The sequence below is a fragment of the Pelobates fuscus genome, chromosome 4, assembly GCF_036172605.1.
Source record: "Pelobates fuscus isolate aPelFus1 chromosome 4, aPelFus1.pri, whole genome shotgun sequence".
In the NCBI taxonomy this organism is placed as follows: Eukaryota; Metazoa; Chordata; class Amphibia; order Anura; family Pelobatidae; genus Pelobates; species Pelobates fuscus.
Window position 1 is genome coordinate 252,550,715 of NC_086320.1, and position 1,153,433 is coordinate 253,704,147.

Genomic DNA, 1,153,433 nt, shown 5'->3' on the forward strand with positions numbered 1-1,153,433 from the left:
CAGTCAGTGTCCTTAAAGCGGGTGTCAGGCCTTCAGCGTGTGCTCTGCCAACCTCTGCAAGTGTACTTTGCCACTCATATCTGGTGTCTCTATAGTGTGCCTTTACAAAGAAAAAAAAGTTTTTCACTGTAAGCTAATAGCAGTTAGTTGTCTGCAAGCGTCTGGGTGTAAGGCTTTCAGCGTGTGCTCTGCCAACCTCTGCAAGTGTACTTTGCCACTCATATCTGGTGTCTCTATAGCGTGCCTTTACAAAGTAAAAAAGTTTTTCACTGTAAGCTAATAGCAGTTAGTTGTCTGCAAGCGTCTGGGTGTCAGGCCTTCAGCGTGTGCTCTGCCAACCTCTGCAAGTGTACTTTGCCACTCATATCTAGTGTCTCTATAGCGTGTTTTTACAAAGAAAAAACGTTTTTCACTGTAAGCTAATAGCAGTCAGTGTCCTTAAAGCGGGTGTCAGCCCTTCAGCGTGGTCTCTGCCAACCTCTGCAAGTGTACTTTGCCACTCATATCTAGTGTCTCTATAGCGTGCCTTTACAAAGAAAAAAAGTTTTTCACTGTAAGCTAATAGCAGTCAGTGTCATTAAAGCGGGTGTCAGGCCTTCAGCGTGTGCTCTGCCAACCTCTGCAAGTGTACTTTGCCACTCATATCTAGTGTCTCTATAGCGTGTTTTTACAAAGAAAAAAAAGTTTTGCACTGTAAGCTAATAGCAGTCAGTGTCCTTAAAGCGGGTGTCAGCCCTTCAGCGTGTGCTCTGCCAACCTCTGCAAGTGTACTTTGCCACTCATATCTGTTGTCTCTATAGCGTGTTTTTACAAAGAAAAAAGTTTTGCACTGTAAGCTACTAGCAGTCAATGTCCTTAAAGCGGGTGTCAGCCTACAAAGCGTGTGCTCTGCCAACCTCTGCAAGTGTACTTTGCCACTCATATCTGGTGTCTCTATAGCGTGCCTTTATAAAGAAAAAAAGTTTTTCACTGTAAGCTAATAGCAGTGAGTGTCCTTAGCAGTGAGTGCCAACCTCTGCCAGTGTCAGGCCTTCAGTGTGTGCTCTGCCAACCTCTGCCAGTGTACTTTGCCACTCATATCTGGTGTCTCTATAGTGTGCCTTTACAAAGAAAAAAAAGTTTTTCACTGTAAGTTAATAGCAGTTAGTTGTCTGCAAGCGTCTGGGTGTCAGGCCTTCAGCGTGTGCTCTGCCAACCTCTGCAAGTGTACTTTGCTACTCATATCTGGTGTCTCTATAGCGTGCCTTTACAAAGTAAAAAAGTTTTTCACTGTAAGCTAATAGCAGTCAGTGTCCTTATCTGGTGTCTCTATAGCGTGCCTTTACAAAGAAAAAAAAGTTTTGCACTGTAAGCTAATAGCAGTCAGTGTCCTTAAAGCGGGTGTCAGGCCTTCAGCGTGTGCTCTGCCAACCTCTGCAAGTGTACTTTGCCACTCATATCTGGTGTCTCTATAGCGTGCCTTTACAAAGAAAAAAAAGTTTTTCACTGTAAGCTAATAGCAGTTAGTTGTCTGCAAGCGTCTGGGTGTCAGGCCTTCAGCGTGTGCTCTGCCAACCTCTGCAAGTGTACTTTGCCACTCATATCTAGTGTCTCTATAGCGTGTTTTTACAAAGAAAAAACGTTTTTCACTGTAAGCTAATAGCAGTCAGTGTCCTTAAAGCGGGTGTCAGCCCTTCAGCGTGGTCTCTGCCAACCTCTGCAAGTGTACTTTGCCACTCATATCTGTTGTCTCTATAGCGTGTTTTTACAAAGAAAAAAGTTTTGCACTGTAAGCTAATAGCAGTGAGTGTCCTTAAAGCGGGTGTCAGGCCTTCAGCGTGTGCTCTGCCAACCTCTGCCAGTGTACTTTGCCACTCATATCTGGTGTCTCTATAGTGTGCCTTTACAAAGAAAAAAAAGTTTTTCACTGTAAGCTAATAGCAGTTAGTTGTCTGCAAGCGTCTGGGTGTAAGGCTTTCAGCGTGTGCTCTGCCAACCTCTGCAAGTGTACTTTGCCACTCATATCTGGTGTCTCTATAGCGTGCCTTTACAAAGTAAAAAAGTTTTTCACTGTAAGCTAATAGCAGTCAGTGTCCTTATCTGGTGTCTCTATAGCGTGCCTTTACAAAGAAAAAAAAGTTTTGCACTGTAAGCTAATAGCAGTCAGTGTCCTTAAAGCGGGTGTCAGCCCTTCAGCGTGTGCTCTGCCAACCTCTGCAAGTGTACTTTGCCACTCATATCTGTTGTCTCTATATCGTGTTTTTACAAAGAAAAAAGTTTTGCACTGTAAGCTAATAGCAGTTAGTTGTCTGCAAGCGTCTAGGTGTCAGGCCTTCAGCGTGTGCTCTGCCAACCTCTGCCAGTGTACTTTGCCACTAATGTCTGGTGTCTCTATAGTGTGCCTTTACAAAGAAAAAAAGGTTTTCACTGTAATCTAATAGCAGTCAGTGTCCTTATCTGGTGTCTCTATAGCGTGCCTTTACAAAGAAAAAAGTTTTTCACTGTAAGCTAATAGCAGTCAGTGTCCTTAAAGCGGGTGTCAGGCCTTCAGCGTGTGCTCTACCAACCTCTGCAAGTGTACTTTGCCACTCATATCTAGTGTCTCTATAGCGTGTTTTTACAAAGAAAAAAAGTTTTGCACTGTAAGCTAATAGCAGTCAGTGTCCTTAAAGCGGGTGTCAGCCCTTCAGCGTGTGCTCTGCCAACCTCTACAAGTGTACTTTGCCACTCATATCTAGTGTCTCTATAGCGTGTTTTTACAAAGAAAAAACGTTTTTCACTGTAAGCTAATAGCAGTCAGTGTCCTTAAAGCGGGTGTCAGCCCTTCAGCGTTGTGGTGGAATCTCGGTAAAAATAAATTTAGTAGGCCGAGATTACCACGTGGCATGTGTACGTGCATATGTGCAAGAATACAGGATATAGTATTCCCCTCCTCCATTGTGCTGGACAGGCCATGCGGTCAAACAGGAAGTTAATTCTTATTTGTGTTGATTGGTTAAGAGAATGTGCGGGTGGAGCTTAATATGGGAGGAGTTATATGCCTATATAAGGAGCCTGCACTATTGTCCGGGGCTCAGAACTTGTGGTATTTTGGTGACGCTAGTCCCTCTGAGTCCCGATCGGTGATCCAATAAAGAATCTCTTCCTTCCTGAAGAAACCTGTGTCCATCTCTCTGTGCTTGGCTTCCGTCAGTTTCTCCGGTATCATTTGGTGCATTGGCCGGGAAGCTCATCGTTCAACGGTAGCTGAGAGGCAGAGGCGTGAGACGGTCTATCTTTGCCCACGTTCTCTACGGCTGCACCCCTGAACTTCTGCGTGGACCTCCCTTCGTCTCGGCGCCACTGGGCCGTTGTCCAGGAGATCTTCGGCCTCTACGTAAGAAGTGCTGAGGTGTCCCCGTCGATGAGTGTGAACTCAGGTTCAGGAACGAGGAGGTAAGACAACTGCTGTTTTAGACGGCAGGACCCACTAGGGGTATACCGATTGTGCGGTAGGCCCAAAGGGGTTTTGAATCTGTGTATCTGCCCCCTCTGTCGGAGGGAAGGAGCGAAGGCGCACCGCTCGATCGAACGCTCTTTAGTCAGACCGTTTGATTCTGTTAGTCAGGCGGGGCTCTGGTGTAAATAGCCCTAGCCGGACACCGGTGTCTTGTCTAGACTAGCGTTCTAGGGTGTACATTTTGTTCGCTAGGTCGGAGGGACCGGGAGACTAAGCGGCGTCTGTGTAAATTCGGTTCGCTAGCTCTCAATCTATCTGGGCTAAGTGGGAAGGCGTGTAAATTTGGAACCCACTAGACTTTTGATAGTGCGACTAAGAGGCGTCTGTGTAAATTCGGTCCTCTAGCTCGCTATATATGTGGTGATCGGGCAGTGTGGCTAACCAAAACGTATGTAGATTGTTTTTAGGTAGTCCATTCAAGGTACTGGCCAATAGTTTAGTTGGGAATTGTAAATGTGTTAACGATTGTTTAGTAAAGTGTATATCTTGTTAGATAGCGCGAGCTCAGCCGTCTAGCGAGAGTGTTAATAGTGTGTTGCTGTATTATAGTGCACGGTACCATAACCCTGTGTATTTACTGACACTGTATATAAGTACTAATCATTGTCGTCAATTGCATGTTTTAACACCATAACCACTAATAATTGTATTGTGACCTTAACTTGTGCTTTGACCTATGCTAACCGTACTGTAACCGCTATTTGTAAAAGACGATGTTACTGGGGTGTGTTATAGACGGGTAATTCGTATATAGAGAATTATAGCGTGGGTGACTGTATAGTTACGCCAAAGGGCATAATATTGATTATATAGTGACTGGTGTAACAGCTGTGTGTGTACGGGAATTCCCTGAGTGTTTATTGTTATTGTGTACGTTTCACTTGGTAACTGTACCACGTGGTGCTGTTGCCAGAGGAAACGGGTGTGACTGTTGAATAGTACGCGTGTATAGTATTCGTTGTCGACGACATTCCATTGTTAAGTATGGGTGCGTCGCAGTCAACGATTCCGGATCCCTTAGGTTGTATGGTGAAGAATTTTAAAAAGGGATTCAAAACTTGTGATTTTGGGGTTAAGATGTCTCCTGTACGTTTGGTTACTTTGTGCACTAGGGAGTGGCCTACTTTGGTTGCGGCATGGCCGCCACGTGGCAGTTTGGATCCAACTCTGGTACAGCGCTTACACGTGGCTGTATCAGGTAGGCCTGAACTTTACGGCCAGTTTCCTTATATTGATTGTTGGAGACAGGCCGTAAATGACTCGCCAAAATGGCTTCAGACATGCCACGAGGAGCAGTGTCGCCTCATGGTAGCTAGGACTTGTTCGTCCACTAGGACCGGTGTTAGGCCCATTTTGGACACGCCCCCTGAGTCCGAGATCCCTTTGCCGCCTCCAGTTTATACAACTCAAGAAGAGGAGTGGTTAAAGACTGAACCGGGAAAGTATTTGGAGAACAAGTGGTATCAGCTAGAAGATGGAAGAATAGTCATACCAGCATCACTAGCAGTAGAAATTGTCCAGAACTATCATAACGGGACACATTCTGGGAGAGACAGTACAGAAGAATCTCTTAGGAAACATTTCTACATACCAAGATTGTCCAACTTGACTCAGGCCATTGTACGTAGATGTGTAACGTGTGCTAAAAATAATGCAAGACAAGGACCAGTAAAGCCACCAGGAGTCCAGTTTATGGGGGGACTCCCTGAGTCCGATCTACAAATAGACTTTACAGTGATGCCTAAATCGGGTGGACATCGTTACCTGTTGGTAATTGTGTGCACCTATTCAGGCTGGGTAGAAGCATGTCCTACTCGTACAGAGAAAGCAGGAGAAGTTGTGAGATTCCTGCTACGAGAAATAATACCCCGATATGGACTACCCTGTTCTATAGGATCGGACAATGGTCCAGCTTTTGTTCATCAGTGCCTACAACAACTGACTCATATGCTTGGTATAAAGTGGAGGCTTCATACTGCATATAGACCCCAGAGTTCTGGTAAGGTAGAGAGAATGAATAGAACTATTAAGAACCAGTTGGCTAAAATGTGTCAGGAAACCCAACTTAAGTGGAACGTTCTCTTACCCATAGCTTTATTGCGAATCCGCAGTACCCCTACCAGAAGGATGGGCCTCTCCCCTTTTGAAATCATGTATGGGCGACCACCTCCCGTACTTGGTAACTTAAGGGGGGATTTGAGTCAGTTGGGAGAAGGAATTACCCGGCAGCAGGTTGTAGAGTTGGGTAAGACTATGGAGGAGGTACAGAAATGGGTACAAGATAGATTACCTGTGAATATTTATCCCCCTGTTCATAGTTATCATCCAGGAGATCAAGTGTGGATTAAAGAGTGGAATAATGTACCGTTAGGGCCCAAGTGGAGAGGTCCTTATGTTGTTCTTTTGTCTACCCCTACAGCGATTAAAGTGGCCGAAGTGACTCCGTGGATACATCACTCCAGGGTTAAACCAGCAGCAGTCGATTCTTGGCAAGTTACAGCAGATCCAGAGAATCCCTGCAAGATCCGGTTGAAACGCACTACTCAGTCGGAGTAACGAGGAATTATTGTGGATTACAAATTTTATTGTTACAGGGATTTGGTGCGTGAGTGAGAAGGCCATAATAAAGCCTGTCCGCTTACCAACACATAGTTTATAAGCCAGGAAAGTCTCGAAGGGACACCTGTGAAGACGAGCAGAACTCCATTCCCTGCAGCCCTTACATCCTGGAAGCTAAGGTGCCTTCGCACGGACGAAGACTGAGGATGACGGCGAAAGATGTACTTTTGATTGTGTTTATTTGTGTGTGTTTTTATATTCAGGAAGGTAGAGGTACCGACACTCCTAGCTGTGAGGTATGCATTAAGACTACGAGAACAGGTAACCATATTTCCCAAACCCTAATTTGGCATTCACAATACGAGTGTAAAGGAGAGGTATCAAGATGTAGATACCTAAATATAGACTATAGTGTGTGCCATTTAGGAGTAGGAGAACCTAAGTGCTTCAGTCCAGAGTATCAACCTCGTACAATTTGGTTGACTCTCAGGAATGGAGATCCTCAGGGGACCCTAATTAATAAGACGGTGTTAGAATCCGTATATTCTTCGGGTGTTCTGCTATTTGATGCATGTAAGGCGATATCAAGTGGTAGAAAGCCGTGGAATGTATGTGGGGATCTTAGATGGGAGAGGACGTATGGATCTAACGATAAATATATTTGTCCCAGTAGTAAAAATAAATATGTGAGTCCTAGATGCCCAAATAAAGACTATAACTTTTGCCCATATTGGTCTTGTGTGGGGTGGGCGACTTGGGGACAGACAGTAGACAAAGACATGATAGTGACTAAGTTGCCGACTAGCCCATATTGTAAGTCTATGGAATGTAACCCAGTCCATATACTTATTAATAACCCCGACAAGTTCTTAGACAAATATGGAAATTTATTTGGGTTTCAGATATATGGGACGGGTTTAGACCCTTGGACAATATTGTTTATAGGGATAGAGACAGATACGGTATCCTCCCAGACTCATCAAGTATATCATTCCTTTTACGAAGAGATGAGTATAGATAATAAGATCCCCCATAATGCTAAAAACCTGTTCATTGACCTAGCTGAAAGTATTGCCGGTAGTCTTAATGTTACCAACTGCTATGTGTGTGGAGGTACTAACATGGGAGACCAATGGCCTTGGGAAGCAAAGGAGGTAATGTCCGGTTCTGAGGCAGTTGACCAACTAATATCTACACAAGCCGATTATCATATGAGTGTTAGAGGTAAATTTGTCTAGGGCAAAAAGCTTATGATGATGATACTAAAAATACAACTTGGTGGTCGGCTTCAAATGTCTCAGAACCATCTAACCCGTTTGCTAGATACGCCAATTTAAAGGATGTGTGGTTTGATCTATCTATCACATCTACCTGGAGAGCCCCAGCAAATTTGTACTGGATCTGTGGTAAGAAAGCCTATTCGGAGCTGCCACAGGACTGGGAAGGGGCATGTGTGTTGGGTATGCTCAAACCATCCTTCTTCTTGTTACCTATTGAAACAGGTGAGACTTTAGGTGTTAAAGTGTATGATGTGAATCATAGGAAGAAAAGGGGACCCATAGAGATAGGCGCCTGGGAAGATAATGAATGGCCTCCCCAGCGTATTATAGATTATTATGGGCCAGCCACGTGGGCAGAAGATGGTACCTTTGGTTATAGAACCCCTATTTATATGCTCAACCGTATTATAAGGTTACAGGCGGTGGTTGAGATTATTACTAACGAAACATCACAAGCGCTCAATCTCCTAGCGAAGCATAATACTAGGATGAGGACAGCAGTATACCAGAATAGATTAGCCTTGGATTACCTTTTGGCAGTAGAGGGAGGTGTATGTGGGAAGTTTAACCTAAGCAATTGCTGTCTTCAAATAGATGACGAAGGGCAAGCAATAGCGGAGCTTACTAGCCATATGGTTAAACTAGCGCATGTGCCTACTCAGGTATGGAAAGGGTACAATCCAAGTAGTTGGTTTGGTAGCTGGTATGAGTGGTTTGGAGGGCTTAAGGCAGTGGTAGGTGGAGTCCTACTGATTTTACTGTTATGTCTACTCCTACCGTGCCTTATACCCTTAGTAGTTAGGTCTGTGCAAAGCCTGATAGCAAATATAGTAGAGAGGAAGGCTGCTGCACAGATAATGGCGATATATAAGTATAAGGCTCTAGATCAAGGAGAACCAATGCTGGAAGATGAATGTTGAAGATTCACATCATAAGATAAGTCTGGTCTGGTTCAAGGTAACTTGCGGTGTAAGCAAAACTAAGGTTAAGTGATGCCTCAAGTAATTGTAAAATATCAAGAGGCATCAAAGGGGGGAATGTGGTGGAATCTCGGTAAAAATAAATTTAGTAGGCCGAGATTACCACGTGGCATGTGTACGTGCATATGCTGACGTATCGATCAGTTGGTTGCACGTGGCAAGATACGATCAGTAGTGTACGGAGCATGTGCAAGAATACAGGATATAGTATTCCCCTCCTCCATTGTGCTGGACAGGCCATGCGGTCAAACAGGAAGTTAATTCTTATTTGTGTTGATTGGTTAAGAGAATGTGCGGGTGGAGCTTAATATGGGAGGAGTTATATGCCTATATAAGGAGCCTGCACTATTGTCCGGGGCTCAGAACTTGTGGTATTTTGGTGACGCTAGTCCCTCTGAGTCCCGATCGGTGATCCAATAAAGAATCTCTTCCTTCCTGAAGAAACCTGTGTCCATCTCTCTGTGCTTGGCATCCGTCAGTTTCTCCGGTATCAGCGTGGTCTCTGCCAACCTCTGCAAGTGTACTTTGCCACTCATATCTGTTGTCTCTATAGCGTGTTTTTACAAAGAAAAAAGTTTTGCACTGTAAGCTAATAGCAGTGAGTGTCCTTAAAGCGGGTGTCAGGCCTTCAGCGTGTGCTCTGCCAACCTCTGCCAGTGTACTTTGCCACTCATATCTGGTGTCTCTATAGTGTGCCTTTACAAAGAAAAAAAAGTTTTTCACTGTAAGCTAATAGCAGTTAGTTGTCTGCAAGCGTCTGGGTGTAAGGCTTTCAGCGTGTGCTCTGCCAACCTCTGCAAGTGTACTTTGCCACTCATATCTGGTGTCTCTATAGCGTGCCTTTACAAAGTAAAAAAGTTTTTCACTGTAAGCTAATAGCAGTCAGTGTCCTTATCTGGTGTCTCTATAGCGTGCCTTTACAAAGAAAAAAAAGTTTTGCACTGTAAGCTAATAGCAGTCAGTGTCCTTAAAGCGGGTGTCAGGCCTTCAGCGTGTGCTCTGCCAACCTCTGCAAGTGTACTTTTCCACTCATATCTGGTGTCTCTATAGCGTGCCTTTACAAAGAAAAAAAGTTTTTCACTGTATGCTAATAGGAGTCAGTGTCCTTAAAGCGGGTGTCAGGCCTTCAGCGTGTGCTCTGCCAACCTCTGCAAGTGTACTTTGCCACTCATATCTGTTGTCTCTATAGCGTGTTTTTACAAAGAAAAACAGTTTTGCACTGTAAGCTAATAGCAGTCAGTGTCCTTAAAGCGGGTGTCAGCCCTTCAGCGTGTGCTCTGCCAACCTCTGCAAGTGTACTTTGCCACTCATATCTGTTGTCTCTATATCGTGTTTTTACAAAGAAAAAAGTTTTGCACTGTAAGCTAATAGCAGTTAGTTGTCTGCAAGCGTCTAGGTGTCAGGCCTTCAGCGTGTGCTCTGCCAACCTCTGCCAGTGTACTTTGCCACTAATGTCTGGTGTCTCTATAGTGTGCCTTTACAAAGAAAAATACGTTTTTCACTGTAAGCTAATAGCAGTTAGTTGTCTGCAAGTGTCTGGGTTTCAGGACTTCAGCGTGTGCTCTGCCAACCTCTGCAAGTGTACTTTGCCACTCATATCTGGTGTCTCTATAGCGTGCCTTTACAAAGAAAAAAAGTTTTTCACTGTACGCTTATTGCAGTCAGTGTCCTTAAAGCGGGTGTCAGGCCTTCAGCGTGTGCTCTGCCAACCTCTGCCAGTGTACTTTGCCACTCATATCTGGTGTCTCTATAGTGTGCCTTTACAAAGAAAATTTTTTTTTCACTGTAAGCTAATAGCAGTTAGTTGTGTGCAAGTGTCTGGGTGTCAGGCCTTCAGCGTGTGCTCTGCAACCCTCTGCAAGTGTACTTTGCCAATCATATCTGGTGTCTCTATAGCGTGCCTTTACAAAGAAAAAAAGGTTTTCACTGTAATCTAATAGCAGTCAGTGTCCTTATCTGGTGTCTCTATAGCGTGCCTTTACAAAGAAAAAAGTTTTGCACTGTAAGCTAATAGCAGTCAGTGTCCTTAAAGCGGGTGTCAGGCCTTCAGCGTGTGCTCTGCCAACCTCTGCAAGTGTACTTTGCCACTCATATCTGGTGTCTCTATAGCGTGCCTTTACAAAGAAAAAAAGTTTTTCACTGTAAGCTAATAGCAGTCAGTGTCCTTAAAGCGGGTGTCAGGCCTTCAGTGTGTGCTCTGCCAACCACTGCCAGTGTACTTTGCCACTCATATCTGGTGTCTCTATAGTGTGCCTTTACAAAGAAAAAAAGTATTTCACTGTAAGCTAATAGCAGTTAGTTGTCTGCAAGCGTCTGGGTGTCAGGCCTTCAGCGTGTGCTCTGCCAACCTCTGCAAGTGTACTTTGCCACTCATATCTAGTGTCTCTATAGCGTGTTTTTACAAAGAAAAAAAGTTTTGCACTGTAAGCTAATAGCAGTCAGTGTCCTTAAAGCGGGTGTCAGGCCTTCAGCGTGTGCTCTGCCAACCTCTGCAAGTGTACTTTTCCACTCATATCTGGTGTCTCTATAGTGTGCCTTTACAAAGAAAAAAAAGTTTTTCACTGTAAGCTAATAGCAGTTAGATGTCTGCAAGCGTCTGGGTGTCAGGCCTTCAGCGTGTGCTCTGCCAACCTCTGCAAGTGTACTTTGCCACTCATATCTAGTGTCTCTATAGCGTGTTTTTACAAAGAAAAAACGTTTTTCACTGTAAGCTAATAGCAGTCAGTGTCCTTAAAGCGGGTGTCAGCCCTTCAGCGTGTGCTCTGCCAACCTCTGCAAGTGAACTTTGCCACTCATATCTGGTGTCTCTATAGCGTGCCTTTACAAAGTAAAAAAGTTTTTCACTGTAAGCTAATAGCAGTCAGTGTCCTTATCTGGTGTCTCTATAGCGTGCCTTTACAAAGAAAAAAAAGTTTTGCACTGTAAGCTAATAGCAGTCAGTGTCCTTAAAGCGGGTGTCAGGCCTTCAGCGTGTGCTCTGCCAACCTCTGCAAGTGTACTTTTCCACTCATATCTGGTGTCTCTATAGCGTGCCTTTACAAAGAAAAAAAGTTTTTCACTGTAAGCTAATAGCAGTCAGTGTCCTTAAAGCGGGTGTCAGGCCTTCAGCGTGTGCTCTGCCAACCTCTGCAAGTGTACTTTTCCACTCATATCTGGTGTCTCTATAGCGTGCCTTTACAAAGAAAAAAAGTTTTTCACTGTAAGCTAATAGCAGTCAGTGTCCTTAAAGCGGGTGTCAGGCCTTCAGTGTGTGCTCTGCCAACCACTGCCAGTGTACTTTGCCACTCATATCTGGTGTCTCTATAGTGTGCCTTTACAAAGAAAAAAAGTATTTCACTGTAAGCTAATAGCAGTTAGTTGTCTGCAAGCGTCTGGGTGTCAGGCCTTCAGCGTGTGCTCTGCCAACCTCTTCAAGTGTACTTTGCCACTCATATCTGGTGTCTCTATAGCGTGCCTTTACAAAGAAAAAACGTTTTTCACTGTAAGCTAATAGCAGTCAGTGTCCTTAAAGCGGGTGTCAGGCCTTCAGCGTGTGCTCTACCAACCTCTGCAAGTGTACTTTGCCACTCATATCTAGTGTCTCTATAGCGTGTTTTTACAAAGAAAAAAAGTTTTGCACTGTAAGCTAATAGCAGTCAGTGTCCTTAAAGCGGGTGTCAGCCCTTCAGCGTGTGCTCTGCCAACCTCTGCAAGTGTACTTTGCCACTCATATCTAGTGTCTCTATAGCGTGTTTTTACAAAGAAAAAACGTTTTTCACTGTAAGCTAATAGCAGTCAGTGTCCTTAAAGCGGGTGTCAGCCCTTCAGCGTGGTCTCTGCCAACCTCTGCAAGTGTACTTTGCCACTCATATCTGTTGTCTCTATAGCGTGTTTTTACAAAGAAAAAAGTTTTGCACTGTAAGCTAATAGCAGTGAGTGTCCTTAAAGCGGGTGTCAGGCCTTCAGCGTGTGCTCTGCCAACCTCTGCCAGTGTACTTTGCCACTCATATCTGGTGTCTCTATAGTGTGCCTTTACAAAGAAAAAAAAGTTTTTCACTGTAAGCTTATAGCAGTTAGTTGTCTGCAAGCGTCTGGGTGTAAGGCTTTCAGCGTGTGCTCTGCCAACCTCTGCAAGTGTACTTTGCCACTCATATCTGGTGTCTCTATAGCGTGCCTTTACAAAGTAAAAAAGTTTTTCACTGTAAGCTAATAGCAGTCAGTGTCCTTATCTGGTGTCTCTATAGCGTGCCTTTACAAAGAAAAAAAAGTTTTGCACTGTAAGCTAATAGCAGTCAGTGTCCTTAAAGCGGGTGTCAGGCCTTCAGCGTGTGCTCTGCCAACCTCTGCAAGTGTACTTTTCCACTCATATCTGGTGTCTCTATAGCGTGCCTTTACAAAGAAAAAAAGTTTTTCACTGTAAGCTAATAGCAGTCAGTGTCCTTAAAGCGGGTGTCAGGCCTTCAGCGTGTGCTCTGCCAACCTCTGCAAGTGTACTTTGCCACTCATATCTGTTGTCTCTATAGCGTGTTTTTACAAAGAAAAACAGTTTTGCACTGTAAGCTAATAGCAGTCAGTGTCCTTAAAGCGGGTGTCAGCCCTTCAGCGTGTGCTCTGCCAACCTCTGCAAGTGTACTTTGCCACTCATATCTGTTGTCTCTATATCGTGTTTTTACAAAGAAAAAAGTTTTGCACTGTAAGCTAATAGCAGTTAGTTGTCTGCAAGCGTCTAGGTGTCAGGCCTTCAGCGTGTGCTCTGCCAACCTCTGCCAGTGTACTTTGCCACTAATGTCTGGTGTCTCTATAGTGTGCCTTTACAAAGAAAAATAAGTTTTTCACTGTAAGCTAATAGCAGTTAGTTGTCTGCAAGTGTCTGGGTTTCAGGCCTTCAGCGTGTGCTCTGCCAACCTCTGCAAGTGTACTTTGCCACTCATATCTGGTGTCTCTATAGCGTGCCTTTACAAAGAAAAAAAGTTTTTCACTGTACGCTTATAGCAGTCAGTGTCCTTAAAGCGGGTGTCAGGCCTTCAGCGTGTGCTCTGCCAACCTCTGCCAGTGTACTTTGCCACTCATATCTGGTGTCTCTATAGTGTGCCTTTACAAAGAAAAATAAGTTTTTCACTGTAAGCTAATAGCAGTTAGTTGTCTGCAAGTGTCTGGGTGTCAGGCCTTCAGCGTGTGCTCTGCAACCCTCTGCAAGTGTACTTTGCCAATCATATCTGGTGTCTCTATAGCGTGCCTTTACAAAGAAAAAAAGGTTTTCACTGTAATCTAATAGCAGTCAGTGTCCTTATCTGGTGTCTCAATAGCGTGCCTTTACAAAGAAAAAAGTTTTGCACTGTAAGCTAATAGCAGTCAGTGTCCTTAAAGCGGGTGTCAGGCCTTCAGCGTGTGCTCTGCCAACCTCTGCAAGTGTACTTTGCCACTCATATCTGGTGTCTCTATAGCGTGCCTTTACAAAGAAAAAAACGTTTTTCACTGTAAGCTAATAGCAGTTAGTTGTCTGCAAGCGTCTGGGTGTCAGGCCTTCAGCGTGTGCTCTGCCAACCTCTGCAAGTGTACTTTGCCACTCATATCTGGTGTCTCTATAGCGTGCCTTTACAAAGAAAAAAGTTTTTCACTGTAAGCTAATAGCAGTCAGTGTCCTTAAAGCGGGTGTCAGGCCTTCAGTGTGTGCTCTGCCAACCACTGCCAGTGTACTTTGCCACTCATATCTGGTGTCTCTATAGTGTGCCTTTACAAAGAAAAAAAGTATTTCACTGTAAGCTAATAGCAGTTAGTTGTCTGCAAGCGTCTGGGTGTCAGGCCTTCAGCGTGTGCTCTGCCAACCTCTCCAAGTGTACTTTGCCACTCATATCTGGTGTCTCTATAGCGTGCCTTTACAAAGAAAAAACGTTTTTCACTGTAAGCTAATAGCAGTCAGTGTCCTTAAAGCGGGTGTCAGGCCTTCAGCGTGTGCTCTACCAACCTCTGCAAGTGTACTTTGCCACTCATATCTAGTGTCTCTATAGCGTGTTTTTACAAAGAAAAAAAGTTTTGCACTGTAAGCTAATAGCAGTCAGTGTCCTTAAAGCGGGTGTCAGCCCTTCAGCGTGTGCTCTGCCAACCTTTGCAAGTGAACTTTGCCACTCATATCTGGTGTCTCTATAGCGTGCCTTTACAAAGTAAAAAAGTTTTTCACTGTAAGCTAATAGCAGTCAGTGTCCTTATCTGGTGTCTCTATAGCGTGCCTTTACAAAGAAAAAAAAGTTTTGCACTGTAAGCTAATAGCAGTCAGTGTCCTTAAAGCGGGTGTCAGGCCTTCAGCGTGTGCTCTGCCAACCTCTGCAAGTGTACTTTTCCACTCATATCTGGTGTCTCTATAGCGTGCCTTTACAAAGAAAAAAAGTTTTTCACTGTAAGCTAATAGCAGTCAGTGTCCTTAAAGCGGGTGTCAGGCCTTCAGCGTGTGCTCTGCCAACCTCTGCAAGTGTACTTTGCCACTCATATCTAGTGTCTCTATAGCGTGTTTTTACAAAGAAAAAACGTTTTTCACTGTAAGCTAATAGCAGTCAGTGTCCTTAAAGCGGGTGTCAGCCCTTCAGCGTGTGCTCTGCCAACCTCTGCAAGTGTACTTTGCCACTCATATCTAGTGTCTCTATAGCGTGTTTTTACAAAGAAAAAACGTTTTTCACTGTAAGCTAATAGCAGTCAGTGTCCTTAAAGCGGGTGTCAGCCCTTCAGCGTGGTCTCTGCCAACCTCTGCAAGTGTACTTTGCCACTCATATCTGTTGTCTCTATAGCGTGTTTTTACAAAGAAAAAAGTTTTGCACTGTAAGCTAATAGCAGTGAGTGTCCTTAAAGCGGGTGTCAGGCCTTCAGCGTGTGCTCTGCCAACCTCTGCCAGTGTACTTTGCCACTCATATCTGGTGTCTCTATAGTGTGCCTTTACAAAGAAAAAAAAGTTTTTCACTGTAAGCTAATAGCAGTTAGTTGTCTGCAAGCGTCTGGGTGTAAGGCTTTCAGCGTGTGCTCTGCCAACCTCTGCAAGTGTACTTTGCCACTCATATCTGGTGTCTCTATAGCGTGCCTTTACAAAGTAAAAAAGTTTTTCACTGTAAGCTAATAGCAGTCAGTGTCCTTATCTGGTGTCTCTATAGCGTGCCTTTACAAAGAAAAAAAAGTTTTGCACTGTAAGCTAATAGCAGTCAGTGTCCTTAAAGCGGGTGTCAGGCCTTCAGCGTGTGCTCTGCCAACCTCTGCAAGTGTACTTTTCCACTCATATCTGGTGTCTCTATAGCGTGCCTTTACAAAGAAAAAAAGTTTTTCACTGTAAGCTAATAGCAGTCAGTGTCCTTAAAGCGGGTGTCAGGCCTTCAGCGTGTGCTCTGCCAACCTCTGCAAGTGTACTTTGCCACTCATATCTGTTGTCTCTATAGCGTGTTTTTACAAAGAAAAACAGTTTTGCACTGTAAGCTAATAGCAGTCAGTGTCCTTAAAGCGGGTGTCAGCCCTTCAGCGTGTGCTCTGCCAACCTCTGCAAGTGTACTTTGCCACTCATATCTGTTGTCTCTATATCGTGTTTTTACAAAGAAAAAAGTTTTGCACTGTAAGCTAATAGCAGTTAGTTGTCTGCAAGCGTCTAGGTGTCAGGCCTTCAGCGTGTGCTCTGCCAACCTCTGCCAGTGTACTTTGCCACTAATGTCTGGTGTCTCTATAGTGTGCCTTTACAAAGAAAAATACGTTTTTCACTGTAAGCTAATAGCAGTTAGTTGTCTGCAAGTGTCTGGGTTTCAGGCCTTCAGCGTGTGCTCTGCCAACCTCTGCAAGTGTACTTTGCCACTCATATCTGGTGTCTCTATAGCGTGCCTTTACAAAGAAAAAAAGTTTTTCACTGTACGCTTATAGCAGTCAGTGTCCTTAAAGCGGGTGTCAGGCCTTCAGCGTGTGCTCTGCCAACCTCTGCCAGTGTACTTTGCCACTCATATCTGGTGTCTCTATAGTGTGCCTTTACAAAGAAAAATAAGTTTTTCACTGTAAGCTAATAGCAGTTAGTTGTCTGCAAGTGTCTGGGTGTCAGGCCTTCAGCGTGTGCTCTGCAACCCTCTGCAAGTGTACTTTGCCAATCATATCTGGTGTCTCTATAGCGTGCCTTTACAAAGAAAAAAAGGTTTTCACTGTAATCTAATAGCAGTCAGTGTCCTTATCTGGTGTCTCAATAGCGTGCCTTTACAAAGAAAAAAGTTTTGCACTGTAAGCTAATAGCAGTCAGTGTCCTTAAAGCGGGTGTCAGGCCTTCAGCGTGTGCTCTGCCAACCTCTGCAAGTGTACTTTGCCACTCATATCTGGTGTCTCTATAGCGTGCCTTTACAAAGAAAAAAACGTTTTTCACTGTAAGCTAATAGCAGTTAGTTGTCTGCAAGCGTCTGGGTGTCAGGCCTTCAGCGTGTGCTCTGCCAACCTCTGCAAGTGTACTTTGCCACTCATATCTGGTGTCTCTATAGCGTGCCTTTACAAAGAAAAAAGTTTTTCACTGTAAGCTAATAGCAGTCAGTGTCCTTAAAGCGGGTGTCAGGCCTTCAGTGTGTGCTCTGCCAACCACTGCCAGTGTACTTTGCCACTCATATCTGGTGTCTCTATAGTGTGCCTTTACAAAGAAAAAAAGTATTTCACTGTAAGCTAATAGCAGTTAGTTGTCTGCAAGCGTCTGGGTGTCAGGCCTTCAGCGTGTGCTCTGCCAACCTCTCCAAGTGTACTTTGCCACTCATATCTGGTGTCTCTATAGCGTGCCTTTACAAAGAAAAAACGTTTTTCACTGTAAGCTAATAGCAGTCAGTGTCCTTAAAGCGGGTGTCAGGCCTTCAGCGTGTGCTCTACCAACCTCTGCAAGTGTACTTTGCCACTCATATCTAGTGTCTCTATAGCGTGTTTTTACAAAGAAAAAAAGTTTTGCACTGTAAGCTAATAGCAGTCAGTGTCCTTAAAGCGGGTGTCAGCCCTTCAGCGTGTGCTCTGCCAACCTTTGCAAGTGAACTTTGCCACTCATATCTGGTGTCTCTATAGCGTGCCTTTACAAAGTAAAAAAGTTTTTCACTGTAAGCTAATAGCAGTCAGTGTCCTTATCTGGTGTCTCTATAGCGTGCCTTTACAAAGAAAAAAAAGTTTTGCACTGTAAGCTAAAAGCAGTCAGTGTCCTTAAAGCGGGTGTCAGGCCTTCAGCGTGTGCTCTGCCAACCTCTGCAAGTGTACTTTTCCACTCATATCTGGTGTCTCTATAGCGTGCCTTTACAAAGAAAAAAAGTTTTTCACTGTAAGCTAATAGCAGTCAGTGTCCTTAAAGCGGGTGTCAGGCCTTCAGCGTGTGCTCTGCCAACCTCTGCAAGTGTACTTTGCCACTCATATCTGTTGTCTCTATATCGTGTTTTTACAAAGAAAAAGGTTTTGCACTGTAAGCTAATAGCAGTTAGTTGTCTGCAAGCGTCTAGGTGTCAGGCCTTCAGCGTGTGCTCTGCCAACCTCTGCCAGTGTACTTTGCCACTCATATCTGGTGTCTCTATAGTGTGCCTTTACAAAGAAAAATTTTTTTTCACTGTAAGCTAATAGCAGTTAGTTGTCTGCAAGTGTCTGGGTGTCAGGCCTTCAGCGTGTGCTCTGCAACCCTCTGCAAGTGTACTTTGCCAATCATATCTGGTGTCTCTATAGCGTGCCTTTACAAAGAAAAAAAGGTTTTCACTGTAATCTAATAGTCAGTGTCCTTATCTGGTGTCTCTATAGCGTGCCTTTACAAAGAAAAAAGTTTTGCACTGTAAGCTAATAGCAGTCAGTGTCCTTAAAGCGGGTGTCAGGCCTTCAGCGTGTGCTCTGCCAACCTCTGCAAGTGTACTTTGCCACTCATATCTGGTGTCTCTATAGCGTGCCTTTACAAAGAAAAAAAGTTTTTCACTGTAAGCTAATAGCAGTCAGTGTCCTTAAAGCGGGTGTCAGGCCTTCAGTGTGTGCTCTGCCAACCACTGCCAGTGTACTTTGCCACTCATATCTGGTGTCTCTATAGTGTGCCTTTACAAAGAAAAAAAGTATTTCACTGTAAGCTAATAGCAGTCAGTGTCCTTAAAGCGGGTGTCAGGCCTTCAGCGTGTGCTCTGCCAACCTCTGCAAGTGTACTTTGCCACTCATATCTGTTGTCTCTATATCGTGCCATTACAAAGAAAAAAAGTATTTCACTGTAAGCTAATAGCAGTTAGTTGTCTGCAAGCGTCTGGGTGTCAGGCCTTCAGCGTGTGCTCTGCCAACCTCTGCAAGTGTACTTTGCCACTCATATCTGGTGTCTCTATAGCGTGCCTTTACAAAGAAAAAACGTTTTTCACTGTAAGCTAATAGCAGTCAGTGTCCTTAAAGCGGGTGTCAGGCCTTCAGCGTGTGCTCTACCAACCTCTGCAAGTGTACTTTGCCACTCATATCTAGTGTCTCTATAGCGTGTTTTTACAAAGAAAAAAAGTTTTGCACTGTAAGCTAATAGCAGTCAGTGTCCTTAAAGCGGGTGTCAGGCCTTCAGCGTGTGCTCTGCCAACCTTTGCAAGTGAACTTTGCCACTCATATCTGGTGTCTCTATAGCGTGCCTTTACAAAGTAAAAAAGTTTTTCACTGTAAGCTAATAGCAGTCAGTGTCCTTATCTGGTGTCTCTATAGCGTGCCTTTACAAAGAAAAAAAAGTTTTGCACTGTAAGCTAATAGCAGTCAGTGTCCTTAAAGCGGGTGTCAGGCCTTCAGCGTGTGCTCTGCCAACCTCTGCAAGTGTACTTTTCCACTCATATCTGGTGTCTCTATAGCGTGCCTTTACAAAGAAAAAAAGTTTTTCACTGTAAGCTAATAGCAGTCAGTGTCCTTAAAGCGGGTGTCAGGCCTTCAGCGTGTGCTCTGCCAACCTCTGCAAGTGTACTTTGCCACTCATATCTGTTGTCTCTATATCGTGTTTTTACAAAGAAAAAAGTTTTGCACTGTAAGCTAATAGCAGTTAGTTGTCTGCAAGCGTCTAGGTGTCAGGCCTTCAGCGTGTGCTCTGCCAACCTCTGCCAGTGTACTTTGCCACTCATATCTGGTGTCTCTATAGTGTGCCTTTACAAAGAAAATTTTTTTTTCACTGTAAGCTAATAGCAGTTAGTTGTCTGCAAGTGTCTGGGTGTCAGGCCTTCAGCGTGTGCTCTGCAACCCTCTGCAAGTGTACTTTGCCAATCATATCTGGTGTCTCTATAGCGTGCCTTTACTAAGAAAAAAAGGTTTTCACTGTAATCTAATAGTCAGTGTCCTTACCTGGTGTCTCTATAGCGTGCCTTTACAAAGAAAAAAGTTTTGCACTGTAAGCTAATAGCAGTCAGTGTCCTTAAAGCGGGTGTCAGGCCTTCAGCGTGTGCTCTGCCAACCTCTGCAAGTGTACTTTGCCACTCATATCTGGTGTCTCTATAGCGTGCCTTTACAAAGAAAAAAAGTTTTTCACTGTAAGCTAATAGCAGTCAGTGTCCTTAAAGCGGGTGTCAGGCCTTCAGTGTGTGCTCTGCCAACCACTGCCAGTGTACTTTGCCACTCATATCTGGTGTCTCTATAGTGTGCCTTTACAAAGAAAAAAAGTATTTCACTGTAAGCTAATAGCAGTCAGTGTCCTTAAAGCGGGTGTCAGGCCTTCAGCGTGTGCTCTGCCAACCTCTGCAAGTGTACTTTGCCACTCATATCTGTTGTCTCTATAGCGTGTTTTTACAAAGAAAAACAGTTTTGCACTGTAAGCTAATAGCAGTCAGTGTCCTTAAAGCGGGTGTCAGCCCTTCAGCGTGTGCTCTGCCAACCTCTGCAAGTGTACTTTGCCACTCATATCTGTTGTCTCTATATCGTGCCATTACAAAAAAAAAGTATTTCACTGTAAGCTAATAGCAGTTAGTTGTCTGCAAGCGTCTGGGTGTCAGGCCTTCAGCGTGTGCTCTGCCAACCTCTGCAAGTGTACTTTGCCACTCATATCTGGTGTCTCTATAGCGTGCCTTTACAAAGAAAAAACGTTTTTCACTGTAAGCTAATAGCAGTCAGTGTCCTTAAAGCGGGTGTCAGGCCTTCAGCGTGTGCTCTACCAACCTCTGCAAGTGTACTTTGCCACTCATATCTAGTGTCTCTATAGCGTGTTTTTACAAAGAAAAAAAGTTTTGCACTGTAAGCTAATAGCAGTCAGTGTCCTTAAAGCGGGTGTCAGGCCTTCAGCGTGTGCTCTGCCAACCTTTGCAAGTGAACTTTGCCACTCATATCTGGTGTCTCTATAGCGTGCCTTTACAAAGTAAAAAAGTTTTTCACTGTAAGCTAATAGCAGTCAGTGTCCTTATCTGGTGTCTCTATAGCGTGCCTTTACAAAGAAAAAAAAGTTTTGCACTGTAAGCTAATAGCAGTCAGTGTCCTTAAAGCGGGTGTCAGGCCTTCAGCGTGTGCTCTGCCAACCTCTGCAAGTGTACTTTTCCACTCATATCTGGTGTCTCTATAGCGTGCCTTTACAAAGAAAAAAAGTTTTTCACTGTAAGCTAATAGCAGTCAGTGTCCTTAAAGCGGGTGTCAGGCCTTCAGCGTGTGCTCTGCCAACCTCTGCAAGTGTACTTTGGCACTCATATCTGTTGTCTCTATATCGTGTTTTTACAAAGAAAAAAGTTTTGCACTGTAAGCTAATAGCAGTTAGTTGTCTGCAAGCGTCTAGGTGTCAGGCCTTCAGCGTGTGCTCTGCCAACCTCTGCCAGTGTACTTTGCCACTCATATCTGGTGTCTCTATAGTGTGCCTTTACAAAGAAAAAAAATTTTTCACTGTAAGCTAATAGCAGTTAGTTGTCTGCAAGTGTCTGGGTGTCAGGCCTTCAGCGTGTGCTCTGCAACCCTCTGCAAGTGTACTTTGCCAATCATATCTGGTGTCTCTATAGCGTGCCTTTACAAAGAAAAAAGTTTTGCACTGTAAGCTAATAGCAGTCAGTGTCCTTAAAGCGGGTGTCAGGCCTTCAGCGTGTGCTCTGCCAACCTCTGCAAGTGTACTTTGCCACTCATATCTGGTGTCTCTATAGTGTGCCTTTACAAAAAAAAAAGTTTTTCACTGTAAGCTAATAGCAGTTAGTTGTCTGCAAGCGTCTGGGTGTCAGGCCTTCAGCGTGTGCTCTGCCAACCTCTGCAAGTGTACTTTTTCACTCATATCTGGTGTCTCTATAGCGTGCCTTTACAAAGAAAAAAAGTTTTTCACTGTAAGCTAATAGCAGTCAGTGTCCTTAAAGCGGGTGTCAGGCCTTCAGCGTGTGCTCTGCCAACCTCTGCAAGTGTACTTTGCCACTCATATCTGTTGTCTCTATAGCGTGTTTTTACAAAGAAAAACAGTTTTGCACTGTAAGCTAATAGCAGTCAGTGTCCTTAAAGCGGGTGTCAGCCCTTCAGCGTGTGCTCTGCCAACCTCTGCAAGTGTACTTTGCCACTCATATCTGTTGTCTCTATATCGTGTTTTTACAAAGAAAAAAGTTTTGCACTGTAAGCTAATAGCAGTTAGTTGTCTGCAAGCGTCTAGGTGTCAGGCCTTCAGCGTGTGCTCTGCCAACTTCTGCCAGTATACTTTGCCACTAATGTCTGGTGTCTCTATAGCGTGCCTTTACAAAGAAAAATAAGTTTTTCACTGTAAGCTAATAGCAGTTAGTTGTCTGCAAGTGTCTGGGTTTCAGGCCTTCAGCGTGTGCTCTGCCAACCTCTGCAAGTGTACTTTGCCACTCATATCTGGTGTCTCTATAGCGTGCCTTTACAAAGAAAAAAGTTTTTCACTGTACGCTTATAGCAGTCAGTGTCCTTAAAGCGGGTGTCAGGCCTTCAGCGTGTGCTCTGCCAACCTCTGCCAGTGTACTTTGCCACTCATATCTGGTGTCTCTATAGTGTGCCTTTACAAAGAAAACATTTTTTTCACTGTAAGCTAATAGCAGTTAGTTGTCTGCAAGTGTCTGGGTGTCAGGCCTTCAGCGTGTGCTCTGCAACCCTCTGCAAGTGTACTTTGCCAATCATATCTGGTGTCTCTATAGCGTGCCTTTACAAAGAAAAAAAGGTTTTCACTGTAATCTAATAGCAGTCAGTGTCCTTATCTGGTGTCTCTATAGCGTGCCTTTACAAAGAAAAAAGTTTTGCACTGTAAGGTAATAGCAGTCAGTGTCCTTAAAGCGGGTGTCAGGCCTTCAGCGTGTGCTCTGCCAACCTCTGCAAGTGTACTTTGCCACTCATATCTGGTGTCTCTATAGTGTGCCTTTACAAAGAAAAAAAAGTTTTTCACTGTAAGCTAATAGCAGTTAGTTGTCTGCAAGCGTCTGGGTGTCAGGCCTTCAGCGTGTGCTCTGCCAACCTCTGCAAGTGTACTTTGCCACTCATATCTGGTGTCTCTATAGCGTGCCTTTACAAAGAAAAAAAGTTTTTCACTGTAAGCTAATAGCAGTCAGTGTCCTTAAAGCGGGTGTCAGGCCTTCAGCATGTGCTCTGCCAACCACTGCCAGTGTACTTTGCCACTCATATCTGGTGTCTCTATAGTGTGCCTTTACAAAGAAAAAAAGTATTTCACTGTAAGCTAATAGCAGTTAGTTGTCTGCAAGCGTCTGGGTGTCAGGCCTTCAGCGTGTGCTCTGCCAACCTCTGCAAGTGTACTTTGCCACTCATATCTGGTGTCTCTATAGCGTGCCTTTACAAAGAAAAAAGTTTTTCACTGTACGCTTATAGCAGTCAGTGTCCTTAAAGCGGGTGTCAGGCCTTCAGCGTGTGCTCTGCCAACCTCTGCCAGTGTACTTTGCCACTCATATCTGGTGTCTCTATAGTGTGCCTTTACAAAGAAAACATTTTTTTCACTGTAAGCTAATAGCAGTTAGTTGTCTGCAAGTGTCTGGGTGTCAGGCCTTCAGCGTGTGCTCTGCAACCCTCTGCAAGTGTACTTTGCCAATCATATCTGGTGTCTCTATAGCGTGCCTTTACAAAGAAAAAAAGGTTTTCACTGTAATCTAATAGCAGTCAGTGTCCTTATCTGGTGTCTCTATAGCGTGCCTTTACAAAGAAAAAAGTTTTGCACTGTAAGCTAATAGCAGTCAGTGTCCTTAAAGCGGGTGTCAGGCCTTCAGCGTGTGCTCTGCCAACCTCTGCAAGTGTACTTTGCCACTCATATCTGGTGTCTCTATAGTGTGCCTTTACAAAGAAAAAAAAGTTTTTCACTGTAAGCTAATAGCAGTTAGTTGTCTGCAAGCGTCTGGGTGTCAGGCCTTCAGCGTGTGCTCTGCCAACCTCTGCAAGTGTACTTTGCCACTCATATCTGGTGTCTCTATAGCGTGCCTTTACAAAGAAAAAAAGTTTTTCACTGTAAGCTAATAGCAGTCAGTGTCCTTAAAGCGGGTGTCAGGCCTTCAGCGTGTGCTCTGCCAACCACTGCCAGTGTACTTTGCCACTCATATCTGGTGTCTCTATAGTGTGCCTTTACAAAGAAAAAAAGTATTTCACTGTAAGCTAATAGCAGTTAGTTGTCTGCAAGCGTCTGGGTGTCAGGCCTTCAGCGTGTGCTCTGCCAACCTCTGCAAGTGTACTTTGCCACTCATATCTGGTGTCTCTATAGCGTGCCTTTACAAAGAAAAAAAGTTTTTCACTGTAAGCTAATAGCAGTCAGTGTCCTTAAAGCGGGTGTCAGGCCTTCAGCGTGTGCTCTGCCAACCTGTGCAAGTGTACTTTGCCACTCATATCTAGTGTCTCTATAGCGTGTTTTTACAAAGAAAAAAAGTTTTGCACTGTAAGCTAATAGCAGTCAGTGTCCTTAAAGCGGGTGTCAGCCCTTCAGCGTGTGCTCTGCCAGCCTCTGCAAGTGTACTTTGCCACTCATATCTGTTGTCTCTATAGCGTGTTTTTACAAAGAAAAAAGTTTTGCACTGTACGCTTATAGCAGTCAGTGTCCTTAAAGCGGGTGTCAGGCCTTCAGCGTGTGCTCTGCCAACCTCTGCCAGTGTACTTTGCCACTCATATCTGGTGTCTCTATAGTGTGCCTTTACAAAGAAAAAATGTTTTTCTCTGTAAGCTAATAGCAGTTAGTTGTCTGCAAGTGTCTGGGTGTCAGGCCTTCAGCGTGTGCTCTGCAACACTCTGCCAGTGTACTTTGCCACTCATATCTGGTGTCTCTATAGTGTGCCTTTACAAAGAAAAAAAAGTTTTTCACTGTAAGCTAATAGCAATTAGTTGTCTGCAAGCGTCTGGGTGTCAGGCCTTCAGCGTGTGCTCTGCCAACCTCTGCAAGTGTACTTTGCCACTCATATCTGGTGTCTCTATAGCGTGCCTTTACAAAGTAAAAAAGTTTTTCACTGTAAGCTAATAGCAGTCAGTGTCCTTATCTGGTGTCTCTATAGCGTGCCTTTACAAAGAAAAAAAAGTTTTGCACTGTAAGCTAATAGCAGTCAGTGTCCTTAAAGCGGGTGTCAGGCCTTCAGCGTGTGCTCTGCCAACCTCTGCAAGTGTACTTTGCCACTCATATCTGGTGTCTCTATAGTGTGCCTTTACAAAGAAAAAAAAGTTTTTCACTGTAAGCTAATAGCAGTTAGATGTCTGCAAGCGTCTGGGTGTCAGGCCTTCAGCGTGTGCTCTGCCAACCTCTGCAAGTGTACTTTGCCACTCATATCTAGTGTCTCTATAGCGTGTTTTTACAAAGAAAAAACGTTTTTCACTGTAAGCTAATAGCAGTCAGTGTCCTTAAAGCGGGTGTCAGCCCTTCAGCGTGTGCTCTGCCACCCTCTGCAAGTGTACTTTGCCACTCATATCTGGTGTCTTTATAGTGTGCCTTTACAAAGAAAAAAAAGTTTTTCAGTGTAAGCTAATAGCAGTTAGTTGTCTGCAAGCGTCTGGGTGTCAGGCCTTCAGCGTGTGCTCTGCCAACCTCTGCAAGTGTACTTTGCCACTCATATCTGGTGTCTCTATAGCGTGCCTTTACAAAGAAAAAAGTTTTGCACTGTAAGCTAATAGCAGTCAGTGTCCTTAAAGCAAGTGTCAGGCCTTCAGCGTGTGCTCTGCCAACCTCTGCAAGTGTACTTTGCCACTCATATCTAGTGTCTCTATAGCGTATTTTTACATAGAAAAAAGTTTTGCACTGTAAGCTAATAGCAGTCAGTGTCCTTAAAGCGGGTGTCAGCCCTTCAGCGTGTGCTCTGCCAGCCTCTGCAAGTGTACTTTGCCACTCATATCTGTTGTCTCTATAGCGTGTTTTTACAAAGAAAAAAGTTTTGCACTGTAAGCTAATGGCAGTCAATGTCCTTAAAGCGGGTGTCATCCCTTCAGCGTGTGCTCTGCCAACCTCTGCAAGTGTACTTTGCCACTCATGTCTGGTGTCTCTATAGCGTGCCTTTACAAAGAAAAAAGTTTTTCACTGTAAGCTAATAGCAGTGAGTGTCCTTAGCAGTGAGTGCCAACCTCTGCCAGTGTCAGGCCTTCAGCGTGTTCTCTGCCAACCTCTGCCAGTGTACTTTGCCACTCATATCTGGTGTCTCTATAGTGTGCCTTTACAAAGAAAAAAAGTTTTTCACTGTAAGCTAATAGCAGTTAGTTGTCTGCAAGCGTCTGGGTGTCAGGCCTTCAGCGTGTGCTCTGCCAACCTCTGCAAGTGTACTTTGCCACTCATATCTGGTGTCTCTATAGCGTGCCTTTACAAAGTAAAAAAGTTTTTCACTGTAAGCTAATAGCAGTCAGTGTCCTTTTCTGGTGTCTCTATAGCGTGCCTTTACAAAGAAAAAAGTTTTGCACTGTAAGCTAATAGCAGTCAGTGTCCTTAAAGCGGGTGTCAGGCCTTCAGCGTGTGCTCTGCCAACCTCTGCAAGTGTACTTTGCCACTCATATCTGGTGTCTCTATAGTGTGCCTTTACAAAGAAAAAAAAGTTTTTCTCTGTAAGCTAATAGCAGTTAGTTGTCTGCAAGCATCTGGGTGTCAGGCCTTCAGCGTGTGCTCTGCCAACCTCTGCAAGTGTACTTTGCCACTCATATCTGGTGTCTCTATAGCGTGCATTTACAAAGAAAAAAAAGTTTTGCACTGTAAGCTAATAGCAGTCAGTGTCCTTAAAGCAAGTGTCAGGCCTTCAGCGTGTGCTCTGCCAACCTCTGCAAGTGTACTTTGCCACTCATATCTGGTGTCTCTATAGTGTGCCTTTACAAAGAAATAAAGTTTTTCACTGTAAGCTAATAGCAGTTAGTTGTCTGCAAGCGTCTGGGTGTCAGGCCTTCAGCGTGTGCTCTGCCAACCTCTGCAAGTGTACTTTGCCACTCATATCTGGTGTCTCTATAGCGTGCCTTTACAAAGAAAAAAAGTTTTGCACTGTAAGCTAATAGCAGTCAGTGTCCTTAAAGCAAGTGTCAGGCCTTCAGCGTGTGCTCTGCCAACCTCTGCAAGTGTACTTTGCCACTCATATCTGGTGTCTCTATTGTGTGCCTTTACAAAGAAAAAAAGTTTTTCACTGTAAGCTAATAGCAGTTAGTTGTCTGCAAGCGTCTGGGTGTCAGGCCTTCAGCGTGTGCTCTGCCAACCTCTGCAAGTGTACTTTGCCACTCATATCTAGTGTCTCTATAGCGTGTTTTTACAAAGAAAAAACGTTTTTCACTGTAAGCTAATAGAAGTCAGTGTCCTTAAAGCGGGTGTCAGCCCTTCAGCGTGTGCTCTGCCAACCTCTGCAAGTGTACTTTGCCACTCATATCTAGTGTCTCTATAGCGTGCCTTTACAAAGAAAAAAAAGTTTTGCACTGTAAGCTAATAGCAGTGAGTGTCCTTAAAGCGGGTGTCAGGCCTTCAGCGTGTGCTCTGCCAACCTCTGCCAGTGTACTTTGCCACTCATATCTGGTGTCTCTATAGTGTGCCTTTACAAAGAAAAAAAAGTTTTTCACTCTAAGCTAATAGCAGTTAGTTGTCTGCAAGCGTCTGGGTGTAAGGCCTTCAGCGTGTGCTCTGCCAACCTCTGCAAGTGTACTTTGCCACTCATATCTGGTGTCTCTATAGCGTGCCTTTACAAAGTAAAAAAGTTTTTCACTGTAAGCTAATAGCAGTCAGTGTCCTTATCTGGTGTCTCTATAGCGTGCCTTTACAAAGAAAAAAAAGTTTTGCACTGTAAGCTAATAGCAGTCAGTGTCCTTAAAGCGGGTGTCAGGCCTTCAGCGTGTGCACTGCCAACCTCTGCAAGTGTACTTTTCCACTCATATCTGGTGTCTCTATAGCGTGCCTTTACAAAGAAAAAAAGTTTTGCACTGTAAGCTAATAGCAGTCAGTGTCCTTAAAGCAAGTGTCAGGCCTTCAGCGTGTGCACTGCCAACCTCTGCAAGTGTACTTTTCCACTCATATCTGGTGTCTCTATAGTGTGCCTTTACAAAGAAAAAAACGTTTTTCACTGTAAGCTAATAGCAGTTAGATGTCTGCAAGCGTCTGGGTGTCAGGCCTTCAGCGTGTGCTCTGCCAACCTCTGCAAGTGTACTTTGCCACTCATATCTAGTGTCTCTATAGCGTGTTTTTACAAAGAAAAAACGTTTTTCACTGTAAGCTACCAGCAGTCAGTGTCCTTAAAGCGGGTGTCAGCCCTTCAGCGTGTGCTCTGCCAACCTCTGCAAGTGTACTTTGCCACTCATATCTGTTGTCTCTATAGCGTGTTTTTACAAAGAAAAAAGTTTTGCACTGTAAGCTAATAGCAGTCAGTGTCCTTATCTGGTGTCTCTATAGCGTGCCTTTACAAAGAAAAAAAAGTTTTGCACTGTAAGCTAATAGCAGTCAGTGTCCTTAAAGCGGGTGTCAGGCCTTCAGCGTGTGCTCTGCCAACCTCTGCAAGTGTACTTTGCCACTCATATCTGGTGTCTCTATAGTGTGCCTTTACAAAGAAAAAAAAGTTTTTCACTGTAAGCTAATAGCAGTTAGATGTCTGCAAGCGTCTGGGTGTCAGGCCTTCAGCGTGTGCTCTGCCAACCTCTGCAAGTGTACTTTGCCACTCATATCTAGTGTCTCTATAGCGTGTTTTTACAAAGAAAAAACGTTTTTCACTGTAAGCTAATAGCAGTCAGTGTCCTTAAAGCGGGTGTCAGCCCTTCAGCGTGTGCTCTGCCAACCTCTGCAAGTGTACTTTGCCACTCATATCTATTGTCTCTATAGCGTGTTTTTACAAAGAAAAAAGTTTTGCACTGTAAGCTAATAGCAGTGAGTGTCCTTAAAGCGGGTGTCAGGCCTTCAGCGTGTGCTCTGCCAACCTCTGCCAGTGTACTTTGCCACTCATATCTGGTGTCTCTATAGTGTGCCTTTACAAAGAAAAAAAAGTTTTTCACTGTAAGCTAATAGCAGTTAGTTGTCTGCAAGCGTCTGGGTGTAAGGCCTTCAGCGTGTGCTCTGCCAACCTCTGCAAGGGTACTTTGCCACTCATATCTGGTGTCTCTATAGCGTGCCTTTACAAAGTAAAAAAATTTTGCACTGTAAGCTAATAGCAGTCAGTGTCCTTATCTGGTGTCTCTATAGCGTGCCTTTACAAAGAAAAAAAAGTTTTGCACTGTAAGCTAATAGCAGTCAGTGTCCTTAAAGCGGGTGTCAGGCCTTCAGCGTGTGCTCTGCCAACCTCTGCAAGTGTACTTTTCCACTCATATCTGGTGTCTCTATAGCGTGCCTTTACAAAGAAAAAAAGTTTTTCACTGTAAGCTAATAGCAGTCAGTGTCCTTAAAGCGGGTGTCAGGCCTTCAGCGTGTGCTCTGCCAACCTCTGCAAGTGTACTTTGCCCCTCATATCTGGTGTCTCTATAGCGTGCCTTTACAAAGAAAAAAAGTTTTTCACTGTAAGCTAATAGCAGTCAGTGTCCTTAAAGCGGGTGTCAGGCCTTCAGCGTGTGCTCTGCCAACCTCTGCCAGTGTACTTTGCCACTCATATCTGGTGTCTCTATAGTGTGCCTTTACAAATAAATTTTTTTTTTCACTGCAAGCTAATAGCAGTTAGTTGTCTGCAAGTGTCTGGGTGTCAGGCCTTCAGCGTGTGCTCTGCAACCCTCTGCAAGTGTACTTTGCCACTCATATCTGGTGTCTCTATAGCGTGCCTTTACAAAGAAAAAAAGGTTTTCACCGTAAGCTAATAGCAGTCAGTGTCCTTATCTGGTGTCTCTATAGCGTGCCTTTACAAAGAAAAAAGTTTTGCACTGTAAGCTAATAGCAGTCAGTGTCCTTAAAGCGGGTGTCAGGCCTTCAGCGTGTGCTCTGCCAACCTCTGCAAGTGTACTTTGCCACTCATATCTGGTGTCTCTATAGTGTGCCTTTACAAAGAAAAAAAAGTTTTTCACTGTAAGCTAATAGCAGTTAGTTGTCTGCAAGCGTCTGGGTGTCAGGCCTTCAGCGTGTGCTCTGCCAACCTCTGCAAGTGTACTTTGCCACTCATATCTGGTGTCTCTATAGCGTGCCTTTACAAAGAAAAAAAGTTTTTCACTGTAAGCTAATAGCAGTCAGTGTCCTTAAAGCGGGTGTCAGGCCTTCAGCGTGTGCTCTGCCAACCTCTGCAAGTGTACTTTGCCACTCATATCTAGTGTCTCTATAGCGTGTTTTTACAAAGAAAAAAAGTTTTGCACTGTAAGCTAATAGCAGTCAGTGTCCTTAAAGCGGGTGTCAGCCCTTCAGCGTGTTCTCTGCCAACCTCTGCAAGTGTACTTTGCCACTCATATCTGTTGTCTCTATAGCGTGTTTTTACAACGAAAAAAGTTTTGCACTGTAAGCTAATAGCAGTCAATGTCCTTAAAGCGGGTGTCAGCCCTTCAGCGTGTGCTCTGCCAACCTCTGCAAGTGTACTTTGCCACTCATATCTGTTGTCTCTATAGCGTGTTTTTACAAAGAAAAAAAGTTTTGCACTGTAAGCTAATAGCAGTGAGTTGTCTGCAAGCGTCTAGGTGTCAGGCCTTCAGCGTGTGCTCTGCCAACCTCTGCAAGTGTACTTTGCCACTAATGTCTGGTGTCTCTATAGCGTGCCTTTACAAAGAAAAAAAAGTTTTTCACTGTAAGCTAATAGCAGTTAGTTGTCTGCAAGTGTCTGGGTTTCAGGCCTTCAGCGTGTGCTCTGCCAACCTCTGCAAGTGTACTTTGCCACTCATATCTGGTGTCTCTATAGCGTGCCTTTACAAAGAAAAAAAGTTTTTCACTGTACGCTTATAGCAGTCAGTGTCCTTAAAGCGGGTGTCAGGCCTTCAGCGTGTGCTCTGCCAACCTCTGCCAGTGTACTTTGCCACTCATATCTGGTGTCTCTATAGTGTGCCTTTACAAAGAAAAAAAGTTTTTCTCTGTAAGCTAATAGCAGTTAGTTGTCTGCAAGTGTCTGGGTGTCAGGCCTTCAGCGTGTGCTCTGCAACACTCTGCAAGTGTACTTTGCCACTCATATCTGGTGTCTCTATAGCGTGCCTTTACAAAGAAAAAAAGGTTTTCACTGTAAGCTAATAGCAGTCAGTGTCCTTATCTGGTGTATCTATAGCGTGCCTTTACAAAGAAAAATGTTTTGCACTGTAAGCTAATAGCAGTCAGTGTCCTTAAAGCGGGTGTCAGGCCTTCAGCGTGTGCTCTGCCAACCTCTGCAAGTGTACTTTGCCACTCATATCTGGTGTCTCTATAGTGTGCCTTTACAAAGAAAAAAAAGTTTTTCACTGTAAGCTAATAGCAGTTAGTTGTCTGCAAGCGTCTGGGTGTCAGGCCTTCAGCGTGTGCTCTGCCAACCTCTGCAAGTGTACTTTGCCACTCATATCTGGTGTCTCTATAGCGTGCCTTTACAAAGAAAAAAAGTTTTTCACTGTAAGCTAATAGCAGTCAGTGTCCTTAAAGCGGGTGTCAGGCCTTCAGCGTGTGCTCTGCCAACCACTGCCAGTGTACTTTGCCACTCATATCTGGTGTCTCTATAGTGTGCCTTTACAAAGAAAAAAGTATTTCACTGTAAGCTAATAGCAGTTAGTTGTCTGCAAGCGTCTGGGTGTCAGGCCTTCAGCGTGTGCTCTGCCAACCTCTGCAAGTGTACTTTGCCACTCATATCTGGTGTCTCTATAGCGTGCCTTTACAAAGAAAAAAAGTTTTGCACTGTAAGCTAATAGCAGTCAGTGTCCTTAAAGCGGGTGTCAGGCCTTCAGCGTGTGCTCTGCCAACCACTGCCAGTGTACTTTGCCACTCATTTCTGGTGTCTCTATAGTGTGCCTTTACAAAGAAAAAAAGTATTTCACTGTAAGCTAATAGCAGTTAGTTGTCTGCAAGCGTCTGGGTGTCAGGCCTTCAGCGTGTGCTCTGCCAACCTCTGCAAGTGTACTTTGCCACTCATATCTAGTGTCTCTATAGCGTGTTTTTACAAAGAAAAAAAGTTTTGCACTGTAAGCTAATAGCAGTCAGTGTCCTTAAAGCGGGTGTCAGCCCTTCAGCGTGTGCTCTGCCAACCTCTGCAAGTGTACTTTGCCACTCATATCTGTTGTCTCTATAGTGTGTTTTTACAAAGAAAAAAGTTTTGCACTGTAAGCTAATAGCAGTCAATGTCCTTAAAGCGGGTGTCAGCCCTTCAGCAAGTGCTCTGCCAACCTCTGCAAGTGTAGTTTGCCACTCATATCTAGTGTCTCTATAGCGTGTTTTTACAAAGAAAAAAAGTTTTGCACTTTAAGCTAATAGCAGTCAATGTCCTTAAAGCGGGTGTCAGCCCTTCAGCGTGTGCTCTGCCAACCTCTGCAAGTGTACTTTGCCACTCATATCTGTTGTCTCTATATCGTGTTTTTACAAAGAAAAAAGTTTTGCACTGTAAGCTAATAGCAGTTAGTTGTCTGCAAGCGTCTAGGTGTCAGGCCTTCAGCGTGTGCTCTGCCAACCTCTGCAAGTGTACTTTGCCACTCATATCTGGTGTCTCTATAGTGTGCCTTTACAAAGAAAAAAAGTTTTTCACTGTAAGCTAATAGCAGTTAGTTGTCTGCAAGCGTCTGGGTGTCAGGCCTTCAGCGTGTGCTCTGCCAACCTCTGCAAGTGTACTTTGCCACTCATATCTGGTGTCTCTATAGCGTGCCTTTACAAAGAAAAAAAGTTTTTCACTGTAAGCTAATAGCAGTCAGTGTCCTTAAAGCGGGTGTCAGGCCTTCAGCGTGTGCTCTGCCAACCACTGCCAGTGTACTTTGCCACTCATATCTGGTGTCTCTATAGTGTGCCTTTACAAAGAAAAAAGTATTTCACTGTAAGCTAATAGCAGTTAGTTGTCTGCAAGCGTCTGGGTGTCAGGCCTTCAGCGTGTGCTCTGCCAACCTCTGCAAGTGTACTTTGCCACTCATATCTGGTGTCTCTATAGCGTGCCTTTACAAAGAAAAAAAGTTTTGCACTGTAAGCTAATAGCAGTCAGTGTCCTTAAAGCGGGTGTCAGGCCTTCAGCGTGTGCTCTGCCAACCACTGCCAGTGTACTTTGCCACTCATTTCTGGTGTCTCTATAGTGTGCCTTTACAAAGAAAAAAAGTATTTCACTGTAAGCTAATAGCAGTTAGTTGTCTGCAAGCGTCTGGGTGTCAGGCCTTCAGCGTGTGCTCTGCCAACCTCTGCAAGTGTACTTTGCCACTCATATCTAGTGTCTCTATAGCGTGTTTTTACAAAGAAAAAAAGTTTTGCACTGTAAGCTAATAGCAGTCAGTGTCCTTAAAGCGGGTGTCAGCCCTTCAGCGTGTGCTCTGCCAACCTCTGCAAGTGTACTTTGCCACTCATATCTGTTGTCTCTATAGTGTGTTTTTACAAAGAAAAAAGTTTTGCACTGTAAGCTAATAGCAGTCAATGTCCTTAAAGCGGGTGTCAGCCCTTCAGCAAGTGCTCTGCCAACCTCTGCAAGTGTAGTTTGCCACTCATATCTAGTGTCTCTATAGCGTGTTTTTACAAAGAAAAAAAGTTTTGCACTTTAAGCTAATAGCAGTCAATGTCCTTAAAGCGGGTGTCAGCCCTTCAGCGTGTGCTCTGCCAACCTCTGCAAGTGTACTTTGCCACTCATATCTGTTGTCTCTATATCGTGTTTTTACAAAGAAAAAAGTTTTGCACTGTAAGCTAATAGCAGTTAGTTGTCTGCAAGCGTCTAGGTGTCAGGCCTTCAGCGTGTGCTCTGCCAACCTCTGCAAGTGTACTTTGCCACTCATATCTGGTGTCTCTATAGTGTGCCTTTACAAAGAAAAAAAGTTTTTCACTGTAAGCTAATAGCAGTTAGTTGTCTGCAAGCGTCTGGGTGTCAGGCCTTCAGCGTGTGCTCTGCCAACCTCTGCAAGTGTACTTTGCCACTCATATCTGGTGTCTCTATAGCGTGCCTTTACAAAGAAAAAAAGTTTTTCACTGTAAGCTAATAGCAGTCAGTGTCCTTAAAGCGGGTGTCAGGCCTTCAGCGTGTGCTCTGCCAACCACTGCCAGTGTACTTTGCCACTCATATCTGGTGTCTCTATAGTGTGCCTTTACAAAGAAAAAAGTATTTCACTGTAAGCTAATAGCAGTTAGTTGTCTGCAAGCGTCTGGGTGTCAGGCCTTCAGCGTGTGCTCTGCCAACCTCTGCAAGTGTACTTTGCCACTCATATCTGGTGTCTCTATAGCGTGCCTTTACAAAGAAAAAAAGTTTTGCACTGTAAGCTAATAGCAGTCAGTGTCCTTAAAGCGGGTGTCAGGCCTTCAGCGTGTGCTCTGCCAACCACTGCCAGTGTACTTTGCCACTCATTTCTGGTGTCTCTATAGTGTGCCTTTACAAAGAAAAAAAGTATTTCACTGTAAGCTAATAGCAGTTAGTTGTCTGCAAGCGTCTGGGTGTCAGGCCTTCAGCGTGTGCTCTGCCAACCTCTGCAAGTGTACTTTGCCACTCATATCTGTTGTCTCTATAGCGTGTTTTTACAAAGAAAAAAAGTTTTGCACTGTAAGCTAATAGCAGTGAGTTGTCTGCAAGCGTCTAGGTGTCAGGCCTTCAGCGTGTGCTCTGCCAACCTCTGCAAGTGTACTTTGCCACTAATGTCTGGTGTCTCTATAGCGTGCCTTTACAAAGAAAAAAAAGTTTTTCACTGTAAGCTAATAGCAGTTAGTTGTCTGCAAGTGTCTGGGTTTCAGGCCTTCAGCGTGTGCTCTGCCAACCTCTGCAAGTGTACTTTGCCACTCATATCTGGTGTCTCTATAGCGTGCCTTTACAAAGAAAAAAAGTTTTTCACTGTACGCTTATAGCAGTCAGTGTCCTTAAAGCGGGTGTCAGGCCTTCAGCGTGTGCTCTGCCAACCTCTGCCAGTGTACTTTGCCACTCATATCTGGTGTCTCTATAGTGTGCCTTTACAAAGAAAAAAAGTTTTTCTCTGTAAGCTAATAGCAGTTAGTTGTCTGCAAGTGTCTGGGTGTCAGGCCTTCAGCGTGTGCTCTGCAACACTCTGCAAGTGTACTTTGCCACTCATATCTGGTGTCTCTATAGCGTGCCTTTACAAAGAAAAAAAGGTTTTCACTGTAAGCTAATAGCAGTCAGTGTCCTTATCTGGTGTCTCTATAGCGTGCCTTTACAAAGAAAAATGTTTTGCACTGTAAGCTAATAGCAGTCAGTGTCCTTAAAGCGGGTGTCAGGCCTTCAGCGTGTGCTCTGCCAACCTCTGCAAGTGTACTTTGCCACTCATATCTGGTGTCTCTATAGTGTGCCTTTACAAAGAAAAAAAAGTTTTTCACTGTAAGCTAATAGCAGTTAGTTGTCTGCAAGCGTCTGGGTGTCAGGCCTTCAGCGTGTGCTCTGCCAACCTCTGCAAGTGTACTTTGCCACTCATATCTGGTGTCTCTATAGCGTGCCTTTACAAAGAAAAAAAGTTTTTCACTGTAAGCTAATAGCAGTCAGTGTCCTTAAAGCGGGTGTCAGGCCTTCAGCGTGTGCTCTGCCAACCACTGCCAGTGTACTTTGCCACTCATATCTGGTGTCTCTATAGTGTGCCTTTACAAAGAAAAAAGTATTTCACTGTAAGCTAATAGCAGTTAGTTGTCTGCAAGCGTCTGGGTGTCAGGCCTTCAGCGTGTGCTCTGCCAACCTCTGCAAGTGTACTTTGCCACTCATATCTGGTGTCTCTATAGCGTGCCTTTACAAAGAAAAAAAGTTTTGCACTGTAAGCTAATAGCAGTCAGTGTCCTTAAAGCGGGTGTCAGGCCTTCAGCGTGTGCTCTGCCAACCACTGCCAGTGTACTTTGCCACTCATTTCTGGTGTCTCTATAGTGTGCCTTTACAAAGAAAAAAAGTATTTCACTGTAAGCTAATAGCAGTTAGTTGTCTGCAAGCGTCTGGGTGTCAGGCCTTCAGCGTGTGCTCTGCCAACCTCTGCAAGTGTACTTTGCCACTCATATCTAGTGTCTCTATAGCGTGTTTTTACAAAGAAAAAAAGTTTTGCACTGTAAGCTAATAGCAGTCAGTGTCCTTAAAGCGGGTGTCAGCCCTTCAGCGTGTGCTCTGCCAACCTCTGCAAGTGTACTTTGCCACTCATATCTGTTGTCTCTATAGTGTGTTTTTACAAAGAAAAAAGTTTTGCACTGTAAGCTAATAGCAGTCAATGTCCTTAAAGCGGGTGTCAGCCCTTCAGCAAGTGCTCTGCCAACCTCTGCAAGTGTAGTTTGCCACTCATATCTAGTGTCTCTATAGCGTGTTTTTACAAAGAAAAAAAGTTTTGCACTTTAAGCTAATAGCAGTCAATGTCCTTAAAGCGGGTGTCAGCCCTTCAGCGTGTGCTCTGCCAACCTCTGCAAGTGTACTTTGCCACTCATATCTGTTGTCTCTATATCGTGTTTTTACAAAGAAAAAAGTTTTGCACTGTAAGCTAATAGCAGTTAGTTGTCTGCAAGCGTCTAGGTGTCAGGCCTTCAGCGTGTGCTCTGCCAACCTCTGCAAGTGTACTTTGCCACTCATATCTGGTGTCTCTATAGTGTGCCTTTACAAAGAAAAAAAGTTTTTCACTGTAAGCTAATAGCAGTTAGTTGTCTGCAAGCGTCTGGGTGTCAGGCCTTCAGCGTGTGCTCTGCCAACCTCTGCAAGTGTACTTTGCCACTCATATCTGGTGTCTCTATAGCGTGCCTTTACAAAGAAAAAAAGTTTTTCACTGTAAGCTAATAGCAGTCAGTGTCCTTAAAGCGGGTGTCAGGCCTTCAGCGTGTGCTCTGCCAACCACTGCCAGTGTACTTTGCCACTCATATCTGGTGTCTCTATAGTGTGCCTTTACAAAGAAAAAAGTATTTCACTGTAAGCTAATAGCAGTTAGTTGTCTGCAAGCGTCTGGGTGTCAGGCCTTCAGCGTGTGCTCTGCCAACCTCTGCAAGTGTACTTTGCCACTCATATCTGGTGTCTCTATAGCGTGCCTTTACAAAGAAAAAAAGTTTTGCACTGTAAGCTAATAGCAGTCAGTGTCCTTAAAGCGGGTGTCAGGCCTTCAGCGTGTGCTCTGCCAACCACTGCCAGTGTACTTTGCCACTCATTTCTGGTGTCTCTATAGTGTGCCTTTACAAAGAAAAAAAGTATTTCACTGTAAGCTAATAGCAGTTAGTTGTCTGCAAGCGTCTGGGTGTCAGGCCTTCAGCGTGTGCTCTGCCAACCTCTGCAAGTGTACTTTGCCACTCATATCTAGTGTCTCTATAGCGTGTTTTTACAAAGAAAAAAAGTTTTGCACTGTAAGCTAATAGCAGTCAGTGTCCTTAAAGCGGGTGTCAGCCCTTCAGCGTGTGCTCTGCCAACCTCTGCAAGTGTACTTTGCCACTCATATCTGTTGTCTCTATAGTGTGTTTTTACAAAGAAAAAAGTTTTGCACTGTAAGCTAATAGCAGTCAATGTCCTTAAAGCGGGTGTCAGCCCTTCAGCAAGTGCTCTGCCAACCTCTGCAAGTGTAGTTTGCCACTCATATCTAGTGTCTCTATAGCGTGTTTTTACAAAGAAAAAAAGTTTTGCACTTTAAGCTAATAGCAGTCAATGTCCTTAAAGCGGGTGTCAGCCCTTCAGCGTGTGCTCTGCCAACCTCTGCAAGTGTACTTTGCCACTCATATCTGTTGTCTCTATATCGTGTTTTTACAAAGAAAAAAGTTTTGCACTGTAAGCTAATAGCAGTTAGTTGTCTGCAAGCGTCTAGGTGTCAGGCCTTCAGCGTGTGCTCTGCCAACCTCTGCCAGTGTACTTTGCCACTAATGTCTGGTGTCTCTATAGTGTGCCTTTACAAAGAAAAATAAGTTTTTCACTGTAAGCTAATAGCAGTTAGTTGTCTGCAAGCGTCTGGGTGTCAGGCCTTCAGCGTGTGCTCTGCCAACCTCTGCAAGTGTACTTTGCCACTCATATCTGGTGTCTCTATAGCGTGCCTTTACAAAGAAAAAAAGTTTTTCACTGTACGCTTATAGCAGTGTGTGTCCTTAAAGCGAGTGTCAGGCCTTCAGCGTGTGCTCTGCCAACCTCTGCAAGTGTACTTTGCCACTCATATCTGGTGTCTCTATAGTGTGCCTTTACAAAGAAAAAAAGTTTTGCACTTTAAGCTAATAGCAGTCAATGTCCTTAAAGCGGGTGTCAGCCCTTCAGCAAGTGCTCTGCCAACCTCTGCAAGTGTAGTTTGCCACTCATATCTAGTGTCTCTATAGCGTGTTTTTACAAAGAAAAAAAGTTTTGCACTTTAAGCTAATAGCAGTCAATGTCCTTAAAGCTGGTGTCAGCCCTTCAGCGTGTGCTCTGCCAACCTCTGCAAGTGTACTTTGCCACTCATATCTGTTGTCTCTATATCGTGTTTTTACAAAGAAAAAAGTTTTGCACTGTAAGCTAATAGCAGTTAGTTGTCTGCAAGCGTCTAGGTGTCAGGCCTTCAGCGTGTGCTCTGCCAACCTCTGCCAGTGTACTTTGCCACTAATGTCTGGTGTCTCTATAGTGTGCCTTTACAAAGAAAAATAAGTTTTTCACTGTAAGCTAATAGCAGTTAGTTGTCTGCAAGCGTCTGGGTGTCAGGCCTTCAGCGTGTGCTCTGCCAACCTCTGCCAGTGTACTTTGCCACTCATATCTGGTGTCTCTATAGTGTGCCTTTACAAAGAAAAAAAAGTTTTTCACTGTAAGCTAATAGCAGTTAGTTGTCTGCAAGTGTCTGGGTTTCAGGCCTTCAGCGTGTGCTCTGCCAACCTCTGCAAGTGTACTTTGCCACTCATATCTGGTGTCTCTATAGTGTGCCTTTACAAAGAAAAAAACGTTTTTCACAGTAAGCTAATAGCAGTCAGTGTCCTTATCTGGTGTCTCTATAGCGTGCCTTTACAAAGAAAAAAGTTTTGCACTGTAAGCTAATAGCAGTCAGTGTCCTTAAAGCGGGTGTCAGGCCTTCAGCGTGTGCTCTGCCAACCTCTGCAAGTGTAGTTTGCCACTCATATCTAGTGTCTCTATAGCGTGTTTTTACAAAGAAAAAAAGTTTTGCACTGTAAGCTAATAGCAGTCAGTGTCCTTAAAGCGGGTGTCAGCCCTTCAGCGTGTGCTCTGCCAACCTCTGCAAGTGTACTTTGCCACTCATATCTGGTGTCTCTATAGCGTGCCTTTACAAACAAAAAAAGTTTTGCACTCTAAGCTAATAGCAGTCAGTGTCCTTAAAGCAAGTGTCAGGCCTTCAGCGTGTGCTCTGCCAACCTCTGCAAGTGTACTTTGCCACTCATATCTGGTGTCTCTATAGTGTGCCTTTACAAAGAAAAAAAAGTTTTTCACTGTAAGCTAATAGCAGTTAGTTGTCTGCAAGCGTCTGGGTGTCAGGCCTTCAGCGTGTGCTCTGCCAACCTCTGCAAGTGTACTTTGCCACTCATATCTGGTGTCTCTATAGCGTGCCTTTACAAAGAAAACAAGTTTTTCACTGTAAGCTAATAGCAGTCAGTGTCCTTAAAGCGGGTGTCAGGCCTTCAGCGTGTGCTCTGCCAACCACTGCCAGTGTACTTTGCCACTCATATCTGGTGTCTCTATAGTGTGCCTTTACAAAGAAAAAAGTATTTCACTGTAAGCTAATAGCAGTTAGTTGTCTGCAAGCGTCTGGGTGTCAGGCCTTCAGCGTGTGCTCTGCCAACCTCTGCAAGTGTACTTTGCCACTCATATCTGGTGTCTCTATAGCGTGCCTTTACAAAGAAAAAAAGTTTTGCACTGTAAGCTAATAGCAGTCAGTGTCCTTAAAGCGGGTGTCAGGCCTTCAGCGTGTGCTCTGCCAACCACTGCCAGTGTACTTTGCCACTCATTTCTGGTGTCTCTATAGTGTGCCTTTACAAAGAAAAAAAGTATTTCACTGTAAGCTAATAGCAGTTAGTTGTCTGCAAGCGTCTGGGTGTCAGGCCTTCAGCGTGTGCTCTGCCAACCTCTGCAAGTGTACTTTGCCACTCATATCTAGTGTCTCTATAGCGTGTTTTTACAAAGAAAAAAAGTTTTGCACTGTAAGCTAATAGCAGTCAGTGTCCTTAAAGCGGGTGTCAGCCCTTCAGCGTGTGCTCTGCCAACCTCTGCAAGTGTACTTTGCCACTCATATCTGTTGTCTCTATAGTGTGTTTTTACAAAGAAAAAAGTTTTGCACTGTAAGCTAATAGCAGTCAATGTCCTTAAAGCGGGTGTCAGCCCTTCAGCAAGTGCTCTGCCAACCTCTGCAAGTGTAGTTTGCCACTCATATCTAGTGTCTCTATAGCGTGTTTTTACAAAGAAAAAAAGTTTTGCACTTTAAGCTAATAGCAGTCAATGTCCTTAAAGCGGGTGTCAGCCCTTCAGCGTGTGCTCTGCCAACCTCTGCAAGTGTACTTTGCCACTCATATCTGTTGTCTCTATATCGTGTTTTTACAAAGAAAAAAGTTTTGCACTGTAAGCTAATAGCAGTTAGTTGTCTGCAAGCGTCTAGGTGTCAGGCCTTCAGCGTGTGCTCTGCCAACCTCTGCCAGTGTACTTTGCCACTAATGTCTGGTGTCTCTATAGTGTGCCTTTACAAAGAAAAATAAGTTTTTCACTGTAAGCTAATAGCAGTTAGTTGTCTGCAAGCGTCTGGGTGTCAGGCCTTCAGCGTGTGCTCTGCCAACCTCTGCAAGTGTACTTTGCCACTCATATCTGGTGTCTCTATAGCGTGCCTTTACAAAGAAAAAAAGTTTTTCACTGTACGCTTATAGCAGTGTGTGTCCTTAAAGCGAGTGTCAGGCCTTCAGCGTGTGCTCTGCCAACCTCTGCAAGTGTACTTTGCCACTCATATCTGGTGTCTCTATAGTGTGCCTTTACAAAGAAAAAAAGTTTTGCACTTTAAGCTAATAGCAGTCAATGTCCTTAAAGCGGGTGTCAGCCCTTCAGCAAGTGCTCTGCCAACCTCTGCAAGTGTAGTTTGCCACTCATATCTAGTGTCTCTATAGCGTGTTTTTACAAAGAAAAAAAGTTTTGCACTTTAAGCTAATAGCAGTCAATGTCCTTAAAGCTGGTGTCAGCCCTTCAGCGTGTGCTCTGCCAACCTCTGCAAGTGTACTTTGCCACTCATATCTGTTGTCTCTATATCGTGTTTTTACAAAGAAAAAAGTTTTGCACTGTAAGCTAATAGCAGTTAGTTGTCTGCAAGCGTCTAGGTGTCAGGCCTTCAGCGTGTGCTCTGCCAACCTCTGCCAGTGTACTTTGCCACTAATGTCTGGTGTCTCTATAGTGTGCCTTTACAAAGAAAAATAAGTTTTTCACTGTAAGCTAATAGCAGTTAGTTGTCTGCAAGCGTCTGGGTGTCAGGCCTTCAGCGTGTGCTCTGCCAACCTCTGCCAGTGTACTTTGCCACTCATATCTGGTGTCTCTATAGTGTGCCTTTACAAAGAAAAAAAAGTTTTTCACTGTAAGCTAATAGCAGTTAGTTGTCTGCAAGTGTCTGGGTTTCAGGCCTTCAGCGTGTGCTCTGCCAACCTCTGCAAGTGTACTTTGCCACTCATATCTGGTGTCTCTATAGTGTGCCTTTACAAAGAAAAAAACGTTTTTCACAGTAAGCTAATAGCAGTCAGTGTCCTTATCTGGTGTCTCTATAGCGTGCCTTTACAAAGAAAAAAGTTTTGCACTGTAAGCTAATAGCAGTCAGTGTCCTTAAAGCGGGTGTCAGGCCTTCAGCGTGTGCTCTGCCAACCTCTGCAAGTGTAGTTTGCCACTCATATCTAGTGTCTCTATAGCGTGTTTTTACAAAGAAAAAAAGTTTTGCACTGTAAGCTAATAGCAGTCAGTGTCCTTAAAGCGGGTGTCAGCCCTTCAGCGTGTGCTCTGCCAACCTCTGCAAGTGTACTTTGCCACTCATATCTGGTGTCTCTATAGCGTGCCTTTACAAACAAAAAAAGTTTTGCACTCTAAGCTAATAGCAGTCAGTGTCCTTAAAGCAAGTGTCAGGCCTTCAGCGTGTGCTCTGCCAACCTCTGCAAGTGTACTTTGCCACTCATATCTGGTGTCTCTATAGTGTGCCTTTACAAAGAAAAAAAAGTTTTTCACTGTAAGCTAATAGCAGTTAGTTGTCTGCAAGCGTCTGGGTGTCAGGCCTTCAGCGTGTGCTCTGCCAACCTCTGCAAGTGTACTTTGCCACTCATATCTGGTGTCTCTATAGCGTGCCTTTACAAAGAAAACAAGTTTTTCACTGTAAGCTAATAGCAGTCAGTGTCCTTAAAGCGGGTGTCAGGCCTTCAGCGTGTGCTCTGCCAACCACTGCCAGTGTACTTTGCCACTCATTTCTGGTGTCTCTATAGTGTGCCTTTACAAAGAAAAAAAGTATTTCACTGTAAGCTAATAGCAGTTAGTTGTCTGCAAGCGTCTGGGTGTCAGGCCTTCAGCGTGTGCTCTGCCAACCTCTGCAAGTGTACTTTGCACTCATATCTAGTGTCTCTATAGCGTGTTTTTACAAAGAAAAAAAGTTTTGCACTGTAAGCTAATAGCAGTCAGTGTCCTTAAAGCGGGTGTCAGCCCTTCAGCGTGTGCTCTGCCAACCTCTGCAAGTGTACTTTGCCACTCATATCTGTTGTCTCTATAGCGTGTTTTTACAAAGAAAAAAGTTTTTCACTGTAAACTAATAGCAGTGAGTGTCCTTAGCAGTGAGTGCCAACCTCTGCCAGTGTCAGGCCTTCAGCGTGTGCTCTGCCAACCTCTGCAAGTGTACTTTGCCACTCATATCTGGTGTCTCTATAGTGTGCCTTTACAAAGAAAAAAAAGTTTTTCACTGTAAGCTAATAGCAGTTAGTTGTCTGCAAGCGTCTGGGTGTCAGGCCTTCAGCGTGTGCTCTGCCAACCTCTGCAAGTGTACTTTGCCACTCATATCTGGTGTCTCTATAGTGTGCCTTTACAAAGAAAAAAAAGTTTTTCACTGTAAGCTAATAGCAGTTAGTTGTCTGCAAGCGTCTGGGTGTCAGGCCTTCAACGTGTGCTCTGCCAACCTCTGCAAGTGTACTTTGCCACTCATATCTGGTGTCTCTATAGCGTGCCTTTACAAAGAAAAAAAGTTTTTCACTGTAAGCTAATGGCAGTCAGTGTCCTTAAAGCGGGTGTCAGGCCTTCAGCGTGTGCTCTGCCAACCACTGCCAGTGTACTTTGCCACTCATATCTGGTGTCTGTATAGTGTGCCTTTACAAAGAAAAAAAGTATTTCACTGTAAGCTAATAGCAGTTAGTTGTCTGCAAGCGTCTGGGTGTCAGGCCTTCAGCGTGTGCTCTGCCAACCTCTGCAAGTGTACTTTGCCACTCATATCTGGTGTCTCTATAGCGTGCCTTTACAAAGTAAAAAAGTTTTTCACAGTAATCTAATAGCAGTCAGTGTCCTTATCTGGTGTCTCTATAGCGTGCCTTTACAAAGACAAAAAAGTTTTGCACTGTAAGCTAATAGCAGTCAGTGTCCTTAAAGCGGGTGTCAGGCCTTCAGCGTGTGCTCTGCCAACCTCTGCCAGTGTACTTTGCCACTCATATCTGGTGTCTCTATAGTGTGCCTTTACAAAGAAAAAAAAGTTTTTCACTGTAAGCTAATAGCAGTTAGTTGTCTGCAAGCGTCTGGGTGTCAGGCCTTCAGCGTGTGCTCTGCCAACCTCTGCAAGTGTACTTTGCCACTCATATCTGGTGTCTCTATAGCGTGCCTTTACAAAGAAAAAAAGTTTTTCACTGTAAGCTAATAGCAGTGAGTATCCTTAGCAGTGAGTGCCAACCTCTGCCAGTGTCAGGCCTTCAGCGTGTGCTCTGCCAACCTCTGCCAGTGTACTTTGCCACTCATATCTGGTGTCTCTATAGTGTGCCTTTACAAAGAAAAAATTTTTCACTGTCAGCTAATAGCAGTTAGTTGTCTGCAAGCGTCTGGTTGTCAGGCCTTCAGCGTGTGCTCTGCCAACCTCTGCAAGTGTACTTTGCCACTCATATCTGGTGTCTCTATAGCGTGCCTTTACAAAGTAAAAAAGTTTTTCACTGTAAGCTAATAGCAGTCAGTGTCCTTATCTGGTGTCTCTATAGCGTGCCTTTACAAAGACAAAAAAGTTTTGCACTGTAAGCTAATAGCAGTCAGTGTCCTTAAAGCGGGTGTCTGGCCTTCAGCGTGTGCTCTGCCAACCTCTGCAAGTGTACTTTGCCACTCATATCTGGTGTCTCTATAGCGTGCCTTTACAAAGAAAAAAAGTTTTTCACTGTAAGCTAATAGCAGTGAGTATCCTTAGCAGTGAGTGCCAACCTCTGCCAGTGTCAGGCCTTCAGCGTGTGCTCTGCCAACCTCTGCAAGTGTACTTTGCCACTCATATCTGGTGTCTCTATAGTGTGCCTTTGCAAAGAAAAAAAAGTTTTTCACTGTAAGCTAATAGCAGTTAGTTGTCTGCAAGCGTCTGGGTGTCAGGCCTTCAGCGTGTGCTCTGCCAACCTCTGCAGGTGTACTTTGCCACTCATATCTGGTGTCTCTATAGCGTGCCTTTACAAAGAAAAAAGTTTTTCACTGTAAGCTAATAGCAGTTAGTTGTCTGCAAGCGTCTGGGTGTCAGGCCTTCAGCGTGTGCTCTGCCAACCACTGCCAGTGTACTTTGCCACTCATATCTGGTGTCTCTATAGTGTGCCTTTACAAAGAAAAAAAGTATTTCACTGTAAGCTAATAGCAGTTAGTTGTCTGCAAGCGTCTGGGTGTCAGGCCTTAAGCGTGTGCTCTGCCAACCTCTGCAAGTGTACTTTGCCACTCATATCTGGTGTCTCTATAGCGTGCCTTTACAAAGTAAAAAAGTTTTTCACAGTAAGCTAATAGCAGTCAGTGTCCTTATCTGGTGTCTCTATAGCGTGCCTTTACAAAGAAAAAAAAGTTTTGCACTGTAAGCTAATAGCAGTCAGTGTCCTTAAAGCGGGTGTCAGGCCTTCAGCGTGTGCTCTGCCAACCTCTGCAAGTGTACTTTGCCACTTATATCTGGTGTCTCTATAGCGTGCCTTTACAAAGAAAAAAAGTTTTGCACTGTAAGCTAATAGCAGTCAGTGTCCTTAAAGCAAGTGTCAGGCCTTCAGCGTGTGCTCTGCCAACCTCTGCAAGTGTACTTTGCCACTCATATCTGGTGTCTCTATAGTGTGCTTTTACAAAGAAAAAAAAGTTTTTCACTGTAAGCTAATAGCAGTTAGTTGTCTGCAAGCGTCTGGGTGTCAGGCCTTCAGCGTGTGCTCTGCCAACCTCTGCAAGTGTACTTTGCCACTCATATCTGGTGTCTCTATAGCGTGCCTTTACAAAGTAAAAAAGTTTTTCACTGTAAGCTAATAGCAGTCAGTGTCCTTAAAGCGGGTGTCAGGCCTTCAGCGTGTGCTCTGCCAACCTCTGCAAGTGTACTTTGCCACTCATATCTGGTGTCTCTATAGTGTGCCTTTACAAAGAAAAAAAAGTTTTTCACTGTAAGCTAATAGCAGTTAGTTGTCTGCAAGCGTCTGGGTGTCAGGCCTTCAGCGTGTGCTCTGCCAACCTCTGCAAGTGTACTTTGCCACTTATATCTGGTGTCTCTATAGCGTGCCTTTACAAAGAAAAAAAGTTTTGCACTGTAAGCTAATAGCAGTCAGTGTCCTTAAAGCAAGTGTCAGGCCTTCAGCGTGTGTTCTGCAAACCTCTGCAAGTGTACTTTGCCACTCATATCTGGTGTCTCTATAGTGTGCCTTTACAAAGAAAAAAAAGTTTTTCACTGTAAGCTAATAGCAGTTAGTTGTCTGCAAGCGTCTGGGTGTCAGGCCTTCAGCGTGTGCTCTGCCAACCTCTGCAAGTGTACTTTGCCACTCATATCTGGTGTCTCTATAGCGTGCCTTTACAAAGAAAAAAAGTTTTGCACTGTAAGCTAATAGCAGTCAGTGTCCTTAAAGCAAGTGTCAGGCCTTCAGCGTGTGCTCTGCCAACCTCTGCAAGTGTACTTTGCCACTCATATCTAGTGTCTCTATAGCGTGTTTTTACAAAGAAAAAAGTTTTTCACTGTAAGCTAATAGCAGTCAGTGTCCTTAAAGCGGGTGTCAGGCCTTCAGCGTGTGCTCTGCCAACCTCTGCAAGTGTACTTTGCCACTCATATCTGGTGTCTCTATAGCGTGCCTTTACAAAGAAAAAAAGTTTTTCACTGTAAGCTAATAGCAGTCAGTGTCCTTAAAGCGGGTGTCAGGCCTTCAGCGTGTGCTCTGCCAACCTCTTCAAGTGTACTTTGCCACTCATATCTAGTGTCTCTATAGCGTGTTTTTACAAAGAAAAAAAGTTTTGCACTGTAAGCTAATAGCAGTCAGTGTCCTTAAAGCGGGTGTCAGCCCTTCAGCGTGTGCTCTGCCAACCTCTGCAAGTGTACTTTGCCACTCATATCTGTTGTCTCTATAGCGTGTTTTTACAAAGAAAAAGGTTTTGCACTGTAAGCTAATAGCAGTCAATGTCCTTAAAGCGGGTGTCAGCCCTTCAGCGTGTGCTCTGCCAACCTCTGCAAGTGTACTTTGCCACTCATATCTGGTGTCTCTATAGCGTGCCTTTACAAAGAAAAAAAGTTTTTCACTGTAAGCTAATAGCAGTGAGAGTCCTTAGCAGTGAGTGCCAACCTCTGCCAGTGTCAGGCCTTCAGCGTGTGCTCTGCCAACCTCTGCCAGTGTACTTTGCCACTCATATCTGGTGTCTCTATAGTGTGCCTTTACAAAGAAAAAAAAGTATTTCACTGTAAGCTAATAGCAGTTAGTTCTCTGCAAGCGTCCGGGTGTGCTCTGCCAACCTCTGCAAGTGTACTTTGCCACTCATATCTGGTGTCTCTATAGCGTGCCTTTACAAAGAAAAAAGTTTTGCACTGTAAGCTAATAGCAGTCAGTGTCCTTAAAGCAAGTGTCAGGCCTTCAGCGTGTGCTCTGCCAACCTCTGCAAGTGTACTTTGCCACTCATATCTAGTGTCTCTATAGCGTGTTTTTACAAAGAAAAAAGTTTTGCACTGTAAGCTAATAGCAGTCAGTGTCCTTAAAGCGGGTGTCAGCCCTTCAGCGTGTGCTCTGCCAACCTCTGCAAGTGTACTTTGCCACTCATATCTGTTGTCTCTATAGCCTGTTTTTACAAAGAAAAAAGTTTTGCACTGTAAGCTAAAAGCAGTCAATGTCCTTAAAGCGGTTGTCAGCCCTTCAGGGTGTGCTCTGCCAACCTCTGTAAGTGTACTTTGCCACTCATATCTGGTGTCTCTATAGCGTGCCTTTACAAAGAAAAAAAGTTTTTCACTGTAAGCTAATAGCAGTGAGTGTCCTTAGCAGTGAGTGCCAACCTCTGCCAGTGTCAGGCCTTCAGCGTGTGCTCTGCCAACCTCTGCCAGTGTACTTTGCCACTCATATCTGGTGTCTCTATAGTGTGCCTTTACAAAGAAAAAAAAGTTTTTCACTGTAAGCTAATAGCAGTTAGTTGTCTGCAAGCGTCTGGGTGTCAGGCCTTCAGCGTGTGCTCTGCCAACCTCTGCAAGTGTACTTTGCCACTCATATCTGGTGTCTCTATAGTGTGCCTTTACAAAGAAAAAAAAGTTTTTCACTGTAAGCTAATAGCAGTTAGTTGTCTGCAAGCGTCTGGGTGTCAGGCCTTCAGCGTGTGCTCTGCCAACCACTGCCAGTGTACTTTGCCACTCATATCTGGTGTCTGTATAGTGTGCCTTTACAAAGAAAAAAAGTATTTCACTGTAAGCTAATAGCAGTTAGTTGTCTGCAAGCGTCTGGGTGTCAGGCCTTCAGCGTGTGCTCTGCCAACCTCTGCAAGTGTACTTTGCAACTCATATCTGGTGTCTCTATAGCGTGCCTTTACAAAGTAAAAAAGTTTTTCACAGTAATCTAATAGCAGTCAGTGTCCTTATCTGGTGTCTCTATAGCGTGCCTTTACAAAGACAAAAAAGTTTTGCACTGTAAGCTAATAGCAGTCAGTGTCCTTAAAGCGGGTGTCAGGCCTTCAGCGTGTGCTCTGCCAACCTCTGCCAGTGTACTTTGCCACTCATATCTGGTGTCTCTATAGTGTGCCTTTACAAAGAAAAAAAAGTTTTTCACTGTAAGCTAATAGCAGTTAGTTGTCTGCAAGCGTCTGGGTGTCAGGCCTTCAGCGTGTGCTCTGCCAACCTCTGCAAGTGTACTTTGCCACTCATATCTGGTGTCTCTATAGCGTGCCTTTACAAAGAAAAAAAGTTTTTCACTGTAAGCTAATAGCAGTGAGTATCCTTAGCAGTGAGTGCCAACCTCTGCCAGTGTCAGGCCTTCAGCGTGTGCTCTGCCAACCTCTGCCAGTGTACTTTGCCACTCATATCTGGTGTCTCTATAGTGTGCCTTTACAAAGAAAAAAAGTTTTTCACTGTCAGCTAATAGCAGTTAGTTGTCTGCAAGCGTCTGGTTGTCAGGCCTTCAGCGTGTGCTCTGTTAACCTCTGCAAGTGTACTTTGCCACTCATATCTGGTGTCTCTATAGCGTGCCTTTACAAAGTAAAAAAGTTTTTCACTGTAAGCTAATAGCAGTCAGTGTCCTGATCTGGTGTCTCTATAGCGTGCCTTTACAAAGACAAAAAAGTTTTGCACTGTAAGCTAATAGCAGTCAGTGTCCTTAAAGCGGGTGTCAGGCCTTCAGCGTGTGCTCTGCCAACCTCTGCAAGTGTACTTTGCCACTCATATCTGGTGTCTCTATAGCGTGCCTTTACAAAGAAAAAAAGTTTTTCACTGTAAGCTAATAGCAGTGAGTATCCTTAGCAGTGAGTGCCAACCTCTGCCAGTGTCAGGCCTTCAGCGTGTGCTCTGCCAACCTCTGCAAGTGTACTTTGCCACTCATATCTGGTGTCTCTATAGTGTGCCTTTACAAAGAAAAAAAAGTTTTTCACTGTAAGCTAATAGCAGTTAGTTGTCTGCAAGCGTCTGGGTGTCAGGCCTTCAGCGTGTGCTCTGCCAACCTCTGCAGGTGTACTTTGCCACTCATATCTGGTGTCTCTATAGCGTGCCTTTACAAAGAAAAAAGTTTTTCACTGTAAGCTAATAGCAGTTAGTTGTCTGCAAGCGTCTGGGTGTCAGGCCTTCAGCGTGTGCTCTGCCAACCACTGCCAGTGTACTTTGCCACTCATATCTGGTGTCTCTATAGTGTGCCTTTACAAAGAAAAAAAGTATTTCACTGTAAGCTAATAGCAGTTAGTTGTCTGCAAGCGTCTGGGTGTCAGGCCTTCAGCGTGTGCTCTGCCAACCTCTGCAAGTGTACTTTGCCACTCATATCTGGTGTCTCTATAGCGTGCCTTTACAAAGTAAAAAAGTTTTTCACAGTAAGCTAATAGCAGTCAGTGTCCTTATCTGGTGTCTCTATAGCGTGCCTTTACAAAGAAAAAAAAGTTTTGCACTGTAAGCTAATAGCAGTCAGTGTCCTTAAAGCGGGTGTCAGGCCTTCAGCGTGTGCTCTGCCAACCTCTGCAAGTGTACTTTGCCACTTATATCTGGTGTCTCTATAGCGTGCCTTTACAAAGAAAAAAAGTTTTGCACTGTAAGCTAATAGCAGTCAGTGTCCTTAAAGCAAGTGTCAGGCCTTCAGCGTGTGCTCTGCCAACCTCTGCAAGTGTACTTTGCCACTCATATCTGGTGTCTCTATAGTGTGCTTTTACAAAGAAAAAAAAGTTTTTCACTGTAAGCTAATAGCAGTTAGTTGTCTGCAAGCGTCTGGGTGTCAGGCCTTCAGCGTGTGCTCTGCCAACCTCTGCAAGTGTACTTTGCCACTCATATCTGGTGTCTCTATAGCGTGCCTTTACAAAGTAAAAAAGTTTTTCACAGTAAGCTAATAGCAGTCAGTGTCCTTATCTGGTGTCTCTATAGCGTGCCTTTACAAAGAAAAAAAGTTTTGCACTGTAAGCTAATAGCAGTCAGTGTCCTTAGCAGTGAGTGCCAACCTCTGCCAGTGTCAGGCCTTCAGCGTGTGCTCTGCCAACCTCTGCCAGTGTACTTTGCCACTCATATCTGGTGTCTCTATAGTGTGCCTTTACAAAGAAAAAAAAGTTTTTCACTGTAAGCTAATAGCAGTTAGTTGTCTGCAAGCGTCTGGGTGTCAGGCCTTCAGCGTGTGCTCTGCCAACCTCTGCAAGTGTACTTTGCCACTCATATCTGGTGTCTCTATAGTGTGCCTTTACAAAGAAAAAAAAGTTTTTCACTGTAAGCTAATAGCAGTTAGTTGTCTGCAAGCGTCTGGGTGTCAGGCCTTCAGCGTGTGCTCTGCCAACCACTGCCAGTGTACTTTGCCACTCATATCTGGTGTCTGTATAGTGTGCCTTTACAAAGAAAAAAAGTATTTCACTGTAAGCTAATAGCAGTTAGTTGTCTGCAAGCGTCTGGGTGTCAGGCCTTCAGCGTGTGCTCTGCCAACCTCTGCAAGTGTACTTTGCAACTCATATCTGGTGTCTCTATAGCGTGCCTTTACAAAGTAAAAAAGTTTTTCACAGTAATCTAATAGCAGTCAGTGTCCTTATCTGGTGTCTCTATAGCGTGCCTTTACAAAGACAAAAAAGTTTTGCACTGTAAGCTAATAGCAGTCAGTGTCCTTAAAGCGGGTGTCAGGCCTTCAGCGTGTGCTCTGCCAACCTCTGCCAGTGTACTTTGCCACTCATATCTGGTGTCTCTATAGTGTGCCTTTACAAAGAAAAAAAAGTTTTTCACTGTAAGCTAATAGCAGTTAGTTGTCTGCAATCGTCTGGGTGTCAGGCCTTCAGCGTGTGCTCTGCCAACCTCTGCAAGTGTACTTTGCCACTCATATCTGGTGTCTCTATAGCGTGCCTTTACAAAGAAAAAAAGTTTTTCACTGTAAGCTAATAGCAGTGAGTATCCTTAGCAGTGAGTGCCAACCTCTGCCAGTGTCAGGCCTTCAGCGTGTGCTCTGCCAACCTCTGCCAGTGTACTTTGCCACTCATATCTGGTGTCTCTATAGTGTGCCTTTACAAAGAAAAAAAGTTTTTCACTGTCAGCTAATAGCAGTTAGTTGTCTGCAAGCGTCTGGTTGTCAGGCCTTCAGCGTGTGCTCTGCCAACCTCTGCAAGTGTACTTTGCCACTCATATCTGGTGTCTCTATAGCGTGCCTTTACAAAGTAAAAAAGTTTTTCACTGTAAGCTAATAGCAGTCAGTGTCCTGATCTGGTGTCTCTATAGCGTGCCTTTACAAAGACAAAAAAGTTTTGCACTGTAAGCTAATAGCAGTCAGTGTCCTTAAAGCGGGTGTCAGGCCTTCAGCGTGTGCTCTGCCAACCTCTGCAAGTGTACTTTGCCACTCATATCTGGTGTCTCTATAGCGTGCCTTTACAAAGAAAAAAAGTTTTTCACTGTAAGCTAATAGCAGTGAGTATCCTTAGCAGTGAGTGCCAACCTCTGCCAGTGTCAGGCCTTCAGCGTGTGCTCTGCCAACCTCTGCAAGTGTACTTTGCCACTCATATCTGGTGTCTCTATAGTGTGCCTTTACAAAGAAAAAAAAGTTTTTCACTGTAAGCTAATAGCAGTTAGTTGTCTGCAAGCGTCTGGGTGTCAGGCCTTCAGCGTGTGCTCTGCCAACCTCTGCAGGTGTACTTTGCCACTCATATCTGGTGTCTCTATAGCGTGCCTTTACAAAGAAAAAAGTTTTTCACTGTAAGCTAATAGCAGTTAGTTGTCTGCAAGCGTCTGGGTGTCAGGCCTTCAGCGTGTGCTCTGCCAACCACTGCCAGTGTACTTTGCCACTCATATCTGGTGTCTCTATAGTGTGCCTTTACAAAGAAAAAAAGTATTTCACTGTAAGCTAATAGCAGTTAGTTGTCTGCAAGCGTCTGGGTGTCAGGCCTTCAGCGTGTGCTCTGCCAACCTCTGCAAGTGTACTTTGCCACTCATATCTGGTGTCTCTATAGCGTGCCTTTACAAAGTAAAAAAGTTTTTCACAGTAAGCTAATAGCAGTCAGTGTCCTTATCTGGTGTCTCTATAGCGTGCCTTTACAAAGAAAAAAAAGTTTTGCACTGTAAGCTAATAGCAGTCAGTGTCCTTAAAGCGGGTGTCAGGCCTTCAGCGTGTGCTCTGCCAACCTCTGCAAGTGTACTTTGCCACTTATATCTGGTGTCTCTATAGCGTGCCTTTACAAAGAAAAAAAGTTTTGCACTGTAAGCTAATAGCAGTCAGTGTCCTTAAAGCAAGTGTCAGGCCTTCAGCGTGTGCTCTGCCAACCTCTGCAAGTGTACTTTGCCACTCATATCTGGTGTCTCTATAGTGTGCTTTTACAAAGAAAAAAAAGTTTTTCACTGTAAGCTAATAGCAGTTAGTTGTCTGCAAGCGTCTGGGTGTCAGGCCTTCAGCGTGTGCTCTGCCAACCTCTGCAAGTGTACTTTGCCACTCATATCTGGTGTCTCTATAGCGTGCCTTTACAAAGTAAAAAAGTTTTTCACAGTAAGCTAATAGCAGTCAGTGTCCTTATCTGGTGTCTCTATAGCGTGCCTTTACAAAGAAAAAAAGTTTTGCACTGTAAGCTAATAGCAGTCAGTGTCCTTAAAGCGGGTGTCAGGCCTTCAGCGTGTGCTCTGCCAACCTCTGCAAGTGTACTTTGCCACTCATATCTGGTGTCTCTATAGTGTGCCTTTACAAAGAAAAAAAAGTTTTTCACTGTAAGCTAATAGCAGTTAGTTGTCTGCAAGCGTCTGGGTGTCAGGCCTTCAGCGTGTGCTCTGCCAACCTCTGCAAGTGTACTTTGCCACTTATATCTGGTGTCTCTATAGCGTGCCTTTACAAAGAAAAAAAGTTTTGCACTGTAAGCTAATAGCAGTCAGTGTCCTTAAAGCAAGTGTCAGGCCTTCAGCGTGTGTTCTGCCAACCTCTGCAAGTGTACTTTGCCACTCATATCTGGTGTCTCTATAGTGTGCCTTTACAAAGAAAAAAAAGTTTTTCACTGTAAGCTAATAGCAGTTAGTTGTCTGCAAGCGTCTGGGTGTCAGGCCTTCAGCGTGTGCTCTGCCAACCTCTGCAAGTGTACTTTGCCACTCATATCTGGTGTCTCTATAGCGTGCCTTTACAAAGAAAAAAAGTTTTGCACTGTAAGCTAATAGCAGTCAGTGTCCTTAAAGCAAGTGTCAGGCCTTCAGCGTGTGCTCTGCCAACCTCTGCAAGTGTACTTTGCCACTCATATCTAGTGTCTCTATAGCGTGTTTTTACAAAGAAAAAAAGTTTTGCACTGTAAGCTAATAGCAGTCAGTGTCCTTAAAGCGGGTGTCAGCCCTTCAGCGTGTGCTCTGCCAACCTCTGCAAGTGTACTTTGCCACTCATATCTGTTGTCTCTATAGCGTGTTTTTACAAAGAAAAAGGTTTTGCACTGTAAGCTAATAGCAGTCAATGTCCTTAAAGCGGGTGTCAGCCCTTCAGCGTGTGCTCTGCCAACCTCTGCAAGTGTACTTTGCCACTCATATCTGGTGTCTCTATAGCGTGCCTTTACAAAGAAAAAAAAGTTTTTCACTGTAAGCTAATAGCAGTGAGTGTCCTTAGCAGTGAGTGCCAACCTCTGCCAGTGTCAGGCCTTCAGCGTGTGCTCTGCCAACCTCTGCCAGTGTACTTTGCCACTCATATCTGGTGTCTCTATAGTGTGCCTTTACAAAGAAAAAAAAGTTTTTCACTGTAAGCTAATAGCAGTTAGTTGTCTGCAAGCGTCTGGGTGTCAGGCCTTCAGCGTGTTCTCTGCCATCCTCTGCAAGTGTACTTTGCCACTCATATCTGGTGTCTCTATAGCGTGCCTTTACAAAGTAAAAAAGTTTTTTAATGTAAGCTAATAGCAGTCAGTGTCCTTATCTGGTGTCTCTATAGCGTGCCTTTACAAAGAAAAAAAAGTTTTGCACTGTAAGCTAATAGCAGTCAGTGTCCTTAAAGCGGGTGTCAGGCCTTCAGCGTGTGCTCTGCCAACCTCTGCAAGTGTACTTTGCCACTCATATCTGGTGTCTCTATAGTGTGCCTTTACAAAGAAAAAAAAGTTTTGCACTGTAAGCTAATAGCAGTCAGTGTCCTTAAAGCGGGTGTCAGGCCTTCAGCGTGTGCTCTGCCAACCTCTGCAAGTGTACTTTGCCACTCATATCTAGTGTCTCTATAGTGTGCCTTTACAAAGAAAAAAAGTTTTGCACTGTAAGCTAATAGCAGTCAGTGTCCTTAAAGCAAGTGTCAGGCCTTCAGCGTGTGCTCTGCCAACCTCTGCAAGTGTACTTTGCCACTCATATCTAGTGTCTCTATAGCGTGTTTTTACAAAGAAAAAAGTTTTGCACTGTAAGCTAATAGCAGTCAGTGTCCTTAAAGCGGGTGTCAGCCCTTCATTGGTGCTCTGCCAACCTCTGCAAGTGTACTTTGCCACTCATATCTGTTGTCTCTATAGCGTGTTTTTACAAAGAAAAAAGTTTTGCACTGTAAGCTAATAGCAGTCAGTGTCCTTAAAGCAAGTGTCAGGCCTTCAGCGTGTGCTCTGCCAACCTCTGCAAGTGTACTTTGCCACTCATATCTAGTGTCTCTATAGCGTGTTTTTACAAAGAAAAAAAGTTTTTCACTGTAAGCTAATAGCAGTCAGTGTCCTTAAAGCGGGTGTCAGCCCTTCAGCGTGTGCTCTGCCAACCTCTGCAAGTGTACCTTGCCACTCATATCTGTTGTCTCTATAGCGTGTTTTTACAAAGAAAAAAGTTTTGCACTGTAAGCTAATAGCAGTCAATGTCCTTAAAGTCCTTAAAGCGGGTGTCAGCCCTTCAGCGTGTGCTCTGCCAACCTCTGCAAGTGTACTTTGCCACTCATATCTGGTGTCTCTATAGCGTGCCTTTACAAAGAAAAAAAGTTTTGCACTGTAAGCTAATAGCAGTCAGTGTCCTTAAAGCAAGTGTCAGGCCTTCAGCGTGTGCTCTGCCAACCTCTGCAAGTGTACTTTGCCACTCATATCTAGTGTCTCTATAGCGTGTTTTTACAAAGAAAAAAGTTTTGCACTGTAAGCTAATAGCAGTCAGTGTCCTTAAAGCGGGTGTCAGCCCTTCAGCGTGTGCTCCGCCAACCTCTGCAAGTGTACTTTGCCACTCATATCTGTTGTCTCTATAGCGTGTTTTTACAAAGAAAAAAGTTTTGCACTGTAAGCTAATAGCAGTCAATGTCCTTAAAGCGGGTGTCAGCCCTTCAGCGTGTGCTCTGCCAACCTCTGCAAGTGTACTTTGCCACTCATATCTGGTGTCTCTATAGCGTGCCTTTACAAAGAAAAAAAGTTTTTCACTGTAAGCTAATAGCAGTGAGTATCCTTAGCAGTGAGTGCCAACCTCTGCCAGTGTCAGGCCTTCAGCGTGTGCTCTGCCAACCTCTGCCAGTGTACTTTGCCACTCATATCTGGTGTCTCTATAGTGTGCCTTTACAAAGAAAAAAAAGTTTTTCACTGTCAGCTAATAGCAGTTAGTTGTCTGCAAGCGTCTGGGTGTCAGGCCTTCAGCGTATGCTCTGCCAACCTCTGCAAGTGTACTTTGCCACTCATATCTGGTGTCTCTATAGCGTGCCTTTACAAAGTAAAAAAGTTTTTCACTGCAAGCTAATAGCAGTCAGTGTCCTTATCTGGTGTCTCTATAGCGTGCCTTTACAAAGAAAAAAAGTTTTGCACTGTAAGCTAATAGCAGTCAGTGTCCTTAAAGCGGGTGTCAGGCCTACAGTGTGTACTCTGCCAACCTCTGCCAGTGTACTTTGCCACTCATATCTGGTGTCTCTATAGCGTGCCTTTACAAAGAAAAAAAGTTTTTTACTGTAAGCTAATAGCAGTCAGTGTCCTTAAAGCGGGTGTCAGCCCTTCAGCGTGTGCTCTGCCAGTGTACTTTGCCACTCATATCTGGTGTCTCTATAGTGTGCCTTTACAAAGAAAAAAAAGTTTTTCACTTTAAGCTAATAGCAGTTAGTTGTCTGCAAGCGTCTGGGTGTCAGGCCTTCAGCGTGTGCTCTGCCAACCTCTGCAAGTGTACTTTGCTACTCATATCTGGTGTCTCTATAGCGTGCCTTTACAAAGAAAAAAATAGTTTTGCACTGTAAGCTAATAGCAGTCAGTGTCCTTAAAGCGGGTGTCAGGCCTTCAGCGTGTGCTCTGCCAACCTCTGCAAGTGTACTTTACCACTCATATCTGGTGTCTCTATAGTGTGCCTTTACAAAGAAAAAAAAGTTTTTCACTGTAAGCTAATAGCAGTTAGTTGTCTGCAAGCGTCTGGGTGTCAGGCCTTCAGCGTGTGCTCTTCCAACCTCTGCAGGTGTACTTTGCCACTCATATCTGGTGTCTCTATAGCGTGCCTTTACAAAGAAAAAAAGTTTTTCACTGTAAGCTAATAGCAGTCAGTGTCCTTAAAGCAAGTGTCAGGCCTTCAGCGTGTGCTCTGCCAACCTCTGCAAGTATACTTTGCCACTCATATCTGGTGTCTCTATAGTGTGCCTTTACAAAGAAAAAAAAGTTTTTCACTGTAAGCTAATAGCAGTTAGTTGTCTGCAAGCGTTTGGGTGTCAAGCCTTCAGCGTGTGCTCTGCCAACCTCTGCAAGTGTACTTTGCCACTCATATCTGGTGTCTCTATAGCGTGCCTTTACAAAGAAAAAAAGTTTTTCACTGTAAGCTAATAGCAGTCAGTGTCCTTAAAGCGGGTGTCAGACCTTAAGCGTGTGCTCTGCCAACCACTGCCAGTGTACTTTGCCACTCATATCTGGTGTCTCTATAGTGTGCCTTTACAAAGAAAAAAAGTATTTCACTGTAAGCTAATAGCAGTGAGTTGTCTGCAAGCGTCTGGGTGTCAGGCCTTCAGCGTGTGCTCTGCCAACCTCTGCAAGTGTACTTTGCCACTCATATCTGGTGTCTCTATAGCGTGCCTTTACAAAGTAAAAAAGTTTTTCACAGTAAGCTAATAGCAGTCAGTGTCCTTTTTTGGTGTCTCTATAGCGTGCCTTTACAAAGAAAAAAAGTTTTTCACTGTAAGCTAATAGCAGTCAGTGTCCTTAAAGCGGGTGTCAGGCCTTCAGCGTGTGCTCTGCCAACCTCTGCAAGTGTACTTTGCCACTCATATCTAGTGTCTCTATAGCGTGTTTTTACAAAGAAAAAAAGTTTTGCACTGTAAGCTAATAGCAGTCAGTGTCCTTAAAGCGGGTGTCAGCCCTTCAGCGTGTGCTCTGCCAACCTCTGCAAGTGTACTTTGCCACTCATATCTGTTGTCTCTATTGCGTGTTTTTACAAAGAAAAAAGTTTTGCACTGTAAGCTAATAGCAGTCAATGTCCTTAAAGCGGGTGTCAGCCCTTCAGCGTGTGCTCTGCCAACCTCTGCAAGTGTACTTTGCCACTCATATCTAGTGTCTCTATAGCGTGTTATTACAATGAAAAAAAGTTTTGCACTGTAAGCTAATAGCAGTCAATGTCCTTAAAGCGGGTGTCAGCCCTTCAGCATGTGCTCTGCCAACCACTGCCAGTGTACTTTGCCACTCATATCTGGTGTCTCTATAGTGTGCCTTTACAAAGAAAAAAAGTATTTCACTGTAAGCTAATAGCAGTTAGTTGTCTGCAAGCGTCTGGGTGTCAGCCCCTCAGCGTGTGCTCTGCCAACCTCTGCAGGTGTACTTTGCCACTTATATCTGGTGTCTCTATAGCGTGCCTTTACAAAGAAAAAAAGTTTTGCACTGTAAGCTAATAGCAGTCAGTGTCCTTAAAGCAAGTGTCAGGCCTTCAGCGTGTGCTCTGCCAACCTCTGCAAGTGTACTTTGCCACTCATATCTGGTGTCTCTATAGTGTGCCTTTACAAAGAAAAAAAGTTTTTCACTGTAAGCTAATAGCAGTTAGTTGTCTGCAAGCGTCTGGGTGTCAGGCCTTCAGCGTGTGCTCTGCCAACCTCTGCAAGTGTACTTTGCCACTCATATCTGGTGTCTCTATAGCGTGCCTTTACAAAGAAAAAAAGTTTTTCACTGTAAGCTAATAGCAGTCAGTGTCCTTAAAGCGGGTGTCAGGCCTTCAGCGTGTGCTCTGCCAACCTCTGCAAGTGTACTTTGCCACTCATATCTAGTGTCTCTATAGCGTGTTTTTACAAAGAAAAAAAGTTTTGCACTGTAAGCTAATAGCAGTCAATGTACTTAAAGCGGGTGTCAGCCCTTCAGCGTGTGCTCTGCCAACCACTGCCAGTGTACTTTGCCACTCATATCTGGTGTCTCTATAGTGTGCCTTTACAAAGAAAAAAAGTATTTCACTGTAAGCTAATAGCAGTTAGTTGTCTGCAAGCGTCTGGGTGTCAGCCCTTCAGCGTGTGCTCTGCCAACCTCTGCAAGTGTACTTTGCCACTCATATCTGTTGTCTCTATAGCGTGTTTTTACAAAGAAAAAAGTTTTGCACTGTAAGCTAATAGCAGTCAATGTCCTTAAAGCGGGTGTCAGCCCTTCAGCGGGTGCTCTGCCAACCACTGCCAGTGTACTTTGCCACTCATATCTGGTGTCTCTATAGTGTGCCTTTACAAAGAAAAAAAAGTTTTTCACTGTAAGCTAATAGCAGTTAGTTGTCTGCAAGCGTCTGGGTGTCAGGCCTTCAGCGTGTGCTCTGCCAACCTCTGCAAGTGTACTTTGCCACTCATATCTGGTGTCTCTATAGCGTGCCTTTACAAAGAAAAAAAGTTTTGCACTGTAAGCTAATAGCAGTCAGTGTCCTTAAAGCAAGTGTCAGGCCTTCAGCGTGTGCTCTGCCAACCTCTGCAAGTGTACTTTGCCACTCATATCTGGTGTCTCTATAGTGTGCCTTTACAAAGAAAAAAAAGTTTTTCACTGTAAGCTAATAGCAGTTAGTTGTCTGCAAGCGTCTGGGTGTCAGGCCTTCAGCGTGTGCTCTGCCAACCTCTGCAAGTGTTCTTTGCCACTCTTATCTGGTGTCTCTATAGCGTGCCTTTACAAAGAAAAAAAGTTTTTCACTGTAAGCTAATAGCAGTCAGTGTCCTTAAAGCAAGTGTCAGGCCTTCAGCGTGTGCTCTGCCAACCTCTGCAAGTGTACTTTGCCACTCATATCTGGTGTCTCTATAGTGTGCCTTTACAAAGAAAAAAAAAGTTTTTCACTGTAAGCTAAGAGCAGTTAGTTGTCTGCAAGCGTCTGGGTGTCAGGCCTTCAGCGTGTGCTCTGCCAACCTCTGCAAGTGTACTTTGCCACTCATATCTGGTGTCTCTATAGCGTGCCTTTACAAAGAAAAAAAGTTTTTCACTGTAAGCTAATAGCAGTCAGTGTCCTTAAAGCAAGTGTCAGGCCTTCAGCGTGTGCTCTGCCAACCTCTGCAAGTGTACTTTGCCACTCATATCTGGTGTCTCTATAGTGTGCCTTTACAAAGAAAAAAAAAGTTTTTCACTGTAAGCTAAGAGCAGTTAGTTGTCTGCAAGCGTCTGGGTGTCAGGCCTTCAGCGTGTGCTCTGCCAACCTCTGCAAGTGTACTTTGCCACTCATATCTGGTGTCTCTATAGCGTGCCTTTACAAAGAAAAAAAGTTTTTCACTGTAAGCTAATAGCAGTCAGTGTCCTTAAAGCGGGTGTCAGGCCTTCAGCGTGTGCTCTGCCAACCACTGCCAGTGTACTTTGCCACTCATATCTGGTGTCTCTATAGTGTGCCTTTACAAAGAAAAAAAGTATTTCACTGTAAGCTAATAGCAGTTAGTTGTCTGCAAGCGTCTGGGTGTCAGGCCTTCAGCGTGTGCTCTGCCAACCTCTGCAAGTGTACTTTGCCACTCATATCTGGTGTTTCTATAGCGTGCCTTTACAAAGAAAAAAAGTTTTGCACTGTAAGCTAATAGCAGTCAGTGTCCTTAAAGCGGGTGTCAGGCCTTCAGCGTGTGCTCTGCCAACCTCTGCAAGTGTACTTTGCCACTCATATCTGGTGTCTCTATAGTGTGCCTTTACAAAGAAAAAAAGTTTTTCACTGTAAGCTAATAGCAGTTAGTTGTCTGCAAGCGTCTGGGTGTCAGGCCTTCAGCGTGTGCTGTGCCAACCTCTGCAAATGTACTTTGCCACTCATATCTGGTGTCTTTATAGCGTGCCTTTACAAAGAAAAAAAGTTTTTCACTGTAAGCTAATAGCAGTCAGTGTCATTATCTGGTGTCTCTATAGCGTGCCTTTACAGAGAAAAAAAAGTTTTTCACTGTAAGCTAATAGCAGTCAGTGTCCTTAAAGCGGGTGTCAGGCCTTCAGCGTGTGCTCTGCCAACCTCTGCAAGTGTACTTTGCCACTCATATCTGGTGTCTCTATAGCGTGCCTTTACAAAGAAAAAAAGTTTTTCACTGTAAGCTAATAGCAGTCAGTGTCCTTAAAGCGGGTGTCAGCCCTTCAGCGTGTGCTCTGCCAGTGTACTTTGCCACTCATATCTGGTGTCTCTATAGTGTGCCTTTACAAAGAAAAAAAAGTTTTTCACTGTAAGCTAATAGCAGTTAGTTGTCTGCAAGCGTCTGGGTGTCAGGCCTTCAGCGTGTGCTCTGCCAACCTCTGCAAGTGTACTTTGCCACTCATATCTGGTGTCTCTATAGCGTGCCTTTACAAAGAAAAAAAAAGTTTTTTCACTGTAAGCTAATAGCAGTCAGTGTCCTTAAAGCGGGTGTCAGGCCTTCAGCGTGTGCTCTGCCAACCTCTGCCAGTGTACTTTGCCACTCATATCTGGTGTCTCTATAGCGTGTTTTTACAAAGGAAAACAGTTTTGCACTGTAAGCTAATAGCAGTCAGTGTCCTTAAAGCGGGTGTCAGCCCTTCAGCGTGTGCTCTGCCAGTGTACTTTGCCACTCATATCTGGTGTCTCTATAGTGTGCCTTTACAAAGAAAAAAAAGTTTTTCACTGTAAGCTAATAGCAGTCAGTGTCCTTAAAGCGGGTGTCAGGCCTTCAGCGTGTGCTCTGCCAACCTCTGCAAGTGTACTTTGCCACTCATATCTGGTGTCTCTATAGCGTGCCTTTACAAAGAAAAAAAAGTTTTTTCACTGTAAGCTAATAGCAGTCAGTGTCTTTAAAGCGGGTGTCAGGCCTTCAGCGTGTGCTCTGCCAACCTCTGCAAGTGTACTTTGCCACTTATATCTGGCGTCTCTGTAGCATGCCTTTACAAAGAAAAAAAGTTTTTCACTGTAAGCTAATAGCAGTCAGTGTCCTTAAAGCGGATGTCAGGCCTACAGTGTGTACTCTGCCAACCTCTGCCAGTGTACTTTGCCACTCATATCTGGTGTCTCTATAGCGTGCCTTTACAAAGAACCTCTGCAAGTGTACTTTGCCACTCATATCTGGTGTCTCTATATCGTGCCTTTACAAAGAAAAAAATGCTTTTCACTGTAAGCTAATAGCAGTTAGTTGTCTGCAAGCGTCTGGGTGTCAGGCCTTCAGCGTGTGCTCTGCCAACCTCTGCAAGTGTACTTTGCCACTCATATCTGGTGTCTCTATAGTGTGCCTTTACAAAGAAAAAAAAGTTTTTCACTGTAAGCTAATAGCAGTTAGTTGTCTGCAAGCGTCTGGGTGTCAGGCCTTCAGCGTGTGCTCTGCCAACCTCTGCAAGTGTACTTTGCCACTCATATCTGGTGTCTCTATAGCGTGCCTTTACAAAGAAAAAAAAGTTTTTTCACTGTAAGCTAATAGCAGTCAATGTCCTTAAAGCGGGTGTCAGGCCTTCAGCGTGTGCTCTGCCAACCTCTGCCAGTGTACTTTGCCACTCATATCTGGTGTCTCTATAGTGTGCCTTTACAAAGAAAAAAAAGTTTTTCACTGTAAGCTAATAGCAGTTAGTTGTATGCAAGCGTCTGGGTGTCAGGCCTTCAGCGTGTGGCAAGCGTCTGGGTGTCAGGCCTTCAGCGTGTGCTCTGCCAACCTCTGCAAGTGTACTTTGCCACTCATATCTGGTGTCTCTATAGCGTGCCTTTTCAAATAAAAAAAAGTTTTTCACTGTAAGCTAATAGCAGTTAGTTGTATGCAAGCGTCTGGGTGTCAGGCCTTCAGCGTGTGCTCTGCCAACCTCTGCAAGTGTACTTTGCCACTTATATCTGGCGTCTCTGTAGCATGCCTTTACAAAGAAAAAAGTTTTTCACTGTAAGCTAATAGCAGTCAGTGTCATTAAAGCGGGTGTCAGGCCTTCAGCGTGTGCTCTGCCAACCTCTGCAAGTGTACTTTGCCACTCATATCTGGTGTCTCTATAGCGTGCCTTTACAAAGAACCTCTGCAAGTGTACTTTGCCACTCATATCTGGTGTCTCTATATCGTGCCTTTACAAAGAAAAAAATGCTTTTCACTGTAAGCTAATAGCAGTTAGTTGTCTGCAAGCGTCTGGGTGTCAGGCCTTCAGCGTGTGCTCTGCCAACCTCTGCAAGTGTACTTTGCCACTTATATCTGGCGTCTCTGTAGCATGCCTTCACAAAGAAAACATTTTTTTCACTGTAAGCTAATAGCAGTCAGTGTCCTTAAAGCGGGTGTCAGGTGTTCAGCGTGTGCTCTGCCAACCTCTGCAAGTGTACTTTGCCACTCATATCTGGTGTCTCTATAGTGTGCCTTTACAAAGAAAAAAAAGTTTTCACTGTAAGCTAATAGCAGTTAGTTGTCTGCAAGCGTCTGGGTATCAGGCCTTCAGCGTGTGCTCTGCCAACCTCTGCAAGTGTACTTTGCCACTCATATCTGGTGTCTCTATAGCGTGCCTTTACAAAGAAAAAAGTTTTGCACTGTAAGCTAATAGCAGTCAGTGTCCTTAAAGCGGGTGTCAGGCCTTGAGCGTGTGCTCTGCCAACCTCTGCAAGTGTACTTGTCCACTCATATCTGGTGTCTCTATTGCGTGCCTTTACAAAGAAAAAAAGTTTTTCACTGTAAGCTAATAGCAGTCAGTGTCCTTAAAGCGGGTGTCAGGCCTTCAGCATGTGCTCTGCCAACCTCTGCCAGTGTACTTTGCCACTCATATCTGGTGTCTCTATAGTGTGCCTTTACAAAGAAAAAAAGTTTTTCACTGTAAGCTAATAGTCAGTGTCCTTACCTGGTGTCTCTATAGCGTGCCTTTACAAAGAAAAAAAGTTTTGCACTGTAAGCTAATAGCAGTCAGTGTCCTTAAAGCGGGTGTCAGCCCTTCAGCGTGTGCTCTGCCAACCTCTGCAAGTGTACTTTGCCACTCATATCTGTTGTCTCTATTGCGTGTTTTTACAAAGAAAAAAGTTTTGCACTGTAAGCTAATAGCAGTCAATGTCCTTAAAGCGGGTGTCAGCCCTTCAGCGTGTGCTCTGCCAACCTCTGCAAGTGTACTTTGCCACTCATATCTAGTGTCTCTATAGCGTGTTATTACAATGAAAAAAAGTTTTGCACTGTAAGCTAATAGCAGTCAATGTCCTTAAAGCGGGTGTCAGCCCTTCAGCATGTGCTCTGCCAACCACTGCCAGTGTACTTTGCCACTCATATCTGGTGTCTCTATAGTGTGCCTTTACAAAGAAAAAAAGTATTTCACTGTAAGCTAATAGCAGTTAGTTGTCTGCAAGCGTCTGGGTGTCAGCCCCTCAGCGTGTGCTCTGCCAACCTCTGCAGGTGTACTTTGCCACTTATATCTGGTGTCTCTATAGCGTGCCTTTACAAAGAAAAAAAGTTTTGCACTGTAAGCTAATAGCAGTCAGTGTCCTTAAAGCAAGTGTCAGGCCTTCAGCGTGTGCTCTGCCAACCTCTGCAAGTGTACTTTGCCACTCATATCTGGTGTCTCTATAGTGTGCCTTTACAAAGAAAAAAAGTTTTTCACTGTAAGCTAATAGCAGTTAGTTGTCTGCAAGCGTCTGGGTGTCAGGCCTTCAGCGTGTGCTCTGCCAACCTCTGCAAGTGTACTTTGCCACTCATATCTGGTGTCTCTATAGCGTGCCTTTACAAAGAAAAAAAGTTTTTCACTGTAAGCTAATAGCAGTCAGTGTCCTTAAAGCGGGTGTCAGGCCTTCAGCGTGTGCTCTGCCAACCTCTGCAAGTGTACTTTGCCACTCATATCTAGTGTCTCTATAGCGTGTTTTTACAAAGAAAAAAAGTTTTGCACTGTAAGCTAATAGCAGTCAATGTACTTAAAGCGGGTGTCAGCCCTTCAGCGTGTGCTCTGCCAACCACTGCCAGTGTACTTTGCCACTCATATCTGGTGTCTCTATAGTGTGCCTTTACAAAGAAAAAAAGTATTTCACTGTAAGCTAATAGCAGTTAGTTGTCTGCAAGCGTCTGGGTGTCAGCCCTTCAGCGTGTGCTCTGCCAACCTCTGCAAGTGTACTTTGCCACTCATATCTGTTGTCTCTATAGCGTGTTTTTACAAAGAAAAAAGTTTTGCACTGTAAGCTAATAGCAGTCAATGTCCTTAAAGCGGGTGTCAGCCCTTCAGCGGGTGCTCTGCCAACCACTGCCAGTGTACTTTGCCACTCATATCTGGTGTCTCTATAGTGTGCCTTTACAAAGAAAAAAAAGTTTTTCACTGTAAGCTAATAGCAGTTAGTTGTCTGCAAGCGTCTGGGTGTCAGGCCTTCAGCGTGTGCTCTGCCAACCTCTGCAAGTGTACTTTGCCACTCATATCTGGTGTCTCTATAGCGTGCCTTTACAAAGAAAAAAAGTTTTGCACTGTAAGCTAATAGCAGTCAGTGTCCTTAAAGCAAGTGTCAGGCCTTCAGCGTGTGCTCTGCCAACCTCTGCAAGTGTACTTTGCCACTCATATCTGGTGTCTCTATAGTGTGCCTTTACAAAGAAAAAAAAGTTTTTCACTGTAAGCTAATAGCAGTTAGTTGTCTGCAAGCGTCTGGGTGTCAGGCCTTCAGCGTGTGCTCTGCCAACCTCTGCAAGTGTTCTTTGCCACTCTTATCTGGTGTCTCTATAGCGTGCCTTTACAAAGAAAAAAAGTTTTTCACTGTAAGCTAATAGCAGTCAGTGTCCTTAAAGCAAGTGTCAGGCCTTCAGCGTGTGCTCTGCCAACCTCTGCAAGTGTACTTTGCCACTCATATCTGGTGTCTCTATAGTGTGCCTTTACAAAGAAAAAAAAAGTTTTTCACTGTAAGCTAAGAGCAGTTAGTTGTCTGCAAGCGTCTGGGTGTCAGGCCTTCAGCGTGTGCTCTGCCAACCTCTGCAAGTGTACTTTGCCACTCATATCTGGTGTCTCTATAGCGTGCCTTTACAAAGAAAAAAAGTTTTTCACTGTAAGCTAATAGCAGTCAGTGTCCTTAAAGCAAGTGTCAGGCCTTCAGCGTGTGCTCTGCCAACCTCTGCAAGTGTACTTTGCCACTCATATCTGGTGTCTCTATAGTGTGCCTTTACAAAGAAAAAAAAAGTTTTTCACTGTAAGCTAAGAGCAGTTAGTTGTCTGCAAGCGTCTGGGTGTCAGGCCTTCAGCGTGTGCTCTGCCAACCTCTGCAAGTGTACTTTGCCACTCATATCTGGTGTCTCTATAGCGTGCCTTTACAAAGAAAAAAAGTTTTTCACTGTAAGCTAATAGCAGTCAGTGTCCTTAAAGCGGGTGTCAGGCCTTCAGCGTGTGCTCTGCCAACCACTGCCAGTGTACTTTGCCACTCATATCTGGTGTCTCTATAGTGTGCCTTTACAAAGAAAAAAAGTATTTCACTGTAAGCTAATAGCAGTTAGTTGTCTGCAAGCGTCTGGGTGTCAGGCCTTCAGCGTGTGCTCTGCCAACCTCTGCAAGTGTACTTTGCCACTCATATCTGGTGTTTCTATAGCGTGCCTTTACAAAGAAAAAAAGTTTTGCACTGTAAGCTAATAGCAGTCAGTGTCCTTAAAGCGGGTGTCAGGCCTTCAGCGTGTGCTCTGCCAACCTCTGCAAGTGTACTTTGCCACTCATATCTGGTGTCTCTATAGTGTGCCTTTACAAAGAAAAAAAGTTTTTCACTGTAAGCTAATAGCAGTTAGTTGTCTGCAAGCGTCTGGGTGTCAGGCCTTCAGCGTGTGCTGTGCCAACCTCTGCAAATGTACTTTGCCACTCATATCTGGTGTCTTTATAGCGTGCCTTTACAAAGAAAAAAAGTTTTTCACTGTAAGCTAATAGCAGTCAGTGTCATTATCTGGTGTCTCTATAGCGTGCCTTTACAGAGAAAAAAAAGTTTTTCACTGTAAGCTAATAGCAGTCAGTGTCCTTAAAGCGGGTGTCAGGCCTTCAGCGTGTGCTCTGCCAACCTCTGCAAGTGTACTTTGCCACTCATATCTGGTGTCTCTATAGCGTGCCTTTACAAAGAAAAAAAGTTTTTCACTGTAAGCTAATAGCAGTCAGTGTCCTTAAAGCGGGTGTCAGCCCTTCAGCGTGTGCTCTGCCAGTGTACTTTGCCACTCATATCTGGTGTCTCTATAGTGTGCCTTTACAAAGAAAAAAAAGTTTTTCACTGTAAGCTAATAGCAGTTAGTTGTCTGCAAGCGTCTGGGTGTCAGGCCTTCAGCGTGTGCTCTGCCAACCTCTGCAAGTGTACTTTGCCACTCATATCTGGTGTCTCTATAGCGTGCCTTTACAAAGAAAAAAAAAGTTTTTTCACTGTAAGCTAATAGCAGTCAGTGTCCTTAAAGCGGGTGTCAGGCCTTCAGCGTGTGCTCTGCCAACCTCTGCCAGTGTACTTTGCCACTCATATCTGGTGTCTCTATAGCGTGTTTTTACAAAGGAAAACAGTTTTGCACTGTAAGCTAATAGCAGTCAGTGTCCTTAAAGCGGGTGTCAGCCCTTCAGCGTGTGCTCTGCCAGTGTACTTTGCCACTCATATCTGGTGTCTCTATAGTGTGCCTTTACAAAGAAAAAAAAGTTTTTCACTGTAAGCTAATAGCAGTCAGTGTCCTTAAAGCGGGTGTCAGGCCTTCAGCGTGTGCTCTGCCAACCTCTGCAAGTGTACTTTGCCACTCATATCTGGTGTCTCTATAGCGTGCCTTTACAAAGAAAAAAAAGTTTTTTCACTGTAAGCTAATAGCAGTCAGTGTCTTTAAAGCGGGTGTCAGGCCTTCAGCGTGTGCTCTGCCAACCTCTGCAAGTGTACTTTGCCACTTATATCTGGCGTCTCTGTAGCATGCCTTTACAAAGAAAAAAAGTTTTTCACTGTAAGCTAATAGCAGTCAGTGTCCTTAAAGCGGATGTCAGGCCTACAGTGTGTACTCTGCCAACCTCTGCCAGTGTACTTTGCCACTCATATCTGGTGTCTCTATAGCGTGCCTTTACAAAGAACCTCTGCAAGTGTACTTTGCCACTCATATCTGGTGTCTCTATATCGTGCCTTTACAAAGAAAAAAATGCTTTTCACTGTAAGCTAATAGCAGTTAGTTGTCTGCAAGCGTCTGGGTGTCAGGCCTTCAGCGTGTGCTCTGCCAACCTCTGCAAGTGTACTTTGCCACTCATATCTGGTGTCTCTATAGTGTGCCTTTACAAAGAAAAAAAAGTTTTTCACTGTAAGCTAATAGCAGTTAGTTGTCTGCAAGCGTCTGGGTGTCAGGCCTTCAGCGTGTGCTCTGCCAACCTCTGCAAGTGTACTTTGCCACTCATATCTGGTGTCTCTATAGCGTGCCTTTACAAAGAAAAAAAAGTTTTTTCACTGTAAGCTAATAGCAGTCAATGTCCTTAAAGCGGGTGTCAGGCCTTCAGCGTGTGCTCTGCCAACCTCTGCCAGTGTACTTTGCCACTCATATCTGGTGTCTCTATAGTGTGCCTTTACAAAGAAAAAAAAGTTTTTCACTGTAAGCTAATAGCAGTTAGTTGTATGCAAGCGTCTGGGTGTCAGGCCTTCAGCGTGTGGCAAGCGTCTGGGTGTCAGGCCTTCAGCGTGTGCTCTGCCAACCTCTGCAAGTGTACTTTGCCACTCATATCTGGTGTCTCTATAGCGTGCCTTTTCAAATAAAAAAAAGTTTTTCACTGTAAGCTAATAGCAGTTAGTTGTATGCAAGCGTCTGGGTGTCAGGCCTTCAGCGTGTGCTCTGCCAACCTCTGCAAGTGTACTTTGCCACTTATATCTGGCGTCTCTGTAGCATGCCTTTACAAAGAAAAAAGTTTTTCACTGTAAGCTAATAGCAGTCAGTGTCATTAAAGCGGGTGTCAGGCCTTCAGCGTGTGCTCTGCCAACCTCTGCAAGTGTACTTTGCCACTCATATCTGGTGTCTCTATAGCGTGCCTTTACAAAGAACCTCTGCAAGTGTACTTTGCCACTCATATCTGGTGTCTCTATATCGTGCCTTTACAAAGAAAAAAATGCTTTTCACTGTAAGCTAATAGCAGTTAGTTGTCTGCAAGCGTCTGGGTGTCAGGCCTTCAGCGTGTGCTCTGCCAACCTCTGCAAGTGTACTTTGCCACTTATATCTGGCGTCTCTGTAGCATGCCTTCACAAAGAAAACATTTTTTTCACTGTAAGCTAATAGCAGTCAGTGTCCTTAAAGCGGGTGTCAGGTGTTCAGCGTGTGCTCTGCCAACCTCTGCAAGTGTACTTTGCCACTCATATCTGGTGTCTCTATAGTGTGCCTTTACAAAGAAAAAAAAGTTTTCACTGTAAGCTAATAGCAGTTAGTTGTCTGCAAGCGTCTGGGTATCAGGCCTTCAGCGTGTGCTCTGCCAACCTCTGCAAGTGTACTTTGCCACTCATATCTGGTGTCTCTATAGCGTGCCTTTACAAAGAAAAAAGTTTTGCACTGTAAGCTAATAGCAGTCAGTGTCCTTAAAGCGGGTGTCAGGCCTTGAGCGTGTGCTCTGCCAACCTCTGCAAGTGTACTTGTCCACTCATATCTGGTGTCTCTATTGCGTGCCTTTACAAAGAAAAAAAGTTTTTCACTGTAAGCTAATAGCAGTCAGTGTCCTTAAAGCGGGTGTCAGGCCTTCAGCATGTGCTCTGCCAACCTCTGCCAGTGTACTTTGCCACTCATATCTGGTGTCTCTATAGTGTGCCTTTACAAAGAAAAAAAGTTTTTCACTGTAAGCTAATAGCAGTCAGTGTCCTTAAAGCGGGTGTCAGGCCTTCAGCATGTGCTCTGCCAACCTCTCTAAGTGTACTTTGCCACTCATATCTCATGTCTCTATAGCGTGCCTTTACAAAGAAAAAAAGTGTTTCACTGTAAGCTAATAGCAGTCAGTGTCCTTAAAGCGGGTGTCAGGCCTTCAGCGTGTGCTCTGCCAACCTCTGCAAGTGTACTTTGCCACTCATATCTGGTGTCTCTATAGCGTGCCTATACAAAGAAAAAAAGTTTTTCACTGTAAGCTAATAGCAGTCAGTGTCCTTAAAGCGGGTGTCAGGTGTTCAGCGTGTGCTCTGCCAACCTCTGCAAGTGTACTTTGCCACTCATATCTGGTGTCTCTATAGTGTGCCTTTACAAAGAAAAAAAGTTTTGCACTGTAAGCTAATAGCAGTCAGTGTCCTTAAAGCGGGTGTCAGGCCTTCAGCATGTGCTCTGCCAACCTCTGCCAGTGTACTTTGCCACTCATATCTGGTGTCTCTATAGTGTGCCTTTACAAAGAAAAAAAAGTTTTTCACTGTAAGCTAATAGCAGTTAGTTGTATGCAAGCGTCTGGGTGTCAGGCCTTCAGCGTGTGGCAAGCGTCTGGGTGTCAGGCCTTCAGCGTGTGCTCTGCCAACCTCTGCAAGTGTACTTTGCCACTCATATCTGGTGTCTCTATAGTGTGCCTTTACAAAGAAAAAAAGTTTTTCACTGTAAGCTAATAGCAGTTAGTTGTATGCAAGCGTCTGGGTGTCAGGCCTTCAGCGTGTGGCAAGCGTCTGGGTGTCAGGCCTTCAGCGTGTGCTCTGCCAACCTCTGCAAGTGTACTTTGCCACTCATATCTGGTGTCTCTATAGCGTGCCTTTTCAAATAAAAAAAAGTTTTTCACTGTAAGCTAATAGCAGTTAGTTGTCTGCAAGCGTCTGGGTGTCAGGCCTTCAGCGTGTGCTCTGCCAACCTCTGCAAGTGTACTTTGCCACTTATATCTGGCGTCTCTGTAGCATGCCTTTACAAAGAAAAAAGTTTTTCACTGTAAGCTAATAGCAGTCAGTGTCATTAAAGCGGGTGTCAGGCCTTCAGCGTGTGCTCTGCCAACCTCTGCAAGTGTACTTTGCCACTCATATCTGGTGTCTCTATAGCGTGCCTTTACAAAGAACCTCTGCAAGTGTACTTTGCCACTCATATCTGGTGTCTCTATATCGTGCCTTTACAAAGAAAAAAATGCTTTTCACTGTAAGCTAATAGCAGTTAGTTGTCTGCAAGCGTCTGGGTGTCAGGCCTTCAGCGTGTGCTCTGCCAACCTCTGCAAGTGTACTTTGCCACTTATATCTGGCGTCTCTGTAGCATGCCTTCACAAAGAAAACATTTTTTTCACTGTAAGCTAATAGCAGTCAGTGTCCTTAAAGCGGGTGTCAGGTGTTCAGCGTGTGCTCTGCCAACCTCTGCAAGTGTACTTTGCCACTCATATCTGGTGTCTCTATAGTGTGCCTTTACAAAGAAAAAAAAGTTTTCACTGTAAGCTAATAGCAGTTAGTTGTCTGCAAGCGTCTGGGTATCAGGCCTTCAGCGTGTGCTCTGCCAACCTCTGCAAGTGTACTTTGCCACTCATATCTGGTGTCTCTATAGCGTGCCTTTACAAAGAAAAAAGTTTTTCACTGTAAGCTAATAGCAGTCAGTGTCATTAAAGCGGGTGTCAGGCCTTCAGCGTGTGCTCTGCCAACCTCTGCAAGTGTACTTTGCCACTCATATCTGGTGTCTCTATAGCGTGCCTTTACAAAGAACCTCTGCAAGTGTACTTTGCCACTCATATCTGGTGTCTCTATATCGTGCCTTTACAAAGAAAAAAATGCTTTTCACTGTAAGCTAATAGCAGTTAGTTGTCTGCAAGCGTCTGGGTGTCAGGCCTTCAGCGTGTGCTCTGCCAACCTCTGCAAGTGTACTTTGCCACTTATATCTGGCGTCTCTGTAGCATGCCTTCACAAAGAAAACATTTTTTTCACTGTAAGCTAATAGCAGTCAGTGTCCTTAAAGCGGGTGTCAGGTGTTCAGCGTGTGCTCTGCCAACCTCTGCAAGTGTACTTTGCCACTCATATCTGGTGTCTCTATAGTGTGCCTTTACAAAGAAAAAAAAGTTTTCACTGTAAGCTAATAGCAGTTAGTTGTCTGCAAGCGTCTGGGTATCAGGCCTTCAGCGTGTGCTCTGCCAACCTCTGCAAGTGTACTTTGCCACTCATATCTGGTGTCTCTATAGCGTGCCTTTACAAAGAAAAAAGTTTTGCACTGTAAGCTAATAGCAGTCAGTGTCCTTAAAGCGGGTGTCAGGCCTTGAGCGTGTGCTCTGCCAACCTCTGCAAGTGCACTTGTCCACTCATATCTGGTGTCTCTATTGCGTGCCTTTACAAAGAAAAAAAGTTTTTCACTGTAAGCTAATAGCAGTCAGTGTCCTTAAAGCGGGTGTCAGGCCTTCAGCATGTGCTCTGCCAACCTCTGCCAGTGTACTTTGCCACTCATATCTGGTGTCTCTATAGTGTGCCTTTACAAAGAAAAAAAAGTTTTTCACTGTAAGCTAATAGCAGTTAGTTGTATGCAAGCGTCTGGGTGTCAGGCCTTCAGCGTGTGCTCTGCCAACCTCTGCAAGTGTACTTTGCCACTCATATCTGGTGTCTCTATAGCGTGCCTTTTCAAATAAAAAAAGTTTTTCACTGTAAGCTAATAGCAGTCAGTGTCCTTAAAGCGGGTGTCAGGCCTTCAGCGTGTGCTCTGCCAACCTCTGCCAGTGTACTTTGCCACTCATATCTGGTGTCTCTATAGTGTGCCTTTACAAAGAAAAAAAAGTTTTTCACTGTAAGCTAATAGCAGTTAGTTGTCTGCAAGCGTCTGGGTGTCAGGCCTTCAGCGTGTGCTCTGCCAACCTCTGCAAGTGTACTTTGCCACTTATATCTGGCGTCTCTGTAGCGTGCCTTTACAAAGAACCTCTCCAAGTGTACTTTGCCACTCATATCTGGTGTCTCTATATCGTGCCTTTACAAAGAAAAAAGTTTTTCACTGTAAGCTAATAGCAGTCAGTGTCATTAAAGCGGGTGTCAGGCCTTCAGCGTGTGCTCTGCCAACCTCTGCAAGTGTACTTTGCCACTCATATCTGGTGTCTCTATAGCGTGCCTTTACAAAGAACCTCTCCAAGTGTACTTTGCCACTCATATCTGGTGTCTCTATATCGTGCCTTTACAAAGAAAAAAATGCTTTTCACTGTAAGCTAATAGCAGTTAGTTGTCTGCAAGCGTCTGGGTGTCAGGCCTTCAGCGTGTGCTCTGCCAACCTCTGCAAGTGTACTTTGCCACTTATATCTGGCGTCTCTGTAGCATGCCTTCACAAAGAAAAAAAGTTTTTCACTGTAAGCTAATAGCAGTCAGTGTCCTTAAAGCGGGTGTCAGGTGTTCAGCGTGTGCTCTGCCAACCTCTGCAAGTGTACTTTGCCACTCATATCTGGTGTCTCTATAGTGTGCCTTTACAAAGAAAAAAAAGTTTTCACTGTAAGCTAATAGCAGTTAGTTGTCTGCAAGCGTCTGGGTATCAGGCCTTCAGCGTGTGCTCTGCCAACCTCTGCAAGTGTACTTTGCCACTCATATCTGGTGTCTCTATAGCGTGCCTTTACAAAGAAAAAAGTTTTGCACTGTAAGCTAATAGCAGTCAGTGTCCTTAAAGCGGGTGTCAGGCCTTGAGCGTGTGCTCTGCCAACCTCTGCAAGTGTACTTGTCCACTCATATCTGGTGTCTCTATTGCGTGCCTTTACAAAGAAAAAAAGTTTTTCACTGTAAGCTAATAGCAGTCAGTGTCCTTAAAGCGGGTGTCAGGCCTTCAGCATGTGCTCTGCCAACCTCTCTAAGTGTACTTTGCCACTCATATCTCATGTCTCTATAGCGTGCCTTTACAAAGAAAAAAAGTGTTTCACTGTAAGCTAATAGCAGTCAGTGTCCTTAAAGCGGGTGTCAGGCCTTCAGCGTGTGCTCTGCCAACCTCTGCAAGTGTACTTTGCCACTCATATCTGGTGTCTCTATAGCGTGCCTATACAAAGAAAAAAAGTTTTTCACTGTAAGCTAATAGCAGTCAGTGTCCTTAAAGCGGGTGTCAGGTGTTCAGCGTGTGCTCTGCCAACCTCTGCAAGTGTACTTTGCCACTCATATCTGGTGTCTCTATAGTGTGCCTTTACAAAGAAAAAAAGTTTTGCACTGTAAGCTAATAGCAGTCAGTGTCCTTAAAGCGGGTGTCAGGCCTTCAGCATGTGCTCTGCCAACCTCTGCCAGTGTACTTTGCCACTCATATCTGGTGTCTCTATAGTGTGCCTTTACAAAGAAAAAAAAGTTTTTCACTGTAAGCTAATAGCAGTCAGTGTCCTTCAAGTGGGTGTCAGGCCTTCAGCGTGTACTCTGCCAACCTCTCCAAGTGCACATTGCCACTCATATCTGGTGTCACTATAGCGTGCATTTAAAACCAAAAAACGTTTTTCACTGTTATAGATTGAATAGCAGTTACTTGTCTTCAAGCGGGTGTCCGGCCTACAGCGTGTACTCTGCCAACCTCTGCCAGTGCACATTGCCACTCATAGCTGGTCTCACAATAGCTTGCACGCATAGTACCACTAATCCAAAAAAAAATGACAGGCAGAGGCAGGCCACCCCGCAGGGGCCGTCATGGTCGTGGTGCTGTGATTCCCTTTTACCCTAGAATAATGCCCAATTTTCAGAGGCCACGTACCCTTGAAAAGTTCTGAGGACATAGTTGACTGGCTAACACAGGACACCCAATCTTCTACAGCTTCTGCTCGGGACCTTGATGCACCATGCTCCTCCAGCTTAGCTTCGGGCACCTATCAAGATACCACTCACCCGCCTGCCGCCACAACCAACACTAGCACCACAGCCGCTTCACTTTATCTGTCAGAGGAGTTATTTACACATCCGTTTGAAGAAATGAGTGATGCACAACCATTATTGCCAGAAGATGTAGATAACAGGGATATGTCTCAGTCAGGCAGCATTACACACATGGACGTACGGTGTGATGATGGTGATGTTGCACCCGCTGCTGCTTCCTTTGCTGAGTTGTCAGATACAAGTGAAGCGGTTGATGATGACGATGCGTTCATGGATGTCACGTGGGTGCCCGCTCAGAAGAAGAACAGGGCGAAAGTTCAGATGGGGAGACAGAGAGGAGGAGGAGACGAGTTGGAAGCAGGGGGAGGTCGTTGCAAGGCGCTAGTAGCACAGTCAGACAGCATGCATCGTCACCCGGGGTCAGCCCGACAGCACGCCAATCAACGCATGCTGTCTCCACCACCAGAATGCCGTCATTGCAGAGCTCAGCAGTGTGGCATTTTTTTTGTGTGTCTGCCTCTGACAACAGCGATGCCATTTGAAACCTGTGCCAAAAGAAACTGAGTCGTGGGAAGTCCAACACCCACCTAGGTACAACTGCTTTGCATAGGCACATGATCGCACATCACAAACGCCTATGGGTGTCAGGGTACCTGTGGTCTCTACCTCCGAAAGAGGTAGAGACTTAGCTGTTCCTCCATCCAGACGGTCTGATGGCTCCCTTCCCCGCGGTCTATCCGGTCATGCTAGGCCGGCCGCGAGGGAGTGACTGCCTTTTACAGCATCTAGGCAGGAAGTAGTCATCAGGACACTCCCCCGGAACAACCTGTCAGTCAATGGCTGCAGGACCAATCAGGACGCCTTGGAGGCGTGGTTACTGCTCTGAACAGGGTATTTAACAGAGCTTCTTTCATTAGCTCATTGCCCTGTCGTGGTTCTAGCTTGTTCTAGTCACTCAGTGCTTGTGTATTCTATTATCCCTTTTGGTTTTGACCCGGCTTGTTTACCTTACTCTGCTTATCTCTGTTACCCTTGATTCGGCTTGTCTCTCGCTTACCTGTCTTCTGTTACCCTCGACCTCGGCTTGTCTTTGACCATTCTATACTGTACTACTTACGTTAGTCCGGCCATTCTAAGGTCCGGTATACGTATCTGGCTACTGTTTGTACTCTGCGTGTTGGATCCCTGTCCCGATTCTGACATTACGACAGGGCCAATGGATCCTGCAAGTACAAACAGTCAGCTGGCTGCTCCTGATCCTAGGTTTGAAGCCATGGATCACAGAATGGATCAGATGGCGCTTGCGCTACAGGCTCAATTGTCTGGAAACTAATCAGGACTCGTCGGAGGCGTGTCTACTCTCCTGAGCCAGGGTATTTAACAGTGCTTCTTCCATTTGCTCATTGCCCTGTCGTGGTTCTAGCCTGTCTAGTCACCCAGCGCTCTTGTATTCCAGTTATCCTTTTGGTTCCGACCCGGCTTGTTTGTATTACTCTGCTTATCTCTGTTACCCTTTGACTCTGCTTGTTCCTCGCTTACCTGTCTTCTCGTTCCCTCGACCTCGGCTTGCCTTTGACCATTCTCGATATCTCCGTACGTTAGTCCGGCCATTCTAAGGTCCGGTATACGTACCTTTCTACTGTCTGTACTCTGCGTGTTGGATCCCTGTCCCGATTCTGACATTACGACAGGGCCAATGGATCCTGCAAGTACAAACAGTCAGCTGGCTGCTCCTGATCCTAGGTTTGAAGCCATGGATCACAGAATGGATCAGATGGCGCTTGCGCTACAGGCTCTATTAGCTTGTGCCAATAACCCACCAGAGGAGATACGTAATACCCCTGTTTCTCCTGTCTATTCAGGTCTAGAGGTAACCACAGTGGGTGCTTCTTCTCGCATTACCCCCCCAGTACGCTATGGTGGGGCTCCTGAGAAGTGTCGTGGTTTTTTAAACCAAATTAGTATCCACTTTGAATTGCAACCTCGCTCTTATCCTACAGATAGGGCAAAAGTAGGATTTATTATCACCCTACTCATTGAGAAAGCTCTGAGATGGGCCAACCCACTATGGGAGAACGATAACCCATTAGTTTATAACTATAACACATTTGTAGCTGCTTTTAGAAGAACATTTGACCCTCCAGGTAGAAAGGTTAATGCAGCCAGATTACTGTTGCGCCTGAGACAGGAGAACCGAACACTGGTGGATTATGCACTAGAGTTCAGGTCTCTGGCGGCAGAAATCAAGTGGAATGAGCAGGCGTATATGGATGTATTTTTGAATGGCCTATCTGATGTAATCCTTGATGAGGTTGCTACCAGAGAACTCCCTGAGAATTTAGAGGATTTAATTTCGTTCATCTCTCGTATAGATGAACGTCTAAGAGAGAGACAGAACACTCGAGAGAGGAACCAGAGACCTTCTTTTAGGTTAGCTCCTGCTTTTCCAAGTCCTGACTCCACGATATCTTTGCTTACTGAACCTATGCAGATAGGGTATACCCGCCTCTCTGAGGAGGAAAGACAGCACAGGAGAAGAGAGGGTTTGTGTATGTATTGTGGAGCCAAGGGTCATTTACTCTCGAACTGTTCTAACCGCCCGGGAAACGCTCGCACCTAAGTCCCTCTAGAGGACAGGCCTTGGGTGTTTCTATTTTGTCCTCTACTCCTAATTATAAGGATCACAGGCTTCTGCTACCAGTTTCCTTAACTTGGGGGAAGGAAGTAGTAAGGGCTATGGCATTGATAGATTCCGGTGCTGCTGAGAATTTTATCGACCAAGCCTTTGCTAGTAAGAACAATTTTCCATCCCAGCTAAGGGAGACACCTTTGGCCGTTGAGGCCATAGATGGTAGACCACTACTAGACCCTGTTATCTTTCGTGAGACCGTACCCATTGATTTAAATGTTGGTATCCTACACGTGGAGAATTTATCTCTTCTGCTCATCTCGTCTCCTTCCGTTCCCATAGTTCTGGGGTACCCATGGTTGAAAAAACATAACCCTATTATCGATTGGGAGTTAGGAGAGATACTCTCGTGGGGCCAGGGCTGCCAGGATCGGTGTTTGTGCAAGGTTTCTCCATTAGCTAATATTAACATACCGGAGAATCCTACTCAGTCCACAGAAAGACAAATACCAGACCTTTACCTAGACTTAAGGGCAGTGTTTGACAAGAAGAATGCCGATTCTTTGCCTCCACACAGGTCATTTGACTGTAAGATTAAGCTGCTACCCGGCACTATGCCTCCGAGGGGCCATGTAGATCCTTTGTCTGTTCAGGAAAACTCAATTCTAGAGGAGTATATTCGGGAGAATTTAGAAAAGGGATTCATCAGGAGGTCTTCTTCTCCGGCCGGGGCTGGGTTCTTTTTCATTAAGAAGAAGGATGGCACGCTGAGACCTTGTATCGATTACCGAGGCTTGAATAAAATAACTGTCAGAAATGCCTATCCTATCCCACTGATTACCGAGTTATTTGATCGTCTTAAGGGCTCCAAAATCTTCACCAAGTTAGATCTCAGAGGGGCTTACAATTTGGTGAGAATCCAGCAAGGTCACGAGTGGATGACGGCATTCAATACCCGGTATGGCCATTACGAATACACTGTTATGCCATTTGGACTATGCAATGCTCCTGCAGTATTTCAAGATTTGATTAATGAGGTACTTAGGGAGTTTCAGCATGATTGTGTTATTGTTTACCTGGACGACATACTAATACACTCTAAGGAGATTGAGACTCACCATAGACAGGTCAGAAAGGTATTACACAAGCTGCTGCAACATGGTCTATATTGCAAATTGGAAAAGTGCAGTTTTGATCAGTCTCAGGTAGACTTTCTTGGATACGTGATTTCTGGGGAGGGTTTTAAAATGGATCCTGGTAAACTCCAATCTATTTTAGACTGGCCCTTGCCCAAAGGACTCAAGGCTATCCAAAGGTTTATTGGTTTTTCCAACTACTATAGGCGCTTCATTAAAGGATACTCCTCTATCATTGCGCCTATTACCAATATGACCAAACAAGGGGCTGAAACTAAGTTCTGGTCTAAGGAAGCTCTTGGTGCTTTCAAGACTCTCAAGGAACTTTTTGCCTCGGCTCCCATTCTAGTCCATCCTGATACGACTCTGCCTTTCTTGCTCGAGGTCGATGCCTCTGAGACAGCAGTTGGGGCTGTTCTGTCTCAAAGGTTAGGGGTGGATAAACCGTTACACCCTTGTGGTTTTTTCTCTAAGAAATTTTCTGGGCCTGAGAGCAGATATGACATCGGGGAAAGGGAACTGTTAGCAGTCATTAAAGCCTTAAAGGAGTGGAGACATTTGTTGGAGGGGACCCTACACCCTATTACGATTTTGACGGACCACAAAAACTTGTCCTATATTGGGGAGGCTAGGCGCTTATCCTCTAGACAAGCTCGTTGGTCCTTATTCCTGACTCACTTCAATTATGTACTGACTTACAGACCTGGTTCTAAAAACTCTAAAGCCGATGCATTATCTCGCCAATATGAACCTTCTACTGTACCTGAACCAGTTCTTTCTTCTATAGTGCCGAAATGCAATATCATTGCTAATACGAATCTCAGGATTCATTCTCCAATACTGGCCGAGATCATTAAGTTGCAACATCTAGCACCTAAACAGACTCCTGCGGGCCGTCATTTCGTTCCTCCTGCTCTTCAACTGGAACTTTTACAGTGTTTACATAATAGCAAGATGGCGGGACATCCTGGTATTCGCAAAACTTACGCGTTGATCTCTAAGGACTTCTGGTGGCCTGCTTTACGGAGGGATATTGAGGAGTTCATCGCTGCATGTGAAGTTTGTACTAAAACCAAACAACCCCATACGCTTCCATGTGGATTCCTGCACCCCTTGGAGGTTCCAGAAAAACCATGGTCCTGTTTGGCCATGGACTTTATTGTCGATCTACCTATCTCTAAAAGACAGACTGTTATCCTCACCGTGGTTGACAGGTTTACTAAGATGGCACACTTCATTCCCCTGCCTAAACTCCCGTCTTCTCCCGAATTGGCAGAGATATTCGCTAAGGAGATTTTTCGCCTACATGGGATACCCTCTCAAATTGTATCGGACAGAGGCTCCCAATTTGTTTCCCGCTTTTGGAGGTCCTTCTGCTCTCAACTTGGTATTAAATTAAACTTCTCTTCTGCCTATCATCTTCAGTCTAACGGAGCTGCTGAACGTACCAACCAGAAAATCGAACAATATTTACGATGCTTTGTTTCTGAACACCAGGATGATTGGGTCGGTTTGATTCCTTGGGCGGAGTTTGCACACAACAATCTTGTTTGCGATTCTACTCATTCAAGCCCCTTCTTCATGAATTATGGTTTTCATCCGTCTATTCTTCCTTCGGATTCCCTTTCCCAGGGGGTGCCGTCGGTTGATGTTCATGTTGCCAATTTAAGGAAGTTGTGGGATCAAACTCGACAAATCCTTGTGCACAACTCTATGTTGGTCAAGAAACACGCTGATAAACGTAGAAGGGCGGCTCCGGTCTTTGTTCCAGGTGATAGGGTATGGCTGAGCACGAGGAACATCCGTTTAAAAGTGCCCTCCATGAAGTTCGCTCCTCGTTATATTGGACCCTACAGGGTGCTGACCCGTATCAATCCAGTTGCGTATCGTTTAGCTCTTCCTAATACCTTACGCATCCCGAACTCGTTTCACGTTTCATTGCTGAAACCACTCATATGTAACAGATTTTCCTCCACAATAGCCCCTCCTTGCCCCGTTCAGGTGGAGGGTCAGGAGGAGTATGAGGTTAACTCTATTATTGATTCTCGAATCTCCCGGGGGAGAGTACAATATCTGGTTGATTGGAAGGGATATGGTCCTGAGGAGAGGAGTTGGGTACCTCAGGAGGATGTTCATGCTCCCCGTCTCCGCAGGGCGTATCACTCTCGCTTCCCATCTCGTCCCGGTTCATTCCGCCCGGTGGGCGTATCTGAGAGGGGGGGTACTGTCAGGGTACCTGTGGTCTCTACCTCCGAAAGAGGTAGAGACTTAGCTGTTCCTCCATCCAGACGGTCTGATGGCTCCCTTCCCCGCGGTCTATCCGGTCATGCTAGGCCGGCCGCGAGGGAGTGACTGCCTTTTACAGCATCTAGGCAGGAAGTAGTCATCAGGACACTCCCCCGGAACAACCTGTCAGTCAATGGCTGCAGGACCAATCAGGACGCCTTGGAGGCGTGGTTACTGCTCTGAACAGGGTATTTAACAGAGCTTCTTTCATTAGCTCATTGCCCTGTCGTGGTTCTAGCTTGTTCTAGTCACTCAGTGCTTGTGTATTCTATTATCCCTTTTGGTTTTGACCCGGCTTGTTTACCTTACTCTGCTTATCTCTGTTACCCTTGATTCGGCTTGTCTCTCGCTTACCTGTCTTCTGTTACCCTCGACCTCGGCTTGTCTTTGACCATTCTATACTGTACTACTTACGTTAGTCCGGCCATTCTAAGGTCCGGTATACGTATCTGGCTACTGTTTGTACTCTGCGTGTTGGATCCCTGTCCCGATCCTGACAATGGGATCAACACATGAGTACAAGCAGCACACAAACTCAAAGCCGCCATCCTCCTCCTGGTCCAGCATCTTCAGCCATGTCAACCACTGCTGTCCTCCTTGCCCCCTCTCAACCATCCGCCACTCCGTCTCTCGCAGTTCCCGCTCATCTGCCCACAGTCAGGTGTCTGTCATGTACATGTTTGAGCGTAAGAAGCCAATGTCAGAAAGTCACCGCCTTGCCCAGCGTCTGACAGCTGGCTTGTCTGAACTATTAGCTCACCAGCTTTTACCATACAAGCTGGTGGAGTCTGAGGCATTCAAAAAATTTGTGGCTATTGGGATACCGCAGTGGAAGGTACCCGGCCGAAATTTCTTTTCACAAAAGGCAATCCCCAACCTGTACTCGATTGTGCAAAAGGAAGTAATGGCATGTCTGGCACACAGTGTTGGGGCAAGGGTCCATCTGACCACTGATACCTGATGACCACTGATGACCACTGATGCAAAGCATGGTCAGGGCAGGTATATCACCTACACTGCGCATTGGGTAAACCTGCTGACGGCTGCCAAGCATGGAATGCGTGGCTCTGCAGAGGAGTTAGTGACACCGCCACGACTTGCAGGCAGGCCTGCTGCCACCTCCTCTACTCCTCCTACTCCATCCTCTTCCATAACCTCCTCGGCTGAGTCCTCTTCTGCTGCTGCGTCTTGCTCCACATCAACGGCACCCCCCCAGCTCCCCAGGTACTATTCCACATCCCGGATACGGCAGTGTCACGCCGTCTTGGGTTTGACTTGCTTGAAAGCAGAGAGTCACACCGGACAAGCACTCCTGTCCGCCCTGAACGCACAGGTGGAAAAGTGTCTGACTCCGCAGCAACTGGATATCGGCAAAGTGGTTTGTGACAACGGAACAAATTTGTTGGCGGCATTGAAGTTGGGCAAGTTGACACATGTGCCGTGTAATCTGATCGTACAATGCTTTGTGCATAAGTACACAGGCTTACAGGACGTCCTGAAGCAGGCCAGGAAGGTGTGTGGCTATTTCAGGCGTTCCTACACGGCCATGGCGCACTTTTCAGATATCCAGTGGCGAAACAACATGCCAGTGAGGCGCTTGATTTGCGACAGCCCAACACGTTGGAATTCAACACTTCTAATGTTCGACCGCCTGCTCCAACAAGAAAAAGCCGTTAATGAATATTTGTATGACCGGGGTGCTAGGACAGCCTCTGGGGAGCTGGGCATTTTTTTGCAACGTTACTGGACGCTCATGCGCAATGCCTGTATGCTCATGCGTCCTTTTGAGGAGGTGACAAACCTAGTCAGTCGCACTGAAGGCACCATCAGCGACATCATACCATTTGTTTTCTTCCTGGACCGTGCCCTGCGAAGAGTGCTGGATCAGGCCGTAGATGAGCGTGAAGAGGAAGAGGAAGAGTTGTGGAAATAAGTGAATATATAAGTCACTATATATATATATAGTGAATATTCCCTATTCTGCTCTGTGTCAGTGTGTATCATGGTCCCTGAGGACAGGTGTCAATCCATATCTGCCAAGTGACCCTATGTAGGGGGAACAGTCCCTATTCTTCTCTGTGTCAGTGTGTATCAGGGTCCCTGAGGACAGGTGTCAATCCATATCTGCCAAGTGACCCTATGTAGGGGGAACAGTCCCTATTCTGCTCTGTGTCAGTGTGTATCAGGGTATCTGAGGACAGGTGTCAATCCATATGTCAAGGTGTCAATATGTCATATGTCAGGTGTCAATCCATATCCATTGTGATTTAGGAATGTTAGGTGATTTATGCCCTTTATGGATTAAAACCAGACTCTGCATCAACTGTGTAATTTTCCATGGGCGTTTTGCCATGGATCCCCCTCCGGCATGCCACAGTCCAGGTGTTAGTCCCCTTGAAACAACTTTTCCATCACTATTGTGGCCAGAAAGAGTCCCTGTGGGTTTTAAAATTCACCTGCCCATTGAAGTCTATGGCGGTTCGCCCAGTTCGCGAACGTTTGCGGAAGTTCGCGTCCGCTGTTCGCGAACCGAAAATTTTGTGTTCGCGACATCACTATTTATTACATGTGAGTTTACAGAGGAAGAGGTTCTATTTCAACTGTCAAAAGTAAAGACAAATAAGTCAATGGGACCTGATGGAATACTCCCAAAGTTATTAAAAGAGCTTAGTGGTGTACTAGCAAAACCATTAACAGATTTATTTAACCAATCATTATTAACAGGAGTAGTCCCAGAAGATTGGAAGCTAGCGAATGTTGTGCCCATTCACAAGAAAGGTAGTAGGGAGGAGTCGGGCAACTATAGGCCAGTAATCCTTACTTCAGTAGTGGGGAAAGTAATATTAAAGGATAGGATTGTTGAACATCTAAAAAGACACGGATTTCAAGATCAGAGACAACATGGGTTTACTTCAGGGAGATCATGCCAAACTAATCTTACTGATTTTTTTGATTAGGTAACTAAAATTATAGATCAGGGTGGTGCAGTAGACATTGCTTACCTAGATTTCAGTAAGGCTTTTGACACTGTTGCACATAGAAGGCTTATCAATAAACTGCAATCTTTAAGTTTGTATTCCAATATTGTTGAATGGGTAAGGCAGTGGCCGAGTGACAGGCAACAGAGAGCTGTAGTCAATGGAGTATATTCAAAGCATGGGCTTGTCACCAGTGGGGTACCTCAGGGATCTGTACTTGGACCCATTCTCTTTAATATTTTTATTAGTGATATTGCAGAAGGTCTTGATGGTAAGGTATGTCTTTTTAATACTAAGATATGTAACAGGGTTGATGTTCCAGGAGGGATAAACCAAATGGCAAATGATTTATATAAACTAGAAAAATGGTCAGAGTTGTGGCAACTGACATGTAATGTGGATAAGTGCAAGATAATGCATCTTTGACGTAAAAACCCAGAGTACAGAATATTTGATAGAGTCCTAACCTCAACATCTGAGGAAAGGGATTTAGGGGAGATTATTTCTGATGACTTTTAGGTAGGCAGATAATGTAATAGTGCAGCAGGAAATGCTAGCAGAATGCTTGGCTGTATAGGGAGAAGTATTAGCAGTAGAAAGAGGAAAGTGCTCATGCCATTATACAGAACACTGGTGAGACCTCACTTGGAGTATTGTATGCAGTACTGGAGATCGTATCTCCAGAAGGATATTGATACTTTAGAGAGAGTTCAGCGAAGGGCTTCTAAACTGGTTCATGGATTGCAGGATAAATGTACAAGGAAAGGTTAAAGGAACTTAACATGTATAGCTTGGAGGAAAGACGAGACAGGGGGATATGATAGAAAGAAACATTTAAATACATAAAGGGAATCAACACAGTAAAGGATGAGACTATATTTAAAAAAAGAAAAACTACCACAACAAGAGGATATAGTCTTAAATTAGAGGGACACAGGTTTAAAAATAATACCAAAAAGTATTACTTTACTGAGAGGGTAGTAGATGCATGGAATAGCCTTCCATCTGAAGTGGTAGAGATTAACACAGTAAAGGAGTTTAAGCATGCGTGGGATATGCATAAGGCTGTCCTAACTATAAGATAAGGCCAGGGACTAATGCAAGTATTTAGAACATTGGGCAGACTAGATGGGCTGAATGTCTGCACAGTCTGTTTCTACCTACCACGTTTCCTCCAATTAAACTGGACTTCCTCAGAGATAGAATATAAATGAACAAAAGTGAAAAACCATGCATGATCCCATCCCTCTCCAAGTCCCATTAAATAGTGAAGGTTCAAGGAAGTTAATTGAAGATTCCTCCAGGTGAGTTTGATTGTATGTTGATCTAATTAATTATGTGGATGGCAGATTCTTCCTGTAGGTTGTAGTGGTTCTTTCTACAGGTGATTTCAATTGTGGTTTAAATTTCCCATTTGGACGTCGAATATGATCTGCTTGCGTTCCACGGTAAACTTCTGGTTCTGGTCTATAGGTCCGGGTATCATTTGCGCACCATCTTCATGGTGATATGCGTTACACATACACTAAAGCTGTATATACAGCTAAGTGGCGGAACGATAGATCTTAAATGCTAGGGAAAAAAATATATATACAAATATTTGCCAGACTTTATGAACATAGACATCGAGATAAATCAATCTTTAAATGTCTCATATTGGGATATATCGATCTCTCATTGTAAACCACCGTGATAGGATGGTAGCTAAATTAAAAAAGTGGATCTAATAAATGTGAAGAAATAAATAATAAACTAAAAAAATATAAAAATATATACCTAAGGTGATCCTGAGCCAATTACTATCTAGCAGATTAACCCCTTAAGGACACATGACGTGTGTGACATGTCGTGATTCCCTTTTATTTCAGAAGTTTGGTCCTTAAGGGGTTAATTATATAAAAAAGATTACATGGTGTAATTACAACGGGTAATAAAAATGACATGATGGTCATGTGGGAAGGACAATATCTGTACATGAAAAATTAATATACAGTCAGGTCCATAAATATTGGGACATCGACACAATTCTAATCTCTTTGGCTCTATACACCACCACAATGGATTTGAAATGAAATGAACAATATGTGCTTTACCTGCAGACTTTCAGCTTTAATTTGAGGGTATTTACATCCAAATCAGGTGAACGGTGTAGGAATTACAACAGTTTGTATATGTGCTTCCCACTTTTTAAGGGACCAAAAGTAATGGGACAGATTAACAGTCATAAATCAAACTTTAAATAGTGCAGGCTAGCCACTCCAAATTAGGGATCACTCCCAATCCCAAAAAGATACAAAAAAAAAACCAAAAACAACTCAGAACTTCAAATCAATTTTAGCCCCCAGCGCTTTACCACGTATAAATACCCTGGAGAAAATAGAAACCTCAGGAAGTAATTTTCTCAAAGAAAAACCTAAAGGCTTTTTTAAATGTGGACAATGCAGTACGTGTAGGTTTCAGAAACAGAAAACAACAGAATTCATATGCACTGCCACAAAAGAGGTTTTCAAAATAAAGAACTTTATAAATTGCCAAACAAAAAATGTAATTTATTTATTAGAGTGCAAGTGTGGTATACAATACGTAGGTCGCACAATAAGAAAATTACACATCAGGATTCTGGAACACTTTAACGGGATAAAAAGAGGAAATGTAAAACACAGTGTACCTAGACACTGTATAAACTGTACTGATTTTAGTTTCCAAGATTTTAGATGTATAGGAATAGATACTATAACCTCACACTGGAGAGGGGGAGATATAGAAAAAGCGCTAGCCATGAAAGAAACTGAGTGGATATATAGACTTAAAACTACTTTTCCAAAAGGGTTAAATGTAGATCTGGATGTATTGTGTTGGAATCTCGGTAAAAATAAATTTAGTAGGCCGGGATTACCACGTGGTATGTGTACGTGCATATACTGATGTATCGGTCGATTGGTTGTACGTGGCAACGATACAATCGGTAGTGTACGGAGCATGTGCAGGAATACAGGATATACGAGTATTTCCCCTCCTCCATTGTGCTGGGCAAGCCATGTGGTCAAACAGGAAGTTAGTCTTTGTTCGGTTGATTGGGTAAGAGTACGTGTAGGTTGAACTGATTATGGGAGGAGCTACATGCCTATATAAGGGACCTACACTGTATGATCAGGGCTCAGACTTTGCTGTTTTTTGGTGACATTAGTCCCTCTGAGTCCCGGTCGGTGAATCGAATAAAGAATCTCTTCCTTCCTGAAGAAACCAGTGCCCATCTCTCTGTGCTTGGCTTCCATCAGTTTCTCCGGTATCAGTATTAGTTTTTATGGATTCGTTTTTATGGATTGATTATGGTTTTAATGACTGTAGTTTTATTTTTAAATTTCTATTCCCCATTTTCAGTTTTATTTCAAAGTGGGATTTTCAACAACTGCATCTATAACCCCTTATAATGTTTTTGAATTTTTATTTTTATTTTTAGACCTTGAAGATCTTCAAAAGAATCCGATGGTGCCCTTGCCATACCTCTTTAATAATAATAGAAAAAAATGATGGTTTTATATAATATAAGCTTTACTCTATATGTATGGATAAGATATATTAGATTAATATGTACTATTGTCTCTTTTCCCTCTGTAGATATGCCTGAATTTGTGTAACTTATTGTACTACTATTTGTATATTGTGATCTGTACCTTTAAGCGTTATTCAAATGGTACTGGGATTACAGATACATAATGTAACGGATTGAACACTCAGGATTTATATGGAAGGAACTATAACATGTGATTTTTTAGCCATTGATAACGAATACTGTAGTGTTGAATGAAACTATCCGATTAATGTAATTGCTTTGAGTGCTTCCACACTTGTCCGTAGGACCCGGTGGTCTAATACGGAAGTGTATCTCGGCACAGATTACCAATAAAGTTATTTGCGTTCCAAATGGATACACGCATGCGCGGCTATGTGTGTGGACACGCTAGCCGCAGTGTGCATGCGTGTAATGGAAAAAAAGCGCGATTTGAAGGATTTAAAAAGCCGGAAGCAGGGAAGCAAATATAGCTCTTGAAAAAGTCGGTGAGACGAAACGCGTCGAGCAGTTTGAAGCCTGCCAGCACCCCCACAGAACTATTGGACCACATTACAGAGTTGGAGTTCAGCCACTTACAGACGGACTACCATTGAATCTGGTAAACTGGATCCATGCTACAAAGGGGAACTTAGCCCAGAAAGGGGCTGACAAGCTTTTTTAGCACAATTTAGACATATGTCCCTATTGTGCCATTATATTTGTGAGTGTACTTTTTTACCTTTTTATCATTTGTATCTCTGTTATTAAATACTTCACTATATTTTACTGTTTTTATCTCTTTACATGACAACCTGCGCCCACTATTTGGTAAATATATTTACACGTGTGTGACTGTGGCGCCCCCGGTGGTATATGTTTTTTAAACTATTCTAATTGTTGGCTTATAAATCAAACTTTCACTTTTTAATACATGGTTGCAAATCCTTTGCAGTCAATTACAGCCTGAAGTCTGGAACGCACACACATCACCAGCCGCTGGGTTTTATCCCTGGTGATGCTCTGGCAGGCCTCTACTGCAACTGTCTTCAGTTCCTGCTTGTTCTTGGGGCATTTTCCCTTCAATTTTGTCTTCATCAAGTGAAATGCATGCTCAATCGGATTCAGGTCAGGTGATTGACTTGGCCATTGCATAACATTCCACTTCTTTCCCTTAAAAAACTCTTTGGTTGCTTTTGCAGTATGCTTCGGGTCATTGTCCATCTGCACTGTGAAGCGCCGTCCATTGAGTTCTGAAGCATTTGGCTGAATATGAGCAGATAATATTGCCCGAAACACTTCAGAATTCATCCTGCTGCTTTTGTCAGCAGTCACATCATCAATAAATACAAGAGAACCAGTTCCATTGGCAGCCATACATGCCCACGCCATGACACTACCACCACCATGCTTCACTGATGAGGTGGTATGCCTTGGATCATGAGCAATTCCTTTCCTTCTCCATACTCTTCTCTTATCATCACTCTGGTACAAGTTGATCTTGGTCTCATCTGTCCATAGGATGTTGTTCTAGAACTGTGAAGGCTTTTTAAAATGTTGTTTGGCAATCTCTAATCTGGCCTTCCTGTTTTTGAGGCTCACCAATGGTTTACATCTTGTGGTGAACCCTCTGTATTCACTCTGGTGAAGTCTTCTCTTGATTGTTGACTTTGACACATTCACCTACCTCCTGGAGAGTGTTCTTGATCTGGCCAACTGTTGTGAAGGGTGTTTTCTTCACCAGGGAAATAATTATTCGGTCATCCACCACAGTTGTTTTCCGTGGTCTTCCGGTGTTGCTGAGCTCACTGGTGCGTTCTTTCTTTTTAAGGATGTTCCAAACAGTTGATTTGGCCACACCTAATGTTTTTGCTATCTCTCTGATGGGTTTGTTTTTTCAGCCTAATGATGGCTTGCTTCACTGATAGTGACAGCTCTTTGGATCTCATATTGAGAGTTGACAGCAACAGATTCCAAATGCAAAGAGCACACTTTAAATGAACTCTGGACCTTTTATCTGCTCCTTGTAAATGGGATAATGAGGGAATAACACACACCTGGCCATGTAACAGCTGAGCAGCCAATTGTCCCATTATTTTTGGTCCCTTGAAAAGTGGGAGGCACATATACAAACTGTTGTAATTCCTACACCGTTCACCTGATTTGGATGTAAATACCCTCAAATTAAAGCTGAAAGTCTGCAGTTAAAGCACATCTTGTTTGTTTCATTTCAAATCCATTGTGGTTGTAGAATATTGCATATTCTATGTTTCTATTTATTATATATATATACATAAGTAACAGATGGTCTAAGCCACATGGCTTTCTTTGTGTCAGGGGCTTACCTGAGTTGGGAGTCTGTAGCACAGATATGTTGCTCACCCTTGCAGATAGCCACAGGCCGAGGTGGTCAGGTAAGAATTCACCTGGCCTGTGGGTCTGTGCACGGGGGCTGTGCAGGATGCAGTACCAATACGCAGGACAGGCAAGGACTGAACCAGCAGGAATATCGAGGGATAGCGGAGGTCAAAGGATGCCAGAGGTCAGGATAAACATAGTCAGAAGCCGGGGTCAATAATACGAAGCAGATGAAACAGGAACACTGGTACGAAACAGGATCACAGGTTCAAAGACTTGACACTGAGCACAGGGCGAGGCTGGGTTTAAATACCCTGCTGATGAATGATCAGGATCAGGTAAAACACAGCCAAGTCAAGGTGCAGCTCCCAGTGTAGTAGCCATGCCAGGATGAACAGGACCGGAATCAGTAGTCACTGTATAAAGCTGCTGTGGCTCAGAGGCAGCAAGCAGGACCAGGACTGAGAAGTCCTCTGTTGGGAACTCCAGGAGCGACCACGTCTGGCCGTCTGTCTAACTGGTGAGAACCGTGACAGTACCCCCCCCCCCCTTTAAAAACGACCTCCGGGTGTAAATAGGTTCTCTGTCAGCATAGTACACCTCTCCAGGGTCACTATCTGAATCCAGTGAGTCCCCATAGTCAAACTCCCCAGTATGGATTCCCTTTACAGCTTGGGAGTCCGCAGTACCAGCTTCTGGTACGGCTGGAGAATTGTCCAGGTCTTTTAGGTTCCGGGCACAGGTGGCAAGCACTTCCACAACTTCAGCAGGAGCAGTGTTCGTAGCTAACAATGCTTTTTCGAACAATTCAAGGTCTTCTGTACGGACGGTAGTGCCATTAGAAGCAATGGCACAATCCACAGGTAAATCCTTTTCGGGCGGGCAGGAAGTAGTGATGGTATCACAGGAAGTAACTTCGGGAGTAGATGCAGGTGGCTCTGGAGCAGGGGATGTAGTTTTTTCAGTGGAAGCCAAGCATGGGCAAGAACAACGGCTTCTATTTAGCTTTTTAGGCTGGTATGCGGTGTACACAGGGCGAAGGAAATTAGTACCCAGTCGGAGAGCTGGAGGTCTAGGAGGGTGAATAGGACAAAGCGTGATGAAATGCCCTTTTTCTCCACAATAGTAACATAGGCCATAGCTTCTCCTTCGGTCTCTTTCTTCAGGTGTCACTTTGCAGTGGACAAGTCCTAATGGCATAGGTTCCTCAGGGTCAAGTGGAACACAGGATACCTCTGGAGTTTTCCTGGGACCTGGAACATAAGAAGGCATCACTGGGGTGTAGTGGTGGTACTTGGTTTCTTGGTTACGTAGAATCTGAGATTTTTTTAGTACGTGGAGCTGACTTGGGCACAGTGGTCTTGCATTGTGAGTCAATAGCAGTAATAAAGGATTCCCAGCTGACAAGGACAGGACTCTTCGTCTGCAACATTTGGTGAGCCCAAACTTTGATGCGTCCAGAAAACAGGTTGATAGCCGCTCTGACCCTGATGAATTCTGTGGCATATGTTCGAGGCTTTAAAGAAAACAACACCTCGCAATCCATCTTGAAGCACTGAAAGGATGTGCGGCTACCATCAAAACGGTCGTGCATGATGACAAACGGTTCAGGATAAGCCGGTTCCGGGGCTGGACGTACTGCGCCTTTAAGAAAAAAAATGTCTTGCTGCAGCTCCGAAACAGTCTGGGCCAGGCTGGACACTTGCTAGGGCGAGGGTGAGCACATCTCTGCGGACTCCATATTGGTCAAGTCTTTTGTCAGGGGCTTACCTGAGTTGGGAGTCTGTAGCGCAGATATGTTGCTCACCCTTGCAGATAGCCACAGGCCGAGGTGGTCAGGTAAGAATTCACCTGGCCTGTGGGTCTGTTCACGGGGGCTGTGCAGGATGCAGTACCAATACGCAGGACAGGCAAGGACTGAACCAGCAGGAATGTCGAGGGATAGCCGAGGTCAAAGGATGCCAGAGGTCAGGATAAACATAGTCAGAAGCCGGGGTCAATAATACGAAGCAGATGAAACAGGAACACTAGTAAGAAACAGGCTCAAAGACTTGACACTGAGCACAGGGCGAGGCTGGGTTTAAATACCCTGCTGATGACTGATCAGGATCATGTGAAACACAGCCAAGTCAAGGTGCAGCCCCCAGTGTAGTAGCCATGCCAGGATGAACAGGACCGGAATCAGCAGTCACTGTATAAAGCTGCTGTGGCTCAGAGGCAGCAAGCAGGACCAGGACTGAGAAGTTCCCCGGTTCAAGTCCCCTGTTGGGAACTCCAGGAGCGACCACGTCTGGACGTCTCACCAGTTAGACACTGGTGAGAACCGTGACACTTTGTATGAGAACTGTGGAATGTAGATTTGGGGGTCTTGTCCTTATATGACTAGAGTTATAGTCTGACCTCAGTATGGGCACATATATATATAGTAACAGAGGGACACAAGGTCTTGCTTGTCGATCTCTCTGGCTCTCTCTTGATGTAAGGATTAGTGATGTACCGAACTGTTCGCCGGCGAATAGTTCCCAGCGAACATAGCATGTTCGCGTCTGCCACTGCGGCACGCTTGGCTGCATTATCTGCCATCCGATTTCCATTTACTACATCACCATCACCTTTCAGATGTGCTCGACAATGTATGATACCAACTTCTTTCGGTTCCCACATGGCTTCCAATAGTTGTAGTATCTCAACTGCGTACTTGATTTCTTTACCCTCTGAGTTCAGTAGTCCTCTTTCTTTATACAAAGCTCCATGGGCATGAGTGGTTAAAAACGCATACTTTGAGTCCGTATAGATGTTCACCCTCAATCCTTCAGCCAATTGTAACGCTCGTGTGAGTGCGATTAGTTCTGCCTTCTGTGCCGATGTTCCTTTTGACAATGGCCGAGCTTCTATCACCTTGTCTATGGTTGTCACTGTATAATACTGGACATCAGGGTTCTGGATGGGAAAATGACGAAGGTCCGAACACTTCATCCATCACCTCCAGGCAATCATGTTGACTCTCAGTAGGTTGTGGCAAAAGGGTAGCTGGATTCAAGGTATTGACAGTCTCAAGATGCACTCTTGGGTTTTCACATAACATAGCTTGATACTTAGTCATGCGGCTATTACTAAACCAATGATTGCCTTTATAGTCTAGCAACGTCTGTACTGCGTGCGGGACTCGCACGTAGAGTTCCTGACCCAGAGTGAGCTTATCAGCTTCGGCTACCAGCAGGGCGGCGGCAGCTACGGCTCTTAGACATGGTGGAAGACCACTGGCCACTGCATCCATTTGTTTGGACATATATGCAACAGGTCGTTGCCATGATCCCATGTGTTGTGTCAATACTCCCACAGCCATTCTTCTTTGCTCGTGTACAGCACGAGTCAATACTGTTGTGTCAATACTCCCACAGCCATTCTTCTTTGCTCGTGTACAGCAATGGCACAATCCACAGGTATGTAGAATGGACGTGTATGATCAGGTAGACCGAATGCTGGGGCGCTCATCAATGCCTTCTTAACATCTTCAAATGCCTTCTGCTGTTCGAAGTTCCACAGGAAGGGATCATGTACTGTACCATTTATAGCCGCATAAAGAGGTTTCGCCAATATCGCATAACTGGGAATTCATATCCTACAGAAACCTGCTGCCCCCAAGAATTCCCGCACTTGTTTTCTATTCTTGGGTATTGGTATTTGGCATACAGCTTCTTTTCTCTCTGGCCCCATTATCCTTTGACCTTCAGAGATATGAAATCCCAGATACTTGACAGTTGGCAGACACACCTGGGCTTTCTTCCTGGACACCTTGTATCCTGCCTTCCAAAGAATGTGCAGTAAATCATGTGTTGCTTGCTGACATATTTCTCTTGTAACTGCCGCTATCAACAAATCATCTACGTATTGTAATAATACACATTCTCCTGGGATGGACTTGAAATCCAGTAAGTCTTGACTTAAAGCTGATCCAAACAGGGTAGGTGAATTTTTCAACCCTTGGGGCAGTCTTGTCCAAGTCATCTGGCGTTTCGAGCCCGTTACAGCATTTTCCCATTGGAATGCAAAGATACACTGGCTTTCCGCAGCAATTCGTAGGCAAAAGAAGGCATCTTTGAGATCCAAAACGGTAAAATAAGTAGCCCCGCCCGGAATTAAAGCAAGCAGGTTATATGGATTGGGTACAACTGGATGTATACTTACTACCGCATCATTGACTGCTCTCAAGTCCTGCACAGGGCGATACTCATCTGTCCTGGGCTTTTGAACAGGCAACAATGGAGTGTTCCAAGGGGAAGTACAGAATTGTAGGATACCATACCTTATGAACTTATCCAAATAAGATTGTATGTTCTTCTTGGTCTTTTGTGGGATATGATATTGTCTTAAGCTCACTGGATAAACCCCAAGCTTTAGTTCAATACGAATAGGTGGAATATTACAAGCAAGTCCTGGTGGGTTATTCTCTGCCCATACTCCTGGTACATTAACCCCTTAAGGACACATGACATGTGTGACACGTCATGATCCCCTTTTATTCCAGAAGTTTGGTCCTTAAGGGGTTAAACAAGGATTCATCACTCTTAGGGTTTTGGCTGGTCAACACTGTATAAAGTCGCTACTCTTCTTCCTTTGGTACTGATATCGTCATTATACCTGAAGGTCCATTGAACTTCAAAGATGTTGTTCCGTTAGGCAGAAATGTTATCTGTGCTTGTAATTTCGACAACAAATCACGTCCCAGCAGTTGGACTGGACATTCAGGCATATAAAGGAACTGGTGTTTTACTACGTGGCCTCCCAATGTACAGAGTCGACTTTTAAGAACCGGTTTAGCGGCACTCCTTCCAGTTGCTCCTATTACGGTAATAGTTCTTCCTGAAGGAGGAGCGACTAGGTCAGTCACCACCGAATGTTCAGCACCAGTGTCAATCATGAAAGAACTCCTTTTTCCCCCTATTGCTACATCGACCATAGGCTCCGCTCGACCAAGGGGGATGGAGCCCGGTCGGTATCAATAGTCTTCTATGACAGTGTCAGCCAAACCCACAAAGTCCCTATCCTCTCTCTCTCGGGGTCTCTGCACTGCTGGGTAATATCTATCTCCACTAACACGTCCTCTATTATTCCCACTATTTCCTCCAGGACCTCCTCTACCTCTCGCTCTGCCTCTATAATTACTGCTATATCCTGCCCCAGGTCTGTCTCTCTCATATAGTTCCCTCCGTGGACACTCACTTCTCCAATGCCCTTCTTCCCTACAATACGCGCATGGGTTCCTACTCAAAGGCTCCCTATTCCACTTACTCTCGCCTTTCTCCGTTCCCCTATATACTTCCTTTTCCCTTCTATCTACGCCAGCGATAGCTACTGCTAGCATATCTGCCTTCCTACGCATCTTTCACTCTTCCTCCTTCTTCGTCTCTGTCTCCCTATTCATATAGACCTTATTTGCTATTTCCATTAGTTGGGTTATAGACATCCCTACAAACCCTTGTAACTTCTGTAGCTTGCGCTTTATATCTCCGTAGGCCTGGCTGACAAAGGCACAGTTAACCATCCGGGAATTCTCAGGAGCCTCTGGATTAAAGGGGGTATACAATCGGTATGCCTCCAATAATCGGTCATAAAAGGCACTGGGCGATTCATCACATTTCTGCAATACCTCAGCCGTCTTACACATATTAATCGCCTTTTTCAGTCCAGCTTTCATGATAGCAATAATAGCGTCTCTGTATGCTTTTAAATGGGCCATATCTGCTCCATTGACATTCCACTCCGGATCAGTATTTGGATAATGGACTGCGGCCCATGCTGCCGGGTTGGCCTGATTTTGTGTACGGGCCACTTCTTCCAGCGCTTTAATTGCCGCTTGGTTTATCCGTGTCCTTTCCTCGCTGTTAAACAATGTCATAAGCAATTGCTGGCAATCAGCCCAAGTGGGATTATGTGTCTGGACTATGGAGGTAAACAAATCCGTCATGGCTTGAGGCTTTTCGGTGTAAGAGGAGTTATGGGTCTTCCAATTAAAGAGATCGGTGGTTGTAAAAGGGACATAGACGAAGACTGGATCAGCATATTGTATCTGGCCGTCACCGTTAATGTGTGTCGGGCCAGGATTCAATCGAAGAGGCACCTGATAATGTCGGGGTTGTAGGGTACCAGTCATTTGGTTTATCGGTGTATGAGGAGTTATGGGTCTTCCAGTTAAATAGATCAGTAGTAGTGAAGGGAACATAGACGAATACAGGATCAGCGTGTTGGAACTGGCCTTCACCGTTAATGTGTGTCTGGCCAGGTGTCAGTCGGAGAGGCATTTGATAATGTCGGAGTTGGAAAGTACCGGTCAGTTGTCGAGTTAGTATGGGGCTTCGTTTAGAAACGTCAGTTAGGGGTTCCGGTCGAGGGGTAGTAAGACGAGGGGAAGGGGACGCTTTACTGAGGGGGAGATCAGTGAGTAAAATATTCCGGGCCGGGCTAGGAGGAGCCTGACCAGGAACTAGAAATGGCGCCAAATCTGGATAGGTGGAGTTAACAGAGGTAGGTACCAGAAGGGGAGGGTTTAAAACAAGAGGGCTGGGCTCTGAGCTAGAAGAGGAGGTAGGTGGGGACAATGGGGCAAAGGGAGTAGCGTTACCAACAGAACCTCCTCTTCCTCTTCCTGTGGAGGAGGAGTAAGGGGGCGGCATGGGGATCTCTGACTCAGGGGGCGTGTCCAAAATGGGCGTAATTACGGCCTTAGTGGACAAGCGAGTTCTGGCCACCATGAGGCGATATTGTCTCTCGTGGCATACCCGGATCCATTTTGGCAAGTCATTTACGGCCTGCTTCCAACAGTCAATATATGGAAACTGGCCGTAAAGTTCAGGCCTACCTGATACAGCCACGTGTACGCGCTGTACCAGATTAGGATCCAAACTGCCCCGTGGTGGCCATGCAGCCACCAAAGTAGGCCATTCCCTACTACATAAAGTAGATAGAAAGAAAGAGTGGGTGAGTGTAGTTGGACTAGCCAGCTCCCACACACTCCAAATGGGTTACTGGAGGTATATATGGGGCTTAACCCCAGATAATGTCAAGAAAAGAAAAAATTATTATGAAAGCTGAATATGGAGGACACTCATAAACAATGAGTGTAGACCAAATATGCCTTCAAATATATATACCTCAAAATAATGAAAGTCACATATAGAGGGAAAGGGGAGGAAAAAATTGGGGTAAACCTTTATTGAAAAAACAATAATAATTAAGGTTAAAACATGGCCGTAAAAAAATGGCCACAAAATACCAATACACACTAAGACCTAAAAGGTAGGTAACAGGAGTATCTTAGAACAGATTGTGGATGAGGAGCCGAAAGCTCTAAGGTACAAATTCTTGAAAAATATTCAAAGTGGAAGGGGTAGCCCCAGGGGGCAGGAGAGAGAAAAAAGAGGCAAACAATGTCAATAAAGACACTAAGAACCCCTAAAATCGAGGTATTAACACAAAAGGTGTGTGAATAACACTATATGCATGGGGGTGTATAAACTTATCCTGGGGAGTGCAAGGGCTATAGTTTCTGCCAAGGGCAAATGTGTGGGCAGTGGGGTACACAGGAGCGAGGGAAACGCACCAACAAGAGGAGACACAGCACAGCGTAGCTAGTGTCCACACCTCTCCCACATGACACAGTACCCATAAGACATACAAAACATAGGAACGTCTCAAAGCTTGCCCTAGGTTAGCTGTCTAACTCACATCAGTGAGTGTCAGAACTACCTGCTACTTCGAGGCAGCCTCAAATTGTCCCTAGCTCCCCAGACAATATACCATGCAAAATTGCATCAAACTCTCTCTCACCCCTTAGTAAATAAACCCCATAACGAAAAATTCCCAAAATACAGAGTGTTGGCCCATCCAGATAGGCAGCTTAGAAGTGTAAATAAAGTAAACTAAAATGTGCACTCAAAATTAAACTTGAAGAATTAGCGTCGGCTAGAATCATTCCCAGTTAAGAGTGTAGAGGCTAGGAGTGAGCATTGGCTCAAATTTAAACGCTCAACGCGCGTTTCGGCGTATCTGCACGCCTTTGTCAAGAGCTGAGGAGTCAGGGGGCTAGGTGCCGGTTTTAAAAGGGCACAGAAATGCTCCCATTGGCTGGAGACCGCCAATCACAATATAGGGGGCGTTCCCGTAGTGCCCCACGTGGGTTCCCTTTCGGGTGCCTGCCCAGTGGCGGAAAAACCGCCAATCAGAGTATGAGGGGCGTACCAGGGCTGCATCGCGTCAACCCTGTCCCCTCCTCCCTTTGATATCAGCCACTCCGGGCGGAAAGAGGGAGGGGCGGGGGAGGAGAGACGGATAGATCCGATTAGGTCCAAAGATTGGGTCCCAGTATTAAACATGCTCATATTAAATAGAACCGAACAAAAAACACATTAGGTACCTAGTTAGACCCGATGTAAATAGGGCCATAGGAGGAGTTTAGATGTATAGGTACTAATCCGAGAAAAAACGGACCATAAATGTACATAGCCGAAAAGATCCCAGACAATGCTAATCGAGCCAAGCCTCCGAAAATATATTTATTAACTCTTTGAAAGATTAAGTGTTTTCTGGGGAGGACGAAATGGCTCCATATAATGCCTTGTACTATCGATCTAATGCTATATAAATTAAAGTACCCCGATGTATAATGTGAGCAGTGTTTAGTATACTGTGGAGACCAAAAGGTTTTGATGAATATTCCTAGAGATTATACGAATGTATATCAAATTTATGCACATAAATCTCCAGACCCATAGAACTACGGATACATAGTGTTGTTCCCATATTTATTCTTGATTATACATGTGGCAAAAAAGTGATAGTGGTAGTCTAAAAGGACCAGTAAGAGATATATTGTATTGCCAAAGAGCAGATATGGGAAAAGGGAACCAAAGACAGTCCGGTCAAACATAGTCCCACTGATAGGTGTGAGAGAGGGAAAACCCCCCTCCTCCCCAAAAGAAAAAAATATAATGTGTACAACAGTTCATATGTAAGACACTAAAATTACGTTGACTTGGCTTGACGGATTTTCTATCAGAGAAAAATTATATCTGATAAGGGTGTTAGATAGAATGCACGAGAGGGAAAAAGGTGAAAAATTAGAAAATAATAAAATAAAAGGATGGGAATAGTAATGATAATAAACAATAAATATGGGTGGAGATAGATAAATGAGAATAGATAGAAGTATATCATTCAATGAAATAGTAATCCTAAAGGTAGGCATAACAGATCATACAGAGATAAGCTTATAAATTAATGAGGTTTCCAGAAGGTTATTGATGTACAGGCTTAGGTGAGGAACGCTGTCCTAGGGCTTATGTGATATGACACTGATGTATTCGGGGAAGGTGGTTCAAATGAATGGAGAAAAGGAGAAGCCCTCGTTGAGCCCCTTGGGGTTTAGGGTTTTCAATTTAAAGATCCACCTGCATTCCTTCTGGCGCAGGATCTTATCGAAGTCCCCACGTCTCTGTTCTCGCCTCACCAATTCTAGCCCACAGAAGCGTATGTCTTTAGATGACCCCCCATGTTTGTCTTTAAGATGTCTGGAGATTGGTGTCTCCATACGATTTTTTGTACATCTTGCATGTTCTTTCCCATGTTCTCCCCTTTGGATACATCGCTCTGTGGCTGGGGGACAGGACCGACCGTCCCTACCCCTTGGGCTGTAAGTACAGAGACTACGGTCCCATCTGCACAGTCGTGGGGCTTAACATCTCCCCTTGGTGGGTTAGGCTGCCGCTGGAGAGAGGGTGTAACAAGCTCCTCTCTCTGGACGGTAAACTGCCGCTGGGGAGAGGGGGTAGCAGGCTCCTCTCCCTGCCACTCTCTCTGCTGGTGGAAAGGGGGACCAGCTGTCTCCCCTTTCATTCTCTTGTCCGGCTGCTGGGGTGCGAGACTGACTGTCTCTGCTCCCGGCAGGACACACTGCCGCTGGGGAGGATGGACGACACCATCAGCTCCCTGGGGTACACACTGCCGCTGGGGAGGAAGGGCGACACCTTCTGCTCCCTGGGACAGACACTGCCGCTGGGGAGGATGGACGACACCATCAGCTCCCTGGGGCACACAATGCCGCTGGGGAGGGAGGACGCTGCTCTCCTCTCCCTTCGCTTCACACTGCCTTCTTGGCATATCACTTTGCTGCTGGGGGGCAGGAACAACAACCTCTGCCCCCTGTAACTCAGCCTGCCGCTGGGGAGGAAGGACTGCACCTTCGGCTCCCTGGGACACACACGGCTGCTGGGGAGGATGGACGACACCATCAGCTCCCTGGGGCACACAATGCCGCTGGGGAGGGAGGACGCTGCTCTCCTCTCCCTTCGCTTCACACTGCCTTCTTGGCATATCACTTTGCTGCTGGGGGGCAGGAACAACAACCTCTGCCCCCTGTAACTCAGCCTGCCGCTGGGGAGGAAGGACTGCACCTTCGGCTCCCTGGGACACACACGGCTGCTGGGGAGGATGGACGACACCATCAGCTCCCTGGGGCACACACGGCCGCTGGGGAGGGAGGACGCTGCTCTCCTCTCCCTTCACTTCACACTGCCTTCTTGGCATATCACTTTGCTGCTGGGGGGCAGGAACAACAACCTCTGCCCCCTGTAACTCAGCCTGCCGCTGGGGAGGAAGGACTGCACCTTCGGCTCCCTGGGACACACACGGCTGCTGGGGAGGATGGACGACACCATCATCTCCCTGGGGTACACCTTTGAGTCCCCGAAACGCACTCTGCCGCCGGATAGGGCGACCGATACCCTTGGCTGGATCTGCCATGAACCGCAGGTACTCATCTACATGTCCACTCACAAGCCGCACGCATTTCTCCGGGGGGTTGGGTCCGAAGAAAATCAGTCGTGATCTCAGCTCTTTGTCAAACTCCTCCTGCGTGTAGCTGGGTGCCATGCTTGCTCTGCTGCAGTTGGTTCCTTGTAGATAGGGGCGCTGTACGGGTACTGGCGTTGCCCTCACTTTGTAATCCAGGAATGGTGTTGTCTGTAGCTGTCCCTCTGGTTGTAGGAACGATCCCGCCGCTTGCCACCAATTGTAACGGACCGTTTCAGCATAAAAGGGGAAAAATGCGTTTAGGCGATAATCCCCTTTTCCATAGACCAGCAGCTACAATAAGCACCAACTTCCCGAACTCCCAAACTGCACGAATTCACCAACTCTCGAACAGCAGACACACGAACCCTGGAAGCAGCCGAACAGGAAAAGCAATATGGACAGCTTACACTCCTGGCAGTCGGCATACAGTCCCCTTCCCCCCAAGAAAGAGACACACTCCAGCTTCAGGGTTAAACAGCAACTCATTTACTCAGGGCTATCTGCCCAGTATTTATGCAGGTCTCCCACCTGGTGGACACTCCCCTAGGGGACCAAATGGAAGACTGTAACAAAGGACAGACATAAACCAATTACAGACACACAGCAGTAAACATTCCCACAATGCATCCTGGTTTCCTCTCTTCTGCCCTGGAGATAATTGTAGAGGTAATCCAATTACCTCCCAGGACAAAGACAAGACTCCATTACACATGTGGGGATCTAAATACAGTATTATGCTTTAAAATATATAAAGTCACTTTTATTCCACCCAACACAGACATGTTACATATCCCCAGATAGCTCAGGTCTGGGTGCACATTATTAAGTGACTGGCACCCAGACTACACGAATACAGTTTAATCGCCATGGAGCCAAAGTCTTTAATCACACAAATAGGCTCCATGGTATAGCTATCTGGGTTACTACAATTCCCATAGAAATACCGAATTCCAGTGTTCGGTTAACCTTGTACGATAGGACCCAGGCGACAGACGGCTCAGCGGTGTTCGTGCAATTAAGTGTCCGTTTATAGTTCCATAGAATCCTCGCCGAACACCGCTGGTCTTTCGCACGATTAAAATGGCCGCTACCTCGTGGTCGGCAAACGAACAAAGGCCACCCAGCGTTCATCAATTAAGCTGCGGTTAACCGCAGCTTCTGGGCGGTTAATTGACGGCACACTCCATCTCCTAGGTGGTCCCTCATACGGTAGTTTGTTCGGTAGCTGGAATCTACTGAACACCCCGGCTGAAAGGCACGAATATGCCTTTCTGCAGGTAAAATAAAGCTTTTTAAAGTCTGGTCCATAGTCCAAAGGAAGCAGGCGAGCAACCAGGCTTCTCCAGCTCATAGTGGCGAGGTTGGTTTCGCCACAGCCATGTTACTCTGTATATAGAGAGGAGCCATGTTTACACTATATATAGAGGGAACCATGTTACTCTGTATATAGAGAGGAGCCGTGTTTACACTGTATATAGAGGGAAGCCATGTTACACGGTATATAGAGAGGAGCCATGTTTACACTGTATATAGAGGGAGCCATGTTACTCTGTATATAGAGAGGAGCCGTGTTTAGACTGTATATAGAGGGGAGCCATGTTACTCTGTATATAGAGAGGAGCCATGTTTTCACTGTATATAGAGGGGAGCCATGTAACTCTGTATATAGAGGGGAGCCATGTTACACTGTATATAGAGGGAGCCATGTTACTCTGTATATAGAGGGAGCCATGTTTACACTGTATATAGAGGGGAGCCATGTTTACACGGTATATAGAGGGAAGCCATGTTACTCTGTATATAGAGGGAGCCATGTTTACACGGTATACAGAGGGAAGCCATGTTACTCTGTATATAGAGGGAGCCATGTTATTCTGTGTATAGAGGGAGCCATGTTTACATGGTATATAGATGGAAGCCATGTTACTCTGTATATAGAGAGGAGCCATGTTTACACTGTATATAGAGGGAACCATATTACTCTGTATATAGACAGGAACCGTGTTTACACTGTATATAGAGGGGAGCCATGTTACACGGTATATAGAGGGGAGCCATGTTACACGGTATATAGAGAGGAGCCATGTTTACACTGTATATAGAGGGAGCCATGTTGCTCTGTATATAGAGAGGAGCCGTGTTTAGACTGTATATAGAGGGGAGCCATGTTACTCTGTATATAGAGAGGAGCCATGTTTACACTGTATATAGAGGGGAGCCATGTTACTCTGTATATAGAGGGGAGTCATGTTACACTGTATATAGAGGGAGCCATGTTACTCTGTATATAGAGCGAGCCATGTTTACACTGTATATAGAGGGGAGCCATGTTTACACGATATATAGAGGGAAGCCATGTTACTCTGTATATAGAGGGAGCCATGTTTACACGGTATATAGAGGGAAGCCATGTTACTCTGTATATAGAGGGGAGCCATGTTACTCTGTATATAGAGAGGAGCCATGCTCACACTGTATATAGAGGGGAGCCATGTTACACTGTATATAGAGGGAGCCATGTTATTCTGTATATAGAGGGAGCCATGTTCACACTGTATATAGAGGGGAGCCATGTTTACACGGTATATAGAGGGAAGCCATGTTACTCTGTATATAGAGGGGAGCCATGTTACTCTGTATATAGAGAGGAGCCATGTTTACACTGTATATAGAGGGGAGCCATGTTGCACTGTATATAGAGGGAGCCATGTTATTCTGTATATAGAGGGAGCCATGTTTACACGGTATATAGAGGGAAGCCATGTTACTCTGTATATAGAGAGGAGCCATGTTTACACTGTATATAGAGGGAACCATGTTACTCTGTATATAGAGAGGAGCCGTGTTTACAATGTATATAGAGGGGAGCCATGTTACACAGTATATATAGAGGAGCCGTTTTTAGACTGTATATAGAGGGGAGCCATGTTAATCTGTGTTACGACACTCACTGCCAGGGGAACAAAGCTGCCGTTTAATGAATAATCCCTTTCTCCAGAAATGCAGTTTTACTCCAGCCGATCATCAAGCTGCCGAACGGAGCGTACGAACACGGCAACTCCCGATCAGCAATCCAGTCGAACTCCTTCCACAGCTAAAAATAACGAAAACGCTGTTCCAATAGTAATTCCCCTTCCCCACAAACGAGACAGAAGCTCCGTATTGAGGGTCAAACAAGATCTGGCTTAACTGTGGGCTACCCGCCCATATTTATGTGGGTCTCCCACTTGGTGGACACTCCCCTAGGGGACCAAATGGAAGACTGTAATTACAGTAGGACAAAAGTAAATTTCAGACATACAGTCACAGACTTCTCCCACAATGCTTTATGTTTCCCTCCCTCTGCCCTGGAGATAATTGGGAAGTAATGCAATTATCTCCTGGACAAAGGCACATCGCCATTTTAAACACAAAAGCAGAAAGTACATGAAAATGCATAACTTTACAATAACCGAACATTTCACATTCGTATCACATATCCCCAGATAGCCTGGATCTGAGTGCATATTATTGACAAATAGCGCTCAGATCCCATACGTATAGTTCAATCGCCATGGAGTCAAAGTTCGTACAGTTCTTCGGCATGCGATTGACTCCATGGGAAGGCTACCTGGGTTCAATACTTTTATATGCAGTAGGAACTCCCGAACAGCCGGTATTCGTACGTGTTCGTTGAGACAGCTAGGCGACCCGTTGGTTCAGCGGTGTTCGGCAGAAAGAGTGTCCGTTTTTAGTTCCATGAAATCAGAGCTAAACACCGCTGGGCTTTCGTGCGTTTTAAAATGGCCGCTGCCTCGTGGTCGACATACGAACGACGACCACCCTGAAATCGGTTTAATTGAGAAGTGTCTGCGGTTAACCACAACGTTCTAATTTGGATCAAGAGGTTAACCAGCAGCACACTTCTGTTCTGGGTGGCCATCTGTTCGGTAGCTTAGTTCGGTAAAAACAGTCATTCGTACGGTTGGCTATGGGAAATAGTCAGTATATGCACGTACAGCCAAATAGACGAATCCACCATAGCAGACAAACGGATGGTTTTGTCACACTCTGTATATAGAGAGGAGCCATGTTTACACTGTATAGAGAGGGGAGCAATGTTACTCTGTATATAGAGGGGAGCCATGTTACACTGTATATACAGGGAGTGCAGAATTATTAGGCAAATTAGTATTTTGACCACATCATCCTCTTTATGCATGTTGTCTTACTCCAAGCTGTATAGGCTCGAAAGCCTACTACCAATTAAGCATATTAGGTGATGTGCATCTCTGTAATGAGAAGGGGTGTGGTCTAATGACATCAACACCCTATATCAGGTGTGCATAATTATTAGGCAACTTCCTTTCCTTTGGCAAAATGGGTCAAAAGAAGGACTTGACAGGCTCAGAAAAGTCAAAAATAGTGTGATATCTTGCTGAGGGATGCAGCACTCTTAAAATTGCAAAGCTTCTGAAGCGTGATCATCGAACAATCAAGCGTTTCATTCAAAATAGTCAACAGGGTCGCAAGAAGCGTGTGGAAAAACCAAGGCGCAAAATAACTGCCCATGAACTGAGAAAAGTCAAGCGTGCAGCTGCCAAGATGCCACTTGCCACCAGTTTGGCCATATTTCAGAGCTGCAACATCACTGGAGTGCCCAAAAGCACAAGGTGTGCAATACTCAGAGACATGGCCAAGGTAAGAAAGGCTGAAAGACGACCACCACTGAACAAGACACACAAGCTGAAACGTCAAGACTGGGCCAAGAAATATCTCAAGACTGATTTTTCTAAGGTTTTATGGACTGATGAAATGAGAGTGAGTCTTGATGGGCCAGATGGATGGGCCCGTGGCTGGATTGGTAAAGGGCAGAGAGCTCCAGTCCGACTCAGACGCCAGCAAGGTGGAGGTGGAGTACTGGTTTGGGCTGGTATCATCAAAGATGAGCTTGTGGGGCCTTTTCGGGTTGAGGATGGAGTCAAGCTCAACTCCCAGTCCTACTGCCAGTTTCTGGAAGACACCTTCTTCAAGCAGTGGTACAGGAAGAAGTCTGCATCCTTCAAGAAAAACATGATTTTCATGCAGGACAATGCTCCATCACACGCGTCCAAGTACTCCAAAGCGTGGCTGGCAAGAAAGGGTATAAAAGAAGAAAATCTAATGACATGGCCTCCTTGTTCACCTGATCTGAACCCCTTTGAGAACCTGTGGTCCATCATCAAATGTGAGATTTACAAGGAGGGAAAACAGTACACCTCTCTGAACAGTGTCTGGGAGGCTGTGGTTGCTGCTGCACGCAATGTTGATGGCGAACAGATCAAAACACTGACAGAATCCATGGATGGCCTTGCAAAGAAAGGTGGCTATATTGGTCACTGATTTGTTTTTGTTTTGTTTTTGAATGTCAGAAATGTTATTTGTGAATGTTGAGATGTTATATTGGTTTCACTGGTAAAAATAAATAATTGAAATGGGTATATATTAGTTTTTTGTTAAGTTGCCTAACAATTATGCACAGTAATAGTCACCTGCACACACAGATATCCCCCTAAAATAGCTATAACTAAAAACAAACTAAAAACTACTTCCAAAACTATTCAGCTTTGATATTAACCCCTTAACGACCGAGGACGGTTCAGGACCGCCATCGGCATTTTTGCGTTGCCGACCGATGACGGTCCTGAACCGTCCTAACGGTCAGATGTACTTACCTGATCGCCGTCGTTCCCCCGGCGGCGATCGGCGGTGCTCCCGTTGTGGGGAGACTGCCTGCAGCCCAGACAGTCTCCCCATGGCAGATTAGGACCCTGTGGCCATGTGATCGCCCAACAGGGCGACCACATGGTCACAATAGGTGTCCATGTGTCTGCCTGCAGGGGGACTGTCTGTGCTGCTAGTGTAAAATAAAAAAAAAATTAAAGTTAAAGTTAATAAAAAAAATAATAATTATATATGTGTATATATATATATGATATATAGACATATATTATACCTATATAATATACGTCTATATATCATATATATAATGTCATGCTAAGTGTATTTTTATATTAATATGTACATATATTAATATAAAAATGCACTTATAATTAAATTACACATTTATATAATATATATAATAACTATATATATTGTATATATATTATTATAAAATACAAATAATAAGTAAATTAAATTAAAAAAAATAAAAATAATAATAATCTATATGCAATTTTATTCTAACTGTATTTTGATATTAAAATATATATATTTATATCAAAATACACTTAGAATGAAATTGTATATATATCTATGTATATATAAATAAATAAATATAATACGAAATATACATATGTCCATATACATTATTACATAAATAATTATATAAATATACACGTAGACTTCAAATATATAAATATGCATATATATTTAAATTCTACGTGCATATTTATGTAATATTTTTACATAATTAAGTAATTTTATTAATTGCAATTTGAGGGACCTGCCTGCCAACCCAGGCCGAAATTCCAGAAAATGTAATTTGCTAGCACTGTATTTTACCCTGTAACTTTCTATAACACCCTAAAACCTGTACATGGGGGGTACCGTTTTACTCGGGAGACTTCACTGAACACAAATATTAGTGATTCAAAACAGAAAAACCTATCACAGCGATGATATTGTCAGTGAAAGTGACTTTGTTTCGCATTTTTCACACACAAACAGCACTTTTACTGATGATATAATTGTTGTGATATGTTTTCCTGTTTTGAAACACTAATATTTGTGTTCAAGAAAGTCTCCCGAGTATAACAGTACCCCCCATGTACAGATTTTATAGCGTTTTTGAAAGTTACAGGGTCAAATATATGGGTCAAATATTTTTACATTGAAAATGGCCAGGTTGGTTACGTTGCCTTTGAGAGCGTATGGTAGCCCAGGAATGAGAATTACCCCCATGATGGCATACCATTTGCAAAAGAAGACAACAAAAGGTATTGCAAATGGAGTATGTCCAGTCTTTTTTAGTAGCCACCTAGTCACAAACACTGGCCAAAATTAGCGTTCAATTTAGTTTTTTTGTTTTTTCACACAGAAAACAAATATGAACGCTAACTTTGGCCAGTGTTTGCGACTAGGTGGCTACTAAAAAAGACTGGACATACCCTATATTGAATACCCTGGTTTGTCTACTTTAAAAAAAAAAATATGTACATGTGGGGTGTTATTCAGAGACTTTTGGCAGATAATAGTGTTACAATGTCACTATTGATAAATTTGAAAGAATATATGTTTTGAAATCGCAATATCCTACTTGTACCTATAACCCTATAACTTGCAAAAAAAAGCAAAAAAGCATGTAAACACTGGGTATTTTAAAACTCAGGACAATATTTTTAATCTATTTAGCATTTTTTTTTATTCGCTTTTGTAGATGAGTAAAATATTTTTCAAGTAAAAGTAAAAAAAACATGTATTTTTTTTAAATTTTTCATCAATTACATGAGATTATATAAATAATGGTATGTAAAGAAAGCCTTTTTTGTCCTGAAAAAAACAATATATAATTTGTATAGGAACAGTAAATGAGAGAGCGGAAAATTACAGCTAAACACAAACACCACAAAAGTGTAAAAAGAGGCCTGGTCGCAAATGTACAACATCGCAAAAACAGTCCAGTCCTTAAGGGGTTAATGAGTTTTTTGGGTTCATTGAGAACATGGTTGTTGTTCAATAATAAAATTAATCCTCAAAAATACAACTTGCCTAATAATTCTGCACTCCCTGTAGAGGGAGCCATGTTACTCTGTATATAGAGGGAGCCATGTTTACACTGTATATAGAGGGGAGCCATGTTTACACGGTATATAGAGGGAAGCCATGTTACTCTGTATATAGAGGGAGCCATGTTTACACGGTATATAGAGAGGAGCCATGTTTACACTGTATATAGAGGGAGCCATGTTACTCTGTATATAGAGGGAGCCATGTTATTCTGTATATAGAGGGAGACATGTTTACACGGTATATAGAGGGAAGCCATGTTACTCTGTATATAGAGGGAGCCATGTTATTCTGTATATAGAGGGAGCCATGTTTACACGGTATATAGAGGGAAGCCATGTTACTCTGTATATAGAGAGGAGCCATGTTTACACTATATATAGAGGGAACCATGTTACTCTGTATATAGAGAGGAGCCGTGTTTACACTGTATATAGAGGGGAGCCATGTTACACGGTATATAGAGAGGAGCCATGTTTACACTGTATATAGAGGGAGCCATGCAGGGCCGGACTGGGGATACAAAGCAGGCCTGGGAAAAAAAATCTATGCCAGCCCCATAAGTCATTGCGCCATATATTGTTGCATGTAATATGTAAGGCTATGTCTTGCCACCCGAGATGATTGAGTAATTATATATACATACTTCTTTAGCCCCCTCCCGTGCCCTCTTTAGCCACCTCCCTTCCCTTGCCCTCTTTAGCCCCATCCCGTGCCCTCTTTAGCCCCCCTTCCGACTTGTACCCTCTTCAGCCCCTTTTGTGCTCATCTTTTGGCCCCTCTCCCCTTCCTGTGACCTCTTAGCCCCCTCCCCTCCTGTGCCCTTTGTTACCCCCCTCCTCTCCTGTGCCCTTTGTTACCCCCCTCCCCTTCCTGTGACCTCTTAGCCCCCTCCCCTCCTGTGCCCTTTGTTACTCCCCCTCCCCTTCCTGTGACCTCTTAGCCCCTCCCCTCCTGTGCCATTTGTTACCTTCCCTCCCCTTCCTGTGACCTCTTAGCCCCCTCCCCTCCTGTGCCCTTTGTTACCCCCCCTCCCCTCATGTGCCCTTTGTTACCCCCCCTCCCCTCCTGTGCCCTTAGTTACCCCCCCTCCCCTCCTGTGCCCTTTGTTACCCCCACCCTCCCTTCCTGTGCCCTTTGTTACCCCCACCCTCCCCTTCCTGTGCCCTTTGTTACCCCCCTCCTGTGCCCTTTGTTACCCCCACCCTCCCCTTCCTGTGCCCTTTGTTACCCCCTCCCCTCCTGTGCCCTTTGTTACCCCCACCCTCCCCTTCCTATGCCCTTTGTTACCCCCCTCCCCTCCTGTGCCCTTTGTTACCCCCACCCTCCCCTCCTGTGCCCTTTGTTACCCCCACCCTCCCCTCCTGTGCCCTTTGTTACCCCCACCCTCCCCTTCCTGTGCCCTTTGTTACCCCCCTCCTCTCCTGTGCCCTTTGTTACCCCCACCCTCCCCTTCCTGTGCCCTTTGTTACCCCCCCTCCCCTCCTGTGCCCTTTGTTACCCCCACCCTCCCCTTCCTGTGACCTTTGTTACTCCCACCCCCCCTCCCCTCCCCTCCCCTCCTGTGCTCACCTTCCAGCCCAGCCAGCCTTCCTGAAGCTCTTCTTGCGGCCGCAGGGGAAGCTCTTCTGGCGGCCGCTGGGGGAGCAGGCTGTTCTGTCTCTGCTCCCCCTCCCTCGCGCGCAGCTTAATGAGACCGGGGCCGGAATATGACGTCATATTCCGGCGCCGGTCTCTTTCTAGCACGCGAGGGAGGGGGAGCAGAGACAGAACAGCCTGCTCCCCCAGCGGCCGCCAGAAGAGCTTCCCCTGCGGCCGCAAGAAGAGCTTCCCCTGCGGCCGCCATCCAAGCTCTCCATGCGGCCGCAGGACATCCACATGTCTCCCCGGCCCCAGGTGCCGACGGCCCACCGGGAAATTTCCCGGTATCCCGGTGGGCCAGTCCGGCCCTGGAGCCATGTTACTCTGTATATAGAGAGGAGCCGTGTTTAGACTGTATATAGAGGGGAGCCATGTTACTCTGTATATAAAGAGGAGCCATGTTTACACTGTATATAGAGGGGAGTCATGTTACACTGTATATAGAGGGAGCCATGTTACTCTGTATATAGAGGGAGCCATGTTTACTCTGTATATAGAGGGAGCCATGTTACTATCTGAGGTGGCTAACTATGATTGGCCCTGGCATGTTTGTTAGTCTGGCCTGCATGGTTGTCTGGCATGAATAAAAGTAGCATGTTTCAACTATATTAGTAGTTAGACTAGTTTGCACTAAAACATGTGCAAATGGGGAGTTTGCGGTTGTGTAAATGGACTGTTTGCGGCTGTTTGCGGTGTGTTAAACGGGGAGTTTGGTCTGTCACTGTAAAGCGGGCATAACCCTTACACTACCTGATCGATACAACATCATACCTGATGTTTTAAAGCACGTTATTCCAAACAATTTAGGAATGTTAGGTGATTTATGCCCTTTATGGATTAAAACCAGACTCTGCATCAACTATGTAATTTTCCATGGTAGTTTTGCCATGGAACCTCCTCCGGCATGCCACAGTCCAGGTGTTAGTCCCCTTGAACCAACTTTTCCACCGCTTGCCACCAATGTAACGGATCGCCTGGCACCCCGACTGAGTACCTCCGTTAAAGGATGCTCCTAGCGTTTCCTGAGGACTCCAAGCACTCTGGCAGACACCACAATCACCGAATCAGAGAAGCATATGAATCCTCTCAAGCCTCTGAATGCTGTAGACAGTTGAATAGGAACCATACGAATAGGTTTGCACTCCTAGCAGTCAAACTGGAACAGCATACAATAAATCCTCCCCCAATAATGAGACGACACTTCACTTTGAGGGTTAAACAGGAACTGTGGACTGGCTCATCCAGCCTGGCTTTTATTTCCATCTCACACATATAGGCCACACCCAGGGGGAGGCATAAAATAACCAATCCGAGATATGGTACAACCCACACATCCCCTCCCCTTAGCCTGAGAGATAATCCACTTATTATACAGTTTAAAACATAACTTTTACACAATATCTATAACTTCAAAACCATACATCACATTCACATACAAATCACATATTCAGACTCAGCATACTTTAAACATAAACACTTCCAAAATTCAGGCAAATCCCTCCAGTGGATCAAAAGTTACACGGAAGTCCTTTTATGACCGACCGCAAGCACATTTTCTTGCCCAAAACAGTTCCATAGATTTGGGCTGTGCGGTCGGTCAATTCTAGTCCCATTCGAAGTGTGCCTGTACTTCGACTTTGGTCGAAGTGTCGAAGTGGAGTTGATGTTAAGGGTCGGCGGTGTTCGAAGTTAAAATGGCCGCCGCCACGTGGTCCTTTGTCCGATGCCGGCCACTTCGACGACTTCGACAACTTCGGTAACTTCGACAGCTTCGACAGCTTCGACTGTGTCCGAAGTGTCATATACAAAAGTACCAATCCTTCCCCAAAGTATTTAAAGAGCTAGGGACAGTATAATACAATCCACCTGTCCAAAAGTAGTTCTTTAAGGGTCAGTACATTATGGTAGAAGTCCATAAGCCCCAATTCAGTCCCTTAAAGGGCAATATCTCCCATGGACCATAATCACTGGGCAGGAGGCTAGCAACCAGGCTTCTCCAGTTCTCAGTGGCGAGGTTGGTTCCGCCACATTTCTCCCCTTTACCAAATAGACTAATAGGGTATCTGACCTCCTGCCGGTCAGTGCCCTGGTTAGTCCAGCAACCCACCCACAAAACAGAAACAGCAGTACAGCCCACCCACAATAACTGGTTACTACACCTGGGTAGAGTAGAAATTGGTCCATGTCCAGGTGCCTCACCATGGCTGTGTGGGGGACTGGTAGGCTGCCTTGGTGGGTTGCTAAGTGGGCAGAGACCAGCGGTACTCTGCCCGGATGCCAGCACTACCATTGGAGTAGTCGGGTTGAAGCCTGGTTGCTGGAGACCAACTGTCTCCCCTTTAGATACACCGCTCTGCTGCTGGAGACCGACTGTCTCCCCTTTGGCTAAACAGCCCTGTTGTGGGGGGCAGGACCGACCGTCCCTACCCCCTGTGCTGGAAGTGCAGAGACCACGGTCCCATCTGCACAGGTGTGGGGCTTACAGTCTCCCACTGGTACATTAAGCTGCCGCTGGGGAGATGTGGTAACCAGATCCTCTCCCATTAGAACACTCTGCCGCTGGGGAATGGAGACTGGGCTCTCTATTCCCTGTACATTAATAATCTGCTGCTGGGGAGAGGTGGTAACAATCTCCTCTCCCATACATACTTCCAGTTTCTGCGGAGGGAGACCGACTGTCTCTCCTCCCAGCACAGAGTCCTGCTGTTGGGGAAAGGGGGCTGGGCTCTCCATTCCCTGCTGGATACTCTGCCGCTGGGGAATGGAGACTGGGCTCCCAATTCCCAACAAATCACACTGCCGCTGGGGAGCGAGGATGGCCCCTTCAGCTCCCTGTAACTTGGGCACAGAGACCACGGTCCCATCTGCGCTGGTGTGGGGCTTACGGTCTCCCCTTGGTGGGTTAGGCTGCCGCTGGAGAGAGGGTGTAACAAGCTCCTCTCTCTGAACTGTAACCTGCCGCTGGGGAGAGGGGGTAGCAGGCTCATCTCCCTGACACTCTTTCTGCTGGTGGAGAGGGGGACCAGCTGTCTCTCCTTTCAATATTTTGTCCTGCTGCTGGGGTGCGAGACTGACGGTCTCTGCTCCCTGCAGGACACTCTGCCGCTGGGGAGGTCTTCTGCTCCCTGGGTTACACACTGCCGCTGGGGATCTGGGCCGACTGCCCAGCATCCCTGTAGGGCCGGTAGAGAGACCTCGATCCCATCTCCACCTGCCATCTGTGGGTCTCTCCAGGACCAGTCTATGAGGTCCCCTACTTCTGCAACTGGTAGTGAAGCAGGGGGTACCTCTGCCGCGTTTTCCCAGTTATAGGCTAGCAGGTCTGGGTCTGCCACCCAGTTTTCCCGGTCTGCGTCCCTGCTCTGCGGCTGGCAGGAATTTAATAGTTCTACATAGTCCATCTCCAGCTCTCGTTCCATGGCAGCGAAACGGCGAAGGTCTTCTCCCAGTCCAATAGATCTCGGGCCCTGTGTATCATCTCCCCTCGGTAATGCAAGATAGCCCAGTACCGTGACTCTGCTGGACTGCCGAAGTCGACGTCCTCCGCTAAGGCTTTCCACAACAGGCCAGGGCTAGCGTAGTTCTCCCCCTCTGGCTGGATGCCCTCTGCCCTCCACGTCTCTGGCTGGACAGTGCACCACCACAGTGCCCGTTATGAGGTGCCCAGGCTCAGTTCCCTTTCCACGAGGTACTCGAGTTGTCTCACCCGCTGCCCTCCAGGTTGGTCTCCCAGAAGCGGCATCCGCCAGGCCATTTGTTCCTCCAACCGGTATGCGACACCAGGAAGGCGCTGCTGCCGTTGATACTGGACTTCCTCCAGGGCATCATACCATAAGTCTCTCCGGGCATTATCTCTCCATTCCAATTCACTCTCTTCCTCAGGTGTGAGTGCCCAGGGGTCCACGAACCCCATTTTCCCAAATCTTTGTGTAGACAGGGACGCTGTATGCACACTAGCGTCCCCCTCAATTTGTAAATCCAAACGTACTGTGTCTCCGAGCTGCTTTACCTCGCACTAGGACGCCATCCCACCGCTTGCCACCAATGTAACGGATCGCCTGGCACCCCGACTGAGTACCTCCGTTAAAGGATGCTCCTAGCGTTTCCTGAGGACTCTGGCAGACACCGCAATCACCGAATCAGAGAAGCATATGAATCCTCTCAAGCCTCTGAATGCTGTAGACAGTTGAATAGGAACCATACGAATAGGTTTGCACTCCTAGCAGTCAAACTGGAACAGCATACAATAAATCCTCCCCCAATAATGAGACGACACTTCACTTTGAGGGTTAAACAGGAACTGTGGACTGGCTCATCCAGCCTGGCTTTTATTTCCATCTCACACATACAGGCCACACCCAGGGGGAGGCATAAAATAACCAATCCGAGATATGGTACAACCCACACATCCCCTCCCCTTAGCCTGAGAGATAATCCACTTATTATACAGTTTAAAACATAACTTTTACACAATATCTATAACTTCAAAACCATACATCACATTCACATACAAATCTAATATAACCTTACAGCTGATAGCTTTGCATATTACTTTACTGACAAGATTGAACAGCTAAGGAAACAATTCTCCCCTCCTTGCCGTTCTCTTTCTCAACCACACATAAATCATGCTTTCCCTACCCTTCAGACTTTCTCCCCAGCTACTGAACAAGAGGTGGCTGCACTTCTCCATTCCTCTCGCCCCACCACTTGCCCACTTGATCCTGTCCCATCTCACCTCATCAGATCTCTCTCCTTGTCTTGTGCCTATCCTAACACACATCTTTAACTGCTCTCTCTCTTCTGGCACTGTTCCTGCTGACCTTAAACATGCCACTGTAATACCTATCCTGAAAAAAACATCTCTTGACCCGTCCTCCCCCTCTAACTATCGTCCCATATCCCTGCTCCCTTACTCATCAAAGCTTTTGGAAAGACTTGTCTTTACCCGTGTGTCTCACTTCCTTAATTCCAACTCTCTCCTTGACCCTCTTCAGTCTGGCTTCCGCCCTCTCCACTCTAATGAGACCGCTCTTATCAAAGTGACTAATGACCTAATCTCCGCTAAATCCAAAGGTCACTACTCCATATTAATTCTCCTTGACCTCTCTGCTGCCTTTGACACAGTTGATCATGCTCTCCTCCTTCAAACTCTTCAATCACTCGGTCTCTGTGACTCTGTCCTCTCTTGGTTTTCCTCCTATCTCTCCCAACGCTCATTTAGTGTCTCCTTTTCCAAGGATACCTCCTCCCCTCGCCCTGTCTCGGTTGGAGTTCCCCAAGGCTCTGTCCTTGGTCCCTTTCTTTTTTTTTTTAATTCTTTATTTGTCAGGTCATGCACAAACTGGGTACAAAAGTGAGCACATTACTCATGGTAACATATACATAGGGAAACATATTCAATCGATTTTGCTTAGTCTCTGAGAAGGTCTAGGAAAGATGCCGGGTTAGCCATGCACATTTTACATATCTGTTACACATATACAGAGGGGCGGCCACACAGGGATGCCGGGATGGACACATGTTCATTGTAAGCTGTCTATTTACATTCAGTATGGTGGTTACAGAAAGCCTTCACAGTGGTTATATACAGGCATCATTGCTTTTGTGTACCAGAGCCACAGCCCCCATGCGCGGACATCCAGGCGGCCACACAGAGACACCAAAGATGGCCCTGCACAGCCGCCAAGACGGCCACACACAGCAGGCCACTCGTTCCCACCCCGACACCCGCTAGGGGCACCCCACACGACATGCACCTTCAGTTCTTCTGGTTGCTGTTGGTGGTGCTTTTGTCAGTACCTGGCCATTGTATTTCATCATTGCGTATTAGTGTCGTTCCCTATCCGTAGTTTGTACTTTAAGTACTAATGCCACGATCGAGAGTGCTTGAGTTTAGGCATGAGTTTTCCTTTATTTTAGTAGAGGTGAGATGCAGTATGAGGTAGTGAAAAATAAGGAGAGAGAAAGAAAGAGAGGTGGGGGGTGGGGAGAAGCTTAGGGGGGAGGAGCGGGACGGACTTACACTTTGCAGTTGGAGCCTGAGCTATTCGTACGTAAATGCGCGCAATGTTCTTGTATGTGTGTGCGAGTCGGTGTTATGTCGTCTAATGGTCGGTATAGTCTTCCCAGGGTTCCCTCTTTTTGATAAAGGAGGGGTACGTGTCTCTGAGTTGAGCTGTGAGTTTGTCCATGATATGTGCTTCTTTTATGTTACCAGTAACTCTGTCCATTGGGGGTAAGTCGGCGTGCAACCACGTCTGTGCCATGGCTCGTCTGGCAGCTAAGTTTATTTTATTGAATAGTTTTTGTTCCCTGTGTGTCAGAGCATCTAGTGGTTTTGCGATTAAGAATGCACCGGGGTCCGGTTGTATGTGTTTGTGTAGTACTTCTGTTTGTAGCTTGGCTATCTTGCTCCAGAAGGCGCTCGCTTTTGGGCAAGTCCACCACATGTGGAAGTATGTCCCCTTGTCCCCGCATCCCCTCCAACATGTGTCTGTGGTTGTTTTACCCATTCTGCAGAGTTTGACTGGGGTGGTGTACCACCTCATCAGGGTTTTGTAGCATTGTTCCTGGTGTAGGACGCAAATGGATGCCTTTGCTGCCGCCTCCCACACGTCCTGCCATTCCCCGCACTCAAGGGGTTGTTGTAGATCTGCCTCCCATTGTGCCACATATGTGGGTGTCTGTGTGTTTTTTGTTGGTGCGCTTAACTGGGTGTAGAGGAGGGTGATGAGGCCGTAACGTGGTCCCCCGGTTGTGCACATTGTTTCGTAGAAGGTAAATTTGGCCTGAGCTGCTGTGCGTATTTGCGGTTGTCCCGCAAAGTCACGCAGTTGCATATAACGAAAGAAGTCTTTCGTGGTTAGTGGGGCCAATGCTTTGAGGTCGTCAAATGTTTTGATGTGATTCCCCTGATATAGTTGGTGATAACGCTGTATGTCCGTATTTTCAATGTTGCGGAAATCCCTCGCCACTAGTCCTGGCGGGAATGCTTTATTACGGAGGTATGGGGTTAGTGGCGACACTTTGTGTGTTAGGGCATATTTATGTGCTGTTAAGTCCCAGATCCTGATTGAGTTCAGGATGGCCGGGCACCTCGTTCGAAGTTCTGGTCTGTCGGGTCGTGGCACCCAGATCCAGAACTGCGGGAGGTCGGAGCTCATGAGCAGGGTCTCTAAGTCGACCCATCTATGGGCATCTGGTGGTGAATGCCATTCGATGATTTGTGCAAGCTGTGCTGAAAGGTAGTAGAGGTAGAGGTTCGGGAGCCCCAGTCCCCCCTTGCTCTTTGGAGTATACAATGTCTGTCTGGCTATCCTGTGCCTCTTGTGCGCCCAGATAAAGTTGTCTATGGATGTTTGTAGTGTTTTGAGATCTCCCTTAGTTACTTTGACTGGTAGTGCTTGGAAAAGGAACAGGAGGCGAGGGAGAAGGTTCATCTTAACGCTATGGAGTCTCCCTATCCAAGAGATGGGTTTTTCGTGCCATTTATCAAGGTTTTTTATTAGGGTGGTCATGAGTCTCTGATGGTTTTCCGCGTAGAGGTCTTTGGGGTCGGCGGTTAGTTGTACACCTAGGTACTTGATTGGTCGGGGGCTGATGTGTAGGTTCGTGGCTCGTTGCAGCCAAGTCACTTCCGTCTCTGTCAACCCCAGTGGCATGCCCACTGACTTGTCCAGATTGATCTTATAGCCAGAGACCAGTCGGTACTCTTCCAGTAGGGTGATGAGGTTAGGTACTGAGCGTGTTGGGTCGGTGAGGGTGAGCAATATGTCATCTGCGTAAGCAGAGACCACGAAGTCTGTCTGCGCTATAGTCATGCCCGTTATGTGGGGGTGGGCTCTGATGCGTTGTAGTAGTGGTTCAAGGGCTATTATAAATAGAAGGGGCGAGAGGGGACAACCCTGGCGTGTTCCGTTCGTCAAAGTAAATGGGCGTGTTTCAGCGCCCTGGATAAGCGTTTGCGCTCTGGTGTTGGTGTACAGGGCCTTCACAGCCGTTATAAAAAGGTCTGGTAGTTGTAGCTTACGCAAGACCGCAAACATGTAGTGCCACTGGATTCTGTCGAACGCCTTCTCCGCATCCAGAGAGAGGATCAGAGAAGGCGTTCGAGTCCTCCCGGCCCACCACATGAGGTCAGTGGTACTTCTCGTGTTTTCATAGAGCTGTCTGGTGGGGACGAAGCCCACTTGATCAGCGTGTATGCATGTGGTAAGGAGGGGGTTTAATCTATTTGCAAGTACCTTGGCATAGACCTTCACGTCATAGTTTATGAGAGAGATGGGGCGATAGTTGGTGACTTGCGTGGCATCCCTCCCTGGCTTGGGGAGGAGTGTTATATTCGCGGTCGCCATGTCTGGGTTGGGGGCAGCCCCCCCAGTCCACTGTGTGTACATTTTCGTTAAGTAGGGTGTTAATTCGTCCTTGAAGGCCCTGTAGTAGGTGCCGTCAAAACCATCGGGGCCCGGGGCTTTGTTCCCCTTGAGCCCTGCGATTGCTCTTTCTACCTCTTCCGCCTCTATGGGCTCTCCCAGGGGTGCCACAAGGTCGGCCCCTATCTGTGGTAGCTGGGTTTCATCTAGGAAGGAGGACACCGTTGCTGCGTATGTTGCATTATCTCCTGCTAGTGTGGGGGAGTGGTTATACACGGACTCGAAATAGTTTGTGAATTCCTCATTTATCTCTTTAGGGGTTGTGAGGACCTGTCCATGTTTGTTTCTTATAGCTGTTATTAAGGTGTTGGCAGCTCTGGGTCTAAGGGCTCTCGCAAGGAGGGTGTCCATTTTGTTAGACTTTTCATAGAAAAGTCTTTTAGTCCTGAGGAGGTCTTTAGCAACGTCATCTGTCATGAGTTCTCTGAGGGATCTTCTTGTGTTTGTCAATTCGCTAGTCGTGGCCGGGGTGGCTGTTTGCTTGTGTTGTGCTTCTAGCTTGCGTAGTTGATTTTGCAGGTCTACTAACCTCTCGTGTTTTTTTTGTTTTTGTCGTGTCGCTATCTTTATAAGGAGACCCCGGATTACTGTTTTATGGGCCGCCCAGAGGGTGGTTGGGGATATATCAGGGGTGTCGTTGGTTTGGAAGTAGAGGTCTATTTCTTTGAGGAGGTCCTCTTTGATGTGTGGATCCCTGAGGAGGGAGGCGTTTAGTCTCCACTTCCAGGGGGTGTGGTTGCTTGGGGTTTTTAGAGTAAGAGCAATGTCTGCATGATCAGACCACGATATGGGGTTAATCTCGGTGGTCTTAAGCCAATGCATGCCGAGTTTGTTTGTAAGGAACAGGTCTATACGTGAGTAAGTGGTATGTGCCGCGGAAAAGAACGTGTAGTCCCGTTCTCCAGGGTGCTGGAGTCTCCATGGATCCAGCAGGCCTGTGCTCTGGATAAACTGGTGTAGGAGTTTATCTTGCGCTCCCCTGTTATGCGAACGGGGGAGGCGTGTGCCTCCACTACGGTCAGAAGCGGGACAGGGTGTGGCATTGAGGTCGCCTCCCAGGATGAGTATCCCCCTGGGGAGGTCCCTAATCAGGCTGGTTAGGTTCGTCCAGAACTGCGGGGTGGGGGTGTTTGGGGTGTATACATTTATTAGGTGATACGTATTAGCGTGCAGCGTGCCTGTGAGTACCACGTACCGGCCTTCAGTGTCAGTGTGTGTGCCCGTGATTTGAATGGGGCACCTTTTATGTATGAGGATCTCCACCCGTTTTTTTTATAAGGAGCTCTGGAGGTGTATGCTTTCGTGAAAATATGGTTTGTTAGCTGCGTTTTAGCTGAGCGCGGTATGTGGGATTCCTGTATGAATGCAATGTCTGTTTGTTGTCTGCGTAGCTCCCTGAGAAGTAACCTGCGTTTGTTAGGGGCGTTAAGTCCGTTAACGTTCAGTGAGGTCAGTTTGAGGTCCATTTTTTGTCAGTGTGCGTCGTAAAGGTGTACTGACTATGTGCCTTGTCGCTTACTGTAGGTCCGAGGCTCGTCCGTCTGCTTCCGTGTTATCTGTGTCCTTTCAGGTGTTGTAGCTCCTCCGAGGGGGAGAAGGTGGGGGGGGGGGGGGGGGGGGGGGGAGAGAGAGAGGAAAGCAAGAGAAGAAAAGAGAAGATGAGGAGAAGGGGTAGTAGACGATAGGTGGTCTGTTACCTTAGAGAAAGCAAAATACAATTTAGTATTGATCTGCGTGTTTACCGTTCACAGTTCTACAATACAACCCCCTAAGTGGTGGGTTGGTATAACAGTGTATAAATACGATACTGTAACAAAATAATAATATAACAATTCCGGGTCTTACCAGTCGCCAGGAGCTATGGGGGTGTGCATCCACCGCGCCGAGGGATTCGCCTCAGGCGGGGTGGAGGCTCAGCCGCCTAGCACCCTAACGAGGCTCCCATTTAGAACAAATACAACCTTAGATAGTAGGGTTCACATGCTGTAGTTGGTGGGCAGGGTAGGACTGGGGTAGGCATAGGGCCTGTCATTTTCCTTCTAGGGTTTTAGTATAGAGTTCGTAGGTGGTTGGTGCTTGTAGTTGTTTTTTTTTTTTTTTTTTTAAATATATCAATATACATTTTTACAATCATATGGTTATTTATTTATTCCTAGTTTTTCTTTTTTTGTGCGTGTGCTTGTGCTGGGTCTCCCATATCATGCCCGTAAGACATCGCTGTCCGATGGCTGCGGTTAGGCAGAGGTGACCAGGCTGCCCCCCGTAGGGCGGGCATCCAGGCCGCTCCCCGCTCTAGTTTGGCTAGCAGGCCTGCGGGCGTCCCCCTATGCTGGTGGCTTATTGCCACGTGTTTGGGTGGTCGGAGTTCCCACATCAACCCCTGTCCGCACAGTAGGTGGGCTGGTGCTTGTAAGAGTAGCCAGGGCCCCTGAGGCACAACTCGTCTCCCCCCCATCCCTCCCCCCCCCGCCCGTAGTAACATGGTGCAAATTACCCCCCCACTATCCTATGTCCCAAACATAATGAGCTATCTTAGGTGCAATAACAATATGCAGTATGGCAATGTAAAACTTATGGTTATCAGCTGAAGCTTGCGTGTTTTATGTCCTTCTTATCTGGAGTCCCTCGTGCTGGGGTGGTGTGAGCCGCCAGCTCCCCATGCTTCTGGTAGCAGGGTTAGTCCCTCCGTGTTGCTGGTGGGGATGTGGAGGTCCGCAGGAGCCGTGATGTCGACGCTCTTCAGAAAGGCATGAACGTCCATAGAGGGTAGGAGGACGGCAGGTTTCGCGCCATTAAATGCTATTATCTTGAATGGATATCCCCATGCGAACCGGATTCCCTTTGCTCTGAGGAGGTCTGTGATCGGTTTCCATTCTGCCTTCGCTGTAACGTTGCCAGCGCTACGTCCTGGTATAGCTGCAGCTCTACTTCGTTCCATTTATATATTTGTGTTCTGTTGCGTTTCAGTATGGCTTCTTTGGTTTGGAAATAGTGCCACTTTATAATCACATCTCTGGGCGGGCTGTTGTTGGGGCCCTTGGCCCGGAGGGCTCTGTGGACTCTGTCGATTAGCCAGTGTTGATCTGGTATGTCAGGCAGACCTTGGCGGAGGCAGTGTATAAGGGTAGTCTCCAGTTCAGCATCTGGTACAGACTCAGGTAGGCCGCGGACGCGCAAGTTATTTCTGCGCGCTCTGTTAGAGATATCTTCTATCTCGAGTTCCATGTCCGTGATTCGCTGTTTCATGGCGTTGGAGGCTGCTGTGGAGCCGTTGTGTGCTGTAACTATGCGAGCCATGCGTTGCTCTATGGCCGTGGTGCGGGCCCCAATGGCGGCGATTTCGGCCTTAACTTCCGCCGCCGTTCGTGCGATCTCTGCTGCTAAATACCCCTTTACCTCTGCCAGGGATTGGAGGATGGCAGCGTTGGAGGCTTCTGGGGGGGCATCCGACCACGCGGGTGGACTCTCGTCTCCTCTCTGAGATGCAGCCTGGTCTCTGTGTGCGCCACGTGCAGCGGGCCTCGGCGTGGTGAGCATGTCTGCTACTGATACTGCCTCTCTGCGGCCGTGCTTGCCGGTTTTGCGGCTGGACATCCGCGGGTACGGGGGTGCACCTCCTCGGGCTGAGTCAGGATCGGGATTTTAACGTGGTGAGTCGAGGTTTTCAGCGGGTTACAGGGCGGTATTGGGAGTCTCGGGTGCGGAGCTCCTTCTCTAGGCGGCCATCTCGTTCAGCGCTCAAACCACGCCCCCTTGGTCCCTTTCTATTTTCTCTTTATACTGCCTCTCTTGGAAAACTTATTGCCTCTTTTGGATTCAACTACCACCTGTACGCTGATGACACTCAGATATACCTCTCCTCACCGGACCTCTCCCCGGCCGTCCTGCAACGTGTCACTGCTTGCCTCTCTTCCATCTCTGACTGGATGTCGTCACGCTTTCTCAAACTTAACCTCTCTAAAACTGAACTCCTTGTCTTTCCTCCTCCTAATACTGATCCTCCTCTCTCACTCTCCCTTCAAGTCAGTGATATCCACATAACTCCATCCCTACAAGCGCGCTGTCTTGGCGTCATACTTGACTCTGGTCTCACCTTTGAGTCTCGCATCCAGTTTGTTGCCAAGTCCTGTAGGTTCCAACTCAAAAACATAGCCCGCATCCGCCCCTTTCTTACGCAAGATGCTACCAAGGAGCTTGTCCATGCTCTAGTAATTTCCCGCATGGATTACTGTAACCCTCTCCTGATTGGTCTCCCCAAAAGCCGTACTGCCCCGCTACAGTCTGTAATGAATGCTGCAGCTAGACTGATTTTCCTATCCAGTCGGTCCTCTCACACCTCGCCCCTCTGCCAGTCCTTACATTGGCTCCCTGTATCCTATAGGAGTCAATTCAAAGTGCTAACCCATACATTTAAAGCACTGAACAATTCCAGCCCCTCTTATATCTCTTCACTGATCCAGAGGTATGCCCCACCTCGTACCCTCCGCTCTGCCCGCGACCACCTCCTGACCGCTGCTCCTGACCAGATTAGCACTCACGTTATGCCCACAACAGTAAAAAGAGGTCTTCCCACTTTCTCATATATATGTTGGCATAATTGGGGGCGAATCTGGTTCCCATGGCAATACCTGTAATTTGAAGATAACTGTGGTGAAATCAACCTCACCACTGGGCATTGGAGAAGCCTGTTTGCCCGCCTCCTGCCTGCTGACTATGGCCCTTGGGAGATTTGGCCCTTTAAATACAGTATTTGGGCATATTGTATTTTATTATGCTGCTGCTGGCCCTTTAAGAACCATCTGGGGACATACTGTGGAGTTACTGGGTGGCCACCATTTCAGAGGCACATGGTGAGAACAATGGATGAAGCACATGGTGAGAACAATGGATGGTGGCCATTTTAACTCACAGACTCTGTTTGGACTTTTCTACACGGTGCCATCTCGACGGTATTTGGTGCACAAAGACATCGTGGGGAGAGAGGGGACACATTATACAGTGATTATTTTTTTTATATAGCCTGTAAATGTTCTGCGGAATCTGCATTAAACTGCATCTTCCAAACCACTGAACGGAGCTGGGTGAATTTTAGATATGTGGTTCACCCAGATCTCCCGGTTACGAGGATATACTTTTTTTTATGTAGTTATTGCATGTTTTGGGGTCCCTGTGATATGTTTTATAAAACTGTATTTCTCTGCCTGTGATAATTCGGGATTATTCTAACTTTTAGTGCCCGAATAATCTAAATTTTATTAAAGACAGGAGGCGAATATTTGCTTATCTTTCTTTACTGTAACTCCCAGCAGCAAAGAAACAGTTAACAATCAGTGTAAAAAAGTTTAACCAATCAGCATGCATCACAGTAATATAAACTGTCATCAGCAGGGCCGGACTGGGAAGAAAATTCGGCCTGGGCATTTTTTAATTACAGCGGCCCACTAAAAAGGGGGCGGGCCAGATAGGGTGTGTTTTGTCATCACCAATGACAAGCACGCCCCATCACAAAGTAAACATGTTGGTTCAATGCTCTTCCAGGGTAGACCATGCGCAGAGCTCTGCTGAAGAGCTCTGGCATGAGAAAATGACCCTGTATTTGTTCTGCACAGCGCAAGCAAATTCAATAACATGCTTGCACTGTGTTTGCTTGAAATTTGTCTCTGGTGTCTCAATAGTTGGGATACCAGGAGACAAAAATGCAAGCAAAAGCATATTGTGCAGTGTGTGTGAGGGTGCTGTGTGTGTGTGTAAGGGGTGTAGTGTGTGTGCAAAAGGGGTGCAGTGTGTGTGTGTGTGTAAGGGGTGTAGTGTGTGTGTAAGGGGTGTAGTTTGTGTGCAAGAGGGGTGCAGTGTGTGTGTGTGTGTGTGTAAGGGGTGTAGTGTGTGTGTGTAAGGGGTGTAGTTTGTGTCCAAGAGGGGTGCAGTGTGTGTGTGTGTGTATGGGGTGTAGTGTGTGTGCAAGAGGGTGCAGTGTGTGTGTGTGTGAGGTGTAGTGTGTGTGTGTGTGTGTGTGTGTGTTTGCGTGAGGGTGCTATGTGGGTAAGGGTGCTGTGTGTGTGTGTGCTGTGTGTGAGTGGGTGCTGTTTGCGTGAGGGTGCTATGTGCGTGTGAGGAAGCTGTGTGTGTCAGGGGTTCAGTGTGTGTGTGTGTGTGAGAGGGTGCTGTGAGTGTCAGGGGTGCAGTGTGTGTGAGTGAGGGTGCTGTGTGTGTCAGGGGTGCAGTGTGTGTGTGTGTGTGAGGGTGCTGTGAGTGTCAGGGGTGCAGTGTGTGTGAGTGAGGGTGCTGTGAGTGTCAGGGGTGCAGTGTGTGTGTGTGTATGTGTATGTGTGTGCTAGTGAGGGTGCTGTGAGTGTCAGGGGTGCAGTGTGTGTGTGTTGTGAGTGTCAGGGGTGCAGTGTGTGTGTGCTGTGCATGTCAGGGGTGCAGTGTGTGTGTGTGTGTGTGTGAGGGTGCTGTAAGTGTTAGGGGTGCAGTGTGTGTGTGTGACTGAGGGTGCTGTGAGTGTCAGGGGTGCAGTGTGTGTGTGAGTGAGGGTGCTGTGAGTGTTAGGGGTGCAGAGTGTGTGTGTGTGCTGTGAGTGTTAGGGGTGCAGTGTGTGTGAGTGTGAGTGCTGTGAGTGTTAGGGGTGCAGTGTGTGTGAGTGCTGTGAGTGTTAGAGGTGCAGTGTGTGTGAGTGTGTGTGCTGTGAGTGTTAGGGGTGTCTGTAAAGCTGAAAGATATTTGTACCTGTTTGCAGGGACTAGTTACACCCATGGCAAATGATACTTTGAGAGCCAAGAACTCTGTTGCAGACTGCAAAATGCCAATTCTGTACATTGTATGCTAGCAACAGTTACAACAATCTTCTCTGTTGCATGCATCACACCTGCAAGAGGAAGCTTTCTCACACCTCCCTCTTCCCTCCATTACCTTTTTATTTATTTTTTATTTTATAAATATAATTATATATTTCCTTCCTCACTTCACCGGCTCAGAGTGCACATGCTCTCTGAGCCGACAAAATGGTCCAACCACAGGCTTCCCTATGAGCGCGCAAGGCTATATCCCCCCTCCCTGCTTACCTTATGCCTGGGAGGGGGGAGCCTGCTGCTGGCTTCCATCCCTGGTGGTCTTAGTGGTGAGTGAACTCTAGCCTGTGAGGCTAGAGTTCACTCTCGCGAGACACGGAGCGTTGCCATGGCAACTGTCCGAATCTCGCGAGAGGAAGCCAGCGGAGCTGTAAGTAGGAGCTCCGCCGGGTCCTCTCCTGGCTCCCTCACTCTCTCCCCAGCCGGCGGCCGCAGGATACTGTATGTGGGCCGGTGAGGGAGATCTTTGATCTCCCCACCGGCCCGCCATGGACTACAGCGGGGCCAGCGCTCGGATAGTGCCGGCCCTGCAAAGACCGGCAGGGGAGATCCTGTGATCTCCCTGCCGGCCTCGGCCCCTGGCCACCGCGGCCCACCGGGCATTTGCCCCGTGTGCCCGATGGCCAGTCCGGGCCTGGTCATCAGGCTCCTCCCAATTCCTCTTTCTTGATGTAGCCGAACAGTCGTAGAGTCAACCATGTAAACGTAGAACCATTAGAACGATGAGTAGGTAACGGTGAAACAGTGCTCAACCCGCAGGGAAGACTTGGGCGATCTTCACACTAGGAGGAAAGAAAACATTGTTAAAGTATGGTCTCTTGGGCAAGAGAAAATCAAATTAAATTCCATGAAATTAAAGTCCAGTTTAAGTGCAAGCTTTAACATATAATAACTAACTGTATGGTGTCTTGGGTAAGTGAGAACCAAATTAAAAATGCAATGAAACTAACGTTCAATTTGAATGCAAACTTTAACATAATAATTAACTGACGAGTATAGGCCAGAAAAGAAGACAAGTCGAAAGGATGCTAGCCACCTAGTTAGAGATGGAGGTACTAAGAGATGCTTACCTAATAGGGTGGGTAAAGGTATTCCAGGGTGGGAAAATATTCGCCTCCTGTCTTTAATAAAATTTAGATTATTCGGGCACTAAAAGTTAGAATAATCCCGAATTTTATGGCAAGACAGGAGGCTTCATATTTGCTATTTTAACGCGTAGATAGCATGGACAAAGGAACGTGTGGAGAATGTCTAAAATAATAGGTACGGAAAGTGGATTCTCTTGACTAATCGGCGGAGGACAAAATCTCCGCCAGGGAACCTCCAGCCATGAACACAGAGGAGGCGGCCGCGCCTCTAACCGAGTGAGCCCAGAAAAACGCATTAATGCCAGCCAGAGCTAGTAGCCATTTAATCCACCGAGCAATAGTAGGGCTCGAGACTGGTTTGTGTGGTCGCACATAAGACACAAGGAGGGGCCCAGTAGGTGGTCTAATTGGTCTTGGTGCATCTAGTGATGTGAAAGTGGTCCCCCTTCCGGTTTCAAATCAAGGGCATGAAAGTCGAAAGCCCTGATGTTGGAGACGCTTCGGAAGGAGACCAAGCAAAGGAGGAGAGCTAATTTGGCTGATATTTATTGGTACATCCAAAAAATGCAATACATTCATACAATACAAACACACGGACTGCTGAATACAGTCACAGACTGCTGAATACATCGTTGTCTGGCCAAGCTTCTAAGAACGTGAGCATGAGAGCCACGTCCCAGAATTGATTATATTTGGGAGCCGGAGGTCTAGCGATGCGGATGCGGATCTACACACAGAAGGGTGTTTGCCTACTGAAGAGCTTTCAATAGGAATGTGCGCTGCAGAAAGAGCAGATCGAAACACGTTAATAGTCCGGTAGAATTTACCCTGATCGAACATAGATGACAGGAAATTGATAATATTAATTATAGATGTTGAAAAGGGATCAAAGTTCCTTTCCAAACACCAGCAAACTCCAATGACGCCATGTGGAGATGTAAGAGCGTTTGGTTCAAGGGGCCCATGAATCCCAAAGGAGTTCCCTGAGCAGGAGCCGAAAGGCCTGAGACATTCCAAGATCCCCTGAAATGGTCCAAGCCACTAGTCGGAGACGATCCTGGATTGCCAACAGGTGAAAGTTGCCTACCGGGTCCCTGAGGAGATCGCAGGAGGTGGGTAGAAGCAGGGGAAAATCCACTGACATTTCCAGGAGGTAAGGGTACCATGGTTGGGTGCACCATAGTGGGGTTACCAGAGTTATCTTGACACCTTGAGTTTTGAGGTACCGTAGTGTGCGTGGGATCATGGAGAATGGAGGGAACGCATATCCTCTGGATATCGGCCATGTCTGTAAGAAGGCATTGGCTGCAAGGCACGCTGGGTCAGGCAACCAGCTGAAAAAAGCGTCCGTCTGACAGTTGAGGCGAGACGCAAATGGGTCAAGGTTGAATGGTCCCCGCCAGACCTGGAGACGGTGAAATATTTGTGGATCCAGTTCAGTCTCGGGATGTCTCATGAGGTGGAGCATCATTATCCGAATGTTCTGCATAGTATTCATCTACCACCTGAAGATTATAATTAGAAGTTGAACCCTCAAGTGGGTCAAAATCATGTTGGGAGACAACTGCCCTGGGTTTAGAAAGGGAAACTATCGGGGGTTTGGCAGGCGCCTTGCCCCCGATAGGCACCGGCGGTAGCGAGGAACGCTTGCACTTGCGAGGAACTTCATCCCGGTCTGAACCATGAGACTCCTCAGAGTCTGACAGCTGGGTAATAGTCGCTGTAGGGGCTGGAACTGTCTGCTCGCGGAAAGCCGCTAAAGCTTTGGGTATAGAGTCGGCAATTGCATTGTATAGCCATGCTTTAAGTTTGGCAGAGACTGCTGGATCTGGTAAATCCGACATAATGTCAAAAACAGTGGGGTCACCACTAAAATGTATATATATATTTATTTATTTATTATTTTTGTTTGTTTGTTTGTTTTTAGTTTTTTTGAAATATGCAGACAACTATTTACAAAGAGGCGGTGGACTTTAAACAGGATTTGTACAATACATAAAGAATTAACCTGTTAGACAAGTGGGGTTCATCCACAGTATGTCAGTGGGGTTCACCCAGAGAAAAAAAGGACAATATAACGTCCAACATTAATAACAGGTATGTACCTGTGTAATCATATAGGGGGTTACCCTTTATAGAGGCAAAATGGGGTCACCCTTAAATAGAGGCTAGAGGGGGTCACCCTCAGAATATAGGCTAGAGGGGGTCACCCTCAAAGTAATACAAGGGTTTAAGGCACTTAGTTTTTGTGTTTTGGGAATCTGAAACAGAAAAATTTATATTTTGAGTTGTGGGTTTGTATACCTTTAAATAAATAACGGTCTGGGGCTTTAAGAAGAAAAACATTTACTTACCTAACGGCTGGATCGCAACCACAGATCAGGAGCTGAAGGCAAACGAAACTGCCGCACAGAGACCGTCCACAAGATGGCGCCCGGGCAAAAAGCCCGGGAAAAAGCAAGAGAGATGGCCGCGGCACAGAGGAAAGGGCGGGACGCGTCACCATGGAGACGCTGAGGGGAAGGCAGACGAGCACAGTAACAGAGCGGCTGAACTGACCGGCAAAATGCCGGGAGCTGCGGCGAAACTGTCAGTGATCTGATTAAACTGACAGAGCACAATCTAAGAAGGCTGTTATATTTAGGAAGTAATATAAAGCTGTGGGCTGACTGGAATGTCAGCCCACTAAGTGTACTAAAACGGAAAACCCTTCACATTTTTAATAAATATTAAATAAATAATAATAATAAATTAAATGATTATTGACAGCTAAAATAGCAAGATTATTAAAAAGATAATAGTCAGTTTAAAAGAGCTATTAATAGGGATATAATTAGAATAGACTCACCTGGGAGGCTAAGCAGCAAAGAAAGAGGAATTGGGAGGAGCCTGATGACAGTTTATATTACTGTGATGCATGCTGATTGGTTAAACTTTTTTACACTGATTGTTAACTGTTTCTTTGCTGCTGGGAGTTACAGTAAAGAAAGATAAGCAAATATGAAGCCTCCTGTCTTGCCATAAAATTATATTACCCATTCTGTTCCGTAATCATATCACAGGCAGAGGGGAGGATTTTGTGTGGGAGTGTCTGTGTTTATTGTACGGATTGATTGGTTGTATTTCAAAACCCTGTGGGCAGTACTATGTTTGTGGATTGTGAATAAAAGAGGCTGTATGTGCCAGTACAGTCAGTTCTGCTTGACCTCAAAACGAAGTGTCGTCTCGTTATTGGGGGAATTGGATTGTATGCTGATTGCCAGGAGTGTAAGCTGATTGTATGCTTTTCCTGTTTAGCTGTTTACAGCATTCATATGCTTGAGAGCATTCGTATGCTTCTCCAGTTCGGTGGTTGTGGTGTCTGTTGCAGTGCTTGGAGACCTCAGGAAGCACTAGGAGCATCCTTCAACGGAGGGTACTCGGTCGGTGTACGGGGAGCTCCGTTACATTGGTGGCAGCAGTGGGATGGCGTCCTAGTGCGAAGAGAAGCAGCTCAGAGACACTGGTAACGTTTGGAGTACCAAATTGAGGGCAACGCTAGTATCCGTACAGCGCCCTGGCTACAGCAGGATGGAATTGGCTAGTTGTCGGACAGCGTTCCATGATGAGGAGGAGGAGGCGACCGCGGACTACAGGGATGCAGACAGAAAGGAACTGTGGTATGATGCACTGGAAGATGCCCAGTGGTGGCGAGGTAAGAGTCTCCACAGTGATGAGCAGCTGCTACAGAAGCGTGTTGCGAAGCGGATGTATCTATTGGGAGAGCAGCCCCTGGATGAGTGGGTGACAAGACTAGAGACCCTGGTATGGCGAGAGATCTGGCTAGACAACGCATACCAGGCCCTCTGGTGGCATACCAGCAGCATACCGCATGCTGCTGGATTTTACCTCCTGGACGGCCGAGCATGACTTACCAGAGGGGGATGATTATGATGGCCTGGGTTTATTATGGGATGCCTTGGAGGACGACATTGATCTTGGCAGCATGGAGGGGTCTAGGTTTTGGGACATCTATGACTACCGGATGGGCATGTATGTCTGGGCTCTCCCCAGCAGCAGCGTAGCCCACCAAGGGGAGACACTAAGCCCCCCACCAGTGCAGATGGGACCGTGGTCTCTGCGCCCAAGCTACTGGGAGTGGAGAGCAGTGTCCTCCCTCCCCAGTGGCAGAGTGTCCTACAAGGAGCAGAGACAGTTGGTCTCTCACCCCAGCGACAGGACAACTTATGAAAAGGGGAGACAGTGGGTTTCCCTCTTCAACAGCAGAGAGAGTGTCAGGGAGAGGAGCCTGTTACCCCCTCTCCCCAGCAGCTGAAAGTGTGTAAGGGAGAGGAGTTTTTACCCCCTCTCCCCAGCGGCAGCGTAGCCCATCAAGGGGAGACACTAAGCCCAACACCAACGCAGATGGGACCGCGGTCTCTGCGCCCAAGCTACTGGGAGTGGAGAGGGGGTAAAAACTCCCTCCCCAGCGGCAGAGTGTCCTACAAGGAGCAGAGACAGTTGGTCTCTCACCCCAGCAACAGGACAACTTATGGAAAGGGGAGACAGTCGGTCTCCCTCTTCAACAGCAGAGAGAGTGTCAGGGAGGGGAGCCTGTTAACCCTTCTTCCCAGAGGCAGTGTCCTATACTGGCTTCCCCTCCAGCAGCAGCCCCAGGGACGGAGTGAGGAGCCTACTACGCCGTTCCCTCACCTGGGCTCCAACCAGGCTACTCCCATGGTACCGCTGGTCTCTGCCCACTCAGCAACCCACCAATCCAGAGTGCTAGTACCCCCCAGAGCCGAGGTGGAGCTCCTGGACCTGGACAAGCGATCCACTACTCCAGGTGTAGTAACCAATTTTTGTGGGTGGGCTACACTACTGACTATGTTTTGTGGGTGCAGGAGGCCAGATACCTTGTTAGTCTTTTTGGGAAAGGGGAGAAATGTGGCGAAACCAACCTTGCCACTGGACATTGGAGAAGCCTGTTTGCCCGCCTCCTGCCTTCTGACTATGGCCCTTGGGAGATTTTGCCCTTTAAATACAGTATTTGGGCATATTTTATTTTATTATGCTCTGCTGGCCCTTTAAGAACCATTTGGGGACATACTGTGGAGTAACTGGGTGGCCACCATTTCATGTATCAGAGGCACATGGTGAGAACAATGGATGGCGGCCATTTTAACTCACAGACACTGTTTGGACTTTTCTACACGGTGCCATCTCGCCGGTATTTGGTGCAAAAAGACATCGTGCAGTAGTTTTAAACTATACAACAGGGGACTCATTATACAGTAATTATTTTTTATATAGCCTGTATATGTTCTGCGGAATCTGCATTAAACTGTATCTTCCAAACCACTGAACGGATCGGGGTGAATTCTGGATATGTGGTTCACCCAGATCCCCCGGTTTCGGATATACTTTTTATGGGGTTATTGCATGTTTTAGGGTCCCTGTGATATGCTTTATAAAACTGTATTTAGCTGCCTGTGATAATTATATTACCCATTGTGTTCAGTAATCATATCACAGGCAGAGGGGAGGATTTTGTGTGGGAGTGTCTGTGTGTATTGTATGGATTGATTGGTTGTATTTCAAAACCCTGTGGGCAGTACTATGTTTGTGGATTGTGAATAAAAGAGGCTGTATGTGTCAGTACAGTCAGTTCTGCTTGACCTCAAAACGAAGTGTCGTCTCGTTATTGGGGGAATTGGAATGCATGCTGATTGCCAGGCGTGTAAGCTGATTGTATGCTTTTCCTGTTCAGCTGTTTACAGCATTCATATGCTTAAGAGCATTTGTATGCTTCTCTGGTTCGGTGGTTGTGGTGTCTGTTGCAGTGCTTGGAGTCCTCAGGAAGCACTAGGAGCATCCTTCAACGGAGGGTACTCGGTCGGAGTACGGGGAGCTCCGTTACAATAACATTTTCCTTAAAAAAAAAATAGTTATGTTCCAATATAAATTGGATAGCTGATAAAAAATTCTTAAGTGTTTGGGGAAGTTCTGTATCTTGACTAATAAAAAAATTAACTGCCTTAATGCCTAAATGATGATGAATGACTGTATAGAGTGATGTGACGTAGAATGTGACCCAGATGTACTCATCCCTCCATTCAATATTGTCCAGTTCCTGCAACATAGCCTTAGTATCTTTTTTTTTTTGAAGGCTTGAGTCTATAAAGGCTGATAGGTTAGCTGAATTCTTAATAATGGGATGACTATTAAACAGAAATTTGAGGGGTTTTTTGAGAAATAACTTTGTCCTTTAATGCTTTAGATAACATATTTTACTTGTGCATTGAATGGTCCTGTGGGGTCATTTTGAAGTACAATGTAAGTGTCTGTTTTTCCTAAAATGTTTAAGGCTTCCTGGTGGTAATAGTGGGTAGTCATAATTACAACCCCCTCCCTTTGTCTGCCTCTTTTATTACAATGTCCTCTCTATTGGTCAGGTCTTTGAGGCATATAAACTCATCTTTTGTGAGATTATATTGTTTATTTAGTTTTTTGTTTATTTTGTTAAATTCCTCATTAACCATTTCCTCAAATGTTTCTAGATATGGGCCCCTACTAAGTACCGATAGAAGTTAGATTTAGGCTTAAAACATTCAAAGTTTTTTTTGTTCTTTTTTGGGGCTCATCAGAATCCCCAAGTACATTCGTTAGTGTGAGTGAATTAGGGTTCATGATAAAATGTCTCTGAACTGTAGATCTTATAAATTTTTTTAGATCAATAAATAAAGCAAAGTTGTCCGCTTTTTGAGCTGGGGTAAATTTTTATCCTTGTTCTTATACTTGGATTTATATGTCTGTAAGGGATGTATGTGTCAAATTAAATAAACCCTTATTTCATTCATTTAGTGATAGGATCTCTCCCTCCTGTGGTGATTGATCGTTTCCTCCTCTACCCTGAGCCTCTTCAAATGAGACTCTATTTGTAGTTGGGAGAAGCGGTTGAAATGTTCCCACTGGGTTTTCCTGGGTAAAAAATAATTAGTAATTCTTTGATCTTTTTGTAAAGGCTCTTGTCAAAAAAAAATCCTATTATCATTAGGGGAAATATTTTCCTGAAGTGGTGTTTTATTCCTGGTTGCCTCAGCATAAGATCCTTGGTTGGCGGTATTAACAGGTCTATCTCTTTTATAGTGTGGGTCACGTCTTTTATGATTGTCTTCTTTTTTAGGTGATCTAAGGATTCTCTGTGATCTCTCATTAGAGCCCTGAGATATGGGATGAGGTGACCTGAATGTTCTTTGTGATCTATCATCAGGAGTAGATCTATGGTAATTCCTACTAAAAACCTATTATAGGACTTATGGGCTCCCCACACTAGAAGGAGTTTCCTTGCTGCCTGGAACAAGTCGACTAGCTGGTGTGTGGAGAAAGACTCCGTTCCCTTTAATGCACGTCTTCCAATCATACTGAACTTTCTATCTCTACTATACATTTCGAGACGTTCATATTGTTCCATTAACATTACACGTTCGGCTATTCCAGCTAGGTTTACCAGTGGGTCAGGACTCTCTTATCAGTCGACTGCTTCGGGGTAATTGGTTATTTATACTTTACGGATCTTAAACTTTCATCGTACTTCTCATCTTTCTTTTGCTTTGCTTTATTGTTAAAAATGCAAAATAGGAAGGCTACTGTCATGTGGTAAAATTGTAGATTTAATAATTTTAGTAATTACAGGAGGCAAATATTTTCCTTCCCCAATTCCCACCCTTTTTAACTCTGTGGCTGCATGGCTTATCTTTTTCATATGTTATTCTTTTTATAATGGCTGTGCTATTAATGGAACTTACTATCTCATTTTCTTTGCTATAGATTATTTTAATATTCTGCACGATGTTAGGATGTTGCCAGATAAATGTTTAAGTTTATGTTAATAAGATACAATTACTCTTGCCTTTCACTTATTTTTGTTCTTTTCAGTGTAAAAAACCTTTGGCATCTGGTCCAATTTGGCTGTTCCTCCTGCCTCAACTTCACTCTGTTGGAAGGGTCAACTGACTTGGTTCTATTTTTTTAATTTATTTGTTTTTGTTCCTAGTTGTTTAACTGTTACCTCTCACATCAAATAAAGAGTAGGAATCAAGGCTACAAGGCTTTATATAATGCAATGTTCTTTTTTATGATTGATTTGAACTTTGATTGACCTTTGCTGCTGGATTTTACAGTAAAGAAAATTATGCAAAATATTTGCCTCCAGTCATTACTAAAATAAGTTTATAGGTACACTACATTAGCATAATCTGTATGTAATTACTATAACCAAACAGTTAAAGCCAAGTCGAATTTAAGACATGTGGGTATAAATAATTTCCTTCTCATAATTTAGCAATTATCAATTAGTTTAGTTGGAAAATGTACTTATTTCCCTGTATAAAAGATATCATTGTCAATAGGCATGTGCATGGGGAAAATTTTCGGTTTGGTTCGGCATTCCGAAATTCGGGACTTTCGCAATTCGGAACTTCGGCACTTCAGAACTTCGGAAATTCTGCAACTTCTGCACTTCGGAAATTCTGCAACTTCTGCACTCCGGAACTTTGGCATTTCGGAACTTCAGGACTTCTCTTGCAGCTGCTTAGTAGATAACTCCCTAATTCCCACGGAATTAGGGAGTTATCTACCAAAAGGCTGAAAGACCTCTTTTCAGCCAAATGTACTAATACTAAGTAAAAATTACTTAATATTAGTAAATTTTGCCCCTACTCGCTATACCGCGAGTAGGGGCATGTCTAGTAAAAAGTGAGCCTGTGGCTGCTCACTGTTAAAAAAAAAAAAAAAAAAAAAAAGGGTCCCCCCTCCCTAAAGTAAATTAAAGTAAAACGCTGTGTAATTTGACTTATAACTCTCTGATTGGTGGATTAAGTAACCATTCAGAGAGTTATGAGTCAAATTACACAGCGTGGGAAAATTCCAAAGAACTTTCCCATGCTGTGTAAAATGACACAGAGCACTCTGATTGGTGGATTTCAAACCAACCAATCAGAGTGCTGTGACAGGTAAATGTAGAGACTTACCCATCAGTCTCTTCATTTACCTGTCAGAGCACTCTGATTGGATGGCTTAAACCCACCAATCAGAGTGCTCTGAGCCTAATTGAAGGGTGGGGCAAGGCTTTATAAGCCTTCCCCCACCCTGCAGAGCTCAGTCTGCACGGAGCCCTCCAAGGGTAAAGATCTATTATTTTTTTTGCGTTCGTTTTTTTAGAAGAAAGAAAACATCGAATGGTAAGTTTTAATTTTTTTTTACAGGTACTTAGTTAAAGGTCCCCCCTCATTATTTTTAGGGTGAGGGGGGTAGGTAGGGGGATACTTTTTTTGGGGGGTGAGGGGGTGACTAGGGGTTTGGGGACCCCTAGTCAGGTGGGACAATTTTTTTAGGGCCCCCACCCACCGCTCGGGGGGGGAGTAGGACAATAGGTCCCCCCCTATTGGTATTTAGGGCCCCCACCTGCCGCTCAATGATGGGGGCCAGGGGGGAGGACATTAGGTCCCCCCTTATTAGTATTTAGGGCCCCACAGCTCAGGGGTGGGGGCCAGGGGGGGAGGACATTAGGTCCCCCCTTATTAGTATTTAGGGCCCCACAGCTCAGGGGTGGGGGCCAGGGGGGGAGGACATTAGGTCCCCCCCTTATTATAATTTAGGGCCCCCACCCACCGCTCAGGGGTGGGGGCCAGGGGGAGGACATTAGGTTCCCCCCCATTATTTTACATTAGGGCCCCCACTCGTCGCTCAGGCTGCTCACTGTTTAATAGACATGCCCCTACTCGCGGTATAACGAGTAGGGGCATAATTTACTAATACTAAGTAATCTTTACATAGTATTAGTAAATTTGGCTGAAAGACCAATTTAGGTCTTTCAGCCTTTTAGTAGATAGCTCCCTAATACCGTGGGAATTAGGGAGTTATCTACTTATTCATTCATGTCATTACATTGACCGGCCAAGTAACTTACATTTTATATTAATGTGTGTTACTTGATTGTTGTAAGTGTTGCAAATGCTTACAGCTGAATCCTGGCTATGTTTGTATACTTTTTATTTAAAATTGTAGACAATGTAACATTCTTCTTTCACTGGGTTAGTACTTAGGCAATACTGTGCTTCGGAACTTCAGCACTTTGAAACTTCGGCACTTCGGAATTTCAGTAATTTCGGAACTTCGGGATCTCGGCAATTCAGACATTCGGAAGTACCCGAATGTCCGAATTGCCCGAAATTCGTCCGAATTCATATTCGGACCGAAACGAATTGCACGTGTCTAATTAAAATCGTAATGCATCTAGCCCTTGAGATTTTCGAATAAAAAAACTGAAATGTCCATTATAAATGTAAAGCTTTAAATATGACTATAATATAAAGTATGATGTACAATTGTCAGTTTTGAGCTTAAATATGTATAATGGAAATTATGCATTATAATGAAATTCATGAAATATACTTACTGTGAACATGTTGTGGTGTATCACCAACACACATATAAAAGCGCTCATATAAACAAGTATGATTTTTTAGCATTTCTATCATATTAACTTAATTGCTTTCTATAATATGTTTTTGGTCTTGAGTTAAGAAGACAAGTTGAAATATAATAAATAAATACAAGTTTAAATGAGATGTTTTTAAAAATGAAAAGAAGAATAGAGCACATATATTTAATACATTTGTTTGGTGTTTGGACATAAGTTCATGCTTATTATTTTTTATTAGAGGCTGTGCATACCTCCCAAGTGCTCCTAATTAGACCCCAAATACCTCCGTCCCTCTTTTGTATCCTAATATCCCTATTTTTTGGAGCTCCATATTGATGGTGTGTCCACAGCAATAGTACTCACAGTAAGGTGTCTTTAAAGTACAATAAATGTGTTTAGGAATCAGTCAGTGTAAATGAGATATATTGTTCTTGTTCTAAATTACAATTTAGTAACATAAATCGTTATTAGCAAGCCACCTACAATTTCTCAGAACAGCCCTGCCCATGGACATACTCACAGCTGTAAAATTAAAGTGTCCCTTTCTGTCCATTTACAAATGTTGGGAGGTATGCTATGAATTATTTTTTTCGTTGCAGTACAGTTACAGTATAGTTACAGTACTTAACAATGTGTGACCGTTTATTTTGAGCACAGAAGCTAAATATGAATAAGGATGAACAGATTCCTACAAAGTCAATACAAAGGTGCTCCAAAAGTTTTCCAAGATTTCGAAAAACACTATGATGCTCCAAAATGGAACACCATTTGACAACAATAAAAAAGCATGCCTTATTAAAGAAAGGGGGAAAAAAAAACCCAAAACAAGTCATTTTGGCTATTGTAGCCAGTAAGAAAGTCTGATTCTTTATTACAGATGTATGGTGCAGCTAGAAAGATGGTCAATTTTGCAGTTCAAGGTACATTATTTGTGCTTTTTAAATTCATGCTAATAGTGGATTTGGCATTTGATGAATATATTTTTGTGGTGTGGTCAAATAACGTTTAACCCATGTTAAAACGATGTTCGCCTCGGGTTATGTGTGAAGAAAACTCATATCTGTCTTGACTCTGGTAGCCGCACATGTTGCACTCAAATGGATCACGGAAGCCATGGCAGCCCATGTGGATGGTATACATCACATGATCCAAAAACAAGACTCTGCAATGCTCGCACTTGTGAACCTTTATTGATTCACCACTGCCACTAATCACTTTGAAAGCATCTTGTGAATTTTCACTGGCTGCTCTAATCATATCATATGGTCTATGTTCTTTTAAAGAATGACCATTTCTTGGATGTGGAGTCATATGGTTGGTCAAGTAGATAAGCCCTCCTCGATCTTCGTTGTTGCTTTCAGTATCTGTTGAGTCTTGGCAGCTGTTGCTTGGTGACACTTCCCTTTCAGAAGGGATAGATTTAACTTGAGAAAGCAGCAAAAGATTCTCCACCGCACTCTCATGAGCAGCCTGATTTTGATGGGAGAATATATCTCCTTGGGGTTTATGCATTCCATATACAGTGCTAATTGCAGGAACGCCATCCGGACCAACTGGTGGAGTCTGCACTAAAGGACGGAGTGATTCTGCCCCCAGATAAGTAATGGCATTATTGATTGCTTGGTCTATGACATGAGTTTGCATCATGTCACTTTCTTTATCGTAGCTAGCATTAGCCTCATATGGGAGATCCGACAATCGTTTTTCACCTAGAGAGAGAAAATTTACAAATTAAAGACAAATATGTTTAATGACACATCTAATTTATTTAATGTTGTCTTACATTTATAGAAATAATGCTCTTTGATTTATCTTTGGGTTTGATTAGAGGGAATGTGTTTCTATTAATTGGAAACTATTACATGTGAAGTTTTGGCACAACCCAATTGCTAACTAGTTAACCATTATTTGTGCATTTTAAAAATATTTTTAAAATATTTTTAAACTGTAAATTAACTCTGAACTTTTGAAATTAATTTACATTAATTAGCTTGACTATTCTGGCATAGCTATAATATATAATTCAAATGTATTTATCCCCACAGTTCCAAACATGTGAGTGCCTTGAGAATGCATGCCTTTGTAAAAAGCATATCTCAGCAGATGCCACAAGTGTGCCCCATGCATATAGCTTTAAACCAGTAAGGTCCAATTGACGGTCACCTCAGTAGTAATGCATATATTTTGTAATATCAAGTTACTCCATTATTTAAGGAGAACTATCATTTTAAAACTTTGTTTTAATATAATAACCCTTTCATTAAGTTTTGAAAATAAATATATTCTTTGTTAAATTAAGTATACGTAAAAATAAATAAATAGAAAAACCCATCCCTACCTTTAATTTGTGACAGGATTCTCAGCCACACACATACATCTTGGGCCAGACAGTGTTCTAAAACTTCTAAAAAGTCTCTATGGTCTTCTCTGCTTCACTCCCTGCACAGTGCAATTACATTATTAAACAAACTGTCAAATTCAAACACTCTCTGGCCCAAGTTGCATGTATATGGCTGATAATCCTGTCATATACTAAAGGTAAGGATGGGTTATACTAATTTTTCTTTACATATACTTAATTTAACAAATAATATATTTTCTATCGAAACTTGATGAATGTATTATTATAGTAAAAAATTGTGTTGATATGACAGTTCCCTTTGAATAACGAAATGTCCATTGGAGTTTTCTCTTAAATCTTGCAAAATACTAACAATAACTTTGAGTTACTGCCTTTCACAATTTTACTTTATTACTTACTGTTATTCACTAAACTTTAATTTACCAACAGAGTAGTAATTATGTTATAATATAAAAAAAATCCATCTTAGCAATTTGCTAAATTCAATATTTCTTTGCTTATACTCCAGTTGTGTTCTATTTGCACCATCATCCAATAGTTGGGTTTCTTGCTATACCAAGTCTCACTATGAAGTGCACTAAATAACAAACATAGGCCTTGATTAATTTAGAGACCATCACATTTAAGTAATTTCACAATTAGTTAAATTAAATTACTGCCATTTACATTGAAATTATCGACTTCAGGGATTCATTTCCATTTGGTTGTTAGCCACTACCTGCCACTCACTATGTCCCCATGGGTGGGGTAGGTGGGTGGAACACAATCTAGTTATCCACCAATATTTTTCAGCCCCCCATCTGTGGACATGCCAAGTCCACGGGTGGTGGCCTGTGCCAGGTTCCCCTGTAAAGTATTAGTGTTTTTTTGTTTTTTTTTTTACAATGAGCTGCAGCCACTGGCTTCTCACTGTTCAGTACAAATGTCCCATGTAAAGCATATCTACCCCCAAAGGCCTTTTTCTTTTCTTTTTGTCATTACTAACAGGGCTAGACATTTTAAAAGGCTGATACATGTGCTTTTGAGGCACATTTATCAGTGGTTTTATTTCAAGCTACCGGGATTGGCGGTTTGCATTGTGTCTGGATTTAAACCCAGCTGAAATTCGATAACAAAAATCAATTAAATACAGTCGACTATTGTAACGGCTACCCAGGTAGTGAGAGGGTAACAGCCGTTGGAGACATCCTTTTTCCCGGCAAGCTGCTGTATAGTAATGAAGTTGCTTATTCCCATCCACAAAATCCAAGAGGAGAGTCAGGTTCAGCTGTTAAAAGCAAGGTAATAATGCAGTAAATCCCCTTCCAAGAACGAGACGAGGCTACGTTTTGAAGGGTCAAGAAGAACTATCTACCGAATGGCAGCACGGTCGATGGTTCCAGTACGAATTTACGGTCTTATGGAGGTCTCAGTGGTGTTCGCGTACTTGAGGGTCCAATTTTGGTTCCAGACACTCGACGGCAAATCATCGCTGTTCGTGAACTAAGATGGCCGCGAACACGTGTAAAAGTCCCGAAATGGCGGCCACCTAGGAACTGAAACAAAGAGTTTGTGCGTTTCATACGGATGGTAAGTGCTGATCTGAGAGGTAAAATACACATAATTAAATAGCAGGGTGGTCCGGTGTTCGGTAGTTTGGGTTTGTTTTTTTACATACTGAGTCTGTGCTGTACAGGTTGTATAAATAGACGAATGTTGTTAAAAAGTCCCGAACTGGGATAAAAATAATCCACATGAACCAGGTAAGCACATTCCACTGTGGTTATGGTCTCTGTTATTGTACATGTACCTGGTTAGTTGTTAAAGGGCCGGTTTAGCAATAAGTATTCCCAGGCAAAGGTAAGGTTCTGTTACACTGCTCCCCTTTTGTGGAACACTCCGGCAGACCCGGATTGATCCTTTTCGGGTCAACTTGGGGCTGTCCGGCCGGCTATCAGGGTAGAAGTTCTGTTTGCCTGGACAGTCCATCCGCGTTCCCATTGAACTTGCCAGGGCGGTATTGGATGGAGAAATTGTATGGTTGTAGCGCTAAGCTCCATCTCAGCAAGCGTCCATTATCTCCAGTCACTCTGTTCAACCGTACCAGGGGATTATGATCTGTAATAAGGGTAATATCCTGACCATACAGATATGGTGTAAGTTTCTTTAAAGCCCAGACCAGGGCTAAACACTCCTTCTCCACTGCCGCGTAGCTCACTTCCCTGGTTAACAATTTTCTACTCAGGTATGCAACACGGTGTTCCCCTCCATCTTTCCCGATCTGGCTTAAAAATGCCCCCAGTCTGTACATGGACGCATCTGTATGGACGACAAATCTTTTGTTAGGGACGGGGGCAGATAAAACAGGTGCGTTGATCAGGGCTTTCTTTAAAGCTTGAAAGGCTGTTTCACAGGCGGGAGACCACAGGACTATTCTAGGCAGGTTCTTTTTAGTTAGGTCTGTCAGGGGTTTAGCGATGGCGCTATAGTCATGGACAAATTTCCTGTAGTACCCGGCTGTCCCTAAGAACGCCAATACTTGAGTCTTGGTGTGGGGTGTGGGCCAGTTGGCCACAGCCTCAACCTTAGCTGGTTCTGGTCGCTGTTTCCCACACCCTACCCTGTGTCCCAAGTACTGGACTTCGGCCATACCGAAGTGACACTTTTCTGGCTTCATAGCGATCTATAGCGAAACTGCTGCCCGAATCTGATCCAGTACGGCCTCTACATGCCTCAGGTGTTCTCCCCAAGTTTCGCTATAGATCGCAATGTCATCCAGGTACGCGCAAGCGAAGTCCTGGAAGCCATCAAGGAGTCTATCCACCAAGCGCTGAAATGTCGCTGGGGCGTTCTTCATCCCGAATGGCATGACCTTGAATTGGTACAGGCCAAAAGGGGTGACGAACGCCGACTTGGGAATAGCTTCCTTGGCAAGGGGAATCTGCCAGTATCCCTTGCACAGATCAATGGTGGTCAGATATCGCCCCCTGGCAATGCGATCTAATAGTTTGTCTACTCTGGGCATTGGGTAGGCATCCGTTACTGTACGGTCATTGAGGCATCTATAGTCCACACAGAACCTGGTAGAGCCGTACTTTTTGGGCACTAGTACCACTGGGGAGGCCCAGGGGCTGTCGGACGGCTCTATGACTCCTAGTCTCAACATCTCCTGTATTTCCTTTCTAATTTCCTCCTTCACTGCCTCAGGGATTCTGTAGGGGGTCTGTCTAAGAGGGTTTTGTCCTGGGGTCTCTACGTAGTGGGTCGCTAGCGGGGTGTATCCTGGTTCCTGGGAAAACGTTAATCCTTTTTCAGTTAATAACTGTCTGAGCTGACCCTTTTCTGCTGGGTTTAAGCGCTCCTCTAGTTGCACCGTACTGAGCAAGCTATTGGGTTCTGTGCGTGCTAACAGATCTGGGATAGGTAGGCTATCGGGGTCCTCAGTAGCAGGAATACATATAGCTGCAATATCCTCTGGCCTCTCTTGATATTCTTTCAACAGATTAACATGGAAGGATTTCTGAATCCTTTCATCCTTGCTGCTGGCAATCACATAGGTAGTGTCGCAGACTCGCGCTACTACCTTGTAAGGGCCCTGCCAGGAGGTCTGGAGTTTAATCTCTTTAACGGGTCTTAGCACCAGAACCTTCTGTCCCACCTGGACTGTTCTTTGCCGGGCTCCCCGATCGTACCAACGTTTCTGTCGACCCTGGGCCGCATGGAGATGGTCTCGTGCCATCCGAGCTAAATGCTCCATGCAGTTCTCCAGAACATATGGCACAATGGGGACTGTAGCGGAGTGCAATATTAGAATCCACGATCTCTGCTGGTATAACAGGTAAATCCACAGTCAGCGCTGAAAAGTAAGGCAATATCCCCAATCCTCCCAATAACCGGACGAAACACAGTCTGGGAGTCAACTAACTGCTTTATTCAGAACTTCCAGTATTTATGCAAGTCCCCATGCAAGGGGTTTCCTTACTGACAAAGCAGGGGTGATACAGTAAGGGACTACATGGGGGACTTAACATTTGGTACATTTCTCCCATCAGGCACCGCTGCACGAGAGAGATACTCCCACTGAAATATACTGTTAAGTGGATTATCTCCTCGTGCAGCAGAACCAACATTTTACTTTAAAATCCATAACTTGAACAATATTCGTTTGTTTGGCACGAACAACCGTTCGGTAGATAGCTGGGGTCTGCGGGTACGTTTCGTGGAAATACCGCTCAGATCCCACCTAAACTAACCGAACGCCATACGAAATACACTTATCTATTTAATTCGTATAAACAGTACCGAACGTCAATGGGTCTCCTAATAGATGGAGACTGGAGCTCCCGAACCGCCTGGAAGTACAGCAGTGTTCGTGCCGTCGAGTAGCTGTTTTTGGTTCCATGCACTCGACGACCAAACACCGCTGGGGGAGACAAAGGATTCAAGATGGCCGACCGCCGCGTGGTCGGTAGCCGAACGACGGCCACCTAAGGATCCACTTAATTACCGATTGCAATGGGATGTCCGGAGGAGTACCCACAGATCACTTCTCAAGTTCAGTCTGTCTGGATAACCCATCGGCGTTACCGTTTTGCTTCCCTGGCCGGTAATGAATAGTAAAGTCAAAGGGCTGCAGCGCCAAACTCCAGCGCAGCAGCCTGGTGTTGTCCCCGGCCACACGGTTCAGCCACACCAACGGGTTGTGATCTGTGAGTAGGGAAAAAGGTTGTCCATACAAATACGGCTGTAACTTTTTGAGGGCCCACACCACGGCCAGGCATTCTTTCTCAATGGCGGCGTAGCTTACTTCACGGGGCAACAACCTTTGGCTCAAGTAAGCTACGGGATGTTCTCCACCATCTGCTCCCACTTGGCTCAGCACTGCTCCCAATCCAAACATTGAAGCGTCTGTGTGAACAAGAAATCTTTTAGTTGGATGAGGAGCGGCAAGTACAGGAGCATTAGTTAAAGCAGTCTTTAGTTGTTGAAATGCCTGTTCACACTCTGGGGCCCAGACAACCTGTCGAGGAAGGTTCTTGCGGGTCAAGTCAGTCAGGAGTTTGGCCAGGGCACTGTAATTGGGCACGAATTTTCTATAATACCCTGCAGTACCTAGAAAAGCTAGCACTTGGGTTTTTGTCCTTGGGGTGGGCCATTTGGCTACGGCTTCGATTTTGGCTGGTTCGGGTTTCTGTTGCCCACACCCCACCCGGTGGCCCAAGTACTGCACTTCTGCCATCCCTATATGACACTTGCTGGGTTTCAGCGTTAACCCTGCCTCTCCAATACGATCTAGAATGGCCCCTATATGTTGTAGGTGCTCTTCCCAGGTCTGGCTAAATATGGGTATGTCGTCTAAGTACGCACATGCATAACCTTGGAAACCGTCCAGTAGCTGATCTACCATCCGTGGCGTTTTTCATCCCGAATGGCATGAGCCGGAATTGGTACAGGCCAAATGGGGTGACAAAGGCCGACTTGGGGATGGCATCTTCGGCTAGTGGAATTTGCCAGTATCCCTTACACAAATCTATAGTAGTGAGATACTGGCCATGTGCCATCTTATCTAACAGCTTGTCTATCCGGGGCATCGGGTAGGCATCCGACACCGTTTTGTCATTTAGCCTCCGGTAGTCGACACAGAAACGTGTCGTGCCGTCCTTCTTAGGTACCAGCACTACCGGCGATGCCCAGGGGCTATCGGAAGGCTCGATAACCCCTAGCTACAACATTTCACTTGTCGCATAGGTAGCTGTCCCGGGGTTTCGACTTGGTGGGTGGCTAGCGGAGTGTACCCAGGCTCTTGTACCTGAGCACGCTCCTGAGGGCTTAGCCGCTCCCCCAGCTGAACCCCCCGGGATGGCTCTATCTGTTCTTCTGGCTCTAATAGGTCAGGTAGGGGCAGATTCTCCTGATCCTCCGAGGCTGAGGCGCATATCGCCGCCACGTCCTCTATCCTCTCATGGTAGGGTTTGAGCATGTTCACCTGGAGCATGCGTCTCTTCCCTACCCCTGAGCAGGGGCCAATCACATAGGTGGTGTCACATCTCTGTTCCACCACCTGGTATGGGCCTTGCCAGATGGCCTGCAGCTTGTCTGTGCGGACAGGTTTTAAAATCAAAACCTTCTGTCCCACTTGAAAGCTGCAGTCTCTGGCTCCCCTATCGTACCAGCGGCGCTGGCGTTGTTGGGCCGCCTGGAGGTTGGTGCGCACAGCCTGAGTCAGCGCCTCCAGACCATCCCTGAATTCCAGTACGTAGGATACAATAGGGGTTCCGTCTGGGCTACTCTCTCCCTCCCAATGCTCTCTAATTAGGTCTAGTGGCCCCCTCACCCTTCTCCCAAACAGTAATTCAAAAGGGGAAAAACCCTGTCGACTCTTGGGGCACCTCTCTATATGCGAAGAGCAGATGGGGTAGAAAACGCTCCCAGTCTTTATGAGCCTCTCCAAACGTAAGGAGCATCTGCTTCAGCTACCATTAAACCTTTCGCATAGACCATTGGACTGGGGGTGGTACGCAGAATTTACTATTGGCTTAATGCCACATATCTTCCACAGTTGCTGGGTGACCTCGGCGGTGAACAGGGTGCCCCTATCGGATATGATTTCTTGGGGTAACCCCACCCTGGAAAATATTTTCATTAAGGCCTCTGCTACAGTTTCAGCATGAATATTGGTGAGGGCTATTGCCTCTGGGTACCGGGTGGCATAGTCCACTACAGTTAAAATATATATTTTCCCAGAGGGACTGGGCTTGGGTTAGGGCCCCACTATGTCTACGGCCACCCTCCTGAAAGGTTCTTCAATAATAGGGAGGGGACATAATTTGGCTTTGTGGCGGTCACCTCGCTTGCCCACCCGCTGGCAAATGTCACAGGAGGTGCAGTACTGTCTCACATCCTTAGAGATCCCTGGCCAGAAAAATGCATGGGTTAACCTGTATCGGGTACGGGTCATCCCTAGATGCCCAGACAAGGGGATGACGTGAGCAATCCTAAGCAGTTCTTGCCTATACTTCTGGGGAACCACTAACTGTTTAGTTGTCACTGTGACCGACCCTCCCACTCCTCTTTCAGCAATGCGGTAAAGTAGCCCTTTCTCCCAGGTGTACCACTCCCCCTCTAACCCAGCCTGGTCGGTGTGTACCCTGTCCCTGTATACCTGTAGCGTGGGGTCTAACTTCACCTCGGCCTCAAATTTAGTTGGGGTATCCCAGGACATACGTGTCGTGTGGGGGTCATGGTCTCTTACCTGAGCCTCAGAGTGTGTTGGTGGAACCGTGGTGCAAGCCTGTTGCCGTGTGGTCACTAGATGGGCTTCCTGGTATGGAGCCTGTGGTATAAAAGCAGAGGTCACCTGGCCCAAGTCATTCCCCAGCACAACATCTGCTGGTTAATTTTGCATGAGGCCCACTTCTACGGTCCCCTCTCCCACACCCCAATCCAAATGTACTTTGGCAGTGGGTAGTCGGTACACTGCTCCCCCTGCCACTCGTACTGCCACTGATCCGCCAGTGTGTGCCGAGTCAGGAACCAAATGGGGTGCTATCAGGGTTAAAGTAGCTCCTGAATCTCGAAGCCCCTGGACTTCTTTCCCCTCCAAGGTCACTAGCTGGCGATGATGCTGCCGGTTATCGGTGGCTCGTACTGACATCACCTCATGCAAGATTCCCAGGGGTTCTTCCGCTTGAACGCTCAACATCTCTTGAGCGGCTGGCTCAAGTTGATAATGATGGACAGCAGCCCTTGGTGCCGGGTTCGGTCGGCCTTGGTTCCAGGCGGGTCTGCCCCGGTTTTGGGTGCACTCACGTGCCATATGTCCCCACTGTTTGCAGGTGTGGCATTGGATGTTGGCACGTCCGTTATACCTGGAGGGTGGTGGTAAATTCCCTTGGGACGGACGAAAACGGGAGGCTGTGTGAGCGGTGGGTGGTAGAGTACTGGGTGGCCCCGTGGGTCAAGGGTAACTTTTGGTTAGGGGACCATGATGCCTTCTCGCATCAAAATGCTGGTCTGCTAATCGGGCCGCTTCTGTTAGGGTGAGAGGTTTCCTGTCTCGCACCCATTCTTGTGCCTCTGGAGACAAACCGTTGAAGAATTGCTCCAACAGCATTAACTGTTGCAATTCTTCCATAGTAGTGACTTGGCTGGCTTGTATCCACCCTTGTGAGGCTTGGTCCAGCTTGTGTGCCCATTCAGCATGTGAATCTTTTTCTGGCTTGCGCAGGCTTCTAAACTTGCGCCGGTATGCCTCTGGCGTAATGGCATATCTCTCCAATATTGCCCGTTTCACTTTGTCATAATCCTTGCTGTCCTCACTGGGTACAGCGCGGTATGCTTCTGCTGCCCGACCTGCCAGCTTGCCCAACAGTAATGGGACCCATACTGTCCATTCCAAGTCATGCAAATCACACAGTCTCTCAAAATCCTGTAAATACCCATCAATCTCATCCTTCTCCTTGCAAAACATTTTAAAGGCATGATAGGGAATTTGGGGTTTTACCTGGTTGTAGAGTGAACCAGTAATGGATTCTGCTCGACACAGTGCATGCTGCGGACTGTGTGCCATCACGTACTCCTGCACATTCGCCATCACCATGTGCAGCATGGCATCTGATATAGGCTGTGGTAAAAATTCCAGCCTGGTCCTCATTTCTCTCTGGTAGAGGGTCTCTTCCATGGCTGCTGGGGGTGTAGCACTGCGGGCTCTGTCTCCCTCCATCAGCTCGGCAATTAGTACAGCTTTGGGTTTGTTGCTCGCTACCTTACCCCTGGCTTCTAGCAGTTCCTTTAATGTCTGCCGCTTTAATGTAGAATAATCCGTCTCCATTCACTTCTGTAGTCGGTTCTTTTGCTGTATTCTACTTGCCATTCCCTTTTCTTATTCGGCAGTTTAAATTGCACGAACTGCGCTTTTTCGGCTGTAAGGTTGGATCCCGTCGCTTGCCACCAATTGTAGCGGAGTGCAATATTATAATTCACGATCTCCGCTGGTAGTACAGGTAAATCCATAGTCAGCGCTGAAAAGTAAGGCAATATCCCCAATCCTCCCAATAACCGGACGAAACACAGTCTGGGAGTCAACTAGCAGCTTTATTCAGAACTTCCAGTATTTATGCAAGTCCCCATGCAAGGGGTTTCCTTACTGACAAAGCAGGGGTGATACAGTAAGGGACTACATGGGGGACTTAACATTTGGTACATTTCTCCCATCAGGCACCGCTGCACGAGAGGGATACTCCCACTGAAATATACTGGATTATCCCCTCGTGCAGCAGAACCGTCATTTCACATTTAAATCTATAACTTTAACAATATTCATCTTATTTGCACGAACAGACGTTCGGTAGATAGCTGGGGTCTGAGGGTACATTTCGTGTGAATACCGCTCAGATCCCAGCTAAACTAACCGAACGCCGCACGAAATACATTCATCTATTTAGTTCGTTTCAAAAGTACCGAACACCGAGGGGTCCCACAATAGGAGAAGACCGGAGCTCCCGAACAGCCTGGAAGTACAGAGGTGTTCGTGTCGTCGAGTAGCCGTTTTTAGTTCAATGCACTCGACGACCAAACACCGCTGGGGGAGACAAAGGATCCAAGATGGCCGACCGCTGTGTGGTCGGTAGTCGAACGACGGCCACCTAAGAACCCACTTAATTACCGATTGCAATAATGTTGCAATCGGGTAATTGGTGCCACACGCCTCTAAGTGTGTGGGCTTGTGTTTGGTACCTAATTAGTTTCACGAACAGCCGGTACAGTTGCTGTTCGTGAAACGACCATGTAAAGGCTAGCGGCTTTTGGCTGCTAGCATACGAATACCATAGGAATACATGCAACCATACATTTCAAGGCAGAATACAAAGTACATTCAAATAAAATATATCAGCAGTGTGTAGGACAACCTTTAGGGATCTAGTTCCATAGTCTGAAGTGGCTAGGTTTGCCACACGTAGCCTGCAACGAAAACTGTATACTTTACTGGCTTGCCCAGCGATGCTATATGACCTGCTATGTATACAATTGTATCGATGTTTAATGCTTATTATATGTCAACAATAAAAACCTTGAATAAAAAAATAAATTAAATAAACTGAGAATAAAAACAAAAGCAAAACCTATAGTATAAAGTCTTGGAGAAAATAGGTACCCAAGATGCGTTTTGTCAATTCAGGCTTCTTCAATTGGTAAAGTGCATGATAGGAAATGTCCATGCGGAAGTTCTTAAACCCCTTAAGGACACATGACATGTGTGACATGTCATGATTCCCTTTTATTCCAGAAGTTTGGTCCTTAAGGGGTTAAATAGCTTGTCAGTCCAAATTTCCGGCACTTTCGGGTCGTTGCATTCCAGCTGTCTCTTGGTGCCTCCGATGATGTATTTCCTCCCTCTTACGTCCTCTTGATGTCAAGTCTTAGCGTCTTCCTCTCAGTGGAACTCAGGTTGCGTTCCAATGCTTCTGGACGTCATCTATTGACTTTGGCTTCGTATTGACTATATATATTTTTATTTTTTTTAAGAAGTGACAAAGTTTAAAGTCCTGATTTTCATTAAGCAGGTATAAAAATGATGAAGTTAATTTCTTCAATGCCTATTTTTGTATTAAAATAGCCTCCCCTCCATTCTTTTTTCACTTGTTTTATTGCACAGAAAAATTTTGGGGGGGGATTCTGACCATGATGAGTTTTAAAATGATGAGATGTATGTGTTTCTAAACCCTTTTTAATATTTCTTATGTGTTCAGCAATACTAGTGTCCAGGCATCTTGTGGTCCCACCAATATAAATTAAGTTGCAGGGGCATCTTAATACATATATTATATTTTAGAGAAACATGTTAGTTGGTCCCTAATCTTATACGTTTTATTTATATGTTCTTCTAAATTTATAATGTGTCTTTTTTTACTACAAGTCTCTATACAAGGAAGGCATGTACCACAACCACAGAGTCCTATACTTTGTTGTAAAAAGTTTTTAGAACTTGTTATTCTAAAACTGCTCTGGACCAATGTATTTTTTTTTTAATTCTTGCAACCTCTATCTACTAAATGCAGTTGTGAGAATAATATATTTTTTAAAACAGGATTGTCTCTTAAAATAGGCCAAAATTGATGAACTAGCTTACAAACTTTTTTGTGCCGACCATTAAAATTACAAATAAAAGGTAGGTTATTTATTTTTCCAAGTTTATTTTTATCTTCTTTGTGTTTGTACATTAATAATTTCCTTGAGATAGTTCTAACTTCTTCCATACTTGTGTTAAGTTCTGTCTTATCATACCCATGCTCTAAAAATTTGTTTTTAATCCTAGATGCTTGTTATATAGTCTTGATCTTGTGTGCAATTTCTCCTAATTCTTAAAAACTAACTTTTAGGGGCATTGGCTAGCCTCAGGGTATAATGGCAGCTGTTTTTTTTTTCTATATAGCTATTAGCATAAACTGTTTTTTTTTTTTAAATCCTAAAACATAAATTTCTTTGCAACTTTGTGTGGAAGTTAAAATTAGAAGGTATTCTTTTAATTTACTATGTATTTTTGGATTTAAAGATGTTTTACAACTAAAAGGGACGGCAATGGGCAAAAGGTTCGCACCTAGCTACGCCAATTTGTTCATGGCGTTTTGGGAGGAAGAATTTATTTACCATAGCACCTTTTTTGCGAACTTGGTCTCATATATTACTGTTACAAAGATGATGTCTTCTTTATTTGGAGAGGAGATACATCTAGCCTCCAGGTGGTCTTACAACATCTTAACAATAACGATTTGGGCATAATTTTAACTTGAGTTGAAACCGACTAAATGATAAATTGGTTGAGGTTTTTTTTTGTGCTGTCCTTAGTTTCTTCATAAACTTTGTTGAAAAAAAAATCAATAATATAATATAATATAAATAAATATAATATTAGTATTTACTCAGTATTATTGTTTGTGAAGCAGTTTAAAGAAATAGTAACATTGGTAGGGTCTGCAATTGATCTGCACTATTGGTTTCTCTTATGTTTCCATTTTTCTAGAACCTACATAAACTTTAATATTTACCTCAATATACTTCATTCAAATATATGTATGGGAGGCGGTGCCGGGCCGCCGAGCTGAGCGGCAGCCATCCATGCCAGCTCCGGCTCTGAGATGCTTAAACACACCAAAATAAAGCACCAAAAGCCCACCTGCAGGGGAGAGGCACAGGAGCAAAATGCAGGGACACCTGCTAAGCCACCGCCGCAGCAACCCGCACAACCGGAGCAAGATGAGCCCATGAGGCCTACACGCACACGGCAACGGCAGGAGCCACGAGACCAGATGGCTGAGGGAGAGAGGGGGAACCAGACCCGGCCCCGCTCCCCCCCCCTTGGGCCGGTAGGGGTGATCCTGGAGGCAGAAGGCCCGCACATTGGGGAGCCCTTTCCCACGTGGAGCCAAGATGGCTGCTATACGCGCACACTACTAGAAGTCATGCGGGGTCACCCTGGCCCTCCGGGAAGACAGATTCCACAGATGGACCCCTCCGGGCAGCAGAATGGTCGGCGTGGAGCCGGCTCTAACCCCTGGATTTGGTGGTGGTCCGGGGAGGCGTGCCCCCAACTCTGTGAGCCCTGTGGAGCCGTGGTGAGCTGGACCCCCGGCAGACCGGTGGCCGGGGAGGCGAACACCGGCGACATGCATGTGACTGGAGAGGGGTGAGGCATAATGGGGCTGGAGCTTCAACGGGGAACTGCAAATGTTGGGGAGGTGCAGGGGACAAGGGGTCCGGCGTCTTTTCAGGGGTGGGAGTCTGCCGGACTGCTGATGTCCTTGAGTGCCCACAGCACTACAGAACTCACGGCCGACCGGCCAGAGCAGGCCTGGAGTGGAACACTGAAGGGGTTGGTCACACCGGGGGAGCTGGAGGGACCCTGCACTGAATAACCAGCTTGGCAAAAATATGCACCCCGGGCACAAGCCTGCAAGAGGCCACGGCAAAGAGGAGCCCGCACAGCTATACCAGAGGGGGCCATTAACCCCACGCTGGACAATGCTTCCCACCAGGCACAACAAAGCCACATCCAGTGGAGAGACTCACCAGTTATCGTTCCACAGAACTAGATCGGGATACACTCTATTGATCTAGTAATTGGACACTACACCAATCATCAGCTACTTAAAGAAGGGACCTTTTTTTTTTCTTATTAATTTATTTTTTTTTTTTTTTCTACTGTCTCCTGTATTTTGAATATTTCATTTTAATTGCTTCATATTACTCAGACAGGAAAACAAAAGTATCTGCCAAGTTAAACTATACTTGTAGCATACTCTGCATATGTGGATGCTCTTTAATGCTGCTGTATTTAAAGATTGACCGCCTAGACCTGTACTTAAGGACCAGGGGCCTTACCCAGCAAAAAAAAAAAAAAAAAAAAAAATTAGCCTTAATTTAGCAGTTCAGTCAGACACACTGTTTCATTGTTATTTAGTTAAGTAATTTATGCTTCGTCCAAAAAATGACCATGCTATTTACATTACAGAGCACCCTAGGGCAAATGCATAATGCCGTATATTACTGTTGACTTGATAGCCAGACGCATGTAATATATAATGTATGTTAGCATGCTTACATTTTACCTTAGAAATGACGATACTCACTGAGTTATACTTAATAGTACATGCAGACCCCATCAGACACAACAAGAAGCCGAAAACTCCTAACACGCAATACACGCTGAGACCTGCTGAGCGCAACAACTACACGACAAGGTCCAAACACATATTATATGTTAATGCACAGCAGCCTTAAAACAAAAATGCTACTTATGATAAAAGTTGGAAATGTTTTTGTATTTTTGGTTAATGCTTAATGTCTGCATCTATATAGCAAGCTGATTAATTTGCCTCTGCACGGGCCAAAATTTGCATCTACTAACCAGCAAACACACAGCACTTGCACACACCAATTAACACAAAACACTTACTTAACGGTCTATATGCCTTTGATGGATTTAATTTTGCAAAGTCTATGTACACCTAATATACATCATTGCTCAATAACTTCGACTAATATTTAAATTTTTCCGCTATAACGTTTATATGTTTTGATATACACGCCTCTGCGTAGGCGTCCACTTGCTTTTGTTTACATGTTTCGATATACACGCCTTTGCATAGGCGATTATCTGCTTCAACAATACTAAGTTTGACATCCGCATCTACAGTGTGATGACAATAAAAATATTTAAAACAAATATATGTATGTATGTTATATACTATTTAGAATTGTGCTCCACCCCAAATTTGAGTTAGTGTTTACTGTGTTTAAGGTGTGGGTTAAGGGGATCCCCCACAGGAGTGTTTTGCGCACGGATTACCATTACCACTGTGGATACCTGGTATTTTTATATATATATTTAGAGATAAATTAGAAAATGACCATTTAGAACAGGGGTCCTCAACCCAGTCCTCAAGGACCCCCTACCAGCCCAGGATTTAGGGATTACCTGGGTGTGTCTAAGGTGTTTAGAAAAAGAAAAAAAAACACCTTAGTTTACTCTCAGTAAACTGAGAGTGTTTACCTGGTAACAACAGGGCTAGCTTGTACGTATGCAGGGCCGGACTGGGGATACAAAGCAGCCCTGGATAAAAAATGTATGCCAGCCCCTTAAGTCACTGCACCATATATTGTCGCGTGTAACATGTAAGGCTATGTCTTGCCATGACAGATGATTGAGTAATATATATATGCATGTCCCTACAGGCTTTTCAACGTAAACACTGACTTTTCAGAGAAAAGGCAGTGTTTACATTGCTTCAAAGTGACACCGCTAGTGACAGTCACTCAGACGGTCACTAGAGGTGCTTCCAGTGCACCTACATTCAGGGTCTCCACACTCTGTAGGTGCTGAACGTTCCCCATAGAGATACATTGATTCAATGCATCTCTATGAGGAGAGGCTGATTGGTGTAACATTTTGCAGCCAATCCAATGGCAAAGCGTTGGATTGGCTGAGATCACCAAGCTTGATGATCTCAGCCATAGAGGCAGGGGAGACCAGCTCGATGCGTGGGGGAAAAAAAAGGTGAGCAAAAACACTATTTTTAAACACACATATACACTATGACAGACACAGAAACACACATATACCATGGCAGATACACACACCATGACAGACCATGACACAGACAGACCATGACACAGACAGACCATGACACAGACAGACCCACACAGACAGACAGACACACATATACCATGACACACACACCATGACACAGACAGACACACACCCCATGACAGATACACACACACCATGACACAGACAAACACACCATGATGGACAGACACACCATGACACAGGCATACACACACACACCATGACAGACAGACAAACACACACACACCATGACACAGACAGACAGACACACACACACACACACACCATGACAGACAGACAGACACACACCATACAGACAGACACCATGACACAGACAGACACACACACCATGACACAGACACACACACCATGACACAGACACACCATGACACAGACAGACACACACACACACACACACACACACCATGACACAGACACACACACCATGACACAGACAGACAGACACGCACACCATGACACAGACAGACAGACACACACCATGACACAGACAGACACACACACCATGACGGACAGACACACCATGACAAAGACAGACAGACACACACCATGACAGACAGACACACACACACCATACAGACACACACACACACACACACCATACAGACACACACCATGACAGACATACAGACACACACACACACACCATGACAGACAGACACACACACACACACACCATACAGACACCATGACACAGACAGACACACATATACCATGACACACACCAAGCTTGATGATCTCAGCCATAGAGGCAGGGCCAGTCGAGGGGAGACCAGCTCGATGCGTGGGGAAAAAAAAGGTGAGCAAAAACACTATTTTTAAACACACATATACACTACGACAGACACAGAAACACACATATACCATGGCAGATACACACACCATGACAGACCATGACACAGACAGACCATGACACAGACAGACCCACACACACACACACACCATGACACAGACAGACCCACACAGACAGACACACCCACATATACCATGACACACACACACACCATGACACAGACAGACACACACCCCATGACAGAGACACACACACCATGACACAGACACACACACCATGACGGACAGACACACCATGACACAGACATACACACACACGCCATGACAGACAGACAGACAAACACACACACACCATGACACAGACAGACACACACACCAAGACAGACATACACACACACACACACCATACAGACAGACACCATGACACAGACAGACACACACACCATGACACAGACAGACAGACACACACACACACACCATGACACAGACAGACCCACACAGACAGACACACACACCATGACACAGACACACACACCATGACGGACAGACACACCATGACACAGACAGACAGACACACACCATGACAGACAGACATACACACACCATGACAGACAGACACACACACACACACACACACACACACACACACACCATGACAGACAGACAGACACACATGCACCATACAGACATACACCATGACACAGACAGACATACACACCATGACAGACAGACAGACACACACACACCATGACACAGACACACACACACCATGACAGACACACACCATGACACAGACAGACACACACCATGACAGAGACAGACACACACACACACACACACACCATGACAGACAGACACACACACACACACACACCATACAGGCAGACACCATGACACAGACAGACACACACACACACCATGACAGACACACACACACACACACACCATACAGACACCATGACACAGACAGACACACATATACCATGACACGCACCCCATGACACATACACACACACAATGACGGACAGACACACCATGACACAGACACACACCATGACAGACAGACACACCATGACACAGACACACACCATGACAGACAGACACACCATGACACAGACATACACACACACACCATGACAGGCAGACACCCAATGACACAGACATACACACACACACACACACACACACACCATGACAGACACACACACCATGAAAGACAGACACACACACACCATGACAGAGACACACACACACCATGACAGACAGACACCATGACACAGACAGACAGACACACCATGACACAGACAGACAGACACACACACACACACCATGACACAGACAGACACCATGGCCCAGACAGACACACACACACCATGACCGCGTCGGGTTACACGGAGGGATCCCCAGTCACCGCACTTCGGCACATCACAGTGCACTACACAATATGCACTAAGGGAACCCCTCCTCTCACCATTTCGGCTATGACTATCACTTTTTGTTAATCACTCATTACTCTCATGATTTTTTCTGGAGTCCAACCTCATTAGACAGTACTACAGCATTAATTTTAGCAACTCAGTTTAGAACACCCACGAAGGTGTTTATTAGCAGAAGTGAGGGAATAGTAATAGAACAGTGACAGGTTGTTGCTACATTAGATTTTATTTTATAACCTTATATCCTGATTTTGCTGCTCTTCTTGTCACCAGACATCTTCTCCCTCTACACTATCTCTCTATCTTTCTACACCAGTATTTGCTAAACATCCGTATGACTCTATACTATGTTCAGACTGCTGTTTTACAGCCTAACTGATTGATTTTACAGAGATCTTTAAGGGAATATGCTGTTTAGGGTATTCTCAGCCTAAGCTTCCCTGGTATAAGCCCTAATAAGGAAGGCTCTTACTATATACCAAGGATAGAGATTTAAAGGCTACTATAGACAACAGAGTTAATCTGTTGATACATAGGTGCTAGTGTATCCCCTTATCTTGTAATAGGCTAATAAAGTTTAAATGTTTTGTTGATATAGGGATACTTTTCAAGGCACTGTATCAATAGTATAAAGTATTGCTCTGTATGAACCTTCTTTCTACCCTATCTTTTTCTGTCTATTGGATTCCAGATCCTAAGATTCATTAGGCTTAATATTAATGCTGTACTTATAAACTTACCAGCTTGCTTAGTAGTTGCCCTCTCACAGGGGCACAACCTTAGCATTGTGCGTATTTTTTTTCATTATCTTTAAAATAAAGGGTTCATGCCCATATCTGGTGGAGCTGGTACCACCTATTCTGACCCATTTCCCTAGCCATAGATCTAACGTTGTCGTTGATCTAGGACTAAGGGGAATTTTCCTGTTTTCTATAATAAGTAAGTTACCAAACCTAACTTTTAAACCACTGGAGGGAATTGTATGATTTTTTAGTATGTTTGTGTGGGGAAACCGACCTCGCCACGTGTCCTTGGAGGGGGCTGCTTGCCCGCCTCTTGCCTTTAGACTATGGCCCCTGTTCTTTTCCCCTGCAGAAAGGCTGGTTTGTGCCTTCCTGCGGACTGTTAAAGCCATGCTACCACAGATAGCTATGCCATGGAGCCCAGTCGTATACTGAAAGACTGTATAAAAGACTTTGGCTCCATGGCGATTGAACTGTATGTATGTGATCTGAGCGCCATCCGGTAATAATGTGCGCTCAGATCTAAGCTATCTGGGGATAGGTAGAATGTCTGTATTTTATGTAATAAATGTAACCTTGTGTATTTTATTGTATTTTTATGTCTTTTATTGTCCTTTGTCTGCCATGTGGCTAATGGAGTTTTGCCTCTGTCCTTGGAGATAATTGGATTACTTCTCAATTATCTCCAGGATAGAAGACTCTGTGGAACTGGTTTTGGGCAGAAAAGCCATGCTTCATTTGGTCACAAAGGACTTTGAAACAATGGACCAATTTGGATGATTTTGACATATGTTTGTATTTGGAGTATGCTGCTTATGAAAATGTATGTTTTAGGGTTGTGACATGTATATTTTAGAAGTTATAAATATTGTGTAAAAACTGTATTCCTCTGCCTGTAATAATGAGAATACCCATTGTGTTCAGTAATCATATCACAGGCAGAGGGGAGGATTTTGTGTGGGAGTGTGTGTGTATTGTACGGATTGATTGGTTGTTCTGTAATACCCTGCGGGCTGTACTGTGGTTGTGGATTGGGAATAAAAGAGACTGTATGTGCCAGGACAGTCAGATTCTGCTTGACCCTCAAATCGAAGTGTCGTCTCGTATTTGGGGGAATTGGATTGTATGCTGATTGCCAGGAATGTAAGCGGATTGTATGCTTTTCCTGTTCGGCTGTTTCCAGGATTCGTGTCGTTTCCAGTTCAGGAGATTGGTGCTTGCAGTAGCTGCTTGTCTATCTGGAAGGGGAATATCGCCTAAACGGTTTTTAACCTTGGGTGAGCGAAACGGTCCGTTACAATTGGTGGCAAGCGGCGGGATCATTTCCACAGCCCAGAAGGACAGCTACAGGGCAACACCATTCCTTGGATTGCAAATTGAGGGCAACGCTAGTACCCGTACAGCGCCCCTATGTACAAAGGAACAAACTTCAGCAGAGCAAGCATGGCACCCAGCTACACTCAGGAGCAGTTTGACAAAGAGGTTACCTCGCGGCTGGCTCTCGTTGAATTCGACCCCTCGGAGGAATTCGTGCAGTTTGTGAGGAGCCGGGTAGATGTGTACCTGCAATTCCTAGCAGATTTGGCCAGGGGGGAGAGACCCCAGCGGCCGTGTGTGTCACAGGGAGCCAAAGGTGCCGTCCTTCCTCCCCAGCGGCAGTGTGCACCCCAGGGAGCTGATGGTGCCGTCTTTCCTCCCCAGCGGCAGTGTGAGTCCCAGGGAGCCTAAGGTGTCGTCCTTCCTCCCCAGCAGCAGTGTGTATCCCAGGGAGCTTAAGGTGCCGTCCTTCCTCCCCAGCGGCAGTATGTATCCCAGGGAGCTGAAGGTGTCGTCCTTCCTCCCCAGCGGCAGTGTGTATCCCAGGGAGCTGAAGGTGCCGTCCTTCCACCCAGCGGCAGTGTGAGCCCCAGGGAGCCAAAGGTGTCGTCCTTCCTCCCCAGCGGCAGTGTGTATCCCAGGAAGCCGAAGGTGCCGTCCTTCCTCCCCAGCGGCAGAGTGTCCTGCAGGGAGCAGAGACCGTCGGTCTTGCACCCCAGCCACGGAACAAAATATTGAAAGGGCAGACAGTTGGTCCCCCCTCCACCAGCAGAGAGTGTGTCAGGGAGAGGAACCTGCGTCCCCCTCTCCCCAGCGGCGGAAAGTGTTGCAGGGAGAGGAGTCGGTTACCCTTTCTCCCCAGCGGCAGCCTAACCCACCAAGGGGAGAGGTTAAGCCCCAGAACTGTGCAGATGGGACCGTAGTCTCTGCACTTACAGCACAAGGGGTAGGGACGGTCGGTCCTGCTTCCCAGCCACAGAGCGGTGTATCCAGAGGGGAGACAATCGTTCTCCCCCTCCCACAACCAGGCTCCAACCAGGCTACTTCCGTAGTAGCGCTGGCACCAGGGCAGAGTACCGCTGGTCTCTGCCCACTCAGCAACCCACCAAGGCAGACTACCAGTTTCCCGTACAACCGTGGTGAGGCACCTGGACATGGACAAGTTCCCACGTTATCCAGGTGGAGTAACCATTTACTGTGGGTGGGCTATACTGCTGTTTGTGCTTTGTGGGTGGGTTGCTGGACTAACCAGGGCACTGACCGGCAGGAGGTCAGATACCCTGTTAGTCTGGGGGTAAAGGGAAGAAGTGTGGCGAAATCGACCTCGCCACGTGTCCTTGGAGGGGGGCTGCTTGCCCACCTCTTGCCTTTAGACTATGGCCCCTGTTCTTTTTCCCTGCAGAAAGGCTGGTTTGTGCCTTCCTGCGGACTGTTAAAGCCTGTGACGAGAGGCGGCGGCCATTTGAAAAGTCCCGTACGGCCAGCGGTGTTTGGCACTTAAACTATGGAACTAAAAACGGACACTTATTTGCACAAACACCGCTGAGCCGTCCGCTGCCTGGTTCCTGTTCGTACAGTTTAACGAATACATGTCTATTCGGTATGTTATTTTATGTGAATGTGTTAACCCAGTTAGCTATGCCATGGAGCCCAATTGTGTAGTTAAAGACTTTGGCTCCATGGCAATTGAACTGTGTGAATAGGATCTGAGCGCTATTCGGTCGTTTTGTGCGCTCAGATCCCAGCTATCTGGGGATATGTGAAATGTCTGTTTTATGTAGACAAGGTGACTTTATGTATTTTAAAGTGTTTTACTGTCTTTGTGTCCCCACGTGTATAATGGAGTCTTACCTCTGTCCTGGGAGATAATTGAATTACTTCTCAATTATCTCCAGGATAGAGGGAGGGAATTAGGATGCATTGTGGGGATGTTTTACTGCTGTGTGTCTGTAATTGGTGTATGTCTGTCCCTTGTCACAGTCTTCCATCTGGTCCCCTAGGGGAGTGTCCACCAGGTGGGAGACTTGCATAAATACTTGGTGGGTAGCCCTGAATAAACCAAACCACTGCTTGACCCTCAACACGGAGCCTTGTCTTGGGGGGATTTACTGTATGCTGTTAGAGACTGATTGCCAGGAGTGTAAGCCGCTTGGGAGCTTTTCCTGTTCGTCTGCTAGCAGCTATTCGTGAGGTTCCGGTTCGGGAGTTTGGAGTGCTACCTTATTCCCTTGTATGCAGTTCGGGAGTTTGGTGCATTCCCTTGTATCCAGTTCGGGAGTTTGGTGTTCTACAGTAGCTGCCTTTATAACTGAAAGGGGATTATCGCCGAAACGGATTTTAACCCCTTGTCTGCTGAAACGGTCCGTTACAAAGCCATGTTACCTCAGATAGCTATGCCATGGAGCCCAGCCGTATACTGAAAGACTGTATGAAAGACTTTGGCTCCATGGCGATTGAACTGTAGGTATGTGATCTGAGCGCCATCCGGTAATAATGTGCGCTCAGATCTAAGCTATCTGGGGATAGGTAGAATGTCTGTATTTTATGTAATAAATGTAACCTTGTGTATTTTATTGTATTTTTATGTATTTTATTGTCCTTTGTCTGCCATGTGGCTAATGGAGTTTTGCCTCTGTCCTTGGAGATACTTGGATTACTTCTCAATTATCTCCAGGATAGAAGACTCTGTGGAACTGGTTTTGGGCAGAAAAGCCATGCTTCATTTGGTCACAAACTTCGATCTATCTTTTGAAACAATGGACCAATTTGGATGATTTTGACATATGTTTGTATTTGGAGTATGCTGCTTATGAAAATGTATGTTTTAGGGTTGTGACATGTATATTTTAGAAGTTATAAATATTGTGTAAAAACTGTATTCCTCTGCCTGTAATAATGAGAATACCCATTGTGTTCAGTAATCATATCACAGGCAGAGGGGAGGATTTTGTGTGGGAGTGTCTGTGTGTATTGTACGGATTGATTGGTTGTTCTGTAATACCCTGTGGGCTGTACTGTGGTTGTGGATTGGGAATAAAAGAGACTGTATGTGCCAGGACAGTCAGATTCTGCTTGACCCTCAAATCGAAGTGTCGTCTCGTATTTGGGGGAATTGGATTGTATGCTGATTGCCAGGAGTGTAAGCGGATCTTATGCTTTTCTTGTTCGGCTGTTTCCAGGATTCGTGTAGTTTGCAGTTCAGGAGATTGGTGCTTGCAGTAGCTGCTTGTCTATCTGGAAGGGGAATATCGCCTAAACGGTTTTTAACCTTGGGTGAGTGAAACGGTCCGTTACAGATCGTATTTGGAGTATGCTGATTCAGAATATGTAAGTTATGTGAATGTGATGTATACTTTTAAAGTTATGAATATTGTGTAAAACTGTGTGTAAAGGATCCTATTAGCTCTGTAGTACCGACCCTTGCAGCTTCTCCCGAATTCCCAGCAGAATAATAACGAAGTAGTGATTATAGCTCCCAATTCCCCCAAACATGAGTCGAGACTTCATGAAGGGGTAAAACGATCTGATTTATTGATGGCCAAACTCAGCCCTTTTATGATGGTCTCCCAGCAAGGAAACTCCCACAGGGGACCTTGTGGAAAACTGTGACAAAATATACAGAATCAGTTTACAGTACAATTATTAAACACACCCACAGTAACAGTGCAACCCCTCCTCTCTATCCTGGAGATAATTAACGTAAGTGGTTGGATAGAACCTAATTATCTCCAGGTAGAGAAAAACATGTCCTTTTTACATTTTGATAAAACTATATTAAAATCTATAACTCATATTTCGCCGAACGTAGTCTCCATGTTCCACATACCCCAGATGGCTTGGATCTGAGCGCACAATATAGACGAATAGCGCTCAGATCCCACGAACATAGTTCTCAATATCGTCGAGTACAGTTTTTAGTTCACCGGTTGTTCGGGCAATTGAATCCGAAAAGTATTCCATAACTGCAGCTACCTGGGGTCGGTCTATCTCGTATAGTAGGAACGTCCCAAACGTTAAAGTGTTCGAGAGTTATTAACCGAATGGACGGGAACTTGGTACAGGTCAGCGGTGTGCGGCTGAATAAGTGTCCGAAAACAGTTCCAGAGGATCGACGATCATCTACCGCTGAACGTTCAACGATTTTAAAACGGCGACCGCCACGTGTTCGGCAAACGAACGCGGACCACCAAGCCTTTCATCAATTACCTTGCGGTTAACCGCAAGGTCTGGGTGGTAAATGAGCTGCACACGACCTTGGTGGGAGGTCGGGTGTTTCGGGAGTTTGTTCGGTTCTTTTACAACTACATGAAATAGCCATACACACAAATATTTAGACGAAATTCTGTTTCTCTGAGTCTGTCCAAACAGGGATTTTGTACACACTGTGTATTTTCCTGCCTGTGATAATTATGTTAGCCAATTGTGTTCAGTAATTATATCACAGGCAGAGGGGAGGATGTTGCTGTAATGACTGGGAGTGTCTGACTGTATTGTATTGTGTTTGATTGGCTGTTCCACAAAACCCTGGGGGTGGTTACCTTGTGTAAAAACCTGCATAAAAGAAAGCCCTTGGGTGCTGATTAAAGAGATCATCTTGTACATTCATGAAGTTTCGGCTCATGTTTGGGGGATTGGAGAACTACACTCTGGGGATCACTATAATCACTATATTCCCCAGGGCTTGTTCCTACTCTCTGGAATTCGGAGAGGTCGACCTACTGGATACTGGACCCTGGTCTAGGGTCCAGAGTGGGTGGAGACGACGAGACCCCAACCAAGCTGAGGCGGTTTGTGGGGTCTGCAGTGGTTATGGTGTCAGGTGGAGTGCTTGGAGACCTCGGAAAGCACTAGGAGCATCCATCAGCGGAAGGTACCCAGTCGGGGTGCCAGCAGTTCCGTTACAGAAATGATCCTTAATGAATGGGCAAAACCTGAGAAAAAAAAATCACTCTCAAAAACAAGAACCCTAGAATATATCCCTTTGCTTTCAAAGATTGCAAGACTGGGACTCTGATTGATGCTGCAGTAATAAAAATTGCCAAATACACCACTCTTCCCATTGACTCCATGGCTTATTTAAGAGAACCAATGGAGAAAAGACTGGTTGCTAACCTCATAAAAGCGTATTTGTCCCTTGGCTCAGCCTTACACCCAGACATTGCTCTCACCACTTTAGAGCAATTAAAGTTTGGATAGGAACCTAGAAGAAGATATCAAAAGGGGAGGACACCCCATCACCAAAAGCACCTTAAAAGACACTTGTCGCTAGAGTGCAACTTTAAATTATCTTGGACTGATTTATATGCACTTACTTTCTATATATATGCTCTATCTATAGACATAGAAACATAGAATGTGACGGCAGATAAGAACCATTTGGCCCATCTAGTCTGCCCAGTTTTCTAAATACTTTCATTAGTCCCTGGCCTTATCTTATAGTTAGGATAGCCTTATGCTTATTCCACGCATGCTTAAACTCCTTTACTGTGTTAACCTCTACCACTTCAGCTGAAAGGCTATTCCATGCATCCACTACCCTCTCAGTAAAGTAATACTTCCTGATATTATTTTTAAACCTTTGTCCCTCTAATTTAAGACTATGTCCTCTTGTTGTGGTAGATTTTCTTCTTTTAAATATAGTCTCCTCCTTTACTGTGTTGATTCCCTTTATGTATTTAAATGTTTCTATCATATCCCCCCTGTCTCGTCTTTCCTCCAAGCTATACATGTTAAGATCCTTTAACCTTTCCTGGTAAGTTTTATCCTGCAATCCATGAAGAAGTTTAGTAGCCCTTCTTTGAACTCTCTCTAAGGTATCAATATCCTTCTGAAGATATGGTCTCCAGTACTGTGTACAGTACTCCAAGTGAGGTCTCACCAGTGTTCTGTACAATGGCATGAGCACTTCCCTCTTTCTACTGCTAATACCTCTCCCTATTAGTGATGTACCAAACTGTTCGCTGGCGAATAGTTCCCGGCGAACATAGCGTGTTCGCGTTCGCCACGGCGGGCGAACACATGCGCGGTTCGATACGCCCCCTATTCGTCATCATTGAGGAACCTTTGACCCTGTGCCTCACGGTCAGCAGACACATTCCAGCAAATTAGCAGCAGACCCTCCCTTCCAGACCCTCCCACCTCCTGTACAGCATCCATTTTAGATTCATTCTGAAGCTGCATTCTTAGATAGAGGAGGGAAAGTGTTGCTGCTGCTCATTAGATAGGGAAATTGATAGCTAGGCTAGGGTATTCAGTGTCCTCTACAGTCCTGAAGGACTCATCTGATCTCTGCTGTAAGAACAGCACCCCAAAAAGCCCTTTCTAGGGCTAGAACATCAGTCTGCTTTTTTTTCCTGTGTAATCTAATTGCAGTTGCCTGCCTGACAGCTTCTGTGTCAGGCTCACAGTGGATACTGTGCCCACTTGCCCAGTGCCACCACTCATATCTGGTGTCACAATAGCTTAAGCTTGACATTTAAAAAGAAAAACATTTTTTTCACTGTAATAGATTAGATAGCAGTTAGTTGTCTGCCAGCTTCTGTGTCAGGCTCACAGTGGATACTGTGCCCACTTGCCCAGTGCCACCACTCATATCTGGTGTCACAATAGCTTAAGCTTGACATTTAAAAAGAAAAAAAAATCACTGTAATAGATTGAATAGCAGTTAGTTGTCTGCCAGCTTCTGTGTCAGGCTCACAGTGGAGACTGTGCCCACTTGCCCAGTGCCACCACTCATATCTGGTGTCACAATAGCTTAAGCTTGACATTTAAAAACAAAAAAAAATGTTTTCACTGTAATAGATTGAATAGCAGTTAGTTGTCTGCAAGCGTCTGGGTGTCAGGCTTTCAGCGTGTACTCTGCCAACCTCTGCCAGTGTACTTTGCCACTCATATCTGGTGTCTCTATTGCGTGCCTTTAAAAAGAAAAAACAATTTTCACTGTAAGCTAATAGCAGTTAGTTGTCTGCAAGCGTCTGGGTGTCAGGCCTTCAGCGTGTACTCTGCAAACCTCTGCAAGTGCACTTTGCCACTCATATCTGCTGTGACTATAGCGTGCCTTTAAAAAGAAAAAAGTTTTTCACTGTACGCTAATAGCAGCCAGTGTCCTTCAAGCTGGTGTGTCAGGCCTTTAGCGTGTACTGTGCCAACCTCTGCCAGTCCACTTTGCCACTCATATCTGGTGTGACAATAGCGTGCCTTTAAAAACAAAAAACTTTTTTCACTGTTATAGATTGAATAGCAGTTAGTTGTCTGCCAGCTTCTGTGTCAGGCTCACAGTGGATACTGTGCCCACTTGCCCAGTGCCACCACTCATATCTGGTGTCACAATAGCTTAAGCTTGACATTTAAAAAGGAAAAAAAAATTTCACTGTAATAGATTGAATAGCAGTTAGTTGTCTGCCAGCTTCTGTGTCAGGCTCACAGTGTATACTGTGCCTACTTGCCCAGTGACACCACTCATATCTGGTGTCACAATAGCTTAAGCTTGACATTTAAAAATATATATTTTTTTAACGTTAATAGATTGAATAGCAGTTAGTTGTCTAGCAGCTTCTGTGTCAGGCTCACAGTGGATACTGTGCCCACTTGCCCAGTGCCACCACTCATATCTGGTGTCACAATAGCTTAAGCTTGACATTTAAAAAGAAAAAAAATCACTGTAATAGATTGAATAGCAGTTAGTTGTCTGCCAGCTTCTGTGTCAGGCTCACAGTGGATACTGTGCCCACTTGCCCAGTGCCACCACTCATATCTGGTGTCACAATAGCTTAAGCTTGACATTTAAAAAGAAAAAAAAATCACTGTAATAGATTGAATAGCAGTTAGTTGTCTGCAAGCGTCTGGGTGTCAGGCCTTCAGCGTGTACTCTGACAACCTCTGCCAGTCCACTTTGCCACTCATATCTGGTGTGACAATAGCGTGCCTTTAAAAACAAAAACTTTTTTCACTGTTATAGATTGAATAGCAGTTAGTTGTCTGCCAGCTTCTGTAAGCTACTAGCAGTCAGTGTCCTTCGATCGAGTGTCAGGCCTTCAGCGTGTACTCTGACAACCTCTGCCAGTCCACTTTGCCACTCATATCTGGTGTGACAATAGCGTGCCTTTAACAACAAAAACTTTTTTCACTGTTATAGATTGAATAGCAGTTAGTTGTCTGCCAGCTTCTGTGTCAGGCTCACAGTGAATACTGTGCCCACTTGCCCAGTGCCACCACTCATATCTGGTGTCACAATAGCTTAAGCTTGACATTTAAAAGCTGTCCTTCAAGCTGTGTCCTTCAAGCTGGTGTGTCAGGCCTTCAGTGTGTACTCTGCCAACCTCTGCAAGTGCACTTTCCCACTCATATCTGGTCTCACAGTAGCTTGCACGCATAGTAGCACTAATCCAAAAAAAAATGACAGGCAGAGGCAGGCCACCCCGCAGGGGCCATCGTGGCCGTGGTGCTGTGATTCCCTTTGGCCCTAGAATAATGCCCAGTTTTCAGAGGCCACGTACCCTGAACTTAAAAAGTTCTGAGGACATAGTTGATTGGCTAACACAGGACACCCAATCTTCTACAGCTTCCGCTCGGAACCTTGACGCACCATCCTCCTCCAGCTTAGCTTCGGGCACCTCTCAAGATACCACTCACCCGCCTGCTGCCACCACCAACACTAGCACCACAGCCGCTTCACTTGGTATGTCAGAGGAGTTATTCACACATCCGTTTGAAGAAATGAGTGATGCGCAACCATTATTGCCAGAGGATGTAGATAACAGGGATATGTCTCAGGCAGGCAGCATTACACACATGAACGTACGGTGTGATGATGATGATGATGATGATGTACCCGCTGCTGCTTCCTTTGCTCAGTTGTCAGATACAAGTGAAGCGGTTGATGATGACGATGCGTCCATGGATGTCATGTGGGTGCCCGCTGGGCAAGAAGAAGAACAGGACGAAAGTTCAGATGGGGAGACAGAGAGGAGGAGGAGGAGACGAGTTGGAAGCAGGGGGAGGTCGTTGCAAGGAGCTGGCACAGTCAGACAGTATGCATCGGCACCCGGGGTCAGCCAGACAGCACGCCAATCAACGCATGCTGTGTTCACCACCAGAATGCCGTCATTGCAGAGCTCAGCAGTTTGGCATTTTTTTTGTGTGTCTGCCTCTGACAACAGCGATGACATTTGCAACCTGTTCCAAAAGAAACTGAGTCGTTGGAAGTCCAACACCCACCTAGGTACAACTGCTTTGCGTAGGCACATGATCGCACATCACAAACGCCTATGGGATCAACACATGAGTACAAGCAGCACACAAACTCAAAGCCGCCATCCTCCTCCTGGTCCAGCATCTTCAGCCACGTCAACCACTGCTGTCCTCCTTGTCCCCTCTCAACCATCCGCCACTCCGTCTCTTGCCTTGAGCAGTTCCCGCTCATCTGCCCACAGTCAGGTGTCTGTCAAGGACATGTTTGAGCTATTTGTTGGCGGCATTGAAGTTGGGCAAGTTGACATATGTGCCGTGCATGGCACATGTGTGTAATCTGATCGTACAACGCTTTGTGCATAAGTACACATGCTTACAGGACGTTCTGAAGCAGGACAGGAAGGTGTGTGGCCATTTCAGGCGTTCCTACACGGCCATGGCGCACTTTGCAGATATCTAGTGGCGAAACAACATGCCAGTGAGGCGCTTGATTTGCGACAGCCCGACACGTTGGAATTCAACACTCCTAATGTTCGACCGCCTGCTCCAACAAGAAAAAGCTGTTAATGAATATTTGTATGACCGGGGTGCTAGGACAGCCTCTGGGGAGCTGGGAATTCTTTTGCCATGTTACTGGGCGCTCATGCGTCCTTTTGAGGAGGTGACAAACCTAGTCAGTCGCACCGAAGGCACCATCAGCGACATCATACCATTTGTTTTCTTCCTGGAGTGTGCCCTGCGAAGAGTGCTGGATCAGGCCGTAGATGAGTGTGAAGAGGAAGAGGAAGAGTTGTGGTCACCATCACCACCAGAAACAGCCTTATCAGCATCGCTTGCTGGACCTGCGGCAACGTTGGAAGAGGATTGTGAGGAAGAGGAGTCCTTTGAGGAGGAGGAGGAAGACCAACCACAACAGGCATCCCAGGGTGCTCGTTGTCACCTATCTGGTACCCGTGGTGTTGTACGTGGCTGGAGGGAAGAACATACCTTCATTGACATCACTGAGGAGGAGGAACGGGAAATGAGTAGCTCGGCATCCAACCTTGTGCAAATGGGGTTTTTCATGCTGTCGTGCCTGTTGAGGGACCCTCGTATAAAAAGGCTGAATGAGAACGACCTGTATTGGGTGTCCACGCTACTAGACCCCCGGTATAAGCAGAAAGTGGCGGAAATGTTACCCAATTACAAGTCGGAAAGGATGCAGCATTTGCAAAATAAATTAAAAAGTATGCTTTACACAGCGTATAAGGGTGATGTCACAGCACAACGGGAATCTAACAGGGGAAGAGGTGAAAGTCATCCTCCTCCTCCCACGACCACGCCAGCAAGGACAGGATGCTTTAAAGACGTGTTGTTGATGGAGGACATGCGGAGCTTTTTAAGTCCTACGCATCGCCACAGCCCTTCGGGATCCACCCTCAGAGAACGACTCGACCGACAGGTAGCAGACTACCTCGCCTTAACTGCAGATATCGACACTCTGAGGAGCGATGAACCCCTTGACTACTGGGTGTGCAGGCTTGACCTGTGGCCCCGCTTCAAGTGTCCTGTCAGAAAGGACCTTCAGTGCGGCAGGAGGTATTGTCACTGAGAAGAGAAGCCTAGGTCAAAAAAGTCTACATTACCTCACCTTTATTAAGATGAATGAGGGATGGATCCTGAAGGGACTGACACTGGGCGATACATTCGACTAAAAAAGGCCTGATGAGATGAGCTGCCTTGGGCTAAAAATGGTCCACACGCGGCTGTATTTTAGCTCTGAATGCCGGTTGACTTGCGTGACTTATCCGCCACCAACTAGGGTTCAAGCCGCAATGTTTTAGGGCACTTTCTGCCTGGGAAACAAACATCAATTTTTATGGCCGCTGCTACAGCAGCGGCTGCAACAATACCTAATTTTTCAGGCATGTGTACATGCCTAATTTTTCGGCCCTCTGGTGCTGCACTGTGGCTTCAAAAACCAAAAAAAAAAGGCACATAACAGGGATTAAACTGATAGGAATAGTACTACTTAACACACCACTCCTATCTGGTGGCACATTAGATTGCACGCGCAGTTCCCCAAATTTGAAGTAGGAGGACCGACCAAGCATCTTTTTCCATCTCCCGCTTCCTAAAATCGATGCCATATACACGTCCCCTGATAGGGCGCCAGCTCGTTATTCTCTTGGGCGCCAGCTCGTTATTCTCTTTGTCACTTCACTAGGGACACTTTACTGCACTATGGGCACTTAGACCCACTCTTTGTCTTGCACACTGTTATTCCTAGCCAGCATCTGTGAGGGGAAATCAGGCAGTCATCTAAACGTTTAGATTGAGCTTTAGCTTAGAACACCCTTGAAGGTGTTTAAGGAGAAGAGGGGTAGTTTAGAGGATTCTTCTTAGACCTCTCTGGGTCTTTATAGCCCTTCTACCTATCCAGCATTTCTGGAAACTAGCTAAGAGAAAGGGTGTCTGTGTGTCTGTGATACATTTAACTTTATATCACCTTATTGACAATGTATCACTCCGGTCTCCATACTCTCTGCCTATACCCATCTATTTAGAGGGAATTTCCTTGCCCCTGCCAATATTATATAATAGGTAATAGTATTACCATTATTACACAATTAGGTCTCTGAGGACAGGTGTCAATCCATATCTGCCAAGTGACCCTATGTAGGGGGAACAGTCTCTATTCTGCTCTGTCAGTGTGTATCATGGTCTCTGAGGACAGGTGTCAATCCATATCTGCCAAGTGACCCTATGTAGGGGGAACAGCCTCTATTCTGCTCTGTGTCAGTGTGTATCAGGGTCCCTGAGGACAGGTGTCAATCCATATCTGCCAAGTGACCCTATGTAGGGGGAACCGTCTCTAGTCTGCTCTGTGTCAGTGTGTATCATGGTCTCTGAGGACAGGTGTCAATCCATATCTGCCAAGTGACCCTATGTAGGGGGAACAGCCTCTATTCTGCTCTGTGTCAGTGTGTATCAGGGTCCCTGAGGACAGGTGTCAATCCATATCTGCCAAGTGACCCTATGTAGGGGGAACCGTCTCTAGTCTGCTCTGTGTCAGTGTGTATCATGGTCTCTGAGGACAGGTGTCAATCCATATCTGCCAAGTGACCCTATGTAGGGGGAACAGTCCCTATTCTGCTCTGTGTCAGTGTGTATCATGGTCTCTGAGGACAGGTGTCAATCAATATCTGCCAAGTGACCCTATGTAGGGGGAACAGTCTCTATTCTGCTTTGTGTCAGTGTGTATCATGGTCTCTGAGGATAGGTGTCAATCCATATCTGCCAAGTGACCCTATGTAGGAGGAACAGTCCCTATTCTGCTCTGTGTCAGTGTGTATCAGGGATCCTTAGGATAGGTGTCAATCCATATCTGCCAAGTGACCCTATGTAGGAGGAACATTCCCTATTCTGCTCTGTGTCAGTGTGTATCAGGGTCTTTGAGGACAGGTGTCAATCCATATGTCAAGGTGTCAATATGTCATATGTCAGGTGTCAATTCATATCCATTGTGATTTAGGAATGTTAGGTGATTTACGCCCTTAATGGATTAAAATCAGACTCTGCATTAACTGTGTAATTTTCCATGGGAGTTTTGCCATGGATCCCCTCCGGCATGCCACAGTCCAGGTGTTAGTCCCCTTGAAACAACTTTTCCATTACCTTTGTGGCCAGAAAGAGTCCCTGTGGGTTTTAAAATTCGCCTGCCCATTGAAGTCAATGGCGGTTTGCCGGTTTGCGAATGTTTGCGGAAGTTCCCGTTCGCGAACAGAAAATTTCGTGTTCGCGACATCACTACTCCCTATACAACCAAGCATTCTGCTAGCATTTCCTGCTGCTCTATTACATTGTCTGCCTACCTTTAAGTCATCAGAAATAATCACCCCTAAGTCCCTTTCCTCAGATGTTGAGGTTAGGACTCTATAAAATATTCTGTACGTGTAAGTGTTATCTTGCACTTATCCACATTAAATGTCAGTTGCCACAACTCTGACCATTTTTCTAGTTTACCTAAATCATTTGCCATTTGGCTTATCCCTCCTGGAACATCAACCCTGTTACATATCTTAGTATCATCCTCAAAAAGACACACCTTACCATCAAGACCTTCTGCAATATCACTAATAAAAATATTAAAGAGAATGGGTCCAAGTACAGATCCCTGAGGTACCCCACTGGTGACAAGCCCAAGCTTTGAATATACTCCATTGACTACAATCCTCTGTTGCCTGTCACTCAGTCACTGCCTTACCCATTCAACAATATTGGAATCTAAACTCAAGGATTGCAGTTTATTGATATGCCTTCTATGTGCAACAGTGTCAAAAGCCTTACTGAAATCTAGGTAAGCAATGTCTACTGCACCACCCTGATCTATAATTTTAGTTAGCCAATCAAAAAAATCAATAAGATTAGTTTGGCATGATCTCCCTGAAGTAAACCCTTGTTGTCTCTGATCTTGAAATCCATGTGTTTTTAGATGTTCAACAATCCTATCCTTTAACATGGTTTCCATCACTTTCCCCACTACTGAAGTAAGACTTACTGGCCTATAGTTGCCCGACTCCTCCCTATTACCTTTCTTGTGAACGGGCACAACATTCGCTAACTTCCAATCTTCTGGGACTACTCCTGTTAACAATGATTGGTTAAATAAATCTGTTAATGGTTTTGCTAGTACACCACTAAGCTCTTTTAATAGCTTTGGGTGTATTCCATCAGGTCCCATTGACTTATTTGTCTTTACTTTTGACAGTTGAAATAGAACCTCTTCCTCTGTAAACTCACGTGTAATAAATGACTCATTTATCCTTTTCCTTAATAGAGGTCCCTTTCCTTAATTTTCATCTGCAAAATTCCGAACAAAAATATTCATTGAGGCAGTCAGCTAGACCTTTATCCTCGAAAAATACAAGATACACCTAGAAAAAATAAAAGCAGAGAACATACATAGTGTAATACCATTTAGTAGAGTGATCTCTGCTATAAGAATTGCACTCACAAGATAGAAGTATGTATCACGCCCATCAAGGTATCTTAGAAATTCCTGTAGAGGGGTTCTTATTGGTCAAACGTATATGCAAAAGAAAAACTGAACATAGTATAGGACTGTATAATATAGTAAAAATGCAATTTATTGGAAGCACTTACAAAAAGTGAGAAATTAAAACGCCCATCAGATATCCTTATCCCTCCTTCCATTCTTATAATTATGGAAAAAAAAGGGGATGTTCAAAGTTTATAATAGAAAAAGAGAAGGATCCTGATGCACAAGATCCTTCTCTTTTTCTATTATAAACTTTGAACATCCCCCTTTTTTTCCATAATTCTAAGTATCACTTCTTTTGGTGCTGGTGTAATTGTATATCTAGTTGTTCATATAGTTATAGCCTTTGTTTATCCATTTGTTTCTAAGTATGTGTCTCCTTTCTTCCTTATGTGACCTTTCCTGCTGTGTGCCGATTGGTGGAGCGCATGTGCGTTCCAGCCGCTGTGTCATGACGTATTGAGAGGGAGACGAACCTTCCAGTTTGTTGGAACGCATATGCGTTCCACGGGTGTCCGGCGGAAGTCCTTATATGGACATGAACTTTCAAGTATACAGAACAGGTGACTCCAAACGCCGGGATTGGCTGATGCAAGCCGAAAACGCCGAGAGGGACATTTAAAAGAAGCCAGAACATATGGGACTTTTATTGTATTTTATCTGACTTGATTGTTAGATGTGTTTGTTAGCTTTTTACTAAATTGCTCCTGAGGAAGTCTATTGTCATAGACGAAACGCGTAGAGCCAGAGCTATTTACTATTTTTATATTACTGCCTGTTATTCCTGTGACCCACTGTTCCTATTTCACCATCTGGAAGGAGGGATAAGGATATCTGATGGGCGTTTTAATTTCTCACTTTTTGCTTCCAATAAATTGCATTTTTATTATATTATACAGTCCTATACTATGTTCAGTTTTTCTTTTGCATATACGTCTGACCAATAAGGAACCCCTCTACAGGAATTTCTAAGATACCTTGATGGGCTTGATACATAATTCTATCTTGTGAGTGCAATTCTTATAGCAGGGATCACTCTACTAAATGGTGATACACTATGTATGCTTTTATTTTTTCTAGGTGTATGTTGTATTTTTTGGCTTTTTGTGAGGATTTGAGGAATCCTTTGTTACACTCTAGAATATAAGGGAAGTCAATTTCCTTTTTTTAATTATATATTGCTGCACTTGGGTGGTCTATTGTGATACATATATATATATATATATATATATATATATATATATATATATATAGACCTTTATCCTCATCTACATACCTTCCTTCTTTTGTTTTTAATCTAACTATTCCTTGTTTTACTTTTCTTTTCTCATTTATGTATCTAAAAAATGTTTTGTCCCCCTTTTTTACTGACTGTGCTATTTTCTCTTCTGTGTGTGATTTGGAAGCTCTTATAACTTGCTAAGCCTCTTTCTGACTAATTTTATAGGTCATTCTGTCTTCCTCACTCTGGGTTTTTTTATAATTACTAAATGCTAACTTTTTGTTTTTTACTATTTTGGCCACATCTGCAGAGTACCACAGTGGTTTCTTGGATTTTTTGCTTTTACTGACAAGCCTAATGCAATTTTCTGTTACCTTCCGTAGTGCAACTTTTAAATAATCCCATTTCTCTTGGACTCCATTTAAATTGCTCCAGTCTGATAATAACTCCTTTACACATATTCTAATTTTAGAAAAGTCTGTTTTTCTAAAGTCTAAAACTTTTGTTTTTGTGTGGTGTGACTCAGTCACTGTTCTTATATTAAACCACACTGACTGATGATCACTGGATCCTAAACTTTCACCTACAGTAATATCTGATACCAAATCTCCATATACTTGTTTTTATTTCCTATAGTCTACACTGATACATTTTGGCGCAGCCTTGCACTACTGTTGTTGTTGTTTTCTACTCTTATGCTAAAGGGTTAGAGGGTTACCCTCTTCCAGGCCGCTGCCTACCTATTCCTTATTATTATTATTAGCGCTGACCTCTTTTAACTTTTCACATTTTAGACTTTCAGTAGACTTCAGCTCTGAAGCATCTTTGGATATAGCTAAGATGATTGCCAAATGCAGTGAATTATCCATTTCAGCCAGAAGGGCTCTGTGGTTACATTCTTGTGGAGCTGATTATTCTTCAAAATCCTCCCTTTGTTCTCTTACTTTCCAGGGTGATATCCTCTTGATGAATGTGATGGACCGCCTGACACTCCGACCAGGTACCTCCGTCAATCGCTGCTTCCCAGTACTTGCGAGCACCATAAGAACTGTACTGGAACACCATAACCACTGTAAACCCCACAAACCGCCTCAGCTTGGTTGGGGTCTCACCATCCTCCACCCACCCTGGACCCAAGAATCCAGCTTCAAGTCCAGAGAGGGTACCAGGAACAGCTCTTATAAAAGCTAGTGATTATACTCAGGGGAGTTTCTGGGTGATCAACATATCCAAAAATCACCCAGATCAGTTCAGGGGTTCAGAAGTCTATTCGCAGTTTTCGTCCATGCGAACAAGATGGCCGCCACCTCGTGGTCGTCCATAGGAATTGCGGACACCCAAACGAACACTGCAGTGGAAATTGCAACAATGTATCAGTTAAACTTAACAAGCTCCACGGTTGTCTCCGGTTTGTGCGGCTGTTAGGTAAACGATCCATATAGTCCCAATTGCACCAACAGAGCCTGTTATAAGTCCAAGAGGCACAATTGGTGTTTTCAAATAGAGTTTAACACAGGGACCATAGTCACAGGGTAGGAGGCTAGCAAACAGGCCCCTCCAAAAACCAGTGGCGAGGTTACTTTCATCACATCTCTCCCCTCTCAAGGGGAGACTAACCATTTACCTGACCTCCTGTCGGTCAGCACCTGAGTTAATTGAGTAGCCCACCCATAAGCAAATACTGGACCCAGTGACTTCTGTAGCCCACCTCTGTCCTGTATGTCCCCAGCGATCAAGTGGGCATCTGGTACTCCTGGTCTCCCTTGTACTTCCAGGCATGGAGTTGTAGGTACTTGGTGGGCAGAGGCCAAATTGCCTTCTGCTGGGGGGACTGGTACGTATTCCTGCCCTGTAACAAGGAAGTAAGTAGGGCAGAGGCCGGCTGTCTCTTCTCCCTTTAACACATACTGACGCTGGGGAGTCAGACCGACTGTCTTGACTCCCGGTAATGCTGCCTGGTGCTGAACTGCTTGCTGCTGCTGGGATGAGGGGCCGACAATCTCCTCTGCCTGTGACGCAGTCTGGTGCTGGGTAGTGGGGCCGACTATCTCGACCACCACCGCTGATTGCTTCTTCTGGGCTGAGGGACCAACAATCTCCTCTCCCTGTGACGCTGCCTGGTGCTGGGTAGTGAGACCGTCTATCTCCACTCCCAGTGCTGCTTGCTGCTGCTGGGATGAGGGACTGACAATCTCCTCTCTCGATAACACTGCCTGCCGCTGGGGAGAGAGCCTGGTTGTCCCCCCCCTCTCTGTATGGTACACTGCCACTGGGGAGTAGAACCGACTGTCCCTACTCTTGGTAATGCCGCCTGGCGCTGAACTCTTAGGTTCTGGTACTCCTGCTCCAGTTCCCATTCTATAGCGACCAGACGGGTGATATCTGGTCCCAGGCCTGCAGTACTGGTAAGCACCAGCTCGTCCATATGGAATTCCCGACTGTCCCAATATCTAGACTCCTCCGGGCTGCCGAATTAACTGTCCTCCTCCATAGCATCCCATAGTAGACCAGGGCCATCATAGTCATAACCCTCTGGACCATCACTCTCATCCATCCAGGGGCACCTCTGCACTGAGTACAATCGTACCGCCCAGTATGCCTCATCCAGCCACAGTTCCTTCCTGATCAGCCGCTGGAATTCTATGATCCCATCTTCCCAGGGCAGAGACTTCAGTAAAGGCAACCTCAGCACTTTTTGCATCTGTCTGCGCATATCGGAACTGGGAAGGCTTTCTCCTCCTTGAGCTTGAGACTTCTCCAGTGCCTTGTGCCAGAACTCTCGTCGCACCACATCTTTCCATACCAGTTCATCCTCGGCTGAAACAGGGCCATACTCCTGTGCCAGTGCGCATTGTAGTCTCCACTGAAACCCCTCCTTGTGTGGGGATGCTACCCGGGGCTAGCTCGCAACCAGGGGCACTGCACGAATGCTAGCGTTGCCCTCAATTATAAATCCATACGATACCGGTGTCTTTTCCTCACTTGGAAGCCGTCCCACCGCTGCCACGAATGTGACGGACCACCTGGCATCTTGACCAGGTACCTCCATCAATCGCTGCTTCCTAGTACTTGCAAGCACCATAAGCACTGTACAGGAACACCATAAGCACTGTAAACCCCACAAACCGTCGCAGCTTGGTTGGGGTCTCGCCTTCCTCCACCCACCCTGGACCCAAGACCAGGATCCAGCTTCCAGTGGGTAGACCTCTCCTTGTCCAGAGAGCGTAGCAGGAACAGCTCTTATAAGAGCTAGTGATTATACTCAGAGGATTATGTGATATATCAATCCCCAGATTGTATGTAGTTCTCCAATCCCCCAAACATGAGCCAAGACTTCATGAAGGGGTAATGAATCTCAATTTAATGGGAGCCACAGTTGGCCTTTTATGACAATCTCCATGCAAGGGGTACACCCACATGGACCTTGCTAGGGACTCCAACACAAAAACACAGACCAATAAGAACAGTGATTAAATGTCCGACACTCCCACAACAAACATACAATCTCTCCTCCCTGCTTGGGAGATAATTGGATCAGTAACTGTACTAATTCTAATCCAATTATCTCACAGAAAAAAAAACACCCCAAAAGTACTAAAAATACATAAAACCCCATAAATGTTAGATCCCCTGATAGCCCTGATCTGGGTGACCAACATATCCAAAAATCACCCAGATCAGTTCAGGGGTTCAGACATTTTATGGAAGTCATAGTTTTTACCGACTGCAGGCATGGTCCCATAGCCGAAAATAGTTCCATAGAATCGCAGCTAAGTGCCGCTGGAGGACGGACCGGGAACTGCAAGGATTTCATGCTGAAAATACTTCCAGGGCATTCGCGGCTAAGTCCCCCTGAAGTCTATTCGCAGTTTTCGTCCATGCGAACAAGATGGCCGCCACCTCGTGGTCGTCCATAGTAATGTCAGACACCTAGACGAACACTTAGACCACAGAGGTGGAAATTGCAACAATGTATCAATTAAGCTTACCAAACTCCAGGGTGGTCTCCGGTGCGTGCGGCTGTTCGTTAAATGTTCCATATAGTCCCAATTGCATATACAGGGCCTTTTCTAAGTCCAAGAGGCACAATTGTTTTTTTCAAATAGGGTATAACACAGGGGCCATAGTCACAGGATAGGAGGCTGGCAAACAGGCTCCTCCAAAAAACAGTGGCGAGGTTACTTTCGTCACAATGAAGCTATCCAAAAAGCAGCAGATAGCAAAAAATATTTTTTCCTCAAGGGAAGAGAACCCCATACTCAACCTCATGGAGAAACAAGAGGTGTCGTGACAGGTCATTTTGAGAGAATAGATCTTAGTGACCGGGGAAAGAATATAGAAGAAATGCATTTTGGAGAAACTACTAGCCTCCTTCAACATCTGCTAAACCCAATAAAGGAAGGGAATCTCGAGTCCCTTCCAAAAACTTCTGAAGGTTTACAGGCCCATGCAGATTGCATTGGAGGAAGACTCCATCAATTCCACTCTGTCTGGGCTGAAAATATTACAGACACTTGGGTTATGTCTATCCTCAAGCATTGCTACAGAATAGAATTCTAATCTTTTCCTCCAAACAGCTCATTCAAAAAGTCAAGAAAGCCTCCAGGAGAAAAAGGAGTCATAGAAGAGGTTTCTTCTTCAGAGAGATTCAAAGGAATCTACTCAACAGTATTTTTGGCCCCAAAACCCAACGAGAAATTGAGATTATTAATAGACCTAAAAAAAAAAAAAAATCCCAAAACACCTATCCTTCAAGATTGACTATATATCCACTATTATTCCCAGGGGATGGGAGGGGATTGGCAAGCTTCAATAGATCTGATGGATGCATATTACCATCTACCCTCTTCATCACAAGTTTCTCTGATTCCACATTATAGAGAAACACTTTTAGTTTAAAGACCTTTATTTTGGCTTAAGCCCAGCCCCCAGAATCTTTTAAAACATTCTGGTAGTTCTAATAGCCCATCTGAGGAAACAAGGTTTAAACATTTTTCACTACCTAGACGACATTCTAATAGTTGCTCCTTCTCTTCAAGAAGCCTCTTAGCACATCAGCCTTGCCCTGAATTAACTTCAAGAACATGGATGGGTTGTCAACAAGGAGAAGAGTGCTCTAATTCCATCTTAGGTGCATATATCAACACCATAGAAGCAAATATCTACTTTTCAAAAGACAGAATAAAGATTTGTTTGGTTCTTCCCAAGCCTTCCATCCCAGCTAAGGAATTCATGAGCATTCTGGGCTCGCTAACCTCTACTATAGGGTTAGTCCGCTGGGCTCAATGGAACTCGAGACTGATTCAGTTGAATTTTCTAAACCAGTTCAATCATAAGCTCAACAACTGGAAATAAGTAATTCTGATTCCAGATTCCAAGTAAAAGGACAAAATGGTCGCTGCATAAAAAATATTGATTCAAGGAACTTGGGAACCGTCATAAAGGAGTCTTCACTCAAATCTACGTGAACTAAGGACCATTTATATTGTCATATGAAAACTCCACCAACTACTCAAAAGTCTGTGGTTATCTATACGGAAAGACAACAGAGCGGTGGTTGCATATATACTAACTAAGGAGGCACAAGGAGCAATCTATGCTTGCAAGATATATCTCCCCTAATGACCTGGGCGCAAACTCACATCAGAGCGATAAAAGCAATATACCTTCCTGGGGCAGAAAATATCCTTGCAGATTTCCTCAGCAGAACACGCATTTTACCAGGCAAATGGAGTCTGAATCCCAAGGTTTTTCAAATCCTGACGAAGAGGTGGGACATACCCCAGTTAGACCTAATGGCCAACAGTGGCAAACATATTGTGGCAAACTCATTTTCTCTCTCAAAGGACCCTCAACCCCTGTGTCAAGATACTCTTTCTCAGCCTTGGAACTTTGATCTGGGGTATATGTTCCCTCCCCTATCTTTTGATTCCCCGGGTATTTAAGAAAATTTGGAAGGAAGGGAAGAAGGTGATCCTCTCCTGAGGATGACCTTCTAATACAGGGCCCAGCAACTCATACAGCTGGAAACTGGGGGCCTGGTTGTTGAAAGGAGATGCCTCCTTAACCAGTTATTAGCAGTAATTAATACTCTTCTGCAAGCAGGAAAACCATCAACTTCTTCTTGCTATTACTGGATTTGGGAAACCTTCAAACAACTCACCTCCATATTTTGGAGTTTCTACAGGCAGGCCTTGATAAAGGTCTAAGCCTAAGCACTTTGAAGGTACCGTCCTCAACTTTATCTGCCCTTTGTAATACATCATGGGCATCACACCCTCTCATATCTACATTCTTTAAAGCTACAATATGTTTACGCCCTCCAGCCAGAAATACAGCTCCTCCAATGGTACTGAATGCCTTAACAGAACTTTGCCTTTGCACCTCTCCAGGATATCTCTATTCAACACCTCACGTATAATACTGTGTTCATATTGGCTATTTCCACAGCTAAGATAATCTCTCAACTTCAGGCATTTTCTAGTGATGATACTTACACTCTTGTCTTTCATGACAGAGTGATCCTAAAATCTAGAGAAGACTTCCTACCAAAATTAGTATCTAGGTTTCACTGCTTCAGGAAGTGGTTCTTCCTTCCTTCTGTTCTTCCCTGTCTACTCCAGAGGAAGAGAAATACCGGGAACTTGATATGATATAATTAAGTACCTATCTTCGACCGCTGAGTTTAGGAAAACCAATAAATTATTTGTACTGACTTCCGAACTTTGTAAAGGAGAAGCAGCCTTATCTTCTACCTTAAGGTGCTGGATAGCTTCTATTATAACGGATTCCTACTTACGGACAAACTAACTCCAGTAACTTTACTTCCAGTAAAAATTAGAGCTCACTCTACCAGATCCCTGGCTATATCATGGGCTAATTGGGTAGAGGTTCCACCGGATGACATCTGTAGGGCAGCCACTTGGTCTACTTCAACAACCTTCATTAAGCACTACAAACTGGATCTTCAGACTTCTACTACTTCCTTCGGAAAGGGAGTCTTATGTGCAGTTACTATGCATAATCAAAATTAGATATACTTTATATTTTTTCTCTTTCCCTCCCTTTGTGTTATCAGCTTTGGTATTATGTGTAAGTGGTGCTGCCATGATTAGCAAGGAATAAGGACAATTAAATTATATATTTACCTAGTAATTATCTTTTCCTGGATATTTATCATGGTAGCATCAGTCTCCCACTCTTCTTTTATTTTTAACTAGACTGATGAATAAAAGGAGGAAGGACCTTTTATGCATTCAGTATCTCTTTTACTTTTTCTTTTTTTTGGTTGATCCTGTACAGATCTTGTTAGGGGCAGAGTTACCCACAAGTGATGCTGTGGGTAAATAGCCAGGAAAAGAAAATTACTAGGTAAGTATGTAATTTCATTTTTCTTATTCTTTCAGTCTCATATCACATCTATTTCCCTTCCTACATTTTGTATTATTCCAATCTCTCACTTTTTTATCAGTGTTTTTCTGCTTCATGTTGTACATGTCTCTGTTACCAATCTTCTGTCACTTTCCCTCTATTTCTCGTTCAGTTACTCTTTTCCCTATGCCACTTTTTATACTAAGGATGATAAAGTTGACTTGTTCCTACTCATAGAACCAGTCTCACTTTTAACAACATAATAAGTTGCGGTTTTTATAGTGCTTTTCTCCCTGTGAGACTCAAATCACTTTACAAATATATTAAACAGACATAAAAGTTAAGTGTTTTTGATAGTCAGATGAGCTGACTGAATGCGGGACAAAAGAGGTGGATCTTTAGCTTTTTTATGAGGTCTGTTAGGATGGTGCCTCTCTGATAGAGGAAGTTAAATGGTACCAGAATGTGGAGGAATGAAAATGAGATTGTCTTTATTCTGGGCACTAACAAGGAGGATTTGTTGGCTGACCAACGTGAGCAGTATGGTATATACAGTGTCGGTTCTTTCAGGCATTTTTTTAAATGGACACTCCACTGCCTAAATACAAAATAAATTTTAAAAAAACAATGCTTAGTAGATATACCACACATGAAAACTTGCATTTAATTATGCTTTTTTTCATTGGTGGTATATCTAAAATCAGCTTGCAAAACCTGCAGTCTCTTGCCTGCTGTTTTTGTAAGCTCTCCCTTTCTAACCCCGCCCAGACTTTCTGTTGCTGTCCAGTCATAGAATCACAGACTGCCCAATACAGCTCAATGAGAATATCTGTAAGTCTCTGGGCAATTGCTGCCTCTTGAGGTCAGCTGCATTGAGTTAACAAAACCAGGAAGTAACATTTACCTGTTGTCTGCTTGAAAACCAAGGGGGTGTAACCAGATTGATTTATAAAAATGTCAACTTCTATTGAAATCTTTACTTTTTGCAAAATGAATAACAGAGAACCCACTTTTTACATATAGCTTTTCAGCAAGCTAAAGTTGTTAGGTTATGTTGCCTGATGATTCACTCCAGTGGTAGCAAATAAATTGTGAATAGCATGGGGGACAGGCCAATACTTTTGGTGTTGATGAGTTGTTACTCTCTGTAATATACCAGTGAGGAAAAAATGTAATCAGTTAAGAACTGTGCCTCCTAGACCACAGATGAGCTCTATTAAAATACAATTGTCAATGGTTTAAAATGCAGTTGAGAGATCCAATAGAATTTGTCTCTTGCCATAAGGTCCATTTAGCACTCGGACTAGTGCTGCTTCCATGCTGTGGTAGCATCTGAAACCTAAATAAAAAAGATCACATATGTTATAGATGGGCCTCCAGTTCAGTTGCCACTACATTTTCAATGATTTCCCCCAGAAATGGAAAGGTGGATACTGGTCTTTAATTCACCATGCAGAAGGGTTTTACCACAGCTTCTTTAGAGCAGTGGTTCCCAACCTTTTTTTCACTTAAATACCCCTTGGCAGCCCATTTTCATAAATTGTACCCCTTCTATTAGCAAAATGTTTGTAATTAATATAGTTGCATTTATTTCAAATGTATACGCTTTTCTCTGTCCCATATCCCCCTTTTCTCTGCCCTAGCGTCTCCCTGCTTCTCCTCCACCCCAGGCTCTCCCTGCTTTTCCACCACCCCAGGCTCTCCCTGCTTCTCCCCCGACCCAGGCTCTCCCTGCTTCTCTCCCAACCCAGGCTTTCCCAGCTTCTTCCCCAACCCAGGCTCTCCCTGCTTCTTCCCCAACCCAGGCTCTCCCTGCTTCTCCCCCGACCCCGACACACAAACTGTCACACATGCAGACACACATAAACAAACACTGACACACATATAGATACAGACACACACACACACCTGCAGATACTCATATGAAAACACTGACACACATACAGATACACACACTGACACACATATAGGTACAGATGTACAGACACAATGATGCACAAACATACAGATAAAAACACTGACATACATACAGACTCACAAAAACATACAGATACACACACTGGCACACATATAGGATCACAGATACATACAATGACACAAAGATACATACCCTGACACATATGCAGATACAGTGATGCACAGATACATACACTGACACAGATACAGACACTGACACACACAGATACATACTCTGACACACATACATATACAGATATCCACACTGACACACATATACACTGACACACATGCAGATACAGACATTGAATGTGTGTCAGGGTATGTATCTATGTGTCAGTGTCTGCATCTGCATGTGTGTCAGTGTATATGTGTGTCAGTGTCTGTGTGGATATCTGTGTCTGAATGTGTGTCAGGGTATGTATAAGTGTGTCAGTGTCTGTAGCTATGTATCTGTATCTGCATGTGTGTCAAGGTGTGTATCGTTGTGTCAGGGTGTGTATCTGTGTATCAGTGTATGTATCTTTAAGTGTGTCAGTGTATGTATCTATGTGTCTGTGTATCTGCATGTGTGTCAGGGTATGTATCTGTGTGTATGTATGTATCTGTGTGTCAGACACACAGATACATACCCTGACACACATACAAATACACACCCTGAAACACAGACACTCTGACACACAGATACATACCTTGACACACATGCAGATACACACACAAATATATAAACTGACACACATACAGACACATACCCTGACACACACACACTGAAAAACAGATACACACTCTGACACACAAGCATATACACAGGCACATAGATACACACTTTGACACCCATGCAGATGTACAGAGATACACACAGATACATACCCTGACACACATACGGATACACACTCTGACACATATGCAGATACACAGTGATACATACGCTGACACACATGCAGATACACACCCTGGATACATACCCTGACACACAGATACACACCCTGACACACATGCAGATACAAAGAAACATAAGGTATGTATCCTTAAGTGTGTCAGTGTATGTATCTGTGTCTTAGTTACTGCATGTGTGTCAGGGTATGTATCTGTGTGTCAGAGTATGTATCTTTAAGTGTGTCAGTTAATGTATATATGTGTGTGTACCTGCATGTTTGTTAGTATATGTATCTGTGTGTCAATGTGTGTCTGTGTATCTGCATGTGTATTAGGGTGTGCATCTGTGTGTCAGGGTGTGCATCTATTAAGTGTGTCAGAGTATGTATCTGACACACAGATGCACACCCTGACAGACATGCAGATACACATATATACATACACTGATACACTTAAGGATACACAGATACAGACACGGACATACATCCTCACACAGATGCATACCCTGAGACACACATGCAGATACAAAGACACATAGATGCACACCCTGACATGCCGATGCACACCCTGACACACAGATACACACATTGACACACTTAAGGATACACACCCTGACACACAGATGCACATATATACATACACTGATACACTTAAGGATACATACCGACACAGACACTGACACATCATAAAGCACAGATACATACCCTGAGACAGATACATGCATTTACACACATGCAGATACAAAGACACATAGATACATACACTGACACACTTGACACACAGATGCACACCCTGACACACAGGTGCACATGCACAGACACACAAGTAGATACATATACTGACACACATGCAGATACACAGATACATATAGGGACAAACATGCAGATACACAGACATATATACACACACTGACACTTAAGGATACATACCCTGACACACATACAGACACTGACACACATCCTCATGCACAGATACTTACCCTGACACACGTGCAGATACACAGACACATAGATACATACAATACACACCCTGACATACAGATACACACATTAACACACACATGCAGATACACAGAGATACACACACTGGCACAGACAATGTGCTGTGTGTGAGGGGTGTTCTTGTGTGTGATGGGTGCTGTGTGTGTGTGTGTATGAGGGGTGCTGTGTGTGTGATAGGTGCTGTGTGCGTGTGTGGGAGGTGCTGTGTGAATGTGTGTATGAGGGGTGCTGTGTATATTGTAGCGAAGATGCAATATTAAATCCCAAGATCTCCGCTGGTATAGAAAGTAATCCAAAGTAAAGCGCTGGAAAAGAAGGCAATATCCCAAATCCCCCAGTAACTGGACAAAACACAGTTCTGGGAGTCAACTGAGGTTTTTATTCACAAGCTCCAGTATTTATGTGGTTCCCCATGACAGGGGTATTACAGTAGAGGACTACATGGGGAGCTGAAAATACAAAGCCTTTCTCCCACCATGCACTGCTGTACGAGCGGGATACTCCCACTAGAATATCCTGTTAAGTGGATTATCCCTCCGTACAGCAGAACCGGGTATAAACATAAAAATCCATAACTTGAGCATTATTCGTGTGATTATAACAAATGATAGCTGGGTAGTTCAGTAGATAGCTGGGGTCTGAGCGCATACTTTGTGCGAGTAACGCTCGGATCCCAGCATAAATAACCAAATGGCGCACTTTATATCACATTCTTTGATCCTTTGATCTCCCCTGTCGGCCCATGGCCATCGCTGCACACTGGGCATTTGCCCGGTTTACCCGATGGCCGGGTTTCCAACCTGTGAGGCCGCCATTATCAAAATAATTTTGCGTACCCCCTGGGCACTGAATTGTACCCCTGGGGGTATGCGTACCATGGGTTGTGAATCCCTGCTGTAAATGAATACATGAAACAAACAAAAAATGCAAGCTCTTTTCTTTTTCCCTGTTTCTTCAAGGGCTTTACAATAATACTATGTATTGAAAATATGACTTTTAACGTGTTTTTTTTATTTTATTTATTTAAAGATTATATAGTGTTCCACTCCACTTCATAAAATTATATTTTCAGTGGTAGGCGGGGGAAGGGTTATGAATTATATATATTTGGAGTGAGAAGTTAGCTGACAAGTGAGTTTTGTAACCAAGTGCTTGTGGACCCTTGGATGTGGTAGGGATGCCCAATGGTGTTATAATCAAGTGTATGCGAGGTTTAAATGTTTATACTCCTAGTGAATAGAGAGACCAGAGGACCATGTATCAATCTTGTCATCAGTGATTAGGTGTCTTGCGGACTCTGTAACTCACCCCATATCTTTTTAACCTACCATACCGTAGTAAATGGTATGGCAGAAAGGAGAGTGAGGATTCTACAGTTCTTCTCCAGTTTTAATTAACCACCATTTAATTGTGCATGGTGGATAAGGGTATTAGTCAAGCCACCCCTGTTTAGTGGACTGTTTAACACCTTAAGGACCAAACTTCTGGAATAAAAGGGAATCATGACATACCACACATGTCATGTGTCCTTAAGGGGTTAAGGGGCTCACACTCATCTTGGCATGATGAGAAGTCCATTGTGCTGTACATTTACTAGAACGATAACTAAGAAATCATGCTTGTGGTTGTATTCATTCATTTCCATTGGGATGTTTATTTCCATTGCTTTTGCATTCACTTTCATGAGAAAATACAGTTATCTTGTGGTCATTTATAGTTTTCACTAAGCACGCAGAGAGTCGAGATTTAAATGCCATGGGAAAAAGAAATTAGTAATATAATTACTTAAGTTTAGTGCCAAATATACTATCAACCCACCACTCTTTCCAGGTCATTGAAATGGTAAGATCAATAGTGAGCTCTAACCTTAAAAAATAAATATATTTATGTTTAACATTAAAGTGCCCCTTATTTAGTTTAGATACTGAACTCCCGCCCCTACGCCAGTTAATAAAAGTAATTAAACTTTCTTTTATTCAGCATCAGGGCAGTTTTCACTTTATAGCCACTCCTATTCTGTTGTATGGATGACTTATCATGTAGACATGCTTAGGGCAAAGTATAAACATTCCTGTTTTACAGAAAGACTGAAACCAATTCATTAAAGGGACCCCCCCAGGCACAATAATAACTTCATCTGAATGAAATTGTTATGATAACAGAAGGTCCATGGCACTGGCTTACTTTTAGGGATTAAAAATTTAATAATGACTTAGTTCCAAAGTCTTCTTTCCAATGCTGTGTAGTTCTGCCACTTTCCTTCCCTTGCTCTCAGATTCTTCAAACAGGCAGCCTAGACTGCCACTGACTGGACGAGAGCACCAGTTGAAGCCAATCAGTAACTCTCTACTCATAAAGCGGTTTTAGAAACATACATTTCTTATCTCAAAGTGAACTGCATTTTCTGTCGCAGGGTGGCCTAATTGATATGTATCAAGAATAAATAATAATCAATACTTTTCATCAGAATTTTAATGCTTCTGCTACCCAATTAAAAAAAGTAAAACTGACCCTTGCACTACACATGTTAAGAGGCTGCAAACTCTTACCAACAAATTTCTGAGGCATACAGCTCTTACGTTTGGCGACGTTACTTGCAAGTCTGTCCAGAATAAGAGATCTCTCAGATCCAATCTTTGACAAGTCTTCTGCTGTTTCATTTTGGCTGGTCTCCTCTTTTACTACTAAAAAAATTAAATAAAAAAATAAATAATAAACTTTTGAAACTGAATGCAAATGTTTTGAAGCTGAGTACAATTCATTTAGCAAATTATTTTTTACTTAAAATCAAGTTCAATGTTAAAGCACCACTATAGGGTCAGGAATATAAACATGTAGTCCTGACGCTATAGTTTTAAAAATGCAGTTTAGGCCCCTCCCCCCCCCCCAACCTTAAAAATTGTTCAAACTCACCTATATTCCAGTGCTGCACGGGTCCGCCGTCGCTGGCCCCCACCCCCTATCTGCCTTCTTGGCTGACATAATAAGAATTGATGATCTCCAATGCTTTCCCAATTGTCAATTCTCATGATCTCATCGGAGACGAGGGAGAGAGTGGAGCCAAAAACCGCCCTGGCCAATCAGCATCTCCTGGTTGAATCAATGCTCCTGTACGGGGAAAGTTCAGTGTCTCCATGCAGAGCGTGGAGACGCTGAACATCAGTGCTGCACATTGTGTAGCATTGACTCAGGAAGCACATTACTGCCACTGGAGGTGTCCCTAGTGCTGCCAGTTTGTCCTTATAAAAAGCAAAAGACCTATAATTTGTGAATATACATCCTGTCAGATGCATTTAGTTTATCCGTCTGGTGCCATGTAATCATTGATAAATCCTATGCTTTAAATTGAGTTAAGTGCAGATACTAGTGATTTTTTGAATACTTTTTACAGAATAAGATGGACTGAATGAATCCTGCATTTGGCTTTACTAAAGTTGTGAATTGCCAATGCAGTTGTATTTTGATCATTTTGGTGTTTAGTGCCATCCCACTGGAGTTATGGTGCCATCCCAGAGTAACAATGTTCAGTAGTGGTATGGTGCTTAAGCTACCAAATGATGGTTGACAAGATCAGGTATTGTAAGGATTGCGCTTGGGTACAGTGCTCATTTTACTAACATCCGGAGCCCTGCCGGATGAAGATTTTCTTTTTATTTATTTTTTTGTGATTGGGTCACAGACCTTGCTTTGACAGTGTTAGTATGGGCACATTTATTTTTTATTATATACCACTGGGAGCATGAAAGGGGATCTTTAATGTCTTTACTGAACGTGGTCGCATTTCATTTCACTGATATGTGTGCTGTGTTCAGCTGCACACCCTTGTAGTATGTTGGACTGTTCGTCTTTCGTTTGGCCACCCCAGGTGTTAGTCTAATTTAAGTTCCACCTGCACTCGGTCTTGTAAGTGTATTACATTTTGGACTACACATTCAGCTATGATGGCAGATTATGTGGTATTATTCAATCCCTGTATATGCTAATTATTATAGGGAATCATAATTAAGCTTTAAGCAGTGTTTAGTTATATCGGACTTTCATATATTAACATGGCTACAATTGGCCTCATTTTGACCATAGTGTGCTTTATATTGGTCAATTGGCCATTATTTGGCTATCTCAGCATGTTGGGATTTGAGTATATTCGGCCGCACGCTGTCACACAGTTGTTAATATTACTCTTATCTGGCCATATAACATATTTTAAAATACTAGATATTCAGCAGTTATTCATTATATAATTATGTTTTCATGTATTGTTCTTATTCAGCCTTATTCAAACATACAATGACAAAAAGAAGAAACAGAAGGAACTAATAGTGTGGTATATTAAAACTTCTTTGTAGAGTATTAGTGAAGTAAAAATATGCACTCACACTTTTGTGGAGCTTCAATTCAGCTCCAACTTGTACACCTTGGCGGAATAATCCCCACCTAAGGATATAATACAGTGCAGATTCTTCACATAGCCATAGCTTGTGGAAGGTATCCTCATAAGAATATAAAAATCTGATAAAAAATAGAAGTATAGTATAGTATAGTATTATGAGCTATAAAGCAGGGGTAGGTATATAGATAAAATATGCACTCACATGTAATGAAGCCCTAATATTGATTCCAGGAATAGCGTATGAAGTGGTATGATCCCCACTCTAGGATATAGGTATAGCAGGTCTCTCTCCGTGAATACATACATGAAAAGAAATAAAACCACAACAGTGCACACCGTAGATATGGAGTATAAAATCACAATAAAAGCAATAAAAAATCTACTCACATGCTTTAGAGCAAAGTAAGGTTTACTCAATCCAGTACCCAGAGGTGATTCACTACCTAGACAACATTCTAATGATAGAATCAGTAACAATATACCGCAGAGCATTCACAGCACTGTGGCTTTGTTCTCCAAACTACTGGCCCCACTATCTAAGGACTTGTCTCTAGACCCCATAACTAGCCTGATGTTTCTAGGCATAAAACTGGACTCTTCCTTAATGCAGTCCAGTCTCCCTGACAAAAAGATTCAGCGAATCCAGGAAGAATTGGACAGGTTCTGGTGCAAGATTCCTGTACATGCAGTGACCTAAGGTCCCTCCTGGGTTCACTGAATTGTAATGCTCAAAATTCCTTAGAGACGTTCATGTTAAGGCTACTCTGCCTCCTGTCTAGCCTTCCCGATGATAACAGCATAATCTTCCTCGATATCCAAGCTCAAGCTCACTTAAACATGTTGCATGAATTTACAAGCAATTGGAATGGAAAATCTATGCTCTAATAGTTATTTGGACAGATGCTGCAGCCTATACTGGCTACGCAGCCATTTTAGACAATTTATGGTTTAGAGACATGTGGCCTGTTGACCTACCTTAATTTCACCAAACCTCAGCTCTTTTTGAGGTTTACCCTATAGTAGCAACGGCACAAATGTGGGGTAATTTATGGAAAGGGAAAGCAGCTAAATGCTACTCCGATAATATGGCAGCATATGATACTATTAATAACTATGAGGTTAATCAGTAAATTAATCTGGCAAGCAGTAACATCAGTTTTTCCTAGTTTGTGTTCAGATTCCCGGCTGTCATAACTCCGCAGCTGATGCCCTTTCCCGTTCTCATTTTCAGGACTTATTCAAACTTTCCAGTCAGCCAGGATACAGTCATCCAAAACCCCAGCATTCACAGCCATCATAATGTACTGAACCAATCATTGGCCTAAGCAGGTTGCTGGCTCAAGCAGCTGTATCCGACAATACCAGAGAATGTACAACAGAGCACTGACTATTTTCATCGGATTCATCTCTGACATCCAGATAACTAAATCTTATTCCATAGAGACCATGGTAGCAATTGCTGCTTTTTGCCACCTTAATTTAAAATTATCATGAAATCGTAAAAAAAGTGCCCAATTTAAAACATTCTAAAAGGAATACAATGATTAGACCATCCAGAATCCCCCAAATGATTACATATTGATGGACCTTAATTCAATGCGCTTTCCAGCGGACTAGATAATCACCCGTTTGAATCTCACACCCATACAGTAATTAAGACCACCATTTATATCTGTGGTTTCCTACGTCCAAAGGAATTTACAATAGAAACATTGTCAGATCAATCACAGTATATTAATACAACAATAGCAGATCATTATGTACTCATATTAAGGCACAAAAAACTGAAGCTCAGGCAGTCAACCTGTGGCCAGTCATGGCAATCTGCAGCACAGTGATAGCCTTGAACATGATTTGAAACATTGATTGATACATTGTCTCTGCCACTATCTTCTCGTCACTTAGATCTGAGCCAAGAAACGCAGAGAGATCTTTGCAAACTTTGTTAAAAGTGATGAAAGTTTAAAAAGTGTTTATAAAAAAAAAAAGTTATGTATTTAACCCTTTCAGTGCTGGTCACAGCATAAACCCTGTGATAAGTCTGAATCCCTAATTTCCATTCCACCCCCAGCTCCTCCATGTGTGTCATTCCCAAACCTCCCCCCAGCCCCTCCACGTGTGTCATTCCCAACCCTCCTCCTAGCCCCTCCATGTGTGCCATTTCCAACTGTCCCAGACCCTCCATGTGATGCATCATTCTCCCCCCCCCCCACTCCCTTCACCAGGTCACCGCTGCGGTACCCGGTCTGACAGGAAGTGTTCTCTCAGTGAGCATTTCCTGTCTGACTGCTCGGCCTCACTACACACAAGTCAGGTGCACAGCACAGCTCTCCCCTCCTGCCGGCAACTGTGAGCCTCGGGCCAGTGCACCCACCCAGAAGGTATGCAGGCAGCTCAGGGGTCGCGGCTACGGCCGGGGCCCCTGGAGTGACTAGCTCAGTCGCAGCGGCGACCCCTGTGACCATCGTAGGCATGCCACTGCCCTTAGTTATTACATAGAATTAATTCCCCTAGAATGGCATGCTACTATACAGTGGAGGAGACTGGCAGACTGTGATAGTGACACTAGAACACTGGCCTCTGACATTGAGACCCTGAGCACGTCCATAAATGATGGCACGCCACCACCATCTACTAGAGGTCACTTAGGAAGCCTTAGTGCCAGAGGACAATTGGGTTCTCCCTAATGCCCCAGAAATCCCCTCATAAATTTGGCATCACTGTAACAATCGATGCTTGTGAGACACTAAATGAAGTTAACCTCCTTATGTCAGACAAAATACTTGAGCTAGGGCGGAGCCTGACCACCGATGAAGACGGACGTGTGATCCCTTAGCTCCCTCTCCCCTGAGCTTTCCATCAGCATCTATCAGCTTCCCAGTGTACATTCACGAGCACAAAACCACAGAAAAGTGACAAACCAGATCACACACGCCTAACAACAAAAAAACGAAAATAGGAACCGCCATCGGTGGCTACTATATTTCGCGCCAAAGAACAAGGGCGGCCATCTTCGTCCCAAGGCCTACAAGAAAGCGAGTCCAACAACGAGGACAGCAGGGACACTAACGACCTTAAGGCTCCCATCAACATGGGCAACCTCCGGAGACTTCTCCTCGAGATCTCCACGGATATCAAGGCCCACGCTGCAAGTGAACTAGAGAAACAGATGGCCGGGCTCAGGGAGGAACTCGAGGCCCTTACTGCCTGCACCAGCGCAACTGAGGCAAAAGTCTCACGCCTCTCGTATGAAGTTCACGATCATGAACTATATATCATGCAAGATCGGATAATGCAACATGAGGACGGCTTAGAGGACCTCAACAATAGGTCTCGCAGGCAGAACATACGTATAAGGGGCCTACCTGAATCCGTCACGGCGGACGAAATATTAACTAGCATCCAGGGGATCTTCCAGGCACTCCTGCCAGAAGCCTCAGTGCAAGATCTCAAGATTGAATGGGCACACAGGGCACTAAGACACCCCCGGCCCAACTCCTCCATCCCGAGGGACGTCATCGTCAAGCTGCTCCTATTCCCAATAAAGGAACAAATCATGGCAACCGCAAGGGACCGACAAACGTCCCACAAAGGCCACGCACTCCAATTTTTCCAAGATTTAGCTTCCACAACCCTAAGGAAAAGGAGGGAGCTCAAACCCCTCACCACAGCCCTCGCACAACAAGGGCTGAAATATATGTGGAGTCATCCCTTTAAATTAATGGTAAGAAAGGACAGCCAAACCTACACCCTCCACAGAATCTCGGACATGGCGGACATTGCGGCCCACATAGGGTGAACCAAAGAGAACCAACCAGAGTCCGAAGACCCTTGAATGCAAGACCTGGAGACGCTCCTCTAACACCTCGCCAGCTTCAGGGAAAACGCTCAGCCGCACAAACCAATGGACTCACGCAGGACACTAGCTGAATGTACTTCACCTGCCTGCGGATACTGTTTGAGAGACTGGAGGTTCTCGCCCCGGCGACTGATCAGGTCGTAGTCATTTCAAAATGTGATATACATAGTGATATACATAGTAAACCTACCCCACCTTTTTATCTTATATGGTGTGGTTATTATCTACTCAATTGTAAATGCTGATTAAATGCTGCCCAGCGCATCCCCTTTTTCAGCCCTCCCCCAGCCCCAGTATAAGCCTTCACACCTGGGGACATCAACCCACAACCACCCACAGACTCCTCGCCAGCCCGACAGCGGATAGGGGCATGTGGCAAAATGTACGTAAATCCACACCACTTCACCTGCAATAGCCACCTGGCACCCCCATAATGGTCCGTTAACGGCCCTTCACCCCCCCTAAATATAACATGCTACACTCGACAGGGGCACCCGCACCCTGGACTGATGTCACATGCACCATAACCCTACCCCATAACAATGCTGGCAGCTATATCTATAAATGAGAAAATGGTAAAATAAGAAGGCTGGACAGTTATACCAGGCTGAGAGGAACGGATTCAATGTTTAATGTTTTCACTCTTTGTAATAAGACACTCTTAAGCAATGCCTCTACGCCACACCGGCTCAAATAACCACCCACCCAGCTTTAGCCAACCCAAAAAAGGAGAAATGGGAGACCCTCACAGACGGAGGGGAATTGGGACGACACCCTATACAACCTAAGTTAAATCACATCTCCCCCTCACACCAGATGTACCCTCGGACACCAACCCTCCCAAGAAAGGGGCTCCCTAGCTGGAGACGAACCGGGTTCTCCCCCCGGGGGAACACTCCCCCCTGGTAACCCCTCACATTGCGGGCACCACAGGCCACAAGTCCACCCCCTCCAAGTGAACAGCACCCCAGAGAGCGGACCTCACAAACCCACCCAAGAGACTAAGGAGCTCACTATCAACCCCCCCCCAAAAAAAAATACCCAGGTGACCAAAGCAAGAGTACCTCCCCGAGGTACATGGCAGGCCAAGGGAAGAACAGTCCCCAAGACCAAACACTCTCTCTTAAGGGAACAATTGAGGCTTTGTTGCGGATACCACCTGTTAAATGTTTTGCATGTATAGTTCTTACTAGATTCATGACAATGTTTTTGGCATTTTAATTGTACATTTGACGACCCAGAAACCCCACCAGCAACCTCTCTCCCGGAGCCACGAGACACCACCAGCCTCCAACGCACCCACGCCACGATCCACAGGTCCACACTACTAGGAGCAGTAAAACGACCACTACACCCATCACCCACAGAACAACTCCAGGACCTACGATCAGACGACCCAGGGAACCCTTAGCCAACACCACAAACCCCAAACTCACACACACCGGCACTAAGGGACGCAAACACACCCCACCCACCATTTAAACAGACAAAACTACACAAAGAACTCACAGGACCGACAGCTACACGACCATCACTAAGGCACGCTCATGGGGAAGGAGGGGACCACTACCACCACCCTACTAGGACACAACACCATCCACCCACCACACAGACAAGACAGACATACAGCACTCCCACCCACACCTGGGATTGGGACCCTAACCCCAGGCCCCCCCGGGAAAACTCCGCCCCAATACCGCCTGGCAACCCAGGAATAAGACCAGGCTCCTCAACCGACGCACCCCTCCCTCTTTCTTTTTGCAAGACAACCCCACCCAAGGGGTACACCAACAATCCCTTAGCCCCTACCCCATTGTCCTCTCCCCCCCCCCCCCCCGCCCACTGCCTGACTCCCCCCATTCCGGGACTCCCTCTCAAAAACCTACACAAAGGACCCCAAGCAGATCCCCGCCCCAACCGCCCACAAAAAAGGGCCAAGGGACAGCCTCTAGAATGACAGCTACCCTGTCCTGCACATCCATAAATTGTAAAGGCCTAAATAACACCTCAAAACGCCACCAAACTATGAAATGGGCAAACAGAACCAAATCCTCAAATACACTACTCCAGGAAACTAATTTCACGCAGTCCAAACCATTCCCCCTCCTAAGCTGACATTTCAATAAATACTATCTGGCAAGCTCCCCAACAGAGAAACTGATAATGATAATAGACCGCTCCATAGCTGACCCACAAGGCCATTTTGTAACAATAGCAGGACACATAGGACCCCAGAAATACTCCATCACGTCAGTATATGCACCAAACATGCCCTCCCGGGCGTTCTGGCAAACCCTACAAGCCCACCTTGCTCTCTTCCTACCTACAGATAATAGGGGGGGACTTCAACGCCGCCCTCTCCCCAATAATAGACAGACACAAACCGCTAACTCCCACTTGTCGGAAAAACCCCACGGCCAAAACGGATAAACTTTTCCATTCTTTCATATCCCGCATGCACCTCCTGGATACCTGGAGACTACAGAACCCAGACGCTCGGGACTACACCTTTTCTCACCCTCATCAATCACACTCACGAACTTGACCTCTTCCTGACCACCCCTAACGTAGCCCCCAGGATTAAGACCAAATCAATTGGACCTATCACGTGGTCCGACCACGCAGAAATCTCACTCCAAATCACCCTGCCACACACACATCAAACATGGTCATGGCGACTGAACCCCACCATATTACACAACCCAACACTACGAGACGCCATCTCCAAGGACATTTCAGAATACTTCACACTAAACAAAGACTCTGTAACCTCTAAAAGCACCCTCTGGGCGGCCCACAAAACGGTTATCAGGGGACGACTGATTAGCATAGCCTCCCATGAACAGAAAAAACGCTTGGCAAACCTTGAACAAACCCTCAAGGAACTGCGTACCCTGGAAATCCAAAACAAAATCTCCACCACACCGGAACTGAACACCAAAATTTCACAATGCCAAACCTCACTAAGGACCTTTATGGCCAGGGATTCCACAAAAGCAGAGTGGACCGAAAACGCATAGACAAAATCCGAACGTCAGACGGGACCACCCACGACCTCCTGGACAGAAGAGCCAAAACCTTCCAAGACTATTACACCTCCTTATATGACCATAACCCACACACCAGCTCCGATCCGGAAACTACAACGAACCACATAAACGTGTACCTAGACTCGATCCACCTACCCTCCATTACCCGTGAAGGGTCCGACAAACTATCCTCCCCAATCACTCCAGAAGATATCGCGACCATACTCGAAACCCTAAAACCAAATAAATGCCCGGGGCCTGATGGCTTCTCAGGCCTATACTACAAAACATTTGCACCCATTCTGACACCACACCTCAGCAGTTTATTAAATTCTTTACTAGAGGGCGAAAAGCTACCTCTGGACATGTTGCAAGCGAACATTTGCCTCCTCCCCAAAGCGGACAAATCCTACATGGAACCAGGACATTACCGCCCCGTATCACTCCTTAACGTGAACATTAAGATCTTCTCCAAACTACTGGCCGAACGATTCAACCCATTCCTTCCTAAACTTATCCACCCAGACCAAGTAGGGGTTCATTCCCATGCGACAGGCAAACGACAAAACTAGACGTACCTATGACCTTATCTGGTACGCAACCAACAGACAGACACCGACCGTATTCCTGGCCCTTGACGCCGAAAAAGCCTTTAACAGGCTACTGTGGCCCTTCCTATTCGCCACACTCCACAAATTCGGTATCCCCGACCCATTCATGAGAGCACTACAAACACTATACTCAACACCCACGGCGGCCCTACTCCTCCCCGCCTCATGACCCCCCCACCTTCAACATACTAAACGGCACCCGTCAAGGATGTCCCCTTTCCCCAATCCTGTTTGCCCTCTCACTGGAACCTCTACTCCAAACCCTCCGCAAGCAAATCGACATCAAGGGACTCACCATAAGGGACACAGAGTACAAGGTAGCTGACGACCTGCTCATCACAATCACAGACCCCATTAACTCCATCCCACCACTCCTCACAGCCCTACAATGCTACGCTTCCGTATCGGGGTACAAACTAGACGTTGAGAAAACAGAAACATAGAAACATAGAAACATAGAATGTGACGGCAGATAAGAACCATTCGGCCCATCTAGTCTGCCCAGTTTTCTAAATACTTTCATTAGTCCCTGGCATTATCTTATAGTTAGGATAGCCTTATGCCTATCCCACGCATGCTTAAACTCCTTTACTGTGTCAACCTCTACCACTTCAGCTGGAAGGCTATTCCATGCATCCACTACCCTCTCAGTAAAGTAATACTTCCTGATATTATTTTTAAACCTATGTCCCTCTAATTTTAGACTATGTCCTCTTGTTGTGGTAGTTTTTCTTCTTTTAAATATAGTCTCCTCCTTTACGGTGTTGATTCCCTTTATGTATTTAAATGTTTCTATCATATCCCCCCTGTCTTGTCTTTCCACCAAGCTATACATGTTAAGATCCTTTAACCTTTCCTGGTAAGTTTTATCCTGCAATCCATGAACCAGTTTAGTAGCCCTTCTTTGAACTCTCTCTAAGGTATCAATATCAATATGGTCTCCAGTACTGTGTACAGTACTCCAAGTGAGGTCTCACCAGTGTTCTGTACAATGGCATGAGCTCTTTCTACTGCTAATACCTCTCCCTATACAACCAAGCATTCTGCTAGCATTTCCTGCTGCTCTATTACATTGTCTGCCTACCTTTAAGTCCTCAGAAATAATCACCCCTAAATCCCTTTCCTCAGATGTTGAGGTTAGGACTCTATCAAATATTCTGTACTCTGCCCTTGGGTTTTTACGTCCAAGATGCAATATCTTGCACTTATCCACATTAAATGTCAGTTGCCACAACTCATTTTTCTAGTTTACCTAAATCATTTGCCATTTGGCTTATCCCTCCTGGGACATCAACCCTGTTACATATCTTTAGTATCATCCGCAAAAAGACACACCTTACCATCAAGACCTTCTGCAATATCACTAATAAAAATATTAAAGAGAATGGGTCCAAGTACAGATCCCTGAGGTACCCCACTGGTGACAAGCCCAAGCTTCGAATATACTCCATTGACTACAACCTGTCACGATTCGGGGGAACCCAACACGCTAACACACACACAGACACACACACAGAAAGTGTGCAGTACCGGTCCTTAGAGTGGCCGGGCTAAGCACACACAGAATAGTCAGGAGACAAGCCGAGTAAGGGGAACCAGAAAACAGAATAACGAGAAACAAGCCGAGGTCAAAGGGTAGGAGAAAGTCACAAAGTCAGTATAACAAGCCAGAGAGTACGTAACCAGAAAGCACACGTTCAGAATCAATACTATAAAGGAAAGACCACAACAGGGCACTGAGAGACAGGAAAGGTAAGTATTTATAACCTTAACTTAATTCTGATTGGATAATTTCCAATCAGAATTAACAAACACACGTGGGGGATATCTATACCCCCCACTGTGATTGTTGCACGGTCGCTTTAACGCCGGGTCACGTGAGTGACCCCGGCATTCTGATAACAGTGCCGGCTCCCAGCGTGCAGCGTTAGACATGCTGCCACTGGGAGGAGGAGAGGAGGAAGCGAGCGGCGTGTCAGGAGGAGAGGACGCTGCTCGCTGACCGGTAAGGGGAGAGGGGACCGCGGGTAGCGACGGACCGAGGGTGAGTGCTGCGATAGGATTGCAGCCTCCCCTCACCGCTGCCCGCGGAGCCCTGACACAATCCTCTGTTGCCTGTCACTCAGCCACTGCCTTACCCATTCAACAATATTGGAATCCAAACTCAAAGATTGCAGTTTATTGATAAGCCTTCTATGTGCAACAGTGTCAAAAGCCTTACTGAAATCTAGGTAAGCAATGTCTACTGCACCACCCTGATCTATAATTTTATTTACCCAATCAAAAAAATCAATAAGATTAGTTTGGCATGATCTCCCTGAAGTAAACCCATGTTGTCTCTGATCTTGAAATCCATGTGTTTTTAGATGTTCAACAATCCTATCCTTTAACATGGTTTCCATTACTTTCCCCACTACTGAAGTAATATAGCCTATAGTTGCCCGACTCCTCCCTATTACCTTTCTTGTGAATGGGCACAACATTCGCTAACTTCCAATCTTCTGGGACTACTCCTGTTAACAATGATTGGTTAAATAAATCTGTTAATGGTTTTGCTAGTACACCACTAAGCTCTTTTAATAGCTTTGGGTGTATTCCATCAGGTCCCATTGACTTATTTGTCTTTACTTTTGACAGTTGAAATAGAACCTCTTCCTCTGTAAACTCACGTGTAATAAATGACTCATTTATCTTTTTTTTTAACGGAGGTCCCTTTCCTTCATTTTCAGCTGTAAATACCGAACAAAAATATTAATTGAGGCAGTCAGCTAGACCTTTATCCTCATCTACATACCTTCCTTCTTTTGTTTTTAATCTAACTAATCCTTGTTTTACTTTTCTTTTCTCATTTATGTATCTAAAAAAAGTTTTGTCCCCCATTTTTACTGACTGTGCTATTTTCTCTTCTGTGTGTGATTTGGAAGCTCTTATAACTTGCTTAGCCTCTTTCTGCCTAATCTTATAGGTCATTCTGTCTTCCTTACTCTGGGTTTTTTTATAATTACTAAATGCTAACTTTTTGTTTTTTACTATTTTGGCCACATCCGCAAAGTACCACAGTGGTTTCTTGAATTTTTTGCTTTTACTGACAAGCCTAATGCAATTTTCTGTTGCCTTCAGTAGTGGAGCTTTTAAATAATCCCATTTCTTTTGGACTCCATTTAAGTTGCTCCAGTCTGATAATGACTCCTTTACACATATTCTAATTTTAGAAAAGTCTGTTTTTCTAAAGTCTAAAACTTTTGTTTTTGTGTGGTGTGACTCAGTCACTGTTCTTATATTAAACCACACTGACTGATGATCACTGGATCCTAAACTTTCACCTACAGTAATATCTGATACCAAATCTCCTTTTTTTAACACTAAATCTAGTATGGCCTCTTTACGAGTTGGCTCCTCAATGACTTGTTTTAGAGACAATGCCAGTAGGGAGTTTAGAATATGTGTGCTTCTGGCACAAGAAGCCCTCCCCCTACAAATACCACAACACACTCTCCGAACCCTTCAACGACAGCATCCCTTCCAATTCCAGAATGACAAGATTAAATACCTAGGCAACGTATTACCAGCAGACCATTCCCAAACATACCAACAAAACTAATCCCCGCTCCTACAAAAAGCCGACCAAGACCTAAACACCTGGCACACCATGCCCATCTTATGGCTCGGCAGACTTGCATCGATCAAGATGAACCTCCTGCCCAGATTCCTGTACCTCTTTCAGGCACTCCCTGTCCCGATTTCACATCGCAACTTCAAAACACTCCAGACCCACATTGACAGATTTATATGGGCAAACAAAAGGGCACGAGTAAAATGACAAAACCCTATATGTCCCCAACAGAGCCGGAGGTCTTGGACTACCTAACTTCATCCATTACTTCCACGCCGCTCAACTAGCACAAGCTCAAAACCTCCACGCACCATATGGCTTCAAACGGTGGGTAGATAAAGAACACACGATCAAGGGAAGGAACTTTCCATCCCTGCACATTTGGCTCCAGAGAAACGCTAGACCTCCACTGCCACCGACCTCTCCGGCAATTCTCACAACCATAAAAATATGGGACAAAACGGCGACCAAATTCTGACTTATCTCCAACCCGTCGCCCCTAACCCCCATACTTCGGAATGTGGACTTCACCCCCGGTATGAATCCCAAAGACTTTTCGAGATATGAAGACAATGAACTATTCCTACTGTGCCTCTTTTACCACAACCAGGATTCATCCCCTCTTTTACCACAACCAGGATTCATCCCCTTCACAGACCTCCCGCAGAAAGTTGCTGAAGAAGCCACAGTACTAACAGCTCCTGAGGAAGTCCCGAAAAACGCGGGACGAAACGCGTTGAGCTTGAGACATTCAATACAGCAGTCCAGAGACCTTTCACTTCACCACCACTATCGCACTAGGAGCCGCAAGTATTTTCAGCCCTAAGAGTCGCGACCTAGGGCTGTTTGCTACATCTCTGTATTTGTGAGCTTAGTGGTTGGTGCCGGGTTTTCCCCTGGTCTTATAATTGCACTGTTTCAATATTGCCTCTTATTTTTAATGTATAATAAATTTTGGAATTTTACACTATATCTGCACACTTGTCAGTAGTGATTAGGGCCCTCACTAGGATTTTGCACCCACCCCTTTTTTCTTATTTCTAACTGGCAATTATATTGGTTTCATTTAATTAATCTAAATTAATTAACATTTTTCTAATAGCATGATATATGACTGGATAAATCACGGTCAGATTTCGATATTTAGAAATCTTAGTTAACTAAGAAACTATAGTTATAACCATTCCATTCTGCAGATGGAATTAGAATAATTATGTATTAATGTGACATATCACATGTTAGCATATCGTGATATTTATCCAGGTGTATTGATTTGCTCTAAAATAAGATAAAATATCTGTTTAGGCAAGTTAAAATTCTGCTTATAGAACATGGTAGATTACTCTTATTGGATGGTTCCAGGAAATGACTAATGAGCTGGTTTAATGTTGTGTTAATTAAAATGACATGAAATAGGATAATATATGCCTAGAAGGACCTAACCAGCATTGAAAGGGTTATGCTAACTGTTAGCTAAAGTTTTATGGCCTTACGCTGCAAGCTGTGTGAAAGAAAGCTTTTCTGTGTGCGTAAGTTTCACTTTCTTTCTCTGTGAAGCCCATCATAAATCTTGTCTTGACAATTGACTGTGTCAGCCATTGGGATGTATTGCCATTTGTATTGCATACTCATGTTATACTGAATATTAATTGATTATTGTGGCGAAACCGACCTCGCCACGTGTCCTTGGAGGGGGCTGATTGCCCGCCTCTTGCCTTTGGACTATGGACCAGACTTTATGGGAATGTGATACCCCAGATAGCCATACCATGGAGCCTATTCATATAATGAAAGACTATGGGAAAGACTTTAGCTCCATGGCAATTGTACTGTGTGAGTAGGATCTGCGCGCTATTCGGTAGTTTTGTGCGTGCAGATCCCAGCTATCTGGGGATAGGTGAAATGTCTGTGTGTTATGTGTAAATGTGACTTTATGTATTTTAAAGTGTTTTATGTTGTTTTGCAACCATGTGGTTAATGGAGTCTGCCTTTAGTCCTGGGTAATTGGATTACTTCTCCAATTAACTCCAGGGCAGAAGGGAGGAAACCAGGGTGCATTGTGGGGATGTTTTTCTGCCAGCCAGAAAGGAACAAAAGATACTTTTAGTAACTTTTGAACCCCTGGTCGGATTCATGCCATTTTTTAATATGTTGTTCCCCTGAATGGATTGATTGTGGATATGTATTTTTATGTGAATGTGATGTATGGTTTTAAAGTTATGAAAGTTGTGTAAAAGTACATTTTACACTGTATGCATAATGGGATTATGTGTCACACTAAGGGGAGGGGATGTGTGGGAGGTAACATCTATGTCATTGGTTCTTTTATGCCTCCCCCTGGGTGTGACCTGTATGTGTGAGTTGGAAATAAAAGCCAGGCTGGATGAGCCAGTCCAGAGTTCCTGTTTTTACCCTCAAAGTGATGTGCCGTCTCATTATTGGGGGAAGGATTTATTGCATGCTGTTCCAGTTTGACTGCTAGGAGTACAAACCTATTCGTATGGTTCCTATTCAACTGTCTACAGCATTCAGAGGCTTGAGAGCATTCATATGCTTCTCTGATTCGGTGATTGTGGTGTCGGCTAGAGTGCTTGGAGGCCTCAGGAAGCGCTAGGAGCATCCATTAACGGAGGTACCAAGTCGGGGTGCCAGGCGATCCGTTACAATTATTATCACGCATGTTACTTATTATTATTATTATTATTATTATTATTATTATTTAATTTGTCACAATAAATTGTATCTATTTTTATAACAATTTGTGATTTTATTTATATGGAATACATTTCACTTACATGATAACGATCTTTGAAATCTAAAAAATTTAAATAGTGGGCAATTCTCAACTGTTTACTATTTTTATCCCATAAATATCCCCACAACCTGTCAGCACTCATCCACGACAACACCAAATCCTACCACAAAATATGGGACCCTTGGCTCACGGAATTCCCCCTCACCATTTAAATTGAACATCACCGGGGACAAAAAACCCACAGAGGACCCCCCTAATTCCCCCCTCCACATCTCTCGAGATGGAAGACATCCCCCCCCCCCAGGCAAACCCCACACAACCTACAAGAACACAACTTTCATATTCTTGTTCTTGGGTAGAACATTAGCTTAAGGATAGAGTACAGCGAGTTGTCATAAATGGTAAATTTTCAAGCTGGACAAAAGTGGTAAGTGGTGTCCCTCAGGGTTCTGTTTTGGGACCGCTTCTATTCAACATATTTATAAATGATCTTGAAATGGGCATTGAAAGCCATGTATCAGTGTTTGCAGATGACACAAAACTTTGTAAAGTAATACAATGTGAGCAGGATATTGCCTTGCTGCAGAGGGATTTGGATAGATTGGGGGACTGGGCACTAAAATGGCAGATTAAATTTAATGTAGAAAAATGCAAAGTTATGCACTTTGGGGTTAAGAATGCATAAGCAATTTACACCCTAAATTATGTGAACTAGGGATAACCACACACGAGAAGGATTTGGGAATTGTTATAGACAACAAATTAGGTAGCAATATGCAATGTCAATCTGCCATTGCTAAGGCCAGTAAGGTTTTGTCATGTATAAATAGGGGCATAAATTCTCGAGATGAAAATATAATTTTGCCTCTTTATAAAGCGCTGGCAAGACCACACCTTGAATATGCTGTGCAATTTTGGGCACCTGTTCTAAAGAAAGATATCATGGCACTAGAAAAAGTGCAGAGACGAGCTACAAAATTGATAAAAGGAATGGAGCATTTTAGTTATGAAGAAAGGTTAAAAAATTTAAATCTCTTCAGTTTGGAAAAACGGCGCCTGAGAGGGGATATGATAACATTATACAAATATATTCTGGGCCAGTACAAACCATTATCTGGAAATCTATTCATAAACAGGGCTATACATAGGACATGAGGTCACACATTTAGGCTTGAAGAAAGGAGATTTCATCTAAGGCAAAGACATTTTTTTTTTTTACAGTAAGAGCAATAAAGATATGGAATTCATTGCCTGAAGAGGTGGTTTTGTCAGAGTCTATACAGATGTTTAAACTGCAATTGGATAAATACTTGCAAAAAAATAACATACAGGGATCTAATTTCTAATTAGTGGGGTAATAGCTGCTTGATCCAAGGAGACATCTGACTGCTATTTTGGGGTCAAGAAGGAATTTCCCAGTACGAGAGAGGTTCAATCAGACAACTCGACTAAAAACGAACACCACTCAACCCCCCCCCCCGACCTCCCATCCTTGACGACCTAACCTTGCTAACCTACTTTCCCAAACAAGGTTCTACTCCTCCAACTGTACTACAACAACAACGAAACAAAGAGCAAAATCAATAAGACAGTCGATAGTGTACCCCACTTCCCTTCTCCTTCTATTCTGTACCCCTCCCCAATCCTTAAACCTAGAACAACAAAAAATATATGTACAGACTAATATTGTATAAGCAAACAGTGTACAATGCAACCAAGGGAGAAATATCGCATACCTGCTCAAAATGTACGATTGTCACAAACGGCAAAAATATGCCGAAAAAAATCTGTACCATTATGCTTACTGCCTTGTTTTTTTCTGTACCCCAACCCCAACAAAAACAAAAAATTTCAAATTAAAAAATTTATAAAAAAATAAATAAAACTTGAGCTAATGGTTAAACAAACCAACTATACAATAGAAGAAACATGTGGCACCGAACGGATGTCTCAGAAAAGAGGACATTTGTGGCTCTAGTTGTGGGTATTGTAAAAAAAAAAAAACAAGTATCAGGTCCTACTGGTACAAGCATCCCATCCTGCCCCCCTCCTTTTGCAGAGCTTATCAAGAGGAATTGCTATGAGCAAATGCTGCATTTCCTGTGTCCCTCTAGAAATTACCCATTATGTTGCATGCACTGTGGTCCTCCAGAAACTGCCCATTGTTTGACAGGCTCTACAAAGTTCAGCCCATTATCCAACTTCTGTATAACACATTTTCAATGATGTCCCTGATGTAAACATTTCTATTGATGAATCAGTGATGAAATTTAAAGGTAGACTGCTGTTCAAGCAATATATTCCATCTAAGCAGTCATAATATGGTATCAAATTTGCTAAATTATGTGAAAACACTACTTTTTATACATGGGCATTTTACATTTATCAATGAAGGACAACCATCTTGACCCACTAGGATTCCCTGATTCTATGGGTACAAATGGCATTGTGTGGGATCTGATCTTTAGCTTGTTAAATAAGGGTTCCAAGCTATGTGTTGATAATTATTATACCAGTACTGCTTTATTTCAAAATGTATTTTGTTTCAAAACCCAACCTTTGTAAAAAAAATTGCAGAGGTTTCACCAAACCCTAATGCGTAAAAAATCAGAGATTCCCCCAAACCCTGACTAGAGGCAGATGCAGTAGAGGCTCATCTTCAGTTCTACGCTAGGATGAGTTGCTGGCTCTTCGGTTCACAGATTGGAAGGATGCATACATACTGTCTACAATGCGCGATGACAGTACAGTGCCAGTATCTGTGACAGGAAGAACTGAGCAGCTGGAAGAACCAAAGTGCTTTATAGACTACATCAAGTATATGCGGGTGGGGGGAGTGGACTTTGCTGACCAATATATACAGCATTTTCTGGTGAACTGAAAAAGTAGAAAATTGCAACATATCTAAGCCAGATTGTAATTTTTCAATTCCTAAGCCTTATAAAAAAGAAGCTATAGGTAGGCCGTACCCAATTCTAGATTTTATGTTGAAAATTGTGACAATTTTATTTGCCCAGTGCCACAATCCTCCCCTTTTGGAATCAGAAGATGTCCAAATACTTTTTGGCAAAGACTTTCCGAATCCCCCCACATGCTGTAAAAAGGCAACCCAGAGAATGTTTGCTGGAAGAAAGGAGTCTGAAAGGAATTCAGTTATAACTGCCATTCCTGTTCATTTCTACCTGCATAACAAACTGTTATAAAGTCTACCCTACAGAGCTGAACTATTAAATCATTCTGTATGGGATTTTGTCAGTTTGTTTGCTTGATTTTTCTGGATTTCTGACCTTTAGTTGTTCTGACTATTCTTTGCATGAAGCCTGTACTGACTTAATGGGTTGTTTTACCAACTACTCTGACTTCTGAATTTCCCTGACCATGGCTTGTCCCTATTTATGTTAAGCCCAACCATTAATAAAGTGGCTACAACGAACAAGTTAAAATACTACATTTAGAAAAATGGTATGCTATTTCTTTCTTAGTGTTCCATGTTCTCCCAAAGGCGACATAGGCAGAGAAAATAACCTGGTCAGTTTTCCAAGTTGTAAAGGGCATCTAATAGTTACATAGTTACAAAGCTGAAAAGAGACATGTGCCCGTCAAGCTCAGCCTTTCTCACATTTGTTTTCGCTGTATATTTATACATATAAATATATTTGGCCTTATGACTTACTGGAGTTTGCTTAAAAGTAGGCTATTTAACCCCTTAAGGACACATGACGTGTGTGACACGTCATGATTCCCTTTTATTCCAGAAGTTTGGTCCTTAAGGGGTTAAAGTATTCTCTTTTAAGTAGAAGTTGAAACAGGAGTTTCTTGGAGAACTGGTGGACTGTGGTTAGTATTAGCTAATACCAAGTGACTTTACTTAAAGTAAAAAAAGCAGGTTTATTTTTTTTTTTTATTTAAAACTTTTTTCATTTTTTTTTACAGATTTTTTTAATCTTTGCAGATTTTATTTATAACTTTGTCCCTTTTTTATTTTTATTTTTGCTGTTTTAATTTAAAAAACATTTCCCCTTTTTCTTATATATATTTTTATTTCTTTGCTGTATTTATGTAAAACTGTTTCCCTCTTTTTATTTTCTCTTGCTGTTTATTCTCCTCATTGTGGGTGCTGCTAGTAATGAGCTAACTATGGGTAGTGCCCCTTAATTTCCACCTGTGTTGGTTTTGTATTGCCAATATAAACTAATCCCATCTCTGTTTCCAGTGTACCTACACTTTTATTTTTTGGTTTTTTTTAGAATTCATGTCTTTGACAAAAGATTTGGGGGTTGGTTTTGCATTCTTTGGCTATCAATTTCTAATTTTCTTCTTTAGCCACTCCAATTGCCTTTTTGCAAGCATTATTGGCTTTCTTTATATCTTATATAGGATACCTCTGATTTGTCCGATTTAAATGCTTTAACCCCTTAAGGACGCATGACGGAAAATTTCCGTCATAAATGAAAATTAACCCCTGATTGCCACAATCGCGGGGTTAATCTTCCTGTAGTGTGCCTCACTATCGGAGGCACACTACCATGGGAAGTTTCACTGATTCAGCCCATGTGATCGCTCTGACCGGGAGTCAGAGTGATCACACGTGCTGCAGTGAAACCCGATCTGTTTCCCTGCAGCTCCGTGTGAGCTGTGAACAGCAGAGAGACAGATCGGTGCTGATCTGTCTCTGGCTGTAAAAAAAAGTGTTAGTAACAAAATCCCACCCCCCCCTCACCTCTTTCAAATAAAATTTAACCCCTTCCCTGACCTTTGATAACTGCCTGCAGTGATCAAAATACAGATCACAGTATTTCACTGTGATCTGATTTTTTTCTTTTAACCCCTGAGGGTTAACTTTTATTTTTTTTAATCCTCAGGGGTTAAATGTATTTAATTAATTATTTTAAATGTTTTAACATATTTATTTATTTAGCTAAGGTGGGTAGAAGTTAGTGGGGAAATTTGGGGATTTACGGTTAGGCTAGTTAGGAGTTAAAAGTTAAAAAAAAAACAATAAAAAGTTAAAAAACTTTTGAAAAGTTTAAACAAAGTTTTAAAATAGTAAAATAAGTTGTTAAATGCTAAATAAAACTTTTTAAAAGTAAAAAAAAAATAAAAAGGGGGAAAATGCGTATTACCGCTACACTTGGTACAGTCTAGCGAAAAAATGATACCACGGTAAGGTTTCAAATATGCCTTTTGAAACACCCTGGGGTGTCTTCTTTAGGAAATGGTATGCCTTTATGGGGTAGCTGGAATAATTAACCTACAAACAAACCTCCAAAGTGGGGTAGGGAAACAGCGTAAAAATGTAAAGTTTGAAAAAACTTAAATGGCTGTGTCTCAAATGTGCCCCTTCAATGTCCGCATATACCTGGCAAAGGTACATATGGGGGTATTGCTGTGCTCAGACGACATAGCTGAGCAAGATAGGAAGTATTATATAGCCGTATCACACATAAGGTTTGCAAAAACTATTGGTTGGGATATGTTATAAACCACCTAATGTTAATATTGACGAGGAACAACAGCTGTTTGAGCAAATTGAGAAAGCTGCAAATCTTGGTAACACTTTAATTATTGGAGATTTTAATTACCCAGACATAAATTGGGACATAGGGACTAGTAGCTCAGCAAAGGGAATTAGGTTTTTAAACTTGTTAAATGACAACTTCATGTCACAACTTGTACAAGCACCAACTAGAATGGACGCTTGTCTGGACCTGGTTTTAACAAACAACGTTGATCTTTTGACCAACATTCAAGTAGGTGAGCACTTGGGAAATAGTGATCACAATATAGTGTCCTTTGAAATAAACTCAAAAAAACAAAAGCACATGGGGTATACTAAAACATATAATTTTAAAAAGGCCAATTTAAATAAGATAAGGGAAGCTTTACAATATATTGACTGGCATAAACTCTTTAGTGAAAAGAACACTGAGGATAAATGGATCATCTTCCAACAAATATTAGAAAGGTACATTTCTCAGTATGTACCATTGGGAAATAAGTATAAAAGAAACAAATTAAAACCAATGTGGCTTAGTAGAGAAGTAAAACAAGAGATTAAAAATAAGAAAAGGGCATTTAAAGCATTTAAATCAGACAAATCAGATGCATCTTATAAAAGATATAAGAAAGCAAATAATGCGTGCAAAAAGGCAATTAAACTTGCTAAACTTCAAAATGAAAAAATGATAGCTAAAGAGAGCAAAACCAACCCCAAAGCATTTTTTAAGTACATAAATTCCAAAAAAAACAAAAATGAAAGTATAGGTACACTTAAAACTGAAACGGGGGTGTTAGTTAATGAAGACCAAGAAAAGTCAGGAATTCTAAATAACTATTTCTCCTCCGTATATATTAAAGAAGAACCCATGGCAATAGATGTGCAAATGATTGCTACTAAAAACTTGCAGAATAATTGTAATTGGTTAACTCAAGACAATGTGCTGCAGCAACTAAAGAAAGTTAATATAAACAAAGCTCCAGGGCCTGACGGTATCCATCCACGTGTACTTAAGGAACTAAGTGTAGAAATAAGTGAACCTCTGTTTTTAATCTTTCAAGATTCTTTTCTTTCAGGAAGTGTTCCGGAGGATTGGAGGAAGGCAGATGTGGTTCCTATATTCAAAAAGGGTTCAAAATCCTTGCCTGGAAATTATAGACCTGTGAGCTTAACTTCTGTGGCTGGTAAAATATTTGAAAGGTTATTAAGGGATAATATTCAAGAATTCCTTGAGAAGAATATGGTTATCAGCAAAAATCAGCACGGTTTTATGAAGCACAGGTCATGTCAAACTAACTTGATTGCGTTCTACAAAGAAGTAAGTAGAAGTATAGATCAGGGTGTTGCAGTGGATGTGATCTATTTGGATTTTGCCAAGGCATTTGATACAGTTCCACACAAAAGATTAGTGTTCAAACTCAAGGAAATCGCTCTCGATGAAAATGCTTGTTCTTGGGTAGAACATTGGCTTAAAAACAGAATACAAAGAGTTGTCGTTAATGGTAAATTTTCAAGCTGGACAGAGGTGGCAAGTGGTGTCCCTCAGGGGTCTGTTCTGGGACCCCTTCTATTTAACATTTTTTATAAATTATCTTGAAGACAGCATTGAAAGTCATGTTTCAGTGTTTGCAGATGACACAAAACTTTGTAAAATAATACAATGTGAGCAAGATATTACTTTGCTGCAGAAGGATTTAGATAGACTGGAGGACTGGGCACTCAAATGGCAGATGAACTTTAATGTTGAAAAATGCAAAGTTATGCACTTCGGCATAAAGAATACACAAGCAACGTATACCCTTAATGGAAGTGAATTAGGGATAACAACACACGAAAAGGACTTGGGAATTGTTATAGACAACAAACTATGCAACAATGTGCAATGTCAATCAGCAGTGGCCAAGGCCAGTAAGGTATTGTCATGCATGAAAAAGGGCATTCATTCTCGGGACGAGAATATAATTTTGCCTCTCTATAAATCACTGGTAAGACCACATATTGAATATGCTGTGCAATTTTGAGCACCTGTTCTAAAGAAGGATATCATGGCACTAGAAAAAGTGCAGAGGCGGGCTACAAAATTAATAAAAGGAATGGAACATATCAGCTATGAAGAAAGGTTAACAAATTTAAACCTATTTAGTTTAGAAAAACGTCGCCTGAGAGGGGATATGATAACATTATACAAATATATTCAGGGCCAATACAAACCATTGTGTGGAAATCTATTCACAAACCGGACTTTACATAGGACACGAGGCCATACGTTTAGACTGGAAGAAAGAAGATTTTGTCTAAGGCAAAGGAAAGGTTTTTTTTACTGTAAGAACAATCAGGATGTGGAATTCTCTGCCTGAAGAAGTGGTTTTATCAGAGTCCATACAGATGTTCAAACAGCTACTAGATGCATACTTGCAAAGACAGAATATTCAAGGATATAATCTTTCAATGTAGGGTAATAACTGCTTGATTCAAGGATAAATCTGACTGCCATTATGGGGTCAAGAAGGAATTTTTTGTCCTAGCTTGTTGCAAAATTGTGCTTCAAACTGGTTTTTTTTTTTTGCCTTTTGGATCAACAGCAAAAAACAGGTGTGAGGAAGGCTGAACTTGATGGACGCAAGCTATCTAACTATGTAAAATATACAGTACAAACTCATTGTGTGTGTAAAAAAGGCAGTAAAAAATGCTTATTACCACTACACTTGGTACAAGCTAGCAGAAAAATGATCCCCCACTAAGGTTCAAAATATACCTTTTGAAATACCCTAGGGTGTCTTCTTTAAGAAATGGTATGCTTTTATGGGATAGTTGGAATATATAGCCTGCTAAAAAACTTCAAAGTGGGGTAACAACACAGCGTAAAAATTCTAAGTTTGACAAAACCTGCAATGGCTGTGTCTGAAATGTGACCCTTCAATGTCCCCATATAACTGGCAAAGGTACATACGGGGGTATTGCTGTACTCAGACAACATAGCTGAGCAACATATAAAGTATTATAAAGCCGTAGCACACATAAGGTGTGCAAAATATACAGTACAAACTCACTGTGTGTCAAAAAGGCAGAAAAAAAATGCTTTTTACCACTGCACTTGATACAAGCTAACGGAAAAACTATCCCACGCTAAGGTTCAAAATTTGCCATTTGAAATACCCTTGGGCGTCTTCTTTAAGAAATAGTATGCCTTTTTGGGGTAATTGGAAAAAGCAGCCGGCTAACATATTTAAAAATAGAATACGGACCCATTAAAACTCTCCATGTAAATTCACACTTAAAAACCTGAACTTATCACATCTCTTTCACAGCACTGTAATTTCACAAAATAGTGTCTGGGTCATACATTGGGCATATTGTTTTACTCAGAAGAGGTAACTGAGCATACTTAGGAGGGGGGGGGATTTATGACAGTGGCACTTATCAAATGTAAGAAATACCCAGCGAAAATGCAACATGTATGTAAAAAAATTTAATTTTTTTTTCTCACCACAAAATTTGAAATAAATTGGTGAAAACATGGTGGCAAGTTAAGGTATAATATATGCCTAATAACATACCCTTGGGTGTCTGCTTTCTCAAATGGAAGGCCTTTATGGGGTTATTTGAACAGTCAAATGGCTATAATGCCACAAATTCAGACATATGACCATCTATGAAAATTCTAACTATAGAAACTGAAATAGCATGGTCTCCTATATGGCACTGTAGCTTCACAGAATAGGGGCAAAGGTATACAATGGGGGTATCGTTGTACTCAGCAGATGTAGCTGAACACAATATGGGGTGGCACACACTAGATTTACGAAATACATGTTACAAAAACCTTGTTATATGTGAATATGCCAAAATAGTGAAAAAACACAATTTTACTCCAATATTTAGCAGAGATTGGCGGTGAAATGGCTATGCAAAAAGTGTCAAACTAACCTTAGGTAAATAGCCTGTGATGTCTACTTTATATAAATATATACTTTTGTGTGGCAATTTTGTTTCCTGTAATGGGTATTAAACTTCCAAGACAAACATACCAACTTCTAAAATTGTTTCACATTGAAATTTTTTTTTAGACCTTGTAGTTTGTGACCTGTAACTTTCAAAATAAACTGAAATCCTACACATATTATGTACTTTGTAAATCAAGACAATAAATTAATTGATTTTGAATTACTTTTCCTAAGCTGTACATATTATGCACACATTATTGTTGCCAAAACGAGGGGAAAAAATTGTTTTTTTTTGTTTTTTCCACATTATTTTGCATTTTCTTTTAATAAATCAGAATTTATACATGTATAGGTCACATCAAATTAAAGCCATTTTTGTTGTCTAAAAAACGGTATATAATATGTGTTGGTACAATAAATGAGAGAGATGCAAATTGCAGTTGAACACAAACAGCAAAAAATGCAAAAATTGCTTGTGGGTCCTTAAGGGGTTAAATGCCATTTTCTTATTTTTAATCTTTTGTTTATCTTCCCTACTAAGCCACATTGGTTTCAATTTGTTTCTTTTATATTTATTATCCAATGGTACATACTGAGAAATGTACCTTTCCAATATTTGTTTGAAGAGTTTTCATTTATCCTCAGTGCTTTTTTTTTTTTTTTTTACTAAGGAGTTTATGCCAGTCTATATGTTGTAACCTGACCTAATCTTATTGAAATTGGCTTTTTTTAAATTATACGTTTTAGTATACCCCACATACTTTTGTTTTTTTTTTTATTTATTTCAAAGATAACCATATTGTGATCACTATTTCCCAAATTCTCCCCTACTTGAATGTTGGTCAAAAGATCAACATTGTTTGTTATAACGAGATCCAGACAAGCATCCTTTCTAGTTGGTGCTTGCACCAGTTGTGACATGAAAGTGTCATTTAACACATTCAAAAACCTGATTCCCCTTGCTGAAGTACTAGTCACTCTATTCTAATTTATGTCCGCTTGGATACAACCTGTATTGTCGTGATGGATTGCACCTTAACGGAAGAGGGTCTGTTGTGCTGGGGGATAGGATGGCTAGAAGGTTGGAGGAGATTTGAAACTAGTAATAGAGGGGAGGGTCAAAGCAATCTAGAAAATGGAGATAGGAAAGAAAGGAGATGGTCTTTAGCGCAGTATAAGGGGGTGGAAATGGGGGAGGGGAAAGCTCAGAACAGAGAAGGTATGAAATATTGATAATAAAAGTTCACAAAAAGTACAAATGACTCATGATTAGAGTTGAGCGAACCCGGACTGTAAAGTTCGGGTTCGTACCGATTTAATGGCGCGTCTGGAAAGGCTGCAGGGCAGCCAATCGACAAGCGTTTGACTCGTGTGGCCTTAGACGCCATCACAGCCATACCTACTAATGGCATAGCTGTGATTGATCGGTGCAGCACGTGACCCAGGCTCTATATATAAGCTGGAGTCGCGTAGCGCCGCACGCACATGAGCTCTTATTAGTGTAGGGAGAGGATGCTGCCGCTTTCAGGGACAGATTAGGAAAGAATTCGGCAAACTAATACATTAGTGGGGTGCACTTCATATTTGAGAGTCAAATAGAAACGTCTACTGCGCTTACAGCACAGTTGTAAAAATTCAAATTGTTTTGGTGCTAATCTGCTAAATAGTAAATTTGTGGCGTGCTCTTTATAACTGAGAGTCAAATATAAGCGTCAAATACTGCGGTTACAGCGCAATTGTAAACATTCTTATTTTCTGGGTGCTGATCTGCTAAATAGTACATTTGGGGCGTGCTCTTCATATCTGAGAGTCAAATAGAAGCATCAAATAGTGCGGTTACAGCGCAATTGTAAAAATTCTAATAGTTTTGGTGCTAAACTGCTAAATACTAAATTTGGGGCGTGCTCTTCATATCTGAGAGTCAAATAGAAGCGTAAAATACTGCGGTTACAGCGCAATTGTAAACATTCTTATTTTCTGGGTGCTAACCTGCTAAATAGTACATTAGTGGAGTGCACTTCATATCTGAGAGTGAAATAGAAGCGTCAAATAATGCGGTTACAGCGCAATTATAAAATTCTAATTGTTTTGGTGCTAAACTGCTAAATAGTACATTTGGGGCGTGCTCTTCATATCTGAGAGTCAAATAGAAGCGTCAAATACTGCGCTTAGCAGGGTCTGGTGCAGGGTAATCGCACGCCGCCTGGTGTTGAGCACAAGCGTTTGTAAGACCACATACCAGGACCCTGATGCAGCTTCAGTAAAAAGAGTACTGGATACCAGAAGCCATCACCAGACTGATCCGCAACTTGGAACAGGATGTGACATTCACTGTAGCGGCTTTGCGCGCTTTCGGTGTTCTCACCCTGCTGCTGCTCGCCTGTCTGCGCTGCAGCGTAACTTTGGCCTTCCCGCTCACCACCTCATATGCGACGTGCCCACAAGGTGGAACTGTACCTTGCACAAGCTGGAGAGACTGTGCGAGCAGCAGCAGGCGATAGTGGAGTTTCTGCTGCAGCACGCACTGGTCAGTCGCTCTGCAACAGACTTGCCCTCCAATTGATCATAGTTAAAGGATTTCAAGTGGACTCAATACAATTACAGGGCCTCTAAAGACTCCTGTATTGTTATTTGTCGTCAATACCTTCCCGCGTTGGGAGTGGGTCATTTGCGAGCCTGCAGCCTTCCTTGCATGTGGTAGCCGTTTCTCAGGCTCCCTCTCTGGAATAGAACCCTGATTCCCCGTTACCCGTGGTCACCATGGTAGGCGCAGTAAATGGCATCGAAAGTTGATATGGATGACATACAAATGCGTTGTCGCCTTGTCGTTGGGGAGCTCATTGAAAAAAATGCTCTAGCATGACGAGCTGGATGATCTCCTCCAGGAACTTGGCTTGATGAGAGTTGAGCCAGTTCTGGGTGGCCCTTATGATGTGGCATGCCCACTCCGCATGGGAGTCCTTCTCCCCTTTTCGGGTCTCCCTAACCCTTCGGCGGTATTGCTTGGGGGTGACCGCATACCGGGGCAGGAGGATTTCGTTAATAAAGGGATAGTTTCTGATCTGCTCTTCTGGTTCAGCCCGGTAAATATCCGCTGCCTTCCCCACTAGTTTGCTGGCCAGGATGGTGACCCAGTCGCTGGGGTCCACGTCTTGGAGTAGGCACTGGCGCTCAAAGTCATTGATGCCTTCTTCTGCTTCCTTGAAGTCTTTGAAGGCATTGTATGGTAGCTTGTGGGCCAGGGTGGTTGTGCTTCCCGGCGCCCTCTGCTCCCTTCTTCCTTCATCTGGGTTCATGGAGGTCGTCCACTGTTTATTGGCAAGGACATAGGCTTGCACCTCCAAAAAGGTCCTGCTGACACTCTCCTCTAAGGGTGGCTCTCGGTAATATGCCAGGCACCGTTCCACCTCCGTGCGCACTTCCTCCTTATCTCCAGCCCCTGGCTGGGGTTCGTTGCCTCACTGCGTGCCTGGTCGTCCTCCATGAGTGCAGCAGTCAATTCGGACTTGTTACGCCCACCTCTGGCTCCACACAAGTCCTGCAGTGTAGGTCGCTTTAGAGCACTGTAGTCCATGGGTCTGTTGGCAGGGACATGGGATCCCGCCGCTTGCCACCAATTGAAGCGGGACTTTGGTTTTCCCCTTTGATTAGAATAGGTCAGACCCATTTCCCCAGTAACCGGATGGGACACAGTTCCAAGAAACAACGTTTGACAACCTTTATTTGGGTACACAGCTTTGCCTCCTGTTGCCTCCTACTCCGCTTCTTCCTCTTCCTCCTTTACCACCTCCTCATCCGGTCAGCGTAACACCTTCACCACCAACTTCAGCACAGCCAGGGGGAAACGACAGCAGGCTGTTTTTAAACTCATATGTTTGGGGGAAAAACCCCACACCGCGCAGGAGCTGTGGATGGGCATGGAACAACAAACCGATGAGTGGTTGTTGCCACTGAGCCTCAAGCCCGGCCTGGTGGTGTGCAATAATGGGGGAAATCTCCTAGCAGCTCTATCAGATATATCAGAGCTGCTGCAGAAAGTGCGGGCTGTCTGTGCGTGCTTTTTGCGTTATCACCCTGCTGCTGCTCGCCTGTCTGCGCTGCAGCGTAACTTCGGCCTTCCCGCTCACCGCCTCATGAGACTATGCGAGCATAGGACTGATATACTTGCAGATACTTGCAGAGCTTCTGGAACAAAAAATACACGGCTCTGTAATACAAATAATACAACACCTAGTGCAATATGTTTGTACAGTGCAGAATTAATAATAAATAAATAAGTATCTCACTCACAATGGTGGAGTGGTTGAAGTACCACCCCAAACTATCAGGCTCCAAGGAGGATCAGCCCCCAGTGATCGTGGGATCCACTCAGTGTAGAAAGAACTTCCGGATTGTTCAGATGCAATGCATTTCTCCCCACCCACGGGGCTTTTTCAAGCTTTTTTCATGCTTGAAAAAGCCCCGTGGGTGGGGAGAAATGCATTGCATCTGAACAATCCGGAAGTTTTTGCACCTACACCGTGTATCCATGAGGATTGAGCTGCGAGGAAGACACTCTGATTATAGACCTTCTCTCTCTTTCTCGGACTATCGGTAGCAGGTTGCAGGAGACTGGTGTTTTATATTTTTATGCATTGGTAATAAAGAAATTCTTGGTTTACACATATCCGGACTGGCCCACGTTCTTTCTACACTGAGTGGATCCCACGATCACTGGGGGCTGATCCTCCCTGGAGCCTGATAGTTTGGGGTGGTACTTCAACCACTCCACCATTGTGAGTGAGATACTTATTTATTTATTATTAATTCTGCACTGTACAAACATATTGCACTAGGTGTTGTATTATTTGTATTACAGAGCCGTGTATTTTTTGTTCCAGAAGTTCTGCAAGTATATCAGTCCTTTTTTTAATTTATATTGGATATCCCTTGTCTGCACATATATGCACTTTGGCACTTCACATATTTTGTAAATCTCTTAAAGCACTATAGCACTTTGGTATTATTGCATTTTAATCAAACGTGTTATATGCCCTTCAGATTTTTTAAGTGTGATAAACACTGTATTTTATTTATTGTAAGCGCACTCACCATTCCTTATTATCTATTTAGCACTTAGGAGATCTCACCAGGACTCCCAGTGAGTTGCAGCTATTTGTTTCTATTTATATTGTGTATGCTCGCTATACATATATATTTTCCTCCTTTTGCGCCATTTAACCTTCTGTCGATATATATATTTTTTATATGTCCCAATATTTGGGGGGCTATCCCAATAAAAAAAATATATATATATATATTTATATATAAAAAACAGTGTTGGCTACCTCCTCCTCCTCCACCGCTGCTTCCACCTACACCGCCACGGTCACCGCCTCCTCAACCTATGGGTCACTTAGTATAAACTATGTACACAATAGCAGAGGCTTGTGAAGGCCTTTTCTCCATGCATCAGGGGTTGAGCTCACTTTGAACAATGAAAGAGAATACCCTGCACTCCAACCATCTCTCAAATTGATAATTCTGGTGATCCTCCTGACAGCGATGCTTTAGATTTTGACTTATGTTCTTCCAAAGCTAAAATCGAAGATTATATCTAGTGCTATTTTATGGCTCAGCTGTATTTTTAATTTTTATGTTATTTTAAGTGATTTCCCTATCCACCTTTGTTTGCAGGGCACCTACGCTTACCCCCATTTTACTTCCTTTTGCAGCCCTCTAGCCCTTTCCAGGACTTTTTTAGAGGCATTTTTGTGCCCAAAAGTTCGGGTCCCTATTGACTTCAATGGGGTTCGGGGTCAAGTTTGATCACGAACCCGTACTTTTTTTCAAAGTTCGGCCGAACCAGCCGGACCGGAACATCCAGGTGTCCGCCCAACGCTACTCATGATATTAAATGTATGCTTACTAATGCAAGGAGTACAAACGTAAAAACAGAAGGTAATAGGTTGCACCACACAAATAATATGGTACAATAAAAAACAGTAAAAAACAATGAGTACTTACATAAAATGTATAAAGGAGAACAGAGTCTTGAGTAAAATAATATGGATAAAAAAAAGAATAGTCCAAGTTGATTGAATAAATATATTGGTTCTTATGGGTTCTGAGATAATCCAATGTCCAGATGACGTAGAGGCATGTAAATGAGAGAAAAATCCAATAGTGTAAGACTGTTGTTTGCTATAACATATTATTTGTGTGGCGCAACCTATTAACTTCTGCAAGTTTGTACTCCTTTTGATGGTCTGTGAGGGAACATCATACTCCTTGGTTGCAGCCTTTTACCATTTTACTATCCCAGATACCTACTGGTCACTAAGCGCTGAATCCAACAACTCTCTCTTACTAATGCAAGGAGCCTATATAACAAAATGGGGGAACTAGAGGCAATAGCATATACTAAACAATATGATATAATAGGCATAACAAACATGGATGAGACACATTACTGGGCAGTTAAGTTAAATGGATACACATTATTTAGGAAGGATAGGAAAAACAACAAGGTGGGGTATGTTAACCATGAGTTGAAGTCAAATCATAGGCATGTGGAGTGTGACGAGCAAAATGTGGAAGCTTTATAGGTAGATATCTGCCTGGGGCAAACAAAGAGAATCAATTAATGGTTGGGATATGTTATACATCACCTAATGTAAATATTAATTAGGAAGAACCGCTGTTAGAGCAAATTGCGAAAGCTGCAAATCGGGGTAACACGTTAATTATTGGAGATTTTAATTACTTGGACATAAATTGGGAGAGAGGGACTAGTACTTCAGCAAGGGGAATCAGGTTTTTAAAAGTGATAAATGACAACTTCATGTCACAACTGGTACAAGCACCAACTAGAAAGGATGCTTGCCTGGATCTCGTTATAACAAACAATGTTGATCTTTTGACCAAAATTCAAGTAGGGGAGCATTTGGGAAATAGTGATCACAATAGGGTAATCTTTAAAATATGTAAATTATAGGATATTTAGGGATTTTGCTAGTGTACCTAAAATAGAGGATAAAACATAGTGCAAATATTGTTTTGTACTCAAAGTAATATACTAGTTTATATGTACTCACAAATTCCAAATTGGTGAAGCGTTTTATGGGTGCCTCCCCATGATGTAGATGGGGGGTATATAAGGTATCCTTCCTCGAGTGATAGCCGATGGGGTATCAGGGTCAGCGAGATGATCCAACAGACTCCAACCAGATGAATACTTCAAAGGCAATTTATTCATTCATAAAATCAGGAGGTGTACAAAATAGAAAAATAAAAACAAATATAAGAAGGTCACCGGTCCTACGCGTTTCGTCCTTGTGCAAAAGGACGTTCCTCAGGGACATCTTTCAATAAAAACAACAATAATTAAATGTACGATAGCTAACAAGGCATCCTAAAACGCTACCAAATAAAAAGTCTTATATAGGGCTAATCCCTTCAAGTCATTGGTGGAATAGTGGGTGTCTTCCCTCTTCTGAACTTCTATTCGTCGCCCGGTATCTTCCTCCAGGTGTAACTCCTTCACCGAAGATTTCAAATCTTTTCCGCATTGCTTTGTGCCACTTCTGCATACGTCACGCGCTACGTTCTTATCACGTGACTCGTATGCGTTCCACCCTCGAAAAAAACATGGCCGTGCGTTCCATCACAATCATAAAGAATACACCCTGGAATCCACTATTATTACACACAGTGGTGATACCCGGGAATCTAAACGAGAGGGCTATTAGATATAACATACAAAAACAACAATCATAATGATAATAGTAATATATCCTCTATATATCTAACCAAATAAATAAATTGAAATTAAAATTGAATTTCCTATCCAAGTTTGCATTCAATGTAATCATACATCAACACAATATACATCACAAGCTATTATCTCTTGCAACATTAGTGGTTTAATATTTATAATCTCTTTTTCTTATTTTAAATGATATTTAATAAATTTGTGACATAAATGTGAATATATAAACTTTAAAGTGACATTATCCTTAATTACACATCCATATTGTGTCTAACATAATTAATTGCTATTAACCAATCAAATGACTTTCCAATTAAATTCTCAAAGTTATTATCCATGTGGGGGGGGGGGGGGGGGGAGTCATATATCTCTCTTAAACTAATCAATCCAGAAAGCAGACTATATCCATATCTACATTTAACCCCCTTGGAGTGAGGGTACCCAATCTGTGAATCCAATATGACTCTCTCTGAGCCAATCGTTTCTCTTTGTTTCCCCCTCTCCAATGTGATCGAATTTGTTCTACCCCTATGCAACGTAGCCCTTTCCGAAAAAAAGTGTGGGCAACTGTTGCAATGGAGGGGGACCGAGTGGGTATCAAGTTTCTCCTTAATGTTATTAATATGTTCAAGGAACCTCACTTTCAAACACCTCTTCGTTTGTCCAACATACTGGCTGCCGCACGGACACTGGAGCAAATACACCACAAAGTCCGAGCGGTAGCTTATCTCTGACTTAATAAAAAACTGTCTCCCAGTAGTGGAGCTAGTATATGATGTAGCTTTATCAGTATTGACTTGTGAACATGTTTTTCGCCCCCAGTTATGCCAATATATACATGCGCAGATGGGAAGACCTCTGCGTGTGGTCAGGGCATGACTGGGTGGAGAACCTGGTCCTATGGCGGCGATATATAGATGATGTCATCATAATTTGGAAGGGGTCAGATTCGGAATTCATGACCTTTGTTAGTTATTTAAATTCAAATGAGTATAATATGAAACTTTCTCCAACATGGGACCGTAGGGAAATCAATTTCTTGGATCTGACTTTATTTTGTGAAGGTAGTGAGATTAAAACTAAATATTTTTTTAAACCAACTGACGGAAACAGCTATGTTTATAAACATAGCTGTCACCATCAACCTTGGTTGAAGGGGATTACAAAGGGACAACTTACCCGAGTTAGGAATAACTGTTCCCACATTAAAGATTTTCACATGCAGGCCCAACATGTAGCTGACAAACTTGTTAAAAAAAGGCTATAATCAGAAAAGGATTGAAAGGGAAATTCATACGATGTCCAAAAAAAATAGGAATGAGTTTTTGATGGATCACCCCAGTGATAGAAAGAAAGGGGGACATTTTAAACAAGCTTTCTTTACACAATACAACATTGATCATCACAAAATTAGGAGGAGTTTATGCAAATACTGGCCAATATTGTTGGAGGACCCCATTCCGGGGGAACATTTGCCAAAGAAACCAAAGATCATTTATAGGAAAAAACAAAATCTTAAAAATGTATTAGCACCAAGTTACGCTTTAAAAAGTGGATCTAAGAATAAAAAGGGTGCAAAAGGTTTCAAGGGATGTAAAAACTGTAAAGCATGTTCACAAGTGAATACTGATAAAGCTACATCATATACCAGCTCCACTACTGGGAGACAGTTTTTTATTAAGTCAGAGATAAGCTGCCGCTCAGACTTTGTGGTGTATTTGCTCCAGTGTCCGTGCGGCAGCCAGTATGTTGGACGTACGAAGAGGTGTTTGAAATTGAGGTTCCTTGAACATATTAATAACATTAAGAAGAAACTTGATACCCACTCGGTCCCCCTCCATTGCAACAGTTGCCCACATTTTTTTCTGAAAGGGCTACGTTGCATAAGGGTAGAACAAATTCAATCACATTGGAGAGGGGGAAACAAAGAGAAACGATTGGCTCAGAGAGAGTCATATTGGATTCACAGATTGGGTACCCTCACTCCAAGGGGGTTAAATGTAGATATGGATATAGTCTGCTTTCTGGATTGATTCGTTTAAGAGAGATATATGACTTCCCCCCCCCCCCCCCCCCACATGGGTAATAACTTTGAGAATTTAATTGGAAAGTCATTTGATTGGTTAATAGCAATTAATTATGTTAGACACAATATGGATGTGTAATTAAGGATAATGTCACTTTAAAGTTTATATATTCCCATTTATGTGACAAATTTATTAAATATTATTTAAAATAAGAAAAAGAGGTTATATATTTTAAATCACTAATGTTGCAAAAGCTAATTGTGATGTATATTGTGTTGACTTATGATTACATTGAATTCAAACTTGGATAGGAAGTTGTTGCATTCAATTTTAATTTTGATTTATTTATTTGGTTAGATATAGAGGATATATTACTATTATCATTATGATTGTTGTTTTTGTATGTTATATCTAATAGCCCTCTCGTTTAGATTCCCGGGTATCACCACTGTGTGTAATAGTGAATTCCAGGGTGTATTCTTTATGATTATGATGGAATGCACGACCGTGTTTTTTTCGAGGGTGGAACACATACCGGTCACGTGATAAGAGCGTAGCATGTGACGTATGCGGAAGTGGCATACACAAAATCTTCGGTGAAGGAGTTGCAGCTGGAGGAAGATACCGGGCGACGAATAGAAGTTCAGAAGAGGAAAGACACCCACTATTCCACCAATGACTTGAAGGTATTAGCCCTATATAAGACGAAACGCGTAGGACCGGTGACCTTCTTATATTTGTTTTTATTTTTCTATTTTGTACACCTCCTGATTTTATGAATGAATAAATTGCCTTTGAAGTATTCATCTGGTTGGAGTCTGTTGGATCATCTCGCTGACCCGGATACCCCATCGGCTATCACTCGAGGAGGGACCTTATATACACCCCATCTACATCATGGGGAGGCACCCATAAAACGCTTCACCAATTTGGAATTTGTGAGTGCATATAAACTAGTATATTATTTTGAGTACAAAACAATATTTGCACTATGTTTTATTCTCTATTTTAGGTACACCAGCAAAATCCCTAAATATCCTATCATTTAAATAGTTCTCTCATATGGTTATCAGCTGGGAAATAACCTTGGGAAGCTGTGTACCTATAAGTTAAGTTTATTTTTGTTTACACAGATCACTTTGTTCATGGGTGGTTGTGTGTATTCGCACTTTTTAATCTTTAAAATAAACTCAAAAAAAGCAAAAGCATGTGGAGTATACTAAGACGTATAATTTTATAAAAGCCAATTTCAATAAGATTAGGGCAGCTTACAACATATTGACTGGCATAAACTCCTTAGTGAAAAAAAAACCGAGGATAAATGGAAACTCTTCAAACAAATATTAGAAAAAGTAAATTTCTCAGTATGTACCATTGGGTAATAAATATAACAAACAAATTGAAAGCAATGTGGCTTAGCAGAGAAGTAGAACAAGAGATTAAAAATAAGAAAAGAGAATTTAAAGCATTTAAATAGAGGTATACATTCTCGGGATGAAAATATAATTTTGCCTCTTTATAAATAGCTGGTAAGACCACACCTTGAATATGCTGTGCAATTTTGGGCACCTGTTCTGAAGAAGGATATCATGGCAGTAGAAAAAGTGCAAATTGATATTTATTGATATTGATAATTGAATGGAGCATTTTAGTTACGAAGAAAGGTTAATACATTTAAATCTCTATAGTTTGGAAAAACAGTGCCTCAGAGGGGATATGATAACATTATACAAATATATTCGGGGCCAGTACAAACCATTATCTGGAAATCTATTCATGAACAGGGCTATATATAGGACACAAGGTCACACATTTAGGCTGGAAGAAAGGAGATTTCATCTAAGGCAATGAAAATATTTTTTTTTACAGTAAGGGCAATAGGGATATGGAATTTGGGGGGCGGAGCCAAGCTATCAAGCTGAACGGTCGCATGAAAACCGCGCTCCGTGACCAGCAATCTGTCTACCGCATTTAAAACCCCCAAAACAGAGGGAAACCGGACCCCCAGGCTACCCAGGCCGACCCAGCTGGCACGGCCCCATTTGTACCACGGAGAATCCAATTACAAAACAGCCACTACCTAAACTCAGGTCAAGGACTCCTTAAGAGAGCCTTATGCCAACCTCTTAATCCTACCTATGTAGGACTCAGCCAGGCCGTGTTTAATTGTTTTCTTGTTTGACTGTTTGACTGTTTAATGTTTGACGGTATCTCCTAACTTCCAACCTTTAGGGTACCAGGTTAGACCAGACACCTCCGGCCTACCTCCCACCCATGCCAGGCCATATTGGGTCAAATGCACAATAAGCTATACCCAACTACAATCAATGGATTCCCCAGATGATCACTATGCAACCCATGCGGCCCATACTTCCCCCCATACCACACACACTGCTGCTACCAGATACACCCACACCACATAATCACTTGCCCGGTGCGAGACGTGAGTTACGGCACACTGTTCGGACAGACGAACACAACACCACGGGCAAATAGCTAAGTTGCGGGCAGACACCCTCAAGTCAGGAACACCACCGCCTGCAGGCAACCGCCTAACACTTCTGGTCACAGAAGTTAGTCCCCTGACAGCCCACCGGGCAGAATACAGATACCACAGCCCACATACGGACCAAGGTGCTGCCCGAGACACCGGGTAGACACCCATGCTAACCACCCTGAGAGTGCCTGGGACAACACACTCGACCAACAACATGCCCACACATCAAGACAACCCCACACTAGACAGCCCCACTCCATACAGCCCCAGGAACTCCAAAACAGCCTCACTAGGCGGCACCTCCATACCTACTCACCGCAGGCACGATGGGCCTCACTATTAGGTGACATGGAAGCACCTAGACGCTCAAGCAATCATAGGTTCTTACCGATTTCAGCCTAGTCACAGATATAATAGCCACCTCAAATGTACAGTACACACACAAATGAAACGACAGAATCAGACCTATATTTCTACTATAATATAAAAAATGTGCTGTTTTTATATGCCATGCTGTTGATATATGTTACCTTTACCGAGTTTGTCACAGCTGTCGTGGCTGAACAAACATGCTGTTATTGCACAAAAAAAAAGAATAAAAAAAAAAGGGGGGTACTTTTATACTTGTGAGACAATGTGTAATAAAAATTACTGGGAATTTATAGCACTAACTCAAATCCTGATTATGGAATGTGTGTGTGAAAAAGCACAAATAAAATTATAACAACTATATGGGCCTGGCATTTCTGATAAAGTGACTAGACCAAACATCTCAAAATATGCCATTTGAAATACTCTGGATTGTCTGTTTTTGAAAATGGTATTCCATAATGGTCAAAAAGTATTACCCAGTCTGCCATAGTCTCTCAACGATGAGGCCCAGAAAATCACTTTGAAAAGTTTACAGATACGAAAACTAACATGGGCAAGCCCTGTAGCATTCCAAAACCCCATAAAGCCTGTACGTGGGGGTACTGTTGTACTCGAGAGACATCATTGACAAATATGAGTTTTTTAGAGTAGTAAAATATATAATGATGATATAATCAGTAACAGTGCTGTTTTTGTGTGAAAAATGCAAAAAAATAAAATATGAAAACTAACTTTTGTCAGGGTTTGTGACTAAATGGCTACTACAAAAGACTGGAATACCCCATTTTGAATACCCTTGTAACGGAACCGCTGGCACCCCGACTGGGTACCCTCCGCTGACGGATGCTCCTAGTGCTTTCCGAGGTCTCCAAGCACTCTGCCTGACACCATAACCACTGCAGACCCCACGAACCGCCGCAGCTTGGTTGGGGTCTCGCCGACTCCACCCACTCTGGACCCAAGACCAGGGTCCAGCTTCCAGTAGGTGGACCTCTCCGAATTCCAGAGAGCAGGAACAGGAACAAGCTCTTAGCAGAGCTCAGCGATTATACCCTGGGGAGTATAGTGATTATAGCAATCCCCAGAGTGTAGTTCTCCAATCCCCCAAACATGAGCCGAAACTTCATGAAGGTACAAGATGATCTGAGGTGCTAGCACACCCAGTCTGGCTTTTATTACAGTTGTTGCAAATACAGGACCGCCCACAGGCAGGGATAAAACAACCAATCATATCACAGTTACATCCCCCAGTTTCCCTCCCCTTATCCTGAGAGGAAACTCAATTATACATACAGTTAAACATACTTTTTACCCAATGTAACGGATCCACTGGCACCCCGACTGGGTACCTCCGTTAATGGATGCTCCTAGTGCTTCCTGAGGACTCCAAGCACTCTGGCAGACACCACAATCATCGAATCCGAGAAACCTTTTAAATTCTCCCAAGCATATGAATGCTGTAGACCATTGAATAGGAACCATATGAATAGGCTTGTACTCCTAGCAGTCAACTGGAACAGCATACAATAAATCCTTCCCCCAATAATGAGACGACACATCACTTTGAGGGTAAAACAGGAACTCTGGACTGGCTCATCCAGCCTGGCTTTTATTCACAAACAGGTACATACAGGACACTCCCAGGGGGAGGATGATATTGACCAATCACATGGATGTACCTCCCACACATTTCCTCCCCTTAGATTACCACTTAACCCAATTATACAGTACACACTTTTCCCCAATTCCTGGATGTACCCCAAAAACAGGGGGTACACCTTTAAATCCAGCATCGCTGGATAGCCCTTATTCAGGGGGACAACATATCCAAAATTCAAGTAATTCGGATGAATGGTTCGTGAGATATGGGGTTCCAAAGATTTGACCGACCGCATGGGTAAAGTATCCGAAAACAGTTCCATGCATTTTGGCCCTGCGGTCGGTCACAAACAAGGGAATGAAAACAGGCGAATTGCCTGTGTTATAGAGCCTGGAGAGGGTTTGAATGAATTCCCTTGTTTATGGGGTTCTTTCTACCGAACGGCGGGTCATTCGGTAGTTTCCATACGAATTTCTGGAAGTATGGAGGTCTCAGCGGTGTTTGCCTAGTCAAGTGTCCGATTTTAGTTCCAGACACTCGACGGCAAAACACCGCTGTTCGGTAGTTTAAGATGGCCGCCGCCACGTGTTTGTTTCCCGAATGGCGGCCACCCAGAGGACAAAGACTACATTACACTGATTGCCAATTACCCGTTTGCAACATTGTTGCAAACTGTAATTGGAGGCACACTTATTCCTGGGTGGTCTGGTTGTTCGGTAGTTTCACTCAATATAATGAATGGAGTGATTCTACCGAACAATCAGGTGAATGCTGCATACATATCACCCAGGCTAAACTTAACACATGAATACATATACAATATTACAGGCAGCACACTAGAACATGCTTCACAGTCTTAAAGGGACAGTAGTCCCAAAAGTCCCAATGTGTCCATAGATGCTGTTAAAAGGGCCAGTAGCAGCAATTTACAGTACAATATGCCCAAATATAAATCTTTAAGTGTACCAATTTTCCAGGGGCCATAGTCAGCAGGTAAGAGGCAGGCAGCCAGGCCCCTCCAATGTCCAGTGGCGAGGTGGGTTCCGCCACATTTCTCCCCTTTCCCATTTAGACTATCCAGACTCCAGACCTCCAGTCGGTCTGGGGCTCTGATAGTCGGCTGGCTGTCCTTACAGGGGGTAGTTGTCCAGATGGCCCCCTGCCACTCGTGTCCAGTTGTAAGTCCAAGGCTTGGGGAAAAAGTAACCAGGGTGTCCTCTCCCCTGGTTGAACACAGCTGTTGTTGGGGAAAAACGACTGTCTCCCCTTCCGATATTTTGTCTGGCTGTTGTGGACTAGGACCGACTGTCCCTATCCCCAGTGGTGTAGGTGCAGAGACTACGGTCCCATCTGCACGGTTGTGGGGTTTACTGTCTCCCCTTGGTGTGCTAAGCTGCCGCTGGGGAGAGGGGATGACAAACTCCTCTCCCTGAACCGTAGACTGCCGCTGGGGAGCAAGGACGGCTCCTTCAGCTCCCGGTAACTTGGGCACAGAGACCACGGTCCCATCTGTGCTGTTGTGGGGCTTACTGTCTCCCCTTGGTGAGCTGTGCTGCCGCTGGGGAGAGGGAATAACAACCTCCTCTCCCTGAACCGTAGACTGCCGCTGGGGAGCAAGGACATCTCCTTCAGCTCCCTGTAGCTTGGGCACAGAGACCACGGTCCCATCTGTGCTGGTGTGGGGCTTACTGTCTCCCCTTGGTGTGTTAGGCTGCCGCTGGGGAGGGAGGACGCTGCTCTCCTCTCCCTGCACTTTACTGATCCGCCGCTGGGGAGAGGTGGTAGCAAGCTCCTCTCCCCTACATACTTCTATACTCTGTGGAGGGAGACCGACTGTCTCTACTCCCAATACAGTGTCCTGCTGCTGGGGAAAGGAGACTGGGCTCTCTCTTCCCTGCTGGACACTCTGCTGCCGGGGAATGGAGACTGGGCTCCCAATTCCCAACAAATCACACTGCCACTGGGGAGGGAGGACGGCCCCTTCAGCTCCCTGTAACTTGGGCACAGAGACCACGGTCCCATCTGTGCTGGTGTGGGGCTTACGGTCTCCCCCTGGTACATTAAGCTGCCGCTGGGGAGAGGTGGTAACCAGCTCCTCTCCCATTAGAACACTCTGCCCATTGATGATCCGCCGCTGGGGAGAGGTGGTAACAATCTCCTCTCCCATTAGAACACTCTGCCCATTGATGATCTGCCGCTGGGGAGAGGAGGTAACAATCTCCTCTCCCATGCCTACTTTCAGTCTTTGTGGAGGGAGACCGACTGTCTCTCCTCCCAATTCAGTGTCCTGCTGCTGGGGAACGGAGACTGGGCTCTCTATTCCCAAAAAATCACGCTGCTGCTGGGGGGTAGGACCAACTACCTCTGCCCCCTGTAACTCAGCCTGCCGCTGGGGAGGGAGGACGCTGCTCTCCTCTCCCTGCACTTCACACTGCCGCTGGGGATCTGGGCCGACTGCCCAGCATCCCTGTAGGGCCGGTAGAGAGACTGCAGTCCCATCTCCACCTGCCATCTGTGGGTCTTCCCAGGACCAACCCGTGAGGCCCCTCAACATTTGTGAGTAAGGGCCACCTGCTTCCCCACCTGGCAACTCTGGCTGCTGCTGGGGATCTGGGCCGGTTGCCCAGCATCCCGGTGGAGAGACCTTGGTCCCATCTCTACCTGCCTGTTGTGGTTCCTCACAGGACCAGTCTATGAGGACCCCCACTTCGGGTTCCTCCCGCCGCCTCAGGGAAAGACGGCTAACCTCCTCGGATGCAGCCTCTACTCGGCTGCTATAACGCTCCTGCTGCTGAGCATACTTCCTCTCTTTCGCCAACCGGAATTCTCGGTCCAGCCTTGTGTTTCGCTCAGCCATGACCTGGTTCCAGATCACCCGGCGTGTCTCCATGGTTATATCATCCCCATACTCGGCCACTCGCTGCCTCACCTCGGCCAGCCAATCATCTCCAGAGCCAGAACCTTCCATACTTGTCTGCTCCCAGGGGCGCTGCACGACTGCTAGCGTTGCCCTCAATTTGTAAATCCAAACAGTGTCTCTGAGCTGCTTTACCTCACACTAGGACGCCATCCCACCGCTTGCCACCAATGTAACGGATCCACTGGCACCCCGACTGGGTACCTCCGTTAATGGATGCTCCTAGTGCTTCCTGAGGACTCCAAGCACTCTGGCAGACACCACAATCATCGAATCCGAGAAACCTTTTAAATTCTCCCAAGCATATGAATGCTGTAGACCATTGAATAGGAACCATATGAATAGGCTTGTACTCCTAGCAGTCAACTGGAACAGCATACAATAAATCCTTCCCCCAATAATGAGACGACACATCACTTTGAGGGTAAAACAGGAACTCTGGACTGGCTCATCCAGCCTGGCTTTTATTCACAAACAGGTACATACAGGACACTCCCAGGGGGAGGATGATATTGACCAATCACATGGATGTACCTCCCACACATTTCCTCCCCTTAGATTACCACTTAACCCAATTATACAGTACACACTTTTCCCCAATTCCTGGATGTACCCCAAAAACAGGGGGTACACCTTTAAATCCAGCATCGCTGGATAGCCCTTATTCAGGGGGACAACATATCCAAAATTCAAGTAATTCGGATGAATGGTTCGTGAGATATGGGGTTCCAAAGATTTGACCGACCGCATGGGTAAAGTATCCGAAAACAGTTCCATGCATTTTGGCCCTGCGGTCGGTCACAAACAAGGGAATGAAAACAGGCGAATTGCCTGTGTTATAGAGCCTGGAGAGGGTTTGAATGAATTCCCTTGTTTATGGGGTTCTTTCTACCGAACGGCGGGTCATTCGGTAGTTTCCATACGAATTTCTGGAAGTATGGAGGTCTCAGCGGTGTTTGCCTAGTCAAGTGTCCGATTTTAGTTCCAGACACTCGACGGCAAAACACCGCTGTTCGGTAGTTTAAGATGGCCGCCGCCACGTGTTTGTTTCCCGAATGGCGGCCACCCAGAGGACAAAGACTACATTACACTGATTGCCAATTACCCGTTTGCAACATTGTTGCAAACTGTAATTGGAGGCACACTTATTCCTGGGTGGTCTGGTTGTTCGGTAGTTTCACTCAATATAATGAATGGAGTGATTCTACCGAACAATCAGGTGAATGCTGCATACATATCACCCAGGCTAAACTTAACACATGAATACATATACAATATTACAGGCAGCACACTAGAACATGCTTCACAGTCTTAAAGGGACAGTAGTCCCAAAAGTCCCAATGTGTCCATAGATGCTGTTAAAAGGGCCAGTAGCAGCAATTTACAGTACAATATGCCCAAATATAAATCTTTAAGTGTACCAATTTTCCAGGGGCCATAGTCAGCAGGTAAGAGGCAGGCAGCCAGGCCCCTCCAATGTCCAGTGGCGAGGTGGGTTCCGCCACACCCAACTTTCATAACTCTAAAACCATACATCTAATCTCCATAAATTACATAATTACAAATCCATAATTACATATTCAGAATCAATCCATTCAGGGGGACAACATATTAAAAAAATGACACGAATCAGACCAGTGGTTTAAAAGTTAAGGGAAAGTCCTTTGTTACCAAATGAAGCATTTTTTTTTCCCAAAACAAGTTCCACAGAGTCTCTATCCTGGAGATAATTGGGAAGTAATCCAATTATCTCCAAGGACAGAGGCCAAAATCCATTAGCCACATGGCAGACAAAGGACAATAAAAGACGTAAAAATACATACTGTTACATTTATCACATAGAACCTACACATTTACAATTTACCTAACACATAATAGCATACATAATATTGAAGACAGCCTGAATGCAATCTGCTACACAGTCTTAAAGGGACATTGTTCCTAAAAGTCATAATATGTCCACGGATGGTTTTTAAAGGGCCAGCAGCAGCACCATACAAACCCAATATGCCCAAATGTTGCACCTGAAAGGCCAAATCTCCCAGGGACCATAGTCAACAGGTAAGAGGCTGGCAATCAGGCTCCTCCAACAGCCAGGGGCAAAGGGCAGCTTGTCACCAATAAACCTAGTGACAAAAGGCATTTCGTCACAACCCTGGCTTATCTACTTTTGCAAATGGCATGCCATTATGGGGGTAATTCTCATTTTTGGGCTGCAATACTGACTCAAAGGCAATATAGGCCCAGTAAACCCATCTGGCGAATTTCAATGTGTAAAAACTGAAATGGGTATGCCCTATATTTGACCCTGTTACTTTCCAAAATCCCATAAAACCTGTACATGCAGGTATTGCTTTACTTGTGAGCCATCGCTGAACACAAATATGAGTGTTTAAGAGAATTCAAATGTATAATGATATAATTAAAGTGCAGTTATTATGTGAAAAATGCAAAGAAATATGTACACTAACGTTGGCCAAGGTTTGTGACTAAGTGTCTACTACAAAAGACTGGGCAAATTCCATTTTGAATACCCAAAGTAGAGTAGTCTACTTTTGCAAAATGCATCCATACGGTCTCAAAGGCAACATAGGCCCCGCCAACCCATCTGGCAAATTTCAATGTGTGAAAACTGAAAATGGAAAAGCCCTATATTTAACCCTGTAACTTTATAAAACAAATACAATCTGTAAATGGGGGATGTGGCAGGGGGTGGGAGAGATTGCTCAACACAAACAAGTGTTTTTTATTGCAGTGCAAACTGAACTTAGAAAATAACATTTCATATTTTTTTAGATTTTATTAATTTTAAATTAAATTTCATATGTAAATATTTGATGTGAAATGAAAGTCCTGTTTCATTTGAACAAAATAATATATAATAAGTGGGGATACACTTAATATGAAAGAGGTGAATTATGGTTGAACAGACATATAGCTCAAACTCTCAGTTTTGTTTTGATCAATAGCATTGCCTCCATCCTTAGGGTTTACTTTATTAACCCTTTAAGACCGGAGGGCGTACAATTACGTCCTTTTTTAAGCGTCTCTAAACGCCGCCGGGCGTAATTGTACGCCCTCTGTTTTTTTTTTACTTACTCGGCGAATGCGGTTGGGGGGACTCCTAGGGAGCCCCCCGCGGCACGTCCGCCCTCCAGGAGCCCTCCCGGCCATGTGAGAGTGAGGTCCTTGCGAGGACCTCACAATCACATGGCCGGTATAGCTGGCTCAGGCATTGCCATCAGGGGGACTGCCTGTAATGACAGGTAGTCCCCCTGCTGGTTGAAATCAAATAAAAAAAAGTTAAAACAGTGTAAAAAAAAAATGATATACTTAGATCATATATATATATATATATATATTTATTATATATATATGATCTAAGTATATATATGCACATATACATACACACACATACACTGTCTAGGTGTATTTTACTATTAATATATATATAATTATATATATATATTAATTTCAAATTACACGTAGACTGATACTGATTAAATATATATATAATTATTGTTATATATATATTTATATATAATGAAAAAAATATGTAAATACGTAAAAAAATTTAATTCAAAAATTATTAAAAATAAATAATTAAAAAATATATAGATGTGTGTTATTTCGTTCTAACTGTATTGTAATATTAATATATATATATATTTATATCAAAATACACGTAGAACGAAATAATATACATATCTATATAAATATATACGTATATATCACTATATATATATACCTATATGTAAATAATATATAAAAAAAAGATATATATGTATATATATACACATATGTATATATATATATATATATATATATATATATATATATATATATATATAGATATATATACATATATTAATTCTACACATATATTTATGTAATATTTTTACATAATTAGTGTAGCGGAACGCAGTAAGCCTGTCCTGCAAAATGCCTGTGTGACTATATTCGTTATAATTTTGCCTGTGTTGAATTGCTATTCGTCTATTTAAAGTGTGAATTGTATGTTATTCGGTAGTTTCCATCCGTACTATATGCTTATGGAAACTACCGAATGGAGGGACCACCCCGGAGAGAAGTGTGCCAGCAATTAAGGTTCACATTCTTTCCAAACCGCAAGTTAACCGGCTCATTAACATTGTATCTGGGTGGCCGCCATTCGGCATGCGTACACGTGGCGGCGGCGGCCATCTTACGCATGAAAATCTCAGCGGTGTTTGGTCGTCGAGTGTCTGGAACTCAAATCGGACACTCAAACAACCAAACACCGCTGAGACCTCCAGAGCTCCGTAACTGCCGAACGGAGAGACCTAACGAATCCCCATTCGGTAGTAACAAAGTACCGAATGAGGGAATCACTCTCTAGGTGAATTAAAGTATGGATGGCAATTATAAATGTCTGTTTTAACTGCCGAACGGAGACCGACCGCAGGGCCCATTCTCATGGAACCCTTTTCGGATACCAACTCGTGTGCGGTCGGTCAAACTTCACCTTCCTGTAACTACCGAACCACTGGTCCGATCTGGGTGAATTTTGGATATTATATTCACCCAGATCAGGGCTACCTAGCAGTACCCTAATATTAAGGATATGTGATGGTTTAGGGGTACATCCAAGTTTGGGGTAAAGTACTGTACAAGTTAAGGGGATTATGACTCACTCTGAGGGGAGGATATGTGTGGGAGGTAACAAGCACTGTATTGGTTACTGTCATAATTACTGTAGTTCCCTCCCTTGCATGGGAGCAGGCTTTATAAGAAACCTTGGAATAAACGATTGTCAGTTCTACTCCTGAAACTGTGTGTCGTCCAGTTATTGGGAGTGCTGTGGGGATATTGCTGCACCTTTTTACCTGCTGGAAACTCTGCTGTGGATTTACTAATGACTTGTTCCTGAGCCTTCCTGGGATCTAAAGTGGAGAATAGCTGTGAGAAATCAGCTCTCCGCTACATTGGTTGGCAGCGCTGGGATCCAGACTCACAGAGGAACAAGGATTAATGGAGATTGACCTTTCTACGCTAAAGAGAACCACATTGAAAGACCTTCTGGAAGCGAAAGGTGTTTCTGCCAGCAGCAAATCCAAAGCAACGCTTATCACCGAAGTAATGGCAGAGTACAGAGCAGAAGAGGTCCAGGCCACGGAACAAAGACCTGAAACAGAACAGGAGGAGTTCCAAAGGCATTTACAATTCAGACTGGCCTTTTATGGGGAAAACCCACCAACAGAGATCATCTCTAAAACAATGACAGAGGTGCAGGAGTTTGTGATGAGAAACAGGAGACCACAAACACCGGAAAGAAGTGCAGCAGGAGCTGTGACACAAGAGGGTAAGCCCAAAATTCCCTATCAAGCTTTTAAAACGTATGTGGAAGCAGAGGAGGATATAGATGCCTTCCTCCAAGACTTTGAGAGACTGTGTACGCTGCATAACATACCAAGGGAAGAGTGGGTACCCATATTAGCAGGACGGCTGTCAGGAAGGGCAGCTGAAGCTTACCGCACTGTACCTGATGTTGAAATTAGGAACTATAGCCGGGTAAAAGAGATTATCCTGGCCCGGTATGCAATAACACCAGAGGCATACCGGAGGCGCTTCAGGGAATTGAAAAAGGCGGACAAAGATTCGCACGCAGAGTGGGCTTGCCGACTAGAAAGGGCAGCTCTTGGGTGGATGCAGTCGAGTAAAGCGCGGTCCATGGAGGACTTGTTACAAATGCTGCTGTTGGAGCAGTTTTATGAGGGGATATCCTCAGAACTACAGGAATGGGTGAGGGATCGTAACCCCACCACCCTCACCGAGGCTGCCAAAAAGGCAGATGATTTTATGGATGCTCGCAGACAAACCAAGGCAGTGAGTACCAAACCTGCCTTGCGGCCACTAGGGGGGAATTCCTTCTCTCCTAACCCTCAACCCCCACCAAGACAACTTCCTCCACCAGCACCAGCAGCAGCGCAGCAGAGATACCGCACACCTGCTTCTGTGCAATGCCACCGATGCCAGAAGTGGGGACATTTCCAACGAGATTGTCCGCAGTCTAGAGACCGCACCACCTGGATCCGACCAGGGCCTCCACCACCACCACCGATAGCAGCAGCGCATCACTACCAGGACGAGGTACCACTTCCCTACAGCTCTGCCGTTCCAGTCACGACTGTGGAACAGTGGGAAGTGCTACATGAGGCCAACCCCTTACAAGCACAGGCGGATAATCGACAGCACCATAGGCAGACCGTGTATCTGGAAGGGAAGCCTATGCAGGGGCTCAGAGACTCGGGAGCCACCATCATCCTGGTGCAAAGCCATTTGGTTTCTGACAAAGCCAAACTGAATAAGACTGTGGCTGTCAGGGTTGCAGGGGGAGCCGTGTATCGGCTAGACACAGCCAGGGTACACTTGCATTGGGGTGCGGGGTTCGGGAATGTGGAAGTGGGACTAATGCCGCAATTACCTGCTGAGGTGGTCCTAGGGAATGATCTGGGCAAACTCACCTCCGCATTTGAACCACAAACTACTGAGGAAGCACACCCAGTAGTCACCAGGCAACAGGCCCGCACCCAACACAACAACGCACTGCCGGAGGTCCAGGTAAGAGATTCCTCCCCTTCCCTAGACTGTATCCCTTGGGCCCCTCCTGACGAGTTTGTAGCCGAGGTGATCACTGACCCTACCTTACAAGTATACCGAGACAAGGTCACCTCTATCCAACCGGGGGCGGAGGGGGAATGATTTGTATGGGACCGACAGTTATTATACCGGGAAACGAGTAAACAGATAGCTGGGTCAGACCCCATTGCTACAAGGCAGCTGGTGGTACCTCAGAGGTACCGAACCGAATTACTCCGGATAGCGCACGATATTCCGCTATCCGGACATTTGGGGGTCAGCCGTACCAGATATCGGCTGACCCAAAGTTTCTTCTGGCCAGGGATTAGCCAGGAGGTGCGCAGGTATTGTAATACCTGCGATACGTGCCAGAGGGTGGGAAAGAGGGGGAATAAGCGTAAGGCGAAGCTGCACCCCCTACCCATAATTGAGGAACCCTTTCATAGGGTTGCCGTAGATATTGTAGGCCCCTTACGGAAGCCTAGCCCATCGGGCAAAGGGTACATTTTGACCGTAGTGGACTACGCCACTCGCTACCCCAAGGCGGTAGCCTTAACTAATATACATGCAGAGACGGTGGCTGAGGCGCTGATGCAGATTTTCTCCCGGATGGGGTTACCCAGGGAGATCATCTCGGATCAGGGCACTCAGTTCACGGCAGAGGTCACCCAACAGCTCTGGAAGTTCTGTAAAATTAAGCCCATAATTAGTGCTCCGTACCACCCCCAGACTAATGGGCTCTGCGAACGGTTCAATGGCACCTTAAAACAGATGATCCGAACCTTCGCAGAGACTCACCGAGACTGGGAAAAATTCCTGCGGCACCTCCCTGTTTGCTTACAGGGAGGTGCCGCAGGAATCTACGGGATTTTCCCCCTTTGAACTGATATTCGGGAGGAGAGTAAGGGGACCCCTAGACTTGATTAGGGAACACTGGGAGGGAGACCGTAGCGCTGACGGTACCCCTATTGTACCATATGTGCTGGCCCTCCGAGATCGCCTGGAAGCACTCACCAAGACGGTAAAGGAAAACCTACAGGCAGCTCAGACGCGTCAGCGCACCTGGTACGATAGGGGCGCCAGGGACCGCAGCTTTCAGGTCGGACAGAAAGTTTTAATTTTAAAACCTGTCCGACACGATAAGCTACAGGCCGCCTGGCAAGGCCCTTATAAAGTGGTAGAACAACGATGTGACACCACTTATATAATTGGTCACTGCACAGGGAATGGGGGGCGACGCATGATCCATGTGAACATGCTGAAGCCTTACCAGGAACGTTCAGAGGAGGTGACAGCTATCTGCGCCCCCACCTCTGAAGAAGGCGACAGCCTACCCCTCCCCGATCTGTTAGAGGACGGACAGCTGGCTGGGGATTTAGGAGCAGTTGTATTGGGGGATCGGTTGAGCCCACAGGAGCGTATCGAGGTACAACAACTACTGCAAGAAAAGCAGGAGACCTTTTCTAATGTACCGGGATACACCCCTCTGGCTACCCACCGAGTAGAAACCCCTGGTCAACTTCCCATGCGCCAGACCCCGTACCGCATCCCTGAAGCGGTACGGGAGAATATGCGCAAAGAGATTGAGGAGATGATACAGTTAGGAGTAATTGAGCCCTCAGATAGCCCCTGGGCCTCTCCAGTGGTCCTCGTCCCAAAGCGGGACGGCACGACCCGCTTTTGCGTGGACTACAGGAGATTGAATGAGAAGACCGTATCCGACGCATACCCGATGCCTAGGATAGATGAGTTACTGTACCGGATGGCCAGGGGTCAATACCTTACCACTATTGATTTGTGTAAAGGGTATTGGCAGATTCCCTTGGCCCCGGACGCCATCCCTAAGTCCGCCTTTGTCACCCCATTCGGCCTGTACCAATTTAAGGTCATGCCGTTTGGGATGAAAAACGCGCCGGCTACCTTCCAGCGGATGGTGGACCGCCTCCTAGATGGGTTCCAAGACTATACCTGCGCATATCTCGATGATATTGCCATATTTAGCGATACCTGGCAGGAACACTTGGCCCATATAGGAGCGGTTCTAGACAGGATCAGGGAGGCTGGTTTGACCCTAAAACCAGCGAAATGTAGCATTGGGATGGCCGAGGTACAGTACCTGGGCCACAGAGTGGGCTGTGGTAAGCAAAAGCCGGAACCAGCCAAAGTAGAGGCGGTATCACAGTGGCCTACCCCGAAAACTAAAACCCAGGTGTTAGCCTTCCTAGGGACAGCAGGGTATTACTGGAAGTTTGTGCCCAATTATAGTGCCCTGGCCAAACCCCTCACTGACCTGACACGTAAAAACCTTCCCCGCCAAGTAACCTGGACCCCGGAGTGTGAGCAGGCATTCCAACACTTGAAAGATGCACTTGTTAATGCCCCTGTCTTGGCCGCTCCCAATCCAACTAAACGTTTTCTTGTTCACACAGACGCTTCTATGTTTGGATTGGGGGCAGTACTGAGCCAAGTCGGGGCCGATGGCGGAGAACATCCAGTGGCTTACATCAGTCGCAAACTTTTACCCCGGGAAGTAAGCTACGCCGCCATCGAGAAGGAAAGCCTGGCTGTGGTGTGGGCCTTGAAGAAATTGCAACCCTATTTGTATGGACAGGCTTTTTCTTTGCTCACGGATCACAACCCGTTAGTCTGGCTGAACCGGGTGGCTGGGGACAATGCCAGGCTGCTGCGCTGGAGTTTGGCGCTGCAGCCCTTTGACTTTAACATTCAATACCGCCCGGGTAAGCAAAATGGAAACGCCGACGGGTTGTCACGACAAACCGATCTGGAGAAATGATCCGTGAGCACCCCGGTCATCCCCAAGCCGATCCGTGTGGGATCAGACTGTGTATGCCGGCTTGTGGGCAAGTGGGAGCAGTGTAGCGGAACGCAGTAAGCCTGTCCTGCAAAATGCCTGTGTGACTATATTCGTTATAATTTTGCCTGTGTTGAATTGCTATTTGTCTATTTAAAGTGTGAATTGTATGTTATTCGGTAGTTTCCATCCGTACTATATGCTTATGGAAACTACCGAATGGAGGGACCACCCCGGAGAGAAGTGTGCCAGCAATTAAGGTTCACATTCTTTCCAAACCGCAAGTTAACCGGCTCATTAACATTGTATCTGGGTGGCCGCCATTCGGCATGCGTACACGTGGCGGCGGCCATCTTACGCATGAAAATCTCAGCGGTGTTTGGTCGTCGAGTGTCTGGAACTCAAATCGGACACTCAAACAACCAAACACCGCTGAGACCTCCAGAGCTCCGTAACTGCCGAACGGAGAGACCTAACGAATCCCATTCGGTAGTAACAAAGTACCGAATGAGGGAATCACTATCTAGGTGATTTAAAGTATGGATGGCAATTATAAATGTCGGTACCCTAATATTAAGGATATGTGATGGTTTAGGGGTACATCCAAGTTTGGGGTAAAGTACTGTACAAGTTAAGGGGATTATGATTCACTCTGAGGGGAGGAGATGTGTGGGAGGTAACAGGCACTGTATTGGTTACTGTCATAATTACTGTAGTTCCCTCCCTTGCATGGGAGCAGGCTTTATAAGAAACCTTGGAATAAACGATTGTCAGTTCTACTGCTGAAACTGTGTGTCGTCCAGTTATTGGGAGTGCTGTGGGGATATTGCTGCACCTTTTTACCTGCTGGAAACTCTGCTGTGGATTTACTAATGACTTGTTCCTGAGCCTTCCTGGGATCTAAAGTGGAGAATAGCTGTGTGAAATCAGCTCTCCGCTACAATTAGGTATCCTAATTAATTACAATTAGCGGGACCTGCCTGACAACCCATGCCGAAAGTATAGGGAATTTAATTTGCTAGCACTATATTTAACCCTATAACTTTCTAATACACCATAAAACCTGTACATGGGGGGTACTGTTTTACTCGGGAGACTTCGCTGAACACAAATATTAGTGTTTCAAAACAGTAAAATGTATTACAACGATGATATCGCCAGTAAAAGTGACGTTTTTTGCATTTTTCACGCACAAACAGCACTTACACAGACAATATTATTGCTGCAATACTTTTTACTGTTTTGAAACACAAACATTTGTGTTCAGCGAAGTCTCCCGAGTACAACAGTACCCCTCATGTACAGGTTTTATGGTGTTTTCAAAAGTTACAGCATCAAATATAAGGCTTGTGTTTCATTTTTTTCACATTAAAATTCGCCAGATTGCTTACGTTGCCTTTGTGACCCTATGGTAGCCCAAGAATGAAAATTACCCCTATGATGGCATACCATTTGCAATAGTAGACATCCCAAGGTATTGCAAATGGGGTATGTCCAGTCTTTTTTAGTAGCCACTTAGTCACAAACACTGTCCAAAATTGGCGTTTTTTGCATTTTTCACACAGAAACAAATACTAATGCTAACTTTGGCCAGTGTTTGTGACCAAATGGCTACTAAAAAAGACTGGACATACCCCATTTGCAATACATTGGGTTGTCTACTATTGCAAATGGTATGCCATTATTGGTGTAAATTTAATTCCTGGGCTACTATACAGTCTCAAAGGCAACGTAACCAATCTGGCGAATTTCAATTTCAAATGTAACGTGCTATATTTGACCCTGTAACTTCCCAAAACACCATAAAACCTGTACATAGGGGGTACTGTTTTACACGTGAGACTTTGCTGAATACAAATATGTGTATTTTATTGCAGTAAAAGCAAACAGTATTATGACATTGACCGTTAAAATGTCATGTAGAACTAAACAAATAACATTTCTTATTTTCTCCCATTTTTTTCATATTAAATTATGTTTCATAGCTAAATATTTGATATTAAATGAAAGCCCTATTTCCCCTGAATAAAATGATATATAATAAGGGGGGGGGTGCATTTTATATGAAAGAGGTGAATTATGGTTGGACAGACATATAGCGCAAATGCCAGGTTTTGTTTTGATCACAACTTGTACATTTGGCTACGGTCTTAAGGGGTTAATGTGGGAAAACACTGTGAAGACATTGTTGAAACTATTTGAAATCCATTATTGTCTGCATTTGTAATCATCTTACACATAAGACATATTTGATTCAGTAAAATGATGTGTGGAAAATTTAGATTTTGTCTACAGCAGATGTAGAAATATTAAGCAAGAGGTGATCTGCACAGACAAAGATCCAATGGAACATGGCATATCAACCTTATACATTATGCTCCTCACAAAACAGAATACACCAACACCTCACTTTATGGGGAAATGGGAAGAAGCCCTAGGGGAAACACTAACTCTCAAACAATGGCACAAAATCTGTGACCTCACACTACATTGCGCGATGTCCAGTAAGACACAAGACACTGCGTATAAATTGCTAACATACTGGTATAGGACGCCCCAGTCACTACACGCAATGATACCAACCATAGATAATAGCTGTTGGAGGTGCGGAGATGAGGTGGGCACCCTACTTCACCTATGGTGGGAGTGCCCCAAAATAAAACCATTTGGGGAAAAGGTCTACAATATCATTCAAAGGTTTTCAGATGACCCACCCCCCTTCAAACCGGCACCAATTCTTTTACATCACACTAAAATCCGCACATCCACATACAAAAACCCACTGACAATACGAATACTGAATGTTGCTAAAGGGCTGGTGCCTCTATTCTGGAAGAAAGACATATCCCCACCGATGGAACTGTGGTTCCAACGAATGGAAGAACTCCATGCTATGGAAGACCTAATATTCCGCAGCAGCGAGAGACCCCAAACCTACCTGAATATCTGGATTCTATCCACAGACTCAGCCGATTTCAAATCACTTTTACAGTAAGACACTTCTGACACCACCAGTAGAGACTGAAAAGAACCTTAATATAAGCACAACACCAATCACTGAGAGCAAAACTTGCCTTCTACTTACCTTAACACCCTCCTTCTCCCCCCCCCTCCTCACAAACTCTTTATATGGGGACCACTCTAAGCCCCAGAAAGAATTAAACAAATAGTACAACAGGTTGTTCCAATATAAAAAAGACTAATACAACAAATTACTGGATAGAATCTGGTAAGAAAAAGTAGATACATAGAATATATTTTAAAACATTATGTAAAATACAATAAAATAAGGAATAAAATAAAGTCCAAAATTTATTTTAATGGCCTGAGTTATTTTACAGTCTACTCTATCCTCACTGAGTGAACATGAACATGTGGATGGAAAATAGAGAAAGAGGAAAAACTTGAATATTCTTTGCTAGAGCTTTTACATTGGGGACTTTGCAAATAAGCCGTGAGGGGGGGTTAAAAAAGACCAATCTTTCAGGTGATTTGTGCTTAAATTTAGATGGGGTAATCAGTGTGGATAAACTGATCAATCTACCCATGCTAAAACATGCCTCCCAACAGTTCCGATTTCGTTGGGACAGTCCCAATTTTTGGGTCATGTCCTGCCCTCCACACTTAGATCCCTTGTGTCCCCCAACAATCATAGCATGAGAGCAGCATACAATGTGCTTGTGCTATGTTCAGGGAACTAGGAAACAGTGCTCCCTGCAAGGTCTGCCATCTATGAGCTGGTTAAAATGATTTGCAGGCATGTGTTCACACTAGAGACTAGACTGACCTGTCATCCCAGATACACCCCTTTGTGGGAGGTACCAGTGATGTAATCATACAATTTACCCACCCCCTTTATTCCCCTCCCACCGGTGCCCCAATTGCAAGACTGGCAAAGTTCAGAGGTATGCTGATGTACCAATAGCCAGATGTCCTGGACTGCTGAAATGATCAAAGACTTGTTTCCTGAGTGTTGATGAGTGCAATCAAACCTTTTAGTTGTAAATGAATTTGCACTTACCTGAGTAAATATTACTCTGTAGACCCATACTTTGCAGATAATTGTGGCACCGCTCTTTGTGCTCTTCCAAAGAACTCCTCTGCTTGTAACTGCGGCCACAGTAACCACACTTGTGAGGTTTGCCTACTGAAATTGAAAATAAAGAAATACTATCAAGATGCAAGCAGACAAGTTCTTTTAGTAATAAAAAAACATTGACTTTACATAGATTTTGTCCTGATATAATCTGAAGTTCTTTGCTATCTTGTGTTAGAATTCGTTATGATATGCTGTTTAAACTACATTCTAAGATATTTTTCCATGATTAGCTAATTATCTGGCCAAATATCTGCTTTCGTGAGATACTCTTCCAACATAATTATTGCCTTTGGAAGTGCATAAGCACTTTTGACTATAATATTTTTGGATAAACTTTTCAAATTTATCTACAAAAGTTATCATTTATGTCTGTATTTTTAGATAAATCATTTACTTATCCAAAAATATAAAATTAAGACCAATATAAGGTGCAATTATTCGCACCTTATATTACCAGTGTGAATAAGCTGCTATACTCCAGTTAGCAAAATTGCATGAAATAACTGTGACTGAATAAGAATGCAGTTCAATTCAAATACAATGCATGTTTCTAATCAGAGGATAAATGCAATTTATTTACTAAAGAAAGATAGATGTGAACCATTTATTTAAAGTTGATGAACAACATAAATGAAGGAAAAGAGCACAAAACAACTTGTCTATATGTATATTTTGTCACCATATTTGCATCTACATTTCCTGTCTTATGTGTTGAAAAGGCCAATTTCCCTTAACCCCTTCAGGACGGAGTCAATAGTGCACGTTCTGATCAAAACAAAACGTAAACAAAAACTGGAATTTGCGCTATGTGTCTGTTCACCCGTAGTTCCCCTCTTTCAAATTATATGCACCCACACTTATTATATATCATTTTGTTCAGGAGAAACAGGGCTTTAATCTATCATTAACTATTCATATATGGAACATCATTTATTATGAATAAAAGTAAAAAAAATGTGAGAAAATAAGATTTTTTTTTTAAATTTGCATTTCCGTCTGACATTTTAACTGTGAATGTCATAATACTGTTAGGTTTTACTGCAAAAAAAATGCACATATTTGTAATCAGCGATGTCTCACGAGTACAACAGTACCCCCCATTAACAGGTTTTATGTTGTTTTGGAAAGTTACAGGGTCAAATATAGAACATTACATTTTCAAATTGAAATTTGCCAGATTGGTAATGTTACCTTTGAGACAGTGTGGTAGCCCAGGAATGAGAATTACCCCCATAATGGCATACCATTTGAAAAAGTAGACAAGCCAAGGTATTGAAAGTGGGGTATGTTTAGTCTTTTTTAGTAGCCACTTAGTCACAAACACTGGCCAAAGTTAGCGTTCATATTTGTTTTTGTGTGAAAAAAGCAAAAAACGAATATTTGGCCAGTGTTTGTGACTAAGTGGCTACTAAGAAAGACTGGACATACCCCACTTGCAATACCTCGGGTTGTCTACTTTTGCAAATGGTATGCCATCATGGGGGTAATTCTCATTCCTGGGCTACCATACGCTCTCAAAGGCAACATAACCAATCTGGCAAATTTCAATGTGAAAAAAATGAAATGCAAGCCTTATATGTGACTCTCTAACGTTCCAAAACACCATAAAACCTGTACATGGGGGGTACTGTTATTCTCGGGAGACTTCACTAAACACAAATATTAGTGTTTTAAAACAGTAAAACATATTACAACAATAATATAGACCATAAAAGTGCAGTTCGCTTGTAAAAAATGCAAAAAACGTAACTTTTACTTAAAATATCATCGTTGTAATACAATTTACCAGTTTGAAACACGAATATCTGAGTTCAGCGAAGTCTCCCGGGTAAAACAGTACCCCCTATGTACAGGTTTTATGGTGTCTTGGAGAGTTACAGGGTCAAATATAGTGCTTGCAAATTAAATTCTCTGCACTTTCTCCCTGTGTTGTCATGCATGTCAATCAAATTTTAATTAATCAAATCACATAATTACGTTAAAAGATTATTTAAATATACATGTAGAATTTTAATATATATGCATTTATAGGTATTTAAATTCTACGTGTATACTGATGTAATCTTTTATGTAATTATATGTATGTATCTATATATATATATATTTGCGGTTATTTGCATTTTATATATAGATAGATATATATAGAATGTCATTCTAAGTGTATTTTGTTACCGATATATATATATATTAATAACAAAATACAGTTAGAATGAAATTACATATGCATATATAATTTATATTAAATTTTGTTTCAATATTTTATTTATTTATTTTATTATTTAATTTATTTATTATTTTAATTATACGTATTTATATATAATATATATATGTACATCTATTATATATATAATATATATACATATTATATATATGTAATGTCATTCTAAGTGTATTTTAATATTAATATATATACTTATATTAATATTAAAATACACTTTGTATGACGTTACATATATATAATATGTATATATATTATATATATAATATATATACATATTATATATATATAAAAATGCATTTATTTTATTTTAACACATGTCTAATTATTTTTTTTAATTCTTCCCACCAGCAGGGGGACTGTCTGATATTTCAAACAGTCCCCCTGCTGGCATATCCACAGCCAGCTATAGGGGGCCATGTGATCGCTCTTTGAGAGCGATCACATGGCCCCCGGGGGCCTGATTTGCCGTGGGAGGGCTGCCTGGGCTGTGAGGCAGTCCTCCCGAAGCGGATCGCGGCGGAGGTAAGTATAACTTATCTCCTGGGGCTGCAAGCCGTTACGGCGTGCTATGCCGTCATAACGGCGTTAAAGCCCACTTAACCCGTGACGGCATAGCACGCCGTAACGGCGTTAAGGGGTTAAAAAAAAGTAGCAGTAGCAGATTAGTAAATAAAAGAGGGCCTACCAAGGAGAATGCGCAGCAGCCCGAGGATTACTCAGCCGCCAGAGGTTTACTCAGCCGCCCGAGGTTTACTCAATTATCATCCACACTTCACTGCTATGGCATGGATGGAGAACACATATCTACCATACACTTTTGGCTCCTAGGAACAAGCTCAATTATTGGAGTACTTACAGTGCTCATCTGAACTCTTGACTGCAACTTTCAAAGTGGTGAGATCCAACCATACTTATACTGTATACGTATATAGTGAACTTGCAAAGGACTGTCTTTTTTCCTGTTTTCATTGTTTTTTCTTTTTTCTTTTTCTTTTTTTTCAATTTTTTCACTATATATATTTTTTGGTTTTTTGTATATACATCATTTTTTTCTAAGGAATGGATCCATCAGAACACTGGACATTGTAGAGTGCTATGCATAGCCTATGATGTGTGGATACATGTTTGTATCATAGATGAATTTTTTCAGGAACTCATTACAATACATATGCAGTATCTATAGGATAAGGGATTTATTATCTATTTTGATGAAATTTTATGTATTGAAGGAGATCATCAGACTGCTATGATGTACATATTTTGTAGATATATGAATTCAGATATTAAGTGTATAATCTATTAAATTTCATTTCTTTGCATATTGAATAGAAACTTACTCATCACTTTTCTTACATATAACTATATATATATATATATATATATATATATATATATATATATATATATATATACACATATTATTTTGCTCCATTTATCAAAGTTTTTTGTTCATATTGACTTTTAAAAAATGTCTGAGGCTTTTACTATAAGGTATGCAATTTATTATTTTAATTAGTTAGTTGATAAATAACTTACCACATTTAAAGGACCACTATAGTGCCAGGAAAACATACTTGTGCTCCCACCCTCAGGGTCCCCCTCCCGCCAGGCTCTAGGGGGAGGAAGGGGTTAAACTTAACTCTTTCTCCAGCGCCGGGCGGGGGTCTCTCCTCCTCCTCTCCGCCTCCTCTGCTGAATGCGCATGTGCGGCAAGAGCCGCACGCACATTCAGCCAGTCTCACAGGAAAGCATTCACAATCCTATGGACGCTGGCGTCTTCTCACTGTGATTTTCACAGTGAGAAGCACGCAAGCGCCTCTAGCGGCTGTCAATGAGACAGCCACTAGAGGCTGAATTAACCCTAATATAAACATAGAAAAAAGGGTTAATCCTAGCTGGACCAGGCACCCAGACCACTTCATTAAGCTGAAGTGGTCTGGGTGCCTATAGTGGTCCTTTAAGCTAAATCAAACTTGGTAGATAAGTCTCCAACTCAGTTATTTTTGTCAAAATTTTACAATATGGTTGTCAATTCACTACAATTATTGTTTGGAGAAGGGACCTCAATTATAATATAAATTTCATGAGAAAGAGTCCACATACTATTTCAAAGTGCGTCTCAATGCATTTAATTGCATCTCCTGTCGTGCATTTCAGTCAAGAGAAAAGCCCAGTAAGCATCTTGATGTATTTTTAAGGAGAAAATATTGCAATCCTTCAATTCACTGAACAGCTGTTTCAAGCTTTGTTGACCTGCTGCACAACTATATTTAGGCAGGACACATTTGGAGGAGCTTCTAAGATAATCCACATTCTGCAAGAGGAAATACTAAGACTTGTATACTCTCTGATAAGGAAGATCGAGCAGACAAGTCAGTTTATTAACCCCTTAAGGACTGAGCCAAATGTACAAGTTGTGAACAAAACAAAACGTAAACAAAACCTGGCATTTGCGCTATGTCTGTCCAACCGTAATTCACCTCTTTCATATTAAATGCACCCCCCCTTATTATATATCATTTTATTCAGAGGAAACAAGGCTTTCATTTAATTTATATTTAGCTATGAAACATAATTTAATATGAAAAAAATGGAAGAAAATAAGAAATGTTATTTGTTTAGTTCTACATGACATTTTAACTGTCAATGTCATAATACTGTTTGCTTTTACTGCAATAAAATACACATATTTGTATTCAGCAAAGTCTCACGTGTAAAACAGTACCCCCTATGTACAGGTTTTATGGTGTTTTGGGAAGTTACAGGGTCAAATATAGCACGTTACATTTAAAATTTTAAATTCGCCAGATTGGTTACGTTGCCTTTGAGACTGTATAGTAGCCCAGGAATTAAATTTACACCCATGATGGGATACCATTTGCAATAGTAGACAACCCAAGGTATTGCAAATGGGGTATGTCCAGTCTTTTTAGTAGCCATTTGGTCACAAACACTGGCCAAAGTTAGCGTTAGTATTTGTTTATGTGTGAAAAATGCAAAAAATGCCAATTTTGGCCAGTGTTTCTGACTAAGTGGCTATTGAAAAAGACTGGACATACCCCATTTGCAATACCTTGGGTTGCCTACTATTGCAAATGGTATGCCATCATAGGGGTAATTTTCATTCTTGGGCTACCATAGGGTCACAAAGGCAACGTAAGCAATCTGGCGAATTTTAATGTGAAAAAAATGAAACGCAAGCCTTATATTTGACGCTGTAACTTTTGAAAACACCATAAAACCTGTACATGAGGGGTAATGTTGTAATCGGGAGACTTTGCTGAACACAAATATTTGTGTTTCAAAACAGTAAAAAGTATTGCAGCAGAAATATCGTCCGTGTAAGTGCTGTTTGTGCAAAAATGCAAAAAACTTCACTTTTACTGGCGATATCATCGTTGTAATACATTTTACTGTTTTGAAACACTAATATTTGTGTTCAGCGAAGTCTCCAAGTAAAACAGTACCCCCCATGTACAGGTTTTATTGTGTCTTGGAAAGATATAGGGTTAAATATAGTGCTAGCAAATTAAATTCCCTATACTTTCGGCGTGGGTTGTCAGGCAGGTCCCGCTAATTGTAATTAATTAGGATACCTAATTATGTAAAAATATGACATAAATATATGTGTAGAATTAATATATGTATATATATACAAATGTGTATATATACGTATATATATATATATATATATATATATATAATTTTTTTATATTTTTATTTATATATAGGTATATATATAGTGATATATACGTATATATTTATGTATATAGATATATATATATTATTTTGTTCTACGTGTATTTTGATATAAATATATATATATATTAATATTACAATACAGTTAGAACGAAATAACACACATCTTTATATTTTTTAATTATTTATTTTGAATTATTTTTTTAATTAAATTGTTTTATGTATTTACATTTTTTTATATTATATATAAATATATATATATAACAATAAATATATATATATATTTAATCAGTATCAGTCTACGTGTAATTTGATATATATATATATATATATATATATAATTATATATATATTAATAGTAAAATACACCTAGACAGTGTATGTGTGTGTATGTATATGTGTATATATATATACTTAGATCATATATATATATATATATATATATATACAGTATATATATAATATATATATATATATATATATATATGATCTAAGTATATAATTTTTTTTTACACTTATTTTAATTTATTTTATTTTATTTCCAGCCAGCAGGGGGACTAACTGTCATTACAGTTAGTCCCCCTGCTGGCATTGCTGCAGCCAGCTATACTGGCCATGTGATTGTGAGGTCCTCGCAAGGACCTCACTCTGACATGGCCCGGGGGGGGCTGAAGAGGGCGGACGTGCCGCAGGGGGCTCCCTGGGAGTCCCCCCAACCGCGATCGCCAGCGTGGGATCGCCCGCGTGGGATCGCCGGAGACCGGGTAAGCAAAAAAAAAAACCGGAGGACGTACAATTACGCCCGGCGGCGTTTAGAGCCGCTTAAAAAAGGACATAATTGTACGCCCTCCGGTCTTAAGGGGTTAATGTCTACTTGACTTGCACAAACAATTGCATTGTTTAAGAAATAATTATAGTCAAGTTGGACTATGTGACAATTATTTCATAAAGAGTTCCACACGTTGTGCAATAAGGAGTTTTGTTTGAGTAAAGTCCGGAACTATTACATGAACAAAACCCAAAGCAAATGAGATGGATCTTGGTTATGCCACTCCAGATAAGATCCCCCTGATGCTTTACCTGCTCTATGGCATTATGGGAGATGTAATCCCCAATTTTTGAATTGCCAAAGGTTACTTACCCTGGTAAATAGATTTACATTGCTTTTAAGTATATGAAAAAAATGGAGGTGTGACAAATTAATATTTTTGCAGTTTAACAATGCATTTGAGGCTGTGAAAGACTGTCTTCTTTAGATTATAAAATATAAAAAACGATTATAAATAGGATGGCGCAAATGAGAGAAGGATCTTAGTACATGCAGCAACCAACAAAAACAAATCCTGGTAAAACGATTTGAACATAAAATAACAGTAGTGATGGTGCGCAACAACAAAAAATCGTATTCACTATGGACCTCTTATAGAGAGTGAAAGTAACCCTGTGTACATAAAATGAGGTGTTTACAGAGTGGAAATATTATAAATAATTGAAAAACAAACAGTGGTTGTGGTGAAACAAAGCACAATCTGTAGGTGTACTTGCAAACATGGAAATCACTCTGACACCTATTAAGGAGACAAAAACAGAAAGAGAGCTCCTAGTGCAGCCTAGTAATTTACTTATAAATATATAGAATAAAGCAAACAGAGGTGCCCTTTAGGTGTTACACTCACAAGATTGGAGTGGTAAAAGCACCACTCGTTACTATAGAACTCAGGGAGGATCAGCCCCTAGAGTGCATGGGGTCCGTGGAAAGGAAGCTTGCAATCCGGATCTCAGGTAAGTATACTTTATTAATTGAAATTTAATTTAATTTAATTAGCATCGTGAATATAAATAAATATGTTCACGATGTAACAATCAGTAAAAAATATATGCTACAAAAAAAAGCACAAATTAAAGATCAAAAATATAAAAACATAATTTTTTTTTTTTTAAATACTACAGAAAATTACAAAGTTCAAAATCTTTGTTAAGACCGGACGGAGTTAGTGTTTCCATTTGAAAGATCCATCTCATCTCCTCCTGTCCGATCTTACGAATAAAATCACCTACCCTCCAGTCCCGCTGTACCGTATTAATGCCTATGAACTTTAGTCCCCGTGGATCCTGTCCATGCACTTTCTTAAAATGTTCTGAAATACTATGACTTTCTAATCCTTTTCTAATATTATAAATATGTTCTCTTATCCTTATGTGGAGTGGACGGGTCGCCCTTCCCACATACTCCAGTCTACATGGACATTTCAACAAATAGATCACATTATTGCTGTGACAAGTAATGTGCTCTTTAATCTTGAATTCTCTTTGCGTTCTCTCTGACCTAAATTTTTCCATATTATAAAATATGCTTTACAAATATGAAAACATTCACTAAAATGTAAAATAAATGAAGCAATATACATTTTAAAGCCCCATTCTTTTTAGAAAACCCTGGTGCTCCAATTGTTCTCATTATAAGCACCATGCAAATCTATAAATTTCTACTCAGTAATTTCGGGAGACAACATGAAAAAAATCCCTTCTATTACATTGCCAATCATCTTCATTTATGTTTTTTCATGAATTAACATATTTGCACCCATTCTTCTGTGTGGCTGCAGTACAGCCCATAAATATGGATAATTGTGTGATGAAGGTACACAAAACAGTATCTGGCAAAAATCTCCACCTCTGATACTCGCATGCATACATGCCTCACAACACTCCAGACCTATGCAATAACGGTACCAAATTTGTTTTTCTATTCCACAACTCCAGGTTTGTTTCCTTTTCTAGGGTATTAGGGATGAGTCAACAGAAAGTGCAGAGAAATATTGGGGCATTGAGCCAATGGGTAGGGTGTTTTAGCAGTTATCTGTGCATGTGCAGTCCTAAGCACGGTTCACCAGAATGTATATCAGTCAGAATGTCCATTTTAAAATTGGATATCTCCTCTTCATTTTAATTGCCACCCTATGGTTCAAACCCTAACTCCAAGTTTATAACTCCCACTGTTAGAGGTATGTGAATAAGTGATATTCAACTCTATTGTTGATTTCAAGTGCCTTTATTGCAGCCGGGTAACTTAAGGTGGCTGACATCAACCTGGTAGTTTAGTTGGTGAACTGAGAGCTACAGTAAGATCTTAAAATTGATGCAGCAATGAAAAAAAAGTTATAGCTTCTGGAGAGTTAATTTAATTAAAGCATAGTTTTAAATAAATTAACACATTAATGTGCAACTCACATGTGTGTCTAGTGATGTGGGAAAACATAGACAGAGCTTTCCTTAACCATGTATGGTAAAGAAAAAGGTAAAGGAATCACTTATTTATTGAAAAAGGAGAAGTAAGGCAGTTGCAAGGTTTGGTTCTCCTGCTCTATTCCATAACCCTCATGTCATTAATACATTGTGAGGTAAAACTTCTGCTCTCTCGTGGGTAATACTGGGGCTCCCATTAAAATGTATGAATGGACATACATTCCAAGCAGAGCCAGCCTGTGCATGGTTCTATAGGCATCACCTAGGCTGGCTGGAACTCAAGATTATGCACATGTTTCTCACTGAGGTTCTGATGCTCTAAAATTACTTCCCATGCTTCCCATGCTTGCATTTACAATGCTTTCCCATGGACGCTTGCGTGTTCTCACTGTGATTTTCACAGTGAGAATCACGCAAGCGCGTCTAGCGGCTGTCAGTGAGACAGCCACTAGAGGATTTGGAGGCTGGATTAACCCTCAGTGTAAACATATCAGTTTCTCTGAAACTGCTATGTTTATAAAAAAAAAAGGGTTAACCCTAGCTGGACCTGGCACCCAGACCACTTCATTAAGCTGAAGTGGTCTGGGTGCCTAGAGTGGTCCTTTAAAATGACAGCTTCTAGCATCATGTGATCTAGCTCCACATTTGTAACAGATAAAAACTGTCGTACTGTTGCATTTCTTCAATTTTTATTTGTCCTGGATTTACCACAGTTTTTCTGTTGGAAAACTTATTTCATCTCCTCTGTTTTGCTTTGATCTTAAGACTTCTGTGTCTTATGTAGCTGGCTCCATTACTAAAGCTCTTTCAAAAGTTATCTTCAAATAACAAACATGTCAATCATTGCAGTTTGTAAATATTCTCCAAACCTGCATGTACTTGCTAATTTCCTGGGTGCTATCGCATATATGTTCATATCCTTGTCGTTTTCCATTATAAAAAATACATATTTCGGCTATTTCTAATGGTTGAGGTTCATAATACTGTGTCAGAATATTTTGTATTCGTCAGAATATGTTTTGGATGATGGTTTGTCAGGTGAATCTAATGTTGTTACTCTTTTCTCCTATTTAACATTGTTAGTTCAATATATTGATCTATCTACAACTGGAACAAAATCATTCAGTTGTCAAAATAATGACATGTTACAGTCTGTTATGAGCAGTCACAATTTCTGTTTTTCATCCCATCTTTGTCGCCACAGTGAAATAATTCCATGTTTATTTTAATATTCCCGATCAGATGATAACAAGAGAGACATAGTATGATAACTTTAGTAGTATCTGGATAAAAAGGACAGTTGCAAGTGGCCATTGTAGGGAGCCTGTTGGGATTGCTAGAACCGTTGACACGTCATGCTCCAGTCACCCATCCATGGACCCAGCACAACTGCCAAAATACACTTCCAAGTCTATGCATATTTAATAACCACACTAAAGGGCCCCAAAATAACTGATAGCAGCCCTGCACATAGCCATGGAATACATATATTGGTGATGATGGGGCAGCATTTAATCCTTGGACCCAGGCAGTACAATGTCTTTGGCTGGCCCTTTCTTCCAAGTATCACTATTTAGGAGACAATCCCTATTTTGGCCCCAAATTATTCTGCCCCTCTTTTCTATCCTAATGTTCCTATTTTCTAGCAGCTCCATATTGTTGTTGTGTCTGAGTGTATAACAGAAATACACAGCACTAATACTTTCAGTAATGTGTCTTGTAAATAAGCTATATTGTTTTTGTTACATTTTGGTTGTATACATTGGTTGTATACATTGTTTGGTTTGTTTGGTTTGGTTGTATACATTTGGTTGTATACATTGTTATTAGTAAGTCACCTAAAATTTCTCAGAACAGCCCTGCCCCAGGACTTTCCCCACTGAGACCTGTAAGTTTCTTCCTTTGAAATGTTATGTAAGTATGAATTCATTCAACAAACTAGTCCAGTTGTAAGTAAGGTTTGAGGAAACAACACTAACTTTTATTCCCAGATCCCTCACCACTACATACACCGTGGGAAATGGGGAACAGGTGCTTTGTAGGCTCAGTTTCATCCATCAGCAGCATGTAGATTCAACAAGAAATATCTTTCTTTACTCTCCAAGTGCAGAAGTGCAGATGAAGAAAAGTCCAACTGGTTTACAATGGGATGACAGAGTGGGCTTCTATTGTTCACCAACAGCTATCAGATACCAACGCAAACCCCTGGTGTTTTAAATGATGGGTTAAAAGCCAGCTGTAGTGCTTATAATGCCAGGAGCACTTGCAGTCTCTGCCATTTAGGCATTAACCCATTTTACTTCTGCAAATCTAGTCCCTGAATCAGTGACTCACACAACCTTTTTAACTCGGAAACTTGTGAACAGGGTGTGTTTACTTAGCAAGTTCTTATCACCTGCTCTGTTAATTGCCTGCTACAGCAAAGCAGCCTCCTGTGTAAGATTAGATTGATTAAGATAAAGAAAGAAAACATTTAAAAAATGCAGGAAGAAATCAGAAAAGATAAATTTGGGACATATTTCAGCACAATTACCATATTATTTTATTCGTATATTTTGTAAAATATCCAGTATTAAATTAACATGATTTTTTTATTTTTACTAACATATATGTTCATATACGGTCATATATATTTTAATAGCTTTCAAATACTTCCAAGTACTTATTATGTTCATGATAAATCTATCTAAAAATCATTTAATTGGAAACTGCCTAGCTTGAACATGGAAGTTTATAGTGAACAAAAAAGGGGATGGAGAGGCAGAGCTGCATAACTTGCAGAAGAGATAGGATTTTTAAAACAAATAGATTTTTAAAAACATTTTATTAGACTATACTAGACTAATTAAAGTACATTATAAATACATGCATTTTTTGTTTTGCTTCATTTTCCTTGTCACAAGGACAAATAAAGATGGTTTAATCCTACATACTTTGGTGTATTTTAGCAACGAGTGGAATATTGGTAAATTACTGTTAAAAATCTAAAATGTGCAAATCTTATGTTGCGCTTCATCTTATTTGCACTTTTAACAAATGTCAGAAGGTCTAATTGCAGTAAAAACTCTGAAATAAGTTCACCCATTAAATGTTTTAACAGAATAGCTACAAGTAAAAAACAAAAACATGTAAAAAAAATCTGGGGTTAACCTACATAAGCAACAGTGGAATAAAGTATTAAATTCTGCTACACAGAAGTTATTTATTAATTAATATCATGCTGGGTATCTGTATCTGGGTAAAATATGCAAATGTCCAGGATTTATGTATTAAAGGAAAACATATCATCATAATTTGGCTTTACTACCATTATTTTCTGTAATTTACCTGTTTCTTTTCAATATACTACAATAATAATAATAATAATAATAATAATATTACTATGTATTGTTACAATTGTTATAAAAACGAACCTACCTGATTATCAGTCCAGGTCTGCATGTCTGTCCATGTTTGAGGGTTACATGTCATTCATAACAGATTTAATAAGCAACCCATGATGAGTTAAAAGGAATCTAAAGTGTAAGGACCTACCAGAATGTGTCCTGAGATGACCAGTGAGCGCATCTCTCCGTCTGCATGCATAGTTGCACAAGTGACATTTAAAGGGTTTTTCACCAGAGTGTAATTTGATATGGCGAAGTAGGTTGCCTTTCTGAGTAAAGGAGGCACCACACTGATTACACTGGAAAGGACGTTCTCCTTTAAAAAAACAAAGAAAGAAAAAAATAGAATATATTTTCAAAGATACATCATACAAGAAACAATCACATGGAGATTGAGAACAATATTTCTAAAAATAAATAAATAAGAAGTAAAAATTATATATATATATATATATATATATATAATTAAAACTACACACAAATACATTACACACTATATACATACATATGCGTGTGTTTTCTCATACGTGTGGACAAAGACTGAACACAGTAACAAGAGAAAAATGTCATAAAGAAAGTTGCTTTCCCAGAAGCACTAGATGACTTCCATTGGTTTGATATAACATGAGGCATTTAGACTAGACGTGCCAGTTCCTTAACGCTTCACTGGCTGGGTCAATTTGATCTGAAAATCTAATTTTTTTTTCTAAATCAGAATGGCACATCACAATGCAAATTCAACCTCATTTAAATAAAGTGACTGCAACATTTTTGTGTTGAAGAGCCACTCTTCCTGATCAGCAGTTTTGGAATAAACCAATATCCAATTTTGTATGTTGTGGCATTTGGTATATTTTTTAATGTGGATTTTTTTTCTAGGGGTCTTTAAAATATGCTACTGAAGCAGCAAAAAATAAAAGGAAACTCATTAAAAATGCATTTCAGGATCACAAGTTCATTTTAGCGTTACATTCTTATATTTAAATGAAAGGCACTTCATTATAACGGTTATAATAACTTCTTTTCATTTATATTTTCCCATGTATTTTCCTTTTCAATTTCTTCTCTATTACCTGTCTGCTCCAACGCAGCCAAATCAGGGAGGAGTATGAGAGAGAAATAAAATGAGCAGACACCACTGTGCTGGGGGACATTATCTATTATTCTTTTTTTGATATTATCAAGAGGTTTGAATTAATTGGCCCAAGAGCTTGCCGAACTCGGAAATCATAGATGCACATTTACTAAAAGGAAAGAAGGTCTGTTAACCAAAATAACTAAATAAGCTAATAAAGGTGATGTTTATATTAATTAACATTATATATCTTTTTAAATATTTCAAAAGGAAATTTTACATTTTTTTAAAATGCATTTATTTCAATTGTTCTAAGCCTTCTATCAATTAACACTATATAATATATATATATATATATATATATATATATATATATATATATATATATATATATATATATATATATATATATATATATATATATATATATATAAACACATACAAACACACTACAATTTAAATAACTATAGAAATGAAAGGTTTGCTTTTGGGCAACATTCTTTTCAAATCTCCAGGCGACAGTGATTCCACTGATATGCATGTCCCAAACTTTCCTTCAGCCTTATTCTAATTCTTTGTTTTCAATGATTTTAATCTTTCATAATCATTTTTTTAATACTTGTGCATAATTGTTATATTAGAAAAAGCTCACTATTTTGTATTAAAAAACCTCTGGGGTTAACAGGAAATATTTAAACACGGCTCTTGCTTACTCTTAAAACTAAGTCTAAATGTAATGGTTTACCACCACACTGACCAACATGCACACTGTTATTAACGTGGAAAATAAGGGAGATTCCACTGTATGCTACTAATTAAAAACATTCCTTAGCAGCAAGCTAAATTACTTTGAACAATTTTAAAAGATATTAAAATATATTCGCAGACAGGTACTTCAGCAAGGAAAAATTAAATGTTTTTAAAGTGAATTTGAACTACTGAGTTGTGCCCAAATAATAGACTGTAATAAAGGAATGAATTATCGAGTAGAATAAAAAGTATTTACTATGCAGTTTACAACTTACATCCTGGTATGGATTGTGGCAAATAAGCTTTGTTAGTTCAGAAATAATGCCACAGTCAATAAATGTGTTAAAATAAACTGCAGTGGTTATGGTGTCAGTTGTGTTCTGGTGTCCCCAATTGTAAGAAGCAATTTTTTTTTTAAAGTTTGACTTGACTTTGCACATACTTCTTATCCACCAGGTGCCACTCACCACCTCCTCTACTTCAGAAGGATAGCTGGAAACTAGGGATTGACCGATATTGATTTTTTAGAGCTGATACCGATAATCTGTGAACTTTCAGGTCGATAGCCGATAACTTACCAATATTCTGTACATTTACCATTTTGAAGAAATAAACTATTTCTAAAGGTAGATGCACAAAATATACATGCCACATGTAGTAAATGCAGTGTGTGTGTGTGTAGTGGATGCAGTGTGTATTTGTGTAGTGTGTATATATTTAATACAGAGTGTGTTTGTGAAGTGTGTATATAATGAATGCAGAGTGTGTTTGTGTAGTGTGTATAGTGAATGCAATGAGTGTTTGTGTAGTGTGTATACAGTTGCAAGAAAAAAGTATGTGAGCCCTTTGGAATAAAATGGATTTCTGCACAAATTGGTCATAAAATGTGGTCACAACAATAGACAATCACAGTCTGCTTAAACTAATAACACGCAAAGAATGAAATGCTGCCATGTTTTTATTGAAGACACCATGTAAACATTCACAGTGCAGGTGGAAAAAGTATGTGAACCCCTAGACTAATGACATCTCCAAGAGCTAATTGGAGTGAGATGTCAGCCAACTGGAGTCCAATCAATGACATGAGATTGGAGGTGTTGGTTACAGCTGCCCTGCTCTATAAAAAACACACACCAGTTCTGGGTTTGCTTTTCACAAGAAGCATTGCCTGATGTGAATGATGCCTCGCACAAAAGAACTCTCAGAAGACCTACGATTAAGAATTGTTGACTTGTATAAAGCTGGAAAGGGTTATAAAAGTATCTTCAAAAGCCTTGCTGTTCATCAGTCCACAGTAAGACAAATTGTCTATACATGGAGAAAGTTCAGCACTGCTGCTACTCTCCCTAGGAGTGGCCGTCCTTTAACCCCTTAAGGACACATGACGTGTGACACGTCATGATTCCCTTTTATTCCAGAAGTTTGGTCCTTAAGGGGTTAAAGATGACTGCAAGAGCACAGTGCAGACTGCTCAATGAGGTGAAGAAGAATCCTAGAGTGTCAGCTAAAGACTTACAAAAGTCACTTGCAAATGCTAACATCCCTGTTAGCGAATCTACAATACGTAAAACACAAACAATAATGGATTTCAGGGGAGGATACCACAGAGGAAGCCACTGCTGTCCAAACAAAACATTGCTGCACGTTTACAGTTTGCACAAGAGCACCTGGATGTTCCACAGCAGTACTGGCAAAATATTCTGTGGACAGATGAAACCAAACTTGAGTTGTTTGGAAGAAACACACAACACTATGTGTGGTGAAAAAGAGGCACAGCACACCAACATCAAAACCTCATCCGAACTGTCAAGTATGGTGGTGGGGGCATCATGGTTTAGGGCTGCTTTGCTGCGTCAGGGCCTGGACGGATTGCTATCATCGAAGGAAAAATTAATTCCCAAGTTTATCAAGACATTTTGCAGGAGAACTTAAGGCCATCTGTCTACCAGCTGAAGCTCAACAGAAGATGGGTGTTGCAACAGGACAATGACCCAAAGCATAGTAAATCAACAACAGAATGGCTTGAACAGAAGAAAATACACCTTTTGAAGTGGCCCAGTCAGAGTCCTGACCTCAACCCGATTGAGATGCTGTGGCATGACCTCAAGAAAGCGATTCACACCAGACATCCCAAGAATATTGCTAAACTGAAACAGTTCTGTAAAGAGGAATGGTCAAGAATTACTCCTGACCGTTGTGCACGTCTGATCTGTAACTACAGGAAACATTTGGTTTAAGTTATTGCTGCCAAAGGAGGTTCAACCAGTTATTAAATCCAAGGGTTCACACACTTTTTCCACCTGCACTGTGAATGTTTACATGGTGTGTTAAAAAAAAAAAAAACATGGCAACGGTTATGCCTGTAAATTACTATTGCAATGCAATGCAATACATGCATTGGGAAGTGAAAAAAGGTATTGCTTCACTTTAAGTACATTTTTGTTTTACATACATGCTCTGGTCCCATTGTGTACTTAAAAGTGGGGTATGCCTGTATTATGCCTGGGGTATGCCTGTAACAGGCTACTGTTTCACTCCCTGCACAGAGCAGTGATGACATCAGTTATTGCCCTGTTTGGTCTGACTGGTTCAAATTCCAACCACAATGGAAATTCTCATATTTACTAAAGCCAAATGCGATCAAATTCTGTAACATGCTCAGGTGAGGAAATCCCTGTGTTTCCAAACTCATGCAAACCAATTTACAGCACAAGAATCACACATTATCATTCACTTGCTATTTGCAAGTGAATGATACATTTAGAAGCTATTTGCCCACTGACAGGACTAATAACCAGCAGGCAAATGGTTAAATACCCTTGGCAGGTAATTATGTGGTAAATGGCCAGCACTTTGGGGGTACCTGTGGGCATCACGTGGGGAATACATTTTAGGGGGGCTATTGTCTCCTCTCCCAGCTCCCATCCATGACAGTGGGTGGTGATCCTAATACTTTATTTTTTTTAATGGTGTGCATAAAGGTATAACAGATTCATCAGCATTGATCCACCTGCATAAACAGGCATTAGTTAATACATATGATTAGAGTTGAGCGGACACGTGGATGTTCGGGTCCGGCATGTTCGGCCGAACTTCGAAAAAAAGTCCTGGTTCGGGCTCGATCTTGACCCCGAATTTGACCCCAAACCCCACAAAAATGGCTCTAAAAAAGTCATGGAAAGGGCTAGAGGGCTGCAAAAGGAAGTAAAATGGGGGTAAGAGTAGGACAAGTGCCCTGCAAACAAATGTGGATAGGGAAATCACTTAAAATAACAAAACATATATAAAAATTTAAAATACAGCTGAGCCCTAAAATAGCACTAGATGAAATCTTTGATTTTAGCTTTGGAAGAACATAAATCAAAATCTAAAGCATGGCTGTCAGGAGGATCACCATAATTATCCATTTGAGAGAGGGTTGGAGTGCAGGGTATTCTCTTTCATTGTTCAAAGTGAGCTCAACTCCTGATGCATGGAGAAAAGGCCTTCACAAGCCTTTGCTATTGTGTACATAGTTTAAGTGACCCATAGGTTGAGGAGGCGGTGTAGGTGGAAGCGGCGGTGGAGGAAGCAAACATTGTTTTTTGTTTTTTTATTGGGGTAGCCCCCAAAATATTGGGACATATAAAAAAAGAAACATTTGCGGCCTGCAAGGCATTTCTTGCAGTCCAATAACGCCATCAGGTTTTTAAAACTGTCAGTCTCCACCAGACGGAATGACAGCATTTCAAAGGCCACGAAAATTGAAATGCAGGCATTCAGGGCCAGGGATTGCGGGTGGCTAGGGGGGTACTTCCTCTTTCTCTCCAGTGTTTGGGAGATGGACAGCTGAACGCTTCCATGGGACAGTGTGAAGATGCTGGACAATTGTGTACCTGGCCTATGCTGGTGCAGGATCCCACCCTCCGAGCCACTTGTGAATGACTGGCCTCATAACCGTGAAAATGACCCCTCTTCCTCCTCCTCTTCCTCTTGTGCCACATCCTCTTCCATCATCGCCCGAAGCGTTTTTTCAAGGAGACATAGAAGCGGGATAGTAAAGCTGAGAACAGCGTCAGCGGCACTGGCCATGTTGGTGGAGTACTCGAAACAGCGCAACATGGCACACAGGTCTCGCATGGAGGCCCACTGATTGGTGGTGAAGTGGTGCTGTTACGCAGAGCAACTGACCCATGCATGCTGCAGCTGAAACTCCACTATCGCCTGCTGCTGCTCGCACAGTATCTCCAGCATGTGCAAGGTAGAGTTCCACCTTGTGGGCACGTCGCATATGAGGCGGTGAGCGGGAAGGTCGAAGTTACGCTGCAGCACAGACAGGCGAGCAGCAGCAGGGTGAGAACGCCGAAAGCACGCACAGACTGCACGCACTTTCTGCAGAAGCTCTGAAATATATGGGTAGTTTTTCAGGAATTTCTGCACCACCAAATTTAGCACATTCGCCAGGCAAGGGATGTGCGTCAAACAGGCTAGGCCCAGAGCTGCTAGGAGATTTCGCCCATTATCGCACACCACCAGGCTGGGCTTGAGGCTTAGTTGCAACAACCACTCATCGCCCGTCAACAGCTCCTGCGCGGTGTGGGGTTTTTCCCCCAAACATTTGAGTTTTTAAACAACCTGCTGTCGTTTCCCCCTGGCTGTGCTGAAGGTGGTGAAGGTGTTACGCTGACCGGATGAGGAGGTGGTAGAGGAGGAGGAAGCGGAGTAGGAGGAGGCGGCAACAGGAAGCAAAGCTGTGTATCCAAATAACCTTTGTATCCTAAAACTGTGTCCCATCCGGTTACTGGGGAAATGCGTCTGACCTATTCTAATCAAAGGGGATAACCGCAGGTCCCGCTTCAATTGGTGGCAAGAGGCGGGAATCACATGTCCCTGCCAACAGACCCATGGACTACAGTGCTCTAAAGCGACCTACACTGCAGGACTTGTGTGGAGCCAGAGGAATAATGCCTGGTGGGCATAACAAGGCCAAATTGACTGCTGAGCTCATGGAGGACGACCAGGCACGCTGTGAGGCAACGAACCCCAGCCAGGGGCTGGAGATGAGGAGGAAGTGCGCAAGGAGGTGGAACGGCACCTGGCATTTTACCGAGAGCCAACCTCAGAGGAGATTGTCAGCAGGACCTTTTTGGATTTTGCCAATAGACAGAGGGCAACCTCCATTAACCCAGATGAAGGAAGAAGGGAGCAGAGGGTGCCAGGAAGCACAATCACACTGACCCACAAGCTACTCTTCAAAGAGTTCAAGGAAGCAGAAGAAGGCATCAATTACTTTTTACAAGACTTTGAGCACCAGTGCCTACTCCAAGACGTGGACCGCAGTGACTGGGTCACCATCTTGGCCAGCAAACTAGTGGGGAAGGCAGTGGATATTTACCGGGCTATACCAGAAGAGCAGATCAGAGACTATCCCTTTATTACCCAAATCCTCCTGGCCCGGAATGCGGTCACCCCCGAGCAATACCTCCGAAAGTTTAGGGAGACCCGGACTCCCATGCGGAGTGGGCATGCTGTATCACAAGGGCCACCCAGAACTGGCTCAACTCCCATCAAGTTCCCGGAAGAGTTCACCCAGCTCGCCTTTTCAATGGGCTCCCCAACGACATGGCTGGTGAGTATTGGTAAGAGCTGCTGAAGCTATCCCCTTGGCAGGGCATTTGGGCAGGAGCCGGACAGCACACAGCTTCTTCTTGTAGCGGATCACCTGGCACCCTGACTGGGTACCTCAGTTGAAGGATGCTCCTAGCGCTTCTTGAGGGCTCCAAGCACTCTAGCAGACACCGCAACCACCGCAGGCAAATCCTCTCTTCAATCAGAGCGAAGCAGGAACAAGCTCTTACAAGAGCTTAGGAGTGATTATAACAAGGAAATATGCAGAGGCTAGCAATCCCTTGTAGCAGATCCCCCTAAAAGAGACGAGACTCCAAATTGAGGGTGAAGTAGAACTGTCTAAAACTTTATTTTCCTTGGGACTAGCCCATATGGTCATTACATTAACATTGCTGTGAAAACTCAATAAAATTACAAACAGTCAAATCATAGCAGGCAACAAACAGTGACTTATTATAACATAATTACATATTTTTAAAGAGGTGGGGGAGACAATAATTAACAGAAAATATCTCACATGCCTGCAGAATTAGCAATATGCAAATCTACCCGAATATGCAAATTAACCAGTCTTGCTATTCAGGTAGTGCCTATTGCTGTTGCTACCAACAGAGGGCACTCGACAAGCTCCATAGCCAAATCCACCTAGCTGGTAGCAAACCTCAGTAGTACAGGAGAGCAGGCAATACATCCCAGGGGCCATAGTCACATGGCAGGAGGCTGGCAATCAGTCTTCTCCAATGCACAGTGGCGAGGCTGGTTCTGCCACATTTCTCCCCTTTCCCAAAAAGACTAACAAGGTATCTGGCCTCCTATCGGTCAGTGCCTTGGTTAGTCCAGCAACCCACCCACAAAACATAGTCAGTAGTGCAGCCCACCCACAATGAAAAGTTACTGCACCTGGGGAAACGTGCAGCCAGTCTTTGTCCAGGGGCTCCATCATGGCTTTGTGGGGTACGGGTACTCCGGATCTGTGGGTTGCTGAGTGGGTAGAGACCAGCGGTACTCTGCCCTGATGCCAGCGCTTCAGCTGGAGTAATCTAGTTGGAGCCCAGCTGTGGAGAGGGGGTAGAAGGCTCCTCTCCCTGGACCCGGTGCTGCTGCTGGAGGGGGAGACCGACTGTCTCCCCTTTTGATAAACAGTCCTGCTGTTGGGGATCTGGACCGGCTACCCCGCACTCCTGTAGACCGGTTGCAGAGACTGCGCTCCCATCTGGGAGAATAAGGTCTACCCTTTGGGAAATAAGCTGCCGCTGGGGAGAGGTGGTAACTGTCAGGGTATTTATATCGGCAGACATTTTGTGCTATGATAGAAATACAAAGTGTATATTCTGAAGTCAATCTAAATAGACCAGACTCCATTTTGTATCTTCAAGTTAACAAAGAGACACAAAATTTCTATCTTTTCTCTAAAACTGACTGCTTTGCCCAAGCTGAATGGAATGTATATATAAACAAACCAAATAGATAAGACATTGAGAATGGGGGTAGACAGACTGTCTAGGTACTAATGCAACTATAATGAATTCTATTCCCAGACGTAGGTGACAGAGGATTAAATAATTCAATTTTACTTTCGATATTGTACAACGTCCCATTATAGTTTAAGGTGAAACTTAGTTCACAAACTATCAATTTTAGGAATTATAGCAGAATTTGCAGACGCATAGTCTGGACAAAACTGAGAAAGACCCTGTGATCTGACAAGTGAATATAAAATTATGGCTACATAAAGATAACGTAAATGACGTCAAAAATAGCCACCAGGAAAAGTTAACTCTTTCCTGGATAGGTATGTCTAGTGGAACAATACTGCCATCTAGAGTCCAAATATTAAAATGATTACCTAGAAGGCAACCACACCCCACATTTGTGATTGGCTATCACTTAGAGGAATTTCCCCTTTAAAAAGTTAAGACAAGGGAAGAGTCAGAGATTCAAAGATTGAAGAGAGGGAGTCAGAGAAAAAAAAAAGGAAGAACATTACAACACTCTGGGGAGTCAGAGAGATCCAGGCAGAATCGGGTGATCAGAGTAACCAAGAAACTCTTACACTCCATGCAGAGAAAGAGACCCATGACACTTAGCTACCTGAGAACATCTGATGAGAAAATATCTTCTTAAACTGGTAAATATACTAGCATTTAATTAATTAATTAAAATTAATTAAAAGTAATAGCATGATATATGACTGAATAATTCACGATCAGATTTCGATTTAGAAATCTTAGCTAAATAAGAAATACATAATTAAGCTTTTTATTCTGCAGATAAAACCAATAATAATGTATTTATGTGATTAATCACATATTAGAATATCGTGATATTATCCAGCTGTGTTGATTTGCTATAAATAAGATTAAATATCTGTTTAGACAAATTAATAAAATATCAGCTAATATAACATAGTAGATTTCTCTCATTGGATAAAATCAAGGAAGTGGTTACTGACTTTTTAAATATTAAAATTTTATTTAAAATTACATAGGAGTAGATCTTAAATCCCTAGAAGAGGTCTAGCCAGCATTGAAAGGGTTACTTCTGCCAGCTGAAAGTTTTACTGCAGCTCTAAGGAATGCTCCATCTCTCCATAAAACTTTGTTTCCTTCTCTGTAAAGAAAGTCGTAAATCAGTCTTGACAGCTTGTAGATTCAATGCTGTATTAACCAGGAAGTAAATGGCCTATTGTATTGCATATTGTTTTATACTGAATATTCATTGATTATTGCCATATTGTATTGCATATTGTTATACTCGAATTCCATTGATTATTATCATGCATGTTACTCATCATTATTATTTAAATTGTTAAGAAATAAATACCTATTTTTATAACAATTTGTGATTTTAATTACCGGTATATGGTTTACCTTTCACTTATAACGATAACGATTAGGGATCTGAGAATTGAAATAGTGGGCAATTCTCTCTGTTTACAATTATTATCCCATAAATATCCCCACATAACCGGCTCCTCTCCCTGATACTCTCTCCGATGTTGGAGAGGGGGACCGACTGTCTCCCCTTCCTGTAATACACTCTGCCACTGGGGAGAGAGGGTGCTGTGCTCCTCTCCCTGAAACACAGGCTGCCGCTGGTGAGGGAGACCGACTGTCTCCGCTCCCGTAACATTGTCCTGCTGCTGGGGAGAGAGACCAAATGTCTCTGCTCCCTGTAGTACACACTGCCACTGGGGAGGAAGGACGACACCTTCGGCTCCCTGGGACTCACACTGCCAGTGGGGAGGAAGGAAGACACCTTCGGTTCCCTGGGATTCACACTGCCACTGGGGAAGGACGACACCTTCGGCTCCCTGTAACTCAAAATGCCACTGGAGAGGAAGGACGACACCTTCGGCTCCATGTAACACACACTGCCGCTGGGGAGGAAGGACGACACCTTCGGTTCCCTGGGATTCACACTGCCACTGGGGAAGGATGACACCTTCGGCTCCCTGTAACTCATACTGCCGCTGGGGAGGAAGGATGACACCTTCGGCTCCATGTAACACACTGCCGCTGGGGAGGAAGGACGACACCTTTGGCTCCCTGTAACTCGCACTGCCGCTGGGGAGGAAGGACAGCACCTTTGGCTCCCTGGAACTCACACTGCCGCTGGGGAGGAAGGACGACACATTCGGCTCCCTGGGACTCACCCTGCCGCTGGGGAGGAAGGACGGCACCTTCGGCTCCCTGACACTCACTCTGGGGTTGGGGATCTGGGCCGACTGCCCAGCATCCCTGTAGGGCCGGTAGATAGACCTCGGTCCCATCTCTACCTGCAGGCTGGGGTTCCTCTCAGTAAACCTCTACGATATCCTTCCAGCTGAAGGGCTCTAGACCTGGTTCTGCTTGCAGTGTAGACTGGGGCACAATGGCGCAGAGCAGGCGTTGGTAGGCCTGCTCCAGTTCCCACTCCATGGTTGCCAGGTGCATCATGTCTGGTTTCACCGTGCAGTCAACAGGCCAATCGTACATGCCCATCCTGTAGTCAAGGATGTCCCAAAATCGGAAATCCTCCGTGCTGCCGAAATCAGGCTCCTCCTCCATGGCATCCAGTAGTAGACCATGACCATTGTGTTCGTCCCCCTCAGGCCTGTAAAGCTCCTCCATCTCAGTGGTATGCTGCACTGTGTACCACCAGAGGGCCTGGTTGGCGTCCTCCAGCCAAATCTCCTTCCATACCAGTCTCTCGAGCTCTGTTACCCACTCGTCCAGGGGCTGCTCTCCCAAGAAAGACATTCGCAGAGCCACTTGCCTCTGTATCCGCTGCTCTTCACTAGGGAGCCTCTCACCTCGCTGATGCTGCACATCCTCCAGGGCTTCGTCCCAAAGTTCCTTTCTGGCGGCTTCCCGGTAGTCCATCATGGCCTCTTCAGATATAGGCCCCTCCTGCAGGGACAGGAGCTCCTGCAATCTCCAGTGGAACTCCTGCTGCATGTTGCTGTAAATAGGGATGCTGCACGGTAGCTAGCTCTATCCCTCTAGTTGTAACTCCACATGTTACCGGTGTCTCCGAGCACCCCGACTGGGTACCTCCATTGAAGGATGCTCCAAACACTTCCTGAGGGCTCCAAGCACTCTAGCAGACACCGCAACCACCGCAGGCCAATCCTCTCTTCAATCAGAGCGAAGCATGAACAGGCTCTTACAAGAGCTTAGGAGTGATTATAGCAAGGGAATATATATAACAGAGGGCACTAGACAAGCTCCATAGCCAAATCCACCTAGCTGGTAGCAAACGTCAGCAGTACAGGATAGCAGGCAATACATCCCAGGGGCCATAGTCACATGGCAGGAGGCTGGCAATCAGTCTTCTCCAATGCCCAGTGACGAGGCTGGTTCTGCCACACTTCTGGCCAGGCATCTCTCAGGATCTGAGGCAATACTGCCAGATGTCTGCCAGAGAGTGGGGAAGAGAAGGGACCGGCACAGGGCCCTCCTCCATCCCCTACCTATTAGTGAAGATCCATTTAGCAGAGTAGCTGTCGACATTATAGTTGCGCAGGCACTTTGGTGATTTTAGAGAACCTCAGGCCAATCGCATGTCCCCATGACGGCGACTTTGCATTCGGATGTCTGTCTATCAACTTTCATTGCCACTTTCTGCGCCTACTATGGTGACCATGGGTAGCAAGGAATCAGAGTTCGATTCCAGAGAGGGAGCCTGAGAAACGGCTACCACATCCAAGGAAGGCAGCAGGCTTGCAAATTACCCACTCCCAACGCGGGAAGGTAGTGACAACAAATAACAATACAGGACTCTTTAGAGGCCATGTAATTGTAATGAGTCCACTTGAAATCCTTTAACTATGATCAATGGGAGGACAAGTCTGGTGCAGAGCGACTGACCCGTGCGTGCTGCAGCTGAAACTCCACTATCGCCTGCTGCTGCTCACACAGTATCTCCAGCATGTGCAAGGTGGAGTGGCAGGCAAGCAGCAGCAGGGTGAGAACGTTGAAAGCGTTCACAGCCGCTACAGTGAATGTCACATCCTGTTCCAAGTTGCGGATCAGTCTGGTGATGGCTTCTGGTATCCAGTACTCTTTTTACTAAAGCTGCATTAGGGTCCTGGTATGTGGCCGCACAAACACTGGTGCTCAACACCAGGGGGCTTGTGATTACCCTGCACCAGACCCTGCTAATCCATTCCACACTGTGACTCATAACTTCAACATCAGGCATACTGGGTCCCGGTCGTCCGACCGCTGCCCAGACGGTCACGGTCACCGGACTGTTATGGTTCCTTTTATCGCTCCATCTGTTACTTGGATAATTGTGGGAATTCTAAAGATAATACATGCCGACGAGCACTAGGGGACGGCCGTTCTGCTTTTGCACCCTGCTCCCTCTTATGCTGTGCTGGTGCCTCTGTGCGACCAACGCCTCTTCCTCCAAACTGCACACATCACTCGCATGACCTTGATTCCATGTGGGGTCTAGGACCTCATCATCCTCCACATCATCTTCCACCCACTCCTCAACCCTGCCCTCCTTGCCGGTCTGCACACTGCAGAAAGCCACAGCAGTTGGCACCTGTGTTTTTCCAGCATGTGAACTCTGGAAAGGACATATGGGAATTGTTTTAGAATTGTAGCCAGGCAACAGTTTTTTCTATAAACTGACCTCTCAGTTTGACTCGTGAGGGTATTGCCCCCGAATTACAATATTGTTATATTGGTATTTGACGGTTCTATTTGACTCTCGGATATGAAGTGCAGGCCGCAAATGTACTATTTAGCAACCAAAAAATTAGAATTGGTCAAACTGCGCTGTAACCACAGTATTTGACGGTTCTATTTGACTCTCAGATATGAAGTGCACACCCCAAATTTACTTTTTATAACCCCAAAAATTTGAATGGGTCAAACTGCGCTGTAAGCACAGTATTTGACGGTTCTATTTGACCCTCAGATATGAAGTGCACCACAGGCCGCAAATGTACTATTTAGCACCGATAACAATTCAAATTTTTCAAAGTGCGCTGTAAACACAGTGTTTGACGGTTCTATTTGACTCTCAGATATGAAGTGCACCGCAGGACGCAAATGTAATTTTTAGCAATAGCACCCAAAACAATTTGAATTTTTCAAAGTGCGCTAAAAGCACATTATTTGATGGTGCTATTTGACTCTTAGATATGAAGTGCACACCCAAATTAACTTTTTATCACCCAAAACAATTAGAATTTTTCAAAGTGTGCTGTAAGCACAGTGTTTGACAGTTCTATTTGACTGTCAGATATGAAGTGCACACCCCAAATTTACTTTTTATCACCCAAAACTATTTGAATTTTTCAAAGTGCGCTGAAAGCACAGTATTTGACGGTTCTATTTGACTCTCAGATATGAAGTTCAGGCCGCAAAACGCAAATGTACTATTTAGCATCCAAAACTATTAGAATTTTTCAAAGTGCGCTGTAAGCACAGTGTTTTACGGTTCTATTTGACTCTCAGATATGAAGTGCACCGCAGAACGCAAATGTACTATTTAGCATTAGCACCCAAAACTATTAGAATTTTTCAAAGTGCGCTGTAAGCACAGTATTTGACGGTTCTATTTGACTCCTAGATTTAAAGTGCACTGCAGGACGCAATTGTACTATTTAGCACAAAAAAGTGTGATTTTTTAAACCAACAAGGTAACAGTAGTATTTAAGGGTTTAATTAGACTGCAAGAAATGCAGTACGCAAATGTACTATTTAGCACCCAAAAAATTGCAGTATTTAAAAATGTCTAGATGTTGCTCACTGAGCTACCAGAACAGGATTAAAGCCATGTCCTGGCACACATGCAGTTGCAAGTGGCACTGGGCTCAGGGCAGGGTACAAAAATGTAGTATTATAGCACCCACTAAAATAATCGCTGTAGTTTGAATAATCTCTGTAGTTTGCAGATTCAACATCAGAATTCTTTCCTAATCTGTCCCTAACAGCTTGGATCCGGGGTCCAAAAACCGTAATGTTCGGTACGAGCCCGAACTTTGCAGTTCGGATTCGCTCAACTCTACATACATTTGTAGGTCAGCATTGCGAAAGATTATATTTAAACAAAGCATACATATCTAATCGATTTACTAAGGTTAAACTTATGAACAAAAGACTTGCTAGACATGAAAAGTTGCATTAGAACACCCTAGAGGCTCCCAGTTAGCAAACCCCAGGCATAAGAAGCTGAGCTTTCTGACTGAGTTTGTTAGGCTAGGTACAGAGATGCATGTAAAAGAAAAATAACATTGTTAGTTGGTTTCTTCAGAGATTGACAGTGTAAGTGAAGCCAGACTAGCCAGGTTCCATTCAGCCTATGGTAGGTAGGACAAAGTCACTCAAGAGTTTGCAGATCTGCCAGGCTCAGTCTGCCTTAGATTAATAACTGATAGTGCAGGTATTTAGGTTAAATCGAGTACTGCTCGAGGAACTTTCTGAAAATGCATCCAGGGGCCATTTCGGTCAGGCCCTGCCCCCTGTGACCCTAATATTTCTAATAAAAAGGGGGACCTATGTTTCCCTCCCTTGGCCCCCACACATGCCAGTGAGGTGGGGCCCTCACAAGTCCCCTTAAATCCCCCCCATATTTTACTTATTAGGTTAGGCCCTAATACGTATAATATGGGAGGCTTCTCTTGGCTGTCAGAGCGGCTCGTTACTAGCCAACCAATCAGATTGCTCTTGGTCATATTGCAAAGAGTGGGACATTTTCCCATGCTCTGCAATAGCGGTCATAGCGTGGAAATTCTATAGAAGGGCTTTCCCCACTAGGAGCACTCATTGTGCGGTGAGCCGTCAATGGGTGTAGATGGATTTATATATATATATATATATATATATACATATATATATATATATATATTTATATATATATATATATATTATGTTCTGGTTTTATTTTGAGGCTGATCAGGTGTATTGTATTGGGTGAGTGTGGTATGTAAGTAACTTATTTTAGGGGGTGCTAGGAGATTGGGAGACCATGGGCACCGAAAAAGAAGGGGGGGGTGGGGGGCACTTGGATTATTGGATTATAAAACAAGTTTTTTTTCAGAGTTGTGTTTCAAAGCTGTTGTATACAGCAGACACATACTCCAAGGAATCCATGTATAAAGTGGAATTATCAGGCAAAATTTGTTGAGCATTTGCATATGCCTACCCAGAATCCCTTGCAGTAGTGAAAGCACTGTTAAAATTAAATTCCTATGGGAACATCTGTTGACTGAGGATGGTGTGCAAGATCGGCAGTTGATCACTTCCCACTGCGCTCTGTCTGGGAGGAAGTGCTGTCACTTCATCCCAGCATCCCATACAACAGGGGTTCGGTCGTGGTCTGAGACGGCTGCGGCACATGACCGGACCCCTGTTTAGTGATACCCTTTAGGTGGCCCTAAATGCTTGGGCCACCCGACGGGCGAATCGCAGCGGAACCCCAATTTTGTTTTCAGCGGAACACCAATTGGAAAACGCTGGTCTAACGTAAGAACAAATAAGTCGATTGGGCCTGATGGGATACATCCAAAGTTTTTAAAAGATTTTAGTGGTGTACTAGCAAAACCATTAACAATGTATTTAACCAATCAGTGTTAATGGGCGTAGTCCCAGAAGATTGGAAATTAGCTAATGTTTCAATCACAAGCCTGACTTCAGCAATGGAAACCATGTTAAAGGATAGGATTGATGAACATCTAAAATCACATGGTTTTCAAGATCTGTGCTAGGATTCATTCTCTTTAATATTTTTATTAGTGATATTGCAGAAGGTCTTGATGGTGAGGTATGTAACTCCTTCCTTGTAATAAAATGAACAAATTAACAAATGAACATCGACATTGTTCAAATGAAGTTTGCATTCATTCATCTTTCTGACGAATCGAATGAATGAACAAAAGTCACGTCCGAATTAAAAAAAAAACACACATTTTATAAATCTCATTCGTAACACCACACAGACATCTGGGAAGATTTCTTCCTTTACTTGCTTTGAAATTTAGTTCAAAGCACAAGTGATTAACTCTTGCGGAGCAGCACTGTTGGCAATTTGCACTGACTGCTATGCACGTGTCGTGTGTCCAAATGCTTCTCTGTTAGAAGCCACAAATTCAGATGAGACCAGTAATGATGACTTTATCAAGGGTAAGTATAACAACATGCAGTACTTGAACCTATTCTATCCAAGGAGATGGACAAGGGTACATGTATGGATTTAGTGTGGCCAGGCTTAACGCAATGTCTATAGTAGTGGAAATAGTAAGTTAAGAAACAAAGCAAGTTAACTAATTCTAGAACTACACAATAATGCTAAGCCAGACTGGGCCCAAGAGTATAGCAGATTATTTAGATAAGCTGACTTGGGAAACCAGAATATCACAGAATAAAGAGCCACAACATTTAATGGAATAGAGGCAACACTTGAGCGTTTGTAGGCTAGGTGGAGTATACTTGATAGCCACCCCCCCCAAACCATGAGTAAGTGTGGACAATAATGCAATTGTGCATGTATGACATACACGGTTGAACTTGAAAGACACATGTCTCTTTTGAGAATATGTAACTATGTAATAACATTGGTATGACATCATTGCATCATAAACATTGGCAGACCTACATCATAGAGCACCAGAAATGCACAAGGGACACAGTTTGTTTAAACTCGTCAAGGCTGTCATAGGCCTCATATGCCTGGGACAGCCTCCACGGGCTATTACTACAGGGCATACGTTATGACGTATGCCCTGTAGTAATAGCCCGTGGAGGCTGTCCCAGGCATATGAGATCTGATGTCTAGGGAGCCTCTGGTCTTACCTAAATGCTGGAACTGTGGCTCGGGATGCCTTTCACAGTTGATATTCAGGGTATGCTGCTTGTCACTAAGTGGTGGTTCAATGTTCCCCATATATTAGATGTTGCTAAAGGAATAAAGTTCCCATCCTCCACTTCAATTTCTAAGAGAAGAATTTTACTCTGCTACGAAATGGAGCCCATCATCAAACTACATATATACCACAAAATGCTTTGCTCATATCCACACTCATGGAACAGCAAAAGGGAAACGGTTCTATAAAATATTGATTAGATTAACATTTTAATATTCATAATACAATGAATATTGTTTACTTGGTTTATTTACCTTGTACGTATATATAAGTGTAGAAGAAACTGAAAATAATCAGGAAACACTCTAAATATATTATTTTTATACAAAGTTCTGTTTATATTTAATTTCGCTCTTTATCCAGTTCATTTGCACATAACTTTCAATTGCTTTCTAGTGGAGCTTAGTTTAGTTATAGCCAAATCAATTTTTAATAGCCCAAGTTTCTTTTATCAAATTGTGCCAAAGTACAAAAAAGAAATGTAGTAACCATACCTAAAACATATCATAATTGTGACGGACCGCTTGGCACCCTGACCAGGTACCTCCAGCAATCGCTGCTTCCTAGTACTTGCGAGTACCATAAGCACTGCAATGGAACACCATAACTACCGTAAACCTCACAAACTACCCCAGCTTTGTTGGGGTCTCACCATTCTCCAGCCACCGTGGACCCAAGACCAGGATCCAGCTTTCAGTGGGTAGACCTCTCCTAGTCCAGAGAGCGTAGCAGGAACAGCTCTTATAAGAGCTAGTGATTATACTCAGGGGAGTATTGTAATATAGCAATCCCCAGAATGTATGTAGTTCTCCAATCCCCCAAACATGAGCCAAGACTTCATGAAGGGTTAAAGCATTCTGTTTAATGGGAGCGGCTATGTCCCCCTGAAGTCAATTTGCGGTTTTCATCCATGTGAACAAGATGGCTGCCACCTTGTGGTCGTCTATAGGAATTGCGGACACCCAGACAAACACTTAGGCCACAGAGGTGGAAATTGCAACCATGTATCAATTAAGCTTAACAAGCTCCAGGGTGGTCTCCGGTTCATGCGGCTGTTTGGTAAACGATACATATAGTCCCAATTGCACAAACACAGCCTGTTATAAGTTCAAGAGACACAATTGGTGTTTTCAAATAGGGTTTAACACAGGGGCAATAGTCACAGGGTAGGAGGCTGGCAAACAGGCTCCTCCAAGAACCAGTGATGAGGCTACTTTCGTCACAATAATAATAGACATAATAGGAGCTTTATGCGTAGATTGCAAAATTATTGGTTATAATGGAGAATATTAAGGAAAACACTTCAACGAAAATCAACAGTGAATGCAACAGCATGATGTAATTAGGATTTCTGAGACTTGGTGTGATGAAACACTTGATTTGGGCTATTAATTAAAATTTATTTGCATTTTTTTTAGGATAGAAAAAAAAAAGAAAAGGTTATGTGTTCTGTTTCCTGTGTGGTCTAAATTATAACATTCAGTACGGTGTTATTACCTTGTGTCAGTAACTGTCTCCAAATTCATCTGGAACATAAATTTCTATCAACCTTTTATTCAGCTTCAACCACATATCCTCCGAAAGAACCCAAAATAGTTTTCAACTGTCACACAGAGACCCAGACACTACAGGGTGCATGTCCTGCTGTTCTTAAAGTGACTGTTCTTAATTACCGAAGGTTGCTTACTCCTCCTCTATAGCATGCTTTAATGTTAAATCATCCTCTGTTAACGGTCTCTTTTGTACTGAAGAGTCACAAACCTATCAGTATATATATATATATATATATATATATATATATATATATATATATATAAATATATATATATATATATATATATACACACACAAACACATACACACCCGCTAGTTATTTTAAACTTATGATATAGTTTTCTCATTCTGCAGTTGTTTCTGTAGTAGTTTTTTCAATATCACATATCACTAAAGGTTTCAAGGGTGTGGTAATTGTTTGAATTGTCACAAAACAAAAAGTGCAAAGTGACCACTGAGGTTCAAATGAGACAGAGGAGATATAAAATAAAAGAAGTGATCACTTGCTTCACTGAGAATGTCATGTACATGTTAAGCTGCCCATGTGGCTTGAGATACATTGGAACAACAACTAGACTTTTCAACATTGAATACAAGAACATATAAGAAACATTTCAAAGCCAAATACAATAGAAATCCAAAGGGGTTAAAAAACGTTTGTCAACCTAGGAGGGGAGGTGATATTTACAAAATTGAAGGAAGAGAGGAAATTAAATGTATTTATAATGACAATAAACTACATCCATATGGATTAAATATGGACTTTGAGTTATGTAATTTCTTAGAATAATATGTTTTTAAAATAATCACTTTTTAAGAAGAATCAATGGGGAATCAGCATTTTATATACATATGTATATTTCTTTATTTTTTTTTATAGACTTTTATATGTTCTATATATTTTTTATAACTTGTTTTGTTTTTAAAAAATTTAAAAGGTTTCCGGAAATAAAAAGATGATTATAGGGAGGCGGAGCTAGCAGCGGAGAAGAGCAGTCGCACTCACCAAGGGCTCCCCGCCACAAACGTCAAAAAAACTTTTACAGGGCGATATCCGACACCCACCCGGGCTCAACTGCCCACACCCGACACAGGGATCAGCCATGGGTCGGAAACACAAGAAAACCAGAGCCGATAAAGACCCTACTACCCACGACATCGAGGAACTTCTCTGACGCTCGCAAAAGTCTGCATGGGACAAGATGGTGGTGGGAGAAGACGGCTACTCATTCTCATCGGATGATTTCTCCATAGACCCCGGAGAAGGTATGGCACAAGCACCACCTCCCAACTCAAAGCCCTTACATGCCCCTGCAGAGGAACCTGTCACGGCCTCTCTACTTAAGCTCAGGAGCTCAGGACCAATATAGCGGCCGACATGGCCTGTATAAAGGAGGCGGTCCTGCGACTAGAGGCCTCATCTAACTCCCAAGATGCAAGGATAGCATCCCTAGAACAAGCGCTCACTGAAGTGCAAACACAGCAAAGTATATCAAACAACCGGATAAACACTCTGGAAGACCAACGTAGGTGCTATAATATAAAGTTCCGAGGCCTCCCGGATTCCATAAGCCAGACAGACCTACCGCACTTCGTCAGACGCCTGCTGGCTGATCTCTTGCCGCCCAAACAGGCGAAAGCAGTGCGACTAGATGGTATGTTCAGACTACCCAAGCCCGCGACGGCCGCAGCACATACAGACCTGATACTCTGCTTTCAGGCCCTGCAAGACAGAGCCCAACTGTTGGCGGCTGCACGAGGGAAAACCCCTCTCACATTCGAGGGAGCCAAGTTATCCCTCTTCCAAGACCTAACTAAAAGCACCATGGGATGGTGCAATGCCATGCACTCACTGCTACAACATCTTAGGGATAAGAACATTCCATATAGATGGGGGACACCGAACATGACCAGCTTCACGCATCTGGATAAAACTTACCGAGCTTGGAGCTACCCTGAACTGGACTCACAACTGCGCACAGCAGGCCTGCTGTCGCCCACTTGCAGGGAAAGCTCAGACCTCGCCCGACTGGATCTGGCAGCTGTCGCTGACTTCGTCCCGGGGCACCCACCCGACCACCGCACCAACGAAAGACGCCCTGAAGGATAACAAAGCAGGGAGGTTTCTCACCATTACCCCAGAGACAGCTGTCACCGCACTCTCCAGAATAAGGCCTCCTGCCCAAGATGAACCCGCTCCGTTCCCTTACGAACTCATACATGGTTACCATCCAAGTTCCCCCCTTCCTATATATATACATCTTTCTAGTTAAACACAAATCCGTATAGATCTCTCCGAGGTTGACCCCACTCACCCGAGACACACTCACAGCAGTAATCACTACACCCCATACCGTGGGACACAAACACACACAACTGGATGCATTCCCGACTGCACCGCTTCCTGACTCACCCCCTTGCCCGACCTTAGAAGACAGTTAAAAGCAGACGCATCGGGATGGAGGGGAACCTCAGAAGGGGGACACGCACCAACCTAGGGCACACCCCATCCGCGCAAATGACAATCCATACACACCGGGGATTAGACAGGCAGTCATGCTAGGGAGATCCCACGGACCTCACACAACATATACAAAACTACGCATCCATAGCTGGTCTCGATACAGACCTATAAGACACTACACATGTCCAAAGACAATCCCAAAAACTGCATTCTAACAGACTCCACCAAGTCTTGGACATGCCAGGAGTACTAGCCGACGCCACAACCACACAATTAATACATAAAACAGTGCCATGTATATATATGCTGCTTCTTTGTTGATATGTGTTGCTGTTGTGGCAATGTGGACATTTGTGTTGAATCTGCACAATAACAAAGAATATAAAAAAAAAGATGATTATACATTTTTACAATGAGTAAAACTATTGTATTTGTTTAATTGATGTATTTGACTAAAACGCTTGTTTGGGATCTAACCTTCATTGGCTATTCATTGAACACATTTCTTCCTGGCTACCCCATTTCTCTCCTCTAGCACTCCTTCTCTCATATTTGGGGACTTTAACATCCCAATCAACAACCTCAACTGCCCTGATGCCTCCCATCTGTTCTCTGTAACCTCCTCCTTCGGCCTCACACAGTGGTCTACTTCAGCAACTTGTCAGGGTATTTATATCGGCAGACATTTTGTGCTATGATAGAAATTAAAAGTGTATATTCTGAGTCACTCTGAACAGACCAGACTCCATTTTGTTATTTTCAAGTTAACAAAGAGACACAAAATTTCTATCCTTTCTGTAAAACTAACCACTTTGCCAGAGCTAAAGGAATGTATAGTATAAACAAACCAAGTGATACTGTCTAAAATGCTAATGGAATGGAATAAATTCTAAACCCAGACATTTGTGACAGAGAAGATTAAATAATTTAATTTTTACTTTCGATAATGTATAAGAGTCCCATTGTAAGTTTTGAGGTCTTACTTAGTTATAACTGTCATTTTAGGAATTACTACAGAAAATGCCAGACACATAGTCTGGACAAAAAAAAAGAAACTGTTTGATCTGACAGAAAATGTGAGTTATGGCAACCATATAGATAAGCCTAAATGACTTCAAAATAGCCACCAGGAAAAGTTAACTCTTTCCTGGATAGGTATGTTTAGTGGGACAAGACTGCCCTCTATAGACCAAATACTAAATTGTTATTTAGGAGGTAACCACACCTCTAGTGTTTCTATTGGTCTATCACCTAGTGAATCTTTCCTTTAAAAGTTAAGACAAAGGGAAGAGAGAGGTATGCAGAGGTAGGAAGGGGAATGCAGAGAAAGTCAGAAGCAGGCTAAGAAAGAAAAGCAGAGTGAGAGCGAGAAAGAAACATTCCTTGACACTTAGCTACCTGAGAACATCTGGTGAGAATATCTATTTAACTGATATAAGTCTGGATAAATCACGATCAGATTTCGATATTTAGAAATCTTAGTTAAATAAGAAGTACATTTATAAACTTTTTATTCTGCAGATAGAAATGAATAAGATGTATTTATGTGACATATCACATGTTAGCATATCGTGATATTATCCAGGTGATATGATTTGCTCTAAAATAAGATAAAATATCTTTTTAGGCAAGTTAAAAATTCAGCTTGTAGAATTTGGTAGATTTCTTTTTATTGGATGGTTCCAGGAAGTGACTAATGAACTGGTTTAAATGTTATTTTATTTAAAATTACATAAGAATAGATCTTAATTACCTAGGAGGTCTAGCCAGCATTGAAAGGGTGATTCTGTCAGCTAAACTTTTACCACTCTGAGGAATTCTGTTCTCTGTGTGAAACTTTCTTTGTCTCTGTGAAGCCCATCATAAATCTTCTTGACAGCTAATGCTATAGATTCTAAGCTGTGTTAATCGTTGGGAAATATATTACCACTTGTATTGCATATTCATGTTATACAAAATTTTAATTGATTGTTGTCACGCATGTTACATATTATTATTATTTGAATATAAAAATAAATTGTATCTATTTTTATAACAAATTGTGATTTTATTTATATGGTATACATTTCACTTACACGATAACAATCTTTGGGATCTGAGAATTGAAATAGTGGGCAATTCTCAACTGTTTACTATTATTATCCCATAGATATCCCCACAAACTCATACAGCAGGAAACACTGTACCACCTTGAATCTCTCAAATGTTCCATTTCCCTTATCTGACCACCATCTGCTGACCTTTGATATCAGCATACCCTGTACCCAAAATTCACCACTCTCAACTCTCCAATCTCGCAGAAACCTCCACTGCCTTGATCTCCAGCATTTTTTCACTAAACTCCAAACTCTCCTTTTACCCATCTCAAGTTTCACTTGCCCTAACTCTGCAACCTCACTCTACAACTCCATTATTTCCTCCCAACTAGACATCATGGCATCTCCTACATTTAAATGAAGCAGGAGTTCCCAATTACAACCCTGGCACACCAAGCTGACCCGATATATCAAAAAAAAATTCTAGAACTGCTGAATGCTGTTGGAGAAAGTCTCACTCTGCACCTGACTTCCTCCACTATAAATTTGTGCAAGCATGCAACCATAATGCCAATTCTGAAAAAGCTCATCCTTGACCCCAACTCCCCATTCAACTACTGCCCTATATCGCTACTGCCATTTGCCCCTGAGACCCTTGAGCGAGTCTGTTGAAACAGAGACCAAGGTATCTAACAATTCAATCACTGCTAAATCTCACAGCCATTACTCTATCCTAATTCTTCCTGATCTTTCTGCTGCCTTTAACACTGTTCACCATCAATAGCTTCTTTTCATTCTCCAGAATACGAGATACTGCTCTCTCCTGGTGCTCCTCCTACCTCTCTCAGTGCTTTTTCAGTGTTTCCTTCCCTGGCTCTGCCTCTGCCTCTTTTCCACAACCCCTCTCTGCTCCCCAAGGTTCTGTCCTTGGCCCCCTACTGTTCTCCATCTATACTGCCTCCCTTGGTAAACTCATTAGCTCTGTTTTTTTATTAGCATTTATATGCAAATAACACACAAATCTACCTGTCCTCTCTTGATCATTCTCTGCCCATCTTGGCTTGTGTCTCTGACTGCCTCTCCGTGATTTCCAACTGGATGGCTGCTCACTTCCTTAAAATCAACCTATCCAAAACAGAACTTCTGGTCTTTCCTCCCTCAAGTGCTGCTACTCCGATGTCTGTCTCCCTCCTAGTCAACGGCGCCAACATCACCTCTACCTCGCAGGCTCGCTGCCTAGGTGTTCTCTTCAACTCCGACCTCTCCTTCACCCCTCATGTCCAGTCAATCGCCAAATCCGGTCACTTCCATCTCAAAAATATAGCTTGTATCGGCCCCTATTTAACACTGGACACAACTAAGGTGCTGGTCCATGCCATTGTTCTTTTTCGAATTGACTACTGCAATCCCCTTCTCAGTGGTCTTACGTGTTCCCAGATTGCACCGCTGCAATCTATAACGAATGCGGCGGCGCGGCTCATTTTCCTGTCCGCCCGCACCTCCCATGCCTCCCCCCTCTGTCAGTTTCTCTTCCAGTTAGATATAGGGCTCAATTTAAGATTCTGGTGCTTGCTTACAAGTCCCTACAAAATGAGGCCCCTGCGCGTCTATCCTCTGTCCGTTCTCCCACATCTGATGCTCCCCTCCAAGACTTCTTCAGGGCTGCACCTTTTCTGTGGAACTCCCTTACTTTCTCCGTTAGACTTTCACCCAATCTCCACTCCTTCAAAAAATCTTTCACACTTCTTCAGGAAAGCATATCATTGAAACTGTTTCATTCGCCCCCACCCCCATGACTCCTCTCCTGCAACTGTCAAAAATAACCTAAGTTCTCAGTGAATACTTTTCTAGCAACCCCTACTTATATCCTTTGTGTCAGTATACCCCACTCCCACTAGCATGTAAGCTCATTGAGAAGGGCCCTTAACCCCTCTGTTCCTGTGCGTCCATTTGTCTGGTTACAATTACATGTCTGTTAGTCCACCCATTGTACAACGCTACGGAATTTGCTGGTGGTATATAAATAATAAAATAATAATAATAATAGTTACGAGGATCGAAAAAACTAGAACTTATAGAACATACAGAAGGATCCCCTCCAGATACTAAAACGTGTGCCAGAACACAATGTGAGGAATGCAAGGCAAGATGGAGGACGCTGAGTTACATGATTAGAACTCAAAACCGGAAGTAGGTCAGAGTTGGACCCACAGGACTGGCAGATATTTCAAACGCCGTAATGGGAACTGTTAATCTAGTGGTACATTTAACCCCTTAAGGACCAAACTTCTGGAATAAAAGGGAATCATGACATGTCACACATGTCATGTGTCCTTAAGGGGTTAAGCATTATATTGGGCATTTGATGACTGATGGCGAAACGCATATTAGGCTCTATAGATAGTGAATCTTAATTTCAATTCTCCGAGAGAAAGTTGATTAGTCTCCAGAAGAGATCCATATCAGTGAATGTGGAGACTACTTGGCCATTATTACTTAATTGAGGATTTGTAATAATAACTTACTCGAAGGAGTTATAAAATAGTTATTTTCAATTTCTTCTATATTTTCTATTTTTTTTCACTTCAGCACACATGGAGTATTACACACTTTTTTAATATTTTGCATGTTGGTCTTTGGAGGCAGTTTTTTTTGCCTTTGGGGTTACCACAAAATAGACATATATGCTTTACTACCTGATTTCTCAGTAAGAACTAAAAATGATTTCCAACTGTCACACAAAAATAGTGACTGCTTCAGTGTTTTACTCTCACACAAGACATGGCTCCTGATGGATGAAGAGCCAATAGCTGAAGAAAGAAGATCGCAGCGCCTGCAGTGAACTACCTTTCAGTGTACCCCCCTGAGTCACCTCACCCCAAGTGGTATTCTTTGCTAAATATTTAAAGATCCCCGTCAATGACATAGCTGATTGAATAAACATTGGATTATACATTAACATATGATTTTGATTTTCTGATTGTTCAAACTTTGGTCCAAGGATACATCTATTCTGAAACATTTCAGCTGCTGTATTCATAAGACCTGCAGCTGCTCTCAATAAAATCTCCTAAATCAGTGTCAATGGAATAATGTGTGTCCTTTGTACAATCTTGTTATTAAATAGGTACCTGGGTAGCTATTTTTGTTGGATTTGTTTATATATTAATCCCACATTTTATAGTGTAAATTGAAAGCCAAAGAGTGCACATTTTGGAACTTTGTTCACAACCCCTCCTTTTTTAAAAACTGGCATTTAGGAGTAACATAGAAACATAGAATGTGACGGCAGATAAGAACCATTCGGCCCATCTAGTCTGCCCAGTTTTCTAAATACTTTCATTAGTCCCTGGCCTTATCTTATAGTTAGGATAGCCTTATGCCTATCCCACGCATGCTTAAACTCCTTTACTGTGTTAACCTCTACCACTTCAGCTGGAAGGCTATTCCATGCATCCACTACCCTCTCAGTAAAGTAATACTTCCTGATATTATTTTAAACCTTTGTCCCTCTAATTTAAGACTATATCCTCTTGTTGTGGTAGTTTTTCTTCTTTTAAATATAGTCTCCTCCTTTACTGTGTTGATTCCTGTAACGGACCGTTTCAGCATATGAGGGGTTAAAATCCGTTTAGGCGATAATCCCCTTTTCTCAGAAAGGCACAGCTACTGCAGAACATCAGAACTCACGAACTGGATATAGGGGAATAAGGTAGCACTCCAGCTGGAACCTCACAAATAGCTGCTAGCAGATGAATAGGAAAAGCAGACATCAGCTTACACTCCTAGCAGTCAAATCTCCAACAGCATACAGTGAATCCCCCCAAGAACGAGACAAGGCTCCGTGTTGAAGGTCAAGCAGTGGTCTCAGGTGCTGGGCACCCAGCCTGGTTTTTATTACATGAGTACACATACAGGCCACACCCAGGGGGAGGCATAAAATAACCAATAACATAGATGTTACCTCCCACACATCCCCTCCCCTTAGTGTGACACTTAATCCCATTATGTGTACAGTTCAAAATATACTTTTACACAACTTTCATAACTTTAAAACCATACATCACATTCACATAAAAATACATATTCACAATCAATCCATTCAGGGGAACAACATATTAAAAAATGGCATGAATCAGACCAGGGGTTAAAAAGTTAGTAAAAGTATCTTTTATTCCCCCTGGCTCAAACAGTAAAAGTAAAACATCCCCACAATGCATCCTGGCTTCCTCCCTTCTGCCCTGGAGATAATTGGAGAAGAAATCTAATTATCCAGGACTAGAGGCAGACTCCATTAACCACATGGTTGCAAAACAACATAAAACTCTTTAAAATACATAAAGTCACATTTTATACATTAAACACAGACATTTAACATATCCCCAGATAGCTCAGGTCTGCGTGCACATTATTAGGTGAATGGCACGCAGACCACACAAATACAGTTTAATTGCCATGGAGCCAAAGTCTTTCCCATAGTCTTTCATTATATGAATAGGCTCCATGGCATAGCTATCTGGGGGGTATCACTGCTCACACAGGGCAAGTACCGAATGGCCCCACTGTATTTAAAGGGCCAGAATGAGTGACATGCACTCTGTTAGGGCCGAATACTGTTTGTAAAGGGCCCAATCTCCCAGGGCCATAGTCCAAAGGCAGCAGGCGGGCAACCAGGCTCCTCCAATACAATGTGGCGAGATTGGTTTCGTCACAATTCCCTTTATGTATTTAAATGTTTCTATCATATCCACTGTACATGCCACTGTTTAAAAAAAAAATAATCTAAATTTCATATTCAACTCACAAATTACATATTATACATCATTGGCCTTTGTAAGCACTGAAAACCAATGCAGGCTGTTGCTAATTCCTTTTCATTTAACAGGATTTCTATGTGAGCCACAATTAGGATATAATGTATCATGTTATTCATGTTGCCCATAACTTTATATCAATCTACATTGAATCACATCTGCTTCTTGCATTCTTACTAACACAATTGATTTAGTTCCTCCTGCATCAAACGTGAAAGCCTGTCCAGAGTAATTTAATTTACCTAATGTTATATAAAACATCTTCCATTTGGGGGGCGTGTCCTAGCTGCAGACAAGAACGGACGCGTGAGAGCTGAGCTCCTCCAACTCTCGGTATTCTCAGCCGAGTCACAGCGAACAACGGAAGAAAAATCCGACACCAACCGAGCCCACAAGTGGGTAATATCCCACAGCACCGAATGGCCACCAAAACCGGCAAGAAAATGAAGCAGAAAACGCTTCAGCTACACCTTACCTCCTCTAGTGCACATGAACAACTGGGACAAGATGGCGCCGACGGCCTGCGCTCTCCAGCTTCATATTCAGATGTAAGTGATATCACTCACGCTGCAGCTGAACTAACAAGCCCTGTTACAACTGCCACTCTTAGAATACTGCTGGCAGACTTGAAATCGAAATTTCACACGGATTTGCTGCAAGTGGCCTCAGACATAAGGACAGACATCCAACTAGTGGGAGAGAGAACTGCCAAACTAGAAGAGAGGACGGACAAAATAGTGGATGCCCACAACACACTAGCTGAGGCCTATACAAAATTAGAACATAAATTCCAAAGGCTGGAAGACAAAATGGCCGACCATGTGGACAGGCGTAATAATATAAGGCTGAGAGGGATACCAGAGGCAGTCTCACCTCAGGAGCTGCAGTCCTATGTTCAGGAAATATTCAAAGCCTATGTACCTGATCTGTCAGATCCAGAGCTTCTTCTAGACCGTACTCACAGATTACCCAAGCCAAGGCACTTGGGCCCACAAACTCCCAGAGATGTCATTACCAAACTACACTATTTCCCCACCAAGGACAGGATCATGCAGGCGGCAAGGAGAAATACCCCCCCACCTGGGAAATTTGAACAAATAAAGTTATTCATAGACTTGTCCGCAGCCACCATGATGAAAAGAAAAACCTTCACCCCATCACAGCAGCACTGCGTGAGGCAAACATTCCTTACAAGTGGGGCTTCCCTACCAGACTTTTGGTCAAGCGAAACGGGACTGACTCAAGCATCCTGTCTCCAGAGGATGGAAAGAAGATATTGCAAGAATGGGACATACCGCTAACTAAAGTTACAACATCCATGCCTCAGAATAGAGCATCACCAGTGAAACTCAATAGAGACTGGACTAAAGTGACCCATGTCCGCTCACACAAATCTCCTTGAATTCTGCGGAAGGGTAATATGTAATTATTCACGCATGTGATGTATGCCAGAGGTGTGCCAGAGTTTAACACAATTTGTGTTCGGAAGATGTACTAATAGCTTTATTGTAATGTTTAAATACTAGAATGCTTAATACCGTAGAGAGTCACCGGCCCAATTCCACTCAGATCTAATATTACTACTTGATCTGTTGAATCGGTCGCTGGTCACTCACCCCCACGGTGGCTTTAGATATGAGCCACGAATCTTACCGTTTCTCCAACCTCGGTCGACCCTGTTCGACCAACGGTTTTATGTACATAGTTTGCAAGTTTTCCTTTTCGTTTCCTTTCCCCCTTTCTTCCTTTTTACTTTCGGTATGCTATTGGCAATACAAACCACGAAAGTGCTCACTGGGTCTTCCGATGCCATATGGGTCGCCCCCAAATTCTCTCCACCAACCTATCCCTACTGAATCACCTGAGGAACCGCTGGCAACCCAGTACCTCAGCTGGGGAGAGAGATATTATGACTGGCCTACTGGCCTGCCCAACTCATTCACGAACCATCGCACAATCCCCTTGATCATGAGCGGACTGCTCTTAGCTAATCTATCCCTTCTGACACGCAAGAACGACACCTTTAAATCATGGTGATAAATGTCTTTTCCATGAACACCAAGGGGCTTAACTCCCCACACAAGAGACGACTAGCGCTTTTCAAGAAACCCATTTTAAATGGGGTCATCGCCCGAAATTCAACTCCACAGCATTCCCGATAGACTTTCACGCATGTTACGCAAAGAAAAAGAGGGGAGTGTCCATATTAATAAGCAAAGAGGTGGCTTTCTCATTGGTTCGTAAAGTGGGGGATAAGAAGGGGAGATATGGGGACGGGGCCTGGCCGCCGGTCGGATCAGACACGCTGTGTCTGAGCTCCTGCCTCGGAGCTGGGAAAATCATAGCTAACCGCGGGCCATGAGCAAACACCAGCCTGAAAATGTGACCACAAAATCTCCCAGGCGATGGCGATTCAGGGGATACCCAATAGGACCCCCAAAGGCACCAAAGTCACCCGATCGAGGCCTGAGGCCTACGGCTTGAGCTGGGGTGGGACGGCCGCTCACCCAGTTCTCTGACCGGCGGTCTGCCATCCCCCCCCCTCTGGGCCGGGGGGGTCATCCCGGTCCCCACGGGCAACCACCACCGCACACCGCAACATCTCCACTCCGACCGAGCATTGCAGAACGGACGGAGTGCACCAAGATGGCCGACCAAGGCTACACGACATACCCACCGAGCAGCACACAAGTGAGTCTGGTTGTCACCTCGTGGTGGAGAACTAATGCGGCTCCCTCACCAAGCCCGGCGCCCACCTGGTGACATCCGTGCTAGAGGCGGGGGAGAGTGCGGAGATAGAGGAAGAGCAGGGGAAGGACCTCCCTGGGCACTCTTTATCAGGCAAGGATGCTGGCACACATAACAGGCCCACCTGGGCTGAAGACCGATGAGGGTGGAATCCCAGAGCAACAACCGCCTATGCTGGAAATCACCCACAGCAGCCCCCCACAGGGGAAGAACTCGGCCTCCCACGTGAGTTACCCGGTTCCCGGACATGAGGTGCAGGCCTTCACGCAAGCCCGGGGCTATAGGGGGGACTTGACAAGACCCTGCCCCGCATCCCCGTACATTCCCACACACCTGAACCCGAGATGAGGCACTGGCTGGGCCGGGACTTTATACCCCAAAAAAGCACAGCAAGATGGTGGGTCAGCCCACACGCTGGACTCATTTACACTGTACGGCCAAGCTGTCTTCCCGCTCCGGTGTGGGTAGCCACATGGAGAGCCCCGCTCATTTAAGTGCTATGTTAAGCGCCCGGCGAGTTTTAGCAGCTAATTCACTCGCATCACAGCTAGCCTGCAGTCTAACTTTGCCACACACACTCCACATAGCCTGCACAAAGCCAGTTAGACAAGCTAGAAGCGTTGCATGTTATTTTCTCTAAGTGTGCCGCAGCTATTTATCCTGTAGTCAAATGTCTATCCATGTTGCCCACCCATCTAAGCATGAAACCTAAGCCTGAATCATTCACCCTTACTCTAACGCATGTGGTAACCTACTCATAGCTTCACTGGCTCTTGCCACTGCAAATTAATCACATGCCTAGAAAGTTAAGCGATATCACTCTATGTTATGTTACCAAATACCTAAACAAAGTAAAGCTATACCGTTTCTATTGTTAAATATAAAAAATGTGCTTGATCTACCTTGTACCCCTATGTTCAACTGTTCGTATTGTGCTAGAGGACTGCCTTTGGGGTACCTCACAAGCAACTGTCATTTCCCTACGCACTACAAAAATAAAGAATAAAAAAAAAGAATAAAAAAAAAGAAGGGGAGATATGTGGTGCTACAATGCTATGTTAACAATAATCCGTACACGTTTATTAATGTATATAGTCCTAACGACCGACAAACTGACTTCTTAGACTTTGTGTTGACTCTATGCTCTAAACACGCATTTGGAGAGGTGATAGTGGGAGGAGACACTAACTTCTTGCTAGATAATTATTTGGACTCTTCACACCAAAAATCTCTCCAGAAACAAACTCCATACTCGAGGGAAACTAATTTCTCGCATTAGACACACTCTTACAGTGCATCAATATGTCGACCCGTGGAGGCTTCAACATCCTAGTGAAAGGGACTTCACCTATCATTCTGCAGCACACAACTGTTACTCTAGGATAGACAGGTTTCTAGTCCCCGTGACACTGTTCCCCAAAATAGAGAAGACCCACATGGTGCTAATTAAATGGTCGGACCACGCACAAATCACCTTGTCCCTGACAGAACAATTTACTACCAAGGGCCGAGGTAGCTGGCGACTCAATGACAGATTATTAAATGACCCAATAGTGGCAGCACAGATCAAACAAGATCTCCAAGATTACTTTCTAGACAACACAACGCCAGACTCCGCTCCAGATCAAATCTGGTTGGCACACAAGGCGGTCATTAGGAGATGTTTCATCAAGCATGCTAGTTATGCCAAGAAAAAACATCTTGAAAACTATCTCAACATCCTGAAAGAACTAACAGACATTACACATTCCAATAAATTGGCCCCGACCCCCTCCCATCATGCCACTATACTACGATTACAAGGCCAATTGCGAGACCTTGAATTAGCAAACAGAACACGACTGCTTAGACTAATGAAACATGGTTTCTTCGCCTCGGGCAATAAAGTAGGAGCTAAACTGGCCTCTCAACTCCGGAAACGATCTAGGACCGCTAGAATATCACACCTGATAAATGACAAAGGTGACAAAATTCTAGACCCACAACTCATAGCGAACACATTCATAGACTACTATAGTAAACTATACAACCTCACCACTGACCCACAAGTGACAACCCCCTCCATTAGAGAAATTGACGAATTCTGCTCGGACCTGAAACTCCCCACTCTGAGCAGAGAAGATACAGATTTTCTCCTCACCCCTTTCAATCTAGAGGAAATTTCCTCATTGATTGCCTCCCTCCCGGCTCACAAAGCACCTGGTCCAGATGGACTACCTAACTCTTACTATCACACATATCAAGCGACTCTAGCCCCCCACCTACTGAATCTCTTTAACCACAGCATAGAGACAGGGACACTTCCAAACAAAATGCTACTAGCCCACATCTCGACCTTGCCCAAGCCAGGGAAATCACCCATGGAATCTAAAAACTTTCGGCCTATATCCCTACTCAATCGTGATGCTAAAATATATGCAAAACTCCTAAGCAATAGACTGGCCCGACTTCTGCCCACACTAATACACAATGACCAAACTGGCTTTATCAGAGGAAGACAGGGATCAGACAACTCAAGGAAGGTGTTTAATATTATAGCGGACCTGGAAAAGAGAGGGAAAGAGGGCCTTTTCTTAGCGCTCGACGCAGAAAAGGCCTTCGACAGGCTCAATTGGGTTTATATGCAAAGAGTGTTGCTCAAGTTTGGCTTCCCACAACCCCTCATAGATAAGATTATGGCGCTCTACACGACACCAGCTGCCAAAGTGTCCTGTGGCGTCTTTCTATCCTCTGCTTTTCACATTACTAACGGGACTAGGCATGGTTGCCCACTCTCCCCCTTACTATACACCCTTTCACTAGAACCCCTAGCACAGAAGATAAGAGATCACGAGCACATACAAAGCATAAAGATACAGGGGAAAGATTACCGTCTTGCCCTTTTTGCAGATGACATAATCATAACCCTCTCGGACCCACAACAAGCGATACCGCACATCCTAGCCTTGCTGCGGAAGTTTGGAGGCCTGTAATACTACAAATTAAATCAGGATAAAACGCAAGCGCTACCTATTAGACTTCCCAGAAACACAGTAAACCACCTGAAAAAATCCTATCATTTTGACTGGAGGGACTCCACTCTCACGTACTTAGGGATCAAAATATGGCAAACAACGGCAGTTATCATTAAACACAACTATGACCCATTACCACAGATGTGCAAAAAGGAATTAACAGGGTGGAAAACATCCCACATATCATGGCTAGGTAAAATTAACACGTTCAAGATGATGACCCTACCAAAACTCTTATATGTGTTCCGCATGCTTCCACTTCCGATACCCACCTCACTCTTTACGCTACTACAGTCCATATGCACTTCATTCATATCGGGGGGCAAGAGAGCAAGAATCCCACTTACAATCCTACAAAAATCACCCGATAGAGGGGGTGTTGTCCTCCCCAACATACACTTGTACTATAAAGCTGCTGCCCTGGCAACATGTATAACTGCACACTCACCCCCCGATCACGCACAATGGGTGGATATGGAAAACGACCAATTCCAAAACAGCTCCTTTATCGATTTTTTATGCACCCCAAAACACCTCCGATACACATACAGAACACGTCTCCCGACCACCAGATTGACCATAACTATATGGGACGCTTTCATGGCTCAGATAGGCTACGGCCGCAAACTCCATCCGCAAGCCACCCTGACAGTGTTAAAATCCATAACACAAACAATATCCCTCCATGACTGGATACACTTGGGGATAACTAGACTGGAACACCTATTAGAGAATCGCTCCCAGACCTGGAACAATGCTGTGGTATACAAACCCAAGACACTTTTAGATACCTACAAGTAAGAAGCGTGCTGACTTCACACGCGCTCCCTCCCCCTGTACTCGACACCACAGGTAACATGTTGGTGTCCTCATTGGTTTTGCTCAGATGTAGGGACGCTCCGTCCAAACCCAAAGCCCTATCCCTCTGTTATAAAGCTTGGTTGGAAAGGCAGGCAGATAGACCGCTGATGTGTAGAGGGAGACTTGGGTATCACTCTCCCCGAGGAGGTTTGGTTGAAGGCATTGAATGGGCTATCCAGATGGACAAAATGCTACTCACATATAGAAGCTCATAGGAAGCTATTATACCGTTGGTACCAAACACCCCAGAAACTCCACAAAATATACCCAGCAGTCTCCCCCCTGTGCTGGAGATGCGGTGCGGAAGAAGGTACAATGTTGCACATCTGGTGGGCATGTACCGGCATACAACCCTTATGGGACGATGTCCGCACGCTCCTCAGACAATTGGAGCTCTCAACCTTCTTGCCCTCGGTCTCTAACTGCCTCTTATTGCTGCCAGACATTACAGTAGATTCGACCCACCAACAACTTATAGGGCTAACCTCCCTAGCTGCCAAAAACCTCATAGCAACAAATTGGAAGAAACCGACGTGACCCTCACTGACACAACTAAAAGACAAAGTGCAGCAATATTATATATATGAAAAAATGGCTCTTAATTCACCCTCACAAGCACTCAGATTTCAGGCGACCTGGTCTAACTGGGTCAAACTATCGCAACATAGTACCACATGAACAACTCATTTGCTGCAACTATGAACCCTCTACACTTCACTAGTCCTACTTCTACATACCGAATGCCATATTGTTATATACCCCTTCTCCCATACCTTATTCCTAAATTTCTGTTATCCCCCTGATCCACACATAGGCATGTATGGATCCATACATCCGCTCTGCCCGCGACCACCTCCTGACCGCTGCTTGCACCCGTACGGCCAACTCGCGCTTGCAGGACCTCTCACGGGCGGCTCCTCTCCTATGGAATAACTTGCCTACTGCCATCAGACTCTCCCCTAGTCTTCAATCATTTAAGAAGGGCCAAAAAACCCATCTCTTCAGGAAAGCGTATGGCCTCCCAGAGTAATCTCTCCCTTACATACCTGTCTCTTGCTCTCTCCTATGGGACAGTGCTTTGCTCTCTCCTCCAGCTCTGCTTCACTCCTACTTGATATTTCCTATCCTAATGTTTCTAATACCCCACCTCCTATAGACTGTAAGCTCATTTGAGCAGGGTCCTCTTCAACCTATTGTTCCTGTAAGTTTTCTTGTAATTGTCCTATTTATTGTTACATCCCCCTCTCAAAATATTGTAAAGCGCTACGGAATCTGTTGGCGCTATATAAATGGCAATAATAATAATAATAATAACCAGTACTTAGCCACTAAGAACTGCATGCATAGTATGTACACTGTACCTCAGACTGCAATTTTTATACTATGAGTAATATGTAAACAAACATATGTACTACTTCTGCAGCAAGCTGCGTCTTGCAATCGTTATTACCTGATGTGTCTAATTGTCATGCAACTATGTATGGTTATTGTTACCTGATGAAAACCAATAAAATATAAATTAAAAAAAAAAATCTTCCATTTGGAGCAGTAAACACTGCATAATATATTTAATGTCAGTCCAGGTACAGACATTATCCTCTAAACCTAAATCTATTTTTAATTTGCATAATGGACCCATATCAAATGCTTTACCTTACTATAAGCAGCACCATCCACTGAGATTATCAGACTTATATTTTCAGTATTATCTTCCTAGAACACAAATACATTAGTGTGACATGATCTGCTTGCCAGAAACTCATATTCCTGCCAATGAATAGGTTAGCAAATAGCGGTTTGTACTGACCCTGTATACATTTATATAGAGCTCCTTTAAAGAACACAAATGCAGTTTTTTCTTGACGACTAATTGTTACGACACTCCTAGTGTCTTTAAGAGAAACCACCGTTTAGTTCACCTTCCCCTCTCACAATATCAAGCATCCGTTCGCATAACTGTAATCCACGAACCATAACCAGGGGAAGCGGTAATCTCCCGACCGGGATCCGTGAAAAGACTCCAAACTCCCGATCGAAATCCACGAAGCGCCGCTAATCGCCGAACCAAGATATCCACCAAGCGGCTTACGATTCCAATAATCAGTCCCTAGGTATAAATAATAAATCCCCCCAATAACGAGACAGAAGCTCCGCATTGAGGGTCAAACAAGATCTGGCTTTACTGTGGGCTACCCGCCCGTATTTATGCAGGTCTCTCACTTGGTGGACACCCCCCTAGAGGACCAAATGGGAGACTGTAATTAGAGTAGGACAGGAGGACATTTCAGACATACAGTCACAGGATTTTCCCACAATGCAATATGATTCCCTCCCCTCTGCCCTGGAGATAATTGAGAAGTAATTCAATTATCTCCAGGACAAAGACACATTGCCATTTTAAATACAAAACCAGAAAGTGCATAAAAATACATAACTTTATAATAACCGAACATTTCACATTCACATCACATATCCCCAGATAGCCTGGATCTGAGTGCGTATTATTGACGAATAGCGCTCAGATCCCATATGTATAGTTCAATTTCCATGGAGTCAAAGTTCTTACAGTCTTTCGGTATGCGATTGACTCCATGGGAAGGCTATCTGGGTTAAGTCCTTTCGTATGTGGTAAAACTCCCGAACAGCCGGTGTTCGTACGCATTCGTCGAGACAGCCAAGTGACCCGTTGTTTCAGCGGTGTTCGGTAGAAAGATTGTCCGTTTTTAGTTTCATGAAATCAGAGCCGAACACCGCTGGGCTTTCGTGTGTTTTAAAATGGCTGCTGCCTCGTGGTTGACATACGAACGACGGCCACCCGGACTTCGGTTTAATTGAGAAGTGTCTGCGGTTAACCACAACGTTCTAATTGGGATCAAGAGGTTAACCAACAGCATACTTCTATCCTGGGTGGCCATCCGTTCGGTAGCTTTGTTCGGTGAAAAACAGTAATTTGTATGGCTGGGCTATTGGAAACAGCCATTTACACGAAGGTACCGGAAATAGACGATCCACCACAATAGACAGACGGATGGTTCTGTCACACTAATGATTAATCCCTCTTATTACATTTGTAGCTTGCCTCTGCATTTTATCTAGTGTTGCAAATTCCTTATTTAACCCCTTAACCCCTTAAGGACCAAACTTCTGGAATAAAAGGGAATCATGACATGTCACACATGTCATGTGTCCTTAAGGGGTTAAGGACCAAACTTCTGGAATAAAAGGGAATCATGACGTGTCACACATGTCATGTGTCCTTAAGGGGTTAAAGCTGTTGCCCAAAATTGCACAGCATATTCAAGATGGGGTCTTACCACTGATTTATAAAGATGCAAAAATTATATTTTGATCACAGTAATAAATACCTAATTTTATACATAACAGGACCCTATTAGCCTTTGCAATGTCATACTACGGTATGCATACAGATGTGTTATCTATAATTGTTCCCAAGTACTTTTTATGTAACTCAACCATATTTAAAGGAACACTATAGTCACCAGAACAACTACAGCTTATTGAATTTGTTCTGGGTAGTAGAATCATTACCTTCAGGCTTTTTGCTGTAAACACTGTCTTTTCAGAGAAAATGCAGTGTTTACATTACAGCTTAGTGATAACTTCACTGGCCACTCCTCAGATGGCTGTTAGAGATCCTTCCTGGGTCATGGCTGCCTAAAATGCATCCAGACATTCAGTATCTCTTCCCTCTGCATGCAGACACTGAACTTTCCTCACAGAGATGCATTGATTCAATGCATCTCTTTGAGGAGATGCTGATTGGCCAGGGCTGTGTTTGAATCATGCTGGCTCTACCCCTGATCTGCCTTGTGATTGGATCAGGCCACCACTTCTGATGATATCAGCCGACTGCTTGTTTTTTTTGAGGCAAACCGCATGAAGATATACAGCTTCAGGGTTGAATACAGTAAGATTTTGCTATATTTATGGAGGTATGAGGGGCTCGGGGCGGGCAAGATGGTGGTTTTAACACTATACGGTCAGGAATACAGGTTTGTGTTCCTGACCCTATAGTGATTCTTTAATGTGTATGTGCATTGTGTGATATTATGGCACTAGAAAAAGTGCAGAGGCGGGCTACAAGATTAATAAAAGGAATGCAACATATCAGCTATGAAGAAAGGTTAATGAATTTTAACCTATTTAGTTTAGAAAAACATCGCCTGAGAGGGGATATGATAACATTATACAAATATATTTGGGGCCAATACAAACCATTGTGTGGAAATCTATTCACAAACCGGACTTTACATAGGACACGAGGCCATGCGTTTAGACTGGAAGAAAGAAGATTTTGTCTAAGGCAAAGGAAAGGTTTTTTTTACTGTAAGAACAATCAGGATGTGGAATTCTCTGCCTGAAGAAGTGGTTTTATCAGAGTCCATACAGTTCAACAGCTACTAGATGCATACTTGCAAAAACAGAATATTCAAGGATATAATCTTTCAATGTAGGGTAGTAACTGCTTGATCCAAGGATAAATCTGACTGCCATTCTGGGGTCAAGAAGGATTTTTTTTCCTAGTTTGTTGCAAAATTGTGCTTCAAACTGTTTTTTTTTTTTTGCCTTCTTTTGGATCAACAGCAAAAAAACAAACGTGAGGAAGGCTGAACTCGATGGACGCAAGTCTCTTTTCAGCTATGTAACTATGTAACATACATACAGCCACACATACAGTGTCTCTCTCACACACACAGTTACATGCAGACAGTCACATACACAGAGGCAGGCAGCTTCACACACAGCCACACACAGACAGTCACATACACAGAGGTAGACAGCTTCACACACAGACAGTCACACACACAGACAGTCACACAGGCAGATAGTCAAATACACAGGAGAAGACAGCCACACACACAAAGGTACTCACACACACAGAGGCAGACAGTCACACATACATACACACAGCCACACGCACACACACAGGCAGACAGTCAAACACACACACACACACACACACACACACAGGCATACAGTCACACACACATATACTCACACACACACAGAGGCAGTCAGCCACACACACAGGCAGAGAGTCAAACACACACACACACACAGGCAGACAGTCACACAGGCACACACACACACAGGCAGAAAGCCACACACACAGATACTCACACACAGACATACAGGCAGACAGCCACACACAAAAGCAGGCAGACAGCCACACACACGCGCACACACACAGGCAGACAGCCACACACACACAGGCAGAAAGTCACACACACACAGTCAGACAGTTGCACACTCACACACTCACAAACAGACAGTCATACATGGTTACCTCTGTTCTATATGGTCTGGGAGGAGTGGAGGCAGTGAAGCTACTGGATTCTGGTTGTTGGGGAAGCATGCTTTCCATGCTGCCAGCACTTTTAGCGCCGCCCCGCCGTCATTTTAGCCCTGCTTGCATTCATTTTAGCCCCGCCCCTGTCACAAGGTAAGCCCCGCCCCAATCGCAATGCAGGGAGGTTTTTTTTCTAATCTCGGGTGGAGAATATTGAAATCCTCCACCCGGGTAGCTGGCCTTGTGTGAGCTACCCCATGCTTCATGGCGCCCTGTGCGGCCGCACAGCTCACACACCCCTAAGGCCGGCCCTGTGTGGAACTGTATCATACTTCTTAGCAAAATCCTGCCTTAGCAAAAAACTAGATCACAGTCAGTTATAAAACCAGGTTGATTCCCACTAATGATATTGTGAACACATTTGCTTATGATCAATTAATCAAGGGCAATTGATTAGCAGCGCTTGTCTGCTACTTAGCCTCTTAATTGCTATGGAAGCCATAACGGTGCCATAACGGTGTACTTTAGTTTTTCACACATGGCTTCTCCGTTTTGGCTTTATTTTTGTTAACTATATCATGACTCTGTGTAATGTCATATGTTTTTCATCTGAGGTTGTATTTACCTAATTTTACAACCTACTAAGGAACAGGTGTTGTTATTATGTCTTTATATGTAAAACTCATAAGTTAAAGAGGGTGTATTTTCTTTTTCCGATCACTGAATATAAATATAATCATAACAACATAAATATAATGTTGATATGATTACAGCTTTAAGAACACTCCTGTTCAAGCCTTAAGATGATCAAGTCAATACCTGATTCTGACAGCCATTGCTAGTGAACACTGAGGGAACTGACAAAACTTGATTGCAAAGGGTCTGCCTTTTGAAATTTTTTGTCAACTTAGGGACTTACCGTAGTTCTTACTTTATCATATAACATCTTTTGAGTGCTTTATAATTTCAGAGAAATTCCAACACAGTAACTATGAGTATTTGATAACAATTTATGTTTATGAAATGCTTACAAATACTTGATGACTTTGATTACATACTTTGATGACATAATTGCTTTAAAGCAGCCATCTAATAACATAATACACTACTGCAAGGGTCAGCAATCTATGCCACGTGTGCCAGGCATGGCACTGCCAGAGCCTCTAGTGGCCTATCCGTAGTCCAAAGTGCAAACCAAGTCATGGTTGCAGGTGGTGAGAGGAAATCCTCAATTTGCGCATAGCAACACTTAGAAGTGTTCTCAGATCACAAGTGCTGGGATCTCTTCATCTCAGCACCATAGGCGTGCGCACGGGGTGTGCCTAATCACCCTAATCCCCGCGGCACGCCTGTAAGTCCTGCAGGAACACGTGGGAACGATGTTCCCGCTGTTCCTGCAGGCACTCTGACGCCCCCAAATGCCCTCCTCCTCCCCCCGTGTTCCCCCTGTCATGTGAGTGTGTGTGCGTATGTGTGTGTGTCTGTATATGTGTATGTGTCTAAGTATGTGTGTATGTATGTGAATGTGTGTGTGGGTGTGTCTGGGAGGAGTGGAGGCAGTGCATAAGGTAAGTACATAAGGTAAGAAGGGAGGGGGGATATTTACTAATCTGCCCCCACCTTCACAATCCCTCCAAAATACAGCACCCACACACACAGCACCTACACACATACAGCATGCCAACACAAACAGCGCGCACACACAGCACCCACACACACACAGCACACAAACAGCACCCACACAGCACCCTCACACACACAGCACCCCCACAAACACACACACAGCCCCCTTACAAACACACAACACCCTCACACACACATCACACTAACAGCACCCTCACACAAACAGCACCCTCACAAATACAAAACACTAACAGCACCCTCACAAATACACAACACAAACAGCACCCTCACACACATCACCCTCACACAAACCGCACTCTCACACACAGCACACTAACAGCACCCTCACCCACATAGCTCACTACCAGCACCCTCACACACACATCACACTAACAGCACCCTTACACACACATCACACTAACAGCACCCTTACACACACAGCACCCTCACACAGCGCACTAAAAGCACACACACGCAGCAGTGTGTGTGTATGTGTGTGTGAATATATATATATATATATATATATACACATATATATATATATATATATATATATATATATATATATGTATATATACAGTCAGGTCCATAAATATTGGGACATCGACACAATTCTAATCTTTTTGGCTCTATACACCACCACAATGGATTTTAAATGAAACGAACAAGATGTGCTTTAACTGCAGACTTTCAGCTTTAATTTGAGGGTATTTACATCCAAATCAGGTGAATGGTGTAGGAATTACAACAGTTTGTATATGTGCCTTCCACTTTTTAAGGGACCAAAAGTAATGGGACAGATTAACAGTCATAAATCAAACTATCACTTTTTAATACATGGTTGCAAATCTTTTGCAGTCAATTACAGCCTGAAGTCTGGAATGCATAGACATCACCAGACGCTGGGTTTCATCCCTGGTGATGCTCTGGCAGGCCTCTACTGCTACTGTCTTCAGTTTGTGCTTGTTCTTGGGGCATTTTCCCTTCAATTTTGTCTTCATCAAGTGAAATGCATGCTCAATCGGATTCAGGTCAGGTGATTGACTTGGCCATTGCATAACATTCCACTTCTTTCCCTTAAAAAACTCTTTGGTTGCTTTTGCAGTATGCTTCGGGTCATTGTCCATCTGCACTGTGAAGCACCGTCCAATGAGTTCTGAAGCATTTGGCTGAATATGAGCAGATAATATTGCCCAAAACACTTCAGAATTCATCCTGCTGCTTTTGTCAGCAGTCACATCATCAATAAATACAAGAGAACCAGTTCCATTGGCAGCCATACATGCCCACGCCATGACACTACCACCACCATGCTTCACTGATGAGGTGGTATGCTTTGGGTCATGAGCAGTTCCTTTCCTTCTCCATACTCTTCTCTTCCCATCACTCTGGTACAAGTTGATCTTGGTCTCATCTGTCCATAGGATGTTGTTCCAGAACTGTGAAGGCATTTTAGATGTTGTTTGGCAAACTCTAATCTGGCCTTCCTGTTTTTGAGGCTCACCAATGGTTTACATCTTGTGGTGAACCCTCTGTATTCACTCTGGTGAAGTCTTCTCTTGATTGTTGACTTTGACACACATTCACCTACCTCCTGGAGAGTGTTCTTGATCTGGCCAAGGTGAAGGTGTTTTCTTCACCAGGGAAAGAATTCTTCGGTCATCCACCACAGTTGTTTTCCGTGGTCTTCCGGGTCTTTTGGTGTTGCTGAGCGCACCGGTGTGTTCTTTCTTTTTAAGGATGTTCCAAACAGTTGATTTGGCCACACCTAATATTTTTGCTTTCTCTCTGATGGGTTTGTTTTGTTTTTTTCAGCCTAATGATGGCTTGCTTCACTGATAATGACAGCTCTTTGGATCTCATATTGAGAGTTGACAGCAACAGATTCCAAATGCAAATAGCACACTTGAAATTAACTCTGAACCTTTTATCTGCTCCTTGTAAATTGGATAATGAGGTAATAACACACACCTGGCCATCGAACAGCCGAGCAGCCAATTGTCCCATTACTTTTGGTCCCTTGAAAAGTGGGAGGCACATATACAAAATGTTGTAATTCCTACACCGTTCACCTGATTTGAATGTAAATACCCTCAAATTAAAGCTGAAAGTCTGCAGTTAAAGCACATCTTGTTCATTTAATTTCAAATCCATTGTGGTGGTGTATAGAATTGTGTCGATGTCCCAATATTTATGGACCTGACTATATATATACATACATGCGGCGTGTGTTTGTGCTTTAGGGTGCACACCCTAATGCAATAGGCTGCACACACCAATGCCCAGCACTTGTGAATGGCAAACCATACTGGAGTAGAGCAGCCCAAAGCAGCTATTGTAGCTCCTGCCCGTGTCCTATACCTGGCCACCTACATATACAGAGCTGCAAATGAAGTATCCCCCTCATACAAATAATTCAATAAGCCCACACATTTACACATATAGTCACCATAACACCACTGACATCCATGCATACAACCCCATAAGCAGCCTCTCACATACAATAACACAAACAGTTCCACACATACACACCAAACACACAATGTGACGTATAATCCACACGCACAATTACACAAGCAGCCACCATATATAGCCCACATTCATAGGTATCATACACAATGTTATAGTGTAATATAACAACCCACACACACCAATACAATGCTACAAAACAACTATAGCACCCATAAATAACACAAGCAGAATAAGGCAACATACACACCTCAATTACAAAAAAAAATTGATTAGCACACCAAGGGACTGCAAAATCTTGTTTTGGCACAGTACTACTAAAAGGTTGCTGTAACAAGTGTAGCAGATTACCCCCTGCTTCTTTTATGCTGGATCTATAACTTTATGAACAAGCCATTCGTTAAAACTCTCGCCTAAATTGACTGAAATGGTCGCTATAGGAAAAAACGTTCAAAAGCATAGATTTTGTACCGAAAGCCCGACCACCCAGTACAGGAGTGTGTCCCTCATTTACCTCCCAGTTTCAAAAAACACCTCCAAAACCGCGAACACTCCATCTCCTTAATTGCTATACATGGTGGTCGGCATTCGTTTGCCGAACATGTGGCGGCGGCCATTTTGTTTAGTCGAACGTACTCAGCGGTGTTTTGTTGTCGACCGCGTGGAACTCTTCCCGGCTATACATTTCCACGAACACCGCTGAAACTTCAATCCTCCGTGCGTTCGGCTAAATTCATACAAACAAAGCGCTCTTTCGCCAGGTTAAACAAACGAACAAGCCGCATCCAAAGGGACTAAGCACAAATCAATCCGTTCGTGCAAATTGGACTTTACTTGAATGAAAACATAGACCGACTGCACCGCCTGAATCTGTGGAACTGTTTTGGGCATGCAAACAGGCGTGCGGTGGGTCCAAAGAGACTTTTTACTATCTCTGGAACCCCTTAAACGGATTTACACAAATTTTGGATATTTTGTCCCCAAGTTATACTGTTTATAAAAATATAAGTTTTATGCGTGTACGATGTAAAATCAAGGAGTTATAAAAATGTATAAAAAGTGTCATTTTTCAGCTTGGAGATAATTGAGTAGATACAGTAAGTAGCTCAATTATCTCCTAAGCAGAGGGGAGGAATGTTCTGTAATTGCTGGGTGTGTTTCTATTGTACCATTGTGTCTGATTGGTTGCTGTACTTGCATTGTCGGTGCCCAACCAGGTCCAGTTGGTGGTGACAATACTGTAAAATCCTTCATAAAAGCAGCAATAAACACTTAGTGGAGTTAGTTCTTCTTCACCCTTCAAAATGTAGCTTTGTCTCGTTATTGAAAGGGAACTTGCTCAGCTAAATCACTAGCTCTTTTCAGAGCTCTGCCTCTCTACTGCTCCAAGGATCCAGCGGATGGAACTTCGCCTCTCCACTACAGCCCAGCTCTTTGCTCGGAGAAAGGACTTCTCCAACGGCAAATACCCCTCTCCACCCTGGGTAGCAGTTACACTGGTGGCAGCGGTGGGATGGTCCTTTCACCCACCGAGCAGGTGCTGAATAGAGAACCAGTATGCTAAGCTTAAAAGACCTACACTGAAGGATCTACTCGAGAGCCAAGGACGGAGCACTAGTAACCGACCACGGAGAGAGTTAATCGCTAACCTGCTGGAGCTGGACGAGATGGATCGGTCAATGGAATGTACTGAACGGAGTTTACCGTACTGCGAGGAAGTCGAAATCAACAGCATCGTTCAGGGGAGGCTAGCCATGTACCCAGCCCCATCAGAGGAACAGATTGATCGGATGTTCCTTGAAGTGAAGGCAGAGATTCAGGAGAGGAGGGAGCATGAACTACAGATGGCAAGGGCCCAACAGCCTGTTCTACTCACGGCCCTCACCCCTTCTCCCACGACAACTACAAGGAAGGTCCCGTTCGCAGCATTCAAGGCATTCGTGGAAAGTGAGGACGAGATTGATGGGTACCTAGCAGACTTTAAAAGAGAGTGCTCACTGCACCAGGTACCCCCAGACTAATGGATCACTGTACTGGCCGGAAAGCTATCCGGCAAAGCCAACAAAGCGTTTTGGGCTCTCCCCTCGGAGGACATCCAGCAGTATGAGCTGGTCAAGGAGGCACTCCTCGCCAGATATGCCATGACTCCAGAGACCATGGAATGGGCCTGCCGACTGCAGCAAGTCGCCTCTTACTGGGTCAAAGGATGCAACACCAATACCGGAGAGGATGTACTACAACTATTTCTAATGGAACATTTTTTCCGGGATCTACCCACCGACTTACAGGACTGGGCACCTTAAAGGACGCTGCCCGGCTAGCTGAGGAGTTCGCTGAAACCCGAAAGGTGAGCCAGAGTACCCACCGGCAACCGGTTCGGATGGAACATCGTACCCCAGCTCCAACCCCTCAGCCGGAGTTCCGTGCTCCTGTACCCCAAGGGCCTCCCATCCCCAGGGGTCCAACAACTATTCCAGGGATTTATCCAAGACTGCTTGTCATCGGTGCCACAATACCGGGCACATTGTCAGATATTGCCCTTTGGGATCCTCCGCCTCAAATTGGAGGCGCCCATCACCCACCACAGAGACTGCAACCCCCCGTACCCCAGCTGTCCACTGCATGGACACCGAACTGGGCACCGAGGAATACCTGGGCATCCTATATAAGGCCGATCCGGTCAAGCCAGAGCACCTGTCCAACCGCACTGTAGCTGTCTGTGTTGCTGGAGGAGCTGTATTCCACCTTCCCACTGCCTGAGTGCACCTGGACTGGGGAGTCGGTTCTGGAAAGACTACCGTGGGGATCATGGATAATCTGCCCACAGAAGTATTACTGGGTAACGACATTGGGCCCCTGACTTCTGCTTATTTGCCTGCTATAGCTTGCCCGGTGACCACCTGCTCACAGACCCGTGTTGACGAGGACCCAACTCCAGGATGGGAGACCCTGACTGTAGCTACTAGGCCCCTAGCTTGGGATACCCCGGGGGAGTTTGGGAGGGAAACTAGGGAAATTGGGCACGACATCCCCTTGGCGGGTCACCTGGGTGGTAACCGCACAACCTATCGGATCACCCAGACCTCCTTCTGGCCGGGGACCTCTAAGAACGTGCAACGTTACTGCAGCACGTGTGATGCCTGTCAGAGAGTAGGGAAGCGAGGGAACCACCCTAAGGCTCGACTGTCGCCTATGCCAGTAATCAAGGAACCTTTTAGCAGGGTACCAGTCAACCTAGTGGGGCCTCTACCAAATCCCAGTCCATCCGGTAAGAAGTACATTCTTACCGTGGTGGACTACGCTACCTACTATCTGATGCCATCGCTCTGACGAATATTCAGGTGGATACTGTCGCCAATGCCCTAGTCGTAATATTCACCAGAGTGGTCTTCTCGAAAGAAATTTTGTCTGACAAGAGAACCCAGCTTACCTCAGATTTTTTATATATTTTATTGAAAATTAAAGCCGCTTTTTCATACCTTCACCCGGAGTCCTGCTTTTTGGTGGAAAGATCCAGGGAAGTGTCCAGGGGAATTCCCCCCAGCCCCCCATACCATCAGGGGAGGCACCATATATGCCTGAACTGTCCAAGATCCTGTGAGTGCATTTCATATTGCGCAAATGATATTTCTGTCAAACTTTATTACACTATATTTTGTTTTTGTATTTATCTCAATTTAGGCTACCAGCCGGTTCCCTCGTTGTGTTTTGTATATATTGGTATTGAAGTTGATTGCTAGCTGGGAGCGATCTGAGGGAGGCTGTATTTCACCTACCACTGATAAGTATCATTGTATATAAGTGTGTGTATAAGGTGTATTTCTTTGTTATATTGGTTTGCTATATCCCAGCATTGTATATAGTTGAATTCACAAGGGCCCCACAATGGCCACTAGTATAGACTTTCTATCTAACATGCAAAAACATCGTTTGAGAAGGTTTGAAGCAATTTTTCAAGAGTATGACAAACCCCAACCCCTTAAGGGAATAAATGAGTATTTCAAATGCAAAGAAAAGCTACTATATGGGGAAACTAAAAAATGGTGGGAGATAGCCTTCCTAGAAAATTATTTCAAAGAAGGGCTGATCCCACGGGGTTTAAGGTTGGAAAAAACTCCTGCTTTTGGTTTAGACAGTGAAAATTTCATGAACCAATGGGATGAGATCCTATCCAATTGCTCATTCCAGCTAATGCAACTTATCATAAAATATTCAAAAGATATGAAAGAGAAAATTGAGGAGGAATTAGAGCTATTGGAATCTAATGCACAGATTGACCTAGAAAGTATGGAGTATAAAGAGAGAGATGAAGCTTTACAAACAAATGTAAAACAATTAGATGAAAAAATTGCAGAAACTAAAAGTAAAAAATATAGAAGGGATAAGGAAGACAAAATTAATAATACTTTTTCCACCCTTAATAGGATGTCAAGGAAAAAACCTCACTTCCAGAGAGGCCCCACCTTGGACTCTCACTCCCCCTATAGGAAGAAAACTGTATTATATGAACATAGGAAAAGAAATCTAGGAGATTCTCAGAGAAAAGAAATTACCAATAGATTTACCCGTACCCCCTCAAGAGAGAGGGCTGGGTTACAAAATAGAAACACACGTCCATTTGAGAAGAGAGTTACCCGCACTCCCCCAAGAGAGCGACCAGAGTTCCAGAATGGGAATATACGCGCATTTGAAAAAAGAGGAGTAAGATCCTATGCTCAAGTAGTCAGACAAGAAGAATTTAATAGCAGTTCTAGCTCACAATATAACGAAAAGGAGGAAAATTTTCAGGGGAGGACCAGAGGTCCAAAAGAAAAACCCATTACCAACTATTTTTATCCCAGGGCCAACAACTGGGAACATCGCAACCGGTTCTCACCCCTACAGGTAGACTCCCCGAACAAGAGAACACGAACGGAGGATTAGAGGATTTGGCACATGGTATGGCCATTGTAAAGGCCAAAGAAAGAGAAAAAGGTATTTTTAATATATCTGGTCTACCTATATCAGATGACGAGATACAACTATTATCAAAAGGCATGAAATTTGCTCCAGATAAAAAATCAAATGAATTTAATTTATATATTGATTTAAAAAAGTATATTAGATCACTAACGTTGAAAAGACATTTTTTGTTACAACCAAATCAGCTAACAACTCCAATTATGGATGAGGAAGAACTGAGAAACAGGAAATTTAAACCTAAATCTCACTTTTATCCCACACAAAATAGAGGTCCATATTTAGAAATTTTTGAAAAATTGGTGGATAGAGAATTTAAATCTATAGCTAAAAAAACAACCTCCAATAATCACAGAAATCTAACGAGGGAAGAAGAGAAATGTCTAAACACACTTAAGAAGAGGGAAGATATTATAATTAAGGAAGCTGACAAGGGGGGGGGGGGATTGTCATTATGTCTAGGAATTATTACTTACAAGAAGCCCAAAATATTTTAAGTGACAGTGATACCTACACCATATTAATACGGGATCCGACTAGAGAATTTAATTTACTTTTAAAAAATTTGTTAGAAATAGCAAAAAATAAGGATATAATTTCACAGGCAAATTACGATTTTTTACTTTGCAATAACCCAAGAATCCCAATTTTTTACTTCATTCCAAAAATTCATAAGTGTTTATTTAATCCCCCAGGCCGCCCCATAATTAGCGGGATAGATTCCTTGTCAGCCAACCTATCTGCTTTTGTGGATTCATACCTACAGAAGTATGCCCAAAGCGCCCTTTCTTATATAAAAGACACAAAATCATTCCTACAGGAATTAGAAAATATCGAATGGCATTCAGATTATAGCTGGGCAACATTGGATGTATCATCCCTTTATACTATAATTAGCCATAAATTGGGACTAGAAGCCATCAATCATTTTATGATGGAAGATCAAAATCTCCCTCAGGAAGTAAAAGAATTCATTTGGCATTCGGTTAAATTTATTTTAGAGCACAATTATTTTTTCTTTAATGATCAATTTTTTCTACAAACCACGGGGAACGCCATGGGCACCAGGTTCGCCCCCAGTTATGCCAACATCTACATGCGTAGATGGGAAGACCTAACGGTTTGGGTTGGGCATGACTGGAGGGAGAACCTGGTGCTCTGGCGGAGATATATCGATGATGTTATTATAATTTGGAAGGGGCCTTTTTTATTATTTCAATCATTTGAAAATTATCTGAATCAAAACAAATATAATCTAAAATTTACTTCTGCGTGGAATCAAAAAGAAATAAGTTTTTTGGATTTGTCATTGATAAGTGAGAATAACCAGATTAAAACTAAGTGTTTCTTCAAACCGAGTGATGGCAATGGATATGTTCATAGGCGAAGTTGCCATCATCGCCCCTGGCTTAGAGGAATAGCCAAGGGACAATTCGCTAGGGTGAGAAGGAACTGTTCGCAAGTTCAAGATTTTATAACACAATCTAACCATATTAAGAACAAATTGGTAGAGAGAGGTTACAAGAAGAATACCATCGACAAAGAAATTCGGTTAGCTTTGAAAACTGATAGAGGCAATTATTTAATGGACAGACCACGTGCCAAATCCTATCAAGACAATGCAGCGGCCTTTAGAACACAGTACTGCACAGACCATGTTTGGATTAGGAAGAGTTTGCAGAAACACTGGTCGATTCTCCAACAAGATCCTGTACTCAACACTTTCCTACCAGAACAGCCTAAACTTATTTTTAAGAAAAATCAGAACTTTAAGAACTCTTTGGCACCCAGCTATGCTATAAAAAATCATAGAGATAGTCAGAAACCAATAGCAAATGGTTTCTCCAGAGGGTGTGGAGTCTGTAAAGCCTGTCGGATTGTCAATCTAAAAAAGACAGAAGTTTTTTCTAGTTTTGTCACTGGGGAAGTATTCCAGATTAAAACAGAAATTGGTTGCCGCACGGACTATGTAGTGTATGTACTGCAATGTCCGTGCGGCAGGCAATATGTGGGCAGAACCAAGAGGCCCCTAAAAGTGCGTCTCTTGGAGCACATAAATAATATAAAAAAGAACTTGGCCACACACTCCATCCCAGTACACTGTAATCATTGTCCCCAATTTTCTTTTACGGGTTTCAAATGTATGGGCATTGAAAGGGTATGTGTTGATTGGAGAGGGGGGGACAGAATCACCAAGCTATCCCAGAGGGAGACCTACTGGATCCATAAGCTACAAACTCTGGAACCTGGTGGTTTAAACGTGGATGTGGATCTAGTATGTTTTTTATAAGACACATTATTATTAGTTATAGTCACTATAATATAAGGAATAAGGTTGGGATTAATATAAAGCACCTTTTGTCATAAGAATAATTTGGTTTATTAATAACACAAAATATATTCATATAAAAGAAAAATATATTCTCTGATTAGAAGAAGGAGAAAACAAGATGACACATTATAAATTAGAAGCATTATATGTAAACAATATTACACAAAATAGGATATTAAAAATGGCAAATATTGTAAAATTATAAGATAAAGAATTAATTTACATTAGAAAACACTTTACTAACTATTTGCACAAATATAATGAAAAAATTTATTATTGAATATTGTATAGATCATTTAAGGTCAATAAAGATACACAGTTTATGGTGAAAATAACATTTGGGTTATAACACAGACCTTTCATGCGTTTTTAAGTGTATTTGTTGTGGCTAGATTTCCCCCAATACAGGTGGATTGCAAAAAAAAAAAAAAAAAAAAAAAAAAAAACGAGGGTGGAACGCAAGCCACTTCCGGTTTCCGGGTTTGTGAACCCAGTTGGAACGCATATCACTTCCGGTTTCCGTAATGTACGAAAATGCCGAAATTAACTGCAATACAACAGTGAAGATCAGCTGTGAATGAAGAAGAATGCAATTGCCAACAGATGATACCGATCGACACAGGACCAATGAGGAGGGACAGAGAGGCACATGTGACTAAATTGACTTTAGGGATTAGCCCTATTTAAAGGACTTATGGGTGGAGGGTGGTTAGGCTGCTTTTTTGTACTGCATTAATTATAATTTTAATATTGTTGGTCCCTGAGGAAGTCCCATACTTTATAGAAGGGACGAAACGCGTAGGACCTCTATTGTATTTATTTTTTATATATTTTATTGAAAATTAAAGCCGCTTTTTCATACCTTCACCCGGAGTCCTGCTTTTTGGTGGAAAGATCCAGGGAAGTGTCCAGGGGAATTCCCCCCAGCCCCCCATACCATCAGGGGAGGCACCATATATGCCTGAACTGTCCAAGATCCTGTGAGTGCATTTCATATTGCGCAAATGATATTTCTGTCAAACTTTATTACACTATATTTTGTTTTTGTATTTATCTCAATTTAGGCTACCAGCCGGTTCCCTCGTTGTGTTTTGTATATATTGGTATTGAAGTTGATTGCTAGCTGGGAGCGATCTGAGGGAGGCTGTATTTCACCTACCACTGATAAGTATCATTGTATATAAGTGTGTGTATAAGGTGTATTTCTTTGTTATATTGGTTTACCTCAGATCTGGCCCAACAGCTATGGAAGGTCTGCGAAATAAAGCCCCTGCTCAGCTCCCCTTACCAGCCCCAGACTAACAGTCTCTGTGAGTGTGTTAACGGTACTCTGAAGCAATTGCTCAGGACCTTTCACGAGAGGATTCAGAAAGCCTTTCATTTTAATCTCCTGAAGGAATATCAGGAAAGGCCAGAAAATATAGCGGCCATCTGTAGCCCCGCAACGGAGGACTCTGACAGTTTACCTATCCCAGATCTCCTAGCACACCCTACCCCAGGTAGCCTACTCAGTTCCATTCAGCTAGGGGAGCCCCACCGAAAAGGGCCAACTTAGAAAATTGCTAGACAAAAAGGAGTTGACCTTCTCCCATGAGCCAGGGTACACTATGTTAGCCAAAAAACAAACAAAGTGGAACCCACATCTAGTGAGCATACAGTATATGTATACCTGGGAATTAGACCAGAGTGAGATATGAGAGTGAGATATACACTATGTTAGCGACTCACCATGTAGAGACCCCTGTGTGGCGAAAGTGGCCTCGCCACAGTTTTTTGCCAGCCTCCTGCCCTGCGACTATGGCCCTGGGATGTATTGCCCTTTAAGGAACTGATTTGGGCATATCTTATTTTATTATGCTGCTGCTGTGTCTTTAAGAACCATCTGGGGACATACTGTGGAGTTACTGGGTGGCCACCATTTCATGTATCAGAGGCACATGGTGAGAACAATGGATGAAGCACACGGTGAGCTAAAATGGGAATGTAACGGATCACCTGGCACCCCGACTGGGGACCTCTGTTGAAGGATGCTCCTAGCGCTTACAGAGGACTCCAACACTCCGCAGACACCACAACCACCGCAGAACATATACAGGCTATATGAAAAATAATTACTGTTAAATGTGTTTAAAACTACTGAACGATGTCTTTGTGCACCAAATACTGTCGAGATGGCACCGTGTAGAAAAGTCAAAACAGTGTATGTGAGTTAAAATGTCCGTCATCCATTGTTCTCACCATGTGCTTCATCCATTGTTCTCACCATGTGCCTCTGATACATGAAATGGTGGCCACCCAGTAACTCCACAGTATGTCCCAAGATGGTTCTTAAAGGGCCAGCAGCATAATAAAATACAATATGCCCAAATCAGTTCCTTAAAGGGCAATACATCCAAGGGCCATAGTTGCAGGGCAGGAGGCTGGCAAACAGGCCCCTCCAAAACCCAGTGGTAAGGTCACTTTCGCCACACCCTGGACAAGCGCCCCTCCAACAAGCCCCTTACAGAATCCCAGAGGCAGTTAAGGAAGGGATGAGGAAAGAGATTCAGGAAATGCTTAGGTTGGGGGTTATAGAACCGTCTGACAACCCCTGGGCCTCCCCTGTAGTTCTAGTACCCAAAAAGGATGGGACTACCCGGTTCTGTGTCGACTATAGATGCCTTAATGACCGTACAGTGACAGAGCTATTAGATTGCATTGCCAGGGGACTTTATCTGACCACTATCAATCTGTGCAAAGGATACTGGCAGATCCCCCTGGCCAAGAAGGCTATCCCCAAGTCGGCCTTCGTCACTCCGTTATGCCATTTGGAATGAAGAATGCCCCAGCTACATTCCAACGCATGGTGGATAGGCTCCTTGATGGCTTTCAGGACTTCGCTTGTGCATACCTGGATGACATTGCGATCTATAGCGAAACCTGGGGGGAGGATTTGAAGCATATAGTGGCTGTGCTGGATCAGATTCGGGCCGTCGGCCTGACTCTGAAACTGGATAAATGCCATTTGGGCATGGCCGAAGTCCAGTACCTGGGGCACCGGGTAGCGTGTGGGAAGCAGCGCCCTGAACCAGCCAAAATTGAGGTCGTAGCCAATTGGCCCACACCCCACACAAAGACCCAAGTGCTGGCTTTCCTAGGGACCGCAGGGTACTACAGAAAATGTGTACCTAACTACAGTACTATTGCTAAACCTCTCTCAGACTTAACTAAAAATAACCTCCCCAGAGTAGTCCTGTGGTCTCCCTCCTGTGAAACAGCTTTCCAGACCCTAAAGGACGTTTTGATCAACGCTCCTGTGATAACTGCCCCCGTCCCTAACAAACACATGTACGGACTGGGGGCCGTTCTGAGCCATATCGGGGACGATGGAGGGGAGCACCCTGTCGTGTACATTAGCCAGAAATTGTTACTCAGGGAGGTTAGCTACGCGGCAGTGGAGAAAGAGTGGCTAAACCGAGTGGCAGGAGACAATGGACAGCTATTTAGATGGAGTTTGGCCCTCCAACCCTATAACTTTTCTATCCAGTACCGGCCTGGTAAGCTCAACGGAAACGCAGACGGACTGTCCAGGCAGACTGAACTGATACCATCATAGCAGCCCGGACATCCCCAAGCTGACCCGAAAAGGATCAAGCCGGGTCTGCCGGGGTGCTCTACATGGTAACACCTGGCGGCGGCCATTTTGTTTAGTCGAACACACTCAGCTGTGTTTTGTTGTCGACCGCGTGGAACTCTTTCCGGCTATACCTTTCCACGAACACCGCTGAAATTTCCATCCTCCGTGCGTGCGGCTAAATTCATACAAACAAAGCGCTCTTTCGCCAGGTTAAACAAACGAACAAGCCGCATCCAAAGGGACTAAGCACAAATCAATCCGTTCTTGCAAATTGGACTTTACTCGAATGAAAACATAGACTGACCGCACCGCCTGAATCTGTGGAACTGTTTTGGGCATGCAAACAGGCGTGCGGTCGGTCCAAAGAGACTTATTATCTCTGGAACCCCTGAACGGATTTACACTAAATTTGGATATGTTTGTCCCCAAGTTATACTGTTTATAAAAATATTTATGCGTGTACGATGTAAAATCAAGGAGTTATAAAAATTTATAAAAAGTGTAATTTTTCAGCTTGGAGATAATTGAGTAGATACAGTAAGTAACTCAATGATCTCCTAAGCAGAGGGGAGGAATGTTCTGTACTTGCTGGGTGTGTTTCTATTGTACCATTGTGTCTGATTGGCTGCTCTACTTGCATTGTTGGTGCCCCACAAGGTCCAGTGGGTGGTGACAATACTGTAAAATCCTTCATAAAAGCAGCAATAAACACTTAGTGGAGTTAGTTCTTCTTCACCCTTCAAAATGTAGCTTTGTCTCGTTATTGAAAGGGAACTTGCTCAGCTAAGTCACTAGCTCTTTTCAGAGCTCTGCCTCTCTACTGCTCCAAGGATCCAGCGGATGGAACTTCGACCTCTCCACTTCAGCCCAGCACCTTGCCCGGGTAAAGGATGTCTCCAACGGCAAATATCCCTCTCCACCCTGGGTTGCCTTCACAGTTGATGTGACGGATAACCCTGTCTCTGGATTATGATTACTTTGTTTCACTCTCCTATGCGTTTGGGACATTGTATTCCCCTTCGTTTTATTCAAATTTTTTCATTCACCTACCGAACAAACTCCCGAACAACTAGACCACCCGTATGGAGAGTGCGCCACTCGTTAACCTCTGTCACCTCATTAACACTCCTAAACTGCAAACGTTCTAAGCAGTCAGATGGGTGGTCGCTGTTGAGTATACGAACACGGGGCGGCAGCCATCTTTAGCCGCAAACACACAAAGAGGTGTTTGGCCATCGAGTGCATGGAACTCAAATCGGACACTCGATGGCGCGAACACCGCTAGAACTTCCACTTCCATCGAAGTTAGGTAAAATGTATGGTAATTGAAAGACGTTCGGTGGGAGCAAGTTCCAGAATGAGAGACAGACTGAGCGTACCCACGAACCGCTAAGTTCGGTAATTTGACTATATTGTGTATTCCCAAAAGAGACGGACCACGCAGCCTGATTTCATGGAACTCTTTTGGGTAGGAGCCTCATGTGCGGTCGGTCAAATTATTACCTCCATGGAAATCCTGAACCCTTGAACCGATCTGGGTGATTTTTGGATATGTTGGTCATCCAGATCAGGGTGACTCTTGTGGGGGTTCCATGGGTTTTGGGGGTACTTGCAGGATACTGCTAAAATGTATGTTTTCTGTGCCTGGAGATAATTGAGTTATTACAGTTCCTGACTCAATTATCTCTCAGGCACACAGGAGGGATTAATCTATTTTGCATGGGAGTGTCCTGGACCTGAGTGCCAATGTCATCATGTGTATGTTTTATTGTAGTCTATGCTCAGGTCCAGCGGGGAATGCCCCTGGAATATGCACTGCATAAAAGCAGAGTACCGGCCATTAAACCAGAGATCTTCTTGACCCTCAATACGTAGCCTTGTCTCGTTATTGGAGGGAGCTGTTATAATCACACTGGGGATTGCTATGCTCTGCATACTCCCTTGAGCTTTAATCACTTAGCTCTTGTTCCTGATACGCTCTCCTGGAGGAAAGGTCTTCCCCACATGGGCCTGGAGGACAGAAGCTGATTGCAGGGTGGACGGAAGACGGCGAGGCTCCAGTTAAGCTATGGCGGTTGAGGAGTCTGCGGTGGTTGTGGTGCCCAGTGGTCCTCGGCGCAAGCTAGGAAGCGTCCATTAGTGGAAGGTGTCCGTTACAGTGGTGGCAGCGGTGGGATGGCTTCCCCAGTGTGAGGAACAGCATCCTGGAAACACCAAGCAAGCCTGGAGTATTGGTATAGTCATGAACGGTTTGAAGCTATACTGAAGGGGCGGTTGGAGCTCTACAGGCCTAACCCAATGGAGGAACGTGTACAGAGAATGAGGAGAGAACTGTCTGAGGGTCTGCAGAAGGAAGCTGAATATTGGGCAGAGATGGCAAAGTATTCTGTCCCTGCACCCCAACAACAGCGTATCCTTCTTCCCCAGCGGCAGTGCGAGTTACAGGGAGCCAAAGGTGTTGTCCTTTCTCCCCAGCGGCAGTGCAAGTTCCAGGGAGCAGAAGGTGTCGTCCTTCCTCCCCAGCGGCAGTGTGAAGTCCAGGGGGCCGAATGTGTCGTCCTTCCCCCCCCAGCAGCAGTGTGTCCTACAGGGAGCAGAGACAGTTGGCCTCTCTCTCCAGCAGCAGGACAATGTTACGGGAGTGGAAACAGGCGGTCTCCCTCTCCAGCGGCAGTGCGAGTTACGGGGACCCGAAGGTGTCGTCCTTCCTCCCCAGCGGCAGTGTGAATTCCAGGGGGCTGAAGGTGTCGTCCTTCCCCCCCAGCAGCAGTGGGTCCTACATGGAGCAGAGAAAGTTGGTCTCTCTCTCCAGCAGCAGGACAATGTTATGGGAGTGGAGACAGGTGGTCTCCCTCTCCAGTGGCAGCCTGTGTTTCAGGGAGAGGAGCACAGCACCCTATCTCCCCAGTGGCAGCTTACCCTTCAATGTACTCAAGGGGAGACACCAATCTCCCAGATGGCGCAGATGGGACCGTGGTCTCTGTGCTTGACCTACAGGGATGCTGGACAGCCTGTCCAGATCCCCAACTACCCTCACAGGGACAACAGGAGGAGGGGGTAAGTATGATTTCCCCTCCCCAGCTAACTCCTAACTTGGCCCCAGGGTTAACAGAGGAAATGTTAACCCGCACTTACCCCCACGTTCCCCTGGCTACTGAGCTGGAATATGTCCCAAGTACCCCAGCAGAAGAGCTGGCAGCTGGGCAGAGTGCAGTCGGCCTCTGCCCTCCCTTTGTCCCTTGTCCAGAGCCTGATGTCCTGCAGGCTATACCAGCAGAAGAGCTGGCATCAGGGCAGAGCGCCGCTGGCCTCTGCCCTAACGACCCCATTGTTAAAGGACTGGCCTGCAACCCCCTCATCCCAGCAGAAGCGCTGGCATCAGGGCAGAGCGCCGCTGGCCTCTGCCCCTCACCTCCCCAGGTGCAGTAACTGTTTGTTCTGGGTGGGCTGCTCTGGCACTTGTTTATTGTGGGTTGGTGGATCGACTAATGTAGGCACTGACTGACAGAAGGTCAGGTGCCTGGTTAGTCTTCCCCCCAAAGGGGAGATATATGACAAACTGCCATTTGCCACTGGGCATTGGAGAGGACTGATTGCTAGCCTCCTGCCCTGCGACTATGGCCCTGGGATGTATTGCCCTTTAAGAACTGTATTTGGGCTTATAGACTTTTATTGTACAGTGCTGGCCCTTTTAAAAACAGGGTCAAACACATGGAAACTTTTTGGACACTTTTTCTTCCCCTTTGAATCCCTGGGAAAGTGTGGTTCTTCCCCTCCCCCAGCTCCATTGTTCTCCAGCAGGTCATTGTCCCAGGGACACTGCCAGACCAGTGGGAACTGGTTTGGGCAGGAAAAGCAATGCTTGCAATTGATAATAAAGGGACCTCAACCTAACTTTTTAACCCCTGGACTGATTCATGTGATTTTTACATATGTTGCTCCCCAAGTTATGCTGATCACAGAAATATAAGTTTTATTCGTATGTGATGTAAAATTAGGGAGTTATAAAAATGCATAAAAAGTATAAGTTTTAGCTTGGAGATAATTAAGTAGATACAGTAAGAAACTCAATTAGCATTATCTGGTTGGTTAATGTCTAATTGCCTGTGGGCGTCTCCCTTGCAGGGGAGCACTGCATAAAAGCAGAGTGTGTGCCATTAAACCAGAGATCTTCTTGACCCTCAATACGTAGCCTTGTCTCGTTATTGGGTCTGTTATAATCACATTGGGGATTGCTATGCTCTGAATACTCCCTTGAGCTTTAATCACTTAGCTCTTGTTCCTGATACGCTCTCCTGGAGGAGAGGTCTTCCCCACACGGGCCTGGAGGACAGCTGATTCCAGGGTGGACGCAAGACGGCGCGGCTCCAGTTAAGCTACGGCGGTTTTGGAGTCTGCGGTGGTTGTGGTGTCCAGTGCGGTGCTTGTGGTCCTCGGCGCAAGCTAGGAAGCGTCCATTAGCGGAAGGTGTCCATTACAATATATACATATATATATATTGTGACAGAGTGTTGGGGTTGGTGGTCAAGGGTGTATATCTGGCACCCAGACTTTTGTGCAGCCACTATCCCGACATGTGGTTAAGCACATGCAGCCCCAGGGAAAGTTAAGTTTAAATGTAGGTTTCTTTCTCTGTTGTTGTTTGGGTCCCTGGAGTGGAGTATTTGGAAGAACAGGGTGGGCCAATTCTCCACCCACTGTCAGAGTGGCTGTGCATGAGTCCAGCAAAGGTTTTCTAAGGCGTTCTGGCTCACTGCTTAAAGAGGTCCAATTTGAACATTTCCACTTAGGGGTGTACTCAATTTTGTTGCCAATGGTTTAGACATTAATGGCTCTGTGTTGTTATTTTGAGGGGGCAGCAAATTTACACTGTTATACAGGCTGTGCACTTACTACTTTACATTGTAGCAGAGTGTAATTTCTTCAGATATAATAAAATATTTACAAAAATGTGATGGGTGTACTCACTTTTGTGAGATACGGTATATATAGAGATACTTATCTCAAGATAGCAGATCAGTTTGCCATTTGGGAAATAAACCCAAACTCCATATCACTTAGAAAGATTCAGAAATGTATATAGATATCCTTGAAGAATATATGGTTAGCTAGTAGATGGGTAGTGCTTTTATACACATATTATATCACACTAGTGTTTCTTGTCTAAATATGCATCTCAATCCAAAATGTTTGTTTAGCCAGTCAACAACAATTTCAATTATATGGGAAAATTATACCAAGAAACTCTGGAGATATTATAAAAACCCATGAGACCAAAGATCACATCACCAGAACCACCAAAATGGCATTATGCTCCCCTAATGCATGCTTCATTATGTCTGTGCCTTATTTCATGTACTATTTTTAGGTTCTGGTTAGCATGTTAAGATAGTGTAAAAGTTAATGATTAGTGTTTGAGTAGTGCAGAGGTTATATTGTAGTGTGGGAGTTAATGAAGTAATTGTGTACATGTTGTTCATTAGGTAATGTAAGGGTTCATAATAAAGGAAACACTAAGAGATAATATCCTTCTGCTACCTGAGATTACTGAAATTACAGTCTCCTGAAATAATTTTAAGGTCCCTCCTTCACAATATTCTATTATTGGCCTTCTAAAAATAACCCCTCAAGGTGTGGACCATAGTGCTGCCATGGCCTGGGTGTCTTGTACATATCTGGACCCACATAAACCCCCCCAAAACAATCTGTCTGACATCTATGGTAAGAAATGTTCATATAAACATGGCAAAATTCTCTGAAAATGGAGCCCTCTTTAAGCCCATATATAAAGCACTCTGCACATGTGAAAATTGCAATCAATTCACACAGGAAGGAGTATGCATAGTGGTTGGTGAGAGATCTCTGTGATATTCTCAGACTGGTTAACACAGATTAGACTGGTATTGAAGAATAATATCCAGTGATATGGACATATCACAGTATTAGCCAAGAATGTTGCAGAAGTACTCTCATGGCTTTTGTGCTGTGGCAAATAGAGACTTTGTGCAGAATACCATATAGATAATGAAACATTACTATTCCTTGAAGATAAAGTTCTCCCATCAAATGACTTAAGACTTTTATAAAGGTCCTTGGAGTCATGCTGATACCAACTGGTAGGGCATAAAACTGAAGATGAAGACCTTATATGGCAAAGTGGATAAACCAATTTACCGTAATCTAAAATATGGAAATACACACTGCACATTATAACAAATGTGTTTCAAGTGGGTCAAACAAATCAAATTCCTTTAAATCTATGTAGAAAAAATTGATCTATCTGAGATGTATCTGCAGAGTCTTATTCATTGAATATGACTGCACAGGTAAATCTCAGACAGACTGATTCATTCAGGCATACATCTAAAAATACACTTTTGCCCAAATCTAATACTTGAAAGGACGCCATCCTATCTACTCAACTAACCATGCTGATAATGGAAGACAGTGATCACATTTTATTATACTTGAAGATTAGGGATCTTAAATATATTTTCTGACCTAAAGAGAAGTGGGAGGATCTGTTATATATGTGTGTATATGTGTTCAACATTACATGCAAGCAATTTATGAGTGAATAAAAATACAAAAAATATGTTAGTGTATTACTTGGATGTTTGTGTAGCTATTCCAAATCAATAACACAATTTATTGCAGTTTTCAAATGTTTCAGTAATTAACAAATGAACCATTTCCTTACAATGGATATTATCAATAATTTCTGCCATTTCAGAGTCACATTTATACCACTTTTGGACATATTTATTAATGTATCTATTTATTTGCCTACTTTATGTCCAAAACAGGTGTAAATCGGAAATTTGGGGCATTTTTCAACCTATATTATGTTATGAAGCTATGAAGATAAATCACTATAAATAAATAACAAAAGAGGACATATCACCCTATACTGTAGAGTTACTTCTGTAGATGAGATCATTAAAAAAATGACAACATGGAACAAGAACCCTCTCTAGTCTTCGTTCTGCATTCACTGAACAATGTATACTTTACCCATTTAAGCTTATATATCTTCAATTTGCTAATTTGACGATGGTAATTTCTTTATATTTTAACACACATTCTTTGTTTTGTTTTATGTTATTACCAGGTCAACTTTTAACTATGGAATAAAACACTAAAGCTTAAATATTTTATTACCCATGCCGCTAGTTAATGGAAATGATAAAACAGACATGTTACTGTATGATAGACTATATAGTATTCAAATATTAACACAAAATAGTCATGTTTAAGAAAAAAATGTTTCAAAGAAGGGTTCCACAATCAATGCTTAATTGTTAGGTAGAATAAAGTGTAGTAGTAAAATGTTTAAGTGTAGCTGTAATTTTGTTGTTGAACGAACTGTACGTAAGCCCCATAAATCATATGCAATGTATAATAGAGTATTCAAAAACAGCAGTGGTGGCTAAGTTAACCTTAGAGTAAAACTTTTAACACTGACATTAGTTAAGGTTCAGTTCTGTCCATTCTTCAAGGAAAACTCCAGGTTGGATAGAATTAATTTTGTTTCTCTAAATGCATTATGTATTATCAAAAACAAAAACAAATTTAAATTAATATAAAGATGCTCACATGAAATTGTTTTGACTCTCACCCCATTAAACTATATACAGTTAAGTTGTCAGCTTAATACTATGGAAAACTGGAAGCTGAAAAACATATCTCAGAAATTCCTGCTATTCATCTATCTATTTTTTTTGTAAAATTGACAGGAAGACAAGACAGAACCAACCAAGAATCAAAAAAATGGCTTAGAATGTCTATATGCAAATACAATCAGTTCTGTTTCTTTCATAAAATACCTATTTGTTAATTTGCCCATTAAGCTGTAGAAATAAATGTCTACAATAATATTCAGTACGTCTGTTTCTAGTAAGGAAAAGTATATGCTTATCATCAACATTTTGACTATTTCATTTTTTTGCTGCCAATTTAGTTTTTATTATAGTGTAAACATTTATCTGCCAGTGGGTGAATTCACATGATTTTTTTTTTTTAAATGTATTTGTTTAGTCCTGACAGAAAAAAGTATAAAATAGACATGTGCAATTCGTTTCGGTCCGAATATGAATTTGGCTGAATTTTGGGTACTTCCGAATGTCTGAATAGCCTAAGTGCCGAATTGCCGATTAGCCGAAGTGCCAAATTGCCGAATAGCCAAGTGCCGAAATTACAGAATTTCCAAAGTGTCGAAGTGCCATAGTTCCGAAGCGCAGTATTGCTTAAGTACTAATATACTTACCCAGTGAAAGAAGAAGAATGTTACATTGTATACAATTTTAAATAAAAAAGTATACAAACATAGCCAGGATTCAGCTGTAAGCATTTGCAACACTTACAACAATCAAGTAACATACATTCATATAAAATGTAAGTTACTTAGCCAGTCAATGTAAAGACAGGAATGAATAAGTAGATAACTCCCTAATAAACACGGTATTAGGGCACTATCTACTAAAAGGCTGAAAGACCTAAATTGGTCTTTCAGTCAAATTTACTAATACTAAGTAAAGATTACTTAGTATTAGTAAATTTTGCCCCTACTCGCTATACCGTGAGTAGGGGCATGTCTAGTAACTTAATCCACCAATCAGAGTGTTATGAGTCAAATTACACAGCGTGGGAAAATTCCAAAGAACTTTCCCACGGTGTGTAAAATTACACAGAGCACTCTGATTGGTGGATTTCAAACCAACCAATCAGAGTGCTGTGACAGACTTACCTGCCAGTCTCTTCATTTACCTGTCAGAGCACTCTGATTGGATGGCTTAAACCCACCAGAGTGCTCTGAGCCTAATTGCAGGGCGGGGCAAGGCTTTATAAGCCTTCCCCCGCCCTGCAGAGCTCAGTCTGCGCGGAGCCCTCGCCGGGTGAAGATGGATTATTTTTTGGGGCCGCTCGTGTTTTTTTGTTTTTTTTATTGCGTCGGTTATTATGGATTTTTATTTGGCTTTTTTGGGGGCTGAAAAGAGAAGATTTTAGAAGAAAGAAAACATTGAATGGTAAGTTCTATTTTTTTTTTACAGGTACTTAGTTAAAGGTCCCTCCCCCTCATTATTTTTAGGGTGAGGAGGGTAGGTATGGGTTATTTTTTTTGGAGGTGTGACTAGGGGGACCCCTTGTCACCTGGGGGGGTAACTTTTTTTAGGGCCCCCACCCACCGCTCAGGGGTGGGGGCCGGGGGTGAGGACAATAGGTCCCCCCCTATTGGTATTTAGGGCCCCCACCCGCCGCTCAGGGGTGGGGGCCAGGGGAGAGGTCAGAGGTCATTAGTTCTCCCCCTTATTAGTATTTAGGGCCCCCACCTGCTGCTCAGGGGTGGGGGCCAGAGGGGGAGGACATTAGGTCCCCCCCATTCCAATTTAGTGCCCCCACCCGCCGCTCAGGGGTGGGGCCAGGGGGGAGGACATTAGGTCCCCCCCCCCTTATTTAGTATTTAGTATTCCCCCCCTTATTAGTATTTAGGGCCCCCACCCACCGCTCAGGGGTAGGGGCCAGGGGGGAGGACATTAGGTCCCCCTCTTATTAGTACTTAGGGACCCCACCGCCGCTCAGGGGTGGGGGCCGGGGGGGCAGTAGGTCCCCCCCTTTAGTTTAAAAGCCCCCACTCGCGCGTCGTGGGTGGGGGCTCGGGATGGTGGGGACCCTATTTTTTTTTTATTTTTTTTTTAACAATGAGCAGCCACAGGCCCTAGACATGCCCCTACTTGCGGTATAGCGAGTAGGGGCAAAATTTACAAATACTAAGTAATTTTTACTTAGTATTAGTAAATTTGGCTGAAAGACCAATTTAGGTCTTTTAGCCTTTTGGTAGATAACTCCCTAATGCCGTGGGAGTTAGGGAGTTATCTACTAAGCGGCTGCAAGAGAATTCCCGAAGTGCCAAAGTCCCGAAATTCCCGAAGTGTTGAAGTGCCAAAGTCCCGAATTTCGGAATGCCGAACCGAAAATTTTCCCCATGCACATGCCTAGTATAAAACATTTTAATTATTATCTAGCTATATTTCCAGTATATATTGCCATTCAAGGACATTTATTCGATTTTATTTATTTAATCTTTTGTTTTCTTCTCAACTTACAGATTACCTTGCTATATTCCAGAAAGCAGAAAAAAATATACCAGTCTGAAGTTTCCTGAACATCAATGAGTTAAATTAGCATAAAAATGTCTTAGAAATGTAATTAAAATATAGGTATCAGTCTGGATGTAAAATAGAAATATGGCAAATAAGCAGGTTTATTTGAGATGCAAGCTCAACAAGTAGATAAATAAATGTTTGTATTCTATATTAGATTTTGTTAATTTGGTGCCACTGCTGTTTCAGAAGACAGAGGTACTTTACGTTGCATATGTGTCTAATTGTGTTCTTTAAAGCCACATGTTCACTGCATTTGTTGCATGCCATGACACATTGTGTTTTTGTTTTGGCCTCTAAAGAAAAAATTATGCCCGGCCTTACCAGTGTGGCTTCTTTTGTGTACCATGAGCACATTGGGGCCGATGCATATTATCCCACAGATATCACATTTTAGTTTTCCGTTAGGAAGTCGAATACCTCCAACTCCTGTCATTGCTTTGGTGCCTTGTCCGTTCAGTGTGACATTCATTTTCTCCCCGGCAGCAACAACCATTCGTAAATCTTCTGCACATTGATCACCATTCTCACATGGACGCCCATTTTCTTCATCACTGTGATTCTCTACTTTAATGTTGCCAGCTGCAACAGAGAAAACAAACAGTTGTGGCAAGTAAACTAAGATTGAACCCAGTTCGGTCAGCTGCGCACATCAACACATCTCAGAGTAGTTATTTTCTCTCTATGCTGTGATCAAGCTGCAACTCGGGATTCTGGTACATATATGTAAATTCTTACAATGGTTATCTTTATCCATTTAGTACACAGACTCCACCAACAAATGTATACTGTTCAAGACAGTTCAGACTTTTGAAACATCATCTAGGTTAGAGCTGCAATTTCAGATTACCTAATCATGTGAAGAATGCTTCCAGTGTAATACTGATATTTCTTTAATGGAAATTAAAAATCAAACTTACCTTCTATGACAAATAGGATAAGAGATCTATTTGGTTCCCAAACTGTGTGTCGTGGTGCCCTGGGGCCCAACGGGCACACGGAGCACCGCAAAATATTTCCCCGGTACTATGATCTTAGGAACTGGGAACTGTGCCTCACTCTCCCCTGCCACCTGGGTGTCTTGTACATATCTGGACCCACATAAACCCCCCAAACAATCTGTCTGACATCTATGGTAAGAAATGTTCATGCTATGTCAACATGGCAAAATTCGCTGAAAATGGAGCCCTCTTTAAGCCCATATATAAAGCACTCTGCACATGTGAAAATTGCAAGCAATTCACACAGGAAGGAGTATGCATAATGGTTGGTGAGAGGCTTTTGTGCTGTGGCAAATAGAGACTTTGTGCAGAATACCATATAGATAATGAAACATTACTATTCCTTGAAGATAAAGTTCTCCCATCAAATGACTTAAGACTTTTATAAAGGTCCTTGGAGTCATGCTGATACCAACTGGTAGGGCATAAAACTGAAGATGAAGACCTTATATGGCAAAGTGGATAAACAAATTTAATCTAAAATATGGAAATACACACTGCACATTATAACAAATGTGTTTCAAGTGGGTCAAACAAATCAAATTCCTTTAAATCTATGTAGAAAAAATTGATCTATCTGAGATGTATCTGCAGAGTCTTATTCATTGAATATAACTGCACAGGTAAATCTCAGACAGACTGATTCCTTCAGGCATACATCTAAAAATACACTTTTGCCCAAATCTAATACTTGAAAGGACACCATCCTATCTACTCAACTAACCATGCTGATAATGGAATACAGTGATCACATTTTATTATACTTGAAGATTAGGGATCTTAAATATATTTTCTGACCTAAAGAGAAGTGGGAGGATCTGTTATATATGTGTGTATATGTGTTCAACATCACATGCAAGCAATTTATGAGTGAATAAAAATACAAAAAATATGTTAGTGTATTACTTGGATGTTTGTGTAGCTATTCCAAATCAATAACACAATTTATTGCAGTTTTCAAATGTTTCAGTAATTAACAAATGAACCATTTCCTTACAATGGATATTATCAATAATTTCTGCCATTTCAGAGTCACATTTATACCACTTTTGGACATATTTATTAATGCATCTATTTATTTGCCTACTTTATGTCCAAAACAGGTGTAAATCGGAAATTTGGGGCATTTTTCAACCTATATTATGTTATGAAGCTATGAAGATAAATCGCTATAAATAAATAACAAAAGAGGACATATCACCCTATACTGTAGAGTTACTTCTGTAGATGAGATCATTAAAAAAATGACAACATGGAACAAGAACCCTCTCTAGTCTTCGTTCTGCATTCACTGAACAATGTATACTTTACCCATTTAAGCTTATATATCTTCAATTTGCTAATTTGACGATGGTAATTTCTTTATATTTTAACACACATTCTTTGTTTTGTTTTATGTTATTACCAGGTCAACTTTTAACTATGGAATAAAACACTAAAGCTTAAATATTTTATTACCCATGCCGCTAGTTAATGGAAATGATAAAACAGACATGTTACTGTATGATAGACTATATAGTATTAAAATATTAACACAAAATAGTAATGTTTAAGAAAAAAAATGTTTCAAAGAAGGGTTCCACAATCAATGCTTAATTGTTAGGAAGAATAAAGTGTAGTAGTAAAATGTTTAATTGTAGCTGTAATTTTGTTGTGGAAGAACTGTACGTAAGCCCCATAAATCATATGCAATGTATAATAGAGTATTCAAAAACAGCAGTGGTGGCTAAGTTAACCTTAGAGTAAAACTTTTAACACTGACATTAGTTAAGGTTCAGTTCTGTCCATTCTTCAAGGAAAACTCCAGGTTGGATAGAATTAATTTTGTTTCTCTAAATGCATTATGTATTATCAAAAACAAAAACAAATTTAAATTAATATAAAGATGCTCACATGAAATTGTTTTGACTCTCACCCCATTAAACTATATACAGTTAAGTTGTCAGCTTAATACTATGGAAAACTGGAAGCTGAAAAAGCATATCTCAGAAATTCCTGCTATGCATCTATCTATTTTTTTGTAAAATTGACAGGAAGACAAGACAGAACCAACCAAGAATCAAAAAAATGGCTTAGAATGTCTATATGCAAATACAATCAGTTCTGTTTCTTTCATAAAATACCTATCTGTTAATTTGCCCATTAAACTTTAGAAATAAATGTCTACAATAATTTTCATTACGTCTGTTTCTAGTAAGGAAAAGTATATGCTTATCATCAACATTGTGACTATTTCATTTTTTTGCTCTTGATATGGAAGGAATTACTGGGTAAATCCCAATTTTTTACGCAGATTGAATCATTTATACTCAGCCAATCGTTAAACACCTGGCAAGAAATCAAAAAATTGTTGGGTTATGTAAACAAGATACCAAAGACTTGTTCTATAGCGGTAATAGAGCAGAATGTAACTGACTTATCCTTGAATATTTGGTCTGAACACGGTATAGATACTGTTTCTGATATTATGATTGTCAATAGACTGATATCATTTCAACACATCGTAGATTCCTATAAATTACCATCTAGAGAAATCTTTACCTATTTAAGGATTAAACATTATTTACACTCCTCTATTATTGATAATATATCTACAATTTCTAACCAATTGGAAATCATATTTTGTAATAGATCTAAGAAAAAAGTCACATCATTGCGAATGTCCTGTTAAAAGAAATGGGTCAGATACCTTTAAAAATCATAGATTACTGGGAAAAAGAATTAGACATATCAATATCAGAAAAACAATGGTGCTCATCTATTTCTTACTTAACAAAATATATACATGGTATAAATTTGGTAGAATGCCATTTTAAATTAATATATAAATGGTACTACACTCCATCTAGACTATCAAAGATGTACCCACATTTACAGAATATATGTTGGAGGTGTGGGTCGTCTGCTGGGACATATATACATACCTGGTGGGAATGTCCGATTGTAAAGAAACTATGGTCATGGACCTATGATGTTTTGTATGAGTTGTCTCATAAAAGATTGGAACAAAATCCAGCTGTAGCGATTTTACATTATAACTGGAATTTGGACACACAGGAAATTAAATGTATAGCATCTCATTGTTTTGTGGCTGCCAAAATTATAATTGCTAGAAACTGGAAATCATCTTTTCCCTTCCAAAAAATACATCTTATTAATCAAATCAAATACCAACTCACGATGGAAAATAATCTTACTAATAATATATTGAGCTCAACTCTTAAAAAAGGTATTTACAAATTGTGGTTAAACAAAGTGATATCAATCTATTAATGAAAATGGGCAGCCCCCTATCACTTGTTAACTATAATAGTATTGTATTGATCTAAAAAGGGTGAAAAAACGGGCAATCCTTTAACATTTTTATAACCCAATGTCAATTTATGCATGATAATGGGTAACCCCCCACTATTTGTTAATTATAATTCTTTATTTTTGTCGTGCAGGTGAGTACATTGCAACAATAAACGCCACAACAGCGTATATGTTTTATACAAGGTAAACAGTGGCAAGGGTAAATGCACGTTTTTTTTTTTATAGTAGGATACATAAAACAAGTTTAACTGAACAGTTTCCAGAGTAGATGCGTTTCCAGAGTAGAGTTAGAGTGTTCGATGTGTGTGAGGGAGGAGTGTGGTGTAGGTGAGTTGTGTCGGTAGTACAGGCTATGTGCAAAGTGAGAGTGGGTGTCCTGTTTGGTCGTTAGTCTGGCTTAGGCAAGTGTAGAGTATATGGACCTCATGTTCAATGCACATATGATCATTCTGAGCTAGGCATCAATACATTCTAATGGCAGGATGAATGTAAAGTAGTATGCTGAAACGAGCTTTTGCAGCTTTCTAAGAGCACATAGTGAGTTTGCCTAAGAGGTACTATAATCATGACTGTGTATCAGAGTAGGCTGCTTAATCATTAGTGTATCACAGTGATTACCAAGTTTTCCGAGCGTCTGTAGTGAGAGCTATCATATGACTAAAATGCACACAACATAACATTAAGCTAGGAGTAGCATTAACATTAGTAAAGTTGCTAACAATTTGGTCTTAAGCATGGAGAAGATGTGAGAATAGGTAAAAGGAGACAGCAAAACAGCGTTTAGTTACAGACTGAGAGTTCTCATTGCGAGCCAAACTGGTGTACACACTGAGTGTCTCTGTTGCAGTGACCTTTGGGGTTAACAGTGACAGAGTCCTTGGTACCTTGCTCTTTTAGAGATAGGGGGTTCTGTATACCAGCCTTCAGCCAATACCCATTTTCAGCCGGGAAATCATGGGGGCCGCAGGAGTGTGGACGTGTTTCTTGCCATAAAGGGTGTCCCTGGGCTGGGGCTCCGTTCCAGCAGCATTCAGTGGAGTGTATAGCCATGCGTCACCCCGGTTTGCGATTGTAGCTTGGGGGGACAGGGTCGAGCTCCTCCGGGCGCCGGTCTCCGGGTCAGGTGAGTAGCTGGCGTGGGAGGCTGGTTTGGTGGTCGTTGTTTCTTTAATGTGGGGGCCAGCGTGGTCATCCTTATAACACGGTGTGGCTTCCTGCCCTTGAGAGTGGCGGTGTTTGCGCAGCCTGGCAGCCTTCCCGGATGCCTGCGGTGGGTGCCTGTAATGGCGCCGGCGGGTTACAGGACGGATCCATGTAGCCACTAGCTTTGCTGCCCGGCGGTAAGACAGTCCGCGTTCACGCAGCATATTCCAGAGGCTCTTGCAAAGCCGGTCAAATTCCCCTAGGGGGTACGTGTATGGTCGGGCTTGTGTGCTCCGCGTTTGGGGTTCTCGCTTGGCGGCCATCTTTGCTGCGTTCCAGCTGCCTGGTGGTTGCCGGAGGTGTTCCAGCCGTGTGGGACGGTCCCCGTTTTGTTTTTTGCCTTTGTGTCTCAAGCTTAGGGTACCGGGATATCCCTCACCGGTGGGGGGGGGGGGAGGAAGTGTACCTGGGAGACCTCCGAGCGAGTAGCAACAGACGGCGTGGATGTCGGGCGCCTTCCACGCTTCGTCCAAGTAGGCCTCGGGTCTAACCCTGGGTGGGTGTCACCGATTTTGGTCGGAAGAGTTGGAGCATGGCTTCTGCAGGTAAGTGTTCACGTCTTTAAGTCGTTTATTTGTCGCTTTGGTAGGTTTTTGCCCACTTTCGGGTCGAATAAGAGCGTTTTGGTACGGAGCTTGTCTCATGTGCGACCTATCCGCATGGCAGCTTGGCTCCGCCCCCCACTATTTGTTAATTATAACAGTATTGTACGATCCAAAGGTGGTGTAAAAACGGGTAATTATACTACACTTTTATACCCTAATGTTAAGAGGAAAGGGAATTTTGGGTCTGACCTACTATTATCTACTACTCTTATGTATAGAAACATTGATATAGTCTCGGACGATCATTAGCCCTCCCTTACCAAGATATTTTATTAGATAGGACTATAATACTTAATTTGTTTAAAGGAACAATCAGAGATAGTTATTGATATCAATGCAAAACAATACAAGACTCAATGATGTTCATTCTAAACATTAAGGCCTCCCCGTTTACTAAACCCCGGCCCATACTGAAGGAACAATATGTACAATCACTATGTTCTTCTTTCATCTTTACTCCTGTTTGATGAATATTAGCTGGGAACGATCTATCTTTCAGTCTGAAAGTATGAATGAATGTATGAAAGATGTATTTTTTTTTTTTTAGTAAGTCAGTCAAAGTACGCTTTATGATGTATTTTTTTACGATATTCTTTATATCAGGACAATATATTTGTGATTTGAATACGATGTAAACTAAAACTAAAATCCACAAATGCTATTGATACGTTTAACGAATATCATTTAATATACTGGCTGACTGTACAAAACAAAATTATTAAATAAAGATGATTATAAAAAAAAATAATAATATTCATTACGTCTGTTTCTGGTAAGGAAAAGTATATGCTTATCATCAACATTGTGACTATTTAATTTTTTTGCTGCCAATTTAGTTTTTATTATAGTGTAAACATTTATCTGCCAGTGGGTGAATTCACATGATTTTTTTTTTTTTTTAAATGTATTTGTTTAGTCTTGACAGAAAAAAGTATAAAATAGACATGTGCAATTCGTTTCGGTCCGAATATGAATTTGGCCGAATTTCGGGTACTTCCGAATGTCCGAATAGCCTAAGTGCCGAATTGCCGAATAGCCGAAGTGCCAAATTGCCGAATAGCCAAGTGCCGAAATGACCGAATTTCCAAAGTGTCGAAGTGCCATAGTTCCGAAGCGCAGTATTGCCTAAGTACTAATATACTTACCCAGTGAAAGAAGAAGAATGTTACATTGTATACAATTTTAAATAAAAAAGTATACAAACATAGCCAGGATTCAGCTGTAAGCATTTGCAACACTTACAACAATCAAGTAACATACATTCATATAAAATGTAAGTTACTTAGCCAGTCAATGTAAAGACAGGAATGAATAAGTAGATAACTCCCTAATAAACACGGTATTAGGGCACTATCTACTAAAAGGCTGAAAGACCTAAATTGGTCTTTCAGCCAAATTTACTAATACTAAGTAAAGATTACTTAGTATTAGTAAATTTTGCCCCTACTCGCTATACCGCGAGTAGGGGCATGTCTAGTAACTTAATCCACCAATCAGAGTGTTATGAGTCAAATTACACAGCGTGGGAAAATTCCAAAGAACTTTCCCACGGTGTGTAAAATGACACAGAGCACTCTGATTGGTGGATTTCAAACCAACCAATCAGAGTGCTGTGACAGACTTACCTGTCAGTCTCTTCATTTACCTGTCAGAGCACTCTGATTGGATGGCTTAAACCCACCAATCAGAGTGCTCTGAGCCTAATTGCAGGACGGGTCAAGGCTTTATAAGCCTTCCCCCGCCCTGCAGAGCTTAGTCTGAGCGGAGCCCTCGCCGGGTGAAGATGGATTATTTTTTGGGGGCGCTCATGTTTTTTTTTTTTTTTTATTGCGTCGGTAATTATGGATTTTTATTTGGCTTTTTTGGGGGCTGAAAAAATAAGATTTTAGAAGAAAGAAAACATTGAATGGTAAGTTCTATTTTTTTTTTACAGGTACTTAGTTAAAGGTCCCTCCCCCTCATTATTTTTAGGGTGAGGAGGGTAGGTATGGGTTATTTTTTTTGGAGGGGTGACTAGGGGGACCCCTTGTCACCTGGGGGGGTAACTTTTTTTAGGGCCCCCACCCACCGCTCAGGGGTGGGGGTCGGGGGTGAGGACAATAGGTCCCCCCTATTGGTATTTAGGGCCCCCACCCGCCGCTCAGGGGTGGGGGCCAGGGGAGCGGTCATTAGTTCCCCCCTTATTAGTATTTAGGGCCCCCACCCGCTGCTCAGGGGTGGGGGCCAGGGGGGAGGACATTAGGTCCCCCCCACTTCCAATTTAGGGCCCCCACCCGCCGCTGAGGGGTGGGGGCCAGGAGGGAGGTGCATTAGGTCCCCCCCTTATTCCAATTTAGGGCCCCCCACCCGCCGCTCAGGGGTCGGGGCCAGGGGGGAGGACATTAGGTCCCCCCCTTATTAGTATTTAGGGACCCCACCCGCCGCTCAGGGGTGGGGGCCAGGGGGCAGTCCCCCCTTTAGTTTAAAAGCCCCCACTCACGCGTCGTGGGTGGGGGCTCGGGATGGGGGGACCCTATTTTTTTTTTATTTTTATTTTTTTAACAATGAGCAGCCACAGGCCCTAGACATGCCCCTACTTGTGGTATAGCGAGTAGGGGCAAAATTTACTAATACTAAGTAATTTTTACTTAGTATTAGTAAATTTGGCTGAAAGACCAATTTAGGTCTTTTAGCCTTTTGGTAGATAACTCCCTAATGCTGTGGGAGTTAGGGAGTTATCTACTAAGCGGCTGCAAGAGAATTCCCGAAGTGCCCAAGTCCCGAAATTCCGAAGTGTTGAAGTGCCAAAGTCACGAATTTCGGAATGCCGAACCGAAAATTATCCCCATGCACATGCCTAGTATAAAACATTTTAATTATTATCTAGCTATATTTCCAGTATATATTGCCATTCAAGGACATTCATTCGATTTTATTTATTTAATATTTTGTTTTCTTCTCAACTTACAGATTACCTTGCTATATTCCAGAAAGCAGAAAAAAATATACCAGTCTGAAGTTTCCTGAACATCAATAAGTTAAATTAGCATAAAAATGTCTTAGAAATGTAATTAAAATATAGGTATCAGTCTGGATGTAAAATAGAAATATGGCAAATAAGCAGTTATATTTGAGATGCAAGCTCAACAAGTAGATAAATAAATGTTTGTATTCTGTATAGGATTTTATTAATTTGGTGCCACTGCTGTTTCAGAAGACAGAGGTACTTTACGTTGCATATGTGTCTAATTGTGTTCTTTAAAGCCACATGTTCACTGCATTTGTTGCATGCCATGACACATTGTGTTTTTGTTTTGGCCTCTAAAGAAAAAATTATGCCCGGCCTTACCAGTGTGGCTTCTTTTGTGTACCATGAGCACATTGGGGCCGATGCATATTATCCCACAGATATCACATTTTAGTTTTCCGTTAGGAAGTCGAATACCTCCAACTCCTGTCATTGCTTTGGTGCCTTGTCCGTTCAGTGTGACATTCATTTTCTCCCCGGCAGCAACAACCACTCGTAAATCTTCTGCACATTGATCACCATTCTCACATGGACGCCCATTTTCTTCATCACTGTGATTCTCTACTTTAATGTTGCCAGCTGCAACAGAGAAAACAAACAGTTGTGGCAAGTAAACTAAGATTGAACCCAGTTCGGTCAGCTGCGCACGTCAACACATCTCAGAGTAGTTATTTTCTCTCTATGCTGTGATCAAGCTGCAACTCGGGATTCTGGTACATATATGTAAATTCTTACAATGGTTATCTTTATCCATTTAGTACACAGACTCCACCAACAAATGTATACTGTTCAAGACAGTTCAGACTTTTGAAACATCATCTAGATTAGAGCTGCAATTTCAGATTACCTAATCATGTGAAGAATGCTTCCAGTGTAATACTGATATTTCTTTAATGGAAATTAAAAATCAAACTTACCTTCTATGAAAAATAGGATAAGAGATCTATTTGGTTCCCAAACTGTGTGTCGTGGTGCCCTGGGGCCCGACGGGCACACGGAGCACCGCAAAATATTTCCCCGGTACTATGATCTTAGGAACTGGGAACTGTGCCTCACTCTCCCCTGCCACCAGGAGGGAGAATCCGGGGGAGCTCTGCCAGGTTCACCTCTTGCACGTTTGGAGCAATGCCGCAAATCTCGCGAGAGTGAACTCTAGCCTCAGGAGCTGCTAGAGTTCACTCTCACTACTGGGACCACCAGGGCTTCTCCACCGAACCACCAAGGTTTAGTACTAAAAAATATATATATATTATTATTATTATTATTATTATATTATTTATAGAGCGGCGTCAAATCCCGCAGCGCTTTACAATGGGTGGACGAACAGACATGTAGACATTTGAAAGCAAGAACCAGAATTTTAAATTAAGCTCTATATTTTATAGGAAGCCAATGTAGGGACTGACAGAAGGGTGAGGCATGGGAGGTGCGGGCGGACAGAAAGATGAGCCTCGCCGCCGCATTCATTATGGACTGTAACGGCGCAAGTTGGGAGCACGTAAGACCACTGAGAAGCGGATTGCAGTAGTCAAGGCGAGAAAGTACAGTGGAATGGACCAACACCTTAGTCGCATCTGGCATTAAGTAGGGGCGGATGCGCGCAATGTTTTTGAGATGCAAATGACAGAATTTGGCGATAGATTGAACATGAGGCTTGAAGGAGAGGGCGGAGTCAAAGAGAACACCTAGGCAGCGAGACTGCGTGGTGGAGCTGATGGTAGCACCATTGACTTGGAGGGAGACAGACACAAGAGTAACAACACTTGAGGGAGGAAAGACCAGAATTTCAGTTTTGGTCAAATTTAGTTTAAGGAAGTGGGCAGCCATCCAGTTAGAAACAGCAGAGAGGCAGTCAGAGACACTAGTCAAGAGGGACGGGGAGAGATCAGGAGAGGACAGGTAGATTTGCGTGTCATCTGCATAGAAATGATATTGGAAGCCAAAGGAGCTAATGAGTTTACCAAGGGAGGCAGTATAGATGGAGAACAGTAGGGGACCAAGGACTGAACCTTGAGGGACACCAACAGAGAGGAGTTGGGGAGAAGAAGCAGAGCCAGAGAAAGAAATACTGAAAGAGCGCTGGGAGAGGTAGGAGGAGCACCAGGAGAGAGCAATATCTTGTAGACCGATATTGCTAAGGATGAGAAGAAGCTGTTGATGATCAACAGTGTCAAAAGCCGAAGACAGGTCAAGGAGAATTAGGATAGAGTAGTGACCACGAGATTTTGCAGTGGTAGATCATTGGATACTTTGGTCAGTGCCGTGTCAACAGAGTGCTTAGCGCGGAAACCAGACTGAAGCGGGTCTAGCAGAGAGTTTGATTCGAGGAAGTCTGTCAATCTCGCATACACAATTCTTTCAAGGATCTTGGATGCAAAAGGCAGTAGCGAGATAGGACGATAGTTGGATGGGGAGTTAGGGTCAAGATTGGGCTTCTTTAGAATTGGGGTTACAGTTGCATGTTTGAAGGGCGATGGAAATATACCAGAAGAGAGAGAGAGATTGAGAATTTTAGTGAGAGGTGGAGAAAGAGAAGAAGACAGAGTACGGATGAGATGCAAGGGAATTGGATCTAGGGAGCAGGTGGTGGGGCGGGAGGACTGGAGCAGAGCAGAAACCTCTTCCAATGTAGCGGGTGCGAATGAACATAGAACAGCAGAGGGAGTGAAGTTAGGGGAAGTATTGCAAGAGGGAGGAGAAAGATGAGAGATCTCTTCTCTGATTGTAGAGATCTTGTCAGTGAAGTGAGTTGCAAAGTCTGAGGCAGTCAAGTTAGTAGGTGGAGGAGGTACAGCAGGGCAAAGAAGAGAGTTAAAGGTGTGAAATAGTCATTTGGGTTCGCGGGAGAGTGTGGTTATGAGGGTATTGAAGTAATTAACTTTTGCAGAGGAAAGAGCCAAGCTGTATGAGCTCAGCATAAATTTATAGTGGAGAAAGTCAGATGCACAGTGAGACTTTCTCCAACAGCGTTCAGCAGTTCTGGAGCATTTGTGGAGGTATCGAGTGAGCTTGGTGTGCCAGGGTTGTTGTTGGGGGGTCCTGCGGCATTTAAATGTACAAGGTGCCATGATGTCTAGTTGAGAGGAGAGGGTGGAATTGTAGAAGGAGGTTGCAGAACTAGGACAGGTGAGGTTTGAGATAGGTAAAAGGAGAGTTTGGAGATTAGTGGAGAAATGCTCTAGGTCAAGACATTGGAGGTTTCTGTGAGAGTGATGTTCAGATGGTGGTGTCAATTGGGTCTTAGGTATGCCAATGTCAAAAGTCAGCAGCTGGTGGTCAGATAGAGGAAAGGGAATATTGTAGAGATTAGAGGTAGTACAGAAGTTGGTGAAGGCAAGATCAAGAGTGTTTCCTGCTGTAAGGCCAAAGGAGGAGGTTACAGAGAGCAGACAAGAGGCATCAGTGCAATTAGGGTTATTGATTGGGATATTGAAATCCCCAAGTATAAGGGAAGGGGTGCTAGATGAGAGGAAGTGGGGAAGCCAGGAAGAAAAGTGCTCAATGAATAGTCTAGGATAACCGGGGGGGCGGTAGATGATAGCAATTCTTAAAGGAGTGGGTTTAAATAGGCGGACAGTGTGAACTTCAAAAGAAGAAAAGGATAGGGCAGGGGGAGTTATGATTGCTTGAAAGGTACATTGAGGGGAGAGAAGGATGCCTACGCCGCCTCCTTTACAGTTGAGTCTGGAAGTGTGAGAGAATTGTAGCCCACCAAAACATAAAGAGGCAGGAGTAGTGCTATCAGAGGGGGCAGCCAGGTCTCTGTAAGTGCAAGCAGTGTGAGTGAGTTTGAGATGAAAAAGTTGTGTATGGTTGTTGATTTTAAATTACTGCAGATGGAGCGGGCATTCCAGAGTGCACAATGAATTTTGGTAAGTGACTGTAAAGGGCAGGGTATTGTGATGAGGTTTGTGGGGTTTCTGGTTGTCTTAGTGTGTGTAGAGAAGGTGAAGGTCCCTGGATTGGGAGAGACATCACCAGCTGCTAGAAGTAGGATGAGAGAAAGTGACAAGAGGTGTGAATGGGTTTTGTATGCATAGGGTCTAGGATGAGATCGATTGTGGGTTGGAGTGAGAGAGTAGAAAAATGAGTGTAAGGCATGAGATGAGAGAAGGGGGGAGTGTAGCAGAGAAGGGCATATGTAAATGTGGATATATATTTAATAATCTGCCCTCCGATCCCCACATAACTCCCCCATAAACACATTGCCCCCATACACATACATTGCCCCTCCAAACATTGCATTGCCCCTCCATCCACACACTGCCCTCCATATACATACATTTCCCCTCCATACACACACATTGGGCCCCATATACATACATTTCCCCTCCATACACACACTGCACCCCTCACACACACTGTGTATATACAGTGGTCCCTCGGTTTACAAACGCCTCGGTTAATATAATTTTCAGTTTACAAATGAAAATCCATTGAAAAGAATTCTTCGTATTGCGAAAAAATTAATAAATCGGAAACCGAGGCAAGTTTCCCCAAGAGCAATGCATTTTTGTGCATGCTGGAGTCTGTTGGTAGCATGTGGCATAGAGAGTGGAGGTGTTGGAGCGTTTTTGGGGACTTTTTGGAACTTTTTTGGTGCATTTCTCAATCAGTGGAAAGGTAGGCAGCTGAGCTTTGTCGTTTGCATGCCTTTTATTGTGTGTTTTGCATTGGGGGTTTGTTTCCATGCCAGCTCATTTTGACTTTTTTTCTGATCTCCAAAACGGATTAATTGGTTTTCAATGCATTCCTATGGGAAACCACAATGTCATTCCCTGAAGTTCTGCCTGTGTATAACATTCAGAATGACAGGCGGATGCACATAAGCGACTTAAACGTGTGGCTTGCTGAATGGTGTTGGGAGCAAGGATTTGGCTTCATTTCTCATTGTAGCTCTATTTGGAATAGAAATTAATTGTACAAAAAATAGTTTGCATCTTTTTTTAAAAACACATTTTCTTAGCGAGTAGTTCAGAAATTGTTAAACTAGAAAAGGGGGGACAAAAGGGTGATAAAACATCTCCAATTGCCCCCCAAAATAAGGACAGAAAATAACTATAGCAAGTGTGTTAAAAAATTATATGATTAATGGCAACTGAGAATGTAGATTTAGTGGCTGAGTATGCTATAAGGAGACTTGGATAGAGCAATACCAGAGTACTCTTTATATAGAAAAGACAGAGAAGGCAAGAAATGGGCAGGGGTAACCCTGTATGTGAAGGATAACATGGAATCTAGCCTAATAAAAGTTGGTGAGGCGAACATAGAGTCAGTTTGGGATACATAAGAAATTGGTAATCACACAGTAACTCGTGCAGGTATTATTAGCAGATCCCCTGGACAAATAGATGAGTTTGATATTCTAATAGTTGAGGAAATAACTAAAATTACATTAAAAGGGGAAGTTATCGTCATGACTTTAATCTTCCTGACGTTAACTGGAAAACCAAAATAGCTGCTTGTGCCAGGAGCGCACAAATTCTAAACGCTCTACGGGGATTGTCTCTAAAACAACTCTTTAAGGAGCAAACTCGTAAGGAGGCCATACTAGATTTAGTGTTAACAAACGGAGATTGGTATCAGATATTACTGTAGGTGAAAGTTTAGGATCTAGTGGTTACCAATCAGTGTGGCTTAACATAAGAAAAGTGACTGAGTTACACCACACAAAAACAAGTTTTAGATTTTAGAAAAACAGACTTTTCTAAAATTAGAATATGTGTAAAGGAGTCATTATCAGACTGGAGCAGTTTCAATGGAGACCAGGAGAAATGGGATTATTTAAAACATGCAATACTGAAAGCAACAGAAAATTCCATTAGACTTGTCCGCAAGAGCAGAAAATGGAAGAAACCACTGTGGTACTCTGCAGACGTGGCCAAAATAGTAAAAAACTAAAAGTTAGCATTTAGTAATTATAAAAATAACCCAGAGTGAGGAAGACAGACAGATCTAAATTTCAAAACTATCAAGCCCCAATACTGCTGTAAGAAAGTCTGTGCTCCATCAGCTGATTGTCTGCAATAAGTAAACCTGATTTCAAAACTATCAAGCCCCAATACTGCTGTAAGAAAGTCTGTGCTCCATCAGCTGATCGTCCGCAATAGACAAGGTAGACTTCTGGAAGAACACACTAAGACTATCCTGCACAGCATTATTTATATTTAATTTAACCACCCTGTACATTTATTTTATTTTATACATCCTGTGTGCATTGTATATTTTCTTGCCTTTATATCTTGTCTGTCATGCTAAAGTATAGTTTTGCTAGCCCTGTATGTAATTGTTTTATTCACCTATATGCATTCCTCTATTTCCCCTCTGATTTCTGACTGACCTCTGAAACCTCCCTTCTTTTATTGAGATGTTTATTATTTGAAAACCAGTTTTCCTGGCACTGCAGGCCCCCTCTCCCTCCCACCCCAAGTTGCTGAATTGGCTAAAAAGGGGTTCAGGGTCTGTCCACGCTCCTCCCCTGCTGACATCATCCGGTGGGGGAGACCTATTGCGCATGCGCGGCCGCCAGCGGGGGAGACCTAATGTGCATGAGCGGCAATGCCGTGCACGCGCATTAGACCTCCCTATAGGAAAGCATTGAAAAATGCTTTTAATGCTTTCCTATGGGGATTCAGCTACGCTGGAGGTCCTCACATTAACGTATAAAAGTAAAAATTAAGAAAGAAAAGAAACAAAATAAATGTTAAATATCATATGGTGAGATAGAAACTGTTGAATCAGCGATACTATGTGAGCCATATGGCTCTGTGTGGTGTCTGCTCAGGATGCCACAGTTTTATTTCGGTCTCCTCTGGGGGTGAATGAGACAGTTCCCTCAGGATCCCATGTGTGAGGTGTGGACGTGGAGGGTGTCTATTGGTCTCCTGTGTCTTGTGAGAGTCCCAAGGCCTGCAGGAAAGCGGGGGCTTCCACGAGAGAGGTGAGTTTTAGGACTCTGCGAGCTGTGCGGCCGCACAGGGCGCCATGGAGCAGGGGGCGCCGTGCGGCCGCACAGCCGGCCGGGATTTAAAAAAAAAAATAAAATTTTTTTTTTTTTTACATTTGCAGCGGGGGCGGAGCTTAACGTGCGGCGGGGGCGGAGCTAAAAGCGCCGGAAAACTGATGCAGGGGAAGCAGGAAGGAGTCCCTGCTTCCCCACCAAACAGTCACCAGGAGCTGCACTGCCTCCACAATGAGTGATTGTCAGGTGAGTGTGACTCTCTGCCTGTGTGTATTACTGTCTGTGTGTATGACTGTCTGCCTCTGTGTGTGTATTACTGTCTGTGTGTGTGTGTCTGTGTGTATGACTGTCTGCCTCTGTGTGTCTGTGTGTATGACTGTCTGCCTCTGTGTGTGTATTACTGTCTGTGTGTGTGTGTGTGTATGACTGTCTGCCTCTGTGTGTGTATTACTGTCTGTGTGTGTGTGTATGACTGTCTGCCTCTGTGTGTCTGTGTGTATGACTGTCTGCCTGCATAGGCGTGCGCACGGGGTGTGCCGGGTGTGCCTGGGCACACCCTAATCCCCGCAGCACGCCTATGTATTGAGACCGGCAGGGGAGATCTCAGGATCTCTGCTGTCGGCTCATGCAGAGCCGGCGCTATCCGAGCGTCGGCTCTGCTCTCAGCCTCCCTCCCCACCGACCCACAGGCAGGGAGGGAGGCAGGTTAGGACCGGCGGAGCTCTTGCCAGCAGCTCCGCCGGGTTCCTCTCGCGAGATTTGAGCGTTGCCGCAGCAACGCTCAAATCTCGCGAGAGTGAACTCTAGCCCCGCAGGGTAGAGTTCACTCTCCACTGGACCACCAGGGATGGCGGTAGCATGGTCCCCCCTCCCTACATAAGGTGACAAGGGAGGGGGGATATTAACTAAACGGCACCTCACCTCACCTCCACTGGACCACCAGGGAAGGCAGCAGGAACAAGAATCCCCCCTCCCTACATAAGGTAAGAAGGGAGGGGGATATTGAGTCACCTCCACCCCCCACAATCACCCACACACATACAGCACACACACCCACACACACAGCACCTACACACACACAGCACCTTCACACATACAGCACCCTCACACAGCACACACACACATACAGCACCCTCACACAGCACACACACACATACAGCACACACACACACATACAGCACCTTCACACATACAGCACCCTCACACATACAGCACCCTCACACAGCACACACACACATACAGCACCTTCACACATACAGCACACACATACAGCACACACATACAGCACCCACACACACACAGCACACACACATACAGCACACACACATACAGCACACACACATAGGACCTACACACATACAGCACTCACACATACAGCACACACACACACAACACCTATACACATACAGCACCCACACACACATACAGCACCCACACACATACAGCACCCTCACACAGCGCAAACACACACATACAGCACCCACACACATACAGCACCCTCACACAGCGCAAACACACACATACAGCACCTACACACATACAGCGCACGCACACACATACAGCACACACACAGCACCCACACAGCACCCCCCCACACACAGCACACATACAGCACACACACAGCACCCACACACATACAGCACCCACACACATACAGCACACACACACAGCGCCCTTACACACACACACAGCGCCCTTACACACACACACACACACACAGCAGTGTGTGTGTGTGTGTAAATATATATATATATATATATACACATACATATACACGCGGCGTGTGTTTGCGCTTTAGGGTGCACATCCTAATGCAATAGGCTGCGCACGCCTATGTCTGCCTGTGTGTGTCTGTGTGTATGACTGTCTGCGTGTGTGTGTGTGTATGACTGTCTGCCTCTGTGTGTGTCTGTGTGTATGATTGTGTGTGTGTCTGTGTGTATTACTGTCTGCCTCTGTGTGTGTCTGTGTGTATTACTGTCTGTGTCTGTGTGTATGACTGACTGTCTGCCTGTGTGTGTCTGTGTGTGTGAGACTGTGTGTCTGTGTGTGTGTGTGTGTGTATGACTGTCTGCCTGTGTGTGTGTGTGTGTGTGTGTGTATGGCCGTCTGACTCTGTGTGTGTGTGTGTGTCACATACAACCAATACACGCATATCACACACTGTTAATACACCCATTACAAATATCACACATAGCATACATATCACACACAGTCATCACACCTACTATCACATACACAGACAACACAAACATTACAGCATACATGGATGACGGGGGGGGGGCGCTGTGAAGATTTTTCGCACAGGGCGTCTAAATGCCTAAGGCCGGCCCTGAGTGTCATTCCGTACCACTGCTAAGGTTCTTGGCAGCAGCCATTGGTAGTCCACCTTGGCGTTTTGAAGTTGGGCGGTTATAGGGATTAGTGACTTTCGCCAGTGTAGTGTGGTGTGCGTGATGTCTTGAAAGAAAGCGAGTCTGGATGACTCAAAGTCCAGTGGGGTCTTGTTCCTGACTGCATTTAGAAAGCACTGTTTGTCTAGTATGGAGTGACAGCGCACAATTATATCCCATGAGGCAGCAGGCGGTGCTTGTTTAGCTTTATTGATTCTGAAGTGTCTGTCAAATTCCAATTTCTTGGCCTGGGTGTGAAGCAATAGTGTAACAGTTAACCTCAGTAGGTAGTGAGATAGTTCTGTCGGCCTACAGAGTCCGGTATTCCCCAGATTTCGATGTTCACCCACCGGTAGCTGTCTTCCATAGTATCCAGTCTGAGTTGGAACGCAGAGTCACAGGATTGTACCTTGCATAGGGTAACTCCGATTGTTTTCAGTTCTAATTTCAGTGATATCTTCCTCTGAGGCCTGGACTCTTTGGTACACTGCTTGTATCTCTGTCTGAGCATCAAACCAGCACTGCTTGTATCTCTGTCTGAGCATCAAACCCGGCGGCGAAGCTTATCTTCCTGTCCGCCCACACCTCCCACGCCTCACCCTTCTGTCCTTACATTGGCTTCCTGTAATATATAGGCCTCAATTTAAAATTCTGGCTCTTGCTTTCAAATCTCTACATAATGCTGCTCCCCACCTATCTATCCTACCTAAGTATGTCCCGTCTAGGCCCTTACGCTATGCTGAAGACTTACGTCTATCTTCTATCTGTACCAGTGGCGGCTCTAGACTTGGCGAGGCCTTAGGCGAAATTCATACATGAGGCCCCCACTAACACCATTATTGGAAAACAATTGCAGTTGACTTGTGTGTGTATAAGAAGCTGTAGATATATTGAAGGGGGAGCTTGAAGGGGGAGCTTGCAGTACTGGATATAGAGAACTAGTCTTTGTATACATCGTTGCATTGTCTACCTGTGTGTGCCTGAGAGTGTGTGTCTGGCAGTGAGTATCTTTGTATATGTATGTATGTTTCCCTGAGCATGTGTATGTTTGTGTACTGCCTCTGGCCTTTGGCATTAAGTTCATGGCGACGCTATGTTTTATGACAGTGTGTAGAATGATTGCCTGTAGGGGTTACAGGGTGAGTAAAGGAGTAACTGTGGCAGGGTGAGTGTAAAAGAGCAGGAGGGTGCCAGAGTGCGCAGAGTGGTGCCCGTGTGTTTAGAGGGAGCGATAGTGTGTATGGAGGTAGGTGACAGTGTGTATGGAGGTAGGTGACAGTGTGTGTGGAGAGAGGTGACAGTGTGTGTGGAGAGAGGTGACAGTGTAGGGAGGTGGCATAGTGTGAGGGGGTGGCATAGTGTGAGGGGGTGACAGAGTAAGAAGGGGGTGACATTAGTGTGAGAGGGTTACATTAGTGTAAGGGGTGTGACAGAGTAAGAGGGGGTGACATTAGTGTGAGGGGATGACATTAGTGTGAGAGGGTTACATTCGTGTAAGGGGTGTAACAGAGTAAGAGGGGAGAGACAGAGGGGGTTACAGAGAGAGAAAGTGGGGGTGACAGCATGAGAGGAAGGGTGACAGAGAGAGAGGGGATGACAGAGTAAGAGGGGGCGACAGAGTAAGAGGGGGCGACAGAGTAAGAGGGGGCGACAGGGTAAGAGGGGGGAGACCTAATGTGTGAGGGGGGAGACCTAATGTGTGAGGGGGGAGACCTAATGTGTGAGGGGGGAGACCTAGTGTGAGGGGTGGAGACAGTGTTAGAGGGGGTGACATAGTGTTAGAGGGGGTGACAGGGTGAGAGGGGGTGACGGTGAGAGGGGGTGACAGGGTGAGAGGAGGGTGACAGGGTGAGAGGAGGGTGACAGGGTGAGATGAGGGTGACAGAGTGAGAGGAGAGTGACAGAGTGAGAGGAGGGTGACAGAGTGAGAGAGGGTGACAGAGTGAGAGAGGGTGACAGGGTGAGAGAGGGGAGACCTAATGTGTGAGGGGGAAACCTAGTGTGAGGGGTGGATACCTAGTGTGAGAGGGAGGGTGACATAGTGTAGGGGGGGTGACATAGTGTTAGAGGGGGTGACATAGTGTTAGAGGGGGTGACAGGGTGAGAGGAGGGTGACATAGTGTTAGAGGGGGTGACAGGGTGAGAGGAGGGTGACAGGGTGAGAGGAGGGTGACAGGGTGAGAGGAGGGTGACAGGGTGAGAGAGGGTGACAGAGTGAGAGAGGGTGACAGAGTGAGAGAGGGTAACGGTGTGTGGGGAGTGACAGGGTAAGGTGACAGTAAGGTGGGTGACAGTGTGGGGGTCACAGGGTGGGTGACAGAGTAAGAGGTGGGGTGACAGGTGAGGTGGCAGAGAGAGAGGAGTAACAGGTGGAGTGGCAGGGTGAGAGGGGGTGACAGGTGGGGTGGCAGGGTGACAGGTGGGGTGGCAGGGTGAGTGACAGGGTCAGATGTGGTGAGAGAGGGTGACAGTGTGAGGTGGGGTGACGGTGTGTGGGGAGTGACAGGGTAAGGTGACAGAGTAAGGTGGGTGACATAGTGTGGGGGGTCACAGGGTGGGTGACAGAGTAAGTGGTGGGGTGACAGGTGAGGTGGCAGAGTGAGAGGGGGTGACAGGTGTGGTGGCAGGGTGAGAGGGGGTGACGGGTGGGGTGGCAGGGTGAATGACAGGGTCAGACGTGGGCTGAGAGGGGAGGCAGGGTGAGGGGGGTGACAGGTGGGGTGGCAGGGTGAGAGGGGGTAACAGGGTGAGAGGGGGTGACAGTATTAGGGGGTGACAGGTGGGGTGGCAGGGTGACAGGTGGGGTGGCAGGGTGAGTGACAGGGTCAGATGTGGGGTGAGAGGGGAGGAAGGGTGAGGGGGGTGACAGGTGGGGTGGCAAGGTGAGAGGGGGTGACAGTATGAGGTGGGGTGACAGTGTGTGGGGAGTGGCAGGGTGGGTGACAGTGTAGGGGTCACAGGTGAAAGGGGGTGACAGGGTGAGATGGGGTGACAGGGTGACGGGGTGACAGGTGGGGTAGCAGTGTGAGAGAAGGGTGACAGGGTGAAGTGGCAGGGTGAGGGGGGTGACAGGGTGAAGTGGCAGGGTGAGGGGGTGACAAGTGGGGTGGCAGGGTGAGAAGGTGGTGAGAAGTGGGGTGGCAGGGTGAGGGGGGGGTGACAGGGTGAGATGGGGTGAGGGGGGTGACCGGGTGAGATGGGGTGAGGGGGGAGTCAGGGTTAGATGGGGTGGGGGGTGACAGGGTGAGGGGGGTGACAGGGTGAGATGGGGTGAGGGGGGGTGACAGGGTGAGATGGGGGCGACAGTGTGAGATGGGGTGAGGGGGGGTGACAGGGTGAGATGGGGTGAGGGGGGGCGACAGGGTGATATAGTGTGAGGGGGGGTGAAAGGGTGAGATGGGGTGAGGGGGGTGACAGGGTGAGATGGGGTGAGGGGGGTGACCGGGTGAGATGGGGTGAGGGGGGAGTCAGGGTTAGATGGGGTGGGGGGTGACAGGGTGAGGGGGGTGACAGGGTGAGATGGGGTGAGGGGGGGTGACAGGGTGAGATGGGGTGGGGGGGTGAGGGGGGGCGACAGGGAGAGATGGGGTGAGGGGGGTGACAGGTGGGATAAAAATGTACCTTTTTCCCTGGTGGTCCGGTGGGGTCAATCTGTCCCTGGTGGTCCAGTGTCCTGGATGCCTCGCTGGTGGTCCGGTCTGCAGCTCCGCCGGATGCAGAGCTGCAGACCACATGGGGAAAGTCTTGCGATCTCGATTCAGCGTTGCCGTGGTAACCCGCGGCAACGCTCTGATTGGCAGGAGATCGCGAGACCTCAGTCTGCAGCTCACACCCGGCGGAGCTGCAGACTGAGGCTGGCTCTCTCCCCGGGCGGACTGAAAGGAGGGCCTCGCACCCGGCGGCACTAAGGGCAAGCCGCCAGGCCCCTCCTGTGTCGGGTCCTCGGTCATAGACCGAGAACCCGACATGTCAGTCTGCCCTCAGGTGATTTAGGCGGCCGCGAGGCCCCTGACTGTGTGAGGCCTTAGGCGGCCGCCTAAATCGCCTAATTAGAGAGCCGCCTCTGATCTGTACTCCCACCTCTGATGCTCGCCTTCAAGACTTCTCGGGGGCTGCACCGTTCCTGTGGAACTCACTTCCATCCTCTGTTAGATACTCCACTCCTTCAAAAAATCATTAAAAACCAACTTCATAAAAGCGTATCAATTACCCCTCAGTGACCTTGGATGTATCAGGTAAATGGTCCTTAAGGTCCAGGTTGACGTACCTGATATGTCCTGGGTTATATATATATGTAATTTTATTCTAACTGTATTTTGATTATATATATATATATATATATATATTTATATCAAAATACACTTAGAATGAAAAATAAATATATATATATATATATATGTATATCCCCTTAACCACCGTGGACGTACTATGTATGCCCGACAAAAAAATAGTTGTGAAGGACCGCGGACGTACCTAGTATGACAGTGGCAAATAGAAGCTCTGGACTTACCTGGACTGGCGATCTGCCGCGATCACGATCACGGGGGGGGGGGGACTGCCGGAGTTTGTAAACTAATAAAATCTGTCAACATTGAAGTTGCTGTTTAGTGGATAGGAGAGTGCGCTGGATCTTGTGTATTGTTTATTGTATAATATGGCCCCCAGCAGCACCCCATTTAAGCATGTTTAGGTGAGTGCAACCATCCCCCCATGTTTCATATATATATTTGGGAGTCTAGCCAACTCCTTGGTTTTGCACCCCTCCCTGTTACAGGTGCCTCATCTCAGGTCCCTATTTAGCCTTGTACTGCAGAGAGCCTCAGATGGAATTTTTTCCCAAGTAAGTGGTTAATCTCATAAGAGCAGACATTAGACTGTGAGAGTAGGACCTGCCAAAGATGGGGTACATTGACGTTGTGGCAGGCTTATGCAATGTATGATCATATAATGTAACTAAATCCCCATTTTTTTGCCTAGATTAGGTGTTTTTAAAAAAAACTTTTACAAACTAATAAAATCTGTCAACATTGAAGTTGCTGTTTAGTGGATAGGAGAGTGCGCTGGATCTTGTGTATTGTTTATTGTATGTATATATATATGTATATATATATATATATATATATATATATATATATATATATATATGTGCACACACACACACGTATTATGTGTGTGTGCATGCATATATATATATATATATATATATATATATATTTAGTCAGGGCAATATAGCTGTAATGAAAGTAACATAGCATATTATAACCATTAAACATATTTCAATTTACACCAGTCTGTTGTGGTGTGCCAGAACCGACAAAGCAGTAGGCCTGTAATAAAAGTGGGCCCACCTTAGAAGGGGGATATAATTAGAGGGAGTGGTGGGAGGGGTGACTCGCCAGACCATCAACGGTAAGATGGGAGAAGATTGGCAGCCCTTTTAAAGGGAATTCAAGCCCCTCCCACAACTACAGACCAAGGCCTTAACATTTGTAGCCATAATGAAAGTAACATAGCATATTATAACCATTAAACATATTTCAATTTACACCAGTCGGTTGTGGTGTGCCGGAACCAACAAAGCAGTAGGGCTGTAATAAAAGTGGGCAAAAAGGAAAACACCATACAACATTTATTCATGTAACAAAACTACGTTTATTTGGACAAGTCACAAAAGGCTTGCCTTAAATCTTTAACTGGGTTGGAATGTAAAGAGTATAGGCGGAGGATTTCCAACGTCCCATAGCCTTGATGATATGAGCGGGAATGTGGTTGGCGGAAGCTGAAGATGCTGCCCCTAAATGGAAGGAGTGACTTAAGAAAAGGTTTGCATTTCGGCCGAGCCTAGTTAATAGAAGGCGAACATAAAGCATGAATTTTAATGTTATAAGGATGGAGCCGTGAAGTTTTAATAAGGGTTGGTGTGGTTGTTTCTGGACAGTGATGAGATAAGTCCAGGACGTTTACAGGGCACCATTTGTTTTGAGTAGGGAACAGGGTAATTTGGCAGTATGTCCTATAGGGCTAGTTTTAGATTGATGCAGGGATAGAACATAATTATCAAAGGTTTTCTGGATATCAATAGTTTTCAGGTATTCAGTGGTAGTTATATTTCTAGCGGTAAATTCGTTGGGACGTAAGAACCCATAAAATGCTAGGTATATGGCAATTTTGATTACTATATTGGTCATGTGTTCGAAAGGAGCGGAATCTAATAAGTCAGATCGTGAATGAAAAATGTTGTTGTGAACGGGTAGCCTTTGAGATGGTACGTGTGTATTAATCGTTTTTTTTTGACAGTCTGTGTTTTTATTTAGGTTATCTCAAGAGTAAAGCATACAATACATCGTACCATACATGGAAGCTGTAACAAGGTTTTTGGGGTAAACAAACAATGGGAGGTAGTACGTGTGCAGAGGTGAAGAAGTGAGTGTTTAGGATTCTCCTTTACATTGTGAAAGCTGAAGTCCTATCTAAGTACTTCAGCCTCGCAGTATTGGGGGGAAACACAAATTTGACTCCATGAATATGGCGGGATGTATAGGGCCAGAATCAACACAAGGAGTCAAGCTTAGGCCACAGAAGATGCCGGACAGGCCCTAGTAGCCTCCGAACTCGGCTTCGTTAACAAAAATTCCAACTTGGGCCTAGGTATATGTTTCCTAGGTTGTCTAATCGCTCACTTCAATGTTGGATCAGTCACCTTTCTGGCATCTGTAGGTGAGGTGGACGGTACCGGCGCAACTGCGCAACTGTACTGTTTATAGCCGGTCTTTGTCTGTCACCCTAGGGGGGGGAACAGGTCGGGTGGGAGAGTCTGAGTAGTCAAAGCCCCTTGTCAAAACTTGTCTAAGTCGAATGGGTAACCAATAGTGTGAGTAGGAACTCAGACCTGGTCGTGTGTGGGCGTATGAGTTCGCTGTCTTGTCTCAGAATAGCATGTCAATTACCGTAACTCAGTCAGTGGGCAGTAGAGCGAAGCGACTGTCATATGAACGGGGTAAGTATAGGGCCGATAGGGAGGGGAAGGGACTGAGGGGGGGGGGGGAAGAGTCGGCAACAGCGAGGAGGGACCGGGAGGAGGATCCGCCCGAACCACCCCGCCCCAAAGCCCAGCAATTCGTGCCTTCACATGCTCCCTTCTATTCGGTCTCCCGTCTCCGGGAACCTGCCGGTACACGAGCCATTTATTCAATCCAGGGGGCCCAAAGCCGGGTGCACTTTTCCGCCGTCCCCCTCAGGTCAGCTGTGAGGCGCTCCATACTGTATATCTCTTCTACTGTTTCCATCCAGTTAGCTATGGTTGGAGCTATTGTGGTTTTCCATCGAGTGGGGATCAAGCTCTTGGCTGCGTTTAGGAAGTGTCGTGTAAGTGATTTCTTGTAGGCACCTAGGGGCATCGTGGTGTGGTGGAGTAGCATCGGCAAGGGTTGCAATGGTATGTCTGAGTCCAGTATCTCCCAGAGTTTCTCGTGTACTTGTCGCCAGAATGCCTCGATGGGAGGGCATGACCACCAGATGTGTAGGTCCGTACCGTCGTTCGACCCGCATCTCCAGCATCTAGCTGATGGTAGCAGTCCCATCTGGAAAAGCCTGTGGGGGGTCCGATACCAGTTCGTCATGAGCTTGTAATTCATCTCCTGGAGCTTCGCACTGGTCGTACCTTGATGTGAGAGGACGTGTATCTTCTCCCAATCCGCTTCTGAAAGGGCTGTGCCCGTGGCTTGTTCCCATTTGGATTGGTATCTCGCAGGGGGGAGTCTGGTAGCCTGTATTATCATGGAGTACAGCGTGGAGATTCCTCGTGGTGGGTGCCGTCCCTCCATACAGAGGGTCTCAAAGCCAGTTTTTCCCCTGATTAATAGTTGCTTTCCGGGGAGGGAACTGTGATAGTGTCGGATCTGATGGTATCGGAAACGGGCTAGCCCCGTTGGAGGAGCTGAGGAGGTTAGTGTCTCGAGGGATTTCAAATGTGTGCCATCGCACCAGTCGCCAAGATACGGAGTGTTCGGGTTACTCAAGCCGGTTATGTCCCTGGGGGCCAGTCCCCCTGCTATCTCAGGATTATAGATCACTGGAGTCAGCGGGGTTGGGTTGGTAGTGAGGTCGAGTTTGTATCGTAGAGTTGCCCAGACCTTTAGGGTAGCTCCGATGAGTGGGTGAGACCGGATTTCTTTCGTCTGTGCAGGCTTCGGTAGCCAGGTAATCCAGGGCAAGCGCTCCTTGGAAGCGGCTCGCTCCAGACTAACCCATTGTTTATCGGTGTCTGGCACGTGCCAGTCTACCACCCTAAGGAGGTGAGCTGCCTGGTAGTAGGTTTGGATCGATGGGAGTGCCAACCCACCTTGGCGTTTTGGTCTGATCAGTTGCGTATATCGGAGTCTGGCTACTCCCGATGCCCATACGAATTGACTGATAGCTGTGGACATCTCGTTGAAGAAGGTTTTGGGGATATGGATGGGGATTGTCTGAAATAGGTACAAGAGGCGCGGCAAGAGGTTCATCTTCACCGCGTTTATCCTCCCGAACCAGGATATACAAGACCCTCCCCATCTTTTCATGTCCGAGGTCAGTGTCCGCAGGAGGGGAAGGAAGTTTTCTGAGTACATCTTGGTCAGATCTCTCGTCAGCCAGATGCAGAGGTATTTAATGTGTTGCGTGCACCATCGAAAAGGGAAGTTGGCCTTCAGTTGGGCAGTTAGGCCAGGGGGAAGCTCCAAGGGCAGTGCCTCGGATTTCTCCGTATTCAAGCGCAGGTTGGAGAGTACTCCATACGTATGAAAAGATCGCAACAGGTTGGGAAGCGTTACTATCGGATTACCAATAAAGAAGAGCAGGTCATCCGCATAAGCGGCCACTTTGTGTTCCGTACCTGCTACCGTTATCCCCGTAATACCCCCATCCCGTCTGACCGCCGCCAGAAAGGGTTCTAGCGTGAGGGCAAACAGGAGGGGGGACAGGGGGCACCCCTGCTGCGTGCCGTTGTTGATGGAGAAGGCTGGGGATAGTGCTCCGTTTATCCTCAGGCGGGCCTTCGGGGATGTATACAATGCTTCTATCCAGGCCCGGATGTTTGGGCCGAAACCCATAGTCCGGAGGGTTTCTCCCATGAACTGCCAGTCGACTCTGTCAAAAGCCTTCTCGGCGTCTGTGGAGAGCAGGAGGCCCCCACGGGAGGTGGCTGTAGCGGAATGGATTATATTGAGGGCCCGGGTCGTATTATCCTTCGCCTCGCGGTCAGGGATGAAACCAGTCTGGTCCGAGTGCACCAGGTCTGGTGCTACCTCCCCAACACGGCGGGCCAGGATCTTTGTGAAGAGCTTAAGGTCCGCATTGAGGAGGGAGATAGGCCTATAACTGCCGCAGGACGTGGGATCCTTACCTTCTTTCGGTACCACCGCAACCGTAGCCATCAAGGTATCCTCCGGGAACCTCCCACCCTCCAGCAACGAATTGAGGCTCGACAGCAGTTCAGGCAGGAGTAGCTCCTCAAATGTCCGCAGGTATCCTACCGGGAAACCGTCAGGGCCCGGGGCTTTGTTCGTCTTTGCAGCCTTAAGGGCACCTTTGAGCTCCTCCAGGGTGATGGGTGCGTCCAGGTCCTCGGCTTGGGCCTGCGTGAGCTTTTGGGTGATATGTTGTTCTAAGTATTCCTGAATGTCGGCCCGTCTCTGTTGGATTGCCTCCAACCCGACCTCTTTCGGCAGGTTGTACAGCTTCGCATAAAACTCCCTGAAGTCTTCCATGATGGCTTCTGGCCTCCGCTCGGGGAGCGAATCAGCCTTTTGCAGGAGAGTAATGCGGGACTGTCTCCTTTTCTTGCGAATCATGCGGGCCAGTAGACGTCCGCATTTGTTTGAGTTCTCATAGAAGAATCTCCGGGACTTGCGGAGCGTGTGCGTCAGGTTCCGGGATAGAAGGGCGCGAAGGTTCCTCCTCGCCTCAAGCAGGGGGCGGAGATTGTCCTCTGTCGGGTCGGCTCTGTGTGTTTTTTCCAGCTGTGATGTAAGTACGTATAGGTCCTTCAGTGCAAGATTTTGTTCCCGTTTGCGTCTCGTGCAGGTCTTGATGAAGTGGCCGCGGAGGACACATTTGTGAGCTTCCCATCTTACTTGAGGAGAGGTATCCGTAGCCGGGTTCTCTATAAAGTAGCGCCGAATGACCTCTTTCGCATCCGTACATACGATAGGGTCCCCAAGCACCTGTTCATTCAACCTCCATTGTCTGTCACTAGGTTTAACCCCTTAAGGACACATGACATGTGTGACATGTCATGATTCCCTTTTATTCCAGACGTTTGGTCCTTAAGGGGTTAAACAAGGGAGAGCGCAGCGTGGCTAGAACTGGGGCATGGTCCGACCATAGTGTCGTCTGGATGTCACAGGTCAAGAGGAGGTGTAGGTATTCCTGGGCAATCAGGATATAGTCCAGGCGGCTGTGGCCATGGTGGACCTGTGAGTAAAATGAGAAGTCTTTATCTTCAGGGTGGAGAACTCTCCAGGCGTCGGCCAGGCCCGTGTCACGCAAAACCTTCCCAACCGTCCGGATACAGAGATCGGAGTGGGAGCTGCATCCTCTGGAGGTGTCTAGGCGTGGGTCCAACGGAACATTAGTGTCACCAGCTACAATGAGTAAACCATCTCCGAACTGGTCTAGTAGTTTAAGGGTCTTGGAGAGAAATCGGTGCTGCCCCGAGTTCGGGGCGTAGATTGAAGCCAACGTGTATTTCTTATCGGCAATCGTACCTTTAAGAAATAAGTAGCGCCCGTTTGGGTCGACTTTAGAATCCAGGCAACAGAATGGGATGTGTTGGGCAAAGAGAATCACCACTCCTGCTTTCTTTTCTGACTGGTGGTTTGCGAAATATCCAGCTGGGAACCTCGAGTCCCTTAGGGGGGGGGAGCATCACCCTTAAAGTGGGTCTCCTGGAGGAATGCTATAGAGGCCCGGGCCGTCCACAGGGACCGGAGCAGGTGTGACCTCCTTTCCGGGGCGTTCAGACCCCTCACATTGTTGGTCCAGAGGCGCAGGGGGGCCGGGTCGAAACCCCCACCCGAGATCCCCGCCATAGCCGACAGGGGAGGGAGGGGGGGTAGGTTCTAGAGGTCGGAATTTAGTCCGGGGGGGGAGGAGAAGACTGTCGGGGGGGGGGGGAGGTAGGGAGTGTCCGTAGGGTCGGGAGGGGGGTCAGGAAATAGCGGATTAGCCGCTACCCGAATAGGTAGGACTTGACTGTATGGGAGGCGTCCGACAGGTCTGAGTCCCCAATCCCTTTAATTAGTCTCCTGCGGTCCTCCCGTCCGTTACCCACAGTCTGTCCACGGGGTCGTACGCGGAATCCGTACAGGAAGTTTCAGTTCACTCTGTGTAAATGTGGGAAAGTGTGAAGAGATAATTAGTGTGTGTAAAACTACAACGTCCGGCCCTCGGCCGGTCTAATATGAGCAAAACTAAGGCCTTGGTTCTCATCTAGGTTCGGTTGACAAATTACAAGGCAGGGGGGGTTAACTCTCGCCTAACTGACCAACTCTTATAGCCCAACTCCCCGGACTTCGAAGCCCGCCGTATGTAACGGACCCCAGTGCCACCCATTTCTCCCTCCCACATCCCCTCAACCCAAGCCACCCCCGAAACAACAGCCAAGCCAGGTAGTTCTGCCAGTTCCCCCGAGTCCCATCGGGCTTGTGACTTCCGAAGGCCATTCCCCCTCCCAAATCCCAGGGGGGGGGGACGAACGCTTAACTGGTTCTCTAACCCAAAGGAATCAACGGGGGGGGCGAGGGAGGGGGGGGAGGATGGTTCCTCGAAAGCGTCCCAAGTCTTGTGGAAGGCAGACCAGCACCGGGGGGGGGGGGAGCAAAGTCACATTTGGTCAGCGTCCGAGGTTCAATCCCACCACCCAACCTACAGACTATTACCCACTATGGCCAACTGCGATGCCCATCCCAGGTACCTCAGTGGGAGTCCGCGTCCAGGCTCCGGTAGGGAGTCACTCTTCAGATCCTGCTGGGCCGCCTAGCATCCGGGCTGGGGATTCTCTCACTCTCCGCGAGTCCGGCGGTGGGTTGCCCGTATCTTGTCTCCGGTTGGGGGCCAGCGGTGTCTCCAGCAACCAGTTGCGGGTGCGAACGTAGGGGATGTGTAGCGCTCGCAGTGTGGGAGCCACATCGTCCGGCCATCGGATGTGTAACCAAGTATTGCCATGTCGTATCTGTAGGCTGAACGGAAAACCCCAACGGTAGGGCACATTTTTCTCCCGCAGGATAGCCGTTATGGGTCGTAGTGCTCTTCTTGCGTCTAAGGTCAGGCTAGAGAGGTCCTGGAACAGCGCCACATTCGCGCCCTGGAACAAGATACTATCAGAGCCCCTGGTGGCCGCCATTAAAGCATCCTTCAGGCTATAGACGTGTAGGCAGCATAATACATCTCTGGGCTTCCCATCTTGCCTCGGGGGGCCCAGGGCTCTGTGAATCCGATCAAATTGGATAACCTCGGTACAGTTGCGGCCCAGGATCTGCCTGAAGAGGGCCTGTACCGTTTCTGACAGCGGGGTTGAGTCCGGCTCCGGTAGGCCGCGGATACGTATGTTCTGGCGGCGGCTCCGGTTCTCTAAGTCCTCTACCTGCCGTCTTAGTGTTAATAAGAGGTTCCCCTGTCTAGTGGTGGCAACCTCAGCGGCCCTGTGTTGGGATCGGCTCGCCTCCGCTTCTGTCTCCAGGGCCTCCACTCTTACCTCCACTGCTGTCAGCTCTGTGCGCATGGCGGCCATCTCCTCTCTCATAGCTGCTCGGAACTCTTTCAGCATTCCAGTAGAATCCGCCTTCGTGAGCATGCTGGCCGAGATCTGGGTGAGTTCTTGCCGTATCAGAGTCAGGGCATCAGTCTGGTCTCCGTCCTCGGAGGAGATACCCGCGCTTTCTGCTTCAGGGGAAGCCGGCGCCATCTTTGCTGTAGGCCCAGCGGAGCGTGAGTCCGACGGAGTGGACACAAAATCGTCTAAGGTACCTCTACCGTTTCGTGGGGAATCGGTGTGGGGGGTACCTAGGAGCAGGTGCTTCTTAGTTCGAACCATTTGAGGGCTCTTTTGCAGGCTTTGTTAGCTATTAGTATAGGCCGAGGGCACGGAGCTCTGTGTCTACACGTCTGCTCTCATGCACGGTCCGGCCACGCCCCCTGTATTAATCGTTTTAATTCCTTTCAGTAATGTCTTTATCTGATATGATTAAAGGAAACCTGTACTGTTGGGGTGTCATAGAAGCATGTGGTGTTGGAATGAGCATGTCTTGGAATGGCAGGGCAGGGGTAGCCAGTCTGGAAGCAGTGCGTAGTGTCTGGAAGAAAGCCTGAAAACGAAACTGAGACAAATGGTCAGCTGAGATGTTTGTGAAACCTGGAACGTGAAATACATGTGATAAAAAATTGGCAAGTGGCCGCTACCCATGTGAGTTTCCTCAACAGTCTCATTATGACCAAAGAAGAAGATCAACCTTTATTAACAATGTGGCAAGTGGCTGTTATCTGAATAACATCTGATCGAGTGACCAGACCATTTTGGTCCCCAGGCAATGGCAGCTGCCACGATCGGATATAATTCAAACAAGGCCGAAGTGGCGGAAAAGCTGGGCCGGGACTTAACGTCTGTAGGCCATGACCCCCAAAGCCATTGATCACCCCAGATGGCAGCAAAACCAGAGTTTGCTGCGGCATCTGTCCAAAGAGTGGGTGAAATGTCAGTGGGGGGGGGAATAAACATGTCTCGCCCATTCCAAGAAGTAAGGAAAACCCGCCACATGAGTAAATCAGAGGTTGCGTGTTTGTCTAATGTGATACGTGATGTAACTAAAGTAAATCGCTGGAATAAAGATAGTAAACAGGAAATTAAGGATCTACCCTGCGGGATGATTCTCATGGCAAAATTGAGCGACCCCAGCAGTGATTGAAGTTCCTTGCGGTTGCAAGCACCTAGTTGCAAGTTCAATGCTTGATAGGGTGTGCTCAATCTTATCCTGGGGAAGGCTAGCTTGCATGTGGATAGAGTCCAATTGGATCCCAGAAATTGTATGCTGGTATCAGGGCTTAAGGTCTTGTGAGGGGAGCCTGGGATAGTCAGGGATTCAAAAAGAGTCAACATGTGTGTAAGGCTACTAGGGGGGAGTGCGTTGTTTTCAATCGTGAGGAAATCGTCCAGGAAATGAATAACAGATGGGCATCTGCACACATTTGGGGGCTGCTTTTGGAGCCAAAAGGGAGTCATGTGAAAAAGTAATTGTAGCGGAGAGCTGATTTCTCACAGCTTAACTCCACCAGTGTATCCAGGGGATGCAGGAACAAGTAATAAATCCAACAGGGTAACCAGCACAATCAGCAATATAATCCAAGGATATCCCATCACCTTTCCCAATAACTGGATGACACACAGTATCAGGAGTAGAACTGAGGTTTATTTACACCATGCCTGCTTTTATGAGATTCTCCCATGCAAGGGAGGGACTCACTATAATTAGTACAGTAGCCAATCCCATAGACATAACCTCCCACACATCTCCTCCCCTTAGATTAACACTTAAGCTAATTATACAGTGTACACTTTTCTCCATTTCCTGGAAGTACCCCAAATATGTGGGATACCCCTTTAAATATGGTACCCTCTGGTAGCCCTGATCTGGGTGAGGAACATATCCAAAAATCACCCAGATCAGCCCAGGGGTTCGGGAGTTATGGGGAGGTAAAGTTTTGACCGACCGCATGGGTAAAGTATTTTGGCCCTGCGGTCGGTCACAGAAAAGGGAATGAAACACACTAATTGACTGGGTTATGGAGCTTGGGGAGGATTCGTATGAATCCCCTTGTTTGTGGGATCCTTTCTACCGAACGGTGGACTGTTCGGTAGTTTCTGCACGAATTGCTGGAAGTCTGGAGGTCTCAGCGGTGTTTGCCTAGTCGAGTGTCCGATTTTAGTTCCAGACACTCGACGGCAAAACACCGCTGTTCGGGAGTTTAAGATGGCCGCCGCCACGTGTTTCTTTCCCGAATGGCGGCCACCCAGAGGACAAAGAACACATTACATAGATTGCCAATTACCTGTTTGCAACATTGTTGCAAACGGTAATTGGAGGCACACTTATTCCTGGGGGGGTCTGGTGGTTCGGTAGTTTCACTCAATATAATGAATGGAGCGATTCTACCAAACAATCAGCCGAATGCTGCATACACAGAAACATACATACTATAAAATACATCCTTACTGCAATCTGCTGCAAAGTCTTAAAGGGGTATTGTTCCCAAAAAGTCATAGAAGGTCCCTGGCTGGTTCTTAAAGGGCCAGTAAGGTCATACACAATCCATTATGTCCAGTCAATGGGTTCAAAGGGTCCCATCTTCCCGGGACCATAATCACTGGGCAGGAGACGAGTAAGCAGGAAAACTGGGGCAGACTCTGGTACAGGGTCCAGTCCGCTACAGTAATAAAACCCCTGCCCCTTAATGCCGTGCAGGTGCCATAGTGAAGGGTGAATGGGAAGTAATTTGAAAGCATTTACAACGTCCGTTTTACTGATCCATGCACCTGTACCAGCCGCCAAAATGGCACACATGGCATTGTCAATAGTGGCATATTGTAAGGAAAATTCTTCAGAGGGTATGAGGGAATTAAGGCTGGGAATAGTGGAGGAATTTGGTGCTGATAAGTCAATTATAAGTCTGGGTTTGAGTGAAGTTTTCCCCGTGACAACCCCTATGAGATTGGTTCTCCAAGATGTGAAAGGTGGGGAAACAAAAGGCCCCAACAAAAACCCTTGCTCTAACTCAGTCTTTATAAGTGTACACACTAACTCTCGATCATTTAAAGTGGTTTGTAAATTGTTGCATTCTAGTGTACCAGTTGGCAACTGTACTAAACCAGTGTGGAAGCCCTCAGACAGTCCTATGATGATACATTTAGCCAAATGCTGTGAGGGATGTTGTTGCAACAGTGCAGCTAATAACGTGTGATAAGGTTTAGGGAAAACTTTATTCGGGCACATGGACTTTGCATGAGCCCTAAACCAATGCGAACACACGTGCAATAACCTACATGAACTAAAACAAGTGCCCGCATTAAAATTATTGCAAATTTGAGATTTGCCCAGGAACACAATGTCCCTACCCAGCTTATCCTTTAGGATTCTGGTAGGTCTTGTCAAATTTGGGACAGAGTGGCCCTGGTCAGTTTCTGCCATATTAGGGCAGAAGTTGGTACTACGTGCAGTAGATGCACATACTGCACAAGCCAGGGTTCTGAGGCCTGCAAAGTGTCTGCATAACAACTCAGTGTCCAGCTTACTCCTACTAAGAAAATTGAAAAAAGGTCTGGTCACTAAGGGGTTAAACTGTTAATAGCTCCCGCCTGATTCCTCTCTTGCAACTGTCATCAGTCTAATACTATCCTTACCTTTTGTGTCACTTTACCCCACTCCCTTTAGCATGTAAGCTCAACCCCTCTGTTCCTGTGTGTCCAACTTGTCTGATTACAACTGCATGTTTGTTCGTCCACCCACTGTAAAGCACTACGGAATTTGTTGGTGCTATATAAAAAATAACATAATAATAATAATAATTAGTGATGTCGCGAACTGAAAATTTCGAATTTCGAACCGAACCTTTCGCTGGCGAACACATGCGCTGTTCGATTTGCCCCCTATTCGTCATCATTGAGTAAACTTTGACCCTGTACCTCACAGTCAGCAGACACATTCCAGCCAATCAGCAGCACACCCTCCATAGCAGACCCTCCCACCTCCTGGACAGCATCCATTTTAGATTCATTTGGAAGCTGCATAAATTTTTTTTTTAAATTCTTTATTTTTGTAGTGCATGGAGGTATAACAAATGAGCATGTGGTACCCCAACGGCATCCTCATGCTTTTCAAGTAACAATTGTAACAATAGGGTATATGTTAATACCCTAGTCTGCGCGGAGCCCTCCATGGGTGAAGATGGATTAATTTTTTTTTTTCGCTCGGGTTTTTTATTTTATTTTTAAGTTCGACGGGTATGATGGCTTTTTATTTGGCCTTTTTTCGGGCTGAAAAATGAAGATTTTAGAAAAAAGAAGACGTTGAATAGTAAGTTGAATTTTACTTTACAGGGTAGTAATTTTATTTCCCCTTCACTATTTTTTAGGGTGAGGGGGGGTAGGTAGGGGCTTTTTTATTTGGGTGTGTGACTAGGGGCTTGGGGACCCCTAGTCACCTTTGATGGGGGAGGGGGGGATTTTCATTTAGGGCCCCCACCCGCCGCTCAGGGGTGGGGACCGGGGGGACAGTAGGTCCCCCCCCTTATTGTTGTTTAGGGCCCCCACCCGCAGCTCAGGGGTGGGGGCCGGGGGGGACAGTTGGTCCCCCCCTTATTGTTGTTTAGGGCCCCCAACCGCAGCTCAGGGGTGGGGGCGGGGGGAGGACAGTAGGTTCCCCCCCATTATTCTTTTATAGGGCCCCCACCCGCAGCTCAGGAGCCATGTTACTCTGTATATAGAGGGAGCCATGTTTACACTGTATATAGAGGGAGCCATGTTGCTCTGTATATAGAGGGGAGCCATGTTACTCTGTATATAGAGAGGAGCCATGTTTACACTGTATATAGAGGGAGCCATGTTACTCTGTATATAGAGAGGAGCCATGTTTTCACTGTATATAGAGGGGAGCCATGTTACTCTGTATATAGAGGGGAGCCATGTTACACTGTGTATAGAGGGAGCCATGTTACTCTGTATATAGAAGGAGCCATGTTTACACTGTATATAGAGGGAGCCATGTTACTCTGTATATAGAGAGGAGCCATGTTTACACTGTATATAGAGGGGAGCCATGTTACTCTGTATATAGAGGGAGCCATGTTATTCTGTATATAGAGGGAGCCATGTTTACACGGTATATAGAGGGAAGCCATGTTACTCTGTATATAGAGAGGAGCCATGTTTACACTGTATATAGAGGGAGCCATGTTACTCTGTATATAGAGAGGAGCCATGTTTACACTGTATATAGAGGGGAGCCATGTTACTTCTCTATATAGAGGGGAGCCATGTTACACTGTATATAGAGGGAGCCATGTTACTCGGTATATAGAGGGAGCCATGTTACTCTGTATATAGAGGGAGCCATGTTTACACGGTATATAGAGGGAAGCCATGTTACTCTGTATATAGAGAGGAGCCATGTTTACACTGTATATAGAGGGAGCCATGTTACTCTGTATATAGAGGGAGCCATGTTTACACGGTATATAGAGGGAAGCCATGTTACTCTGTATATAGAGGGAGCCATGTTACTCTGTATATAGAGGGAGCCATGTTATTCTGTATATAGAGGGAGCCATGTTTACACGGTATATAGAGGGAAGCCATGTTACTCTGTATATAGAGAGGAGCCATGTTTACACTGTATATAGAGGGATCCATGTTTACACGGTATATAGAGGAAAGCCATGTTACTCAGTATATAGAGGGAGCCATGTTTACACGGTATATAGAGGGAAACCATGTTTACACTGTATATAGAGGGAGCCATTTTATTCTGTATATAGAGAGGAGCCATGTTTACACCGTATATAGAGGGGAGCCATGTTACTCTGTATATAGAGGGGAGCCATGTTACACTGTGTATAGAGGGAGCCATGTTACACTGTATAAAGAGGGAGCCATGTTACACTGTATAAAGAGGGAGCCATGTTACTTTGTATATAGAGGGAGCCATGTTTACACGGTATATAGAGGGAAGCCATGTTACTCTGTATATAGAGGGAGCCATGTTACTCTGTTTATAGAGGGAGCCATGTTATTCTGTATATAGAGGGAGCCATGTTTACACGGTATATAGAGGGAAGCCATGTTACTCTGTATATAGAGAGGATACATGTTTACACTGTATATAGAGGGAGCCATGTTACTCTGTATATAGAGGGGAGCCATGTTACACTGTATATAGAGGGAGCCATGTTGCTCTGTATATAGAGGGAGCCATGTTTACTCTGTATATAGAGGGAGCCATGTTTACTCTGTATATAGAGGGAGCCATGTTACACTGTGTATAGAGGGAGCCATGTTACTCTGTATATAGAAGGAGCCATGTTTACACTGTATATAGAGGGAGCCATGTTACTCTGTATATAGAGAGGAGCCATGTTTACACTGTATATAGAGGGGAGCCATGTTACTCTGTATATAGAGGGAGCCATGTTATTCTGTATATAGAGAGAGCCATGTTTACACGGTATATAGAGGGAAGCCATGTTACTCTGTATATAGAGAGGATACATGTTTACACTGTATATAGAGGGAGCCATGTTACTCTGTATATAGAGGGGAGCCATGTTACACTGTATATAGAGGGAGCCATGTTGCTCTGTATATAGAGGGAGCCATGTTTACTCTGTATATAGAGGGAGCCATGTTTACTCTGTATATAGAGGGAGCCATGTTACTATCTGAGGTGGTTAACTATGATTGGCCCTGGCATGTTTGTTAGTCTGGCCTGCATGGTTGTCTGGCATGAATAAAAGTAGCATGTTTCAACTATATTATTAGTAGTTAGACTAGTTTGCACTAAAACATGTGCAAATGGGGAGTTTGCGGTTGTGCAAATGGACTGTTTGCGGTTGTTTGCGGTGCGTTAAACGGGGAGTTTGGTCTGTCACTGTGAAGCGGGCGTAACCCTTACACTACCTGATCGATACAACATCATACCTGATGTTTTAAAGCACGTTATTCCAAACAATTTAGGAATGTTAGGTGATTTATGCCCTTTATGGATTTAAACCAGATTCTGCATCAACTATGTAATTTTCCATGGGAGTTTTGCCATGGATCCCCCTCCGACATGCCACAGTCCAGGTGTTAGTCCCCTTGAAACAACTTTTCCATCACTTTTGTGGCCAGAAAGAGTCCCTGTGAGTTTTAAAATTTGCCTGCCCATTGTAGTCAATGGCGGTTCGCCCGGTTCGCCGGTTCGCGAACGTTTGCGGAAGATCCCGTTCACTGTTCGCGAACCGAAAATTTCGTGTTCGCGACTTCACTACCAGTAAGCCTTACTTCAGTAGTGGGATAAGTGATGCAAACCATTGTTGAACATCTAAAATCACAATAATTTCAAAATCAGAGTCAACATGGGTTTACTTCAGGAAGATCATGCCAGACTAATCAAATCGATTTTTTTGGATTGGGTAACTAAAATATTATATCAGGGTGGTGCAGTAGACATTGCTTACTTAGACTTCAATAAGGCTTTTGACACTGTTGCTCATAGAAGGCTCATTGACTCCTTAAGGACACAGCTTCAGAAGCTTGTCTTACCCTTAAGGACATAAGCAATTTTTGCATATTTTGCTGTTTGTGTTCAACCGCAATTTGCAGTTTATTGCACGAACACATGTAATGTACTGTTTTTTAGAGGACAAAAAGGGCTTAAATTCCATGTCACATATACATATATAAATTTTCATTAATATTAATTGTAAAAAATGCCCAAAAAAAAAAATTTTTGCCACAATTTATGCAATAATGTGTGCATAATATGTCCAGCTTAGGAAAAGTAATTCAAAATAAATTAATTCATGTGTCTTGATTTATAGAGTACATAGTATATACAGGATTTCATCTTATTTTGAAAGTTACAGGTCACAAAATAATTTTAAACAATTTTAGAAGTTGGAATGTTGGTCTTGTAAGTTTTGTTTGTAAAGCATACTTTATTAAAGTTTTTTTGTAAGTTGTTTTTGGATTTCCTTCATGGACTCTAGCTTGGTACACGCAGGTACCTGTATTGGTGTATATATGATAACTCCATGCTCGCAGGCACTGTCCATGTTAACAACATTAGTTTGGTACACGCAAGTACCTATTTTGAGAGTAAAAACTGAGCTGGGATGCGCAGATCCCTTTGAATAGATACAGGTTGTTTAATACAGAACTTAAAAACAAACAAAAAGTACATATGTCACTTTGTAGAGATCCGAAGGGTACCTAAATCACTCGTCCTTCTTTATAGTTTCCAAGGGCATGGATGCTTCCCCTGGGACTTTTCCCCGTGCATGGCAGGGGGTGTGGGGGGGGGGTTCTGGAGGCGGGGGGGGGGGGAGTTGGAGAAGCTGAGAAGAGAGGGAAGAGGAAAGTGAGAGGGAGATGGAGGGAAGAAGGAAAAAAAGGGGGGAGTGAGAGAGGGTGCAGGGGAGGAGCTGGAAGGGGGTTCCTTGTTAGTACCACCCCGGTGTCCTCTTTGCACCTCCCCCCAACTGAACTGTTTTTCCCTGAGTCACATGTCTTATCTCCTCTGTGGGTTCCTCCATTGGTTAGCGCATGGGTCGTGTTTGAGGGTACGGCAATGTGGTTGTGTGGGTTTCCCTCCCGGCCTACTCCTCTGTATTTTCCCTTCTCTATCAATTATTGCCAAAAGGTTCAGATTGCCATGTCTGTGTTTTACCTTCCTCTAACATGGTGAGCTCCTCAATAGTGCATAGCTCTTTCATGTGCTGAATCCATGTGGCCATTGGGGGAGGTTTCTCTTGTCTCCAGTAAAGGAGGATTAGGCCTTTAGCTACATTGAGAATGCTGCTTGTGTGCGATTTCGACGTGCAGAGTTTAGTGTGGTGTAGGAGTAGTAGTGCTGGTTGCAGGGGTGGAGGGGCATCTGAGAACTTCTGCAAGATTTTTATTTTTTTATTTTTTTTATTTAACTTTTTTGTTTTATTCTTTTTACAGAATTGTTCACAAGCATTGGTAAAGCGAGATTACAAATGTGGTATTCTACAGTCGTAGACAGTTCAGTATTAAACAATACAGTATATTACAGAATATCAGATACATATGTTGGTTTGAGATGAGTAGTCAACACCTCTTATAGAGGTTATCATAGTGACTTAAGTTGCGCGTTACGCCGCCAAACATTGAAAAAACCTTGTTACAACACAAAAGTGGTATAAGTATTACAATACAATAAATAGTATAGATTAGACATCGTATAGTGGACGATATAGATCGTCTTAATCAAGAAGGTATGTTCCTGTGATCGTTTGGAGGATCAAGTCTCATGGGATTGTGTAGCTTATAATGTATAGCTAAGGAGATGGAAGGAGATAAGAGTAGATTGGAAGTAGGGTTAGGACTATGTCTTTGAGGGGAGAAGAGTCGAACTGTCTAGTTGGCTCGCTCGCCTCAAAAACTTTCCTCTCTAATAGTGCGTGAAGTTTGGGCACTTGGCATAGGGTAGGGTATTGGGAGTAGTAGGTATCTAGGACGGAGAGGGTTTGTTGTTTGTGAAAATGGTCCATGGCTCCCAAATGGTCTCAAATTTACCCCTTTTCCCTTGCTTTGCTAATATAATTTGTTCCATTAATTTAATGGATTCTACTCTCGATATCCATTCTCTAATTGAGGGCGGAGTAGGCTGTTTCCAGTACTTAGGTATCAGCTGTGAGGCTGCCATAGCAAAGTGACGGAACAATGCCGTCTCCTGTTTCATGAGTTCTTGCGGGGGTAGGAGAAAAATGTATTGGTCTGGAGTGCATGAAAAGGATTTGTGGAATATCATCTGAATTATCGAGTGTATCCTATTCCAGTACTTGGAGATTATTTGGCATTGCCACCATATATGAGTGTGGTGAGTGTTTGGGTTGTTGCATCTCCAGCATATGTCCGGTGATGTGTTGTAAAATCTGTGGAGTTTAGTGGGAGTATTATGCCACCGGGTTATGCGTTTAAAATTGCATTTCTGGGCGTGAACTGAGACAGAGGATTTATGAGTAGTGATGAAGACGTTTCGCCACTGTTGTTTGGTAAAATTGATTTTCAGTTCGTCTGTCCACTTCAGAGTGTAGCTGGGGGGGGTTTGTGAGAATGTATCTCTGAGTATAGAGTGTAAAGAGGAAAGGATTTTTTTCTTGGGCGGTTGTGAAGTGCATATAATCTCAAATTCGGTGAGAGGTCTGTCTCCTTTTGGGAGTAATGCCTGGGTTTTGATGACGTGTTTCATCTGGTTGTAGAAGAAAAGTTGGACCCCTGTGTGAGTTTTAGATGAGGTAAGTACTTGTAAAGGCTTTAGGTTGCCTTCGCTCATGGCATCCATCAATTTCAAGAACGGGCCTTCGTATTGAATGCCGAATTGTTTCCCTGATGTTCCTTGGTGTAGATGAGGGTTAAGAGTTAAGGGGTATATGGATGATGGGTAAGGTGATATATCTGTTTTTGCCCTCAATTTAAACCAGATGTTCAATGTCACGGAGATTGTTGGGTGTTTATTTGTTTGGCTTGTGTGATGAATGGCTTGGTGAAGCCAGGGGTAGGTACTTAGCGGAGAATTTACAAAGTCATTTTCTAAGTCGACCCACTGTTGGGTGTCAGAGGTCTTTGTCCATTCGTAGATTCTTTGTAAGTGTATCGCTTTGTGGTAAGTGTCTATGTCCGGTAGATTCAGTCCCCCTTGGTCGTGTCGTCTAATTAGTGTTTGGTAGGCTAGACGGGAAGGTGTGTGTATTTCAGGAATAGTGATCTAATCGTGTTGAAGAATTTAATTGGGATCTTGACCGGCACCGCCTGCAGATGGTACAGTATTCGAGGCAAGACGTTCATTTTAATTATGTTAATGCGGCATATCCAACCAAAGCATGGTTTGTGCCATCTATGTAGGTCTTTAGTGATGGAATCTACTAGTGGGAGAAAATTGGTCGCATATATTGACGTTAGTTTATTCTGGATTCCCAAGTCTTTAATCGACTTGGCCAAGTATGTGGATTCCCAAGTATTTAATCGACTTGGCGGCCCAGTTGAAAGTGAAGTCAAAGCGAAGTCGGGTGTTTAAGGTGTTCATTGTAAAAATTGGCATTAAGTCGCATTTCGTTAAATTAGCTTGGAAATGTGAGAGTTTACCATATGCCTCCATTTCTGATATGATGATGGGGATAGTTGTGAGTGGACTCGATACACTAAAGAGTAGGGGTAAGGGGGGATCTTCCCCTATGGGGGATATGGTTCAGTCTCGACGCTAGAGAGAGAACCAGAGGATAATTGGGGTTGCGGACTTGCGCATAAGCCTGGGACCCAAAATTACAATCCTAACGTTTAGACTATCTTAGTGGAGAAATGCGTGTCTGAGAGCTTACTCTCAATTAGGGTAAATTGGTGTGGCAACATAAGTCCCTCACGGGGGTATCATCTGCAAAGGCTGTGATTTTATAGTTCTGTCTTCCGATTTGGAGTCCTTGTATGAGTTCATTATCTCTAATGCCCTGGAGGAAGGGTTCTAAAACCAATATAAATAGTAGTGGCGAAAGGGGGCAGCCCTGCCTTGTGCCGTTGGAGATGGTAACCGGATCAGATAGTTGGCCGTTTATTCTCAGTCTGTTGCGGTCACCGGCCCGCCGAGCCTCACGGTCGTGCCCGACCGGCACGACCGCTCCGACTACACGAGCTTACCTGCGGGAACCGCGCATGTAGTTCTTCCGGGCATCACGCCCGAATCCAATATGGCGCCGACCACGTGGTCGCGTCTATGGATAGCCCCGCCCCCGAGAATTATACTAACGTGTGCGTGACGTCACGACGTCAACGCACACGCACGTTCTGGGGTCAGAGGTCGCCCTCTGACCAATCATAGCTTAGAGAGGGGTATTTAAACCCCTAAATCACCCTAGTACTTTGCCATGTCGTGGTTTCAGTTTCCTGGTTTCCTGAAAGTGCTAGTTTCGTGTTTCTGATTTCCTGGTATCCTGATCCTTGGCGTTTCCCTGGTTATTCTGATCTCTGGTTTCCCTGACTTGGCTTGTCTTATCGGTATTGAGTATTCTCTGGCTTCCTTGACCTCGGCTTTCCCTTTGACCATTCTCTGTCTCTAGCGTATTAGTCCGGCCATTTTAAGGTCCGGTTTACGCTCTGTCCTGTTATTTTTCCTTTTCTGACTTATGTATATGTTTACATAGTTTCTGCGTGCTGGACCACATTACTAGTCGTGACACAGTCTCGCTGTCGGTTTCGAGTATATCGCTTCTAGCCACTCCAGCCACCTAGTGCCAAAGTTTAAAAATCTCATTGTAAGTTTTAGAAGTATCCAATTGACTCTATCAAATGCCTTTTCAGTGTCAATAGCCAACAAGGTGCTCTGGATCTTATGTGTTTGGGCCCAGTGGATAAGATTAATGACTTTGGTGGTGTTATTTTTAGCTTCCCTACCTATGACGAAGCCCGCCTGATCCTGATGTATAAGGCCCGGCATGAATGGCTTAAGTCTAGTGGCCATTATCTTTGTGAGTATCTTCAAATCAATGTTTGAGTGAAATAGGCCTATAGTTCCCGCACATGGTAGTATCTTTTCCTGGTTTCGGGATTATTGTAATGGTAGCTTCAAGGGCAGAAGTTGGAATGAGAGAGGAGATATTACTAGTATTGTATGCGTCTATGAACGGTTGGGCTAGGATGTGTGAGAATTCTTTGTAATTTTTCCCGGTGTAGCCATCAGGACCAGGGCTTTTCCCCAGAGGTAGTGATTTGACTGTGTTGTGGAATTCTTTGAGAGTTATTGGACTAGCAAGAAAAGCTGCTTCGTTTGGGGGAATAGTGTGTTTAAGCCTTGGCTTTAGAAACTCTACTATGTTTTCGGCTGAGGGTTTAGTGTTCGTCAGTAAAATTTATGGAATGCCTCAAGTATGTCTGGCATATGGCACGTTAGAGTTCCATCTTCTTTCTTGAGTTCGGAAATGAAAGACGATTGTCTTTCTTGTTGTTTAGACTTCGCCAGGAGTCTACCAGCCTTACCCCCTTGTGTGTAGTACGTGTTTTTGGTTAGGGATAGCTTGCGTTTAGCGTGCAGGTGTAAAATGGACGTCAGTTCTGTTCTCTTATGTAAGATGAGTTTGTATTCTTCTAAAGATGGTTTGATGCGATGATTACTTTCCATATTTTTAATTTCCTTGGTGAGTTGGGCTATTTTCTGTTCTCTGCTCTTTTTCAGGGCTGCCGCTGATTTGATTAATTCCCCCCTAATCACTGCCTTATGGGCTTCCCATGTCATGATAGGTGTTGTGTCCGGGTTTGTATTTTCTTTAAAATAGTGAGACGCTGTCTCCCGTATCTTGGCCAGAGTTCTCCTGTCATTGAGTATCAGATCGTTCAATTTCCATTGTGTAAATTGAGTGGGTAGGGACGGAATAGAGAGAGTCAATGTCAGCGGGGCATGGTCTGACCATGTGATCGGACCATAGCTTGCTGAATGTATCAGGGGGAGAAACCTATGTTGTAGTAGGAACGTGTCTATCCTTGAATACGTACCTGAGGCTGTAGAGTAAAAGGAGTAGTCTTTTATTGCGGGGTGAATAGCCCTCCAACCGTCATATAGCCTGGCTTCGTATAGTGTGTTTTTGATGAGTGTCCGTGTTTGTGATTGGTAGTTTTGTGAAGTGAAGGTGGTGTCTAAGAGACCGTCAAGTGATATGTTAAGGTCGCCCCCCACAATGAGTATCCCCTCTGGGAAGGAGGAGAGTTTTTGTAAAATCTTGTTAAGGGAGTGGTTCTGTTTCTTGTTTGGTAAATAGACATTTGCTAGAGTGATCTGGGTGTTCCCAATTTTTCCTTTAACGAATACGAATCTACCTGAGTCGTCTACCAGTTGGTCTTGAAATATGAATTGTGTGTGTTGTCCGATAAGAATTGCTACGCCCCTAGCTTTAGCCTCGGTGTAGTGACTGAAGTAACCGTGAGGGTAATCTTTGTTTCGCAGATTGGGGGGATAATTTTTTCGAAAGTGTGTTTCCTGTAGAAACACGATATTGGCTTTATATCTCTTGAAATCTGCGAGAGCTATCAACCTTTTTTCAGGAGTATTTAAGCCCTTTGCGTTTTGTGTATGAATGATTATGTCAGTCATATTAAGAGCTGTACTGGCTGGAGTGGTTTAGTAATGGATAGTTGGGGGCCTCAGAGTGTTTGCAGAGGATATTAGGCAGTCTATGTTTGTAGCACTCACTATTTTACTTTGGGGTTGGTGTTGAAACGTAATGGGAGGGAATGTGAGGTTTGCTGCTATCAGTCTAATGACTGTGTTTATCAACAGGTGGCTTGTTCCCTAATTCTTGAGATCTTGGTCCTTCAATACTTGGATTACCACTTTTGAAATTATTCAATATGCAACTTAGAAACTTAGAAAACAAATAGGCAATAAAACAGAAGAATTAGCGAACTGTATGGGAAAGACAATATATCATAGACATATCTTTTTGTCAGGATGAAATTTGTCTCTCAGAGTCAAGAAATTATACCTTATCTTGTTGGATTATAGTGTATCAGTATCTCTCGCTGATTATGATCAGGAAAAAAACAGAGTCCTGGTTGTGGTCGGGAAGATGGTCGGGGGTGGGGGGGGGGATGGGGGAGATAAAAGAATGGGTAAGAGGATTAGATAAGTGTGAGTAGGGGTAAGGGGGGATCTTCCCCTATGGGGGATATGGTTCAGTCTCGACGCTAGAGAGAGAACCAGAGGATAATTGGGGTTGCGGACTTGCGCATAAGCCTGGGACCCAAAATTACAATCCTAACGTTTAGACTATCTTAGTGGAGAAATGCGTGTCTGAGAGCTTACTCTCAATTAGGGTAAATTGGTGTGGCAACATAAGTCCCTCACGGGGGTATTAACTGGTTTCCGATATCAACTGCAGAAGTGGTTTCGGCGGAGCGCCAGTGAAATAGGGTTATGTTAGGTGTAGGAAGACTGTGTGTGTCTCTTATTATTATAGGGATATATTTATATATATATATATATATATATATTTATTTAATTTTTTCTGCTGTTTGAAAGGCTGTAAAAAAGATCTCCATATATAGTTTGCTGTCCACTAGCCTTGGTTAGGGATAACATATCCACATTACAGTCATAGTGGGAAGGATGACTCCCTCTGGTGTGACTCGGGAGATAACCTTTGTTAGAATCTGATGAGAGGGGGTTAGACTATCAAAGGGCCGTCTGTAATGAGATCGAATGAAACAACCCCTAGATGATGAGAATTGGTAGGGACTTGGAGCCCCGGTCCGATTCTCCTATCAGGTGAGGTTAAGAAAACAGAGTGGGGATCGCTGGCTTGGGAGTTATACACTAATGAGGCCCAATATGCTCTGCTAAGAGTGCTCGTTTATACAGTCGTCTGTTTCCCCTGCAGCCACATTATCCCTATCTACATGGTGTGTAAGAGGGAGAGGAGTACAGTTATCAGCCTCTCTGTATCATATCGACACACTACAGTGTAATTACCACCGTCAGGGCTCATTTAACCACTTTAAAAGTATAATAACATTGTATTAACCTCATCACTTTAGGGACATTTCTGCAAAGGTTATGATAGAACACATAGCAAGTGCTTAGGGATATACAACCTGGCGTATAAGTTAGTCCCAGACCTCTCTGCAAGGAGTTCCATATGTAAGTCTGTATAGTAAGAGTCTCTTGTGAGTAGGATGCTGGGGAGAAAGGTTTGCTTGAGAAAGTTCTTTAGGCATAATAGTGGTGACCTTTCTGTCAGAAAGGTAAGGAATGTTTCTGTTATGCAATTGCTGGTAAAGCCGAGGTCGCTGTGTGAGTGTCGCTGTTGGGATGATGGTAGTGCAGATAAGTCCCATGCAGAGATCATGATGGATTCGTTCTGTACAGGACAGTCTGGAGGACCGGTTTTGGGCTGCATTTGTCGGGGAGTGTGAGTGAGAGGAGTATTCATATACCTCCGGTTTGGAGAAATGAACTTCTGGTCGGTGCGCCTCTTCTTAGCCGGTGTGGTTCATTTCTGCTGTTGAGAGGATTGCAGTGTGTCTTGGTTCGGCAGAGGGAAGTTCCAGTCTATGACTGGCGTGTCTGGAAGATCCAGGGCTCTGAGAAAAGTTGGTACGTCTAGGATAGATGAATTAGAGTGTACTGACCCTTTTGATGACACTACCAGTGCAAATGGGAATCCCCATCTATATCGTATGTTGCGGTTTCTTAGAAGCTCCGTTATAGGTTTGAGGGCTCTCCTCGCCTGGAGAGTGTACCACGAAAGATCAGGGAAAATTTGTATTGGGTTGCCGTGGAAGAGCAGAGGTTGTGAGGTCTCTCTTAAGGCTTTCACTACGTTTTCTTTTACAGTAAAGTAATAGAGCCTGCAGATGATGTCTCTCGGCGCATCTTGAGTAAGACCTCTGGGGCGAAGCGATCTGTGTGCTCTATCCAATAGTATTAGATTTTCATTGGGAGCTCCCAGTAGCAGGTTAAAAAGCTCTGTAAGTTGGCGTACACGCCACTACTATAGAGTTTAGGGTTAAACTTTGACTCAATGCCGCCGTTGTGGCAAAGTGAGAGGGCTCATGACTAGCCTACCCCTCTTAACTGTGAGATGGCGATATGTTCCATTCTTTTAACGTGTTGTGCTCCTAGACAGCCTGCTATGTATACTGTAACCGCACTATGTTACTAGCTAGCCCTACCTACACCCAAGCCCAACTAGCAATGTTTTATACACGTATAGCCTAGCAGGATGTACTCAAAAAAATTGATGTCAAACACATCCTACTACAAACAGTTAGCTCTGTCCAGCTTGTTATTATTGACAGTGTTAATGTCGAAATTGTACATACATCCCTAATAACATACCTGTTCATGTACCTCAAGCAATGCAAATCCAGCAGGTTAACCCAGCACCATTAACCCACGCTTTACATTGTCAAGCTAATTATAGATTTTTCTGCTTCATAGTTGAGACAGCGTACATCCACATATTTTGTAGGGGCACATATGCCTACCGAAGCAAGCCTGTAACCCTATCAGGTCTTACTGCCCTAGACATAATAATTCAGTGTTTCACACTTCAAATTGCACGTATACCACGCTTTGTATTTCTATGCAACTGCCTACATCTTGTTATTTTCATGTTCTTAAATATAAAATTGTGCTGTATAATAAGCCACATGTTGAACTGATGACAAACCGCTTGCAGCAGCTGTTGTGGCGCTGTACGCTTTGCTGTTACGTTACTCCATGCACGAATAAAAAAAAGAATTAAAAAAAAAAAAAAAAAGTTCTGTAAGTTGTACAGAGATGTCTTCTCCCTGGGTCTGCGGGATACCCCTGATTCGCTTGTTGTTTCTGCGGCCTCTATTATCAAGGTCATCTATGTGTCGTTGTGTTGATGCCCAGTTTTGAATGTGGGAGTCTAAAGTAGTTGAAATGTTAGTCATTTGAGCTTGTAACACGTCTCTTTCTCCCTCCAGATCCGTAATCCGCAGGTTAAGCTGCTGGACGTCGGAGCCCATCTCCTCCATTTTGGATTGGAAGGAGACTTCAAGCTTGCCCAGCATATTTTGGATGTCTGCTGTAACGGAGCTCCGTGTACTCTGACCGAGTACCCTCCGTTGATGGATGCTCCTAGCGCTTACAGAGGACTCCAAGCACTGCAGACGACACCACAACCACCGCAGACTCCACAACCGCCGTAGCTTAACTGGAGCCGCGCCGTCTTCCTTCCACCCTGGATCGGCTTCTGTCCTCCAGGACCGTGTGGGGAAGACCTCTCCTCCAGGAGAGCGTATCCGGAACAAGCTCTTAAAAGAGCTAAGTGATTAAGCTCAGGGGAATATGCAGAGCATAGCAATCCCCAGTGTGATACAGCAATTCCCTCCAATAACGAGACGAGGCTACGTTTTGAAGGGTCAATAAGAACTGAGGACTGGAACACCCAGCCTGCTTTTTATTACAAAAAGGTACACACAGGACACTCCCAGGGGGAGGTTGAAATTAACCAATCACCTACATGGTACCACCCCCACGTCTCCTCCCCTCAGATAAACACATAACATAATTATAGCATACAGTAAAAATACAGTTTTTACACATACACTGTAACTTTAAAACTATACATCCAATCTCCATAACAATTACATATTTGGAATCAGCATACTTCAAACATAAACACTTCCAAAAATCAGCCAAATCCCCCCAGTGGATCAAAAGTTAGCTGGAGGTCCCTTTATGACCGACCGCAAGCAAAATTTCCTGCCCAAAACAGTTCCATAGATTTGGGCTGTGCGGCCGGTCAATTTCATGACGAAAAAACGACATTTCAAACGGGACTTAGTCTCTGGAGCTGAAAAACGAAGTGTAGGAGAAGGTAAGGGTCAGCGGTATTCGGTAAAATGTGTAGCCGATTTCAGTTCCATGAATTTGGCTACACATACCGCTGACCTCGTTCGAATGAACAAAGATGGCCGCTGCCACGTGTTCGTTTGTCAAATGGCGGCCACTTCGAATACTTCGGCACTTCGGCTGCATCGGAAGTGCCCATTTAAAGCTGCAGCACTGTTCCAAATTATTTAAAGGGACAGTCTTATAAAATCCAATCTGCTAAAAGAGTCTTTAACAGGTAATACCTTCCAGGGGTCATAGTCTTAAAGGGTATTGTTACCCAAAGTCCCAATATGGCCCCAGACAGTTCTTAAAGGGCCAGCAGCAGCCCAATATAGGTTAATAAGTTTTCAGGGGCACAATCTTCCAGGGGCCATAGTCATGAGGCAGGAGGCTGGCAAATAGGCTTCTCCACAATCCAGGGAAGCAGGGCAATTTTCCATTTAAAGGGCCAGTTACAAATAGCGATTTGTAACATCTGCTTTTGAGGGTAAGTTCTTTATTAATTGCCTGATGTCCATATCATCGTTCTTGTCTGCTGACTGTGAGCTTTCTGAGCAGTAAGGGCTGGGAGGTTGAGAGCCCAAAAGTAATTCCGCCCCCTCCATACTCGAGGCCGCGGCCGCGGCCTCCGTCACCCGGTCAGAGTTTTCTTTAAAATATCGGGTTAAAGATCCTGATTTCGCACTAGGCGTCTTCCCCGATTGCCCCTGGGAGTGAGGGTGCTTTTTAGGCTTGCCCATATCAATTGTTATTCTCCGATTGCAATGGATTGTAAGTGGGTCCGGAGGAGCAGGTTTAACGTGCGTCCATTAAGTTTGGCGGTTAGCCACGCCCCCAACTTATGCAAGATTTTATGGATTGTGGTCCAATCTTATTTTTATTTATCTTATTAAGGGGCAGTCCCACAAGATATAAAGCAGCATCCCATATCCAGTTTGCATCTCCAGCAGCGGTTAGTTACTGAGTGTCAGGATTAGTTGATCCAGCACGCAGAACTGTGTCACATCTAGGACTAAGGATAACGTATAACCGGACCTTAGAATGGCCGGAGTTAACGTACCCAAGAATAGTCAAAATGCTTTCTGAGGTCAGGAACACAGAATCAGACACAACGATGAGGTAAAGCAAAAAGTCAAGGATTCAGGGAAGTCAAAACGAAGCCAGGAACGCACTCTCGCATTACCATCAGGATGAAACCACAACAGAGCAAAGAACAAAAGGAGAATTAGGTTTCAACACCCCTCCTGTGGATCCAATTGGCCATAATCGGCCTTTGACCACAAAAGCAATTACCAGGTTTCCATGTGCATGATTGCTGCTCAACACAAACCCTCCTGTGGATCTGATTGACCATAACCGGCCTTTGACCCCAAAAGCAATCACCAGGTTTCCATGTGCATGATTTCTGCTCGGCACAACTTACCAGGTTTCCATGTGCATGATTGCTGCTCAGCACAAACCTTCATGTGGATCTGATTGGCCATAACCGGCCTTTGACCCCAAAAGCAATTACCAGGTTTCCATGTGCATGATTGTTGCTCGGCACAACTCTTCCTGTCAGGACGGTAATGCTGCTTAGCACAACTTTTCCTGTCAGGACGGTAAATGCCATTAACCACATTTTTATGTGCGGATGAATACGTGACATTACCCCCCACCTGAAGACCGCCCACCAGACGGGCAGGACCAGGTTTGAAAGGAAACTTGTCGGGAAAAGAACCAATTTTACGGCCAGCATGGATATCAGAAGCCGAAACCCAAGAACGGCCAGCAGGCCCAATCAACCAAATACTGTAAGGAACCACGAGAAAACCTGGAATCAATGATGGAGGAGACTTCATACTCCTACGGTCCACAAACAATCAAAGGAGGAGGGGGAAAAACCGGACTTGTGTAACGGTTGCAAACAAGCGGTTTGAGCAAGGACACATGAAAAGTATTAGGTATACGTAAGGACGCTGGAAGGGCCAGAGAATATGAAACAGGGTTGATTCTCCTAACCACACGAAAAGGACCAAGGAACCTTGGCGCAAACTTCATGCTGGGAACCTTCAACCTGATGTTGCGTGAGGATAACCAAACCCGATCACCCACCTGGTAAACTGGATTGGCACTCCGCTGTTTATCAGCATGAAACTTAAAGCAAGCAGCCGCAGTTTCAAGAGCGGAGTGAACCTTAGTCCAGGTATCACGAATAGAGGTAAGGCGATCATCCAGAGTAGGGAAAGCCGTATCAGAAAACACAGCAGGGAGAACAACAGGATGATGACCCGTATTGACAAAAAACAAACTATGACCAGATGAGTCATGGGTAGCATTATTCCTTGCAAATTCGGCTCAGGGCAATAATTCAGCCCAGTTAGACTGTGTACTATTCACGAAGCAACGTAAATACAGCTCAAGTGATTGGTTAGCTCTTTCAGCATCATTATTAGTTTGGGTATGGTAAGCAGAGGAAAATAACAATTCAATGCTCAACTGTTTATTGAATGCCCTCCAGAACCGTGACACAAATTGGGAATCCCTGTCAGACACAATATTTTGAGCAATACCAGTAGCCTGACAATATCGCGTATAAATATGTGCATCAGAACCTGAGACGATGGCAATTTTTTAAGTGGAGTAAAGTGTGCCATTTTGGAAAAAATGGTCAACTACCATGAGGATGGTTGTATATGCATTGGAACTAGGCAGTTCAACAATGAAATCCATCGATAAATGAGACCATGGGATAATGGGTATAGGAAGTGGCTGTAACAATTCACAGGGAAGTTTATGAGGAACCTTCCAAACTGCACAGACAGAGCAAGCTTCTACATAATCTTTAATATCCCTCCTGAGTGACTCCTACCAAAATGACCTGGAAATGGCAGATACAGTTGTATTAATACCTGGATGCCCAGCAGTCACATTGTCATGGAATACCTTCAGCACCTATTTCCTGTAAGGCAATGGAATAAACAATTTATCATGAGGTTTGTTGCAAGGTGCCTGGGGCTGAGCCACCATGATAGCATGGAGCAAAGGGGACGATAAAGAAAGGACAGTGGATGCAATAATACACTCAGGAGAAATAATAGGCTATGTCTCTTGTTCTAAAACGATTCAACGTCAAATTGCCTAGAAAAGGCGTCAGCTTTAATGTTCTTAGAACCGGGTCTGTAGGTGATAATAAAGTTAAAGCGAGACAAAAATAATGACCATCTAGCTTGTCTAGAAGACAGTCATTTGGCATCCCCAAAATATGCCAGGTTTTTGTGATCAGTAATAATCAGAATGGGATCCTTGGAACCCTCTAAAAGATGTCACCATTCCTTAAGCGCTAGTATGATGGCTAACAGTTCTCTACTACCAATGTCATAGTTACGCTCAGCAGGAGACAACTTTCTGGAGAAGAAACCACAAGGATGCAAAGGGGCATCCTGACTATCTCTGAGAAAGAACAGCCACGACCCCTGTTTCGGAGGTGACAACCTCAAGTAGAAAAGATTTACTAGTGTCAGGATTTCTTAATGTCAACAGATGCGAACATTTGTTTAAGAAGCTCAAAAGCCTCTTTAGCTTCTTTAGGCCATATAGTACAATTAGCCCCTTTGCATGTCATATTCTGAAGAGAAACCTTTGATGAACCTCCTATAATAGTTAGAGAAACCAATAAACCTTTGGATGGCTTTTAACCCATTGGGTAACGGCCAGTGTAGAACGGCCTCTAGTTTGCGAGGCTCCATTTTGAAACCAGAGGCAGAAATATTTTACCCCAAAAACTGAACCTCATGCTGATCAAATATGCATTTCTCAAGTTTACAATAAAGTTCATTATCAAGCAATGTTTGTAATACTTGTTTAACCCCTTAAGGACCGGACTGTTTTTGCGATGTTGTACATTTGCGACCAGGCATCTTTTTACACTTTTGTGGTGTTTGCGTTTAGCTGCAATTTTCCGCTCTCTCATTTACTGTTCCCATACAAATTATATATTGTTTTTTTCAGGACAAAATGGGCTTTCTTTACATACCATTATTTATATAATCTCATGTACCGGTAATTTAATTTTTAAAAAATGAAAAAATATGATGAAAAATTAAAAAAAAAAATACATGTTTTTTGACTTTTATGTGAAAAATCTTTTACTCATCTACAAAAGCGAATGAAAAAAATTGCTAAATAGATTCAACATTTTGTCCTGAGTTTAAAAATACCCAGTGTTCACATGCTTTTTGCTATTTTTTTGCATGTTATAGGGCTATAAGTACAAGTAGGATATTGCGGTTTCAAAACATACATTTTTTAAATGTATCAATAGTGACATTGTAACACTATTATCTGTCATAAATCGCTGAATAACACCCCACATGTACATATTTTTTTTTTAAAGTAGATAACCCAGGGTATTCAATATGGGGTATGTCCAGACTTTTTTAGTAGCCACTTAGTCGCAAACACTGGCCAAAGTTAGCGTTCATATTTGTTTGTGCGTGAAAAAAGTAAAAAACTAAATTGAACGCTAATTTTGGCCAGTGTTTGTGACTAAGTGGTTACTAAAAAAGACTGGACATACCCCATTTGCAATACCTTGGGTCGTCTTCTTTTGCAAATGGTATGCCATCATGGGGGTAATTCTCATTCCTGGGCTACCATACGCTCTCAAAGGCAACGTAACCAACCTGGCCATTCAATGTAACCAAAAGGCGCTCTCAAAGGCAACGTAACCAACCTGGCCATTTTCAGTGTAAAAATATTTGACCCATATATTTGACCCTGTAACTTTCAAAAACGCTATAAAACCTGTACATGGGGGGTACTGTTATACTCGGGAGACTTTGCTGAACACAAATATTAGTGTTTCAAAACTGGAAAATGTATCACAACAATTATATAATCAGTAAAAGTGCTGTTTGTGTGTGAAAAATGCAAAAAAAAGTCACTTTCACTGACAATATCATCACTGTGATATGTTTTACTGTTTTGAATCACTAATATTTGTGTTCAGTGAAGTCTCCCGAGTAAAACAGTACCCCCCATGCACAGGTATAAATTTTGTATATGGACATATGAATAGTTTGTATTATTTTTATTTATTTTTATATACATAGATATATATGCAATTTCATTCTAAGTGTATTTTGATATAAATATATATATATATATTTTTTAATATCAAAATACAGTTAGAATAAAATTTCGTATAGATATATAATTTTTTACATTTTTTGTATTATTTTTACATGTTTAATTTAATTTAAATTACTTATTATTTGTATTTTATAATAATATATATATATATACAATATATATATATAGTTATTATATATATTATATATATTATATATACGTGTGTAATTTAATTATAAGTGTCTTTTTATATTAATATATGTACATATTAATATAAAAATACACTTAGTATGACATTATATATATATATATATATATATATATATATATATGATATATAGACATATATTATATAGGTATAATATATGTCTATATATCATTTATATATATATACACATATATAATTATTATTTTTTTAGAGACTGCCTGTCAGCACAGACAGTCCCCCTGCAGGCAGACACAAGGACACCTATTGTGACCATGTGGTCGCTCTGTTGAGCGATCACATGGCCCATGGGGTCCTAATCCGCCATGGGGAGACTGTCTGGGCTGCAGGCAGTCTCCCCACACCGGGAGCACCGCCGATCGCCACCGGGGGAACGACGGCGATCGGGTAAGTACATCTTAAAGTTAGGACGGTTCAGGACCGTCAGCGGTCGGCAATGGAAAAATGCCGATGACGGTCCTGAACCGTCCTCCGTCCTTAAGGGGTTAACATGTTCATGATGAGTCTGGAGGTCTGGGGAATAAATAAGACTATCATCCAGGTAAACTAGAACAAATGAATAGATATAGTCCCTGAGTACATAGTTAATACAATCCTGAAACATGGCCAGAGCATTGAATAATCCGAAGGGCATGACAAGGTATTCATCGTGCCCACTCCTAGTGTTAAATGCTGTCTTCCATTCGTGATCCTCCCTAATCCTCACCAAATTGTATGCACTCCTAAGGTCAAGTTTGGTAAAGATCTTAGGATCCTGGAGTCTATCAAACACTTTGGATATAAGGGGAATGGGATAGACATTCTTTATAGTAATCTTGTTTAATGCCCTGTAGTCAATGCAAGGACATAACTCTCCATCTTTTTTAGCTACAAAAAAGAATCCTACTCCAGCAGGCGAGGATGATTTACGTATATGGCATTTTCTTAACGATTCTTTGATGTACTCATCCATGATCTTACTTTCATGTGGGGATAGGGCATATACTGCCCCCTTAGGAGGCATAGCCCCAGGCAATAGATCAATGGAGCAATCGTATGACTTGTGTGGAGGAAGAACATCAGTCTGGCTTTTTTCAGCATGTCAGAGCGTAGCGTTAGGAATATGGGGAGAAAGTTCCTGAACCTTTTATTATCTCCTCTCCCCTACTGTACCTTTTATTGCCCCCCCAAATCTCATTGTCTCCACCTGTAACTCGTATTGCCCCCTGTAACTCATTGTCTCCACTTGTAACTCTTATTGTCCCCCCTCCTGTAACTCTTATTGTCCCCTCTTCACTCCTGTAACTTATTTCCACCCCTCCAATTCTGCAACTCTTATGGTCACCCCTCCCCTCCTGTAACTCTTGTTTTCCCCCTTCCTCCTGTAACTCTTCTTGTCCCCCCCTCCTGTAACTCTTATCCCCCCCCCCCCGTAACTCTTATTGTCCCCCACTCCCCTTCTGTCTGTACCTTACATTGTGCCACCTTCATCTCCCTCCATGTAGCGTGGTTGAGCAGGGGGATATGCCGTGAAGGATCCTGTTACCTGTCCTGGTCGGACAGGAAGCAGTTAGTTGCATCTCCTGTCTGACCGGGTAGACTGTGGTACATGCAGTGACCGGTAGGAGGGGATCGTTTCTGCCAGTCACCCGAAGATCCCAACCCCTTGGCAGTTTGTGCCGCCTTATGGTAGCACCGGCCCTGGGGAGAGGTATTAGCAGTAGATAAAGGGAAGTGCTCATGTCATTGTACAGAGCACAGGTAAGACCTCACTTGGAGTATTGTACGTAGTACTAGATACAGCATCTTCAGAAGTATATTGAGAAAGGCTCCTAAACTGATTCATGGATTGCAGGATAAAACTTAAAAGGAAAGGTTAAAGGATCTTAACATATATAAGCGTGGAGGAAAGATGAGATAAAGATAATCAAAACAGTAAAGGAGGAGACTATATTTAAAAGAAGAAAAATTACCACATCAAGAAGACATAGTCTTAAATTAGAGAGGCAAAGGTTTCAAAATAATTGAAGTAATAATTTACAGAGAGGGTAGAGGACCCATGGAATAGCCTTCCAGCTGAAATGGTACAGATTAACTGTCATAGTTCTCACCAGGCCATCCCACAGGTGCCAGAGGAGGGATTTGTACCTGGGTCCTTCTGCATTCTAAGCCTGTTCCTGCCTCTGAGCCACTTCAGTACTTCTAGATCTAGCCCTGTTTATCTGGCATTGCCTGCAGCACTAGGGGGCTGGACTTCACCAGTGGCTCCTACCTGTCAATCTAAGTCCACCTGAGGCAGATGGATTATTATCTCCCTGAGGGTAGTGTCATTTTGTTGTTTCATGTTGCCTCAGACTGACTTTGCTTGTGAAATCGTCATCATTGCCTGTTTGCCGCCTGCCCTGACCTTTTTGTTACCATGCCTGACTACTCTTCTGGATTTGCCCTTGTCTGTTTCTTTGTACCTGGTTACTGTTCCTGCCTAAGCCCCTGTGCACAGATTTACAGCCCAGGTAGCTTCCCACCTGGTTACTGTGGGCTGTGTTTATTTGCAAGGTGAGCATATATCTCTTCACTTCGGACTCCAACCCAGGTAAGCCGTGAGATTAACACAGTGAGGGAGTTTTAGCATAAGGCTATCCTAGACTTAAGTATTTATAAAATTAGGCTCTGAAGTTTCTAGTTATGTCCCTGATTGAATCCCTAAAGCACACATGCTTAGGGGGAGCCATATTTAAATGCAGTGACAACAACTTACACATTGTGTTCCTGCGCTTTAACAGTAGCTTAGTGGCTAATCTATGACTGGCTGTTATCTTTGCAGATGGACAAAAACTTGTAATGGTTGGAAAACAGTTGCTAATTAGAAGCTGCTGCGTGTTAGACTTCTGAACACATTTTCATGTGGCACGAAAAAATCTGATTATTTCAATCTCTACCCAAATTAATCTAACCAAGTGTCTTAATAAACTCCACATGTACATCTCAGATGGATAGATTAGTCTGTAGTTATTTAGTGATAAGGTTAGAGATCCTATAGAATGTAAGCTCGTTTTAGCAGGGTCCTCTCCAACCTATCATTCCTGTAAGTTTTTTTGTAATTGTCCTATTTATAGTTAAATCCCCCCTCTCATAAAATTGTAAAGCACTGTGGAATCTGTTGGCGCTATATAAATGGCAATAATAATAATAATAATAATAATAATAAGAAGAAGAAGAAGAAGAAGAAGAAGATGAGCCCTGTGGGAGGCATGCACATGCAATTAGATCCACATAATGTTTTATAAAATTTACATATTTTTGTATTTATATGTATATAATTGTTTGTACTAATGTTTGTTGTGTATACTTGTACATATACACTACTTATATATGTTTGTTGTGTATATAGGACTATTCTGGAAGTCTTGGATGTGAATTCATACTTTCTTCTAAGTAATTATTTTTGTTTACTCTCCACTTCTAGCACCATCTTCTGCACTGTTTGCTTGTTTTTTTTTTCCCTCTCTCTCCCCCCTAACTCTGTCATCTTCAAAGATTTAGGACCCTCTGCTAGAATGGGGTCTATTTTTTACCAAACCTGTGGCTTATCTGCACTCCTGTTTGAAACCACAACAACCTAATACCCATTACATGTAACATTCACTATAATTCCTCCTTTAACCCCTTAAGGACCAAACTTCTGGAATAAAAGGGAATCATGACATGTCACACATGTCATGTGTCCTTAAGGGGTTAAAGCTGCCCTCTGGAATGCACGCTCTGTGTGCAGCACCTTTAAATCAACTTCTATCCATGACGTAATTATCTCACACTCAACCTAAACCTACTTGCACTAACAGAAACATGGCACTCTCCCTCTGATACTGCTACCCCTGCCTCACTATCCTTTGGTGGTCTTCACTTTACCCACAATCCAAGACAAGCGGAGAGTAAAGGTGGCGGTGTAGGTTTCCTCCTTTCATGCCACTGCTCCTTTAAAACTCTGCCCCCCCTTCATTCTCTTTCCCATCATTTGGAATTCATTCAATTTGCCTTTTCAAACCCTTCCATTAACCCACCTTTGACCTCAGCAGCCTCTAAACTACTTTCAATTACTTTCTCCCTCAGGCTATTGCAGTGGGCTCATTCTCCCACCCGTGTAGCTGGGAATACCCTCAACCTTATTTTCTCTTATGCATGTACTGTATCGAATATCTGCAACACTCCATTTCCTCTCTCTGATCACCCCCTCACCCAACCACCTCAACTCAGGAGGAACAATAATTCTATTCTAACAATAATTCAGCCAAAATTGATTTACAACTGCTATCCATCCCTTCCCTCTCCTGTCCCTCACTGGCCGTCTCAACACATAACACCTCTGCCTTGAACGCTGCAGCCCCGCTCCAAGCATTCACCTTGAGGAGGACCCCCCAACCATGGCATACTAAATCAACATGCTATCTACAGAGTTGCTCCCGTTGTGCTGAACGCTCCTGGCAGAAGTCCCGCACCCAGGCAGACTATCTTCATTATATATTCATATTGTGTTCATACAGCGCAGCCCTTGCCCACGCTAAACAGTCATACTTTTCCTCTCTCATTAGTTCATGTTCCCGCAATCCCAGGCGTCTCTTTGACACATTTAACTCTCTTCTCCGCCCTGCTGTGGCCACCCCCCAAACTAACCTTACAGCCGACAGCTTTGCATGCTACTTTACCGACTAGATTGAACAGCTAAGGAAATAATTCTCCCCACCCTGCCTTTCTCTTTCTCAACCACACGTAGATCATTACTTTCCTATCCTTCAGACTTTTTCCCCGGCTACTGAACAAGAGGTGGCTGCACTTCTCCTTTCCTCTTGCCCCACCACTTGCCCGCTCTATCCTGTCCCGCCTCACCTCATCAGATCTCTCTCCCATTGTCTTGTACCTTTCTTAACACACATCTTCAACTGCTTTCTCTCTTCTGGCGTTGTCCCTGCTGACCTTAAACATGCCACTGTAGTACCTATCCTGAAAAAAACATCTATTGACCCATCCTCCCATTCTAATTATAGTCCCTGCTCCCTTTTTCCTCAAAGCTTCTGGAAAGACTTGTCTTTACCCGTATGTCTCGCTTCCTCAATTCAAACTCGCTCCTTGATCCTCTTCAGTCTGGCTTCTGCGCTCTCCACTCCACTGAGACTGCTCTTATCAAAGTTACTAATGACCTAATCGCAGCTAAATCGAAATGCCATTACTCCATATTAATTCTTCTTGACCTCTCTGCTGCCTTTAACACAGTTGATCATGTTCTCCTCCTTCAAACTCTTCAATTGCTTGGTCTCTGTGACTCTGTCCTCTCATGGTTTTTCTCTAATCTCTCCCAACGCTCATTCAGTGTCTCCTTTTCCAAGGATACCTCCTCCCCTCATTCTGTATCTGTTGGAGTTCCTCAAGGCTCTGTCCTTAGTCCCTGTAACGGAGCTCCGTGTACTCCGACCGAGTACCCTCCGTTGATGGATGCTCCTAGCGCTCTCAGAGGACTCCAAGCACTGCAGACGACACCACAACCACTGCAGACTCCACAACCGCCGTAGCTTAACTGGAGCCGTGCCGTCTTCCTTCCACCCTGGATCGGCTTCTGTCCTCCAGGACCGTGTGGGGAAGACCTCTCCTCCAGGAGAGCGTATCCGGAACAAGCTTTTAAAAGAGCTAAGTGATTAAGCTCAGGGGAATATGCAGAGCATAGCAATCCCCAGTGTGATACAGCAATTCCCTCCAATAACGAGACGAGGCTACGTTTTGAAGGGTCAAGAAGAACTGAGGACTGGAACACCCAGCCCTCTTTTTATTACAAAAAGGTACACACAGGACACTCCCAGGGGGAGGTTGAAATTAACCAATCACATACATGGTACCACCCCCACGTCTCCTCCCCTCAGATAAACATATAACATAATTATAGCATACAGTAAAAATACAGTTTTTACACATACACTGTAACTTTAAAACTATACATTCAATCTCCATAACAATTACATCAGCATACTTCAAACATAAACACTTCCAAAAATCAGCCAAATCCCACCAGTGGATCAAAAGTTAGCTGGAGGTCCCTTGATGACCGACCACAAGCACAATTTCCTGCCAAAAACAGTACCATAGATTTGGGCTGTGCGGACGGTCAATTTCATGCCGAAAAAACGATTTCAAACGGGACTTAGTCTCTGGAGCTGAAAAACGAAGTGTAGGAGAAGGTAAGGGTCAGCGGTGTTCGGTAAAATGTGTAGCCGATTTCAGTTCCATGAATTTGGCTACACATACCGCTGACCGCATTCGAATGAACAAAGATGGCCGCCGCCACGTGCAATTAACCTGCAGTAACCTCACAGCCTGGGAGGTAAATTGCCTGCACACTTTAACTTCTGGGTGGTCCACCTGTGTGGTACTTGGTTCAGTAAGCCCTATTTACTGAACCAAGTGGGAGAGAGCCAGGGGCAAGTTATTTTACAGGTCTGGGGACATAGTCTTAAAGGGGTATTGTTCAGCAAAGTCACAATATGTCCCCAGACGGTTCTTAAAGGGCCATACACACCCAATAAAAGTTAATAAGTTTTCAGGGGTACAATCTTCCAGGGGCCATAGTCATGAGGAAGGAGGCTGGCAAATAGGCTTCTCCACAATCCAGGGAAGCAGGGCAATTTTCCATTTAAAGGGCCAGTTACAAATAGCGATTTGTAACAGTCCCCTTCTATTTTCTCTTTATACTGCCTCTCTTGGCAAACTTATTGCCTCTTTTTTGGATTCCACTACCACCTGTACGCTGATGACACCCAAAGATATCTCTCCTCCTTAGACCTCTTCCCTGCCATCCTGAAACATGTCACTGCTTGCCTTTCTTCCATCTCTGACTGGATGTCCTCCCACTTTCTGAAACTCTAAAACTGAACTCCTTGTCTTTCCTCCTAATACTGATCCTTCTCTCTCACTCTCCCTTCAAGTCAGTGGTATCCACATAAGTCCATCCTTACAAGCACGCTGTCTTGGCGTCATACTTGACTCTGGCCTCACCTTTGAGTCTCACATCCAGTTTGTTTCCAAATCCTGTAGATTCCAACTTAAAAACATAGCCCACATCTGCCCCTTTATTACAAAATATGCTACCAAGGAGCTTGACCATGCTCTAGTATTTTCCCGCATGGATTATTATAACCCTCTTTCGGATTGGTCTTCCCAAAAGCCGTATCGCCCCGCTACAGTCTGTAATAAATGCCGTCGCCAGACTGATTTACCTCTCTAGTCAGTCCTCTCACACCTCACCCCTCAGTTCTTACATTGGCTTCTTGTATCCTATTGGCGTCAATTCAAAGTGCTAACCCATACATAAAAAGCACTAAACAATTCTAGCCCCTCTTATATCTCTTCACAGATCCATAGGTATGCCCCTCCTCGTTCCCTCCGCTCTGCCCGTGACCACCTCCTGACCGCTGCTCGCACCGTACGGCTAACTAGCGCTTGCAGGACTTCTCGTGGGCGGCTCCCTTTCTATGGAATAGCCTGCCTACCCCCATCAGACTCTCCCCTAGTCTTCAATCCTTTAAGAAGTGTCTTAAAACCCATCTCTTTAGGAAAGTTTATGGCCTCCCAGACTAACCTCTACCTTACCCACCTGTTTCTTGTTCTCTCCTCCACTCCCTCCTTATTTGATTGGTATTTCCTGTCCTAATGTGTTTTATACCCCACCTCCTATAGACTGTAAACTTATTTGAGCAGGTTCCTCTTCAACCTATTGTTCCTGTAAGTTTTCTTGTAATTGTCCTATTTATAGTTAAATCCCCTCTCATAATATTGTAAAGCGCTACAGAGTCTGTTGGTGCTATATAAATGGCAATAATAATGTCACTTTAACCCATGTATCACAACTCAACTTTAAATTCTATGTGTCGTCTTTGCTTTAGACTTGAGAAAGGAAGGTTCTCCCGAAAGTTTGTCATTACAAAATTCTGTGTGCAATAAAAAAGGTTTTACAAGATACGAATTTCATATGTTATTTTACATATATGTATAAGATGTGTATATGTGAAAAAAAATGTATTCTAATTTTGAACTTTTGGTATTATTACTTGAAACGGTGAAAGTGCCAATGATAATTATGTAAATAAAGAACACTTTTATAAATGGCATGCAAAAACATTAGTATGGGAGTATGCCACAAAACAGACGATGTATGATGTGATCTGCACACTGTGAGCATGCCAGGATGCTGCAAGAGCATACTTACGGGAAAATGTTTTGAATATGATTGCGTGCAAATCCTTAAAGCGTTCACTCTTGTGTACAGCTGCAATAAAGAAGGCAAACAGGATGCTGGGTTGAACAAGTTGAAGTAAAAAAATCATTGAAGTGGTAATACGGTTTCACATTAGGTTTGTCCTTAAAGGGGAACTGTCACAAAACACTGAAAATGACCTAAAACGTTATATGGTTTTTTGAGATGCTATATTTTCTTCTAAATTTATAGTCACAATTTAGCAAATGCTATGATAATCCAGTTCCAACAACGCAAAGTCAGGGCATATATTTCACATAAGGAGAAGAAAGAACTATTTATTTTCTCTTCTATTAAGCACCCACTATGCTCACAGCCAGGTGCAAAAAAGATAGCTTATAACAATAATTAACAGGTAGCAAGATGGAGGCATCCAGTCGCAGAATAAATGGTTGTGCACACCTCAAATACATATTTCTTAAGTGTAGTATATAATCCATGGGAAGTGACAGTTCTCCTATGTAGTGTGAGATGCAGAGCTCTTCATGCACAATAGCATTAGGCCAAAATATACGATCACGGTAATTATAATCCATTTCCAATTATTTTTTTACTTTAACACAATATATTCATTAAAAGAATTGCCTTTTTACTATAAGAATAAAATATAAGATAATAAGTAATCTAACACTGTAAAAATCATAAAAAAATTAGGCTACATGCTGTACATAAACATCGATGACAATTAAAGCTCTTTTCTTTCTTGATGCATTGACTCTATAGAATAACATTTTGAATGCACTTCTGGCCACATCATATGCTTCTGAGATGGCCGCTATGGATAAAGTTCCTTTCTTCTGGTTTACATGGCTTCTCTCTAAAAAAGTGCTTCTCATGTTGCACCCTTCAGAGGAAAAAGATGCTGTCACTGAAGCACAGGTGTTTTTAGCTGTTCTAGTAATTTCTTCACTGTCAGACATCAACAGCGGCCAGCATTGAAGCACAAATAGGGCCAGAAGGTAAGATTGTTCCAGACAATGAAAGCTGTTTTCAATCTATCACGTACAACTTTAACTTCTGATGAGTCTGCCAAACTATCCAAAGCACTCTTTGAGATAGGTCTACAACTTTTTTGAGAGTCAAAACCACAGCAAGGCATTCCTTGTTATTGCTGACTTCATAATCCCACTTGGGTGCTTGCTGGGATAGGGATCATTTTGGGTATCAATTTTTGCTTTCCAAGCCAAATGGACAGGGATTTCCTATGTTCGCGTTCAAAGCTTTCCTAGCACATGTCCATTCAGTTGTGTGGCCAACTCCTCCCAGGGCGAAGGACTATTGTTTATTCCAACTATGACCCCTAATAATTTTCAATGGGATTGTGGAATTTTTTAAGCTCGGCTGAACTCTGAGATTGAGAACCCAAGAAGCACTCCGTTTCACAACCTTTTAAGCTACCAAGCTAGTTTGATCCACTTTCCAACCAGACAATAAAAACTTTCCTCACATCAATCAATCATTAAACCGAAAAAAATTATATCTACGCATCAAGTTAAACATCCTTATTTTCTAAAGAACAGTGGCTCATGATTCAAGGTTTAGCTAATGACCCTTCTATTATAATAAATCAGGTGGACAAGGGTGGTGGGATTGTCATACTCAAACTATTCGTTTTAAGGACAACCCCCCCGAGAGGGGGAGCCACAAATGCAGTAAAGACAAACTCGAAACAGGGGGAGAACTCGCAGACGCTACTAGAAAGTGACACCAGAATAATTCATATTTCAGACACTCCTCTCACTGTAATACAAAGACAAGTAATTATGAAGGGTTTATCTTTCATCCCAACTCCTCCATTCTGTAAATTTGAATGGATCAAAGATATAAATCTGCTTGAGAGGAGACTTGCCCTTCATAAGTTCTTTAAAGTGAGAGATGAGAAAAAGGCTTAAGATCTAGGCTTTGATACAAAAGAATATCAATGCCTTCTTGATTTGGTGTCTCTTCTAGAATCAAATGACAATGTTTCCCCCCCACCGTACACAGATCTGCATCCGAAAAGTAAATTCACTCCCAATTTTCATGAATTTAAAAATATTGATATGTTTGTTGAATCTACTACCAATATGATAAAAAACCTTAATATTGATACACTGATGGTTAAACCCAGGGATAATCTTACAAGAAATTAATGGAAAGCACTAACTGAATTAAGGGAGAACAAACATATCATGATTAAACCAGCAGATAAGGGGGGGAAACATTGTCATTTTGAATAGACCCCATTTTATTCAGATGGCTGAAACTATTCTCAACGAGGAAAATACATATAAAGTACTCACGTCCAACCCCTCATCTAAATTCCTGCTTGAATTTAAAACCTTATTGGATGGGGCATTTGATCATGGTGTACTCACTAAGGAAGAATATGGGAGTATTTTTGTGAAAAATCCTGTAATTTCAACCTTTTACTGTCTCCCAAAAATTCATAAGGGACACGAGTCATTGACAGCTAGACCAATAGTGTCAGGAACCAATAATCTTACATGTAAAGGTAGCATATATGTGGATAACATTCTACGGACATATGTAGAAAAACTACCTTCTTATCTTAAAGACACAATAGACACCTTAAAATGTATAACGTCTATCGAAGTACCACAGGGAGCCATTCGATGTAGTCTTGACGTGGAGGCATTGTACTCCTCTATACCCCATTTGGGGGGTATACAACATGTAGGCTCATTTCTAGAAACAAGGGGTTCAAAACATTCGTGACACACCACCTTTGTTCTTGATCTCCTACAGTTCATACTGACTCCTAATTTCTTCCTGTTTAACAATAAATTTTACCACCAGGTGCGGGGTACAGCGATGGGGACGCCTTGTGCCCCCTCATATGCGAACCTGCACCTGGGTTGGTGGGAGCAATATATTGTTTGTTCAGAACGTTTGAAACACTACATGGACTATGTCTATTTATGGAAACGTTACATAGACGATATCCTAGTAGTATGGACAGGTACAAAAGAACTGTTCACTGAATTTGTAGAAGTCTTAAATGCAAATCATCTAAACCTGCGTTGACTATGGAGATTGGTATATCTACCTTGAACTTTCTTGATTGTACATTTACCATCATGGATGAACTTAAGATCCAGACCACTCTATACCGCAAACCCACATTGACTAACAACATGCTAAATTGGCGTAGCTATCACCCTAACCCACTAAAGAGGGGCATTTCAGTGGGGCAGTATTTGAGACTAAAAAGAAATTGTTCATCCCTTGATGACTTTATAGACAAGGCTGCCTTACTAAAAGTCAGATTTAAAGCTAGAGGTTATCCGAATAGGTGCCTAAAACAGGCATATCAGAGAGCACTCGGAGTGAACGAGAGACCCTCTTAGATAACGGTCTCAAACCATGCACCCCTAAAACAATCAGATGCGTGGCGAATTACGATGCAGGGTGGGACATAGAAAAAAAGATCTTGGAAGATTCTGGCCATTGCTTATGCAAGATCGACATTTAAAAGATGTTATTCCCCCACGTGTCTCGATAACGGCGAAAAGGGTAAAAAATCTAAAGGACTTTTTAGTACCAAGTCATCTCTCTAAACGTAATGCAAACAAGCAAAGTTGGATTAATGTGCAGGGTACCTATCAGTGTGGACGGTGTGTAGCCTGTCGCTACATAGATATGATCTGGATCTGATCCTTAAAAGGAGAGAATGTTTTTGGATCCCTAAATTGGACACTTTGGTTCCAAATGGTCTCAATGAAGGTTTTACCTTCACCCCCTTTATTGCATCATAGTCGTCCTTCCTATGGATATATATTAGTTACCCTGTTATTTTCTATATCTACTGTACATACCATAATCAATAAATTTATCACAAGTATGAACCATTGAGTTTACGTTAGCTACATGGATTATATGTAGCTATTGAGCTATTTTTTCTAACCTGAGCCAAATTATGTGCATCATAAAAGCAAAAAATGAAAGTGTAGGTACACTGAAAACAGAGATTGGTCTGTTAGTCAATGAAGACCAGGAAAAGGCAGAAATGTTAAATAACTATTTTTCTTCAGTATATATTAATGAGGATCCTATGGCAAGAGATATGCATATGATTGCTGCAACAAACTTGCAGATAACTTGTGATTGGATAACTCGAGACAAGGTGCAACAGCTATTAATGAAAATTATAGGCAAAGAAAGGGTTTTTTACAGTAAGAGCAATAAGGATATGGAATTCGTTGCCTGAAGAGGTGGTTTTGTCAGAGTCTATACAGATGTTTAAATTGCAATTGGATAAATACTTGCAAAAACATAACATACAGGGATATCATTTCTAATTAGTGGTAATAGCTGCTCGATCCAAGGAGACATCTGACTGCTATTTTGGGGTCAAGAAGGAATTTATTCCTAGTTTGTTGCAAAATTGGAAGCGCTTCAGACTGGGTTTTTTGTAAAAGCATATGTGAGGAAGGCTGAACTTGATGGACGCAAGTCTCTTTTCAGCTATGTAACTATGTAACTATGTAATATCACTTTAAATAAAACCCTTTCTCTTTTGAACACTGTTGTTCTTGTCCTATTATTTTTTGGAATTACTGCACTATTATTTCTAGTCAGAAGTTTATGCATCATAGCATTTTAAACCATATTGTGGTGGAGCTATATATATATATATATACCGTTATTTCTTACAAGATTATACTTCTTGTCTTTACTTGTATAAAGGTATAAAGTATAGCCATCATGATTGGTTTGTTATGCGTAAGGTTAAGATTGCACCCTTACAACAATTATATCATGTCTCTGGCTGTATATATATATATACATGTTTACAGTGTTTATTTACTATTTGCTGTGATCCGATGCCTAAGTTACGATTTCAAACACGGGACGCGAGAGCTTGTGTCCATTGTAATGCAACACATAAGCGTTTCCGTGTTCTGCACTAAGCTCCGCCTACCCTACTTTGATTGGCGCGATTACGGATGATCGACAGAAGGGTGGGACGTTTCCAATAGGTAGGCGTGTAAAAGTAACGCCGCCCATAATCCCTTCTGATTGGTCCACCAATGCCGCTCAGGATATAAAAATATGTGCTCAAGCGAATAACCTCGTTGATAGTCTTTGAGAAAGGCGCTTGTTTTAGCGCCGAAACGCGTTAGGTGTATTATGATTTTATAATCACTGCACTTTTTATTTTGACACTGTTTGAGGTGTTCATTTAGGTTATGAGGAGTTGAAGCCTAATTTGAGCGAAGTTTAGGAAGTGTGTTAACCTACTCTGACCATATAGCTTTCACTCACATAGGATATATTCTGACAGCACTAGACAGCGTGTGTTACATTGTAGCATGGATACAAAGTGCTCTATTGAGAATCCTAGTGTGTAGCTATAACTGGGGCTGGAGGGTGTCTTTACTAGAAGACTATGGAGTAGTAGTATGTGTTCGATACTTGAGAGGTCCATTTAGCCTTTTTTAAGGCTTTTCATTCTATCTTAATTGGGCACTGATATACCATTTAGCTATAGTTACCTCCTATTTCCCCCTGTGTAGGCTCCCCCCTTAGCTCACTGAGCTTTATTTTCTCCTCTTTGTTTATTAGTGTGTTTTTTCATTTATTTATGTTTGTTCATGTTTATGATTAATACATTTATGGTTTTTAATAGTAACAGTGCACTCAGACCTATATCCTACTAGTATATCCTACTAGTGTATCCTGGACTTTTTTTTTTAAATTCTTTATTTTTCGTGCCATAGAAATACAACATTGGCTTCAATTATGTCAAAATGCAATTAGTAGTTTTGTACTTTAGTTTGTCTTATGACGTGAGAAAATGGCTTTACATTTTTATATTAAACAGGGTTATACAACGTACATTAGGAAGAGGTTTCGACAAGTTGTGTACTAAGAGTTGTGCGTTGTGGGGTGTTGCAAGAGGGTAGGTAGATGTTCGAGAGGTAAGGCTCAGTGTTGGTAGGTAGGTATTCAGTTTACTGTAGGTTTGTCACTGAGGGGAATAGGGGCCAAGTGATTAAGGGGGTTAGTAAGCCTGGTTAGTCTAGGGGGTTAGTACCCTGATGGATCCGTGTGTTCCCACTTGTGTATGCACTTGGTTCGATTAGTACCCCTAACCTATGGGGGGTAGCGGGGGGGGGGAGGGGTATCTCGCCTGGTAGTGTTGCTACTAGTGTTAAAGGAGCTTGTGTGGTGGGCTCCTGGCTTGATTTATGAGGTGTTGGTAGAGTAACAAGTAAACAAACATTAACATCATATGTGTATACATCATAGGTATTGATAATTGGGGCAGTAGCTGCCACGGTAAGTTTCAGGTGTCAGTCCGTGTCAATATGGCCCTCCCGACCGTCAGGTCGTGGGTTGATTTTCGTTTGCCGCTCTTGGGGTGAATGGTCTGGTTGTGGCGGGATCCCCGAACTTTGTAGAGGTGGGTCTCGTTGGAGCGGAAGATGGTGTCTGTAGTCCCAGGACTGTGAGGAGTGGTGGTGCCTCGGAGAGAGAGGTGAGGGTGTGAGTTTGTCCTTGGTGGGACACCATGAGAGTTCCTGGAGCTCCCCATCGGTACTCTACGCCAGCTGCTCTCAGTTGTGTGGTGAGCGGTGCTAGGGTTTTGCGCCATTGTAGGGTCGATCTTGTCAGATCTTGGTAAAAGGTCAGTTGTGCTTCTTCGAATGGCAGTGGCGTTTTGCCCTTTAGTGCTGCCATGATGCGACCCCTGTCCTGGGATGTAGTGCAGCGCAGTATGACGTCTCGGTCTGTATTTTGTGAGGCCCTGGACGGGGCTGAGATTCTATACACTCCGTCCATTGCTAACTTCTTTGCAACGGCCTGAGGTAGGATGCTTGCCAACAACCGTCTCACATAATGAGGCAATTCGTCGGGTGAGATAGTGGCTGGTATGCCACGGATTTTGACGTTGTTGCGTCTGTGTTTGTCCTCTAGTGAGGTGAGCTGCAGGGCTAGTGCTTGGTGGGATTTGGTAAGCTGTTGCACCTCTGTATGTACCTGGGAGAGGTCTGCTTTGATGTCCACTATGTCCTCTTCAGTGGCCCTCACTCTGTCAGTCGTGTTTTGCATGTCAGCTCTCAATATTGCTAGTTCAGCTGCTAGTACCTTGTGGAAGTCTTGAAGCAGAATTTTCAGGTCGTGTTTGGTTGTGGGACTGGTGTCCTCTGCAGTGTCTGTGGGCATTTGAGGTGTGGGGAGTGTTTTGCCCCTCTCCAGTTGGTCCCGTTGGTATCCTGGACTTTATAGTCAAAGGATCACTTCTTTTTTTTCCTTTTTGTAGTACATTATGAGGGTTACCCCCTCTAAGGATATGGTCTGGACACACTACATAATCCCCTGTCTAAGGGATATCTTCTCTTTTTTTCGCTTTATTCCCAATACTTACAGGAAGTCTATAGACAATTACAAGACACAAACACTTATCAGCACTTAAGATACTATCGTTTTAAAGATGGTATTCTGATACTCTGGAAGGGAACTGAGGACGAGGCACAACAGTTCATGAAATACATCAATGAACTCCTGTCAAAGTGACTTGAAAAAACGATTCACAAAGTAGTCAATTCTCAGATTTGAAAATTATGCTGATTGGGAAGCAACTTGAATGTAAGATTTTCACCAAACCTACAGATTGGACAATACAATTCTATACTATGATAGCACATATCCCACACATCTAAAGGACTCATTACCACTCTCAATTTTTTTGTGTTTTTAGAAACCACTCACAAAAAGTACAATATGAGGAACAATTGGGATGATGTACAACAAATTCTTAAATCATGGATTTAAGTGAAGAGTACTAGATAAAGCATTACAAAAAGCAAGAAAAAAAATACCAGAATATCATCACAATCTCATGGCCTGGAAGGGCCTGATTTGCTGCAGCTGGACTGCCCAGGTTGACAGTCAGTCCACATGATCGCTAGTTAAGGTAAGTATTTGAATCCGCATGGGGCTGGAAACTATTACAGTGTACTATGACGCTGTACCGGCCTTTAAGCCCACAAAGTGCAGGGTGCAATAGTACGCCATAATGGCATTAAGTTAAAGGGATACTATAGGCACCCAGACCACTTAATCTAATGAATAGTCTGGATGCAGTGTCCCTATCCCCTTACCCTGCAATTTTAGAGAAACTGCAATGTTCACATTCCGGGGTTAATGTGTCCCAGGAGGGGCCTCCTCGGTTTACACAGTTACATGAAATGACGCAGGACTTCCTCACACTTTGAATGAGGATTTCCACCATATTCAAAATGCTCAATATAAAATCAATGCTCTCACTAGTGATTGAACGATCAAGTAAAAAAATGACTCTCTCTTCCCTCCCCCCGCCCACCCAATGTTTCAGCAAACAACCTTTTTCACTTTCTCAGGAGGTAAATCCCAACTGATGTGAGTGGATCATTGTATGTAGTCAGTGAGTTATTAGCATACCCAGAATTCGTACCTTATAAAGCTGGGAGCATTAATATTTGTTGTTGTAAATTGAGCTGGGGAAGTATAGCCATTAAAAAGACAATTCAAAGATTCTGCCAATCTAGGTGTCAATACACTAGAGCATAGTTTAAAGTATTAGAGGGGGAACCATCTGGGTCCGGAGACAAGCACATGGGGGCTTTCTTAATGGCAAGCTTTAGCTCCTCTGCTGTTGTGAGAGCAACAAGTGCCACTTTTTCCTTCAACTGAGAACCTCCTGGCTAAGTACTGCTAAATGCAGTAACATTTTTTTTTTTTTTTTAAAGAGCGAGCATATTCAATATGCTTCTAGCTCAGTATCCACATAGCCAGTAGCTGAAAAAACTTGTAACCTGCATTTAAACTGAATTTAGAATGGAAAGAATCATGCAATAATAAAATGTGTGAAAGGCAACATTTATTACCTCCATTTTCATTTTTTTTTCCATTAAGCACAATCGTTAAATGCAGCACTGCACATACTGATACAGAAAGCTGATTATTCCAGACTTTTATACTGCATAATTCTAGCAGGGCAATGAACTTAGGCAGTTGAAGATAAGCTATCTCCCATGGGACAAATGCTCAAAAGGACCCCACCCAGACACAGAAATAAAGCTTCCTTGAAACACATACTGCTTTTCTAAGCAACTAAAACTGTAATTCCAAGCAGTCTTGTCATCTGAGTATTGGGAAATGTATAAAAGAGCAACAAGTAGAGAAAGATTATAAATAAACATGGAAATTGGGCTTTAAACATTAAAAGATGAGAGGGTTTGCTGACAGTTGGATTGCAAATTTAGATGGGTCTTAAAAATGATCAGATGTTTCCAACTAGCAGTGACTAAGACTGCAGTACAGGGGTCAAGTCCTGGGGGAAAAGTGTTGGAACTCACCCGAGATCCCCCCCCCCAAAGATACACTTGTATGGATAGACGCGCGCACGCACACACACATACTGATGACATTCATGCGCACACACTCTGACAGGCTCACACACAAATACACACACACTCACAGAAAAACACTCACAGACAAAGATACATACACTCACAGACAAAGACACATACACACACTCACAGACACACACACACTTCCAGACAAACACTTCCAGACACACACACTCACAGACAAACACACTAAGCCACACACACACACAAGCTCACACTCACAGACATACACACTCCCAGAGAAAGATACATACACTCACAGACAAAGACACATACACACACTCACACTTCCAGACACGAACAGACAAACACACACACTTCTAGACACACACACTCACAGACAAACACACTAACAGCCACACACACACACTCCCAGACACACACTCACAAACAAAGATACATACACTCACAGACAAAGACATATACACACAAACACACTCACAGACACACACACACAAACACACACACACTCACAGACAAACAAACACACTAACAGACACACACACATAAACTCACACTCCCAGACACACACACACAAACACTCCCAGACACACACAGACTCACTCCCAGACACACACACACACACACACACACACATACACTCCCACACTCACAAACATACATTTTTACAAAATGCTTAAATGTCCACCCAGCCTCCCTACCTGGAGAGCTGGCGTGGACTTGTCCCTGGGGTCCAGTGGGGCTAAAGCCCGGCGGGCGGCTGATACACGCGGCGAGGCACCTTCTGGTCTGTCTCCTCTGCTCCCTCACGGGCTGGGACGTCATATTCCGGCTTCCGTGGACAGCGGGGGCTCTCTCCCTGTCACACGCGGCGAGGGAGCTGTGTCCTCTCTGCTCCCTCTCGCCGCCTGGGTTGTCTGCTGATGCAGGGAGCCGGAATATGACGTCATATTCCGGCTCCCTGCATCAGAAAATGGCGCGCGGCGAGAGGGAGCAGAGAGGACACAGCTCCCTCGCCGCGTGTGACAGGGAGAGAGCCGCCTGCCGGGGGGGGGGGGGAATCAGGTGGCCCCCCCATGACAGGGGGAACACAGGGAATTTGGGGGCGGCATTTTTCACGGCGTTCCTCCTGTGAAAAAAGTGCAGGAACGCCGTTCCCACGCGTTCCTGCAGGACTCGAGCCCTGCTGCAGTAACATTCCATTACAAGAAGAATATGCCTAAATGAATGGCAAATAACAATTCCTGCTGATTCAGAGTTTATCTCCATGTTACATTATTTTTTATGATTAATAAAAATAACATGTTATAAAAGTTTTCCTTTAAAGTAGCACATTATTGTGGAGTACCCTAGCACCCACTCCCAATGGAAACAGTCAAACAATGTTATAATGGTAACGGTCCCACTTCACATCTGAGGTCAACCAGGTGCTTCTCCTCAACTCCACTACTTCAAACAAAAATCTTCCCGCTCTCTGTATGAGCTAAATTGAGTGGTTAAGGGGTTATCTTATTTCCTGTGATTGCGATTTAACTACTTACAATAGGAGCATGCCAGGGCACTGGTTCTTGTAGTGTTCCTTTAAGAACTAAAAAAATACAGTAAAAGTAACACAACTACAACTACCACATTTAGAAGGTAAGAGGAGATTGGAAGAATTGGGAAGCTTTGGGAATTGAAAGTGAATTAAAAGCTTATTTTAAATTTGAATAGCAGATTGTCAATTTGGCTTTTTTGCTTAAACTTTGAAATCACTTTAAAGGGACACTATAGTCATCAGAACAACTACAGCTCAATGTAGTTGTTGTGGTGTCTACTGCCTATCCCTGCAGGATAGTAATGCTGCTAGTGGCAGTCACTCAGGTGGCCACTGGAGGAGCTTACAGGGTCATTGCTACACAAATGCTACTTTTTCTTTGGTGGTACTGCTGAGTAAAACCAGTTAACTAAATCCATTTTACTTATGAGTATATATCATGCTCAGCTGCACAATAAATAGTATTTTTTTAAAAAAAACTGCATTCAAGGTCTTTTTCAGCTTAATTCCAATTTGATTTTCAAATAAATAATAATTTGAATCCAATTAAATTTTAGAATGAAACTTGTAATAATCGACATTTCAGTTCAATCTGGAATTTTAATCACAACATATTTCCTGATGAGAAATATGAACTGAAACGTCGATTGTTATTGGAATGATTTGAAAATTAAATTGGAATTAAGCTGACAAAGACTTTAAATGCTGGCTCTTTGAAAATACTCTATCTATACAAATTTTCTCATCCCTCCTGGGTGGTATGTTTATTCCTCATTCTTGGGTCTACCTGTCTCACGTATTCATCCGGTTATAGAAATGTGGTTAATGACATTTACTGTCCACACAGGAAAAGTTGTGTCATTGCCATGTTGTGGTTCTAAATTTGGTTCCCAATAGTGTGTTTTTCTGGTATTTGATCTCAGCTATTCTGACTATTCCCCTTTCTGTAATCCTGTGACTTGGCTATTGTACCTTGCTTTCCTGATTTCTGGTTTCCCTGACTCTGTCTATCAAATGTAAAGCCCAGGCACTCTGAGGGACGGTATTTACTTCTATTATCATTTACCCCTTTGTGTTGGGTCACTAAGTAAATGTGACAGCAGGTAGGAGTTTATTAAAATTGTTTGCTCACTGTAACCTCACATAAGAGTATTTTTGCTATATTTCAATGTGTCCAAATTATTTTACCAAAACAATCACATGGATGGAATTCGGTTCAGTCAAACCAAAGTGTTTTTTTGGTACAAATTATTTTGGACTAAGCACATTGTTTTGCTGTGCCCAAGTGAATATTATGACTTATAACAACCGGCTTACGTTTTACATGTCTAGATTTGGTCAACAAGAAATACGGGCAAATTGATGACAAGCATGACGTTTCAGTAAGAAGTGAGAAGATGTGAGGTAGTTCTCCAATCTGTTAGAGATGTTGGAATGTTGTTAATAATCTCCAACAAAATAGATTGTAGGTTGTCAGAATGGCTCTCTGTGTTATCGAGAGGCATACTAGATATATGCATATTTGTAGTCCACAGCAGATGAGATGCAGGGAGAATGGACAATATACATTTTAACATACATCCTTGCATGTCCCTCTTACCTTAAATATACATCCTGTTCCAAATTATTATGCAAATTATATATTTCTTATTTACCTAAATAATTTATGTAAATAACAGTCAGCATGATTCTCATGTTATCAACTGTTAAGAGTACAATTAAAATTATATTGAACAAACCTCCTAATGATAACAGTATTTTTTTTAAACATAAAAATCTTACAATGCACTGTTCCAAATGATCACGCACAGTAAGTTTCAAAACACTTTATAGGTTGTAAAGAACTGAAAATTTTAATTTGTTGTGTTTGCAGCATATTTACTGAAATCGAAAGCTATTTCTTTTTTTTTTTTGTAAATCTTTTATTGTTTTTTTTTGTTTTAGTTCAGCAGAATACAATCGAATGTTCGATTAAACACAATATAGAAATGAGTCAATTATTCTATACAATCAGAATCGGGTTATGGTATATGGCAAAATAACTGGTTTGTACCTTTGCATTCAGTATTACAAGTAACGGGCTTCCTTTAGGAGCCATGTGTCTTCGAATGGCTACTTATCGCTCCCCTTGTGTATATTGGTTGTCAGGCACGGTCTCTGTTAGGGCGTTAGTTATACGCAGTAAGGTTAACAGTCAACTTGCATCACTAGGTCTTTGCCATTACCCGGTGAGACCTTTGTGTGTGTGTTATATATAGCTTATCAGTTTTTGGCGGCCGTTAGTTGTTGTCGTCATACCCCCCCCCCCCCCCCCATTGTCTCCAAGATACATACCTCACCTTACCTGCAATGAACCACTCAGGGAGCCTACTCAATGCTACCCCCCAGAGTGTGGAACAGTAAACACAGTATGCTAATGATCGACCCGAGAACTCCTCATGGGAGCCCCCAATATAAGCGTACTCACCTTAGACCTGTGCAAATATGAAACTGGTTTCCTATAATGTAAAGGGCCTGAACACCCCGGGTAAACGTAGGCTGCTTCTGAGGGATTTGGTTAAGCAGGGAGTGGATATAGCCTGTATACAAGAGACCAATTTTAAGAACAACCACACCCCTGCTATCTTCACCAAACAATTTTCCATACAGGTACACTCGCTAGCTGACACCAAATCTAAGGGAGTATCGATCCTGATACACAAGGACGTAGCCTACATTCCACAAAGACAAAACATAGACCCCAGTGGACGATGCGTTATACTGGTGGGCCAGTTCAACAGCATCCAACTGACTCTAGTGGCAGCCTACTTCCCTAACGACCACCCTAGAAACTTCCTGAGCTCCCTCCTGAACAAGATTGAAAAATATAGACAGGGAGATCTGATACTCTGGGGGTATTTTAATTGGATCCAGTCTCCAGTACTAGATACCACCGCAAACCCCCAAGGGCGCAAATAAATGGAGGTCTGAAACTTTATGCAAAACGTTCACCAAACTACTTGACCAATACGATTTGTATGACACTTGGAGAATCTTGCATCCGACGGATAGGGATTACACATACCACTCACGAGTACACAACACATACACACACATTGATACCTTCTTTCTTCACAGGACACTCTTGCCACATTTAACACAATGTAACATAGATGAAATAACCTGGTCAGACCATAGCCCAGTCTATCTAAACCTCCTAGATGCCTTCCAATTTAGAGGCCGAGGGTCCTGGCGCCTGAACGATTCTCTGCTGTTGAATGCGTCCTTCACGGACGACATCAGGACAGCAATACAAGAACACTTCAAATTAAATGCGAGCGAGGAAATCTCAGACTTCACACTATGGTCAGCACACAAGGCAGTAGTGAGAGGGCTATTTATGAGACGCTCTTCATTTCTAAAAAAAAACAACACCAGACAGGCCTATCAGATTGCCATAAAGAGCCATAATTAATAAGCAGAATAAAATAAAACCCTTCCCTAAACTAGTAACACAGCTTAACACGCTCTACACAAGACTAAAGGCGCACAATGCGGAGAAAACCAAGACTATGCTCCACAAACTAAGGGCCAATGTGTACCACAATAGCAGAAAAGCCACTAATTACCTAGCTTCTAGGCTCCGTAACAAATACTCCAATTCTAAGATTGCCCATGTGATAGGAAGTAATGGGCTAAAGAAAATTACTCCCAAAGATATTAGCCAGGAATTCGCAGATTTTTATTCTAAATTGTATAACTTGAAAGAAATGAGCAATACTCACAACGCTAGTGCAGAGGACATGGCCATTTTTTAGCCCAAGCCAACATCCCCCAAATCACTCACACACAATTAGAATCACTGCTAAAGTCTATTGAGCTCACAGAAGTGCTTGACATGATATCGAAATTACCAATGGGAAAATCACCGGGAGCGGACGGGCTAACAAATGCTTCTAATAAAAAAATATGCGCAATACATGGACCAACAACTGTTAAAAGTGTACCTCAAGGCTACCAACACGGGTACCCACCCAACAGAGATGTTCCGGGCTACCCTAGTAACCATTCCGAAACCTGATAAGCCCCCTGACAAAAACTACCGCCCAATATCACTCCTAAACATGGATGCGAAGATTTATGCGAAGACACTGGCAAACAGGCTTAGCAATGTACTGCCATCCCTTATAGGTGATGATCAAACGGGATTCATACATGGCAGGCAGAGCATGGATAATACTAGGAAACTATCACTGATTATGGAGAGCCACAGAGGGACCAGAGGGGGCAGGCTGCTACTGGCGCTGGACGCAGAAAAGGCCTTTGACCACCTCAGCTGGCCCTTCCTGCAGCAGACATTATATGCCTACGGCTTCCCCCGACAGCTAGTGAGACAGATATTTGCCTTATACTCCAGCCCATCAGCCCAGGTATTGCAGGCGGGCTTCATGTCCGACCCGTACACACTTACCAACGGGATGAGACAGGGATGTCCATTGTCCCCCCGTTGTACATGCTGGCATTAGAACCCCTCCTGCGTAACATCCCAACACAAAAGGTATTACAGTTAAAGAAGTAGAATATAAAATCAGCGCTTTCGCTGATGACATCCTACTTTACATCACAGAGCCCACGAACACCCTTCCTAACCTTATGCAGACAATAAAAGAATATGGTTTGCGCTCATATTATTCGCTAAACACTACAAAAACACAAGCCCTGGGAATAGGCCTCCCCTCCCCAGTGATGGATACGCTACAGAAGACATACCCTTTTGAATGGAGACAAGACAATATTAAGTACATAGGGCTACTATTCTCCAGAAGAATTGCTAACCTAAGCGCAGGCAACAACCTTAGGGTATGGACTGACTGTAAACAAATCTTAGCAAAATGGGGCCCCCTCTTTCTTACCTGGACTGAAAGGATAGTAGCAATTAAGATGTCTTTAGGACCCTATGTCTTTAGGATCCTACCGCTTTCTATGCCTCAATCTTACAAAGCGATCCAGAGGGATATTTCCAATTTTATTTGGGATAAAAGGAGAACCCGGGTAGCCATGAAGCTCCCGAGAGCACCAACTAAGGCAGGCGGCCTGGTGGTCCCAGAGGTTCGTACCTACTACCACGCATCCATATTAGCAGCAGCTGTACCACACTTCATAGACCAAACCCCTCTCCCCCCTCTATGGGTTCAGATTGAAAGACATGATAGCACCATACAACATTACCCACATACTATGGCTCCCTAAACATCTCAGACCTGTGCGAGCGGCTCCCACCCAAATCTCCTTACTAATACAGCTGTGGGATGTACACAGACATAGGTTGAGCTGCAAACACACAATTTCATGAGCCACCCCCGTTGCAGCCCTCATGTATTGCATCCCCACCTTCTATGTTAAATCATGGCAAGAAAGGGGCTTCACACATTTGACTCACTTTTATTCCAACGCACAGTTGCAGGGCTTCCAAACCCTCCAAACACTCCACGATATCCCGCAAACCTCTCAATTCTCCTACAGACAGCTACAGTCATTCCTACACAAATACGACACACAGGTATCACCTAGCCTAATAGCTAACGAAAAGCACACGGTGTGGGAAACAATTTGCATTAACAATTGGCTACCGGTGCTATGTAAACCAATCTCCATGTGTTACCAATTTTTACTAGACTATTCACCTCTCTCGAAGGCCACAGCGGGGAAACAGTGGGCAGAGGATCTGAACACCGAGCTCACTCAAGAACAGTGGCGAAATATAGCCATAACCACTAAGAAACTAATCAAATCAGCTCCACTTCTGGAACAAAATAAGAAAATGCTATATTGATGGTATATGGTGCCGGAGCGGCTACATAAAATGTTTCCCTCAACCACCCCAACTTGTTGGAGATGTCAAGCAAATATAGGGTCAGTTATATACATATGGTGGGAAGGCCCGCCAGTTCAACCTTTCTGGGAAGCAGTGCAGGCCTTCCTACAAAACCTTACAAACGTAAAACTACCATATGAACCACTCACATTCCTACTACTTCATACCCCTCCGGACACACCTTAACATCACCAAAAACGAATCTGCCATACAGCACTGACGGCTCAACACCTTATCGCACGAGCCTGGAAGTCTCAAAACATACCCATGATGCAAAAAATACACTCTGAGCTGGAAGACCAGAGGATTTATTAACGTTGCTTTACAAATATATGCCCACCCACCCGGATTGAGGTAGCAGCATGGGACACTTGTGAGACGTGGAGATTGGCGCACCCGAAATAGGGGAGGTGTATCAATGTATCAAAGTATCAATGTATCACTATGTTACTATCTTAGTGGATCAATGTCTTCTGTATACTGGCAACAACTCAAGCCCTATCTAGATAAGAGCGCTAATGCTGTAACAAAACGGCGAACCTATCTGTGTACACACCAAAGGAGGTCATTCTCATGTATTTTAATACGTTACACCAGTTGCAGGTAGAAAACCAAATATTGACAACCTCCCCCCCCCCCCATTCTTTGTCTTCTGTACCTCTCCCCCCAATTTGTTCTTATAAAATCAATAAAAATTGTCAAATTTAACAAAAAATATCACATAACAACAATTTCACTTTTTAAACATTTTAACAGGTCACATTACATTTTAACATAGGACTCCTTATTTGATAGCAGCTTCGCAAGTCTTACATCCATTGTGAGGTTTTGGACAGTTTCTGCTTAAATTTGTTTGCAAGATGTCATAATAGCCTCCCAGAGCTGCTCTTTGGATGTAAACTGCCTCCCACCCTCAGAGATATTTTGCTTGAGAATGCTCCAAAGGTTCTCAATAGGATTGAGGTCAGGGGAGGATGGAGGCCACACCATGACTCTCCTTTTATCCCCGTAGCAGCCATTGATGCAGAGGTATTGTTTGCAGCATGAGATGGTGCATTGTCATGCATGAAGATGATTTTAGTACGGAAAGCATAGTTCTTCTTTCTGTATCAGAGAAGAAAGTGGTCAGTCAGAAACTCCACATACTTTGCAGAGGTCATCTTTACACCTTCGGGGACCCTAAAGGGGCCGACCAGCTCTCTTCCCATGATTCCGGCCAAAACATGACTCCACCACCACCTTGCTGATGTCGCAGCCTTGTTGGAACAGGGTGGCCGTCCACCAACCATCCACTACTCCATCCATCTGGACCATTCAGAGTTGCACAGCGAACAGGACTGTTTGAAAATTAGTCTTCATGTATTTTCCTGCCCAATACAGCCATTTCTGCTTATGAGCATTGGTTAGTGGTGGCCGAATAGAAGGTTTATGCACAGTTGCAAGACTCTGGAGGACTCTACACCTTGATGTCCGTGGGACTCCGGAGGCACCAGCAGCTTTAAATATATGTTTGCTGCAATGTAATGGTATTTTAGCAGCTGCTCTCTAGATCCGATGCATGGATCTGGCAGAAATCTTCCTCAATGTGCCTTTATCTGCACAAACCCGTCTGTGCTCTGAATCAGCCACAAATCTATTAATAGTGTGATGATCACGCTTACGTATTCGTGAAATATGTTGTTATACCTCGTCCAATGCATTAAACTATTTCACTCTTTTCAGCTGCAGAGAGATCCTTTTTCTTCCCCATATTGCATTAAATGGTGCTCTGCTTAATAATGTGGAACACCCTCCTTTAGTAGTTTTTCCTTAAATTGGGCTCACCTGGCAATCTAATTATCACAGGTGTCCGAGATTGTTTTCAGTGATCAAAAGAGCCCTGAGACACAATGCCATCCATGAGTTAAACTGAAAAACTAAATATTTAATCTTTGTGACACTTAAATAGAATTTGCAACAGGGTGTAATGTAAAGAATACTAGATATATCCTTTATTATACCAACATGAAAGAATGCATTAATTTTCCTTTCTGATAGTGATTGTGTCTAAATTATTGGGGGTGGGGAGGACAGTGTATCAGAGTAATTGTTACGTGGTGTGTAGTCGAACTCCTGTACCTCCAAGTTTGTCTCCTATTTGTTATCAAGAACTCCAGAGCACTTCTAACCCAGTTGCCAAAGCTTGACTGGGGTCCCAGGGGACTTCTTTCACCCTTGATCAGGCTGCTGTGGATATACCTCCCTGCAGTGGTTATAGCTCTGCAGACCCTTGCTCCTGTAAAGCATTGTTTTTACCACACATTAGTCGAGACTAAATGTAGGGAAGTAGAATGCAGTTTTAGTGCACAAATTACAGGTATTTATATATGAAAATGTGGATTCCGACACAAGTTCAATGCACTGGCCCTTACAACAGTCCCACCCAGTCACCACTCTGACTGAGGTCTTAATTGCAATATTCACAGCTAACAAGACTCACTGCTGTACTTTTACAGACTAAGAGCCAAGTTGTACAAAATGTCCCCGACACATTATATGTCCCTGGATTGCTCTCCATCGAGTGCCCTTACTGTCCAAAAAGCAGTCTAATTGGTGGATAGGTAACCGACAGGTACAATCACAGGGGGAGCGAGATGGCGTAGGGCGTGCTTCTGCATCCTCATGGAATGCGGCTGAGGGGCCAATCAAGGGAGCCTATCAGGAGGAGAGGTTTGAACCGATCTCACCTGCGGCGATTCCCGGGGTGCTGCTTGGAGCGCTGTGAGGGAGGACTGGCTGCCGCATGAGGGAACCGGGTGAAGAGAGACGTGCTGGAAAGAGCCGCAGATGGTTACCACAGCGGGCAGACCTAAAGGAGCCTACCATGGGAGAGCATATACAGGGTGGAAAAAAACACTGATAATAGATGAAATCTGCAAGTTGGGACGTACCACTATAGGAAAAGTACAAACTGTCACATAGATGTATGTACTTAATATCAAGGTACATTGCATAATTAGCAGCTACAAAATTGTATAGTCACTTTTAGTCTACAATACAGGGGCTAGTATAAAGCTATTAGACCCCTAAGAGAAAAGTGAAATTAGAGGGCAAATAGAGAGCAGCATGCAGAGCAAATAAGGATATGAAGACTATCCAATTTAAGTCAATACTTACTTACAGTAAGGAGCAGACCATTGCTGATCTGTGGGGTACCAAGCTAAAGACCCCAGTCTGTTTGCCTCAGTAGATTTTCCAGTTGGTATCCCAATTCTCTTGTTATATAACTCCAATACCCAGCACTTCTCCTTAATTCCTGATACTGAAGGAGTATTTAAGGAGCACCCTACCACCTCAAAAAAAAGGAAGAAAAAAAGAAAGAAAAGGGAAAGAAAAATAAAGAAAAAAGGAAGAAAAGAGGTAGAAGAAGAAAAGGAAGGGAATGTAGGGGACGTGAAGGGTGTGACAGACCCTCTGTCCCTGATTTTTGTAACTGGGAAAAACTGTTCGTTTAAACCATTCGTCTAAAATGAATGGACCTGTTATTATGCTAAGATCTGTTCGTATCACAAATATTCTGCCGAACAACCGTCTGCACGAACACGTGGCAGCGGCCATTTTGTTTGACCGAACGCGCTCAGCGGTGTTTGGTCGTCGACCGCGTGTAACTATTTCCGGCTAAACTTTCCACAAACACCCCTGAAACTTCTACCTTCCGTACGTTCGGCTAAAACCATACGAACGGAGCGCTATTTCTGGAGCCTAAACTCACGAACAGGATGCATTCGTTGACAGGCACAAATTGATCTGTTCGTGCAATTGGTACTTTATTTGAAGGGAAAGATAGACTGACTGCACAGCCTGAATCTGTGGAACAGCTTTGGGCATGAAAATTTGCATGCGGTCGGTCAAATAAGAGATTCAGCTAACTCCCGAACCACTGGACCAGTTCGTCTGAATTTTGGATATGTTTGTTCCCTGATTATGCTGGTTCAATTAATTTTATTGGAATCACATGTATAGTTTTGAAGTTATAAAAATTGTGTAAAAAGTATATTTTTCGCTTGGAGATAATTGAGTTGATATAGCAATTAACTCCATCATCTCCCAAGCAAAGGGGAGGATTTTACAGTAATGAATGGGAGTGTGTAACTGTGTGATTGTGCACTATTGGTTGTTAAGTTCGTACTTTCAGTGCCCAACAAGGTCCATGTGGGTGGTAACCTTCTAGCGGTGGGAACCCCTCTACTCACCGGGGTAACTGCTACAGAAGGGGTGAAAGAGGAAGGAAGAAAAAGGGAAAAAAAAAGGTGCACCAGGAAAGAGAGGCGAGGGTGTAGAAGAGAAGGACTTAGGTTGAAATAAAATAAGCATAAACGATTAATATACGGAAATGCAAAGACAATACTAGCCTTAAGAGTATAGAATCTTCAGGAAAAGGAAAAATAAACTAGATTAAAAAAACAAACTAAAAGAAAATGGCCACAAAAAAGGCACCGAACCGAAGCACTTACATGAAGGGAAAAAAGTCAGAAAATAAAACAGAAAAATGGCTCTCCTCCTTTTCACCAAATCCAGCAAGAAGGTACTAACAAAAGACAAATGATCCATGCCCCCACCACCACCCCCCCAACAGACACACACACATACATACAGACACACACACAGACACATACAGACACACACATACATACAAACAGACAGGCACACACACATACATACAGATCGACACACACACAGAAAGGCACACACACATACAAACAGACAGGCACACATACATACAGACAGACACACACACACACACACACACAAAGACACACGTACAAAGACACATACATACATACATTCAAACATACAGGCACACATACAGACAGACACACACAGACACATACACACAGACACATACACACAGACACACATACATACAAACAGGCAGGCACACATACTCACATACATACAGACAGACAGACACACATACAGACAGTCAGACACAAACACATACACAAAATGTTTAAGTCACCCTGCTGCTTCCTACCTTTTAGGTGCAGGAGGGTGACTTTCCCTGGGGTCCAGTGGTGGCTCAGGTTGATGGGAGTCAGAGTTACCACTCTGACTCCCTCCTCTGCTTCCTCCCACATGGCTCTGTGTGATTGCTGGGAGGAGTGACGGGCAGTCACTTCCTCCCAATGTGTGATCTCATCACAGAGGGCTCGGTCGTGCTGATAAAGAGCCGCAGCTCTGACCGGGCCCCCTGACAATCCATACCCATTGGGTGGCCCTAACAGCATGGTCCACCCGATGGACCCCTTGGACGGCATCCCCGGTGGTTTGCCGTGCGGGCCGAGGCCACAAAAGATGGTGGCGGGTAGCCGGTATGTACGCCACTGTCTGAAACAAGAAGGACGCCTACAAAGAACATCTGTTGCTAGAGAAAAAGATGGCTGATATAAAGAACAAATTGATAGACCTAGAAGGCCGGTCAAGATGGAACAATTTAAGAATTAGATAGGTATCTGAGCAAATAAATCTAAAAAATCTGGAACCATACATAGAGGAATTTTTTAAACACCTGAAGGTTGAATGGGACCCTAGAATCTTTAGAATGGAAAGATGCCACAGAGTGAACAAACCTAAATGCATCCCAGAACATATCCCAAGGGATGTAATGATATGCTGAGTCTCCTCCAAAATTAAGATGCAAATCCTGAGAGCCATAAGAAGTAATAAACGCGCAGAAGAATATGAAGCATTCAAAATATTCCAGGATCTATCAAAGCCAACCAGACAAAAGAGGAAGACCTTTTCTGAAGGCACACTAATTCTGAGACAGAACAATATCAATTATAGATGAAAACTCACATACATTAACAGTGCAGAAGACCTGAAAAGTTGGTTAAATACACTGCTCAAAAAAATAAAGGGAACACTTAAACAACACAATGTAAGTCAATCACACTTCTGTGAAATCAAACTGTCCACTTAGGAAGCAACACTGAGTGACAATTAATTTCACATGCTGTTGTGAAAATGGGATAGACAACAGGTAGAAATTATAGTCAATTAGCAAGACACCCCCAATAAAGGAGTGGTTCTGTAGGTGGTGAACACAGACCACTTCTCAGTTCCTATGCTTCTTGGCTGATGTTTTGGTCACTTTTGAATGCTGGCGGTGCTTTCACTCTAGTGGTAGCATGAGACGGAGTCTACAACCCACACAAGTGGTTCAGGTAGTGCAGCTCATCCAGGATGGCACATCATTGCGAGCTGTGGCAAGAAGGTTTGCTGTGTCTGTCAGCGTAGTGTCCAGAGCATGGAGGCGCTACCAGGAGACTGGCCAGTACATCAGATCAGGAGACGTGGAGGAGGCCGTAGGAGGGCAACAACCCAGCAGCAGGACCGCTACTTCCGCTTTGTGCAAGGAGGAACAGGAGGAGCACTGCCAGAGCCCTGCAAAATGACCTCCAGCAGGTCACAAATGTGCATGTGTCTGCTCAAACGGTCAGAAACAGACTCCATGAGGGTGGTATGAGGGCCCGACGTCCACAGGTAGGGGTTGTGCTTACAGCTCAACACCGTGCAGGACGTTTGGCATTTGCCAGAGAACACCAAGATTGGCAAATTCGCCACTGGCGCCCTGTGCTCTTCACAGATGAAAGCAGGTTCACACTGAGCACATGTGACAGACGTGACAGAGTCTGGAGACGCCGTGGAGAACGTTCTGCTGCCTGCAACATCCTCCAGCATGACCGGTTTGGCAGTGGGTTAGTAATGGTGTGGGGTGGCATTTCTTTGGGGGGCCACACAGCCCTCCATGTGCTCACCAGAGGTAGCCTGACTGCCATTAAGTACAGAGATGAGATCTTCAGACCCCTTGTGAGACCATATGCTGGTGCGGTTGGCCCTGGGTCCCTCCTAATGCAAGATAATGCTAGACCTCATGTGGCTGGAGTGTGTCAGCAGTTCCTGCAAGACGAAGGCATTGATGCTATGGACTGGCCCGTCCGTTCCCCAGACCTGAATCCAATTGAGCACATCTGGGACATCATGTCTTGCTCCATCCACCAACGTCACGTTGCACCACAGACTGTCCAGGAGTTGGTAGATGCTTTAGTCCAGGTCTGGGAGGAGATCCCTCAGGAGACCATCCGCCACCTCATCAGGAGCATGCACAGGCGTTGTAGGGAGGTCATAAAGGCACGTGGAGGCCACACACACTACTGAGCCTCATTTTGACTTGTTTTAGGACATTACATCAAAGTTGGATCAGCCTGTAGTGTGTTTTTCCACTTTAATTTTGAGTGTGACTCCCAATTCAGACCTCCATGGGTTGAAAATGTGATTTCCATTTTTTTATTTTTGTGTGATTTTGTGGTCAGCAAATTCAACTATGTAAAGAACAAAGTATTTCAGAAGAATATTTAATTCATTCAGATCTAGGATGTGTTTTTTTGTGTTCCCTTTATTTTTTTGAGCAGTGTACAAATAAAATTGGAATCAGTCCCAAACATCAGCCAACTAATCAGGATGCCCCAAATATTTAAAGGAATGGAGAAGGAGTGTGTGACAGATCGCCTAGCACCCCGACCGAGAACCTCCGCCAATCGCTGCTTCCTAGTACTTGCAAGCACCATAAGCACAGTACTGGAACACCATAACCACCGTAAACCCCATGAACCGACGCAGCTTGTTGGGGTCTCGCCATCCTCCACCCAACCTGGACCCAAGACCAGGATCCAGCTTCCAGTGGGTAGACCTCTCCTAGTCCATAGAGCATAGCAGGAACTCTTATAAGAGCTAGTGATTATAGTATTAGTTCTCCAATCCCCAAACATGAGCCAAGACTTCATGAAGGGGTAAACGAATCTCAATTTCATGGGAGCCAGACTTGGCCTTTTATGACAATCCCCATGCAAGGGGTACGCCCACATGGACTCTAACACAAAGACACAGACCAATAAGAACAGTGATAAAATGCCCGACACTTCCATAACATACATACAATCCCTCCTCCCTGCTTGAGAGATAATTGGATCAGTAACTGTACTACTAATTCTAATCCAATTATCTCCAAGCACAGCAAAAAATACTTTTTAAAAGCACCACAAAAGTACCCTAAAAACACATAAATGTCCCCTGGTAGCCCTGATCTGGGTGACCAACGTGTCCAAAAATCACCCCGATCAGTTCAGGGGTTCATAAATTTTACAGAAGTCAGTTTTTTACTGACCGCAGGCATAGTTCCATAGAATCACGACAAAGTGCGCTGGAGGACCGACCGGGAACAGCAAGGTTTTCATGTAGAAAATAGTTCCAGGGCATTGGCGGCTAAGTCCCCCTGAAGTCCATAGGATTTGCAGCCACCCAGACGAACACTTAGACCACAAAGTTGGAAATAGCAACCATGTATCAATTAAGCTTAAAAAGCTCCAGGGTGGTCTTCGGTTCATGCAGCTGTTTGGTAAATGAACCATATAGTCCCAATTGTACAAACAGAGCCTGTTATAAGTCCAAGAGGCACAACTGGTGTTTTCCAATAGGGTTTAACGCAGGGACCATAGTCACAGAGTAGGAGGCTGGTAAACAGGCTAGTGGCAAAGTTCTTTTGGCACAGAGAGGAAGGAGAGTGAGGGGGAAGGGGAAAAGAGAGGTAAGGGAAATAAATAAACAGTGGCAGCATGCAAGAAAGGAAGGGAAGGGGAAAGTTGTTTTGTTTTTCTCCTTTCACTGTTTTTTGTTGTTGTTTATTAGTAATAGGGTATAAAAGGATTTATGGGGCAATATAAATAATAGAAAAGTTAAGAACTTAGTAAACATGAAGACACAAAATAAAGAATAGTAGAACATACTAAAATTTAATCAAACAGCCACTTAGTAAGATAATTAATGAACAAACTGAAGGAAAACATACTTATTAGAATCAGTATAAGTAAATGAAATAAGAAACACAGAAAAAGTTACATCAAAAGTAAAGGAAGCTATAAAACACACATAGGCACATACCTAGATATGGAGGAAAGAAAGTGAAGGTAAAGAGTGATAGGTTTAAATATAACACAAGTTTGTCACAAGTAAAAAGTAAGAAATAGTGAGATATTTACATAATAATTTGCATAACATTATGTTGGAAGTGTAAAGGGATTCCATTCACAAGACTCCTTTGTCATTTTGTTCACCAAGAATTATTTTTTTTTTGTCTTCTCTCTTTTCTCGCTCCTTCTACTAGAAGTGCCTCTAGGTAGGCTCACCTCAGATCGATTACCCTCATTACGCTTTTCCCACACGATACATGGGACCTATATCTGAGTAATGTGTTCCATTACTCGAGATACTGTATGGCAGGGGTTTTCTGCCATACATTACGTTTAGTTTAGGTTGGTGCCATTGTTTTGGATCAACCGTCTCATTTTTGTGTAAATACTAATAAGGAAGGGTTTTTAATTTTCTACTTAAGTATAGTAAAACATTGAGAGAGAGTCTCAAAAAACGGTAACGGAGACTACAAATTAAGTTGATCTCAATAAATGCCCGGGGGATCAACACACCGTGTAAAAGGTCTATAATTGTCGATTTTCTGATAAAAAATTGGGTACCCTGCAAGAAACCCATTGGACAAGAGCCAAAGAAAATACAATAAATCCATCAAGGTTCCTTATTATTATAAGTGCAGCTTTAGAAAAAAGAAAAAAAAAAAAAAAAAAAAAGAGGCGTCGCATTTATCTTTGCTAAATTTTTTACTTAATTAGTAAACATCAAGAACTAGATCCAAAAGGCCGATATATTATTTTATTTTGCAAAATACATAAGCTATTCACACTAGCCAATATCTATGCACCAAATAAAGCTACGATAAATTTCATATCAAAAGTGCTTAAAAAATAGAGCAGATCAAACAAGGGTTGGTATTAATTATGGGAGGCTTCAGACTTCAACTGCATAGTTGATCCACTAAAAGACGGAGCCAGAATGATAGAAAAAATAGGAACATAGGTGATAACAGACTGCAAAACTTACTGAACAATCATAATCTAAGAGATGTTAGATTATGGTTTTATTTAAAATGGTTTTATTTAAAAAGTTTTTCCCTCCTTTTTTTTTTTTTCTTCCTCTTTTGCTGATTATATTCCTCTCCCTGTGGGTGCTGCTGCTGAGCTTATTAGGGGGAGTGCCCCTTAATTTCCACCTAATTAATTAATTTGTATTACCAATATAAACCCACTACTGACTCACAGAGCTTGCTTGAAAGTAGTCTCTTTTAAGTAGGTGTTAAAGGGACACTCCAGGCACCCAGACCACTTCTGCTCATTGGAGTGGTCTGGGTGCCAACTCCCACTACCCTTAACCCTGCAAGTGTAATTATTGCAGTTTTTCATAAACTGCAATATTTACATTGCAGGGTTAACTCCACCTCTAGTGGCTGTCTATTAGACAGCCACTAGAGGTCACTTCCTGGGTTCTAGCACAGGTTTCCTGTGCTAGAGCGTCGCTGGACGTCCTCACGCTGTGTGAGGACCTCCAGCGTCGCTCAAAACCCCATAGGAAAGCATTGAAATGATTTTTCAATGCTTTCCTATGGGGAGACGTAATGCGCATGCGCGGCATTTCCGCGCATGCGCATTAGGTCTCCTCGGCCGGTGAGCGAGATTAGTCTCGCCCACCGGCCGACGTAATCATTAGGAGGAGCGTCGCGGAGGCGGAGACAGCGGCGAGGGACATCGCCGCTGTCCCAGGTAAGTGACTGAAGGGGTTTTCACCCCTTCAGTAACCGGGGATTGGTGGGTGGGAGGGAGAGGGACCCTCCAGTGCCAGAAAAACGGATCGTTTTTCTGGCACTGGAGTTTCCCTTTAAAACAACAGGAGTTTGTTGGAGAACTGGTGGTTGGTATTGGTTAATACCAAGTGGAAAAAAAAGCAGGTTTAATTTTATATATATTTTTTTTCTTTTTTTTTACTTTGAACCTTTTTAAATATATTTTCTCCTTGCTGTTTTGATTTATTTTAATTTGTATAACCTTTTCCCCTTTTCTTATATATATATTTTATTTCTTGCTGGGTTTATTTAAACATTGACATTTTTTTTCCTCCTTGCTGGTTTTATTAAAAAAGATTTTCCCTCCTTTTTTTTTTTTTTTTCCTTCCTCTCTTGCCGATTATATTCCTCTCCCTGTGGGTGCTGCTGCTGAGCTTATTAGGGGGAGTGCCCCTTAATTTCCACCTGTGTGGGATTTGTATTACCAATATAAACCCACTACTGACTCACAGAGCTTGCTCACTGGAGTTTGCTTAAAAGTAGGCTATTTCAAGTAGTCTCTTTTAAGTAGGAGTTCAAACAACAGGAGTTGTAACTACAAGGGAGTTTAAACCAAGAGGGTAAATATTGTTTTTGCTCACTTGTGTTTTAGGTAAATGGGGATGAGCAAGATTACAAGTTTTACTCAGTGTACATCCTGCTGCATGTATGCATGCCTGGATAAATCTGTCCAGGGTCCACACCTCTGTGGTGGGTGCAAGTGGCTTTTCTGGAAGCTCGGTTTGGAGATCTGGAGAGGCAAATTGCAACACTGAGGGAGATTGATAATCTTGAGAGGAGTCTTAGTAGGTGCAGGTAGTGGAGTGGGAGGAGTGGGGCGAGGAAGTAGAGGGGGAGGGAAGAGGAAAGGTTTAGCTAGTCCTGATCTGGTGCAGCCTAACAGATTTGCCCGTTTGAGTAAAGATGTTGGGAGAATCAGCTCAGGAGTAGCTGTGCTGCAGGAAGCTGTTCCTTCTAACAGCCGTGGGAACAGCCCCTCTAGTACGGGTGGGTTTGAGAGGGTAAGGAAGTCTAGACAGGTTGTGGTGGTAGGGGACTCTATTATTAAGAGAGTAGTTAGGGTAATCTGCCACTCTGATCAACACAACCGGACAGTTTGCTGTCTCCCGGGTGCTCGGGTCCGGCATGTTGCCGACAGAGTGGAGGGATTATTGGGAGGGGCTGGGGATGACCCAGCTGTCATGGTCCATATTGGTACCAATGACAAAGTCAGAGGAAAATGGAAGGTCCTAAAGAGTGAGTTCAGGGATCTAGGAAGTAAGCTAAAGAAAAGGACCTCCAAGGTAATATTTTCAGAAATATTACCTGTGCCGCGTGCTACAGCAGAAAGGCAGCGGGAGAATAGAGGGGTCAATGCGTGGCTGAAGTCTTGGTGCAGGAAAGAGGGTTTTGGGTTTTTAGAGCACTGGGCCGATTTTGCGCTTGGGTACAACCTGTATAGTCATGATGGATTGCACCTAAACGGAAGAGGGTCTGCTGTGCTGGGGGATAGGGCGGCTAGAAGGTTGGAGGAGATTTTAAACTAGCTGTAGGGGGGAGGGTCAAAGCAATCTAGAAAATGGAGATAGGATAGAAAGGATATGGGCTTTAGCTCAGAACAAAGGGGGTGGAGATGGGGGGAGGGGAAAGCTCAGAACAGATGAGGTATGTAATATTGATAATTCACAAAAAGTACAAATGACTCATGGTAATATTAAATGTATGCTTACTTATGCAAGGAGCCTATATAATAAAATGGGGGAACTAGAGGCAATAGCATACACTAAACAATATGATATAATAGGCATAACAGAAACATGGTGGGATGAGACACATGACTGGGCAGTTAACTTAAATGGGTACACGTTATTTAGGAAGGATAGGAAAAATAAGAAGGGTGGTGGGGTATGTTTGTATGTCAGACATGAGTTAAAGGCAAATCTTAGGCATGTGGAGTGTGACGAGGAAAATGTGGAAAGCTTTATGGGTAGATATCTGCTTGGGGCAAACAAAAGGAAATAAATTATTGGTTGGGATATGTTATAAACCACCAAATGTAAATATTAATGAGGAAGAACTGCTGTTAGAGCAAATTGGGAAAGCTGCAAATCGGGGTAACACGTTAATTATTGGAAATTTTAATTACCTGGACATAAATTGGGATAGAGGCACTAGTACTTCAGCAAAGGGAATCCGATTTTTGAATGTGTTAAATTACACCTTTATGTCACAACTGGTACAAGCACCAACTAGAAAGGATGCTTGTCTGGATCTCGTTATAACAAACAATGTTGATCTTTTAACCAACATTCAAGTAGGGGAGCAGTTGGGAAATAGTGATCACAATATGGTAACTTTTGAAATATACTCAAAAAAGCAAAAGCATGTGGGGTATATTAAAACGTATAATTTTAAAAAAGCCAATTTTAATAAGATTAGGGCAGCTCTACAACATATGGACTGGCATAAACTCCTTAGTGATAAAAACACAGAGGAAAAATGGAAACTATTCAAACAAATATTATAAAGGTACTTTTCACAGTATGTACCATTGGGCAATAAATATAAAAGAAACAAATTAAAACCAATGTGGCTTAGTAGAGAAGTAAAACAAGAGATTAAAAATAAAAAAGGGCATTTAAAGCATTCAAATCGGACAAATCAGAGGCATCCTATATAAGATATAAGGAAGCCAATAATATTGCAAAAATGCAATTAAAGTGGCTAAACTAAAAAATGAGAAATTGATAGCCAAAGAATGCAAAACATTTATACATTAATTCTAAAAAAAAAAAAAAAATGAAAGTGTAGGTACACTGAAAACAGAGATGGGTCTGTTAGTTAATGAAGACCAAGAAAAGGCAGAAATTTTAAATAACTATTTTTCTTCAGTATATATTAATGAGGATCCTCTGGCAAGAGATAAGCAAATGATTACTGCAACAAACTTGCAGATAACTTGTGATTGGATAACTCGAGACAAGGTGCTACAGCTATTAAAGAAAATTAATGTAAATAAAGCTCTGCGGCCTGACGGTATCCACCCACGAGCAGGGCCGGACTGGGAGAAAAATTTGGCCCGGGCATTTTTTTATCACGGCGGCCCAATAAGAAGGGGGCGGGGCAGAGAGGGTGTGTTTCGTCATCACCAATGACAAACACGCCCCCTCTCAAAGTGAGCATGTTGGTTCATTGCTCTTCCAGGGCAGACCATGCGCAGAGCTCTCCTAAAGAGCTCTAGCATGAGAAAAAAAAGCCCTGTATTTGTTCTGCACAGTGCAAGCAAATTTAATAACATGCTTGCACTGTGTTTCCTTGCAACTTGTCTCTGGTGTCTCTATAAATGGATACCAGGAGACAAAAGGGCCAGGAAAGAGTATTGTGCATGTGTTTGGAGCTTGCTTGTGGTATTGCGTGTGTGTAGAGTGAGCTGATTGTGGTGTGGTATTGTGTAATAAGGTCGGTTTTAGTAGTGTTGTGTTTTTGGTGTAATGTAATGCATATATGGCTAGGGGCTGTAGAGAATGTGTGTATAGGGGATGTAGTAAGTGTGTGCATACAGGCTATAGTGTGTGTGTGTGTATATAGGTGATGTAGTGTGTGTAGGGGTTGTACAAAGTGTGTGTTTTGGGGTGTAGTATGTGTTTGTTTACAATTAATCTAGTGTGTTTATAAGGGATCCAGAGTGTGTATTTTAGGAATGTAGTGTGTGTGTGTAGATGGCGCAGTGTTTGTGTATACAGGAGTCTAGTGTGTGTTTGAAGGACCCAGAATGTGTAGGAGATCTAGTGTATATAAGGATTCAGAGTGTATAAAGGGATCTAGTGTGCGTATATGATCCAGAGTTGGGTAAGGGATCTAGTGTGTGTCTGGAATGTGTTTAGTGAGGGATGTTGTGTGTATGTGAAGGGTGCAGTATGTGTGTGCGATGGATGCTGTGTTTGAGGGGTGCTGTGTGTGATGTGTGTGGGCTGTGTGTGATGTGTGTGTGGGTGCTGTTTATGATGTGTGTGAGGGTGCTGTGTATGATGTATGTAAGGGTGCTGGGTGTGAGAGTGCTGTGTGTGATGGGTGTGAGGGTTCTGTGTGTGATGTGTGTGAGAGTGCTGTGTGGGATGGGTGTGAGTGCTGGGTGTGAGAGTGCTGTGTGTGATGGGTGTGAGAGTGCTGTGTGTGATGGGTGTGAGAGTGCTGTGTGTGAGAGAGTGCTGAGTGTGCTACGTGTGAGAGTGCTGGGTGTGAGAGTGCTGAGTGTGAGAGTGCTGTGTGTGATGGGGTGTGAGAGTGCTGTGTGTGATGGGGTGTGAGAGTGATGTGGGTGAGTATTAGAAGGGATTGTGTGTGTGTGTGTTTGGGGGGTTAAAAAATTAAAATAAGTAGGCATTAAATCCCCCCCTCCCTTCTTACCTTTAGCCTGGGAGGGGGGGACCGGCACGGTGGTGAGTGGGAGGGGGGGACCGGCATGCTGGTGAGTGGGAGGGGGGGACCGGCGCTCGCACCACACCCCTGGTGGTCCAGTGGGTACTAGCCTGCGAGGTTAGAGTTCACTCTCGCGAGATCCAGTCATTGCCATGGCAACGCGCCGGATCTCGCGAGAGGAACTCGGCAGAGCTGCAAGATAGAGCTCCACCGGGTCCTCTCCCTCCCCAGCCGCAGGTCTATTCAAATGGGCCCGTCATGGCACACAGCGGGGCCGGCGCTCGGATAGTGCCGGCCCTGCATAGACTGGCAGGGGAGATCCTGGGTCCTCCCCTGCCGGCCTCAGCCCAGGGCCACCACGGCCCACCGGGCATTTGCCCGGTGCTCCAATGGCCAGTCCGCGCCTGCCCACGAGTACTTAAGGAGCTAAGTGGAGAAATAAGTGAACCTCTGTATTTAATTTTTCAAGATTCTTTTGTTTCAGGTATTGTACCAGAGGATTGGAGAAAGAAACATAGGTCATGTCAAACTAACCTAATTGCATTCTACGAAGAAGTAAGTAGAAGTATAGATCAGGGTGTTGCAGTGGATGTGATCTACTTGAATTTTGCCAAGGCATTTGATAAGGTTCCTCACAATAGGTTAGTCTTCAAACTAAAAGAAATAGGTCTAGATGAATATTCTTGTTCTTGGGTAGAACATTGGCTTAAAAACAGAGTACAACGAGTTGTCATTAATTGTGCATTTTCAAGCTGGACAAAAGTGGTAAGTTGTGTCCCTCAAGGTTCTGCTTTGGGACCACTTCTATTTAACATATTTATAAATTATCTTGAAATGGGCATTGACAGCCATGTATCAGTGTTTGCAGATGAAACAAAACTTTGTAAAGCAGGAAGCAGGAAGTCAAAGGGAAGTATAAAAGGGTGGGCCACTGACGCGGATCATGTAACCAGAACTCCCGAAAGGGACGAACATGCCTAAAAAGGAGGCGTGTCTGCCCAAAGAATTGGAAGGCTAGCCTGGCATGAATGCATTTCAGGCTGTCTGCCAATCATGCAAGCTGGCCAACAGCATCCTGAGCTTGGCATAAATGCGTCTAATGATGCGCTCGTTCAATGCTTTCTAAGAACTGTCCCCTGGCACTCACATGTCCACTTGTCTCCTTACCTTCTTACTAGCAGGCAGAAGCTCCTGGTATACAGTCTGAGACAGAGAAAAGGTGGATGTAGTGAGTATAGAAGAAAGGGGATATGCCACAGTGTTAGAGAGACCAAAGTCATCATTACCTTAACTAATTTCATTTCAGCTAGTCCACACAAGTTTTGTTTCCACATATCCCTCTTAAGTTTCCATACTTAAGCAAGAGTATGTGAAGAGTAGTTAGGGTTGCCACCTTTCTGGGAAAAAATACAGGCCTCTACTAATTTGCATAACTAATTATGTATGCGTGACATCACATGATGTAAATCACAAAGAGTAAGAGAAAATTCAGTAAAATCGCCAAAAAACTACTTACAGTTGGATTCTGCTGTATAGATGGATTGTTCCCAGTTTCTCTCTGTCTCCCAGTGTCCCCATGTTGCCCAGTGACCCCATGTTGCCCAGTGTCCCCTAGTGTCTATGTCCCCATGTCACTAGGGGACACTGTGAGACATAGGGACACTGAGACACTGGGGGACACTGACTATGTATCACAGTGTCGCTATTTATCAATGTGTCTCAGTGCCCCATGTCTCTGTGTCCCCATTTTGCCCAGTGTCCCCTAGTGTCTGTGTCCCCATGTCTTCCAGTGTCCCCGTGTCACTAGGGGACACTGAGATACTTGAGGACACTGGGAGACATGGAGACACTGGGAGACGACATGGGAAAACAGACACTGGGAGACATGTGGATACTGGGAGACATAGGGTCACGGAGACACTAGGGGCACTGGGAGACATGGGCACACATACACTAGGGACACTGGGAGACATGGGGACACTGAGACACCAGGGACACTGGCTGGGAGACATAGGGACACTGAGACACTTGGGAACATTGTGTCCCTAGTGTCTCAGTGTCTCCATGTCTCCCAGTGTCCCCAAGTGTGTTTGTTTCCCCATGTCACAGTGTCCCCAAGTGTGTCTGTGTCCCCAAGTATCTGTATCCCCATGTCTCCCAGTGTCCCCTAGTGTTTCAGTGCTTCCAGGTCTCAGTGTCTCCTCGTGGCTCAGTGTCCCCATGTGTGCCCAGTGTCACCAAGTGTCAACAAATGTCTCAGAGTCCCCAGAGGTCTCCCTGTGTCCCCATGTGTCTTAGTGTCCCCATGTCTCAGTGTCTCCTAGTGTCTCAGTGTCCCCATGTCTCACAGTGTCCCCTATTGTCTGTGTCCCCATGTCTCCCAGCAGCCTTTCCCCCCATGCTTTACTTCTCTGAGCTGTAGGCTGTCTTTGCAGGCTGGGAGTTGATGTCTGGACTCTCTGTAGCTGCTTCCCCGCGGATCAGTGAGTAGAGAGATGCAGGTATATGCTGTAACTTCCTATCCCTGGCTCTCTCCACACACACAGCGACCCCTGAGAAAAATACCGGCATTTTTATTGTCGGTAATACTGCAATATCGGCACTGGGCAGGCAGTCTCAAATAAATACCAGCCTGGTGGCAACCCTACGAGTAGTGTGTAAAAAAAAAAAAAAGTTTAAAAATTATTTTTTTGGGGGAAAAAAATCAATGGGCCTATTCCATGGGCCTGGGCCTGGAGCTGCAGCTCCATCAGCCCGTATGTTAATCCGGCCCTGATCCTCCCTAGTGAGCCTTCTGTTGCTGGGGAGTGAGAATGCTGGCCTCCTCTACCTGGAACACATTTTGCTGCTGGAGAGTGAGGATGCTGACCTCCCCTACCTCTCTTTCTGCCACTGGGGAGTTTGCGGGGCGGCCAGTGCCCCCATGCCAAGGGGTTGAAAGGGCCTCCCTGTGATTATGATGTGGGGAACATAGATCCTGCCACACCTACTGGTATAATCTCCTCCTAATCTCCTCCATTAAATCCTCAGTTTCTGGGGCCCGCTGCTGTACAGAGTCGAACAATCGCCTGTAATCCTGTTTAAGCTCCCACTCCATAGTAGCCAGATGGGTCAGATTTGGTCCCAGCTCAGTAGCTTCAGAGAGTTAGCAGGTCTATTGTCCCAGACTTCCAAACTCAATGCTGTCCCACAACAGTCCAGGGTCATCATATTCCTCACCCTCTGAAGGGTCATCATGGTCTAGCCATGATTGCTTCCAGATCAGCTTCTCAAGCTCAACCACCCATTTCTCCAGGGGCTGCTCTCCCCAGAAAGGCATCAGCAGATCCAGTTGATCCTGAAGTTGCTGCTCCAGGCTTGGGAGGGATTTTCTCTGAAGAACCTAAATCTTCTCAACTACCTTGTTCCAGAATTCCTTTTGGATCACATCCCTCTAGTCCAGCTCACCCTCTGTCTAGAAAGAGCCAATAAACTGGGACAGATCTTCCTGTAGTCACCACTGAGATCTGGCATTTAGACTTCTGCATTCCGACCATCTGCTACTGCCTGGGTTTGGTTTGCCAGGGAGGTCCATCTCTGGGGCAAGTCCTCCCAGAAGAGTGGCACCACCTCTGCTGGTGGATTAGCTCAGAAGAAAGCCGATCCCTCAGACACTCTTCTCTGGAACTATTCCACGGATGAGGATGCTGCACAATTGCTAGATCTTCCCATATCCAGTTCCAGATGATGGGGTCCCAACTGTAGTTTGGAAGTTTCCTTGAATAGCTAAGAAGCCATCCCACCACTGCCACCATTTGTAGCAGAAGTCCTATAATTTTACCGAGTACATCCGCCAAGTCTGCCTCCTAGCTGCTATCAGGGACCCTGGAGCACATCAGACCCAGTTGCTGAAGCTTGACTGGGGTCTGAGTGGAACTTTTACCCTGGACCAAGCACCCTACAGTGGTTATAGCTACCTGCACTGGTTATAGCTCTGGAAACACTTGCTCCTATAAAGCAGTAATTATAGCTTGCCCCTCACATTCAGATGCGACTGAATGTAGGGGAGTAGAATGTAGATTTATTGCATACAAAACAGGTGTATATACACAGAAATGTGGATTCCCACACCAGGATCCTCCATGCAATGCACAGGCCCTTACAATAGTCTCACTCTGTCTGCGGTCTTGATTGCAACATCCCAAGCTAACAATATTGATTCCCTGCTGCGCCTTTCCATACCTAGAGTCAAGATGTACAAAATATCCTCAAAAACTCCCAATCCCTGGATAGTACCTTAACCAAGTGCCCTTACTGTCCAAATAGCACCTTGATAGGAGAATCTACACCCATGTTAGCATGTTAAAGGTTTACTAGGTTGCAGTTACTGTCCAATCTGGCTCAGAGTTCCAGGCTTGTGGCTGGTCTGTCCTGGCCTTACAAACAGTGTTTCTGGGGCTCTGGGGAGGCACTGGCAGACAAGAAGAGTATCGCCGACGCATTCATTATAGACTGTAACAGGGCAAGTTGGGAACACAGAAGACCACTGAGAAGCAGATTGTAGTAGTCAAGGCAAGAGAGGATGGCAGCATGGACCATATTTAGCAATTGTGCGAAAACTGGTGGGTGGTAAGGAAATGTTTCCATCAAGAAAGATGCATTAGTGAGTGGTAGGTAGAAAAAGGTTGACTACCACTGGTTAAAAAAGGAACACTCCGAGCAGCATAATTATTGCCTCACCCTCAGGTGACTGGAGAACCTTAAAAAGTCAACCCATTTGCTAATGGTTTGGCAACTTCCTGTCATTCACCATGTATCAGTCACTTACTCCATGAAAGTCGGACGGTCTTCACATTGAGGTTTAGCTCAGGAGAACTAACAAATCTCTCTGCAGTACCCCAGGTAAGTTGACAAGTACTGTTAACGCACAAAATGCGTAAAAGTGTTGATTCCCCCTCTCCCTCGTTTTTCAGCTGAGTTGTGTATATGAATATGAATAAAGGTACTATATATATATATATTTTTATCTTTAAAAATTCCTAACAGTATAGTGCCCTATAGCTGCCCACTTTGCGGCTGGCCTCGCTTCATCGAGTTTATAAAGATCCATAGGAAAACATTGGAGGCAAGTGCTCATGTGTGGCAAAACACTGTGCTGTGCCACTCTGATAGTATTTTTCAGATCATCTGGCTGTAATATCAGATATTTACTCTGCTCTTTCACAGAAGCATGACTATTGATAACTACTATAGGCAGGGTAACACTGCAGAATGGCAATGTTTTCACTTGCAATGTTAAAAAGGGGGGCACATGGCAACCAGACCACTTCATTGAGATGAAGTGACCTGGGCGTCAATAGTGTTCCTTTAATGGAAAATCTGGCCATGGGCATCAGTGCAATTAGTTAACAGCTCCTAGAGCAATATATAATTGTTCTACTTGAGTTGAAATATTATTTGACCAGTATTGTAGATGTAACATAACAGATTAAGTTAGTATCTTGTAACATACTGGACTAAATTTTGTAACAACAAACTTTTGGGAGAATTTACCTTTATCAAGTTTAAATCATTTCCTAATGGAAGATCTGACAGTTTGTCATTCCAAAACTCTGTTAGTGCAATATAAAAGGTATTACAAGCTACTGTGTAAGTTACTTTTTTCTGAATTTGGTCATGTAAAATTTAATATAAATTTATATCCTTAATTTATGTAATTTTGCATAATTTATCTATTTGATAAATTATATTTTAGCGTGTTGTTCCAAAACCCTGTTAGTCCAATAAATAATATATTACAAGATAGTAATTTCATCTGTTATTTTAATATTCATTGTTTTATGTGATGCTATCAGTTAAAGTGAACTTGTCACTTGTATTCCATTTCTTTAAATCTTATAAAATTCTATTGTGTATGTATTTTACCCATTTTCCGCATCTTGGTCTTTACTGACACAATTAGCACATCCACTAGGAAAATGAATATTTAGAGAACAGCTTATATGGAAACATTTTCAGACTTTAGTTATAGTCAATGTTTTGTCATTTTAGCATAAGTCTTGAAATGTGATCTTTAATTCACTACAATCCTGTATTAAGTGAATACACCTCTCTAGCCTTTGTTTTCCAGCATCAGGATTGGGGGTACTTATGTTATCTTGTTATATCACATGTACGCTGATGACACCCAGATATATATCTCCTCCCTGGACCTCTCCCCTGCCATCCTGCAACATGTCACTGCTTGCCTTTCTTCCAGCTCTGACTGGATGTCCTCCCACTTTCTGAAACTCAATCTTTCTAAAATTGAGCTTCTTGTCTTTCTTCCTCCTAATACTGATCCTCCTCTTTTGCTCTCCCTTCAAGTTAGTGGTATTCACATCAGTCCATCCTTGCAAGTACGCTGTCTTGGCGTCATACTTGATTACTTGATTCTGGCCTCTTCTTTGAGCCTCACATTCAGTATGTTGCCAAATCCTGTAGATTCCATCTTAAACGCATAGCCCGCATCCGCTGCTTTCTTACGCAAGATGCTACCAAGGAGCTTGTCCATGCTCTAGAAATTTCCCACATGCATTATTGTAACCCTCTCCTGATTGGTCTTCCCAAAAGCTGTATTGCCCCACTACAGTCTGTAATGAATGCTGCCTCCAAACTGATTTTCCTCTCTAGTCGGTCCTCACCCCTCACCCCTCTGTCAGTCCTTTCATTGGCTTCCTGTATCCTATCGGAGTCAATTAATAGTGCTAACCCATACCTATAAAGCACTGAACAATTCTAGTCCCTCATATCTCTTCACAGATCCATAGGTATGCCCCTTCTCGGTGTCTCCGCTCTGCCTGTGACCTTCTCCTGTCCGCTGCTCACACCCGTACGGCCAACTCAGGCTTGCAGGACTTCTCCCTTCCTATGGAATAGCCTGACTGTCCCCTAGTCTTCAATTGTTTAAGAAGTGCCTTAAAACCCATCTCTTTAGGAAAGCTTATGCCTCCCAGAGTAACCTCTACCTCACATAACTATCTCTTGCTCTCTCCTAAAGGGCAACACTTTACTTTCTACTCCAGCTCTGCTTCACTCCCACCTTATTTGATTGCTATTTCCTATCCTAATGTGTTTTATACACCACGTCCTATAGATTGTAAGCTTGTTTTAGCAGGATCCTCTTCAACCTCTTAAGTCTTGGTGCAGGAAGGAGGGTTTGGGGTTTTTAGAGCACTGGGCCGACTTTGCGATTGGGTACAACCTTTATAGTAGTGATGGATTGCACCTAAACAGGAGAGGGTCTGCAGTGCGGGGGGATAGGATGGCTAGAAGGTTGGAGGAGATTTTAAACTAGTAGTAGGGGGGAGGGGTCATAGCAATCTACAAAATAGAGATAGGTCAGAAAGGAGATGGGCTTTAGCACAGTATAAGGGGGATGGAGAAGGGGGAGGGGCAAGCTCAGAACAGAGAAGCTATGTAATGTTGATAATTCACAAAATATACAAGTGACGCATGATATTAAATGTATGCTTACTAATGCAAGGAGCCTAAATAACAAAATGGAGGAACTAGAGGCATTAGCATACACTAAACAATATGATCTAATAGGAATAACTGAAACATGGTGGGATGAGACACATGACTGGGCAGTTAACTTAAATGGGTACATGTTATTTAGGAAGGATAGGAAAAACAAGAAGGGTGGTGGGGTATGTTTGTATGTCAACCATGATTTAAAGCCAAATCTTAAGCAAATGGAATGCGATGAGGAAAATGTGGAAGCTTTATGGGTAAAGATCTGCTTGGGGAAAAGAAGGGAAACCAACTATTGGTTGGGATATGTTATAAACCACCTAATGCAGGGGTGGGGAACCTTCGGCTCTCCAGATGTTTTGGACTACATCTCCCTTGATGCTTTGCTAGCATTATGCCTGTAAGAGCATTATGGGAGATGTAGTCCAAAACATCTGGAGGGCCGAAGGTTCCCCACCCCTGACCTAATGTTAATATTGACGAGGAACAACAGCTGTTTGAGCAAATTGAGAAAGCTGCAAATCTGGATAACACTTTAATTATTGGAGATTTTAATTACCCGGACATAAATTGGGACAGAGGGACTAGTAGCTCAGCAAAGGGAATTAGGTTTTTAAACTCAGCAAAGGGAATTAGGTTTTTAAACATACTGAGAATTGTACCTTTCTAATATTTGTTGGAAGATGATCCATTTATCCTTAGTGTTCTTTTCACTAAAGAGTTTATGCCAGGCAATCAGGGCCGGATTAACATAGGGGCTGATGGAGCTGCAGCTCCAGGCCCAGGCCCATGGAATAGGCCCATTTAAAAAAAAAAAAAAAATAAAAAAAAAAAACATTTTTTTTTTTTTTTTTTTTTTACACACTACTCTTAGGTTTGCCACCTGACTGGTATTTTACTGGAACAGCCGGTATTTGAGGCTGCCTGGCCGTGCCGGTATTGCATTAATACCAGCAATATAAATGCAGGTATTTTTCTCAGAATAAATGGAGATTACTCTGCAATACCAGCACCGGCCAGAAGGGGTCACTGTGTGTGGAGAGAGGCAGGTATAGGAAGTTACAGCATATCCCTGCCTCTCTCTACTACTCACCGATCCATGAGGGAGCAGCAACACAGCACAGAGTCCAGACAACAGCTCTACAGTAAGTGAGGGATGGGGGGAAAATAGTAGGGACACATGGGGACACTGAGACAATAGGGGACACATGGGGACACTGAGACACTAGGGGACACTAAGGGGCATATGGGGACACTCAGACACTAGGGGACACATACACTAGGGGACACTGAGACACTAGGACATATGGGGACACAGACACTGGGAGACCTGGGAACACAGACACTTGGGGACACTGGAAAACATGGGGACACTGAGACACTAGGGGACACTGGGACACATGGGGATGCTGAGACACATGGGGACGCTGTGAGACATAGGGACATTGGGAGACACTGAGACATTGGGACACGGAGACAGTATGTCCCCATTTCTCCCAGTGTCCCCATGTCGCCCAGCCAGTGTCCCTAGTGTCTCAGTGTCCCCAAGTCTCCCAGTGTCTGTGCCCCATGTCTCTCAGTGTGCCTAGTGTCCCCAGTGCCCCTGTATGTCCCAGTGTCCCCATGTCTATGTCCACAACTGTCCCCATGTCTCCCAGTGTACCCAAGTGTCTGTCTCCCAGCCAGTGTCCCCTAGTCTCCCAGTGTCTGTGTTCCCATGTCTCTGTGTCCCTAGTGTCTTAGTGTCCCCAAATGTTTCAGTGTCCCCATGTCTCAGTGTCTGTGTCCCTAGTGTCTCAGTGTCCCCATTTCTCCCAGTTTCCCTAAATGTCTCAGTGTCCCCATGTCTCCCAGTGTCCCCATGTCTGTGTGTTCCCATGTCTCTCATTGTCCCTGGGTCTCACTGTGTCCCCAGTATCCTAGTGACATGGGGACACACTGAGACATTGGGACGCTGGGAGAAATGGGGACACTGAGACACTGGGAGACCAGGGGACTGGGCGACATGGGGACACTGACACTGTGATACATAGGGACACTGAGGCACTGGGTGACTTGCGAGACTGAGACACTGGGAGACAGGGAGACATTGGGAGCAATCCATCTATACAGCAGAATCAAACTGTTTGTTTGTTGGTGATTTTACAGAATTTTCTCTGATGTCACTCCTTGTGATTATACAAATGATTAAGGCTGGTATTTTTTCCCAAGAAAGGTGGCAACCCTAACTACTCTTCACATACTCTTGCTTAAAGGAGCACTACAGGGTTAGGAACACAATCATGTATTTCTGACCCTATTATGTTAAGACCACCACCCTGGCCCCTTCTTGCCTCCCTAAGTATAGTAAAATATAACTTGTATTCAAGTCTGCAGCTGCTGGCTCTACATCTGAACTGACTGTCTGCTGACATCATCAGAAGTGGTGGTCTGAGCAAATTACAATGCTTGCCCATAGGAGACTGTTAACTAGGCAGATCAGGGGCAGAGCCAGCACAAGTCCAACATAGCCCTGGCCAATCAGCATCTCCTCATGAAGATAAATTGAATCAATGCATCTCTATGAGGAAAGTTCAGTGTCTGCATGCAGAGGGTGGAGACACTGAATGGCAGTGCTGCTCACTAGGCAGTACTGCCCCAGGAAGCACCTCGAGCAGCCATCTAAGGAGTGGCCAGTGGAGTTATTTTCTCTGAAAAGACAGTGTTTACTGCAAAAGGCCTGAATGGAATGATTCTACTTACCAGAACAAATACAATAAGCTGTAGTTGTTCTGGTGACTATAGTGTCCCTTAAAGTTTGGAAGCTTAATAGGGATGTATGGGAACAAAACCTGTGTGGACTGGCTGAAAATAAAATTAGTTTAGGTAATGCTGTTGGTCTCTCTAACACTGTGGTATGTCCCCTCCTTTCTTCTACACTGACTACATACACCTTTTCTCTGTCTCAGACTGTATACCAGGAACTTCTGCCTGCTAGTAAGAAGATAAGGAGACAAGTGGACCAGCGAGTGCTAGGGGACAGTCCTTAGAAAGCATGGAGTGAGCGCATCATTAGACGCATTTATGTCAAGCTCAGAATGCTGCCTGCATAGTATGCCCTTAGTTGGCCAGCCTGCAGGATTGGCGGGCAGCCTGACATGCATTCATGCCAGGCTGTCCTTCAAATTCTTTGGACAGACATGCCCCCTTTTTGGGCATGTTCTCCCCTTTTGGCAGGTCTGGTGATGTGATTCGCACCAGTGGCCCACCCTTTTACCCCGCCCATTGACTTCCTGCTTCACTGGACACTGCTGTTAGGGTTTCTGGATTTACTTGAAAGATGAAAGCATAAATTAGAGAGAGATTAGCATAGAGTATGTGTTTTCTTATAGCTGCATCCTATGAGTTTCCCTCCAACACCATCTCCATCAGATACATGACGCTCGGGAGGTATGACCATTTTAGTGTTTTTGGTCGATAAGATTCTGTAAATAGGCCCATCATAATTGTCAGCACCAGGCCCACTGGGCTCTTAATCCGGCCCTGCAGGCAATATATTGTAAAGCTTCCCTTAACTTATTTAAATTGGCCTTTTTAAAATTATATGTTTTAGTATACCCCATGTGCTTTTGTTTTTTTGAGTTTATTTCAAAGGACACTATATTGTGATCACTATTTCCCAAGTGCTCACCTACTTGAATGTTGGTCAAAAGATCAACGTTGTTTGTTAAAACCAAGTCCAGACAAGCGTCCATTCTAGTTGGTGCTTGTACAAGTTGTGACATGAAGCCGCAAAAGCTTGTTGCAAAATTCAGCTTCAAACTGTTTTTTTTTGCCTTCTTTTGGATCAACAGCAAAAAACAAATGTGAGGAAGGCTGAACTTGATGGACGCAAGTCTCTTTTCAGCTATGTAACTATGTAACCTATTGTTCCTGTAAGTGTTCTTGTAATTGTCCTATTCATAGTTAAAAGAACACTATAGTCACCTAAATTACTTTAGCTAAATAAATCAGTTTTAGTGTATAGATCATTCCCCTGCAATTTCACTGCTCAATTCACTGTCATTTAGGAGTTAAATCACTTTGTTTCTGTTTATGCAGCCCTAGCCACACCTCCCCTGGCTATGATTGACAGAGCCTGCATGGAAAAAAAAAACTGGTTTCATTTTCAAACAGATGTAATTTACTTTAAATAATTGTATCTCAATCTCTAAATTGAACTTTAATCACATACAGGAGGCTCTTGCATGGTCTAGCAAGATATTAACATAGCAGGGAATAAGACAGAACTTGCAATAAAGAAAGCCTAAAAAGGGCTCTATTTACAGGAAGTGTTTATGGAAGGCTGTGCAAGTCACATGCAGGGAGGTGTGACAAGGGTTCATAAACAAAGGGATTTAACTCCTAAATGGCAGAGGATTGAGCAGTGAGGCTGCAGGGGCATGTTCTATACATCAAAACTGCTTCATTAAGCTAAAGTTGTTCAGGTGACTATAGTGTCCCTTTAAATCCCCCCTCTCATAATATTGTAAAGCGCTACGGTGATAAATAAATGGCGATAATAAAAGTATGTTCCATTTAGTTATGTGTCTTCATCTCTGACTGTCTCAATTTACATGACCTTGAATGTGTTTATTATTATTTTTTTTTTTTTACCTCAAAGCATGGTAGTTAGCCAATACACAACCTGGCAATCTGCCATATATAGCTCTCTATGGCTGGTGCTTTCCCTGTAGCAGGATTTTTAGGTTAGGCAGTTTGTATTAATACTTAATTAGTTATTATAATATTTATACCAATTACAAACGTTATTTTATATAACTGTGTATTTGTTTTCAATTACAAACCTAAGTTGGCTGTCACATATTCTATAAAAAGCATTTATACAATTTCAAATGTTGGAACGTATAGGCAAGCAATGGAATGTTGCAGTGAGATTGAGTAGTAATAGAAATGTAGCTAGTATGCATGAAATATAGTAGAGTAGTATGGCTATGGGGGAGGAGTATTGCGGGCAGAGAATATAGCTATTGGAAGGAGTATAGCTGGGATTATATATTGTGAAGGGTAAAGAAAGTAAGATGGACAAATTGCCAAATTTGAATCATTTACTGTGTTTATCTACTGAGAAATAAAGTACTAATGCACATTGCACAATGTGCACCAGTGCATATAGTTAGGGAAGGTTAACATGATCAAAATGTTTAGAGCAAATTCCTTTTTGCTGTGGAATCCTTTTTATAGCAAAACTCTTGAGAGAACAATTTATCTGAAAACAAAACAGGAAAAATATGAAGCAGTTAAGTCCCTGTTTATGCAAAATATAGTTAGCCAATTGTTGCAAAATCCAAAAACCTCTCCTTGTTAATGTAGCTTCACTTCCTCACACTGTCCTAAGGTATTCCTATTTTCACAACCGTTCTGTCTGAAAAAGAACCATAAAAGAGAAGTGTGTATTTCTGGTTAAAGCATGGAATAGGGAACAACATACTTTTTTGTAATTGCTCCATTTTTTAGAGGCTGATATCAGCTTTTTTTCACGGAGTATAAAGTTTGTCACATCCTGTTTGCCTATACTCCCTTTTTTTTTCTTTCCATATCTAATTCGTAATATAACTTAAGATGTTTAAAGGGCAATGATTTTAAATATGCATATATTGTGATAAACAGAACATAAATGTGAATGTAATATATAGAAACACATATTTATTATTATTTATAAAATATTTTACCAGGAAAGATACATTGAGATTTATCTTGTTTTCAAGTATGTCATGGGTTCACAAAACATTGCATTGTTACATTAGGGTACAATATTTGTTTGGGTTTTAAACAATTTCCTTGGAAAAAGCTAAAAATAACTTGTTAAACAGTTTTATTTTATTTGACAGTGTATTTCTGGCTGTAGGATCAATATACTGATTTACCTTTTAGTATTCTTAATATTGTTCAAATGTTTGGCAGTCGGAGTCAGACAATTGTAATCTTTATACAAAATGTTTGCATTCCTTGAAAAATCTAGATTGTAAATTCAATCAGGGTCCTTAAAGGGACACTATAGTCACCCAGACCACTTCAGCTCAATGAAGTGGTCTGGGAGCCAGGTCCCTCAGGTTTTAACCCTTCAGATGCAAACATAGCAGTTTCAGAGAAACTGCTATGTTTACATTTGGAGTTAATCCAGCCTCTAGTGGCTGTCTTCCGGACAGACACTAGAGGCGCATCTGCAACGTTGGAGGCGAATTTCGCCTCCATCGCGCAGAGCGTCCATAGGAAAGCATTGAGAAATGCTTTCCTATGGACACTTTGAATGCGCGCGGCACTTTCCGCGCATGCGCATTCGGCTCCAGTGACGTTGGGCGGGGGAGCTGACGTCAGCGGGGGAGGAGTCACCAGCGCCAAGGGAACCTGGCACTGGATTAAGGTAAACTGCTGAAGGTTTTCCTGACACTATAGTGATTCTTTAATAATTCTTGTTTCGTGTTAACACTTCTAGCAGTTTGTTACTTATTTATTTTCTGTTATGCCCCATCAATGATACTATAAAACAATGCGGAATATATTTTTTATTTTAATGCCAATTATTATAATAAATACCAACATAAGGCACAATGACCACAAGGCCCAATAGTCCATAATTCTGAGGATACCAACGATTGGCTGGTTCAAAGTGAGAACACTTACATTTTACCTTTCTGGATGATATATTGTGGGTTAGACATGTACCAAACTTGGCCCATACTTCTCTCAAACCAACTGTATACATTTTTCACATAGAGATTTGAAAGGCTTCAAATGCTTTTTCCTGAACAGTAAGTTAGTGTTTAAATATTTAGTGTCTGGGGTTTTCTTGCTAAGATTTTTTTGTCTCAAATTTACTTAGTTCAGAGATACACAGTTAATTTGAGTTTATAAAATTAGCAGAACAATATTTACATCCCATTTTCAATCAATTACCGTATATACTCGATTATAAGCCGAGTTTTTCAGCACATTTTTTGTGCTGAAAAACCCCAACTCGGCTTACACTCGGGTCACTGTCTGTATTATGGCAATTTACATTGCCATAATACAGACAGGGGGGCTGGCAGCGAGCGCTTACCTCTCCTGCAGCTCCTGTCAGCTCCCTTCTCCTCCGCGCCGGTCCGTTCAGCACCTCGGTCAGCTCCCAGTGTAAGTCTCGCGAGAGCCGCGGGGTCATAGTGCGGCTCTCGCGAGACTTACACTGTGAGCTGACAGAAGAGCTGCACGGACCAGCGCGGAGGAGAAGGGAGCTGACAGGAGCTGCAGGAGAGGTCAGTGCTTCCAGCCAGACCCCCTCCCTACCCCCCCTTAACTGCCAATGCCACTGGACCACCAGGGAGTGAGAGCCCCCCTCCCTGCCATGTATCAAGCAGGGAGGGGGGACGAAAAAAAAATATTAATAAAATAAAATAATATTTATAAAATAAAAATAATAATAAAAAAAATATTAAAATAATAATTTAAAAATAAATAATAATAGAACAAAAACATTGATTTAAATAATAATTAATAAAAACAATACCCACCCCCCACCAACACACACTGCATCACACACACTCACATTTCATCCATATACACACACTGCATTTATATACACACACTGCACTCACACACACACACACACACACACATACACACTACATTCATACTCACACTGCATTCATACACACACACTGCATTCATACACACACACACTGCACTCATACACACACACACTGCACTCATACACACACTGCACTCATACACACACACTGCATTCATACACACACACTGCATTCATACACACACACTGCACTCATACACAAACACTGCACTCATACACACACACTGAACTCATACACACACACTGAACTCATACACACACACTGCACTCATACACACACTGCATTCATACACACACTGCATACACACACTGCACTCACACACACACACTGCATTCATACACACACACTGCATTCATACACACACATACACACACACTGCACTCATACACAAACACTGCACTCATACACACACTGCACTCATACACACACACTGCATTCATACGCACACACTGCATTCATTATATACACACACACTGTAAATAAATATTCAATTAACAATTTTTTTAGGATCTAATTTAATTTAGAAATTTACCAGTAGCTGCTGCATTTCTCACCCTAGTTTTATACTCGAGTCAATAAGTTTTCCCAGTTTTTTGGGGTAAAATTAGGGGCCTCGGCTTATATTCGGGTCTGCTTATACTCGAGTATATACGGTAAGTAGCAAAAGAGGGTCCAGTCACAAGTGAAAGTAAATTGTAAAAATTAATTATATGTTAAAGGTATACTCCACGCACTATTGTGGTGGAATCTCGGTAAAAAATAAATTTAGTAGGCCGAGATTACCACGTGGCATGTGTACGTGCATATGCTGACGTATCGGTCGGTTGCACGAGGCAAGATACGATCAGTAGTGTACGGAGCATGTGCAAGAATAACGGATGTAGTATTCCCCTCCTCCATTGTGCTGGACAAGCCATGCGGTCAAGCAGGAAGTTAATTCTTATTTGTATTGATTGGTCAAGATAATGTGCGGGTGGAGCTTAATATGGGAGGAGTTATGTGCCTATATAAGGAGCCTGCACTATTGTCCGGGGCTAAGAACTTGTTGTATTTTGGTGACATTTGGTGACATCTTTGCCCACGCTCTCTACGGCTGCACTCCTGAACATCTGCGTGGACCTCCCTTCGTCTCGGCGCCACTGGTCTGTTGTCCAGGAGATCATCGGCCTCTACGTAGTAAGTGCTGGGGTGTCCCCGTCGATGAGTGTGAACTCAGGTTCAGGAACGAGGAGGTAAGACGACCGCTGTTTTAGACGGCGGACCCACTAGGGGTATACCGATTGTGCGGTAGGCCCATAAGGGGTTATTTGTGTACGGAATCTGCCCCCTCTGTCGGAGGGAAGGAGCGAAGGCGCACCACTCAATTGAACGCTCTTTAGTAAGACCGTTTAATTTGGTTTGGAGTCAGGCGGGGTTCTGTGTAAATAGCCCTAGCCGGACACCGGTGTCTTGTCTAGACTAGCGTTCTAGGGTGTACAATTTGTTCGCTAGGTCGGAGGGACCGGGAGACTAAGCGGCGTCTGTGTAAATTCGGTCCGCTAGCTCTCAACCTATCTTGGCTAAGTGGGAAGGCGTGTAAATTTGGAACCCACTAGACTTTTGATAGAGTAGATAGACTAAGAGGGTTCTGTTGTAAATTCCGCCCTCTAGTTCGCTATATGTGGTGCTTGGGCAGTGTGGCTAACCAAAACGGATGTAGATAGTTTTAGGTAGTCCATCAAGGTACTGGCCAATAGATTAGTTGGGAATTGTATATGTGATAAAGATTGTTTAGTAGCGTGTATATCTTGCTAGATAGCGTGAGCTCTGCCGTCTAGCGAGAGTGTTAATAGTGTGTAGCTGTATTATAGTGCACGGTACCATAACCCTGTATATTTACTGGCACTGTATATAAGTACTAATAATTGTCGTCTATTGCATGTCTAACACCATAACCACTAATAATTGTATTGTGACCTTAAATTGTACTTTGACCTATGATAACCATACTGTAACTGCTGTTTGTAAAGACGATGTTACTGGGGTATGTTATAGACGGGTAATTCATATATAGAGAATTATAGCGTGGATGACCGTATAGTTTCGCCAAAGGGCATAATATCGATTACTTAGTGACTGGTGTAACAGCTGTGTGTGTACGGGAATTCCCTGAGTGTTTTTATTGTGTTATTGTGTACGTTTCACTTGGTAACTGTACCACGTGGTGCTGTTGCCGAGGGAACGGGTGTGACCGTTGAATAGAGTGTGTGTATAGCATTCGTTGTAAACGACGTTCCATTGATAAGTATGGGCGCGTCGGAGTCGACGATTTTGGATCCCTTAGGTTGTATGATAAAGAATTTTAAAAAGGGATTTATTTACAGTATGTGATTTTGGGGTTAAAATGTCTCCTGCACGTTTGATCACTTTGTGTACTAGGGAATGGCCTACTTTGGTTGCGGCATGGCCACCACGTGGCAGTTTAGATCCAAATCTGGTACAGCGTGTACACGTGGCTGTATCAGGTAGGCCTGAACTTTACGGACAGTTTCCATACATTGATTGTTGGAGGCAGGCCGTAAACGACTCGCCAAGATGGATCCGAATATGCCACGAGGAGCAATGTCGCCTCATGGTGGCCAGGACTCGTTTGTCCACTAGGGCCATGGTTACGCCCATTTTGGACACGCCCCCTGAGTCCGAGATCCCTATGCCGCCCCCTTACTTCTCTGCAAGGGGAAGTGATACAGGAAGTTCCACACCCCTTTCCCCGCTGTCCCCATCTACTTCCTCCTCCAGCTCAGAATCCATCCCACTCCTTACTAAACCTCCCCTTCCGGTACCAACCCCCGTTAAACCCACATATCCTGATTTGGCGCCACTTCAAGCTTCCGGTCAGGCTTCCTCTAGCCCGGCTCGGAATATTCTATTCACCGGCCTTCCCCACAATAAAGCTTCCCCATCCCCATGTCTTACTACCCCCCGACTGGAACCCCTAACCGATGCCCCTCAACGAAGCCCTGTACTAACCAGACAACTGACCGGTACCCAAAAACCCAAACATTATCAGATGCCACTTCGTTTGACTCCCGGGTCAGCATACCTTAATGATGAAGGTCAAATGGTGTATGCTGACTCAGTCTTCGTATATGTCCCATTCACGACTACCGATCTCCTAAATTGGAAGACCCATAATTCCTCGTATACTGAAAAACCACAAGCCATGACCGACCTGTTCACCTCGATAGTCCAGACGCATAATCCAACTTGGGCTGATTGCCAGCAATTATTAATGACATTGTTCAACAACGAGGAGAGGACTAGGATAAACCAAGCGGCTATTAAAGCGCTGGAAGAAGAAGCCCGTACATTAAACCTTAACCAAGCTAATCCAGCAGCATGGGCCGCAACTCATTATCCTAATGCTGATCCCGAATGGGATGTTAATGGCGCAGATATGGTTCATCTAAAAGCCTATAGAGACGCTATAATTGTTGGCATGAAAGCCGGAGGGAAGAAAGCCATAAATATGTCTAAGACGGCTGAGGTGATACAGAAAAGTGATGAAGCGCCCAGTGTCTTTTATGACCGATTATTGGAGGCATACCGCTTGTATACCCCCTTTAATCCGGAAGCCCCTGAGAATTCCCAAATGGTAAACTCTGCCTTTGTCAGCCAAGCCTACGGAGATATTAAGCGCAAGCTACAAAAGTTAGAAGGGTTCGTAGGAATGTCTATCACCCAACTAATGGAGGTAGCGAATAAGGTTTATATGAATAGGGAATCAGAAAGTAAGAAAGAGGAAGAGTGCAAGATGCGTAAAAAGACGGATATGCTAGCAGTAGCGATCGCAGGCGTAGATAGACGGGGCCCAGATAGAGGCGATAGTAAGTGGAATAGGGAACCCCTGAGTAGGAATCAGTGCGCGTATTGTAGAGAAGAAGGGCATTGGAGAAGCGAGTGTCCAAAAAGAGAGCAGTACGAGAGAGACCAACCCAGGGCAGGATATGGAAACTTTAGAGGTAGAGCGAGAGGTAGAGGAGGTCCCGGAGGGAGTAATAGTAATAATAGAGGTAGTGTTAGGGAAGACAGATACTATCCCGCAGCGCAAAGGTCCCGCGATAGAGAAGATAGGGACTTTGTAGGATTGGCTGACACGGTCATGGAAGACTATTGATACCGACCGGGCTCCATCCCCCTTGGCCGAGCGTAGCCTATGGTCGATGTATCAATAGGGGGAAAAAGGAGTGCATTCATGATTGATACTGGTGCTGAACATTCGGTGGTGACTGACCTAGTTGCTCCTCCAGTCTTAGACCTCAAAGATGCCTTCTTTTGTCTCCGAATTGCAGCAGAAAGCCAATGTATCTTCGCTTTCCAATGGGAAAATGCTGTAACAGGCTCGAAACGCCAGATGACTTGGACAAGACTGCCACAAGGGTTCAAAAATTCACCTACCCTGTTTGGTTCAGCTTTAAGTCAAGACCTACTGGATTTCAAGTCCATCCCAGGAGAGTGTGTATTATTACAATACTGTTGATAGCCACAGTCACAAGAGAAATATGTCTGTGTAAAATATGATGTGTCTGCCAACTGTCAAATACCTGGGATTCCATATCTCTGAAGGTCAAAGAATAATGGGGCCAGATAGAAAAGAAGCTGTGTGCCAAATACCAACACCCAAGAATAGAAGACAAGTGCGAGAGTTCTTGGGGGCAGCAGGCTTCTGTAGGATATGGATTCCCAGTTACGCGATATTGGCAAAACCTCTGTATGCAGCTATCAAGGGTACAGAACACGACCCCTTCCTATGGACTCAAGAACAGCAAAAGGCATTTGAAGATGTGAAGAAGGCTTTGATGAGTGCCCCAGCATTAGGTCTACCTGATCACACACGACCATTCTACCTGTATGTACACGAGCAAAGAAGAATGGCTGTGGGAGTATTGACACAGTACTTGGGATCATGGCAAAGACCTGTTGCCTATATGTCTAAGCAACTGGATGCAGTGGCCAGCGGTCTTCAACCTTGTCTAAGAGCCGTAGCTGCAGCCGCCCTTCTGGTAGCTGAAGCCGATAAACTCACTCTGGGTCAAGAACTTTATGTACGAGTCCCACACGCAGTACAGACGTTGCAAGATTACAAAGGCAATCATTGGTTCAGTAACAGCCGTATGACCATGTATCAAGCAATGTTGTGTGAAAACCCAAGAGTGCATTTAGAGACTGTAAATACCTTAAATCCAGCTACCCTCTTGCCGCAACCTACTGAAAGTCAACATGATTGTTTGGAAGTGATGGATGAAGTATTTTCAAGTAGACCAGATCTTCGTGATTTTCCCATCCAGAACCCTGATGTCCAATATTATACAGACGGCAGTAGTTATGTAAAAGAAGGGATTCGCTATGCAGGATATGCAGTAACAACGATAGACAAGGTGATAGAAGCTCGGCCACTGTCAAAAGGAACATCAGCACAGAAGGCAGAATTGATAGCACTGACACGAGCGTTACAATTGGCTGAAGGTTTAAGAGTGAACATCTACACGGACTCCAAGTATGCGTTTTTAACCACTCATGCCCACGGAGCTGTGTATAAAGAAAGAGGACTATTGAATTCAGAGGGCAAAGAAATCAAGTACGCAGCTGAAATACTACAACTATTGGAAGCAGTATGGGAACCGAAAGAAGTTGGTATTATACATTGTCGAGCGCATCTGAGAGGAGATGGTGATGTAATCAAAGGAAATCGGATGGCAGATAATGCAGCTAAGCATGCCGCTGAATCAGGAAGACAGGAATATGTGGAACATATAGCTGCTCTTATACCAACTCCACTGTCTCAATGGACTCCAGTTTATACAGCTCAAGAAGAAGAGTGGTTAAAGACTAACCCTGGAAAGTATTTGGAGAACAAATGGTATTAGTTAGAAGATGGGAGAATAGTTATTCCAGCATCACTAGCGGTAGAAATTGTCCAAAACTATCACAACGGGACACATTCTGGAAGAGATAGTACCGAAGAATCTCTCAGAAAACTATTCTACATACCAAGATTGTCCAACTTAACTCAAGCCATTGTACGAAGATGTGTAACGTGTGCTAAAAATAATGCAAGGCAAGGACCAGTAAAGCCACCAGGAGTTCAGTATATGGGGGGACTCCCTATGTCCGATCTACAAATTGACTATACAGTTATGCCTAAATCTGGTGGACATCGCTACCTACTAGTAGTTGTGTGCACCTATTCAGGCTGGGTAGAAGCATGTCCTACTCGTACAGAGAAAGCAGGAGAAGTTGTGAGATTCCTGCTACGAGAAATAATACCCCGATATGGACTACCCTGCTCTATAGGATCGGACAATGGTCCAGCCTTTGTTCATCAGTGCCTACAACAACTGACTCATATGCTTGGTATAAAGTGGAGACTTCATACGGCATATAGACCTCAGAGTTCTGGTAAAGTAGAGAGAATGAATAGAACTATTAAGAATCAGTTAGCAAAAATGTGTCAGGAAACCCAGCTTAAGTGGAACGTTCTTTTGCCTATAGCTCTGTTGCGAATTCGCAGTACATCTACCAGAAGGATGGGTCTCTCTCCTTTTGAAATCATGTATGGGCGTCCACCTCCCGTACTTGGTAACTTAAGGGGGGACTTGAGTCAGTTGGGAGAAGGAATTACCCGGTAGCAGGTTGTAGAGTTGGGTAAAACTATGGAGGAGGTACAGAAATGGGTACAAGATAGATTACCTGTGAATATTTATCCCCCTGTTCATAGTTACCATCCAGGAGACCAAGTGTGGATTAAAGAGTGGAATAATGTACCGTTAGGGCCCAAGTGGAGAGGTCCTTATGTTGTTCTTTTGTCTACCCCTACAGCAATAAAAGTGGCCGAAGTGACTCTGTGGATTCATCACTCCAGGGTTAAACCAGCAGCAGTAGATTATTGGCAAGCTACACCAGATCCAGAGAATCCCTGCAAGATCCGGTTAAAGCGCACGACCCAGTCGGAGTGACGAGGAAACTTGTGGATTACAAATTTTGTTGTTTCAGAGATTGGTAAGTGAGTGTTTAGACGGCCATAATAAAGCCTGTCCGCTCACCAACGTGTTATTTAAAAGTCAGGAAAGTCTCGAAGGGACCCCTGTGAAGACGAGCAGAACTCCATTCCCTGCAGCCCTTACATCCTGGAAGCTGAGGTGCCATCGCACCGACGAAGATTGAGGATGAAGCCGACGAAAGATGTGCTTATGATAATGTTTATTTATATGTATTTTTATATTCAAGAAGGTAGAGGTAACGACACTCCTAGCTGTGAGGTTTGCATTAAGACTACAAGAACAGGTAATCATATTTCCCAGACCCTAATTTGGCATTCGCAATATGAGTGTAAAGGAGATGTGTCTAGGTGTAGATACTTAAATATAGAGTATAGTGTATGCCATTTAGGAGTAGGAGAACCTAAGTGCTTCAATCCAGAGTATCAACCCCGTACAATTTGGTTGACTCTCAGGAATGGAGATCCTCAGGGGACCCTAATAAATAAAACAGTGTTAGAATCCGTACATTCTTCGGGTGTTCTGCTATTTGATGCATGTAAAGTGATATCAAGTGGTAGAAAGCCGTGGAATGTATGTGGGGATCTTAGATGGGAGAGAACGTATGGGTCTAATGATAAATATATTTGTCCCAGTAGTAAAAATAAGTATGTGAGTCCGAGATGCCCAAATAGAGAATATAATTTTTGCCCATATTGGTCTTGTGTGGGGTGGGCAACTTGGGGACAGACAGCAGACAAGGATATGATTGTGACTAAGTTGCCTACCAATCCATACTGTAAGTCTATGGAATGCAATCCAGTCCATATTCTTATAAATAATCCTGACCAATTCTTAGATAAATATTGGACGGGTTTAGACCCTGGGACAATATTGTTTATAGGGATAGAGACCGATACTGTAACCTCCCAAACTCATCAGGTATTCCATTCCTTTTATGAAGAGATGAGCATAGATAATAAGATCCCCCATAACGCTAAAAACCTGTTCATAGATTTAGCTGAGAGTATTGCTGGTAGTCTTAATGTTACCAACTGCTATGTGTGTGGAGGTACTAACATGGGAGACCAATGGCCTTGGGAAGCAAAGGAGGTAATGTCCGGTTCTGAGGCAGTTGACCAATTAATATCTACACAAGCCGATTATCATATGAGTGTTAGAGGTAAATCTGAGTGGAGATTAAAGACCTCCATCATAGGTTATGTTTGCATAGCAAGGAAAGGAATGATGTATAATACTTCTGTAGGAGAATTAACTTGTCTAGGGCAAAAAGCTTATGATGATGATACAAAGAATACAACTTGGTGGTCGGCTTCAAATGTCTCAGAACCATCTAACCCGTTTGCAAGATATGCCAATTTAAAGGACGTATGGTTTGATTTATCTATCACATCTAGTTGGAAAGCCCCAGCAAATTTGTACTGGATCTGTGGTAAGAAGGCCTATTCGGAGTTGCCACAGGACTGGGAAGGGGCATGTGTGTTGGGTATGCTCAAACCATCCTTCTTCTTGTTACCTATTGAAACAGGTGAGACTTTGGGTGTTAAAGTGTATGATGTGAATCATAGGAAGAAAAGGGGACCCATAGAGATAGGCGCCTGGGAAGATGATGAATGGCCTCCCCAGCGTATTATAGATTATTATGGGCCAGCCACGTGGGCAGAGGATGGTACCTTTGGATATAGAACCCCAATTTATATGCTCAAACGCATTATAAGGTTACAGGCGGTGGTTGAGATAATTACTAATGAGACCTCACAAGCGCTCAATCTTCTAGCGAAGCATAATACCAGGATGAGGACAGCAGTGTACCAAAATAGATTAGCCTTGGATTACCTATTGGCAGTAGAGGGAGGTGTATGTGGGAAGTTTAACCTGAGCAATTGCTGTCTTCAAATAGATGACGACGGCAAGCAATAGCTGAGCTTACTAGCCATATGGTTAAACTAGCGCATGTGCCTACTCAGGTATGTTAAGGGTATAATCCAAGTAGTTGGTTTGGTAACTGGTATGAGCAGTTTGGAGGGCTTAAGGCATTGGTAGGCGGAGTCATACTGATTTTAATGTTGTGTCTACTCCTGCCATGTCTTATTCCCTTAGTAGTTAGGTCTGTGCAAAGCCTGATAGAAAATATAGCAGAAAGGAAGGCTGCAGCACAGATAATGGCCATATATAAATATGAGGCTCTAAATCAAGGAGAACCAATGCAGGAAGAGGAGTGTTGAGGGATTCACATCATAGAAAAGTCTGGTCTGGTTCATGGTAACCTGAGGTGTATGCAAACCAAGGTTAAGTGATGCCTCAAGTAATTGTGAAATATCAGAGGCATCAAAGGGGGGAATGTGGTGGAATCTCGGTAAAAATAAATTTAGTAGGCCGAGATTACCACGTGGCATGTGTACGTGCATATGCTGACGTATCAGTCGGTTGGTTGCACGAGGCAAGATACGATCAGTAGTGTACGGAGTATGTGCAAGAATACCGGATGTAGTATTCCCCTCCTCCATTGTGCTGGACAAGCCATGCGGTCAAGCAGGAAGCTAATTCTTATTTGTATTGATTGGTCAAGAGAATGTGCGGGTGGAGCTTAATATGGGAGGAGTTATGTGCCTATATAAGGAGCCTACACTATTGTCCGGGGCTCAGAACTTGTTGTATTTTGGTGACATTAGTCCCTCTGAGTCCCGATCGGTGAACCGAATAAAGAATCTCTTCCTTCCTGAAGAAACCTGTGTCCATCTCTCTGTGCTTGGCTTCCGTCAGTTTCTCCGGTATCACTATGACCACTTCAGTGTTTCATACTAAAACACTGCACAAACAAAGGTATTTGAAACCTTTGTAATGTCACCTCTGTCAGCATCATTAGTACATTATTAGCCAGCCTGGAACAGATGCTTGGTTAATGTCACTTGTGCATTTGGCTTCTGCAGCTCTGCTGGTCATCAGCTGTTCCTAGCTCTTACTAGCCAACTATTTAGGAACAGCTGATGACCAGCAGAGTACTCCTCAAATAATAACTAGTACAGCAGACTTTAGACGTTATGATGCTTTGAGTAACCCTTTAAATAAAAAGTTGTAGTAATGAATATTCCTCCTAAATACCTTAATGGTGTTTTAACAAAAAACAAAAAAATTAAATTAAAAAACAGCAAATATGTTTTTTCTGCTGTGATAAACTATGGAGAAAAAAAGTGGAAGTAAATATAATTTGCATTAAACAGACTGATTTTGCACTCTGTTAGCACATTAGAAAATTGGAATTGAATTGAATCTGTAATTTATAAACCAAAACCATGGTTCCTTTCTACCGTTCCATAAGAGTGAAAAAAAAAACAAAATCCTGTGGTTTGCATGTTGTACTGTAACTGGGTTTCCACATCATTGACTTATTGTAAAAACAGTTGAAGAGGAACAAGGGCACATAATGAAATATAGGATACGGGAAAAGAGGAAGCAAACAGGCTGTGTTATAACATAGTTATGGAGAAGTTACACAAAGGGAAGCAGACACAAGGAATAACATTTAGTGGCTTTTTATAAGATATCTGCTTTTACTTGTGCTTTTATACAGTCCTTGGATTTTTTGTTAGGCGTTTTGATCTATCATCTACAAATTCAGCTTTTTATATCTAAATGTAACATTTAGTTGACATACAAAAATAAATTTTAAAAAATACAATTGGTATTCCACTTATGTATAACTATATTAGGCTCCAAATCCCTCTGCCGCTCTTTTCTATTTCAAGTCCCTTTTTTGGAGCCTCCTAGGAGAGCATAATAGAGCTCAAGAGCAATAAACAAAAAGTAAATAGATAATGTAGAGACTCACCGAAGTGAGGCTCATGAGCTGGTTTTAATACAATAGATACTGAATAGTTTAACATATATATAAATGACTCAACCAGACGCACTGTATAGTATCTATATTATCCTGATGTGTAACTCCAGATAAAGGGCATAGATTCTAATAAAAATACTTTATAATGTTCTTTAACAGAACAGAAATCCATAAGAACACATAATGCCACTGGGGAGTACCAACAGGGAAAGATACGATATACTTAGAAATGGAATGCACAGGCTATAAAAATAGTGGTAGATTCTTTAAACAATGAACATAATAGAGAATCGCCTAAAGTCAGATTGGTATACTGCAAATGATGCCAACGGAAGCATAATCCTAGATTCCTAGATAATGCGCCTCCAAAGTATATGAGGCTAATCACTGGTAAATCTGAGAAGTTCTAGAGGTAGAAATCCAACTAAAAAGTGGTCAAAAGAGCAGTTATCCCTGCAACTCCTAAAAAACACCTTCAAGGGTGTTCTATACTTTCCCTGAAAGCGGAAAGAAGGAGAGATAGTACTATACCAGTTACCTTAGGTAATCCAACCTCTGATTAGCATCAAACAGTACCAACTATAACAGGGGGGTAAAAGCAAAGGAGCAATAATATGTATCCCTATAACTCCTAAAGGAAACACCTTCAAGGGTGTTCTATGCTGACCCTAGGAGCTCCAAGAAGGCAGGGACATAGCTACTCCAAATGCTCATGGCGTTCCAATTCTTAATATAAGCGGTGCTGTCTGGACAAAAAACTTAGGTGACCCAAATAAAGTTAATTAAACACCTAGTGTTCCCATAGTGCTAAGTGAACAAAATAATAAATAAAATAAAAGGACCCGACGCGCGTTTCGGTGCGTTCTAATGCACCTTCGTCAGGGGCTAACAGTACCTCGTCCAGGAGGACGTCTTTTATACCCTCTATTTGCCGCCAAAAGAAGCAAAAGCCCCGAAATTACCTGATCTATCGGCAGGTGAGTGTAGGGGGCCTGGCTTGGGCGGGGGAAGCTGAGTAGGTTTCCCCCAATCGTCGCTCTGCATACTTGTCGGCTCTGCAAATCTCCAGCCCCACGTGTGTTTGTAGGGGCGAATCCGGAGGTGGGGAGGAGGAGCGCCAAGAGAGCGGAGAAAAGTTCATCCCCTCTGAGCCTCCGTCCACTCTGCATGTAGGGGGGGATATACTGGGCGGAGAATGAGCCGTGAGTGACAGCTCAGAACGGCTCGTCGAGAACTGACTGCTTGTATAGTCAGTTCTCGGTCATAGAGAATGATAGTATCCATTTGAATCATTTGAAAAAGGTTTAATACCTAAGTAGTGTATAGTGCAAACTGGGTATATAGTACAAACTGAATGTTTAGAGAGATCCCAGGGTAGAGTTAGCACTAAGAGGCTATCTTACAAACAATAAGGGCAGCATTATATAGTGAATGATTTAAAGAAAAACTTATAGATATTAATAAAAGTCCCCAACTCCTGACCCTTTATAATCATCTTTCCCAAAGGAAGTTTAGCATATTGTAAGTCCCGGGAAGAGGGATAAGATTGTATAGATGTCCCTTATATTTCTGTAGTTTAAGGGATCTATGATTCATCAAGTTATCCCCCCGGGGACAATTGCCTTGGTGATGCATATTATGGGAAAGGGAAAGTAGGGCATATCATACTTATATCAGAGTTGGTGAGATAAAGCTGTGGGTATGTCTCATATATTGCAATTAATTATGGAATATTTAGATTCATTCTAGTGTCAGAGAGACCCACTCACAGCGGAAAAGTTTCTCAACACTCAAGTATCGGGGAGAGGGTGAAAAAATGGCCTAAAGTGCAAAAGTGAGGGTATTAGTCCATCTTGGAAATATAAGAGGTCTGTGAATAGATTAAATTAAATTAAATATTGAGGTGAAGTCGTGAACATATAAGGAATTCAAAGAAGTCATTAATAAAAATTATAGAGAAATTCTCAATAAAGATCGTATGTATTGTATAGATGGTGTTAAAAGTCAGAGATCACTGATAAACGGGGAGTAGGAAAATCCTTTGTTTAGCCCCCTCGGTGATGGAGTGCTCAGGCGGTAAATCCAAAAACACTCTCTTCTCCTAAGGAGCTTATCGAGGTTTCCCTTCCTTTGGTCCAGTTTGACCAATTCAATCCCAAGAAATTGGAGTACTTTATAGTCACCTTGGTGAAAATTCTTCACGTGTCTAGAGACTGAGGTCTCAATATGTCTCTTGGTTTTAATGGAATTAATGTGTTCCAGAATCCTTCTTTTAAAGGTACTGGCCTCTACTCAAACAAGATGACCATCTAAAAGGAATTCTCCCCCCAAATGCTTCGCTTATAGCACGTAGGGGCAAGAATATTAGAGACCACCTTGTACATAGCCACTTCAAACAGGCCAAAAAAATCAATACTCACTGGCTCTCTAACAAACTCCAAGGGACTTATAAGTGTGGCCGTTGCAAGGCCTGCAACTTCATTTGTAAGGATTCCAAAAGTTTCCATAACAGCTCTCAGTTGGAAACATTCTACCCAAACTCCTTCTTTAACTGTAACTCCAAAGGCTTGGTATACCTGATAAAATGCCAATGCAATAAACTATATGTTGGAAAGACCTTCAGGCCCTTTAAAAGAAGGATATTAAACCTTTTTCAAATGATTCAAATGGATACTATCATTCTCTATGACCGAGAACTGACTAACTATACAAGCAGTCAGTTCTCGACGAGCCGTTCTGAGCTGTCACTCACGGCTCATTCTCCGCCCAGTATATCCCCCCCTACATTCAGAGTGGACGGAGGCTCAGAGGGGATGAACTTTTCTCCGCTCTCTTGGCGCTCCTCCTCCCCACCTCCGGATTCGCCCCTACAAACACACGTGGGGCTGGAGATTTGCAGAGCCGACAAGTATGCAGAGCGACGATTGGGGGAAACCTACTCAGCTTCCCCCGCCCAAGCCAGGCCCCCTACACTCACCTGCCGATAGATCAGGTAATTTCGGGGCTTTTGCTTCTTTTGGCGGCAAATAGAGGGTATAAAAGACGTCCTCCTGGACGAGGTACTGTTAGCCCCTGACGAAGGTGCATTAGAACGCACCGAAACGCGCGTCGGGTCCTTTTATTTTATTTATTATTTTGTTCACTTAGCACTATGGGAACACTAGGTGTTTAATTAACTTTATTTGGGTCACCTAAGTTTTTTGTCCAGACAGCACCGCTTATATTAAGAATTGGAACGCCATGAGCATTTGGAGTAGCTATGTCCCTGCCTTCTTGGAGCTCCTAGGGTCAGCATAGAACACCCTTGAAGGTGTTTCCTTTAGGAGTTATAGGGATACATATTATTGCTCCTTTGCTTTTACCCCCCTGTTATAGTTGGTACTGTTTGATGCTAATCAGAGGTTGGATTACCTAAGGTAACTGGTATAGTACTATCTCTCCTTCTTTCCGCTTTCAGGGAAAGTATAGAACACCCTTGAAGGTGTTTTTTAGGAGTTGCAGGGATAACTGCTCTTTTGACCACTTTTTAGTTGGATTTCTACCTCTAGAACTTCTCAGATTTACCAGTGATTAGCCTCATATACTTTGGAGGCGCATTATCTAGGAATCTAGGATTATGCTTCCGTTGGCATCATTTGCAGTATACCAATCTGACTTTGGGCGATTCTCTATTATGTTCATTGTTTAAAGAATCTACCACTATTTTTATAGCCTGTGCATTCCATTTCTAAGTATATCGTATCTTTCCCTGTTGGTACTCCCCAGTGGCATTATGTGTTCTTATGGATTTCTGTTCTGTTAAAGAACATTATAAAGTATTTTTATTAGAATCTATGCCCTTTATCTGGAGTTACACATCAGGATAATATAGATACTATACAGTGCGTCTGGTTGAGTCATTTATATATATGTTAAACTATTCAGTATCTATTGTATTAAAACCAGCTCATGAGCCTCACTTCGGTGAGTCTCTACATTATCTATTTACTTTTTGTTTAATACTCTAACCTGGGTACAAGCCCTATATGGTGGAACTGGAACCACCGAACTGACCATTGTTTGTCACTCACCCTCATATGTGTATGAGGTGTCTGACACACTCCTCTTATCTTATTCAAGAGCAATAATACTCATATTAATGTGTCTTTAAACTACAAAAGTGTTTTGAAATCAGTTTGTTAAACTCTTATTTTTATGTTATTTGCATTCTACTTGCATAAATTATTAGTAAGTCATCTAAACACTCTCAGAACTGCACCACCCCTGTCACTCTTAGTCCATTTGAAATGTTAGAAGATAATGACTTGCCCTATAAAAAGTCCTCGATTGTCTACTTGAAATGTTAGGAGGTAAGGACTAGATCAATAGAAAGCCATCTTTCTGGCTAAAGATAAACACAGTTTTAGTCCTGTAACAAACAATGCTCATGTTTGTGCAAAAGTCAACAAAATACGCAATAATTATATAATAACTCATGTCAAACAACCATCTATGCTGGCTTGCATTTAGTACAGATAGCTAGATAACTACAGAGGCACAGGGTCAAACAGGTTGAACAACAAATGTAAGAAAACATCATATATACATCACCACTCTCTTTGCTGATATAGTATAAGAAACATAACAATAAAAAAAATGTATATATATATATATATATATATATGACAAGCTTTCGGGATAACCTCCCTTTCTCAAGTCTGAAACATTTCTGAGCAAGACGACAAATAGAATTCAAAGTTGAGTTGTGGTACAGGGGTTAAAGCGACATTTTCGTCTTGCTCAGAAATGCTTCAGACCTGAGAAAGGGAGGTTATCCCGAAAGCTTGTCATTAAAAAAATTATATTAGTCCAATAAAAAAGGTATTACAAGATACGAATTTTATCTGTTTTTTTACATCTACATCACTGGACTAATACGGCTACAATCTCTACATATATATATATACACACACACATATATATATATATATATATATATATATATATATATATATATATATATAAAATGTGAAAAAAGGCTTGCACTCACTGTCTTTTTCTTTTGTAAAAATTTTCTTTTATTCCATTTCTTGTTAAAACATAGTCATAGTCATAATCAACGTTTCAGCCATCGTCCGTGGCTTTCATCAGGATCAGTTCAGCAAAAGAACTGATCCTGATGAAAGCCATGGACGATGGCTGAAACGTTGATTATGACTATGTTTTAACAAGAAATGGAATAAAAAAAAAAGGACATTTTTTACAAAAGAAAAAGACCGTGAGTGCAAGCCTTTTTTTTCACTAGGAGGAAAATTCGATTTTGGATCGAATAAAGGTTATATTTTAATGAAGTCCCTGGAGTGCTTTCCATCTTCACCTTGCTTTATATTTCTATGTTTGGATTTAGCACCGGGCATTATACTATTTTGTTTTGGGTGGAGTGCAGGATTTTTTGGTATTTATATATATATATATATATATATATATATATATATATATATATATTTTCACTGGCTCTGCATCTTTTCCTAAGTTGTGTTTCAAAGCTGTTGTATACAGCAAACACAGACAAAGGAAACTATGTTTAAAATAGAATGAGACAAAATGTAATTCTTTGTTAAACTAATTTGCATATGCCCGCCCAGAATCCTTTGCAGTAGTAACATCACTGCAAATGTTTTATTTCTGTGGGTAAAGCGAGTATTATGGCTTGACAGTTTTACATGTGTGTGTGTATATATATATATATATTCAAATGGAAAGAGTGCACTCAAAGGTCTTCTTAAGGATATAAACGATTTATTTTGCCAAAATTTCAAAAGACATACAAGTCGACGTTTCAGTCCTCGTGGGACTTTTTTCAAGACAATGAAAAGCAGGAAAACAGTGATTTAAATATGCATTACAGGTGATTTGATTGGAGAGTAGATTATATGAAAGAGAGGCTGTGCAAACGTGCAAAAGATTATTCAACTTTGAAAGTAGGGATTAACCCCTTGAGTGCCTAAAGTAAAAAAAGGCCTGACAGTGTTTGTGATTACGGCCAAATATCTAATAATCTGCGCTCGCAGACATATTTTAAAATTCAAGGATAAGAAATAAGAAATAAGAAATACCAAGGCCACCTTAAAAATGGCTAAGTGTTTACGAATCTTTTTGACTATTTTTAACAAATTTGTTAAACTATGTTAGACAATATTTTACATTTGCTACATTTTTAACATTTTTTAACACTAACATACGGTGGCTGCGTATAAATTGGAATTCCCAATATAAAACGAAACTTTTTAACAAATCTTCAAAGTATGATTGAGAACCTCGCCAGGTTGCTATGTATATACTTAGTTATGTTACAGATTTACGGCCGTACAGTCTATGAAGTCTAGCTGGAACCACCATCGGCCAACATATTCTAGCAAAAATAATAATAATAATATGAAAAATATATAGTTGAAAAAAGTCTCATGAATAAATCACCCGTTATGATTTTTCTTTAACTTTTAGTACAAATATATCAATATATCAATTACTGTGCTCTTCTTTATCTTTTCGGGGTGAAGCAGCTAAGTGGGTTAATTTCATTAAGTCCCCCCGGGGACAAGGTTCCTAATGTAAAGATCCAAAAGGCTTCTCTTTGAAGAAGTAAGACATCTCTGTCACCCCCCCTGTTCGGGGCCGGAACATGTTCAATGCCCATGAATTTCAATGTGGGCAGTGTGTGTCCTGCTTCCAAAAAATGTTTGGCTATGGGGGTGGTTGCTATGCCACTAGATAACGCAGTCCTGATAGTGGATCTGTGTCCCCTCATGCGCTCCCTGAGGTCATTAGACGTTTTACCAATATACATGAGTCCACATGGGCAGATGATACGATATATTACATGTGTAGTGGTACACGTGATCCTTTGCCTTATCTTGTATTCTTTGCCTGATCGAGGGTGGTAAAACACTTTGCCCGGGGTCATACTATTGCAGGCCATGCATTTCAGACAACGATAGCAGCCTGGGTTTTGAACAGACTGTTGTGCCATAGATATATCCGTATGAACCAGATAGTCTCTTAGGTTCCTATTTCTCCTATAACTAATCATAGGAGTGTTTTGAAATATCGTCGGTAGTGTTTTATCTTTTTTGAGACCCTCCCAATTGTGTCTTATTTTCTGGGACATCTCCCCCGATAGTGAATGGAACGTTTGAGGGAAAATCATTCTATTTTGGTTATTTTTGATTTCAGGACCGTCTGTGTAATTTTTAAGTGCTTTTGAATATGCACCCTCCAGCAGTTGTCTTGGGTATCCACGTTGTGCAAACTTTTCAAACATTTCTTGTACCTGGTTTGCTGCTTTTGTAGAATCAGAGTTATTTCTCAGTATTCTCATAAACTGAGATACCGGTAAAGATTTTATAAGGTTAGGTGGATGGTGACTGCTGGCGTGTAGTAGCGTATTGCGATCAGTTTCCTTGGCAAATAAAGTATACCCCAGCTTGTTATCTTCTATGAAAATTCGAAGATCTAAGAAATCAATTTGTTGGTTGTTAATTTGATGGGTAAGTCTTACTGGTGAGTCCAGTTGGTTCAATGACCCTATCATATCATGGAGGCTTTGTTCATCACCTGTCCATATGATGAGCACGTCATCGATGTATCTTAGGTATTTCAGGATATACTGACCATATTTTTGAAGTATGTGTGTCTGTTCGTATGCATGCATATATGCATTGGCATACATGGGTGCCATAGGGGCACCCATCGATGTTCCGGATATTTGTATATAGAATGCCTTTTCGAATCGAAAATAATTAAGTGTGAGGCATAGTTCCAATAATTCAAGTATATATTCAATCGGGGGCTCTATACGTTCTTGGTACTGTGTTAGTACTTGGCGCATCGCCTGGATTCCCTCCTCATGGGGAATTATGGTGTATAAACTGCTTACGTCGATGGCTGCTAAGTAGACTCCTTGTAGTGACAAAAGTACTCCTTTCCCTTGGTACCTTGTCCTGGGATTGGGGTGTTACACACAGTCTTTTCAGGCTTTAGAGACACTTCACACGCTGGATGAGGTAAATTGACTTGCTCTTTTATTGAGGTTCCAAAATAAATGCACAGTAAGGTATAAAGGTAACAAAAATATATCAGACAAAAGCCTTGCTCTTCTGAGCACTAACTAAACAAAATAATCAGCTAACTGGGTTGTATGGCTTGTCCATTTCCCAACATAAACATAAACATAAACAACCTTACTGCTTCAGGGTTTTCAGCTCTCTGTTTCCACTCACAGAAACCAAACACAATCTCCCTCCTTCCTTGGCAGGGGAGTACTTAATAGCACTGGTAATTGACAATCCTTTTCAGGTGAGTTAGATTAGGATTCAAACTCTGGAACTGGACTTCTCACCTGTAGGTTACAAGCAACTTCCAAAATGTGGATTGGAGCACTGGCCCACCCTACTCTCCAAGTGCTCCACCCCAGGGCCCAAATATACACATATTTAAAGTGCAACATTCATTATAACAACACATTTCCCTGGGGCTAATTATACAAAGTAAGACCCTTGCAAAATCTGGGGAGGTATATAGGTTCCTTCCAGCACAATTCCTTGCTTTCGGTCACACATCCTCCCCCCCCAGCTCAGACCTATTGGGTCGAGCGACCATGGACATTAGCGAGTGCATCCGCGAAAGACCATCTGCATTCCCCTGTTTACTCCCAGCCCTATGCTCTATGGAGAAATTATAGGGTTGCAAGCGAAGGAACCAGCGGGTTACTCTACTATTTTTCTCCCTACTTACAGACTTTGCCGTGTGCTGCCCGCATTCTCCACCATATGTGACAAAAGTACTCCTTTCCCTTGGTACCGTGTCCTGGGATTGGGGTGTTACACACAGTCTTTTCAGGCTTTAGAGACACTTCACACGCTGGATGAGGTAAATTGACTTGCTCTTTTATTGAGGTTCCAAAATAAATGCACAGGAAGGTATAAAGGTAACACAAATATATCAAACAAAAGCCTTGCTCTTCTGAGCACTAACTAAACAAAATAATCAGCTAACTGGGTTGGATGGCTTGTCCATTTCCCAACATAAACATAAACATAAACAACCTTACTGCTTCAGGGTTTTCAGCTCTCTGTTTCCACTCACAGAAACCAAACACAATCTCCCTCCTTCCTTGGCAGGGGAGTACTTAATAGCACTGGTAATTGACAATCCTTTTCAGGTGAGTTAGATTAGGATTCAAACTCTGGAACTGGACTTCTCACCTGTAGGTTACAAGCAACTTCCAAAATGTGGATTGGAGCACTGGCCCACCCTACTCTCCAAGTGCTCCACCCCAGGCCCAAATATACACATATTTAAAGTGCAACATTCTTTATAACATAACACATTTCCCTGGGGCTAATTATACAAAGTAAGAACCTTGCAAAATCTGGGGAGGTATATAGGTTCCTTCCAGCACAATTCCTTGCTTTCGGTCACACATCCTCCCCCCCCAGCTCAGACCTATTGGGTCGAGCGGCCATGGACATTAGCGAGTGCATCCGCGAAAGACCATCTGCATTTCCCTGTTTACTCCCAGCCCTATGCTCTATGGAGAAATATATATATATATATATATATATATATATATACACACACACACACACACACACAGGTGATACTCGAAAAATGTGAATATCGTTGAAAAGTTCATTTATTTCAGTAATGCAACGTAAAAGGGGAAAGTAGATAGACGCATTACATGCAAAGCAAGATAGTTCAAACCGTGATTTGTCATAAGTGCTATGATTATGGCTTACAGCTCATAAAACCCCCAAATCCACAATCTCAGTAAAATAGAATATTGTGAAAAGGTGCAATATTCTAGGCTCACAGTGTCCCACTCTAATCAGCTAAGTAAGCCATAACACCTGCAAAGGGTTTCGGAGCCTTTAACTGGTCTCTCAGTCTGGTTCAGTAGGAATCACAATCATGGGGAAGACTGTTGACCTGACAGTTGTGCAGAAAACCATCATTGACACCCTCCATAAGGAGGGAAAGCCTCGAAAGATAATTGCGAAGGAAGTTGGATGTTCCCAAAGTGCTGTATCAAAGCACATTGATAGAAAGTTATGTGGAAGGGGAAAGTATGGAAGAATAAGGTGCACAAGCAGCAGAGAGGATTGTCAGGAAAAGGTCTTTCAAATGTGTTGGGGACTTTCACAAGGAGTGGACTGAGGCTGGAGTCAGTGCATCAAGTGCCACCACAGACGGATCCTGGACTCCCCAGTCTGTGTTGATTTGGGGAGCCATGTCATCTGCTGGTGTTGGTCCACTGTGCTTCATTAAGTCCAGGGTCAACGTAATCATCTACCAGGAGATTTTGGAGCACTTCATGCTTCCTTCCGCAGATGTGCATTATGGGGATGCTGACTTCATTTTCTAGTAGGACTTGGCACCTGCCCACACTGCCAAAAGCACCAAAGCCTAGTTCAATGACCGTGAAATTACTGTGCTTGATTGGCCAGCAAAAACTCGCCTGACCTGAACCCCATAGAGAATCTATGGGGCATTGCCACGAGAAAAATGAGAGACATGAGACCGAACAATGCAGAAGAGCTGAACGGCACTATTGAAGCATCCTGGTGTTCCATAACATCTCAGCAGTGCCACAGGCTGATAGCTTCCATGCCACGCCGCGTTGAGGTAGTAATTGCTGCAAAAGGGGCTTAAACCAAGTACTGAGTCCATATGAATGCTTATACTTTTCAGATGTCCAATATTGTTCTATGTACACTTCTTGTTTTATTGTTTGCATTTAATATTCTAATTTGCTGAGATTGTGCATTTGGGGTTTTCATGAGCTGTAAGCCATAATCATCACACTTATGACAAATCACGGCTTGAACTATCTTGCTTTGCACGTAATGCGTCTATCTCATATATAAGTTTCCCCTTTTATGTTGCATTACTGAAAACAATGAACTTTTGCACAATATTTTAATTTTTCGAGTATCACCTGTATATACACCCTGTTCCAAATTATTATGCAAATTCTATTTAAGTGTTACAAAGATTACATATTTAGTTTTTCAGTTTAAATGGATGGCATTGTGTCTAAGGGCTCTTTTGATCACTGAAAACAATCTCTGACACCTGTGATAATTAGATTGCCAGGTGAGCCCAATTTAAGGAAAAACTACTAAAAGCGGGTGTTCCGCATTATTAAGCAGAGCACCATTTTCATGCAATATGTCACGATTCGGGAACCAAACACGCTAACAGGTCACAGAAAGTAAAGGGTGCAATACCGGTCCTTAGAATGGCCGGGATAAGCACACTGAGAATAGTCAGGAGACAAGTCAAGTAAAGGGAGCCAGAAAACAGGAGAACGAGAAACAAGCCGAGGTCAAAGGAATGGAGAATACAGGAAAATCGGAATAACAAGCCAAGAAATCGGTAATCAGAGAGAGACGCACGAACAGACTGCAATACAGGTATCACAAGACCACAACAGGGCACTGAGAGACAGGAAAGGTAAGTATATAAATCCTATGGTTAATTCTGATTGGATAACTTCCAATCAGAATTAACAATCACACGTGGGAGATATTTACACCTCCCACTGTGATTATGGTACTGTGACTTTAATGCCGGGTAACGTGACCGACCCTGGCGTTCGTAAAAACGTGCGGGCTCCCATCATGCAGCGTTATACATGCTGCCGCTGGGAGGCGAGGAGGAGGACGCGAGTGGCGCCTGGAGCGGAGAGGACGCCGCTCGCTGACAGGTAGGGGAAGGGGTGCCCTGACACAATATGGGGAAGAAAAAGGATCTCTCTGCTGCCGAAAAGAGTGAAATAGTTAAATGCCTTGGACGAGGTATGAAAACATATCTTTCACGAAAACTTAAGTGTGATCATTGCACTATTAAGAGATTTGTGGCTGATTCAGAGCACAGACGGGTTTGTGCAGATAAAGGCACATTGAGAAAAATCCATGCATCGGATCAAGAGAGCATCTTCTAAAATACTATTACATAGCAGCAAACAGATATTTGAAGCTGCTGATGCCTCTGGAGTCCCACGGACATCAAGATGTAGCGTCCTCCAGAGTATTGCAACTGTGCATAAACCTTCTATTCGGCCACCACTAACCAATGCTCATAAGCAGAAATGGCTGTATTGGGCAGAAAAATACATGAAGACTAATTTTCAAACAGTACTGTTCACTGATGAGTGCCGTGCCGTGGTCCAGATGGATGGAGTAGGGGATGGTTGGTGGACAGCCACCATGTTCCAACAAGGCTGCGACTTCAGCAAGGCGGTGGTGGAGTCATGTTTTGGGCCGGAATCATGGGAAGAGAGCTGGACGGCCCCTTTAGAGTCCCCGCGGGTGTAAAGATCACCTCTGCAAAGTATGTGGAGTTTCTGACTGACCACTTTCAGGGGCTACTTTGTCTTATGTATTTTTTCCTATGCTTGACACGCTCTGGGGATCAAAAATGTTTCCACAATACTCGTCCTTTCCTCCGTGATCTCGCGATGCCTGCTTTCAGTATTACCGAACGTCCTATCATTTAGACAGGATGCCGGCGAAACTACCAAATTTCACCCTAACAGAATCAGAACAGTTTGTCCATTTGTGTTAAAACGACATTTAGTACTTTTAGATTGGTTTGGAATTTCATACAAATGAATGAAGTTACGATCCGTGCTGCGACTGCATCTTGCAGCCGCCTAGTAGATAGCCAATGGAGGAGGACAGTAGGTCCCCCCCCCATTGTCTTTTAGAGCCCCCACTTGCCGCTCATGGGTAGGGGCTGGGGTTGGCGGCACTAGGTTCCCCCCTTATTGTTATTTAGGGCCCCCAACCACCGCTTGTGGGTGGGGGCCAAGGGGGATCCTATGTCCCCTATTTTGTTGAATGGTCCCCACTCGCGGGGCACAGGTGGGGCTAATTAATAGATGCCCCACCACTGGGTAATCACCACTGGGGGGCCTAGGAAGTGGAGGGGAGCACTGTTCTCTTCCGCTTCTATTTTTACTTATTACAAGGAGTAATAAACTAGCTCCATAAACTAAACGAACAAATGAATCCCAGACATAAATTGGGATAGAGGGGGAATCAGGTTTTTTGAAATCTCCTTTCTTCCAGCCTAAATGTGTGACCTCGTGTCCTATGTATAGCCCTGTTTATGAATAGATTTCCAGATAAAAGGTTTGTACTGGCCCCGAATATATTTGTATAAAGTTAACATTTCCCCTCTCAGGCGCCGTTTTTCCAAACTAAACAGCTTTCATTTTTTTAACCTTTCTTCATAACTAAAATGCTCCATTCCTTTTATCAATTTTGTAGCTTGTCTCTGGACTTTTTCTAGTGCCATGATATCTTTCTTTAGAACAGGCGCCCCAAATTTTATGGCAGGACAGGAGGCTTCATATTTGCTTTACCTTCTTTACTGAAACCTCCAGCAGCAAAGAAACAGTTAACAGAACTTTTCAAAACAACCAATCAGAACAAAGCAACAGTAGTATAAAACCCCTAAGCAGGCTCTTCCACTTCCTCTTTCTTTGCTGCTGCCTCCAGGTGAGCACTCACCAACTCAGAGTTGTCTCTGCTCTGGGTTGTTTTTTATCCTACATGCTGCTTGCTTATTTGAACAGTCTGTTTAATCAGTCTATTTCATAGGTTTGTTTAAGCAGTTTAATTGCTGGGTTTATTTAGGCAGGTTTCTTGCTGAATTTATTTTAACAGTTTGTCTGCTGGGTTTATCTAGGCAGTCTATTGCTGGCTTTCTTTAGGCAGTCTATTGCTGTGTTTAGCTAGGCAGTCTATTGCTGGCTTTCTCTAGGCAGTCTATTGCTGTGTTTAGCTAGGCAGTCTATTGCTGGCTTTCTCTAGGCAGTCTATTGCTGTGTTTAGCTAGGCAGTTTATTGCTGGCTTTCTCTAGGCAGTCTATTGCTGTGTTTAGCTAGGCAGTTTATTCTGTGTTATTTCCTATACCACTCCATGCTATGTAGCATGCAGTTTTCTGGATGTCCCTGCTTTAATGATTTTACTCTGCCTGTACTCTGTTCCCCCTCCCTGGGTCCCCCTGCTGGGCTCTGTCGCCCATACCCTTTCTCCCTTATTCCCCACCTGCTCCCCGCGGCCCCTGGCCGCTTGCTGAGCGACTTTTTCAACCGTGGCAGTGCCGCGCTAGGCCTTTTGTGGCCGCGGCGGCCATTTTGTTGGAGCCGCGGCGGCCATTTTGTTGGAGCCGCATGGGCTCCATGCGTCGCATACAGCCCGGTCCCACCCACCGAGCTGCCCTGCTGCCTGCTGGCCATGTGGCCAGCCTTCCCTCTCCCTATACAAGGGGAGATGGCCCAATTTTTCAGCTATCCCCCTACTTACTGTGCCTGTCTTACATGCTGCATGTGACAGATCCTGGATAGCAGGATCTGTCCCAGGCACTCTCTCAGCTCACACTGCAGCTTACTATGTTGTCTGATGCAATGTGACTAGGTTCTCTATCCTAGCAGTAAACTTGCCACACCTTTTGCTACTAAGGAGAATTTTAGATTTACAGGGGTATTACTGCTCAAATAAATATCTTTGTTTAAAAATCTTTGTTTAACAAGACTATGCCACATGTGATATATGCTACTCAAGCCTTTCTCTCAACAAACATTATATGGTCTGTTTTCAGCACCTAGCTCCCCTGCCATGGTTTTGCTGCCCTTCCTGCAAGGGACTTAAATTTTCCACTATACATACACTTCAAATGTATCCTAATATTATTATGCCTGTGTGGTCTGTAGCTGTGCATCAGCTCCTAGCTGTATGGACCCTTCTCCCCTTCAGGGGGGCTAACCGACCCCACATACAGTCCTGTCATAACCGTAATGAGAGTGACCCCCTCTCGCTGACCGCACTACTGGGTGTACAGACCTCTATGATACCACCCTGAGGGTGACCCCCTCTTACCTACAGCTCTGCTGGATCTGCAATGCCCGGTTATGGTTATATGAGGGTGACCCCCTCCTGCCGGCTGCACTGCTGGACTGGCAATGTCTGGCTACTTTTATTTTACAGCTAACCACTACGGCACTACTGTACCTACAGTGTCCGATTAGGCTCAGACTGAGGGTGACCCCCTCCCCTGCTGGCCTATACTGCATAGTATGCTTGTGCTTGTTGGGTGACCCCCTCTTGCACGCTGGGTGACCCCAGCTGGCCGCACCAGGTATCACTCAGACAGTGTTACCTCTATAGCAGTTATGCAATCACGTCTGAAGGCTAACCACTACGGCACTACTGTACCTACAGTGTCCTATTATATTCAGACTGAGGGTGACCCCCTCCTCTGTTGGCCTATACTGCATAGTATGCTTGTGCTTGTTGGGTGACCCCCTCTTGCACGCTGGGTGACCCCCAGCTGGCCGCACCAGGTATCACTCAGACAGTGTTACCTCTATGGCAGTTATGCAATCACGTCTGAAGGCCAACCACTATGGCACTACTGTACCTACAGTGTCCGATTATGTTCAGACTGAGGGTGACCCCCTCCCCTGCTGGCCTATACTGCATAATATGCTTGTGCTTGTTGGGTGACCCCCTCTTGCACGCTGGGTGACCCCCAGCTGGCCTCACCAGGTATCACTCCAACAGTGTTACCTCTATGACAGTTATGCAATCACGACTAAAGGACAAATCTCCCGTGCCCATAAGGTCACTTGTCCTGTCCTCATGCTACCCCGCTGACCTCACTGCCAGAAACCATCGGTACCCTACAGGGGACACTCCACCGGCCATCCTAGACGCTACACCGAGCACCCCTGGTACGCGTTGGCTAACGAATGGATTCATCTAGAGGATCAGTCTTCATGACAGGGTCCGGAAAGGTCCCCGCAGACATCTGATACAGGGTTTGCACTCTATCCGGGACTAACCACTGGATGTCGACGACACGCGGACACAGATGTTTCCTCGGGACAAATGGCGCGTTACAGTTTGGAAAGCGAATAATACTAAATTCCCTTTTGGAATGTACCTATATGACTTATAGGTATCGCCTAGTTGGTTTCTACCCCTGAGAGCTGCAAAACGGGGATCCTTGGACCGTTCCATGAGCAATACGCATCACCAAAAGAGGCGTCCATTCCGAAGTTGCCAGGCTGGGCGAAGTGTGCGGCGGAGTGGACTCCCGCCCCATCCCCATCCTACATGCTCCCAATGCATATGTCGCCTGTGGACACTTTGAGACGGAGGGCACTCATTCCCTCAGAGCTGCTCGGCGTGGATGATTGGTTCTCTCCCTCGACTGGACATCCGAGAAACCCACATGGATTTTGCCATCAACATAGACATATTGAATCTGACTCACTCCCAGTCAACCCAGTTTCTTTGTCTTTCATAGGATATTCGGTCCAGGCATGCTCCGCCACCCGAGGACCAAGATGTCTGTCTTCAAGGAAAATGCCAGGCATATGCTCCGCAACCTGCGGGTCACACTTGGGGGCCCAACCCGGTCGATTGACCAGTTGTTATTCGCCATCGAGGCCATACCTCCAGGTTCCGGTACTATCAGCCGCTCCAACATGACACTTTCTCGGGTCCTCGGCCTGGTATGGCCGAATCATGTGACCTTCGGACGAAGATCATGTAAAACTTAATTGATGACTCCGACATAGGGGGACCTGGCCTACCTAGGAGTTTCGGACCCCAACCAACTTTGGCCTGGACTCTGGAGTTCAAAGGAGGAACCTCTTCACGCCAACTGCATGGAACTACCTGCAGGTTTGTTCAACGTTTACAGCTTTCCCAGGGGAAGTGGTACTGCTCGCTACCTTCCGGCCTGGACTTATCACTGGTTGCCCACTTTGGACTGCAGTCGGATCTCACGTAGGATCGCTATCTATAGCGTCTGGACAAGTATTCGTCATTTGTGACAATGTCTGCGGGACGAGACACTCATGTGGCGGACGGCTTCATCCGACCATGGAGAGACCCCAATGATTGGTTGCCTCACCCTCCGGGGTCTCGACTACTGGCATGATTAAATTCGGTGCGAACTGCCATACGGAGCGGTTCTCCAGCTGGCTGCCGGACCCTCAGCAAGGCGAGGGACGCGTTTTCCAAGCTTGGTCTCCTTCGGGGCGTACGCATCCTGTTTACTTCCAGGATACTTCGGGCTTTGCTTCAGACCGAATTCCTGGGAGTGTCATTTTGCCTGGCCACACCACTTCGGAGGAGTCCTTCGTGCTTTCCCCTTTGCTGGAGTTTGCCATGGGAAGGCAATCTACGACTCCCTGTCTCCAGGTCCTGTGTGGGATCCACAGGGGTAGCCTGCCATGACTGGTGTCTGGAGAGATGTTTGGGTCCCTATGGCTGTCCCCATTGTCTGGCTGAGTTGCCCTCTCAGGGTAGGATCGTATGGGGCCATTCACGTCCTATGTCAGCTAGAGGACGACTCATGTGCGTTTTCGCAAGATTCTGGCATTGGTAAGGATCTCGTGGTCTGCAGTCTACCAAGAGGAGTATACCGTACAGGAGCCCTATCTCTTGCTATTCCTCAAGTCTAGTGGTATCGTGTGTTCTGCATTTCCTTGAGGAATGACCTGATGACAAGGACTTGCCTTGCGCCAGTTTTTCCGCTTACGGTTTTTCCCAGTACATCTTGTATTTCATGGCGTTCTGACGTCATGGTATCGACGTAGTGTCTTCTTCCTTCTTGCCGTTCAGTACATCGGTTTCTGCTCCACACATATTTCATTTCTATTCGTCCTCTGTGTTGTACCCCTATTCTCCGGATAGGCCACGGCTCTGTTGTACACGACCATGTAGATCCAGGATCTGGTTCTTTCCTCCGTCTACTCATGGACAGCTGTTGATTTCTGTGTACGGACGTTTTGAACTGTTTCTGCATTTTCTATACACCGCTGCTTGGTTTAGGGAATGGGTTTTCCATTCTCCTTTAATTTCAGTCCTCTATGTCATATTGCTTCTGGTTCTACTATTTGGGCGTTAAAATTGCAAATATGAAGCCTCCTGTCCTGCCATAAAATTAGGGATTATTCTAGCCTCGGTGAGGGAATAATCTAAATTTTATTAAAGACAGGAGGCGAATATTTCCCCCCCTTTTCTTACGTTCCCTCCCTGGATTTGGGTCTTATAATTAATTGGGGAAATTGTTATGTTTTGTGAATGCATTGTTTTACATAATAAAGCTTATTTCTATTATTTAGCGATCGTCTGTGTGCATTTTTATTCATCATGTTTGTGTTGTAATTATGTTTTGTCCATGCCTTTTAGTTTAGGTACATACTAGATACTAGGTCTTCATAAGATCGGTAGACTTTGTTTATTCATCAGGTATTATAATGTGCAAGTGATATTGTATGGATATGACATCTTGCCTTGACAGTTTACTTTCACGATGTTTTCCTTTTTCTTGCAGTGTAATCTATTTTCTCTCTGGGCTTGACGATTATTTCTCTGGATGTGTCTGCTACAAGGTGGATTCGTTGGTTTCCTTGCTGTCCTGCTCGACCTCATCAAAGAAAGAGGAAGTGGAAGAGCCTGCTTAGGGGTTTTATACTACTGTTGCTTTGTTCTGATTGGTTGTTTTGAAAAGTTCTGTTAACTGTTTCTTTGCTGCTGGAGGTTTCAGTAAAGAAGGTAAAGCAAATATTCGCCTCCTGTCTTTAATAAAATTTAGATTATTCCCTCACCGAGGCTAGAATAATCCCTAATTGTACAGCGTATTCAAGGTGTGGTCTCACCAGCGATTTATAAAGAGGCAAAATTATATTTTCATCCCGAGAATTTATGCCCCTATTTATACATGAAAAAACCTTACTGGCTTTAGCAACTGCAGACTGACATTGCATATTGCTGCCTAATTTGTTGTCTATAACAATTCCCAAATCCTTCTCATGTGTGGTTACCCCCAATTCACTACCATTTAGTGTGTAAGTTGCTTGTGCATTCTTAACCCCGAAGTGCATAACTTTGCATTTCTCTACGTTAAATTTTATCTGCCATTTTAGTGCCCAGTCCCCCAATCTATCCAAATCCCTCTGCAGCAAAGCAATATCCTGCTCACATTTTATTACTTTACAAAGTTTTGTGTCATCTGCACACACTGATACATGGCTTTCAATGCCTAATTCAAGATCATTTATAAATATGTTAAATAGAAGTGGTCCCAAAACAGAACCCTGAGGAACACCACTTACCACTTTTGTCCAGCCTGAAAATGTACCATTAATTACAACTCGTTGTACTCTATCCTTAAGCCAATGTTCAACCCAAGAACAAGAATATTCATCTAGACCAATTTCTTTTAGTTTGAAGACTAACCTATTGTGAGGAACCGTATCAAATGCCTTGGCAAAATCCAAGTAGATCACATCCACTGCAACACCCTGATCTATACTTCTACTTACTTCTTCGCAGAATGCAATTAGGTTAGTTTGACATGACCTATGTTTCATAAAACCATGCTGACTATTGCTAATAACAAAGTTCTTCCCAATGAATTCCTGAATATTATCCCTTAATAGCCCTTCAAATATTTTCCCAGTTACAGAAGTTAAGCTCACAGGTCTATAATTTCCAGGCAAGGATTTTGAACCCTTTTTTAAATATAGGAACAACATCTGCCTTCCTCCAATCCTCCGGTACAATACCTGAAACAAAAGAATCTTGAAAAATTAAATACAGAGGTTCACTTATTTCCCCCCTTAGCTCCTTAAGTACTTGTGGGTGGATACTGTCAGGCCCCGGAGCTTTATTTACATTCATTTTTTTTAATAGCTGTAGCACCTTGTCTCGAGCTATCCAATCACAAGTTATCTGCAAGTTTTTTGCAGCAATCATTTGCATATCTCTTGCCATAGGATCTTCATTAATATATACTGACAAAAAATAGTCATTTAAAATTTCTGCTTTTTCCTGGTCTTCATTAGCTAATAAACCCAACTCTGTTTCCAGTGTACCTACACTTTCATTTTTTTTTTTTTTTTTTTAGAATTGATGTACTTGAAAAACATTGTGGGGTTGGTTTTGCATTCTTTAGCTATCAATTTCTCATTTTCTAGTTTAGTCACTTTAATTGCCTTTTTGCAAGCGTTATTGGCTTCCTTATATCTTGAATAGGATGCCTCTGATTTGTCTGATTTAAATGCTTTTTTCTTATTTTTAATCTCTTGTTTTATTTCTCTACTAAGCCACATTGGTTTTAATTAGTTTATTTTATATTTATTACCCAATGGGACATACTGAGAAATGTATCTTTCTAATATTTGTTTGAATATTTTCCATTTATCCTCAGTGTTTTTATCACTAAGGAGTTTATCCCAGTCGATATGTTGTAGAGCTACCCCACTTGCTTTTGCTTTTTTGAGTTTATTTCAAAATTTACCATATTGTGATCACTATTTCCCAAATGCTCCCCTGCTTGAATATTGGTTAAAAGATCAACATTGTTTGTTATGACGAGATCCAGACAAGCATCCTTTCTAGTTGGTGCTTCTACCAGTTGTGACATAAAGGTGTCATTTAACACATTCAAAAACCTTATTCCCCTTGCTGAAGTACTAGTCCCTCTATCCCAATTTATGTCTGGGTAATTAAAATCTCCAATAATTAGCGTGTTACCTCGATTTGCAGCTTTCTCAATTTGCTCTAACAGCTGTTCTTCCTCAATAATATTTACATTAGGTGGTTTATAACATATCCCAACCAATAATTGATTTCCCTTTGTTTGCCGTAAGCAGATATCTACCCATAAAGCCTCCACATTTTCCTCGTCACACTCCACATGGCTAAGATTTGACTTTAACTCACGGTTGACATATAAACATACCCCACCACCCTTCTTGTTTTTCCTATCCTTCCTAAATAATGTGTAACCATTTAAATTAACTGCCCAGTCATGTGTCTCATCCCACCATGTTTCTGTTATGCCTATTATATCATATTGTTTAGTGTATGCTATTGCCTCTAGTTCCCCCATTTTGTTATATAGGCTCCTTGCATTATTAAGCATACATTTAATATTATCATGAGTCTTTTGTACTTTTTGTGAATTATCAATATTATATACCTCCTCTTTTCTGAGCTTTCCCCTCCCCCATCTCCACCCCCTTTGTTCTGAGCTAAAGCCCATCTCCTTTCCATCCTAGCTCCATTTTCTAGATTGCTTTGACCCTCCCCCCCTACCACTAGTTTAAAATCTCCTCCAACCTTCTAGCCATCCTACCCCCAGCACAGCAGACCCTCTTCCGTTTAGGTGCAATCCATCATGACTATACAGGTTGTACCCAAGCGCAAAATCGGCCCAGTGCTCTAAAAACCCAAAACCCTCTTTCCTGCACCAAGACTTCAGTGCTGACTGTATGAGTGTGGTGGAACTCTGTGTAGCCCCCTCCTGCTTGGCTTTCTGCAGGAATAATCCCTGAACGTCCAATGGGGATGCCATACTTACTGGTTGTCCAGCTGGGGCGAGCTCTGCCTGATGGTCTAGTGGGGGTCCACAGAAGGTCTATGAGGTTTGCACTTCCAGCTGATGTTACATATTTAGTTACATAGTTACATAGCTGAAAAGAGACTTGCGTCCATCAAGTTCAGCCTTCCTCACATATGTTTTTGCTGTTGATCCAAAAGAAGGCAAAACAACTAGTCTGAAGAGCTTCCAATTTTGCAAAAAACTAGGAAAAAAATCCTTCTTGACCCTAAAATAGCAGTCAGATGTCTCCTTGGATCAAGCAGCTATTACCCCACTAATTAGAAATTATATCCCTGTATGTTATGTTTTTGCAAGTATTTATCCAATTGCAGTTTAAACATCTGTAATGACTGACAAAACCACCTCTTCTGGCAGAGAATTCCATATCCTTACTGCTCTTACTGTAAAAAAAAAACCTTTTCTTTGCCTTAGATGAAATCTCCTTCCAGCCTAAATGTGTGACCTCGTGTCCTATGTATAGCCCTGTTTACGAATAGATTTCCAGATAAAGGTTTGTACTGGCCCCGAATATATTTGTATAATGTTCTCATATCCCCTCTCAGGCGCCGTTTTTCCAAACTAAACAGATTTTTTTTTTTAACCTTTCTTCATAACTAAAATGCTCCATTCCTTTTATCAATTTTGTAGTTCGTCTCTGCACATTTTCTAGTGCTATGATATCTTTCTTTAGAACAGGTGTCCAAAATTGCACAGCATATTCAAGTTGTGGTCTTACCAGCGATTTATAAAGAGGCAAAATTATATTTTCATATTGAAACTGTATGACCCTATTTATGTAGTTAAAGACCCCTCATGGTCTTGGCATTCAGTGAGTGCATGCTTGGAATATACAGTGGCTGCACTCTGACTCACTAGAGTGCACAGGATTGCAAGTGACTATTTATTGAGGTGAAGACCTCAATCCCATCCAGGGCAGCTGCTGCCCTGCAGCATGATTAAAACAGAAATCTGCCTGCCTGGCACCCAGAACTGAAATGATATTGCATTGGGCAATATAATTTCCTCATCCCTGCAATGCATTACGCAATCCATCTACATTACCTGATAATAACAAGATAAGATTTATTCCGAATATAATCTTAACAAAGGGATATTATAAGCACCAAAATCAACTTTATCTTGTGAAGTTGTTTTGGTATATAGGTCATGCTGCTTCTAGTACACTCTGCAATTCTCTGCTATTTAGGAACAGTCTCCCGAAACATTTCCTGTGAAGAGAGATCTTATTTTTAACTTCCTCTGCAGTACTTTCTTTTCTCCAACTCTGTTACAGGTCAAGCGAGTTTTGCAGGCCAATCAATCCCACGGTTATTGAACCAGGCTTTGGTGCTTTGGGCAGTGTGGGCAGTGTGGGCATGTGCCAAGACCTGCTGGAAAATGAAGTCAGCATCCCCATAAAGCTCATCTGTGGAAGGAAGCATGAAGTGCTCCAAAATCTCCTGGTAGATGGCTGCGTTGACCCTGGACTTAATGAAGCACAGTGGACCAAGGAGATGACATGGCTCCCCAAATCAACACAGACTGTGGAAACTTCACACTGGACTTCAAGCATCTTGCAGTGTGTGCCTCTCCACTCTTCCTCCAGACTCTGGGTCATTGGTTTCCAAATGAGATGCAAAAGTTGATCTCATCAGAAAAGAGGACTTTGGACCACTGAGCAACAGACCAGGTCTGATTTTTCTTTAGTCCAGGTAAGACGCTTCTGACGTTGTTTGTTGTTCAGGAACGGCTTGACAAGAGGAATACGACATCTGAAGCCCATGTCCAGGATCCGTCTGTGTGTGGTGGCTCTTGATGCACTGACTCCAGCCTCAGTCCACTCCTTGTGAAAGTCCCCAACACTTTTGAATGGCCTTTTCCTGACAATCCTCTCCAGGCTGTGGTCATTCCTGCTGCTTGTGCACCTTTTTCATCCACACTGTTCCCTTCCACATAACTTTCTATTAATGTGCTTTGATATAGCACTTTGGGAACATCCTTCGCAATTCCTTCGCAATTACCTTTTGAGGCTTTCCTTCCTAATGGAGGGTGTCAATTATGGTTTTCTGCATAACTGTGAGGTCAGCAGTCTTCCCCATGATTGTGATTCCTACTGAACCAGACTGAGAGACCATTTAAAGACTCAGAAACACTTTGCAGGTGTTATGGCTTACTTAGCTGATTAGAGTGGGACACTGTGAGCCTAGAATATTGCACCTTTTCACAATATTCTAATTTACTGAGATTGTGGATTTGGGGTTTTCATGAGCTGTAAGCCATAATCATCGCACTTATGACAAATTACGGCTTGAACTACCTTGCTTTGCATGTAATGCATCTATCTCATATATTAGTTTCCCCTTTTACGTTACATTACTGAAATAAATGAACTTTTGCACCATATTCTAATTTTTCGAGTATCACCTGTAGATTATCTAACAGTTTCCAAAGACCAAGACTTAGTGGTATTAAAACATATTCCATTCATAGTTTAGTGTCATTACCACCACTTGAAACAGGTCTAGCCTCTGCTTATCAAAAATGAATATTTCAGGACATTGGTTAGACCCACAGTGTGAGTCTTACTAAAACACAATAACGCATGCTGATAATGATGCAAATGAAAGATGAATTAAGAGTAATAGAGCATGCAACATTACTGTAGAAAATTGACTTTTGCAGAGAACAAGTGAGTGCTGGCATCACCATGGAAATGTCCCCAAAAATCATAGCAACAGTGCATATTTAGACATGAGTGCACCAAACTCAGGGAGCTGAAACAGTGTTGTCTGTCTAGTCTGCCCTAAGTTCACTGGCCTGGCTGACTGATTTTTTTAAGTAGGCTCACCTGCTTTCCATGGTAAAATAAGGTAATAATTCCATTATGCTTAGTTGGCGTTGGGCAGTGCTAAAAGTTGATATGGATCAAGATTGTTAAAGGGATGCTACATGCATAATAACTATTACAGCTTATTTTTGTAGTGCCAAGATGATGAACCGAGAGAACGAGGGGGGAAGGGGGCAAAGGGGCAAGAGAGGGAAGGGGGGACGGGACTGTAGTGGTAATGGTGCTTCAAATGTCTCGTTAGTGAAATGTACAATTTGAGCTATGTTTTAAAAGGTTTATTCATAAAAGTGTGATTTTTTTGGGAAATTAAAGTGAATTTCACAATATCCAAATGGGGGAAAACACCCCAATTCAGCCAGTTGCAAGTTTGGCTGTTTTGACCTTAAAGAGACACTATAATCACCGGAACAACTACAGCTTATTGAATTTGTTCTGGTGAGTACAATCATTACCTTCAGGCTTTTTGCTGTAAACACTGTATTTTCAGAGAAAATGCAGTGTTTACATTACAGCCTACCTTCACTGGCCACTCCTTGGATGGCTGTTAGAGATCCTTCCTGGGTCATGGCTGCCTAAAATGCATCCAAACATTCAGTATCTCCTCCCTCTACATGCAGACACTGAACTTTCCTTGATTCGATTCATCTCTATGAGGAGATGCTGATTATCCAGGGCTGTGTTTGAATCATGCTGGCTTTGCCCCTGATCTGCCTCTTTGTCAGTCCCAGCCAATCCTATGGGGAAGCATCGTGATAGGATCAGGCCACCACTTCTGATGATGTCAGCAGACTGCTTGTTTTTCTGAGTCTAAAAGCATGCAGAGTTACAGCTTCTGGCTTGAATACAGTAAGATTTTGCTATATCTATGGAGGTATGAGGGGCCCAGGGGGGTTAGATGGTGGTGTTAACACTTTAGGGTCAGGAATACATGTTTGTGTTCCTGACCCTATAGTGATCCTTTAAAGGGAGACCATAGGCACCATGTTTCTTTAGCAATGGCAAGTTATTATGAAGTATTCTAAATAGACTTAATTGCAACATATAATACTTTAGATTAATGTAAGTGATGAAAAAAGGGTGGGACATACGTGATGTCATGACATGGACAGATCGTATGGGTATGGAATTGTGATGTCAACTCGTGGGCGGAGCATATGGGGGGGGGGGCCTAGGCCGGCAAAGTTCTTGCACCAACCCTGTATAAGACTATGTAATTAGACCCATTATAATTGTTCGCACCTGGCACAACAGGTTCTTAATTCGACTATGAATATAAGGCCAAAGTAAAGTACCTAAACTGGAAGTATAGCAAACTTGGAGACCTTTTCCAGTTTGGCTAGTTTACTCTTCTTCAATCTTGAATTTCAGAAATGTAAGCATTAATGAATAAAACTGTGTCTCTCCAGTGCACATCTGTATGTGTCTCACAAACAACCTTTATTCTACTGATTATGTTCACAAAACTTGTATAAATAGTTGTGTTTTGTATCTCCTCTGTTCCTCCCTCATTGCAGCCTAGTGCTGATCACTGAAGCGATTTCTCAAAACCCTGCTTAATGGCAGTATTTGCATTGCACATATTACTTACACACACTATATCAGCCCACACAATATAATCTGCCTTTAACAGAATTTGCTCTGGTGTTCATGATATGCAAATGTGCAAAAAGCAACAAACTTCATTAATGGAAAAACAAATAGGTAAGATACATAGTTTATAAGAACACAGAGAAAGGGCAAATATGTACAGGGAAAAATCACACCATTAGGAAATTATTTATTACTCATGTTACCATGTGAGGCTCTGTTTTCTTTGAAATTTATGTTAAAGATTTAGCTAAAGACACAACAATCCAGTTCCAGCCAAGAGTGTTGCATGGAAGGCAAAGGATATATTTTATGGCTCCTCCCAAACAGATTTTGACTTTAGCCCTTCCAAAAGCCCTACTCTACAGCATACTCTATACACAACCCTGCATTCTTAAAACAAATATAAATCAGAATGGCAAATCAAGTCACAGTCCCATTTATTTTGTGAGATTGTTGCAGGCCACGTATACATCTACATGGCAATGGTGTTTCCTAATGGCAGTGGATTCTCTCAGCAGGGTAATGCACCCTGCCACTTTGCAAAAAATATTCAGGAATGGTTTGAGTCTGTCATGGTCCATATTGGCACCAATGACATAGTTAGAGGAAGATGGAAGACCTTAAAGAAAGAGTTGAGGGTATTAGGTAGCAAACTTAAGAAGTGTTGTATTTTCTGAAATATTAACTGTGCCGGGGGGAGTGGTAAAATTAGCAGACACAGTAAAATGATATTGTTTACACGCTGTTCCAATAAAGTTCAAGAAACAAATGGTAACTTTAAATGTCTGCTTGCTAATGCAAGACTTGGTGTAAGAAAATGGTGAGATTGAGATAATGGAATACAAATTAAATGGATATACATTATTTAGAAAGGATAGAAAAAATAGAAAAAGAGGGAGGGTATGTCTTCATATTAAACCTGATTTACCAAACCAAGCTTTAAAGAATTGTATATGATGTGGATGTGGAAGCCTTGTGGGTAGGAATATATTCATAGCAGGGAACTATGGATATCCATTTAAATAGTAGGAATATGTTACAACCCCCCAAACATTAATACTGATGGGGAAGAGCAACTTTTATCACAAATTAGTAGGGCCACACAACTGTGTAATTTGTTAATCATGGGACATTTTAATTATCCAGACATTGGGCCAGAGGGACTAGTAGTAATAGTAGTAGTAGTACAGTTAAAAGAAACGGTTTTGAACCTGATAAATGATGATTTCATGTCTCATTTAGTAGATGAGTCAACCAAAAGAAATTCTTGTTTGGATCTTGTCATAGCTAATAATGTTGACTTATTTTCACATATTCATGTTAGGAAGCACTTGAGAAATAGTGGCCATAATATTGTATATTTTAGAGTAATTAAAAAAAAACTAAATTATATGGCTGTACAAAAATTATTTTTAAAAGGTCTAAATTCAAGCATTTTTGCAACTAATTGACTGGCAGGGAATACTCCTTAGCAAAAGAATATAGGATAAATGGAAGTTCTTTAAACAAATTCTACAAAAGTACATTTCTCAATACATACCACTGGGAAACAAATAAAAATAGCACATTAAAACCAGTATGGCAATATACACAGGTCAATCAAATGATAACAGATAAAGACGTTCAAAACATTTTAATCAAAGAGGTCAATTGCATCCTATAACAAATATAGACATGCCAATAGGGCTTGCAAAAGTTGGTGTTGGGTGAGTTAATCAAGGAGGATCAGGACAAGGCAGAAATTCTAAATATTTTTTTTTATTCGGTGTGTAGCAGGGCCGGCGCGTCCATAAGGCGGCACAGGTGGCCGCCTTAGGGCGCACGGGCTCTGGGGGCGCTAGATTTCAGTGACCGGCAGGAGGGAAAGCTCTCCCTCCTGCTGGGCCACAATCTCGGCCCCCGGTGCGGCGTGCGGCTGTGCTGTAATCAGGCGCGGCGAGGGAGCTCTAACCTCTCTGCTCTGCTCCCTCGCGCGCTGTCTGCTGATGCCGCGGGAGCCGGAATATGACGTCATATTCCGGCTCCCGCGGTATCAGCAGACAGCGCGCGAGGGAGCAGAGCAGCGAAGTTAGAGCTCCCTCGCCGCCCCTGATCTCAGCACAGACGCACGCCGCCCAGCAACCCCACTGGACCCCAGGGAAGGATTCAACATCCACACCAGCTCTCCAGGTAGGGAGGCTGGGTGGAAAATATTTATTTATAAAATAATTAGTGAGTGTATGTGTGTGTGTGTGAGTGTCTGTGTCTGTGTCTGTGTGTGTGTGTGTGTGTGAGTGTATGTGTCTGTGTGTGTGTGTGTGAGTGTATGTGTCTGTGTGCGTGTGTGTGAGTGTATGTGTCTGTGTGTGTGAGTGTGTGTGTGCGTGTGTGAGTGTATGTGTCTGTGTGTGTGTGAGTGTATGTGTCTGTGTGTGTGTGTGTGAGTGTATGTGTCTGTGTGTGAGTGTGTGTGTCTGTGAGTGACACAGTGTGTGTCTGTGAGTGACACAGTGTGTGTCTGTGAGTGACAGAGTGTGCGTCTGTGAGTGACAGAGTGTGCGTCTGTGAGTGACAGAGTGTGCATCTGTGAGTGACAGAGTGTGTGCATCTGTGAGTGACAGAGTGTGTGCGTCTGTGAGTGACAGAGTGTGTGCGTCTGTGAGTGACAGAGTGTGTGCGTCTATGAGTGACAGTGTGTGCGTCTGTGAGTGACAGCGTGTGCGTCTGTGAGTGACAGTGTGTGTGTCTGTGAGTGACAGTGTGTGTCTGTGAGTGACAGTGTGTGTCTGTGAGTGACAGTATGTGTCTGTGAGTGACAGCGTATGTCTGTGAGTGACAGCGTGTGTGTGTGAGTGAGTGCGTCTGTGTGTGTGTGCATGTGAGTGTATGAGTGTGTCTGTCAGTGTATGATTAGTGTGTTTGTCAGTGTATGAGTGTGTGTCTGTCAAATCAGTGAGAGTATGTTTGTCATTGAGTCTTTGTGTGACTATCAGTGTGTCTGTCAATGAGTCTGTGTCTGTCAGTGACGTCTGTATGTTTGTCATTGAGTGTGTTACTTTCGGTGTGTACAGAGTGTAGCGGAGCGGAGCGCGGTACAGGAGCTTCTGTTTCCTGTACCTGGCCAGACTGACAGGAGGTGCTCACAGAGAGAGCACTCCCTGTCAGTTCGGCCGGGTACAGAAAACTGAAGCTCCTGTACCGCGCTCCGCTCCGCTACACTCTGTACACACTGACACACCAGGAAGGGGAATGTGACCACTAAAGGGGTGTGGGGTGCACCAAGGGACAGGGAGGGAATGGGAGAGAAACACCAAGAGACAGGGAAAAGAGGGGGGAGGGGAGAAGAACACTAAGGGACAGGGAAGGGACCCTTAATGGTCGGGGAGGGGAGAGGGGCTGTTTAAGAGGCACATAGGTGAAGATGTTTTTTGGGGGGGTGGGGGGGGGGGGCGGGAAAATGCATCTTCGCCTATGTACCTAAAAATCCAAGCACCAGCCCTGGTGTGTAGGGAAGAAGAATCTATGGCAGTAAATTTTTAAATATGTTTTACAACAGCCTTACAGCAAACCTAGGATAATCTTCTTCAGAAATTACATAAAGTTAATGTAAAAAAAAGCCCTAGAGCTAAGTGTACAAATAGCCATACACTTTTAAGGAGTCTTTTCTTTCAAGAATTGTACCAGATAACTGGAAAAAAGCAGATGTGGTGCCTACATTTAAAAAGGTTTAAAAGCTCAACCTGGAAACTACAGACCTATGAACTTAAAGGAGCACTTTGGTGTTAGGAATGCAAATATGTATTCCTAACACTGTTGTTCAGCTCCCACACCCTCCCACTTCTCACCCCTTTATTCACTTTCCCGATTCCAGTGCTTAGGTCCCTCGGTGCTAGTTCGAGGTCCTAATGCAGAGCGTGGAGATGCTGAACGTCAGTGCTGTGCAGTACTAACCCAGGAAGCACCTCTAGTGGCCGTCTGAGTAACTGCCACTCGAAGTGCACCTAGGCACTAATGTAAATGCATTAAAAAGCCTGCATTCATATTAAAAAAACTTGCAGGAATAGGCAGCAGGCACTAGAAAAACTACCTTAAGCTGTAGTTGTTCTGGTGACTATAGTGGCCCTTTACACGACTTGGTGTGCACAGGCAGTTAGGTGTTGGAGTAAGAACACAAGAACTTCACAAATAATGTTCATTATTTATAGAAGCTTGACAAAACATTAGGCAAATGATTGAGAAATATTCTCACTTGCTCATCTGTGGTATCTCTACATCATCAATCTAGTTCTTAAGATGCAAACTGCAGATAGACGTTACCTGAGAGCTATATATATATATATATATATATATATATATATATATATATATATATATGATACCAAAGAGGCTTTGCATGCAAAAGAAAACCCACAGGCTTCTCAGGAAGCGTGTAAGCAAAGACTAAGCATGGAAGTCTGTTGCAAAGCTTGCATATTCAGTCTTTCAATCATTTGTTTGCGACTTGTGATTATCACAATTAACTCAACAAGACACTTGTAGCTGTAACTGTAGCTTATATTGTTATAATATATATATATATATATATATATATATATATATATATATATATATATATATATATATATATATCTTATAATATAGGTAAGAGTAGATTTTTTTGTTGGGTCTCTATGTAAATACATTTACATAAGGGAAAGAATTATGTAGTCATAAGAAACAGAGCTCACTGTGAAGTCTGTAATTGGGAAGGCTCAGAAACTCTGCACTGAGGAAGAATGGAAGGGTTTGCAGTAGCTGCAGAGTTGCATTTTGCAAGGAAAATTTCAAATACCCCAAAAGAAAACATCCAAACCTAATAACATGCAATAATTGTTGGGGTAACATAATTTGTGGTATACCTACTTAATTGTTATTTTTATGTTTTTAATGGAGTGGTTTTGGTGTTTAGAATATCTCTTTATGGAACATTCATACCCACATTATATACAGATTCTCCACTACATTTAAACACTCACTACATACAAGAACATTTAAATGCATGTAATTCACACATATTGACAGATATACACACACACATGCATTTATACTGGCAGTAAATACACAAGAGGCACATACATTCACTCTGACAATAAGTCCACTCTACAATAAATCCACTCAATGTGGATTTACAAATGTCGTCACATAATGGGCGTACGTGGATGACTCTTTATAAGGTATTGATACAACTTCAAATCAATGTATCCTGCACGTAACGCCATATTGAGCAGCTCTTCTACTTTGTTTTGGATAATCCTGGTGGGATCTTGTGGGAGCCGAACTTTTAATAGGTTGGCAATACCTTAACCATATAGTTATGCAACATGCCTTTTTAAATTTTGCTTTAAATTCATCCAATTGTATCACCCCTTTTTCTCTATATCTTTTTTGCAATTTTTGTGCAAAAATCTTTTTTTCAACTCTTTCAATTTATAGGATAAGTTCTCTGTTGAGGCATAGCCTCATAACTTAAGCACTTCACACCATCACGGAATTTCAGTATTCCATCAGCACGGCACTTTATTCACAAGGATTTTCAAACTCCTTGATATTTATTTACTTTAGGTAGCATGTTAGGTCGCCATGACAACGATCACTAGCAGTAAGCACTCCATGTCTTCGGCATGCACTACACATGCGCATTTTAGCCGATGACATTAGGATTTGTCTGCACATGCGCACATCATTCTGGGCTGTTTGACATCTATAGTAGTTTGGACAATCACAGCTGCCGTCCAATACACTGCTGGAGATGTTTTTTTTCATTACACATGCGCACAGAGGTCGGCAAGACGCCGCCGGTCATACGAGTCACCTGGGGTGAGTTCATTTTCCTGATTATTATTTCCTTAATTGCTGTTTATTTTTTAACCTCACTTCATGCATATTGAGGCCTTTATCACACTTCTCATGCTCATCACACTCCACTGTGTCCCCTTAAACCAAGCAAAATTATAGCAGCCAAACACATAGATCCTCCATTACAGCCTCTACCCATCACATACCACCTGTGACGGAATACCCCATCACATGTTTAAACTTCTAACTTTTTGTCCATTTGGGAGTTATGGTACCCTGAACCCTGTTGGTTCGACTTTTGAATGAGGACCTCATTAGAACTGACAAACCCAAAAACCTACGTGCGAAACCGTGAAGCCTAAGCGCCTATAGCGAAGCGAAACCGCCTGGAACTCTTTTCGGCTAGGCACTCGCACGAACCCCTAGGGAAATGCCCAGATGAAAAGATACGGAGATCCTTTCATGTGAACATGCTCAAACCCGACTTTGAGAGGGTCGAGGATGTGGCAAACAGCGGCCCGAACCCGCCAAGGTAGAGACTATTGCCAACTGGCCTCTACCCATGTGTCTGTCAGCAAAACATGTAAACATGTCACATGGCGTTGGCCACACTCATTGCACCATCAGGGTGATGCCACTAAGAATGTAAAAATTACATAGTTATATACTCACTAAAGCTTCCATCAGTTTAGGTCAGTAAAAAGCTATTTTAGTAAGTAAAAAGCTTATTTAAAGCGGCACTATCATGCCGAACTTACCTTCCTCAATCTCTTCCTCTTCTCCCGCTCTCTCAGGATCTGTTATTCTTTTCTTCCTGTCTTCTTTAGTTTTCTTTAAAATCATAAGACAAAGTAGGGACTCTTTGCCTTATGGAGGATTCCTCCGCTTGACCAGCTCTGACCAGCGGAGGAGCAAAGTGTGCTTAATTTCCGCTGGTCAGAGCCTGTGGCTGCTCACTGTAAAAAAAACAAACAAAAAAAACTATTGCCCCCACCCCTAAACGACGGGTGGGGGCCCTAAAGTAAAATAAGGGAGGTAGACCTATTGTCCCCCCCCCGGCCCCCACCCCTGAGCGGTGGGTGGGGGGCCATAAAGATAATGAGGGGGGGGGGACCTACTGTCCTCCCCCCCGGCCCCCACCCCTGGGCGGCGGGTGGGGGCCATAATAGTCAGGAGAAATGTATTTGATAATGTGTATATTTGTGTTTTTAATTATTCAGGAAGGTAGAGGTACCGACACACCAGGCTGTGAGGTTTGCATTAAGACTACAAAGACAGGAAATCATATTTCTCAGACCCTTATTTGGCATTCACAGTATGAGTGTAAAGGACATGTATCTAAGTGTAGACACTTGGGAATAGATTATAGTGTATGCCATCTAAGAATAGGAGAACCTAAATGTTTTAGCCCAGAATATCAACCCCGTACAATTTGGTTAACTATTCGGAATGGAGACTCACAGGGGACCCTGATAAATAAGACCATATTAGAAACCGTACATTCTTCAGGTGTTCTGCTATTTGATGCATATAAGGCGATATCAAGTGGTAGAAAACCGTGGAATGTATGTGGGGATCTTAAATGGGAAAGAACTTATGGGTCTAATGATAAATATATTTGGCCAGTAGTAGGAACAAATACATAGATCCAAAATGCCCAAATAAAGATTATAATTATTGTCCGTATTGGTCCTGTGTAGGGTGGGCAACCTGGGGACAGACAGTAGATAAGGATATGATCGTCACTAAGTTGCCTACCAAGCCATATTGTAAGTCTATGGAGTGTAACCCAGTCCATATACTTATCAATGACCCAGAACTATTTATAGGTAGGTTTGGGAATTTATTTGGGTTCCAGATATATGGAACAGGGTTGGATCCTGGGACAATATTGTTTATAGGGATAGAGACCGATACTGTGGCAGCCCAGACTCATCAGGTTTTCCATTCCTTCTACGAGGAGATGAGTGTAGAAAATAAGATCCCCCATAATGCTAAGAACTTGTTTATTGATCTAGCCGAGAGTATTGCTGGTAGTCTTAATGTAACCAACTGCTATGTGTGTGGAGGTACTAATATGGGCGACCAATGGCCTTGAGAAGCAAAGGAGGTAATGTATTCTGGTTCTGAGACAATTGAACAGATAATAGATTCTCAAACTGATTAACAAATGAGTGTTAGAGGTAAATCTGAGTGGCGATTAAAGACCTCCATTATAGGTTATGTTTGCATAGCAAGGAAAGGAATAATGTTTAATACATCTGTAGGAGAATTGACTTGTCTAGGGCAAAAAGCTTATGATGATGATACAAAAGATACAACTTGGTGGTTAGCTTCAAATGTCTCAGAACCACCTAATCCGTTTGCAAGTTATACCAATATAAAGGATGTGTGGTTTGACTTATCTGCTACATCTAGTTGGAAAGCTCCAGCAAATTTGTACTGGATCTGTGGTAAGAAAGCCTATTTGGAGTTACCACAGGACTGGGAAGGGGCATGTGTATTAGGTATGCTCAAACCATCCTTCTTCTTGTTGCCAATTGAAACAGGAGAGACTTTGGGAGTTAAAGTGTATGATGTAAATCATAGAAAGAAAAGGGGACCCCTAGAGATAGGTGCCTGGGAAGATAATGAGTGGCCTCCCCAGCGTATTATAGATTATTATGGGCCAGCTACGTGGGCGGAGAATGGTACTTTTGGATATAGAACCCCAATATATATGCTCAACCGTATTATAAGGTTACAGGCAGTGGTTGAGATAATTACCAATGAGACATCGCAAGCGCTCAATCTCCTAGCGAAACATAATACTAGGATGAGGACAGCAGTTTACCAAAGTAGACTAGCTTTGGATTACTTATTAGCAGTAGAGGGAGGTGTATGTGGGAAGTTTAACTTAAGCAATTGCTGTCTTCAAATAGATGATGAAGGGCAAGCAATAGCTGAGCTTACTAGCCATATGGTTAAATTAGCACATGTGCCTACCCAAGTATGGAAAGGGTATAATCCAAGTAGTTGGTTTGGTAACTGGTATGAGCAGTTTGGAGGACTTCAGGCATTGGTAGGTGGAGTCATGCTAATCTTAATGCTGTGCCTTCTCCTGTCATGTCTGATTCCTTTGGTAGTTAGGCCTGTGCAGAGCATTATAGAGAATATAGCAGAGAGAAAGGCCGCTGCACAGATAATGGCTGTTTATAGGTATGAGGCTTTAAATCAAGGAGAACTAGTAAAGGAAGAGGAATGTTGAGGGATTCATATCTTTAGGGAGTCGCAAAGTCTGGTCTGGTTTATGGCAACGTGAGGTAAGCAAACTCAGATTAAGTGATGCATCTGGAATTGTGAAATATCAGAAGCATCAAAGGGGGGAATGTGGTGGAATCTCGGTAAAAATAAATTTAGTAGGCCGAGATTGCCACGTGGTATGTGCGCGCGCATATACTGATGTATCGGTTGGTTGGTTGCACGTGACAAAGATACAATCAGTAGTGTATGGAGCATGTGCAAGAATACAGGATACAGTATTCCCCTCCTCCATTGTGCTGGGCAAGCCATGTGGTCTGACAGGAAGTTAGTCTTTGTTCGGTTTATTGGTTAAGAGTATGTGTGGGTGGAGCTTATTATGGGAGGAGTTATATGCCTATATAACGGACCTACACTGTTGTTCGGGGCTCAGATCTTGTTGTATTTTGGTGACATTAGTCCCTCTGAGTCCCGGTCGGTGAATCGAATAAAGAATTTCTTCCTTCCTGAAGAAACCTGTGTCCATCTCTCTGTGCTTGGCTTCCGTCAGTTTCTCCAGTATCAGTTGCAGGTGGTAAGGAACAAACCTCAACTTACGCATTGCAGCACTTACTGGAAGTGATCACAGATCACTTCCTCCCAGCATTTGTAAATGGAAATCAGAACTGGAGTAAAGCAACCTAGAGCAGCTATCACAGCTCCTGCCCTGGATCCCAGAGAAGTCACCCACACTGCTAGATAAACACAGATCTGCAGAAGAAGCCTCCCCATCATACAAATAATGCAAACAGCCCACATACAAACACAGTCTCCACAAACACAAAACCACTGACAATCCACATTGATGCACACAACCCCAAAAGCAATATCATCCCCCAACATACATACACACCAAACAGAATGTGATATATACAGACTTCCAATTCCACAAGCAGCCCGTGTAAACAGCAGGGGTGTATTTAGCCAAAGGCAAACTAGGCATTTGCCTTGGGCGACACTATTTAGGGGGCGGCTCGGATGGGAAGCCACCCGCCTCAAAGCAGCCCCACTGGACCCCAGGGACGGATCCACGCCAGCTCTCCAGGAAGGGAGGCTGGGTGGAAATGTTTTAATTACATTATTATGTTGTGTCTGTTAGTGTATGTGTATGTCTGTGAGTGTGTGTATGCGTCAGTGAGTGTGTGTATGTGTCAGTGTGTGTATGTGTCAGTGTGTGTATGTCTGTAAGTGTGTTTATGGGCGCTGGTTTCAGGAAAGTGACCAAAGGGGTTTTAACCCCTTCAGTGCCGAGGGGTGCACTACAGGGAACTATAGTGCCAGGAAAACAGCTTTGTTTCCCTGGCACTATAGTTTCCCTTTAAAAGTAGTAGGAAAAGGTGTAGTTTAAAGAGGAAGAGTTGTGGCTTTGACAGGAAGGGGTGGGGTAAATTTAGATTAGGGGGGGTGCACAGCTTTAGTCATGCCTAGGGCAGCACAAAACTAAAATACACCACTGGTAAACAGCCCACATTCAGGTATACACATTTCCACAAACTAATTACAAACATTTACTGTATTTATTTATAAAATATTTTACGAGAAAGGATACATTCAGATTTCTCTTGTTTTCAAGCATGTCCTGGTCCCATAAACACTGCATTGTTACAATAGTGCAGGGCTTGACAAATTTGCTTGGAATCTAGGAGCCAGTAAAAAATTTTAGGAGCCAGGTTTTTAATGTCAAAAATACAATTTTTAAAGGGACACTATAGTCACCAGAACCACTACAGCTTAATGTAGTTGCTCTCATGTCTATAATCTGTCTCTGCACACTTTTCAATGTAAACCGTTCCTTTTTAGAGAAAATGCAGTATTTACGCCTTGTAACACTTCTAGTGATAGTCACTCAGATGGCCTCTGGAGTGCATCCTGGGTCAGTGCTGCACACTGAGCAGCACCTACTTATAGCGTCTCCATGCCCTGCGCATCTCTATGAGGAGATGCTTATTGGTGCAGCGTTGTGTTTTGCCACACATGCGCAATAGCCTCCCAATGCTTTCCCATTGGAAAGCATTGTATTGGCTGAGATCATCAAGATTGATGATCGCAGTCATGGAGACAGGGCCAGCTGCGGCAAGATCAGTGCAGCGTGGGGGCAAAAGGTGAGTAAAAAACCCTTTCCCATGTGATTGGAGGGGGACCAGTCATCTAAATTCACTCACTCACTGACGCGCACACACACATACACACTCACTGACGTGCAATGATGCTCACTTACTGACACACACACACTCACTGACGCACACACACTCACTGGCACACACATCCACTGGCACACACATCCACTGTCACTGCAATAATCCTACACATGTGACCACTTTGGGAGAGCTAGAGTGGTTCAGCTTTCCCTGTCACCCAGTGGGGCTTCAATCATCTCCCTGCACTGCTCCATAGAGCGCTGCTTAGTGATGCCGGGGCCAGAATGACGTCCTGCAACAGGGTAAAATTAAATTTTCCAAAAAAATGAATACAGTTCATCCTATAACAGAAAATGATTTGCCACTAGTTTATTTCAGCATGGTTGTATTGGAGTCTGTCATTTAACGTGGAAAAAAATATTGGGATTTGTTACCCTCATTAATTTTCATTATAATACAAAGCACACAATCTGTATTACTCCTCTTCAATTCAGAAATTTGAGTTATATAGTATTTTATCAAATGTTTGCATACCCATGGAGAATTTGTAATATATAATTATTAATATATGTACCATTTTTAAAGAAAACATGAGTTAGCAGGCAAAACACATTTCTTTTATTTCTTACGGGATTTATATTTAACTGTAGGTTATAACAGAATAGCACAATCATAAAACAAAACATGGTAACAAAGATAAAAATTAAATGAGCCCTGTTCAAAAGTTTGCATACCCTTAGTTCTTAATACTTTGTATTGCCCCCTTTAGCATTAATGACAGCATGCAGCCTTTTGTAATATTTGTCTATGATGCGCCTAATTTTTGCAGGTGGTATAGCTTCCCATTTGTCTTTGCAAAATGCCTCCAGGTCATGCATGGTCTCCTCAGAGCTTGATGATGTTAAGGTCAGGAGACTGTGATGGCCACTCCAGAATCTTTATCTTTGTCTGCTATAACCACTGGAGGGTCAACTTGGCCTTGTGCTTAGAGTCATTGTCATACTGGAAATTCAAAGAGCGTCCCATGCACAGCCTTCATGCAGAAGAATGCAATTTATCTGCCAGCATTTTCTGATAACATTCTGCCTTCATCTTGCCATTAATTTTTAAAAGATTTCCTTAAGGCTCCTCTGATTTGCAGTTCTTAACTTTCTGTCCTTCCTTTTCTCCCAAGGTAAATATTCTGTTTATTCTGTTCAGATTGGCTATGTTGGCCAGTCATGTTCCCCTTTACAGCCTTCATATTAGCCAGGGTATTTGTATCTGCAGTCTGCTTTGCAGCGTCCACTTGGCTAGACCTGTCTGCTCTCGGTATTCCCACTTTTGAGAGGTCCCTTCTTTCCTTTCTTTAGGTATGTTTGGAACAATGGTTACTTGTATCTTCATCTACTTTCAGACAATGTTTAGTCTCCTCTCAATACATCTTGGATATTCTTGCCTTTGACATACATTTTATGCCTTTCTCCCCTGAAGGAGTCTCCATTTTGGTTCAACGCAGGACTAAGAACAATTGTTTTTCTGTTTCCTATCCACACTTCCACCAGGCACCTTCACTCCTCTCAACTTTTTAACTTTTATGTACACCCATACAAACCAGACTCTTAATTTTATTGCTAGATGAAGTTCATGACATTTTTCACTTGCTGGCATTGTCAATTCCTTGACAGTGGAATACAGTACACTCAGTACAGGTGATGCTACTTCTCAGGCTTGGACGCAAGTACGAACTGGATAGACATTATGACTTAGCAGACTGTTGTCTAGGGAGTCAATTTTTGCCCTCATTCTCATGTGTTTTTCTCTCCTTTAAAGCTGCAAAATATGAGTATCTTGTTGTGCTCTAACAGTAGGGAATATTCTAGCTTTATTGATCAAATAATCTAAATTTTAAAAAGTATTTTTCTACCCCTCCCTTCCCGTTTCTTTTGGTCAAGGTTCCTGTTTCCAGTTGTTTAATGCAGTTTTTGAAATATGTCTCTTTGATAGCTTGTATGCCATCTAAGGGTGGAGTGACATCAGCTGTGGAGAATTAGGCTGCAGTGAGAACTTGGCTTCAGTGCTGGGTTGAGGTGAGTTTTATTTATATTTAATTTTAGGGGATGTGTACCAGCACAGCAAGGGTTAGTCTATCCCATGCTATGAAAAAACAGTTTTTTTGTTTTTTTTTGTTTTTAGTGGAGTGATCCTTTAATATTACGGAGCCAAGATGGGAGGAGCACCCATTTACAGGTGTGGAGTTCTACATACAATTTTATTTTTCAAATGTCACAAAAGCATATTTTTTTTAAATATCCCATCTTGTTCAAATGTAGCAGTAAAAAAATATTCTACAAAAGACAAAGAATTGTCTGATTCCATCTACTGTATTAAAAATCATTCATCCACTAAAGAGATAAAGCGTGAATGTAACAATTTTGAGGCACCGCTTCCTTAGAAAATGTTAGTCCTCAGGGGAAAGAAGGTGGTGCAAAGAGCATTCAATTAAACAAAAACAAACACAAAAATGTGTATGGAAAACCTTGTTGACTGCATAACCTGTTGTGTTTAGATCTTTACTAAAAAAGAAGACAGCAACAAATGTCATGCTTGGAAAAAACAATCCATAGGAATTATACAAAACTGTCAATGTTTAGTGCACATAAAATGTTTCTTTATCCAAGTGGGAAACAATGATTGATGAATTTGTCATGTTGAATATTTGGTTAATAGATGCAAAAATGCAAATACAGTCATCATAAGTAGAGTTATAAATAGACAGTATATAAATTAAGCATATTGCCAATAAGAGTAGAATTCTATGCTCTGGGCATTAAATAAATTTGAAGCAGTTATACGCAAGATGGCCAATGTAAGATGAGCCATAAATTTAGAATCTAATGAATAATGTGCACTGAAGGAAAAGATAGTCGGTCATAAAATGCAGTTGATAACTATCAAGACATTCATAGTGGGCCTGGTGCTGACAATTATGAGGGGCCTAAGTACAGAACCTTATCGACCAAAAACACTTATACCTCTCAAGCGTTATGTATCTGGTGGAGATGTTGCCGGAGGGAAACTCATAGGATCCAGCTCTAAGAAAACTCAGATTCTCTTAAAATATGCTAATCTCTCTCTAATTCATGCTTTCATCTTTCAAGTAAATCCATACCCCCTAACAGCAGTGTCCAGTGAAGCAGGAAGTCAATGGGCGGTGTAAAAGGGTGGGCCACTGATGTGGATCATGTAATCAGAACTCCCAAAACGGACGAGCATGGCCAACAGCATCCTGAGCTTGGCATAAATGCGTCTAATGAGGCGCTTGCTCAATGTTTTCTAAGGACTGTCCCCTAGCACTCACATGTCCACTTGTCTCCTTACCTTCCTACTAGCAGGTAGAAGCTCCTGGTATACAGTCTGAGACAGAGAACATGTGGATGTAGTGAGTGTAGAAGAAATGGAACATGCCACAGTGTTAGAGAGACCAAAGTCAGTATTACCTTAACTAATTTAATTTCAGCTAGTCCGGACAAGTTGTTTCCATACATACCTCTTAAGTTGACATACTAAAGCAAGAGTATGTGAAGAGTAGTTAGATTTGCCACCTTTCTTGGAAAAAAATACAGGCCTTACTAATTTGCATAACTAAATGTAGTTTAGATGTAAATCACAAGGAGTGACATGAGAAATTTCTGTAAAATCACCAAAAAACTACTTTCAGTTTTATTATGCAGTATAGATGGATTGCCACCAGTGCCTCCCTGTCTCCCAGTGTCCCCATGTTGCCTAGTGTCTGTGTCCCCATGTCTCCCAGTGTACCCATGTCACTAGGGGACACTGGGAGACATGTGTCCCCAAGTGTCTGCGTCCCCTATTGTCTCAGTGTTCCCAGATCTGTCCCCTATTGCCTCATGTCTCTGTGTCCCCAAGTGTCTCAGTGTCCCGATGTCTCCCTGCAGCCTTTATCCCATCCCTCACTTCCCTGAGCTGTAGGCTGTCTCTGCAGGTTGGAAGCTGATGTCTGGACTCTCTGTGCTGTGTAGCTGCTCCACGGCGGATCAGTGAGTAGACAGATGCAGGTATAGGCTGCAACTTCCTATCCCTGCTTCTCTCCACATACAGCAACCCCTACTGGCCGGTGCTGGTATTGCAGAGTAATCCCTGTTTATACTGAGAAAAATACTGGCATTTGTATTGCCGGTATTACTGCAATATTGGCACCGGCCAGGCAAATAAATACCGGCCAGGTGGCAACCCTAAGAGTAGTGTGTGTAAAAAATAAAAAGTTGTTTTTTTTGTTTTTAAATCAATGGGCCTATTCCATGGGCATGGGCCTGTAGCTGCAGCTCCATCAGCCCCTATGTTAATCTGGCCCTGCCAATAACACTCTCCTTATGAGATTGGCTTTTCTGACTACTCTGCTCTCAGTACTCCTTGACCAAGTTTGGCTTAATTTTACTATCCCTGGAATCTCTGATATGCTTTTGTTCCTTGGCCTTGCTTTTTTGCCTACTATCAGCATTGTGTTAAACCTTGCCACTCTAAGCTGTTATCCTTTGTATTCTTATCATACATACATGTGTTTTCAGGAATGACATTCTGCCAGTAGCTTCATCAAAATATGATATCCACTAGTGATGTTAAAGGGACTCTATAGTCAACATATAAAAGCAAGAAAGACAGGTCCCCCAGCCTTCCTTCTTGCTTTTATATGAACTTTCATTTAATAAAAATAATTTTCGAGGTGTTTTTATATTAAAAACTTACCTCCGTTCCAGCGCCGAGCTCCCAGCCATGCCGCGCTCCCTTTTTCGTCAAAATGACGAAATCGCGGGGCCCAATAGGACGCTTCTCTGAGAGAAGCGTCATCGCGATGTGGTGCGCATGCGCGACTTCACGCTGCACCAATCACGTTCTTCATAGAGCGGCATTGAAATCCATCCAATCACAGTGCTCTGTGTCATTTTACACAGCGTGGGAAAATTCTTTGGAATTTTCCCACGCTGTGTAAAATGACAGAGAGCACTCTGATTGGCTTAAACCAGCCAATCAGAGTGTTCTTAGCCTAATTGCAGGGCGTGGCAAGGCTTTATAAGCCTTCCCCCGCCCTGCAAAGCTCAGTCTGCGCGGAGCCCTCCATGGGTGAACATGGATTGGTTTTTTTGCGCTCGTTTTTTTTTTTTTTTTAATTGCGTCCCCCCCAGCCCCCACCCGCCGCGTCAAACGTGAGGCCTTTTTAGGGCCTCTGAACTCGGAAGTCCCTCTGGTGGCCGTCTGATTGACTGCAACAAGAGGTGTTCCAAGCTTCCAATGTAAACACTGCATTTTCTCAGAAAATACAGTGCTTACAAGAAAAAGGCTGCAGGGAGCTGTAGCACTCACCTGAACAACCTCATTAAGCTGACGTTGTTCAGGTGACTATAGTGTCCTTTTAATTGTCACCCCCAGGTCCCAAATCCTTAAACAATAAGACAGCTCAGCATCTTTGCAACACTGTCTATCATGGTGTCTAGTAGATGATAATTGATTCATTAGCACAAGTTTTAGGATTATCAGACCCACAGGCCCGTCGCTACCCGACAGGCAAAACAAGCAACTGCTTGGGGCCCCGAGCTGGCCCGGGGCCCCAAGCAGAGCCGGCAGGGGCATGCGGTCCTGGGGGGCCCGGACTGCTCAGGTCGTCCGGGCCCCACATTCAGTGGGTACATACCGGGTCGCAGGGGGCCCGGTATGTACCCACTGGGCCAGCCTCTTCTCCTGGGGGGCCCAGCAGCCGGTCACCTCAGGGCCCCCCAGAGGCTGGCCCTGCTGACACCCGGCGGGCGCGCGAGGGAGCACTCTCCCTGACTGAGTGCTTCCTCTTCAGCTCCCTCACGCACCGTACTGATGCCGGAGCCGGAAGATGACGTCATCTTCCGGCTCCGGCATCAGTACGCGGCGCGCAAGGGAGCTGAAGAGGAAGCACTCAGCCAGGGAGAGTGCTCCCTCGCGCGCCCGCCGGGTGTCAGGGACAGCCGACAGGGAGGACATTTCAGTGAGTGGGGGAGAGGGAGGGTGGAAATTGGAGGGGGAGGGAGAAAATTTGAGTGGGGGGAGGGAGAAAATTTGAGTGGGGGGAGGGAGAAAATTTGAGTGGGGGGGAGGGAGAAAATTTGAGTGGGGTGGGAGGGAGAAAATTTGAGTGGGGTGGGGGGGAGGGAGAAAATTTGAGTGGGTGGGGGCGAGGGAGGAAATTTGAGTGGGTGGGGGGGCGAGGGAGGAAATTTGAGTGGGTGGGGGGGAGAGTGAGGAAATTTGAGTGGGTGGAGGGGGAGAGGGAGGGAGGAAATTTGAGGGAGTGGGGGGGAGAGGCAGGGAGGAAATTTGAGGGAGTGGGGGGGAGAGGGAGGGAGGAAATTTGAGGGAGGGGAGGGAGAGGTAGGAATTTGAGGGGGGAGAGGAAGGGAGGACATTTGAGGGAGGGGGGAGAGGAAGGGAGGACATTTGAGGGAGGGGGGAGAGGGAGAGGGAGGGGGAGAGGAAGGGAGGAAATTTGAGGGAGGGGGAGAGGAAGGAAATTTGAGGGAGGGGGAGGGAGGAAGGAAATTTGAGGGGGGAGGGAGGAAGGAAACTTAAGGGGGGGGAGGGAGGAAGGAAATTGGAGGGGGGAGAGGAAGGAAATTGGAGGGGGAGAGGAAGGAAATTGGAGGGGGAGGAAGGAAATTGGAGGGGGGAGGAAGGAAATTGGAGGGGGGAGAAGGAAGGAAATGAGAGGGAGGGGGAGAAGAAGGAAATTGGAGGGGGGAGAAGGCAATGAGAGGGAGGGGGAGAAGAAGTAAATAGGAGAGGGGGGGAGAAGAAGGAAATTGACGGGGGTAGGGGGAGAGATTGACATCCATCACACACACACACAATGCACCCCTTGCACACAGAAAAACACACAATGCATTACACACAGACACACATACACAAGCAATGCATCCCTTACACACAGCAACACACAATGCACCCCTTCCACACACTCAGTGCATCCCTTACAGCAGTGTTTCCCAACCCAGTCCTCAAGGCACACCTACCAGTCCAGGATTTAGGGGTGACCCAGTTGTGTCTAAGGTGTTTTTTCTTTTTTTTTCTAAAAACACCTTAGACAAAACTGGGTAATCCTTAAATCCTGGACTGGTAGGTGTGCCTTGAGGACTGGGTTGGGAAACACTGCCTTACAGACACACACACTGCATCCCATACATACACAAACTCACCTTGCAGCCCTTACACATACAAACACAGATTCACACAATGCATTCCTTACACACATCAGGACATCCCCCCGCCACACACACACACCCCTGTGAACAAACTCATTGGTGGAACATGAAGGTGGACCCTGGGACCCAGACCGTGAGCTGTGTAAATGGCCCTCAAAAAATGGAGCTGCTTCCCGTTCTCCCAGAACATTGATTTTTGTGACCACAGTTACAAACCGCCTCCAGAGAGCCTGTTCTACACCAGACCAGTGGAGCCAGACGGCAGCTGAAGCCCATCATCATCCTCATCTGGTTGTAAGTAGGCAATCTAGTATATTATTCGTGGCACTAATCTCTAATTTACCATACATTAAAGGGACACTATAGTCCCCAAAACCACTGCAGCTTAATGTAGTGGTTCTGGTGTCTATAGCCTGTCCTTGCAGGCCTTTTATTGTAAACACGGCGGCACTGCAGCACTGTGTTAGTTAACATGGCAGATCATATGGGTGGGGCACTGTGATGTCACATGGGGGGCGGCAAACTTTACTTTTGCCTAGGGCGGCAAAAATCCTTGCACCGGCCCTGCAGACACTGCATCCCTGTGGGCGGACTCGGGGAAAGGACCGGGTGCAGGCGCCGGGGGGCCCAGACCTTGAGCGTGCATGTGGGGGCCTCCATGTCCGTTTTGCTTGGGGCCCCCAAATTCCTTCAAACGGCCCTTCAGACCCATAAAGTTAACATTGTATTTGTCTTGATCTATATTCTAGAAAAGTTCCTGTTCAATTACGAGTCAATTAGTTTAGTAAATAGTCAGTCTAACGTACTTACATTTTCCAGAAGTTACCTGCCCAATTATCCTATGCAAAAATATTATTAAATGTTGGAGTCTTGCCTATAATGTTAAAGTGAACTTCACATATAACATCTGTCTTTAGGTGGGTGATTCTGATCTTTTATAGAAAAACAACGTCTGGACAATCCACATGCCCACAGGACTGTATCTAAGGAAAGGTTTTGTGACCAAGCTTGTCTCAATAGAAAAATGGGTGATTGTCAGTTCACCAAAGTAAGTTTTCAAATTTCTTCTACAACAATGGAGGCAATAACAGTGGAATAAGTGGAACAGCTTAAACAAACACACTGTGTCTCAAAGCAGGTGTCTGATGAGTCAGTCTGTTATGTTCAGTTGAAGTCATGTGACAGATATTGCGTGTGCAAAAGTTTCCAAACTATGAAAAAATAGGGTCTTGTAAGAATGTAAGCAGAAGAAATAATGTCACAGTTTTGCTTTGAGCGAAAGCAATTTCCATATAATGCTTTAAGAGTTCATGGATCTACCGGTATTAATACTACAAACTGAATCTGTTCATTATGAATCAATGAAATATATTTCCATCCATATAAACCATATACAGCTGACTCAGACAATTTACGTGAAATATATTGCTCACTCCTCGCATATATAGGCCTACCTAACCTAAACAGTTAACCTCAACAAAAAATATTATGTGATTGTTTATGGTTTAGTGAACAGTAAACATCTCTAAATGGGTATACATCTGTATAAGAAATATATCTTTATATCTCATCAATAGTAAAAAAATAAAGAAGATGCTATTCAAATTGTATATATCTAAGATATATCTTTGTCTCATCAATAACAAAAAATAAAGAAGTTGGCGGTCAAATAAAATCTAAGAGGAGATTTCACCTACAGCATTTGAAAGGATTCTTCAAAAAACATATTTTGAAATGCAAAATACAAATCTGTTTAAATATTGTCTGCTTGGCACAATGTTAGATTGTTTGTTTGTTCAATCTGCATATTCTCGTTAAAAAAAAATGTAACTGTGAATTGCCCCAGGTCCAAAACTTTCAAATGCTTTGTAAAGGTTTTTTTTCCATAACTTAATGTTTTTTCCCACACCTCATCAGCGAATCTTAAATTAAAAAAAAAAAAGTTAACATTTTATTATTATTTTATTATTAATTTATTATTATAAAAGGTTGTTTTTTTTTTTTGTTTGTTTTTTAACAATTGCTTCTATTTATATTTCAGTTATGTTTTGGATTATAGATTACCTCACTTCTATTTAATGATTTAGTGCTTCACATATGCAAATACAGGCTTTTTTTTTTTTTACACACACTAAAAAGACACATATGGGGGCGGAGCCGGGCCGCCGCGCAGAGCGGCAGCCATGCATGCGAGCTCCAGCTCTGAGCAATCTAAATGCCGAAAATCACAGACTCTAAAGCTAGCCAGAAGCCGGGGAGGCACCAAGCATTGTGTGGGGAGAGACCCGGGAGCAGAATGTGCCAACGCTCACCAAGCTGCAGCCGCGAAGCCTTCATAATTGAAACGACCCCACAAGGCCTGCACACACACGGACTGCAGGCATGTAAGGCACGACGACAGAGGGAGAGAAAGGAGCGCCGGCCCGGCCCCGCTCTCCCCCCTCTGGCCGACGGGGGTAAACCAGGCCCACAAGTCAGACCTTCAGAGACTGGGGTGGAAGCCCGAGCAATGCGGGGCCCCTTCCCGCGCGGGGCCAAGATGGCGGATGGCCACACACGCAGCTGGGAGCCGCACTGGGCCACCTGGACCCTTCAGGGTGATGGATCCCATGGAAGGACCCCCCCGGGCAGCGGACTGCTCGGCACGGAGCCGGCCTTGGCCCCTGGATTTGGTGGTGGTCCATGGGCAGATGCCCCCAACTCTGAGAGCCCTGTGGAGCCGAGGCGTGCTGGGACCCCGGTGGACCGGTGGCCGGGGAGGCGCTGACCGGCGCCATGCATGTGACCGGAGAAGGGTGGGGCAAAAAGAGGCTGGAGCTCCAACGGGGACCCGCAGGGGTTGGGGAGGTGCAGGGGACGGGGGCCCGAGGACTTTTCAGGGGTGGGAGTCCGCCGGACTGTTCATGTCCCTGAGTGCCCACAACACTGTGGAATCCTATGCTGCACGAGGATCTGACACACGGGGGGCGCTGGGAGGCCCTGGGAGTGGGCAACCAGCTTAACATATATAAGCATCCCTGCCACAAGTTTGAACAGAGGTAACAGCAGGGGGAGGCTTCAACAACGACTACCCAGGAAGTCATCGGCCCCGCGCTGGTCAGTGCCCTCGCAGCGGACGTTACAATGCCACCTCCAGAGAAGAGACTCACCTTTTATAATTTTGTTTTATATTTACCTACGCTAAAATACGACCAAGCTGGTTTAGAAACCTGGCTAACAATGTATATCTCCTTACCAAACATGTATGATTTACTCATGTCTCTCACAACTAAAATGTCAGGACGAGTACCCAGTCTAACGTCTAGCATAACTACCCATCCACTGACATACACAGCATAAGCATGCTCCACTAATTTAACAGTGTGCAGTACTAGTCAGTTATGTTTTGCCAGCAGGATGTATTTTTATTTTTATTTTAGTAGCTAATAAGCATGAAAGATCCAGCCTGCTCCAGATATTTGTTGGCAATGTTTTGACTAGTGATTTCCCTTTTATTATTAACTCACGCAAACAAGATGTGCCTTAGTTGATCATACTGCTAGCACTAGCACCTCCATCTGTCAGCCTGTTAACCTGAATCAGGGCTTCGCCTGCCTTACCTTACAACAGACGTGTTGGTTTAACCATGGTTGAAACTACTTTATAACAAAAATGTGCAATGTTCAGAAACGCCTAACAATTGTCTTTAAATGTTGACTTCAAAACTGGCAATAGCTGTTGTGGCATTGCTTGCTTCTTTGTATTTTTCGTGCACGACAAAATAAAGAATTAAAAAAAAAAAAGACACTTACATCGTGCATTTTTTAAAATAAACATCTTACCAATCGATTTTTCATTCTTGGAATTGTGTTGTGATGTAGCACTAGTCGAGAGATCTTCAGGAACAGGCATAGGTTCATCAGTATCATCCAAACCATCACTGAGAGCAGGGCTTTGGTTTCCTGTAATTTAAGATCAAGCCACCATAATGATTAGATTTGAGTTTATTTATTTTTGCAATTTTCCAAGTTGCAGAAATACACATTTTTATTTTTTAAAGTACCTTAAAATAGTTGAATATACAATAACACTGCCTTAACCAACATGTGTAAATGTGAACATTAAAGGGATACTTTAGGCTAAAGTTGGCTCATTCATTATTTTTAATTTGTTTGCAATTTGTTGTGCAGTACAAAAAAAGTAAAATATGCAACAGCCAGCAAGATACTAATAACAGGATCGTGCAGTACCTATTTTACATTTTATGTACGGTAATTAATTTATCAAGTTTTGTGGGATACACTTATACTACACTAGTTATTTTGGATTTTGGATTTGGTAGCGCCTACACACCTTTCTATCTGTTTATGTTGTTGTGCAGTACACCTATAAATAATACAGGTAGCTATATTAAAGCAAGGTGAAACTTCACGTTTTATGAAAGTTAAATGAACACAGACAGGTCAATTTTCTAGACATAGAATTTAATTCCCAATGGACCCATACTTTTCTTTTAACTTACAGGACAGGTAGAGACTGGCTTACATATAGGGAAACACCGAAAATACTACAATAGATAAGGAAAGCTTTACTCCTTGCCTATCTGCTGTAATATATATATTTATTTATTGTCACATTACACTGGAAGGAAAAGTTTTTGGTATATATAGAGATAATTAAAAAAAAAACTGAGACCATGGCCTGGGGTGGGGGGGAGGGGGTGAGGGGGGCTAGGGTGGAGACCCAGGACCGGACACCCCATCCGCTGACCTTCCACAGCCTCCCCCCATCTGTGCCTGCACCTCCCCTCCCCCCACCTGCAATACCCTTACCCCACTAACCCACCCCCCATCCCTCCACCCCACATCCCCCTAACAAACCCCAAAATACATGACCCACCACCGACCCATTAGCCCAGGGACACGACCTACCCAGGGCCGGATTAACATAGGGGCTGATGGAGCTGCAGCTCCAGGCCCAGGCCCATGGAATAGGCCCATTTAAAAAAAAAAAAAAAAAAAAAAAAAAAAACATTTTTTTTTTTTTTTTTTTTTTACACACTACTCTTAGGTTTGCCACCTGACTGGTATTTTACTGGAACAGCCGGTATTTGAGGCTGCCTGGCCGTGCCGGTATTGCATTAATACCAGCAATATAAATGCAGGTATTTTTCTCAGAATAAATGGAGATTACTCTGCAATACCAGCACCGGCCAGAAGGGGTCACTGTGTGTGGAGAGAGGCAGGTATAGGAAGTTACAGCATATCCCTGCCTCTCTCTACTACTCACCGATCCATGAGGGAGCAGCAACACAGCACAGAGTCCAGACAACAGCTCTACAGTAAGTGAGGGATGGGGGGAAAATAGTAGGGACACATGGGGACACTGAGACAATAGGGGACACATGGGGACACTGAGACACTAGGGGACACTAAGGGGCATATGGGGACACTCAGACACTAGGGGACACATACACTAGGGGACACTGAGACACTAGGACATATGGGGACACAGACACTGGGAGACCTGGGAACACAGACACTTGGGGACACTGGAAAACATGGGGACACTGAGACACTAGGGGACACTGGGACACATGGGGATGCTGAGACACATGGGGACGCTGTGAGACATAGGGACATTGGGAGACACTGAGACATTGGGACACGGAGACAGTATGTCCCCATTTCTCCCAGTGTCCCCATGTCGCCCAGCCAGTGTCCCTAGTGTCTCAGTGTCCCCAAGTCTCCCAGTGTCTGTGCCCCATGTCTCTCAGTGTGCCTAGTGTCCCCAGTGCCCCTGTATGTCCCAGTGTCCCCATGTCTATGTCCACAACTGTCCCCATGTCTCCCAGTGTACCCAAGTGTCTGTCTCCCAGCCAGTGTCCCCTAGTCTCCCAGTGTCTGTGTTCCCATGTCTCTGTGTCCCTAGTGTCTTAGTGTCCCCAAATGTTTCAGTGTCCCCATGTCTCAGTGTCTGTGTCCCTAGTGTCTCAGTGTCCCCATTTCTCCCAGTTTCCCTAAATGTCTCAGTGTCCCCATGTCTCCCAGTGTCCCCATGTCTGTGTGTTCCCATGTCTCTCATTGTCCCTGGGTCTCACTGTGTCCCCAGTATCCTAGTGACATGGGGACACACTGAGACATTGGGACGCTGGGAGAAATGGGGACACTGAGACACTGGGAGACCAGGGGACTGGGCGACATGGGGACACTGACACTGTGATACATAGGGACACTGAGGCACTGGGTGACTTGCGAGACTGAGACACTGGGAGACAGGGAGACATTGGGAGCAATCCATCTATACAGCAGAATCAAACTGTTTGTTTGTTGGTGATTTTACAGAATTTTCTCTGATGTCACTCCTTGTGATTATACAAATGATTAAGGCTGGTATTTTTTCCCAAGAAAGGTGGCAACCCTAACTACTCTTCACATACTCTTGCTTAAAGGAGCACTACAGGGTTAGGAACACAATCATGTATTTCTGACCCTATTATGTTAAGACCACCACCCTGGCCCCTTCTTGCCTCCCTAAGTATAGTAAAATATAACTTGTATTCAAGTCTGCAGCTGCTGGCTCTACATCTGAACTGACTGTCTGCTGACATCATCAGAAGTGGTGGTCTGAGCAAATTACAATGCTTGCCCATAGGAGACTGTTAACTAGGCAGATCAGGGGCAGAGCCAGCACAAGTCCAACATAGCCCTGGCCAATCAGCATCTCCTCATGAAGATAAATTGAATCAATGCATCTCTATGAGGAAAGTTCAGTGTCTGCATGCAGAGGGTGGAGACACTGAATGGCAGTGCTGCTCACTAGGCAGTACTGCCCCAGGAAGCACCTCGAGCAGCCATCTAAGGAGTGGCCAGTGGAGTTATTTTCTCTGAAAAGACAGTGTTTACTGCAAAAGGCCTGAATGGAATGATTCTACTTACCAGAACAAATACAATAAGCTGTAGTTGTTCTGGTGACTATAGTGTCCCTTAAAGTTTGGAAGCTTAATAGGGATGTATGGGAACAAAACCTGTGTGGACTGGCTGAAAATAAAATTAGTTTAGGTAATGCTGTTGGTCTCTCTAACACTGTGGTATGTCCCCTCCTTTCTTCTACACTGACTACATACACCTTTTCTCTGTCTCAGACTGTATACCAGGAACTTCTGCCTGCTAGTAAGAAGATAAGGAGACAAGTGGACCAGCGAGTGCTAGGGGACAGTCCTTAGAAAGCATGGAGTGAGCGCATCATTAGACGCATTTATGTCAAGCTCAGAATGCTGCCTGCATAGTATGCCCTTAGTTGGCCAGCCTGCAGGATTGGCGGGCAGCCTGACATGCATTCATGCCAGGCTGTCCTTCAAATTCTTTGGACAGACATGCCCCCTTTTTGGGCATGTTCTCCCCTTTTGGCAGGTCTGGTGATGTGATTCGCACCAGTGGCCCACCCTTTTACCCCGCCCATTGACTTCCTGCTTCACTGGACACTGCTGTTAGGGTTTCTGGATTTACTTGAAAGATGAAAGCATAAATTAGAGAGAGATTAGCATAGAGTATGTGTTTTCTTATAGCTGCATCCTATGAGTTTCCCTCCAACACCATCTCCATCAGATACATGACGCTCGGGAGGTATGACCATTTTAGTGTTTTTGGTCGATAAGATTCTGTAAATAGGCCCATCATAATTGTCAGCACCAGGCCCACTGGGCTCTTAATCCGGCCCTGGACCTACCCAAGTAGAGAGCCGCTCACGTGCAAGACCGACTACATGACACAGCACTCACGAAAGCCCCCCCATGGCCTGCAAACACCGGACATGAGATGAGTCGCCCCAACAGGACAACACAGACGCCCAATACCCAAGACCACTATACCACAATATCAGACACCGCCCAACCCCCATGATCCGGAGCATGATGTGCCTGATTGAGACACCCTCGACACTAACCGGAGCACAAAACTGGCGTAGACAGACACCAGACACATAGGAGACACCCCCACAGGACAACACACCAACCCGCAACACCCAAACGGTTAAAACCCAAGGACACCAGAGGAAAGCGACTATCACCGAAGAGACACCCGTGACAACCACAAACACAGGACGAAACTAACTGACGGACCCTTCGACCTCTAAACGCACTTACTTACCGACAACTGCCCCCGAACCTTTAAGAAATACCTAAAAGGGAATTCAAGACTGCGTCTCCCTGCTGTCCACGAACCCCCTCCACCCACCTCCGAACGCCGTGCTCGGCTTGACAAGACACATAACTTGACCAACACACCGCCAACAACACAGAAGCCGCTGAAACCACGACAAGTGGCTGCCTCTTATTACCTACTCCACCCCGCAGGTTACCTGCACTAAGGAAATGCACTATATAGCTGAAAATACCAACTGTACGACCTACAATGCATACTATGTACATCCGTAGTGTAGCTGAGTGCAATATTATAATTCACGGTCTCCGCTGGTATTACAGGTAAATCCACAGTCAGCGCTGAAAAGTAAGGCAATATCCCCAATCCTCCCAATAACCGGACAAAACACAGTCTGGGAGTCAACTAGCAGCTTTATTCAGAACTTCCAGTATTTATGCAAGTCCCCATGCAAGGGGTTTCCTTACTGACAAAGCAGGGGTGATACAGTAAGGGACTACATGGGGGACTTAGCATTTGGTACATTTCTCCCATCAAGCACCGCTGCACGAGAGGGATACTCCCACTGAAATATACTGTTAAGTGGATTATCCCCTCGTGCAGCAGAACCGGCATTTCACATTTAAATCTATAACTTTAACAATATTCGTCTTATTTGCACGAACAGACGTTCGGTAGATATCTGGGGTCTGAGGGTACATTTTGTGTGAATACCGCTCAGATCCCAGCTAAACTAACCGAACTCCGCACGAAATACATTCATCTATTTAGTTCGTTTCAAAAGTACCGAACACCGAGGGGTCCCACAATAGGAGAAGACCGGAGCTCCCAAACAGCCTGGAAGTACAGCGGTGTTTGTGTCGTCGAGTAGCCGTTTTTAGTTCCATGCACTCGACGACCAAACACCGCTGGGGGAGACAAAGGATCCAAGATGGCCGACCGCCGCATGGTCGGTAGTCGAACGACGGCCACCTAAGAACCCACTTAATTACCGATTGCAACAATGTTGCAATCAGGTAATTGGTGCCACACGCCTCTAAGTGTGTGGGCTTGTGTTCGGTACCTAATTAGTTTCACGAACAGCCGGTACAGTTGCTGTTCGTGAAACGACCATGTAAAGGCTAGCGGCTTTCGGCTGCTAGCATATGAATACCATAGGAATACATGCAACCATACATTTCAAGGCAAAATACAAAGTACATTCAAATAAAATATATCAGCAGTGTGTAGGACAACCTTTAGGGATCTAGTTCCATAGTCTGAAGTGGCTAGGTTTGCCACACGTAGCCTGCAACGAAAACTGTATACTTTACTGGCTTGCCCAGCGATGCTATATGACCTGCTATGTATACAATTGTATCGATGTTTAATGCTTACTATATGTCAACAATAAAAACCTTGAATAAAAAAAATAAAAAAATAAAAAAAAAAACTGAGAATAAAAACAAAAGCAAAACCTATAGTATAAAGTCTTGGAGTAAAAAGGCACCCAAGACGCGTTTTGCCAATTCAGGCTTCTTCAATTGGGAAAGTGCATTACAGGAAATGTCCATGCGGAAGTTCTTAAACCCCTTAAGGACACATGACATGTGTGACATGTCATGATTCCCTTTTATTCCAGAAGTTTGGTCCTTAAGGGGTTAAATAGCTTGTCATTCCAAATTCCCGGCGCTTTCGGGTCGTTAGTGGAACGCACCCTGCATTCCAGCTGTCTCTTGGTGCCTCCGATTATGTATTTCCTCCCTCTTACGTCTTGATGTCAAGTCTTAGCGTCTTCCTCTCAGTGGAACTCAGGTTGCATTCCAATGCTTCTGGACGTCATCTATTGACTTTGGCTTCGTATTGACTTCCCTGTATTCTGGTATCCCTGACTTTAGGCTTTTCCTCATCGTTGTGTCTCCTTCTGTGTCCCTGACCTTGGCAAGTATTCTGACTATTCTCTGGTACGTTAAGTCCGGCCATTAGACGTTACCTTTAGTCCTAGGTGTGACATAATTCTACGTGCTGGATCAACTAGTAATCCTGACATTTACAGAGTAAAAGAACAACCAATATAGGTGCTTAAGATTCCCATTTCTTACCTATAGTGGGAGATGTAGTTTTTTATACATATATATATATATATTATATATTTATTTATTTTAAGAAGTGACAAAGTTTAAAGTCCTGATTTCATCCGTAAGGAAGCAAGGTATTAAAATGATGAAGTTAATTTCTTCAATGCCTATTTTTGTATTAAAATAGCCTCCCCTCCATTCTTTTTTCACTTGTTTTATTGCACAGAAAATTTATTTGGGGGGGGGGATTCTTACCATGATGAGTTTTAAAATGATGAGATGTGTGTGTTTCTAAACCCTTTTTAATATTTCTTATGTGTTCAGCAATACTAGTGTCCAGGCACTAGTGGTCCCACCAATATAAATTAAGTTGCAGGGGCATCTTAATACATATATTATATTTTAGAGAAACATGTTAGTTGGTCCCTAATCTTATACGTTTTATTTATATGTTCTTCTAAATTTATAATGTGTCTTTTTTTACTACAAGTCTCTATACAAGGAAGGCATGTACCACAACCATAGAGTCCTATACTTTGTTGTAAAAAGTTTTTAGAACTTGTTATTCTAAAACTGCTCTGGACCAATGTATTTTTTTTTTATTATTATTCTTGCAACCTCTATATACTAAATGCAGTTGTGAGAATAATATATTTTTTAAAATAGGATTGTCTCTTAAAATAGGCCAACATTGATGAACTAGCTTACAAACTTTTTTGTGCCGACCATTAAAATTACAAATAAAAGGTAAGTTATTTATTTTTCCAAGTTTATTTTTATCTTCTTTGTGTCTGTACATTAATAATTTCCTCGAGATAGTTCTAATTTCTTCCATACTTGTGTTAAGTTCTGTCTTATCATACCCATGCTCTAAAAATTTGTTTCTAATCCTAGATGCTTGTTATATAGTCTTGATCTTGTGTGCAATTTCTCCTAATTCTTAAAAACTAACTTTTAGGGGCATTGGCTAGCCAATAGGGTATAATGGCAGCTGTTTTTTTTTTATATATAGCTATTAGCATAAACTGTTTTTTTTTTTTTTACAAATCCTAAAACATTAATTGTTATTTCACCTAGTTCCCCCCCCCCCCCCTGTATTCGCTGCCCAGCCTTTTCCTTGGGGTCGGCGGGGTCACCTACCTCCAGGTGCGGGAGGTCTGCGGAGTGCCCTTCTCCTCCTCTGTCACCGGGGTGTTTTCTTGCCCGGTGGGGCTTGGGATGGCTTGCCGTTGGTTTGGGAGGGGGATTGGGTTCTGCTTAGCCTGCGGCTCACCTGCGGTACTTTGTTGAGTCATGGGGAGTAACTCACCTGGAGGCGAACTTCCAACGAGAGAAGAACGGGCAGGACTCCTCCGGGTTTGTTTTATTGTTGGTCTTTTTCCCTGCTTTGATCCCTATTAATCCACGCTCGGCGTCTCTGCTCCCCCCCTCGGGGGCGCCATCTGCCTGGTCGGGGCTGCGGGGGCTTCGGTTCACCTCCCCGTCCAGCAGTGCTTGGACTCCGGCCCTGTTTCTCACGGCCGGGAGTCCTGCACCCCGGGGGGAATAGAGACGGCTGGGGTTGTATGGGTGGCGATGTCTACACCCTTGCGGTGTCTAGGATGTAGTGGTTATGCATTAAATAATAATTTTTAAAAAATATATATATGTGTATATGTTTACGATAAAATTGTATGATAAAACCGGAACAAAAGGGACAAAAAGCGAAGCGGTATAATAGCCTGATGTATGCTGTTTGCCAAGTTACATTTTGCGTGTCATTTACAAACAAAGAGAAAAATCTGTTCAAAAAACAAGAAAAACTTTATGTGTATATTGTTAACGCAGCATAATCTGCAACCGTTTCGTGACCAAATGTCCGCCTGTGCAACACTTCACAGTTGGCGCCATATATGGCTAATTTGTTCGTTCACTTTTAGGTAGGCCTAGGGCTTGTTTTTTTATAGAGGGGAGGGGGTCTGCTAGGGAAATGGAGGGTCCGTGGGATGGTTGAGTTCCCTAGCGGGGTGCGACATGCCTGATACTAGTGTCCCCCTTTTTTCTCCCCAGTTTGTTTCTTGGACGGGGTTCGCTGCTCTACTGCCTACGAAAACCCGCGTAACGCAGGGTTAACACCACTCAGTCGGTACGGAGGCCAGTGGAGGGTGTGCATATTTTTTCGCTATCACTTTTACAAATTATACTCTAACATTTGAACCATACAAATTTCAGAATTTCTAAAAATAAACAAAAAATAAAAAGCAACAAAATAGTAAACCAAATAAAAATAACAAATATTATTACTAATCAAACTTTGATGATAAGAATACGTAACTATACACGAGAAAACCGAACAGCAAGGGGAACAACCTTTTGAATATTGTAATATCATGTAATGCGGGTAGCCGCGGTTACGCCCTGGGTGCGACATATATTTCGAATTATGGTGATGAGAATGGGAGCCACATGCCGCATATCCACCCATTCGACATTAATTGAGTGCCTTTTAGGGGGCCCTCTGAGTTGTATTGGGTCGTTCAAGCTGCATAGGCGGGGGTTATGTATCCTAGGTTTGGGATAATGCTGGTTTTGATGCCTGAATCTGTCTATATTGTATGATATTCCATGTTTTCTCCTGCTTTCCTCTATGTCTTAGGACTAAATGTAGTTGGTTGACAAACATCGTGTGGTGCACCCCTAGTATATGCCACGTAGCTCTCTTCTGATGCATGTTTGATTGAGCCTCAGTGTCTCCTGTGTGGCCGAGGGGGGGGGGGGGGGGGTGGGTCTACTTGATTGGAGATGGGTATTGTCAAGATGGTGATCTACATAGGGAAGTACGGTTAGGTTTTGATATCGCCCCCTCTGTCCTAGATATTCGCCTATTGCCCAGAAAATTGGAGCCCTCCCCTCACTCCTTAGTCTTTTACACATTAACCAACTGTTAGTATGGAACTTTGTGAGGGGTATATATTGCCGACGGGCGTTGATTTCGCTCCCCACCAGAGCGCGGATTAGGCGGAGGGTAAGGGACCTACGGTGAGGTATCCAGGGTCTTTTGTGGGGAATGAAGGGCTAGCCTGGGGATGTTAGAGGGGTGGACGCGGCCTGACCGGAAGCAGGGAGTAGTGGCTCCCCTTTAGCTGAAGTGGTTTTAAGGGGGGTGGGTCTACATAGTGGATGGGGTCAGCTCAACATGGGGGTCACTGCAGTTTATTTGCGCAGGGTGGGGATCCGAGATGGATAAGGAGTGGGCTAACACTATACTATTAAGGTCTCTATAGAATATGTAGGGCGCGGGGAGGCGGGGCTTTAGGGATCCTCAGTATCCTCCATGCGTTGATCGTAAGGGGGACGAGGGCTCTCGCTTCCCAATATGTTCTGGCAAGTGGTAAGACCAGAATTTTCACTGCATCGGATCGTATCCGGATGCCTTTCTTTCTGTACTTTACTTTCTTCCTTCTTCCTCTTGTCTTTTCCCTTTCTGACCCTTCCCATCCTTTTTCACTCTTGGGGGGTGGCGGACGAGTGGAACATCCCGATTCGGATCCCTGTCGCTCGGGGGGTTCTTCCTACTACAAACAGAGGCAGCAGAGTATTAGCGGTGTGTAACGTATTGCACAATGGCGATTAAGATTACCACTTTAAATGTTAATGGTCTTAACGCCCCTAAAAAGAGACGTCTAATGTTTAGGGCCCTGAAAAGGATGAACTCGGACATTGCTTACCTACAGGAGACTCACCTACCCAAACAGGCTAATTTCCGATTGCGCAACCATGTCTACACGGGCTCCTTTGAAGCCAGGTCACATCGTAAACGGAACGGAGTCGCTATAGTTATCAAACGCTCTTGCCCCTTTCAGCTGTCAGCCCAGGATGTGGACCCGGGGGGACGATTCATTATAGTTACCGGAACTCTGCATTCCCAAGTCGTACACCTGATAAACATCTACGCCCCGAATCAGCCGGATGCTGGTTTCTGGTCTACACTGCGTGGTAAGGTTGCCGCACTACCGCATGGCATGATTCTTCTGGGAGGAGATTTTAATGCCACACCATGTCCGGCGATGGATAGGAGCTCCAGGGCTGGAGGTCCGGGATCACAGGGACACGGGGGACAGGACCGTCAGCTTAAGACTTTTATAGCGGATACGGGCCTGGTGGACGCTTGGAGGGCACAACATCCTGTGGACAGAGATTTTACGTTTTATTCTGCTCCCCATGGAACCTATTCTAGAATAGACCTATTCCTAGTAAATGCAACAAGCCTCTCCAGGCTCTCGAGCTCAGAGGTTGGGAATATCTCCTGGTCTGACCATGCTGATGTATCCATAGTCTTGGGTAATCTTTGTACGGCTAGCCCCTGGTCCTGGAGACTGAATTCGTCGTTGCTGAGAGATGAGTCGGTTCTGGACAGCATTCGGAAGGCTATTACAGATTACTTTCAGGTTAACACCACCCCGGACGTGAGCATCAACACGATCTGGGCGGCACACAAGGCGGTCATAAGGGGAGATTTGATTAAACTGGCCACAAGAAAGAAAAGACTGAAGCACCTTCAACTGGCAGCCCTGCTTAAACGGCTGAGGAACCTTGAGCAGAAACACCAAGCTACCCCGGACGCTGAGATACTCTGTAGACTGGAAGCAGTCAGACGGGACATACGCACACTTCTGCTGGATGACACGGCTAGGGCCATGACATGGTCCAAATGGACCTATTTTGATAAAGCCAATAAAATGGATACGCTATTGGCCAGGACACTACGGCCCAGGCAACAACGGCCCCACATTACGGCCATCAGACACCCGGATGGTACGACGAAAACGAAACCGACAGACATCGCAAAGGTCTTCGAAGATTACTACAAACACTTGTATAATCACTCACCGAACGAACACTCGACGGGAGGTCAGGAGGACCAAGGTGTATCACAATATCTCGACGGTTTGGGCTTGTCCACATTGTCAAGGGTCGCTGCGGGAGACCTAGTGGCGGAAATCAGTATTGAAGAGGTGGACAAGGCCATATCGAGCCTAAAGGGGAACAAGGCACCCGGCCCTGACGGATATGAAGGGTCATACTACAAGGCCTTTCGGGAGGAGCTCGCACCTCACCTGGCAACGCTGTTTAACTCCTTAAGACAGGGAGGACGGTTGGGTCCTGACATGTCGTTAGCTACGATCATTCTACTACCCACCTGAAAACTACAGGCCTATATCGTTGATCAACCACGATGTAAAGATCTTGGCCAAAATACAGGCGGATAGACTGAACCCGCTTCTGCCTTCTCTTATTCACGCCGATCAGGTAGGGTTCATACAAGGTCGACAACTGTTCGAAAATACCAGGCGAACGGTTGATTTGATCTGGAAACAAGTAGCGACGAGTACACCTTCCCTGATAATATCTATCGATGCCGAGAAGGCTTTCGATAGGGTCAAATGGAATTTCTTATTTGCGGTGCTGTCGCACCTGGGATTTCCGGACGAGTTCCTGCAAGTCACAAGGGCAATGTACCATAACGTAAGGGCTCAGATACTGATATCGGGGGCCCCGCTTACTCCTTTTCACCTACACAACGGAACCAGGCAGGGATGTCCTCTCTCTCCCCTCCTTTTTGTGCTGGCCCTAGAGCCGCTCCTACAGGCAATTCGCAGGCACCCGAACAGTCATGGCGTGGCAGTCGGGGGGGAAGAATTTACCGTATCCGCCTACACGGACGACGTCCTCCTCACAGTCACGAGCCCGCTCGAGTCGATGACAGCATTACAGAGAGTTATAGGAGAATACGGGGACCTATCCGGATACAAAGCAAACATCCGGAAATCCAGCGCGATGCCGGTCGGTATGATGGCAGAAGATGTGGCTCTGATACAGAACACTCACCACCTAAGAATGGAACCGCACTCCCTCAAATACCTGGGAGTTTACTTGACGGCAGACCCGAACCGACTGTACTCAAGCAACTACGAACGCAGGCTACGGACTTTGATGAGTGATATGGACAAATGGACCGATAAGTCTATTTCTTGGCTGGGTAGTATTCACTCCACCAAGATGAATATCCTCCCGCGCATACTTTTCCTTTTTCAAGCCCTCCCCATCCGCATCACGAAATCTCAACTGCAGCCGCTACAAAGGACGATCTGTAACTTTGTGTGGCACAATAAGCGGCATAGAATAGCCAGACAAATCTTGTATAGGTGCAAAGACAGAGGGGGATTGGGGCTTCCAAATTTGTATTATTACTATTTGGAGGCCCAATTGTCCCAGGTGATTATGTGGCATTCCCCTGTGGGAGAAAGGAGATGAGTGGAAATAGAATCTTTGATGGTTGGTCTCGACGTCCCCCAATTTACGATGTGGGTCCCGAGAGAACATAGGCCCATGATAAGAGCGACCTGCCCAGCCATCCTTAATTCTCTTCGATTATGGGATGTGAATTGCACCAAGTTCAGACTCACCTCATCTCCTTCCCCTATGACTACGATACTTAGGAATCGAGCGTTTCCACCTGGTATGGCCCCAAGGAACTTTAGCAATATAGAAAAAAATGGGGTACAACGGTATTACCAACTCTACCGAGAAGGGGCTGTGATCCCTTTTCAAGACCTCCAACAAAACACCCACCTGACTCCAGCAGATTATTTTAGATATGTCCAGATAAGGGACTTTGCTAGGAGACCAGATATCAAAGCGGCGGCCCAGGGACAGTTTACTTTCTACAAGAGACTTTGTAGAGATGAATCTGCCCCCAAAGGGATGATCACCCTCCTATACGCTCATCTTAGTACGAAAACTAAAGAAAGGGTAGACTGGCATACATTGATAGATGGGAGCAGGACCTTGGGGAAGAACTAGAAGGTATCGAATGGCAGGAGATCTGGGAAGCAACCAAGAGCGCCTCTATATGTGTCACACAACAAGAACAGGCATGGAAAACCATGCTCAGATGGTATACTACCCCGATCACTTTGCACAAAATGCACAAACTAGATTCTGATGATTGTTGGAGGAGCTGTGGTTTCCGAGGTACGTATCTCCACATGTGGTGGGAATGCCCGACACTCCAAGGTTTTTGGAAGGCTGTTGAAAATCTACTGAGGCAGACATTCGGCAGACCCCTCCCCCTAGACCCATGGATCTATCTTTTAAATAGAACTATCGAGGGATGGATGAGGAGGGAACAGAAATTAGTGCGGACAATAACCTTGAGTGCACGTAGAACTGTAGCAGCAGCATGGTTAACACCTGGGGGACCGGAGTTCGGGGGGGTGATCTCTAGGATAAGGGAAAGCAGGATCATGGAGGATCTCACTGCCAGGATGAGAGGAACCGTAGTGGCTTTCCAAAGGGTTTGGGAACCATGGGACAATAGTGTCTTGGGCAATGGGGATGCTTAATGGTACAGAATCAGGATCTCTGCCTGGCTCCGATACAGCCGGATTGACGGTGATCGGGGGTTCCCTAGCTCGTTCGCCTCCCCTCCCCCCCTCCCCCTCCTTATTCCTTAGTCCTTATCTCTATTCTCTCTTTTCTCTTCCTCTCTTCTCTTTATATTTTTCTTATTGTTACATAACCCTTGGTATATGAGGGTGTTTTCTTATATTCTGATTTTCTCTTACTTATGTTGTCTCAGTTCACATGGATATTGTTCCTTCCTAGCACAGGCATGTGTCCTGATGGAGAGGTGGGGATCCCTAGGGCTCATCCTACTTTGGGTAGTCTTGGGGCTATTGCTCGGGGTACAAGGCCTGTCTAGTAGTACAACATAAATGGAGAGAGGCAGGTAGTCTAGAATTCCAGAGGTAGCTTACCTGTAGCATCAATCTTTAATTTGAGCTCTGGAAGATGTCATTTAACATTGTCTACTACTGCACAAGCTTTATCATAGAGCTGTTTTTCGCTATGCCTCTTTTACACAACAGTAAGGAACTTAACTGATGTTACTATAAAAACGAAAACCCTCGATAGGGGGCAAGTGGTACGGAATGCATAAAGTGGCTTGTCGTATGTGCTAAAGGTGATATATTTGTATTTAAATGTATGTTCTTGCATATTTTGGCTTCTGTGCAAGCCTACAAGTTGTATTACTCTTGCATTGCCTATCGTGTGCAAAAATAAAGAATAAAAAAAAAAAAAAAGGGACGGCAATAGGCAAAAGGTTCGCACCTAGCTACGCCAATTAGTTCATGGCGTTCTGGGAGGAAGAATTTATTTACCATAGCACCTATTTTGCGAACTAGGTGTCATATATTACTGTTACAAAGATGATCTCTTCTTTATTTGGAAAGGAGATACATCTAGCCTCCAGGTGGTCTTACAACATCTTAACAATAACGATTTGGGCATAATTTTAACTTGAGTTGAAACCGACTAAATGATAAATTGGTTGAGGTTTTTTTTTGTGCTGTCCTTAGTTTCTTCATAAACTATGTTGAAAAAAAATTCAATAATATAATATAATATAAATAAATATAATATTAATATTTACTCAGTATTATTGTTTGTGAAGCAGTTTAAAGAAATAGTAATAGTTTTTGTAGGGTCTGCAATTGATCTGCACTATTGGTTTCTCTTATGTTTCCATTTTTCTAGAACCTACATAAACTTTAATATTTACCTCAATATACTTCGTTCAAATATATGTATGGGAAGCGGTGCCGGGCCGCCGAGCTGAGCGGCAACCATCCATGCCAGCTCCGGCTCTGAGATGCTTAAACACACCAAAATAAAGCACCAAAAGCCCACCTGCAGGGGAGAGGCACAGGAGCAAAACGCAGGGACACCTGCTAAGCCACCGCCGCGCAACCCGCACAACCGGAGCAAGATGAGCCCATGAGGCCTACACGTACACGGCGACGGCAGGAGCCACGAGACCAGATGGCTGAGGGAGAGAGGGGGAACCGGACCCGGCCCCGCTCCCCCCCCTTGGGCCGGCGTGGGTGATCCCGGCCCACGAGTCAAATCTCCGGAGACTGGAGGCAGAAGGCCCGCACATTGGGGAGCCCTTTCCCACGTGGAGCCAAGATGGCTGCTATACGCGCACACTACTAAAAGTCATGCGGGGTCACCCTGGCCCTACGGGAAGATGGATTCCACAGATGGACCCCTCCATGCAGCAGAATGGTCGGCGTGGAGCCGGCTCTAACCCCTGGATTTGGTGGTGGTCCGGGGAGGCCTGCCCCCAACTCTGTGAGCCCTGTGGAGCCGGGGTGAGCTGGACCCCCGGTGCACCTGTGGCCGTGGAGGCGAACACCGGCAACATGCATGTGACCGGAGAGGGGTGAGGCATAATGGGGCTGGAGCTCCAATGGGCAACTGCAAATGTTGGGGAGGTGCAGGGGACAAGGAGTCCGGGGTCTTTTCAGGGGTGGGAGTCTGCCGGACTGCTGATGTCCTTGAGTGCCCACAGCACTGCAGAACTCACGGCCGACCGGCCAGAGCAGGCCTGGAGTGGAACACTGAAGGGGTTGGTCACACCGGGGGAGCTGGAGGGACCCTGCACTGAATAACCAGCTTGGCAAAAATATGCACCCCGGGCACAAGCCTGCAAGAGGCCACGGCAAAGAGGAGCCCGCACAGCTATACCAGAGGGGGCCATTAACCCCACGCTGGACAATGCTTCCCACCAGGCACAACCAGTGGAGAGACCAGTTATCGTTTCACAGAACTAGATCAGGATACACTCTATTGATCTAGCAATTGGACACTACACCAATCATCAGCTGCTTAAAGAAGGGACCTTTTTTTTTTCTTATTAATTAATTAAAAAAAATTTTTTTCAACTGTCTCCTGTATTTTGAATATTTCATTGTAATTGCTTCATACTACTTAGACAGGAAAACAAAAGTATCTGCCAAGTTAAACTATACTTGTAGCATACTCTGCATATGTGGATGCTCTTTAGTGCTGCTGTATTTAAAGATTGCCAAATAAGCCAAATGGCAAATGATTTTGGTAAACTAGAAAAATGGTCAGATTTGTGGCAACTGACATTTAATGTGGATAAGTGCAAGATAATGCATCTTGGACGTAAAAACCCAAGGGCAGAGTACAGAATATTTGATAGAGTCCTAACCTCAACATCTGAGGAAAGGGATTTAGGGGTGATTATTTCTGAGGACTTAAAGGTAGGCAGACAATGTAATAGAGCAGCAGGAAATGCTAGCAGAATGCTTGGTTGTATAGGGAGAGGTATTAGCAATAGAAAGAGGGAAGTGCTCATGCCATTGTACAGAACACTGGTGAGACCTCACTTGGAGTACTGTACACAGTACTGGAGACCATATCTTCAGAAGGATATTGATACCTTAGAGAGAGTTCAAAGAAGGGCTACTAAACTGGTTCATGGATTGCAGGATAAAACTCACCAGGACAGGTTAAAGGATCTTAACATGTATAGCTTGGTGGAAAGACGAGACAAGGGGGATATGATAGAAACATTTAAATACATAAAGGGAATCAACACAGTAAAGGAGGAGACTATATTTAAAAGGAGAAAAACTACCGCAACAAGAGGACATACCGTATATACTCGAGTATAAGCCGACCCGAATATAAGCCGAGGCCCCTAATTTTATCCCAAAAAACTGGGAAAACTTATTGACTCGAGTATAAGACTAGGGTGGGAAATGCAGCAGCTACTGGTAAATTTCTAAATAAAATTAGATCCTAAAAAAAATATATTAATTGAATATTTATTTACAGTGTGTGTATAATGAATGCAGTGTGTGCGTATGTGTGTGTATGAGTGCAGCGTGTGTGTATGAGTGCAGTGTGTGTGTGCATGAATGCAGTGTGTGAATGCAGTGTGTGCAGGGCCGGTGCAAGGATATTTGCCGCCGTAGGCAAAAAAAAATGTGCCGCCCCCTCCCCCCCCATATGTCCTGACTTCCCCTCCTCCTCCCTCAGTGGTCCTTACCTCCCCTCCCCAGTGGTCCTGACTCACCCCTCCCCTAGTGGTCCTTACCCTCCCCTCCCCTAGTGGTCCTTACTTCCCCCTCCCCTCCCATAGTGGTCCTTATCCCACCCCCTCCCTCTCATAGTGGTCCTTATCCCCCTTCTCCCTCCCATAGTGTTCCTTATCCCCCCCCATCCCTCCCATAGTGGTCCATATACCCCCCCCTCCCATAATGGTCCTTATACCCCCCTCCCTCCCATAGTGGTCCTTATCCCACCCCCTCCCACAGTGGTCCTTATACCCCCCCTCCCTCCCATAGTGGTCCTTATACCCCCCCTCCCTCCCATAGTGGTCCTTATACCCCCCTCCCTCCAATAGTGGTCCTTATCCCCCCCTCCCTCCCATAGTGGTCCTTATCCCCCCTCCCTCCCATAGTGGTCCTTATACCCCCCTCCCTCCCATAGTGGTCCTTATCCCCCCCTCCCTCCCATAGTGGTCCTTATCCCCCCCTCCCTCCCATAGTGGTCCTTATCCCCCCCCTCCCTCCCATAGTGGTCCTTATCCCCCCCCTCCCTCCCATAGTGGTCCTTATCCCCCCTCCCTCCCATAGTGGTCCTTATCCCCCCCCTCCCTCCCATAGTGGTCCTTATCCCCCCCTCCCTCCCATAGTGGTCCTTATCCCCCCCCTCCCTCCCATAGTGGTCCTTACCCCCCCCTCCCTCCCATGGTGGTCCTTATCCCCCCCTCCCTCCCATAGTGGTCCTTATACCCCCCTCCCTCCCATAGCGGTCCTTATACCCCCCTCCCATAGTGGTCCTTAACCCCCCCCCCTCCCTCCCATAGTGGTCCTTATACCCCCCCCCCCCCCCTAGTGGTCCTTATACCCCTTTTTTTTATTATTAATTTTTTTTTTTTTTTTTTATTTATATATTTATTTTTTCGTCCCCCCTCCCTGCTTGATATATGGCAGGGAGGGGGGCTCTCCTTCCCTGGTGGTCCAGTGGCAGTTCAGTGGGGGGAGAGGGGGGCTGGTAGAGCTGTAACTTACCTTTCCTGCAGCTCCTGTCAGCTCTCTCCTCCTCTGCGCCGTCCGTTCTGCTCTTCTGTCAGCTCCCAGTGTAAATCTCGCGAGAGCCGCGGCTCTCGCGAGACTTACACTGGGAGCTGACCGAGGTGCTGAACAGACGGCGCGGAGGAGGAGAGAGCTGACAGGAGCTGCAGGAAAGGTAAGTACAGCTCTGCCAGCCCCCCTCTCCCCCAGTCTGTATTATGGCAATGCAAATTGCCATAATACAGACTCTGACTCGAGTATAAGCCGAGTTGGGGTTTTTCAGCCCAAAACATGGGCTGAAAAACTCGGCTTATACTCGAGTATATACGGTAGTCTTAAATTAGAGGGACAAAGGTTTAAAAATAATATCAGGAAGTATTACTTTACTGAGAGGGTAGTGGATGCATGGAATAGCCTTCCAGCTGAAGTGGTAGAGGTTAACACAGTAAAGGAGTTTAAGCATGCGTGGGATAGGCATAAGGCTATCCTAACTATAAGATAAGGCCAGGGACTAATGAAAGTATTTAAAAAATTGGGCAGACTAGATGGGCCGAATGGTTCTTATCTGCCGTCACATTCTATGTTTCTATGTTTCTATGATTGACCGCCTAGACCTGTACTTAAGGACCAGGGGCCTTACACAGCAAAAAAAAAAGAGAAAAAAAAAAAATTAGCCTTAATTTAGCAGTTCAGTCAGACACACACTGTTTCATTGTTATTTAGTTAAGTAATTTATGCTTCGTCTAAAAAATGACCATGCTATTTACATTACAGAGCACCCTAGGGCAAACGCGTAATGCCGTATATTACTGTTGACTTGATAGCCAGACACATGTAATATATAATGTATGTTAGCATGCTTCCATTTTACCTTAGAAATGACGATACTCACTGAGTTATACTTAATAGTACATGCAGACCCCATCAGACACAACAAGAAGCCGAAAACTCCTAACACGCAAAACACGCTGAGACCTGCTGAGCGCAACAACTACACGACAAGGTCCAAACACATATTATATGTTAATGCACAGCAACCTTAAAACAAAAATTCTACTTATGATAAAAGTTGGAAATGTTTTTGTATTTTTGGTTAATGCTTAATGTCTGCATCTATATAGCAAGCTGATTAATTTGCCTTTGCACGGGCCAAAATTTGCATCTACTAACCAGCAAACACACAGTACTTGCACACCAATTAACACAAAACACTTACTTAACGCTCTATATGCCTTTGATGGATTTAATTTTGCAAAGTCTATGTACACCTAATATACATCATTGCTCAATAACTTTGACTAATATTTCAATTTTTCCGCTATAACGTTTATATGTTTTGATATACACGTATCTGCGTAGGCGTCCACTTGCTTTTGTTTACATGTTCCGATATACACGCCTTTGCATAGGCGATTAGCTGCTTCAACAATACTAAGTTTGACATCCGCATCTACAGTGTGATGACAATAAAAATATTTAAAACAAATATATGTATGTATGTTATATACTAATTAGAATAGTGCTCCACCCCAAATTTGAGTTAGTGTTTACTGTGTTTAAGGTGTGGGTTAAGGGGATCCCCCACAGGAGTGTTTTGCGCACGAATTACCATTACCACTGTGGATACCTGGTATTTTTATATATATATATTTAGAGATAAATTAGAAAATGACCATTTAGAAAAGGGTTCTCAACCCAGTCCTCAAGGACCCCCTACCAGTCCAGGATTTAGGGATTACCTGGGTGTGTCTAAGGTGTTTAGAAAAAGAAAAAAAAAACACCTTAGTTTACTCTCAGTAAACTGAGAGTGTTTACCTGGTAACAACAGGGCTAGCTTGTGGAGCTACGTATGCAGGGCCGGACTGGGGATACAAAGCAGCCCTGGATAAAAAATGTATGCCAGCCCCATAAGTCACTGCGCCATATATTGTCGCGTGTAACATGTAAGGCTATGTCTTGCCATGACAGATGATTGAGTAATATATATATGCATGTCCCTACAGGCTTTTCAACGTAAACACTGACTTTTCAGAGAAAAGGCAGTGTTTACATTGCTTCAAAGTGACACCGCTAGTGACAGTCACTCAGACGGTCACTAGAGGTGCTTCCAGTGCACCTACATTCAGGGTCTCCACACTCTGTAGGTGCTGAACGTTCCCCATAGAGATACATTGATTCAATGCATCTCTATGAGGAGAGGCTGATTGGTGTAACATTTTGCAGCCAATCCAATGGCATAGCATTGGATTGGCTGAGATCATCAAGCTTGATGATCTCAGCCATAGAGGCAGGGCTAGTCGAGGGGAGACCAGCTCGATGCGTGGGGAAAAAAAAGGTGAGCAAAAACACTATTTTTAAACACACATATACACTATGACAGACACAGAAACACACATATACCATGACAGATACACACACCATGACAGACCATGACACAGACAGACCATGACACAGACAGACCCACACACACACACCATGACACAGACAGACCCACACAGACAGACACACACACATATACCATGACACACACCCCATGACACAGACACACACACCATGTCACAGACACACACACCATGACACAGACACACACACCATGACACAGACACACACACCATGACGGACAGACACACCATGACACAGACATACACACACACACACACACACCATGACAGACAGACAGTCAAACACACACACACACCATGACACAGACAGACACACACACACACACACACCATGACAGACAGACACACACACACACACCATACAGACAGACACCATGACACAGTCAGACACACACACCATGACAGACAGACACACACACACACACACACCATACAGACACCATGACACAGACAGACACACATATACCATGACACACACCCCATGACACAGACACACACACCATGACAGACAGGCACACCATGACACAGCCATACACACACACACACCATGACAGAAAGACACACACACCATGACAGACAGACACCCAATGACACAGACATACACACACACACACACACACACCATAACAGACAGACAGACACACACACCATGACAGACAGACACACACACACCATGACAGACACACACACACACCATGACAGAGACACACACACACACCATGACAGACAGACACCATGACACAGACAGACACACACACCATGACACAGACAGACACACACACACACACCATGACACAGACAGACACACACACCATGACACAGACAGACACCATGGCACAGACAGACACACACACACACCATACAGACACACACCATGACACACAGACAGACAAACTCACACTGACACACATTACTCCTACCTGCCAGGGGGTAGTGCAGTGCAGACACACACACCATGACACAGACAGACACCATGGCACAGACAGACACCATGACACAGACATACACACACACACACCATGACAGACAGACACACACACCATGACAGACAGACAACCAATGACACAGACATACACACACACACACACACACACCATAACAGACAGACAGACACACACACCATGAAAGACAGACACACACACACACCATGAAAGACAGACACACACACACACCATGACAGAGACACACACACACACCATGACAGACAGACACCATGACACAGACAGACACACACACCATGACACAGACAGACATACACACCATGACACAGACAGACACCATGGCACAGAAAGACACACACACACACACACCATGACACAGACAGACACCATGGCACAGACAGACACCATGGCACAGACAGACACCATGGCACAGACTGGGGAGCAGAGACAGCGCAGCTGCCCCAGCGGCCGCCAGTACAAGTCCCCCAGCGGCCACTAGTACAAGTCCCCCAGCGGCCGCCAGCAGACCCAGGTGTCTGCCCGGCCCCAGGTGCCGACGGCCAACCAGGAAATTTCCCGGTATCCCGGTGGGCCAGTCTGGCCCTGTACGTATGGTTTGTTTTGTTACTATGACTAGCCATTGTTCCAATCTTTCTTCTAAAGCAGGGGTTCTCAACCTAGTCCTCAAGGACCCCCTACAAGTCCAGGATTTAGGGATTACCTGGGTTTGTCTAAGGAGTTTAAACTAAGGCTCAGAAAGAACTTTTGACTTTGTGTTTTCACTTCTCATGGGAAAGGGAAAATATTGATTATTTGGGAATTAAAATATGCTTTGATATTAATAAGATGATACAAACGAATTATGATACTTGAAGCAAAATGAAGCAAAATGAAGCCAGCGATGACTCATGAAGATTAATACCGTATGTAACCTGTTTCATTATGTTTTATGCATGTTCTTGCACTCGTTATTGTGACGGTGTAGGACAACTTGTTCACTTATGCACAATAAAAATAAAGAATAAAAAAAAAAAAAAGTCTTACTATCCAAAACAATACTTAAAAATCATAATATCCCTAATACGCACCCAATGCCCTGCAATCCTAAATTTCATACAGGTCTGGGACGCCACAGGTTTAAAATACAAACTGACCACCTCACCCTCCCCAATGATGCCAGTCCTGAGAAACAGGGCATTCCCACCAGGAATGTGCGCCAGAGACTTCAAGAATATAGAGAGGGCGGGCCTACGGAGCGATCCACCTGTACGAGGGCGACCAGATACTAACATTGGAAGCCCTGGCATAAAAGACCAGGCTAACACCCTCAGATTTTTTTCGATTTATCCAGATCAGGGATTTCGCACAACACAACTTGGCAAAAACTGCAGCACAAACTACACCAACAGGCTTCGAGAAAATGTGCCTAAAGGAAAACCCCCCCGAAAGGGCTCATCTTGCCACTTTATGCACACCTTAGCTCCAATAACACTGATTGGGGGGACCTACATTACACGACCCAATGGGAATCAGATCTGGGAGAGGTCTTGGAGGGCACAGACTGGAGAGACATATGGGAGGCAAATAAGACCACCTCAATATGTGTTACACAACAGGAGCAGGCATACAAAACCATGTTCAGATGGTATACTGTGGTGGAATCTCGGTAGAAATAAATTTAGTAGGCCGAGATTACCACGTGGCATGTGTACGTGCATATACTGACGTATCGGTCGGTTGGTTGCACGTGGCAAGATACGATCAGTAGTGTACGGAGCATGTGCGAGAATACAGGATGTAGTATTCCCCTCCTCCATTGTGCTGGACAGGCCATGCGGTCAAGCAGGAAGTTAATTCTTATTTGTTTTGATTGGTTAAGAGAATGTGCGGGTGGAGCTTAATATGGGAGGAGTTATGTGCCTATATAAGGAGCCTGCACTATTGTCCGGGGCTCAGAACTTGTTGTATTTTGGTGACATTAGTCCCTCTGAGTCCCGATCGGTGAACCGAATAAAGAATCTCTTCCTTCCTGAAGAAACCTGTGTCCATCTCTCTGTGCTTGGCTTCCGTCAGTTTCTCCGGTATCATTTGGTGCATTGGCCGGGAAGCTCATCGTTCAACGGTAGCTGAGAAGCAGAGGCGTGAGACGGTCTATCTTTGCCCACGTTCTCTACAGCTGCACCCCTGAACTTCTGCGTGGACCTCCCTTCGTCTCGGCGCCACTGGTCTGTTGTCCAGGAGATCATCGGCCTCTACGTAGTAAGTGCTGGGGTGTCCCCGTCGATGAGTGTGAACTCAGGTTCAGGAACGAGGAGGTAAGACGACCGCTGTTTTAGACGGCGGACCCACTAGGGGTATACCGATTGTGCGGTAGGCCCATAAGGGGTTAATCTGTGTATGGAATCTGCCCCCTCTGTCGGAGGGAAGGAGCGAAGGCGCACCGCTCAATCGAACGCTCTTTAGTAAGACCGTTTGATTTGGTTTGGAGTCAGGCGGGGTTCTGTGTAAATAGCCCTAGCCGGACACCGGTGTCTTGTCTAGACTAGTGTTCTAGGGTGTACAATTTGTTCGCTAGGTCGGAGGGACCGGGAGACTAAGCGGCGTCTGTGTAAATTCGGTCCGCAAGCTCTCAACCTATCTTGGCTAAGTGGGAAGGCGTGTAAATTTGGAACCCACTAGACTATTGATACAGTAGAAAGACTAAAAGGGTTCTGTTGTAAATCCCGCCCTCTAGTTCGCTATATGTGGTGCTTGGGCAGTGTGGCTAACCAAAACGGATGTAGATAGTTTTAGGTAGTCCATCAAGGTACTGGCCAATAGATTAGTTGGGATTGTATATGTGTTAAAGATTGTTTAGTAGCGTGTATATCTTGCTAGATAGCGTGAGCTCTGCCGTCTAGCGAGAGTGTTAATAGTGTGTTGCTGTATTATAGTGCACGGTACCATAACCCTGTATATTTACTGACACTGTATATAAGTACTAATAATTGTCGTCTATTGCATGTCTAACACCATAACCACTAATAATTGTATGGTGACCTTAAATTGTACTTTGACCTATGCAAACCGTACTGTAACTGCTGTTTGTAAAGACGATGTTACTGGGGTGTGTTATAGACGGGTAATTCATATATAGAGAATTATAGCGTGGGTGACGGTATAGTTTCGCCAAAGGGCATAATATTGATTACTTAGTGACTGGTGTAACAGCTGTGTGTGTACGGGAATTCCCTGAGTGTTTTTATTGTGTTATTGTGTACGTTTCACTTGGTAACTGTACCACGTGGTGCTGTTGCCGAAGAAACGGGTGTGACTGTTGAATAGAGTGTGTGTATAGCATTCGTTGTCAACGTCGCTCCATTGATAAGTATGGGCGCGTCGGAGTCGACGATTTTGGATCCCTTAGGATGTATGGTAAAGAATTTTAAAAAGGGATTTACAGTATGTAATTTTGGGGTTAAAATGTCTCCTGCACGTTTGATCACTTTGTGCACTAGGGAATGGCCTACTTTGGTTGCCGCATGGCCGCCACGTGGCAGTTTAGATCCAAATCTGGTACAGCGTGTACACGTGGCTGTATCAGGTAGGCCTGAACTTTACGGACAGTTTCCATACATTGATTGTTGGAAGCAGGCCGTAAATGACTTGCCAAGATGGGTCCGAATATGCCACGAGGAGCAATGTCGCCTCATGGTGGCCAGGACTTGTTTGTCCACTAGGACCACGGTTAAGCCCATTTTGGACACGCCCCCTGAGTCCGAGATCCCTATGCCGCCCCCTTATTTCTCTGCAAGGGGAAGTGATACAAGTACAGGAAGTTCTACACCCCCTCCCCCGTTGTCCCCATCTACTTCCTCCTCCAGCTCAGAATCCATCCCACCCGTTACTAAACCTCCCCTTCCGGTACCAACCCCCGTTAAACCCATACATCCTGATTTGGCGCCAATTCAAGCTTCCGGTCAGGCTTCCTCTAGCCCGGCTCAGAATATTCTATTCACCGACCTTCCCCACAATCAAGCTTCTACATCCTCATGCCTTACTACCCCTCGACCGGAACCCCTAACTGACGCCCCTCAACGAAGCCCTGAACTAACCCGACAACTGACCGGAACCCAAAAACTTAAACATTACCAGATGCCTCTTCGTTTGAATCCTGGGTCAGCTTACCTTAATGATTTAGGTCAAATGGTGTATGCTGACCCAGTCTTCGTATATGTCCCATTCACGACTACCGATCTCTTGAATTGGAAGACCCACAATTCCTCGTATACTGAAAAGCCACAAGCCATGACCGACCTGTTCACCTCGATAGTCCAGACGCATAATCCAACTTGGGCTGATTGCCAGCAATTATTAATGACATTGTTTAACAACGAGGAGAGGACTAGGATAAACCAAGCGGCTATTAAAGCGCTAGAGGATGAAGCCCGTACTCTAAACCAAGCAAATCCAGCAGCATGGGCCGCAACTCATTATCCTAATGCTGATCCCGACTGGGATGTTAATGGTGCAGATATGGTTCATCTAAAAGCCTATAGAGACGCTATAATTGCTGGCATGAAAGCCAGAGGGAAGAAAGCCATAAATATGTCGAAGACGGTTGAGGTGATTCAGAAAAGTGATGAAGCGCCTAGTGTCATTCATGACCGATTATTGGAGGCATACCTTCTGTATACCCCCTTTAATCCGGAAGACACTGAGAATTCCCGAATGGTAAACTCTGCCTTTGTCAGCCAAGCTTACAGAAGTTAGAAGGGTTCGCAGGAATGTCCATCACCCAACTAATGGAGGTAGCAAATAAGGTGTATATGAATAGGGAATCAGAAAGTAAGAAAGAGGAAGAGCGCAAGATGCGTAAAAAGGCGGATATGCTAGCGGTAGCGATCGCAGGCGTAGATAGACGGGGCCCAGATAGAGGCGATAGCAAGTGGAATAGGGAACCCCTGAGTAGGAATCAGTGCGCGTATTGTAGAGAAGAAGGGCATTGGAGAAGCGAGTGTCCAAAAAGAGAGCAGTACGAGAGAGACCCACCCAGGGCAGGTTATGGAAACTTTAGAGGCAGAGCGAGAGGTAGAGGAGGTCCCGGAGGGAGTAATAGTAATAACAGAGGAAGTGTAAGAGAAGACAGATACTATCCCGCAGCGCAAAGGTCCCGCGATAGAGAAGATAGGGACTTTGTAGGATTGGCTGACACGGTTATGGAGAACTATTGATACCGACCGGGCTCCATCCCCCTTGGTCGAGCGGAGCCTATGGTCGATGTATCAATAGGGGGAAAAAGGCGTGCATTCATGATTGACACTGGTGCTGAACATTCGGTGGTGACTGACCTAGTTGCTCCTCCATCTGGAAGAACTATTACCGTAATAGGAGCAACTGGAAGAAGTGCTGCAAAACCGGTTCTTAAAAGTCGACTCTGTACATTGGGAGGCCACGTAGTAAAACATCAATTCCTTTACATGCCTGAATGTCCAGTCCAATTGTTGGGACTCGATTTGCTATCCAAATTACAAGCGCAGATTACGTTCCTACCAAATGGAACAACATCCTTAAATTTTAATGGACCTTCAGGTATTATGACATTATCCGTACCAAAGGAAGAAGAGTGGCGACTTTATACAGCATTGACTAGCCAAAACCCTAAGAGTGATGAATCCTTATTCAACATACCAGGAGTTTGGGCAGAGAACAACCCACCAGGACTGGCCCGCAATATTCCACCCATTCGAATCGAACTAAAGCTTGGGGTTTATCCAGTGAGCCTACGGCAATATCACATCCCGCAGAAGGCTAAGAAAAATATTCAATCTTATCTGGATAAGTTCATACGGTATGGTATCCTAAAATTCTGTACTTCCCCCTGGAACACCCCATTGCTGCCTATTCAAAAGCCCGGTACAGATGAGTATCGTCCTGTGCAGGACTTGAGAGCAGTCAATGATGCGGTTGTCAGTATACACCCAGTTGTGCCCAATCCGTATAGCCTCTAATTCCGGGCTACCTATTTTACAGTCTTAGACCTCAAAGATGCCTTCTTTTGCCTCCGAATTGCCGCAGAAAGCCAATGTATCTTCGCTTTCCAATGGGAAAATGCTGTAACGGGCTCGAAACGCCAGATGACTTGGACAAGACTGCCCCAAGGGTTTAAAAACTCACCTACCCTATTTGGTTCAGCTCTGAGTCAAGATCTACTGGATTTCAAGTCCATCCCAGGAGAGTGTGTATTATTACAATATGTAGACGACTTGTTGATAGCAGCAGTCACAAGAGAAATATGTCAGCAAGCAACACACGATCTACTACACATTCTCTGGAAGGCAGGATACAAGGTGTCTAGGAAGAAGGCTCAGTTGTGTCTGCCAACTGTCAAATATCTGGGATTCCATATCTCTGAAGGTCAAAGGATAATGGTGCCAGAGAGAAAAGAAGCTGTGTGCCAAATACCAATACCCAAGAATAGAAGACAAGTGCGAGAATTCTTGAGGGCAGCAGGCTTCTGTAGGATATGGATTCCCAGTTATGCGATATTGGCGAAACCACTGTATGCATCTATCAAGGGTACAGAACACGACCCCTTCCTATGGACTCAAGAACAGCAAAAGGCATTTGAAGATGTGAAGAAGGCCTTGATGAGTGCCCCAGCATTAGGTCTACCTGATCACACACGACCATTCTACCTGTATGTACACGAGCAAAGAATAATGGCTGTGGGAGTATTGACACAGTACTTGGGATCATGGCAAAGACCTGTTGCCTATATGTCTAAGCAACTGGACGCAGTGGCCAGCGGTCTTCCACCTTGTCTAAGAGCCGTAGCTGCAGCCGCCCTGCTGGTAGCTGAAGCTGATAAACTCACTCTGGGTCAAGAACTTTATGTACGAGTTCCACATGCAGTACAGACGTTGTTGGATTACAAAGGAAATCATTGGCTCAGTAATAGCCGTATGACCAAGTATCAAGCAATGTTGTGTGAAAACCCAAGAGTGCATTTAGAGACTGTAAATACTTTAAATCCAGCTACCCTTTTGCCGCAACCTACTGAAAGTCAACATGATTGTTTGGAAGTGATGGATGAAGTATTTTCAAGTAGACCAGATCTTCGTGATTTTCCCATCCAGAACCCCGATGTCCAATATTATACAGACGGCAGTAGTTATGTGAAAGAAGGGATTCGCTATGCAGGATATGCAGTAACGACGATAGATAAGGTGATAGAAGCTCGGCCACTGTCAAAAGGAACATCAGCACAAAAGGCAGAATTGATAGCACTGACACGAGCATTACAATTGGCTGAAGGTTTGAGAGTAAACATCTACACGGACTCCAAGTATGCGTTTTTAACCACTCATGCCCACGGAGCTTTGTATAAAGAAAGAGGACTATTGAATTCAGAGGGCAAAGAAATCAAGTACGCAGCTGAAATACTACAACTATTGGAAGCAGTATGGGAACCGAAAGAAGTCGGTATTATACATTGTCGAGCGCATCTGAGAGGAGATGGTGATGTAACCAAAGGAAATCGGATGGCAGATAGTGCAGCTAAGCGTGCCGCTGAATCAGGAAGACGGGAATATGTGGAACATATAGCTGCTCTTATTCCAACTCCACTGTCTCAATGGACTCCAGTTTATACAGCTCAAGAAGAGGAGTGGTTAAAGACTGAACCTGGAAAGTATTTGGAGAACAAATGGTATCAGTTAGAAGATGGGAGAATAGTTATTCCAGCATCACTAGCGGTAGAAATTGTTCAAAACTATAATAATGGGACGCATTCTGGAAGAGATAGTACAGAAGAATCTCTCAGAAAACATTTCTACATACCAAGATTGTCCAACTTAACTCAAGCCATTGTACGAAGATGTGTAACGTGTGCTAAAAATAATGCAAAGCAAGGACCAGTAAAGCCACCAGGAGTTCAGTATATGGGGGGACTCCCTATGTCCGATCTACAAATTGACTATACAGTAATGCCTAAATCTGGTGGACATCGCTACCTACTAGTAGTTGTGTGCACCTATTCAGGCTGGGTAGAAGCATGTCCTACTCGTACAGAGAAAGCAGGAGAAGTTGTGAGATTCCTGCTACGAGAAATAATACCTCGATATGGACTACCCTGCTCTATAGGATCGGACAATGGTCCAGCTTTTGTTCATCAGTGCCTACAACAACTGACTCATATGCTTGGTATAAAGTGGAGACTTCATACGGCATATAGACCTCAGAGTTCTGGTAAAGTAGAGAGAATGAATAGAACTATTAAGAACCAGTTGGCAAAGATGTGTCAGGAAACCCAGCTTAAGTGGAACGTCCTTTTGCCCATAGCTCTGTTGCGAATTCGCAGTACACCTACCAGAAGGATGGGTCTCTCTCCTTTTGAGATCATGTATGGGCGTCCACCTCCCGTACTTGGTAACTTAAGGGGGGATTTGAGTCAGTTGGGAGAAGGAATTACCCGGCAGCAGGTTGTAGAGTTGGGTAAGACTATGGAGGAGGTACAGAAATGGGTACAAGATAGATTACCTGTGAATATTTATCCCCCTGTTCATAGTTACCATCCAGGAGACCAAGTGTAGATTAAAGAGTGGAATAATGTACCGTTAGGGCCCAAGTGGAGAGGTCCTTATGTTGTTCTTTTGTCTACCCCTACAGCGATAAAAGTGGCCGAAGTGACTCCATGGATTCATCACTCCAGGGTTAAACCAGCAGCGGTAGATTCTTGGCAAGTTACATCAGATCCAGAGAATCCCTGCAAGATCCGGTTAAAGCGCATGACTCAGTCGGAGTGACGAGGAATCTTGTGGATTACAAATTTTATTGTTTCAGAGATTGGTAAGTGAGTGTTTAGACGGCCATAATAAAGCCTGTCCACTCACCGACGTGTCATTTAAAAGCCAGGAAAGTCTCGAAGGGACCCCTGTGAAGACGAGCAGAACTCCATTCCCTGCAGCCCTTACATCCTGGAAACTGAGGTGCCATCGCACGGACGAAGATTGAGGATGCAGCCGACGAAAGATGTGCTTGTGATAATGTTTATTTATATGTATTTTTATATTCAGGAAGGTAGAGGTACCGTCACTCCTATCTGTGAGGTATACATTAAGACTACAAGGACAGGTAATCATATTTCCCAGACCCTAATTTGGCATTCGCAATATGAGTGTAAAGGTGATGTGTCTAGGTGTAGATACTTAAATGTAGAGTATAGTGTATGCCATTTGGGAGTAGGAGAACCTAGGTGCTTCAATCCAGAGTATCAACCCCGTACAATTTGGTTGACTCTCAGGAATGGAGATCCTCAGGGGACCCTAATAAATAAAACAGTGTTAGAATCCGTACATTCTTCGGGTGTTCTGCTATTTGATGCATGTACAGCAATATCAAGTGGTAGAAAGCCGTGGAATGTATGTGGGGATCTTAGATGGGAGAGAACGTATGGGTCTAATGATAAATATATATGTCCCAGTAGTAAAAATAAGTATGTGAGTCCTAGATGCCCAAATAGAGAATATAACTTTTGCCCATATTGGTCTTGTGTGGGGTGGGCAACTTGGGGACAGACAGCAGACAAGGATATGATTGTTACTAAGTTGCCTACCAATCCATACTGTAAGTCTATGGAATGCAATCCAGTCCATATTCTTATAAATAATCCTGACCAATTCTTAGATAGATATGGTAACTTATTTGGGTTTCAAATATACGGGACGGGTTTAGACCCTGGGACAGTATTGTTTATAGGGATAGAGACCGATACGGTAACCTCCCAAACTCATCAGGTATTCCATTCGTTTTATGAAGAGATGAGTATAGATAATAAGATCCCCCATAACGCTAAAAACCTGTTCATAGATTTAGCTGAGAGTATTGCTGGTAGTCTTAATGTAACCAACTGCTATATGTGTGGAGGTACTAACATGGGAGACCAATGGCCTTGGGAAGCAAAGGAGGTAATGTCCGGTTCTGAGGCAGTTGAACAATTAATATCCTCACAAGCCGATTATCAGATGAGTGTTAGAGGTAAATCTGAGTGGAGATTAAAGACCTCCATTATAGGTTATGTTTGCATAGCAAGGAAAGGAATTATGTTTAATACTTCTGTAGGAGAGTTAACTTGTCTAGGGCAAAAAGCTTATGATGATGATACAAAGAATACAACTTGGTGGTCGGCTTCAAATGTCTCAGAACCATCTAACCCGTTTGCAAGATATGCCAATTTAAAGGACGTATGGTTTGATTTATCCATCACATCTAGTTGGAAAGCCCCAGCAAATTTGTACTGGATCTGTGGTAAGAAGGCCTATTCGGAGTTGCCACAGGACTGGGAAAGGGCATGTGTGTTGGGTATGCTCAAACCATCCTTCTTCTTGTTACCTATTGAAACAGGTGAGACTTTGGGTGTTAAAGTGTATGATGTGAATCATAGGAAGAAAAGGGGACCCATAGAGATAGGCGCCTGGGAAGATGATGAATGGCCTCCCCAGCGGATTATAGATTATTATGGGCCAGCCACGTGGGCAGAGGATGGTACTTTCGGATATAGAACCCCAATTTATATGCTCAACCGCATTATAAGGTTACAGGCGGTGGTTGAGATAATTACTAATGAGACTTCACAAGCGCTCAATCTTCTAGCGAAGCATAATACCAGGATGAGGACAGCAGTGTACCAAAATAGATTAGCCTTGGATTACCTATTGACAGTAGAGGGAGGTGTATGTGGGAAGTTTAACCTGAGCGATTGCTGTCTTCAAATAGATGACGAAGGGCAGGCAATAGCTGAGCTTACTAGCCATATGGTTAAACTAGCGCATGTGCCTACTCAGGTATGGAAAGGGTACAATCCAAGTAGTTGGTTTGGTAACTGGTATGAGCAGTTTGGAGGGCTTAAGGCATTGGTAGGCGGAGTCATACTGATTTTAATGTTGTGTCTGCTCCTGCCTTGTCTTATTCCCTTAGTAGTTAGGTCTGTGCAAAGCCTGATAGAAAATATAGCAGAAAGGAAGGCTGCAGCACAGATAATGGCCATATATAAATATGAGGCTCTAAATCAGGGAGAACCAATGCAGGAAGAGGAGTGTTAAGGGATTCACATCATGGAAAAGTCTGGTCTGGTTCATGGTAACCTGAGGTGTATGCAAACCAAGGTTAAGTGATGCCTCCGTAATTGTGAAATATCAGAGGCATCAAAGGGGGGAATGTGGTGGAATCTCGGTAGAAATAAATTTAGTAGGCCGAGATTACCACGTGGCATGTGTACGTGCATATACTGACGTATCGGTCGGTTGGTTGCACGTGGCAAGATACGATCAGTAGTGTACGGAGCATGTGCGAGAATACAGGATGTAGCATTCCCCTCCTCCATTGTGCTGGACAGGCCATGCGGTCAAGCAGGAAGTTAATTCTTATTTGTTTTGATTGGTTAAGAGAATGTGCGGGTGGAGCTTAATATGGGAGGAGTTATGTGCCTATATAAGGAGCCTGCACTATTGTCCGGGGCTCAGAACTTGTTGTATTTTGGTGACATTAGTCCCTCTGAGTCCCGATCGGTGAACCGAATAAAGAATCTCTTCCTTCCTGAAGAAACCTGTGTCCATCTCTCTGTGCTTGGCTTCCGTCAGTTTCTCCGGTATCAATACCACCCCAGTGAAGCTATACCACATGCGCAAAATCCCAGACGACCAGTGCTGGAGGGGCTGCGGACACAAAGGGACGTATAAGCACATATAGTGGGACTGCCCGAAAGCACAGGCCTTTTGGAGAGAAGTAGGGAACCTATTATAAATGTGTTCCAGAGAAGGGTGGGCATAGATCCGTGGGTGTGCCTGTTATCAGATCACTAGACGACTGGGCAGGAAGGGACCAAAAACTCCTATGTAAAATCACCCTGGCAGCTAGACTCACCATGGCACAGGCATGGCTTAAACCCGAAATACCCCAGATCCACATGGTGATACACAAAATAAGAGACATCCACGTCATGGACCACCTCACGGCACTGGTGAGAGGTACCATAAAAGCATATGAAAAGGTTTGGGAACCCTGGAAGGCCACTGATAGAGAGAGCTGAGGCTAGAGCAGAACAGGGGGCATCGTCACCACTAACCAACCCCGAACGTACTCCAGACGAAACTCCGATCTCCGCCCGAGACATATATTTTTTGCTATTAAAATATGTATAGCTTGGGCTTGGAAATCTTCTACTCCTTTACCTTGGTATGAGATTATGGAACAAATAGAATATCAGCATAAGATGGAATCGAACTCTATTTTTAACACTAGTACTAGAAAGAACTTGGCTAAAGTATGGCTACCCTGGACAAATAACTATCCTATAAGATAACAAGTCTATTGATTTTTGTGGCCCCTTGGTGAGTCTCAGGAACTTAATTTAATTTTTACTTTTGATATTTTATTTATTTTCTTTTGTCTTTAATGGTATGTATGTCTAATGGTTATATTATTAAAATAAATTTCATTTCCAGACAATAACTAGACATTAAATTGAGCTTGAAGTGGAGTTTATTAGGGAGACATTATTGTGACTATATTTAGAGATTCTATGTATAAATGGTCGTTCATATTGTACGATGTATTTAGTATGGAAACTCCTTGAAATAATATTATCAAATGTAATATGTTGTTAACCTACTTTCTGTACAAATCAGGTCTGTCAAAACTCCTGTGAATTGATATATTCTTTCAATAAATAAAATAAATAAATAAAACATATGTAGCTCCACAAGCTAGCCCTGTTGTTACCAAGTAATCACTCTGAGTTTACTGGCTTTAAAGTCAACTCAAGATGAATGGCCAGAGAGTCACAGATAATCTCTTTATGTGGTGCGCAGAAGATCCTCAAGTTGCCTTCAGTCATGATTTACTTCCTTTGCTCAACATAGTACAACATAGTTACATAGGTTCAGAAGAGACATGCATCCATTAAGTTCAGCCTTTTGCATACCGTATAAACTCGAGTATAAGACGAGTTTTTCAGCAAATGTTTTGTGCTGAAAACCCCCCACTCGTCTTATACTCGAGTCAATTGTCTGTATTATGGCAATTTAACCGCGCGGCCGCGAGACTTGCAGAGGGAGCTGACCTGGGAGCTGCACGGACCGGAGGAGAGAGAAGGGAGCTGACTGGAGCTGCTGTGAAGGTAAGTAAGCGCTCTCTGCCAGCCCCCCTCCTACAGCCCATCCACTGGACCACCAGGGAGTGAGAGCCCCCCTCCCTGGCCAGCTAACAAGCAGGGAGGGGGGACGAAAATATATATATATATATATTAATAATAAAAAATAATAATAAAATAAAAAAATATATAAGAAAAATAATAATATTAAATAATATTAATTAAATAATAAAAAAAAATGCCCACCCCCCCACCAATGCTCTCCGTCACACACACACACACTGCACTCATACACACACACTGCACTCATACACACACTGCATTCATACATACACACAGTGGCGTACATACCAGGGTCGCAGGGGTCGCGGCTGTGACCGGGCCCGTCCCACCAGGGGGCCCGGCCGCCCCTGCGACCCGGTATGTAGCCACTGGACAAGCCTCTTCTCCTGGGGGGCCCTGGAGCCGGCCACCTCAGGGCCCCCGAGGCTGGCCCTGCTGTTACCCCATGGCCGGTCCTGCGGGCACGCGAGGGAGCACTCTCCCCTGAGTGCTTCCTCTTCAGCTCCCTCGCGCGCCGCGTACTGGTACTGGCGCCGGAAGATGACGTCATCTTCCGGCGCCGGCATCCCTACGCGGTGCGTGAGGGAGCTGAAGAGGAAGCACTCAGGGGAGAGTGCTCCCTCGCGCGCCCGCCAGCCTGCCTGCCCGCCCAGTGACTGGCCACCCAGGAGCCCAGCAGCACCACTGGACCCCAGGGAATCCCGAAAGGTAAGGGGATTAAATTAAGAAAAACGTGTGTGTGTTATTGTGAGTGTGTGTGTTAGTGTGAGTGTTAGTGTGCGTAAGTGTGTGTTAGTGTGAGTGTTAGTGTGTGTGTTAGTGTTAGTGTTTGTGTCTGCTAGTGAGTGTCAGTGAGTGAGTGTTTCTGTTGAGTGTGTGTCTGCTAGTGAGTGTCAGTGAGTGTGTTACTGTGTGTGTCTGTTACTGTGTGTATCTGTTACTGTGTGTGTTTGTGTGTGTGTTTGTGTTTGTGTGTGTGTGTGTGTTTGTGTGTGTGTTTGTGTGTTAGTGTGAGTGTGTGTGTTAGAGTGTGTGTGTCTGCTAGTGTCAGTGAGTGAGTGTGTCTGTTGAGTGTGTGTCTGCTAGTGAGTGGCTGAGTGTGTTACTGTGTGTGTCTGTTACTGAGTGTTTGTGTGTGTGTTAGTGAGTCTGTTTGATGTCTGTTAGTGAGTGTGTGTTTGTCAGTGAGAGTGTATGTTTTGTAAGTGAGTGTGTATGTATGTCTGTCGCTGAGTGTGTCTCTGTCAGTAAATGTGTGTGTCTGTTAGCTAGTGTGTATGTGTCTGTTCGTGAGAGTGTGTGTGTGTGTGTCTTCAGCACTTACCTTTCTCCAGCGCCGGACTCCCTTGGCGCAGGGGATCCCTCCGCCTCACGCGGTGCGTGAGGGAGCTGAAGAGGAAGCACTCAGGGGAGAGTGCTCCCTCGCGCGCCCGCCAGCCTGCCTGCCCGCCCAGTGACTGGCCACCCAGGAGCCCAGCAGCACCACTGGACCCCAGGGAATCCCGAAAGGTAAGGGGATTAAATTAAGAAAAATGTGTGTGTGTTATTGTGAGTGTGTGTGTGTTAGTGTGAGTGTTAGTGTGCGTAAGTGTGTGTTAGTGTGAGTGTTAGTGTGTGTGTGTTAGTGTTAGTGTTTGTGTCTGCTAGTGAGTGTCAGTGAGTGAGTGTTTCTGTTGAGTGTGTGTCTGCTAGTGAGTGTCAGTGAGTGTGTTACTGTGTGTGTCTGTTACTGTGTGTGTCTGTTACTGTGTGTGTTTGTGTGTGTGTTTGTGTTTGTGTGTGTGTGTGTTTGTGTGTGTGTTTGTGTGTTAGTGTGAGTGTGTGTGTTAGAGTGTGTGTGTCTGCTAGTGCGTGTCAGTGGGTGTGTTAGTTTGTGTGTCTGTTATTGAGTATGTGTCTGCGAGTGAGTGTCAGTGTGTGTGTGTTAGTTTGTGTCAGTGAGTGTTACTGTGTGTGTCTGTTACTGTGTGTGTCTGTTACTGTGTGTGTTTGTGTGTGTGTTTGTGTTTGTGTGTGTGTGTGTTTGTGTGTGTGTTTGTGTGTTAGTGTGAGTGTGTGTGTTAGAGTGTGTGTGTCTGCTAGTGTCAGTGAGTGAGTGTGTCTGTTGAGTGTGTGTCTGCTAGTGAGTGTCTGAGTGTGTTACTGTGTGTGTCTGTTACTGAGTGTTTGTGTGTGTTAGTGAGTCTGTTTGATGTCTGTTAGTGAGTGTGTGTTTGTCAGTGAGAGTGTATGTTTTGTAAGTGAGTGTGTATGTATGTCTGTCGCGTATGTATGTCAAGAGCCGCGCACGCATTCAAACCGCCCATAGGAAAGCATTACTCAATGCTTTTCTATGGACTGTCAGTGAGACAGCCACTAGAGGGTGGATTAACCCTCAGTGAAACATAGCAGTTTCTCAGCTGCAGGGTTAAAACTAGAGGGACCTGACACCCAGACCACTTCATTGAGCTGATGTGATCTGGGTGTCTGCAGTGGTCCTTTAAGTGTGTGTGCATCTGCATGCACTGGCGTACATACCGTGGTCGCAGGGGTCGCAGCCCTGCAACCCCTGCGACCAGGTGCCCGGTAAACATACTCATTTATATTGGGGTATTTAGACCTTCTCCAACCTCTCAGTTTAAACAAGCTAACTCTAAATAGGTTAAAATGTATATTATGCTGTCAAATTACAGTGAAACAGAGCAGTTGTCTGCAAACAAAATAAATTAAAACAGCAAAAAGAATCGAGTTAAGCTTCTCGGCTCACATAAGGTGCAACGGTAGGGGAGGAAACAGGAAACACTAAGTAGACGGAATCATAAGAAGAAATCAGCAAACATATACAGAGTGGTTGAAATACCGTCGCTCTGGTCAGCAACCATGGCCTATATGCAGAGCCAACATGGCCACAACCTCTGAACAGCAGTGTCATCTTAACATCATTATGGGCCCCCGGGGCAAAGCAGTGCACTTGGGCCCTGCCTACACAACCCCTTACAGGAATAAAAAAGTAATTATCGATAAATCTTAGTTTATATTTATTGGTACCTCTAATAAATGCAAAACATTCATACAATACAAACACAAAGACTGCTGAATACACACACATGGACTGCTGAATGAACACACAGAATGCAGATTAAAAACAGACTGCTGAATGCATACACAAACTGCTGAATACACACACACATGGACTGCTGAGTACACATACATACTGCTAAATGCGTACACAGATTGCTTAACCCCTTAAGGACAGAGCTTTGGAAGATTGTCTTTCACTTAATGACAACGGCATTTTTTGCATTTTTTGCTGTTTGCGTTCAACTGCAATTTGCATTTGACTAATTTATTGCACCAACGCATATTATATACAGTTTTTTAAAGGACAGAAAGGGCTTTAATTTGATGTAACATATATATATATATATATATATATATATATATATACATATATATATATATATATATATATATATATATATACATATATATATATACACATATATATATATATATATATATATATATATACACATGCTTATTTATTATAAAAAAATACAGAAAAATGCAAACAAAATGAAAAATGTGGTTTTTTTTTTACATAATAATGTAATAATAATAATAATGTGTGCACAATTAGTGCAGGTTAAGGAAAGTAATTAAAAATACATTCATTTAGTTGTTCTGATTTACAGAATATATAATGTGTCTGGGATTTTAAGTTTTTTTTTTGGTAGTTACAGGTCACAAAGCACAAGGAGTTTATTTTAACTTTTAATGTGGAGCGATTTTATAATTTGGTATGTTTGTCTTGTAAGCTTAATAGCCATAAAAGAAAACAAAATTGCCACACAAAAGTATATATTTATATAAAGTAGACACCACAGGCTATTTACCTAAGGTTGTTTTGACACTTTCTACATAGCCATTTCACCGCCAATCTCTGCTAAATATTGGAGTAAAATTGTGTTTTTGGGGGGTTTTGGCACACAAACTTATAACAAAGAACTTCTCATGTGTATTTTGTAAAGTTGGTGTGTGCTATTCCTGTACAAAGTTTTATTTTGTGTTCAGTTACATCTGCGCCACTAAGTTCAAACCCCCCAAATTATGCTCAGCTAAGTCTTCTGAGTAAAAGGACACCCCCATTGTATGTCTTTGGCACTATTTCGTGAAGCTACAGTGCCATACAGGAGACCTGTCCTTTTCAGTATTCACAGTAGAATTTTAAGAGACGGATTTAATGAGCCTATGCTTCCATTTGGGGTATTATAACAGTTTGACTGTTCAAAAAAAAACCACAAAGGCCTACCATTTGTAAAAGTAGACACTCCAGGGTATATCATAAGGTGCATATTGTGCCTTAGCATGCCCCCATTTTTTCACCAATATATGCCAAAGTATGTGGTAAAAAATAATTTTGGGCATTTTTTTTTTTTTACATACGGATTGCATTTTTGCTGGGCATTTTGTATATTTCATATGTGCCACTAAGTTCAAAACCCCCAAATTATGCTCAGCTAAGTCTTCTGAGTAAAAAGACATCCCCAATGAATGTCTTTGGCACTATTTTGTGAAGCTACAGTGCAATATAGGAGACCAAGCCATATCAGTTTTTACAGAACTTTGAATTTTGACGCTGGGCCTATGTGCAATTTCCAAGCATCTTCGCAGGTTTTAAATTCAAACTACCCCACAAAGGCCTACCATTTCTTAAAGTAGACACCCCAGGGTATTTCAAAAGGCATATTTTGAACCTTAGCGTGGGATAATTTTTCCGCTAGCTTGTACCAGGTGTAGTGGTAATAAGCGTTTTTTCTGCCTTTTTGACACACAAAGTGAGTTTGCACAGTATATTTTGCAAACCTTATGTGTACCACCACTCTATAATACTTCATATGTTGCTCAGCTATGTGGTCTGAGTACAGCAATACCCCCGTATGTACCTTTGCCAGGTATATGTGGACATCGGAAGGACACATTTGGGACACAGCCATTCCAGGTTTTTTTCAAACTTTAAATTTTTATGCTGTGCCCATGTCCCATTTTAGAGTATTTTACCAGGCTATATGATCCAAATACCCCATAAAGCCATACCATTTCTTAAAGAAGACATGCCAGGGTATTTCAAAAGGCATATTTTGAACCTTAGCGTGGGATCATTTTTCCGCTAGCTTGTACCAGGTGTAGTGGTAATAAGCGTTTTTTCTGCCTTTTTGACACACAAAGTGAGTTTGCACAGTATATTTTGCAAACCTTATGTGTGCTACGACTGTATAATACGTCATATGTTGCTCAGCTGTGTGGTCTGAGTACAGCAATACCCCCGTATGTACCTTTGCCAGGTATATGTGGATGTTGAAGGGGCACATTTGAGACGCAGCCATTCAGTTTTTTTTCTAACTTTGAAGTTTTACACTGTGTCCATGTTCCAATTTGGAGTAGTTTAGATGTTGGTTATTGAAACTTCCCCACAAACACATACTATTTATTAAAGAATACACCCTGGGGTAATTCAAAAGGCATATTTTGAACCTTAGCGTGGGATCATTTTTTTCTCTAGTTTGTTCTAGGTGTAGTGGTAATGAGCGTTTTTAAATGTATTTTTTAACTTTATTTAACTTTTTTTTACTTTTTAAAACTATTTTTTAAACTTTTGTTTTGTTTATTATTTTTTTTAAACTTTCCTAAACTTTCTTAAAACTTTTTTTTTACAGATTTAAAATTTTTCTAAGCTTTCTAGCAGTAAGCAGCACTAACCGTAAATTCCCCATTTTCCCATAACTCCCACCCGCCCCAGCTAGAAAAAAATATTTAATTATACAATATTTAAATTAGTTAATTAAATAAATTGAACCCCTGAGGATTAAAAAAATAAATAAAAGTTAATAGTCAGGGGTTAAAAAAAATTAGATCACATTATAATACTGTGATCTGTGTTTTGATCACTGTAGGCAGTGATCGACTGCCAGGGAAGGGGTTAATTTTTATTTGGACTGGGTAAAGGGGGGTGTTTTTTTTGTTTTTTTTTACTTAAACATTATTAAAACTTTTTTTAACTTAATTTTTAAGTTTTTAAAGCTTATTTTAAAACTTTTTTTAACGTTAACCCCTAGTTAGCCTAACACAAAATCCCCCAATTCCCCACTAACTTCCACCCTCCCCAGCTAGCTAAATACCGTATTTATTCGTGTATAACGCGCACATTTTTTTACTGATTTTTAATTTAAAATTAGGGGTGCGCGTTATACTTGAATAAATATACCTCCCAGGACCGCCGGGCTCATTACAAGCCCGGCGGTCCTGGGGGGGCGGGCAGCAAGCGTTTACTCACCTCCGTGCAGCTCCTCCAGCTTCCCAGTGTAAATCTTGCGAGACCCGCGGCCAGCTCTGACGCTCTGACTTACACTGGGAAGCTGGAGGAGCTGCACGGAGGTGAGTAAACGCTTGCTGCCCGCCCCCCCAGGACCGCCGGGCTTGTAATGAGCCCGGCGGTCGGTATTATCGAGCACCCACTCGAATATTTATTCGAGTATAACAAGCACCCTAATTTTAGATTAAAAATCGGTATAAAATTTTATAACGATTTTTAATCGAAAATTAGGGGTGTGCGTTATACACGTGTGCGCGTTATACTCGAATAAATACGGTATATAATTTTAAAATACTTAAATTAATTAATAAAATAAATGTAACCCCTGAGGGTTAAAAAAAAAATAAAAAAAAATAATTAACCCTCAGGGGTTAAAAAAAAAAAAAATCAGATCATAGTAAAATGCAATCCCTGCCAATTGATCACTGTAGTCAGTGATCAATTGGCAGGGAAGGGATAATTTTTTACTAAAATGGTAAAGGGGGGTGGGATTTTAAATAAACTTTATTTTTATTTTTTTACACAGGGGGCGGGATCAGCACTGATCCGTCTCCCTGCACTTCACACTGAACCCGGAAGTGCAGGGAGGCGGAAGGTGAGTATACACAGCACATGTGCTCGCTCTGACATGCTGTCAGAGCGGGCACATGTGCTGGGACAGCTGGGACAGCTGGGACAGCTCCCGGTCTGCCTCTAATACAGAGGCAGACCGGAGCACCATTAACCCCGCGATCGCCGCAATTGTGGCTATCTGGGGTTAATTTTACCGCGTGACGGACAAGGTCCGTCAATCGTCGTTAAGCGTTTCCCCTGAGTGACGGACCTCGGCCGTCACTCGTCGTTAAGGGGTTAATAAACACGTACAGACTGATGAATACATGCACACAGACTGCAGAATAACATGCACAGACTGCTGAATATAAACACTTACTGCTGAATATACTCCTCCTGCGAGCAGAATGCTGTGTTGGAGCGTTGCCGTGGCCCCCGGGCAACTGCCTAGCGTGCCCATGCGGAAAGACTGCCCTGCTGAACAGTTTTAAAACTGTCTTATGAAAAGTCTCTGGTTAAAAAATAGCCCATCGCTGGGTTATTAACCTCTGTGTTGCCACTGAGTGATTCTTTAGATAGTTTTAAAAAGAAAAAGGGAAACACAGCTGGGAGCTTCTAACTCATTTTTGAACAATGTGACTCTTGGCAGCATATGCTGCATGTGGTAATATCTTGGCCACATATCCTGCACATTTTTTTTTTTTTTTTAAACTACTACTTGGAGTTCAAACTGACTAAATTTAAAATTGGTTGAGTTTTTTTGTGCTGTTCTTAGTTTCTTCACAAGATACGGTAAATAAAAAAAGTCAATAATAATATAATAAAAATAAATTATAATAAATATGATATTAATATTCAGTAATATTTACTCAGTGTGACTTTTGTGAAGCAGTTTAAACAAATAGTAAGACATTGGTAGGGTATCAACATATTTCACAATAATACATGACAAATTAGGTTGTGATGAAGATAGAGGCATTAAAAATATGCAATAACAAACAAAAATACAATACTGTATATTAACGCCCTAACAAATACAGGACAAAATAATTACAGCTATTCCTTTGCATGAACATTAATGTTATAATTATGCTTTATAGAGACAATACATACAAATAAAAGGCAAAACAGGCAAAACAAAAATAAGAGGTGAAGAGATGTTTTCTCAAATTAATTTGTCGTCTAAAAAGGGTAAAGTATATGTCAAATGAAAAACTACAATAAATATCAGAAGGGAACATTTAGTTTAATGGTATCCTTTGATTGTAAGCTAACAGGCTATCAAGCTAAGTACGTTGTATAAAAGAGCTTCAATGGCTAGATTTCAGCTCATGGCAGGGCCTTCTTTAACTTTTGTATTTATCTGTGTATATTGTACTGTTTTCCCCCAGTTGTACAGCACTGTAGAATATTTTGGTGCTTTTTAAATGACAGTAATAATAATAACACAAAGTATTGATATATTCTAAACCCTACAGGAACAGCCTTAAGCAGAGCCTGGGCCCCATACAGCATTACAAAACCTACACCCAGGACTCATAGCAAAAAATCCTGCAGGACCAGCCTTAAGCAGAGTCTGGGCCCCATACAGCCTTTTAAAACGGACCCCCAGGACTCACAGCACCAAACCCTGCAGGAACAGCATTAAGCAGAGCCTGGACACCATACAGCTTTTCAAAACCTACCCCCAGGACTCACAGCATCAAACCCTGCAGGAACAGCCTTAAGCAGAGCCTTGGCCCCATACAGCCTTTCAAAACATACCCACAGGACTCACAGCACCAAACCCTTGCAGTGACAGCCTTAAGCAGAGGTAGCATTTCTGGATAATCTACTTAATATCTGGACTTATTTTTCCTATTTCTCTTTTCAATTGTATTCCTATCTATCTCCATCCCCTGCAGTATTACTGCTTAATTGATGACTATTGCACCTGTCATCCTTAACTTTTGTTTAGTTAAATGTTTGTTTTTATTGGTGTTAGCTTTTGCACTCAAAGCCTTGTTAATTTATGATGTTCCTTATTTATGACTTTCATCTATCTAATCTCTGCCATTCCCTCATATCCTTGAATGTAAATTCTTTGGTCTGGGTGCCAACTCCCACTACCCTTAACCCTGCAAGTTTAATTATTGCAGTTTTCATAAACTGCAATATTTACCTTGCAGGGTTAACACCTCCTCTAGAGGGCACTTCCGTGTTTATGTCCTTTATGTCCGCTGGATGTCCTTACGCTATGTGAGGACCTAAAGTGTTGCTGAAATCCCCATAGGAAAGCATTGAAAGCATTATTCAATGCTTTCCTATGGTGAGGTCTAATGCGCGTGCGTTTGGTCTCCATCGTCGGTAGCCAGGCATGCGCAATAGGTCTCCCCGCGGGTTGACATAGACGGGGGAGGAGTGTGGGCGGACCCTGAACCAGCGCCAAGGGACATCGGCGCTGGATACAGGTAAGTCACTGAAGGGGTTTTAACCCCTTCAGCAACTTGGGATGGGGGGTGTGAGGGAGAGGTGACCTGCAGTGCCAGGAAAACGGTTTGTTTTCATGGCACTAGAGAATTCATTTAAGCAGAGGTAGCATTTCTGGATAATCATTATTTTCCCCCTTTATAATGCTGATCCTCCTCCTTTGCTTTCCCTGCAAGTTGATGGTACTTGCATCAGTCCATCCTTGCGAGCTTGTTGTCTTGGTGTTTTCTTTGATCCTGGCCTCACCTTTGTGCCACATATCCAGTATGTTGCTAAAACCTGTCGATTTAACCTTAAAAATATCGCCCGCATCCGCCCCTTTCTCATGCAAGATGCAGCCAAAGAGCTTGTTCATGCTCTGGTAATCTCTTGCATGGACTACTGTAATTCTCTCCTAATTGGTCTCCCCAAAAGCCCCGCTACAATCGGTAATGAATGCTGCCGCCAGGCTGTTTTTACTCACCCGTTGCTCCTCCCATACCTCGCCTCTCTGTCGATCCTTACACTGGCTTCCTGCATCATATAGGTGTCAATTCAAAATACTAACCCTTACCTATAAAGCTTTAACCAACTCTAGCCCTTCTTACATTTCTTCCCTTATTCAGAGATATTGTCAGGTCCCCTGCCCCTGTGTTGCTCGCGGCGACCTTGCTTACCTCATCACCGCAAGCTGCATCATCTGGTCCCTGTCTCCAGACTGGCAGTGTGTCTGACGCTGCATGCTTCAGAGCAGCTTCCTTATATGTGTGCTACACCCGTTCATGTGACTTATTTTACCATGGAGTGTTGCACTTGTTATTTGGATTTCCTAGTTACTGATATTTTTTGGCTTTGGCTCTCGTTATTCCTTCTCTCTGTTTCCGCTCTGCCAGTGACCTCCTGTCTGTTGCTACTTGCATGTATTCTTACAGGACTTCTCGCAGGTGGCTTCCTTCTTTTGGAACAGCCTGTCTACCCCCATCAGACTCTCCCCTAGTCTTCAATTGTTTAAGAAGTCCCTCAAAACACATCTCTTCAGAAATGCTTATGGACTCCCAGAGTAACTTATCTATACTTATCCAGATCTGTCTCTTGCTCTCCTAAAAGAGCCATACTCCACTCTCACCTCCAGCTCTGCTACTTTTCCACCTTGTTTGGTGGTTGTCACCCTTGCTGCCCTGTTGTGTATTTGTACCCCAACTCCTCTAGACTGTAAGATAGTTTGAGCAGGGCCCTCATTTACCTTTTTGTTCCTCTGTATAATTTTCTCATTTATTGTAAATTTCCCCATTTTTAATATTTTTTTAAAGTGCTGTGGAATTAGCTGCGTAAGTAATATATAACACTAATGCAGAGTAGGGATGATGATAATGTAAGTTTAAAACCTCCCTTATACTAACCTTGGGTGTCATATTGATCTATTGACCTTCATTGACATTATTCTTACTATTTGCCTGCTGTCTGGTAGTGCTGCTAGAGGGCAAATAGTCAAGAAAAGTAATTTACGACTACTTTTAGGAGTCAAATTTAAAAGGGCCATTTATCAGGGATTATATGCCCTGTTAATGAAACAAAAGCACCAAAGTCAACATTTTAAATTTAAAGTATAGTTACTGATTTTGCAATGTGACAGATAAGATACGTTACATTCTAGATAAGTTACATCACATTATATGTTGGCAATCATTTGGTCACATTAGCTCAATCTATTTCTACTATATGGGGGTTAAGTCTGATCTCAATTCATTCCCAAGAGTACCTTTACTAAAGTACCAAAAGGCAGATTTTACAGTAAGACCAACAAAAATTTTTTTTTCAAAATGCTACCATGTCATTAAAGGACCACTATAGTGCCAGGAAAACAAACTAGTTTTCCTGGCACTAGAGTGTTAATAGGTCCCCCTCCCTCCCCCTCCCCCCCCCCCCCTCCCCCCCCCCTCAGGGTCCCATTCCCGCTGGGCTCTAGGGGGAGGAAGGGGTTAAATTCTTACCTTTCTCCAGTGCCGGAATCCCTCGGCCCTGGGGACTCTCCTCCTCCTCCCGACGTCATGGGCTGGCACATTCAGTCAGTCCATAGGAAAGCATTTCTCAATGCTTTCCTATGGACGCTGGCGTCTTCTCACTGTGAAAATCACAGTGAGAAGCGCGTTAGCGCCTCTAGCGGCTGTCAATGAGACAGCCACTAGCGGCTGGGTTAACCCTAGTGTAAACATAGCAGTGTTTACAGCAGGCAGGGTTAACCCTAGATGGACCTGGCACCCAGATCACTCCATTAAGCTGAAGTGGTCTGGGTGCCTATAGTGGTCCTTTAATTGATATAAAAATGCGTACAAATTGATGTTTATTGAAAACTGCATGTAGATTTTGTAACCATTTTACTTCTATTTCCATTACATGTGAAAATGTTACATTCTACATCATTTAATTGTGTTTCTTAATGTGAGTTTGTTTGTGACTGTTCAAAGGAACGGAAAATATAGGCAGGCACTAGTCTGCCAGTTAACACAGATAACATCTCTCTGCCTTTTGGTTCCCTGGAAGTGCCGGATACTGCTTTGTTAAATATATCTCACTTTACTCTCTTCATTTCACAACTGCAACAGTTTCTACAATCAGATATTAGTTTCAGAAAAGACAGAGATGAGTGAGGTTAATGTGGGCTTTTTTACTCAATTGTGACAGAGTTGTTTGCATGTCATTTTCCAAATATAGTTATTACTAGCATATATCATTCATACAGGCATACAGAGACACACAGACCCACACATCCGTACATAGAGAAACATAAAGGCATACAGTTACATACATGCATACAGAGACATACATAAATGCATGCATATAGAGACATGCATGCATACATACACTGACAGTCCCAATTACATACTTACATCTGTTCAACCTGGTCCCTGGGGTGCACGCTGTCCGGCTCTGTGGAGTCCTGTCTCTGTGGAGTCCAACACAGCTTTCGGCAGACACTAGGGTATAGAAGGCTGGGCTCAGCCGGTGGTAAGATTTACGCATGGCCACGCTACAAGAAGTAACCGTCTGGAAGGGAGCGCAGTGCGCTTCCCTCCTGCCGGTCAGCCTGACTTTGCAGCCCTATGGACAGTGCACCCTAAGGTGACCGCCTGGCCGCCTTATGGTCTCGCCGGCCACTGGCATTACTTCAGGGCCGGTGCACAGGAGGGAATGGGACCCATGGAGGGGCTAGGGGAGGAGGAGGGAATGGGACCCATGGAGGGGCTAGGGGAGGAGGAGGGAATGGGACCCATGGAGGGGCTAGGGGAGGAGGGAATGAGACCCATGGAGGGGCTAGGGGAGGAGGAGGGAATGGGTCCCATGGAGGGGCTAGGGGAGGAGGAGGAGGAGGGAATGCGACCCATGGAGGGGCAAGGGGAGGAGGAGGAGGAGGGAATGGGACCCATTGAGAGGCTAGGGGAAGGAGGAGGAGGAGGGAATTGGACCCATGGAGGGGCTAGGGGGGGAGGAGGAGGAGGAGAGAATGGGACCCATGGAGGGGCTAGGGGGAATGGGACCCATGGAGGGGCTAGGGAGGGAGGAGGAGGAGGAGGGAATGGGACCCATGGAGGGGCTAGGGGGAGGAGGAGGGAATGGGACCCATGGAGGGACTAGGGGGGAGGAGGAGGAGGAAGGAATGGGACACATGGAGGGGCTATGGGAGGAGGAGGAGGAGGGAATGGGACCGCTGGAGGGGCTGGGGGAGGAGGAGGAGGGAATGGGACCGCTGGAGGGGCTGGGGGAGGAGGAGGAGGAAATGGGACCCACAGAGGGGCTAGGGGAGGAGGAGAAGGAGGGAATGGGACCCATGGAGGGGCTAGGGGAGGAGGAGGAGGAGGGAATGGGACCCATGGAGGGGCTAGGGGAGGAGGGAATGGGACCCATGAAGGGGCTAGGGGGGAGGAGGAGGGAATGGGACCCATGGAGGGGCTAGGGGAGGAGGAGGAGGAGGAGAAGGAGGAGGGAATGGGACCAATGGAGGGGCTAGGGGAGGAGGAGGGAATGGGACCCATGAAGGGGCTAGGGAAGGAGTAGGAGGGAATGGGACCCATGAATGGGCTAGGGGAGGAGGAGGAGGAGGGAATGGTACCCATGAAGGGGCTAGGGGAGGAGAAGGGAATGGGACCCATGGAAGGGCTAGGGGAGGAGGAGGGAATGGGACCCATGGAAGGGCTAGGGGAGGAGGAGGGAATGGGACCCATGAAGGGGCTAGGGGAGGTTGAGGAGGGAATGGGACCCATGAAGGTGCTAGGGGAGGAGGAGGGAATGGGATGCATGAAGGGGCTAGGGGAGGTGGAGGAGGAGGGAATAGGATCCATGGAGGGGCTAGGGAGGGGGGAGGAGGAGGAGGGAATGGGACCCATGGAGGGGCTAGGGGAGAAGGAGGAGGAGGAGGGAATGGGACCCATGGAGGGGCTAGGGGATGAGGAGGAGGGAATGGGACCCATGGAGGGGCTAGGGGAGGAGGAGGAAGGAATGGGACCCATGGAGGGGCTAGGGGAGGAGGAGAAGGAGGAGGGGATGGGACCCATGGAGGGGCTAGGGGATGAGGAGGAAGGAATTGGACCCATGGAGGGGCTAGGGGAGGAGGTAATGGGACCCATGAAGGGGCTAGGTGGGGGTAGGAGGGAATGGGACCCATGGAGGGGCTAGGGGGGGGGAGGAGGAGGAGGAGGAGGAGGGAATGGGACCCATGGAGGGGCTAGGGGAGGAGGAGGAAATGGGACCCATGAAGGGGCTAGAGAAGGAGTAGGAGGGAATGGGACCCATGGAGGGGCTAGGGGAGGAGGAGGGAATGGGACCCATGGAGGAGCTAGGGGAGGAGGAGGAGGAGGGAATGGGACCCATGGAGGGGCTAGGGGAGGAGGAGGAGGAGGAGGAGGGAATGGGACCCATGGAGGGGCAAGGGGAGGAGGAGGGAAGGAGGGAATGGAACCCATGGAGGGGCTAGGGGAGGAGGAGGAGGAGGGAATGGGACCCATGGAGGGGCTAGGGGATGAGGAGGAGGGAATGGGACCCATGGAGGGGCTAGGGGAGGAGGAGGAGGGAATGGGACCCATGGAGGGGCTAGGGGAGGAGGAGGATGAGGAGGAGGGAATGGAACCCATTGAGGGGCTAAGGGAGGAGGAGGAGGGAATGGGACCCATGGAGGGGCTAGGGGAGGAGGAGTAGGAGGGAATGGGAACCATGGAGGGGCTAGGGGAGGAGGAGGAGGGAATGGGACCCATGTAGGGGCTAGGGGAGGAGGAGGAGGGAATGGGGCCCATGGAGGGGCAAGGGGATGAGGAGGGAAGGAGGGAATGGAACCCATGGAGGGGCTAGGGGAGGAGGAGGGAATGGAACCCATGGAGGGGCTAGGGGAAGAGGAGGAGGAGGGAATGGGACCCATGGAGGGGCTAGGGGAGGAGGAGGAGGAGGGAATGGGACCCATGGAGGGGCTGGGGGAGGAGGAGGAGGAGGAGGAGGAGGGAATGGGACCCATGGAGGGGCTAGGGGATGAGGAGGAGAGAATGGGACCCATGGAGGGGCTAGGGGAGGAGGAGGAGGGAATGGGACCCATGGAGGGGCTAGGGGAGGAGGGGGAGGAGGAAGAGGAGGGGTTGGGACCCATGGAGGGGCTAGGGGAGGAGGAGGGAATGGGACCCATGAAGGGGGTAGGGAAGGAGGAGGGAATGGGACCCATGAAGGGGCTAGGGGAGGAGGAGGGAATGGGACCCATGAAGGGGCTGGGGGAGGAGGAGGAGGAGGGAATGGGACCCATGGAGGGGCTAGGGGAGGAGGAGGAGGGAATGGGACCCATTGAGGGGCTAGGGGAGGAGGAGGGAATGGAACCCATGGAGGGGCTAGGGGAAGAGGAGGAGGAGGGAATGGGACCCATGGAGGGGCTGGGGGAGGAGGAGGAGGAGGAGGAAATGGGACCCATGGAGGGGCTAGGGGAGGAGGAGGGAATAGAACCCATGAAGGGGCTGGGGGAGGAGGAGAAGGAGGGAATGGGACCCATGGAGGGGCTATGGGAGGAGGAGGGAATGGGACCCATGGAGGGGCTAGGGGAGGAGGAGGGAATGGAACCCATGGAGGGGCTAGGGGAAGAGGAGGAGGAAGGAATGGGACCCATGGAGGGTCTAGGGAAGGAGGAGGGAATGGGACCCATGGAGGGGCTAGGGGAGGAGAAGGGAATGGGACCCATGGAGGGGCTAGGGGAAGAAGAGGAGGAGGGAATGGGACCCATGGAGGGGATAGGGGAGGAGGAGGAGGGAATGGGACCCATGGAGGGGCTAGGGGAGGAGGAGGAGGGAATGGGACCCATGGAGGGGCTAGGGGAGGAGGAGGAGCTAGGGGATGGGACCCATGGAGGGGCTAAGGGAGGAGGAGGAGGGAATGAGACCCATGGAGAGGCTAGGGGAGGGGGAGGAGGAGGGAATGGGACCCATGGAGGGGCTAGGGGAGGAGGAGGAGGGAATGGAACACATGGTGGGGCTAGGGGAGGAGGAGGAGGGAATGGGACTCATGGAGGGGCTAGGGGAAGGAGGAGGAGGAGGGAATGGGACCCATGGATGGGCTAGGGGAGGAGGAGGAGGAGGGAATGGGACCCATGGAGGGTCTAGGGGAGGAGGAAGAGGGAATGGGACCCATGGAGGGGCTGGGGGCAGGGAAAGACACTTGGAGGGGCTGGGGGAGGGAATGATACACATGGAGGAGCTGGAATCAGATAAAATAATACACATGAAGGGGCTGGTGGAACGGAATGAGACACTTGGAGGGCCTGGGGGAATGAGACACATGGAGGGGCTGGGAGGTCGTCGTCGCCCCGTCCCCTCACACACTCCCTCCAAACATATACACTCACAGCACCCTCACACGCACCCACAGCCCACACTCAACACCAGCACACAGCACACTAATAGCACACACACACACACCCAGCACCCTCACACACCCAGCACCCCTCACACATACACATAGCACTCCCAACACACTGCGCCTCTCACACATGCAATACTTCCAAATATATGTACTATAGCCCCAATGACAAACACACACTGCACCACTACACACATTACATTCCAGATACACGCTAGATCCCTTACCCAACTCTGGATCATCTAAACTACACACACATACGCACTAGATCCCTATATACACTCCTACACACATACTGCACCACCTACACACACTACATTACTGACATACAAACTCTGGATCCCCTTATGCACACACTACATTCCTTGTAAGTAAACACATACTACATTCTCTGGACACACACACTCTCTACAACCCCTACACACACTACGTCACCTATAAACGCACACGCTCGCTACGTCCCCTATACACACTCTGCCCCTAGCCACACATATTACACCAAAAACATGACTGAAATCAACCTATTTACACAATACCACACCACAATCCCAATAGCAGCCTCCATACACAAGCACGATACGCTTTCCTGGCCTTTTTGTCCCCTGTTATCCCACTTATGGAGACACCAGATACAAGTTACAAGCAAACGCAGCACAAGCATGTTATTAAATTAGCTTGAGTTGTGCAGAATAAATAAGGGGTGCTCAGACCATACGCCTCACACTGCATCAAGTTGGTCTGCATGGCTGTCATCCCAGAAGGAAGTCTCTTCTAAAGATGATGCACAAGAAAGCCTGCAAACCATTTGCTGAAAACAAGCAGACTAAGGACATGGATTACTGGAACCTTGTCCTGTCGTCTGATGAGACCAAGATACACTTATTTGGTTCAGATGGTGTCAAGTGTGTGTGGCGGTAACCATGTGAGGAGTACAAAGACAAGTGTGTCTTGCCTACAGTCAAGCGTGGTGGTGGGAGTGTCATGGTCTGGGCCTGCATGAGTGTTGCCGGCACTGGGGAGCTACAGTTCAATGAGGAAACCATGAATGCCAACATGTACTGTGACATACTAAAGCAGAGCATGATCTCCTCCCTTTGGAGACTGGGCTGCAAGGCAGCATTCCAACAGGATAACCTCCCCAAACACACCTCCAAGATGACCACTGCCTTGCTAAAGAAGCTAAAGGTGATGGACTGGCCAAGCATGTCTCCAGACCTAAACCCTATTGAGCATCTGTGGGGCATCCTCAAATGAAAGGTGGGGGAGCGCAAGGTCTCTAACATCTACCAGCTTCGTGATGTCATGGAGTGGAAGAGGACTCCAGTGGCAACCTGTCAAGCTCTGGTGAACTCCATGCCCATGAGGGTGCTGGAAAATAATGGTGATCACACATAATATTGACACTTTGGGCCCAATTTGGACATTTCCACTTAGGGGTGTACTCAATGTTGTGCCAACTGTTTAGACATTTATGGCTGCGCGTTGTTGTTTTGAGGGGACAGCAAATTTACACTGTTATACAGTGTCGTCACATGAATAGATATAATAAAATATTTACGAAAATGTGAGGGGTGTACTCGCTTTTGTGAGATACTGTATGTGTGTTTATATATATAAATACACATACACACAAGATCCAGCACATTCACTTATCCTCTAAACAGAAACTTCAATGTTGACAGATTTTATTAGTTTTTTTTAAAAAAAACCCTAACCTAGGCAAAAATAATGGAGGTTTAGTTACATTATATGATTGTGGCAGACCATCGGCACCCTAACCAGGTGCCTCCACCAATCGCTGCTGCCTAGTGCTTACCGAGTACCACAAGCACGGCACCAGACACCATCAGCACTGTAGTCCCCACTTCCAGCGTTACAGCTTGGTTGGGATTCTCGCTGTCCTCCACCCACCCTGGACCCAAGACCAGGATCCAACTTTCAGTGGGTAGACCTCTCCTCCAACAGAGTGTAGCAATATGCTCTTAAAAGAGCAAGTGATTATAATCCCAGTGGGGTATAGTGATATAGCAATCCCCCGAGTGATACAGCCATTCTCCCCCACACATGAGATGAGACTGTCGAGGGTAAGCAGGAATTTTTTTATTGCCAGCCACAACTGGCTGTATCTGGCAGTGTGTAACTGTCAGTGTGTTTACCTGTGTGTCAGTGTGCATGCTCCAGTGTGTCTATCTGCGTGTATCTGTGTGTGTGTGTGTGTGTGCCAGTGTGTATCTGAGTGTGTATGTATGTGCCAGTATGTGTGTCAGTGTGTGTAGCTATTTGTGTATCTGAGTATGTGTGTATCTTTGTGCCACTGTGTTTATCTGTGTGTCAGTGTATCTGTCAGTGTGGGTATCTGCCAGTGTGTGTGTGTGTGTGTGTGTGTATGTGTAAGTGTGGCTCAGTGGGTGTGTGTGTCAGTGTGTTTCTACAGGTGATACTCGAAAACTTTGAATATTGTGCAAAAGTTCATTTATTTCAGTAATGCAACGTAAAAGGAGAAACTAATATATGAGATAGACGCATTACATGCAAAGCAAGATAGTTCAAGCCGTGATTTGTCATAAGTGCGATGATTATGGCTTACAGCTCATGAAACCCCAAATCCACAATGTCAGTAAATCAGAATATTGTGAAAAGGTGAAATATTCTAGGCTCACAGTGTCCCACTCTAATCAGCTAAGTAAGCCATAACACCTGCAAAAGGTTTTTGAGCCTTTAAATGGTCTCTCAGTCTGGTTCAGTAGGAATTACAATCATGGGGAAGACTGCTGACCTGACAGTTGTGCAGAAAACGATCATTGACACCCTCCATAAGGAGGGAAAGCCTCAAAAGGTAATTGCGAAGGAAGTTGGATTTTCCCAAAATGCTGTATCAAAGCACATTAATAGAAAATTATGTGGAAGGGAAAAGTGTGCCAGAAAAAGGTGCACAAGCAGCAGGGATAACCGCAGCCTGGAGAGGATTGTCAGGAAAAGGCCATTCAAAAGTGTTGGGGACTTTCACAAGGAGTGGACTGAGGCTGGAGTCAGTGCATCAAGAGCCCCCACACACAGACGGATCCTGGACATGGGCTTCAGATGTCGCATTCCTCTTGTCAAGCCGCTCCCAAACAACAAACAACGTCAGAAGCGTCTTACCTGGGCTAAAGAAAAACAGACCTGGTCTGTTGCTCAGTGGTCCAAAGTCCTCTTTTCTGATAAGAGCAACTTTGGCATCTCATTTGGAAGCCAAGGATCCAGAGTCTGGAGGAAAAATGGAGAGACACACACTGCTGATGCACTGACTTCAAGCATCTTGGCTGACTGCCAAGATGCTTGAAGTACAGTGTGAAATTTCCACAGTCTGTGTTGATTTGGGGAGCCATGTCATCTGCAGGTGTTGGTCCACTGTGCTTCATTAAGTCCAGGGTCAATGCAGCGTCTACCAGGAGATTTTGGAGCACTTCATGCTTCCTTCCGCAGATGAGCTATATAGGGATACTGACTTCATTTTCCAGCAGGACTTGGCACCTGCCCACACTACCAAAAGCAACAAAGCCTTCCGCAGACGAGCTGGATGGGGATGCGGACTTCATTTTCCAGCAGGACTTGGCACCTGCCCACACTGCCAAAAGCACCAATGCCTGGTTCAATGACCGTGAGATTACTGTGCTTGATTGGCCAGCAAACTCATCTGACCTGAACCCCATAGAGAATCTATGGGGCATTGCCAAGAAAAAGATGAGACATGAGACCGATCAATGCAGAAGAGCTGAAGGCCGCTATTGAAGCATCCTGGTCTTCCATAACACCTCAGCAGTGCCACAGGCTGATAGCTTCCATGCCACGCCGCACTGAGGCAGTAATTGCTGCAAAAGGGGCCGAAACCAATTACTGAGTCCATATGAATGCTTTTACTTTTCAGAGGTCCAATATTGTTCTATGTACACTCCTTGTTTTATTGATTGCATGTAATATTCTAATTTACTGCGATTGTGGATTTGGGGTTTTCATGAGCTGTAAGCCATAATCATCGCACTTATGACAAATCACGGCTTGAACTATCTTGCTTTGCATATAATGTGTCTATCTTATATATTAGTTTCCCCTTTTACGTTGCATTACTGAAATAAATTAACTTTTGTACGATATTCTAATTTTTCGAGTATTACCTGTATGTGTGTTTCTGTTTTTAATGTGAATGTATATCTATGTAAGTGTGTATGTGCATACATCCCAGCAAACCCCAACATACATGCAAACACAAACATGACATACAAAGACACCCCTGAACTCTAACTCTGAAATTATATACTAACACTCAAACACACCCTTCACTCAAACACCAATGCTACACACAAATACAAGTACACCAGCATTAAAATCCAACACTACATCCAAACACACCACTGCACGTAATTGTAAGCATACAAACTCACCCCTGTATTAAACGCTAACATTATATACAAACACCAACTCTACACACAGAAGCACACCTGCTACTAAGTACTAAAATCGGTTTACTGTCCGTAGAAATTTGCCAAATATATAAAACATTACGCTCTGTTAATTAAAAGGTTTGTGCTACGGTGCTAATTTTTTCCGGGGGTTCCACGATGTTGGTATACTATGTCAAAGGGTTCCATAGGAAAAATTAATTGGGAACTGTGACAAGATGGCTTTTGTCACTGGGTCTGCATGTGACAAACTGCCCTGCCCCCCTATCTCTTGGAGGAGCCGGATTGTTAGCCTCTTACCCTGGGATGCTGGCCCGTTAAGTCAGGGAGTCTTAAGGCACTTGGGACAGAGCCCTCTGTCTCTGGATCACATCATTCGCCTTACTTGCTTGGATTGTACATTTCCCCTGTTACACTCATATGTGGGTTCGTGCAGTTTAACTTCCATTACAGCTAGTGAACTTAAACTTTACTCGACTTTATTGAGAACTGTGTTCGTGGGATCTGAGCGCTATTCGCCTATAATATGCACTCAGATCCAAGCTATCTGGGGGTGTGTGGAACATGGGGACTTTGTTCAGCGAAACATGAGTTATTGATTTTAATACAGTTTTGTTAAAAGGTAAAAAGCACATGTTTCTCTCTGCCCGGAGATAATTAGGTTCTCTGCAACCACTTAAGTTAATTATCTCCAGGATAGAGAGGAGGGGTAAGTTAATTATCTCCAGGATACAGAGGAGGGGTTACACTCTTCCTGTGGGTGTGTATAAGAATTGTACTGTATACTGATTGGTTCTGCATATTTTGTTACAGTCTTCCACAAGGTCCCATGTGGGAGTTCCCTTGCTGGGAGACAATCATAAAAGGGCTGATTTTGGCCATCAGTAAACACATTCGTTTTACCCCTTCATGAAGTCTCGACTCATGTTTGGGGAATTGGGAGCTATAATCACTACTTCACTCTTTTCAGCTTGGATTTCGGGAGACGCTACAAGGATCAGCGCTGCACGGATAGCAGGATCCTTTACACTGGTGGCAAGCGGCGGGATTTTCTCCCGAATGGATATACAGAACCAAATCAAGTAGTGAATAGCATCCTAGCGACACCGGTACCATGGATTTATAATTAGGGCAACGCTAGTATTCGTACAGTGCCCCTGGCTACAGCAGCATGGAATCAGCTAGTTCCTGGACAGCGTTCCATGAGGAGGAGCACCCGGATTACAGGGATGCAGCCCGGAAAGGCGTATGGTACGAGGCCATGGAGGACATGCAGCGACAACGGAGCGAGAGTCTCCCCAGCGAGGAGCAGAGGTTGCGAATGCGATTGGTGCTGCGAAAGCCTCTGCTGAGGGAGCAGCCCCTGAAGGAGTGGGTGTCGGAGCTCGAGACCCTGGTATGGCAGGAGACCTGGTTAGAGGACGCATACCAGGCACTATGGTGGGACACAGTGCGGCAGGCTCCCTGGACGGAGGAATACCACAGACCCGAGGGTGAGGATTACAATGGCCCTGGTCTATTATGGGAGTCCTTTGACGAAATGGATTTTGGGAGCACGGGATTCTGGGACCTTATGGACTACAGGAGGGACCTACACGATTGGCCTCCCAAAAGGGGGGTGAGAGCAGATCTAACATTCCTGGTCAGAAGGGAGTGGGAGCTGGAGCAGGACTACCAACATCTGCTCAGCTTGATCCACTCACAGCCTAACCTGCAGCACTACCACTGGCAAGACCCGGCTGAGGTACACTCTGCTCCGCTACCAGCTGCAGAGGTAGGGGACCTCATAGACTGGTCCGGGGAGGATCCACAGTCGGCAGGTGGAGATGGGACCAAGGTCTCTTCACCGGTTTGGGAGCCATTTGGGAGCCTAGTCTCCATTCCCCAGCAGCAGTGTGTCCAGCAGGGAATAGAGAGCCCAGTCTCCTTTCCCCAGCAGCAGGACACTGTATTAGGAGTAGAGACCGTCGGTCTCCAGCAGCAGAGCTGTACAGCTAAAGGGGAGACAGTCGGTCTCCAGCAGCAGAGCTGTGCAGCTAAAGGGGAGACAGTCGGTCTCCAGCAACAGAGCTGTGCAGCCAAAGGGGAGACAGTCGGTCTCCAGCAGCAGAGCTGTACAGCTAAAGGGAAAACAGTCGGTCTCCAGCAGCAGAGCTGTGCAGCTAAAGGGGAGACAGTCGGTCTCCAGCAGCAGAGCTGTGCAGAAAAAGGGGAGACAGTCGGTCTCCAGCAGCAGAGCTGTATAGAAAAAGGGGAGACAGTCGGTCTCCAGCAGCAGAGCTGTGCAGCTAAAGGGGAGACAGTCGGTCTCCAGCAACCAGGCTTCAACCAGACTTCTCCCGTAGTAGTGCTGGTACCAGGGCAGAGTACCGCTGGTCTCTGCCCACTCAGCCACCCACCCCGGCAGCCTACCAGTCCCACTCACAGCCGTGGTGAGGCACCTGGACATGGACAAGTTTTTCCCTCACTCAGGTGTAGAAACCAGTTATTGTGGGGGGGCTGTACTGCTGTTTCTGTTTTGGGGGTGGGCTGCTGGACTAACAAGGGCACTGACCGGCAGGAGGTCAGATACCCTGTTAGTCCGTTTGGAAAAGGGGAGATGTGTGACAAAATGGCTTTTGTCACTGGGTCTGCATGTGACAAACTGCCCTGCCCCCCTATCTCTTGGAGGAGCCGGATTGCTAGCCTCTTACCCTGGGATGCTGGCCCGTTAAGTCATGGGGTCTTAAGGCACTTGGGACAGAGCCCTCTGTCTCTGGATCACATCATTCGCCTTACTTGCTTGGATTGTACATTTCCCCTGTTAGACTCATATGTGGGTTCGTGCAGTTTAACTTCCATTACAGCTAGTGAACTTAAACTTTACTCGACGTTATTGAGAACTGTGTTCGTGGGATCTGAGCGCTATTCGCCTATAATATGCACTCAGATCCAAGCTATCTGGGGGTGTGTGGAACATGGGGACTTTGTTCAGCGAAACATGAGTTATTGATTTTAATACAGTTTTGTTAAAAGGTAAAAAGCACATGTTTCTCTCTGCCCGGAGATAATTAGGTTCTCTGCAACCACTTAAGTTAATTATCTCCAGGATAGAGAGGAGGGGTAAGTTAATTATCTCCAGGATACAGAGGAGGGGTTACACTCTTCCTGTGGGTGTGTATAAGAATTGTACTGTATACTGATTGGTTCTGCATATTTTGTTACAGTCTTCCACAAGGTCCCATGTGGGAGTTCCCTTGCTGGGAGACCATCATAAAAGGGCTGATTTTGGCCATCAATAAACACATTCGTTTTACCCCTTCATGAAGTCTCGACTCATGTTTGGGGAATTGGGAGCTATAATCACTACTTCACTCTTTTCAGCTTGGATTTCGGGAGACGCTACAAGGATCAGCGCTGCACGGATAGCAGGATCCTTTACAGGAACCCCTGCCTTCAGGGCCGGATTAGCATAGGGGCCGATGGAGCTGCAGCTCCAGGCCCATGCCCATGGAATAGGCAGATTGATTTGAAAAAAAAACCAAAACGTATTATTATTATTATTTATTATGTAAAAAAATTAAATTAAAATCTTAGTATAAACAGAGATTACTCTGCAATACCGGCACCAGCCAGTAGGGGTCACTGTGTGTGGATTACTCTGCAATACCGGTGCCGGCCGGTAGGGGTCACTGTGTGTGGAGAGAGGCAGGGATAGGACAACATCTCCCTCCCTGCCTCTCTCTACTCACTGATCCACTGGGGGGAACAGCTGCACAGCATAGAGAGTCCAGACATCAGCCCCCAGCCTGCAGAGACAGTCTACAGATTAGGTAAGTGAGGGATGGGGGAAAGGCTGCAGGGAGACATGGGGACACTGGGTGACCTGGGGACACTGAGACACTTGGGGACACAGAGACCTGGGGATACTGAGACACTAGGGGACGCTGAGGCACTTGGGGACATTGGGAAACATGGGGACACTGAGACACTGTGTTCTTAGTGTCTGTGTCCATATGTCTCCCAATGTCCCCAAGTCTCTGTGCTCCCATATCTCCCAGCCAGTGCCCCTAGTGTATGTGTCCCCATGTCTCAGTGTCTCCATGTCCCCTAGTGTCCCAATGTCTCACAGTGTTTCTATGTCTCTTAAGTGTCCCCAGTGTCCAAGTGACACTGGGAAACATGGGGACACAAAGGGACAATGGGAGACATGGGAAAACTGACACTAGGGGACGCTGTGAGACACTAGGGAATACTGAGGCACTTGGGGACTGTGACGAAGTGCCCTTTGCCACTTGGTCCTGGAGAGGCCTGCTTGCCAGCCTCTTGCCACATGATTATGGCCCTGGGGTGTATGGCCCTTTAAAACCATTACTTGGTCTTATGGACTTCTTTTTGGACTAGTGCTGCCCTTTTAAAAACAGTGTATGGACATATTGAAACTTTTGGGAAACGTTTTCTGCCCTTTTGAATCCATGGGAAGGTGTGACTCTTCCCCTCCCCCTGTCCCATTGTTCTCCAGCAGAGCGTTGTCCCAGGGACACTGCCAAACCAGTTGGAACTAGCTGATTTGTCCCTCCCTGGTCAAAATATGACTTCCACCTATATCCTGAACCACTTAACTGATTCAAGTGAATTGGATAGGTTGGTCCCCAAATTATGCTGGTTATAACAATATAAGTTTTATTGATATCACATGTAAACTCACAAAGTTACAAAAATTGCATAAAAGTATGTTTTTTAGCTTGGCGATAATTGAGTTGATACAGTAATTAACTCAATTATCTCCCAAGCAGAGGGGAGGATTCTCATTGTAAAAAGTGGGTGTGCTTATCCATGTGCCTTTATTTTATTGGTTGCTAGATTTACAGTTCCAGTGCCCCACAAGGTCCACGTGGGTGGTAACCTTGCTGGGAAAGTTGTATAAAAGCAGGTATAAACACTCATTGGAGTCAAATCTTCTTCACCCTCAACACGTAGTCTTGTCTCATGATTGGAGGGGACAGCTATATTCACACTGGGGATTGCTATACTTGTATACCCCCATTTGATCTTTAATCACTTAGCTCTTTTAAGAGCTTGTTCCTGATATGCACTCCTGGAGGAGAGGTCTTTCCCACACAGTCCTGGAGGACAGAAGCTGATCCAGGGTGGAAGGAAGACGGCGAGACTCCAGTTAAGCAAGGCGGTTGTGGTGTCCAGTGCGGTGCTTGAGGTCCTCGGCGCAAGCTAGGAAGCGTCCATCAACTGAAGGTACTCGGTCGGAGTCCAAGGAGTTCCGTTACAGGGAGGAGACATGGGCACACTGAGACACTGTGTCCCTGTGTCCCCATGTCTCCCAATGTCCCCAAGATTCTGTGTCCCTAGTATCTGTGTCCCCATGTCTCCCAGTGTCCCTATGGCTCAGTGTCTCCCAGTGTCCCCTAATGTCCCAATGTCTCAGTGTTCCCATGTCTCTTAAGTGTCCCCTAGTGTCCAAGTGACAATGGTAAACATGGGGACACGAGGGGACACATGGGGCACTAAGACACATGGGGCATTGAGAAATTGTGATAATAGGGACACTGTGATACATAGGGGACACTGAGACATGGGGACACGAGGGTCACTGAAACACTGTGATACATGGGGACACAGATACTAGGGGATACTGGGAGACATGAGGACACTGGAAGACTAGGGGACACTAAGACACTGGGAGACACTGGGAACAATCCATCTTTTATTCAGCAGAATAAATGTAAGTAGTTTTTTGGTGATTTTACAGACTTTTCTCTCATGTCACTCCTTGTGATTTACACGCATATGTAATTAATTATGCAAATTAGTAAGGTCGGTATTTTTTTCCAAGAAAGGTGGCAGCCCTTCACATACTCTTGCTTAAGTATGGAAACTTAAGAGGGATGTATAAGAACAAAACTTGTGTGGACTGGATGACAATGAAATTAGTTAAAAGACCACTATAGGCACCCAGACCACTTCAGCTTAATGAAGTGGTCTGGGTGCCAGGTCCAGCTAGGATTAACCCTTTCTTCTATAAACATAGCAGTTTCAGAGAAATAGGGTTAATCCAGCCTCTAGTGGCTGTCTCATTGACAGCCGCTAGAGGCGCTTCCGTGCTTCTCACTGTGATTTTCACAGTGAGAAGACGCCAGCGTCCATAGGAAAGCATTGAGAATGCTTTCCTATGGACTGGCTGAATGCGCGCGTGGCTCTTGACGCGCATGCGCATTCAGCCGATGACGACGACAAGGAGGAGGAGAGGAGGAGGAGAGTCCCCCGCACGGCGCTAAAAAAAGAGGTAAATTTAACCCCTTCCACCCCCTAGAGCCTGGCGGGAGGGGGGCCCTGAGGGTGGGAGCACCCTCAGGGCACTGTAGTGCCAGGAAAACGAGTATGTTTTCCTGGCACTATAGTGGTCCTTTAAGTTAGTGCTGACTTTGGTCTCTCTAACACTGTGGCATGTTCACTTTCTTCTACACTCAATACACACACCTTTTCTCTGTTCCAGACTATATACCAGGAGCCTGTCAGTAAGAAGGTAAGTAGACAAGTGGACATGTGAGTGCTAGGGGACAGTCCTTAAAAAGCATGGAGCGAGCGCATCATTAGTCTCCATGCTAGGCTGGCCTTCCAATTCTTTGGGCAGATATGCCCCCTTTTTAAGGCATATTCGCCTCTTTCGGCAGTTCTGATTACATGATTTGCATCAGTGGCTCACCCTTTTACCCTGCCCACTGACTGACTGCTTCACTGGACACTGCTGTTAGGGGTATGGATTTACTTGAAAGATGAAAGCATAAATTAGAGAGAGATTAGCATAGAGTATGTGTTTTCTTATAGCTGCATCCTATGAGTTTCCCTCCAGCAACACTACCACCAGATACATGACACTTGGGAGGTATGACAGTTTTAGTGATTTGGTGGATAAGATTCTGTAATTAGGCCCAACATAATTGTCAGCACCAGGCCCACTGGGCTCTTAATCTGTCCCTGCCTGCCTTAACCTCTTCTCTGTGGAAGACTGGTCTTGCAAGCCCCCAACCCACTGTTTCTCCATTCAGAATTCATATAGCAAAAAATGTTAACTGGATGAGAGAGCAAAGATACCTCATTTCAGAAAGGAGATTGGAGGTCAGAAATCCTGGATCAGTGCTTCATGATCTAACTAGCAATCATGAATACTGGTAGCTTTTGCTTGATGTTTACTGTAACATGATTTGCTCTTTATTTACATGTAAGTTAATGTAAGGTAAGGGCTGGATTCTAACTGGACAAGTACAGGTAAACTCGCTTATTTTATTTACCCAATGATCATGGCATTCACAGTCCTATATTTTACATTTCACATTCTATTCATGTATTCATTCAGTTTTATTTATGTACTTATTTATTCTGAAATTACCACATTTTTTATTTATTCCTTTTTTGTTTTGTTTTTTGCGCGCTCTAAGACCACCCCCTCAGCTCTAAAGGGACCCAACTGGATAAAAGAAGGGACAACGTACTCACCAGCCAATGCCCGGCGTACCGCCCGCGGCATAACAAGTGTAGACAGTACAGGCAGAAGACAATGAATTCAGCGTCCACTGTGTCCTTCTAAGGTGTTCCAGGAACTCTAAGGCGTTCTGAGGAACTGCAGCCAGGACCTGTGAGGAGAGCACGTGTAGGTGAGCCCACGCTTCACCAGGAGGCAGCCGAGGTAAGTAACCGGCAGAGAGAAGAGGAGACCCAGAGAGTGAAGAGCCGAAGGCAGAGAAGAGACAGGAACAGGTAAGAGCAGAGGAGGAACAGAGCAAGAGAGAAGGAGAGAACAGAGAGAGGGGGAGAAAGAACAGAGAGAGGGGGAGGGGGGAAAAGAACAGAGAGGGGGGAGGGGGGAAAAGAACAGAGAGGGGGGGAAAGAACAGAGAGAGGGGGAGGGGGGAAAAGAACAGAGAGACGGGGAGGGGTAAAGGAACAGAGAGAGGGGAAGGGAGGAAACTGAAAAGGGGTGGGGGGGCAGGGGAGAGAGACCCCCCGGGCGCCATCCTCACCGGCAGAGGAGGCCCCCCCAGGAGAAGTTCCCCCCACCCCTAACGGCAGTACCTTAGTACCCTGCGCAGCCCACAGGGCCCAACTCACTGCCGGGGTCCCAGTCACGGCCTTGCCGCCGTGCCAGCCATGCGGCAGTCGGGATGGCCTCTGGCCTGCCACACGTTATGCGGGACATGCCACCCGCCTCCTACAGTCCTCGGCGATCCGTCCGCAGGAGGGGGAGGCCGCAAATCCCGCGCTGCGGTAGTAGGCCCCGGCCAGGTGATGCCTCGGGCCCGGGCTCGACCTCCTCAAACAGGCCCGAGGAGCAGTATCGGGGGGGGGGGGGGGGGGGAGCTGAGCCGGCGGGGGCGGGAATGCCGGCCGGTGCCAACTTGACCCCCAGGAGGAGGCCCCAGATGAAAACAGGCCGCGGGGGACCCACGCCGGCAGCCATCCCCACGGGAGAGGAGTCAGGCAGCCATCCCCAGGGGAGAGGAGTCAGGCAGCCACCCCCAGGGGAGAGGAGTCAGGCAGCCACCCCCAGGGGAGAGGAGTCAGGCAGCCACCCCCAGGGGAGAGGAGTCAGGCAGCCACCCCCAGGGGAGAGGAGTCAGTAAGCCACCCCCAGGGGAGAGGAAAGCAGGGGCCACAGGAAAAGGCACCAGATGGAGACAGGCCACGGGGGGGAGCCCCCACACCAGCAGCCACCCCGGGGAGAGGGGCCACAGGGAAGGCCCCTGAGGGACCCAGGCCGCGGGGGGGAGCACCCACACCGGCCGCCACCCAGGGGAGAGGATCCAGGAGAGGGGAACACCTGAATCAGGAGTTGCCAGCCACCATCCACGCTGCAGCAGCTCTATGGGAAGCCAGTAGGCCTCAACCCCAAGCTGTGTAAACCTGCAGGCCCAGGCAAACAGGAGCAGGAGGACAGGAAGCTGTTTGCTGGCCCGAATCCCAAGTGGCACTGAGGTAAGACCTCCCCCACACTAACTTACACAGAACTTAATCCCACCCACACACTCTTTCCCAACCAATCCCATGCATCTATCCCCACACTCCTACATGTGCTCTTGTCCACTTAGCTGCGCTATCTCCCCAGGGCCTGTAAAGCCATACAGGTTAGTGAGATGCAGCCATGCTGAAAGGACTACACAAATTCATAGCATGCTAACCAGCCTAAACTCAGTGTTTTTAGCATCTCAGTACACATGCTCAGTTAAAACAAAATCTTATTTGGTTAAAGAAGCAGCAACATTTCCTCATTAAAACAAGTCGAGGAATGTGAATAATGGTGTAGGGCAGCCCACTCATTTTTGCAAACCTATAGCAAACATTTTGTAAAGCAAAGATAGAACATGCACCCATAGCTACCCATCATCTTAACCACTACAATAACCTGTACTGTTTATGATGGTTGTAATGTTAGTTTTTATTTTATTGTACTTTCCTAAAACAAAATGGCTTTTGCTTCTTCTTGTGATGTTATTGCTTTGTTAAAAAACATGTGCATCATATACACAAAATGGTTAGAACAAATGCCTCACTAGAAGTCTTTAATGCAACATGGAGATCTGTTTTTGAAGATACTGCTAATGTTTATCTATCTATCTATTTTTTTTTTTTTTGCAGTGCATGAGAAATTAAAGCATGCCTGAGGTACCCCAACAGCAATCCTCAGGTTTATGAACAAGTTTTACATTTTGGGTGAATGAGGAAAAATGCACAATTTTGAATTTTAAACAGGCTAATAATATGGCTAGGTAAAGCCGAAAATAAATGTTTGCTATCAAATATTACCTTCTGGGCATTCAAAACATCAGTAAAAATACAGAGCATGGCATACGCCAAATATATAAGCGCAATCAGATTGTGGTATAACATGCTGCCATTAAAGGGACACTATAGTCACCTGAACAACAGTTTTGGTGTATAGAACATGCCCCTGCAGTCTCACTGCTCAATCCTCTGCCATTTAGGAGTTAAATCCCTTTGTTTATGAACCCTAGTCACACCTCCCTGCAGGTGACTTGCACAGCCTTCCATAAACACTTCCTGTAAATAGAGCCCTTTTTAGGCTTTCTTTATTGCAAGTTCTGTTTAATTAAGATTTTCTTATCCCCTGCTATGTTAATAGCTTGCTAGACCCTGCAAGAGCCTACTGTATGTGATTAAAGTTCAATTTAGAGATTGAGATACAATTAATTAAGGTAAATTACATCTGTTTGAAAGTGAAACCAGTTTTTTTTTTCATGCAGGCTCTGTCAATCATAGTCAGGGGAGGTGTGGCTAGGGCTGCATAAGCAAAAACAAAGTAATTTAAATCCTAACTCCTAACTCCCTTGTTGTCTGCCTTCAGTATTAAGCCCCCATTGTGCCCAAACCCGCAGAGCATCCGCTGTGGTGATCACCGGCACGTGGTCACGGTCAGCAGACAGAGCTTGCATCCGCAGTGTCGTGCCTCTTCTCCCTCGTTTGAACGAAGTTGGAGTCTGCCATTCATGTCGGTCACGCTGAGGCTGAGGGAGCCTTGTCTTCCGCTGTCGGGTTATGCGGCCCGGGCAGTCAGGCACTTGTAATGCCGTCTAGCAGTTTGCTGCCAGCTCCAGTGCTCCGCCGCTCGGGGTACACGTGGTGGAGACAAGTTGTTACATGCTGCAGGACTGCAGGAGGTGCCGCCAGCGTATCTTCAGGAGCAGGAATAGGTTTTTTGCCATAGAGCTGTGTCCAGAAGCACTCACAGAGTATTGGTTCCACCGGGGCAGATGGTGGATTCATGGTGGCAGGGCCTGGTGAGGGGCCAGCTTGACGAGGAAAGCCTTGTGTCACCTAGTCGCATGGAAGCAGCAGGGCAGTCGGTCCAGAACGCCAGTGGGGACCGGGATAACCCCCACCAGTCCACAGGGGGGGAACAGGGCTCAGATTCCACAAGCTCCAACTCAAGACCGGGGATCGGCAGTTTCCCCGTTCTCAAGTACAGATTCAGGTCGCAGACCATTCAGTCTTGTGCTGTGTCCACTAGCTGCAGGCGGGAAGAAGTCAGAGTATCGGTGGATTTTTCCTCAGGGTTAGAGGCAAGCTTTGGCCCAGAATATAGAACTATAATGTCCAATTTAGGCTTAGTAAATGGTTTTCCCTGAGGAGCTCCAGCAACATGCGACATGCTCGGTTGGCTGTCAGGTCCCGCCACCCCCAGCAACATGCGACCTGCTCGGTTGTATCTATTTTTAATGGGTGGTATTAAAGGAACACTTTTTTTTTTTTTTTTTTTACAATTTAGTAGATTTACGCCCAGAGAAAACATGTTTGCATTTTTTTTCTGCACGGTCATTTTGGGAGTTTATGAAAAACCAGCTTGCAAAAGCTGCAGACCTGGTGTCTGCAGGCTTTGCAAACACTTCACTTTACATATAACACATTTCAGTAAGATTCTTCCAATAAATGTGTAACGGTAGTCAAACATGTGAATATGTGAATTCTGCATGTTGTGGTCCATCTATGATTTCTATACAATTATATTGTCATGTGTACAATCTATAAAAAAGAAACAAAAACAAATGAAGAACCATTCATAGAAATAAAAAAAATAAAAAATAAAAACTTTTTAGGCATTGAGTTGCTATTGTGAACATTTTGAAAGAGCCACATTTCCTGGATCAGGGATCACCTTTCACCTAATTTTATGTGAACTACAACTCCTATGAATATCAATCAGACTAACTGAGCATGATTGTAATATTAATTGTACACAGTAATCTATTATCTCTTCTTATTTCAACAGTGGACCATTAAAAGGTATTTCTACATTTTACTTGTCCTGGCTGTTTTTTTAGCGATCTCACCTGACATTTGAGTCATATCTTGTGCCTCATCTGTTTCCATGCTTCTCTGGTTATCTGTAAATTAAATTTAAAAAACTGTTAAGGCTACTTTATACCATATAAAAACTAATAACTGAAATGATTAAAATATATTTTCTCTCAGTACCTGCATGAATCTCATACAGGACCAGACCTTGATCCTTTCATAAAGAACAGAATTACAAATATGTATATATATAAAAGAAAATCATTATAAGCACAGGAAGACGAAATTGTTATTTATTGTTAATTTCCTACTGCATAATAACCCAAAATGCAAACTGACTGCAACAAAATTAAGCAGAAAATTAAATGGCCCTGGGTCATTGTAGGCACAGAATTCATTCTCTAGACTGATCCATAGTTATGTTCCTTTTAATTTACTGAGCATGCATCGATGAACCTTGAGTCAGTTTGGTGACACGAGTACAATCAGCAATCAAAAACGAAAGCAATTTGCTGGAGAATGTCTCATTTGCCCAGGCAGGGCTGCATATCTGAGCAGCTACCATCCCTGCCTCCATTAATAATGAATACACCTCAAACAGTGGCAGATGGGCAAAACAGAAGCTATAGTCTTAACAGTACGAATAGTCCCAGGGTCAGGACATACTCGCTCTTTTCTACTTAGGGAGAAGTGAAGCTCCCGAAAATAGCAAAACATACCCAGGAGAAAGAAAAAACCCAGACCTTCCTGTTTTACACAACAGATGGTTAAACAGTTTTTGAATATGTAGAAGGAAGCATTTGCTCTTCTGTTGCAACACATAACGTTCTAAAGACTGAGTTGTTAGCGACAACAAACACTAGGGAAATGCTGACTGAGGTGTTAGCTCATTCAAGTAAATGTTTGGCTTGCACTTAAAGGCTAAAGTAGGCAGGTCTCAGGTGTGTGTGTATAGTGCACATCTGGTGAATAGTAAAGTAACAAAGTCTTGGTAGTCAATAATCCCAAAACATTTCATTGCCAAGTAGCATTGTGGCCATTATTCTTAACTTGACTTATCTGTTGTACTTGTCTAGCTAATAATGTCACACATTTTTACTGAAAGAAATACATTTCTTTGTCATAGGATTATTGGAGTTGATTTAAAAGTTTACTAACTGCCTGGTAAATTTTCCGCCACATCATACTTTCAGTTCCAAGTATCTCCTAACATTTAAAATAGAATATGGTGAAAAGTAAAATAAGATGAAAAATAAATTGGTTAGATCCTGGTCATATAGAGACAACAAATCTGTGGAAATTAACAGACGTAATCATCTTTCAAATAGGACAATGTCACCTCCACATTTCCTTGAATTAGACAGTAATAAGCGCTCTCACAAAATGGTCAAGTTGGCCCAAATCCTAAAAAAATTATTTGAGCACTGGCTTAACCAAGTTATGAATGCTTAAGACTTGTGAATTAACATGAATGTAGCAACATAATGCTGGTTTACTCCATGAAGTGATCCAAAATATCCTCATTCTGAAAACATGTTTATACGTTTATTAACATGTTTATTAAATAATTAATTTATTTATGTTGTTTATTACTTTACTATATCTTTTGTTGTTTTATTTTAACTCTATTCCTGCTGGTTGGTTGAACTGATGTGATTTTATTGGATTTCAAAGCTTTGCCTACAAAAAGTAGGCAAATTTATTTAGCAAATTGCCTACGACTAGATTTGCTGAGAGTAAATTAAATTGCGTTGTAGTGTAATGATGTGGACTAAAGTAAGAGTGGAGTGGTGAGAGTCAGAATAAAGTAGATAGCAGCAAGATCCTGGGAACAGTAGGAAATGCAAGAATCAAAGCTGGGTTGAATAGGGAAAAGAGGATGAAGTGTTTAGGAAAAATAGGAGTAAAAATTAGCAGAATAAGGGAGAGAGAAATAAGTCATGCTACAGGTGGGGAAAATCAAGACGAAATAGTGACCATATTAGTGAAAGGAAATATAAACATGTAATTATAGAGTTAAGTGAAAAGTCTAGTAAAAGGAAACTGACATTTATAGCGAAGAGATGTTATATAAGAAGAGATTCTCAGAGAATGGTGGCACAAGATTTACATAGGTGGGTAAATGTGACTGGTGAAGTGGGGAAGATGGAAATTTGTCGTGAGGACTGGACAGACAGATATTGTATGGGTAAGTAAGCACTCCTTAAAGTGTTTTAGTATAAGTAATCATTTGTTCAGCAATACTTAAGGATATCAACAAAACAAAAAATACATATTTAAATTAAGTGCAGCATTACTGCAAGATATCAATAAACCAACATAATGTTTGCAGGGCCTCAAGGAATTATGCCGCCATAGGCAAAGATCCATTTTGCTGCCCCCTCATAAGATAGTTCAATTGTGTCACAAGTTTATTCACTAAACTCCCCAAGGAAACAGTTATATGGCTGCAAAGAGACATGCATCCATCAAGTTCAACATTTCTCACATGTGTGTTCCACTAATTTCTTTTAGCGATTTAGTTGATATACTCCCAAATAAAATATGCATTCTATCTGCAAGCTCTCAGTCTGTGCCAGGGAATACTCCAATCAGAGGCTCATCGAGAAGTTTCTGTGCTGGATAAGCAAGTGTGCGCATGCATACTCGATCACAACTTTACTATGTTTCCCATAGAGCTTTAGTTCAGCTCATTGAAAAAAGGGGGAATAGTACATCACTTCTGCCTTTTTTGTTAGCTCTGTGTAACTAAAGAAAGTGGAATAAACCCTTCCTGGATGTGTGACAGAAAGGGTTTTTGCCACCAATTATAAAAGGATTGAACTTTAATAAACTCCAGACATATAAATCACTTCATTAAGCTGAAATACTTTGTGTGGAGTATTCCTCTCTCTACACACTCAATCTTATCAACTTTTCCTCTGCTTTTTCTTTCACTTGTACTCTCCATCTCTACTTATTCTTCTTTAATTACCTATATACTCGAGTATAAGTAGAGTTTTTCAGCACATTTTTTGTGCTGAAAAAACCCAACTTGACTTATACTCGAGTCTGTGTCTGTATTATGGCAATTTACATTGCCATTATGTTACCAAGTAAACTAACAGAAGCCAAACACAGAGAAATGGATGCAGGTCTTCAGGAAGTAAGAGGTCTTTATTAACATACCGATCGGGCCTCAGATGAACTCCTGTTCCGAAAATATCTGAGAGACCAACACATGGTGTACATTCCTTATATAGCACTATAACTCATCCCATTAATAGCTATACCCACATATACCTTTAACCAATCAATGAGCAGAATATAGACTAGTACATCTGGTATGACCCCGCTGCTCTCGCAAGACTTACAGTGTGAGCTGACAGAGGAGCTGACCGGACCGGCGCAGAGGAAAAGTGTGAGCTGACAGGAGCTGCAGGAGAGGTAAGTGCTCTCTGCCAGCCCCCTCCACTGAACTGCCAATGCCACTGGACCACCAGGGAGTGAGAGCCCCCCTCCCTGCCATGTATCAAGCAGGGAGGGGGGACGAAAAAAAATAAATAAATATAAATAATAATAAAATAATATTTTAAAAAAATAATAATAAAATAAAAAATAATAATAATAAAAACATGTTAATAAAACAAAAAAACTATTAATATTAAAATAATAATTAAAAAAATAATAAAAATGCCCACCCCCTACCAAGGCTCTGCATCACACACACACACTGCATTCATACACACACTGCACTCATACACACACATTGCACTCATACACACACACTGCATTCATACACACACACTGCACTCATACACACACACTGCACTCATACACACACTGCACTCATACACACACACTGCATTCATACACACACACTGCACTCTCATACACACACTGCACTCACACACACACACACTGCATTCAGTATATACACACACTGTAAATAAATATTCAATTAATATAATTTTTTTAGGATCTAATTTTATTTAGAAATTTACCAGTAGCTGCTGCATTTCCCACGCTAGTCTTATACTCGAGTCAATAAGTTTTCCCAGTTTTTTGGGGTAAAATTAGGGGCCTCGGCTTATATTTGGGTCGGCTTATACTCGAGTATATACGGTAATCTTTTTTTTATTTTTAAGTGTCTCTTACTGTGCCTGCACAGTGTATCTTGTGTGTTTTTTCTACACAAAAAAAGAAAAGTTGAAAATAATCTCCATCTCACCTTAGTTGGGAAAGTTTTCAAACTTTTTTGACCTAAGACTTATCAAATCACTGTTTAGTGAATGGACCCTCAAGTGTATGCCTGCTTAATCTTTGTTTAATGACAAGACACATAAATAGTAAGAAACAGACTGGAGCAACAGGGAATAGAGGCCTATCTATATAAATAAACTGCCTCATCCAAACTGTAAATCCATACACACACTGCCATATACATACACACACACACACTGCCTAATTCATACATACACACTCATACACTGTCAAATACATACACATCCAGAAAGTGCTTTATACATACATGCACTCAAACTGCCTAATACACACACACAGATAATTGTGGTTTTGATGATGTGGTTGTGATACACTGAGGCACCCATACACAAACACTGAATCATACACAAACACCCTGCATATTGACATATACACATTGACCCATACCCAAACACTCTGCACACGGACACACACTGACCCATACAAAAACACAACAAACACTGACTCATACACAAACTACATTCTCGGACACTGACACAGCACAGATTATCAGCCTGTACCACAATTACTCTGCCCTTTACAATGTGCTGGCCAGCAGGATTCAGCATAACGTTGTATATCCCGGCGGCCATGAGTCCTGAGCATTGTGAAGAGCAGTTGTATTCTGCCGCTCCTCCCACCTCCCGTGAGCTGCAGCCAGGCTCAGTAATGATGTCCTGGCAGTAATGATGTACTTGCCAGAGATACACTCCCTGTCTGGCACCAACTCCCCCCAAGGCAACCCTAAAATAATAAAAATATATCTTCCTGCTCAGTGTCCTGAACTGTCCCTGGTGTCATAATATATAAATTGCACATTCCTGATACTTACAAACTGCTTAATACATACATTGAACTGCATGATGATTACATACACCAACAAACACACACAGTCTAATAGACACACACTGTCTAATGGACACACCCTACCTAATACATACACACACACACACTGTCTAATAAACACACAATACCTACTTCATACACACACACTGTCTAATAGACACAAACTAACACACACACACTGTCTAATAGACACACACTACCTAATACACACACACTGTCTACGAGACATACACTACCTTATACATACACGCACTGTCTAATAGACACACACTACCTACTTCATACACACACACTGTCCAATAGACACACACTAACACACACTGTCTAATAGACACACCCTACCTAATACATACATACACACACACACACTGTCTAATAGACACACACTACCTACTTCATATACACACACACTGTCTAATAGACACACACTACCTAATACATACACATACTGTATAGTAGACCCACACTACCTACTTCATACACACACACATTAACTCAAACATTGTCTAATAGACACACACTAACTAATACATGCGCACACACACACAGCTGCCCTTCCTCGCATACTCAGGTGGGGGCTGGGGGCATTGGAATCAGCTCAGTCAGTGTAGTGCCTGCTTTCTCCTGTCATGCTTGCAATATGCTCGCTCACACAGGCAGTCCAGTACAGGGGGAGCACATGGAAGCTCTGCCCTTAGCTGCCCTCCTCTTCTAATGACTTGATGTTGGAGGTAAGAGCTTGATACATAAGGTATAGACAGTCTTTGTTTCTAGAGCACAACCTTTGGTAATCGGGAGAGCTTAACCACAGTTCCATTAATTTAATGGTTTCATTTACCCACAATGCATCAGGCAAAAGTATCTCACATAAGGCAAACAGCGGATATCACAGACAGAGGAGAACAAAATGACAACATCTGATTATTGATACCTGGTGCATTGAAAATAATGTAAATACAAATACAGGCACGTGGCAACATGGGTAGTATAATCATTAAGATACAAGTGACAGAGAAATGAAAACTATAAGAAAAAAAAAATGATGATGCCCCTTAAATACTCTTTCCCTGCAGCATTTCTTTTAAAAACAATTTCTGCACAGAGCCATCAAGACAGTTGCACTGGACGGTGAAGATTTACTTTTTATTTTTATTTTTTGTGTAAAGGCATGTCTTTTCATTTTTTTTTTTGCGAATGAGGCATTCTCTATTTTATGCTAATGGAAGATTTTGCTAACACTAGCTGCAGCCATTTTAATAAGTAGTGTATGACATATTTTTTATCTATTCTACAACATACTGCCACACAATAATATGTATGAAAAATCAATATTTTTTTGTGAATGTTTTTGCAAATCCACCAAAAAGACAAAGATTCACAGTTATAGTATTAACCTATCATCTGTATTGTAATATATTATACAAGTACAACAATATAACACTACATATGCACACTTATGATTATTCTGGTGTCAGAATAGTCTCCTCATTGCAGTCCAATCCTCCCCCAATTAAGTCATCAAGACTGACGACTTATATCCAATCAAATACTTTTCATAGAGGAGCATTAAGGACACACAAAGCATGTGCAGCAATCATTACGGTCTGCCATTGTACTACTTCTCTGTGAGAAGTACCTAATCTAATACATAGGAAATAACATGAGATACCCAAAGACCACTGCAACATACTTTTAATTTAGCTAAATCTGTTTCAGTCCAGAGCCACTAATGACGGTCTAAATGACAGGCATAAGTAGGAATGGAAACTTTAAAATGTAAACAGTGCTGTTTCACAGAATGAAAATACAAACTTACACATTACAGAGTTAGCTGACCTGGAAGCATAGTTACAGGCCAGACTGGGGAGAAAAATTGGCGGGCATTTTTTAATCACAGTGACCTAGTCACAGTGACCCAGTAAGAAAGGGCTGGGGCTGTTGTGTGTGTGAAAGGTGTAATGTGTCTGTGAGGGGTGCAAAGTGGGTGAAGGATGCAATGTGTGTGAGGGTTGCTGTGTGCCTGAGGGGTGCAGTGTGTGTGTATGTGTTGAGGGACACAGTGTGTGTGTGTGTTGAGGGGTGCAGTGTGTGTGTGAGGGGTGCAATGTGTGAATGTGTTGGATGGTAAAGAACCTATATATTGTGGGGGGTTGGGATGGGAGCTAATATAATTTTTTTTATTATTAATAAAAAAACAAAAAAAAAACTTTACATCCACTTTCCCTTCTTCTTACTTTTTCTCAGGGAGGGGGGACATTGCAAACCCTGGTGATTCGGTGGTTGTGAGTAACTCAAGCCTGTCGCTACTCGTGCTGCAGGCAGAGTTCAGTCTTTTTGCAAGCTCCTTGGAGTGTTGCCATGGTAACAATCAGCAGCCCTCCAAATTGCCCAGCTTTTGGGAGGAATATTCAGCCTCCCAGGTTCTCCTCTCCCCTAATTCTCCTGCAGTTAAGTGTCTGTGGGACGGTGAGTGAGGTCTTGGATGTCCCCAATGGCTTAAGAAGGCACACAGCGAGTTTGGCTATGCGTGGGCTGGCTGGGGCGATCAAAAGATGTCTCTCCTTTTCGACTCAGCCAATAGCCATCGCCGACCACTGGGAATTTACCTAGATATAGAAATCAGTTTAGTTGACACCTTTGGAAGAGTTTTGTCCATGGTATTAATCTATTATTCAAGTGAGTAATAGTTAAACTTGGAGTTTCACTGTAAAATGACTATGTGTTTCAAAACACAATTATTTATGTGTGTATTACCTATAACTGATGTTTCACAGCTGGAAGTTTCCTGCTATCAGTAGAGTGGAACCGTGAAATAGACCTGACAAGCTTGCAGGCAAATATTGCTAAAAGTGAGAAAATATAAGATGAACTTGGTTCTTTGTTTATGATAGGAATTGAAACAGAAGCTGCTCAGGCAATGGCAATTTAACCATTTGAGTCACAGATTGTTTGGAACACAATTAAATTTAATTGTTGCTCTGTTCTCTGTTTATATGAAGTTTAAATGAAGTTCAGGTTGAATGGCTGATAAGAAATAGAATCCTATAACTTTAAATAATGGCTGACCCGAGCGACTAAAGATGTATGGCTTTGGCATTTTCAACGTGTTTGGCAAATTGCACTCATTCTTTAATAACCAATAGTAAAGTTAAACCTTTGCTATCTGGTAACCAGATGTCTGGGGAAAACTATTATAAAAAATATCGAAATTTTTAAAAACATATTTTTTACAAAATTATTGTCATGTTCTACAGAAAATGTTCTACACCAAGCATGTCAAACTCAAAGGCTAGCACAGGCCACATAAACAAGGTTTAAGTTTATGTGGGCTGCAAAAAAACAAAAACTGAAATTTTCATAGAAACGTAGGTTTATTTTGAAAAGTACAGTGTAAAAAAACCTCAGCATCCCCCTCTACTAAACCCCAGCACCCTACTCTACTAAACCCCAGCCCACCCTACTAAACCCCAGCCCCACTCTACTAAATCCCAGCCCCCCTCTACTAAATCATAGTCCCCCCTCTACTAAATCCCAGAACCCCCTCTACTAAACCCCTACCCAGGTTTAAAATAAACAAAAAACAATATTAGCCAACAAGTAGACTCCACTCACATTGCCACTGCCAGTATGCCACTGCCAGCCTCTGAAATACCCCAGTGGCTATACTCACTGACAGACACACAAACTCACTGACAGACACACACACACACACACACACACTCACTGACAGACACACACTCACTGACAGACACACACACACAGACAGACACATTTACACATTTTACACATTCTTGAACACACTCATAAATCATTTTATTTATTGTGGATTGCTCCCTACCTTTGGGAGCTGGTGTGAGGCCTCTCCCTGGAGTCCAGTGTGGATATTTTCTCTGTAGGTCTCCCTTCCTGCCCCTCACTGCTCCCTCACATGCGCAGTTTAGTGATGCTGGGCCGAAATTGCATAATATTCTGGCACCCGGCATTACCACAGACTGTGCTTGCTGCCGTCAGGTCCTTCTCCCCCCGGTCGGGTACATTTTAGCAGAGTAGGCACCTGCTCTCCCCTCTTTGCCTTAACAGTAAGCATGTACTTGCGGCTTGCTGGGCTGCAAAGATATTAATTGTGGGTCGCGAGTTTGACATGCTTGTTCTACACTATACATAGGCCTCCCTTGCTCCCTGAGGTAGTCGTCTTTATTCATGGATTCAGCACTCCCCCCCAAAATAATTTTCCTTTTGCTGCAATTTTACAATGGAGCACACTATGATACAGTTTAACACAATGGATTAAGTTATCTGAGGGGCTATCACGGGGTATTGTTTCTGTTTAGATAGTAAGAAAATAATGTCAGATTTTTCTAATGAAAGCTAAAAAAATATTTTCTTGCGTAGGGAAAGCAAATGCAGTTTGCAAGAGTACAAGATGCTCTGACATACATTTCACATTTTCCTGGAGAGTTATCAGCCTTCACATTTTCTTTCACTATGCACCATTTCACAAAGCATGCAACACTTCTCTACATCTTATTTTACATATTAAGCTGTGCTGGAAAACGTTATACATCGTACCTAAATTAGCATACAGTAATGAACCATTTGATCTGGCAGAAGAAATTTGCTCAAAGGTCATTTTCACACACTTCAGAAGAAAAGCTGGAATATGCTTATATCTCTTAACACTCACTGTTCCTATAAACATAAATGGTTTAAACATCTACATTTACGAATATATATGTGTGTGTGTGTGTTAAGGGAGAGCCTGTAGTTGTGGGAGGGGTTAACCGGCCTATTTAAACCCAGACTTACCTCTAATCAGGGCCGACATCGACCCAGACTCCTTTGCGTCTACTTCCGGTTCTGGTCTGGCAGTGTTCCCATCAGCAAGGAGTACTAACCTTTACACACAGTCAACATCAGCCCTGACGGTCGGAAGGCACCCATACCTGCCAGCATTTACAACCAGCCTGCATTCAGGTCCTGCAGTCGCTTCCCGCCGACGCTCACGGTGGCGTACCCTGACCACTAGTACTACCGGGCCACGTGAGTACCGCTCCCCCCACGAGGCACGTCACCTCTTACCCGGCACATTTCTTCTGGGTTTCGCAGAACACCAATCATGGGTCGGGGGGGCGAGGATTAGGCACACGCTGACCTCCGTGACACATCCCCCTGGGTAAACGCCAGTCACACCAGCATCACGTTCTTTTTACCCATTCTTACCCATTCTTCTCTACATCTATCACCACTCATACGCAGAGGTACCGCTGTGGTGTCAGTGATACACACACATGCTATGTCAGCACACAGATGACAACTATATTTCCCATCATCCTCGCAGTCATCCCCTTAAGGTCCAATGTGCTCAATTTAAACCCCAAACCATACCTACATAAGTACCTGGCTTTAGGTGGGAGAGAGGGGTGGGGTAGGGTGGTGGGAGATTTTACCATTTAAGGGGCCACACACCTGTGAGGTAGTAATACGAAGGAAGGGGGATTTTTATCACACTTAAGGGACCACACACCTGCAAGGCAGTAACACGAGGGATCATCACCATACGATATCCTACAAACTCGCTCATTCTATTCCTCATATATATTTCAGCTAGGCACTACCGAATCTAGGCTTGCTATTTTCATTGAATATCTCCCCACAGTAAAGACCAGGTAAGTAAGAGCCGCAAAAAAAATTATTTTGTTTTCAATACTCACCATCAACATTACCTAGGCCTCCTGTCTTATTCCATAGTCCACAAACATCGGCTCCACTACAACCAGTCATCTAAAACACAGGTAATACATTCCCCATGCTGTGATTCTCACATGTAATTCTATGTCTCCATAGCCCCATACCAGGTAACTTTGATTGCCGTACCATTCCGGCCAGGACTGTCATAACCAACCTTTAGGCCATAGAGCATGCACAACCTTGACAGCCACAAGTAAGTATTTTTCCATTATTTCTCTCTAGTACGCACCCCCAGTAAGACCACGTCCCTGACAGACAAACAGGTATTAAGGCCACCACGGTGGGACCATTTAATAACGGATCAATGTCACGCCTCTGCCCCTCGCATAGGTCCATCCAGGACACTTCACTGAGGCAACTGCCTCCTCACATTGTCTCATAGTAAAAACAAAGTTTTTTTTTTTTTCACGCCACTGCTTATTCTGTCCTCACAGGCAGATACCGTTTCGCCCACTTCCATGACGTGTAAATCCCAAAACGATCACTTGTCACCAACCGCCACCCAAACCTATCAACATAATGTAGGGATCTCACACTCTATGGCCGAGCCAAATACACGGCAGATAATACTCTTCTCCTTAAAGAATCGTTACTCCTAACTTGTGTGTATTCATGTTCCAGAATGTCACATACTTCTGACATAGCCGAGGATATCTCCCTACCTAGCACCCCTGCCAGAATCTCCAGCCCAGCCAGACCAGGCACCCCAGCCGAGAACATCCGGCAAGCCCAGGGTCACGTTTTTTGGCCATACCCAAGATTACGGCCGAGCTTAGGAGAAGAGGTGTACCATATTCGGTCATGCAAAGCGAAATTATATTGCGTACCGAACGCTAATCCTGACACCCTGCAACAGGGAACTAGCACACAGGGAAACAACAGTAACACATCAGGAATCCAGGCTACCATGTCAGCACTACTGTCATCCATTAACCTCATAAATGAGAGACTGGAAAAACTAGACAACCCAGTTGTTATTAACCCCTCCACACTTCCACAGACAACTCCAACCCCAAGTAACAGCACAAATTCTAACCCGACACCAATGACCTCACACATAATCACGCTTGCCCACTTAGTACCCCAGTCCATTAAGAAAAACATAATAGAAGAGAAAGACGTAAACCTAGTCTCCCTTCTGATAGCGTCCTAAGATTTGGTTGAGAATAAGGCTTATTGCTATGTGGATGTGTCCGTAGTACTCAAGGCCAAGGACCCCAGGATCAATAAAAAGTAATCCATTCCTGACTTTATGATAGCGTTCGGCCTGTACAGGGACGTTATTTCTTCCCCCCCCCCCCCAACGCACGGAGGAGCTGGACCTATATCTCCACAAATTGGTAGATATAGTCAACAAGTACGGAGGCTACTTCTTCTATGATTATCATAGATCATTCTCAGCGAAGGCGATGGCAGCACTGATTCAATTCAACTTACGCTCAGACTGGAGCCAACTTGACACAGAGCTGTTCTGCCGCCACTTTGCCGGCCTCAAGCCTCCTTCATGTGCCATTTGTGCTTCAACCACACATTCTACCAATCTGTGCCCCACCGAACTTAGCCCGCCTACTACCAGCCAACAAATCAGACTCAAGGACAAACTGGGCAGGCCCATCATCTTTGTAGGCAAGGCAACAACTTCAACGTTGGAGGTTGTAGCTTCAGCGCATGTCGGTTGTTGCATGTCTGTTCCCTTTGCTTTAGTGCACACGCAAAGACCATGTGCCCCAACCGGCTATTCCCTAAGTAATGACTCACTGAAATTAACATTATCAACCTCACCTATTATCTCTCCAGTCACCCCTCCCCACACTTGGTCAATTTCCTCACCATGGGGTTGATCGAAGGGTTCCACACTGGGATAGTGGCACTTTGGAATGTAGGAACCTCCAATCAGCCACCTTAGACCCCGACACCACGAACACACTACTTGCAGCGGAATTAAACCACGGGTTCATCAAAGGTTCCTTCAAACAACCCCCATTCCAATTTTAGAACAAACCCAATCTGCATTGCGACTGGCAAATTTAATAATAAAAAAACATTTGATATTGACCTCTCTGCACCTCATTCCTCTTGTTCCTAGCATTAATTCACTCATACCATCAGGTGAATTCTCGCTACAGTATGCCACAGTGGACAACGCTATGAGAGCAATCTTGAAAGCAGGGCTTGGCACCTAGCTAGGAAAAACTGATATCTCAAATACTTTCAAGTCGCTACCCATGCATCCATCACTGTGGCATCTACATGATGTCAAATGGAGGGGCCAATACTATTTTGCCACATGTCTGACATTTGGGGCCAAGAGCAGCCCCAAACTCTTCGACACGTTTGCCAAAACACTATGATGGCTGCTCCTAAATGTGTGCTGCTGCCCGGTAGCAATACACTACCAGGACAACTTCCTTACAGTTGAGGAACCTAATGAAATTCCCCACAGCATCAACAAAATAGAGGCACTATTCTCCACATTGGGAGTCCCCCTATCGGCAGAGAAAACAATTGGTCCCTCTACCGCTCTAACCTTTCTAGGTATCCACCTAGACTTGGCAACCATGATATCCAGTCTGCCAGTCTAGAAAGTTAACCGCATCAGAAATTAAATAACTGGGTTCCTGCACAAGAGCAATTGCTCCAGCAAAGAGCTACAGTCACTGCTCAGCTCCCTCAATTTCGCAATTCGCATAATACCACAAGGCCGCACATTCATTTCACGCCTACTGCACCTCAATACTACCATTCATATCGACAATCACGCAAAAGCAGATTTACTAATGTAGGGTAGATTTCTCTCTTCTTGCAATAGGAAATTGATGTTCATACCCCCACTAGACAAGTAATCTCCAGTCATATGGACTGATGCAGCAGCCCACAAAGGTGGTTCCGAGACTCATGGCCCTCCGAAACCTCGACACTACAGGCTTTCAATACCATGTCCTCTCTCTTCGAACTTTACCCAATAGTAGCAGCGGCCCACACTTGGGATTTGTTATGGGAAGGCAAAGCAGTCAAATTCCTCTCCAATAATGAAGCCGCATGCAACATCATAAACAAAGGGAGATCCTCCTCACTAGTAATCATGAGACTCATAAGGAGACTTGCATGGTTGGCAGCATTATATAACTTTCACCTGGTTTGTATACATGTATCTGGTCAGGAAAACATCGCAGCTGAGTCTCTCTCTCGTTCCAACTTTCAGGCTTTTTTCAAACACCACCCCACAGCGGCCACAACAACCGAGGTGATCCCAGCATTCCATTACCTGATAATGGACTGATTCTCCTAAAACAACAAGCCCAAACTCTGGCAAAATCCGCTTTGTCAGACAACACTAGGAAATTCTATGACAGAGCACTTACTATCTTTACCAGGTTTACGTCTGAACATCACATCACAAACACCTTCTCTATTGACATGATAGTTGCCTTTACCGCTACTGCCACTTACACCTAAAGCAGGCACACAACACCATCAAGCCATGGTCATTAGACTAGGTTACAACCCAATGTCCATCTCAGGGCACTCCTTTAGGATCGGTGCTGTTTCAGCCGCATGCAGCAAAAACGTGCCTGAACACATCATAAAGAAATTAGGTAGGTGGAAATCAGCAGCTTACAGCAAATACATTCCGCATTAGCGCAAACACTGCAATCACTCCTCCACTCACTGGGAGCGGGGGGTGGTACAAAGGGTAGTGTAGGACAGGTGTGGGCACAAGGGGCGCTGGAAGCGGGGTCCGGTAGCGGGTCCCTAGCGGTGGCGGCTTCCAGCGGGGATGCGGGGGCGGCGTCCAGCACGGGGGAGACAGGGAGCAAGCGGGTGGAGTGCCGGACGCGGCGAGGCAGCATGCGTATGTGTTGTACGCAGGCCCGCTGGGGGTGCACCCCAAACACGAGGTGTAAGAAAAAATTTGGAAAGGGGAATTCTGTGAGATCTTTTCCCTTCTTCCTTTGGAAGACTTTATTGACCTCAAGGAAGAAGATAAGAAAGACGAGAAAAAGGAGGAGGAAGAGAAGCGGCGGCGGTATCATAAAATACCGAAGTCCTTTGGTAACTGGTTGAGGGCGTTCTGCGTCCTGGCCAGCGTGATCGGGGAGAAATCGCAGAGTTCCTGCTCATCCCTGTTTTGCTACTTGGACGGCATATGGGAGGCGTACCGCACCTATGGCGGACTGGCCTGGTGGCGGTATGATGAGCAGTTCCAGCAGCGATTAGCGGCCAATCAGGGTATGAGGTGGGACCAAATGGACATGCCTCTCTGGATGAAGCTGATGATGGCGCATAAGGCGCAGCCCTTTCAGCACGTGGCTGGCGCTAAAGGGTCAGTCCGCTTTGTCGGCCGCCTTGCAGAAGGGCTTATGCTGGCTCTTCAACGAATGTCAGTGCAAGTGGGGTACATCTTGCCACTTTAAGCACAAGTGCTCGGGCTGCGGGGGGCACACGGGCTACAGCGCTGTTTTTTCAAATTTAAGATTTTTATTTTCAGAAAAATAGAAACCCAAAGTGGGTATCAAACAAAAGATGGGGAGGGATACAAAAAAAAGAAGAAGGGTGGGGGGGGAGGGGGGTATATGAGGCGACACGCCTTTATGGTGTTCCTTGCGCAGAAGGACATATACATGACATCTCCGATTATACAAGACAAAGTGAAGCGAACTTTAAATGCAATAATTTTGAAGTATAAATTGTCCAAATACATCACTGTATATATCCTTGTATCAGTGGACCCCAAGCGAAAGCAGACCCCACATATCATCCATGGACATGTAGTTTAATGCGATTGTTAACCTCTAACCTAAAGTGGTGTAGGTGGTCAACTAGAGGGATTAGGTTTTCGACTAGTGGTTCTAGAGTTAGAATCTATCACAGTGAGCCACGGTGTCCATATCCGCTCAATCTCTCTCCTTTGTGTGTGCGATTCTGCGGAAAGTATCTCGTATTTGTAATATTGTAGTATTCTATTTATAAGTTCTTTGCGCGTAGGGCATTTTGTGCTCTTCCAGCATTGAGCCAATAAGTTCCGCGCTGCTAGAATAACCAGAGAAGCTATTTTCTTGTATTTTCTGTCCCATTGATCCGGGAAGATCAATAGTAGAGCTAATGTTGGTGTAATGGTAGATGTATAGTTCAGAGATTGGAGCAGTATTTGCTGAACCTGTTTCCATAATGGTTTTATTACCGTGCATTCCCACCATATGTGGGTCATGGTGCCCTCCTTTAACTCGCACCTCCAACAGTTAGGTGTTGTGGAGGGGTAAATTTGGTGTAACCTGTGCGGTGTAAGGTACCATCTGTACATGATTTTTTTATGTGCCTCTATGTGTGAGGAACAGGATGTCAGGCCTTTCAGTGTATTTAGTGCCTTAATCCATTGTTCGTCTGCAAGTTTAGGGATACCTTCTTTTTCCCATTGTTCCACATATTTAAAAGAGTGGGGCTGGACTTGGTTCAGTGTCGCTTTATAACATAGTGATAAGGATTTGGATTTAACTGGAGCTGTGTGGCATCTGGAGATAACATTTAACGTTGGTATGATGTTTTGCGTTGGGGATCTTGTTTGAAGGGATATGTGTGTATTTATAACGCTTTTGAGTTGTAGGTATTGGAATGTGAAGGAATTAGGAAGGTTGAACTGGTCTTGCAAAATCGGAAATGGTCTAATCCCTGATGTATCGCAGACGTCCCTAATATATTGAATTCCATGTTTGGTCCATGAGTGTAATGACAACCACGGCGTTATCCTTGTTAGTGTTTCTAGAGGAGCGTGTATGCAGTACTTCCCTTTTTCTGATAAGGTAGCCAGAAGTTTATCCCAATATTTGAGGGTCACTATAGATGAGGGGTACAATGTTAGTTTTTGCGGTCTGTGTATTTTCGGTGCCCACATCATATGTAAGATGGGGTGAGGATATGCTTTGTCATCTTCCATGTCTACCCATTGGAACGTGTGTTTAGGGGCATGGAGCTTTATTGCAGACTCGAGAATAGCAGCCTCATAGTAGGCAGCAATTTTGGGTAGTCCTAAGCCTCCTGTGGATTGTGTCTGTTGGAGTAAGTGGATCGGCAGTCTAGGTTTTTTCTTGTGCCAGATAAATTTGGATATAGTTGTCTGCAGTGTTTTTAGTATACGTGAAGGGATTGGAAGGGGTAACATTGGAAACACATATAAAATTTTGGGTAGTACTATCATCTTTGTAGTGTGGATTCGGCCTAGCCATGATAGGTGTACATGATCCCAGCCTTGAAAGAGTGACGTGCACATGTGTGACAGTGGGTCATAGTTCAGATTCACAGTCTTGGTGGCATGTAGAGCAAGTTTCACTCCTAGGTACGTTATATAATTCTGTCTCCAGTCAAATTGAAAAGTCTGGCGTAATTTATCTGCTCGCTGTGTGGGTAGGTGAAGCGGTAGAGCCTGTGTCTTAGCCGCATTGAGTTTATAGTATGATATTTTCCCATACTCTTGTAGTAGGGTCATAAGACATGGTAGTGATATATCAGGTTTGGAGATGGTTAGGAGGATATCGTCCGCGAACATTGATAGTTTGTAATTTGACTGCCTTATGGGTATGCCAGAAATTAATGGATTTGTCTGATTTTTATTGCCAGAGGTTCTAAGGCGAGTATAAAAAGAAGTGGGGAGAGAGAGCATCCTTGTCTTGTACCATTAGTGAGATTAAAGGGTGCTGAGAGAAACCCTGACTGATAAACTCGGGCCGTGGGACTTTTATATAGTGTCATTATTCCTTGTATCATTTCCCTCGGGAACCCATATTTAGCGAGGATCGTTGTCATGTATGCCCAGTTAAGTCTATCAAATGCTTTTTCAGCATCCAGTGCCAATAAGAGGCTTTCTGTTCTCTCTGTGTCTATATGAGCCAATATATTAAGGATCTTTCTGGTGTTATCGGAGCCCTGTCTGCCCTTGATAAATCCCGCTTGGTCATTGTGGATTATGCGAGTTAGTATAGGGTTTAGTCTATTCGCTAAGAGTTTAGCATAGATTTTAGTATCGCAATTTAATAGGGAGATCGGTCGAAAGTTGGGGCAATGGGTTGGAGGCTTCCCTGGTTTCGGTAAAGTAGTAATATGGGCTTGTAGCATCTCGGTGGGCATGGTCCCTTTTTGGAAGCAGTGATTGAACAATGTCATTAGGTAGGGTGCTAGTGTGTCTTTGTAGGTATAGTAGTAAAGGTTTGTAAACCCATCGGGTCCCGGGGATTTGTGTTTCGGGAGTTGTTTTAAGATGTCGATAATTTCCTGTATTGTGAATGGTTGTATCAACCTTCGGCTCTCTTCTGCAGTAAGAGTAGGTAGGGGAATATCTGTTAAGAATGCATCTATGTCTTTTTGCTCTGGTTTATGGCAGTCTGGACCCAATGCTAGGTTATATAGATCGCTATAATATTTGCCGAATTCGTCTGCTATTTCCTGTGGATCAGTAAGTTTAACTCCTTCTTTCGTATGTATAAGGGCTATTTTGGTTGCTGCGGCCTTTGCTTTTAGTTGTGCCGCCAAGACCTTCCCTGCTCTATTCCCCTCTTTAAAAAATTTGTGTTTCATTTTAGTTAGTAAGTATGTTGTTTTAGCCATTTCCATGTCCCTTAATTGGGCTTGTCAAGAATACGTTGTGTGGTATCGTACGAGGGTGCGTGTTTATTGGTGTGTGTGAGTGTGATCATCTCAGTATTTATAGCTATATAGGCTGCCATGCGTTGTTTTTTATTATAGCTAGCGTGCTTAATAAATTGTCCCCGAAGGACCGCTTTATGGGCTTGCCATAGCGTTTCTATGCTAATATTTCCCGTGTCATTTAGGGAGAAGTACGTTTCTAGTTCTGTATTGATTTGTTGAACTAATGTGTGGTCTGTTAGAAGGGAGTCATTTAATCGCCATGTACGATTCGCGCTGGTCGGGTGTTGAGTTGTCAGGGATAGTGTGATCGGAGCATGATCCGACCATGTGATATTGCCTATATTTGAACAAGATACTTTCGCTGTATGGCTTGATGGGAGTAGAAATCGGTCAATCCGGGAATATGTGTTGTGTACCAGAGAGTGATGCGTATAGTCTTTATCCAGAGGGTGCAGGGCTCTCCAGATGTCAGTGTACCCATGTGTTTGTAGAATGTTTCCCATACGGGTAGTCATGCGTATTCTTTGTTTTGATGTCTCATGTAAGATCTTAGATGAAGAAGTAGTGTCTGAGGTTGGGTCTAAAATAAAATTGGTGTCGCCACCAATGATGATTTCTCCAAATTTGTGGGCATTAGTTAGCGTGAGGATATGGTCTAGGAATATATGGTTACCACTTTGTGGCCCATATATATTTACCAAGGTATATTGGGCATTGTTGATTATGCACTGTATAAGGAGGTATCGTCCTTTTTTATCACTTATTTGTTTTATTAGTTGGAAGGCCACCGCATTGTTTATCAGAGTAGTGACTCCTCTTTTCTTTTTTTTGTATGTGCAATGATAACCTAACGGGAAGGCCCTGGAGGAAAATTTTGGGTGGTTGTCGGTCTGAAAATGAGTTTCCTGATAGAAGGCTATATGAGCCTTATGCTTTGTCGCTTCTTGTAAAGCCATTCGACGCTTATGGGGCGAATTAAGTCCCTTAGCGTTGATCGACAGGATGTTCAGCGTCATTTGAGTCTCAAGGATTTGGTGCTATTTGTATATTGGAAGGGTATATCATCTCTGTGTAAGTGGTGTAGTGGGTCTAGCCCTACTGTTTTCAACCAGGGCAGTAATTTTTTATAAAATGGTAATACATAGTATTGGATCCCTAATAGTTGACCCTTGATGTCGATCTCCTGTGCAGGTGTACAGCGCTGTTTTAAAAAAGGGAAGTCGGGGAGAGCAGGAGCTCCTGCCGCGGCCGGCGGCGGGGGGGTCTACCATTGCACCGGGGCCTAACCCCGGTGAAGCTAGATGCGATGGAGCCCTGCCTAAGACATTATGGTAACAGGGCAGACGCGGAGCTGCTCAGGGCGGGGTTTGGACAAGGGTTCGTCATTCCCTTTCGGGAGAGGGGCGGTACAGTGTGTCTTCGTAATCTCAAGTCGGTAGCGGAATTTCCGGGGGTGGTACGGGAAAAACTTGGCAAGGAAGTACTGTTGGGTAGGATGGCGGGACCGTTCCTGGCACTGCCACTGGAGGGCCTCAGGGTTTCCCCTCTCGGGGTGGTCCCCAAGAAGGAGCTGGGGAAGTTTCGGCTCATTCACCGCCTCTCCTATCCCAAAGGAGCGTCGGTGAATGATGATATCGACAAGGACTTGTGCTCGGTCTCTTATGCATCATTTGACCAGGCGGTCGAGCTGGTAAAAAGGTCCGGGCACGGGGCTTTGATGGCCAAGGTGGATATCGAAGCCGCTTTTCGTCTGCTTCCGGTTCACCCGGCGTGTCACCACTTGTTGGGGTGCTTCTTCGAAGAGGGCTACTTTGTGGACTTATGCCTCCCGATGGGCTGTTCCATTTCGTGCTCCTACTTTGAGAAATTCAGTTAATTTCTCGAATGGGTGGTGCGGGTCGAGGCGGGGGACAGAGCGGTGGTGCACTACCTGGATGACTTCCTCTGCGTAGGGCCGGCCGACTCTCCCGCATGCCAGCACCTGTTGAGGACCATTGAATGGGTGGCGGGCCAATTTGGGGTGCCGCTGGCGGCAGATAAGACTGACTGCCCGACCGAATGCTTCGGTGTTCGGGGAATGCCGGCTACCGCGGCCTAAGCCGGAGGGGCTGCGCTGTGTTGTGGCTGCGGTGCAGCGGGCATGCAAAGTGACCCTGCGCCATCTGCAGTCGCTGATTGGGATGCTCAATTTCGCCTGCAGAGTGATACCAATAGGTAGGGTGTTTAGCCGCAGACTTTCGGCGGCTACCGCGGGGATACGATCTCCGCACCATTTTATATGGGTATCTTCATCTATGCGGGCAGACTTGGGGGTGTGGGATACCTTCCTATGCGATTTTAATGGGACGGTGTTCTTCCGACAAGAGGGCGTGTCGACGGCCGAACTGGAGCTGTTCACAGACGCGTCGGGTAGCGTGGGTTTTGGGGCCTACTCCGGCGGGAGCTGGTGCACTGAAAAATGGCCAGAGGCGTGAGGGCACAGCCCCCTCATGCGTAACCTGGCTTTTCTGGAACTGTTCCCCTTGGTAGTGGCATTGGCCCTGTGGGGAGATAGGCTGAGGGACCGGAAGGTAGTCTTTTTCTCGGACAACATGTCCGTGGTGCACGTCGTCAATAACCAGTCGGCGGCGTCTAAACCGGTGGTGGCACTGTTGCTACACTTTGTTTTGTTGTGCATGTCCCTTAACGTATGCACACACTGCATACACTAACACAACACACACACTGCATACACTAACACAACACACACACTGCATACACTAACACAACACGCACACACTACATATACTAACACACACACACTACATACACTAACACACACTACATACACTAACACACACACTGCATACACTAACACAACACACACACACACTACACACACAGACACACACACTACACACACACTACATACACTAACACAACACACTACATACACTAACAACACACACTACATACACTAACACAACACACACACACTACATACACACTACATACACTAACACGCACACACTACATACACTAACAACACGCACACACTGCATACACTAACAACATGCACACATTGCATACACTAACACACACACACTACATACACTAACACAACACACACACACACACACTACATACATTAACACACACACACCCTGCATACACTAACACCACACACACTGCATACACTAACACACACACACACACACACACACACACACTGCATATACTAACACCACACACACACTGCATACACTAACACACACACACACACACACTGCATACACTAACACACACATACACACACTACACACACACACACTACGTACACTAACACAACACACACACACACTGCATACACTTGTACAATACACTCTGCATTCACTACAGTGACACACTCTCTGCATTCACTACAGTGACACACTCTCTGCATTCACTACAGTGACACACTCTCTGCATTCACTACAGTGACACACACTCTGCATTCACTACAGTGACACACTCTGCATTCACTACACATTAACACACTCTCTACATTTACTACACTGACACACACTCTGCATTCACTACACTGACACACACTCTGCATTCACTACACATTAACACACTCTCTACATTCACTACACATTAACACACTCTACATTCACTACACTGACACACACTCTGCATTCACTACACATTAACACACTCACTGCATCCACTACACTGACACACACTCTGCATTCGCTACACATTAACACACTCTGCATTCACTACACTAACACACACTCTGCATCCGCTACACACTAACACATTCTGCATTTGCTACACATTAACACACACTCTGCATTCGCTACACATTTGCAAACACTCTGCATTCAGTACACACTAATATACACTACAGTCATTACATTGACACTCTGCATTCACTACACACTAACACACACTCTGCATTCACTACACACTAACACACACTCTGCATTCATTACACACTAACACACTCTGCATTCACTAAACTATGCACACACTCTGCATTCACTATACTGACTGTTAAGACCTGCAGGGGTGATGGTGCTGCGGTCTCTTGTTCCTTTTCCAGCTGCTGAGTACAAGTGATTATAGCTCCAGCAGGGGGTAGAGATGAATACAGCTTCCAGACAATCCTTCCCAGTAGATAGAATATTCCTTCCCCAAACATGAGCCAAGACTTCATGAAGGGTGTAACAGAACTAAAGCTTTATTGAAACAGGCTGGCTTTTATGGGGGATCCTCATGCAAGAGGACCTCCCAAAACAAACAAACATATCACCAATCACTGTACAGTATTTTCTTAATACACGCCCTTCCTCCTTCATGGGAGATAGTGAGATAAGTTAAGGAGTAAATCAATTATCTCCAGGCAGAGGGCACACATTTTACCCAAACGTTGGAACACCCCTTTCCCCACAAGGTATACCCACAAAATACATATCCTCTGATAGCCCCGATCTGGGAGGTAAACATATCCAAATTTCACCCAGATCGGTTCAGGGGTTCTTAAAAAGTGTGGAAGTCTTGTTTTACCGACCACACACAAGGCTCCTGCCCAAAACAGTTCCACGAATTCAGTGTGTGTGGTCGGTCAATTGGAGAAAAAGGCGAAAGCGGTCAAAATACCGAAGATACCCACCTGGCTCATAGGAGTGATTGTTCCCCTGGTCCAGCGGTACTTCGTACGGTCGAGTGTCCGATTTTAGTTCCAGACACTCGACGACCAAGTCCCGCTGACTCGCCTCATGCGAACAAGATGGCCGCCGTTTTCTTTTCCTCGTGGCGTTCGGCTATACGAACAGCGGCCACCCAGGGAACACTTAATTGCCGGTGCTTTAGATCACAACAAGCCAGGAGGGAGGTCGGGGTTCGGTAGTTGCAAACTGCCGAACGAATAATCCACTATAGGCAGAAAAAGGAAACAAAATGCACAGAAATAGAAGAAAAGGTCGGATGAGGTCTCTTTTCTTCACATTACTCCCCCTTAGTTCCATGGGTCGGCATACCCGCCTAGACCCTGCCGGGTTGGCTAGGGGATGTCCGGGTGGTATCATTAAGAGTCCAAGTCCGTCTGACGGGAAAGTCCATCAGCATTACCGTTCTGTTTGCCCGGACGGTACTGTAGTGTAAAATCGTATGGTTGCAACGCTAAACTCCACCGTAGCAACCGGGGATTGTCTCCAGAGACTCGGTTGAGCCAAATGAGGGGGTTGTGATCAGTCAGTAACGTAAAAGCTCGGCCGTAGAGGTACGGTTGGAGTTTCTTTAAAGCCCATACCAACGCCAAGCATTCTTTTTCCACGGTGGAATAGCTGACCTCCCGAGGTAGTAACTTCCGACTGAGGTATGCCACCGGGTGTTCCATGCCATCTTCCCCCACCTGGCTCAGCACGGCTCCCAGCCCAAACATGGAGGCATCTGTGTGAACGAGAAATGTCTTATTAGGGTCTGGGGCCGCCAATACTGGAGCTTTGCTCAGAGCTGCCTTAAGGCTTTGGAACGCTGCTGCACACTCCGGGGACCACGATACCTGCTTGGGTAGGGCTTTTTTGGTTAGATCGGTGAGGGTCTTGGCTAGAGTGCTATACTCGGGGACAAACTTGTGGTAGTACCCTGCTGTGCCTAAGAAAGCTAATACCTGGGTCTTAGTGCGGGGTTGGGGCCAATTTGCTATGGCCTCTATTTTGGCGGGCTCGGGCCGCTGCTTACCCGAACCTACCCGATGCCCTAAGTACTGGACTTCTGCCATGTCCACATGGCACTTCTCGGGTTTCAGGGTAAGGCCGGCTTCCTGTAACTTGTTAAACACCAAAGACAAGTGTCCCAGGTGAGCTTCCCATGTGCCGCTGTAGATGGCGATGTCATCCAAGTAGGCACATGCGAAGTCCTGCATTCCTTCCAGAAGTCGGTCCGCCATCCTTTGAAATGTAGCCGGGGCATTCTCCATCCCAAACGGCATAACCTTAAATTAGTATAGCCCGAATGGGGTGACGAATGCTGACTTAGGGATGGCAGCCGGGTCTAGCGGAATTTGCCAATAGCCTTTACACAGGTCTAGGGTAGTCAGGAAGTGTCCACTGGCCATGCGATCGAGCAATTCGTCGATCCGTGGCATAGGGTAGGCATCCGTGATTGTCCTGTCGTTCAGTTTCCGGTAGTCAATACAGAAGCGAGTCGTGCCGTCTCGCTTTGGTACTAACACTACCGGAGACGCCCAGGGACTTTGGGAAGCCTCAATAACCCCTAGTTCGAGCATTTCTTGGAGTTCCTTCCACATGCTCGTGCGTACTTCTAGGGCTGCTGTCTCAAGGGGTTTTCCCCCTGGGTCTCTACCCGGTGTACTGCGGCGGAGGTGTATCCGGGTAGAGAGGAGAATAGCCCACCGTATTCCTGCAGCAGGTGCTTAGCGTCTGCCTGCTGGGGGGGGTCTAGCTTGTCTCCTAACCCGACTTGTTCTACCGTCCCGGGGTTAGCTGCTAGTAGGTCCGGTAAGGGGAGTCCCTCACTATCATCCGTGGATGGGGCGCATATGGCAGCCACATCTTCAGAGCGTCCGTGATAGGGTTTCAACATGTTTACATGAAAGGCTCGTCGTACCCTTTCATCTGAACATTTGGCCACGATATAAGTGGTGTCGCTAATTTTCTCTACTATTTTAAATAGCCCCTGCCAGGCTGCCTGGAGCTTGTCCTTTTTGGACGGTCTGAGAGCTAGTACCTTTTGCCCTATTTCCAGGTTCCTATCTCTTGCCCCTTGGTCATACCATTGTTTCTGGCGCTTCTGGGCCGCCCGCAAGTTCTCCCGAACTGACTCGGTTAGGGCCTGCAGGCGGTCCCGAAACTCCAGCACGTATGGCAGGACTGGGACTCCCTCCTCTCCTGTGTTGCCCTCCCAGTGCTCCTGTATGAGGTCCATGGGTCCCCGAACTTTTCTCCCGCAGAGGAGTTCGAAGGGGGAGAACCCAGTGGACGCCTGAGGCACTTCCCGGTAGGCAAAAAGGAGGTGAGGTAGAAACTTCTCCCATTGACCGTAGGACTCTGTGAACGCTGTGAGCATTTGTTTAAGCGTGCCGTTAAACCGTTCATAGAGTCCATTCATCTGGGGGTGATAGGGGGAGCTAAATAAGGGCTTGACCCCGCAGCTCTGCCACAACTGTGAGTTACAGTTGCCGTGAGTTACAGTTGCCGTGAACTGGGTCCCTTGGTCGGAAAGTATTTCCCGGGGAAACCCTACTCGGGAAAAGATCTTAACCAGAGCCTCTGCAACCATCTCCGCCTCAATGTTGGAGAGCGCCACCGCCTCAGGGTATCTGGTGGCATAGTCCACTACCGTGAGTATGTAGCGCTTCACGGAGGAGCTGGGTTTGCTGAGAGGCCCCACCAGGTCCACTGCCACCCGGTAGAATGGCTCGTCAATTATAGGTAGGGGTCTTAACTTGGCCCTAGGGTGATCTCCCCTTTTCCCTATTCTTTGACAGGTATCACATGTTCTACAGTAGGACTGCATATCGGTGGATACCCCTGGCCAGAAGAACGTCTGGGTAAGGCGGTCCTTAGTTTTCTTGATACCCAGATGTCCGGCTAGCGGGATATCATGGCTAAGCCTTAGAAGTTCTGCCCTGTATTTCCGGGGTACTACCAGTTGCCTTTTTATAACTTGCGCTGCCCCTCTCCCCACTCCCCCGGTAACCCTGTACAGCAACCCCTTATCCCATTGGAATCCCTCGTGGGTATTACCTTCCCTGGGTGTCCCTACTGCCTTCCTGTAACCGGCTAAGGTGGGGTCTGTTTGTTGGGTTTGGCCAAAGTCTTGGGCTGTACCCCAGAAGGGGATAGGGTTAGGGGCGGCTACGGGGTTTTCAGGTCCTACCTGTGGTTTCTCGGAGTGTGTCGGTCCAGCTCGGCGGGCTTGCGCCCTAGTAGTCACTGCGCAGGCTCCAGCAGGTTTGAATTGCACCAGCTGTGAAGTCAGGCACCCCAAATCATTCCCCAACAAAACTTCCGCTGGTAGTCCCGCCATAATGCCTACTTCCATCGGCTTTGCGCCATTGCCCCAATTTAGCTGTACCCGGGCGGTGGGTATCTTGTGCTACAGTCCTGTGGGTGCGGGCCTTGGCAGCTACGGTGTGGGGTTGTACTAGTGTAAGGGTGGCGCCCGTGTCTCGGAGCGCCTCTGCTTCTTTACCGTCTATGGTGACCAACTGTCTGTGGTGGACCTGGTTGTCGATTTCGGCTTGGGCTAGGTCTACCTCATGCAGCACGGCCCACTGTTCTGAGTCGGGTGATGGCTCTTCCACAGGGGTGTGCTGATAGTGGTGAGCGGCAGCCCTCGGAGTTTGTGGGGGCCATTCCCAGCTGGTTCGGCTCCGCTGAGGGCAATGGATTTTGTAGTGCCCGGGCTGATTGCACTGGTGACATACCGGTGGAGGTCTCCGGGCAAAACCAGGCTGGGTTGTGGGGCCCACTGTGGGTGGTCTGGGGTTGGTCACAGGTCCTGGTGGTGGAGCACTGGACCTTACCAGAGGACGGTTCCCACTAGCTTCCCCCTTTCGGCCCTCATGATGCTCATCCGCCAGCTTGGCTGCGGCTTCGATGGTAGACGGCTTTCGGTCTCTGACCCAATCCCTGGTGTCTGTTGGGGTGTGCTCAAAAAAATGTTCAAGTAAGAAGAGTTGTAGTACCCCTTCCAATGTGGTGGCCAGGCAGCCTTGTATCCAGTTTTGGGCCGCTCGATACAGCCTAAAAGCCCACTCAGTGTAGGAGTCTCTGCCCCCTTTCCGTAATGCCCGAAATTTCTTTCTGTAAGTCTTTGGGGTCACGGCATATCTAGCTAGCAGAATTTCCTTTACCTTGGCATAGTCATGTATGGCTGTGTCAGGAACTGCTCTGTAGGCCTCGGCTGCTCGGCCTGTGAGCTTGCTGCTTAAGATCGATGCCCACTGCTCCGATTCCAGACCCTCCAAAGCGCATTGACGTTCAAAATCCTGTAGATATGCGTCAATCTCTGTTTCTCCGTCCGCAAAGCTTTTAAATGCAGCATAGTTAATTTTTCTCCGCTGCCCTCCATTTATAGATCCTGTTAGGGACGCGCTGTCTGCTTGGTTCAAGCTGGCCTGTAGGGCACTGCGTTCTGCGTTCACTTGTGCCAGGATTTACGTTATCGCCTCAGGTGGGGGGTTCGGCCCATATAAATTTAGCCTCCACATCACCTTCTGTTGGAATTCCACTTCCTCTCGGCTGACGTCCGCTCTGCTGCTGGTTTGGTCGCCCTCCATCCCTGCTATGAGGGTAGCTTTTCTCTTGTTGCTTGCCACCTGGCCTCGGGCTTCCAGTAGATCTTGTAGCGTCGTCTTTTTTAGTTTCTTGTACTGCTGGGCCATTCACCAGTTGTCTCTCTGCATTCCATTCAATCCCGTCGCTTGCCACCAGTTGTTAAGACCTGCAGGGGTGATGGTGCTGTGGTCTCTTGTTCCTTTTCCAGCTGCTGAGTACAAGTGATTATAGCTCCAGCAGGGGGTAGAGATGAATACAGCTTCCAGACAATCCTTCCCAGTAGATAGAATATTCCTTCCCCAAACATGAGCCAAGACTTCATGAAGGGTGTAACAGAACTAAAGCTCTATTGAAACAGGCTGGCTTTTATGGGGGATCCTCATGCAAGAGGACCTCCCAAAACAAACAAACATATCACCAATCACTGTACAGTATTTTCTTAATACACGCCCTCCCTCTGCCTGGGAGATAGTGAGATAAGTTAAGGAGTAAATCAATTATCTCCAGGCAGAGGGCACACATTTTACCCAAACGTTGGAACACCCCTTTCCCCACAAGGTATCCCCACAAAATACATATCCCCTGATAGCCCCGATCTGGGAGGTAAACATATCCAAATTTCACCCAGGTCGGTTCAGGGGTTCTTAAAAAGTGTGGAAGTCTTGTTTTACCGACCACACACAAGGCTCCTGCCCAAAACAGTTCCACGAATTCAGTGTGTGTGGTCGGTCAATTGGAGAAAAAGGCGAAAGCGGTCAAAATACCGAAGATACCCTCCTGGCTCATAGGAGCGATTGTTCCCCTGGTCCATACGAACATAACTACCGAATGCCGCTCTTCTGGGTGTTCGGCAAGTAGGAGAAGCGGGCGGTTGGTAGTTCTCAGCGGTACTTCGTACGGTCGAGTGTCCGATTTTAGTTCCAGACACTCGATGACCAAGTCCTGCTGACTCGCCTCGTGCGAACAAGATGGCCGCCGTTTTCTTTTCCTCGTGGAGTTCGGCTATACGAACAGCGGCCACCCAGGGAACACTTAATTGCCGGTGCTTTAGATCACAACAAGCCAGGAGGGAGGTCGGGGTTCGGTAGTTGCAAACTGCCGAACGAATAATCCACTATAGGCAGAAAAAGGAAACAAAATGCACAGAAATAGAAGAAAAGGTCGGATGAGGTCTCTTTTCTTCACACTGACACACACTCTGCATTTACTATACTGACACACACACTCTGCATTCACTACGCTAATATACACTCTGCATTAACTGTACACACAGCATCCACTACACAAGCATCCTGTATTCACAGTACACACACTACATCCACCACAAATTGAAACACTCTGCGCTCACTATACAAACACTGCATCTAATACACACACTACATCCACTACAGACACTGCATCCGCTAAACACATTTCATCTAGTACACACAAACACTACATCACTGTACACACACTACATCCACTACTCAAACACACTCTGCGTTCACTTTACACACTGCATCCGCTACACAAACACACACTCTGCATTCACTGCACAAACAGTATCTAATACACACAAACACTACATCCATTACACACATTCTAATTCACTTCCACAATACACACCACATTCAGTCCTGCATCATTGTGAGCGGACTAGGTAGGGCATTGGCTGGGCCCGGAGGGATGGAAAGAGGGGGAGGGGGTGGGGGGCCAGACCTTGTGCTTTGTCAGGGGCGGTCTGATGGCGGCCCTGGGTAGGGCTATCCGGGTATACCCCTGCCGTGGTTACTTATGGTTGGCACTTAATTGTTTCAGGTTGGAGTAGGTTGAAAATTTTTATATATATATATATGTGTTAGTTATGTTGGGGTCATTGCCCTTTATTAAAAAGAAGGATACGGATGCGAGGGGCGGAAGGTGGGGGCAATGACCCATGTTTATATGTTAATGTATATGTTAATTTATTGCTATCATTATTATGATTGTTATTATTAAGCATTATTATTGTTATATTATTATATTTGTTTAATAAAGCTGTGGACAATTTTACCCATATACCCTAGTGTCAGCGTGTTATTGGGATAGGTATGTGGGTTTTTTTTGTCCAAGGTTCCGACTGCCCATATGGCGACTATACACCGGTCATGCACACCGCTAATTATATTATCTCGCAGGGACAGGAAAAATCTAACATTTCTTTACCACCCCAAATGTACCCCCAAAATACATGGAAACCCCTCATCCCTGGATAGCCTGGATCTGGGTGAACAATATATACAAAAATCACCCAGATCTGTTTGGCAGTTTTGGATCGCCATCGCTGGGAAGTTCTGACCAGTCTGCCACGAGGTTGAAGCCCAAAATAGCTCCAGGGAAGTTGTGGCAAGAGCAGGTCTCTATTCGTGGGGTTTTGTATGAAAACCACATAAGGTAGATGAAAGCTGATTCGTGTAGAATGCTCCCCATGTTCGGTAGTCTGTAGCTCCCAAACGCTGTTCATGTAGGTGTACTGGAACTGGAATGGGCAGCAGGTCCATGGTGACCGGTGTTCGCGGGAGTGCCTGGCCGAAATGAGTTCCAGGCACGCAACAACCAAGTCCTGGCCGCAGCATTCGGAAGACAAAATGGCTGCCATCCATTGCGTTTGCATGCACTGGTGGCCACCCAGTGGAGCATTCTATTAATTAGTTATTTTGTGGTTTTCGTACAAGATACTCAATGTTCCACATTCTAATGAGTCTCTGGGGTGGTCTTGGTTCGGGAACCGAACTAAATAAAAGAAGCAAAATTAAATATGAATCCGTTATACAAAAGGAGCCGAAAGTGATGGGGTATTCCTTCAAAGTCCCACATATTTCATCACACCAGGGATACTGGTGGTAATAAAACATTAAACAGTCTTTGGAATAGAGGGATCTACTCATCTTTTACCCAGCAAAAATAGTAGCTTTCCATCTGGACCATCAAATTAGTTGTTTAAAAGCCTCCATTCCACCACACAAAGTATCAGACAAGGAGCAGGTGGAGATGTTCATTCCCATTGTTACTAACTGAGGTGTGAATTCAAATTTAATTCAAAGATAAAATTTAAATTTAGGGTCATAATAGCCTAACTGGAAAAATTATCTAAATCAGCTATGCTTCCATTACGCCTTAAATCTGAAATTAACTTTTAATCCCAACCTTAGTAAATAATCCCATGAGAGAATGTTTCTAGTTCAGTCATTTTGACCTTGAATTTCAAATTAATTTTTAATTTACACCTCAGTGAGTAACCCTGTAAGTTTCGAACACTCCCCCACCAAAGGCACTTCTAAAATGTACCTGTCATGGTACATACAACCCTATGCGCATTTTAAAAAGCATACAATTTCATCGATTCATTGCTGAATTGCTAGGAAATGTATAGATTGGGAGAAACAATTATTTTAAAATAGATTTGTTTCCCCGCCTGGCAATTAATTTTTTGGAATAGATCTACAGGTGGTCCTCCTGCTCTACAAGCATAGCAACCTCAGAACATGCACTCTGGTTGCTATGGTTACTCCATAGCCAAGACTCCTAGAGGTTCATAGGAATGGAATGACTAACGTCACACTGTACAGGCAGTGGCATGATGGCAAAGGAGCCACCATATCTGTGTCATGGAGGAGCTTTTCTCTGCTCAGGGAAGCAGGGCAAATCAAACGGGGCACTGGTAGAGCAAAGGGCAGACCCAAGATGGGTATTACAATAGTGTAACACTCAAGGAGACGTGACAAACCAAAGTGGAGGAAAGTTAATAAGGGTGTATAAAAATCAATTATGTTTCTTTTAAATTTAAATCTGTTTTTTATTATTAAAATTAGATTTATTTTGATAAAATGTTTGGAGGAAGAACTATCTAAAAATAGTATTCTAGTTAGGATACATTATAGTCCAAATATTATTCAGCATGAAATTTTAATTATGTAGCATTCATATTTATATTTGTAATTATATTTGTATATTGGCAAATTAATTTCATTAATCCATGTTACTTAAACTGGTGTCTGCAGAGATAAAGTACTTTTTTCACACCAAAAATATTGTAAAATAAACATATAAAGTTTTAAAAAGACCTTAACCCCTTACCTGCTTGCCACCGATCCCCCGCCGGTAAAAAATCCCAGGCAGTCCCCGTGTGGCGGATTTGGCCCTCCCAGGGCATGTGACCGCGAAGACGCCGCAATCACATGAACGGAATAGCCGTCTAAAACTGTACCTGCAGGGGGCCTGCTTGGAATGACAGGCAGTCCCCCTGATGCCTGAAATAAAGTTTAATAAAGTTTAAAAACTGTTTAAAAGTATATTATATATATTATCTAAGTGTATATATATATATATATATATATATATATATATATATACACATACATACACTATGTCTCTTAGTGTATTTTAATATTAATATATATATATATATATATATATTGATATATATATTAATATTAAAATACACTTAGAATGATATTTGTGGCAAGCGTGCTTATGCCACAAGCTCCCTGAGGAGCCTGCTAGCTAGCCTCCTGCCCAAGGACTATGGACCGTATCCAAAGACCCTTTTTCTTGAGTTAAACCTTCCGAGCCACCAGTAGCAGCTTTCCCTTGGTGCCCCTGGTTGTGCACTTTCCCTTCATTCAAATGGAATCTGGCCGCCGTTCGCATGAAGAAACCCACGAATTGTCCTCAGCAGTAATTAGCGCCGATCGTTATGGAACTAAATTTGGCATGAGGACTTTGTGGGTTCCTGGTCATCTCAGCGGGACATAGCCCCAAATGTTATGGAACTCTTTTCATCATGAGGTGACCGTGCGGCTTTTAAGAGGGAAGGTGCCTGAGACTAAGGGGCACAAACTCTATGTAAGAGCCAGCCAGAGCACCCTATATGTAGGATGCAGGAGCTCCTGAAAGTTGACTGGCCAAAGCACCAAAGCGACGGCAAGACCCCAGCCAAGCTGCGGCAGCTAGGGGCTGAAGTGCTGATGGTGTCCCGGTGATAAATAGGGAGTGTGCTTGGTGGAGGTACTCATTCAGGGTACCAGGTGGACTGCCACAATATTAATTTTACATATATATATATATATATATATATATATATATATATATATATATATATATATATATATATATATATAGTTATAATCATATATACACACACACACACAAATACATATATATATAAATAAACAAATATAAAATGTAAAAATAATAAAAAGTAAATAAAAATTATATATACATGTGTAATTTTGTTCTAACTGTATTTTCATATTAGTATATATGTATAATAGCTAGGGGCTGAAGTGCTGATGGTGTCCCGGTGATAAATAGGGAGTGTGCTTGGTGGAGGTACTCATTCAGGGTACCAGGCGGACTGCCACAATATTAATTTTACATATATATATATATATATATATATATATATATATATATATATATATATATATATATATATAGTTATAATCATATATATACACACACACACAAATACATATATATATAAATAAACAAATATAAAATGTAAAAATAATAAAAAGTAAATAAAAATTATATATACATGTGTAATTTTGTTCTAACTGTATTTTCATATTAGTATATATATATATATATATATATATATATATATATATATATATATATATATATATGAATATATATATATATTGATATCAAAATACACTTAGAATAAAATTATGTATATATCTATATATATATATATATATATATATATATATATATATATCTACACCCTGTTCCAAATTATTATGCAAATTATTTTTGATGTAAATAATTGATGTAAATAACAGTCAGCATAATTCTCATGTTATCAACTATTAAGAGTACAATTCAAATTGTATTGTACAAACCTCCTAATGATAACAGTATTTTTTTTAAACATAAAAAACTTACAATGCACTGTTCCAAATTATTACGCACAGTAAGTTTCAAAACACTTAATAGGTTGTAAAGAACTGGAAATTGTCATTTGTTGTGTTTGCAGCATATTTACTGAAATCAAAAGCTATTTCAATCAAACCTTATTTGATAGCAGCTTCACAAGTCTTGCATCCATTGAACTTGTGAGTTTTTGGACAGTTTCTGCCTGAATTTGTTTGCAAGATGTCAGAATAGCCTCCCAGAGCTGCTGTTTGGATGTAAACTGCCTCCCACCCTCATAGATCTTTTGCTTGAGGATGCTCCAAAGGTTCTCAATAGGATTGAATATGTATAATATATTATTGTGACAAGACCAATCTCGCCACATTGCATTGGAGGAGCCTGGTTGCCCGTCTGCTGCCTTTGGACTATGGCCCTGGGAGATTGGGCCCTTTAAAAACAGTATTCGGCCATACCAGAGTGTATGTCATTCATTCTGGCCCTTTAAATACAGTGGGATCATGCGGTACTTGCCCTGTGTGAGCGGTGATACCCCAGATAGCTATGCCATGGAGCCCATTCATTTAATGAAAGACTATGGGAAAGATTTTAGCTCCATGACAATTGAACTGTATGTGTGTGGTCTGAGCACCATTCAATAATGTGCGCTCAGACCTAAGCTATCTGGCGATATGTTGCATGTATATGTTTTATGTAGTAATTGTAACATTGTGTAATTTTATGTATTTTTGCAACCATGTGCTCAATGGAGTCTGCCTCTATCCCTGGATATAATTGGATTATTTTCCCATTGTCTCCAGGAGAGAGGGCTCTGTAAAACCGTTTTGAGCCAGATAGCCATGTGCCAGCCAGGGCCCAAAAGATACTTTACTAACTTTTGAACCCCTGGTCTGATTCATGCCATTTTTTAATATGTTGTTCCCCTGAATGGATTGATTGTGAATATGTATTTTTTATGTGAATGTGATGTATGGTTTTAGAGTTATGAAAGTTGGTTAGAAAGTATGTTTAACTGTATGTATAATTGAGTTTCCTCTCAGGATAAGGGGAGGGAATATGTGGGATGTAACTGATATGTGATTGGTTGTTTTATACCTCCCTGTGGGCGGTCCTGTATTTGAAAAGACTGTAATAAAAACTAGGCTGGGTGTGCCAGCACCTCAGACCACTGCTTGACCCTCAACACGGAGCATTGTCTCGTTCTTGGGGGGATTCACTGTATGCTGATAGAGACTGATTGCCAGGAGTGTAAGCCGCTTGGGAGCTTTTCCTGTTCGTCTGCTAGCAGCTATTCGTGAGGTTCCAGTTTGGGAGTTTGGAGTGCTACCTTATTCCCTTGTATGCAGTTCGGGAGTTTGGTGCATTCACTTATATCCAATTCGTGAGTTTTGGTGATTCTACAGTAGCTGTGCCTGTCTTTGAAAATGGGATTATCGCCTAAACGATTTTAACCCCTTGTCTGCTGAAACGGTCCGTTACAATTATAATTAAAGCATTTCATAATATATTATACATATCTCAAAGTAATATCTATAATGAAATCTTATATATGAATTATATATGTATAATTTATTGGAAAATGTTTTATTTATTTTATAATATATTATACATATATATGTATATATCTCTAAATAACTCCTGCAAAAAGAATCTGACTGGAGATTTGGGGGAAGGAAAATGACTAACTAAAATTTGCAGCTTTCAAAAAAAAACAAAAACAACTTCAGGAACAAGTATTACAAAAAAAGTATATTCTGTGTGGTAGAGCTTAAAACATGTTCCAATACACAGTCAAGGTTTTGAAGGGCAATCGGGACAGTGAAAATGGGTGTCTGTTCTTTTACCTTTTTTATAACAGACCTGGCAACGTTTATGGGGATTTGTTTTTTTTTTGCAGTTGGCGGTATCTTAAGAAAAAATAATAATTCTGGACTCCTCTGGCACCGTTTTTGGAACTTGACTATCTCCATAAATTATTGTGGAAATCAGCTTGAACTCAAATTTGAGAAAGGTGTTTTTTACAGGATTCATTTCTTTAAAAAGTAATAATGAATTGTGGGTTGCTACTTTTATCAGATAGATAGCCACCTTTTTATACCAGGCTTTTGTTTTTTATTAAAATAAGAAATGGCTGCATCAGCTGATCAGCCAAATCAACACCCCCCATGTGCCTGTTATAAGCCCTGATGCAAATAGGTTTGGTCTGTACTCTGTCTCGGACAGTGACGTCTGACATGCTTTCGGCATGGATGGTGGTTAGCATGTTAACATCCTTCCTGTCCTTAAATTTTATTGCAAGCACTTCAGCTTTATGCAGAGCTTTACATTGACCTTTATTTAATTGGCCTCTATGATAGGTCTGGGGAAATCTTTGGCATTTTTTCTCACAGTGCCGCAGTCCAGTGTCTGCAAACCATAAAGAGTTTTAAACAAGTGGACACCGCTATAAATATTGTCCACATAAAGGTGGTAACCTTTATTGAACAAGGGGATCGGTAGTTTCCCACTTGTCCCCAGAGAGTCAGGACATCCAGGAGGATCCAGTTCACCATCTTTCCCCTCCTATACACAAAAGGCAAATGTATAGCCACTTTCGCTCTCGTACAGTTTGTACAATTTTACTCTATACTTAGATCGCTTTGAGGGGATGTATTGTTTGAATTCTAATCTCCCTTTATATTTCATTAGGGATTCATCAATGGATACATTTTGTTGGGGAGTATAAACTTCAGAAAATTTGTGCTCAAGATGGACTACCAGTGGGCGTATTTTATGAAGCCTATCATATTGGGGGTAATCTCTGGGGTGACAGAGGGTATTGTCATTAAATTGTAAATCTCTTAGCAGCAACTCATATCTTGCTCTAGACAGTGGCGTACATACCGGGGTCGCAGGGGTCGCGGCTGCGACCGGGCCCGGCCCACCAGGGGGCCCGGCCGCCCTGCGACCCAGGTATGTACCCACAGGGCCAGCCTCTTCTGCTGGGGGGCCCAGGAGCTGGCCACCTCCGGGCCCCCCGAGGCTGGCCCTGCTGTCACCCGGCTGGCGGGCGCGCGAGGAAGCACTGTCCCCTGGGTGCTCCCTCTTCAGCTCCCTCGCGCACCGCACTGAAACTGGAGCCGGAAGATGACGTCATCTTCCGGCTCCGGCATCAGTACGCGGCGCGCAAGGGAGCTGAAGAGGGAGCACCCAGGGGACAGTGCTCCCTCGCGCGCCCGCCAGCCGGGTGACACCACTGGACCCCAGGGAATCCCCTCAGCTCTCCCCCAGGTAAGGAGGCTGGGGGGATTAAATTTTAAAAAAAAGTGTGAGTGTGTTAGTTAGTGTGTTAGTGTGAGTGTGTTAGTGAGAGTGTGTTAGTGAGAGTGTTAGTGTGTTAGTGTGTGTGTGTGTTAGTGAGTGTGTTAGTGTGTGTGTGTTAGTGAGTGTGTTAGTGTGTGTGTGTTAGTGAGTGTGTTAGTGTGTGTGTGTTAGTGAGTGTGTTAGTGAGTGTGTTAGTGCGAGTGTGTTAGTGTGAGTGTGTTAGTGAGAGTGTTAGTGTGTTAGTGAGTGTGTTTGTGTTAGTTAGTGTGTTAGTGAGTGTGTTAGTGTGAGTGTGTTAGTGAGAGTGTGTTAGTGAGAGTGTGTTAGTGAGAGTGTTAGTGTTAGTGTGTTAGTGAGTGTGTTAGTGAGAGTGTGTTAGTGAGAGTGTTAGTGTGTTAGTGTGTGTGTGTGTGTTAGTGAGTGTGTTAGTGAGTGTGTTAGTGTGAGTGTGTTAGTGTGAGTGTGTTAGTGAGGGTGTTAGTGTGAGAGTGTTAGTGTGAGAGTGTTAGTGTGAGAGTGTTAGTGTGAGTGTGTTAGTGTGAGTGTGTTAGTGTGAGTGTGTTAGTGTGAGTGTGTTAGTGAGAGTGTGTTAGTGAGTGTGTTAGTGTGTGTTAGTGAGTGTGTTAGTGAGTGTGTTAGTGAGTGTGTTAGTGTTAGTGATTGTGTTAGTGAGTGTGTTAGTGTTAGTGTGTGTGTTAGTGAGTGTGTTAGTGAGTGCGTTAGTGTTAGTGATTGTGTTAGTGAGTGTGTGTGTTAGTGAGTGTATGTTAGTGAGTGTGTTAGTGTGTGTGTTAGTGAGTGTGTGTGTGTGTTAGTGAGTGTGTGTGTGTGTGTGTTAGTGAGTGTGTGTGTTAGAGTGTGTGTTAGTGAGTGTGTTAGTGGTAGAGTGTGTGTGTGTCTGTCAGTAAATGTGTGCGTCTGTTCATGAGAGTGTGTGTGTGTGTGTGTGTGTCTAAAGCACTTACCTTTCTCCAGCGCCGGACTCCCTTGGCGCTGGGGATCTCTCCGTCCCGATCCGCCTCTCAGCTCCGAATGCACATGCGTGGCAAGAGCCACGCGCGCATTCAAACCGCCCATAGGAAAGCGTTACTCAATGCTTTCCTATTGACGTTCAGCGTCTTCTCACTGTGATTTTCACAGTGAGAATCGCAGAAAATACTCTAGCGGCTGTCAATGAGACAGCCACTAGAGGCTGGATTAACCCTCAGTGAAACATAGCAGTGGCACCCAGACCACTTAATTGAGCTGATTTGATCTGGGTGTCTGTTGTGGTCCTTTAAGTGTATGTGTTTATGCATGCACTGGCGTACATACCGCGGTCGCACGGGTCGCAGCCCTGCGACCAGGTGCCCGCCGCCGTGTGTTGCGGCCCCAGCCCGCGCAGAGTAAGCGCGGGGGGGGGGGGGGGGCACGGATCAGTTTTCGCACCGGGGCCCCATGGGTTGTGTGTACGCCACTGGCTCTAGACATGGTTTGGGAGTACACTGGACTAGAACAGATAGGGTTGGTGCTCCTGTAAAAGAGAATTGATGGCTTCTTTATAATCCCCATGAGCATTGTAAAAGCCCAGAATGTTTTAAGTTCCCCATTTGCAGAACCTTGGGTTGTCTACTTTTGCAAATGGTATGCCATCATGGGGGTAATTCTCATTCCTGGGCTACCATACGGTCTCAAAGGCAACATAACCAATCTGGCGAATTTCAATGTGAAAAAAACTGAAACACTAGCCCTATATTTGACTGCCGTCTTTGTGATAGTTTTCAAATAAAATTTAACTTTTATTTAATCCGTATAAAAGTCAACGTTTCAGCCCCCACATGGAGCTTTCATCAGGACAAGAAATGAAATATATATATTTAATTAATATAATTCTACGTGTATTTTAATATTAAAATATATATATATATATATATATATATATATATATATATATATATACACATATATATATTGTGATAAGGTGAATGGGGTGGTCTCCGAGGGAGTTTATATTTCAACTGCATTGTTCAGAGAGGCATTTGATCTTTAACCACAGGGGGAATGTGTGTATGTTTAGAACGTAAATACATATTTAGTTATGGGCCCCTAGGGTGGAGCATTTGGAGAGAAGGGTGGGCCAGTGCTCCACTCCACTCCGCTGTTTATTTGATTTCTTGGGAGACTAGGTCCATGTTCATTTCTCTCTGAAAGGCTGGAAGCAGCAGGCTGGCTGAACACTGGAGTGCAGAGAGCTGACAGAGACACTAGGTTGGTGAAAACAATATTATTTTTGTTATAGTTTAACCCCTGCGAGATAGGGAATCTTATGTTAGTTAGTGCTCAGACAAGCTAGGTTTTTTGTTTATCCCCTTAAGGACAGAGCTTCAGAAGCTTGTCTTTCACTTAATGACAACGGCATTTTTTGCTGTTTGCGTTCAACTGCAATTTGCATTTTACTAATTTATTGCACCGACACATATTATATACCATTTTTTTTTAAAGGACAGAAAGGGCTTTAATTTAAAGTAACATATATCTACATAAATGCTTATTTATTATAAAAAAATACAGAAAAATGCAAAAAAAATGAAAAAAATTTTTTTTTTTTTGTTTTTGCAATAATAATGTGTGCACAATTAGTGCAGATTAAGGAAAGTAATTAAAAATACATTCATTTAGTTGTTCTGATTTACAGAATATATAATGTGTCTGGGATTTTCAGTTTTTTTTGGTAGTTACAGGTCACAAAGAACAAGAAGTAAAATAAACTTTTAATGTGGAGCGATTTTATAATTTGGTATGTTTGTCTTGTAAGCCATAAAAGAAAACAAAACTGCCACACAAAAGTATATATTTATATAAAGTAGACACCACAGGCCATTTACCTAAGGTTGTTTTGACACTTTCTATGTAGCCATTTCACTGCCAACCTCTGCTAAATATTGGAGTAAAATTGTACTTTTTGGGGGGTTTGGCACACAAGCTTATAACAAAGAACTTCTCATGTGTATTTTGTAAATTTGGTGTGTGCCATTCCTGTACAAAGTTTTATTTTGTGTTCAGTTACATCTGCTGAGTAAAATGACACCCCCATTGTATGTCTTTGGCACTATTTTGTGAAGCTACAGTGCCATACAGGAGACCTGTCCTTTTCAGTATTCACAGTCGAATTTTGAGAGACGGATTTAATGAGCCTATGCTTCCATTTGAGGTATTATAGTAGTTTGACGGTTAAAAAAAAACCCACAAAGGCCTACCATTTGTAAAAGTATACACTCCAGGGTATCTCATAAGGTGCATATTGTGCCTTAACATGCCCCATTATTTCACCAATATATGACAAAGTATGTGGTAAAAAATTATTTTGGGCATTTTTTTACATACGGATTGCATTTTTGCTGGGCATTTTGTATATTTCATATGTGCCACTAAGTTCAAAACCCCCAAATTATGCTCAGCTAAGTCTTCTGAGTAAAAAGACACCCCCAATGAATGTCTTTGGCACTATTTTGTGAAGCTACAGTGCCATATAGGAGACCAAGCCATATCAGTTTTTACCGAACTTTGAATTTTGACGCTGGGCCTATGTGCAATTTCCAAGCATCTTCGCAGGTTTTAAATTCAAACTACCCCACAAAGGTCTACCATTTCTTAAAGTAGACACCCCAGGGTATTTCAAAAGGCATATTTTGAACCTTAGCGTGGGATCATTTTTCCGCTAGCGTGTACCAAGTGTAGTGGTAATAAGCGTTTTTTTCTGCCTTTTTATCACACAAAGTGAGTTTGCAAACCTTATGTGTACTACCACTGTATAATACTTCATATGTTGCTCAGCTATGTCTGCTGAGCACAAAAATACCCCCGTATGTACCTTTGCCAGGTATATGTGGACATCGGAGGGGCACATTTGGGACACAGACATTCCATTTTTTTTTTCAAACTTTAAATTTTTACGCTGTGCCCATGTCCCATTTTAGAGTATTTTACCAGCCTATATAATCCAAATACCCCATATAGCCATACCATTTCTTAAAGAAGACATCCCAGGGTATTTCAAAAGGCATATTTTGAACCTTAGCGTGGGATCATTTTTCCGCTAGCTTGTACCAGGTGTAGTGGTAATGAGCGTTATTAAATGTATATTTTTAACTTTTTAAAACTATTTTTTAAACTTTTGTTTTGCTTATTAATTTTTTTTAAAGTTTCCTAAACTTTCGTAAAACTTTTTTTTTTACAGATTTAACATTTTTCTAAGCTTTTTTTTACCGTTAACCCCTAACTAGCAGTAAGCAGCACTAACAGTAAATTCCCCATTTTCCCATAACTCCCACCCACCCCAGCTAGCAAAATATTTAATTATACAATATTTAAATTAGTTAATTAAATAAATTTAACCCCTGAGGGTTAAAAAATAAATAAAAGTTAATCGTCAGAGGTTAAAAAAAATTAGATCATAGTATAATACTGTGATCTGTATTTTGATCACTGTAGGCAGTGATCGACTGGCAGGGAAGGGGTTAATTTTTATTTGGACTGGGTAAAGGGTTTTTTTTTTTTTTTTACTTAAACGTTATTAAAAAATGTCAACTTAATTTTTTTAACTTTTTAAAGCTTATTTTAAAACTTTTTTTAATGTTAACCCCTAGTTAGCGTAACACTAAATCCCCCAATTCCCCACTAACTTCCACCCTCCCTAGCTAGCTAAATTTATAATTTTAAAATATTTAAATTAATTAATAAAATAAATGTAACCCCTGAGGGTTAAAAAAAAAAGAATTAACCCTCAGGGGCTAAAAAAAAAAAAAGCAGATCATAGTAAAATGTAATCCCTGCCAATTGATCACTGTAGTCAGTGATCAATTGGTAGGGAAGGGGTTAATTGTTTATTAAAACGGGTAAAGGGGGGTGGGATTTTAATTTAACTTTTTTCCAACAGGGGGCAGGATCACTGATGATCCGTCTCCCTGCACTTCACAGTGAACCCGGAAGTGCAGGGAGGTGGAAGTTAAGTATACACAGCACATGTGCTCGCTCTGACATGCTGTCAGAGCGGGCACCAGTGGTGTATCCTGGTTTTGTGCTGCCCTAGGCAGGACAAAACTCAGGCGCCCCCCTCCCGCCCGCGCCACCCCCATCCAACCCTTCCCCCCACCCGCACCACCCCCATCCAACCCTTCCCCCCGCCCGCACCACCCCCACCCTTCCCCCGCCCCGCCTTCTAAATACACACACACACATTCACTTACAGATACGCATACACTAGCTAACAGAAACACACACTCACTAACAGACACACACTCACTAACAGACACACACTCACTAGCAGATACACACACACTCACACTAACAGACACACACACACACGTACTAACAGACACACACTAACAGACATACATACACACACACTAACAGACATACATACACACACACACTAACAGACATACACACTAACAGACATACATACACACACACTAACAGACATACATACACACACACACACACACTAACAGACATACACACACACTAACAGACATACACACACACACTAACAGACATACACACACACACTAACAGACATACACACACACACACTAACAGACATTCACAGACACACTAACAGACATTCACAGACACACTAACAGACATTCACAGACACACTAACAGACATTCACAGACACACTAACAGACATACACACACACACACACACTAACAGACATACACAGACACACACACTAACAGACATTCACACACAAACACTAACAGACATTCACACACACACAGACAGACAGACACACACACTGACATACACAGACACACTAACAGACATTCACACGCACTAACAGACACACAGACATTCACACACACTAACAGACATACACACATACTCACTCACATATTTAACACACTTTTTTTTTTTTAAATTTACCCCCCCCCCCCCAGCCTCCTTACCTTTGGGAATGCTGGGGGGGGGGTCCTATTTCTCCCTGGTGGTCCAGTGGCTGCTGGGCGGCGCTGGCGGGCGGCTGGCGAGGGAGCACTTCCTCTGAGCTGTCTGCTCAGCTCCCTCGCGCGCCGCACAGTGAGGCTGGGAGGCGGAGCCGGAATATGACGTCATATTCCGGCTCCCAGCCTCACTCTGCGGCGCGCGAGGGAGCTGAGCAGACAGCTCAGAGGAAGTGCTCCCTCGCCGGCCGCCCGCCAGCACTGCCCAGCAGACCGCCCGCCCAGACGGCATGTCAGTTAGCCGCAAGGCTAACAAGGCATTTGCCCTGGGCGTTTGGGGGCGGCTTTTTTTGCCGCCCCCTGGAAAATGCCGCCCAAGGCAAATGCCTTGTTTGCCTCGCGGCTAATACGCCCCTGGCGGGCACATGTGCTGGGACAGCGCAAGTCGGTGCTCCCGGTCTGCCTCTAATACAGATCTGGGGTTAATTTTAACGGGTGACGGACAAGGTCCGTCACTCGTCGTTAAGGCAATCCCCTGAGTGACGGACCTTGTCAAGGATGACACCTTGTCCGTCACTCGTCGTTAAGGGGTTATAGGGATTTGTGTTACTTCTGTAGTGAAGCTCAACAATAAAGTGCTTGGAATTAAGTTACTTTTAAAGACGGTGCATGTTTGTACCCAAAAGGACCGTGCTAACTGCAGACAAGGATCACTATATATATATATATATATATATATATTTTTTTATATATCAAAAACTTAGACAGTGTATGTATGTGTAAGTATCGCTGCACCCTGGCTGGGTACCTCTGTCAAGGACCGCAGTCTAGCTGGAACAGCGGAGAAACCGCAGCTCTTCTGCCCACAGTCGCCGTGGCTTGCCTAGAGCCCTGGAACTGATCTCTCCTGGAGCTCCACGGTGGTGGGATCGACCATCTCCACTCCCTGTATCTTTCCCTGTGGTTGGTGTCTCTGGCTGCCACTGGGGAGTGAGACCAACTGTCTCCACTCCCTGTATAGAACCCTGCCGCTGGGGAGAGGACGGTATGCTCATCTCCCTGTGATGCATATGGCCGCTGGGGTGTGAGACCAGTTGTCTCCACTTCCTGTAATACACACTGCCGCTGGGGAGTGATACTGACCATCTCCACTCCCAATAACTCACCATGCCGCTGGGGAGAGGGACCGACTGTTTTTACTCCCTGTAACTCTGTCTGCCAATAATACACTCTGTTGCTGGGGATGAAGGATGACACCCTCCGCTCCCTGTATTGCACACTGCTGCTGGGGAGTGAGACCGACCATCTCTTCTCCCTGTAAGGTAACCTCCGGCTGGGGAGTTGGACCAACTGTCCCTACTCCCAGTAGCTCTGACTGTGGTTGGGGATCTGGGCAGGTTTTCTAGCATCCCTGAAGGGCCGATGGAGAGACCTCGGTCCCATTTCCGGTCACCTGCCAACTGGGGGTCTTCCCAGGACCAGTCGATAAGGTTTCTATCTCTGGGGCTGGTTGGGAAATAGGTGGTACAGTGCCTGGGTCTCCTGATGACAGGCTTAGGACAAAACTCAACGCTCCGGTGGTATACAGTCTGCAGCAGGTGAAATCAGCGGCGTTACCCTGCTAAATAGGCAAACATAGTCCTGCTCAAGCTCCCTGTTGGCCAGACAGAACAGGTCCGGCTGTAAGTTTGCTATGTCAGTAAGGTCCGAGTTGTCTGCCCGCTCAGCTTGGACAGACCAGAAGTGAGCACTGTCAGTTTCTTCAAACCCCAGACTAGTTTCAAAAGCATCCCACAACAACCAGGGCCATTGTAGTCTCCCCCTTAATACACTTATACTCGATCAGCCACGGATAGAGGTGGTAGGCATGCCACCGCAGGGCCTGGTATGAATCATCCATCCACACTTCAGTCTCAACTAGTGTCTCCAGTACACTTACCCATTCCTCTGAGTGCCAGGAACGGCATCCGCAGCACTAGCTGTTCCGCTTGGCGCTGGTTGGTGGTCAGGATTTCCTCCCTCCGAAAGGGTCGAATTTCATCAAGGTCCTCCTTCCAGAAACCGGTTTGAAGCATCACCCTTGTAAGGAACTGGGTTTCAAACCCTGGTTTACATGGTGCTAAACCTCTTCCTTACCAGTACACCAGCCTGCCTTTTGCAAATTTACCTGAGATCTGATAAGCAATGGTCAGGTGTCTGGTTCTTGGCCTATAAAAGCCACTTCCTGTCTCTGTACCTTTTACTTTGCTGCTTCTCCTTTCCACTGACCTCGGCTTGCCTCACGATGATTATCATCTCTCTGTTCCAGTCTCCCATCTCTGCTTAAGACCAGACGGCGACTCAAGGCTCAGGGGCTCAACTACCTGGGTAACGAGTGGCTACCTCTGGCAGAAAACATTGCTGATCTGGTTACTGGACTCCAAAACTTTGTAACATCAATATCATTCCAACCCTCCACTCTGTCTCTCTATCCTCTGGGATATGGAACTCCATACTGCACAGCACATCCTGTAGTCACTGCTGGAGTCTGGCACCAAAGCCGGATACTGCTCAGCAGTACTTGCTTTCCATACTGCTAGGAAGCCATCCCACTGCTTGCCACCAATGTAATGGAGCTCCCTGTACCCTGGCTGGGTACCTCCGCCAAGGACCACTTCCTAGCTGGAACAGGGGATAAACCGCAGCACTTCAGCCCACAGTCGCCGTGGCTTAACTTGGGCCCTGGAACCGCTCTCTCCTGGCGAAAATTGGGGAATTCACTCTAGACACCCCCAGGCACTGGACGACACTCAATCCTGGGAACTCTAGTCCTTACCTGGTCTTTTCCCCTATTAAATCCCCTGCAAGCGGGGATTGCCCCGGCGGCGGCACCCCGGGACATAATAATTAAATTTCAAAAGCGTCAAGACAAAACAGCACTAATGGCCGCCCTTAGGGAACACACTCCTTATATCTTTGAAGATATGTCCCTCACATTTTATGCGGACCTGTCTAGAGGTACGATGGCATGGCGCGCATCCCTTAGGCCACTCACCGCCTTACTCCGTGCACACAGCATAAAGTACCAGTGGCGTACACCAAATAAACTATAGGTGCTTAGGGGGGACGATACATACCTGATAGCCAACCTAACAGAGGCAAGAAGACACCTGGCGGTCTGGGGCCTCCCTCACGACGCCTTGCAACAACCTACCAAACACACCACTACTCATACATGGAATCCGGCCACCTCCGAGACATTTGTCCCGAGAAGAACCACCCCAACGGTACCATCAATGAGCCAACCATGACACCTTCCGTGGAATTAAGGATCCTCGCTTCTCCACTATTGCCGTTCCCTGGGCTATAAGAACTGCACTGTTCGTACAGTGGATTACCCCCCAAAGAACACAAAGAACACAAAGAACACCAAGAACATTTTTCTTCGACTTGATTTCCCATTTACTGAGGAACTATCCGACACCAAGTTGCCGTAGCACTATATCTGAGAAAAGACACACCCGACTACTCTCTAGACCGGGCGACCCTGCATAGGTCCCCTACATATTTGACAGAACTTTTAAGGAAACCCGTTGGCCCAGTTCATTCGACAGTTTGTTCGTTTTTATATTTCTGTTTTGTTCTTCCTGTAGGCTTTTCTATAGGCTCTTACTACATCTCCCCCTGGGGGAAGCTACCACTAGATAGACATTATGGCAAGGTAGACTGAGGGCAAGTTCAATTCCTTTCATAGGGATAAAATCGCACTTAGAGTCAGGCAATTAGTCTGTGGCCCCATTGCTGCTACTTACCTACACAGAGAGTCCGGTGTCCCAGGGCACGCAGACTCGCCCAACTGATATTGCCGAATAACTGTATTGTGATTGTGATTATGTTATGCTGAGCGGCCCTGGCCTATTTTGCTATGCACGCACTGCACGCAAGATACCTATCGCTAGTGATTAGCCTATCTCTCCTGGGCTAAATATGTCACCGAGCAACCAGCCACTGAGCTGACCCCCCCCCCAAATATGTGTTTAGCCTACCATTGCCTTCACGCAGGCTTTGAAAGTAACAATCCACCACTGACCACCCTTACTCTCTAGCGCAGTCAAGATGATGTAAATGTTCTGTTCTAGTTAAACGGGCAATACACAGGTCCGGCTGAGCAGAGCAGAGAACAAGCAACACTCCCGGACAGCGACACCAATGCCTGTAAAAATGTATAGCACTATCCTATGCTATCCCCAAACGTCTAGATCCACTCTTATATTATTCCATGCTGTTTAGTTATCTTTAACCTAGCATCTCACCTCTTGATGAGCGGACCAGGCCGAACTCCTCGGCAAATGACAATAACATATATAAAATAAATGTGCAATGTCCTCTAATGCCTCAATATTGTAACACTATGTTGAAAAACTGTTTACCCATGCTGTTGTGGCAATGTAAACATAATATGGCTTATTCGTGCACACATAAAATAAAGAATTGAAAACAACAAAAAAATCCCCTGCAAGCTGGAAAAGCAGACACAGGAGTAAATCTTCTTTCCCTCTAATAACAGGGCGACACACAGTTTTGGAGTGTAAGCTGGAATCTTTAATGGCAGCCACAACTGGCCTTATATTCATGTTCCCATGCAAGGGGCACTCCCCCCTGGCCCTTGTGGGGGACTGCAGCACAAACTCACAGACCAATGACAAAGGTGTTTAACCCCTTAAGGACACATGACGTGTGTGTGTGACACGTCATGATTCCCTTTTATTCCAGAAGCTTGGTCCTTAAGGGGTTAAATACATGACACTTCCATATACAAGCATACAATCCCTCCCCTGTGCCTGGGAGATAATTGGATCAGTAACTGTACTAATTCCAATCCAATTATTTCCAAGCACAGAAAAAACATACTTTTTTCAAAACACCCCAATAGTACCCCTAAAACAAATGGAAACCCCACAAAAGTCATATCCCCTGATAGCCAGATCTGGGGGACCAACATATCCAAAAATCATCCATATCGGTTCAGGATTTCCATGAAAGTCATAATTTTGACCGCCCGTGCACATGGTCCTATGCCCAAAACAGTTCCATGAACTCAGTGCTAACGGTCGGTCAACTTTGGTAGTATTTTACAGGTTTCCCTGCAGGGCCCATTGTCTCTGGGCAGGAGGCTGGCAAGCAAGCTCATCCAGGAACTTGTGGCAAATTCACGTGGGAAGGGGAGTTTATCACACTACGTATTTTATTTTACACTGTTTTAAAACTTTATTTTAATTTATTTCAGGCAGCAGGGGGACTACCTGTCATTCCAGGCACTCCCCCTGCTGGCACTGCTATGGACGGCTATTCCATCTATGTGATCGTCGCAATAATATGGCCCAGGAGGGTAGGATCGGCAGCAGGGGGACTCCCTGGGATGTAGGATGCAGGTAAGACCCCTGGATGGCGGGGAAATACTATGCAGTCCACCGGCATTTAGAGCCGGGTCCCCAAGGACGGCATAGCACGCCCGCTGTCCTTAAGGGGTTAATGCCATTGTAATTCTACAAATCAATGAACACCTTTACTTTTCCAAATATGAGTGATGAACCTATTAAACTGCCGAGAGTTCATCTTGCAATAATTTCACCATTATCTATCCATGTATTTCTAATGGTATACAACAAAATCAGCTCTAATGTAACTGTTGAACTAACCTGAAAAGTTACTATTCTAAATAAGTACTAATCTCGCCCCCCCCCCCCCCCCCTGCCCTCCCTCCATTGCAGTGAATAAGGGTTAAAAACCCTTTATTTATTGCCTTATCCTGGTGCCAATGTCCCTCGGTGCTGGGTCACAGCTTTGACTCTGCCTCCGACGTCACTCATTGAGGGGGTGCTAATGCACATGTGCAGCGCACGCATTAGGCCTCCCCATAAGAAAGCATTGAGTCAATGCTTTCTTATGGGAAAATAGCTGATGATGGATGTCCAGCGTCAGTTAGTGGACAAAACGTCCAGGAACATTCTGGAAGCACCTCTAGTGGCTGTCTGGTAGACAGCCACTAGAGGCTGTCTTAGTGCTGCAATAAAAAATTACACTATCTATAAAACTGCAAAAGTGCAATAGGGACTTTGTACCCAGACTCAAAAGATAACCAGCAAGAATGATTTTTATGTTTAACCCTGTACTTTTTTGGTAACTGTGGCGAAAGTGACCTCACCACTGGTTACACTAATGCAGAGTTTGACAGAACGTTTAAAGGGCTGCTGGCTTTCTTTGGACCCAACGCCTCTGAGAAAAGTATACAGAGCACTAGAAAACTAGTGGCAGAGCACCTGCAGCACAAAGTATGGGTGGCAGGTGAGTTGGCACGTTTGAAAAAAGCCCAGTGACAGTCTACCTTACAGGGAGAGTAGACAACCGGTCTCTCTCCCCAGTGGCAGAACCAATTATTGGGAGTGAAAACAGTCGGTTTCACTCCCCAGCGGCAGTGTGCAGTACAGAGAGCCGAAGGTGTCGTCCTTCCTCCCCAGCGGCATAGTGAGTTTCAGGGAGCCAAAGGTGTCGTCCTTCCTCCCCAACGGTAGTGTATCCTACCGGGAGTAGAGACAAGAGGTCTCCCTCCCCAGTAGCAGTGTGCATCCCAGGGGGCTGAAGGTGTCGTCCTTCCCCTCCAGCGGCAGTTTACCTGGCAGGGAGAGGAGACAACCAGTCTCTCTCCCCAGCGGCAGTGTATCCTACAGGGAGTGGAGACAGCCGGTCTCACTCCCCAGCAGCAGGGTGAGTTTCAGGGAGAGGAGAAAACCAGTCTCCCTCCCCAGTGGCCGTGTGCCTTGCAGAGAGAGGAGACAACCGGTCTCTCTCCATAGCGGCAGGGCAGGTTATTGGGAGTGGAGACGTTCAGTCTCACTCTCCAGTGGCAGTGTGTAATTGCTTGTTGTGGATGGGCTACTCAATGACAGAAGGTCAGTTACCTGGTTAGTCTCCCCCGGGAAGGGAAGATATGTGGCGAAAGTGACCTTGCCATTGCTTTCTGGAGGGGCCTGTTTGCCAGCCTCCTGCCCTGTGACTATGGCCCTGTGGTGAATTTCGGGCTGAAAACACGATCCGTGCCTTTTTCCCTGCTTTGGTGCAGTATATGGGGCTTAATGAATTGATTTGGCTTATGGTGTTTGTTTACTGAACAAAAAGTCGAACAGCCTGACCACCCGCAAGTGGAGTGTGCAGCCTGTTAACCTACCAGAAGCTGTGGTTAACCATAAGTGAATTAACGAACGGCTGGGTGGTCGCTGTTCGTATAGTCGAAAACGTGGCTGTGGCCATCTTGTTTAGTCAAACGCGTCCAGCTGTGTTTTGTCGTCAAATGCATGGAACTAAAATCGGACACGCGATGGCACGAACACCACTTAAAACTTACCTTCTCTGGGACTTCGACTCTTCGACAATTCAAACAGCACTTTAACATTGACTTTGTGCACGAACGGTTCCTGTTCGACTATACAAAGTGCATTCTTATCATTAGAAATAGACAAGCCGCACAGCCTAATTCTCTGGAACTGTTTTGGGCATGAAATCATGCATGTGGTCGGTCAAAAGAGACTTCCAGGAATTTCCTGAACCCCTGCTCTGATCCTGGTGATTTGTGGATATGTTGTTCACCCAGATCAGGGCTATCAGAGGATGTAAGATGGGGATATGTTATGTTTTGGGGTGTTTTCTGTACTTTGTGGAAAATGTGTGTTTTTCTGCCTGTGGATAAATATGTTAATGCATTTATTACCTTAATTTTATCACAGGCAGAGGGGAGGGATTGTTTACTGTATCTGGGAGTGTTAGACATTGTTACGCTGTTTTTATTAATGGTGATGTATAACTTAAGCTGAATATATAGATAATTAAACGGTTTCTTTAAGCTAAAGTGCACTATAGATTAAATGTTATTACTTATTACTTAAGTCTCTGTTAGTCAATAAAGTTTGTATTGATTATTTACAAGTACTTGGTGTCAGTGTCTTTCCCTTTCTCAAATACTCAATTCACTCATCCCGAATAGGGTTTTGGTGCCCACCAATATCTTTTTGATTATTACTTTTTGATATTGGCGCTTCATGAATTTAATTATTTAATGACCCCCCATTGTGACATGCTCAAAGAACTAAACTGGCTCTGTTGCTGGAATCCAGATGCACCCTTAATCCAGACCGCAATATTTATACAGGGAGATGAAGGGAGCTGCTGGAAAGGTAAGTAACAGCTTTCTGCCGGCCACCCCACTGCTCAGTACATGCCACTGGACCACCAGGGAATGCCATAGCCCCCCTCCCTGGCCAAGTACTTTTCTTTTCTCATTTATGTATCTAAAAAAAGTTTTGTCCCCTTTTTTTATTGACTGTGCTATTTTCTCTTCTGTGTGTGATTTGGAAGCTCTTATAACTTGCTTAGCCTCTTTCTGCCTAATCTTATAGGTCATTCTGTCTTCCTCACTCTGTTTTTTTTTTTTTTTAATAATTACTAAATGCTAACTTTTTGTTGTTTTACTATTTTGGCCACATCTGCAGAGTACCACAGAGGTTTCTTGAATTTTTTGCTTTTACTGACAAGCCTAATGCAATTTTCTGTTGCCTTCCGTAGTGCAACTTTTAAATAATCCCATTTCTCTTGGACTCCATTTAAATTGCTCCAGTCTGATAATAACTCCTTTACACATATTCTAATTTTAGAAAAGTCTGTTTTTCTAAAGTCTAAAACATTTGTTTTTGTGTGGTGTGACTCAGTCATTGTTCTTATATTAAACCACACTGACTGATGATCACTGGATCCTAAACTTTCACCTACTGTAGAATATTGCAGTTTTTACACCTACAGTAATATCTGATACCAAATCTCCATTTGTTAACACTAAATCTAGTATGGCCTCTTTACGGGTTGGCTCCTCAATGACTTGTTTTAGAGACAATCCCAGTAGGGAGTTTAGAATATGTGTACTCCTGGCACAAGTAGCTATTTTTGTTTTCCAATTCACATCAGGAAGATTAAAGTCACCCATGATGATAACTTCCCCCTTCATTGTCATTTTAGCTATTTCTTCAACTAGTAGATTATCTAACTCTTCAATTTGTCCTGGGGCCTATAAATCACACCAACACAAGTTACTGTGTGATTACCAAATTCTAACGTAACTCAAACGGACTCTATGTTCGCCTCACTAACCTTTATTAGGCTAGATTTTATGCTATCCTTTACATACAGGGCTACCCCTCCACCTTTCTTGCCTTCCCTGTCTTTTCTATATAAAGAGTACCCTGGTATTGCTATGTCTGAGTCATTTTTCTCATTATACCATGTCTCAGTAACAGCGACTAAATCTACACTATCAGTTGCCATTATTGCCACAAGTTCATGGATCTTATTCCCTTAGCTGCAAGCATTTGTAGACATGACTCTAACCTTATCATTTTTCAACACACTTGCTACAGGCATCTTCTGTCCTTGTTTTGGGGGACAATTGGATTGATGTTTTATAACCCTTTTGCCCCCCCCCCCCTCCTAGTTTAAATACATCCTAGCAAAACCTCTAAACTGCTCACTGAGAACATTTGTTCCCTTTTTTGAAAGATGCAAACCATCTTTTTTGTACAGTTTGTGACGAGACCAATCTCGCTACATTGCATTGGATGAGCCTGGTTGCCCGCCTGCTGCCTTTGGACTATGGACCAGACTTTATGTGAATGTGTTAACCCAGATAGCTATGCCATGGAGCCCATTCGTGTAGTTAAAGACTTCGGCTCCATGGCAATTGAACTGTGTGAATAGGATCTGAGCGCTATTCGGTAGTTTTGTGCGCTCAGATCCCAGCTATCTGGGGATATGTGAAATGTCTGTGTGTTATGTGTAAAAGGTGACTTTATGTATTTTAAAGTGTTTTACTGTCTTTGTGTCCCCATGTGCATAATGGTGTCTGGTCTCTGTCCTGGGAGGTAATTGGATTACTTCTCCATTATCTCCAGGATAGAAGACTCTGAAACCGGTCTGGGCCAGATAGCCATGTGCCAGCCAGGCCCCAAAAGATGCTTTTACTAATTTTTGAACCCCTGGTCTGATTCATGCCATTTTTTTTTAATATGTTGTTCCCTTGAATGGATTGATTGTGAATATGTAATTTTTTATGTGAATGTGATGTATGGTTTTAGAGTTATGAAAGTTGGGTAAAAAGTATGTTTTAACTGTATGTGTAATTGAGTCTCCTCTCAGGATAAGGGGAGGGAATCTGTGGGATGTAACTGTGATGTGATTGGTTGTTTTATCCCTCCCTGAGGGCAGTCCTGTATTTGCAACAACTGTAATAAAAACCAGGCTGGGTGTGCCAGCACCTCAGACCACTGCTTGACCCTCAACACAGCCTTGTCTCGTTCTTGGGGGGATTCACTGTATGCTGTTGGAGACTGATTGCCAGGAGTGTAAGCTGATGTATGCTTTTCCTGTTCGTCTGCTGGCGGGTATTCGTGAGGTTCCAGTTTGGAGTGCTATTTTGTATCCAGTTCGGGAGTTTGGTGTTCTGCAGTAGCTGTGCCTGTCTCTCAGAAAGGGGCATATCGCCTAAACGGATTTTAACCCCTTGTCTGCTGAAACGGTCCGTTACACAGTTTATTTCCATTCCAAACAGAGCTACCATGAGAAATAAAGCCAAATCCTTGCTACCGACACCATTCACCAAGCCACAAGTTAAAGTCCCTAATACGCATCCGTCTGTCATTCTGAGTGTTATGCACAGGCAGAACTTCAGAGAATGACAGTGTGGAAGCAACCTGCCGTATATCATTGGCAAAAACACTTAAAACTTCCTTAACCTCTGAAACCTCATTGCAAGCCAAGTCATTTGTCCCTAAATGGACAAGTACATCCAATTCCCCTTCCTGCTTTGCTTGCTTAACAATATTACAGATATGTCTCCTGTCTCTGTGAGCAGTAGCTCTGGGAAGACACCTCACAAGATCACCATTGTCCATCTCCACACCTCTTTTGATGGAATCCCCCAACAACAACTGCTTTCTATTAGGCCTCACCATAGTCTTCAAGCCTTCAAGCAGGGAGGGGGGACAAAAAAGTTAAACAATTAAATATTAAAATAAAAATATTAAAATAATAAAAATGCCCTCCCCCCACCCAGTTTACACACACTACACAAACACACACACTGCATTCACACAAACACACACTCTGCATTATATACACACACACTCTGCAATCATTAATTATATACACACACATTCTGCATTAATTACACACCCCTACATTCTGCATTCATTATACACACACACATTCTGCATTCATTATATACACACACATTCTGCATTCATTATATACACACACACACACACACACACACTCTGCATTCATTATATATACCCACTACACAAACACACACACTCTGCATTCATTATATATACACACTACACAAACACACACTCTGCATTCATTATATACACACTACACAAACACACACACTCTGCATTCATTATATACCCACTACACAAACACACACACTCTGCATTCATTATATACACACTACACAAACACACACACTCTGCATTCATTATATACACACTACACAAACACACACTCTGCATTCATTATATACACACACTACACAAACACACACTGCATTCATTATATACACACACTACACAAACGCACACACACTGCATTCATTATATACACACTACACAAACACACACTGCATTCATTATATATACACACACTGTAAATAAATATTTAACTAATGTAATTTTATTGTTGTAGCGGAGAGCTGATATCCCACAGCTATTCTCCACTTACGATTCCAGTGAGGCTCAGGAACAAGGCAATATAAATCCACAAGCAGAGTTTCCAGCAGGCGAAGTAACACAGCAATATCCCAACAGCAATCCCAATAACTGGACGACACACAGTTTCAGGAGCAGAACTGACAAGCTTTATTTCACAGTGCCTTATAAAGCATGCTCCCATGCAAGGGAGGAGTTTCCAACAATTATTACAGTATCCAATCGGGGATTAGTAACCTCCCACACATCTCCTCCCCTCAGCTTACATCATAATCCCCTTATACTGTACCCAAATTCCCCCCAGTTCCTGGATGTACCCCTAAACATAGGGATACCCCTTTAAAAATGGTATCCTCTTATAGCCCTGATCTGGGTGAGCAACATACTCAAAAAATCACCCAGATCGGACCAGGGGTTCGGGAGTTATAAACAGGTAAAGCTTTGACCGACCGCATGGGTAAAGTATCCCAAAAAACAGTTCCATGCATTTTGGCCCTGCGGTCGGTCACAGACAAGGGAATAAAAACATGTGAATTGCTTGGGTTATGAAGCCTGGGGAGGATTCGAATGAATCCCCCAGTTCGTGGGGTTCTTTCTACCGAACAGCGGTTGCAAACGGTAATTGAAGGCACACTTCACACAAGGAGGTCTGGTTGTTCGGTAGTCTCATTCCCTTGCTTTATTCGAATGATTCTACCGAACAACCAGAGGAATACATTTCTTATACAACACATAGAAACTGGCAATGTACACGAATACAGTCATTCACATGAATTTTGTAGGACAGCCCAGTGCCATCCGCTACAATTGTGATCTAATTTTATTTAGACATTTACCAGTAGCTACTGCATTTCCCACCCTAGGCTTATACTCGAGTCAATACGTTTTCCCATTTTTTTGTGGTAAAATTAGGTGCCTTGGCTTATATTTGGGTCGGCTTATACTCGAGTATATACGGTATGTACTTTTGCACTCCAGATAGAGAGACTAACCGTTAGCACTAATTCTCTGGAACTGTTTTGGGCATCGCAAAAATAAGACTTCCAGGAAATTCCTGAACCCCTGAACTGATCTGGGTGATTTTTGGATATATTGGTCACCCAGATCAGGGCTATCAGGGGATGTGGGGTTTTATGTATCTTTAGGGTACTTTTGTGGTGTTTAAAAAAAAAAAAGTTGTTTTTTCTGTGCTTGGGGATAATTGGATTAGAATTAGTACAGTTACTGATACGATTATCTCCCTGGCAGAGGGAAGGGATTGTGTGCTATGTGTGGGAGTGCCTTACAATGTAAATGTGTTATTATTGGTTTGTAAGTTTGTGTACCTGTCCCCAACAAGGTCCATGTGGGCGTACTCCTTGCTTAGGGACTTGCATAAAAGGCCAGTGTGGCTCCCATTAAAAATATTAGTTGACCCCTTCATGAAGTCTTGGGGGATTGGAGAACTACATTCACTCTGGGGACTGCTATATCACAATACTCCCCTGAGTATATTCACTAGCTCTTATTAGAGCTGTTCCTGCTACGCTCTCTAAACTAGGAGAGGTCTACCCACTAGAAGCTGGATCCTGGTCTTGGGTCCAGGGTGGGTATAGGACGGCGAGACCCCAACAAAGTTATGGCGTTTCGTGGGGTTTACAGTGGTTTGGTGTTCCAGTACAGTGCTTATGGTGCTCGCAAGTACTAGGAAGCAGTGATTGATGGAGGTAACCAGTCGGGGTACCAGGCTGCCCATCACAATTGTGTATTAATATTTTTTTTTGCATTTTATTGTACACTATTGTATCAATGCAATGCTTTGTGGACCCAGGACATACTTGAAAATGAGATAAATCTCAATGTATCTTTCCTGGTAAAAATAAATTACAAATAAATAATATTGATGAGGAAGAACAGCTGAGCAAATTGGGAAAGCTAAATATCTGGGTAACACATTAAACATTGGAGATTTTTATTACCTGGATATACACTGGGATTGAGTGACAGCAAGGGGAATCACCAACTAGAATGGATGCTTGTCTGGATCTGGTTATAACAAACAATGTTGACCTTTTGACCAACAATCAAGTAGAGAAGCATTTGGGAAATATTTATCACAATACGTTGTCTCTTGAAATAAAAATACAAGGGCAGATTTACAACATATTGACTGGCATTAACCAGAAACTGAGGATAAATTGAATATATTCAAACATATATGAGAAAGGTACATTCTCAGTATGTAACATTGGGTAATAAATATAAAAGAAACAAACTAAAACCAATGTGGCTTAGTGGGAAAAAACAAGAGAATAAAAATAAGAAAAAGGACATTTAAAGCATTTAAATCAGAGACATCCTATTTAAGATATAAGGATGCCTATAATGTATGCAAAGAGGGAACTAGAGTGGCTAAACTAGAAAATGAAAAAGTGATAGCTAAAGACAGCAAAACCAACCCTATAACATTTTTAAGTACATACATTATAAACAAACTACAAATTAATGTGTAGGTATACTGAAAACAGCGATGAGTGTGTTACTTAATGAAGACCAGGAAAAGGTAGACATTTAAAAATATATATATATATATATTTCTTGTTAAAACAAAACAAAACCTAGAATTTTTTACCAAAACAAAACCTAGAATTTGAGGTATGTCTGTTTAAACATAATGTACCCACACTTAAAATATATGATTTTGTTCAAGAGAAATAAGGATTTAATTTCGCATCAAATATTTATATATGGATCACAATTTAATAAGAAAACCTGTGAAAAAATAAGAAATTTCTGTATGGCACATTAACTGTGAATGTCATAATACATATTTGTATACTGTGATGTCCCATGGGTACAGTGATGCCAGCAATAAATTAGTTTCATGGTGTTTGAGAAAGTTCCATGGTCAAATAAAGAGCTTGTCCATTTCTGTTTTTACACATTATTTGCCAGATGGGTTTGCTGGGCCTATGTTGCCTTTGAGAGGTATGGCAGTCCAGGAATTAAAATGACCCCCATTATGCCATACTATTTGTAAATGTAGACAACCCATAATATTAAAAATGGGGTATGCCCAGTCTTTTTTAGTAGCCACTTAGTCACAAACTCTGGTGAAATTAAGTGTTCATATTTGTTTTTAGCATTTTTCACACAAAAAAACGGAAAAAAAATGTAGTATTGACCGAATGGCAGCCCAGTAATGAAATTACCCTTATCATGGCATTACATTTGCAAATGTAGACTAGCCAGGGTATTCAAAATGGAGTATGGAATAGAAAGGATATAGATGGCGCTCAAAGAAGGAAAATCTTTAGTGCTGCTATCTCACCCCAAGTATACTGTCACTCAGATATACTTAAATAAGTAAAAAAGAGAACAAAAAAGGTGGTAAGCGCACACAAAGAAATCAAGGAGGAACAAATACCTCATATATAAGTTCTTCTTACAATGTATAACATAGGTATCTTTTGCACAGTACTTTTATTTCAAAAAGGGACAAGATTTAAGAAGTGTGTGTATATGTATGTATGTATGTGTATGTATATATATATATATATATATATATATATATATTATGTATGTATGTATATATATATATATATATATATATATATATATATATGTGTGTGTATATGTACTGAGAAGATAGTGGATAAACTCGCACCTTTTAGAGACAATTGGAAGTAGGCTCAGGACTTATGATGCATATCATCTCCAAAGAAGATATCGAATAGAGCTGCAGATGATAATGACTCCCAGGTATTCAGGAACCCGATGGGATCACCAGAAATCAGGAACTCCACAAGGGGTCTTCCTCAGGTGATAATACATCTATTACTGTGAGTGGAACATATGTGTATACATATCAATTAACAATCAAAAACACATGTTAAAAATACACTCCCATCACCAAATATGGTCCTAGGGATGTGTTTACTGCCACCCCCAATATGGCAACCCTCTGGTTAGGATACAAATAACCACCATCTTGGTGTTCTCACTGATTTATTTTTTAACAAACATCCTGATAAAAATCTATAACACAAACATTCTATTAAAAGATAAATCTTTGCTTCTCATAATCTTCCATAAGGGGATCATAATCTTTGTTTCCGTATTCTGTCAGGCTGCTTAAAGATCGTTCGGCGCGTCATTTATTGTTTCACACTTGATCTGGATGATAGAGGTCTGATACGTCCTTTCCTGTGATGTGCTGTCTCCGAGAGTCCACCTCCTCACATTTAGCGTCCTGTATAGGACCAAGTTTGCACCAAAGTCATGCCCCTGGTAAATAAAGGATTTCTCCCATTTATTTCTCTATTTATTTTCCAGGGACATGACTTTGGCACAAACTTGGTCCTATACAGAAGGTACATAGATGATATTTTTATAGTTTGGAAAGGATCCCAAGAGTCTTTCAGTATTTTTCTTAATTATCTTATTTTGGATTTGGATATCTATATTTCTAATGATAAAGTGACGACTCGTACCTTCTTTAAGTCGGTAGAGGTCAACAGTTACATTGATTTTGAGACTTGCCACCACCGCCCCTGGCTACAGAATATACCTAAAGGACTGTTTCTAAGAATCCACAGAAACTACACTCACCAGGAGGACTATTATTTATATATATATATATATATATATATATATATATATATATATATATATATATATCACAAGAATCAGTATACATATCTGGCCATACCTGATAGTCAGGAGTTTTGGCTTCTGCAGGAGCCTTTGTCAGAATGTTGCCTTTACTTTTGTACTCCTAATAAAGACTGCTTTCTGAAAGAAACCACCAGGCATGTCAAGATAATTTATACACGCTACAATTGTAACTTGGTGTTAAGCAACTAAAGTGTCAATCTATTTTGAAATAACTTCAGCAGGTCTAATTGCCTAGGCTTTCTAATTCACATTTGATCAGTTATTTCTATGCTAATTCTTCACCAGCTACCAGTTATCTATATCAGTAAGTCTGCATGAACCAAACAGAGATACTTAAGATATATATGCTAGACTTTAATTAACCCTTGAAATATCAGGGAGTTAACACTTCCTGTGTCAGAATGTTCTAAATCTACACAAAGCAAATCTGCTGTAGTTAGTGTACATTTTACTATATTTGCAATTAACAACCAGTGTAATATGTAATATGCATTACTGAGCACAGAACAAGTATAATCTACTAGACAAAAAAGGAAAATCGGAATCGCTTTGGAAGTGATGCCTTAAATTTACCAGCAGATAAAATGTCCATAATTTGACATTAAGTGTCATTACTCAATTAATATGGAATATGTTTTCTAGGTCATTTCAGTTTTTTAATCACTGAAATATTTTCTGTATGTGGATAACATTTTCACCTTAGCAGTCAAAATATAATGTATAGTTTACAATATCAATATTTTTCCTAATCAGTTTAGCCATTACAATTGTTTATTTTTGTTTATATGATTTAAATCTACTAGAGATGTAGAAGCTACTTTCACTAAACTAACACACTGTATATCTGCATTAAAGGAGCTATTAAGGATCTAAATCTATCAGCAATTTTCTGCACCATAGAGCAGAAAAAAGTTCAGGCAGGGAATTGACTAACTAATGGCCCAGTCTGCTAAGGTGATATAAACATTTACCAGATAATTGTGAAAAAAATATATTTTTAAATATTCCACATTTGGCTAATGTATTACAGACATTAACGTGAACCTGTAATGGAAAATTGTACTTGCCTTAAATGGGCTCCAAATATATTGAATGCATCATGTATTACCGAAATACATCATATATTCAATGTAAAATATCAAGATATACTTACCTCCATTCCAGCGCTGCCATCTTCTAAGCTTTACTTTTGGTGTAACACCCACTTCTGATCCATCCTCTGCTTCAATACGTCTCTGTGGTTTGCCCTGCTTGGGGATGCTTCCCCAAGCAGAGCAAACCTCCCGTTTGATGCCGACACACTGGCTTTGTTGCCAGAATGCCAGCATCTGAAAGTTCCTATACTCCCTATCCAGCGCTAGTAATGTCAGCTAGATACTTTTCATAGGAACCATAGCACATGGAGCAGGACTGTCTGTGGGAGGTGTTTCCACACTCCATTTTCAGTTTTTGACTGAAAGATGGGAAAAATAATTTTTTTTCAATTCTGCTAGAACAATGCACATATGAAATTTGATGCTATTTCAAATGAGCAAAAATAGTTTGGGGAATATCTTTTAAGAAAATCAATATATTTGTAACCACTTTTGGAGATGACCTTGATAAAAGACTGATATTCTCTGTGGTCACTTTCTTCTTGGTAGTTTGCATAAGTCCTAATCTCTATCAAATCTTGGGGTGGATCTGATTGCAAGTCATCCACACATTGAACTGTAGTGATTTAAAGGAGCACTTCAAGCACCATCACCAGTACAGCATGCTGTAGTAGTTAAGGTGTCAGTCAAACCTTTTTTTAGAAAGGTTTGACTGCTTACCTGATGCCCACCAGATAGGGGATGTCGCTACCCAACTAGACTTCATCAACCAGAAAGCTGGATGTAGGGCTTATCTCACTGGCTGAGAGCAATCGGCTAAAGCTTTCAACCAGTGATCAAATCCTGCACTGCGGAGCTTAGCTAGGTATGAGCATTCAGTGAACCTCAGATAAAAAGTCAAACCATTCTAAAATATTTTACTACCAACAATGGGAGGGGGCACTCCTGTCAATATATTCACTACTTTCTCTCTAGTGGTTCTGGTGCTTGGAGTATTCCTTTACAGGACCATGCCATACTGATATCCTAGATGATAAATGCCAATATATACAGAAGGTACTGTGGAAATAGTCACTATATATGAAGGGATGCATGTCTCTGCTTGTCTAGGATGAAGACAATGCTCTGAAAGTACAATACTTCCAATTATTCAAGTCCAATTCTCATCTCAGCAATGCATCCTCATTTAGCTGGGTTCATAAAATTAGAGCACAATGGTAAGTCCATTTTGGTATTAGAAGTAGTATGCCCAAGCAGTGAACACCATGCCACATTGCTAGGTTACAATGGCTTTATTGAAGTGCAGGGTCTGTGGTGGTCTATCATTTTAGCTAAACTGTAACCTGCTCCCACAAACGTTTTCAACACTATATTTCAAAAACTGATCTCTTGACACATAAAGTGGATTTAACAGCTATATTGCACATGACTCCACATATAAAACATGGATGTTACATAAACAGCATATTTCTAATGAAAAAATACCACATACCAATTAATGTGCAGGCATAGTTCTGCAAAATGCAGGATATCACTTGGTGCAATGGCTCATTCTGACTTTGTATAGATATATAAAAATATCCCAATCTATATACTGGATTAACCCGAGTGGCACATTATAATTGTAATATGCTAGAAAAATGCAACACTGCCAGTTTGAACAATCACAATTTTGTGTGTCACCACACAAACCAAACACTATAGAAGCATGGATGTCTCTTCATATAGCTATGGGGGATAACTTGCTCAGGTAAGATAGATCATGTCATGTTTATGTGTTAAAGCAGGCCACTGCTTTTTACAAGTGCAATAAAGTGTTTTACATTTAAATGATGTGACACTCGAAAAGGAGACCAGCAATAGTGAAAAGGGGGAAAAGAAGAAAGAAAAATATAATAAAAACCTTAGCAGCTGGACGGGAGGAAGATAACATAGATAAGGCTACTCCTACTGAGCTTAGACAATATTAATGTTTTACGTATTTCAAGTCTAATGGAACACTTTTGTGTTACATATACGAAGATGTATTCCAAACACTAAAGTGTACCGTTACCCCTGCACCCACCAATTCAAGAAAGGGTTAAATAACTTTTTTTTTTTCCCCACTTACCTGATGCCAGCGCATGGGCCCCACCATGCTAGTTTGCGCTTTTTCTCCGCCAACAACTGTCCGTAGAGGGTTTTTTCCTATAGGAAACCATTGACCTAATGCCTGACACTGGATGTCCTTGATACAGGTTTTGCTTGGCACTGGATGTTCTCATGCAAAGCGTGAGGATGTACTAAGTAGTTTCACGGAGTCAAACTCCGTGAAACTGCAGGAAGCGCATCTAGTGGCTTTCTGGTAGACAGGCACTAGAGGCAGTCTTAGCACTACAATTTAAACATTGCAGTTTCTCTAAACTCTAAACACTGCACCCTAACCACTCAATGATATATATATATATATATATATATATATATATATATATATATACAAAATAGAAAATTCCATGCACTCTTGCTTGAAGTTAATAAATTTTAAATGATACTTGCCGGGTGCCAAGTCACATGGGGATGTAGATAGAACAAAAACAGCAGTAACTGGGCTGCACTCACGGTCTTGTGTAGAAAAAGTATAAATTTATTCCATAAGTGGTAGCAAAATCGATGTTTCGGTCCACACAGGGACCTTCCTCAGGATCAAATGACAATGACGTATGTCATTTGATCCTGAGGAAGGTCCCTGTGTGGACCGAAACGTCGATTTTGCTACCACTTATGGAATAAATTTATACTTTTTCTACACAAGACCGTGAGTGCAGCCCAGTTACTGCTGTTTTTGTTCTATATATATATATATATATATATATATATATATATATATATAAACACCTGTATAAAAACGAAAGTGTTTGTTACAGTCTTTTTCTAGGGGTTGTTGTTGAGTGTTTACCTACATAAATAAAAACGTTATGGGTTAAAAAGAACTAGAATATATTTGTCGCACATGTAAGCGATAGTGATAATGGTTAGAGAAGAGCAAATACCATGACAGCTGACCACTCACAGACAATAATTGCAATTGTCTCCATAAAAATGTGCACACAATTGTTCTTAACCAGACCAGAATTCTAATTCCAGGCTGGTTGATGACACCCTAATGAGGCTACTGAAGTTACACTTCCAGCAGCAAAGGAGTTAATCTCTGCATGTGCAGCGTTTCATATTCAAACACTGCACATACCGACTCCAGGCATGATGACTGTCACGGCAAGGGTGCATAATTTAGTATTACACTATGAAATATTATCCTTTAATGTAATCTGTGTAGTAAATGGCACAAATTACAGAGATGCTATTGCTGAGGTCAACAGGGGTTACATCTTTTGAAGCTGGAACCCCCACAGAGGTCAGATGACGGAAGGGGTAGTATGAATGGCATAGGAATGTGAAAAGGATTATACTATATGGACGGGAAGTAATTAAGGCTCTGCAAGGTGTGAGGTTCTACACTTCTACAAAAGTCTGAATGTCTCTTCATCCATTTGGCATGTACCTTGTAAAGGAGATTCAGTCATTTGATATGGTAACAGGATAAGTTTCATGAAGATCCTTGTGTTCCAGTATCTTATCCAAGTGAAACATTAATACTTACCCACAGGTTAATAATTAAGCCTCATTTTTATTATATTTGGAATGGGACAAGCCCAATCTCTTAATTAAGCCTAAACATGAGTTGCACAACTTAAATCGTGTGGCAGGAGTTGTGATGTCTGTCCTATTGGATCTTGGGCGGGGCGTGCAACATGTCTATGGAATGGGAAAACAATAACAAATTCATAGAGGCAATTATTATTTCTGTGGCAAGTACAGTAGAGGAGATAAAACCAAAAGTTTATATTTGGCTTGTTGTTTTCTGGAACAAAGGAGGTGGTCACTTAGTATCTCTATAGGTACTAAGCCTTGGCTCCACCCCTGGGTGAGGCGTAATAATCCACAGGGTATATCTCCTGTGATTCTGAAGGGTGGTAGTGTACTTGCTTGGGGCCAAGATCTAATTTTGAGTGAGTCACCATCTTTCCTTGCCAGAGACCCCCTGGACAGAGGTTGTACTTTGAAAAACCTAAGTGAGTAATTAGGACTTCTGTATTTTATCCTTTTTGTTTTTATCTGTTGTTGGTGTAAATAATTTGTTTATCATATATTTGTATATGCACTGTGACCATTTTTTGCTCATAATAAACATTGATTTATTAAGTTCTGCCTTTGTCTGGTTAAGAATCACGTTACCTGAAGAGATGAATTAGTATTTTTGCAATTCTTTAAATATTGTACTAAGTAATATTTGGTGGGTTTTATTATTGATTTACCTGGGGGACCAAGGCACCCCATTTATAAATTGTCTTGGTGGTGGCAGCGTTAAAATTGTAATAGCTATATTATTATGTTTAAGTGTGGGTGGTGTTAGAAAGGGGGATTTTGTCATTATTTCCGGTCTAGTGCAGACAAATAGTGTACTTTAACCCTTTCACCACGCACACACGCACGCTCTTGGAGTAGGGTGCGTTCGTGACAATGACCATTTTAAATCCCTGAAGTGGTCATGGTGCTTGGAGTATAATTTTTTTTTTGCCTTTTTTAACACAATGAGACTAATATATTACAACACTCAAACTTAATTGTCTTACTTGTAATACTGTTCAAGGCCTACTTCCTCAATACTTATGTATATATCCTGTTTTTTTGTTTTTTTTTTACTTTTTTTTTTAGCTGTAACACACTGCCCAAATTTTAACTTACTGTCTTGCTAAAGTTGTATTCCCATAGTGCATATTCACAATTGATGCCAATCTGAATATCCTTAATCTAATTGTATACATCAATACCATTGTTTCCTGAACGCAAACTCAGTATTATACTGACTAATGAAACCATATTACCATGCCACATATTTTTTGTGAATATTTCTATACTATACTCTATAATTCTAAGAACGTATTCATGGTAAATATATATATATATATATATATATATTTTTTTGTGCATAGTGATCAATACAGACAGGCTCTGGGTGCCCCAAAGGCAGTCCCTGAGCTAGTTTCAGGCTTAACAGGAGCATTAGGGAAAACGGCACATTTTTTTTTAGTATTATAGACATGTGTTGCATGATAGAGAACATGCTGGTAAGTAACTGATCAACGATATCAACAATTTGTCAGCAGTAGGGGGACCAATATTTAACTTGGCTGCTTGTTATGTAGACTGACAACATGAGTAGTTAGGTTGATAAGGTAAAGGGAAGGGGTGAAAAAGCAAGTAATTACTAGACTTCCCTTTTGACCACTAAGATTAACATAAGTGTGATCAAGATTGGTGAAACCTGCTTGGTCAACTAATGAAACTTTTAAAGCTTTGTCGCCACTGGGTCCTATTGAGACAAGTTGGGCATAAAACGGGGCATATTACATAAGAATAGTTGAGTATGGCAAATGGCGTCCACTATACTCAAATGGGGTACAGAGTGTGGGCCTACATACGGTGAGGAAGGCGCGATCAGCCTACTCCACTAGTTGGCAAGCTCTGAGTGTGCACATAAAGTTCGCAAAGGCTACTTATCCCCTGCGCAATCTTGATTGGAGGTCCAATCGGTGTATGAGTAGGGATGTGCGGGCTCAAGACGACGGCTCCAGGCTTGGGTGAGGGCTTCTTCCGACCCCAGGCTTGTAGAAGGGCCTGTTCTGTAGGCCCGCAGCTTCGGGCGCTCCTGGGGGTCGAGATCTTCCCCCCTCCAGGAAAGGCATGGGCTCTGAGTGGTGTGGTCCGCCGTCGGCGCTTAATCTTTTGCGCTTGTGGTTGCTTTAACGGGGCAGCGCCGCGGGAGGTTTTCGGCCCACAGAGGTAGGGAGCCATGTTGTAGGGCACTTGTCAGTCTGGTGCACCTTGGACGGGTCCCAGTGGCTTCGGCTTTGGAGCCTGAGGAGTATTCTGCTGTGGTCGCATGCTGAGGCGATGCCAGAACTCCTGGCAGAGTGCCTCGAACCTGGCATCAAACGATTCCCTCCACTGCTGTATGTCAGGGCTCAGTCTGCTGTGCAGAGTGGTCACTGCTGCGGTTATCTTGGCTGTGCCACGCAGCGTTAAAGCTCTGTTAGTGCTCGTCGGGTGCTAGGTTTGTGTTCCCAGTGGGGACCGGGATAACCCCCACCGGTCCAAAGGGGAGGGGGGGAAACGGGGCTCCTGAGGTTAGGCACTATGTAGAAGGCACCGCCCGAGGAGATCGGCCGCCTCTCGTCCCGGTCAGCGCCCACTCAGGTAGGCCTCAGATTAGATTGCGGGTGTTGCTCATCACGGGGGTACAGTCCAGTTCGGACAGTTTGCTCTTGGCTTGGTAGGTAATCAGCTTGGAGCTTATAAGCCCTGTTAGCAGTGATTTTGGCTTGAGTTTAGCTCAAATTAGCCGGAGCTAGGAAGAAACACGTCCAGCAGGCTTGGACATCAGGCCCCGCCCCCTTTTTTTATTTAATCACAAACGGTTGCATGTGATTAAGACCATGGAATCTATGGATCTGCCATGTTTCTATTTTGTAGCACAAAAAATTATTATATATTAAAATGTGGCTACGTGTTGTTTGTTGAAAGGAACAATATGGGTTGGAGGTGCAATTTTGAATAGTTATCCCCAGTGTTAGTTGAGCTGTTTAGATTTCAGGTATTGGATACCGGGCTGCCAGGAGTGGGTCCCAACAATAGGAAAATAGGATTAAATGGCAATATTGTTGTTCATTAAGTATTGCGCAACCTCCCTTCAAGGGGCATTCCCACAGACAGTTATACAGGTCCACGTTGGTGTGGGTGAATTTGAAACAGGTAGAGGAGTCTTTCCTTGCCATCAGATGAAGTCTATGTGGGGTAAAATAGGAACACATCTCGATAAGCGACCATAGGGAGCAGTTGACTCTGATCGTAAAGTGCGTTTAGGATGTCCTCAGGTGTAATATCAGGGAAGTGAATCTTCCATTTCCCCAGACCCATTTGTAGTGTGTTCCAGTCAGGTGTGTATTGCAAAAGGGCATAGAGATGGAGTAAAAGGCTGAATTTGTGGTGCATAACAGATGATCCAGAGAATTACTCCAGTCAGAGACCGTTAGGTGCTGGTATGGGAAGGCCCAGGAAGTGTTCTCTGAGGCAACCTATGGTAAGAATTTTTTGTGTGTCAAAATCTACGAAAGAACTCAATAACACGAGACCATGCCTCGACCAGATAGTGAATGGGTATGTATTGGAACTCAGGATTCCGGAGCAAGGATAAATTTAGAATAGACAGTGGGCTCACCCCCAACTTGGCACAAGCCAACTTCCAAGCCTTAATAGGGATGGCCAACAGGGGGGTGGAGAGAATGTCGTCTGTGAGTAGGTTATGAGATCTGTCTAGGAGAGCCGGAAGGGAATCCGGCAGCACTAGAAAGGAGTCCAAGGCCAGGTCTGAGTAACTTGATTGTGATTAGATCCAGTCGAGCGCATGCCAGAGCTGAGCTGTCAAACTGTACTCTTTGGCATTAGGAAGATTAAGTCCTGCATCGGATTTTGTTTTATAAAGCTTAGTTAAGCCTGGCCCCCTGCCATAGAAAGTGCCTCAGCTTTTTGTTCAAAATACATTCGTCTTTTTTGGAGAGTAAGACTGGGAATACCTGAAGCGGATACAGCAGTTTTGGGAAACTAATACATTTATAAAGATTGGCTCTTCCTATATATGAGAGTGGCAATTTGTGCCAATGTTCCAATTCAGTAAAAATAGAGGAGAGAATTGGAGAAATATTCGGTTTATACAAAAGGGCAATGTTTCTTGGGATCTTAATCCCCAAGTATTGTAGAGTTGTTGATTGCCATTTCAATGTTACACTCCCAGACAACTTAGGGGTGGCACCCTCCCCAGATGTAGCGCACACAGGATTTAGTCACAACGTAACCTATTTTAACGGTTGTCACAGCTCCCTGGCAAGGATGAGCACCCCCAGATCGGCCAAATAGTCAGGAGCTTGTGTGACCCACGTCTGATTTGCTGCAAGGTCAAGCCCCTCCCCAATATGTATGTTTTTACGTCCTGATGAAAGTTCAGTATATGAACTGAAACATTGACCAAAAATGGATTTATATTATGTAGCAGAATCCATTCCCTTATGTTTGGTTGTCCATACCCCCTTGTTCATCTCCCGAATGACTGGTGTGTGGTCCCTTGTTATGCCCTAGTGAACACCAACCTCCCGTGGTTGTTAACCACAAATTAACAACTTGACACCTTTGCTTGAGTGCTTTTTCCTGAGTGGCCATCGGTATAACTGAATGCATGTAATCCAGTGCATGGCAGCCATTTTATCTCCCGACGCAGGGAGTGGTACCTGGTTGTGGAACGTCTTGAACTTTTTTCGGACTCCCGTCTCCGCAAAGCCATGGGAAAGATGGTACCACTGCCCGTCCGACTTCCTGACCAACTAGATGAATGGCGTTCGGGAGATAGGATCTACCAAATAGGGGGAGTATTCGATCCATAGAAGTCAGCGGGAGCATTCGTCGGTGTTTGCACAGGAACCTCCCAAAGCCGACTGGCCATCCTGCCCATCCCTCTGGAACGGTTTGTGGCTATCACCTCGTGGACGGTTGTTCGAACATAACTTTTGTTCTACCATACTAATCTGAGCTCTTTTTGTATATTTTGTGTGCTCAGATCGGGGCTATTCTGGATTATGATTTTTTTGGGTGTTCCTGTATTCTTTTCATGTATTTTTGGGGTATGTTAAAAATATATGTACGTGTAATGTTCCTCAGGATCAGGTCAGAGAGGAGACGATTGCCAGGGTTATTGGTTGAAACTTTGTCTTTTTTGACATAATTTACTTGAAAGTAAGAATTAAGGCAATATGCCACAAAAAGGATATCTTGAAGTAAATGAATAAAGTCTTTTATATACAAGTAGGTTTGAAGTTATTTCCAAGTAGATTAATAGTCTGTGGAATGTAACACTGCAGCTAGGTTCAGGATGATACAGGGTTTAAATGGTTAAAGCTGGTAAGTACTTCCAGTATAATATAGTACAGGTTGAACAGGATTATGCAGAGTAGCAGTAGTTGAGACAGGTAAGTACTCCCAGAATAATGTAACACTGGTTGCTTACATGATCATGCAGTGTTGCAGCAGTTGAAACAGGTAAGTAGATTCCAGTATCATATAGTGCAGGTTGTTTACAGGATTATGCAGAGTTGCAGCAGTTGAGACAGGTAAGTAGATTCCAGTATAATGTAATACAGGTTGCTTATAGGATTTTGCAGAGATGCAGTAGTTGAAGATAAGAGTTCAGGAGGATTCCGGCGACGGGACACACGGAATCTCAATTGAGGATCAGGATGTTTTCAGGAGCCAGGATACAGGATGTTTTCTGTCAGAACACTGACTTCACAGGATGCAGGTTGTTCTATGTCAGAACACTGACTTCAATGTAAAGACCATGTGAAGAGTTGGGTGTGGCCTTTTATAGCAGACTTGGAAAATCATATGAAGCAGGTGAGAGCAACTGAGGATTGACTAGTGGCAAGGGGGGCCACTAGAGGTGAGAAACTGGTATTGCAGCAATAAAATAAAGCAATATCTTGGTTGTCAGGATAGGATCCTGACAGTACGTTTCTGTATTTGAAAGATAATTGAGTTATCCTAATTTGATCTCAATTATCTCTCAAACACAAAGGCTCTTGGGAAAGAAACCCTTGTGTTTTTGATTTGTAAACCCCATATATATATATATATATATATATATATATATATATATATATATATATATATATATATATATGGTAACCTATGTATGTTAGAAATGAATTTAGGTTTTTATAGGGTTTGTTGATGTACTTTATGTGATTTTCACGTTTTATGCACTTTAGTTGTATTTTGTTGCACCTTATTCCTATAAATAGTTGCTTCTTTTTTGACTTTAGTATCATGTGTTTTTTTTTTTTTACAAAGTAGTGTCATGGATATATAGTAGATTTTTCCAAGTGAATTATGCACTTTACAGTTTATAAATTCCCTATGTCAATAATGCACTTTATTTCAGCACTTGCACTGTTTGATATTAAGGCACTTTATGGTTTTATATGGAAGTTTTGTAATAGACATGCATCGAATCTTTTTTTTGCCCCCTTGTTAAGTCTAGCTGTTTACCCAATTTTGGAAATTAAACTAAGAATACATGGGCGGTTTCATATTTGAATCCTTTAACGCTGTTACTGTGTTCTATGCCATCCCACATTAAATGGTTTTTTAAACCGTTGCGGCGGCATACAACGCCGTAAAGGCTTTGAGCCCTGGAACGTCATACTTGACGTTAATAACATATATTAGTGTTAAAAAACACTTAGAATTCAGTTACATATATATAAAATAGGATTCTGGGTGAGTATATGCAAATTAGTTTAACAAAGAATCAAATTTTTGCCTCATTCCATTTTAAACATGGATTCCTTTGAGTCTGTGTTTGCTGTATACAAAAGCTTTGAAACACAACTTAGGAAAAGATGCAAAGCCAGTAAATCACTCATGTTAATGCAAATCATCAGCATGAGGTTGGTTACTGGTTTGCATATTGAGGCTTGGTAGTGCTTGGGAAGCATATTCCAAATAGGTTATGGTGGGGAAAAATTGTGATTAAAAACCTCTTCCACCTGAAATCTGAGGATAGTTAAAGGGACACTATAGTCACCAGAACAACTACAGCTTAATGTAGTAGTTCTGGTGAGTATAATAACTCCCTTCAGGCATTTTCATGTAAACTGTGGCAAACCTAGCCACTTCAGACTAGAAAACTGTGTCTTTAAAGGTTGTCCAGAACATTGCTGCCCTATTCTGTTAATGTACTGTGCTTGCTGTATGGAAATGTCTATTTGCTTGTAATCCCTATAGAATTCGTATGCTAGCAGCCGAAAGCCGCTAGCATTTACCTGGTTGTTTCACAAACAGCTGTTTTACCGGCTGTTCGTGAAACGAATTATGTACCGAACCCAAGCCCACACACTGAGGGTCGTGTGGCACCAATTACCAGATTGCAACATTGTTGCAATCGGTAATTAAGTGCGTTCCTAGGTGGCCGTCGTTCGACTACCGACCACGCGGCGGTCGGCCATCTTGGATTCTTTGTGTTTGGTCGTCGAGCGCATGGAACTGAAAATGGCTACTCAACGACATGAACACTGCTGTACTTCCAGGCCGTTCGGGAGCTCCGGTCTTCTCCTATTGTGGTTCCCCATCGGAGTTTGGTACTTTCAAACGAATGTAATAGGGAAATGTATTTCGTGCGGCAGTTGGTTGTTTTAGCTGGGATCTGAGCGGTATTCACACGAAATGTGCACTCAGACCCCAGCTATCTACCAAACGTCCGTTCGTGCAAATAATGTGAATATTGTTGGAGTTATAGATTTAAATGTAAAATGCCGGTTCTGCTGCATGAAAGGATAATCCACTTAACGGTGTATTTCAGTGGGAGTATCCTTCTCGTGCAGCAGTGCCTGATGGAAGAAATGCTCCAAATGTTAAGTCCCCCATGTATTCCCTTACTGTATTACCCCTGCTATGTCAGTAAAGAAACCCCTCGCATGGGTACTTGCATAAATACTGGAAGCTGTGAATAAAGACCTCAGTTGACTTCCAGAACTGTGTTTCGTCCGGTTACTGGGGGATTTGGGATATTGCCTTACTTTTTAGCGCTGACTGTGGATTACCTTTAATACCAGCGGAGATCGTGGGATTTAATATTGCCGCTGCGCTACATAAACACTGCCTTTTCAGAGAAAAGGCAGTGTTTACATTGCCCCTAGGCACACCTCAGATGGCCACTAGAGGGGCTTCCCTCTAGTAAGCAGCACAGTAAGCAGCCCTGCCGTTCAGCATCTCCACGGTCTGCATGGAGACGCTGAATTTTCCTCATAGAGGTGCATTGATTCAATGCATCTCTATGAGGAGGTGCTGATTGGCCAAAATGGTGTTTGGCCCCGCCACCTTGTCAGTTTTAGACAATAAAAATGCTTTCCCTATGGGAAAGCATTGGATTGGCTAAAAATCAGCTATTTTGATGTCACCAAGGGGACGGGGCCAGCGCTGGCAGACCCGTGGAGAGCTGAAAATAAGGTGCATTTTAACCCATTCTGAGGGGGCTAAGGGGAGGGCAAGCCACCTAAATTGTAGGTTTTCACTATAGGGTCAGGAATACATGTTTGTCTTCCTGGGCCTATAGTGTTCCTTTAATACAATGTTATACAAAAATCTGCACACCAGTCAAGTCATAAGACTTGCTTTTCCCACAGAAATTACAAATCTGCAGTGATGTTACTACCGCAAAGGATTCTTGGTGGGTATATGCAAATTAGTTTAACAAAGAATCAAATTTTTCTTCATTCCATTTTAAACATTCCTTTGTGTCTGTGTTTGCTGTATACAGCAGCTTTGAATCTTATGGCTTGACTGTTGTGCAGACCTCATGCATAGCGTGAGGTCGTCCAGCGTCTTTTAGAAGAGCAAAAGTCGTCTAAGAACCAGGAGGACTTTCTAAAAACTGCAATAATTACATGCTCAGGGTTAAGGGTGATGGGAGTTGGCACCCAGACCACTTCAATGGGCTTTAGTGGTCTGGGTGCCTAAAGTGTGCTTTTCATTTGAAAGAGGTGAATTATGCTTTTTTTTTTGTAAATTCTTTATTATGACGATCAGGTGAGTACAGAATCACATATATACATACACCACAACAGTGGAAATACGTATAGTCAGTTCGGAGAATAACACTGAAAGTAAGCGTTGTTGTCTTCTGATCATCTGACATACAGCAAGCATCATGAAAGCTGTCAATCAATCAATAGAATATATAGGTAATTTAAGCAATTTAAACAATTTAAACAATTATAGGTAGATGCATCTTTAAAAGCTAAAACAGTTTCAGTAACATCAATAACCGATCAAGCGAATTTAAACCAGGGGATATCTTGGAGCCCCATTCCGTGGTCCTTCTAAGGAACCAGGCGTATAGACCTTATAGCTTAAAACGAGGTAGTAGCTTCAATCTCAAACATGTTGATATTTGACACATGGAGCAGAAAAAACCTGCGCTTCCCCGGTTGGGCGTAGTGCCTATGATATGTGGGCATTTGCTGAACTAAGTGTATTGTGATGCAGTTAAGATTGTAAGTTCCAAGTACATACATTTCTCTGCTAAGAACGCAGCCCCCCAAATCCGAGCCTTAACCAGGGATCTCCTAAAGAAGGGAGTTCCAGGAGTCGCCTGTGCAACAGAAGTGGTTTGGGTATGTCTGTCCATTGTAGTAGCCCATCGGTCAGATGTCTGATGTGGTGCCTTGGAGTGTCGCGGGGCGTATGTAGTAATCCCATCCCCCCGTCCGTTTAGTGTGTCATAGTTTGGGGGTTACTGCTCTGTATGTTCAGTTCCTCAGTTGTTCCTTCAGTCGGCAGTTGATGATGACATTGGCTCGCATCCTTGGTATTTACTACATTCTATGCCTATAACTCGCGCATCCTCACAGTCGGGTACCCCTGTTCCCGACCTCCTCGGGCTCAGCTCGAGCCGCCGCCACGATGTCCCATAAAAAGGTCGCGTGGGCTTGAGTAGATACAATGTATGGTGATAGAAAGAGAGAGGGGGGGACAGATGTGGGGGGGGGGGGGGGTTTATAGGGGGCACCATGTGTCAGCGTGCGCCCGGGCATCCTTGAACCCCATGTGCAATGGTGTGCGTTATGTTCCTCCTGTTCCCAAGCGTGAAAGGTATACGTACCACGGGGTCCTGGTGGCGACGTGTTTGGTGAGTGAATTATGGTTTAACAGACATATAGTGCAAGTTCCAGGTTTTGTTTAAGTTTTGTTTTGATCAGAACTTGTACAATTGCCTCTGTCCTTAAGGGGTTAAATACAATTTTGTATTATGTTAACATGTCACCATAACCAACTAAGCTTAACGTTTGCACATAGTGAATAGGCATTTGTGTGAATATGCCGCGATTGAGAAATAATAGAAAAATCTCAGGTTTGTTTCTCTGTTTATATGGTAATGGGGTACATGATCTATGTACATGTCATTCATGGGGTGCAGCCCAATTGCTCACTTGCGATATCAGTACCACCACTGGCAAGAAACCTTGCTGTGATCCATACTGGCACAAAGTAAGCAGGTACTATTTAGATGATCTTTCTATAATGGAACTATTATGGTGACTTTGAATATATAGTGATTGGCATATTTTAGGCATTACCGATTGCTTTCTTTTTATTCTTACTATTATGTCACTATTTATGTAAATGGGTTTCTATGCACTACACTTGCAGATGAAAGTGTTAAAACTGGTATGACTCTTAACTGTTGGATGGCTGAGTGGAAGGAGGTTTTGACTTTGCAAGATTCTTGTGGAATCCACTATAGGACATTGTTGTACTTGTGCACAACAAACTCTGTTAGTTGGATATCCCAACAACATAAAGACATAAAGCAGATAAAAAAAGGAAACAGGTTGTGCAAAACAACTTTACACTTATGATACTTTTAGATGGTACAGTTATGATAGTAATAATTATATAATCACAAAAGATAGTCCTTCTTAGATGGTAAAAAGTTATTGGTGAGGGTAGTGGTTGTGGCAGGTAGTTCAATGTATTCAAATAGATTCCAATATATGAAACAAAAAAAGAATGACAGAGAGAACAACAATAGTGTGATATTGTATGTGATAAATTCACATAGGTAATAATTTGTGTGGAATACACTCCCAAACAAGGAACCGTCTGTTGGCTCGTATTTGCTTCTGACAATATAATCCATGTCACAGGTTATTTGAAGAGGGTCAAACAGGATCTTTATAAGGATTGTTTTTACTGAGTTGCACTGTTGGATCATATCTTCTTATGTATTTCATGTGAGATGCTCATGTTTTGTAAATACCACAAGACGTACCAATGTCCTAATAAAGATCCTGTTTGACCATCTTCAAATATCCTGTGACAAGGATTATATTGTCTGAAGCAAATTCAATCGAGCCAACAGATGGCTCCTTGTTTGTGAGTGTATTCCACACAAAGTACTACCTCTGAATTGATTACATACAGTAACACACTTTTGTAGTTCTCTGTCATTCTTTTGTCGTTTCATATCTTGGAATGTCTATATATATATATATATATATATATATATATATATATATATCTATTTGAATACATTGAACTACCTACCACAACCACTACTCTCACCAAGAACGTTTTACCATGTAAGAAGGACTATATTTTGTGATTAAATAATTATTATTACTATCATAACTGTACCATCTAAAAGTATCATACGTGGCCAACAGCCAACTGAAGCAGACGCGCATCAACAGAGGTCCGTAGCCAAAAGCCTGTAATTCTCAAATTAACTGACCGAAACGTAATAATCTTAAAATTATAATAGAATACCTCAAGATGGGAAAGAAACCCAAACACCAAGGGGCTGTAAAACCGACGGGGGCTCGCAATAACAGAGCACTTCTCCTCCGCCCTGCAAAGGCCGCAGAAGTTCCCGTGCTAAACCAAGATGGCAACACGGCCTCGGCCTCCCCCGGAGAACAGATTCTCGATGAGCTGGACGACTTCCCCGGCACAGGGGGATTACACAGCATATCCTCAGATGAAGACAACGAATTGCCATCCACCAAGGGAGACATAAAAGCCCTCCTATGCAACATCCGCTCCCTCTTCGCAGCAGACATAGCGCTACTGAGGGAAGAGATCCACACCGTGGAGGGGCGAGTAAAGAAGACAGAGGCGGACTCGCAAGACCTCAACGCACGGTGCTTACAATTGGAGGCCCAAAACGCGGAGCTGCACCGCACCCAGATCCTGCTCACCACCCGCATGAATGCGGTGGAGGACCGACACAAAAGCCGGAACATAAAGATGAGGGGTCCCCGAAACAGTGACCCAGGATGACCTACCTGGATATATCGGACGTCTCCTCACCTTCTTACTCACACCGCAGCAGGCGAAGACGGTCCTAACAGAATCCTGAGAGCCGCCAAAGCCCCAGTCATCCTCTAATTTCAATCACGATCAGGCCAAGCAACCCTCATGGCGGCGGTGAGGGGGAAGGCATCCCACCTCTTTGAGACAGCCAACCTAGCATTCTTTCAGGACCTTTCTAAGCCTATGCTGCTATGGAGGGGCCTTTTTAAACCCCTGACTGCCGCTCTCTGCCAAAACTCAATCCCATATCGCTGGGCATTCCCCAGAAGCTTGATCATCACACCCAAGGGCGCAACAACATGGGTAACCGACCCCTCGGAATTGAACTCAGTGCTGGCAGCACTGGGCCTACCACCGCAACCGGAACAAGCCACTACTGACCAGAGGCCAAAGCCCCATCACACCTGGAATGGAACAAACATCAGATAATTTCAACCCGCAAACACCAACGCCTCATCCTCTACTTACAAGGCACAGCGGGTAAACCGACACCTAGCGGACACTTTAGAGTCACTGCGAGAAACAGGTACTCGAATTACAAAAGACCCTCGGACAGAATTCATGAAAAGTTGCATTTTGTTTACTGCCCCACTCCATTGACTTGATCCCTGGATGGATTTTGACGAGCACTCACTGCATCGGAAAAACACCCTCAGCAGCAGACAGGCACATCCGAGCACCCCAAGAACACATGTCTTGTCCTCAAGACACGGGAGGAGGCAACATACCCGGCCAGGCCCTGAACTTTTCTATATGGCCCATTAGTAACATCGGAGAACAGAAGTTCGAGGCTGTCCTTGCATCCTCCACAGCAAATCTTTGATTAGGTTTATAATGATAACCGTTTAGTACAACTGCCTTCTGATTTGAGCCATTTACTTTGAGCCATTTACTTTGTTTTGTTTTGGCTCTAAAACTAGCCCTAACCAGATGCCAGAGGTAACCTTAAGCTAATACTAAGCGGCAATGTTATACCAGTCAAGAGAGGCTGTACGCCACGTACCTTATTGATTTTAGCCAGAACAGGCCTAAAGCTTATACGAAATCTCTAAGCACACTGCGCAATGATCTGTATTGTAGTACACTAACAGCTGAAATGTAAATATATTTGTTCAGTCACAATGCACGGTCAACCTGTCCAATTACGGACACATTTAATACGAACATAGCTTACTAACCCTGATGATTGATATGGTATTCAGATGTGGCCTTACTATATGTATAGTTTTGGTTTGAACTTAACACCTTGTCAGTTACTTATGTATATCACTAATGTAAACACTACACGGGCTGACTGTCACTACACCGGACACCACGAGCTCTATGGGCAGCCTAAATTTATAGAGAAGGACTCACCCTAAGCACCTGCTATAACTACACGTAACACTATGATATTTTGACATAATTATACTAGTGCAGCCCACCGTTGTTAAATACCATATAATTAAAATTACTCTGATAATAGACAAGTTTAGTCCAGCCTGTCACTTATATATAAAAATGAGCACACTAATACGCCACTGTATACTCCTCGTAAGCCATGAAACACGCTCATATAGCGCCGGTTGAGAAATCTGTAACATTCCACACAACAAAATAAAATAAAGAATTAATAAATGCATAGACCAACAAGTGACCTAGATACTTCAACACCTTTACCAACACATACATTAAACTGTACAATGCTTAATGTTTTTCCTGTTCATTAACCCCTTAAGGACCAAACTTCTGGAATAAAAGGGAATGATGACATGTCACACATGTCATGTGTCCTTAAGGGGTTAAATTACAAAACGTGCTGAGTTTAATTACACCACGAAACTGTTTAGATATGTTGCATATGATTGCGTCTGCAATGGCTATTGTGGCTACACAGACACTGTTGTAAATTCTTGCACGACAAAAATAAAGATTTTTAAACAAATAAAATAAATGTATCATACGTGTATAGCTGTTTGGCGCAACATGTTTCCTTTTCCTTTTTAAAACCTAAAACATACTCACAATTTCCTGAGCAGATAACCCGCTCAGTATTTTCAGCGTGGGTGATATAATTCCCACCTGGGATTATTGGTGAGATCCTCAATGGAGAAGTAAAAGTAGTTTGCCAGGTAAAAAAAATAAAATTTATAAAAACAAAGAAAAAGGTGTATGGCACAATACCAGAATAAAGTAGCCAATATACTTTTATTAATACAAGTAAAAACAATCCGCAACACGTTTTTCCCAAGTAGGGCATTATCAAGTGGTTATCAAACAAATATCTGGCATTCACAGTCTTTTATATGATAAAACACATAGTAATTTTGATTTGGCGGGTAAATGAAATCATAGCTACATGGGCGCGATCGTGACCAAAATACTATATTTAAAATTAAAGATAAACTATATAATCTAGACAATACTAAGCTGTAAAATCGAATGTTAAAATTAATAAAAAAAGAATAATAAAACATGAAAGGCAGAGAACAAGGATAATAGGACGCCGTGAGTCACGTGACTACTCAAAGTGACCATATTGGATATGGAAAGAACAAATGCATAAAGACAGGGGAAAGTGGCAATAACAGGGCTGATGGGGAAGAAAAAGGAAGTAGGCGTGAGGGGGAATGACGTGCCGATATTTTTAAGATAACGATTTTAAGGTGTGTAATAAAATCTTTTATTTTATACGTTTTATTTGTGTTATTGCAGGTAAACTGAGTAATTTTGTTCAATCCAATATTTTCAGTTGTCTTGCAGACAATGCATTTTTTATATTAAAAAAAGGCTTTCATATTAGACAAAGTGGATCTTTTTCAATTGTTTACCGATTTAGTAAATGTATTAGTTAAAATACATTTAAAATTTGGCAGTTCCTCTAAAGATTGTTGGGATAATTAGGGATGATTCTTTTTTTTTTTGTATTTTGTCCTGATTTATAATGTGCCAATGCTTATTGATCTTTTTTTTTTTTTTTAATTCTTTATTTTTGTTGTGCGGATGGTCATAACATGTCAACAGACGCCACAACGGCTTATTTCAAGTTTTATACAGGTTAGACAGTGGCAGTATAAATTGCACAGTTTTTATATTGAACATATAGATAATCAGTTAGTCCGTGTAGGGTTAAATGAAAGTAACTGAAATAAAACGTGGTACTCACACATATCTAAGGCATATAGCGAGGCATCAGATGTGGTTAGTGCCATCAACTCAGACACGAGTGAGTATATGAGTTGAGGCCTATATGAAACTGGTGTGACATATATGTCGGCAAGAAACAGATGATAGGCAGGTAAATTGTGAGACATTTAGATAGGGAGTAACATTGCGACAGTGTTATACACGTTACCCTACGTCTAAGTTACAGAGAAAGATGTCACGTGATGGTAATGCATTTTCGTCATTAAAATAACACTATAACTTAAGATGAACGTATAACAACATGTTAAACTTCGGTGGTAAGGGGTTTCTTTACGTTGGATGCGTTAAGCTTTATGCTTTGCGGTTTTGGGTAAGCCCACTTTTCTGGGTCAGGTACCTAGGTACTGGCTGCCATGCCACTGCATTGGTAACGCATTTGTGTGGTGGGGGCTTATTGCTTAAGAATTGAAAGTTAAAAGTTAGAGGTTCGCCTTGAGACACGGGCACAATACCCCAGGAGAGAAAAGGAAAATACCCTGGCTACTTGCATACAAGTGCTGCCAGCCATATGAACAAACTGCCTGCTTTCTGCCCAGCCCCTTTCGTGTCGGTCTACAGGGTTACACAGGTATCATCTTAGTGCAATAAAGCAATGCAGAAATAGGTCTGACTAAATTAAAATAGTATGGTGAATAATATGAGAGAGCTATCTGAGGAGTGTGGAGTGTCCCGTAAGTCTATCAGGTCTGAGGGGCCTGTTAGCCGGGTCCTCCAGCCGATGTCTATGGAGGGGCTTGTGTTGACGATCCGCTGTAGCTGGATGCTCAGTTCAGGAAACAGCAGTGTGGTTTTAAGCAATGTTCGTCATGTCACGGGCGCTAGGTGTGGGCCGCCGTGTTTCTCTGCTTATGGGTTCCTTTTCAGGCGGTATTCCACGGGAGGATGGGGGTCGGGAATGCTTGGGGGTCCAGTTGCCTATACCCCCGGGTTCGGACCTTTTGGGGAATCAGGTCGTGGTTCCAGCTCTAGTGGTTAGCGCTTGATCCCTGGGCACAAAGTCACGAGTAGCCCCGGGGTCCCAGCCGTGAGGGTGTGTCGGGCCCAGCGAGTCCAATGGCAGTCCTAATGCTTGCAAGTGGCGTGATGCCTCTGGCAGGTCACGTATGGTGATGGTGGTGTCTCCACGTGGTATCTGCAATGAACGAGACTGGCTCCATCGATAGCTGATGGTTTTCTTGCGTAGGAGGGAGGTAAGCGGTCGGAGCGACCTTCGCCAAGCAAGGGTTCCCCCCGACAGGTCAGCGAAGAAGGTTAAGGACATTCCTTCAAAATCGTAGGGAGTTTGCCCCCTGGTGGCCGCCATTACTGCTGCCTTGTCTCTGAGGGTCTGGAACTGCATTATGTCGTCCCCGGAGGCTGCGGTTGGTGCCTTGATTGGTTTCGGGAGTCGAAATATGCCCTCCAGTGATATTGTTTTAGCCTGCCTCGGCGTGAGTATGGCTGTCAGGAGGCGCCTTGCGAAGTGTGGGAGTTCTTCTGGCGGCACCGTCTCCCCGACACCCCTGAGTTTTATGTTCCTCTGTCTCCACTTATCTTCTAGGGTGTCAAATCTGCTCTCATGCTTTGCGCTCTGTTTCGTGAGCTCTTCCACCCGTTGTGTTAGCACTTTAATTTGCTGTGTGTGGGTTTGTGTTGTGTGTTCCATCTCTCCGAGGCGGCCTGTCAGGCCACATCCGCCGAGATCTTAGTGTGGAAATCTGCCATGATCTCCCTGATGGCTGCTAGGGTGACTGGGGCGGCGTCTGGAGATCCATGTGGAGGCGCTGCTCGTGTTGCCGGTTGCAGCACCATTGCCAGCGCGTGGTCTTCGTCTCCTTCCTCCGACATCCCATCAGAGAAGTCGGAGCAGCCGCCATGGAGGGATGCCATTGCAGACTCCTGGGCGCCATGTGCCTGCCGCCATAGGTCCCCAATGCTTCTCCCCTGCTGGGGTCGGTCGGGCTTCAGTTTTTTTGTTTTCTTGCCCATCAGGTGAGTGTAGGGAGCCTTTAAGGCGCCTTTTGTTCGTGGGTCACCTCTATTTTAGGATTTTTTTAGCCGGAACTCCGAGGCCCTGCGTCTGTCCGCTTCGGTGGTTAGGCCATGCCCCCTTGATAATCTTTTTAATATCTTTGATATTATTGTTAAAATCAAAAATTATAGGGATGGAAGGGGCATCAGTATTCTTCTCCTTATAAGTTTAAAGGTTATTTCTATTGTGTGTTTTAATACCATCAATGATAGCATCAAGGTCTTGCTCTGGATAGAGGTCTTGCTTCTATTAGAAACATAGAATGTGACGGCAGATAAGAACCATTCGGCCCATCTAGTCTGCCCAATTTTCTAAATACTTTCATTAGTCCCTGGCCTTATCTTATAGTTAGGATAGCCTTATGCCTATCCCACGCATGCGTAAACTCCTTTACTGTGTTAAGCTCTACCACTTTAGCTGGAAGACTATTCCATGCAGGGCTGGTGCAAGGATCTTTGCCACCCTAGGCAAAAGTAGTTTTGCCGCCCCCATTGACTCCGCCCCCTCCTGTAGTGTGTGTGTGTGTGTGTGTGTGTGTAGTGGGATGCAGGAGGGTGTGTATAGTGGATGAGGTGTACGTGTATAGTGGATGCAGTGTGTGTAATAGATGTAGACTGTGTGTTTATATGGTGAATGCAGATTGTATGTTTGTGTAATAGATGCAGTGTGTGCAGTGTCTGTGTAATTTATGCAGTGTGTGTATAGTGTTTGTGTGTAGTGGATATAGTATGAAGTAGATTAGGTGTACGTATAGCGAATATAGAGTGTATGTTGTGTAGTGGATGCAGTTTGTGTTTGTGTAATGAATGCAGAGTGTGTGTTTATGTATTGGATGCAGTGTGTAAAGTGGCGGTGTGTACAGTGGAAGGTGGCGGTGTGTACAGTGGAAGGTGGCGGTGTGTATAGTGGAAGGTGGCAGTGTGTACAGTGGAAGGTGGCAGTGTGTACAGTGGAAGGTGGCAGTGTGCACAGTGGCAGTGTGCACAGTGGAAGGTGGCGATGTGTAAAGTAGCACACAGATACACAGATACACATACACACTAACACAAGTATACTTGCACACATAGACTCTGACACACAGGTACACATACACTCCGACACACAGGAGCATAGACACACAGGTACACATACACGCTGAAACACAGGTACATAAGTACACATACACTCTGACAAACAGATACACAGGCGCAAAACACACAGGTACACATATAGGCTAAAACACTGGTACAAAGAAATACAAAAATAAGTGGAGCACTAAAATACCTTTACAATTGTAGATACGGTGTGTATAGATAATACTGTATTATAGCCTGTAAACAACAGACAACCACATCATAGTGCAGACAAATATGTAACACAGGAAAAATAGAGAACAATGCGCATATAAAATGTACACTCACAAATATAGAGCCACAGGGTCACCTGGCTCTAGTGATAAACGCCTTGGGATCTTTAAAGGGGATCCACTGCCCTCTTCTTGTATCCTCCTGTTGTCTTCAACTTCCAAATAGGAGATAAGGATGCAAATGGGTCAGTTTTCCATAAATCAGGAAGAAATTTATTGAACAAAATAAACTCAAATAAATCTTGACAAATAAAAACAAAGATTCAAATGAATCAAAATAATATATGTAAAATAGTCTATAAAACCAAAACGCATTTCGCCAGGAGCTGGCTTCCTCAGTTGGTGTAAGTTTCCAAATGGCACTTTTCCTGCTTTTATAGGAGGTAGATTGCTTGATTGTCGGCATCTGTGTTATCGGGCGTGATGTTTCGTGGGACGTGTGTTTCGTTAATGTGTCCATGCCGGCATCCGTAAACCCGGAAGTTCTATTCGTGGGACGCACACGTGATCGGTCTGTGGAACGCACACGTGACCGGATAACCAGTATAATTTTCTGCTTGTCCTCCTATTCGTTCTTCGTGGAACGCAAGTATTGCGTTCCTTCTAGTTCATTTACATAGATATTCACAGAGCGTCTTTGTATCTAATAAGTCCAAAAACTCGTAATTCAAAATTCATTAAAAAACGAGTAAAAAGAGGGAAACAAAAAAGGGAGTATCAAAACAGGATTTGCAAGGGCAATTACTATTAATGATAAATACATATGAACACTACAAAAACCTTTAAAATGTAATCCCAATTCATACAGTAAAAATAAGGGGGCTGGTTTAAAAGTAGTTCACAATGGCATCCACAATTCAAATAAAAGGGATAAAATATGAAATACTAATAATAAAATTTCGGGAATTGAACCCATTAAGTGTAAATTTACCTAAAGTGATAATTATAAGGGAGAGGGAAAGCTTTATTTAGAGATGGAGATCTTAAAGAGGAGATGGTTATAAAAAATGACAAAGCTCAAAATCTAAATTTAACCCAAACGGAACTAAAGTGTTAAAATTATAAATAAATGACATCTCTTCCTTCCCAATTTGTTGTAAGAAATCTCCACCTCTCCACTTCCTTTTAATCAATTTTAATGCACAAAATGAAAGTCCCTGTGGGTTTTGGTTATGGTACTGTTTGAAATGTTGAGGGACACTGTGGGTTTCTATACCTTTCTTGATATTCCTTATATGCTCAGAAACCCTAATGTGTAAGCATCTTATTGTTCTCCCTATATACATTTTGTTGCAGGGGCATACTAGGAGGTAGATAATGTTCTTAGAATGACAGGTCAATTGATCTCTTATATCATATTCTTTATTACTAATCTCTTTAGTATTTTTAATATTTCTTTTTTTGCTATTGGTTTCCCTACATGCTAGGCATGATCCACATCCATAAAAACCTTTACTTTTTGTAAGAAAATTATCACTTTTACTAGAAGGGTCTTTTAAAACACTATTAACTAAAATATGTTTAATATTCTTACATCCCCTATGTACTATTTGAGGTTTGGGTGGTAAAATTTCCTTAAGAATAGGGTCATCCTGTAAAAGGTGCCAATATTTGTTAATGGCATATCTTACTTTTTTATTTTTTGCTGAGTAGTTACAAACAAAAGGAATCTTGAATTTATTTTTTCTTACATCTTGAGTTTTCTTTTTATTGTAGGAAAGTAAATCACTCCTTTTCAGTCTTTGAATTTCCTCAATACTTGATTGTAAGCCTTCTTCATTATACCCCTTTTCCAAGAACTGACTCTTTATAACTTGTGTCTGTGTTAAAAAATCTCTTTCTTGCGTACAGTTTCTCCTTAGTCTCATGAATTGGCTCTTTGGTGCATTAGTAAGCCATGGGGTGTGATGGCAACTTGTTAAGTCAATATATCCATTGCAGTCCACCTCTTTAAAATAGTTTTTGGTGTGAAGTGTCCCTTCTTCTATAAAAATGTTCAAATCTAAAAAATTGATGTCTGAATTACTGTGGGTGGAGGTGAGTCTGATCCCCCAATCATTGTTATTTAAAAAAGTTAAAAAATGTTCTAGACTGGTTTCATCTCCTTTCCAAATAAAAAATATATCATCAATGAACCAGCCCCCTTATTTTTACTGTATGAATTGGGATTACATTTTAAAGGTTTTTGTAGTGTTCATATGTATTTATCATTAATAGTAATTGCCCTTGCAAATCCTGTTTTGATACTCCCTTTTTTGTTTCCCTCTTTTTACTCGTTTTTTAATGAATTTTGAATTACGAGTTTTTGGACTTATTAGATACAAAGACGCTCTGTGAATATCTATGTAAATGAACTAGAAGGAACGCAATACTTGCGTTCCACGAAGAACGAATAGGAGGACAAGCAGAAAATTATACTGGTTATCCGGTCACGTGTGCGTTCCACAGACCGATCACGTGTGCGTCCCACGAATAGAACTTCCGGGTTTACGGATGCCGGCATGGACACATTAACGAAACACACGTCCCACGAAACATCACGCCCGATAACACAGATGCCGACAATCAAGCAATCTACCTCCTATAAAAGCAGGAAAAGTGCCATTTGGAAACTTACACCAACTGAGGAAGCCAGCTCCTGGCGAAACGCGTTTTGGTTTTATAGACTATTTTACATATATTATTTTGATTCATTTGAATCTTTGTTTTTATTTGTCAAGATTTATTTGAGTTTATTTTGTTCAATAAATTTCTTCCTGATTTATGGAAAACTGACCCATTTGCATCCTTATCTCCTATTTGGAAGTTGAAGACAACAGGAGGATACAAGAAGAGGGCAGTGGATCCCCTTTAAAGATCCCAAGGCGTTTATCACTAGAGCCAGGTGACCCTGTGGCTCTATATTTGTGAGTGTACATTTTATTTGCGCATTGTTCTCTATTTTTCCTGTGTTACATATTTGTCTGCACTATGATGTGGTTGTCTGTTGTTTACAGGCTATAATACAGTATTATCTATACACACCGTATCTACAATTGTAAAGGTATTTTAGTGCTCCACTTATTTTTGTATTTCTTTGTTTGTGATTTGTGAAGGTTAAGGGAATCCTTCACTTAAGTGTAGAGCCTAATTTTACCTTTCTGGTGGAGTGTGCACTTGTTTTGTTTATATATAAAACACAGGTACACATACACTGATATACATACACAGGTACACATACACTCATACATACACATACACTCAGATATACACACTCAGATATACACACACAGACACACAGGTACACATACACACAGATATACATACATAGACACACATGTACACATACACTCAGATAGACATACATAGACACACATGTACACATACACTCAGATAGACACAGGTACACGTACACACTGGTATAAACACAGAGACACAGATACACATAAACAGACAAACAGGTACACACACTGACATACAGGTATGCACAAACTACACACATGCACAGTTATATACAAATAACAATTTACATGGTTCCTTCATTTTGTTGCAGAAGGGTGGAGCTGGCTGGCCTAAGTTTATGGGAGTTGGGGCCGGAGGCACCAGGCTTCCTCAGCACCTCTGCTCACTGTATGCTGCTGCTGCCTCCTGCCCATGTGAATCCCTGTTAGCTGGCCGGGAGGAAGTGACCTTACTAATCTAATTTCCTCTCGGCAGGCCGCGGGGGAACACAGAGACAGGAGCCTGGCTGCGACCTGCTAGGGAGACAGAGTGACAGGGGCCGGCTGCGACCACAAGGTTTAATATGCATCCGCTTGGCACACAAATCCGGCGCTGCAATTAGATTTATGGCACTCACTCAATTATTATTTTCAGAGCAGAGCCCGCGCTCCCCTCTTTTTAGTGCTGCGTGCCAAAACCGCATGCAGTCGGATAAGCTGCAGTGCGCCCTAGGCCAGCGCCTACTCTGCCTATAGGTGGCACCCACCCTGATTCCATGCATCCACTACCCTCTCAGTAAAGTAATACTTATTGATATTATTTTTAAACCTTTGCCCCTCTCATTTAAGACTGTCCTCTTGTTGTGGTAGTTTTTTCTTCTTTTAAATATAGTCTTCTCCTTTACTGTGTTGATTTCCTTTATGTATTTAAATGTTTCTATCATATACCCCCTGTTTCGTCTTTCCTCCAAGCTATACGTGTTAAGTTTCTTTAACCTTTCCTAGTTTTATCCAGCAATCCATGAGCCAGTTTAGTAGCCCTTCTCTGAACTCTCTCTAAAGTATCAATATCCTTCTGGAGATACGGTCTCCAGTACTGCGTACAATTCTCCAAGTGAGGTCTCACCAGTGTTCTGTATAATGGCATGAGCACTTTCCTCTTTCTACTGCTAATACCTCTCCCTATACAGCTAAGCATTCTGCTAGTATTTCCTGCTGCTCTCTTACATTGTCTGCCTACATTCAAGTCATCAGAAATAATTACCCCTAAATCCCTTTCCTCAGATGTTGAGGTTAGGACTCTATCAAATATTCTGTACTCTGCCCTTGGGTTTTTACATCCAAGATGCATTATCTTGCACTTATCCACATTAAATGCCAGCTGCCACAACGCTGACCATTTTTCTAGTTTACCTAAATCATTTGCCATTTGGCTTATCCCTCCTGGAACATCAACCCTGTTACATATCTTATCATCATCAGCAAAAAGACATACCTTAACATCAAGACCTTCTGCAATATCACTAATAAAAATATTAAAGAGAATGGGTCCAAGTACAGATCCCTGAGGTGCCCCACTAGTGACAAGCCCATGCTTCGAATATACTCCATTGACCCTCTGTTGCCTGTCACTCAGCCACTGCCTTACCCATTCAACAATATTGGAATCCAAATTTAAAGATTGCAATTTATTGATAAGTCTTATATGTGCAACAGTGTCAAAAGCTTTACTGAAAACTAGGTAAGCAATGTCTACTGCACCACCCTGATCTATTATTTTAGTTACCCAATCAAAAAAAATCAATAAGATTAGTTTGGCATGATCTCCCTGAAGTAAACCCATGTTGTCTCTAATCTTGAAATCCATGTGATTTTAGATGTTCAACAATCCTATCCTTTAACATGGTTTCCATTACTTTCCCCACTACTGAAGTAAGGCTTACTGGCCTATAGTTGCCTATTCACCTTTCTTGTGAATAGGCACAACATTTGCCAATTTCCAATCTTCTGGGACTACTCCTGTTAACAATGATTGGTTAAATAAATCTGTTAATGGTTTTGCTAGTATACCACTAAGCTCTTTTAATAACTTTGGGTGTATTCCATCAGGTCCCATTGACTTCTTTGTCTTGACTTTTGACAGTTGAAATAGAACCTCTTCCTCTGTAAACTCAATTGTTGTTCGAAGTCTTCAAGTTTAGAGCAGTTTTTCTCAACCTTAGAAACTGACTTTTAGGGGAACTTTCAAGCCAAGGTTTGTAATGGCAACTGGTCTGATTTATAACTGTATTTGTACATACTTTTTAAAAATATGTATTTATCTCTCGGTTTTAAATAAAAATCTGTATATCTAAAAAAATGTATCTCCTTCTTATTGTATTCAGATGTGAGGATAATGCCTTTATCGTTGCTGTTGAGGTAGTTTAAAAAAGTAGTAAGGACATCCCAGATAATAAATAGATCATCTATATAACAAAAATAAAAAACTAGGTTTGTCCTCCAAGTATGGTTACCCCAAATGGCTTGAGATTCCCAATCTGCTATAAATACATTTGCATATGTTGGGGAAAACCTAGTCCCACATAGCTGTGCCTTGTTTTTGGAGATAAAAACAATCTAAGAACCAAAAATAATTATTATTTAAAATAATCTCAATACCTTCCTTAATAAAATCAATTTGTGAATCAGGAATTAATCTTTTTTTTCTCTTAGTATACTGGTGACTGCTTCACATACTATGTGGTGAGGGATAATGGTGTAAAGAGACAGTACGTCACAAATCATTAGGATATAATAAGGGTGGCATAAAAAAATGAAAGAATAGAAGGAGGGAGATATAGTCTTTAAGGTAGGATTGCATATTTTTTACCGCAGGTTGTAGTAAAATATTTAGGTACTCTAAATTGGATAAAAGAGTTACTACCAGAAACAATTGGACAACCTGGTGGTTTTGTTTCATTTTTATGAATCTTTGGTAAAAAAACATTTTAGGTATTTTAGAATGTGGAACATTTCAATAATCGTATTCTTGTTTATTAAGGGTCCTACCTTTATTTAAAAACTGTTTGAATCCCTTTAATTTGATAAGTGTGGTCATAAGTTAATTTATCATGTGTGTTACGGTCATTAAGCTGTTTGAGAGCCTCTTCTATATACATTTCTTTAAAATATAACTAGATCTCCACCCTTATAGTCTGGTTTAGTAACAATGTCCTCATCTTCCTGAAGTTGTTTGAGGGCTAGTTTTTCTGGATGACTTAAATTAAAATGATCCGATTTGTGTTTTTTCATCTTATTAAAATCATTTAAGATGGGGGGGCGTGGTCATGACACTGAGGGTTTCCATCTCTTGCTCCCCCTCCCTTTGCACCCCCCCTTCTCCACGCTCCCCATACTGCTCCCAGGACCGCAGCTGGGTGACACCACCTCTGAACCCCCTAACCTTGGTCCTTTTGCTCTGTTATTTGCCAGACCCTGGGGTGTGTGTGAGCTCCAGGAGTGGTGATACATATGGCGTTGAACACACTTCCATCCCACGCAAAAGTCAAAGGCTCAAACTATGGCATATGCCGCCGCACCCTTACACATCACAACACAGAACTGCAGCGCTCACATCTCTCATGCGAACTTAAACACAGACACGGTTCTATAGCAATGTTACAAGAAACACACCTCAGACCAACAGAAACACATAGATTGAAAGATAGAAAGTATCCGACCAACCACCACAGTTATCACCCTACGGCAAGCAAGGCACGCAAGCCTCTTAGATGTCAGTCTACAATTCTCCCTGAGCAAAACACTCGCAGACCCGGAGGGCAGATACCTTTTTTTTAAAAGGTACAGGGTCACAGAAAACTTACACATTTGCCTCAGTATATGCCCCAAATGCAAAACAAGCAAAGTTTCTTTGCAAAACACTCTTAAAACTTGTCAACTTTACGGAAGGAACACTAATTCTCGGAGGGGACTTCATTGTGCCTTTAGACCCACTCTCTGACTCATCAACCGGGCACAGCAGCATCCCACAGAACGATTCGTAGAACCCTACGTGACCTGAGACTGGTGGATGCCTGGAGTGCTCTATCCCCGGAAAGCCAAGACTATACACATTACTCGGACATACACCAAAGATATTTGCGCATCGACTATTTTTTCATCCAACAAGAGGGCCTCCAAAGACTCCAGAAAGCAGAGATACTCCCAACACCATGGTCAGACCACAGCACAGTATCCCTGCTTCTGGACTCGCCCTTATTCAGGCCCACCCAGACGGCATGGAGACAGAACAAGTTGCTCCTCTAAGACCTGGAAGTCCAGGCACAACTGATGGAACACTTAAACCAATACTTTAGTGAGAACAACACAGAGTACATATCTAAAATGATGCTCTGGGGACACTTTATATGGTTAGCATCTCACAAAAAGAAGGCACAGCAACGCATGACTGAACTCAATGATCAGATAGCGAAATTAGAAGCCCTACACAACTGGAGGCTCAATACCGTACTTTACTTGAAACCTGACGGGCCCGCAAACACCACAGAGAGATCCAGTGATCTAGAGCCTTCTTCTACATCCACGCCAATAAGGGAGGGAGATTACTTGTCTGCATGATTCGGGGCCAACAAGCTAGAGCACAAGTACACGCGCTACGGACATCAAAATTAACCCTAATACAATTCCCCGAGGAGATTGCTGGCGAGTTCCATGCATATTACGAACGCTTGTACAATATTACCACCGAATCGGCAGAGGCTTGCCAGGACACAATGACCGCAGCCACGGCACAATAACTACAAGGATTCAGTCCTGATACACTCACACCAGAGGAAGCCAGCGCTTTAGATGCACCGATGTCTGTGGAGGAAGTGCAAGCAGCAATTAAGTAGACAAAAAGCGGCAAATCACCAGGCCTAGACGGTCTACCAGCAGGGTACTATAAGAAATTCAGAGAAATCTTAACCCCACACCTCACTGATGCCTTAAACCAACTTCAGAAGGGAGACAAGTTCCATCAGGGGATCCTAGCGACTACAATCACAGTGATCCCCAAACCTGGTAAAAACAGAAAACTGGATTTATGGAATATGACGTCATTCCGGCTCAGGCATCAGTACGTGGTGCGTGAGGGAGCTGGGCAGAGGGCGCTCAGGGAGAGTGCTCCCTCGCGCGCCAGCCAGCCAGACAGCCCGCCCGGTGACAGCCCGCCCAGCAGCAACACTGGACCCCAGGGAATCCCCTCAGCTCTCCCAAAGGTAAGGAGGCTGGGGGATTAAATAAAAAAAAACAACAACAAAAAAAAACACGTGTATGTGTGTTAGTGTGTGTGTGTGTCTGCTAGTGCGTGTCAGTGGGTGTGTTAGTTTGTGTGTCTGTTATTGAGTATGTGTCTGCGAGTGAGTGTCAGTGTGTGTGTTTTAGTTTGTGTCAGTGAGTGTTACTGTGTGTGTCTGATACTGAGTGTGTCTGTTAGTGAGTGTGTGTTTGTCATTGAGAGTGTATGTATGTCGCTGAGTGTGTCTCTGTCAGTAAATGTGTGTGTCTGTTAGCTAGTGTGTATGCATCTGTTTGTAAGAGTGGGTGTGTTTAAAACCCCTTCAGCACTTACCTTTCTCCAGCGCCAGACTCCTCTGGCGCTGGGGATCCCTTCCGCCCCGATCCACCTCTTAGCTCCGATTGCGCATGCGCGGCATTACTCAATGCTTTCCTATGGACGTCCAGCGTCTTCTCACTGTGATTTTCACAGTGAGAATTGCGGAAGCGCCTCTAGCGGCAGTAAGTGAGACAGTCACTAGAGGCTGGATTAAAGCTCAGTGAAACATAGTTTCTCTGAAACTGCTATGTTTTCAGCTGCAGGGTTAAAACTAGAGGGACCTGGCACCCAGACCACTTCATTGAGCTGATGTGATCTAGGTGTCTGTAGTGGTTCTTTAAGTGAGTGTGCATCTGCATTCACTGGCGTACATACCGCGGTCGCTGGGGTCGACCAGGTGCCCGCCGCTATGTGTTGCGGCCCCGGCCCGCACAGAGTAAACACGCGGGGGTGGAACGGAACGGATCCATTTTCGCACCGGGGCCATTGAGAAACTGCTATGTTTACACTGCGGCTGTGGCTGTCTCCCTGAAAATCACAGTGAGAAGACACTGACATCCATAGGAAACTAATGCTTTTTTTTTTAGTACTGCTTTCCTATGGGCAGTGTGAATACACGCGCAGCTCTTGCCACGCAAGTTCTGCGCTTACGTCGGCCGGAGGAGGAGAGGTCACCAGCGCCGAGGGAGCCCGGCGCTGGAGAAAGGCTGAAGGGGGGCCATTAAGGGTGGGGGGGACCTAATGACCCTATAGTGCCAGGAAAACAAGTTTGTTTTCCTGGCACTATAGTGGTCCTTTAAGGCATTTGTTCAATACGGTCAATTCAGTGGAAGTAAGAGATTTAGGAGAGACTATCCCCAAATCCCCAAATCTTTTTCTGATTTACCTACTTCTAATTTTCTAATCAGTGGCGTACCTACCATGGTCGCAGGGGTCGCAGCTGCGACCGGGCCCCCAGCCACAACCCCTGTGACTGTAGGCCACCTGAATACCACCCGGGTGTCTGACAGGAGGAGAACGCTGTGCTGCTCCCCTCCTGCCTGTGTGCAGCGTGACCGAGCGGTCTGTCAGGAAGTGCTCACTAAAAGAGCACTTCCTGTCAGACCGGGATGCAGCCTCCCATGTTCCTCCTGCCATAGAGTGGCCCAAGAGTGTTCCTGCTGACAACTTAATGGACCCCCCCAGCAGGTGGCTATGTTCCCACGACGTTTGCTGATGTCGGGAGCCAGAATATGACATTACAGCTCCCTCGCCACCTCTGCCGGGAATACAGCCACCCGCCTCACTGAGGCCCCACTGGACCCCAGGGACAGATCCATGCCAGCTCTCCAGGTAGGGAGGCTGGGTGGATATTTTTAATTTTAAAAAATATGAATAATTTGTGTGTGTCTGTGAGTGTGTGTGTGTCTGTGAGTGAGTGTTTGTGTGTCTGTGTGTCTGTGAATGTATGTGTGGGTGTCTGAATGTGTGTGTGTATATGAGTGTATGGTTGTCTCTACATGTCTGTGTGTGTGTATCTAATGTATGTGTCCCTGTATGTGTGTGTCTACATGTGTGTCTGCATGTGTATCTGTATGTCTGCGTGTGTGCGTGTGTGTGTGTGGAGGGCGGGGACATGTGGGGGGCGGGGTCATATGGGGGGGGGCAGGGCAATTTTCACAACGGGGCCCCGTGGTTTCTAGTTACATCTCTGATTCTAGTCTCTCTTTTGTTCTCTTCTGTCCCCTCTTCTTCCTCTAACCTTTAACTCCTTTTTCTTGCTATTGGTGGGTGGAGAAATTGCAGGAGCATATTTGGATTGGTTCTTATCTCAAAACAATTATCTTCTGTGTCACCTTAAGAATCAATAGATAATAATTGATACAGGTTACTATGGTGGCATGTGACTGGTGAATTGGGTTGATTTAAGTATTAAATTAATTCTAAGCACTCTTTATACCACAACTATAACCCCTCTCATGCGTTCAATCATTTAACATTAAACACCCTATGTAATCTAACTCTGACGTAATCTCTATATAAGTGTACCCTCTCTTTACCCTAACCACATATAACATTATTTTGAACCCTGACATGTAAATTCAGCCCTGCATACATGCAATAATAATTGCATAGATTTTCTATTATTATTGAACGCCCCTAAAAAATATATCATGGAAATAGTAAGAAACAACAATATTCTATTTGTACCCTAAAAATATTTCTATAAATATGTTTACACTCTCTACTGTTGTCAATGTTATTTACCTAAATTAGCAATCAATCATACATTATCCCATGTTAGTGTTACAATCTTAATGGGTATTTCTTTTCTAACCCAAGCATTGTAACAAAGCAATTTAGTATATCACTTTATATTATAATAACATTAGTATAATACAATTTAATAATGATCAAGCTACAAGCAATCGTGTTATATATGTTATAATCCAGTGTAACAAATTGAAAATATGTACATCTAACACATTTTCCAGTGCACACACTACTCAAATTTATAAAACTGTACACTGAAAGAGCTTACAAAATATTAACATATAAATGGTTCAAATATGATAAAAATTTATTTTTTAAGCTATTAGTCATCGAAAGTTGACATGAAAAAGCAGACCATGGTTAAGACTCACATGCTTAATCCCTAAGAAGTCTATTCACAAAACACTAAATTGTAATGAATTGAAAACAAAATAGCATAACATAAGCCAAAACAGCAAATTTAGAAAAAATCTCCAACTCAGATACTCTCACATTTTGGCTATTTTAGCCTTAATTGGGCAATTCAGATTTCAGTTAAGAACAATTTGATGTGTAGTGAAGAAAGCTCTATGTTGATGAACTGGATGTACTTGCATGTTTTCATCATGTACAATTTGCCACAGTTTCAAACATCATACATACCACCGCAAAAAAAAAAAAAAAAAAATTTTTTGAAAGATGTTAAGTAATTTTTCAAAGTGCAGGGTAAAAAGCTTCACAGAGATGGTGTTCAATATCTGGAATTGCATGCTTCCACTACAAGCTAAAATAACTTATCAATTAAAATATTTAAAAAAAACTTTCATTGTTAATTTACACTTGAGAACATGAAATCTTCATACTGCTGAGCAGACATTCAAGCCATGCCCCACAGAATTTACAAATAGTAAATATCTCTGTAAAAACAATAATTTGATAACTTAAATCACAGATAAGATATACATAGTAATGCAGAGATTTGAGCTAACACAAGACATGCAAAATATGGTCCTGTACTTGTGCAGCCAAATGAACATGCCCCCCCAAACAAAAATATTTAAATTGCATAAATACACTGCAAATCAGAAACATATTGCATTGTGTATGGGAAGACTAATATTTATAAACACAGGAATGTGCCAAATGAAGAGCAATTACCATAGGACAGATCATATAGATAAAATATAGCACATTGTGCCAGAAAGGTACATCTTTCCATTTTATGACTACGGTCCCACAGCATACCAACTGTCCTTTGTGTAGAGAGTTTAAAAACACAAATTAAAACTAGATCCAAATGCACTGACAATAGTTCATGGAAGCAAAAATTAAATATTCAGGGCAGCAGATAAAGTAAGGTTTAATGTACCAAAAAGCATATAGTTGTCAACTGTCACCTGAAATGCAAAAGATGCCTTCTTTATCATGAAATCGAAATCGTGTTTAAAATATGGTCAGCTTAGAAGTATGTCCAACATGTTTCCCCTTTGGGAAATCTTAAACACAGACCTCCAGCGTATACAAATTACGGGGAGAGTTAACAAGTGAAACGTCAATGTTATGCCAATATAGCTAAAATGTAACTCTTCTAAATTGCTGATTTTTCAGTTCTGCTACTTTGATCTAATTTTCAGAATTAGCTTTTATTTCATCAAAATGTACTGTTTAATGAATAAATCACGTTTTTTTTTTATCAAGTTGCAATTTTTTTCACCTTGAACATGCATAAACTTGTATTTCTCGTCATAATTATTTCAGTCACTATATCAGAACACCTGAATTGGACATTATATAGGATTATAAAATATTGAGACCAAAGCAAACACAGATACTGATCACAATTAAAGGATATAAAATGACGAGTTGTATAATACAATTATCTTGCTTGTATTGGGCTTTTACAAATGTCTATTAAATACTAGGGCATGTGATATGACAAAAGCCATTTTTCCTGAGCAGAAGAAAGTATTACTAATTTTATATCAGTATCTGCGTAGTTCTTGAGCATTTATTTTCTCAATACAGAAGCTTCAATAAATAATGCAATCACAATGTGTAGGCTCTGATCTGTTTGATTTTGTTCTTATGTGTTCAGTGTTCTTTCAAAACGTCCTTAAACCATCCTGCTGAATTTTGTTCCCAGTTCCTCTATTTGCTACAGACTCTTTTGCCACGTGTGTGCATCTCTTCTGATAGGGATCCTTAGTATTTATTATTTTTGGGAAGTGAAGATAGTTTTTCTTCTGTTTATAGTACTATAAACAGAAGAAAAAAGGACATATTTTACTTTAAAATATGCAGTCATGAATGCTAAAATACAAACACTTTTACTATTTTTAAATATTTTTAAAAAATCATTTCTGTATTTAACAATGGAAACAGTAGTAAGAATATGTATTTTTCTTATCTCTATCTATCATCTATCCATCCATATCAATACATACTGTACAATTGAATACACGGTTGCATCAGAGGCTGTAATCTATATAAAAAAATAATATATGTGTAAAGTATGAGTAACTATTATGCAATATCACAATCAAACATTGCACAAATAAGAGAAACGTCCCAAATTACATTAGAAGCAAACATGTGAGACATTTAATAGGGATTTATTCCCTAAATAACGAGTGAGGATACTTGTAAAGCGACTTTTAGGACTTAGCTGACTTGAGGAAAAGAAAAAAACTCCACCAAATTGGGTACTTTGTTGTACAAATACTACAATTACATTCAGAGTCACCATACCATTATAAAAACTGTATTACATAGTTTAACCTAAGTTAACAAATAATATCCAAGTGGTGTATTTACTTGATGAAACTTTAAAAAACCTGACAGATATAGTTAAGTAAAACTTCACAAATTTACATCTTTATTAGCAAATTCATATACTTGTTGATCAAATTGATATATCATTTGTCTATATCTTTTTTTTTTTTTTTTAGCTCTATTTTGGTGTGTGACAAAGGTTTTAATGGTAGTCCTAAAGGGAAAAAGTAATAAATAAAGGCCTACAAATATTAGTGTACAGTTATGTTTAAAGTGTGACAATTTATTTTAACCAACTGCAGTTTTCTGGGTTTCAGTTTAAAATTCAGTTTGATATGGTTTACAAATGATCATCAGGTTAATGGAATCAATGTATCAGTACAGAAGAAAAAGACAAACATAAAATATGGTGAAATATAAAGATAAATTAACTTTAATTTTTAGTTTAATTTAATTAATTTTTTAGTTCACTGTGGTGTGTGTGTGTGTATATATATATATATATATATACATACATACATAATGTAAATAAATATGTGCATATACACACAGATATATATATATATATATATATATATATATATATATATATATATATATATATATACATAAAATTAAACATTAATTTTGGTATGTGTACTTTTATTTTACATGCATGCAAATGTGTGCTATATCTGATTGTATGTTTCTCCTATTTATATTTTTATGACAATCTGTATGTGAAAATTCAGAATATGAAAACCGGATTTTGCTGTTACTAAATAAGAACCCGCTATATCCTGTTTATGCATATATTACATGCGAGATGATTAATCCATAGACTATATACTGCTTGCGTCTTCTGATATTTGTGATAAGTATTTATAAAATTTCTCCGTACGTGTATGTGTAACAACAATAAGAAGTGCGTGATATACTGTTTCGTAAATACACTTAAACTGATATTAAGGTAGACAGGTATAGTTAGACAGCTTTTAAACTAATTGTGAAATGTGTTCTTAATTCAGTTTACGATATGGTAAGGATGAGGATTCGAGAACCGAACAAAGTAGATACGCATGTGCTACAGGTCCTTCTAAACGAAATACATGCCCAATTCCAATTACACTATCCAAAAATGTCATTCATGTAAAATGTATAAACTCAAAGTGCTCATATTACTTAGGCAGGCAAACCTGTAAATTCCACTATGAAGAAAACCAAGCACACAGTAGAAGCGTTTGCATGTAATACCTGCTCTTGGTTGTAGACAGCTCTCCCAGTCCACTGCAGCTGTTCCATGTGCTGCTCTGAAAGACGCGGCTGGATGAAGCTCTGGTGTGAGTCCCACCCCTCTCCATTCCACTTCCTCATTCCAGTGTAACATCACTGCAACATCAGATACTCTGGCTTGCTTTGCACTAGTCTGTGGCTGCGACTGCCGATACCATTTAAAAGGGGACCAGTCAGCGTATGCTACAGGGAAAAGGGAGACTGAACAATAACTGATGATGTCAGATGATAGCACACCCTCCAATTGCAAGTTTATGTTTGTAAGTGGACATTACAGAGTGAGCATATGTAGCAGGTGCAGCATTGGGGAGCGCAGTGTAGTTGTTGCTGTGGTCTTATTTTGTTAAAAGGTAATAATGTGAATTTCGATATTTTTTACTTTCCATGATATAACTGTTAAAGTCATGCAAATTATAAAGGAAACAAACATTTTATCAGCTTTTCAAAGATCAGCTTGATAATAAACCGTGCATCGTGTTATGCGACACAATATAATAAATAAAGCACACAGTGGAAAAACTGTACATTTTAACACGTGTGTATGTCTTGACATCGTGTCTTTCGCTATTAAGTTATTTTCATTATAAAAAAAAAAAGAGCATGGTATATTGAAAACATGGGATGCTCATCTTGCAGCTCAAAATGTGATCAACCCTTGCTGTCCAAAACTTTTTAGAGATTCCATACATTTGTAACTGAATCTTTCTGGCACTTGTGTATATTTTCTTTCCATCGTAATTTGACATATTTACTATACTATATATAGATTTAATGGACGGATAGGGCTTTTTTGCCAATAATTTCTACACACATAGTGCAACAAAGAAAAATAACTAAAACAGATTAACCAAATAGTAGTGGTTGCTAAAATGTCAAATATATCAATTATCAGTAAATAATTTGTTTTTGGAAGTTGTGAGACTATAATACACCGAATCTAAAATTGCTGAGCAAAAGAATATGTTTTGTAACTAATTACTTTTTAACAATTTAATTTAACCATTTTATCACTAACAAATTCGCTGGTTAAAATTCGTTTTATGATTTTACATGTTTCATGTTTCATTTTCATTTTCACAGACTAGGTGTTTTTGCTAGTAGAAGTAGCAGTTTCCTGTGTAAACATTTGATATACACAGTGTAAACACTATAGCACAGCTAGAAAATGCAGACCTCAAATGAAGACATACACTTCAGTCCACTGGAACAGAAAAAACAAATAATTCATACTTTTATTCATGTACATAGCATGGACACGCAGTGAATCTATCCTCTAAAATGTTTCATACATTAATGGCACATCATCAGAATGTGTTAGTGGGAATCATTATTACTAACAATGACTACTACTGGGCTTCTAACTGCTTAGTGCTAGTTAGGTATAAACTGTTACTAACAGCATAGAAATAAATATTGTATCAAAAGTCATTTAAAGGTACATCTCTTTATATTGTAAAACACAAGGGTATGATATGAAATAACCTCTTAAGGACCAAAGCTATTTTGAGATGTAACATATTTGTGACCAAGGCTGTTTTAGCACTTTTGCCATGATTTCATTTTACAACAATTCCACCCTTTCTAATGAAGCACACCTGCTGATGGCAGTCACAATCACTGGGACTATATAAACCCTATACCTATACCTTCCCTCTGGCAGCTATTTTATAAACTGTTAGCCTTCCGTTACCTCCAACTTCAGGCTGGGAATATGTGAGACTGGGTTTGCTGTTGGGAGCTATGGAACCGTATTTTTGACACCTCATGTACGTAGTTCCTCTTATGTCTAAGCTGACCTCTGTCCATGATAGGTGCATGATATGTATTATTGTAATGTTTTTTTGTTAACTGTCTTGTGTGCTTCGACTACTCAGCGACAACTGTTTGTTTATTCTCTTATTTTTTCTGCATGTATAATCTTACTTGTACACCTACAAAAAAAAAAAAAATAAGCGCACAACATCTTGACATTTTCTGCATATACCTGTGACTATACTTCTTGTGAAATGCATATGTCTTATTTTGAGCTTGTACTTAACATTGCGCTTTCAAAAATAAAGAATTTAAAAAAAAAATGTCTTGTGTGCTTTCTTGTCCTGCTAGTTCTCTGTACCAACTAGATCCATCAGGCTATATGGACATTCTGTGGCATAGCGCCATCTGTTGGTTAAACAATGGAATTGACATGCAAGCAACCACAGGGACAATGTGTGTGACAGCTCCGTCTTTTGATTTTATATTCCTAGTCACCAATGTGTTTGAATATACTTGATAGGAACTAGCCATATGGAAAGAAAGTGCTGGGTGGTAGTTCTGTTAGGAACTTTGGCCTATCTGATACTGTCAGGGATTCCAGTAGCAGAGTTTTTGGACCTGCTTTCTGGCTGCGCAGTTCCCTGGTATGGACAACCTTTAAGAAATTATTTGGAAGCAGCGTCAGCAAAGTGCCTGAAAGGAGAAGTTAGCACAAACAGAGATACCTGACTGAAAAGAGGAACTTGAGGGTCGATACCTGCCCGGATGGAGGAGTGGATGGGGAGAAAGTCTACACCAAGAGTTTTGTGGCTGTGCGGTCGGTCTGTTTTACACCGAGAAAATTACTAAGTTCCATTCGAACGAGCGTTCGAATCTTCGAACGGGACTTAGTCTCCAGCCGCGGTGTCGAAGAAGGTACGGGTCAGCAGTGTTCGTGCAATTGGGTAGCCGGAAACAGTTACATAGATTTGGCTGCACACACCGCTGACCGCATTCGAATAAGTTAAAATGGCCGCCGCCACGTGTTCGAATGGCGGCCACTTCGACGACTTCGGCACTTCGACGACTTCGGCACTTCGACTGCATCCGAAGTGCCAGTTTAAAAGTTGTAACACTGCTCCAAAGTAATTAAAGGGCCAGGAACAGCATTATACAAATCCATTATGCCCAAATACAGTTCTTAAAGGGTTATACACCCCAGGGCCATAGTCGCAGGGCAGGAGGCTAGCAACCAGGCTTCTCCAGTGCACAGTGGTGAGGTTGGTTCCGCCACACAGCGGTTCCCAAACTGTGTGATGGGCACACAGGGGCGATGCAAGATATTTTACCAGTGCTACGATCATATGATCTTAGCACTGGGAATGTTGCCTCCCTCTACCCTGCCGGCTCAGCAGGTCCAGAGGGGAGATCAGAGATCTCCCTCTGTGGCCCACTAGCACTGTAATGATGGTGGCCTGCAGGGGAGGGAGAGAGGACCCAGGGGAGCTCATACCTGTAGCTCTGTCGGGTTCTCCTCTCGTGAACTCGGATCATTGCCACGGTTACCACGGCAATGCTCAGAATCTCGCAAGAGTGAACTCTAGCAGCTCCTGAGGCTGCTAGAGTTCACTCTCACCACTTGAACCACCAGGGCTTCCCCACCGGACTACCAGGGATTAGTACTGTCCCCCCTCCCAGGCAAAGTTAAGCAGGGAGGTGGGATTTTAAAATAATATTTTGTATTAATTTTTTTATATATTTATGAATTTGCCCTCCTAACTCCACAGAGACACAATAACTCCCCCATACACACACTGCTCCCCCATACACACACAAACTGCTCCCCATACACACAATTACCCCCCTATACACACACTACCCCTCCATACACACTGTACTACACGCACACACACACACACACTGCACACCTACACACTCTATACCCTTCACACAACCTGCCCCCACACACACTATACCCCTCATGCAACCTGACCCAACACATACACTGCCCCTCCACACACACACACACACTTTACCCCTCACACACAAACTGTCCCACATACACACACACTGCACCCCTCACAGATACACGTACACTGCACCCCTCAAACTCTCAACCACTCACACACACATATTGCACCCCTCACACACACTACTGCCCCTATCGCTTCTACAGCCCCTATCCCGGCAGATGCCAGGTAAGTTGTCAAACTGTTCTTAAACAGTTTAACTACTTTGGGAGGGCACTACAGCAATAGAAAGTGCTGTAGTTGCTATTGTGCCTGGATTGTTTCTTTAAATAATCTACCAGTGCCTCTCCCAAGATTAGGTTCTGGATCTGCACTTGAACGGAAAGCATTTCTGCCGAACAAGGGCCCAGTATATGCTGTGCTGTACATATATACAACCTGAACATTTTTTGACTTGGGGTGCCTTGGAAAATTATTAAAATATTAAGGAACCTAAAAAGTTTGGGAACCACTGTGCTACTGTTCTTGAACACAACAATACCTCACATGTATATCTTTTACCCTAATCCTACCCATAATCAAACCCATAACCCTATTCCTAATTCTGCCCTTAATTCCACCAGTAGCAATAAGTACTGACAGCAGAGAACTTTACCAGCACACACATTTCAGAGTACTCATTGAGCACTCTGTACTGTGTGGTAGCAGCATGAGAGTACTGCAGCTCCCAGTACTGCAGCTCCAAGTACAAAGCCCAGCACTGATCACCAAGGAAAGGGATATGCTGGCATAGCTCACCAAGATCTTTCCAGACCACATGTTAAATAACTGTGGTTGAGTTTGATCGCTCAGCCATAGTATTTAAATTAATTTAAAGTATCATGAGCAATGCTCATTTAAAGTGCTGCACATGGCTCATATGTCAGCCTATCCCCAGCTGACAGAGGGGACCCTCAGGTATCGAAAGATAACTGGGGCTCCCTGTATTTAATTGTGGGAAGGCTGGAGGCACATTCAGAAATACAAGACCTGCACAGCATGGACAGCCTAGACTGTCTTGTGATCCTCAAGGTGTTAAATTACATCCATCCCAAGAGTGTCTCAGCAGCACTAAAGTAATTAAAGTGGCAGACTGCACTGATTAAATTAAACTTACAAAGATAACTCCTCAACCTAAAACACAGATTTAAGAACATAACATTTACACATTATTACCCCCTTCTGTCATGCCAAAGCATGATTTGGCATGGGATATGTGTTATGAATTGTTTTGTATCCATTGGGATAACATTTATTGTAGGCTTTGATTTAACACCAGGTCTAAGCCATAAATTCACCAGAGCTGGACATAGGGTGTCATAAAAGGTATTGGTGCATATGCTCTGATTTTGGGTTATTAAAAGGACAACATCATTTAAGAAAATATGGAGTGGACAATTAACTGCCAAGCCAAACCCCTCTGATCCACCCAGGGGTCTGGCCATTTATAAACAGCTAGTTTTGGGGGGGCGTGACTTGAACGCTGATGGCGCCGGCTGCCTGATCTCGGGGCTCCGACCCGCGCAGCAACCATAGGCGCACATACCGAAGCACGGGCTCTCTAAATGGGGCGCACTAAACGCCCGGACACGCACCAGACACCCAGGAGGCAGCTGTCCACCCCGCAAAGCGGCTCCCTGGACGGGTACCTCCGCGCACCGAGGAGACCGTCAAACGCCGAACAAGGCCCCAAGATGGCCGACGGGCCGACCACGCCGCCGGAGTATGAGCCACAAGCCCTGTCACTGGCTGACATCAGGGCAGACATTAGAGCCCTGACCACTAACATGGTCACTAAAGCTGACCTGAAGGCCACATCTGACACACTGCATGAGGCGATCCGTGCGGAGGTCGCCACGCTGGGGAATGACATAGCAGCGCAAGGCATTCGTATACAGGCTTTGGAGGCTGCAGAACAATTGATGTCAGGCCGCATTGAAGCTAACAACCTGGCTATAAGCTGGCAAGGTACCATTCTCTTGCACTTCAGAAGGCAGGCAGAGGACCTAGATAACAGGGGCCACAGATCTAACATTAGAATCCGTAACCTCCCCGAGCCACATAACGAAGAAAATGTAGAGGCCACACTCACAACACTATTCAAAGAGATACTGGGCCCAGACGCACTGCCTACCATCAGATTCAACAGGGCGCACAGGGCACGTAACGCTGACAGCTCGCCCAGAGATATTATATGTTGCCTACACGAATTTAAAGTGAAAGACCTTATCATGTGAAAGGCTAGATCCATATAAAGCTGGCCGTTCCAGGGAGCTGAGGTTGCCCTGTACAGGGACCTCTCACCCCTCACACTAGAATACCCGCAGAGCCCTAAGGCCCATAACACAATTGTTACGGAGCAGAAACATACCGCCACGAAAACGAATGGGTGCCCGTGAGGTGGCCGGATGAGGTCCCAGTGTTTCTGAGAAAGCTGGGCTTGCCGCACACCGAAGTAGCCGACTGGATCTTGGGACCACTTGAACAACGGCCAGGACCCATCGCACAGAGAGCCGCTAGAAGACGCAGAGAGGACTCACCGCGAGGACCCCCAGCACACAGGGCGCGCAACCCGGCCCAACAGGGCAAAAAAAAGGAAAAACGTGTGCCACCCGACACGAGACTCACCCATGTTCACAGTCCAACGCCGTACTCCACGACTTGAACGGCTGTTAGCAAAGTTCATAAGTTTTTGTGATAGAGTTCATGTGTTCTTGTTATTTATTTTGTAAAAATGTAAATGAACAAATTTTGCTACTTGGTCTTGACTGACATGGCGGTCCGGGGACACGTAGGACCGTGGCCTGCCCCAACCACCCGATCACTGCACCGTACTCCCGTGAGTGGATGACACAACAAGCTAATATGACAAGACGCTCCGGACTGCTGAGAACAGGGAGACCGCACTGGCGCGACGTATATTTGATTGACAAACGAGACCCCAGATAGAGAGTACACATAAGCGCATGACCCGACTGCCTCGTGCACAGTTACAGACGCACATTTAGCGGAACGGGAACCCGATCCAAAACCCCAAGGGATACACACACTTAAATGACGCCGCTAGGCGAGAGCCACGACCCGAACTAGACCCGAGTATACCAGGACTACTGGGGGAACCACGCTTGCAGCCGCTCCAGTACTCACCGTGTAGTGGTACGGCGCTGGCCACCCACCCAGTTACACGGGACTCTGCCCGAACTAGGGAGAGACAACCTCACACATTGGTTGTAGGGACTTACACCCTCACACATTGACACACACCAGGACATCAACACACAGGGCACATATCAGCCAACACACAGGGGGACAACACACACCTCTCTACCGCACCCCCCTCCTGGGTTCCCAAGCAGCCGCTACATCCCTCCGCGCACACTGCGCCCCCAACCACCGCCTGACCCCCCCCCCACCCCCGGCCTTTGCCTGCCCGCGCAGCTGGTAGTCCGGCAAGTCTGGGCCCCTGATCCGCTTATAGGCAGCTTGGCGTAACGTCACCCATTTCGCACGATGGCTTACACCCCTACACCCTTAACCATACTTACGCAAAATTGCAGGGGACTCAATGCCCCGGAAAAAAGATCCCATCTCCTGAGAGACCTCAAGAGACAACACATTTCAGTAACAACAGGAAACCCACCTAAAGACAGAAGCAAACTCCCTGCTTAAAAACCGATACTACCCGCAGAACTTCTACAGCAACCACCCCTCTCTGAAGAAAGCGGGTACTGCCATTCTGATCGCAGCTGACCTCCAATTTGTGGCTTCTGACCAGGTAGTTGATGCCGACGGTAGATTCCTATTCGTGAAAGGGGAAATGGCCGGAAAAACATACACACTTGCAAACATCTACGCCCCGAACTCGGGACAAGCCAGCTTCATTCGCAGAACACTGCTGAAACTGGCCAAGTTCGTGGAAGGAGTCCTGATACTGGGAGGGGACTTCAACGTCCCGCTGGACCCCCTGACGAACACGTCCGTGGGGTGGAGCAGTGTACCAAGCTCGACTATTAGGACCATCCTGAAGGCCCTCAGAGACCTTCGGCTCATAGACACGTGGCGGGCACTAAACGGGACTTTACGTATTACAGAATTGACTATATCTGCGTACAGCAGGAGGGACTTACCTACCTCAGGAAGGCTGAAATCCAACCTACGCCCTGGTCGGACCATAGTGCGGTGAAAGTGGAGCTGGAATCACCCCTATACCGCCCGACCAAAAGGACATGGAACCTTAACAATGCCTTGCTTCTGGACAAACCGACGAGAATGCAAATAGCTGAGCACATCCGTCAATACTTCGAGGAGAATATGACGGAGGAACTGTCAGGCATGACGATATGGGAAGCACACAAAAGCGTCCTGATGGGACACCTAATACGGATAGCAGTGCAGAAGAAAAGGGACGCAGGACAACAGCTACGAGACATCACCCAACAGATAGCGGCCTTGGAACAGAGGCATAAAAGATCTCAACGTGACCAGACATATAAGGACCTTGTCGCAAAAAGGAGACAACTGACGGACATCATAGAGCACAGATATGCAAGACAACTGCAACGCTCAAAAGTATTCTTCTATAGACATGCCAACAAAGGCGGGAAACTGCTGGCCCAAATGCTACGGGGTCCGCAAAACAGAGCCCAGGTACACGCCCTGCGAACCAGACAAGTCAAATTGTCACAATTCCCTGAAGAAATCACGGAGGAATTCAAGCTCTTCTATACTAACCTCTATAACATAGACGACTCAACCGGGGTCCCCAGTGCTGCGCGAAAACAAATGGACACGGTGAACTACCTGTAGGACTTCAGCCCTGATGCCCCGGAGGAAGCAGAAATGCTGGACGCGCCGGTGACTGAAGGGGAGGTCAAACTAGCCCTAAAAGTAGCTAAAAACGGTAAAGCACCAGGCCCGGACGGCTTCCCGGTGGAATACTACAAGAAGTTTAGCGACGAACTGGTACCAAAGCTGGTTAATGCACTAAACAGCCTACGGGAAGGAGCATCTGTGATGGTAGTAGAAAATATCCCCGTCAAGCATTCCCTTCTTCCCATAAAAGAAAATCACCCAATATTCCACGAGTAGAAATATCCCTGGAATCGCCGAATAATCCACACATGAGCCAAAGCTTAATGCTGGAACAAGACTGATTTACTGGCACACAGAACTCACAATTTATGCAACACAAAACTCCTCCTCTGGGCCAGGCTAGATAATTGAGTTTCTACAATACACAAAGCTCAATTATCTGCTGGCCAGAAACATTACAATTTATAACAATTTCAGAAACATACTTTCTATAAGACATACAATTATACTTTTAACATCCCTGGATAGCTGAGGATACTGGTAGTCACATATCCAAATCTCACGAATTTCCGTTCGGTAGTTTCTGTGTCGCATCGTGTGGAAGTTTGACTGGCTTGCCATGTGGAGGTATCCGGGTTACAGTTCCATAGAATCAGTAGCAAGAGCCGGTCTCCGTTCGCATCTAACTACACGAAAACTACCGTTCGTATGGTTCAGCTGGTTACCTGTGAATGTTGCCCTCATCCGGCAGATACCATCTACCGAACGCCAGTTTGATTCGTGGAGGGGGACGTATTCATCCAGGACTTCCATGGGGGACCGGGTGTTCGTATGTTTCCCGTACCGAAAACCGTTCCATGCAATTCATGCGTAAGCCCCGCTGACCGCACTCGTGAGTTTTAAGATGGCCGCCATCCTTTGTTCTCGCCACGTGTTCATATGTCGAATGGCGGCCACCCAGTAGCAATTAAGTTGCGGTTTTCTCTGTGTTCTAATTGCTACTTGCTACCCAGGGTGTGTGGTCCCCGTTCGGTACACGAATACATTCATTCTTGACATTTGGAACCGAACAATATAGACCTTAAAATAGCAGGGAGAGAATTAAACTGAAGCATATAGGCAATTGCATAAAAGTCCTTCACAATGGACCCCCTTTTTCTCTCTGCTCCGGCAACTCGGTTGGACCTTTCCTGGTCCAGTAGGGTTGACGGGTTCAGAGCTTTTAGTCCGAGGTTAAATCCGTTTGGCGTGACAATCCATCGGCATTCCCATTTTGCTTGCCTGGGCGATAATGAATCGTAAAGTCATAGGGCTGTAAGGCCAAGCTCCAGCGCAGCAAACGGGCGTTGTCCCCTGAAACCCGGTTAAGCCACACCAAGGGGTTGTGATCAGTGATGAGAGTGAAAGCCCGGCCATAAAGGTAAGGTGTGAGCTTTTTGAGTGCCCATACCAAGGCCATGGTGGCATAACTGACCTCCCTTGGCAACAGTTTCCGACTCAGGTATACCACCAGGTGCTCCCCCCCCATCCTCTCCGATCTGGCTTAGTACTGCCCCCAGTCCAAACATTGAAGCGTCTGTGTGGACAATAAACCTTTTGTTAGGATCTGGTGTAACCAACACTGGAGCATTAACAAGAGCATTCTTTAGTGCTTGGAAAGCCACCTCGCATTCCGGGGACCACAGGACTTGTCGGGGTAACTTCTTTTTGGTCAGGTCAGTCAGGGGTTTGGCCAGGGCGCTATAGTCGGGTACAAAGCATCTGTAATAGCCGGCTGTGCCCAAGAAAGCCATGACTTGTGTCTTGGTGTGGGGAGTGGGCCAGTTGGCAACGGCCTCGATCTTAGCCGGCTCCGGCCGTTGCTTACCACATCCTACTCGGTGGCCCAAATATTGTACCTCCGCCATACCCAAATGACATTTGTCGGGTTTCAGGGTCAGCCCGCCCCCCCTGATCCTATCTAATACTACCCCTACGTGCTCTAGGTGCGCTTCCCATGTATCGCTGTGGATGGCGATGTCATCCAGGTAAGCACATGCGAAGCTCTGGAGACCCCCAAGTAACTGATCCACCATCTGTTGGAAGGTGGCCGGGGCGTTCTTCATCCAGAACGGCATAACCCGGAATTGGTATAGGCCGAACGGGGTGATGAAGGCCGACTTGGGTATGGCATCTTCTGCTAGGGGAATCTGCCAATATCCCTTGCATAGGTCTATTGTGGTCAGATACTTCCCTGCAGAGATACGGTCAAGCAGCTCGTCCATCCGTGGCATCGGATAGGTGTCCGTAACTGTCTTGTCGTTGAGGCGCCGGTAATCTACACAGAAGCGGGTTGTCCCATCCTTCTTTGGCACTAAGACTACCGGCGAGGCCCAAGGACTTTCTGAGGGTTCGATTACGCCTAGCCAAAGCATCTCATCTATTTCCTTCCGCATCTCTTCCCGGACTGCTTCGGGGATACGGTAGGGAGGCTGTCTCAGGGGTGCCTGTCCTGGAGTCTCCACCTTGTGTACGGCTAGGAGTGTGTATCCAGGCTCCTGAGTGAATGTGGCCTGTTTTGTTTCTAGTAAGCGGACAGCTTGAGCCTGCTCTTGCGGCTCCAGCTGTTCACCTAGCTGGACTTTCTCTATCTGGGTCATCCCTTTGTTACTGCCCAATAGGTCAGGAAGGGGTAGGGTCTCTGTGTCTTCTCCTGCTGGTGCACAGATAGCGGCTACCTCCTCTGCCCGTTCCTGATAGACCTTGAGCATGTTGATGTGAAAGGTTCATTTCACATCTTCATCCTCGCAGCTGGCTATCGTGTAGGTAGTGTCGCATATCTGTCCTATAACTTTATAGGGGCCCTGCCAGGTGGCCTGGAGCTTGTCTGTTCGGACCGGCCTTAATACCATGACCTTTTGGCCTATCTGAAAGCTCCGGTGCCTAGCCCGTCGGTCATACCATACCTTCTGGCCCTGTTGGGCCACCTGGAGGTTCTCTCGCACTGTCTGGGCTAATTCCTCCATGCGGTCCCTCAGCTCCAGGACATAAGGTACAACCGGGGTCCCCTCAATCTCTATCTGCCCCTCCCAGTGATCCTTGATGAGGTCTAAGGGCCCCCTCACCCGCCTCCCATAGAGAAGTTCGAAGGGTGAGAATCCGGTCGATTCCTGCGGCACTTCTCGAGGAACCACTCCCAATCCTTGTACGCCCCCGTGAATGACTTCAACATTTGCTTTAGCGTTCCGTTGAAGCGCTCGCACAGGCCGTTAGTCTGGGGGTGGTATGGGGAGCTAGTGAGGGATTTAACTCCACAGGTTTTCCATATCTGCTGGGTTACCCCGGCCGTGAATTGGGTACCTTGGTCGGACAGAACCTCCTTGGGAAAGCCTACTCGGGAAAATACTTTAACTAGGGCCTCTGCTACGGTCTCAGCCTGTATGTTAGAGAGAGCTACCACTTCGGGGTAACGGGTGGCATAGTCTACTATGGTGAGTATATACCGCTTGCCGGAACGGCTAGGTTGGGCCAGGGGCCCTATAATGTCCACGGCTACCCTTGTGAACGGTTCTTCAATAATGGGCAATTTAACTAGCCTTTGGGTGGTCTCCCTTTTTACCTATACGTTGGCATACCTCGCACGTTTGACAATACGCCCTGACGTCATCGGATACCCCAGGCCAGAAGAAGTTCTGGGTTATCCGATACCCTGTCTTGCGTATTCCCAAATGGCCTGCCAAGGGTACGTCGTGCCCAATCCTCAATAACTCCTGCCGGTATTTCCGGGGAACTACCAGCTGGCGTTTTTGCTTAGGCCCTGGTGCATTACCCAGGGTCTCGGTGAGCCTGTACAAGTGGCCTTTCTCCCAGATAAATTGCTCCTTCTCTAACCCCCCTTGGCCCCTGGCTTTCTCTCGATACTTTCTGAGGGAAGGGTCTCTGGTCACCTGCCGCCCAAAGTCCTCTGGGGTGTCCCAGGGTAGGGGTTCTACAGTCAAGTGTAGGTTGGGTTGGCTTACCTGGGTCTCAGTAGGAAGTGGATGGCTCTCGGCAGCGCGACTTTGTGCTCCGGTGGTTACTGTGTGGGCCTCCTGAGCGGGGGTAGAGGCGAACGCCGAAGTCAGGGGGCCAATGTCGTTGCCCAAGATGACTTCAGAAGGTAAGTCTTTCATGACGCCCACATGAATGTTGCCAGCTCCCGCACCCCAGTGTAGGTGTACCTGTGCAGTAGGAATACGGTATACTGCCCCCCCTGCCACTCGCACAGCAATTGATTTCCCCGGTTTCTCTGATGCCTTATTAAGGTGTCTTTGTACCAACATGATGGTCGCCCCACTGTCTCTTAATCCCCGGGCGTTTTTTCCGTTAACCATGACCAGCTGACAATGGTGTTTCCTGTTGTCCGTAATAACAGATTGTACCATGAGGGCTTTGTAAAGAGTGCCCAATGGTTCTTCCTGACCCAGCTCCTGGGAATCCCAAGCCAAGTCTACACAATGGGCTGCTGCTGGTGGGCGGTACCCAGGTCGAGACCAATTTGACCTGGTGTTGTTGTCCATAGGGCAACTCTGCTTGAGGTCACCCAGCTGTTTGCACCGGAAGCAGCGTTGTTCATTGTCCTCCTGGCATGGATAGCGAGGGCTAGATGTCACCGGTCTGTTAGGAGGTTGGTATCTAGCGGCTGGTGGGTGTGAGGGCACCGCTGGACGTGGAGGTTGTACCCGTGGTGTGACTGGGTTCGTCTTGCGAGTATCCGCATATTCATCCGCCAACTTAGCGGCCTGTGGTAGAGTCATGGGCCTGCGATCTCTCACCCAGTCTTTGACATCCGTCTGGATGTGATCGTAAAATTGCTCCAGGAGCATTAGTTGCAAAATGTCCTCTGCGGTGGTGGCCTGGCTGCTGTTAACCCAGTTAGAGGCAGACAGGGATAACTGGCATGCCCATTCCACGTAAGAGTCTTTCGTGGTTTTGCGTGAGTCCCTGAACTTTTGTCGGTAGGACTCTGGGGTTACTGCATAACGAGCCAGGAGCACTTCTTTAACTCTGGCGTAGCTATGGATCTCCTGCTCTGGCACGGTCCGGAAAGCATCCAAAGCTTTGCCTGACAGTTTGCCGGCCAATATTGAAACCCACTCTCCTCTATCTATTCGGTGCAGGTTACATTGTCGCTCAAAATCTGCCAGGTAATTATAAATTTCACAGTCTTTTTCATCAAAAGCTTTAAAAGCGCTACACGGAATCTTCCTTGTGTCTGCTGTGCTGTTTGGAGAATGTGTGGCTGCTTGTTGGACTGCTGCCAGTTTTAACTGTAGCTCTGCGTGTCTTATTTGTTTAGCCTCCTCCGCTAACAGGTTCATCACTTTCAGCACCACATCCGCCGTTGGGTTCGGACCGAACCATGCTAGCTTCTCTCTCATTGCCTTGTTGGCTGGTGATTCCTCCTCCTGAATCACTGGTGTCTCCATCTCTTGTACTGCTGGCGTTGCTGCAACCAAGTTCTCCTGGTCTAGCTCCATTAATTCTGCTATGATGACCCGCTTGGTTTTGTTGCTAGCAATCCTTCCACGGACTTCCAGTAGTTCTTTCAGTGTATTCCTTTTAAGCAGGGTGTACCAGCCTTCCATTCACTGTTCCCAGTGTCTGCTTGGAATCCTGGTGTAAAGGAAAGTAGAAGGGAAAATCCCGCCGCTGCCAACCAGTTGTGACGGTAGTAGAAAATATCCGCGTCAAGCATTCCCTTCTCACAATTTATGCAACACAAAACTCCTCCTCTGGGCCAGGCTAGATAATTGAGTTTCTACAATACACAAAGCTCAATTATCTGCTGGCCAGAAACATTACAATTTATAACAATTTCAGAAACATACTTTCTATAAGACATACAATTATGGCCGCCATCCTTTGTTCTCGCCACGTGTCCGTATGTCGAATGGCGGCCACCCAGTAGCAATTAAGTTGCGTTTTTTTCTGTGTTCTAATTGCTACTTGCTACCCAGGGTGTGTGGTACCCGTTCGGTACACGAATACATTCATTCTTGCCATTTGGAACCGAACAATATAGACCTTAAAATTGCAGGGAGAGAATTAAACTGAAGCATATAGGCAATTGCATAAAAGTCCTTCACAGCATCCTTTCACAAGGAATCCCTAGCAGCGACGATCACGGTGATCCCGAAACCGGGCAAAAATACAGAACAAGTGGGGAACTACCGCCCGATATCTCTCATCAACACGGACATTAAGCTCTTCTCGAAGATACTATCTTCTCGATTACAGATGTACATGCCGCGACTGATCCACCCGGACCAAACAGGGTTCATCCCGGGCAGGGAGGCCAGAGACAGCACCCTAAGGCTCTTTGTGGTCCAACATGCAGCGAAACATCTTAAGAAGAAGCTACTTCTGCTATCTACGGATGCAGAAAAAGCATTTGACAGAGTGGATTGGCGATTTATGATGGAAACACTACGGAGAACGGGCATCGGAGACCGGATCGCAACACTCTACCATCAACCAAATGCTAAAGTCCGAGTGAATGGGGCACTCACATATAGCTTCAATATAAAGAACGGGACCAGGCAAGGCTGCCCACTCTCATCGCTTCTATTTGCGCTCACCTTGGAACCACTCCTGGATAGAATACGGAGGAACCCCAGGATACTTGGCCTCGGCTATAGAACGCAGGAACACAAGGTCGCCGCCTATGCGGACGACATGCTATTCTTCCTGGCCGAACCCCTGGAATCAATCCCCTACCTTATGACAGAATTTCAGACATATGGTAATCTGTCAGGGCTCAAACTCAACATACCCAAGTGTGAGATACTAAATGTGACGGTACCAGGGGAAGAATGCGAGCGGCTACGGCGACAATTCCCGTTCCACTGGTGCACAGAGACATGAAATACCTAGAGCTGCAGGTTACCACTGACGTGAAAGATCTTTACGCGCACAACTACACACCCCTCCTGTCCTGGAGGACCTCAAGAGATGGAACTACCGTATTAATCGGCGTATAACACGCACCGGCGTATAACACGCACCTCATTTTCAGAAGGAAATTCCAGGAAATTTCCACCCCTCCCATAGTATTCCCCCCCTCATCCCATAGTGTCCCCCCCCTTTCCATAGTATTCTCCACCCCCTCCCATAGTATTCTCCCCCCCCTCCCATAGTATTCTCCCCTCCCTTCCATAGTATTCTCCCCCTCCCATAGTATTCTCCCCCCCTCCCATAGTATTCTCCCCCCCTCCCATAGTGTTCCCCCCCTTTCCATAGTGTTCTCCCCCCTTTCCATAGTATTCTTCCCCCCCTCCCATAGTATTCTCCACCCCCTCCCATAGTGTCCCCTAGTGCACTTTCCCTCTTGTCCCATAATTACTTACCTGTCTTGAAGCGTGGGCCGGCTTCACAGCGCGCACCGCGGTACTGGAACTTAAATTTCAGGTTCTAGTTTCCGGCGGGACTGGAAGGAAGTGTGCACACAATAGTGTGCACACTTCCTTCCAGTCCCGCCGGAAACCGGAACCTGAAATTTAAGTTCCAGTACCGGCGGGACTGAAAGGAAGTGTGCACACAATAGTGTGCACACTTCCTTTCAGTCCCGCCGGAAACCGGAACCTGAAATTTAAGTTCCAGTACCGCGGTGCGCGCTGAACACCGGCCCACGCTTCAAGACAGGTAAGTAAATATGGGATATCGGCGTATAACACGCACCCATCATTTTCCACCTATTTTCAGGGAGAAAAAGTGCGTGTTATACGCCGATAAATACGGTACAATCACATCTCATGGCAGGGGCGCATCGCGGTTGTGAAAATGAATATCCTCCCCAGGATACTCTATGTGTTCCATACACTCCCTCGCATCATCCCCCAAATCTTCTTCAAAACGCTCCGGATCGCGATCCTTAAATATATATGGAAGGGAGATAGAGCCAGAATAGCACACGATAAACTGTGCCTTCCCAAAACATGGGGGGGACTCGCCCTACCCGATATTTACAAATACTACCAAGCAACGGTGCTACAGTGCATCAGAGAACTCCATATAGTCACACCTCAGAAACGATGGACCGCGCTGTGCAAGGATCTAACACACAACCAGCTACACCAATACATCTGGCACGACGGAAGCAAAGCCTCGAACCTGGTGGGGGAAGACTCCCCCATCACACAAACGCTCAAATCTTGGACCAGACTGAGGAGGGCATTCTACATATCCCCCTCTCCCAGCCCGCTGATCCCCATCACCCACAACTCGAACATAGGAGACAGTCTACCGCCGTCGGCATGGCCACTGGAGGCCCATGAAGGCTTAATCCCACTACATACGACGCTAACTGGAACCGGACTGAAAACCCTACGGGACATGTCGGACGGACGGACGACTACCCTCATGCACCGATTTCACTATACCCAACTCAAGCATTTTTACCACAATCTTCCGAACAAGACCAAGCTGCACAGAGACCTGACCTGGTTTGAACAACTCTGCTTCCTGACACCCGAAGCAGATGGCACCGTCTCGACCATATACCAACGACGGGCGAAAGGGATAAGAAAGACCTCAAGAGGCAGTGGGAAGACCTCTTGGACACCACGTACACGGAGGGTCAATGGGAACAAATATTGCTGCTCCAACATAAAATCTCATCGAGCACGAACTACCAGGAAATTAACTATAAGCTGTTGTCGCACTGGTACCGCACGCCGTCTCTCCTACATCGGATCAACCCGAACATACCAGACATTTGCTGGAGATGTGAAAATGAAATAGGTACTATCAAACACATCTGGTGGGACTGCGATGAGATTCAACCATTTTGGAAGGAAATTAAAGCAGAAATACGTAATATACTGGGAGAACCCACGGCCCTGACAGCAGACCAGGCCCTGCTACACCACACGAAAGACACGCTCTCAGCGTACAAAAGATCAATCCTCAGACACCTGCTAAACGCAGCCAAGGCACTGATACCATTACTGTGGAAAATGCAGACCCAGCTGACAATCAGGCAATGGCGACTCAGGGTCGAAGACATACACAGAGCCGAATTCACAATAGTCAGTCTTCTGGGGAGGCAGGAAAAGCACGCAGAGCAGTGGGGGTTATGGTATGTCTATTGCTCTTAAGACACATTCGTTAACTAGAGGGGGGGTAGGGGGATAGGAGAGTGGAGATGGGATACCCGGACTCGCCGGACGTGGCTCCTCCGGTTGCAACCTGGAACCCCCCCGGCCCGCCGATAGCGGCGAAATGGGGACTCAGGGGCATGCTGCGATTACGAAATCACACAGGACCCCACCAATGGGCAAACGGGTAACACTAAGACCCTGGAGACGGGAATAGGGGGGTCTACTTTTAGACAACAAGTAGGCAGACACTCCCACGACCCCCTCACCAGGACACAACTGCCCATATCACACGGGGAATCAACGAGATAGGTAACGACATTGTTCATCACCACTGGACTACCGCAGCCCAAGACACACGCACTGCACCCCCCACTCAGGGACCCTCTACGCAACCATCGCAGTACATGCACACATACATCCACACTCACACAATCTTGCCTCGAATCACGAGGTCAACCGCATGGGAACAACACTGAGGACCCCACTAGAAAGCAGAGTACACACCTGACATCACTATGGCAAGCTTTCATCTAACAACCGCTCCAACGACTACATAGCTACCTGACGTTGACAAGACAATGAGAGCTGGGTGGGTAACAGCAACCTCGGGAGGGCCATGACCCCACCCTAGCCCCTACATAACAGGCCCAACAGAAGCAAACGCAGGGGATTCACCCCCCCCCGACTCACGGGGAGTCAGACAATACGAACTAATACGAACCATGGACACAAGGGGAGCCCAGTCAAAAGCAGAGACACACCACAGGACACACCACTCCACAGGCACAACACCACACAGACTCAGACAAACACAAATGGCAACACCGCCACATAAAGTTACACGTATACCACGCTGACTAACTAGAAAAACAAACAAAAACAAAAAAAACCCGCATATTTGGCAAATGACTAGGTAATAAAAATAAAAACGAAACGTTAAATACTATTGTGTGCAAAGAAAAAGTCTTAGATCTTTGAGTTCAGCTCATGAAAAATGGGGGCAGAAACAACAGTGTTGTGTTTATAATTTTGTTCAGTGTATATCCCACCAGCTGCTGCCAGTTTGTCACAAATGTGGACTATTGGCCCTTTAAAAAACATTATTTGGGCTTATGGACTTTTATTGGACTAGTGCCGGCCCTTTAAGCACATTATTGGTACTTAGTGAGAATTGGAACAGTGCCCCTTTAAAACCGTGTCCACAAAGTCCCCAGACTGTGAAAATAACTTGCTCATGTCCTTTTCCCACTTGGTTCAGTAAATGGGGCTTACCGAACCAATTACTGCACAGGCGGACAACACAGAAGTGGAAACGTGCAGTCAATTTACCTCCCAGGCTGGTGATTAACCGCAGGTTAATTGCCCACCGCTGGGTGGCCGCCGTTTGTTCAGTCGAACACATGGCTGCGGCCATCTTTATTTAGTTTAACACGGTCAGCGGTGTGTGCCGCCAAATTCATGGAACTGAAATCGGCTACAAAAAGGTACGAACACCGCTGTGGCAAAACTAGCCACTTAAGACTGTATTTTTATGTATGTGCTACTATTCCTTTAAAGACTGTGAGAACCAAGCTAATAACTGTATATGTGTATTGCACGAACGAGAGCATTCGTATGCTGGCAGCAAGAAAGCCACCAGCATTCATACAGTAGTTTCACGAACAGTGAATTTCAACACTGTTCGTGAAACGAACTAACTACCGAATGGGAGACCACACACAGGAGGTCGTGTGGCTCCCATTAAATATTGCAACAATGTTTCCTTCAGTAATTATCGAATTTCAGGGTGGCCGCCGTTTGGCTACCGACCACGCGGCTGTCGGCCATCTTGGATCCTTTGTTAGCCCAGCAGTATTTTGTCATCGAGCGTCTGGAACTAAAATCGGCTACTCGACGGCACGAATACCGCTGGACTTCCAGGCCATTCAGGAGCACCGGTCCTTCGGTAGTTTGTTCCCCTATTTGCAGTCGGTACTTTGAATATGAATGTGAAATAATATGTAGTTTGTGCGGCGTTCGGTTAGTTATGCTGGGATCTGAGCGGTACTTTCATGAAATGTGTGCTCAGACCCCAGCTATCTACCGAATGTTAATTTGTTAAAATAAGGTGAATAATGTAAAAGTTAACTGTATATTCTAGTGGGAGTATCCCTCTCGGACAGCAGTGCATGATGGGAGAAATGTCCAGGTTGTTAAGTTCCCCATGTAGTCCCCTACTGTACAACCCCTGTAATGTCAGTAGGGAACCCCCTTGCATGGGGAATCCCATAAATACTGTGACCTGTGATTAAAAGCTCAGTTGACTCCCAGCCCATGTGTCGTCTAGTTCTTGGGAAGGAAGGATTTAAATAACGCTACCGGGATTATTGTATGCTGTACTTATTTGCCTGGATTATTTTATGCTGTTCCTGTTACCCAGCAGAGATACCGTGGATCATACTACCTCTCCGCTACAACCGCTGACCCTTACCTTCTCCTCCACTTAGCCGCTGCGGCTGAAAACGAAGTCACGTTCCCGTTGAACGCACAGTGAGACTAAGCTATTTGCACGAACGGTACCCCGTTCATGCCTGTGAATGGGACTTAGTCATTTTTCTAAGTCATGTTTCACCTAACTTTTTAACCACTTAACCAATTCCAGTGAATTTTGGATATGTTTGTCCCGAAGTTATGCTGGTTATAAAAATTATTCATATTGTATGTAAAATCACAAAGTTAAAAAAAATTGCATAAAAGTATGGTTTTTTTAGCTTGGAGATAATTGAGTTGATACAGTAATTAAATAAATTATCTCCCAAGCAGAGGGGAGGATTCTTATTGTAATAAGTGGGTGTGATTATCCATGTGCCTTTATTTGACACTGGATGCCTGGCACCCCGACTGGGTACCTCCGTTACTGGATGCTCCTAGCGCTTCCAGAGGGCTCCAAGCCCAAGTAGAAATTACAGAGCGCCACAGTCACTATAAGGGTAATCTGATGAATGGGGTTAAGAAAGAGTAAAAAAGTAGAATGGATAAAATAAAAATTTTATTGAAAATTTGAACAATACCAGCACACAATATGTGCAATAGATAAAAGATAAAAGATAAAAAAGAGCCACAATGGGCTACAGGTCCCTTAAGTATAGCAGCTCAATACAATAAAGTACAATGGTGCATACAAATTATGAAAAGTGCAAATGCTAAAGTGCAGAATCAACAAAGTGGTCTCCCGCCTGTGAAACAGAATTGATTTCTCTATTAAATTAGCTTTGTTATAAAATTTTGTTTAAAAAGCAAATTCTGAACAGTTCTTATTATCCTTCTTCTTTTTGTTAACTTTTGTTACAAGGTCTTTTCTTTGAAGGCTCTCTATTTCTCTCTGTGTATTAAGTAAAAGTTCTTTAGGGTAATTCCTAAAATACGTATATAAGAAATCTAATAATTTGAGGAATATATAAGAAATCTAGACGCTAGACTCCATCTCAGCAAGCGTCCATTATCTCCAGCCACCCTGTTCAACCATACCAGGGGATTATGGTCTGTAATCAGGGTAAATTCCTGACCATACAAATATGGTGTAAGTTTCTTTAGAGCCCAGACCAGGGCTAAACACTCTTTTTCCACTGCCGCGTAACTCACTTCTCTGGGTAACAATTTTCTACTGAGATACGCGACAGGGTGTTCTCCCCCATCTTCTCCGATCTGGCTCAGAACTGCCCACAGTCCGTACATGGAGGCATCTGTATGAACGACAAATCGTTTGTTAGGGACGGGGGCAGATAGAACAGGTGCCTTTCAAGCATTTTTCAATGCTTGAAAGGCTGTTTCACAGGCGGGAGACCACAGGACTATTCTAGGCAGGTTCTTTTTAGTTAGGTCTGTCAGGGGTTTGGCGATGGCGCTATAGTCAGGGACAAACTTCCTGTAGTATCCTGCTGTCCCCAAGAACGCCAATACTTGGGTCTTGGTGTGGGGTGTGGGCCAGTTGGCTACAGCCTCAACCTTAGCTGGTTCTGGGCACTGTTTCCCACACCCTACCCTGTGCCCCAAGTACTGGACTTTGGCCATACCAAAGTTACACTTTTCGGCTTCAGAGTCAGAATTAGTGATATTGCAGAAGGTCTTGATGGTAAGGTGTGTCTTTTTGCGGATGATACTAAGATATGTAACAGGGTTGATGTTCCAGGAGGGATAAGCCAAATGGCAAATGATTTAGGTAAACTAGAAAAATGGTCAGAGTTGTGGCAACTGACATTTAATGTGGATAAGTGCAAGATAATGCATCTTGGACGTAAAAACCCAAGGGCAGAGTACAGAATATTTGATAGAGTCCTAACCTCAACATCTGAGGAAAGGGATTTAGGGGTGATTATTTCTGAGGACTTAAAGGTAGGCAGACAATGTAATAGAGCAGCAGGAAATGCTAGCAGAATGCTTGGTTGTATAGGGAGAGGTATTAGCAGTAGAAAGTGCTCATGCCATTGTACAGAACACTGGTGAGACCTCACTTGGAGTACTGTACACAGTACTGGAGACCATATCTTCAGAAGGATATTGATACCTTAGAGAGAGTTCAAAGAAGGGCTACTAAACTGGTTCATGGATTGCAGGATAAAACTTACCAGGAAAGGTTAAAGGATCTTAACATGTATAGCTTGGTGGAAAGACGAGACAGGGGGGATATGATAGAAACATTTAAATACATAAAGGGAATCAACACAGTAAAGGAGGAGACTATATTTAAAAGAAGAAAAACTACCACAACCAGAGGACATAGTCTAAAATTAGAAGGACAAAGGTTTAAAAATAATATCAGGAAGTATTACTTTACTTAGAGGGTAGTGGATGCATGGAATAGCCTTCCAGCTGAAGTGGTAGAGGTTAACACAGTAAAGGAGTTTAAGCATGCGTGGGATAGGCATAAGGCTATCCTAACTATAAGATAATGCCAGGGACTAATGAATGTATTTAGAAAACTGGGCAGACTAGATGGGCCGAATGGTTCTTATCTGCCGTCACATTCTATGTTTCTATGTTTCTAGGCCCGCTGCCCGAATCTGATCCAGTATGACCTCTACATGCCTCAAGTGTTCTCCCCAAGTTTCCCTATAGATCGCAATGTCGTCCAGGTACGCGCAAGCGAAGTCCTGGAAGCCATCAAGGAGCCTATCTACCAAGCGCTGAAATGTAGCTGGGGCATCCTTCATCCCGAATGGCATGACCTTAAATTGGTACAAGCCAAACGGGGTGACAAATGCTGACTTGGGGATAGCCTCCTTGGCCAGGGGAATCTGCCAGTATCCCTTGCATAGGTCAATGGTGGTCAGATATCGCCCCCTGGCAATACGGTCTAATAGTTCGTCTACTCTGGGCATGGGGTAGGCATCTGTTACTGTACGGTCATTGAGTCGCCTATAGTCTACACAAAACCTGGTAGCTCCGTCCTTTTTGGGCACTAGGACCACTGGGGAAGCCGGCTGTCGGATGGCTCTATGACCCCTAGTCTCAACATCTCCTGTACTTCCTTTCTCATTTCCTCCTTGCCTGCTTCAGGGATTCTGTACGGGGTCTGTAACGGACCGTTTCACTTACAAGAGGATAAAACCCAGTTTATGCGATATCCCCCTTTTCCAAAGACCAGCAGCTACAGCAATCACCAATCTCCCGAACTGCAAACTGTACGAATTCTGGAAACTCCCGAACTGGAAACACACGAACCCTGGAATCAGCCGAACAGGAAAAGCATATAATCCGCTTACACTCCTGGCAGTCAGCATACAATCCAATTCCCCCAAAAACGAGACGACACATCGGCTTGAGGGTCAAGCAGAATCTGAGGTCTGGAACACCCAGCCTGCTTTTTATTACAGTTGTGCACATACAGGATACACCCAGGGAGAGGCATAAAACAACCAATCAAGTAACAGTACAACCCACACATCCCCTCCCCTCAGATAAGCAATTAACATAATTATTACATACAGTAAAAATACAGTTTCCACACATACTCTGTAACTTTAAAACCATACATCACATTCACATAAAAATACATATCCATAATCAATCCATTCAGGGGAACAACATATTAAAAAATGGCATGAATCAGACCAGGGGTTCAAAAGTTAGTAAAAGTATCTTTTGTTCCCCCTGGCTGGCAGTATTTTAATCTGGCTCAAACAGTAAAAGTAAAACATCCCCACAATGCATCCTGGCTTCCTCCCTTCTGCCCTGGAGATAATTGGAGAAGTAATCCAATTATCCCCCAGGTCAAAGACAAAACTCCATTACACATGTGGGACCTAAATACAGGATTATGTTTTAAAATATATAAAGTTACTTTTTATACATTAAACGCAGACATGTAACATATCCCCAGATAGCTCAGGTCTGCGTGCACATTATTAGGTGAATGGCACGCAGACCACACAAATACAGTTTAATTGCCATGGAGCCAAAGTCTTTCCCATAGTCTTTCATTATATGAATAGGCTCCATGGCATAGCTATCTGGGGGTATCACTGCTCACACAGGGCAAGTACCGAATGGCCCCGCTGTGTTTAAAGGGCCAGAATGAGTGACATGCACTCTGTTAGGGCCGAATACGTTTTGTAAAAGGGCCCAATCTCCCAGGGCCATAGTCCAAAGGCAAGAGGCGGGCAAGCAGCCCCCTCCAAGGACACGTGGCGAGGTCGGTTTCGCCACAGGGTCTGTCTAAGAGGGGTTTGTCCTGGGGTTTCTACGTAGTGGAATAGGCTTGAGGACCAGAGGAAAGATTAAAGCTCATTGTCTATATCCAGGATGCTATTGTTCTCTAGGGGAGGTACACTATATGGACAAAAGTATTGAAACACACCTCTTAATTAGTGAATTCAATCAGATCCATTGCCACAGGTGTATACAATTAAGCACCCAGCTATACAGTGTGCATTTACAAACATTTGTTTAAAAAAAATAGTCATTCTGAATAGCTCAGTGATACCATCTTTACGGTAAGTCAGTTTGTGAAATTTCATCCCTGCTAGATATTCCACGTCAACTGTAAGTGGCATTATTGGAAAGGGGAAGTGTTTAGAAACAGCAGCAACTCGGCCACAAAGCGGAAGATTGCTTAAAATCAGTTGATTCCATAGCTGAAGAGTTCCAAACTTTCACTGGCATTTATATCAGCCCAAAACTTTTGCAAGAGGTTCATGGAATGTGTTTCCATGGCAGAGCAGCTGCTTGTAAACTTTATCATTGAAACATACTACTGTTCCCTGCTCCAGTCTTGGGATATGTTGGGATTACTTGAAAACTTGTACTTGGCAACGCTCTGACCCCGCGGTTCTCGCGAGACTTGCAGAGGGAGCTGACCTGGGAGCTGCACGGACCGGAGGAGAGAGAAGGGAGCTGACAGGAGCTGCAGGAAAGGTAAGTTACAGCTTCCTGCCAGCCCCCCTCCTACAGCCCATCCACTGGACCACCAGGGAGTGAGAGCCCCCCTCCCTGGACAGCTGACAAGCAGGGAGGGGGGACGAAAAAAAATATAAATATTAATAATACAAAAATAGTAATAAAATAAAAAAAAAAAATATAAGAAAAAAATAATATTAAAATAATAATTAAATAATAATTAAATAATAATAAAAAATGCCCACCCGCCACCAATGCTTTCCATCCCACACACACACACTGCACTCATACACACACTCACACTGCACTCATACACACACTCACACTGCACTCATACACACTCACACTGCACTCATATACACACACTGCACTCATATATACACACACTGCACTCATATATACACACACTGCACTCATATACACACACTGCACTCATACACACACTGCACTCATACACATAGACTGCACTCATACACACACACTGCACTCATACACACACTGCATTCATACACACACTGCACTCATACACACACTGCACTCATACACACACACTGCATTCATACACACTGCACTCATATACACACTGCACTCATACACACACTGCACTCATACACACCCTGCATACACACACACACTGCACACATACACACACACTGCATTCATACACACACTGCATTTATACACACACTGCATTTATACACACACACTGCACTCATATACACACTGCATTCATACACACACTGCATTCATACACACACTGCATTTATACACACACTGCACTCATACACACACTGCATTCATATACACACTGCACTCATACACACACTGCATTCATACACACACTGCATTCATACACACACACACACACACACACACTGCATTCATTATATACACACACTGTAAATAAATATTCAATTAATATAATTTTTTTAGGATCTAATTTTATTTAGAAATTTACCAGTAGCTGCTGCATTTCCCACCCTAGTCTTATACTCGAGTCAATAAGTTTTCCCAGTTTTTTGGGGTAAAATTAGGGGCCTCGGCTTATATTCGGGTCGGCTTATACTCGAGTATATACGGTAACTATTTATAGTCTTCTCACCTTGTACTAAAAAAATGTTCTCAGACAATGGTTTAAGGTTGTTTTTTCTTTTTTGTTTGTCTTCTTAATTTTTTTCTATTTCCAATAGTTTTCCTTGTCCCCAGTAGTCTTCTCTCCCCCCAACCTGGGCCTAACACCCTGAGATGGAAAAACTTTATTTATTCTCCCTCATGGCCCTTTTTTTATTACTGTTCTATTTTTACCCCTTATAGGGGTTTATACCCAAGTTTTATATTCCCTTATTTTTTTTTTTTTTTATGTCCATCCACTTTCTTAAGCAAACCCCATAAAATCTGTATAAATGAAAAAAATCTCAGGCACTCACTGAGATTACTTCCAGGCAGTTTATTGCAACGTTTCGACCTGAGAACAATTCTTTATCATCCACTTTCTTAAGACATGCAAAATATTTCACACAACACAATTTAATGTTATAATTTGTATAATAATTTTGTATAAGGAATTAGTTCAGTACGTTCTTTGCTATTCAAACAAGATCAAGCATTCAATATTACAGGGAGTGCAGAATTATTAGGCAAGTTGTATTTTTGAGGATTAATTTTATTATTAAACAACAACCATGTTCTCAATGAACTCAAAAAAACTCATTAATATCAAAGCTGAATATTTTTGGAAGTAGTTTTTAGTTTGTTTTTAGTTATAGCTATTTTAGGGGGATATCTGTGTGTGCAGGTGACTATTAATGTGCATAATTATTAGGCAACTTAACAAAAAACAAATATATACCCATTTCAATTATTTAACCAATATAACATCTCAACATTCACAAATATACATTTCTGACATTCAAAAACAAAACAAAAACAAATCAGTGACCAATATAGCCACCTTTCTTTGCAAGGACACTCAAAAGCCTGCCATCCATGGATTCTGTCAGTGTTTTGATCTGTTCACCATCAACATTGCGTGCAGCAGCAACCACAGCCTCCCAGACACTGTTCAGAGAGGTGTACTGTTTTCCCTCCTTGTAAATCTCACATTTGATGATGGACCACAGGTTCTCAATGGGGTTCAGATCAGGTGAACAAGGAGGCCATGTCATTAGATTTTCTTCTTTTATACCCTTTCTTGCCAGCCACGCTGTGGAGTACTTGGACGCGTGTGATGGAGCATTGTCCTGCATGAAAATCATGTTTTTCTTGAAGGATGCAGACTTCTTCCTGTACCACTGCTGTACACTGCTGTACACTGCTTCCTGTACCACTTTGATGATACCAGCCCAAACCAGTACTCCACCTCCACCTTGCTGGCGTCTGAGTCGGACTGGAGCTCTCTGCCCTTTACAAATCCAGCCACGGGCCCATCCATCTGGCCCATCAAGACTCACTCTCATTTCATCAGTCCATAAAACCTTAGAAAAATCAGTCTTGAGCTGTCACTGGGATCAGTATTTACTATGTGTCAGCCGATTTAAAATCGTCTGACCCACGTGGCTGGTGCCATTCTCCCGCTGCAGATCGCGGTCGGGGGACATGCCTGGCCCCCAGGTAGTCCCCATATGGTCAGTGACCTCGCTCTGCTCAGTCTGATTGCAGTGACAGGCTGTCACTGCGTTCAGTGTTACTATGTGTCAGCCTATTGTCTCTGTCCCTCTCTTCACCTCACTTCGATCTGAGAGAGAGAGGCAGAGAGATCGTTGGTTTTGCAGCTGCTGTGGAAAGAAAGTTTTAAAACTTTTTAAAAGTTTAAAATATATATATATATATATATTTTATTTAACCCTTTCAGTGCTGATCACAGCATATTACTGTCATCAGCCTGATTAGGGCATTTACTTTATTTTTACCCTTTGTGTCAGTCGCAGCAACCCAAATCTCAGGGCTCTCTGATCAGACTGACCTTTTTTGGGGGTTATTTTTATATAACAAAAAAATAAAATAACCCTTTCAGTCAGTACTGATTGCAACTGCCTATACTGTGATCAGTACATTTATTTTATTTTTTTGAGGGCGGGTAGTGGGTGTTAGGCAGGTAGATAATAATTAATTACCCACCTAGTATATCACTTAATTAATTTGTCCCCCTAGAATGGCACGTCGCTACTCAGCCGAGGAGTCGTATGCCATTGTGGTATGCATTGATAGTGACACTCTGCAAGACAGTGACACTATCACTGCCTTTGACACCACCCACAAGACGATGCTCAGAATGCCCAATGCCAGACGGAGACTGCGTGCCTCCAAACATGAGGGCCCCAGAAAAAACGTTGTTCACTGTTCACTGTAACAGTGGATGACTGCGAGCCAATTCGTTTTTTTTTAGCTCTTTATGTCGGACGATGTATTTGAGCTCATGGCTCAGTAAACAAATGTGTTTGCCATGCAGTATCTCTCTGCACATCTGGGGTCCATGGGCATCCAGAGGAGGGCAGGTGGTCCCCCCCCCCTGGAAATTCCAATTTGCCCTTCTTCTCTAAAGGTACCAGCAGGATAACCTGAAGTTTGATAACTTTAAAAAAAAAAAAAAAAAGGCTGCACTTACAGTTTGTGCTCAGCCACACTCCGCATGAAGCAGTCGAGTGTTCATTCCCGAGAGTGGGCTGCAATAGAGAGCTGGGATAGACTGTTATCACTGCTCCCTCTTACCTGCAGGTGGCACCAAACTGAGCCGAGCTCTATGGTAGGACTACCAGTCCCAAGCCACTCAGCCACACTACACCAGAGCAGGTAGGGAAAGAATTACTATACAATTGGGAATGAACAGACAGGGAGAATATATGGAGAAAGGGACAGAATGAGGGATGGGAGAGGAGGGAATATGGAGAAATATGAAGGTGGGTGTAGGGAGTTATTAGAAAACGAACACATTGAGAATATGGAGAATGGAAACATGGAGAATATGAAGAAATAAATATTGAAGATTGGATGTGTGTCCAAGACTCACAGATATGTGAGAGTAGAACACACAAAAGGTCAGGATGGTGGTTCCAGATCCACCAGTAAAATAAAGAATACTGAAGTTACTCGGTTAGATGAGACTCAGAACTGGTTTTAAGCAAAGTATAGGAAATACCGTATTTATCGGCGTATAACACGCACCGGCGTATAACATGCACCTCATTTTAAGAAGGAAATTCCAGGAAATTCCCCCCCCCTCCCATAGTATTCCCCCCCTCATGCCATAGTGTCCCCCCTTTCCATAGTATTCTCAACCCCCTCCCATAGTATTCTCCACCCCCTCCCATAGTGTTCCACCCCTCATCCCATAGTGTTCCCCCCCTTTCCATAGTATTCTCCCCCCTCCCATATGTGACGAACCCTTCTGTATAGACCTGTATTGCTGGTTCGTCTGTTGGCCTTGAGTTCGTGGATTTCCTGTCCATATGCCCTTGTTCGTATGTTTTCCCTAGTACCGATTGAAACTACCGAACCAACGGCCACCCAGGAGAGGAGTGTGCGGCTTGTTAACACCTTGACCACAATTAGAATGTTGTGGTTAACCGCAAACACCTCTCCATTCCATTCGTACGGGTGGTCGTCGTTCGGTTGCTGAACACGAGGCGGCGGCCATTTTGGACACGAGGCGAATCAGCGGTGTTCGGTGCAAAACCTATGGATCTAAAAACGGACTCTTTATCTACCGAACACCGCTGGAGACGGCCGCCCCCCTTCTATTTTCTTTGAGGCGTACGAACACCGGTCAGTTCGGGAGTTTCTCTAATTCGTATGGACTTACCCAGGTAGCCGTCCCATGGAGTCATTCGTATACCGAAGGACTTATGAGAGACTTTGACTCCATGGTGATTGGACTGTGTACATCGGACCTGAGCGCTATTCGGTAGGAATATGCCCTCAGACCCAGGCTATCTGGGGATACGTTGCACGAACACTATACAATCGGTATTTCTGATTTTATGTATTTTATTGTATTTTTCGTACTATGTTTTAAAATGGCGATGGTCCCTATCCTCGGAGATAATTAGGTTTCTCCCTAATTATCTCCGGGATAGGAAAGAATGACTTATGGGTAAAATGGGAAGGGCTTGTATTGAAGCCACTGCGATTGGCTACTGTATAATATATTTTACAGTCTTCCACAAGGTCCCCTAGGGGAGTGTCTACCTTGTGGAGACCTGCATAAATACCGGGCAGGTAGCCCCCATTAAACACATTCCTGTTTGACCTTCAAGACGGAGCTTTGTCTCGTTTGTGGAGGGATTTACTATTGGGACAGCGTTTTTGTTTATTTCTAGCTGCCAAAGGATTTCGGATGAATTGCTGATCGGGAGTTGCCGTATTCGTATGCTCCGTTCGGGAGTTTTACAATCGGCTGGACTAAAATTGCATTTCTGGAGAAAGGGGATTATCGACTAAACGGCGGCTTCATTCCCCTGGCGGTGAGTGTCGTAACAATTGGTGGCAAGCGACGGGATGAATCCCACCGCCCTGAAGGCCAGCTACACACCCCAGATTGGAAATGCAATATGAGGAATTAAGGCGTGCTACCCTTAAAGACATTTTGGAGCGCAGAGGACGATCAGCAAGTAATCTCAAGAAAAGGGAGATTATTTCTATATTGTTGGAGATGGATGCAGCACAGGGAATGGAAAGAGCTAATGTGCCTGGCCTGCTGGATTTAACACCCGAGGAGATATCGTTTAACCGGGCAGTCCAGATAAGGCTGGCACACTTTGGCCCCAACCCTGCAGCGGATATTGTGGTGCAAGTACAAGCCGCAGTGACAGCACAACAGGCGCTCCAGAGGAGAGGAGCTGCAGCAGCAGAGGTACCTTATAATAATAATGGAAGGAAAAAGGTACCATTTGCTGCTTTTAGAAATTTTATTGAGACTGAGGGAGAGATAGACGGGTTCCTGGCGGACTTTGAAAGACAGTGTGCTTTACACCAGGTGCCCGCAGAAGAATGGGTTACTATCCTCTCTGGGAAATTATCCGGCCGGGCCAGTGAGGCTTTTCGGGCCATCCCAGAGGAGGAAATCACTAGCTACCGGGCAGTAAAAGATGCCCTTTTGGCCCGATACGCTGTTACTCCTGAGGCGTACCGGAGGCGATTCCGGGACACTAACAAGCAGGCTGGTGATTCCTATGTGGAATGGGCATGCAGGGTACACCGCACGGCAGCCCACTGGATGGCAGGGTGCCAAGCGGTAACTGGGGAAGAGGTGCTGCAAGTATTCCTGCTAGAACACTGCTTTGACAGGTTACCTGCAGGAGTTCGAGAGTGGGTCAGGGACCGCAAACCCGCTACCTTGCCTGAAGCTGCTCGTTTGGCCGACGAATACACTGATGCACGAAAGCTAGACCAGACAGCAGCCAAGGTCCCTGCCCGAGTAGAGTACAAACTGGCAGCACCTCCAACCACCAATGTCTATCACCCCCCAGCACAACGTACCCCCACTATGCCGCCAGCGACCAACTATGGGCAGTCAGCCCGATTCAAGGTCCGGGATTACTCACAACAAATCCGGTGCTATGGATGCAAGCAACTGGGGCATAAAAGACCAGAGTGCCCATTGAACAATGCCAGCCAAGCACAGTCCTGGAGAAGACCAGCCGGCAGAGCCCAGCAGCCACCTCAGCCTTCTGCTCACTGCCTTGAGCAGGAGGAGTTTTGGGGTATCCTACACGAAGGCGGACCCAGTACAAGCAGCTCAGCAGGACAACCGCCAACAACACAGACAGACCGTTAAGCTGAATGGTAAAGTGGTCACTGGTCTGAGAGACACCGGAGCTACTATGACCCTGCTCCAAAAGAACCTTGTTTCCGAACACCAACATACTGGAAACACTGTGGCAGTAAGGGTGGCAGGAGGCGCCGTGTTCCGTCTGCCTGTTGCCCGGGTTCATTTGGACTGGGGAGTGGGATCCGGACATGTGAATGTGGGAGTTATGAAGGATTTGCCTGCTGACGTTTTGCTGGGAAATGATTTGGCCCCTTTGGTTTCTGCATATGCTCCCATGGGACCTGCCGAGGCCAACCCAGTGACTACCCGTGCTCAGACCCGTGCTGCTGGAACCAGCCCACCTGCTGCTAAGACCCAGGTAAGAACCGATTCCCCGACTGACACCCCAGGGCAGACTTTAGTTAGCTGGGATTCCCCAGAGGAGTTCGGGAGTGAAACCCAGACTGATCCATCCCTCCAGAGATATAGGGGCAGAGCAGATACTGGAGAGGAAGGAACAGATGGGGAGCGGTATGAGTGGGTGGGGGACAGGTTATACCGGATCCCTAAGCCGTCCCAGAAGAGTTTTGCCCCTCCGCCGAATCGACAGCTGGTAGTGCCCGCAAAATACCGGCAGGAGATTCTGCGGATAGGGCATGATGTTCCGCTAGCTGGACATCTAGGTTCCCGCCGCACAGCCCATAGGATTATGCAGAACTTTTTTTGGCCAGGGTTTAACCAGGCTGTGCGGATATATTGTAGCACGTGTGACACTTTTCAACGGGTAGGTAAGCGGGGGGACCACCCAAGAGCTAGACTTATGTCAATGCCTATTATTGGGGAGCCCTTTGCCCGCATAGCTGTTGATATTGTGGGTCCACTGGCCAGGGCTAGTCCATCCGGTAAGAAATACATTCTCACCATGGTGGACTATGCCACTCGCTATCCAGAGGCAGTAGCGCTGTCTAACATAGAGGCAGAGACAGTTGCTGATGCCCTGGTTAGGATTTTTACCAGGGTTGGTTTCCCTAAAGAGATCCTCTCTGACCAGGGAACCCAATTTACCGCTGTGCTCACCCAGCAGCTGTGGAGGGTATGCGGCATTAAACCGATACTTAGTTCCCCATACCATCCACAGACTAACGGTCTCTGCGAGCGATTTAATGGCACCCTCAAACAGATGCTGAGGACCTTTTCTGACACTTGCAGAGACTGGGAGCGATTCCTGCCTCATCTGTTGTTTGCTTACAGAGAGGTGCCCCAGGAATCTACTGGGTTCTCCCCCTTTGAGTTGCTTTATGGGAGAAGGGTCCGCGGACCCCTAGATCTCATTAGAGGCCACTGGGAGGGGGAGACAGAGCAGGAAGGGACCCCCATAGTGCCGTATGTTCTTGAACTCCGGGACCGCATGGAGAAACTGTCTCTGATGGTAGGAGAGAACCTCCAGGTGGCCCAGGGGAGACAGAGGGAATGGTACGATCGGGGTGCCCGGCAGCGAGTCTTCCAGGTTGGGCAGAAGGTGTTAGTGCTCAAACCTGTGAAGGCGAACAAGATGCAGGCATCATGGCAGGGCCCGTATAAAGTGTTAGCTCAGGTGTGTGATACTACCTACCTTATAGCCAGCTGTTCAGATGACAGGATCCAGCGATCCTTTCATGTGAACATGCTAAAGGAGTATCAGGAACGACCTGAGAATGTAGCTGCAGTATGTGCCCCCGCTGCAGACGATACCGAAAGTTTACCTTTACCCGACTTGTTAGCAAGGGATTCCCAGACGGACATGACTAGCCTCGTACAGCTAGGGGACAGGTTAAGCCCCACAGAGAAAGGACAGGCAAGACAGCTTCTGTGGGAGAAGCAGGCGACGTTCTCCCAAGAGCCCGGCTACACTACCCTAGCTGTACATAAGGTAGAGACTCCTGGACAGAATCCCCTGAAGCAGTCCGAGAAGGAATGCGGAAGGAGATACAGGAGATGACCCAGCTTGGGGTCATCGAGCACTCCGATAGCCCTTGGGCCTCCCCTGTAGTCCTGGTGCCTAAGAAGGATGGGACCACCCGGTTCTGTGTGGACTACAGGAGGCTCAACGAGCGGACCACCACTGACGCCTACCCGATGCCCCGGGTAGACGAATTGTTAGATCGCATTGCCAGGGGACGCTATCTGACCACCATAGACCTGTAAGGGCTACTGGCAGATTCCCCTGGCCAAGGACGCTATCCCCAAGTCGGCCTTCGTCACCCCATTTGGCTTATACCAATTTAAGGTCATGCCATTTGGGATGAAGAATGCCCCAGCTACCTTCCAACGTATGGTGGACAGGCTCCTTGATGGATTCCAGGAATTTGCTTGTGCATACCTGGATGATATTGCAATCTACAGTGGGTCCTGGGAGGAACACCTGGTGCATGTAGGGGTAGTACTGGACAAAATTCAGGCCGCCGGCCTGACATTGAAGCCAGAGAAGTGTCATCTAGGCATGGCTGAAGTGCAATACTTGGGTCACAGAGTGGGGAGACCAGAGCCAGCTAAGATAGAGGCAGTAGCGAACTGGCCCACACCTATCACTAAGACCCAAGTATTAGCCTTCCTAGGAACAGCAGGGTACTACAGACGCTTTGTCCCTGACTACAGCTCTATCGCTAAGCCCCTGACTGACCTGACTAAGAAAAACCTCCCTAAGCAGGTCCTGTGGTCTCCAGCTTGTGAAGCTGCGTTTCGAGCACTTAAGCAGGCTCTAGTGAATGCCCCTGACCTGGCTGCCCCCGTTCCTAACAAACTTTTTCTCGTCCATACAGATGCTTCCATGTATGGACTGGGGGCTGTGCTAAGCCAGGTCAGGGAAGATGGAGGAGAGCACCCTGTCGCATATCTCAGTAGAAAGCTGTTACCCCGAGAAGGGAGTTATGCGGCAGTGGAGAAAGAATGCTTGGCCCTGGTCTGGGCATTGAAAAAGTTAAGCCCTTATTTTTATGGACAGGAATTTTCCCTTGTGACGGACCACAATCCCCTTGTCTGGCTTAACCGGGTCTCAGGAGACAATGGTAGACTGCTGCGGTGGAGTTTAGCCTTACAACCGTATAACTTCACCATCAGCTACCGACCCGGTAAGCAGAATGGGAATGCAGATGGGTTGTCGCGGCAAACCGACGTTCTTGCTACCTCCTAGTCCGGTCATCCCCAAGTTGACCCGCTAAAGGGCCAAGCCGGGTCTGCCGGAGTGTCCCACAAGGGGGGAGCCATGTGACGAACCCTTCTGTATAGACCTGTATTGCTGGTTCGTCTGTTTGCCTTGAGTTCGTGGATTTCCTGTCCGTATGCCCTTGTTCGTATGTTTTCCCTAGTACCGATTGAAACTACCGAGCCAACGGCCACCCAGGAGAGGAGTGTGCAGCTTGTTAACACCTTGACCACAATTAGAACGTTGTGGTTAACCGCAAACACCTCTCCATTCCATTCGTACGGGTGGTCGTCGTTCGTATGCCGAACACGAGGCGGCGGCCATTTTGGACACGAGGCGAATCAGCGGTGTTCGGTGCAAAACCTATGGATCTAAAAACTGACTCTTTATCTACCGAACACCGCTGGAGACGGCCGCCCCCCTTCTATTTTCTTTGAGGCATACGAACGTCAGTTCGGGAGTTTCTCTAATTCGTATGGACTTACCCAGGTAGCCGTCCCATGGAGTCATTCGTATACCGAAGGACTTATGAGAGACTTTGACTCCATGGCGATTGGACTGTGTACATCGGACCTGAGCGCTATTCGGTAGGAATATGCCCTCAGATCCAGGCTATCTGGGGATACGTTGCACGAACACTATACAATCTGTATTTCTGATTTTATGTATTTTATTGTATTTTTCGTACTATGTTTTAAAATGGCGATGGTCCCTATCCTCGGAGATAATTAGGTTTCTCCCTAATTATCTCCGGGATAGGAAAGAATGACTTATGGGTAAAATGGGAAGGGCTTGTATTGAAGCCACTGCGATTGGCTACTGTATAATATATTTTACAGTCTTCCACAAGGTCCCCTAGGGGAGTGTCTACCTTGTGGAGACCTGCATAAATACCGGGCAGGTAGCTCCATTAAACACATTCCTGTTTGACCTTCAAGACGGAGCTTTGTCTCGTTTGTGGAGGGATTTACTATTGGGACAGCGTTTTCGTTTATTTCTAGCTGCCAAAGGATTTTGGATGAATTGCTGATCGGGAGTTGCCGTATTCGTATGCTCCGTTCGGGAGTTTTACAATCGGCTGGACTAAAATTGCATTTCTGGAGAAAGGGGATTATCGACTAAACGGCAGCTTCATTCCCCTGGCGGTGAGTGTCGTAACACCATAGTATTCTCCCCCCTCCCATTGTATTTTCCACCCCCTCCCATAGTGTCCCCCCCTCCCATAGTGTCCCCCCCATAGTGTCCCCCCCTATCCCATAGTGTTACCCCCCTTTCCATAGTATTCTCCACCCCCTCCCATAGTATTCTCCACCCCCTCCCATAGTGTTCCCCCCCTCATCCCACAGTGTTCTCCCCCCCTCCCATAGTGTCCCCCCCTCCCCTTGTCCCATAGTGTCCCCCCCCCTCCCCTTGTCCCATAATTACTTACCTGTCTTGAAGCGTGGGCCGGCTTCACAGCGCGCACCGCGGTAAAGGAACTTCAATTTCAGGTTCCGGTTTCCGGCGGGACTGAAAGGAAGTGTGCACACTTCCTTTCAGTCCCGCCGGAAACCAGAACCTGAAATTGAAGTTCCAGTACCGCGGTGTGCGCTGAACACCGGCCCACGCTTCAAGACAGGTAAGTAAATATGGTATATCGGCATATAACACGCACACATCATTTGCCCAATATTTTCAGGGAGAAAAAGTGTGTGTTATACGCCGATAAATACGGTACTTGATACATATTATGACTCAAAAAATCAGCACTGAGTACTGGTAGAAGTTATCCATATTATATATAATGTATTTGTAACGGATCGACAGGCACCCCGACTGGGTACCCCCGTTGAAGGATGCTCCTAGCGCTTCCTGAGGACTCCAATCACCGAACCGGAGAAGCATATGAATGCTCTCAAGCATATGAATGCTGTAAAAAGCTGAACAGGAAAAGCATACAATCAGCTTACACTCCTGGCAATCAGCATACAACCCAATTCCCCCAATAACGAGACGACACTTCGTTTTGAGGTCAAGCAGAACTGACTGTACTGGCACATACAGCCTCTTTTATTCCCAATCCACAAACATAGTACTGCCCACAGGGTTTTACAGAACAACCAATCAATCCGTACAATACACACAGACACTCCCACACAAAATCCTCCCCTCTGCCTGTGATATGATTACTGAACACAATGGGTAATATAATTATCACAGACAGAGAAATACAGTTTTATAAAACATATCACAGGGACCCCAAAACATGCAATAACCCCATATCCTCAGAACCGGGGGATCTGGGTGAACCACATATCCAAAATTCACCCAGATCTGTTCAGTAGTTTGGAAGATACAGTTTAACGCAGATTCCACAGAACATATACAGATTATATAAAAAAATAATTACTGTATAATGTGTCCCCTGTTGTACAGTTTAAAACTACTGCACGATGTCTTTGTGCACCAAATACCGGCGAGATGGCACCGTGTAGAAAAGTCACAACAGTGTCTGTGAGTTAAAATGGACACCATCCATTGTTTTCACCATGTGCTTCATCCATTGTTCTCACCATGTGCCTCTGATACATGAAATGGTGGCCACCCAGTAACTCCACAGTATATCCCCAGATGGTTCTTAAAGGGCCAGTAGCAGCATAATAAAATACAATATGCCCAAGTCAGTTCCTAGAAGGGCAATACATCCCAGGGCCATAGTCGCAGGGCAAGAGGCTGGCAAGCAGTCCTCTCCAGGCACAAGTGGCGGGGCTGGTTCCGCCACAATATTCTACTTGTTCCAAAAAGTACCACAAAAATAATGGGATAAAAGATACTTTATTATAATGCAGATAAAAAAGAAGGGGCACTTATAAATTAAAGATTCAAAGGGGAAAAAAGTAGCAATATGGATAAGTATACCAAATATCAATCAGGGGAGAAAACAAAACCTGAGATTGTAATGCAGTGGCTAGCCTCAAACAATGAGGTAAAAGTAATAGCCAAACAGCAGGCAGCCAGAGGGTTACAGAGGGGATGAATATATACAATGAATCTGCCCTATTATTCCTAAATGGAACACCTTCAAGGGTGTTCTAAGCTGTCACTAGTAATATATAGCAGGAAATAATACCCCAGTAGTGAAAACTTTGAAGGACCGCATATACAAGGAGAGATATAGATCCAAAGTACAATCCCTGTAGCTCTTAAGACAAACACCTTCAAGGGTGTTCTATACTGTCCCTAAAGGAGAAATGTAAAAACAGAGAAAAAACTCTGCCTGTCTGTGTCTAATGCACCTTCGTCAGGGGCTACAAATACCTCGGAAAATGAAGTGACTTTTAAATCCTAAATAGCCAATCATATTCGTCCCAAACTTACCCGGTGTTCTATCATTCTGCTATACCTGTCAGATTTCTATACCCTCGTCACTCGCTGATTCCCCGTGGAGGTGAATCAGCTGGATCCTGTGCTGCACATGCGTGCTAGCACTCCTGCTACTCCTCCACAGCCAGGTCCTGGAAGGTAAGTAAAACTAGTTTTACACTTTCATTATAGTTAGTGCATTCACTAAGCTTAGGACATGGGACATTTAGGGTTAATGTTAGGGTTCAAATTAGGGTTAGGATTAGGGACTTGTTCACATTTAGTGATATTTCACAATAGGGGAATATCACTAAATAGTGATTTCTCACACTTTATTTTAACCCTTACCCCAAGGGCTAGGGTAAGAATAGAGAGTGAGAGAGGTTAGAAGCACTTACCTAACCCTAATTTGAACCCTCACTTAACCCTAAATGTCCCGTGTACCTAAGCTTAGTGAATGCACTAACTATAATGAAAGTGTAAAACTAGTTTTACTTACCTTCCAGGACCTGGCTGTGGAGGAGTAGCAGGAGTGCTAGCACGCATGTGCAGCACAGGATCCAGCTGATTCACCTCCCCGGAAGTGACGAGGGTATAGAAATCTGACGAGGTATAGCAGAATGATAGAACACCGGCGATCATCAGCCGGTGTGAAGAGGGGCGTGATATGGGCAGAGAAACCACATTCGTGTCAAGATCTCCATGGACGTTGGCGAGGCGCCTGTGTGCGTCCTGTCCCACGTGGATGTAAGGAGGTGGAGACAAGAGAGAGGGGAGGCACCATAATGCCGCGTCATTCGGCTGTTCCCTTCGTATCTCTTGTGGGGAGGGGAAACTCCTCCCTTACTCGTACCTACATCTTAGTGATGGACGGGATAGGGGCGGGTGAAAATGCCGCAACTTGCGGCTAATAAAACCTCCCTTTGAAAGGATAGCTAGTGTAATATGTCAAGTCAGTGATGATAATATTAAAATAAAGCTGACTTGGACAAATTTACTAAAGACTTTGTTCTTTTTAATTTTTTTATTTTTTATAAGCTCTATTTTTACTAGCCTTGTCGATTTCTATTTTTATTTTATTTATTTTTTACTTATTTTTATATTTTATTCTTATTCTTTAATGTTTATTTTCTAACATTTTACATATGTTTATACTATTCTTTTATGGTTTTATGTCAAAGAAATTCCTCCCTTTGTTCTGTTCTTAATCTGTATCTCATTCTGCATTTTATTTATTTCTATTATGTTTATAAAATTTTGATGTATCTATTAATATATTATTTACCAATGAGGAGTTTCTCTACACGTTCCAAAATATGTATTAAGTGTATATTTCTTTGCTGTATTTTTTAATATGACAATTCAGAAATGATGTATTACTGTTTGTTCAGGTCAATGTATTTTTGAATGTGGAGTCTGGCCCTTTATTATATTCTATTAGGAGCCTATCTGTGTCATGGGCTCCCCCCTCCCCTTTGGTGACGCGACGTCCTCTCTGTGCCGGCTCCACTCCAGACTTCCTTCCTACTCGCATGCGTCTCACTCGTATGTGACGCATGCGTTCCATTGATAACCACGTGACGCGGAAGTGAATTTAGTCGCGCGTCACGTGATTTTTATTTTTCACGATTTATAACATACCAGCACCTTATTTTCAATAGTTACATGTATAAATATTCTTCCAAGTATATTCAAATATGGTCTGTATATTTATTGTTCGATTTTGATATGTAATTTTTAAATAAGGTTATAATGACGTCATTTTGGCGGGAACATTTGAATTCCAATACAATTAATGTATCCTATATAAAGCTATGCAAGTCAGGTTTATGTTTTTACTATTTTCTACTTGAAGAAGCCTGTTGTAGGCGAAATGCGTCTAGAAAAGTTTTTTATAAGTTTATAATTTGTTAAATAAAGGAACTTTGGCTCTAAATATTTTGGTTGCCACATTCCTTTCTTATTTTATCTTATTACTTATACTATTTTATTCTTAACCCTGACTATATTGGTTTTCATCATTCTAAGAAATACCAAAAGAATCCTTAGGTGCTGATTATACCACCCATACGTTATACATCGAGCAGTAAGGCCTGCTCAATATATTGTGAGTACATTTCATACATTTTATTCCTTTACTACATTAGATACAGTGAGCACTATATATTTTATTCCTTTTATTTTCGGCTGGAACCATTGCTGGACTACTGAATTTCAAGTTTCACTCCATATATCCTTGAGTGGGGATCATTCCACTGTAGTTCACGCATTCCATACCAGAGCTGGATTTTAGCTCTGGAAATTGTGAGTAGTACCTACTTATAATTCCTTATATCCAAATATACTTACCTACTGTACCATTGGATTTCCTTTTCTCTGCTTCTCTTTCCATATGTCCCACTGAAACTACAAGTCTGCATCCGTGACGAATCACCGCTGCTCTACAAGAATTTTCCTCACTAACTGTGAACTTTATTAATCTGGACTAGTGTTTAGTTATTTATACATACTATTTTATGTGTACATAATATTTATATTAAAGGGGCACCCTTCCCTTTGTTTTTTGCTCTATCTCTAACAGGAACACAGAATGTCCGGGAAGCTCGGGAAACCAGAGACAGATCATCCTTAAGTGGATATGCTGTCGCTATATGGATCTACAATGGCACGACCATGTAAGATAAATTACGCTGCATTTAAAAGCTTCATAGAGGGTGAGATGGACATTGATAATTATTTGCAAGACTTTGAAAGACAATGTGTGTTAGAGAGCCAACTGTGCTGGGATATTGAGTAGCAAGTTATCAGGCAGAGCAGCAGAAGCATTCAAAGTCGTGCCTGATGTGGATATACAAAATTACGAGAAAATTAAGGAAATGTTATTGGTTCTGTGTGCAGTGACCCCTGAAGCCCATAGAAGAACATTTCAGGCCCTCAGGAGACAGGGCAAGGATTCTTATACCGAGTGGGCATTCCGCATGCACTGCGCCGCCAGTAATTGGATGCAGGAATGCCAGGCGACTATGCTAGCGGATGCCCTACAGTTAATACTGCTTGAGCAGATGTCAGAGACTGGGTCAGGGGCAGGAAGCTGCAGACAATGGAAGAGGAATCATGGCTAGCAGATGAGTTCCACGAGTGCAGGCAGATGGATGGCAACCGAGGACCGCAGGATTTTGTTCCCCAACCTATTTTCCAGCTGCAGCTCCACCGCAGAGGACAACTCTACCGGTGAACGCCTCCACATCCACTGGGTACCAGAAAACAGCACCTATGTGTTTTGGATGCAAACAAGTGGGGCACATTAAACCCAATTGCCCACAACATACTACGGACAGGTGGGGGCAAACCCCAGCACCACCAGTGAAAGCAGCAGCACACTGTGTGCAGGAGGACTACAACCCCGCTGCACATGGATTCACCAGCACCGAGAACTGGTCCGTATTACATGTTGTCAATCCCGTACAAGCAGCTGGGGACAACCGGTCTCACCACCAACAATCAATGAGGCTAAACGGGCAAAAAGCCAGAGGACTGAGAGACACTGGGGTCACTATCAGCCTGATACAACTACACAGGATCAAGCCATCACAGCACACTGGGCATACCATTGCCACTGGCTGGAGGAGCTATACACAAGTTCACTATGGCTCGGGTACACATGGATTGGGGTACCGGCGCCAAATCTGTATAAGTGGGAATCATGCCAGATTTGCCTGCGGAAGTACTATTGGGCAATGATTTGGGGGTGCTTGATGTCCCAAATTGTAGCACCCACCCCAGAAGGAGCATTACCTGTCACCACCCGGTAGCAGTCAGAAACTATGGACGCCTCACACTCACCCAATGACCAGGTAAGCAATAACCCGCTGACTGTTAACCCTGACCATGTCTGTTACAAACTGCCATTTGTAACTGTTATTTTATTTGACAAATTGCCCTGATTCCCTGTGTTATGGAGAAGCCTAATTGCCAGCCTTCTGCCCCATGACTATGGACCTAGTGTGTATGGCGATTTGACGGTATTTGTGGGATCTGGGCGCTGTTTGGATATATTGAGTGCTCAGATCCAAGCCATCTGGGGAATGTGGGGCTTCTGTTCAGTATGATAGGAGTTATGTATTTTTGTGTATTTTTGCTGTTGTTGTGAATGGAGATGTTTGCTGTACCTGGAGATAGCTGGCTTACCACACCCAATTATCTCCAGGATAGAGGACTCTGTGGAACTGGTTTGGAGGGAGATTGGATGTATGGTTTAAAAGTTACAGGGTATGTGTAAAAACTGTATTTTTACTGTCTGTGATAATTATGTCAATCCCTTGTGTAACATAATTATATCACAGGCAGAGGGGAGGATTTTGTGTGTAATTGCTGGGACTGTTTTCTGTAATGTACGTGTATGATTGGTTGTTTTGTAACACCCTGTGGGTAGTCCTATCTAAGGGGATCCTGCATAAAAGAAGGTTCTTTTGGTGCCAATAAACATAATGACATGTCCCTCTAACTTGCAGCCTTGACTCATGTTTGTAGGGGACAGCTATAATCACTACAGGGATTGCTATGCTCTTCATACTCCATTAGCTACTGAACTCTTGTAAGAGCTCTTGTTCCTGATCCTGCTTCGGTCTACAGAAGGAAGAGGTTCACCTACTGGAACCTGGAGCCTGGTCGTATCCAGGGCGCAGAGCAGACGGCGAGATACCAGCCCAGCAGCGGTGGTTCGTGGAGTCTGCAGTACTTATGATGGCTATGCAGTAGTTATGGTGTCTACGGTGCTGATGGTCCTTTGGTGAGCGCTAGGAGCATCCTTTCTACGGTCCAACTTCCAGCCAGCCTGGCGGCAACCGTAACAATGTCCCATACTGGGGTACCCCACAAGATTTTGGGCAGGCCCAGCGGGAGGACCCCACGCTAAGAGGGTATCGGAGGGAGGCAGACCAACCCCAAGGAGAAGTAGACCAAGAGAGGTTTCAATGAGAGAAGGGATTACTATACAGGGTGACCGGGGGACAGAAAGGGGAGCAGGCCAAGTAGCTAAAAGGCAGTTGTTAGTTGTACCATGTAAATATAGGGCTGAGTTATTGTGGATCAGCCATGACATCCCATAGGGATAAAAAAGACTAGGGAAAGACTCACCCAGTCGTTCTTCTGGCCAGGAGTCACCCAAGAGTTACAATTGTATTGTCGGACATGCAACGTATGCCAGAGAGTAGGGAAAAGGGGGGACCACCCCAGGGCCAAACTGCAGTCTCTTCCCATAATAGAGGAACCCTTTTTCTGAGTGGCCGTAGACTTAGTCGGGCCATTCAGCAAGCCTAGTCCATCAGGTAAGAAATATATTCTTATCGTGGTGGACTATGCCACCCGTTATCCAGAAGCCATAGCATTTTCTAATGTAAATGCTGAGACAGCTGCGGAAGCACTTGTCCAAGTGTTTACCAGCGTTGGGTTCCCTAGGAAAATAGTGTCCAATCAGGGGACCCAATTAACAGGGTAGTTACCCAACAGCTCTGGCAGAGATGTGGGGTAAAACCCATACTGAGTTCCCCATATCACCCGCAGACGAACGGCCTCTGTGAACGTTTTAATGGCACTCTTAAGCAGATGCTGATCACGTTCACAGAGACCTGCTGGAATTGGGAAAAATTTCTTCCCCATCTAATGTTTGCGTATCGGGAAGTACCCCAGGAGTCCACTGGATTCTGCCCGTTTGAATTACTATACGGGTGGAGAGTCCATGGACCACTAGACCTGGTTTGTGAACACTGGGAGGGAGATATGGGAGAGTCAGGTACCCCTATAGTACCTTTTGTTCTGGTGCTGAGGGACCATTTACAGACCCTGATAAGAATCTGTTCGGGAGAACCTATGGGTGGCCCAACAGCGACAGAAACGCTGGTACGACAGAGGGGCTAGGGACCGTATACTGGAGGAAGGACAAAAAGTGCTAGTCTTAAAACACACTAAGACCAACAAATTGCAGGTATCCTGGCAGGGTCCCTACACAGTGCTAGAGAGGATCAGTGACACCACCTATATTGTGGCTGACTGTTCAAATGAAAGGATCCATCGATCCTTTCATGTGAATATGCTCAAGCCATACCTAGAGAGACCAGAGGAAGTCTCTGCAGTATACGCTCCTGCCTATGAAGACAGCGAGGGTATTCCTTTACCTGACTTGCTCCACCAAGAACCAGGAACAGGTGCAGTTGGGCCCCAACTTGAGCATAGAGGAACAGGCCCAGGCTTCCCAGCTGTTAAGGGAGTTTGGGGAAATGTTTTCTGCTGCCCCAGGATACACAACGCTGGCAGTCCACAGAGTCAGTCCCCAGGTCAGTTACCCCTGAGGCAGCAGCCCTATTGAATACCTGAAGCAGTGAGGGAAAGAATGCTTAAAGAAATTCAGGACATGTTAGAGCTGGGAGTCATAGAGCCATCCCAAAGTACATGGGCATCCCCAGTGGTCCTGGTTCCTAAAAAGGATGGCATAATGCCAATGCTGATGGGTTGTCCCAGCAAACAGAACTAGAAAAATAAGACTACCATTTGGACATCCCCTATAGGTGTTAGGTGTCACGGGGCGGTCCGTAGACCGGGACCCCTGTGCCTGAAGTGGAATCTTCAGTGTAAAGTGGATTAGCAGGGTCTGGTGCAGGGTAACCGCACGCCCCCTGGTGTTGAGCACCAACGTTTGTGCAGCCACAACCAGAACCCTGAATCGGCTTATGCGGATCCCAGGAACTAGGAAACAAGCAGACCTCCCAAGAGCTGAATAGGGAGGCTCTGCAGCAGGAGTGTATCCAGTACAGAAACAAGACAAGACTAGAACAGGCACCAAACATGAACACAAGACAAAACTAGGAGAACCCAGAACATGTACACAAGACATGAGGAAAACAAGAAAATGGCAGGACAGGACTGTACATGAACTGGGAATACAAGAAAAAATAAAACAAGACAAGAGATACAAGGTAAAACAAGAGGAGACTTAACTAAGCACTATATATGAAAAGTATGGGGATTTAGTTACATTATATGATCATACATTGCATAAGCCTGCCACAACGCCAATGTACCCCATATTCGGGAGGTCCTACACTGCCTAATGTTCGCTAAAAGAACCATACTAAACCACAATAGCACTTACCTGCAAGAAAGGGCAGAGACTTGAAACACTGCTGCAGGTCCAGGCTGAAACAAAAGAATTGATGGAAAACAAACGGGTGTGGCAACATAAAACAAACATTTAAATTAAACCAAGAGACTGGGAAATCCAGGGACGGAATATAAGAATTAACCCAGAAACCCAGCATAAAGAAAACCAGACATAGAATAGAAAACTAAAAAAACTAAACAGGAATTGTAAAAAGAGTACTGGATACCAGAAGCCAAGTCAGACATCACAACAGAACAGAGCAGGATGTGACATTAGGTTGGGACTAAGGGGGAGCTGTGTGACAAAACCACTGTTTTGTTGAATATCAGGAACCTTTCATGTCACCTGCTGTTCGTGTATTTGGCCTCATTCCGTGCTTTTATTAAAAATCAAATAAACTACCAAACATCAAGACCACCTGCAATGGAAATGTGCCACTCATTAATCACCCAGCAGTTGCGGTTAACCAGTTATTTGACGAATGGCTGGGTGGTCGCCGTTCATTTGAACGAACACATGGCAGCGGCCATTTTAAACTGACGAACGCCCAGCTATGTTTTGTCATCGACCATGTGGAAATATTTTCGGCCATAATTTCATACAAACACTGCTGGGGCTAACCAACATCCATCTCATTTGTCTCCAGTTGTACGAACGCCGTGCCATTCGGTACATTTAATATACGAATGAGACTGACCCCAGGTAGCTGAATTTCAACAAACAGCCGGTGAACAGAAACTTTAGCTCCATTGCGTTTGAACTGTGTTTGTGGGATCTGAGCGCTGTTCGGCTATATGGAGCGCTCAGATCCAAGCTATATGGGGGTATGTTGAACATTAGGGTTCTGTTCAGCAAAATACAAGTTATGGATTTTAATACAGTTTTGTTATATTGTAAAAAGAAAATATTTTTCTCTGCCTGGAGATAATTGAGTTTACTCCAACCACTTAAACCAATTATCTCCAGGATAGAGAGGAGGGATTTCACTGTTTGTGTGGGTGTTTTTATTACTGTAATGTAAAATGATTGGTATTTTGTGTCACAGTCTTCCACAGGGTCCCTGTGGGAGTATCCCTTGCTGGATGACCTGCATAAAAGGCCGAGCTGTTGCCATCAATAAACCAGATCGCTTTACCCCTTCATGAAGTCTCGACTAATGTTTGGGGGATTGAGAGCTATAATAACTATTCTGCTCTACTTCAGTTGGGATTTTCGGGAGAAGCTACAAGGATCGTTCCTACAGGGATAATAGGATCCATTACAATTACATTTATGCCCCCCCTGAAAATATTCCTGCAGACGCCCATGCCTGAGTCCCATAATAGTTGCAGGAATATGTGGAGATCCACGGATGTCGCAGAGATGAAGCGGTTTAAGACTTTAAGCCTAATGATGGGTGTAACGGATCGACAGGCTAGGTACCTCCATTGAAGGATGCTCCTAGCGCTTCCTGAGGGCTCCAAGCACTCCAGCAGACACCAATCCCACTTTGGAATCAGGAGATCTCCAAAGACTTTGTGGCAAACACTTCCCTTCCTGGATTCCACCCACCCCCAGTAAAAAAGCTCCCAAAAAGAAAGTGCTGTGTTTGCTACAAGAAAGGAGTCCGAAAGGACTCCAGTTATTGTTGCCCAACCTGCCCATCTCTACCTGCCCACTGCATAACAGACTGTTTCAAAGTCTACCATACAAATTTGAACTTCTGAATCACTCTGTATGGGACTTTGACAGTTTGTTTGCTTGTTTTCCCTGGATTTCTGACCTCGGCTTGTCCGGACTACGCTTTGTTAGCTGCCTGTACTGACCCATTGGTTTGTTTTACCGACTACTCTGACTTCTGGATTCCCCTGACTTTAGCATGTCTCTGTTTACGCTAGCCATTCTAAAGTGGCTACACCAAAAACTCAAAATACTAAATTTGTAGTACTTGAAAGGTTAATGCTGAGATTATTTATTTATAAAATATTTTACCAGGAAAGATACATTGAGATTTCTCTCATTTTCAAGTATGTCCTGGATTAGCACTGAAAGGGTTAATAAAACCGCGCTTTTTTTTTTTTAAACTTCTGAAACTTTTCACACAGTAACTCTCTATGTGAGATCAAAGATCTCTCTGCCTCTCTCTGCCTTCAGATCAAAGTGTTTGTCGGGGTACAATCGGACAATATCCCGGCTGACATTTAATACTATGATACTCTTTCAAAATCTTTATCAGTAGATTTCAGACCTTAGTGCCATTTGACTAATTATTTGGGTCATTGGACTATTTGTTTTTATACCATTAGGCTACCCTTATTAGGGTAATAGCTTCAGCACTTATTTTTAAGTTCACCTTTTGTACATTAGCACTTCTGTTTTTTTGGTATTACAGAGAGATTCACCCTCCCACCGAGGGAATCTCGGCTACGTCATCTCATACGTAATTTACATTCACCAATTAGAAATTGCCACGTCTGACCAATAGAAAGACATCTTTCCAGATTTAACCCCTTAAGGACCAAACTTCTGGAATAAAAGGGAATCATGACATGTCACACATGTCATGTGTCCTTAAGGGGTTAAACCAGATGCAATGTAACGACCGGTTCCTCTCTGACGAGCCAGGGCGGGCGAAACGCGCGTGTCTGGGGTCTATAGTGTGCTACTCTTATGACTTCGAGTTCAGCACACGGACTTGCGACTGCGGTAATTAGTTCACTTTTTATTTTACTTTATTTATTTTGTTTTGATTTATCATTATGTTTTCCTACAAACATTGAGTATCTAGCATCCAGTGGTATTAGAGATAGATGCCCTCGAAGGCACAGTGGGTTTATAGGCACAGGGTTAATATAGCCCTACCACTTGTTAAGATGTTAGCTTGGCTGTATGTAATTTTGCCTTACAGATGAAGTCTATATTGAGAGATCAATCGCAATAACTGAACATTAAGTACTACTGTTAGACCTGATTAACAGACAGCTTCCTCGTGGTGAATTTATCGGGTTCTTCCAGTCACTTAGGGGTAGATAATTGTATCTTGAATTGTAGTACGATCGCTCTGTTTGCAATATAACTAAATCCACTGCTGTCCATGACTTCTTCATCTCTCGTTCTATAGATTTACTAGCCATAACAGAAACCTGGCTCTCCCCCTCTGACACTGCCACCCCTGCATCTTTGTCCTTCGGTGGTCTCCAACTTACCCACAACCCAAGAAACTCTGAATGTAAAGGTGGTGGTGTTGGGTTTCTCCTCTCCCCTCACTGCTCTTTTAAACCTCTTCCCACCCCCCCTTCTCTCTCTTTCCCATCATTTGAAATACACTCAATTCGCCTTTTCAAACCCTTCTCTGCTAACATTGCTGTTATTTACCGCCCCCCTGGTTCCCCTCTTCTCTTCCTTGACCACTTTGCTGCCTGGCTACCCTATTTCCTCTCTTCTAACATTCCATCCCTAATTCTCGGGGACTTCAATATTCCTATAAACCCACCTTTGACCTCTGCAGCCACCAAACTACTTTCCATGACTTCCTCCCTCGGGCTATCGCAGTGGGCAGATTCTCCCACCCATGTAGCTGGCAATACCCTTGACCTAATCTTCACTTATGCATGTACAGTATCTAATATCTGCAACACTCCATATCCACTCTCTGATCACCACCTCTTATCATTTGCTCTCACATACCCCCTCACCCAAAAACCTCAGCCTAACCCCCCTCAACTCACGAGGGACCTTAATTCTCTTGATCTCCAACAGTTGTCAGCTGACATTGATTCACAACTGCTGTCCATCCCTTCCCTCTCCTGTCCTTCACAGGCCATCTCCATATATAACTCTACTCTTACATCTGCCTTGAACACTGCAGCGCCACTCCAAACAAGCACCTCGAGGAGGACCCGCCCCCAACCATGGCATACTAAATCAACGCGCTACCTGCAAAGATGCTCCCGTTGTGCTGAACGCTCCTGGAGGAAGTCTCGTACACAATCAGACTTTCTCCATTATAGATTCATATTGTGTTCATACAGTGCAGCCCTTGCCCTTGCCAAACAGTCCTATTTTTCCACTCTCATTAGTTCATGTTCCCGCAACCCCAGGCGTCTCTTTCACACCTTTAATTCTCTTCTTCGCCCTGCTGTGGCCACCCCCAAAACTAACCTTACTGCTGATAACTTTGCATGTTACTTCACTGACAAGATTGAACAGCTAAGGAAAGAATTCTCCCCTCCTTGCCTTTCTGTTTCTCAATCACACATAGATCATGCCTTTCCTACCCTTCAGACATTCTCCCCAGCTACTGACCAAGAGGTGGCTGCTCTTCTTTGCTCCTCTCGCCCCACCACTTGCCCGCTCGATCCTGTCCCATCTCACCTTATTAGATCTCTCTCCACTTGTCTCGTGCCTTCTCTAACACACATCTTCAACTGCTCGCTCTCCTCTGGCATCGTCCCTGCTGACCTTAAACATGCCACTGTAGTACCTATACTAAAAAAACCATCCCTCGACCCATCCACCCCCTCTAACTACCGTCCCATATCCCTGCTCCCTTTTTCCTCAAAGCTTCTGGAAAGACTTGTCTTTACCCGTGTGTCTCATTTCCTCAATTCCAACTCTCTCCTTGACCCTCTTCAATCTGGCTTCCGCCCTCTCCACTCTACAGAGACTGCCCTTATCAAAGTTACTAATGACCTAATCGCAGCTAAATCCAAAGGCCACTACTCCATACTAATTCTTCTTGACCTCTCAGCGGCCTTTGACACCGTTGATCATGCTCTCCTTCTTCAAACTCTTCAATCGCTTGGTCTCTGTGACTCTGTCCTCTCGTGGTTTTCCTCCTATCTCTCCCAACGCTCATTCAGTGTCTCCTTTTCTAATGATACCTCCTCCCCTTGCCCTGTCTCGGTTGGAGTTCCCCAAGGCTCCGTCCTTGGTCCCCTTCTATTTTCTCTTTATACTGCCTCTCTTGGCAAACTTATTACCTCTTTTGGATTTCACTACCACCTGTACGCTGATGACACCCAGCTATATCTCTCCTCCCCGGACCTCTCCCCTGACGTCCTGCAACGTGTCACTGCTTGCCTTTCTTCCATCTCTGACTGGATGTCCTCCCGCTTTCTGAAACTCAATCTCTCAAAAACTGAGCTCCTTGTCTTTCCTCCTCCTAATACTGATCCTCCTCTTTCGCTCTCCCTCCAAGTTTGTGGTACCAACATCAGTCCATCCTTGCAAGCGCGCTGTCTTGGCGTCATACTTGACTCTGGTCTCACCTTTGAGCCTCACATCCAGCATGTTGCCAAATCCTGTAGATTCCATCTTAAAAACATAGCCCGCATCCGCCCCTTTCTTGCACCAGATACTACCAAGGAGCTTGTCCATGCTCTAGTAATTTCCCGCATGGATTATTGTAACCCTCTCCTGATTGGTCTCCCCAATAGCCGTACTGCACCCTTACAGTCCGTAATGAATGCTGCTGCTAGATTGATTTTCCTCTCTAGTCGTTTCTCTCACACCTCACCCCTCTGCCAGTCCTTACATTGGCTTCCTGTATGCTATAGGAGTCAATTCAAGGTACTAACTCACACCTATAAAGCACTGAACAACTCTAGCCCCTCTTATATCTCCTCACAGATCCATAGGTATGTCCCTTCTCGGTCTCTCCGTTCTGCCCGTGACCACCTCCTGTCCGTTGTCCGCACTCGTACGGCCAACTCGCGCTTGCAGGACTTCTCGCGGGCGGCTCCCTTCCTATGGAATAGCCTGCCTACCGCCATCAGACTCTCCCCTAGTCTTGCATCTTTTAAGAAGTGCCTTAAAACCCATCTCTTTAGGAAAGCTTATGGCCTCCAAGACTAACCCTTACCTCACATACCTGTCTCTTGCCCTCTCCTGAAGGGCAGCCCACCTTATTTGATTGTAAATTCCTGTCCTAATGTGTTTTACACCCCACCTCCTATAGAATGTAAGCTCGTTTGAGCAGGGTCCTCTTCAACCTATTGTTCCTGTAAGTTTATTTGTAATTGTCCTATTTATATTTAAATCCCCCTCTCATAATATTGTAAAGCGCTACGGAATCTGTTGGCGCTATATAAATGGCAATAATAAATAAATAAATACGAATTAATCAGTATTATTATACTTTATTTCAATTTCACCTCTTTTGTTATATTGTTGCAACATCTTAGTGACTTTAGATGCCTATCATATCCTCCTACTGTTCGTTATTAACTGGATCCTCTAGACTTTTTATAATCTTTCTCTAACCCTAGTAGACGTTTGGTTGAAGTTATTGCTGCCAAAGGAGGTTCAACCAGTTATTAAATGCAAGGGTTCACATTTTTTTTTCACCTGCACTGTGAATGTTTAGATGGCGTGTTCAATAAAAACATGGCAACATTTCATTCTTTGTGTGTTATTAGTTTAAGCAGACTGTGATTATCTATTGTTGTCACTTAGATGATGATCAGATCACATTTTATGACCAATTTGTGCAGAAATCCATATCATTCCAAGGGGTTCACATACTTTTTCTTGCAACTGTATAGTGCACGGCAACTTGTTCATAGTGTTCATGCAAGCAAGCTAAGTATTAATAAGGTCCTTTTAGCCTGCACTCTTTAACGATATTGATCCCGAGGTGCTTGTATTTACTCTTGATGTAATTACTCCTTCTGTATAGTGCCTTTTAGAATAATAGTGATTTCCTTATGCCTAGCAATTGGAACTCTTAGTAAGTTCCTCAGACTATTAGTATTTGAATTTACCAGCCGGATTTTTTAACTACATTCCACATATACCAAGCCGCCTGTGGTTTGCATGTCAGTCCTGCAGAGATTGACATTCATTTCCACAGGTTACAAACACTTACAGCACCTTTGTGTCTGGATAGGTACTTATAATGCATGGCAAGTTACACTAATTGGGAATTAACAGTCTGTTATTAATAAACATTTTTTAGCCTATACTCCTCTACTATACCAACCTAAGTGTTTTGGAATTGCTTTGTCTATAGTGATATCTTCTATCTAGTGCCCCGAGGACTTATAGTGACCTCTTCGTACTAAGGAATTACAAGGATAGTTACCATTTATAGAGATAGTATCGGACAATATCCTGGTTGCCATTCAATACTATGATACTCTTTCAAAATCTTTATCAGTAGATTTCAGACCGTCATGCCATTTGACTAATTATTTGGGTCATTGGACTATTTGTTTTTATACCATTAGGCTACCCTTATTAGGGTATTCACTTTTTGTGTGATACAAAAAGTGAATACAAATACAAAAAGAAAAGTCCTGCGCTCACTCCCAGCCGGCAGCAATGACTACAGTACACATCAGCTAATACATATAGCAAAAACCAAAGAAAAAAAATGTTACCTGCGCTCTCTCCTTAATCCATATGTATATTTAAACAAGTGGAGGTCCTTTAGTTACTCCAATGGCCACTGGAGGGAATTCCCGCCTGCCAACTGTAGTCATTGATGCCTGCCAACTGTAGTCATTGCTATATTTGTATTCACTTTTTGTATCACACAGCTAGGTTACAATGCTGCCGCCCATCCCATGTGTTCCCTAGTAAGGGTTAACAAGTATATAGGTGTGTATATAAAAAATACCCCTTTCTGTCTCTTTAGAGATATTTTTGACAGAAGCTCAAGGAAGCAGGGTAAAGGGTCAGAGTAGAACCCATTTAGAGGGGTCTGCCTTGACGTTGGCAGGCGGGCATTCCCTCCAGTGGCCATTGGAGAAACTAAATGACCTCCATTTGTTTAAATATACATAGGGATTAAGGAGAGAGCGCAGGTAGCTTTTTTACTTTGGTTTTTAGTATATGCAGGGACGTATTAGCCGCGAGGCAAACAAAGCATTTGCCTCGGGCGGCATTTTCCAGGGGGCGGCAAAAAAAGTGAGTGTGTTAATGTTAGTGAGTGTGTCTGTTAGTGTGTGTCTGTGTCTGTTAGTGATTGTGTGTCTGTTAGTGAGTAAGTGTGTGTGTCTGTTAGTGTGTATGTGTGTGTGTCTGTTAGTGTGTGTGTATTTTAGTGTGTGTATGTTAGTGAGTGTGTGTGTGTGTGTGTGTCTGTTAGTGAGTGAATGTGTCTGTTAGTGTGTGTAAGTGTGTGTGTTAGTGTGTGTGTGTCTGTTAGTGAGTGTATGTGTGTCTGTTAGTGAGTGAGTGTGTGTGTGTATGTTAGTGAGTGTGTGTGTGTGTCTCTCTTTTAGTGAGTGAGTGTCTGTGTCTGTTAGTGTGTGTGGGTGGGTGTCTGTTAGTGAGTGTGTGTGTCTGTTAGTGAGTGTAAGTGTGTGTGTGTCTGTTAGTGAGTGTGTTACTATGTGTGTGTCTGTTACTGAAGTGTAAGCGTGTCTGTTAGTGAATGTGTGTGTCTGCTAGTGAGTGTGTATGTCTGTTAACTAGTGTATGCGTGTTTGTCAGTGAATGTGTGTGTGTGTTTTAGAAGGTGGGGAAGGGTGGGGTGGCGCGTGGGGGGTGGGGCGTCTGAGTTTTGTCATGCCTAGGTCAGCATAAAACCAGGATACACCACTGACTATATGTATTAGCTGATGTGTACTGTAGTTGTTGCTGCCGCCCAGGCAGGGACGCCATCAGGGCATGACAACCATAATGGTTGTCATGGGCCCGGCGGTCCTGGGGGGCCCGGACTACTCTGTCAGTCCGAGCCCCACAATACTTATGTGCACATATATATAGCGATTTTCGCTATATATATGTGCACTGCAGGCCCCCTGCTACCTGTACATTCCAGAGGGGGCCCAGCAGCACACTTTGTCTTCCCTTTCCAGCTCCTCTCTGTAACTTTCCGGCGCCCTGTGGCTACCAGAGCATTGCCATGGGTTACCACAGCACGCAGGTTGGTCTCGCGAGAGTTCGTCAGAGAGGAGCTGGAAAGGAAGACAGTGTGTGCTGTTGGGCCCCCTCTGGAATGTACCGCGCCTGGCTCCCTCCACAATGCCACTGGACCACCTGGGAATGCAATCTCCCCCCTCCCTGGCAAGGTAAGAAGCAGGGAGGGGGGATTAAAATTAAAAAAAAATACTCCCCTTCCCCCTATTTTACACACACACTGCAACCTTACAAGCACACACTCTGCACTACACACACACACACACTACATTCACTAAACACACTCTGCATTACACACACTGCATTTGTTATAGAATTATTAAAACCTTTATTAAATTTCTCATTAACTCCATTGTCTTCATAATATGACATATTTTCCTAACAGCATTTAGAATATTAGAATGAGAATGTATTTTCTAGAAGGATATGACTAACACCGGAATTATCAAGTTCCTGTAATATGAAACAAAGTATACCATAGTTAGATCATGAGAAACTGCTCTAATGAAATGTCCATTCACTAAAAAGCCTTGAACCTGACCTCGAATATAACATCACTAACTACTCAAAATGGCGCCTAAAGCCCCCTCCCATCGAGTAAAGCCTCGTGCTAAGCAAGATGGCGCCTGAACCATCGTGTCCACACCCGTGTCCAAGATGACGCCACCTCTCGGTGGGAGGACACTTAGCCAGCCACTTAGTACTTGAGCCAATTAATAATATTGATGGGTGGATATTGACATAGCCACTTAACACCTAACCCAATTAAATGATGTTTATTTGTTATTATCTGATATTCAATGATGATGTAATATTGCTCTTATAAGGGTCTACGAGCCCGCTTTTTAACCAGATGCCATTAAATTTTCTCGAAGTTCTTTTAACCTGAACTCCGTGTGTCAGTGTGAATTTACTCCTGCGTATATGCAATTTAATCATCTCAGATTTGGACAGGAACAGATAGTCATTCAAACATATTTGTTTGCTTAAAATAATCTATATCAATTTTCCGCATCCAACGTGGGGCACCGGGTTATGGCCTTTGGTCGGTAAGCCGTCCTATGAAGACGCTGGACGGAGGAATCCTGGGGGAAGGAAAGGAGACTGATCACCTCCCAGTACACGGTAGAGACTACTGCAGAGCCTAGCCGGTATGTTCCAGCCCCTTTCATTGACCCGTCCCAGTGTCTGTGACTGCTGCCGGGAGGACATCAAAGACAGGTAATATCTTGCCCGGTGCCTTATTGTTACCCACCTGTTTACCTGCATTTTGCCTATCTGTTGCCTGGGTGTGTTTATATTGGTCTGTCTTTAGCTTAAGTGCCCGGGTAGAGTGTTTGTCTGTTTGCCCCTTTTTGGGATAAAGGGGGGTGGACCTGTGGGTGTTTGCCTGGGGGTCCTCTGTTGCCTGTTTACCCCTTTTAGGAGCCACGTGGCTGTGGCTGTAGGGAAAAAGGGGGGTGGACCTGTGGAAGTTTTCCTGGGGGTCTTCTTTGCCTGTTTACCTCTTTTAGGTGCCGGGTAGCTGCGGCAGTAAGGAAAAAGAGGAGGGGGGAATCTGTGGAGGGGTGTAGACTCATTGCTTCCTGGGGATTCCACATGGTGTCACTTTGATAGCCTAGCTAGCCTCATTGTGCACATAGCTCTGCTTGCAGAGAGGTGGTACCCTCCAGCTTCGAGCGCTGAGGCTGGTGGCATTCCAATTTTATTTGTGGCTGGTGGATTCAAGCAGGCATTGCTGTCTCCAGCACCACGTGGTAGTGAGACTTACGGGTGGGTCCGTAGGAGCGCTACGGGAGTGAGGGAAGTGGTGGTCACGAATACCGGGCCACTGTAACAAGGGAGGCTACTGTAACGAGAATATACCCCTACACGCAGGATCCAGCCAAACAGAAGACAGCACAGAGGAGAGATACGTCTACCGGACCTTAGAGTGGCCGGACTCGACGTAATAGGAGAAGTACAGAGTCAGGAACGATCCGAGGTCAAGGGCACAAAGAGACAGCGTAAATGAGAACTAGCCGGGGTCTGGTACACAGGAATCAGCAAGCCGGCAAACAGAACAGACAAGGATAAAGCGAAAACGAAGTCAGAATACAAAGCCAAGGTCAAATACGGAGAAACACAACTGAACACAACAAGCACTAAAGGGAACTGTAGCAGAAACCACGATAGGGCAAGGAACTAAGGGAAAAGGGTGAGTATAAGTAGACTTCAAACTAATGTGATTGGCTCCTGTCACTTCCACACCCCCAACAGGTAAGTGTATGGGGTGATTGGCATGACAGGAGCCAATGGGAGCCTTTTTGCAATTTAGGCTCCCACTGTCTCTTTAAGAGCGCGCCCGAGACTCGCGGCGCGCTCTTAGCTGCAGGCGGGACACGTGACCGCATCTCGCGGTCACTGCCCATCTTCCTGTTAGGAGAGTCGGATGAGCCGCGCGCGGCTCGTGCAGCCGCAGGACCGCGCGCGGCTTGAAGAGAGGACCGCGGCCGGCCCCCGGATAAGGTAAGTAACGCTACAGTACCCCCCCCTGAGGACACGCCCTCCGGGCGGGCAGGACCAGGCCTGGCAGGAAAACGCGAATGGAAAGAACATACAAGGCGGGGAGCATGAACAGCATCCGCAGAAATCCAACTGCGCTCCTCAGGCCCATAACCCTTCCAATGTACCAAGTACTGAAGCCGACCCCTAAGGAAACGAGAGTCAAGAACAGCAGACACTTCGAACTCCTCATGACCCTCCACAGAGACAGGAGGGGGAGGGGGAGTATGCCGGGTATAGCGGTTGCGTACGTAAGGCTTCAATAACGAGGTGTGAAAGACATTAGGTATACGCAGATTCTTAGGCAGACCCAAGGCATAAGAAACGGGATTAACCTTATGTATAATGCGATAAGGACCAATGAAGCGGGGAGCCAATTTCATAGAAGGCACCCGAAGGCGAATATTCCGTGTGGAAAGCAAAACCCTGTCCCCCACAACATAGGAAGGAGCCGCTCTGCGATGCTTGTCAGCCTGAGCCTTCTGGCGGGCAGCAGAGTCCACCAAAGAACGCTGAACCTGCTCCCAAGTATTACACAAACCAGCCAAATGTTCATCCAGAACTGGCATGCCCTGTGAGGAGAATGCAGCCGGAAGAACAACGGGATGCTGGCCATAGACAACGTAAAAAGGGCTTTTGCCGGAAGATTCATGAGTGGCGTTATTCCGAGCAAATTCAGCCCAAGGAAGCAGGTCAGACCAATTGTCCTGATGGTGAGACACAAAACAACGGAGGTACTGCTCCAGAGACTGGTTGGCATGTTCAGCAGCTCCATTAGACTGGGAATGGTGAGCGGAAGAAAATGAGAGAGAAATACCCATCTCCGAACAAAAGGCTTTCCAGAACCTGGAAATAAATTGGCTACCCCTATTGGATACAACAGATAAGGGAATACCATGTAATCGAAACACTTCTCTAGCGAAGATAAGAGCCAGTTCCTTGGAAGTGGGCAACTTGCGAAGAGACACAAAGTGAGCCATTTTGGAAAACCGATCTACTATCATTAGGATGACTGTGTTACCATTCGAAGGGGGTAATTCAACAATAAAATCCATTGGTAGATTAGACCAAGGTCTCTCGGGAACGGGTAACGGATGCAACAGCCCACAAGGAACTCTACGAGAGGATTTCATACATGCACAAGTAGTACAAGCACTTATATAGTCAGTGACATCCTTACGTAAGGTATCCCACCAAAAATACCGAGAAACGGCTGTCCAGCAGTCTTAGTATCATGATACAGTGACAGAATATCCCGTCTCTCGGGAACGTCAACGAACAATTTATTATTAGGCCTCTCGCTAGGTGCCATGCTTTGTTTCGCTTGTATGGCCTGGAAGAGGGACGAGGAAATAGACAATATAGTAGTTGCTATTATCCTGTCTGGGGGAATGACAGGAGTAACATCAATCTCCTGTTTGTCAATAATCTCGAACTGTCTGGACAGAGCGTCCGCTTTAGTGTTCCGATCACCTGGCCTATAGGTGATTATATAATTGAAATGGGACAAGAACAGTGACCACCTAGCCTGCCTGGAAGACAATCTTTTAGCTTCGCTAAGATAGGATAGGTTCTTATGATCCGTAAATATGAGGATAGGATCCTTAGTGCCCTCTAACAAATGTCTCCATTATTTGAGTGCTAAAATGATAGCAAGGAGTTCGCGATTACCCACATCATAATTCCTTTCTGCTTTGGACATTTGTTTAGAAAAGAAGCCAAAAGGATGCAATGGCTTGTCAGGAGACTCTCTTTGGGATAAGACAGCACCTACCCCTATATCGGAAGCATCAACCTCAAGTATATATGGCAATGAGGGGACAGGATGCTGTAAAATAGGTGCAGAGGCGAACGTAGTCTTAAGAAAGTCAAAAGCCTGAAGTGCCTCGGTAGACCAGGCACGTGTATTGCCATCCTTTTTAGTCATACGAGTAATAGGTGCTACGATAGACGAAAAACCTTTGATAAAACGTCTATAATAATTAGAGAAACCCAGAAAACGCTGGATGGCTTTCAGACCTTGCGGCAGAGGCCATTCTATGACCGCAGCGAGCTTCTGGGGATCCATCCGAAAACCCTTAGCGGAAATCAAATACCCCAAAAACTGGACCTCAGATTGGTCGAATAGACATTTTTCTAGTTTGCAATAAAGACCATTAGCAAGAAGGGTCTTCAGAACTGTCGTAACATGTCTGTGATGAGTGTGTAAGTCTGTAGAATATATTAAAATGTCATCCAAGTACACAATAACAAATGAGTGAATAAAGTCCCTTAAGACATCATTAATAAATTCTTGGAATACTGCTGGGGCATTGCAAAGCCCAAATGGCATGACGGTATACTCATAATGACCTGACCTAGTGTTAAAGGCTGTCTTCCATTCGTGGTCCTTTTTTATACGTATCAAATTGTATGCTCCTCTAAGATCTAATTTGGTGAATACCGTAGCATGTTTGAGCCTGTCAAACAATTCTGTTATTAATGGTATAGGGTAAGCATTTTTGATGGTGATTTTATTAAGACCTCTATAATCAATGCAAGGTCTTAAATCACCTTCTTTTTTTGATACAAAGAAGAACCCCGCTCCAGCCGGAGAAGAGGAACTCCTAATAAATCCCTTGTCTAATGATTCTTTAATGTATTCCTCCATGACACGGTTTTCTTGAACCGATAGAGGGTACACCCTGCCCTTTGGAGGTATAGTGCCAGGCAACAAGTCAATAGCACAATCGTAGGGTCTGTGAGGCGGTAATTTGTCAGCCTCTCTTTTATCAAAGACAGTCTTTAAAGATAAATACTGAGAGGGTATAGCCGTAGACAAAGGAGGAATGGTAGGAACATTAATAGAATTCACAGGCGTGACTTCAATAGTACATGACTCATGGCAGGCTTCACTCCGTGATTTTATCTGCCCTGTCTCCCAGTCAAAAATGGGATTGTGGGCACGTAACCATGGATACCCTAACACTAACTGTGAAGAGGGAGAGGTGATGACCTGGAACCGAATGGTTTCATAGTGTAAAACCCCTGTGTACATGTGTAACGGTGCAGTCTCATGAGTAACAACTGGAGATATCAATGGTCTACCATCTATGGCCTCAACGGCCAAGGGTATCTCCTTCTCCCTGATGGGAATGTTGTTTTTCTTTACATAACTAGAGTCTATAAAATTCTCAGCTGCCCCAGAGTCAACCAGAGCATATATATTTTCAACGATACAACTCTCTCCCATATGTAAAGAAACAGGGAGAAGCAGTCGGTTAGGAGGCAATGTAGGAGACTTAGATATCACACCCAAGGCCAGTCCCCTATAAGGTCTTAGGTGCAAGAGTTTTCCGGGAGCAAAGGACATTCCTTTACCATATGGTCTCTCCTACCACAATATAGGCAGAGTCCCTCCCTTCTCCTATGTAATTTTTCATTATCAGAGAGTTTGGCAACCCCTAATTGCATAGGTTCCTCTTCAGATACTTTTACACTCTCCGGTGTATCAACTCTTAGGTGAATAGGTGTAACAAAACGTCTATTTCTGTTCTTGGTATAGAGCCTGTCACGAATCCTATTATCCATATCAATGAGGTAGTCAATAAGGTCCTCTAAAGCAACAGGAAGTTCCTTAGCTGCTACCTCATCCAATATAGAGTCTTATAAGCCTTCCATGAAGGCAGTAGTTAACCCATTGTTGGTCCAATCTACCTGTGAGGCAAGAGTACGAAACTGAATAGCGTAATCAGCCACAGACCTAGAACCCTGTTTAACTCTCATTAATGCTCTTGCGGCATTTTTAGACCTTTTCATAGTGTCAAAAGTTCTGCGAAATGCTGTAAGAAAACTGTGAAAGTCATGCACCATAGGTCCATTAGCTTCCCAAATAGGATTCGCCCATTCTAGTGCTTTGTCGGTAAGTTGGTGCATAAAGAACCCAACTTTAGACCTCTCTGTGGGAAACGAACGTGGATACATCTCAAAATGAAACTCTATTTGGTTAATGAACCCTCTGCATGTCTTGGAATCCCCTCCATACCTAGGAGGAGGTGTTAAATGGGCCGAAGTAGTAGGCAAAGTGGATACTTCAGGAAGGAGGGGTGTAGGAGGGTTAGGTGTGGTTGCTGGAAAGGTTCTAGCTAAGAGCGTCTGGAGCGCCTGAGCTATCTGATCCATACGGTGATCCTGCTCTACAAATCTAGCCTCATGGGACGCCATCTGTTGAGCTAAATCTGCGGGGTCCATGGCCCTATCGTAATGTAATGAGAATATACCCCTACACGCAGGATCCAGCCAAACAGAAGACAGCACAGAGGAGAGATACGTCTACCGGACCTTAGAGTGGCCGGACTCGACGTAATAGGAGAAATACAGAGTCAGGAACGATCCGAGGTCAAGGGCACAAAGAGACAGCGTAAACGAGAACTAGCCGGGGTCTGGTACACAGGAATCAGCAAGCCGGCAAACAGAACAGACAAGGATAAAGCGAAAACGAAGTCAGAATACAAAGCCAAGGTCAAATACGGAGAAACACAACTGAACACAACAAGCACTAAAGGGAACTGTAGCAGAAACCATGATAGGGCAAGGAACTAAGGGAAAAGGGTGAGTATAAGTAGCCTTCAAACTAATGTGATTGGCTCCTGTCACTTCCACACCCCCAACAGGTAAGTGTATGGGGTGATTGGCATGACAGGAGCCAATGGGAGCCTTTTTGCAATTTAGGCTCCCACTGTCTCTTTAAGAGCGCGCCCGAGACTCGCGGCGCGCTCTTAGCTGCAGGCGGGACACGTGACCGCATCTCGCGGTCACTGCCCGTCTTCCTGTTAGGAGAGTCGGATGAGCCGCGCGCGGCTCGTGCAGCCGCAGGACCGCGCGCGGCTTGAAGAGAGGACCGCGGCCGGCCCCTGGATAAGGTAAGTAACGCTACAGCTACACAGGATTCGGGTCGGAGATGGTTGCTATTTCCTGTGGCCGCTGGTAGTGAGACTTACGAAAGTCGTTCTCCGAGCGGGGACACTACGAGGTTGAGGGAGGTGGCTTTGGCCACATGAGTAAAGGAAAGGGATTACTGTTGAATTTATGTGAACTGTGATGCATGCACTGTATTTCATTTAAATTGTTGTCTTAATTGGGAGTCATTCAAACTCCTGTGTCTGTCTCTACTTTCACTTTACTTTTACTTTTACTCTACTTCCTGTGTTATTTACACTTTCCCCTCCTATTTCTCTTGTGAGAGAAGTGATTGGTCACACACTTCTCACCTCGCTCCAATCCGTGGCTACCTCGGGTAGGCGGAATAAGTGACTAGTCTACGTTTTGGGAAGACGCACGTAGGGACCAACCCCTCACGTGGTAGTCGAGCATTGTAGACCCTCTGTTTCATTCCTTTCTCTATATATGGGACGCCTTTTATAGGGAGAATGGGTCAGGGGTTAGATAAGCCCAGTAAGGGCTGGTTAGCGTGTGATCTAGTTGAAGACAGAGAGGGTGAAGAGATGGTTAAAGGAGTTGAAAGAATTGCTAAGGTGTGTAGGATTGCTGTACCTTCATGTGGTAGATTACAGCCAGAAAGCTGGCGTAGATTACTGACAGAGAAGAAAGGCAAGCTTACAGATAATGGTTTGCTTCGTATAGCAGAAGCCTGGTACAGAGTAGCAAGGGCTATTCAGCAGGAAGGTTGGGTTGAGGAAGAAATTGATCACAAAGGTTTGAGACTGTATGTATATCACAATAATTATGTTGCTGGGGCATTCCCTCAGCCAGCGCCCCAAAATGGCGCCCAGGGGATGTCCATTCCTAAGGTTCAGTCAGCAATGAGTGACATTCAGCTGACCATGCTCCCTACCCCTAACCCTCCCATCACCTATCCCGTCATTCCCTCTGTTTGCCCGGTCCTGAATTCTGATGGATCTTTATTCCCCCCCCCATCATCCCTACCATTCCCATCTTCCTCATCCATCCCTGCACTATCTTCTCTGTCTAATCCAGCTATTCCATCCGTCATTCCTTCCCTACGCTCTCTCTCTCCGTCAATAATCCTACCCTCCCACTTGCATCCACCCAGTCCACTAACCACTCCTCACTTGCTATTACCAATCCTACTACACCCGCTCCGGTCCCTCCTACTACTCCTGCCTCTGCTAATCTCTCTCCGTCCTCCCTTCTGCCTACTCCTCCCGCAGCCCAAGTTCCCGCCTCCTCACCTTCACTTCCCTACCCCGGATATCCCGCCTCCTTTCCTAATCCCTGCCCAGCTATCCCGCCCTCCCCAGGTTCCGCCTTAGCCCCTGCCCAGATGGCCTGGCCATACCCCTTCCCCTATCCCCTGGCCCTGCCCTATCCAAACAATCCCTACTTCCTTTCCCTAGCCACACCCCAGGCCCCATTCACGGTACAGTCTACCCCGGATGTGCCCACATCCAACATGGCCGCCACTACCTCCCTTGACCCTAACGCAGCTTCCTTCCATGCCTCCAATATGGCGGCCCCCAGTAATCCAGCACCTCTAATGCCGGTACTTCCTGGTGATTATTCACCCCGAGCTCATAACCCACTGGCCACCCCGGCATCCGGGATCCCCTCATATCCCCCGGTCCTGACACCTCAAGCGGCCCCACTTCCCAGAGGGGTCCAGGTCACATACGAAGATGAGTATGAAGAGGCCGGCTCTCATGGTTACCAGGGCTCACCGGATGCCATAGAGCCTCAGCCTCGCTGTTCCCTTGATGATCCTTTCGGACATATGGGCCGAGGAGATCAGGCTCCTCCTAAATATGTTTCTTTTAATCCTACTCAGGCTAGTACTATGATGAAATCACTCCCTGACCCAGAAAAGCAACCAATGCCTTTTTACCGAGGGATAGTTCAAATTCAAAAGACTTATTCCGCCGCATGGCGAGATTTACTAAGCATTTGTGCCATTAAAGCCGGAGATGCATACTGGCCCAGCATAGCCCACCACCTCAGCACAGATTTGCTTTCAACTGACATTGATTACCCTTCCGGAGTAGCATTCTGCAACCAGCTAAAGGAATGGGCTAAGGATAAACTTGCAGATCAGGCTGCTGGCCTTACTGATATTGTACAAGAAAAAGGAGAATCAGTGGAAAGGTTCCATGCAAGACTGTTTCAAGTGTTTACAGATTTGGGATTTGATCTTACTAATAAGATTCATTCTCAAATGCTGTCTGGTTCATTTGTCCTAGGCATCAAAGACTCCATACGCAAGGGGAGTGCTGCACGTCCTGAATTTAGAGTTGTTCCTCTGGATACATTACTCCAAGTTGCTAGGGGACTGGAATCTGCTCAGACTCCAAGAAAGCCCAATTCAGCTCCTCTCATGGTGTCCCGCCCCGGACCTGTTCCAAAAGGCACCAAGCCCGAGGATGGAAATTGTTTTAATTGTGGTGCTAAAGGTCACTTCAGGGGCGAATGTCCTGAACCGAAGAAAGTGACAAAGTCTGCACATGTCCACAAAACCCCAAAAGCCGTTCCAATCGTTGAGGAGCCAGATGATTAGGAAATTGGCAAGCCTGTGTCATTAACCCCTGTCATGGCAGTGTCTTCAGGGGATCATGGGGGGGCACTTGCCACTGTGACTCTACCCATTGAAGGACAACCTACTACATTTCTTGTTGACACAGGTGCAGCCCGAAGTGTTCTACGAGAACAAGACCTGCCAGACCCATCATTTCTGTCAAAAATTGATGTCTCTTGTGTAGGAGTGGATGGCCTACCAAGACAAAGTCCTTTAACAACTCCATTACGGGTTGGCAACTACCCTAGCTTGCTTGCTCGTTTTGTGGTGTCCTCCACATGCCCCATTAACCTGTTAGGTGCCGATGTTCTTTCACGCCTGCAGGCATCTATCATCTTCACTCCAGATGGACAAGTAGAATTATCTACCCCTCTATCTGTTTCAGACACCTCAGCCTTGTGCTCCCTACCTCTGATGCTCCATTTAGAAGAACCCCATGGGGATGCAGAGGAACTGAGGTCCAATTTCCCTGATTCACTAAAGACAGCCGTTCCTGCAAAACTATGGTCCTCAGGCCCAGAGGACATAGGTCACCTAAAAGTCCCACCTGTGGTGGTAAAACTCATTCCAGGAGCAAAGTTACCAAGGAAACCACAATACCCTTTGAAACCAGCACAAGCTGCAGCTATCTCAATTCAAATCAAAGCACTCCTGGAAAAGGGTGCTCTTGTCAAATGTGAATCAAAATGCAACACCCCATTGTTTCCTGTGAAGAAAAAGACTCCAAAAGGAGAACCAGAGAAGTACAGAATGGTCCAGGATCTCCGTGCAGTGAATGAAGCAACAGTCCTGGACACCCCCATTGTGCCAAACCCACACACTCTGCTCTCTGGGGTCCCAACTTCTGCAAAATACTTCACAGTCATTGATCTGGCCAATGCCTTCTTCAGTGTGCCCCTGGATCCAATCTGTCAATACCTGTTTGCTTTCACACATGAAAAACAACAGTATACATGGACTGTCATGCCCCAAGGGGCACACAATTCTCCAAGTCAATTTGCGAAGGCCATGTGTTCTATTCTTGACCCATGGCAATCTGACCATCCAGAGGTTGTCTTGCTCCAGTATGTGCATGATTTGCTGCTCTGTGGAGATGACATACCCACAACTGAAGAATGCTCAATTAATCTCCTTTGCTATCTAGCAGAACAAGGATGTAAAGCTTCACTTCTCAAACTTCAATTCTGTCAACCTACTGTCATCTTCCTTGGCCATTGCCCATCTCAAGGTACTAGACATCTCACCCGTGACAGAGTCAGAGCAGTACTGGATATTCCACCCCCAAGGACATCAAAGTCTCTACATGCCTTTTTAGGCCTCATTTCTTACTGCCGAGCATGGATCCCAGAAGCCTCTCTACTTATGCAACCACTCTACGATGCCCTCAAGTCAGACCCATTCTGCTTGACCGTAGAAGCTCATGACAACTTCTGCACTTTAAAACGTGCTATTGCATCTGCTCCTGCCATTGGCCTACCGGACTATACCAAACCCTTCAAGTTATTTGTCTCTGAAAGACAAGGCCATGCTACAGGAGCTTAGCTTACCCAAGCACATGCATCTAGAGGATTTTTGGATTTGGATCCTATTGGATTTTTGGATTTGGATCCTATTGGATTTTTCTCCTGCCAACTGGATCTTGTGGCCAGAGGAACTCCTTCTTGCCTTCGGGCCGTTTTTGCAGCCAGAGAACTAATTGAGAGAACTGCGGACCTGGTCCTTGGCCACCCTCTAGTTGTTTTGGCCCCTCATGACATTTCTGCTATCATCAACCAAGTACAACTCAAGCATGTCTCTCCTGCCAGACACCTCCGTCTGCAATGTCATCTCCTATTACCTGACAACATCACTCTTCAAAGATGTCAGGTTCTTAATCCGTCCACTCTTCTCCCACTTCCTGAGGGGGGTATATACTATGGATTTATCATGGATGAAACCTACATTTTCCTTCTCGCTGGTACCATCAAGAAAATGCATCCTAATTTATCCTTTCATGACGGTCAGACACCTCTTTGCGATGGAGCAGGATATGCCTTCTGTACCACGTGGTACAAGCCAAACACCACTCCTGAACTCTGCTATGAAGATGAGCTCTATCATCTGGTCGAGGTAAAACTCACTGCACAAGACTTCTACTGTGACTCTGAAGGCAACAGTATGGTCTTGATTCATCTACCTCCAGAATTCAAATATCGGTATCATCATTGGGACTCTGCTATTCCACATGTCCCTGTTACCAAGTTAAAAACAAGATCATGGAATGATCTTGGGCCCATGGCAAAATTATGGTCCACCATGAATGTATCACAGCTACAGGAAAATGGCGTTGTCAAATACCCAGCAACTGACCATCTGGAAGCATGGCCACGTCACTTCCTGGAAAATGAATTTCAAGATCTGGTCATAGTAAATGACTATGACCCAGAGACACCTCATGACTGTTTTGAACAGATGAAAATGGAGACAACACATCTACCAACCGTACATGAGGATCCACTAGTAGATCCTGATCTCACTCTGTTTGTGGACGGTTCAAGGTATGCTGATGAAGAAGGAAAATACCACACAGGATATGCCGTAACCACAACAGATGAAATTATCAAGTCATCATCTTTACCACCAACAATGTCTGCACAAGAAGCCGAATTGCAAGCCCTGACTTCAGCGTGCAAGATCTCTGAAGGAAAGCGTGCTAACATCTACACAGATTCAAGATATGCACTGGGTGTGGCACATGACTTCGGATTAATTTGGAAAACAAGAGGATTTCTTTCCACTGCCGGTACGCCAGTCAAACACAGTTCTGCAATCAAAGAACTAATGGATGCCCTCCTACTCCCAGAAGAAGTGGCCATTTTGAAAGTAAAGGCACATGGGAAATTGGATACAGATGAAGCAAAGGGCAACCATTTGGCTGATCAGTCTGCTAAGCAAGTGGCAAGAGAATTGCAGGAAGTGGATGAAGGAGTGTCCGGACACGAAGAAATTCCTATTTTTACCTTGAAGACTCTTCCTACTGACCTAAGAATCCTACGGGAACAACAAGCTGCAATTGCCCCCGAGGAAATACAGAGATGGAAGAAGAAAGGAGCAGTCCTAAAAGATGGAGTATACTACAACAACTTTAGATTCTGTCTCCCTAAGAATTTATATCCAGCAGTTGTCCAATGGGCACATGGACCTGCACATCTGTCGAAAGACCTAATGGCTGCCCTCATACAGAAGTATTATGAGGCACCTGTAATCACTACACTGGTCAACAACTTTTGCAAGGCCTGTGTTATTTGCGCAAAATGCAACCCAGGAAAACCAACCAAAGTGCCCTTGAAGCACCTGGTTAAGTCCATGTACCCATTCCAGAGAATTCAGATTGACCACATACAAATGCCCAAGAGTGGGCCCCATGAATATGCACTAGTAATAGTGGATATGTTTTCAGGCTGGCCAGAAGCCTATCCAGTGGCCAATATCACTGCCAAGACAACAGCAAAGCGTCTACTCGCAGATATTGTATGTAGATTTGGACTTCCAGAAGTTATTGAAAGTGACCAGGGCCCAGCTTTTACAGCAACAGTGACTAAAGAAATTTGGACTGCTCTGGGAGTGACCCTAGCTTTTCACACCCCTTACCACCCACAAAGTAGTGGCAAAGTGGAACGCATGAATGGCACCCTAAAAGCTAGAATGTTAAAAATGTCACAAGAAACAAAGATGCCCTGGCCAGAAAGCTTGTCAATAGCTTTATTCAGCGTTAGACACACACCTAGAGGGAAGCACTCACTATCCCCATATGAGATTCTATTTGGGACTGCACCCAGACTAGGTTGTTATTACCCTCAACAGCTACAGGTTCAAACTGATGTTTTAGTAGATTATGTAACTGAACTTGCAAGTGCTTTGAACAAAATACATGCCCAAGTTTTCTCTTCAATTCCAGATCCCGATTTTGATACGGGTACCCACAACCTGCTTCCCGGAGATTGGGTTCTGGTCAAGAGATTTGTGCGGAAACACACCCTGGAACCAAGATTTGACGGACCATTCCAAGTTCTCCTGATCACTTCAACCTCCGTCAAGTTGGCTGGCAGGCCACATTGGATCCACGCTTCCCATTGCAAGAAGGCTCCTGCCCCAGAGGAAGCAGATACCGCACAGCCATGTACCTCTGGTACATTATCTCCTTAATTAGCCTAATTAAGGCCCAACAAGTAGCCATTACTAAAGATGCCAGTGGGTATACCTTCTGGTACAACTCCTCATGTACCCGTGTGGCTACATACACATTTGACTATTGTGACATTGTAGACTGTCCATTCCCTACGTCACAAATTCAAACCATCTATAGGGATATACCCCATGTAAAAGACCCCTATGTTTGTGTAGTTGACAAACAATGGGAGCATAACTGTAACCATTGGGGGGCTGCAGGGTGGAATGCTGGGCCTGCCCGGGGTTACAAACCCAAAAGTGCCTTATCTAAGGTAGATGACTATGGTAGATCCCTCCTCCAAAGAATGACTTTGAGAAAGCCTGGAGGAGGTACACCCATAAAATTAATCCTAAACATAGAGCATCCCAGCCCAACGGATGCAGACCAGTATGTAATGGGAATGTATTGGAAGAAAGGTTCCTATAACAAATTGGGGCACTTCTACCTAAAAGATATGTGCCACTCCCCAGAGTGGCAAGGGGCTACCCACATGGTCTCAAATCCATTAAAACCACACATCCAGTCCTTTAAAGACATGATGGCCATTGCTAACCCCACTTTTGAAGATACTATGGCCGCTGAAACAGGGTTTAATGATGTTAATTTATGGTTGGAATGGATGAGGTATAATGCCAACAAACACAACAGAACCGCATGCTATGTGTGTGGTGGTGCCCGACCTCATCTCGGCACCGTACCTTTGACTTTGCCATTAGATGTAGAGGAATGCATCTTGAGTCTTTTTGCCTACCACTACAACTTTAATAGGTCCCTCTGCGAAGCATGGACAGTAGAATACCCTCTTCTAACCAAGGATGTCAAACCCCCAGATGGTGTTACGATTTATAAGGGAAACTACACCTGTTATGCCAATTATGATGGAATTGGTAAGTTCTGGGGTAACTTATCCAAAGGATATTGTGCCACCTACAGAACTGTCCCTATGTACCTGTTGTAATTCCACACTAGGTCATTAGGGGATATTTACTGGTTGTGTGGGGATTTACAGCTAAGATACAGAATGGACAAGGAATGGTGGGGGGAGTGTACTCTGGCTAAAGCCATCATGCCCATACATATTATCTCTGACACACACCCTGACATACATGAGTCCATACACAAACCAGCCAAGGTTAAGCGTGAAGCCCCAGTAAGAGGCAGTTTTGACCCCCACACTTACATTGATGCCATTGGGGTGCCTAGGGGGGTGCCTAATGAATTTAAAGCAAGAGACGAAGTTGAATCACTTTTTACCATAGTTACTGCAAACAAGAATTTAAATTGGATCAATTACATTTATTATAACCAACAACGCTTTGTCAACTACACCAGAGATGCCCTCCAGGGCTTGGACGAACAGTTGCAGGCCACATCCCAGATGACTTTCCAGAACAGAATGGCCTTAGACATGATTCTAGCTTTTTATGTGAATGTGTCTTTTTATGTGAATGTGATGTATGGTTTTAGAGTTAGGAAAGTTGTGTAAAAGTATATTTTAAACTGTATGCATAATGGGATTATGTGTCACACTAAGGGGAGGGGATGTGTGGGAGGTAACATCTATGTCATTGGTTATTTTATGCCTCCCCCTGGGTGTGGCCTGTATGTGTGAGTTGGAAATAAAAGCCAGGCTGGATGAGCCAGTCCTCAGTTCCTGTTTTACCCTCAAAGTGATGTGTCGTCTCATTATTGGGGGGAAGGATTTATTGCATGCTGTTCCAGTTGACTGCTAGGAGTACAAGCCTATTCGTATGGTTCCTATTCAATGGTCTACAGCATTCATATGCTTGGGAGAATTTAAAAGGTTTCTCGGATTCAGTGTTCGTGTGTCTCCAGTCGGGAGAATGGTGTTTGCAGTAGCTGCCTGTGCATCTGGAAAGGGGGATATCGCCTAAACTGGGTTTTATCCTCTTGTAAGTGAAACGGTCCGTTACAGGGGGTATTACAAGAGTACCAGGCAGTCTGGCTCAGCTTTCCTAGGTAAGTGCATTAATTCACAGGCTAGTGGCGTTAGTCTAATTAGATGTCATATAGGGAAAAATGAAAGCAGGCAGATAGCAATTGACAAGTTAGACCTCGCGTAGTACATAATGCATAATAACAGGAAAACAAGATGCATAAACAAGTCTTAAACATGAACTGGCTGACCAGGCTAAGGAGGTAGCCACATTAAGGGACGCCTTCATGTCTTCGAGGCCTATTTGACTGCCGTTAATACATATGCAGAATAAGACATTAAACAATATAATCCATTGCAACAGGTCAGCTTGCCGAAATATGCCGTGTCGTCAGGTCATGATAGTCCCTCTCAGCCTATTCCTCTTAGGGGCAGTTCGTGTACCCGCTGCAGCCGGGGGCCTTGACCGCTGCAGTCTCTGGGGATCTGCTGCGGCATCGTTGCGGCGAGGAGAGTAGGTAGACCCTGGGGTCCTGTCAGCTTCGGCTGGTTGCGGCTTGATAGGCCTTTGAGTGGGGGCTGTTGCGGTTGTGTTGGGTAAGTCCAGATGGCAGCGAGTAGCCAGGGAGAGGCTGGGCTCGCCCCCCTGCTCCGGGTCTGTGTGAAGGCCAGTATCGGTGCTCCACGGGCTCGGGTTCTTTTCAAGGCCTGGCCCTTTCCCTTTGGGGTAGGTCTGGAGATCGTGGTGATGTTCCACCGCCTGTGGCGTATGAGTCTCCACCTTTGTGGGAGATACAACGGGTTCTTGCCCTTGAGGGCCTTCAGCCCGGATTGGGTCGGTTGTTGAGTGGTCGCCGGCTTTGTCGTAATACCCGGGGGTCCGCCGGGCACTGGCGTCCTTACGTGTCTGCTGGGCACCCAGGTTCATTTTAGTGTCGCTTGCGGCCTGCTGGCTTAGCATGTAGGTTTGATTGTTTTCTTCGTAGTGTCTCGTGCGTTTGGCAGCTTACTCCTGTTGCAGCTGAGTTTGATTTAAGGTATTTGCTTGAACGGACCAGGATAACCCCCACTGGTCCCGGGGGGGGGGGGGTAGAGGGGCCCGATGCTGCGGGTGCTGCTTGATTTGGTGGGTTGGGAGAGCGGCCGCCTCTCCCCACCACCGTGCGTTGTAGGCCTCAAGGTCTCAGCCCGGATTCCCAGCGGGTTTGTGAGTCAGAAAAGTGCCCCTCCGTACCCCAGTTGTCTCAGTGCTGGTTTAGGTGCGCTGAGGGTCCAGATTGGGTGGGTTTCCCCGCGTTTTCCGCCGAAAATCGGGCCCATTCTCGGGAGCTCTCGAAAAGCGTGTCTGCTCGGCTCCCCGGTCAGGCCCCGCCCCCCAAAAATTGTCACCTTTTGAATTGATGACAGGAAGAAAGATGGTTTTACCACAGCATTTACTATATCGTACTTCGGATCATAACTTGATCAATGCTGCCACTACGCATCAGTATATCGAAGATTTGCGCAAGCATTTACAGCATGCGTTTGCTTTTGCCCAAAAGAATCTAGAAAAAGCAGCAACAGGGGTTAAGACCTATTACGATTTAAAAACCACAAAAAAGAAATATGAGATAACAGATCAAGTCTATCTGTATAACTTTGCGCGAAATCAAATTTTTACATTCTTGGAAAGGGCAATATGTCATCATTGACAAAATTTCCCCAGTAGCGTACAAGCTAAAAATTCCTAAGGATTGTGATTTTATTGAAAAGTGGGTTCACATTAACCAGTTGCGTGCTTGTAATCCTAAATCTCAATTAAGGATTATAGGTGTGGATTCGGATGCAGAAGGGTGAACGACTAACCTGGATGAATGCTTGATTCACGTGGTATTGTACGATGTGAAATGTTGTGATGTGCCATGATCTCATGTACGTTCATGTCATTAACCATTTCCTTGCCATCCAATAACTACATTTTCTAAGCAGGTTACTAGCTTGTTTAACTGCTATAGGCATATTGCTGAGGAGTCAGTAATAAATGTAGTGAGGGATGAAGTTATAAAAATAGAATTAGAGAGAATACATATATTGATGAATCCTAATAATGTGCTGTCCTAGGCCAAGTGATGTCATACTGTTATAAGTTTGTATGCTTAACAAACCTTGAATCATTAGTAGATAAGTCTGAAATGAGTTCCTGATCCGTGACTGTCGAAAGATGTCCAAGAAGGATGTGGCGTGTTTCTGGATCGTACTGCTCCTGTGCCAAGAGCTACGGACCGACCCGATCGCAGAGATGGGACCATCCTCCGGCATCCTGATTCAAGAGACACCAGGGTTCATCTTGACAGAGAAGAGGATCCTGACCCGACGTGTGTTTGTCAGCTTGGACCCCAAGATTTCCATCGAGAAGGCGTACAACATTTCATCGATGCAGCTTCCTGAGTTACCAGATGCACCTCCACAAAGCACAGGACCGTGTGCGAAACATCTTGGAGCAAGCCCGGAAACCATTTGTATCCAGTACTATTTCGATGAGCAACCGATCCAAAAGGTTCCTCACCGCTATAATTGCTGCATTAGTTTGTGCCACTGTCGGTGCAGTTGTTGCAACTGGAATGTCTGCAGCCAACTATTACGGTCCAAAAGCTGGATATGGAAATCTATGCGCTAAAGCAACACATTAACGATATTCATCAGGTGATAAAACAGCAAAGAACACTTCTCCAGGACATGTTAACTATTGTGGAAGACACAGTTGTTACAACAAATTTGCATTCGGAGTTAATTGCCAAATCCACTGAGTTGCACCAAAGTCATGACTCATTTAAGCGTGAACTTCTATTTCTGCATGTCCCAATATTGTTCCACACACTTGCTATTCTTGACGAAGTGCAAACTGGAATGATCGAATTGGCAGGGGGACGCATATTTTGTATCCAAGGATATTGTTCATGCGATGCTTGCCAGTGTGGATGGAGAAACAATTGAGCCTATGTAATTAAATCTGGCCTTTGAGATGGGGAGCGCTATACCTCTCTTAATTGATCCAGAACGTATGGAGATTTGCTTTTTATTGGCCCTACCATATGTAACTCCCAAAAACATTTTTCAAATGAAAACAATTTGCTATGATAATAATGATATTATGGTTGATTGTACTAAGTGTAAAGTTCAAAACTCTTAAAGGTACAAGGATATACAAAAATGTTCATTCCACGCACAGGCCTATGTCAGTAGAAATGATGTGATTGTAACTTCTATAGTGCCTATTCATAGACTAAATTAATTTTGCTATGAAATGCACTAAGGGGGGTTATTTCAGGGTATTTATATCGGCAGACATTTTGTGCTATGATAGAAATTAAAATGTATATTGTCAGAATCACTCTGAACAGAGCAGACTCCATTTTGTTATTTTCAAGCTAACAAAAGACAAAGATTTCTATCCTTTCTGTAACGCTAACTACTGAGCTGGGAGCTTAGGAATGTTTGTATAAACAAACCAAGTGATATGCAGTAATATAGGGGGATGGATGCTCTGCCTAGATGTTAATGGGATAGTAATAATTCTAAACCCAGACACTCGTGACAGAGAAGATTAAATAATTACATTTTACTTTCAATATTTTACAAGGTCCCATTGTAAGTTTAAGGTGAAACTTAGTTTACGAACTGTCATATTAGAAATTACAGCAGGAATTGAAGACACACTGTCTGGTGAAAGCCCAAAGAAACTCTTTGAACTAACAGCTTATCTTTATGGTTATTATAATTTTCAATTTTCTAAGTAACGTCAGAATAACCACCAGGAAAAGTTAACTCTTTCCTGGATAGGAATGTTTAGTGGGACGAGACTGCCCTCTATAGACCAAATACTTAAATTGCTATCTGGAAGGTAACCACACCTCCAGTTTTCTATTGGTCTATCACCTAGTGACGAACAGAGAATTTTTCCCTTTAACCCCTTAAGGACACATGACATGTGTGACATGTCATAATTCTCTTTTATTCCAGAAGTTTGGTCCTTAAGGGGTTAAAAAGTTAAGACAAAGGGAAGAGGAGGGAGAAGTCAAAGAGTCGGAGTTAAAGTGAGTTGCAGTTTGGGTTTCAGATTCGGCCATGCAGAGAAATCCATGACAGATATCCACTCCAGGGCACTCAGAATTACCTAACTGGTAATTATACTGGTTTAATTTAATTAATCTAAATACATTAAAATTTTCTAATAGCTTGATATATGACTGGATAAATCACGATCAGATTTAGATATTTAGAAATCTTAGTTACTAAAGAATATATAGTTATAGCATCCCATTCTGCAGGTGGGAAAAGAATAATTATATATTAATGTGGTTACAATCACATGTTAGCATATCATGTTATTTATCCAGGTGTATTGCTCTAAAATAAGATAAAATATCTGTTTAGGCAAGTTAAAATTCTGCTTATAGAACATGGTAGATTACTCTTATTGGATGGTTCCAGGAAATTACTAATGAGCTGGTTTAGATTTTAATTGGGGTGGGGTGTTAATTAAAATTACATGAGAATAGGTCTTAATTACCTAGGAGGTCTAGCCAGCATTGAAAGGGTTATTCTAACTGTTAGCTAAAGTTTTATGGCCTTACGCTGCAAGCTGTGTGAAAGAAAGCTTTTCTGTGTGTGTAAGTTTCACTTTCGTTCTCTGTGAAGTACCGTCATAAATCTTCTCTTGACATCTAATGTTGTAGATTCTATACTGTGTTAACCATTGGAATGTGTATTGCCATTGTATTGCATACCATGTTATACTAAATATTCATTGATTATTATCATGCATGTTAAATATCATTATTATTAAAATTGTCACAATAAATTGTATCTATTTTTATAACAAATTGTGATTTTAATTATATGGAATACATTTCACTTACATGATAACGATCTTTGGGATCTGAGAATTGAAATAGTGGGCAATTCTCAACTGTTTACTATTATTATCCCATAAATATCCCCACAGCTCGGATAGTGCCGGCCCTGCAAAGACCGGCAGGGGAGATCCTGTGATCTCCCTGCCGGCCCCTGCTGGCCTCGGCCCATGGCCACTGCCCGATGGCCAGTCCGGGCCTGGTCTCAAGTACTGCGTACTATACTCCAAGTGAGGTCTCACCAGTGTTCTGTTCCATGGCATGAGCACTTCCCTCTTTCTACTGCTAATACCTCTCCCTATACAACCAAGCATTCTGCTAGCATTTCCTGCTGCTCTATTACATTGTCTGCCTACCTTTAAGTCATCAGAAATAATCACCCCTAAATCCTTTTACTTAGATGTTGAGGTTAGGACTCTATCAAATATTCTGTGACCTTGGGTTTTTATGTCCAAGATGCATTATCTTGCACTTATCCACATTAAATGTCAGTTGCCACAACTCTGACCATTTTTCTAGTTTACCTAAATCATTTGCCATTTGGCTTATCCCTCCTGGAACATCAACCCTGATACATATCTTGGTATCATCAGCAAAAAGACATACCTTACCATCAAAATCTTCTGCAATATCACTAATAAAAATATTAAAGAGAATGGGTCCAAGAACAGATCCCTGAGGTACCCCACTGGTGACAAGCCCATGCTTCGAATATTCTCCATTGACTACAACCCTCTGTTGCCTGTCACTAAGCCACTGCTTAACCCATTCTGCAATATTGGAATCCAAACTTAAAGATCGCAGTTTATTGATAAGCCTTCTATGTGCAACAGTGTCAAAAGCCTTACTGAAATATAGGTAAGCAATGTCTACTGCACCAACCTGATCTATTATTTTGGTTACCCATTCAAAAAAATCAATAAGATTAGTTTGGCATGATCTCCACGAAGTAAACCCATTTTGTCTCTGATCTTGAAATCCATGTGTTTTTAGATGTTCGAGGTTCGGTCCTTTAACATGGTTTCCATTACTCTCCCCACTACTGAAGTAAGGCTTACTGGCCTATAGTATGCTATTTCGACAGGTAATGCATGTTGACTCGTTTTAGATTGTGGTAGAGCCAGTAGGTAATGATCCATATGTTTATGTATATGAGATCGCCTCAGGCAATGTTGTGTCTGTGTTATGGTGATAGTAGTAAATTCTCGTGGCTTGAGAAAGCCATAGAAAGCTACGTACATTGCTGTTTTGATTACCTTGGTTATACTGGGAGTAAAAGGTGTTGATTCTAAAAGGTCAGATAAGGATTGAAACAGGGTGTTGTCAATAGGTAATTGTAACGGACCGTTTCAGCAGACAAGGGGTTAAAATCCGTTTAGGCGATATGCCCCTTTCTGAGAGACAAGCACAGCTACTGCAGAACACCAAACTCCCGAACTGGATACAAAATAGCATTCCAAACTGGAAACCTCACGAATAGCTGCTAGCAGACGAACAGGAAAAGCTCCCAAGCGGCTTACACTCCTGGCAGTCAGTCTCTATCAGCATACAGTGAATCCCCCCAAGAACGAGACATGGCTCCGTGTTGAGGGTCAAGCAGTGGTCTGAGGTGCTGGCACACCCAGCCTGGTTTTTATTACAGTCAGGTACAAACAGAACACACCCAGGGGGAGGTATAAAACAACCAATAACATAATAGTACAGCCCACAGTTTCCCTCCCCTCTGCTTGGGAGATAATTGAGTTTCCTACTATATCTACTCAATTATCTCCAAGCTAAAACGTACACATTTTTATAACTTTAAAACCATACATCACATTCACATAAAAATACATATCCACAATCAATCCATTCAGGGGAACAACATATTAAAAAATTGAGAATATGTAAAATTGGTGAGAGCACTCAGAATAAAACAACTTTACCCAAACTTGGTCTGTCAATCTAAAATGTTAAAACGTAAAGGATGATAAAAAAAGAATGATAAAGTTCTTTTAATTTTTCATTTTAGTTCTAATAATTATGCTCTACGTAAAATATTGAATAAACCTTGGGATATGTTAAAGGAAGACTATGAAATTCTTCCTTTTTTAGATCGGAAACCTAAGTTTATTTTCAGAGGAGCCAGAAATGTTAAACAAATTTTAACTAAAAGTTTTTTAGATAAAGATAAAAGCAAACTTGAGAGGATTTTTTTACAGATCACGTTAATGATACGTTTTTTTATCATTGTGGCAATTGTAGGGGATGTAGTTTTAGGCTAAATAACAAAAAGAAAACAGAAAAATTTACTTCTTTCGCTACAAAAAAAAAGAATACACCATACGCCCGTTTATTACATGCCAAATGAAAGATGTTATTTATTTATTAATATGCAAGTGTGGGTATCAATACGTGGGGAAAACCTCACACCCCTTAAAGACAAGAATAATGGAACACATTTATAATATTCAGAGGAAATTCATAAATCATAGCGTATCGAAACATTTTTTAGAAGTCCACAATGGGGATCCTCAGGGAATTGATTTTATGGGGATTGACAAAATTAATATTAATTGGAGAGGTGGAGACAAGGATCGCCTTTTGAGTAAAACTGAAATGAAATGGATATTTGAGTTGGACACATTAGCCCCAAAGGGACTTAATGCTGATTTCGAAATTAATTCATTTATCTAAATTTTTTTCTCTTTTTTGTCCCTTTTAGAAATTTTAAAGGAAGCTGTATTTTAATATATTTATTCCCTTTTTTTTCTCCATTTTTTCTGCATCTTTTTATCTCTATTCTATTAGATTTATTCAATGTTTAGATAGTCTGATTTTAATAGATTGTATTTTAACCATTAAAGACTCAAGATATTCTCCAATACAAATATCTATTAATGTAATGGTATTATGTATTATTTTAATTAATTGTTTATTGATGTCCCTTTAAAATTGAAGGTCAAAATGCAAATGATAGTAAACAAATACACTATGCTTGATTAAGACATTTTAGAGGTATGTTTGTCTATCTATTTTTTAAAACATATGTATGTCAAGTTAGTATAACATTTGTCACTTTAAAATATCATAAGTTCTATTTCTTTGGACGTCAACCTAAATCGAACAACGCCGATTCTTTTCCGGAGAAAGACGAAATAATCCGGAAACAGACGACGTCATGACGTAAGAACGCCGGTTGACGTCATGACGCTCGGAACGTAATGACAAAGCGGAAGAGCGTCAGGGGCGGTTTGAAAAAGAGCGCCAAACTTTCCTGTATATAAACAAAAGACTTGCAGCAGTGGATATACTCCGGATGAAGGCGAAAGCCGAAACGCGTTGAGAGACAGGACTGTTTTCACTTTTATGGGATTTTATTTTACCGAATTGTTTCCAGCTTTATTTTATTTATATAAATAAAATTTGTTTTCGTTACCACTTTCATTTTTTGGCGTTCTAAATGAAATTGAAGGTACCAGCTGCAAACATCTCGGAGGTTCCAATAGAAAGTCCTGATTTCCACTGCTTACAAGCCTGAAGTTTGAGACAACTTTTAAGTGGCTCTGGATATGTGAGTAAGACCATTACTTACTGCACAAATACTTTATGTTAACAATATTACCCTATGTCTTTCTTTTTGTTTTAACTTTTTAGATTGACAGACCAAGTTTGGGTAAAATTGTTTTATTCTGAGTGCTCTCACCAATTTTACATATTCTCTATATCACTGTTTTTTTGTGGTGGTGTGGCCCACAGAGGTGATTGTAGCACCATTTACATTTTTAGGGATCTTTTATTTATCTTTTATTGTATATTAAAAAATGGCATGAATCAGACCAGGAGTTCAAAAGTTAGTAAAAGTATCTTTTGTTCCCCTGGCTGGCAGCATAGCAATCTGGCTCCAACAGGTTTTACAGGGGCCTCTATCCTGGAGACAAAGGGGAAAGTAATCCAATTATCCAGGGCTAGAGGCAGACTCCATTGAGCACATGGTTGCAAAAAGACATAAAACACTTTAAAATACATAAAGTCACCTTTTACACAGAACACACAGACATTTCACATATCCCCAGATAGCTGGGATCTGAGCGCACAAAACTACCGAATAGCACTCAGATCCTATTCACACAGTTCAATTGCCATGGAGCTAAAGTCTTTCCCATAGTCTTTCATTATATGAATGGGCATCACCGCTCACACAGGGCAAGTACCGAATGACCCCACTGTATTTAAAGGGCCAGAATGAGTGACATACACTCTGGTATGGCCGAATACTGTTTTTAAATGGCCCAATCTCCCAGGGCCATAGTCCAAAGGCAGCAGGCGGGCAGCCAGGCTTCTCCAATGCAATGTGGCGAGATTGCTCTCGTCACATCTCTCCCCTTTTCCAAACAGACTAACAGGGTATCTGACCTCCTGCCGGTCAGTGCCCTTGTTAGTCCAGCAGCCCACCCACAAAACAGAAACAGCAATACCCACAATAACTGGTTACTACACCTGGGTAGAGGAGAAATGTGTCCATGTCCAGGTGCCTCACCATGGCTGTGTGGGGGACTGGTAGGCTGCCTTGGTGGGTTGCTGAGTGGGCAGAGACCAGCAATACTCTGCCCTGATGCCAGCACTACCACGGGAGTAGTCTGGTTGAAGCCTGGTTGATGGAGACCGACTGTCTCCCCTTTAGTTTAACAGAGTCCTGCTGCTGGGGAAAGGAGGCTGGGCTCTCTATTCCCTGCTGGATACTCTGCCGCTGGGGACTGGAGACTGGGCTCCCAATTCCCAACAAATAACACTGCCACTGGGAATGGAGACTGGGCTCCCAATTCCCAGCACATCACACTGCCGCTTGGGAATGGAGACTGGGCTTCCAATTCCCAAAAAATCACACTGCCGCTGGGGAGGGAGGACACTGCTCTCCTCTCCCTGGACTTCACACTGCCTTCCCGGCATATCACTCGGCTGCTGGGGGGCAGGAACAACTACCTCTGCCCCCTGTAACTCAGCCTGCCGCTGGGGAGGGAGGACGCTGCTCTCCTCTCCCTGCACTTCACACTGCCTTCCCGGCATATCACTCTGCTGCTGGGGGGCAGGAACAACTACATCTGCCCCCTGTAACTCAGCCTGCCGCTGGGGAGGGATGACGCTGCTCTCCTCTCCCTGCACTTCACACTGCCTTCCCGGCATATCACTCTGCTGCTAGGGGGCAGGAAATACTACCTCTGCCCCCTGTAACTCAGCCTGCCGCTGGGGAGGGAGGACGCTGCTCTCCTCTCCCTGCACTTCACACTGCCTTCCCGGCATATCACTCTGCTGCTGGGGGGCAGGAACAACTACATCTGCCCCCTGTAACTCAGCCTGCCACTGGGGAGGGAGGACGCTGCTCTCCTCTCCCTGCCCTTCACACTGCCTTCCCGGCATATCACTCTGCTGCTGGGGGGCAGGAACAACTACCTCTGCCCCCTGTAACTCAGCCTGCCGCTGGGGAGGGAGGACGCTGCTCTCCTCTCCCTGCACTTTACACTGCCGCTGGGGAATGGAGACTGGGCTCCCAACTCCCAATAAATCACACGGCCGCTGGGGAATGGAGACTGGGCTCCCAATTCCCTGCATATCTGCATATCACACTGCCGCTGGGGAATGGAGACTGGGCTCCCAATTCCCTGCAGGACCGGTGGAGAGACCTCGGTCCCATCTTTAACGGCCACCTGGGGTTCTTCCCAGTAAAGCTCTACAATATCTTCCCAGCTGTAGGAGTCTGTCACGATGCTCTCCTGCTGGGTATCCTCGATGGAGCGGAACAGGTTTTTGTAATCTTGTTCCAGTTCCCACTCCGGGGTTGCGAGGTGTACCAAGTCTGGTCCCACTTCGTGGGGGTCATCCCAGTCTTGCATACCCTCCCTCCAGTCAAAAATATCATAGAACCGAATCTCTGCAGGGCTCCCAAAGTCAGGTTCTGTGAACGCCTCCCACAGCAAGCCAGAGCCATTAAACTCTTCTCCCTCTGGGTTATCATGCTCCACTGTCCAGGGTGTATACTGAACCGTATACCTCCAGAGTGCCTGGTAGGCATCCTCTGGCCACAGCTCCTGCCATACCCGGTGCTCGAGCTCCTTTACCCATTGCTCCAGAGGCTGCTCTCCCAGGAAGGGCATCCGCAGTGCCAGTCGTGTCTGCAATCGCTGCTCTTCACTGGGGAGACTCTTGCCCCGCTGGTACTGTACATTATCCAAGGCCTGGTACCAGACGCCTTTCCTTAATGCATCCCGGCCATCCAGGTCCTCCTCCTCGTATAACACTGCTGGTTCCATTCTGGTGCTGTCAGGGTCGCTGTACTGAGACATGCGTTGCCCTCAAATTGTACAATCCAAAGAACTGGTGTCTGTAGCTGTCCTTCTGTCTGTAGGAACGATCCCGCCGCTTGCCAACAATTGTAATGGACCGTTTCAGCAGACAAGGGGTTAAAATCCGTCTAGGCGATATGCCCCTTTCTGAGAGACAGGCACAGCTACTGCAGAACACCAAACTCCCGAACTGGATACAAAATAGCACTCCAAACTGGAAACCTCACGAATAGCTGCTAGCAGACGAACAGGAAAAGCTCCCAAGTGGCTTACACTCCTGGCAGTCAGTCTCTATCAGCATACAGTGAATCTCCCCAAGAACGAGACAAGGCTCCGTGTTGAGGGTCAAGCAGTGGTCTGAGGTGCTGGCACACCCAGCCTGGTTTTTATTACAGTCAGGTACAAACAGAACACACCCAGGGGGAGGTATAAAACAACCAATAACATGATAGTACAGCCCACAGTTTCCCTCCCCTCTGCTTGGGAGATAATTGAGTTTCCTACTATATCTACTCAATTATCTCCAAGCTAAAACGTACACATTTTTATAACTTTAAAACCATACATCACATTCACATAAAAATACATATCCACAATCAATCCATTCAGGGGAACAACATATTAAAAAATCAGACCAGGGGTTCAAAAGTTAGTAAAAGTATATTTTGTTCCCCTGTGTTATGCCTTAATTATGATATCCTCTTACTTCCTGGTTCCACGGAGCTTAGCCACACCTCTTTATGACACGGTCTCCCTATTTAATCTGACCGCACCAGCTGATCAACGCTGGATTATTGAACTACGTTCCGTACTCACGAACCGGCTGCAACATCGTTGTGAAAGCCCTCTGTTACCGGACCGCACTGGAAGACTTCAAGTTCCCTTCACCTTTCCTCATCCACGACTAAAGCTGAACTCTCACCATTCAGGATAAACCGCCTCTGAGGAGATCTCGGGAACCAGTGTTCTATGTGCCGGAAGCTAAGTAAAACCTCTGTGATAAGCGTTGCATCTCAAAGCTGTTATTTCCTGTCTCCAAAGTCCTTCATTAAAACAAAACCGTTACAGCTAACTTCAACTCATACTTTGTCTCAGTTAGCTGCATCTGTCTTACTTCAGTTAAAGTCTATGGAACAGCTATTGTAACTTCTTATCACCTAATTAATTAATACTACTAAAGGACTCTTTCTGATTCAGTCATCGTTTACTACTTAAAGCTACAGTGCATATAATTGTGGACTTCAGTTATCGTTTACCACTTAAAGCTACAGTGCATATAATTGTGGACTTCAGTTATCGTTTACTACTTAAAGCTACAGTGCCTATAATTGTGGACTTCAGTTATCGTTTATTACTTAAAGCTACAGTACCTGTAAATTGGAATTAAAGTCAATACCTTTTACTTTTTATAATAAATATTCAAACTATACGAAATCTGCAGTTGTGTTCCTTCATAACAAATGTTTAGACGTGACAGAATAATCCAGCCCATCTTTTAAATTCAGCAATGTAATCTTCAACGGGTCTATTTCTTTGTTGTAGAGTTCTGATTGTTAAATCAGCTGTAGCTTGTTTGTTGGGATCTTCATAGAGAAGAGACATGGTTTCAAAAAATTCATCCAGTGAGTCTGAGATGGGGTCATCGTTTTCCAGAAAGGAATGGGCCCATGACATAGGTTCACCTCTTAGAAAGGAAATAACCGAACAAACTTTAGTTCTTTCTGTAGGATAAGATCGAGGTTTCAAAGCAATTAATAATTTGCAGGTGTTGAGGAACTCCCTGTATTTTGAACGATCTCCAGAGAACTTTTCAGGGTTACATACAGCAGGATCACTAGCCGAGTGCAGAACAGTATGAGGAGTATGAGTTTGTAGATCTCTGACATAAGTGAGAATTCTTTCGTTAGTAACTTGCAGGTCTTGCACACCTTGGGCTAGTGTATCAACTCTTTGATTCAGCGTAGTTATAGTAGAATCGAAATCTGCTGGATCCATTACAAAGGCTGGATTATTCTGTCACGTCTGTGTCATCATTTATTTAGATGATATTCTCATATACTCCAACACTCCTGAGGAACATAGAAAACATGTCAGATGGGTGTTATCCAGACTCAGAACCCACAAATTATTCGCTAAACCCGAAAAATGTATGTTTCACGTCAAAGAAATAACCTTCTTAGGTTATGTTATCTCCCCTCATTCAATAGGTATGGATAATTCAAAAGTCGATTGTATCATCAACTGGCCTGTTCCCTCTACAGTAAAAGAATTACAGCGATTTCTAGGGTTCGCCAACTTCTACAGAAAATTTATTAAAAACTACTCTGAGATAGCTCACCCACTCAATCAACTTAACAGTAAAAAACATCCCTTCAATTGGAACGAGAAGGCTCAAACTGCCTTCACTGAATTAAAGAGAAAGTTTACAACAGCTCCTATTCTTCAACTTCCAAATCCTTCATATCTTTATGTCCTTGAAACGGATGCTTCGGAAATTGCAATTGGAGCTGTCCTTTCTCAACACAAAACTCCTCAAGAACCTCTTCATCCTGTCGCCTTCTTCTCACGATCATTATCTCCTGCCGAAAAGAATTATCCTACAGGAGAAAAAGAATTATTAAGTATCAAAGTGGCTTTAGAAACCTGGAGACACCTTCTTGAAGGCGCTCAGAACTCTTTAATCATTTATACTGACCATAAAAATCTCGAATATCTTCACTCCAATAAAACACTGTCTGCTCGACAAGTAAGATGGAATCTCTTTTTTTCCCGGTTCAACTTCCAAATCGTCTTTAGACCTGGGTCTAGAAACAAAAAGGCTGATGCCCTTTCCAGGATCCATAAAGACACTAAAATTGAACCTCCTTCGCCTAAAGTCATTGGAATCTTATCTTCTCTTATTGATGACATTAAAGATCTCAGTGAAGATGCTCTCGAACTTCCTAAATCAATTAAATTATCCAAGAAAAACGGTCTCTACTATTTCAAAGACCGGATTTACGTACCTCCCTCTTTCAGAATTAAAGTACTCAAATTTATTCATGATTCTCCTCTGGCAGGTCATCCAGGTATAAAAAAGACCCTTGAATTGTCTAAAAGATACTATTGGTGGCCTCGTCAAGACCAAACTATTGAATCTTATGTCAAATCTTGTTCTGTATGCCAAAGATCAAAACATGTCCATCATCAACCATTTGGTCAATTATTGAATTTACCAATTCCTGAACGACCTTGGCAATCCATTTCTATGGATTTCTTGGTAGAATTACCTCCTTCTCATCATCATACCACCATTTTAGTGGTAGTAGACCGCTTCACGAAAATGTCTCATTTCATTCCTTTAACCCCTTAAGGACACATGACATGTGTGACATGTCATGATTCCCTTTTATTCCAGAAGTTTGGTCCTTAAGGGGTTAAAGAAGTTACCCTCATCCTCTGAACTTTCGAAAATATTTCTTGATAACATAGTTAAACTTCACGGACTGCCAGACGAAATCATTTCAGACCGAGGAACTCAATTTACCTCCAAATTCTGGAATGCATTATGTGCCACTCTTCATATCCAACGTAAACTATCATCTGCATATCATCCTCAAACAGATGGACAAACTGAAAGAGTCAACCAATGCTTAGAACAATATCTACGATGTTATTGCTCTCACTTACAAGACAATTGGATAACTTGGTTACCTATGGCAGAATTCGCATACAATAACTCTTTTCATACCAGCAGTAAAATGACTCCATTTCTATCCAATTATGGATTTCATCCTTCCTCATTTCCTGCTCAGACAGTTTCTTCATCTAATCTCTCCGATTCGAATCAAATCTCTCATATGTCCTCTTTATTCAAGAAATTGCATGAGAATCTAGAATTGGCCTCCTCCAATCAAAAGAAGTTTTTTGATACAAAAAGACAACCTTCACCTTCTTATAAAATCGGTGATCTTGTCTGGCTTTCCTCAAAGAACATCTCTACAAATCGTCCATCAAAGAAGTTAAGTTCTCTTTTTCTTGGTCCTTTTCCAATAATATCGGTTATCAACCGTAATGTTGTTAAATTGAAACTTCCACCAACTTTAAAGCTACATCCTGTTTTCCATGTGTCCTTGTTGAAGCCTCATCATCCTGACCCTTTCCAAAGAAATGTCACTACTTCTCCTGATCCCATATTGGTCCAGGGTGAAGAAGAATACGAAATTCAAAGTATACTGGATTCAAGGATCCATCGTGGCTCCTTACAATACCTCATCAGATGGAAAGGATATGGAATTGATGAAGATACATGGGAAAACTCCTCTGTCGTCCATGCTGACAAATTAATTTCCAAATTTCACAAACGTTACCCTTCTAAGCCAAGTCAATAGCACCCAGAGGTTGCTCATTAAGGAGGGGATACTGTCATGCCTTAATTATGATATCCTCTTACTTCCTGGTTCCACGGAGCTTAGCCACACCTCTTTATGACACGGTCTCCCTATTTAATCTGACCGCACCAGCTGATCGACGCTGGATTATTGAACTACGTTCCGTACTCACGAACCGGCTGCAACATCGTTGTGAAAGCCCTCTGTTACCGGACCGGACTGGAAGACTTCAAGTTCCCTTCACCTTTCCTCATCCACGACTAAAGCTGAACTCTCACCATTCAGGATAAACCGCCTCTGAGGAGATCTCGGGAACCAGTGTTCTATGTGCCGGAAGCTAAGTAAAACCTCTGTGATAAGCGTTGCATCTCAAAGCTGTTATTTCCTGTCTCCAAAGTCCTTCGTTAAAACAAAACCGTTACAGCTAACTTCAACTCATACTTTGTCTCAGTTAGCTGCATCTGTCTTACTTCAGTTAAAGTCTATGGAACAGCTATTGTAACTTCTTATCACCTAATTAATTAATACTACTAAAGGACTCTTTCTGATTCAGTCATCGTTTACTACTTAAAGCTACAGTGCATATAATTGTGGACTTCAGTTATCGTTTACCACTTAAAGCTACAGTGCATATAATTGTGGACTTCAGTTATCGTTTACTACTTAAAGCTACAGTGCCTATAATTGTGGACTTCAGTTATCGTTTATTACTTAAAGCTACAGTACCTGTAAATTGGAATTAAAGTCAATACCTTTTACTTTTTATAATAAATATTCAAACTATACGAAATCTGCAGTTGTGTTCCTTCATAACAAATGTTTAGATGTGACACCCTGGCTGGCAGCATAGCAATCTGGCTCAAACAGGTTTTACAGGGGTCTCTATCCTGGAGACAAAGGGGAAAGTAATCCAATTATCCAGGGCTAGAGGCAGACTCCATTGAGCACATGGTTGCAAAAAGACATAAAACACTTTAAAATACATAAAGTCACCTTTTACACAGAACACACAGACATTTCACATATCCCCAGATAGCTGGGATCTGAGCGCACAAAACTACCGAATAGCGCTCAGATCCTATTCACACAGTTCAATTGCCATGGAGCTAAAGTCTTTCCCATAGTCTTTCATTATATGAATGGGCATCACCGCTCACACAGGGCAAGTACCGAATGACCCCACTGTATTTAAAGGGCCAGAATGAGTGACATACACTCTGGTATGGCCGAATACTGTTTTTAAATGGCCAAATCTCCCAGGGCCATAGTCCAAAGGCAGCAGGCGGGCAGCCAGGCTTCTCCAATGCAATGTGGCGAGATTGCTCTCGTCACAGTAATCTTTGGGAAGAACATGAGGGAACAGATTTCTGAATGCCTCTAAGTATGTTTTTGATCTGGTAGGATGACATCAAGCTATGGTTGTTAGGCCACGGGGTTATCATATGGTGTTGAATGCCTGTTAGATATAATTTGATGGTGTTGTGGGATAATTTAAGTTTAAGATGGCAAAAAGAGGCAAAACATAGTATTGATGTCATGATGACAGGGTGAGAAATGTCATGTTCTAACAGGAATCTTTTGAACAAGACAAAAACTCTGTCATTTGTTCTGTGAGTGTTGTCCGAGAGTGCCAGTTGTGATAACTGCCGGCTATGTTGCATGAGTACCGTATATACTCGAGTATAAGCCGAGGCCCCCTAATTTTACCCCAAAGAAACTAGGAAAACTTATTGACTCGAGTGTAAGACTAGGGTGGGAAATGCAGCAGCTACTGGTAAATTTCTAAATAAAATTAGATCCTAAAAAAATTGATATTAATTGAATATTTATTTACAGTGTGTGTATATAATGAATGCAGTGTGTGTGTATGAATGCAGTGTGTGTATGAGTGCAGCGTGTGTGTATGAGTGCAGCGTGTGTGTATGAGTGCAGTGTGTGTGTATGAATGCAGTCTGTGTGTGTGTGTTGCAGAGCCTTGGTGGGGGGTGGGCATTTTTATTATTATTATTTTTAATTATTTTAATTAAAAAATGTAATTATTATTTATATATTATTATTTTTTATTTTATTTTATTATTATATTATTTTTTTTGTCCCCCCTCCCTGCTTGTTAGCTGGCCAGGGAGGGGGGCTCTCACTCCCTGGTGGTCCAGTGGCATTTGCAGTTCAGTGGAGGGGGCTGGCTGTAACTTACCTCTCCTGCAGCTCCTGTCAGCTCCCTTCTCCTTCAGCACTATGACCCCGCGGCTCTCGCGAGATTTACACTGGGAGCTGACAGGTGCTGACCAGACCGGCGTGGGGGAGGAGGGAGCTGACAGGAGCTGCAGGAGAGGTGTAATGCTTACATATATTTAAATGGAGCACAACTGCAGATCTCTTAGAACTCAGATAGATGACTAGGATACTAAAGTACAGGAAATGTATCTTTAATTACGGATAATACAGGTACTGTATCTTTAATTACTTCGCTGTTTGTTTAAACGGAGTAAGCAGCTTCTGGCATACATGCAGTATAGTACATTGGAGTTTTGCAAGTTCATGGAAATGGAGCAAAATAGAAATGAAGTTGTAGCAGGAGTGATTCGTTTTGGAGTTCAAAGTAAGCAGGCTGTAGCAGGAATGCTTAGCGGACTTGGGAGCAGGCTGTAGCAGGAATGCTTAGCGGGTTTGAGAGCAGGCTGTAGCAGGAAGGATTAGCAGGCTTGAGAGCAGGTAATCTCCTATTATGGATATAGCAATTGACTTAGCTTAAATGGTGAAAGATCAGGGTTCCCGAAGTTCTCCTCCGGGGAGGGAAGTTGTCAAGCAGGATGAGGAAGGTCCAGTTACTAGCTGTGGTCGAGAAGAGGAGAAGGAGGGTCTGTAGATTTCCAGTCCGGTTCGGTTCACAAGTAAAGGTTGGAGAAATCTTTTAGCCGGTTTGATTCCGCGGTAACGCTGTTCAATAATCCAGCGTCTTGTATCTGGCGCGGTCGCATTATGTAGCATGGGGAGACCATGTCAGAGAAGGGGGTGTGGCTAAGCTCCGTCAACCCGGAAGAGACAAAGAAATACAGGTAGTTAAGGCATGACAGTACCCTCCCTGTAAGGAGCGCACACAGGGTGCTATCAACATGGTTTAGACGGATAGCGTTTGTGGAATGCGGTAATTAACCTGTTTGCATGGATCACAGAGGAGTTTTCCCAAGTGTCTTCATCAATTCCGTAACCTTTCCATCTAATGAGGTACTGCAGAGAGCCACGATGGATCCGCGAATCCAGAATCTTTTGGATCTCGTATTCCTCTTCACCTTGTACTAAAATAGGATCAGTAGTAGTAAGTGCATCTCTGTGGAAAGGATCAGGAAGATGAGGTTTGAGCAAAGAAACATGGAAGACAGGGTGACGTTTCAAAGTAGGTGGAAGCTTCAATTTCACAACGTTACGGTTGATAATTGACAATATTCGAAAAGGACCAAGAAAGAGGGAACTCAGCTTCTTTGAAGGACGGTTGGTGGACATGTTCTTTGAGGAGAGCCAGACAAGATCACCAGTTTTATAAGCTGGAGGAGGTTGCCTCTTAGTATCAAAAAACTTCTTTTGATTAGAAGATGCGAGTTCAAGATATTCATGCAATTTAAGGAACAGAGAAGACATGTAAGAAATTTGATTTGAAACGGTGGGGTTAGATGAAGGAATGGTATGAGTGGGAAACGAAGAAGGATGAAACCCATAATTGGAGAAGAAGGGAGTCATTTTACTACTGGTATGAACTGAGTTGTTGTATGCAAATTCGGCCATAGGTAACCATGTAATCCAATCATCTTGTAGGTGGGAACAATAACATCGTAAATATTGCTCTAAGCATTGGTTAACTCTTTCAGTTTGCCCATTGGTTTGGGGATGATAAGCGGAAGATAGTTTACGTTGAATGTGAAGAGAAGAACACAATGCGTTGCAGAATTTGGAGGTGAACTGGGTTCCTCGGTCTGATATGATTTCATCAGGAAGTCCATGAAGTTTCACTATGTTATCGAGGAATACTTTTGAAAGTTCAGATGATGAGGGTAATTTCTTTAAGGGGATAAAATGGGACATTTTCGTGAAGCGGTCCACTACTACTAAAATGGTGGTATGATGTTGAGAAGGGGGAAATTCTACCAAGAAGTCCATAGAAATGGATTGCCAAGGCCTATCCGGAATTGGTAGATTCAATAATTGACCAAATGGGTGATGATGTTCAGATTTGGATCTTTGGCAGGTTGAACAAGTTTTGACATAGGATTCGATGGTATTGTCCTGGCGAGGCCACCAATAATATCTCTTGGATAATTCTAGGGTCTTTTTTATTCCAGGATGACCAGCCAAAGGAGAATCATGAATTAATTTGAGTACTTTATTTCTGAATGTGGGAGGAATGTAAATCCTGTTATTGAAATAATAGAGACCATTTTTCTTTGATAGCTTGGTTGACTTAGGAAGTTCAAGAGCATCTTCACTTAGACCTTTTATGTCATCTATAAGGGACGTTAGGATTCCAATGACTGTATGAGGAGGAGGTTCAGTTACAGGAGGATCTTTCAATTCAAGATCTTGGTGAATTCTGGAAAGGGCATCCGCCTTTTTGTTCCTGGATCCGGGTCTAAAAACAATTTGAAAATTGAACCGAGAGAAGAAAAGATTCCATCTTACTTGCCTAGCAGAGAGAGTCTTGTTGGAGTGAAGATATTCAAGGTTTTTGTGGTCAGTATAAACCATTATAGGAGTTTGTGTTCCTTCAAGAAGATGTCGCCAGGTTTCTAAGGCTGCTTTTATACTCAGTAATTATTTTTTTGTCCCACTGTAATATGAGAGAAATAGAGGAGAATTGAGTGGTTGATTTGGAGGGAAGTGCACTTAGTATAGAAGTGGTATAAGCATGCTTACCGCCTTTTGGCCGTTTCAATAAGGGGCACTCTGGGATCAAATGATCTTGTGAGGCACAATACATGCAGAGGTTTAGTAGTCGTCTTCTGGTTTTCTCTTCTAGAGTGAGAGAACTTCTTATTACCCCTATTTCCATAGGTTCTGTTTGTAATGATGGTTTTTCAGGAGTTTTTGAAGGACTGAATGTTTTTTTTTCCATAATGAACTCGAGAGAGCTTTTTCGGCCTTTCTTTCTCGAAGTCTTCTGTCAATGCTGATTGATAGTTGAATCAGCGCATTTAATGTAGTAGGGAGTTCAGTTCTAGAAAGTTCATCTTTTACTGCTTCGGATAACCCAATTCGGAACTGGTTGCGTAGGGTTTCTATTGCCCATCTTTTAAATTCAGCAATGTAGTCTTCGACGGGTCTATGTTTTTGATGTAAGGTTCTAATGGTTAAATCAGCTGTAGATTGTTTGTTGGGATCTTCATAAAGAAGAGACATGGCTTCAAAATATTCATCCAATGAGTCTAAGATGGGGGTCATCATTTTCCAGAAAGGAATGGGCCCAGGCCATAGGTTCACCTCTTAGAAAGGAGATAACTGAACAAACCTTAGATCTTTCAGTGGGATAAGATCTAGGTTTTAAAGCAATTTGCAGGAATTAAGAAACTCCCTGTATTTGGATTGATCTCCAGAAAACTTTTCGGGATTACAGACAGCAGGATCGCTAGCTGAGTGCATAACAGTATGAGGAGTATGTGTTTGTAAGTCTCTTACATAAGTAAGAATCCGTTCATTTGTAACCTGTAGGTCATGCATGCCTTGGGCAAGTGTATCGACTCTTTGATTCAGCATAGTAATTTTAGAATCAAAATCTGCTGGATCCATTACATAGGCTGGATTATTCTGTAATGCTTACATATATTTAAATGGAGCACAACTGCAGATCTCTTAAAACTCAGATAGATGACTAGGATACTAAAGTACAGGAACTGTATCTTTAATTACGGATAATACAGGTACTGTATCTTTAATTACTTTGCTGTTTGTTTAAACGGAGTAAGCCGCTTCTGGCATACATGCAGTATAGTACATTGGAGTTTTGCAATGTTCATGGAAACGGAGCAAAATAGAAATGAAGTTGTAGCAGGAGGGATTCGTTTTGGAGTTCAAAGTAAGCAGGCTGTAGCAGGAATGCTTAGCGGACTTGGGAGCAGGCTGTAGCAGGAATGCTTAGCGGGTTTGAGAGCAGGCTGTAGCAGGAAGGATTAGCAGGCTTGAGAGCAGGTAATCTCCTATTATGGATATAGCAATTGACTTAGCTTAAATGGTGAAAGATCAGGGTTCCCGAAGGGAAGTTGTCAAGCAGGATGAGGAAGGTCCAGTTACTAGCCGTGGTCGAGGAGAGGAGAAGGAGGGTCTGTAGATTTCCAGTCCGGTTTGGTTCACAAGTAAAGGTTGGAGAAATCTTTTAGCCGGTTTGATTCCGCAGTAACGCTGTTCAATAATCCAGCGTCTTGTATCTGGCGCGGTCGCATTATGTAGCGTGGGGAGACCGCGTCAGAGAAGATCAATAAGAGATCAATAAGGTGCTATAATTAACGTTATCTGAGATAGTTCATACATGAGAGTACTATTCCTTTTATTTATTTTTCTATTTCTATTTTTATGGCCCTTTTTAGCCTTTTCTACCATTTTTTATAGATTTTATCTATTTATTGAAGGTTTGATTTTTGTGGTCTTGTCGGTTGGGATCAAGAAATTGCTGTACAGCTGTTTTTTATAAATATGGAATTTTAGTTATTCTTGTATAGTGACTCTGTATCGGGTCCACTAAACATTTTAAGTCTATGCACTTTATAATTATGTAGTTTCCCTATTATTCATATTAGTGAGCTACACAAGAGATACATTTATCTTAATTTATGCTGGATGATGTAATTAATATGTATTTTTCGTTTAGTTTTTTCCATTTGTATGCAATATTTGCTCGGCGAAATGAGTATATTTATATGAGGACTGCTTGCCCACTCTTAAGATGGCCACCTTGCCCTCAATTTGAAAACGGACATCCCTACACTCTCAGAAGAGGGAAGAAAGTTTTTCGTTGTCCGATTACGAAACCGGAAGTGACGTGGACGGTTTCTGCCGCTATATGCGTCACCGGAAGTGACGCGACGGACGGACTCCATTGTTGGACGCGTCACCGGAAGTGACGCAACGGAGCACCGAAAGGATTTTAAATACCCCCATTTTCGTAGTCACACATGATTTTATCATATCATGTATGTTGACTATGATGGGGGGAGGATATATATTACGTTGTTATTTATGTATTATTGGATTTCTGTGTGTGTCCTTCCGAACCGGATGTGGAGCCATATTGGAGGTGGCAGACCACACCCGGTCCGGATCATATAAGGTTAATTACTTATACAAGTGTTGTTAATTCAGCAATTAAGTCTGTAATACTACCCCCTATATAAGTTGTGGTATATCCATTGTAATTTAGAAGAGCACCTGAGGAAGACCACAAACAGTTGGTTGAAACGCGTTGTGTGTGCAATATTGCTTTTTATTACTTATCTTTTAACTATTTGTTAAAATAAATTACTTATCCTGACACTCCTGGCTCCTGGCTCCTGGCTCCTGACTCTTGACTCCAAACTTGATGATCATTGAGACCTAAGGGGAACCGGCCTGAGGATTCAAGGAAATGTGCATGTCCCATTTAAGTGACAAAAAGCTGCATAAGTCCTAAGCCTACTTCTAAACGGCTCATAAAAGTGTGAGTGATTTCATCTCAGAATTTCCCTCTGTATTATATATAATATACAGGTTGCACTATGTCCTTCTCTGTGTTTATATTTTTTGTATAGGGATTTTCCATAAGTGAACCTAATTATTGTGTATAAAGGAGGAGATACCTATTTGCCATATTTCAGGTAATCACTCCTGTCTGGTGTGTGTGTGCGCTTTAACTCTTTTTGGTTGTAGAGAAGGGGGTGTGGCTAAGCTCCGTCAACCCTGAAGAGACAAAGAAATACCGGTAGTTAAGGCATGACAAGAGGTAAGTAAACTCACACAGCCCCCAGTCTGTATTATGGCAATGTAAATTGCCCATAATACAGACATTGACTCGAGTATGTCGAGTTGGGGTTTTGGCTTGGCTTATACTCGAGTATATACGGTATATCTTATCCATGATTAGATTCTTGAATTGGGGGGGGCGGCTGTGGCTGCTTGAGCGGCTGTGGGTAGAGCTTGATGAAATGCCTAGAATTTAAATCGAGACAAGTTGTCAGCTGTTATATTATAAATACCTGTTACATGAAAATAAACTATGAAGAATTGGTGACATGCCACTAACCAGGTTAGAGAGCTAACCTTGGCTAAAAAAGACCTGTGGTAGTCGTAAAAAGCTGTACTACCGTATTTGTTGACTAGGTCTACCAGCTTGTGCATATACAAATCAAATTCTTCCCTCCTATTAGGAAAAACAGAGCAAATAACATCTCTATAAATGCCAAAGGCTAACACAAACTAAGGGATGGTCAGTTTCCTGTTTAACCTGGAATCTCTGGCTCTTATCACCACAGATATATCATCATATGTATAGGTTTTATTCTCGACTATATCCTGGGAGGCACCTAGTGATGCTAGGTTGACATCTTTACCTTCCAGGATATCTTTCTTAATATGAGCTGGAATCATGTGGGCAGGGTTAACGTCCTGTGCATCAGAAGTGGTCCCTGAACCACCTAAGTGAGATTCAGTTGATGCAGACTGGATTATAGCAGGAGGCCCGGCAGTAGTCAGGGCTGAAGTAACTGATTCTAGTTTCTCCAACCTGTTGTTTACTTTACCAATGGAAGTCATGAGTAAGGATAACATGGCATGAATATTATGAGAATTGGCATTGCTTGTGCCTTCCCCTGCCTCCAAGTTATCAGGTGATGTGCGAAGTAGTTTGAATAGTTCAGCTTTCCTTGCTGTAGCCGGATATGGAATTTGTCTTCTCCTGAGCTCGGTAGTAATACGAGGGATAGTCCAGGATCTGATTAATGCTGGACTAGCTAAATCTCCTCTACGTGACGGTGTGCCGGATCTAGCAAGAGTGCTAGGTAGAGAAAGTTCCTTGTCACCTTCTTGAGACATACTAAATAACATAAAGATTGCCATTATTACCTGTACATCAGAGACCTAGTACTGGCTTGCTAGCTAAAGCCAAGTGGCAAAACAGTTATGCTTAGTTTGGTGACTGGTGAGGCCCTGCTAGATGCCCAGTGGATTGAGAGGCTCTATCTATGTGTTGGCGTGAGGGGATTTTTGTGGCCACTGAACGTAGTGGCGGGGTGTCGGCCTCTCGGTGACTGTAACCAGAAAAATAGAAAAGGGGAGTGACAGGCGAGGCACTCTCTATGTTACTATGTGAGGCGACTAGCTATGTTTGGCCCGATGGGTGTATACCTCCGAGAGTGACGATGGGTGTTGGCCTCACGGGACCATTAACCGAAGGCATGGAAGCTGTAGAAATTAAAATACCTATTGGACTCTAAGGTCCCTGTTTGCCAGTATGCTAGTATCTAAACCTCGGGGGGGGGGGGGGAGGAGTAGAATGTATGTGTTTGAAGTAAGCAGGTGTACGTACCTGGTAAGTATGGTTATGCACTGGTTATGCACTAGTAGCTTTAGTAGTACCTGTAGCCTTAACGGATAAAACGTATTGAAGTAATGAATATAAACATATCCCATCCTTATACCTAATATGTGTACAACAAACAAGTTAAAGAGCAAAAGTGCCCTGCAAATCAAGCTACTTGAATCGTTCTAAATTACCCCCCTTTAAGAGAAACTATAATTATACTATAAGCGAGGAAAACAGTATGAAAATTATCTGTAAATAGAGTCCTATGCATACACATACAAAGAGACGTATAGGTAACACAAAGGTATTAGCAAGGAATCCAAAAGATTATGTAGTAGCTGAGTAAATGTGCAAAAACGTACGAAACAAGCTGTGCTCCATTCGGGAGTGTGTAAACGAAAATGCCAATGAATGTAACCCATGATTCTCGTTCGGCAGAAAGTTTAACAAACATTTGTATTGTTGTAACCATGTGATAATGGGAAGAGACCGGTAGGGGTCAGTAAGTGAAGTGCATCCGAACATCTGTGTTCGTGTGAACTATGTGCAAGAAAGATTAGCCGAGTATTGAAAGAAAAAGTACAAACAGGGTGTCCCCCATTTGGGAGTTTGTATAAACGAAAGCCAGTAATGTAATGTTACAAAACTGTTACAGACAAGCATTATGTTGTTCTTTGCTATATATGGCTTCGGTACTTGCATCCTGTACTATGCTCACGAACGGATTACTTGCACCGATTCGTGAAACGAATAACGGACCACCCGGTCCCTGGCGTGTGCCGCCAATTAAACCCAGTCACCTTTCAAACTACCGAACGGCCGACCACCCTGCGAGGGGAGCGTGTTATCACTTGATCGCCCAGAGAGTTGCGGTCTGCGGTTAACCGCAGGTTAATTGACGGCCTCCGGGCATCCCCGTTCGTGCAGTATCTCCCGATAGTCAAACTACAGAAAGGGTCACTAACTGGGACCACCTACAGCCTGACGTGTGGCCTCAATTATAATGTCGAGTGTTGCGGTTAACCGCAGGTTAAGTACCCCCTTCACGGCGGTCTACGTTCGTCTCCCGAACAGCTGACTGAAACATCCAGCCGGAGAGCGGGGATTCATGCACAACTCTGGCCGGTACTCGTTCCACGAGTTTGATGCCGAGGTCCCGCTGCCTATTGAATCACTCAAAAACATGGCCGCCATCTCAGGCTCAGGGACCAAATATGCGAACGGACTTTGTAACGAAGTTCGTGAGTTTGAGGCGCTCTTCGGTGAACTATTACACCCAGACCGGGGCTATAGAATGAATGGTGGAAGTCCCAAATTGTAACTAAAAATTTTGAAGTTATGTAATTTTAACCAGTTTTTTGTGTGTAATAAAAACTTGGTATTTAGGCGCTTGGAGATAATTGTATTGTCAAAGCAATTTGATTCATTATCTCCAAGCTGGGCGGTAACAAATTCAAACGATGCATTGTATTCTGATTGGTTAATTCCTTGTAACATTCCTGTATCCCATCAGGTCCTGAGGGGGCTGACCCTGGACTTTAGATTTTGCATAAATACCAATCCCTGTGTGCCATTAAAGCCAGTTCTTGTTTGACCTTCAAATCGCAGCCTCGACTCGTTTTATGGGGGAAAGAGTATCCAAGCTGTATAATGGCTAGTGGGATTGTTCTACAGTTACAGGACTCGTATGGACTGAAGCAACTCTTCTCTCTCTCTGCACTGGGATCCAGATCATCCAAGCGGTCCAGCTTTCAGCTAACCTGAGAGCAAACGTAACATTTGGTGGCAGCGGCGGCATTGTCCTGGATTTCCTAGGAGAGATACCGAACGGATGGAGAGCGCTTATGACAAATTGAAACGCACAACCTTAAAGGATTTACTCGAAAGCCGAGGGGGGAACGCTAGCAACCGTCTGAGGAGGGAACTGATCACAGAATTAACCGAACTGGATCAGAGCTTCACGATGGCAGAAACCCCGACCACGAGTAGTGACGAAAAGACCAGGATTGTTCAGGAGAGGCTCTCACTATATGGGACGAACCCCTCTATGGAACTGGTGCAGCAACTGATGGCAGAAGCAGACGAGGACATACGGAAGGCTAGAGCCCACGAGCTCAGCCTAGTGACTGCACACCGCAACTGGTTAAGCTGCTCCCTTTCAGTGGGGCTAAGTTGGTCCCCTATCTTAACCTGAGTCACTATGTCTGTGTCGGGGCTCATTTCTAATAAGTCTGGTATAGGTAGACTGTCTAGGTCTTCATGGGGGGACAGCAGTGCACATTGCCGCTCGAAATCATGATCTCAGGTCGCATCATGATCTCAGGTCGCATTACCGATCGTAATTCCTGCAGAGAACACCGGGAGGCCAAAGATACTCTATGCGGCTTTTAGATCTTTCCTAGAGAACGAGACAGGAATTGATGAATATTTGGCAGATTTCGAGCGGCAATGTGCACTGCACCAGATCCCCAACCAAGAGTGACCCACTATATTGTCTGGAAAGTTATCCGGGCGAGCACTGGAAGCGTTTCGGACTTTGAGTGCTGAGGAAGTGACCCAGTACACGATGGTCAAAGACACACTCCTGCGGCGATATGCTGTAACTCCTGACACGTTTCGCAGACAATTTCGTAGCACAAAAAAGAAGCCCAATGATACGCATATGGAATGGGCACACCTAATGAGAAGAGCAGCCAACCACTGGATGCACGGGAGTAAAGCCGTGACCGCTGAGGAAATTGTGCAATTATTCCTGTTGGAACACTTTTATAATGGCATAGAGCAACAGGGAAAGGAATGGCCTACGAAGTACCGAACAGCGACACGAGTCGAACACAAAGACAATTACCGTATGCCTCCCCTCACCGATTTCCAAGCTCCGGTACCCGCTGGGCCGATACGGTACTCGGGACCACCTGGTAACAACCCCTCTGACCGTCCCCGACCAACGTGCTTCAGATGCAAGCAGCCAGGGCATCTCATGGCAAGCTGCCCACTCAACTCACATCAAACCTCCGGAAATTATAACTACCCTCCCGGGTCATCCCATCCTGCGAGGGCACTCTGTGTTAACCAAGAGGCCCCCATGGAGGAATATTTGGGATCCTGTATATGCCGCTTCAGATAATCGCCAACATCACCGGCAGAAGGTATGGCTTGAGGGTCGCCCTACCGAGGGGCTAAGGGACACTGGGGCTACCATTACACTGGTCCAGAGCCATTTGGTACTGGAACATAAACGATCGGGACAGACTGTGGCTGTTAGAGTGGCGGAGGGGATGTCTATAAGATTCCTACCGCTAAAGTGCATCTGGATTGGGGAGCGGGGAAAGGGGCCGTGAACGTGGGCATAATGGCTAATTTGCAAGCGGAAGTATTACTGGGCAACGATTTGGGCCCCATGACTTCTTCCTATTCTCCAGTATACAACAATGAGGCGAATCCGGTGACTACTCGAGCACAAGCACATACGCAGCGAGAACCCTCACCAGTGCGGGAGACACAGGTAAGACTTACCCCAACCTGGACTGACCATTTAGGCCCCATCCCCTGGGACACCCCAGCTACTTTTGAGACCAAATCTAAGGCCGACCCGACCTTGAAAAAATACCGAGAAAGGGCAGACCGGAGGGGGAAGGCTAGATAATGAAACCTTCTTATGGGAAAAGGGGAAGCTGTATCGCTTGACTGAGAGGGACAGCATAGGCGACAGCTAGTAGTGCCCCACAAATACCGCCAAGAGATACTTAAGGTAGGACATGACATTCCGTTAGCAGGTCACCTAGCTGTGACCCGCACCCTACACCGCATCACCCACACGTTTTTCTGGCCAGGGGTACACGCTGATGTCCGAACCTATTGCAATACATGGGATGTGTGTCAGCGAGTAGGGAGGAGAGGTGACCACCCTAAGGCACACCTGGTGAATATGCCCATTGTAGAGGAGCCATTCAGCAGGGTTGCCATAGACTTAGTAGGGCCACTGGCTACCAATAGTCCCTCCGGTAAGCGATACATTCTTACTGTAGTGGACTACGCTACCAGGTACCCAGAGGCTGTAGCCCTATCTAACATCCAAGCAGATACGGTATAGCTAATGCGCTGGTTCAGGTGCTCTCTCGGGTAGGATTCCTAAAAGAAATCCTGTCTGACCGAGGCACTCAGTTTACAGCCGAATTGACACAGCAGCTCTGGCAAGTCTGCAAGATTAAGTCCCTCCTGAGCTCCTCCTATCACCCACAAACGAATGGGCTTTGTGAGAGGTTCAACGGGACCCTCAAACAAATGCTCAAAACGTTCACCCAGGAGTACAGAGACTGGGAACGTTTCCTGCCGCACCTCCTATTTGCTTATTGGGAAGTGCCCCAGGAAACGACAGGGTTCTCTCCCTTCAAGTTGCTATACGGACGCAAGGTACGGGGACCCCTAAACCTGATCCGGGAGCACTGGGAGGGAGAGATGGAGACTGACTGTGTCCCCATTGTACCCTATGTGCTGGAACTCCGGGACCGAATGGAGCAATTAGCCAAATCCGTTCAGGCTAACCTCCAGTCGGCCAAGAGGAGACATAAGGTATGGAATGATCGGGGGGCACGGAAGAGAATCTTTACCATAGGGCAAAAGGTATTAGTACTCAAGCCGGTTAAGACCGACAAACTCCAAGCCTTCTGGCAGGGGCCCTACCAAGAGAAGAAGGGAGACACCACGTACGTGATAGCTAGCTGTCACAACAACAATATTAGAAAAACGTTCCATGTAAATATGCTCAAAGAATACTTTGAGCGACCTGAGATCATGACAGCGGTATGCTGTCCCCCCATGAAGACCTAGTGTCACGACACTCCTTAGTCGACATGCCCTCGTGCAGTACTCGCACTCACCACTCTTTCTGTTTGGCACTGTTCTCATTTCCTTTCGTTAGGCACTACACCTGGCCCTTGTTTAGCACCTATATATTCTGGTTTCTCCCCTCACTCCCTGTCAGATCATTATCCTCTATCCTTGACCCTGTACCTGCTGTTTCCTGGCTCCCGTGATTCTGGCTCCTGTCTCCTGTCTCCTGTCTCCTGTGTCTTGTTTCCTGAGTATCCTGAGTATCCTGAGTATCTTGTGTTTCCTGATCCGGTGTTCCGATGTCCTTATGGTCCTGTGTCCTGTGCCTCCTGTTCCAGTGTTCGCCTGCAGTGTTCCTGTCTAGACTCCTTCTCCAGTGATTCTGACCTTGCTGCATTATTTCTGTGTGACCTGCTTAGGACTTTGCCCCTTGATGTTCATTTTGTACTTGGTGGCTGCACTAACCTGACTAAGCCTTTACCTTTACCTAGGACTATCGTGGACTCTGCCTGCTCTATTGTATATATTGGGTTATTGTATATATTTATATATTTGTGGCATTGTCATATTTTGTTTTGTATATATTATATATATCTATATCCTTTTGGTTTGCCTTAATACATTTTCTTTATTACTCCATTTATCGTGTCCTAGAATTATTTCTCTGCTAAGTTGGTTCCCACACTTAAAGGGACAGTGCTGTTGCAGGGCAGCACCCCTTCATGTCATGACACCTAGACAGTCTACCTATACCAGACTTATTAGAAATGAGCCCCGACACAGACATAGTGACCAACTTAGCCCCACTGAAAGGGAGCAGCTTAACCAGCTACTTCAAGACAAAAGCCTCACGTTTTCCCAGAAACCCGGATACACTACCTTAACCACCCACCAGGTGGATACCTCGGGACAACCCCCCTTACAGCAGGCACCTTACCGAATCCCAGAGGCAGTTCAGACAGAAATGAAGAAGGAGATCGATGAGATGCTCCAACTAAGGGTCATTGAGTCTTCCGATAGCCCATGGGCTTCCCCAGTAGTTCTAGTACGCAAGAAAGATGGGACTAACCGGTTTTGTGTGGACTATCGGAAACTCAATGAGAAAACCGTGACCAACGCGTACCCTATGCCCAGAGTAGACGAGCTACTTGATCAAATAGCAAGGAGAAATTATCTAACTACCATTGACCTCTGCAAGGGTTATTGACAAATTCCCCTGGCCCAGGAGGCTATCCCCAAGTCGACATTCGTCACCCCGTTCGGCTTATACCATTTTAAGGTAATGCTGTTCGGTATGAAGAATGCCCCAGCCACATTCCAGCGCTTGGTGGATAGGCTCCTGGATGGCTTCCAGAGTTTTGCTTGTGCATATCTGGATGACATAGCGATTCACAGTGAGTCCTAGGAGGACCACTTAGCTCATGTGGGAATGGTTCTGGATCAGATTCGGGCCTGACTCTGAAGCCAGAAAAATGCCAGTTTGGGATGGCCGAAGTACAGTACCTGGGTCACAGAGTGGGGTGTGGGAAACAGCGACCAGAGCCGGCTAAGATAGATTGGCCCACCCCCACCACTAAGACCCAGGTCCTAGACTTCCTGGGCACTGCACGGTACTACAGACGGTTCGTACCAAACTACAGCACACTGGCCAAACCCTTGACGGACCTGACCAAGAAAAACTTACCCAGACAGGTCCTGTGGTCTCCCCTCTGTGAAACAGCTTTTCAGGCTCTTAAAAGTGCACTTGTGAATGCTCCTGTCTTGGCGGCCCCAGACAAACGTTTTATCATCCATACAGACGCTTCCATGTTCGGGCTGGGAGCTGTCCTCAGCCAAGTAGGCAAAGACGCAGGAGAGCACCCGGTTGCCTACATCAGCTGTAAGCTCCTGCCACGCAAAGTCAGCTATGCCGCGTTAGAAAAGGAGTGTTTGGCTCTGGTGTGGGCACTAAAGAAACTGACTCCCGATTTGTATGGACAAGAGTTCACTCTGGTTACAGACCATAACCCGTTGGTGTGGCTAAACCGGGTCTCTGGGGATAATGGCAGACTTTTACGGTGGAGTTTGTCACTACAGCCTTTTAACTTCACCATTACCTACAGACCTGGAAAACAGAACGGCAACGCTGACGGGTTGTCCAGACAAACAGACCTCAGCCCAGCATAACCATCAGTCTGGGCAGCCTTAGTCTGCCCCGAAAAGGGGTCAGACGGTGTCTGCCAGAGTGTTCCACAAAAAGGGAGCACTGTTACAAAACTGTATCTAAACCTGGGGGGGGAGTAGAATTTATGCGTTTGAAGTAAGCAGGTGTACGTACCTGGTAAGTATGGTTATGCACTGATAAATCAGTTAGTAGCTTTAGTAGTACCTGTATCCTTAATGGATAAAACATATTAAAGTAATGAATATAGACATATCCCATCCTTATACCTAATATGTGTACAACTAACAAGATAAAGAGCAAAAGTGCCCTGCAAATCAAGCTACTTCAAACGTTCTAAATTACCCCCTGTGACAAACTGCCATTTGCCACTGGGCATTGGAGAGGACTGATCGCTAGCCTCCTACCCTGCGACTATGGCCCTTTAAGAACTGCATTTGGGCTTTTGGACTTTTATTGTACATTGCTGGCCCTTTTAAAAACAGTGTATGGACACATGGAAACTTTTTGGACACTTTTTCTTACCCTTTGAATCCCTGGGAAAGTGTGGCTCTTCCCCTCCCCCAGCTCCATTGTTCTCCAGCAGGTCATTGTCCCAGGGACACTGCCAGACCAGTGGGAATTTGTTTGGGCAGGAAAAGCCATGCTTGCAATTGATAATAAAGGGACCTCAACCTAACTCTTTAACCCCTGGACGGATTCATGTGATTTTTACATATGTTGCTCCCCAAGTTATGCTGATCACAGAAATATAAGTTTGTATGTGATGCAAAATCAGGGAGTTATAAAAATGCATAAAAAGTATAAGTTTTAGCTTGGAGATAATTAAGTAGATACAGTAAGAAACTCAATTATCTCCCAAGCAGAGGGGAGGGAATCTGTGGGATGTAACCAGTATCTGGTTGGTTAATGTCTAATTGCCTGTGGGCGTCTCCCTTGCAGGGGAGCACTGCATAAAAGCAGAGTGTGTGCCATTAAACCAGAGTTCTGCTTGATCCCTCAAAACGTTGCCTTGTCTCGTTATTGGAGGGAGCTGTTATAATCACACTGGGGATTGCTATGCTCTGCATACTCCCCTGAGCTTGAATCACTTAGCTCTTTTAAGAGCGTGTTCCTGATGCGCTCTACTTGGAGGTCTTCCCCACACAGTCCTGGATGCTGGAGGTTCATACAGGGTGGAAGGAAGAGGTCTTTCCCACACGGTCCTGGAGGACAGAAGCTGATCCAGGGTGGAAGGAAGACGGCGAGACTCCAGTCAAGCTACGGCGGTTGCGGAGACTGCGGTGGTTGTGGTGTCCAGTGCGGTGCCTTTGGTCCTCGGCGCAAGCTAGGAAGCGTCCATTAACGGAGCTAGGAAGCGTCCATTAACTCCCCCCTTTAAGAGAAACTATATGTGACGAAGTGCCCTTCGCCACTTGGGCCTGGAGAGGACTGCTTGCCAGCCTCTTGCCATGTGATTATGGTCCCTGGGAGGTTTGGCCCTTTAATAACAAGATTTGGGCACAATGGATTTTCGTTGTGCTGCTGCTGGCCCTTTAACTTCCAGAGGAAGGGTTTATACTTTTAAATTGGCACTTTGAATGCAGCCGAAGTGCTGAAGTCGTCGAAGTGCCCGCCATTCGACAAACGAACACGCGGCTGGAGACTAAGTCCCGTTCGAAGATTCGAACGCTCGTTTGAATGGGATTAAAATAGACCGACCGCACAGCCCAAATCCGTGGAACTGTTTTGCGCAGGAAAAGGTGCCTGCGGTCGGTCAAAAGTGACTTATAACTATCTCCCGAACGGCTGAACGGATTCGTATGATTTTTGGGTATGTTTGTATTTGGAATGTGCTGATTAATAATATGGAACTAATATTGGATGTATGGTTTTAGAGTTATGAATGTTAGGTAAAAAGTATGTTTTAAACTGTACGTATAATTGGGTTTCCTCTCAGGCTAAGGGGAGGGAATCTGTGGGATGTAACCATTGTGTGATTGGGTAATGTATAATTGTATGTGGGCGTCTCTCTTGCATGGGAGAATTGCATAAAAGCAGAGTGTGTGCCATTAACAGTCAGTCTTGTTCCAGCATTAAGCTTTGGCTCATGTGTGGATTATTTGGCGATACCAGCGATTTATTACTTTGTGGATTACCTGGTGATTATATTTTATGGGAAGAAGGGAATGCTTGACGGAGTAAAGGATTGTACCGTCACACTATAATTATACTATAAGCGAGGAAAACAGTATGAAAATTATCTGTAAATAGAGTCCTATGCATACACATACAAAGAGACGTATAGGTAACACAAAGGTATTAGCAAGGATTCCAAAAGATTATGTGTTTATAATCCAATACAAAGCCACTGTAACAGCAGAACCCATTTATAATTTATATGCACGCTGTACGTTAAGAGACCGGGTTCAGTCAGTACGTTTGTTATTTTAAACGAAATGCTGTATTTCGTGTGCTCCTGTGCACAAAATATTAGTCGTATGAGTTTTGTGCTATCAGTAGCTGAGTAAATGTGCAAAAACGTACGAAACAAGCTGTGCCCCATTCGGGAGTGTAAATCCTTTAGCGTGGTTCTTTTAAGTAGCTGGTACTGCTGAGCCATTCATTCCCTTGCTTGGTTTGAACTGTCCATTCGGGATTCGAATCCCTCCGCTTGCCACCAGTTGTAAGGAAACCAAGTATATTTAAACCTCTTTTGCTAGTTTCCTCCCAAAGTGCCAGGGTCTAGTGTAGATAGCTCTCCGTTCGGTAGTTCCAAGGAACGAAATCCATACGAAATACAAATAGCTTCACAAGATAATTCCCTTAGTAAAGCATACAAATTCCAAATGACAGCCAGAGTCAAGGAGGATACAAGTAGAACTAAGCTTTATTCACACACACAGCCTTTTATGCAGGTCCCCATGCAAGGGGACATCCCACAGGGAGGAGTAACATTTATCCAATCATGTACAGTAAAAATATAAAACACACCCAACACAAACATGTAATTCCCTCCCCTAGCCCTGGAGATAATCAGGTCTGATACAGTAGCAACCTAATTATCTCCAGGCATAAAAATCACTAGTTTCCCCAATTTCTGGAACACTCCTTTATACATGGGGTATCCCCACAAATCTGTGTCCCCTGATAGCCCCGATCTGGATGACCAACATATTCAAATTTCACCCAGATCGGTTCAGGGGTTCTCAAAAACTATGGAAGTCCTTTGTGACCGGGTCACCGTGGGTGGGCTGCCCAAAATAGTTCCACAAGTTTGGGTGGTTTTACCGGTCACTTTAGAAAAGGGAGAAAAACGAATAAAAGTACTGAATGGATTCCCCTGGCTCCTAGCAGTGATTGTTCCCCTCATTCGTATGCACAACTATACCGAATAGCGCTCTTCTAGCTAATCGGTACATATAGTTCCAGCGTTCGTATGATTGAGACCGGTGTTCGGGAAGTCGAGTGTCCGATTTTAGTTCCAGACACTCGACGACCAAGTCCCGCTGCCTTTGTTTGAATGAAAAAAGATGGCCGTGGTTTTCTCTGCCACGTGGCGTTCGGCAGTACGAACGCTGGCCGCACACGTAGAGGGTTTAAGTGATGCCGGCTTTGAAGTTAAGTGAGCCAGGGGTGGTCTTTGTTCGGCAGTTCCATCTGCCGACTGAAAACAGGAATAAACAGCAAGAAACAGGCAGAAATACTGAATGCAAGAGTCATTTCTTCACACTGCTCCCCTATAAGTCCATAGGTCGGCATACCCGCCTAGACCCTGTCGGGTTGGCTTTGGGATGGCTTGGGGATGACCGAGAAAAGTGTTTTAGGAGTCCAGTTCGGTCTGTCGAGACAGGCCATCCGCATTACCGTTTTGTTTGCCCGGACGGTATTGCATGGTAAAGTTATATGGCTGGAGGGCTAGGCTCCACCGTAATAGCCTGGGGTTGTCACCAGCTACCCGGGTAAGCCACACTAGGGGGTTGTGGTCGGTCATAAGGGTAAATGCCCGGATAGGGCTGGAGTTTCTTGAGTGCCCAAACGAGAGCTAAGCACTCTTTTTCCACGGTGGCATAGCTGACCTCTCGGGGTAAAAGTTTACGGCTGAGGTATGCCACCGGGTGTTCCATGCCGTCGGCTTCCACTTGGCTTAGCACGGCTCCCAGCCCAAACATGGAGGCATCTGTGTGGACAAGAAATTGTTTAGTGTGGTCGGGTGCTGCCAACACAGGAGCCTCACTCAATGCCGCTTTAAGCTTCTGGAAAGCGTCCGTGCACTCTGGGGTCCAGGAGACCTGTTTGGGAAGGGCCTTTTTGGTAAGGTCGGTGAGGGGTTTGGCCAGGGCGCTGTACTCTGGGACAAACTTTCTGTAATAACCGGCCGTCCCTAAAAAGGCTAGTACCTGGGTTTTGGTACGGGTTGGGGCCAATTAGCTATGGCCTCTACCTTAGCTGGCTCTGGACGCTGTCTACCGGAGCCCACCCTGTGGCCGAGATACTGTACCTCGGCCATGCCTACATGACATTTGTCTGGTTTCAATGTGAGCCCTGCGAGGTGAATTAGTTTGAGTACCCTGGACACGTGGCCCAGATGGTCCCCCCATGTGCGGCTGTAGATGGCAATATCATCTAGAAACGCACATGCAAAGTCCTGAAACCCCTCCAGGAGCCTATCGGCCATCCTCTGAAATGTAGCCGGGGCATTCTTCATCCCAAAGGGCATAACCTTGAATTGGTATAGCCCAAATGGGGTGACGAATGCCGACTTGGGAATGGCCGCAGGCTCCAAGGGGATCTGCCAATACCCTTTGCATAGGTCCAGGGTAGTCAAATAGTTCCCCCCCGACATACGGTCTAAGAGCTCATCTATTCTGGGCATGGGGTAGGCGTCTGTTATGGTACGATCATTAAGCCTCCGATAGTCTACACAGAAGCTCGTGGTGCCGTCGCGCTTCGGTACTAGTACTACCGGGGAAGCCCAAGGACTTTGGGAGGGTTCTATAACCCCTAGCTGTAACATATCCCTTAACTCGGTGAGCATACTCCCACGCACTGTGTACCACAGCGGAGGTGACCGTGTAGCCTTGGGTAGCTGAAAACATCTCTCGGTATCCCTGCAGCAGTTGAGTGGCCTCACCTTTCTCTAAGGAGTTTAAGTTTTGACCCAAGCTTACTTGGTCAATAGTACAGGGGGAGGTGTCTAGTAAGTCAGGAAGGGGTAATCCCTCACTATCCTCTGTGGCGGGGGCACATACGGCGCCCACATCCTCTGTTCTTTCAAAATATGGTTTGAGCATGTTCACATGGAAAGCTTTTGTCAGCCTTTCATCTGAACATTTGCTCACAATGTAGGTAGTCTCGCTAATACGTTCTACTACCTTAAAAGGTCCCTGCCAGGCTTCTTGCAGCTTGTCTTTCTTAACTGGTCGTAGGGCTAAGACCTTCTGCCCTAGGTCTAGTACTCTATCTCGGGCTCCCCTATCGTACCATTTCCTCTGGCCCTCCTGGGCCGTCTGCAGGTTCTCCCGAACAGATTCGGTGAGAGCCCGTAGACGGTCCCGGAACTCCAGAACATACTGGACGATAGGGACTCCCCCCTCATCTGCTTTGCCCTCCCAGTGTTCCCGTACGAGATCCAGTGGGCCCCGAACTTTTCTCCCGAAAAGGAGTTCGAAGGGGGAAAACCCAGTGGATGCCTGGGGCACCTCACTGTAGGCAAACAGAAGGTGGGGGAGAAACTTTTCCCAATTCCTGTGGGACTCTGCAAAGGTTTTTAGCATCTGTTTGAGAGTGCCATTGAAACGTTCACAGAGCCCGTTAGTCTGGGGATGATAAGGGGCGCTGAACAGGGTTTTCACTCCACAGCTCTGCCACAATTGTTGTGTCAGGGTTGCCGTGAACTGAGGTCCCCGATCGGATAGGATCTCCTGGGGGAAACCTACCCGGGTGAATATTTTAATGAGAGCCTCTGCCACGGTCTCTGCCTCTATGTTTGTTTGTGAGGGCGACCGCCTCTGGGTATCTAGTGGCGTAGTCTACTACAGTTAGTATAAACTTTTTGCCCGACTGGCTGGGTCGGCTGAGGGGTCCTATTAAGTCCACCGCTACTCGGTGAAAGGGCTGCTCTATAATGGGCAATGGGTGGAGTTTGGCCTTCTGAAGGTCACCTCTTTTCCCTACCTTTTGACATATGTCGCATGTCCTGGAATAATACTTGGGGTCCTGTGTGACCCTAGGCCAGAAGAATGTTTGGGTTAACCGGTCCCTTGTCGTTTTGACCCCTAGATGTCCTGCTTGGGGGATGTCATGACTGAGTTTTAATAACTCAGCCCAAAATTTACGGGGTACAATTAACTGTCTTTTGATGACCTGAGTGGCCCCCTGTCCCACCCCCCCTGTCACTCGATACAGCAATCCCTTATACCACTCAAACTTTTCGTGCGGGTTGTTTCCTGGGGTAACGGCCACTGCCTTCCTATATCCCTCTAGTGTGGGGTCTGTACGCTGCTCTTGTTCAAAACCCTGGGGTGTATCCCAAAAGGGGTAAGGGGGATCAGGTAAGGGGGGTATTTCAACTCCTACCTGGTTTTCCTCAGAGTGCAGCGGTGCTTCCAGTCTGGCTTGAGCTCGGGTAGTAACCGGGTATGTCTCTGCAGGGGTGTCCCGGGCTACATCATTCCCCAACAAAACCTCGGCGGGTAGCTCCTGCATAATCTCGACCTCCAGCTGCTTGGACCTCGAACCCCAGTCGACAAGGACATTGGCGGTGGGCAATTTGTGTATAGCACCCCCAGCCACCCTCACAGCGACTGTGCATCCAGTGCGGGTTTGAGTCCTGATCATGTGAGGTTGTACCACAGTCAAAGTAGCCCCAGAGTCTCTCAGTGCCCGGGCCTCCACACCATCTATGGTAATCCATTGGCGGTGGTGGTCCCGGTTCTCACCCCCGGCTTGTACTGGGTTGACCTCATGTAGCACACTCCACTGTTCTTCTTGGTTAGGGACATAGGTCGTGCTTTCCTGTTGCACACAATGAGCGGCTGCCCTGGGTTGTTGTGGTGGTTGCCTTTCCCAGCTTCCCCGGCTCAAGCGAGGGCACTGGTATTTATAATGTCCAGGTTGTTTGCAATAATGGCACACTGCAGGGGGTCGAGGTGTTATTGCTGGGCTTGGCGAGAGGTTACTCATGGATGTTCTAGGAGGGGTAGGGGTGGCTGGAGCCGTGTAGTTAGGCTTAAAAGGTGGTCTGCTCACCCCTTGTTCCTTCCTCCTGTTATCCATTCATCCGCTAACCTGGCGGCTTCCTCCACAGTTTAAGGTTTCCTATCTTTAACCCAGTCTTTTATATCCTCTGCAGTGTGATTAAAAAATTGCTCCAATAACATAAGTTGTAAGGCATCCTCCAGGGTTGTCGCTTGGCAGCCCTTCATCCAATTACGGGCGGCCCTGTGTAGCCGAAAAGCCCATTCAGTATGGGAATCTCTCCCTGTCTTCCGCAGATCTCTAAACTTTTTCCGGTATGCCTCAGGGGTTACAGCATATCTGGCCAACAATATGTCTTTTATTTTTTCATAATCATGTATGTCCCCCTCAGGTACTGCTCGCAACACCTCGGCTGCTCTACCTGACAATTTACCGCTAATTACTGCAGCCCATTTTGTGGAGTCTAATCCCTCCAGTGCACATTGACGTTCAAAGTCTTGTAAGTAACTGTCAATTTCCATTTCATTGTCATTAAACGATTTAAATGCTGCATAATTTACCTTCTTTGGTAGGTCATTAGTACTTCCTGGGGAGTGTAGCAAATCCCCCTGTGACGGTCTGTCTCGGTCCTCTCGCTCTTTTTGCGATTGCCTGACTTGTGCCATGACCTGCAGAACCGCCTCTGTAGCTGGGTTGGGTCCCAATAGACTGAGCATCCATCTGATGTCCTTCTGCATTACGGTTTCTTCTTCTTGATCCATCTCTGTATTACTGGTACTGTCGCTCTGTAGTAATTCTGCAATTAATGTGGCTTTTGTCTTGTTACTTGCCACTATGCCTCGAGCTTCCAGTAAATCCTTTAGCGTGGTTCTTTTAAGTAGCTGGTACTGCTACCCTTGCTGATTCCCTTGCTTGGTTTGAACTGTCCATTCGGGATTCGAATCCCTCCGCTTGTAAGGAAACCAAGTATATTTAAACCTCTTTCGGTAGTTTCCTCCCACAGCGCCAGGGTCTAGTGTAGATAGCTCTCCATTCGGTAGTTCCAAGGAACGAAATCCATACGAAATACAAATAGCTTCACAAGATAATTCCCTTAGTAAAGCATACAAATTCCAAATAACAGCCAGAGTCAAGGATCAGGATACAAGTAGAACTAAGCTTTATTCACACACACAGCCTTTTATGCAGGTCCCCATGCAAGGGGACATCCCACAGGGAGGAGTAACATTTATCCAATCATGTACAGTAAAAATATAAAACACACCCAACACAAACATGTAATTCCCTCCCCTAGCCCTGGAGATAATCAGGTCTGATACAGTAGCAACCTAATTATCTTCAGGCATAAAAATCACTAGTTTCCCCAATTTCTGGAACACTCCTTTATACATGGGGTATCCCCACAAATCTGTGTCCCCTGATAGCCCCGATCTGGATGACCAACATATTCAAATTTCACCCAGATCGGTTCAGGGGTTCTCAAAAACTATGGAAGTCCTTTGTGACCGGGTCACCGTGGGTGGGCTGCCCAAAATAGTTCCACAAGTTTGGGTGGTTTTACCGGTCACTTTAGAAAAGGGAGAAAAATGAATAAAAGTACCGAATGGATTCCTCTGGCTCCTAGCAGCGATTGTTCCCCTCATTCGTATGCACAACTATACCGAATAGCGCTCTTCTAGGTAATCGGTACATATAGTTCGAGTGTCCGATTTTAGTTCCAGACACTCGACGACCAAGTCCCGCTGCCTTTGTTTGAATGAAAAAAGATGGCCGCGGTTTTCTCTGCCACGTGGCGTTCGGCAGTACGAATGCTAGCCGCACACGTAGAGGGTTTAAGTGATGCCGGCTTTGAAGTTAAGTGAGCCAGGGGTGGTCTTTGTTTGGCAGTTCCATCTGCCGACTGAAAACAGGAATAAACAGCAAGAAACAGGCAGAAGTACTGAATGCAAGAGTCATTTCTTCACATATCCGAACATCTGTGTTCGTGTGAACTATGTGCAAGAAAGATTAGCCGAGTATTGAAAGAAAAGGTACAAACAGGGTGTCCCCCATTTGGGAGTTTGTATAAACGAAAGCCAGTAATGTAATGTTACAAAACTGTTACAGACAAGCATTATGTTGTTCTTTGCTATATATGGCTTCGGTACTTGCATTCTGTACTCTGCTCATGAACGGATTACTTGCACCGATTCGTGAAACGAATAACGGACCACCCGGTCCCTGGTGTGTGCTGCCACTTAACCCTTTCAAACTACCGAACGGCCTACCACCCTGCGAGGGGAGCGTGTTATCACTATTATTTTTAACCTGTTTTTTGTGTGTAATAAAAACATGGTATTTAGGCGCTTGGAGATAATTGTATTGTCAAAGCCGTTGGATTCATTATCTCCAAGCTGGACGGTAACAAATTCAAACGATGCATTGTATTCTGATTGGTTGATCCCTTGTAACGTTCCTGTATCCCATCAGGTCCAGAGGGGGCTGTCCCTGGACCTGGGATTTTGCATACATACCGATCCCTGTGTGCCATTAAAGCCAGTTCTTGTTTGACCCTAAAACCGCAGCCTCGGCTCGTTTTGTGGGGGGAAGAGTATCCTAGCTGTATAATAGCTAGTGGGATTGTTCTACATTTACAGGATTCGTATGGACTACTAACTGAAGCAGCTCTTCTCTCTCTCTGCACTGGGATCCAGATCATCCAAGCGGTCCAGCTTTCAGCTAGCCTGAGAGTAACCGAAACATGTAACAAGTGCAACCAACCTTCAGACGTCACATAATTAGTGAAATGATGTCCACCTGTGTGCAATCTAAGTGTCACATGATCTGTCATTACATATACACACCTTTTTTGAAAGGCCCCAGAGGCTGCAACACCTAAACAAGAGGCACCACTAACCAAACACTGCCATGAAGACTCTCCAAACAAGTAAGGGACAATGTTATCGAGAATTACAAGTCAGGGTTAGGTTTTAAAAAAATATCCAAATCTATGATGATCCCCAGGAGCACCATCAAATCTATAATAATCAAATGGAAAGAACATGGCACAACAGCAAACCTGCCAAGAGACGGCCAACCACCAAAACTCAAGGACCGGGCAAGGAGGGCATTAATCAGAGAGGCAGCACAGAGACCTAAGGTAACCCTGGAGGAGCTGCAGAGTTCCACAGCAGAGACTGGAGTATCTGTACATAGGACGACAATAAGCCGTACGCTCCATAGAGTTGGGCTTTATAGCAGAGTGGCCAGAAGAAAGGCATTACTTTCAGCAAAAAACAAAATGGCACGTTTTGAGTTTGTGAAAAGGCATGTGGGAGACTCCCAAAATGTATGGAGGAAGGTGCTCTGGTCTGAGACTAAAATTGAACTTTTCGGCCATCAAAGATAACGCTATGTTTGGCGCAAACCCATCACATCACCCAAAAAACACCATCCCCACAGTGAAACATGGTGGTGGCAGCATCTTGCTGTGGGGATGTTTTTCAGCAACCAGGACTGGGAAACTGGTCAGAGTTGAGGGAAAGATGGATGGTGCAAAATACAGGGATATTCTTGAGCAAAACCTGTACCACTCTCTGCGTGATTTGAGGCTCGGACGGAGGTTCATTTTGTTCAGGGGAAACGAGGCTTTAATTTGATATCAAATATTTATATATGAAACATAATTTAATATGAATACAATTAAAAAAACTTTGAGAAATTAATAAATGTTGTTATTTATCAAGTTCTGCATGGCATTTTAATTACATATATATATGTAACTCCATAATAAGTGTATTTTGATATTGATATATAGAAATGTCAATATAAAAATACACTTATTAGGGGATATATATATATATCTCTTAACCTGCTTGCTTTATTAACTTTTCTTCTGACCAGCAGCAATCTTCTGACCAGCAGGGTGACTTTGAGAGCAATCCCATGGCCCCCGGTGGCCTAAATTTCCCCCAGAAGCGGATTTCACCAGAGGTGAGTACTTGCAGGACTCTGGGGCTTATGCCGTCGTAATGGCTTTAACCCCTTAAGGACCAAACTTCTGGAATAAAAGGGAATAATTACATGTCACACATGTCATGTGTCCTTAAGGGGTTAAAGCCCATTATAATGGGGATGGCATAAAACGCCCTAACGGCGTTTACGGTTAAAGGAGACATGCATTTGCATATAACCAATGTTTTAGTCCAACTACCTTGACATATTAAGAAAAGTTTGGTAATAGGACTGCAATGGTGAATGTATGCTGTTTCAAAAAATGATATGCAATCACATTAATCTTGGAGTCCAAGCTGGATATTTGGATCAGAAATCAGCCATATATCAACATGTTACATAGTTACATAGTTACATAGCTGAAAAGAGACTTGTGTCCATCCTCACATTTGTGTTTTGGTGTTGATCCAAAAGAAGGCATAAAAAAACAGTTTGAAGCACTTCCAATTTTGCAACAAGCTTGGACAAAATACATGTGCCTTATCCTAAACTCCCGGTGTTATACACACTACCGAATATACACAAAGATTCTGTCAACCCAACGGGCAGGCCAATTGTGTCTGCAAAAGAGGGCATTATCGAACCAATCGCCCAGTATGTGGATTACTATATCAAAGCCCATGTGAAATAACTTACTACCTGCTTATGAGACACTCCAGATTTTTTGGAACATATTCGATACATTAACTTACAAGATGATGGTGACACTTTGTTAGTCACACTTGACGTACAAAGTCTATATACAGTCATACCCCATGACTTGGGTATTCAAGCAGTTCGAGAGATGTTAAGTCTATCCAATACCTATAAGGGACCCCATATAGAGTATCTTATAAAGTTCCTATCTATAGCTTTGACATGCAACTACTTTAAGTTTGAAGAACAATTCTTTCTACAAACCGCTGGCACAGCGATGGGCGCGGCCATGGCACCCTCATACGCGAATTCCATCATTTTCTGGTTTGAAAATAGGTATATTTTACCAGTAGATAAGAATAATATTCTTAAATATTTCTGGTTTGTGGACGACATCTTTTTAATTTGGAAAGGCACACCAGAAGAACTACATGATATGGTGGAAGTCCGTTAATTCTTTATCTATACCGATCATACTCACCCCGACATGGGATGAATCTTCCATACAATTTTTGGATGTACAAATATATCAACAGGAAGATAAAAATAAATTGGGCTACACTCTATATAGGAAACACACACAGATCGCAACACTTTGGTCCTGGCGACCAGTTTCCATCCATAACATCCTAAGGACGCCCTCCCTATATCCCAATTCTTACGGGTCCTCCGATATAACAGCAAATCTGAATCCAGGGAAAAGCAACTACAGGAGATGTATGACAGATTTCTCTCACGTGGATATCATCCATGGATATTAAACAAAGCCAAGGATAAAGCTAGTATACGATTCATGTTAGTTCTCTAACTCAGACACTTATTTCCTCTGCGATTATGCCGTATATATTGCAAGCATACTGTATTCTAGAACAACCCCCCTTTGTCTCCACATAATTAGATGTAATACAATATCTGGAGCTCCAGTATCCTAGTAGAATTATTGTTACTGTTTTGGCTGTTATTTATATATTTTTATTTTGTGTGAGATTATTCTATTTTTTTGATCCTTGGAGTAACCTAGATTTAGATCTCTTTGGTATGTTATTATACCTAATAATACAGGTGTAACAGACTGTTTTGCACACAAGACCCCTTTTCAGATGCACAGACAGCTACTGCAATCACCAATCTCCCGAACTCCAAACACATGAATTCACCAATCTCCTGAACTGGAACCAGGGGAATGCTCCAAACTCCCAAACAGGAAACACACGAATGCAGTAAACAGCCGAACAGGAAAAACCATACGAAGAGTTTACACTCCTGGCAGTCGCACTGTAACAGCATACAATGCAATTCCCCCCCAAGAACGAGACGACACTTCGTTTGCGGGTCAAGCAGAACAGATTTACTGGGGATACCTGCCCGGCTTTTATGCAGGTCTCCCACCTGGTGGACACTCCCCTAGGGGACCAGATGGAAGACTGGGGAACATATTGGACATTGACCAATCACAAGCTTACAATCCCACAATGCATCACAATCCCTCCTCTCTGTCCTGGAGATAATTGGGAAGTACAATAACCAATAAGTGAGTGCTAAAATCCCATGAAGATAATATGGCAGCGTTTGAAAATACAATGCACAAGAAATGTGAAAAGCAAAATAATAATTACCAAAAAAACGCGCTAAATAAATCTGTAAACATAAAGAAAACAAATAATAGTGCAGACCATCTGGTAATAGTAATATGAAAGATAGGAGTTGTAGGAGAAAAACTCACATGTCTCAAACTCACACAAGAGGGGATGTCCCCACACTGCAGGATCCTCCAAAGGATATGTCAACTGGTGATTCCGTTATGCTGTGTGTAAGAGAAAGAAGGGCAGGACCTCCAATTGAATAGTATCACGATTTGATTTATTGTACAAAAAAGTTAAAAACCCTTACTTTGGATGTGGTGGGTATAAACTCGCAGAGTCACCCACATAAAAGCATAAAACAAGTGTATACTAAAACGCTTCCTGGTTGCAGTCCGGTCACGTGATCGCTTCCGGGTCCGCCCTCCAATGACGTCTGTGTGACGCGTTTCGCCCGCCTCCACAGGCTACTTCCGACGACGTCAGGGGGTTCCAGTCATCCTTTTAAGTTCATAGTGCCGCCCTTTTCTTGCTCCATTGGCCGGGGGCGTGGTTTCGCACAATCTTTTTTCTATCATTATTTGTCAAGCATTCAATTGCACATGTGCGGATTTCATTCCACTAAGATAGACTTAACCCCTTACAACAGCCAAACTAAATTTCAAATATATACATGGAACATATCCAAGTTATTCAGATTGGTAATTCTAAGGGAGTTTTATCAAAGAGACATCCTCTGACTTCATTAAACTTCATCTTTACAATCCATAAGTATATGAAGTGGACATTGCATAAAATTAATCAATTTTGAATAAAAAATCAATTTTGAATAAAAAAGGGGATGACATTTACTCTTACAATATCATCTAAAGCAGACAATACAAATACTCATTTTAAAGACACTCTATCCCTGTATTCAACAAAGAGTGGATAATTCAATTATGGACATTAATAAAGTGCCTGTTAAGTAAAAAAGGGAGTTGGAAAAGGACAGAAAAAACATAGGGAATTATTCACAAAAAATGACAAACTTCAAATTCTCCGTTTAAACCTCTAGGAAACAACGATTTCAGTTTAAACACCCACCTCATTTCTTGTTTTGACAATTTATTGTCCAGATTCTCACCCCTCCAATTTCTATTAACTCTTTCTATCCCAATAAATTGTAATTTGGTGACATCTCCCTGGTGTTTGTGAATGAAGTGGGAAGATAGGGGGTGTTCCTTAAAACCTCTTCTTATATTACGCACGTGCTCTTCAATACGAGTATGTACTTGTCGAGTAGTTTTACCGACATAGTGCATATTGCACGGGCATGTAAGGACATAGATACAGTTGGTGGTGTGACAAGTTATCAATTGTTTCACGTTATATATTTGTTGTGTATTCCCCCCTATCAATTCTCTTTTAACACACTTGGGGGCTCCCGTGGTTCTGCACGCTAAGCAGTACCCGCATTGGAAAAAACCCACGTCCTGATTTAGGAAATTCTTATTTAGATTTTCTTGTTTTACTAGGTGACTCTTGATACTCGGTATCCCCCTGTAGATGATCCTTGGTTCTTTTGGAACTATTTTTTCCAACAAGGGGTCCTCCTTCAAAATAAACCAATATTTATTGATTATATTATTTATATCCTTATTCCTCCCTGAGTAGTCAAAGATCAAAGAGACTTCGTTACTCTTAGTATTCCTTTTGTTTTTGGTCCTCTTACTTGACTTATCTAGTAGCCTTTTCCTCTTTATTTTCCCCACCTCCTTGTGGGCCTTATCCAATAGAGTCCTAGGGTAGTGCTTGACTGTGAATTGTTCTACTAGCTTATTAATTTGGATCTCGCAAGTTTCCTCACTAGTACAGTTCCTTTTTAACCTTAACATCTGCCCTTTGGGGATGTTATCCAACCACGGGCCGTGGTGGCAATTAACCTGATTATCACTATAGTCCATAGTGAGCTGAATTTCCCATGAATTCGAATTTAGATGTACCAAAAATGCAGTCAGCTCTTCCACAGAGCCCCTCCATATCCAAAACAGATCGTCAATGTAACGGCGATAGGTGACCAGGTTCTGCACCCAGCCATGGTCACCATATATAAAGGACTCCTCCCAATAGGACATAAATAGGTTCGCATAGCTGGGTGCGAACCTAGTCCCCATCGCGTCCCAAGGATCTGTAAATAAAAATAATCTAAAAAGTGAAAATAATTGTTGGTCAAGATGAGGTGGATGCCTTCCAGAATGAATGCTTGTTGGTCTGAAGATAAACTTGAGGTAGACAGGACAAATTTAACAGCCTCTATACCCTTAGAATGCGGAATGATTGAGTAGAGTGATGACACATCCGCCGTTACGAGGATGTCCCCATCCTTCCACTCAACCCCTTCCTTGGAAACACAAAAGAAAAGAAAGAATCAAACTAAACCTCCCAAGTTCTCCATTAAAAAGAAGAATAGAAAGAGAGGAACAAGAGGGGGAAATAAGGTACAGAGAAGGAAAAAGGGGAAGGATATAGAAATCAAAGGAATATATAACCTTTCGAAACTTACACTAAACACAATGCAAAGTAGAGTATTGGCTAGGGGGCTAAAATTCTGCCCAACAGCTAATGTGGATCATTTCTCGGTCTATATAGATCTTAAAAAAATTGTCAGAAAATTGTGTTTAAAGCGTTTCTTTTTGGAGAAGGTGGACACTATTGATGAATTGAGAGGAGATATGCAACCAAAAGGGCATAATCTCACCTCACTTAGAAAGAAATCCACCTTCTTTCCGAAAAGTTGTAAGACTAAATCAATGGATGCTTTTGAGGAATTGGTAATGCGAGAGGTAGAACACATTAAAAGAATAAATAAGAACAGAATGAATCTAAATAAGGAAGAACAACAGGCTTTGGCTGACTTGAGAGAGAACAAAGAGGTGGTTATCAAACCGGCCGACAAGGGGGGTGGCATCGTTCTTATGGATAGGGAATACTATATAGAGGAGTCATTGAGACAACTAAACGATGGTATTACATATAAGATATTGAAACGTGACCCCACTAATGAGAAAAAGGATATGTTTATGGACTTTTTGAATAAGGGTCTATCAATAGAGGTTATCTCTAAAACAGAATACGAGTATCTGGTTGTCACCTATCCTAAGATACCTGTATACTATTTTCTACCGAAAATTCATAAACATGAAACTAGACCACCAGGGAGGCCCATCATCTCTGGGATTGGTTCGGTGTCAGCCCCCTTGTCGGAATACATAGACTTATGCCTGCAGCCTCTAGTTAAAGAAACAAAAGCCTATTTAAGGGATACCAGTCAGATTTTCCAAATGTTGGAAGGGGTTGAGTGGAAGGATGGGGACATCCTCGTAACGGCGGATGTGTCATCACTCTACTCAATCATTCCGCATTCTAAGGGTATAGAGGCTGTTAAATTTGTCCTGTCTACCTCAAGTTTATCTTCAGACCAACAAGCATTCATTCTGGAAGGCATCCACCTCATCTTGACCAACAATTATTTTCACTTTTTAGATTCTTTTTATTTACAGATCCTTGGGACGGCGATGGGGACTAGGTTCGCACCCAGCTATGCGAACCTATTTATGTCCTATTGGGAGGAGTCCTTTATATATGGTGACCATGGCTGGGTGCAGAACCTGGTCACCTATCGCCGTTACATTGACGATCTGTTTTGGATATGGAGGGGCTCTGTGGAAGAGCTGACTGCATTTTTGGTACATCTAAATTCGAATTCATGGGAAATTCAGCTCACTATGGACTATAGTGATAATCAGGTTAATTTTTTGGACCTGCACATTTTTATTTCCAATCATCAAATACAGACAGAAACCTTCTTTAAGAAGGTGGACGTTAACAGTTTTATTTTTTATGACAGCTGCCACCACGGCCCGTGGTTGGATAACATCCCCGAAGGGCAGATGTTAAGGTTAAAAAGGAACTGTACTAGTGAGGAAACTTGCGAGATCCAAATTAACAAGCTAGTAGAACAATTCACAGTCAAGCACTACCCTAGGACTCTATTGGATAAGGCCCACAAGGAGGTGGGGAAAATAAAGAGGAAAAGGCTACTAGATAAGTCAAGTAAGAGGACCAAAAACAAAAGGAATACTAAGAGTAACGAAGTCTCTTTGATCTTTGACTACTCGGGGAGGAATAAGGATATAAATAATATAATCAATAAATATTGGTTTATTTTGAAGGAGGACCCCTTGTTGGAAAAAATAGTTCCAAAAGAACCAAGGATCATCTACAGGGGGATACGAGTATCAAGAGTCACCTAGTAAAACAAGAAAATCTAAATAAGAATTTCCTAAATCAGGACGTGGGTTTTTTCCAATGCGGGTACTGCTTAGCGTGCAGAACCACGGGAGCCCCCAAGTGTGTTAAAAGAGAATTGATAGGGGGGAATATACAACAAATATATAACGTGAAACAATTGATAACTTGTCACACCACCAACTGTATCTATGTCCTTACATGCCCGTGCAATATGCACTATGTCGGTAAAACTACTCGACAAGTACATACTCGTATTGAAGAGCACGTGCGTAATATAAGAAGAGGTTTTAAGGAACACCTCCTATCTTCCCACTTCATTCACAAACACCAGGGAGATGTCACCAAATTACAATTTATTGGGATAGAAAGAGTTAATAGAAATTGGAGGGGTGAGAATCTGGACAATAAATTGTCAAAACAAGAAATGAGGTGGGTGTTTAAACTGAAATCGTTGTTTCCTAGAGGTTTAAACTGAGAATTTGAAGTTTGTCATTTTTTGTGAATAATTCCCTATGTTTTTTCTGTCCTTTTCCAACTCCCTTTTTTACTTAACAGGCACTTTATTAATGTCCATAATTGAATTATCCACTCTTTGTTGAATACAGGGATAGAGTGTCTTTAAAATGAGTATTTGTATTGTCTGCTTTAGATGATATTGTAAGAGTAAATGTCATCCCCTTTTTTATTCAAAATTGATTTTTTATTCAAAATTGATTAATTTTATGCAATGTCCACTTCATATACTTATGGATTGTAAAGATGAAGTTTAATGAAGTCAGAAGATGTCTCTTTGATAAAACTCCCTTAGAATTACCAATCTGAATAACTTGGATATGTTCCATGTATATATTTGAAACACAAATTGTTTAGAGTAGTAACTGTGATGAATAATATTCTGGAGATTCTGTTTTGTATGTGTGTTAGAACGCAGTAAATTTAGTTTGGCTGTTGTAAGGGGTTAAGTCTATCTTAGTGGATTGAAATCCGCACATGTGCAATTGAATGCTTGACAAATAATGATAGAAAAAAGATTGTGCGAAACCACGCCCCCCGGCCAATGGAGCAAGAGAAGGGTGGCACTGTGGTGGAATCTCGGTAAAAATAAATTTAGTAGGCCGAGATTACCACGTGGCATGTGTACGTGCATATGCTGACGTATCGATCAGTTGGTTGCACGAGGCAAGATGCGATCAGTAGTGTACGGAGCATGTGCAAGAATACAGGATGTAGTATTCCCCTCCTCCACTGTGCTGGACAAGCCATGCGGTCAAGCAGGAAGTTAATTCTTATTTGTATTGATTGGTCAAGAGAATGTGCGGGTGGAGCTTAATATGGGAGGAGTTATGTGCCTATATAAGGAGCCTGCACTATTGTCCGGGGCTCAGAACTTGTTGTATTTTGGTGACGTTAGTCCCTCTGAGTCCCGATCGGTGATCCAATAAAGAATCTCTTCCTTCCTGAAGAAACCTGTGTCCATCTCTCTGTGCTTCGCTTCCGTCAGTTTCTCCGGTATCATTTGGTGCATTGGCCGGGAAGCTCATCGTTCAACGTGAGACGTTCTATCTTTGCCCACGTTCTCTACGGCTGCACCCCTGAACTTCTGCGTGGACCTCCCTTCGTCTCGGCGCCACTGGTCTGTTGTCCAGGAGATCATCGGCCTCTACGTAAGAAGTGCTGGGGTGTCCCCGTCGATGAGTGTGAACTCAGGTTCAGGAACGAGGAGGTAAGACAACTGCTGTTTTAGACGGCAGACCCACTAGGGGTATACCGATTGTGCGGCAGGCCCATAAGGGGTTATTTGTGTATGGAATCTGCCCCCTCTGTCGGAGGGAAGGAGCGAAGGCGCACCGCTCAATCGAACGCTCTTTAGTCAGACCGTTTGATTTGGTTAGTCAGGCGGGGTCCTGTGTAAATAGCCCTAGCCGGACACCGGTGTCTTGTCTAGACTAGCGTTCTAGGGTGTATATTACGTTCGCTAGGTCGGAGGGACCGGGAGACTAAGCGGCGCATGTGTAAATTCGGTTCGCTAGCTCTCAACCTATCTTGGCTAAGTGGGAAGGCGTGTAAATTTGGAACCCACTAGATTTTTGATAGTAATCGACTAAGAGGCGTCTGTGTAAATTCGGTCCTCTAGCTCGCTATATGTGGTGCTTGGGCAGTGTGGCTAACCAAAACGGGTGTATATAGTTTTAGGTAGTCCATTCAAGGTACTGGCCAATAGTTTAGTTGGGAATTGTAAATGTGATATAGTAAAGTGTATATCTTGTTAGATAGCGCGAGCTCAGCCGTCTAGCGAGAGTGTTAATAGTGTGTTGCTGTATTATAGTGCACGGTACCATAACCCTGTATATTTACTGACACTGTATATAAGTACTAATAATTGTCGTCCATTGCATGTTTAACACCATAACCACTAATAATTGTATTGTGACCTTAACTTGTGCTTTGACCTATGCTAACCGTACTGTAACCGCTATTTGTAAAAGACGATGTTACTGGGGTGTGTTATAGACGGGTAATTCGTATATAGAGAATTATAGCGTGGGTGACTGTATAGTTTCGCCAAAGGGCATAATATTGATTATCTAGTGACTGGTGTAACAGCTGTGTGTGTACGGGAATTCCCTGAGTGTTTATTGTGTTATCGTGTACGTTTCACTTGGTAACCGTACCACGTGGTGCTGTTGCCAGAGGAAACGGGTGTGATTGTTGAATAGTACGCGTGCATAGTATTCGTTGTCAACGACGTTCCATTGATAAGTATGGGCGCGTCGCAGTCAACGATTCCGGATCCCTTAGGTTGTATGGTGAAGAATTTTAAAAAGGGATTCAAAACTTGTGATTTTGGGGTTAAAATGTCTCCTGTACGTTTGGTCACTTTGTGTACTAGGGAGTGGCCTACTTTGGTTGCGGCATGGCCGCCACGTGGCAGTTTGGATCCAACTCTGGTACAGCGCTTACACGTGGCTGTATCGGGTAGGCCTGAACTTTACGGCCAGTTTCCTTATATTGATTGTTGGAGACAGGCCGTAAATGACTCGCCAAAATGGATTCAGACATGCCACGAGGAGCAATGTCGCCTCATGGTGGCTAGGACTTGTTTGTCCACTAGGACTGGTGTTAGGCCCATTTTGGACACGCCCCCTGAGTCCGAGATCCCTTTGCCGCCCCCTTACTTTCCGTTAAGAGGAAGTGACGCAAATGCAGGAAGTCCTGCAACCCTTCCCTCATTGCCCTCATCCACTTCCGCTTCCTCCTCCAGTACAGAATCCACCCCCTCTCGTACTAAATCTCCCCTTCCGGAATCAGAGCCAACCCCCATTAGATCTGAATATCCTGATTTGGCGCCACTTCAGACTTCCGGTCAAGCTTCTTCTAGCTCGGCTCGAAGTGTTTTATTTACTACCTTTTCCCAAAACCAAGCTCCCACATCCTCATGCCCTATTTCTCCCCGACTGGAACCCATAACTGACGCCCCTCCACGTAGCCCCATACAAACCCGACAACTGACTGGTACCCAACAATTAAAACATTATCAGATGCCTCTTCGTCTGAATCCCGGGTCAGCCTATATCGATGCCGCAGGCCAAATGGCACATGCTGACCCAGTCTTCGTATATGTCCCGTTCACGACAACCGATCTCTTAAATTGGAAGACCCACAATTCCTCGTATACTGAGAAACCACAAGCTATGACTGATCTGTTCACCTCAATAGTACAGACACATAACCCGACATGGGCTGATTGCCAGCAGTTATTAATGACTTTGTTTAACAATGAGGAAAGGACAAGAATTAATCAAGCGGCCATTAAAGCGCTAGAGGATAAAGCCCGTACTTTGAACCAAGCCAATCCATCAGCATGGGCCGCAACACATTATCCCAACACCGATCCCGATTGGAATGTAAATGGTGCTGATATGGTTCAACTCAGAGCCTATAGAGACGCTATAATTGCTGGCATGAAAGCCGGAGGAAAGAAAGCCATTAATATGTCGAAGACAGTTGAGGTGATTCAGAAAAGTGATGAAGCGCCCAGTGTCTTTTATGACCGATTATTGGAGGCATACCGCTTGTATACCCCCTTTAATCCGGAAGACGCAGATAATTCCCGAATGGTGAACTCCGCCTTTGTCAGCCAAGCTTACGGAGATATTAAGCGCAAGCTACAGAAGTTAGAAGGGTTTGCAGGTATGTCCATTACCCAACTGATGGAGGTAGCGAATAAGGTGTATATAAATAGGGAAACAGAAAGTAAGAAAGAGGAAGAGCGCAAGATGTGTAAAAAGGCAGATATGCTAGCGGTAGCGATCGCAGGTGTAGATAGACGGGGCCCAGATAGAGGCGATAGTAGATGGAGTAGGGAGCCTTTGAGTAGGAATCAGTGCGCGTATTGCAAGGAAGAAGGGCATTGGAGGAACGAATGTCCACAAAGAGAGCAGTATGAGAGAGACCAACCCAGGGCAGGTTACGGAAACTTTAGAGGCAGAGCGAGAGGTAGAGGAGGCCCCGGAGGGAGTAATGGTAATAGAGGGAGCAATGGGAACAGAGGAAGTGTTAGGGAAGATAGGTATTTCCCAGCAGCGCAAAGATCCCGCGATAGAGAAGGTAGGGACTTTGTAGGATTGGCTGACACGGTCATGGAGGACTATTGATACCGACCGGGCTCCATCCCCCTTGGTCGAGCGGAGCCTATGGTCGATGTATCAATAGGGGGAAAAAGGAGTGCATTCATGATCGACACTGGTGCTGAACATTCAGTGGTGACTAATCTAGTTGCTCCTCCATCTGGAAGGACTATTACTGTAATAGGAGCAACTGGAAGAAGTGCTGAAAAACCGGTTCTTAAAAGTCGACTCTGTACATTGGGAGGCCACGTAGTAAAACATCAATTCCTTTATATGCCTGAATGTCCAGTCCAATTGCTGGGACGTGATATGCTATCTAAATTACAAGCGCAGATTACGTTCCTACCAAATGGAACAACATCCTTAAAGTTTAATGGACCTTCAGGTATTATGACATTATCCGTACCAAAGGAAGAAGAGTGGCGACTTTATACAGCGTTGACTAGCCAAAACCCTAGGAGTGATGAGTCCTTATTCAACATACCAGGAGTTTGGGCAGAGAACAACCCACCAGGACTGGCCTGCAATATTCCACCTATTAAAATTGAACTAAAACTTGGGGTTTATCCAGTGAGCCTAAGACAATACCACATCCCGCAGAAGGCTAAGAAGAACATCCAATCTTTTCTGGATAAGTTCATACGGTATGGTATCCTAAAATTCTGTACTTCCCCCTGGAACACCCCATTGCTGCCTGTTCAAAAGCCCGGCACAGATGAGTATCGACCTGTGCAGGACTTGAGAGCAGTCAATGATGCGGTTGTTAGTATACATCCAGTTGTACCCAATCCATATAACCTGCTTGCTTTAATTCCGGGCGGGGCTACTTACTTTACAGTCTTAGACCTCAAAGATGCCTTCTTTTGCCTCCGAATTGCCGCAGAAAGTCAATGTATTTTCGCTTTCCAATGGGAGAACGCTGTAACGGGCTCAAAACGCCAAATGACTTGGACAAGACTGCCCCAAGGGTTTAAAAATTCACCTACCCTATTTGGTTCAGCTCTAAGTCAAGATCTACTGGATTTCGAGTCCATCCCAGGAGAGTGTGTATTGTTACAATATGTAGATGACTTGTTGATAGCAGCAGTTACAAAAGAAATCTGTCAGCAAGCAACGCACGATCTACTACACATTCTCTGGAAGGCAGGATACAAGGTGTCTAGAAAGAAGGCTCAGTTGTGTTTGCCAACTGTCAAATATCTGGGATTCCATATCTCTGAAGGTCAAAGAATTATGGGGCCAGAGAGAAAAGAAGCTGTGTGCCAAATACCGATACCCAAGAATAGAAGACAAGTGCGAGAATTCTTGGGGGCAGCAGGCTTCTGTAGGATATGGATTCCCAGCTACGCGATACTGGCAAAACCTCTGTATGCAGCTATCAAAGGTACAGAGCACGACCCCTTCTTATGGACTCAAGAACAGCAAACGGCATTTGAAGATGTGAAGAAGGCTTTGATGAGTGCCCCAGCATTAGGTCTACCTGATCACACACGACCATTCTACCTGTATGTACATGAGCAAAGAAGAATGGCTGTGGGAGTATTGACACAGTACTTGGGATCATGGCAAAGACCTGTTGCCTACATGTCTAAGCAACTGGATGCAGTGGCCAGCGGACTTCCACCTTGTCTAAGAGCCGTAGCTGCAGCCGCCCTGCTAGTAGCTGAAGCCGATAAACTCACTCTGGGTCAAGAACTTTATGTACGAGTCCCACATGCAGTACAGACGTTGTTGGATTACAAAGGAAATCATTGGTTTAGTAACAGCCGTATAACCAAGTATCAAGCAATGTTGTGTGAAAATCCAAGAGTGCATTTAGAGACTGTAAACACCTTAAATCCAGCTACCCTTTTGCCACAACCTACTGAAAGTCAACATGATTGTTTGGAAGTAATGGATGAAGTATTCTCAAGTAGACCAGATCTTCGTGATTTTCCCATCCAGAACCCCGATGTTCAATATTATACCGACGGCAGTAGTTATGTGAAAGAAGGGATCCGCTATGCAGGATATGCAGTAACAACAATAGACAAGGTGATAGAAGCTCGGCCACTGGCGAAAGGAACATCAGCACAAAAGGCAGAATTGATAGCACTGACACGAGCGTTACAATTGGCTGAAGGTTTAAGAGTGAACATCTACACGGACTCCAAGTATGCGTTTTTAACCACTCTTGCCCACGGAGCTTTGTATAAAGAAAGAGGACTACTGAATTCAGAAGGCAAAGAAATCAAGTACGCAGCTGAAATCCTACAACTATTGGAAGCAGTGTGGGAGCCGAAAGAAGTCGGTATCATACATTGTCGAGCGCATCTGAGAGGAGATGGTGATGTAACCAAGGGAAATCGGATGGCAGATAGTGCAGCTAAGCGTGCCGCTGAATCAGGAAGACAGGAATATGTGGGGCATATAGCTGCTCTTATACCAACTCCACTGTCTCAATGGACTCCAGTTTATACAGCTCAAAAAGAGGAGTGGTTAAAGACTGAACCAGGAAAGTATTTGGAGAACAAGTGGTATCAGCTAGAAGATGGAAGAATAGTTATACCAGCATCACTAGCGGTAGAAATTGTCCAAAATTATCACAATGGGACACATTCTGGGAGAGATAGCACAGAAGAATCTCTCAGAAAACATTTCTACATACCAAGATTGTCCAACTTGACTCAGGCCATTGTACGAAGATGTGTAACGTGTGCTAAAAATAATGCAAGACAAGGACCAGTAAAGCCACCAGGAGTCCAGTTTATGGGGGGACTCCCCATGTCCGATTTACAAATTGACTACACAGTGATGCCTAAATCGGGTGGACATCGTTACCTGTTGGTAATTGTGTGCACCTACTCAGGCTGGGTAGAAGCATGTCCTACTCGTACAGAGAAAGCAGGAGAAGTTGTGAGATTCCTGTTACGAGAAATAATACCCCGATATGGACTACCCTGTTCTATAGGATCGGACAATGGTCCAGCTTTTGTTCATCAGTGCCTACAACAACTGACTCATATGCTTGGTATAAAGTGGAGGCTTCATACGGCATATAGACCCCAGAGTTCTGGTAAGGTAGAGAGAATGAATAGAACTATTAAGAATCAGTTGGCTAAAATGTGTCAGGAAACCCAACTCTTACCCATAGCTCTATTGCGAATCCGCAGTACCCCTACCAGAAGGATGGGCCTCTCTCCTTTTGAAATCATGTATGGGCGACCACCTCCCGTACTTGGTAACTTAAGGGGGGACTTGAGTCAGTTGGGAGAAGGAATTACCCGGCAGCAGGTTGTAGAGTTGGGTAAGACTATGGAGGAGGTACAAAAATGGGTACAAGATAGATTACCTGTGAATATTTATCCCCCTGTTCATAGTTACCATCCAGGAGACCAAGTGTGGATTAAAGAGTGGAATAATGTACCGTTAGGGCCCAAGTGGAGAGGTCCTTATGTTGTTCTTTTGTCTACCCCTACAGCAATAAAAGTAGCCGAAGTGACTCCGTGGATACATCACTCCAGGGTTAAACCAGCAGCAGTCGATTCTTGGCAAGTTACAGCAGATCCAGAGAATCCCTGCAAGATCCGGTTAAAACGCACGACTCAGTCGGAGTAACGAGGAACTTGTGTGGATTACAAAATTTTATTATTTTAGGGATTTGGTGCGTGAGTGAGAAGGCCATAATAAAGCCTGTACGCCCACCGACGTATAGTATATAAGCCAGGGAAAGTCTCGAAGGGACTCCTGTGAAGACGAGCAGAACTCCATTCCCTGCAGCCCTTACATCCTGGAAGCTGAGGTGACTTCGCACGGACGAAGACTGAGGATGACGGCGAAAGATGTGTTGATGATAATGTTTATTTATGTGTATTTTTATATTCAGGAAGGTAGAGGTACCGACACTCCTAGCTGTGAGGTATGCATTAAGACTACAAGAACAGGTAACCATATTTCCCAAACCCTAATTTGGCATTCACAATACGAGTGTAAAGGAGATGTATCGAGATGTAGATACCTAAATATAGAATATAGTGTGTGCCATTTAGGAATAGGAGAACCTAAGTGCTTCAGTCCGGAGTATCAACCTCGTACAATTTGGTTGACTCTCAGGAATGGAGATCCTCAGGGGACCCTAATTAATAAGACGGTGTTAGAATCCGTACATTCTTCGGGTGTTCTGCTATTTGATGCGTGTAAAGCGATATCAAGTGGTAGAAAGCCGTGGAATGTATGTGGGGATCTTAGATGGGAGAGGACGTATGGGTCTAATGATAAATATATTTGTCCCAGTAGTAAAAATAAATATGTGAGTCCTAGATGCCCAAATAGAGACTATAACTTTTGCCCATATTGGTCTTGTGTGGGGTGGGCAACTTGGGGACAGACAGTAGACAAAGACATGATAGTGACTAAGTTGCCTACCAGCCCATATTGTAAGTCTATGGAATGCAATCCAGTCCATATACTTATAAATAACCCCGACAAGTTCTTAGACAAGTATGGTAATTTATTTGGGTTTCAAATATACGGGACGGGTTTAGATCCTGGGACAGTATTGTTTATAGGGATAGAGACTGATACGGTATCCTCCCAAACTCATCAAGTATACCATTCCTTTTATGAAGAGATGAGTATAGATAATAAGATCCCCCATAATGCTAAAAACCTGTTCATTGATTTAGCCGAAAGTATTGCCAGTAGTCTTAATGTTACCAGCTGCTATGTGTGTGGAGGTACTAACATGGGAGACCAATGGCCTTGGGAAGCAAAGGAGGTAATGTCCGGTTCTGAGGCAGTTGACCAATTAATATCTACACAAGCCGATTATCATATGAGTGTTAGAGGTAAATCTGAGTGGAGATTAAAGACCACCATCATAGGTTATGTTTGCATAGCAAGGAAAGGAATAATGTATAATACTTCTGTAGGAGAATTAACTTGTCTAGGGCAAAAAGCTTATGATGATGATACAAAGAATACAACTTGGTGGTCGGCTTCAAATGTCTCAGAACCATCTAACCCGTTTGCTAGATACGCCAATTTAAAGGATGTGTGGTTTGATTTATCCATCACATCTACCTGGAGAGCCCCAGCAAATTTGTACTGGATCTGTGGTAAGAAAGCCTATTCGGAGTTGCCACAGGACTGGGAAGGGGCATGTGTGTTGGGTATGCTCAAACCATCCTTCTTCTTGTTACCGATTGAAACAGGTGAGACTTTAGGTGTTAAAGTGTATGATGTGAATCATAGGAAGAAAAGGGGACCCATAGAGCTAGGTGCCTGGGAAGATAATGAATGGCCTCCCCAGCGTATTATAGATTATTATGGGCCAGCCACGTGGGCAGAAGATGGTACCTTTGGTTATAGAACCCCTATTTATATGCTCAACCGTATTATAAGATTACAGGCGGTGGTTGAGATTATTACTAACGAGACATCACAAGCGCTCAATCTTCTAGCGAAGCATAATACCAGGATGAGGACAGCAGTCTACCAAAATAGATTAGCCTTGGATTACCTTTTGGCAGTAGAGGGAGGTGTATGTGGGAAGTTTAACCTGAGCAATTGCTGTCTTCAAATAGATGACGAAGGGCAAGCAATAGCTGAGCTTACTAGCCATATGGTTAAACTAGCGCATGTGCCTACTCAGGTATGGAAAGGGTACAATCCAAGTAGTTGGTTTGGTAGCTGGTATGAGTGGTTTGGAGGGCTTAAGGCAGTGGTAGGTGGAGTCCTACTGATTTTAATGTTGTGTCTACTCCTGCCGTGTCTTATACCCTTAGTAGTTAGGTCTGTGTAAAGCCTGATAGAAAATATAGCAGAAAGGAAGGCTGCTGCACAGATAATGGCAATTTATAAATATGAGGCTCTAGATCAGGGAGAACCAATGCAGGAAGATGAGTGTTGAAGATTCACATCATAAGTTAAGTCTGGTCTGGTTCAGGGTAACTTGCGGTGTATGCAAACTAAGGTTAAGTGATGCCTCAAGTAATTGTGAAATATCAAGAGGCATCAAAGGGGGGAATGTGGTGGAATCTCGGTAAAAATAAATTTAGTAGGCCGAGATTACCACGTGGCATGTGTACGTGCATATGCTGACGTATCGATCAGTTGGTTGCACGAGGCAAGATACGATCAGTAGTGTACGGAGCATGTGCAAGAATACAGGATGTAGTATTCCCCTCCTCCACTGTGCTGGACAAGCCATGCGGTCAAGCAGGAAGTTAATTCTTATTTGTATTGATTGGTCAAGAGAATGTGCGGGTGGAGCTTAATATGGGAGGAGTTATGTGCCTATATAAGGAGCCTGCACTATTGTCCGGGGCTCAGAACTTGTTGTATTTTGGTGACGTTAGTCCCTCTGAGTCCCGATCGGTGATCCAATAAAGAATCTCTTCCTTCCTGAAGAAACCTGTGTCCATCTCTCTGTGCTTCGCTTCCGTCAGTTTCTCCGGTATCAGCACTATGAACTTAAAAGGATGACTGGAACCCCCTGACGTCGTCGGAAGAAGCCTGTGGAGGCGGGCGAAATGCGTCACACAGACGTCATTGGAGGGCGGACCCGGAAGCGATCACGTGACCGGACTGCAACCAGGAAGCGTTTTCGTATACACTTGTTTTATGCTTTTATGTGGGTGACTCTGCGAGTTTATACCCACCACATCCAAAGTAAGGGTTTTTAACTTTTTTGTACAATAAATCAAATCGTGATACTATTCAATTGGAGGTCCTGCCCTTCTTTCTCTTACACACAGCATAACGGAATCACCAGTTGACATATCCTTTGGAGGATCCTGCAGTGTGGGGTCTTCTAAAGAGCCTTACAAACCCAGAGCCAGGGGTGATAGGGCTCTGGGACATGTGAGTTTTTCTCCTATAACTCCTATCTTTCATATTACTATTGCCAGATGGTCTGCACTATTATTTGTTTTCTTTATGTTTACAGATTTATTTAGCGTGTTTTTTTGGTAATTATAATTGGGAAGTAATCCAATTATCTCCAAAGATAGAGGCAAAACACCATTAACCACATGGCAGACAAAGGACAATAAAAAAAAAAATACATACTGTTACATTTATCACATAGAACATACACATTCTACCTATCCCCAGATAGCTTAGATCTGAGCGCACATTACTACCGGATGGCGCTCAGATCACATACATACGGTTCAATCACCATGGAGCCAAAGTCTTTCATACAGTCTTTCAGTATACAGCTGGGCTCTATGGCATAGCTACCTGGGGTAGCATGTTTAAACAATAAAGTACCGAATGGACCGTTGTTCGGATAATTGACTGCAGGTAGGAGAAGGGAGGTCGGCGGCTCAGCGGTGTTCGTGACTTTAACAGTCCGCAGAAAGGCACGAACCAGCCTTTCTGCAGGGAAAAAGAACAGTGTTAAACATGGGGCCATAGTCCAGTGGCAGGAGGGAGGCGACCAGGCTCCTCCAGTGGCCAGTGGTGAGGTTGGTTCCGCCACAATAGGAGACTGACCTAGATATTATAATGATCTTTGTATCAGGAATATTCTTTTTGAACATTAGCATTGTATTTAAAGATTGGGCATTTATTATTATTTATTGGTTTATGCATAATATTATGACAGTGGGATAAACTTGTATATGTGTATATTTGCACACTCACACTTTGTTTCACTTTTGTCACATGTTTTCACTCATCTCACCTATCACTTTGCAACACTGTTTTTTACTTTTGACATATTTCTTGTATTTCCCCCCTGTTGTGTACACAAGTTATATTTATTTGCAGCATATATCTATCATATTTATCATATAGACAGGCTTGTTTGTACCTCCATCTAGACACTGAAGTGTCAGTTTTACTTATTATGCCTTAACCTGGGGCTTGAGGCTTTTTTCTTGTCCTCGCGATCCACACTGGGTTATTGGTTTCCTAGCAACCACATTTGTTTCCCGCAGTGTGTCAGAACGTGATGACGTCACTGCGGCTTCCTGCACTTCCAGGTCGGCATCAGTCTGAAGGTGGTGGGAGTTCACTGGATCTACACTCACATTATTGGTAAGTTAGTAATTGTTATATGTATATATTGCCACTTTACATGATATGCTGTGATCTTGAAAAAGACCCTGAGGGGTCGAAACGTTGATTTATTATCACAGATGCAATTAAAAAAATTTTGTTCCACTAAGCCACTTATACTTCACTACAAGACCTGTGAGTGCACCCCTTATTCTGTTTTTCATATATATTTAAAGTGGGTAGCACCTAGGCAAGCTTTACTATTTTTTGACAGTGCAAGGAGAGTGCCAAGCTACTATATTTTTGTGTATATATATATATATATATATATATATATATATATATTAATTTAAAAATAATTTTAGAATGAAATTGCATATATATATATATATATATATATATATATATATATATACAGTGGCGTACATACCAGGGTCGCAGGGGTCGCGGCTGCGACCGGGCCCGGCCCACCAGGGGGCCCGGCCGCCCCTGCGACCCGGTATGTAGCCACTGGGCCAACCTCTTCTCCTGGGGGGCCCTAGAGCCGGCCACCTCAGGGCCCCCCGAGGCTGGCCCTGCTGTCACCCCACGGCCGGTCCTGCGTGCGCGCAAGGGAGCACTCTCCCCTAAGTGCTTCCTCTTCAGCTCCCTCGCGCACCGCACTGATACCGGAGCCGGAAGATGACGTCATCTTCCGGCGCCGGCATCCCTACGCGGTGCGCGAGGGAGCTGAAGAGGAAGCACTCAGGGGAGAGTGCTCCCTTGCGCCCCCGCCAGCCTGCCTTCCCGCCCAGTGACCGGCCGCACAGGAGCCCAGCAGCACCACTGGACCCCAGGGAATCCCAAAAGGTAAGGAGGCTGGGGGATTAAAAAAACAAACAAAAAAAAACGTGTGTGTGTGTGTTAGTGTGAGTGTGTGTGTGTGTAAGTGTTAGTTTGTGTTAGTGTGAGTGTGTATGTTAGAGTGTTTGTGTCTGCTAGTGAGTGTCTGTGAGTGAGTGTGTCTGTTGAGTGTGTCTGCTAGTGAGTGTCAGTGAGTGTGTTACTGTGTGTGTCTGTTACTGAGTGTGTTTGTGTGTGTGTTAGTGTGTGTTAGTGTGATTGTTAGTGAGTGTTAGAGTGTGTGTTAGAGTGTGTGTGTCTGCTAGTGTCAGTGAGTGAGTGTGTCTGTTAGTGAGTGTCAGTGAGTGTGTTACTGTGTGTGTGTGTGTTACTGAGTGTGTTTGTGTGTGTGTTAGTGAGTCTGTTTGATGTCTGTTAGTGAGTGTGTGTTTGTCAGTGAGAGTGTATGTTTTGTAAGTGAGTGTGTATGTATGTCTGCCGCTGAGTGTGTCTCTGTCAGTAAATGTGTGTGTCTGTTAGCTAGTGTGTATGCGTCTGTTCGTGAGAGTGTGTGTGTCTTCAGCACTTACCTTTCTCCAGCGCCGGACTCCCTTGGCGCAGGGGATCCCTCCGCCTCTCAGCTCCGAATGCGCATGTGCGGCAAAAGCCCCGCACGCATTCAAACCGCCCATAGGAAAGCATTACTCAATGCTTTTCTTTGTACGTTCAGTGTCTTAGAATCGCGGAAGCGCCTCTAGCGGCTGTCAATGAGACAGCCACTAGAGGCTGGATTAACCCTCAGTGAAACATAGCAGTTTCTCTGAAACTGCTATGTTTTCAGCTGCAGGGTTAAAACTAGAGGGACCTGACACCCAGACCACTTCATTGAGCTGATGTGATCTGGGTGTCTGTAGTGGTCCTTTAAGTGTGTGTGCATCTGCATGCACTGGCGTACATACCGCGGTCGCAGGGTTCGCAGCCTTGCAACCCCTGCGACCAGGTGCCTGCCGCAATGTGTTGCGGCCCCGGCCCGCCAGAGTAAGCGTGCGGGGGTGGGGGGGGGGGGCCCACGGATCAATTTTTGCACCGGGGCCCCATGGGTCATGTGTACGCCACTGTATATATATATATATATATATATATATATATATATATATATTTTGTTACGGACCGTTTCAGCATAAAAGGGGAAAAATCCGTTTAGGCGATAATCCCCTTTTCACAAAAAGGCACAGCTACTGTAAAAGCACCAAAACTCACGAATTCGGATATAGGTGAATGCACCAAACTCCCGAACTGCATACAAGGGAATAAGGTAGCACTCCAAACTCCCGAACTGGAACCTCACGAATTGCTGCTAGCAGACGAACAGGAAAAGCTCCCAAGCGGCTTACACTCCTGGCAGTCAGTCCCTATCAGCATACAGTGAATCCCCCCAAGAACGAGACAAGGCTCCGTGTTGAGGGTCAAGCAGTGGTCTGTTTATTCAGGGCTACCTGCCCCTGTATTTATGCAGGTCTCCCACCTGGTGGACACTCCCCTAGGGGACCAGATGGAAGACTGAAACAGCAGACAGACATGTATCATTTTCGTACACACAGCCACAATACTTTCCCACCATGCATCTTGGTTTCCTCCTCCCTGCCCTGGAGATAATTAATGAAGTAATTCAATTATCTCCTAAGACAAAGGCCAGACTCCATTATGCACATGGTGACACAGAAACAGACTATCACTTTAAAATACATACAGACACATTTTATACACAAAACACAGACATGTAACATATCCCCAGATAGCTCAGGTCTGGGTGCACATTATTAGGTGAATGGCACCCAGATCACACAAATACATTTTAATTGCCATGGAGCCAAAGTCTTTAATTATACGAACAGGCTCCATGGCAGGCTATCTGGGTTACTACAGTTCACATAAAACAAACTACCGAATTTCCCTGCATTCACCAAATCCATACGAATGAGAACCAGGGGCTGGAGGTTCAGCGGTGCCTGCACGTAAAAGTGTCCGATTTTGGTGCATGAAAGCCGGGCAGAAAAGTGTTGGCTGCCCGGGGAGCTCCAGAACAGCGCCACCTAGCGGCCGCTAAGTGTAACAGCGGCCACACAGTTAACAGGCAATTAACCGCAGCTTCAGGGAGGTAAATTAGCAGCACACTCCAGCTTCTGGGTGGCCAATTAACAACGCCGGCCGGCTTCCCACGGCTCTGGGGAGGTTGGTGAACGACTGTTTGTTCGGTAGATGAAATCTACCGAACTGCTGTGCAGAAAGGGAGAAATACTTTCCCACCATGCATCTTGGTTTCCTCCTCCCTGCCCTGGAGATAATTAATGAAGTAATTCAATTATCTCCTAAGACAAAGGCCAGACTCCATTATGCACATGGTGACACAGAAACAGACTATCACTTTAAAATACATACAGACACATTTTATACACAAAACACAGACATGTAACATATCCCCAGATAGCTCAGGTCTGGGTGCACATTATTAGGTGAATGGCACCCAGATCACACAAATACATTTTAATTGCCATGGAGCCAAAGTCTTTAATTATACGAACAGGCTCCATGGCAGGCTATCTGGGTTACTACAGTTCACATAAAACAAACTACCGAATTTCCCTGCATTCACCAAATCCATACGAATGAGAACCAGGGGCTGGAGGTTCAGCGGTGCCTGCACGTAAAAGTGTCCGATTTTGGTGCATGAAAGCCGGGCAGAAAAGTGTTGGCTGCCCGGGGAGCTCCAGAACAGCGCCACCTAGCGGCCGCTAAGTGTAACAGCGGCCACACAGTTAACAGGCAATTAACCGCAGCTTCAGGGAGGTAAATTAGCAGCACACTCCAGCTTCTGGGTGGCCAATTAACAACGCCGGCCGGCTTCCCACGGCTCTGGGGAGGTTGGTGAACGACTGTTTGTTCGGTAGATGAAATCTACCGAACTGCTGTGCAGAAAGGGAGAAATAAATCCTTCTGCACAGTAAAATTAACCCTTTAGCTGCCGGTCCATAGTCCAGAGGCAGCAGGCGGGCAACCAGGCTCCTCCAATACAATGTGGCGAGATTGGTTTCGTCACATATATATATAAATATAAACAAAATGTTCAAAGTCTGGCACTCTACCTTTAAATAGAACAACAGAAAAAAGCCTCGGTGCTGCACAGAGTAAATGTATATCCAAGAAGAGAAAAGAGCACTCCAGAGGACTTGTTTCAAGCAATTTATTCCGTGAAGAAAATCGACGTTTCGACCCGCAGGTCTTTATCAAGATACAAAACAAAGTACAACCGTGTCCTTATATACTCTAAAAGATTAAAGAGTGATCACTTACCCTGAATAAGCTGTGCACCCGAAAGCCATGTGTGCTCACTGAACTGTGATTGCCAAACCCGCAATGGCGATCCCGTCGGTGTGTGATGACGTCACCAATAGTGCGACGGAGCGAAAAAAGACGTGATCGTGCGTCTAGGTAACCCAGGGAACCAAGTGTGGGCAAAAACTTCCGTGGTATATGTGAAGTGCGAGAATTATGCTAGTTAAAGATATATGGGAAGAGAATATTCATTAATAAAACCAAGTATTGAGATGGGCGTGTAGTGTATGAATAAACATACTGGTCCTGCAGTTTGATACACCCAGTGTAGAACAACATACTAAGTATGTGTACTGCACACAGGATAAGAATTGTAGAGAATACTGGTCATAAGGGGCAAGTGCAAAAAGACAGAGGGCAAGGGATACAGAGAGTGTCAGAGGATGGGGAAAGGCAGGGTATGTGTAACAAAACGTGGTAAGACACAAAAACGAAAGCGTGACCAAAACAATGTATACATGAACGGATCTGTGGAGAGAGGTCCTAAGGTGTTATCAGTGTAAATAAGAGTGTGTAAAGCACTGAAAGAGTAGTGGAGTGACGTGTAGAGAGTTATACAGCCGGTGGTTGCAAGCTGGGAGCCAAGTGCTGGGTGTAGAGTTAAGGTGGTAGTAGTGAGAAAGATAGGAGAAAAGTGACAAGAAAGGAGAACCCACATAGCGACCAGTTAGATTAATTGCATGCAATACCTAAGTAAATACATATGGATATATATAGATGGGCCAAGCAGGATCCTACGCTACAGCAGGAGCGTATATCAACGCCCAACATGCTAATAGACAATTTTGTGCAGAAGTTAGGCAGATGAATGAACAGGACATAGAAAATAAAAAATGAAAAATGCAGCATCTAGTTACAAGAAGATGCTGAGATTACGAGTAATCGATATCCCAAAAAAGAATTGAACAAAATACAGAAAATATATAAAACGTAAAAATAGAAATAAAAATAAGAGCGTGTATGAAAATACCATGGACGGCCATAATAGAAGCTTATGAGTACCAAGTAGACATAATGATGCCCAAGTTTTTGGAAACATATCCAAAAATACAAAAAAATTCAAAAAAATTCAAAAAATTAGAAAATGCAAAAAATTAAAAAAGTTCTGAAAATTCGGAACTCATTCCAAACAAAGGGGGCTCAACGAGTGTCCAAAAAAGCATGGAGGGAAATGTATTCATTAAGTCCCCTCGGATGTACGGTGTCCAGTGTCTTGGTCCAGTATGCCTCCCGTTGGAGCAGGATCCTAGATCGATCACCCCCCCTAGACAGAGGGGGGATGTGATCAATGGCTGTAAATTTGAGTGTAGGTAAACGGTGGTTCATCTCCAAGAAGTGCTTGGCCACCGGTTTGTCTGTTTTATTGTCCCTGAATGCAGTCATAATGCCTGAACGGTGTCCCCGCATTCTGTCTCTAAGAGTAAGATCGTTTTTTCCCACGTAGTATAGTCCACAGGGGCAAGATATTAGATAGACTACGTGGGTGGTGAGACAGGTAATGTGGTGTTTAATGGGATATCGCTTCCCTGAGTGTGGATGAGCAAACGAGGAACCTGTGAGCATATGGCCGCAAGTGACGCAATTGGTGCATTTAAAGCAACCTGTTTTGCTGTGGGTTTTTTGTATCCCATATTGATCAGGGCAATCGTTATGGACCAGAATGTCCCTAAGGTTTCGATTCCGTTTAAAGGCAATACGGGGGGGCTGTGCAAAAGCCGAGTGGAGTGTAGGATCCGAGGATAGTATATCCCATCGTCTGCGGATAGCATTGGCAATTTGGTCACTAGCCGTGTGGTATAACAAGGGTAGGGTGACAATCTTAGGTTTGTTGGACAGCGTCGTGGGCTGTGTGCAGGGCTTGTCATGGATCTCCCAGGCTCTATCCAGTGATTGTTTTAATATTGGATGAGAGTATCCTCTTTTCAAAAACGCCTGTTGCATCGACGAGATCTGTGTCTTAGTGTTGTCCAAGTCTGAATTGTTCCTCAGAACTCTGAGAAATTGTGAGGTCGGGAGTGATCTCTTGAGTGCCCTGGGGTGGAAGCTTGTTGCGTGCAGGACCGTGTTGCGGTCCGAGCTTTTTTTGAATAAAGTATATCCAATAGACTGTTGGAAGCGGAAAATTTCTACATCCAAGAATTGTATCTTCTTAATGTCGCAATAATGGCTAAAGCGTACTGGTGAGGTAATAGTATTTAGCTCTTGGATCATGCTCTCAAAGGACGAGGGGGGACCTGACCATAGCATGAGGATATCATCCACATACCGAAGATATAGAATGAGATTGGACTGATATCTTGATAGGATATGTTTCTGTTCATAAGAATACATATAACTGTTGGCGTAATTAGGGGCTATAGCCGATCCCATCGCCGTTCCCGTTTGTTGCACATAAAAAGATTTCTCAAAACGAAAATAATTGTTACTTAAAGTAAACTCAAGGCATTCAAGAAGAAACTCGATGGGGGGTCCCGTGTATAGATCAGACTGAATGAGGACCTGTCTCATGGCTTCTATCCCATCGGTATGGGGTATGATAGTGTAGAGATTTTTTACATCTACCGTTGCCAGAGTGATGGGACCTTCTGGGAGGCTGACTTGTTTAAGGTGGGCAAGGAGATCTTGTGTATCCTTGAGGCACGTGGGTATTGATAACGTGGGCATTTTGCAATGATGGTCAATAAATTTGGCCAATGGTTCCAAAATTCCGCGTTTGGCGGAGACGATGGGGCGTCCAGGAGGGTTTCGGGCATCCTTGTGTACCTTAGGTAAGGTGTACAATAGAGGAATTTTGGGGTGTAGATCAATCAGGTAGTTAGCAGTTTGGTTGTCAAGCCAACCAGCCGTGGCGCCTCTATTAACCAAGGCTTGTAATTTTAGTGTGATGGTCTTTGTGGGGTCAAAAGCAATTTTCTTATATGTAGTCGTGTCGGATAATTGCCTGAGAATTTCCATGCGGTAGGATGCGTAGTTCTGTATGACAATTGCTCCGCCTTTGTCGGCAGGTCTGATGGTAATAGTTGTATCATCAGCAAGATCCTCAAGTGCCTTATGTTCCTTCATTGTTAAGTTATGTGGAACAGGCGTAGGATTTGAAATAATTTGATGTACATCATTCTTTAATGTGCTGGAAAAGAATTTGATGGAGGGGTGGGACGTTTTCGGTTCCCATGTGCTCTTTAGGCGGAGGTGGTTTTTTGACTGTGAATACGAATTGGGTACCAATTCTTGTAAATTCAAGGTGCGTTCCATCTTGTATAGATCTATGTCCGTTTTAAACGTGTCAACTTTTGGGGTTGGAACAAAGGTGAGGCCTTTCGATAGGACTTTGATATGTTCGGGGTTCAAAGTCTTAGAGGATAGATTAAAAATAGGCATTAGTTCTTCCTGTTCGATATTCTTGGCCGTGTGCCGGCATACCTTGCCCCCCTGTCCTCGTCTAGTGATTTTGGGTTTCTTAGGTCTTTGCGCCCTCTTGTATTGAATCCCGGAGGGTCGTTGGAGTGTTGGTCCTGGGGAAAAAAAGGTGGTCGTGTGGATTTCCTGGAGGGCATCTCTGAAGTGTCCTGGGGCACTCCCGCTCCCTTGGTTTCAGATGTGGACTCGGCAGAGCTGGTATCGATTGACAAAAATTGTGGTTTACGAACCTTCTGTTTGTATCTGGCAAAATTAGGTTTGCGTCGCTCACCACACAGCCAGTGGTAAACCTGGTGATGGGTATAGTCGAAATTGACCCGTTCCAATTTTTGTTTTTTGAATCTAATTAAATCGTTCCTGTATCTCATGATTTCATCTTGCAGTTTAACCATGTATTGGGTGGAAGTCGCAGCTGTTAACGTGGATGTATGTAATGTCTCAAATTTGTTGATGGAGTCCTTGGTGAAGATTAGTTCACTTCTCACTTCCTCCACTACTATCAGCATCCAATCTAATGAACATTTGTTCGAGATACCGACCCATTTTTTACAGAATTCAGGATTCTGGCGTCCGATCGTGGGGGAGTTGCGGACTCTAAACCCTCTGGGGATACGTTTGGCCCGATAATAATCAGAAATAAAAATGCCATGGAGGTCCAAGTCTGTCTCCCGTCTTTTTAGCTTGGTCAAATCATTATACAGATCTCTAATGGAGTCGGTATGTGTCAACTCAGTCGTGGTGTTAGGCCATAGTATTTTGTCAGCGTCCTGTTCATTCATTTGCAGAGTTTCTGCTATTTCAGATAGGGCTCCAGCCCTTAATAAAAAATCTTCCATGTCCCTTTAACAAAGGCTAGGAACGTGAACACACTTAATCAAGGTAGTGTATGCCTCCCAACAAAATATATCAATTGTGGAACTCTAGTACTGTTTTGGTCACGCTTTCGTTTTTGTGTCTTACCACGTTTTGTTACACATACCCTGCCTTTCCCCATCCTCTGACACTCTCTGTATCCCTTGCCCTCTGTCTTTTTGCACTTGCCCCTTATGACCAGTATTCTCTACAATTCTTATCCTGTGTGCAGTACACATACTTAGTATGTTGTTCTACACTGGGTGTATCAAACTGCAGGACCAGTATGTTTATTCATACACTACACGCCCATCTCAATACTTGGTTTTATTAATGAATATTCTCTTCCCATATATCTTTAACTAGCATAATTCTCGCACTTCACATATACCACGGAAGTTTTTGCCCACACTTGGTTCCCTGGGTTACCTAGACGCACGATCACGTCTTTTTTCGCTCCGTCGCACTATTGGTGACGTCATCACACACCGACGGGATCGCCATTGCGGGTTTGGCAATCACAGTTCAGTGAGCACACATGGCTTTCGGGTGCACAGCTTATTCAGGGTAAGTGATCACTCTTTAATCTTTTAGGATATATAAGGACACGGTTGTACTTTGTTTTGTATCTTGATAAAGACCTGCGGGTCGAAACGTCGATTTTCTTCACGGAATAAATTGCTTGAAACAAGTCCTCTGGAGTGCTCTTTTCTCTTCTTGGATATATATAAATATATATATATACACTCACACACATTTTTTTTTACATATTATATTCAAACGATGCATTGTATTCTGATTGGTTGATCCCTTGTAACATTCCTGTATCCCATCAGGTCCAGAGGGGGCTGTCCCTGGACCTGGTATTTTGCATAAATACCGATCCCTGTGTGCCATTAAAGCCAGTTCTTGTTTGACCTTCAAACCGCAGCCTCGACTCGTTTTGTGGGGGAAAGAGTATCCTAGCTGTATAATAGCTAGTGGGATTGTTCTACATTTACAGGATTCGTATGGACTACTAACTGAAGCAGCTCTTCTCTCTCTCTGCACTGGGATCCAGATCATCCAAGCGGTCCAGCTTTCAGCTAGCCTGATTTAAATTATTATTGAATTTATTTAATGTACCGTATTTATTATTTTAATTTTATTAAACAATATATACAATATATACAACTTCTTAACCTGCTTGCTTTATTAACTTTTTAAAATATTTTCTGATCTGCAGGGTGACCAGCTCTTTGAGAGCAATCACATGGCTCCCCGGTGGCCTAAATTGCCCTCAGAAGCAGATTTCACCTGAGGTGAGTACTTGTTAGGGCGTTCTATGCCTCCGTAATGGCTTTAAAGCCCATTATAATGGGGATGGCATAGAACGCCCTAACGGCGTTTAGGGTTTAAGGCAGGGCTGGTGCAAGGATTTTTGCCGCCCTAGGCAAAAACATTTTTGCCGCCCGCCCATATGTCCTGCCCACCCTGTGACATCACAATGCCCTGCCCATATGCTCTGCCATATGGGCCAATGCCAGTCTTCACAAAGTGTCTTTTATCTGAAAAGACAGTGTGTTTACATTAAAAAGCCTACAGGCACAGGCTATAGACACCAGAACCACTACATTATGCTGTAGTGCTTCTGGTGACTATAGTATCCATTTAATGTGAGGTAAATTGGAGATTAGTGCCACTAATAATATATTGGATTGCCTACTTACCACCAGATGAGGACAAGAGGCTGATGATGGGCTCAGTCTGGCTCCACAGGTCTGGTGTAGAAGAGGCTCTCTGGAGACTGTTTTTAACAGTGCTCACAACAATTAACGAACAGGAAGCAGCTCCATTTTTTAGGGCCCCTTACACAGCTCAAGGTCTGGGCCCCCAGGGGGCATACGCCTACAATGCCCACCCATAAATCCACCTACATGGCCCATCCATGAGTTGGGGATGTTTTATGTGTGCAATTTGTGTAAGGGAAGTAGTGTGTTTATAGGGGATGTAGTGTGTGTTTGCGTGTAAGGAATGCATTGCATGTTTCTGTGTGTGTGTGTGTGTGTGTGTAAGGGGTGCAAGGTTTGTTTCTGTGTATGTAATTGAATGCAGTGTGTGTCTGTAAGGGGTGCATTAATTATGTAAGAGAACGTAAGGGATGCATTGTGTGTTTCGGGTGTGTCTGTGTGTGAGTAGGAATGCATTGTATGTTTATGTGTGTGTGGGGGGGATGCATTGTGTATGTGTGTAGTGTAAAAGAGAGGGTTTGTGGGGTAGGATATGGACTGAGAGGGGAACAGCTCTTTATTTATTTTTTAAAATTCATAGTGCTCTCCCCTCCGGTCAATTATTGATTTCCCCTTCCCTTCTGTCCCTCCGCGTTCTCCCGTTCTGTCACTTAGTGCTCTCCCTTGGCCCCCTGTCCCTCTGCAGTCCCCCCTTGGTGGTCTTCTCACTCCCCCCTCCCCCCCTTAGTGGTCCTCCCTCTCCCAAACCCCTTAGTGGTCCTCCCTCTCCCAAACCCCTTAGTAGACCTTCCCCTACTCCCCCCACCCCCTTAGTGGTAATCTCCCCCCCACCTTAGTGGTCCTTACCCTCCTCCCCTCTCCTTAGTAGTCCTCCCTCCTTCCCCCCCTTAGTGGTCCTCCCTCTCCCAAACCCCTAGTGGACCTCCCCACCCCCGTTCCCCCTGTGTTCCTTCACCCCCTCCCCCAGTGGTCATTACCCTCCCCTAGTGGTCCTTACTTCCCCCTCCCCTTCCCCTAGTGGTCCTTACCCTCTCCTCCCCTAGTGGTCCTTGCTCCCCCCTCCCCACCCCTACTGGTCCTTACCTTCCCCTCCCCTAGTGGTCCTTATCCCCCCTCCCTCCCCTAGTGGTCCTTATCCCACCCCCTCCCTTCCATAGTGGTCCTTATCCCCCCCTCCCTCCCCTAGTGGACCTTATCCCCCCTCCCTCCCCTAGTGGTCCTTATCCCCCTCCCCTGGTGGTCCTTATCCCCCCCTCCCTCCCCTAGTGGTCCTTATCCCCACCCTCCCCTAGTGGTCCTTAACCCCCCTCCCTCCCCTAGTGGTCCTTATACTCCCCCTCCCCTAGTGGTCCTTATAACCCCCCCTCCCTCCCATAGTGGTCCTTATACCCCCCCTCCCTCCCCTAGTGGTCCTTATACCCCCCCTCCCTCCCCTAGTGGTCCTTACACACACCCCCCCTCCCTCCCCTAGTGGTCCTTACCCTCCCCTCCTGCCCATGTAGCGTGGCCGGGCGGCGCGGAACGCGGGACAGGAACCTCTGTTTCCTGTACCCGGCCACCGGTGGAATGACAGGAAGTGCTCACTTCCTGTCATTCCGCCGGCGGCCAGATACAGGAAACAAAGGTTCCTGTCCCGCGTTCCGCGCCACCCGGCCACGCTACATGGAGAGACCGGCAGGAGGGAGCGCTTCCCTCCTGCCGGTCACTCAAACCCGGCCGCCCTCCAAGCAGCAATTACAATATCTTGTTGATGTTGAAGTCCTATGAGTGTGCTCTTGACTTTGGCTGAGATGATCAAACTTGATGACCTCAGCCAATCCAACGCTTTTCCATAGGAAAGCATTAGAAGGCTATTGTGCGTGTGTGCGTGTAGATGCAGCCTTTTCCCCCTTACATGAGACAAGGCTCTATGTTAAGGGTAAAACAGGAACTCAGCAGATCTGAGGGTTTATTGTCTGTTATACAGTTTTCCCCACAAGGTTACCACCCAGGTGGACCTTGTGGAGCACAGGGCACAAGGTCACAAAGCCAATCAGAATAGTATTGTATAGTTAGACACTCCCAGATAATGTACACAAACCCTCCCCTCTGCCTGTGATTAACAAAGACAGTGGACTAACTCAATTAACTCTAAGCAGAAAAAACATACATTTTTACAAACCCCAAAAAGTACCCCAAAATACAACACATCCCCTGATAGCCCTGATCTGGGTGAACAACATATCCAAAAATCACCCAGATCGGTTCAGGGTTCAGGAATTTCCTGGAAGTCTTATTTTTGCCCCACCGTGCACATGGTCCCATGCCCAAAACAATTCCATACACTCAACAACAAAACACTGCTGGACAATTTAAGATGGCCGCCACCACATGTTTGAATTTGTTCCAGTTAAAAGTCCAAGGGGCATTGTGCCAAGTTCCAATATGCACAAATAGTGTTTTTTAAAAGGCAATACACCCCAGGGGGCATAGTCACAGGGCAAGAGGCTGGCAAGCAGGCCTCTCCAAATCCCAGTTGCAAGGTTACTTTCCCCACATCTCTAAAACACATTTACTTTGCAGTCATGTCTTAAACATTTGCAAAGAGGCTTTCCATGCAACACATTTCTACCATCCTATCTGCAGCCTTTGCAAACCCTTTCCTCTAACTAGTGAATGACTGTACACAGCATCTTGCATTCAATGTGTTACATAAATGCAATCATAAAAAACAGTAGCATAAGCTGCACATTTTGTTAGGTGAACAAATAACCTATACTAAACATTAAAAAATAAGGCAATGTAGATATCAAAGGATATTAAAGAGTCACTGTTACGCCCAGGGCCAGATTTTCTTATAGGCTAACCAGGCTTCTCAAGATCAAGAGGGGCCTACATTCAAATTGTTAGCAAAATTTAAATTACACTATTCTAAAAACAGTGAACACTAAAACACTGAACCGAAAATAAGGAGAAATTCCTTCCGCGATCGCCGAGACCGGCGGTCTGCAGCTCCGCAATGTGCAGAGCTGCAGACCATGGATCTCGCGTGGACTGCCCAATCAGAGCGTTGCCATGGGTTACCACGGCAATGCTCCGATTGGGTCTCGCGAGATCCATGGTCTGCAGCTCTGCCGAGCTGCAGACCGGAAATGAGGGCCACCGGACCACCAGGGACCCCACCGGACCACCAGGCAGCCCCCACTGGACCACCAGGGATTTAAGGTAATTTTTTTAGTCATCCCCCCCTCTCCTCATCACCCCCCTCCCTCTCACAATCACCCCCCTCTCCTCATCACCTCCCTCCCTCTCACATTCACCCCCTCACAATCACCCCTCCCTCTTACAATCACCCCCCTCTCACAATCACCCCCCTCTCCTCATCACCCCCTCCCTCTCACAATCATCCCCCCTTCTCCTCATCACCCCCCCTCTTACAATCACAATCACCCCCCCTCCTCTTCACCTCCCTCCCTCTCACAATCACCCCCCTCTCCTCATCACCCCTCCCTCTCATAATCACCCCCCTCTCCTCATCACCCCCTCCCTCTTACAATCACCCCCCTCTCATCACTCCCTCCCTCTCACAATCACCCCCCCTCACAATTTCCCCCCTCTCACAATCACCCCCCTCTCCTCATCACCCCCCTCCCTCTCACAATCACCCCCTCCTCTCCTCATCACCCCCTCCCTTTCACAATCACCCCCCTCTCCTCATCACCCCCTCCCTCTTACAATCACCCCCCTCTCCTCATCACCCCCTCCCTCTCACAATCACCCCCCTCTCCTCATCACCCCCTCCCTCTCACAATCACCCCCTCTCCTCATCACCCCCCTCTCCTCATCACCACCTCCCTCTCACAATCACCCCCTCTCCTCATTACCATCACCCCCCTCTCCTCATCTCGACTTTTTTTTTTATTTATTATCCGTGCCACATTTTTTATAAAGGTTAGTACCAATCACAACATGCTTCATTTAACATATTGATATATATCACAGTAATGATGTATTTTATTGTCTCTCATGTAATTTACAAACTTAAAAATGGGAGGTGAAAGGGCCTCATAAGTGGAATAGCCTAGGGCCTCTTTTCATCTAAATCCTGCCCTGGTCACACCATACTTGCCTACCTTTCTCAATCCCTTCCTCTTCTCTTCCACTTTCCTACTCTTCTTACTTTTTCTAATTTTCCAGCTATTTCTAACTAAAAGCATAAGAGAAAGTAGGACTACTTTATTTTATGTATTTTTTCTATGCTCGACTTTCTTAGACACAGGGAGGAGGTTAAACAAGCTCCACATCCTAGGAAATTTCTAGGAAAGTGTTTACATAGCACTCAGCTTTCCTCCATATTCTCACGTTGCCTACTGTTGTGGTCGTGACTTAAATATGAATATTAATATTTTAATTAATATAAGATAATTAAGCAATAAGTAACAACATTAATATTTTTTAGAGTTTATGGTATTATGGTCGATAGAAATACACAAAACGTTGTAATATTAAATGTATATTTAATATAATTATAACAAGTAAACGTATGCTAGCAGAATGTCAATTTACTACAATAATTATACAATAAAAACTACAACATATTACTTACAAAAGACTATAACAGTTGGTACATGGTACAATACATGGTACAATACAAAACATGAACAGACCTAAACAGGTCCCAGGCTCTGGAGCTGGGGCTAAACAGTCCCTTCTACATCTGGTTTTATTCAGTGCATTCTTAAGTAAGCAGATCTGTGATGTAACAGCCAGAAGCACATGGCTTAAGGAATCTTACACACTGCCCTTAGTGGTGCCTTTAGATGCTTTATGTTATGACATAAATCATTATTAATACCATTACACCTACATTTGCCATTTTCTACATCCTGTAATGTAGAGTTGAGCCCTGCTAAAAGTATCTTTACGTCCAAACTGAATTTTGATAGTTTGTCCATTTGTTTTTGGACAAAATGTGAACATTCTTTTCATTTCTGAAGGGGGAGCTGGCTCTTCTGGCGGCCGCAGGCTCTTCTGGCAGCCGTAGGGGGAGCTGGCTGTTCTGTCTCTGCTCCCTAGCGTGCTGCTTAATGATACCGGGGCTGGAATATTACGTCATATTCCGGCCCTGGTCTTATTAGGTAGCACGCGAGGGCGGGGGAGCAGAGACAGAACAGCCAGCTCCCCATGCGGCTGCCAGAAGAGCCTGCGGCCGCCAGAAGAGCCAGCTCCCCCTGCGGCCGCCAGGACAGACAGCTGTCTGCCCGGCCCCAGGTGGCGACAGCCCACCGGGAAATTTCCCGGTATCCCAGTGGGCCAGTTCGGCCCTGGCAGCCATTAAGCAAGTAACCAACATTCGCTGGAACAGAGCACATAGCCACTATGGGAGGGAGGATCCGCAGTTCCCTGCACCGCTCTGTCTGTCTGTGCAATGGATTATTGAGGAAGATCTCTAATCTGCTCACCAGCCCATCAAGGGACTTTGTTACATGTTTGAGCATTGGCCCTGCAAGTGCTGGCAGGGGAGATCCTTTAATCTCCCTGGTCAGCCTCAGCCAGTGGCCATTGTAGCCCACTGGGCATGTGCCTGGTTTGCCTGATGTTCAGTCCGGACCTGGTGCAAGGTGTTCTTATGGGCAAATGGTCAAGGAAATATCAAGTGAGTAACTCTGCTTGATTGAATTGTGTCGATACATACTGCCCAGCCCAGCCTTCAAATAGAGCAGCCACGGTTTGTCATTATTTCTCATCTTTAGCCTCCGAACATTGGATGTGATCATATCCTCCCCCTAATCTTTATGATGCTTATCCAGGAGAGAATTTAGCCACTCCCTTTACTAGGGGTGATATTTGCAGCTGATTTGATAATTGCTTGTGAAGATGCCCTCACTGTTCATATTAAGGCAACTGAGAAGGCTGTTAACAGTAGGTTGAAGCCATGCAAAAGCAGGTCACAGATCTCTCCTTAATAATTTATGCTTCGGATGATGTTTGATAATGGCTGAACATAAAGGTGAGATGCATCCCTGCCAATATTGATTGAGGAATGGGAGGAAGCTGATGGTTACCCTACTCAACACTAAACATGCCAAGGGATTGTTACTGGTTGGTATTTTTCATTTAACCCCTTAAGGACCAAACTTCTGGAATAAAGGGGAATTATGACATGTCACACATGTCATGTGTCCTTAAGGGGTTAAACAAATTAACTACAGAATCACCAACAACTCCTCAGGATGTTTCGTTATGTTTTAGTCACAAGGGCAACAAGACAACATTTATGGGGGAAGTTGGGGATCTTAGAATGACATCCCTGCACGAATGAACTGGCGAGCACAATACCAAACTTCAAGACTGTTAGGCCCAGGCAATCTGATTGTTTTCAGTTTCATGTCCTTTTATTTTCTCCTTATTTCGCTATATTATTTTTCTCAGATTTTGCAACACAAGGTCTGTTTCTCTAAAGTTTCATAATTTAGTAAATTTTTACTGCATCCCCCTTAGCTCTAGGTTATGGAGCTATAAAAGCACCAGTTTACAGTACTATCTCAAATGTGTGTTATAGGTGCTTTTGTTGTATTGTAATTATACTGGTAAGTGCCATATACCACACAACTAGTGATTTTAGTGCATTCTCACTGCCTTGGGTGTTCTTGGGGGTGTCCTTAGAGCGGCACTGTCATGGGCGTATCCATTTTTTTTAACCCCTTAGTCACACCTAAATACCTTTTGGTCCCCCATTTCACCTTATTTCTGTGCTGCAATTAGGGACATGTCTACTAAACAGTGAATAGCCAGCTGATAATATTGATAAAGTACCCTATAATTGCCCACCTGAGCCCAATCCATTGGTGGTGGATGGGAGCCCTAAATGATAGAAGAGGGGACCTACCGCTCTCCCACCCCCCACCCACTGGCAGCAGGTGTGGGTCCTAAATGATAATGGGAGGGGACCTTATATCCCCCCAGTCGCCACCCATTGGTGGCGGGTGGGGACTACTTGTAAAAATAATTTCCTTCACTCCTAGTGACAAGGGGTTCCCTAGTCACACCCCAGTGTCGAGGTGTCCTATAGCCCCTAGTCACCCCTCAATAAATAAATACCCTACCTACCCCACTCACCCTGCTAATAGTGAATGCTTATTATTAGATGTCTTATTTTTTTCTAGCATCTTATTTTTTAGCCCCAAAATAAAAATCCATAAAGTCCAGTTAAACTATTAGAATAAAAAAAGGGAGGCGGAGCCTAGCTTTGAGCCAGAGCAGTTGCACTTTTCCTGAGCTCCTAAACCAAGCCTAAATAAGCTGTTTTTCTGGGGTAATATCCTGCAAAAACCTCGGCTGAAATCACCTACCCGGCCAGAGGTAACATCATGGGCCACAAACATAAAAACAAAGGCCGAAGTCCACCGGGACAGAATATAGGTGAACTGTTCCAAAGATCACAGCAGGCCGCATGGGACAATGCGTCCCTTGGAGAAAGATCTTCATACTCTTCTGAGGACTTTTCTTTTGATCTGGGAGAGGGCACCTCACTAAATGAAAAAAGTCGGAACCTAACCCTCCTGCAACTGAAAATTGGGAACCGATCACTGCAGCTCAACTTTGAGCAATACTCTGCACAAACATGCCCCACTTTCTGAAGCGTGTGGACGGAGTGGCAACTCAGATTACTCAACTTGAAGCTGCACACTGTACTCATGATACTAGAATCACTGCTGTTGAAACACGAATGGAGGAACTGCAGCGATGACAGCAACAAGCTGATAATAAAATAGACACCTTGGGATGAGCAAACCAACTACCAAGTCACTACCCACTGTTCTACAAGTACTAAGAGATTTTGGCCAAGTTTCCAACTATCGGCTTAATCAAGCCAAAACCCAGGCACTACCGGTAAACATGTCAAATGATAGTGTACACCAACTAGCTAATGACTTCCAATTTGATTGGAGGAGAGTTAGCATAACCTACCTGGAGGTCAAATTAGCTGCCACACTTGAAAATATTTAAGAGCAAAATTTTAAACCCTTGCCCAACAATGCCATGTGGAGGTTGCGAAATGGAGATCAGTCAGACTCTCCTGGTTGGAGAGTAGTGATGTACCGAACTGTCCGCCGGCAAACAGTTCCCGGCGAACTTAGCGTGTTCGCGTTCGCCGCGGCGGGCGGACACATGCGCAGTTCGATCCGCCCCCTATTCGTCATCATTGGGCAAACTTTGACCCTGTGCCTCTCGGTCAGCAGACACATTCCAGCCAATCAGCAGCACTTTTCGATTCATTCTGAAGCTGCATGCTTAGTGAGAGGAGGGAAAGTTTAGCTGCTGCTTATTAGATAGGGAAATTGAGAGCTAGGCTAGGGTATTCAGTGTCCACTACAATCCTGAAGGACTCATCTGATCTCTGCTGTAAGGACAGCACCCCAAAAAGCCCTTTTTAGGGCTAGAACATCAGGCTGCTTTTTTTTTTTTTCCTGTGTAATGTAATTGCAGGTGCCTGCCAGCCAGCTTCTGTGTGAGGTTCACATTGGATACTGTGCCCACTTGCCCAGTGCCACCACTCATATCTGTTTTTACAATAGGTTAAGCTTTAGATTTAAAATAAATAATTTGTTTTCACTGTAATAGAAGAGCAGTTGCCTGCCTGCCAGCTTCTGTGTGAGGTTGGATGCCTTGCCCATTTGCACAGTCAGTGCCACCACTCATATCTGTTTTTACAATAGGTTAAGCTTTAGATTTAAAAGAAATAATTTGTTTTCACTGTAATAGAAGAGCAGTTGCCTGCCTGCCAGCTTCTGTGTCAGGTTGGATGCCTTGCCCATTTGCACAGTCAGTGCCACCACTCATATCTGTTTTTACAATAGGTTAAGCTTTAGATTTAAAAGAAATAATTTGTTTTCACTGTAATAGAAGAGCAGTTGCCTGCCTGCCAGCTTCTGTGTCAGGTTGGATGCCTTTCCCATTTGCACAGTCAGTGCCACCACTCATATCTGTTTTTACAATAGGTTAAGCTTTAGATTTAAAAGAAATAATTTTTTTTCACTGTAATAGAAGAGGAGTTGCCTGCCTGCCAGCTTCTGTGTCAGGTTGGATGCCTTGCCCATTTGCACAGTCAGTGCCACCACTCATATCTGTTTTTACAATAAGTTAAGCTTTAGATTTAAAAGAAATATTTTTTTTCACTGTAATAGAAGAGCAGTTGCCTGCCTGCCAGCTTCTGTGTCAGGTTGGATGCCTTGCCCATTTGCACAGTCAGTGTCACCACTCATATCTGTTTTTACAATAGGTTAAGCTTTAGATTTAAAAGAAATAATTTTTTTTTCACTGTAATAGAAGAGCAGTTGCCTGCCTGCCAGCTTCTGTGTCAGGTTGGATGCCTTGCCCATTTGCACAGTCAGTGCCACCACTCATATCTGTTTTTACAATAGGTTAAGCTTTAGATTTAAAAGAAATAATTTGTTTTCACTGTAATAGAAGAGCAGTTGCCTGCCTGCCAGCTTCTGTGTGAGGTTGGATGCCTTGCCCATTTGCACAGTCAGTGCCACCACTCATATCTGTTTTTACAATAGGTTAAGCTTTAGATTTAAAAGAAATAATTTTTTTTCACTGTAATAGAAGAGCAGTTGCCTGCCTGCCAGCTTCTGTGTGAGGTTCACATTGGATACTGTGCCCACTTGCCCAGTGCCACCACTCATATCTGTTTTTACAATAGCTTAAGCTTTAGATTTAAAAGAAATAATTTTTTTTCACTATAATAGAAGAGCAGTTAGTTGTCTGCAAGCGTCTGGGTGTCAGGCCTACTTCAGCGTGTGCTCTGCAGACCTGTGCCAGCGTGCTTTGACAGTTGCCAATCATATCTGGTGTCTCTTTAGCGTGCTTTTACAAAGAAAAAAAGGTTTCCAGTGTAAGCTAATAGCAGCCAGTCAGTGTCCTTCAAGCGGCTCTGTCAGGCCTTCCTTCAGCGTGTGCCCTGCACAACCCTGCCAGCGTACTTTGACAGTTGACACTCATATCTGGTGTCTCTATAGCGTGCTTTTAAAACCAAAATTTTGTTTCCACTGTAATAGAAGAGCAGTTGCCTGCCTGCCAGCTTCTGTGTGAGGTTCACAGTGGATACTGTGCCCTCTTCCCAGTGCCACCACTCATATCTGTTTTTACAATAGCTTAACCCCTTCAGGACCGGCCTGTTTTTGCGATGTTTGTACGTTAAGGACCAGAGCAGTTTTAACACTTTTGTGGTGTTTGTGTTTAGCTGTAATTTTCCGCTCTCTCATTTACGGTTCCCATACAAGTTATATATTGTTTTTTTCAGGACAAAAGGGGCTTTCTTTACATACCATTATTTGTATTATGTCCAATATTGTATTTAAAAAAAAATAATAAAATATGGTGAAAAATTAAAAAAAAAAACATGTTTTTGGACTTTTACTTGAAAAATCTTTTACTTATCTACAAAAGCTAATGAAAAAAACTGCTAAATAGATTCAAAATTTTGTCCCGAGTTTAAAAACACCCAGTGTTTACATGCTTTATTGCTTTTTTTTGCAAGTTATAGGCCTATAAATACAAGTAGGAAATTGTTGTTTCAATATATATATATTTTAAATGTATCAATAGTGACCTTGTAACACCGTTATCTGTCATAAATCCCCGAAACACACCTAACATGTACATATTTTTTTAAAGTAGACAACCCAGGGTATTCAAAATTGGGTATGTCCAGTTTTTTTTAGTAGCCACTTAGTCACAAACACTGGCCAAAGTTAGCATTTATATTTGTTTGTGTGTTAAAAATGCAAGAAACGCTAACTTTGGCCGGTGTTTGTGACTAAGTGGCTACTAAAAAAGGCTGAACATACCCCATTTGCAATACCTTGGGTTGTCTTCTTTTGCAAATGGTATGCCATCATGGGGCTAATTCTCATTCCTTGGCTACCATACGCTCTCAAAGGCAACCTAACCAATCCGACAAATTTCAATAAAAAAAAAAAGTAAAATCAAGCCTTATATTTGACCCTGTAACTTTCACAAACACTATAAAACCTCTACATGTGGGGTACTGTTATACTCAGGAGACTTCGCTGAACACAAATATTAGTGTATCAGAACAGTAAAATGTATCACAGCAATAATATCCTCAGTGAAAGTGCTGTTTGTGTGTGAAAAATGCAAAAAACTTCACTTTCACTGACAATATCATCGCTGTGATATGTTTTACTGTTTTGAAACACTAATATTTGTGTTCAGCGAAGTCTCCCGAGTAAAACAGTACCCCCATGTACAGGTTTTAGGGTGTCATAGAAAGTTACAGGGTTAAACATAGTGCTAGCAAATTAAATTATCTGGACTTTCGGCCTGGGTTGGCAGGCAGGTCCCTCAAATTGCAATCATTAAAATTACTTAATTAGGTAAAAATATTACATAAATACACATGTAGAATTTTTATATATATACATATTTATATATTTGACGTCTACGTGTATATTTATGAAATTATTTATGTAATTATGTATATGGACATATGTATATTTCGTATTGTTTTTATTTATTTATTTATACATAGATATATATATCATTACATTCTAAGTATATTTTGATATAAATATATATATATATATATATATATATATATCAAAATACTGTTAGAATAAAATTGCATATATAAATATTTTTTTATAATTATTAAAAAATATTTTTATTTTTTGTTATTCATTTTTATTAACATATTATTTGTATTTTATAATAATATATATATACCATATATATAGCAATTATATATATTGTATATATTCGTGTGTAATTTAAATATAAGTGTATTTTTATATTAATATACGTATATATAAATATAAAAATACACTTAATATGACATTATATATATGATACATATACATATATTATATATAGATATAATACATGTATATATATCATATATATATATATATACACATATTATAATTTTTTTTTACACTGATTTTACACTGTTTTTTTTAACTTTATTTTTTGGATTTTTCACTTGCAGGGAGACTGCCTGTCAGCACAGACAGTCCCCCTGCAGGCAGATACACAGACACCTATTGCGGTCATGTGATCGAGTGATCACATGGCCGTGGAGTCCTGATCTGCCGAGGGGGGACTGCCCGGGCAGACAGGCAACCCCCCTGGACCGGGTGGAGCACTGATCGCCGCCGTGGGACCGACGGCGATCAGGTAAGTAGCCCCAGACCGTTATGACGGTTCAGGACCGTCTGCGGTCCAAACGCACGTTTTACCGCTGACGGTCCTGAACCGTCAGCGGTCCTGAAAGGGTTAAGCTTTAGATTTAAAAGAAATATTTTTTTTTCACTGTAATAGAAGAGCAGTTAGTTGTCAGCAAGCGTCTGGGTGTCAGGCCTACTTCAGCGTGTGCTCTGCAGACCTGTGCCAGCGTGCTTTGACAGTTGCCAATCATATCTGGTGTCTCTTTAGCGTGCTTTTACAAAGAAAAAAGGTTTCCAGTGTAAGCTAATAGCAGCCAGTCAGTGTCCTTCAAGCGGCTCTGTCAGTCCTTCCTTCAGCGTGTGCTCTCCAGAACTGTTCCAGTGCACATTGCCAATCATATCTGGTGTCTCTATAGCGTGCTTTTAAAACCAAAATTTGTTTTTCACTGTTATAGATTGAATAGCAGTTACTTGTCTTCAAGCGGGTGTGTCAGGCCTACAGTGTGTGCTCTGCAGAACTGTTCAAGTGCACATTGCCAATCATATCTGGTGTCTCTATAGCGTGCTTTTACAAAGAAAAAAGGTTTCTAGTGTAAGCTAATAGCAGCCAGTCAGTGTCCTTCAAGCGGCTCTGTCAGTCCTTCCTTCAGCGTGTTCTCTCCAGAACTGTTCCAGTGCACATTGCCAATCATATCTGGTGTCTTTATAGCGTGCTTTTAAAACCAAAATTTGTTTTTCACTGTTATAGATTGAATAGCAGTTACTTGTCTTCAAGCGGGTGTGTCAGGCCTACAGTGTGTGCTCTGCAGAACTGTTCAAGTGCACATTGCCAATCATATCTGGTGTCTCTATAGCGTGCTTTTACAAAGAAAAAAGGTTTCTAGTGTAAGCTAATAGCAGCCAGTCAGTGTCCTTCAAGCGGCTCTGTCAGTCCTTCCTTCAGCGTGTGCTCTCCAGAACTGTCCCAGTGCACATTGCCAATCATATCTGGTGTCTCTATAGCGTGCTTTTAAAACCAAAATTTGTTTTTCACTGTTATAGATTGAATAGCAGTTACTTGTCTTCAAGCGGGTGTGTCAGGCCTACAGTGTGTGCTCTGCAGAACTGTTCAAGTGCACATTGCCAATCATATCTGGTGTCTCTATAGCGTGCTTTTACAAAGAAAAAAAGTTTCTAGTGTAAGCTAATAGCAGCCGGTCAGTGTCCTTCAAGCGGCTCTGTAATTCACTGTAATAGAAGAGCAGTTGCCTGCCTGCCAGCTTCTGTGTGAGGTTCACATTGGAATCTGTGCCCACTTGCCCAGTGCCACCACTCATATCTGTTTTTACAATAGCTTAAGCTTTAGATTTAAAAGAAATAAAAAATTATTCACTGTAATAGAAGAGCAGTTAGTTGTCTGCAAGCGTCTGGGTGTCAGGCCTACTTCAGCGTGTGCTCTGCAGACCTGTGCCAGCGTGCTTTGACAGTTGCCAATCATATCTGGTGTCTCTTTAGCGTGCTTTTACAAAGAAAAAAAGGTTTCCAGTGTAAGCTAATAGCAGCCAGTCAGTGTCCTTCAAGCGGCTCTGTCAGGCCTTCCTTCAGCGTGTGCCCTGCACAACCCTGCCAGCGTACTTTGACAGTTGCCACTCATATCTGGTGTCTCTATAGCGTGCTTTTAAAACCAAAATTTTGTTTCCACTGTAATAGAAGAGCAGTTGCCTGCCTGCCAGCTTCTGTGTGAGGTTCACAGTGGATACTGTGCCCTCTTGCCCAGTGCCACCACTCATATCTGTTTTTACAATAGCTTAAGCTTTAGATTTAAAAGAAATAATTTTTTTTCACTGTAATAGAAGAGCAGTTAGTTGTCTGCAAGCGTCTGGGTGTCAGGCCTACTTCAGCGTGTGCTCTGCAGACCTGTGCCAGCGTGCTTTGACAGTTGCCAATCATATCTGGTGTCTCTTTAGCGTGCTTTTACAAAGAAAAAAGGTTTCTAGTGTAAGCTAATAGCAGCCAGTCAGTGTCCTTCAAGCGGCTCTGTCAGTCCTTCCTTCAGTGTGTGCTCTCCAGAACTGTTCCAGTGCACATTGCCAATCATATCTGGTGTCTCTATAGCGTGCTTTTAAAACCAAAATTTGTTTTTCACTGTTATAGATTGAATAGCAGTTACTTGTCTTCAAGCGGGTGTGTCAGGCCTACAGTGTGTGCTCTGCAGAACTGTTACAGTTCACATTGCCAATCATATCTGGTGTCTCTATAGCGTGCTTTTACAAAGAAAAAAGGTTTCTAGTGTAAGCTAATAGCAGCCAGTCAGTGTCCTTCAAGCGGCTCTGTCAGTCCTTCCTTCAGCGTGTGCTCTCCAGAACTGTTCCAGTGCACATTGCCAATCATATCTGGTGTCTCTATAGCGTGCTTTTAAAACCAAAATTTGTTTTTCACTGTTATAGATTGAATAGCAGTTACTTGTCTTCAAGCGGGTGTGTCAGGCCTACAGTGTGTGCTCTGCAGAACTGTTACAGTTCACATTGCCAAACATATCTGGTCTCACAGTAGCTTGCACGCATAGTACCACTAATCCCCAAAAAAATGACAGGCAGAGGCAGGCCACCCCGCAGGGGCCGTCGTGGTCGTGGTGCTGTGATTCCCTTTTGCCCTAGAATAATGCCCAGTTTTTAGAAGCCACGTACTCTGAACTTGAAAAGTTCTGAGGACATAGTTGACTGGCTAACACAGGACACCCAATCTTGTACAGCCTCCGCTCGGAACCTTGACGCACCATCCTCCTCCAGCTTAGCTTCAGGTACCTCTCAAGATACCACTCACCCGCCTGCTGCCACCACCAAAACTAGCACCACAGCCGTTTTACTTGGTATGTCAGAGGAGTTATTCACACACCCGTTTGAAGAAATTAGTGATGCGCAACCATTATTGCTAGAGGATGTAGATAACAGGGATATGTCTCAGGCAGGCAGCATTAAACACATGGAGGTATGGTGTGATGATGATGACGTTGTACCCGCTGCTGCTTCCTTTTCTGAGTTGTCAGATACAAGCGAAGCAGTTAGTTGATGATGACAATGCGTCCATGGATGTCACGTGGGTGCCCGCTCGGCAAGAAGAAGAACCGGGCGAAAGTTCAGATGGGGAGACAGAGAGGAGGAGGAGGAGACGAGTTGGAAGCAGGGGGGGTCGTCACAAGGAGCTAGTGGCACAGTCAGACAGCATGCATCGGCACCCGGGGTCAGCCCGACAGCACGCCAATCAACGCATGCTGTGTCCACCACCAGAATGCCGTCATTGCAGAGCTCAGCAGTGTGGCATTTTTTTTGTGTGTCTGCCTCTGACAACAGCGATGCCATTTGCAACCTGTGCCAAAGGAAACTGAGTCGTGGGAGGTCCAACACCCACCTAGGTACAACTGCTTTGCGTAGGCACATGATCTCACATCACAAACGCCTATGGGATCAACACATGAGTACAAGCAGCACGCCTACTCTAAGCCGCCATCCTCCTCCTGGTCCAGCATCTTCAGCCACGTCAACCACTGCTGTCCTTCTTGCCCCCTCTCAACCATCCGCCACTCCGTCTCCCGCCTTGAGTAGTTCCCGCTCATCTGCCCACAGTCATGTGTCTGTCAAGGACATGTTTGAGCGTAAGAAGCCAATGTCACCAAGTCACCCCCTTGCCCAGCGTCTGACAGCTGGCTTGTCCGAACTATTAGCCCGCCAGCTTTTACCATACAATCTGGTTGAGTCTGAGGCGTTAAAAAAATTTGTAGCTATTGGGACACCGCAGTGGAAGGTACCCGGCCGGAATTTCTTTTCACAAAAGGCAATCCCCAACTTGTACTCGATTGTGCAAAAGGAAGTCATGGCATGTCTGGCACACAGTGTTGGGGCAAGGGTCCATCTGACCACTGATACCTGGTCTGCAAAGCATGGTCAGGGCAGGTATATCACCTACACTGCGCATTGGGTAAACCTGCTGACGGCTGACAAGCAAGGAATGCGTGGCATTGCAGAGGAGTTGGTGACACCGCCACGAATTGCAGGCAGTCCTGCTGCCACCTCCTCTACTCCTCCTACTCCATCCTCTTCCATAACCTCCTCGGCTGAGTCCTCTTGTGCTGCTGCGTCTTGCTCCACATCAACGGCACCCCCCCAGCTCCCCAGGTACTATTCCACATCCCGGATACGGCAGTGTCACGCCGTCTTGGGTTTGACTTGCTTGAAAGCAGAGAGTCACACCGGACAAGCACTCCTGTCCGCCCTGAATGCACAGGTGGAAAAGTGGCTGACTCCGCAGCAACTGGATATCGGCAAAGTGGTGTGTGACAACGGAAAAAATTTGATAGCGGCATTGAAGTTGGGCAAGTTGACACATGTGCCGTGCATGGCACATGTGTGTAATCTGATCGTACAACGCTTTGTGCATAAGTACACAGGCTTACAGGACGTCCTGAAGCAGGCCAGGAAGGTGTGTGGCCATTTCAGGCGTTCCTACACGGCCATGGCTCACTTTGCCGATATCCAACGGCGAAACAACATGCCAGTGAGGCGCTTGATTTGCGACAGCCCTACACGTTGGAATTCAACACTCCTAATGTTCGACCGCCTGCTCCAACAAGAAAAAGCTGTTAATGAATATTTGTATGACCGGGGTGCTAGGACAGCCTCTGGGGAGCTGGGAATTTTTTTGCCACGTTACTGGACGCTCATGCGCAATGCCTGTAGGCTCATGCGTCCTTTTGAGGAGGTGACAAACCTAGTCAGTCGCACCGAAGGCACCATCAGCGACATCATACCATTTGTTTTCTTCATGGAGCGTGCCCTGCGAAGAGTGCTGGATCAGGCTGTAGATGAGCGTGAAGAGGAAGAGGAAGAGTTGTGGTCACCATCACCACCAGAAACAGCCTTATCAGCATCGCTTGCTGGACCTGCGGCAACGCTGGAAGAGGATTGTGAGGAAGAGGAGTCAGAGGAGGATTGTAGCTTTGAGGAGGAGGAGGAGGAGCAAGACCAAACACAACAGGCATCCCAGGGTGCTCGTTGTCACCTATCTGGTACCCGTGGTGTTGTACGTGGCTGGGGGGAAGAACATACCTTCAATGACATCAGTGAGGAGGAGGAGGAACGGGAAATGAGTAGCTCGGCATCCAACCTTGTGCAAATGGGGTCTTTCATGCTGTCCTGCCTGTTGAGGGACCTGTTGAGGGACCCTCGTATAAAAAGGCTGAAGGAGAACGACCTGTACTGGGAACACGCTACTAGACCCCCGGTATAAGCAGAAAGTGGCAGAAATGTTACCGAATTACAACAAGTCGGAAAGGATGCAGCATTTGCAAAATAAATTAAAAAGTATGCTTTACACAGCGTATAAGGGTGATGTCACAGCACAACGGGAATCTAACAGGGGGAGAGGTGGAAGTCATCCTCCTTCTCCTCCCACGACCACGCCGGCAAGGACAGGACGCTTTAAAGACGTGTTGTTGATGGAGGACATGCGGACCTTTTTAAGTCCTATGCATTGCCACAGCCCTTCGGGATCCACCCTCAGAGAGCGACTCGACCGACAGGTAGCAGACTACCTCGCCTTAACTGCAGATATCGACACTCTGAGGAGCGATGAACCCCTTGACTACTGGGTGTGCAGGCTTGACCTGTGGCCTGAGCTATCCCAATTTGCGATAGAACTTCTGGCCTGCCCCGCTTCAAGTGTCCTGTCAGAAAGGACCTTCAGTGCAGCAGGAGGTATTGTCACTGAGAAGAGAAGTCGCCTAGGTCAAAAAAGTCTAGATTACCTCACCTTTATTAAGATGAATGAGGGATGGATCCCGAAGGGACTGACACTGGGCGATACATTCGATTAAAAAAGGCCTGATGAGATGAGCTGCCTTGGGCTAAAAATGGTCCACACGCTGCTGTATTTTAGCTCTGAATGACGTTTGACTTGCGTGACTTATCCACCACCAACTAGGGTTCAAGCCGCCATGTTTTAGGGTACTTTCTGCCTGTGAAACAAACATCAATTTTTCTGGCCGCTGCTACAGCAGCGGCTGCAACAATACCAAATTTTTCAGGCATGTGTACATGCCTAATTTTTAGGCCCACTGGTGCAGCACTGTGGCTTCAAAAACCAAACCAAAAAAAAATCCTCCAAGATGGCACCAATATACCAGTGGTCTAAGCATCTTCCCACCTTGGCCTAAAAAGGGGAGGTGATTCAACAATTAAAAATCTCTGCCATTTACCCGTCCACTGATAGGAGACGCGGAAGGTATTAAACTGATATGAACAATACTAAACTCACCACTCCTATCTGGTGGCACATTAGCTTGCCCGCGCAGTGCCCCAAATTTCAAGTAAGAGGACCGACCAAGCATCTTCTTCCATCTCCCTGTTACATAAATCAATGCCATATCCATAGAAATTGTAGAGAATTTCCACGATAATTTTACAGGGCCAAATCATGTCGCCTGTTGAAAGAGGTGACCTTGCTCGGGTCCCAGATGTGCGGTTCCTAAAATGGCTGCCATATACACGTCCACTGATAGGAGACGCGGAAGGTATTAAACTGATATGAACAATACTCCACTCCTATCAGTAGGTCCATCCCATTGTGATTTATGCCCCCCACCCACCGCGCAGGGATGGGGGCCGGGGGGGAGGAAAGTAGGCCCCCCCATTGTGATTTATGGCCCCCACCCACCGCGCAGGGGTGGGGGCCGAGGGGGGGAGGACAGTAGGTCCCCCCCATTGTGATTTATGGCCCCCACCCACCGCGCAGGGGTTGGGGAGGACAGTAGCTCCCCCCAGTGTGTATCATGGGCTTTGAGGACAGGTGTCAATCCATACCTGCCAAGTGACCCTATGTAGGGGGAACAGTCCCTATTCTGCTCTGTGTCAGTGTGTATCATGGTCTCTGTGGACGGGGAACAGTCTCTATTCTGCTCTGTGTCAGTGTGTATCACGGTCTCTGTGGACGGTGAACAGTCTCTATTCTGCTCTGTGTCAGTGTGTATCATGGTCTCTGTGGACAGGGAACAGTCTCTATTCTGCTCTGTGTCTGTGTGTATCATGGTCTCTGTGGACGGGGAACAGTCTCTATTCTGCTCTGTGTCAGTGTGTATCATGGACTCTGTGGACAGGGAACAGTCTCTATTCTGCTCTGTGTCAGTGTGTATCAGGGGCTTTGAGGACAGGTGTCAATCCATACCTGCCAAGTGACCCTATGTAGGGGGAACAGTCCCTATTCTGCTCTGTGTCAGTGTGTATCATGGTCTCTGTGGACGGGGAACAGTCTCTATTCTGCTCTGTGTCAGTGTGTATCATGGTCTCTGTGGACGGTGAACAGTCTCTATTCTGCTCTGTGTCAGTGTGTATCATGGTCTCTGTGGACAGGGAACAGTCTCTATTCTGCTCTGTGTCAGTGTGTATCAGGGGCTTTGAGGACAGGTGTCAATCCATACCTACCAAGTGACCCTATGTAGGGGGGACAGTCTCTATTCTGCTCTGTGTCAGTGTGTATCATGGTCTCTGTGGACGGGCAACAGTCTCTATTCTGCTCTGTGTCAGTGTGTATCATGGTCTCTGAGGACAGGTGTCAATCCATATCTGCCAAGTGACCCTATGTAGGGGGAACAGTCTCTATTCTGCTCTGTGTCAGTGTGTATCAGGGATCATTAGGATAGGTGTCATCCATATCTGCCAAGTGACCCTATGTAGGGGGAACAGTCCCTATTCTGCTCTGTGTCAGTGTGTATCAGGGATTCAATCTTTATTCAGATTGAAAAATTACAATTCCAGGAAAAATGTAACAAACATTTACAAGAACATGTTATGCACATCATAGAAACAACGTGAACCTCTTTAAAGCCACAAACTTAAGACAAAAAATACGTACACACAATGTGTAAGGGTTTGAAAGAATATTCTGAATCCTTACATGTTTACTTTATCGTTTGTTTGATTTTTGTGAACCATATATAAACTACAAGCAGCGTGAAAACTATAAAAACTCAAGTGGCCATGCTGATCAAATTAAATAGTATGCTTTACACAGCGTATAAGGGTGATGTCACAGCACAACGGGAATCTAACAGGGGAAGAGGTTAAAGTCATACTCCCCCTCCCACGACCCCGCCATATCTGCCAAGTGACCCTATGTAGGGGTAACAGTCTCTATTCTGCTCTGTGTCAGTGTGTATCATTGTCTCTGAGGACGGGGAACAGTCTCTATTCTGCTCTGTGTCAGTGTGTATCAGGGGCTTTGAGGACAGGTGTCAATGTTAGGTGATTTCTGCCCTTTATGGATTAAAAGCAGACTCTGCATCAACTGTGTAATTTTCCATGGGAGTTTTGCCATGGATCCCCCTCCGACATGCCACAGTCCAGGTGTTAGTCCCCTTGAAACAACTTTTCCATCACTTTTGTGGCCAGAAAGAGTCCCTGTTGGTTTTAAAATTCGCCTGCCCATTGAAGTCAATTTGCCCATTGAAAATTTCGGGTTCGCGACAACACTACTCTTAGGGTTTTGGTTGGTCAACACTGTATAAAGTTGCCACTCTTCTTCCTTCGGTATTGATAATGTCATTATACCTGAGGGTCCATTAAACTTCAAGGATGTTGCTCCGTTAGGCTGAAATGTTATCTGTGCTTGTAACTTCGACAACAAATCTCGTCCTAGAAGTTGGACTGGACATTCAGGCATATAAAGGAACTGATGTTTTACTACGTGGCCTCCCAGTGTACAGAGTCGACTTTAAAGAACCGGTTTAGCAGCACTCCTCCCAGTTGCTCCTATTACAGTGATAGTTCTTCCTGAAGGAGGAGCGACTAGGTTAGTCACCACAGAATGTTCAGCACCAGTGTCGATCATGAAATAACTCCTTTTTCCCCCTATTGCTACATCGACCATAGACTCCGCTCAGCCAAGGGGGCTGGAACCCGGTCGGTATCAATAGTCCTCCATGACAGTGTCAGCCAAACCCACAAAGTCTCTATCTTCTCTTTCTCGGGGTCTCTGCGCTGCTGGGTAATACCTATCCACATGAACGCTTCCTCTATTATTCCCACCATTTCCTCCAGGGCCTCCTCTTCCTCTCGCTCTGCCTCTATAATTATTACTATTTCCTGCCCTTGTTCTATCTCTCTCATATTGTTCCCTCTGTGGATACTCCAATGCCCTTCTTCCCTACAGTATGCGCATTGGTTCCTACTTAAAGGCTCCCTATTCCACTTATTCTCGCTTTTCTCAGTTCCCCTATACACTTTCTTTTCCCTTCTATCTAAGGCAAAGGAAAGGTTTTTTTACTGTAAGAACAATCAGGATGTGGAATTCTCTGCCTGAAGAAGTGGTTTTATCAGAGTCCATGCAGATGTTCAAACAGCTACTAGATGCATACTTGCAAAGACAGAATATTCAAGGATATAATCTTTCAATGTAGGGTAATAACTGCTTGATTCAAGGATAAATCTGACTGCCATTCTGGGGTCAAGAAGGAATTTTTTGTCCTAGCTTGTTGCAAAATTGTGCTTCAAACTGGGTTTTTTTTTTTTTTTTCCTTTGGATCAACAGCAAAAAACAGGTGTGAGGAAGGCTGAACTTGATGGACGCAAGTCTCTTTTCAGCTATTTAACTATGTAACTATGTAACTATGTAACTATCTACACCCGCGATAGCAACTGCTAACATGTCTGCTTTCCTTCTCATCTTTCGCTCTTCTTCCTTTTTCGTCTCTGTCTCCCTATTCATATAAACCTTATTCGCTATCTCCATTAGTTGAGTTATAGACATCCCTACAAACCCTTCTAACTTTTGTAATTTTCTCTTTATATCTCCATAGGCCTGGCTGATAAAGGCAGAGTTAACCATCCAGGAATTCTCAGGAGCCTCTGGATTAAAGGGGGTATACAACCGGTATGCCTCCAATAATCGATCATAAAAGGCACTGGGCGATTCATCACATTTCTGCAATACCTCAGCCGTCTTTGACATATTGATCGCCCTTTTCCCTCCGGCTTTCATGCCAGCAATAATGGTGTCCCTGTAAGCTCTTAAATGGGCCATATCTGCGCCATTAACATTCCAATTCGGATCTGCGTTTGGATAATGGTCTGCGGCCCATGCTTTTTTTTTTTTGAGTTGCCTTAATTGTCGCCTGATTTATCCGAGTTCTTTCCTCGTTATTGAACAATGTCATAAGTAATTGCTGGCAATCAGCCCAAGTGGGATTATGTGTCTGCATTATAGAGGTAATCAAATCTGTCATGGCTTGAGGTTTATCTGTGTAGGAGGAGTTATGGGTCTTCCAGTTGAATAAGTCAGTAGTGGTAAAAGGAACATAGACAAATACGGGATCAGCATGTTGTAACTGACCCTCACCGTTAATATGTGTCGGGCCCGGTGTCAGTCAGAGAGGCATTTGATAATGTCGGGGTTGGAGGGTACCGGTCAGTTGTCGGGTTAGTATGGGGCTTCGTTGAGGAAGGTCAGTTATGGGTTCCGGTCGAGGGGTAGTAAGACGAGGGGAAGGGGACGCTTTTTCTTTACTGAAGGGAAGATCAGTAAGTAGAATATTCCGGGCTGGGCTGGGAGGAGCCTGACCAGGAACCAGAAATGACGCCAAATCTGGATAGGTGGGGTTAATAGGGGTAGGTACCGGAAGGGGAGAGTTTAAAGCAAGTGGGCTAGAGGATGGGGTAGGTGGAGACAATGGAGCAAGGGGAGTAATATTACTAGCAGCACCTCCTCTTCCTCTTCCTGTAGAGGAGGAGTAAGGGGGTGGCAAGGGGATCTCTGACTCAGGGGGGCGTGTCCAGAATGGGCGTAATCACGGCCTTGGTGGACAAACGAGTTCTGGCCAACATGAGGCGAGATTGCTCTTCGTGGCATACCGAGTTCCATTTTGGCAAGTCATTTACGGCCCGTTTCCAACAATCGATATACGGAAACTAGCCGTAAAGTTCAGGCCTACCCGATACAGCCACGTGTACGCGCTGCACCAGATTAGGATCAAGACTACCACGTGGAGGCCATGCAGCCACCAAGGCAGGCCATTCCCTACTACATAAAGTAGTCAGGCGTGTTGGGGACATCTTTACGCCAAAATCATGTACATAGTATCCCTTTTTAAAGTTTTTTAACATGCATTCTAAGGGATCAATGATCTTTGAATCCGACGCACCCATACTTAGCAACGGAGCGTCGTCTCCAACAGAAGCAAAACAAACACACTTCCAACAGTCACACTCGTTTCCCTTGGCAACAGCACCACGTGGTACGGTTACTAGGCCAAACGCACACAACAAAACATACAGGGAATTCCCGTACACACACAGCTGTTACACCAGTCACTAAATAACTATTACTGTACCTTTTGGCGAAACTATACAATCACCCACGTTATAATTCTCAATATTTAAATTACCCGTCTATAACACACCCTAGTAACATTGTCTTTACAAACAGTAGTTATAGTACGGTTAACATTGGTTAAAGTACAATTTCAAAGTCACAGTTCAGTTAGTAGTGGTTATGATGTTAAACATACAACATAAACGACAGTTATTAGTGGTTATTTACAGTATCAGTAATTATAATACATGGTTATGGTACCGTGCGCTATGATACAGTTACACACTATTCACACTCTCGCTAAACGGCAGAGCTCATGCTATTTAGCAAGATATACACTCTACTACAATAAGTTTTAACACATTTACAGTTTCCCAACTAATCTACTGGCCAGTACCTCGAGGGACTATCTAAAACAATTTACATCAGTTTTGGTTAGCCGTCACTGCCCAAGCACCACATATAGCGAACTAGAGGGCGGAATTTACACAGAACCCTCTTAGTCTATCTACTCTATCAATAGTCTAGTGGGTTCCAAATTTACACGCCTTCCCACTTAGCAAAGATAGGTTGAGATCTAGCGGACAGAACATACAACAGGCTCCGCTTAGTCTCCCGGTCCCTCCGACCTAGCGAACGAAATATACACCCTAGATACGCTAGTCTAGACAAGACACCGGTGTCCGGCTTGGGCTATTTACACATGACCCAGCCTGACTCCAAACCAAGATTAAACGGGCTGACTACAGGGCGTTTAATTACGAGCGGTGCGCCTTCGCTCCTTCCCTCTACTGAGTGGGCGAATTCCATACACAATAACCCCTTATGGGCCTACCGCACAATCGGTATCCAATACCCCTAGTGGGTCCACCGTCTAAAACAGTAGTCGTCTTACCTCCTCGTTCCTGAACCTGAGTTCACACTCATCGACGGGGGCACCCCAGCACTTACTACATAGAGGCCGATGATCTCCTGGACAACAGACCAGTGGCGCCGAGACGAAGGGAGGTCCACGCAAAAGTTCAGGGGTGCAGCCGTAGGGAGCATGGGCAAAGATAGACCGTCTCACGCCTCTGCTCTCAGCTACCGTTGAACGATGAGATTCCCGGCCAATGCACCAAATGATACCGGAGAAACTGACGGAAGCCATGCACAGAGAGATGGACACAGGTTTCTTCAGGAAGGAAGAGATCTTTATTCGATTCACCGACCGGGACTCAGAGGGACTAATGTCACCAAAAACAGCTAAAATCTGAGCCCTGATCGTACAGTGTAGGCACCTTATGACATATAGCTCCTCCTTTAATCAGTTCCACCTACACGTACTCTTACCCAATCAACAGAATAGAGACTAAATTCCTGTTTGACCACATGGCTTGCCCAGCACAATGGAGGAGGGGAATACTCATATATCCTGTATTCCTGCACATGCTCCTTACACTACTGATTGTATCGTTGCCACGTGCAACCAACCGACCGACACATCAGCATATGCACGTGCACATACCACGTGGCAATCTCGGCCTACTAAATTTATTTTTACAGAGATTCCACCACAATGTGTCCTTAAGGGGTTAAAACAGTAAAACTTATCACGACAATAAAATCACCAGTAAAAGTGCAGTTTTTGTGTAAAAAAAAATGCAAAAAACAAATATGAACGCTAACTTTGGCAAGCGTTTGTGGCTAAGTGGCTACTGCAAAAGACTGGACATACTCCATTTTGAATACCGTGGGTTGTCTACTTTTACAAATGGTATGCCATGATGGGGTTAATTTTCATTCCTGGGCTGCTATACGCAGGGCTGGCCTTAGGCCTCTAGGTGCCATGTGCAAAAAATCTTCGCGGCGCCCTACTCTGGCCACAAGCCCTCCTGGTCCACACCCTCCCATTTATACTTCTAACCATTTAAAACCTTCTTATTAATCCCCCACAAAAAAATATTAAAAAGCTGCATCAAAATACTAATTTTACATAAGTGCATTATAAATATAGCTCTATATAGGTGTATCCCATTTGCAATTTGTAAGGATATGAATTAGTTAACTTTTCTTGTTCATATGTATTTTATGCTTAGATAAGGTTTATAATCATTAGTGCTGACTGTAAGGATATGAAATAGTTAAACTCTTTTTGCTTTATTTGCTTTAAAATAATGTTTGAAATAATTATGCTGACTTTGGCATATGTATTTTGTACCAAGGTCTTCCTTCTAGAGGATGTGCGACCTTGCTCGACCTCAGGATGTTCCTGCCTCGTCTTTATTCAAATGCTTATTTTTTAATGTCAGACAAGTATGTACTATTAATTATAAGGAAGCGATAAATCTCGCTGCTTGCGTGACAAACTGTGTATAAATGCTAGCACTGAAAATATACTCATTGAGAATCTTGTTAAAGCACATTTGGTGTCCGTGTCTTTATTGCTAACAATGATTCTCCATCAATATTGATTATGGTGACCGGAGAATCGAGAATCGAGGGGAGTTGAGTCCAGAACAGCATTAACCCTTTCACAATTAAAATGAGAAAATAATAAAGATGTATTCACCTTTTTCCCGCACCTCCCACAATGTCATGGAGGAGACATTGCCTACCATGCCAATGTCCAATCCAATGCTTCTCATAGAGGACAAGCAAGTGTTACACAGGCAGTAAAATGTTCCCATAGGAAAGGATTGAATCAATGCTTTTCTATGGGGCTCCTGCATCACGTGACCGAGTTTTATTCAGTCAGTGCAGCGGAAGCACCTCGAGTGGCTCTTATACTGACTTATTGCTGGATTAACACAGCAATTTAAATATTGCAGTATCTAAAAAACACAGGCCCATGCACTCAAACCATTTCATCTAAATCGTCTTGGTGACAATTGTGTTACTTTAAGTAAAACTACTTGAATTTGTTGTTTAAACGGTAAGAAAAAAAAACCTATATATAGCAAATGGTCTATTTAAAAAAAAAGAATGCACAACAACACATACTCACTCTCACTGACACACACAATCACACATACACATAGAACCACTGTCAGGTGCACTCATGACGCATACAATCAATGACACTGACGTGCACTCACTGACAGAATGTGTGTGTGTGTAAACTCACTGACAGAATGTGTGTGTGTGTAAATTTGTAGTGAATGCAGAGTGTGTGTTAATGTGTAGTGAATGCAGAGAGTGTGTTAATGTGTAGTGTATGCAGAGAGTGTGTTAATATGTAGAGAATGCAGAGAGTGTGTTAGTGTGTAGTGAATGCAGAGAGTGTGTTAGTGTAGTGAATGCAGAGTGTGTGTTAATGTGTAGTGAATGCAGAGAGTGTGTTAATGTGTAGCGGATGCAGAGTGTGTGTCAGTATAGTGGATGCAGTGAGTGTGTTAGTGTGTAGTGTATGCAGAGTGCATGTTGTATTAGTGAATGCAGTGTGGGTATTGTATTAGTGGATTAGTGTATGCAGTGTGTGTGTTAGTGTATGCAGTGTGTGTTGTGTTAGTGTATGCAGTGTGTGTGTTGTATTAGTGTATGCAGTGTGTGTGTTAGTGTATGCAGTGGGTGTGTTGTATTAGTGTATGCAGTGTGTGTGTGTTGTGTCAGTGTATGCAGTGTGGGTGTGTGTTGTGTTAGTGTATGTAGTGTATGTGTGTGTGTTGTGTCAGTGTATGTAGTGTGTGTTGTGTTAGTGTATGTAGTGTATGTGTGTGTGTTGCTTCAGTGTATGTAGTGTGTGTGTTGTGTTAGTATATGCAGTGTGTGTGTTAGTGTATGCAGTGTATGTGTTGTATTAGTGTATGCAGTGTGTGTGTTGTATTAGTGTATGCAGTGTGTGTGTGTGTTTTGTCAGTTTTTGCAGTGTGTGTGTTGTGTCAGTGTATGTAGTGTTAGTGTATGTAGTGTGTGTGTTGTGTCAGTGTATGCAGTGTGTGTGTTGTCAGTGTATGCAGTGTGTGTGTGTTGTGTGTCAGTGTATGCAGAGTGTGTGTTCTGTCAGTGTATGCAGTGTGTGTTGTTTCAGTGTATGCAGAGTGTGTGTTGTGTCAGTGTATGCCGTGTGTGTGTGTGTTGTGTTAATGTATGCAGTGTGTGTGTTGTTGTGTTAGTGTATTGTTGTGTTAGTGTATGCAGTGTGTGTGTTGTGTTAGTGTATGCAGTGTTTGTGTGTGTGTTGCATTAGTGTATGCAGTGTGTGTGTTGTTTCAGTGTATGCAGAGTGTGTGTTGTGTCAGTGTATGCAGTGTGTGTGTGTTGTGTTAGTGTATGCAGTGTGTGTTGTTGTGTTAGTGTATTGTTGTGTTAGTGTATGCAGTGTGTGTTGTGTGTCAGTGTATGCAGTGTGTGTTGTTGTGTTAGTGTATTGTTGTGTTAGTGTATGCAGTGTGTGTGTTGTGTGTCAGTGTATGCAGTGTGTGTGTTGTGTGTCAGTGTATGCAGAGTGTGTGTTGTGCATACACTAACACAGCAATTAACTAACACAACAACACTTTGCCTACCATGCCAATGTCCAATCCAATGCTTCTCATAGAGGACAAGCAAGTGTTACAAAGGCAGTAAAATGTTCCCATAGGAAAGGATTGAATCAATGCTTTTCTATGGGGCTCCTGCATCACGTGACCGAGTTTTATTCAGTCAGTGCAGCGGAAGCACCTCGAGTGGCTCTTATACTGACTTATTGCTGGATTAACACAGCAATTTAAATATTGCAGTATCTCAAAAACACAGGCCCATGCACTCAAACCATTTCATCTCAATCGTCTTGGTGACAATTGTGTTACTTTAAGTAAAACTACTTGAATTTGTTGTTTAAACTGTAAAAAAACCTATATATAGCAAATGGTCTATTTAAAAAAAAAAGAATGCACAACAACACATACTCACTCTCACTGACACACACAATCACACATACACATAGAACCACTGTCAGGTGCACTCATGACGCATACAATCAATGACACTGACGTGCACTCACTGACAGGGCTGCCATCAGAAATTTTGGGGCCCCTGACAAAGCACAAGGTCTGCCCCCCTCCTCCCTCCGGCCCGCCCACGCCCTACCTAGTCCGCTGACAATGATGCAGGACTGAATGTGGTGTGTATAGTGGAAGTGAATTAGAATATGTGTAGTGTTTGTGTGTATTAGATACTGTTTGTGCAGTGAATGCAGAGTGTGTGTTTGTGTAGTGGATGCACTGTGTATAGTGAACGCAGAGTGTGTTGAGTAGTGGATGTAGTGTGTGTACAGTGATGTAGTGTGTGTTTGTGTAGTGGATGTAGTGTTTGTATGTACTAGATGCAATGTGTTTAGTGGATGCAGTGTCTGTAGTGGATGTAGTGTGTGTATTAGACGCAGTGTGTGTATAGTGAATGCAAAGTGTTTCAATTTGTGGTGGATGTAGTGTGTGTACTGTGAATGCAGGATGTTTGTGTAGTGGATGCTGTGTGTACAGTTAATGCAGAGTGTATGTTAGTGTAGTGAATGCAGAGGTTGTGTCAGTATAATGAATCCAGAGTGTGTGCATAGTTTAGTGAATGCAGCGTGTGTGTTAGGGTGTAGTGAATGCAGAGGGTGTCAGTGTAATGAATGTAGTGCGTGTGTAAATTTGTAGTGAATGCAGAGTGTGTGTTAATGTGTAGTGAATGCAGAGAGTGTGTTAGTGTGTAGTGAATGCAGAGATTGTGTTAGTGTAGTGAATGCAGAGTGTGTGTTAATGTGTAGTGAATGCAGAAAGTGTGTTAATGTGTAGCGGATGCAGAGTGTGTGTTAGTGTAGTGAATGCAGAGTGTGTTAAGGTGTAGCGAATGCAGAGTGTGTGTCAGTATAGTGGATGCAGTGAGTGTGTTAGTGTGTAGTGTATGCAGAGTGCATGTTGTATTAGTGAATGCAGTGTGGGTATTGTATTAGTGGATTAGTGTATGCAGTGTGTGTGTGTGTTAGTGTATGCAGTGTGTGTTGTGTTAGTGTATGCAGTGTGTGTGTTGTATTAGTGTATGCAGTGTGTGTGTTAGTGTATGCAGTGGGTGTGTTGTATTCGTGTATGCAGTGTGTGTGTGTTGTGTCAGTGTATGCAGGTGCAACATTTGGGCATATTGGATTTGTATGGTGCTGCTGCTGGCCCTTTAAAAACCATCCGTGGACATATTATGACTTTTAGGAACAATGTCCCTTTAAGACTGTGTAGCAGATTGCATTCAGGCTGTCTTCAATATTATGTATGCTATTATGTGTTAGGTAAATTGTAAATGTGTAGGTTCTATGTGATAAATGTAACAGTATGTATTTTTATGTCTTTTATTGTCCTTTGTCTGCCATGTGGCTAATGGAGTTTTACCTCTGTCCTTGGAGATAATTGGATTACTTCCCAATTATCTCCAGGATAGAGACTCTGTGGAACTGTTTTGGGAAGAAAAGCCATGCTTTATTTGGTAACAAAGGACTTTCCCTTAACTTTTGAACCACTGGTCTGATTCGCACCGTTTTTTAATATGTTGTTCCCCTGAATGGATTGATTGTGAATATGTATTTTTATAGAGATTGGATGTATGGTTTTAGAGTTATGAAAGTTGGGTAAAAAGTATGTTTTAACTGTATGTATAATTGAGTTTCCTCTCAGGATAAGGGGAGGGGATATGTGGGATGTGACTGTGATATGATTGGTTGTTTTATCCCTCCCTGTGGGCGGTCCTGTATTTGCAACAACTGTAATAAAAGCCAGACTGGGTGTGCTAGCACCTCAGATCATCTTGTACCTTCATGAAGTTTTGGGAATTGGAGCTCCGATTTCGGAGATTGGGGCTGTGGCCAATCGGTCTCTCCTCCCTGCAGCAACCAGCATCCCAGGGAGAGGAGATTATCGGTCCCTCGTCCCTGCAGCAACCAGCATCCCAGGGAGCCGAAGGTGCCGTCCTTCCTCCCCAGTGGCAGTGTGTACCCCAGAGAGCAGAAGGTGTCGTCCTTCCTCTCCAGCGGCAGTGTGAGTTCCATGGAGCCGAAGGTGCCATCCTTCCTCCCCAGCGGCAGTGTGAGTCCCAGAGAGCAGAAGGTGTCGTCCTTCCTCTCCAGCGGCAATGTGAGTTTCAGGGAGCCGAAGGTGCTGTCCTTCCTCCCCAGTGGCAGCGTGAGTTCCAGGGAGGCCTGCTTGCCAAACTCTTGCCCTGTTGATACCGGAGAAACTGACGGAAGCCGAGCACAGAGAGATGGACACAGGTTTCTTCAGGAAGGGAGAGATTCTTTATTCGATTCACCGACCGGGACTCAGAGGGACTAATGTCACCAAAATACAACAAGATCTGAGCCCCGAACAATAGTGTAGGTCCCTTATATAGGTATATAACTCCACCCATAATCAGCTCCACCCACACATACTCTTACCCAATCAACCGAACAAAGACTAACTTCCTTGCCCAGCACAATGGAGGAGGGGAATACTATATCCTGTATCCTTGCACATGCTCCGTACACTACTGATTGTATCTTTGCCACGTGCAACCAACCGACCGATACACCAGTATATGCACGTACACATACCACGTGGCAATCTCGGCCTACTAAATTTATTTTTACCGAGATACCACCACATTCCCCCCTTTGATGCTTCTGATATTTCACAATTCCAGACGCATCACTTAACCATAGTTTGCTTACACCTCAAGTTGCCATGAACCAGACCAGACTTTGCGACTCCCTAAAGATATGAATCCCTCAACATTCCTCTTCCTGTACTAGTTCTCCCTGATTTAGAGCCTCATACCTATATATAGCCATTATCTGTGCAGCAGCCTTTATCTCTGCTATATTCTCTATAATGCTCTGCACAGACCTAACTACCAAAGGAATAAGACATGGTAAGAGAAGGCACAGCATCAAGATTAGCATGACTCCACCTACCAATGCCTTAAGTCCTCCAAACTGCTCATACCAGTTACCAAACCAACTACTTGGATTATACCCTTTCCATACCTGAGTAGGCACATGCGCTAGTTTAACCATATGGCTAGTAAGCTCAGCTATTGCTTGCCCTTCATCATCTATTTAAAGACAGCAATTGCTTAGGTTAAACTTCCCACATACACCTCCCTCTACTGCCAATAGGTAATCCAATGCTAATCTATTTTGGTAAACGGCTGTCCTCATCCTAGTATTATGTTTCGCTAGGAGATTGAGCGCTTGCGATGTCTCATTGGTAATTATCTCAACCACTGCCTGTAACCTTATAATACGGTTGAGCATTTATATTGGGGTTCTATATCCAAAAGTACCATCCTCTGCTGGCCCATAATAATCTATAATACGCTGGGGAGGCCACTCATTATCTTCCCAGGTACCTATCTCTAGGGGTCCCCTTTTCTTTCTATGATTCACATCATATACCTTAACTCCCAAAGTCTCTCCTGTTTCAATAGGCAACAAGAAGAAGGATGGTTTGAGCATACCTAACACACATGCCCCTTCCCAGTCCTGTGGTAACTCCGAATAGGCTTTCTTACCACAGATCCAGTACAAATTTGCTGGGGCTTTCCAACTAGATGTAGCAGATAAGTCAAACCACACATCCTTTAAATTGGTATAACTTGCAAACGGGTTAGGTGGTTCTGAGACATTTGAAGCTGACCACCAAGTTGTATTCTTTGTATTATCATCATAAGCTTTTTGCCCTAGACAAGTCAATTCTCCTACAGATGTATTAAACATTATTCCTTTCCTTGCTATGCAAACATAACCTATAATGGAGGTCTTAAATCGCCACTCAGATTTACCTCTAATACTCATTTGATAATCAGCTTGAGAAGATGTTATCTGTTCAATTGTCTCAGAACCGGAATACATTACCTCCTTTGCTTCCCAGGGCCATTGGTCTCCCATATTAGTACCTCCACACACATAGCAGTTGGTTACATTAAGACTACCAGCAATACTCTCGGCTAGATCAATAAACAAGTTCTTAGCATTATGGAGGATCTTATTTTCTACACTCATCTCCTCGTAGAAAGAATGGAATACCTGATGAGTTTGGGATGCTACAGTATCGGTCTCTATCCCTATAAATAATATTGTCCCAGGATCCAAACCCGTCCCATATATCTGGAACCCAAATAAGTTTCCGAACCTATCTATAAACTGTTCAGTATTATTAATAAGTATATGGACTGGGTTACACTCCATAGACTTACAATATGGTTTTGTAGGCAACTTAGTAACAATCATATCCTTATCTACTGTCTGTCCCCAAGTTGCCCACCCTACACAAGACCAATATGGACAATAATTATAATCTTTATTTGGCCATTTTGGATCTATATACTTGTTCTTACTACAGGGGCAAATATACTTATCATTAGACCCATACGTTCTTTCCCATTTAAGATCCCCACATACATTCCACGGTTTTCTACCACTTGATATCGCCTTACATGCATCAAATAGCAGAACACCCGAAGAATGTACGGTTTCTAGTATTGTCTTATTTATTAGAGTCCCCTGTGAGTCTCCATTCCGAAGGGTCAACCAAATTGTACGGGGTTGATACTCTGGATTGAAACACTTAGGTTATCCTACTCCTAAATGGCATACACTATAATCTATACCTAAATATCTACATTTAGATACATATCCTTTACACTCATATTGTGAATGCCAAATTAGGGTCTGGGAAATATGATTACCTGTTTTAGTAGTCTTAATGCAAACCTCACAGCCAGGTGTGTCTGTACCTCTACCTTCCTGAATAATTAAAAACACAAATATATACATTATCAAATACATTTCTCCTGACATCTTTATCCTAATTCTTCGTCCATGCGATGGCACCTCAGCTTCCAGGATGTAAGGGCTGCAAGGAATGGAGTTCTTCAAGTCCTCTCTTCCCTTCACAGAGGTCCCTTCAAGACACTCTGGCTATGTAACGTGGGTAGGTGGTCAGGCTTTATTATGGCCGTCAAAACACCTACTTGCTGATCTCTTTAATTACGCTTGAAGTCCCAATATCTCCTTGTCACTCCGACTGAGTCGTACGCTTTAACCGGATCTTGCAGGGATTCTCTGGGTCTGGTGTAGCTTGCCAAGAATCTACTGCTGCTGGTTTAACCCTGGAGTGATGAATCCACGGAGTCACTTCAGCCACCTTTATAGCTGTAGGGGTAGACAAAAGAACAACATAAGGACCCCTCCACTTTGGCCCCAACGGTACACTGTTCCACTCTTTTATCCAAACTTGATCTCCTGGATGATAACTATGAACAGGTGGATAAATATTCACAGGTAATCTATCTTGTACCCATTTCTGTACCTCCTCCATAGTTTTACCCAACTCTACAACCTGCTGCTGGGTAATTCCTTCTCCCAACTGACTCAAATCCCCCCTTAAGTTACCAAGTACGGGAGGTGGACGCCCATACATAATTTCAAAAGGTGAGAGACCCATCCTTCTGGTAGGTGTACTACGAATGCGCAACAGAGCTATTGGCAAAAGAACATTCCACTTAAGTTGAGTCTCTTGACACATCTTTGCCAATTGGTTCTTAATAGTTCTGTTCATCCTTTCCACTTTCCCAGAACTCTGAGGTCTATAAGCCGTATGAAGCTTCCACTTAATACCAAGCATGTGAGTCAGTTGTTGTAGGCACTGGTGAACAAAGGCTGGACCATTATCCGATCCTATAGAACATGGTAGTCCATATCGGGGTATTATTTCTCGCAACAGGAATCGCACAACTTCTCCTTCTTTCTCTGTACGAGTAGGACATGCTTCTACCCAACCTGAGTAGGTACACACAACTACTAGTAGGTAGCGATGTCCGTCGGATTTAGGCATTACCGTATAGTCTATTTGGAGATCGGACATAGGGAGTCCTCCCATATACTGGACTCCCGGTGGTTTCACTGGTCCTTGCCTTGCGTTATTCTTGGCACATATCACACATCTTCGTACAATGGCTTGAGTCAAGTTGGACAATCTTGGTATGTAGAAATGCTTCCTAAGAGATTCTTCCATACTATCTCTTCCAGAATGTGTCCCGTTATGATAATTCTGGACAATTTCTACAGCTAGCGATGCTGGAATAACTATTCTTCCATCTTCTAACTGATACCAATTGTTCTCCAGGTACTTCCCAGCTTCAGTCTTTAACCACTCTTCTTCTTGAGCTGTATAAACTGGAGTCCATTGAGACAGAGGGGTCGGTATAAGAGCAGCTATATGTTCCACATACTCCTGTTTTCCTGATTCAGCGGCACGCTTGGCTGCATTATCTGCCATCCGATTTCCTTTAGTTACATCACCATCACCTTTCAGATGCGCTCGACAATGTATGATACCAACTTCTTTCGGTTCCCACACGGCTTCCAATAGTTGTAATATCTCAGCTGCGTACTTGATTTCTTTACCCTCTGAGTTCAGTAGTCCTCTTTCTTTATACAAGGCTCCGTGGGCATGAGTGGTTAAAAACGCATACTTGGAGTCCGTGTAGATGTTCACCCTCAAACCTTCAGCCAATTGTAACGCTCGTGTGAGTGCGATTAGTTCTGCCTTCTGTGCCGATGTTCCTTTTGACAATGGCCGAGCTTCTATCACCTTGTCTATAGTTGTCACTGCATATCCTGCATAGCGAATCCCTTCTTTCACATAACTACTGCCGTCCGTATAGTACTGGACATCAGGGTTCTGGATGGGAAAATCACGAAGGTCCGGTCTACTTGAGAACACTTCATCCATCACCTCCAGGCAATCATGTTGACTCTCAGTAGGTTGTGGCAAAAGGGTAGCTGGATTCAAGGTATTTACAGTCTCTAGATGCACTCCCGGGTTTTCACATAACATAGCTTGATACTTAGTCATGCGGCTATTACTAAACCAATGATTACCTTTATAGTCTAGCAACGTTTGTACTGCGTGCGGGACTCGCACGTAGAGTTCCTGACCCAGAGTGAGCTTATCAGCTTCGGCTACCAGCAGGGCGGCGGCAGCTACGGCTCTTAGACAAGGTGGAAGACCACTGACCACTGCATCCAATTGTTTGGACATATATGCAACAGGTCGATGCCATGATCCAAAGTACTTGTCAATACTCCCACAGCCAATCTTCTTTGCTCGTGTACATATAAGTAGAATGGACGTGTATGATCAGGTAGACCTAATGCTGGGGCGCTCATCAACGCCTTCTTCACATCTTCAAATGCCTTTTGCTGTTCAGGGGTCCACAGGAAGGGTTCGTGTTCTGTACCTTTTATAGCTGCATAAAGAGGTTTCGCCAATATCGCATAACTGGGAATCCATATCCTACAGAAGCCTGCTGCCCCCAAGAATTCCCGCACTTGTCTTCTATTCTTGGGTATTGGTATTTGACATACAGCTTCTTTTCTCTCTGGCCCCATTATCCTTTGACCTTCAGAGATATGGAATCCCAGATACTTGACAGTTGGTTGACACAACTGGGCTTTCTTCCTGGACACCTTGTATCCTGCCTTCCAAAGAATGTGTAGTAAATCATGTGTTGCTTGCTGACATATTTCTCTTGTAACTGCCGCTATCAACAAATCATCTACGTATTGTAATAGTACACACTCTCCTGGGATGGACTTGAAATCCAGTAAGTCTTGACTTAAAGCTGATCTAAATAGGGTAGGTGAATTTTTAAACCCTTGGGGCAGTCTTGTCCAAGTCATCTGGCGTTTCGAGCCCGTTACAACATTTTCCCATTGGAATGCAAAGATACACTGGCTTTCCGCAGCAATTCAAAGGCAAAAGAAGGCATCTTTGAGATCCAAAACAGTGAAATAGGTAGCCCCGCCCGGAATTAAAGCAAGCAGGTTATATAGATTGGGCACAACTGGGTGTATACTTACGACCGCATCATTGACTGCTCTCAAGTCCTGCACAGGGCGATACTCATCTGTACCGGGCTTTTGAACAGGCAACAATGGGGTGTTCCAGGGGGAAGTACAGAATTTTAGGATACCATACCTTATGAACTTATCCAAATAAGATTGTATATTCTTCTTGGCCTTTTGTGGGATGTGATATTGTCTTAAGCTCATTGGATAAACCCCAAGTTTTAGTTCGATTCGAATTGGTGGGAAATTGCGAGCAAGTCCTGGTGGGTTGTTCTCTGCCCACACTCCTGGTATATTGAACAAGGATTCATCACTCTTAGGGTTTGGACTAGTCAACACTGTATAAAGTCGCCACTCTTCTTCCTTTGGTACAGATATTGTCATTATACCTGAAGGTCCATTGAACTTCAAAGATGTTGTTCCGTTAGGCAGAAATGTTATCTGTGCTTGTAATTTTGACAACAAATCACGTCCTAGCAGTTGGACTGGACATTCAGGCATATAAAGGAACTGGTGTTTCACTACGTGGCCTCCCAATGTACAAAGTCGACTTTTTTGAACCGGTTTAGCGGCACTCATTTCAGTTGCTCCTATTACGGTAATAGTTCTTCCTGAAGGAGGAGCGACTAGGTCAGTCACCACCGAATGTTCAGCACCAGTGTCAATCATGAAAGCACTCCTTTTTCCCCCTATTGCTACATCGACCATAGGCTCCGCTCGGCCAAGGGGGATGGAGCCCGGTCGGTATCAATAGTCCTCCATGACTGTGTCAGCCAAACCCACAAAGTCCCTATCCTCTCTCTCGCGGGGTCTCTGCGCTGCTGGGTAATACCTATCTCCACTAACACTTCCTCTATTATTCCCACTATTTCCTCCAGAACCTCCTCTACCTCTCGCTCTACCTCTATAATTACTGCTATATCCTGCCCTAGGCCTGTCTCTCTCATACTGTTCCCTTCGTGGACACTCACTTCTCCCATGCCCTTCTTCCCTACAATACGCGCATTGGTTCCTACTCAAAGGCTCCCCATTCCACTTATTCTCGCCTTTATCCATTCCCCTATACGCTTCCTTTTCCCTTCTATCTACGCCTGCGATAGCTACCGCTAGCATATCTGCTTTCCTACGCATCTTTCGCTCTTCCTCTTTCTTCGTCTCTGTCTCCCTATTCATATACACCTTATTTGCTATTTCCATTAGTTGGGTTATAGACATCCCTACGAACCCTTCTAACTTCTGTAGCTTGCGCTTTATATCTCCGTAGGCTTGGCTGACAAAGGCAGAGTTAACCATTCGGGAATTCTCAGGAGCCTCTGGATTAAAGGGGGTATACAACCGGTATGCCTCCAATAATCGGTCATAAAAGACACTGGGCGATTCATCACATTTCTGCAATACCTCAGCCGTCTTAGACATATTAATCGCCTTCTTTCCTCCGGCTTTCATGCCAGCAATAATAGCGTCCCTGTATGCTTTTAAATGGGCCATATCTGCGCCATTGACATTCCACTCCGGATCAGTATTTGGATAATGTGCTGCGGCCCATGCTGCCGGGTTGGCCTGATTTTGTGTACGGGCCACTTCTTCCAGCGCTTTAATTGCCGCTTGGTTTATCCGCGTCCTTTCCTCGTTATTAAACAATGTCATAAGCAATTGCTGGCAATCAGCCCAAATGGGATTATGTGTCTGGACTATGGAGGTAAACAAATCCGTCATGGCTTGAGGCTTATCGGTGTATGAGGAGTTATGGGTCTTCCAGTTAAATAGATCAGTAGTTGTGAAGGGAACATAAACGAATACTGGATCAGCGTGTTGTATCTGGCCGTCACCGTTAATGTGTGTCGGGCCAGGTGTCAATCGGAGAGGCATTTGATAATGTCGGGGTTGAAGGGTACCGGTCAGTTGTCGGGTTAGTATGGGGCTTCGTTTAGAAACGCCAGTTAGGGGTTCCGGTCGAGGGGTAGTAAGACGAGGGGAAGGAGACGTTTTACTGAGGGGGAGGTCAGTGAGTAAAATATTCCGGGCCGGGCTAGGAGGAGCCTGACTAGAAATGGCGCCAAATCTGGGTAGGTGGAGTTAACAGAGGTAGGTACCGGAAGGGTTTAAAACAAGAGGGCTGGGCTCTGAGCTAGAGGAGGGGGTAGGTGGAGACAACGGGGCAAGGGGAGTAGCATTACCAACAGCACCTCCTCTTCCTCTTCCTGTAGAGGAGGAGTAAGGGGGTGGCATGGGGATCTCGGACTCAGGAGGCGTGTCCAAAATGGGCGTAGTTACGGCCTTAGTGGACAAGCGAGTTCTGGCCACCATGAGGCGACATTGTTCCTCGTGGCATACCCGGATCCATTTTGGCAAGTCGTTTATGGCCTGCTTCCAACAGTCAATGTACGGAAACTGGCCGTAAAGTTCAGGCCTACCTGATACAGCCACGTGTACACGCTGTACCAGATTAGTATCCAAACTGCCACGTGCTGGCCATGCAGCCACCAGAGTAGGCCATTCCCTACTACATAAAGTAGTCAGGCGTGTTGGAGACATCTTTACCCCAAAATCATACACAGTGTATCCCTTTTTAAAGTTTTTCAACATACATCCTAAGGGATCCATAACCGTTGAATCTGACGCACCCATACTAACAATGAAGCGTCGTCTCCAACAGAAACTAAACAAACACACTTCCAACGGTCACACCCATTCCCTCGGCAACAGCACCACGTGGTACAGTTACTAAGCGAAACGCACACAACAAAACACTCAGGGAATTCCCGTACACACACAGCTGTTACACCAGTCACTAAGTAACTATTACTGTGCCTTTTGGCGAAACTATACAGTCACCCACGCTATAATTCCCTATATCTGAATTACCCGTCTATAACATACCCCAGTAACATCGTCTTTACAAACAGTAGTTATAGTACGGTTAGCATTGGTTAGAGTACAATTTAAAGTCACAGTTCAATTAGTAGTGGTTATGGTGTTAAACAGTAATTATACATGGTTATGGTACCGTGCGCTATAATACAGTTACACACTATTCACACTCTCGCTAGACGGCAGAGCTCACGCTATCTAGCAAGATATACACGCTACTACAACAATCTTTAACACATTTACAATTCCCAACTAATCTATTGGCCAGTACCTTGATGGACTACCTAAAACTATTTACATCCGTTTTGGTTAGCCACACTGCCCAAGCACCACATATAGCGAACTAGAGGGCGGAATTTACAACAGCACCCTTTTAGTCTATATACTCTATCAAAAGTCTAGTGGGTTCCAAATTTAAACACCTTCCCACTTAGCCAAGATAGGTTGAGATCTAGCGGACCGAATTTACACAGACGCCGCTTAGTTTCCCGGTCGCTCCGACCTAGCGAACGTAATATACACCCTAGAACGCTAGTCTAGACAACACACCGGTGTCCGGCTTGGGCTATTTACACAGAACCCAGCCTGACTCCAAACCAAAATTTAAACGGGCTGACTACAGGGCGTTTAATTGAGCGGTGCGCCTTCGCTCCTTCCCTCCACTGGAGGGGGCAGATTCCATACACAAATAACCCCTTATGGGCCTACCGCACAATCGGTATCCAATACCCCTAGTGGATCCACCGTCTAAAACAGTAGTCGTCTTACCTCCTCGTTCCTGAACCTGAGTTCACACTCATCGACGGGGACACCCCAGCACTTACTACGTAGAGGCCGATGATCTCCTGGACAACAGACCAGTGGCGCCGAGACGAAGGGAGGTCCACGCAGAAGTTCAGGGGTGCAGCCGTAGAGAGCGTGGGCAAAGATAGACCGTCTCACGCCTCTGCTTCTCAGCTACCGTTGAACGATGAGCTTCCCGGCCAATGCACCAAATGATACTGGAGAAACTGAAGGAAGCCGAGCACAGAGAGATGGACACAGGTTTCTTCAGGAAGGAAGAGATTCTTTATTCGATTCACCGACCGGGACTCAGAGGGACTAATGTCACCAAAATACAACAAGATCTGTGCCCCGAACAATAGTGTAGGTCCCTTATATAGGTATATAACTCCACCCATAATCAGCTCCACCCACACATACTCTTACCCAATCAACCGAACAAAGACTAACTTCCTGTTTGACCACATGGCTTGCCCAGCACAATGGAGGAGGGGAATACTATATCCTGTATCCTTGCACATGCACCGTACACTACTGATTGTATCTTTGCCACGTGCAACCAACTGACCGATACACCAGTATATGCACGTACACATACCACGTGGCAATCTCGGCCTACTAAATTTATTTTTACCGAGATTCCACCACACTGTGACTATGGCCCCTGGGATGTATTGCCTTTTAAAAACTCCATTTGTGCATATTGGATTCTAAAGTACTGTTCCTCACCCTTTAAATACTATTGGAAAGGATTTGCACTTTCAACGTGGCACTTCGGATACAGCTGAAGTGCCGAAGTAGTGGAAGTGGCCGCAATTCGACATAAGAACACGTGGCGGTGGCCATTTGAATCCAGTCGAACGCGTTACCTTCTCCAGACTTCAACACTTCGACGGAAATCAAAGTGTGCTCGACAATTCGAACGCCACTTTAACTTTGAGTATTTTCACGAATGGCCTCTATTCTGTTTTGAACTGTTTTGGGCATGAAAATGTGCATGTGGTCGGTCAAATATGACTTCCACAAAACTTTTGAACCCCTGCTCTGATCTGGGGGATTTTTGGATATGTTGTTCACCCAGATCAGGGCTATCCAGGGAAATGTGGGGATATGTGATGTTTTCTGTGTTTTGGGTAAACAATTACATTTTCTGCCTGTGGATAATTAAGTTATTCCATTAGCTAGCTTAATTATATCACAGGAAAGCTGGAGGGCTTGCTGACTATATGTGGGAGTGTTACTGTGTTAATTATTGTTCCAATTGGTTTGTGCCCCTTTTGTCCCTGTGTACCATCAGGTCCAGGGGTGTGCCTCTGGCCTGAAAATGTGTATAAAAGAAATGCCTTTGTGCTCATTAAACAGATCTTCTTACACTCAACTCGCAGCCTCGTCTCGTGTTGTAGGGAACAGCTATAACTGCTATATCAGTGCTAGCTCTTGTGAGAGCGCTCTTCAGCTATACAACTACTGGAGGAGAGGTCCTTCCCACAGCTATACTCTCCTGGAGGAGAGGTCCTTCCCACACGGTCCTGGACCCAGAGGTTGGACCAGGGTGGGAAGGAGACGGCGAAACCCCAACCAAGCTACAGCGCTTCGTGGAGTCTGTGGTGGCTATGGTGTCCAGTGCGGTGCTGATGGTCCTTGGTAAGCGCTAGGAGCATCAGTTGGCAGACGGTCCAACACAGATGGAATCACTGTACTCAGGTGATGTTGCTGAACACATTTGGGGTGTTCTTTGTCAGTAATACATAACAGGAACTGATAATCCATGCCTAAAGTACAATGTGAGAGAAAAATAACACAAAAAACTGGCTACCCAAACGTTTGACAAAGACTGGTGGTAGAATTAGTGTATGGAAAGTGTTAAAATACCACCATTTGAAATACCCTAGGGTGTCTACTTTTCAAAAATATATGGTTTGATGGGGGTAAATTACATTGGCCGGCTTAAAAATGTCCCAAATAGGACATGTGTGAATGATGACCAGCTGTGAAAATTCCAAGTTGGAAAAGTGGAATGTGCACCCTCCAAATAAGGTCTTTTAGTCCCCAGAGAACCCAACACACCTATACATGGGTGGTATCACTGTACTCAGGTGATGTTGCTGAACACATATTGGGGTGTTATTTGGCAGTAACACATAACAGGAACTGAGAATCCATGCCTAAAGTACAATGTGAGAGAAAAATAACACAAAAAATGACTACCCAAAAGTTTTACTAAGACTAGTGGTAGAATTAGTGCATGGAAAGTGTTAAAATACCACCATTTGGGGTGGAGCCTGCGCTCAGGCTGGATGGTCACAAAAGGACGGAGCTCCCCAGCTGATGGCTAGATCAGCATGTAAAACAGCGGCTAAACAGCAAAAAACACCCCACAAACCTGGTGTACCCACAATGTCACAAAGGGTGGCACAAAAAATGGCAGATGCCAAAGAGAAACACTCATTATTCACAGCAAAACTGGCAAGTTTACAGACAGCAGTGCAGACATGACAAGATGGTGACAGCAGTGAAGACAGGGACCTGTCTAGGATGCAAGCCCCGCAGGACACTATACAAATACAGGGGGAGCAGTTCTAGAAAATGCAGGGTGAGGAAACCTCAACATCTACTCCCTTCCAACACAAGGGACGTGCTATCTAAACTGCACTACTACCATATAAAATAAGCTCTCCTCCCTTCCAAAAGGCCACAGCAAGACTTACCAGAGCAATATAAGACCATCCAGGTATTTGCGTGTCTATCTGCAGAAACACTTCGGCGCAGAAAGGCATTTAGAGACAACCTCTGAGCTGCGTAACAGGTGAATCCCATACCGTTGGGGCTTCCCGAGAAAATTGCTGATCTCCAGGGAAGGCAAGACACATGTGGTCTTGGATGTAGCGGCAGGCAAACGCCTACTACGCAGCTGGGACATTACCGCAGCAACTCCAGGAGAAGGCTCCAAACGGCATGCAGAGATCCAGCCGGAATGGAGGACCGACAGGCACTCCAAAGCCTCCAAGACTACAACAGAAAAGTGAAAGTGACAAGAGTCGATCATTGTCACCTTCCCAACACACCAGGGACTTGGCTCCATAATGCAGTCAACAAAGTTACATCATGTTTCTATCTGACTGTGCGGAACGGCTGTGCGGAACGGCTGTGCGGAACGGCGCAGAACGGACACTGGTCGATATTAGGCTATATGCACTACTTCACTGTCTTAAACCTGGCTTAAACTCTGAAAGGGGTAACATCAGCAAGGTTTAAATATATGTTTAAGGGAGGCAAGGGGGCGACAGGTCATCAAACCCCCATGTGGCCTGGGCCAAGTCAGTGGCTCATAACCATACAACAGCCCGCACACGCAATGCCCCATGCAACCGAGGTGGCGTTTGGCTCCCTTCCCCCAAATAGCCCACTTTGCCCCCCCCTTTACCTCGCGAGCTTGCAATATAGCCGCAGGGATAACTCAGCCTAATGGGTCTCCAGGAGACCACCTTACCATGGGTTAAAGGGTTCAAATACCCATGGTCACACGCAAGGTTAGGTTTACTCAGACAGGATAAACTTCTTACATGAGGAGACTAACTCCAGAGCAAAGAGGCTGCAGTTCACCGGGCAGGTTGTAGCTAGTGGAAGGAACTAGCAGGACGATGTTCCACCAGAGAGACCATTGGGGTCCAGATGTTTAAGTTATTTATATGTTTATGAATATATGTTAAGTATTTTGTTTATATGGTCATGAATGTGATTACACGCTCAGTTGCCTGTGACTGCTTACTACGAGATAACAAAAAGGGAACACAACCGGGGTGGGACCCACACACAATACCACACGGGTATAGGAACACAGAAGACACATACAAAATCAGTGGTACACCTCACCAGAACACAGAGACTAACACCCAGCGAAGGGATAGCACACCCTACATTATATCTAAAGGACACAGTGGCACACCACCGCATCTAATCACCGCCCCCATTCAGTATGAAAATATACTCACATAATGTGCAAGGACTGAATATCCCCTACAAAAGACATGAGCTAAGGAACTCAAAAAGGCACAGGCAGATATACTATACCTGCAGGAAATGAATTTTTGCACAAACGCGCACCCACAACTGGGAACACACCTATACCGCCACCAACTTCATGCCACTACACCGCAAAAATCCAAAGGGGTCTCAATACTTCTCAGCAAAGACCTCACAGTGGCCTCACACAACCACATCATAGACCCAGGGGGAAAATACGTCATCTGGCAATGCACAATAGATCATTTGGAATACAAGTTAGTAAATATCTATTCCCCGAATACCAACCAAAGGGTTCTCACCAAAACCGAAAAACTGAGGAAAGGCACACTCATAGTGTGTGGGGACTTTAACCACAAATTCGATCAAACGCTAGATTCCACCAGACCCACTTCCTCCCCAAATTACAACACTCTAAAAAAACAAAACAAAGCTCTTAGTGTCAACATTTGGGCTAAGAGACATATGGAGAGCGCTTCACCCAGGTGACAGGGTATACACCCACCACTCGAAAGTACACAACACATACTCAAGGATCGATGGGAGTCTTATGCACGAATCCACCATGACCAGAGTACTAGACTGTGACATCACACCTACCAGCTGGTCCGACCACGCACCAGTAACACTGACTATAACAAACACGTATGTATACAAACACAGAAATCCCTGGCACCTCAACGAGAGCCTATTGCATAGAAACATAGAATGTGATGGCTGTGACAGAACCATCCGTCTGTCTATTTCTTTGGTGGATTCGGCTATTTTGTGCCATCCGTCTAAATGACTGATTTGATATATTATGAAGCATGTTTTACCGTTCCAGCCTGTTTCCAGCCGTTCGCATCATTTCGCACGAACTCCATGTATAACATATAGGTGGCCGCCATTTCGGGACTTTTGCACGTGTTCGTGGCCATCTTGCGTGCGAACAGCGGTGTTTGCCTGTGAACGCATGGAACTAAAAATGGATACACAAACAGGCGAACACCGCTGAGACCTCCATGCGCCCAGAAATTTGTGCTGGAACTACCGAACGACGGGCCATTCGGTAGTTACACGTAATCAGCTATGGGGAATCCAGCGAACTCGGAGATAGTTGTGGATGATGAGAATTTCGTATAGTTTTAACAGGCGAACGGAGACCGACTGCAGGGCCAAAACTTGTGGAACTCTTTTCGGCTAGAAAATCCGTGCAGTCGGTCAAAACTTCAAACATCCATAACTCCCGAACCCCACAACCGAATGGGCTGGAATTTGGACAGAGTGTTCCCCTAACCAAGACCTTTCAAGCGGTGCTGGACTTAAAGGTGTACCCCCTGTTTTTGGGGTACATCCAGAACTGGGGTAAAATATTGTACGTTATAATTGTGTTATGTGTTTATCTGAGGGGAGGAGACGTGGGGGTGTTACCCTGTGTATAATTGGTTGTTTTCATCCTCCCCCTGGGAGTGTCCTGTGTGTGCCTTTTCCTAATAAAAAGCAGGCTGGGTGTTCCAGTCCTCAGATCTTGTTTAACCCTCAACACGGAGCTTCAGTCTCGTTATTGGGGGGATTCTTATTCACGCTTAAGGACTATTTAAGGGAAACTTATGCCGCTTGGTGGATATCGTTATTCGGTTGTTAGCGGCAGTTCGTGGAGTTCGGTTCGGGAACCTGAGTACATTCACGGATCCCGTTCGGGAGATTACCGCTTCCCCTGGTTATGGTTCGTGGATTATACATTATACGAACAAAGACTTGATACGGTGAGAGGGGAAGGTGGACTAAACGGCGATTTACTTATTAAGACAAAAGGTGTCTTAACAATGGCAGATAAGAACTATTCAGCCCATCTAGTCTGCCCAATTTTCTAAATACTTTCATTAGTCCCTGGTCTTATCTTATAGTTAGGATAGCCTTATGCCTATCCCACACATGCTTAATCTCCTTTACTGTGTTAACCTCTACCACTTCAGCTGGAAGGCTATTACATGCATCCACTAACCGCTCAGTAAAGTAATACTTCCTGATATTATTTTTAGACCATTGCCCCTCTAAATCTGTTAATGGTTTTGCTAGTACACCAATAAGTTATTTTTTGGGTGTATTACATCAGGCCCGATCCACTTATTTGTCTTTACTTTTGACAGTTGAAATAGAACCTCTTCCTCTGTAAACTCACATTACTCATTTGTCCTTTTTCCTAACTGAGGCCCCTTTCCTTCATTTTCATCTGTAAATACTGAACATAAATATTCATTGAGGCAATCAGCTAGACCTTTATCCTCTTCTACATTTCTTCTTTTGTTTTTAATCTAACCAATCCTTGTTTTACTTTCCTTTTCTCATTTATGTATCTAAAAAATGTTTTATCCCCCTTTTTTTACTGACTGTGCTATGTTCTCTTCTGTGTGTGCTTTGGAGGCTCTTATAACTTGCTTAGCCTCTTTCTGCCTAATCTTATAGATCTGTCGGACTTCCTCACTCTGTTTTTTTTTATAATTACTAAATGCAAATTTTTTGTTTTTTACTATTTTTGCCACATAATTTTTTTGCTTTTAGTGACAAGTCTAATGCAATTTTCTGTTGCCTTCAGCAGTGCAACTTTTAAATAATCCCATCACAACTGGACTCCATTTAAACTGCTCCAATCTGACAAGGACTCCTTTATGCATATTCTAATTTTAGAAAAGTCTGTTTTTCTAAAGTCTAAAACTTTTGTTTTTGTGTGGTGTGACTCTTATATTAAACCACACTGACTGATGATCACTGGATCCTAAAATTTCACCTACAGTAATATCTGATACCAAATCTCCATTTGTAAACACTAAATCTAGTATGGCCTCCTTACGAGTTGGTTCCACAACGAGTTGTTTTAGAGACAATCCCAGTAGGGAGTTTAGAATATGTGTGCTCCTGGCACAAGCAGCTATTTTGGATTTCCAGTTAACATCAGGAAGATTAAAGTCACCCATGATGATAACTTCCCCCTTCATTGTCATTTTATCTATTTCCTCAACTAGTAGATTATCTAACTCTTCTATTTGTCCAGGGGGCCTGTAAATCACACCTACAGGAGTTACTGTGTGATTACGAAATTCTAACGTAACCCAAACAGACTCTATGTTCGCCTCGCAAACTTTTATTATGCTAGATTTTATGCTATCCTTCACATACAGGACCACCCATCCCCCTTTCTTGCCATCTCTGTCTTTTCTATATAAAGAGTACCCTGGTATTGCTATATCCCAGTCATTTTTCTCATTATACCATGTCTCAGTAACAGACACTAAATCTACATTCTCAGTTGCCATTATTGCCACAAGTTCATGGATCTTATTCCCTAAACTGCGAGCATTTGTAGACATGACTCTAAGCTTATCATTTTTAACACACTTGTTACAGTTACTTTCTATTTTTGTTTTGGGGGGCAATTGGATTAATGTTTTATAACCCTTTTGTCCCCCCATCTAGTTTAAATACTTCCTAGCGAAACCTATGAACTGCTCACTGAGAACATTTGTTCCCTTTTGAGAAAGATGCAAACCATCTTTTTTGTACAGTTCATTTCTATTCCAAATAGAGCTACCATGAGAAACAAAGCCAAATCCTTGCTCCCAACACCATTCACCAAGCCACAAGTTAAAGTCCCTAATACGCATCCGCTGTCATTCTGACTGTTATGCACAGGCAGAACTTCAGAGAATGACAGTGTGGAAGTAACCTGCCGTATATCATTGGCAAGAACACAAAACCCTTCCATTACCTCAGAAACCTCATTACAAGCCAAATCATTTGTCCCAAGATGGACAAGTACATCTAATTCCCCTTCCTGCTTTGCTTGCTTAACAATATTACAAATACGTCTCCTGTCTCTGTGAGCAGTAGCTCCAGGAAGACATCTCACAAAGCCACTATTGTTCAACTCTACACCTCTTAAGATAGAATCCCCCAACAACAACTGCTTTTGATCAGACCTCACCTTGTCCTTTTTGTCCTGGGTTGCACTCATGCTCACCTTAGGCATAGAGGATGGTGGTTCCACAAACTCCTTTCTCCATAACACCACTAAAATCTGAGTGTAATGGTGTAATCAATTGTATCTGCTATTTCAACAGGATAGGCCTCTGATGCTGTAACACTTTGATAAAGCCTCTTTGCAGGAGAAACGCATTAGTGTTTTTTTAAAGCTGTTTTATGTTACTGATTTTTTTGTCTCCAATAAAGATAGCTCATTTATGCTATTGGAGCCTCCGAGCCTATCCTTTTATTCTATTTTATTTAATTTTTAAATAATATAATTCTTCCAACTCTCTCCAACACCCCCACTAGAGGACTCGAAGAGTGATATCCTTGGTGGGAATCATACCACCTATGCCTACATATATTGAGCAATATCCTATTTGCTCTTCATTTGTGCGTATACCTCCATTTTTTTATTGTTTTATTTTGTATTATCCAGAGAGCACTATTTTGTGTTTCTATCCTATTTTTTTTTTTATATATCACCAACTATTTGAATATCGGCCCACTGCCATTGGAAAGGAGATATACCCTACTACCACTGGAAACCCCCTTTTGAGGACATCCAAGGACCATCTACATATCCATAGGCAGGGATTGTACTGTCCAGGCGCACATATCTGGAGCTGAGTATAGGCTCCAGAAAATTGTAAGTGCAATTCCTTTCCCTTCATTTACCATCACTTAAGTTCTCAACATGCTACACTATATCCGTGTCTTTTTCTTTCCCTCCTCCACATCGCTCTGAGCGTGGGAATTCCATCAAAGGCGATGCTCCCTGATCCTACTATTTAAATCTTACTTTATTACCTTTTTTTTTAACTTATGTGGACCTCATACTACCTCCAGTTTATCTCCTGAATATCTCCAAATACACTTTGTAGCAACACTTAGAAGTAGCTGCCAATCTATATTAAAAGACCAACAGTTCTGCACACAAATAAAGAAAGAACTACGTCACTATTTTGACACAAACACCAAGTCAGTCCAGAACCATCACATGCTTTGGCTGGCACACAAGGCAGTGGGAGAGGTACACTAATAAGTAGAGCTACATATATCAAGAGACAATCAGAAAAAGAAATAACACAGTACAGACAACAGTTAGAGAAACTACACAGAGAAAAACAAACACAACCCTCTACAGAACATAAAAAGCAAATAACTGCCCTGCAAAATAAGTTAAACGAGATCAAACTCAATAAGTTCGGACTCATGTTGAATAGGTTGAAAGCGCATACATACATACAGGGCAACAAAGCGAGCAAACCCCTAGCCCGAAGACTAATAGACAGACAACAACAAACGTGCATAGCTCACATAATAAACAAAGAGGGACAAAAACTAATACTGCCCGCACAGATATGCACTAAGTTCGCACAATACTATAGCCAGCTCTACAACCTTAAGGACGACCCAAACCCCCCGAAATGCACAGCCTCAAGCATAAAGGCTTATCTAGAGGAAATCCCCTTGCCAACACTGACAGCAGCCCAAAAGCAAATACTAGCAGGCAGGGCCGGCGCTACCGTAAGGCGGCCCAGGCGGCCGCCTTAGGGAGCGCAGATTCAGGGGGCGCGATCTCCGGTGAACAGAAGGAGGAGAGCGCCATTCGCATCGCTCCCCTCCTGTCTTTCACTGCGTGGTGCGTGGCTGAGTGGGCGGAACGGTCTGACAGAAGAAGAAGAAGGGGGGGCAATAAATCTGACGAGAGGGGGGACATTAAAAGGTACGGTGGGCATTGAAAGACACAGGAGGGAAAGGTCAACTAGGAAAGGTTCAGGAGGGGAGGAGGTGAGACAATAAAAGGTACAGGGTGGCAATAAAAGGTACAGGAGGGGAGGGGGCAATAAAAGGTAAGGGAGAATATTAAAAGACACATGAGGGCTGGGGGGCACAAAGAAACATACAGTGGGGTTGAGGGGGGACAAACACAAAGGGACTGGGGGGGAGAAATAGTCACACAGAAGGGTGAGGGGCTGGGGGAGAGATGCACAGAGGGGCTGTGGGGGAGAACGAAGCACAAAGGGGCTAGGGGGAGAAAGAGATGCACAAAGGTACTGGGATAAAAAGACGCACAAATATGTTGGGGATGCACAAAAGGGCTGGGGGGAAGAAAGAGAAAGGCAAAGGGGCTGGGGGAAGTAAAAAAATACACAAGGAGGGTTGTAAGAGACACAGGAGAGATAAAATACAGCAAAGGGGACAAACAAAGGAAAAAAGGGGGGGCAAGACATAACAAATGAGATATAAAACACTAAAGGGGTAAGTTAGTCAAAAGGGGGGTAAAAGACACACAGGTGAAGATACTTTTTTTTCGACGGGGAGGGGGGTGGCAAAAATCCTTGCACCGGCCCCGCTAGTAGGCCCCATTACAGAAAATGAAATACTGGACTGCATCAACTCCCTACCCAAGGGGAAGGTCCCAGGCCCTGACTGGTACACGAAAGCAGATTACGCAAAATTCAAACACCTCTTAACCCCACACCTCACCACGGCATTTAACCACGCGACCCATACAGGGTCTTTCCTCCTTGGAATTCCTGGTGGCTAGGGTAATCACCCTCCCAAAACCAGGTAAACCACCTATGCACTGCCAGAACTTTCGCCCGATATCCCTACTGAAGTCAGACACTAAATTATATGCCAAAATCCTGGCCACCCAATTTAAGACAATCCTCCCAACAATCATTTCAGATGACCTAGTGGGCTTCGTACAAGGGAGACAGGGACCAGATAACACAAGGAAAGTGGTCCTTACAAAATTTGACTTCCTGCAAGAATAGCTATAAAGCCGGATACAGCCTCCCAAACGCTTCTGTAGCATCGTCAGGGTTCCTGTCAGACCCATTCAACATTACCAATGGCACGCAACAGGGTTGCCCCCTGTCCCCACTTCTTTACGTACTAGCACTAGAATCACTAGCAGAAGCTATCAGACGCAATCCAGATATCCACGGCATACAGATAGAGGACCGCGAGTACAAACTCAACCTATTCACGGACGATGTCCTGCTGTCACTATCCCAAACAACCATCTCACTCCCCAACCTACAAAAAGAACTGCAACATTACAGCACACAATCTTATTACAAACTCAACATCACAAAAACCCAAGCGATGGGAATAGGCATGGAAGGAAACACCATGGAAAGACTCTGTAGGGGGTTAAATTTGGACTGGAGACAAGACCACCTCACGTTTCTAGGCATCAGATTGACGAAATCACAAAACTCTTTCTTTAAAATGAACTATCAAAAACTATACACAGAGATAGAAAACAGACTGAAGGCATGGGAAGGGAAATACCTATCCTGGGTGGGCAGATGCGCGTCAATCAAAATGGTGATATTTCCCAAAATCCTGTACCTTTTCCATAGACTACAAATCCCCGTCCCTCTAAAGTTACTTAAGGTCTTACAGACGACCTTGATAAGATTTAGCTGGCAAAACAAGAAACCGAGGGTCCCCTGGAGACTTCTGTCTTGTACAGTACAGGACTGGGGGCTAGGATTCCCCAATATGAGAGAATACTATAGGGCCACGCAGATGGCCAACGTTCTCATGTGCCTGCCATTCCCAGACCCCTCAGTGGGTGGCCCTGGAATCACAGGGCCTAGACGGGACACACTTACCACATTTTGTTATGGAGAGCTGAGACCCCACACCCATAAGATGTTACCTACCACCAAATCATGCTTTCCATATGGGACAAAAACAGACTTAGGGTGTGGGGTTCACCAGCCAAATGGACCCCTGCGACTCCACTGAAAACCATACACAGACTTAGCCCCTCATTCAACTTCAAACTATGGGCCGCACACAATGTGACCCATGTACACCAAATAACTCACCAGGGAGGAACTAAGAGCTTCCCAGAGCTGAAAGCGCAGTACCATCTCGAACACACGACCCAATTCTCGTATTTCCAAATGCATCACACACTCAAGGGGGAGAAAAGACAAGACGAGAGAGTGGGCACTTTAGCACACATGACCCAGTTTGAACACCGGTGTCTAAACATGCAACTGCAGAAAAAAAACACTCATTTTGACATTCTACACTCATAGAAGAACCCCAAGAACAAATCTGGCATTTTCAAAAAGAGTGGCATAAAGATATAGGGAGGGACCTACCACCCCACGAGTGGAGAAAGGCCTTTGCACCGTACAGAGGCTTGTCATCCTGTGCCTCGCACTTTGAAATCTCAAAAAAGTTATTATACAGGTGGTACCTGACACCTGATAAAAAATCCAAAATGGAAAAAGTGTTTTTTTTTTAAATTTTTTATCATATTTTATTATATGGTGAAAATAAGTATATAATATGTGTGGGTACAGTATATAATATGTGTGGGTACAGTAAATGAGTAAGAGACAAATTACAGCTAAACACAAACACAGCAGAAATGTAAAAATAGCCCTGGTCCTTAAAGGACCACTATAGTTCCAGGAAAACACCCTCAGGGTCCCACTCCCGCCAGGCTGAAGTGGGAGGAAGGGGGTTAAACACTCACCTTTCTCCAGCACCGGGCTCCCTCGGCGCTGGGGACTTTCCTCCCTCTTCTCATGTCATCGGCTGAATGTGCATGCGTGGCATGAGTCGCGCGCGCATTCAGCCAGTCCATAGGAAAGCATTCTTAATGCTTTCCTATGGACGCTGGTGTCTTCTCACTGTGAAAATCACAGTGAGAAGCGCTGAAGCGCCTCTAGCGGCTGTCAATGAGACAGCCACTAGAGGCTGGATTAACCCTAAAGAAAGCATTGCAGTTTCTCTGAAACTGCTATTTTTACAGCAGGCAGGGTTAATCCTAGATGGACCTGGCACCCAGACCACTTCATTGAGCTGAAGTGGTCTGGGTGCCTATAGTGGTCCTTTAACGGTAAGAACATTGAAAAATGGTCTGGTCACGAAGGCTTTAAAGACATCACAGTTTAAAGGCACCACAGTGTAAAAGTACCATAGTATAAAAACACCACAGTATAAAGGCACCATAATATAAAGGCACCCTAAAATAGAAAATACAAATAAAGTAATGAAGAGAAAAAAAAAACACGTCCATAACTAAATAGCAAAATGCTCCCATCCTAAGGGTTGTAGGACAGGACAAAGACTGAAAACCTTAGGAATGGAGCCTCTTTTTAAAGCTTCTGCTGTTTTTCCTGTCCTATCGGCTGTAAGGGGTGGAGCTAACCCATTTATATATGCTGCCATCAAACTAATATGGTCTGGTCACCATATTAGTTTGATGGCAGCATATATAAATGGGTTAGCTCCACCCCTTACAGCCGATAGGACAGGAAAAACAGCAGAAGCTTTAAAAAGAGGCTCCATTCCTAAGGTTTTCAGTCTTTGTCCTGTCCTACAACCCTTAGGATGGGAGCATTTTGCTATTTAGTTATGGACGTGTTTTTTTTTTTCTCTTCATTACTTTATTTGTATTTTCTATTTTAGGGTGCCTTTATATTATGGTGCCTTTATACTGTGGTGTTTTTATACTATGGTACTTTTACACTGTGGTGCCTTTAAACTGTGATGTCTTTAAAGCCTTCGTGACCAGACCATTTTTCAATGTTCTTACCGTTAAAGGACCACTATAGGCACCCAGACCACTTCAGCTCAATGAAGTGGTCTGGGTGCCAGGTCCATCTAGGATTAACCCTGCCTGCTGTAAAAAGGTCATGTGACCAAGTTCATGTAGATCTTTCTTACAGGGGATAAGCTTTACCCTTTGATATGGTAATTAGGTAATTCAATACCCTTACAAGTCAGGAAAGAGCTAACCACTTCCCCCTATCCTCATCTCTCTCTATTCCTTCTTGGCTGTGCTGCAGAGCAGATGTGCAGACGCCATGTGCTAGCATGGGGAACCATGTTACACTCTGTTGCTTCCTTTTCTTCCTTGGTGGATGTGATGTCGAACTTGCAGCAGTGAGCCATTACTAGATGTGAAGGCCTAACCGTGGGTGAGCTCAAACGTGTGGGGAAGGGGATTACTATATAGATAGATAGATTTCAAAGGGGCAACAGCTCCGTGGGTCTGGGCTGTGTGTTTGTGATACATTTATAGTACTGTGTTGTTGCCTTCTAAATAAATACCTTTTAATGTAGACAAACCTTGTGTAATATATATATATATATTAATTTGGTGATACACCACATTTTGTCGACCACGAATTTTAGACTTCTACAAAGGTTATTTATGAGGTAATAACACATTAATAGATAGTCAGATTTAAATTTTGGGAGAGAAAAAAAAAAGGGTTCTTTGTTTAATTGTCCTCTGCATGGGAAATCAAGGGCTGATTGTGTTTGGAGTCTAGTGCAGACCTCCATTTTAATATACAAGCTTGGGCATCAGGCCTCAATTTTGAATAGAGTATTAGTCATTTTGCGTGTTTCAAATATCTGAGTGTGTTGTGTTTTGACTACCATAGTTCAGGCCTAGTAGTTTTTAAGGCCTACATTTTTTCATTTTAATACACTACCAGCATAGGCCTCAATTTTGAACATATTATTGTTTTAATCCTTTATATTGTGCTACTTAAACCAAAAGTATAATACAGGGTTTTTGTGTGTTTCAAATATTCTATCATAGTACAGGCCTAGAGGAAAAAAAATATATATTATTTTTTTTATTTCAGGCCTACATTTTAATACACTATAGGCTTCCATACTTTATACTTTTTTTGTGTGTCTTGAATATCCTAGTTTAGGTATAACTCCTACCCTCCGGGCCTTGCTATTATATTTTAATATGCTAGTTTAGGCTAATTTACTGGTTTTGAAGTTAATTAGCAAGTAGTACCTTCACCATACTAAGGTAAATATAATTTGCATTGTGGTACTAGTCTATTTTGCTACATATAACAAAACTGGGCGTGTGTTTAGGCCATATCCTAAGTCAAGCTTCACAGTAGAGTTGTGGATATTGTGTTACCCACCCATTGTGTTTAGCATACGAAGGTAATTGAGTTTTGTTTTTTCTATTTACACCTGGCCTACTGAATAGACATCAACTATTGTTGGCTATTCAGTAGCATGCTACTTTAGTTGCAAATTGATTTAAATTGGGTTCTTACTTGGGTGAGTAAAAGAGTAGGAATGTCTTTTCAAGGGGCAAAATACTTTTCCACAGAAGTACGTGAGTACTTTAGGAAACATATTCAAAAACATGATGGTCCATATGAGCTTCCAGAGCCAGCAAACTCAGACAGTGAAAAAGAGGAGAGATTAATGGATGTATTAACACAAATTGTAAATAACAAAAAGTATAGAACAAAGAAAAGAAAAGTTTGGTCACACAAGTTGTTGTAGCCACAATAGGAGGCCTAATAGACACAGTTGTAGAATTACGGCAGCATAATTCGGAAACAACAAATAAAATGGAGGAAGCAATGGACAAAAGTGATTGTTTAAAAATTGCAGCTTTCAGAACAACTACAATTGTTGGGGAACTAGAAAAGGAGTTAAGAGAAATAGAACAACAGATAGATGCATATAGTGCTAAGATCACTGAACTCCAAGACCTAGTCATGGAATATAAAATGAAAATTAAAGAAAACACAAATAAATGGGATAAGGAGATTCCTAGAGTATGCCCAGGCCAGTCTTATTTTATATCTGAAAGTTATGAACCAGTGCTGGAAACAAAACACAGTGGAAATGTGTCAATTATTAACTGTGTCCCACAAGCCCCTTTAATTATAACTGAACACTTTAATGCAAGAGAAATGCCTACTAGCTTATCTAGGCAGACAAGGACTATGTCAATCACAGACAAAGATAATTTCCAGAAATGGTGGGGATACTTTTACACATTGGTTTATGAGGGGAGCAAATAGAGCTAAAAAGGAGGTCTTAACTTAGAAGAATGGACAGAACTTTTAGAATATGCTATGGGGCCTTTGGCTAGTAGACTATTCGGATTTAATAACAGTGTGTCTGATCAGGCAGGAACAATTGCTGCAACTAATTTCAATCTACTTAGCATAGAGAAAGACATCGCTAATATTAAGATGAGGCCAGCAGATGGTCCTAGAGAGGTAGCTCAAAGGATATTGTTCTGGTATAAGCTACGCCAACCTCAACAGTCAACCCAGTAGAACACATTGCTAAAGTAATGGAAGCCCTTCCCTGGGAGTGTCAGGAATTTGTCAGGCTTTTTGATCCAACACCAACAGACTTAGAAATGGTACTAACTAGAGCTGACAATTGGTGGATCAAGCATCCTTTCACAGACCAGGGCTGCTCTGTTTCAGCCGTAAGAAGATTCAAGATCGAGTCTGGTAGAGATATAGATGGTAAATGGAGAAACCAGAGGTGGGATGTACCCCAGAACAAGAGGGATAATGAGAACTGGAGACCAAAACAGGACTTTGACAAAAGATGGAGAGATCCACAGAGGGACCATAGAAATAGGGACAGTGCAAAAGGAAGCAATGTAATTGGAGATAGTTGGAGAAATAGGTTAGAGAAGCCTCAGGCAATTAACAATAATTTTAATAATAATACCTGGGATAGGCTAAAAAGAAGAGATAATAACTGGGAAAATCACAGTTGGGGAGAAAAACATAGAAACAACAGGAACAGTTATTGGGAGAATAATTGGAGAAGGAACCATAGATGGGATGAGCATCAGACCAATAGACGGGACTGGGATAATTGGAGGAATAAAAAAGGGAATAGAGACTACTGGGATCTAAAGAGACAGACTGAGAGATTGGAGGCAGATGTGAAAGCGCTTAGGGAACAGATGAGAGAGGAGGAAAAGATTGATCAATTGGGTGGTCCCAGCAATTAATAACATAATTTTTTGTTGCTTTCTACATCTGTATGTATGTTTGTTTTTCTTTTGTTTTGTTCTTTCTCTCAGTCTTCCAGTCTCCCATTTAGCTATACCTTTCTAATGATGAGATCTAGTGTTCCCACAGAGCAAGGCAAAGCTGTATTAGGATGATGATGCGTGACAACAGAAGATCGTGGTGGATCCTTGCTACAGGATGGAAAAGTATAAGCTGTATCACAGTAGGGATGGGGAGACAGGCAATATAGCCAGAAGATACTCAAAATAAGGGAGAAGATTAGAGTCTACATTTTAATAATCCTTCTATTCCTCTAAGGTGTCCAGTACAACGGCAGCAGTGGTTTAGGCAAAGCAGGGAGTCAGAAAAAACGGGACATATTTGCAACTCTACTGGGAGGAGTCGGAACTGGATTGAGAGTATGGAATTCCGCAAATATCACATCCAGTCCTACAAACTTTGCCGCTAGTACTCATGCTCATAATTACACTATACTTTTGTGTGGCAATGAAACAGATGAAGAAGAAACTTGAAAAAGGGGATATATTTGAAATGTTTTTTTTTTGTTTTTGTTTTTCTCTTCTCTCCCTCTCTCTCTCTCTCATACATTCTTCAATAAAGTTTTACATTGCACATACATACACATTTAACACACACACACACACACACACACTCTCTAAGTTCTGAGTTGTTTTGTTTTTTGTGACAAATTTGTATAATATGTGAATTGACAGCCTTAGGAAAGTACAGGAGAACTTATGTCGCTGAGGGAACTATTCCGGAGGGACGGTGGGTTGAATTTCTCCTGTATATCAGGTTTTTGCTCCCACTATGTTCTCTTGTACTAGAGGGATAACTAGATAACGGAGCAACATAGATGAAGAAAAAGTGGGGGAATGTGGGGTGATGCAACCCCTTTTTGACTGTGCTAGACCTAATGCGCATGCGCGGCAATTCCGCGCATGCGCATTAGCGCTCCCCATAGGAAAGCATTGAAAACTAATTTCAATGCTTTCCTGTGGGGATTTGAGCGACGCTGGAGGTCCTCACACAGCGTGAGGATGTCCAGCGACGCTCTAGCACATGTTTCCTGTGCTAGAAACCAGGAAGTTCCCTCTAGTGGCTGTCGCCACTAGAGGTGGAGTTAACCCTGCAAGGTAATTATTGCAGTTTATAAAAAACTGCAATAATTACACTTGCAGAGTTAGGAGTAGTGGGAGTTGGCACCATAGGCGTGCGCAGCCTATTGCATTAGGGTGCACCCTAAAGCACAAACACACGGCGCATGTGTATATATGTAATATATATTTATATATATATATGTATATATATATATATATACATACATACATACACACATATACACACACACACACACATCCACTGCTGTGTATGTGTGTGCTGCTCGTGTGCTGTGTGAGGGTGGTGTGAGGGTGCTGGTAGTGTGCTATGTGGGTGAGGGTGTTTGTGTGTGTGTTTGTTAGGGTCCTGTTACTGTGCTGTGTGAGGGTGCTGTGTGTGTGAGGGTGCTGTTTGTGTGATGTGTGCGTGTGATGGTGCCGTTTGTGTGATGTGTGTGGGTGTCGTGTAGTTGTGAGGGTGCTGTTTGTGTGTGTTTGTGAGGGTGCTGTTAGTGTGCTGTGTGTGAGGGTGTTGTGTGTTTGTGAGGGTGCGGTTAGTGTACTGTGTGTGTGAGCGTGCGGGCTGTATGTTTGGAGGGATTGTGGAGGTGGGGGCAGATTAGTAAATATCCCCCCTTCCTACCTTATATAGGGAGGGGGGATCCTTGCTGCCATGTGCCATCCCTGGTGGTCCAGTGGAGAGTGAACTCTAGCCTGCCGTGGCAATGCTCAGATCTCGTGAGAGGAACCTGGCGGAGCTGCTGTCTAGAGCTCCCCGGGTCCTCTACTGCCTCCGTCCATGTTGCTGTGGGCTGGTGAGGTAGATCTTTGATCTCCCCGCCAGCCCATGGAGGCTTAGAGCAGAGCCGGCACTCAGATAGCGCCGACTCTGCGTGAGCCGACAGGGGAGATCCGGAGATCTCCGGTGAAGTCCTGGGGAATAAAGTGTGGGAACTCTTTTCCCACCTCCCCAAAAAAATAATATACACGTGTGTGTGTGTATATATATATATATATATATATATATATGCGTGCACACACAGACTGACACATACACAGACACACATATATACGCGTGCACACACACACATTCACAGACACCCACACACCTACAGACACACACCCATACACACACACACACACACACACTCACAGACACACACACACACACATTCAGACACACACACTCTCAGACACACACCTACATTCACAGACACACTTACAGACACACATACATACATTCACAGACACACTCACTCACAGACACACACACACAGACACACACACATACATACATTCAAAGACACACTCACAGACACACAGACACATACACACATTCACTCACAGACACATACACACAGACACACAGACACACACACATTCACAGACACACTCACTCACAGACATATACACACAGACACACACACATACATACATTCACAGACACATACATACAAATTAGTATTTTTTAATTAAAAAATGTCCACCCAGCCTCCCTACCTGGAGTGCTGGCGTGGACTTGTCCCTGGGGTCCAGTGGGTCGGTCAAGCGCCGGTCTCCACTCAGCCGCGGCGAGGGAGCTGTGTGCTCTCTGCTTCCTCTCGCCGCGTGGGCTGTCTGCTGTAGCTGGGAGCCGGAATATGACGTCATATTCCGGCTCCCAGCATCAGCAAACAGCGCGCGGCGAGAGGAAGCAGAGAGCACACAGCTCCCTCGCCGCGGCTGAGTGGAGACCGGCGCTTGACCGGGGGCTGGGGGTCCTTCATCACCTGCCCCCCCCCCCAATGACAGGGGGAACATAGGGTGAGGATGGGGGAGCTGAGTGCCTGCAGGAACAGCGTTCCTGCTCAAATAAAAGTGCAGGAACGCTGTTCCTGCAGGACTCAATACATAGGCGTGCCACGGGGATTAGGGTGTGCCCAGGCACACCCGGCACACCCCGTGCGCACGCCTATGGTTTGCACCCAGACCACTCCAATGAGCAGAAGTGGTCTGGGTGCCTGGAGTGTCCCTTTAATGAGAGATGTCTCTACCACAACACTGACTCTGTTATTTTTGTTAGTACAGCGGGTGACTGGAATCCACCTCTAGGGGACTATCTAGGCGAGCTGACTAGTGAAATACCCTGTGACACACACATTACAGAGTTTGTATCTCCAGGTCCCAAGACTTATGGTTACAAACTATCGACGGATAAAACATCTCTAAAGGTGAAAGGCATAACGCTACATGCCAGTAATGCCCAGTTGATTAACTTTGACAGTTTAAAAGACCTGGTGTTGGACTACCCCTTGCACTCAGACCCTGATGAACAGAAAAGAATAGAGGTACGACATACCTCAATTTTACCACATGACAGGAGGCTTCCTATTTTGCTTAACTCTCTTTACTAAGCTCCACAGCAGTAAAGAAAGTGAAAAAACTTTTAAACCAATCAAAATGCAAACAGGGAGTATATTATCCCAGTGAACAGGCTCCTCCTCCTCTTACTTTACTGCTCCATCGCAGACAGGTCAGAGTTTTTGGCTCTTCCCTATTTTTACCTCATGTGAATGTTTATTTACTTATTTCCATATATATATTTATTTTATTATCTACCCTTTCCATTATCTACATAATACTGCTACTTTTCTGTAATCTCTAACTGTTTTAATTCTACTATCTATCCTGATTCTGGGACCACTTCACCCTAGTGGTAGTTTTTCTCTTTTTCTTTGCTGCCTAGTTAATTCCCTGCATCCTTTTTCCCTTTCCCCACTTTACCGCCGCGATTTCCGCAGCCCTATTTCAGCCGCGGCTTTCTTCTCGCGGCGGCCATCTTTAATTCCGCGTCTCGCGAGATTACGTCCGCCATCTTAGAATTGCCGCAAATTGCCGCGAATCCACAGAACGGCAAGTTCGACGGACACTGCAAGTCTATCTACAGTCTGCTACAAGAGGTCAGTCACACAAGCTGTTTAAAGGCACATTAGGTATTAACCTGTGCCTGACTGGGGTGCTGCCCTATATTGTGCTGCTAAGGAGGTCGCTTTGTGGCCACCTCTGTCATACTGGGTGAGGCCCAGAACACATTAAAAAATCCCAACAAGTGATCTATTTGCCCTGCTGGGGCCAAAGTGGTAACACACATAACCTGTTACAAGCCTATTTGGCATTATACACCCTGCTGGGGTGATTATATAAATTGGATTACTACCCTGCTGGGGCATAATCTCCAACATACCACTACTCATACCCTGCTGGGGTATCATTTTATTACAACCCTGCTGGGTTACATCTGACCAGTTACTATACCGTCTAGACCCTGCTGGGGTAATCGGTTTTATTATTATACACCTACTATACCCACTGGGTATTATTATATATCTAATAACCCTGCTGGGGTTCTGATTGTACTCTATATAACTTTTACACGTTATTGCACCCTGCTGGGGTCTTGCATAGCGATATTCATACAGTCTATATCGACTGAAATACAGCAGACTGACCTCTACCACGCCCTGTGCCAATCATATACCCAGACACCACGGAGACCTCTCAAACCACAGATCTCCAAAATATGGTGAACGAGGCCATTTCCGCCTTAATGGAGAAAGTCCTCTCCAAGATGATGGCCTCTGGTTCCGACAAGAGGAAACCATCTAAAGCCCACCCATCCCGCCATGACTCCGATTCTGATGCACCAGAATCTCACAAAAGCCCTGAAACTCTCACGGGCAAACGCCATTGGAAAGGCGAAAAGGGCCACCAAAACCCATACAAAGGCAAAAACCCCGCTAAACGCACTAAACCCACTACTGCCACCCCGAATCCACAACACGACTACTCTTCGGACGAAGAAGAATCTCACGCTAAACCCATGGCCATCCTAGATGAATGGCAAGCAGACGAGTCAGACTCCAATGAAGATGTTTGGGGCTCAGACTCCGGATCCCAATCCTTTTTTCCTGCAACACACACTCATGGGAGAACCCCAAAACCAAGATAACACGGAAACCCCGCAAGAAGATGAAGACACCATCTTTGACCCCTAGAAAAATCAGACACCCTCACTCAAGCGATTGGACACCACCCGACCACCTAGCGAGGTTCATGCACCTCTGGCTACGTAAGTCCATGGACAAGACGGTCCGCAACCGTTTGAGGTCGGAATGCCCATGGCCTTTCCTACCCGACCACGTTGCGGATACGCCAGAATTCGATCAAGTGATGACCACTTTTATGTCGCAAGGTGTCCGTGACCCACGCAAAGGAGTGGAGCAAGGGTTTAGAGGGGTACAAGATAAACTTCTGGACTCGGTGGCACCACTATCCAGAATTATGTACTTGGCTGATGATGCCCTAGCCAAAGCCGATCAATTTGACCCTACAATGGTGCGAGAATGGGCACATGATGTGCGGGAATGGGCTCAAAGGTGCTTTTGTTTTGTGGGTAATGCCAATGTCGCCTTATCATCCGAGCGACGCAAAGCAGCACTTCTCCGCATTGATGGGAAATTGGTGGAGTTGGGCACCAAGGAACTAGGTCCTATGGCACAAGGCAAGCTCTTCGGAGAGCCTTTTCTTAAGGAATTGAGCAGACATGTTAACGTCTACACATCCCTGAACAAGGCTTAGACATCAATGAGAAGAGTCTTTCGACAGAACCCCTCCAGGGGCTTCTGGCCCTCAGGCCCCCGAACTACGAGACCCCAGCCTTTTTACCCAGAGATGGATACCGCCCATCTTCCTACACTCGAGACGCAGACAGAGGTCGAGGACCACGCACTCGAGGCAGAGCAGGTTTCTCCTCAGGTAAGCAACCAGTTCACCCATGTTTCCCTTCCAATGCACACAGCAGGTCGCATATCTCTTTTCTTCCAGGAATGGACCTCCATCTCCACGGACGCATGGATCCTACAGACAGTACAAGGCTACGTCATAGACTTCGTAGACCAACCACGACAGACGGAACTACTACGTCCCATCAACTCAGATGGTGGCTGGACAGCATGGAGGCATGGAACGGCCGAGCCATCTTTGGAAAGGCTCCCGACATGATATTAGAATCAGACGCCAGCCTCTGGGGATGGGGCGCGACGAGCGAAAATACATCGACAGGAGGTGCCTGGACATCCCAAGACCTCAACTTTGTAACGAGAATATACCCCTACACGCAGGATCCAGCCAAACAGAAGACAGCACAGAGGAGAGATACGTCTACCGGACCTTAGAGTGGCCGGACTCGACGTTATAGGAGAAGTACAGAGTCAGGAACGATCCGAGGTCAAGGGCACAAAGAGACAGCGTAAACGAGAACTAGCCGGGGTCTGGTACACAGGAATCAGCAAGCCGGCAAACGAAGTCAGAATACAAAGCCAAGGTCAAATACGAGAAACACAACTGAACACAAGAAGCACTAAAGGGAACTGTAGCAGAAACCACGATAGGGCAAGGAACTAAGGGAAAAGGGTGAGTATAAGTAGCCTTCAAACTAATGTGATTGGCTCCTGTCACTTCCACACCCCCAACAGGTAAGTGTATGGGGTGATTGGCATGACAGGAGCCAATGGGAGCCTTTTTGCAATTTAGGCTCCCACTGTCTCTTTAAGAGCGCGCCCGAGACTCGCGGCGCGCTCTTAGCTGCAGGCGGGACACGTGACCGCATCTCGCGGTCACTGCCCGTCTTCCTGTTAGGAGAGTCGGATGAGCCGCGCGCGGCTCATGCAGCCGCAGGACCGCGCGCGGTTTGAAGAGAGGACCGCGGCCGGCCCCCGGATAAGGTAAGTACCGCTACAAACTTACATATAAACTGCCTAGAACTCCTAGCCGGTTCTTTCACTATCCGAAGCCTAGCGAAGGACAAGTCGGATTGCTGCATCCTCCTCCGGATGAACAACATCTCCGCAGTCCGCTACATCAACCGCCTAGGCGGAGCCCGCTCCCGTCTCCTGTCGGAAATAACAAAATAAATCTTCGACTTCTGCCTACCCCGCAACATCTCCCTCACGGCGGAATACCTCCCAGGAGAGACAAACCTCACAGCGGATTGGTTCTCACGCCACTGGCGGGACACCAGCGACTGGAAACTGGATCCACAAATCTTCAACTACATTGCGGAACGTCTAGGACCACTCCACCTGGACCTGTTTGCGTCCCGCAACAACAGACAAACGAAACTATACTTCAACTGGCTCCCGGACCCGGAGAGAGCAGCAGTAAGACGCATTCCTACAACCATGGCCGATCACAGGAGCCTACGCCTTCCCTCCTTTCGCCATGATAGCGAGGACCATACACTACCTGAAGAACCAGCAAACCTCGCTAGTACTCATCACTCCACTATGGAGGGGACAACCATGGTTCCCAGATCTCCTAGCCCTATCATGCAACGATCCCCTCCTACTACCTCATCATCAGTACATTCTCACAGATCCAAAAGGCAATCCTCACCCACTCATCCTAGACAATCGCCTCCATCTGGTGGCTTGGACGCTTTCAGGGGCTCCTGGCAAGTCCGCGAACTATCGCAGGCTGCTAAAGAACTACTATGGGACTCCTGGGCCCCCGGAACCAGAAGATGCTACCTATCCGCTTGGAATTCCTGGTCCACTTGGTGTTTGGAACGGAACTTCGATCCATTTACGGCCCCTGTTTCAGCCATTCTGAACTACCTATCCCACCTATTCTCATTAGGTCGGTCCTACAGATCACTTAACGTAATTCGTTCAGCTATTTCAGCAGCCCATGTCCCCATACAAGGGATTCCGGTTGGTAAGGGACCTCGACTCCTGAGAGGCATTTGATTACAATGCCCCCCAGGGCCGAAATAGTCTCAATTCTGGGACGTCGACGTAATCCTCCGATTCCTGAGAGACTGGCCAACTAACGACAGACTTTCCCTCCGTAAACTATCAGCAAAACTCACAGTCTTGCTTTGCCTGGTCTCCTTCTGCAGAGTGTCAGACATTCGAGCACTGGACATAGACGCTTTCTCAATCTCCCCAGAAGGAGTTACATTCCGGATATCTTGTCGCACTAAGACGGACTCCACATCTGTGTTTTATCCTTTCTTCCCCACAGAACCACAACTCTGCGTCGTCTCCACTCTACAACAGTACGTGGAAACGACCCTACCTATCCGGTCTACACCATCAGGTCAACTCCTAGTATCATATGTCAGACCACATGTCCCCATCACTACCACCACCCTGGCAAGATGGGTTCGCTGGTTACTATCGCTAGCCGGCGTGGACACTACATTCGGAGCCCACTCAGTACGCGGAGCAGCAGCATCCTCAGCCTTCATGGCAGGTGCCTCCTTAACGGATATCCTACGCTCCGCAGATTGGTCTAGAGAATCTACATTCCGCACCTTCTATTTCAGACCGAACTCCGGTGCTGCCATGTCTCTGGTACTTCAGCGTTAAAAATGCAAAATAGGAAGCCTCCTGTCATGTGGTAAAATTGAAGATTATGCTAGCGCTAGTGTACTTATAATCTTAATTTTAATAATGACAGGAGGCGAGTATTTTCCCACCCTTCCCACCCGGAGAGGAGGGGAACTACTCTATTCATACTCTATTCATACTATCTGCATTTCATTCTGTTTCTTCATAACTCCTTGAACCATTACGTTGTCATAATGTATCCACGGTTGTCATCAGCCTATTTAACTACTAGTAGACTATACACTGTATATGCAAATTATTATTGCAATGTAATCCGATGGATCACTGTCATGACTACAAACAGTTTCAAGACCGGTACCTAACCTTCTCATATTCTCTTTTCAGTTTAATTTCGAAAGAATTTGGAAGATCTACAGCATAACCATAGCATTACGATTCACCCTATAAAGACCAAGACTCCTATCGGATGTTCACCCGTTGGTGCCTGTTTTTACTCAAGCCAAGAAGTTCATCATTCCCGTTAGATACCACTACTGATGTTCGTTACAGACTTTATCGCTACGTTTCTTCCCTGTTCCGATGTCACTTCTGAAAGAGGGGGAGGAGCCTGTTCACTGGGATAATATACTCCCTGTTTGCATTTTGATTGGTTTAAAACGTTTTTTCACTTTCTTTACTGCTGTGGAGTTTAGTAAAGAGAGTTAAGCAAAATACTCGCCTCCTGTCATTATTAAAATTAATATTATAAGTACACTAGCACTAGCATGATCTTCAATTGTCAGAAATAAACTCCTTTGGCAGATAGAGACGCGACCACTACAGAAAACACAAAAGTGTGTTTATACAAAAAGATATTTGGTCGACGACTTTACCACTCTCCCATTTGGTTACTAACCATTCACCATGGACACTCGTTTACAACATCCTTTTTCATGCATATTGGCAGGCCCTTCTAATTCAGGGAAAAGTTATTTTGTCAAACAGGTTTTACAGAATACTACCACATTAATGTCGCACACTCCTGATAACATTGTTTGGTTTTATGCCTGCTGGCGAGCAGGGGCGGACTGAGAACCCTCAGGGCCCCCGGGCAAAATAAATCAAGTGCCCCCTTACAGGCCCCACCCATACTCCGCAGCAAGCGCCACCCATGTCCCGCCTCCATGCACCGCCTCCAGCCACACCCTACACAATCTTTAGACACAAGGAACAAAAGTGCAATAATCCCTTCGAGGCCCCAGTAGAGACTACAATTGAGGGCTTAAGAGAGCGCTCAGGCGGCTGCAGCATTTAAAGGGGCGGGCGTTACCTGATGGCGGCCCCCCCCCCCGGCCGGGCCCTCGGACCATGTCCAAAGTGCCCGACCGGTCAGTCCGCCCCTGCTGGCAAGTGCTTTATGATGAATTATTACTCACAAACCCAAATATTTGTTTTGGTTTACCAACAACTTTTAATGATGATAATTTGTTCCCCCCTAACAGAGTAAATTTGACTATTGTTGATGACTTAATGGAGGCTGCTAGTGAGAGTTCAATAATTGAGAAAGCATTCACCAAGAATGTGCATCACAGAAATCTGAGTATTTTGTATCTGGTGCAGAATGTGTTCTGTCAAGGTAAAAAAAGTCGTACTATAGCTTTAAACACTAAATATATGGTACTTTTTAAGAACCCAAGAGATAAACTGCAAATCACTACTCTGGCCCGCCAAATGTACCCCGGTAAATCATAATTTTTTCTAGATGCTTTTGAAGATGCCACACGCAAATCTTATGGTTATCTACTTGTAGATTTAAGATCTGCAACCCTCGAAGAGTACCGCTTAAGAACTGGTCTCTTCCCACCCGACCTTCCCTCGGCATATATTTATAACAAACAGCCCTCTAAAAGCCGATAACATACCATTAACAGGTCATCCCCTGCCGAATCTCAGATCCTGTAAGGATGTCTATGCGTATACGTCGCAATTGGTTGGCTTTACAAAGTCTAATAAGTGCATCGCCATCACAGAAAAAATATATTTTATGCTCCGCATCTCATGATTTAGTCACGGCTATATGTGAAATAGCTCTTAATACCCTTAAAGGTAAGATACCTTTATCACAACAACAAGTAGAAAAGCTAAAAATTGGCGAAAAAATATCAAAGCACTGAGCAACAAAAAGGTGTCTTTTAGTAAGAAGAAGCAGTTAGTTAAACAGTCTGGAGGATTTATTGGCTCTCTGTTGGGATTTGCTATACCCCTGCTGACCGGTCTTTTGACTAACCGTTAATGGCACACGCTGAGAAAAAGTACTTAGTGTCTAAACAAGAGTTAGACCTAATACAGCGAACCACTCAGAACTCTGAGGCCACTCGTGAGTCTGTCACTCAGAACCTAGATATTGAGATTATGTCTATTCTTCAAAATAGAGGTGTGTCGGATGATGAGAAGATAAAGAGGTATACCACTATATTGCAGAAATACTTGGTACGTGCTAAACAGAGTGAAAGCGAAAAGTTGGGCTTGACACTTTTCTTACCTCCTGGAGAATCCTCCGTACCAAACCCCCCTGTAGCACATCCTCATGCTGCTGGAGTCTCTGATGTTTCAGACGCTGAAATATCATGAAGTTGTTAATAATGTAAATGTCTGCTATAAAAAAAATGCTGAATTGTTGTTGAGTAGAATGTCTCAATTTAAGCACATTACCGCTTGGAATGATAAGGGTGAATTTGTTTATAAAAACACTGTTGTACCGGGATCCAATATACTCGATTTGGTACGTAGTGTTACCCAGAGTCACAATGTTACGGTACGTAAATTACCTCTGGGCTGGGATACTTTTCTTCAGGCTATGGCTGACCTGAACATACCATATACAGTTGTGGGCAACACATCAAATAGAGACTATTTGGAACAATTGAAATTGCAGAGCCTTCCAAGTGAGACTCGGGACATAACACCCCATTTTCAAAAGAGACAATCGTTACCAAATATTTATTTTAGCACCCCGGGTTTAACTACATCTCACGGCTATTTGCTACCTAAGAAGCGCCCACGTATACTAAAGCATCCTGCTGATTGGTTGAATTTGTGATGTTTATTCATTGCTTTTCTGACTAAATCATTTGATGATTATTGCTTTTCCTACATATATTGTATTATAGCTTTTCCTGCGGATATTGTATTATTGTTTTTCCTGTGAATATTGCATTGACTTTTATTTTTTATCTAATAAATATTTCTATGTGAGTTAATTTGTCATTTATTTATTTCTCTGATTTATATAAATCTGTCCTCTGTGTTTGTTCTATGCATTTAAAAAAGACACATCTTTCAAAAACATGCCCAGACACATCCCTTTACTCAGCAATATCCCTCCTCTAAATGAAATTAAAAATAAATCCAATCAAAGAATGCAATACCTCATACAGCCATATGGTGGCACACTCTATGAACATTGTATCGTGTCTATAACACCCCGTGATGTGGTTTCATTAAAATGTTCGCTAATATGTAATAAAGATCATGGGCGTGGTCATAACACGCCGTGTGTGGACTCAAAAAAATGGCCGTTACTATGTCAAAAATAGCCCTGGGGCCGTAATGTGCCATGGTTGTGGTTTAGTGCCATGGTTTAGTGAAGAAGGGGCGGTACACGAATCGTCGCGCAATGGGCGGGGTCATATTGTGCAATAGGAGTGGTTTAATAAATAGGGCTGGGGCACCTGACAAAATAAAAATGTATTAGGGGCGGGTCCCATAAGGTGTCATGGGCGTTCTTTAGTAAAAAAAAAAGGGCAGGGCACACGTCACTGCGCAATGGGCGGTGTCATTGTGCGCTGTGGACGTGGCTTAATAAGAAGAGTGGGGTCATAAGGTGCCATGGGCGTGGTTTAGTCAAAAAGGGGGCGGATCACACAACACTGCACAATGGGCGGGGTTATATTGCACAGTGGGCGTGGTTTACTAAAAAGGGGCAGGCACCTGTCAAAAGTTAGTTTGATGACTTGTGTAGCTCTACTCCTTGTAATGATAATCGGCTGCCCATATGTGATGAGTCTGGGAATACACAAGATTGCCTGGCAGTTCTGTCTTGGACCTGCCCATAAATATCACATAGACTAAATATGGGATAATACATTTCCCAATGAAGTGGGTGCAGATCTACATGTGAATAAGTAAATATAAGGAACTCCTTAATGATGATCGGCTGCATATATGTGATCTGATTGGGAATCCATAAGACTACCTGTTTGGTCCGTATTGGACCCTCCCATAAATATATCACATAGACTAAATATGGGTGTATACACAAACTCTATACGTGATGGGACTGGGAATCCATAAAACTACCTGCTTTGTCCGTTTTGGACCTGCCCATATATACATCACATAGATTAAATATGGGGGAATATACTTCCCCATGGAATGGCTGGAGAGATATATATATGTATAAATAAGCACATGGAACAACTGAATGTAGATAGGCTGCCTACATGTGATGGGATTGGGGATACACAAGACTGCCTGTCAGGTCCGTCTTGGACCCGCCCACTTCACTCAGATTGGCTGTTCTATGTTTTGATCCCGCCCACGGATTTCAGCTATCACCGCAGAAGCTATCAGGCTCTGCATGTACATCCCCTTTCAACCTGGAACCACCCACCTTGGGTTCATTCTATTGAACCAGGGGATAGACCCGTCTGTAGCGGATTGCATTATGGCTGTCCTCAAAATTTGTGTATTTTAATATGCTTTCGTGTATTGCTATTCCATGTATTCACATTGTATGCAGCATTCACCTTATTGTTCGGTAAAATCACTCCGTTCACTATACAAGTGAAACTACCAAACAATCAGACCACCCCAGGGGTAAGTGTGCCACTCATTACCGTTCACAACTGTAACGGATCACCTTCCGTTAATGGATGCTTCCTAGCTTGCGCCGAGGACCACAAGCACCGCACTGGACACCACAACCACCGCAGACTCCACAACCGCCGTAGCTTAACTGGAGCCGCGCCGTCTTCCGTCCACCCTGGAATCAGCCTCTATCCTCCAGGACCATGTGGGAAAGACCTTCTCCTCCAGGAGAGCATATCAGGAACAAGAACAAACTCTCAAAAGAGCTAAGTGATTAAAGCTCAAGGGAGTATGCAGAGCATAGCAATCCCCAGTGTGATATAGCAGTTCCCTTCAATAACGAGACAGGGCTACGTATTGAGGGTCAAGAATGATGTTTAATGACAGGGACTCTGCTTTTATGCAGTGCTCCCCTGCAAGGGAGACACCCACAGGCAATTAGGCATTAACCAATCAGATAACGGTTACATCCCACAAAATGCCCTCTGCTTGGGAGATAATTGAGTTTCTTACTGTATCTACTCAATTATCTCCAAGCTGAAAAAATCATACTTTTTATGCATTTTAATAACTCTCATTTTACATACAGGGAGTGCAGAATTATTAGGCAAGTTGTATTTTTGAGGATTAATTTTATTATTGAACAACAACCATGTTCTCAATGAACCCAAAAAACTCATTAATATCAAAGCTGAATATTTTTGGAAGTAGTTTTTAGTTTGTTTTTAGTTATAGCTATTTTAGGGGGATATCTGTGTGTGCAGGTGACTATTACTGTGCATAATTATTAGGCAACTTAACAAAAAACAAATATATACCCATTTCAATTATTTATTTTTACCAGTGAAACCAATATAACATCTCAACATTCACAAATATACATTTCTGACATTCAAAAACATAACAAAAACAAATCAGTGACCAATATAGCCACCTTTCTTTGCAAGGACACTCAAAAGCCTGCCATCCATGGATTCTGTCAGTGTTTTGATCTGTTCACCATCAACATTGCGTGCAGCAGCAACCACAGCCTCCCAGACACTGTTCAGAGAGGTGTACTGTTTTCCCTCCTTGTAAATCTCACATTTGATGATGGACCACAGGTTCTCAATGGGGTTCAGATCAGGTGAACAAGGAGGCCATGTCATTAGATTTTCTTCTTTTATACCCTTTCTTGCCAGCCACGCTGTGGAGTACTTGGACGTGTGTGATGGAGCATTGTCCTGCATGAAAATCATGTTTTTCTTGAAGGATGCAGACTTCTTCCTGTACCACTGCTTGAAGAAGGTGTCTTCCAGAAACTGGCAGTAGGACTGGGAGTTGAGCTTGACTCCATCCTCAACCCGAAAAGGCCCCACAAGCTCATCTTTGATGATACCAGCCCAAACCAGTACTCCACCTCCACCTTGCTGGCGTCTGAGTCGGACTGGAGCTCTCTGCCCTTTACCAATCCATCCATCTGGCCCATCAAGACTCACTCTCATTTCATCAGTCCATAAAACCTTAGAAAAATCAGTCTTGAGATATTTCTTGGCCCAGTCTTGACGTTTCAGCTTGTGTGTCTTGTTCAGTGGTGGTCGTCTTTCAGCCTTTCTTACCTTGGCCATGTCTCTGAGTATTGCACACCTTGTGCTTTTGGGCACTCCAGTGATGTTGCAGCTCTGAAATATGGCCAAACTGGTGGCAAGTGGCATCTTGGCAGCTGCACGCTTGACTTTTCTCAGTTCATGGGCAGTTATTTTGCGCCTTGGTTTCTCCACACGCTTCTTGCGACCCTGTTGACTATTTTGAATGAAACGCTTGATTGTTCGATGATCACGCTTCAGAAGCTTTGCAATTTTAAGAGTGCTGCATCCCTCTGCAAGATATCTCACTATTTTTGACTTTTCTGAGCCTGTCAAGTCCTTCTTTTGACCCATTTTGCCAAAGGAAAGGAAGTTGCCTAATAATTATGCACACCTGATATAGGGTGTTGATGTCATTAGACCACACCCCTTCTCATTACAGAGATGCACATCACCTAATATGCTTAATTGGTAGTAGGCTTTCGAGCCTATACAGCTTGGAGTAAGACAACATTCATAAAGAGGATGATGTGGTCAAAATACTAATTTGCCTAATAATTCTGCACTCCCTGTAGTACATGAATAAAACTTGTGGAACAACTTGTGGAACAACATATTCAAAATTCGTGAGAATCCGTCCAGTGGTTCCAGAAATATTAAAAAGTCTCTTTGAACCGGCCGCACGCCTGTTTGCATGCCCAAAACAGTTCCACAGATTCAGGCTGTGCGGTCGGTCTATTTATGCCTTGAAAGTAACAAAGTCCCATCCGAAGGCGGCGTTCGAATTGTCAAACTCACTTCGACTTTTGTCGAAGTGGAACCGGGGGCGCATTTTAGCAGTGTTCAATAGTCTAATGTAGGTCTGGTTTACGCCAAAATGACAAAGTCCCGTTCGAACGTGTGTTCGAATCTTCGAACGGAACTTAGTCTCCAGCCGCAGTGTCGAAGGGCAGGGGAAGGTACAGGTCAGCGGTATTCGTTCAAATGTGTGGCCGATTTCCGTTCCAGGGATTTGACGGCACACACCGCTGACCACGTTCGACTGCATTAAAATGGTCGCCGCCACGTGTTCGACTGTCTAATGGCAGCCACTTCGACTACTTCGACTACTTCGGCACTTCGACTGCATCCGAAGTGCCAGTTTAAAAGTACAAACCCTTTCTTTGTACAACACAGTTAAAGGGCCAGAAACAGTATACAAAAATCCATTATGCCCAAATGCAGTTCTTAAAGGGCAATACATTCCAGGGCCATAGTCGCAAATCCACTAATTGGCAATCGGTATCGGACCACACAAGCTGATTGGATACGAACACATAGACAGTGCTGACATCATACTCACCTGTGAGAGATTTCCCTCGGACACCATTGGCTACAGGTATTCAGTATCTTTGGCGCCTAGTAGTATTTAAGAGAGACCTAATTACTCTTCTGTTATCCCCTGACGAAAGTGCATTATACAAAGCACCGAAACGCGCGTCGGGCGGTTTTTTCTTTTTCTTTTGATTATGGGCACTGGGTATCGGTTGATTTAAGCACTTTTTGATTTTCAACATGATTACTTTGTTATTCACTATATAACTTTTCTGCTTCTATGCCTGTCTAGATAGATTACCAGGGAGAGCGGCTTTATACAATTCTATTGTCAGTTTATTTGAAACTGACCCATTTATCTAATATTGCCTACTCTTTATACTTGCTGTCTAAAATTATTTCTCCTCTGGAAATTTAGTACTTGTTACTCTAAAGATCATTACGGGATTACCCTGTTTATTTTACCATATACTCTGTTTCGGTAGTTATAATGTATAAAACACATTACAAGAACAGTCAGGACTATGCATTCGTGCATACGAACAAAAGACCGCCCGGGCCTTGGTGTGTGCCGCCACTTAACCTTTTTCATCTTTAAAACAACCAAACGACCGACCACCTTACAAGCGGAGTGTGCTTCCAATTGACCACCGGGAAGCTGCGGTTAACCACAAGCCTAATTGACTGCCTCAGAGTGACCTCGTTCGGATAATAATTCACCCGTGTGGCCCTAATTAGAACATTGGGTCTGCTTCATGGCGGTCGCTGTTCGGCTCACGAGGGGCTCGGACAACCATCCACTGAGCGGTATTCGCGCAATTGTTCATCCACTACTCGCTCCAGGGGCTTTAGGGCCAGGTCCCGCACTCTATTCACTAGCCTGAAAACATGGCCGCCATCTCGTGTTCGGGACAAAAAGGCACGAAAGGACTTTGTATTGAAGAGACTGGCTGTAATGCTTACATGAATTTAAATGGAACACAACTGCAGATATCTCGGGATTTAGATTGATGACTAGGATATTAGAGAATAACACAGGTACTATATCTTTAATTAAGTGGATGTTTGTTAAACGGAGTAAGCAGCTTCTGGTATGCATGCAGTATAGCAGATAGGAGTTTGCCAGTCCATGGAAACGGAGAAAATAAGAAATGAAAGTTGCAGCAGGAATGAGGTAGTTTTGGAGTTAGAGGTAAGCAGGCTTGAGAGCAGGCAGTATCCTATTACGGATGAAAATATGACTTAGCTTTTCAATGGTGGAAGTCCAGGTTTCCCTAAGTTCTCCTCCGGGGAGGGAAGAGATTAAGCAGGAAGGAGAAGATCCAGTTGCAATCAGCGGTCGAGGTGAGGAGAAGGTGGGTCAACAGTTTTCCAGTCCGGGTTCGGTACAAAAAAGGTTTAGAGGAATCTTGCTAACCGGTTTAATTTTGCGGTAACGCTTTTCAATAATCCAGCGTCTTGAATCTGGCGCGGTCTCATTATGTAGCGTGGGGAGATCGCGTCAGAGAAGGGGGTGTGGCTAAGCTCCGTCAACCCGGAAGAGACAATATAACGGTAATACCGGCAGTTAAGACATGACAGTACCCTCCCTGTAAGGAGCACCCACAGGGTGCTAGCAACATGGTTTAGACGGATAGGGCTTGTGGAATTCGGAAATTAACCTGTTTGCATGGATCACAGAGGAGTTTTCCCAAGTGTCCTCATCAATTCCGTAACCTTTCCACCTAATGAGGTACTGCAGTGAGCCACGATGGATCCGTGAATCCAGAATGTTTTGGATCTCGTATTCCTCTTCACCTTGTACCAAAATAGGATCAGGAGTAGTAATTGCATCTCTATGTAAAGGGTCGGAGAAATGAGGTTTGAGCAAGGAAACATGGAAGACAGGGTGAAGTTTCAAAGTAGGTGGAAGCTTCAATTTCACAACGTTACGGTTGTTGATTGACAATAGTGATGTACCGAACTGTTCGCCGGCGAATAGTTCCTGGCGAACATAGCGTGTTCGCGTTCGCCACGGCGGGCGGACACATGCACGGTTCGATCCGCCCCCTATTCGTCATCATTGAGCAAACTTTGACCCTGTGCCTCTCGGTCAGCAGACACATTCCAGCCAATCAGCAGCACACCCTCCCTAGCAGACCCTCCCACCTCCCTCCCAGCATCCATTTTCGATTAATTCTGAAGCTGCATGCTTAGTGAGAGGACGGAAAGGGTAGCTGCTGCTGATTATATAGGGAAATTGATAGCTAGGCTAGGGTATTCAGTGTCCACTACAATCCTGAAGGACTCATCTGATCTCTGCTGTAAGGACAGCACCCCAAAAAGCCATTTTTAGGTCTAGAACATCAGTCTGCTTTTTTTTTTATTATTTCTGTGTAATGTAATTGCAGTTGCCTGCCTGCCAGCTTCTGTGTCAGGCTGTATGCTGTGCCCATTTGCAGTCACTGCCACCACTCATATCTGTTGTCACAATAGCTTAAGCTTTAGATTTAAAAAAAATAAACAAATTCACTGTAATAGAAGAGCAGTTAGTTGTCTGCAAGAGTCTGGGTGTCAGGAATCCTTCAGCGTGTGCTCTGTAGACCTGTGCCAGCATACTTTGACAGTTGCCACTCATATCTGGTGTCTCTGTAGTGTGCTTTTACAAAGAAAAAAGGTTTCCAGTGTAAGCTAATAGCAGCCAGTCAGTTTCCTTCAAGCGGCTCTGTCAGGCCTACAGTGCATGCTCTGCAGACCGGTGCCAGTGCACATTGCCACTCATATCTGTTGTCTCTGTAGCGTGCATTTACAACAAAAAAAGGTTTCCAGTGTAAGCTAATAGCAGCCAGTCAGTGTCCTTCAAGCGGCTCTGTCAGGCCTACAGTGTGTGCTCTGCAGAACGGTTCCAGTGCACATTGCCACTCATATCTGTTGTCTCTGTAGCGTGCTTTTACAAAGAATAAAGGTTTCCAGTGTAAGCTAATAGCAGCCAGTCAGAGTCCTTCAAGCGGCTCTGTCAGGCCTACAGTGTGTGCTCTGCAGACCGGTGCCAGTGCACATTGCCACTCATATCTGTTGTCTCTGTAGCGTGCTTTTACAAAGAAAAAAGGTTTCCAGTTTAAGCTAATAGCAGCCAGTCAGTGTCCTTCAAGCGGCTCTGTCAGGCCTACAGTGTCTGCTCTGCAGAACTGTTCCAGTGCACATTGCCACTAATATCTGGTGTCTCTATAGCGTGCATTTACGTAGAAAAAAGGTTTCCAGTGTAAGCTAATAGCAGCCAGTCAGTGTCCTTCAAGCGGCTCTGTCAGGCCTACAGTGTGTGCTCTGCAGACCGGTGCCAGTGCACATTGCCACTCATATCTGTTGTTTCTGTAGCGTGCTTTTACAAAGAAAAAAGGTTTCCAGTGTAAGCTAATAGCAGCCAGTCAGTGTCCTTCAAGCGGCTCTGTCAGGCCTACAGTGTGTGCTCTGCAGAACAGTTCCAGTGCACATTGCCACTCATATCTGGTGTCTCTATAGCGTGCATTTACAACGAAAAAAGGTTTCCAGTGTAAGCTAACAGCAGCCAGTCAGTGTCCTTCAAGCGGCTCTGTCAGGCCTACAGTGTGTGCTCTGCAGAACTGTTCCAGTGCACATTGCCACTCATATCTGTTGTCTCTGTAGCGTGCTTTTACAAAGAAAAAAGGTTTCCAGTGTAAGCTAATAGCAGCCAGTCAGTGTCCTTCAAGCGGCTCTGTCAGGCCTACAGTGTGTGCTCTGCAGACCGGTGCCAGTGCACATTGCCACTCACATCAGTTGTTTCTGTAGCGTGCTTTTACAAAGAAAAAAGGTTTCCAGTGTAAGCTAATAGCAGCCAGTCAGTGTCCTTCAAGCGGCTCTGTCAGGCCTACAGTGTGTGCTCTGCAGAACTGTTCCAGTGCACATTGCCACTCATATCTGTTGTCTCTGTAGCGTGCTTTTACAAAGAAAAAAGGTTTCCAGTTTAAGCTAATAGCAGCCAGTCAGTGTCCTTCAAGCGGCTCTGTCAGGCCTACAGTGTGTGCTCTGCAGACCGGTGCCAGTGCACATTGCCACTCACATCAGTTGTTTCTGTAGCGTGCTTTTACAAAGAAAAAAGGTTTCCAGTGTAAGCTAATAGCAGCCAGTCAGTGTCCTTCAAGCGGCTCTGTCAGGCCTACAGTGTGTGCTCTGCAGAACTGTTCCAGTGCACATTGCCACTCATATCTGGTGTCTCTATAGCGTGCATTTACAATGAAAAAAGGTTTCCAGTGTAAGCTAATAGCAGCCAGTCAGTGTCCTTCAAGCGGCTCTGTCAGGCCTACAGTGTGTGCTCTGCAGAACTGTTCCAGTGCACATTGCCACTCATATCTGTTGTCTCTGTAGCGTGCTTTTACAAAGAAAAAAGGTTTCCAGTTTAAGCTAATAGCAGCCAGTCAGTGTCCTTCAAGCGGCTCTGTCAGGCCTACAGTGTGTGCGCTGCAGAACTGTTCCAGTGCACATTGCCACTCATATCTGGTGTCTCTATAAAAAGGTTTCCAGTGTAAGCTAATATCAGCCAGTCAGTGTCCTTCAAGCGGCTCTGTCAGGCCTGCAGTGTGTGCTCTGCAGAACTGTTCCAGTGCACATTGCCACTCATATCTGGTGTCTCTATAGCGTGCATTTACAACGAAAAAAGGTTTCCAGTGTAAGCTAATAGCAGCCAGTCAGAGTCCTTCAAGCGGCTCTGTCAGGCCTACAGTGTGTGCTCTGCAGACCGGTGCCAGTGCACATTGTCACTCATATCTGTTGTCTCTGTAGCGTGCTTTTACAAAGAAAAAAGGTTTCCAGTGTAAGCTAATAGCAGCCAGTCAGTGTCCTTCAAGCGGCTCTGTCAGGCCTACAGTGTGTGCTCTGCAGAAGCACATTGTCACTCATATCTGGTGTCTCTATAGCGTGCATTTACAAAGAAAAAAGGTTTCCAGTGTAAGCTAATGCAGCCAGTCAGTGTCCTTCAAGCGGCTCTGTCAGGCCTACAGTGTCTGCTCTGCAGAACTGTTCCAGTGCACATTGCCACTAATATCTGGTGTCTCTATAGCGTGCATTTACGTAGAAAAAAGGTTTCCAGTGTAAGCTAATAGCAGCATGTCAGTGTCCTTCAAGCGGCTCTGTCAGGCCTACAGTGTGTGCTCTGCAGACCGGTGCCAGTGCACATTGCCACTCATATCTGTTGTTTCTGTAGCGTGCTTTTACAAAGAAAAAAGGTTTCCAGTGTAAGCTAATAGCAGCCAGTCAGTGTCCTTCAAGCGGCTCTGTCAGGCCTACAGTGTGTGCTCTGCAGAACTGTTCCAGTGCACATTGCCACTCATATCTGGTGTCTCAATAGCGTGCATTTACAACGAAAAAAGGTTTCCAGTGTAAGCTAATAGCAGCCAGTCAGTGTCCTTCAAGCGGCTCTGTCAGGCCTACAGTGTGTGCTCTGCAGAACTGTTCCAGTGCACATTGCCACTCATATCTGGTGTCTCTAAAGCGTGCATTTACAAAGAAAAAAGGTTTCCAGTGTAAGCTAATAGCAGCCAGTCAGTGTCCTTCAAGCGGCTCTGTCAGGCCTACAGTGTGTGCTCTGCAGACCGGTGCCAGTGCACATTGCCACTCACATCAGTTGTTTCTGTAGCGTGCTTTTACAAAGAAAAAAGGTTTCCAGTGTAAGCTAATAGCAGCCAGTCAGTGTCCTTCAAGCGGCTCTGTCAGGCCTACAGTGTGTGCTCTGCAGAACTGTTCCAGTGCACATTGCCACTCATATCTGGTGTCTCTATAGCGTGCATTTACAATGAAAAAAGGTTTCCAGTGTAAGCTAATAGCAGCCAGTCAGTGTCCTTCAAGCGGCTCTGTCAGGCCTACAGTGTGTGCTCTGCAGAACTGTTCCAGTGCACATTGCCACTCATATCTGTTGTCTCTGTAGCGTGCTTTTACAAAGAAAAAAGGTTTCCAGTTTAAGCTAATAGCAGCCAGTCAGTGTCCTTCAAGCGGCTCTGTCAGGCCTACAGTGTGTGCGCTGCAGAACTGTTCCAGTGCACATTGCCACTCATATCTGGTGTCTCTATAAAAAGGTTTCCAGTGTAAGCTAATAGCAGCCAGTCAGTGTCCTTCAAGCGGCTCTGTCAGGCCTGCAGTGTGTGCTCTGCAGAACTGTTCCAGTGCACATTGCCACTTATATCTGGTGTCTCTATAGCGTGCATTTACAACGAAAAAAGGTTTCCAGTGTAAGCTAATAGCAGCCAGTCAGAGTCCTTCAAGCGGCTCTGTCAGGCCTAGTGTGTGCTCTGCAGACCGGTGCCAGTGCACATTGTCACTCATATCTGTTGTCTCTGTAGCGTGCTTTTACAAAGAAAAAAGGTTTCCAGTGTAAGCTAATAGCAGCCAGTCAGTGTCCTTCAAGCGGCTCTGTCAGGCCTACAGTGTGTGCTCTGCAGAACTGTTCCAGTGCACATTGTCACTCATATCTGGTGTCTCTATAACGTGCATTTACAAAGAAAAAAGGTTTCCAGTGTAAGCTAATAGCAGCCAGTCAGTGTCCTTCAAGCGGCTTTGTCAGGTCTACAGTGTGTGCTCTACAGACCGGTGCCAGTGCACATTGCCACTCATATCTGTTGTTTCTGTAGCGTGCTTTTACAACGAAAAAAGGTTTCCAGTGTAAGCTAATAGCAGCCAGTCAGTGTCCTTCAAGCGACTCTGTCAGGACTACAGTGTGTGCTCTGCAGAACTGTTCCAGTGCACATTGCCACTCATATCTGTTGTCTCTGTAGCGTGCTTTTACAACGAAAAAAGGTTTCCAGTGTAAGCTAATAGCAGCCAGTCAGTGTCCTTCAAGCGGCTCTGTCAGGCCTACAGTGTGTGCTCTGCAGAACTGTTCCAGTGCACATTGCCACTCATATCTGTTGTCTCTGTAGCGTGCTTTTACAAAGAAAAAAGGTTTCCAGTGTAAGCTAATAGCAGCCAGTCAGTGTCCTTCAAGCGGCTCTGTCAGGCCTACAGTGTGTGCTCTGCAGACCGGTGCCAGTGCACATTGCCACTCATATCTGTTGTCTCTGTAGCGTGCTTTTAATAAGAAAAAAGGTTTCCAGTGTAAGCTAATAGCAGTCAGTGTCCTTAAAGCGGGTGTGTCAGGCCTACAGCCTGTGCTCTGCAGACTGGTGCATGTGCACATTGCCAGTTGCCACTCTGGTGTCTCTGTAGCGTGCATTTAAAACCAAAAAACTTTTTTCACTGTTATAGATTGAATAGCAGTTAGTTGTCTTCAAGCGGGTGTGTCAGGCCTACAGCGTGTACTCTGCAGACCTCTGCCATTGCACATTGCCACGTATCTGGTCTCACAGTAGCTTGCACGCATAGTACCACTAAGCCCCAAAAAAATGACAGGCAGAGGCAGGCCACCCCGCAGGGGCTATCGTGGTCGTGGTGCTGTGATTCCCTTTGGCCCTAGAATAATGCCCAGTTTTCAGAGGCCACGTACCCTGAACTTGAATAGTACTGAGGACATAGTTGACTCGCTAACACAGGACACCCAATCTTCTACAGCCTCTGCTCGGAACCTTGACGCACCATCCTCCTCCAGCTTAGCTTCAGGCACCTCTCAAGATACCACTCACCCGCCTGCCGCCACCACCAAAACTAGCACCACAGCCGCTTTACTTGGTATGTCAGAGGAGTTATTCACACATCCGTTTGAAGAAATGAGTGATGCGCAACCATTATTGCCAGAGGATGTAGATAACAGGGATATGTCTCAGGCAGGCAGCATTACACAAATGGACGTACGGTGTGATGATGATGATGTTGTACCCGCTGCTGCTTCCTTTGCTGAGTTGTCAGATACAAGCGAAGCGGTTGATGATGAAGATGCGTCCATGGATGTCGCGTGGGTGCCCGCTCGGCAAGAAGAAGAACAGGGCGAAAGTTCAGATGGGGAGACAGAGAGGAGGAGGAGGAGACGAGTTGGAAGCAGGGGGGGTCATCGCAAGGAGCTAGTGGCACAGTCAGACAGCATGCATCGGCACCCGGGGTCAGCCCGACAGCACGCCAATCAACGCATGCTGTGTCCACCACCAGAATGCCGTCATTGCAGAGCTCAGCAGTGTGGAATTTTTTGTGCGTGTCTGCCTCTGACAACAGCGATGCCATTTGCAACCTGTGCCAAAATAAACTGAGTCGTGGGAAGTCCAACACCCACCTAGGTACAACTGCTTTGCGTAGGCACATGATCTCACATCACAAACGCCTATGGGATCAACACATGAGTACAAGCAGCACGCCTACTCTAAGCCGCCATCCTCCTCCTGGTCCAGCATCTTCAGCCACGTCAACCACTGCTATCCTCCTTGCCCCCTCTCAACCATCCGCCACTCCGTCTCCCGCCTTGAGCAGTTCCCGCTCATCTGCCCACAGTCATGTGTCTGTCAAGGACATGTTTGAGCGTAAGAAGCCAATGTCAGAAAGTCACCCCCTTGCCCAGCGTCTGACAGCTGGCTTGTCCGAACTATTAGCCCGCCAGCTTTTACCATACAAGCTGATGGAGTCTGAGGCGTTCAAAAAATTTGTAGCTATTGGGACACCGCAGTGGAAGGTACCCGGCCGAAATTTCTTTTCACAAAAGGCAATCCCCAACCTGTACTCGATTGTGCAAAAGGAAATAATGGCATGTCTGGCACACAGTGTTGGGGCAAGGGTCCATCTGACCACTGATACCTGGTCTGCAAAGCATGGTCAGGGCAGGTATATCACCTACACTGCGCATTGGGTAAACCTGCTGACTGCTGACAAGCATGGAATGCGTGGCTCTGCAGAGGAGTTGGTGACACCGCCACGACTTGCAGGCAGTCCTGCTGCCACCTCCTCTACTCCTCCTACTCCATCCTCTTCCATAACCTCCTCGGCTGAGTCCTCTTCTGCTGCTGCGTCTTGCTCCACATCAACGGCACCCCCTCAGCTCCCCAGGTACTATTCCACATCCCGGATACGGCAGTGTCACGCTGTCTTGGGTTTGACTTGCTTGAAAGCAGAGAGTCACACCGGACAAGCACTCCTGTCCGCCCTGAACGCACAGGTTGAAAAGTGGCTGACTCCGCAGCAACTGAATATCGGCAAAGTGGTTTGTGACAACGGAAAAAATTTGTTAGCGGCATTGAAGTTGGGCAAGTTGACACATGTGCCGTGCATGGCACATGTGTGTAATCTGATCGTACAACGCTTTGTGTATAAGTACACAGGCTTACAGGACGTCCTGAAGCAGGCCAGGAAGGTGTGTGGCCATTTCAGGCGTTCCTACACGGCCATGGCTCACTTTGCCGATATCCAGCGGCGAAACAACATGCCAGTGAGACGCTTGATTTGCGACAGCCCGACACGTTGGAATTCAACACTCCTAATGTTCGACCGCTTGCTCCAACAAGAAAAAGCCGTTAATGAATATTTGTATGACCGGGGTGCTAGGACAGCCTCTGGGGAGCTGGGAATGTTTTTGCCACGTTACTGGACGCTCATGCACAATGCCTGTAGGCTCATGCGTCCTTTTGAGGAGGTGACAAACCTAGTCAGTCGCACCGAAGGCACCATCAGCGACATCATACCATTTGTTTTCTTCCTGGAGCGTGCCCTGCGAAGAGTGCTGGATCAGGCCGTAGATGAGCGTGAAGAGGAAGAGTTGTGGTCACCATCACCAACAGAAACAGCCTTATCAGCATCGCTTGCTGGACCTGCGGCAACACTGGAAAAGCATTGTGAGGAAGAGGAGTCAGAGGAGGAATGTGGCTTTGAGGAGGAGGAGGAGGAGGAGGAAGACCAACCACAACAGGTATCCCAGGGTGCTCGTTGTCACCTATCTGGTACCCGTGGTGTTGTACGTGGCTGGGGGGAAGAACATACCTTCATTGACATCAGTGAGGAGGAGGAACGTGAAATGAGTAGCTCGGCATCCAACATTGTGCAAATGGGGTCTTTCATGCTGTCGTGCCTGTTGAGGGACCCTCGTATAAAAAGGCTGAAGGAGAATGACCTGTACTGGGTGTCCACGCTACTAGACCCCCGGTATAAGCAGAAAGTGGCGGAAATGTTACCGAATTACAACAAGTCAGAAAGGATGCAGCATTTGCAAAATAAATTAAAAAGTATGCTTTACACAGCATATAAGGGTGATGTCACAGCACAACGGGAATCTAACAGGGGGAGAGGTGGAAGTCATCCTCCTCGTCCCACGACCACGCCGGCAAGGACAGGACGCTTTAAAGACGTGTTGTTGATGGAGGACATGCGGACCTTTTTAAGTCCTACGCATCGCCACAGCCCTTCGGGATCCACCCTCAGAGAGCGACTCGACCGACAGGTAGCAGACTACCTCTCCTTAACCGCAGATATCGACACTCTGAGGAGCGATGAACCCCTTGACTACTGGGTGTGCAGGCTTGACCTGTGGCCTGAGCTATCCCAATTTGCGATAGAACTTCTGGCCAGCCCCGCTTCAAGTGTCCTGTCAGAAAGAACCTTCAGTGCAGCAGGAGGTATTGTCACTGAGAAGAGAAGTCGCCTAGGTCAAAAAAAGTCTAGATTACCTCACCTTTATTAAGATGAATGAGGGATGGATCCCGAAGGGACTGACACTGGGCGATAAATTAGATTAAAAATGGCCTGATGAGATGAGCTGCCTTGGGCTAAAAATGGTCCACACGCTGCTGTATTTTAGCTCTGAATGCCGGTTGACTTACGTGACCACTCCTATCAGTAGGTCCCCCCCATTGTGATTTATGCCCCCCACCCACCGCACAGGGGTGGGGGCCGGCGGGGGGACAGTAGGTCCCCCCATTGTTATTTATGGCCCCCACCCACCTCGCAGGGGTTGGGGAGGACAGTAGCTCCCCCCAGTGTGTATCATGGGCTTTGAGGACAGGTGTCAATCCATACCTGCCAAGTGACCCTATGTAGGGGGAACAGTCCCTATTCTGCTCTGTGTCAGTGTGTTTCAGGGATCCTTTGGATAGGTGTCAATCCATAGCTGCCAAGTGACCCTATGTAGGGGGAACAGTCTCTATTCTGCTCTGTGTCAGTGTGTATCATGGTCTCTGAGGACGGGGAACAGTCTCTATTCTACTCTGTGTGAGGAGGAGGAACGGGAAATGAGTAGCTCTGCATCCAACCTTGTGCAAATGGGGTCTTTCATGCTGTCGTGCCTGTTGAGGGACCCTCGTATAAAAAGGCTGAAGGAGAACAACCGGTGCTGGGTGTCCACGCTACTAGACCCTTGGTCTCTATTCTGCTCTGTGTCAGTGGGTATCATGGTCTCTGAGGATGGGGAACAGTCTCTATTCTGCTCTGTGTCAGTGTGTATCAGGGGCTTTGAGGACCGGTGTCAATCAATACCTGCCAAGTGACCCTATGTAAGGGGAACAGTCCCTATTCTGCTCTGTGTCTGTGTATCAGGGTCTCTGAGTGTCACGATTCCGGGAACCCAACACGCTAACAGACACACACACACACACAGAAAAGGTGCCGTACCGGACCTTAGAGTGGCCGGGCTAAGCACACACAGAATAGTCAGGAGACAAGCCGAGTCAGGGGAACCAGAAAACAGGATAACGATAAACAAGCCGAGGTCAAAGGGTAGGAGAAAGTCACAAAGTCAGATTAACAAGCCAGAGAGTACGTAACCAGAAATCACAAGTTCAGAATCAATACTATACAGCAAAGACCACAACAGGGCAGGGAGGAACAGGAAAGGTGAGTATAAATACCCTAGGTTAAATTCTGATTGGATAACTTCCAATCAGAATTAACAATCACACGTGGGAGATATCTAAGCCTCCCACTGTGATTGTGGTACTGTTGTTTTAACGCCGGGTCACTCACGTGACCCCGGCGTTTGCATAAATCAACGACCTTCCAGCGTGCAGCGTTATACATGCTGCTGCTGGGAGGCGTGACGGATGCGAGCGGCGAGCAGCGGAGAGGAGACGCCGCTCGCCGACAGGTAGGAGGAGGAGAGACCGCGGGCGGCGATGGACTGAGGGTGAGTGCTGCGAGCTGCGAGCAGCCTCCCCTACTAGCCGCCCGCGTACCCCTGACATAACCCCCCCCTCGAGGACCGCCCAACGGGCTGGAAGCCGAAGGCTTCAAAGGAAACCGCGCATGAAAGGAGCGGACCAAAGAGGGTGCGTTCACGTCAGAGGCAGAAACCCAGGACCGCTCCTCAGGACCGTATCCCTTCCAGTCAATCAGATACTGCAAGCGACCCCGAGAAAAACGAGAATCAAGCAGGGCAGCCACGTCGTACACGTCAGTAGAGGCTGCGCGGAGGGAAACTGGACACCTGAGAGGACCAGAGAATCGATTACAGAGCAGGGGCTTCAAAAGGGAGGTGTGAAAGGTGTTAGGAATACGCATGGAAGGAGGTAAGGCCAGGGAGTAGGACACAGGATTGACCCTACGCAATACCTTGAAGGGGCCAAGGTACCTGGGTGCGAATTTCATAGAGGGGACCCTGAGGCGGAGATTCTTAGAGGACAACCAAACACTATCACCCGGAACATAAGAAGGAGCAGCACCTCTACGGCGATCAGCAAATCTCTTCTTAGCAACAGCTACTCGAGAAAGAGTAGCATGGACCTGATCCCACATCTTCCGTAAGGAGGTTAGGTGCTCGTCCAAAGCGGGTATTCCCTTGTCGGAGAATACGCCGGGAAGGACAGAGGGTTGGAACCCATAAGCAACCAAAAAAGGACTTAAGCCAGTGGACGAATGAGTCACAGTGTTTCTGGCGAATTCAGCCCAGGGAAGGAGGTGAGACCAGTTGTCCTGGTGTGCATTCGTGAAGCAGCGTAAATACAACTCCACAGATTGATTCGCCCGTTCGGCAGCTCCATTGGATTGTGGATGATAGGAGGAGGTAAATGACAAGGAAATCCCCATCTCAGCACAAAAGCCCCTCCAAAACCGAGAGACAAACTGAGGACCCCTGTCGGATACGATATCCTGTGGTATACCATGCAAGCGGAAAACCTCATTGGCAAACACCCGAGCCAACTGAACCGCAGAAGGTAGTTTTTTGAGTGGAATAAAGTGTGCCATCTTAGAGAACCTATCAGTCACAGTCAAAATTACTGTCATTCCATCGGATGAAGGAAGATCAACAATAAAGTCCATGGATAGGTGGGTCCATGGTTTCTTGGGTACGGACAAAGGCATCAGGAGACCCTGGGGTTTAACAGTAGGGGACTTACACTGTGCACAAACACGACAAGCCTGCACATAATCCACTACGTCTTTCTTAAGTGAAGGCCACCAGAATTGTTGAAGGAGACCCTTGTATGTTTTGGTAACCCCTGGGTGACCAGCCGTTTTGGCGGTGTGAAATAAAACCAACAATTTCTTTCTATCTCTTTCTTTCACGTATAATCTATCAACAGGTGTCTCAGAGGGTGCTTGGGTTTGGTATTCCTTGATACCATCCAGGAAAAGGGACGAAATAACCAAACGGGTAGCGGCTATTATCTTAGACGTGGGTACAATGGGTTCAGGAGCGGGGGCAATAGACTCCAAAGGTTCGTATTGTCGGGAGATAGCATCAGCCTTGACATTACGGTACCCAGGCCTATATGTGATAATGAACTGAAAGCGTGAAAGAAATAAGGACCATCTGGCTTGACGAGAGGACAATCTTTTAGCATCAGCTATATAGGAGAGATTCTTATAATCAGTTATAACCAGGATTTCGCGTCTGGCTCCTTCTAATAAGTATCTCCACTCTTTAAAAGCCATCATAATAGCTAATAGTTCCCTGTTCCCGACGTCGTAATTTTTCTCCGAATCAGATAGTTTTTAGAAAAGTAGCAACAGGGATGGAGGGGTTCGTTATAGGATAGTCTTTGTGATAATACAGCTCCCACACCTGATTCTGAAGCGTCTACTTCCATTACAAAGGGAAGGGAAGGATCAGGATGGTGTAACACAGGGGCAGTGGCAAATGCCTTTTTGAGAGTCTCAAAGGCTTTAATGGCTTCAGGAGTCCAAACCCTGGGGTGCAAACCCTTTTTAGTCAGTTTAGTGATAGGAGCAATGACTGATGAAAAGTTTTTAATAAACCTGCGGTAATAATTGGCAAAACCTATAAATCGCTGTATTGCTTTATGGCCTTGAGGAAGAGGCCAAGACAACATGGCTTCTAATTTTGAAGGATCCATGCTGAACCCCTGTTCAGAAATGATGTACCCTAGGAATTGTACTGATTTTTGGTCGAATAAACATTTCTCCAATTTACAATAAAGACCATTTTGTAGCAATCTCTTAAGTACCTTCCTCACATGGACATGATGAGACTCCAGATCAGGAGAAAACACAAGTATATCATCGAGATAGACCACGGCACAGACATGTAGTAAATCTCTAAGGACATCATTGATGAGGTCCTGAAAGACAGCAGGAGCATCACACAGTCCGAAAGGCATGACTAGATACTCGTAATGCCCACTGCGTGTATTGAACGCTGTCTTCCATTCATCGTTTTCTTTTATACGAACCAAGTTAGAAGCCCCCCTGAGGTCTAGTTTGGTAAAAAATCTAGAACCTTTGACATGGTCAAACAACTCAGTAATGAGAGGGATAGGATAAGCATTTTTAACTGTTATATTATTCAGGCCTCTATAGTCTATACATGGCCTTAAATCGCCCTCTTTCTTGGCAACAAAAAAGAAACCAGCACCAGCCGGAGAGGAGGACCTTCTGATAAAACCTTTACGTAAGGATTCCTGTATGTACTCCTCCATGACCTGGTTTTCTTTCTCAGAAAGCGGGTAGACCTTGCCCCTAGGAGGCATCTTTCCAGGTAACAAGTTTATGGCACAATCATAATCCCGATGTGGGGGTAGTCTATCAGCTTCCCTTTTTTTCAAAGACCAATGCGAGGTCTGCATAGACAGGGGGGACAGAAATAGAAAGGGGTTTAGCTGTAGGCACATTGAGTAAACAAACGGGACATAAACGGACCATACAGTCTCGTTGACAGGATTCCCCCCAGGAGAGTATATCCAAACAACCCCAATCAAGTACCGGGTTATGCTTAACTAACCAGGGGAAGCCCAGTATGATGGAAGCTGTAGGGGAGTCAATTATTTGGAAGTTTATCCTTTCTTTGTGTAAGGCACCCACGGCCATTACCATTTCTTGGGTCTCATGGGTCACCAGGGGTTTCTCAAGTGGTCTACCATCTATGGCCTCAACGGCCAAGGGTGTGGCCTTTTGGATCAGATTCAAGGCTGCGGTTTTAGCAAAGTTCTCATCGATAAAGTTATCTGCAGCACCTGAATCGAATGATTGACCAAAAGAGTAACCGTAATGAATGGTCTGGAGATGGACACATGAGGGGAAAAAACCATAACACCCGAGGCCGACCCCTCTCTAGGCCTTAGGTGCTGTAGTTTCCCTGCAAACTAGGACAGTTACTTCGGAGATGCCCCCTCTTACCACAATAAAGGCACAAGCCCTCCCTTCTGCGGTATGTCCTTTCAGCTTCAGATAAGCCTACAGCACCTAATAGCATGGGTTCGGGAGGTGGTTGAGTAGGGGGAGGTAACGCTAGTAGTGCAGTACTGGGTAAAGCAGGTAACCCCTGTGTATTCATTCTTCTTTGACTACGCCTCTCTCTTATACTGTTGTCAATTAGAATGATATAATCTATTAGATCATCCAGAAGAATAGGCAATTCCCTGGATGCTATTTCGTCTAATATGTAAGCGGCCAAACCCTCCTGAAAAGCTGTTACGAGAGAGTCGTTATTCCAAACCACTTCAGCTGCCAGAGTGCGGAATTCAATGGTATAATCCGCTACTGATCTACTGCCCTGTCGGATCCTGAGCAGAGCTTTGCCAGCAGAAGCAACCCGGCCGGGCTGATCAAACGTACGTTTGAAAGCTGTTAGAAAGTCTGCAAAGGACATTGGGGACGTGTTCTCCCACATGGGGTTGGCCCATGCTAGAGCTTTTCCTGACAAATGGTTGATCAGAAAAGCAATTTTGGCTCTGTCAGTGGGGTATGAGCGCGGATTCATCACCAAATGAATATCAATTTGGTTGAGGAAACCACGGCACGATGCTGGATCACCGCTATAGCGCTGAGGTGGCGTCATGTGAACCACGTGAGCAGGAGCGGTTACCGGATCAGGGCTGGGTTCTGGCCCAGCAGCAACAACTTCTTGAACGGCAGGTTGCAAGTGGGCAGTACGAGCCAGTATGGTTTGTAAAGCCTGGGCAAACTGATCCATACGATGGTCTAAACCATCCATTCTAGCCTCCTAGGAGCTGTGGAATGTCAGCAGGTTCCATATTGGCCCTGTTGTAATGTCACGATTCCGGGAACCCAACACGCTAACAGACACACACACACACAGAAAAGGTGCCGTACCGGACCTTAGAGCGGCCGGGCTAAGCACACACAGAATAGTCAGGAGACAAGCCGAGTCAGGGGAACCAGAAAACAGGATAACGATAAACAAGCCGAGGTCAAAGGGTAGGAGAAAGTCACAAAGTCAGATTAACAAGCCAGAGAGTACGTAACCAGAAATCACAAGTTCAGAATCAATACTATACAGCAAAGACCACAACAGGGCAGGGAGGAACAGGAAAGGTGAGTATAAATACCCTAAGCCTCCCACTGTGATTGTGGTACTGTTGCTTTAACGCCGGGTCACTCACGTGACCCCGGCGTTTGCATAAATCAACGACCTTCCAGCGTGCAGCGTTATACATGCTGCCGCTGGGAGGCGTGACGGATGCGAGCGGCGAGCGGCGGAGAGGAGACGCCGCTAGCCGACAGGTAGGAGGAGGAGAGACCGCGGGCGGCGATGGACTGAGGATGAGTGCTGCGAGCTGCGAGCAGCCTCCCCTACTAGCCGCCCGCGGACCCCTGACACTGAGGACAGGTGTCAATCCATATGTCAAGGTGTCAATATGTCATATATCAGGTGTCAAGCCATACCCATTGCGATTTAGGAATGTTAGGTGATTTCTGCCCTTTATGGATTAAAAACAGACTCTGCATCAACTGTGTAATTTTCCATGGGAGTTTTGCCATGGATCCCCCTCCGGCATGCCACAGTCCAGGTGTTAGTCCCCTTGAAACATTTTTTCCATCACTTTTGTGGCCAGAAACAGTCCCTGTGGGTTTTAAAATTCGCCTGCCCATTGAAGTCCATGGCGGTTCACCCGGTTCGCCGGTTCGCGAACGTTTGCGGAAGTTCCCGTTCGCCGTTCGCGAACTGAAAAATTCAGGTTCGCGACATCACTAATTGACAATATTCGAAAAGGACCAAGAAAGAGGGAACTCAGTTTCTTTGAAGGACGGTTGGTGGACAAGTTTTTTGAGGAGAGCCAGACAAGATCACCAATTTTATAAGCTGGAGGAGGTTGTCTCTTAGTATCAAAAGGAGGAACAAGCTTCAAACAAAGGAACACCTTTGGGATTCCCATCTATTAACACCATCACCCAATACAAAGTTTCAGAAATGGGATATACTACAGAATTTTACCATATTTGACTTCTGGCTACCATCTGATCCTGTATATACTTGGGGTATATTTATGTGTGTTTTGATTGGGTATATACACCACCACAGTGCATGTATTGTATTTCATTTTGTGGTATTTACAATTAGCGCTGCACACTATTTCATCTTGTTTTCACTTTTGTATTGTGGGATTCAGTGATTATTCCCATTAAGTGTGTCCTAGCCGCCTCTTACAGCGCCACGGATCATACTGCTTTTCACCTTTGTTCTTAGTATCAAAAAACTTCTGATTAGACGATGCGAGCTTAAGATTTTCATGCAATTTAAGAAACAGAGAAGACATGTAAGAGTTTTGATTTGAAACGGTGGGGTTAGAAGAAGGAATGGTATGAGTGGGAAACGAAGAGGGATGAAACCCATAATTTGAGAAGAAGGGAGTCATTTTACTTCTGGTGTGAACTGAGTTGTTGTAGGCAAATTCGGCCATAGACAACCATGTGATCCAATCATCTTGTAGGTGGGAACAATAACATCGTAAATATTGCTCTACGCATTGGTTAACTCTTTCAGTTTGCCCATTGGTTTGGGGATGATAAGCTGAAGATAGTTTGCGTTGAATATGTAGGGAAGAACACAATGCGTTCCAGAATTTGGAGGTGAACTCGATCTGATATGATTTCATCAGGAAGTTCATGAAGTTTCACTATATTATCGAGGAATACTTTAGAAAGTTCAGACGATGTGGGTAATTTCTTCAAGGGGACAAAATGGGAAATTTTCGTGAAGCGGTCCACTACTACCAAAATGGTGGAATGATGTTGAGAAGGAGGGAGTTCTACCAAGAAGTCCAGAGAAATGGATTGACAAGGTCTTTCCGGAATCAGTAGATTCAATAATTGACCAAATGGTTGATGATGTTCAGACTTGGATCTTTGGCAGGTTGAGCAAGTTTTGACATAGGATTCGATGGTGTTGTCCTGGCGAGGCCACCAATAATATCTCTTGGATAATTCTAGGGTCTTTTTTATTCCAGGATGACCAGCCAGAGGAGAATCATGAATTAATTTGAGTACTTTATTTCTGAATATGGGAGGAATGTAAATCCTGTTATTGAAATAATAGAGACTGTTTTTCTTTGATAGTTTGGTTGACTTGGGAATAGTGTTGTCGCGAACCCGAAATTTTCGGTTCGCGAACGGCGAACGCGAACTTCCGCAAATGTTCGCGAACCGCGCGAACCGCCATTGACTTCAATGGGCAGGCGAATTTTAAAACCAACAGGGACTCTTTGTGGCCACAAAAGTGATTGAAAAGTTGTTTCAAGGGGACTAACACCTGGACTGTGGCATGCCGGAGGGGGATCCATGGCAAAACTCCCATGGAAAATTACACAGTTGATGCAGAGTCTGCTTTTAATCCATAAAGGGCAGAAATCACCTAACATTGACACCTGTCCTCAAAGCCCCTGATACACACTGACACAGAGCAGAATAGAGACTGTTCCCCGTCCTCAGAGACCATGATACACACTGACACAGAGCAGAATAGAGACTGTTACCCCTACATACAGTGGTGTATCCTGGTTTTGTGCTGCCCTAGGCAGGACAAAACTCAGGCGCCCCCCTCCCACCCACGCCACCCTCACCCAACCCTCCCCCCCCCACCCGCGCCACCCCCACCGAACCCTTCCCCCGTCCCGCCTTCTAAATACACACACACACACATTCACTGACAAATACGCATACACTAGGTAACAGAAACACACTCACTAGCAGACACACACACAGTCTAACAGACACACACACAGTCTAACAGACACACACTTACAGACACACACACTGACATACACACACACAGACCCACACACATACAGACATACACACACACACACACATACAGACATACACACACACACTAACAGACACACACACAGACACACTAACAGACATACACACACTAACAGACATACACACACACAAACACACACACAAACTAACAGACACACACACAGACCCACTAACAGACATACACACACTAACAGACATACACACACACAAACACACACACAAACTAACAGACACACACACAGACCCACTAACAGACATACACACACTTACAGACATACACTTACAGACATACACACACACACACACACTAACAGACATACACACACACACTAACAGACATACACAGACATACAAACACACTCAATCACTCACATATTTAATACATTTTTTTTTTTTTTTTTATTTAACCCCCCCAGCCTCCTTACCTTTGGGAAAGCTGGGGGGGGGATATCTGTCTCCCTGGTGGTCCAGTGGCTGCTGGGAAGTGCGGGTAGGTGGGCGGCCGGCGAGGGAGCACTTCCTCTGAGCGGTCTGCTCAGCTCCCTCGCGCGCCGCAGAGTGATGCTGGGAGGCGGAGCCGGAATATGACGTCATATTCCGGCTCCCAGCCTCACTCTGCGGCGCGCGAGGGAGCTGAGCAGACCGCTCAGAGGAAGTGCTCCCTCGCCGGCCGCCCACCTACCCGCACTTCCCAGCAGCCCGCCGGCCGCCCAGCATGCCTTGTTAGCCGCAAGGCTAACAAGGCATTTGCCCTGGGCATTTGGGGGCGGCTTTTTTTGCCGCCCCCTGAAAAATGCCGCCCAAGGCAAATGCCTTGTTTGCCTCGCGGCAAATACACCCCTGCCTACATAGGGTCACTTGGCAGATATGGCGGGGTCGTGGGAGGGGGAGGATGACTTTCACCTCTTCCCCTGTTAGATTCCTGTTTTGCTGTGACATCACCCTGTGTAAAGCATACTATTTAATTTGATCAGCATGGCCACTTGAGATTTTATAGTTTTCACGCTGCTTGTAGTTTATATATGGTTCACAAAAATCAAACAAACGATAAAGTAAACATGTAAGGATTCAGAATATTCTTTCAAACCCTTACACATTGTGTGTACGTATTTTTTGTCTTAAGTTTGTGGCTTTAAAGAGGTTCACGTTGTTTCTATGATGTGCATAACATGTTCTTGTAAATGTTTGTTAAATTTTTCCTGGAATTGTAATTTTGGAATCTGGATAAAGATAGTCAAATCCCTGATACACACTGACACAGAGCAGAATAGGGACTGTTCCCCCTACATAGGGTCACTTGGCAGATATGGATTGACACCTATCCTAATGATCCCTGATACACACTGACACAGAGCAGAATAGAGACTGTTCCCCCTACATAGGGTCACTTGGCAGATATGGATTGACACCTGTCCTCAAAACCCCTGATACACACTGACACAGAGCAGAATAGAGACTGTTCCCCCTACATAGGGTCACTTGGCAGGTATGGATTGACACCTACAAGAAAGAGAATGGATAGGATAGATGCAATAATTCACAAAAGCAAATGTAAAATATTGAAAAAAATCCTATACATGGCCTACCTCAGAGCTGCAAAATAGGGGGTAACCCAGAAAAAATACACAGAAAAGGAGACCCTTGAGTCAAGGGGATCCTGAGAAGCAGCTTTGGACACAGAAAAGGCACTTGAATGCCTGGTAACAGGAAAGGGAGAGAGAGTAATAGGAGAGAAAGCAGGTAAAGAGTATCCCTATGCCGTCCCCCCAACTTCCTTAATATACCACTCCTAGCAGGGTAGTGAAAATCAATAGCCAAACATAGGAAATATAAGGAGGTAAAAAACAGGACTCTCCAATTGCTGCCTGAGTAATATTGCCTGTGGAAAACTTCCACCAGGACTAAGGCCAGCTAACCTAAAGACCTGAAACCACTGGCAAACTCGAAAGTCACCTAATGATAACTACATAAGTGCAACCTAAATAAAGTGCAAAACAAACATAAAGAAAAAAATAATAAAGTGAAGGAAAAAACGCTCGACGCGCGTTTCAGCGTGGATACACGCCGTCGTCAGGAGCCAGTCAGCCACTGTGTGCACTCAAACCTCTTAAATACCTGACAAATCAGGGCGAAAAGTCCTGCAGCTGATCGGAGCATTTTGGGAGGGCGTGTGTGAGAGCTCCGTTCTGTTCCGCCTCCTTTACCACGTCATAGCCTCCCGCGGCTATGCATTGGTGATTATGTGGGTCAATCAATGTCGATCCCACAAGGTCCGCCTCTCCTAACTGCATCACGCACTCGACGGCGGTCATAGGTTGACCGACACGTCCGTCAAGTGTGGGCAGGGAAGGAGGTGCGGTTAGTGACAAGCTGCTCACAACAAGTCCTCTATCACTGGGCGGTCTGAACGAGTGGGAGTGTAAAAGTCCCGTCTAAAGGGCGGGGCTTGGTCCCACATACTACGGACCGGTCAGTGAAAACATAAAGGTAATAAACTTATAGGTGCCTGGGGGTGGAGGGTCGAATAATTTCGTCCTCTTCACTACTCCAAGACTGCAAAGTAATTAAACACACAGTGCAGAACCAATTCAATAACTCCACTGTCCAAATAAGTCATGCTAATACACATTGAGGAGTAACCCCAATTGCAACGATCATAGGACTAGAGAAAAGGAGAATATGAATTAGGCTGCATTTTTTAGCCACCCCGATTTAAAGGGGTAGTCAATTGGAGTGCTGTATAGTCAGGAAGGGTTGGTGATTATACACAGTGTGTTCAAAGGAACAAAAAACAAAAAATCTTTATTATTTACATATGTACACCGTTACACGGTCAGCAATTTAAAATAAAGTAGTCTAAATAGGTGACCGGCCTATTGACCGTGGATGTTGAGTACCCTTAGTTCTATAAAAATGACGTAAACGAAAACCCTTCATTGAGTCCTTTGGGAGAGAGTGTTTTTAATTTATAAATCCAATAGGACTCCCTTTGTTTCAATTTACGATCCCAGTCACCTTTACGTTGAGTTTGAGGTATCAGTTCTATACCCATGAAGCGTAGCCTGCTTGATGAGTTGGCATGGTGTATCTTCAAATGTCTGGAGATGGGGGTTTCCAATCTCCTTCTGACAGAATTCACGTGTTCCCTAATGCGGAATTTAAAAGGGCGAAAGGTCTTCCCAACTTACTTAATTCCACATGAGCATGTTAGAAGGTAGATAACCCCCTCTGTACGGCAGTTAAAGAAGGATTGTACATAATGGGAATCTTGATTAGAACTATCTGAGAAGGTCCTAGTTTCTTTAGATATAAATTGACAGGCACTACAGTGTCCGCACCTATATGTGCCCTTAGGGAGGTATGATTTAGCTGGGTTACCGATTGGTCCGAAATGACTAGGTACCAATAGGTCCCTAAGGTTTTTACCCCTCCGGGCTGTGACTGACGGATAGGGCGAGATCACTGATTTTAACTGTTCGTCTGAAATCAGGATTGGCCAGTATCTGCCGAGAATCGACAACATAGTAGGCCAACCTGCATCGAAGGTTCCGATACAGCGGATTTGATGACTTGTTATTGAACTGTTATCTTTGAGAAGGTCACTTCTTTCAGACTTTAGTGCCCTTGAATATGCCCTTTTTAATACCCTATTAGGGTACCCTTTATCTTTAAAAGATTTTCTTAGATTAGCTGCTTTAGTTTTAAAATCTTCCACAGTAGAACAGTTCCTGCGCAAACGCAGGTACTGTCCGGTCGGTATGCCAGCCTTTGAAGGGTAGGGGTGGTGGCTCTGCCAGTTCAAAAAACTGTTCGTAGCAGTTTTTTTGCGGAACAGGGTCGTGGATATGTGGTCATCTTGCAAGGACAATGTAATGTCCAGGAAATTTAAATGTTTGCCCCCAATTTCACTTGTAAAATGTAGATTTAAATCCTTTTCATTAAGCAGTTGCACAAAATTATTGAAATCTTCTATGGATCCCAACCATACTACCAGCACATCATCAATATAGCGTTTCCAACAATGTATCTGAGTCATATATTGGATCAAGCGTACATCAGTTGACAGATTACTCTCCCAGGTGCCCAGGTATAAGTTAGCATAGGATGGGGCACATGATGTGCCCATTGCTGTGCCCACGATTTGATGGTAAATGGCCCCATTAAACAGAAAAACATTTTTAGTGAGCACAAAATTCAAAATAGCACAGACAAAATCTATATAGTCTTGGGTGAATTTGGACTGTTGTTGTAAAATTAGTCTTAAATTCTTAATGCCAAGGTTATGTGGAATAGAGCTATAGAGAGCCTCCACATCCAGACTGCATAATAATGCGTCTTTAGGGGCTGTGAGACTCTCCATAGTCTGAAGCATCTGTTTGGTGTCCCTTACATAAGTGCTCATAATTTTGTCAAGGTAGATGCTCATGTTTTGGGTTAAGTTTCCTGTACCGGAAACTATTGGTCGTCCCGTAGGGTTCGTCATAGATTTATGAATCTTTGGCAAGCCATAAAAAGTTGATATCGTGGGATGCCTCGTAAACATGAAGTCAAACTCATCTTTGGTGATTAGTTTATTATTGAATGCTTGGGACAACAGCACTTTCACCTCTAGGATGTATTCCCCCGTAGGGTCCGTCTGTAAGGTCTGGTATGTCCTGGTATCGCTCAGTAGTTGGTTAACCATAGCTATATAATAAGAGCGGTCCATTATTACAATGTTACCGCCCTTATCAGAAGGTTTAATAATTATGTGCGAGTTAGTGCGGAGGGATTTTAGGGCATTCATTTCGGCATTTGTTAGATTACCATTTGTTTTGAAATCCAGATCATTAAGGTTAATGCGTTCAATGTCCCTACATACCATTTCCAGGAATACCTCTATACTTTTATAGTCCTTAAAGTGAGGAGTAAATGTACTCCTGGGTTTCAAGTCCGTCTGGGGCACGTCAATCTGTCCACCGTCCTCATTGCTCTGCAACAGGTCAACCAGCATATCAAGGCATTCCAAGTCTTTGACCGTCAGCCCTAGGTTCTGTGCTTTATACTCTTTCCTAGTGGTGTGATACTTAAATAAGGCTAGTTTACGGGCGAAAAGGTTTAAATCCTTAGTCCAAATAAATTTATTGAATGAAGGGATAGGTACAAATGTAAGGCCTTTCTGTAGGACCAAAAGTTCCATTGCTGATAAGGTAGTGGAGGACAAATTGACCACTTTGAGGTCATCAGAGTCTAATTTCGGTACTTCCGTTGGCCCCTGCCCCTTTGAGATTGTCTGGTGTTTGGACCTTTGAGTTCCTCGGCCTGTCTTAGGCCTAAAAAATCAACACCTTTGCGTAGTATGCTTTTTGGGACCTGGGTTTGTGATGTCTGGCTAGAGGAAGTGGAGGGGTCTGATTCATCATTATCGGTTGACTCATATTCTGAGGTACTAAATCGGTCAGAGTCCGTTCTTATTCTTTTTTTGAAATGACGGTATATTCTGCCGGTATCAAAATCATTAGTATCTCTTAAAAATTTCTGGTGTTTCTTGGTCTTAATTTGATATGAGAACTTATCAAGGTTATTTTTTAATTTAACTTCCAGGCTCTGGAACAGAGGATCCGCATTGAAGTTTTGGATTGCCTCTATCTCAGTGTCTAGTTCCTTTTGTATTTTGTCAAGTTGTAAGTTCTCATATTTACAAATGATAGTCATAAATGTAGCCGAACATTTAGATGCTGCCTCCTCCCACTCTTTATTGAAACCCTCAATCTCTATATTCCTAGAGGGTGGCACAAGGACTCTAAGGCCCCTCGGGATGATTTTTTTTGGAAATATATGTATTAAGTGTCGAGATTTCCCAGCTGGTCTTAATTTGTTTCTTAAAGGTCCTAGTCAGTCTATTAAAACTTGTGTGAATGTTAGGAGCAAAGGGAGATGACAAGGAGCCACTATTGGAAAAAAACGCATCAGCGTCAGTGCACCACTGTTGGGCATCAGGTTTGTTGGACAAGAAACCTGCCATATAAAGAGACTATATACAGTAACTCTCGGTCAAAAATAAATGGGATTATAGAATGGTAACGGGTACAAATAGAGTAGTAGGCTAAATGGTGAAATAACACCTAAATAAAATATACAAGAAAGAGAATGGATAGGATAGATGCAATAATTCACAAAAGCAAATGTAAAATATTGAAAAAAATCCTATACATGGCCTACCTCAGAGCTGCAAGATAGGGGGTAACCCAGAAAAAATACACAGAAAAGGAGGCCCTTGAGTCAAGGGGATCCTGAGAAGCAGCTTTGGACACGGAAAAGGCACTTGAATGCCTGGTAACAGGAAAGGGAGAGAGAGAGTAATAGGAGAGAAAGCAGGTAAAGAGTATCCCTATGCCGTCCCCCCAACTTCCTTAATATACCACTCCTAGCAGGGTAGTGAAAATCAATAGCCAAATATAGGAAATATAAGGAGGTAAAAAACAGGACTCTCCAATTGCTGCCTGAGTAATATTGCCTGTGGAAAACTTCCACCAGGACTAAGGCCAGCTAACCTAAAGACCTGAAACCACTGGCAAACTCGAAAGTCACCTAACGATAACTACATAAGTGCAACCTTAATAAAGTGCAAAACAAACATCCACTTCCTCTAGCCAGACATCACAAACCCAGGTCCCAAAAAGCATACTACGCAAAGGTGTTGATTTTTTAGGCCTAAGACAGGCCGAGGAACTCAAAGGTCCAAACACCAGACAATCTCAAAGGGGCAGGGGCCAACGGAAGTACCGAAATTAGACTCTGATGACCTCAAAGTGGTCAATTTGTCCTCCACTACCTTATCAGCAATGGAACTTTTGGTCCTACAGAAAGGCCTTACATTTGTACCTATCCCTTCATTCAATAAATTTATTTGGACTAAGGATTTAAACCTTTTCGCCCGTAAACTAGCCTTATTTAAGTATCACACCACTAGGAAAGAGTATAAAGCACAGAACCTAGGGCTGACGGTCAAAGACTTGGAATGCCTTGATATGCTGGTTGACCTGTTGCAGAGCAATGAGGACGGTGGACAGATTGACGTGCCCCAGACGGACTTGAAACCCAGGAGTACATTTACTCCTCACTTTAAGGACTATAAAAGTATAGAGGTATTCCTGGAAATGGTATGTAGGGACATTGAACGCATTAACCTTAATGATCTGGATTTCAAAACAAATGGTAATCTAACAAATGCCGAAATGAATGCCCTAAAATCCCTCCGCACTAACTCGCACATAATTATTAAACCTTCTGATAAGGGCGGTAACATTGTAATAATGGACCGCTCTTATTATATAGCTATGGTTAACCAACTACTGAGCGATACCAGGACATACCAGACCTTACAGACGGACCCTACGGGGGAATACATCCTAGAGGTGAAAGTGCTGTTGTCCCAAGCATTCAATAATAAACTAATCACCAAAGATGAGTTTGACTTCATGTTTACGAGGCATCCCACGATATCAACTTTTTATGGCTTGCCAAAGATTCATAAATCTATGACGAACCCTACGGGACGACCAATAGTTTCCGGTACAGGAAACTTAACCCAAAACATGAGCACCTTGACAAAATTATGAGTCCTTTTGTCTTAGCACTTACCTCTTATGTAAGGGACACCAAACAGATGCTTCAGACTATGGAGAGTCTCACAGCCCCTAAAGACGCATTATTATGCAGTCTGGATGTGGAGGCTCTCTAGAGCTCTATTCCACATAACCTTGGCATTAAGAATTTAAGACTAATTTTACAACAACAGTCCAAATTCGCCCAAGACTATATAGATTTTGTCTGTGCTATTTTGAATTTTGTGCTCACTAAAAATGTTTTTCTGTTTAATGGGGCCATTTACCATCAAATCGTGGGCACAACAATGGGCACATCATGTGCCCCATCCTATGCTAACTTATACCTGGGCACCTGGGAGAGTAATCTGTCAACTGATGTACGCTTGATCCAATATATGACTCAGATACATTGTTGGAAACGCTATATTGACGATGTGCTGGTAGTATGGTTGGGATCCATAGAAGATTTCAATATTTTTGTGCAACTGCTTAATGAAAATGATTTAAATCTACATTTTACAAGTGAAATTGGGGGCAAACATTTAAATTTCCTGGACATTACATTGTCCTTGCAAGATGACCACATATCCACGACCCTGTTCCGCAAAAAAACTGCTACGAACAGTTTTTTGAACTGGCAGAGCCACCACCCCTACCCTTCAAAGGCTGGCATACCGACCGGACAGTACCTGCGTTTGCGCAGGAACTGTTCTACTGTGGAAGATTTTAAAACTAAAGCAGCTAATCTAAGAAAATCTTTTAAAGATAAAGGGTACCCTAATAGGGTATTAAAAAGGGCATATTCAAGGGCACTAAAGTCTGAAAGAAGTGACCTTCTCAAAGATAACAGTTCAATAACAAGTCATCAAATCCGCTGTATCGGAACCTTCGATGCAGGTTGGCCTACTATGTTGTCGATTCTCGGCAGATACTGGCCAATCCTGACTTCAGACGAACAGTTAAAATCAGTGATCTCGCCCTATCCGTCAGTCACAGCCCGGAGGGGTAAAAACCTTAGGGACCTATTGGTACCTAGTCATTTCGGACCAATCGGTAACCCAGCTAAATCATACCTCCCTAAGGGCACATATAGGTGCGGACACTGTAGTGCCTGTCAATTTATATCTAAAGAAACTAGGACCTTCTCAGATAGTTCTAATCAAGATTCCCATTATGTACAATCCTTCTTTAACTGCCGTACAGAGGGGGTTATCTACCTTCTAACATGCTCATGTGGAATTAAGTACGTTGGGAAGACCTTTCGCCCTTTTAAATTCCGCATTAGGGAACACGTGAATTCTGTCAGAAGGAGATTGGAAACCCCCATCTCCAGACATTTGAAGATACACCATGCCAACTCATCAAGCAGGCTACGCTTCATGGGTATAGAACTGATACCTCAAACTCAACGTAAAGGTGACTGGGATCGTAAATTGAAACAAAGGGAGTCCTATTGGATTTATAAATTAAAAACACTCTCTCCCAAAGGACTCAATGAAGGGTTTTCGTTTACGTCATTTTTATAGAACTAAGGGTACTCAACATCCACGGTCAATAGGCCGGTCACCTATTTAGACTACTTTATTTTAAATTGCTGACCGTGTAACGGTGTACATATGTAAATAATAAAGATTTTTTGTTTTTTGTTCCTTTGAACACACTGTGTATAATCACCAACCCTTCCTGACTATACAGCACTCCAATTGACTACCCCTTTAAATCGGGGTGGCTAAAAAATGCAGCCTAATTCATATTCTCCTTTTCTCTAGTCCTATGATCGTTGCAAATGGGGTTTATTTATTGATACTCCTCAATGTGTATTAGCATGACTTATTTGGACAGTGGAGTTATTGAATTGGTTCTGCACTGTGTGTTTAATTACTTTGCAGTCTTGGAGTAGTGAAGAGGCCGAAATTATTCGACCCTCCACCCCCAGGCACCTATAAGTTTATTACCTTTATGTTTTCACTGACCGGTCCGTAGTATGTGGGACCAAGCCCCGCCCTTTAGATGGGACTTTTACACTCCCACTCGTTCAGACTGCCCAGTGATAGAGGACTTGTTGTGAGCAGCTTGTCACTAACCGCACCTCCTTCCCTGCCCACACTTGACGGACGTGTCGGTCAACCTATGACCGCCGTCGAGTGCGTGATGCAGTAAGGAGAGGCGGACCTTGTGGGATCGACATTGATTGACCCACATAATCACCAATGCATAGCCGCGGGAGGCTATGACGTGGTAAAGGAGGCGGAACAGAACGGAGCTCACACACACGCCCTCCCAAAATGCTCCGATCAGCTGCAGGACTTTTCACCCTGATTTGTCAGGTATTTAAGAGGTTTGAGTGCACACAGTGGCTGACTGGCTCCTGACGACGGCGTGTATCCACGCTGAAACGCGCGTCGAGCGTTTTTTCCTTCACTTTATTATTTTTTTCTTTATGTTTGTTTTGCACTTTATTTAGGTTGCACTTATGTAGTTATCATTAGGTGACTTTCGAGTTTGCCAGTGGTTTCAGGTCTTTAGGTTAGCTGGCCTTAGTCCTGGTGGAAGTTTTCCACAGGCAATATTACTCAGGCAGCAATTGGAGAGTCCTGTTTTTTACCTCCTTATATTTCCTATGTTTGGCTATTGATTTTCACTACCCTGCTAGGAGTGGTATATTAAGGAAGTTGGGGGGACGGCATAGGGATACTCTTTACCTGCTTTCTCTCCTATTACTCTCTCTCCCTTTCCTGTTACCAGGCATTCAAGTGCCTTTTCCGTGTCCAAAGCTGCTTCTCAGGATCCCCTTGACTCAAGGGTCTCCTTTTCTATTAATTGACACCTGTCCTCAAAGCCCCTGATACACACTGACACAGAGCAGAATAGAGACTGTTCCCTGTCCACAGAGACCATGATACACACTGACACAGAGCAGAATAGAGACTGTTCCCCGTCCACAGAGACCATGATACACACTGACACAGAGCAGAATAGAGACTGTTCCCCCTACATAGGGTCACTTGGCAGGTATGGATTGACACCTGTCCTCAAAGCCCCTGATACACACTGACACAGAGCAGAATAGAGACTGTTCCCTGTCCACAGAGTCCATGATACACACTGACACAGAGCAGAATAGAGACTGTTCCCCTTACATAGGGTCACTTGGCAGTTATGGATTGACACCTGTCCTCAAAGCCCCTGATACACACTGACACAGAGCAGAATAGAGACTGTTCCCCCTACATAGGGTCACTTGGCAGATATGGATTGACACCTGTCCTCAAAACCCCTGATACACACTGACACAGAGCAGAATAGAGACTGTTCCCCCTACATAGGGTCACTTGGCAGATATGGATTGACACCTGTCCTCAAAACCCCTGATACACACTGACACAGAGCAGAATAGAGACTGTTCCCTGTCCACAGAGACCATGATACACACTGACACAGAGCAGAATAGAGACTGTTCCCCGTCCACAGAGACCATGATACACACTGACACAGAGCAGAATAGAGACTGTTCCCCATCCACAGAGACCATGATACACCATGACACAGAGCAGAATAGGGACTGTTCCCCCTACATAGGGTCACTTGGCAGGTATGGATTGACACCTGTCCTCAAAGCCCATGATACACACTGGGGGGAGCTACTGTCCTCCCCAACCCCTGCGCGGTGGGTGGGGGCCATAAATCACAATGGGGGGGCCTACTTTCCTCCTCCCCGGCCCTTATCCCTGCGCGGTGGGTGGGGGGCATAAATCACAATGGGACGGACCTACTGATAGGAGTGGAGTATTGTTCATATCAGTTTAATACCTTCCGCGTCTCCTATCAGTGGACGTGTATATGGCAGACATTTTAGGAACCGCACACCTGGGACCCGAGCAAGGTCACCTCGTTCAAGCTGCTCTGGTTCCTTGATGAGCCAGCTGCCCGTGAGTTAACATGTCCCGTGGAGAAGCACTCTGTCCTGTAAAGCCTCACCACAAAAAAAATTAAATAAATAACAGCACTCGGAGTGGTGAGTTTAGTAAATGTTCATATCAGTTTAATACCTTCCGCGTCTCCTATCAGTGGACATGTATATGGCAGCCATTTTAGGAACCGCACACCTGGGACCCGAGCAAGGTCACCTCTTCAACAGGCGACATGATTTGGCCCTGTAAAACTATCCTGGATATTCTCTACAATTTCTATGGATATGGCATTGATTTATGTAACAGGGAGATGGAAGAAGATGCTTGGTCGGTCCTCTTACTTGAAATTTGGGGCACTGCGCGGGCAAGCTAATGTGCCACCAGATAGGAGTGGTGAGTTTAGTATTGTTCATATCAGTTTAATACCTTCCGCGTCTCCTATTAGTGGACGTGTATATGGCAGCCATTTTAGGAACCGCACACCTGGGACCCGAGCAAGGTCACCTCTTCAACAGGCGACATGATTTGGCCCTGTAAAACTATCCTGGATATTCTCTACAATTTCTATGGATATGGCATTGATTTATGTAACAGGGAGATGGAAGAAGATGCTTGGTCGGTCCTCTTACTTGAAATTTGGGGCACTGCGCGGGCAAGCTAATGTGCCACCAGATAGGAGTGGTGAGTTTAGTATTGTTCTGATCAGTTTAATACCTTCCGCGTCTCCTATCAGTGGACGTGTATATGGCAGCGATTTTTAATTGTTGAATCACCTCCCCTTTTTAGGCCAAGGTGGGAAGATGCTTGGACCACTGGTATATTGGTGCCATCTTGGAGGATTTTTTTTTGGTTTGGTTTTTGAAGCCACAGTGCTGCACCAGTGGGCCTAAAAATTAGGCATGTACACATGCCTGAAAAATTTGGTATTGTTGCAGCCGCTGCTCTAGCAGCGGCCAGAAAAAATGATGTTTGTTTCACAGGCAGAAAGTTCCCTAAAACATGGCGGCTTGAACCCTAGTTGGTGGCGGATAAGTCACGCAAGTCAAACGTCATTCAGAGCTAAAATACAGCTGCGTGGGGGGCGGAGCTTAACCAGCGAGCTAAACGGACGCCATCTCGACAAGCTCCCCAGTAAACGGGCACAATCTATTAAAAATCCCAACACCCTCAGCCGATCCAACCTCCTCCAGCCCCCAGCTGGACTCCCTACCTACTCCCGAGCCGATCGATGCCCTTCTTTGCGGCTTCCACCCAGCAGAAGAGGAGACGGAAGGTTGGGGCCTACCCCACGCTCACAATCCCAGACCTGGAGAAACTACTCGGCGGCTACGGAGCGCGACAAGCGCGGGACGAAGCCTCCCTCCAAAGGTCAGACCATCCGGCACACACACCAGCAATGGGCCGCCGCTCACAGCGCCCACAAGCAATAGAACAAAACCGGGACATAGGGACCATGCTTCAAAGGCCTGCTCCGGCTAAAACTACTCCCGCGGACACGCCGCGTACGGCGCCCCACTACCAACACACGGATCAACCGGAGGCAGAAACAACCTCAAAAGCCCACATAGGGCCACAACACCAACTAGACCCTCCAGCAGACATGACCCGAACATCCAGGCATGATTTAAAAATCCTATTTTCGGACTTCCATAAAATCCTTGCGGCAGAACTGGCCCCCATCAAAAAGGACATCACTGCCACTATAAACAGGGTACACACTAATGAAAAACACATTACAGACATGCAAACTCACCTAGCTGAGCTGCAAGAATCAATGCACCACCTTCAGGCGCAACAAAGAGCCATAATGGCACAGCAGACAACCATGGAGGAACGCCATCGGCGCACTAATATAAAAATTAGAGGCATCCCGGCAGCCATCTTGCCAGATGAACTACCGCACTACACAAGGCGCCTTCTGGCCACTATTCTGCCTCACACCATGGTCAAGAAGATGGTCACTGAGGAGATCTACCGCCTGCCTACGTCCTCAAAGGTACGCTCAAACACACCCAGAGATGTGATACTCAGGTGCCCAAATGTACACGACAAGATTCAGGTCATGTCTGCATTAAAAGGTAAAACACCCCTGATATTTGAGGGCGCTAGCCTAACCTTTTTCCAGGATCTTACAAAGTCTACCCTCATGTGGCGCAAAACCTTCAGCGCCCTCACCAACAGACTGAGGGCAGCAGACATCACCTATCGATGGGGGGCACACGGATCCCTGGTGATACCACAGAACGGATCCCAACTCACACTTGCCTCCATGGAAGAGGCACCCACAATAATACAGGCCTTGGGACTGGACCCACCGACCGCCAACTCACCCTCAAGACCCTCTACTACCAATTGGGACCCAGAGCGCACCGCAACGTTTGTACCGCGGAACAGAAGCCCTCGGTCCTCGGACCCAAGACAGCCTCAAGGGACTGGCTGACAATGAGGCACAGTAGGGACACCTTCCCAGCGCTCACCTTTACCTCAGGTCTAAAGACTGCAAAGTTATTTTCATTGAACGTTTAACATTTCTTATAGTACCCCATTGTTCTTGGGGGCAACAATATATATATATATATATATTTTTTGTGAGCCCAATTTTGGTAACCAAGTGCCGTTTTGGAAACGTTACCATAATTCCTACAGTTCGTACACTCAATGCGAAAATCACAATTGTTTATTACCTTGTTCTTTCTCCTGAACCCTGTTCAGTGGCTGTCAGTTTGTAAGGTCTCCAAACATCTGATAGAGGTTAAAGCCAAGCTCAGTGTCCCATGACTAGGGGACATTACCCTCCTAAGGCTGAATAGGGGCACTAAAATTTAATAAACACACCTCACTACTTTCAAGCTACAAAAGCAAGATTAAATGGTCTGACAAAATGTATATATTGCTAAAGCCCATTAAATGCTGACCTTATATAGATGACTAATCTAGAATACTGAACAGTAGCCGGCCTTTAAGAGGGCAGCATACATAGTTACATAGTTACATAGTTAGATAGCTGAAAAGAGACTTGCGTCCATCAAGTTCAGCCTTCCTCACACCTGTTTTTTGCTGTTGATCCAAAAGAAAAGAAAAAAAAAAAAAAAAAAAAAAAAAAAGAAAAAAACCCAGTTTGAAGCACAATTTTGCAACAAGCTAGGACAAAAAATTCCTTCTTGACCCCAGAATGGCAGTCAGATTTATCCTTGAATCAAGCAGTTATTACCCTACATTGAAAGATTATATCCTTGAATATTCTGTCTTTGCAAGTATGCATCTAGTAGCTGTTTGAACATCTGTATGGACTCTGATAAAACCACTTCTTCAGGCAGAGAATTCCACATCCTGATTGTTCTTACAGTAAAAAAACCTTTCCTTTGCCTTAGACGAAATCTTCTTTCTTCCAGTCTAAACGCATGGCCTCGTGTCCTATGTAAAGTCCGGTTTGTGAATAGATTTCCACACAATGGTTTGTATTGGCCCCGAATATATTTGTATAATGTTATCATATCCCCTCTCAGGCGACGTTTTTCTAAACTAAATAGGTTTAAATTTGTTAACCTTTCTTCATAGCTGATATGTTCCATTCCTTTTATTAATTTTGTAGCCCGCCTCTGCACTTTTTCTAGTGCCATGATATCCTTCTTTAGAACAGGTGCCCAAAATTGCACAGCATATTCAATATGTGGTCTTACCAGTGATTTATAGAGAGGCAAAATGATATTCTCGTCCCGAGAATGAATGCCCTTTTTCATGCATGACAATACCTTACTGGCCTTGGCCACTGCTGATTGACATTGCACATTGTTGCATAGTTTGTTGTCTATAACAATTCCCAAGTCCTTTTCGTGTGTTGTTATCCCTAATTCGCTTCCATTAAGGGTATACGTTGCTTGTGTATTCTTTACGCCGAAGTGCATAACTTTGCATTTTTCAACATTAAATTTCATCTGCCATTTGAGTGCCCAGTCCCCCAGTCTATCTAAATCCTTCTGCAGCAAAGTAATATCTTGCTCACATTGTATTATTTTACAAAGTTTTGTGTCATCTGCAAACACTGAAACATGACTTTCAATGCTGTCTTCAAGATCATTTATAAAAATGTTAAATAGAAGGGGTCCCAGAACAGACCCCTGAGGGACACCACTTGCCACCTCTGTCCAGCTTGAAAATTTACCATTAACGACAACTCTTTGTATTCTGTTTTTAAGCCAATGTTCTACCCAAGAACAAGCATTTTCATCGAGACCGATTTCCTTGAGTTTGAACACTAATCTTTTGTGTGGAACTGTATCAAATGCCTTGGCAAAATCCAAATAGATCACATCCACTGCAACACCCTGATCTATACTTCTACTTACTTCTTCGTAGAAAGCAATCAAGTTAGTTTGACATGACCTGTGCTTCATAAAACCGTGCTGATTTTTGCTGATAACCATATTCTTCTCAAGGAATTCTTGAATATTATCCCTTAATAACCTTTCAAATATTTTACCAGCCACAGAAGTTAAGCTCACAGGTCTATAATTTCCAGGCAAGGATTTTGAACCCTTTTTGAATATAGGAACCACATCTGCCTTCCTCCAATCCTCCGGAACACTTCCTGAAAGAAAAGAATCTTGAAAGATTAAAAACAGAGGTTCACTTATTTCTACACTTAGTTCCTTAAGTACACGTGGATGGATACCGTCAGGCCCTGGAGCTTTGTTTATATTAACTTTCTTTAGTTGCTGCAGCACATTGTCTTGAGTTAACCAATTACAATTATTCTGCAAGTTTTTAGTAGCAATCATTTGCACATCTATTGCCATGGGTTCTTCTTTAATATATACGGAGGAGAAATAGTTATTTAGAATTCCTGCCTTTTCTTGGTCTTCATTAACCAACACCCCCGTTTCAGTTTTAAGTGTACCTATACTTTCATTTTTGGGTTTTTTGGAATTTATGTACTTAAAAAATGCTTTGGGGTTGGTTTTGCTCTCTTTAGCTATCATTTTTTCATTTTGAAGTTTAGCAAGTTTAATTGCCTTTTTGCACGCATTATTTGCTTTCTTATATCTTTTATAAGATGCATCTGATTTGTCTGATTTAAATGCTTTAAATGCCCTTTTCTTATTTTTAATCTCTTGTTTTACTTCTCTACTAAGCCACATTGGTTTTAATTTGTTTCTTTTATACTTATTTCCCAATGGTACATACTGAGAAATGTACCTTTCTAATATTTGTTGGAAGATGATCCATTTATCCTCAGTGTTCTTTTCACTAAAGAGTTTATGCCAGTCAATATATTGTAAAGCTTCCCTTATCTTATTGAAATTGGCCTTTTTAAAATTATATGTTTTAGTATACCCCATGTGCTTTTGTTTTTTTGAGTTTATTTCAAAGGACACTATATTGTGATCACTATTTCCCAAGTGCTCACCTACTTGAATGTTGGTCAAAAGATCAACGTTGTTTGTTAAAACCAGGTCCAGACAAGCGTCCATTCTAGTTGGTGCTTGTACAAGTTGTGACATGAAGTTGTCATTTAACAAGTTTAAAAACCTAATTCCCTTTGCTGAGCTACTAGTCCCTATGTCCCAATTTATGTCTGGGTAATTAAAATCTCCAATAATTAAAGTGTTACCAAGATTTGCAGCTTTCTCAATTTGCTCAAACAGCTGTTGTTCCTCGTCAATATTAACATTAGGTGGTTTATAACATATCCCAACCAATAGTTGGTTTCCCTTCTTTTCCCCCAAGCAGATATTTACCCATAAAGCTTCCACATTTTCCTCATCGCATTCAATTTGCTTAAGATTTGGCTTTAAATCATGGTTGACATACAAACATACCCCACCACCCTTCTTGTTTTTCCTATCCTTCCTAAATAATGTGTACCCATTTAAGTTAACTGCCCAGTCATGTGTCTCATCCCACCATGTTTCAGTTATGCCTATTATATCATATTGTTATATCATATTATAGCATAGTAAAGGTACAGGTTGTATACGACCCATTACCTACCGTCAAAGTGTCCATATGGCAACGTACATTATTCTGCAAAGATTAGGGTTTGTCCTGCACTCTTAGTGGGTGTAGAGCTTTAAGCTCGAGGGTTGGTGCAGTCTAAAACGAGTCAAGAATTGCATACAAAAGCATAGGTCAGGAGAAACCTATCTAACTTCACACCATACCTGAGTTACAAAAGGACGTTTAAACGGTTTATTGTTTATGTTGTTGCGATCCCTACTAGAAGACTGACACACGTACAACAATCGACAGGCCTAACCCTGACATGGACCGTACTTGACTGACACCACAGGCACAACGGGACCCACTCTCGCACGACTGGTACACCTAAGACGGGGACATACCACAAACGCTTAATGGAGTGACTGCTACACTCTTACCACGACCACCCCCCCCCCCCGCGACTCCCTAGGTTAGGAGTTTCGATCACGTGAAGCAGAGACCACACTCACGGCAGGAGGCTGCACTGGACAGCCCACACGCTTCAGAAGTCACTCACTAGTACACACCCATCAGTATGCCCACGGGACACCATACCGACACATACAGGCACACCCAAGTGTCATAACCATGGAGGCACCACATACTCCATAACTACTTCACACACGGAACGCGGATACCAGCACCGAATATACAACTCAAACACACAAATAACACAGGTTAAGCGGTTAATGACCCGGATCCAAGTTATTGCTTGTATTTTATAAAATTATATAATTGGTGCAGTCTCACAAGATGCAAGATAAATATGTTGATGCTATATACTGGAAATTCTGACTTGCAATGTACTGTTTTACTGTCATGCAAAGCACCGCAAAAATAAAGAATTAAAAAAAAAAAAAATACAGCAGCGTGTGGACCATTTTTAGCCCAAGGCAGCTCATCTCATCAGGCCTTTTTTAATCGAATGTATCGCCCAGTGTCAGTCCCTTCGGGATCCATCCCTCATTCATCTTAATAAAGGTGAGGTAATCTAGACTTTTTTGACCTAGGCGACTTCTCTTCTCAGTGACAATACCTCCTGCTGCACTGAAGGTCCTTTCTGACAGGACACTTGAAGCGGGGCAGGCCAGAAGTTCTATCGCAAATTGGGATAGCTCAGGCCACAGGTCAATCCTGCACACCCAATAGTCAAGGGGTTCATCGCTCCTCAGAGTGTCGATATCTGCAGTTAAGGCGAGGTAGTCTGCTACCTGTCGGTCGAGTCGCTCTCTGAGGGTGGATCCCGAAGGGCTGTGGCGATGCGTAGGACTTAAAAAGGTCCGCATGTCCTCCATCAACAACACGTCTTTAAAGCGTCCTGTCCTTGCCGGCGAGGTCGTGGGAGGAGGAGGATGACTTCCACCTCTCCCCCTGTTAGATTCCCGTTGTGCTGTGACATCACCCTTATACGCTGTGTAAAGCATACTTTTTAATTTATTCTGCAAATGTTGCATCCTTTCCGACTTGTTGTAATTTGGTAACATTTCCACCACTTTCTGCTTATACCGGGGGTCTAGTAGCGTGGACACCCAGTACAGGTCGTTCTCCTTCAGCCTTTTTATACGAGGGTCCCTCAACAGGCAGGACAGCATGAAAGACCCCATTTGCACAAGGTTGGATGCCGAGCTACTCATTTCCCATTCCTCCTCCTCACTGATGTCATTGAAGGTATGTTCTTCCCCCCAGCCACGTACAACACTACGGGTACCAGATAGGTGACAACGAGCACCCTGGGATGCCTGTTGTGTTTTGTCTTGCTCCTCCTCCTCCTCTTCAAAGCTACATTCCTCCTCTGACTCCTCTTCCTCACAATCCTCTTCCAGCGTTGCCGCAGGTCCAGCAAGCGATGCTGATAAGGCTGTTTCTGGTGGTGATGGTGACCACAACTCTTCCTCTTCCTCTTCACGCTCATCTACAGCCTGATCCAGCACTCTTCGCAGGGCACGCTCCAGGAAGAAAACAAATGGTATGATGTCGCTGATGGTGCCTTCGTTGCGACTGACTAGGTTTGTCACCTCCTCAAAAGGACGCATGAGCCTACAGGCATTGCGCATGAGCGTCCAGTAACGTGGCAAAAAAATTCCCAGCTCCCCAGAGGCTGTCCTAGCACCCCGGTCATACAAATATTCATTAACAGCTTTTTCTTGTTGGAGCAGGCGGTCGAACATTAGGAGTGTTGAATTCCAACGTGTAGGGCTGTCGCAAATCAAGCGCCTCACTGGCATGTTGTTTCGCCGCTGGATATCGGCAAAGTGAGCCATGGCCGTGTAGGAACGCCTGAAATGGCCACACTCCTTCCTGGCCTGCTTCAGGACGTCCTGTAAGCCTGTGTACTTATGCACAAAGCGTTGTACGATCAGATTACACACATGTGCCATGCACGGCACATGTGTCAACTTGCCCAACTTCAATGCCGCTATCAAATTTTTTCCGTTGTCACACACCACTTTGCCGATATCCAGTTGCTGCGGAGTCAGCCACTTTTCCACCTGTGCGTTCAGGGCGGACAGGAGTGCTTGTCCGGTGTGACTCTCTGCTTTCAAGCAAGTCAAACCTAAAACGGCGTGACACTGCCGTATCCGGGATGTGGAATAGTACCTGGGGAGCTGGGGGGGTGCCGTTGATGTGGAGCAAGACGCAGCAGCACAAGAGGACTCAGCCGAGGAGGTTATGGAAGAGGATGGAGTAGGAGGAGTAGAGGAGGTGGCAGCAGGACTGCCTGCAATTCGTGGCGGTGTCACCAACTCCTCTGCAATGCCACGCATTCCTTGCTTGTCAGCCGTCAGCAGGTTTACCCAATGCGCAGTGTAGGTGATATACCTGCCCTGACCATGCTTTGCAGACCAGGTATCAGTGGTCAGATGGACCCTTGCCCCAACACTGTGTGCCAGATATGCCATGACTTCCTTTTGAACAATCGAGTACAAGTTGGGGATTGCCTTTTGTGAAAAGAAATTCCGGCCGGGTACCTTCCACTGCGGTGTCCCAATAGCTACAAATTTTTTGAACGCCTCAGACTCAACCAGATTGTATGGTAAAAGCTGGCGGGCTAATAGTTCGGACAAGCCAGCTGTCAGACGCTGGGCAAGGGGGTGACTTGGTGACATTGGCTTCTTACGCTCAAACATGTCCTTAACAGACACATGACTGTGGGCAGATGAGCGGGAACTGCTCAAGGCGGGAGACGGAGTGGCGGATGGTTGAGAGGGGGCAAGGAGGACAGCAGTGGTTGACGTGGCTGAAGATGCTGGACCAGGAGGAGGATGGCGGCTTAGAGTAGGCGTGCTGCTTGTACTCATGTGTTGATCCCATAGGCGTTTGTGATGTGAGATCATGTGCCTACGCAAAGCAGTTGTACCTAGGTGGGTGTTGGACCTCCCACGACTCAGTTTCCTTTGGCACAGGTTGCAAATGTCATCGCTGTTGTCAGAGGCAGACACACAAAAAAAATGCCACACTGCTGAGCTCTGCAATGACGGCATTCTGGTGGTGGACACAGCATGCGTTGATTGGCGTGCTGTCGGGCTGACCCCGGGTGCCGATGCATGCTGTCTGACTGTGCCACTAGCTCCTTGCGACGACCCCCCCCGCTTCCAACTCGTCTCCTCCTCCTCCTCTCTGTCTCCCCATCTGAACTTTCGCCCTGTTCTTCTTCTTGCCGAGCGGGCACCCACGTGACATCCATGGACGCATCGTCATCATCAACCGCTTCGCTTGTATCTGACAACTCAGAAAAGGAAGCAGCAGCGGGTACAACATCATCATCATCACACCGTACCTCCATGTGTTTAATGCTGCCTGCCTGAGACATATCCCTGTTATCTACATCCTCTAGCAATAATGGTTGCGCATCACTCATTTCTTCAAACGGGTGTGTGAATAACTCCTCTGACATACCAAGTAAAGCGGCTGTGTTGCTAGTTTTGGTGGTGGCGGCAGGCGGGTGAGTGGTATCTTGAGAGGTGCCTGAAGCTAAGCTGGAGGAGGATGGTGCGTCAAGGTTCCGAGCGGAGGCTGTACAAGATTGGGTGTCCTGTGTTAGCCAGTCAACTATGTCCTCAGAACTTTTCAAGTTCAGGGTACGAGGCTTCTGAAAACTGGGCATTATTCTAGGGCAAAAGGGAATCACAGCAACACGACCACGACGGCCCCTGCGGGGTGGCCTGCCTCTGCCTGTCATTTTTTTTGGGATTAGTGGTACTATGCGTGCAAGCTACTGTGAGACCAGATATGATTGGCAATGTGAACTGTAACAGTTCTGCAGAGCACACACTGTAGGCCTTACACACCCGCTTGAATACAAGTAACTGCTATTCAATCTATAACAGTGAAAAACAAATTTTGGTTTTAAAAGCACGCTATAGAGACACCAGATATAATTGGCAATGTGCACTGGAACAGTTCTGGAGAGCACACACTGAAGGAAGGACTGACAGAGCCGCTTGAAGGACACTGACTGGCTGCTATTAGCTTACACTAGAAACCTTTTTTCTTTGTAAAAGCACGCTATAGAGACACCAGATATGATTGGCAATGTGCACTTGAACAGTTCTGCAGAGCACACACTGTAGGCCTGACACACCCGCTTGAAGACAAGTAACTGCTATTCAATCTATAACAGTGAAAAACAAATTTTGGTTTTAAAAGCACGCTAAAGAGACACCAGATATGATTGGCAACTGTCAAAGCACGCTGTGGCGAAACCGACCTCGCCACGTGTCCTTGGAGGGGGCTGATTGCCCGCCTCTTGCCTTTGGACTATGGACCAGACTTTATGGGAATGTGATACCCCAGATAGCCATACCATGGAGCCTATTCATATAATGAAAGACTTTAGCTCCATGGCAATTGTACTGTGTGAGTAGGATCTGCGCGCTATTCGGTAGTTTTGTGCGTGCAGATCCCAGCTATCTGGGGATAGGTGAAATGTCTGTGTGTTATGTGTAAATGTGACTTTATGTATTTTAAAGTGTTTTATGTTGTTTTGCAACCATGTGGTTAATGGAGTCTGCCTTTAGTCCTGGGTAATTGGATTACTTCTCCAATTAACTCCAGGGCAGAAGGGAGGAAACCAGGGTGCATTGTGGGGATGTTTTTCTGCCAGCCAGAAAGGAACAAAAGATACTTTTAGTAACTTTTGAACCCCTGGTCGGATTCATGCCATTTTTTAATATGTTGTTCCCCTGAATGGATTGATTGTGGATATGTATTTTTATGTGAATGTGATGTATGGTTTTAAAGTTATGAAAGTTGTGTAAAAGTATATTTTACACTGTATGCATAATGGGATTATGTGTCACACTAAGGGGAGGGGATGTGTGGGAGGTAACATCTATGTCATTGGTTCTTTTATGCCTCCCCCTGGGTGTGGCCTGTATGTGTGAGTTGGAAATAAAAGCCAGGCTGGATGAGCCAGTCCAGAGTTCCTGTTTTACCCTCAAAGTGATGTGTCGTCTCATTATTGGGGGAAGGATTTATTGCATGCTGTTCCAGTTGACTGCTAGGAGTACAAACCTATTCGTATGGTTCCTATTCAATGGTCTACAGCATTCATATGCTTGGGAGAATTTAAAGGTTTCTCGGATTCGGTGATTATGGTGTCTGCCAGAGTGCTTGGAGTCCTCAGGAAGCACTAGGAGCATCCATTAACGGAGGTACCAAGTCGGGGTGCCAGGCGATCCGTTACATTGGTGGCAAGCGGTGGGATGGCGTCCTAGTGCGAGGTAAAGCAGCTCGGAGACACAGTACGTTTGGATTTACAAATTGAGGGTGACGCTAGTGTGCCTACAGCGTCCCTGTCTACACAAAGATTTGGGAAAATGGGGTTCATAGACCCCTGGGAAACACACACACCTGAGGAAGAGAGTGAATTAGAATGGAGAGATAATGCCCGGAAAGAATTATGGTACGATGCCCTGGAGGAAGTCCAGTATCAACGGCAGCAGCGCCTTCCTGGTGTCGCATACCAGTTGGAGGAACAAATGGCCTGGCGGATGCCACTTCTGGGAGATCAACCTGGAGGGCAGCGGGTAAGACAACTCGAGTACCTCGTGGAAAGGGAACTGAGCCTGGACGCCTCATACCGGGCACTGTGGTGGTGCACTGTCCAGCCAGAGACGTGGAGGGCAGAGGGCATCCAGCCAGAGGGGGAGAACTACACAAGCCCTGGCCTGTTGTGGAAAGCCTTAGTGGAGGATGTCGACTTCGGCAGTCCAGCAGAGTCACGGTACTGGGCTATCTTTCATTACCGAGGTGAGATGATACAGGGCCCGAGATCTATTGGACTGGGAGAAGACCTCCGCCGTTTCGCTGCCATGGAACGAGAGCTGGAGATGGACTATGTAGAACTATTAAATTCCTGCCAGCCGCAGAGCAGGGACGCAGACCGGGAAAACTGGGTGGCAGACCCAGACCTGCTAGCCTATAGCTGGGAAAACGCGGCAGAGGTACCCCCTGCTTCACTACCAGTTGCAGAAGTAGGGGACCTCATAGACTGGTCCTGGAGAGACCCACAGAGGGCAGGTGGAGATGGGATCGAGGTCTCTCTACCGGCCCTACAGGGATGCTGGGCAGTCGGCCCAGATCCCCAGCGGCAGGTTACAGTTCAGAGAGAGGAGCTTGTTACACCCTCTCTCCAGCGGCAGCCTAACCCACCAAGGGGAGACCGTAAGCCCCACACCAGCGCAGATGGGACCGTGGTTTCTGCGCCCAAGTTACAGGGAGCTGAAGGAGCCGTCCTCCCTCCCCAGCGGCAGTGTGATTTGTTGGGAATTGGGAGCCCGGTCTCCATTCCCCAGCGGCAGAGTATCCAGCAGGGAATAGAGAGCCCAGCCCCCTTTCCCCCACAGCAGGACTCTGTGCTGGGAGGAGAGACAGTCGGTCTCCCTCCGCAGAGACGGGAAGTATGCATGGGAGAGGAGATTGTTACCACCTCTCCCCAGCGGCGGATCATTAATGTACAGGGAATAGAGAGCCCAGTCTCCATTCCCCAGCGGCAGAGTGTTCTAATGGGAGAGGAGCTGGTTACCACCTCTCCCCAGTGGCAGCTTAATGTACCAGGGGGAGACTGTAAGCCCCACACCTGTGCAGATGGGACCGTGGTCTCTGCACTTCCAGCACAGGGGGTAGGGACGGTCGGTCCTGCCCCCCCCACAACAGGGCTGTTTAGCCAAAGGGGAGACAGTCGGTCTCCAGCAGCAGAGTTGTGAAACTCAAGGGGAGACAGTCGGTCTCCAGCAGCAGAGCGGTGTAACTCAAGGGGAGACAGTCGGTCTCCAGCAGCAGAGCGGTGTATTTAAAGGGGAGACAGTCTGTCTCCGTGTAACTAAAGGGGAGACAGTCTGTCTCCAGCAGCAGAGCTGTGTAACTAAAGGGGAGACAGTCGGTCTCCAGCAGCAGAGCTGTGTAACTCAAGGGGAGACAGTCGGTCTCCAGCAGCAGAGCGGTGTAACTCAAGGGGAGACAGTCGGTCTCCAGCAGCAGAGCGGTGTATTTAAAGGGGAGACAGTCGGTCTCCAGCAACCAGGCTCCAACCAGACTACTCCCGTGGTAGTGCTGGCAACAGGACAGAGTACCGCTGGTCTCTGCCCCCTCAGCAACCTACCAAGGCAGCCTACCAGTCCCCCACACAGCCGTGGTGAGGCACCTGAACCTGGACAAGATTCTCCCTCACCCAGGTGTAGTAACTGTTTATTGTGGGTGGGCTGCTCTGCCGTTTCTGTCTTGTGGGTGGGCTGCTTGACTAACAAGGGCACTGAACGGCAGGAGGTCAAGTACCCTGTTAGTCTGGGGGGTAAAGGGGAGAAGTGTGGCGAAACCGACCTCGCCACGTGTCCTTGGAGGGGGCTGATTGCCCGCCTCTTGCCTTTGGACTATGGACCAGACTTTATGGGAATGTGATACCCCAGATAGCCATACCATGGAGCCTATTCATATAATGAAAGACTTTAGCTCCATGGCAATTGTACTGTGTGAGTAGGATCTGCGCGCTATTCGGTAGTTTTGTGCATGCAGATCCCAGCTATCTGGGGATAGGTGAAATGTCTGTGTGTTATGTGTAAATGTGACTTTATGTATTTTAAAGTGTTTTATGTTGTTTTGCAACCATGTGGTTAATGGAGTCTGCCTTTAGTCCTGGGTAATTGGATTACTTCTCCAATTAACTCCAGGGCAGAAGGGAGGAAACCAGGGTGCATTGTGGGGATGTTTTTCTGCCAGCCAGAAAGGAACAAAAGATACTTTTAGTAACTTTTGAACCCCTGGTCGGATTCATGCCATTTTTTTAATATGTTGTTCCCCTGAATGGATTGATTGTGGATATGTATTTTTATGTGAATGTGATGTATGGTTTTAAAGTTATGAAAGTTGTGTAAAAGTATATTTTACACTGTATGCATAATGGGATTATGTGTCACACTAAGGGGAGGGGATGTGTGGGAGGTAACATCTATGTCATTGGTTCTTTTATGCCTCCCCCTGGGTGTGGCCTGTATGTGTGAGTTGGAAATAAAAGCCAGGCTGGATGAGCCAGTCCAGAGTTCCTGTTTTACCCTCAAAGTGATGTGTCGTCTCATTATTGGGGGAAGGATTTATTGCATGCTGTTCCAGTTGACTGCTAGGAGTACAAACCTATTCGTATGGTTCCTATTCAATGGTCTACAGCATTCATATGCTTGGGAGAATTTAAAGGTTTCTCGGATTCGGTGATTATGGTGTCTGCCAGAGTGCTTGGAGTCCTCAGGAAGCACTAGGAGCATCCATTAACGGAGGTACCAAGTCGGGGTGCCAGGCGATCCGTTACATTGGTGGCAAGCGGTGGGATGGCGTCCTAGTGCGAGGTAAAGCAGCTCGGAGACACAGTACGTTTGGATTTACAAATTGAGGGTGACGCTAGTGTGCCTACAGCGTCCCTGTCTACACAAAGATTTGGGAAAATGGGGTTCATAGACCCCTGGGAAACACACACACCTGAGGAAGAGAGTGAATTAGAATGGAGAGATAATGCCCGGAAAGAATTATGGTACGATGCCCTGGAGGAAGTCCAGTATCAACGGCAGCAGCGCCTTCCTGGTGTCGCATACCAGTTGGAGGAACAAATGGCCTGGCGGATGCCACTTCTGGGAGATCAACCTGGAGGGCAGCGGGTAAGACAACTCGAGTACCTCGTGGAAAGGGAACTGAGCCTGGACGCCTCATACCGGGCACTGTGGTGGTGCACTGTCCAGCCAGAGACGTGGAGGGCAGAGGGCATCCAGCCAGAGGGGGAGAACTACACAAGCCCTGGCCTGTTGTGGAAAGCCTTAGTGGAGGATGTCGACTTCGGCAGTCCAGCAGAGTCACGGTACTGGGCTATCTTTCATTACCGAGGTGAGATGATACAGGGCCCGAGATCTATTGGACTGGGTTTCGCTGCCATGGAACGAGAGCTGGAGATGGACTATGTAGAACTATTAAATTCCTGCCAGCCGCAGAGCAGGGACGCAGACCGGGAAAACTGGGTGGCAGACCCAGACCTGCTAGCCTATAGCTGGGAAAACGCGGCAGAGGTACCCCCTGCTTCACTACCAGTTGCAGAAGTAGGGGACCTCATAGACTGGTCCTGGAGAGACCCACAGAGGGCAGGTGGAGATGGGATCGAGGTCTCTCTACCGGCCCTACAGGGATGCTGGGCAGTCGGCCCAGATCCCCAGCGGCAGGTTACAGTTCAGAGAGAGGAGCTTGTTACACCCTCTCTCCAGCGGCAGCCTAACCCACCAAGGGGAGACCGTAAGCCCCACACCAGCGCAGATGGGACCGTGGTTTCTGCGCCCAAGTTACAGGGAGCTGAAGGAGCCGTCCTCCCTCCCCAGCGGCAGTGTGATTTGTTGGGAATTGGGAGCCCGGTCTCCATTCCCCAGCGGCAGAGTATCCAGCAGGGAATAGAGAGCCCAGCCCCCTTTCCCCCACAGCAGGACTCTGTGCTGGGAGGAGAGACAGTCGGTCTCCCTCCGCAGAGACGGGAAGTATGCATGGGAGAGGAGATTGTTACCACCTCTCCCCAGCGGCGGATCATTAATGTACAGGGAATAGAGAGCCCAGTCTCCATTCCCCAGTGGCAGAGTGTTCTAATGGGAGAGGAGCTGGTTACCACCTCTCCCCAGCAGCAGCTTAATGTACCAGGGGGAGACTGTAAGCCCCACACCTGTGCAGATGGGACCGTGGTCTCTGCACTTCCAGCACAGGGGGTAGGGACGGTCGGTCCTGCCCCCCCCACAACAGGGCTGTTTAGCCAAAGGGGAGACAGTCTGTCTCCAGCAGCAGAGCTGTGTAACTAAAGGGGAGACAGTCGGTCTCCAGCAGCAGAGTTGTGTAACTCAAGGGGAGACAGTCGGTCTCCAGCAGCAGAGCGGTGTAACTCAAGGGGAGACAGTCGGTCTCCAGCAGCAGAGCGGTGTATTTAAAGGGGAGACAGTCTGTCTCCAGCAGCAGAGCTGTGTAACTAAAGGGGAGACAGTCTTACGATACCCCACTCACAAGATCACAGATAACCTAGGGGCTAGAGTATTTTTTGGGCGGGGCGGGTAGGGGGTAGCCAGAGGGGCCTTCCACGTGGGAGTTTTTCTTTTTTTTGTTGTCACCGCTGTAGGTGACCCCACGGGGAAACACCTCGTTTCTTTTCTCCCTTTTATCCTTTCCTCTCCCCTCTCTGAACCGGGACCCCGGAGAGAGACCGGGTATATCCGAGAGGCATTCAGTAACCAGTAGGCCACGTTCCCACCTGGTCGGGGTGTCAGGTAGAAAGGCAAGGGGACTCGACCGAACCGCTAGTACGGACGGGACGACTCCACCTCGGCCTACACCCGAGCCATTATTTTGTATAGTGTTGTTTTATTGTTCATTGTTTACTTATTGTTTACATAGTGTTTATTTTATTTTTCTTTTTTTTGTTGTCTCTGTATCTAATCCTAGGCACTCAAAGTCCGGCTGCGGTGTCCGCGTGGGGACTCGGGAAGGGGCCTCATCAAGGACCACCCGTCCAGGTAACACCCTTTCCCTGTACCTCTGACACGCTCCTCCCCTGAACCCACCCACCACCTGAGTGGTACTGCAAACCGTAGGCCCACCATTTATCTGCCCGCACTACCCCTCCCAGAGTAGTCCACAGGTACTCCGTCATGCAGAACCCGAAACCGGTAACCAGAGCAGACATCAACATTATCTCTATTAACGCCAAGGGCCTTAACCAACCTGAGAAACGATCACAGGCGCTCCGCCACTTTCACAGCCAAAGAGCCCACATAGTATTCATACAGGAGACACATTTCAAGGAAGGTCTGACACCTAGAATGACTGACAAACGGTTCGCCCAATGCTATCTCAGCAACAACCCCTTAGGAAAATCCAAAGGCACGGCCATCCTCCTTCATAAATCCCTACATTTCACACCCACAGCAACCATGAAAGATGACTGGGGAAGGTATATATGTGTTAAGGGAACGATAGCTGACCGTACGTACACGCTAGCCAACCTGTATGCTCCTAACACTGCGCAACACCGTTTTATGACTAAATCACTGAAAGCCATCATGGCCTTTACGGAGGGTTGTCTGATCATGGGAGGAGACCTAAATGTGGCCCTACAACCGAGCCTAGACACCTCTACGGGCACCTCGACGATACCCAGACATGTGTTGACCACTATCAACAAAACCCTTAGAGACCAACGCCTGACCGACTGTTGGAGAGCGACACACCCTGATGACAGAGACTTCACCTTCTATTCCAATCCAAACAAGACGTACTCCAGACTTGACTACTTTTTCCTACAACACTACTACCTGACAGATGTTAAGTCTGTGACGATTGGGACAGCGACATGGTCCGACCACGCACCACTCACCATGACGCTAACGTCTCCCCTCTATAAGCCGACGTGCAGCAACTGGCGACTGAACGAAGCCCTACTTAACGACCTAACAGTAGCCACGGAATCCCGAACCGCACTTACTCAATACTTCACTGACAATGTTACCCCAGATGTGACACCCCTCTGTGTGTGGGAGGCCCACAAATGCGTGATACGAGGCTACTTCATAGCTAAAAGCGCAGCCCTGAAAAAAGCAAAGGCTGCCAGACTGGCGACCATAATCACGGAGATACAGGTGGTGGAAGCCAGGCACAAACTTACACGGCTCCAGAGCGATGGTGCCAAGCTACTGACACTACGCAGGGAACTGGCATCCATCATGAATGCCTACCACCAAAGGGCGCACCTGCGCACCAAAGCCTTCTTTCACACACACGCCAACAAATGCGGGACCTTGCTGGCCCGTATGATCGCCAAAAAGAGAGCAGAATCCTACATACCTAAAATTCGTGATAAAGAAGGGCGACTGAAACATCTCCCGGGAGACATGGCGGCGGCTATACGGGAATATTATGCGGAGCTTTATGCCATACACCCCGACAGGGAGCCACCACGCCAAGGTGACGCCTTACCAGAGACTAGACAATACCTACGCACACGCATACATAACCGACTTCCCAGGGAAGCTACGAATGCCCTTGACGAACCGATCACACCTCGCGAGTTAGCCTGGGCCATAAAAGAGTCGAAATTGGGCAAATGCCCGGGCCCTGACGGTCTCCCCACTAGATACTATAAAAAATTTGCTGACGTGTTATCCCCACATCTCTTGACTGCCCTTAACACCTTACGTGACGGAGCCAGCCTACCCACACAGACTCTAGAGGCCAACATCTCCCTAATCCCAAAGGAAGGTAAGAACCCGGAACTCTGTGCGAGCTACAGACCTATCTCCCTACTAAATTGTGACCTTAAACTCTTCACAAAAATACTAGCCCGCAGACTACAAACCTACCTCCCTGATCTCATACATAGAGACCAGGCAGGGTTCACGCCCCAGAGAGAAGCGAGAGACAACACCATCAGGACACTAGATCTCATCCACAAGGCACAAGACAGTCGGGAGGGCCTCCTCTTGCTCTCCACAGACGCGGAGAAGGCCTTCGACCGCATAGATTGGGGCTACATGCTGGCGGTATTGGAAGAGATAAGTCTGGGCCCGCACATGATGAGCTGGATACGAGCACTATACTCCAAACCCACAGCAAGGGTATGCGTGAACGGACTGTTCACGAACCCGTTCCCCATCCGGAACGGCACAAGACAGGGATGCCCCTTGTCCCCATTGCTGTTTGTACTGGCACTGGAGCCCTTTCTTAACTCTGTCCGGGACAACCAAGCCATAAAAGGGATACAGATAGGGCAGACGAGACACGTAGTGGCTGCCTTTGCAGATGATCTGCTGTTTTTTGTCACTCAGCCTGAAACATCAATGCCAGCAATTATGGCAGAGTTCCAGCTCTACGGCCAATTGTCGAATTTCAAAGTCAACCTCGCCAAATCTTCGGTTCTGAATGTCTCGATCCCACCCAATAGAGTTGCAGCCCTGAAGCACACGCTCCCATTCCAATGGTCTGACACTACTATAAGATACTTAGGCACCTCCATACCAAGAGACCTGTAACAAATATACACCGCTAATTTTCAACCCCTCCTAACCACAATGCGTAGAGACCTGGAGGAATGGACTAAAGTTCGCCTCTCCTGGTTTGGACGCATTGGAGTGTTAAAAATGAACATTCTACCCAGGCTGCTCTACTTGTTCCAGACACTGCCAATTCACATACCTGAGGCATACTTCTCAACGCTGCGCTCCATGGCACTCAGATTCACATGGCACAACCTACAGGCACGGGTCAAACACGACACTCTCACATTACCAAAACGGAAGGGCGGCCTGGCCCTCCCAGACTTCCAGGTTTATTACAAGGCAACCCATCTCCAGAGGGTGATGGAATGGTCCAAATCGGAGGTCCACAAGTTATGGAAGGAAATAGAGTCAGACCAAATATCCAGACCAATAGGGCTCCTACCGTGGCTAGATCACCACCAGGGCAGACAGCTGGCTAACCCACACCCGCTAATTAGAGCGACCTTAATGGTTTGGCATAAAGTGGGGACACCCTCCTCCCTCACCACGCCCATCTCACCACTCTTACCCCTGACGCATAATGACGCCTTCCCACCTGGACTAGACGCAGGCCCGTTCCAACAACTGTTAGGAAACTCACTGCCTAGACTCTGCCACGCTACCACCAATGGCACGATACGGACTCTTGAGTCCCTGCTGCCCGTGGGGAGACCGACGTTCATGCTGCAGTTCAGATACAAACAACTATCCGCTTACCTACTAATAGTCACCAAAGACATCCATGCCCATAGGCCGCTCACAGACTTTGAAAGGCTCTGCCATGACCCAAGCCCACTGGCCAGGGGACTGTCCACACTCTACAGCCTCCTCATGGACGCAAAGAGACTTCCCCCACCGAGCTTCATGAGTAAATGGGAAACCGACCTGGGAATTACACTCTCGCCAGCCCAATGGGAAAAGATCTGTACCCTGTCCCTTCACTGTTCAACATCCAGCGGCATACAAGAAACGGCCTATAAGGTACTGTCTCGCTGGTACCGCACGCCACTGGCCACCCATTCCTACGACCCAACCGCCACCAACAACTGTTGGAGATGTGAGAAAGCCCTAGGCACTCTCTTCCATATCTGGTGGACGTGCCCCCTGATACGACCCTACTGGGCAGCGATCCACACGATCATCACCAAATTTTCTGATACTCCCCCCCACTTAGACCCAGCAGCCTTTCTCCTGCACCACACCTCCACCCGTAGCTCAGCTTACAAAAATTCCCTAACGATCAGGATCTTAAATACAGCCAAGAGTCTCATTCCCTTATACTGGAAACAAAAGACCCCACCACCTGTGTCGACCTGGTTTAAGCGCATGGAAGAGCTCAGGGCACTAGAGGAACTCACCTCACACGCAGAGGGGAGGGAACAGTCGTATATGACGACCTGGACACACTGGATACTGACCACGACGAAACCCGACTTCCAGACGCTTATCACAGACTGAGTAGACGTCAGAGGGGACATGACCCGAGACGATGGGTAGGGGTGACAAGGAAGGACCGACAAGACAGCGCACGTCATACATAAAGCTACCACTGACAGAAGTTAACTCGACAATTCTGGCCCTGACAGAGACGAAGGACCACATAAACCTAAAGGGAAGGGAGGACGCTTTCTCAAACGCTGAGGGATCCCCCCCCCCATTTTTTCTCCCCCCCCCCCCTCTCCCCCCCCCCCCCTCTCCCCCCCCTCCCCCCCCCTTCCCGGGTGGACTTGCGGGCCGCGCAGCCGGACCAGGATACAGCAGACCACAGGTATGCCATTAAATGCTTAACTACGCATGTTCCGACCTCGAAACCTGCGCGTTTCCCTGCATTACTTTACCGACACCTCGGAATCGCTAACAATGTGCCTTATTACCTGTATCTGCCAGTTGTTGGAAACCTGCGTGTTTCACTGAACCACACTTGAGACGTTTACCTTTATTGATATTTGCAAATTTATTCTTGAAAATCTGAATAAAACTTAATTCACAAAAAAAAGGGGAGACAGTCGGTCTCCAGCAGCAGAGCTGTGTAACTCAAGGGGAGACAGTCGGTCTCCAGCAGCAGAGCGGTGTAACTCAAGGGGAGACAGTCGGTCTCCAGCAGCAGAGCGGTGTATTTAAAGGGGAGACAGTCGGTCTCCAGCAACCAGGCTCCAACCAGACTACTCCCGTGGTAGTGCTGGCAACAGGACAGAGTACCGCTGGTCTCTGCCCCCTCAGCAACCTACCAAGGCAGCCTACCAGTCCCCCACACAGCCGTGGTGAGGCACCTGAACCTGGACAAGATTCTCCCTCACCCAGGTGTAGTAACTGTTTATTGTGGGTGGGCTGCTCTGCCGTTTCTGTCTTGTGGGTGGGCTGCTTGACTAACAAGGGCACTGACCGGCAGGAGGTCAAGTACCCTGTTAGTCTGGGGGGTAAAGGGGAGAAGTGTGGCGAAACCGACCTCGCCACGTGTCCTTGGAGGGGGCTGATTGCCCGCCTCTTGCCTTTGGACTATGGACCAGACTTTATGGGAATGTGATACCCCAGATAGCCATACCATGGAGCCTATTCATATAATGAAAGACTTTAGCTCCATGGCAATTGTACTGTGTGAGTAGGATCTGCGCGCTATTCGGTAGTTTTGTGCGTGCAGATCCCAGCTATCTGGGGATAGGTGAAATGTCTGTGTGTTATGTGTAAATGTGACTTTATGTATTTTAAAGTGTTTTATGTTGTTTTGCAACCATGTGGTTAATGGAGTCTGCCTTTAGTCCTGGGTAATTGGATTACTTCTCCAATTAACTCCAGGGCAGAAGGGAGGAAACCAGGGTGCATTGTGGGGATGTTTTTCTGCCAGCCAGAAAGGAACAAAAGATACTTTTAGTAACTTTTGAACCCCTGGTCGGATTCATGCCATTTTTTAATATGTTGTTCCCCTGAATGGATTGATTGTGGATATGTATTTTTATGTGAATGTGATGTATGGTTTTAAAGTTATGAAAGTTGTGTAAAAGTATATTTTACACTGTATGCATAATGGGATTATGTGTCACACTAAGGGGAGGGGATGTGTGGGAGGTAACATCTATGTCATTGGTTCTTTTATGCCTCCCCCTGGGTGTGGCCTGTATGTGTGAGTTGGAAATAAAAGCCAGGCTGGATGAGCCAGTCCAGAGTTCCTGTTTTACCCTCAAAGTGATGTGTCGTCTCATTATTGGGGGAAGGATTTATTGCATGCTGTTCCAGTTGACTGCTAGGAGTACAAACCTATTCGTATGGTTCCTATTCAATGGTCTACAGCATTCATATGCTTGGGAGAATTTAAAGGTTTCTCGGATTCGGTGATTATGGTGTCTGCCAGAGTGCTTGGAGTCCTCAGGAAGCACTAGGAGCATCCATTAACGGAGGTACCAAGTCGGGGTGCCAGGCGATCCGTTACATTGGTGGCAAGCGGTGGGATGGCGTCCTAGTGCGAGGTAAAGCAGCTCGGAGACACAGTACGTTTGGATTTACAAATTGAGGGTGACGCTAGTGTGCCTACAGCGTCCCTGTCTACACAAAGATTTGGGAAAATGGGGTTCATAGACCCCTGGGAAACACACACACCTGAGGAAGAGAGTGAATTAGAATGGAGAGATAATGCCCGGAAAGAATTATGGTACGATGCCCTGGAGGAAGTCCAGTATCAACGGCAGCAGCGCCTTCCTGGTGTCGCATACCAGTTGGAGGAACAAATGGCCTGGCGGATGCCACTTCTGGGAGATCAACCTGGAGGGCAGCGGGTAAGACAACTCGAGTACCTCGTGGAAAGGGAACTGAGCCTGGACGCCTCATACCGGGCACTGTGGTGGTGCACTGTCCAGCCAGAGACGTGGAGGGCAGAGGGCATCCAGCCAGAGGGGGAGAACTACACAAGCCCTGGCCTGTTGTGGAAAGCCTTAGTGGAGGATGTCGACTTCGGCAGTCCAGCAGAGTCACGGTACTGGGCTATCTTTCATTACCGAGGTGAGATGATACAGGGCCCGAGATCTATTGGACTGGGAGAAGACCTCCGCCGTTTCGCTGCCATGGAACAAGAGCTGGAGATGGACTATGTAGAACTATTAAATTCCTGCCAGCCGCAGAGCAGGGACGCAGACCGGGAAAACTGGGTGGCAGACCCAGACCTGCTAGCCTATAGCTGGGAAAACGCGGCAGAGGTACCCCCTGCTTCACTACCAGTTGCAGAAGTAGGGGACCTCATAGACTGGTCCTGGAGAGACCCACAGAGGGCAGGTGGAGATGGGATCGAGGTCTCTCTACCGGCCCTACAGGGATGCTGGGCAGTCGGCCCAGATCCCCAGCGGCAGGTTACAGTTCAGAGAGAGGAGCTTGTTACACCCTCTCTCCAGCGGCAGCCTAACCCACCAAGGGGAGACCGTAAGCCCCACACCAGCGCAGATGGGACCGTGGTTTCTGCGCCCAAGTTACAGGGAGCTGAAGGAGCCGTCCTCCCTCCCCAGCGGCAGTGTGATTTGTTGGGAATTGGGAGCCCGGTCTCCATTCCCCAGCGGCAGAGTATCCAGCAGGGAATAGAGAGCCCAGCCCCCTTTCCCCCACAGCAGGACTCTGTGCTGGGAGGAGAGACAGTCGGTCTCCCTCCGCAGAGACGGGAAGTATGCATGGGAGAGGAGATTGTTACCACCTCTCCCCAGCGGCGGATCATTAATGTACAGGGAATAGAGAGCCCAGTCTCCATTCCCCAGTGGCAGAGTGTTCTAATGGGAGAGGAGCTGGTTACCACCTCTCCCCAGCAGCAGCTTAACGTACCAGGGGGAGACTGTAAGCCCCACACCTGTGCAGATGGGACCGTGGTCTCTGCACTTCCAGCACAGGGGGTAGGGACGGTCGGTCCTGCCCCCCCCACAACAGGGCTGTTTAGCCAAAGGGGAGACAGTCTGTCTCCAGCAGCAGAGCTGTGTAACTAAAGGGGAGACAGTCGGTCTCCAGCAGCAGAGTTGTGTAACTCAAGGGGAGACAGTCGGTCTCCAGCAGCAGAGCGGTGTAACTCAAGGGGAGACAGTCGGTCTCCAGCAGCAGAGCGGTGTATTTAAAGGGGAGACAGTCTGTCTCCAGCAGCAGAGCTGTGTAACTAAAGGGGAGACAGTCGGTCTCCAGCAGCAGAGCTGTGTAACTCAAGGGGAGACAGTCGGTCTCCAGCAGCAGAGCGGTGTAACTCAAGGGGAGACAGTCGGTCTCCAGCAGCAGAGCGGTGTATTTAAAGGGGAGACAGTCGGTCTCCAGCAACCAGGCTCCAACCAGACTACTCCCGTGGTAGTGCTGGCAACAGGACAGAGTACCGCTGGTCTCTGCCCCCTCAGCAACCTACCAAGGCAGCCTACCAGTCCCCCACACAGCCGTGGTGAGGCACCTGAACCTGGACAAGATTCTCCCTCACCCAGGTGTAGTAACTGTTTATTGTGGGTGGGCTGCTCTGCCGTTTCTGTCTTGTGGGTGGGCTGCTTGACTAACAAGGGCACTGACCGGCAGGAGGTCAAGTACCCTGTTAGTCTGGGGGGTAAAGGGGAGAAGTGTGGCGAAACCGACCTCGCCACGTGTCCTTGGAGGGGGCTGATTGCCCGCCTCTTGCCTTTGGACTATGGACCAGACTTTATGGGAATGTGATACCCCAGATAGCCATACCATGGAGCCTATTCATATAATGAAAGACTTTAGCTCCATGGCAATTGTACTGTGTGAGTAGGATCTGCGCGCTATTCGGTAGTTTTGTGCGTGCAGATCCCAGCTATCTGGGGATAGGTGAAATGTCTGTGTGTTATGTGTAAATGTGACTTTATGTATTTTAAAGTGTTTTATGTTGTTTTGCAACCATGTGGTTAATGGAGTCTGCCTTTAGTCCTGGGTAATTGGATTACTTCTCCAATTAACTCCAGGGCAGAAGGGAGGAAACCAGGGTGCATTGTGGGGATGTTTTTCTGCCAGCCAGAAAGGAACAAAAGATACTTTTAGTAACTTTTGAACCCCTGGTCGGATTCATGCCATTTTTTAATATGTTGTTCCCCTGAATGGATTGATTGTGGATATGTATTTTTATGTGAATGTGATGTATGGTTTTAAAGTTATGAAAGTTGTGTAAAAGTATATTTTACACTGTATGCATAATGGGATTATGTGTCACACTAAGGGGAGGGGATGTGTGGGAGGTAACATCTATGTCATTGGTTCTTTTATGCCTCCCCCTGGGTGTGGCCTGTATGTGTGAGTTGGAAATAAAAGCCAGGCTGGATGAGCCAGTCCAGAGTTCCTGTTTTACCCTCAAAGTGATGTGTCGTCTCATTATTGGGGGAAGGATTTATTGCATGCTGTTCCAGTTGACTGCTAGGAGTACAAGCCTATTCGTATGGTTCCTATTCAATGGTCTACAGCATTCATATGCTTGGGAGAATTTAAAGGTTTCTCGGATTCGGTGATTATGGTGTCTACCAGAGTGCTTGGAGTCCTCAGGAAGCACTAGGAGCATCCATTAACGGAGGTACCAAGTCGGGGTGCCAGGTGATCCGTTACACACGCTGGCACAGGTCTGCAGAGCACACGCTGAAGGAAGGACTGACAGAGCCGCTTGAAGGACACTGACTGGCTGCTATTAGCTTACACTAGAAACCTTTTTTTCTTTGTAAAAGCACGCTATAGAGACACAAGATATGATTGGCAATGTGCACTTGAACAGTTCTGCAGAGCACACACTGTAGGCCTGACACACCCGCTTGAAGACAAGTAACTGCTATTCAATCTATAACAGTGAAAAACAAATTTTGGTTTTAAAAGCACGCTAAAGAGACACCAGATATGATTGGCAACTGTCAAAGCACGCTGGCACAGGTCTGCAGAGCACACGATGAAGGAAAGACTGACAGAGCCGCTTGAAGGACACTGACTGGCTGCTATTAGCTTACACTAGAAACCTTTTTTCTTTGTAAAAGTACGCTATAGAGACACCAGATATGATTGGCAATGTGCACTTGAACAGTTCTGCAGAGCACACACTGTAGGCCTGACACACCCGCTTGAAGACAAGTAACTGCTATTCAATCTATAACAGTGAAAAACAAATTTTGGTTTTAAAAGCATGCTATAGAGACACCAGATATGATTGGCAATTGTCAAAGCACGCTGGCACAGGTCTGCAGAGCACACGCTGAAGTAGGCCTGACACCCAGACGCTTGCAGACAACTAACTGCTCTTCTATTACAGTGAAAAAAAATTATTTATTTTAAATCTAAAGCTTAAGCTATTGTAAAAACAGATATGAGTGGTGGCACTGGGCAAGAGGGCACAGTATCCACTGTGAACCTCAAACAGAAGCTGGCAGGCAGGCAAATGCTCTTCTATTACAGTGGAAACAAAATTTTGGTTTTAAAAGCACGCTATAGAGACACCAGATATGAGTGGCAACTGTCAAAGTACGCTGGCAGGGTTGTGCAGGGCACACGCTGAAGGAAGGCCTGACAGAGCCGTTTGAAGGACACTGACTGGCTGCTATTAGCTTACACTGGAAACCTTTTTTCTTTGTAAAAGCACGCTAAAGAGACACCAGATATGATTGGCAACTGTCAAAGCACGCTGGCACAGGTCTGCAGAGCACACGCTGAAGTAGGCCTGACACCCAGACGCTTGCAGACAACTAACTGCTCTTCTATTACAGTGAAAAAAAATTATTTATTTTAAATCTAAAGCTTAAGCTATTGTAAAAACAGATATGAGTGGTGGCACTGACTGTGCAAATGGGCAAGGCATCCAGCCTGACACAGAAGCTGGCAGGCAGGCAACTGCTCTTCTATTACAGTGAAAAAAAATTATTTCTTTTAAATCTAAAGCTTAAGCTATTGTAAAAACAGATATGAGTGGTGGCACTGGGCAAGAGGGCACAGTATCCACTGTGAACCTCAAACAGAAGCTGGCAGGCAACTGCTCTTCTATTACAGTGGAAACAAAATTTTGGTTTTAAAAGCACGCTATAGAGACACCAGATATGAGTGGCAACTGTCAAAGTACGCTGGCAGGGTTGTGCAGGGCACACGCTGAAGGAAGGCCTGACAGAGCCGCTTGAAGGACACTGACTGGCTGCTATTAGCTTACACTAGAAACCTTTTTTCTTTGTAAAAGCACGCTAAAGAGACACCAGATATGATTGCCAACTGTCAAAGTACGCTGGCAGGGTTGTGCAGGGCACACGCTGAAGGAAGGCCTGACAGAGCCACTTAAAGGACATTGGCTGGCTGCTATTAGCTTACACTGGAAACCTTTTTTCTTTGTAAAAGCACGCTAAAGAGACACCAGATATGATTGGCAACTGTCAAAGCACGCTGGCACAGGTCTGCAGAGCACACGCTGAAGTAGGCCTGACACCCAGACGCTTGCAGACAACTAACTGCTCTTCTATTACAGTGAAAATAAATTATTTATTTTAAATCTAAAGCTTAAGCTATTGTAAAAACAGATATGAGTGGTGGCACTGGGCAAGAGGGCACAGTATCCACTGTGAAACTCACACAGAAGCTGGCAGGCAGGCAACTGCTCTTCTATTACAGTGAAATTTTTTTTATTTCTTTTAAATCTAAAGCTTAACCTATTGTAAAAACAGATATGAGTGGTGGCACTGGGCAAGTGGGCACAGTATCCAATGTGAACCTCACACAGAAGCTGGCAACTGCTCTTCTATTACAGTGAAAAAAAATTATTTATTTTAAATCTAAAGCTTAAGCTATTGTAAAAACAGACATGAGTGGTGGCACTGACTGTGCAAATGGGCAAGGCATCCAGCCTGACACAGAAGCTGGCAGGCAGGCAACTGCTCTTCTATTACAGTGATTTTTATTTTTTATTTTAAATCTAAAGCTTAACCTATTGTAAAAACAGATATGAGTGGTGGCACTGACTGTGCAAATGGGCAAGGCATCCAACCTGACACAGAAGCTGGCAGGCAGGCAACTGCTCTTCTATTACAGTGAAAAAAAATATTTCTTTTAAATCTAAAGCTTAACCTATTGTAAAAACAGATATGAGTGGTGGCACTGACTGTGCAAATGGGCAAGGCATCCAACCTGACACAGAAGCTGGCAGGCAGGCAACTGCTCTTCTATTACAGTGAAAAAAAATATTTCTTTTAAATCTAAAGCTTAACCTATTGTAAAAACAGATATGAGTGGTGGCACTGGGCAAGTGGGCACAGTATCCAATGTGAACCTCACACAGAAGCTGGCAGGCAGGCAACTGCTCTTCTATTACAGTGAATTTTTTTATTTATTTTAAATCTAAAGCTTAAGCTATTGTAAAAACAGATATGAGTGGTGGCACTGACTGTGCAAATGGGCAAGGCATCCAACCTAACACAGAAGCTGGCAGGCAGCAACTGCTCTTCTATTACAGTGAAAAAAAATATTTCTTTTAAATCTAAAGCTTAACCTATTGTAAAAACAGATATGAGTGGTGGCACTGACTGTGCAAATGGGCAAGGCATCCAACATGACACAGAAGCTGGCAGGCAGGCAACTTCTCTTCTATTACAGTGAAAAAAAAATATTTCTTTTAAATCTAAAGCTTAACCTATTGTAAAAACAGATATGAGTGGTGGCACTGGGCAAGTGGGCACAGTATCCAATGTGAACCTTACACAGAAGCGGGCAGGCAGGCACCTGCAATTACATTACACAGGAAAAAAAAAAAAAGCAGCCTGATGTTCTAGCCCTAAAAATGGCTTTTTGGGGTGCTGTCCTTACAGCAGAGATCAGATGAGTCCTTCAGGATTGTGGTGGACACTGAATACCCTAGCCTAGCTATCAATTTCCCTATCTAATCAGCAGCAGCTAAACTTTCCCTCCTCTCACTAAGCATGCAGCTTCAGAATTAATCGAAAATGGATGCTGGGAGGGAGGTTGGAGGGTGTGGAAGGGAGGGAGTGCTGCTGATTGGCTGGAATGTGTCTGCTGACCGAGAGGCACAGGGTCAAAGTTTGCCCAATGATGATGAATAGGGGGCGGATCGAACTGCGAACACGCTAAGTTCGCCGGGAACTGTTCGCCGGCGGACAGTTCGGTACATCACTACTTGGGAAGTTCAAGAGCATCTTCGCTTAGACCTTTTATGTCATCTAGAAGGGACGTTATGATTCCAATGACTGTAAATGGAGGAGTTCCAGTTACAGGAGGACCTCTCAAGTCAAGATCTTGGTGAATTCTGGAAAGGGCATCCGCTTTTTTGTTTCTGCATCCGGGTCTAAAAACTATTTGAAAATTAAACCGAGAGAAGAAAATATTCCATCTTACTTGCCTAGCAGAGAGAGTCTTGTTGGAGTGAAGATATTCAAGGTTTTTGTTGTCAGTATATACCATTATAGATGTCACCAGGTTTCGAAGGCTGCTTTTATACTAAGTAATTATTTTTCTCCAATAGGGTAGTTTCTCTCAGCAGGAGACATGGATCGTGAGAAGAAGGCAACTGGATGAAGAGGATCTTGAGGTGTTTTGTGTTGAGAGAGGACAGCGCCGATGGCTGTCTCTGAAGTATCTGTTTCCAGGACATAGAGAAATGTGGGGTTTGGAAGTTGAAGAATAGGAGCAGTTGTAAATCTTCTTTTTAATTCATCGAAGGCTGCCTGAGCCTTTTCATTCCAAGTGAAAGGATGCTTTTTGCTGTTAAGTAGATTAAGTGAATGAGCTGCGTTGGAGTAATTTTAAATGAATTTTCTATAGAAGTTGGCAAACCCCAGAAAACTTTGTAAATCTTTTATGTTAGACGGAATGGGCCAGTTGAGGATACAGTTGATTTTGGAACTATCCATGCTTATTGAATGAGGTGAAATAACGTACCCTAAAAAGGTAATTTCATTAACGTTGAAAATAAATTTTTCTGGTTTAGCGTATAACTTGTGAGTTCTGAGTCTTGATAACACCCATCTCACGTGTTTCTTGTGTTCTTCGTGATTGCTAGAGTATATAAGTATGTCATCTAAATAAATGATAACACAAACATCTAGAAGATCCCTGAAGATGTCGTTTATAAAGTGTTGAAAGGTTGCGGGGGCGTTACAGAGGCCGAAAGGCATCACAAGATACTCGTAAAGGCCATATCGGGTCCGGAAAGCAGTTTTCCATTCATCGTTAGCCTTGATTCTAATACGATTATATGCCCCACGGAGGTCAAGCTTGGTGTAGATGGTAGCTGTTTTTAACCGTTCAATCAATTCATTTATCAGGGGAAGAGGGTAACGATTTTTAACTGTTATTTTGTTTAAGGCTCTGTAATCTATGATGGGACGTATAGTCTGGTCTTTATTTCTTACAAAAAACATACTGGAAGCAGCAGGTGAGCTGGAAGGTCTAATGAACCCTTTACTGAGGTTTTCATCCAAGTATTCCTTGAGGATTTTTAATTCTGATTCAGAGAGAGGATAGATGTGCCCAAAAGGGATAGGGGCACCAGGTATGAGGTCTATTGGACAATCATAGGGACGATGAGGTGGAAGTGTTTCAGCTTCCTTTTTACTGAATACATCTGAAAACTCAGAATAACAGGAAGGTATAATTGGTTCTTCAATAACCTGAAAGATTGGAATATGTTGTAAGCAAGTTTCTTTACAATAAGCAGAGCTAAAGGTGAGAGAGAAGGGAGACCATGTAATTTGTGGGTTGTGGTTCCTTAACCAGTTGATTCCCAGTATAACCGGTTAAAGAGGTGATGAGATAACATCAAATATAAGAAATTCGGTATGAATATTGTTAGTGGTTACTCTTAGAGGAATGGTTTAGTTTAGTATAGGGCCCGAGGATATTAAGGAGCCATCAATCACTCTGACAGAAACAGAAGTGCTTTTGCGAACACAAGGAATTTTATTTTTTGTTACAAAGGATGAATCGATAAACACCCCGTTTGCACCAGAATCAATAATGGCTTCAGTCGTAATTCTTTCTTTGTCCCACTGTAATATGAGAGAAATAGAGGAGAATTGAGCGGTTGACTTTCAGGGAAGTGCACTTAGTATAGAAGTGATATAAGCATGCTTACCGCCTTTAGGACGTTTCAATAAGGGGCATTCAGGGATCAAATGATCTTGTGAGGCACAATACATGCAGAGATTTAATAGTCATCTTCTGGTTTTATCTTCTATAGTGAGAGGACTTCTTATTACCCCTATTTCCATAGGTTCTGTTTGTAATGATGGTTTTTCAGGCGTTTTTGAAGGACTGAATGGTTTTTTCCATAATGAACTCGAGAGAGCTTTTTCGACCTTTCTTTCTCTAAGCCTTCTGCCAATGCTGATTGACAATTGAATCAGAGCATTTAATGTAGTAGGGAGTTCAGTTCTAGAAAGTTCATCTTTTACTGCTTCGGATAACCCAATTCGGAACTGGTTGCGTAGGGTTATGTTTTAGATTTCTTTTAAATTCAGCAATGTAGTCTTCGACGGGTCTATGTTTTTGATGTAAGGTTCTAATGGTTAAATCAGCTGTAGATTGTTTATTGGGATCTTCATAGAGAAGAGACATGGCTTCAAAAAATTCATCCAATGAGTCTAAGATGGGGTCATCGTTCTCCAAAAAGGAATGGGCCCAGGCCATAGGTTCACCTCTTAGAAAAGAGATAACTAAACAAACCTTAGATCTTTCAGTGGGATAAGATCTAGGTTTTAAAGCAATCAATAATTAGCAGGAATTAAGAAACTCCCTGTATTTGGATCGATCTCCAGAAAACTTTTCGGGATTACAGACAGCAGGGTCGCTAGCCGAGTGCATAACAGTATGAGGAGTATGTGTTTGTAAGTCTCTTACATAAGTAAGAATCTGTTCATTTGCAACCTGTAGATCTTGCATGCCTTGGGCAAGTGTATCGACTCTTTGATTCAACACAGTAAATTTAGAATGAAATCTGCTGGATCCATTACAAAGGCTGGATTATTCTGTAATGCTTACATGAATTTAAATGGAACAAAACTGCAGATATCTCAGGATTTAGATTGATGACTAGGATATTAGAGAATAACACAGGTACTGTATCTTTAATTAAGTGGATGTTTGTTAAACGGAGTAAGCAGCTTCTGGTATGCATGCAGTATAGGAGATAGGAGTTTGCCAGTCCATGGAAACGGAGCAAATAAGAAATGAAAGTTACAGCAGGAATGAAGTAGTTTTGGAGTTAGAGGTAAGCAGGCTTGAGAGCAGGCAGTATCCTATTACGGATGAAAATATGACTTAGCTTTTCAATGGTGGAAGTCCAGGTTTCCCTAAGTTCTCCTCCGGGGAGGGAAGAGATTAAGCAGGAAGGAGAAGATCCAGTTACAATCAGCGGTCGAGGTGAGGAGAAGGTGGGTCAACAGTTTTCCAGTCCGGGTTCGGTACACAAAAGGTTTAGAGGAATCTTGCTAGCCGGTTTGATTTCGCGGTAACGCTTTTCAATAATCCAGCGTCTTGAATCTGGCACGGTCTCATTATGTAGCGTGGGGAGATCATGTCAGAGAAGGGGGTGTGGCTAAGCTCCGTCAACCCGGAAGAGACAATATAACGGTAATACCGGCAGTTAAGACATGACACTGGCTATACCGTTCGTGAGATCTGAGCGCTATTCGCCTATCTGCTGCGCTCAGATCTGGGCTATCCAACGAATGGTGGAATATAATATGTGTCTATTAAAATGATATAGTTATGTATTTTTATACTGTTTTACCTGTTACAATAAAACGTGGCATTGTGGGCCCTTGGATATAATTAAATTGCCATAACCGTTAGAGTCATTATCTCCAAGCTGGGCGGTGACCATTTCAAACAATACACTGTAATACTATTGGTCAACTGTTTGTATTTTCCCTGTATCCCATCAGGTCCAGAGGGGACTGTCCCTGGACCTAGGGTTTTGCAAAAAATGGAGATGCCTGTGTGCCATTAAACCCAGTTCGTTCTGACCCTCAAATCGCAGCCTCGACTCGTTTTGTGGGAACAAGGGTATCCTAGCTGTACCATAGCTAGTGGGATTGCTTTATATTCACAGGATTCTTATGGTATGCTGAACGGAACGGCGCTCCTCTCTCTCCACACTCAGGAAACAGGACATCCAAGCGGTCCAGTCTTCAGCTAGCTTGGAGGTAACCGTAACAGTACTCTTACCCTATTTAGACCTATTTAGGTTATTTTGCTGTAACTATCACTAGCTACAGACTGACTCAATCACTTATTGGAACCATACTATAACCACTACAGAGACACTTTGGATGTTTCAAACTATTTTTTCCTATTTGTGAGTACAGAGTCTGAGATTCAGCCTTATAGGGCTTAGTATCACCAAGAGGTGTGTCTCTGATATACCAGGGATAGGAGTTTTACATTGGGATTGATTATTTCTTTTTAGGCCAGTTTTTCAACAAAGCTCTATTTTTTAGTACCTTGTAATATATCCCTAAACATATATGTGAGTTACCCTTACCCGGTTTAAATCTTGGATGCATAGTTGCATAAGTTACACTTGTATATACTTTATTTTTCACTTACCTTATGGTCTCACTATTTATATGTTGGTTTTGGACATTAGCCTGTACATTAATATCCTGATCTTACATTGCTATACTTATATCCAGGTGATGCACCTGATCTCAGGGCTTTGTCTGTACTGAGACCAGTGGCATCTATCCCTTTGTTTTTTTGTCTATTTCTTAAGTTGGGGTTAAGCCCCTGGAGACCCTTGGAGTCTCCTTGCAGTACAGAAGACTAGGGCTTACACCCGGCACTGTTACCCTAGGGTGGTGTGCGTGGGATTGTACTCACTGTCTTCTACCTTTCTCTGTCCCTTCAATATAACATACATTGCTATTACCTTCATAAAATATGGTCTGAGGACATATGCAAAATAACTATTCAACACTCTCTCAAGTGTCTGGGTTGTGGATTGTGGAAGAATAAAAGCGTTAAGCATTGGCAGAAGAACACTTCCTGGAGGTTTCTTCACATATCTCTTGAGGACAAGGACAATGGATGAATGTTGTTGCAGGTTCACCTCTGGTCATTAGTTTGGACAGATGCTCTGGTTTCACCAAATGTCATTGCATCAATGTAATGGTAGCTCCGGTGTCTCTCAAGCCTTGAGCTACTTGTCCATTTACTCGTACCACCTGACGATGATGCTGACGGTTATCTGGGGATGCGGCTTGTATCGGGTCCGCCTCATATAAAATGCCCAAGCATTCCTCTGGGCCCATCTCGGTCTCGAGACAGTGAGCAGCAGAGGTACGTGGGGCGTTGTTCTCTGCAGTGGACGGGGTGCGCCTCCAATTATTAGCGGCCGACCCCAAATGGCAGTAACGGGCAATATGTCCAGGGTTGTTGCACCGGTGACAAGTCATTCTAGATGAGTCCCGGGGGTAGTTGTTGGACCCCTGAGTATGGGGTGGCCCTGGAGGTATGGGAGCATGGAACTCCGGGCGAGGGGTGACAGCTGGGGTACGTAGTTCCACTTTGTTAGCTGGCCTTGGGGTACCCTGGCTCACTCTCCTAGTTTCGGCGTATTCGTCTGCCAGCCGAGCCGCCTCGTTTAGGTTGTTGGGGCGCCAGTCCCTTACCCAGTCCTGCAGGTCGGCAGATAAACCTTGGAAAAAATGTTCTAATAGGAATAACTGCAGTACTTCCTCCCTGGTGTTGGTTTTGCACCCTTGTACCCAGTGTGATGCCACCCGTTGTAACTTATTAGCCCACTCCATGTGGGAGTCCACAGCCTTCTTCTTGGACTCCCGGGAGCGACGGCGGTAGGTTTCTGGGGTTACAGCATATCGGGTTAGCAGTGTCTCTTTAACTTGCTGGTATTGTAAGATATCCTCTGGGGCGAGAGCCCGAAAAGCCTCATTTGCTTTGCCCGACAATTTCCCGGACAAAATGGTGACCCATTGCTCTGGGGGTACCTGATGTAGTGAGCACTGTCGCTCAAAATCTGCCAAATATCCATCAGTTTCCTCTTCAGTCTCAACAAAAGCTTTGAATGCAGTAAAGTGTACCTTCTTTGCTGCGGTAGTTGGAGGGGGAGTATGAACTGTCTTGCCCTTTCCAGTTCAATTTCGTGTCCCCTTTTCTCCCGAATTGCTGTTCTTACTTCTAGGAACAGACGCTCAATCAGTTCCACTGATGTTGCTGGGTACATGGCCAATCTCTTCTGGACAATATTTGTAATTTCCTCCTCCTCGCTGGCAGGTGCAAGGGGCTCAGTTGCTTCCATGGATCTATCCATTTTGTCCAGCTCCAGCAGGTCAGCTATCAGCTCCCTCCGTGGTCTATTACTGGCACTCCTTCCACGACTCTCCAATAAATCTTTCAGTGTGGGTCTTTTCAGCCTGGCGTACTGAGACTCCATTCAGCCCTTGCTCTTTGGATGAAAGGACCATCCCACCGCTGCCAACCAATGTAACGGCTACCCTAATAGTGAGAGGGTATCAGCCGTTGGAGACGTCCTTTTCCCTGGCAAGTCGCTGTGTAGTAATGGAGTTGGTGTAATCCCATGTAAAGATTCAGGGGGATAGTCAGGTTCAGCTGTAAACAGGCAAGGTAATAATGCAGTAAAATCCCCTTCCAAGAACGAGACGAGGCTACGTTTTGAAGGGTCGAGAAGAACTGAACTTTTATTCAACTAACTTCCTTATAAAGGATTCTCCCATGCAAGGGAGGGATTTACAAGAATTACACAAGTCACCAATCATACAGGAGTTACCTCCCACACATCTCCTCCCCTCAGATAAACAAGTAACACAATTAACAAGCACACAATTTTACCCTCGTTTTGGATGTACCCCAAATACTTGGGGTACATTCATATATTCAGTATCCCCAGATAGCCCTAGTCTGTGGGTACAACATAGTCAAAAATCATCCCCATTCGGTAAAGGGGTTCGGGAGATATGGAGCTTCAAAGTTTTGATGAAAATAGTTCCATAAGATTTGGCCTTGCGGTCGGTTCTCTTTTGTGCGGTAAAAAGGCACGAAAATCTTGCCATCCATTCGTTTCTTGATGGTCGCTAGAATCCCCATAGTCTATTAAGTCTTTCTACCGAACAGCAGGGTGTTCGTTAGTTTTGGCACGAATTCCCGGTGTTATGGAGGTCTCAGCGGTGTTCGCCTACTCGAGAGTCCGATTTTGGTTCCAGACGCTCGACGGCAAATCACCGCTGATCGGGACTAAGATGGTCGCGGCCACGTGTAAAAGTCCCGAAATGGCGGCCACCTAATACGTGAAACAAAGAATTTGTGCATTTGTATCCGAACAGCAAAGGTCGACCTAGGAGCTAAAATACCACATAATGTTTCAGTGTGAAACTGACCGACCGCACAGCCCAAATCTATGGAACTGTTTTAAGCATGAAAATGTGCTGGCGGTCGGTCACATAGGACTTCCAGCTAACTTTTGAACTACTGGGTGGAATTGTCTGATTTTTGGTTATGTTTATATTTAAAGTATGCTGATTCTGAAAATGAATTATGTGAATGTGATGTATATTTTTAAAATTACAGTACATGTGTAAACAGTATATTTTTTCCTGCCTGTGATAATTACATTAACCCATTGTGTTCAGTAATTATATCACAGGCAGAGGGGATGATTTGTGTGTATTTGCTGAGAGTGTTTTACTGTAATGTATGTGTTTTATTGGTTGTTTACAAAACCCTGTGGGCAGTACTATGTGTGTAGAATGGGCATAAAAGCAGAGTGTTCCATTAAAAGTTCAGTTCTACTTCACCCTCAGTTTGGAGTGCCGTCTCTTATTGGGGGAATCTGCTACAAGGGATTGTTATGCTAGTCATACTCTCTTGCTATATCACTACTAAGCTCTTGTAAGAGCTTGTTCCTGTCTTGCTCTCTGAAGGAGCCCTCAGGAAGTGCTAGGAACATCCATCAATGGAGGTACTCAGTCGGGGTGCCCGTCAATCCGTTACAACAGTAATTAACTAAATTATCTCCCAAGCAGAGGGGAGGATTCTTATTGTAATAAGTGGGTGTGTTTATCCATGTGCCTTTATTTGATTGGTTGCTAAGTTTACAGTTCCAGTGCCCCACAAGGTCCACATGGGTGGTAACCTTGCTGGGAAAGTTGTATATAAGCAGGATTAAACGCTCATTGGAGTCAGTTCTTATTTACCCTCAATCTAGAGTCCTGTCTCTTATTGGGGGTAACCAGCTATATCACTACAAGGGATTGCTATGCTCTGCATGCTCCCTTGGATAATCACTTCTAAGCTCTTTTAAGAGCTTGTTCCTGTTTCCCTCTCTTGGAGGAGAGGTTCACCCACTGGAGCCTGGAGCCTGGAGGTCTAGGGTGGGTAGGAGACGCCAAGAACCCAACCAAGCTACGGCGGTTCTCTGGGTCTGCAGTGGTTGTGGTGTCTGGCGGAGCGCTTGGAGCCCTGTGGAAGCGCTAGGAGCATCCAGTAACGGAGGTACCCAGTCGGGGTGCCAGGTATCCAGTGTCAAATAAAGGCACATGGATAATCACACCCACTTATTACAATAAGAATCCTCCCCTCTGCTTGGGAGATAATTTAGTTAATTACTGTATCAACTCAATTATCTCCAAGCTAAAAAAACATACTTTTATGACATTTTTGTAACTTTGTGATTTTACATACTGTAACGGCTACCCTAATAGTGAGAGGGTATCAGCCGTTGGAGATGTCCTTTTCCCTGGCAAGTCGCTGTGTAGTAATGGAGTTGGTGTAATCCCGTGTAAAGATCCAGGGGGAGAGTCAGGTTTAGCTGTAAACAGGCAAGGTAATAATGCAGTAAAATCCCCTTCCAAGAACGAGACAAGACTACGTTTTGAAGGGTCAAGAAGAACTGAACTTTTATTCAACTAACTTCCTTATAAAGGATTCTCCCATGCAAGGGAGGGATTTACAAGAATTACACAAGTCACCAATCATATAGGAGTTACCTCCCACACATTTCCTCCCCTCAGATAAACAAGTAACACAATTAACAAGCACACAATTTTACCCTCGTTTTGGATGTACCCCAAATACGTGGGGTACATTCATAAATTCAGTATCCCCAGATAGCCCTAGTCTGTGGGTACAACATAGTCAAAAATCATCCCATTCGGTAAAGGGGTTCGGGAGATATGGAGCTTCAAAGTTTTGACCGACCGCACAGACAAAGTAGCCGAAAATAGTTCCATAAGATTTGGCCTTGCGGTCGGTCCTCTTTCGTGCGGTAAAAAGGCACGAAAATCTTGCCATCCATTCGTTTCTTGATGGTCGCTAGAATCCCCATAGTCTATTAAGTCTTTCTACCGAACAGCAGGGTGTTCGGTAGTTTTGGCACGAATTCCCGGTGTTATGGAGGTCTCAGCGGTGTTCGCCTACTCGAGTGTCTGATTTTGTTTCCAGATGCTCGACGGCAAATCACCGCTGATCGGGACTAAGATGGCCATGGCCACGTGTAAAAGTCCCGAAATGGCGGCCACCTAATACGTGAAACAAAGAATTTGTGCATTTGTATCCGAACAGCAAAGGTCGACCTAGGAGGTAAAATACCACATAATTAGCAGGTCGAGCGTTCGGTAGTTTGACTTGAACAAATAGTCCCAGGAAATTGTAAGGTGCCGTTACACATACCATACCATACTTACAACCAGCATAACTTGGGGACAAACATATCCAAAATTCACTTGAATTGGTTAAGTGGTTAAAAAGTTAGGTGGAAGTCCCTTTTTGACCGACAGTTCCATGGGTTTGGGCTGTGTGGTTGGTCAATTTCACTTAGAAAAATGACTAAGTCCCATTCGCATGCACGAACGGGGTACCATTTGTGCAAATAGCTTAGTCTCACTGGGCATTCAAATTGCCGAACGAGACTTAGTTTTCAGCCGCAGCGGCTAAGTGGAGGAGAAGATAAAGGTCAGCGGTGTTCGTGCCTTTTTGTAGCCGATTTCAGTTCCATGAATTTGGCGGCACACACCGCTGACCGCGTTCGACTAAATAAAGATGGCCGCTGCCACGTGTTCGACTGTACGAACAGCGACCACCCAGCGGTCGGCAATTAACCTGGGAGGTAAATTGACTGCACACTTCCACTTCTGTGTGGTCCGCCTGTGCAGTAATTGGTTCGGTAAGCACCATTTACCAAACCAAGTGGGAAAAGGACATGAGCAAGTTATTTTCACAGTCTGTGGACTCTGGTGACATGGTTTTAAAGGGGCACTGTTCCAATTCTCACTAAGTCCCAATAATGTGCTTAAAGGGCCAGCACACGTCCAATAAAAGTCCATAAGCCCAAATAATGTTTTTAAAGGTCCAATAGTCCACATTTGTGACAAACTGGCAGCAGCTGGTGGGATATACACTGAACGAAATTTTAAACGCAACACTATTGTTTCTGCCCCCATTTTTCATGAGCTGAACTCAAAGATCTAAGACTTTTTCTTTGCACACAAAAGGCCTATTTCTCTCAAATTGTTCACAAATCTTTCTAAATCTGTGTTAGTGAGCACTTCTCCTTTGCCGAGATAATCCATCCACATCACAGGTGTGGCATATCAAGATGCTGATAAGGGACACCTGTGCAATGATCATGCTGTCTAATCAGCATCTTGATATGCCACACATATCAGGTGGAAGGATTATCTCGGCAAAGGAGAAGTGCTGACTAACACAGATTTAGACAGATTTGTGAACAATTTGAGAGAAATAGGCCTTTTGTGTGCATAGAAAAAGTCTTAGATCTTTGAGTTCAGCTCCTGAAAAATGGGGACAGAAACAATAGTGTTGCGTTTATAATTTTGTTCAGTGTATTTAGAGAGTTTTAGTGATGGCTGGATTTTACCTGTGTAGCAGACCCCTGGTAACCCGACTGGTTACCTCCGCCAATTCCTCGTCACTGGTTCTTGGAGGAGCCTGTTGGCCAGCATCCTACCCTGTGACTATGGCCCCTGTGTTAAACCCTATTTGAAAACACCAATTGTGCCTCTTGGACTTATAACAGGCTCTATTCATGCAATTGGGACTATATGGATCATTTACCGAACAGCCACACGAACCGGAGACCACCCTGGAGCTTGTTAAGCTTAATTAATACATGGTTGCAATTTCCACCTCTGTGGTCTAAGTGTTCGTCTGTGTGGCTGCAATTCCTATGGACGACCACAAGGTGGCGGCCATCTTGTTCGAATTGACGAAAACCACAAATAGACTTCGAGAGGACTTAGCCGTGAATGCCGTGGAACTATTTTCGGCACGATAGACCCCAGCTAGACCCCAACCAAGCTTCTTCGGTGGTTATGGTGTTCCAGTACAGTGATTGTGGTGCTAGGAAGCAGCGATTGACGGAGGTACCCGGTCGGCACACCTTCCATCAGCCATTCCGGAACCCTTACAACAAGCAGGCATCCGTTTTCTCCCTAGTAACTGGTCTCCTACACTAAACAACAGGGAGTTCAATCCCAAGAAGCTGAAGGGGGACAGAGGAAGGAAGGCAAAGCATCTAGGTTAAACTGGGCTGGCAGTGTCTCTGTGGCACGTCCTGCTGTGATAGGAAAAGGGAGGGGGAAGGGGGAAAGGTACAGGCAGACACTACATTCACAAAAGGAAGGAGATGGGTTAGATGCACAGAGCAATACATTTCACCCCCCTTTGATGACCCACAGCTGCATATAGAGACACAATACACGAAAGACATAAAATCCAAGTGGGAACACATAATACAAAGGGAAAACACAAGAATAAGTAGTGGGCATGGTACTCAGTGAAGGCGGTCCATCACACATCTCCCCCTTGTCCACCTCCGGCAGCCACAGCATGACTCACACGGGTCAGCTCGCTGCTGCCAGGAGGGGATACATAGTCTGTTACGGTTGCCTCAGGGTCGAGAGTTGGACGACTTGGATGTCCTTGTCCCCGATCCTGGAGAAAGGTTAGAAGTTCGAATTCAGCACCTTAACGATCTTTCTGCAAGTGTAAAGCATTTCTAGAGCTCTGAGGAGAGTGTCAGGATTACAGTATGATCCAGCACGTAGAATTGTGTAACACAGAGGACTGATAGGTAACGTATACTGGACCTTAGAATGGCCGGACTAACATACTAAAGAATAGTCAGAAATAGCCGAGGTTAAGGGATACAGAAAGAGACACAACAATAAGGAAAAGGCCAGGGGTTCAGGGATGCCAGAAAACAGGGACGTCAATATCAATGCCAAAGTCAAATAACCAGAAAAAACAAAATCAATAACATGCTCTCGGACAACCACAAGGGAAACCACGACAGGGCACAGAGCAAGAGGAGAACTGGGCCTAAATACCCCACCTGTGGATCTGATTGGTTGTAACCGGCCTTTGACCCCAAAGGCAGTTACCAGGTTCCTATTTGCATGATTGCTGCTCCGCACAAACCCTCCTGTGGATTTAGAACACTACCAGGCGTTCGACCAAGTCCCGCTGGGTGTTAGGCAGTTAAAGATGGCCGCCGCCATTGTTCGTGCATACGAACGACTACCACCCAGCCGTTTGTCAATTAAGCTGTGGTTAACCACAAACCGCAGCTTTTGGTCGGCTAATAAGGGGCACACTTCTCATGCTGGGTGGTTGGTTGTTAGGCAGTTTGTTTGGTAATTGGGGAGGTGAACAGGGTTAACAAGCCAAAACATTTGTGGGGTCTGGCCGGTGTTACACCCTGCATCCTCCTGGGTACAGAGTGACTTAAACATAAAGTGCCTTTAGCCCAGGAGGCCATCCATCCCAGACTCCAGTACACAGGCGGCTCTGAGTTTATAACAACCTCCACCCAAACAAGTATGCCCCCTCAGCCATTCCATCACCTGTGTTCCTGCCATTTTCCCAGTTGGCTAAGGATGATAGGTGTAGTTTGGGGCGTTCCATCGAGGCTCCGCTTCCTGTGTCTCCCTGGGGACTTGGCTGGCTTCTGGGGAGGAGAGCCGACTGAGTTCTCCCCCTGGCGCTACTCAGGATATTGGGGAGCAGGCCTCCTGGATCTCGCTCCGCTGCTGGGGAGAGAGACCGACCGTCTCCACTCCCACAAACTCACTTTGCCGCTGGGGAATGAGACCGGTTGTCTTCATTCCTTGCACTACCGCTGGGGAACGAGACCAACTGTCTTCATTTCCTGGACCTCACCCTGCCGCTGGGGAACGATACCATCTGTCTCCATTCCCTGCACCTCTCACTGCCGCTGGGGGACACGTTCATTGTCTTTGCTCCCTGCACCTCATACTGCCACTGGTGGGGGAAGGATGGAACACTTCTCTCCCTGGACCTCCTGTGTGAAGTCTATCAAGTCTCCAGTCTCTGGTACCTGCTGCTGGGGAACGAGACCGGTTGTCTCCGTTCCCAGGACCGCATACTGCCACTGGGGAGGAAGGATGTAATGCTTCTCTCCCTGTGCCCGCCATTCTGCTTGATGCTGCAGGTACTCGGTCGTTAGTTTCCTCGTGTGCTGTACGTATTTCTCAGCGGGATTAGCACAAAGTAAGCCAGCATCTTCTTGAGCCTCTAGTCCAACTCCCGAACTGAAAGTGAAAGCCTTAGATGTGTTTGTGTCCCTTCCCCCAGAGACTGATAATGATTTGAGGCAATTAAATCTGACTTGCAAAAAACCTTTAACCTTACTCCTGAGTCTTACAGAAAAATGGAGTATGCATCAAAGCCCGCCAACCAGCTGCATTCTATGTCACATAATTGGAAACCACGTGCCGGCAATGGGTTACCGGAGAACAAGCTACTACCCATGAAGCCCTTAATGACCTAATGGTCTGGCAACAGTTCTTACAGACCCAGAGCCATAATGTACAAGAGTCGATTTTGGAAAGAAAGCCGACATCCATGCACCCACAAGATTCTTTTGTTTTAGGTATTGTACCGGAGGATTGGAGTAAGGCAGATGACGTTTCTATAGTTAAAAAGGGTTCAAAATCCTTGCCTGGAAATTATAGACCTGTGAGCTTAACTTCTGTGACTGGGAAAATATTTGAAGGGCTATTAAGGGATAATATTCAGTAATTCATTGGGAATAACTTTGTTATTAGCAATAATCAGCATGGTTTTATGAAACATAGTGTGGCAAACCTAGCCACTTTAGATCATATTGCTGTACCTTTAAAGGTTGTCTGTAAAAAGCCGCTGGAATTCTTTGTTTAAATGTATGCCTGTAATGTTGTAATCTAGAGCATTCATATGGTCGTTTCACGAACAGTGACTTTACATGCAGTTCGTGAAACGAATAAAGTACCGAACAGGAGCCCACACACAGAGGGTCGTGTGGCTCCCATTAGCCGATTGCAACATTGTTGCAATCGCCGGTTAATTACTTTCCTGGGTGGCCGTCGTTCGGCTACCAACCAAGCAGCGGTCGGCAATCTTGGATCCTTTGTTAACCCAGCAGTGTTTGGTCGTCGAGCGCCTGGAACTAAAATCGGCTACTCAACGGAGCGAACACCGCTGGGCTTCCAGGCCATTCAGGAGCTCCGGTCTTTCAATATTGTGTTTCCCAATCGGTGTTCGGTACTTTTAGGAGAATGTGAGATAAAGTGTGTTTTCGTGCGCCGTTCGGTTATTTATGCTGGGATCTGAGCGGTACTCGCACAAAGTATGCGCTCAGACCCCAGCTATCTACCGAACGGTCATTTATTATAATCACACGAATAATGCTAAAGTTATGGATTTTTATGTTAAAACCCGGTTCTGCTGTACAGAGGGATAATCCACTTAACAGGATATTCTAGTGGGAGTATCCCTCTCATACAGCAGTGCATGGTGGAAGAAATGCTCTGTATTTTCAGTTCCCCATGTAGTCCTCCACTGTAATACCCCTGTAATGTGACTAAGGAAACCCCTTGCATGGGGAACCACATAAATACTGGAGCTTGTGAATAAAAACCTCAGTTGACTCCCAGAACTGTGTTTCATCCGGTTACTGGGGGATTTGGGATATTGCCTTCTTTTCCAGCGCTTTACTTTGGATTACTTTCTATACCAGCGGAGATCATGGGATTTAATATTGCAGCTCCGCTACACATAGGTCATGTCAAACGAACCTAATTGCATTCTACGAAGAAGTAGTAGTATAGATCAGTGTGTTGCAGTGGTTGTGATTGTGGCGAAACCGACCTCGCCACTGGGCCCTGGAGAAGCCTGTTTGCCCGCCTCCTACCTGCTGACTATGGCCCCTGAATTATTTGGGGCATATTGTATTTTATTGTGCGACTGCTGGCCCTTTAAGTACAGTGAATGGTATTTTATTGTACTGCTGCTGGCCCTTTAAGAACTGTCTGGGGACATATTGAGACTTTGGGTAGCAATACCCTTTAAGACTATGGCCCTGAAAACGTATGGACTTTTATTTGGTGTGTATGGCCCTTTAAGAACCGTCTGGGGACATCTTGTAACTTTGGTGAACAATGTCCCTTTAAGACTATGTCCCCAGACCTGTAAAATAACTTGCCCCTGGCTCTCTCCCACTAGGTTCAGTAAATAGGGCTTACTGAACCAAGTACCACACAGGCGGACCACCCAGAAGCTAAAGTATGCAGGCAATTTACCTCCCAGGCTGTGAGGTTACTGCAGGTTAATTGCACGTGGCGGCGGCCATCTTTGTTCAGTCGAACGCGGTCAGCGGTGTATGCTAAAGATTCTGTGGAACTGAAATCGGCTACACATTTTACCGAACACCGCTGACCCTTACCTTCTTCCATACTGAACTTGTAGCTCCAGAGACTAAGTCCCGTTTGAAATGGGACTTAGTCGTTTTTTCGGCATGAAATTGACCGGCCGCACAGCCCAAATCTATGGAACTGTTTTGGGCAGGAAAATGTGCTTGCGGTCGGTCATAAAGGGACCTCCAGCTAACTTTTGATCCACTGGAGGGATTTGTCTGATTTTTGGAAAGGTGTATGTTTAAAGTGTGCTGATTCTAAATATGTGGGAAGATTGGATGTATGGATTTAAAGTTATAGCACATGTATAAAAACTGTAGTTTTCCTGGCTGTAATAATTATGTTAACTGGTTATCTGAGGGGAGGGGATGTGTGGGTTGTACCATGTATGTGATTGGTTATTTTATGCCTCCCCCTGGGTGTGGCCTGTAAGTGTACAAGTGTAATAAAAGCCAGGCTGGATGAGCCAGTCCAGAGTTCCTGTTTTACCCTCAAAGTGAAGTGTCGTCTCATTATTGGGGGAAGGATTGATTGCATGCTGTTCCAGTTGACTGCTAGGAGTGTAAGCCTATTCGTATGGTTCCTATTCAACTGTCTACAGCATCCAGAGGCTTGAGAGGATTCATATGCTTCTCTGATTCGGTGATTGTGGTGTCGGCTAGAGTGCTTGGAGGCCTCAGGAAGCACTAGGAGCATCCATTAACGGAGGTACTCAGTCGGGGTGCCAGGTGATCCGTTACAGTGATCTACTTGGATTTTGTCAAGGCATTTGATACGGTTCCTCACAATAGGTTCGTCTTCAAACTAAAATAAAATGGTCTAGGTGATTATTCTTGTTCTTGGGTAGAACATTGGCTTAGGGAAAGAGTACAACAAGTTGTCATTAATGGTACATTTTCAGGCTGGACAAAAGTGGTGTCCCTCAGGGTTCTGTTCTGGGACCCCTTCTATTTAACATATTTATAAATGATCTTGAAATAGACATTGAAAGACATGTTTTAGTTTTTGCAGATGACATAAAACTTTTTAAAGTAATAAAATGTGAGCAGGATATTGCTTTGCTGCAGAGGGATTTGGATAGATTGGGGGATTTGGCACTAAAATGGCAGATTAAATTTAACGTAGAGAAATGCAAAGTTATGTACTTCGGGGTCAAGAGTGCACAAGCAACTTACACCTTAAATGGTAGTGAATTAGGGATAACCACACACGAGAAGGGTTTGGGAATTGTTATAGACAACAAATTAGGCAGCAATATGCAATGTCAATGTAAAATAGGGGGATAAATTCTCAGGATGAAAATATCATTTTGTCTCTTTATAAATAGCTGGTAAGACCACACCTTGAATATGCTGTGCAATTTTGGGCACCTATTCTAAAGAAGTATATCATGGTACTAGAAAAATTGCAGACACGAGCTACAAAATTGATAAAAGGAATGGAGCATTTTAGTTACGAAGAAAGGTTAAAAAATGTAAATCTCTTTAGTTTGGAAAAACTGCGCCTCAGAGGGGATATGATAACATTATACAAATCTATTCAAAGCTAGTACAAACCATTATCTGGAAATCTATTCATAAACAGGGCTATACATAGGACACGAGGTCACACATTTAGGCTGGAAGAAATGAGATATCATCTAAGGCAAAGAAAAGTTTTTTTTTTAAGAGCAATAAGGATATGGAATTCTCTGCCTGAAGAGGTGTCCATAGTCCATACAGATATTTAAACTGCAATTGGATAAATACTTGCAAAAACATAACATACAGGGATATCATTTCTAATTAGTGGGGTAATAGCTGCTTGATCCAAGGAGACATCTTACTGCTATTTTGGGGTCAAGAAGGAATTTTTTCCTAGTTTGTTGCAAAATTGGAAGCGCTTCAGACTAGTTTTTTTTTGGCTTTTTTGGATCAACAGCAAAAACATATGTGAGGAAGGCTGAACTTGATGGACGCAAGTCTCTTTGCAGCTATGTAACTATGTAATGATAGCCGGGGCTCTCTCCAGAGGACAAGGTCTGACTGCTCCACCTAAGGTATTGTGTGAAACTTTGGGGGACATTGTGAACTTTGAAAGCTGGGAGAGAGCAGGGGATGAATAAATATCTACCTGTAACTGAACCAGTGATGTCTTCCAAACGTGAGATAGGTGTGAGTGGTAATGTGCCTATATCAGAATCCTGTGAGACTGGGCTGTCTGAGAGTAAGGGGATGGAGAAAGGTGAAAGCCAGGGATGTGTACTACTGGTAGCAGTAGTGTGCCAGGGCTGCAGCAGTAGCAATGAGGAGGGTGGTGATGAGAGGGTCGAGCTTTCTGATCTGCAGGCAGGGAAAAGTGTAGATCTTATCCCACCCCTTGAGCAGCATGGTGGGGGGAGGGCAATACGAACTTCCTGAAAGCTCTGCACATTGACCCCTCCCTATAAGGGCTGAGAAACAATGCTGAGCAGCCAGGCACTGTCACAGATAGGCACAGTGTATATTGGGATGATAATATCTTGTACTGGGAGTCCCTCCCTTTGACATGCTGGGGACGAGGGAGTTTGAAAGGCGGCTTGTTGTTTCTAAGCAGTTCAGAAGGGAGCTGATGAGATTAGCCTATGAAACCGCTTTGGCAGGACACCTGGGGGTGAGCAAGACAAAATCAAGGTTCACCCACAATTTCTATCAGTCTGTTAATCAGCGAGTTTCAAATAATTTTTATTATAATTTTATAAAATTTTTATTATAGTTTTATAACATTTTCAACAAATTATACAAACATTTTGTTAGGGGTAGGGGAAGGAAAGGGAAACTGGGAAATGGAAAGGGGTAACCACCCATTATAATAAGAAACACAATAATGTACCTGACATAGATTGTACAATGATACATTTCAGCATTAAATCGATTTTTTACAAACGATAGACTTTTTTAATTTCTTCTTCCCATTTATCCCAATCATATTTCAGTTTTGCGAAAGAATGTGTATTGCTCCCATGTGACAATTTGTGTGCTTTATTATCTAAAATTACGTAAGTTCAGGACTTCTTTAAATGATGGTGTGTCTTTTGACTTCCAATACCTTGGAAGGCATGAGGTAGCAGCAATCAGGATGTGGCCTATTATTATTATTATTATTATATCAGTTCTACCAACGGACTCAGGGAATTTTTTTTTAATAATGCAAGCTCTGAGGTTAAAATACAGATAGTTATATCTACTGTAACAATTAAATCGTGGTCATGCAGGGGACCAGGGAGGGTGAAAGGCATCTTGTTGTTTCTAAGCAGTTCAGAAGGGAGCTGCTGAGATTAGCCCATGAAACCGCTTTGGCAGGACACCTGGGGGTGAGTAAGACAAAATCAAGGTTCACCCACAATGTCTATTACCCTGGTATGGGTACTGAAGTTGCAAATTACTGCTGCTCCTGCCATGTCTGCCAGTGGGTAAATCTGGGGATGTTACTTGTGTTCCCCTAGTTCCTCTGCCCATTAAAACTGTACCCTTTGAACGAGTGGCTATAGATCTTGTGCGGCCGTTAGCTATACCCAGTAGTACAGGGAAGCAATTTATTCTTACAGTGGTGGACTATGCAACTAGATAGCCTGAAGCCATCGCCTTATCCTCCATCAGGGTGGATAAGGTAGCAGACGCTCTGATCAGTATATTTTGCATGGTGGGTTTTCCTAAAGAAATGCTCACTGATTGACGTACGCAGTTTTTGTCTAATCTGATGCAGAGTCTCTGTAAGAAGGTTTATGTACAGCACTTGGTAGCAAGCCTCTACCATCCCCAAACCAATGGTCTCTGCGAGATGTTCAATGGGACCTTGAAACAGATGCTGAAAACATTTGTGGAATCACAGTGCCAGGAATGGAAGAATTATTTACCACATTTACTATTCGCTTACAGGGAGGTACCACAGGAGTCCACAGGTTTCTCACCCTTTGAATTACTTTTTAGACGCAAAGTGCGAGATTTAGTGAGGGGAGAATGGGAAGGGAGGCTACACACCCCAGAGACTTCAGTGGTGGAATATGTTCTGAAGTTTAGGGACAGGATGCAGAAATTGACAGGGCTGGTACATGACAATCTTACAGAAGTGCAGTCTAGGCAGAAATATTGGAATGATCACAATGCTAGGGACTGGGTCTACGAAGTGGGAAAAAAGGTCATGGTTCTGAACCTCATAGGGTAGAATAAGTTGCAGGCTGCCTGGAATGGTCCCTTCCCCCATTTTGCAGCATTTAGAGCCCACCACCTAAGTAGTAGCCCTTGATGAAAAAGGTGAGAGGCAGAGGCAGTACCATATTAGCATGTTAAAGTAATATTATGACAAAGATAATCTGGTACTCTGTATGTGGTTACACAGAGTAAGAACTAGGTAATGATCCTTTGCTGGACCTGGTACAGGAAGCTAAAGGCCAGTAACCCCTACAAGATACAGAGATCAACCCAGATCTCTCAGCTGAACAGAAGAGGCAGCTACATCACATACAAGGCCCCTTTAGTGACACATTTAACAGGAAGCCAGGATGAACCCCACTAGCCACCCATTGTGTAGATACTGGGGACCAACCACCATTAAGACAGGTAGCCTACCGGGTATTCCCAGAGATAAGGGCCTATATCCATAAAGAAATCTCCTTATGGATGTGGGCCCTTATCTCTGGGAATACCCGGTAGGCTACCTGTCTTAGCGGTGGTTGGGCTTAGGGTAATTAGGAAATCAAAGAGCCCCTGGGCTTCCCCTGTAGTGCTGGTTTCCAAGAAATATAAAACCATCAGGTTTTGTGTAGACTTGTGTAGACTACAGTAGGTTAAATGCAGTGACAGCTTGATCAGCTAGCAGGTGCCCAATATTTAACTATTTTGGATTTGAGCCGAGGGTACTGGCAAATCCCTCTGACCCCAGTAGCCAGGAGCGATCAGCCTTTATTACTCCCTTTGGGTTGTAGGGTTGTATGAGTTCAGTGTGATGCCTTTTGGGATGAAAAATGCCCTGGCCACTTTTCAGAGACTGGTTAAACAATTGTTACAGAGCCATGAGGAATATGCCGTGGCGTACCTGGATGACATTGCCGTATTCAGCAAGACCTGGGAGGAGCACCTGATTCATTTGGGCAAAGTAGTGGAGCAAATAAGAGGGGCAGGGCTCACCATCAATCCAGAAAAGTGTCAGATATGCATGACAGAGGTGCAGTATCTGGGACACAGAGTAGGAGGGGGGTCCATCCTCCCTCAACCCAGTAAGGTGGAGTTCATTACTGCCTGGCCAGTCCCTGAGACCAAGAAACAGATCACATCATTTTTGGGGACAGCAAGGTATTATCGCAAATTTGTCCTAGACTACAGTGAGACAGCCAAACCCCTCACAGATTAAAATAAGAATAAAGTATTCAAGCAGATTACATGGACTGGGTACTGTGAAAAAGCCTTCACTGCCCTGAAGACAGCCTTGTCTAACTTCCCAGTCCTTCAGACCCCGGATTTTAGTAAGAGGTTTGTGGTCCAGACAGATGCTTCTAACTTTGGACTGGGAGCTGTGCTTTGCTAGGTTAACTCTAAAGGAGGAGAACATCCTAAACTCTACATTAGCACATTCTCAAATTGCTCCTGGGGAAGGATGTTATCTGCACTGGCTCCCAGAAAGTCACTTTGCTTTTGGGCATGACCTTCACCAACTCACAACTCCATCTGCCACTGGAGAGGTATGCAGTCTGTGTCGTTTCCCTGCATACCACTCTGCCGTGGGGTAGAGCTACTGTAACGGAGCTCCCCGTACTGTGACCGAGTACCCTCCGTTGATGGACGCTTCCTAGCTTGCGCCGAGGACCACAAGCACCGCACCGGACACCACAACCACTGCAGACTCCGCAACCGCCGTAGCTTGACTGTAGTCTCGCTGTCTTCCTTCCACCCTGGATCAGCTTCTGTCCTCCAGGACCGTGTGGGAAAGATCTCTTCCTTCCACCCTGTATGAACCTCAAGCATCCAGGACTGTGTGGGGAAGACCTCTCCTCTAAGGAGAGTGTAAAAGGAACAGTTCTTAAAAGAGCCAAGTGATTCAAGCTCAGGGGAGTACGCAGAGCATAGCAATCCCCAGTGTGATTATAACAGCTCCCTCCAATAACGAGACAAGGCTACGTTTTGAGGGATCAAGAAGAACTCATGTTTAATGGCAGGTACTCTGCTTTTATGCAGTGCTCCCATGCAAGTGAGACGCAAGCACATTTTCATGCCCAAAACAGTTCCATGGATTTGAGCTGTGCAGTCGGTCTATTTTACACCGAGAAAATTACTAAGTCCCATTCGAACAGGAGTTTGAATCTTCGAACAGGACTTAGTCTCCAGCCGCGGTGTCGAAGAAGGTACAGGTCAGCGGTGTTCGTGCAATTGGGTAGCCGCAAACAGTTCCATAGATTTGGCTGCACACACCGCTGACCGCGTTCCAATACGTTAAAATGGCCACATGTTCGTTTGTCGAATGGCGGCCACTTCAATGACTTTGGCACTTCGATGACTTCGGCACTTCGACTGCATTCGAAGTGCCAGTTTAAAAGTTGTAACACTGCTCCAAAGTATTTAAAGGGCCAGGAACAGCGTACAAAAATCCATTATGCCCAAATGTAATTCCTAAAGGGCAATACATTCCAGGGCCATAGTCGCAGGGCAGGAAGCTAGCGATCAGTCCTCTCTAATGCCCAGTGGCAAAGGGCAGTTTGTCACATATCTCCCCTTCGGGGGGAAGACTAACCAGGCACCTGACCTTCTGTCGGTCAGTGCCTACGTTAGTCGATCCACCGACCCACAATAAACCAGTGCCAGAGCAGCCCCCCCACAACAACAAAGTGCAAGAGCAGCCCACCCACAACAAACAGTTACTGCACCTGGGTATTTCGCTGTTGTGATGGGGCAACACGCTGTGGGGACTTGAGGGGCAGAGGCCAGCGGCGCTCTGCCCTGATGCCAGCACTTCTGCTGGGGTGAAGGGAGTACAGGCCAGTCCTGTAACACGGGGGTCGGTAGGGCAGAGGCTCTTCTGCTGGGATAGCCTGCAGGACATCAGGCTCTGGACAAGGGACAAAGGTAGGGCAGAGGCCGACTGCACTCCAGGGCCGGCGCTTCCTATAAGGTGAACTAGGCAGCCGCCTAGGGCGCCATATAGGAGGGGGCGCCCTGCGCCCCCATCGCCGGCCCTTTAAATGCCACAGCCGCCTGAGCGCTCTGTAGAGAGCGCTCAGACGGCTGCCGCACTGCCTCACCTCTCCTCCCCGTAGCGTGGCCAAGCTCCTCTCCGGTCCGCGACCCGGCCGGACTGACAGGAAGTGCACACTCAGTGTGCACTTCCTGTCAGTCCGGCCGGGACCGCGGACCGTAAAGGAGCTCAGCCACGCTACAGGGGAGGTGAGGAGAAGATTGGAGGGGAGGGGGGAGGAGAATTGGAAGGGAGGGGGGGAGGAGAATTGGAGGGGAGGGGGAAGGAGAAGATTGGAGGGGAGGGGGGAGGAGAATTGGAGGGGAGGGGGGAGGAGAAGATTGGAGGGGAGGGGGGAGGAGGGGATTGGAGGGGAGGGGGGGAATTGGAGGGGAGGAGAAGATTGGAGGGGATGGGGAGGAGGAGGGGAGGGGGGGAAGAAGATTGGAGGGGAGGGGGGAGGAGAAGATTGGAGGGGAGGGGGGGAGAAGATTGGAGGGGGAGAAGAATATTACAGGGAGGGAGGGGGAAGAATATTACAGGGAGGGAGGGGAATGAATATTACAGGGAGAGAGGGGGGGAGAAGAAGAGAAGATTACAGGGGGGAGAAGAAGAGATTACAGGGACGGGGGAGAAGAAGAGGAGAACACGGGAGGGATAAGAGGAGAACATGGGGAGAAGAAGAGGAGAACAAGGGGGGGAGATGAGAACACAGGGAGGGGGGGTTGAGGAGAATGTGGGGGAGGGACAGACCACTAAAGAAGGGAGGGGGTGGTGGAGAGACCACTAGGGGAGGGGGGTGAGGAGAGACCGCTAAGGGAGGATAGACCACTAGGGGAGGGTGGGGGGGGGGCGGCAAATCTTTCTTTTGCCTAGGGCGGCAAAAATCCTTGCACCGGCCCTGCTGCACTCTGCCCAGCTGCCAGTTCTTCTGCTGGGGTGCTGGGGACATAGTCCGGCTCAGTAGCCAGGGGAACATGGGAGTCAGTAGGGCCAAGTTAGGAGTTAGCTGGGGGGGGGAAATTGTACTTACCCCCTCCTCCTGTTGTCCCTGTGAGGGTAGTTGGGGATCTGGACAGACTGTCCAGCATCCCTGTAGGTCAGGCACAGAGACCACGGTCCCATCTGCGCCGTCTGGGAGATTAGTGTCTCCCCTTGGTAGGGTAAGCTGCCGCTGGGGAGATAGGGTGCTGTGCTTCTCTCTGTGAAACACAGGCTGCTGCTGGAGAGGGAGACTGTCTGTCTCCACTCCCATAACATAGTCCTGCTGCTGGAGAGAGAGACCAACTTTCTCTGCTCCCTGTACGACGCACTGCTGCTGGGGGGGAAGGACGACACCTTCGGCTCCCTGTAACTCGCACTGCCGCTGGGGAGGAAGGACGACACCTTCGGCTCCCTGTAACTCGCACTGCCGCTGGAGAGGGAGACCGCCTGTCTCCACTCCCGTAACATTGTCCTGCTGCTGGAGAGGGAGACCGCCTGTCTCTGCTCCCTGTACGACGCACTGCTGCTGGAGGGGAAGGACGACACCTTCGGCTCCCTGTAACTCGCACTGCCGCTGGGGAAGAAGGATACGCTGTTGTTGGGGCGCAGGGACAGAATACTTTGCCATCTCTGCCCAATATTCAGCTTCCTTCTGCAGACCCTCAGCCAGTTCTCTCCTCATTCTCTGTACACGTTCCTCCATTGGGTTAGGCCCGTAGAGCTCCAACCGCCCCTTTAGTATAGCGTCAAACCGTACGTGACTATACCAGTACTCCAGGCTTGCTTGGTGTTCCCAGGATGCTGCTCCTCGCACTAGGGAAGCCATCCCACCGCTGCCACCACTATAACGGAGCTCCCCATACTGCGACTGAGTACCCTCTGTTGATGGACGCTTCCTAGCTTGCGCCGAGGACCAGAAGCACCGCACCGGACACAGTCCCATTCGAACAGGAGTTCAAATCTTCGAACGGGACTTAGTCTCCTGCCGTGGTGTCGAAGAAGGTACAGGTCAGCGGTGTTCGTGCAATTGGGTAGCCGCAAACAGTTCCATAGATTTAGCTGCACACACCACTGACCGCGTTCGAATAGGTTAAAATGGCCGCCACGTGTTCGTTTGTCGAATGGCGGCCACTTCGACTGCATTCGAAGTGCCAGTTTAAAGTTGTAACACTGCTCCAAACTATTTAAAGGGCCAGGAACAGCATACAAAAATCCATTATGCCTAAATGTAATTCCTAAAGGGCCAGGGCCGTCTTTAACGCGGGGCAAACGGGGCAGCTGCCCCGGGCCCAGTTGCTCCTGGGGGGCCCAGAGCAGCTGCCCCGTGGGCCCCGCCATTTGCGCAGCCCCCCTTGGACCCGGCGGTGCGGCTGCACAGAGCCGCACCGGCCCGCACGCTGAGGAGGCTCCCCGGGTGGCTCATGCACTAAGGGCCACCCGGGGAGCATGTGTGAGCAGGGGCCGGTCTGGCGCTGTGACGCTTAAACAGCGCGACCGGGCCCCTTCCTGTACCGGCTTCCTCCCGCACTTCCTCCCGACGGAGAACACAGCCGCGCGGGAGGAGAATGGCAGGGAGGGGAGTTCCAGAGGAGAACTCCCATCTGCCTCAGCCTGCCACTGGACCCCAGGGAAACCACCCTCCAGGAAAAGGTAAGAACCTGGAGGGTGGCTAAATGTATGCTTGTGTGTAAGTATGTCTGTGTTTGTCAGTATGTCTGTATGTGTGTATGTCAGTAGGCCTGTGTGTGTCAGTATGTCTGTCTATGTGTATGTCAGTATGCCTGTGTGTCAATACTTCTGTCAGTGTATGTGTCTGTGTGTGTCAGTGTATGTGTCTGTGTGTGTCAGTATATCTGTCAGTGTATGTGTTTGTGTGTGTGTCAGTATATCTGTCAGTGTATGTGTCTGTATGTCTGTGTGTGTCAATACGTCTGTCAGTGTATGTATCTGTGTGTCAGTATATCTGTCAGTGTATGTGTCTGTGTGTGTATGTATGTCCGTGTGTGTGTGTTTGTCAATACGTCTGTCAGTGTATGTGTCTGTGTGTGTCAGTATATCTGTCAGTGTATATGTGTGTGTGTGTGTGTGTGTCAATACATCTGTCAGTGTATGTGTGTGTCAGTATATCTGTCAGTGTATGTGCCTGTGTGTGTATGTATGTATGTATGTATGTGTGTGTGTCAGTATGTCTGCCAGTATATATTTGTGTGTCAGTGTATGTGTGTGTCAGTATGTATCTGTGAATGTTTTAATGTCTGTCTGTGTGTATGTGCCAGTACGTCTGTCTATGTGTATGTCAGTATGCCTGTGTGTGTGTCAATACGTCTGTGTGTGTGTGTCAGTATGTCTGCCAGTATATATTTGTGTGTCAGTGTGTATCTGTGAATGTTTTAATGTCTGTCTGTGTCTGTATGTGCCAGTACGTCTGTCAGTGTGATTGCACATTGGGCGTAATTGGGGGGAGGGATAGGAGGGGCAGGGCCCAGGGGGCCCAAGAAAATGCATTGCCCAGGGTCCTAATCATATTAAAGACGGCCCTGTAAAGGGCAATACATTCCAGGGCCATAGTCGCAGGGCAGGAGGCTAGGGATCAGTCCTCTCCAATGCCCAGTGGCAAAGGGCAGTTTGTCACAGCTACCAATCAGATTGTTTCCCTGGAGCTCTTTAAAAACAATTTCCAAGTCCCACTCAGACTTTTCAGTTCCTCACAATAATCTGGATGGGCCTCTGCCCCTAACCAGGCTATTCATTTGTCATATATTGCAAAATAGCGTGCATAAAGTTGCTACCATAGTAGTCATTGTAGACTAGAGAATTGTGATATCACCACAGAAGCGGGATTATGTGGCCGCGCCATATCAGCGTGGTAACAAATATTTATGAAATGTGAGGAGACTCACAAGGTCTTTTTTGGGCAAGGTCTTTTCTAGGGCTATTTCAACTAATTTAAACTCATTTTAGGTTTAAAGGACCACTATAGGCACCCAGACCACTTCAGCTTAATGAACTGGTCTGGGTGCCTGGTCCAGCTAGGGTTAACCCTTTTTTTTTTATATAAACATAGCAGTTTCAGAGAAACTGCTATGTTTACACTGAGGGTTAGTCCAGCCTCTAGAGCCTCTAGTGGCTGTCTCATTGACAGCCGCTAGAGGCGCTTGCATGCTTCTCACTGTGAAAATCAGTGAATGCCGCGCATGCGCATTCAGCCAATGACGTCGCTAGGAAGGAGGAGAGGAGGAGGAAAGCTCCCCGCCCGGCGCTGGAGAAAGGTAAGATTTTAACCCCTTCCTCTCTCCAGAGCCCGGCGGGAGGGGAACCCTGAGGGTGGGGGCACCCTCAGGACACTATAGTGCCAGGAAAACAAGTATGTTTTCCTGGCACTATAGTGGTCCTTTAAGTCCCCTGTCACGGTTTCCATTCACTGTTAATCAGCGAGTTCTATCTTGTATATCTTTTCAAATAATTTTTATTATAGTTTTATAAAATTTTCAACAAATTATACAAATATTTTGTTAGGGGTAGGGTAAGGAAAGGGAAACTGGGAAGTGGGAAGGGGTAACCATCCATTATAATAAGAAGCACAATAATGTACATGACATAGATTGTACAATGATACATTTCAGCAATAAATCAATTTTTTTTACAAACGATATACTTTTTTTAATTGTGTATTGCTCCTATGTGACAATTAGGGATTATTCTAGCCTCGGTGAGCGAATAATCTAAATTTTATTAAAGACAGGAGGCGAATATTTGCTTTACCTTCTTTACTGAAACCTCCAGCAGCAAAGAAACAGTTAACAGAACTTTTCAAAACAACCAATCAGAACAAAGCAACAGTAGTATAAAACCCCTAAGCAGGCTCTTCCACTTCCTCTTTCTTTGATGAGGTCGAGCAGGAGAGCAAGGAAACCAACGAATCCACCTTGTAGCAGACACATGAAAGTAAACTGTCAAGGCAAGATGTCATATCCTGCTGATATGTCATATGTCATGATATGTCATATCATAACCTAGTATATAGTATGTACCTAAACTAAAAGGCATTGACGAAACATAATTACAACACAAACATGATGAATAAAAATGCACACAGACAATTATCACCGAATAATAGAAATAACCTTTATTATGTAAAACAATGCATTCACAAAACATAACAATATCCCCAATTAAATTATAAGACCCGAATTCAGGGAGGGAATGTAAGAAAAGGGGGGGAAATATTCGCCTCCTGTCTTTAATAAAATTTAGATTATTCCCTCACCGAGGCTAGAATAATCCCTAATTTTATGGCAGGACAGGAGGCTTCATATTTGCAATTTTAACGCCCAAATAGTAGAACCAGAAGCAATATGACATAGAGGACTGAAATAAAAGGAGAATGGAAAAACCCATTCCCTAAACCATGCAGCAGTGTAGAGAAAATGCAGAAGGGACCCAACGGCTTTCAAAGTTGTTGAGGTGACAGCACCCCGAACCAAAAGTGTTCCAGAGGAACTCTCAAGGTCAGCCAATGAGAGGATCCACCAAATCCAACGGGCGAGCGAAGATGCAGAAACAGTTCAAAACGGCCGTACGCAGAAATCAACAGTTGTCCATGAGTAGACGGATGAAAGAACCAGATCCTGGATCTACATGGTCGTGTACATCCTGTCAACAGAGCCGTGGTCTATCCGGAGAATAGGGATACAACCTCTGAATGTGTGGAGCAGAAACCGATGTACTGAACGGCAAGAAGGAAGAAGACACTACGTCGATACCATGACGTCAGAACACCATGAAATACAAGATGTACTGGGGAAAACCGTAATTGGAAAAACTGTCGCAAGGCAAGTCCTTGTCATCAGGTCATTCCTCAAGGAAATACAGAACACACGATACCACTAGACTTGAGGAATAGCGAGAGATAGGGCTCCCGTAAGGTATACTCCTCTTGGTAGACTGCAGACCAAGAGATCCTTACCAATGCCAGAATCTTGAGAAAACGCACATGAGTCGTCCTCTAGCTGACATAGGACGTGAATGGCCCCATACGATCCTACCCTGACAGGGCAACTCAGCCAGACAATGGGAACAGCCATACGGACCCAAACATCCCTCCAGACACCAGTCATGGCAAGCTACCCCTGTGGATCCCACACAGGACATGAAGAGACATCGGGCCGTAGATTGCCTTCCCATGGCAAACTCCAGCAAAAGGGGAAAGCACGGAGGACTCCTCCAAAGTGGTGTGGCCAGGCGAAACAACACTCTCAGGAATTCGGTCTGAAGCAAAGCCCGAAGTATCCTAGAGGTAAATGGGATGCGTACGCCCCGAAGGAGACCAAGCTTGGAAAACGCGGCCCTCACCTTGCTGAGGGTCCGGCAGCCAGCTGGAGAACCGCTCCGTATGGCAGTTCGCACCGAAATTAATCATGCCAGTACCCGGAGGGTGAGGCAACCAATCATTGGGGTCACTCCATGGTCGGGTGAAGCCGTCCGCCACATGAGTGTCTCGTCCCGCAGACATTGTCACAAATGACAAATAATTGTCCAGACGCTATAGATAGTGATCCTACGAGAGATCCGACTGCAGTCCAAAGTGGGCAACCAGTGATAAGTCCACGCCGGAAGGTAGCGAGCAGTACTACTTCCCCTGGGAAAGCTGTAAATGTTGAACAAACCTGCAGGTAGTTCCATGCAGTTGGCGTGAAGAGGTCCCTCCTTCGGACTCCAGAGTCCAGGCCGAAGTTGGTTGGGGTCTGAAACTCCTAGGTAGGCCAGGTCCCCCTATGTCGGAGTCATCAATTAAGTTTTAGATGATCTTCGTCCGAAGGTCACATGATTCGGTCGTACCAGGCCGAAGACCCGAGAAAGCGTCATGTTGGAGCGGCTGATAGTACCGGATCCTGGAGGTATGGCCTCGATGGCGAATAACAACTGGTCAATCGACCGGGTTGGGCCCCTAAGTGTGACCCGCGGGTTGTGGAGCATATGCCTGGCATTTTCCTTGAAGACGGACATCTTGGTCCTCGGGAGGCGGAGCACCGCCTGGACCGAATATTCTATGAAAGACCAGAAACTGGGTTGACTGGGAGTGAGTCAGATTCAATATGTCCATGTTAATGGCAAAATCCATGTGGGTTTCTCTCATGTCCAGTTGAGGGAGAGAACCAATCATCCATGCCGAGCAGCTCTCTGAGGGGATGAGTGCCCTCTGTCTCAAAGTGTCCACAGGCGACATATGCATTGGGAGCATGTAGCGTGGGGATGGGGCGGGAGTCCACTCCGCCGCACCCTTCGCCCAGCATGGCAACTTCGGAATGAGTCGGAATGGACGCCTCTTTTGGTCATGCGTATTGCTCATGGAACGGTTCAAGGTTCCGCAACATTGATCCTGAGTCCGGGCACGGTCCGAGAGACCTCTGGGGCTAGTTAAGGGGAACCCTATGAATAGAGACGTGTCAGCTCAATTTGTACGTGAGGGTAACTGCGGAGAGCAGACCCAGCACTTGGATGCCAAATCTGTCAGTTTGATGTCCAGCTCGGACAAGGGCCGTTTTGCGGTTCTCAGGGGTAGAAACCAACTAGGCGATACCTATAGGTCATATCGGTCCATTCCCAAAAGGAATTTAGTATTTTTCGCTTCCCAAGCTGTAACACACCGTTTGTCCCAAGGACAAACGGTGCGTTACAGCTTGGATGTCGTCGACATCCAGTGGTTAGTCCCAGATAGAGTGCAAACCCTGTATCATGTGTTTGCAGGGTCCTTTACGGACTCCGTCATGAAGACTGATCCTCTAGATGAATCCATCCGTTAGCCAACGCGTACCAGGGGTGCTTGGTGTAGCGTCTAGGATGGCCGGTGGAGTGTCCCCTGTAGGGTACCGATGGTTTCTGGTAGTGAGGTCAGCGGGGTGGCATGAGGACAGGCCAAGTGACCTTCTGGGTACGGGAGATTTGTCCTTCAGTTGTGATTGCATAACTGCCATAGAGGTAACACTGTCGGAGTGATACCTGGTGCGGCTAGCTGGGGGTCAACCAGCGTGCAAGAGGGGGTCACCCAACAAGCACAAGCATACCATGCGGTATAGGCCAGCAGGGGAGGGGGTCACCCTCAGTCTGAACATAATCGGACACTGTAGGTACAGTAGTGCCGTAGTGGTTAGCCGTATAATAAAGTAACCAGACATCGCCGGTCCCACAGTGCAGAGGGCAGGAGGGGGTCACCCTCATATAACCATAACCGGGCAGTGCAGATCCAGCAGTGCTGTAGGTAAGATGGGGTCACCCTCAGTGTGGTATCATAGAGGTCTGTACACCCAGTAGTGCAGTCAGCGAGAGGGGGTCACCCTCATTATGGTTATAACGGGACCCTGTAGGTCCAGCAGAATAGTCCACAGGAGGGGGTCACCCTCAGTATCTGCGTATAGCAGGGCACCGTAAGAACAGTAGCTCAATCAGTGGGAGGGGTACCCTCTTTTACGGGTATACCCGGACGCTACAGGTCCAGCAGTGCAAACTGTAGGAGGGGTTCCCCCTCGGTATGATAATAACAGGACATTGCCGGAGCATTAGTGTAGGAAGCAGGAGGGGGTCACCCTCAGAATTAATCCTACAGGACACCGTAGAGCCAGCAGGGTACTCATTGGTAGCCATGTTGACAGAGGGAGGGGGTCACCCAGCCCACAATGGTGTCACACGTCTATTATTATGGTCCAGTAGCGGGTAGACCCCCCAGAAATATGGACGGGGGGAGGAGGGGGGTCACCCCCAGTAATAACAGGGCTGTATGTGGGGCTGGTTATCCACTCTGAGGGGTAGACGGGTCCATACAGCTAGAAGCTGACTCACATCTACAGACCACTCAGGTATTATATTAGGATACACTTTTGAAGTGTATGTATAGTGGAAAAATGTAAGTCCCTTGCAGGCAGGGCAGCAAATCCTAGGCAGGGGAGATAGGTGCTGAAAAACAGGCCATTTAATTTTTATGAGAAATGACTGAACCTCAAGAGAAAGACTTGATTAGCATATATGTGGCATGTGGCATAGTCATGTGGCATAGTCATGTTAAACAATGATTTTTTAAACAATGATTTTTATTTGAGCAGTAACATGCCCCTTTAAATCTGAGATTCACATGTAATTAGTAAAAAAGCATGACAAGTCTACTGCTAAGATAGAGAACATAGTCACATTGCATCAGAAATCATAGTAAGCTGCAGTTGTGAGCTGTGAGAGTGCCTGGGACAGATCCTGCTATCCAGGATCGTTTACATATGCAGCATGTGAGACAGGCACAGTAAGTAGGGAGAGGGGAGGCTGGCCACATGGCCAGCAGGCAGCAGGGCAGCTCGGTGGGTGAGACCGGGCTGTTCGCAACCCACGGAGCCCATGCGGCTCCAAAAAACTGGCCGTCACGGCCGCAAAAAACGAGCGCGCCCTACTGCGTGGTGATCGCACGGCACTGCCACGGTTGAGAAAGCTGCTCAGCAAGCGGCCAGGGAGAAAGGGTATGGGCGACAAAGCCCAGCAGGGGAACCCGGGGAGGGGAAACAGATTACAGGCAGAGCCAAAGCATCAAAGCAGGGACACCCATTATCCATACAGCAGAGTGAGAAAAACTGCATAAAGTAACCCAGAAGAACAAGAAATCAATGAGCAGTATCCAGAATATATCAGAAAAATAGCCTAAATACAGCAACAGATGTTAACAAGAGATACAGCAGCTACATAGCATGAAGTGGTATAGGAAATAACACAGAATAAACTGCCTAGCTAAACCCAGCAATAGACTGCCTAGATAAACACAGCAAACAAACTGTTAAAATAAATTCTGCAAGAAACCTGCCTAAATAAATCAAGCAATTAAGCTGCCTAAACAAACCTAGTAAAGCCTGATTAAATAGACTGTTTAAATAAACAAGCAGCATGTAGGATAAAAAAACAACCCAGAGCAGAGACAACTCTGAGTTGGTGAGTGCTCACCTGGAGGCAGCAGCAAAGAAAGAGGAAGTGGAAGTGGAAGAGCCTACTTAGGGGTTTTATACTACTGTTGCTTTGTTCTGATTGGTTGTTTTGAAAAGTTCTGTTAACTGTTTCTTTGCTGCTGGAGGTTTCAGTAAAGAAGGTAAAGCAAATATGAAGCCTCCTGTCCTGCCATAAAATTTGTATGCTTTATTATCTAAAATTAAGTTCAGGACTTTAAATGATGGTGTGTCTTTTGACTTCCAATACCTTGGCAGACATGAGGTAGCAGCAATCAGGATGTGGCCTATTATTATTATTATATCAGTTCTACCAACGGACTAAAGGAATTTTTAAAATAACTTAAGCTCTGAGGTTAAAATACCGATAGTTCCATCTACTTTAAAGGGCCACTATAGTCAATATATAAAAGCAAGAAAGACAGGTCTCCCAGACTTCTTTGTTGCTTTTATATGAACTTGCCGTTAAATATAAATAAATTCGAGCACTTTTTAATAATAAAACTTGCCTCCGTTCCAGCGCCAAGCTCCCTGCCAGGCCACGCCCCCTTTTTCGTCAAAATGACGAAATTGCAGGGACCAATAGGATGCCTCTCTTTGAGAAGCGTCATTGCGATGTGGTGCACATGCACGGCTTCGCGCTGCACCAATCGCGTTCTTCATAGAGCAGCATTGAATGCCGCCATATGAAGAAACTCAGCGCTCAATCGTGCATGTGTACGGAATGCGCATTCGCAAGCTGAGCTGTCTGACTGACAGCTCAGCTCGCTTTCTATACCAGCCCCCCTTTCTCAGCCAAACTTGGTGTGTTTGTATACAAACACTATATATAGAGAGATCTCTATATATAGTGTTTCTATGCAAACACACAGGTAGTAAAAACACACTCTCTCAATCCATCCCCATCATCCATATCTATCCATCCCTAACCCTCCATCCCTAACCATCCATCCATACCTAACCATCCATCCCTAACAATCCATCCATCCCAATCCATCCCTAACCATCTTTTTTATCTATCTATTTCTATCTACATCTATCTATATCTATATATCTATTTTTATCGATATCTATCTATCTATCTTTATCTATCTATCTCTTTCTATCTCTATCTATCTATTTCTTTCTATCTATCTATGTCTTTCTTTCCATCTATGTCTTTCTTTCTATCTATTTCTATCTATCTATCTCTATCTATCTATCTCTGTCTATCTATTTCTATCTATCTTCACTGCTCAAAAAAATAAAGGGAACACAAAAATAACACATCCTAGATCTGAATGAATTAAATATTCTTCTGAAATACTTTGTTCTTTACATAGTTGAATGTGCTGACAACAAAATCACACAAAAAGAAAAAAATGGAAATCAAGTTTTTCAACCCATGGAGGTCTGGATTTGGAGTCACACTCAAAATGAAAGTGGAAAAACACACTACAGGCTGATCTAACTTTGATGTAATGTCCTTAAAACAAGTCAAAATGAGACTCAGTAGTGTGTGTGGCCTCCCTACAATGTCTGTGCATGCTCCTGATGAGGTGGCGAATGGTCTCCTGAGGGATCTCCTCCCAGACCTGGACTAAAGCATCTGCCAACTCCTGAACAGTCTGTGGTGCAATGTGACGTTGGTGGATGGAGCGAGACATGATGTCCCAGATGTGCTCAATTGGATTCAGGTCTGGGGAACAGGCAGGCCAGTCCATAGCATCAATGCCTTTGTCTTGCAGGAACTGCTCACACACTCCAGCCACATGAGGTCTAGCATTGTCTTGCATTAGGAGGAACCCAGGGCCAACCTCACCAGCATATGGTCTCTCAAGGGGTCTGAGGATCTCATCTCGGTACCTAATGGCAGTCAGGCTACCTCTGGCGAGCACATGGAGGGCTGTGCGCCCCCCAAAGAAATGCCACCCCACACCATTACTGACCCACTGCCAAACCAGTCATGCTGGAGGATGTTGCAGGCAGCAGAATGTTCTCCATGGCATCTCCAGACTCTGTCACATCTGTTACATGTGCTCAGTGTGAACCTGCTTTCATCTGTGAAGAGCACAGGGCGCCAGTGGCGAATTTGCCAATCTTGGTGTTCTCTGGCAAATGCCAAACGTCCTGCACAGTGTTGGGCTGTAAGCACAACCCCCACTTGTGGACGTCGGGCCCTCATACCACCCTCATGGAGTCTGTTTCTGACCGTTTGAGCAGACACATGCACATTTGTGGCCTGCTGGAGGTCATTTTGCAGGGCTCTGGCAGTGCTCCTCCTGTTCCTCCTTGCACAAAGGCAGAAGTAGAGGTCCTGCTGCTGGGTTGTTGCCCTCCTACGGCCTCCTCCATGTCTTCTGATGTACTGGCCTGTCTCCTGGTAGCGCCTCCATGCTCTGGACACTACACTGACAGACACAGCAAACCTTCTTGCCATCCTGGATGAGCTGCACTACCTGAGCCACTTGTGTGGGTTGTAGACTCCGTCTCATGCTACCACTAGAGTGAAAGCACCGCCAGCATTCAAAGGTGACCAAAACATCAACCAGGAAGCATAGGAACTGAGAAGTGGTCTGTGTTCACCACCTGCAGAACCACTCCTTTATTGGGGGTGTCTTGCTAATTAACTATAATTTCTACCTGTTGTCTATCCCATTTGCACAACAGCATGTGAAATTGATTGTCACTCAGTGTTGCTTCCTAAGTGGACAGTTTGATTTCACAGAAGTGTGATTGACTTGGGAGTTACATTGTGTTGTTTAAGTGTTCCCTTTTTTTTTTGAGCAGTGTATTTCTTTCTATCTATCTATTTCTATCTATATCTCTTTCTATCTCTTTCTTTCTGTCTATCTATCTATTTTTATCTATCTATATCTGTTTATCTATTTCTTTCTATCTATCTATATCTATCTATTTTTATCTATCTATACCTGTCCATCTATTTCTTTCTATATCTATCTATCTATCTATCTATTTCTTTCTATATCTATGTATCTATTTCTTTCTAAATAGATACATACAGTTGCAAGAAAAAGTATGTGAACCCTTTGGAATGATATGGATTTCTGCACAAATTGGTCATAAAATGTCATCATTGATCATAAAATGATCATCATCTAAGTCAAAACAATAGACAAACACAGTCTACTTAAACTAATAACACATAAATAATAAAATGTTGCCATGTTTTTATTTAACACACCATGTGAACATTCACAGTGCAGGTGGAAAAAGTATGTGAACCCCTAGACTAATGACATCTCCAAGAGCTAATTGGAGTGAGATGTCAGCCAACTGGAGTCCAATCAATGAGATGAGATTGGACGTGTTGGTTACAGTTGCCCTGCCCTATAAAAAAACACACACCAGTTCTGGGTTTGCTTTTCACAAGAACCATTGCCTGATGTGAATGATGCCTCGCACAAAAGAGCTCTCAGAAGACCTACGATTAAGAATTGTTGAATTGCATGAAGCTGGAAAGGGTTATAAAAGTATCTCCAAAAGCCTTGCTGTTCATCAGTCCACGGTAAGACAAATTGTCTATAAATGGAGAAAGTTCAGCACTGCTGCTACTCTTCCTAGGAGTGGCCGTCCTGTAAAAATGACTGCAAGTGCACAGTGCAGACTGCTCAATGAGGTGAAGAAGAATCCTAGAGTGTCAGCTAAAGACTTACAAAAGTCACTGGCAAATGCTAACATCCCTGTTAGCGAATCTACAATACGTAAAACACTAAACAAGAATGTATTTCATGGGAGGATACCACAGAGGAAGCCACTGCTGTCCAAACAAAACATTGCTGCACATTTGAAGTTTATCAAGACATTTTGCAGGAGAACTTAAGGCCATCTGTCTACCAGCTGAAGCTCAACAGAAGATGGGCGTTGCAACAGGACAATGACCCAAAGCATAGAAGTAAATCAACAACAGAATGGCTTAAACAGAAGAAAATACGCCTTCTGAAGTGGCCCAGTCAGAGTCCTGACCTCAATCCGATTGAGATGCTGTGGCATGACCTCAAGAAAGCGATTCACACCAGACATCACAAGAATATTGCTGAACTGAAACAGTTCTGTAAAGAGGAATGGTCAAGAATTACTCCTGACCGTGGTGCACGTCTGATCTGCAACTACAGGAAACGTTTGGTTCTAGTTATTGCTGCCAAAAGAGGTTCAACCAGTTATTAAATCCAAGGGTTCACATACTTTTTCCTGCACTGTGAATGTTTACATGGTGTGTTCAATAAAAACATGGCAACATTTCATTCTTTGTGTGTTATTAGTTTAAGCAGACTGTGATTGTCTATTGTTGTGACTTAGATGATGATCAGATCACATTTTATGACCAATTTGTGCAGAAATCCATATCATTCCAAAGGGATCACATACTTTTTCTTGCAACTGTATGTATCTATTTATTTCTATCTATCTTTATCTATCTATATCTATCTATTTCTATCTATCTTTCTCTATCTATCCATCTATCTCTCTCTCTATATATTTCTCTCTAGTTCTTTCTATCTATTTATTTCTATCTTTATCTATCTATTTCTTTCTATCTATATCTATCTATTTCTTTCTATCTATTTCTATTATCTATCTATATCTATCTCCCTCTCTCTCTCCCTCCCACTCTTTCCCTCCCTCCCACTCTCTCACCCTCAGCCACCCACTCACCCTCAGTCACCCACCCACACTCACTCAATCACCCACACTCACTCAATAAGTTTACATACAGTTTGAATCCTCCCCTTCTGCTCTGTCTCCTCTTCAGCCTGTCAGCTCTCAATCCCACGTGACAGCCTGCAGACAGAATGCTCGTGCACAGTCAGAGCTGCCCTCTGTCTGCTGACAGCAGATTTGAGTGGATTGAGGAGTTTTATGCCTCAATCAACTCGGAAGTCCCTCTGGTGGCAGTCTGAGTGACTGCAACTGGAGGTGTTCCTAGTTTTCAATGTAAACACTGTATTTTCTTAAAGGGATACTTAATATAGTCACCTGAACAACTTCAGCTTAATGAGGTTGTTCAGGTGAGATATATAGTTCCCTGCAGCCTTTCTCTTGTAAACACTGTATTTTCTGAGAAAATACAGTGTTTACATTGAAAGCTAGGAACACTTCCAGTTGCAGTCACTCAGACTGCCACCAGAGGGACTTCCGAGTTCAGAGGCCCTAAAAAGGCCTCACGTCTGACGTATTCACGCATGGGTGAATACTTCAGACGGGCTATCAGCACACGAAGCACTGTGCACGTGCTTTGTGTGCTGAGGCTGTCAGCACTGCTGTGGGAGTGGCTTGAGCTGACAGCTGAAGACTGAAGAGGAGCAGGAGCAGGTGGAGAGGATTCAAACTGTAAGTACATTTATTTATTGAGTGTGGGTGGGTGACTGAGGGTGAGTGGGTGAGGATGGATGATGGGAGTGGATATATTTGGATGATGGGAGTGGATGGATGATATGGATGATGGGAGTGGATGGATTTGGGGATGGATTTGGATGATGGGAGTGGATGGATGATGGGAGTGGATGGATTTGGGGGTGGATTTGGATAATGGGAGTGGATGGATGATGGGAGTGGATGGATTTGGATGATGGGAGTGGATGGATGATGCATTTGGATGATGGGAGTGGATGGATTTGGGGGTGGATTTAGATGATGGGAGTGGATGGATGATGGGAGTGGATGGATATGGATGATGGGAATGGATGGATTTGGGGTGGATTTGGATGATGGGAGTGGATGGATGATGGGAGTGGATGGATTTGGATGATGGGAGTGGATGGATGATATGGATGATGGGGATGGATGGATTTGGGGGTGGATTTGGATGATGGTAGTGGATGGATGATGGAAGTGGATGCATTTGGATGATGGGAGTGGATGGATTTGGGGTGGATTTAGATGATGGGAGTGGATGGATATGGATGATGGGAATGGATGGATTTGGGGGTGGATTTGGATGATGGGAGTGGATGAATGAGTGGAGTGGATGGATTTGGATGATGGGAGTGGATGGATGATATGGATGATGGGGATGGATGGATTTGGGGGTGGATTTGGATGATGGGAGTGGATTGATGATGGGAGTGGATGGATTTAGATGATGGGAGTGGATGGATGATGGGAGTGGATGGATTTGGGGATGTATATGGATGAAAGGAATAGATAGATATAGAAAGAAATAGATAGATAGATAGATAGATAGAAATAGATATAGATAGATATATAGATAGAAATAAATAGATAGAAATAGAAAGAATTAGATAGAAATAGATAAATAGAAAGAGAGAGAGAAAGAATTAGATAGGTAGTTAGAAATAGACAGAATTAGATAGATAGATAGATAGAAAGAAATAGAAAGAATTATATAGAAATAGATAGATAGAAAGAGAGATAGAAATATATAGTTAGATAGATAGGTAGTTAGAAAAAGATAGATAGATAGATAGATAGATAGATAGGTAGTTAGAAATAGATAGCTAGATAGATATAGATAGAAATAATTAGATAGATGGATAGATAGAAAGGAATAGATAGAGATAGATAGATAGATATAAATAGATAGATAGAAAGAATTAGATATAAATAGATAGATATAGATAGTAAGAATTAGATAGAAATAGATAGAAAGAATTAGATATAAATAGATAGATATAGATAGATAGAAAGGAATAGATAGAATAGATAGATAGAAAGAATTAGAAAGAAATAGATAGAAAGAATTAGATAGATAGAAAGAGATAGATAGATATAGATAGATAGAAAGGAATAGATAGAAAGAAAGAGATAGATAGAAAGAAAAAGATAGAAAGAAATAGAAAGAATTAGATAGAAAGAAATATATAGAAATAGATAGATAGAAAGAATTAGGTAGATAGGAGGCAATAGATAGAGATAGATAGATAGAAATAATTATATAGATAGAAATAGATATAGATAGATAGAAATAATTATATAGATAGATATAGATAGAAAGAATTAGATAGATAGAAATAATTATATAGATAGATATAGATAGAAAGAATTAGATAGATAGAAAGGAATAGATAGAAATAGATAGAAATAATTAGATAGATTTAGATAGATAGAAAGGAATAGATAGAAAGAAAAAATAGATAGATAGAAAGAGATAGATATAGATAGATAGAAATAAATAGATAGATAGATAGAAATAGATAGATATAGATAGATAGAAAGAATCAGGTAGGTAGAAAGGAATAGATAGAGATAGATAGATATATATAGATAGAATGAATTAGATAGATAGAAATAGATAGATATAGATAGATAGAAATAATTAGATAGATAGAAATAGATAGATATAGATAGATAGAAAGGAATAGATAGAAAGAATTAGATAGATAGATAGATAGATAGAAATAGATAGATAGAAAGAATTAGGTAGATAGAAAGGAATAGATAGAAATAGATAGATAAATAGAAATAGATAGATAGATAGATAGATAGATAGAATTAGATAGATAGATAGATATAGATAGATATAAAAAATTAGATAGATAGAAAGGAATAGATAGAAATAGATGGAAAGAATTAGATAGATAGATAGATATAAATAGATAGAAAGAATTAGATAGATAGAAATAGATAGATATAGATAGATAGAAAGAATTAGGTAGATAGAAAGGAATAGATAGAAATAGAAAGAATTAAATAGAAAGAGATAGAAAGAGATAGATAGATAGATAGAAAGAAATAGATAGATAGAAAGAGATAGATAGGAATAGATAGAAATAATTAGATAGATAGAGATAGATAGAAGTAGATAGATAGATATAGATAGATAGAACGAATTAGGTAGATAGAAAGGAATAGATAGAAATAGATAGATATAGATAGATAGAAAGAATTAGATAGATACACATAGATAGATAAAGATAGATAGAAAGAATTAGATAGATAGAAATAGATATATATAGATAGATAGAAATAATTAGGTAGATAGAAAGGAATAGTTAGAAATCGATAGATAGATAGATAGAAATAGATAGATATATAGAAAGAATTAGATAGATAGGAATAGATAGATATAGATAGATAGAAAGAATTAGATAGATAGAAAGGAATAGATAGAAATAGAAAGAATTAAATAGAAAGAGATAGAAAGAGATAGATAGATAGATAGATAGATATAGATAGATAGAAAGAAATAGATAGATAGAACTAGATAGATAGAAAGAGATAGATACAGATAGATAGATAGAAATAGATAGAAAGGAATAGATAGAAAGAATTAGATAGATAGAGATAGATAGATATAGATAGATAGAACGAATTAGGTAGATAGAAAAGAATAGATAGATATAGATAGATAGAAATAATTAGATAGATAGAAATAGATAGATAGATATAGATAAATAGAAAGGAATAGATAGAAAGAAAGAAATAGATAGATAGAAAGAGATAGATCGATAGAAAGAATTAGATAGATAGAAATAGATAGATAGATATAGATAAATAGAAAGGAATAGATAGAAAGAAAGAAAGAGATAGATAGAAAGAGATAGATAGATAGAAAGAATTAGATAGATAGAAATAGATAGATATTGATAGATAGAAAGACTTAGATAGATAGAAAGGAGAAGATAGAAATAATTAAATAGAAAGAGAGATAGATAGATATAGATAGATAGAAAGAAATATATAGATAGAAAGAGATAGATAGAGATAGATAGAAAGAATTAGATAGATAGAAATAGATAGAAAGGAATAGATAGAAAGAATTAGATAGATAGAGATAGATAGAAAGAGATAGATAGAAATAGACAGAATTAGATAGATAGAAATAGAAAGAGATAGATAGAAATAGATAGATAGAAAGAATTAGATAGAAAGAGATAGATAGATAGAAATAGATAGATTTAGATAGAAAAAGCTAGATATAAAGAAATAGATATAGATATCTTATTTCCCCCCCTCCTCTCTTCTTATTCCCCCCCTTCCCCTCTTCTTATTCCCCCCTCCCCTCTTCTTATTCCCCCCTCCCCTCTTCTTATTCCCCCCCTCTTCTTATCCCCCCTCCCCTCTTCTTATTCCCCCCCCTCTTCTTATCCCCCCTCCCTTCTTCTTACCCCCTCCCCTGTAGCGTGGCCGAGCTGCTTTCCGGTCTGCGGTGCCCGGCCGTAATGATAGGAAGGTGCACACTGTCAGTCCGGCCGGTTACAGGAAACAGAAACTCCGCGCGGAACAGGAGTGTGAAGAAACCAACCTCGCCACTGAGAACTGGAGAAGCCTAGTTGCTAGCCTCCTGCCCTGCGACTATGGCCCCTGGACATATTGCACTGTAAAAACTATATTTGGGCATGTAATAGTTTATATTACTGCTACTGGGCCTTTAAGGGCCATCCGTGGACCTATTGGGACTTGTGGGATACTGTACCTTTAAGACTGTAGAGCATATTACAGTAATCCTGCCTTTAGTCCTTTAATATCATGTATGCATTCATGTGTTCAGTTAACCTGGGTTATAGGTATGCAGCATTCACCTGATTGTTCGGTAGAATCACTCCATTCAGTATATTGAGTGAAACTACCGAACAACCAGACCACCCAGGAAGAAGTGTGCCTCCAATTACCGTTTGCAACAATGTTGCAAACGGGTAATTGGCAATCAGTGTAATGTATTCTTTGTCCTCTGGGTGGCCGCCATTCGGGAAACGAACACGTGGCGGCGGCCATCTTAAACTACCGAACAGCGGTGTTTTGCCGTCGAGTGTCTGGAACTAAAATCGGACACTTGACTAGGCAAACACCGCTGAGACCTCCATACTTCCAGAAATTCGTATAGAAACTACCGAATGACCCGCCGTTCGGTAGAAAGAACCCCACAAACAAGGGAATTCATTCAAACCCTCTCCAGGCTCTATAACACAGGCAATTCGTCTGTTTTCATTCCCTTGTTTGTGACCGACCGCAGGGCCAAAATGCATGGAACTGTTTTCGGATACTTTACCCATGCGGTCGGTCAAATCTTTGGAACCCCATATCTCCCGAACCGTTCATCCGAATGACTTGAATTTTGAATATGTTGTCCCCCTGAATAAGGGCTATCCAGCGATGCTGGATTTAAAGGTGTACCCCCTGTTTTTGGGGTACATCCAGAACTTGGCTGAAAAGGTGTACCGGATAATTGGGTTTAATGTTATCTGAGGGGAGGGGATGTGTGGGCTGAACCATGTATGTGATTGGTTATTTTATGCCTCCCCCTGGGTGTGGCCTGTATGTGTACTCATGTAATAAAAACCAGGCTGGGTGCCCCAGCACCTCAGACCACTGCTTGACCCTCAACACGGAGCCTTGTCTCGTTCTTGGGGGGATTCACTGTATGCTGTTGGAGATTGACTGCTAGGAGTGTAAGCTGATGTCTGCTTTTCCTATTCATCTGCTAGCAGCTATTCGTGAGGTTCCAGCTTGGAGTGCTATCTTATTCCCTGGTATGCAGTTCGGGAGTTTGATGCATTCGCCTGTATCTAGTTCGTGAGTTTTGATGTTCTGCAGTAGCTGTGCCTTTCTGAGAAAAGGGGATTATCGCCTAAACGGATTTTAACCCCTCATATGCTGAAACGGTCCGTTACAAGGAGTTTCTGTTTCCTGTAACCGGCCGGACTGACAGGAAGGTGCACACTCAGTGTGCACCTTCCTATCACTCCAGCCGGGACCGCGGACCGGAGACCAGCTCGGCCACGCTACAGGGGAGGAGAGGGAGGGAAAAGCTGCTGCCTGCAGCTGTCTGAGCGCTCTTTACAGAGCGCTCGGCGGCTGCAGCATTTAAAGGGCCGGCCCGCCGCGGCCAGTCCTAAAAGAATTTCGGGCGGCCTGGGGGGCAATTGCCTCCCTGCCCCCTGGCCCAGCCCGCCCCTGCTCTGCATGCAGACACTGAACTTTCCTCATTCCATTCATTGATTCAGTTCATCTCTATGAGGAGATGCTGATTGGCCAGGGCTGTGTTTGAATCATGCTGGCTCTGCCCCTGATCTTCCTCTTTGTCAGTCTCAGCCAATCCTATGCGGAAGCACTGTTATTGGATCAGGCTACCACTTCTGATGATGTCGGCAGACTGCTTGTTTTTCTGAGGCAAACAGCATGCAGATTTACAGGATCAGGCTTGAATACAGTAAGATTTTGCTATATTTATGGAGGCATGAGGGGCCCAGGGAGGCTAGATGGTGGTTTTAACACTATAGGGTCAGGAATACATGTTTATTCCTTCAATTTCTGGGGTCATTCTAATGAATTCAGCCACGGGTTCCATAGTTAAGACAAATAAAATTGGAGATAAAGGGCAACCCTGTCTCGTCCCATTAGTTAGAGAAAACGTTTGGGTTTTTAAAACCATAAGCTGTGACATGGGCTGTAGAGGCACAGTATAGCACCTTTATTGCGTTAACAAAAGGATAATGGGGGGGCGGAGCCTGGCAACCATGCAGAGCGGACGCACACTGCATGGGCTCAGAGACAAAAACTTACTAACGACTACAATAAACAAGCAAAAACTTTCAAAAAAGCTTGCACAACAGTCTCAGCTAAAGGGGCTTACACAAGCGGCAAACAAAGCCAGGAGATCCGAACGCAAGCAACAGCCACTAACCGGGGATTGACCCGAGGCCTACGGAGGGTTTGATCAGGCGACATGAGGGAGGAGGCCGATCCCTCCATCGCAACAGCCTCTCCGGCTGGAGGTCTCCCCGAAAAACTCTACCTCCACCCCTCCATGCCGATGGGGGTCATCCCAGCAACCACAAGCAACAAGACAGCAGCAAGGAGTCGATTGGACCCTACCTGCATGACAGCACAAGCGGGGAAAATCATGGCGGACGCCACGTGTGGCCGCGCGCTCAGCATAACTCTGCCTCAACTAGCTGAGAGGATAGACCACACACTGCAAGCTTTCTGGGCCAAGCTCGCCCTCCACGAAGATTCCACATCAGTGTTGCCTGGAGAGCCCACACGTAAGCCAACACGGCAGACAGCGAACCCAGGAAGAGGACGTGGAGCAGCCCGAATCGCAGGGCGGAGAGTGTGGACGATCCGGCGGAAAACTACACTGAACCGCTAAAACACTAACCAAACAGAGCGCCGCCAAACTCTCCAGCACCAGCCCACACAGAAGGTACCCCCTCTAGACTCTCAGACGAACCCAAAGCCTGCCACACCACCCAAGAGACGAAGCCATGCAGGGGGACCCCGGGAACCCGCAACAACCCACCATAGAGTTACAACACTGGAGACAGGCCCAGCAGGGAGACATCGTCGGAGATCACCACTGACCACTACTAAGGGCACCAACCCTGAGGCTAACGGGGATCGGTTGAACTGTCTGACCTGGACTTGGCATCACTTATCAAAGACACTGCACACTAGGTTCACCACAATGTGTACAATTAAATGATGCCTGCACCCAAGCTAGCTACTCATTAGCAAGTAATACAGTTTGATTAATCACTAACAATAGCCTAGCAAGTCACAAGCTGAAACTTATAAGCAATCACCTCTCACAGGCATATTCTGTAACAGCAATATTCTATAGCACCAAACATACATTACCCGACTTTGTGTAACCTTGTACCTTGCGCTTTCTCCTTAATCCCTATGTATATTTAGACAAATGGAGGTCATTTAGTTGCTCCAATGGCCATTGGAGGGAATGCCCGCCTGCCAACGTCAAGGCAGACCCCCCTAAGCGGGTCCTAACACTGACCCTTCAGCCTGCTTCCTTGAGCTTCAGGCAAATATATCTCTAATGAGACAGAAAGGGGTATTTTTTATATACACCCCTATACTTATTAACCCTTAATAGGGAACACATGGGATGGGCAGCAGCATTGTAACCAGGCTGTGTGATACAAAGTAAATACAAATACAAAAAGAGAAGTCCTGCGCTTAGTCCCATTACTGCTGGGCCAGCAGCAAGACTACAATACACATCAGCCTCAATATATAGTAAAAACCAAAGAAAAGGTTACTTGCGCTTTCTCCTTAATCCCTATGTATATTTAGACAAATGGAGGTCATTTAGTTGCTCCAATGGCCATTGGAGGGAATGCCCGCCTGCCAACATCAAGGCAGACCCCCCTAAGCGGGTCCTAACACTGACCCTTCAGCCTGCTTCCTTGAGCTTCAGGCAAAGATATCTCTAATGAGACAGAAAGGGGTATTTTTTATATACACCCCTATACTTATTAACCCTTAATAGGGAACACATGGGATGGGCAGCAGCATTGCAACCAGGCTGTGTGATACAAAGTCAATAAAAATACAAAAAAGAGAAGTCCTGCGCTTAGTCCCATTACTGCTGGGCCAGCAGCAAGACTACAATACACATCAGCCTCAATATATAGTAAAAACCAAAGAAAAGAAAATGTTACTTGCGCTTTCTCCTTAATCCCTATGTATATTTAGACAAATGGAGGTCATTTAGTTGCTCCAATGGCCATTGGAGGGAATGCCCGCCTGCCAACGTCAAGGCAGACCCCCCTAAGCGGGTCCTAACACTGACCCTTCAGCCTGCTTCCTTGAGCTTCAGGCAAAGATATCTCTAATGAGACAGAAAGGGGTATTTTTTATATACACCCCTATACTTATTAACCCTTAATAGGGAACACATGGGATGGGCAGCAGCATTGTAACCAGGCTGTGTGATACAAAGTAAATACAAATACAAAAAGAGAAGTCCTGCGCTTAGTCCCATTACTGCTGGGCCAGCAGCAAGACTACAATACACATCAGCCTCAATATATAGTAAAAACCAAAGAAAAGAAAATGTTACTTGCGCTTTCTCCTTAATCCCTATGTATATTTAGACAAATGGAGGTCATTTAGTTGCTCCAATGGTCATTGGAGGGAATGCCCGCCTGCCAACGTCAAGGCAGACCCCCCTAAGCGGGTCCTAACACTGACCCTTCAGCCTGCTTCCTTGAGCAACTATATGGTTTTTACTATATATTGAGGCTGATGTGTATTGTAGTCTTGCTGCTGGCCCAGCAGTAATGGGACTAAGCGCAGGACTTCTCTTTTTGTATTTGTATTAACCTTGTACCTTGCCAGACACATTCAGCAGCAAAAAAATAACACATAGATAAGCAAAACTATTATTATATGAAACCAGGCAGTACTCACTAATGCCTAACTGACATCACGCTAAGTTGAAAAATGCTTTCCCTAACTGTTGTGGTGCTGAAAGCCAGCTGTGATTTCCCTATACACAATTAGCAAAGTTAACTGCTGTATGACGGGATCAGACTCGACAAATTCTCCTACATAATTCCATGTTGTTCAAGAAACACGCTGATAAGCACAGAAGGGCGGCTCCGGTTTTTGTTCCAGGTGATAGGGTATGGTTGAGTACAAGAAACATTCGTTTAAAGGTTCCTTCTATGAAATTCGCTCCTCGTTACATTGGCCCTTACAGGGTTCTGACTCGAATTAACCCAGTTGCGTATCGCCTAGCTCTTCCAGCTGCCTTACGCATTCCTAACTCCTTTCATGTTTCTTTACTGAAACCGTTAGTCTGTAACAGATTTTCCTCCACTATATCCTCTCCTCGCTCTGTTCAGGTTGAGGGTCAGGAGGAGTATGAAATCAACTCCATCATCGATTCTCGAATCTCCCGGGGGAAGTTACAATATCTTATTGACTGGAAGGGATATGGTCCTGAGGAGAGGACTTGGGTACCTCAGGAGGATGTACATGCTCCTCGCCTCCGCAGGGCTTTTCACTCCCGTTTTCCATCTCGTCCCGTTTCCTTCCGCCCGGTGGGCGTTTCTGAGAGGGGGGGTACTGTCAGGGTACCTGTAGTCTCTACCTCAGAGGAGGTGAGAGACTTAGACGTTTATCCTCCCAGAGGGGCTGTTTCTTCCGTTCCTCGCGGTCCTCTCGGCCATTTACAAGCCGACCGCGAGGGATCCACTTCCTTATATGACGCGACGCTCAGTAGTCGACGTCATGACGCCAACCCGGGTCGACCTGTCAGTCAAGTCCCGAGCACTAATCAGGACTCGTCGGGGGCGTGATTACCCTTTAGAATCAAGGTATAAAGTAAGGCTTTCGGCATCTGCTCATTGCCCTGTCGTGGTTCTAGCCTGTCTAGTCACTCAGTGCTCTTGTATTCTAGTTGTCTCTTTGGTTCTGACCCGGCTTGTTTGTACTACCCTGTTTATCTCTGTTACCCTTTGACTCGGCTTGTCTCTCGCTTACCTGTCCTCTCGTTCCCTCGACCTCGGCTTGTCCCTAGACCATTCTCTACTTACTCCTTACGTTAAGTCCGGCCATTCTAAGGTCCGGTATACGTACCTACCACCTGTTTGTACTCTGCGTGTTGGATCCCTGTCCCGATCCTGACACTCCCCCCTCCTCCCTGTATTCTCCTTACTCCCCATCCTCCTCCCTGTGTTCTCCTTACTCCCCCTCCTCCTCCCTGTGTTCTCCTTACTCCCCCCCTCCTCCCTGTGTTCTCCTTACTCCCCTCATCCTCCCTGTGTCCATCTTACTCCCCCCCTCCTCCTCTCTGTGTTCTTCTTAATCCCAGCCTCCTATCTGTGTTCTCCTTACTCCCCCTCCTCCTCCCTGTGTTCTTCTTACTCCCCCCTCCTCCCTGTGTTCTCCTTACTCTCCCCCCCTTGTGTTCTGCCTCTCTCCTCACCTCCACTTCCCTGTAGCATGGCCTAGCTCTTCTCCGGTCTTCAGTACAGGAGTTTCTGTTTCCTGTACCCGGCCGGACTGACAGGAAGTGCTCACTGTGTGTGCACTTCATATCAGTCCGGCTGGGTACAGGAAACGGATGTTCCTGTACCGCGGACCGGAGAGGAGTGAGGTGAGGGGAGGAAAGAGGCAGTGCTGCAGCCGCCTGAGGCTCTTTACAGACTACACATTACCAAAATACCTCTGATATTTTAATTCACCAGATCCATAATTTTCCTAAAAAAATTAAATTCATCGTGTTTTCCTTACTCCCCCCTCCTCCGTGTTCTCCTTAATCCCCCTCCTCCCTGTGTTCTTCTTACTCCCCCCTCCTCCCTGTGTTCTCCTTACTCCCCCCTTCCTGTGTTCTTCCTACTCACCCCCCTTACTGTGTTCTTCTTACTCTCCCCCATGTTCTCCTCACCTCCCCTTCTTCTAACCCCCTCTACATGTGTTCTTCTCACCCTCCCTGTGTTCTTCTCACATCCCCCCTCCATGTGTTCTTCTTACTCTCACCCCTGTGTTCTCCTCACTCTCCCCTGTGTTCTTCTTACTCTCCCCCTCCTCCTGTCTGTTCTCCTTACTCCCCCCTCCTCTCTGTGTTCTCCTTACTCCCACTGTGTTCTTCTTACTCCCCCCTCCTCCCTTTGTTCTTCTTACTCGCCCCTGCAGGGCCGCCATCAGGGGTGACAACCATGATGGATGTCACGGGCCCGGCGGTCCTGGGGGGCCCGGACTGCTTTGGCAGTCCAGGGCCCCACAATTACTCTCTGCACCTATATATAGCGATGATCGTTATATATAGATGCAGCCGCGGGCCCACCTGACTCCCTATACTTGCAGAGGGGGCCCAGCGGAGTGCAGCTGTACTTTACAGCATTTCCCTATCTTTAACTCCCGCGAGACGTGCGGCCGTTAGAGCATTGCCATGGCAAGGCTCCGCGCGGCGCGCACAACACATCTCGCAGGAGTGAGAGCGAGGGAAATGCGGTAAAGTACAAGAGCCGCTGGGCCCCCCTCTGCAAGTATAGGGAACCGGGGGGGCCCACAATGGCACCGGACCGGACCACCAGGGATCAAATAATCTTCCCACCTCCCTGAACCAGGTAAGAAACAGGGAGGGGGGAATAACAGATTACATTTACATGCATACACTACTAAACACAGACACACACACACACACACAAACACTGCATTCATTACACTAACACACACACTGCATTCACTACACTACAGTGTGACTACAGTGATCAATTGTCAGGGTATACATTTTACTGTGATCTCATTTTTTTTTTAACCCCTATTTTTTTTAATGTATTAATTAATTTATATATATTAAAATCGTATATATTTAACTAGCTGGGGTGGGTGGAAGTTAGTGGCGAATTGGTGAATTTGGTGTTAGGCTAGCTAGAGGTTAACGTAAAAAAAGTTTGAAAAAGTTTTAAAAAGTTTCATTAACCTTTTAAAAAGTAAAAAAATCCCACCCTCATTTACCCAGTCCCTGCCACTACCTAAAGTTAGCAAAATACAGATCATAGTATTATTGTGATCTGATTTTTTTTAACCCCTTAGGGTTAATTTATTTTATTTTTTTAACCCTCAGGGGTTCGATTTATTTAATTAATTAATTAAAATATTTTAAAATGATACATTTTGCTAGCACCTATATATAGCGATGATCGTTATATATAGATGCAGCCGCGGGCCCACCTGACTCCCTATACTTGCAGAGGGGGCCCAGCAGAGTGCAGCTGTACTTTACAGCATTTCCCTATCTTTAACTCCCGCGAGACGTGCGGCCGTTAGAGCATTGCCATGGCAAGGCTCCGCGCGGCGCGCACAACACATCTCGCAGGAGTGAGAGCGAGGGAAATGCGGTAAAGTACAAGAGCCGCTGGGCCCCCCTCTGCAAGTATAGGGAACCGGGGGGGCCCACAATGGCACCGGACCGGACCACCAGGGATCAAATAATCTTCCCCCCTCCCTGAACCAGGTAAGAAACAGGGAGGGGGGAATAACAGATTACATTTACATGCATACACTACTAAACACAGACACACACACACACACACAAACACTGCATTCATTACACTAACACACACACTGCATTCACTACACTACAGTGTGACTACAGTGATCAATTGTCAGGGTATACATTTTACTGTGATCTCATTTTTTTTTTAACCCCTATTTTTTTAAATTTATTAATTAATTTATATATATTAAAATCGTATATATTTAACTAGCTGGGGTGGGTGGAAGTTAGTGGCGAATTGGTGAATTTGGTGTTAGGCTAGCTAGAGGTTAACGTAAAAAAAGTTTGAAAAAGTTTAAAAAAGTTTCATTAACCTTTTAAAAAGTAAAAAAATCCCACCCTCATTTACCCAGTCCCTGCCACTACCTAAAGTTAGCAAAATACAGATCATAGTATTATTGTGATCTGATTGTTTTTAACCCCTTAGGGTTAATTTATTTTATTTTTTTTAACCCTCAGGGGTTCGATTTATTTAATTAATTAATTAAAATATTTTAAAATGATACATTTTGCTAGCTGAGGTGGGAGTTATGGGAAATTGGGGGATTTACCGTTAGTGTTGCTTAGCAAAGTTTAAAAAAATTAATAAGCAAAAAAATTGTTTAAAATCTAGTTTTAAAAAGTTTAAAAAAGTAAAATACATTTAAAAATGCTCATTACCACTACACTTGGAACAAACTAGAGAAAAAAGGATCCCACACTAAGGTTCAAAACATGGCTTTTGAATTACCCCATTGTGTATTCTTTAATAAATAGTATGTGTTTGAGGGGAAGTTTCAAAAACCAACCATCTAAACTACTCCAAAATGGAACATGGACACAGCGTAAAACTTCAAAGTTAGAAAAAAACTGAATGGCTGTGTCTCAAATGTGCCCCTTTAGCATCCACATATACCTGGCAAAGGTACTTATGGGGGTATTGCTGTACTCAGACAATATAGCTGAGCAACATATGAAGTATTATACAGTCGTAGTAAACATACAATTTGCAAAATATACTGTGCAAACTCACTTTGTGTGTCAAAAAGGCAGAAAAAACGCTTATTACCACTACACTTGATACAAGCTAGCGGAAAAATGATCCCACGCTAAGGTTCAAAATATGCCTTTTGAAATACCCTGGGATGACTTCTTTAAGAAATGGTATGCCTTTATGGTGTAGTTGTAATATGTAGCCTGCTCAAGTGCTCCAAATTGGGACACGGACGCATCAAAACCCTCCATGAAAATTCACACTTAAAAACCTGAACTTGTTACGTCTCTTTTACAGCACTGTAACTTCACAAAATAGTGTCTAGGTCATACATTGGGCATATTGTTTTACCCAGAAGGTGTAACTGAGTATAATTTGGGGATATTTCTGACAGTGGTACATATTAAGTGTAAGAAATACTCAGCTAAAATGCAACATATATGTAAAAATGCAATCCCCCCCCCCTCCTCACCACAAACATTGACATAAATTGGTGAAAAAATGGTGACAAGTTAAGGCACAATATACACCATATAAGACACCCTGGGGTGTCTGCTTTATCAAATGAAAGCCCTTTGTGGGGTTATTTGAACAGTCACACTGCTAGAATACCCTAAAATGTGACATAGGCCCGTCAAATCCATCTACAAAAATTCTAACTATAGAAACTGAAATAGCCTTGTCTCTTATATGGCTTTACAGAAAAGTGCAAAAGGCATACAATGGAGATATACTCAGCAAATGTAGCTAAACACACTATGGGGTTCTGTGCAGGAATAGCACACACCAGCTTTACGAAATACACATTACAAAAACCTTGTTATATGTGTATATGCCAAAATAAAGAAAAAAACACAATTTTACTCCAATATTTAGCAGAGATTGGTGATGAAATGGCTACATAAAAAGTGTTGAACTAACCTTAGGTAAATAGCCTTTGATGTCTACTTTATATAAATATTTACTTTTGTGTGGCAATTTTGTTTTCTGTGATGGCTAATAAACCTACAAGACAAACATACCAAATTCCAAAATTGCTGCAACTTGACATTTTATTTTAGTCCTTGTATTTTGTGACCTGTAGCTTTCAAAATAAGCTGAAATCCTATACATACGATGTACTCTATAAATCAAGACACATAAATTCATTTATCTTGAATTACTTTTTACTCCCATCACTCCTGGGCGCAGGGCTGCCATCAAAAATGTTAAGGCCCCTGACACAGCTCAAGATCTGGGCCCCCGGGGCCAGCCCCGAGTCCGCCCACAAGGATGAAGTGTGTGTGTGTGTATAGTGGATGTAGAATGTGTGTCATGGATGCAGTGTGTATAGTGGATGTAGAAGGTGTTTAGTAGATGTAGTATGTGTGTCATGGATGCAGTATGTGTAGTGGATGCAGATTGTACAATTTGTGTAATGTATGTAATGTTTTCATGCATGCATTAGATGCAGAGTGTGTGTGTAGTGAATGTAGGTGTGTATAGTGAATGCAGAGTGTTTTTTTGTAGTGGATGTAGTGTGTGTGTAGTGAATGTAGTGTGTTTGTAGTGAGTGCAAAGTGTTTATAGTGCATATAGTGTGACTGTGGTGAATGAAAAATGTGTATAGTGAATGTAGTGTGTTTGCAGCGAGTGCAAAGTATTTATAGTGATTGTAGTTAATGTAAAGTGTGTATAGTTCTTGTAGTGTGATTGTAGTGAATGCAAAATGTGTATAGTGAATGTAGTGTGATTGTGGTGAATGCAGAGTGTGTGTATAGTGAATGCAGTGTTTGTAGTGAGTGCAAAGTGAGTTTGGTAAATGTAGTGTGTTTGTGGTGAGTGCAACGTGTGTATAGTGAATGTAGTGTGTGTAGGGCAAAGTGTGTATAGTGAATGTAATGTGTGTGTAGTGAGTGCAGAGTGTTTTAGTGAATGTAGTGTGTGTTTAGTGAATGTAGTGTGTGTGTAGTGCAGATTGTGTTTAGTAAATGTAGTGTGTGTGTGTAGTTCAGATTGTGTTTAGTAAATGTAGTGTGTGTGTGTAGTGTAGGGTGTGTTTAGTGAATGTAGTGTGTGTTTAGTGAATGTAGTGTGTGTGTAGTGCAGATTGTGTTTAGTAAATGTAGTGTGTGTGTGTGTAGTTCAGAAATTGTTTAGTAACTGTAGTGTGTGTGTGTGTGTGTGTGTGTAGTGCAGGGTGTGTTTAGTAAATGTAGTGTATGTGTGTGTGTAGTTCAGATTGTGTTTAGTAAATGTAGTGTGTGTGTGTAGTGTAGGGTGTGTTTAGTGAATGTAGTGTGTGTTTAGTGAATGTAGTGTGTGTATAATGCAGATTGTGTTTAGTGAATGTAGTACGTGGGTGTGTAATGCAGATTGTGTTTAGTGAATGTATTGTGTGTGTGTGTGTGTGTAATGCAGATTGTATTTAGTGAATGTAGTGTGTGTGTGTGTAATGCAAATTGTGTTTACTGACTGTAGTGTGTGTGTGTGTAATACAGAGTGTGTTCAATGAATGTAGTGTGTGTGTGTAATGCAGAGTGTGTTTAGTGAATGTAGTGTGTTTGTAGTGAGTGCAAAGTGTTTATAGTGCATATAGTGTGATTGTGGTGAATGCAAAATGTGTTTAGTGAATGTAGTGTGTTTGCAGCGAGTGCAAAGTATGTATAGTGATTGTAGTTAGTGTAAAGTGTGTATAGTTCTTGTAGTGTGATTGTAGTGAATGCAGAATGTGTATAGTGAATGTAGTGTGATTATGGTGAATGCAGAGTGTGTGTATAGTGAATGCAGTGTTTGTAGTGAGTGCAAAGTGAGTTTGGTAAATGTAGTGTGTTTGTGGTGAGTGCAACGTGTGTATAGTGAATGTAGTGTGTGTGTAGGGCAAAGTGTGTTTAGTGAGTGTAGTGTGTGTGTATTGAGTGCAGAGTGTTTTTAGTTAATGTAGTGTGTGTTTAGTGAATGTAGTGTGTGTGTAGTGCAGATTGTGTTTAGTAAATGTAGTGAGTGTGTGTGTGTAGTTCAGATTGTGTTTAGTGAATGTAGTGTGTGTTTAGTGAATGAAGTGTGTGTGTAGAGCAGATTGTGTTTAGTAAATGTAGTGTGTGTGTGTAGTTCAGATTGTGTTTAGTGAATGTAGTGTGTGGGTGTGTAATGCAGATTGTGTTTAGTGAATGTAGTGTGTGTGTGTGTGTGTAATGCAGATTGTGTTTAGTGAATGTACTGTGTGTGTGTGTAATGCAGAGTGTGTTTAGTGAATGTGATATAGATTATTTTAAGCAAACAAATATGTTTGAATGACTATCTGTTCCTGTCCAAATCTGAGATGATTAAATTGCGTATATGCAGAAGTAAATTCACACTGACACACGGAGTTCAGGTTAAAAGAACTTCGAGAAAATTTAATGGCATCTGGTTAAAAAGTGGGCTCGCAGACCCTTATAAGAGCAATATTACATCATCATTGAATATCAGATAATAACAAATAAACATAATTAATTGGGTTAGGTGTTAAGTGGCTATGTCAATATCCACCCATCAATATTATTAATTGGCTCAAGTACTAAGTGGCTGGCTAAGTGTCCTCCCACCGAGAGGTGGCGTCATCTTGGACACGGGTGTGGACACGATGGTTCAGGCGCCATCTTGCTTAGCACGAGGCTTTACTCGATGGGAGGGGGGCTTTAGGCGCCATTTTGAGTAGTTAGTGATGTTATATTTGAGGTCAGGTTCAAGGCTTTTTAGTGAATGGACATTTCATTAGAGCAGTTTCTCATGATCTAACTATGGTATACTTTGTTTCATATTACAGGAACTTGATAATTCCGGTGTTAGTCATATCCTTCTAGAAAATACATTCTCATTCTAATATTCTAAATGCTGTTAGGAAAATATGTCATATTATGAAGACAATGGAGTTAATGAGAAATTTAATAAAGGTTTTAATAATTCTATAACAGTCCCCCCTATGAAATGTTAGACGCTAAAAAGATAAACTTTATTTGTTAATACCAGAAGATGTGTTAGCCCAAAGGCACAGAAACCCCATGACCGCTAGCTAGGTGTTATTGCAAAGTGCAATTCTGTCCCTTTCTGTCCCTAATAGGCTGCAGCTCATCCATCAATACGGTCAGGAACTTTCTTCACTCCGCTGGTATCCCGCGGTGGCTTATCCACCACATCTCCGCACGGCAGTCAATTCCATAGAGACGGACGCTGTCCCTAAGCTGGTTCCCTACCTAAAACTCTTGCACTTTATCAGTAAAAGGGATAGTTTGCAGCGGTAAACAGGGTGAGTTGAAATCTTGGAAATCTTGGTCATCAACTGTCAGATGTGCAAAAGTTGGTGCCGCTTGGTCTGCAGTCTTCTGTAGGAATTTTCTCAGACAGGGGAGGACACAACAAACGAGAAGAGCGAGAATAAAAAGAAAAATTAGTAATGCCATACTGTCACGTCTAAACATTTGTTATGAAGGAACACAACTGCAGATTTCGTATAGTTTGAATATTTATTATAAAAAGTAAAAGGTATTGACTTTAATTCCAATTTACAGGTACTGTAGCTTTAAGTAATAACGATAACTGAAGTCCACAATTATAGGCACTGTAGCTTTAAGAAGTAAACGATAACTGAAGTCCACAATTATATGCACTGTAGCTTTAAGTAGTAAACGATAACTGAAGTCCACAATTATATGCACTGTAGCTTTAAGTGGTAAACGATAACTGAAGTCCACAATTATATGTATTGTAGCTTTAAGTAGTAAACGATAACTGAAGTCCACAATTATATGCACTGTAGCTTTAAGTAGTAAACGATGACTGAATCAGAAAGAGTCCTTTAGTAGTATTAATTAATTAGGTGATAAGAAGTTACAATAGCTGTTCCATAGACTTTAACTGAAGTAAGACAGATGCAGCTAACTGAGACAAAGTATGAGTTGAAGTTAGCTGTAACGGTTTTGTTTTAACGAAGGACTTTGGAGACAGGAAATAACAGCTTTGAGATGCAACGCTTATCACAGAGGTTTTACTTAGCTTCCGGCACATAGAACACTGGTTCCCGAGATCTCCTCAGAGGCGGTTTATCCTGAATGGTGAGAGTTCAGCTTTAGTCGTGGATGAGGAAAGGTGAAGGGAACTTGAAGTCTTCCAGTCCGGTCTGGTAACAGAGGGCTTTCACAACGATGTTGCAGCCGGTTCGTGAGTACGGAACGTAGTTCAATAATCCAGCGTCGATCAGCTGGTGCGGTCAGATTAAATAGGGAGACCGTGTCATAAGCTCCGTGGAACCAGGAAGTAAGAGGATATCATAATTAAGGCATGACACATACCAATGTGAATTAAAGCTTTTTGCCACCCTGTCATCCAACCAAACCACCTTTCCCAGGGATCTTTCACCCCAGAGTTCCTTTTTAACTCTTCAGAGAGCTTATTTAATTTCTCTATGGCCATGGTGACCTTACCATTAGGACCTGTGTTTTCTGGGATGTTGGTACAACAGGTCATGGTGTCGGGCAGTATTTTACATACGACTTTATATCTCATCAAGATTCGTAAATCTTCATTATCTTTGCAATCCTCATCTGTGATGGGATTGGCAGTAGGGTCTTCTATATGTCTATAGAATATGCCTATGACGGGATCGTTCTTTTGACTGTTAATCAGGTCCTCACTAGGAGCTTCTTGACTCCATTGCATGACATTTAAGTCGGCCTATCGTCTAGTTATGGCGTCAACATGAATTAAACCCATAAGGTCGTCGATGTTTAGGGTTTCACCATTGATGGCTGCTTGTTTTGCCAGTGAATCGGCTAAGTCATTACCATCCTTGTCAATACCTTCTATTTTAGAATGGCATTTGGTTTTCTTCCAATATATGGTTAAACCATTTTCCTTAACCAGTTCATCGATTTTACAAAACAATTTCCCATGTTTAACAGGTTTGTTATTGCTTTTCAGCATTTGGTTATGTTTCCAGCTAGGCAGATATTCGACGATACTGTTGTGAACATAGTTGGAATCAGTTATAATAACAAATTCTTTGATACCATATTCTATTGCCATTTGAATGGTCTTATATACTGCACAGAGTTCGGCTATCTGACTGCTTTTGGAACCAATATTGTATCCTATAGATACATTGGGATAATCACCTGTCCAGGCAATTCCGATACCTGCAACTAACTTCCGTTCAGCACCAGCGGCGTGGTGATATGAACAACCATCAATGTATACCCACGGTAGTGGTCGACAGTATTCCTTGTCATAGACTTTATAAGGAGATAGCAATTGCTCTTCTAGGAAGTCATATCCGGTGTCATTATCATCCAGAGATGGAGCAGTACAGTCATGTAATTCTGCTAAACCTTGGGCAACTGGGCTTCTCTTATTGAGTTTATAATGCACTTCTAACGGCCATCCCTGTAAGGATAGAGTCCATGCAGTAATCCGACTGTTAGAGAGATTACCGTCTCTGATTCTTTCACTCTGCAGATATTGTAGAGGTTGGTGAGCTGTTTCTACAATTATTTTCTCACCTTGGATATAGCTACAAAAATTTTGTAGTGCCCAGACAGTCGACAATAACGCCTTCTCACACGTGTTGAATTTAACTTCAACAGGTGACAAAGTCTTGCTAGCATATGCAATAACTTTGTTTAGACTGTCCTGCTTCTGATACAGAACAGCACTTATGCTTAAATCGGTATATCCTGTCTCCAGATAGAAGGGTTTACCCCCCTCTGGGTATGCTAAGCAGGGTGCCTGAGTGAGCTTCCTCCTCAGTTCACTTACCGCTTGGTCCTGAGGCTCCCCCCAGTTCCAGGTAGTTTCCTTTTTAAGCAGGTGTAAGAGTGGTTTCGTTATTTCTGCATAGTTATCTATAAACTTACGGGAGTAGTTAGTCATACCAAGGAACGATCTTAATTCCCTGATGTTTGAAGGTGTTTTAGCCTTAATTACAGCTTCAACCTTCTTCCTCTGGGGATTTAATCCTTCAGAAGTTACCTCATGTCCGAGGAAGTTGACATGGGTGCGACACCATTGTGCCTTTTGTAAAGACAGTTTAATCCCTGCCTCTCTTAACTGAGTGAGAACATGTCTAATCTCTATGATATGCTTATCAAAGGAAGTGCTTTTCAGCAAGACATCGTCTACATATGATAACGTTCCTCTCTCGAATGCGTCAGGCATAGCTTTATGCATGAACACAGCGAATTCATGACCAGAGTTTATGTAACCGAAGGGCATACGGGTCCAGGTATACTGCTGCTTTCCAAATGTGAAGGCCAATTTGTATTGGTCTTCATCATGGACTGGTACAGTCCAATATCCCTGCGCACAGTCAATGGCAGTGAATATTTTGGATCCCTGCATTTGTACCAAACATTGGTCTATGTATGGCACTGGCCAACCAGACATATAGACGCATTTATTTAGCTGTCGTAAGTCAGCGCATAAACGCCATTGTCCATTAGGTTTCAGAATCCCCAAGATCGGATTATTATACGAACTGTGTACCGGACATATAATGCCCCTTTCCTTTAAATTCTGAATGATGTCTTGTAGACCATCATATGACGCTAATGGGAGTCTATATTGTTTGATAAATACAGGTGGTAAATTTGGATCAGTTTGTATTCTGGCTACATGGAGGTTAACTAACAGTCGTAGGAATCTTTGGCAAAAATATCTTGGAATTCCATTAGGATTTCCTTTAGCTGTTGTCGCTCAGCATCGTTGGAGCAACCGTCAGCTAAAGATATTTGCTCTTCTAGCCTTTCCTGAAATCATGGAAAGATTTCAGGCTGGCCTATCTCATAAGCTTCTTCAAGCCTAGAATTTAGTTCGGTGTTGACTTTCCTTTTCTGTTTGGTCGTGATACTCTTGTGATTCCTGCTCATTGAGCGGATGATCGAAGGTGATTGATGCTTCTTCGATTTTACACGAGCCTTCTTCGACGTTGAAGAGATATACAGATATGATAGTGAATAATCCTTCTGGGGAGGAATGGAATATTTGATCGACAATTTCGACGCTCAGTTAAGTATTCTTCAGGGATGAGGCCTATAATTTGGTTTTGGAAACCAAATGTATAATACTCAGCATCCAATGCTAGACCTATTAATGTTCCTTTTGGTAAAGTATTAGGTGTAACATTGTTGACCATTATATAGGTGGGATTCTTACCAATGCTTGCCATTGGTGTGTGTGTTACCACCATCCCTAATTGTTGTATCCTGTTGGATAAACAGACTAGGGCATTAGAGTTTTCCAATCTCTGACACTTCTTGACCTGTAGGGTAGGGTAGGGTAGGGTAGGGTAAAAGAAAGTTACTTGTCCCTTGTGGGATGGTTATGTCATCAGGTACTTGGATACTTACCGCATATGGTAGTATTTGTCCTGATTTCAGGGCGTTTTCCTCGTGTAGGTATCCACAAGGATTACCTTTTAACCTTGTCAACAAGTTGGAATTAATCAGGTCAAGGTGTATGGCAAAGCGATGTATGACATCATACATCCGATGGAAATAGATAGTAAACATTTTGCTATAACATTGTGACTCTCTGATTCGCCATCCAAGTTCTGTATCCACCTGTCATGTGGGGAAGCGTACCTGATCATTTTAGGATTAGCGATCTGCTTTAACAGACTTCTGCTAATATAGCTGTTCTCACTCTTTAAGTCCAGTTTTGCATTCCTACTTGTTCCTAAGTCATTTATTTGCATAGGAAAGAATAAGTTGTTTTTAACCCTTTCAATTCTGGCAAGGAATTGAGCATGACCTGCCAGATCGACAGATTCAACATAGTCCCTGTTTAGAGAAATGGTTAAAACATCATCATTCTGGATCCTCTCTGGAGCAACTCTTACGCAATGCTCATCTACAGGTGTGATTGCATCATTCACCTGCAGGATAGTCACGTCAGGTGACTGACTATTCCTAAAATGTACCTCTATCGAGTCAGGTCTTTCTTCTATCACATGGCAATTACGATCAGATTGTACATGTGATTTCTCATAGGTTATAGGAACCTTAGCTTGTGACCATACAATTCCATTCACACAGTCAATAATTGTGTTAAAGGACCACTCTAGTGCCAGGAAAGCATACTCGTTTTCCTGGCACTAGAGTGCCCTGAGGGTGCCCCCACCCTCAGGGACCCCCTCCCGCCCGGCTCTGGAAAGGGGAAAAGGGGTAAAACTTACCTTTTTCCAGCGCTGGGCGGGGAGCTCTCCTCCTCCTCTCCGCCTCCGTTCCTCCCCGTCGGCTGAATGCGCACGCGCGGCAAGAGCTGCGCGCGCATTCAGCCGGTCACATAGGAAAGCATTCATAATGCTTTCCTATGGACGCTTGCGTGCTCTCACTGTGATTTTCACAGTGAGAATCACGCAAGCGCCTCTAGCGGCTGTCAGTGAGACAGCCACTAGAGGAAATAGGGGAAGGCTTAACTAATTGATAAACATAGCAGTTTCTCTGAAACTGCTATGTTTATAAAACAATTAGTTAACCCTAGCTGGACCTGGCACCCAGACCACTTCATTAAGCTGAAGTGGTCTGGGTGCCTAGAGTGGTCCTTTAAGTCTTCTGAGTATGTCTATACCCAGAATCAGTCGGTCAAAGGGGAGATCTACCACTATCACCGGGTGTCTAAAGGTTTTGTTACCTATTTTAAATTTTAACCAGGTATTGCCAATAACATGAAGGGCATTTCCTCCTACACTCAACAGAGCATTGGGGAAATCTCTTAGCTTCGGCTTATCCGCTGCTAAGTCCATTACCTGCTTGAAGTAGGTATTGGATAAGATAGTGGCTTGCGAACCAGTATCTATTAACCCTTTGAAAGGCTGGGGTAGCGAATCCTGTATTTCTAAAGACATGTAGTACCTTCCTTCATGTTCTTGTAATTCACATAAGAATTTAGAATGTGTCAACATACCACTCGTCTTCCATACGTTACCTGTCACAGCAGTAGTTTCTACCTGTACTGAGGAATGCTCAGTCTTACCCACAGGCCCATCCTTTTTAGGAATATTTTGAACTATCAAGCAGGAACTAGTGATCGGCATCTCATCAGTTCTGGAACCTGGAAACTAGTGGCTGCTGGAGCTATTTTAGCCTTTGGCTGAAATGAAAAAGCAGAGGAACACGTTGCGCCTCCTTCACCCGGAAATAAAGTGAAGGGGTAGGCAATAGGTATTCTAACACAACTATTGTTTATTTGAGTGTGAGTATCTGGAAAGGAAACAGGGTTAGGTATTACATCTACTGAAAACCTAGCCTGTTTAGTCACAGTGGCTACTATTGCTGCGGCACCTGTTGTTGCTGCTGCAGTGTCACGTCCTGCTCTGTTCTGTGGCGATGTCTGCCAATGGCTTCTGGTATCCAGTACTCTTGTTACAATTCTTGTTTAGTTTTTCTTGTTTTTTTGGTTTTCTATTCCATGTCTGGTTTTCTTTATGCTGGGTTTCTGGGTTCATTCTTATATTCCGTCCCTGCATTTCCCAGTCTCTTGCATTTATTTAAATGCTTGTTTTATGTTGCCACACCCGTTTGTTTTCCATCATTCCCTTTGTTTCAGAGTTCCTGCAGGCAGCTCCTCAAGGCTTCTGCCCTTTCTTGCAGGTAAGTGCTATATATGTATTCTTTGGTTGTTTTAGCATAGATTAGGAAGTGTAGGACCTGCCAGATATGGGGTACATTGGTGTTGTTGGCAGGCCAGGCCCTCCCCGCCTGGTGGGCGTGTCTTCGGTGGGGTACTGTAGCGGTACTTACCCTCTCCAGGGGCCGGGCGAGGTCCTCCTTCTCCGCCGCACGCTGTCCTGCTTCTGAAGGGGAGGCGTGCACGGACCGCGAGAAGCAGCCACGTGACGCGCCTGGTACTGGGAGCATTTAAAGGGACAGCGGGAGCCAAAAAATAAAAAGGTCTACCATTGGCCCATGTCATTCCACATTCCCCATACTCTCACGTATTGGGGACGTGGATATGACAAGGGCCAATCAAATCAATCTAATAGGTATTTATACTCACCTTTCCCTTAGCTCCCAGCCCGATCGTGTTTTTTTGGTGCTTGACCTTGGCTTTGTTCCTGACTCCGTTTTCTCTTTATCCCTGCTTGTCTTGTTTGCCGGTTTGCTCTCTTGTGTACCACTCCTTGGCTTGTTCTAGTTTACGCTGTCTCTCTGTCCCCTTGACCTCGGCTTGTTCTGGACTGTCTTTTCTTGTCCTCGTCAAGTCCGGCCATTCTAAGGTCTGGTAAGACGTATCTTGTTTTTTTTGCCCTAGACTATCTGGACTATTCTTGCGTGTTGGGGTATATTACCGTGACATGCAGTTGCATAGGTGGCTCTGTAATTGGAGCTGTCCCTAAAAAAGGATTATTGGCAAAGACTTGGTTAATCTTTGTCATTTCCTCCATTGATTTGCCCATCTGGTCTGTCAATTGACCAACCTGACGATGCAAATTATTTCCCCCATTGCCGTTTTCTCTTTGCCCATTAGAATTTGGCTGGGATGGCTGAGACTGTTGGGAGTTATTGGAAGCAGATTGGTTATTTCTGTTTCCATATCTCCTATTTCTCTGAGGATTCCTTCTCCATTGGGAATTGCCTTGGTTCTTATTAACCCAGGGGCGTTTATTCCCATTGGCATTGGACTTTTCAGAGTTACTATCAGAGGAGTTTACAGAATTGCTTCCGGCATTTTCCTGTTTCTGAGGTTTTGGAGTTTTCAAAACCTCAGAATAGGTCCTCTTTTTCTGTTGGGTTTCTAAACCTAACTGAATTTTAGTCTCTGACACCATTTTATCACCAGGTTTCTTAACCTTTGGCTGATTTTCGTCATGTGCATGGTGTATAGTATAAAATTTCATGCACTGACTGACTAGCCATTCTAATGGTAACTTAAAATCATAATCTCTTGCGAGATTCATTTGTATATTTACTGGCATGGCATGAAAATACAGATCTTTGAAATCTGTGCTTTCATACCTGGGTTTTCTTTGGGCCACGGAGTATGCATTTTTAAGAATAATTAAAAATTCTTTGGGGCTTTGATCTGGACGGCACTTTAAGTTACAAAGCGTTTTCTTTGCAGAAGCAATGGTTTTATACTTACCATATTCCATGATTATTTCATATTTCATCTTGGACCAGGACATTAGCTGTATAGCTTGAAGACTTTCTAGATAAACACGGCACATTGAATCAAAGGTCCATGTAATGAACCATTTCTTATGGATGTCATCATACATGCCCAATGAATTCATGGCTCTTTCATAATTTTCCAGATGTTCAGATATTTCCTGAACCTCTAGAAAATTGTGGGACAGTCTCTAAGGAATTTGATAACCTTTGGCGTTTCATAACAGGCATATTTGATTTATGATCTCTTTTTCTGCTTTCCTTTCGGTAAACATCTATGCGATCCGGCTGCTGAAGAGGAATTAGATCCGTACAACAGTGCAGATGGCATATCAGTCACATGGCCTTCAGAGTGGACAGTGCAATCACTTTCACTCCCATCACTCTGAGCTTCTCGTTCACTGTCACAATTCTGATCAGCATCAGAGTTCTGCCAGTGTACAGAACCATGTCTGTTTTCATTCCTATCACCTTGAACCTGATTCCCTCTGTCAAGTTTGGCCACGACAGTCTTTTCAAACTGTTCTGCCCAAGATTGCCAAGAATCTACAGGAGTTCTCAGAATTACTCACATCTTTTCTTTTTTATGATTTTCCCACACCAGACCAGGTTTTCATAAAACAGTCTCTGTTTTATGAAAACCTGGTCTGGTGTGGGAAAATCATAATAAGGAGGGGATTTACAGATAGTCTTTTCTTGCATTTTTGTGCAACTTTTTGGCACACAATGATGACTACTAACCTCACTGTCTGATTTCTGACTCTCCTTTTCATACTCATCCAATTGCGTTTAAATGCATATTTATCCGTCAAAGCTTTCAGTTCTTTTTCATGATCAGCCTGACGGGTTTCATGCTCAGCAAGTAAATCTTGGTATTTCCCATTTTGAATGCCCAGATCATCACTGTATGTGTCCAATCTGGTATTCAGTGCCTTGTTTTCATCTAACGCCTTAAGAAGTCCTGTCATAAAGAAAGGCCAAGAGTGTATGATGAACCCCATTTTTCTTTCTATGTTAGTTTGTCCACCAATTTCTTCAAGATGTTATTATGGGTGAATCACTTAGAATGGTTTGTTTAGGTTCCCATTCTATGCCCTTCAGCCAAACTTCATAACTTAAATCATTCTTCATATGTTTATGAATATGGACTAGACCATTTTTTCTTAGGTCTTCAATAATTTCAGCATTGTCTGATACAGATGTATCGCTGGCCATATTTATGTACACTGATTTAATCTCAATACAAAACTATTTTCTATATCAAGATTAATATTGCATGAATTACTCAAATAGCAATGCCTCAGAATTATTGTATGGAATATAATTTCAATTTAATGATCTCAGCAGTGCCTCCAATATGTGGGGATATTTATGGGATTATATTATTAAACGGTCGAGAATTGCCCACTATTTCAATTCTCTTAGATCTTAGAGATCGTTATCATGTAAGTGAAATGTATTCAATACAAATAAAATCACAATTTGTTATAAAAATTGATATAATTTATTGTGACAAATAAAATAATAATAATATTAGGCAGCATGCATGATAATAATCAGTGAATATTTAGTATAACGTAAGTATGCAATACAGTGGAATAGCTATATTAAAACACGTTCCAATGGCTAACAGCATCAACTGTCAAGACTTTAGATTTATGAGGGTATTTCACAGACAGAAAGTAAAACTTCACATAGTCCAGCGAAAAGTCGTAAAACCTTGGCTAACAGTTAAATCAACTGAGTAACCCTTTCAATGCTGGCTAGATCCTCCTAGGCATATAATATCCTATTCTTATGTAATTTTCAATTAAAATAACATTCAAACCAGCTCATTAATCATTTCCTGGAACCATCCAATAAGAATAATCTACCAGATTCTATAAGCCGAATTTTAATTTGTCTAAAAAGATATCTTATTTCATTTAGAGCAAATCAATACACCTGGATAAAAACAACGGTATGCTAACACGTGATAATATCACACTAATATATAATTATTCTTAATTCAACATGCAGAATGGAATGTTTATAACTATATATTCTTTAGTTAACTAAGATTTCTAAATATGGAAATCTGACCGTGATTTATTGAAACGGAAAGAGATAATTACCGTATATACTCGAGTATAAGCCGAGTTTTTCAGCAAATTTTTTGTGCTAAAAAACCCCAACTCGGCTTATACCCGAGTCAGTGTCTGTATTATGGCAATTTACATTGCCATAATACAGACTGGGGGCTGGCAGCGAGCGCTTACCTTTCCTGCAGCTCCTGTCAGCTCCCTTCTCCTCCACGCCGGTCCGTTCAGCACCTCGGTCAGCTCCCAGTGTAAGTCTCGCGAGAGCCGCAGGGTCATAGTGCGGCTCTCGCGAGACTTACACTGTGAGCTGACAGAGGAGCTTCACGGACCGGCGTGGAGGAGAAGGGAGCTGACAGGAGCTGCAGGAGAGGTAAGTAAACTCTCTGCCAGCCCCCCTCTTCCCCCCACTGAACTGCCAATGCCACTGGACCACCAGGGAAGGAGAGCCCCCCTCCCTGCCATGTATCAAGCAGGGAGGGGGGACAAAAAAAATTAATAATAAAATAAAAGATAATAAAAAATAATAAAATTAAATTAAAAATAATAGTTGTAATTGGTTAACTCAAGACAATGTGCTGCAGCAACTAAAGAAAGTTAATATAAACAAAGCTCCAGGGCCTGACGGTATCCATCCACGTGTACTTAAGGAACTAAGTGTAGAAATAAGTGAACCTCTGTTTTTAATCTTTCAAGATTCTTTTCTTTCAGGAAGTGTTCCGGAGGATTGGAGGAAGGCAGATGTGGTTCCTATATTCAAAAAGGGTTCAAAATCCTTGCCTGGAAATTATAGACCTGTGAGCTTAACTTCTGTGGCTGGTAAAATATTTGAAAGGTTATTAAGGGATAATATTCAAGAATTCCTTGAGAAGAATATGGTTATCAGCAAAAATCAGCACGGTTTTATGAAGCACAGGTCATGTCAAACTAACTTGATTGCGTTCTACGAAGAAGTAAGTAGAAGTATAGATCAGGGTGTTGCAGTGGATGTGATCTATTTGGATTTTGCCAAGGCATTTGATACAGTTCCACACAAAAGATTAGTGTTCAAACTCAAGGAAATCGGTCTCGATGAAAATGCTTGTTCTTGGGTAGAACATTGGCTTAAAAACAGAATACAAAGAGTTGTCGTTAATGGTAAATTTTCAAGCTGGACAGAGGTGGCAAGTGGTGTCCCTCAGGGGTCTGTTCTGGGACCCCTTCTATTTAACATTTTTATAAATGATCTTGAAGACAGCATTGAAAGTCATGTTTCAGTGTTTGCAGATGACACAAAACTTTGTAAAATAATACAATGTGAGCAAGATATTACTTTGCTGCAGAAGGATTTAGATAGACTGGAGGACTGGGCACTCAAATGGCAGATGAAATTTAATGTTGAAAAATGCAAAGTTATGCACTTCGGCGTAAAGAATACACAAGCAACGTATACCCTTAATGGAAGCGAATTAGGGATAACAACACACGAAAAGGACTTGGGAATTGTTATAGACAACAAACTATGCAACAATGTGCAATGTCAATCAGCAGTGGCCAAGGCCAGTAAGGTATTGTCATGCATGAAAAAGGGCATTCATTCTCGGGACGAGAATATCATTTTGCCTCTCTATAAATCACTGGTAAGACCACATATTGAATATGCTGTGCAATTTTGGGCACCTGTTCTAAAGAAGGATATCATGGCACTAGAAAAAGTGCAGAGGCGGGCTACAAAATTAATAAAAGGAATGGAACATATCAGCTATGAAGAAAGGTTAACAAATTTAAACCTATTTAGTTTAGAAAAACGTCGCCTGAGAGGGGATATGATAACATTATACAAATATATTCGGGGCCAATACAAACCATTGTGTGGAAATCTATTCACAAACCGGACTTTACATAGGACACGAGGCCATGCGTTTAGACTGGAAGAAAGAAGATTTCGTCTAAGGCAAAGGAAAGGTTTTTTTACTGTAAGAACAATCAGGATGTGGAATTCTCTGCCTGAAGAAGTGGTTTTATCAGAGTCCATACAGATGTCCAAACAGCTACTAGATGCATACTTGCAAAGACAGAATATTCAAGGATATAATCTTTCAATGTAGGGTAATAACTGCTTGATTCAAGGATAAATCTGACTGCCATTCTGGGGTCAATAAGGAATTTTTTGTCCTAGCTTGTTGCAAAATTGTGCTTCAAACTGGGGTTTTTTTTTTTTTTTTTCTCTTTTGGATCAACAGCAAAAAACAGGTGTGAGGAAGGCTGAACTTGATGGACGCAAGTCTCTTTTCAGCTATCTAACTATGTAACTATGTAACTATGTAAATATAATAAGAAATAATAATAAAAAAATATTAAAATAATTTTAAAAAAATAATACAATTGCCCACCCCCCACCAAGGCTCTGCAACACACACGCTACACTGCATCCATACACACGCTACACTGCATCCACACACACACTACACTGCATCCACTCACACGCTGCACTCATACACACACACTGCACTCATACACACACACGCTGCACTCACACACACACACGCTGCACTCACACACACACACGCTGCACTCACACACACGCTGCACTCACACACACACACACGCTGCACTCACACACACACACACGCTGCACTCATACACACACACACGCTGCACTCACACACACACACACGCTGCACTCATACACACACACGCTGCACTCATACACACACACGCTGCACTCATACACACGCTGCACTCATACACACGCTGCACTCATACACACGCTGCACTCATACACACACTGCACTCATACACACACACTGTAAATAAATATTCAATTAATATAATTTTTATAGGATTTAATTTTATTTAGAAATTTACCAGTAGCTGCTGCATTTCCCACCCTAGTCTTATACTCAAGTCAATACGTTTTCCCAGTTTTTTGGGGTAAAATAAGGGGCCTCGGCTTATATTCGGGTCGGCTTATACTCTAGTATATACGTAATATACTGAGAATTTTATTAATTGTTAAAAAATAATTATTCCAAATATCTAAATTAATACCAGATATGGTACTAATTGGTATATCTTAATAATTTAGATGTTCCTCCCAAAGTACAAATGAAATAGAATGAATCCAAAATGGAGTCTACTCACCATGTGGGCTATTCCAAAATGGAGTTAGTCACATGTGGCATGCATAACAATGGGAGTCAAATAACACTCTCCTGAAAGGAGAAACAAAGAAAAAACAAACAAAAAAGTACACTCGAAGAGATTATGATTTAACAATTAATATCCAAACTGACACACACCTTGGTAGTTGTGTAAAAGATATATCATGTTTAATATACATGCATAAAGAAACAATATATATACACATATATAAAACAGTTGTCAAATATTATTTACTTTAACTAACAATGCAATACTACAACAATCTTAACTGCAATAATCTCACAATGCTAAATACACACAACCATTGTATAATAAAAATGATTTTGCCCTACCAAAATGTTATCCAGAAAATATGATTTTCTGTTTAATCAAACAACCAAATAATAATTGATTAAACTAAAATGAAACTAAACTAAAATTAAACTAAAATAAAATAAAACTAAACTAACTAAAATAAAACTAAACTTAAAAATAAAAACAGCGATACAAATACTTATCAGTTGCCAGCTGCAAGATGTTCAATGCTCGGCCTGGAAAAAAAAATGGTTCTTCTCTTCCAGCACGTGGCTTCACCTTGTAAAGGGACTGAGCATGTGACTTTCCTTACCCAATCCCTGTGTGCCATTAAATGGGGAGGAGTCGGGCATCCATCTTGGCCGCATGGCTCAGACAAAGAAAGTCTCCAAAAAGGTGCTCACTACTCCCCCTAGTGGTACAATTCTAAAATGGCACTCAACATAATAAACTGTATTAAGTGAGTTCTAATGAATAAGACCATAATAAACCCGTGTCCATTACATTTATCCAGTCATATATCATGCTATTAGATTTTTTATTAATTTAGATTAATTAAATAAAACCAGCATAATTACCAGTTAAGTAGATGTTCTCACCAGATGACTAGGTAGTCCCAGGAACTTGAATGCGTGTATGATTGGTATGTAAGTAATAGTAAAAAGTAAGTGTTGCTTAGAAAGTAAGAGTACAATTCTAAGTGTCCAGGAGCAGTGGCGTACACATGACCCATGGGGCCCCGGTGCAAAAATTGATCCGTGGGCCCCCCCCCTCGCGCTTACTCTGCGCGGGCCGGGGTAGCAACACAAGGCGGCGGGCACCTGGTCGCAGGGGTTGCAGGGCTGCGACTGCGGTATGTACGCCAGTGCATGCAGATGCACACACACTTAAAGGACCACTACAGACTCCCAGATCACATCAGCTCAATGAAGTGGTCTGGGTGTCAGGTCCCTCTAGTTTTAACCCTGCAGCTGAAAGCATAGCAGTTTCAGAGAAACTGTTATGTTTCACTGAGAGTTAATCCAGCCTCTAGTGGCTGTCTCACTGACAGCCGCTAGAGGTGCTTCCGCCATTTTAAGACACTGAACGTCCATAGGAAAGCATTGAGTAATGCTTTCCTATGGGCGGTTTGAATGCGTGCGCGGCTCTTGCTGTGCATGCGCATTCGGAGCTGAGAGGCGGAGGGATCCCCAGCGCCATGGGAATCCGGCGCTGGAGAAAGGTAAGTGCTGAAGACACACACACACACTCTCACGAACAAATGCATACACACTAGCTAACAGACACACACATTTACTGACAGAGACACACTCAGCAGCAGACATACATACACACTCACTTACAAAACATACACTCTCACTGACAAACACACACTCACTAACAGACATCAAACAGACTCACTAACACACACACACAAACACACTCAGTAACAGACACACACAGTAACACACTCACTGACACTCACTAGCAGACACACACACCCTAACACAAACACCAACACTCACACTAACACACACACACTCACACTAACACACACACACTAACACTCACACACACACTAACACTCACACACACACTAACACTCACACACACACTAACACTCACACACTCACTCACACACACACTAACACTCACACACACACTAACACTCACACACTCACTCACACACACACTAACACACACACACACACTCACTCACACACACACACACTCACTCACACACTCACTCACACACACTAACACTCACACACACACTCACACACTCACTCAGACACACACTAACACTCACACACTCACTCACTCACATGTTTTTTTTTATTTAATCCCCCCAGCCTCCCTACCTTTTGGAGTGCTGAGGAGATTCCCTGGGGTCCAGTGGTGCTGCTTACACCCGGCGGGCAGTCAGGCTGGCCGGTGCGCGAGGGAGCACTCTCCCCTGAGTGCTTCCTCTTCAGCTCCCTCGCGCGCCGCTCCGGTATCAGTGCGGTGCGCGAGGGAGCTGAAGAGTAAGCACTCAGGGGAGAGTGCTCCCTCGCACTCCGGCCAGCCTGACTGCCCGCCGGGTGTAAGCAGGGCCAGCTTCGGGGGGCCCGGAGGTGGCCGGCTTCAGGGCCCCCCAGGAGAAGAGGCTGGCCCAGAGCGTACATACCGGGTTGCAGGGGCGGCCGGGCGACCCTGGTATGTACGCCACTGTCCAGGAGTGTTTCTTGAGTAGCAAACAAATATATCACCAAAGAATACAAATAGTGCAAAAGTATAAAAAAGGAATAAAATATAATAAACAATGTTACTTAGCTTTAAATTACGTATAACAGCTTCCCCAGGTCGTTACCCAAAAAACGACCTATATCATATATAGGAAACCACAACAAAAGCAATTCGGGAAATAGCTGTGTAAATCTACAGAGAAAACATAAAACAAAAACAAAACAACAAAACATAGTGTAATATTGTAACAAATATGTTATACTGTGCGCAGCACTCACTAGATAGAAGTAGGTATAAGCGCTCTTAGGGTGCCTCCCCAGGTATAATGGGGGGTCAAGCAATCCTTTTGTTCACCTCCAGATTCTCATTCCACCAAAAGACATCCACAGGTCAGAGTTTAAGAAATTTGAAGAAAATTTATTTAAAATAAAAATAAAAATATATTTGAATATATAAGCAGTCACCAATTCAGCATAGGATATAAATGCAGAAAAAAGGTCCTACGCGTTTCGTTCGTTACGAACTTCCTCAGGGACCGCAATAAAATAATCACTATGTATAAATACAGAGTACAAAATGAACATATCCTAAGAATAACCCCCTCCCCTGTGTCCTTAAATAGGGCTAATCCCTTGAGTCCATTGGTGGATGTAGTGGGTGTGGATCCTTTTTCTTCTTTGATTGGAGCAGAGAATCACCTCCATCAGCTGTTTCTCACTCTTCTTATCCACAAAAAAGCGCCCTTTTTCGTCGAAAACCGGAAGTAGTCATCATTGGCGAAAACAGAAGTGACGTCACAGGCGTTCCAATATGCGTTCCAACAGCATCATCTCCATAGCAACCAGACATGATGGTCTCAATCATAGTGTGTAATATAAAATGAAGCTAATTATAGCTCCCAGGTTCTGCTAAGGAAAGGAATGTTAACCATGATACTTTGAGATTGCTTTCAAAACATACTGAATGATAGCAGCACATGTTAAATTGAATTGATCACCATTTTAGTCATAAAAAATTAGAAATATATTAAATCAGAAAAAAATGAATAAAAATAAAAATAAAATAAAGTATTTTTTTTTATACAAAGATAAAGTGCATATGAAGAATTATTGCTATTACATAAATCTGTAACTAAGTCTATAAAGACCCTTAAAGTAACTAATAACCATATTAAGATAAAAAGTAAAATGTACAAAAACAAATTTTATTAAACAATATAGGTGAAAAAAACCTTCCCCTTAGGTTACAGTTAGTCCTCAACTGTAGAAAGTGTCCCACAATGGGAACAAGCACACATACCTAATCTATCCAAGCAAAATAAATATCAAATATTACTAGGACCATATTAGTCCAAAAAACAGGATAGATCAATGTCAATATTTAAACCCCTTGGCGTGAGGGTTCGTAGTTTATGAATCCAGAAAGTCTCCCTCTGGGCTAGTCTCTGGCTCTATTTCCCCCACGCCAAAAAGGGGATACCTTTTCAATTCCCAGACACTTAAAATCTTTAAATGTAAAGAAAGGGCATTGGGACTGAGGGACTGAGTGTGTCAGTAATCCCTTTTTGATATTGTTGAGATGTTTTAACAAACGGACCTTTAAAATCCTCTTGGTCCGTCCCATATACTGTATGCCACACGGACATTGTAATAAGTTGTCAGGGTATTTATATCGGCAGACATTTTGTGCTATGATAGAAATTAAAAGTGTATATTCTGAGTCTCTCTGAACAGACTCTGAACAGACCAGACTCCATTTTGTTATTTTCAAGTTAACAAAGAGACACAAAATTTCTATCCTTTCTCTAAAACTTTGCCAGAGCTAAAAGGAATGTATAGTATAAACAAACCAAGTGATAAGAGGCTGTCTAAATTGCTAATGGAATAGAATAAATTCTAAACCCAGACATTTGTGACGGAGAAGATTAAATAATTTAATTTTACTTTCTATATGTACAATGTCCCATTGCAGTGGAAGTTCAAATTGAGTTTAAGAACTGTCATATTAGAAATTACAGCAGAATTTGGAGACATATAGTCTGAAGAAAGCCCAAAGAAATTTTTGATCTGACAGAAAACTTAAATTATGAATAACCATAAAGATAACGTAAATTACGTCAAAATAGCCACTAGGAAAAGTTAACTCTTTCCTGGATAGGTATGTTTAGTGGGACGAGACTGCCATCCATAGACCAAATACTAAGTTGCTATTTAAAAGGTAACCAAATACCCAGTGTTCCTATTGGTCTATATCTAGTGACGAACAGAGAATCTCTCCCTTTAAAAAGTTAAGACAAAGGGAAGAGAGAGGTAATCAAGAGAGGCAGAGGAATGCAAGGAGGTATGCAGCAAGGCATGCAGAGAGGAAGCAGGCTAAGAAGCAAGCAGAGTCAGAGCGAGAAAGAAACATTTATTGACACTTAGCTACCTGAGAACATCTGGTGAGAATATCTATTTAACTGGTAAATATACTGGCTTCATTTGATTAATTTAAATTAATTATTTTTTTTCTAATAGCATGATATATGACTGGATAAATCACGATCAGATTTCGATATTCAGAAATCTTAGTTACTAATGAATATATATGGTTATAGCATCCCAATCTGCAGATGGGATTAATAATAATTATATATATATATTTATGTGACATATCACATGTTAGCATATCGTGATATTTATCCCGGTGTATTGATTGCTCTAATATAAGATTAAATATCTGTTGAGGCAAATTAAAAAAAAAATCTGCTTATAGAACAGGTAGATTTCTTTTATCGGATGGGTCCAGGAAATGACTAATAAACTGGTTTAAATGTTATTTTATTTAAAATTACATAAGAATAGATCTTAAATGCCTAGAAGACGTCTAGCCAGCATTGAAAGGGCTATTTTAACTGTCAGCTAACTTTTTACGACTTTACGCTGCAGCTCTGAGGAATTCTGTTCTCTGTGTGAAACTTTCACATTCTCTCTCTGTGAAGCCATCATAAATCTTGTCTTGACAGCTAATGTTGTAGATCCTAAGCTGTGTTAACCGTTGGGAAATATATTACCATTTGTATTGCATATTCATGTTATACTAAAATTTCATTGATTATTGTCACGCATGTTACTTATTATTATTATTTGAATATAAAAATAAATTGTACCTATTTTTATAACAAATTGTGATTTTATTTATATGAAATACATTTCACTTACACGATAACGATCTTTGTGATCTGAGAATTAAAATAGTGGGTAATTCTCAACTGTTTACTATTATTATCCCATAAATATCCCCACAAAGTATACCACAACGTCAGTGTGGCAATTAATTTAATCTTTTAGTTGAAAATTCTCCCCCATAACTGAACTCGAAAAAGAATGTGTATATGTAATTGATGCCGTAGCACAAGCTTTGCAGGAACCACAGCCCTGAGAAGAACCTAAACGGGTGGAATTTCTTTTGTTATCAACTCTTGGTGGTTTAATGGCATAGCTAGGTGCCAGCATATTCTTAAAATTTTTATTTTTTTTATATATAACTGTAGGATTATCTGATAAATGTGCTCCCAAAATGGGGTCCTGTAACAAAATAGGCCAAAGGCCCTGAAGGCTTCTCTTAATTTTGTTATGATCAGTATTAAAGTGAGTGATAAATGCTGAACGGAAACCTTTCCCTGAGGGGCATAATTTATTCTCCAATAGAGATTTCCTTTTCATATCACCAATTCTCCAGATCTCTCTCTCTAACTCCTTTTTATTATATCCTCTATCAACCAGTTTCTTTTTTACATGTAGCGATTGGGAATATAAGTCTTGTATATCTGAACAGTTCCGTCTTAGACGAGTAAATTGGCTTCTAGCAATTCCCTTAAGCCAGGGCTGATGGTGACCACTCTTACGGTGAACAAACCCATTACCATCTGTGGGCTTAAAGAAACATTTACTCCTAATGTATCCTGAATCGTGGGACAAGGTAAGATCAAGAAAATTGATCTCATCCTTGTTCCATACAGGAGAAAAAACCAAATGGTACTCATTGGTATTCAGAAAATTAACATAATCCTGAAATAAAGTAAAGGACCCCTTCCAAATAGTAATAACATCATCAATGTAACGCCGCCATAGGACCAAGTTCGCCCTCCAGTCATGCCCTGACCAAACAAATAACTCCTCCCACCTCCTCATGTAGATGTTGGCATAGCTGGGGGCGAACTTGGTTCCCATGGTGGTCCCCGTGGTTTGCAAAAAAATAATCACCATTAAAGAAAAAATAATTGTGATGTAAAATAAATTGAACAGAGGAAAAAAACAAAATCCCTCAAATCAGCTGGTAATTTCGTATCTTGTTCCATTAAATAATTAATCGCCTCTAGACCCAATCTATGGCTAATCACCGTGTACAGAGAGGTCACATCAAGTGTGGCCCAACTGTACTCTGGATCCCATTCGATACTCTCCATCTCCTGGAGAAAAGACTTGGTATCCTTTACAAATGATGGTGACTCTTGGGCATATTTTTGTAAACGGGAATCCACATAAGCAGATAGGTTGGCGGTTAGCGAATTAATACCGCTGATAATAGGTTGTCCCGGGGGGTTGGGAAGGCGCTTGTGTGTCTTGGGGAGAAAGTAAAATATTGGAATAATTGGATTTGTTTGAAAGAGAAAATCATAATTATTTTGTGAAATAGTCCCTCTTTGTTTAGCTTCATCCAAAATAATTTGGAGCTCTGTATTAAATTGTTTAGTGGGATCACCCCTCAGTTTACTATATGTGTCTTCATCCCCCAAGATATGAGCTGCCTCCTGAAGATAATATGTAGTGGTCAATGGTACTATTCCCCCCCCCCCCTTTGTCCGCTTCCCTAATTATCATATCATCTCGTTTTATTAGTTGTTTGAGTGTCCTTTCCTCCTCTTTACTAAGGTTTTGATTGTAATTCTTCCTCTTTTTATTGATATTTTTAGTCATATTACGAAATTGTTGATCTGCCATATGTTCAAAAGTTTCTATAAAGGGACCTTTACTATATGTTGGAAAAAAAATGGGACTTAGGACGAAATCTATAATCAATACTGGTTTCCTCAACATCACTCTCCGCCTTAGATGGATGTAATAAAAAATGCCTTTTTATAGTTAGAGAATGAATGAACTTCTTAAGATCAATATATAACTCATACTCATCAGCCTTTTTGTTAGGAGCAAATTTCAAACCCCTTGATAATAAACTGATTTCCTCGTCAGAGAGTGGATTTGGAGTTAAATTAAAAATTCCTCTACTCAATTCTTTCTCATTTAGGGAATACGTGGTCAAAGTGACTGCCTCTAATCCTCTGTTCTGATTCTCTTCTGTGGAGAATCTTGACATAGAGCTGAGAACTGATTGGGATGTTCCCATGTCTCCGCTCTGGGGTGGAAATAGTTGGTAATGGTCTTTTCCTTGGGACCTCTGGATTTCCCTTGAAAATTTACAGTGGTATCATTATATATTATCAGGGATGCCCGCTTTCCCCGCTATTATTCATTCTGACATTAGAACCTCTGCTACAAGCGGTACGAAACCACCCCGATATTAAAGGCATTACAGTTCAACAACAAGAATATAAAGTATCGGCATTTGCAGATGATTTACTCTTCACCATAGAACGTCCCACATACAGCCTACCTAAATTAATTCAAATTATGGAAGATTACAGCAAACACTCCAATTTCAAAATTAATACAGACAAGTGTGAGATCCTTAATATCACCACACCATTAGATCAAGTAAGGAAATTAAAACAAAGATACCCCTTCCAATGGGCTACTCACTCCATTAGATACCTAGGGATCAAAGTAACCAACACGCATAAAACTCTATATAAAGAAAACTTTCCCGACCTACTAGCAGCAATCCAAAAAGACCTAGATAGATGGGACAAACCTCATTTCAGATGGATGGGAAGGATAAATATCATTTCAAATAACATTTCAATGAACATCCTCCCACGCATTCTTTATCTCCTGAACACTATCCCCATACACATCCCGGGAATTTTCTTCCGAAACATACAATCTATGCTTACCAAATTTATATGGGCCCATAAACGTCCAAGAATTGCTTTCAACTTACTAACCAAACCTAAAGAATGGGGGGGGGGGGTTAGGATGCCCCAACATACAAAGATACCACAAGGCTATACACCTAGGAAGGATTTTGGAATGGTCGAGAGAGGGGAATTATAAAAAGGCATGGGTCAACATAGAACAAGCACAAATACATACTCCAATAAGTTCCTTCCCCTGGATTTTACCTAAAGTCGAAGAGAAATCAACAAAAGACCTACCAACCATAGATCATGCCTTTCCTACCCTTCAGACATTCTCCCCAGCTACTGACCAAGAGGTGGCTGCTCTTCTTTGCTCCTCTCGCCCCACCACTTGCCCGCTCGATCCTGTCCCATCTCACCTTATTAGATCTCTCTCCACTTGTCTCGTGCCTTCTCTAACACACATCTTCAACTGCTCGCTCTCTTCTGGCATCGTTCCTGCTGACCTTAAACATGCCACTGTAGTACCTATACTAAAAAAAACATCCCTCGACCCATCCACCCCCTCTAACTACCGTCCCATATCCCTGCTCCCTTTTTCCTCAAAGCTTCTGGAAAGACTTGTCTTTACCCGTGTGTCTCATTTCCTCAATTCCAACTCTCTCCTTGACCCCCTTCAATCTGGCTTCCGCCCTCTCCACTCTACAGGGACTGCCCTTATCAAAGTTACTAACGACCTAATCGCAGCTAAATCCAAAGGCCACTACTCCATACTAATTCTTCTTGACCTCTCAGCGGCCTTTGACACCGTTGATCATGCTCTCCTTCTTCAAACTCTTCAATCGCTTGGTCTCTGTGACTCTGTCCTCTCATGGTTTTCCTCTTATCTCTCCCAACGCTCATTCAGTGTCTCCTTTTCTAATGATACCTCCTCCCCTTGCCCTGTCTCAGTTGGAGTTCCCCAAGGCTCCGTCCTTGGTCCCCTTCTATTTTCTCTTTATACTGCCTCTCTTGGCAAACTTATTACCTCTTTTGGATTCCACTACCACCTGTACGCTGATGACACCCAGCTATATCTCTCCTCCCCGGACCTCTCCCCTGCCGTCCTGCAACGTGTCACTGCTTGCCTTTCTTCCATCTCTGACTGGATGTTCTCCCGCTTTCTGAAACTCAATCTCTCAAAAACTGAGCTCCTTGTCTTTCCTCCTAATACTGATCCTCCTCTTTCGCTCTCCCTCCAAGTTTGTGGTACCAACATCAGTCCATCCTTGCAAGCGCGCTGTCTTGGCGTCATACTTGACTCTGGTCTCACCTTTGAGCCTCACATCCAGCATGTTGCCAAATCCTGTAGATTCCATCTTAAAAACATAGCCCGCATCCGCCCCTTTCTTGCACCAGATACTACCAAGGAGCTTGTCCATGCTCTAGTAATTTCCCGCATGGATTATTGTAACCCTCTCCTGATTGGTCTTCCCAATAGCCGTACTGCACCCTTACAGTCCGTAATGAATGCTGCTGCTAGATTGATTTTCCTCTCTAGTCGTTTCTCTCACACCTCACCCCTCTGCCAGTCCTTACATTGGCTTCCTGTATGCTATAGGAGTCAATTCAAGGTACTAACTCACACCTATAAAGCACTGAACAACTCTAGCCCCTCTTATATCTCCTCACAGATCCATAGGTATGTCCCTTCTCGGTCTCTCCGTTCTGCCCGTGACCACCTCCTGTCCGTTGTCCACACTCGTACGGCCAACTCGCGCTTGCAGGACTTCTCACGGGCGGCTCCCTTCCTATGGAATAGCCTGCCTACCGCCATCAGACTCTCCCCTAGTCTTGCATCTTTTAAGAAGTGCCTTAAAACCCATCTCTTTAGGAAAGCTTATGGCCTCCAAGACTAACCCTTACCTCACATACCTGTCTCTTGCCCTCTCCTAAAGGGCAGCCCACCTTATTTGATTGTAAATTCCTGTCCTAATGTGTTTTACACCCCACCTCCTATAGAATGTAAGCTCGTTTGAGCAGGGTCCTCTTCAACCTATTGTTCCTGTAAGTTTATTTGTAATTGTCCTATTTATAGTTAAATCCCCCTCTCATAATATTGTAAAGCGCTACGGAATCTGTTGGCGCTATATAAATGGCAATAATAAATAAATAAATAAACCATCACAACTACTCTTAAAATATGGAAAACCATACGTATGAACGCGGACTTTACTCCGACTCCCTCCCCATACTACCCAATATCTCACAACCCTAATTTCCCTCCAGGCAGGAACAACACACTATTAACTAAAATTCAACTTAGCTCTGAAAATAGGGGAGCGACACTACAAGACCTAGTCACCACAGAAGGACTCAAACCACTGACAGACCTTATCGACTTAAATCGGCCAACGCTGTCACAAACATTCCAATACCATCAAATTAAACACTTCCTAGCTAAAGAAGGACTCTTACAATGGCAACCTAGAGAGGCCACTAGATTTGAAAAGCTTTGTTCTCTTCCACCCAAAACGAAAACAATATCCATATGCTATAAAATACTTCAGGAAAACACAAATAGTACACTCCCATGGTATACACTAAGAAATAACACATGGTTTCCCTCCCCAATTGAGGAAAAGAAATGGAAATCGATTTTTATGAAAATGATAAAATCCCACCCTAGCATAACGATACAAGAAATAAACTACAAATTTCTATCTCAATGGTATACCACCCCCGTAGATGTCAACAAATTTGATTCAACCGTCTCACCAATATGCTGGAGGTGTGTGAAGGCACAGGGCAATTACCAACATATATGGTGGGAATGCAGCAGAGTAAAATGATTCTGGAAAGAGGTGCAGAGAATCACAGATCAAACAAGTAACATATCATTACCATTCACCCCGGAAATGCTTCTATTCTTCCTAATCCCGGTACCCTTAAAAAAATTAAAAAACTCACTGGTACTTTACCTCCTAACCGCAGCCAAACTTGTGATAGCAGGTCTCTGGAAAACTGGTGGTAGACCATCAAGGAGGGAGTGGTTTCAAAAAATTGAAAACATTAATAGAATGGAGGAGTTAAGACTATCCTCGCTAGGCAAATCCCACATCTATCACGCAATCTGGGATCCATGGAATTTCTATCTAAAAAATCCAAGGTAAACTAGAACAAATTAAGGGCTGAGGCAAGATTGGAACACGTATCTGTAACTAGGGGATATTTGGTCAAAGTCGTACCACTCTTGCCCTCCCTCAATAGGCAACACAAATGTACACGAAGTCGGGATATGTTCTGTTCTTTCTTTCATAGTTAATGGAAATGGTTTACAGCACTGTTGTATTAAAGTGAACGAATAATGTGTTACTGTTGTATCAAAGTAAATCATATGAACAACGATATAATTTTACACCTGTACTACCAAATGTATATAAAATGAAACGTTTAATATGTAAAAACGAAATAAAAAGAAAATAAATAAAATTGTATCAGATAAATTTTAAAAAAAAAGAAGGGAGGTAGGCGGCTTCAGCGTGTTCACGGGAAAATAGTGTCCGTTTTCAGTTCCATGAAATCGTCGCTGAACACCGCTGGGCATTCTTATGTCCAAGATGGCCGCCGCCACGTGTTCGTTCATACGAACGACGACCACGCAGCTGACATTCCACAATTAGGAAGTGTCTGCGGTTAACCACAATGTTCTAATGAGGCCAAGAAGTTAACTAGCAGCACACTTCCATGCTGGGTGGCCAGCCGTTCGGCAATTATTTTGGTAAAACAGGGGAATAAACGTAGGGAACGTACGGACAGGGAAAGAGCCAAACAAACAGACGAACCAAGGAGGAATAAAAGAAGTTTAAAGACGGGTCTGTCACACTACGCTCATACTTTAACCTTACTCCTTATACGGCTGTGTGCCCCTAACACAAGTATTAAGGCCGTTTGGCCTGTAATTGTGGGAGGGGCTTATTATTGTACTTACCTACTTAAGGAAACCTCTTACCTCTTACCTTACTCCATACTGTCCAAGGTCTAAACGATTTGCATGACCCTTCCTCCACTCCCAATACACAAACTTTTTATCTTCCTCTTTATTTTCTTTCTTTTACTCCTTGGTGGGCCCTCTTTCATTACAGGTCTACCGCATCATCGGTTCTGGCACACCACAACCTACTTGCTCTTATATACTATCCTACGCTCATACTTAAAACCTTATTCCTTATACGGCTATGTGCCCCTAACACACACACACACACACACACACACACACATATATATATACATATATATATATATACATATATATATATATACATATATCATAAAATGAACTTCTTGCCAAGTCACAATCATATAGAAATATCACAAAAATACCGAAACTCTAGGCTTTGTTCATCCAATTTATTTGTGGTCAATCCAGAGTTGCCAACGTTTCAGCTCCCGGTCGGAGCTTTCATCAGGACACATAAAACAAAAAACATTAAAATGACAAACATATATAGGACTTATCAACCAGTAAACCCTCACCAAGTCAGCAGTGTCCCATCATTCCTGATGCCCGGCGTGCGCTCAGCCCATTTGCGCATGTCTCTTTCATTACAGGTCTACGGCATCATCGGTTCTGGCACACCACAACCTACTTGCTCTTATATACTATCCTACGCTCATACTTAAAACCTTATTCCTTATACGGCTATGTGCCCCTAACACACACACACACACACATATATATATACATATATATATATACATATATATATATATATACATATATCATAAAATGAACTTCTTGCCAAGTCACAATCATATAGAAATATCACAAAAATACCGAAACTCTAGGCTTTGTTCATCCAATTTATTTGTGGTCAATCCAGAGTTGCCAACGTTTCAGCTCCCGGTCGGAGCTTTCATCAGGACACATAAAACAAAAAACATTAAAATGACAAACATATATAGGACTTATCAACCAGTAAACCCTCACCAAGTCAGCAGTGTCCCATCATTCCTGATGCCCGGCGTGCGCTCAGCCCATTTGCGCATGTCTCCGTCTTTGTAAGACCTCTCCCGCCATGGAACAGCTATAGCCAATCACCTTACACGGCAACATCACAGCTCCATGGCAACCATTGATACATTTGTCATCTCGGCTGCCACTGTATGTACAGAAGCCATGAGGAGAATTCCTCCTTTTTCAGTGACTGGCCCGCCCTGTCCATGACGTGGGTTTGTTTATGTCACTATGGAAACAGTTCCCTGCCATGCATGAGGGGATAGGGAAGAAAATCTGCATAGTATTTAACTTTCTAGACATTCAGAACATCTGAATTTCCTGTAAAGTTCCAGAGAAACAGCTATTTATTCCTACAAGTCTGTATAAATAATAAATAATATCCTGAACAAAAACATACATATACACATATGAAAAGAAATTTGCTAAAAAGTCACTTATCTACTAAAGTGTGTTTTAGTGTGATCATCTAAAGGAGATGATATATCAATTGCAAGGTGTATTAATTATTCTACTAAATACGTGAAGTGTTACATATCTAAAGTTTTCTGAAGTTTCCATTAAAAAATTATAAAAAAATATGTGCATAGGAATATCTGGATATGGTGTTATCTATATAAAAAAAATAGTCTAAAGTTGCAATTGTGGATATTATCATATATCCGTGTTATCTTTGTGCCTGGTGTTGAACCATGTATAAGAGTGCTTATTAATAAAGTGTATCAGTTTCAAATTGCACAAAAAATATATTAAAAAAATAAAAAAAGCCTATTATATAAATAAAAGTGAAAGTAAAGTGAAGATATACAGAATATCCTGACTATCAATTGTTATTAAAAGATGCTCTCAAGTAAGCGATAGCTAAATTACTTGGTGAGTGTAAGGATAAGGTATATCCTTAAAAATTTGTCTGTCTGTTCATCAGTTCCCGGTTGTTCGTATGTTTCCTGCTTGCATTCGTCAAAAGACAAGTGAACTACCGAATGGCAGGCCACCCAGCAGGGAAGTGTGCTGATCGTTAACTCCTAAACATGTATTGTTTATAACTTTTTTAGCACTATTTTATTATATATTGTATTTCTTTTATTATATTTTTTCAACATTAAAGTACTTTTTTAATTGGACCATACTTTGCTGCTGTCGGATTGTTTGGAGCTATATCCCTGGTGGGGATCATACCACCCAAGCGCTTTGGATTGAGCAAACCCGAACTTGCTCATTAGCATGTGAGTAGGCTTAAATTATTTATTTCTGCTTACACTCCTTTTTTACGGTGTACACTATTGTGGTTCTGTTTGTTTATCTCCACATATACACGGAGGGAAGATTTGCTTTTACACCTGTATCCTTGAGTGGGGATCATACCTCTTCAAGCGCTATCAGAGGAGCCAGGTTTTACGGCTCCATTACACGTTAGTGCACATTTTATAGTTTTTACCTACCCTTGCTTCATAGCTCTACATACTTCACCATATACGATTTTTATTTGTTTGTCTTTTATGAGGATACCCCCTACCACAACTTGAAGAATTGCCTCTGCACTTGATCCATAGGTGGGGATTATTCCACCCAGGCGCATACACTGGAGCTGTATTGAAGGTGCTCCAGGAAAGTGTGAGTGCACATCTTTTATTTTATTTATCACCACTACAGTTTTAAATACTACACTATTATTCCTTCTCTGGTTCTCTTCACATATACCTTGTCAAGGATTACTGAAGCGCTGCACCTACCCCCCTGTTTTTATCCAATTTTCTGATCGGAAAAGAGAGACTCCATATTGGTGTTCCAGCTGTTTTTGGACTATTATCACTTTGCTTCTGCGCTGAATTTATTTTTGTGTGAATGTGTATCTGTATTATTCTAAGATAACCCACTCCCCGACAAATGATAGTAACTTTTTTTATATAATGTATCTGACAATTTATGTACAGATATCACCAGCATCTTTTAATAACAATTGATAGTCAAGATATTCCGCATATCTTCACTTTAGTTTCACTATTATTTATATAATAGGCTTTATTTTTTTAATATAATTTTTGTGCAATTTGAAACTTATACACTTTATTAATAAGCACTCTTATACATGGATCAACACCAGGCACAGAGATAACACAGATATATGATATCCACAATTGCAAACTCTGGACTATTCTTTATATAGATAATACCATATTCAGATATTCCTACGCACATATTTTTTATAATTTTTTAATGGAGACATCAGACACCTATACATTTGTAACACTTCACTTATTTAGTAGAAGAATGAATACACATTGCAATTGATATATCATCTCATTTAGATGATCACACAAAAACAAACTTTAGTAGATACGTTACTTTTTAGCACATTTTTTTCATATGTATATGTTTTTGTTCTTGTTCATGATATTATTTATACAGACTTGTATGCATAAATAGCTGTTTCTCTGGAATTTTAAAGAAAATTTAGATGTTCTGAATGTATAAAATGCCTAGAAAGTAAAATACTATGCAGATTTTCTTCCTTATCCCCTCATGCATGGCTGGGAACTGTTGCCATAGTGCCAAACAAACCCACATCATGGACGGGATGGGCTGGTCACTGAAGAAGGAGAAATTCTCCTCACGGCTTCTGTACACACAGCGGCGGTTGCCATGGAGCTGTGACGTTGCCGTGTAAGGTGATTGGTTACAGCTGTTCCATGGCGGGGAGTGGTCTTACGAAGACGCAGACATGCGCAAATGGGCTGAGTGCTGAGTGATGGGACACAGCTGACTTGGTGTTTACTGGTTGATAAGTCCTATATTGTCAGGGTCTCCCCTTCCTGTGCATGTTGACGTGTACGAGGTGGCTGCTCTCCTCGATTCTTGTTTTTCTCGGGGTTCGTTGCAGTATCTGGTGGATTGGAAGGGTTACGGTCCTGAGGAGTCTTGGGTTTCTGTCTCTGATTTGCACGCACCCTCTTTGGTCCGCTCCTTTCATGCGCGGTTTCCTTTAAAGCCTTCAGCTTCCCGCCCTCTGGGCGGTCCTCGAGGGGGGGGTAATGTCAGGGTCTCCCCTTCCTGTGCCTGTTGGTGAGCGGCGTCCTCACAGCCTCGGACGCCGCTCGCATCCTCCTTCTCGTCTCCCGGCGGCAGCGTGTATCCTCCTTCTCGTCTCCCGGCGGCAGCCAAGTGACCCGGCGTTAAAGTCACAGTATGACAATCACAGTGGGAGGTATAGATATCTCCCACGTGTGATTGTTAATTCTGATTGGAAGTTATCCAATCAGAATTAACCACAGGATTTAAATACTTACCTTTCCTGTCCCTCAGTGCCCTGTTGTGGTCTTTGGTTACCTGTATTGCTGTTTGCTCGTGTTTCTCTCTGGTTACAGAATATTTGTCTTGTTATTCCGATTCTCCTGTTTTCTCCATTCCTTTGACCTCGGCTTGTTTCACATTCTCCTGTTTTCTGGCTCCCCTTACTCGGCTTGTCTCCTGACTATTCTTGGTGTGCTTAACCCGGCCATTCTAAGGACTGGTACTGCACCTTTTCCTCTCTGTGACCTGTTAGCGTGTTAGGTTCCCCGAATCGTGACATTACAACAGGGCCATAATGGAACCTGCTGACATTCCACAGCTATTAGTTAATCAGGAGGCTAGAATGGACGGTTTAATTGCCATGGAGCTAAAGTCTTTAATTACACGAACAGGCTCCGTATGGATCAGTTTGCTCAAGCTTTGCAAACCATACTGGCTCATACTGCACACTTCAACCTGCCGTACTGCTGCTGTACCCGAACCCATTCCCGATCCAGTACCCGTTCCTGCTCACGTAGTTCATATGACGCCACCACAGCGCTATAGCGGTGATCCAGCGTTGTGTCGTGGTTTCCTCAACCAAATTGATATCCATTTGGTGATGAATCCACGTTTCTACCCCACTGACAGAACCAAAATTGCTTTTTTAATAAACCACTTGTCCAGCAAAGCTTTAGCATGGGCCAACCCCATGTGGGAGAATACGTCTCCTATGTCCTTTGCAGATTTTTTTGACAGCTTTCAAACGCACGTTTGATCAACCCGGTAGAGTTGCCTCTGCTGGCAAAGCTCTGCTTAGAGTTCGACAGGGTAACAGATCTGTAGCGGATTATAATATACAATTCCGCACTCTATCAGCTGAAGTGGTTTGGAATAACGACGCTGTTGCGGACCGTTTCACTCACAAGAGGATAAAAATCGTTTAGGCGATAATCCCCTTTCCCATAGACCAGCAGCTACTGCAAGCACCAAACTCCCGAACTGCAAACTGTACGAATTCACCAACTCCCGAACTGGAAACACACGAACCCTGGAATCAGCCGAACAGGAAAAGCATACAATCCGCTTACACTCCTGGCAGTCAGCATACAATCCAATTCCCTCAATAACGAGACAACACTTCGTTTTGAGGGTCAAGCAGAATCTCATTTACTGAGGGCTACCTGCCCAGTATTTATGCAGGTCTCCCACCTGGTGGACACTCCCCTAGGGGACCAAATGGGAGACTGAAACAGCAGACAGACATGTATCACCTTAGTACATACAGCCACAAGACTTTCCCACAATGCATCCTGGCTTCCCCCCCTCTGTCCTGGTGATAATTGGATAAGTAATTCAATTATCTCCCAGGACAGAGGCAAGACTCCATTATGCACGTGGTGATACAAATACAGTATATCACTTTAAAATATACAATAGGACAAATGGTACAGAAAATATACACATTTAACATATCCCCAGATAGCTCAGGTATGAGTGCACATTATTAGGTGAATGGCACACAAATACAGTTTAATTGCCATGGAGCTAAAGTCTTTAATTACACGAACAGGCTCCATGGCATGGCTATCTGGGTTAAAACATTTGCATAAAATAAACTACCGAATTAACATACATTCGCTCAATCTGCACGAATTAGAACCAGGGGCTGGAGGTTCAGCGGTGCCTGCAAGTAACAGTGTCCGGGTTTGGTGCATGAAAGCCGGGCAGAACAGCGCTGGCTGCCCAGGGAGCTCCAGAACACCGCCATTGTGTGGCGGCTAAGTGTAACCGCGACCACCCAGTAACAATCAATTAAGCTGCGGTTAACCGCAGCTACTGGGTGGTCAATTGCCGGCACACGCTTGTTAAGCCGCGGTTAACCGCGGCTTTAGGGAGGTAAATGGAGGTTGCACTCCAGCTTCTGGGTGGCCCATTAACAGCGCCGGCCGGCTTCCCACGGCTCTGGGGAGGCTGAAACGAAGCTGTTTGTTCGGTAGATAGAATCTACCGAACGGCTGTGCAGAAGGGGAGAAATAAATACTTCTGCACAGTAAAATTAACCCTTTAGCTGCCGGTCCATAATCCAAAGGCAGCAGGCGGGCAACCAGGCTTCTCCAGTTCACAGTGGCGAGGTTGGTTTCGCCACAGACGCCCTCGTAACAGCTTTTCAGGAGGGTTTGGCCGCTTACATACTGGATGAAATAGCATCCAGGGAATTGCCTGTTCTTCTGGATGATGTTATAGACTATATAATTCTTATTGACATCTGTATTAGAGAGAGGCGTAGTCAAAGACGGATGAATACTTCAGTAATGCATTACTAGCTCTACCCCCTCCTAGTCAACCATCCCCCGAACCCATGCTTGTTAACCGAGGCTGAAAGAGCGTATCGTAAAAGGGAGGGGTTATGCCTTCATTGTGGAAAGAGGGGGCACCTCTGTAGGACTTGCCCTAAATTGCAGGAAAACTTCAGCACCTAAGGCCTAGAGAGGGGTCGGCCTCGGGTGTTATGACTTTGTCCCCTCGTGTGTCCATCTCTAGACCATTTACCACGGTTTCACTTTCTGTTTTTGTCCCTTCTGTGTATGCAGACCTTGCATTGTTTTTTGAAAAAAGGGAGGCAGATAAGCTACCTCCACACCGTGACTATGACTGTGCCATAAACCTTTTACCGGGTACTATGCCACCTAGGGGTAAGGTCTACCCTCTTTCTGAAAAAGAAAATCAGGTTATGGAGGAGTATATACGGGAATCCTTGAGGAAAGATTTTATCAGAAGGTCCTCCTCTCCTGCTGGTGCTGGTTTCTTTTTCGTTGCCAAGAAAGAGGGTGACTTAAGGCCATGCATAGATTACAGGGGTCTGTACAATATAACGATCAAGAACGCCTATACTATCCCTCTCATAACTGAGTTGTTTGATCATGTCAAAGGTTCTAGATATTTTACTAAACTAGACCTCAGGGGGGCTTATAACCTTGTTCGTACAAAGGAGAATGATGAGCGGAAAACAGCGTTCAATACACTTAGTGGACATTATGAGTATCTAGTCATGCCTTTTGGACTGTGTAATGCTCCTTCTGTGTTTCAGGACCTCATAAATGATGTCTTTAGGGATCTACTGCATGTCTGTGCCGTGGTATATCTTGATGACATACTTGTATATTCTCCTGATTTAAAGTCACACCATACTCATGTGTGGATGGTGCTTAAGAAATTGTTGCAGTCTTTATTGCAAGTTAGAAAAATGTTTGTTCGACCAGACTTCTGTGCAATTCCTAGGGTATGTCATTTCTGAACAGGGATTCAGCATGGATCCTTCTAAATCGGAAGCCATACTGTCCTGGCCTCTTCCCCAAGGACTGAAAGCAATACAGCGCTTTATAGGGTTTGCCAATTATTATCGGAAGTTTATTAAAAACTTTTCACCACTCATTTCCCCTATTACGAAACTAACTAAAAAAGGTTTACACCGGAGGCGGAGCCTGACCACAGAGGTGAACGGATGCACAAGCCTGTAGCTCCGTGCTCACAATACCAAAAACGACTGAAACCAGGCGTAAATATCGCAAAAACCTGACCACAACAGCCCACAGGGTCTGCCAGAATAACATGGGGCGCAAGTCCAAGCGAATAACAGCAGACAAACCCGCTTCGGGGACATGTGGAGGCAAGCGCACGGCGCCAGCGTGCCCAAGATGGCCGCACTTTCCGGCGGTTGCTCAGAATTTTCAGACGAGTTGTCCGGCGACGCTGACGAAGACTACTCACCCGTGCCAGCACCGGCTCCCTCCCAAAAGAAACTTAACAAAGCAGGGTCGGATGCCTCACCCGTGACCACATCGGTCCTAAAATAATTATTGGCAGACCTGCAAAGGAACATCTCGGTGGATATCAAAGCAGTACGCAGTGACCTGCAGGGACTGGCTGGCCGCATTGGGGCCCTGGAAGGAACATCCCAAACGAACACCCAACACATTATCCAGCTTCATCAAGCCGTACAAGCCCTGCAGCAGCAGAATATGCTACATGAACGCCTTTTTGCGGCCCTAGAGAACTCACGGCGAAGAAACAATCTTAAACTTAGAGGGGTCTCAGAAAACATCCCCGAAACAGACCTGCCACATTTTTTGAGACGCATGCTGGCGGCTCTATTGCCACAGAGGCAGGGGTCCGCTATCACACTGGAAAGATTCTATCGAATTCCTAAACCCAACAAAGCAACAACCACAGTCCCCAGGGACTTGATAATTACCTTTCAAAATGGGAAGGACAAAGCAGTGGTCCTCACTGCAATACGAGACAGAGCACCCCTTCAAATTGAAAATATGGCAATCTCCTTCTACGCTGACTTGTCGAGTGGCACGCTAGCCTGGCGGCGAACGCTATGACCGCTCACCTCCTTACTCCAACAACATGGGACTCGCTACCACTGGCACCAATCCCGCATGCTAAAGGTCCAACGAGGACATGAAACGTACCTCATCCAGGACCTCCAGAGCGCAACGACACTCCTACAGGACATGGGCCTGTCCACGGACTTACTGATACAACAGGGGCCACACACTGCAACTCCTCCACCCCATGCCTGCGATCCAGCAAGAACCTCCATCTTTATCCCCCAGGGAGGAACACCTGACTCCTACGCGACTGTCACTACTTGAGGGAGACTCAAGTGACCCACAGGACGATAATTAATGTTTAATAGTTATTCTTTATGGTTTTACTAACTGTTTTTTCACCGTTGCGGAGACATCACTCCTTTTTAAACCCCTAAGACGACCTACATAACCAGATACGACACATGTATCTTGCCTCTCACCGCCCCCCCCCATCCTAGGGCTCACAGGCATACACATGAGCACCCCCACACAGCATCTCGCCTGACGCGACCTCATGCTTACCCACTATCAACCCGGCTATAACCGCTGAGCCAGCTCACACCCCTGCCGGACCATGGCTGTGGCCCGGCCTGCCTCACCATAGGGTTATACATGTCCACACGGGACTTACTATCATAATACTTTGCCACGCAATTATAGCATGGGGCCAATGCCCCAACCCGGCTGCCATATTATGCCCTTGACTCCCCGCTTTCAGGCCAAGTAGATTACACCTACCTCGGACCTACCCTACTTCATCAGTTAATTGTAATTTAACATTTCTTGTTACCTCGTATACACAATCGCACTGAACCCTTTTAATTGAAGGACCCATAGCGTAGCACCAGCAAACACTCAATGATAGACTACAGGGCAACCGAAGCTACATAGTCTGACCTGCATGGGACATAACCCTGCATTCCATACACTAATGCATAATTGTTTAGTCTTAACTAATGCTATGTCAGAGACATCTCAGCTGCATGCATGTTAGTCCACATTATGAACACCATACAGCACTAGGGCAATCCGTGAGCTACTAAACAGTGAGTTAATAAACTGTTAGTTAATAGACCCTTGTTAGCATGGCAGCCAGCAAGATAAGACATTATAGGAGGGCATGAATGTTTCAGCTAGATCATTGCTTCCTCACTTATGTTTAACCCTGTCTACCAAGGCTGTCATGATCCTTAAATAATTGGTTATAGTACAGACGTACCTACTTAACTAACATAACCCTTTAAAAAAGGTGCAAGTTCTCAGAGATTTTTGAGATTGATCTGTTTTAATGAGTTTTATATTTGAAGAAAAAACTATTTTCTATTAAGAACTTACTGCCTCTTTTCTTATTTCACTTTATTCCTTTGTTCCGTTTAAAATTTTTTGGACACTTCCTGGTTTCTCGATCGTGGAACGCATTTATGCGTTCCACGCAATACCGGAAATGCTTGCATACATAACGGACATGAGAAAGAGGCTTGAAACTCACGAATGGAACGCAAACGACATGACGCAACGTGATTGGAGGTGATTGGCCACCCAGAAAGCGGGAACTACAAAATTTGGTTTAAAAGACGGACGAAGAACACTGCAACTATAGACCTTCATTTTTTGCCCCTGAGGAAGTTCGTTTTCGGACGAAACGCGTAGGGCGGAGGGACCACAACAGCACTTTATTGAACTTTATTGTTTATTTTTTTATTTCATGTAATTTTATTGTTTTTATGGTTTTTTATCCGGCTCTCGTTTTTCATCATACTTTGGGAAGAAAGATGTCGACACTGTGACTCCCTAAGTGACTGATATGCTGGATTTCAACCGATTTTGTGTGAGTGCAATCTAATAAAACCACTTAACTTTATATTTAATTGGTGCACTATGGTTTGTGTGTCTCTCCTTTTCTAATAAGGTCCAAAAGAAGTTTGCAGTTATCCGTCAAGCCTGAGAGATTACTTATACGCCCATATTTCGTTTTTATCTTGTGAGTGCAATCTTATCAAGCGCATTTATGGTGTTTTAATTTTACTACACTATATTTTTCTATATTCCTTCCTGTAGATTGTATTTTGTATACCACTGTTGAACACCAACGTTACTTTTTGTGCTCCGTTATCTTTCTGTTTAACTCTCTTCTAGATACCTAGCAGCATGCTCAGAGCTGGTTATTTTGGAGGGATCTAGACGATAGTAAAAATCTATGCCAATGTTACACTGCTTGGCAAAACATGCAGCAAAAACCACTAACCTGCCAGAAGTTCATATCTGTTCAGAGACTTCAAACATGCAACTAAACGTTACAACATGTTAATCACAAATATATTAGCTACAACATGCTATGCTTGGTCTGACAGCTGTTAACTACCTCTCAATGCTCTTTCTGTGCCTAATCAGGGTAACGGGATCCTTAGATGTTTCATTTTATAGTTAGCAATGTTTTATTTTTCATGTATCCTAGATCAGTTAGACAAGCCAGCGACTAGATTGCATGCAGTATATAACACATTGTACCGCTAAGGTATCGTTAGACCTGCGCAGCTAAACCAGGACCATATTTTAGTTGTATACTCAGCATAAAGCTTAAACGTGGACAACCGCGATAAAAATAACAAACAAATGTGCACGGATTTATGGAAACCCCATTGTCAAAATGTCGATAATCAGCGTGAGGAATGCTATTGGGGCACCACACCCCAGGGTTTGGACTCCTGAAGCCCTTGAGGCCTTCAAGACTCTCAAAAAGGCATTTGCCACTGCCCCTGTGCTACACCACCCTGATCCTTCCCTTTGTTATGGAAGTGGACGCTTCTGAATCAGGTGTAGGAACAGTGTTGTCCCAAAGATTATCGTATGACGAACCCCTCCATCCCTGTTGTTACTTTTCTAAAAGGCTGTCTGATTCAGAAAAGAATTACGACGTCGGGAATTGGCTATTGTGATGGCTTTTATAGAATGGAGGTACTTATTAGAGGGATCTAGACACAACATTTTGGTTATAACTGATCACAAGAATCTCTCCTATATAGCAGATGCTAAAAGGTTGTCCTCTCGGCAGGCTAGATGGTCTTTATTTCTTTCACGCTTTCAGTACGTTATTACATACAGGCCGGGTTACCGTAATGTCAAAGCTGATGCTATCTCCCGACAGTACGAACCTTTGGAGTCTATTGCCCCCGCTCCCGAACCCATTGTACCTGCATCTCAGATAATAGCTTCTACTCGTTTGGGTATTTCGGCTCCTTTCTTTGATAGTATCAAGACATACCAAACCCAAGCACCCTCTGAGACACCTGTTGGTAGACTATACGTGAAAGTAAAAGACAGAAAAAAGTTGTTAGCTTTATTTCACACCACCAAAACTGCTGGTCATCCGGGGATTACCAAGACGTACAAGGGTCTCCTTCAACTGTTTTTCTGTCTCTGATTTGCATGCACCCTCTTTGGTCCGCTCCTTTCATACGCGGTTTCCTTTAAAGCCTTCGGCTTCCCGCCCTCCGGGTGATCCTCAAGGGGGGGGGGGGGTAATGTCAGGGTCCCGCCACGGTCTCCCCTTCCTGTGCCTGTTGGCGAACGGCGTCCTCACAGCCTCAGTCGCCGCTCGCATCCTCCTTCTCGTCTCCTGGCGGCAGCGTGTATAACGCTGCATGCTGGGAGACCGCGCATTTATGAAAACGCCGGGGTCAGCCACGTGACCCGGCGTTAAAGTCACAGTATGACAATCACAGTGGGAGGTATAGATATCTCCCACGTGTGATTGTTAATTCTGATTTGAAGTTATCCAATCAGAATTAACCACAGGATTTAAATACTTACCTTTCCTGTCCCTCAGTGCCCTGTTGTGGTCTTTGGTTACCTGTATTGCTGTTTGCTCATGTTTCTCTCTGGTTACCGAATATTTGGCTTGTTATTCCGATTCTCCTGTTTTCTCCATTCCTTTGACCTCGGCTTGTTTCACGTTCTCCTGTTTTCTGGCTCCCCTTACTCGGCTTGTCTCCTGACTATTCTTGGTGTGCTTAACCCGGCCATTCTAAGGACCGGTACTGCACCTTTTCCTCTCTGTGACCTGTTAGCGTGTTAGGTTCCCCGAATCGTGACATATATATGTTTGTCATTTTAATGTATTTTGTTTTATGTGTCCTGATGAAAGCTCCAATCGGGAGCTGAAACGTTGGCAACTCTGGATTGACCACAAATAAATCGGATGAACAAAGCTGGTATTTTTTTTAATTTATATATATATATATATATATATAAATATGCTATCTCCCGACAGTACGAACCTTTGGAGTCTATTGCCCCCGCTCCCGAACCCATTGTTGAAATTTATATATATATATATATATATATATATATATATATATATATAAATTTAAAAAAATACCAGCTTTGTTCATCCGATTTATTTGTGGTCAATCCAGAGTATCCACACACACACACATATACATACACACACATATACATATACATACACACACATACATACACTGAAGTTGTGGGAGGGATTTTATGCCTATTTAAACCCAGCATACCCCCTTACTCACCTGTCTTCGACGATTTCGGAAATTCCCGCCTTCATTTCCGCTTCACAGACCTCTGACGTCAATCTGCCGCGACGCTCGTACACAGCCCGCCGGTTTTTCGTGAGTATTTTTCATACGCATGGAGGCCATTCGGCGGTTCGTCCAAACCGTGAGTCCATTCGAATTAATCTTCGTTATATGCATACGTTCCGCACACATAAACATTCGACGGTATGAGTTACTCTGTGCAGCGGAAGCTCTAAAACGGACAATGTAATCCTACTGTGGTAAAACTTTTAACTACTGAATATAATGGAACCGAAACTACCTCTGCCTTCACCGAACATTTGCATTTGCATGACCACTTGGTCGATTTAGCTTTCCACGTGTACTTTGAGTCCACGCTAACCGGCTGTGAACTTTGTTTTTGTTTATTTATTCTTTTTTTTTCCCCAATACGTGCACTTTATACTATCTTGAACACAGCTAATTTCTACTCAAACAAACTTTCCCAATCTAACCTGTGCATGTCTGTTTGCATCTTATTCAAATGTATCAATACCACTTCCCAGACCGACATTGTTTTACGTGTTTATGGACCGCAGCTGTTACTTTTCGGGAAGCAGGGAAGCCGTCACTTAGCACTCCTGCTGTACCTCCAGGACGCTGGCAGTATACAAAGCGCAGCTGTAGGTGGTTTTGTGCTCAGGTTCGTTTAGAATGCAAGCCCCATGGTCATATTTTACAGCCTCTATAGCTTTTTATGGGATGATCCACCCCGAACCAGAAGGTTGCAACAGTCATGCATTGTACAGAGGACACTGGGAATGTAGACATGTTGTGGTTATGAAATAAATTCAGCAATACTGTGGAAACATAGTTCCCTAGGGTCCCAATTTACTCAGGGTAGTCCTGACATTGAGACAGATAGTTGGCCAATATCCTGGTATTTTGCAGTCATCGTCCATGGCAACTATGGCGACCAGAGCATATTAGTTTCTCAGCCAGTGCATGGCCAGCTGTGACCCCATACTTCCATTAAACGTAGACAGCGGCAAGACCTTCCAAATTATACATGTCATTACCAAGAAAACCAGGATAATGGCTACAGGGGGCTCGGAGAACAGGAAGCTACGGTTCCCCTTCGCGGCCGCTTTTTGGGGTTTATTTACTAGATTCCAAATTGTAGCAAACGTAATTTCAAATGGAACATTTTGTCTAATATAGTCAAGCTGTGACTTTAGTTGACAGTATCTTAAACACTGTCGTTCCCGCATAATCGGTTATGATTTGTTTCTCATTTAAAACATTTGTTCCTCGTTTAGTGGTGTTTCTGTTCTCACATGGGGGCTGTTTGAGGAGGATACAAGCCCTTCCTTAGTTCATTCTGCTTAGAATACTATTAGACTCATTCTGTGCTACCTGCAAAGCACAGACTCAGAGCCGCAAACACGCTGCATACAGATAGTCTTGGTATAACAGTTACACTGTCTGTATACTGGGTAGGAAGGTGATCCCCTTCTTCTCCGCACACCCCTTCTCCCATTGTCTGCCCATTGTCTGTACACAGTTGCGCATTCACGGTAATAAAATATTGATAGAGGGTTTCAGTACACGGAGTGAATGCTCCCCTCGGCAGAGTTGGATCCTTCATGCGTAAACACAATCCCCACAGGGGGCTTGATTAACACGCTGGTGGCATTCCGGGATGCCATGCAGGCATCTGATTGGGAGTGCTGATTATACGTGGACGTGAGAGAACGCCACACTGACTTTCTTTAACCTGCTCATCTTTGTGAGGGTCTTTTGAAACATTGTATTTACACTACGAACATAGCTTTGTCTGAACCAGTCCTATCTCATCTTCAGTCAGCGCAGCAATTTGCGTTAAATAAATAACCCGGCGTACTCCTAAGTTCCCATTGCGCTTCTGGTGTACGAGCCTCGGCAAAGTTAAGTACGCGTTTTAACTGTACTATGAACAAGATCAGCGTTTATATAAAAAAATATAAAAAAAAAAAAGATAAAATTACATGTTTATTCGTACTATGTTTCAAATCAAGGCCACGATTTGGGCACCTTGAGCCCCGAGGGCTCTACATACCATTGTAAACGCATTCTAGTTTATACGTCCCGACCGTCTGGACCCCAGTTTCGTTCAATGGTATGTCCTCTCTCACTATCTAACCTTCCATCTTAGTTAGCTACTGCTGGCTGTTAGGTTCCTAGGTGTCCACTAGTTATTATTCCCCCTGGCTTCTTTGCCATAGGTTAGTGGTCCCGCGAGGCCAACGCCCATCCTCATACTTGGAGGTACTATGCCCCTCGGGCCAAATCATAGTTAGTCGCCTCGCATTGTGGCATAGAGAGGGCCTCATCCGTCACTCCCATTCTATCTTATGTTTAACTGTCACCGAGAGGCCGACACCGGCCACACCGTTCAGTGGCCACTCTGCCCCCTCGTGCCAACGCATAGATAGAGCCTCTCAAGCCGCTTGGCAAATAGCAGGGCCTCACCTGTCACCAACCTAGAGTAATTGTTTTGCCGCATCGCGGCACTAGTTAGTCAGCCAGCACACACTCACTCACAATCACGCTCGCACCCCTAGTAAGCTGGGGGGACGGCACACTACAGACCCGTCACGCATATTCACTATTTTTTTGGATCCTATAACCGAAGCAGGTATTCCTGGCACTTTATTTCCCGCTTTGGTTTTGGTTGTGAGTTACATACTCTTACAGTAATGCAAACAGTATGTCAGGACTATCATACTAGGCTAATCCTGTGCTTTCAATATGTTGTCTCTTCCGGGCTGCGGGTTTGCTGGTTACTGAGACATAACAGTTCAAGGATACCAATTTATATATTACCCCAACCTGTCACTCGCTGGTGATCCTCACATGCCGCGTCCACTACGGGCCCAGGCCAAGCTAGTGGAAACAAAGACCGGCGGTTCCTCCAATCAGCTTGTTTCAGGCATCTCTTATATATATTCAGCTAAGTATGTATGTGGGGTCTCATGTTGCCTTTCACGTTACACGTTAGGCCTTGTATTGGACCATCGTCAGGTCCTCCAGACGCTGACGTACATACAGCGACTGCTTCCGGACTCATGTATTACGGATATACTATTCATTACTTCGCAGCATTTTGGGGGCATTTTCGTACATTGAGTTCTAAATTACCGTTTATCGACTCATACTATCACTTACTTTTCACGTCAGCGTCACTTATACAAGCAATGCAGGTTAAGCTTTAGCAATCTTATTAGACCGGGTGAACAGAATTCCCACTTGTTTCATATCGAACATCAAGGCATCACTCTGCCTCCATTTCGGTCAAACGAATGCCATTTAAATCCTTCATCTACTAATTAGGGACCTGTCTGCACGCTTGACATTCACAAGGTCCTCCATGCGCATTCAATTCATTCCTCACGCATTTGACGTTGTTCACGTTTCACTTCATGTAAGTTTAAGAAGTCCATCAGGAGTTACTTTCAGTCATACTGGATGTTTCGATTTAAGTTGTGACACCTTATGCATCCTATAGTACAATCTTTACGATCTCGTGACTGCTATAGGGTACGTGCTATACAAACACATATCGTCTTCAAATTTAGTCAAAGCTTCTTTTCAGGTTCCTCTCTCGGGCAAACATTTCCCTACGGTGAGTCACGGCTTTGCATTCTATTCTTCGGTTCACTTCACCACAGTTAGTTTCATCAGGTGCCTGTTACAGTCCTTTTTCGCTGTGTTTTAAATGCAGGTAATCACACGTGTACGGTCAGGTTAGCGCTTGTCCACAGAGGTTAACACCCTGCTGCGCGTAGTTAGTACAAGTCCACATGGCCCAAATCATGGGTAGGGCCTCTCTCAAACACAGGGCTTATGTCACGGCCTCAACCCTTACGGGATAGTCCTTATCTTCGCCTATTGGTACCCATTAGCTAGCAGCTCTACTACACGAGAAATTCAATGGGCATCTGAGTTTTGCATTGTAGCGGATTGGTACCGGGCTGTCCCACGACATGTATGAGAATAAGTGTATTTGGTCATATGGCTGGTTTAATGTGTATGTACATGTATAGAAAGCATGGTATCCGGGTATAATGACAGTTAAATGTATGTAAAGAATTGTATTCCTCTGGTTGTTCGGTAGAATCATTCAAATAAAACAAGGGAATGAAACTACCGAACAACCAGACCACCCAGGAATGAGTGTGCCTCCAATTACCGTTTGCAACAATGTTGCAAACAGGTAATTGGCAATCAGTGCAGTGTGGTCTTTGTCCTCTGGGTGGCCGCCATTCGGGAAAAAAACACGTGGCGGCGGCCATCTTAAACTACCGAACAGCGGTGTTTTGCCGTCGAGTGTCTGGAACTAAAATCGGACACTTGACTAGGCAAACACTGCTGAGACCTCCATACTTCCAGAAATTCGTATGGAAACTACCGAATGACCCGCCGTTCGGTAGAAAGAGCCCCATAAACAAGGGAATTCATTCAAACCCTCTCCAGGCTCTATAACACAGGCAATTCGCCTGTTTTCATTCCCTTGTTTGTGACCGACCGCAGGGCCAAAATGCATGGAACTGTTTTCGGATACTTTACCCATGCGGTCGGTCAAATCTTTGGAACCCCATATCTCACGAACCATTCATCCGAATGGGCTAATTTTTAAGTATGTTGGTCCCCCAGAATAGAGCTATCTGGGGATGTTGGATTTGTGGATGTACCCCAAGTATTTAGGGTACATCCAAAACTCGGGGAAAACTGTGTACACAATAAGGGGATTATGATGCTAGAGGAGGGGAGGAGATCTGTGGGAGGTTACTACTTAGAGATTGGATAATGTCTTAAGTGTTAGAACCTCCTCCCTTGCATGGGAGAGGGCTTTATAAGGAACTGTGGAATAAAGCTTGTCAGGCTACTCCTGAAACTGTGTGTCGTCCAGTTATTGGGATTGCGATGGGGATACTGCTGTATTACTTTACCTGCTGGAAACCTTGCCTATGGACTTAACATCACCTTGTTCCTGAGCCTCACTGGAATCTCTAGTGGAGAATAGCTGTGCAAGATCGGCTCTCCGCTACATTGGTGGCAGCGGTGGGATCCAAACTCACAGAGGAACAAGCGTAAATGGAGTACGGATGGAGATTGATTTTTCTGCGCTAAAACGCTCCACGCTAAAGGACCTCCTAGAGGCAAGGGGTATACAAGCCAGCAATAAGAAGAAAGCAGTACTTGTTACAGAACTCATGGCAGAGTACCAAATGGAGGGCGATTCAGTTCCGGCACAGAGGGAGCCGGGAGGAACACCACAAGGATCGGAATTCCAGAGGCAGGTTCAGTTCAGGCTATCCTTTTATGGGGAAAACCCCCCAACAGAAATTGTTACCAGGACAATGGCCGAGGTACAAGAATTCATCCTAAGGACACAGGCACCAGAACAAAGCTCTGCAATTAATGTGCCACAGGAAGGTAAGCCTAAAATACCATACCAGGCTTTTAAAACATATGTGGAGGCAGAGGAAGATATAGACGCTTTCCTGCAAGACTTTGAAAGACGGTGTGCACTGCATAAAATTAACGCAGAGGACTGGGTACCTATTTTGGCCGGAAGGTTAACCGGGAGGGCAGCAGAGGCATATCGGACTGTACCTAATGACGAAATAAGGAATTACAGTAAAGTGAAAGAAATTATACTCGCCAGGTATGCTATAACACCCGAGGCATACCGGCGGAGGTTCCGGGATCTAAAGAAAACAGAGAAGGACTCGCACGCAGAGTGGGCATGCCGATTACAGGGGGCAGCGCTCGGGTGGGTGCAAGCTAGCAAGGCACGTTCTATGGAGGATGTAATACAAATGTTGCTGATGGAGCAGTTCTATGAGGGAGTAACCAATGAGGTCCAGGAATGGGTAAGGGACAGAAACCCTACTTCCCTTACCGAGGCGGCTAGGAAAGCGGATGACTACCTGGATGCACGCAGGTCACAAAAACCTGCAGCTCCAAAAGCAACCTTTAAAACATTCGGGGGAAACAACTACACCCCAGCTCCACCGAGACCGCTACCACCACCTCCACCACCCGCTGCACAGCCCCGGTTCCGACAACCCACCGCTGGCCCCTGTCATCACTGCCAGAAGTGGGGACATTATAAAAGGGAATGCCCACAGCTACGGGACCGTTCCACCTGGATTCGTCCAGGCCCACCTCCACCCAGGGCGGCCGCAGCCCACCACTACCAGGACCTAGTCACCACCCCATATGGTTCCGCAGTCCCCATTACTACTGTTGAACAATGGGAGGTACTGCACGAGGCAGATCCGGTCCAGGCCAATGTGGATAATCTACGGCACCATCGACAGACGGTATATCTGAATGGTACAGCAGTCCGGGGATTACGAGATTCGGTAGCCACCATCACTTTGGTACAGAGCCACCTGATTTCAGATCAGGCAAAACTGAACAAAACTGTTGCCGTCCGGGTAGCTGGGGGAGCAGTGTACCGGCTACCTACAGCAAGGGTACATTTACATTGGGGAGCGGGGGCAGGGGAAGTGGAGGTGGGGTTGATGCCACATTTACCGGCGGAGGTTTTATTGGGGAACGATCTGGGGAGGCTCACTTCTGCTTTTGAGCCCCAGTCACCCACCACAGGAGAGGTCAACCCTGTAGTCACCCGACAACAGGCCCGCACCCAGGACCACAACACACTGCCGGAGGTCCAGGTAAGCAACCCTACCCCCCCTCTAGAATGTGTCCCCTGGGCTCCACCTAATGAATTTGTAGCTGAAGTCGCAACAGACCCCACGCTTCAGGTGTATAGGGACAAGGTTGGCACGGGTTCCCCCGGGGCGGAGGGAGAGAAGTTTATCTGGGATAAACAACTTTTATACAGGGAAACAACCAAACAGATTACGGGGTTAGACCCGATAGCGAGGAGACAATTAGTGGTACCACAGCGGTACCGGGCTGAATTACTCCGGATAGCGCATGATATTCCGCTATCCGGACATCTAGGGGTTAGTCGCACCAGGTACAGACTAACCCAGAGTTTCTTCTGGCCAGGGATTAGCCAGGAAGTACGCAGATATTGCACGACTTGCGATACCTGCCAGAGAGTGGGAAAAAGGGGGGAATCGCAGGAAGGCTAAACTTCACCCCTTACCCATAATAGAGGAACCTTTTAGCCGAATAGCGGTGGATCTGATAGGCCCCCTCAATAAAGTTAGCCCGTCAGGAAAACGGTATATTTTAACGGTCGTAGATTATACCACCAGGTATCCAGAAGCAGTGGCTCTGACCAACATCCACGCTGAGACGGTCGCGGATGCCCTCATGCGGATATTCTCCCGGATGGGATTACCCAGGGAGATTATCTCGGATCAGGGTACCCAGTTTACCGCAGAATTCACCCAACACCTCTGGAGGATCTGTGGCATTAAGCCTATTATCAGCGCCCCTTACCACCCCCAGACGAACGGGCTCTGCGAACGATTCAATGGTACCTTGAAGCAGATGCTCCGAACCTTCGCAGAGACCCACAAGGACTGGGAACGATTCCTGCCGCACCTCCTATTTGCATACCGGGAGGTGCCGCAGGAATCCACAGGGTTCTCCCCGTTTGAATTATTGTTTGGAAGGAGGGTCCGAGGCCCATTGGATCTTATTAGAGAGCATTGGGAGGGAGACCGGAGCACAGATGGCACTCCCATCCTACCATATGTGTTGGCCTTTCGGGACCGCCTAGAAGCGTTGACCAAGACGGTACGGGAAAACCTTCAGGAGGCCCAGACCCGCCAGCGTACATGGTATGATTGGGGAGCCAGGGACCGTAGCTTTCAGGTCGGGCAGAAGGTACTAATTTTAAAACCTGTCCGACATGATAAGTTACAGGCCGCCTGGCAGGGCCCATATAAGGTGGTGGAGCAAAGATGCGATACCACCTATATTATCGGCCCCTGCACAGGGACTGGGGGGCGACGCATGCTCCATGTGAACATGCTGAAGCCCTACCACGAGCGTACTGAGGAGGTAACCGCCATCTGTGCCCCTAACACGGAAGAGTTTGACAGCTTACCCCTCCCCGATTTGCTGGGGGATGGGCAGCTGTCCGGAGATTTAGGGGAGGTTACGCTGGGAGATCGGCTGAGCCCACAGGAGCGGATCGAGGTACAGCAACTATTGGAAGAGAAACGCGACACGTTCTCTAATGTACCTGGATACACGCCTCTGGCAACTCACCGGGTCGAGACCCCAGGGCAACTACCCATGCGCCAGACGCCATACCGCATTCCAGAAGCGGTACGGGCAAACATGCGTAAGGAGATCGACGAAATGCTCCAACTGGGGGTGATTGAACCCTCAGACAGTCCTTGGGCATCTCCTGTAGTCCTCGTACCAAAGCGAGACGGTACGACCCGCTTCTGCGTGGACTATAGGAGATTGAACGAGAAGACTGTATCTGACGCCTATCCGATGCCCCGGATAGACGAGTTACTGGACAGAATGGCCAGGGGCCAATACCTCACCACTATTGACTTGTGTAAAGGGTATTGGCAAATCCCCCTGGCCCCAGACGCCATCCCGAAGTCGGCCTTTGTCACCCCATTTGGCTTGTACCAGTTTAAGGTCATGCCATTTGGGATGAAAAACGCCCCAGCCACCTTCCAAAGGATGGTGGATCGACTCCTAGATGGATTCCAGGACTATACATGTGCCTACCTGGACGATATTGCTATTTTTAGCAATACGTGGCAGGAACACTTAGCTCACATCGGAGCTGTACTAGATAGGATAAGGGAAGCAGGTCTGACCTTGAAGCCGGCCAAGTGTAGTATCGGCATGGCTGAGGTACAATACCTGGGACATAGAGTAGGGTGCGGTAAACAAAAACCCGAACCCGCCAAAGTAGAGGCTGTAGCCCAGTGGCCCACCCCTAGGACTAAGACCCAGGTTTTAGCGTTTCTAGGGACAGCAGGGTATTACCGGAAGTTTGTTCCCAATTATAGCGCCCTGGCCAAACCCCTCACTGACCTGACCCGTAAGAACCTTCCCCGCCAAGTAAACTGGACCCCGGAGTGTGAGCAGGCATTCCAACAATTGAAAAATGCACTGATAAATGCCCCTGTCTTGGCAGCTCCCAATCCAACTAAACGTTTTCTTGTTCACACAGACGCTTCTATGTTTGGATTGGGGGCAGTACTGAGTCAAGTCGGGGCCGATGGCGGGGAACATCCAGTGGCTTACATCAGTCGCAAACTGTTACCTCGAGAAGTAAGCTACGCCGCCATCGAAAAGGAATGCCTGGCTGTGGTGTGGGCCCTAAAGAAGCTACAACCCTATTTATATGGACAGCCCTTTTCCTTGCTCACGGATCACAACTCGTTAGTCTGGCTGAACCGGGTGGCTGGAGACAACGCCAGGCTGCTGCGCTGGAGTTTGGCGCTACAGCCTTTTGACTTTAATATCCAGTACCGGCCGGGTAAGCAGAATGGAAATGCTGACGGGTTGTCAAGACAAACTGACTTAGAGAAATGATTCGTGAGCCCCCGGACATCCCCAAGCCGATCCGTGTTGGATCAGACTGTGTATGCCGGCTTGTGGGCAAGGGGGAGCAGTGTAGCGGATTGGTACCGGGCTGTCCCACGACATGTATGAGAATAAGTGTATTTGGTCATATGGCTGGTTTAATGTGTATGTACATGTATAGAAAGCATGGTATCCGGGTATAATGACAGTTAAATGTATGTAAAGAATTGTATTCCTCTGGTTGTTCGGTAGAATCATTCAAATAAAACAAGGGAATGAAACTACCGAACAACCAGACCACCCAGGAATGAGTGTGCCTCCAATTACCATTTGCAACAATGTTGCAAACAGGTAATTGGCAATCAGTGCAGTGTGGTCTTTGTCCTCTGGGTGGCCGCCATTCGGGAAACAAACACGTGGCGGCGGCCATCTTAAACTACCGAACAGCGGTGTTTTGCCGTCGAGTGTCTGGAACTAAAATCGGACACTTGACTAGGCAAACACCGCTGAGACCTCCATACTTCCAGAAATTCGTATGGAAACTACCGAATGACCCGCCGTTCGGTAGAAAGAGCCCCATAAACAAGGGAATTCATTCAAACCCTCTCCAGGCTCTATAACACAGGCAATTCGCCTGTTTTCATTCCCTTGTTTGTGACCGACCGCAGGGCCAAAATGCATGGAACTGTTTTCGGATACTTTACCCATGCGGTCGGTCAAATCTTTGGAACCCCATATCTCACGAACCATTCATCCGAATGGGCTAATTTTTAAGTATGTTGGTCCCCCAGAATAGAGCTATCTGGGGATGTTGGATTTGTGGATGTACCCCAAGTATTTAGGGTACATCCAAAACTCGGGGAAAACTGTGTACACAATAAGGGGATTATGATGCTAGAGGAGGGGAGGAGATCTGTGGGAGGTTACTACTTAGAGATTGGATAATTTCTTAAGTGTTAGAACCTCCTCCCTTGCATGGGAGAGGGCTTTATAAGGAACTGTGGAATAAAGCTTGTCAGGCTACTCCTGAAACTGTGTGTCGTCCAGTTATTGGGATTGCGATGGGGATACTGCTGTATTACTTTACCTGCTGGAAACCTTGCCTATGGACTTAACATCACCTTGTTCCTGAGCCTCACTGGAATCTCTAGTGGAGAATAGCTGTGCAAGATCGGCTCTCCGCTACATGCATAATTTAAACATATTACGTTTCCTTCCTCCTCACAGCATGCTACAAGAACTAGCTCCAGGTAACATTTTTTCTTCGATAAACGCTAACCCTGTCATCTCAAGTCCCCTGCAGTATCCTCCGCCTTAGCCACTTCCGAAGTCCCGAAGTCGGATCCTGCTTAAACGTAGCGGTTGAGATAAAAGAACACGCAGTCCAGATTTCCTCTGCAGGTCAAAAAAGGTATCGATCATGCCTGGAGTTAGAGTCTACGCAGGTAAGATTTGTCTACTAATGCTAAGCAAACGTACTCTACGGCTTACGAGATGTATGTGGTTCAAGATAATAAGTGCGTTCCGATTATAATGGTTGCTCGTACAATTTTTGCCACATCTCTCAAACAGTTCATGCTATGCATTCGCTCCTTGTTTATTAGTCTTGGCCTCAATCCAAATTCCTTCTCGGGACATTCATTCCGTATTAGGGCCGCCACAGCAGCCTCAAGTTGTCAAGTTCCAACTCATCTTGTAGAGTAGATGGGACGCTGGAAGTCCTCGGCATACAACCGGTACATTCCAAATCCAGAGAAGAAATCAGGCTCGCTTTCTATAACATGTCTAAATGATTTGTTTTGTCTAATAAATGTCACATACTTTTTGGCCCTCTTTTGCAGGCCTAACCTCGCGTCGGTTTCGGCACACCTCAACCGACTCTTATATATTAAAGATTACACACAGTTTAATGGGCACCCCTTACATAATCCCGTACACAAATATATATATACACACACATATACATATACATATATACACACACATATACATATACATATATACACACACATACATACATACATACATACATGCATACAGTTGCAAGAAAAAGTATGTGAACCCTTTGGAATGATATGGATTTCTGCACAAATTGGTCAGAAAATGTGATCTGATCATCATCTAAGTCACAACAATAGACACTCACTGTCTGCTTAAACTAATAACACACAAAGAATGAAATGTTGCCATGTTTTTATTGAACACACCATGTACAGTTGCAAGAAAAACATGTCAACATTTCATTCTTTGTGTGTTATTAGTTTAAGCAGACTGTGATTGTCTATTGTTGTGACTTAGATGATGATCAGATCACATTTTTCTTGCAACTTTTTCTTGCAACTGTATATAATCTAAGTACTTTTCTTACATTTATAAAGTGTTTTAAAACTTTATTTTAACTTTTACAACTTTTTTTGAGAGATCAGGCAGTCCCCCTGCAGGCACTGCATAAGCAGTCTATTCTGGCCATGTGATCGCGAGGACCCCACATTCATATGGCCCGGGAGGTGTGGATGGTGCAGAGGGGGTCTGCCTGAGCTCCCAGACAGACCCCAGGATCGCAACCACCGTCAGGGGCAGGGCCGAACTGGGGATACAAAGCAGCCCTGGAAAAAAAATCTATGCCAGCCCCATAAGTCACTGCACCATGTATTGTCATATGTAATACTTACGGCTATGTGTTGCCACCCTAGATGATTGAGTAATATATAAACATATATATTGTGATAAACTCCGCTTTTTAAGGTAGTTTGCCATGAGTTTTTGGAGGGGCCTGCTTTCCAGCCACCTACCCTGGAACTATGGCCCCTGTGATAACCCATGTTGAAAAGTACTGTTTCTGCCCCTTGGACTTTTAACTGGAACAGATTCAAACATGTGGTGGCGGCCATCTTAAATTGTCAAGCAGTGTTTTGTCGTTGAGTGTATGGAACTGTTTTGGGCATGGGACCATGTGCACGGTGGGGCAAAAATAAGACTTCCAGGAAATCGGGGCTATCAGGGGATGTGGGGATATGTTGTATTTTGGGGTACTTTTTGGGGTTTGTAAAAAATGTGTTTTTTTTCTGCTTAGCGTTATTTGAGTTAGTCTATTGTCTTCGTTAATTGTATCACAGGCAGACGGGAGGGATTGTGTACACTGTATGGGAGTGTCTGATGTAAACCTCTGTTTTTATTGGCTTGTATGTTTTGTATTTGGTGCCCTACTAGGTCCACCTGGGCGTCACCTTTATATTTATATATATATTATGTATTTTTTCTAATATGGTGGGTAGAGGGGCTGTGAGGTGGGTAGGGGGCTGTGAAAGGGTAAATACCTTTTAGTTTTCTGTAATTATTTCCTGGTGGTCCTGTGGGCAGCTTTCCAGCGAGGTCAGCAACTTGCGTGGGGGCTTCTGTTCAGGAGGTGGAGTTTCCACGTGGAGGTGGGGCATGCGCAAATTCTATTTAAGTGTCACAAAGATTAAATATTTTGTTTTTCCATTTAACTCATGGATGGCATTGTGTCTCAGGGCTCTTTATCACTGAAAACAATCTCGTACACCTGTGATAATTAGATTGCCAGGTGATCCCAATTCAAGGAAAGACTAGCTTACATTATTAAGCAGATGTAATGATATTGATGTTACAAAGTTTTGGAGTCCATTAGCCAGATCACCAATGTTTTCTGCCAGAGGTAGCCACTCGTTACCCAGGTGGTTGAGCCCCTGAGCCTTGAGTGGCCGTCTGGTCTTAAGCAGAGATGGGAGACTGGAACAGAGAGATGATAATCGTCGTGAGGCAAGCCGAGGTCAGTGGGAAGGAGAAGCAGCAAAGTAAAAACGGTCCAAATTCAGCAACAGGTAGGAGAAACAGGAACAAGCTTGATTAGAGAGTACAGGAACCACAATAATCTGGCAAAGGTACAGAGACAGGAAGTGGCTTTTATAGGCCAAGAACCAGACACCTGACCAGACACAGCTGAAGAGACTTGTCACTGATACCATTGCTTGTAGAGTCAAGGTTACCAGAACTCAGGTAAATTTACAAAAGGCAGGCTGGTGTACTGGTAAGGAAGAGGTTTAGCAGCATGTAAACCAAGGTTTGAAACCCAGCAGAGTCAGTTCCTCACAGCAGAGCACCATTTTCATGCAATATGGGGAAGAAACAGGATCTCTCTGCAGCCGAAAAGAGTGAAATAGTTTGATGCCTTGGACGAGGTATGAAATCATTAGATATTTCATGAAAACTTAAGCGTGATCATCACACTATTAAGAGATTTGTGGCTTATTCAGAGCACAGACGGGTTCATGCAGATAAAGGCACACTGAGGAAGATTTCTGCCAGATCCATGCATTGGATCAAGAGAGCAACTGCTAAAATACCATTACATAGCAGCAAACAGATATTTGAAGCTGCTGGTGCCCCTCTGGAGTCCCACGGACAACAAGGTGTAGAGTCCTCCAGAGTCTTGCAACTGTGCATAAACCTTCTATTCGGCCACCACTAACCAATGCTCACAAGCAGAAACGGCTACATTGGGCAGAAAACTAAATGAAGACTAATTTTCAAACAGTCCTGTTCACTGATGAGTGCCGTGCAACTTTGGATGGTCCAGATGGATGGAGTAGTGGATGGTTGGTGTAAAGCCACCCTATTCCAACAAGGCTGCGACGTCAGCAAGGCGGTGGTGGAGTCATGTTTTGGGCTGGAATCATGGGAAGAGAGCTGGTCGGCCGCTTTAGGGTCCCCGAAGGTGTAAAGATGACCTCTGCAAAGTATGACTGACCACTTTCTTCCCTGGTACTGAAGGAAGAACTAATCTCTCCGTAATAAAATCATCTTCATGCATGACAATGCACCATCTCATGCTGCAAAGAATAACTCTGCATCAATGGCTGCTATGGGGATAAAAGGAGAGAAAGTCATGGTGTGGCCTCCATCCTCCCCTGACCTCAATCCTATTGAGAACTTTTGGAGCATCCTCAAGCAAAAGATCTATGAGGGTGGGAGGCAGTTTACATCCAAACAGCAGCTCTGGGAGGCTATTCTGACATCTTGCAAGCAAATTAAATCAGAAACTGTTGAAAAACTCACAAGTTCAATGGATGACTTGTGAAGCTGCTATCAAATAAGGGGTCCTATGTTAAAATGTAACGTGACCTGTTAAAATGTTTAAAAAGTTAAAATGTTGTTATAAGTTTGATTGAAATAGCTTTTTATTTTAGTAAATGTGCTGGAAACGCAACAAATGACAATTTTCAGTTCTTTACAACCTATAAAGTGTTTTTAAACTTACTGTGCATAATAATTTGGAACAGTGCATTGTAAGTTTTTTATGTTTTATTCATTAGGAGGTTTGTTCAATAAAATTTGAATTGTACTCTTAATAGTTGATAACATGAGAATTATGCTGACTGTTATTTACATCAATTATTTAGGTAAATGAAAAAAATATAATTTGCACAATAATTTGGAACAGAGTGTAAACATAAACATTGTTTATTTAGTCTGTGTTAGCCTTTGAGTTTGACTTGCTTGGTTTACAATGTCTAAAATAATGTAGAAGGCACATTGGATAGCACTGCTACGGTGCCACAATGCTTTTCACACTTCAATCTCATGAAAATATTTAAGAATTTTACTTTCATTATAACAACTTCTCATTGCATTACCTTGCCTTATTTTATATTCACTATGAAAAATGTCACAAAAATCCACTGCCAGTCATTTGACTCCTAATTATGAAAAAAAACATAGCTTTTTGTTATCATCAGTAACATGTACTATACAAGTTGTGACACATACATTTCAGGATAGATTAGGAATTGCTGGCTGCATTTGCATAACATAAGCATCGCCGTCTTGATGCACTAAATCAAATTAATACCTTTCTGGCATGGACTTAAATTAAATACAAAATAACTTCATGCTTGAATTCCTATTTTCAAATCTTGTATATGTTTTTGTGCGTCTTAACTGCTTAATCTCTAGATATGATTTTTCCAAAAATTAACCAATATGATATTAATAATGTTTGGTCTTGTTATATGTGCTGTACATGGTATAAATTGGAAAATAATTCCATGCATAATTATATTACAAATTAATATATTCACATGTGTACAGGTATTGTTGTATGATCATATATGTATTTGCAATTATGTTTCATAGCTACTATTTGTTACAAAAGCATTATTTTTCATTGTGTGCCTATTTGCAGCCATTCGTATGGTTCAGCACGAATCCTTTGTGTAACGTATAGGTGCCCGCCATTTCGGGACTTTGCACGTGTTCGCGGCCATCTTACGTAGGAACAGCGGTGTTTGCCCGCAATCGTCTGGAACTAAAAACGGAGACGCAAACAGGCGAACACCGCTGAGACCTCCAGGATAACGTAACTTAGTGCTGGACCTACCGAACGGCCCACCGGTCGGTAGGATTATTAACCCTTCGCATGGGGAGAATAGCGAACCCCGGGATAACTATGGATGGCAAAAGTATCGTGGAGTTTTAACGTACGAACGGAGACCGACCGCAAGGCCAAAACTTGTGGAACTATTTTCGGCTAGAAAGTCTGTGCGGTCGGTCAAAACTTTGGAAACCCATTGCTCCCGAACCATTCATCCAAACGAGCTGGTTTTCGGATATGTTGCTCCCCTGGACAAGGGCTATCCAACGGTGCAGGAGGTGTACCCCCTGGTTTTTAAAGGTGTACCCCCTGGTTTCCAGAACTTGGCTAAAAATATGTACAGCATAATTGGTTTAACTGTTTGTCTGAGGGGAGGGGATGTGAGAGTTGCACCATATGTGTGATTGGTGATTTTATGCCTCCCCTGGGTGTGTTCTGTTTGCATGTAACCACAATAAAAAGCAGGCTGGGCATCCCAGTCCTCAGTTCTTGTTTGACCCTCAAATCGCAGCCTTGACTCGTTTTGTGGGCAGAAGGGTATCCTAGCTGTACTATAGCTAGTGGGATTATTCTACATTTACAGGACTCGTATGGCATACTATGGAAAGCAGCTTCTCCCCTCTTAAGCCATAGGAATCCAGACTACTAAGCGGTCCAGCTCTCAGCTAGACTAAGGGTAACCGTAACACTATAGTACTTTAATAATGGTAATATCATACAATACCATGCTTTTCTGAGGTAATTATAACATGTTCAAGCATAATGGCCCATTTATTTGACACAAAATGACCTGCAGCATCATAGGGTGATTTGTTGCAGTTATTTCAATGCTGACCGTTGTGGTGCATCTTATTTGGCTTCATCACTGTCCATTGTGCTACTTGTAACTTTAAGATTATAGTTTGAGCAAACATAAGACTAACATTATATGGTTATGTATAAATAATTAAAGTTGCTACATTTTAGAGCTAGAGTCTGGGTAGAATATGTTTAAAAAGTATGGAAATAGTATTAAAGTGAGGATATAATTAAGAGATCAATTTAAATGGAAACCATGGGGTGCAATTAACCCTCTAATTTTTAAAGCAGCATAAAACATTTAAAAATATAAAAAAGGGGGCATGGCCTAACCTCGGAAGAAGATGGATGCTTGATTCCACAGCTCCCTCTCCCCCGTGCACTGAATCTGCTACCATCAGCTTCCCTCAACACTCCTAACACCCAAATTGGCACCTTACAGCCTCCTGACACCCTACTCATATCTCCCGAGGATGGGTGGCGGCAAAAAAAAGAAATAACCCCATCAGTGGCCTCCATGTTCTGCAACCAACTAAAACCTACAGGCTCACAAGCCACGGAAGAATCTGGCTCTGACTCATAGAACACTGAACACTGACACCGTGCCCCACCCATCTGCTCCCCTCATGATAGGGACACACCACTACCGACATCAAAGCCCACGTGGCCGCAGAAATGCAAACAGATGGCAGGCCTCACAACAGACCTGGATGGCCTAGCCTCCCGAACCGACCAAGCAGAAATCTGTCTCACAGCTCTCAACAATACCTCCACAGCCCAGGCCCAAGACATCTCCTACCTACATGGGCACATATCTGTTATAGAAGAAGGCCTGCAGGATCTTAATAATAGATCCAGGCGGAATAACATATGCATCCGCGGCCTACCAGAAGTGGTCACACCGGAACTGCTCATCCCCACTCTCAGGGAAATTTTCAAAACTATGGCCCCTGAACTCACGGCACACAACCTTCAAATGGACAGGGCACATAGGGCCCTCCGGCCCCAGAGCCTCAATGCGGCAACCCGAGAGATGTCATCACCCGCCTCTACACTTCAAGGTAAAAGAAAAACTACTGCATCAGGCCAGAGACAGGCCGCCAAAATATAGACTTCCGCTTAACGTTTTTCCAAGACCTGGCTCCCTCAACACTTAAAAAAAAGGAGAGACCTAAAACCCCTGACACTGGCCCTACAACAACATGGGATTTGTTACACCTGGGGCCACCCATTTAAGCTTCTGGTTCGGAAAGATGACCAGACACACATCCTGACCTCCGTCATGCCTCGGAATCCCTAGGAGTCCCACTTCAGAACTTTGCTCCCTACCATAGAAATCGTAAAGATGACCGCACAGAAACCGACCGAGTTCCCCAAGACCCTCCAAGAAGATGAGACTGCCTCCAAACCTGGAGGGACCTGCCTCAAGGTCTCAAGAGGCCCACACCTAGACCAAACAGAGGTATCCACTTGCTCTCCAGATCCCAACTCAGCTACAGATAAGATGGAATCGCCAAGAGTGGTAAGACAAACTCCAATGCTCCCCCACAAGCCTAGGCCTCCAACATCCTGGCCTCCCAACCCCCCCCCCGCCCCCAGGACCCGCAAAATCATCTTGCCCCACGAGGTTTATCTCCAAACCCCCCGCTTGCTCTGGACATTACCAACACTATGATCCAATGACCCCCAAGTAATACGCAGGCAGGGAGGGGGCCCTCCGACCCATTCTCACCCCCACAGCTGTCTTTGACAAAACAAATCCTCGAGCCCAGGAAACCCAACGCACGGCCCCGAGATCCGCACCGCCTGACAGAACCTCCCCCACAACGGAGCGGACCGCCCGAGGTCCCTGTTACCCGAAACTCCCCCCATGACAATCACTACTTGCCCATCCTATGTCAATGGTGAGTGGACCGAACTCTGTCCACCACCATCCCCCAGCAAAGAGTTATCTCACACCCGCATGCTCACTACCCACCATGAGCTATTGCCAGACTGGGTGCATTGGTAGGACACCTACCACCTGCCGATGTCAGAGGAAGAGATGGGCACCCACACCGGACGGTTACCCTAGGGCACCAGCACTTACCGAGGCGATCAGTCCGGTCACATGAGACTGAACCCCACCCAATAACCGACGACCAGGGACATTCCACGATTAAGGCCTGGGAAACCAGCGCTGAGCTGGGAGGCCCTGTCTCCAAAGAGCACTGTTAGCACCGATAGGACATAGGACTGGGAAGGGATAAGACAACCAAGGACCCCCCACAATGACAAGCCACCGGGCACCCTTGACCAGACAGACTCTTTCCGCTAACAACCCCATGTCTCAGAGACACTCAGAGCTAGATCCGTACACCCCTGATCCGGGAATGCACCTAGCATGACCACCACCCTACAACTATGCTCAAAAGGTGACTGTAGCGGAGTAGTAGCATAATCCACAGTATCTCCGCTGGTAGTCAGATTCAGCTTACAAAATACAGGTAGCGTAAATACAATTCCCTTTTCCCAAGAACTAGACGACACATAGTTTGGGAGTCAACTGAGCTTTTATTCCAATGCAACCATTTATATACAAGTCCCCATACAAGGGGTTTCCATAATGGCATTCCAGGGGTTTTCCCCTGGTGGACTCTGTGGAAAAGGTAACCTGCAATGCTGTTTCCCATCATGCATTTCTGTACTGGAGAGATAACTGCGCAAGAATATACTGTTAATTATATTATCTCTCTCTTAATTATTATTATCTACAGCTATACATGACCTCATCATCTCTAACTCACCCGATACTGCTACTCCTGCTTCTTTATGTTTTGGTGGTCTACAGTTCTCCCATACTCCCAGACTCGACTGTAAAGGAGGTGGTGTAGGCATCCTTCTGTTCCCTCAATGTACCTTTTAACCTATTCTCCCTGCCCCTGCCCTATCCTTTAATTCCTTTGAAGTTCACACTGTACGCCTTTTTAAGCCCACTCCTTTAAGAATTGCCATCATCTATCGCCCCCCCGGTCACCCTAAACTATTTATTGAACACTTTTCCTCCTGGTCACCCCACTTTATTTCCTCTAGCACTCCCTCCCTCATACTTTGGGACTTCAATATCCCTATCAACAAGCTCAACTGCCCTGATTCCTCCCGTCTGCTCTCTGTAACCTCCTCCTTTGGACACAGATTTCTACCTCAGCAACTCACACCGCAGGAAACACTCTTGACCTCATCTTCACCAGTCTCTGTACCACCTCTGATCTCTCCACTGTTCCATTTCCTTTGTCTGACCACAATCTGCTAACATTTAACATCTGCATACCCCATACCAAAATTTCACCACCATCAGCTCTCCAACCTCGCAGAAACCTCAACTCCCTCGATCTCCAGCACTTCACCAAACTCCAAACACTCCTTTTACCCATCTCAAATCTCAACTGCCCTAACTCTGCAACCACACTGTACAACTCCACTCTCTCCTCTCAACTTGACATCATGGCACCTCCTACAGTTAAATGCAGCAAGCGCCCCCAATTTCAACCCTGGCACACCAAGCTGACCCGTTACCTCCAAAAATGTTCCAGAACTGCTGAACAGTGCTGGAGAAAGTCTCACTTTCAAACATGCAACTGTAACCCCGATTCTGAAAAAGCCCAACCTCGATCCCAACTCCCCATCCAACTACCGCCCTATCTCGCTACTGCCATTTGCCTCCAAGATCCTCAAGAGAGTTGTGTACGCCAGATTGACAAACTTTCTCGAATCCAACTCTATGCTTGATCCCCTTCAGTCTGGATTCCGCGCTGGTCACTCTGTTGAAACTGCTGTGACCAAAGTATCCAACGACTTAATTGCTGCTAAATCTCGCGGCCAATACTCTATCCTAATCCTCCTAGATCTTTCTGCCACCTTTGACACTGTTGATCAACAGCTTCTTCACATTCTCCGTAACTTTGGCCTATGGGATCCTGGTGCTCCTCCTACCTCTCCCAGCGCTCTTTCAGTGTTTCTTTCCCTGGCACTGCCTCTTCTCCCCAACCCCTCTCTGTCGGCGTCCCCCAAGGTTCTGTCCTCGGCCCCCTACTGTTCTCTATCTATACTGCCTCCCTTGGTTGACTCATCAGCTCCTTTGGCTTCCAATATCATTTATATGCAGATGACACACAAATCTACCTGTCCTCCCCTGATCTCTCTCCACCCACCTTGACTCGTGTTTCTGACTGCCTCTCTGCTATTTCCAAATGGATGGCTGCTCACTTCCTTAAACTCAACCTGTCCAAAACAGAACATCTAGTTTTTCCTCCCTCAAGTGCTGCTACTCCTGTTTCTGTCTCCATCCAAGTCAACGGCGCTACTATCACTTCTACCTCGCAAGCTCGCTGCCTAGGGGTTCTTCTTGATTCTGACCTCTCTTTTACTCTCAATGTCTAATCGATAGCCAAATCCTGTCGCTTCCAACTCAAGAACATAGCCCGCATCCGCCCATATCTAACGCCGGACGCGGAAGGTACTGGTTCATGCTGTTGTTCTCTCTCGCCTTGACTATTGCAATCCCCTTCTCACCAGTCTTACATGTTCCCAGCTTGCACCGCTACAATATTTTCCTGTCTGGTCGCACCTCCCATGCCTCCACGCTCTGTCAGTCCCTGCATTGGCTTCCAGTTAGATACAGGGCCCAATTCAAAATTCTGGTGCTTGCTTACAAATCCATACATAATGCTGCTCCAACATACCTATCCTCCCTCATACACAAGTTCGTCCCATCGAGACCCCTGTGCTCAGCCCAAGACCTACGCCTATCCTCTGCGCCTCGCCTTCAAGACTTCTCCAGGGCTGCACCTCTTCTGTGGAACTCCCTTCTCAATCCGACTTTCACCCAGCCTCCACTCCTTCAAAAAATATTTGAAAACTCACTTCTTCATTAAAGCGTATCAATTACACTGTCAGCAGATTTCTCATCCCCCACCCCATGACTCCTTTCCTGCAACTGTCAAAAATGACATACCAAGCACTCAATAAACCCTTCTCTAACAAACTATTTAATTCCCCTACTTTAACCCTTTGTGTCACTATACCCCACACCCTCTAGCACGTAAGCAGGGCCCTCAACCCCCTCTGTTCCTGTACGTCCAGTGGTCTGATCTCATTGTACAGAATTTGTTGGCGCTATATAAATAATAAAATAATAATAATAATAATAATACAGAAAAGAAAAACATTTAACATGAAAATCCATAACTTGTACAATTTTACACTGAATTGTTTGAACGACCTTTCATTGAATGGCTGTGAACTGAGCGCACCATTTGGTGAAATACCGCTCAGATCCATTCGTTAGAATGAGAAAGCCATTCGAATGAAGGGTCTTCATACGAATGCACATGGACAGTATACAATACATGCTGGCTGTTGGAATATGCAAGTTTGTGCAGTTTAATTTGTCGAATGCTGCTATATTTACACTAATGGGAATAATCATACGAATGGTATGGAAGTCCAGCGGTTTTCGCGAGGTCGAGTAGCCGGTTTTAGTTCCAGGCACTCGACGACCAAACACCGCTGGGTTCGTAAGAGAAGATGGCCGTGCCATGTGTTTGGTTATACGAACGGCGGTCACCCATAAAACCATTAATGTTCTGTGGTTAGAATGTTGCCAGTTCATTAATGGGAGACACACGACTCCCTTGTGTGGTCTCCCGTTCGGCTGTTCATTCGTTTCACGAACAGAATACTCCACTATTGTTCGTGAAACTAGCGTACGAATGTCCTCAGTCTTTTGAATGTAAAATTAACATAGGGACCCAGTCTTTGACATACTACAGTGGCTAGGTTTGCCACAGTGACCCACGTGGTCGGATGTACCTCCCCTCCCACAACCCCTTCCCAAAAAACCTGACTCCCCTGACAGACCAACACACCTGAAGAAGAGAGGAAGGGTATAGTGGTAACTATAGAGGAAGAGGAAGTTTTGGAGGAAATAGTGGGAATAATAGAGGAAGTTCTTACAAAGACCCATCGTATTGTTATATTTCACTTCTTCTCATGTAAAGCCTACGTTTCTGGCATTCAGTTCATACGAAAGGATTATATGAACGGCTATAAAGCCTCGTTTGACAGTACGAACGATAGACCACCCAGCCTTTGGTGTGTGCCGCCACTTAACCTCATCACCCCTTGAAGTACCGAATGGCCGACCACCCGGCAAGCGGAGTGTACCGCTCATTAACCGCAAGTACCCCTTCCGGGCGGTCTCCGTTCGTGTCTCGATCGGCAGGGACAACCAGACTGGTAGCGGGGATTCATATGACTATCTTCCCGACCTCCGCTCCATAAGTACAGAGTCGAGGGCCCGCTGTCCATTGACGGACCTAAAAACATGGCCGCCATCGAGGTCTTATCATCAAACTACCGAACAGGACTTTATATGGCAGAAATCTCCCGTTCTGTTCGTGGGATCTGGGCGCAATTCGTACAATAGATGCGTCCAGATCTGAGCTACCGAACAATTCATATAATGGACTATATGTTGTTAATAATGCCTAAAGTATATATTTTTATGCGGTTTTCTGGAATAGAATAAAGCATGGTCTTTTGGGAGCTTGGAGATAATTCGATTGTATAACCGTTGGCCTCATTATCTCCAAGCTGGGCGGGTACTAATTTGAAAGATACAATGTCTTGTGATTGGTTGACTTTTTGCATTGTACCTGTATCCCACTAGGTCCACTGGGGGCTATCCTTGGACCTGGGGACTTGCATAAATTGCCATGCTTGTGTGCCAGTAAAGTCAGTTTGTTTTACCCTCAACTCGCAGCCTCGACTCGTGTTGTAGGGATCCGAGAATCCTAGCTTTACTATAGCTAGCGGGAGATTCTACATTTGCAGGTTTCTACCGACTTGAGCATCGTTCGACTCTCTGACTTCGGGAACCAGGACATCCAAGCGATCCAACCTCCTGCTACACCGGAGGCAATCAGATATTATCCACCCACGCAGAGACCTAGAGAAAGAGAGGATAGCGATTTTGTGGGTCTGGCTGATACTGTTATGGAGGACTATTGATACCGACCGGGCTCCATCCCCCTTGGCCGAGCAGAGCCTATGGTCGATGTAGCATTAGGGGGAAAGAGAAGTCCTTTTATGATTGATACTGGGGCTGAACATTCCGTGGTGACCAAATTAGTTGCTCCTCCTTCAGGAAAAACCATAACAGTAATGGGAGCAACTGGGAAGAGGGCGGCTAGACCGGTTCTTAAGAGTCGCACTTGCATTCTGGGAGGCCATTTGGTGAAGCACCAATTTCTATATATGCCTGAGTGTCCAATCCAACTTCTAGGATGAGATTTATTATCAAAGCTTCAAGCCCAGATAACCTTTTTACCCAATGGATCGACATCCCTGAAGTTTAATGGATCATCGGGCATAATGGCGATATCGGTGCCAAGGGAAGAAGAATGTCGCTTTATACGATAATGACAAGTGTAAACCCTAAGAGTGATGAATCCCTATTTGACGTTCCAGGAGTATGGGCAGAAAGTAATCCACCAGGGCTTGCCCGTAATATTCCACCTATACATATTGAGTTGAAGCTTGGGGCCTATCCCGTGAGTCTACGACAGTACCACATGCCTCAAAAGGCAAAGAAAAACATACAGACCTACTTGGATAAGTTCATAAGGTGTGGTATCCTAAAATTCTGTACTTCCCCCTGGAATACTCCATTGTTACCTGTTCAGAAGCCAGGATCAGATGAGTATCATCCTGTACAAGATTTAAAAGCAGTTAATGATGCGGTGGTTAATATACACCCAGTTGTACCCAACCCTTATAATCTGCTTGCCTTGATACCAGGTGGGGCAACTTACTTTACAGTCTTAGACCTCAAGGATGCTTTCTTTTTTCTCCGAATTGCTGCTGAGAGTCAGTGTATCTTTGCCTTCCAATGGGAAGATGCTGTTACGGGTTCAAAGCGTCAGATGACTTGGACTAGACTACCTCAAGGATTCAAGAATTCACCCACCCTATTTGGATCTGCACTAAGCCAGGACCTGCAAGATTTCAAGTCCATCCCAGGAGAATGTGTATTACTTCTGTCACGATTCGGGGAACCCAACACGCTAACACACACACACACACACACAGAAAAGGTGCAGTACCGGACCTCAGAGTGGCCGGGCTAAGTACACACAGAATAGTCAGGAGACAAGCCAAGTAAGGGGAACCAGAAGACAGAATAACGAGAAACAAGCCAAGGTCAAAGGGTAGGAGAAAGTCACAAAGTCAAATTTAACAAGCCAGAGAGTACGTAACCAGAAACACAAGTTCAGTATCAATACTATAAAGCAAAGACCACAACAGGGCACTGAGAGACAGGAAAGGTAAGTATTTATATCCTATACTTAATTCTGATTGGATAACTTCCAATCAGAATTAACAATCACACGTGGGGGATATCTATACCCCCCACTGTGATTGTTGCGCTGTAGCTTTAACGCAGAGTCACATGAGTGACCCCGGCGTTCTGATAACAGTGCCGTATCCCAGCGTGCAGCGTTAGACATGCTGCCGCTAGGAGGAGGAGAGGAGGACGCGAGCGGCGTGTCAAGAGGAGAGGACGTCGCTCGCTGACCGGTAAGGGGAAAGGGGGCCGCGGGCGGCGACGGGGATTGCAGCCTCCCCTCACCGCTGCCCGCGGAACCCTGACATAACCCCCCCCCTCGAGGGCGGGAAGCTGAAGGCTTCAAAGGAAACTGCGCATGAAAGGAGCGGATCAGAGAGGGTGCGTCCAAATCAGAGACAGAAACCCACGACCGCTCCTCAGGGCCGTAACCCTTCCAATCAACTAGGTACTGCAACCGACCTCGAGAGAAACGAGAATCAAGGAGAGCAGCTACCTCGTACACATCACTAGAGACCGCGCGGAGGGCATCGGAACGCCTGAGAGACCCAGAGAACCGATTACAGAGCAAGGGCTTCAAAAGGGAGGTGTGAAAGGTGTTAGGTATACGAATGGAAGGAGGCAAGGCCAGGGAGTAGGACACAGGATTTACCCTACGCAATACCTTATAGGGACCAAGGAACTTGGGCGCGAACTTCATCGAGGGAACCCTAAGGCGGGGATTCCTAGAGGACAACTAAACCCTATCACCCAGAGCATAAGAAGGAGCCGCACACCTACGAGATCAGCAAATCTCTTCTGAGCAGCAGCCGCACGACAAAGAGCAGCATCGACCTGATCCCACTTCTTCCGCAAGGAGGCGAGGTGCTCGTCTAAAGCGGGCATTCCCTTGTCGGAGAACACACCGGGAAGGACAGAGGGTTGGAACCCATAAGCCACCATAAAAGGACTTACGCCAGTAGAAGAGTGAGACACAGTCTTCAGCCCAGGGAAGGAGATGGGACCAGTTGTCCTGGTGTGCATTCGTGAAACAGCGTAAATACAACTGACTGATTTGCCCATTCGGCAGCTCCATTAGATTATGGATGATAGGAGGAAGTAAACGATAAGGAGACCCCCATCTCAGCACAAAAGCCCCTCCAAAACCAAGAGACAAACTGAGGGCCCCTGTCAGATACGATATATTGTGGTAAACCATGCAAGCGGAACACTTCTTTGGCAAACACCTGAGCCAACTGAACTGCAGAAGGTAGCTTCTTAAGCGGAATGAAGTGCGCCATTTTGAGAACCTATCAGTTACAGTCAAAATTACTGTCTGTCCATCAGATGAAGGAAGATCCACAATAAAGTCCATGGATAAGTGTGTCCATGGTTTCTTGGGTACAGATAGGGGCATAAGGAGTCCCAGGGGTTTAACATTAGGGGACTTACACTTTGTGCAGACACGGCAAGCCTGCACATAATCTGCCACATCTTTTTTAAGTGAGGGCCACAAAAACTGTTGGAGGAGACCGTTGTAAGTCTTGGTAACCCCTGGATGACCAGCAGTTTTGGCTGTGTGAAATAAAGCTAATAACTTCTTTCTGTCTTTCACTTTTATGTATAGCTTACCAACAGGAGTCTCAGAGGGTGCTTGGGATTTGGTATGTCTTGATACCATCAAGAAAAAGAGACGAAATAACCAAACGGGTAGCAGCTATTATATTAGATGTAGGTACAATGGGCTCAGGGGTAGAGGCAATTGAATCTACAGGTTCGTACTGGCGGGAGATAGCATCAGCCTTGACATTGCGATATCCAGGCCTGTAAGTTATGATGTACTGAAAACGTGAGAGAAATAAAGACCATCTAGCCTGACGAGAGGATAACCTTTTAGCATCTGCGATATAGGATAGATTTTTATGATCGGTTATAACTAGAATTTTGTGTCTAGCTCCTTCTAACAAGTGATATAGATTATTTTAAATAAACAAATATGTTTAAATGTCTATCTGTTCCTGTCCAAATCTGAGATGATTAAATTGTGTATACGCAGAAGTAAATTCACACTGACACACGGAATTCAGGTTAAAAGCACTTCGAGAAAATTTAATGGCATCTGGTTAAAAAGCGGTCTCGCAGACCCTTATAAGAGCAATATTACATCATCATTGAATATCAAGATAACAACAAATAAACATCATTAATTGGATTAAGTGTTAAGTGGTTTTGTCAATGTCCACCCATCAATATTATTAATTGGCTCAAGTACTAAGTGGCTGGCTAGGTGTCCTCCCACCGGGAGGTGGCGTCATTCTGGACACGGGTGTGGACAGATGGTTCAGGCGCCATCTTACACAACACGAGGCTTTACTCGGTGGAAAGGGGGGCTTGGGCGTCATTTTGGGTAGTTAGTGATGTCAGACTCGGGGTCAGGTTCAGGGTCTTTTTTATGAAAGAACATTTCATTAGAGCAGTTTCTCATAAGCTAGCTATTGCATACTTTGTTTCATATTACAGGAACTTGATAATTCCGGTGTTAGTCATGTCCTTCTAGAAAATACATTCTCTTTCTAATATTCTGAATGCTGTTAGGAAAATCTGTCATGTAATGAAGTTAAATGGAGTTAGTACAAAAATTTAATACAGGTTTAATAAAGGTTTTTTAATAATTCTACATCAGTCCCCCCTATGAAATGTTAGACTCTAAAAAAGATAAACTTTATTTGTTAATACCAGAAGACGTGTTAGCCCAAAGGCACAGAAACCCCGTGACCGCTAGCTAGGTGTTATTGCAAAGTGCAATTCTGTCCCTTCCTTTCCCTAATAGGCTGCAGCACATCCGTCAATACGGTCAGGAAATCTCTTCACTCCGCTGGTAACCCGCGGTGGCTTGTCCACCACATCTCTGCATGGCAGTCAGTTCCATAGAGACGGACGCTGTCCCTAAGCTGGTTCTCTACCTAGAACTCTTGCACTTTATCAGTAAAAGGGATAGTTTGCAACGGTATACAGGGTGAGTTGAGATCTTGGAAATCTTGGTCATCAACTGTCAGATGTGCAAAAGTTAGTGCCGCTTGGTCTACAGTCTTCTGTAGGAATTTTCTCAGACAGGGGAGGACACAAAAAACGAGAAGAGCAAAAATAAAAAGAGAAATTAGTATTGCCATACCAATATGCATTAAAGCTTTTTGCCATCCTGTCATCCAACCAAACCATCTTTCCCAGGGATCTTTTATCCCAGAATTCCTTTTTAACTCTTCAGAGAGCTCATTTAATTTTTCTATGGCCAAGGTGACTTTACCATTAGGGCCTGTGTTTTCTGGGATGTACGTACAACAGGTCATGGTGCCGGGCAATATTTTACATACACCCCCTTTTTAAGCTAGAATCATGTCTAAGGCCATTCTATTCTGGAAGGACATTTGAGATGTAGCCTGCAGCTGTTCGGCTAAACCCTGGAGGGCATCTCTGGTGTAGTTAACAAAGCGTTGTTGGTTGTAATAAATGTAATTTATCCAATTTAAATTCTTGTTTGCAGTAACTATGGTAAAAAGTGATTCAAACCCCGCGGCAACTTCATCTCTTGCTTTAAATTCATTAACCCCCCTAGGCACCCCAATGGCATCAATGTAAATGTGAGGGTCAAAACTGCCTCTTACTGGGGCTTCACGCTTAACCTTGGCTGGTGTGTGTATGGACTCATGTATGTCAGGGTGTGTGTCAGAGATAATATGTATAGGCATGATGGCTTTAGCCAGAGTACACTCCCCCCACCATTCCTTGTCCATCCTGGATCTTAGCTGTAAATCCCCACACAACCAGTAAATATCCCCTAACGACCTAGTATGGAATTGCAACAGGTACATAGGGACAGTTCTGTAAGTGGCACAATACCCTTTGGAGAAGTTACCCAAGAACTTACCAATTCCATCATAATTGGCATAACAGGTGTAGTTTCCCTTGTAAACTGTAACACCATCTGGGGGTTTGACATCCTTGGTTAGGAGAGGGTATTCTACTGTACATGCTTTGCAGAGGGACCTATTAAAGTTGTAGTGGTAGGCAAAAAGACTCAAAACACATTCTTCTATATCTACTGGCAAAGTCAAAGGTACGGTGCCAAGGTGAGGCCGGGCACCACCACACACATAGCATGCGGTTCTGTTATGTTTGTTGGCATTGTATTTCATCCATTCTAACCATAAATTAACATCATTAAAACCTGTTTCAGCGGCCATAGTATCTTCAAAGGTGGGGTTAGCGATGGCCATCATGTCTTTAAAGGACTGGATGTGTGGTTTCAATGGATTTGAGACCATGTGGGTGGCCCCTTGCCACTCTGGAGAGTGGCACATATCTTTTAGGTAGAAGTGCCCCAATTTGTTATAGGAACCTTTCTTCCAATACATTCCCATTACATACTGGTATGCATCCGTTGGACTGGGATGCTCAATATTTAGGATTAATTTCATGGGTATACCTCCTCCAGGCTTCCTTAGAGTCATTCTTTGGAGAAGGGATCTACCGTGATCATCTACCTTAGATAAGGCACTTTTGGGTTTGTAACCCCAGGCAGGCCCAGCATTCCACCCTGCGGCCCCCCAATGGTTACAGTTATGCCCCCATTGTTTGTCAACTACACAAACATAGGGGTCCTTTACATGAGGGATATCTCTATAGATATTTTGAATTTGTGACGTAGGGAATGGGCAGTCTACAATGTCACAGTAATCAAAAGTGTATGTAGCCACACGGGTACATGAAGAATTGTACCAGAAGGTATACCCACTGGCATCTTTGGTAATGGCTACTTGTTGGGCCTTAATTAGGCTTATTAAGGAGATGATGTACCAGAGGTACATGGTTGTGCGGTATCTGCTTCCTCTGGGGCAGGAGTCTTCTTGCAATGGGAAGCGTGGATCCAATGTGGCCTGCCGGCCAACTTGACGGAGGTTGAAGTGATCAGGAGAACTTGGAATGGTCCGTCAAATCTTGGTTCCAGGGTGTGTTTCCGCACAAATCTCTTGACCAGAACCCAATCTCCCGGAAGCAGGTTGTGGGTACCCGTATCAAATTCGGGATCTGGAATTGAAGAGAAAACTTGGGCATGTATTTTGTTCAAGGCACTTGCAAGTTCAGTTACATAATCTACTAAAACATCAGTTTGAAGCTGCAACTGTTGAGGGTAATAACAACCTAGTCTGGGTGCAGTCCCAAACAGAATCTCATATGGGGATAGTGAGTGCTTCCCTCTAGGTGTGTGCCTAACGCTGAATAAAGCTATTGACAAGCTTTCTGGCCAGGGCATCTTTGTTTCTTGTGACATTTTTAACATTCTGGCTTTTAGGGTGCCATTCATGCGTTCCACTTTGCCACTACTTTGTGGGTGGTAAGGGGTGTGAAAAGCTAGGGTCACTCCCAGAGCATTCCAAATTTCTTTAGTCACTGTTGCTGTAAAAGCTGGGCCCTGGTCACTCTCAATAACTTCTGATAGTCCAAATCTACATACAATTTCTGTGAGCAGACGTCTTGCTGTTGTTTTGGCAGTAATGTTGGTTACTGGATAGGCTTCTGGACAGCCTGAAAACATGTCCACTATTACTAGTGCATATTCATGAGGCCCACTCTTGGGCATTTGTATGTGGTCAATCTGAATTCTCTGGAATGGGTATGTAGGCTTGGCCAGGTGTTTCAAGGGTACTTTGGTTGGTTTCCCTGGTTTGCATTTTGCGCAAATAACACAGGCCTTGCAGAAGTTGTTGACCAGGGTTGTAATTCTGGGTGCCTCATAATACTTCTGTATGAGGGCAGCCATTAAGTCTTTTGACAGATGTGCAGGTCCATGTGCCCATTGGACAACTGCTGGATATAAATTCTTAGGAAGGCAGAATCTAAAGTTGTTGTAGTATATTCCATCCTTTAGGACTGCTCCTTTCTTCTTCCATTTCTGTATTTCTTCGGGGGCAGTTGTGGCTTGCTGTTCCCGTAGGATTCTTCGGTCAGTAGGAAGAGTCTGCAAGGTAAAAATAGGAATTTCTTCGTGTCCGGACACTCCTTCATCCACTTCCTGCAATTTTCTTGCTGCTTGCTTAGTAGCCTGATCCTCTAAGTGGTTGCCCTTTGCTTCATCTGTATCCAATTTCCCATGTGCCTTTACTTTCAAAATGGCCACTTCTTCCGGGAGTAGGAGGGCATCCATTAGTTCCTTGATTGCAGAACTGTGTTTGACTGGCGTACCGGCCGTGGTAAGAAATCCTCTTGTTTTCCAAATTAGTCCGAAGTCATGTGCCACACCCAGAGCGTATCTTGAATCTGTGTAGATGTTGGCACGTTTTCCTTCGGAGATCTTGCATGCTGAAGTCAGGGCTTGCAATTCAGCTTCTTGTGCAGACAATGTTGGTGGTAAAGATGATGACTTGATAACTTCATCTGTTGTGGTTACGGCATATCCTGTGTGGTATTTTCCTTCTTCATCAGCAAACCTTGAACCGTCCACAAACAGAGTGAGGTCAGGATCTGCTAATGGATCCTCATGTACAGTTGGTAGATGTATTGTCTCCATTTTCATCTGTTCAAAACAGTCATGAGGTGTCTCTGGGTCATAGTCATTTACTATGACCAGATCCTGAAATTCATTTTCCAGGAAGTGGCGTGGCCATGCTTCAAGATGGTCAATTGTTGGGTATTTGGCAACGCCATTTTCCTGTAGCTGTGATTCATTCATGGTGGCCCATAATTTCGCCATGGGCCCAAGATCATTCCATGATCTTGTTTTCAATTTGGTGACAGGGACATATGGGATGGCAATGTCCCAATGACGATACAAGTATTTGAGTTCTGAAGGTAGATGGATCAGGACCATGCTGTTGCCTTCAGAGTCACAGTAGAAATCTTGTGAAGTAAGTTTCACCTCCACCAGATGGTAGAGCTCATCTTCATAGCAAGGTTCAGGAGTGATGTTTGGTTTGTACCACATGGTACAGAAGGCATATCCTGCTCCCTCGCAGAGAGGTGTTTGTCCATCATGAAAGGATAAATCAGGATGCATTCTCTTGATGGTACCAGTAAGAAGGTAGATGTAGGTTTCATCCATGATAAACCCATAGTGGATACCTCCCTCAGGTAGTGGGAGAAGAGTGGACGGATTGAGAACTTGACATCTTTGTATGGTAATGTTGTCAGGCAATAGGAGATGACATTGAAGACGTAGGTGCCTTGCTTGAGTTGTACTTGGTTGATGATGGCAGAAATGTCATGAGGGGCCAAGACAACTAGAGGGTGGCCAAGGACCAGGTCCGCAGTTCTTTCAATTAGTTCTCTAGCTGCGAAAACGGGCCGAAGGCCACAATATCCAGTTGGCAGGAGAAAAATCCAATAGGCCTTTGACGGCCTCTTGATTCATTTGTTTGAGTAAGGACCCCTGTAGCATGGCCTTGTCTTTCAGAGACAAATAACTTGAAGGGTTTGGTATAGTCCGGTAGGCCAAGAGCAGGAGCAGATGCAATGGCACGTTTTAGTGTACAGAAGTTGTCTTGTGCTTCATTGGTCAGGCAGAATGGCTCTGACTTGAGTGCATCATAGAGTGGTTGCATAAGCAGAGAGGCTTCTGGGATCCATGCCCGGCAGTAGGAAATGAGGCCTAAGAAGGCATGTAGAGATTTTGAAGTCCTTGGAGGTGGAATATCTAGTACTGCTCTAACTCGGTCACGAGTGAGATGTCTGGTACCCTGAGATAGACAATGTCCAAGGAAGATAACAGTAGGTTGACAGAATTGCAGCTTGAGAAGTGAAGCTTTGCATCCTTGTTCTGCCAAATAGCAAAGGAGATTAATTGAGCATTCTTCTATTGTGGGTATGTCATCTCCACAGAGCAGCAAATCATCCACATACTGGAGCAGGACGACTTCTGGATGGTCTGATTGCCATGGATCAAGAATAGAACACATGGCCTTTGCAAATTGACTTGGAGAGTTTTGTGCCCCTTGGGGCATGACCGTCCATGTATACTGTTGCTTTTCATGCGTGAAGGCAAACAGGTATTGGCAGATTGGATCCAAGGGTACACTGAAGAAGGCATTGGCCAGATCAATGACTGTGAAGTATTTTGCAGAGGGTGGAACCCCAGAGAGCAGAGTGTGTGGGTTTGGCACAATAGGGGTGTCCAGGACTGTTGCTTCATTCACTGCACGGAGATCCTGAACCATTCTGTACTTCTCTGGTTCACCTTTTGGAGTCTTCTTCACAGGAAACAATGGGGTGTTGCATTTTGATTCACATTTGACGAGAGCACCCTTCTCCAAGAGTGCTTTGATTTGAACAGAGATAGCTGCAGCTTGAGCTGGTTTTAAAGGGTATTGTGGTTTCCTTGGTAGCTTTGCTCCTGGAATGAGTTTTACCACCACAGGTGGAACTTTTAGGTGACCTATGTCCTCTGGGCCTGAGGACCACAGTTTTGCAGGTACTTGTGTCTTTAGTGAATCCGGGAAATTGGACCTCAGTTCCTTTGCATCTTCATGGGGATTTTCTAAGTGGAGCATCAGAGGCAGGGAGCACAAGGCTGAGGTGTCTGACACAGATAGAGGGGTAGATAACTCTACTTGTCCATCTGGAGTGAAGATGATAGATGCCTGCAGGCGTGAGAGGACATCAGTGCCTAACAGGTTAATGGGGCATGTGGAGGATACCACAAAACGAGCAAGCAAGCTAGGGTAATTGCCAACTCGTAATGGAGTTGTTAAAGGACTGTGTCTTGGTAGGCCATCCACTCCTACACAAGAGACATCAATATTTGACAGAAATGATGGGTCTGGCAGATCTTGTTCTCGTAGAACACTTCGGGCTGCACCTGTGTCAACAAGAAATGTAGTAGGTTGTCCTTTAACGGGTAGAGTCACAGTGGCAAGTGGCCCCCCCTTATCCCCTGAAGACACTGCCATGACAGGGGTTAATGACACAGGCTTGCCAATTTCCTAATCATCTGGTTCCTCAACAATTGGAACTGTTTTAGGGGCCTTGGGGACATGTGGAGCCTTTGTCACTTTCTTGGGTTCTGGGCATTCACCTCTGAAATGTCCTTTAGCACCACAATTAAAGCAATGTCCATCCTCGGGTTTGGTGCCTTTTGGAACAGGTCCGGGGCAGGACACCATGAGAGGAGCTGAATTGGGCTTTCTAGGAGTCTGAGCAGATTCCAGACCCCTAGCAACTAGGAGTAAGGTATCCAGAGGGACCACTTTATATTCAGGGCGTGCAGCAATGATTCCCTTGCGTATGGAGTCTTTGATGCCTAGGACAAATGAACCAGACAGCATTTGAGAATGGATCTTGTCTGTAAGATCGAATCCCAAATCTGTAAACATTTGAAACAGTCTTGCATGAAACCTTTCCACTGATTCTCCTTTTTCCTGTACAATATCAGTAAGGCCAGCAGCCTGATCTGCAAGTTTGTCCTTAGCCCATTCCTTTAGCTGGTTGCAGAATGCTACTCCGGAAGCGTAATCAATATCAGTAGTAAGCAAATCCGTGCTGAGGTGGTGGGCTATGCTGGGCCAGTATGCATCTCCAGCTTTAATGGCACAAATGCTTAGTAAATCACGCCATGCGGCGGAGTAAGTCTTTTGAATTTGAACTATTCCTCGTTAAAAAGGCATAGGTTGCTTTTCTGGGTCAGGGAGTGATTTCATCAGAGCACTAGCCTGAGTAGGATTAAAAGAAACATATTTAGGAGGGGCCTGATCCCCCCCGGCCCGTATGTCCGAAAGGATCATCGAGGGAACAGCGAGGCGGAGGCCCCATGGCATCCGGTGAGATGAGAGCTGGCCTCATCATACTCATCTTCGTATGTGACCTGGACCCCTCTGGGAAGCGGGGCCGCCTGAGGTGTCAGAACCGGGGGGGTATGTGGGGATCCCGGATGCTGGGGTGGCCAGTGGATTATGAGCTCGGGATGGGGGTGAATAATCACCAGGAAGTACCGGCATTAGGGGTGCTGGATTACTGGGGGCCGCCATATTAGAGGCGTGGAAGGAAGCTGCGTTAGGGTCAAGGGAAGTAGTGGCGGCCATGTTGGATGTGGGCACATCCGGGGTAGCGGGCATGAACGGGACCTGGGGAGTGGCTTGGGAAAGGAAGTAGGGATGATTTGGATAGGGCAGGGCCATGGGGTAGGGGAAGGGGTATGGCCAGGCCATCTGGGTAGGGGCTAGGGCGGAACCTGGGGAGGACGGGATAGCTGGGCAGGGATTAGGGAAGGAGGTGGGACATCCGGGGTACGGAAATGAAGCTGAGGGGGTGGGAACTTGGGCTGTGGGAGGAGTAGGCAGGAGAGAGGATGGAGAGAGATTAGCAGAGGCGGGTATAGTAGGAGGGACCGGAGTGGGTGTAGTGGGATTGACAGTAGCAAGTGGGTTAGTAAACTGGGTGGATGCAAGTGGGAGGGTAGGATTATTAACGGAGAGAGAGCGTAGGGAAGGAATGACGGATGAAATGGTTGGATTAGACAGAGAAGGTAGTGTAGGGATGGATGAGGATGATGGGAATGATAGGGATGATGGGGGGAAAATAAAGATCCATCAGAATTCAGGACCGGACAAACAGGGGAAATGACGGAATGGGTGATGGGAGGATTGGGATTGGGGAACATGGTCAGCTGGCTGTCACTCATTGCTGACTGAACCTTGGGGATGGACATCCCCTGAGCGCCATTTTGGGGCGCTGGCTGAGGGAATGCCCCAGCAACATAATTATTATGATATACATACAATTTTACACCTTTGTGATCTATTTCTTCCTCAACCCAACCTTCCTGCTGAATAGCTCTTGCTACTCTATACCAGGCTTCTGCAGTACGTAGTAAATCATTATCTGCAAGCTTGCCTTTCTTCTCTGTCAGTAATCTACGCCAACTTTCTGGCTGCAATCTATCACATGAAGGCACAGCAATCTTACACACCTTAGCAATCTTTTCAACTCCCTTAACCATCTCTTCACCCTCTCTGTCTTCAACTAGATCACACGCTAACCAGCCCTTACCGGGCTTTTCTAATCCCTGACCCATTCCCCCTATAAGAGGCGTCCCAGATATAAAGGAAAGAAGGTTTTAAACAGAGTGTCTACAATGCTCGACTGCCACTTGAAAGGGTGGGTCCCCCCAAGTGCGTCTTCCCAAAACGTAGACTAGTCACTAATTCCACCTACCCGAGGTAGCCACGGATTGGAGCGAGGTGAGAAGTGTGTGACCAATCACTTCTCTCAAAAGAGAAATAGGAGTGGAAAGTGTAAATAACACAGGAAGTAGAGTAAAAAAAGTAAAAGTAAAGTGAAAGTAGAGACAGACACAGGAGTTTGAATGACTCCTAATTAAAACAACAATTCAATTGAAATACAGTGCATGCATCACAGTTCAAATAAATTCAACAGTAATCCCTTTCCTTTACTCATGTGACCAAAGCCACCTCCCTAAACCTCGTAGTGTCCCCGCTTGGAGAATGACTTCCTCAAGTCTCACTACCAGCGGCCACAGGAAACAGCAACCATCTCCGACCTGAATCCTGTGTAGCCTCCCTTGTTACAGCGGTCCAATACTCGTGACCACCACTTCCCTCACCCTCGTAGTGCCCCTACGGACCCACCCGTAAGTCTCACTACCACGTGGTGCTGGAGACAGCAATGCCTGCTTGAATCCACCCGCCACAAATAAAATTGGAATGCCACCAGCCTCAGCGCTCGAAGCTGGAGGGTACCACCTCTCTGCAAGCAGAGCTATGTGCACAATGAGGCTAGCTAGGCTATCAAAGTGACACCATGGGGAATCCCCAGGAAGCAGTGAGTCGACACCCTTCCACAGACTCCCCCCTCCTCTTTTCCTAGCTGCTGCAGCTACCCAGCACCTAAAAGAGGTAAACAGGCAAAGAAGACCCCCAGGAAAACTTCCACAGGTCCACCCCCCTTTTTCCCTGCAGCCACAGCCACGTGGCTCCTAAAAGGGGTAAACAGGCAACAGAGGACCCCCAGGCACACTCCACCCGGGCACTTAAGCTAGAGACAGACCAATACAAACACACCCAGGCAACAGATAGACTAAATGCAGGTAAACAGGTGGGTAACAATAAGGCACCGGGCAAGATATTACCTGTCTTTGATGTCCTCCCGGTAGCAGTCACAGACACTGGGACGGGTCAATCAAAGGGGCTGGAACATACCGGGATGCTGCAGACTCAACCGTGTATTCAGAGGTGATCAATCTCCTTTCCTTCCCCCAGGATTCCTCCGTCCAGCAGCGTCTTCATAGGACGGCTTACCGGCACAAGGCCATAGCCCGGTGCCCCACGTTGGGCGGCAAATTTATATAGATTATTTGAAATAAACAAATATGTTTAAATGTCTATCTGTTCCTGTCCAAATCTGAGATGATTAAATTGCGTATACACAGAAGTAAATTCACACTGACACACGGAGTTCAGGTTAAAAGCACTTCGAGAAAATTTAATGGCATCTGGTTAAAAAGCGGTCTCGCAGACCCTTATAAGAGCAATATTACATCATCATTGAATATCAAGATAACAACAAATAAACATCATTAATTGGATTAAGTGTTAAGTGGTTTTGTCAATGTCCACCCATCAATATTATTAATTGGCTCAAGTACTAAGTGGCTGGCTAGGTGTCCTCCCACCGGGAGGTGGCGTCATTCTGGACACGGGTGTGGACAGATGGTTCAGGCGCCATCTTACACAACACGAGGCTTTACTCGGTGGGAAGGGGGGCTTGGGCGTCATTTTGGGTAGTTAGTGATGTCAGACTCGGGGTCAGGTTCAGGGTCTTTTTTATGAAAGAACATTTCATTAGAGCAGTTTCTCATAAGCTAGCTATTGTATACTTTGTTTCATATTACAGGAACTTGATAATTCCGGTGTTAGTCATGTCCTTCTAGAAAATACATTCTCTATCTAATATTCTGAATGCTGTTAGGAAAATCTGTCATGTAATGAAGTTAAATGGAGTTAGTACAAAAATTTAATACAGGTTTAATAAAGGTTTTTTAATAATTCTACATCACAAGTACCTCCATTCTTTAAAAGCCATCACTATAGCTAATAATTCCCTGTTCCCGACGTCGTAATTCTTTTCAGACTCAGACAAACGTTTAGAAACGTAACAATTGTCTTTGTGACAACACTGCTCCTATACCTGATTCAGAAGCGTCTACTTCCAGTACAAAGGGAAGGGTAGGATCAGGATGGTGTAACACAGGGGCAGTGGCAAATGCCTTTTTAAGACTCTCGAAGGCCACAATAGCTTTAGGAGTCCAAACCCTGGGGTGTAAACCTTTTTTAGTCAGTTTAGTGATAGGGGAAATGATGGATGAAAAGTTTTTAACAAATTTCCTATAATAATTGGCAAACCCTATAAATCGCTGTATTGCCTTAAGTCCTTGGGGAAGGGGCCAGGACAGTATAGCTTCCAATTTAGAAGGATCCATGCTGAATCCTTGTTCAGAAATGACATACCCCAGGAATTGTACAGAAGTTTGGTCGAATAAGCATTTTTCTAATTTACAATAAAGACCGTTCTGCAACAACCTCTTAAGCACCATCCTAACATGAGTATGGTGTGTCTTCAAATCCGGAGAATATACAAGTATGTCATCAAGGTAGACTACGGCACAGACATGCAGTATATCTCTAAGGACATCGTTTATGAGATCCTGAAATACGGCAGGAGCATTACACAATCCAAAAGGCATGACCATAGAGACCCTTGGTGACTAGTTTTTGTTGTATATTGCCCTGGGAAGGGGATACGCTATTTAATAGAAATTCCTGAGAGACCAGGAAATATACAATAAGTGATACGTGATTGTCCTGGTTAAATTGCAGACATATTGGCCCAGAACCTTTAATCGAGCCGGAAAAGAGGCTGCTGTATGTTTGCTCCTCTATAATTTTGCGGGGGCAGTCACCCCCATGCGGAAAGCCACTGCCATCACAGGATGGTTAGTTGTGCAGGCCCTTAGCCGCGAGGTGCAAGCATGTCCGTGGAAAGGCTAGAAATTAATAGGGAGTCACTCATAGCTGTCAGAAGTGTTGAACTTTGAGACATATTGACCTATATCCTTTCAGAGGCGGAAGAGGTGTTGTGGTTCACTCCTCTATAATTTAACCAAAGGGTGGAGAGTTATTAAACATGTTTAGGTTGGTTAGAAATGTGTTTCCTGAATTGCAGAGAAGATGCAGAAAGCAGCTATTAGCTTATTGTTTTTTAAGAGCCTTGTAAAAAAATTAAGAAAGTAATCTTGTTGAAAAAATTATTTATAAAATGAAAAGCTGAAGGAGTGTGTTTACATGTCTGTGTGTATATATATATATATATATATATATATATATATATATATATATATATTCTAAGTAAAATATTTGCAGTATACGCTATAAGTGACAAGGAAAGTAATCCTGATCTGTTTTCTAACTTTTTCAGATGTAGCAGAAACCAGAGGTGGACATTGGAACACAGATAGAATATCAGATGGAGACCAGTGTTTAAATGTTGACCTTTGATGAGCTATTGAATGTTTTATTTTATTGTCTATCTAACATGTCTATGCTATGCTTTTGTGCATACTATTCTCTTATTTCTAGTGATTGTATTGCACTTGAAAACTTTATGTATTACTCATAAGTCCATTTGAAATTCTGTATTGCTTAAAAGTAGCCTTTTGTGTCAGTTTTATATTACCCTGGGAAGGGGATTAGCTATTGTATATCCCTGAGAGACCAGGAAATATAAAATAAGTAATACAATATTGCCCTATGTAAGCTTTACTCTTTTCAGAGACATCAAGACAAAGATCTGCTTTATGGGTATATGTATTGTATATCTTTCATATTGTGTTAAATACCCTGATATATCTTCTTGGGTTTTCAGTGCGCTATCCACTTTATATATATATACTATATATTTTTTGCTAAGTAATACGTGGGTTTATTGTGTATCTGCCTAGCGGGTGAACTGCCATAACGTGGGCTGTAAACTTAGTTATAGTAGCGGGTGGGGAACTTAGGCTAGGGGATACTGAGCATATCTGCCTAGCGGGTGAACTGCCATAACGTGGGCTGTAAACTTAGTTACAGTAGCGGGTGGGGAACTTAGGCTAGGGGGTACTGAGCATATCTGCCTAGCGGGTGAACTGCCATAACGTGGGCTGTAAACTTAGTTACAGTAGCGGGTGGGGAACTTAAACTAGGGGGTACTGAGCATATCTGCCTAGCGGGTGAACTGCCATAACGTGGGCTGTAAACTTAGTTACAGTAGCGGGTGGGGAATTAGGCTAGGGGGTACTGAGTATTGGACTTTTAGTGACTAGGAAATACATATATTGATTGTTGTATGTATGTATGCTTGCCTGGGAAAGGGGGTATTGACCCATAGGGACCAGGGGGTATTTGTGTAAACCGAACTGGGGTGGGAGGTCTCTAACCCCATTGTCCAGTAGGTGCTTGATTTGTGTCTGTTTAAAGTGCATGAGTGTTTGCAGTTAACAAAAAACGGAAGAGTGATAAGAGGGATAAGAGAAAGTAGGCATTTTGGGTTATCTATACATGTTTAAATCGAAGGGTGGTAAATAGGAATGTAATTGTTTTGGTTAATGTTTAGATTAAATTGGTTAAATACAGCAGTAATAACGAGTGTTTAGATTAAATTGGTAAATGCAGCAGTAATAACGAGTGTTTGGGTTAAATTGGTAGATACAGCAGTGATATTGTGTTTATCTCTGAATCAGGAGTGTGCTAGATGTGAAGAGAGGTGTGTAGGTATTTATCCAAACGCCATAGGGAAAATATGCGAGGAAGCGAATAATGAATAGGGTAGATCCAATAATTCACATAGCTATATGCAAAACATTGAAAAGGACCCCATACATTGCCTACCTCAAAGCTGCAAAGTAGGGGGTAACCCAGAGAAAATACACAGAAAAGGAGACCCTTGAAACAAGGGGATCCTGAGAAGCAACTTTGGACACGGAAAAGGCACTTGAATGCCCGGTAATAGGAAAGAGAGAGAGAGTAATAGGAGAGTGAACAGGTGAAAGATAATGAATCATAACCTGTACCCCCAACTTGCTTGATGTACCATACTTTTACAAAATAATAGTAAAAATAGATAAATAGCCCCACACGAGGACTATAGAGGGGTAACAAACAAAAGAACCCCCAAAAATATCTCTCCAATAGCTGCCTAGTATATTATGTGGATACAACCACCTCGACTAAGGCAAACACACTAGATACCTGCTACCGCTGGCAAACCGAAAAGTCACCTAATAAAAAACTATAAAGTGCTACCTAAAAGTGTGAGGCAAACATAAGAAAAAATAAATAAAGTGAAGGAAACGCTCGACGCGCGTTTCAGCGTGTATGCACGCCGTCGTCAGGAGCTAGTCAACCACTGTGTGCTCCCAGGCTTCTTAAGTATCTGACATATCGTAACCAAATGGCCTGCAGCTGATCGAGGCAAATTGAAAGTGTCGTTCTGTCCCACCTCCTATACCGCGTCATAGCCGAATAGTGGCTATGCGTTGGTGGATATGTGGGTCAATCATAAGGTGATCCCACGACGGATCCGCCTATCCTTATTACTGCACACACTCGGCGGCGGTCATAGGTTCAACAGCATGTCCGTCGAGTGTGGGCGGGCAAGGGGGAGGGAATACAGTAACTTGCAATCCGATCACCATGAATTCTTCAATGCTGGGCTGTCCAACTAAGTGGGAGTGTGAAGCTCCGTCAAAGAGGCGGGGCTTCATGTCAATCACTCAAGTCCGGAAAGAGAGGATTATTCACTAAACTAGCATATCGCACATACACCGATTATGGTGCTTAACGAAGGCTAATAGATAAATAAACCACTTGTGAGTGCCCACAATGGAAGATCAAATTACGACATCTAACCCAAGCTTAGAGGTAAAATGAATGCTGCAAGGCCAACTTTATAGCTCCACTATCTTAGAAGGTTATAGTAATGCATAATGTGGGTTAATACATCAACCCCATATGCTGCAAAGAACTACGAAAAAAGAAAGAGAGAGGGGCCATTAGTTAAACTGCGTTAAATGACAATCCCTCAATTCAAGGGATAGTACTATTTAGTCAGACAAAGAGCTAGTGATTACACACAATGAGAAAATATGGTTAAGACACCACAATCAAATGGTACTTGTGATGATTGGCACAGTTATTTGCCATTTATGTTTGTGTTCGTCATTGCCTGTGTTTTCATTCAAGAACTTTCAAGCAAGGATATTTTAAGAAGAAGCACTGGACACTATGCTCAACTGTTGCTGTAAGGAGAAAAAATATTGCAGCTAAGAGTGGTGAGAGTTGGAACAAAATGCATCAGGAGCAGGAAACTGTTACGTCAAGGTGGTTAATGGTATAAAGAAAGAAAAAACAAAACAATGTGACCACAAACACACAAAAGTCCTTGATCACATGAACTGTTATGAGAAGAAATACTGAAGCTGTGAGTGATGGGAGTAGGTAAAATAATACAGCCAGAGCAGGATACTGTGACAATTGACCACAAACACACAGAAGTCCCTGCACACATGAACTATAAATACAAAAATCCTACATCCTTGTTTGCTCAAATTATTTCATTCATCCCTGTGTCCATGCGTATGTTCTATGAGACTGTCGAAGAATAGAGTATCCAGTTTCCAGGACTAATGTTTGTGAAAATTCCAGGCACACAGACCAGCCAGAGGCTACAGAAATCGAGTCGGTCTGTGCCATAATTCATAGGTGTTATGAGTTTGTGGTGTCTAATACTATATTAAGCTCCAAAACACATCCTCACATGAACACAATATCATTGGTTAATCTAATAAAACATGGTTTGAGTTGTCTATTATTACAAGGGTGGGTATTTGCCCATTTAAGGCCAAGGTTTCCCAACTGCTAATGCATGTGCTCAGTGGTTATTATAAGGGTGTGTATGTGCTTATTTAAAAAAAAAAAAATTGTCATAACTTTACGGGTAAATGGGTATCATTCTTCAAAAGGTGGGTTTTGTTGTAGGGCAGGTACTGTTAAAATAGGGTAGATTCAAGATGTACGGGTTTATAATGTTTGTTTTATGACATAAGTCAAAGGGTGGTTTGTAATGGTATTTATTAATTAATGACTTTTTGTCATAAAAAAGCATAATGAGTTTAATGCTTTAGACGCACCACTAGATGTCAGTAAAGCATAATGAGCTTAATGCTTTAGAGGCACCACTAGGGGTCAGTGTGCTAACTCATGTGCTTCTGGAAGTGACATCACAGGCCAGCCTACTTACTGGATAAAACCAAATAGTAGGAGGAACTCTTGCTCTTTTCCTTTGCTTGCATTGATTGAACATGTAGCTGACTGTATAGCTCCAGCCAAACAGGCTGGAGCCTTGTAAGTAATGATGTAGTTTTGTATTGTGTAATTATTGTGGTAAATTGACATTCTGCTAGCATTTGTTTAATTGTTATTATAATTATATTAAATATACATTTAATACTACAATTTTTGTGTATTTCCTATTATATATTCGACCATAATACCGAACTCTAAAAATATTAATGTTGTTATTTGTTGCTTAATTATTATATATATATATATTCATTATTAAATTAATATTCATATTTAAGTCACGACTTTAACACCCCTACATAGGGTCACTTGGCAGGTATGGATTGACACCTGTCCTCAAAGCCCCTGATACACACTGACACAGAGCAGAATAGAGACTGTTCCCCGTCCTCAGAGACCATGATACACACTGACACAGAGCAGAATAGAGACCGGGGGTCTAGTAGCGTGGACACCTAGCACAGGTCGTTCTCCTTCAGCCTTTTTATACGAGGGTCCCTCAACAGGCACGACAGCATGAAAGACCCCATTTGCACAAGGTTGGATGCCGAGCTACTTATTTCCCGTTCCTCCTCCTCACACAGAGCAGAATAGAGACTGTTCCCCCTACATAGGGTCACTTGGCAGATATGGATTGACACCTGTCCTCAAAACCCCTGATACACACTGACACAGAGCAGAATAGAGACTGTTCCCCCTACATAGGGTCACTTGGAAGATATGGATTGACACCTGTCCTTAGGGACCCTGATACACACTGACACTGAGCAGAATAGAGACTGTTCCCCCCACATAGGGTCACTTGGCAGATATGGCGTGGTCGTGGGAGGAGGAGGAGGATCACTTTCACCTCTTCCCCTGTTAGATTCCCGTTGTGCTGTGACATCACCCTTATACGCTGTGTAAAGCATACTTTTTTATTTATTTTGCAAATGCTGCATCCTTTCCGACTTGTAATTCGGTAACATTTCCGCCACTGTCTTCTTATACCGGGGGTCTAGTAGCGTGGACACCCAGAACAGGTCGTTCTCCTTCAGCCTTTTTATACGAGGGTCCCTCAACAGGCACGACAGCATGAAAGACCTCATTTGCACAAGGTTGGATGCCGAGCTACTCATTTCCCGTTCTTCCTCCTCACACAGAGCAGAATAAAGACTGTTCCCCCTACATAGGGTCACTTGGCAGGTATGGATTGACACCTGTCCTCAAAGCCCCTGATACACACTGACACAGAGCAGAATAGAGACTGTTCACCGTCCTCAGAGACCATGATACACACTGACACAGAGCAGTATAGAGACCGGGGGTCTAGTAGTGTGGACACCCAGCACAGGTCGTTCTCCTTCAGCCTTTTTATACGAGGGTCCCTCAACAGGCACGACAGCATGAAAGACCCCATTTGCACAAGGTTGGATGCCGAGCTACTCATTTCCCGTTCCTCCTCCTCACACAGAGCAAAATAGAGACTGTTCCCCCTACATAGGGTCACTTGCCAGATATGGATTGACACCTGTCCTCAAAACCCCTGATACACACTGACACAGAGCAGAATAGAGACTGTTCCCCCTACATAGAGTCACTTGGAAGATATGGATTGACACCTGTCCTAAGGATCCATGATACACACTGACACAGAGCAGAATAGGGACTGTTCCCCCTACATAGGGTCACTTGGCAGATATGGATTGACACCTGCCCTCAAAACCCCTGATACACACTGACACAGAGCAGAATAGATACTGTTCCTCCTACATAGGGTCACTTGGCAGATATGGATTGACACCTATCCTAAGGATCCATGATACACACTGACACAGAGCTGAATAGAGACTGTTCCCCCTACATAGGGTCACTTGGAAGATATGGATTGACACCTGTCCTAAGGATCCCTGATACACACTGACACAGAGTAGAATAGAGACTGTTCCCCCTACATAGGGTCACTTGGAAGATATGGATTGACACCAGTCCTAAGGATCCATGATACACACTGACACAGAGCCGAATAGAGGCTGTTCCCCCTACATAGGGTCACTTGGCAGATATGGATTGACACCTGCCCTAAGGATCCCTGATACACACTGACACAGAGCAGAATAGGGACTGTTCCCCCTACATAGGGTCACTTGGCAGATATGGATTGACACCTGCCCTCAAAACCCCTGATACACACTGACACAGAGCAGAATAGATACTGTTCCTCCTACATAGGGTCACTTGGCAGATATGGATTGACACCTATCCTAAGGATCCATGATACACACTGACACAGAGCTGAATAGAGACTGTTCCCCCTACATAGGGTCACTTGGAAGATATGGATTGACACCTGTCCTAAGGATCCCTGATACACACTGACACAGAGTAGAATAGAGACTGTTCCCCCTACATAGGGTCACTTGGAAGATATGGATTGACACCAGTCCTAAGGATCCATGATACACACTGACACAGAGCCGAATAGAGGCTGTTCCCCCTACATAGGGTCACTTGGCAGATATGGATTGACACCTGTCCTAAGGATCCCTGATACACACTGACACAGAGCAGAATAGGGACTGTTCCCCCTACATAGGGTCACTTGGCAGATATGGATTGACACCTGTCCTAAGGATCCCTGATACACACTGACACAGAGCAGAATAAGGACTGTTCCCCCTACATAGGGTCACTTGGCAGATATGGATTGACACCTGTCCTAAGGATCCATGATACACACTGACACAGAGCCGAATAGAGGCTGTTCCCCCTACATAGGGTCACTTGGCAGATATGGATTGACACCTGTCCTAAGGATCCCTGATACACAATGACACAGAGCAGAATAGGGACTGTTCCCCCTACATAGGGTCACTTGGCAGATATGGATTGACACCTGTCCTAAGGATCCCTGTATTGGTGAACATTGTCGCCCAAACTAATTTATATGCCCATCAATTCTGAGCTACAAATCCGGACTCTTGTTTGGCAAAGATACACACTGTGCCAGAATTTAAAAGATTCTGGGCATTGACTATGCTGATGGGCATCATAAAGAAGCCCTCCATCTGCTCTACCCCCATTTACTCCCAATGTATGTGGCGGAAGAGGTATGAAATGATTCTGCATTTCATGCACTTCAACGACAACAGCCTGTGTCCCCCTAGGGAGCATCCCCAGTTTGACAGGCTGTATAAAATCCGCCCCCTGATTACCCACTTTGCTGCCAGGTTTGCAGAGGCTTATACACCTGGAAGGAATACATGCGTGTTTGAATCCCTGATGAAGTATAAGGGAAGGCTGGGATTCAAGCAGTATGTTCCTTCCAAGCGCTCTAGGTATGGTGTAAAGATGTATAAGCTCTGTGATAGCGAGACTGGGTATACTCAGGCCTTCTGGGTGTACGAGGGAAAGGATAGCCACCTTGACCCTCCAGGTTGCCCAGAACATATGGGAACCAGTGGCAAGATTGTCTGGGACCTGATATTCCCCCTGATGAACAAAGGGTACCACTTGTATACTGACAATTTTTATACAAGTGTCCCTTTGTTCAAGCTACTGTACTGTTTTGATACAGTAGCTTGCGGCACAATTAAAAAAATTAGTGTAATTTGTAAAAACTGGTTTGGAATTGTCACAGTTAAATCTTCTTAATTACTTCTTGTCTTCAGTTGATTGATATATATATATACGTCTTTTGTATATATAGTCTTGGGCCAAATGCTCACCACAATAATATATGTCTATATTATTGAAAAGTACTAATACGCAATCTGACTTACGGTTTCTTCAGGTTTATTCTTAGTTACGGATACATAATAAAACAACAAAGGATGTTACAGGATAATGGACATTCAACAGCAGATGGTAATTGCTGGACTTCTTTACACCCTTACATCTTTACATCGAGAGAGAGCCAGAGAGAGCCCAGAGCCAAGAGAGAAGAGCTAAGAGCAGAGAGAGAAGAGAGCGAGACCTCGTGTCCCTCTGTTACTATATAGAAGTGCCCATACTGACGTCAGAGCATACTCTTGCCATATAATGAAATTCTCCATATAAAGACCACCCCAAATCTCTTATACAGCAAATTCCAGAGACCTCATGGTACAGAATAGGAAACACCATCTGTTCTGTTTAACCCATTAGACAGCCACACCTTAATATGTATTTGAATAGGAATATACAGAATATGCAATATTCTACATTTCCCTCTGTTTATGGTTTATTTATAAACCATAACAAAATGTTGAGAGAAAAAATGGGTCGCAAGAGAATACTGAGAACGGGCAGCAACTGAAATAGCCTGCCCTTCGGTCGGTCACCGCTCAGTTCTCAAGCTGTTTTTTGCTCATCTTGTGCCATTACAGAGAGAACTTCTCTGAAACATATCAGACTGGTCCCACCCATACGGGCAGTCCAGATCCGAAATGCCAGCAAGTTCCCTCTGCACGAGAGACACAGCAACCCCAGACGATCGTTTCAGCCTTGTAAGGCATCATCAGTGAGGCATAGCTGATATCTCCCTAGGCACCGTGAGCAAGGGGTCCACGTCTGGATCATCCCTTAAACTTGTGGAGAGAAAAAATGGGTCGCAAGAGAATACTGAGAACGGGCAGCAACTGAAATAGCCTGCCCTTCGGTCGGTCACCGCTCAGTTCTCAAGCTGTTTTTTGCTCATCTTGTGCCATTACAGAGAGAACTTCTCTGAAACATATCAGACTGGTCCCACCCATACGGGCAGTCCAGATCCGAAATGCCAGCAAGTTCCCTCTGCACGAGAGACACAGCAACCCCAGACGATCGTTTCAGCCTTGTAAGGCATCATCAGTGAGGCATAGCTGATATCTCCCTAGGCACCGTGAGCAAGGGGTCCACGTCTGGATTATCCCTTAAACTTGTGGAGAGAAAAAATGGGTCGCAAGAGAATACTGAGAACGGGCAGCAACTGAAATAGCCTGCCCTTCGGTCGGTCACCGCTCAGTTCTCAAGCTGTTTTTTGCTCATCTTGTGCCATTACAGAGAGAACTTCTCTGAAACATATCAGACTGGTCCCACCCATACGGGCAGTCCAGATCCGAAATGCCAGCAAGTTCCCTCTGCACGAGAGACACAGCAACCACAGACGATCGTTTCAGCCTTGTAAGGCATCATCAGTGAGGCATAGCTGATATCTCCCTAGGCGATCGTCTGGGGTTGCTGTATCTCTCGTGCAGAGAGAACTTGCTGGCATTTCGGATCTGGACTACCCGTATGGGTGGGACCAGTCTGATATGCTTCAGATATGTTCTCTCTGTAATGGCACAAGATGAGCTAAAACCAGCTTGAGTTCTGAGCGGGGACCTACCGAAGGGCAGGCTATTTCAGTTGCTGTCCGTTCTCAGAATACTCTTGCGACCCGTTTTTTCTCTCCATAAGTTTAAAGGGTAATCCAGACGTGGACCCCTTGCTCACGGTGCCTAGAGAGATATTAGCTATGCCTCACTGATGATGCCTAACAAGGCTGAAACGATCGTCTGGGGTTGCTGTATCTCTCGTGCAGAGAGAACTTGCTGGCATTTCGGATCTGGACTACCCGTATGGGTGGGACCAGTCTGATATGCTTCAGATATGTTCTCTCTGTAATGGCACAAGATGAGCTAAAACCAGCTTGAGTTCTGAGCGGGGACCTACCGAAGGGCAGGCTTTTTCAGTTGCTGTCCGTTCTCAGAATACTCTTGCGACCCGTTTTTTCTCTCCATAAGTTTAAAGGGTAATCCAGACGTGGACCCCTTGCTCACGGTGCCTAGAGAGATATTAGCTATGCTTCACTGATGATGCCTAACAAGGCTGAAACGATCGTCTGGGGTTGCTGTATCTCTCGTGCAGAGAGAACTTGCTGGCATTTCGGATCTGGACTACCCGTATGGGTGGGACCAGTCTGATATGCTTCAGATATGTTCTCTCTGTAATGGCACAAGATGAGCTAAAACCAGCTTGAGTTCTGAGCGGGGACCTACCGAAGGGCAGGCTTTTTCAGTTGCTGTCCGTTCTCAGAATACTCTTGCGACCCGTTTTTTCTCTCCATAAGTTTAAAGGGTAATCCAGACGTGGACCCCTTGCTCACGGTGCCTAGAGAGATATTAGCTATGCTTCACTGATGATGCCTAACAAGGCTGAAACGATCGTCTGGGGTTGCTGTATCTCTCGTGCAGAGAGAACTTTCTGGCATTTCGGATCTGGACTACCCGTATGGGTGGGACCAGTCTGATATGCTTCAGATATGTTCTCTCTGTAATGGCACAAGATGAGCTAAAACCAGCTTGAGTTCTGAGCGGGGACCTACCGAAGGGCAGGCTATTTCAGTTGCTGTCCGTTCTCAGAATACTCTTGCGACCCGTTTTTTCTCTCCATAACAAAATGTTATTTACCTGTCCATTCATACATCATTCGTATCACATTTCATATCATATTCATTGGGTATAAGAAGAGATGTGTTCATAGCTACCCAGTATCTGAGATTCCTTGGAAGTATTGTGTATTACCCTGTTTACAGTTTCCTTTAGTGTATCCTCCTTCTGTTTAACCTTTTCATTTACGAGTATATAAATTTTTCTAATTCTACATTGCATAATTACTTGTAAAACAATACATATTATAGATACACATATAACAATAATAAATGGATGAAATAAAATATTTACAAATGTTGATCCGATAAACAATGTAAAGCAATGAGAAAGATCAACCTGCTCAGCTACAGTCATGTCTTTGTAGACAACAAAATCAAGATCATAACTTTCTAAATAATAACTGTGTATCACTATCATATTCCTACAGACACGTATTTTCATGCTCTATACTTGATATTACTTAAGTACTAATACATGTATTGCTTGTATATCCCGTCCAATTATACTTTCATGAATCGTATGGTTTCTAGCAACCTTAAAATCTTTAGGTCATTTGTATTCATGAATTACATTCCTATACCATTAATACCAGTAGTGATAATTGTATCAGTACTTTACAATCATAGTATTTAATTTATATATTCAGTAGGTTCTAACTACCTGAAATGTATCAACGCTACTTATAAATCTCATAATAGTTTGCAAACCTTCAAAAGGTTGTGTTGTTATCAACCATGAAGTTCTCTAATAATTCTTCAAATAATGTTTATGGTGTTGACAATACTTATTGTTCTAGAAATTCTCCACCCATAAATCTTTCTATCGTAGATTTGTTTTTGTTTACATAATTATAATTTTCACTAAATTCCACCTTGTAGTAACAAACTTTTCATTCAACAGAAACATAGTTTACTTTAAAATAACTTGGAAAGACTAATTTAAATTCATTAGCATCACTCTCTTCATTAGCTTTGTGATGACTTATTAATGTAATACATCTTAAAATAAAAGTAGGATTGTCCTAATGTTACCCAAACATTTGTTCTGACCAATCCGTATTCCTTAGTACACTTCAACTGACTAAAATAAAATAAAATAAAATAAACTTGGGGTCATACTGCCCAGAAACTCTTATTCCTAGTCTGTGTCTTACAAACTCAGGATAATCATCAAATAACATATTCATTCATTGGATATCACCATATCCAGAAACCTATTCTCCCTAGTCCATACCTTTATAGACTTAGGTCAAATATAATTGTGTACTATACTCATAACTAAACTTCAATTCAATTCCTCTTGGATCTCTGAACTCTTATATCCAAGGCATTCTTAATGTATACCATTACTTAATATGAATCAATATAAATTATCCTTCCTTAGTTGTCTTCCTTATGTTACCATAGTTTGTTTTACTCCACCTCAATATAAACAAATTGCTCATTATAGTTAATCTATGAAATACTATTGCACTCAATCTTTGTAGTATTAAGTAACCATGATCCTTATTTTAACAACTTCATATTTTATCTACTTCTGATACTTCTCATCCTATGTATAGGTAATAATGTAATATTTCTCTTCATAATACTATCCTTTCATATACACTTATAAGTACTCTCTTTTGGTATTAATACTCATAACTGTTATATAACTTTTCATTGTCCGTTTTCTTTTCCGTTAATATTTAGGAATATATATGTATGTTAGTGTCAATCTTTTATTTCTTTGTAAGTCTGTTAATCTGTATCAAATTAACTCTGTAGAATCTTCCATCACTGTTTGCAGATCAGATGAAAAGTCTCTTTCCAACAGTCGATGTCCAGTTGTCTGAAGGAATGCTTTCCTAATTTACTGCCACAAGGATCTGTCACGCTTTACCTACATTAAAACAAAAAACATGTGCAGCATCAATACAATGGCTTACAATGTTTATATCTCATTATTATTATACAGTTTAACATTAAATTACATTGACTACACAAAACATACTCATTTCTTCTCATGAGATCTACCATCTTGTGGTCATTACATTTATGCCATGTGATGTTTAATCTTTAAATTTCCTTTATATCAAGATCTTTCTGAACATTTTAATTTTCCAAACATTTTACTAATCATACCCCCCTTTTAAACTGTTTAATAATCTGGAGGTATAACCTAATCACATATCAGATGTTGCAAAAAAAAAAAAATTTGTTTCCCACTATACTTTAGCAATAGCGGCCATTTTGTCTTAACACTGGCACCATTTTGTCACATGAAACAAACTACAAAAAACATATATTGTTTCCTACATCAAATGTATTTGTAAATCTAGGTTTTATTCTATCAAAACTTTTGTCTTCTATATAGTCAAAACATATGTATGGCGAGGCTTTGCAAAATATAGTAATCCATAATCAGTCATGATATTAAAATCTCATTCTCATGAATTAAATCAAAGATTTTAAATCAACCTCAGAAGTAACAAAGAATAAATCTATTGTTTTTTCCTTCTGTAAAACAATTGGAGTTACTGTATAATTGCATAAACCCAATATAACTAACTGCTACATTATTGTATTTCATCCTGCCATATTTTCATACTTGATGTCAATTTTTATTTTAATTAATTAACCTAATACTTTTTTATAACACACATAAAAACAATGAAAAAACAGTTCAGACTAACAATTCATTAAAACAACAAACTAACATAAATCTCTATTCTTGTGTGCTATTCTTAATTCTGGAATCAGCCTGTGTACATCTGTTGGCACACATATCCATGCTCATTCCCTAAACTGATCTTATCTCTTGAAGTTATCTGATTCTTATAACTTTCTGTGTTACACTGCATTGCTTGTCTGTCTCCTAATTTTGATTTAGCTAAAATTGCTCTTATTTGTCTGATTACCAGTTCACAAGGAAAGGCCTTTATTGATTTATCTCCATATGTATTTTGTCTGTCAAAATTTTCAATCAACAAATTTAATTTCTCATTTGCTTTTGATTTGATATCTCGGATAAAATATCTGCAAGATCTTAAATAATGTTGTTTATTGCACCAAAAACAAATAACTTTAGGAGTTTTATTCTGCCTTTGATTGTTAACAGTTTTTTGTAAACAGTTTTTAGTTGAGCAAATAGGGTGTGGCTCAGCTGTCTGTTTCACTATTTTACACTGAGTCCTAGAAAAAGGAGGAGGGGTACGAGGGGTGTCAGGTCTGAGTTTCTTTCTCTGCCTCATTCCACAAGTCATTTTAACCCCTTCATTATTGGTTACTCTGTTTAAGTTATCTAAGAATAAAGCAACGTCATTCAAAGTGCTTTTTTCTCTAGCAATTACAATTGCAGTTGGATCTAGATATTGAAATTTTTTCACAAATTCATTAATTAATTGATCCTCAGGAAAATCAGCAACAAGTCTATATGCATTTTCAAATTTTACAAGAAAACTAAAAATACCCTCATCCTTGTGTGGTTTTAGTTTTTCCAGCATTTCAATGTCTGCAAAATCATTCCCTGTTGTTAATTTTAATAATTGTGTTAATCTGTCTCGCCCATTTCCATATATTATTTCATCATTGTCCTTACATTTTACAGGCGTGGTCAGTCTACATGCCATTTGAGTCGGCAGCCATATGTGATATAGTCTATTCCTTAGTTCGTCATTAAGGCTGTATTTGTCCAAATTTGACTCAAATATTTCAGCATTAGTAAATGCATCCACTGACGTGTCATAAACTGGAATACATTTCACAATTTTCATTAATTGTTCATGGATTTTCAAATTACGTTTTGCAGCACTGTCTTGAAATTTACATTTCTGCAAATCACTCTGTGAGGATACATTTTCAGTATTCGTTGGTTCTGGTATTAGATTCTGTGCCTGTATTTTTCTTGTATTAACACACACTAGCTTTACTTCATTTCTAAGCTGGCAAATAAGATCATTTCTTAGTTCAACTCTATCCTCTAGTTCACAGACTGTTTCTGACAATCTCTCACAGTTACAGCATGTACTCTCTGTTACATTGTTACACTGTTCATTTAAATCGGATTTGTCTTCTGTTAACATATTCAAATCTACTTCTTTTTCTGCTGATTCTAAATTGTCTTGACCTGCATCTCGTTTACAGATCAATGCATTGTAAGTACAGACTAGTTTCATAACATTTCTGATCTTTTGTTTTTTCTTATTAACAAACAATTTCTTGTCAATTTCAGTATTGGCAATTTCACATTGTGTGTATAAAGATTGCCACAATACAGCATCTGAATAGCTGCTATTAAATGCTAACTGCAATTTACTTTTCTCTGCAATATCATTTATGAATTCCATGTTACTCACCAGATCAGTTATTTCTGTCTAATAATACATCTCTTCTGGAAGGATATCCTGCTGCAAAGCAATCTGACGTTATTATAACATTTAACAGTTTTTTAAATGCAAGCTATTGGGACACCGTTCAAGCTGTTCGTTAAAGCTGCTCTGGTTCCTTGATGAGCCAGCTGCCTGCGAGTTAACATGTCCCGTGGAGAAGCACTCTGTCCTGTAAAGCCTCACCCCAAAATTTTTTAATAAATAACAGCACTTGGAGTGGTGAGTTTAGTAAATGTTCATATCAGTTTAATACCTTCCGCGTCTCCTATCAGTGGACGTGTATATGGCAGCATGGCATAAGGATTTGAGTACAGTCTTCTCAGACGAACAATGGAACCAAGCCTTCATAGCCCATAAAGGTAGATCCAGATGCGCATCCCACCTAGAGCTAATGCGCAAGATACAATATAGGTGGTAATTGGTACCGACTAGACTAGCGACCATATATCCCAACACCTTGCTGGAGATGTTTAATAGAGTAGGGCACAATGCTCCACATCTGGTGGGCCTGCTCGGCCATCAGAGGATACTGGAAGGCAGTTGAGGGGGTGATACAAGGGTCACTGGTCACGAGAACCAACCTGAGACCAGAAAATGCCCTACTCTTCATCTCGATTGACCCATTCCAAAAGCACAGAAAAAGGTTTTTTGTTTTAAATGCACACTATTGTGACACCAGATATGAGTGGCAATGTGAACTGGCAAAGGTTGGCAGAGTACACGTTGTAGGCCTGACACACATAGATTGAATAGCATTTAGTTGTCTGCAAGCGTCTGTGTGTCAGGCCTACAACGTGTACTCTGCCAACCTTTGCCAGTTCACATTGCCACTCATATCTGGTGTCACAATAGCGTGCATTTAAAACAAAAAACCTTTTTCACTGTTATAGATTGAATAGCAGTTAGTTGTCTGCAAGCGTCTGTGTGTCAGGCCTACAAATTGTACTCTGCCAACTTTTGCCAGTTTACATTGCCACGCATATCTGGTGTCACAATAGCGTGCATTTAAAACCAAAAACTTTTTTCACTGTAATAAATTGAATAGCAGTTAGTTGTTTGCAAGCGTCTGTGTGTCAGGCCTGCGGCGTGTACTCTGCCAACCTTTGCCAGTTCACAGTGCCACTCATATCTGGTGTCCCAATAGCTTGCATTTAAAAACCCAAAAACTTTTTTCACTGTTATAGATTGAATAGCAGTTAGTTGTCTCCAAGCGGGTGTGTCAGGCCTCCAGCGTGTACTCTGCCAACGTCTGCCAGTTCACAGTGCCACTCATAACTGATGTCCCGATAGCTTGCATTTAAAAAACAAAAAACTTTTTTCACTGTTATAGATTGAATAGCATTTAGTTGTCTGCAAGCGTCTAACAGTGAAAAAAAATTGGAGGTTTTAAATGCACACTATTGTGACACCAGATATGAGTGGCAATGTGCACTGGCAAAGGTTGGCAGAGTACACGCTGTAGGCCTGACACAACCGCTTGGAGACAACTAACTGCTATTCAATCTATAACAGTGAAAAAAGTTTTTGGGTTTTTAAATGCAAGCTATTGGGACACCAGATATGAGTGGCACTGTGAACTGGCAAAGGTTGGCAGAGTACACGCTGCAGGCCTGACACACAGACGCTTGCAGCCAACTAACTGCTATTCAATTTATAACAGTGAAAAAAGTTTTTGGGTTTTTAAATGCACGCTATTGTTGACACCAGATATGAGTGGCACTGTGAACTGGCAAAGGTTGGCAGAGTACAATTTGTAGGCCTGACACACAGACGCTTGCAGACAACTAAATGCTATTCAATCTATAACAGTGAAAAAAATTTGGGGGTTTTAAATGCACACTATTGTGAAACCAGATATGAGTGGCAATGTGCACTGGCAAAGGTTGGCAGAGTACACGCTGTAAGCCTGACACACCCGCTTGGAGACAACTAACTGCTATTCAATATATAACAGTGAAAAAAGTTTTTGGTTTTAAATGCACGCTATTGTGACACCAGATATGAGTGGCAATGTGAACTGGCAAAAGTTGGCAGAGTACATGTTGTAGGCCTGACACACACCCTCTTTGAGACAACTAACTGCTATTCAATCTATAACAGTGAAAAAAGTTTTTTGTTTTTTAAATGCAAGCTATTGGGACACCAGATATGAGTGGCACGGTGAACTGGCAGAGGTTGGCAGAGTACACGTTGTAGGCCTTACACACCCGCTTCGAGTCAACTAACTGCTATTTAATCTAGAACAGTGAAAAATGTTTTTTGGTTTTAAATGCACGCTATTGTGACACCAGATATGAGTGGCACTGTGATTTGGCAAAGATTGGCAGAGTACACGCCGCAGGCCTGACACACAGACGCTTGCAGACAACTTAATTGCTATTCAATCTATTACAGTGAAATACGTTTTTTGGTTTTAAATGCACTCTATTGTGACACCAGATATGAGTGGCAATGTGCACTGGCAAAGATTGGCAGAGTACACGCTGTAGGCCTGACACACCCGCTTGGAGACAACTAACTGCTATTCAATCTATAACAGTAAAAAAAGTTTGTGGGTTTTTAAATGCACGCTATTGGGACATCAGATATGAGTGGCACTGTGAACTGGCAGAGGTTGGCAGAGTACACGCTGTAGGCCTTACACACCCGCTTCGAGTCAACTAACTGCTATTCAATCTATAACAGTGAAAAACTTTTTTGGTTTTAAATGCATGCTATTGTGACACCAGATATCAGTGGCACTGTGAACTGGCAAAGGTTGGCAGAGTACACGCTGGAGGCCTGACACACCCGCTTGCAGACAACTAACTGCTATTCAATCTATAACAGTGAAAAAAGTTTTTTGGTTTTTAAAGCAAGCTATCGGGACACCAGTTATGAGTGGCACTGTGAACTGGCAGACGTTGGCATAGTACACGCTGGAGGCCTGACACACCCGCTTGGAGACAACTAACTGCTATTCAATCTATAACAGTGGAAAAGTTTTTTGGTTTTAAATGCACGCTATTGTGACACCAGATATGAGTGGCACTGTGAACTTGCAAAGGTTGGCAGAGTACACACTGCAGGCCTGACACACAGACGCTTGCAGCCAACTAACTGCTATTCAATTTATAACAGTGAAAAAAGTTTTTGGGTTTTTAAATGCACGCTATTGTGACACCAGATATGAGTGGCACTGTGAACTGGCAAAGGTTGGCAGAGTACAATTTGTAGGCCTGACACACAGACGCTTGCAGACAACTAACTGCTATTCAATCTATAACAGTGAAAAAAATTTGGTGGTTTTAAATGCACACTATTGTGAAACCAGATATGAGTGGCAATGTGCACTGGCAAAGGTTGGCAGAGTACACGCTGTAAGCCTGACACACCCGCTTGGAGACAACTAACTGCTATTCAATCTATAACAGTGAAAAAAGTTTTTTGGTTTTAAATGCATGCTATTGTGACACCAGATGAGTGGCACTGTGAACTGGCAGAGGTTGGCAGAGTACACGCTGTAGGCTTGACACACCCACTTGGAATCAGCTAACTGCTATTCAATTTATTACAGTGAAAAAAGTTTTTGGTTTTAAATGCACGCTATTGTGACACCAGATATGAGTGGCAATGTGAACTGGCAAAAGTGGGCAGAGTACATATTGTAGGCCTGACACACACCCTCTTGGAGACAACTAACTGCTATTCAATCTATAACAGTGAAAAACGTTTTTTGTTTTAAATGCATGCTATTGTGACACCAGATATGAGTGGCACTGTGAACTGGCAAAGGTTGGCAGAGTACACGCTGGAGGCCTGACACACCCGCTTACAGACAACAAACTGCTATTCAATCTATAACAGTGAAAAAAGTTTTTTGGTTTGAAATGCACGCTATTGTTACACCAGATATGAGTGGCAATGTGCACTGGCAAAGGTTGGCAGAGTACACGTTGTAGGCCTGACACACAGACGATTGGAGACAAACTGCTATTCAATCTATAAAAGTGAAAAACGTTTTTTGGTTTCAAATGCATGCTATTGTGACACCAGATATGAGAGGCACTGTGAACTGGCAAAGGTTGGCAGAGTACACGCCGCAGGCCTGACACACAGACGCTTGCAGACAACTTAATTGCTATTCAATCTATTACAGTGAAATACGTTTTTTGGTTTTAAATGCACTCTATTGTGACACCAGATATGAGTGGCAATGTGCACTGGCAAAGGTTGGCAGAGTACACGCTGTAGGCTTGACACACAAACGCTTGCAGACAACTAACTGCTATTCAATCTATAACAGTGAAAAAAGTTTTTTGGTTTTTAAATGCAAGCTATTGTGACACCAGATATGAGTGGCAATGTGAACTGGCAAAGGTTGGCAGAGTACACGTTGTAGGCTTGACACACAAACGCTTGCAGACAACTAACTGCTATTCAATCTATAACAGTGAAAAAAGTTTTTTGGGTTTAAATGCACGCTATTGTGACACCATATATGAGTGGCAATGTGCACTGGCAAAGGTTGGCAGAGTACACGCTGTAGGCCTGACACCTCCGCTTGCAGACAACTAACTGCTATTCAATCTATAACAGTGAAAAAAGTTTTTTGGTTTTTAAATGCACGCTATTGTGACACCATATATGAGTGGCAATGTGCACTGGCAAAGGTTGGCAGAGTACACGCTGTAGGCCTGACACAGCCGCTTGGAGACAACTAACTGATATTCAATCTATAACAGTGAAAAAAGTTTTTTGGTTTTTAAATGCAAGCTATTGTGACACCAGATATGAGTGGCAATGTGAACTGGCAAAGGTTGGCATAGTACATGTTGTAGGCCTGACACACAGACGCTTGGAGACAACTAACTGCTATTCAATCTATAAAAGTGAAAAACGTTTTTTGGTATTAAATGCATGCTATTGTGACACCAGATATGAGTGGCACTGTGAACTGGCAAAGGTTGGCAGAGTACACGCCGCAGGCCTGACACACAGACGCTTGCAGACAACTTAATTGCTATTCAATCTATTACAGTGAAATACGTTTTTTGGTTTTAAATGCACTCTATTGTGACACCAGATATGAGTGGCAATGTGCACTGGCAAGGGTTGGCCGAGTACACGCTGTAGGCTTGACACACCCGCTTGGAGACAACTAACTGCTATTCAATCTATAACAGTGAAAAAAGTTTTTGGGTTTTTAAATGCAAGCTATTGGGATACCATATATGAGTGGCACTGTGACTGGAGGAGGTTGGCAGAGTACACGTTGTAGGCCTGACACACAGACGCTTGCAGACAACTAACTGCTATTCAATCTATTACAGTGAAATAAGTTTTTTGGTTTTAAATGCACTCTATTGTGACACCAGATATGAGTGGCAATGTGCACTGGCAAAGGTCGGATGTTACAGGCTGTAGGCCTGACACACCTTCTTCGAGACAACTAACTGCTATTCAATCTATAACAGTGAAAAACGTTTTTGGTTTTTAAATACACGCTATTGTGACACCAGATATGAGTGGCACTGTGAACTGGCAAAGGTTGGCAGAGTACACGTTGTAGGCCTGACACACAGACACTTGCAGACAACTAACTGCTATTCAGTCTATCACAGTTAAAAAAGTTTTTTGGTTTTAAATGCACGCTATTGTGACACCAGATATGAGTGTCAATGTGAACTGGCAAAGGTTGGCATAGTACACGTTGTAGGCCTGACACACCCGCTTCGAGTCAACTAACTGCTATTCAATCTATAACAGTGAAAAACGTTTTTTGGTTTTAAATGCACGCTATTGTGACACCAGATATGAGTGGCACTGTGAACTGGCAAAGGTTACATAGTTACATAGTTACATAGTTAGATAGCTGAAAAGAGACTTGCGTCCATCAAGTTCAGCCTTCCTCACACCTGTTTTTTGCTGTTGATCCAAAAGGCAAAAAAAAAAAAACCCAGTTTGAAGCACAATTTTGCAACAAGCTAGGACAAAAAATTCCTTCTTGACCCCAGAATGGCAGTCAGATTTATCCTTGAATCAAGCAGTTATTACCCTACATTGAAAGATTATATCCTTGAATATTCTGTCTTTGCAAGTATGCATCTAGTAGCTGTTTGAACATCTGTATGGACTCTGATAAAACCACTTCTTCAGGCAGAGAATTCCACATCCTGATTGTTCTTACAGTAAAAAAACCTTTCCTTTGCCTTAGACGAAATCTTCTTTCTTCCAGTCTAAACGCATGGCCTCGTGTCCTATGTAAAGTCCGGTTTGTGAATTGATTTCCACACAATGGTTTGTATTGGCCCCGAATATATTTGTATAATGTTATCATATCCCCTCTCAGGCGACGTTTTTCTAAACTAAATAGGTTTAAATTTGTTAACCTTTCTTCATAGCTGATATGTTCCATTCCTTTTATTAATTTTGTAGCCCGCCTCTGCACTTTTTCTAGTGCCACGATATCCTTCTTTAGAACAGGTGCCCAAAATTGCACAGCATATTCAATATGTGGTCTTACCAGTGATTTATAGAGAGGCAAAATGATATTCTCGTCCCGAGAATGAATGCCCTTTTTCATGCATGACAATACCTTACTGGCCTTGGCCACTGCTGATTGACATTGCACATTGTTGCATAGTTTGTTGTCTATAACAATTCCCAAATCCTTTTCGTGTGTTGTTATCCCTAATTCACTTCCATTAAGGGTATACGTTGCTTGTGTATTCTTTACGCCGAAGTGCATAACTTTGCATTTTTCAACATTAAATTTCATCTGCCATTTGAGTGCCCAGTCCTCCAGTCTATCTAAATCCTTCTGCAGCAAAGTAATATCTTGCTCACATTGTAAATAATTTACAAAGTTTTGTGTCATCTGCAAACACTGAAACATGACTTTCAATGCTGTCTTCAAGATCATTTATAAAAATGTTAAATAGAAGGGGTCCCAGAACAGACCCCTGAGGGACACCACTTGCCACCTCTGTCCAGCTTGAAAATTTACCATTAACGACAACTCTTTGTATTCTGTTTTTAAGCCAATGTTCTACCCAAGAACAAGCATTTTCATCGAGACCGATTTCCTTGAGTTTGAACACTAATCTTTTGTGTGGAACTGTATCAAATGCCTTGGCAAAATCCAAATAGATCACATCCACTGCAACACCCTGATCTATACTTCTACTTACTTCTTCGTAGAACGCAATCAAGTTAGTTTGACATGACCTGTGCTTCATAAAACCGTGCTGATTTTTGCTGATAACCATATTCTTCTCAAGGAAGGTTGGCAGAGTACACGTTGTAGGCCTGACACACAGACGCTTGCAGACAACTAACTGATATTCAATCTATAACAGTAAAAAAAGTTTTTGGGTTTTTAAATGCACGCAATTGTAACACCAGATATGAGTGGCAATGTGCACTGGCAAAGATTGGCAGAGTACACGCTGCAGGCTTGACACACCCGCTTCGAGTCAACTAACTGCTATTCAATCTATAACAGTGAAAAACGTTTTTTGGTTTTAAATGCACGCTATTGTGACACCAGATATGAGTGGCACTGTGAACTGGCAAAGGTTGGCAGAGTACACGCCGCAGGCCTGACACACAGACGCTTGCAGACAACTTAATTGCTATTCAATCTATTACAGTGAAATAAGTTTTTTGGTTTTAAATGCACTCTATTGTGACACCAGATATGAGTGGCAATGTGCACTGGCAAAGGTTGGCAGAGTACACGCTGTAGGCCTGACACACCCGCTTGGAGACAACTAACTGCTATTCAATCTATAACAGTGAAAAAAGTTTTTTGTTTTTTAAATGCAAGCTATTGGGACACCAGATATGAGTGGACCTGTGACTGGCAAAGGTTGGCAGAGTACACGCTGTAGGCCTGACACACCCGCTTCGAGTCAACTAACTGCTATTCAATCTATAACAGTGACAAATGTTTTTTGGTTTTTAAATGCATGCTATTGTGACACCAGATATGAGTGGCACGGTGAACTGGCAAAGGTTGGCAGAGTACACGTTGTAGGCCTGACACACAGACGCTTGCAGACAACTAACTGCTATTCAATCTATAACAGTGAAAAAAGTTTTTTGGTTTTAAATGCACGCTATTGTGACACCAGATATGAGTGGCAATGTGCACTGGCAAAGGTTGGCAGAGTACACGCTGTAGGCCTGACACAGCCGCTTGGACAGAACTAACTGCTATTCAATCTATAGCAATGAAAAAGGTTTTTTGGTTTTAAATGCACGCTATTGTGACACCAGATATGAGTTGCAATGTGCACTGGCAAAGATTGGCCGAGTACACGCTGTAGGCCTGACACACCCGCTTGGAGACAACTAACTGATATTCAATCTATAACAGTGAAAAAAGTGTTTTGGTTTTTAAATGCACGTTATTGTGACACCAGATATGAGTGGCAAAGTACACTTGCAGAGGTTGGCAGAGCACATGCTGAAGGCCTGACACCCGCTTTAAGGACACTGACTGCTATTAGCTTACAGTGAAATACTTTTTTTCTTTGTAAAGGCACGCTATAGAGACACCAGATATGAGTGGCACTGTGAACTGGCAACGGTTGGCAGAGTACACGCCTCAGGCCTGACACCTAGACGCTTACAGACAACTTAATTGCTATTCAATCTATAACAGTGTAAAAAGTTTTTTGGTTTTAAAATGCAAGCTATTGTGACACCAGATATGAGTGGCAATGTGAACTGGCAAAGGTTGGCATAGTACACGCTGTAGGCCTGACACACCCGCTTGGAGACAACTAACTGCTATTCAATCTATCACAGTGAAAAAAGTTTTTGGGTTTTTAAATGCAAGCTATTGGGACACCATATATGAGTGGCACTGTGACTGGCAGAGGTTGACAGAGTACACGTTGTAGGCCTGACACACAGACGCTTGCAGACAACTAACTGCTATTCAATTTATTACAGTAAAAAAAGTTTTGGGTTTTAAATGCACGCTATTGTGACACCAGATATGAGTGGCAATGTGCACTGGCAAAGGTTGGCAGAGTACAAGCTGTAGGCCTGACACAGCCACTTGGAGACAACTAACTGATATTCAATCTATAACAGTGAAACAAGTTTTTTGGTTTTTAAATGCAAGCTATTGGGACACCAGATATGAGTGGCACTGTGAACTGGCAGAGGTTGGCAGAGTACACGCTGGAGGCCTAACACACCCGCTTGCAGACAACTAACTGCTATTCAATCTATAACAGTAAAAAAAGTTTTGGGGTTTTTAAATGCAAGCTATTGGACACCAGATATGAGTGGCACTGTGAACTGGCAGAGGTTGGCAGAGTACACGCTGGAGGCCTGACACATCCGCTTCGAGTCAACTAACTGCTATTCAATCTATAACAGTGAAATACGTTTTTTGGTTTTAAATGCACTCTATTGTGACACCAGGTATGAGTGGCAATGTGCACTGGCAAAGGTTGGCAGAGTACACGCTGTAGGCCTGACACACACGCTTGGAGACAACTAACTGCTATTCAATCTATAACAGTGTAAAAAGTTTTTGGGTTTTTAAATGCAAGCTATTGGGACACCATATATGAGTGGCACTGTGACTGGCAAAGGTTGGCAGAGTACACGCTGTAGGCCTGACACACACGCTTGCAGACAACTAACTGATATTCAATCTATAACAGTAAAAAAAGTTTTTGGGTTTTTAAATGCAAGCTATTGGGACACCAGATATGAGTGGCACTGTGAACTGGCAGAGGTTGGCAGAGTACACGCTGGAGGCCTGACACACCCGCTTGCAGACAACTAACTGCTATTCAATCTATAATAGTGAAAAAAGTTTTTTGGTTTTTAAATGCAAGCTATTGGGACACCAGATATGAGTGGCACTGTGAACTGGCAGAGGTTGGCAGAGTACACGCTGTAGGCCTTACACATCCGCTTCGAGTCAACTAACTGCTATTCAATCTATAACAGTGAAAAACGTTTTTGGGTTTTAAATGCCCGCTATTGTGACACCAGATATGAGTGGCACTGTGAACTGGCAAAGGTTGGCAGAGTACACACTGGAGGCCTGACACACAGACGCTTGCAGACAACTAACTGCTATTCAATTTATTACAGTGAAAAAAGTTTTGGGTTTTAAATGCATGCTATTGTGACACCAGATATGAGTGGCAATGTCAACTGGCAAAGTTTGGCAGAGTGCACGTTGTAGGCTTGACACACAGATGCTTGCAGACAACTAACTGCTATTCAATCAATAACAGTGAAAAAAGTTTTTTGGTTTTTAAATGCAAGCTATTGTGACACCAGATATGAGTGGCAATGTGAACTGGCAAAGGTTGGCATAGTACACGTTGTAGGCCTGACACACAGACGCTTGGAGACAACTTAATTGCTATTTAATCTATTACAGTGAAATACGTTTTTTGGTTTTTAAATGCAAGCTATTGTGACACCAGATATGAGTGGCAATGTGAACTGGCAAAGGTTGGCAGAGTACACGCAGCAGGCCTGACACACAGACGCTTGCAGACAACTTAATTGCTATTTAATCTATTACAGTGAAATATGTTTTTTGGTTTTAAATGCACTCTATTGTGACACCAGATATGAGTTGCAATGTGCACTGGCAAAGGTTGGCAGAGTACACGCTGTAGGCCTGACACACCCGCTTGGAGACAACTAACTGCTATTCAATCTATCACAGTGAAAAAGTTTTTGGGTTTTTAAATGCAAGCTATTGGGACACCATATATGAGTGGCACTGTGACTGGCAGAGGTTGGCAGAGTACACGTTGTAGGCCTGACACACAGACGCTTGCAGACAACTAGCTGCTATTCAATTTATTACAGTGAAAAAAGTTTTGGGTTTTAAATGCACGCTATTGTGACACCATATATGTGTGGCAATGTGCACTGGCAAAGGTTGGCAGAGTACACGCTGTAGGCCTGACACAGCCGCTTGGAGACAACTAACTGATATTCAATCTATAACAGTGAAAAAAGTTTTTGGGTTTTTAAATGCAAGCTATTGGGACACCAGATATGAGTGGCACTGTGAACTGGCAGAGGTTGGCAGAGTACACGCTGGAGGCCTAACACACCCGCTTGCAGACAACTAACTGCTATTCAATCTATTACAGTGACATAAGTTTTTTGGTTTTAAATGCACGCTATTGTGACACCAGATATGAGTGGCAATGTGCACTGGCAAAGGTTGGCAGAGTACACGCTGTAGGCCTGACACCCCCGCTTGGAGACAACGAACTGCTATTCAATCTATAACAGTGAAAAAAGTTTTTGGGTTTTAAATGCACGCTATTGTGACACCAGATATGAGTGGCAATGTGCACTGGCAAAGGTTGGCAGAGTACACGCTGTAGGCCTGACACACCCGCTTGGAGACAACTAACTGCTATTCAATCTATAACAGTGAAAAATGTTTTTGGGTTTTTAAATGCAAGCTATTGGGACACCATATATTAGTGGCACTGTGACTGGCAGAGGTTGGCAGAGTACACGCTGTAGGCCTTACACACCCGCTTCGAGACAACTAACTGCTATTCAATCTATTACAGTGACATAAGTTTTTTGGTTTTAAATGCACACTATTGTGACACCAGATATGAGTGGCAATGTGCACTGGCAAAGGTTGGCAGAGTACACGCTGTAGGCCTGACACCCCCGCTTGGAGACAACGAACTGCTATTCAATCTATAACAGTGAAAAAAGTTTTTGGGTTTTAAATGCACGCTATTGTGACACCAGATATGAGTGGCACTGTGATTTGGCAAAGATTGGCAGAGTACACGCCGCAGGCCTGACACACAGACGCTTGCAGACAACTTAATTGCTATTCAATCTATTACAGTGAAATAAGTGTTTTGGTTTTAAATGCACTCTATTGTGACACCAGATATGAGTGGCAATGTGCACTGGCAAATATTGGCAGAGTACACGCTGTAGGCCTGACACACCCACTTGGAGACAACTAACTGCTATTCAATCTATAACAGTAAAAAAAGTTTTTTGGTTTTTAAATGCAAGCTATTGGGACACCAGATATGAGTGGCACTGTGAACTGGCAGAGGTTGGCAGAGTACACGCTGGAGGCCTGACACACCCGCTTGCAGACAACTAACTGCTATTCAATCTATAATAGTGAAAAAAGTTTTTGGGTTTTTAAATGCAAGCTACTGGGACACCAGATATGAGTGGCACTGTGAACTGGCAGAGGTTGGCAGAGTACACGCTGTAGGCCTTACACATCCGCTTCGAGTCAACTAACTGCTATTCAATCTATAACAGTGAAAAACGTTTTTGGGTTTTAAATGCACGCTATTGTGACACCAGATATGAGTGGCACTGTGAACTGGCAAAGGTTGGCAGAGTACACACTGGAGGCCTGACACACAGACGCTTGCAGACAACTAACTGCTATTCAATTTATTACAGTGAAAAAAGTTTTGGGTTTTAAATGCATGCTATTGTGACACCAGATATGAGTGGCAATGTCAACTGGCAAAGTTTGGCAGAGTGCACGTTGTAGGCTTGACACACTGATGCTTGCAGACAACTAACTGCTATTCAATCAATAACAGTGAAAAAAGATTTTTGGTTTTAAATGCAAGCTATCGGGACACCATATATGAGTGGCACTGTGACTGGCAGAGGTTGACAGAGTACACGTTGTAGGCCTGACACACAGACGCTTGCAGACAACTAACTGATATTCAATCTATAACAGTAAAAAAAGTTTTTGGGTTTTTAAATGCACGCAATTGTAACACCAGATATGAGTGGCAATGTGCACTGGCAAAGATTGGCAGAGTACACGCTGCAGGCTTGACACACCCGCTTCGAGTCAACTAACTGCTATTCAATCTATAACAGTGAAAAACGTTTTTTGGTTTTAAATGCACGCTATTGTGACACCAGATATGAGTGGCACTGTGAACTGGCAAAGGTTGGCAGAGTACACGCCGCAGGCCTGACACACAGACGCTTGCAGACAACTTAATTGCTATTCAATCTATTACAGTGAAATAAGTTTTTTGGTTTTAAATGCACTCTATTGTGACACCAGATATGAGTGGCAATGTGCACTGGCAAAGGTTGGCAGAGTACACGCTGTAGGCCTGACACACCCGCTTGGAGACAACTAACTGCTATTCAATCTATAACAGTGAAAAAAGTTTTTTGTTTTTTAAATGCAAGCTATTGGGACACCAGATATGAGTGGACCTGTGACTGGCAAAGGTTGGCAGAGTACACGCTGTAGGCCTGACACACCCGCTTCGAGTCAACTAACTGCTATTCAATCTATAACAGTGACAAATGTTTTTTGGTTTTTAAATGCATGCTATTGTGACACCAGATATGAGTGGCACGGTGAACTGGCAAAGGTTGGCAGAGTACACGTTGTAGGCCTGACACACAGACGCTTGCAGACAACTAACTGCTATTCAATCTATAACAGTGAAAAAAGTTTTTTGGTTTTAAATGCACGCTATTGTGACACCAGATATGAGTGGCAATGTGCACTGGCAAAGGTTGGCAGAGTACACGCTGTAGGCCTGACACAGCCGCTTGGACAGAACTAACTGCTATTCAATCTATAGCAATGAAAAAGGTTTTTTGGTTTTAAATGCACGCTATTGTGACACCAGATATGAGTTGCAATGTGCACTGGCAAAGATTGGCCGAGTACACGCTGTAGGCCTGACACACCCGCTTGGAGACAACTAACTGATATTCAATCTATAACAGTGAAAAAAGTGTTTTGGTTTTTAAATGCACGTTATTGTGACACCAGATATGAGTGGCAAAGTACACTTGCAGAGGTTGGCAGAGCACATGCTGAAGGCCTGACACCCGCTTTAAGGACACTGACTGCTATTAGCTTACAGTGAAATACTTTTTTTCTTTGTAAAGGCACGCTATAGAGACACCAGATATGAGTGGCACTGTGAACTGGCAACGGTTGGCAGAGTACACGCCTCAGGCCTGACACCTAGACGCTTACAGACAACTTAATTGCTATTCAATCTATAACAGTGTAAAAAGTTTTTTGGTTTTAAAATGCAAGCTATTGTGACACCAGATATGAGTGGCAATGTGAACTGGCAAAGGTTGGCATAGTACACGCTGTAGGCCTGACACACCCGCTTGGAGACAACTAACTGCTATTCAATCTATCACAGTGAAAAAAGTTTTTGGGTTTTTAAATGCAAGCTATTGGGACACCATATATGAGTGGCACTGTGACTGGCAGAGGTTGACAGAGTACACGTTGTAGGCCTGACACACAGACGCTTGCAGACAACTAACTGCTATTCAATTTATTACAGTAAAAAAAGTTTTGGGTTTTAAATGCACGCTATTGTGACACCAGATATGAGTGGCAATGTGCACTGGCAAAGGTTGGCAGAGTACAAGCTGTAGGCCTGACACAGCCACTTGGAGACAACTAACTGATATTCAATCTATAACAGTGAAACAAGTTTTTTGGTTTTTAAATGCAAGCTATTGGGACACCAGATATGAGTGGCACTGTGAACTGGCAGAGGTTGGCAGAGTACACGCTGGAGGCCTAACACACCCGCTTGCAGACAACTAACTGCTATTCAATCTATAACAGTAAAAAAAGTTTTGGGGTTTTTAAATGCAAGCTATTGGACACCAGATATGAGTGGCACTGTGAACTGGCAGAGGTTGGCAGAGTACACGCTGGAGGCCTGACACATCCGCTTCGAGTCAACTAACTGCTATTCAATCTATAACAGTGAAATACGTTTTTTGGTTTTAAATGCACTCTATTGTGACACCAGGTATGAGTGGCAATGTGCACTGGCAAAGGTTGGCAGAGTACACGCTGTAGGCCTGACACACACGCTTGGAGACAACTAACTGCTATTCAATCTATAACAGTGTAAAAAGTTTTTGGGTTTTTAAATGCAAGCTATTGGGACACCATATATGAGTGGCACTGTGACTGGCAAAGGTTGGCAGAGTACACGCTGTAGGCCTGACACACACGCTTGCAGACAACTAACTGATATTCAATCTATAACAGTAAAAAAAGTTTTTGGGTTTTTAAATGCAAGCTATTGGGACACCAGATATGAGTGGCACTGTGAACTGGCAGAGGTTGGCAGAGTACACGCTGGAGGCCTGACACACCCGCTTGCAGACAACTAACTGCTATTCAATCTATAATAGTGAAAAAAGTTTTTTGGTTTTTAAATGCAAGCTATTGGGACACCAGATATGAGTGGCACTGTGAACTGGCAGAGGTTGGCAGAGTACACGCTGTAGGCCTTACACATCCGCTTCGAGTCAACTAACTGCTATTCAATCTATAACAGTGAAAAACGTTTTTGGGTTTTAAATGCCCGCTATTGTGACACCAGATATGAGTGGCACTGTGAACTGGCAAAGGTTGGCAGAGTACACACTGGAGGCCTGACACACAGACGCTTGCAGACAACTAACTGCTATTCAATTTATTACAGTGAAAAAAGTTTTGGGTTTTAAATGCATGCTATTGTGACACCAGATATGAGTGGCAATGTCAACTGGCAAAGTTTGGCAGAGTGCACGTTGTAGGCTTGACACACAGATGCTTGCAGACAACTAACTGCTATTCAATCAATAACAGTGAAAAAAGTTTTTTGGTTTTTAAATGCAAGCTATTGTGACACCAGATATGAGTGGCAATGTGAACTGGCAAAGGTTGGCATAGTACACGTTGTAGGCCTGACACACAGACGCTTGGAGACAACTTAATTGCTATTTAATCTATTACAGTGAAATACGTTTTTTGGTTTTTAAATGCAAGCTATTGTGACACCAGATATGAGTGGCAATGTGAACTGGCAAAGGTTGGCAGAGTACACGCAGCAGGCCTGACACACAGACGCTTGCAGACAACTTAATTGCTATTTAATCTATTACAGTGAAATATGTTTTTTGGTTTTAAATGCACTCTATTGTGACACCAGATATGAGTTGCAATGTGCACTGGCAAAGGTTGGCAGAGTACACGCTGTAGGCCTGACACACCCGCTTGGAGACAACTAACTGCTATTCAATCTATCACAGTGAAAAAGTTTTTGGGTTTTTAAATGCAAGCTATTGGGACACCATATATGAGTGGCACTGTGACTGGCAGAGGTTGGCAGAGTACACGTTGTAGGCCTGACACACAGACGCTTGCAGACAACTAGCTGCTATTCAATTTATTACAGTGAAAAAAGTTTTGGGTTTTAAATGCACGCTATTGTGACACCATATATGTGTGGCAATGTGCACTGGCAAAGGTTGGCAGAGTACACGCTGTAGGCCTGACACAGCCGCTTGGAGACAACTAACTGATATTCAATCTATAACAGTGAAAAAAGTTTTTGGGTTTTTAAATGCAAGCTATTGGGACACCAGATATGAGTGGCACTGTGAACTGGCAGAGGTTGGCAGAGTACACGCTGGAGGCCTAACACACCCGCTTGCAGACAACTAACTGCTATTCAATCTATTACAGTGACATAAGTTTTTTGGTTTTAAATGCACGCTATTGTGACACCAGATATGAGTGGCAATGTGCACTGGCAAAGGTTGGCAGAGTACACGCTGTAGGCCTGACACCCCCGCTTGGAGACAACGAACTGCTATTCAATCTATAACAGTGAAAAAAGTTTTTGGGTTTTAAATGCACGCTATTGTGACACCAGATATGAGTGGCAATGTGCACTGGCAAAGGTTGGCAGAGTACACGCTGTAGGCCTGACACACCCGCTTGGAGACAACTAACTGCTATTCAATCTATAACAGTGAAAAATGTTTTTGGGTTTTTAAATGCAAGCTATTGGGACACCATATATTAGTGGCACTGTGACTGGCAGAGGTTGGCAGAGTACACGCTGTAGGCCTTACACACCCGCTTCGAGACAACTAACTGCTATTCAATCTATTACAGTGACATAAGTTTTTTGGTTTTAAATGCACACTATTGTGACACCAGATATGAGTGGCAATGTGCACTGGCAAAGGTTGGCAGAGTACACGCTGTAGGCCTGACACCCCCGCTTGGAGACAACGAACTGCTATTCAATCTATAACAGTGAAAAAAGTTTTTGGGTTTTAAATGCACGCTATTGTGACACCAGATATGAGTGGCACTGTGATTTGGCAAAGATTGGCAGAGTACACGCCGCAGGCCTGACACACAGACGCTTGCAGACAACTTAATTGCTATTCAATCTATTACAGTGAAATAAGTGTTTTGGTTTTAAATGCACTCTATTGTGACACCAGATATGAGTGGCAATGTGCACTGGCAAATATTGGCAGAGTACACGCTGTAGGCCTGACACACCCACTTGGAGACAACTAACTGCTATTCAATCTATAACAGTAAAAAAAGTTTTTTGGTTTTTAAATGCAAGCTATTGGGACACCAGATATGAGTGGCACTGTGAACTGGCAGAGGTTGGCAGAGTACACGCTGGAGGCCTGACACACCCGCTTGCAGACAACTAACTGCTATTCAATCTATAATAGTGAAAAAAGTTTTTGGGTTTTTAAATGCAAGCTACTGGGACACCAGATATGAGTGGCACTGTGAACTGGCAGAGGTTGGCAGAGTACACGCTGTAGGCCTTACACATCCGCTTCGAGTCAACTAACTGCTATTCAATCTATAACAGTGAAAAACGTTTTTGGGTTTTAAATGCACGCTATTGTGACACCAGATATGAGTGGCACTGTGAACTGGCAAAGGTTGGCAGAGTACACACTGGAGGCCTGACACACAGACGCTTGCAGACAACTAACTGCTATTCAATTTATTACAGTGAAAAAAGTTTTGGGTTTTAAATGCATGCTATTGTGACACCAGATATGAGTGGCAATGTCAACTGGCAAAGTTTGGCAGAGTGCACGTTGTAGGCTTGACACACTGATGCTTGCAGACAACTAACTGCTATTCAATCAATAACAGTGAAAAAAGATTTTTGGTTTTAAATGCAAGCTATTGGGACACCATATATGAGTGGCACTGTGACTGGCAGAGGTTGACAGAGTACACGTTGTAGGCCTGACACACAGACGCTTGCAGACAACTAACTGCTATTCAATTTATTACAGTAAAAAAAGTTTTGGGTTTTAAATGCACGCTATTGTGACACCAGATATGAGTGGCAATGTGCACTGGCAAAGGTTGGCAGAGTACAAGCTGTAGGCCTGACACAGCCACTTGGAGACAACTAACTGATATTCAATCTATAACAGTGAAACAAGTTTTTTGGTTTTTAAATGCAAGCTATTGGGACACCAGATATGAGTGGCACTGTGAACTGGCAGAGGTTGGCAGAGTACACGCTGGAGGCCTAACACACCCGCTTGCAGACAACTAACTGCTATTCAATCTATAACAGTAAAAAAAGTTTTGGGGTTTTTAAATGCAAGCTATTGGACACCAGATATGAGTGGCACTGTGAACTGGCAGAGGTTGGCAGAGTACACGCTGGAGGCCTGACACATCCGCTTCGAGTCAACTAACTGCTATTCAATCTATAACAGTGAAATACGTTTTTTGGTTTTAAATGCACTCTATTGTGACACCAGGTATGAGTGGCAATGTGCACTGGCAAAGGTTGGCAGAGTACACGCTGTAGGCCTGACACACACGCTTGGAGACAACTAACTGCTATTCAATCTATAACAGTGTAAAAAGTTTTTGGGTTTTTAAATGCAAGCTATTGGGACACCATATATGAGTGGCACTGTGACTGGCAAAGGTTGGCAGAGTACACGCTGTAGGCCTGACACACACGCTTGCAGACAACTAACTGATATTCAATCTATAACAGTAAAAAAAGTTTTTGGGTTTTTAAATGCAAGCTATTGGGACACCAGATATGAGTGGCACTGTGAACTGGCAGAGGTTGGCAGAGTACACGCTGGAGGCCTGACACACCCGCTTGCAGACAACTAACTGCTATTCAATCTATAATAGTGAAAAAAGTTTTTTGGTTTTTAAATGCAAGCTATTGGGACACCAGATATGAGTGGCACTGTGAACTGGCAGAGGTTGGCAGAGTACACGCTGTAGGCCTTACACATCCGCTTCGAGTCAACTAACTGCTATTCAATCTATAACAGTGAAAAACGTTTTTGGGTTTTAAATGCCCGCTATTGTGACACCAGATATGAGTGGCACTGTGAACTGGCAAAGGTTGGCAGAGTACACACTGGAGGCCTGACACACAGACGCTTGCAGACAACTAACTGCTATTCAATTTATTACAGTGAAAAAAGTTTTGGGTTTTAAATGCATGCTATTGTGACACCAGATATGAGTGGCAATGTCAACTGGCAAAGTTTGGCAGAGTGCACGTTGTAGGCTTGACACACAGATGCTTGCAGACAACTAACTGCTATTCAATCAATAACAGTGAAAAAAGTTTTTTGGTTTTTAAATGCAAGCTATTGTGACACCAGATATGAGTGGCAATGTGAACTGGCAAAGGTTGGCATAGTACACGTTGTAGGCCTGACACACAGACGCTTGGAGACAACTTAATTGCTATTTAATCTATTACAGTGAAATACGTTTTTTGGTTTTTAAATGCAAGCTATTGTGACACCAGATATGAGTGGCAATGTGAACTGGCAAAGGTTGGCAGAGTACACGCAGCAGGCCTGACACACAGACGCTTGCAGACAACTTAATTGCTATTTAATCTATTACAGTGAAATATGTTTTTTGGTTTTAAATGCACTCTATTGTGACACCAGATATGAGTTGCAATGTGCACTGGCAAAGGTTGGCAGAGTACACGCTGTAGGCCTGACACACCCGCTTGGAGACAACTAACTGCTATTCAATCTATCACAGTGAAAAAGTTTTTGGGTTTTTAAATGCAAGCTATTGGGACACCATATATGAGTGGCACTGTGACTGGCAGAGGTTGGCAGAGTACACGTTGTAGGCCTGACACACAGACGCTTGCAGACAACTAGCTGCTATTCAATTTATTACAGTGAAAAAAGTTTTGGGTTTTAAATGCACGCTATTGTGACACCATATATGTGTGGCAATGTGCACTGGCAAAGGTTGGCAGAGTACACGCTGTAGGCCTGACACAGCCGCTTGGAGACAACTAACTGATATTCAATCTATAACAGTGAAAAAAGTTTTTGGGTTTTTAAATGCAAGCTATTGGGACACCAGATATGAGTGGCACTGTGAACTGGCAGAGGTTGGCAGAGTACACGCTGGAGGCCTAACACACCCGCTTGCAGACAACTAACTGCTATTCAATCTATTACAGTGACATAAGTTTTTTGGTTTTAAATGCACGCTATTGTGACACCAGATATGAGTGGCAATGTGCACTGGCAAAGGTTGGCAGAGTACACGCTGTAGGCCTGACACCCCCGCTTGGAGACAACGAACTGCTATTCAATCTATAACAGTGAAAAAAGTTTTTGGGTTTTAAATGCACGCTATTGTGACACCAGATATGAGTGGCAATGTGCACTGGCAAAGGTTGGCAGAGTACACGCTGTAGGCCTGACACACCCGCTTGGAGACAACTAACTGCTATTCAATCTATAACAGTGAAAAATGTTTTTGGGTTTTTAAATGCAAGCTATTGGGACACCATATATGAGTGGCACTGTGACTGGCAGAGGTTGGCAGAGTACACGCTGTAGGCCTTACACACCCGCTTCGAGACAACTAACTGCTATTCAATCTATTACAGTGACATAAGTTTTTTGGTTTTAAATGCACGCTATTGTGACACCAGATATGAGTGGCAATGTGCACTGGCAAAGGTTGGCAGAGTACACGCTGTAGGCCTGACACCCCCGCTTGGAGACAACGAACTGCTATTCAATCTATAACAGTGAAAAAAGTTTTTGGGTTTTAAATGCACGCTATTGTAACACCAGATATGAGTGGCACTGTGATTTGGTAAAGATTGGCAGAGTACACGCCGCAGGCCTGACACACAGACGCTTGCAGACAACTTAATTGCTATTCAATCTATTACAGTGAAATACGTTTTTTGGTTTTAAATGCACTCTATTGTGACACCAGATATGAGTGGCAATGTGCACTGGCAAATATTGGCAGAGTACACGCTGTAGGCCTGACACACCCACTTGGAGACAACTAACTGCTATTCAATCTATAACAGTAAAAAAAGTTTTTTGGTTTTTAAATGCAAGCTATTGGGACACCAGATATGAGTGGCACTGTGAACTGGCAGAGGTTGGCAGAGTACATGCTGGAGGCCTGACACACCCGCTTGCAGACAACTAACTGCTATTCAATCTATAATAGTGAAAAAAGTTTTTGGGTTTTTAAATGCAAGCTACTGGGACACCAGATATGAGTGGCACTGTGAACTGGCAGAGGTTGGCAGAGTACACGCTGTAGGCCTTACACATCCGCTTCGAGTCAACTAACTGCTATTCAATCTATAACAGTGAAAAACGTTTTTGGGTTTTAAATGCACGCTATTGTGACACCAGATATGAGTGGCACTGTGAACTGGCAAAGGTTGGCAGAGTACACACTGGAGGCCTGACACACAGACGCTTGCAGACAACTAACTGCTATTCAATTTATTACAGTGAAAAAAGTTTTGGGTTTTAAATGCATGCTATTGTGACACCAGATATGAGTGGCAATGTCAACTGGCAAAGTTTGGCAGAGTGCACGTTGTAGGCTTGACACACTGATGCTTGCAGACAACTAACTGCTATTCAATCAATAACAGTGAAAAAAGATTTTTGGTTTTAAATGTACGCTATTGTGACACCATATATGAGTGGCAATGTGCACTGGCAAAGGTTGGCAGAGTACACGCTGCAGGCCTGACACAGCCGCTTGGAGACAACTAACTGATATTCAATCTATAACAGTGAAAAAAGTTTTTTGGTTTTTAAATGCAAGCTATTGTGACACCAGATTGAGTGGCAATGTGAACTGGCAAAGGTTGGCATAGTACACGTTGTAGGCCTGACACACAGACGCTTGGAGACAACTTAATTGCTATTTAATCTATTACAGTGAAATACGTTTTTTGGTTTTTAAATGCAAGCTATTGTGACACCAGATATTAGTGGCAATGTGAACTGGCAAAGGTTGACAGAGTACACGCAGCAGGCCTGACACACAGACGCTTGCAGACAACTTAATTGCTATTTAATCTATTACAGTGAAATATGTTTTTTGGTTTTAAATGCACTCTATTGTGACACCAGATATGAGTGGCAATGTGCACTGGCAAAGGTTGGCAGAGTACACGCTTTAGGCCTGACACACCCGCTTTGAGACAACTAACTGCTATTCAATCTATCACAGTGAAAAAGTTTTTGGGTTTTTAAATGCAAGCTATTGGGACACCATATATGAGTGGCACTGTGACTGGCAGAGGTTGGCAGAGTACACGTTGTAGGCCTGACACACAGACGCTTGCAGACAACTAACTGCTATTCAATTTATTACAGTGAAAAAAGTTTTGGGTTTTAAATGCACGCTATTGTGACACCATATATGAGTGGCAATGTGCACTGGCAAAGGTTGGCAGAGTACACGCTGTAGGCCTGACACAGCCGCTTGGAGACAACTAACTGATATTCAATCTATAACAGTGAAAAAAGTTTTTGGGTTTTTAAATGCAAGCTATTGGGACACCAGATATGAGTGGCACTGTGAACTGGCAGAGGTTGGCAGAGTACACGCTGGAGGCCTAACACACCCGCTTGCAGACAACTAACTGCTATTCAATCTATAACAGTGAAAAAAGTTTTGGGGTTTTTAAATGCACGCTATTGTGACACCAGATATGAGTGGCAATGTGCACTGGCAAAGGTTGGCAGAGTACACGCTGTAGGCCTGACACCCCCGCTTGGAGACAACGAACTGCTATTCAATCTATAACAGTGAAAAAAGTTTTTGGGTTTTAAATGCACGCTATTGTGACACCAGATATGAGTGGCAATGTGCACTGGCAAAGGTTGGCAGAGTACACGCTGTAGGCCTGACACACCCGCTTGGAGACAACTAACTGCTATTCAATCTATAACAGTGAAAAATGTTTTTGGGTTTTTAAATGCAAGCTATTGGGACACCATATATGAGTGGCACTGTGACTGGCAGAGGTTGGCAGAGTACACGCTGTAGGCCTTACACACCCGCTTCGAGACAACTAACTGCTATTCAATCTATTACAGTGACATAAGTTTTTTGGTTTTAAATGCACGCTATTGTGACACCAGATATGAGTGGCAATGTGCACTGGCAAAGGTTGGCAGAGTACACGCTGTAGGCCTGACACCCCCGCTTGGAGACAACGAACTGCTATTCAATCTATAACAGTGAAAAAAGTTTTTGGGTTTTAAATGCACGCTATTGTGACACCAGATATGAGTGGCACTGTGATTTGGCAAAGATTGGCAGAGTACACGCCGCAGGCCTGACACACAGACGCTTGCAGACAACTTAATTGCTATTCAATCTATTACAGTGAAATAAGTTTTTTGGTTTTAAATGCACTCTATTGTGACACCAGATATGAGTGGCAATGTGCACTGGCAAATATTGGCAGAGTACACGCTGTAGGCCTGACACACCCACTTGGAGACAACTAACTGCTATTCAATCTATAACAGTAAAAAAAGTTTTTTGGTTTTTAAATGCAAGCTATTGGGACACCAGATATGAGTGGCACTGTGAACTGGCAGAGGTTGGCAGAGTACACGCTGGAGGCCTGACACACCCGCTTGCAGACAACTAACTGCTATTCAATCTATAATAGTGAAAAAAGTTTTTGGGTTTTTAAATGCAAGCTACTGGGACACCAGATATGAGTGGCACTGTGAACTGGCAGAGGTTGGCAGAGTACACGCTGTAGGCCTTACACATCCGCTTCGAGTCAACTAACTGCTATTCAATCTATAACAGTGAAAAACGTTTTTGGTTTTTAAATGCAAGCTATTGGGACACCAGATATGAGTGGCACTGTGAACTGGCAAAGGTTGGCAGAGTACACACTGGAGGCCTGACACACAGACGCTTGCAGACAACTAACTGCTATTCAATTTATTACAGTGAAAAAAGTTTTGGGTTTTAAATGCATGCTATTGTGACACCAGATATGAGTGGCAATGTCAACTGGCAAAGTTTGGCAGAGTGCACGTTGTAGGCTTGACACACTGATGCTTGCAGACAACTAACTGCTATTCAATCAATAACAGTGAAAAAAGATTTTTGGTTTTAAATGTACGCTATTGTGACACCATATATGAGTGGCAATGTGCACTGGCAAAGGTTGGCAGAGTACACGCTGCAGGCCTGACACAGCCGCTTGGAGACAACTAACTGATATTCAATCTATAACAGTGAAAAAAGTTTTTTGGTTTTTAAATGCAAGCTATTGTGACACCAGATATGAGTGGCAATGTGCACTGGCAAAGGTTGGCAGAGTACACGCTGTAGGCCTGACACCCCCGCTATGAGACAACGAACTGCTATTCAATCTATAACAGTGAAAAAAGTTTTTGGGTTTTAAATGCACGCTATTGTGACACCAGATATGAGTGGCAATGTGCACTGGCAAAGGTTGGCAGAGTACACGCTGTAGGCCTGACACACCCGCTTGGAGACAACTAACTGCTATTCAATCTATAACAGTGAAAAATGTTTTTGGGTTTTTAAGTGCAAGCTATTGGGACACCATATATGAGTGGCACTGTGACTGGCAGAGGTTGGCAGAGTACACGTTGTAGGCCTGACACACCCACTTGGAGACAACGAACTGCTATTCAATCTATAACAGTGAAAAAAGTTTTTGGGTTTTAAATGCACGCTATTGTGACACCAGATATGAGTGGCAATGTGCACTGGCAAAGGTTGGCAGAGTACACGCTGTAGGCCTGACACACCCGCTTGGAGACAACGAACTGCTATTCAATCTATAACAGTGAAAAAAGTTTTTGGGTTTTAAATGCACGCTATTGTGACACCAGATATGAGTGGCAATGTGAACTGGCAAAGGTTGGCAGAGTACACCCGCTTCGAGTCAACTAACTGCTATTCAATCTATAACAGTGACAAACGTTTTTTGTTTTTTAAATGCATGCTATTGTGACACCAGATATGAGTGGCACTGTGAACTGGCAAAGGTTGGCATAGTACACGTTGTAGGCCTGACACACAGACGCTTGGAGACAACTAACTGCTATTCAATCTATAACAGTGAAAAAGGTTTTTTGGTTTTAAGTGCACGCTATTGTGACAACAGATATGGGTGGCAATGTGCACTGGCAAAGGTTGGCAGAGTACAGGCTGTAGGCCTGACACACCCGCTTGGAGACAACTAACTGCTATTCAATCTATAACAGTGAAAAAAGTTCTTTGATTTTTAAATGCAAGCTATTGGGACACCAGATATGAGTGGCACTGTGACTGGCAGAGGTTGGCAGAGTACACGCTGTAGGCCTGACACACCCGCTTCGAGTCAACTAACTGCTATTCAATCTATAACAGTGACAAACGTTTTTTGTTTTTTAAATGCATGCTATTGTGACACCAGTTATGAGTGGCACTGTGAACTGGCAAAGGTTGGCAGAGTACACGTTGTAGGCCTGACACATAGACACTTGCAGACAACTAACTGCTATTCAATTTATTACAGTGGAAAAAGTTTTGGGTTTTAAATGCATGCTATTGTGACACCAGATATGAGTGGCAATGTGCACTGGCAAAGGTTGGCAGAGTACACGCTGTAGGCCTGACACAGCCGCTTGGAGACAACTAACTGATATTCAATCTCTAACAGTGAAAAAGGTTTTTTGGTTTTAAATGCACGCTATTGTGAAACCAGATATGAGTGGCAATGTGCACTGGCAAAGATTGGCAGAGTACACACTGTAGGCCTGACACACCCGCTTGGAGACAACTAACTGCTATTCAATCTATAACAGTAAAAAAAGTTTTTTGGTTTTTAAATGCAAGCTATTGGGACACCAGATATGAGTGGCACTGTGAACTGGCAGAGGTTGGCAGAGTACACGCTGTAGGCCTTACACACCCGCTTCGAGTCAACTAACTGCTATTCAATCTATAACAGTGAAAAATGTTTTTTGGTTTTAAATGCATGCTATTGTGACACCAGATATGAGTGGAACTGTGAACTGGCAAAGGTTGGCAGAGTACACGCCGCAGGCGTGACACACAGACGCTTGCAGACAACTTAATTGCTATTCAATCTATTACAGTGAAAAACTTTTTTTGGTTTTAAAAAGCTATTGGGACACCAGATATGAGTTGCACTGTGAACTGGCAAAGGTTGGCAGAGTACACGTTGTAGGCCTGACACACAGACGCTTGCAGACAACTAACTGCTATTCAATTTATTACAGTGAAATAAGTTTTTTGGTTTTAAATGCACGCTATTGTGACACCATATATGAGTGGCAATGTGCACTGGCAAAGGTTGGCAAAGTACATGCTGCAGGCCTGACACAGCCGCTTGGAGACAACTAACTGCTATTTAATCTATAACAGTGAAAAAAGTTTTTTTGGTTTTTAAATGCAAGCTATTGGGACACCAGATATGAGTGGCACTGTGAACTGGCAAAGGTTGGCAGAGTACACCCGCTTCGAGTCAACTAACTGCTATTCAATCTATAACAGTGACAAACGTTTTTTGTTTTTTAAATGCATGCTATTGTGACACCAGATATGAGTGGCACTGTGAACTGGCAAAGGTTGGCATAGTACACGTTGTAGGCCTGACACACAGACGCTTGGAGACAACTAACTGCTATTCAATCTATAACAGTGAAAAAGGTTTTTTGGTTTTAAGTGCACGCTATTGTGACAACAGATATGGGTGGCAATGTGCACTGGCAAAGGTTGGCAGAGTACAGGCTGTAGGCCTGACACACCCGCTTGGAGACAACTAACTGCTATTCAATCTATAACAGTGAAAAAAGTTCTTTGATTTTTAAATGCAAGCTATTGGGACACCAGATATGAGTGGCACTGTGACTGGCAGAGGTTGGCAGAGTACACGCTGTAGGCCTGACACACCCGCTTCGAGTCAACTAACTGCTATTCAATCTATAACAGTGACAAACGTTTTTTGTTTTTTAAATGCATGCTATTGTGACACCAGTTATGAGTGGCACTGTGAACTGGCAAAGGTTGGCAGAGTACACGTTGTAGGCCTGACACATAGACACTTGCAGACAACTAACTGCTATTCAATTTATTACAGTGGAAAAAGTTTTGGGTTTTAAATGCATGCTATTGTGACACCAGATATGAGTGGCAATGTGCACTGGCAAAGGTTGGCAGAGTACACGCTGTAGGCCTGACACAGCCGCTTGGAGACAACTAACTGATATTCAATCTCTAACAGGGAAAAAGGTTTTTTGGTTTTAAATGCACGCTATTGTGAAACCAGATATGAGTGGCAATGTGCACTGGCAAAGATTGGCAGAGTACACACTGTAGGCCTGACACACCCGCTTGGAGACAACTAACTGCTATTCAATCTATAACAGTAAAAAAAGTTTTTTGGTTTTTAAATGCAAGCTATTGGGACACCAGATATGAGTGGCACTGTGAACTGGCAGAGGTTGGCAGAGTACACGCTGTAGGCCTTACACACCCGCTTCGAGTCAACTAACTGCTATTCAATCTATAACAGTGAAAAATGTTTTTTGGTTTTAAATGCATGCTATTGTGACACCAGATATGAGTGGAACTGTGAACTGGCAAAGGTTGGCAGAGTACACGCCGCAGGCCTGACACACAGACGCTTGCAGACAACTTAATTGCTATTCAATCTATTACAGTGAAAAACTTTTTTTGGTTTTAAAAAGCTATTGGGACACCAGATATGAGTTGCACTGTGAACTGGCAAAGGTTGGCAGAGTACACGTTGTAGGCCTGACACACAGACGCTTGCAGACAACTAACTGCTATTTAATTTATTACAGTGAAATAAGTTTTTTGGTTTTAAATGCACGCTATTGTGACACCATATATGAGTGGCAATGTGCACTGGCAAAGGTTGGCAAAGTACATGCTGTAGGCCTGACACAGCCGCTTGGAGACAACTAACTGCTATTCAATCTATAACAGTGAAAAAAGTTTTTTTGGTTTTTAAATGCAAGCTATTGGGACACCAGATATGAGTGGCACTGTGAACTGGCAGAGGTTGGCAGAGTACACGCTGTAGGCCTTACACACCCGCTTCGAGTCAACTAACTGCTATTCAATCTATAACAGTGAAAAACGTTTTTTGGTTTTAAATGCACGCTATTGTGACACCAGATATGAGTGGCACTGTGAACTGGCAAAGGTTGGCAGAGTACACGCCGCAGGCCTGACACACTCGCTTGGAGACAACTAACTGCTATTCAATCTATAACAGTGAAAAAAGTTTTTTGTTTTTTAAATGCAAGCTATTGGGACACCAGATATGAGTGGCACTGTGACTGGCAAAGATTGGCAGAGTACATGCTGCAGGCCTGACACACCCGCTTGGAGACAACTAACTGCTATTCAATCCATAACAGTGAAAAAGGTTTTTGGGTTTTAAATGCACGCTATTGTGACACCAGATATGAGTGGCAATGTGCACTGGCAAAGATTGGCAGAGTACACGCTGTAGGCCTGACACACCCGCTTGGAGACAACTAACTGCTATTCAATCTATAAGAGTGAAAAAGTTTTTTGGTTTTAAATGCACGCTATTGTGACACCAGATTTGAGTGGCACTGTGAACTGGCAAAGGTTGGCAGAGTACACGCCGCAGGCCTGACACACAGACGCTTGCAGACAACTTAATTGCTATTCAATCTATTACAGTGAAATACGTTTTTTGGTTTTAAATGCACTCTATTGTGACACCAGATATGAGTGGCAATGTGCACTGGCAAAGATTGGCAGAGTACACGCTGTAGGCCTGACACACCCGCTTGGAGACAACTAACTGCTATTCAATCTATAACAGTGAAAAAAGTTTTTTGGTTTTAAATGCACGCTATTGTGACAGCAGATATGAGTGTCAATGTGAACTGGCAAAGGTTGGCATAGTACACGTTGTAGGCCTGACACACAGATGCTTGGAGACAACTAACTGCTATTCAATCTATAACAGTGAAAAAGGTTTTTTGGTTTTAAGTGCACGCTATTGTGACAACAGATATGAGTGGCAATGTGCACTGGCAAAGGTTGGTAGAGTACAGGCTGTAGGCCTGACACACCCGCTTGGAGACAACTAACTGCTATTCAATCTATAACAGTGAAAAAAGTGTTTTGGTTTTAAATGCACGCTATTGTGACACCAGATATGAGTGTCAATGTAAACTGGCAAAGGTTGGCAGAGTACAAATTGTAGGCCTTACACACCCGCTTGGAGACAACTAACTGCTATTCAATCTATTACAGTGAAATAAGTTTTTTTGTTTTAAATGCACGCTATTGTGACACCAGACATGAGTGGCAATGTGCACTGGCAAAGGTTGGCAGAGTACACGTTGTAGGCCTGACACACCCGCTTGGAGACAACGAACTGCTATTTAATCTATAACTGTGAAGAACATTTTTGGGTTTTAGATGCACGCTATTGTGACACCAGATATGAGTGGCAATGTGCACTGGCAAAGATTGGCAGAGTACACGCTGTAGGCCTGACACACCCGCTTTGAGACAACTAACTGCTATTCAATCTATAACAGTGAAAAAAGTTTTTTTGGTTTTTAAATGCAAGCTATTGGGACACCAGATATGAGTGGCACTGTGAACTAGCAGAGGTTGGCACAGTACACGCTGTAGGCCTTACACACCCGCTTCGAGTCAACTAACTGCTATTCAATCTATAACAGTGAAAAAAGTTTTTTTGGTTTTAAATGCACGCTATTGTGACACCAGATATGAGTGGCACTGTGAACTGGCAAAGGTTGGCAGAGTACACGCCGCAGGCCTAACACACAGACACTTGCAGACAACTTAATTGCTATTCAATCTATTACAGTGAAATACGTTTTTTGGTTTTAAATGCACTCTATTGTGACACCAGATATGTGTGGCAATGTGCACTGGCAAAGGTTGGCAGAGTACACGCTGTAGGCCTGACACACCCGCTTGGAGACAACTAACTGCTATTCAATCTATAACAGTGAAAAAAGTGTTTTGGTTTTAAATGCACGCTATTGTGACACCAGATATGAGTGGCAATGTGAACTGGCAAAGGTTGGCAGAGTACACCCGCTTCGAGTCAACTAACTGCTATTCAATCTATAACAGTGACAAACGTTTTTTGTTTTTTAAATGCATGCTATTGTGACACCAGATATGAGTGGCACTGTGAACTGGCAAAGGTTGGCATAGTACACGTTGTAGGCCTGACACACCCGCTTGGAGACAACTAACTGCTATTCAATCTATAACAGTGAAAAAGGTTTTTTGGTTTTAAGTGCACGCTATTGTGACAACAGATATGGGTGGCAATGTGCACTGGCAAAGGTTGGCAGAGTACAGGCTGTAGGCCTGACACACCCGCTTGGAGACAACTAACTGCTATTCAATCTATAACAGTGAAAAAAGTTCTTTGATTTTTAAATGCAAGCTATTGGGACACCAGATATGAGTGGCACTGTGACTGGCAGAGGTTGGCAGAGTACACGCTGTAGGCCTGACACACCCGCTTCGAGTCAACTAACTGCTATTCAATCTATAACAGTGACAAACGTTTTTTGTTTTTTAAATGCATGCTATTGTGACACCAGTTATGAGTGGCACTGTGAACTGGCAAAGGTTGGCAGAGTACACGTTGTAGGCCTGACACATAGACACTTGCAGACAACTAACTGCTATTCAATTTATTACAGTGGAAAAAGTTTTGGGTTTTAAATGCATGCTATTGTGACACCAGATATGAGTGGCAATGTGCACTGGCAAAGGTTGGCAGAGTACACGCTGTAGGCCTGACACAGCCGCTTGGAGACAACTAACTGATATTCAATCTCTAACAGTGAAAAAGGTTTTTTGGTTTTAAATGCACGCTATTGTGAAACCAGATATGAGTGGCAATGTGCACTGGCAAAGATTGGCAGAGTACACACTGTAGGCCTGACACACCCGCTTGGAGACAACTAACTGCTATTCAATCTATAACAGTAAAAAAAGTTTTTTGGTTTTTAAATGCAAGCTATTGGGACACCAGATATGAGTGGCACTGTGAACTGGCAGAGGTTGGCAGAGTACACGCTGTAGGCCTTACACACCCGCTTCGAGTCAACTAACTGCTATTCAATCTATAACAGTGAAAAATGTTTTTTGGTTTTAAATGCATGCTATTGTGACACCAGATATGAGTGGAACTGTGAACTGGCAAAGGTTGGCAGAGTACACGCCGCAGGCCTGACACACAGACGCTTGCAGACAACTTAATTGCTATTCAATCTATTACAGTGAAAAACTTTTTTTGGTTTTAAAAAGCTATTGGGACACCAGATATGAGTTGCACTGTGAACTGGCAAAGGTTGGCAGAGTACACGTTGTAGGCCTGACACACAGACGCTTGCAGACAACTAACTGCTATTCAATTTATTACAGTGAAATAAGTTTTTTGGTTTTAAATGCACGCTATTGTGACACCATATATGAGTGGCAATGTGCACTGGCAAAGGTTGGCAAAGTACATGCTGTAGGCCTGACACAGCCGCTTGGAGACAACTAACTGCTATTCAATCTATAACAGTGAAAAAAGTTTTTTTGGTTTTTAAATGCAAGCTATTGGGACACCAGATATGAGTGGCACTGTGAACTGGCAGAGGTTGGCAGAGTACACGCTGTAGGCCTTACACACCCGCTTCGAGTCAACTAACTGCTATTCAATCTATAACAGTGAAAAAGGTTTTTTGGTTTTAAATGCACGCTATTGTGACACCAGATATGAGTGGCAATGTGCACTGGCAAAGATTGGCAGAGTACACGCTGTAGGCCTGACACACCCGCTTGGAGACAACTAACTGCTATTCAATCTATAAGAGTGAAAAAGTTTTTTGGTTTTAAATGCACGCTATTGTGACACCAGATTTGAGTGGCACTGTGAACTGGCAAAGGTTGGCAGAGTACACGCCGCAGGCCTGACACACAGACGCTTGCAGACAACTTAATTGCTATTCAATCTATTACAGTGAAATACGTTTTTTGGTTTTAAATGCACTCTATTGTGACACCAGATATGAGTGGCAATGTGCACTGGCAAAGATTGGCAGAGTACACGCTGTTGGCCTGACACACCCGCTTGGAGACAACTAACTGCTATTCAATCTATAACAGTGAAAAAAGTGTTTTGGTTTTTAAATGCGAGCTATTGTGACACCAGATATGAGTGGCAATGTGCACTGGCAAAGGTTGGCAGAGTACACGCTGTAGGCCTGACACACCCGCTTGGAGACAACTAACTGCTATTCAATCTATAACAGTGAAAAAAGTTTTTTGGTTTTAAATGCACGCTATTGTGACACCAGATATGAGTGTCAATGTGAACTGGCAAAGGTTGGCATAGTACACGTTGTAGGCCTGACACACAGATGCTTGGAGACAACTAACTGCTATTCAATCTATAACAGTGAAAAAGGTTTTTTGGTTTTAAGTGCACGCTATTGTGACAACAGATATGAGTGGCAATGTGCACTGGCAAAGGTTGGTAGAGTACAGGCTGTAGGCCTGACACACCCGCTTGGAGACAACTAACTGCTATTCAATCTATAACAGTGAAAAAAGTGTTTTGGTTTTAAATGCACGCTATTGTGACACCAGATATGAGTGTCAATGTAAACTGGCAAAGGTTGGCAGAGTACAAATTGTAGGCCTTACACACCCGCTTGGAGACAACTAACTGCTATTCAATCTATTACAGTGAAATAAGTTTTTTTGTTTTAAATGCACGCTATTGTGACACCAGACATGAGTGGCAATGTGCACTGGCAAAGGTTGGCAGAGTACACGTTGTAGGCCTGACACACCCGCTTGGAGACAACGAACTGCTATTTAATCTATAACTGTGAAGAACATTTTTGGGTTTTAGATGCACGCTATTGTGACACCAGATATGAGTGGCAATGTGCACTGGCAAAGATTGGCAGAGTACACGCTGTAGGCCTGACACACCCGCTTTGAGACAACTAACTGCTATTCAATCTATAACAGTGAAAAAAGTTTTTTTGGTTTTTAAATGCAAGCTATTGGGACACCAGATATGAGTGGCACTGTGAACTAGCAGAGGTTGGCACAGTACACGCTGTAGGCCTTACACACCTGCTTCGAGTCAACTAACTGCTATTCAATCTATAACAGTGAAAAAAGTTTTTTTGGTTTTAAATGCACGCTATTGTGACACCAGATATGAGTGGCACTGTGAACTGGCAAAGGTTGGCAGAGTACACGCCGCAGGCCTAACACACAGACACTTGCAGACAACTTAATTGCTATTCAATCTATTACAGTGAAATACGTTTTTTGGTTTTAAATGCACTCTATTGTGACACCAGATATGTGTGGCAATGTGCACTGGCAAAGGTTGGCAGAGTACACGCTGTAGGCCTGACACACCCGCTTGGAGACAACTAACTGCTATTCAATCTATAACAGTGAAAAAAGTGTTTTGGTTTTAAATGCACGCTATTGTGACACCAGATATGAGTGTTAATGTGAACTGGCAAAGGTTGGCAGAGTACAAGTTGTAGGCCTGACACACCCGCTTGGAGAAATCTAACTGCTATTCAATCTATTACAGTGAAATTAGTTTTTTGGTTTTAAATACACGCTATTGTGACACCAGATATGAGTGGCAATGTGCACTGGCAAAGGTTGGCAGAGTACAGGCTGTAGGCATGACACACCCGCTTGGAGACAACAAACTGCTATTCAATCTATAACAGTGAAAAAAGTTTTAGGGTTTTAAATGCTCGCTATTGTGACACCAGATATGAGTGGCAATGTGAACTGGCAAAGGTTGGCATAGTACACGTTGTAGGCCTGACACACAGACGCTTGGAGACAACTAACTGCTATTCAATCTATAACAGTGAAAACGTTTTTTTGGTTTTAACTGCACGCTATTGTGACACGAGATATGAGTGGCAATGTGCACTGGCAAAGGTTGGCAGAGTACACGCTGTAGGCCTGACACACCCGCTTGGAGACAACTAACTGCTATTCAATCTATAACAGTGAAAAAAGTGTTTTGGTTTTAAATGCACGCTATTGGGACACCAGATATGAGTGGCACTGTGAACTAGCAGAGGTTGGCACAGTACACGCTGTAGGCCTTACACACCCGCTTCGAGTCAACTAACTGCTATTCAATCTATAACAGTGAAAAAAGTTTTTTTGGTTTTAAATGCACGCTATTGTGACACCAGATATGAGTGGCACTGTGAACTGGCAAAGGTTGGCAGAGTACACGCCGCAGGCCTAACACACAGACACTTGCAGACAACTTAATTGCTATTCAATCTATTACAGTGAAATACGTTTTTTGGTTTTAAATGCACTCTATTGTGACACCAGATATGTGTGGCAATGTGCACTGGCAAAGGTTGGCAGAGTACACGCTGTAGGCCTGACACACCCGCTTGGAGACAACTAACTGCTATTCAATCTATAACAGTGAAAAAAGTGTTTTGGTTTTAAATGCACGCTATTGTGACACCAGATATGAGTGGCAATGTGAACTGGCAAAGGTTGGCAGAGTACACCCGCTTCGAGTCAACTAACTGCTATTCAATCTATAACAGTGACAAACGTTTTTTGTTTTTTAAATGCATGCTATTGTGACACCAGATATGAGTGGCACTGTGAACTGGCAAAGGTTGGCATAGTACACGTTGTAGGCCTGACACACCCGCTTGGAGACAACTAACTGCTATTCAATCTATAACAGTGAAAAAGGTTTTTTGGTTTTAAGTGCACGCTATTGTGACAACAGATATGGGTGGCAATGTGCACTGGCAAAGGTTGGCAGAGTACAGGCTGTAGGCCTGACACACCCGCTTGGAGACAACTAACTGCTATTCAATCTATAACAGTGAAAAAAGTTCTTTGATTTTTAAATGCAAGCTATTGGGACACCAGATATGAGTGGCACTGTGACTGGCAGAGGTTGGCAGAGTACACGCTGTAGGCCTGACACACCCGCTTCGAGTCAACTAACTGCTATTCAATCTATAACAGTGACAAACGTTTTTTGTTTTTTAAATGCATGCTATTGTGACACCAGTTATGAGTGGCACTGTGAACTGGCAAAGGTTGGCAGAGTACACGTTGTAGGCCTGACACATAGACACTTGCAGACAACTAACTGCTATTCAATTTATTACAGTGGAAAAAGTTTTGGGTTTTAAATGCATGCTATTGTGACACCAGTTATGAGTGGCAATGTGCACTGGCAAAGGTTGGCAGAGTACACGCTGTAGGCCTGACACAGCCGCTTGGAGACAACTAACTGATATTCAATCTCTAACAGTGAAAAAGGTTTTTTGGTTTTAAATGCACGCTATTGTGAAACCAGATATGAGTGGCAATGTGCACTGGCAAAGATTGGCAGAGTACACACTGTAGGCCTGACACACCCGCTTGGAGACAACTAACTGCTATTCAATCTATAACAGTAAAAAAAGTTTTTTGGTTTTTAAATGCAAGCTATTGGGACACCAGATATGAGTGGCACTGTGAACTGGCAGAGGTTGGCAGAGTACACGCTGTAGGCCTTACACACCCGCTTCGAGTCAACTAACTGCTATTCAATCTATAACAGTGAAAAATGTTTTTTGGTTTTAAATGCATGCTATTGTGACACCAGATATGAGTGGAACTGTGAACTGGCAAAGGTTGGCAGAGTACACGCCGCAGGCCTGACACACAGACGCTTGCAGACAACTTAATTGCTATTCAATCTATTACAGTGAAAAACTTTTTTTGGTTTTAAAAAGCTATTGGGACACCAGATATGAGTTGCACTGTGAACTGGCAAAGGTTGGCAGAGTACACGTTGTAGGCCTGACACACAGACGCTTGCAGACAACTAACTGCTATTCAATTTATTACAGTGAAATAAGTTTTTTGGTTTTAAATGCACGCTATTGTGACACCATATATGAGTGGCAATGTGCACTGGCAAAGGTTGGCAAAGTACATGCTGTAGGCCTGACACAGCCGCTTGGAGACAACTAACTGCTATTCAATCTATAACAGTGAAAAAAGTTTTTTTGGTTTTTAAATGCAAGCTATTGGGACACCAGATATGAGTGGCACTGTGAACTGGCAGAGGTTGGCAGAGTACACGCTGTAGGCCTTACACACCCGCTTCGAGTCAACTAACTGCTATTCAATCTATAACAGTGAAAAACGTTTTTTGGTTTTAAATGCACGCTATTGTGACACCAGATATGAGTGGCACTGTGAACTGGCAAAGGTTGGCAGAGTACACGCCGCAGGCCTGACACACTCGCTTGGAGACAACTAACTGCTATTCAATCTATAACAGTGAAAAAAGTTTTTTGTTTTTTAAATGCAAGCTATTGGGACACCAGATATGAGTGGCACTGTGACTGGCAAAGATTGGCAGAGTACATGCTGCAGGCCTGACACACCCGCTTGGAGACAACTAACTGCTATTCAATCCATAACAGTGAAAAAGGTTTTTTGGTTTTAAATGCACGCTATTGTGACACCAGATATGAGTGGCAATGTGCACTGGCAAAGATTGGCAGAGTACACGCTGTAGGCCTGACACACCCGCTTGGAGACAACTAACTGCTATTCAATCTATAAGAGTGAAAAAGTTTTTTGGTTTTAAATGCACGCTATTGTGACACCAGATTTGAGTGGCACTGTGAACTGGCAAAGGTTGGCAGAGTACACGCCGCAGGCCTGACACACAGACGCTTGCAGACAACTTAATTGCTATTCAATCTATTACAGTGAAATACGTTTTTTGGTTTTAAATGCACTCTATTGTGACACCAGATATGAGTGGCAATGTGCACTGGCAAAGATTGGCAGAGTACACGCTGTTGGCCTGACACACCCGCTTGGAGACAACTAACTGCTATTCAATCTATAACAGTGAAAAAAGTGTTTTGGTTTTTAAATGCGAGCTATTGTGACACCAGATATGAGTGGCAATGTGCACTGGCAAAGGTTGGCAGAGTACACGCTGTAGGCCTGACACACCCGCTTGGAGACAACTAACTGCTATTCAATCTATAACAGTGAAAAAAGTTTTTTGGTTTTAAATGCACGCTATTGTGACACCAGATATGAGTGTCAATGTGAACTGGCAAAGGTTGGCATAGTACACGTTGTAGGCCTGACACACAGATGCTTGGAGACAACTAACTGCTATTCAATCTATAACAGTGAAAAAGGTTTTTTGGTTTTAAGTGCACGCTATTGTGACAACAGATATGAGTGGCAATGTGCACTGGCAAAGGTTGGTAGAGTACAGGCTGTAGGCCTGACACACCCGCTTGGAGACAACTAACTGCTATTCAATCTATAACAGTGAAAAAAGTGTTTTGGTTTTAAATGCACGCTATTGTGACACCAGATATGAGTGTCAATGTAAACTGGCAAAGGTTGGCAGAGTACAAATTGTAGGCCTTACACACCCGCTTGGAGACAACTAACTGCTATTCAATCTATTACAGTGAAATAAGTTTTTTTGTTTTAAATGCACGCTATTGTGACACCAGACATGAGTGGCAATGTGCACTGGCAAAGGTTGGCAGAGTACACGTTGTAGGCCTGACACACCCGCTTGGAGACAACGAACTGCTATTTAATCTATAACTGTGAAGAACATTTTTGGGTTTTAGATGCACGCTATTGTGACACCAGATATGAGTGGCAATGTGCACTGGCAAAGATTGGCAGAGTACACGCTGTAGGCCTGACACACCCGCTTTGAGACAACTAACTGCTATTCAATCTATAACAGTGAAAAAAGTTTTTTTGGTTTTTAAATGCAAGCTATTGGGACACCAGATATGAGTGGCACTGTGAACTAGCAGAGGTTGGCACAGTACACGCTGTAGGCCTTACACACCTGCTTCGAGTCAACTAACTGCTATTCAATCTATAACAGTGAAAAAAGTTTTTTTGGTTTTAAATGCACGCTATTGTGACACCAGATATGAGTGGCACTGTGAACTGGCAAAGGTTGGCAGAGTACACGCCGCAGGCCTAACACACAGACACTTGCAGACAACTTAATTGCTATTCAATCTATTACAGTGAAATACGTTTTTTGGTTTTAAATGCACTCTATTGTGACACCAGATATGTGTGGCAATGTGCACTGGCAAAGGTTGGCAGAGTACACGCTGTAGGCCTGACACACCCGCTTGGAGACAACTAACTGCTATTCAATCTATAACAGTGAAAAAAGTGTTTTGGTTTTAAATGCACGCTATTGTGACACCAGATATGAGTGTTAATGTGAACTGGCAAAGGTTGGCAGAGTACAAGTTGTAGGCCTGACACACCCGCTTGGAGAAATCTAACTGCTATTCAATCTATTACAGTGAAATTAGTTTTTTGGTTTTAAATACACGCTATTGTGACACCAGATATGAGTGGCAATGTGCACTGGCAAAGGTTGGCAGAGTACAGGCTGTAGGCATGACACACCCGCTTGGAGACAACAAACTGCTATTCAATCTATAACAGTGAAAAAAGTTTTAGGGTTTTAAATGCTCGCTATTGTGACACCAGATATGAGTGGCAATGTGAACTGGCAAAGGTTGGCATAGTACACGTTGTAGGCCTGACACACAGACGCTTGGAGACAACTAACTGCTATTCAATCTATAACAGTGAAAACGTTTTTTTGGTTTTAACTGCACGCTATTGTGACACGAGATATGAGTGGCAATGTGCACTGGCAAAGGTTGGCAGAATACAGGCTGTAGGCCTGACACACCCGCTTGGAGACAACTAACTGCTATTCAATCTATAACAGTGAAAAACGTTTTTTGGTTTTTAAATGCACGCTATTGTGACACCAGATATGAGTGGCACTGTGAACTGGCAAAGGTTGGCAGAATACACGTTGTAGGCCTGACACACCCGCTTGGAGACAACTAACTGCTATTCAATCTATAACAGTGAAAAAAGTTTTTTGGTTTTAAATGCACGCTATTGTGACACCAGATATGAGTGTCAATGTGAACTGGCAAAGGTTGGCAGAGTACAAGTTGTAGGCCTGACACACCCGCTTGGAGACAACTAACTGCTATTCAATCTATTACTGTGAAATAAGTTTTTTTGTTTTAAATGCACGCTATTGTGACACCAGATATGAGTGGCAATGTGCACTGGCAAAGGTTGGCAGAGTACACGCTGTAGGCCTGACACACCCGCTTGGAGACAACGAACTGCTATTTAATCTATAACTGTGAAGAACATTTTTGGGTTTTAGATGCACGCTATTGTGACACCAGATATGAGTGGCAATGTGCACTGGCAAAGATTGGCAGAGTACACGCTGTAGGCCTGACACACCCGCTTTGAGACAACTAACTGCTATTCAATCTATAACAGTGAAAAAAGTTTTTTTGGTTTTTAAATGCAAGCTATTGGGACACCAGATATGAGTGGCACTGTGAACTGGCAGAGGTTGGCACAGTACACGCTGTAGGCCTTACACACCCGCTTTGAGTCAACTAACTGCTATTCAATCTATAACAGTGAAAAACTTTTTTGGGTTTTAAATGCACGCTATTGTGACACCAGATATGAGTGGCACTGTGAACTGGCAAAGGTTGGCAGAGTACACGCCGCAGGCCTGACACACAGACACTTGCAGACAACTTAATTGCTATTCAATCTATTACAGTGAAATACGTTTTTTGGTTTTAAATGCACTCTATTGTGACAACAGATATGAGTGGCACTGTGAACTGGCAAAGGTTGGCAGAATACACGTTGTAGGCCTGACACACCCGCTTGGAGACAACTAACTGCTATTCAATCTATAACAGTGAAAAAAGTGTTTTGGTTTTAAATACACGCTATTGTGACACCAGATATGAGTGTTAATGTGAACTGGCAAAGGTTGGCAGAGTACAAGTTGTAGGCCTGACACACCCGCTTGGAGACATCTAACTGCTATTCAATCTATTACAGTGAAATTAGTTTTTTGGTTTTAAATACACGCTATTGTGACACCAGATATGAGTGGCAATGTGCACTGGCAAAGGTTGGCAGAGTAAACGCTGTAGGCATGACACACCCGCTTGGAGACAACAAACTGCTATTCAATATATAACAGTGAAAAAAGTTTTTGGGTTTTAAATGCACTCTATTGTGACACCAGATATGAGTGGCAATGTGAACTGGCAAAGGTTGGCATAGTACACGTTGTAGGCCTGACACACAGACGCTTGGAGACAACTAACTGCTATTCAATCTATAACAGTGAAAAAGGTTTTTTGGTTTTAAGTGCACGCTATTGTGACACCAGATATGAGTGGCAATGTGCACTGGCAAAGGTTGGCAGAGTACAGGCTGTAGGCCTGACACACCCGCTTGGAGACAACGAACTGCTATTCAATCTATAACTGTGAAAAAAGTTTTTGGGTTTTAAATGCACGCTATTGTGACACCAGATATGAGTGGCAATGTGAACTGGCAAAGGTTGGCATAGTACACGTTGTAGGCCTGACACACAGACGCTTGGAGACAACTAACTGCTATTCAATCTATAACAGTGAAAACTTTTTTTGGTTTTAACTGCACGCTATTGTGACACGAGATATGAGTGGCAATGTGCACTGGCAAAGGTTGGCAGAGTACAGGCTGTAGGCCTGACACACCCGCTTAGAGACAACTAACTGCTATTCAATCTATAACAGTGAAAAACGTTTTTTGGTTTTTAAATGCACGCTATTGTGACACCAGATATGAGTGGCACTGTGAACTGGCAAAGGTTGGCAGAATACACGTTGTAGGCCTGACACACAGACGCTTCCAGACAACTAACTGCTATTTAATTTATTACAGTGAAAAAAGTTTTTGGTTTTAAATGCACTCTATTGTGACACCAGATATGAGTGGCAATGTGAACTGGCAAAAGTTGGCAGAGTACACGCTGTAGGCCTGACACACCCGCTTGGAGACAACTAACTGCTATTCAATCTATTACAGTGAAATAAGTTTTTGGGTTTTAAATGCACGCTATTGTGACACCAGATATGAGTGGCAATGTGCACTGGCAAAGGTTGGCAGAGTACACGCTGTAGGACTGACACACCCGCTTGGAGACAACGAACTGCTATTTAATCTATAACTGTGAAGAACATTTTTGGGTTTTAGATGCACGCTATTGTGACACCAGATATGAGTGGCAATGTGCACTGGCAAAGATTGGCAGAGTACACGCTGTAGGCCTGACACACCCGCTTTGAGACAACTAACTGCTATTCAATCTATAACAGTGAAAAATGTTTTTTTGGTTTTTAAATGCAAGCTATTGGGACACCAGATATGAGTGGCACTGTGAACTGGCAGAGGTTGGCACAGTACACGCTGTAGGCCTTACACACCCGCTTCGAGTCAACTAACTGCTATTCAATCTATAACAGTGAAAAACTTTTTTTTGGTTTTAAATGTACGCTATTGTGACACCAGATATGAGTGGCACTGTGAACTGGCATAGGTTGGCAGAGTACACGCCGCAGGCCTGACACACAGACACTTGCAGACAACTTAATTGCTATTCAATCTATTACAGTGAAATACGTTTTTTGGTTTTAAATGCACTCTATTGTGACACCAGATATGAGTGGCAATGTGCACTGGCAAAGGTTGGCAGAGTACACGCTGTAGGCCTGACACACCCGCTTGGAGACAACTAACTGCTATTCAATCTATAACAGTGAAAAAAGTGTTTTGGTTTTAAATGCACGCTATTGTGACACCAGATATGAGTGTTAATGTGAACTGGCAAAGGTTGGCAGAGTACAAGTTGTAGGCCTGACACACCCGCTTGGAGACATCTAACTGCTATTCAATCTATTACAGTGAAATTAGTTTTTTTGTTTTAAATACACGCTATTATGACACCAGATATGAGTGGCAATGTGCACTGGCAAAGGTTGGCAGAGTAAACGCTGTAGGCCTGACACACCAGCTTGGAGACATTAAACTGCTATTCAATATATAACAGTGAAAAAAGTTTTTGGGTTTTAAATGCACTCTATTGTGACACCAGATATGAGTGGCAATGTGAACTGGCAAAGGTTGGCATAGTACACGTTGTAGGCCTGACACACAGACGCTTGGAGACAACTAACTGCTATTCAATCTATAACAGTGAAAAAGGTTTTTTGGTTTTAAGTGCACGCTATTGTGACACCAGATATGAGTGGCAATGTGCACTGGCAAAGGTTGGCAGAGTACAGGCTGTAGGCCTGACACACGCGCTTGGAGACAACTAACTGATATTCAATCTATAACAGTAAAAAAAGTTTTTGGGTTTTTAAATGCAAGCTATTGGGACACCAGATATGAGTGGCACTGTGAACTGGCAGAGGTTGGCAGAGTACACGCTGGAGGCCTGACACACCCGCTTGCAGACAACTAACTGCTATTCATCTATAATAGTGAAAAAAGTTTTTTTGTTTTTAAATGCAAGCTATTGGGACACCAGATATGAGTGGCACTGTGAACTGGCAGAGGTTGGCAGAGTACACGCTGTAGGCCTTACACATCCGCTTCGAGTCAACTAACTGCTATTCAATCTATAACAGTGAAAAACGTTTTTGGGTTTTAAATGCACGCTATTGTGACACCAGATATGAGTGGCACTGTGAACTGGCAAAGGTTGGCAGAGTACACACTGGAGGCCTGACACACAGGCGCTTGCAGACAACTAACTGCTATTTAATTTATTACAGTGAAAAAAGTTTTTGGTTTTAAATGCACTCTATTGTGACACCAGATATGAGTGGCAATGTGAACTGGCAAAAGTTGGCAGAGTACACGTTGTAGGCCTGACACACAGACGCTTGCAGACAACTAACTGCTATTCAGTCCATCACAGTTAAAAACGTTTTTTGGTTTTAAATGCACGCTATTGTGACACAAGATATGAGTGGCAATGTGCACTGGCAAAGGTTGGCAGAGTACACGCTGTAGGCCTGACACAGCCGCTTGGAGACAACTAACTGCTATTCAATCTATAACAGTGAAAAAGGTTTTTTTGGTTTTAAATGCACGCTATTGTGACACCAGATATGAGTTGCAATGTGCACTGGCAAAGATTGGCAGAGTACACGCTGTAGGCCTGACACAACCCGCTTGGAGAAAACTAACTGCTATTCAATCTATAACAGTGAAAAAAGTGTTTTGGTTTTTAAATGCAAGCTATTGGGACACCAGATATGAGTGGCACTGTGAACTGGCAGAGGTTGGCAGAGTACACGCTCTAGGCCTTACACACCCGCTTCGAGTCAACTAACTGCTATTCAATCTATAACAGTGACAAACGTTTTTTGGTTTTAAATGCACGCTATTGTGACACCAGATATGAGTGGCACTGTGAACTGGCAAAGGTTGGCAGAGTACACGCCGCAGGCCTGACACACAGAAACTTGCAGACAACTTAATTGCTATTCAATCTATTACAGTGAAATAAGTTTTTTGGTTTTAAATGCACTCTATTGTGACACCAGATATGAGTGGCAATGTGCACTGGCAAAGGTTGGTAGAGTACAGGCTGTAGGCCTGACACACCCGCTTGGAGACAACTAACTGCTATTCAATCTATAACAGTGAAAAACGTTTTTTGGTTTTTAAATGCACGCTATTGTGACACCAGATATGATTGGCACTGTGAACTGGCAAAGGTTGGCAGAGTACACGTTGTAGGCCTGACACACAGATGCTTGCAGACAACTAACTGCTATTCAATTTATTACAGTGAAAAAAGTTTTTGGTTTTAAATGCACGCTATTGTGACACCAGATATGAGTGGCAATGTGAACTGGCAAAGGTTGGCAGAGTACACGTTGTAGGCCTGACACACAGACGCTTGCAGACAACTAACTGTTTTTCAATCTATAACAGTGAAAAAAGTTTTTGGGTTTTAAATGCACGCTATTGTGACACCAGATAAGAGTGGCAATGTGAACTGGCAAAAGTTGGCAGAGTACACGTTGTAGGCCTGACACACAGACGCTTGCAGACAACTAACTGTTTTTCAATCTATAACAGTGAAAAAAGTTTTTGGGTTTTAAATGCACGCTATTGTGACACCAGATAAGAGTGGCAATGTGAACTGGCAAAGGTTGGCAGAGTACACGTTGTAGGCCTGACACACAGACGCTTGCAGACAACTAACTGCTATTCAATCTATAACAGTGAAAAAAGTTTTTTGGTTTTAAATGCACGCTATTGTGACACCAGATATGAGTGGCAATCTGCACTGGCAAAGGTTGGCAGAGTACACGTTGTAGGCCTGACACACTCGCTTGGAGACATCTAACTGCTATTCAATCTATTACAGTGAAATAAGTTTTTTGGTTTTAAATGCACGCTATTGTGACACCAGATATGAGTGGCAATCTGCACTGGCAAAGGTTGGCAGAGTACACGTTGTAGGCCTGACACACTCGCTTGGAGACATCTAACTGCTATTCAATCTATTACAGTGAAATACGTTTTTTGGTTTTAAATGCACGCTATTGTGACACCAGATATGAGTGGCAATCTGCACTGGCAAAGGTTGGCAGAGTACACGTTGTAGGCCTGACACACTCGCTTGGAGACATCTAACTGCTATTCAATCTATTACAGTGAAATAAGTTTTTTGGTTTTAAATGCACGCTATTGTGACACCAGATATGAGTGGCAATCTGCACTGGCAAAGGTTGGCAGAGTACACGTTGTAGGCCTGACACACAGACGCTTGGAGACAACTAACTGCTATTCAATCTTTAACAGTGAAAAAGGTTTTTTGGTTTTAAGTGCACGCTATTGTGACACCAGAGATGAGTGGCAATGTGCACTGGCAAAGGTTGGTAGAGTACAGGCTGTAGGCCTGACACACCCGCTTGGAGACAACTAACTGCTATTCAATCTATAACAGTGAAAAACGTTTTTTGGTTTTTAAATGCACGCTATTGTGACACCAGATATGATTGGCACTGTGAACTGGCAAAGGTTGGCAGAGTACACGTTGTAGGCCTGACACACAGATGCTTGCAGACAACTAACTGCTATTCAATTTATTACAGTGAAAAAAGTTTTTGGTTTTAAATGCACGCTATTGTGACACCAGATATGAGTGGCAATGTGAACTGGCAAAGGTTGGCAGAGTACACGTTGTAGGCCTGACACACAGACGCTTGCAGACAACTAACTGCTATTCAATCTATAACAGTGAAAAAAGTTTTTTGGTTTTAAATGCATGCTATTGTGACACCAGATAAGAGTGGCAATGTGAACTGGCAAAGGTTGGCAGAGTACACGCTGTAGGCCTGACACAGCAGCTTGAAGACAACTAACTGCTATTCAATTTATAACAGTGAAAAAGGTTTTTTGGTTTTAAATGCACGCTATTGTGACACCAGATATGAGTGGCAATGTGAACTGGCAAAGGTTGGCAGAGTACACGTTGTAGGCCTGACACACAGACGCTTGCAGACAACTAACTGCTATTCAATCTATAACAGTGAAAAAAAATTTTTGGTTTTAAATGCACGCTATTGTGACACCAGATATGAGTGGCACTGTGACTGGCAGAGGTTGGCAGAGTACACGCTGTAGGCCTGACACACAGAAGCTTGCAGACAACTAACTGCTATTCAATTTATTACAGTGAAAAAAGTTTTTTGTTTTAAATGCACTCTATTGTGACACCAGATATGAGTGGCAATGTGAACTGGCAAAAGTTGGCAGAGTACACGTTGTAGGCCTGACACACAGACGCTTGCAGACAACTAACTGCTATTCAGTCTGTCACAGTTAAAAAAGTTTTTTGGTTTTAAATGCACGCTATTGTGACACCAGATATGAGTGGCAATGTGCACTGGCAAAGTTTGGCAGAGTACACGCTGTAGGCCTGACACAGCCGCTTGGAGACAACTAACTGCTATTCAATCTATAACAGTGAAAAAGGTTTTTTGGTTTTAAATGCACGCTATTGTGACACCAGATATGAGTGGCAATGTGCACTGGCAAAGATTGGCAGAGTACACGCTGTAGGCCTGACACACCCGCTTGGAGACAACTAACTGCTATTCAATCTATAACAGTGAAAAAAGTGTTTTGTTTTTTAAATGCAAGGTTGGCAGAGTACACGCCGCAGGCCTGACACACAGAAACTTGCAGACAACTTAATTGCTATTCAATCTATTACAGTGAAATAAGTTTTTTGGTTTTAAATGCACTCTATTGTGACACCAGATATGAGTGGCAATGTGCACTGGCAAAGGTTGGTAGAGTACAGGCTGTAGGCCTGACACACCCGCTTGGAGACAACTAACTGCTATTCAATCTATAACAGTGAAAAACGTTTTTTGGTTTTTAAATGCACGCTATTGTGACACCAGATATGATTGGCACTGTGAACTGGCAAAGGTTGGCAGAGTACACGTTGTAGGCCTGACACACAGATGCTTGCAGACAACTAACTGCTATTCAATTTATTACAGTGAAAAAAGTTTTTGGTTTTAAATGCACGCTATTGTGACACCAGATATGAGTGGCAATGTGAACTGGCAAAGGTTGGCAGAGTACACGTTGTAGGCCTGACACACAGACGCTTGCAGACAACTAACTGTTTTTCAATCTATAACAGTGAAAAAAGTTTTTGGGTTTTAAATGCACGCTATTGTGACACCAGATAAGAGTGGCAATGTGAACTGGCAAAAGTTGGCAGAGTACACGTTGTAGGCCTGACACACAGACGCTTGCAGACAACTAACTGTTTTTCAATCTATAACAGTGAAAAAAGTTTTTGGGTTTTAAATGCACGCTATTGTGACACCAGATAAGAGTGGCAATGTGAACTGGCAAAGGTTGGCAGAGTACACGTTGTAGGCCTGACACACAGACGCTTGCAGACAACTAACTGCTATTCAATCTATAACAGTGAAAAAAGTTTTTTGGTTTTAAATGCACGCTATTGTGACACCAGATATGAGTGGCAATCTGCACTGGCAAAGGTTGGCAGAGTACACGTTGTAGGCCTGACACACTCGCTTGGAGACATCTAACTGCTATTCAATCTATTACAGTGAAATAAGTTTTTTGGTTTTAAATGCACGCTATTGTGACACCAGATATGAGTGGCAATCTGCACTGGCAAAGGTTGGCAGAGTACACGTTGTAGGCCTGACACACTCGCTTGGAGACATCTAACTGCTATTCAATCTATTACAGTGAAATACGTTTTTTGGTTTTAAATGCACGCTATTGTGACACCAGATATGAGTGGCAATCTGCACTGGCAAAGGTTGGCAGAGTACACGTTGTAGGCCTGACACACTCGCTTGGAGACATCTAACTGCTATTCAATCTATTACAGTGAAATAAGTTTTTTGGTTTTAAATGCACGCTATTGTGACACCAGATATGAGTGGCAATCTGCACTGGCAAAGGTTGGCAGAGTACACGTTGTAGGCCTGACACACAGACGCTTGGAGACAACTAACTGCTATTCAATCTTTAACAGTGAAAAAGGTTTTTTGGTTTTAAGTGCACGCTATTGTGACACCAGAGATGAGTGGCAATGTGCACTGGCAAAGGTTGGTAGAGTACAGGCTGTAGGCCTGACACACCCGCTTGGAGACAACTAACTGCTATTCAATCTATAACAGTGAAAAACGTTTTTTGGTTTTTAAATGCACGCTATTGTGACACCAGATATGATTGGCACTGTGAACTGGCAAAGGTTGGCAGAGTACACGTTGTAGGCCTGACACACAGATGCTTGCAGACAACTAACTGCTATTCAATTTATTACAGTGAAAAAAGTTTTTGGTTTTAAATGCACGCTATTGTGACACCAGATATGAGTGGCAATGTGAACTGGCAAAGGTTGGCAGAGTACACGTTGTAGGCCTGACACACAGACGCTTGCAGACAACTAACTGCTATTCAATCTATAACAGTGAAAAAAGTTTTTTGGTTTTAAATGCATGCTATTGTGACACCAGATAAGAGTGGCAATGTGAACTGGCAAAGGTTGGCAGAGTACACGCTGTAGGCCTGACACAGCAGCTTGAAGACAACTAACTGCTATTCAATTTATAACAGTGAAAAAGGTTTTTTGGTTTTAAATGCACGCTATTGTGACACCAGATATGAGTGGCAATGTGAACTGGCAAAGGTTGGCAGAGTACACGTTGTAGGCCTGACACACAGACGCTTGCAGACAACTAACTGCTATTCAATCTATAACAGTGAAAAAAAATTTTTGGTTTTAAATGCACGCTATTGTGACACCAGATATGAGTGGCACTGTGACTGGCAGAGGTTGGCAGAGTACACGCTGTAGGCCTGACACACAGAAGCTTGCAGACAACTAACTGCTATTCAATTTATTACAGTGAAAAAAGTTTTTTGTTTTAAATGCACTCTATTGTGACACCAGATATGAGTGGCAATGTGAACTGGCAAAAGTTGGCAGAGTACACGTTGTAGGCCTGACACACAGACGCTTGCAGACAACTAACTGCTATTCAGTCTGTCACAGTTAAAAAAGTTTTTTGGTTTTAAATGCACGCTATTGTGACACCAGATATGAGTGGCAATGTGCACTGGCAAAGTTTGGCAGAGTACACGCTGTAGGCCTGACACAGCCGCTTGGAGACAACTAACTGCTATTCAATCTATAACAGTGAAAAAGGTCTTTTGGTTTTAAATGCACGCTATTGTGACACCAGATATGAGTGGCAATGTGCACTGGCAAAGATTGGCAGAGTACACGCTGTAGGCCTGACACACCCGCTTGGAGACAACTAACTGCTATTCAATCTATAACAGTGAAAAAAGTGTTTTGTTTTTTAAATGCAAGGTTGGCAGAGTACACGCCGCAGGCCTGACACACAGAAACTTGCAGACAACTTAATTGCTATTCAATCTATTACAGTGAAATAAGTTTTTTGGTTTTAAATGCACTCTATTGTGACACCAGATATGAGTGGCAATGTGCACTGGCAAAGGTTGGCAGAGTACACGCTGTAGGCCTGATACACCCGCTTGGAGACAACTAACTGCTATTCAATCTATAACAGTGAAAAATGTTTTTTGGTTTTAAATGCACGCTATTGTGACACCAGATATGAGTGTCAATGTGAACTGGCAAAGGTTGGCAGAGTACAAGTTGTAGGCCTGACACACCCGCTTGGAGACATCTAACTGCTATTCAATCTATTACAGTGAAATAAGTTTTTTGTTTTTAAATGCACGCTATTGTGACACCAGATATGAGTGGCACTGTGAACTGGCAAACGTTGGCAGAGTACACGTTGTAGGCCTGACACACAGACGCTTGCAGACAACTAACTGCTATTCAATTTATTACAGTGAAAAAAGTTTTTGGTTTTAAATGCACGCTATTGTGACACCAGAGATGAGTGGCAATGTGCACTGGCAAAGGTTGGGAGAGTACAGGTAGTAGGCCTGACACACCCGCTTGGAGACAACTAACTGCTATTCAATCTATAACAGTGAAAAAGGTTTTTTGGTTTTAAGTGCACGCTATTGTGACACCAGAGATGAGTGGCACTGTGAACTGGCAAACGTTGGCAGAGTACACGTTGTAGGCCTGACACACAGACGCTTGCAGACAACTAACTGCTATTCAATCTATAACAGTGAAAAACGTTTTTTGGTTTTAAATGCACGCTATTGTGACACCAGATATGAGTGTCAATGTGCACTGGCAAAGGTTGACAGAGTACACGTTGTAGGCCTGACACACAGACGCTTGCAGACAACTAACTGCTATTCAATCTATAACAGTGAAAAAAGTTTTTTGGTTTTAAATGCACGCTATTGTGACACCAGATAAGAGTGGCAATGTGAACTGGCAAAAGTTGGCAGAGTACACGTTGTAGGCCTGACACACAGACGCTTGCAGACAACTAACTGCTATTCAGTCCATCACAGTTAAAAAAGTTTTTTGGTTTTAAATGCACGCTATTGTGACACCAGATATTTGTGGCAATGTGCACTGGCAACTTTTGGTAGAGTACACGCTGTAGGCCTGACAGAGCCGCTTGAAGACAACTAACTGGTATTCTATCTATAACAGTGAAAAAGTGTTTTTGGTTTTAAATGCACGCTATTGTGACACCAGATATGAGTGGCAATGTGAACTGGCAAAGGTTGGCAGAGTACACGTTGTAGGCCTGACACACAGACGCTTGCAGACAACTAACTGCTATTCAATCTATAACAGTGAAAAAAGTTTTTTGGTTTTAAATGCACGCTATTGTGACACCAGATATGAGTGGCACTGTGAACTGGCAAAGGTTGGCAGAGCACACGCTGCAGGCCTGACACACAGACGCTTGAAGACAACTTAATTGCTATTCAATCTATTACAGTGAAATAAGTTTTTTGGTTTTAAATGCACTCTATTGTGACACCAGATATGAGTGGCAATGTGCACTGGCAAAGGTTGGCAGAGTACACGCTGTAGGCCTGACACACCCGCTTGGAGACAACGAACTGCTATTCAATCTATAACAGTGAAAAACATTTTTTTTTAAATGCAAGCTATTGTGAAACCAGTGAGTGGTGGCACTGGGCAAGTGGGCACAGAATACGCTGCGAGCCTGACACACACGCTTGCAGACAACTAACTGCTATTTAATCTATTACAGTGAAATACGTTTTTTGGTTTTAAATGCACGCTATTGTGACACCAGATATGAGTGGCACTGTGAACTGGCAAACGTTGGCAGAGTACACGTTGTAGGCCTGACACATACGCTTGCAGACAACTAACTGCTTTTCAATTTATTACAGTGAAAAAAGTTTTTGGTTTTAAATGCACTCTATTGTGACACCAGATATGAGTGGCAATGTGCACTGGCAAAGGTTGGCAGAGTACACGCTGTAGGCCTGACACACCCGCTTGAAGACAACGAACTGCTATTCAATCTATAACAGTGAAAAACATTTTTTTTTAAATGCAAGCTATTGTGAAACCAGTGAGTGGTGGCACTGGGCAAGTGGGCACAGAATACGCTGCGAGCCTGACACACCCGCTTGGAGACAACTAAATGCTATTCAATCTATAACAGTGAAAAAGGTTTTTTGGTTTTAAGTGCACGCTATTGTGACACCAGAGATGAGTGGCACTGTGAACTGGCAAACGTTGGCAGAGTACACGTTGTAGGCCTGACACACAGACGCTTGCCGACAACTAACTGCTATTCAATTTATTACAGTGAAAAAAGTTTTTGGTTTTAAATGCACGCTATTGTGACACCAGATATGAGTGGCAATGTGAACTGGCAAAGGTTGGCAGAGTACACGTTGTAGGCCTGACACACAGACGCTTGCAGACAACTAACTGCTATTCAATCTATAACAGTGAAAAAAGTTTTTTGGTTTTAAATGCACGCTATTGTGACACCAGATAAGAGTGGCAATGTGAACTGGCAAAAGTTGGCAGAGTACACGTTGTAGGCCTGACACACAGACGCTTGCAGACAACTAACTGCTATTCAGTCCATCACAGTTAAAAAAGTTTTTTGGTTTTAAATGCACGCTATTGTGACACCAGATATGAGTGGCAATGTGCACTGGCAACGGTTGGCAGAGTACACGCTGTAGGCCTGACACAGCCGCTTGGAGACAACTAACTGCTATTCAATCTATAACAGTGAAAAAGTTTTTTTGGTTTTAAATGCACGCTATTGTGACACCAGATATGAGTGGCAATGTGAACTGGCAAAGGTTGGCAGAGTACACGTTGTAGGCCTGACACACAGACGCTTGCAGACAACTAACTGCTATTCAATCTATAACAGTGAAAAAAGTTTTTTGGTTTTAAATGCACGCTATTGTGACACCAGATATGAGTGGCACTGTGAACTGGCAAAGGTTGGCAGAGTACACGCTGCAGGCCTGACACACAGACGCTTGAAGACAACTTAATTGCTATTCAATCTATTACAGTGAAATAAGTTTTTTGGTTTTAAATGCACTCTATTGTGACACCAGATATGAGTGGCAATGTGCACTGGCAAAGGTTGGCAGAGTACACGCTGTAGGCCTGACACACCCGCTTGGAGACAACGAACTGCTATTCAATCTATAACAGTGAAAAACATTTTTTTTAAATGCAAGCTATTGTGAAACCAGTGAGTGAGTGGTGGCACTGGGCAAGTGGGCACAGAATACGCTGCGAGCCTGACACACACGCTTGCAGACAACTAACTGCTATTTAATCTATTACAGTGAAAACATTTTTTTTTAAATGCAAGCTATTGTGACACCAGTGAGTGAGTGGTGGCACTGGGCAAGTGGGCACAGTATCCACTGTTAGCCTGACACAGAAACTGGCAGGCAGGCAACTGCAATTACATTACACAGAAAAAAAAGCAGACTGACGTTCTAGCCCTAAAAAGGGCTTTTTGGGGTGCTGTCCTTACAGCAGAGATCAGATGAGTCCTTCAGGACTGTAGTGGACACTGTATACACTAACCTAGCTATCCATTTCCCTATCAAATCAACAGCAGCTACACTTTCCCTCCTCTCACTAAGCATGCAGCTTCAGTATGAATCTAAAATGGATGCTGTCCAGGAGGTGGGAGGGTCTGCTAGGGAGGGTGTGCTGCTGATTGGCTGGAATGTGTCTGCTGACTGTGAGGCACAGAGTCAAAGTTTACTCAATGATGACGAATAGGGGGCGGATCAAACCGCGCATATGTTCGCCGGGAACTATTCGCCAGTGAACCGTTCGGTACATCACTACATATTAGGTTATACTTCCGTAGCACACATAAGGATAGCAAAATATACAGTAACATTTCCAAGTGTGTGTCAAAAAGGGAGGAAAAAATGCTAATTGCAACTAGACTTGGTACAAACTAACAAAACAATGATCCTACACTACGGTTTAGAATATACCTTTTGAAATACCCTGGTGTGTCTACTTTAAGAAATGGTAGTCCTTTGTGGGGTAGTTTGAATTTAAAACCTGCTAAGATGCTTGGAAATTGCACATTGGCCCAGCGTCAAAATTCAAAGTTTGGTAAAATCTGATATGACTTGGTCTCCTATATGGCACTGTAGCTTCATGAAATAGTGCCAAAGACATACAATGGGAGTGTACTCAGAAGACTTAGGTGAACATAATTTGGGGGGTTTGAACTTGCCCAGAAAAAATGCAATCCATATGTAAAAAACGCACAAAATTATTTTTTACCACATACTTTGGCATCTATTGGTGAACAAATGGGGGCATGTTAAGGCACAATATGCACCTAATGAGATACCCTGGAGTGTCTACTTTTACAAATGGTAGGTCTTTGTGGTTTTTGTTTTTTTGAACAGTCAAACTGTTATAATACCCCAAATGGAAGCATAAGCTCATTAAATCCGTCTCTCAAAATTCTACTGTGAATACTGAGAAGGACAGGTCTCCTATATGGCACTGTAGCTTCACGAAATAGTGCCAAAGACATACAATAGGGATGTCGTTTTACTCAGCAGATGTAACTGAACACAAAATAAAGCTTTGTACAGGAATAGCACACACCAACTTTACAAAATACACATGAGAAGTTCTTTGTTATAAGTTTGTGTGCCAAGAACAAAAAAAACCCCACAATTTTACTCCAATATTTAGCAGAGGTTGGCGGTGAAATGGCTGCGTAGAAAGTGTCAAAACAACCTTAGGCAAATAGCCTGTGATGTCTACTTTATATAAATATATACCTTTGTGTGGCAATTTTGTTTTCTTTTCTGGCTATTAAGCTTACAAGACAAGCATACTAAATTCTAAAATCGCTCCACACTAAAAGTTTATTTTACTCCTTGTGCTTTGTGACCTGTAACTACCACAAAAAACCTGAAAATCTCAGACACATTATATATTATGTAAATCAGAACAACTACTTTCCTTAACCTGCACTAATTATGCACACTTTATTATTTGCAAAAACTGTAAAAAAAAAAACAAATTTTTTGTTGCATATTTCTGTATTTTTATAATAAATAAGCATTTATATATATGTGTGTGTTACATCAAATTAAAGCCCTTTCTGTCCTTTAAAAAAACGGTATATAATATGTGTGGGTGCAATAAATTAGTAAAATGCAAACTGCAGTTGAACGCAAACAGCAAAAAATGCAAAAAATGCTGTTGTCATTAAGTGAAAGAAGCTTCTGAAGCTCTGTCCTTAAGGGGTTAATTGTTTAATTGTTTGTGTTTCCTGTCCTGAGGGTTAGGGGAGGAACTAAAGCCATATGTTAAATGCTGCCATGAATAATAGCCAGAAAAATAAAATTACATTAAGTATGAATACATTTTCCGTAGTCTGAATCTGAAGATTGAATGTTTTTCGTAATGTATGCAATTGAATTATCATATTTCACTGTACAATGATTAAATACTTTAGTATGTTCCTTCCCTTCCTTCTTGAAATAAGTTTCTTCAATTCTGGAATAAGATTATGTAAATGTACATTTTAATAAATAATTAAACTATCTCTGAAGCCACAATGAATATACTGGTACACCTATGTTTGACTTTTGTACGTTCTGCTCAATATTCTTGTACAGCTGCTACCCTCCTGTAGTTTTATTGACAGGCAATATATTATAATAATAATAATAATAATAATAATAATAAGTAGCAGCATTTTAGAAAGACCCAACTCTAGTGCTTACATAAGCACTAAATAATGTTTTATATCCATGAAAGTTGTTTTTTGCAGCTCTTTAATGCTACATTTTAAAAATACAAAACATCTATAATTTCATGGATGTCTAATGCTCACCTAAAAGTAGGGTGAGTAAGTTAAGCTAACTATAACCTGTTTTATGGACGACTGATTAAGGCATAGCATATTTAAACCGTTCTGGCGAGTAGTCACATTCACGTTTACCCCTGAGGACGGTGTATTATCACGCCGAAATGCACGTTGTTTTTTTTTTTCATGGGTCCCTCCGTTATGGAGCACCTTATCACTATGCACACACTTTTTTCTCAGCGATTGAGAACTTGAGGGAATTACCCTAGACGGAGTATAAGCATAGAACATCCACAAAGGTGTTTACAGGAGATTTAAGGTCTAGAGACTATGGACACCTTTACCAGATACCTCTAGTATTCATAGAGAGGTAGAGTCATTTGTATATATCCCTATCACCTATCTTCTTGTATACATACATTTCACTTTATATTTTTTTCCTGTGCTTATTTCTCCCGGTTTAGCATTTCCTCACTATTCCTTTGTGGTTTGACTTTTGCCTCTGGATGATTACACTAGGCCAGTGATGGCAAACCTTTTTGAGCCCGAGTGCCCAAACCGCAATACAGGCCAACTTTTTTTTCCTCAAAGTGCCAACACTGCAATTAAACCTGAATACTGAGGTTTAAGTTTAGAAAAAACAACTCGTACAGTTAACAACTTTGTTTTAAAAGATAACACAACAGAGAGTTCAATTATACAATTTTTAAATTATGATATATATAAAATAAAAAATTAAGCTTATATTTATTAGTATCTCCAACAAATGCAATACATACACACAGACTGCTGAATACATTCACACACCGACCGCTAAATACATTCACACACCGACCGCTAAATACATACACACACCCAGGGCCGCCACCAGAAATTGTGGGGCCCCTAACTGAGCACAGGGTCTGGGCCCCTGGGGGCCCACCTCCAAAACCGCCCACAGAGACCGCCTCCAAATCCCGCCCACAGGAATACACACACAGACACAAACACATTCACTGATACAAAAGGACACAGATACACACACACACACACACTGATACATACTAACAGACACACATACTGATACGCATATAGGCATACATACTGACACACACATACTGAGACATACACACATATACAGACACACAGGCGTACATAGTGACAGACACATACTAACATACATACAGACACATGCATAAGGACATACAGACACAGACACATTCATAATGACATACAGACAGACATTCATACTGACATACACACATTCATACTGACATGCAGACATACATACACTGACATTCATACACACATAATGACATGCATACAGATAGACATACATGCATATAGATATACATTCATACACACAGACAGAGATACAGACATACATACACATATACACAGACAGACATACATACACATACACAGACAGACATGCACACACACAGACAGACATACAGACATACAGACATACAGACATACATACACACAGACAGACAGACATACACAGACAGACAGACACACAGACAGACAGACATACACACACACACACACAGAGCTCATTTTCCAGCCACCCTCCTGTTTCTTACCTTGTCCTTGCAGGAGGGTGGCTGGCTGGGGCTGATGGAACTGACAGTTGGCTGGCTCTCCCTCTTCATTGTCGGGCGGGCAGTCCTCCCAGCAGCACTTGCGCTGCGGCGGCATTTTTTTTTTTTACCACGGCCACAGCGCTTACCGGGCCCCTGAAGATATGGGGCCCATCAGGCACACACACACACACATAATCTGCTGAATACACACACACAAACACATACAGACTGCTGAATACACACACACACACACAGACTGCTGAATACACACACAGACTGCGAAATACGCACACACATACTGCATTGAGGGGTGCAGTGTATGTGTTTGTGTGTAAGGGGGTGAGTGTGTGTGTATGAGGGTGAGTGTGTGTGTGTGTGTAAGGGGGTGAGTGTTTGTGTGTATGTGAGTGTGTGTGTGTGTGTGTGGGCGCATAGTGTGTTGTGGTGCAGTGTGTGTGGGCGGGTATGGGTGAGGTGTGTGTGGGGGGTAGGGGTGGTGTGTGTTGGGGGTAGGGGTGCTGTGTGTGGGCGGGTAGGGTGATGTGTGTGGGGGGTAGGGGTGCTGTGCTGTGGGGATAGGGGTGCTGAGTAAACACACACAGTCTGCTGAGTACACACACACAGTCTGCTGACTATACACACACACATACAGTCTGCTGACTACACACACACAGTCTGCCAAGTACACAGACACACACACAGTCTGACTACACACACACACACAGTCTGCTAAGTACACACACACAGTCTGCTGAATACACACACATACAGACTGCTGAATACAAACACACATACAGACTGCTGAATACACACACACACATACAGACTGAGGGGTGCAGTGTATGTGTTTGTGTGTAAGGGTGTAAGTGTGTGTGTGCTTGTGGGGTGCTGTGTGTGTGTGTGTGTGTGGAGTTCTGTGTGTGTGTGTGAGGGGTGCTGTGTGTGTGTGTGAGGGGTGCTGTGTGTGTGTGAGGGGTTATGTGTGTGTGTGTCTGTGTGTGGGGTGCTGTGCTGTGTGTGTCTGTCTGAGGGGTGCTGTGCTGTGTTTGTGAAGGTGCAGAGTGTGGGGGGTAGAGGTGCTGTACTGTGGGGGTAAGGGTGCTGTGCTGTGTGGGTTAGGGGTGGGGTGCTGTGTGGGAGGTAGGGGTGCTGTGCTGTGGGGGGTAGGGGTACATTAAAAAAAAAATATATATATATTTATTAATTCAGTAGTCCCCTCCCTCCCTCTTACCTTTGGTGAAGGAGGAGGGAAGGGGACACAACTATCCCTGGTGGTCTGGTGGTGGTAAGTAGGTTTGTGTGAAGCAGCTCTCCTGTCCTCAGCATTGCCATGGTAACGTGCAGCAACGCTCCACACAGCATTGCGCGGGAGGACAGGAGAGCTGCTTCCTAGAGCCCTCCCCCTGTCCTCCCGACACAGAAGCAGAGTAGGCGCCTGCCGTTTCGGGCAGGCAGGTGCCTACTCTGCAGACAGCCAGCGGCCCCCTCTCGTGGCCACCTAGTGCAGTGATGGCGAACCTATGGGCCGGGCCCTCTCTGTGGGCATGCCCACAGAGAGGGCCCGGCCCATAGGTTCGCCATCACTGCACTAGGCTCTGTTGTAGCCAGTGTAACATACATTTCCATGAGGGCTTATAAACACAAAGGTGGAGATTGCTACTTTTTCTGTTCTCATATCGTTACATTTGCATCCTGTGGAGTCAATGTGGCATGCTTAATTACCAACCATTAGCTATTGAGCATATCACTCTGTATTTAGAAAGCTATTTGAGAACGTAAAGGTATTTCCCTCCCCTCCCCCCCCCCCCCAACCCCACCTAAACTGGATTAAAGCATAGAATATCCACAAAGGTGGTTACATGAGACTGAAGGTCTAGAGACTAGGGATACCTTTACCACAGACCTCTGGTAACCCTAGAGAGGTGGATTTAATTGGTTATAACCCTATTACTTTTATATAGGGTATACACCCTTCATTTTATATTTTTTTCCTGTGTGCTTTTTGCTTCTGGAAGATCACACTAGGCTCTGTCGTAACCAGTGCTGTATATACTTCCATGAGGGCTTAAACACACAAAGGGGGAGATTGCTACCTCTTCAGTTAGTTCTCGTACTGCCAATCCATACCCGTTTGGAACTAGTGTGGTATGCTTTATTATTGATTATCAATTATTGAGCATCTCACTAAGGGCTGTTCCCACTGTTCCCACTCCTATCAGGCTACACTGTTCAATTTGTCCTAGTACTTTTTAGAGTCGCTAATAAAGTTCTTTTGTTATTTATTATTATTTTCTCCTTTATGATCTTATTGGAGTGGATTGGAAATTTAACCTTGTGGTCACTTTCTATTCAAGTGACACCTTTGGTTCTGTACTACTATTGTATTCCCTAGGGTTATTCCCTACTTTTCCAGTCTAGGTGACCTTTTTTTGTGGGTTAGGTACGGGATGAGGGTGTTACACTAAACCCCTTCTTTGACCGCTCCCCTTCTTTTTTTTTTTTTTTAAAGCTAAATATATTTGCTGCACTATCATCAAACACTAGAAAGAAATCTATTTAATGGTTTTCAACAATAAGCAATCATGTTACATAGTAACATTTAATTTCTGCAGAGAAACAAAAGCAGTTTTGATATCCCTGTGAATGCTTTGTATAGTGGGATGTCTGAGTAAATTAAATGTACCTTTCAAAACTAAAGCATCGATTTCCTTATGATAATTATCTGCAAGATTGGATCTGTCAGAAGTTTGGAAGCAGTGTCTGACATTATACCCTCTCTACAGAAAATAATTGCAAACAATTAAGACGAATGAGTGAAATTAAGGATGCATCAGCTAAGCTAATATAGCAAGATCATGGATCACTTTATGTTGATACAATTCTTTAGTGGATACAAGGTTTTTAATGAGTAGTAACATAATGAGGTGAAGTACATTAAAATCTTTGAAAGGTAACATTACATAGATAAAGCATTAAACAATTATTTATTCATGAAATCATGGGTTGTATGCAAATGCAGAATATTAGCAAAATCTCTCACCTTATGATAGTTAAATGATTTAACTATTGTTATTATGGTTTTCTATTTAATGTCAAACAATGAAAAAAGATGCCACAGGCACTAAGCACTGTGGCATATATGTTTGGTGGCAATAGAGGGTTAAGGAAGTCCAATCAAGGTTAAAAGAAGTTGAGATAACGTTCATGACCCCAAGATCAGTGGTTGGGCAGCAGGGGACAAGTATCTGGGCAGTTTTATTGACACAGCTGTTGCTGGGGACAGGAGCTGACTGAGGATTGGCTGCTGGCAGCAGGCCAGCAAAAGAGCGGGAAGCCAGGTAAGAATAAAAGGAGGTGAGTAAGGGATTCCCTGCCAGCTGTTCGTAACAGGACGGGAGAAGCTCTGCGAACCCAACGGCACCTCACCTGCTCCAGCCGCACCATGTCTGCTGCAGATTTGATGTTCCACATAGCAGAGATCCTGCGCCCGCCTTCAGGAGAATCCTGGATCAGAAATTGCCTCATCGCCACGCCGGGGGGGTTACAGCGCTGAAAGGGAGCCTCCGGTAACTGTATCCTACCAGGCGGAGTCTTCCCGACGTCTGACGGAGGTCCCAACCAGCAGCACGTCGTATCCAGCCGGAAAGAGACACGCTCATGCGCGGTACAGCCGGAGAAGAACACCTGCTGGAAGAAAAAGAGAATGCGTGCCAGTAAGAAAAGTGGCTCCAGGGATGAAAGAATCCGCACCTGGAAGGAAGAAAAAATGCAAGAGACGCCTGCCCTCCTCCCCTGTGCCTGTAGTGGGTCAGGGTAGAGTAGAGAGCCGGCTGAAGACATCATGACAAGGAGCGAAGACAGTTCGGACGATAGGAGCGCGTGTTACCGGGACGACATGCCAATCCTTGAAGAAATGGAGATGCAAGGCAGAGCTGGGACGTCAGGCGGTGAGTATGAACGAAATACTGCGAAACTGGCTAGGATTAGTGAGGCGTTAACAGCGGTAGCAGGGATGGTAACGTTTTTTTCAAGGAGAAAAGTCCAGCTCAGGCTTGGGGTAGTGGGAGTGGTAGTTCAAAGAAAGAAGGATTCATTAATGAATATTGTAAAAAGAAGCTCTGACATGTGAAAGCGTTAGTTTTAATAACTAGCAAAGGCAGTGAGTATGAACGAAACACTGCTGAACTGGCTAAGATTAGTGAGGCAGCGGTTAAAGGTCTTTAAAAAAGTCCAGCTCAGGCTTGGAGGATAGTGGGAGTAGTAGTTCAAGGATTTATTTAAGGAATATTGTGAAAGAAGAAAGTGACAGAAAAGCGTAGATTGATCCCACATAATTGTAATGACTGAGAAGAAGCCAAAGTTATGTAGCAGGCCTTTCCAGCATGTGGAAGTTATATTAGAGGCATTTTGATTTTGATGGCTTGCTATTTGGTGGTTAATGTTAATAAAGTTAAAGTTGTGTAAGTTGGTGGACCATATGTTATATGGTTATGGTTACTTGCAAAGTTATGGTTGCAAAGTAATACAAAGTTTTGGTTACAAAGTTTTGGTTGTATGGCTTGGTTTACTTATGATGAACTTAAAAAAAATAAAAAATAAACGGGTCGTCCACTCTTCCCTAAAGTTGGCCTTTGACTGAACGTATACTGCCGCAAAGTTTGTCAGTTAAACCAGCGACTAATGTCAGTTACTTATAGTACAGTAAGAACAATATTATTATCCAACTTTTATGGCACATTAAAAAATAATAATAATAATAATAATTTTCATTAGTACTTTCTATTGCTTTTTAGATTCCCTGAAGCGTCTCCGGTATGCTTCAGGGGTTACAGCATAACGGGACAATAAGGCTTCCTTAACCAACCGATAATTCCCCACTTCGTTATCAGGGATTGCCCGGAAAGCATCACTGGCTCGCCCGGATAATTTGCCAGATAGGATTTTGACCCACTCCTCATAAGGTACTTTATGCAGAGCACATTGACGCTCAAAATCAGCCAGGTACTGGTTGTGGCAAACCTAGCCACTTCTGGACTATATTTAACAAAGGTTGTCCGTAGGCTGAATGTGTTACTGTGTACCTTGATTGTGTATGTATTATATTATGACCGTTCGCATGCTGGCAGCCGTACGCTACCAGCATGCAAACCTTTCGTTTGACGAAACACGGCTATCCGGGCCGTTCGCCAAACGAATACGGGCTCCCCAGGTAGACCACACACTCACAGTCGTGTGGCACTAATTAACCGATTGCAACAATGTTGCAATCGGTAATTGAAGGCTCTCCTAGGTGGCCGTCGTTCGGCTACCGACCATGCGGCGGTCGGCCATCTTGGATCCTTTGTCTCTGCAGCGGTGTTCGGTCGTCGAGAGCCTGGGACTGAAAACGGCTACTCAATGATCCGAACACCGCTGGACTTCCAGAGCGTTCGGGAGTTCCGCGTTCACCACATTCTGTTAACCATCGGTGTTCGGTAGTTTCAAACCGAACTCGATGGTTAAGTGTATTTTGTGCGGCGTTCGGTTAGTTTAGCTGGGATCTGAGCGGTATTCTCACTAAATGTGCCCGCAGACCCCAGCTATCTACCGAATGGTCATTCGTATGAAAGCGAGTAATATTATGTGAAATATGGATTTCTATGTGAATTGCCAGTTTTGCTGCACGAGGGGATAATCCACTTAATCGTCCATTTTAGTGGGAGGATCACTCTCGTGCAGCAATGCCTGTTGGGATAATTATACTGCCTGATGGGAGAAATCCCCTGTAACATCTGTAAGGAAACCCCTTGCAAGGGGAACTGCATAAATATGGAAGTCGGTGAATAAAGCGAGTTAGTTGACTCCCAAACTGCGTTTCGTCCGGTTATTGGGAGGATTGGGGATGCTTTCTAACTCTGACTGTGGATTACCTAAGATACCAACGGAGATCGTGGACTATAATCCTGCATTCCGTTACACTGGTCAATCTCCCCCTCAGCTTCCACAAAACTTTTAAAAGCAGCAAAGTGTACCTTTCTCTTTTCCTCTGGAGTTTGGAAATTCCCAGCAGTTGTATTATCCCTGGCTGGAGTCTGGCGCCGGTTCGCATCAACTGCTGCTATCACCTGGGTAACGATCTTAGGTGAGGGATTCGGTCCGTAATGAGCCAATCTTACCCTCACATCATGATCAAATAGCTCATCTTCGGGAGTTCTGATCAATGTGGTCTCTGGTTCGGCATTTAGTTCGACACTCTGTTCGCCATTTTGTTCGGCTAAATCCAATGCGACCAACTCTGCCAGAATGTCTCTTTTCTTTTTGTTACTAGCCGAACGACCACGGCTCTCCAACAGGTCTTTAAGTGTAGATCATTTTAGCCTTCCATAATAGGCTTCCATTCTGATTGCTCTCGGTAGCTGTCCTTCTGGGGTGAAAGAACTATCCCGCCGCTGCCACCAATTGTAGCGGCACCCCGGTATAGTAGGGGGTTACGCCGCTAAGAAGGTGTCCTTTCCCCCAAGAATGAAGTCAGCTGCAGCAAACACGTCCCAAGAGAATAGGAATCAGCTAATAAATATCCCCTCCAAGCGCGAGACGAGGCTCTGTGTTGAGGGCGGAAAACAGGAATAATCCTTTATTTTGCCGTACAAAACTCCTTTATTCCTTTATTTTATGCCGTACAAAACTCCTCCCCACATCCTGGGGAGATAATACATTTACAGTGGGACATGGCAGAATAGTTTACCAGTTATTACAATTTTAATAACACACACAATATTTAACTAAAATGCAATATACTTGGTGCACTAGTGAACGGAGATCTAGGGGAACAATATAAATAAAAATCACCTAGATCTGATGAGCCGTTCGCTAGATACACGTTCGTACCATTTACACGAAAACCACATTAAATAGACTGGATCTCTGGACCTGTCGAACGGCATAGAAGTAGTTCACCGGAAAAGCATGAATTCACCGTGTGGAAAACTCCATAGTGTTTGTCTATTAGTTTGTGCGTTTAAAATGGCCGCGACCCATTGTTCTCCCCACGTGTGTTCGTGCATTCGAATCCAGACCACCTCGTTGTCGGTCGGTAGTTTTGAAGTGGCTGCTTGTTAACTGAAGTGTGGAAAAGGTCAGTAGATTAACAAGCAGCACACTTCTTTACTGGGTGGTCCGCCGTTTGACAGTTTGTTCGTATAACGTACAGTTCCAGCAATAAACGAAATCCAGTGACCAAACGGGAAGGAAAGCAATTCTCCAGGGCAATATCTCTCACTACAAAGGGGTCTGTCACAGAGAGGAGCCATGTTTACACTGTATATAGAGGGAACCATGTTACTCTGTATATAGAGAGAAGCCGTGTTTACACTGTATATAGAGGGGAGCCATGTTACACGGTATATAGAGAGGAGCCATGTTTACACTGTATATAGAGGGAGCCATGTTACTCTGTATATAGAGAGGAGCCATGTTTACACTGTATATAGAGGGAGCCATGTTACTCTGTATATAGAGAGGAGCCGTGTTTAGACTATATAGAGGGGAGCCATGTTACTCTGTATATAGAGAGGACCATGTTTACACTGTATATAGAGGGAACCATGTTACTCTGTATATAGAGAGGAGCCGTGTTTATACTGTATATAGAGGGGAGCCATGTTACACGGTATATAGAGGGAGCCATGTTACTCTGTATATAGAGAGGAGCCGTGTTTAGACTGTATATAGAGGGGAGCCATGTTACACGGTATATAGAGAGGAGCCATGTTTACACTGTATATAGAGAGAGCCATATTATTCTGTATATAGAGGGAGCCATGTTTACACGGTATATAGAGGGAGCCATGTTTACACGGTATATAGAGGGAAGCCATGTTACTCTGTATATAGAGAGGAGCCATGTTTACACTGTATATAGAGGGGAGCCATGTTACTCTGTAAATAGAGAGGAGCCGTGTTTACACTGTATATAGAGGGGAGCCATGTTACACGGTATATAGAGAGGAGTCATGTTTACACTGTATATAGAGGGAGCCATGTTACTCTGTATATAGAGAGGAGCCGTGTTTAGACTGTATATAGAGGGGAGCCATGTTACACGGTATATAGAGAGGAGCCATGTTTACACTGTATATAGAGAGAGCCATGTTATTCTGTATATAGAGGGAGCCATGTTTACACGGTATATAGAGGGAAGCCATGTTACTCTGTATATAGAGAGGAGCCATGTTTACACTGTATATAGAGGGGAGCCATGTTACTCTGTATATAGAGAGGAGCCGTGTTTACACTGTATATAGAGGGGAGCCATGTTACACAGTATATAGAGAGGAGCCATGTTTACACTGTATATAGAGGGAGCCATGTTACTCTGTATATAGAGAGGAGCCGTGTTTAGACTATATAGAGGGGAGCCATGTTACTCTGTATATAGAGAGGAGCCATGTTTACACTGTATATAGAGGGGAGCCATGTTACACGGTATATAGAGAGGAGCCATGTTTACACTGTATATAGAGGGAGCCATGTTTACACTGTATATAGAGAGGAGCCGTGTTTAGACTGTATATAGAGGGGAGCCATGTTACTCTGTATATAGAGAGGAGCCATGTTTACACTGTATATAGAGGGAGCAATGTTACTCTGTATATAGAGAGGAGCCGTGTTTAGACTGTATATAGAGGGGAGCCATGTTACTCTGTATATAGAGAGGAGCCATGTTTACACTGTATATAGAGGGGAGCCATGTTACTCTGTATATAGAGGGAGCCATGTTATTCTGTATATAGAGGGAGCCGTGTTTACACTGTATATAGAGGGGAGCCATGTTACACGGTATATAGAGAGGAGCCATGTTTACACTGTATATAGAGGGAGCCATGTTATTCTGTATATAGAGAGGAGCCGTGTTTAGACTGTATATAGAGGGGAGCCATGTTACTCTGTATATAGAGGGAGCCATGTTTACATGGTATATAGAGGGAAGCCATGTTACTCTGTATATAGAGAGGAGCCATGTTTACACTGTATATAGAGGGAACCATGTTACTCTGTATATAGAGAGGAGCCGTGTTTACACTGTATATAGAGGGGAGCCATGTTACACGGTATATAGAGAGGAGCCATGTTTACACTGTATATAGAGGGAGCCATGTTACTCTGTATATAGAGAGGAGCCGTGTTTAGACTGTATATAGAGGAGAGCCATGTTACTCTGTATATAGAGAGGAGCCATGTTTACACTGTATATAGAGGGGAGCCATGTTACTCTGTATATAGAGGGGAGCCATGTTACACTTTATATAGAGGGAGCCATGTTACTCTGTATATAGAGGGAGCCATGTTTACTCTGTATATAGAGGGAGCCATGTTACTATCTGAGGTGGTTAACTATGATTGGCCCTGGCATGTTTGGTAGTCTGGCCTGCATTGTTGTCTGGCATGAATTTCAACTATATTAGTAGTTAGACTAGTTTGCACTAAAACATGTGCAAATGGGGAGTTTGCGGTTGTGTAAATGGACTGTTTGCGGTGCGTTAAACGGGGAGTTTGGTCTGTCACTGTGAAGCGGGCGTAACCCTTACACTACCTGATCGATACAACATCATACCTGATGTTTTAAAGCATGTTATTCCAAACAATTTAGGAATTTTAGGTGATTTATGCCCTTTATGGATTAAAACCAGACTCTGCATCAACTATGTAATTTTCCATGGGAGCTTTGCCATGGAACCCCCTCCGGAATGCCACAGTCCAGGTGTTAGTCCCCTTGAAACAACTTTTCCATCACTATTGTGGCCAGAAAGAGTCCCTGTGTGTTTTAAAATTTGCCTGCCCATTGAAGTCTATGGCGGTTCGCGCGGTTCGCCCGTTCGCGAACATTTGCGGAAGTTCCCGTCTGCCGTTCGCGAACCGAAAATTTTGTGTTCGCGACATCACTACCCCTGATCTGGCTCAACAGAGTGGCAGGAGACAATCCCAGACTGTTGCGATGGAGCCTGGCACTGCAACCCTATAACTTCACAGGTCAGTACAGACCAGGAAAACAGAATGCCAATGCGGATGGCCAACTACTTCACGGGCATCCCCAAGCCAACCCGCTGGGGTCTAGGCGGGTATGCCATCCCACGTAACTAGGGTGGAGCTATGTGACAAAACCCCTGTTTTGTATGCACCAATGGCCCTTTTTCGTAAGCTGTTCGAGCATTGGGCTCTATTCCCCTTTTATTTAGTTAACCGACCAATTCACCGGACAACGACCACCCTCCTGGCTTGTTAACTTGAAACAAACCACAAGACTCGACGTAAAGGAGCGAGATACAGAGTCAGGAATGATCCGAGGTCAAGGGCACAAAGAGACAGCATAAACTAGGACTAGCCGAGGTCTGGTACACAAAAATCAGCAAGCCGGCAAACAGAGCAGATAAGGATAAAGAGATAACGGAGTCAGAAACAAAGCCATGGTCAAGTACGAAGAAACACAACTGAACACAACAAGCGCTAAAGGGAACTGTAACAGAAACCACGATAGGGCAAGGTACTAAGGGAAAAAGGTGAGTATATATACCATAGCAATTAATTTGATTGGCCCCTGTCATATCCACGCCCCCAAAAGGTGAGTGTATGTGGAATGTGGGGCCAATGTGGATCCAATGTGGGGCCAATGGGGGCCAATGTGGGGCCAATGGGGGCCAATGGGAGACCTTCTCCAATTTAGGCTCTCCACTGTTCCTTTAAGAGCGCGCCCCGCGGAAAACCGATCTACTATCATCAGGAAAACTGTGTTACCATTTGAAGAGGGCAATTCAACAATAAAATCCATTGATAGGTTAGACCAGGGGTAGGCAACCTTTTAGCAGCACTGTGCCGATATAGGATTGTGATGTCCCGTAGCGTGCCGATCCTATTTTTTTTAAATTGAGGTATTCTGCTTGTGTTATTTTTACTGTAATTGCTTTGTATCGTTGTATTTGTGCGTATATGAGCTATTATATTGTATATGTTCAGGAGTAGTTTGTGGTATCGTGTATGATACATATGAATTTGGGTTGTGTATGAGGGCTGCTTTTGGAATTGTGTGTGGATGGATATGTCACATTGTGTGTTGGTAGTGTGTAGGGGCTGTTTGGGGTATTGCATGTGAGAGGCTGCATGTGGATTGTTAGTGGTGTTGAGTTTGTGGGGATTGTGTGTATGTTTGTGTGTGGGCTGTTCATATTATTTGTATGAGTGGAGGGTTATTTTGCATTTCTGTGTATATCTAGCAGTGTGGGTAGCTTCCCTAGGTTCCAGTGGGGACCGGGCCGACCAGGTATAGCTCAAGTATAGGAGCTGCAACAGCAGCTGCAGGCTGCTCTGCTACAGTGTGGATTCCCATTTACAAGTGCTGGGAGGAAGTGATCTGAGATCACTTCCTCTACGTGCTGCAATGCATAAATTGAGTATTGTCCTTCACCACCTCTTCGTATTAGCAGATATCTGAAGTTTTACTGGGACTCCTGATAGGAAAGAGCCTGTTTGGCTCTAGCAGCCTTGAGTGCCGTGCAAAGACACCTCGAGTGCCGTACATGGCACTAGTGCCATAGGTTGCCTACCCCTGGGTTAGACCAAGGTCTCTCGGGAACGGGTAACGGATGCAACAGCCCACAAGGAACTCTACGAGAAGATTTCATACAGGCACAAGTAGTACAAGCACCAATATAGTCGGTGACATCCTTGCGTAAGGAATCCAACCAAAAATATCGAGAAACAGCTGACACCAGGATGTCCAGCAGTTTTAGTGTCATGTTACAATGACAGAATATCCCATCTCTCTGGAACATCAACGAACAGTTTATCAGTAGGCCTCTCGCTAGGTGCCATGCTTTGTTTAGCTTGTATGGCCTGCAAGAGGGAAGAAGAAATAGACGGAAGAAGAAATCGACAAAATAGTAGTGGCTATTATCCTGTCCGGAGGAATGACAGGAGTAAAATCAAGCTCCTGTTTGTCAGCAGTTTCGAACTGTCTGGACAGAGCGTCTGCTTTAGTGTTGCGATCACCTGGCCTATAGGTGATAATATAATTGAAATGGGACATAAACAGCGACCACCTAGCCTGCCTAGAAGACAATCTTTTTGTTTCACCAAGGTAGGATAGGTTCTTGTGATCCGTAAAAATGAGGATGGGATCCTTAGTTCCTTCTAACAAATGTTTCCATTCTTTAGGTGCCAAAATAATAGCAAGGAGTTCGCGATTACCCACATCATAATTCTTTTGAGCTTTGGACATTTGTCTGGAAAAGAAGCCACAAGGATGCAATGGCTTTTCAGGCGACTCTCTTTGGGACAAGACAGCAACTACCCCGCTATCAGAAGCATCAACTTCAAGAATATAAGGCATTGATGGGACAGGATGCTGTAAAATAGGAGCAAAGGCGAAAGTAGTTTTCAGAAATTCAAAAGCCTGAAGTGCCTCGGGAGACCAGACACGAGTATTGCCATCCTTTTTGTCATACGGGTGATAGGCGCTACAATAGAAGAAAAACCTTTAAAGCTAATAAAGCGTCTATAATAGTTAGAGAAACCAAGAAAATGATGAATGGCTTTCAAACCTTGTGGTAGAGGCCATTCCATGACAGCAGAAAGCTTCTGGGGATCCATACGAAAACCTTTAGCGGAAATCAAATATCCCAAAAACTGGACGTCGGATTGGTCAAATAGACAATTTTCCAGTTTACAATAAAGACCATTAGCAAGAAGGGTCTTCAGAACTGTTGTAACATGTCTGTGATGAGTGTGTAAATCTGTAGAATATATTAATATCATGTCATCCAAGTACACAATTACAAATGTGTGAATAAAGTCTCTTAAGACGTCATTAATAAATTCTTGAAATACTGCTGGGGCGTTACAGAGACCAAATGGCATAACAGTATACTCGTAATGACCAGATCTAGTGTTGAATGCTGTCTTCCATTTGTGGTTTTTCTTAATACGTATTAAATTGTATGCACCTCTAAGGTCCAATTTAGTGAATACAGTAGCATGTTTGAGCCTGTCAAATAATTCTGTGATTAAAGGTATAGGGTATGCATTTTTGGTGATTTTATTTAGACCTCTATAATCGATACACGGTCTTAAATCTCCTTCTTTCTTCGATTCAAAAAAGAACCCCGCTCCAGCCGGAGAAGAGGATCTCCTAATAAACCCCTTTTCTAGTGATTCCTTAATATACTCCTCCATGACTCGGTTTTCTTGAATAGATAAAGGGTACACCCTGCCCTTTGGAGGTATAGTGCCAGGCAATAAATCGATAGCACAATTGTAGGGTCTGTGAGGCGTTAATTTGTCAGCCTCCCTTTTATCGAAGACAGTCTTGAGAGATAAGTACTGAGGGGGTAATGACAGTAGACAAAGGAGGAGTAGTAGGAACATTAATAGAATTCAGAGGGGTGACTTCAATAGTACAAGACTCGTGGCAGGCCATGCTCCATGATTTTATTTGCCCTGACTCCCAGTCGAAAATGGGATTGTGAGAACGTAACCATGGGTACCCTAACACGATGTGAGAAGAGGGAGAGTTGATGACCTGAAACTAAATGGTTTAAAAGTGTAAAACCCCTGTATACATGTGTAACGGTACAGTTTCATGTGTAACAACTGGGGAACTTAATGGTCTACCATCTATGGCCTCAACGGAAAAGGGTATCTCCTTCTCTCTGATGGGAATGTTGTTTTTCTCAACAAAACCAGAGTCTATGAAGTTCTCAGCTGCCCGGAATCAACCAGGGCTAGTGTGGCGAAACCAACTTCGCCACTGTGAACTGGAGAAGCCTCGTTGCTCGCCTGCTGCCTTTAGATTATGGACTGGCAGCTAAAGGGTTAATTTTGCTGTGCAGAAGGATTTATTTCTCCCTTTCTGCACATCAGTTCGTTAGATTCCATCTACCGAACAAACAGCCATTTACCAACCTCCCCAGAGCCGTGGGAAGCCGGCCGGCGCCGTTAATTGGCCACCCAGGAGCTGGAGTGTGCTGCCAATTTACCTCCCTGAAGCTGCGGTTAACCGCAGCTTAATTGATTGTTACTGGGTGGCCGCTATTACACTTAGCGCCCGCTAGGTGTCGGTGTTCTGGAGCTCCCCGGGCAGCCAGTGCTTTTCTGCCCGGCTTTCATGCACCAAACCCGGACACTTCTACGTGCAGGCACCGCTGAACCTCCAGCCCCTGGTTCTAATTTGTATGGATTTGGTGAATGCATGTAAATTCGGTAGTTTGTTTTATGTGAATGTTTTAACCCAGATAGCTATGCCATGGAGCCTGTTCGTATAATTAAAGACTTTGGCTCCATGGCGATTAAACTGTATTCGGGAGCTGAAGGTGTCGTCCTTCCTCCCAAGCAGCAGTGTGTACCCCAGGGAGCTGATGGTGTCGTCCGTCCTCCCCAGCGGCAGTGTATGTCCCAGGGAGCAGAAGGTGCCGTCCTTCCTCCCCAGCGGCAGTGTGTGTCCCAGGGAGCAGAAGGTGCTGTCCTTCCTCCCCAGCGGCAGAGTGTATTACAGGGAGCTGAAGGTGCCGTCCTTCCTCCCCAGCGGCAGTGTGTATCCCAGGGAGCTGAAGGTGTCGTCCTTCCTCCCCAGCGGCAGTGTGTACCCCAGGGAGCTGATGGTGTCGTCCGTCCTCCCCAGCGGCAGTGTGTAACCCAGCGAGCTGATGGTGTCGTCCGTCCTCCCCAGCGGCAGTGTGTACCCCAGGGAGCTGATGGTGTCGTCCGTCCTCCCCAGCGGCAGTGTGTACCCCAGGGAGCTGAAGGTACCGTCCTTCCTCCCCAGCGGCAGTGTGTACCCCAGGGAGCTGATGGTGTCGTCCTTCCTCCCCAGTGGCAGTGTGTACCCCAAGGAGCTGATGGTGTCGTCCGTCCTCCCCAGCGGCAGTGTGTACCCCAGGGAGCTGATGGTGTCGTCCGTCCTCCCCAGCGGCAGTGTGTACCCCAGGGAGCTGAAGGTACCGTCCTTCCTCCCCAGCAGCAGTGTGTACCCCAGGGAGCTGAAGGTGCCGTCCTTCCTCCCCAGCGGCAGTGTGCACCCCAGGGAGCTGAAGGTGCCGTCCTTCCTCCCCAGCGACTGAGTGTCCTGCAGGGAACAGAGACCGTCAGTCTCGCACCCCAGCAGCAGGACAAGAGAATGAAAGGGGAGACAGCTGGTCCCCCTTTCCACCAGCAGAGAGAGTGCCAGGGAGAGGAGCCTGCTAACCCCTCTCCCCAGCGGCAGTTTACCGTCCAGCGGCAGCCTAACCCACCCAGGGGAGATGTTAAGCCCCACAACTGTGCAGATGGGACCGTAGTCTCTGCACTTACAGCACAAGGGGTAGGGACGGTCGGTCCTGTCCCCCAGCCACAGAGCGGTGTATCCAAAGGGGAGACAGTCGGTCTCCCCCTCCGGCAGCCGAGTTATGCACCTAAAGGGGAGACAGTCAGTCTCCAGCAACCAGGCTCCAACCAGACTACTCCCGTGGTAGTGCTGGCACCAGGACAGAGTACCGCTGGTCTCTGCCCCCTCAGCAACCCACCAAGGTAGCCTACCAGTCCCCCACACAGCCGTGGTGAGGCACCTGGACATGGACAAGATTCTCCCTTACCCAGGTGTAGTAACCGTTTATTGTGGGTGGGCTGTACTGCTGTTTCTGTCTTGTGGGTGGGCTGCTGGACTAACAAGGGCACTGACCGGCAGGAGGTCAGGTACCCTGTTAGTCTAATTGGTAAAGGGGAGAAGTGTGGCGAAACCAACTTCGCCACTGTGAACTCGAGAAGCCTGGTTCCTCGCCTGCTGCCTTTAGATTATGGACCGGCAGCTAAAGGGTTAATTAACCGCAGCTTAATTGATTGTTACTGGGTGGCCGCTATTACACATAGCGGCCACTAGGTGGCGGTGTTCTGGAGCTCCCCGGGCAGCCAGCGCTTTTCTGTCTGGCTTTCATGCACCAAACCCGGACACTTCTACATGCAGGCACCGCTGAACCTCCAGCCCCTGGTTCTAATTTGTATGGATTTGGTGAATGCATGTAAATTCGGTAGTTTGTTTTATGTGAATGTTTTAACCCAGATAGCTATGCCATGGAGCCTGTTCGTATAATTAAAGACTTTGGCACCATGGCGATTAAACTGTATTCGGGTGGTCTGAGTGCCATTCACCTAATAATGTGCACTCAGACCTGAGCTATCTGGGGATATGTTACATGTCTGTGTTTTATGTATAAAATGTGTCTTTATGTATTTTAAAGTTATAGTCTGTTTTGTGTCCCCACGTGTGCAATGGAGTTTTGCCTTTGTCCTGGGAGATAATTGAATTACTTCTCCAATTATCTCCAGGACAGAGAGGAGGAGGCCAGGATGCATT

The 1,153,433-nt window shown here is 44.1% G+C and overlaps 1 protein-coding gene across 4 annotated transcripts; it reads right to left on the reverse strand.

The window, feature by feature from the left end:
* Positions 1 to 135,551: 135,551 nt before the first annotated feature.
* On the reverse strand, positions 135,552 to 655,265 carry IKZF1 (IKAROS family zinc finger 1). Of its 4 annotated transcripts, none has more exons than XM_063452036.1 (7): positions 655,175 to 655,265; positions 557,215 to 557,268; positions 489,863 to 489,982; positions 254,920 to 255,087; positions 242,142 to 242,267; positions 186,409 to 186,513; positions 135,552 to 137,111 (listed from the first exon to the last, which is right to left on the reverse strand). In XM_063452036.1, the coding sequence occupies exons 2-7, from the start codon at positions 557,252 to 557,254 to the stop codon at positions 136,408 to 136,410; spliced, it is 1,263 nt and encodes a 420-aa protein (XP_063308106.1). In that variant the 5' UTR covers positions 557,255 to 557,268; positions 655,175 to 655,265; the 3' UTR covers positions 135,552 to 136,407. The 4 variants fall into 4 exon arrangements, with proteins under 4 accessions (XP_063308106.1, XP_063308105.1, XP_063308107.1 ...); XM_063452035.1 differs by having other exon boundaries at positions 186,379 to 186,513; XM_063452037.1 differs by lacking the exons at positions 489,863 to 489,982; positions 557,215 to 557,268; positions 655,175 to 655,265 and adding an exon at positions 320,948 to 321,100 and having other exon boundaries at positions 186,379 to 186,513.
* Positions 655,266 to 1,153,433: the final 498,168 nt, after the last annotated feature.

What these genes read in the sequence shown, in the direction of transcription:
- IKZF1 (XM_063452034.1), bottom strand. Translation starts at nt 321,023, where the DNA reads ATGGTTGTTGCTGCCGGGGAGAAAATGAATGTCACACTGAACGGACAA. An exon ending in ACACAAAAGAAGCCACACTG is followed by an intron (nt 255,088 to 320,851) that starts GTAAGGCCGGGC and finishes GTTTTTTTAAAG; the next exon opens with GAGAACGTCCTTTCCAGTGT. An exon ending in TATGCCTCAGAAATTTGTTG is followed by an intron (nt 137,112 to 186,378) that starts GTAAGAGTTTGC and finishes TTCTCTCTCTAG; the next exon opens with GTGAAAAACGATTGTCGGAT.